The sequence below is a fragment of the Dendrobates tinctorius genome, unplaced genomic scaffold (assembly GCF_039654945.1).
Source record: "Dendrobates tinctorius isolate UK_male_01 unplaced genomic scaffold, ASM3965494v1 ptg000165l, whole genome shotgun sequence".
Classification (NCBI taxonomy): domain Eukaryota; kingdom Metazoa; phylum Chordata; class Amphibia; order Anura; family Dendrobatidae; genus Dendrobates; species Dendrobates tinctorius.
The window spans coordinates 23,303,073-24,456,505 of record NW_027361832.1 but is presented as its reverse complement, the minus strand read 5'-3'; positions in this window follow the sequence as shown (position 1 = coordinate 24,456,505).

Sequence of the window (1,153,433 nt, the reverse complement as noted above, 5' to 3'; positions counted from 1 at the left end):
GATCCAGCTACATCCCAGGTCAAATTCATCAAATCTCCTGGCATCTTCTATATTAGAAATGCTACTCCAGCCTCTGACTGGAGTAGAGTTTTTGGCGCAGTGCACGGAGGTTCACACAACTTGCCATAGGCATCAAATTCATTAAGTAGTGTGCTCTTCCTAATGAATTTGGCGCCATATGCTCCATCAAGACTGGCATGGTGTGGGCCTGAGCTTTGCCAGTCTTGATGCAACAGCCCTTATGTCTTTGTTCTTTAATTAACCACTGGTCTGGTTTATCAGCCTGTCAAGAACATAAGATATATGTATATATATATATATATATATATATATATATATATTTCATTTCATTATTCTATAGTGTGCAGCAAATATCACTGAGGGGTCCTTGAAATCTTAAATAGTCAAACCTCCCCCAACCCCGTCTGCTTATATCAGGATTGTCAGCATTTGGCTATACTGCTGTCATCTTCCATTTAAATATATTATTATTGAGACCTTAAGGCAAGATATGTTGTTTAGCTGAAGATCTTTACAAGTGATAAAATTCTGTTCTTGTGTATATCACATAACATTGGTAAAAAGAAGTACATAACCAAAATCATTTATTTTTTTAGAGCTGACATGTTTCATGGCAAAATATAAAGAATTTTACAGGTGCTATAAATTTCTGCTGCTCAGCCTTGAAATCTAATTTTTGCTGTTCACGGTGCAGAGAAATAAAGTGACTCACACAGGGGCTGTGTGACATAGAGCTGTACTTTTTGCTGAGCCTGGGTATATTCATAATAGTTCAATTAGTCCAATCAGGTCTTTTTTACATCTATAAAACAACCCACCTTTGGAAACATCATTTAGACATAGCGGCTTGTGATGCGGCCAAAACAAATGGGCAGCCTTGCATTATTTTGGAGTTCCCCTTTAGTGAATGTGGCAAATTGTCCCATCTGACATTTGCATTCTGTAGCCTTATGACAAACAGGGTATGTTCACATGTACAGCTCGTTTGTGTTTTTGTTGGTTTTGGGGGGCATGATTTGATTATTACATGGTTGTGTCATGGAGGAGGAGGGGAACTAAAACATGAAAATATGCCAGTGAAGAATACTTTGTGTGTTTTTTGCCCTAACACTGGTGGAAAAAATGATAAAATGTATTTTCTTCCAGAACATATGAAAACAGATTTCCCAAATAATTATTCCTATATGGCTTTTATTGGAGTACATTTTTTCTTTTTTTGCATTTTGCATTATGGCGTTGTGCCCTCTTTGAAGCATATAGAAAAATCATAGAGAGCTTATATATCCCTGTGTTTGGAATGGATTAATATTTAAAGTAGTAGTCCAAAACATGTCTTGATAAAAATATCAATATCTTTATTAATCAAATAGCATACAAATAAGACAATAGAGACAAAAGAAAAAGAAGCCCATACCATAGTAATCAGTGTAAGAGTTAAAAAACAGGCAGGCAGCAATGTGACTATGGAATAAAGGAAGACTTATATTGTGGCCATGTGGAGGGGTCAAGAGCATGCATATAAACACTCATTAATTATTTAAGGTGCATAAATTCAAAAAGTGTATCTCTATGCACGCAACAAAATAACTCCACAGGTCACAAAATTAGATAGGAGGTGATTAAAACAGACCCGGCACACTTATAGCCATAGTATACAAAAAATCCAAAGTGATTATCAATAATAAAGGAAGTGGCCAATAAAGTTCCATGTATTATAAAAAGGCAAAATATCACATCCTCTTACCCATGCTAACCAATAATGCAGGAGCCCCGACGCGCGTTTTGCTGGTTGCTTCCACTAGTTTTTTCAGTCTTCATTTTTTTATTTTTTTTTTTAGGTTTTCTCCCCAACTTGGGCATGGTTTTCATCGCCTCATCATTTGAGACTTTTTAAATTGTACTCCAGTTCTGTAGTGGAGTATAAAGATCTATCTAACTACTAAGGTTAAAGGCCATGGCGTAGGCTAGGCATACATTTGTGCAGTTGAAGGATATCATGCAACATTTTCAGGGAATCTGTTAGCAGGATTTCACGTGTCAAACTATTTATGTGCACATGTACCTCTTCTAAAGAAAAGTCCAGCAATATCTTTACATGGCCAGTCCGTTCTGCCGTTACTAAGAAATTACAGTTTGAATTTACATACAAATAATGCTAAAGAGCTATTTGTAGATGAAGCCTCTGCCACTCCAGCTCTAATCTACCAAGCACCACTTACTCCTGCATATAAACAGTTTGAGTGCTGAAATCCTCATGAGTCCAGACATATTTCCTTTAAAGCTTTTTGAAAAGGTTATATATTTTACTTAAAAAAGGCTTAAATATAGTAAGAGAGCAAAAATAAAAGCATCTTTGAATTTGCACCAAATTCATCTAAATGCTTCACATTTTGATGAATGTGGCATAAAAAATACACCTATGCTTAAAGAAGGACAAGGCACAAATTCCATCTCTCTATTGCTATAGCTACCAATAATACAGTTTTTGCCACATAACTGTGGAGCAATGCCATGAAGACTGTATGTACAGATGGTTTCCTTAAGGAGAGCTAATCACCTAAAGGCCCCGTCACACTAAGCGACTTACCAGCGATCCCGACACCGATATCAAGGTGTCAGGATCGCTGGTAAGTCGCTATGTGATCGCTGGTGAGCTGTCACACAGACAGCTTCACCAGCGATCAGCACAGCGATGCCGAGCGCCCGGCATCGCTGGCCATCCTGTAAAAAATAGAATCAAAATAAAAAATATAGTTATTCTCACCTTCCGACGTCCTGTTCAGCCATCCCGCCTCTCTCCACTCTCCGGTCCCAGTGATCCTTTGCACGAATGACTGCGAGATGTCACAGTCTCGCGGGATAACAAAGTCTCGCGGTAATTCGTGCAAAGGATCACTGGGACCGGAGCGTGGAGAGAGGCGGGATGGCTGAACGCAACGTCGGAAGGTGAGAATAACTATATTTTTTATTTTTTTTATTATTTTTTACACCTGATCGCTGGTCTCCCGCTGTCACACACAGCGATGCGTGCTGGTCAGCGGGAGACCAGCGACCAAAGAAATGTCCAGAGATTTCTTGCAGCGATCAGCGATACCGGCAGGGGGGCCGCTCGCTGATCGCTGTCACACACAGCGATCTCGCTGGTGAGATCGCTGTTACGTCACAAAAGTTGTGACTCAGCAGCGATCTCGCTACCGAGATTGCTTAGTGAGACGGGGCCTTAAGATCACTCTAATCCTTTGTTGAAATACACAGGTCAAGGAAAAGTGGCTTCTTGGCACCATGCTGGCAAACAACACTCAGGAAACATGTCCCCTTTGGTGCTTTCTTGTTTTATGCCATGAGATAAATAGCACTGTGTAATGAAAATGTATCTGTGCTATCTTGGCTATTATATGACTTTTATCTTGCATTTTCACCAGTTTTCCCCTCTGCAGGTCCATTTCTTAGTTAACAAGTGAAACAATTTATTGCAGCGATTATTTATTAGTTTATGAGACATATATCCCCTTCTTATAGGCCTGAAAATATGCGACGTTATCAGTTTGGGAAGTATTTTAATTGCCCCTTATACTTTTGATTGACATGCACCTTTTTATCTGGCCTTTTTAACATCTGAGATTTTTCTTTGTGCCAATTGTGATCTTCTTTTTGTGCAATGCATGTATACCACTTTTACTCTATACCATGAATATGTTGTGGCTTTTATTTGTATTATTGTCCCTGTTTACAAATTTTCTGTACTTTTGCCTTGTATTGATTTAAATAAATATTTGGAATTTTTTATGGTGAAAAACTTCTGTTGTTTTTTTGGATTTTTTTTCCCCAGTAATTATAAGGCACAGAGGAATCATGGAGGACATTGGTACGGTCAGCAAGGTACTCCCTCAGTATCTTCCCAGACTTTGCAATCCTTGTGACAGTACCCTGCGCCTCTAGGCCTGTGCAATGGGAGTGTCTGAGAAAACTCTCCCAGAACTTTGACAGTTTTCCCCTGCCTCTCCTGGATTGGAGTTGTCTCTCTCTCGCCTGTACTCCTTGGTTGTCCAACGAACTGTGCCCTCTGCCGCCAGCATTTTCAGATGGGAATTTTTTAATAATTCCGCAACAAGGGCCTTATGGTACTGCCCCATTTTAGTAGACCTGTCCACCTCGGGAATAAGAGATAGAAAGTACTCCTTGTAGCGTGGGTCTAGAAGTGTCACCAACCAGTAATGACAGTCACCCAAAATATTGAGAACGTGAGGGTCATGGGAAAGGCAGCATAACATAAACCCAGCCATGTGTGCCAGACTGCTAACAGGCAAGACTTCTGTGTCCTCACCAAGAGGACGACTGACCATGTTCTCCTCCTCCCTGTCCTCAGGCCATCCACACTGAACAGATGGTATGACAGTTGTGCAGGTAGTAACGTCTATAGCGCATGAAAGTAGCTCCTGTTCTTCCTCCTCCTCTTCCTCATTGTCACCCAATCTATGTTGGGAAGAGATGAAGCTGGGCTGTGTGTAATCACCCTGTATGGTTCCTTTCTCCATCTCAACGTGCACGGCCTGCAATGCATCCTCTTTGATTGTGAGCAGAGAGCATTTCAGGACACAGAGAAGCGTGGTGGTGACGCTAATTATAGCTTCAACGTCGCTGACCTTCTTGGTGCAGTCCTCAAAGTTTTGGAGGATGGTACGTATGTCTGGCATCCATGTCTACTCCTGAGATCTTATCTGTGGAGTCTAAACTGAATACCGATGGCCTTGTTGATGTTGGTAGTCAACAACTGCCCTCTTCTGCTCACAAATCCTTTTCAACATCTGCAGTGTAGAGTTCCAATGCGTGGGGACATCACACACCAGTTGGTGAGCCGGAAGCTGCAAATGCTGCTGAAGCATGGCAAGGGCAGCGGAAGCTGTAGCTGACTTTCTAAAATGGACACACAGGCGGTATACTTTGACAAGCAGATCTAGCAGTTCCGGGTAGATTTTGAGAAGCCGCTGAACCACGAGGTTAAGCACATGGGCCAGGCATGGTACGTGTGTGAGCTCGCCTTGCTTCAGAGCCGCCACCAGGTGTCAGGCCATTGCCACACACCACCAAGACTGGCAGTAATTTCAGCGGTGTCAGCAACACATCTGCCTGCTCTTTCAGAGCTGTCCACAACTCTTCAGCATTGTGTGGTTTGTCACCTAAGCATATTAGCTTCAGCACAGCTTGTTGTTGCTTGGCTGAGGCAGTGCTGCAGTGCTTTCAGTTTGTGACTGATGTGGTCATTTCAGAGATGGAGGCTGAAGAGGAGGAGGATGAGGTGCATGAGCTGTAGACTGTAGGGGCAACCCTGATTGACCTAGGGCCCACAATCCTCGGCATTGGGAGGACGTGTTCCATCCCAAGGTCCGACTGGGTCCCGGCTTCCACTATGTTAACCCAGTGTGCCATCAGCGAGATGTACCATCCCTGCCCACAAACACTTGTCCACGTGTCTGTGGTTAGGTGGACTTTCCCAGTAACTGCATTGTTGAGGGCATGGCTAATGTTGTGGGACACGTACTTGTATAATGCGGGGACGGCACACCCGGAGAAATAGTGGTGGCTGGGAACCGAATACTGAGGGATGGCCGCTGCCATCAGGTTGCGGAAAGCTTCCATCTCCACAAGCCTAAAAGGCAACAATTCGAGCACAAGCAGTCAATAAATGTGTGAATTTACCACTGTGGCCTGTGGGGTGTTGGCTGAGTATTTTTGCTTGTGTTCCAAGGACTGGGTATGGACAACTGAATGCTGCGCAGGGACAAGGACATGAACGTGCTTGCTGATGGTGCTAGTTGAGTGGGTGCATTGAAAGGTGCAGGGCAGGAGGCATTTTTCCATGCACCATGGACAGGGGATTGGCTTTCATGCACAACAGCAGAAGAAGCAGTGGTGTCACTCACAGACACTGGTCCTCGACCCTGGGGTTCGACCAACAAATTCGGATGCTTTTCTGCCATGTGCCTGATCATGCTGGTGCTGGTCAGGCTGTTAGTTTTGCTACCCCTGCTGATGCTGGCCTTGCAGGTGGTGCAAATGGCCTTTTTGTGGTTATTGGCAGAGTCTTTAAAAAACAACCAGACTCGGGAAGACCTAGCAGTTGAACTGGCAACATCCATCGTGTTGGTGTTACGGGGAACAGTTGCCTGTCTTCTGTCTGCGTCCACCACACTGTTTCTTCCTGCCTGTTGGGGTGCTATGCCTCCCACCCCCTGTGTGCTGCTGTCCTCGTTTGGCATATCTTTCTGCCAGCTTGGGTCAGTTACTATATCATCCACCACTTCGTCTTCCACTTCCGCACCCTGGTCTTCTTCCTGACTTTCTGGCAATTGTGTCTCATCATTGGCCATCTCTTGTGACACTTTCCCACTGTCACCTTCATGTGACTGTGGCTGCTCAAATATTTGGGCATCGCTACATGCGATCTCCTCTTGCCCCGCTTCAAGTAGACTGAGCGAGACGCCTGAATCTATAAATGGAAAAGTGAACAGCTCTTCGGAGTGTCCAAGTGTGGGATCAGTTGTCTCTGGACACTCGGCATGGTCAAAGGAAGGAGGATAAGCGTGAGGAATATGCGGTCTAGACCCATGGCTACTGACACTTGACCTTGTGGAAGACAGGGTGGTGGTGGTGGCAAAGTGACTGGAAGCATTATCCACTATCCAACCACCAACCTTTTGACACTGCTCTTGATTCAATAGTGGTGCGCTACTGTCCCCTAGTAATTGACAGGAAGGTCAGGCGAGAAGATGTGGGTGTTTATTGTCGCACAATTTCAGCTTGCCCATGGCCACGGCCTCGGCGTAGGGCTCTGCATGCAACATCACCATCACATCCAGTTTCCCGTCCCTTGCCACGAGTCTTGCCCATTTTAAGTGGAGGACAATATTTTCCGCGTCACTACAAATGGCTGAATTTGGAGTGAACTTATATGTGATCCATGTGACGGACAAACCACAGTTTGAAATAGCTGGCCTGTAGGTAACTATTTTTACCAGCAAACTGGTGTCAAATGTCAATAACTTCGCTAACACACTGCAACAAAAATTACATAGAGGGCAGAAATGGGAGAATTTTGAGCACAGTTATATGTGATTCGTGTGACGGACAAACCACAGTTTTAAATAGCTAGCCTGTAGGTATCTATTTTTACAAGCAAACTGGTATCAATAACTTTGCTAACACACTGCAACAAAATTTAAAGGGAGAAAAGAAATGGCAGAATTTTGAGCACACTTTTTATGTCTGATCAGTGTGATGGACAAACCACAGTTGTCATGATCTGAGTGCGGGTTTGACTCGCACATGTGTGGTTAATGTCTGGAACCAGTGCTGATGACTGGCACTTCTGAGGTTAAAGGTTATGATCCCAGTGCAGGCTTACCTGCACACCTGGTGCTCATTATTGTGGCCTCTCCCTGGTTCTGGAAAGGCTTCTAATGGCCTCAGGAAGCTCCTATCCCCGTCAGTTATACTTTCGCCCTTGGCAGAGTGTGTTGACCCCTGAGTGTGTTTGTACTGTGTTCTTGTTTGCCTGATAACTTGATGTACGACTCGGCCTGTTTTCTGGATACTGCTTGTTGGATTCTGCTTGGTACCTTCTATGTCTGTTTGGCTTTAACCACTGCCTGTCCCCGACTATCTGTTCTGTCTCATCCCTGGTACTTTACTGTTATCTCTGTGTATGACCCGGTTTGTCTGACTTTGAGTATTCCTGTGTAATATTTTGCCTATCTCTGGCAGCAGGACGCTAAGCCCCACCCCCTTGCAGTCACATGACCGTAGGTCCTTCACTGCTCACTGACTTCAGCTTCTCCAGGTCCTGTTTGCCTGTACTATCCGGCTGTGTCTGACCCCAGGCCCCTCTGCAGTGTGGGTGAGTCCTTGCTCAGCGGTGACTGCACACCGACCCTAACAGGACCGTGACACAGTTTTAAATAGCTGGCCTGTAAAAAATTATTCCTGGCCCCTGATACCTTGGGCTTTGTCTAGAAATATCTTTAATAGCAGCAGCAGACAGAACTGGAATGAATCCTCTTGCTATATGCACTGCAGTCTGCCACATACACTGCCTGCCTAGCACTGATATCTATGCAGCTTTATTAGTTCTCAGAAGGTACTGTTAGTTTAGATGGATATGTGTATACTAGATGGAGGCCAGATGCTATTGCATCGGGAGGGCGGTAATGTCATGATGGGGGCAGGCTTTGCAGCGTTGAGAATCTCTCCCCCTCATGTGCTCACCCCCCTAACTACTCTCTCTTTCCCCATGTGCTGACTTCTCCCATCTGTGCTCTCTTCTTTGACCTGTCTACCCCAATGGCTATCCCCTTTGTCTGCTGTCTCTCTCCTTCCTGTGCTGTGTTCTCCCCTCATGTGCTGTCCCGTTTGAGCTGTCTCTCCCCGTGCTCTGTCCCTCTCACTCCTATGTCTAACCGTGTACAGGAATACCACAGCTCCTGGGCAGGGGAGGAAGCAAAAGACAATACTTAGATTACAGCAAGAGATTGCAGAGGATACATTTTGTGAGGTAAAATATTGTTTAAAAACAGTCAGTGAAATATTTTACCTCATAAAATTAATCCTCTGTGATCCCCTGCTGTAATGTCAGTATTGTCTTTTGCTTTCTCCCCTGCCCAGTAGATGTGGTATGTTCCGTACACAGTCAGACACAGACAATTTTTAAAATGAACTTTCGCTCATAGGAAAACCCCTTTAATATGACCGGCTTCTTCTGCCTGTAGACACGTCATGCATCTGCTGCCGGGATCAGCCAAATAATTCACTGCACCTGCATGGGATTCGCGCAGGTGCAATGCGATGGTGTTCTTCTGGTGGTAGTGCGCAAGAGGCTGCGCGAGTGTGAGTGTGTGAGTGTGAATATGAGTGTGTGTGTGTGAGTGTGTGAGAGTGTGTGTGAGAGTGTGTGAATATGTGAATGTGACTGTGAGTCTTAGTGTGTGAGTCTGAGTGTGTGAGTGTGAGAGTGTGATTGTGAGAGTGTCAGTGTGCGAGTGTGAGTCTGAGTGTGTGAGTCAGAGTGTGTGAGAGAGTGTGAGTGTGTTAGTGAGTGTGTGAGTGTGAGTGTAAGAGTGTGAGTGTGTGAGATTGTGAGTGTCAGTGTGCAAGTGTGTGTGTGTGTGTGTGTGTAGGAGGAGGAGTCCCCACTGTGTATCTGAGCAAGAACCAAGGGGGCTGTCACCAAGGTTCCTAGGGAGACTGTTTCCGGGGGGACACAATTGGGGGACGGACCACAGAGACTTCTAGAAAGGTTGGGGGAGGAGCTACTATAAAAGGGGCATAGGAAGCCAGCAGGAGTCAGTCGACGCAGCAGGAGAGGAGAAAAGAGGAAGATAGAGGGCACCAGAGAGCCAGAGCGAGAGCCAACCAAAGCAAGGAGAGCAGAGCAGCGACGGGAGAGACTGAAGGGAGACTCACCGCTAACAGAAGGGAGACGGCACCAAGCTGTCCAACGAAGAGACACCGCCAGCTCCGCCCTGCAGGTGTGGCCTGTCCACTGCTGCCTGCGGCTGCCCGACTCCACCCCGCGGGTGCGGCCCATCTGCTGCAGCCCGCGACCACCATCGCTTCACTCCAGCCCACACTTGCTGCCTGTCTGCTGCCGCCTACGGCCCCCGCAGCTCGGCTCCGACCTGCGGCTGCGGCCTTCGCCGTCTGGACCCCGGGCAACGCCGTCCCTACTCCTCTGGGAGGTTTGACGCAGAGGAACTCTTCAGGGGCCTGCTGTGACCCCACTTCGCCGGGGCGTAGGAACGCTCGAAGTCTCCGCCAAATCCTCGTTGGCTGGGCCCAGCAGCTGATAAGCCGAAGCATCATCGACCATCGCTCTGCCGGACATCAGAGAAGATAAGTGGTACGTTGTAGTTAACATTCTGGACCCGTAGTCGGCCATACCGTGGCCCTATAGTGACCAGTCTTTGCCGGGTTAGTCGTGTTTGTGTTTCTTGTGTATTCTCGTGTTGATCCCTGCGAGTATAACTGCTGTTAACTTGTTTGGTTGCTCGAGATAGCCCCTATAGGCATATATATGTTACATCTTAAAGTTCCTCCCGTCTCCCGCCTCGTCACTGTGTAGGGTCGGTGGGCCGAGCTGGGGGGTGAACCCTCTTCTTACCACGCAGAGACGAAACGGAGACAAGATGGAGGCAAATTCAGGGTGCAACAGGTCCAAGCTTTATTCTCTGGCCGTCCACTTGACAGCCTCCACAGTACACTGCACTTCAAAGCAATACACTTTTCTTCGTTTCCCTTGTCGGCCCTCCGTTTCCAGAGCCGCTTCTCACACCGTACTTTACACTAGGGACGTGTCTGCATACACCGTCCCCTCCTCACTCGTCGACGCTCCTGACAGGTCTGTCACTGTGGCTGCCTTAGGCCTGTAAACCAACAGCGCTTCCACTGATCAGTCGTCGTGTCAAATATGGTGTCTCAACCCAGTGCCTCGTCCCTTCTGCGGTTCTTCCTGTCAGGACCACCCCCCTGACGTTCTCTCTCCTCAGTCCCCCTAGTTTAGATTCTCCTCACAGCGCACAGACTGTCGCAGTCCTCCTGTCACTGGAGCTCCCCCTGGGGACTGGAAACTTCTGGAACCCTCCCTCAGTATTTATAGCTCTCCCGGTCCCCTGTCACTCTAACCCCGCCCCCCATGACCAACGGTTCTAAAGCCCTAAGCTGATGTCAAGTCCTTTGCTCACACTCCTCCCTGCCATCTAATGGTCAACCCAAGGTACTGCACGTCCACTACACTTTCCTAGCTGCTTCCCCACTGTAATAACTGACACCTACCTACACTGTGCAAACCTTTCCTTCTTCACTCTGACTAGTCCGTCCATCCGTCAGGTCACCTTCCCTACAACTGCATCCCGCGTAACTGCGATTACTACATGTGAGTGGTGCGTATGGCGTATAGAGTGTGTGTGTGTGGTGCGACGGTGTTCCGCTGGTGGTACTGTGCAATAGGTTGGTACCAGCAGCAGTTTCCATATTGAGACACCCATCACTTGGGTGTCCCAATGTGGTGGTCGGTGAACTTCCTTCGCTTGGAATTCTGGGATACGGTGACATCTGGACAGAACAGGAAATGAAAATATTACAAGGCAATTATATAAATAGATTATATGGTATACCCACACTAAGTAAGAACCAAGCAAATCTCTCCCTAGCTCAGCAGCAACTCTCCCTATACTGCCTGATTCTGGAGTAGACTGTGATGAGCATGGCGGCGCCAGGTTTGATATAGACCTGATGACGCTGTGCGACCAGCCAATCACTGTAATGCCACAACCAACATTGCTGTGGCATTACAGTGTGTGGCAAACAATCCCTGCATGTTCATTGCCTCTCTAAAGAGCGCCAAACCTGCAGGGCGGGGACCCGAGCAACCCCGGAAATACTCGGCGAGATCCAAGCATCTCAGGCAACTCATCTCATTTTTGCACATTCACCGGTGGTGGCAAAGCACTGGACCCCAAGAGGGTGAACACCATCCCTTTCTATTACTTTTATCACAGCAAGAATGAATTTATAAAAATAGTTGAAAGAGGAAAAGAGAATAATTACAGATTGAATAAAGCCAGTGACATTTTTTAACTTGTTTTATAATCTGGATTATATCACTACATTATCTAAAATTGCAGGATTACTTTCACAGCTTCTATATTTGCTAAACATAGAAAATACATTTTCTGGCTGCTAATTGCGAAACACCTGCCTGCTTTTCTAATGAGATCTCTCTCTTGTTCTCCCTTTTTTTTTTAATCGTCTGTTCATTTCTTGCTCTTCAGTTCTATATTTTTTGATTGCTTTTGATTCCTTTGAGTGCTTTCTAAACAATCTCACTACCTAATGTGACGGCCTCCTTAACAAACGCGCTTCCATCTGCATTTCAAATATAAAAACAAACCTTGCAATCTGTTTGCAAATGTTGAGATTTCTGAAGGGATTGTTATGAATTGGTATTTGAGAAAATGTCTTGTTTACACACAAGCCTCTGTTTTCCCGGCAATTTTTAGCATCTGATTACTGAATATTTTAGTGGCCACGATCTCCGCTCTGGCCTCGAAACACAGTTTTGCATTCATATCTGTGTCTATCACAATCTGGAGGACTTATATATTAGCATTAGACATAATGTGTTTGCAGAGAGTTTAAAGTAATGATGGCAACACGCTGGCCCAGTGGTCAGCACTGTATGATGGCTCAGTGGTTAGCACTGCAGCCTTGCAGTCCTGGGTTCAAATCTCACCAAGGACAATATCTACAAGGAGTTTGTGTGTTAGTGTGGAATTCCTCCGGGTTCTCTGGTTTCCTTCCACACGCCAAAGAAATACTGATAGGGAATGTAGATTGTGAGCCCCAATGGGGACAGTGATGATGATACATGTAAAGCGCTGCAGAATATGATAGTGCTATATAAGCATAATAAATAATGGTTTTGAACTCTGTAAACCAGTGTTCCCCAACTCCAGTCCTCAAGAGCCACTAACAGGTCATGTTTTCAGGATTTCATTAGTATTGCCCAGGTGATGGAATTATTGCCTGTGCAGGTACTGCAATTATCACCTGGGCCATATTCAGAAAATCATGAAGACATGAAACGTTGGTGGCTCTTGAGGACTGGAGTTGGGGAGCACTGCTTCTGTAAACTCTGACCCAGACACCATGCCACAAAGTGTACATTGAGCCACCAATTTATATTACAAACATTTTGGGACTCTGAGGCTATATTATGGCTTTATTATTATTATTATTATTTATTTATATAGCACCACTGATTCCATGGTGCTGTACATAAGAAGGGGTTACATATACAAATTACAGATATCACTTACAGTAAACAAACTAACAATGACAGACTGATACAGGGTGGAGAGGACCCTGCCCTTTCGGGCTTACATGCTACAGGATGGTGGGGACGGAGACAGTAGGTTGGTGGGTTGCAGCAGTTCCGGTTTTGGTTGAGGTGATATCTCCAGTAGTTGTGAGGAGGTAGCGGTGTCATTGCAGGCTGTAGGCTTTCTTGAAGAGGTGGGTTTTCAGGTTCCATCTGAAGGATCCGAATGTGGTTGATAGTCGGACATGTTGGGGCAAAGAATTCCAGAGGATGGGGGCTATTCGGGAGAAGTCTTGGAGGCGGTTGGGTGAGGAGCGAATAAGTGTGGAGGCGAGAAGGAGGTCTTGGGATGACCATAGATTATGTGAGGGAAGGTATCGGGAGATTAGTTAAGAGACATGGAGGAGACAGGTTATAGATGGCTTTGTAGGTCTGTATTAGCAATTTGAATGGGATACGCTGAGGGAATGGGAGGCAGTCAAGAGATTTGCAGAGGGGAGAAGCAGAGGAGTAGCGATGAGAGAGATGAATTAGTCGGGCAGCAGAGTTAAGGATGGACTGGAGAGGTGCGAGGGTGTTAGCAGGGAGACCACAGAAAAGGATGTTGCAGTAGTCAAGGCAGGAGATGAGGGCGTGCACAAGCATTTTAGTAGATTGAGGGTTGAGGAAAGGACGGATTCTGGAAATATTTTTGAGCTGGAGGCGACAGGAGGTAGAAAGAGCTTGGATGTGCGGTTTGAAGGACAGGGCAGAATCAAGGGTTACTCTGAGGCAGTGGACTTCCGGTACTGGGGAAAGCGTGATGTCATTAATTGTGATAGATAGGTCAGGTAAGGAAGATCTGTGAGATGGAGGAAAGTTGACGAGTTCAGATTTGTCCACATTGAGCTTGAGGAAGCGAGAGGAGAAAAAGGAGGATATGACTGATAGGCACTCTGGGATTCTGGACAGCAGAGAGGTGATGTCTGGGCCAGAGAGGTAGATCTGAGTGTCATCAGCATAAAGGTGTTACTGGAATCCACGGGACTTTATGAGTTGACCCAGGCCAAGGGTATAAATTAAGAAGAGTAGGGGTCCTAGAACAGAGACTTGGGGGACTCCAACAGAGAGAGGGTGGAATGAGGAGGGAGTGTGGGAGTGGGAGACGCTGAATGTGCGGTTTGAAAGGTATGAGGAGGTCCAGGATAGGGCGAGGTCTTTGATGCCAAAGGAGGAGAGAATCTGTAGTAGGAGGCAGTGGTCAACTGTGTCGAATGCAGAGGACAGGTCTAGAAGGAAGAGTATAGAGTATTGTCCGTTTTCTTTGGCTGTAAGTAGTTCGTTAGTAATTTTAGTCAGGGTTGTCTCAGTGGAGTGATGGGGGCGGAAACCAGATTGTAGATTGTCAAAGAGGAAGTTAGATGAGAGATGGGAGGAAAGTTCAGCTTGGACATGCAGCTCCAGGAGTTTGGAAGCGAATGGGAGCAGTGATATTGGGCGATAGCTGGACATAGCCGTTGGGTCGAGGGTTGGCTTTTTAAGGATAGGCGTGATTGTGGCATGTGTAAAAGCAGAAGTGAAGGTACCGGACATTAGCGATAGGTTGAAGAGGTAGATTAGGGATGGGATAAGTGTGGTGGTGAGGTTGGGGAGGAGGTGAGATGGGATGGGGTCAAGTGCACAGGTTGTGAGGTGCAATTTGGAGAAGAGGCGATTAAGCTCCTCTTCAGTGATGTTGGAGAGGGAGGTTATGGGGTTTGGGCATTGGTCTTGTATATAAAGCGGTTGTGATGGTTGAACAATGAAGACTTGCCTTGTTTGGTCGATCTTATTTTTGAAGTGTGTGGCAAAGTCCTCAGTAGAGATGAGGGAGGTTGGAGAGGGCAGTGGTGGGCGGAGGAGGGAGTTGAAAGTTTTGAATATATCTATTATATTTCTATATCTTCTATATCACTGAAATGTTACTATGCGAGAATGTCTCGATAATAAAGCATGTGAATTTCCCACAATGTTTTTCCCGTTCGCATCATAAAAAAAATTTGCATGACTTTGTATGATAACAGGGGTACAGTATAAGCCAAGTTTATGGATCACTTTACATGTTAGAATGGCTAGTTAACCCATTTTAAAAGTTTAAGGGCAATTTCTGCCCACCTAGCCTGATGGACATCTTCTCAGTGATTCTCCTCACTGCTGTTGAGATCTCCCACTGCTTGGTACAAGCTGCAGATTGGGCAAAGAATCTCATGTGAATGGGGACACCGGCTAACTGAGGGTTGGGGGAGATGTCAAACACGCATGTATGATTTAGGTCTGCTGATCACATTGTTCTCCTAGAGATAAGCCAATGGTCATTGTGTCAGTGGGCAGCTTTCTCATACAGAACTCAGCAGTGTTTGGCTGATCCAGCGCTCCTTTGTATGGTAGAGTAGGCTGAGATGGTTGTCGGTCAAATGGTCAGTTGCAGCATCATACAGCTGACAGCCATCTAATGTGTATGGGGGCCTTTAATTCACCTTATCTCATTATGCAGGACCTCCTCACTGCCCCACTACCATGTATGCTCTGTGAAGTCATTGACATTTTAATTACTGCAGTGCATTATGGGATGTATTTCTCATGTGTTGTATCTTCTAGAGAGGGCATTTACACAGTGTGGTTTGTAACATACCATGAGAAAGATTGACTTTTCCACTCGAAACGCGTTGGTTTCAATTTGTTTTTTTGTTTTTAACTTTTTTATTATGTGTATTTTGGATCAATAAAAATGAATACTTATTTTTTAGTGCTTGACTACTTCTCCTTTTTGCACATATCTATGAGAAGGCTGCCCTGCTATTTGCTCCGTGCACCGAGGACTCTAAAGATGTTCGTTGTCTCACACTCAACATGAATTAATAGAGCGGTGCATCTTTTTTCTTTGTTTTTGCATCTACTGATTTCAGACAAATACAATAAATTGTGAGCCTCTTTTGGGATCTAGACTGATGTGCATGGATGGTGACGACATTCAGCAAAGGGTGGTATCGCGGGTGCACAAAAGATTGCCTGGCAAACTAATTTGTATACCTAGAACTGCACTATGGACCACTATGGACAAAAAGAGATAATGTGTATGGAGAGAGGTTACATTAAGCAGCAATTGGACAGTCCCCTTTTTAATACTTTGCCAAAAGTCAAGTTGTATCATAGCATCAGCCACAAGTGAATCACAGACAGATTCATCAGCGCCAAAGACTGATCTATGGATTTAGGGAACAAAGACTTGTCCATCTGGTCTGATCCCACACAAGTGCTAGTGTAGCAGAAATTACTAAAAAGTTAGTGCTGATAATGATTAAGAGCTGTCAGAAGTTAGTGAATTGCAGCTTTTTGGGATGGGGCTGTAGACCTATCAGATTGATTATAATGACCTCATAATGATATTTTGATCAAAAAAGCATAAAAGCCAACCCACTGTCAAAAGGTGAAGCCAGTCAGGATGGTCCTTACGTTAGCTAAGCACCCTATGTTATTTACACGTACTATTACAGTTTATTTATGTGCTTGCAAAAGGGTATATGCCCAATTTGTTTTATTTCTTGGGTTTTGTCTGTGAAATGGCCATAGTGTGAATGTACTCATAAACAATACACCTATACCAACTTATGCTCCGGCCCGTTTCTTTGGTTTTGCTGTATTTTTTTGCACTTTATACAAACAGAGGCATGGCTTCCCTTTTCTGAGCTAGGCATTTTATCTACATAGCTTCCCATGGACAGGTGGCTGATCAATCCTCATTCACATTGAGGTTGGCTGACACAAGATAAGGTTTTAATACTGGAAGCAGGCTAGGACTTTCCCGACTGGGTACACCTTGACACTGTGGCATGGCTTTTATGCTTTCTTGATAAAAATAGCATTAACTAAGTACCCTATGTTTATTACATGCACTATTACTGTAAAATCATCTACTTACTATAGGATATAGGCTCAATTTTTTTTGGGGGGGTATTGTCTGTGAAATGGCCATAGTGTGAATGTGCTCTTACTCAATGCATGTATACCAACTTGTGTTCAGGCTCATTCTGTGGTTTTGTTGTTTGTTCTTAAGAGACAAAGCCATTTGACATAACAATCTAAATAATTAGATCATTAATAAATAACATAATTAGAATTATTGACACTATTGAAAGTTGCATGAGATTTTTTTCCTAATAGGAAAAATTGAGGTTGTGTATGAGCTGTGGTAGTGATGCCTTTTCAGCATGAATAAAAAACAGCATGACAATGAATTTGCATATGTTCCTCACAAAAAATAATAAAGTGGTGTGGAGAGGTTAAATAACATAGGTATTGTACAGTAAAAAAAAAAACAGTAGGCAAATGTTACAGAAAACCTATCACCTTCAAATATGTTCTTTACTGGCAGATATAGTGGTAATCTGAATATAAATAGCCTTTAAATAATGTCTTGGAGGCTTACTGGAGCAGCGGCTATGGAGAGAAATCTAAGTTATATCCTCCTTGTAGCCGCTCGCTTCCAGTCTTAGAAGCGGTGCAGGAAGCTGTGACAGTCACTACGATAATCATTTGTCAACACTTTAATTAGCAGCCTAAGGCTAGTTTCACACTAGCGTTCTCGGGCTCAGCGCAGGGCCGTCGCTAAGCCCCGCCCCCTCCAGTCAGTTCCTCCTCTGATTGCATGACACTGCATGCGATCACCGAACCCTATATTTAGCGTTGGGTACGCTGACCGTGCTCTGACCGTGCGCTGGTATGATTTTGCTGGCGCTGCGCCCAGCACACAAAAACGCAACACTTTTGTGCACTGGGCGCATCGCCAGCAAAATTATACCAGCGCCGCATGGTCATCGCATGCAGTGTCATGCGATCAGAGGAGGAACTGACTGGAGGGGGTGGGGCTTAGCGACAGCCCTGCGCTGAGCCCGAGAACGCTAGTGTGAAACTAGCCTAATCTACACACATGCGGCAGAGCATGCCATCGATCAATGTGCAGGGGAGTGTTCACAGCACCCTCATTGTGTAGTGAGTGGTGACTGTAATCGCTCTCTGCACCGCCTCTGTGACTGGAAGTGAGCAGCTGTAGGGAGGACAAAACTTCATTTTCTCCCTATAGCCAGAAATAATTTAAATATTTTTTATCTACAGATTTGCATATAAAATCATTTTTTGAGGTGACAGGTTTCCTTCAAATTGTAAGAAATACACCAAACAATTCTATGGGTAAGTCGCATGTTACTTTTAGATACTTTATTTCCTTCTGACATAATTCAGAGACTTGGTGTGAATGGGGCATAAATATATTCTGCTTTGGAAGATCTTAACATTACGTTTTAGTTGATATTAATTCCTTAAAACTTTCAGTAAAACCTATTTGAGGTTTTTGCTATATCCACACAACATGATTTACACTCCAGTTTTTTTTTTATATATTTCATTTCTACATTCACATAAATGAAATGACATATAGACCTTCTGGTAACACAATACGGGAAGTAATATGAGCAATTTGATTCAGTGGCTATGTCAGCAAATTCATGTCAGCAGTTTTCTAAACTGTATGATGGAGGCACCTTACGGGAGCAAGTGGCAATACCTCTCAGTCCTATTTCACTGTGCATTTGGTTGGAAATTCAGGCACAAATAAAACGTGTCAGCAAGGTACAAAATAGATCAGCAGAGAATTTAACAGATGCAATTGGCTTTTCGGAGACTTCGACATTTCCTTAGAACAGGTAATTTTAAACCCAATGGAACTGAGGGACAGATGCTGAGGGATTTACTTGACCTGTGAAACACAATTTCCAATAGGCAAAAGTCTCCTGTGTAGGTGCTAGAGCTCTCAGTTCATTTGTAAGAAGAAATGAAAGTAGCTTGTTTTGTCCCTTTTCCTCTTTTTCCGACTGGGCAGAGATTACAGTGTGATCATAAAATCAAATCTTCATTACCACTTGGTTATATTTAAAGAGATTTTTCAGAAATTTAAATTTTTGTAGTTCCGCCATGTGATTACAGATTGCAATGTGCACACTGTCACGATTTCCCTGTACTCTCAGTGCAAGTGGGCAGTCATGTGCTAACTAGATTCTCCTCCACTACTCTTTGCTCTATTGAGAGAAGCGGATAACAATCTAGTCAGCACGTGACCTTATTTCTTGGTGTTTAGCTTGAAAATGCAGCTTTTTTGAAAAATGTAACGATCAGCTCCAATATTTCTACAGTACATATCGCAGTGACTGAAAACATTTTTTTTTCATGACACATTGTACTTTATGTTCATGGTGAATTTGCATTTATTTATGAAAATATCAGAGATTTGGACAAAAATTAGCAATTTTCAAAGTTTATCAAACAAGACGGGATTATAGGGAGAAAAATGGGAAGCGCAAGCTTCTAAGGGTAGTAATTAGTTTCCAAAGGTATATACTCAGTGTGAATACACTCACCTATTTGGTGTCTTGAGATACTGCGTGTAGATCCAATCTCTGGATCACTCCATTCCTCTTTCCATTCAGTTTGCTGCAAAGATCTGGGAACTAGTGAGAGCACTGGACAGTGCTTTCATAGGCTATAACACTTGGTGAATGTTTTTCCCAGCAATATGCGCTCCTGAAGGATGATGATGGAACTTGATATTGAGATTCAAGGATGATTTTTATTTTTAATTCAAACTAGAACACAACCGGTTTCGACTTCTTAGAGTCTTCCTCAGGTATAATGTCAAGCTTGACATTATACCTGAAGAAGACTCTAAGGCTGGAGTCACACACAACATATAAAAATACGGTCCGTTTTCCATGGACCAGAATTGCACCAATGTTTCTCAAGCAACCTTCCATGACAACATAGGAGGCTGTCTCCACGCCCTAATGGGGGACAGGAAGCACAAGGGGTTAAAAGGTCCCTCCCATCTCCCTCTCACCAGTGTCTTTCCTGTCCCCCATGGGGCATGGAGAGGTTAGCGGTATGCTGTGTGGCCGGCTGCTGCAGCATACCTGGATGATCCTTAGCCGGGCAGTGGTGGTCGGCGGCGCTGCCTCCCCTCCTCCATACTGCTCCCATCTTCTTTTGATTTCGGGATGTTCCTGGCCCACCCGTGCTCCCTGGGGTGTAAAGCGGGCCAGTGATCCCCGACCGGAGGCCTCCCGCAGCTCTCCGGTCTCTCCTCCTCCTGCTGCACGGCTGTCTGCAATCTGGAAGTAACATCACGCGTGGGTCACTTCCGGGGTATGTCTATGACGACTTCTGGCCATGGCGGCCCCCGCTCAGCTGACAGCGCATGGAGCACGCCAGCGGTGCTGTTCCTGCCCCGGACCCCAGGAGGAGGAGGGGGAAAGCAGAATAAGTGAGCGCTGAGGGCGGAGTTAACCCCTCATTAACCCGCTGGAAGAAGCCGACAGGTAAGACGAAATCCCCTGTCAGCATGGACGGTTCTTCCTGCCCTGCATCTGCAGAACCCAGCGCTGCCCCAGTCACAGTGAGTGTTACCTGGGGTGGGTCCTAGTGGTGCGATCTGGGTATAGAGGTCCTCAAAATACTTCTCTCCTCTTTTATACGGAGAAAAGTCTGCCCACAAAAGCACCAATGCCACCAGCAAGCTGGTTAAATGTGCCATATGTAGTGCAAATCTTCCCTCAAACTGGAGGAAAAAATTGTGTCAGGCCTACACGGACGGGGTAGTCAGGTCTGAGCACCCGTCATTGATTGACGAAATCCGCAGCCTGGTCACTCAACAGGTTCAGACCTCTCTAGCCGCCCTGTCTCCCCCTCCACCTCCTCCACTCCCTCCAACTGTGAGCTCACCTCCCCCAAAGATGCGGAAAATTCAAATAGAGGACTCAGAGCCCGAGTCAGAACATTCCTACAATTCAGGTTCTGAAAATTGGGAAGAACCAGGAACCTCTAAATCAGCTGAAACTAGGAGATACCTCTTTTCCGCAGAATATGAGGAGGAGCTGGTCGGTGCGGTACGTGCCACCATGGGATAAGAGAGGATGAGCCAGTCCCTCAGTCAGCACAGGACCGAATGTTCGTGGGGTTTGAGGGACCCAAACAAACAGGTTTCCCAGTACATAGAAGCATAGTGGATATGATCTCCCAAGAATGGGAGTACCCAGAAAAGCGCTATTCGGCTGCATCGGAACTCAGGCATAGATTCCCACTGGAGGGAGATGCGTTTAAATGGGACATCCCGAAAGTTGATGTCCAGGTGGCAAGGATAGTGAAAAAACAGTCCTTCCATTTGATGATGTATCCCAGCTTAGGGACCGGATGGACCGTAAGGCAGAGAGCCTCCTAAGAAAGACCTGGGAAACCTCTGCCTTAAAATCAGGAATTGCTTCCACATGCGTTTCTAGATCTCTCTTCCAGTGAATAGAGGAGCTAGAGAATCATATTTCTTGAGGGACCTCAAGGGGCGACCTCCTTAACTCCCTTCCCATACTACAGAGAGCTACAGGCTTCTTGGTGGATGCATCAATGGAGATAATCCGTACCTCTGCCAGGTCTATGGTACAGTCTAATTCTGCCAGACGAGCCCTCTGGCTTAAGACCTGGAGCGGGGATGTTACCTCTAAGGTTAAGCTCTTTTCTTTACCCTTCAAAGGTGACCTTGTCTTCAGCACAGCATTGGATGAAATCCTTGAATAGGCCACAGACAAAATGAAAGTGTTTCCTGAGCAGAAAGTCCCAAGGAAGCGTTTTTTCGAGCCCTCCAGAACCAGTCATCCCAGCCGAAAGGTAAGGGAAAGACGGAAAGATGGAGCTATGCTAAGGGGAGAGGCAAGAACATGCTGGTCCCCCAGCAGCAGCAACAGCAGCAGGAAAAACAATAACTCAGCCCCGGTGGGGGGAAGGCTTTCGAACTTTCTTCTCTCTTGGCAGTTGATTTCCAACAGCCCCTGGGTCCTCATTGTGATCAAGGAGGGCCTTCTTCTAGAATTCGAATCCTCCCCCCTCCATGGGGTATAAGAGTCACCTCCCTAACACCTCGGGAGGCTTTAGTACTGGAATTAGGCATGCAGCTCCTTCTCCAATCATGCGCCATTTCTCAGGTCCCTGTGGGAGAGCAGGGAAAGGGGCATTATTCCAGGCTTTTTTCTAGTAAAGAAGCCCACAGGAAAAGCGAGGATAATAATAAACTTGAAAGGTCCCAACCGACACATTTGCATACCTTAGATTCAAAATGGAATCGGTAAAGACCGCCATTCCCTTGATAGGGCTGTCTTACTTCATGGCAACCATAGACCTGAAGGATGCCTATTTCCACGTTCCCATACATCCTTCTCACAGGAAGTATTTAAGGTTTGCGATCCGTCAGGGTCCAGAGATCAGAAGCCAGGGTATATGCATTATACCTTACCTGGACGACCTATTGATAATAGGAACCTCCTACCAGACCCTGGAAAACCTAGGTGACTCAAACTCTAGGCATTCTCTGATCTCTGGGGTGGATCCTGAATGTAAAGAAATCACAGATCCAACCCTCTCAGAAAATAAAATTCTTAGGAGTCCTCTTAGACTCAAGAGAAGAGATGTCCTTTCTTCCGGAGGAACATCAGAGGTCTATAATATCAAGGATCTCGATTTTCAGGAAACAGAGGTCCCCAACCCTCAGGTCAGCTATGTCCGTACTAGGGTCAATGACCTCCTGCATCCAAGTCAGTGCCTTGGGCGCAGGCTCATTCCAGAATTCTCCAGTCCCATATCTTAAGAAATTGGAACAGAGGCCACACCTGCCTGAACAAAAGAGTCCAGACCCCAGGAAAAGGGAAAGCTTCACTAGCATGGTGGATGGACCACAAAAATCTGCGCAGAGGAATCAGCTGGTCCCAGATCCCCTTGCTCACGGTAACATCAGATGCCAACATGAAAGGCTGGGGAGTCTTAGTGTGCTGGCAGCCATTCCAGGGGTTGTGGAACCGGGAAGTGAGTACAAAATCTTCAAACTTCAGAGAGCTGAAAGCAGTGGTAGAAGTTCTGCTGGCTGCGAGACACCTAGTCCAGGGCCATCACATCAAGGTCTACTCTGACAGCGTGACGACAGTGGCTCACCTCAGGCACCAGGGTGGCACAAGATCCAGCAGCCTAGAGGGCCTTTCAGGCCGAATATTTTCCTGGGCTGAAAGACACCTTCTTTCACAAACAGCAGTCCACCTAAAGGGTACCTCCAATCTTCAGGCAGACTTCCTGAGCAGAAGATGTATCCAGCCTGGCGAGTGGAGTCTGAATGGAAGAATATTTCAGAGGCTGGTCAACAGGTGGGGTCTTCCAGAGGTGGATCTTCTAGCATCGATCAAAAATGCTCAAGTAGGAAACTACTTCTCCCTGAACCCCATGGACAGATCCATAGGGGTAGATGCCTTTGCCCACAAGTGGGGGTTTCGTCTGGAATACGCCTTCCCGCCGGTTCCAATCCTTGCTGCAACCCTGATTAAGATCCGATAAGATCGAACCCAAACCATCCTGGTAGCTTCGCTATGGCCGAAGAGGAGCTGGTATTCTCTAATTACAGAACTCCAGGTAGACAGGCTGCTCCTCCTACCCCTGGAGGACGACCTCCTCCTTCAGGGCCCCCTACATCACCCAAACCTTCGGGGAATGAAGTTAGCGGCCTGGTTACTGAGACCCAGATCTTGAGGGCCAAGGGTCTATCAGAGGCAGTAGTAGAAACCCTTCAGAAATCTCGAAAACTGGGCACAAATGCCATATACAATAAAATATGGAAAAAATTTTCCTCATCGTGTCTGCCAAATTTGCCTTATAACACAAAACCGTTTAGCACAGCTATAAAGTGGTGGTGCAACAAGTAGGATCCTAGTCCATAATCATATGAATATAGAAACTTGGCACACACAATATATATGATTTCCAGTGAAAAAGTGATTTTTAATATACAGTACACACAGTATAGACGTTTCGGTCACATTGACCTTCATCATAGTATTGCAAAAAATAATAATTGAAATAATCAAAATTGAAATAATCAAAATAACAGAAGTATATACAATAATCAGAGTATCTGGGACACAAAGAAGGTTGCAGATGATGTCCGTAACATATCAGACATTAGTAGCACTTACATGAGTATATTTCAAAATGAGCATATGTGCCCCCAAAAAAACAAGATAATAACACCAATAGGATGAATCATTCATTAAATGCATTAAACCTGGCTCACTCCCTCTGACACAGCCTCTCCAGCTGCGCTCTCCTATGGCGGACTCCATCTCTCTCACACCCCTCGCCCCAGCAATAAACGTGGTGGAGGAGTTGGCTTGCTCCTGTCTGATACTTGCTCCTTTACCCCAATTCCTCTGCCACCCTCCGCTACTCTTCCCTCGTTCGAGGTGCACTCCGTCCGCATCCATTCCCCCTCCAACCTCCAACTGGCTGTCATCTACCGCCCCCCAGAACTAGCCATCTCCACCTTTCTCGACCACTTCACCACCTGCCTACTCCATTTCCTTTCTGCTGACTTCCCCACCATCATCATGGGCGACTTCAACATCCCTATTGTCACTTCCACCCCGACTGCCTCTAAACTTCTATCGCTCACGGCTTCCCTCTGCCTCACTCAATGGTCCTCTGCAGCCACTCACAAAGATGGTCACACGCTGGACCTTATCTTCACCTGTCTCTGTTCCCTCACTAATCTCAATAACTCACCCCTCCCCCTGTCTGACCACAACCTACTGACATTCTCTTCCCCCTCCTCTCCTACTGCGCAACCCCTGCTCCATAATCTCGCTCACCCACGCAAGAATCTCAACCACCTCAATTTACAATCACTCTCTGAATCCCTTCTCCCTCTTACAGACATAGCTTCCCTTCATGACACAGATGCTGCTGCCACTTTTTATAACACCACAATAACAGCAACACTTGATTCGGCCGCCCCCCTCATGCAGAGCAAAACTCGAACAATCAAAAGGCAGCCCTGGCTGACCAGCCTGACCAAAGAACTCTGACGGGTTTCTAGGGCCGCTGAGCGGAGATGGAAGAGAACCCATTCTGCTGAGCACTTCAATGCATACAAGCAGTCCCTTGCCAGCTTTAAGTCCACGCTCCCTGCCGCAAAACAAACTTACTTTGCATCTCTCATATCCTTCCTTTCTCATAACCCTGAACAGCTCTTCAACACTTTCAATTCTCTACTCCGTCCCACAGCACCTCCTCCTTCTCCTCTCATCTCTGCTGAAGACTTTGCCTCCTTCTTTAAGCAGAAGATCAACACGATCAGACAAAACTTTGGCCCGCAGCCCCCAATGCCCCTCTTAGCCGCTCAGCCCTGTTCTGCAAAAGCCAGCTTCTCCACCGTGACAGAAGATCAGATCTCCACCCTTCTGTCAAGATCACACTTCACCACTTGTGCCCTCGACCCACTCCCGTCCCACCTCATCCCTAACTTGGCCACAGTCCTCATCCCATCTTTAACACACCTTTTCAACCTTTCACTTACAAATGGTGTCTTTCCCTCATCCTTCAAACATGCCTCAATCACAGCCATCCTCAAAAAGCCCTCCCTTGACCCATCCTCTGTGTCTAACTATCGCCCAATATCTCTTCTCCCTTATGCCTCAAAACTACTGGAACAGCATGTATATCTTGAACTGTCCTCCCACCTCTCCTCCTGTTCCCTCTTTGACCGGTTACAATCTGGCTTCCGACCGCATCACTCAACTGAAACTACCCTAACTAAAGTCACTAACGACTTAATAACCGCCAAGAGCAAGCGACACTACTCTGTCCTCCTTCTCCTGGACCTGTCCTCTGCCTTCGACACCGTAGACCATTCCCTCCTGCTACAGAGTCTCTCATCTCTTGGCATCACAGACTTGGCCCTATCCTGGATCTCATCATACCTAACGGACCGAACATTCACTGTCTCCCTCTCACACACCACCTCCTCACTTCGCCCCCTGTCTGTCGGTGTTCCCCAAGGCTCTGTCCTGGGACCCCTACTATTCTCCATCTATACCTTCAGCTTGGGACAGCTCATAGAATCCCACGGTTTGCAGTATCACCTCTACGCCGATGACACGCAGATCTACCTATCGGAACCCGACCTCGCCTCCTTACTGACTGAAATCCCACAATGTCTGTCTGCTATCTCAGCCTTCTTCTCTGGTCACTTTCTCAAACTGAACATGGACAAAACAGAATTTATCATCTTTCCCCCATCTCACTCTACCCCTCCACCAGACCTATCCATCAATGTCAACGGCTGCTCTCTTTCCCCAGTCCCGCACGCTCGGTGCCTTGGGGTGATCCTCGACTCTGCGCTCTCTTTCAAACCACATATCCAAGCCCTCGCCTCCTCCTGCCACCTCAAGCTCAAAAATATTTCCCGGATCCGCTCATTCCTCAACCTCGACAAAAACACTAGTGCACGCTCTTATCACCTCCCGCCTTGACTACTGCAACCTCCTTCTCTCTGGCCTCCCCTCTAGCACTCTGGCACCACTCCAGTCCATCCTACACTCTGCTGCCCGACTAATCCACCTGTCTCCCCGCTACTCCCCAGCCCCCCCCATGCCAGGCCCTTCACTGGCTTCCTATCGCCCAGAGAATCCAATTCAAAACCCTAACCATGACATACAAAGCCATCCACAACCTGTCTCCTCCATACATCTGTGACATGGTCTCTAGGTACCTACCCGCACGTAACCTTCGATCATCTCAAGATCTCCTTCTCTACTCCCCCCTTTTCTCCTCTTTCCACAACCGCATACAAGACTTCTCCCATGCTTCCCCCATACTCTGGAACTCCCTGCCACAACACATCAGACTCTCACCATCAACGGAAACCTTCAAGAAGAACCTGAAGACCCACCTGTTCCGACAAGCCTACAGCCTGCAATGATCCTCGGTCTACTGAACCACCGCACGACCTGCTCTACCCCCTCCTACTGTATCCTCACCCATCCCTGTAGACTGTGAGCCCTCACGGGCAGGGTCCCCTCTCCTTATGTACTTGTGTGTCCCTTGTCTTACACTTGTTTATTATTCTTGTATATATTACACTTGTCTATAATTCCCCTTTTGACATGTAAAGCGTCATGGAATAAATGGCGCTATATAAATGCATAATAATAATAATAATAAATGCAGAGTAAACATACCTATGTATTGCACTGCTGACATTTGCATAATGCTCAAAAGAGGGAGAGCCAAAAAGTAAGTGGTCCTGTGTGGTGAGAGATAAATATCTCCTATTGTATGCCATTAACAATAGTACATTGTGAGAGGTGACAGGAGGAGTTAAAGAGTACATACTCTCCTGGAGTAGGGACAAAAGGCAAAGCTTTGCAGAGTCTGTGGAATCAAAATGGAGAATGCTCCTTAGCAGACAGAGCAATGAGGCAGAGTGTCCTACAGCGGTTGGGGAGGGGTAGGAGTGAAGTGCTTACCGGTCCGGTCAGTATGCAGCATGTAGGGCAATGACACGGCATCCATCGCAGGTCAGAGGAGCCCTTTCCAGTGTCTGCTGATTCTATAAATAGGGGCCAAGATGGCGGCCGAAGATGAAGTATGAGACCAGAAATGACATTGCTGTGCACTCCTAATGCGATCCCCAGGCAGGAGGAGGGAGTGGAAGGTCTCAGTAGTGACGTCACTGTGCATTCCAGAAGTGCTGTGAGTATTTCACCAACAGGAAGTGTCCTGTGTAGCAGAGAAAAGTTTCCCCATACTAATGTTCTTGAAAGGGGAAAAAACAGCATATCATGTGAATAATGGTGAATTCTGTGCATGTTAGAACGGCTGTGAATAATCCAGACGGCTCTATATTACTCTTTGGGAATGTGGTGGTTCAGTGAAGAGCAAGTAATTAGAAATCTCTGTGAGGTATACATGTATTTAGTGCTGTAGATTCTGAAAAAGGAAAAAAAGTATTAGAAGTAGAAAGAATAAAATATACAGCATCACATCATATCTCTTGATAATTCAAAACAGAAATGATTGTTGCCTCCACAGAATCCATCCTGTCCCCTATCTCACAATTTCTTGAAAAAATCTTGACTCCATTAATCAGACAAACACCATCATTTCTATTGGATACCGGTGAATTTCTGGACCTTATACATAATCAATGCAATCCCAAAAGAGGCCCTATTAGTCACATTTGACGTAAAGGACCAGTACATGTCAATTCCTCATCAGAATGGCATTGAATCTGTACGGAGGCTATTGGATGTGTCCAACTTTAGTACTGATCAAAGTAATCTCATTTGTGATCTATTTTCCATTCTTTCAAGAACGTTAGTATGGGGAAATTTTTCTCTGCTACACAGGACACTTCCTGTTAGTGAAATACTCACAGCACTTCTGGAATGCACAGTGACGTCACCACTGAGACCTTCCACTCCCTCCTCCTGCCTGGGGATTGCATTAGGAGTGCACAGCAATGTCATTTCCTAATTCGGCCGCCATCTTGGCCCCTATTTATAGAAGCAGCAGACAATGGAAAGGGCTCCTCTGACCCGCGGTGGATGCCGTGTCATTGCCCTACATGCTGCATACTGACCGGATCGGTAAGCACTTCTCTCCAACCCCTCCCCCACCGCTGTAGCACACTCTGCCTCATTGCTCTGTCTGCTAACAAGGAGCATTCTCCATTTTGATTCCACAGACTCTGCAAAGCTTTGCCTTTTGTCCCTACTCCCGGGGGGTATGTACGCTTTAACTCCTCCTGTCACCTCTCACAATGTACTGTACTGTAGTTAATGGCATACAATAGGAGATTTTTTATCTCTCACCACACAGGACCACTTACCTTTTGGCTCTCCCTCTTTTGAGCATTATGCAAATGACAGCAGTACAATACCTAGGTATGTTTACTCTGCATTTAATGAATGATTCATCCCATTGGTATTATTATCTTGGATTTTTTGGGCACATATGCTCATTTTGAAATATACTCATGTATGTGCTAGAGTTGAGCGACTTTGGTCGGATCGGGTTTCATGAAACAATATTTGTTTCAAATGAAACTGGTCCGACTAAGGCAAAAAAAAGTCGGAGTTTTGTCCGAAACCCGACCCCAATGCAAGTCAATGGGGAATAAAAGTCGGCATTGAGTGGATGAATGTCATCCGCTCAATGACGACTTTTATTTCCCATTGACTTGCATTGGGGTCGGGTTTCGGACGAAACTCCGACTTTTTTTGCCCTAGTCGGACCAGTTTCATTTGAAACAAATTTTGTTTCATGAAACCCGATCCGACCAAAGTCACTCAACTCTATGTGCTACTAATGTCTGATATGTTACGGACATCATCTGCAACCTTCTTTGGGTCCCAGATACTCTGATTATTGTATATACTTCTGTTATTTTGATTATTTCAATTTTGATTATTTCAGTTATTATTTTTTGCAGTACTGTGATGAAGGTCAATGTGACCGAAACGTCTATACTGTATTTACTGTATATTAAAAATCACTTTTTCACTGGAAATCATATATATTGTGTGGGCCAAGTTGCCAAATTTGCCTGACCCAGAAACCCTAACATCTCCCGTATCCTGGATTTTTTACAGAAGGGACTTGAGTTAGGCCTAAAGCCTAGCACACTGAAGGTACAGGTCTCGACCTTAAGCTCTATGTTCGACTGCGACTTGGCCAACCACAGGTGGATAAGAAGATTCATGACATCAGCCACTAGGCTACATCCGAAAAAAAAGGTCGTCATTCCACCATGGGACTAGAATGTGGTGCTTAAAGGGCTCACTCAATCACCCTTTGAGCCCTTATCATCTTGTACTTCTCAGCTCCTCTCCTGTAAAGCGGCCTTCCTTGTAGTGATAACCTCAGCAAGGTGTATAGGAGAGCTCCAGGATCTTTCAAATAGAGAGCCCTACCTAACCATTAGAGATGATTCCATAGTTCTCTCCCTTGATCCATCCTTTCTGCCGAAGGTTGTGTCTGACTTCCATAGGTCTCAGAATATAATTCTTCCCTCGTTTTGTCAAAACCCAGCAAACCCTAAAGAGGAGGTGTTCCATATGCTGGATGTAAGGCACATAGTTCTTCACTACTTAGAGTATACTAAACCCTACAGAATCGACCACAACCTGTTTATCCATGTGTCGGGTCCAAACAAAGGAAAGAAGGTGGCAAAGAACACCATTGCGAATTGGATCAAAAAAGCCATTTCTGAAGCATATCTAGCGCAGAACATTACACCCCCTATGGGGATCAAGGCGCATTCAAAACGATCTACCTCTACATCATGGGCTGAGAGGGCAGGCGCATCCTCAGAGCAGATCTGTATGGCAGCAACTTGGTCTTCGTTACATACCTTCACTAAACACTATAGGTTGGACCTTGTGTCCAAAAGGGATTTAGTCTTTGGCCGAAAAGTTCTTCGGGCTGTTGTCCCCCTCTAGTGCAGTATAGGTTGTTATGCCTCCTATGCTGTCGTGGAAGGTTGCTATAGAAAATAGAATTAGACTTACTGGTAATTCGGTTTCTAGAAACCTTAGACGACAGCACTGTATTCCCTGTATTCTTGGACAAAGTCTGAGAATCTTAAGGTAACCGGTGCTACGGTGGTCAGTTATAAGTCACTGGTGAGAGATGGGTGGGAGGGAGGGACCTTTTAACCTCTTGTGCTTCCTGTCCCCCATTAGGGTGCGTGGAGACAACCTCCTATGCTGTCGTGGAAGGTTTCTAGAAACCGAATTACCGGTAAGTCTAATTCTATTTTCATGAACAGTGATCCGTATGTCATCCGATTGTAATGCCAGGATGCAATTTTCTCGCCGGCCTGCAAAATGGACATATAATGGTTACCAAAGAGAGGTTAAAACACAAATGAAAGAATAGATATATACACATAGAATACATATATACAGTATATACACATGTCATTGAGACACACACACACATATATATATATTTATAGTTCATAGAGTTCTACATAGGATAATAGCCGCTAAATCAATTGCTGGCTTCTGTAAAATCATTACATGAAATGACAGGTGGTTTACATACAGTAAACCATTTCATTTAATTTAGTTTTTTATATGTCTTTTGACTAATAATTAGATTAGTGTATAAAATTTGGGACATGTAGGTGTTAAATTAAGGAGTAAATTAGTTGAAAAAAATTGTGTGGGCTCCGGCGGTATTTTCTCTTCCCAGAGAGGGAAAGCCAGTGAGTGAGGGCAGATATTAATAGCCTAGAGAGGGACCATTGTTTTTGGGACCCCCCTGGCTACAAACATCTGCTCCCAGCCACCCCAGAAAAGGTGCATCTATAAGATGCACCTTTTCTGGCACTTAGCCTCTCTATTCCCATTGCCTTTAGCAGTAGCTCAGGTTAATAAGGAGTTAATGTCACCTTGCTATTGAAAGGTGACATTAAGCCTGGTTAATAATGGAGAGGTGTCAATAAGACACCTCTCCATTATTAATCCTATATTAGTAAAGGGTTAAAAAAATACACACACACATAATACACACACACATTAAAAATTATTTTAATTAAATGATGACGCAAAGTTTTTGACCAAATTTATTTTGCTGCCAATCCAACAGAATCCCCTGTTCTCCTGTAACAAAAAAAATTAAAAAAAAACAACAATATCCATATCTCTCCACAGTTCAGTCAGGTCCCCCACTGCAATCCATCACAAGGGGTTAACTAGTTTACAACAGAGACTGATGCTAATGCTCCAGCCCCACTGTAAACCACTGCAGAATGAATGAAATCATGTCTGCACAGGCTCCCCGACTGACCGGAGATGAACTGATTAGTGTGGGAAAGTTTCTGAACTTTTTCCCACGCTGTCAGTTCACCTCAGGTCAGCCAGGGACTCCGCATAGCCTCACTGATGTCAGTGGTCCCTTCCTAGGCTATTTATATCTGCCCTCAGTCACTGGCTTTCCCTCTCTGGCAGAGAAAATTGCATGGGAGACCACGCAATTTTTTTCCGCGATTATAGCCTTAAATTTAACCCCTAGTGTTCAAAATTTTTCCTAACACAAACTAATAAATATAGTAAACACTGACATATATAAATCGTTTTGATATGATATGTTTTACTATATGTAAACCATGTGTCATATCATGTCGGGTTCTGTAATGATTTTACAAAAGCCGGCAATTGATTTAGCAGCTATTATGCTATGTAGAACTCTATGAAATATATATATATACATATATATATATATGTGTGTGTCTCAATGACATGTATATACAGTTAGGTCCATATATATTTGGACAGAGACAACATTTTTCTAATTTTGGTTCTAGACATTACCACAATTAATTTTAAACAAAACAATTCAGATGTAGTTGAAGTTCAGACTTTCAGCTTTCATTTGAGGGTATCCACATTAAAATTGGATGAAGGGTTTAGGAGTTTCAGCTCCTTAACATGTGCCACCCTGTTTTTAAAGGGACCAAAAGTAATTGGACAATTGACTCCAAGGCTATTTCATGGACAGGTGTGGGCAATCCCTTCGTTATGTCATTCTCAATTAAGCAGATAAAAGGCCTGGAGTTGATTTGAGGTGTGGTGCTTGCATTTGGAAGGTTTTGCTGTGAAGGAAACATGCGGTCAAAGGAGCTCTCCATGCAGGTGAAACAAGCCATCCTTAACCTGCAAAAACAGAAAAAACCCATCTGAAAAATTGCTACAACATTAGGAGTGGCAAAATCTACAGTTTGGTACATCCTGAGAAAGAAAGCACTGGTGAACTCATCAATGCAAAAAGACCTGTGCGCCCACGGAAGACAAGAGTGGTGGATGATCGCAGAATAGTCTCCATGGTAAAGAGAAACCCCTTCACAACAGTCAACAAAGTGAACAACAATCTCCAGGAGGTAGGCGTATCAATATCCAAATCTACCATAAAGAGAAGACTGCATGAAAGTAAATACAGAGGGTTCACTGCACGGTGCAAGCCACTCATAAACATCAAGAATAAAAAGGCTAGACTGGACTTTGCTATAAAACATCTAAAAAAGCCAGCACAGTTCTGGAAGAACATTCTTTGGACAGATGAAACCAAGATCAACCTCTACCAGAATGATGGAAAGAGAAAAGTATGGCGAAGTCGTGGTACAGCTCATGATCCAAAGCATACCACATCATCTGTAAAACGCAGCGGAGGCAGTGTGATGGCTTGGATACACATGGCTGCCAGTGGCACTGGGTCACTAGTGTTTATTGATGATGTAACACAGGACAGAAGCAGCCGAATGAATCCTGAGGTACTCAGAGCCATACTGTGTGCTCAGATCCAGCCAAACTGATTGGTCGTCGTTTCATACTACAGATGGACAATGATCCAAAACATAAAGCCAAAGCAACCCAGGAGTTTATTAAAGCAAAGAAGTGGAATATTCTTGAATGGCCAAGTCAGTCACCTGATCTCAACCCAATTGAGCATGCATTTCACTTGTTAAAGACTAAACTTCAGACAGAAAGGCCCACAAACAAACAGCAACTGAAAACCACTGCAGTGAAGGCCTGGCAGAGCATCAAAAAGGAGGAAACACAGCGTCTGGTGATGGTCATGAGTTCAAGACTTTAGGCAGTCATTGCCAACAAAGGGTTTTCAACCAAGAACTAGAAATGAACATCTTATTTACAATTATTTAATCTGTCCAATTACTTTTGGTCCCTTTAAAAACAGGGTGGCACATGTTAAGGAGCTGAAACTCCTAAACCCTTCATTCAATTTTAATGTGGATACCCTCAAATGAAAGCTGAAAGTCTGAACTTCAACTACATCTGAATTGTTTTGTTTAAAATTCATTGTGGTAATGTCTAGAGCCAAAATTAGAAAAATGTTGTCTGTCCAAATATTTATGGACCTAACTGTATATGTATTCTATGTGTATATACAGTGGGGAAAAAAAGTATTTAGTCAGTCAGCAATAGTGCAAGTTCCACCACTTAAAAAGATGAGAGGCGTCTGTAATTTACATCATAGGTAGACCTCAACTATGGGAGACAAACTGAGAAAAAAAAATCCAGAAAATCACATTGTCTGTTTTTTTTTCATTTTATTTGCATATTATGGTGGAAAATAAGTATTTGGTCAGAAACAAAATTTCTTCTCAATACTTTGTGATATATCCTTTGTTGGCAATGACAGAGGTCAAACGTTTTCTGTAAGTCTTCACAAGGTTGCCACACACTGTTGTTGGTATGTTGGCCCATTCCTCCATGCAGATCTCCTCTAGAGCAGTGATGTTTTTGGCTTTTCGCTTGGCAACACAGACTTTCAACTCCCTCCAAAGGTTTTCTATAGGGTTGAGATCTGGAGACTGGCTAGGCCACTCCAGGACCTTGAAATGCTTCTTACGAAGCCACTCCTTCGTTGCCCTGGCGGTGTGCTTTGGATCATTGTCATGTTGAAAGACCCAGCCACGTTTCATCTTCAATGCCCTTGCTGATGGAAGGAGGTTTGCACTCAAAATCTCACGATACATGGCCCCATTCATTCTTTCATGTACCCGGATCAGTCGTCCTGGCCCCTTTGCAGAGAAACAGCCCCAAAGCATGATGTTTCCACCACCATGCTTTACAGTAGGTATGGTGTTTGATGGATGCAACTCAGTATTCTTTTTCCTCCAAACACGACAAGTTGTGTTTCTACCAAACAGTTCCAGTTTGGTTTCATCAGACCATAGGACATTCTCCCAAAACTCCTCTGGATCATCCAAATGCTCTCTAGCAAACTTCAGACGGGCCCGGACATGTACAGGCTTAAGCAGTGGGACACGTCTGGCACTGCAGGATCTGAGTCCATGGTGGCGTAGTGTGTTACTTATGGTAAGCCTTGTTACATTGGTCCCAGCTCTCTGCAGTTCATTCACTAGGTCCCCCCGCGTGGTTCTGGGATTTTTGCTCACCGTTCTTGTGATCATTCTGACCCCACGGGGTGGGATTTTGCGTGGAGCACCAGATCGAGGGAGATTATCAGTGGTCTTGTATGTCTTCCATTTTCTAATTATTGCTCCCACAGTTGATTTCTTCACTCCAAGCTGGTTGGCTATTGCAGATTCAGTCTTCCCAGCCTGGTGCAGGGCTACAATTTTGTTTCTGGTGTCCTTTGACAGCTCTTTGGTCTTCACCATAGTGGAGTTTGGAGTCAGACTGTTTGAGGGTGTGCACAGGTGTCTTTTTATACTGATAACAAGTTTAAACAGGTGCCATTACTACAGGTAATGAGTGGAGGAAAGAGGAGACTCTTAAAGAAGAAGTTACAGGTCTGTGAGAGCCAGAAATCTTGATTGCTTGTTTCTGACCAAATACTTATTTTCCACCATAATATGCAAATAAAATGAAAAAAAACCAGACAATGTGATTTTCTGGATTTTTTTTTCTCAGTTTGTCTCCCATAGTTGAGGTCTACCTATGATGTAAATTACAGACGCCTCTCATCTTTTTAAGTGGTGGAACTTGCACTATTGCTGACTGACTAAATACTTTTTTTCCCCACTGTATCTATTCTTTCTATTCTTTATTAAACATGTCAGTGTGATTTTACTGTATCGCGCACTGAATTGCGGGGTTTTGTAAAGGACACCGTTGCGTATTTCTCGCAAGTCACACATGTGGTCTGTGTAATCCATATTTTTCTCACCCCCATAGACTTGCTTTGGCGTTTTTCGGGCGTAATACGGTGCATATCACAGCATGCTGTGATTTTCTCAGCACGTATAGTACGGCCGAGAAAAAATCGGCTGATGGGAGCGCCCCATAGATTAACATCGGAACGATTGCTATGCGATTTTTTTGCGCATAGCACTCGTCTGTATTGCTCGCTAGTGTGACTCCGGCCTAAGAAGTTGAATCCGGTTGTGTTCTAATTTGAATTAAAAATAAAAATCATCCTTGAATCTGAATATCAAGTTCCATCATCATCTTTGAGGAGCGCATATTGCTGGGAAAAACATTCACCAAATTTTGAATTTTTGTGCATTTAAGGGGTTATTTATTATGCAGTTATTAAACGGAGTCTATCATGTCGCTATGAACCTACAGATATAGGGTCAACATGCAGATTATTAACATTCTAATGTGCTGCTTATCTGAAAGTGTGAGATAAGCCAAAAGAAAAAGAAAAATGTTGCTACAAAATACTCACAAATATATGAACTTTATTAAATATAAAATCATAATGGATTTTGTTATCTCAATGGAGGGCATGTACAGTCAAGGCCAAAAGTGTTGGCATACTACTAATTACATATGTTTTGTTATACACATGTTTATTTCCTTTATGTGTATTAGAACAACACAAAAAAACTGAGAAAAAAAGGCAAGCTGGTCATAATTTCAAACAAAACCCCCAAAATGGACCAGACAAAATTGTTAGCACCTTTTCAAAATTGTGGGTAAACAACTATATTTCAAGAATGTGAAACTCATTCAAACTCACCTCTGGAAAGTAACAAGTGTGGGCAATATGAAAATCACACCTGAAGCAAGATAAAAAGAGAAGTTGACTCAATCTTTGCTTTGTGTGTCTGTGTGCCACACTAAGCACGATGAACAGAAAGAGATGAGATCTTGATGTTCCTTTGGCCATGGTGCGCAAAGTTTACAACCCATGGCACTGTAGCTAATCTCCTTGGACATGGGCAGCAGAAAAAAATGATGAAAGGTTGCACCGCAGGATAGTCCGGATGGTGGATAAGTAGCCCCAATCAAGTTTCAAAGAAATTCAAGCTGTCTTGTAGGCTCAGGGTGAATCAGTGTCAGTGAAAACTATCCATCAACATTTGAATGAAATTAAACGCTATGGTAGGAGACTCAGGAGGACCCTACAGAAGCTGATACAAATTTCACACACAGAGCATGGAGAACAATACTTCCACAGAATATTTTAACAAATTTCAGCCTCAAAGCATGAAAAGTAATACACCCACAAAAGATTTTACCAAATTTCAGCCTCAGAACAAGGGTGTCAAGATTGGAACCCAGCAGCTCCTGTGCACCAGACGGAAGTTCTTCCCTCTGAGATATTCAGCTTACTGGACAGTTCTGTGCTAACTCAAATACTTGAATCTATGTTTTGGCGGATGTCTCCACCCTGAGCTCCTGCTGGTCACCACCCTGAATTTCTGATTGGCTCATCCTGATTGTACACCCTATTTAAACCTGGCCTTGCTCTCCTTTCCTTGTGTGAATATTGAGCTATTAGCCTTTAGACAAGTTAGACAAGCTGTCTTCTACCTGCTATTCCTTCAAATGACAGTGCTGCTCCTGGTAACGACCCCTGGCTTCCTTGAACACGATTCCTGCTTATTCCTTCAAACTACATTGCTGTTCCTGTGTACTGATTCCTTGGTTATCCCAGACTATGCTACCTGCCGATGCTGTCCCTAGTAGTTGCAATATCACAATTCCAAACCATGTCAGTCCATAACAATGGGGAACCATACCCCTACAGAAGATTTTAACAAATTTGAGACTCAGAGCATTTTGAACAAAACTCCCACAGACGCTGATTCAAATTCTCTCCAAGAGGCAATGGGTGCCTGAAATTTTGTGCTGTAAAATGGTGGCAGCAAAGGGTAGGGTGCTGCAAAACTAAGCAAAATGGGGGGTAAGAGCAGGACAATTGCCCTGCAAACAAATATGGATAGGGAAATTACCTAAAGGGGTTCTATTGTGAGGGGGTTGAAGAAGGTTCTTGCACCTCTCTACAAATAGGGATAGGGCACTGACTTAAAATAAAACAATTAAAAAAATCCCTGAACCAGGAGGCTGAGGTCGAAGTGGAGGTGGAGATGGTGATGTATGTGTTAGGGCTTGCTCACACAAGCGAATATGTCAGACTAGTGTAATCTGATTAAAAATCGAAGTAGGAGTAATCCAACACTATTTTTTTTGTTTGTTTTTGGTGACTGTATTTTTAATTTTTTTTGTATGTTTTTATTTTTAAAGGGAACTAATGAAAATAACAAATTAAAGACATAAACAAAGTATTATATAGAACCAAGAAACCGAGGCCAAGGGGAGGATGAGGAGAAAGTGGAGGTGGACCACGGCCGCTGCCCCCCCAATGGGTGGAAGACTTGAAGAGGGAGATTAAGCGGACCCACGAAGAAATGGCTGAATATAAGAGGACCCCTGCTGTAGAGTCCAGCCCACCGGTGCGAGACAGAGAGACCGCCCTCAATGTGAGACTAGTGCTGCTCGGCAAAGAAGACTGCCCACATGCTACAACCGTGGAGTACTCAGCCCAAATGAAGTTGAGACGACATGGACCCGTGATTCACAGCTGAAGACAGGAAGAATTTGGAAAAAAATTGAGAGTCTGGGGGAAGCCCTTACTGCTGTCTTGGGGACCAGCGGAATACCCCAAAGTAATGCATGGAAGCAGACGGAGGGAGATAGAGGAGAGGTGCAGAGCATGAAGAAGGCTTCAGTGGCGGCTCCAGAGTGTAACACCGTATCCTGGAGTGAAGAGCAACCGCAGATGAGAGATACTTCACGCTGAGGTCAACGATTCTGACCAAAGCGCCCACCAGACAGACGCCGACGTGAGTGCTGGGTGTGCAGAAGAGTGGGACACCTGTCCAGAAATTGCTCTACCCAGGAAAAGCGATGGCAAAGATCCGCTCACCCCTCTGAAGGTCCTGCTAATTGGAGGGAACGTTGCCCCTGGAGGGAATGGAACGGCGGGAGAAGGAGAGCTCCACTCAAAGCAAGACAGTATCACGGCATCGGACGCCGAGAAGAGATAGAGAGGGTGTCAACTGTACATGGTCAAATGTCTGTGCTGTCTCAACGCGTGGAGGTGGGTTAGCAGAACTCCAACCGCGGTCTAGAGGTCCTGATGGTGAGATTCGATCTGAAGAGGAGGAAGGGATGACTGCCGAAGTGGTCCATCGAAGTAAGTCACCACCAGGCTCACCACAAGCTACTGGCAAAGGAGAAGAGGTGACAAGAGTTCCCGAGACGCATGCTTCTACGGTTCTTGTCAATGAGAAGGAAGAGCCGCTCTAGTGTCATCCTCTGAGGTGGAGAGTGTGCCGGCCATCAGCTCACGAGATCCTGACCGGACAGAAGAGATGGAACAGCTGTGTGAGACAGGAAGTGTGGCTGAGAAGCCATGGGAAATGATGCCCGCAGAGTCCGGCGCGTATGGTGAAGGTTCCGGCTTGCATGGTCTTAATCCATCCGGTTCTAGCTTTGACGAGAGTGCTCCTGTCAAAGAGGGGGGAGCTATGGAGAAGAGTTACCTGTACTAAGCCCCCAGACCGAGGAACCCGAGCAAGGAACCTCTGAAGTTGTCGATAACGACAGAGAAAAGGACGAATTGTCTACTCAAACGTCTGCTAGTGGCAAAGCAAAAAGAAAGAAGAAAAAGAAGACAAAGTCAAGTTCATACAAGGTACTTTCTTCTGCAGCTGATGAAGATGAGGATGAAGACTGGAGTATCTTCGACCAGCCTTACTGGAAGAAATTGGAGCCAGCAAGTGGACATAGTGGAGTACGACTGTTATGATTAGGTCACCGAGGAGGATAACCGGGAAATAAGCTATGCAACCAGAACACCAGAAAGGTTGGCAACTTAGTGGATTGCAGACCCCTAAACCTAACAACACAACTAGAATTAGCCGTGGGATGTACCTACGATGCCCTAGTCACCTCGGCACAGCCAAAGAGTTATCTAAGCCTAAAGCAAGAAAGGGGAAAGCTAATCTGCCCCGGAGCAGAACCCCAAAGTAATAGCCCCCAAACATATATTGCCGGTGAGACAAGATGAGGCAAAAACACAGACAGAAAATAGAGTAAGCAAATGATGGGGCCCAAACTGTCTAGATAGCAAAGGACAGAAAAGATACTGTCTGCAACATGCAAAAACCCTAAAAAATCCAACATGTCTGATATGCAAAAATACGGAGGCCACACGACTTCTCCACCACTAGATCAGCATTCTGGTGTGAACTGGAAGCAAAACCAAAGACACTGCTATAACAGGGGATTAGCAATGCTGAACAGACTGACATAAGCTGTGGCATATGGAGCAGGGTCCAGCACTGGTCCCAGCAGGGAACAATGCTGAACCCACACAGCTAAGCAGAAAGCAGAGAAAGACAAAAATGGATGAAGTGCAAAATTATTCCAGCAAACAACTTATCTGAACAATGCAGGACCAAGCAGGGGACAAGCAGACTTCAAGATGCACAGGAAGAAAAACAAATCACCAGCAGCAACTGACGGAAGCTTGCTCACTTAAATCTTCCCAGTCTGTAACACCTGACTTCCACTCATCATTTTCAGGTGATGGACTTCTGTCAACCTGACCATCTCCACTACCCAAAGCCACCACCAGAGGGAGCCCAAACTCAGAAGTCAGGTTAAGAGTGTTCACAACATACGACGAACCCTCGCCGTGGAATGGCGAACTTTGAGAGGGGGAATGTAAGGGGTGAAAAGGAAGAAGAGCCCAAAAGAGGTTACCTTCCCTGCTCTGTATCTGGAACCACTTAGCCAGACAGCAGGGTTACCAGGGGGGAAGACTTTTTGCCCTGGACCGACTGGACCATGTGACTGCAAGGGGCAGTGAGGCAAAGATAGGGGCGGTGGACCGGAAGCTGTTCAGACAGAGGCCGTGAAAGGAGAGTGCACCAGGCAAAGATCAGTGCACTCCAGAGACAGAGGAGAGCATGCCAGAGAGAAAGCAGGCTGCAGCACCACGCTCCCAGAGACAGAGAACTCCCCTTCAGAGGACTGAGGCTGAAGTGCGAGACACAGTGAAAGCTATATGGGAGTACATGGACTCGGGGGCCTCCGTGACCAGAGGAGACTTCCCCCCTGACAGTGCAGAAACAGTGACCTATGAGTGCAGTCCCGGTGACCGCAGTGGCAAGCCGAGACCCCTGAGTGTGGTAAAGAGACTTCCCAGTGTGCGCAGCATCGTTCCTGCAGAGAGACTGTCAGTGTATCATTCAGAGACTTAGAGCAGGGGAGACTCAGGTTCGCAGCGTCTCCCTGCTTCCTGCTTTAACCCCTAACGTCCCAGCTTCATCCAGAGGGGAGAGTACAGAGACTGCACGCACCGCTGTTGACGGTGCCAATGTGGGAGAAAGAGACTCTGCAATCAAGCTGTCCCTGGACTGATAAGTTACAAAAATTCCAGTTTAACCGTTTCAACTCTGTTTAATAGCTTTCCCTATCCTTTCTACTGTTTTACTGTTTACTCTGTCACTTTTAACCCCCACTGCTTCTCCCTGCGTGGAGAGTCTATTCCCTGTAAATAAACCCTTTAACTCTTGGTCTGTTTCTGATCCGTGGCGACATCCCCAGCACCTGCAGCATTATTACACACACAGATGAAAATTGCTGAGAATGAGGATTTTATGTGCTGTGCAAACGATTATTTCCCCCCGATAAATGAGTGTTTTGATCGTTCATTGGGTGATCGGCAGCTAATTTACATGGAAATGTTATCTTTCAGTGTAAATGCAGCGTAAAAGAGAATGAAGATATTAACTTCGATAGATACATTTTCTTTAATTAGGTCAATATTGAATTAATTAGCAATCAAGATTGTGTTGTAGCATGTTACGAACTCCTTGTTCTTACCTAAAGATTAGAAACATTTTTAATGATGTATTGTGAATCAAGGCTGCATAGGTTTCTGCTCTCTTAAGATCTGTCAGCAGACAGGCCCTTTATTTTACAGGGTTTCTATAAGATGTCTTTACAATAAAGATCAAATGGCTGTTGTGTGCTGGCTAAATCGGTCCCTATAGGTCACCCATAGAGGCCACACGTGAAAGCTCCTAATATCCTGCTTAGACTAAAGGGCCTGTCACACTTAGCGATATCGCTATAACTTGTGACGTTATAGCGATATTGCTAGCGATATCGTTGTGTGTGATACTTACCTACGACCCGCTTCCCTGCTGCTTATCGCTGATCACGCGAGAACGTCCTGGACTGTTTCTCGTCGTCAGCTTCCTGCGGCGCTTCCTGTGGAGAGACGAGTGACGAGCGTGGAGCCGGGCGAGAGGACGCAGGATCGCCTAGTGTGACAGGTAAGTAGCGACCCCCGTCCCCAGCGATGTCGCTGGTGAGATCTGCCTGTGTGGCAGCTCACTAGCGACCACTTAGCGATGTACCAGCGATCCTGACCGCGTCATATCGCTGGTCGGGATCGCTGGTACATCGCTAAGTGTGACACTACCTTAAGGGCACATTTGGATGCAAAAAAACAGACCTGCTAACAAATTGATGTCTCATGGTAGCCATCTGTTTTCATAAACTGAACGTCTGATTGTGATCAGTTTTTGTGAAATGGACACAAGGATATTTTAAAAAATAAATTTGTGAATAGCTATGTTAAAAGGAACTTGTCACATGAAAAAATGCTTTTAACCTGTAGATATGAGGTTATTTCGGTCAGTAGTGTTTTGAACTTCCACAATGCCCGCATTTAGACCCCCGCTAACGAAAGGAAATTAACTTTGTTCTTCCCGGTAGTGTTTGGGTTTCACTCACGTGGGTGACGATGGTGCAGGTTCAGTCACTGCTCTGTGTATAGAGAGCAGCAGCTGTAACCGCCCCATGGCACTGACAGCCGGCCCTAATGATGAGCAATCAGTCAATCAGTGCCGCTGGCGCAGTTACAGCCAACACTCTCTATACACTTGGTGACTGAAGCGGTGCCGCTGCCATGAGTGAAACCAGAACGCTACTGGGAGGAATCAAGTTAATTTCCTCCCGGCAGTATAAAAAGGTGGCATGGGGGAGGTAGTTATGGTGGAGTCACTTGAAGCTGCAGTCCAAGAACAGAGTCCACTGAGCAAACAGTCAGCGAGCACCCCGGTCCCTTACACATAAAACAGACAGGACAGATGCACCCCAGGCGATTTACCTCTTCTCCACAGTCACTGCAGCATGGGCAATCAGGATCCAGGAATACAGCTAAAATCCAACAGGGATAACAGTTTATTGTAGAGTAGAGAAATGGTAATAAAAGTAGAAAAAATGTGGAAAAAAGGAGTTACAATAATTCAAGTAAACTTCTGCTCTTTCTCTAGTTCCTTCACTGTCGTATCAGCGGCAGCAGCTATGGAGGCAGCAATGGCAGTCTCAGTAATAGTCATAGTCCTCAAGCCGATTCCTGGATGCTTATAGTCCTCGGCGGGGCACTACTCAGTCCCAGTGCCCTCTTCACTGCCCATGGGTCTGGGGCAGCAGTCTTTACTTCCCCCTCATGGGGTATAGTCAGTTCCTGGATGCTGCAGAGCACCTTGCCCTGGGCAAACCTGCCCCAGCACTGACTGGAAGCAGGAGCTTCCTGCTGCCTTTTCTGGCTGCTAGTCCAGCCCACATTTTAACTCCTTGCGGACCCTACGCTAATGTAATACACAGTAAACACAGACAATTTAAAGGTAACTTTACATAATAATCCAATGCAAACATAGCACATCTCAGTAAAACATTAGTACACAGATACACCATTCGGGTACCACATAAAGTGCACAGGCTCAGTTCTTAGGAGAGAGAGGAAGCAATGAGGTTCTCCACCACCTCCTTACAGCAGCATTGGTGTAAGTGCCGATTCTGGGCAGATTCAGAACGCTATTAATCTGTAGATTAACCCCATATCTGCAGGTTAATAGCTTTTTTCACGTCACAGATTCGCTTTAAATTCAATGGATTGTTATGCTGTCCATTTTTAAAACAGACTACACATGGGAAAGAAAAATGTGGTAAATCATAAAACCAATATTGGGTTCTATCACCTATTAGAGAGATAATCAACGCTGTGGTTGAATGAGTAATTTTTATCTTATTCACTTATGACACAACTATTTTTGGAGTCGTCCTTATATCGGGACTGGGGACTGTGATATATCCCGGCTAATCGGGTTGCTCAAAGTATTTACTATGGGTATGTTGTGCAGTGACCTGTCAGCGCAATATAACACAAGGGGGACAGATCCACCAACATGTGGGACAATATAACATTCTAATAAATACTATTTAGCATGAAACACACATACGGGTTTGCTGTAAATGGAGGAATATGAAAGATGTCCCTCTTTTGAGCTCCCATCCTGTTACATGTCTAATTAGCAGAAAGCGCTTTGGCTTGGTAATTTGCATGTTATCTGCTAAAAAAATGCTCTTAGAGTTAAAAGTTACTAAGGCAGCTCAAGATGTCTTATTTTATTTGAATTTGTTTTTTGATCACTAGTGGATCTAATTTGATTAAAAAATATTCACACTCATGTACCTAGTGATAATAGAAACTGATAAAATGAGACATTATGATGCCAGCGCTAGCCCTAAAGAAATGAATACAATCCATAAACCAAGCAGTCACAAATGTAAATTTGCCTTTAATGAATCACATTTTTTTCACATTCTTTAAATTTGTTTTCTTAAGGTACTGTCACACTTAGCGATGTACCAGCGTTCCCGACCAGTGATATGACGCGGTCAGGATCGCTGGTGCATCGCTAAGTGGTCGCTAGTGAGCTGCCACACAGGCAGATCTCACCAGTGACTTCGCTGGGGTCGGGGGTCGCTACTTACCTGTCACACTAGGCGATCCTGACGTCCTCCCGCCCACATCCACGCTCGTCGCTCGACATCACAGCAGGAAGCCCAGCAGGAAGCTGACGACGAGAAACAGTCCTGGACGTTCTCGCGCGATCAGCGACGGACAGCGGGGGAGCCGGTCGGAGGTAAGTATCAGACACAGAGATATCGCTAGTAATATCGCTATAACGTCACAAGTTATAGCGATATTGCTAGCGATATCGCTTAGTGTGACAGTACCTTTAGTTACCATCACAGCATGCTGCAGGAAAATGAATATTACCTTAAGCAAAATTTGTCTGGGAAAATTAAGTGTGGCTTTATTCTGTGACCAGAGAACACTAAAGTTAGCATTCCCAAGAGGACAAAGTAACTTAAATTTTGTTACTTGAAAGAAAAAAAATCAGTACCTATCCCACATTCTCATAAATTTAGAAGTTTACAGTAAGTCATGTGATACTTTTGTCTAGCATCATGCAATATATATTTAACACTAATGATCAAGGCACACTTATTTAAAGAAGTTCTCCTCCTTCTCCCTTTAAAGTTGTTATCCTCTTAATAAATTTGCAGTTGTCACATTATATAACACTGAGTGCTTACAATTGCTCATTTTACCTTTCTAGCCAGTTAATTCTTGTCTTTTCTCTGCTCTGTGTAGAAGCAGGAGGTCTCTTGTCCCTGCGTTTATCATCCCCCTCTTCAACTCCTGACCCAGATGCTCCATTCCTTCCTCTGTCAGGAACTTTTGCAGTGACTCATGACTCATACAGGGAAAATTGATCTCCTGTTTCAACAAAGAGCATAGAAGGAATCAGCTAGTCAGTTTTTAATCACACTATGTCATAGACCAAATGTAAAACAGAAGAATTAGCTGTGTAGAAAGCCAAAATGAGCAATTATAAGTACACAGTACTATTATATGATGAAAATTAACTAATTGGACTCAATAAGTCTCAGCCCTTATCTATATGCATCTTACTTGACAAACGGTAAGGTTTTTAATATTAGAGTTAGGACTGTCTCAATTACGGTCACTGTGATGAGGCGTGATGCCTTTCGCATTTTTTGATCAAAAAACATGTTAACTAAATACCTTATATTATTTTAATGCACTATGCTATTTATTTACTGCAGGGCATTTAATCATTATGTTTCTGTCTTTGTTTTTTTCTGTTTAGTGGCTAGTGTGAACATGCGCTTACATGCTGCATGCACACCAATTTATGTCCCTGTTCATACCTTTGTTTTTTAATATAATATGATGATTGCAATATATTAAGAAGATAAAAATTTTATGAGGCGTGCTTCTTTAACATTGAACACTATTCCTAGTGCCAAATGAGCAGTAAATACATCATTGGCTGCTTAGTTAATGAGAACCAGTCTCCAGGACAAGAATTGGGCGTTTTTGCTCTTGTCTTATTTATTTTATTCTCCCCTGAGAATTATGTGTTATTTTTCTTTTTAATCCGTCATACATTTCCTAAGATATGGGACTTTTTATTTATTTATTGCAAGTTTTTATGATGTTTACTAAGGGGGCGATGCTTACAGAGTGATTATAATTATGTAAAGCAGTCTAAAACATGCCCCAGAGGATCCTGTGAGCCAAACCCTCTTGTAAAGAACATAAAAATGACCACTAAATAAAAAAGACCAATATCTCTGGAACCGTATTGCAAATAAAAAAAAATGAAATTCTCAGGGAAGCAGTGGGAATAAAATAACAGCAAAACTGGACACTTTTGGCCTGATAACAGGTCCTCTTTAAATCACTTCAAAAGTAATGCATAGACTTTAACCTTGGAGAATTGTTTTATCTTCATATTGTATATAAGAAGGTGAAGAGATTAACAGAATGATTAAAAGAGGGTGTCGTCAATGGAAAAGCGGAGGATTTGTAAGGGAGGCATCTGTGAATTAGAAACCAGCAGAACACAAGGTCCACTTAGTTTACTAAAGTTTCCCAGTCTTGTCACAGCAATACTGACATAACAATGAATTACATGTCACGTCGGGGATGTGAAGGAGAGCGTGTCAAATGGCTGACTACGGCAGTTTCACGCTACTCGGATCCGTGGAAGCGCTCGAGTAGCGTGAAACGGCCGTAGTCAGCCATTTGACACACTCTCCTTCACATCCCCGACGTGACATGTAATTCAGTGTCAATAAACATTCATCATTATCCCGCAGAGTGCGATCTTTTTCTCTTGGATACCATTATTGTTTTGCTATGAGGTCAAGCACCCGGGAATCCTCGATGTGAGCTCTCCGCCTGCTGCCAGCCACGGATCTCAGTACGGTAATAGGGGTGCCGCCCGCTTTCTTGCATTGACTGACATAACAATGCTGTCTTCCTTGTGGCCAGGTATAGTACTAGTGCTCTGACCTATTCAATTAAATGGGGTTTAGCAGGAGTACTGGGTGCAGCAAGTTGCACGTGAACTGACTTGATTCCTGCTATTGGATGGGAACTCCCTCCAATCACATATTTAGGTAAGTTTCACACATTTGTGTATTATAGCCTGAATATGGACTTTGATGCACTGACCAACCACGGGTCACCTGACCCAAACACGACAGTCTCGTCTATTCAAGTTCAGGTCAGGGATCTTCAGATATCTGTACATCTTGGTCCCTACAAGGACTATGGAACAAGGATGTGTGAAACAAGCCTAAGGCTGCGTTCAAAGGTTTACATTTTTTTTGTTGCTGTCACTGTAGAACTACAAAATTTTTGCCCATGATTTTGGTGGTAGGCAGTCACTGAATAACCTGTTTGTACAAGCTGACTGCACTTCTATGCTCACAAAACAATCAATGATGCTATTATTCTGTGTTCGTAAGATATCATTGCTCTTAGCACCTTTTTATACAGCACTCTCTATGGGCATGTAGGTGATTCAAAATAAAAAAAAAATGAAAAATTGATAACTTCAATCTGAAATCTTATGCAAGAGAAAACCATGTATTTCTTGATATGTGAATGAGCTGTTAAGATTTATGGGCCGGACATAGGTTTCGCCAAGAATCTGCCTCCAGAGCTCATTTTTAATAAAAAGGAGCACTACCAGTGTGAGACATGTACTGACTGACAGTCTGCTCTCCTGGTCTCCTGATCTTCAGTAGCTCACAGCACTAGTGCATTTGGCAAAACTCCATATATGAGTTCGATCCCCCTCTTTTTACACATGTCAACTTTTATTTCTGAAAAATGCTACATGCATATTACATTTTTTATTCTCATCCATTTGTCACAGCACATACATACATTTTATTTTTAGAGATACAGTATATATTTTGTTTCAGTCTGCTTGCAATCTTTAAATCTGCTACAATGACATAGTATCATATGACCGCAAAGGTTCTTGCTAGCTACAAGCCGTTTTTTGAAAATGTGTATATATTGTTGCACTTTTTGAGTTGTATCTTATCATTGTGGTTTGGTCCTGATGAAGAGGTTTGTAAGCCTTGAAACACATTGACAATAAACCGCATTCATGCTTCACCCTCTTGTGTGATTTTATCTTTGAACATCTTTGAACCTTGGGCAGCACGGACTCTGAACCACCATTGTGATGGAAATATTTGTATTTCATCTAGATCTCACTTGCATGCTATATGTTATATACTCCTATATACTCATATGGACACATGTATACATATATATATATATATATATATATATACTCACAGCTAACATCTCTAATATGTGACCTATAGTCAACTGTTTAGAATGTCCTGACTAACTCATGACCTAGACTGGTGCAAGCCAGATTTAGGTCCTTGGTACTTTACCAGACATGGGAAATGAGAAAGTAACAACAGATATTCCAAATCAATATTGGAGTCTTGCTGACATTGCAAGACAATGGACAGTAAATCATATGATGTTTAAGTCACCCTCATGCCGGACACCCATATATGTTCATGTATTCAAACCCACCAATTAGATAAGAAGTTTAGCCTTATGCTAATTGAGTAACCACTCCTTTCTGTACAAAGTAATAAAACCATGTATGTGCAATAAAACTTCCAGAGTTATACTGGAATGAGATGCTGCTAAGAGGTCTTAGCTTCCTCCTTTCCTTGAGCGCTCAATAAGACTCTGTCTAATTAGGACAGGCCGCAGCACACACAGAGATATATATCTATATCAATCAAATTTCCACAATAATTTTGGCACCCAACGTGGGGAGTGGACGAAACGCACAGGGACCCTGCTGACCGGAGAGGACAGAGGTGCCGGCTAAGGCCTTGGCTCATGGGGACGGAGATTTGCGCAACTCCATAAGTAAGGTAAGAAAATCTAGTTATCTTACCTGATTGTCCCCTGTGCCCAGTCCGGGTCGCTACCTCTAGCTGGTCAGGTGTGGTCACCTAACCCAGGTGTAAAAGTCCACCCATATCCAAACCCTGAGATAAGCTAAGTGTCTGCTGTGATCCTGTATGTCTAGATCTGGGAGAGAGCTGGTGGAAACTGTGACTGATTTGTGCTTGTGGTTGCTGAGAAACCGATAACACGGCATTGAATCTCTCTGACTAAGTTGGGACGGTCCCCGCGCCACACACGGAGGTTTTAACTTAGGAGGCATATCACATGTGAATTCCTCTGGGTAAGCTGTCACGGTCCCCGCACCAGACACGGAGGTGTCAGCTTCAAGAAGGTATCACAGGCGAATCTCTCGACTGTCACGGTTCCCGCACACACACGGATGCTGACAGCCTGGAGAGATATCACAGGCTGATCATTGGAGAGATTGTCACAGTCCCCGAGTGCACGCGGAGGGTGAAAATCTAGTGGAATATCACGGTGCCCGTCTCCCACGACGGAGGGTGATACATCCCGGTGCTAACCAAAGCACCACGGGTGATTGGCAGTCAGCGTCGGACTGGAGCACCTTGGGCCCACCAGAGAAAATCATTCTTGGGGCCCACTATGTAGCTGCATAGAGTTAAATACCAGACCACCAATTATGCGGTAAAACACGCTAATATCCGGGTATAATATAAGGTTGTACATGTCTTAATTATGTAGCAGGAGTTGGGGTAGCCCCCTCATAGAATATAAAGCAGCCCCCTCACATAGTATAATGCAGCCATCTCATAGGGTATAATACTGCCCCCTCATAGGGTATAATACTGCCCCCCTCATAGGGTATAATACTGCCCCCCTCATAGGGTATAATACTGCTCCCCTCATAGGGTATAATACTGCCCCCTCATAGGGTATAATGCACCCCCTCATAGGGTATAATGCTTCCCCCCTCATAGGGTATAATACTGCCCCCCTCATAGGGTATAATGCACTCCCTCATAGGGAATAATGCTGCCCTCCTCATAGGGTATAATGCTGCCTCCTCATAGGGTATAATGCACCCCCTCATAGGGAATAATGCTGCCCTCCTCATAGGGTATAATGCTGCCCCCTCATAGGGTATAATGCTGCCTCCTCATAGGGTATAATACTGCCCCCCTCATAAGGAATAATGCACCCCCTCATAGGGAATAATGCTGCCCTCCTCATAGGGCATAATGCTGCCTCCTCATAGGGTATAATGCTGCCCCCTCATAGGGTATAATACTGCCCCCCTCATAGGGTATAATACTGCCCCCCTCATAGGGTATAATGCACCCCCTCATAGGGTATAATGCACCCCCTCATAGGGTATAATGCTGCCCTCCTCATAGGGTATAATGCTGCCTCCTCAAAGGGTATAATGCTGCCTCCTCATAGGGTATAATGCTGCCCCCTCATAGGGTATAATACTGCCCCCCTCATAGGGAATAATGCTATATAGATATATAGATATAGAGTTAGAGATAGATATAGAAAGAAATATAGATAGATAGATAGGTATAGAGATAGATAGATATAGATATAGATAGAAAATAGATAATGAATAGATAGATAGATAGATAGATAGATAGATAGCTATAGATAGAAAGATATAGAGATAGATATATAGATAGAGATAGATAATAGACAGAGATAGTTAATAGAGATATACAGATATAATAATAATAATAAATAATAATAATAATAATAATATAGACATATATAGAGATAAATATATATAGATAGATGGCTATAAATAAAAATAGATATAGAGATATATATAGAGATAGATAGATATAGAGATAATAGATAGATATAGAGATAGATATAGAAAGATAGATATAGAGATAGATATAGAGATAATAGCTAGATATAGAGATATGTATAGAGATAGATAGATATAGAGTTAGAAAGATAGATAGATATAGAGAGAGATATAGAGATAGATAGAGATAGCTAGATAGATAGATGGATAGATATAGATAATAGAGATAATAGATAGATATAATAGATAGATATAGAGATAGATGGATAGATCAATAGATAGATAGATAGATAGATAGATAAAGAGAGAGAGATAGAGATAGATAATGAGATATAGAGATAGATATAGAGATATAGTGTCAGATAGAAAGATAGATATAGAGATAGATATAGAGATAGATAGATATAGAGATAGATAGATAGATATAGAGATAGATATGGATATAGAGATAACAGATAGATATAGAGATAGATAGATATAGAGATAGATAGATATAGAGGTAATATATAGATAGCTATAGAGAGAGAGAGATATAGAGATAGATATAGAGAGAAACAGATATAGATATAGAGATAGATATAGAGATAGATAGGTAGATAGATATAGAGATAATAGATAGATATAGAGATAGATATAAATATAAAGATAGATAGAGATAGAGAGAGCGGTAGATAGAGAGAGAGATAGATATAGAGAGAGATAGATACAGAGATCGATAAATAGATAGAGAGATATAGATATAGATAATAGATAGAGATAGATAGATAAAGATGGATAATAAATATAGAGATAACAGATAGAGATAGAGATAGAGTAAGATAGAAAGATATAGAGATAGGTAGATATAGATAATAGAGATAGCTAGATAGATAGACATAATAGATAGATATAGATATAGATAGATATAGAGATAGATAGAAAGATAGATATAGAGATAGATGTAGAGATAGAAAGATAGATATAGAGATAGATATAGATAATAGATAGAGATAAATAGATAGATATAGAGATAGATATAGAGATAGAAAGATAGATATACAGAGAGATAGATATAGAGATAGAGATAAATAGATAGATATAGAGAGAGATATAGAGAAATAGATATAGAGATAATAGATATATATAGAGATAGATATAGAGAGATAGATACAGAGAAAAGATATAGAGATAAATAGATAGAGAAAGATAGATAGATATAGAGATATAGAGATAGAAAGATAGATATAGAGATAGAGCGATAGATAGATTTACAGAGAGATAGATATAGAGATAGATAGAGATATATAGATAGATAGCTATAGAGAGAGATATAGAGATAGATATAGAGAGAAATAGATATAGATATAGAGATAGATATAGCGATAGGTATATAGATATAGATATAAAGATAGATATAGAGATAGATATAGATATAGAGATAGAGCGATAGATAGCGAGAGATATAGATATAGAGATAGATAGATACAGAGAAAAGATATAGAGATAGATAACGGATAGATAAATAGATAGATAGGTATAGAGATAGATAGATATAGATATTAGATAGAGATATATATAGATAAAGATAGATAGATAGATAGATATAGATGGTAGCTAGATAGATAATAAATATAGAGATAATAGATATAGAGATAGATAGAGTAAGATAGATAGATATAGAGATAGATAGATAGACATAATAGATAGAGATAGATAGATAGCTATAGAGATAGATGTAGAGATAGAAAGATAGATATAAAGATAGATCGATAGATAGAGATAGATATAGAAATAGATAGATATAGATAATAGATAGAGATAGATATAGAAATAGATAGATATAGATAATAGATAGAGATGGATATAGAGATAGATAGATATAGATAATAGATAGAGATAGAAAGAAAGATAGATAGATATAAGAGAGATAGAGAGATATATAGAGATAGATAGATAGATAGATAGATAGATAGAGAGAGACAGATAGAGAGAGCGAGAGAGATATAAAAAAAAAAAAAAAACACAATACTCACCTCTCCTCCTCGCTCCCACGCTGATTCCGGCAGCCGGCTTCAGTGTCAGGAGCTGCCCCCTCTGCCAGACACACAGCGGGTGCGCGATGTAGTGACGTCATCGCGCACTGGCTGTGAGCCAGGAGCAGAGAGGACTGAGGGCGGCGCCGGCCCTGATTTACAGCTGTAGTCTGCAGAGCGGCTTATTGGGCTGGGGGCGGGGCCTCTGGGGGTGGAGACTGTGAAATGATATTCACTGCTTCGCAGTGAATATTCATTTCTCTTTAGCAGCAGGGACAGGGGCTCCTGCCTCCTGACACCCGCTGCTACTCCGCTGGCATGGGCCCCCATAGCAGCTGCATGGTGTGCGACACACCACTGGCTGGGGGCCCCTGGAGCAGCGGGGGCCCTAGGCAACTGCTGGCCCTGTATGCCAGCAGGTGCCAGGGCCCACCAGATGCCAGGGCCCACCGGAGAATCCTCCGGTTCTCCGGTGGGCCAGTCCGACGCTGTTGGCAGTTATCGGTTACCAGCAGCTGTTTGACTTACAGTACAGACCAAAAGTTTGGACACACCTTCTCATTCAAAGAGTTTTCTTTATTTTCATGACTATGAAAATTGTAGATTCACTCTGAAGGCATCAAAACTATGAATTAACACATGTGGAATTATATAATTAACAAAAAAGTGTGAAACAACTGAAAATATGTCTTATATTCTAGGTTCTTCAAAGTAGCCACCTTTTGCTTTGATTACTGCTTTGCACACTCTTGGCATTCTCTTGATGAGCTTCAAGAGGTAGTCACCGGAAATGGTTTCACTTCACAGGTGTGCCCTGTCAGGTTTAATAAGTGGGATTTCTTGCCTTATAAATGGGGTTGGGACCATCAGTTGTGTTGTGCAGAAGTCTGGTGGATACACAGGTGATAGTCCTACTGAATAGACTGTTAGAATTTGTATTATGGCAAGAAAAAAAGCAGCTAAGCAAAGAAGCAAAGAAAAACGAGTGGCCATCATTATTTTAAGAAATGATGGTCAGTAAGTCTGAAAAATTGGGAAAACTTTGAAAGTGTCCCCAAGTGCAGAGGCAAAAACCATCAAGCGCTACAAAGAAACTGGCCCACATGAGGACTGCCCCAGGAAAGGAAGACCAAGAGTCACCTCTGCTGCGGAGAATAAGTTCATCCGAGTCATCAGCCACAGAAATCGCAGGTTAACAGCAGCTCAGATTAGAGACCAGGTCAATGCCACACAGAGTTCTAGCAGCAGACACATCTCTGCAACAACTGTTAAGAGGAGACTTTGTGCAGCAGTCCTTCATGGTAAAATAGCTGCTAGGAAACCACTGCTAAGGACAGGCAACAAGCAGGAGACTTGTTTGGGCTAAAGAACACAAGGAATGGACATTAGACCAGTGGAAATCTGTGCTTTGGTCTGATGAGTCCAAATTTGAGATCTTTGGTTCTAACGACAGTGTCTTTGTGAGACGCAGAAAAGGTGAACGGATGGACTCTACATGCCTGGTTCCCACCGTGAAGCATGGAGGAGGAGGTGTGATGGTGTGGGGGTGCTTTGCTGGTGACACTGTTGGGGATTTATTCAAAATTGAAGGCATACTGAACCAGCATGGCTACCACAGCATCTTGCAGCGGCATGCTATTCCATCCGGTTTGCGTTTAGTTGGACCATCTTTTATTTTTTAACAGTACAATGACCCCAAACACACCTCCAGGCTGTGTAAGGGCTATTTGACCAAGAAGGACAGTGATGGGGTGCTACGCCAGATGACCTGGCCACCACAGTCACCAGACCTGAACCCAATCGAGATGGTTTGGGGTGAGCTGGACCGCAGAGTGAAGGCAAAAGGGCCAACAAGTGATAAGCATCTCTGGGAACTCCTTCAAGGCTGTTGGAAGACCATTTCTGGTGACTACCTCTTGAAGTTCATAAAGAGAATGCCAAGAGTGTGCAAAGCAGTAATCAAAGCAAAAGGTGGCTACTTTGAAGAACCTAGAATATAAGACATATTTTCAGTTGTTTCACACTTTTTTGTTAATTATATAATTCCACATGTGTTATTTCATAGTTTTGATGCCTTCAGATTGAATCTACAATTTTCATAGTCATGAAAATAAAGAAAACTCTTTGAATGAGAAGGTGTGTCCAAACTTTTGATCTGTACTGTGCGTGTCGCAAAAAAGGCTTCGATTTCTCCCCGGATGTCTATATGTGCATCAACCTGTGAATTCACTGCTGGTTTCCATGAAGATCTGAAGCAGAAAAAGTTTTTTCCTACTTCCTCTTTTGCCTATAGGGTGCGTCCCTGATATTTTTCATATTGTCACATTTGTTCTGTACTCTGCTTTTCCCTGTTTTATCTTGCATTTGGTGGAAATCTTTTACTGTAGTGTGAGAATTTTTGGGAAAGCTGTTTTTTTTTTGAGTACATACTGTTGTCTCCATTTGTTTTTTTCTCTTCCATTGTTCTCATAAGATTTTACTGAGAGGCGCAGGCAGAGAAAAGGGGAAGTGTGTGTTCTGCATTCAGCATGGACACTTTTATTGTTGGAAGTGTACTTGTATTGATCTTTGATTTTTCGGAGTGGTTTTCAAGTTTTATCAACTTTTTGATTTTTTCCTTTTAAAAATCTTTTACTCCCTGATCATTTTTCTCTTTTTCTTTTGGGTTTTTCCATTTTTAAGTTTTTTTATCAGTTTTTTGGTTTTCACTTCTTCATTTTTTCTTTTGTTTTTGTTAAAAAGAGAATTTTTACCTGCTTTTGGTTCTTTCTTTTTCTCTTGTCAATTTTTGATTTTCCATTTTGTTCCTCTGCTTTTGAAGTTTTTTTAAATACATATTTCAGATTAGTTTTTTGTTTTTTCTTCCTTTTTAAGCAAGATTAAAAAAGGGTTGCAAAGTTTTTTGAAGTTTTAATCACCTTTTTTGATGTTTCTGGAACAGACATAGTAGGTGTTATTCAGAAAGTCAAGTATGTGGTTTTGCAAGAACAGTTTTTCTTTAAGCTGTAGCATGGCATAATATATTGAAAAGAAAAAGGGAAGATTAGCTAGTGAAGCTGGATTGCCATCTGCATTTTTTAAAGTGACAGCAGATTTTACAGTGTAGAAGGTACTGAGAGTTAATGTGAACAGGAAAGGATTGTTTTTTACATGTGCAAAAGAAGATAAAGTGTTTTCAGTGGAATTCTAATCTGTGCAGTCTGAGAGGCACCACAAGTCCAAGCATGCCTTCTTTGACTGCAGAAAAGGGGACGGAGTCGGCTCCCCCCTCCATCTCCTCTCTCCCCACTCTTCCCTCCTCTCTCTCCTCCCTCCATCTCCACTTCTCTCACTCCCACCTCCTCCTCATCCCTGTTCCGCACTCTCTCTCTCCCTTCCACCTCTCCGTTCATTGTCACCAGCTGGCCCAGTGCCAAATCCAGACAATGAGGTGTCCCTATCTCCACAGGGCACCCTCTCTAAAGAGACAGCTATGATACCTGGAGAAGAAGGTGAATCACTCCCCACACATAACATCACAGGTGCCCCCCGATACAACAGCTAGCAGAAGGGAGGTGTGGGCCATCAGAGACTGCACCTGCTAAGTCTGAGACTGAGGAACCTATGTGCCAGACGGAGCTACAGTCTCAGAGGGGGGTAGTACTACCTACACACAAGACAAATACACAATGGCACAGTTCCTCCTCTGATAAACATGAAGAGGAGACACCATACATGCTGCCTAGAAATAGGGGAAACTCACAGACACCAAGTAGGCAGGGTCAGATAGAGCCAGAACTCTTACACTATGTGCCCTTCACCCCTAGTCAGGTGTTCAGTATTCTAAGAAATCTGCCAGACCCAGATATGGACCCCATGCCATTTTACCGAAGAATGCAGCAGAGTCAGCAAACATATGCTGCAACCTGGAGTGATCTCTGGTCCATAATGGAAATAAAAGCAGGTGAAACACTCTGGCCAATCATGAAGGAACACTTCAAGCTTCCATCAGAATTAGATGTGCATTCCTGGGAGTCAGGATCAAAGCTAATTGAGCAGCTCAGAGAGTGGGCCAAAGCCAGACAAGCACTCAGCCTATATAACATGAGCCAGGCCGAGATAGAGTCTGTATACAAGTTTCATGACAGAGTGAGGCAAGTATTCCAAGTTTTAGGCTTCATTATTCATGATCAGATACACGGACAAATGTTGGCACAGACTTTTGTGCATGGACTAAGAGAACCAATCAAGAAACTGCTGATAGTGGCCAGGCCTGAGTACAGGACAATAGCAGTAGATGCCCTGCTCGCAGTAGCCAGAAGAATTGAGTCCCTCCCAGGAGTGCAGAGGACAGCCCCTCTTATGATGGCCACTGACGTGGAAGAGCAACCACCCTGCAGGGACAGGAGACCTGTCAGGTGTTACAACTGTGGCAACCTTGGCCATTTCCGGAACCAGTGCACAGCACCCCGGCAACCCAGGGCACCATGCAGAGGAATAGGCCAAGAAAGAAACCCAGAAGACAATGAAGAACCCTGTCCATAGGACAGAGGCAAACCAGGTCCGCCAGACGTCACGCCCCTGACATGTGAAACCCCATCAGCGGACCCAAAACCTCAAATCACTGGGGGCTGTCATATCTTTCCTTGTGGACATTGGTGCAGTCAGAAGTATGATGAGGCATGTGAAACTCCCCGACCCTACCAGTCTATCAGAGCACTGTGTCTTGTATGGGGACTGAAGGTCAAGACAGACATTCCCCAGCTTGCAAGCCCCTGAGCGTGTGGACACAGCCAGGACACTCCATCCTGTTCCAGTTTACGGTGGAGACCTGTCCACCTCACCTGATGAGAGCAGACCTACTGCAGGAACTGAAGGTGACCAAAGTGTTCCATGAAGATGTGACCATGACATCTTCTCCACCCCAGACCCAAGAAGAATCAATCATGCTGGTGGCCCTACAAGAGCCTCGAACAACCGGTGCAAGCCTACCCAAGGAGGTGCTGGACATAGTACCCGGAAGCCTATGGTCCAAGGGAGAGTTCAAGTTGCGCCAGTGCGGGTGTCACTCAAGTCTGGAACCATGTACCCTCACAAGGCCCAGCATCCCCTTCCCATCACCCAGATTCAAACTGTCTCTGACCAACAGGAGGTCTAAGTGGAACCACTGTTCAAGAAACGGCCTAAGAACTTTGGCATGGGCCAGGAAAACTCTCAACCCAGAGGGGCCGCTTCATGAAATGGCTGCACTGCTTCCGGCTCCAGCGCCAGAGGATCATCTTGGACAAGATTCTGAAGGTGCTCCCTGAAGTTTATCCAGGCCCTGGACCAGAAGACAGCCACTCAGCTCCTCAAACTGGTTAACAAATGCTGACCTGAGATCAAGCTGGGTGAAAGGAATGGCTGCTGGCTGGTAAAGAAGACGTCCCAGCAAAAAGACCCCCTGTGAGAGCAAGAAAGCTCAGCTGGATGTCATCTCTGATGAAGAGGACCCCAGCAAACGGCTTGTTTTCCTGCCGGCTCTGTGCCAGAAGATGGGAGTCACTCACAGCAATGTGAAGAGCAAGGCCAGATTGAGCCGCCTCACCCATGGGAATCATCATGCAGTCCCAGCTTTTCTCGATCAAGGGGAAGACTGTGAAAGGAGAACCAGACTGGATTGAATGGTGCATAACCTGAGGGCTGTGAGCGAAGCAACTGTGTTTGAAACCCCAGTTGTGCCAGATCTGCACATTCTGCTGACAAACGTGCCAGCCACAGCAACGGTGCTCACGGTGATGGATTTGTCTAAAGCTTCCCTCAATGTTTCCCCTTCACTTGGATGACCAGTTCCTGAAAATGCACAAGGGGGGTGCAGAACACATGGACAGTGATGCCCAAGAGGGCCCGGAACAGAATTTCAGAGCTCACCAAAGCATTGTCATCCATCCTCGTCAACTGGATTGCAGAACATGCAGAAGTCATCAACATTGCTACCTACACAGCCCTTTCCTTGTCTCCTCTACTCTACCTGGCGGAGCAGCAACGCAAGCTCTGGAAAAACAGAGTCCAGTGGTGTCAAAAGCAAGTTACGCTCCTGAAGACACCGTATTGCCCACCAGACGAAACGCCTAACAGATGAGATGACCGGAAGACTGCTGAGGAGAAGATGGCTCCCTCAACAACTCCGAAGATGCAGACCTTCCTTGGTCTAGTCTAGTACTGAAGAACTTGGATCCCTGGTGCTCCAGTCTTAATGCTGCCTCTGTGCAATTACATCAACGCATTGAAGCCTTCATCTCGTACAGGAAACTGAAAGACTCCATAGTCTATGCGCCTGCTCCAGGCCTCCCTGACTACAAGAAGCCATTCCATCTTTGCCGAATGGAAAAAGAAGGTCATGCTACTGGCGTCTTAAAACAGACACACAGAGGAAAACCAGAGGCCTCTAGACTACCTCTCAGCCGACTTTGATCCAGTTGCAAGGGGGGGCCCTCCTGCATGAAAACAATATTTGCAGCACACGCCCTCTTGACAAGGCCGCTGATGTCATTCTTGGACAACCACTCTTCAGTGCTCTCAGCCGTTACCTGTCTCTACTCCCACTCCCAAGGGGGATGCGGATACGGACACTCTAGAGAAAAAATCTGCAAGATACCGTAGATGGTTCCAGTTTTGCAGATGATGAAGGAAGGTTCCACACGGGATATGCAGTGACCAGCAATCAAGACATCCTATGGTCCAGAAGTTTGTCAGCCCAGAGCCCAAGAAGCGGATCTGACGAAAGGCCTGCCAGATTGCGAAGAACAAAACTGTAAAGTCTATACCGATTCCAGGTACTCGCATGGCATAACACATGACTTCATACCCATCTGGGCTGCAAGAGACTTCATCACAGCAAGCGGGTCAACCGTGAAGCATCATGGAGCCATCAGGGACCTGCTGGACGCTCTTCAACTTCTAAAAGTGGTGACAGTGTTAAAGGTCAAGGCACACGGAAAACTGAGTACAGTAGAGACATGGGGTATCAACATGGCAGACGTGGCAGCCAAAGAAGCAGCCAGAGGAAGACAATATGGAAAAATGGGAGAGGTCGTAGAGCTGGACGGCTACTACATGACGACTGAAGACGAGGAAGCCTGACAAAATGACTTCCTGAAACCTGTACAAGAAGTAGCAGGACCAGACTCGAAATGAGAAGGAAAGCTGGATGCTGAAGGGCCAAGGCACTGGGCTCCAAAAAACCCTGTCTACATCAAATGTCTACCTCAAACGTTTACCTCAAACGTCTACCTCAAATGTCTACCTCAAGACAGACCCAGTCTACCTCAAAGTATATACCCTACAGTGGTTCAATGGGCATATGGCCCCACAAAGATGAAGACACAGATGAATGACCTGATTGGACTGGACTCCCTCCTTAACAGCCAAATTTCCAGCAGCTGTCTGGCCTCTGACAAATGCAACAGCGGACACGTGGGAAAAGTTCTCCCACATTATCTGGCGTGAAGATTTCCCAGTAAGGAACCAGTTGGCAATGACTACTGCAAAGAAGCTACTCTCGAAAATAGTGTGCAGATATGGGGGTTCCAGAAGTGATAGCGAGTGATCAGGAACCCACATTCACAGCAAACCTGACACAAGAGATCTGATCAGCAGTAGGGTCAGACTTAGGCCTACACACTTCCCGCCATCCCACACCATAGACTAAGTGGGACACTTAAGAGCAGCATGCTAAAAAAAAATTGCCAAAGAGACAGACAAACCCTGGCATTAGATACTCCCATAGGCTCAGAAAAATCTGTCAACAATATGAAATTTTATTTGGGTCAAAACCCAGGTTAAGGGTATTTTTCCCTCAGCAGTTGACTATGCAATGTGATACTTTTCTGCATGTGTAAATAAATTTATCAAGAATCTTGCTAATGTCCATTCTTGAGTTTTTCTTCATTGCCAGGTCCAGATTCGGTGCCTGGTATGCACGCCCTGAAGTCAGGAGACTGAGTGTTGGAGGAAAAAGTTTGTAAGGAGAGCACTCGATCCCAGATTTGATGGCCCTTCTCCAAGTGCTGACGCCACCAACCTGGAGGAGAAACCACCACCTGGATCCACGCACCGCATTGCAGGAAAGCCCTCATACCAGAAGATACACCTGAGCTGGAATGATGCTGTGGATGCCCTACCTGACTGAATAAATTATCTACCTGATAGGGAATACACATCACTGACTGCATAGACTGCTAACTAAGAGACTTTGATTACAATATAATGAACCCCCGTTAGGGACAAATCTCCTGACCGCCCATTGCGGAGGTCTGTACGGAGGGGGGCTTATGCACTAGGCATGTGTCAACCCACTGGCAGCATAAAAGAGTTGCAGCGCTTTGGGACAGGAGCAGGATTTTTAGGGCAAGTGATATCTAAGGGGGGATTGTGATGGAAATATTTGTATTTCATCTAGATCTCACTTGCATGCTATATGTTATATGCTATATACTCCTATATACTCATATGGACACATGTATACATATATATATATATATATACTCACAGCTAACATCTCTAATATGTGACCTATAGTCAACTGTTTAGAATTTCCTGACTAACTCATGACCTAGGCTGGTGCAAGCCAGATTTAGGTCCTTGGTACTTTACCAGACATGGGAAATGAGGAAGTAACAACAGATGTTCCAAGCCGATATTGGAGTCTTGCTGACATTGCAAGACAATGGACAGTAAATCATATGATGTTTAAGTCACCCTCATGCTGGACACTCATATATCTTCATGTATTCAAACCCACCAATTAGATCAGAAGTTTAGCCTTTTGCTAATTGAGTAACCACTCCTTTCTGTACAATGTAATAAAACCATGTATGTGCAATAAAACTACCAGAGTTATACTGGAATGAGATGCTGCTAAGAGGTCTTAGCTTCCTTCTTTCCTTGAGCGCTCAATAAGACTCTGTCTAATTAGGACAGGCCGCAGCACACACAGAGATATATATCTATATCAATCAAATTTCCACAACACCATGTTCCCCATTTATTGCAACATACCTCCTTGGTGGTCCTGCTGCAGACTTACATGCTGTGGAGAAACAGCATTGAATTAACCAGACATATATTCTTAGCAAACCAGAAAAAATAGACTATTATCTGTAAGTTGGCTTTTGAATTTAAGTATTTCTTTCTGTCTGGTCAAGAAAACAGATTTTTTTTTATTGTGCTCTTATCCTTGATGACTAGTGGCGTTTACGGATATGCTAATTAAGCATTGTGTTGCCCGGATAGTTTGTTCATTTTTTAAACAGGAGGAAAATCTATGCAAATAGAATATACAATTAAACAAGGAGACTTGGTCCTCACCACTCTTCCCCTTATCTGTGATGCTGTACTGAAGAACACTTGTTAGATATAAAAATAGGTTACATACCTCTGTTCAAAGAGACAAAAAGACCGAGAGAGAGCCAGAGATTCTGCCAAGACTTCCAAACATCCAGGGGACCCTACAAGACTGCTGCCAATATATCATGGCCCCATCACGAGGGACACAGATCTATCATTCTGCAGGAAACAACCTAGGGAACCTCAGTCCCGGTTGGAACAATACAGACCTGCTCCATTGACCATCGCTGAACCATGGATTCGTTTGGAGAAAGCCAGGATTGGGATCCACTGGTCGCCTGGCTCCATTGAGATGTTCGGAGAAGCCAGATTGTGACCCTCGGGTCAACTGGCCTTGTACCTAATGGACTGCCATCTCCCTACACTTGTTGTTATCTTCTCTCTGTGGCATGCCACAGGTGGGGTAGCCGACCCTGGGAGCTATGATGCAGCAACTGCCATTATCCCAGCGAGTTAGTGGAAGGGTGAGACTCTGTAATATGTATCATCTTGGGGTATTTTGTGGCGACTGTTATATGCCTGTTTTGTGGTTCAATAAAGTATTGCCACACTGCTTTACCCTCACCCTGTGTTGTCTGAGTAGCATTATACCCATGTTAAAGGGAGAGCGGGTGTTCGGCGGAGCAATCCCTGGTCCATGCGGTTCTGGCTAGTGGACCTGGACGTCCGCTGACCCCACTTGTCTCCACTCATGCTTCTGTGGCACCCCAGGGGAGTCCAGTCACCACAGAGATACTGCACCTCACCCAGAGGTGTGGTGTCCCACTCCCCAGGTAAGGTGGAGGCACCTGACAGGACTCTAACATCTGCTCCCAACACACACCCTATAGCAGCAGGGCATCTGGATGTACCCTATGGGAGGATGATCTCAAACCTGCCTGGGTGGTAAAGGGTGTTGGGAGGTGGGTGGTGCGAGTAGGATGAGAGCGGGAGAACAGAGTTTAGTCAGGAGTCAGACCTGAGGGGAGGAAGTGGAAGGATGTGTCTGAAGCAGCTCCCGGTTAGGAGGACCTGCTTGGAAGGAAAGAGACAGAAGGAAGCTCCCTGTAGAGGGAAGGGATCTTAGAGGCATGGGCAGCGACCATACTGTCCGTGGGGCATGTTCCACGCCGGCTAACGTCGGATGGAGGGATCAGGTTGCAGTTGTCCATCTACCTGGGAGTTTGCTGGACCTCTCACACCTGGAGGACGCAGCGCCAAGCAGGCACGTACATGCAAGTGAACTGTGAGTACAGCTTTGGAACTGCACCCAGTTGTGTCCTCTAATTCTTCCTGCGTCACTTACCCAATTCTGCTATATCTACCACCACCAAATACAACATCTTTGCTATCACCACTGCCCTAGGACAAAAGCTCTGCCTGTCGAGAGCTATTCCAACTCTGCTGCATCACACCATCCGTCCAAGAGGATTTGCACTGCAGCGCTGGTCACCTCTGACCAGAAACCACAGGTGGCGTCATGAACTTATCTACACATAGACTTTATTCCTCTTCTGTTCTTATTTTACATCGACACTCAGGGCCACGGACCGGGTCACTGCTACCGTGACACATCTCTTTAAGACACCGGCCCAGTATCGAGTAACCCACGGCCCTGGGGGTGCTCCACTTCTATAGGAATTGCAACTGTTACAATCCTATCAGGTGAGCATGCCCATAACATTTTACACCCCTTGTTTATCAGATAAGACCCTATTTCACTTTTTGTCTCTCCTATTTTACCATTTGATTTACTTTTCTTCTGATCTACATGTCAGGCACTAGTAATGTCCCCTTTCATTTAAAAGGAGGGTTGATCCTACTGACAGATTAATTGAGCGTGCACATTTGATACAGACTTGGGGTTGGGAAGAATAACTTTTGAGCAACCACAAATATATTAAGTGTATGAACACCTAAACATCCATTTCCATGGAGTGATAATCAGATGAATGAGGATTCAAAAAAATGATCACTTGTGACCATCGTGTGTAAGCTTGGCAGTGGTCAGCTAATGATCCAACAACATGCTCCTTCTTTGATCGATTGGTTGATTTCTAGCCTAAAGCTTAAAGTAATCATTGTTGGCAGCACATCATCCCTGGTAAACAGGGTATGAGCTGCCGACAGAATGCAAAGGGTGTGGAAACTGACCTAGCATATTAACAACCAATCAGATTGTACTCTACGGCCTACACAGACCGTACATATGCTGTATGGCATATGATGGCAGTAACATGCCGCTCCGTTAACTGTGTGTAATTATTTAGGTAATTTGAAGTTCTATCATTCTCCTAACAAGTGAGTGTTTATTGTACTTAGTGGCTGCTTTCGCCAGCATTTTGGACTTAAAAAAACCCTTTTCCTGGATAATTGTAGATTTATGCAAATGTGATGTTCTCTTTAATTAAATCTGTGCTACATCTGTTCCTCTTGTCAGGCTATTTATTCCCAATTAAGGAGAAAAAGTGTTGGCAGATATCTGAGATCTTAGCATTTCACATACAAACGACAACATTGTGCGTCTGCGGATGTGTGTGTTTTTCCCCTTCCCAGATGTCCTGGTTTATTGCAGAAATGTCAAACTGAATGGATTGTGATCTCTGAAAATGTAAAACTAACAAAGGAAACAGGATAAACAGGTGTTAATAAAATCAATGAGGCATTTTTATAACATTTCCATAACTTATATGAGCCATGCGATAAAGTTTCTACCTCCTTGCACCTAACTGATTTTACCACCTTTTGCTGCAGCACCAGCAAACAATGCTTCTTATAAAATAGAGAAATGTGATCCCAATGTTTTTCCATTTTTTTTGAAGGTTTGAAGACTACTCTTCTTTAGGACCCACCCATATGGCCCTATTATACAGTTGTGGCCAAAAGTATTGACACCCCTGCAATTCTGTCAGATAATACTCAGTTTCTTCCTGAAAATGATTGCAAACACAAATTCTTTGGTATTATTATCTTGCTATCTTGTAACTTGGTAGGATCACGCCCCCATAAAGATGTCTGTTCGGGAAGAATCTGAGTGCCCCCTTTACTCCCAGTGGAAGATGAACCCCTTTATTCTAAAAACCCCCCATTTAGTGGTACAAACAAAAGTAGCTCTTAACCCCTTTCCTACAATGGACATAATATTCCGTCCATGTGACCTTGGACCTAATTCCCATGGATGGAATATTACGTCATAGCGATCAGCGGCGCCCACGTGGTGAGCGCCGCTGATCGCGGCCGGGTGTCAGCTGATTATCACAGCTGACACCCGGCACAATGTGTCAGGGGCGGTCATGGACTGCCCCTGACACGTTAACCCCTTGCACACCGCGATCAAACACGATCGCGGTGTACCGGGGGTTAAAGGGAAGCATCGGCAGGGAGGGGGCTCCCTCCGTGCTTCCCTGAGCCCCCCACAGCAGCGCAATGTGCAGGACAATTCTTTTTTGTGTTTTTTCATTTAAGACAAATTAAATGAAGATAATAATACCAAAGAATTTGTGTTTGCAATCATTTTCAGGAAGAAACTGAGTATTATCTGACAGAATTGCAGGGGTGTCAATACTTTTGGCCACAACTCTAACTCAATACAATCTTAGGCTATGTGTACACGGTGCGGATTCTGCTATGGATCCGCAGCGTTTCTGGCCCTGCGGGTCTGCAGCAGATTTAGGTGCGTTGTACAGTACCATTGTTTTCATTGGTAAACTGAAAAACGCAGTGCACATGCTGTGGATTTTTCCGCGCGGATTTGCTGCGGGTTCGAATCCGCAGCATGTCAATTCTTTGTGCGGATTCCACTGCGGTTTCACACCTTCTCAATTGTAGAGGTGTGAAACCGCAGGGCTAAACCGCAGGCTAATCTGCAGGTAAACCGCAGGTCTTTTGACCTGAGAATTTACCTGCGGATTTTTCCAAATCCGCGGGGAAAAATCCGCAGGACCTAAATCTACGTGTGCACATAGCCTAACAGTTGTATGGAGAATTGGTTCTCATGCAGACGTTTGAGCATGGAAAGCAAAGCACAGTGGCCTCGAGTCCAGTCCTTGCACTGCAATCTGTGCTTGGACCATGTTGCATGAATGTCTGCATAAGCCCTAAGGCTGTGCTCCCACGATAAATTTTTGGTGAGTGATTGACTCTGTGTATTTTCGCTGAGCAAAAAACACAGTGTCTTACAGTTCCAGCAAAGTGAAAGGGATGTATAGAAATCTCATGCCTACTGTGCTTTTTTTTTTATGCTGCATAAACTGACCTGCGGTGTGTGCTCCAAATCCGCAACATGCCAATTTCTCTTGCGGGTACATTAGATGTGGAAAATCCTCAGGTAAAAACACATGTAATCTGTAAGCATGACACACCAAAATAGACAAAAAGCAGCATAAAAAAATGTGATAAAAACACGTACAAAAATGCAAGCGCAAAAATGCAAGTAAACCAATTGACTTAATAGCTGCAGAAATGCTGAAGAAAATCTGCAACATCAAAAACTCACCACATACTCATCATTGGAACATAGTCAGGTTCAGGTCGCCTCTGCCTGCCAAACTACCACCATGTGTTTATTCTTATGTTAGCACCCTGCCTAACAAGCCCTTTGTACAGTATAACTAATTGCAAATGGAATGCAAAAACACAATGTTAAAAATCCATTTCTAATATGCTGATCAGTTCAAACTTATCGGGGGGGCATTGATTTCCCCAAACTAGCTGACCAACTAATCATGTGACAGCGATCCTGTGGGCATGATAACATGATTTGCAGCAGCAAGTATTACCGCCATCTATATGCAAGTCTCGAGCATGTGTGCGTCTTTCATCATTTCATGAAACTGAGGATCGTACGCCGCATGATCTATGTTAGGGCTTTCTGACTCTCCCTATGTCAGATATAGAAGGAACACACAGTTTGAATTTTTTACACCCAATTCTTTCATTCTCAGGGGAGATAAGCAGCTGCCAGACACCTTTTTCCATTGAAAACATATAAACCCCGGGCCAAGCCAGGCATTTATGTGTATGGAGTGATGCATCCCTCTGTTGTTTATGTGTGTATATTTGCATTATTGTTATTTTTCATTACCTCTGTTTGTATTACCTTGTTAGTCCTTTTATTATATTACGGTACATTACTACTCCCCTCTTCCCTGGATGGGGGAAGGGTACAGACTGAGGGCAGATTCAGAAGCTAAGGCAAGGTATGTGGCCCAGGCATCTTCACCATCAGAAGTAATCCAGGGAGCAGGGTGAGCTAGGATACCCCTAGCATTAGGGACAGGGAAGAAGCCCCTGGTTCCAAGACACCCGACAACAGAGTCGTGACACAAACGTTTACATGTACATGAACTCTCTCTTACTGCTGCTTTTTAACCTTTTGTATGAATTGTAATCTCAGCTAATGAATGTTTTGTTCCAATCTTGGGTAATACATTTTATGTTACAGACAATTTGAAGAATGTTACATTGTTTTAGGGTTTATTATCCAGCTTCTTTTGTGTGTCAGCAGAGACATTTTTGTTAATTTGAGGTATTTATGGTTTCAACAGTCCAAGAATTATTTGGTTGTACTCTGGAAGTCAGATGTGTGAAATATTGAACATGAAGACATGTTTGTTTCCAACTAAAATAACTATGAAATGTATAATTACACAGGTAATCATGGGCATTTGCCAACTATGCGATGTTATATATTTATGACAGGTGAAAAATATCTCAGCAATATTGTGGAGCAGTGTAAATTCTCTTTCCATACCGATTTAATTAATATTCTTCATATTCATAAATTATAGTTGGCATAGAGCCACATTTGCTTTTCTGTTCTCACAGTAAAAAAAATGTGGAGATTTGATGAATCAAAGCCAAGAGATTGCATCAAGTCAAAGCATCAGGGACATGTCTCTCATTTCTATAAAGTTTACTGCTAGCCAAACTAAAATTATGGAAATGGCAGCTCAGTTATTTTTCTTTTAACTGAAAAAAAAATTAGGAATGTACAATAAACCAATAGTACGTGTATCCGGAAAACTGTTTTACCACATTACCCTCCAATGTTTCCCTGGCTCTGATATATCTCTATATTCTTTTCCAGCCTTGGCACATGCGCTGCAGCATAATCGCATATGTACTGTACATATAATTATTATGTTTGAGGTTATCCTGATATTCCCAAAAAAATAATCCATTTGAAAATGGCGCCTGTTGCGCCTGCGCAGTGGCAGCTATCAGCGGTGCAATCATGCTAGAGAAGAAAAAGAAATGTCCTCCTCCAAGATGGCGCCGCCGGAGCCTGTGCAGTAGCGATTGTCGATAGCTGCTACTGTGCATGCGCTGTCTGCACCATCTTGGAGGAGGACATTTTTTTTCTTCTCTAGCAAAATAGTGCCGCTGGCACCAGCGCAATAGCAGCTATTGGCACTCACCGAGAGCTCCTACTGGACTGGCCCTGGCGGCGCCATCTGCGCAGGCTCGCCGGTCACAATTTTCAAATGGATATTTGTTTTTTAAAGTCAGGATAACTTCAAACATATTAATTATAAACACATTACACATGCGATTATGCTGCAGCGAAGGATCCACGGCTGGCACCTGCCTGCAGAAGGTTTTTGTTTTAATATGTATATATATTCATTATGTTAACTAGAGGGCAGGTCTGAATCTGTCACCAGGTTTTTGCTATCCCATCTGAATGCAGAGACCCTGATTCCAACAATGTGTCACTTACTGGGTTCCTTGCTGGTATTTTGATAAAAACACTGTTTTATCTTCTACGGATCTATCAGTTCTTTGACTGCTGAGTTCTGTATAAACCCTCCCACACCACCAATTTGCACCTTTCTGCCCATATACTCAGAAAGCTGCCAATCTCTGGGAGGTATATGGAGCTCATCAATATAGAGGATTACATGGCAGCAAGTTTACTAATCCACTAATGATAATCTCCTGCTGATAAAACAGTGATTTTATCAAAACTACACTAACCAGCTCAGTAAGTGACACACCACTGAAATCAATGTTTTCTCTCTAAATTATGTAGTTTTCAGTTTAGGTGGCAAAAACTTGGTGACAGATTCCCTTTAAGAGGTGCATGCTACTTAATGAATTTGTTGCATTTTTGTAGCGCCTCCATCCCGGTCCACTCCCCAGCTCTCACCTGTTGCCATGGGGCCGCCACTTCAGCGTGGTGCCCAGCGGGGTCGCCGGTCTCCTAGGGCTCCTGTCCTAGGTCCCACGGTGCCTGCTCCTGCTACTGCTTCCTAGACGTTGCACACATCTCGCAGGTCTCCTGGCAAGCCACTGAGGGCACACACGCGTGCACTCCCAATCTCTTAAAGAGACAGTGTGCCACTATCAAAAATAGGTTTCAGCCAACGGCTGATTGTCTCATACTATTTCAGGCACCTCTGCCCTTAGGGAGGTGCCTGAGCAACAAGTGTTTTCTGTTGCTAGTTCTCAGGTTCCTTTACCTGCGTATTAATGTTCTGCTGCATCTCGCTAATATTGCTTTGTCTCCTCAGTGTGTCCTACGTGTCTTCACACGCCTTCCAGGACTATGCCAGTTCCTCCTGCATCTCTCCGTGCCAGCAGCTGCTCGCTACCTGCTTCTGCCGCTCATCTCCTGTCTGGATCTCCGCTATTTGCAGCAACTGACTGACCGCCAGTCCGGTCGAGTCCGCTTCCACGTACCCAGGGTCTAACTGGAGGTAGCACATTGCATCTCCTGCACTTTCCATTCTGGCCCTGTCTGAGGGGTCTTACTATGGAGGACTGGGACTCGCTTAGTCACGCCCCCTTCGGAGCCCCCCAGGCAGTGGTCCCGTGGTTCCACAAAAATTTCAATAAACGAATGTGCACTTCACCATCTGTGCCTCCGTTTCCATTCACTACAATTTTCCCAGTAGTGCGTGCTTCTTTGTGCATCACAAGACATACTACTCCAGTAACATTTCTCGCATAAGTAACGGTGTAACTTTTAATGAATTTGGTGGCTGTGCAGACCTGGCCGGGACTGGATTGGCAACGGCAATAATCAGGAAAGATTTGCACAAGTTTGCTTTGCAAAAATTTGTGACATTTCAAAGTGTTTTACTCCAGAAATCTGGTGTAAACACTTTGATGAATTGGCCCAAATGAGGTTGCTATGATTACAGCTCCCTTTTAAAGGTTGTTGACAAGGAATAATATTTTTACTGCAAATTGCACATGAAAGTACAATTCTAAGTACCCGCCAAGTTAAATGTTGTTTTCCCTTCCATTAAATTAATAGAGATACTTTTTCTGCTTTTTCAACATAACCATCATTATTGATGTTTTTGATGAGAATAAATAAAGAGGAACCATGCACCAGATGCATGCGACAAGGAAGATTTCACCTTGCAGGAAATAAAAGCTCATTATTACACTTGTCAACTAGAGATGTGAAGCCAAACCTTTGCGCTGTCTGTTCAAACTACGGTGAAAACCAAATGACGACTAATATGCATTTATAGTTTGGGCCCTGCCAAAAATGGTAGTTTATAAATAGTGGGCCGCAAAAAATTATTTTATCTATACAAATCCAGGATATTCACTAATAAAATTCATATTTGCAATTCAAATCTGTTCTATACATCTGAATGAGGTGCGTTTTACAGCGTACACGTGAGAGTTTTAGAAATCCCGTTCAGATGCTTTATATGGGAAAGACATTTTCTAATTTGAAACAGCAGAAATTAACGTGTGAACATGTTGTAGGGTCTAACATGCAGAATATTTAAATGATGAAAGTGAAATATTAACATTCATTTTTTAAGAATATGCATTGATTGTAACCCTTATTTAAGTTAAGGTAATCAGATCTTTTGAAATTCAAATTCAACGACTTTGCCAAATGTCTGGTTCATTTGACAATAGTGTAATGGAGGTCTACATGCTTATGGCAGATAAACTGTTCCATTATGGTGTGACAAATCCACCAGATTCACTGAATACCCTTCCTGATCTGACACTGGATGCTGGACATGACAGTACTCTCACTGCAAACTGGGACAGTTTTTGCCACTTAAAAAAAATTCAAGGGATTGGGGTATATGCCTAAGAAAGGACACACAGTCTAGGTACAAATGATCGTGAAAATGCATCTGTGTTTGCAGAAATGCTCCAGACTGTTGCAATGGCAGAAAAATCATCTGGTCCATCATATCTAATAAAGTATACTGCTTGTTTTGCTGCCGCTGCCTCGACTACTTGTTGTAGCTGTAAGGTTGCAGCTGGACAAGCCCTGTATGGAAGGTATGTGTCACTGAGGTGGCTAGCCTGAGTGATGCAGGACCTGGAGATGAAAGCGCCAACAAAAATAGTGGTGAGATTTTAATTATGGGCCCAGATTTTGGTTCCAGGTTCTAGGAACGACTAGAAGCTGGGTGGGACTGGTTATTCCCATTCTTCTATCCACACTTTGCAGCCCTTTTAAAAGGCAGCTAAGCTGCCTCAGTTATTGTCTGGGAGTGGAGGTAGAAACACCTTTCTTGTTTTGGTCAGTTACAGCTAAGACTAACGAATCATAGAGGCTACTGTAAACAGGAGGAACCCTTACCTTGAGAGATTGCTTTACTTTATGTTATACTGATTTGCCTGTGAAAGGCCATTTGTTTTATTTTGAAGATTTATGAAGTTTAAAAAAATTTCCTGTTTGACTAAAAAGTTTGCTACCTGTGTCTACCTCAACCGTTGCCAAAGAATGGAATCCCTACATGGCCTTAATGCAGGCACAGGCGAGAAAACGTTGTGTCTGTGTGGATCACAGAGGTGTCTGCTCAGGGCCGGCGTCAGCACCCAGCGCACCTGGGCAACTGCTAGGGCCCTGAGCAGGTGGGGGGCCCACTCAACATCGGGGACACCGGCACCTGTGAGCGGACCCCACTGCTCGCTTAATGCCATGGTACTTGCGATACTTACCTCTCTCCGTTCTTCCGCTGCGGCGTCTTCCGAATCTTCTGACTGTGATGTTTCAGGTCAGAGGATGCGATAACATTAGTGTGTGCCCTCTTCCTGAACAGTTACAGTGCAGAGAGCCAGAAGACAGTGACGCTGAGGAATCTGGAGCAGAGCAGCGGCCGGCACGGAGAGGTATTTAATTTTTTTTCTATGTTTGGAGGAATATATGAGGCCCATCATAAACAGTTGTGGCCAAAAGTATTGACACCCCTGCAATTCTGTCAGATAATACTCAGTTTCTTCCTGAAAATGATTGCAAACACAAATTCTTTGGTATTATTATCTTCATTTAATTTGTCTTAAATGAAAAAACAAAAAGAATTGTCCTAAAGCCAAATTGGATATAATTCCACACCAAACATAAAAAAGAGGGTGGACAAAAGTATTGGCACTGTTCGAAAAATCATGTGATGCTTCTCTAATTTGTGTAATTAACAGCAACTGTAACTTACCTGTGGCACCTAACAAGTGTTGGCAATAACTAAATCACACTTGCAGCCAGTTGACATGGATTAAAGTTGACTCAACCTCTGTCCTGTGTCCTTGTGTGTACCACATTGAGCATGGAGAAAAGAAAGAAGACCAAAGAACTTACCTTGAGAGATTGTTTTACTTTATGTTATACTGTTTTGCCTGTGAAAGGCCATTTGTTTTATTTTGAAGATTTATGAAGTTTAAAAAAATTTCCTGTTTGACTAAAACGTTTGCTACCTGTGTCTACCTCAACCGTTGCCAAAGAATGGAATCCCTACATGGCCTTAATGCAGGCACAGGCGAGAAAACGTTGTGTCTGTGTGGATCACAGAGGTGTCTGCTCAGGGCCGGCGTCAGCACCCAGCGCACCTGGGCAACTGCCACGGCCCTGAGCAGGTGGGGGGCCCACTCAACATCGGGGACACCGGCACCTGTGAGCGGACCCCACTGCTCACTTAATGCCATGGTACTTGCGATACTTACCTCTCTCCGTTCCTCCGCTGCGGCGTCTTCCGAATCTTCTGACTGTGATGTTTCAGGTCAGAGGATGCGATAACATTAGTGTGTGCCCTCTTCCTGAACAGTTACAGTGCAGAGAGCCAGAAGACAGTGACGCTGAGGAATCTGGAGCAGAGCAGCGGCCGGCGCGGAGAGGTATTTAATTTTTTTTCTATGTTTGGAGGAATATATGAGGCCCATCATATACAGTTGTGGCCAAAAGTATTGACACCCCTGCAATTCTGTCAGATAATACTCAGTTTCTTCCTGAAAATGATTGCAAACACAAATTCTTTGGTATTATTATCTTCATTTAATTTGTCTTAAATGAAAAAACACAAAAAGAATTGTCCTAAAGCCAAATTGGATATAATTCCACACCAAACATAAAAAAGAGGGTGGACAAAAGTATTGGCACTGTTCGAAAAATCATGTGATGCTTCTCTAATTTGTGTAATTAACAGCAACTATAACTTACCTGTGGCACCTAACAAGTGTTGGCAATAACTAAATCACACTTGCAGCCAGTTGACATGGATTAAAGTTGACTCAACCTCTGTCCTGTGTCCTTGTGTGTACCACATTGAGCATGGAGAAAAGAAAGAAGACCAAAGAACTGTCTGAGGACTTGAGAAACCAAATTGTGAGGAAGCATGAGCAATCTCAAGGCTACAAGTCCATCTCCAAAGACCTGAATGTTCCTGTGTCTACCGTGCGCAGTGTCATCAAGAAGTTTAAAGCCCATGGCACTGTGGCTAACCTCCCTAGATGTGGACGGAAAAGAAAAATTGACAAGAGATTTCAACGCAAGATTGTGCGGATGTTGGATAAAGAACCTGGACTAACATTCAAACAAGTTCAAGCTGCCCTGCAGTTCGAGGGTACAATAGTGTCAACCTGTACTATCTGTCGGCATCTGAATGAAAAGGGACTGTATGGTAGGAGACCCAGGAAGACCCCACTTCTTACCCCGAGACATAAACAGGCCAGGCTGGAGTTTGCCAAAACATACCTGAAAAAGCCTAAAACATTTTGGAAGAATGTTCTCTGGTCAGATGAGGCAAAAGTAGAGCTTTTTGGGCAAAGGCATCAACATAGAGTTTACAGGAGAAAAAAAAGAGGCATTTAAAGAAAAGAACACGGTCTCTACAGTCAAACATGGCGGAGGTTCCCTGATGTTTTGGGGTTGCTTTGCTGCCTCTGGCACTGGACTGCTTGACCATGTGCATGGCATTATGAAGTCTGAAGACTACCAACAAATTTTGCAGCATAATGTAGGGCCCAGTGTGAGAAAGCTGGGTCTCCCTCAGAGGTCATGGGTCTTCCAGCAGGACAATGACCCAAAACAAACTTCAAAAAGCACTAGAAAATGGTTTGAGAGAAAGCACTGGAGAATTCTAAGGTGGCCAGCAATGAGTCCAGACCTGAATCCCATAGAACACCTGTGGAGAGATCTAAAAATGGCAATTTGGAGAAGGCACCCTTCAAATATCAGGGACCTGGAGCAGTTTGCCAAAGAAGAATGGTCTAAAATTCCAGCAGAGCATTGTAAGAAACTCATTGATGGTTACCGGAATCGGTTGGTCGCAGTTATTTTGGCTAAAGGTTGTGCAACCAAGTATTAGGCTGAGGGTGCGAATACTTTTGTCTGGCTCATTTTTGGAGTTTTGTGTGAAATGATCAATGTTTTGCTTTTTGCTTCATTCTCTTTTGTGTTTTTTTTTATTTAAGACAAATTAAATGAAGATAATAATACCAAAGAATTTGTGTTTGCAATCATTTTCAGGAAGAAACTGAGTATTATCTGACAGAATTGCAGGGGTGTCAATACTTTTGGCCACAACTGTACTTGAGCATTATATAAGGCCCATCATATATGGAACGTGATATGGGGCCCATCATATACTGTATGATGCATTATATGGGGCTCATTATACTTTTTCTAGAATTATGTGGGGCTCATTATACTTTTTGGAGCATTATATGGGGCCCATCATATATTGTAAGGAGCAATATATGGGTCTCATTTTTCTGCATGGAGAAATATATGGGTCAATTATACTGTGTGAACCATTATATGGGGTCCATTATTCTGTATGGAGCATTAAATGGGGCCCATTATACTGTGGGAGCATTATATGGGGTCCATTATTCTGTATGGAGCAGTATATGGGGCTCATTATACTGTATGGAGCACTATATGATGCCCATAATACTGTATGGAGAATAATACTGTCTGGTTTCTGAGCTATTGATATCACTCATGTAATGTAATACGTAAGTGAAATCTTTGCATTGTACTATACCTATACAGTGGGGAAAAAAGTATTTAGTCAGCCACCAACTGTGCAAGTTCTCCCACTTAAAAAGATGAGGGAGGCCTGTAATTGACATCATAGGTAGATCACAACTATGAGAGTCAAAATGAGAAGAAAAATCAAGAAAATCACCTTGTCTGATTTCGAAAGATTTATTTTGCAAATTATGGTGGAAAATAAGTATTTGATCATGTAAAAACATGCAAGATTTCTGGCTCTCACATACCTGTAACTTCTACTTTAAGAGGCTCCTCTGTCCTCCACTCATTGTCTGTAATAATGGCACCTGTTTGAACTTGTTATCAGTATAAAAGACACCTAACCACAACCTCAAACAGTCACACTCCAAACTCCACTATGGTGAAGACCAAAGAGCTGTCGAGGGACACCAGAAACAAAATTGTAGCCCTGCACCAGGCTGGGAAGACTGAATCTGCAATAGGCAAGCAGCTTGGTGTGATGAAATCAACTGTGGGAGCAATAACAATTAAATATGGAAGACATACACGACCACTGATAATCTGCCTCGCTCTGGGGCTCCACGCAAGATCTCAGCCCGTGGGGTCAAAATGATCACAAGAACAGTGAGCAAAAATCCCTGAACCACACAGGGGGACATAGTGAATGACCTGCATAGAGCTGGGACCACCATAGCAAAGGCTACCATCAGTAGCACACTACGCCGCCAGGAACTCAGATCCTGCAGTGCCAGATGTGTCCCCCTGCTTAAACCAGTACATGTTTGGGCCCATCTGAAGTTTGCTAGTGAGCATTTGGATTATCCAGAAGAGTATTGGGAGAATGTCATATGGTCTGATGAAACCAAAGTAGAAGTGTTTGGTAGAAACAAAACTCGTGGTGTTTAGAGGAGACAGAATGCTGAGTTGCATCCAGAGAACACCATACCTACTGTGAAGCATGGGGGTGGCAACACCATGCTTTGGTGCTGTTTCTCTGCAAAGGGACCAAGACGACTGATCCGTGTACATGAAAGAATAAATGGGGCCATGTATTGTGAGATTTTGAGTCCAAACCTCCTTCCATCTGCAAGGGCATTGAAGATGAAACGTTGATGGGTCTTTGAGCATGATAATGATCCAAGCACACCTCCAGGGCAACAAAGGAGTGGCTTTGTAAGAAGCATATGAAGGTAAATGCAAGTCTATTTGTCCGTGAAAATCTCAGATAGTACAAGGATGGCATCAGTGAGCAGGCTGTTTGCTGTCCGTGATTACTACTGTAATGTACAAGAGAAATTTTTGTAATGTATTATGTAATGTATAACTGATGAAACCCTGACGGTGAAAACTGACACTGACCAAACTCTGATGACACTCTGATCCACTACTGTGATGACCCTCGTGAATAAACACAAACGCCTGAATGAGGCCTCATAGCCAACAGTGTGTGATCTGTTACTGCTGCCTAGGACCATAAGTGAAGGCCATGAGTATAGTGATGGACAACGTGCAACTTTCAACTTAAATTGTACATGCCTATTCACTTTCAAGATGAAAGGCAGTGTATAACCCAAAATTTTGAGGCCCCTCATTACAAGGAACAGTGCAGTTCCCCATGGTTGGATCCTGATTCCCTACCAAATCTACTTAAAGACATTGCTTGATGGACAGTAAAATCTGTTTGCTGTGAGACAATCGTTGTCTATTTATTACCACATGTGAAAGGACAAGCCCACAGAGGCATGAGTGGAAGCTCAGAAAAGTTGAAACCCCATTATATGACATCCTTATTGACAATCCCTGTAAATACATTGTTCAGCTCAAATTTTTTTTTATTAACAACCATTCAGAATGTTTTAAAATTGTAAAATAAAGTACACCCACTTTGTCAATCCCTCATCTCTCGCCTTCCAGCACTACTGAGTCTCCTGATGGTCTCTACACTCTCTCTACAGTTTGGATTGCTTGGAGATATCTGAGAAATTGTCTGTAAGCTCATTCTGATCATCTGATGGGAATTGGAGGTCTGGGTACTTCTGTTAGCGTATGCGCATAAGGCATCTTAAAAGCGCCAGCAGATCTGCTGACATTTTAATAGGTAAAACGTCTAGTGATGAGTGAGCACTAAAATGCTCGGGTGCTCGTTGCTTGGGTTGAGCAAATTGGAATTCTTGGATACTAGACCTGAGCAAGGAGCTCAATGTAAGTCTATGGGAAAACCGATTATTTTTACTGCGACTCCCCCCGGGGGTCCTTTTTAAAGTCTAAAAATATCTGAAAATGATGGAAACAGTGCTCAAATGACATGGGAACATCATGGTGAAGATGCTTGGAGCATTTCTGACACCCAGGTCACCGCTGTGACCAATGTTTTCAGAGTGTGATGCCACTTTTACAGGCGCACACTAAAACATACAAAAACAAAACCAAAATGGATTTTCCAGGGAAATATGTTAAGGAACATCCTTTCCATGACTTCTATATAAGGCAAAATGAATAACCCAAAGATAAAATGTTCCTCCTCCACTTGGGCTAGTTCACGCGTAGTGTTTTTAATGTGTTTTTCAACTTACCCATTGCTTTGAACCAAGACAAATGCATTCACTGGGAAATGTCATTTTAACATTTAACAACCTTATTTGGCCATGTGGTGTGTGACACATCATCAGACACATCCTGTTTCATCTATGAAGGAGGGACTCTGAAAGTCACAGCCTATAAGGCCAGCAGTCGGCCCTCGCTATTCTTAGAGCCATCAGCCGCCTATGCTTTGTTGTTCCCATTATTAAACACTGGGTCCCTTATACTGTTATTGGATGCACCCCAACAACCCATTGAACAGACGTCATGGATGACCACATGCAACCAAAGTTCCAAGTATTAATTTGGTACTCATGCAGGGGGCATTTATGCACATTTAATCGAAGTACATTTGATCAAAGTATGAGGCAGTTATAACATGGATGAATGTGACACGCATCTCTGTTTTTTTCATACAGGTAACCAGCTTACTCAATTCCTGCTCTGACTTCAACTCCTGTGTATATCCTCTCCATTCTATGCCAGCAAGCAGTTAATCCTGAATGCTACATATGTCTTTTCAACTATGCAAGCTTATATCTGGTAACCAACTTACTCAATTCCTGCTCTGACTTCAACTCCTGTGTATATCCACTCCATTCTATGCCAGCAAGCAGTTAATCCTGAATGCTACATATGTCTTTTCAACTATGCAAGCTTATATCTGGTAACCAGCTTACTCAATTCCTGCTCTGACTTCAACTCCTGTGCATATAAACTCCATTCTATGCCAGCAAGCAGTTAATCCTGAATGTTACATATGTCTTTTCAACTATGCAAGCTTATATCTGGTATATAGTTATTTCAACTTACTCTGCTTGTCCTCTTATGTTGTGAGGTCATGAAACTTTTCAAAGTGGTTTATGATGCATGTAGGCCTGGACATTGGTTTGTCTGATAATTACCTTTATTATTATTACCTGCTGTCTTAGTTTAGTTTGGTTGATTAACGAGGAGAGAGAGAAAAAAAAACATCTAAGCCTTAGATTCCTATATATTCAGACCTAGCTTGGGGATGCATTTATGCAGGGGGCATTTATGCACATTTACTCGAAGTACATTTTATAAAAGTATGAGGCAGTTATAACATGGATGATAAACAGGGTAGGAGACAGGTAAGACCTTTATATACATCTACTCACTGTACATTTGGATTACAACAAATATATACCATATGCATTTGTATAATTTATTTCCTGGCTGCTGCATTCACACACATCCACCGCCCTGGCATTAACTCTCTATACTCCATCCATATCGGCCCCTCACTCCTTTCCTCTCCTATGTATAGCACTCACTCTCTTTTCACATTGCTAAATTGCACAGATCCAGTCAGTCCCACCATTCAACATCAGAGACTCTCTCACAAATCACTTAACCATCTGCTCACTCTTTCTATACTTCTTCTCCTAGTCACAGGAGACTTTGCTCCCAACCCCGCCCTGGTCCACCATGTTATTGAAAGTCAAACCCCTCAACTGCTACACTCAGAAACCCCTCTAATCTTATTAATATTCCCTACATGCATTCTGTCGCTTTTAATTGTGCCCTTTGGAATCCTCGCTCAGTGTGTAATAAACTCTCCATCATCCATGACTTCTTCCTTTCAAATTCTCTTAACATTTTGACTCTTACTGAAACCTGGATCCAGCAGTCAGACACTACCGCTGCTGCTGCTCTTTCATATGGTGGACTACACTTCTCTCATACTCCAAGATCAGACAATAGAGCAGGTGGAGGCGTTGGTCTGCTCCTATCACCAAAATGTACCTTTCAGGCTATCCCTCAAGTACCCTCACTTGTCTTCCCTTCATTTGAGGTCCATGCCATCAGACTCTACACCCCCTTCTCCATGCAATTGGTGGTGGTGTATCATCCTCCCGGCCCCTCCCATCAGTTCTTGGATCATTTTGCCACTTGGCTTCCACATTTTCTCTCCTGTGACATCTCTACCCTCATCATGGGCGATTTCAACATCCCCATTGCTCTTCCCCTCTCCCCATCTGCTACTCTCCTTTTATCTCTAACCTCCTCGTTTGGCCTTTCGCAACATGCTAACTTCCCCATGCATGAAGATGGAAACTATCTCGACTTGGTCTTCTCTCGGCTTTGTGCAGTGGATGAGGTCGCCAAACTCCCCTCTCCCGCTCTCTGACCATAACCTCCTTTCATTCTCTATCAAGAACTGCCAGGCCGCTCAGGTCACCCCCACTGTCCATACTTATAGAAACATACAGGCCATTAACACCCAGAAACTTATGAAGAACTTGCAGTCTTCAATGGCCTCTATCTCCTCCCTCTCATGTCCTGATTCTGCACTGAAGCATTACAATGAAACACTTCAAAGTGTCCTGGATGAATTTGCACCTCCTATCCATAGAACAACACGACACAGATGGCGACAACCCTGGCACACCCTGCAAACACGTTTCCTGCAGCGGTGCTCCAGGTGCTCCGAACGTCTGTAGAGAAAATCCAATCTACACGAAGATTTCGTCCATTATAAGTTTATGCTTAGAATATACAACTCTGCCCTTCACCTCTCCAAACAAACCAATTTCAACACCCTCATCATCTCACTGTCCAATAACCCTAAACGTCTCTTTGACACTTTTCATTCCCTGCTCAACCCAAGAGTGCAGGCCCCAACCACAGAGCTTCAAGCTGACGATCTGGCCAATTACTTGAAAGAAAAAATTGACCTTATCCGACAGGAAATTATCTCCCCATCACCTCATACCATGCACTGTCCTCCCTCCCCCACTACATCTAGCTCACTCTCTGATTTTGAACCAGTCACAGAAGAAGAAGTAAGCAGGCTCCTTGCATCTTCTCACCCAACCACTTGCACCAGTGACCCATTTCCGTCACATCACCTCCAGTCCCTTTCCCCTGCTGTCACCCCTCACCTAACTAAAATATTTAACCTCTCTCTCTCTTCTGGTATCTTTCCCTCCTCATTTAAGCATGCCATCATACATCCACTACTTAAAAAAATCCCTCCACTAAAACTGTGCTGCTAACTATAGACCAGTCTCTAACCTTCCCTTCATCTCTAAACTCCTGGAACGCCTGGTCCACTCCCGTCTTATCCGCTATCTCTTTGATAACTCTCTTCTCGACCCTCTCCAATCCGGCTTCCGCTCTTTACACTCTACTGAAACTGCCCTCACTAAATTCTCTAATGATCTACTAACAGTTAAATCTAATGGTCACTACTCCATGCTAATTCTATTGGATCTCTCTGCAGCGTTCGACACTGTGGATCATCAGCTCCTCCTTACTATGCTCCACTCCATCGGCATCAAGGACACTGTTCTCTCCTGGTTTTCCTCCTATCTCTCTGACCGTTCCTTTACTGTATCTTTTGCTGGCTCCTCCTCCTCTCATCTTCCCCTTACTGTTGGGTTTCCTGAAGGATCAGTCCTAGGCCCACTCCTCTTTGTACACTGCCTCTATTGGTCAAACAATCAGTAGATTTGGTTTCCAGTACCATCTCTATGCTGATGACACCCAATTATACGCTTCTTCTCCTGACATCACATCTGCCTTTTTAGTAAACACCAGCGATTGTCTAAACGCTGTGTCTAACATCATGTCCTCACTATATCTGAAACTAAACCTGTCAAAGACTGAACTCCTTGTGTTTCCTCCCGCTACTAATGTACCTATTCCAGACATTGCCATTTCCGTGTGTGGTTCCACTATTACTCCCCAGCAACATGCCCGCTGTCTTGGGGTCATACTTGACTCTGAGCTTTCCTTTGCCCCCCACATCCAATCACTAGCTTGCTCTTGTTATCTGCACCTCAAAAACATTTCTAGAATTTGACCTTTTCTTACTTTAAACTCCGCAAAAACTCTTACTGTTTCTCTTATTCATTCTCATCTGGACTATTGTAACGCTCTTTTAATCGGTCTCCCTCTTACCAAACTCTCCCCCCTCCAATCTGTCTTGAATGCTGCAGCCAGGATCATATTCCTCGCCAATCGTTACACCGATGCCTCTACCTTGTGCCAGTCATTACACTGGCTACCCATCCACTCCAGAATCCAGTACAAACTTATTACCCTCACCCACAAAGCACTCCATGGCTCAGCACCACCCTACATCTCCTCCCTCGTTTCGGTCTACCACCCTACCGGTGCCCTCCGTTCTGCTGATGACCTGAAGTTAGCATCCTCAATAATGAGAACCAGTCTCCAAGACTATACACGTGCTGCGCCAATTCTTTGGAATGCACTTCCCAGGTCAATACGATTAGTCCCCAATCCCTACAATTTTAAGCGTGCCCTGAAAACAAATTTATTGAGGCTGGCCTTACACCTCAACACATTAACCTAACTATCCCTTTAAAAAGTTTTACCATAACCAGGTTCCCCGCATCATGTTCCCACTTGCTTTATGCATCTATTAGCCCTCTGTGTCTGTGCTGTTAAACAATTAACATTATGGCTTATCCAAACAATCAGGGCAATTGTTACCACCCACCTTTCGTGTCTACCTTTTTTTTTTCCCTCATAGATTGTAAGCTTGCGAGCAGGGCCCTCATTCCTCTTGGTATCTGTTATGATCTATGTGATTATTGCTATGCTGTAATGTCTATCGTCTGTACATGTCCCCTCTGAGGTGTAAAGTGCTGCAGAATATGTCAGAATAATTTATTATTATTATTATTACTCCCATACTGTTTGGTTATGCATTGATTGCAAGTCCTACACCTGCACCAAAGTTACACACACGTACTGGATGGCCACAGGAAAACCAAGTTCACATTATTCATTTGGTACTCCTATACTATTTGCTTATGCATTGAATGCAAGGCCTGCCCTGCACCAAAGTTACATGCACCCCAATAAGCCTTTGAAGCCACACACTGGATGGCCACATGCAACCATAGTTCCCAGTTTTCATTTGGTACTCCCATACTGCTTGCTTATGCATTGAATGCAAGGCCTGCCCTGCACAAAAGTTACACTCACCCCAATAAGTCTTTGAAGCCACATACTGGATGTTCACATGAAAACCAAGTTCACATTATTTTTTGGGTAGTCCCATACTGTTTGATTATCCATTGAATTCAAGGCCTGCTGTGCACCTAAGTTACACGCACCCCAATAAGTCTTTGAACCCACGTACTGGATGACCAATGCAACCAAAGTTCCCATTATTATGATTTTTTACAGTCACCTAAAGTTTGCCCATGGAGTGAATACAAGGCCTGCCCAATATTTGCTCACACTCCAATCCCCCCAAGAAATGTGGAGAATGGCCTCTGAAAAATGTTTTTCCAGTTTAAAGGAGCAGGTCTCCTATACTTGAAATGTCCATACACTAAGTTTATGGGCTGACAAACATTTCCCCCTGTGGGGTACACATCAACATACTGTGTAAAAAAAAATCTTTTTACGGTCATCATAAACACCCTTGCAAACAATAACATGGTTTCCTACACAGTTGCTGGTGGGGAGGTGCAGGTTTTTAGCAGAAATATGGCGGACAAGTCATTGGATGAAGTGATCAGGAAAAAGGGCATGGTGATGGCAGAAATGGGACCGTACAGGATTAATTGCAGGGGGGCTTTGGGAGGTATGAGATCCAGGATCCAGCCTACAATGATTAGTCATTTATCCACCACCAATTACCAGAATGCATTTGATGCTCGTCAGAAGATAGGTGTAACAGATGCGCGTCTGAAGCTCGGCCTAAAAGATGCCTATGAGAAATAGGTTGCCAAAGACGCATGTGTCCGTATAAAAGGTAAAGTGCAAGATGCTCGTGAGATGATTACTTCTAGAAAGCAACAAATTAATGTTAGAAGTAAACCAAACAAACTGATGGATTCTCGTGCAAAACAAAGTTTACCGGCCATAACTACGTATCAACACACCCGTGGCACAAGGTTCTTCATCTTCACCCATACATATTACCAAGAACATCCAAATTTCACATCTGAAAACGATTTGTTCTGGTGTAACGAACACTGTTAAAGGAATGCCAATAAACGTAGTTAACCCTGGACCTGTGAAACAGCAGATTTCCTCTTTACAATATATGAATGATGATGGTTTTGGTGACGACTTGGAACTTTCCAAAATTCCCACCAAGAAGATGAAGATCACAGCTGCCCACAATGTGCAAAAAAGGCTGTGAATGTTTGTAAATTAATTTTCTGTTGGCCAAACTTTACCTCTTATAAAGTGGTACAGAATGATGCATACACAGCTCCCATGTCTACTCAGCATGAAATTTCAGCACCTTTATTGCACACAAAGGCTTTAACCAATGTGTCACAGACACTTGTCACAAAGGAGGTAAGTTAATCAAAAGGGCCCACTCCAAAAGAGTCTGTCTTTTGCCCTTTCAAAGGCACAGAAATGACCATTAATAATTTGCATCCAATAGTCACTGAGGAAGATATCATGGAGCTTTTCTGTGTATGCGATGCCTTAAAGCACACCTGCTTGTTGAGTTCTGGAGTTGCAGATGTTGTGTTTGTAAGAAAGGAAGATGCAGTTGGTGTCTACAAAAAAATCCAACAACAGATACCTAGATGGACAACCAATGAAATGGTAGTGTGATAACATCAGACCAGCCCATGCTTCTAAGATTAAATAACACCCCATCAAAGAAGGAAGGTGAATCTAGAAGACACAAAGCCTCCTCTAGTGTTGTTTAAAATCCTCCAGCTGAAGTTGATCCTGATACTATCTTAAAAGCAGTCTTTAAATCTTCAGGGTCATCAGCAGTCATCCAACCACCTGCATTTAAGATTACTCTCTGATGACACCAACACAACTTGGAGACTGTAATAAGAGATATTCACAATTCACATATGGGCACAGAGATACCGTTAAAAATTAAAAACCTTCATTTTTATTCTTGTTTTTTGTTTATCGCTGATGATCACCAGCAGGTGGTTGATGTTTGAGGGAGTCTGGCATTAGACATCGGACAATTAATCCTGTTCCCAGCATTGTAGTCAAGTCAGCAGTCTTCCCCATGATTGTGGAGCCTACTGAATCAGACTAAGAGACCCTTTAAATGCTTAGAAAGCCCTTGTAGGTGTTTTTTGTTAATTATAATAATTTACTGAGATAATGACTTTTGGGTTTCATTGGTTGTAAGCCATAATCATCAACATTAACAAAAATAAGCACTTGAAATAGATCACTCTGTTTGTATTGACTCTATGTAATATATAAGTTTCACTTTTTGTATTGTAGAGCTGAAATAAATTAACTAAATGATGATACTCTAATTTTGTGAGAAGCACCTGTATTTAGGTAGGTAGATAGCTATAGATAGATACTATAGATAGATTTGATATACAGCATGATATAAAGAGAATGACATCTGTTTGAATCACCATCTATAAATAATAGCTGACATGAAATTTGTTACAAAATGTTCACTTGAACTGTCCTTTGCAATAGTCCTACTTTCTAAATGTAGACTTCACATCGCATTGCTGATTTCCCTTGGTGTCTTTCGTTCTTTTCAATAAATCATTTAACAATATCCCTGCATAATTCATCGTAGTTCTTCATTACTGATGTACCTTCACATGGCAAGTACTAAAATAAAATTGATTTGCGGGCATTTTATGCTCCCTACTTCGGAACAACAGGAGCTATTGTGCATGGGCTTTATAATCTTGATAATAGCCATAGTTTGTCTGTTCTGTTCCCAGTAGATGCTGAGATGCAAGGCAGGAATTTTAATATTCTTTTAGCTTGGGCAGTGCCATAATTGCTCCCATTGTGGATACACTGGAGTAAAATTACTATGAATCTCAGAGTTTCCATCTTTCATTTATCTTTTGCTGCATAAATTAATATAACCCACCTATCGGGGTTGCCTCCATTTCTGTTACATTGCTCTTACTCATGAACTCATTACTGAAATGCAAACACACAAATAATTGAGTCTAGATAGTTGCTCAAAAGATATCTGAAAATTTGGTGCTAAGTTATTAGGAGCTAAATTTCCATAATGCTAAGTTAGTATTTTGTTATATCTTAGTACTTGTATAGGATTGTAGGATTGACGGGTAAGCTCATTTCACACCCAAAACAAAATCCACTTCATACTCTGGAGTTCCAGCTGCCTTGGCATGGCTACTTAAAGGGAATCTGTCATCCCATTTTAGCCCTATCAGCTGCCAGCACCGCCATCAGGGGCTTATCTACAGCATTCTGTAATGCTGTAGATAGGCCCCAGATGTAACCTGAAAGAGAAGAAAAACAAGTTAGATTATACTCACAGGGGGCGGGTGCAGTGGGTGTCGTGGTCCGGTCCCTCCCATCTTCTAGAGAGCCGGGAAAGGTCAGAGAAGTCCGGCGCCTGCGCACTGCAGTACTTTACTCTGTGCTCAACAGGAGCGCAGCATGAAGCAAGGAGGAGGACGTCATCTCTAGAAGATGGGAGGGGCCGGACAGGACCGCGACACCCATCGGACCGGACTGGACGCCCGGGTGAGTATAATCTAACTCTTTTTTCTTATCTTTCAGGTTACATTGGGAGCTTATCTACAGCATTACAGAATGCTGTAGATAAGCCCCTGATGGCGGTGGCTGCAGCTTATAGGCCAAAAATAGGGTGACAGACTTCCTTTAAAGAGGACCTTTGATGACATTTCTCATGTTGTACTGGACACATGGTGTAATAGTGGCTGCAGAGAAATTAGCAATCACAATATTCAGCACCTAAACATTCACCAGTCCAAGTGGGCATTACCAGAGAGATTTCACTGAGAGAGTGTACTTCTGACGCGTTCAGCATTATGGAGCACATTTGAAACACAGGAGCAAAGCTGCAGGGCCACTGAGAGAAATATTTAAGCATTAAGCATCCATTAGGAACTGGGCCGTGTGGGCCCTTTTCTTTTTTCGGTGTGAAACCTTTTCACATGATGAAACCCTAGAATAAGGGGGTGGAAACTAATGGAAGTTATACACTGTGTTCCAAATTATTATGCAAATGATATTTTTCTCTGATTTTCCTAAATAGTCGGTACAAATGACAGTCGGTCTAATAAAAGTCATCACCCATTAGAGTATACATCAAATTTTATTGAAGAAACCTCCCAATGATAACAGTATAATCTCCAAAATGAATAAAAACTCAAATTGCACTGTTCCAAATTATTAGGCACAGTAGAATTTCTAAACATTTGATCTGTTTTTAAGAACTGAAAATGCTCATTTGTGGAATTTGCAGCATTAGGAGGTCACATTCACTGAACAAAAAGGATATTTTGGAGTTAAATAGCTTAACAGGCCAAGTTACATGTTAACATAGGAACCCTTCTTTGATATCACCTTCACAATTCTTGCATCCATTGAACTTGTGAGTTTTTGGAGAGTTACTGCTTGGATTTCTTTGCATGAAGTCAGAATAGCCTCCCAGAGCTGCTGTTCTGATGTGACCGGCCTCCCAGCCTCATAGATCTTTTGCTTGATGATACTCCAAAGGTTCTCTATAGGGTTGAGGTCAGGGGAAGATGGTGGCCACACCATGAGTTTATCTCCTTTTATGCCCATAGCAGCCAATGATCAGAGGTATTCTTTGCAGCATGAGATGGTGCATTGTCATGCATGAAGAGGATTTTGCTCCTGAAGGCATGTTTCTGCTTTTTATACCATGGAAGACAGCTGTCAGTCAGAAACTTTATATACTTTGCAGAGGTCATTTTCACACCTTCAGGAACCTTAAAGGGCTCCACCAGCTGTTTCCCCATGATTCCGGCTCAAAACATGACTCCTCCACCTCCTTGCTAACGTCGCAGCCTTGTTGGGACATAGTGGCCATCCACCAGCCATCCACTACTCCATCCATCTGGACCATCCAGGGTTGCTCGACACTCATCAGTAAACAAGACTGTTTGAAAATTAGTCTTCATGTACAGTGGGGCAAAAAAGTATTTAGTCAGTCAGCAATAGTGCAAGTTCCACCACTTAAAAAGATGAGAGGCGTCTGTAATTTACATCATAGGTAGACCTCAACTATGGGAGACAAACTGAGAAAAAAAATCCAGAAAATCACATTGTCTGTTTTTTTTTCCTTTTATTTGCATATTATGGTGGAAAATAAGTATTTGGTCAGAAACAAGCAATCAAGATTTCTGGCTCTCACAGACCTGTAACTTCTTCTTTAAGAGTCTCCTCTTTCCTCCACTCATTACCTGTAGTAATGGCACCTGTTTAAACTTGTTATCAGTATAAAAAGACACCTGTGCACACCCTCAAACAGTCTGACTCCAAACTCCACTATGGTGAAGACCAAAGAGCTGTCAAAGGACACCAGAAACAAAATTGTAGCCCTGCACCAGGCTGGGAAGAATGAATCTGCAATAGCCAACCAGCTTGGAGTGAAGAAATCAACTGTGGGAGCAATAATTAGAAAATGGAAGACATACAAGACCACTGATAATCTCCCTCGATCTGGTGCTCCACGCAAAATCCCACCCCGTGGGGTCAGAATGATCACAAGAACGGTGAGCAAAAATCCCAGAATCACGCGGGGGGACCTAGTGAATGAACTGCAGAGAGCTGGGACCAATGTAACAAGGCCTACCATAAGTAACACACTACGCCACCATGGACTCAGATCCTGCAGTGCCAGACGTGTCCCACTGCTTAAGCCTGTACATGTCCGGGCCCGTCTGAAGTTTGCTAGAGAGCATTTGGATGATCCAGAGGAGTTTTGGGAGAATGTCCTATGGTCTGATGAAACCAAACTGGAACTGTTTGGTAGAAACACAACTTGTCGTGTTTGGAGGAAAAAGAATACTGAGTTGCATCCATCAAACACCATACCTACTGTAAAGCATGGTGGTGGCAACATCATGCTTTGGGGCTGTTTCTCTGCAAAGGGGCCAGGACGACTGATCCAGGTACATGAAAGAATGAGGCCATGTATCGTGAGATTTTGAGTGCAAACCTCCTTCCATCAGCAAGGGCATTGATGATGAAACGTGGCTGGGTCTTTCAACATGACAATGATCCAAAGCACACCACCAGGGCAACGAAGGAGTGGCTTCGTAAGAAGCATTTCAAGGTCCTGGAGTGGCCTAGCCAGTCTCCAGATCTCAACCCTATAGAAAACCTTTGGAGGGAGTTGAAAGTCCGTGTTGCCAAGCGAAAAGCCAAAAACATCACTGCTCTAGAGGAGATCTGCATGGAGGAATGGGCCAACATACCAACAACAGTGTGTGGCAACCTTGTGAAGACTTACAGAAAACGTTTGACCTCTGTCATTGCCAACAAAGGATATATTACAAAGTATTGAGATGAAATTTTGTTTCTGACCAAATACTTATTTTCCACCATAATATGCAAATAAAAGGAAAAAAAAACAGACAATGTGATTTTCTGTTTTTTTTTCCTCAGTTTGTCTTCCATAGTTGAGGTCTACCTATGATCTAAATTACAGACGCCTCTCATCTTTTTAAGTGGTGGAACTTGCACTATTGCTGACTGACTAAATACTTTTTTGCCCCACTGTATGTCTGGGCCCACTGCAACCATTTCTGCTTGTGAACACTGTTTAGGGGTGGCCGAATAGTAGATTTATGCACCACAGCAAGCCTTTGAAGGATCCTACACCTTGAGGTTCGAGGGACTCCAGAGGCACCAGCAGCTTTAAATATCTGTTTGCTGGTTTATAATGGCTTTTTAGCAACCACTCTCTTAATCCGATGAACTTGCCTGGCAGAAACCTTCCTCATTCTGCCTTTATCAGCACAAACATGTCTGTGCTCAGAATCAACCACAAATCTCTTAACAGTACAATGATCACGTTTAAGTTTTTGGGAAATATCTAATGTTTTCATATCTTGACCAAGTCATTGCACTATTTGATGCTTTTCAGCAGCAGAGAGATCATTTTTAATTCCTAAATTCATTGAAACCTGTGCCCTGCTTAATAATGTGGAACATCATTCTTAAGTAGCTTTCCTTTAATTGAGCTCATCTTATAAACTAATCATCACTGGCATTTGAGATTGATTTCAGTGATCCAAAGAGCCCTGATACACAATACCATCTATGAGTTTATTTGATAAACAAAAAATTACATCTTTATGACACTTAAATCCAATTTGCATAATAATTTGGAACACAGTGTAGTTCATGTATCAGGAGTAGAGTTGAGCGACTTTTGGTTTTTTAGGGTCGCGTTTCATTTCGTGAAACCCGACTTTTCCAAAAGTCGGGTCGAGCAAGATCGGCCGATTATAGGGAAAAGTCGGGGTCGTCCCGAAACACGAAACCCAATGTACGTCAATGGGGAATAAAAGTCGGCAGTGAGAGGAGGACAGGAAACACACCTACAGTGCCCATTTGAATGCCAAAAGCATCAATTCTTCTTACTTAAGCTTGTCAACCTTAATTAACTTCATAATACAAGTTACGCACTGAAAAATGGGGGTTATTTGGCTAAAGTTGTGGGGGGGGGGCTGGCTCCAGGTTTTCATGTGCCCTGGGCGAAAGAGCGCCCCTTTAACACATACCAAAACTCATCATGCTCCGATACGGCAGAGAAATAGCGGTATAGTACAATGAAAAATACTTCACTTTTTACATCTCATGACGAGGCCCATCTATTTCTCCATACAGAATCATTGGTCCCATATAATGTTTGAAACAGTATATGATGAGCTCCACATAATGCTACAGTATATGTTGGTCCCCATGGATGAAGCTCCACTGTCTTATGGGCCCAAATAATGCTCCAAACATAATGGGCCCCATTTCTAATGCTCTAGTGTATAATGGGCCCTGTAAATGCTGCTCCAGTGTCTGATGTCCACCTTTGGAATGTTCCAGTGTATGGTGGGCCCCATCTATCATTCTCCAGAGTAACGTGCTCCCCAAAAATTGCTGTCCCAACATTGAAAACAATCAAATAAGTCTCCTCGCTAGGGAATCCCTTTACTAGTCTGGACTCCTCGTCGTCCCCATCTTCCATCTCACTGCACAGTATTTCAACCTTGCAAGTGCTGTGATCCTGAGCAAGTAGGGGGGGGCCACTCGTTGGCGACGGCACTGGCACAGGGCCCCTGATAGTACGGTGGTGTGTCTGATGGCGGGTGGGCCGAACCTGCACTTTCATCTGCAGCCTCCTCTTTGTCACCGTGTAAGATGGAACTGTATATGGGAAGGGTAACCTGAGTTTCATCAGGGTCAGATTCAGGCCGTGTAGCGTGCGAGGGGAATGTAGTGGTCTGGGTCAATGTACCAGCAGATTCATCGAGCAGTGGCTGGGCATCAGTGCACTTGTGTCGCCCCCAGGAGTACGGTCGCCACAGTGGCATTACCTTCCTCCTAGGGAGTGTGATGTCATGCTTGGGAGCAACGAAGGATCTCTCTAGCAGGTTAACTGATTGGGCGGCGTTATTCCCACGAGTCATGACCCTCCAAACAGCGTTCATGAAGGCAAATTGTTTGTTTTACGTGGGCAGTATGGTTGCAAAGCTGAACCTTAAAGGAATGTCCAGAAGGGCACCACCAGGAGTGGAGCCTATGGTTAAATTCGACTCCACCTGGGAAACCTCAACCATGCCAGCTACAGAACAGATGCACACATTGCAAGCTTAATTCCGTTAACGAACGAGACTCCGTCAAGCCCCGTGGTCCGAGTCCGGCTTACTAGAGGGACACGTGAGGCTCTGGAACATGAGATTGGCCAATAACTGGTGTGTCATGCCCTTACATGTCCGTGGCTGCATGTGCGCTACACTGAAAAGGCCAGCGTTTGTCGCTTACAGGTGCAGATAACCCGCTGAACAACGTTAGTGATGGGGATCACTGATTACAATTATTACCCGCGAACAATGATTTCCCAGTAAGTGCAGGTCAACTGCAGTTCCGGAATTAGGCCTAACCGTCATTCCTGAAAAAATGAAAAACTTACGTGTGCAAACCACAGGTGCTGTAGCTTGCTTAACAGCTCGCCAGCCGTTCTCACGCCCAGTATGGATTACACGTGATTGCACAAAGGTTAGAAAGGGTACCGTATCCCCAGATAACATGTATGGATAGCGTACACATTCAAAATATATGTCTCAGGAGGCAGGCTCAGACGGTGTTAGGCCCAGTATGGATTGCACGTGATTGCACAAAGGTTAGAAAGGGTACCGTATCCCCGGATAACATGTATGGATAGCATACAGCCATACATATTCAAAATATATGTCTCAGGAGGCAGGCTCAGACGGTGTTAGGCCCAGTATGGATTGCACGTGATTGCACAAAGGTTAGAAAGGGTACCGTATCCCCGGATAACATGTATGGATAGCGTACACATTCAAAATATATGTCTCAGGAGGCAGGCTCAGACGGTGTTAGGCCCAGTATGGATTGCACGTGATTGCACAAAGGTTAGAAAGGGTACCCTATCCCCGGATAACATGTATGGATAGCGTACACATTCAAAATATATGTCTCAGGAGGCAGGCTCAGACGGTGTCAGGCACAGTATGGATTTGACGGCCCAGATTACACAGCGGAGGAGCAGGGAGAGGTAAAGATTGCAAATGCTGGGGCCCTGCCCAAGCAAGGGGGGCCCACTCGTGGGCGTCGGTACTGGCACTGGGCCCCTCATAGTACGGCGGTGTGTCTGACGGCGGGTGTGCACCACCACCGTCAGAGACACTTGATTGCACTATGAGGGACCCTGTGCCAGTGCCCGCGCCGAAGAGTCGGCCTACCCACCTGTCCAGGGCAACGGCACTCGCAAGGTGTCGTGCGATAGGTGGTGACCCCGGCCATGGGGGGGAGGCAGCACAGTTAGGGAGTTTTAGAAAGTGGCATATGTTGATGTTGGACATTCAGCTGATGCAAAAGGCGAAATAGGTCAAGTCCCAGGAAGAGGTGGACCAAAGCAAGCCATTTTTCTGTCACCCTATGTGTCATCAGGGGAAGGTGGGACAAAATCCTTGGAAACCCATGCATGGTTCATTTTAATGAAGGTTAGATCATCCATATTTTGGGTTGACAGACGGGTCCTTTTTTCTGTCAGGATTGATCCAGCTGTACTGAAGACTCTTTCCGATAGCACACTTGCAGCTGGGCAAGCGAGCTCCTGTAAGGCATATTGGGCCAATTCAGGCCAGGTGTCCAGTTTAGCGGCCCAATAGTCAAAGGGGAATGACCTGTGTGGGAGAACATCGATATGGGAGGAAAAGTAGTTTGTAACCATGGTTGACAACTGCTGTCTCCTGTCACTTTCCATCGATGCAGTATTACCAGTTGTGTGATCGGTATTTGAAAAATCAGTCCACAACATTGTCATGAAACCCCTGTCTCCAACGCCACTTCTGCTGTGTGCACCACGAACACCTCTGCCAAGCTGCCCCCGGCCCGTACGGCTCGTGTGAGAACCATCACCGCTGCTGTGTGCGGGGAATGCCTCAAGCAACCGATTTACCAGAGTTGCTTGTTTATTAGCCAATATTAGGTCAAGGTTCTCCTGTGGCATGATGTTTTGTAATTTGCCTTTATAGCGTGGATCCAGGATGCTGGCCAACCAGTAGTCGTCATCGTTCATCATTTTGGCAATGCGGGGGTCCCTTTTTAGGATCCGCAAGGCATAATCTGATATGTGGGCCAATGTTCCCGGTGTCAATGATGCACTGCGAGTGCTGGTTGGAGGAGCACTTTCTGGCAAATCCATATCCCTCCAGTCACACACAAACCCTGTACCAGACCTTGCCACGCCAACATTTTCACTTGCCCCACGAGATGCATCCTCCTCCCCTAAGTAATCATCCCCATCATCATCCTCCTCCTCCTCTTCTTCCTCCACCTCGTCCAGGAGAGGTCCCTGAGCAGACAATGGCTGAATGTCATCAAGGATTCCCTCCTCCTCTTCCTCCTCATCAACATTGGCTGCAGACGCCTGCTCCTTAAGGTGCGTCAAAGTTTGCATGAGCAGACGCATAAGTGGGATGCTCATGCTTAGGATGGCGTCGTCTGCGCTTACCAGCCGTGTGCATTCCTCAAAACACTGAAGGACTTTACAGAGGTCTTTCAGCTTCGACCACTGCACACCTGTCAACTCCATGTCTGCTCTCAAAGTGCCTGGCCGTGTATCCTCCCACAAATGCATTATGGCCTGCCTCTGCTCGCACAGCCGCTCCACCATGTGCAGGGTGGAGTTCCACCTTGTTGCAATGTCGATAATGAGGCGGTGGTTGGGAAGGTGGAGCAATCGCTGCAGCTTCTGCATACGAACGGAGTGTACAGGTGACCGGCCGATGTGCGCGCACAGTCTTCGCACCTTCTGGAGCAGGGCTGTTAACTCCGGATAATTTTTGAGGAAGCACTGCACCACCAGGTTCAAGGTGTGAGCCAAGCAAGGTATGTGGCTGAGTTTTGAAAGGGCTATGGCTGCCACAAAATTACGGCCGTTATCACTAACTACCTTGCCTGCCTCAAGATGTACACTGCCCAGCCATGACTCAGTTTGTCGCTTCAAGTACTCGGCCAGCACCTCGATAGGGGGACACCACGTGTGCAACAGTGGCAGCTGCAGATGGAGTGCTCGTACGACTGCGCTCTGTGGACGAGCTTTCGCTTCTGGAGGAGGAGGAGGAGGGTGGAACGCCTACAGCCAACTGTTTCCTATACCGTGGGCTAGGCAGCACTGTCCCACCACTGCTGTCCCCTGTGGACCCTGCATCCACCACATTAACCCAGTGCGCAGTGATGGACACGTAACGGCCCTGGCCATGCCGACTGGACCATGCATCAGTAGTGAGGTGCACCTTTCCGCTCACTGACTGCTTGAGTGCATGGACAATGCGGTCTTTCACATGATGGTGGAGGGCTGGGATGGCTTTGCGAGAGAAGAAGTGGCGACTGGGTAGGTCATAGCGTGGTACTGCATAGGCCATGAGTTCGCGGAAAGCTTTGCTTTCCACCAACCGAAAGGGCATCATCTCAAACGAGATTAGTTTGGCAATGTGGGCGTTCAAACCCAGTGTACGCGGATGAGAGACTGAGTACTTTCTTGACCTACTCATAGTGTCTGGGAGGGTGAGCTGGACTTGAGAGCTGCATATGGTGGAAGTAGCGGTGGACAGGGCGGACTGAGAGAGGGTTGATGATGGTGATGGAGTTGGTGTTCTTTCTGATGGCCTAGAATCAGTCTTTCGTTGATATAACAGTGGGATTCCCTGACTGCTGTGGCCTTGCAACGACACCTCAACATTTGCTGCTGTGCTAACCGGTGGGCTTACAGTGGGGGAAACAATGTAGCGTTGCTGACTACCTTCGTTGTGATCAGTTGCACATGTGGCACTTGAGGTTTGGTGTTGTGTCCACGCTTGCAAGTGCATGCTGGTTAAATGTCTAAGCATGCAACTGGTATTCAAATTTTTCAGATTTTTCCCTCGGCTAAAGGTCTTTGCGCACTTCTTACAGATAACCTTGGCCTGATCATGAGGATTTTGTTCAAAAAAGTGCCACACTGCACTCTTCCTACTTTGGCAGACATTTTGCGGCCTAGCACGCTGTCATCTTTTGACCCTCTGGACAAGCTGTCCAGCAACTCTTTTGATGTTTGGAACCTGTCTTTGGAGTGCTCCGGGCCTGCCAGATAACAGCTGTTGCGATGTCGATGTCTGCTGTGGATGCTCCTCATCTGAGCTATTGGAAGCAGCACCCTCTTCCCCCAATGGATGCCAATCTGGGTCAACAACTGGGTCATCCATCACCTCCTCTTCTATGTCATGTGCACCTTCCTCTGTGTCACCGTGTATGGTGGTATAGTGTGCGGGAAGGGGCACCTGAGTCTCATCAGGGTCAGAATCTGGCTCTGTACACTGCGAGGACAATGTAGTGCTCTGAGTGAATGTACCAGCAGAATCATCCATCAGCGGCTGTGCATCAGTGCACTCCATGTCAGATTCATCTTGGCCTGGGTAATTCACCATTTCACTTGATAATCCAGGCATGGTATGTGAAAACAGCTCCATGGAGTAATCAGTAGTATGGCCTGCGTCATCCTTCAATCTTGGTTGGGGTGAAGGACACAAGGAAAGGTGTGGTTCATGAACATGAGCCTCCAATGACGACTCAGTGCTTTTACTTTTTACAACTGAAGAAGAGGAGGCGATAGAGCTGGAGGCTGAGTCAGCAATGTAAGACAAAACTTTTTCCTGATGCTCTGGCTTTAAAAGCGGTTTGCCAACTCCTAGAAAACTAAGCGTTCGAGGCCTTATGTAGCCAGACGATGACGCAGGCTCAACACCTCCTGCATTCGGTCCTATTTTGCTCTTGCCACTACCATCAGATCCACCACCAACACCATCATTACCAGCTGCCAACCCCCGCCCAATTCCACGGCCTCTTCCACCAGCCTTCCTCATTTTTGGTAGAAATGTAGACAAAATCCAACGAACTATATAGTATGTAAAACAAGGTACAAGGTGTCTATAGGACAGGGGAGATTTTGAATTTCTGCACACACTTTTGGACACTGGACACTTTTGGATTGTGTGAGGCCCAATGAATATCTGAGCGCTATGTGACAGGCTCGATGGCACAGCTGTGACCTAAGTGACTAGAGGATAAGGGAGATTTTGAATCTCTGCACACACTTTTGGACACTGGACACTTTTGGATTGTGTGAGGCCCAATGAATATCTGAGCACTATGAGACAGGCTCGATGGCACAGCTGTGACCTAAGTGACTAGAGGATAAGTGAGATTTTGAATCTCTGCACACACTTTTGGACACTGGACACTTTTGGATTGTGTGAGGCCCAATGAATATCTGAGCACTATGAGACAGGCTCGATGGCACAGCTGTGACCTAAGTGACTAGAGGATAAGTGAGATTTTGAATCTCTGCACACACTTTTGGACACTGGACACTTTTGGATTGTGTGAGGCCCAATGAATATCTGAGCGCTATGTGACAGGCTCGATGGCACAGCTGTGACCTAAGTGACTAGAGGATAAGTGAGATTTTGAATCTCTGCACACACTTTTGGACACTGGACACTTTTGGATTGTGTGAGGCCCACTGATATCTGAGCGCTATGTGACAGGCTCGATGGCACAGCTGTGACCTAAGTGACTAGAGGATAAGTGAGATTTTGAATCTCTGCACACACTTTTGGACACTGGACACTTTTGGATTGTGTGAGGCCCACTGATATCTGAGCGCTATGTGACAGGCTCGATGGCACAGCTGTGACCTAAGTGACTAGAGGATAAGTGAGATTTTGAATCTCTGCACACACTTTTGGACACTGGACACTTTTGGATTGTGTGAGGCCCAATGAATATCTGAGCGCTATGTGACAGGCTCGATGGCACAGCTGTGACCAAAGTGACTAGAGGATAAGGGAGATTGGATTGCTTTTAAAAAAGCAGTTTGCGGAGCAGTGGGTAAACAGCAATGCCAGCCTGTCAGGAAGCCTTAAAAGGCAGCCCAACAACCAACACTACTGATACACCACAATATAGCCTCCCCTTGCACTGCACACACAGTGACTGGTGTGTTGTGCAGGCCAAATTGCTATCAGCAGCAGAAGCAGTTTTTTTTTCTTCTCAGCAGGACAAAAAAAAAAAAATTGGGCTTGCTTTTAAAAAAGCAGTTTGAGGCCCAATGAATATCTGAGCGCTATGTGACAGGCTCGATGGCGCAGCTGTGACCAAAGTGACTAGAGGATAAGGGAGATTGGATTGCTTTTAAAAAAGCAGTTTGCGGAGCAGTGGGTAAACAGCAATGCCAGCCTGTCAGGAAGCCTTAGAAGGCAGCCCAACAACCAACACCACTGATACACCACTATATAGCCTCCCCTTGCACTGCACACACAGTGACTGGTGTGTTGTGCAGGCCAAATCGCTAGCAGCAGAAGCAGTTTTTCTGTCTTCTTCCCTGCCTAACGCTCTCCCTACAGAATCAGCAGCAACCTCTCCCTATGCTAAGATCGGCAGAAGTAAGATGGCGGTCGGCGTGCACGCCCTTTTATACCCCCTGTGACTCCCACCAAAGCAAGCCAATCACTTGCATGCCCTTCTGAAAGATGGTGGTGACCCGTGCCTATGTCATCACGTTGCCCACAGTGTCCGTGGATCCTGATTGGCTGAAAAAGATCGCAAAACAAACTTTTGAAACGCCACTTTGGCGCGTAAGTCGCCGACCTCGTTGCCGACCTCATCCTAGGGTCGGGTTTCGTTTCATGAAACCCAACTTTGCCAAAAGTCGGCGACTTTTGAATTTTTTCGACCCGTTTCGCTCAACTCTAATCAGGAGTCTAAAGTTACACACAATAAGTATTATGTGAAAATATAGATGTGATACCCACAATGTTATGTGTACCCAATATGCTTCATATGCACTGCTGGTTTGGGAACTTATGTTGATGTCTATAAGCCCTTGGCTATTATTTGAGCTTTTGGGACATGGTCCTCATTTAGGACTTGTGTATCTGGGTATCGACATTTAAAATATATATGTTCTGAGATAATGGTGCACTAAATCCGACAACAATATCTACATTCAATGTTGGAGAAGAGAAAGTATTGCATTCTATGTCTATATATTTACCTCTTTCCCATCCATACATCCCTATGACCTGGTACTTATTGACCTGTGACGTATGGATACGTCATGGCGATTTTGCAAGCACACAGACTGTGTGCTTGCGATCACCGCTGGATGTCAGCTGATTCTGACAACTGACACCCGGCACTCAGTGCCAGGAGCGGTCCCGCACCGCTCCCTTTCTGCCACCTTAACCTCCTAAATGCTGCAATCGAACTCAATGGTAGCATTTCGGGACTAGGCAGAATGAAGACAGCCCCTCTGTCATTGGATCGGAGACCCCACAAAGTCATTGCGGGGTTCAGATCATTGCCTTGGTGACTTGATGTTGTCATGATGACATCTGGGTAACTAGAGCTAGCAAAGTTGCGTGATTATGCTCAGAGCATGATCAGCAACTTTGTCTGTCAGTGCAGCACTGACAGCTTACATAGCATACGAATGCTCCTGCATCCCCATGCTATACAAGCTATCAGCTTGCAAAAAATGAAAATTCCATAGTGGGACAAAGTAAAAAAGTTAAAAAAAATTGTAAAAATATTTTAAAAATGATAAAAAAATCTAAATGTTTTGTACCCATAAATAAATATTTTTACGAAAAAAATAAAAAAAATACACATATTTGGTATCACCGCATCCGAAACGACCTATAAAACTGTCCAACTAGCTAGCCCCCTTTATTGAGCACCAAAAAAAATTAAAAACAAAACAAGGCAAAAAAACAATGCTTAATCATCATACCGCTGAACAAAAAGTAGAATAAAACGTGAGCAAACAGACAAGTATAAATAAACATGATCGTGCTGAAAACATCATCTTGTCCTGCAAAATAAAACCATCATACAGCTCCATTAGCAGAAAAATAAAATGTTATTGCTCTCAGAATTAAGCGATGCAAAAATAATTTTTTCTATAAAATAGTTTTTATTGTGTAAAAATGCCAAAACATAAAAAAACTATATAAATGTGGTATCACTGTAATCATACTGACCTGAATAAAGCTGCCTTATCAATTTTACCACGCACAGAACAACATAAAAAAAGAAACCCAAACGAATTCCTGAAATGCTGGTTTTTGTTCATTCTGCCTCGCAAAAATCGGAATAGAAAGAGATAAAAAAAAAGTCATGTGTAACCAATAAAAATGTCAACTTGTCCTGCAAAAAAAAACCCCTTACATAACTCTGTGGACCGAAATATGGAAAACTTATAGCTCCCAAAATATTTTAATGCAAAAACTAGTTTTTGCAATAAAAAAGTTTTTAGTGTGTGACAGCAGCCAAACATAAAAACCCGATATAAATCTGATATCACTGTAATTGCACCAACCCAAAAAATAAAGTCGCTATATCACTTATACTACATGAGGAATGACGTAAAAATAAAATTAAAGCCAATTCTTCAACGGCTGTTGATTTTTTCATTCTACCTCTCCAAGATCGCACTAAGTCTCGGCGCACAATTATGCTGCGCTCAGCGCAGAGCTCTTACCTTGGGGGTTTTCGTGTAAATCTCTGAAATACTCGATTGCATCATTATATCGAACAATTCCCTATAATGAGGCAGATGGAGGAACTGTGGACGCCATAGGACCTGTGATCTTGCGGTGTCCATCTTTTTAGGATTGCATAAAACTTTCAACAACCACAGTTTTGTGCAGTTCCGAAAAAAAGGACAACAGAGGCCAGACGGAATCCAGAGTAACTCTGCTACCTCATTATAGTGAATGATCCCTCGAGGGTTTCATCTGAATCATGTCACCCAGAGATTTAGATGGAAACCCAGATGCAAGTGCTCAGTGTAGAGTGCTGGATAACTGTGATCCCAATGTTATGTAAAATGTTCCTAACAAAAGCTTCAACTCAATCCACAAAAAATTGATGTCCACATTCAGGTCCATCATCTGTTAATGGAAATATAGGGGGCTTCCACCTTACTGGTTGTACAAAGGCTCTGGGAAAACTAAATGGCTCCTCGCCCCTCAAAAGAAATTCAGCAAATTCTGCTCTCCCAAATCCAAATGCCCCCCTCTCTTCAGAGCTCCACAGTGTACATAAGCCACATATAGTGTCCAGATGTTTGGCATTTCTGAAGCGATGAGAGCCCATGTTCTAGAAGCACGGGCTGGGTATAATGTACTGGTCAATACAGAATACTGGTCACTACAGCGTCCTGGTCACTACAGAATACTGGTCACTACAACGGCAGTTTGCAATTTTCACTCGGCAACATTCATTGCTGATTGTTTATGGAAAACACCCATGAAGTCAAAATTGTCACTACACCTATAGATTAATTACCAAAGGGGTATAATTTCCAAAATGGGGTCACTTGAGGGGGGATTCTGCTCTTCTAGCACTTCGGGGGCCTGTATATGGAGTCCGCAAACTATTCTAGGAAAATATGTGCTACAGGAGGCAAATAGTGCTCTGTCCCTCCCAAGTCTCTCCATATGGCTAAGTAGTACCATACAGCTACATATGGGCATTGCCACGTTCAGTAAAAATTGTTGGATAAATTGTTATTACCCATTTCTTGTGTGAAAATGTAAACTCTGGGGCTAAAACAAAACTTCTACAATGCCCAATGGTATAAAATTCTGAGACACACCCGTGGTGTTAATATGATCACTGTGCCCCTAGATGAATTTGTTGAGAGATGTAGTTTGTAAAATGAGGACACTTATGTGGGTTTCTGCTGTTGATTCCAACAAATTTTACATCCAAGGTCCTTCCCTTCCGACCCCTGCCGTGCACCCTAACAGAAGTTTTCTCCCACAAATGAGGTATCGCCGTATTGAGAAGAAATTGCACAACAAATTGCATTTTGCAATTTCTCCTGTTACCCTTTTGAAAATGCAAAATTTGGAGCCAAAATATTTTTGAGAGGAAAATGTGAAAATGTGATTTTTGCTATTTTCATGGCTCTACGTGATAAACTAATGTGGAGCACCTGGGGGTTCAATATGTTCACCATACATCTAGATAATTTCCATGAGGAGTCTAGATACCAAAAATGTTGTCATTTGTTGGAGATTTTTACTGTTTAAGCATATGATGGGCTTTCCTATTGCGACATGGCATAGACTAATTGTTCAAGGAAATTTTGCATTCAAAAAAATCTAATGGCACTCCTTCCCTTCCAACCACTGCCGGGTGCCTAAACAGTGGCTTTTCCCCCTCATATGGAATATTGGCATGCTCAGGAGAAATTGCACAACAAATTTTGGGGTCCATTTTTTCCTATTACCCTTGTGAAAATAAAAAAATTTGGGTCTAAAATAATTTTTCTGTGAAAAAAGTTACATTTTAATTTTTTGACACATTCCAAAAATTCTTGTGAAGCACCTGAAGGGTTAATAAACTTCTTGAATGTGATTTTGAGCACCTTGAGGAGTGCAGTTTTTAGAATGGTGTCACCTTTGGGAATTTTCTATTATATAGACCCTTCAAAGTCACTTCAAATGTGAGGTAGTCCCTAAAAAATGGTTTTGTAAATTTTGTTGGAAAAATGAAAATCACTGGTCAAATTTTAACCCTTATACCTTCCTCTCTAAAAAATATGTTTCAAAAATTGTGCTGTTGTAAAGTAGACATGTGGAAAATGTTATTTATTGACTATTTTGTGTGACATATCTCTGTGATTTAAGGTCATGAAAATTCAAAGTTGGAAAACTGCTACATTTTCCAAATTTTCGCCAAATTTCTGTTTTTTTCACAAGTAAACACAAGTTATATTGAAGACATTTTACTACTGTCATGAAGTACAATATGTCATGAAAAAACATTCTCAGAATGAAGCATTCCTGAGTTATTAACTCATAAAGTGTGGGGTGCAGCACGCAAGCATCCCATAAGCAAAGCATCACAGAAGCTAAGCATCAGGAAAACGGCAGTTAAACATGGCATGGAATTAACATTCATCTTCTCTCTTCACACAGGTAATCAACTGAGCCACCCTGCATGTATTTACTCCATTCACTGCTAGCAAGCAGCCTGAATGGTACAACTTCCCACCTCTGCTGCCTCTCTTTTCTGCTGCAATATATCCAAATGGTACAACTCCGTACTTCTGCTGCTTTACTATTTTGCTGCATATTTTAATGTACTTGCTAAAGCTTTGGTATAATTCATTTGTTGCACTGTATGTAATACTTACTGCTTTAGATCCGTGACTGGGGCCTCTCTAGATCTTATCAGGTTGAAGGTGCTATAGCACATTGACACAGCCTGGTCTAGTGCCTTTGATCATCTAACCATCCCCTGGTGTGCTGGCCCCAGCTGCCAAATTATACCCAACCAGCTCCCACAATCCCTCTCTCCTGACCCTGTAGTGTGGCCTATATATGTAGTAGTTCCTAAGGGGAAGCATGCAGTGTGGGGTGCAGCAGGAAATCATCCCATAAGCAAAGCATCACAGAAGGAGTCAGGTAACCCACACTTTGCTCTCCCCTTTAACCATGTGCTTTATTTTTATCCTCCTGTGTTCCTTTGCCATCCACATTCACAACCCTATCCCCCTCCATCACGACTCATACACATCAGCCCCTCTATACTTTCCTTTCCCATGTACAGCTCCCATGCACTCCTCACCTTCCTGAGAAACCTCAGCCCATCTTGCCCAAACACATTGCAGAAAAAACTACTGACAATTCCAACAACTATTTGCTCTTTATCTTCCTACTCCTACTGATTTCAGGGGACATCTCCCCCAACCCTGGTACACCATCCCCCAACCTCAACCCCTACCCTACCTCATATCGAAACCATAATAATCTTATTAATATTACTTGCACTCCCTCATGTCCATCTTTTAATTGTGCCCTCTGGAATCCACGGTCTGCATGTAACAAGCTTCCTTTCCTACACAACTACTTTCTGAACAACTCTCTTAATCTGTTGGCCCTCACTGAAACCTGGATTCAGGATTCTGACACTGTCTCTCCTGCTGCCATTTCCTACGGTGGCTTGCAATTCTCTTACTCCCCAAGACCCACAAACATACAGTCGTGGCCAAAAGTATTGATACCCCTGCAATTTTGTTAGATAATACTCAGCTTCTTCCTGAAAATGATTGCAAACACAAATTCTTTGGTATTATTATCTTCATTTAATTTGTCTTAAATGAAAAAACACAAAAAGAATTGTCATAAAGCCAAATTGGATATAATTCCATACCAAACATAAAAAAGAGGGTGGACAAAAGTATTGGCACTGTTCGAAAAATCATGTGATGCTTCTCTAATTTGTGTAATTAACAGCACCTGTAACTTACCTGTGGCACCTAACAGGTGTTGGCAATAAATAAATCACACTTGCAGCCAGTTGACATGGATTAAAGTTGACTCAACCTCTGTCCTGTGTCCTTGTGTGTACCACATTGAGCATGGAGAAAAGAAAGAAGACCAAAGAACTGTCTGAGGACTTGAGAAACCAAATTGTGAGGAAGCATGAGCAATCTCAAGGCTACAAGTCCATCTCCAAAGACCTGAATGTTCCTGTGTCTACCGTGCGCAGTGTCATCAAGAAGTTTAAAGCCCATGGCACTGTGGCTAACCTCTCTAGATGTGGACGGAAAGAAAAATTGACAAGAGATTTCAACGCAAGATTTTGCGGATGTTGGATAAAGAACTTGGACTAACATCCAAACAAGTTCAAGCTGCCCTGCAGTCCGAGGGTACAACAGTGTCAACTCGTACTATCCGTCGGCGTCTGAATGAAAAGGGACTGTATGGTAGGAGACCCAGGAAGACCCCACTTCTTACTCCGATACATAAAAAAGTCAGGCTGGAGTTTGCCAAAACTTACCTGAAAAAGCCTAAAACGTATTGGAAGAATGTTCTCTGGTCAGATGAGACAAAAGAGGAGCTTTTTGGGCAAAGGCATCAACATAGAGTTTACAGGAGAAAAAAAGAGGCATTCAAAGAAAAGAACATGGTCCCTACAGTCAAACATGGCAGAGGTTCCCTGATGTTTTGGGGTTGCTTTGCTGCTTCTGGCACTGGACTGCTTGACTGTGTGCATGGCATTTTGAAGTCAGAAGACTACCAACACATTTTGCAGCATAATGTAGGGCCCAGTGTGATAAAGCTCAGAGGTCATGGGTCTTCCAGCAGGACAATGACCCAAAACACACTTCAAAAAGCACTAGAAAATGGTTTGAGAGAAAGCACTGGAGACTTCAAAGGTGGCCAGCAATGAGTCCAGACCTGAATCCCATAGAACACCTGTGGAGAGATCTAAAAATGGCAGTTTGGAGAAGGCACCCTTCAAATATCAGGGACCTGGAGCAGTTTGCCAAAGAAGAATGGTCTAAAATTCCAGCAGAGCATTGTAAGAAACTCATTTATGGTTACCGGAGGCGGTTGGTTGCAGTTATTTTGGCTAAAGGTTGTGCAATCAAGTTTTAGGCTGAGGGTGCCAATACTTTTGTCTGGCCCATTTTTGGAGTTTTGTGTGAAATGATCAATGTTTTGCTTTTTGCTTCATTCTCTATTGTGATTTTTCATTTAAGACAAATTAAATGAAGATAATAATACCAAAGAATTTGTGTTTGCAATCATTTTCAGGAAGAAACTGAGTATTATCTGACAGAATTGCAGGGGTGTCAATACTTTTGGCCACAACTGTACATGGTGGTGGAGTCGGCATACTCCTGTCACCACAATGCACTTTCCAGGTCATCCCCCCAGTTCCATCACCCTGATTCCCTTCTTTTGAGGTCCACACCATCAGGCTCTTCCGTCCCCTCTCATATACCGGCCCCCAGGCTCACCCACCCACTTCCTTGACCACTTTTCAGCCTGGCTGCCGCACTTCATGTCCTCAGAACTTCCAATCCTTATTCTGGGAGACTTCATCATTCCCATTAACAGCCCTACTTCCACATCTGCATCCCAGCTTCTATCACTAACCACCTCTCTAGGCCTCTCACAGCTTTCAACCTCTGAGACACACAAGGACGGTAACACCCTTTATCTGGTCTTCGGCCGGCTCTGTTCAATCTCCCACCTAAATAACTCACCGCTTCCACTCTCTGACCACAACATTCTCTTCTTCACGCTCACAAATCCTCGCACACCCCAGCTCACTCCTACCTACCACACAGTCAGAAATCTACAAGCCATTAACCCTCAGACACTTTCATACTCCCTACACTCATCACTGTCCCCAATCTCCTCTTTTTCCTGTTCTAATCTGGCTGTTCATCATTAAAATGACACTCTTAGAAGCACCCTTGACCAAGTAGCTCCCCTCACCCTCAGAACCTCCAAGCACAGAGTAAAACAGCCCTGGCTTACATCGCAAACTCAACTTCTCCAGGGATGCTCTAGAAGTGCTGAACGCCTATGGAGAAAAACCTGCACACCAGAAGACTTCATCCACTTCAAATTTATGTTAAGAACCTATAATGCTACCCTTCACATCGCCAAACAGACCTACTTCACCACCCTGATCTCCTCACTAGCCAACAACCCCAAGAAAGTTTTTGACACTTTTCACTCCCTCCTCAGGCCAAAAGCACAAGCCCCTATAACAGACATTTGTGCTGATGACCTGGCCTCCCACTTTACAGAAAAAATAGATAATATCTGTCAGGAAATCTGCTCCCAACCACCAAGTGCTGTGACTCCCATCCCTTCCTGCATCTCCCCTGGCTCACTTTCCACATTTGATCCCATTACAGAAGAAGAAGTCTCCAGACTCATCTCTTCTTTTCGTCCGACTACATGCACTACCAACCCCATTCCCTCACATCTCCTCCAGTCTCTCTCTCCAGTCGTCACAACCCACCTAACTACAATCTTTAATCTCTCCCTCTCCTCGGGCATTTTCCCATCCTCCTTCAAACACGCCATCGTTACTCCATTACTGAAGAAACCCGCTCTCGACCCATCCTGCACAAACAACTACAGACCAGTCTCCAATCTCCCCTTCATCTCTAAACTTTTTGAGCGCCTAGTTTACTCCCGCCTTACCCGTTACCTCTCCACTCACTCCCTTCTAGACACTTCACAGTCCGGCTTCCGCCCCCTACATTCGACTGAAACTGCACTCATCAAAGTGACCAATGACCTTCTGACAGCAAAACATAATGGTGACCGCTCTCTGCTCATTCTTCTTGACCTATCTGCAGCTTTCGATACTGTTGACCACCATTTCCTACTCTCTAGGCTCCAGTCACTAGGCATTAAGGACACTGCTCTCTCCTGGTTCTCTTCCTATCTCGCTGACCGCTCCTTCAGTGTTTTGTTCTCTGGCTCCACTTCATCTCCTCTTCCTCTTGCTGTCGGGGTACCTCAGGGCTCAATCCTTGGCCCCCTTCTCTTCTCTCTCTACACAGCCCCAATTGGACAGACCATCAGCAGACTTGGCTTTCGGTACCATCTTTATGCTGATGACACACAACTATATACGTCTTCCCCCGACCTTACCCCCTCTGTACTACAGAACACCAGTGACTGTCTGTCCACAGTCTCCAATATCATGTCCACTCTCTATCTGAAACTCAACCTCTCCAAAACTGAACTTCTTCTGCTCCCGCCGTCTACTAACCTCCCTAAATCTGACATTTCCCTCTCTGTGGCTGTTACCACAATAACTCCCCGGCAGCAGGCGCACTATCTGGGTGTTATGTTTGACACCAATCTCTCCTTCACATCCCATATACAATCTCTTGCCCACTCTTGCCGCTTACACCTAAAGAACATCTCTAGAATCCGCCCTTTTCTCACCATGGAAACAACAAAAACCCTCACTGTAGCATTGATCCACTCCCGCCTGGATTACTGCAACGCTCTATTAATTGGCCTCCCCGTCACTCGACTATCCCCTCTCCAGTCCATACTTAATGCAGCAGCCAGGGTCTTCAATCTGGCTAATCAGTACTCGGACGTGTCCGCTCTTCGTCAGTCATTACACTGCCTGCCCATTCATTATAGGATCCAATTCAAAGTACTTGTTCTCACCCACAAAGCTCTCCATGGTGCGGCACCCCCCTACATCTCCTCCCTCATTTCTGTCTATCGGCCTAGCCGATCGCTGCGTTCTGCAAACGACTTTCGACTAACCTCTGCACTAATCCATACCTTCCACTCCCGACTCCAAGACTTCTCCCGTGCTGCTCCTATCCTCTGGAATGCTCTACCTCAAGAAATTAGGACTAACTACAATTTGCATAGTTTTAGGCGCTCCCTCAAAACACATTTGTTCAGAGCGGCTTATCACGTTCACTAATCAAAGTCATTCTATGTGTAAGTGTGCGTGTATAGCCCATTCACTATCTCCATCCATCCTTCACTCCCTCAAGATGGCTGGACCTTCATTGTAAATATACAATTGTAAATACACACCTGTACTTTGTATCTCCCTCACCTCATGGTAGATTGTAAGCTCTCACGAGCAGGGTTGTCTTATTTTGCTTTAATTATTGTATTGTTAACATTGTTACTTATGACTTGTGTTTTGAAACTGTTAAACTGTAAAGCGCTGCGGAATATGTTGGCGCTATATAAATAAAGATTATTATTATTATTAAAGTGACAGTGGTCAGAATTGTAAAAATTGGCCTGGTCATTAATGTCCAAGCCACATTGGGAGGAACAGGGGTTAACAATATATATATATATATATATATATATATATATATATATATTTTTTTTTTTTGGAAGTATTTGGTCACTGTAAGGGTGGTTTCACATTAGCGTTTCAGGGCGCAGCGACGGCCTGCGTAAGGCCGCCGCTAAGCCCCGCCCCCTGCCGCGCCTCCTCCGGTAGCTCCGCCTACCGGCGCATGACGCTGCATGCGTCCTGTGTCCCCTACCTTTATCACTGGGGACGCAGGACGTGCGCAGTATGCATTTGGCGGCGCATGAGTCCTTTTCACGGTGCGCCAACCAGCGCCAAACGCAACCTGTTGCAATTTGGTTGCGCTCGGCGCACCGTCAAAAAGACGCATGCGCCGCCAAACGCATACTGCGCACGGCCTGTGTCCCCAGTGATAAAGATAGGGGACGCAGGACACATGCAGCGTCATGCTACGGTAGGCGGAGCTACCGGAGGAGGCGCGGCAGGTGTGGGGCTTAGCGGCGGCCGTGCACAGGCCGTCGCTGCGCCCTGAAACGCTAATGTGAAACCACCCTAAGCCTGTTTCCATTGTACTGAGACTCAAATATCCTATTAAACCTATTAAGGGAGAAAACTTTTTATCTTCTCAATTGAGCTGGCTTGTATTGTTTTTGTAACAGTGATCAAAATATTCCGCTGATGCTTAAACCATCTAATTGATGGCTTTTTTTAATGTGAATATATATATGTATTGGATACTATCACCTTATCACATATTTTTGGTGTTTATATTTTGGGCATAATAATGTCCAAGAAGGAGAGCCATATCATAATACTAGGGTGCCAACCTCCACAGCAAAGGTAGGGGAAGTGGGTGAGACTGCAATAGGGTTAGCCCATGGTCCCCTCCCCTCCCTGTAATTCTACATATTCCTAAGCTCTCCCTTTTTATGGTACCAAGAATAAAAGTGTTGTAAATAGTAGGAGGGTATTTTTTAGTAAATTTGTTTTTTTTCAGCATGTACATCTTCCTTTTTCTGACCCTGACCAAATCAGCAGGCAGCAACCGGCTAGCTAAAACCTAAGATGAAAACTAAATAAACATATACCCTGTAGTAAGTAAATAAATAGTAATAGTACATGTAATAACATAGGGTACTTAGTTGACACTATTTTGATCAAAAAATCGTAAAAGCTATCCCACCGTGACAAGGTATAATAAATCGGGACAGTCCTATCTGTAGCATTAAAACTCTCTATATGTCAGCAGACCTTAATATAAATGGTCAAGACACTGGAATGTCCTTTAAACTGAGTTTGGCACTTCAAACACAATAATACACACTGGGGTAAAAAGGATTCACTAATTATCCCCAAAGGAAGCGAACCAACTAAACATGTAAAAAATACAATTTTATTGAGTATCAAAATATTTCAATTTTTATAAAAATTACAGAATATATAATAATTTACTCATAACATACCCCAACGGGGAAAAATGCACAGACCATAAGCAAGGAATAATAATCCTTCCAAGAATAATGCATATATATAACATATAGTGTGAAAAAACACACCAAAATGTATGAAAAAAAGCATCTAATATATCAAAAACCCTGCATAACTTCTGGAATAAGACACAATACCGATATCATATCTAATTATTATAGCAACCCTAAAAGGGAAAAACAATCTGACCTTACCGTTATTAGGCGCCACTGAGGCATAAGTTTAGATATATATATAGTATACAATCGCATATCTCACTCTACGTATAAAAAATCTAAATCTTACAAAAAGACCCTACATAATTTCAGAGATAAGACACAATACCGGTACCATATTAAGTCATCATATCAACATAATAAGGGAGAAACAATCTAACCCCGCTATCATAAAGCGCCAGTGCGACATGAGCTTGGGGAGCGGAAGAAGCTAGAGGGCGAAACGCGCGTCGGGGCGCGGGGATCTTTGCACAGGATCGCTAACATCACCATAATTTGGTCTAAGGTAATTACTAGTTGGATTGCTTTTCTACAATGTTACTTAAGGTGTCACAGATCTACTCAAGCTCATGTCGCACTGGCACTTTATGATAGCGGGGTTAGATTGTTTCGCCCTTATTATGTGGCTCAGGTGGCTCTGGTTTTGCCGTACCTTTAACCAGAGCATCTTCCTGCTGTAAATGAAGTGAACAGGTGATTGAGTAGCCTGCTACAAGTGAAATGAATGATAATGGATTACATTTCCTTCATGTTGTAAATTGCTCTTTTCTCTGGTTTAGGAAGACTGCTTTAAATGAATATTCTTTTTGTATAAAAGCATCTGGAGGAAAACAATTATGAGCCAGTTAATTACCAGTAGAACAATTACCAGTCAGTTAGGTTTCATTTACTGACGGATATTTCTTAGCTTACATTTGGTTTAAGGACAGCTGGTTATTAACATTTTCAATAGGAGCTCTCAAGTACTTCATTGAAATCCTCATGTTATTTCTCCATCAAGCAAAAAAAATAACCCAAAAGTAAGTCAAATTTCTGGAATGGCAGGCACGGTACTAATAAAGGAACGTGCCTCTGACTGTGGAGCCCATATAGGCAAAGCTAGAAAAAATACAGTTCAGTGCCCAATTCCCTCTTCCCACTACTCCCCCAGATGATGCACTAATTGGGATGCCCAGCTGTCCAATGGGATTAAAGGGGAAGGGTCCTACAGCCACACCTACAGGGGTTAAATCCAGGTGCCCGGGACAGTAACTTCCTTTTTCTCCGGCCGACCCCATCTGTTTCAATGTAATTGTGTTGCACCTTTCAGCCCTCATACACGAAGCTTTTGAGTCCATAATTTTATAAGCAAAATATTACAACGTGTAACAGAGATGCTCTCTCTCTTATCCGAGTTTTTAGTGTTTTCATATATTAAGAATGTTTCTGGGAAAAATTAAGATTTTTCTTCGCTTGGTTTGTTAATAAGCAAAACTCAAGAAAAAAAACAAAACAAAATTGAGCATACACTCTACAGCAAGTAAACAAGTAAAAAGTAATAGTACATAAAAAAAACATAGGGTTCTTAGCTAACGCTATTTTGATCAAAAAAGCATAAAAGCCATCCCACCACGACAAGGTGTACACATTGGGATGGTCCTAATCTGTTTCTAGTTTTAAAACCTTACCATGTGTCAAATGACTTCAATGTGAATAGGGGCAGACGTGACTAATGATGTGCTGCAAAAGTCACCTGACTGCTGTGGCCAATCACAGGTCGCATCGGTCCTGCTGCTGCTTTGAACGTTGATGACTTCCTGCCGGTGTAATCGCAGATCATGGAGCTTCCTTTGTTCTTTTTCAACACACCAAGCCACTAGGAAAATCTTAATTTTGCCTGGACAACCCCTTTAACCCCTTACCTACAATTGACGTAATATTCCATGGACCTAATTACCATGGACGGAATATTACGTCACCGCGATCAGCGGCGCCCACGTGGTGAGCGCCGCTGATCGCGGCTGAGTGTCAGCTAATTATCATAGCTGACACCCGGCACAGTGTGTCAGGGGTGGTCACGGACCGCCCCCGACACGTTAACCCCTTGCACACCGCGATCAAACACAATCACGGTGTACCGGGGGTTAAAGGGAAGCATCGGCAGGGAGGGGGCTCCCTCCGTGCTTCCCTGAGCCCCCCACGGCAGCGCAATGTGCAGCGCTGCTGCGGGGGGCTCCTTTCCTGCAGGTCCTCGGATCCAATATGGCGACGGGGACCTCCGGGGGCCTGCAGGAAGCTGGCTTCCTCAGTGCCTGCAAAGCGCAGGCATGAGGAAGCCTGTGCAGTGCCTGTGACAGATCGCTGAGCGATCTGTCACAGGACAGTTATGTCCCCCCTGGGACATTGTAATAAAGTGAAAAAAAAAAAAAAAAAGTGTAAAAATAATTTTAAAAAAATCGCTAAATAAATAAAAAAAAAAAAATATTCCCCAATAAATTCATTTTTTGGAAATAAAAAAACCCAAAAACAATAAAAGTACACATATTTGGTATCGCCACGTCCGTAACGACCCGCCCTATAAAACTGTCCCAATAGTTAACCCCTTAAGCGAACCCCTTAAAAAATAAAAATAAAAAACGAAGCAAAAAGTAATGATTTATTATCATACCGCCGAACAAAAAGTGCAATAACGCGCGATCAAAAAGACGCATATAAATATCCATGGTACCGCTGAAAATGTCATCTTGTCCTGCAAAAAACGAGCCACCATACAGCATCATCAGCGAAAAAATAAAAAAGTTATAGCTCGCAGAATAAAGTGATGCAAAAATAATTATTTTTTATATAAAATTGTTTTCATTGCATAAAAGCGCCAAAACATAAAAAAAGACCTAAATGAGGTATCGCTGTAACCGTACTGACCCGAAGAATAAAATTTTACCGCACCCGGAACGGCGTAAACGCACCACCCAAAAGAAATTCATGAAACGCTGGTTTTTGTAAATTCTGCGTCCCAAAAAACGAAATAAAAAGCGATCAAAAAATGTCACATGCCCGAACATGATACCAATAAAAGCGTCAACTCGTCCCGCAAAAAATAAGACCTCACATGACTCGGTGGGTCAAAATATGGAAAAATTATAGCTCTCAATATGTGGTGATGCAAAAACTATTTTTACAATAAAAAGCGTCTTTTAGCGTGCGACAGCCGCCAAACATAAAAATCGCCATAAATAGTAAATCAAACCCCCCGTTATCACCCCCTTAGTTAGGGAAAAATAATAAAATTAAAAAAATGTATTTATTTCCATTTTCCCATTGGGGTTAGGGCTAGGGTTAGGGTTAGGGCTAGGGTTAGGGTAAGGGCTAGGGTTAGGGCTAGGGTTAGGGTTAGAATTGGGGGTTTCCACTATTTGCCACATCAGGTGCTCTCCAAACGCAACATGGCGCCTGATCTCAATTCCAGCCAATTCTGCGTTGAAAAAGTCAAATGGTGCTCCTTCCCTTCCAAGCTCTGCCATGCACCCAAACAGTGTTTTACCCCCTCATATGGGGTATCAGCCTACTCAGGACAATTTGCAAAACAACATTTGGGGTCCTATTTCTCCTGTTGCCCTTAGGAAAATAAAAATTTTGGGGCAAAAATATATTTTTTGTGGAAAAATTTTTTTTTTTAATTTTCACACCTGGGCGTTATAAACTTCTGTGAAGCACTTGGGGGTTCAAAGTTCTCACCACACATCTAGATAAGTTCCTTGGGGGGTCTAGTTTCCAAAATGTTGTCATTTGTGGGGGGTTTCCACTGTTTTGGTACATCAGGGGCTTTCCAAACGCGACATGGTGTCCGATCTCAATTCCAGCCAAAAAAGTCAAATGGCGCTGCTTCCCTTCCGAGCTCTGCCATGTGCCCAAATAGTCATTTACACCCACATATGGGGTATCAGCGTACTCAGGACAAATTGCACAATAACTTTTAGGGTACTGTTACCCTTGGGAAAATAAAAATTGGGGGTAAAAAGATCATTTTGTGGAAAAAATATGATTTTTTAATTGTACCGCTGTACATTATAAACTTCTGTGAAGCCCTTGTGGGTTCAAAGTTCTCACCACATATCCAGATAAGTTCCTTAGGGGGTCTAGTTTCAAAAATGGGGTCACTTGTGGGGTTTTCCACTGTTTAGGTACATCAGGGGCTCTCCAAACGCGACATGGCGTCCGATCAGAATTCCAGCAAATTTTGCATTGAAAAAGTCAAACGGCGCTCCTTCCCTTCTGAGCTCTGCCATGCGCCGAAACAGTGGTTCCCCACCACATATCAGGTATCAGCGTGCTCAGGACAAATTGCACAATAATTTTTGCAGTCCAATTTCTCCTGTTACACTTGGTAAAATAAAAAAATTGAACCTGAAGTAATTTTTTTTTGTGAAAAAAAGTTAAATGTTAATTTTTTTAAATATACAAAAAATTCCTGTGAAGCACCTGAAGGGTTAATAAACTCATTGAATGTGGTTTTAAGCACCTTAAGGGGTGCAGTTTTTAGAATGGTGTCACTTTTGGTTATTTTCTATCATATAGACCCCTCAAAGTGGCTTCAAATGTGATGTGGTCCGTAAAAATAAAATGGTGTTGCAAAAATGAGAGATCGCTGGTCAACTTTTGACCCTTATATCTTACTAACAAATAAAAATTTTGGTTCCAAAATTGTGCTGATGTAAAGTAAACATGTGGGAAATGTTACTTATTAACTTTTTTGTGTGTCATATCTCTGTGATTTCAGGGCATAAAAATTCAAAGTTGGAAAATTGCGGAATTTTCAAAATTTTCGCCAAATTTCCATTTTTCTCACAAATAAACACAAGTTATATGAATGAAATTTTACCACTAACATGAAGTACAATATGTCACGAGAAAACAATGTCAGAATCACCGGGATCCATGGAAGCGTTTCAGAGTTATTACCTCATAAATGGACAGTGGTCAGAATTGTAAAAATTGGCCCGGGAGTTAACGTGCAAACCACCCTTGGTAGTGAAGGGGTTAAGGAACACTAAGAACATCAAAAACACAGTAAAATTGCATGTAAAGAATGCAAGTAACCTTTGGTTTACAAACTGTAGCAGCCTGCCGAGTACACACAATGCTTACATATTTTCTTTTGGTTGGGATGTAAAAGGATATTGATTTACATCAATAATATAAAGAAATGCATACATTTCCTATGAAAAATTATAGAAACATACAATAAAGCTAAAAATTAATATCATTTATTAGCTCAGCACATTCTAAATGTAATAGGTTGGATCTAAATAGGTCTTAAGCCTGCGGCCATGAACTGGTTAATGAGCTGTTTGGACGCTTCACATGGAAGATCTGTTTGCTGCTTGCAGTTGCTATAAAAGCCTCTTGCCAAATTGTCCTCCAAGTAAATGTTGATTGGGTCTCCAAGTAAATTTATTGGTATTGATTTAACCTGACAGGCCATGCTAAATTTCCCTTTCTTGCTAAGTGCGCATTTTCCCGTTATGTGGATTTATATATTTATTTGATTGGCAAAGATCTTCCAAGTACATTTGGAAGATGTTATCTTGGTGTATAGGATTAGTAATAATAAATGCATATATTTGGCCTAATAATTGCAGAATCTTGCTCCAAAAATGGACAAGTTCACTCTGCACAGTCCTGTTTGCTGGCAGCTACAGTTTTCCTAAGCAATTTTTCTCATATTCCAGTAGAGAATATAATTGTTGTATATAAATGAGATAATTATATCAGTAAGTCAGAACCGTAAATGGATGTAGCTATAGGGAGTGCAGAGAAAGGCGTCACATCTTGGCCCTGGTGCCTGAGGGATCAAAATTACCCGCTGCCGCATCGGCAGACACTGATATTATGATTGAGAAATAATGGGGTAGAGGTCCTGTATCAGAATTGTTATTCAATTAGGTTCTTCATATGACTATTTTCTAATATTTATTTTCGTGTAAAACAGAATTGTAGCATGCACTAGTCTTCTACGTATTTCAAATGAGGCTCACCTATTTTTGTCTATGGGTGCAGGAAAAAATGGATCCCATAACGATCAAACATGTCGCATCTCATTTTTTTAGAAACTGTAATGCCTGTCTCAGGCCACATGCTCAAAAGGCTACCTCAGACAGGCTTGGTACAAGCCACTGTGCCTGTTGGCTTCCAAAGAAATACTGATACCCTTTAAAAGGAACCTGTCACCCCCCCGGCGTTTTTAAGTAAAAGAGTCACCTTTAGCAGCACTAAGGCTGCATTCTGTGAAGGTGGCTCTTCTGTTTCTGACCCCTAGTAACGCAGAAATATTGACTTTTATAAATAGGTCCTCATACCTGTAATGCGTCCCATAGGTATGGTGTGTGCCCCCGTGAATCAGCCATCTGCCAGCCATCCATCATGCCTCTGTTGTGGCTGGGTGACGCCTCATCCTGTCTAGCATGCATATGCGGTGACAACTCTAGCTGCGCCTTCCCCCATCCCCCTGCTCCTCTTTCTTTTTCCTCTGTCGGCACACAAGCAGGTCACTGGCAGGTCAGTTCATCAGCGGCTGCGTGCTGAGAGAGGAAAAAGAAAGAGGAGGGGGATAGGGGAAGGCGCAGCTAGAGTTGTCACAGCACAGGCATACTATACAGGAGGAGGCGGTGCCCAGACACAACAGGGGCATGATGGATGGCTGGCAGACGGCTGATACAGGGGGGCACACCATACCTATGGGACGCATTACAGGTATGAGGACCTATTTATAAAAGTCAATATTTCTGCGTTGCTAGGAGTCAGAAACAGAAGAGCCACCTTCACAGAATGCAGCCTTAGTGCTGCTGAAGGTGGCTCTTTTACTTAAAAATGCCCTGGGGGGTGACAGGTTCCTTTTAATACCTGCACAGGAATCTGGTTTAACAACAGGGCCCAGTGGAATGCTACAAAAGAAGGGCTGCCATTCAGAGGCAGGAATTGTTACAAAACGGGATCAGAGTTGAGAGGTCACGTCAAGGACAAAATGAGGATCCGTAAGAATAGTCAGAAAAATAAACTGAGGTAAAAATGAAAAACACTACAACCAAACAGGAGCAGAACACACACCTAGCCAGGTAAACACTAAGCTATATCTGGCAACTTCCTTCAGCAAGCCGGAAACTTTAGTAGGATGTGAAGCTCTCCAACTGGCAAGAGCAGAGAGCTGATAACTTCAGCTGAATAGCACACATACCCATACTGTTAGGCTAGACAGTACTGTATAGGGTTGAGATTCAGCCAGTCCCCACAGGTTAGGGGTACCGATTGTTAAAATTGCAGCCAGCTCCCTGAACTGGCAGGAAGCAATGCTCGGGGGTTGCCTCACCAGTTTCAACTGAATGTGCGCCATCGAGTGCACATTCAGTGGACATATTATTGTGCATGAAGCCCCTCCTTCATTGCAACAGTTGATATAGCCGCTGGCCCAGCAGGTGATGTCGCCAGCGTATGACGTCACTGCCATGCACTGGTGCATCTATGCCACAAATGAAGCAGCAAGAGGACTCTACTGGACTGCAGACAGTTAAGAAGAATCTTTTTTTATTTTAATTAATTACAGAATCGATGAAAGACATATGTAACCTAGGATGGGACATTACATGGGGCCCAGGATGGAACATTATATGGGGCCCAAGACATTATATGGGGCCCTGCATGGGACATTATATGGGGCCAAGGATAGGGGACATTATATGAGGCACAGGATGGGGGAAATTATTACAGGTAGGGGCCCAGGATGGAGCACATTATTACAGGAAAGGGGCAAAAGATAGGGGACATAATTGCAGTAAGGGGCCCAGGATTGGGAACATAAATACAGGAAGAGGCCCAGGATAGGGAACATAATTGTCATGATTCCTCCGCTCAGTGTGTCTTGGATGCAGTGAATGACAGCTCAGTCATTCAATATAGGGTAGGGGTGTGCTGAACTGTTAGGATTTTAATAGACAAATCAGTCGTCCAATCTAGTGCAGGGGCGTGTTGAGCTGTCTATATTTTAATAGACAAATCAGCCATCCAATCTAAGATTTGGAGGTTCTGAGCTTCCTTCAGGTATTCCCTGCTCTAAGTGATTACCTAGCTACTTAGCTAAACTGTCAGTCCCAGAACTCTGCTAATCGTAGCATTTGCTTGGTGGTGAATGTTTGCCTTGTATTCCTGTGCTCTGTTTGTTGATCATTTGCTGCATGATCTTGGACCTCATTCTGACAATCCGTTTGCCTAGCCCCTTTGCTAAGATCTACTATCTTCCTGGTGTCAAGAACACCGCACTGCACTTGCTCACTGAGCCAGTGTGCTTGTCCTGAGTGCAAAAACTGTGCACAAAGTTACCTGCGGAGCGGGGCAGCAGTGGTGACGATGCATGCTCCAGGCTCACAGGACCTAAAGCACGTGACTGCTGGGGGCATGGCTTAAGCTCCACAGAGCTAGGAGCTGCAGGGAAACTCCTAGAAAGGTAACTACTGGACAATGTTACCATGGGGCATAGACAGACAGAAACCAGATCAAGCCGAGGTCAAAGCACGAGATCGCATGACAGTACCAAAGGGTTAGACAGAATGGATAGTCAGGACGTAGCAATAGATCAGAAAACCAGAACGGGCAATAGATGGTACAATAGGGACAAACTGCAAAGGAGTAACGATAGCCAAGACAGGAGGTCAGAACTGGAAAAGACAATAGTACCAAAACAAGAGACGGAGTACAGAGTGAGGGGACAGACCGGGTCATACACGGGAAGCAAACAAGCAATGTAATATACAAGCACACCAGGGGGGTCAGACACACAGCCAGAATAACAGTATAGCTGACAGAGAACCCTGGTAAAGAGTGAGTATAAATACCCCTCCCAGATCCAGAAAGAGTCCACGTACACTTAACCCTGTGAGTGCAGGGCAAGAACCCTGTTCAAACCATGACACCTGGTATTCTGACTTTAGATCGTGACCTGGCTACGCCTTTGTCTTTCACCTTTAGTTTAAGACATGCGCTCTTGGTATCTGACCCAGGAACGTTTGATTACCCTGCCCCACGGTTTGTCAGTGAGTAGTGACTAGCCTCACAATAATTACAGGAAGGGGCCCAGGATAGATGACATTATTACAGGAAGTGCTCCAGGATAGGGGACATAATTCCAGGAAGGGGCTCAGGATTCGGGGAATTACTATTGTAGAGATCCACCATGTGAGTGGACTGGGATTAACTCGCTTGGCTGCAATATTGAGGCACACAGGAACACTTTTGCTTAAAGTAACAGTCTGTGTGGTTTATTTCCTTCATAAACCAATGTCACAGGAACACAAGGCAAACAGTCTTACATCAGACAGACGAATTCTTAATGTCCATAGTAGAGCTTTGCTCTCCCAGGCCTGTGGGCACACAGGCTGTGCCATGTCCAGCACGCATGCAGCGTTACCATGTAAAGCATACAAAGTCTCTTACTGACCCTGGTCAGAGTTACTCACAGTTTATCCCTCACGGGTTATCAGGGAAGCGGCCACACTGGGATCAGTGCCTTGCTCACTAGGCCGTCTATAGTTGCAGAGCCACAGCTGGGCAGTAGCTTCCCTACACAGAGCCATCACAGACTCTATCAGGTCCGGGCCTTTCCATGTACTCTCCAGGAAGTTCAGTCCCAGACACTTCCAAAACACACAGGCCTTCTGGGGCGTTGCACTCTTACCGCTCAGGATCAAAACACACACGCATGTGACCAGACCTCAGTCACACTATATGGTACGTGACCACAGCCACAAGTGAGGTATGGATCACATGGTCATGACCTCACTACAGGTCCTATTTCAAACAGCCACACACATACAGGCTTCATCTTGGGTGTTTAGACACACACCCACATGAATATTCTGAGTAGCATATACAGTGCCCCCTAGCTTTAACAGAGGTTACCGCACCACACTATAGAAAGGGGCCCAGGATGGGGGACATTATTGCCGTAATGGGCCGGAACAGGTGACATAATTACAGAATGGGCACAATAGTGAGGAACTTAGATTACTGCTTTATGTTGGCAAGTGGGTGACATAATGTTAGGCGTCGGGTTTCTTCCCCTGCACAGGAGGAATCCCGAGCCATGCCTTCTGCAGTCTCCCACTCAATCCCGACTGCAGAGAGTCCTGCTCAGCAGAGACGTCGATCCCGGCATCTTGCTCAAGCTAGTGCTGTCGGGTTGGTTGCTGCTGTCATCCCTGGTTCAGCTATAGGAACCTACACTAGCCAGCAGCGAGCAGCTCCTGAGACTAAGTCGCTCTTTCAGCCCACTGAGCATGCCTGTGGGACAACCTCTCATTGGAGGTTGGAGGCCACATGCTCAGGTCCTGTTGCTGCTCCGATTGGACCACAAGGAAGGTCCTGGAAGCCTGCAACTATAAAAGGTTTGCATTGCCGCCCGGCCATGCGCTAATATAAAATTATAATCATGTATGTGTGGATGTATGCTTGATTCTGGTGAATGACTCATTATGATCCCCTCCCTAGCATTGTTGCATGTGTTGGGTGATTGAGTAACTAGCGTCAGACTGTGCCATCCAGCACTAGGCATGATACTACAGCGCCTACAGCAGCACCCGTCAGCGACACCGTGCGCAAATTTAGCGCTTTCCTGACCCTAACCTTAGGATGGCTAGTGGCATCCGCCAGGGCAGTGCTTTACGCTCTCTGAGCATTTATCCATAAGTGAAGTCTTTGCCTGGCACCGCAGTTGCGGAGCCGAGCGCTAGTGGGTCTAGAGGGACTCTGAACTCGTGTCCTTGGGGCAGAGTTCTGTGACCAATACATTAGCGTTCACCCTACGGTATTGCGGCCCTGTGAAGCAACAGGGTTCACCTTCTTTACACCGGGTGAGGTTAACCCATGTGTGTTTGTTACCACTAATTAGTGTCTGCCATTACTGAGCAGCAGGCAACATCTCTGCAAGGTGGACCCCGAGCTGCAAATGCACCTTTTATAATCTTTATTATTTGGTGCGTTCCACTAGCCCTAACACATAATTACTACAGGGGCCAATTAGGGGACATTATAACTGTGGTAATATATTTTATTTTTGAGGATTTTGTTTTATATGGGGGCATGAAAAGGAGGCCCTGTTTCTGTTCAGAGCAGCACTATCGCTTTTACTCTTTGTCTGGTGCAAGAAGTTGGGAGGAACAAGTGAGGAATGTGTTCTAGAAGCAATCAGTTATAGATATTGATGGGCGAACCCGTGGATGTTCGGTTCTGGCTAGTTAGGCTGATCATTCTAAAAAATATTTGGTTTGGGTACCAGAACAGTTCTCAAAATTGAACTTGAACCTGGACCCCATTCAGATGAATGGGGGGCTTGAAAACTCATTGTTTGTCACACTGTCATCTGTGTGGTGGCATGGCAAACATGGGCTCTCCTCAGTGGTAAGATCATTACTGCTGGTCACAGAGCTGCGTTTCCCATACTGCCAGATGAACCAGCAGCTTTGACCGGTGGTAAAAAGATTATGGCTCATCACAGGCGTTGGCTGATGAGAGTACTACTCTCTTCAGTGTACACCTGCTGTTGCTGATAGCAGCAAGTGCAGGTGAAGCTTATGAGAGTATTCATCAGCTGGCACCTGTGCAATAAATAAATAAAAATGATGTGAAGTCTCTTCTAGTTTGATAACCAGCACAGGCAAAACCGACAGCTCTGGGCTACAAACCTCAGCTGTCAGCTTTATTATGGCTAGTTATCAAGAATAGATAAATTAATAATCAAAAAATACGGAGTAGGGTACCCCTCTTTTTTGACAACCAGCCAAGCTAAATCAGACAGCTGGGGTCTGGTATTCTTAGACTATGAAGGGGCCATGGATATTGGCCCTCCCCCGCCTAAAAAGAGCATCCTACAACTGCTCCAGAAAAGGTGCATCTATTAGATGCACCAGTTCTGTTGCTTTGCCTGGCCCTTCCCACTTGCCCTGGTGCGGTGGCAAGTGGGTTAATAAGTTTGGGATTGATGTCAGCTGTTTCATGGCTGCTGACATCAAGCCCAAGGGTTAGTAATGGAGAGACGTCATCATTACTAACCTCATAGTTGGATTGCAAAAAAAACCAAGACAGAATAAAGTCCTTTAACTGAATTAAAGACACTGACACCCTTACTTAAAATAAAAATAAAAAAAAACAAAGTTATGGTCCTTTATAGCTAATCCATTGATGCCCATGTTCCTTGTAAAAGCCAAAAAATAAGAGGAGAAGATAATCCACTGAAGTCACCTGTAAAATACAGTGCTCAGTGTGAGCCAGCGTAAACAGTGCTCACCTCACTTATGTGACTGCTATGTAAATCATGAGATCATCGTGGGACATGGCCATTAATTGATATCATCGAACAGGTGAGGAATACGGTGTTTTATTATTTTTTGTCTTTTACAGGGGACATGAGAATTAATGGATTAGGCATAAAGGTGAGTATAACTTTGCTTTTTTATTTTTGTATCAAATATACTGTAGTTGTTCGTGTCTTTATGTCAGAGGACTTTAATATGGCTGTTTTTTCTTTACAATTTAACTATGCGTTTAGTAATGGGGGTGTCTTATAGATGCCGCTCCATTGCTAATCCTTGGGCTTAATGTCAGCAGCCATAAAACAGCTGACATCAACCCCAAACCTATTACCCCATTTGCCACCACACCAGGGCATGTGGGAAGAGCCGGGCAAGTGGCAGCTGTAGGTTTCAGCCCATAGCTGTCGGTTTTGCCTGCAGTGGGTATCAAAAATAGAAGAGATCCCACATCATTTTTTAAATGAATTTATTTATTGGACAGGCGCTGGCTCATGTATACTCTCATGAACTCTCTGTTATTAGCGAGAGCAGGTGTAGGATGATGAAAGAAGTGCTGTCATCATCTGACATCTGTGACCAGCTGTAACCTTTTTACTGCCAGTCACTGCTCCTGGCTCAAATGCTGTCATCTGACAATGTGGGAACCGCAACTCTCATGACTGGCTGTAACTAACTTACCGACTGTGACATCGGCGGTCGTGCCCGCCGATGCCCCTTTAGCGGCGGTGCCCGCCGCAGCTTCCTCTCACCTGCGCCTCCCGGTTCGCGCGTTCCTCCGCGCTGCTTGCCGCTCTGCTGCGGGTAACCGCGACGGCCTTAGGCCGCGCACGCGCGTTCCCCCGGCCTCTTCCGTTGGCAGGGGGCGTCGCTAGGGGAGGGTCTGTAGGGCGCACTTCCGGTCTCCGCATATATCAGGCGTCCGCTCTATTCTGAGGGCGCCTGATGATTGTTTGTGACTTGCAGCACCCATCGGCCCTACCTTCTTCTGTGTACCCTGCCTATCCTTACTGTTCCTTTGTCTGCCCTGTTCCTGCTCCGTGTCTGTCTACCTGTCTCCTTCCTGTGGTCCTCGCTGTACCTTTCCTGTAGGCTTCCAGCCATTTCCTTCTGCCCTCCACCTCGCTACTCCTGCTCTGTCTGCCAGTCCTCCGAGTCGTCCCTGCTGGCTCCGGCTGTCGCGGTTCCGCCCCCTGCGGTCCTGCCCCTAACGATCCCTGTACAGGGGTCGGTCTTCACCAGGTGTGCTCGGCCCAGGGGCTCCGGATCCGCGATCCAGAGGGTCCACTCTTGGACGTATTAGCCAGAGGCGTCACAGTATCATCAGGCCATGGATCCCGCCGGTGCCGCAGCCGCCACACAAAAGGAATTGCTTTTCCTTCGTGAAAATCAGAACCGGATAATGTCCTTTATGAAGTCTATGGACACCCGGTTGTCCGCCCTGCAGACCTCTGACCCCGGGCACGCTCCTCTCTTAGTCAGCCTTCAACAGGAGCTCGCGCAGCAGCGCGACGCCCAATCCCACATCTTGGGTTACATGGCATCCGTGGATGACCGATTGCTGGCCCTGCAATCCTCTGCTGCCGCTGCAACTTCCTCCCCGGATGTAGCCTCTACTCCGGCTCCCCGTCTGGGTAAACCCCCCAGGTACAGCGGAGATCCCAAGTTATGCCGGGGTTTTTTAAATCAATGCAGGCTACATTTTGAGCTTGCCCCCCTTCAGTACCCTACTGACCGCGCCAAGGTGGCGTTCGTTGTGTCCCATCTTGAGGGTGAGGCCCTGTCCTGGGTGAACCCCTTGTGGGAGAGAGATGACCCCGTAGTGCTAAATTTACAGACCTTCTTAGAAACCTTTCGCAAGGTATTCGATGAACCGGGTCGCTTAGCATCCTCCACTGAGGCCCTTTTTAACCTCCGCCAGGGTTCCCTCACAGTGGGGCAATACGCCATCCGCTTCCGGACCCTCTCTTCTGAGTTAGGGTGGAACAATGAGGCTCTTGTGGGAGCCTTTTGGAGAGGCCTCTCCAGTAAGATCAAGGATGAGCTTGCCGGGCGAGACACCCCCACCACTCTGGAGGACCTTATTTCGCTGGCCACTCGCATAGACCTACGCTTTCAGGAGCGCGCTCGAGAGGCAGTCGGAGAGAGAAGGTCCTTTAGGCTGTATCAGGCTCCTGTCCCCCGTTTCCCTGTATCTCCTGTTAGCGCCGCTCCTGAGCCTATGCAGGTTGATCGTGTCAGACTGTCCGAGCAACGCCGCAGGGAGAGGATGACCAAGGGCCTCTGCCTGTACTGTGGAGGGGCCAACCATTTTGTGCGTTCCTGTCCAGAGAAGCCAGAGAGGTCGGGAAATGCCTCCACCTAGGTCAGGTAAGAGAGGACCCCCTAGGTGATCAAAATTCCTCTCTTCCCCTTACTCTTTCAGCTTTGCTAATTACAGGTCGGGGGCGTGGGTCTGTGGAGGCGTATGTGGACTCGGGTGCTGCCGGTAATTTCATCCGCCAGGAGGAGGTTGACAAACTCCAGATTCCGGTGTTGGTATTGAAGAACCCTCGCGCTATTTCCTCCGTAGATGGTAAACCTTTACCCGGACTCATCACCATGATTACCGTCGAATTAGATCTTCAAATCGGAGCTCTCCACCTCGAAAAGATAGCCTTTTATGTCCTGCCACAACTAGCCCATGCTGTTCTCCTAGGACTGCCCTGGCTCAGACGGCACGAGCCTGTGATTGACTGGCGCTCTGGGGAAGTTCTCCGTTGGGGGCACTCCTGCCAGGAGCACTGCCTACGGGCCCTCACGCGTCCTCGTCCATGCTTGAAGCCTGCCGACCTCCCGGGCTTACCCGCACCCTATCACACGTTTGCCGACGTGTTCAGCAAGAAGGAGGCGGATTCCTTACCCCCTCATCGCTCCTATGACTGCCCTATCGACCTAGTTCCTGGTGCCACTCCTCCCAGAGGGAGAACTTATCCTTTGTCCCCAGCAGAGACCTCGGCTATGTCGGAATATATACAGGAAAATCTGGCCAAGGGGTTCATCCGGAAGTCCTCGTCCCCTGCGGGCGCAGGTTTTTTCTTCGTCCGGAAGAAAGATGGGTCCCTGCGACCCTGTATTGACTACCGGGGCCTGAACAACATCACGGTTAAAAACCGGTACCCGCTCCCGCTGATTCCTGAACTCTTCGACCGGCTGAGGGGGGCCAGAATCTTCACGAAGTTGGATCTGCGGGGAGCTTACAACTTAATCCGAATCCGAGCGGGGGACGAGTGGAAGACGGCCTTCAATACCCGGGACGGCCATTATGAATACTTGGTCATGCCGTTCGGTCTCTGCAATGCTCCAGCGGTGTTTCAGGAATTCGTAAATGAGGTGTTCCGAGACCTACTCTATTCCTGCGTGGTGGTGTATTTGGACGATATCCTCATTTTCTCGACCGACCTCTCCTCCCATCGGAGAAGTGTACGCATGGTCCTGCAGCGCCTTCGAGAAAATCGTCTTTACGCCAAGATCGAGAAGTGCCTCTTCGAGCAAACAGCGTTACCCTTCTTGGGGTATATCATCACGGATTCCGGTCTTAAGATGGATCCGGACAAGCTGTCCGCGGTACTCCAGTGGCCTCGTCCGGTTGGCATAAAGGCCATCCAGCGTTTCCTCGGCTTCGCTAATTATTACCGGCAGTTTATACCCCACTTCTCTACAGTCACCAAGCCCATTACGGTCCTGACCCGTAAGGGGACGAAGCCTAACGTCTGGCCCTCTGAAGCCGAGGACGCCTTTCTTGCCCTGAAACGCTCGTTTGCTTCTGCTCCGATTTTACACCGTCCAGTGGCCAGTAGGCCCTTCATTCTGGAGGTTGATGCCTCCTCCACTGGAGCTGGGGCAGTTCTCTCCCAACAGGCTCCATCTGGACGTCTTGTCCCCTGCGGGTTCTTCTCCAAATCCTTTTCTCCGGCGGAGTGCAACTACTCCATTGGGGACCGGGAATTATTGGCCATTAAAATGGCGCTGGAGGAATGGCGATATCTGCTCGAGGGGGCAGTGCACCCCTTTACTATCTTCACGGACCACAAGAACCTGGCCTACCTGCAATCTGCCCAGAGACTCAACTCCAGACAAGCCAGGTGGGCTCTGTATTTTTCCCGTTTTGAGTTTAAGCTCCACTTCCGGCCCGGCAGTAAGAACATCAAAGCCGATGCGCTTTCCAGGTCTTTGCAGCCCCCGGAGAGGGAGGAGGATCCATCATATATCATCGAGCCGGCTAAGGTTATCTCCGTGGCCCCCGTGAGTTTCTCTAACCCTCCGCCTGGCAAGACCTTCGTCCCTCCAAACAAACGCCTGGAAGTACTGCGCTGGGGACATTCTTCCAAGGTTGCTGGGCACGTTGGGATTAAGAAGACTCTTTTGCTTCTTTCCCGGTATTACTGGTGGTCCTCTCTCCACCAGGATGCAAAGGACTTTGTAGCCTCCTGCAGGTCTTGTGCTCAGAACAAGGTTCCAAGGACTCTCCCCTCCGGCCTCCTTCATCCGTTGCCTGTCCCAGAGGCTCCTTGGCAGCAAATCGCCATGGATTTCGTGACTGATCTGCCTCGCTCGGCTGGGTGTACTACCATCTTAGTCGTCGCTGACCGCTTTTCCAAGATGGCCCACTTTATTCCCTTGGTCGGACTGCCATCTGCCCCAAAGTTGGCCGAAATCTTTATCCACCACGTGTTCAGGCTACATGGTCTCCCTCTGCGAATCGTGACCGATCGAGGGGTCCAGTTTACTTCCCGATTCTGGAGGGCCCTCTGTCGGCTCCTGGGCACGTCTCTCGACTTCTCTTCAGCGTATCATCCTCAAACCAACGGCCAAGTGGAACGGATTAACCAAATTCTGACCACCTACCTACGCCACTTTTCTAACGCTCATCAGGATAATTGGGTCTCTCTTCTACCTTGGGCGGAATTCGCTCATAATAATCATTCCAGCGAATCAACGTCCAAGACACCGTTCTTTGTGGTAACTGGGCTAAATCCTGGGGTTCCATTGCTCTTTTCCGCATCGTCTGGAGTTCCTGCAGCAGACACTCTCGCCAAGGAGTTTTCGCAAATCTGGAAGGAGACCAGAGAGGCGCTCGAGCTAGCCAACGTCCGAATTAAGAAACACGCGGACAAAAGACGAAGGGATCTACCCCCGTACCAGCCCGGGGACAAAGTCTGGCTTTCTACCAAACATATCCGCCTGAAAGTCCCTGCTTACAAATTAAGTCCTCGGTACATCGGGCCTTTTGAAGTACTTGGGCGCATTAACAGGGTAGCCTACAAATTGAGGTTGCCGGCGTCACTCCGGGTCCCTAACGCCTTCCATATCTCGCTCCTTAAACCTGTGGTCTTGAATCGGTTCCAACCAACCTCCATGTCCCCTCCCTCGCCAATTTGTTCTGACAATGTCTTTGAAGTAAAGGACATCCTGGCTATGAAAAGGGTCAAAGGTAAGACTCTTTTTCTTATTGACTGGAAGGGTTTTGGCCCAGAGGAGAGGTCCTGGGAGCCCCGAGAGAATGTCGATGCCCCCCTTATCATGAAAAGATTTCTAACCAACCTCAGAAGGAGAGGGCATATGGGAGGGGGTACTGTGACATCGGCGGTCGTGCCCGCCGATGCCCCTTTAGCGGCGGTGCCCGCCGCAGCTTCCTCTCACCTGCGCCTCCCGGTTCGCGCGTTCCTCCGCGCTGCTTGCCGCTCTGCTGCGGGTAACCGCGACGGCCTTAGGCCGCGCACGCGCGTTCCCCCGGCCTCTTCCGTTGGCAGGGGGCGTCGCTAGGGGAGGGTCTGTAGGGCGCACTTCCGGTCTCCGCATATATCAGGCGTCCGCTCTATTCTGAGGGCGCCTGATGATTGTTTGTGACTTGCAGCACCCATCGGCCCTACCTTCTTCTGTGTACCCTGCCTATCCTTACTGTTCCTTTGTCTGCCCTGTTCCTGCTCCGTGTCTGTCTACCTGTCTCCTTCCTGTGGTCCTCGCTGTACCTTTCCTGTAGGCTTCCAGCCATTTCCTTCTGCCCTCCACCTCGCTACTCCTGCTCTGTCTGCCAGTCCTCCGAGTCGTCCCTGCTGGCTCCGGCTGTCGCGGTTCCGCCCCCTGCGGTCCTGCCCCTAACGATCCCTGTACAGGGGTCGGTCTTCACCAGGTGTGCTCGGCCCAGGGGCTCCGGATCCGCGATCCAGAGGGTCCACTCTTGGACGTATTAGCCAGAGGCGTCACACCGACGATCATAGATGCTGATGTTTCTCGCGCTGTCACATAGATGACAGTGTGGGAAGCAGGCAGGTAATTTTTGGGGTACCCAACCCAAACAGCAACTTGAACTTCCTCGAGAAGTTTGTGTTCAGGGTCCGTGCATGGAAACTAGGGGATTGGTACAGATCCCAAACTTTATTGTTCGGGTTATAGTTATAGATGACTGTGTATTATTTTCTGCAGAGACGAGTCCTTGCTGGAAGAAGTGATAGCAATCTACTCTGGATGAATAGGAAAAGTCAAGATGAATGACCAACTAGGAATGTCACTGGTAAGTCACACTAATAGATGTACACTTACACTATACACTATATAGTATATACAGAGCTTCTGTGTATAATGTCACTGATAATCACTGTATTACCTGTACACTGACACTATATACAGAGCTCTTGTGTATAATGTCACTGATAATCACTGTATTACCTGTACACTGACACTATATACATAGCTCCTGTGTGTAATATCACCAGTGATCACTGTGCTACTTGTGCACCATACACTGCAGTATCAGCGCACCTGTGTATAATTTCAGTGGTGATCCCTGCATTACCTGTACAATATACACTATATACAGAGTTCGTGTATAATGTCACTCATGACCCCTGGATCACCTGTACACAATACATTATATAAAGAAGTCACCGGTGATCATTGTACTACCTGTACACTGACACTATATACAAAACGCTTGTGTACAATGTCACTGGTGATCCTTGTATTACCTCTAAACTATACATTATAAACAGAGCTCATGTGTATTATCATTGGTGACCCTGGTATAACCTGTACACAGACCTCCTGCGTATAATGTAACTGGTGATTACTATATTACCTGTACTCTGACACTATATACAGAGCTTCTCTGTATAATGTCACTGGTGATTACTATATTACCTGTACACTGACATTATATACAGACCTCCTGTGTATAATGTCACTGGTAATCACTATATTACCTGTACACTTACACTATATATAGAGCTCCTCTGTATAATGTCCTTGGTGATCACTGTATTACCTGTACACTCAGCTCCTGTGTATATTGGCACTGATGGTAATATCAGCCTATTTCCTTATAGATTGTAAGCTTGTAAGCAGGGCTCTCTCCTCCTGTAACTGTTGAAATGTGTTGCATTGTATTGTTTTCATTGTCTATAAATGTCCTTCCTTTATTGTAAAGTGCTGCGGAATATGTTGACCCTATATAAATAAAAATATTATTTTTAATTATTGCAGTGTTATTAGCTTTTATTAATGTTCAGCATTGTAGTATTCGGTCACTGTGTGTTGGTAATATGTGGTCTGGTCATGGTGTGGCAGTATTTGTGCCTTGTTTGTAATATTATTTGGTCACTATGTAGTGGTAATATGTGGTCTTGTCAGGGTGTGGTAGTATTTTTCTGTGCCATTCAAGTTTCATTACTTTTTAACTTATCCTTTTCTAAGAGTGAATGAATAAATAAGTTCAGACAGTCTATCTCCTTCAGAGAAAAAAACTGGATGAGCATAAAAACAGAAACAACTAGGATCCATCTAAGATTACACTCGTTTCTCTTGGATAGTACCACTGAAACAGATGTCTGAAATTAGCCTTACTGTAGACCTTGCAGGGAAATGTACTGCATTTGGTTGCTTTTGCCTTCCAGGAAGGCTCCACAGCAGCCCTGTTCCCTTTCATGACCCCTTTCTCCAAAGGATGTGTTCACACATAGTTTTTTAGGTGTAAAAACTGCTTCAGGAAAGCACTCATTTTTTGCAATATTCTGGAGGAGTAAAGGTATGTGCACACAAATTGCTGAAAGGATGATCATAATGCACAGCAATGTAAAATGACTTACTGTGCATGTGTTCCGTCTTTGTCACTTCGTTTAATCTCTTTAAGATTCGAAAGCCATGAAATGGCTAAAAAGGTGACTTGAGCATTCTTTAGGCAGTGTCTGCCAGGATACCGCCACTGTTTGATGAATAAAATGGAAAAAAATAGATGCTGGCGGTGAATAAGGTTCAAACAGGGGAGTGGAAAAACATTTGAAAAGAGAACGCTGGCCTTTTCCTGAAGCATCTTCCGATATCGAAAACGATGTGGGTACACCGTGTCTATAAGGGTGTGTGCACACACTGCGGATTTTGCTGCGTATCCGCAGTGTTTCTGGCCCTGCGGGTCCGCAGCAGAATCTGCTGCGTTGTACAGTACCATTTTACTCTATGTAAATTGGAAACCTCTGTGCACATGCTGCGGAATTTTCAGCGTGGTTTTGTTGCGGTTTCAAATCTGCAGAAAGAAATGACATGTCATTCTTTTCTGCGGATTCCACTGCGGTTTACCATCTCCTCCATTGTAGAGGTGATAAACCGCAGGGCTAAACCGCAGCCTAATCCGCAGGTCTTTTGACCTGAAATTTACAAAATTCGCAGGGAGAAATCTGCAGCACCTAAAAACTACGTGTGCACATATCCTAAGACTTTTTGTGCACATACCCAAATTTATTTCCTAGAAATAATTGTGTATGATGTCTGTTTGAGGTGGATTCTTCCTGGAACCTGCCTGAAAAAGCAAAGTAGAACCGCCACAAAAAATAAACATAATGGACTGGAATGTAAAAACGACATTGCTGTGCACATGTTCAGGGTTTTGTTACTTGTTCTAATCGCTTTAGGGTTTGGAAACTGAGAAGTGGTTAAAAAGAAGTAGCGTTTCATTCTTCAGGTGGCTTCTGCTAGTTAGCTGCTTACTAGTTATAGTTTGCATTATAGAAAAAAAGATTTCTGATTCTGGTCTAGAGTAGGAAATGTCTGCCATGGAGAATTAACCTCATAGTGTGTGTTCCTATGGAGCAGATTTTCCATCTGGGCTCTCCTGATGGAAAATCAGTTGGGCAATACAGTCACATCACTGTGAATATGATTAATGAAAATGTGCATCATTTTAATTTTTATTCCAATGCTAAGATGAAATGTGCCTGAACTTTGCAGGTTTTCCACTGCACCCCTAGGATGATACCTTAAAGGAAATGTGTCGATAGAAAATGTCCCATTGTTTAAAGGGATTTCCCAAGGACAAAGTACATTTTATTTAATAGATCTTAGAATAAAAATAAGTTGAAAATTCGATGTGTTAAAAAAAATTCTTGTGCTGAGATATTCCTATAAATGTGCTCCTGTTATTTTATTCTGTAGCGAATGGTTAACCAGTGCAATGACTGGCACAGAGTAAAGATGTTGGTGAAGCAGCCTGATAGAAATATGACCCTAGTGGCTGCATTCAATATGGATTGGAGAAGAGAGAGTTTGGTTAGAGGGAGATCGATCAGAAGAGTGCTGTAGTAGTCCAGACAAGAGTGAATAAGAGTGATAGTAAGAGTTTTTGCAGTTTCAAAGGTGAGAAAAGGTCGGATTCTGGAATGTTTTTAAGGTGCCAGGTGACACAAGGGAGTCAGTGATTGAATATGGGGAATAAAGGAAAGTTCTATGTCAACTAGATGGACTTAAAGTCTCCCTTCAACCTTAATAACTATGTTACTATGTTACTATGTAAATGTGACCCCAAGACAGCAAGCTTGCTGCTTGGGAGTTTATGGTTGCACAACCCAAGGAAATTGCAAAGTCAGGTATAGGCAGGTTAGTAGAGAGATGAAACACAATGAGTTCAGTTTTGGAGAGATTTAGTTTTAAGATAGAGGAAGGACATGATGTTAGAGGCAGCAGACAGACAATCGCTGGTATTTTGTAATAAAGTGGGGGTGATGTCAGGTGAAGAGTTGTATAGTTGGGTGTCATTAGCACAGAGATGATGCTGGAAACTAAATCTGCTGATGATTTGCCCAATAGTGGTAGTATATATAAGGAAAAGAGGAGGGGGCTTAGGACTGGTCCTTGAGGAACCCCAATAGCAATAAAAAGGTAAAGATTATATAAAAATAGCAGGCAAAATATACCATGAAAGAGTGGTCAGAGAGATAGAAGGAGAACCAGAAGAGAATGGTGTCCTTGAGGCCAATAGAACAGAGCATAGTGAGGAAGAGCTGGTGATCCACAGTGTCAAATGCAGCAGAGAGATCCAGGAGAAACTGTAGGGAGTAGTGACCATTAGATTTTGCTGTTAGTAGGTCTTTAGAGACTTAGGTAAGGGTGGTTTCAGTAGAGTGTAAAGAGCAGAAATTAGATTGTAAAAGGGTTGAGAAGAGAGTTATCTGAGAAATAGTGAATGAGATGGGAGTAGACCAAGTGTTCCAGGAGTTTAGAGATGAAAGGCAGATAAGAGACTGTTATGTAGTAAGTAGTGCAGTTTTGGTCCAGGGATGGCTTTTTAAGAAAAGGGGTTATAATGGCATGTTTGACTTAAGAGGGAAAGATACACGAAGAGAGAGAGTGGTGAAATATTTTAGTTAGGTGGGTAGTGACAGCTGGGGAGAGGGACTGAAGGAGATGTGAGGGAATAGGGTCACTATAGTTGTTTGTAGGATGATAATTAACAAGGAGTCTCGTCACTTCTTTTGTGACGGGCTCGAAAATGGAAAGTTAACTTGAGGTGCAAAAGGGAAGGGGATGCAGGGGAAAAATGTTTTGATGGATATGATTGATTTATTGTGGGAAATAAGTGGGCAGATCGCTAGCGATTAGATTGGTGACAAAGGTCTGTACTTTTGGTCTCAGGAGGGAGTGTAGGTTACAGACCCCAAATTTTACCGCTTGGGATTGCTCATTCCTAGATCTCAGAGTTAGTCTATGCGTGTTCGGTTTCGTGACACCTGTGGATAAAATTGAGACATTTCTTGATGCAAGTGTAGAAATATTCACATATAAAGAGAATGTGGCAGTTTATGACAGTGGTCCATGTGGGCAATGCCTAGAAGAAATTTATTTTCATAGACCTCATTGTATTGTTGGACCCCAGGTAACAATCTGATTTTACAATTTTTTTTATAAAATATATTATACATTGTATGAATGTGTGCATCTGTCCTTGCAAGAAATGCAAATATACCCTGCTCTACAAAGGTCAAACGATATTCTTAACATAAATCATGAGTAATGACCTAACATAAGAGTATAAGTGGATTTATTGCCGATTCTTAAAAGTTCAGTTTTTGCTCATTCTTTTACATATTGCAGAAATACACAAAATGAGAACAGGCCCTTGAAGAATTAACCATCAGAAGAACTCATTTTAATTTTAGATGCAGCTGGGGAATAATGACAGAGAAGCTCATGCTCTTTCTTACGTGATTACAGTTTCTAAAAATATCTACTCCATCACCCTAATGGGCAAGTCTTTAAAGAGTCGTACTAGTTTTTATAGGATGTCATAATGTCAGAAAATGTAGACTATCATTCTAGCAGACAAGAAAAAAATGAGCAGCCGGCAAGCTATATATTCATTTATTTCTCATTGTCTAAAAATGATGTTTCAATGGGTCATTTTTTACATATTTATTTTTTCCGCAGACTCACAAATGCAATTTTATATATTCCGATAAAGTAGTTGGGAAATTGCTGCAGCATTTAATTTATCTTTGGTTACCGTGCACTTCCTTCTGTACAGAATAAAATCCTTTATAAATAACAGGCAGAATTATATATGATTTTGACCAAAAACTTTAATTTCCAAAGTCAATTTTTGGGGAATCATTTGAACGTAGGCTCCAATTCATTATTTGTGTTTCTTTTAAAGTCCCTTTTTTTGTCTTTTGGTATTCTTTGCTTTTTTTTCCTGACAAATTCTTCATAGTGGCAAACTTGGCTGAGTAAAGTAAAAAAAAAAAAGTCTTTATTCGTTTTGCGCCTTTTTTTGAGCAAAAAGTTGAATTTTTTGCAAAATTTAGCAATGTTTGGGTGGGGTATAGATTTGAGGTAAAAATGTGCCACTTTTTAAAAGTCACATATGGTTAACAAGTCTAAAACATCTGGAAAAGCAACATTGATGTAAAAAATTAGAAAATGATCTAAATAAAAAAGTCAACTTTTAAAAAAAGGTGGAAAATCTTTGATCAATTTGTTACACATCTAAAAGTCACTAATTGAGCGTTATTCGTGCCAAAAAATGACAAAAAATGCAATGATGAATCAATCAGACACTTAGTGTTTTAAAACTGAGAAAAAAAGTAATGAGATGGCTGATAAAACTGGCCTGAGAAAAAGTTTTACTAGAGAAGTTTTAATGGAAGGAAGAGTAATTAAAGTTTTATGTTTTAACCTAGAATTGTTTGTAGTTGGAAAAATTGTAAATGGCAAAGCTCATTAACTATTGATAATAGAAAATATGCAGTGCCACAGCCAAAGTAACTTCATCCCAGAAAATATATTTTTAAACTGTACAACTGATTTTTTTGTACAGTTTTTAACAAAGCATTACATTCATTAGAATGACAAGTCTGCTACAACTCTGAGAAAACCTCTGGATAGAAGTCTAGATATGTCTGACACGTTCACTTATTTTTTTAGAGAAGAAGAGAGAATCTTTTTTGATCAAGGTCAAGTGCACAATATAATTATAACACTGATGAGAGAATAATAAAACAGCTCCAATGAAACCTTGAAATTTAGGCTTAGTACAGTCATTCCTAAATACCTCCTCCATCCCAAATTATTCTTGATGATGCACCACCTATTCTGGTTAGAGGTCCACACTGTCACATTGGACCATTCCCAAGGGCTGCAATAAAATTGAAAGGATTTTCCAAAAACATTAATAGGAGTATCAAAAATACATAGATGCAGGTTCTATGTCCAGGCAGGACTTCCACCTTTAAGGCTATGTTCCCACGATCAGGAAGTAGCAGCTCTATGGACGCAGCATATTTTCGCTGCGCCCAAAGCGCTAAATCCGCATGTGTTCACTCAACAATGTGGATTTACAGCATCCAATACATATCTATTGTAGAAATTTCTGTTGTGAGGACCAGCGTCTCTGCAATAGAAATTGACATGCTGTAACTCGTAAACCCACACCGCAGGTGAGTTTACGCAGCATCAAATAGAAGCACAGTGGGCATGGGATATCTATAAATCCCATCCATTGTGCTTATCCAAAACCCTGCTATTCCTGATCGTAGGCACATACCCTTACTCCTATCTGCCGCTGCAATTTACATTTTTAATGCTTTCAATTTTTTCCTCCCATCCCTTTTTCCTATTACCATAGAGGTATGAGGGCTTCTTTTAATGCAGAAGTTGTAGATTAAAATGGCAATGCAGAAAAGGGATACTCCGAGTTCACGTACAACCAAAACTTCTTACTTAATCATGACTAAGGGTGTAAGCAATGCATAGATGTTGGACCAGTAGAAGCGTCTACGACGCAAAACAGACATCGTCTGGCTCTATTCCCGCTAACCTTCTGCACCTGCTTGTCCCATGAACTGTGTCCAAATATCTTGTATGGTTGAAAAAAGGACTTCATTTATTACAGTTTATGGGTGAGTGCTGCATTTCTTCTACCTTTTTCTAAGCATAGATGTCTTGGCTTTCCAATGCAAGATGTTTTAGCTATGCTATTTATGTGACCTTTTAACCACTATCTTGGACTTTGTGTTTACCCACAAGCAAAGAAGCTTAGGCTGTTCGTGAACCTGGAGTATCAATTTTCTGCAGTGTTGTTACTGCATCCAGGCAAAGACATCTCCTGTGCTCCAAACTACCAGGACATCTAATGAAGGTGAGCTGGATTAACTTCCTCCATACATTTTCTCATATAATATGCTGGATAACAAGAAATAAATTCCATGTGCAATGAAATGATGAAAAAAACAATTCATTCATTATTTTTTGGGTGTTGTTCTTACCGTGTTCATTGTAAAGTAAAAATGACCTGGTAACTTGATTCTTCATGTCAGTACAATTAGAGCAATACCAGATTTGTATAGTTTTTTTATTTAAAGGGGTTGTACACTACCAGGGACAAATACTTCTCACATAAGTCCAGGGAGATTTGGCACTGACGTCATTAGAACAGAGTCTGCACCGGAGATGAGTAAAGGCTATTATTTTACATGGTGGAATATGGGGATTGAGAAATGTGTTGTCTGAGTGGTGGACAATCCCTTAAAGTAGTGAAATAAAATTAAGAAATCAGTTAAAAAAAATGTATTTTGTGGTCAAATTTTCTTAGACCCATAACTTTTTCTGTTGATAGAGCTCTGTGAAGGCTTATTTTTTTGTGGAAAGAGGTGTTAGGCATCAGATTCCTGTCTCTGCACAGGAGGAATCTCGAGCCTTGCCTTCTGCGGTCTCCCATTCAGTCCCGGCTGCAGAGGAGGCTGCTCAGCACAGACGTCATTCCCGGCATCTTGCACAGACTAGCAATGTGGGTTTGGTTGCTGCTGCCACCTCTGGTCCAGCTATAGCAATGCATGCTGGTCAGCAGCGAGCTACTCCAGGGACTAAGTCCTCCTTTCGGTCCACTGATCATGCCTGTGGGATGATCTCTCATTGGAGATCAAAGGTCACATGCTCAGTTCCTTCTCCAGCTCGGATTGAACCATCAGGAAGGTCCCAGAAGGACGCTGCTATTAAAGGTTCGCATGGCCGCTCGGCCATGCGCTAATATAGACTGTGATGGTTAGTTGTGTGTGTGATGACAGATGTATGAGACTGGTGACTGACTCATTATGAAACCCCTACCTTCGGTTGTGTATGGTTAGGGTTTAGGGAGATAGATTATGCCACTACTGGCGCTGACTCTATGTGCCACAGAGCATCCTGCTCTCCACACGAGCGCTAGCACCAGATAGCGCCAGTCAGCACAAGGCACCACTGGACCGCATATGCAGCAGCGTTCCGCACAGCAGGGCTGTGCGCAAGTCAAGCGCTTTCCTCCCTGCTCTAGGTGGTTAGTGGCATCCGCTGAACCGGTGCAGTGCGCACATGGTGCAATTATATTATTTAGTTCAGGCATCACAGTTGTGGTGTCGAACGCTAGTGGGACTAGAGGGACTCTAACCCTGTGTCTTTGGGGCAGAGTCATGTGTCTCTTAACTAGTGTTCACCTTGCCGAGCCCTGTGAGGTTAACAGGCTCCGGCACTTGCGTTCTGCGGCTCGGTGCAGTAACAGAGTTCGCTCCTGTACACACCGGGTCAGACGTTTCCCCGCCGGTGTTCATTCAGTGTTCGCCATCACCGAGCAGCAGTATACCATCTCTGCACGATATACTCCGGGTTGCGAATGCATCTTATTATTATATTTTATTTGGTGCGTTCCACCAACCCTAACAAGAGGAGACTTTCATACTGATATGACGGCAGTTCTGGCTTTTTGACTTTTGATTTTATATTTTGATTGATCAGACTTTTTCAAATGTAGTGAAACTGAATACAGTTATTTATTTTTAAAGATATAAAACCATGATTTTTGTGCAGGACAATGCTCTATCACATGAATTGAAATCTCCATTACTTGGCTGCCAGTAAAGACCTTCTTTAACCACAAATTTATGGTGAAGGAAAAGAGTTCAGCTTTCTGAACAGTGTCTGGGAGACTGTGATTGGTGTTTTACAAAAAGTTACTGTATATACTCGTGTATAAGCCGACCCCCCTAATTTTGCCACAAAAAACTGGGAAAACTTATTGACTCGCGTATAAGCCTAGGGTTAATGGTGGTCCAAGAAGATGCTCCATAAATACCCCCATATGCTGCTGCACAAGGGTTAATGCTGTCCCATAAGATGCTCAATAAATACCCCCATAATTTGCTGCTGCACAAGGGTTAATGTTGCCCCATAAGATGCTCCATAAATACCCCCCATATGCTGCTGCACAAGGGTTAATGCTGCCCCATAAGATGCTCCATAAATACCCCCTATATGCGGCTGCACAAGGATTAATACAGCCCCATAAGATGCTCCATAAATACCCCCCATAATATGCTGCTGCACAAGGGTTAATGCTGCCCCATAAGATGCTCCTTAAATACCCCCATAATATGCTGCTGCACAAGGCTTAATGCTGCCCCGTGAGATGCTCCATAAATACCCCCATAATATACTGCTGCACAAGGGTTAATGCTGCTCCATAAATACCCCTTATTTGCTGCTGCCGCAATAAAAATAAAATGACATACTCACCTCTCCGTTGCTGGGGGCCAGGTGCCGATGTCTTGAGCCCCCAGCACCGGCGTTATTTACCGGTCCTGGTTCCCACGCCGTCCACCGCTGTGTCTTCCGGATCTCTGCAGTGACAGCAGAAGGTGCACACTGACTACGTCATCGCGCCCTCTGCCGTCACAGCAGGAGGACCCGGAGACACAGCGATGCACGGCGATGGAACCGGGACAGGTGAATATTACTCTGCCCCCTCATACTCACCTCTCCTGGCGCACGGTCTTATCTGCAGCGGCAGCCCCTGCTTCTCCCTCTGTTGTCTGCTTCCTGCATTCAGCTGGTCACGTGGTACTGCTCATTAAACTCATAAATAGGCACATATTCATGAGTTTAATGAGCGGTACCACGTGACCGCTGAATGCAGGAAGCAGATGGCGCTATATAAATAAATAATAATAATATAAAAACATTTGGCACCTAGTAAGTTAACTTTTGTTAAGTCCAAGTGGTTGTTATGAGACAGCTCCGCATACAGGGAGAAGTACACGCCCCCAGTGAAAACTATCTGATAACACCCACATGGATGGGTATTCACATCTCCAAGATCCTATCTCAATATGTAGTAGATGTCATAATAGTAGTAATAGCAAATACCTCCATTATTATAATTATTATTATTACATCTGCTACATATTGGGATATGATTTTGGAGATGGAAATACCCATTTAAATAAAGTAAAGTCATTAGGTGCCAAATACTTTAATTGCTCATATGTTATCAATAATGATGCAAACTGATAATAATAATAATAATAATAATAATAATAATAATATTTAAAAAATAAAACATTTTATTCAGTTCTGCCAAAATTACATCCTGTGTCCAGCTCAACATGAAAAAAATTTGAAAAGTCCCTAAGTGCTCAGATGCAGAGACATACTGTAGCTATAGGATGCAGAGACTGCAGTTGGTGACTGGGGGGTATCTAAAGTGCTCTCTGCTTCACAAGAAAACTTCAGTATTTTCAATAGTAAATGGTATTACAGATTATTGGAGCTTCAAGTTACACTTCTATGATATAATGCTCTTTTGGGTAATATCGGTATATATGTGCATAAAATAAAAACGGGTTAAAGTGATATTTAATATCAATGTCACACATGTCATGGTCATCGTAAAATAAGTTAAGAAATATAGGCTATAACCTCTGTTCTTCGTGCCAGTATATGCCAAGCTATTTTTTACTTTCCTGGTAGCAGATACTTGTCTAGTGAATCATTTACTAACCTCATCAGCTGGAGCACATAATACATTCTGGAGTTCAGAGTGCTGAGGACAAGATTAATATGTTTTCCTGTAATATCATTGCTCTAAAAACAATCCATATCTGACATTAGAGCACTATGGATAGTATAAAATATGTCACCCATCTCCATGAATTTATGGTTGCAGTGAAAACACAAAAGAAAAGAATGATAAAGTGTTTGGAGGAGCCACTGTCCTAATCACTGCACCATACCTTGTGTGTTCTGGGATATATTAGATTCTTTAAGTTATCACAGGTGTCACATAACAGTGTCTTTTGATTACTTTTTATTATAAAAATTGTTTTTTTAGCTCTTAATTTATTGCTAATCCTATCATTTGCAATATTTTCTTTTACAAGCATGTAAATATTAAAATTAATTTCCGTTAAAAATGTAATTAAACCAAAATGTTAATCCTGGTTTTTGGTTAGTGCATACACAGCTGCTTATTTAAAAGGGTCGTCTTGTTATGTGGGGAAAACTGCAAAGTGCTTGCAAAAAAAGCAACCTCTTATTAAAAATTCTCTGTGTTCTCAAGAACGGGAAGGGATTTTTAAGACTGTAGTGATACATTTATCAGGCCAACTATTGGGACCTTTCAAAAGTACCATATTAAATACTTTGCAAATAAAAGGTCCACGACACATTGTTTGGGTCCGTTTGATTGGCCACAGCTTTAACAACATTGAGGCTATGTGCCCACGCTAGCGTTTTTAAACGCTCAGGAAAAGGATCCCCTTTCCCAGAAAACGCGCGTCTTTTTCCGCGCGTTTCTTGCGCGTTTTTTTGACGCGTTTTTTGACACGCGATTTCTGGGAACATTAGGATTGGCTAAAAACGCTGAGCAATGCGGGAATTAATGAGCATGCTGCGTTTTTAGCCGCTAAGCATTTCCTGAGCGGTTAAAAACACATGCATTGGCACAAAAAGCCATGCTAATTAATTTGATGCATCTTTTAAGCACTTCTGCAGTGTCTGATCCGGCACAAACGCTGCGGAAACGCTTAACAAAACGTATCGTGGGCACACAGCCTAAAACATCCTTAAATCACATTCTCAAATAATTGTCCACACCTTATAACGCCTTCTTGATTTCTTTAATGAATGTATCTAAAAGCCCCTGTGACGTCTAAAAAAAAAAGAAATGAAAGAAGCAATAAACAATAAAAGGTCCTGTTCTTTCCTTAAAAAAAAAAAAAATAATATCTACAGGTAAACTATGACATAATGGGAATCACCGAGACATGGTTAGATGAAAGCTATGACTGGACAGTTAACTTACAGGGTTACAGTCTGTTTAGAAAGTATCGTAAAAATCGGAGCAGAGGAGGGGTTTGTCTTTATGTAAAGTCTTGTCTAAAGTCCACTTTAAGGGAAGATATTAGCGAAGGGAATGAGGATGTCGCGTCCATATGGGTCAAAATACATGGAGGGAAAATAGTAACAAAATTCTCATTGCGGTCTGTTACAAACCCCCAAATATAACAGAAATCATGGAAAGTCTACTACTAAGGCAGATAGATGAAGCTGCAACCCATAATGATGTCCTTGCTATGGGGGACTTTAACTATGCGGATATTAACTGGGAAACAGAGACCTGTGAAACCCATAAAGGCAACAGGGTTCTGCTAATAACCAAGAAAAATTATCTTTCACAATTGGTGCAGAATCCAACCAGAGGAGCAGCACTTTTAGACCTAATACTATCTAAAAGACCTGACAGAATAACAAATCTACAGGTTGTTGGGCATCTAGGAAATAGAGACCACAATATTGTACAGTTTCACTTGTCTTTAACTAGGGGGACATGTCAGGGAGTCACATAAACACTGAACATTAGGAAGGCAAAGTTTGACCAGCTTAGAGATGCCATTAATCTGGTTGACTGGACAATGTCATCAGAAATAAGAATACAGATAAATGGGAAATGTTTAAGAACATCCTTAATAGGCACTGTAAGCGGTTTATACCTTGTGGGAATAAAAGGATAAGAAATAGGAAAAACCCAATGTGGCTTAACAAAGAGGTAAGAGGGGTAATTAACAGTAAAAAGAAAGGATTTAAACTACTAAAGCAGGATGGCATCATGGAAGTTCTAAAAAACTATAGGGAGCAAAATACTTTATCTAAAAAGCTAATTAAAGCTGCCAAAAAGGAAACAGAGAAGCACATTGCTAAGGAGAGTAAAAGTAATCCCAAACTGTTCTTCAACTATATCATTAGTAGAAGAATCATAAGTGAAAGTGTAGGCTCATTAAAAAATCGTGAGGAAAAAATGGTTGTAGATGACGAGGAAAAAGCTAATATATTAAACACCTTCTCCACGGTATTCACGATGGAAAATGAAATGCTAGGTGAAATGCCAAGAGACAAAGAAAACCCTATATTAAGAGTCACCAATCTAACCCAAGAAGAGGTGTGAAACTGGCTAAATAAGATTAAAATAGATAAATCTCCGGGTCCGGATGGCATACACCCACGAGTACTAAGAGAACTAAGTAATGTAATAGACAAGCCATTATTTCTTATATTTAGGGACTCTATAGCAATGGGGTCTGTTCCACAGGACTGGCGCAGAGCAAATGTGGTACCATTATTCAAAAAGGGCTCTAAAAGTGAACCTGGAAATTATAGGCCAGCAAGTCTAACCTCTATTGTTGGTAAAATATTTGAAGGGTTTCTGAGGGATGTTATTCTGGATTATCTCAATGAGAATAACTGTATAACTCCATATCAGCATGGGTTTATGAGGTCTTGCTCCTGTTAAACTAATCTAATCAGCTTTTATGAAGAGGTAAGTATAGACTGGACCAAGGTGAGTCATTGGACATGGTATATCTTGATTTTTCGAAAGTGTTTGATACCGTGCCACACAAAATGAGAATGCTGGGGTTGATGTTAGGACCTATTCTCTTCAACATATTTATTAACCATCTGGTAGAAGGTTTACACAGTAAAATATTGATATATGCAGATGATACAAAACTATGTAAAGCAGTCAATACAAGAGAAGATAGTATTCTGCTACATATGGATCTAGATAAGTTGGAAACTTGGGCCGAAAGGTGGCAGATGTGGTTTAACAATGATAACAATAAGGTTATACACATGGGAAGAAGGAATCAATATCACCATTACACACTGAATGGGAAACCACTGGGTAAATCTGACATGGAGAAGGACTTGGAGATCCTAGTTAATGATCAACTTACCTGGAGCAACCATTCCCTGGCAGCAAACAAGGCAAGGCAAACAGGATCATGGGGTGCATAAATAGAGGTCTGGATACACATGATGAGAGCATTGTACTGCCTCTGTACAAATCCCTGGTTAGACCGCAGCGGTGCTCAGGAAGAATATAATGGAATTAGAGAAAGTACAAAGGAGGGTGACAAAATTAATAAAGGAGAAGGGGGAACTCCAATACCCAGAGAGATTAGCAAAATTAGGATTATTTAGTCCAGAAAAAAGAGGACTGAGGGGTGATCTAATAACCATGTATAAGTATATAAGGGAACAATGTAAATATTTCTCCGAGGATCTGTTTATACCAAGGAATGTGACAGTGACAAGGGGGCATTCTCTGCTTCTGGAGGAGAGGTTTTTTTCTCCAACATAGAAAAGAATTCTTTACGTGTAAAGGTACTGTCACACTTAGCGATGCACCAGCGATCCCGACCAGCGATATGACGCGGTCAGGATCACTGGTGCATCGCTAAGTGGTCGCTAGTGAGCTGCCACACAGGCAGATCTCACCAGCGACATCGCAGTGATCGGGGGTCGCTACTTACCTGTCAGATGAGGCGATCCTGACGTCCTTCCGCCTGCGTCCACGCGTCGCTCGTCGGCGCCACAGGAAGCCCAGCAGGAAACTGACGACGAGAAACAGCCCAGGACATTCTCGCGCGATCAGCGATAACCAGCGGGGGAGCGGTCGGAGGTAAGTATCAGACATAGCAATATCGCTAGCAATATCGCTATAACGTCACAAAAACCAGTGACGTTATAGCGATATTGCTAGCGATATCGCTTAGTGTGACAGGCCTTTTAGGGGAGTGAGAATCTGGAATTCCCTGCCTGAGGAGGTGGTGACGGCGAACTCAGTCGAGGGGTTCAAGAGGGGCCTGGATGTCTTCCTGGAGCATAACAATATTGTAGGTTCTTTGGAAGGGCGTAGATCTGGGAATTTAATCTGACGGAATAAAGGCTCCCCCTCCTATTACATCTGCACCCCCTCCAGCCACTTTCCATCCTCCCCCTATTACATCTGCACCCCCTCCAGCCACTTTCCATCCTCCCCCTCCTATTACATACCAGCAACCTCACCAGTACCAGCAACCTCCCCAGTACCAGACATCTCCCCACTTCCAGCAACCTGCCCCGTACCAAACTCCTTCCCCGTACCAAACTCCTTCCCCATACAACTTTCCATCAACATCATCTGCTCCTACAGTCCCAGCCCAACCCTCCACTCCACCGCCCACCACCTCTTCTGCCTCCAACATGTCCACCCATTCTGTAGCTTTTTCCACACCTTCACCTCTAACTGTTCCTTCCCCACCACGATCCCAGTCCTCTCTCCACACACCCAGTGTCGAAGTGTCCCGCAGCCCCTCCAGCAGTATTTCCACCCCACACTACACAGATTTGTAATGTGTGTTTTTTAATAAAAATGCCCATTGGGTTTAAAACCTCTATTAAAAAAGTTTTTTGCACTTTAAAAACATTTTACAAAAAAAAAAAAAATTTTAAATAAAAGTTAAATTATCGTTTCACAATGGTTGTCAGTCTTTTCTTTCTGCGGCGAACTATGTTTAAAAAAAAGGTTAAATACAGGGTATTTCAAAGGTAAAAAGGTATTCAAAACCAGGTATATAACTGTGGGTAAATTTTAGCTTTTTGCCACAGTTGTGTTCCTGGTTGTGTTTGAAGCAAAGTATTTCACCTAAAAAGTTGTGTTTATTGTTGGTGATTTCCTAACAATGTACACAACTTTTGTTAAAAGGTGAAATACTTTGCATAAAACACAACCAGGTACACACCTGTGGCCTAAAGCTAAAAATAGTAGACCATGACAAGATAGCCAACTTTGGTTGGCAAAGGTATATACTGTTGGTCCAGAAGGTACACAAGTTTGGTTAGGGCACAAATCTTTCACACTCTGTCATCCTGCCAGTGTACTCTGCCTTGAGGGGCCACAAGGGTCAATTTTAAAAACCGGATCCGGCGTAATCCGTCGAAAAACGGATAGAAAAACGGATGAACCGGATGAGACGGATCCGGTTTTGTCTGTCAAGAACAAGACGGATCCGGCAGAAAACCAGATCCGGCACATCAGGTTTTACAAAACATTTGCCGGATCCGGCATTCCGGCATGACGCCGGATCGCGCCTGACGGCGAAAACCTGATGTGTGAAAGTAGCCTAAATTGCACACCTTATACCCTCCTTTTATCTATGTTAAAGTGCCAGAGTCCGACATAAACACAGTATTTTTATATTTTAATCCCTTCAGCACCAGTACTCTCTCTAAACTCTTTAGGGCCATGAATACTGCAGCGACACATTTACCAGCCCGTCCACTGGGATGTCTTCAAAAGTACCCATATTAAATACTTAACAAATAAACCATGACTCATCTTTTGGGTCCGGTGGATTGGCCACAGCTTTTAACAATATTAAACCCTTTCTGACATTAGGCGTAATAATCCGTCCATGTGACCTGGGCCTATTAGACCACGGACAGATTATTATGTCTGCGCGATCACTTTACAGCTCGATCAGTGGAAAAATAAAACAGTTATAGCTCTCAGAATAAAGCGATGCAAAAATAATTATTTTTTCTATAAAATATTTTTTTTGTGTAAAAGCGCCAAAACATTAAAGAACGATATAAATGTGGTATCGCTGTAATCGTACTGAACCGTAGAACAAAACTGTCTTATCAATTTTGCCACACACGGAATGGTATAAATGCCCCCCCGAAAAAAGAAATTCATGTATTGCTGGTTTTTGTTCACTCTGCCTTCAAAAACTCAGAATAGAAAGCGATCAAAACATGTCATGTGGCCGTAAATGGTACCAATAAAAACATCAGCTCGTCCCGCAAAAAAATGTGCCTTCACATGACATCTGTGGGCCAAAATATGGAAAAATTATAGCTCTCAAAACATAGTGAAGCAAAAACTATTTTTTGCAATAAAAAGTGTCTTTTAGTGTATGACAGCCGCCAAACAAAAAAACCCAATATAAATCTGGAATCGCTCTAATTGCACCGACCTGAAGAATAAAGTCTAAAGTCACCTAATCACTTATACCACATGAGGAATGGCAAAAAAATAAATTAAACCAATTCTTCACCTATTGTTCATTTTTTCATTCTGCCTCCCAAAGATCGCAGTAAGGTTTGGCGCACATTTATCCTGTGCTCTGCGCTGAGCGCTTACACCTGGGTTGCCATATAAATTTCTGAAATACATGACTCAGAACCTCTGGTTAAGATTCCCTATAATGAGGCAGATGGAGGCACTTTGATGTCCGCCTATTGTTCTAGCAAATTTTGCATTCAAAAAGTCAAACGGCCCTCTTTCCCTTCCGAGCTCTGACATGTGCCTAAACAGTGGTTTTCTCCCTCAAATGGGGTATCGGCATGCTCAGGAGAAATTACGCAACAATTTCTGGGGTCCATTTTTCTTGTACCCTTCTCAAAATAACAAAAATTGGATCTGAAGTAATTTTTTTGTGAAAAAAAATTAAATGTTCATTTTTTAAATTCTTGTAAAGTACCTGAAGGGTTTTTAAACTTCTTGAATGTGGTTTTGAGCACCTTGAGGGTTTCAGTTTTTACAATTGTGTCACTTTTGGGTAGCTTCTAACATATAGATCCCTCAAAGTGACTTCAAGTGTGATGTGGTCCCTAAAAAAAATGGTTTTGTAAATCTTGTTGGAAAATCGAAAAATCGCTGGTCAATTTTTAACCATTATAACTTAGCAACAAAAAAAAAATTGGTTCCAAAATTGTGCTGATGTAAAGTTGACATGTGGGAAATGTTATTTATTAATTATTTTGTGTGACATATCTCTGTGATTTAAGGGCATGAAAATTCAAAGTTTGAAAAATTGCGCAATTTTACAAATTTCGATTTTTTTTTTTCACAAACGCAAGTCATACCGGAGAAATGTTACCACTATCTTGAAGTACAGTTTCAGAATCATCGGGATCCTTTGAAGCGTTAAAGAGTTATTACCTCATAAGTGACAGTGGTCAGAATTGTAAAAATTGGCACGATCATTAACGTGCAAACCACCCTCGAGGGTAAAGAGGTTAAAGCATTTTTGAAACACCATCTTAAAGAATTGACCATGCCCTACAGCTGCGTTAATTTCTTAAAGAAGGTGTCTAGTACCCTGATTCAGGTACTAGTTTTGCCATAAATGCTTAAGGATAATGCCCCTAAATATCCCTGTATACATTTCTGCCAAGCTTCATGTTGTTTTATGCCTTTTTGTCTAGTTTCCTGTGCCCTGGCACCAGCTCTGTGGTCATAGAAATTACTTCCTGTCTTCAGAATTCTCTGCCCCCTTCTTACTACTTTCATGGTTCCAGCAACTCAGTGTGTCAGAGATACATTTATTGACAGCACAGGTCGGTACTTTGGTTGACAGCTCAGTCATCCAGTCTGGTACAGGAGCATGCTGAGATGTCAGTGTGCTGATTGACAGCTTGACTATTCAATCTGAAGCTAGGAGGCGATGGCTGTGTCCAAGTGTACATTATTCCAGGTGATTGAAATGCTATTTAACTGAGCTGTTTCTCCAAGACCTATGCCAGACGTACATTCAGGTAAGTGTGGTTTGATCCTCTGTGCCGTGCGTTCTTTTTATCTTTCATTGTCTAAACTTGGACCTAGTTCTGACCAACCATCTGTTTAACCCCTCTGCTGATTCGCTATCCTTCTGGTATTCTGAGCTTAGAACGTTACCTGACTTGCGCTTTTGTCTCTTCCTTCTGTTCATGATGTACTCTACTGCCTTCTGATCTTGAACTCCTTGACTAATCTGATTCGTGGCTTGGCTGTGAGAAGTAACTAGCATCAAAACTACATTTCCCATCATTCCCTGTGCTGGGTTGCAAGCCAGCAGAAAGCACAGACCTGTAATTACACCCTAACCCTTCCCACTCCTCCTCAACCTTAGGTTATTTCAGTGAACCCCATCGCACATAAGTAGATCATCGTTGTTGCCTTCTAATTCTCTATGGCAAACAGTTATTCAACCAAATGATACCATGTTTCGACACTCATGTTTAGCAATTTCCTACATCTTTCCAGAGGTCCAAGATCTCTTGCACCTTTCCAATGTTTTATCTCTGACCAAACTAATATCTACTGTTGAAAAATTTCTGAGAAACAACTAAAATCATTCCAAGCTCATTACAAACAAATGTATTAGTCCAACATGCTTCAGCTAAAACATTATCCTTTCCACTAGTAAAGATCATCCAATGTGAGATAAAGTATGCAGGTCGCCTACTTTTGATTATGTGACTGCTCATTCTTGCCGACAACACTGGACACTCTTGACACTGTGCGGTGTGCACGCTGTAAGGATTTGGAAGTCTGCAGTCACATAGAATGACTGCAGAAATTCATCAGAAGACCAGACAACCCCTTTAATATTAGGAAACCTGATGTGAAATATTTTAGATAAATGTAAAAAAAACTAAGGGACAAAAAAATTTACTAAACTGTATACAACATTCTGAACGGCAACCACTTAAAGAAAACAAATCCCATTGGAAGCAAAACTAAACTATTTCATGTTTCGCTTGACCTCCTGCAGCATGAGGGTCAGCACATTACATTTTGATATGGTACAGTTCCTTTTCATAAATGATTTCATATGATTGTCTATTGTAGATTTTTTTTACTTAGACCACGAATCCCACTTTCTTTTATTTATCACAACCTAATAAAAATATTACATCCATTTTATACATTACAATGTATTTCACTAAATCGAATGCAAATCTGTGTGAAAGGGGTTAATGGAGCCCAGAAGTTTATTTATCTAAGTGACTTTATGGAAGGAAGGGCACAGATTTACAAATCTCTAATTATAGTCTTCTTGATTGATAGTGATTTATTTCGCCACATATTTGCATTTTTATGTTGGAATTATTGTTGGAGCAGATGTGCATTGCTGGAAGCCTGTTTTCGACAATGAGCACAGCTAAAGGAAAAGATCAGTGTGTTGAATTCTGTGTCGTATGCTTATTCAAGAAATCTGTTGTGGGAAATCTGAAAATAAGTAGGTCTCTCGGGACTAAAAAGGATTAAAGTGTTCATCTACTTCACATACTTTTACTCGCATTTTAGAATCTGCCACTGATGACGTGTTAGTATTGATTTTTTGCAGTGTTACAGATTTCTGCAGAGTAGTAGAAGCTTATTAGGATTATTTCTATACCCACTGTCCTACCATTGTGTAGCCAAATGTCTGCAGAACTAATAAAAAGAGCTGTAATATATGCATTATCACTGTGTAACCCCTGGCTCTGTGAATACAATCACCTTCCAATCAACATCAGACATCAAATAACGATCAACTGTTATTAACCTCAACCTTTCAGGATTGTGAATTGCTAAGCAAAACAGGCCTCAAAGGGGCAGGAGAGTATTATGCTGAAAAATACAGGCTGTTACGCACATGGTTGTGGAACCACTGTGCCACGATCAGGGGTAGAGCCTGTAGGAGCGTAACTAGGTGAACACCTGACTCTTTGCTAGAGTACCTGATCATGGGGTTAGACTTGGATCCAGATGGGTGCCAGGTGCTACTCCAGGGAGGACCCCGGAGTTGTGGCAGTTGACTCCCAAAGGGGCAGGGAAGCAGGACCGGCCAGGAACTGGTTAGACTGGAGGAATATGACTGGTAGGCAGATGTTTAATCAGACACAGGCAGGACAGGTACTGGAACACAGGATCATCACAGATATGGGATCACGAGTGCAGGTACACAAATGCAGATTCATGTGGATCAGAAGCAGGACTAGGAAGAGGCAGGATGGATACGGGTTTAGGTTCAGCTGGACAGATTGGAACAGGTATAGACAGGGTGGACAGGATCAGATAAGCAGGCAAGCAGGATCAGAGAGGATGGATACCTTACAACTAGCTAGCCGGACATATACTGATTGACTAAAGTTGCTAAGGCACTTCCCAATAGGGGAGGATGCCTTATAAAATCGACATCTAGCAGCTATTGGCTGGGGACATCTTTAGCAGTGCGAGCGCTGATCCTTTAACCCACAGAGCCTGCACGCGCGCATCCCAAACACATCCCCAGGAGACCTGCATGCCTTGCGCAGGTCCTGGGAGCAGACAAATGCTGAGGGCGTGCAGATGGTTCAGTAAACACATTGACATCCCTGCAGAGGGGAGGGAGAGGACACTTGCAGGTGTGCAAGCACTGTCCTAAAATAGGCAGATACTTATCCACCATGCAATACCATCAAGACGGCATTTGATTGGCTCCAAATTAATTCTGCAACAAAACAATGACTTCAAAGATACGGAAGTGTCATTAAGAACTATCTACAGTGTAAAGAAGAACAAAGAGTCCGGGAAGTGATGATATGGCCCCCACAGAACCCTGATCTCAACATTATTAAGTCTGTCTGGGCTTACATGAAGAGATACAGTATAAAGATTTGTTCAAGTGACATCTATAGCTCTGTGGTTAGTAGAGATGAGTGAGCACTAGTGTTGAGCATTCCGATACCGCAAGTATCGGGTATCGGCCGATATTAGCGGTATCGGAATTCCGATACTTAATTCCGATACTTTTTTCATATCGGATTCCGGGATCGGAATCGGAATAGGAAGTTCCCATCATGCTATGAGCCTGCTTGCTTTGATTAAGCCAATGGGAATCCTCCGAAGTGTGGGCACATCCTGTTAGGCATGTAGGCATGTTAACTATTGGCATGGCTGTGATTGGCTGCCGAAATGATGTCATGATGCACTATAAAAGCCACCGCAGCCGCCATTTCTGGTCACTCTGCTGTGAATTCAGTTAGGGACAGGCTGCTGTAGAAGACTGTGAGGGACAGTTAGAAATAGCGATTCCACCAAACATCTAGTGCTTTACCCAGGCTACATAAACCACCACTGTAGCCTTCTTTGCCCTAGCAGCAGTGTTCACAGCTGTCTGCAAGGGCTGTGTGAGTGCAGCTCACGCTGTGGAGTGGGTCCTGCAGCCACGTCAGGCTGTAGGCCACCCAGTGTGATCACTGCTGCCTCATACATCTTTTATTTTTTGAGCTGCATTTTTTAAATAATTTCAATCTAGTGTGCTTCCATCCGTATCCATATACGTTGGTTGCAAACACTAGTAGTAGACAGCGGAGCCTTTCTGCAGCCTTTCAGTGCTAGTGTCCACTTTGCTGCACTGTTCACGGCTGTCTGAGAGGTCTCTGACTGTGTGTGAGTGCAGCTCACGCTGAGTAGTGTGTCCTGCAGCTACGTCTGGCTGTAGGACGCTCAGCGTGCGTCACTGCCTCACACATATTTTTATTTGAGTGCAGCTCATTTTTTCTTCTATTAGTGTGCATCCATCCGTCTCCATCTACGGTGGTTGCAAACACTATATAGGAGTACACAGCGGAGCCTTTCTGCAGCCTGTCAGTGCCAGTGCCCACTTAGCTGCACTGTTGACGGCTGTCTGAGAGGTCTCTGACTGTGTGTGAGTGCAGCTCACGCTGAGTAGAGTGTCCTGCAGCTACGTCTGGTTGTAGGACGCTCAACGTGCGTCACTGCCTCACACATATTTGTCTCTGAGTGCAGCTCATTTTTTCTTCTCCTATTAGTGTGCATCCATCCATATCCATCAACATTGGTTGGTTGCAAACACTATATAGGAGTAGATAGAGGAGCCTTTTTTTCTGGCTTGTGCCCTGCCGGCGCAGCCAGATTAGTATTACCCAATTTTTTTGGAGCCTCATCTTTTGCATTGTAGGTTACCTGCCTGCATTGTAATAGCTCCAAAAAGTTGGTGATACTATCAGTTTCAATTCTTTGTTCTCATACTTTGAGTTTGTTTCAAACAAAGAAACCACATAAAAAGTTCACCAAACACTACATTTTGAACTTGTGTAGGCCACATCAGCTCCTATTAAAGTCTAGTCCACACACACACACTTCATAAAATTAGTGTTTCTTGTACCTGTAACCAGCTGTTCAGGAATAAGCACACTAAGGCCCCCCTTTGTACTTTTTTGCCTATCTTAAGCAGTCTTGCAAGATGAAGAAGGCAGGGAGTAAGGCGCGAGGGCGTGGGCGTGGGCGTGGAGTTTCAGCAGGGAGAGGACGTGGGGATTCTGCAGGGAGAGGACGTGGGGATTCTACAGGTAGAGGACGTGGGGATTCTGGGCCTGCTGCGGGCACCAGTGAATCAGCATCCCCCAGTTTTAGCAGGCAACAGTCCTTTATGCGCAGCTTTGTAGGACCTCAACGTACCCCACTGCTGCGGGAGGAACAAATTGAAGCCGTTGTCGGATGGATGGCAGCTAACGCATCGACTTCAATTACTTCCGCATCCTCTCAGGGTCAGAGCACCGAAGAGCAACCATCTGTCTCTTCACCACCTGCCAAAGTGCCCAGGCAGTCAGAGAGACATGGACAGGAGCCATCACAGTCTCTACTTCTGTTCTCGGAATCTGTTGGCTTGGAAAGAGGGGGCCAGCCAAGCAGCATTCCTGAATGTGAAGAAGAGGGAGTATGCAGTGATGCGCAACTTCTTTGTCCCTCTGAATCTGAAGAGGCGAGTGGGCCAGTGCCTATGGTCAGCACACCTCAGTACGCATCAGATGATGACGAGACTCAGTTGCCACTTTCTGGTGCGTACGGTGCTGGCGAGACAACCCCGGAGAAGCAGCTGTTTGAAGAGGGGAGGGAAGATGATGAGGTCCTTGACCCATCATGGCGTGAGCAACAGGAAGGTGGTGGGAGCAGCTCGGAGGAAGAGATTCCCCTACCGGCCAAAACAGGAGGCAGAGGGAGGGGGAAGACTTGGTTGCCTGTACCCTCCACTTCGGCACCCGTTAGGAGCATTCCTCCTTCCAAAGGCAAACCGGGCGCTCACAAGAGTTGCAGTGCGTGGTCCTTTTTTGACACAGTTGCAGATGACATTTGCTTTGTCAAATGCAAGCTGTGTCATCAGAGAGTCAAAAGAGGGAGAAATGTCAGCAACCTCAATACCACAAATATGTGGAAACATGTGCGCACCAAGCACGAGTTGGAGTTGCAGAGACACCCTGAAGACGTAGGCCAACGTACAGCACCACCTACCACCTCTTCAGTTCGTGTTGGGCCCTCTTCCTCCAGCTCACACACTGCTGGTTCGGCTTCCTCACAGGATCGCCAAGGAAGAACCTCTGCCACTGTTGTCCGGAGACCCTGTCAGATTCCACCCATAACAGCACGTTCCCATCCATCACAGCCATCGGTAGCACAGGCATGGGATAAAAGGCGCCCTTACTCGGCAAACCATCCCCGAGCACAGTCTCTGAATGCTGGCATTGCCAAACTTCTGGCAGTTGAAATGCTGTCATTCAGGCTGGTGGACACTGACACCTTCCGGGACTTAATGGCATTGGCAGTCCCCCAATACAACGTGCCCAGCCGCTTTTATTTCAGCAGGCGAGCCGTCCCTGCCCTGCAGAAACATGTTGAGGGCAAAATAAAACATGCGCTACTAAACGCCGTTAGTAGCAAGGTCCACCTGACCACCGATGCGTGGACCAGTAACCATGGACAGGGACGATACCTTTCCCTCACTGCCCACTGGGTCAATGTTGTGGAGCCGGGTACGGATCTGGAGAGTGGCGCTGTACGTGTTCTTCCAACGCCACGGATTGCAGGACTCCAGTCTGTACACATAGACTCCTCCTCCTACTCAAGTTCCTCAGAAACAGCAGAGCAGGAGCCTGTTACGACCGATATGAGCACAGCCGTGGCCAAACGTCAACAGGCTGTACTCAAATTAATTTCTTTGGGGAATCGAAGCCACACAGCGCAGGAGCTCTGGAATGCTATCAAGCTGGAGAGCGATGTGTGGTTTGGGCCAGCGAATCTCCAGCCGGGCTTGGTAGTGTGTGACAATGGCCGAAATCTGGTGGCAGCTCTTGGCCTAGGCAACCTCACACACATCCCATGTCTGGCACATGTTCTTAACTTGGTCGTGCAGAGCTTTCTGAGGGACTATCCGGATCTTGCTGCACTGTTGCACAAGGTCCGCATAGAGTGCGCTCACTTGCGACGTTCCAGCACGGCAAGATCGCGCCTCGCTGCTCTGCAGCGACGATTTGGCCTTCCGGAACATCGCATCATATGTGACCTACCCACCCGGTGGAATTCAACGTTACATATGTTGGAGCGGTTGTGTGAGCAGCAGGCAGCAGTCATGGAGTACCAGCTGCATCAGGCGCAAACAAGTCGCACTGTGCGCCGTTCACACTTCAGCACCATTGAGTGGGCCTCTATGAAGGACATCTGCCTCGTTTTGCGTGCCTTCGATGAATCCACGCGGATGGCGAGTGCAGACGATGCACTAGTCAGCATGACTGTCCCCCTTATCTGCCTGCTTCAACAAACACTGCAAGCACTAAGGGATGAGGTTTCAGAAGAGGTGGAGGATGAGGAGTCCCAAATGCCATCTGCTTCTGGACAGTCTGCGCTACGTGTTTCCTCACAAAGGCCTAGGCAGGGGACACTTTGTGAGGAGGATGAGGAGGAGTCGATGGAGGAGGAAGACATCTCTCCAGAGGAGGGAGGTACACAAACCTCTACTCAGTATGTACAGCGAGGGTGGGGTGATGCAGAGCAGGTCGAGGTCACGCCTCAAACAGGGGACAGCGGTTCTTTGGCAGTTGGGAGTCTGCAGCACATGGTTGATTTCATGCTGCAGTGCCTGAGAAACGACCGCCGCATCGCCCACATTCTCGTCTCGGCTGATTATTGGGTGTACACCCTCCTAGATCCTCGCTACCGGGACAGCGTACAAAGGCTCATACCAACGTTGAACCGGGAGCGTAAAATGCGGGAGTACGAAGAGTCACTGGTGCAGTCCATAATGTTTTCCATTCCACCCGACAGCATTGTTGCTAGTGCTTTACAAAGCAGCTCTGTGCGTCGAGGCAGTGGAGGAAGCTCTGCACAAAGAGGGAGCAGAGGCAGTGCCGCAGCACAAGGCAAGACCACTATGGCCCAAATGTGGCAAAGTTTTGTGTGTCCACCACAATTGTCTACACCATCAGCGACGCCTCGAGTCAGCAGGAGGCAACGCTTCCGTCAGATGGAGTCAGACTACATGTCTTGCCCTGTCGCTGTACTCCCAGATGGCTCTTCCCCCTTCAAGTTTTGGGTCTCTAAGCTGGATACATGGCCAGAGCTTAGCCAGTATGCATTGGAGGTGCTGGCTTGCCCTGCTGCCAGTGTATTATCGGAACGTGTCTTTAGTGCCGCAGGTGGTGTACTAACAGACCGTCGCACGCGACTATCTTCCGATAATGTTGACCGGCTGACTTTTCTGAAAATGAACAAGGCCTGGATCTCCAAAGACTTTGCCATTCCTCTTACAGACTAAATTAGTGGTTGGCAACTGTATCCAGGTCTGCTGGTGTGTTCATTTTTCTACCACCTGAACTATAATCCCTGTGCTTCAACACAGCCAGTTGTCGCTCAGATGTGTCGTCTGCACAGAGAAACACACTAGCTCCTGTGTTACTGGGGTTCAGTAATGCCAGCTGATCCCCTGCTGTGTGGACGGCAGAGTCACCAGCTCCATCAACATTCAAACCACTACTGATTTTTAACCGTGCCCAACTTAGGTCTCTGGCTCCACTGTCTCTACTATTTCCCCTGACCTCCAACCCCGCCATCTACATCTCTGAAGTGGCGTCAGCACAATCTACACTTGTTCCTGTGTTCCTGTGGCTCAGTCCCATCAGTTTATCCCCTGATGTGTGTCCGGCAAGGTCTCCTGCTCTGTCCACATTCCCATAACCAGTAGTGGGAATGAGGACAGAGCTGGCGAACTTGCCGGACAAACATCAGGGGATCAACTGATGGGACTGAGCACCAGTAACACAGGAACAAGTGTAGATTGTGCTGACGCCACTTCAGAGATGTAGCTGGCGGGGTTGGAGGCCAGGGTAAATAGTAGAGACAGTGGAGCCAGAGGCCTAAGTGGAGCATGGTTAGAATCAGTAGTAGTCCACAACCTCCATAAAAACCGATGCCCATTGGCCTCTGCATGCGGCATGCGTAATCCTGGGCTCCAACAGCGTCAGTTGGTGTTCAGAAGTGTCGTCTCCACAGAGCCAAACACATTCGTTCAAGTGTTAGTGGGGTTCAGCACTGCCAGCTGTTCCCCTGCTGTGGAGATGGCAAGTCTCCTGCTGCATTCACCTGCCAAAATCCAGTAGGCCCCAGCCTGCTCCTCGCCTAATCCTGGGCTCCAACAGCGTCAGTTGGTGTTCAGAAGTGTCGTCTCCACAGAGCCAAACACATTCGTTCAAGTGTTAGTGGGGTTCAGCACTGCCAGCTGTTCCCCTGCTGTGGAGATGGCAAGTCTCCTGCTGCATTCACCTGCCAAAATCCAGTAGGCCCCAGCCTGCTCCTCGCCTAATCCTGGGCTCCAACAGCGTCAGTTGGTGTTCAGAAGTGTCGTCTCCACAGAGCCAAACACATTCGTTCAAGTGTTAGTGGGGTTCAGCACTGCCAGCTGTTCCCCTGCTGTGGAGATGGCAAGTCTCCTGCTGCATTCACCTGCCAAAATCCAGTAGGCCCCAGCCTGCTCCTCGCCTAATCCTGGGCTCCAACAACGTCAGTTGGTGTTCAGAAGTGTCGTCTCCACAGAGCCAAACACATTCGTTCAAGTGTTAGTGGGGTTCAGCACTGCCAGCTGTTCCCCTGCTGTGGAGATGGCAAGTCTCCTGCTGCATTCACCTGCCAAAATCCAGTAGGCCCCAGCCTGCTCCTCGCCTAATCCTGGGCTCCAACAGCGTCAGTTGGTGTTCAGAAGTGTCGTCTCCACAGAGCCAAACACATTCGTTCAAGTGTTAGTGGGGTTCAGCACTGCCAGCTGTTCCCCTGCTGTGGAGATGGCAAGTCTCCTGCTGCATTCACCTGCCAAAATCCAGTAGGCCCCAGCCTGCTCCTCGCCTAATCCTGGGCTCCAACAACGTCAGTTGGTGTTCAGAAGTGTCGTCTCCACAGAGCCAAACACATTCGTTCAAGTGTTAGTGGGGTTCAGCACTGCCAGCTGTTCCCCTGCTGTGGAGATGGCAAGTCTCCTGCTGCATTCACCTGCCAAAATCCAGTAGGCCCCAGCCTGCTCCTCGCCTAATCCTGGGCTCCAACAACGTCAGTTGGTGTTCAGAAGTGTCGTCTCCACAGAGCCAAACACATTCGTTCAAGTGTTAGTGGGGTTCAGCACTGCCAGCTGTTCCCCTGCTGTGGAGATGGCAAGTCTCCTGCTGCATTCACCTGCCAAAATCCAGTAGGCCCCAGCCTGCTCCTCGCCTAATCCTGGGCTCCAACAGCGTCAGTTGGTGTTCAGAAGTGTCGTCTCCACAGAGCCAAACACATTCGTTCAAGTGTTAGTGGGGTTCAGCACTGCCAGCTGTTCCCCTGCTGTGGAGATGGCAAGTCTCCTGCTGCATTCACCTGCCAAAATCCAGTAGGCCCCAGCCTGCTCCTCGCCTAATCCTGGGCTCCAACAACGTCAGTTGGTGTTCAGAAGTGTCGTCTCCACAGAGCCAAACACATTCGTTCAAGTGTTAGTGGGGTTCAGCACTGCCAGCTGTTCCCCTGCTGTGGAGATGGCAAGTCTCCTGCTGCATTCACCTGCCAAAATCCAGTAGGCCCCAGCCTGCTCCTCGCCTAATCCTGGGCTCCAACAACGTCAGTTGGTGTTCAGAAGTGTCGTCTCCACAGAGCCAAACACATTCGTTCAAGTGTTAGTGGGGTTCAGCACTGCCAGCTGTTCCCCTGCTGTGGAGATGGCAAGTCTCCTGCTGCATTCACCTGCCAAAATCCAGTAGGCCCCAGCCTGCTCCTCGCCTAATCCTGGGCTCCAACAACGTCAGTTGGTGTTCAGAAGTGTCGTCTCCACAGAGCCAAACACATTCGTTCAAGTGTTAGTGGGGTTCAGCACTGCCAGCTGTTCCCCTGCTGTGGAGATGGCAGTCTCTCCTGCTGTCTCCGCATTACAAAGACAGTAGGCCTCTGCCTACACCCTCCTATTTCCTGGGCTTCAACACAGCCAGTTGTAGTTCGGAAGTGCCGTCCACACGGAAAGAGATACTTGCTCCCGTGTCTCAGTGGGGTTCAGTAACGTCAGCTGATCCCCTGCTGTGTGGATGGCAGTCTCTCCTGCTGTAAACTCATTCAAAATACAGTAGGCCTCTGCCTACACCCTCCTATTTCCTGGGCTTCAACACAGCCAGTTGTAGTTCGGAAGTGCCGTCCACACGGAAAGAGACACTTGCTCCCGTGTCTCAGTGGGGTTCAGTAACGTCAGCTGATCCCCTGCTGTGTGGATGGCAGTCTCTCCTGCTGTAAACTCATTCAAAATACAGTAGGCCTCTGCCTACACCCTCCTATTTCCTGGGCTTCAACACAGCCAGTTGTAGTTCGGAAGTGCCGTCCACACGGAAAGAGACACTTGCTCCCGTGTCTCAGTGGGGTTCAGTAACGTCAGCTGATCCCCTGCTGTGTGGATGGCAGTCTCTCCTGCTGTCACCTCATTCAAAATACAGTAGGCCTCTGCCTACACCCTCCTATTTCCTGGGCTTCAACACAGCCAGTTGTAGTTCGGAAGTGCCGTCCACACGGAAAGAGACACTTGCTCCCGTGTCTCAGTGGGGTTCAGTAACGTCAGCTGATCCCCTGCTGTGTGGATGGCAGTCTCTCCTGCTGTAAACTCATTCAAAATACAGTAGGCCTCTGCCTACACCCTCCTATTTCCTGGGCTTCAACACAGCCAGTTGTAGTTCGGAAGTGCCGTCCACACGGAAAGAGACACTTGCTCCCGTGTCTCAGTGGGGTTCAGTAACGTCAGCTGATCCCCTGCTGTGTGGATGGCAGTCTCTCCTGCTGTAAACTCATTCAAAATACAGTAGGCCTCTGCCTACACCCTCCTATTTCCTGGGCTTCAACACAGCCAGTTGTAGTTCGGAAGTGCCGTCCACACGGAAAGAGACACTTGCTCCCGTGTCTCAGTGGGGTTCAGTAACGTCAGCTGATCCCCTGCTGTGTGGATGGCAGTCTCTCCTGCTGTCACCTCATTCAAAATACAGTAGGCCTCTGCCTACACCCTCCTATTTCCTGGGCTTCAACACAGCCAGTTGTAGTTCGGAAGTGCCGTCCACACGGAAAGAGACACTTGCTCCCGTGTCTCAGTGGGGTTCAGTAACGTCAGCTGATCCCCTGCTGTGTGGATGGCAGTCTCTCCTGCTGTAAACTCATTCAAAATACAGTAGGCCTCTGCCTACACCCTCCTATTTCCTGGGCTTCAACACAGCCAGTTGTAGTTCGGAAGTGCCGTCCACACGGAAAGAGACACTTGCTCCCGTGTCTCAGTGGGGTTCAGTAACGTCAGCTGATCCCCTGCTGTGTGGATGGCAGTCTCTCCTGCTGTAAACTCATTCAAAATACAGTAGGCCTCTGCCTACACCCTCCTATTTCCTGGGCTTCAACACAGCCAGTTGTAGTTCGGAAGTGCCGTCCACACGGAAAGAGACACTTGCTCCCGTGTCTCAGTGGGGTTCAGTAACGTCAGCTGATCCCCTGCTGTGTGGATGGCAGTCTCTCCTGCTGTCACCTCATTCAAAATACAGTAGGCCTCTGCCTACACCCTCCTATTTCCTGGGCTTCAACACAGCCAGTTGTAGTTCGGAAGTGCCGTCCACACGGAAAGAGACACTTGCTCCCGTGTCTCAGTGGGGTTCAGTAACGTCAGCTGATCCCCTGCTGTGTGGATGGCAGTCTCTCCTGCTGTAAACTCATTCAAAATACAGTAGGCCTCTGCCTACACCCTCCTATTTCCTGGGCTTCAACACAGCCAGTTGTAGTTCGGAAGTGCCGTCCACACGGAAAGAGATACTTGCTCCCGTGTCTCAGTGGGGTTCAGTAACGTCAGCTGATCCCCTGCTGTGTGGATGGCAGTCTCTCCTGCTGTCACCTCATTCAAAATTCAGTAGGCCTCTGCCTACACCCTCCTATTTCCTGGGCTTCAACACAGCCAGTTGTAGTTCGGAAGTGCCGTCCACACGGAAAGAGATACTTGCTCCCGTGTCTCAGTGGGGTTCAGTAACGTCAGCTGATCCCCTGCTGTGTGGATGGCAGTCTCTCCTGCTGTCACCTCATTCAAAATTCAGTAGGCCTCTGCCTACACCCTCCTATTTCCTGGGCTTCAACACAGCCAGTTGTAGTTCGGAAGTGCCGTCCACACGGAAAGAGACACTTGCTCCCGTGTCTCAGTGGGGTTCAGTAACGTCAGCTGATCCCCTGCTGTGTGGATGGCAGTCTCTCCTGCTGTCACCTCATTCAAAATTCAGTAGGCCTCTGCCTACACCCTCCTATTTCCTGGGCTTCAACACAGCCAGTTGTAGTTCGGAAGTGCCGTCCACACGGAAAGAGACACTTGCTCCCGTGTCTCAGTGGGGTTCAGTAACGTCAGCTGATCCCCTGCTGTGTGGATGGCAGTCTCTCCTGCTGTCACCTCATTCAAAATTCAGTAGGCCTCTGCCTACACCCTCCTATTTCCTGGGCTTCAACACAGCCAGTTGTAGTTCGGAAGTGCCGTCCACACGGAAAGAGACACTTGCTCCCGTGTCTCAGTGGGGTTCAGTAACGTCAGCTGATCCCCTGCTGTGTGGATGGCAGTCTCTCCTGCTGTCACCTCATTCAAAATTCAGTAGGCCTCTGCCTACACCCTCCTATTTCCTGGGCTTCAACACAGCCAGTTGTAGTTCGGAAGTGCCGTCCACACGGAAAGAGACACTTGCTCCCGTGTCTCAGTGGGGTTCAGTAACGTCAGCTGATCCCCTGCTGTGTGGATGGCAGTCTCTCCTGCTGTAAACTCATTCAAAATTCAGTAGGCCTCTGCCTACACCCTCCTATTTCCTGGGCTTCAACACAGCCAGTTGTAGTTCGGAAGTGCCGTCCACACGGAAAGAGATACTTGCTCCCGTGTCTCAGTGGGGTTCAGTAATGTCAGCTGATCCCCTGCTGTGTGGATGGCAGTCTCTCCTGCTGTCACCTCATTCAAAATACAGTAGGCCTCTGCCTACACCCTCCTATTTCCTGGGCTTCAACACAGCCAGTTGTAGTTCGGAAGTGCCGTCCACACGGAAAGAGACACTTGCTCCCGTGTCTCAGTGGGGTTCAGTAACGTCAGCTGATCCCCTGCTGTGTGGATGGCAGTCTCTCCTGCTGTAAACTCATTCAAAATACAGTAGGCCTCTGCCTACACCCTCCTATTTCCTGGGCTTCAACACAGCCAGTTGTAGTTCGGAAGTGCCGTCCACACGGAAAGAGATACTTGCTCCCGTGTCTCAGTGGGGTTCAGTAACGTCAGCTGATCCCCTGCTGTGTGGATGGCAGTCTCTCCTGCTGTAAACTCATTCAAAATACAGTAGGCCTCTGCCTACACCCTCCTATTTCCTGGGCTTCAACACAGCCAGTTGTAGTTCGGAAGTGCCGTCCACACGGAAAGAGACACTTGCTCCCGTGTCTCAGTGGGGTTCAGTAATGTCAGCTGATCCCCTGCTGTGTGGATGGCAAAGTCTCCTGCTGCCTACACAGTCGTACCACTACTGATTTTTAACCGTGCTCCAATTAGGCCTGTGGCTACACTGTCTCTCGTATTTCCCCTGTCCTCCAACCCCGCCAGTTACAGCTCCGAAGTGGCGTCTGCACAATCCACACTTGTTCCTGTGTTACAGGTGTTCAGTCCGGTCAGTTAATCCCCTGATGTGTGTCCGGCAATGTCGCCTGCTCTGTCCACATTCCCATTATCGGAATGTGGACAGAGCAGACGACATTGCCGGACACACATCAGGGGATTAACTGACCGGACTGAACACCTGTAACACAGGAACAAGTGTGGATTGTGCAGACGCCACTTCGGAGCTGTAACTGGCGGGGTTGGAGGACAGGGGAAATACGAAAATCAGTGAAGCCACAGGCCTAAGTGGAGCTTGGTTCAAATTAGTAGTCTACAACCGATCTTAAAATTTCTTCAATGCAGCCTAAGCCTGCTCCGTGCTTGTCCCTGGGCTTCAACACAGCCAGTTGTTGCTCGGAAGTGCCGTCTTCACAGAGTAAAACACTAGCTCCTGTGTTTGTGGGGTTCAGTAACGTCAGCTGTTCCCCTGCTGTTTTGATGGCAATCTGTCCTGCTGCCTCCCAATTGACAGCACATCAGGCCTCAGCCTGCTAAGTGCTTGTCCTGGGCTCCAACATCGCCAGTTGCTGCTCATAACTGACTTTGGCACGGGTACTCCCTCCTGCCCAGCTTGGTTCCAGCCCTGCCTGCTGTTTCCGGGAAGTGTCAATGTCAGTTTGCCACCCCAAGTTGCCATGTCGTGTTGCGGTTGGGTTAGCCGAGGCTAGGGTGCCAGCAGTTTAGGTGCTTCCTATGTGGACTGCGGGTTCTGGTAAGAAAGGTTTGTTCCATAGTGCCAGTAGGACAAGCACCCCCTGTAGGACTGTGTGATTCGGTAACTGCGGCCAGCTTGCGGCATGCCAACTTTGCTTTTCAGGGGTAACTTCTGATACCCCTCCGGGTTCCAGCACCGTCAGCTGGTTCTCATCAGAGCCTTTGGCCTAGGTGCCTCCATCTCGGTATCCGAGTTCCGGCAACTTCTGCTGGTCCTTGGTAGTGCTTTGTAGCACAGGTACCTCCTGCTTAGTAACCGGGTTCCAGCACCGTCAGCTGGTCCTCGGTTGTGCCATTGGATCTTATTCCTTCTGCTGCCCCTCCGGGTGCCAGCACTGTCAGCTGGTCCTCGCTATTTCCATTTGCTCTTGCAGCTTATGCTACCCCTCCGGGTTCCAGCACCGTCAGCTGGTTCTCGTCAGAGCCTTTGGCCTAGGTGCCTCCATCTCGGTATCCGAGTTCCGGCAACGTCTGCTGGTCCTTGGTAGTGCTTTGTAGCACAGGTACCTCCTGCTTAGTAACCGGGTTCCAGCACCGTCAGCTGGTCCTCGGTTGTGCCATTGGCTCTTATTCCTTCTGCTGCCCCTCCGGGTGCCAGCACTGTCAGCTGGTCCTCGCTATTTCCATTTGCTCTTGCAGCTTATGCTACCCCTCCGGGTTCCAGCACCGTCAGCTGGTTCTCGTCAGAGCCTTTGGCCTAGGTGCCTCCATCTCGGTATCCGAGTTCCGGCAACGTCTGCTGGTCCTTGGTAGTGCTTTGTAGCACAGGTACCTCCTGCTTAGTAACCGGGTTCCAGCACCGTCAGCTGGTCCTCGGTAGTGCCATTGGCTCTTGTTCCTTCTGCTGCCCCTCCGGGTGCCAGTACCGTCAGCTGGTTCAAGAGGACAAAGAACAGGAAGACAACCACCAAGATGCAGAACAACAAGAGAGAGAAGACAAAGAAGCATAAAAAAAACAAAGCAGAAGAACATTAAGCATAAGACTAATACTCTGAGCAAATGATATTATCTTATTTATAAGCAGAAGAAGACTAAGCAGTGTATGGGGGTGAGTCCGTTCCTCCTCGTGGTGCCCCTGGAAAAGGCCTGCTTCTGCAGGCCAAACTGAACGCGGACAAATCCTGTTGTAAATCTTTTGTGACAGGCAGAACGGAAGGTGTAAACTTCTAACTTTTTTAGATAACAACTACAGGAATGCCTGACACAAACAAGAATATGATGAAGAAGAATAGGAAGAAGATGAAGAAGCTGAATATGTAGAATAATAATTGTTGAATAAGAAGAATATGAAGAATGTAAGAAAAGGAAGAAGAAGAAGAAGAAGAAGAAGAAGAATGTAAAAAAAGGAAGTAGAAGAAGAAGAAGAAGAATGTAAAAAAAGGAAGTAGAAGAAGAAGAAGAAGAATGTAAAAAAAGGAAGTAGAAGAAGAAGAAGAATGTAAAAAAAGGAAGTAGAAGAAGAAGAAGAAGAATGTAAAAAAAGGAAGTAGAAGAAGAAGAAGAAGAATGTAAAAAAAGGAATAAGAAGAAGAATGTAAAAAAAGGAAGTAGAAGAAGAAGAAGAAGAATGTAAAAAAAGGAAGTAGAAGAAGAAGAAGAAGTATGTAAAAAAAGGAAGTAGAAGAAGAAGAAGAAGAAGAATGTAAAAAAAGGAAGTAGAAGAAGAAGACATACATGTCTGGCAAAATATAAATGAGGCTAACATAGTCAATATCTTTGTAACTCCTAACATCTTTAAAAAAAAAAGTTTAATTCCTGCTATTCCATTTGATTGGGCTAAACCTCTATGGCTTTAATGTCTCCTCCACCTCCCACAATACATTCTACATTATTCTTAGTTGTTTTTCTTCATGTAGAATTAACCTACAAGGAAAGAAAGGGTTTTTTTTAATTCCGATATTTTGGCCCCATTGACTTGCATTGGTTCCCGGTATCGGAATCGGCGATACCGATACTTTTTTTAAAGATCGGCCGATCCATTCCGATCCGATATTTTCAAGTATCGGCTGGTATCGCTCAACTCTAGTGAGCACTAAAATTCTCGTGTGCTCGTTGTTCGAACCGAGCAATTTCTAATACTCGCATTCTCGTTTTGATTAACGAGTATAATGGGAGTCAATGGGAAAGCCAAGCTTTTTTCTGGTAGACCCTACAAAGAGGTCTGGGGGCAGTATGGGGAAGATCCCAAGAAGCATGTCTGACTCACAGATCACTGACGAAAACAATGATGTCACACTTTTACTCTAGTTTAAGGAGTGACAATAAAATATTCCAAAACAGTCTAAACCAATGAGAAATTGCAAAATTGTTTTTTTTTAATCAAAAAATAGAAAATTTCACTTTAATTTATGAAGGAAGCAAGAACTGCCAAAAATAAGGGACTCAGATACACCCTGTATTAGACAATAAAGGAGGGCCTCATACACATCCTGTTCAAGTTGTCATGCATTGGTACACCTAGACTCATAAAGGCTATGCACGTTTGAGAGTTATATACCAAGGAAATATACTACAGACCATGGAATAGTTTGTGGGTGAGCTACATAATACCGATAAGGGTTTGTTCGCATTTGAGTAACATTTCTGCACCATTTCTGCATCTCTTGGCAGGAATAATGCAAGAACGGGCATTTTTGGTTGATTTTAGGAAAGTCAATGGTAAGAAACACAGGGCAAAAATGCACATGCAGCAGGTTATTTTCTGCACCAAATCTGCAAGTAAAAAATATTCAATGTCTGCATGATACTTCAGGATCCTTATTCATTTTGCTGATGACAAAAATCCATGCAGAAAAAAAAAATGAGACAAAAACGACCAAATCTGCATTGTGTGCACACAGTCTAACTTTTTGAACAAGTTTTATAAGGGTTATATACCAATGAAATGTACCCCAGAAGATCTAATACCTTATGGATGTGCAATATAAGACCAATCCATTTTTAAACAAGTTTTTTTGAAGGTTATGTACTAATGAAATGTACTCCAGAAAATGGAACAGTCTTTGAGTGAGCAATATAATACTAATACCATTTTGAACAAGGTTTTTGAGGCTTATACAGCACCGAAATGTACCCAAGAAGAGTTAATACCCTATGGACAAGCAATATAATACCAACAAATTTTAAACAAGTTTTTTGAGGGTTATACACCAACGAAATGGATTCCAGACTACAGAATAGTCTACAGGTGAGCAATATAATGTCGATACATTTTTTAACAATTTTTTTGAAAGTAATATAGCAATGAAATGTACCCAAGAATATGTAATACCCTATGGTTGAACAAAATAATACCGATAAATTTTGGACAAGCTTTTTGATGGTTATGAAACACTGAAAATTACCCAAGAAAATGTAAAAGTCTATGGATGAGCAATACAATACCTATACATTTTTATGCAAGCTGTTTTTGAGGCTTTTATGGCAAAGAAATATACCTAAGAAGATGTAATACCCTATGGGTGAGCAATATAATACCAATACATTTTTAAAACAACTTTTTTGAGGGTTACATGCCAACTAAATGGATTCCAGACTATGGAATAGTCTATAAGTGACCAATATAATAGCTATAACATTTTTGAACATTTTTTTGAGGGTTACATACCAATGAAATGTACCCAAGACCATGTCATAATGTATGGCTGAGAATTGTAACCCAGCAAAATTTTTAAACCTTTTTTTTGAGTGTTATATTTCACAAAAATGTACCCCAGAAAATGGAATAGTGTGTGGGTAAGAAATGCGAACAAACAAACAATATTTTCAAACTTTTTTTTACGGCTATATACCTTCAAAATGTGAAAGAAAACATGTAATATTGTGTGGTTGAGTAATCAAATATTGAAATATTTTTCTACATTTTTAGTAAGTTTTACATATCGCCATAATGCAACAAAAACCTTGTTAAGCTGTATAGATGAGTCCTTGAATCCCTAAAAAATGTTGAACTAAAATATTTTGAAAGTGTAATTGATCTAATATATAAAGCTCAAGTGTGTGTATGTATGTTTGTGTGTATGTCCGGGATTGGCATCCGCACTGTCACAGCTACAGCCACAAAATTTGGCACAGTCACACGTCTGGACCCCGAGAGCATCATAGGCTATGTTGTGAGATGAAATTTTAACCCTGCGTGTTCCAATTCACCAAACAATTTTGCCCCATCTACATAATGGGGAAAAAGTGTGTGTGTATCAAGCCCCGCCCCTCATTATGATGTCATAATGGTTGCCATGGCGACGCTGATGTCATCATAGGTTGCAAGCCCCGCCGCTCATTATGATGTCATAATGGTTGACTATGGGATGGAGGATGTGTGATGGGTATATGGGCACTGGACTATGGGATGGAGGATATGTATGATGGGTATATGGGCACGGGACTATGGGATGGAGGATGTGTGATGGTGTGATGGGTATATGGGCATGGGACTATGGGATGGCGGATATGTATGATGGGTATACTGTATGGGCACAGGACTATGGGATGGAGGATATGTATGATGGGTATATGGGCATGGGACTATGAGAAGAAGGATGTGTGATGGGTATATAGGCTTGGGACTATGGGATGGAGGATGTGTGATGGGTATATGGGCATGGGACTATGGGATGGAGAATGTGTGATGGGTATATGGGCACTCGACTATGGGATGGAGGATATGTATGATGGGTATATGGGCACGGGCCTATGGGATCGTGGATATGTATGATGGGTATATGGGCACGGGACTATGGGATGGAGGATAATTATAATTTGCTATAACTAACCACAGTTAGTTACTATGCCCGGACAGCGCCGGGCTCTTCAGCTAGTATACTTATAAAGTAATAAAGGCATTGCAGAAAGTGCAAAGCCAGACAGAAATTACAAGAAAGGTCATCCATAGACCCCTGAAAGGCAGCAACTGGCAGACCTCATTAAACAAAGGCAACAACTGGCAGACCTTACTGATGCCTTTTGGTGGTGTGGAAAAGTGTGGGGTAATCCAGGCTTTGTTCATTTTTATGAGAGTGAGCCTGTCTGCATTCTCTGTTGACAGGAGAAAGTGCGTATCTGTTATGGCTCATCCCAGTGGCACAAAAAACCCGTTCAGGCAAGACACCATCGGCAGTCAGCACAGCACCTCCAAGGCATAGAGGGAAAGCTCATGCCAGGTGTCCAGCTTGAAACCCAACAGTTGAAAGTTGCAGAGGAATTAGGGACTACGCTGATTTAGTCAGCCAGATATTGCGTAACTATCGTTAAAAACGTTTCCATATTTGTAAAAAAGGCACTGGGCACTGGTGTGGTGTCATGAAATTGGCTCATGCCAGTGTACCCCTGCCTCTGCTGTGTGTCTCTCTCGCCTCTCCTCCTTGGTTGGGCCAAGGAAGCTTGCCCCTTGCTACTAGCATAGTCTGATGGGAATTTTTTCAACATATTTTCCTCAATAGCACTATTTTAAGAGATCTGTAAGGGTCATGGGAGAGGCAGTAGTGCATAAAGTTGGCAATATGTGCAAAGCTCTATACAGCCAACACTTCCCTGTCTCCACCTTGATGATCACCTCCACCTCCTCCTCTCTCTTCCTCCGCATTCCCATCTACAGCCCATCCATCTAGGAGAGATGGGATGAAGGTTGTGTGGCTAATAGCCTCTGCTGCCCTAGCCACTAGCTTCTGTTCTTCCTCTTCAGCGTCCATCTTCTGAACAGATGAGATGAGGCTGGGCTGGCTGCAATCTCTCTGTGTTATGTCTTCGTCCATCCCCACATGCTCGGCATGCAAATCTTCCTGTTTAATTGTGAGAAGCGACTGTTTAAGTAGGCACAGAAGAAAGATAGTTGTGCCGACTATGATGTCATTGCCGCTCACCATCTTTGTGGAGTCCTCAAAGTCTTGGAGAATCAAACAAATGTCAGACATCGATACCCACTCTTCAGGTGTTATGTGCGCAGACAGACCAGAATACAGACAGGTGTGTTGGAGCTGGAACTCAATCTCTGGGCTCTTCTGCTCACAAAACCAACGCGTGGTGATGTCGCACACCAGTCGGTGAGCTGGCACTTGCATGTAGCACTACAAGAGCGACAGCAACTGTAGCCGACTTGCAGAAATTGGCGCTAACACTGAGAAATCTGAGTATGTTTTCAGAAACTGCTGAACTACTAAGTTGAGCACATGTGCCAAGCATGGTACGTGTATGAGCTTGTCACAGACACCACCAGGTTACACCCATTATCAACACGACCATGGTTGGAGATCCAGCGGCAAAAACCACAGATCTCTCTGATCTGTTATTCTTTTAAGTACCTCTGCCGCAGAGTGCATTTTGTCTCCTAGACAAACTAGCTTCAGCAGAGCCTGTTGCCACTTTGCTGAGGCAGTACTGCAGAGATTCCAGCATCTGGCTAATGTGGACAACTGCTCTGTGATAGCACATCGGAGATGGAGGGTGAGGAGAAGCAGGAGGAGATACAGGAAGTGCTGTAGGAGGTGGAGGAAATCCTGATAAAAGTAGAGTCAGCAATCCTTGGCGTTGGGAGCACATGCACTGTGCCAGGATTTCACTTGGGTCCAGTCTCCTCAATGTTTATTGAATGTGCCATCAGGGAAATGTAGCGTCCCTTGCAACAAGCGCTGGTCCATACATTGGTCGTTAAGTGGATAATACCAGTAAGTGCATTGGTAAGTGCATGTGCGATATTCCTGGGCACATGCTGGTACAAGGTGGGGATGCCATACCAGAAGAAAAAGAGGCAGCCGGGGACTGAGTACTGAGGGATGGCTGCCTCCCTGAGTCAGCAGGAATCCTCTGTGTCTACCAGCCTAAATGGCAACATTTTCATAGCAAATAGCCTGGAAATGTGTCCGTTTAGCATTTGGGCCTATGGGTGGTTGGCTGGGAATTTTCTTTTTCGCTCTAAGGCCTGAGGTAGAGACTGCTGGAAATTGTGTTTGGACAAGGATTTGGAAGTGCTTGATGATAGTAAATCAGAATGTGCAAGGATAAGTGCAGGGAAGTAGGCTTCTGCGCCAGTGTTTTGAACAGGCGATTGGGAAGCACCTAAAACAGAGGAAGAGGCAGTCATGTCATCCGATGGCACCAATCGTTGACCCAGGTGATCAGCCCATTGAGTTGGGTGCTTAGATGACATGTGCCTTATGATGCTGGTGGTGGTTAGGTTCTTAGTGGACATGCCTTTCCTGATTTTGGCATGGCACAGGTTGAAAATGGTCATTTTGTTAGTCTTGGAACTCTCTCAAAAAAGTTCCCAACTGGGGAACACCTAACTCTTTGACGGAAAAATGCACAAGTGTTGGTGCTCTGCGGAACAGTTTCCTGCATTGTCCCTCTGGTTACCCCATTGCCTCTTCCTATCTGTTTCGGTGACGCCGATCCCTCCCCCTCAGCACTGCTAACCTTGCTTTGCATGCCAGTTCTCAGTTTGAGTCGTGACTTTATCGTCCACCACCTTGTCTTCCACCACCTCACCCTGGTCACTCTGATTTTGTGAAATATCAACAACAAGACTTAGTGGTACCTGTGGCTCATCATCATCTTCCCTCTTATCCCAAATTTGCCATTCCCCACCATCATGTTCTTGTAGCCTTGACTGCTCTAAGGTTTGTGCATCACTAAATCGCATGTCCTCCTGTCCCTCTTGGAGCATGCAGGTTGAGAGTCCACAATCAAGAAATGATGTTGTGAATAGTTCTTCGGAATGTTGAAGTGTGGGATAACCAGTCTCCTGGGACTCAACATGGTGGGAGGAAGGAGGATCAGGGTGAAGATTAAGTTATGCAGTCTTTAGTCTGGTGATACTGGACCATGTGGGAGACTGGGTGGTGCTGCAAAGCCTGCTGGAAGCAGTATCTGCTATCCAACCCACCACCTGTTCTGGCTTCAGAAGTGATGTACCGTGCCTCCCTGCAAAGTGGGACAGGTATCTATGTGTTATGGATTGGCATGTTTCTTGTGCTCCAGCAACAGGTGCAGTCATACCTGCCCCGTGTCTTAGGCATCTGCATGCACCATCATCAGCACTTCCACTTCCCCGTCCATTAACCCATGCCTTATGCTAGGTCTCATGAAACCAAGTTTATTTTTAATAAAATAAAAAATTGGTCACCTGCAGCAATCAAAGTGGTTTTTGTGAGTTTATTCCACCGTAATGTAACAGAAGTTGGTTCTGCAAAAGTGTTTGGATGATAACCAAATTCAATCCAGAAAAATGTTTCAATGCTTTTTATCAGTTTTAGAGATAACAGAAATGTACTTCACACTACGGAATAGTGTACGGCTGAGAAATGTAGCCCAGCAAAATGTTTCAATTATTTTTGGGTATGCTCTATAACACAAAAAAGGACCTCAAATCACGTAATATTTGATGGATCAGCATACAGTATATTACATTTTTTCAGCCTCAACAAAAAAGCTACAACTAAATACTTGCCAAAAGACTGCACAAGCCAAATCCCTGTCTACAGACTGGATTATGTCACTCTCCCTGCTCCTGCAACTTTTTCTCCCTCCCTAGGGTAAATGCAGATTGAATGTGATGCAAACAGAAATGCAAATGATTAGACCTTAGAAGGGTTGTTAATTTCATGGCTCTTCATGAATCAAGAGGATCAGACGAACAGCGTACACCTCTGTGTGCGCCTAACCACAAATCTTACTCCAGTCTCTGCTGGACTAATTATTTGTGGCATAGTGAATCCCACTGATCATCATGAAGCCTCTGTCCTGCCCCAGCTTGACCCACTTTGTCAGACCTGGATGAAAACTGCGTAAGAACACTAAAAGGTGCAAAATTTGTTGGGTGGCCGTGAACACTGAAGTTAGGGAAACATTGGTCTATTGGTCCCATTGGGGGATAATTTATATTTGCTAAAACCAATAAAAACAAAAAAAGAAGCAAAATGTGCAATATAATAAGCTAAAAAAGTATGAGACCATCATAACACAGTATGGTGTTGTGAATTCGCTTTCTGGCCTCCCTCTGGTTATTATTGAAGGTAGTGGAGCTGGTCAGATTGAGAGAGGGGTTGCAAGTTCTCTTTCTGGGCTCCCTCTGGTGGTTACTGGAGGTAATGCAGCTGATCTGATTAACAGAGGCTTGCCACCTGATAATGAGGACGACGATTGGAGATCTGGAGTTTCAGATTGGGATTTAAGACAGCCAACTCCCTCTATCCCTGCTGGTGATTTTCTTCTGCCTCCTGAGGTGTGATGTTTCCAGCTCAGTCCCTGCATGTTCAGCTAAGTGTTCATTTGCTATTCTGTTTGCATTTGATCTGGTTTTGTCTATCTCAGTTTTGTGTGGGTCAGCCAGCTCCGGCTGGGGCTGTGCTGAATCACCGTCCATATGTTACTGCTTGTGCCAGTTTGTTTTTGTTCCTTATTAGATTGGCCTCTTTTTGCTCTGCTTTCAGAATATACCAGAGTGCTGATATAGTGGGCGAAGTCGTGCGACGTCAGCGTTTTTTGCACCAGACGTGTTGGACTTTTTGCAGGGTGTTTTGCATGATTGCAGACAGCGTCTTTCCTTTGCTGTCCTGTCTAGTTAGTGTGGGCCCCATCATTTGCTCAGTCTATTTTCCTGCCTGCGTTTGTGTTTTCACCTTGTCTCACTGACAATATATGTTTGGGGGCTATCTATTCCTTTGGGGTCTGCTCTGGGGCAGTTTAAATTTCCCCTTTCTTGCTTTAGGCTTAGTTAGCTCTCCGGCTGTGCCGAGACATCTAGGATCATCGTAGGTACGCTCCACGGCTACTGCTAGTTGTGTGGATAAGATCAGGGGTCTGCAATCTGCTTAGTTACCAACATGGGCTGGCTGGCACTTTTCAGCCTGGGGGGCAATCACAAGGCAGTGGCCCTGGAATTGTGGTGGCCCACCTCTGCCCTGCTTATCTCTGGCCGCTGCATTAAAGCAGCAGTGATGACAAGCTTTAAAGACAGGCTGGTACATAGATATGGGAACAGAACAAAGCTTGTTGCATAGATATGGGAGTAGAACCAAGCTTACTGCCTACATAGATTCTGTGACAGAAGCAAGCTAACTACATAGACACAAGAACAGAACCAAGATTACTACGTAGATAAGGGAACTGAAACGAGCTTACTACAGAGATAAGGGAGCAGAACGGAGCTTACTACAGAGATAAGCGAGTAGAACTGAGCTTACTACAGAGCTATGGGAGCAGAACCGAGCTTACTATAGAGATATGGGAGCAGAAATGAGCTTACTACAGAGATATGGGAGCAGAACAGAGTTTACTACAGAGATGTGGCAGCAAAACAGAGCTTACTCCAGAGATATGGGAGCTGAACCGAGATTACTAAGTCTACTACATAAATTCAGGAACAATACCAAGCTTACGGCATACATATGGTACCAGAATCTAGATTACTACATCGATACAGTACCAGAACCAAGCTTACTGCTTAGATATGGTACCATAACTGAGCTTACCTTCAAACATACAACTCCAGAAACACAGACATGTAAACACACAGTATGCAGGGGCGTTGCTAGGGTCCTAAAAGACCAGGGGTCCAAGCCCCAAAGTGCATGTTTCCCCATATGACCCCCCCATATCCATATAAATTAGCATCTGTACATATGTAATTACAGTATATCACTGTTGCTAGCCAACAACATACAATGCAAAGACCAATATTATCAAAATTACTACTGCAAAAGACCAAACAATACGGCTACACAATGTCCACTACCATCACCACTACACAGCGAATACATAGTAATATGACCATTACCTCTACATAACAAAACACTCTATACAAAGACCAATGACACCACCATACAGCTTCTACTACATAATGACTGAAACACATTAACCTGTTATTAAATAAAAAAAATAAAAACACTACTAAAAAGAGCAATATTACCACCTTACAGTAACCGTATATTGGTAGACACCAGTCCCACAGAACATACACGTGATTACAGTACAGTTTAACTTACACATGACGTTCTTTCTGATTCGGGTTCTTCACTTTTCCAGTCTTTTCCATCTGACCCAGGCCTCCATTACCACTTCTCCAGCCACAGCTTGTCTGCACAGATTACAACAAAAACACATTTAAAGTGATGTCGCCATCTATTTCAAACCTACAAAAACTCCCCACTCTGCGTGCACTTGCGGTGTGGAGCACTGACCCCAATATTTAAAAAATTGTGCCATTATTAGGATTACTCCTTCCCCAAAAAATTAAAGTGTCCCATAGAAAGTATTAATATGCCCCTACTGTGCAAAGGCCTGTATTCTATATAATATCCCAAGTGCCCCCTTCCAGCAACAAATACCCTTGAGTGTCCACTTAAAGTTATTAATGCCCCCCCAACAAAATTAAATAATGGGACCTGAGTGCCCCTTCCACCTTTCTCACACCCCCCGCCCCAGCAGCAAACATGGTGGAGGAGTTGGTTTTCTCCTGTCAGATACCTGCTCCTTCACCCCAATCCCACTGCCACCCTCTGTTACCCTCCCTTCCTTTGAGGTGCACTCTGTGCGCATCTACTCCCCCTCCAACCTCCAACTGGCTGTCATCTACCGCCCCCCAGGGCCAGCCACCACCTTCTTTGACCACTTCACCACCTGGTTACTTCATTTCCTTTCCGCGGACATCCCTACTATCATCATGGGCGACTTCAACATCCCCATTGACACTTCCCTCTCAGCTGCCACTAAACTTCTATCTCTCACTTCCTCCTTCGGCCTCACTCAATGGTCTTCTACAGCCACCCACAAAGATGGCCACACACTGGACCTCATCTTCACCCGCCTCTGCTCCCTATCTAACCTCTCTAACTCACCTCTTCCTCTCTCTGACCACAACCTGCTCACATTCTCTTCCCTCTTCACTCCATGTCTACAATCCCCACCCCACAAACTTTCACACCCTCGCAGGAATCTTAAACACCTTGACCTACACTCATTCTCTGAATCCCTCCTCCCTCTTACAGATATAAGTTCCTTACACAATGCGGATGACGCTGCCGCTCTATATAACACCACAATAGCTGTAGCTTTGGAATCCGCTGCCCCACTTACACATACCAAAACTCGCAAAATCAACAGACAGCCCTGGCACACCAGCCTGACCAAAGAGCTGAGGCGAGCTTCCAGGGCTGCTGAGCGCAGATGGAAAAGATCCCACTCCAACGAGCACTTCATCGCATTCAAACAGTCCCTCACTACTTTCAAGACCACACTCGCCACAGCTAAACAAACCTACTTCTCATCTCTCATATCCTCCCTGTCTCACAACCCTAAACAGTTATTCAACACCTTCAATTCTCTCCTCCGCCCCCCAGCACCTCCTCCCTCCCCACTCATCTCAGCTGAAGACTTTGCCTCATTTTTCAAGCAGAAAATTGATAACATCAGGGACAGTTTTGGTCAACAACCCCCAGAGCCCTTCCTCCCGACTTCCCAGCCCTCCACCTTCAAAACCAACTTCTCCACCATTACAGAAGATCGACTCTCCACTCTACTCTCAAGATCACATCTCACCACCTGTGCACTCGACCCGATCCCATCCCACTTCATCCCAAACCTCACCACAGTCTTCATCCCAACCCTAACCCATCTCTTCAACCTATCACTAACAACTGGTGTTTTCCCCTCAAGCTTTAAACATGCCTCCATCACACCTATCCTCAAAAAGCCCTCTCTTGACCCATCCTCTGTATCTAGCTATCGCCCTATATCACTTCTCCCATACGCCTCCAAGCTACTGGAACAACACGTCTACCTTGAACTGTCCTCCCATCTCTCTTCTTGCTCCCTCTTCGACCGCTTACAATCTGGCTTCCGGTCACACCACTCCACTGAAACTGCCCTTACTAAGGTCACCAATGACCTCTTAACTGCCAAGAGCAAGCGACACTACTCTGTCCTCCTCCTCCTGGACCTGTCGGCTGCCTTTGACACAGTGGACCATTCCCTATTATTACAGACCCTCTCATCCCTCGGCATCACAGACTTGGCCCTCTCCTGGATCTCATCATACCTAACAGACCGGACATTCAGCATCTCCCACTCACACACCACCTCCTCACCTCGCCCCCTATCTGTCGGAGTCCCACAAGGTTCAGTCCTTGGGCCCCTGCTGTTCTCTATTTACACCTTTGGCCTGGGACAGCTCATAGAATCTCATGGCTTTCAGTATCATCTTTATGCTGATGACACACAGATCTACATCTCTGGACCAGATATCACCTCCCTACTAACCAGAATCCCTCAATGTCTGTCCACTATTTCATCCTTCTTCTCCACTAGATATCTGAAACTCAACATGGACAAAACAGAATTCATCATCTTTCCCCCATCTCACGTGACCCCCCCTACGAACCTATCAATTACAGTAAATGACTGCCCACTCTCCCCAGTCCCACAAGCTCGCTGCCTCGGAGTAATCCTTGACGCTGATCTCTCCTTCAAACCACATATCCAAACCCTTTCCACTTCCTGCCGACTTCAACTCAAAAATATTTCACGCATCCGTTCATTCCTCACCCAAGAATCTGCAAAAACCCTAGTCCATGCCCTCATCATCTCTCGCCTTGACTACTGCAACCTCTTGCTCTGTGGCCTCCCCTCAAACACTCTCGCACCCCTCCAATCTATTCTAAACTCTGCTGCCCGACTAATCCACCTGTCCCCCCGCTATTCCCCAGCTTCTCCCCTCTGTCAATCCCTTCACTGGCTCCCAATTGCCCAGAGACTCCATTACAAAACCCTAACCATGACATACAAAGCCATCCACAACTTGTCTCCTCCATACATCTGTGACCTCGTCTCCCGGTACTTTCCTGCACGCAACCTCCGATCCTCACAAGATCTCCTTCTCTACTCCCGTCTTATCTCCTCTTCCCACAATCGCATACAAGATTTCTCTCGCGCATCACCCCTACTCTGGAACTCTCTACCACAACATATCAGACTCTCACCTACCATCGAAACCTTCAAAAAGAGCCTGAAGACCCACCTCTTCCGACAAGCCTATAACCTGCAGTAACCACCGATGGACCAAACCGCTGCACGACCAGCTCTACCCTCGCCTACTGTATTATCACCCATCCCTTGAAGATTGTGAGCCCTCGCGGGCAGGGTCCTCCTGCACCAGTTATGACTTGTATTGTTTAAGATTATTGTACTTGTTTTTATGTATACCGCTCCTCACATGTAAAGCGCCATGGAATAAATGGCGCTAGAACAATAAATAATAATAATAATAATAATAATAACTAATAATGTCCCCTTTTATCTAATATATAAAGCTCAAAGTGTGTATGTGTGTGTGTGTGTGTGTGTGTGTGTGTGTGTGTGTGTGTATGTCCGGGATAGGCATCGGCACCGTCGCAGCTACAGCCACAAAATTTGGCACAGTCACATGTCTGGACCCCGAGAGCGTCCTAAGCTATGTTGTGAGGCAAAATTTTAACCCCGCGCGTTCCAATTCACCAAACAATTTTGCCCCTATCTGCATACTGGGGGAAAAAGTGTGTGCGCGTCAAGCCCCGCCCCTCATTGTGATGTCACAATGCCCCTATTTGCATACTGGGGAAGCAGTGTGTGCGTATCCAGCCCCGCCCCTCATTATGATGTCACAATGGTTGCCATGGCGACGCTGATTTCATCAAAGGTTGCAAGCCCTGCCTCCTCTCATTATGATGTCATAATGGATGACTATGGGATGGAGGATGTGTGATGAGTATATGGGCACCGGACTATGAGATGGAGGATATGTATGACATGTATATGGGCACGGGACTATGGGATGGAGGATATGTATATGGGCACGGGACTATGGGATGGAGGATATGTATGACGGTTATATTGGCATGGGACTATGCGATGGAGGATATGTATATGGGCACGGGACTATGGGATGGAGGATATGTATATGGGCACGGGACTATGGGATGGAGGATATGTATGACGGTTATATGGGCACGGAACTATGGGATGGCGGATATGTATATGGGCACGGGACTATGGGATGGAGGATGTGTGACGGGTATATGGGCATGGGACTATGGGATGGAGGATGTGTGATGGGTATATGGGCACTCGACTATGGTATGGAGGATATGTATGATGGGTATATGGGCACGGGCCTATGGGATCGTGGATATGTATGATGGGTATATGGGCACGGGACTATATGATGGAGGATAATTATAATTTTCTATAACTAACCACAGTTAGTTATAATGGTTGACTATGGGATGACTATGGGATGGAGGATGTGTGATGGGTATATGGGCACTGGACTATTGGATGGAGGATATGTATGACGGGTATATGGGCACGGGACTATGGGATGGCGGATATGTATATGGGCACGGGACTATGGGATGGAGGATGTGTGATGGGTATATGGGCACAGGACTATGGGATGGAGGATATGTATGATGGGTATATGGGCACGGGACTATGGGATGGAGGATGTGTGATGGGTATATGGGCACAGGACTATGGGATGGCGAATATGTATGATGGGTATATGGGCATGGGACTATGGGATGGAGGATGTGTGATGGGTATATGGGCACTCGACTATGGGATGGAAGATATGTATGATGGGTATATGGGCACGGGCCTATGGGATCGTGGATATGTATGATGGGTATATGGGCACGGGTCTATGGGATGGAGGATAATTATAATTTGCTATAACTAACCACAGTTAGTTACTATGCCCGGGCAGCGCCGGGCTCTTCAGCTAGTAACAAATAATGTCCTCTGAGTACCCACACAGCTCTGTATATACAGAAAAATGGTTCTACAGCCCTCAATACATAATATGATGGTCCCCAATGCCCTTTATAATACATTGAGGGCCCCAGAGCTCCCTATATATAGTAAAATGGCTACATAGCCCCTATATATAATACGATGTCCCCACTGCCCCCTATAAATAGTATGAAGGTCCTCACTGTCCTATACGTATTATACAGTGGGGAAAAAAGTATTTAGTCAGCCACCAATTGCGCAAGTTCTCCCACTTAAAAAGATGAGAGAGGCCTGTAATTGACATCATAGGTAGACCACAACTATGAGAGTCAAAATGAGAAAACAAATCCAGAAAATCACCTTGTCTGATTTAGCAAGATTTATTTTGCAAATTATGGTGGAAAATAAGTATTTGGTCACCTAAAAGCATGCAAGATTTCTGGCTCTCACAGACCTGTAACTTCTTTAAGAGGCTCCTCTGTCCTCCACTTATTACCTGTAGTAATGGCAGCTGTTTGAACTTTTTATCAGTATAAAAGACACCTGTCCACAATCTCAAACAGTCACACTCCAAACTCCACTATGGTGAAGACCAAAGAGCTGTCGAAGGACACCAGAAACAAAATTGTAGCCTGCACCAGGCTGGGAAGACTGAATCTGCAATAGGCAAACAGTTTGGTGTCATGAAATCAACTGTGGGAGCAATAGTAAGAAAATGGAAGACATGCAAGACTATTGATAATCTCCCTCAATCTGGGGCTCCACACAAGATCTCACCCCGTGGGGTCAAATTGATCACAAGAACGGTGAGCAAAAATCCCAGAACCACACAGGGGGACCCAGTGAATGACCTGCACAGAGCTGGGACCACCGTAACAAAGGCTACCATTAGTAACACACTAGGCCGCCAGGGACTCAGATCCTGCAGTGCAAAACGTGTCCCCCTGCCCGTACATGTCCGGGCCCATCTGAAGTTTGCTAGAGAGCATTTGGATTATCCAGAAGAGTATTCTGAGAATGTCATATGGTCTGATGAAATCAAAGTAGAATTGTTTGGTATAAACAAAACTACAGACTGCTGAGTTACATCCAAAGAACATCACCATACCTACTGTGAAGCATGGGGATGGCAACATCATGCTTTGGGGCTGTTTCTCTGCAAAGGGACCAGGACGACATGTAGATGAAAGAATGAATGGGGCTATGTATTGTGAGATTTTGAGTACAAACCTCATCCCATCAGCAAGGGCATTGAAGATGAAACATGGTTGGGTCTTTCAGCATGATAATGATCCCAAGCACACCCCCAGGGCAGCGAAGGAGTGGCTTCGTAAGAAGCATATGAAGGTCCTGGAGTGGCCTAGCCAGTCTCCAGATCTCAACCCCACAGAAAACCTTTGGAAGGATTTGAAAGTCCGTGTTGCCCAAGGACAGGCCCAGAACATCACTGCTCTAGAGGAGATCTGCATGGAAGAATGGGCCAACATACCACCAACAGTGTGTGCCAACCTTGTGAAGACTTATCATCAAAAAAGAGATTTACGGAAGAATATACCCATAAAATATTTCCATTTTATTCAATCAATACAAAAAACATACATAGACATAGACAAATATGATAAAAGGAGATGAGTATCCAATACAACACCCCAAAGTACGTATGCCCCATAATGTTGATGCATATATTGTTAATGTCATATACAACACCCATAACCAATTCTGTATCAAAATTTTACTGGACAATATTAAAGTAGTAAAGCCAGCACATCTAGAGTAAATAGCCTGAATAGTGTAAAAAGCAGGAGTGAGTAAACAGGCCTGATGAGTAGTGACATGCGAGATAACACACTGCTGCCTATCAGAACCTATATTAGCCCATAAAGTGCAGATCAATAGGGTATATCCCCAATATAAGGCAAGGACAATTAAATAGAGATTATAAGTAACACCGCTTAGTGGCAATCCAGCCTAAGTAATATATTGCAAGATGTTTCCCCCATATTAAATAGGCCAGGAAAGAGATGCAAAGTAGTGTGTAGCTACAAGACATGCCAGACCAGCTACACATAAATGAAAAAGCACTATGCAGGGTGGGCTGTATAATTACATACAAGGCAAGTGCCACAGACTACAATACATAAGGAGCATACGACCTGTTGGAGTGTGAGTCCCCGACGCGCGTTTCGCGTTAGCTTCAACCAGGGGGATAAGTGCGTCTGGATACAGGGGCTTATGGATCTTAAATAGAGTGTTTCTAATGGAAAGTATTCCGTGCACCTGTGTAGAGGTGGGGCCGCAGCCTCCAGCGTGTGATATCACAGTCAACCACACCTCCCTCACATAACTGTCCGGCTGCTCCCCCGCCCAGCTCGACGCGAGGGGGAGGCAGCCCAAACATGTCGGGGAAGACACGTTGCCACGGCGACAGTCAACAGGAAATTGACGTCACCACAGCCCGCGCTACCCAACCGCTGGGTCTCCGCCCCACTCAGCGCGCCCTGATGAGGAAACAGCCGAAAAGCTACCATCGGCGATAACACTCAGCAGGATGAAGGATCACAGAGGAGGTGCGTATAAAGTATGATCAGATGGGGGATCAGAGCGTGTGGCGCTATTCCAAATGGAACCCGCCCCTAATATACAGCCACTCCCACACACATCACGCTGCACGGGGAAGGAGGCCCGAACACACCAAGCAGGGCGTGTTACCAGGACAACAGGTACCAACACGTGGGCGTTACCTCTGCTCGCGCCACCCGGCCGTCCAGCCGCCACCCCGAACAACACGGCACAGGGAGGAGCCAGTCGCAAAAACAAGACGTTGCCGAGGCAACGATCCACAGCGCCATGTGCTATTAAAACAACGGAGTTACACATTAGCAATATGAAAATGATTTAAATAAGGAACACTGCTTTTACATATATCTAGGTCAATTTGGCCAAAGTGGAATGTCAGAGACATTAGGCTTGCAGCATCCACCCACACCGCGCCATCCCCGGGTGTCCAGCCCCACCCCCACTCGACACATCAGAGTGAGGAGAGTGCTAGAACAACCATGAAAACCGCTAAGCGGGGAGAATGTGCTAACACCGTGCCATGTCGTCGCAGTCCGTCAGTCTGCACTCCATCCGACGTGTCAGAATTGAGATGCCTAACCAGCAAAGACTGCGAACGTATGTGTCACGTTGTTCGCCAAAAAAAACAGTACATACACTAACCTCCACTGTTATGGGAAGTTCTAAGAAGGTGCAACATCAGTACCGTCAAAAATAACACATGGCAAGGCGGATACAGGGGAGGCATACGCGAGAGGTGCCATGGATCACCAAAGATGTAAGGCTATAACAGCCCGGATTGAACAAATATAGTCATACGTGCTGAACTCACGCCAAAAGACCTACACTATACAGGACACTGTACAGGAATATGACACACGAGAAAAAGCTTAGATAAGACTTAGATAATTCGTTTGACCTCTGTCATTGCCAACAAAGAATATATAACAAAATATTGAGATGAACTTTTATTAATGAACAAATACTTATTTTCCACAATAATTTGCAAAATAAATCTTGCCAAATCAGACAAGGTGATTTTCTGGATTTGTTTCCTCATTTTGCCTCTCACACTTGTGGTCCACCTAGGATGCCAATTACAGGCCTCTCGTCTTTTTAAGTGGGAGAACTTGCACAATTGGTTGCTGACTAAATACTTTTTCCCCCCACTGTGTGTGTGTATATATACTGTATATAGCAGCTTCACTTCCTGCTACTGGATCGTCACTGGACTGAAGGAGGCCCCGCCCCTTCCAGTGACATCATTACCTGAAAAAATCAACTCCGATCTTATAGACACAAACCCTGCTGCCAGCCGCATCACACAGACAGTACTGTGCAGCACAGCAGACACGGCCACACGCAGTTTGCTGTGTGCAGCCATCAGGAGGCCGGCCCTGCACAGCTGCTGGGTGAGTCGCCCGGGGGGCATTTGCCCCCCTGCCACCGGCTCAGGCCGCCCCTGGTTACCAACCTCTCTGGTTTTCTGTGGCTCAGCGTGTGCTTGCTCTCCTCCTCGGTGACCCATTCATAACAGTATGTCCAGCTGTGAAGGAAAATATTCCATGTTCTATTAAATACATTGTCAGCGTATTGTACAGTAATTATTGCATATCTATTTTTTCAGAGTTACTCTATTCTTGAAATAAAAGATGAGTCTTGGAAGCACATTAATTAACTAATTGGATTAGTAACGCCTTTGCCAAAGTCTTTAAACAACCATGCTGAGCTGTCCTGGAGATGATTTCTTCACTCCAGTTTCACATGTTTTCGTATGATGGAATACACTTTTATACTTTCTTTTTAGAGCTTTGTATTTGGGACAAATTGCTGAATCATTTTTTTCTTTATGTGATCTCATAGAAACCTTCTTTTCTTATACAATGGTCATTTTTCTGTATTATCTGTATTAGACTCTGTCTTCATTGATCACCAGCCTTATCTAGTGTACTGTGACTGGGAAGCAGCCTGCAATAGAAAGAAGTAAGGATATTTACTGCTCAGACAGGCAAGACATGTCCTCTTTTCACCTTTTGCTGCATCCAAATAGCACTCATCGGTTGTCTGTTACTATACATCTAAGTCTCGGAACATCACTGAAACTTATATGGTTTATTTTATCTACATTCTACAAGTATTTTTTTTAACATAAAAATATATAGGCCATTAGTAGAACAGATCACATAGCAAAACTTAGAATGGGGTCCCACTGGACCATGACCACCTGGAACTGGGGGTTTGGAAGGCTTAGAGCTTGGATTGCTTATGATTTTTTTCCTGTTCACACAGTTTTCTGTAATGCTGAAATATTCTACACAATAAAGTCTCAGCACAGATATACTGCATAAATTGATATAAATAATAAAATAGTACATACAGTATAAAGATGTCACATACTTAACTGACTGTGTACTTATCCTTGGTTTCAGACTGGAACCATTGGAAAGAACAATTAGTCTTAACGAAAGCAGTCATCTTCTCGTTATGTAAGGCCACGACTTTCTTCCTTCTCTTCGGGGACTGCAGAAGAACTGTGTGAGAAGTGTAAGAATTTATCATTTTAAAATGGCTCTCTGTGAATAGAAAAAATAAATAACTAAATGAAATATTATATCCCAGCCACAGAGACAAGCAACACTGAGGAAACGAGAATAGAATTAGTAATTAATATTTCAGAAAAGGTACTTACTAATCCACAGATATCTATTTTGAGTAAAGGGTTAGCTATTAGTCCTTGTAGCATATTGACTGGTTTGAATTACATATAGATCTGGAAAGATTTTTTGGAACAATTAAAATTAAGGAATGGTTCATAATACTAAGGTGCTTAAAAAAATTAGGACAAATGAACTTAACTTGAAGAAAGTAAGATTGAGAACTAATATTAATTTTGCTCCCCCCTACCAACTCAGCAGTAATTGACACATTTATGAGAGTCGTTAAAATTGATATAGAAAACTTGAAGGATAATGCTACAGATAGTTACAGATGTCACTATATTACCAGGAATGAGTATTTGGCACTGAAGGAGCTTGTCCATGATGATGACATTGTGATCAAACCCGCTGAAAAAGGGGGCACTGTCGTCGTTATAGACAAGTCTAAGTACATCTTGGAGATTAATAGACAACCAAGTGACGGGGATGTGTATTTAAAAATGAATGGGGATCCAAAATTCCAGAAAATGAAAGAGATAAGAGACTGTCTACAGGAAGCGCTAAATTGACAGATAATTGATCAGGACCATCAGGATCATGGCTACCTGTTGGTAGAAATCCCTATAGTATTCCAAAAATTCACAAATCCTTGGAAAATCCACCAGAACATCCAATAGTGTCGGAAGTGGATTCAATATTCATTAGAATAGCAACATTCTTGGATAGAATTTTGAATTCAATAGCTAAAAGTTGGAAATCATACATTCAAGACACTACTGACTTTCTAAATAAATTAGAAGCAATACATCTAGATGGGTAAATAATATTGGCATCTTTTGATGTAATCTTCATCTATATGTCAATAGATCATGATTGTGGTATTCGAGCAGTGTAGAAAAAATTGAAATCAGAAAATCTATCGGTAGGAGTGAGGGAATTTATTCTAAAAATGTTGAATATAATGTAAAGATGGAATTACATTTTGTTTGGGGACAATTATTATTTACAATGGCATGTGTTATGATTGGGTCACCGAGGAGGAAAGCAAGACCAAGCTAAGCCACAGAGAACCAGAGAGGTTGGTAACTAAGCGGATTGCAGACCCCTGATCCTATCCACACAACTAGCAGTAGCCGTGGAGCGTACCTACGATGATTCTAGATGCCTCGTCACAGCCGGAGGACTAAATAAGCCTAAAGCAAGAAAAGGGGAAATCTAAACTGCCCCAGAGCAGACCCCAAAGGAATAGATAGCCCCCAAACATATATAGTCGGTGAGACAATATGAAAACACAAACGCAGGTAGGAAAATAGGCTGAGAAAATGATGGGGCCCACACTAACTAGACAGGACAGGAAAGGAAAGACATTGTCTGCAGTCACGCAAAAAAACCTGCAATAAATGTCCAACACGTCTGATAGAAAAATACTGAAGTCACTCGATTTCGCCAGCTATATCAGCACTCTGGCATATTCTGAAATCAGAGCAAAAAGAGGCCAATCTAATAAGGGACAAAAACAAACTGGCACAAGCAGTAACATAAGGATGGAAATTCAGCACAGCACCAGCCGGGGCTGGCTGACCACACAAAACTGAATAGACAAAACCAAATCAAATGTAAACAATCGCAAAAGAACACTTAGCTGAGCATGCAGGGACTGAGGTGGAAACTAAGACCTCAGGAGGCAGGAAAAAAATCACCAGCAGGGATAGAGGGAGTCGGCTGTCTTAAATCCAGTCAAAAAGTGCAGATGTCCAATCGTCCTACTCATTTTCAGGTGGCAGGTCTCTGTTAATTAGATCAGCTCCATTACCTCCTGTAAAAACCAGGGGAAGAGTCTTGAGGAGATCATTTGCATATTCCCAGTGCCTTCTGGGATAAGTGAAGAGTCTCCGCGAGCTCAACGATCACTGGGTTTTGGCCGTTGCAGCTGAAAAGAGGAAATCGGAGAAACCAGGGGAAGAGTCTTGAGGAGATCATTTGCATATTCCCAGTGCCTTCTGGGATAAGTGAAGAGTCTCCGCGAGCTCAACGATCACTGGGTTTTGGCCGTTGCAGCTGAAAAGAGGAAATCGGAGAAACCGCGTGCCTGTCGGCGCGCGAATTTTGGCTCATCTTTCATCTTTTTAAGAAATCTCAAGATGGAAGAGGCCAGGAGCCATTTGGTGAGCTGCATTTCTTGCTACATGTTCACAGATTTACCAGTGGAAAAGCCAAACTTCACATGCCACAAATGCAAGCTTGTGACCCTGTTGGAGGAAAAGTTGCAAAATCTCGAAGAGAGGTTAGCTACGTTGAAGATCATTAAGGAAGGTGAAGAGTTCTTGGACAGAGCAGAATTATCTCTTCATGTTACAGAAAGAGAAGAAATTCGAAGTGCACCTGAAGAAACAGAGGATTGGAGACATGTGACCCAGAGAAGCAGGAGGATCAGGAGGCAGTCAGCACCCATACTGCTCAGAAACCAGTACCAGGCTCTCACGCAGGAAAACGATGAAGAAATACATCAGGATAAGACTTTGCCAACAAACAGCAACCTTGTACGCCTTCAGAGTCCTCCTGGATGGAGAAAGAAAAATATTGTGAAGAAGAAACGGAGAGTGGTGGTCATGGGGGATTCCCTGTTGAGAGGAACAGAGGCCGCTATCTGCAGACCGGATATAACTTCAAGAGAAATGTGCTGTCTTCCAGGTGCAAAAATTAAAGATGTGTCTGACAGGATATCAGGACTCTTCAGACCTACAGATGACTACCCATTCCTGCTACTACATGTGGGGACAAATGACACCGCAAGAAACGACCTGGAAACCATCTGCAGAGACTTTGAAGACTTAGGCAAGAAAGTGAAAGAACTGGGAGCGCAGGTGGTCTTCTCTTCCATCCTCCCAGTGGATGGCCATGGAACAAGGAGGTGGAAAAAGATTCTGCAGGTGAACAACTGGCTACGTCGATGGTGCCGTCAGCAACGATTTGGATTTCTGGATCACGGAGTGAACTACTTATACGATGGACTACTTGCTAGAGATGGGGTGCACCTTACGAAGACTGGAAAGCAGGTATTTGGAAGTCGCCTTGCTACACTTGTAAGGAGAGCTTTAAACTAGAACAACATGGGAAGGGAAGCAAAAGACCAGAAAAAGCCATACACCTGACAAATGCTACTGAGAACTCTGCTATTAGAAGTGGAATGGAAGAACAAAGACGAAAGAATCTAATTAAAAAAAATATTGGAGAAAGAGAAACCAATCACAAACTAAAATGTTTCTATACTAATGCACAAAGCATGGGCAACAAACAAGGAGAATTGGAACTACTAACACAGGAAAAGAAATATGATGTCATTGGAATCACTGAAACTTGGTGGGACAATCCACATGATTGGAATACAAGACTAGAAGGATACAACTTATTTGCAAGAAACAGACTTGATAAACGAGGAGGGGGTGTCGCATTGTATGTTAGAAATGCGTATATCTGCACAGAGATTGAAGCTTCAGAGACTGGGAGTTCTGTGGAAACTGTTTGGGTAAGAATACAAGGACAGAACAATGGAAAGGACACCATTGTAGGCATTTACTACAGGCCGCCTGTGCAAGCTGAAGATATGGATGAACTCTTTATGCATCAAATGGCCAAGTTCTCCAAAAAATATGACATAGTTGTCATGGGAGATTTCAACTATCCAGACATTTGTTGGGAATCTCTCTCAGGCAAAACTAACAGGTCAAGGAAATTCTTACCCTCTCTTGCTGACAACTTTATCTTCCAAAAGGTAAAGGAGAAAACAAGGGGAACTGCTACCTTGGATCTAATCCTTATAAACAGGGAGGAAATGGTTGAGGAGGTAAAAGTGGCTGGGACCCTAGGAGGTAGCGACCATGCTATTTTAGAATTTTGGATAACTAGAGGCAGAAGACCTGTGAAGACTCAGACATCAAGGTTAGATTTCAGAAAGGCATATTTTAAGGGATTCAGAAAGAGAATTGGAGGGATCCAATGGCTGGATATCCTTAAAGACAAAAATGTCCAGGAAGGATGGGAAATCTTGAAAAATGAAATTCTCAAAGCACAGTTGTTAACAATTCCGAAAAGAGGGAAGAATAGGAAGCATTTAAGGAAACCAGGATGGATGAACACAGAACTTAAGCACATGCTAAAAAGGAAGCAAAAAATGTTTATAAAATGGAAAGAAGGAGGCATATCTAAAGAAGAATATAATGCTGTCTGCAGAACCTGCAAGGCACAAATCAGATTATTAAAGCTGAAAATGAATTGAGGCTTGCAAGAGATGTCAAAAGCAATAATAAAGGATTTTGGGGATATGTCAAAAGTAAAAGAAAAGTCAAAGATGCTATAGGATTTTTACAGGATGAAAATGATGAAATGGTAAGACAGGATGTTGAGAAGGCTGAACTTTTAAATTCCTATTTTGCATCTGTTTTCTCTCAGAAAGGAAATGTAACATCAACTGTTATTCACTGTCCTATTAAGGGAATAGAAGAATCCAGGATATCTATAAACAGAAAGATAGTGAGGAAACACTTAGCTAACCTAAATGTATTCAAGTCTCCAGGTCCAGATGAATTACACCCCAGAGTACTGAAGGAGATAGCAGAAGAAATTTTTGAACCCCTCTCCATAATCTTTGAAAATTCTTGGAGAACAGGAGAAGTGCCAGAAGACTGGAGAAGAGCAAATGTTGTTCCTATCTTCAAAAAGGGGAAGAAGGTGGACCCAGGCAACTATAGGCCGGTGAGTCTGACTTCTATACCAGGAAAGATCTTTGAACAAATTATTAAACAACATGTATGTCAATACCTGGATAAGAATGAAGTGATTAAACAGAGTCAGCATGGGTTTGTAACTAATAAGTCATGTCAGACTAATTTAATTTCCTTCTATGATGGTATTACTGATTGGGTGGATCAAGGAAATGCTGTAGATATAGTATATTTTGACTTCAGCAAAGCATTTGACAAAGTCTCTCATACAATCCTTATTGAAAAAATGACTAAGTATGGAATGGACAAGGCAACTGTTAGGTGGATTCATAACTGGCTTAGTGATCGGACCCAAAGAGTGGTCGTAAATGGCTGCACATCCAGTTGGAAGAATGTCTCAAGTGGGGTACCACAGGGCTCTGTCCTGGGCCCTGTATTGTTCAACATCTTTATCAACGATTTAGATGAAGGAATTGAGGGTAAACTGATTAAATTTGCTGATGACACAAAGCTAGGAGGGATAGCTAATACTAGAGAAGAGAGAGAGAGGATTCAAAAAGATTTAAATAAACTGGAGAAGTGGGCAGCAACTAATAGAATGGTTTTTTAACAGGGAGAAATGCAAAGTACTACATCTGGGCAATAAAAATGAAAAAAGCATATATAGAATGGGAGGAATAGGGCTAAGTGACAGCACATGTGAAAAAGACTTGGGTATACTAATAGATCACAGACTGAATATGAGTCAACAGTGTGATGCAGCAGCAAAAAAGGCAAATGCAATTCTAGGATGTATTAACAGAAGCATACAGTCTAGATCACGTGAAGTAATTATTTCCCTCTACTCCTCTTTGGTCAGACCTCATCTGGAATATTGTGTCCAATTTTGGGCACCACATTTTAAAAAAGACATCAACAAACTGGAGCAAGTTCAGAAAAGAGCGACCAGAATGGTGACCGGTCTGCAAACCCTGTCTTATGAGGAAAGGTTGCAGGATTTGGGAATGTTTAGTTTGCAAAAGAGAAGACTGAGAGGAGACTTAATAGCTGTCTACAAATATCTAAAGGGCTGTCACATTGTAGAAGGATCAACTTTATTCTCATTTGCACAAGGAAAGACTAGAAGCAATGGGATGAAGCTGAATGGGAGGAGACACAGATTAGATATTAGAAAAAACTTTTTGACAGTTAGAGTGATCAATGAGTGGAATAGGCTGCCACGAGAAGTGGTGAGTTCTCCTTCAATGGAAGTCTTCAAACAGAGGCTGGACAGACATCTAACTGGGATGATTTAGCGAATCCTGCTTTGAGCAGGGGGTTGGACCAGATGGCCCAGGAGGTCCCTTCCAACTCTACGATTCTATGATTCTATGATTCTATGATTCTATGATTCTAACCACCAGAGGGAGCCCGGAAAGAGAACTCGCAACCCCTCTGTCAATACAACCAGATCCACCACCTTCACTAGCAACCAGAGGCAGGTCAGAAAGTGAATTCACAACAGACATGGTACTGTTATGGGAGCCAATATGGCTCCAGTTTATGCTAATTTCATCATGGGTGTCATGGAGGAGGACCTTTTCTATGTGTCCCTCCACTTCTGGCATGGGTGTGGTTGAGATACATATCTTCCTCCTATGGACGGGCACCCAGGAAGAGTTAGATAATTTTCATAAATATGTAAATGACATAGACCAAATAACTAAGTTCACACTGGAGTCATCTAAAATATGCATACAGTTTTTAGATGTTCTGATTAAACAAGAAAACGATAAATTAACCACCACTTTATTTGTCAAACAAACAGACAGAAACAATTTATTGATATACAACAGTCAGCATCCACATAGTATGGTAAGATCAATTCCAATGAGGCAACTTTTAAGGATATGTCGGATAGTTAATGAAACAGAGAAAGTGATTGGGTCATGGATTCCTTAGTGGAAAAGTTTAGGTGTAGGGGTACCCTGAAAATTTATTGGATCAATCTAAAAGGAAGGTCTCAAAACAAGAAAGAACTTTATTATTACCAAATAGACTGTTGGCCAATAATAAGAGAAAATGGAGAACTGTGTTATAATTACCCTTGTAAAAAGGAGTTGGAGAAATTATTGTGTTGGGACAGGTATACTTACCTTTATGGACGCTTTGGGTGAAGGATCTTGGTCTGTAAGGATTAGATACCTCACAATGGTGATATTGGTGACTGGCGGTAACCTGGACTGGGGATCATCCTGTACACCAGGGTGAGTTCAAAATACCAATATCCCTTGATATACAATACCCTTCCCCCCTTTTTATGGCCACAAATATAGAGGTGGTATATATCATTATTAGAGTTGAGTGAAATGGGTCGGTCAGATTCAAAAGTCGCCGACTTTCACTGAAGTCGGGTTTCATGAAACGAAACCCGACCATAGCGTGAGGTCGGCCACGAGGTCGGCGACCAAGGGCCAAAGTCGCGTTTCAAAAGATGCTTCCAGCGCCCTTTTTCAGCCAATGATGGAGGACGAACACTGTGGGCAACGCGATGACATAGGCATCGGTCACCACCATCTTTAAGAAGGGCATGCAAGTGATTGGCTGGCTTTGTGTGGCGTCACAGGGGCTATAAAAGGGCGTGAACGCCGACTGCCATCTTACTTATGCGAATCTTAGCATAGGGAGAGCTGCTGCTGATTCTGTAGGGAGAGCGTTAGGCAAGGAAGAAGAACCAAAAAAACTGCTTCTGCTGTTAGCGATTTCCACTTACAACACAACACTTTGTGTGCAGTGACAGGGGAGGCTCTATTTTTGTGCATCAGCTCTGTTGGTTATTAGGCTGCCTTATAAGGCTCCCTGATAGCTGCATTGCTGTTTGCACACTGCAGTGCAAAGTGCGTTCTTAAAAGCAAGAATACTTTTCTTCCTCTTTTCTGCACAGTTACCAAGCGTTCATTTTTCCACCCTTTTTTGTGCGCACTGTGCCGCAGTCCTGCTTATTAGGCTGCCTGCGTCCATACTTGGACTGAGAGCATCATTGTCAGCGTCCTCAAATCTCTAGTGAGATCCAGAATCTCACCAATCCTATAGACACCCTCCTCCTTGTCATACACCATCCAATTTCAGCCTGTTACATTGAGGTGTAATCTCTACTGGGCCAGAGACAATAGTTCAGCGTCCTCAAATCTATAGTGAGATTCAAATTCTCACCAATCCTATAGACACCATACACCTTGTCATACACCATTCAATTTCAGCCTGTTACATTGAGGTGTAATTACTACTGGGCCAGAGACAATAGTTCAGCGTCCTCAAATCTATAGTGAGATTCAAAATCTCACCAATCCTATAGACACCCTCCATCTTGGTATTCACCATCCAATTTCAGCCTGTTACATTGAGGTGTAATCTCTACTGGGCCAGATACAATAGTTCAGCGTCCTCAAATCTATAGTGAGATTCAAATTCTCACCAATTCTATATGCACCCTACACCTTGTCATACACCATCCAATTTCAGCCTGTTACATTGAGGTTTAATCTCTACTGGGCCAGAGACAATAGTTCAGCGTCCTCAAATCTATAGTGAGATTCAAAATCTCACCAATCCTATAGACACCCTCCACCTTGTCATTCACCATCCAATTTCAGCCTGTTACATTGAGGTGTAATCTCTACTGGGCCAGAGACAATAGTTCAGCATCCTCAAATCTATAGTGAGATTCAAATTATCACCAATCCTATAGACACCCTACACCTTATCATACACCATCCAATTTCAGCCTGTTACATTGAGGTGTAATCTTTACTGGGCCAGAGACAATAGTTCTGCGTCCTCAAATCTCTAGTGAGATTCAAATTCTCACCAATAGTAGATTCACCTTCTACCTTCTTTTACAGTACCCTATAGCTGGTGGTATTTTGGGTACATTTTCACAAAAATGAGCAAGTATGGAGGAAAATGCCATGGAAGTGGGCGGGAGTTGCCAGCTGGTCCTGATGGTGATGGTGGTGGTGTTGCATCTGCTGGTAGTGGCAAAAGCACAATAGCACCTAAGGCAGGAGGTGTTTAGCCTGCGTCATCGTCTGGCTCCACAAGGCCTCGAAGGCTCTCTTTTCTGGGAATAGGGAAACCACTTTTAAAGCCGGAGCTTCAGGAACAAGTTTTGGCTTACATTGCTGACACAGCCTCCAGCTCTCTCGCCTCCACTTCTGAAGTTTCAAAAAATAAAAGTCATCATTGGAGGCTCCTGGTCATGAACCACACCTTTCCTTGTGTCCTTCACCCCTACTAAAAGTGAAGGATGTGGCAGGCCACACTACTGATTATTAGAGTTGAGCGACTTTTGTTTTTTTAGGGTCGAGTTTCGTTTCGTGAAACCCGACTTTTCCAAAAGTCGGGTCGAGCAAGATCGGCCGATTATAGGGAAAAGTCAGGGTCGTCCCGAAACACGAAACCCAATGTAAGTCAATGGGGAATAAAAGTCGGCATTGAGAGAGGACAGGAAACACACCTACAGTGCCCATTTGAATGCCAAAAGCATCAATTCTTACTTAAGCTTGTCAACCTTAATTAACTTCATAATACAAGTTACGCACTGAAAAATGGGGGTTATTTGGCTTAAGTTGTGGGGGGGTAGGGCTGGCTCCAGGTTTTCATGTGCCCTGGGCGAAAGAGCGCCCCTTTAACACATACCACAACTCATCATGCTCCGATACGGCAGAGAAATAGCGGTATAGTACAATGAAAAATACTTCACTTTTTACATCTCATGACGAGGCCCATCTATTTCTCCATACAGAATCATTGGTCCCATATAATGTTTGAAACAGTATATGATGAGCTCCACATAATGCTACAGTATATGTTGGTCCCCATGGATGAAGCTCCACTGTCTTATGGGCCCAAATAATGCTCCAAACATAATGGGCCCCATTTCTAATGCTCTAGTGTATAATGGGCCCTGTAAATGCTGCTCCAGTGTCTGATGTCCACCTTTGGAATGTTCCAGTGTATGGTGGGCCCCATCTATCATTCTCCAGAGTATAGTGCTCCCCAAAAATTGCTGTCCCAACATTGAAAACAATCAAATAAGGCTAGTTTCACACTTGCTTTTTTTTGCAGCGCGTTTTTCCCGCAAAAAAACGCATTGAAAAAACGCATACATAAGCATACAACTGCTGCGTTTTTTTCAAGCATTTTTATGAGCATGCATGAAAAAAACGCAGCGTTTTTATGCGTTTGTATGCGTTTTTAGCGCGTTTTTACCGCGTTTGCGTTTTTTTCCAACATTTTTAGGTGGCCCCTCACACTACCCAAACCATGACTTTACTAACCCTAACCCTGACCCTAACCCTAACCCTAACCCTGACCCTAACCCTAACCCTGACCCTAACCCTTAACCAAATCATACTTAACCCTAACCCAAACCCTAAACCCTAACTAACCCTAACCCTAACCCTAACCCTGACCCTAACCCTAACCCTGACCCTAACCCTGACCCTAACCCTAACCCTAACCCTAACCCTGACCCTAACCCTAACCCTAACCCTGACCCTAACCCTTAACAAAACCATACTTAACCCTAACCCTGACCCTAACCCTAACCCTAACCCTAACCCTAACCCTAACCCTGACCCTAACCCTAACCCTAACCCTAACCCTAACCCTGACCCTAACCCTTAACAAAACCATACTTAACCCTAATCCTGACCCTAACCCTGACCCTAATCCTTAACAAAACCATACTTAACCCTAACCCTGACCCTAACCCTAACCCTGACCCTAACCCTAACCCTGACCCTAACCCTAACCCTAACCCTAACCCTGACCCTAACCCTTAACAAAACCATACTTAACCCTAATCCTGACCCTAACCCTGACCCTAATCCTTAACAAAACCATACTTAACCCTAACCCTGACCCTAACCCTAACCCTGACCCTAACCCTAACCCTAACCCTGACCCTAACCCTAACCCTAACCCTAACCCTGACCCTAACCCTTAACAAAACCATACTTAACCCTAATCCTGACCCTAACCCTGACCCTAACCCTTAACCAAACCATACTAAACCCTAACCCTGACCCAAAACCCAACCCTAACCCTGACCCTGACCCTAACCCTAACCCTAAACCCCCTTAACTAACCCTAACTCTAACTCAAACCCCTAAATTCCATGGTTAAAAAAAAAAAACGCATATGCAAAAAAACGCTTACATGAGCATGCCAGTGCGCACATATGCGCATCCACAGGCTATAATGGCCCTTTTTAGCGCAAAACGTGCGCATATGTGCGCATGCGCTTTTTTGCAGGGCCAAAAAATGCAACATGATGCGTCTGGAAAATCCAATCGCACACCCCAAAAAAACGCAGCGCATGAAAATCGCATACATGCGCTTACAAGCGCGCAAGTATGCGCACCCATGTTAAAGATAGGGGAAAAAACGCATGCGCAGGTTAGCGTTTTTTTCCAGCGCTAAAAAACGCAAATGTGAAACCAGCCTAAGTCTCCTCGCTAGGGAATCCCTGTACTTGTCTGGACTCCTCGTCGTCCCCATCTTCCATCTCACTGCACAGTATTTCAACTTTGCAAGTGCTGTGATCCTGAGCAAGCAGGGGGGGCCCACTCGTTGGCGATGGCACTGGCACAGGGCCCCTGATAGTACGGTGGTGTGTCTGATGGCGGGTGGGCCGAACCTGCACTTTCATCTGCAGCTTCCTCTTTGTCACCGTGTAAGATGGAACTGTATATGGGAAGGGTAACCTGAGTTTCATCAGGGTCAGATTCAGGCCGTGTAGCGTGCGAGGGGAATGTAGTGGTCTGGGTCAATGTACCAGCAGATTCATCGAGCAGTGGCTGGGCATCAGTGCACTTGTGTCGCCCCCGGGAGTACGGTCGCCACAGTGGCATTACCTTCCTCCTAGGGAGTGTGATGTCATGCTTGGGAGCAACGAACGATCTCTCTAGCAGGTTAACTGATTGGGCGGCGTTATTCCCACGAGTCATGACCCTCCAAACAGCATTCATGAAAGCAAAGTGTTTGTTTTACGTGGGCAGTATGGTTGCAAAGCTGAACCTTAAAGGAATGTCCAGAAGGGCACCACCAGGAGTGGAGCCTATGGTTAAATTCGACTCCACCTGGGAAACCTCAAACATGCCAGCTACAGAACAGATGCACACATTGCAAGCTTAATTCCGTTAACGAACGAGACTCTGTCATGCCCCGCAGTCCGAGTACGGCTTACTAGAGGGACACGTGAGGCTCTGGCACATGAGATTGGCCAATAACTGGTGTGTCATGCCCTTACATGTCCGTGGCTGCATGTGCGCTACACTGAAAAGGCCAGCGTTTGTCGCTTACAGGTGCAGATAACCCGCTGAACAACGTTAGTGATGGGGATCACTGATTACAATTATTACCCGCGAACAATGATTTCCCAGTAAGTGCAGGTCAACCGCTGTTCCGGAATTAGGCCTAACCGTCATTCCTGAAAAAATGAAAAACTTACGTGTGCAAACCACAGGTGCTGTAGCTTGCTTAACAACTCGCCAGCCGTTCTCACGCCCAGTATGGATTACACGTGATTGCACAAAGGTGAGAAAGGGTACCGTATCCCCTGATAACATGTATGGATAGCGTACACATTCAAAATATATGTCTATACATCAGAAGGCAGGCTCAGACGGTGTTAGGCCCAGTATGGATTGCACGTGATTGCACAAAGGTTAGAAAGGGTACCGTATCCCCGGATAACATGTATGGATAGCGTACACATTCAAAATATATGTCTATACATCAGGAGGCAGGCTCAGACGGTGTTAGGCCCAGTATGGATTGCACGTGATTGCACAAAGGTTAGAAAGGGTACCGTATCCCCGGATAACATGTATGGATAGCGTACACATTCAAAATATATGTCTATACATCAGGAGGCAGGCTCAGACGGTGTTAGGCCCAGTATAGATTGCACGTGATTGCACAAAGGTTAGAAAGGGTACCGTATCCCCGGATAACATGTATGGATAGCGTACACATTCAAAATATATGTCTATACATCAGGAGGCAGGCTCAGACGGTGTTAGGCCCAGTATGGATTGCACGTGATTGCACAAAGGTTAGAAAGGGTACCGTATCCCCGGATAACAAGTATGGATAGCGTACACATTCAAAATATATGTCTATACATCAGGAGGCAGGCTCAAACAGTGTCAGGCACAGTATGGATTTGACGGCCCAGACTACACAGCGGAGGAGCAGGGAGAGGTGAAGATTGCAAATGCTGGGGCCCTGCCCAAGCAAGGGCGGCCCACTCGTGGGCGTCGGTACTGGCACTTGGCCCCTCATAGTACGGCGGTGTGTCTGACGGCGGGTGTGCACCACCACCATCAGAGACACTTGATTGCACTATGAGGGACCCTGTGCCAGTACCCACCTGTCCAGGGCAACGGCACTCGCACGGTGTCGTGCGCTAGGTGGTGACCCCGGCCATGGGGGGGAGGCAGCACAGTTAGGGAGTTTTAGAAAGTGGCATATGTTGATGTTGGACATTCAGCTGATGCAAAATGTGAAATAGGTCAAGTCCCAGGAAGAGGTGGACCAAAGCAAGCCATTTTTCTGTCACCCTATGTGTCATCAGGGGAAGGTGGGACAAAATCCTTGGAAACCCATGCATGGTTCATTTTAATGAAGGTTAGATCATCCACATTTTGGGTTGACAGACGGGTCCTTTTTTCTGTCAGGATTGATCCAGCTGCACTGAAGACTCTTTCCGATAGCACACTTGCAGCTGGGCAAGCGAGCTCCTGTAAGGCATATTGTGCCAATTCAGGCCAGGTGTCCAGTTTAGCGGCCCAATAGTCAAAGGGGAATGACCTGTGCGGGAGAACATCGATATGGGAGGAAAAGTAGTTTGTAACCATAGTTGACAACTGCTGTCTCCTGTCACTTTCCATCGATGCAGTATTACCAATTGTGTGAGCGGTACTTGAAAAATCAGTCCACAACATTGTCATGAAACCCCTGTCTCCAACGCCACTTCTGCTGTGTGCACCACGAACACGTCTGCCAAGCTGCCCCCGGCCCGTACGGCTCGTGTGAGAACCATCACCGCTGCTGTGTGCTGGGAATGCCTCAAGCAACCGATTTACCAGAGTTGCTTGTTTATTAGCCAATATTAGGTCAAGGTTGTCCTGTGGCATGATGTTTTGTAATTTGCCTTTATAGCATGGATCCAGGATGCTGGCCAACCAGTAGTCGTCATCGTTGCTCATTTTGGCAATGTGGGGGTCCCTTTTTAGGATCTGCAAGCCATAATCTGACATGTGGGCCAATGTTCCCGGTGTCAATGATGCACTGCGAGTGCTGGTTGGAGGAGCACTTTCTGGCAAATCCACATCCATCCAGTCACGCACAAACCCTGTACCAGACCTTGCCACGCCAACATTTTCACTTGCCCCACGAGATGCATCCTCCTCCCCTAAGTAATCATCCCCATCATCCTCCTCCTCCTCCTCCTCTTCTTCCTCCACCTCGTCCAGGAGAGGTTCCTGAGCAGACAATGGCTGAATGTCATCAAGGATTCCCTCCTCCTCTTCCTCCTCATCAACATTGGCTGCAGAAGCCTGCTCCTTAAGGTGCGTCAAAGTTTGCATGAGCAGACGCATAAGTGGGATGCTCATGCTTAGGATGGCGTAGTCTGCGCTTACCAGCCGTGTGCATTCCTCAAAACACTGAAGGACTTTACAGAGGTCTTTCAGCTTCGACCACTGCACACCTGTCAACTCCATGTCTGCTCTCAAAGTGCCTGGCCGTGTATCCTCCCACAAATGCATTATGGCCTGCCTCTGCTCGCAAAGCTGCTCCACCATGTGCAGGGTGGAGTTCCACCTTGTTGCAATGTCGATAATGAGGCGGTGGTTGGGAAGGTGGAGCAATCGCTGCAGCTTCTGCATACGAACGGAGTATACAGGCGACCGGCGGATGTGCGCGCACAGTCTTCGCACCTTCTGGAGCAGGGCTGTTAACTCAGGAAAATTTTTGAGGAAGCACTGCACCACCAGGTTCAAGGTGTGAGCCAAGCAAGGTATATGGCTGAGTTTTGAAAGGGCTATGGCTGCCACAAAATTACGCCCGTTATCACTAACTACCTTGCCTGCCTCAAGATGTACACTGCCCAGCCATGACTCAGTTTGTCGCTTCAAGTACTCGGCCAGCACCTCGGCGGTGTGTCTGTCGCCCAAACACATCATCTGCAACACAGCCTGCTGACGCTTTCCACTAGCTGCTCGATAGGGGGACACCTCGTGTGCAACAGTGGCAGCTGCAGATGGAGTGCTCGTACGACTGCGCTCTGTGGACGAGCTTTCGCTTCTGGAGGAGGAGGAGGGTCGAACGCCTACAGCCAACTGTTTCCTATACCGTGGGCTAGGCAGCACTGTCCCACCACCGCTGTCCCCTGTGGACCCTGCATTCACCACATTAACCCAGTGCGCAGTGATGGACACATAACGGCCCTGGCCATGCCGACTGGACCATGCATCAGTTGTGAGGTGCACCTTTCCACTCACTGACTGCTTGAGTGCATGGACAATGCGGTCTTTCACATGATGGTGGAGGGCTGGGATGGCTTTGCGAGAGAAGAAGTGGTGACTGGGTAGGTCATAGCGTGGTACTGCATAGGCCATGAGTTCGCGGAAAGCTGCGCTTTCCACCAACCGAAAGGGCATCATCTCAAACGAGATTAGTTTGGCAATGTGGGCGTTCAAACCCAGTGTACGCGGATGAGAGACTGAGTACTTTCTTGACCTACTCATAGTGTCTGGGAGGGTGAGCTGGACTTGAGAGCTGCATATGGTGGAAGTAGCGGTGGACAGGGCGGACTGAGAGAGGGTTGATGATGGTGATAGAGTTGTTGTTCTTTCTGATGGCCTAGAATCAGTCTTTCGTTGATATAACAGTGGGATTCCCTGACTGCTGTGGCATTGCAACGACACCTCAACATTTGCTGCTGTGCTAACCGGTGGGCTTACAGTGGGGGAAACAATGTAGCGTTGCTGACTACCTTCGTTGTGATCAGTTGCACATGTGGCAATTGAGGTTTGGTGTTGTGTCCACGCTTGCAAGTGCATGGTGTTTAAATGTCTAAGCATGCAACTGGTATTCAAATTTTTCAGATTTTTCCCTCGGCTAAAGGTCTTTGCGCACTTCTTACAGATAACCTTGGCCTGATCATGAGGATTTTGTTCAAAAAAGTGCCACACTGCACTCTTCCTACTTTGGCAGACATTTTGCGGCCCAGCACGCTGTGATGTTTTGACCCTCTGGACAAGCTGTGCAGCAACTCTTTTGATTTTTGGAACCTGTCTTTGGAGTGCTCCGGGCATGCCAGATAACAGCTGTTGCGATGTCGATGTCTGCTGTGGATGCTCCTCATCTGACCGTCTGGCCAAGCTGTCCTGCAATTTTTTGGGTTTTTGTAACCCGTTTTTGGACTGCTCCGGGCCTGCCAGATAACAACTGTTGTGATGTCGATGCCCGCTGCGGATGCTCCTCCTCCTCTTCTGAGCTATTGGCAGCGGCACTCTACCCCCAATGGATGCCAATCTGGGTCAACAACTGGGTCATCCATCACCTCCTCTTCAATGTCATGTGCACCTTCCTCTGTGTCACCGTGTATGGTGGTATAGTGTGCGGGAAGGGGCACCCGAGTCTCATCAGGGTCAGAATCTGGCTCTGTACACTGCGAGGACAATGTAGTGCTCTGAGTGAATGTACCAGCAGAATCATCCATCAGCGGCTGTGCATCAGTGCACTCCATGTCAGATTCATCTTGGCCTGGGTAATTCACCATTTCACTTGATAATCCAGGCATGGTATGTGAAAACAGCTCCATGGAGTAATCAGTAGTATGGCCTGCGTCATCCTTCAATCTTGGTTGGGGTGAAGGACACAAGGAAAGGTGTGGTTCATGAACATGAGCCTCCAATGACGACTCAGTGCTTTTACTTTTTACAACTGAAGAAGAGGAGGCGATAGAGCTGGAGGCTGAGTCAGCAATGTAAGACAAAACTTTTTCCTGATGCTCTGGCTTTAAAAGCGGTTTGCCAACTCCTAGAAAACTAAGCCTTCGAAGCCTTATGGAGCCAGACGATGACGCAGGCTCAACACCTCCTGCATTCGGTCCTATTTTGCTCTTGCCACTACCATCAGATCCACCACCAACACCATCATTACCAGCTGCCAACCCCCGCCCAATTCCACGGCCTCTTCCACCAGCCTTCCTCATTTTTGGTAGAAATGTAGACAAAATCCAACAAACTATATAGTAATGTAAAACAAGGTAAAAGGTGTCTATAGGACAGGGGAGATTTTGAATTTCTGCAGACACTTGTGGACACTGGACACTTTTGGATTGTGTGAGGCCCACTGAAAATCTGAGCGCTATGTCACTGGCTCGATGGCACAGCTGTGACCAAAGTGACTAGAGGATAAGTGACATTTTGAATTTCTGCAGACACTTGTGGACACTGGACACTTTTGGATTGTGTGAGCCCACTGAATATCTGAGCGCTATGTCACAGGCTCGATGGCACAGCTGTGACCAAAGTGACTAGAGGATAACGGAGATTTTGAATTTCTGCAGACACTTGTGGACACTGGACACTTTTGGATTGTGTGAGGCCCACTGAATATCTGAGCGCTATGTCACAGGCTCGATGGCACAGCTGTGACAAAAGTGACTAGAGGATAAGGGAGATTTTGAATTTCTGCAGACACTTGTGGACACTGGACACTTTTGGATTGTGTGAGCCCACTGAATATCTGAGCACTATGTCACAGGCTCGATGGCACAGCTGTGACAAAAGTGACTAGAGGATAAGGGAGATTTTGAATTTCTGCAGACACTTGTGGACACTGGACACTTTTGGATTGTGTGAGGCCCACTGAATATCTGAGCGCTATGTCAAAGGCTCGATGGCACAGCTGTGACCAAAGTGACTAGAGGATAAGTGAGATTTTGAATTTCTGCACACACTAGTGTACACTGGACACTTTTGGATTGTGTGAGCCCACTGAATATCTGAGCGCTATGTCACAGGCTCGATGGCACAGCTGTGACCAAAGTGACTAGAGGATAACGGAGATTTTGAATTTCTGCAGACACTTGTGGACACTGGACACTTTTGGATTGTGTGAGGCCCACTGAATATCTGAGCGCTATGTCAAAGGCTCGATGGCACAGCTGTGACCAAAGTGACTAGAGGATAAGTGAGATTTTGAATTTCTGCACACACTAGTGGACACTGGACACTTTTGGATTGTGTGAGGCCCACTGAATATCTGAGCACTATGTCACAGGCTCAATGGCACAGCTGTGACCAAAGTGACTAGAGGATAACGGAGATTTTGAATTTCTGCAGACACTTGTGGACACTGGACACTTTTGGATTGTGTGAGCCCACTGAATATCTGAGCGCTATGTCACAGGCTCGATGGCACAGCTGTGACCAAAGTGACTAGAGGATAACGGAGATTTTGAATTTCTGCAGATACTTGCGGACACTGGACACTTTTGGATTGTGTGAGGCCCACTGAATATCTGAGCGCTATGTCACAGGCTCGATGGCACAGCTGTGACAAAAGTGACTAGAGGATAAGTGAGATTTTGAATTTCTGCACACACTAGTGGACACTGGACACTTTTGGATTGTGTGAGGCCCACTGAATATCTGAGCACTATGTCACAGGCTCAATGGCACAGCTGTGACCAAAGTGACTAGAGGATAACGGAGATTTTGAATTTCTGCAGACACTTGCGGACACTGGACACTTTTGGATTGTGTGAGGCCCACTGAATATCTGAGCGCTATGTCACAGGCTCGATGGCACAGCTGTGACAAAAGTGACTAGAGGATAAGGGAGATTTTGAATTTCTGCAGACACTTGTGGACACTGGACACTTTTGGATTGTGTGAGCCCACTGAATATCTGAGCACTATGTCACAGGCTCGATGGCACAGCTGTGACCAAAGTGACTAGAGGATAACGGAGATTTTGAATTTCTGCAGACACTTGTGGACACTGGACACTTTTGGATTTTGTGAGCCCACTGAATATCTGAGCGCTATGTCACAGGCTCGATGGCACAGCTGTGACCAAAGTGACTAGAGGATAAGTGAGATTTTGAATTTCTGCTCACACTAGTGGACAATGGACACTTTTGGATTGTGTGAGGCCCACTGAATATCTGAGCGCTATGTCACAGGCTCGAAGGCACAGCTGTGACCAAAGTGACTAGAGGATAAGTGAGATTTTGCATTTCTGCTCACACTAGTGGACAATGGACACTTTTGGATTGTGTGAGGCCCACTGAATATCTGAGCGCTATGTCACAGGCTCGATGGCACAGCTGTGACCAAAGTGACTAGAGGATAAGTGAGATTTTGAATTTCTGCAGACACTTGTGGACACCGGACACTTTTGGATTGTGTGAGCCCACTGAATATCTGAGCGCTATGTCACAGGCTCGATGGCACAGCTGTGACCAAAGTGACTAGAGGATAACGGAGATTTTGAATTTCTGCAGACACTTGTGGACACTGGACACTTTTGGATTGTGTGAGGCCCACCGAAAATCTGAGCGCTATGTCACAGGCTCGATGGCACAGCTGTGACCAAAGTGACTAGAGGATAAGTGAGATTTTGAATTTCTGCAGACACTTGTGGACACTGGACACTTTTGGATTGTGTGAGCCCACTGAATATCTGAGCGCTATGTCACAGGCTCGATGGCACAGCTGTGACCAAAGTGACTAGAGGATAACGGAGATTTTGAATTTCTGCAGACACTTGTGGACACTGGACACTTTTGGATTGAGTGAGGCCCACTGAATATCTGAGCGCTATGTCACAGGCTCGATGGCACAGCAGTGACAAAAGTGACTAGAGGATAACGGAGATTATGAATTTCTGCAGACACTTGTGGACACTGGACACTTTTGGATTGTGTGAGGCCCACTGAATATCTGAGCACTATGACACAGGCTCGATGGCACAGCTGTGACAAAAGTGACTAGAGGATAAGGGAGATTTTGAATTTCTGCAGACACTTGTGGACACTGGACACTTTTGGATTGTGTGAGCCCACTGAATATCTGAGCGCTATGTCACAGGCTTGATGGCACAGCTGTGACCAAAGTGACTAAAGGATAACGGGGATTTTGAATTTCTGCAGACACTTGTGGACACTGGACACTTTTGGATTGTGTGAGGCCCACTGAATATCTGAGCGCTATGTCACAGGCTCGATGGCACAGCTGTGACCAAAGTGACTAGAGGATAACGGAGATTTTGAATTTCTGCAGACACTTGTGGACACTGGACACTTTAGGATTGTGTGAGGCCCACTGAATATCTGAGCGCTATGTCACAGGCTCGATGGCTCAGCTGTGACCAAAGTGACTAGAGGATAATGGAGATTTTGAATTTCTGCAGACACTTGTGGACACTGGACACTTTTGGATTGTGTGAGCCCACTGAATATCTGAGCGCTATGTCACAGGCTCGATGGCACAGCTGTGACCAAAGTGACTAGAGGATAAGGGAGATTTTGAATTTCTGCAGACACTTGTGGACACTGGACACTTTTGGATTGTGTGAAGCCCACTGAATATCACAGCGCTATGTCACAGGCAGAAATTGGCTAGTGTATCACAAACTACAAGTTGTATGTAGAATTGGGCAGAATAGGAATCTCCCTAGAGTGCAGGTCTGTAAGAACGGAACATGTCCTCGACTTATTCTCACAGAGTGACACAGATAGCTTCACTGTGGCTGTGATAACAGCCGTTACACGGTACTGTGTGAGGAGCGTACACCGCTGTATGGTGTGAAAAAATGCACGCTCAGTACCTCAGCAGGACAAAAAAAAAAAAATTGGGATTGCTTTTAAAAAAGCAGTTTGCAGCTCAGTACCTCAGCAGGACAAAAAAAAAAAAATTGGGATTGCTTTTAAAAAAGCAGTTTGCAGAGCAGTGGGTAAACAGCAATGCAGCTGTCAGGAAGCCTTAGAAGGCAGCCCAACAACCAACACCACTGATACACCACAATATAGCCTCCCCTTGCACTGCACACACAGTGACTGGTGTGTTGTACAGGCACAATCGCTAGCAGCAGAAGCAGTTTTTTTTTTCTTCTTCCCTGCCTAACGCTCTCCCTACAGAATCAGCAGCAACCTCTCCCTTTACTAAGATCGGCAGAAGTAAGATGGCGGTCGGCGTGCACGCCCTTTTATACCCCCTGTGACGCCCACCAAAGCAAGCCAATCACTTGCATGCCCTTCTGAAAGATGGTGGTGACCCGTGCCTATGTCATCACATTGCCCACAGTGTCCGTGGATCCTGATTGGCTGAAAAAGAGCGCAAAACAAACTTTTGAAACGCGACTTTGGCGCGTAAGTCGCCGACCTCGTGGCCGACCTCATCCTAGGGTCGGGTTTCGTTTCATGAAACCCGACTTTGCCAAAAGTCGGCGACTTTTGAAATTTTTCGACCCGTTTCGCTCAACTCTACTGATTATTCCATGGAGCTCTTTTCACATACCATGCCTGGGTTAGCAAGTCAAATTGTGAATTCCCCAGTCCAAGATGAATCTGACATGGAGTGCACTGAAGCACAGCCACTGCTAGATTTTTCTGCTGGTACATTCACTCAGAGCACTACATTGTCCTCGCAGTGTACTGAGGCAGAATCAGACCCTGATAAAACTCAGATGCCCCTTCCCACATACTATACCCCCTTACACGGTGACACAGAGGAAGGTGAACATGAAATTGAAGAGGAGGTGATGGATGACCCAGATGTTGACCCAGATTGGCATCCATTGGGGGAAGAGGGTGCCTCTGCCAATAGCTCAGAAGAGGAGGAGGAGCATCCGCAGCAGGCAACGACATCGCAACAGCTGTTATCTGACAGGACCGTAGTAGTCCAAAAACGTGTTACAAAAACCAAAAGAGTTGCAGCACAGCTTGGCCAGATGGTCAAATTAACACAGCGTGCAAGGTCTCAAAATGTCTTCCATAGTAGGAAGAGTGCAGTGCGGCACTTTTTTGAACAAAATCCTAATGATCAGGAAAAAGTTATCTGTAAGAAGTGCGCAAAGCCCTTTAGCCGAGGGAAAAATCTGAGAAATTTGAATACCAGTTGCATGCTTAGACATTTAACCACCATGCACTTGCAAGCGTGGACGGACTACCAAACCTCACGTACCACATGTGCACCTGCTCCGAATGAAGGTAGTCAGCAACGCTACATCGCTTCCCCCACTGTAAGCCCTCCGGTTAGCACACCACCAGCAGCAAATGTCGAGGTGTCGTCGCAAGAGCAAAGCAGTCATGGAATCACAATGTTATTGCTACAAAAGACTGAATCTAGGCCATCAGCAATACCACCAACACCATCACCAACCCTCTCTCAGTCCGCCATGTCCACCGCTAGTTCCACCATATGCAGCTCTCAAGTCCAGCTCACCCTACCAGAGACTCTGAGTAGGACAAGAAAGTACTCATCCTCTCATCCGCGTACACTGGCTTTGAACGCCCACATTGCCAAACTAATCTCGTTAGAGATGATGCCCTACCGGTTGGTTGAAAGCAAAGCTTTCCGCGAGATCATGGCCTACGCAGTACCACGCGATGACCTACCCAGTTGGCACTTTTCACAAAAAGCCATCCCAGCCCTCCACGTGCATGTGAAAGACAGCTGTTGTAAGTTCATTCACAGGTTCTTCCTCTGGACTCCCTCTGGTGGTGTCGGGAGGTGGTGCGGCTGGTTTGATTGGTGGAGATCTGCCAGCTCGGAATGAGGATGACGATTGGATATCAGGATTGTCAGATTGGATTTAAGACAGCCGACGCCCTATTCAGTTGCTGGTGATTCCTTCTGGCTTGTCAGCTCTTGGTTTTCAGCTCTGTTCCAGTCATCTAAAGCTAAGTTTTTCTGCTAATGTTCACACTTGATTTTGTTGGTCTATTCAGTTTTTTGTGTGGTCTGCCAGCCCCGGCTGGGGGCTGAACTGAATTTCCACTCTTATTTATCAGTATTTTGCCAATTGGCTTTTTGTCCCTTACTAGTTCGGTCTCTTTTTGCTCTGTCTCAGAATATTTCAGAGTGCTGATATAGTGGGAGAAGACTAGTGACTTCAGGGTTAATTTTTCTATCAGAAGTGTTGGACATTACTTTTGTAGGGTTTTTTGCAGGTTGCAGACAGTGTCTTCCCTTTCCTTTCCTGTCTAGTTAGTTTGGGCCCCATGATTTGCTCAGCCTATTTTCCTGCCTGTGTTTGTGTTTTCACCTTGTCTCACTGACAATATATGTTTGGGGGCTATCTATTCCTTTAGGGTCTGCTCTGGGGCAGTTTGTTTTCCCTTTTCTTGCTTTAGGCTTATGTAGTCCTCCGGCCGTAATGAGGCGTCTAGGAACATCGTAGGCACGCTCCACGGCTACTGCTAGTTGTGTGGTAAGATCAGGGATCTGCAATCTGCATAGTTACCAACCACTCTGGTTTTCTGTGGCTTAGCTTGTTTTGCCTTTTTCTCCTCGGTGACTCATTCTTAACAGACTGCATTGTCCATGCACTCAAGCAATCAGTGAGTGGAAAGGTGCACCTCACAACAGATGCATGGTCCAGTAGGCATGGCCAGGGCCGTTACGTGTCCATCACTGCGCATTGGGTTAATGTTGTGGATGCAGGGTCCACAGGGGACAGCGGCGGTGGGACATTGCTGCCTAGCCCACGGTCTAGGAAATAGTTGGCTGTAGGCATTCGACCCTCCTCCTCCAGAAGCAAAAACTCATCCACAGAGCGCAGTCACACGAGCACTCCATCAGCAGCTGCCAGTGTTGCACACGAGGTGTCCCACTATCGAACAGCTAGTGGTAAGCGTCAGCAGGCTGTGTTGAAGATGATGTGTTTGGGCGACAACAGACACACCACGGAGGTACTGGCCGACTACTTGCAGTGACAAACTGAGTCATGGCTGGGCAGTCTACATCTTGAGGCAGGCAAGGTAGTTAGTGATAACGACCGGAATTTTGTGGCAGACATAGCCCTTTCAAAACTCAGACACATACCTTGCCTGGCTCACACCTTGAACCTGGTGGTGCTGGACTTCCTCAATAATTTTCCGGAGTTAACACCCCTGCTCCATAAGGTGCGATGACTGTGCTCGCACATCCGCCGGTCGCCCGTACACTCCAGTTGTATGCAGAAGCTGCAGCGATTGCTCCACCTTCCCAAGCACCGCCTAATTATCGACTTTGCAACAAGGCGGAACTCCACCCTGCACATAGTTCAAAGGCTGTGCGAACAGAGGCCAGATATAATTCATTTGTGGGAGGATACACGGGCAGGCAGTTTGCAGGCAGACATGGAGTTGTCTGGTGTGCAGCTGAAAGACCTCTGTAAAGTCCTTCAGTGTTTTGAGGAATGCACACGGCTTGTAAGCGCAGACGACGCCATCATAAGCATGAGCATCCCACTTACGTGTCTGCTCGTGCAAACTTTGACGCACATTAAGGAGCAGGCGTCTGCAGCCGAGGAGGAAGAGGAGGAGGGAAGCCTTGATGACAGTCAGCCATTGTCTGGTCAGGGAAGTCTCGTGGACGAGGTGGAGGGAGAAGAGGAAGAGGAGGAGGAGGAGGATGATGCAGATGATCATTTAGGGGAGGAGGATGCTTCTCAGGGGGCAAGAAAAAATGTTGGCGTGGCAAGGTCAGGTACAGGGTTTGTGCGTGACTGGAGGGATGTGGATTTGCCAGAAAGTGCTCCTCCACCCAGCAATCGCAGTGCATCATTGACACCTGGAACATTGGCCCACATGTCTGATTATGCCTTGTAGATCCTAAAAAGGGACCCCCGCATTGCCAAAATGATGAACGATGACGACTACTGGTTGGCCAGCATCCTAGATCCATGCAATAAAGGCAAATTCCAAAACATCATGCCACAGGAGAACCTAGAGCTAATAATGGCTAACAAACAAGCAACTCTGCTAAACCGTTTGTTTGAGCCATTCCCAGCACACAGCGGCGGTGATGTTTTTCCAACGAGCTGTAGGGGGCAACATGGAAGAGGTGTTCGTGGTGCACACAGCTGAAGTGGCGTTGGACACAGGGGTTTCATAACAATGTTGTGGACTGATTTTTCAAGTACCGCTCACACGACTGGTAATACTGCATCGATCGAAAGTGACAGGAGACAGCAGTTGTCAACTATGGTAACAAACTACTTCTACTCCCATATCGATGTTCTCCCTCACCGGTCATTCCCCTTTGACTATTGGGCCAGTAAACTTGACACCTGGCCTGAATTGGCACAATATGCCTTACAGGAACTCGCTTGCCCTGCTGCTAGTGTGTTATCTGAACGAGTCTTCAGTGCTGCTGGATCAATCCTGACAGAAAAAAGGACCCATCTGTCGACCCAAAATGTTGATGATCTAACCTTCACTAAAATGAACCATGCATGGGTTTCAAAGGATTTTGTCCCACCCTCCCCTTCTGACACGTAGGTTGCCAGAAAAATGGCTTGCTTTTGTCCTCCTCTTCCACGGACTTCTCCAATTACTCCATTTGCAGCTGCTGAATGTCCAACATCAACATATGCCAATTTTTCCACCTCCCTAACTGGGCTGCCTCCCCCCACAGGGCCAGGGTCACCACCTGGCGCACACACCCGTGCGAGTGCTGTTGCCCTGGACAGGTGGGTGGGCACACTCTTTGGCAACGGCACTGGCACAAGGTCCCTCATAGTAGAATCAAGTGTCTCTGACGGTGGGGGTGCACACCCGCCATCAGACACACCGGCGTACTATGAGGGGCCCTGTGCCAGTGCCATCGCCAACGAGTGGGCCCCCCCTGCTTGCTCAGGATCACAGCACTTGCAAAGTTGAAATACTTACCTCTCCCTGCTCCACCGCCGTGACGTCTTTCGCATTTCCTGACAGTGACATTCTGGTCAGAGAGCGCGATGACATCACGTCTGTACGCCCTCTGCCTAAACAGTCCAAGTGCAGTGAGTTGGAAGATGGGGGCGACGAGGAGTCCAGACTAGTACAGGGATTCCCTAGCGAGGAGACTTATTTATTTGTTTTCAATGTTGGGACAGCTATTTTTGGGGAGCACTATACTCTGGAGAATGATATATGAGGCCCACCATACACTGGAGCATTCCAAAGGTGGACATCAGACACTGGAGCAGCATTTACAGGGCCCATTATGCACTGGAGCATTAGAAATGGGACCCATTATATATGGAGCATTATTTGGGCCCATAACACAGTGGAGCTTCATCCATGGGGACCAACATATACTGTAGCCTTATGTGGAGCTCATCATATACTATTTCAAACATTATATGGGACCAATGATTCTGTATGGAGAAATATATGGGCCTCATTACTCTGTATAGCGCACTATGCGGTGGCCATAATACTGTACGGAGTAATATACTGTCCGTTTTTGGAGCTATTGGAGAATTTAAAGTGGATATCAGTCATGAGATGTAAGAAGTGAAGTATTTTTCATTGTACTATACCGTTATTTCTCTGCCGTATCAGAGGATCATGAATTGTGTCATGTGTTAAAGGAGCCCATTGACACTCTTTGGCCCTGGGCCCACGAAAATCTGGAGCCATCCCTACCCCCCCCCCACAACTTTAGCCAAATAACCCCCAGTTTTCAATGCCTAACTATTATTATAAAGTAAATTAAGGTTGACAAGCTTAAGTAATAAGAATTGATGTTTTTGGCATTAAAATGGGCACCGTAGGTGTGTTTCCTGTCCTCCACTCCCTGCCGACCTTGGTTCCCCATTGACTTGCATTGGGTTTCGTGTTTCAGTCGGCCTTCGACTTTTCACGATAATCGGCCGATTTCGTTCGACCCGACTTTTGAGAAAGTCGGGTTTCATGAAACCCGACTCGACCCGAAAAAAGGCAAAGTCGCTCATCTCTAATCATTATATATAAGAATGTATGGAAGTTACTATGAATATTCCTGTGGCTTTGGATCTAATATAAAGGTTTTGTATACAGGCACATCACAGTATAGTCAGCTGGCCACATTTAATGTGGCGCTGATGCTTCCCAAAGATAATATGTAATGAAGGTATATTGGAGACATGCCATACGGATGGCCTGTGATGTGCGCTGTGCAGGAAGTGTTCACTTTTAGTGTACCCACGCACACGAGATATGCCACACGTTTTTTTCACCTTTAAGTATGTGGAGTGCTGCCTTCCCTTTTTACTTTTGTCTTTAAAGGAAATATTATACATAAATGCATAATATACTTTTAATAAGCACATCACAATTGTTTTGTTTAGTGAGGTAATTACTATAGAATTCAAATGGTTGCAACTTAGTTGCATTGACAGAAACATGTTCTAGAATATTAATACTACCAGAGCCATCTACCCTTCCCATACTTGTAGCATCACTGTCAACTTACCTTTCCTCCCCACTCGTACCTGTCTTGTGCCCACTCCTCCCAGACTGACAGGAGTACGTCCTTCATAGCACCTTACAGACATTTTCATCACAGATGCCATTTGGGGTAAATTCCCTATCAGTGTGCCTTTATACCCAGCAGAAACCCATGCAAACGTACACACACTTTGCAGATATTGTCCATAGTGGAATTTTCTCCCAGGACCCCAGCAGTGCAAAACAACAGTGCTAACCACTCAGCCACCATGCTGCCCACATTTCATAGCGGATTTGTGAAACAGAGCTCTCTCATCTAATGCCTCCTTTGCAGCTTCAAGACTCCCACTTAGTGCAGGTGCTGTGGTCAAATAAGCATTTGCTAATTTATGTACTGTCAAATTTGAAAAACTTTTAAACTTCTGTTTATTTAGACATATTAATATTTGTGAAAAATTCATTTAACTCCTAAACAGAACCAATTCTGACCACTGTCACTTTATGAGGTTATAACTCTGGAATGCTTTAATAGATCCCCCTGATTTTGAGAATTTTTTTTCAGGACATATTTTTACTTCATGTTAGTGGTAAAATTTCTTCAATATGACTTGCATTTATTTATGAAAAATATGAAAATATGGCAAATTTTAAGCAATTTTCAAACTTTTAATTTTTATACCCTTAAATCAGAGAGATATGTCATACAAAATACTTAAATAACATTTCACACAAATTTCCACTGTTTGGGCGCACGGCAGGGCTTGGAACGGAAGGAGCGCCGTTTGACTTTTTCAATGCAGAATTGGCTGGATTTGGGTTCGGACCCCATGTCGCATTTGGAGAGCCCCTGATGTGCCTAAACAGTGGAAACCTCCAACAAGTGACACCATTTTGGATACTAGACCCCTTAAGGAACTTATCTAGATGTGTTGTTAGCACATTGAACTTCCTAGTGCTTCACAGAAGCTTATAACGGAGAGCCGTGAAAATAAAAAATCATATTTTTTCCACAAAAATGATCTTTTCGCCTCCAAATTTTTATTTTCACAAGGGTAACAGGGGAAATTAGACCCCCAAAGTTGTGCAATTTGTCCAGAGAGCGCCGATACCCTAAATGTAGGAGTAAACCACTGTTTGAGCGCACGGCAGGGCTTGGAACGGAAGGAGTGCCGTTTTACTTTTTCAATGCAGAATTGGCTGGAATTGAGATTGGATGCCATGTCGCATTTGGAGAGCCCCTGATGTGCCTAAACAGTGGAAACCCCCTACAAATGTCACCATTTTGGAAACTAGACCCCTTAAGGAACTTAGATAGATGTTTGGTGAGCACTTTGAACTTCCAAGTGCTTCGCAGAAGTTTTTAACGCAGAGTCGTGAAAATAAAAAGTCAGTTTTTTTCCTCAAAAATTATTTTTTAGCCCACTATTTTTTATTTTCAGAATGGTAACAGGTGAAATTGGACCACAAAAGTTGTGCAATTTGTCCTGAGTATGCTGATAACTCATATGTGGGGGACCACTGTTTGGGCGCATGGCAGAGCCCCTGATGTGCCTAAACAGTATAAATCCCCCACAAGTGACCCCATTTTGGAAACTAGACCCCCCAAGGAACTTATCTAGATGTGTTGTGAGAACCATGAAAATAAAAAATCATTTTTTTTCCACAAAAATGATTTTTTAGCCTGCAGTTTTTTATTTTCACTAGGGTAACAGGAGAAATTAGACCTTATAAGTTGTCCATTTTTTCCTAAGTACCATGGTACCCCATATGTGGGGAGAACCACTGTTTGAGACTAGAGAGGATGGAGGGCATCACTAAACCAACAACCCCTTTGTATACCAGACCATTGCTCAAGCCCCATAACCTCCTTATCCAACATCACTGAAGGGGAGCTTGCTCATCTTCTCTCCAAATCACACCTCACCACTTGTGCACTCAACCCCATCCCACCTCCTCCCCAACCTCGCCACCACTCTTATCCCATCCTTAACCCACCTCTTCAATCTATCACTTACTTCCTGTACCTTCCCTTCTGCTTTCAAACATGCCACAATCAAGCCTATCCTTAAAAAGCCAACTCTCGACCCAACAGCCATGTCAGCTATCGCCCAATATCGCTGCTCCCATTCGCTTCTAAACTCCTGTAACAGCATGTCCACGCTGACCTTTCCTCCCACCTCTCATCTACCTTGCTCTTTGACAATCTACAATCTGGTTTCTGTCCCTATCATTCCACTGAGACAGCCCTGATCAAAATTACCAACGACCTACTTACAGCCAAAGCTAGCAGACAATACTCTATACTCCTCCCAGACCTGTCCTCTGCTTTCGACACAGTTGACCACTGCCTCCTACTGCAGATCCTCTCCTCCTTTGGCATCAAAGACCTCACCCTATCCTGGACTTCCTCATACCTTTCAAACTGCACATTCAGCGTCTCCTACTTCCACACTACCTCCTCATCCCACCCTCTCTCTGTTGGAGTCCCCCAAGGCTCTGTTCTAGGACCCCTACTCTTCTCAATCTATACACTTGGCCTGGGGCAACTCATAAAGTCCCATGGATTCCAGTACCACCTTTATGCCGATGATACTCAGATCTACCTCTCTGGCCCAGACGTCACCTCTCTGCTGTCCAGAATCCCGAAGTGTCTATCAGCCATATCCTCCTTTTTCTCCTCTCGCTTCCTCAAACTGAATGTAGACAAATCTGAACTGATCATCTTTCCCCCATCTCACAGATCTTCCTTACCCGAATTATCTATAACAATTGACGACATCACACTTTCCCCCGTGCCAGAGGTCCGCTGCCTCAGAGTAACCCTTGACTCTGCCCTGTCCTTCAAACCGCACATCCAAGCTCTCTCCACCTCCTGTCGCCTTCAGCTCAAAAATATTTCCAGAATCCGTCCCTTCCTCCACCCTCATTCTGATAAAATGCTTGTACATGCCCTCATCATCTCCCACCTCGACTATTGCAACATTCTTTTTTGTGGCCTCCTTGCTAACACCCTCGCACCTCTCCAGTCCATCCTTAACTCTGCCGCCCGACTAATTCATCTCTCTCCTCGCTACTCCTCCACTTCCCCCCTCTGCAAATCTCTTCACTGGCTCCCAATCCATCAGCGTATCCAATTCAAATTACTAATGCTGACCTACAAGGCGATCTATAACCTGTCTCCCCCATATGTCTCTGAACTAATCTCCCGATAACTTCCCTCATGTAATCTCCGGTCCTCTCAAGACCTTCTTCTCTCCTCCACACTTATTCGCTCCTCACCCAACCGCCTCCACGACTTCTTCCGACTATCAACCACAATTGGATCCTTCAGATGTAACCTGAAAACCCATCTCTTCAGGAAAGCTTATTGCCTCCAATGATACCTGCTGCCTCCTCACCACTACTGGAGCTACCGCCTCACCATCACTGTAACTGCTGCAACCCCCCAACCTACTGTCTCCTTCCCCACCATCCTGTAGCATGTAAGCCCGAAAGGGAAGGGTCCTCTCTCCCCTCTATATCAGTCTGTGATTGTTAGTTTTTACAGTAAGTGATATCTGTACTTTGTATGTTAGCCCTTCTCATGTACAGCACCATGGAATCAATGGTGTTTAGAAATAAATAATAATAATAAACAATATCGACAAATGGGTTATCCGTGGGCATGCAACAAGACATTTCAAAAAGAGAGAAGAGAAAAAGATCATACCCATATAAATGCGAACACCTGAGTTGTATATAAGGGCAATGCTTTATTAACAAGTATCAAAAATATACATACAGAAGACAAAAACACAGCTATGAATAAAGACACTAAAAACAGATAGAGACACCTATATTGGATATGCCTTAATATGGAGGCAACGACACCCACACAAATCCCTCAGAGCATAGAGCAAATACAATTTGGCCCTGAAAAAAAAATATCTAGTCCAGCTTAGGAATAATACTCTTAGGTGACTAAAAGTTATTCACAGCACCATATGAGCTGAAGAACCATGCAATGGTGTATAATAAACATGATTCACAAATAGAATTCAGAAATGAAGAATCATGAGCCCTGCCAATGCACTGATTTTTCCTAAAGCTATAAACCACCTAGAATATGGAAACAAGTGAAAATCACCAAACCCATTCCTAAAATTTGAGTGGAGCTCAGACCAAAGCACATGGAGATCCAGAAGTCCTAAACAGAGCCACTTTTTTTCCCTCTCAGCACTCATAGCTCTGTTTAGTACTTCTAGATCTCCATGTGCATTGGTCTAGGTAGCATTCACACCGGCAATGTGGCTTGGTCTAAGCATGTAGAGTTTTATTAGTTTTATGAAACCACAATGGATTCATAACCAACACAGCCTCTTCTGGGCACAAAGATATAACAGCAAATAAACAGTTCATTCAGCAGGCTCATATACTGTATGTCAGAGTGGGCTCACCCAAACAGATTACAGTCCATTGTGACAGAACAAACATTAAACACAGAAGAGGTACAGTCCTACCAGTCTCGATATCCCCTTCACCCTGAGCTCCAGCAGCTTTCAGCACCAAACAGAAGTGTTGATCTCCTGTGGGGAAGGTGACTTGACGGACAGACTTGACTGGAGGTAAAAGGGGCGGTTTGTGCACTAGAGACAGATGGTAGTAATGACAGAAGGGAGACAGCTGGGGGTAGATGGAAAAGGGAGTGCAATACCTAGAATTAACCACAAGATGGCAGGGGGAGCGTAGTTCAGGACTTGACATCAGCTTAGGGCTTAGGAAACTGCTCAATAATAGGGGGCGGGGAGATAGGAACCCAGGAGGGAAATTCCCAGTGAGAGAGGGGATAAATAGGACAGGTGAGGGTTCCAGACTAGACTAGTAACGGGAGGAGCTCAGGAGAAGAAGGCTCAGGACAGAAGACGGAGAACGGTGAAGAGCTCGACCAGGGGACTGACAGGAAGAGACAGTCAGGGGGGTGGCCCTGACACTATGGACCGCAGGGCAGACGAGGCCCTGGGGGTACCAATTGGACGACGACCTCGGGCAGGTGAAGCGCTGGCGGTATATTGGTCTAGGACAGCCCCAGTGAAAGATCGATGAAGGACGTCATCACCACTAAAGGAAAGGTGAAGGTACCCGGGCCTGGATACGGAGAGCTGCAAACATGCTGTGGTGTATGGCTACGGTCATCAGGAGGACGGCCAATAAACCTGGATCTGTTACAACTGAAATCTGCCTCCGTCTTGTCTTTGCATCGTCTGGTGTCTGTGTTGTCTGGACGTGGTAAGCAGTGGACCACCCCCCAATCCCGGCCCCTACCACAATCCATGCATAGTTCACATTGAACAGGTTGTAGTTTCCACACGTTACTCTGCAGCTCCAACGCACAAACTGCTCAGCTTTCCTAGCTGACACATGCAGTGTCCTTTCAGAGAGAGACACTGGACTCTCTCTTTTCTAGCTACAACTCACATTTTGGCTGGTCACTCATGAGGTTCAACACACTCCACTCAGCTCACATATACACATACGTATTATACTGAACGCCTCTGCTGGGACTGCAGCCCGAGACCCTTTAATGTGGGCTCCGGCGCTGAGCCCACATCTTTTCTGGCACATGCCCCTAACCGCCGCAGGTGGAATCGTGATCCACCAGTGGTTGTTAACCTGATAGATACTGCTGTCAAACTCTGCATCGTCATTTAACACGATGGTGCCGGAAACGCCTCACTAATCCCACCCATCGGCACCTATGTCACATGACCACAGGTTGCCAATGGGTTGACATGACAATTTGGGGTCTGCAGCAGACCCCTGTGGTTATCATAGCCGGATAGCTATGAGTGCCGCCTTGCGGTCGGTGCTTATAGCAAGTGAGCATTTTTGCTACACAAAGCAGGGCTGAAGCCCCGTTCTGTGTAGCACAATCGATTGGATTATTGCAGCTTCTAGTCTCCCATGGAGACTATTGAAGCAAGTGTAAAGTAAAAAAAATTTTTTAAAAATATAAAAAATAAAAAAATAAGTTTAAATCAGCCCCGTTTTGCCCCATTCAAAATAAAAATATATACATTCACATTTGGTATCATCATGTTCAGAATCACCCTATCAATATATAAAAAGAATTAATCCGTTCGGTAAACAGCGTAATTAGAAAAAAAACGCCAGAATTACTTTTTTTGGTAGACAAAACATTGCATTAAAATGCAATGACAGGCTATCAAAACATTGTATCTATACCATAAAGGTATAAATAAAAAATGTCAGCGCATAATGCAATAAATAAGCCCTTACCCAGCCCCAGATCCCAAAAAATGACGCAATTTTGTTTTTTTTTAACAAACTTTTGAATTTTTTCCACCACTAGTAAAAAAGAGCCTATAAATGTGTGGTATCTACAAACTCATAGTTACCTGGTGAATCATAATGGCAGTTTAAGCAGTTGGTGAACATGTTAACAACCACCCCCCAAAAAAAAAATGGGGAAAGCTCTTTCTTGCAATTTCACAGCACTTGTATTTTTTTTTCCTGTTTTCCAGTACACTGTATGGTAAAACCAATGGGGTTGTTCAAAAGTACAACTCATCCCACAAAAAACAAGCCCTCACATGGCCATATTGATGGAGAAATAAGAAAGTTTTGGTTCTGGGAATAAGAGGAGCAAAAATAGAAATGCAATAACGTAAAATGGGGTTGAAGGGGTTAATGTCCAAAGTTTTCCATATTTTGTCCATTTTAATCAAAATCATGAATTCATCATATGAGTTTCTTATTAAGGCTGGAGACACACTAGCGATTTTAAAATCGCTCCTATTTTGTTCCTGTAAAGTCGGACAAGTGTCATGCATATTTTACGTGAGTACAATCTGATTTTTAACACCTAGCATCCCATTTACATTCTAATGCAGTGCTATTGCTATCCGATTGCAAGGCGATTTTAACATGAGCTTTTACATAGAGCAATTTTCCTTGTCATTTACGCATAGTTTTCAAATGTATATGTACATAGATTAGACCAGTGTTCCTCAACTCCGGTCCTCAAGAGCCACCAACAGGTCATGTTTTCAGGATTTCCTCAGTATTGCACAGGTGTTTGAATTCTTGCTTGTCCAGGTGATGCAATTATCACCTGTGCAATACTAAGGAAATCCTGAAAACATGACCTGTTGGGGGCTCTTGAGGTCTAGAGTTGGGGAACACTGGATTAGACAGATAGATGAAAAGTCAGCAATTCATCTGCCATGTACAGTAAAATCACAGTGTGAAAGATTAGAATAGAATAGATATATACACTGTGAGGCAGTGACCGACATTGTTGTAAGTGACTGGTATGTGTTGCAGCGGAGGAGGTCCTCTGCGCTGTAAGCCAGAAATATTGCTCTGTGTCCTGTAGTTCCACAAGCCTTCTTTTGGTTATAAAGGCGAGCTTACAGGATTAGCTCTTCAGGAATCTGGTCCACTCGCAATACTTTCCAAGACAGAGACCATTCACGTAAACAGCCTCACCATGTGGTCTTCAGGAATCCGGGCAACACACAGGACCTTCCAACACAGAGACCTGTCCTCTTTCAGGACCTTACAACACAGATCATCTGACCAAACCACAGTCACATTATGTAGCTGTAACCAACTCATGATGTCACCTTTCTATTGTAAGGTGACATCAAGCCCGGCTTAGTAATGGAGATGTGTCAATAAAACACCTATCCATTACTAATCCCAGAGTTGTTAAGTGTTTAAAAAAAAAACACAGCCAGAAGAAAGTCTTTTAATGAAATAAAATGAGTCTGTGGACAGGAGTCTTTTATAAAGGTGACTATGTAAGACAGCTGTCTTTAATGCAGGTAATGAGTTGATTAGGAGCGTCTAACTGGTCTGTAGGAGCCAGAACTCTTAATGGTTGGTAGGGGATCAAATACTTCTTTCTCATTGCAAAATGCAAATAAATTTATACAATGTGATTTTCTGGATTTTACTCTTTTGATATTCTCTCAATGTTAAGTTTAACCTATCCTTAAAATTATAGATTGTTCATGTCTTTAGGCAAACTTACAAAATCAGCAAGGGATCAAATAATTATTTCCTTCACTGTATATATATATATATAGATAGATATATAGATATATACACATACATACTGCTCAAAAAAATAAAGGGAACACTAAACAATACAATGTATTGTTTAGTGTTCCCTTTATTTTTTTGAGCAGTATATACAGTATATATATATATATATATATATATATATATGTTTTGAAGAATATTGATGTGTAAATGACTTAGAGAAGTTCTCTATGTAAAAGCTCATGTTAAAATCGCATTGCCATCACATAGCGATCGCACTGCATTCGGATATAAATCAGATGCTAGGTGTGAAAAATCGGATTGTACTCTCATAAAAACGCATGACACTTGTCCGACTCTCCTGCATCAAAATCGGACCAATTTTAAAATCGCTAGTGTGACTCTGGCCTTATAGAGAAGACCTGCTCTATTAGGCTGGTTTCACACTTGCATTTTTTTGCGCTTTTTTTTTCCTATTCTTAACATGGGTGCGCATACACATGCGTTTGTACGCGCTTGTATGCGCATGAGTTTTGTTGTAGTGTGCGCTCGGGAGCACAAAATGCACTCTGTTGCATTTTTTGAGCGTCCGACTTGCCCCCAAAATACACATGCGCACGCAATGCTTTTTTTTCCCAACCACCCATTAAAGTCTATGGATGCGCTGACGTGCGCATGGTAATGCACACGTCAGCGCAAAAAAGCGCACACAAACCCGCAAAAAACGCACAAAAGCGCATGATGCAATTTTTATGTGCGTTTTCACTGCGCACGGTGCGCAGCGCAAAAAAACCCAAGTGTGAAAGTAACCTTAGTTCAGAATTCTTAAACAGAGCAGAAAAGGATTTTCTAAACCAGACAACCCCTGAATAATTCTGATGTAACGACGTTTGCAGGTGGTCCTTGCTAGATTTCATAGTAAACCTATATAAACTAATAGATGTGGTTATTGGCAGTTTAAGCTTCATTGTATTTACAGAACGTTTTCGATTAACAAATGGATTTACCTGTCCAAGGATATCTCTGATTTTATGTTTGCATATTGTCATTTCAACTATGTAGAATGCATTTTATCTCTTTTATCATGTAAATCCTATTGGCATATGGATCTATGCAAAAATAACTTATATTGTCCAGTGTGGAGAAGCTGCTCTTAAACCTGACATATAAATCTCTATTAGGAGGGGAGGCAGGAGTAACACCACTTAATGGTCCAGAGACTCTTAAATAGACTGTTCACATGAATATTCTGGTCAGCAACAGCAGTGCTTAGTGAAATGGCTCAATGAATTGGATAATACAGTGCTTATTTGGCAAAAGAAATGAGCTCCATACTGGCTAATGAATGCTTCTGACTTCATTAGTTGTGTGCTCAGACACATAGATTTCAGCTTCGGTAAACATATATATTTTAGCATAGCAGTAATACGGGAACTTTATACATATTTCATGCTTTATTCTACGTAAGACATTACTTTAATGTATATCTTGGCTTGCATATTAGAAGACAATAATCTTGCAATTGCATTTATATGTACAACTATAAGGATACAAAAGTGCAATTCTAAGCAAAACAAGAGGAAAGATGAATTAGCGTTCCTCATGAATATTAGAGAGGATTACTGCGGTGAAAAGTCCCAGCAATGCTATTAAATTAATCCAAAAAAGGAAAAGTAATTATAAAACATGATATACTTTACTATCATCCTTATACATATTCACGAGACGTGCAGTAAGGCTGATGCTCATCACAATGGTGTAAATGCTTGTAGATTATTTTAAGATACAGAAAGTGATTTCCTAACCATACAGATCAGTAAATTAGGCAGAGAAACTTACCATACTTATTATCTTGTGTCTTAGTGAGGCAAGTGGCACTAGAATTAGATAACAACTAGAGATGAGCAGATCCGGTGAAATTCAGATGACCTGTTTGTACAGATTTTCCTGGGAGACTCAATTCATAGAGAAGTAGTTCTCCACAAATTTTATCTCTTTTACTTCGTGCTGGGGTCTCTCCAGACCCCATAGCATAATAAGCATTTGGCTACTTTCCCACGATTAGCTTTTTGGGGAGTTTTTTGAGCTGCATATTTTTTTAGAAAATGCAAGTAATCTATACTGCTCAAAAAAATAAAGGGAACACTAAACAATACATTTTATTGCTTAGTGTTCCCATTATTTTTTTGAGCAGTATATTTTACTTAATGAGTGCAGAAATGGTGAAGAAAACCTGCAACATCAAAAGCTCAACAAACACGCACTGTTGGGAAAGTTGTCTAAGTTGTAACAAAGAAAAATGACTTATACTCACCTTCCTGCTCACCTATTCGATTCCTCCATTCCTCACGATCACGTGTCAGGTCCTAGCTACAGAAGGATGTGAGGGATGTGACCTTGGACGCACTGTGTATTACTGTCCCAGGTTTCCTCAGGGCGTGAGTGATCTGGGGATTTCGGCATTCATGGCAGTGATCAGAAGATTTGATGAGGATGTGGCGCCCCCAGGAGTATGGCCGCCAAAGTGGCTTTGCCTTCCTCCAAGGGAGGGTAATGCCAGGCTTGGAGGCAACGATGGGTCTCTCTCGCAGTCAATCCATACATGCAACACAGTTCCACTCCAGGCCAGCAGGGGGAGCTCTGAACCAGGATTAAGGGGAGAAGTGCTCTCTGAGGGCCAAGAGGAAGGAGTAGTCAGTTAGTCTGCGGAGGGGGAAGTGTGCAGACGTGTAGGGAGAAGCTGGAGGTTGAGCTAGGAAAGGAGAGCTCCCTCAGCTTGAGAGCGCAAGGACTGGAGCTTGGTCTCCACGGTTGTATGGATACTAACGGTCCTGCAACAGATACCAGAGGAGTAGGAGGCTGTAAATGCCCTACTCCCATCTAAGACTTGAGGCACAACAGCAGCTTGGATAGTGAGCCAGGACTCAGATCGAGGAGTCCCCGAGAGAGGCTACAGCTGTCTGCCGTGCAAGTAAGGTTCTTGGGAACATCTGACAGGAGGAACTTCAGAGTAACTCAGTGCTTGGAGTACTTCATTCAAACAGGCACTAGGAAGGAGACTGCACAGCCCATCTGCTGAGAGAGAATCCCTGAATTGCTTCCAGGCTAGCCTGCTCCAATACCATCTGCAATCAGGACCCTGGACTGCAGTTATCAAGTAAAGGTACAGAAATTGCACACCGCTGTGTCTTGTCTGCTTCCTACCCTTACTGCACTGCTACATCCCCGTGCCAACCACAACTACACTGCCCTGGGACTACAGCTTCACCTGTGGGGAGCTATTACATCTTTGCTGCACCATACCATCAGTCCCAGCGGATCTGTCTGCAGCGTCGGCTTAACATCTCCCTTGCCGAGCACCACAGGTGGCGTCACGAACTATTCCATTACATTAAATACATTCCCCCATTACTTGGGTGCCCAGGGCCATGGACCAGGTCACCGCTGCTGTGACACATTCCCCTGACACTGGCCCGGTACCGAGTACCCCACAGCCCTGGGAGGGCGACCCAAAGACTGTATGGGTGACGATGAGGTGAGGAGTGGAGGGGTCAGGGAGGTGACCAGTAAAGTGAGTACAAGCATTTTTTTTTTAACCTTTTTTTAACCTTTTTATGGCCCATTATGATTCAGAAAAATGGTGTCTTGAAGACGCCATCTAGCCTAATCGGCTCTGAAGTGAATTGCATGCAATTTACAATTTGATGAATGTGGATTTTTGAAAAATTTTAGAAATTTAATGCCAATCAAATACTGTATACTCACTCATCTTTAATAACAACATCTTCTGAGGCCAAGTGGGACATAGGACTGAGAGGTAAAATAAAGGCGATGACAGGTTCCCTACAGGCACATGAGCTTATTTGAAGAGATTTCTCAGGACATTACCAAAAACTGCCTTTTTTCAAACTCCAAGATTCCCAAGAATCAGAATAATAAAAGAATGATGCAAATTCTTTATTATTTACACAGGCACAGTGGTGCCCCCTGTATGCGAATTTGTCTTTCCAAACCATATTCTATGCAGTATGTAAAGTAGGGGGCAGGTCAGTGAGGGATCAATGATCTGTCAGAAGCCATCAGTATGAATAGCTAATCAGAGCACCACATGAAGACCCCCACAGGCCGCCCCGGAGCACGAGCATATCATTAACTCAAAACTGAAAATAAAGATTAAACAACGACCACAAGACGGACTTCATCAACCAGGTTATCATTGTAATCAGTATAACGGCGCCGACCTGTCAGTGCCTTACCTTTCTGGACTGTATGATGTGGCTTGGGATGAAGGGGGGAGAATTTGGATTGTTTATCGATTCCATTTGGTATTATTGCCCCACTTCTTTAAATTGTATTCAAGATTGGAAGAAAATAAAAGTATAAAAAATATTATATAATTCATGACAAAAAATGCTTCCCCTGAGCAATATCCACAACTCCATTAAATATAAGCCATCAATAAAAAATGATCTATTGTTCAAATCAGGTTTTTCTGTAACATATATTTTAAAAATATTTATATATTTTTTCATATCACAATCTTTAATAAACAAATAAAATAAGTACTCTTGCAATTTTCACACTGGTCACTAGGTTTTTTTTTAGATTCATATACTCTCTTTTCAGGAAGAGTTTTAAAAGGATTGTCCACTACTTTAAATTAACCCCACAATGTATCCCCCCAGAGCACCTAATGAATTTTGTAAACACAGTATCTTGCCTATACTGCCTGTGAGTGGCGCTATCCATGGCAGCTCACAGGCAGCACGTGACCCAGCACTGATGTCACGACAAGTGTGGCGTGACTCAGTGATGGGTCTAAGCGGTGGCTGCTGGGTTGTGGGCAGGGTTACCCCCGCGTCACACCCAGCATCCACCACGCGCTTTCTCAATGAATGGGCACGCGTTGGATGCTGGGTGTGATGCGGGGGGATAACCCTGCCCACAGCCTGGCAGCCAGCACGGAAGGAGGAAGGGGGAGCCCCGGCTGCTGTCAGCACTTGTCGGGACGTCAGCAGAAGCAAGAGACGGCTGCAGCTGGGGGTCACGAGCTGCCTGTAAGCGGCCAGCGATAGCTTTGCTCACAGGCAGTATAGGCAACATGAGGTTCCTTACAAAAATCATTAGGGGCCCCGGAGGGGATACATTGGGGGGTTAATTTAAAGTAATGGACAACCCCTTTAAGCAAGGCTCCATATTATCAGAAGCAGCTTTTCTTTGTGATATGGTAAGGGCTCACTCACACTGGTCTAACAGCAGGAGGTGACTAGGAGAGCACTGCTATGTATCAAGACAACCCCAGTGAAGACTGTATATTAACACCCCATTGGTTTTAATGCAAGTGGAAGTTTACAAGCCAATATCTTCATAAATGAGATGAGAATTATAAAATATATATATATATATATATATATATATATATATATATATATATATACAGTATATATATATATATATATATAGTTTTAATTTAGATTTTTAGTCACTTCATGGCGCTGTGACCAATTTAGCACATAAAATGTGATGATCCGCTGACCACCTGTAGTATGCAGTCTATGGTACTGACTTTTTCTTCACTCTTATCTCTACCAAGGAGGTACGGACTTCTTTGATCAGATGCTCAGGTCACTTTGGCTACTATAGAACTCAGAGCAGGATATCAGAATGTACAGACGTGTATGTCACAAGAGAGTAAGAGGTAAATACCAGAAAGGTGGTCGCAGTTCTGCAGAAGTACCAAAAAAAGTCTTGAAAATGAAATCAAAAGTTGATTTGTAGGGATGTTAATCACTGAGGGTGTGACCGGGCCTCTGTGGGAAGGGGCTTGATGACAACAGCACCTATTTCAGGGGCTGGCAGCTGACATCAATGTGCCTAGTATGGGCAACGCATGATGTCACTGCTATGTGACGCCTGTGACTGGCCCACCAACATCACCTGCTGGTTTTTGAAGAGTATGGGTACCGTTACACTAAGCGATGCACCAGCGATCCCGACAACGATATGGATCGCTGGTGCATCACTAAGTGGTCGCTAGTGAGCTGCCACACAGGCAGATCTCACCAGTGACATAGCAGCGGTCGGGGGTCGCTACTTACCTATCAGACACGGCAATCCTGACGTCCTCTGCCCATGTCCACACGTCGCTCGTCGGCGCCACAGGAAGCCCAGGAGGAAGCACCGGACGAGAAATGGTCCAGGACGTTCTCGCGCGATCAGCGGCAGACAGCGGGGAGCTGGCCGGAGGTAAGTATCAGACATAGCGATATCGCTACTACATCACAAAACCAGTGACGTTACAGCGATATTGCTACCAATATCGCAGTGTGTAACGGGCCCTTAAGTCATGTGTTGAGGGAGTGAGGGAAGGTGAGAAGAATTGTTTGTTTTTTTTAAACGTGTTAGAGAACAGCGGAAGAGTATGGGGATAACGACATAATGGGCTCAGGAGCTGGGACAGTACACCAGGAAGGGACCAAGGCTAGGGGACTTACATTGATGGAAGGGGGCAGGATGGGGACATTACACTAAGACGTAGAAAATTATTACTGGAAGTAGCCCAGGATGGGGGACATATAGTACTGCATGGGGCAAGGATGGGGATATTACACTAGGATTGAGGACATTATATCAGGAAGGGGCCCAGGATGAGGGAACTGAAATGGGTCCAGGATAAGAGACAATAAAGTATAATAGGAGATGTTAAAGCTGGAAGGGGCTGAGGATGGGAGACATTACACCAGGAATGGTTTAGGATGTTGGACACTATAACTGGAAAGGACCCAGGATGGAGAACATTCTTACTGCAATGGGCACAGCATGGGGAACATTATTACTTGAAAGGGCCCAGGATGGAGGACATTATACCAGGAATGAACACAGGATGGATGTAATTAATACAGGATTGGGGACATTATAACATTATGGGGGGAATATGTATGTCTTTATAATATTTGGAATGCTATAAAGGCTAATACATCTGGCTAACATGTAGGTGGAGGCCGAGGTCCAAATTTACATTGGGGCCCATTGGACTCTAGTTACGCCACTGGTAAGAAGAAAGCAGATGTCTGAGTCTCTGTGTTTTAAACTGACAAGCAAGTTGAAAAGAAGTCTGTCACCCCCAAATTTCTATTTAAGTTGGTCAAATAAGTGACTTAGCACCTGTAATAAATGTGACAGAAGTGTAGTTTCCTCTGACTTAATTGGACAGAAATGATCTTTATTTACTATACACATAACAGTGATTGGTTCTGCCTCTCATTTACCATTCCTCACCGCCTCCTCATCCTTAGATTACCAGCCCTTGCTTCTTCAGAGTGAGTGCTGCCTGGACTGAAAACTCAGCACAGACACTGCAGGAACGGCGCACACACAGTACAGGTGCAGAAGCTGAGTGGGCAAAACATATAGGATATAGGAATGTCTGCTGAGTCCACTCAGCTTCTGGAGTACTTGGCTCCTGCAGTGTCAATATATAAGCTCTCACATTGCCGATTTTTCACTTCTGGTAGTGGAGCGCCCTGAAGGGCCGGGGGTTACTCGGTACCAGGCTAGTCAGGCTCTTTTAAAGGGAAAGTGTGTCACGGTGGTGATAGTGACCCGGTCCGTGGCCCTGGGTGTCCAATGAAGATGGAAATTCAATGAGGGGGAAGATGGTAGGTTAATTATAGGGAAAGGGGAATCGTGACACCACCCGTGGTATTCGGCTAGGGTAGCCGACGCTGCTATACAGATCCTCTGGAACGGTGGTACTGCAGCAGAGATGGTGTAGCTCTCCATGGGCAGAGCTGTGTTCCAGGCCAGTTGAGCCGGTGATGGTGAATGCTGTGTAATGTAGGCGAGATGCTAATTATATGAAGGACACAGCAGGGTGCAGTTTCAGAGTTTTTACTAACAGTTTTTTATGCGCGCAGATGCCCGTTTGGTACCATGTCCTTCGGGGAAGGGGTCCAGCAAACACACAGGTAGATTGGTGACACCATTTCAGGACTCCTCTTTATGTTCTCCTTTCTTGGCCGTCTCTGTCTGCGCTACTCTCCTTACTCTCCTGCCCTGCACCTTCATAAGCAGTGTCCTCAATCCAGCAGCCTCATACCTTGCTGAGCGACGTGGGTCAGGCCCCGGGGTCCGTTATCTCTATGGCTGCCTTTTAGAGGAATGCTTGTGGATTTGGCTGTCGCACTACAGTCACTTCATAATAAATAATAATAATCTTTATTTTTATATAGTCCTAACAAATTCCGCAGCGCTTTACAGTTTGCACACATTATCATCACTGTCCCCGATGTCCTTGGTGGGATTTGAACCCACTGAGCCACCGTGCTGCCCTCCTGCTTTCTAGCTGAGACTTGTAGTTCTCCACTAGCCTCAGGGGACAGCTCCCCCACTGTGGCCTGGTCCTTCCCTTCCAGGATGCGGGCCCCACGGGTGGCTTATTGCACTCCCCGTGCCCCAAGGACCCCTTCTTTCCTGTCTGGGAGTGTACTCAAGATGGTCCTCACTTCTCTGACCCTCACTCCTCCCTCGTCAGTCCTGCTCTTCCTGTCAGGAGCCCCGCACTGCACTTGCTCACTGAGCCAGTGCGGGTGTCCTGAGTACAAAGACAGTGCTCAAAGATACCTGTAGAGCAGGGCAGCAGCGGTGACGATGCGTGCTTCAGAGTATCAGGACCTGAAGCACATGACTGCTGGGGGCGTGGCCTAAGCTCCACAGATCTAGGAGCTGCAGGGAAACTCCTAGAAAGGTAACTACAGGACAATGTTACCAAGGGGCATAGACAGAAACCAGATGAAGCCAGGGTCAAAGCACAAGATAGCAGAACAGTACTAAAGGTTTAGACAGAATGGATAGTCAGGACGTAGCAATAGGTCAGAAAACCAGAACGGGCAATAGACGGTACAATAGGGACAAACAGTAACGGAGTAACGATAGCCAAGCCAGGAGGTCAGAACCGGAGAAGACAATAGTACCAAAGCAAGAGACGGAGTACAGAGTGAGGGAACAGGCCGGGTCATACACAAGAAGCAAACAAGCAATGCAGAATACACGCACACCAGGGGTCAGACACACCAGAACAACAGTATAGCTGACAGAGAACCCTGGTAAAGAGTGAGTATAAATACCCCTCCCAGATCCAGAAAGAGGCCACGAACACTTAACCCTGTGAGTGCAGGGCAAGAACCCTGTTCAAACCATGACACTTCCGCTGTCCTGCCACTGACTCACTGGATCTTCCAGAAAGATCTTTAACCTCAAAGCTTCGGGATAAGGCATCAGCCTTGATGTTTTTAGATCCCGGGCGGAATGTGATGGTAAACTGAAATCGAGAAAAAAAAAGTGCCCACCTAGCCTGTCTGGGGGGTCAATCTCTTGGCAGACTCGATATAGGCCAAATTTTTGTGATCAGTGATGACTGTAATGGGATGAACAGCCTCCATTCTTCACAAGCCAACAACTCTCTATTGCCGACATCGTAATTTCTCTTGGCAGAGGAAAATTTTTTAGAGAAGAAGGCGCAAGGCCTCAGATTAGTAAGGGTAGGAGGGCCCTGAGACAAAACTGCCCCCACCCCTACTTCCGAGGGGTCAACCTCCACGACAAAAGGTCTTGACGGGTCGGGTTGTGCCAATACAGGGGCTGAAGAAAAGCACTTTTTTAATGTCATGAAAGAATTTTTTGCAGCTACAGACCAATTTTTTACATCAGCTCCCTTGAGAGTGAGGTCCATTAGAGGCTTTACCACCTGCGAGAAACCCTTAATAAATTTCCTATAAAAGTTGGCAAAGCCCAAAAATCGCTGCAACCCTTTCAAGTCATGAGGCTGCACCCACTCCGCAACAGCCTGGACCTTCTTAGGATCCATGCGGAACCCCTCCCCTGACACAATCAACCCCAGAAAGGATACTTCTTGCATGAAAAATGAGCATTTTTCCAACTTGGCATACAAATGATTCTTCCTCAGTCTCATGAGAACCATCCGCAAATGGTGCAAGTGAGATTGACTGTCCACCGAGTACACCAGAATGTCATCCAAATAGATAATCACAAAACGACCAATTAAATCAGAGAAAATTGCATTAATAAAATTCTGAAAAACAGCAGGAGCGTTGGTGAGACCAAAGGGCATAACCAAGTTTTCGAACAGCCCTTCAGTCGTCAGGAATGCTGTTTTCCATTCGTTCCCTTCCCGGACTCTTATAAGGTTATACGCCCCACGTAAATCCAGTTTAGAGAACCACTTGGCCCCGGTGAGTTGGTTACATAGATCAGGAATTAGGGGAAGGTATGTATTTTTCACAGTAATTTTGTTTAATTCCCGAAAGTCGAGGCACGGCCGCAAACCACCGTCTTTTTTCTTAACAAAAAAGAAGCCCGCTGCCACAGGTGAAACAGAAGGCCTAATATGCCCTTTGCGGAGACTCTCGGTAATGTACTCCTTCATGGCTAAACATTCAGGCCCGGACAAATTGAACAGGCGAGACTTGGGTAACTTGGCTCCAGGGACTAGATTAATGGAACAATCAAAGGGTCTATGTGGTGGTAGCGCCTCAGCCTCACTTTCAGAAAATACGTCTTCAAAATTTTTCAGGTACTCCGGAATACCTTCCAGATCGACAGACGACACTGACACAGATTTTACTGGGTTGACAAGAGTTGTCAAGTTACAACATAGACCATTAGCCATACAACCCCACTGAATGATCTCCCCCGTGACCCAGTCAATAGTAGGATTGTGACGTTGAAGCCAAGGCATACCCAGTACCAGTCCAGCCGGCAGATTATTTATAACAAAACACATTAATTTTTCCATGTGAGTGGAACCCACTTTCAGAGAAAAGGTATCAGTCATGAAACAAATTCCCTTCTGGGTGATAGGAGAAGAATCAATAGTACCAAAGCGAGAGACGGAGTACAGAGTGAAGGAACAGGCCGGGTCATACACGGGAATCAAACAAGCAATGCAGAATACACGCACACCAGGGGTCAGACACACCAGAACAACAGTATAGCTGACAGAGAACCCTGGTAAAAAGTGAGTATAAATACCCCTCCCAGATCCAGAAAGAGGCAACGAACACTTAACCCTGTGAGTGCAGGGCAAGAACCCTGTTCAAACCATGACACTTCCGCTGTCCTGCCACTGACTCACTGGATCTTCCAGAAAGATCTTTAACCTCAGGCTTAACTCCCCCCACTCACTGTCACCTCTCTGTCACTGATAGGCTACACTCCTTGTCACCCCATCTCCTTAGCTCCTTCCTCTTCTCTACCTTTCCCACTCACCTACCAACACCCTTTCCTAGCCAGTCTGGGATGAGGCCATCCTCCCAAAGGGTACACCCAGATGCCCTGACTAACCTGGAGTGTGTTGGGTGTGAGTGTTAGGAGTCCTGGGTGGTGCTCCCTCCTTACCTGAAGGTGGGATAGCACACCTCTGGATGAGTTGCAGTACCCCTGTGGCGACTGGACTCTCAGGGGCGCCACATACCCCACCTGGAAAACACAGCACATCCGCGGGCTGTAACAAAGCAAAACAGGTGTTAAGGAGAAACATACAAAAATTTTTGTGATGCATCACAACAGGTTTAACAGTCAGCAAGTAACTTTCTTCCCTTTATGGGAGGCACTTCTCTTAAATGTTACAAGTAACTATTCTCTCTTAGATATATACCTTATAAAATTGAATTAATAAAATACTATCTTTTTCAATATAAATAGTATCAAATGTCAAAGAGTTAATATTCAAATATAAACATTTATGTAATTCATTTGAATAAAACACTTTTCTATCAAAGTTCAGTTAATCCCTGACTGGGGTATTTTCCTTCATTTGGTATGATGCGGGGGACCCATCTCAAACCCCCAACATAGGCCTTGGGCGGGCTACAAGGCATAGTTGATCCATACGTTGTACCACGTTTTCGGCCACGCCAAACGGGTTTTTGCTCTGTGGCTGTTAGGAACGGCGGAACGCACTAAATAAAAATAAATAATAAAGTGCGTTTGCCGCTCAGGGTCCACCGTGCAGTAAGTGCTACACCTCTGCTAGGTATTGACAGATGAGCAATATGGTGGTATAATGCGCACGGGTTCAACTTCACCCGAAGTGCGCAAAGCGGGCTCTGTTCACACACAGAGGCGCCGCAACAAAAACATACAAAAAACGCTGAGCCTGTTAGTGTCACAGACCACAGGGAAATGCACACACGGTATCAGGTCACAGGAGCAGGACCCAAGGCAGAGGTGCTGCGTTCGTCTAGACCTACCGTGCGTGCGGCGGCGCTACTGCGGATGCCAAGGAGGACTGCAACTGCAGCGCGGCATAGGACACTGCCGCTAGACGACAAAGCTAGGAAGCAGGCACAAGGTTGGATGCTAGAGAAGAGGTGCGGTGTGCACAGTGGCCTAAGGCTTGCCACTGACTGGCGCTGACTGCTGCACTAATTCCCTATCCACATGCGTAATATCAGAGGGAAAGGGTTTCAAATGAGTCAGTCACCAGAGTCATACATCCGTCACCATTCTCACATTTAGCTTGAAAAGTCTATACTAGTGCATGGCCGAACAGTCATGCGCGCTTTTTATAGCCGTGCAGGACCTTCCAGATCTCCGAGATGGACCAATGAGATCTGGAGCAGGACCTGGGCACATGACTCCCGATCTCCAATGGGAGATCGTCTCGTGAGCATGCCCAGTAGGAGCACAGAGGAACTTAGTCTCTGGAGCGGTTTGCTGCAAAGTAATCTCTGCAGTAAATAGACAGCAGGAGACCGCAGAATGTGAGGCTCTGGATTCCAGCAGAGCAGATGCAGAAACCTAACGCCTAACAGTGGCATTAAGGCACTTTCCAAAGGCCTGATGTAAAACCAAGATGAAGCACCTTAAGAAGTGCTACCTTTTTACATTAAAAGTTGTTTATTATTCACCGTTCATAACCTCACAGTCTTTCTAAAGAACCATAAAACAAACCCAACCAGGTAAACACATTATTTCTTCAATAAACTATAACACAGTCCTAACCAGGTAAACTTTAAGCATTTATTTCACAATTTTACTCTGACTTCTTACATTCACTGCTCCCTGGCTGGGTGAGTTCTGTATGAAGAACTACACCAGTGATCACCAGCTGTTCCGGGTGTACCACCGAGGTTTGGGTAGCCCGATCACACACTATAGTATAATGTGCCCATCCAGGTGTAGGGGCTGCGGAGACAGGAAGGGGACCTATCAGGGTATCCTCAGACTTGATGACTGGGTCAGCCGCAGCTGCGGTATTTGGTGGTTTGACCTGCTCTGACTCCCATCCTCCTACCGCGGTCAGAGACAGATCCTGGAGTTGGCTACTCAGCTCATCTGCATAGATGGTTTTATTCTCTGCACTCAGGCTATTGCCTCCTTCTGCATACCTTGCTGCTGCCATATTTATTGTTCTGTCTCCTCTGTTCTTCCTGCTCACCCCGACATCTTCCGGAGGCTGGCTTTCCTCTGCTGTTTTTGCCTATCAAAGTAATACAGGAGGTTGGTCTTTCCTCCTGACAGACACCTTTGCATCACATGATGATGTTGGTGGTGGGCGGGTGGGTTGCCCTCCCAGGGCTGTGGGGTACTCGGTACCGGGCTGGTCCTTCAGAGGGGAATGTCACAGCAGCAGTGACCCGGTCCGTGGCCCTGGGTGCCCATGTAAAAAGGGGTTTGAGTGGTGAAATAAAGTTTATGAGTGATTCGTGACGCCACCTGTGGTGTTCGGCAAGGGAGGTGTTAAGCCGACGCTACAGACAGATCCTCTGGGACAGATAGTGGGGTGCAGCAGTGATGTTATAGCCCTCCACAGGTAGGGCTGTTGGTCCCAGGGCAGTGTGGATAGGTGTTGGGGAAGAGGGTGCAGTGTTTGGCACAGAGATGTAGCAGTGCTGAAGAAGTTGCAGGAAGAAGGCAAGTACACAGCAGAATGTAGCTTCTTTACCTTTACTTGTAAGTGCAGTCCAGGGTCCAGATTACAGATGGCACAGGAGATGATTAGCCTGGAAGCAACTTAGGAATCTCTCTGTCAGATGGGTTGTGTAGTCTCTTCTCTAGCAATGACTTGAGGTACATGCAGTACTTTGTTACACTGACGTTCCTCCTTCTTCCCTTTTGGATCTACCTCGTATGGCAGACAGCTGTAGCCTTCTATCTCTCTTGGCTCACCCTTCGCTGTTGTGCCTCCGAGTCTTAGTTGGGAATAGAGCATTTACAGCTTCCAATTCCTCTGGTTTCTGTTGCATGACCTTCAGTATCCATACAACTGTGGAGACCAGGCTCCAGATCATGCGCTATCACTGGGATGGAGCTCTCTATCCTCAGCTCAACCTCCAGCTTCTCTCCACACGTCTACACTCATTGCCCTCCTCACACTAACTGACTAATTTCCCCTCCTGGTCCCCAGAGAGAAGCTCTTCCCCTTAGCATCGGTTCAGAACTCCCTCTGCTGGCCTGGAGTGGGAATTGTGTTGCATGACATGGTTAACTGCTAGAGAGACCCTTCATTGCTTCCAAGCCTGACATCACACTCCCTAGGAGGAAGGCAATGCCAGTGTGGCGACCATACTCCTGGGGGCGCCACACAGGCATCATCCTTGCACTCATTCTCTGGCCCCGCTCACCGCAGCTCATTCCTCTCAGCTCCTGCTGGCTGTAATTTGACAAGCCCACAAACCTGTGATGCAGCTATTTAACAAATGCTTTCTACTTGTGTCGCAGTAACCAATGGCGCAGTTAGGCGATGATTTAACAGCCCAGCATACTCATTATCACTAAATGCAAATAAACCTTCAGCAATACTATAAAATCTCTTTTACACAGTATAGTAAATTTCTGGCACGCTTCTGGCACTCAGTATGTTACAGTCTCTGGCACACAGTCCTCAGCTTTGTCAGGCTCTAGGTACCCAGCTTTGCCAGGCTTCAAGTACCCAGCTTTGCCAAGCTACAAGTACCCAGCTTTGCCGAGCTCCATGATCCTGTTCAGGGACGCCAGTTGTAGCGCCCCCACAGGGCCTTAGGTTATTCGGTACCAGGCCAGTCAGGTTCTTTAAAGGGGGATGTGTCACGGTGGCAGCGACCCGGTCCGTGGCCCTGGGCATCCAGTAAAGACGGATGTTCAATGAGGGGGAAGATGATAGCAAAATGGTAGGAAAAGGGGAATCGTGACGCCATCCGTGATATTCGGCAATGGTAACCGACGCTGCAATGCAGATCCTCTGGGACAGTGTTAGGGCAGCAGAGATGGTGAAGCTCTCCATGGGTAGAGCTGTGTCCCAGGGCAGTTGAGCTGGTGACGGTGATAGTGAATGCGATGTAAAGCAGGTGAGATGTTAATAACACAAAGGACACAGTTGGGTGCAGTTTCTGGATTTTTACTCACAATTCTTGTGCACACGATGACCTGCTTGGCACTGTCCTCCCGGGGAGGGGCCCAGCAAACTCTCAGGTGGATTGGTGACACCTTTTTAGGACTCCTCTTTATGTTCTCCTTTCTTGGCCGTCTCTCTCTGTGCTACTCTCCTTAGTCTCCTGCCCTGCACCTTCATAAGCAGTGTCTCCAATCTAGCAGCCTCGGACCTTGCCAAGCAACGTGGGTCAGGCCGTGGGGTCCTTTATCTCTACGGCTGCCTTTTAGAGGAATGCTTGTGGATTTGGCTGTCGCACTACAGTCACTTCAGCCTCCGGCTTTATAGCTGAGTCTTGTAGTTCTCCACTAGCCTCAGGGGCCGGACAGCGGAAGAGCAGGACTGACGAGGGAGGAGTAAGGGTCAGAGAAGTGAGAACCATCTTGAGTACACTCCCAGACAGGAAAGAAGGGGTCCTTGGGGTACGGGGAGTGCGATAAGCCACCCGTGGGGCCCGCATCCCGGAAGGGAAGGACCTGGCCAGACTGTGGCCTGGTCCTTCTCTTCTGGGATGCGGGCCCCACGGGTGGCTTATCGCACTCCCCGTGCCCCAAGGACCCCTTCTTTCCTATCTGGGAGTGTACTCAAGATGGTTCTCGCTTCTCTGACCCTCACTCCTCCCTCATCAGTCCTGCTCTTCCGCTGTCCTGCCACTGACTCACTGGATCTTCCAGAAAGATCTTTTAACTCAGGCTTAACTCCATCCACTCAATGTCACTTTCTGTCACTGATAGGGTGACAAGGAGTGTAGCCAATCTCCTTAGCTCCTCCTTTCCCGAAGGCTATACCCAGATGCCCTGACTAACCTGGTGTGTGTTGGGTGCGAGTGTTAGGAGTCCTGGGTGGTGCTCCCTCCTTACCTGAGGGTGGGATACCACACCTCTGGATGAGGTGCAGTACCCCTGTGGCGACTGGAGCACCAGGGGCACCACAGTAGCGCGTGTTCTGGGCAAGCGAGCACCATCAATCTACATAGGGGGAGGAGGTGAGGCATGGTAATAAAAGACTAGAATGGTGAACTGGGTGCTTGGCTATGACAAGCGTGCATTGATCACCCTCATTTGTATAATGCAAAAAGGACAAAGAAGTCACACAAAACTACCTTACAGAACCAATTTTTATATGGGTTCGGTCCCCTGTATTGTTTCCTAAATCTAGTTTTGAGGGTAATAGATTCTCTTGAGCACAGATCAGGGAGAATCCCTAGCAAACTAAGATGTCTGGAGGACAAATAGGCCGACATAGCACTGCATCAAACTTGAAGCATAACGTATATTACTAAATGATGCTACTTTAACTTCAGTGGAAAGTGAAGACATTATAAAATTAGCAGTGCAAAATGTCTCAGGTCTTAGCGGTATTGTAAATTCTCAGATATTTAACAGATAATGTAACATATCATAAATGTATTTCTCATCTGAATTAAAAGAGAGATTAGGCTGCACAATTTATGGACGAATAGCTCCGGCGCTTCCTCGTTTAGCTATGTATAATGAATATCGTTAGCCTGCCCTTATTTAAAACAACAGCTCCTTTCTACTTAGGGAATGTAAGTCTGTATTGAAATCTGTATCAGCTAAGAATAGACCTGTGACTCTTATTCACTGCGTATGCATGCAAAATACCTGTAAACATGGAGACCTTAAAGTGTACCAATAACTAGATTTAATATGTGCCCAAAAATGTGCCGATGTAAAGAAGTAAAAATCATAAAGGGTCTAATATATATTTTTAAAAAAAGCCTCTTGGATCAATTGCTGTGCATTTTTCCAATACAATTTTAGGACACAACTTGTTTTTTTTCTTTGCTAATGCACTGCAGCTGGAAATAGGTAGAGGTGTCCAAGGGCATTACGTGTATATAGTCTAGGGAAAACTGCTGAACCTGCAGTCCTACCATAATCTAATAGACAGAACACTAATGAAAGTAAATGAATAGGAAATCCGAGCAAGCAATTAATAAATGATGTGCCTTACAAGAGTTTAAAAATGGTAATAATGCAACTTGCTATTCCAATTACTATTATACATTCTCAGCGTGTAGAGCGGAAGGTAAATGAAGGCACAGACTCTTGATTAAAGAAACAATATACTCTATTTAGGGATAATCCAGCATGTAAAAATGTTTACCAGGACTTTTCTGCATGAACTGAAATTTTAGCTTCCTCCAAACATTACCCCAGACGAGTAATGCTTTGTGGAACACTTTTCCAACGCGTAACTGTAATAAAGGATAGGGCTAATAGTAGTGTTGAGCGATACCGTTCGATACCCAAAAATATCGTATCGGATGGTATCGCCCGACACGAAAAAAATATCGGGTATCGCCGATTCCGATACCGGAAGTCCCATTCAAGTCAATGGGACTTCCGGTATCGGAATTAAAAAAAATCCCTTTATTTCCTTGTTGGCTAATTCTACATAATTGAAAACAAATAAGAATCATGTAGAATGTATTGTGGGAGGTGGAGGAGACATTAAAGGCATAGTGGTTTATTCAGATCACATGACATAGCATTAATTCCAATTTTTTTTTCAAGACGTTCGGAGTTAAAAAGATATTGACTATGTTAACTTTTTTATATTTTGTCAGATATGTATGTTTCACAACTTCCATGCTCTTCACCTTCTTTTCTACTTCTCCCACACTTTCTCCTTCATGATCCGCAGCAGTAGCATTTTTTTTATCAACTTTTTCTTCCCCTTATTCATCATCTTCTTCTTCTTCACCTTCTTCCCATTATTTTTTTTTCCATTCTTCATATTCTTCTTATTCAGCTATTATTAATTTTCATATGCTATTTCTTCATCTTCTTCCTATTCTTCTTTTTCTTCATTTTCTTATGGTGACAGGCATTCCTGTAGTACTTATCTATAAAAGTTATAAGATTACACCTTATGTTCTGCCTGTCACAAAAGATTTACAACAGGATTTGTCCGCGTTCAGTTTGGCCTGCAGCAGCAGGCATTTTCCAGGGGCACCACAAGGAGGAACGGACTCACCCCCATTTACTGCTTAGTCTTCTTCTGCTTATAATTTTGATATCTTCTATGCTGATTTTTAGTCTTATGCTTAATGTTCTTCTGCTTTCTGTTCTTCTGCTTTTGCTTCTTCTGCTTCTTGTTCTTCTGTCTTTTGTTCTGTATCTTGGTGGTTGTCTTCATGTTCTTTGTCCTCTTGGTCATATTATTTAGGGTCATATTTCTGGTCTTCTTTGGTGTGGTCTTCAGGGTCGTCGTCATCAGGGTCATCGTCATGGAGATCAATAAGGATTACCAAAGACAATTTCAAAAAGCTTGATCTTGGAAATGTAGCAGAAGGTACAAGAAGGCTGAGAAACTGGCGAGAACCAGCTGACAGTACTGGAACCCGTAGTGGCAGCAGAAGGAACAAGAGCCAATGGCACTACCGAGGACCAACTGACGGTGCTAGACCACGGTTACTAAGCAGAAGGTACCTGTGCTAAAAAGCACTACCAAGGACCAGCTGACGGTGCTGGACTTCGGATACCGAGATGGAGGCACCTAGGCCAAAGGCTGTGGCGAGAACCAGCAGACAGTGCTGGCACCCGGATGGGTAGCAGAAGGAACAAGAGCCAATGGCACTACCGAGGACCAACTGACGGTGCTGGACCACGGTTACTAAGCAGAGGTACCTGTGCTAAAAAGCACTACCAAGGACCAGCTGACGGTGCTGGACCTCAGATACCGAGATGGAGGCACCTAGGCCAAAGGCTGTGGCGAGAACCAGCAGACAGTGCTGGCACCCGGATGGGTAGCAGAAGGAACAAGAGCCAATGGCACTACCGAGGACCAACTGACGGTGCTGGACCACGGTTACTAAGCAGAAGGTACCTGTGCTAAAAAGCACTACCAAGGACCAGCTGACGGTGCTGGACCTCGGATACAGAGATGGAGGCACCTAGGCCAAAGGCTGTGGCGAGAACCATCAGACAGTGCTGGCACCCGGATGGGTAGCAGAAGGAACAAGAGTCAATGGCACTACCGAGGACCAACTGACGGTGCTGGACCACGGTTACTAAGCAGAAGGTACCTGTGCTAAAAAGCACTACCAAGGACCAGCAGACGGTGCTGGACCTCGGATACCGAGATGGAGGCACCTAGGCCAAAGGCTCTGGCGAGAACCAGCTGACGGTGCTGGAACCCAGATGGGTAGCAAAAGCTACAAGAGCCAATGGCACTACCGAGGAACAGCTGACGGTGCTGGACCACGGTTACTAGGCAGGAGGTACCTGTGCTAGAAAGCACTACCAAGGACCAGCTGACGGTGCTGGACTTCGGATACCGAGATGGAGGCACCTAGGCCAAAGGCTCTGGCGAGAACCAGCAGACAGTGCTGGAACCCGGGTGGGTAGCAGAAGGTACCCATTCAAAGCAAAGTAGCCAGGCCGCAAGCCGGCCGCAGTTACCGAAACCCACAGTCCTACAGGGGGTCCATGTCCCATTGGCACTATGGATCCAGCCTTCAGTGCCAGTTCCCGCAGCCCACATAGGAGTCACCTAAACTGCAGGCACCTTAGAGTTGGCTAACCCGGCCGCAAGACGACAGGACAACGGATTGGTGGCATAGTGACCTTGACACTACCCGGAAACAGCAGGCGTGCTGGAACCAGGCTGGGCAACAGGGAGTACCAGTGCCAAAGACACTGCCGAGCACCAACTGGCGTTGTTGGAGCCCAGGGACAATCAGGTAGTAGGCTGAGGCCTACTTGGAGCCAGGTGTAAATCTGAGGTTGTTTGACTGTGGAGGGAGCAGGACACTTTGCCCTCCACACAGCAGGGGATCAGCTGACGTTACCGAACCCCACTTACACATGAGCGAGTGTTTTGTCTGTGTGGACAGCACTTCTGAGCAACAACGGGCGTTGCTGTAGCCCAGGAAATAAAGTTCAGGTCATAGAAACATGAACACAACAGGAGACCTGGATCCTGTTGCCAGCCAATTATTTATTCTGGAAGAGGACTGGCAAATTCAGGTGAGATCCAGGCCTTGTTCATTTTCAGAAAAGTAAGCCGGTCAACATTATCGGCGGATAGTCGCGTGCGACGGTCTGTTACCACACCACCTGCAGCACTAAAGACACGTTCCAATAATACACTGGCAGCAGGGCAAGCCAGCACCTCCAATGCATACTGGCTAAGCTCTGGCCATGTATCCAGCTTAGAGACCCAATACTTGAACGGGGAAGTGCCGTCTGGGAGAATACTAACAGGGCAAGACAAGTAGTCTGTCACCATCTGACGGAAACGTTGCCTCCTGCTGACTGGAGCCGTCTGTGATGGTGTAGCCGTTTGTGGCGGTCCCACAAAACTTTTACACATTTGGGCCATACTGGCCTTGCCTTGTCCTGCGGCACTGCCTTTGCTACCTCTTTGTGCAGAGCTTCCTCCACTGCCTCTACCCACATGGCTGCTTTGAAAAGCACTACCAGCAACATTTGCGGGGGGAATGGAGAACATGATGGCCTGCACAAGTGTTTCTTGGTACTCCCGCATTTTTCGCTCCCGGTTCAACTGTGGTATGAGGCTTTGTAAGTTGTCCCAGTAGCGAGGATCTAGGAGGGTGTACACCCAATAATCAGCCGTGTGGAGAATGTTGGCGATGCGGCGGTCATTTAACAAGCACTGCAGCATGAAATCAACCATGTGCTGCAGACTGCCAACTGGACCGGAAACGCTGTCCCCAGCTTGAGGCAGCATCTCTGCCTGCTCAGCATCACCCCACCCTCTCTGTACACACTGACTACTAGAGCCTTGTGTACCTCCCTCCTCTGGAGAGATGTGTTCCTCCTCCTCCATTGACTCCTCGTCATCCTCCTCACTAAGTGTCCCCTGCCTGGGCCTTTGTGTGGAAGCACGTTGCGCAGACTTGCCAGAAGCAGATGGCATTTCTGACTGCTCATCCTCGACCTCTTCAAAAACCTCCTCACTTAGTGCTTGTAAGGTTTTTTGAAGCAGACAGATGAGGGGGACAGTCATGCTGATTAGTGCATCATCTGCACTGGCCATCCGCGTGGAGTCATCGAAGGCACGCAAAACTTGGCAGATGTCCCTCATAGTGGCCCACTCAGTGGTGGTGAAGTGTGTCCGGCGCACAGTGCGACTTGTTTGCGCCTGATGCAGCTGGTACTCCATTACTGCTGCCTGCTGCTCACACAACCGCTCCAACATATGTAACGTTGAATTCCACCAGGTGGGAAGGTCACATATGATGCGATGTTCTGGCAGGTGGAATTGGCGTTGCAGAGATGCAATGCGCGATCTTGCCATGCTGGAACACCGCAAGTGAGCACACTCTAGGCGAACCTTGTGCAGCAGTGCATCAAGATCCGGATAGTCCCTCAGAAAGCTCTGCACGACCAAATTGAGCACGTGTGCCAGACATGGTATGTGAGTGAGGTTGCCTAGGCCCAGAGCTGCCACTAGATTTCGGCCATTGTCACTCACTACCAAACCTGGCTGGAGATTCGCTGGCACAAACCACACATCGCTCTCCTGCTTGATGGCATTCCAGAGCTCCTGTGCTGTGTGGCTCCGATTCCCCAAAGAAATTAATTTAAGGACGGCCTCTTGACGTTTGGCCACACCTGTGCTCATATCTGGCCTAACAGGCTCACGCAGTGCTGATTCCGAGGAACTAGAGTAGGAGGAGGACTCAATATGTACAGACTGCATTCCTGCAATCCTTGGAGTTGGCAGAATACGTACAGAGCCACTCTCCAGATCTGTACCCGGCTCCACAACATTGACCCAATGGGCAGTGAGGGAAAGGTATCGTCCCTGTCCATGGCTACTGGTCCACGCATCGGTGGTCAGGTGGACCTTGCTACTGACGGCATTTAGTAGCGCATTTTTAATTTTTCCCTCCACATGCTTTTGCAGGGCAGGGACGGCTTGCCTGCTGAAATAAAAGCGGCTGGGCACATTGTATTGTGGAACTGCCAATGACATAAAGTTCCGGAAGGTGTCAGTCTCCACCAGCCTGAATGACAGCATCTCAAGGGCCAGTAGTTTGGCAATGCCGGCATTCAGAGCCAGTGCTCGGGGTTGTTTTGCCGAGCATGGCTGCTTTTTCTCCCATGGAGTTTGATGATGACTGCGAATGTGGTTCAGTGGGTGGAATTTCACTGGGTTTCTGGACAACAGTGGCAGTGGTTCTTCCATGGCGTTCCAGTGAGGAAGCCGAACCAGCTGTGTGTGAGCTGGAGGAAGAGGCCCCAACACGAGCTGAAGAGGTGGTAGGTGCTGCTGAAGGTTGGCCTACATCTTCAGTGTGTCTGTGTAACTCCACCTCGTGCTTGGTACGCACATGTTTCCACATATTTGTGGTATTGAGGTTGCTCACATTTTTCCCTCGTTTCACTTTCTGATGACACAGCTTGCATTTGACAAAGCAAATGTCATCTGCAACTGTGTCAAAAAAAGACCACGCACTGCAAGTCCTGGGAGCGCCCGTTTTGTGTTTTGGAAGAGGATTGCTCCTCACGGGTGCCAAAGTGGAGGCTACAGGCAACCAAGTCTGCCCCCGCCCTCTTCCTCCTCTTTTGGCCGTTCGGGGAATCTCTTCCTCAGAGCTGCTCCCACCACCTTCCTGTGGCTGACGCCATGATGGGTCAAGGACCTCATCATCTCCACTCCCCTCTTCAAGCACCGGCTGGTCCTGGGTTGTCTCGCCAGCACCGTACGCACCAGAAATTGGCAACTGAGTCTCATCATCATCAGATGAGCACTGAGGTGTGCTAACAATAGGCACTGGCCCGCCCGCCTCTTCAGATTCAGAGGGACAAAGCAGTTGCGCATCACTGCATACTCCCTCTTCTTCACGCTCTAGAATGCTGCTTGGCTGGCCACCTCTTTCCAAGCCAACAGATTCTGAGAACAGAAGTAAAGATTGAGATGGCTCCTGTCCAGGGCTCTCAGACTGCCTGGGCAATTTGGCAGGTGGTGAAGAGACAGATGGTTGCTCTTCAGTGCTCTGGCCTTGGGAGGATGCGGAAGTCATTGAAGTGGATGCGTTAGCTGCCATCCATCCGACAACGGCTTCAATTTGTTCGTCACGCAGCAGTGGGGTACGGCAAGGTCCTACAAAGCTGCGCATGAAGGACTGTTGCCTGGTAAAAGTGGGGGATGCCGGGTCACTGGTGGCCGCAGCAGACACCGAATCCCCACGTCCTCTCCCTGATGAATCGCCCCGTCCTCTCCCTGCTGAAACTCCACGGCCAAGACCACGTGCCTTACTCCCTGCCTTCTTCATCTTGGTAGACTGATAGATAGGCAGAAAAGTAAAAAAGGGGTGGCTTAGTGTTCTTATTCCTGAACACCTGCTAACCAGTATAAGAAACACTAATTTGGCTAAGAGTGTGTGTACTACACTTTAATATGATCTAATGTGGCCTAGACAACTGTAAAGTGGAGTGTTTGGTGAACTTTATTTCCTTTTTTTTTGGGGGGGGGAAGAAAAGGATGTGACCAAAGTTTGAAAGCTATAGTATCACAAACTTTTTGGAGCGATTACAATGCAGGAAGCTAACCTACAATGCAATTGATGAGGCTCCAAAAAATAGGGTGATACTAGTCTGGCTGGCCCTGAAGGGCACAAGCCAGCAAAAAGGCTCCTCTATCTAATCCAATATAGTGTTTGCAACCAACCAATGACAATGGATGCGGTTGGAAGCACACTAATATAGGAGCAAAAATCTGGCTAAATTAGCTGCAAAAAAAGGACTATGTATAAGGCAGTGACGCACGCTGAGCGGACTACAGCTAGCGGTGGCTGTAGAACACACTGCAACGTGAGCTGCACTCACACACAGAGAGACCTATCAGACAGCCAAAAACAGTGCAGAGAAATGGGCTATAGCACTGAAAGGCTGCTGAAAGGCTCCGCTGTCCACTCCTTTAGTGTTTGCAACCAACGTACATGGATACGTATGGAAGCACACTATACAGGAGAAAAAAAGAGCAGCAATAAAAGAAAAATGTGTATGAGGCAGAGACACACACTGGGCGGCCTACAAGCAGACGTGCCTGCAGGACACACTACACAGCGTGGGTCTGCACTCACACAGCCCTTGCAGACAGCTATTAAAACAGCGCTGCTGGGCTACAAAAATGCTACAGTGGTGGTTTATGTAGCCTGGGTTAAGCACTATATGTTTTGTGGAATCGCTATTTCTAACTGTCCCTCACAGTCTTCAACAGCAGCCTGTCCCTAACTGAATTCACAGCAGAGTGACCAGAAATGGCGGCTGCAGCGGTTTTTATAGTGCATCATGACATCATTTCAGCAGCCAATCACAACCATGCCAGTAGTTAACATGCCTACATGCCTAACAGGATGTGCCCACACTTCTGAGGATCCCCATTGGCTGAATCAAATCGAGCGGGCTCCTAGCATTATGGGAACTTCCGATTCCGGTATTCGATATGAAAAAAGTATCGGAACTAAGTATCGGGATTCCGATACAGCTAATATCGGCCGATACCCGATACTTGCGGTATTGGAATGCTCAACACTAGTTAATAGATAAAAGGGGTATTCTGGTTTTTGCAAATATGCTCTTGGCCTTCAACGCATAGACGCAATGTATGCTCTACTATGGGTTGACCTTATCATTATCTGATACACTGTTTTTGGATTGTACATGTGTGGATGTGTCATTGGATTGAGCGTACCTAAGGCTTGTTCCTTCTGGAAGGATTTTTGTGTGTTTAAAGCGAAAGCACATTAGGACACTGGAAACTGTTGTGGACTGGAGACCAGAAGTCTTCGTTGAGTAAGTCCTGGTTGTGACTGGATCAGATAGTCATCTGAAAAGTGACCACTTGTGAGATATGGGTCAAGGAAGCTGGTTTTAGAGTAGGGTGGTTTGGGTTTGTAGTACTTCAGGCTTCCACTGCAGTGATAAAAACATATCATAATCCTCATTTCAATCACACATCCCTTCATATGAAAGCATATATAATGTACAGAGACCAAGAAGGAGCATTAAAATCCACAGTATCGAAAGTAACAAAATTTATTGAATATGAAAATTCAACAATACATAAAAACAATAGTCTTCTGAGATCACAACAATCAAAACATAATAGATGACAACAGAGATATGGAAGCAAGAGAAAACTATGCACTCTGAAACTTATTCACATGTTTAAGCAATAGTTCACATACAGTGGCATGTAAAAGTCTGGGCACCACTGGTCAAAATAACTGTTATTGTGAACAGTTACGCAAGCGGAAGATGGAATGATCTCTTAAAGGCCTAAAGTTAGAGATGACGCATTTCCTTTGTATTTTAGCTATAAAAAATTGTCATTTTTTCCATTTTGAAAATTTTAAAAATGACAAAGGGCTATGCAATAGTTTGGGCACCCTTGGAGATTTGTGTGCTCAGATAATGTTGCCCAGATTTTCAGACCTTAATTAGCCTGTTAGAGTTATGGCTTGTTCACTATCATCAATAGGAAAGGCCAGGTGATGCAAATTTATTTATTTTATTTATTTATTTTACTCACTTATATAGTGCCATTAACTCTACAATGCATTACAGACATTATCAGCAACATCCCTATTGGGGGTCACAAACTAAATTCCCTATCAAAGAAATCCGAAAAAGGGAAGCTCAACACAACAAAATCAATAAAAAAAATTTATTTTATTAAATACAATCTAAAATAGATGCAAATTCATACAAAACATGGCAGAGAGTGCTCCATGCATTCAAGAGGGAATCCATAAATAGTATATGCACACAACAAAGTATAAGTAATTTACACACTGTTTTTCAAATATATATATATAGAGAGAGAGAAAATCCAAGTGGTTTGAAATATTCATAAACTAAGTTAAATGTGTGTAAATTCACATCCATGAACCAAAATAAAATGCATCATGCTCAATGGCTTATAATTCATGGTCCGTAAAAAAGTGCATAGTGCTATACAAATTCCAAAAGTACAAAAAATTCCTTTATCCCACATGTCACACATAGCAGGCTAAATTGCTAAAAAGCATATAAAAGGGGATAAAGTACCTATAGTATAAATACCAGCTAGCCGCAGGTTTGATACTGAAAAAGTTCCAAAAAATTTTTTTATATCCAAAATGTAACACATGTCTCGCTGAACCGCTGATAAACCACATATAAGAAGATACTATGCATGTGATAGGAACACAAAGTATTAAACTGGCCATGGGCTTAGAATCAAAGTATATACCTGTCAACTTGATGGCATGGTATTCTGGCAGGGCTCTGAAGCTGATTTATTACTCCTCACCCAACATCTTAATCGGAATATGCTGAACATCAAACTGACATGTAAATACAGTAAAGTGAGTATTGACTTTCTTGACACACGAATTTTTAAGGGGGAAGTTGGCTTCTACACACAGAAGTCTTTAGAAAATCTACCGCTGTTAATTCGGTCTTACATGCCACCCCTTCTCATCCTAAACCCCTAAAGGATAGCATTCCACACAGACAGTTTCTACGTACAAGAAGAATATGTTCCAGTGATTCTTCGTTTGAGACTCAAGCATCGGAGTTGGCTAATCGGTTTTCTCAGAGGGGTTATTCCAACCGTGTAATCAAGCAGGGATGGACTAGGGAACTTAATCAAACAAGAATTAACCTGCTACAGGGGTGGAAACCGAAGTCTGGATCTAATGAGGTGAGATTCATTACAACGTACAATGAAAAATGGAACGTCACGAAATAAGCCTTATCGAAATTTTGGCCAATTATCATGAGCATGAGTGATTCCACACTGGCTAGGAGTCTCAGGGCCACACCTTCTATTACGTATAGGAGAGCTAGAAATTTGAGAGATGAACTGGTTCACAGTCATTACAAGGGTATTACTGTGGGTGGTCATTTTGGTACTAAGGGACCTAGATGGGGCTTCTTCCCATGTAAGAATTGCCTTGCTTGTGTCAATATGGTTAGAGCCACACAATTTAAGAATGCCCAGGGTGATAAGAATTTCAATATTACCCATAACATCTGTAATACTGACCATGTTGTCTATTGCGCGACATGTTCATGTCCCCTGATTTATGTGGGTATGACCACCCGCCCACTTAAGGTGCGGACCCGGGAACATGTACGTGACATCATACATGCCCAAGAAGTTACAGATTTCACGTTGTTAAAGCCAATTCCATGTCACTTTAAAAAGATACATAAGTGTAACCCCAATCTGCTCCGGGTGATTGGAATTGATCGCATTTTGACTGATTCACGTGGAGGTGACGTGAGAATGAAATTGGGTCAGATGGAGACACGGTGGATCTCAAGAATTGGCTCTGTACAACCATACGGTTTAAATGAAGTGATTAGTTTTGCTCCCTTTCTTTAATAATGCATATAGACGCTGATAGTGTTTAATATTATATTGTATTTTAACCTGTATTCTTTTTTAGTATTTTTTAGCCTTGATGGTGGTGCCATTACCATTATCTACTGATTGGACTGATTGTCTCTATTTTGGGATCATGGATTGTCGTGTCAAGATTAGAGGACATATTCATCATTATACATGACACTATGGATGTTCTCTTATGTCTTCATCTTAATATGTTTGCACATATATGCGTTTATTGCACATGTATATTTATTATTATACACGAAGCTATGTATGTTTTTATTATGCCTTCACTTTAAGGCCTCTTTCACACATCAGGTTTTTGCCATCAGGCGCGATCCGGCGAAATGCAATGCCGGATCCGGTTTCCCCCCCATTGACTTGCATTTGCGCCGGATCGCGCCGGATGGCCATGCGTTTCATCCGGTTTTCGCCGGATCCGGCACTGTGTCTCAATCCGGCGTCTGGAAAAAACGGCTATTGTAACGTTTTTTGTCTCCGGCGAAAAAGCCGGACGCGCCGGATCCGGCGCGTCCGGCTTTTTCACACAATGAAAGCCTATGAGCGCCGCAATGCGCCGGATCCGGTATTTTTGGTCTGAGCATGCTCAGTAGCTCTGCCCACAAGACACATATATAAAAGCAAGACAGTGGGACCCTCAGCCACACCCAACATGCCACCCAAGACAGCAACCAGGCGCAGGAGAAGGCAGGAGACCACTGCAGCACCATCAGCACCACCACCATGCCAAATGGAGCAGCAAATGGAACATGCTGAGGAGGGGAGTCCAGCAGCAGATGAGAGACGGTAATTATCAAATCCCCCATTCCTCCAAACTAGGGCCATGGAATATCAAGATATTCATTGGCCCTTTGTTTCTCTTTATTCAACAGCCGCCCAAGAGATGCAGCAGCAGCAGCAGAAATGGCATCACTGGCAGCAGCAACAGCAGCAGCAATACCCACAGCCATGGAGTCTGGCCATCAACAGGACAGCACATCTTCTTCTGGGAGCCCTCCCTCGCATCGTCAGCGTTTGACGGTAAGTTTTTATTTCCAAAATCCATCATCTCTGTAATATATGTCTATTCATTGCCTTTTATTTCAAAACAGGAATCACAAGATGAAGAGGAGCTCCCAGAAGAAGAAGGAAGGGGTGGACAGACACCTGGAGTGGGCTCACAATTGGTAAGTTTTTGGCATCAAACGCAGAAACACAACATCACACTACACACAACACATAGAAAACAATGTTCTGCAGACCACACACAGCAAACAAATGCCTACATCCAAAGACATAACATTTTTTGTTTTCTTCTCTAGTCTTCCCAATCTGGTGCTCGGCCAAGAGGTCCTCGCAGTGCCTCCCAGGGTCATCGGCGACAGCAACGCGGCGGTCACCAGCGTGTAAGTATAAATATTTTTGCTTTGTTTTTTTGCACTTTTTATTTCATTTCTTTTGTGGAGGCTAATTATGTTATTTTTGTCTTTTTCTTTAACAGCCTTCACAGCGTGCTCCCGACTCTGACGGTGAGGATGGAGGAATCGATGTGGGATGGAGGAATCGATGTGGACCACCTCATCGATCTCGTCAGAGAAAGGGAGCCGCTCTGGAATATGGCTGACCGCCACCACGCTGACCTGATCGTTACCCGACGACTCTGGGAGGAAATCTGTTCGCTCCTTGTGGGCCGCTGGGAGGACCTCGATGCTCGGGCCCAGATTAAAGAGCGTAAGTATATACAGTACCGGTTGCTTGATGTAAACCAGTGTTTCCCGAACTCCAGTCCTCGTGGTCCCCACGGATCATGTGTTCAGGATTTCTATTTACTATGGAAATCCTGAAAACATGACCCCTGGGGACCATGAGGACTGGAGTATGGGAAACACTGATGTTGTATACTAACCACTCCTTTCTCGTTTCAGGGAACAGAATTGTGAATCGGTGGCGGTCTGTGAGGGATCGTTTCAAGAAGGAGTTCAATAAAGAGATGCGGGCCCCGAGTGGATCTGGAGGACGCAGGAGCAAGTACAAGTATGCACAAGCCCTGTCGTTCCTCCGGGAAACAATGGTCACTAGAAGGTAAATATTATACACCACATGTGAAAAAAAATGTTAGATGTAACTTTTTTTTTTCAGCCAGGGCCATACCATGTCACTATTTTAATTGTTTTTTTTTCTCTTTATTCCACAGCACGGTGAGCAGCACTCGGGAGCCTGCACGATTGGACCCTTCTGAGGCGATCCCTGAGGAGACCGGCACCAAGGGACACTTCGACCGCCCCGGTACATCTGCACCTTCCCAGCCTTCCCACACATTCGACCCATCTGTCCCATCCACCAGCACAGGAGCATCGTGGCCGCCTACATTACATGAAGCTGCTGGTGAGGAGATCGCTTTCCCTTTACCCCACCCTTCTGCCCCTGCCACCTCTAGTACACCTGCGGGTACTGGGCGGCAGCGGCAGAGGGGTCAGGAAAAGACTTATGCGCCAGAGTTCTTGCATCTGAATGCATCTTTCCAGAACTGTCTAAAAGTCTTGTCAGAGCAAATCTCCGCAGGCTTTCAGCAGATCAACTCCAGCATTCTGGAGGTGAAGACACTTCTGCAAACCATGCATTCAGAAGCAAGATCTTCGCCAAACCACACCTTTTTCAGGTCTGTTGTGGAGCGCATGGAAACGCTATCTCCTACCCAGCAGATGCATGTAATGCATTCATGCCACGGTGCTCTCCAGCAAGTTACCTCCCAACCTCCTCCTCCCACCACAGTAGTTCCTCCACCTGCACCCCCTCCAGCCACTTACCATCCTCCCCCTCCTATTACATCTGCACCCCCTCCAGCCACTTTCCATCCTCCCCCTCCTATTACATACCATCCACCTCCCCAGTACCAGCGACCTCCCCAGTACCAGCAACCTCCCCAGTACCAGCAACCTCCCCACTTCCAGCAACCTGCCCCGTACCAAACTCCTTCCCCGTACCAAACTCCTTCCCCATACAACTTGCCATCAACATCATCTGCTCCTACAGTCCCTGCCCAACCCTCCACTCCACCGCCCACCACCTCTTCTGCCTCCCACATGTCCACCCATTCTGTAGCTTTTTCCACACCTTCACCTCTAACTGTTCCTTCTCCACCACGATCCCAATCCTCTCTCCACACTCCCAGTGTCGAAGTGTCCCGCAGCCCCTCCAGCAGTATTTCCACCCCACACTACACAGATTTATGATGTGTTTTGTAATAAAAATGCCCAGTTGGTTTCAAACCTTTATTAAAAAAGTTTTTTTAACTTTAAAAACAGTTTACAAAAAAAAAAATATTTTAAATAAAAGTTAAATTATTGTTTACACTGGTTGTCTGTCATTTCTTTCTGCGGCGAAATATGTTTAAAAAAAGGTTAAATACAGGGTATTTAAAAGGTAAAAAGGTATTCAAAACCAGGTATATAACTGTGGGTAAATTTTAGCTTTTTGCCACAGTTGTGTTCCTGGTTGTGTTTGAAGCAAAGTATTTCACCTAAAAAGTTGTGTTTATTGTTGGTGATTTCCTAACAATGTACACAACTTTTGTTAAAAGGTGAAATACTTTGCATAAAACACAACCAGGTACACACCTGTGGCCTAAAGCTAAAAATAGAGACCATGACAAGATAGCCAACTTTGGTTGGCAAAGGTATATACTGTTGGTACAGAAGGTACACAAGTTTGGTTGGGCACAAATCTTTCACACTCTGTCATCCTGCCAGTGTACTCTGCCTTGAGGTGACATAAAGTATAGTGCAAAATTGTCCCTCATTACTGAAACCGTCACAGAACTTCTAGTGGTAATGTCATGGTAATCTTGCAAGGTGGTTTCTTCAGAGGTGTCCTCAATGGAAATGGGCTCCTTGCAGATAACAAAATTGTGGAGTACCACGCAAGCTTTGATCACCTCGTCCACAGTTTCTGTCTTGAGGTTGATCTCAGTCAATAGGACCCGCCATTTGGCTGTCAGAATACCAAAGGTACATTCAACCATTCTTCTTGCTCTTGTGAGGCGGTAATTAAAAATGCGTTTTGTTCTTGTCAATCCTCTGCTAGAGTACGGTTTCAAAAGGTGTTCTGACAGCTGGAAGGCTTCATCCCCTACACAGACAAATGGCATAGGTGGACCAGATGTTTGCGGCAGCGGTCTAGGGGGTGGGAACTGGAAGGTGTTTCCATACAGTTTACGCCCCATGGCAGACAGTTTGAAAACTTGAGAGTCATTGGAGCGGCCATAGGCCCCAATATCAACAGCAATAAATTTGTATTCCGCGTCAGCAATGGCCATGAGGACAATTGAAAAATATTTCTTGTAATTGGAATATTCCGATCTCGATCCGGCTGGCTTTACAATGCGGATATGTTTCCTGTCCACAGCGCCCAAGCAGTTGGGAAACGAACATATCTGTTGAAACTTTTCTGAAATTTCAATCCACCTCTCTGTTGTGGGCTCTGGTAAAAACTCTTCAGCTAAGGAGTCCCACAGTGCACGGCATGTGTACTTCACTATTCCAGATATGGTGGAAATCCCGAGTCTGTACTGGAAATGCAGTGACGAAAGGGATTCTCCAGTTGCAAGAAATCTGTGGGGAATTAAAAAACAATCAATTAGTTTTAAATCACAGCATTACATACCAAAACTCAGCTATAACACTTGGAGATACAAACTACCACCAACAAGATTGCAGTGAAAGTGTGCTCTGATGCGAGCACATCCAATAAATGTGGCTTACCTTAAAGTCACCATCAGACGCTCTGCGGGTGAAACAGAGAAGTGGCAATAGGTGTCTGCTTTTCTTATGAGGTGTGCAATGCGCTCCACCAAGTAATCAAAATTCTCCATTTTCATCCGAACATATCCAAAAAATTTATCCGGGTTTCGTCGAAGGTCCATGCAGAGTGTAGAATAGACCCCACGCGTCATTCTCTTGGCTGTGATGGGGTGGATCCACAAACGTCGTCTACGATGCCTGATGCGCTGCTGTCTCGCTCTCTCCTTCTCCAGAACAATCACCCTCAAACGATTCGCCTCTGCTGTAAAATCCGCCAAAATCTTCAAAATATTTCCAATGACAACATCCATCTTCGCCAGTAACTTGCTCTTCTCTCCAACCTGCACTTTCTCCTCTACAACCTGTCAAAGAAGGGCTGTAGGAACACGCTATATATAGTTTTCCAGTAGCCAATCCCGTTCGGAAGGCCACAAGGGGTGTTTTTAAAAACCGGATCCGGCGTAATCCGTTGAAAAACGGATAGAAAAACGGATGAACCGGATGAGATGGATCCGGTTTTGTCTGTCAAGAACAAGACGGATCCGGCAGAAAACCGGATCTGTCACATCCGGTTTTACAAAACATTTGCCGGATCCGGCGTTCCGGCACGACGCCGGATCGCGCCTGACGCCGAAAACCTGATGTGTGAAAGTAGCCTAATATGTTTGCACATACATGTGCTTTCTTTACACTTTTATATATGCCTTTGTAATATTTCACACTTGTGTACACATATAGAAGTTCACTTGTATTGTATCAATGTAAACATACACATATGCATTTTTTATTTGTATTAACATGTTTTTGGGTATATTGTGTTTATACACTTATGTTATAATAATTTCTTTCTCACTTTTTCACATATACACATTTAATTTCTCATTGTTGGTCATTTTCACTTTTGTATTTATTAGGCTGCTTGATGGAGACTCAGTCCAGTCTCTTGCTTTTAGTTTTTTCTTTTTTCTCTTTGCCCCATCCATCATGGCGTGCCCAACATCATCTGCGCTGTGCGCTTGCAGTGACGGGGTGCCGTGGTGATGCGTCCTGTTGTGAGTTCATTCTCACCAGTTGTGAGTTCCTCTTCTGGACTCCCTCTGGTAGTGACGGGAGGTGGTGCGGCTGGTTTGATAGGTGATCTGCCACCTGAGAATGAGGATGACGATTGGATCTCAGGATTCTCAGATTGGATTTAAGACAGCTGACGCCCTATTCAGTTGCTCGTGATTCCTCCTGGCTTGTCAGCTCTTGGTTTTCAGCTCTGTTCCAGTCATCTAAAGCTAAGTTTTTCTGCTAAGGTTCACACTTGATTTTGTTGGTCTATTCAGTTTTTTGTGTGGTCTGCCAGCCCCGACTGGGGGCTGAGCTGAATTTCCACTCTTATTTATCAGTATTTTGCCAATTGGCTTTTTGTCCCTTACTAGTTTGGTCTCTTTCTGCTTTGTCTCAGAATATTTCAGAGTGCTGATATAGTGGGAGAAGTCTAGTGACTTCAGGGTTAATTTTGCTATCAGAAGTGTTGGACATTATTTTTGTAGGGTTTTTTGCAGGTTGCAGATAGTGTCTTCCCTTTCTTTTCCTGTCTAGCTAATTTGGGCCCCATCATTTGCTCAGCCTATTTTCCTGCCTGTGTTTGTGCCTTCATCTTGTTTCACCGTCAATACATGTGTGGGGGCTATCTATTCCTTTGGGATCTGCTCTGGGGCAGTTAGTTTTCCCTTTTCTTGCTTTAGGCTTATGTAGTCCTCCGGCCGTGACGAGGCGTCTAGGTTCATCGTAGGCACGCTCCACGGCTACTGCTAGCTGTGTAGTAAGATCAGGGATCTGCACAGTTACCAACCACTCTGGTTTTCTGTGGCTTAGCTTGTTTGCTTTTTTCTCCATGGTGACTCATTCATAACAGAATCACCAGCCTTACCGCAGATTCAAGGGTACTCAAAAGCAGGAAAGAATTGTAAAAAAAAAAAAAAAAAGTGTCAGAATTTTTTTTTTTTAATATGTATATTTTTTCCTCTTTTTCTCTGGGGCCATAGGAGGATTTTTTTTCTTTTTTTAAATGGAGATTAAGCAATGATCGTGTGGAGCAGCTCACTGCTGAAGTGCCGGGAATTTCCGCCTATCTTGCTCATTCACATGCTGCTGAACAAAGGATCCCTGCTCCTGATGTGTTTTTTGGGGATCAGTCTAAATTTTTGAATTTTAAAAAAATTGTAAATTATTTCTTGCCTTGAAGCCTAATTCATCGGGGAGCGCTGTGCAGCAGGTTAAAATTGTCATCTCTTTGCTGCGCGGTGATCCCCAGGATTGGGCGTTTTCTTTGACATCTGAAGATGCTATTCTGACTAATGTGGATGCATTTTTTCAAGCCTTGGTGTTGTTGTATGATGAACCTAATGCTATTGATCAAGCTGAGAAAGTCCTATTGGCATTGAACCAGGGTCAGGATTCTGCAGTTATACTGTCAAAAATTTCGAAAGTGGGCGGTCCTTACTACATGGAATGATGGTGCCTTGGCAGCTCTCTTTCGGAAGGGTTTGTCAGAAACCGTAAAAGATACTATGGTGGGATTTCCTGTTCCCTCTGGTCTTGACGATTTTATGTCATTAGCCATTCAAATTGATCGGCGTTTACGTGAACGCAAAACTACACGAGAGGAGTTGCCACCTTTTGGACAAATGTCTGAACCTATGCAATGTGATAGTTTTGTCTAGTGCGCAACGTCAGGAGTTTAGAAGGCGTAATAAGCTGTGTTTTTTCTGTGGAGACGTCTCTCATATTTCTGTCTGCCCAAAATGAGAGAAACGTTTTGCACACACATTTGCTGTGGGCAGTATACAACCTAAGTTTCTTTTGGCAATTACACTGATCTGCTCCTTATCCACATTTTCCACAAAGGCTTTTGTGGATTCAGGAGCAGCGTTGAATCTGATGGATTTGGACTTTGCTAAACGTTGTGGTTTTTCCATGACGCCTCTGCGGACGCCTATTCCTTTGAGGGGTATTGATGCTACTCCTTTGGTGGAGAATTAACCTCAGTTTTGGACCCAGGTGACGATGCGGGTTGCCCCAGACCACCAAGAAAATTGTAAATTTTTGGTGCTGCATAATTTGCATGATACTATTGTTCTGGGTTGCAAACTCATAATCCAGTTTTGGATTGGAAATCTGGGTCTGTGGTGAGTTGGGGTTGTCAGTGTGTTCTTAGGGACGCTCCTGTTTTCTCCACCTCTCCTCAGTCTCATAATATTCCAGATTATCTAGCCGATTTTTCTGATGTATTTAGTGAGAGCAAGTCTGCGTCTTTGCCTCCTCATAGGAGTTATGACTGTGCAATTGAGTTGATGCCTGGGTGTAAATTTCCCAAGGGTCGGCTTTTCAACTTATCAGTACCCGAACATGATGCTATGCGATCCTATATTAAGGAGTCATTGGAGAAGGGTCATATTAGACCATCCTCGTCACCTTTAGGTGCTGGGTTTTTTTTGTGGCCAAGAAAGATGGTTCATTAAGACCGTGTATTGATTATCGATCCCTTAACAAGATGACGGTTAAATATCAGTACCCGTTACCTCTGATGTTTGATTTATTCTCCAGAGTTAAGAGTGCCTGCTGGTTTACTAAGCTTGACCTCAGGGGGGCGTACAATCTTATTCGCATCAAGCACGGGGATGAATGGAAGACGGTGTTTAATACTCCCGAGGGACATTTTGAGTACCTGGTGATGCCTTTTGGGCTCACTAATGCCCCTTCTGTCTTCCAGTCCTTTATGAATATTTTCCGTCACTTTGTGGATTAGTTTTTGATCATCTATCTGGATGATATTTTGATCTTTTCTAGTGATTGGAATTCTCATGTGGAACAAGTCCGGACTGTGTTCCGGATTTTGAGAGAGAATTCCCTGTTTGTTAAGGGATCGAAATGCCTCTTTGGGGTACAGAGGATTTCATTTTTGGGATTTATCTTATCTCCATCGACTATTGAAATGGACCCGGCCAAGGTACAGGCCATTTATGATTGGGTTCAGCCTACTTCTTTGAAGGCCCTCCAGAAGTTTTTGGGTTTTGCTAATTTCTATCGTAAATTTATAGGTAATTTTTCTGGTATTGTCAAACCATTGACTGATCTGACCAAGAAGGGCGCTGATGTCCTGAATTGGTCTCCTGAGACTATCTCAGCATTTCAAGAGCTTAAGCAGAGATTTACTTCAGCACCAGTTTTATGGCAACCTGATGTCTCACTTCCATTTCAGGTGGAGGTAGATGCTTCTGAGATTGGTGCAGGAGCTGTTTTGTCCCCAAAAGACCCTGTGACTTCTAAGATGAATCCCTGTGCCTTCTTTTCTCGAAAGTTCTCCCCATCTGAATGCAACTATGACGTGGGGAATCGGGAATTATTGGCCATGGAGTGGGCATTTGAGGAGTGGAGACATTGGTTGGAGGGAGCTAGACATCAAGTTGTGGTCCTCACAGATTACAAGAATTTGATTTATCTGGAGTCGGCCAAACGCTTGAATCCAAGACAGGCTAGATGGGCCTTGTTTTTCACGCGTTTTAATTTTGTGGTCTCTTTTCTTCCGGGCACTAAAAATGTTAAGGCAGACACCCTTTCTAGGAGTTTCTTTGCCGATTCTCTTAGTGTGACTGAGCCTACTACCATCCTAGGTGAGAGGGTAGTTCTTTCTGCCATTTAGCCCGATTTGAGAAGTGGCCTGGAGGAATTTCAGGAGGATAAACCTGAGCATTGCCCTATGGGAAAATTGTATGTTCCTGACCAGTGGAGAAAGAGAGTGATGTCGGTAATTCATTGCTCCGCATTGGCTGGTCATCCAGGTATTTTTGGTACCAGAGATTTGGTGAGACGGTCCTTTTGGTGGCCTGCCTTATCTCGTGACGTCAGGAATTTTGTACAGTCCTGTGGGACTTGTTCTCGGTCTAAACCCTGTTCTCGTTCTAGTGGGTTGCTGTTGCCCTTGCCGGTGTCCAAGAGGCCATGGACCCATATCTCAATGGATTTTATTTCTGATCTTCCTGTCTCTCAGAGAATGACTGTTATCTGGGTGATTTGTGATAGATTTTCGAAGATGGTCCATCTTGTACCACTCCCAAAGTTGCCATTTTCTGCTGAGTTGGTGCCCTTGTTTTTACAACAGGTGGTTCGGTTACATGGGATTCCTGAGAACATTGTGTCCAACAGAGGAGTCCAGTTTGTTTCCAGATTCTGGAAAGCCTTTTGTTCCAATCTGGGAATTCAGTTTTCCTTCTCCGCGTTTTATCCCCAGACCAATGGACAGACTGAGAGAGCAAACCAGACCTTGGAGTCTTATTTGAGATGTTTTATATCTGCTGATCAGGATGATTAGGTCTTATTTTTGCCCTTGGCCAAATTCGCGCTGAACAATAGAGCTAGTTCTGCCACTTTGATGTCACCCTTTTTCTGTAATTTTGGGTTTCATCCTCGGTTCTCTTTAGGGCAAGTGGAATCTTCGTCCTGCCCAGGTGTGGACACTGTGGTTAAGAGACTGCAGCAGATATGGGACCAAGTGGTGGATAAGTTGTCATTTTCTCAGGAAAAGGCCCAGCGATTTTCCAACCGGCATAGGACCATTGGTCCCCGGTTTAAAGTGGGTGATATGGTTTGGTTGTCGTCTAAGAATATTCCTATGAAGGTTGCATCTCCTAAATTTAAGCCAAGATTTATTGGTCCTTATAAGATTTTGGAAATTCTTAATCCTGTTTCGTTTTGATTGGCTCTTCCAGTTACGTTCAAGATCCATAACGTATTTCACAAATCTCTGTTGAAGAGGTTTGTTGAGCCAGTGGTTCCTATGGCAACACCTCCTGACCCTGTGTTGGTCGAAGGCAATGTGGAATATGAGGTAGAAAAAATATTGGAGTCTCGTTTGGTTAGACGGAGACTCCAGTATTTGGTCAAATGGAAGGGTTATGGTCAGGAGGATAATTCTTGGGTCTCTGCCTCCGATATTCATGCCAATAGATTGGTTCGTGCTTTTCACCGGGCCCATCCTGATCAGCCTGGTGGCGTGGATGAGGGTTCGGTGACCCCTCCTCAAGGGGGGGTACTGTTGTGAGTTCATTCTCACCAGTTGTGAGTTCCCCTTCTGGACTCCCTCTGGTGGTGATGGGAGGTGGTGCGGCTGGTTTGATCGGTGGAGATCTGCCACCTGAGAATGAGGATGACGATTGGATTTAAGACAGCCGACGCCCTATTCAGTTGCTGGTGATTCCTTCTGGCTTGTCAGCTCTTGGTTTTCAGCTCTGTTCCAGTCATCTAAAGCTAAGTTTTTCTGCTAAGGTTCACACTTGATTTTGTTGGTCTATTCAGTTTTTTGTGTGGTCTGCCAGCCCCGGCTGGGGGCTGAGCTGAATTTCCACTCTTATTTATCAGTATTTTGCCAATTGGCTTTTTGTCCCTTACTAGTTTGGTCTCTTTCTGCTCTGTCTCAGAATATTTCAGAGTGCTGATATAGTGGGAGAAGTCTAGTGACTTCAGGGTTAATTTTGCTATCAGAAGTGTTGGACATTATTTTTGTAGGGTTTTTTGCAGGTTGCAGATAGTGTCTTCCCTTTCCTTTCCAGTTAGTTTGGGCCCCATCATTTGCTCAGCCTACTTTCCTGCCTGTGTTTGTGCCTTCATCTTGTTTCACCGTCAATACATATGTGGGGGCTATCTATTCCTTTGGGGTCTGCTCTGGGGCAGTTAGTTTTCCCTTTTCTTGCTTTAGGCTTATGTAGTCCTCCGGCCGTGACAAGGCGTCTAGGTTCATCGTAGGCACGCTCCACGGCTACTGCTAGTTGTGTGGTAAGATCAGGGATCTGCAATCTGCATAGTTACCGACCACTCTGGTTTTCTTTGGCTTAGCTTGTTTGCTCTTTTCTCCACGGTGACCCATTCATAACAGCGTCCTCTAGTGTTATCTCTCCCTCCCTCACTCTAGGGCGTCAGAGGTGGGCGGGGATTGATGATGCAGGACGCCGGGCCCGCCGCTTCCGGTCCCTGTGTAGCCTTTGCCAGCACCGCTTCAAGCACGGTGTCACTATAAAAAGCTGACACTATCGCCATACACATTAACGCCCCCTATGGAAGAAGCGGTCTAGCAAAACGCGCGTCGGGGTTCCTTTCCTCCATGCCATCAAAGTTTACAGGTGTATACTTTGATTCTAAGCCCATGGCCGGTTTAATACTTTGTGTTCCTATCACATGCATAGTATCTTCTTATATGTGGTTTATCAGCGGTTCAGCATGACATGTTACATTTTGGATATAAAAAAAAATTTTGGAACTTTTTCAGCATCAAACCTGCGGCTAGCTGGTATTTATACTATAGGTACTTTATCCTCTTTTATATGCTTTTTAGCAATTTAGCTTGATATGTGCGACATGTGGGATAAAGGAATTTTTTGTACTTTTGGAATTTGTATAGCACTATGCACTTTTTTTTACGGACCATGAATTATAAGCCACTGAGCATGATGCACTTTATTTTGGTTCATGGATGTGAATTTACACACATTTAATTTAGTTTATGAATATTTCAACCACTTGGATTTTCTCACTCTCTATATATATATTTGAAAAACAGTGTGTAAATTACTTATACTTTGTTGTGTGCATATACTATTTATGGATTCCCTCTTGATTGCATGGAGCACTCTCTGCCATGCTTTGTATGAATTTGCATCTATTTTAGTTTGTATTTAATAAAAGAAATTTTTTTTTATTGATTTTGTTGTTTTGAGCTTCCCTTTTTCGGATTTCTATTGTGCTTTTTGGAAGTTGACAGTTGCATTGGTTGTTTTCTTTTGGGTTTCTAAATTCCCTATCAGTACGTCTTTGGAGTGTGGGAGGTATTAATTTTAAGTTAATCTATAGAGTACCTTATTCGAATAAATTGTTAATATGAATAGTGATTACGGAATGGGCTGCTGCAGACCTCCAGCATACATAGGATTGGATATTCTTTCAGTAACCCAGTCCTAGGTGCGGCTCCTTCGGAGTGAGCAGTAACTGAGATAGAGGTTATGGTCAGTTAGGCTCATCAGTAATTTGGACAACATTGTGTGTTAAAATAATTTATGATTTTGTGCCTCATCTGAGTATTGTAACTAATATTTTGCCTCTTAAAGTGACCATAGCCATCAAGATTTGATGCAATTGTATGTCCAATTGTGTTCAGAAAGATTAACCCGTCTAAACATCATCTTGTTAAAGAAGCCCTCCTCCTCCCATCATTGTTTTTAGACTTTTAATATATTGCAATCATCATATTATATGCCACTTTGAACTTAAAATTGCTAATTTTACCTTTCTAACCTGTTTATTCTTCTCTTTTCCATGTAGAAAAATGAAGTCTCTTTTCCCTGCATGATTCATCCCCCTCTTCAACATCGAACCCTGCTGCACCTCCTCCCTTCTGCAAGGGACTTTTCCAGCGATGAGTCATACAGATGTCAGTTATTCTCTCTAAGGCCACGTTCACATGTTCAGTATTTGGTCAGTATCTTACATCAGTATTTGTAAGCCAAAATCAATAATGGAACAATACAGGGAAAAGTGTAATAGAGACACGTCACTACTTCTGTATTTATCACCCACTCCTGGTTCTGGCTTACAAATACTGATGTAAAATACTGACCAAATACTGAACATGGCCTCACGAGAAAAACATTGTGAGTTTAATCAGTGTTTTTGATCAGAGTGTCATCAGTGTTTGGAGCAAGTTTCATAAATTTTTCTCAGATAAGGAAAAGAAAAGCTTCTCCAGTTTTTTTCAGTCAAGCATGATTTACCAAGAATGATTACTCTAGAACATTCAAACTGCATTACTGCCATACAAAATGGGAAAAAAGGAAAAAAAAAAAGCGCTGTCACATACCCGTTTCTCAGCACGTGACTTGGGGTCGCTCCTGCAAGAGTTAATTTATCTCCCCTCGCTCACTCCAGCATTCAATGCTATGCTGCAATGGGAGCATAAATCACACCCCTACACAAATCACGCACCCCACTTCACACACACTGCCACCACTTCCCGAACATATGGGCAATGAGTCCCAGAAATACTACTACTACTGTCTGCCAATCACACACTCTAAGGTTATTGGTTGTTTTAGAGTATACAAGGCTCAAAATGATTAAAGTTTTAAGCTTTAATAGAAAGGTACAGTGCTTACAATAAAAGGCTATAAAAATATGGAAATAAAAAGTGACATACAAATATACAAAAGAGTTACAGTTGTGGCCAAAAGTATTGACACCCCTGCAATTCTGACAGATAATACTCAATTTCTTCCTGAAAATGACTGCAGACACAAATTCTTTGGTATTATTTTCTTCATTTAATTTGTCTTAAATGAAAAAACACAAATCAAATTGTCCTAAAGCCAAATTGGATATAATTCCACACCAAACATAAAAAAGAGGGTGGACAAAAGTATTGGCACTGTTTGAAAAATCATTTGATGCTTCTCTAATTTGTGTAATTAACAGCACCTGTAACTTACCTGTGGCACCTAATAGGTGTTGGCAATAACTAAATCACACTTGCAGCCAGCTGACATGGATTAAAGTTGACTCAACCTCTGTCCTGTGTCCTTGTGTGTACCACATTGAGTATGGAGAAAAGAAAGAAGACCAAAGAACTGTCTGAGGACTTGAGAAACCAAATTGTGAGGAAGCATGAGCAATCTCAAGGCTACAAGTCCATCTCCAAAGACCTGAATGTTCCTGTGTCTACCATGCGCAGTGTCCTCAAGAAGTTTAAAGCCCATGGCACTGTGGCTAACCTCCCTAGATGTGGACGGAAAAGAAAATTTGACAAGAGATTTCAACGCAAGATGTTGTGCGGATGTTGGATAAAGAACTTTGACTAACATCCAAACAAGTTCAAGCTGCCCTGCAGTCCGAGGGTACAACAGTGTCAACCTGTACTATCCGTCGGCGTCTGAATGAAAAGGGACTGTATGGTAGGAGACCCAGGAAGACCCCACTTCTTACCCCGAGACATAAAAAAGCCAGGCTGGAGTTTGCCAAAACTTACCTGAAAAAGCCTAAAACGTTTTGGAAGAATGTTCTCCGGTCAGATGAGACAAAAGTAGAGCTTTTTGGGCAAAGGCATCAACATAGAGTTTACAGGAGAAAAAAAGAGGCATTCAAAGAAAAGAACACGGTCCCTACAGTCAAACATGGCGGAGGTTCCCTCATGTTTTGGGGTTGCTTTGCTGCCTCTGGCACTGGACTGCTTGACCGTGTGCATGGCATTATGAAGTCAGAAGACTACCAACAAATTTTGCAGCATAATGTAGGGCCCAGTGAGAGAAAGCTGGGTCTCCCTCAGAGGTCATGGGTCTTCCAGCAGGACAATGACCCAAAACACACTTTAAAAAGCACTAGAAATTGGAGACTTCTAAGGTGACCAGCAATGAGTCCAGACCTGAATCCCGTAGAACACCTGTGGAGAGATCTAAAAATGGCAGTTGGGAGAAGGCACCCTTCAAATATCAGGGTCCTGGAGCAGTTTGCCAAAGAAGAACGGTCTAAAATTCCAGCAGAGTATTGTAAGAAACTCATTGATGGTTACCGGAAGCGTTTGGTCGCAGTTATTTTGGCTAAAGGTTGTGCAACCAAGTATTAGGCTGAGGGTGCCAATACTTTTGTCTGGCCCATTTTTGGAGTTTTGTGTGAAATGATCAATGTTTTGCTTTTTGCTTCATTCTCTTTTGTGTTTTTTCATTTAAGACAAATTAAATGAAGATAATAATACCAAAGAATTTGTGTTTGCAATCATTTTCAGGATATTATCTGACAGAATTGCAGGGGTGTCAATACTTTTGGCCACAACTGTATAAAATAAAAGTGAGAGACTTATAGAAATATCTAAACTTTGCAGTATGTTATTCTGTTTCCTGAGGGAGGAAATATGAAAATGGGTCACATCAGCTTGGCTGCCCTCAATCTGTCAACAACTTTCTTTGTGGAGGGCCCACTTTATAGGCTTAGCCTGGAGACCAGATGTCTAGTCCAGCCTTTCATGTTAAAATTCAAATTCCTGGTTTGTGACTGGACCATGGCTACTTTACCAATGAATATATTTTTTCTAAATGCTCTTTGTCTAAAGGAGGTTTTACACATAGCGATATCGCTAGCAATATCGCTAAAACATCACTGGTTTTGTGACGTTATAGCTATATCGCTAGCGATATCGCTATGTGTGATACTTACCTCCGACCGGCTCCCCCGCTGTCCATCGCTGATCGCGCGAGAATGTCCGGCTCCATTTCTCGTCGTCTGCTTCTTGATGGGCTTCCTGCTGTGTGAGACGAGCGACGCGTGGAGGCGGGCGGGAGGACGTCAGGATCGCTGTGTGTGAAAGGTGAGTATCGTCCGCTGCGTCGCTGCTGCACCGCTGTGAGATCTTCCTGTGTGAAAGCTCACTAGCGATCATTTAGCGATGCACCAGCGATCCTGACCGGGTCGGATCGCCGGTCGGATCGCTGGTGCATCGCTAAATGTAAAAGGGCCTTTAGCCTTTCTTTCCCATAGTAAAAAGAAAGTGTCAGGCTGCAACTAGGTCCCATATGGTGTCTCCCTTCAAAGGCATCAGATGTGTGAAATGGCTCTAATTCTGTAGGCACCATGGGGTCTGAGACCCTGCAGCCAGAAAAGCTCCCTTTGCTCAGGATTACATAGGTTAAGACCTTTGCGAAGAGCTGCAGCCTAAGAATTGATGCCGATTCATACATCGCCTACAAATACATATTTTCACTACAAATATTCATCTGCAAAAATGCTATGAAAAATACAGTGAAAAAGAAAGTACTTAGCGCATAGATTGGCCAATATATGGGAACCCACCTGCCATGTCAAGGTGTCCTTCGAAAGTTGGGTCACAGTCCTGATATGTCACCTCTCCTGTGCAAAAAAGCCTACAATTTATGGGGCAGGAATGGACCAGCTAACTACTTAAAATCACCTGTGGCTGATGAGAGTGGGAGTGCACATGTCCAAGAAGGCTTTGATGCAAATAGAGAAAAAGACCAACACATTTTTTTTGGTTGACACCTGTTCAAACTAGCTTGGATGTGTTGGTCTTTAACTCTATTTTTCAATCAAACAGCCTGAGAAATGGCCAGCACGCTAGTGGCATCTGATTTCATCACTGGCCCTAGACTTGCATTGGATCCAACACTCGGATCAATATAGTGTCCGAACTAATCGGTGCATCAATTGGTCCGAGGGGACAATCAGGCATGGGTGAAAGCAAAGACTATAATAGGCATGAGTGCTATCCGTAAAATATAGGAATATAACTTGTATGTGAAAAACTGACTTCTTAATGAGTCCTAATGAAGATACTCCTGTTTATATATTCTAGCTGGATAGTAGTAGTTGTAGTTAATCCTGAGCTTGAGGTTATGGTCTGTGAGATAAAGTGGAAGTAGAGAGTTGCTTCCACTCTGACGGCCAAAATCCTATATATGTACAGTAGTGTGAAAAACTATTTGCCCCTTCCTGATTTCATATTCTTTTGCATGTTTGTCACATTTAAATATTTCAGATCACAAAACAAATTTAAATATTAGAAAAAAATCCATACGGGAATAGGAAATCAGGAAGGGGCAAACACTTTTTCACACAACTGTATTACAAGTCTGGCCATTTACATGGATTATTAACATGCAGTAGTTATGTCTGCCAGACAGTCTGCTGCTGGAGTAACATATGGCCAGCTATAGCTGTTATCACAGCTAAAAACACTTCGGGGACTACTTAATAGTGGAAAATAGTAAAACAGCACAAGAAGAAATACATAGCAGCTTTCTATGTCAATGGAATCCAAGATCCAGCTTTGTAAATGACCTCTTGTCTACTTTTTGTTCATTGATAAGAGGAAAACAAAAAAATCAATGACTTAAAGAATTAACAACACAGATAAATTACCTTCAGTGCTTCACTGTTTCATGTATATTGCTAAATGTTAGATAAACCCCAGACCTTTTTAATTTGCTACCACTTAAACCCTTATTAACAAGCACAATTTAGCGATTCCTCCTTTTTCCAGCACCTTTTACATGCTTTTGTTTAACAATGTCAGTTTTGTGACACTTAGGACTGATCTAGCAAACAGGCAATCCCCACATGTGTTGAGGCCATCTAACAGCCTCAAATTATGCAGCCGCAGAGACTCAAACATAATATACGAGCAAGCTCAGATGCTTGGATAACACCCGAGCGTGCTTGGATAAGATGTTATCCGATTAAGTTCGCTCATCACTAGTCTGCTATGTGCACACAGTGCGGATCCTCCCGCGGATTTTATGAAATCCGCAGGTCAAATGACCTGCATTTTTCCTGCGGATTTCTTCCTTTTTTTTGCGGTTTTACTGCGGTTTTTGTGCGGTTTTTCACTGCGGTTTTCCACCTGCGGATTTGTAGAATGGAGCAGGTGGAAAACTGCAGCAAAACTGCACAAAAGAAGTGACATGCACGTCTTTTAAATCCGCAGCAATTCCGCACTGATTTTTCTGCACCATCTGCACAGCTTTTTTTTTTTCCATTGATTTACATTGTACTGTAAATCACAGTGCGGATCTGCAGCGTTTCTGCGTGGAAAAAAACGCTGCAGATCCACAGCAAATCTGCATCGTGTGCACATAGCCTAATAATGAGAAATGACACAGGGAAAAAGTATTGAACAAGCTTACTGAAATTTATATAATACTTCATACAAAAGCCTTTTTTAGTGACGACAGCTTGAAGACACCTCCAGTATGGAGAAACTAGTCGCATACAGTGATCAGATGTGATTTTTGTCAATTCTTCCACACAAACACTTTTTTATACCTGAAGGTTCTGTGGGCTCCTCCTATGGTCTCTGAGCTCTAATACCTTCCATATATTTCCTATTAGATTCAGGTCAGATGATTGACTGGATCATTATAGCAGGTTTATTTTCTTTCTCTGAAAGTAATTGAGAGGTTTCTTGGCTGTGTGTTTGGTACCATTGTCTTGCTGAAATGTCCACCCCTCATTTCATCTTCCTCATTCTGGAAGATGGCATCAGATTTCTATCAAGAATGTCTAGGTACCTTTGCCCATTCATCCTTCCTTCAATTATATAAAAGCTTTGCCAGTGCCATATACTAAAAAACAGCCCCACATCTTGATGTTCCCACCGCCAAACTTTACTGTTGGTATGGTGTTTTGTGGGTGATATGCAGTGCTTTTTGGCATCTAAACATCACGTGCATTATGGCATCCAAAGATTCAATTTTGGTCTCATCTGACCAGATTATATTCTTCCAGTATTTCACAGGTTAATCTAAATGTTGAGTAAACTGTAAATGGTCTTAAACATGCTTTTTGTTCAGCAATGGAGACTTGTGTGGTCAGTGTGAATACAGGTCAAGGAAGCTGAGTGCATTACTTACAGTTTTATTTCAAACATTTGTACATGCTTATTCCAGGTCTTTCTGTAGCTATCCACAGGTGGTCCTTGTTCTTGGACAACTCTTCTGATATTTCTTTTCACTCTTCTGTCTTAAATTTTGAAGGGAGCACCTGGTCATGGTTGGTTTATGGAGAAAGAATGTTATTTCCACTTATGGCCCTAACAGTGTTCACTGGAACATGAAATCTTCTCTAATGCCATCAGTATGTTTTGCAACACTAAAGTTGCAAAGGTCTAGAGACAGTTCACTGGTTTTATCTCTCATGAGATGTTTCTTGTGTGGCACCATGGTAATGAGACACTTTTTTACAGGCATCAGTTGAACCAGCTGATTTTATTTTTCACTAAGTGGCAGGATTTCTTTCTAATTACTGATAGATTTCACCAGATGCCACGACTTTCCATGTTTTTTATACCTCTTTTTTCATGTGTTCAATAGGTTTTTTCTGACATATAACTTAATTTATGGACATCTATGGTTTGAATTCGTTACCTATGGGGATTGGATGGGTTGTTACCAATATTGGGTGAGAATTTCATGTCAATAGCGCCTTTAGAAATATATTTACTTACAAAAATAGTGACGTGTTCAATACATATTTCACCCGCTGTATACTATGCAATTTATACTTTTTTTTTTACCATACAGTGACCTGAAAATTAATCACAGGAGGCAGGCAGAGGGACAAGAGCAGAAAAGACCCTATCACCTAGGCCCACCCTGATACATAGAAGACACCATTAGAAGAAAACTTTGGTGGCTAATTTAATTAACTCTGATTGGATTCCTTCACAGCAGATATCAGTTTAATTGCATTACAGCACCATTATGGCCATGCCTTTACTTTGTAGTGCCAAATATTGCTGACAGGTTCTCTTTAAGGCCGGTCTCACACGTCCAGATAATTCCCGTACCAGAAAAACTGGTACCGGAGCTATCCATGTCTGTGTGAACATGTGGTACTTCCATGTGGCACATGTGTGGCAACTGTGTGCCGCACGTGAGCCGCATCAGGACCACACGGACGGCGCCGGGAAGAAGCGCTACAGTAAGTGCTGTTTCCAGCGGCTGGTACTGAATGCCGCTGTCATTCTTCTCTCCTGCTCTGCCGGCAATAGCGAGCAGGAGAGAAGAATGCATGAAAACCCGACGTGGGCTCCCCCTCAGTTTGGGAACCAACCAGATGAAACTTACAGCTGGGGGCTACAGCCCTCAGCTGTCAGCTTCATCATGATTGGTTCTCAAGAAGAGAGGGGTCCCCGCGCTGTTTTTTCAATTATTTAAATAAATAATTAAAAAAAACGGCGTGGGGTCTCCCCTATTTTCAACAACCAACCTGACTAAAGCTGACAGCTGAGGGCTGATATTCTCAGGCTGGTAAGGGGTCATTGATCTTGGCCCCTCACAGCCTAAAAATAGCAGCCCCCAGCTGCCCTTAAAAGGCTCATCTATTTGATGCGCCTATTCTGGAGCTTTGCCTGGTTCTTCCCACTTGCCCTGTAGCAGTGGCAAGTGGGGTAATAAGGGGTTAATGCCACCTTTCTATTGTAAGGTGACATTAAGTCCAGATTAGTTATGGAGAGATGTCAATAAGACACCTCTCCATTACTAATCCTATAGTAAATAAAGGATTAAATAAAAACACAATAAGAATAAAGTATTTTAATGAAAGAAGACAACACACACATTTTTAAATTCTTTATTACACTGCTAATTCCTTTGCGACTCCCTCGATCTCCTGTAAAAAAGGTGAAAATAATAAAGCAACAATATACATTACCTGTCTGGAGCTCAGTCACGTCCCATGGCATAAACCCATCTGGGGGGGTTAATACGTTTACAGGCGGAGCGCTGTTAACACAACTGCTCCCGACTGTAAATGACTGTAGAATGAATGGAAGCAGCTGGCACATGCTCAGTAACTAGCGGTGACGTCACCGCTCATCACTGAGTCTGGCTCTGCTTCCATTCATTCCCCAGTCATTTACAGTCGGGAGCAGCTGTGTTACCAGCGACCCGCCTGTAAACATTTTAACCCCCCGAGATGGGTTTACACCATGGGACTTAACTGAGCGCCGGACAGGTAATGTATATTGTTGCATTATGATTTTCACCTTTTTTACAGGAGATCAAGGGAGTCGCAAAGGAATTAGCGGTGTAATAAAGATTTAAAAAATTTGTGTGTTGTCTTCTTTCATTAAAATACTTTATTCTTATTGTGTGTGTTTATTTAACCATTTATTTACTATAGAATTAGTAATGGATAAGTGTTTTATTGACACCTCTCCATTACTAATCCGGGCTTAATGTCACCTTACAATAGAAAGGTGGCATTAACCCCTTATTACCCCACTTGCCACTGCTACAGGGCAAGTGGGAAGAACCGGGCAAAGCTCCAGAATAGGCGCATCTAATAGATGCGCCTTTTCTGGGCATCTGAGGTCTGCTGTTTATAGGCTGTGGGGGCTAAGATCAATGGCCCCTTACCAGTCTGAGAATATCAGCCCTCAGCTGTCAGCTTTAGTCAGGTTGGTTGTCGAAAATAAGGGGATCCCAATGCCTTTTTTTAATTATTTATTTAAATAAAAAAAACAGTGTGGGGACCCCTCTATTATTGAGAACTAATCTTGATGAAGCTGACAGCCGAGGGCTGCAGGCCCCAGCTTTAAGTTTCATCTGGTTGGTTCACAAACTGAGGGGGACCCCACGTCGGGTTTTCATTCATTCTGCTCTCCTGCTCACTATTGCCAGCAGAGCAGGAGAGAAGAATGACACCGGCGTTCAGCACCAGCCGCAGGGAAACAGCGCTTACTATAGCGCTTCTTCCCCGGCGGCCGTCCGTGAGCATGGAGGATAGTGTGAACTGTTCTCCGTGTGCACGTGTTCAGCATTTTTGCGGACCGTGCGTTCCCACGAACACTGACATGTCTCTGTGTTTTTCTCACGGACGATGTGTCCGTGAAAACATGCTGACATGTGCAGAGACAAATTCATTTTAATGTGTCTATGTGTGTCAGTGTCTCTGGTATGTGAGGAAACTGTCACTACACGTACCGAAGCCACTGACGTGTGAAACCGGCCTAAAGGGCATGTCACACTAAGAGCTATCGCTAGCAATATCGCTATAATTAGTGACGTTATAGCGATATTGCTAGTGATATCGCTGTGTCTGATACTTACCTACGACCGGCTCCCCCGCTGGTTATCGCTGATCGCGCGAGAACGTCCTGGACCGTTTCTCGTCGTCAGCTTCCTGTGGCGCTTCCTGCTGTGACGACGAGCGACGCGTAGAGCCGGGCGGGCGGACGCAGGATCGCCTGGTGTGACAGGTAAGTAGCGACCTCCGTCCCCAGCGATGTTACTAGTGAGATCTGCCTGTGTGGCAGCTCACTAGCGACCACTTAGCGATGTACCAGCGATCCTGACCGCGTCATATCGCTGGTCGGGATCGCTGGTACATCGCTAAGTGTGACAGTACCTTTAGGGGTAGATGCCGATTTTTTTCCATTTTATCTGGCATAGCCAAGGAAAGGAGTTTGCTCTCAAATGTGGGGAGATTTCAAATGTATTGTTAATCCAGATCTGTTGTGTAGCTTGGCCTTGTTGACAAGGAAAAATGGTGACCATGAGGACAAAAAATTATTAATATAGTGATGCTGTAGGAGAGGCAGAGGAAAGTGGGAACTGTTTAGGACAGTTCACCTGCAAATTATTAGTTTATGCACAAAAAGCAAATTTAACTTATTGTTAGTAATGGAGAAGGACAATGCTTCTCTACAAGGTTTTCTTTTTTTGTGAAAGGGCTGTAAGCTCAGTAATAATCATTAGATGTTTAATAGAAGCATCCTGGTCATACAGTATATCAGGTGGAAAATATTATGCACAGCTCCTACACAGTCTGATAATGTCACAGACAGCCTCAGGCAGTGTAAAGACACAACCCTTTTACAGGAGGAATAGTAACACCCAGTTGTCGAAATTGTTTTTTTTAAGTATTTGCTAAAACATATCTGAGGAATTGACAGGTTCTCTTAAATTTAGCCCCTACTATATAACATTACTATGCATGCAGAAGTGTATGTATTACCTGTATTTTATAATATTATTTTTTTAATCCTAAACTAATATGTTGTAAATATATGTTTACTAATTTGTAGTTTTGTTTCTAATAATCATACATAACATATACATACTCAATAACATGGAGGCAATAAAACGGCTGGTTAGATATTGTATCAGCGACATTAATATCTATTTCTACTTTTACCTTCCAACCATTTCAGAGATTAGATTGTGTATATATTTTACTCGTTGCTTTGCTAATATCATTGTCTTGCTTATGTGAGTCTTGCAATGCAACCCAACTATTCCATGCTATTTCAGGCTTCATTAGCTAGGATATTTTTTTTATTTCTCTTCCTCAACAATTGAAGTAATTTAATTTTAAATGTTATTATGAAAAAGATATTTCATTATCTTGTAGCATAATTCCTGTAATAGTGTTTCCCAATCTGGATGTATACAAAGGGATGTAATGACCACTAATCTTTAATGAATACATCTGCCAGCGTACATCCACCCGAGGTATAGTTCTGGATGCCGATGGATGAGACTTTATTGCCTCAGACTTTTAAGGGCTAAAGTGTTCTAGACTGAATGTAATACTAAGGTAAAGCCTGGATTATTTACCATTCATAATAAATATCATGTTATACCTAGCATTGCATATCCCCTGGAATTCATGCATGATATGCAGGGCACCAAAATTACATGGCTCCTTCATGATATGCCTGTAACCACCTGTCATTATTGATGATGCAGCTTTCACTGGATGACCCGGATGTTATACCTGGCATTGCTGGGGAGACATAAGAGGGTTGTCCACTACTTTTCAAATGAAATAGTCTCCCCTGTAAAATAAAAACACACACTATATATATATATATACACTCACTGGCCACTTTATTAGGTACACCTGTCCAACTGTGTGTTAAGACTTAATTTCTAATCAGCCAATCACATGGCGGCAACTCAGTGCATTTAGGCATGTAGACATGGTCAAGACAATCTCCTGCAGTTCAAACCGAGCATCAGTATGGGGAAGAAAGGTGATTTGAGTGCCTTTGAACGTGGCATGATTGTTGGTGCCAGAAGGGCTGGTCTGAGAATTTCAGAAACTGCTGATCTACTGGGATTTTCACGCACAACCATCTCTAGGGTTTACAGAGAATGGTCCGAAAAAGAAAAAAAATCCAGTGAGCGGCAGTTCTGTGGCCGGAAATGCCATGTTGATGCCAGAGGTCAGAGGAGAATGGGCAGACTGGTTCGAGCTGATGGAAAGGCAACAGTGACTCAAATTGCCACCCGTTACAACCAAGGTAGGCAGAAGAGCATCTCTGAACGCACAGTGCGTCGAACTTTGAGGCAGATGGGCTACAGCAGCAGAAGACCACACTGGGTACCACTCCTCTCAGCTAAGAACAGGAAACTGAGGCTACAATTTGCACAAGCTCATCGAAATTGGACAGTAGAAGATTGGAAAAACGTTGCCTGGTCTGATGAGTCTCGATTTCTGCTGCGACATTCGGATGGTAGGGTCAGAATTTGGCGTAAACAACATGAAAGCATGGATCCATCCTGCCTTGTATCAACGGTTCAGGCTGGTGGTGGTGGTGTCATGGTGTGGGGAATTTTTTCTGGGCACTCTTTGGGCCCCTTGGTACCAATTGAGCATCGTTGCAACGCCACAGCCTACCTGAGTATTGTTGCTGACCATGTCCATCCCTTTATGACCACAATGTACCCAACATCTGATGGCTACTTTCAGCAGGATAATGCGCCATGTCATAAAGCTCGAATCATCTCAGATTGGTTTCTTGAACATGACAATGAGTTTACTGTACTCAAATGGCCTCCTCAGTCACCAGATCTCAATCCAATAGAGCATCTTTGGGATGTGGTGGAACGGGAGATTCGCATCAGGGATGTGCAGCCGACAAATCTGCGCCAACTGTGTGATGCCATCATGTCAATATGGTCCAAAATCTCTGAGGAATGCTTCCAGCACCTTGTTGAATCTCTGCCACGAAGAATTGAGGCAGTTCTGAAGGCAAAAGGGGGTCCAACCCCTTACTAGCATGGTGTACCTAATAAAGTGGCCAGTGAGTGTATATATACAGTATATATAGACATATACACTGTATATCTCCTAGACAGCATAGAAGGCACAAAGTTTTGGGAAGAATTAAGAGAAGCTTAGAGTCTAGATCACATGAAGTAGTTATCCTCCTTTTCTCCTCCTTGATCAGGTCTCATCTTGAATACAGTTCTGGGCACCACATTTTAACCCCTTCATTGCCAGATGTATTTTCGTTTTTTGTTCCCCTTCTTCCCAAAGCCATAACTTTTTTAATTTTCGGTCAATATGGCCATGTGAGGGCTTGCTTTTTTGTGGAACAAGTTATACTTTTGAACGACACCATTGGTTTTAACATATGTACTGGAAAACGGGAAAAAAATTCCAAGTGCAGTGAAACTGCAAACAAAGTGCAATCCCACAGTGTTTTGTTTTGGTTTTTCACTAAATGCTAAAACTGTGAAAAATGAGGATGAAAGAGCTCATGGAGATCAACATCCAACACTGCGGAGACACCATCACATGTTTTTCAACGCAGTGATTCTAGAGCAATGCCCCCATCCCTTATGGTAAATATGTAAAAATATGCAAAACACAAGCCGCGGAGACACCATCACATGTTTCTCAATGCAAGCAATGACTAGCCAGGTCTTTCCCCGGGAAGGAACAACCACGGGAAGGGCAGTCTCCAATGAAGGAAGCCACCTATGCTAAAACATGGTATCCATCAACAGACAGCTGTTTCGGGGTATTGCCCCTCATCAGTGTGGAGTAGGAAACTGGCCAGTAGGAGCAATGCCTACTAGAAGACTGTGAAAAATGAGGATGAATGAACTAATGGAGATCAACATCCAACACTGCGGTGACACCATCACATGTTTCTCAACGCAGTGATTCTAGAGCAATGCTCCCATGCCTTATGGGAAATATGTAAAAATATGCAAAACACAAGCCGCGGAGACACCATCACATGTTTCTCAACACAAGCAATGACTAGCCAGGTCTTTCCCCGGGAAGGAACAACCACGGGAAGGGCATTCTCCAATGAAGGAAACCACCTATGCCAAAACATGGTATCCATCCATAGACAGCTGTTTCGGGGTATTGCCCATCAACAGTGTCTCCGCAGTGTTGGATGTTGATCTCCATGAGTTCATTCATCCTCATTTTTCACAGTCTTCTACTAGGCATTGCTCCTACTGGCCAGTTTCCTACTCCACACTGATGAGTGGCAATACCCCGAAACAGCTGTCTGTGGATGGATGCCATGTTTTGGCATAGGTGGTTTCCTTCATTGGAGACTGCCCTTCCCGTGGTTGTTCCTTCCTGGGAAAAGACCTGGCTAGTCATTGCTTGCGTTGAGAAACATGTGATGGTGTCTCCGAGGCTTGTGTTTTGCATAAATGCTAAAACTGACCTGCCACTATGGGTGATTTGCATTGGATTCAACACTCGGATCAATATAGTGTCCAAACTTATCATGCATAGGTGTTATGAATGGGTCACCGAGGAGGATGGCAGGAACAGGCTAAGCCACCAGAAAACCAGAGAGTTTGGTAACTAAGCGGATTGCAGACACCTGTTCCTATCAACACAACTAGCAGAAGCCATGGAGCGTTCCTACGATGCCCTAAATGCCTCCGCACAGCCGGACAACTAACTAAGCCTAAAGCCAGAAAGGTGAAATCTAAACTGGCCCGGAGCAGATCCCCAAAGGAATAGACAGCCCCCAAACATATATTGTCAGTGAGACAAGATGAGACACAAACACAAGCAGAGAACAGACTGAGCAAATGGTGGGGCCCAAGCTGTCTAGACAGGACAGGACAGAAAAGATACTGTCTGCAATCATGCAAAAAACAACACATCTGATATACAAAAAACCTGAGGCCACACAACCTCACCCCAGCTAGATCAGCACTCTGGTATGAACTGGCAGCAAAGCAAAAGATAGTAGCATAACAGGGGACTGAACAAACTGACACAAGCTGTGACATATGAGTGGGGCCAAGCGTTGACCCCAGGAGGAGTACGCTGAACCCTAGCAACAACGCAGAAAGCAAAAAAAGGCACAACCAGATTAGATGCAAAGTAGAGTTGAGCGAAACGGGTCGGTCATGTTCAAAAGTCGGCGACTTTCGCTGAAGTCGGATTTCATGAAATGAAACCCGACCATAGCCTGAGGTTGGCCACGAGGTCGGCGACCAGAGCACCAAAGTCGCATTTCAAAAGCGCCCTTTTTCAGCCAATGATGGAGGACGCACACTGTGGGCAACGCGATGACATAGGCATCGGTCACCACCATCTTTGAGAAGGTCATGCAAGTGATTGGCTGGCTTTGTGTGGCGTCACAGGGGCTATAAAAAGGCGTGAACGCCGACCGCCATCTTGCTTCTGCTGATATTAGCATTAGGGAGAGGTTGCTGCTGCTGATTCAGAATAAGGGAGAGCATTAGGCAGGGAAGAAGAACCAAAAAACTGCTTCTGCTGTTAGCAATTTCCACTTACAACACAACACTTTGTGTGCAGTGACAGGGGAGGCTCTATTTTTGTGCATCAGCTCTGTTGGCTATAAGGCTGCCTTATAAGGCTCCCTGATAGCTGCATTGCTGTTTGCACACTGCTGTGCAAACTGCTTTTTTAAAAGCAAAAAATACTTTTCTTCCTCTTTTCTGCACAGTTACCAAGCGTTCATTTTTCCACCCTCTTGTGTGTGCAGCAGTCCTGCTTATTAGGCTGCCTGCGGCCATACTTGGACTGAGAGCATCATTGTCAGCATCCTCAAATCTCTAGTTAGATCCAAATTCTCACCAATCCCATAGACACCCTTCCACCTTGTCATACACCATCCAATTTCAGCCTGTTACATTGAGGTGTAATCTCTCCTGGGACTGAGACAATAGTTCTGCGTCCTCAAATCTCTAGTGAGATCCAATTCTCACCAATCCGATAGACACCCTCCACCCTGTCATACACCATCCAATTTCAGCCTGTTACATTGAGGTGTAATCTCTCCTGGGCCTTAGACAATAGTTCTGTGTCCTCAAATCTAGAGTGATTCAAATTCTCACCACTCCTATAGACACCCTCCACCTTGTCATACACCATCCAATTTCAGCCTGTTACATTGAGGTGTAATCTCTACTGGGCCTGAGACAATAGTTCAGCGTCCTCAAATCTCTAGTGAGATCCAAATTCTCACCAATCCTATAGACACCCTCCACCTTGTCATACACCATCCAATTTCAGCCTGTTACATTGAGGTGTAATCTCTACTGGACCAGAGACAATAGTTCAGCATCCTCAAATCTATAGTGAGATTCAAATTCTCACCAATCCTATAGACACCCTCCACCTTGTCATACACCATTCAATTTCAGCCTGTTACATTGAGGTGTAATCTCTACTGGGCCTGAGACAATAGTTCAGCGTCCTCAAATCTATAGTGACATTCAAATTCTCACCAATCCTATAGACACCCTCCACCTTGTCATACGCCATCCAATTTCAGCCTGTTACATTGAGGTGTAATCTCTACTGAGCCTGAGACAATAGTTCAGCGTCGTCAAAGCTATAGTGAAATTCAAATTCTCACCAATCCTATAGACACCCCCCTGTTATGAATGGGTCACCGAGGAGAAAAAAAGCAAAACAAGCAAAGCCACAGAAAACCAGAGTGGTTGATAACAATGCAGATTGCAGATCCTTGATCTTACCACACAACTAGCAGTAGCCGTGGAGCGTGCCTATGATGAACCTAGATGCCTCATCACGGCCGGAGGACTACATAAGCCTAAAGCAAGAAAAGGGAAAACTAACTGCCCCAGAACAGACCCCAAAGGAATAGATAGCCCCCACACATGTACTGACGGTAAAACAAGATGAAGGCACAAACACAGGCAGGAAAATAGGCTGAGCAAATGATGGGGCCCAAACTAACTAGCAAAAAACCCTACAAAAATAATGTCCAACACTTCTGATAGCAAAATTAACCCTGAAGTCACTAGACTTCTCCCACTATATCAGCACTCTGAAATATTCTGAAACAGAGCAAAAAGAGACCGAACTAGTAAGGGACAAAAAGCTGATTGGCAAAATACTGATAAATAAGAGTGGAAATTCAGCTCAGCCCCCAGCCGGGGCTGGCAGACCACACAAAAAACTGAATAGACCAACAAAATCTAGTGTGAACCTTAGCAGAAAAACTTAGCTTTAGATGACTGGAAGAGAGCTGAAAACCAAGAGCTGACAAGCCAGAAGGAATCACCAGCAACTGAATAGGGCATCGGCTGTCTTAAATCCAATCTGAGAATCCTGAGATCCAATCGTCATCCTCATTCTCAGGTGGCAGATCTCCACCGATCAAACCAGCCGCACCACCTCCCGTCACCACCAGAGGGAGTCCAGAAGGGGAACTCACAACTGGTGAGAATGAACTCACAACAGTACCCCCCTTGAGGAGGGGTCACCGAACCCTCATCCACGCCACCAGGCCGATCAGGATGGACCCGGTGAAAAGCACAAGCCAATCTATTGGCATGAATATCGGAGGCAGAGACCCAAGAATTATCCTCTTGACCATAACCCTTCCATTTAACCAAATACTGGAGTCTCCGTCTAACCAAACAAGAATCCAATATTTTCTCTACCTCATATTCCACATTGCCTTCGACCAACACAGGGTCAGGAGGTGCTGCCATAGGAACCACTGGCTCAACAAACCTCTTCAGCAGAAATTTATGAAATACGTTATGGATCTTGAACGTAACTGGAAGAGCCAATCGAAACGAAACAGGATTAAGAATTTCCAAAATCTTATAAGGACCAATAAATCTTGGCTTAAATTTAGGAGATGCAACCTTCATAGGAATATTCTTAGACGACAACCAAATCATATCACCCTCTTTAAACCGGGGACCAATGGTCCTATGCCGGTTGGAAAATCGCTGGGCCTTTTCCTGAGAGAGTGACAACTTATCCACCACTTGGTCCCATATCTGCTGCATTCTCTTAACCACAGTGTCCACACCAGGGCAGGACGAAGATTCCACTTGCCCTGATGAGAATTGAGGATGAAACCCAAAATTACAGAAAAAGGGTGACATCAAAGTGGCAGAACTAGCTCTATTGTTCAGTGCGAATACGGCCATGGGCAAAAATGAGACCCAATCATCCTGATCAGCAGATATAAAACATCTCAAATAAGACTCCAAGGTCTGGTTTGTTCTCTCAGTCTGTCCATTGGTCTGGGGATGAAACGCGGAGAAGGATAACTGAATTCTCGGATTGGAACAAAAGGCCTTCCAGAATCTGGAAACAAACTGAACTCCTGTGTCGGACACAATGTTCTCAGGAATCCCATATAACCGAACCACCTGTTGTAAAAACAAGGGCACCAACTCAGCAGAAGACGGCAACTTTGGGAGTGGTACAAGATGGACCATCTTCGAAAATCTATCACAAATCACCCAGATAACAGTCATCCTCTGAGAGACAGGAAGATCGAAAATAAAATCCATTGAGATATGGGTCCATGGCCTCTTGGGCAGCGGCAAGGGCATCAGCAACCCACTAGAACGAGAACAGGGTTTAGACTGAGAACAAGTCCCACAGGACTGTACAAAATTCCTGACGTCACAAGATAAGGCAGGCCACCAAAAGGACCAACTCACCAAATCTCTGGTACCAAAAACACCTGGATGACCAGCCAATGCGGAGCAATGAATTTCAGACATCACTATCTTTCTCCACTGGTCAGGAACATACAATTTTCCCATAGGGCAACGCTCAGGTTTATCCTCCTGAAATTCCTTCAGGGCGGTCCAAAATCGGGTGAAATGGCAGAAAGAACTACCCCCTCACCTAGGATGGTAGTAGGCTCGGTCACACTAAGAGAATCGGCAAAGAAACTCCTAGAAAGGACGTCTACCTTAACATTCTTAGTGCCCGGAAGAAAAGAGACCACAAAATTAAAACGCGTGAAAAACAAGGCCCATCTAGCCTGTCTAGGATTCAAGCGTTTGGCCGACTCCAGATAAATCAAATTCTTGTGATCGGTGACGACCACAACTTGACGTCTAGCTCCCTCCAACCAATGTCTCCACTCCTCAAATGCCCACTTCATGGCCAACCATTCCCGATTTCCCACGTCATAGTTGCGTTCAGATGGGGAGAACTTTCGAGAAAAGAAGGCACAGGGATTCATCTTAGAAGTCACAGGGTCTTTTTGGGACAAAACAGCTCCTGCACCAATCTCAGAAACATCTACCTCCACCTGAAATGGAAGTGAGACATCAGGTTGCCGTAAAACTGGAGCTGAAGTAAATCTCTGCTTAAGCTCCTGAAATGCTGAGATAGCCTCAGGAGACCAATTCAGCACATCAGCGCCCTTCTTGGTCAGATCAGTCAGTGGTTTAACAATACCAGAAAAATTACCTATAAATTTACGACAGAAGTTAGCAAAACCCAAAAACTTCTGGAGGGCCTTCAAAGAAGTAGGCTGAACCCAATCATAAATGGCCTGTATCTTGGCCGGGTCCATTTCAATAGTCGATGGAGATAAGATAAATCCCAAAAATGAAATCCTCTGTACACCAAAGAAGCATTTCGATCCCTTAGCAAACAGGGAATTCTCTCTCAAAATCCGGAACACAGTCCGGACATGTTCCACATGAGAATCCCAATCACTAGAAAAGATCAAAATATCCCCAGATAGATGATCAAAAACTTATCCACAAAGTCACGGAAAATATCATTCATAAAGGACTGGAAGACAGAAGGGGCATTAGTGAGCCCAAAAGGCATCACCAGGTACTCAAAATGTTCCTCCGGAGTATTAAACGCTGTCTTCCATTCATCCCCGTGCTTGATACGAATAAGATTATACGCCCCCTGAGGTCAAGCTTAGTAAACCAGCAGGCACTATTAACTCTGGAGAATAAATCAGACATCAGATGTAACGGGTACTGATATGTAACCATCATCTTGTTAAGGAAACGATAATCAATACACGGTCTTAATGAACCATTTGGCCACAAAAAAAACCCCAGCACCTAAAGGAGACGACGATGGTCTAATATGACCCTTCTCCAATGACTCCTTAATATAGGATCGCATAGCATCATGTTCGGATACTGATAAGTGGAAAAGCCGACCCTTGGGAAATTTACACCCAGGCATCAACTCAATTGCACAGTCATAACTCCTATGAGGAGGCAAAGACGCAGACTAAATACATCAGAAAAATCGGCTAGATAATCAGGAATATCATGAGACTGAGGAGAGGTGGAGAAAACAGGAGCGTCCCTAAGAACACACTGACAACCCCAACTCACCACAGACCCAGATTTCCAATCCAAAACTGGATTATGAGTTTGCAACCAAGGAAAACCCAGAGCAATAGTATCATGCAAATTATGCAGCACCAAAAATTTACAATTTTCTTGGTGGTCTGGGGCAACCCGCATCGTCACCTGGGTCCAAAACTGAGGTTTATTCTCCGCCAAAGGAGTATCATCAATACCCCTCAAAGGAATAGGCGTCCGCAGAGGCGTCATGGAAAAACCACAACGTTTAGCAAAGTCCAAATCCATCAGATTCAACACTGCTCCTGAATCCACAAAAGCCTTTGTGGAAAATGTGGATAAGGAGCAGATCAGTGTAATTGCCAAAAGAAACTTAGGTTGTATACTGCCCACAGCAAATGTGTGTGCAAAACGTTTCTCTCGTTTTGGGCAGACAGAAATAATATTAGAAATGTCTCCACAGAAAAAACACAGCTTATTACGGTTTCTGACAAACCCTTCCGAAAGAGAGATTCCAAGGCACCATCATTCCAGGTAGTAAGGACCGCCCACTTTTGGAATTTTTGACAGTATAACTCTGCAGAATCCTGAACCTGGTTCAATGCCAATAGAGCTTTCTCAGCTTGATCAATAGCATTAGGTTCATCATACATCAACCCCAAGGCTTGAAAAAATGCATCCACATTAGTCAGAATAGGATCTTCAGGTGTCAAAGAAAACGCCCAATCCTGGGGATCACCGCGCAGCAAAGAGATGACAATTTTAACCTGCTGTGCAGAGCTCCCAATGAATTAGGCTTCAAGACAAGAAATAATTTACAATTATTTTAAAAATTCAAAAATTTAGACCGATCCCCAAAAAACACATCAGGAGTAGGGATCCTTGGTTCAGCAGCATGTGAATGAGCGAGCTAGGTGGAAATTCCCCGTGTTGTGAGTTCATTTTCCCCTTCACCATTGAGGTCTGATGAACTCCCTCTTCTGGCGAAGGAAGGTACTGAGGCTGATTACAAAGCACCTGAGCAGAATGATGATGACTGGGTGACTGGAATTTCTGACTGGATATAAGGCAGCCGACGCCCTTCTGCCTTGTGGGTGATTTCTCTGAGGGATTCTTGGAAACCAGTCTGATTCCTGCTCCTCAAAAGCTAAGTTTTTCTGCTCTGCTTTTTGCATTTGTGTTTTGGTTTTGTTTTGCCTTGTTTTTCTGATTTCTGCCTTTCCCTGCTGGGTGAGCTGAATTCCTTTTTGCTCTGTCTTCAGAAAATACCTGAGTACTGATATAGTCTTTTTGAAGCCTAGCGTCTTCAGGGCTTTTTACCCTATCAGTCTGTTGGCTCTTGTTTTTGAGAGGGTTTTAGCGGATTGCAGACAGCAGCTTTTCTATCCTGTCCTATATAGTTAGCTTGGGCCCCATCATTTGCTCAGCCTATCTTTCTATCTGTGTGAGTGTTTTTTCATCTTGCTTCACCATCATTATATGTTGGGGGCTGCCTATTGCTTTGGGGTCTGCTCTGGGGCAGTTTAGATTTCCCTTTCTGTCTTTAGGCTATGTAGTTCTCCGGCTGTGATCGAGGGGTCTAGGGCACCGTAGGAACCCCCCACGGCTACTGCTAGCTGTTGTTGTTAGGTTCAGGGGTCTGCAATCCAATAGCTGCCAACTTCTCTGGTTTTCTGGACTTAGCTAGTATTTCTGTTTTTGCCTCCTACGGTGACTCAATCATAACAGAATCACCCGCCATACCGCAGATCCTAGGGTACTCAATAGCAGGAAAGAATTGTAAAAAAAAAAAAAAAAAAAGTGTGTATATTTTTACCTCTATATCTCTGAGGCCGTAGGGGGAATTTTTTTTTTCTCTCAATGGAGATAAAGCAATTGTCTGATCGTGTGGAGCAGCTCGCTGTGGAAGTGCGGGAAATTTCCACCTACCTTGCTCATTCACATGCTGCTGAACCAAAGATCCCTACTCCTGATGTGGTTTTTTGGGGATCGGTCTAAATTTTTGAATTTCAAAAATAATTGTAAATTATTTTTTGCCTTGAAGCCTAACTCGTCAGGGAGCTCTGCGCAGCAGGTTAAAATTGTCATCTCTTTGCTGTGTGGCGATCCCCAGGATTGGGCGTTTTCTTTGAAACCAGATGATCCTATTCTGACTAATGTGAACGCATTTTTTCAAGCCTTGGGGTTGTTGTATGACGAACCTAATGCTATTGATCAGGCTGGAAAGACCCTGTTGGCATTGAGCCAGGGTTGAGATTCTGTAGAATTGTACTGTCAAAAATTCCGAAAGTGGGCGGTCCTTACTACCTGGAATGATAATGCCTTGGCAGCTCTCTTTCGGAAGGGTTTGTCAGAAGCCGTAAAAGATACTATGGTGGGATTTCCTGTTCTCTCTGGTCTTGACGATTATATGTCATTAGCCATTCAGGTTGATCGGCGTTTACGTGAACGCAGGACTGCACGAGAGGTGTTGCCACCTGTTGAACAAGTGTCTGAACATATGCAATGTGATAGAGTTTTGTCCAGGGAGCAACGTCAGGAGTTCAGAAGGCATAATAAGCTGTGTTTTTTGTGTGGAGATGCCTCGCATATTATTTCTGTCTGCCCTAAATGAGAGAAATGTTTTGCACACACATTTGCTGTGGGTGGTGTTCAACCTAAGTTTCTTCTGGCAATTACTCTGATCTGCTCCCTGTCCACATTTTCCGCCAAGGCTTTTGTGGATTCGGGAGCAGCCCTGAACCTAATGGACTTGGATTTTGCTAAACGTTGTGGATTTCCGATGACACCTCTGCGGACGCCTATCCCTTTGAGGGGGATTGATGTTACTCCTTTGGCGAAAAATAAACCTCAGTTTTGGACCCAGGTGGTAATGAGGGTCGCCCCAGACCATCAAGAAAATTGCAGATTTTTGGTGTTGCATAATTTGCATGATACCATTGTTCAGGGGTTTCCCTGGTTGCCGGTTGCCGTTGGGGTTGTCGGTGTGCCCTTAGTGAGGCTCCGTTTTTTTCCACCTCTCCTCAGTCTCATGATGTTCCTGACTATTTGGCAGACTTTTATGATGTATTTAGTGAGAATGAGTCTGCGTCTTTGCCTCCTCATAGGAGTTATGACTGTGCAATTGAACTGAGCCCGGGGTGTAAATTTCCCAATGGTCGGCTCTTCAATTTATCTGTACTCGAGCACGAGGCTATGCGATCCTATATTAAGGAGGCGTTGGAGAAGGGTCATATTAGACCATCCTCATCACCCTTAGGTGCCGGATTTTTTTCGTGGCCAAAAAGGATGGTTCATTAAGGCCTTGTATTGATTATCGTGCCCTCAACAAAATTACTATTAAATATCAGTATCCATTACCCCTGATTTCAGATCTATTCTCCAGAGTTAAAGGTGCTTGCTGGTTTACCAAGCTTGACCTCAGGGGGGCGTATAATCTTATCCGCATTAAGCATGGGGATGAATGGAAGACGGGGTTTAATACTCCGGAGGGACATTTTGAGTACCTGGTGATGCCTTTTGGGCTCACTAATGCCCCTTCTGTCTTCCAGTGCTTCATGAACGACATTTTCCGAGACTTTGTGGATAAATTTTTGATTATCTATCTGGATGATATTTTGATCTTCTCCAAGGATTGGGATTCTCATGTGGAACATGTTCGGACTGTGTTCCGGATCTTGAGGGAGAATTCCCTGTGTGTCAAAGGATCGAAATGCCTTTTTGGGGTACAGAGGATTTCATTTTTGGGATTTATTTTGTCTCCGTCAACTATTGAAATGGACCCGGCTAAGGTACAGGCCATTTATGATTGGGTTCAGCCCACTTCTTTGAAGGCCCTCCAGAAGTTTTTGGGTTTTGCTAATTTTTATCGGAAATTTATAGCAAAATTTTCTAGTATTGCCAAGCCATTGCCTGATCTGACTAAGAAGGGTGCTGATGTGTTGAATTGGTCTTCGAAGGCTGTTTCTTCCTTTCAGGAGCTGAAGCGAAGATTCACTTCTGCCCCGGTTTTGCGGCAACCTGATGTCTCACTCCCGTTCCAGGTAGAGGTGGACGCTTCTGAGATTGGTGCAGGAGCTGTTTTGTCCCAAAAGGATTTTGTAACATCTAAAATGAATCCCTGTGCTTTCTTTTCCCGAAAGTTCTCTCCATCTGAACGTAACTATGATGTGGGGAATCGGGAACTGTTGGCCATGAAATGGGCATTTGAGGAGTGGAGACATTCATTGGAGGGAGCTAGACACCAAGTCGTGGTCCTCACTGACCACAAGAATTTGATTTGCCTGGAGTTGGCCAAACGCTTGAACCCTAGACAGGCTAGGTGGGCCTTGTTTTTTACACGTTTTGATTTTGTGGTCTCTTTTCTTCCTGGCACTAAGAATGTCAAGGCTGACGCTCTCTCTAGGAGCTTCTTTGCTGATTCTCCTGTGGTGACCAAGCCTGCTGCCATCTTAGGCGAAGGGGTAGTTCTTTCTGCCATCTCGCCCGATTTGAGACGTACTCTGGAAGAGTTCCAGGAGGACAAACCTGAGCGTTGTCCCAGTGGAAAGTTGTATGTTCCTGACCAGTGGAAGAAGAGAGTGATGTCTGAAGTTCATTGCTCTGCATTGGCTGGTCATCCAGGTATTTTTGGTACTAGAGATCTGGTGAGTCGGTCTTTTTGGTGGCCCGCCTTGTCTCATGATGTCAGGAATTTTGTGCCGTCCTGTGGGACTTGCTCCCGGTCTAAACCTTGTTCTCGCTCTAGTGGGTTGTTGATGCCTTTGCCGTTACCCAGGAGGCCATGGACCCATATTTCAATGGATTTCATCTCTGATATGCCTGTCTCTCAGAGAATGACTGTTATTTGGGTGATTTGTGATAGGTTCTCTAAGATGGTTCATCTTGTACCACTCCCTAAGTTGCCATCTTCCTCTGAGTTGGTGCCTCTGTTTTTGCAACAGGTGGTTCGCTTGCACGGGATTCCTGAGAACATTGTATCTGACAGAGGAGTTCAGTTTGTGTCTAGATTTTGGAGGACTTTCTGTTCCAAGCTGGGAATTCAGTTGTCCTTCTCCTCTGCTTTTCACCCTCAGACCAATGGGCAGACGGAGAGAACAAACCAGACCTTGGAGTCGTATTTGAGATGTTTTATTTCCGCTGATCAGGATGATTGGGTTTCATTTTTGCCATTGGCCGAATTTGCTTTAAATAATAGAGCTAGTTCTGCCACTTTGATGTCACCTTTTTATTGTAACTTTGGGTTTCATCCTCGATTTTCTTCAGGGCAGGTGGAGCCTTCTGCCTGCCCAGGTGTTGACACTGTGGTGGAGAGAATGCACCAGATCTGGGACCAAGTGGTGGATAAGTTATCTCTCTCCCAGGAAAAGGCCTAGCGGTTTTTCAACCGACATAGGACCATTGGTCCCCAGTTTAAGGTTGGTGATATGGTTTGGTTATCATCAAAAAATATCGCTATGAAGGTGGCTTCTCCTAAGTTTAAGCCTAGATTTATTGGACCTTACAAGATTTTGGAGATTATTAATCCGCTCTCTTTTCGTTTGGCTCTTCCTGTCACATTTAAAATTCATAATGTGTTTCATAAGTCCTTGTTGAAGAGGTTTGTTGAACCAGTTGTTCCTGGGGTGGCACCTCCGGACCCTGTATTAGTTGAAGGTAACATGGACTATGAGGTAGAGAAGATAGTGGATTCCCGTCTGGCTAGACGGAGACTCCAGTATTTGGTTAAGTGGAAGGGTTATGGTCAGGAGGATAATTCCTGGGTCTCTGCCTCTGATATTCATGCCAAAAGATTGGTGTGTGCCTTTCATCGGGCTCACCCTGATCGCCCTGGTGGCGTGGATGAGGGTTCGGTGACCCCTCCTCATGGGGGAGGTATTGTTGTAAGTTGATTTTCCCCTTCACCATTGAGGTCTGATGAACTCCCTCTTCTGGTGAAGGAAGATAGTGAGGCTGATTACAAAGCACCTGAGCAGAATGATGATGACTGGGTGACTGGAATTTCTGACTGGATATAAGGCAGCCGACGCCCTTCTGCCTTGCGGGTGATTTCTCTGAGGGATTCTTGGAGACCAGTCTGATTCCTGCTCCTCAAAAGCTAAGTTTTTCTGCTCTGCTTTTTGCATTTGTGTTTTGGTTTTGTTTTGCCTTGTTTTTCTGATTTCTGCCTTTCCCTGCTGGGTGAGCTGAATTCCTTTTTGCTCTGTCTTCAGAAAATACCAGAGTACTGATATAGTCTTTTTGAAGCCTAGCGTCTTCAGGGCTTTTTCCCTATCAGTCTGTTGGCTCTTGTTTTTGAGAGGGTTTTAGCGGATTGCAGACAGCAGCTTTTCTATCCTGTCCTATATAGTTAGCTTGGGCCCCATCATTTGCTCAGCCTATCTTTCTATCTGTGTGAGTGTTTTTTCATCTTGCTTCACCGTCATTATATGTTGGGGGCTGCCTATTGCTTTGGGGTCTGCTCTGGGGCAGTTTAGATTTCCCTTTCTGTCTTTAGGCTATGTAGTTCTCCGGCTGTGATCGAGGGGTCTAGGGCACCGTAGGAACCCCCCACGGCTACTGCTAGCTGTTGTTGTTAGGTTCAGGGGTCTGCAATCCAATAGCTGTCAACTTCTCTGGACTTAGCTAGTATTTCTGTTTTTGCCTCCTACGGTGACTCACTCATAACATCCCCGCACTTCAGCAGTGAGTTGCTCCACACGATCAGACAATTGTTTAGTCTCCATTTTAAAAAAAATCCTCCTACGGCCCCAGAAAAAAAAAGAGGAAAAAATATACATATATATAAAAAAAAATTCTGACACTTTTTTTTTTTACATTTCTTTCCTGCTTTTGAGTACCCTAGAATCTGCGGTATGGCTAGTGATTCTGTTATGAATGGGTCACCGAGGAGAAAAAAAGCAAAACAAGCTAAGCCACAGAAAACCAGAGTGATTGGTAACTATGCAGATTGCAGATACCTGATCTTACCACACAACTAGCAGTAGCCGTGGAGCATGCCTACGATGAACCTAGACGCCTCGTCACGGCCGGAGGACTACATAAGTCTAAAGCAAGAAATGGGAAAACTGACTGCCCCAGAGCAGACCCCAAAGGAATTGATAGCCCCCACACATGTATTGACGGTGAAACAAGATGAAGGCACAAACACAGGCAGGAAAATAGGCTGAGCAAATGATGTGGCTCAAACTAACTAGACAGGAAAGGAAAGGGAAGACACTATCTGCAACCTGCAAAAGACCCTACAAAAATAATGTCCAACACTTCTGATAGCAAAATTAACCCTGAAGTCACTAGACTTCTCCCACTATATCAGCCCTCTGAAATATTCTGAGACAGAGCAAAAAGAGACCGAACTAGTAAGGGACAAAAAGCCAATTGGCAAAATACTGATAAATAAGAGTGGAAATTCAGACCACACAAAAAACTGAATAGACCAGCAAAATCAAGTGTGAACATTAGCAGAAAAACTTAGCTTTAGATGACTGGAACAGAGCTGAAAACCAAGAGCTGACAAGCCAGAAGGAATCACCAGCAACTGAATAGGGCGTCGGATGACTTAAATCCAATCTGAGAATCCTGAGATCCAATCGTCATCCTCATTCTCAGGTGGCAGATCTCCACTGAATAAACCAGCCGCACCACCTCCCATCACCACCAGAGGTAGTCCAGAAGGGGAACTCACAACTGGTGAACCAGAGAATGAACTCACAACACCCTCCACCTTGTCATACACCATCCAATTTCAGCCTGTTACATTGAGGTGTAATCTCTACTGGGCCTGAGACAATAGTTCAGCGTCCTCAAATCTATAGTGACATTCAAATTCTCACCAATCCTATAGACAAAATAATAATAATCTTTATTTTTATATAGTGCTAACATATTCTGCAGCGCTTTACAGTTTTGCACACATTATCATCACTGACCCCAATGGGGCTCAGACTCTAAATACCCTATCAGTATGTCTTTGGAGTGTGGAAGGAAACTGGAATACCCAGAGGAAACCCACGCAAACACGGGGAGAACATACAAACTCCTTGCAGATGTTGTCCTTGGTGGGATTTGAACCCTTGACCCCAGCGCTGCAAGGCTGCAGTGCTATCCTCTGAGCCACCGTGCTGTCAAAATGATCAACCCCTGACATATCTGACAACTGTCTGCCTCTGTGCAAGCCAAGTCGTTGTGTCTTGCGAGATTTGAAATTATCAAACTTATTGCCTGTAGTATTTTGCCACCATGAAGTTTGTTGTCTCCGAATGATTAAAGTTGTCAATCTATCATTAATGGACACTTGCGTTCTTTCTGCCATTTCTGAGTGGGGAACCTTTGTACCACCAAGGGTCCCTGCAGCCTACAACATTTTTTAAAAGATGCACACCATCATTGCTCTAATACTTACGAGTTGCTACATTCAAAGTCCATGGATCTGAAAGAAACAGCAAACCTAAATGAGCATAAAAAATAGGTATCTACAAGATGTCCTTAAAGGGAACCTGTCATCAAGTTTTTCCATTACTAAACTGCTGCCACCACATTATGTGTTGACTAACAAGGAAGATCAAAATTAATTTCGGCACTAATGGCAAAAAAGAATCTTTGAACATTGCTGTCACTACTCATGACTCGATTCTCTTCAATGAGAGGTGAGTGGTCAAATGGGCATATGTGCACCAACTATGGCACTTGCTGTAATCCTGCTGACACATCCCCTCAACCCTTGATCAATGTGGAATGGTTCTAAATGCTCGTTACTGCTTTCAACCAAAAATTCTGCTTACATGCTAAAACTAGAACTAGGGATAAACAGAACCTATAAAAATTAGCTTTAATTAATTTTATTTTTAAAAGCTCAATCCTAATTCAAAAATCAGTGAGTAGATCAGATCAGGGTCAGAAAAATATTATTAGTAATCAGAAGTCTGGGTTAAATTACAACTTTTCTCTGTGTTAATTTCAATTGAAGGACTTTTCTCTCTGTGTATGTCTTTATTAATTTGACAATTGATTAGTAATTGGGGGGTTTGATAGATGCCTCTCCATTACTAACCCCTGGTTAGTCAACTGACATTACAAAGCTGACAATAAACCCCAAAAATATTACCCTACTTGCCACCACACCAGGGCAAGTGGGAAGAGCCTGGGAAATTGCCAGAATCGGAGCATCTAATGGATGCAACTTTTCTGGGGAGGCTGTGGGCTGCGATTTTTAGGTTGGGGGGGCAAGGTACATGACCTCTTGCCAATCTGAGAATTATCAAAAATGGGGGGACCCCATACCATTTTTTTCATTTATTTATTTATTAGCTTATTTCAGAGGCTCCAGGTGGTGAATTGTTGTGAGTTCATGTTCCCCTTCACCGTTGATGTCTGATGAACTCCCTCTGCTGGTGAAGAGAGGTAGTAAAATTGATTGGGTTGGGAAGAACCTGTCATCTGAACAGGTGGAGCCTGATTGGACACCCGGAATCACTGAGTGGATATAAGGCAGCCGACGCCCTACTGGGGTGCTGGTGATCCTTTCTGCTTTGAGCTCTTGCAAACCAGTTCAGTACCTGTCTAATGAAAGCTAAGTATTTGCTCTCTTATTTTTCCATGAGATATTGTCTGTTTACTTAGTGTTTGTGTTCTGCCTGCCCTTGTTGGTACAGGCTGAGCTCCATTTTTGTCTCTGGTCAAGTTGATCTTTTGCTCAGTCTTCAGAATATACCTGAGTGCTGATATTGTGTTTTTGAAGTCAAGTGACTTCAGGGCCTTTTTTCTATCAGACATGTTGGACATTATTTTGGCAGTATTTTTGCGGATTGCAGCCAGCATCTTTTCTGTCCTTTCCTATTTAGTTAGTTGGGCCCCATCGTTTGCTCAACCTGTCTTTCTGTCTGTGTTTGTGTTTTCATCTGCTTTTCACCGACAATACATGTTGGGGGCTGTCTATTGCTTTGGGGTCTGCTCTGGGGCAGTTTAGATGTCCACTTTCTTTCTTTAGGCTTATTTATTTCTCCGGCTGTGAACGAGGGGTCTAGGGCACTGTAGGAACCCCCACGGCTACTGTTAGTTGTGTGAATAGGATCAGGGGTCTGCAATCCGATAGCTACCAACCTCTCCGGTTTTCTGGACTTAGCTTGTATTTTTGTTTTTTCCTCCTTCGGTGACTCATTCATAACAGAATCACCAGCCATACCGCAGATTCTAGGGTACTCAATAGCAGGAAAGAATTGTAAAAAAAAAAAAAAAAAGTGTCAGAATTTTTTTTTTGTGTATATTTTTTCCTCTATGTCTTTGAGGCCGTAGGGGGGATTTTTTTCTTCTCAATGGAGATGAAGCAGTTGTCTGATCGTGTGGAGCAGCTCGCTGCTGAAGTGCGGGGAATTTCCACCTATCTTGCTCATTCACATGTTGCTAAACCAAAGATCCCTACTCCTGATGTGTTTTTTGGGGATTGGTCTAAATTTTTGAACTTTAAGAATAGAGTTGAGCGACTTTTGCTTTTTTAGGGTCGCGTTTCGTTTCGTGAAACCCGACTTTTCCAAAAGTCGGGTCGAGCAAGATCGTCCGATTATAGGGAAAAGTCAGGGTCGTCCCGAAACACGAAACCCAATGTAAGTCAATGGGGAATAAAAGTCGGCAGTGAGAGGAGGACAGGAAACACACCTACAGTGCCCATTTGAATGCCAAAAGCATCAATTCTTCTTACTTAAGCTTGTCAACCTTAATTAACTTCATAATACAAGTTACGCACTGAAAAATGGGGGATATTTGGCTAAATTTGTGGGGGGGAGGGCTGGCTGCAGGTTTTCATGTGCCCTGGGCGAAAGAGCGCCCCTTTAACACATACCACAACTCATCATGCTCCGATATGGCAGAGAAATAGCGGTATAGTACAATGAAAAATACATCACTTTTTACATCTCATGACGAGGCCCATCTATTTCTCCATACAAAATCATTGGTCCCATATAATGTTTGAAACAGTATATGATGAGCTCCACATAATGCTACAGTATATGTTGGTCCCCATGGATGAAGCTCCACTGTCTTATGGGCCCAAATAATGCTCCAAACATAATGGGCCCCATTTCTAATGCTCTAGTGTATAATGGGCCCTGTAAATGCTGCTCCAGTGCCTGATGTCCACCTTTGGAATGTTCCAGTGTATGGTGGGCCCCATCTATCATTCTCCAGAGTATAGTGCTCCCCAAAAATTGCTGTCCCAACATAGAAAACAATCAAATAAATCTCCTCGCTAGGGAATCCCTGTACTTGTCTGGACAGGTGCTGTAGCTTGCTTAACAGCTCGCCAGCCGTTCTCACGCCCAGTATGGATTGCACGTGATTGCACAAAGGTTAGAAAGGGTACCGTATCCCTGGATAACATGTATGGATAGCGTACACATTCAAAATATATGTCTATACAGCATGAGGCAGGCTCAGACGGTGTTAGGCCCAGTATGGATTGCACGTCATTGCACAAAGGTTAGAAAGGGTACCGTATCCCTGGATAACATGTATGGATAGCGTACACATTCAAAATATATGTCTATACAGCATGAGGCAGGCTCAGACAGTGTTAGGCCCAGTATGGATTGCACGTCATTGCACAAAGGTTAGAAGGGGTACCGTATCCCCGGATAACATGTATGGATAGCGTACACATTCAAAATATATGTCTATACAGCATGAGGCAGGCTCAGACGGTGTTAGGCCCAGTATGGATTGCACGTCATTGCACAAAGGTTAGAAAGGGTACCGTATCCCCGGATAACATGTATGGATAGCATACACATTCAAAATATATGTCTATACAGCATGAGGCAGGCTCAGACGGTGTTATGCCCAGTATGGATTGCACGTCATTGCACAAAGGTTAGAAAGGGTATCGTATCCCTGGATAACATGTATGGATAGTGTACACATTCAAAATATATGTCTATACAGCATGAGGCAGGCTCAGACGGTGTTAGGCCCAGTATGGATTGCACGTCATTGCACAAAGGTTAGAAGGGGTACCGTATCCCCGGATAACATGTATGGATAGCGTACACATTCAAAATATATGTCTATACAGCATGAGGCAGACTCAGACGCTGTTAGGCCCAGTATGGATTGCACGTCATTGCACAAAGGTTAGAAGGGGTACCGTATCCCCGGATAACATGTATGGATAGCGTACACATTCAAAATATATGTCTATACAGCATGAGGCAGGCTCAGACGGTGTTAGGCCCAGTATGGATTGCACGTCATTGCACAAAGGTTAGAAAGGGTACCGTATCCCTGGATAACATGTATGGATAGCGTACACATTCAAAATATATGTCTATACAGCATGAGGCAGGCTCAGACGGTGTTATGCCCAGTATGGATTGCACGTCATTGCACAAAGGTTAGAAGGGGTACCGTATCCCCGGATAACATGTATGGATAGCGTACACATTCAAAATATATGTCTATACATCAGGAGGCAGGCTCAGACGGTGTCAGGCACAGTATGGATTTGACGGCCCAGATTACACAGCGGAGGAGCAGGGAGAGGTAAAGATTGCAAATGCTGGGGCCCTGGCCAAGCAAGGGGGGCACACTCGTGGGCGTCGGTACTGGCACTGGGCCCCTCATAGTACAGCGGTGTGTCTGACGGCGGGTGTGCACCACCACCGTCAGAGACACTTGATTGCACTATGAGGGACCCTGTGCCAGTGCCCGCGCCCAAGAGTCGGCCTACCCACCTGTCCAGGGCAACGGCACTCGCACGGTGTCGTGCGCTAGGTGGTGACCCCGGCCATGGGGGGGAGGCAGCACAGTTAGGGAGTTTTAGAAAGTGGCATATGTTGATGTTGGACATTCAACTGATGCAAAAGGCGAAATAGGTGAAGTACCAGGAAGAGGTGGACCAAAGCAAGCCATTTTTCTGTCACCCTATGTGTCATCAGGGGAAGGTGGGACAAAATCCTTGGAAACCCATGCGTGGTTCATTTTAATGAAGGTTAGATCATCCACATTTTGGGTTGACAGACGGGTCCTTTTTTCTGTCAGGATTGATCCAGCTGCACTGAAGACTCTTTCCGATAGCACACTTGCAGCTGGGCAAGCGAGCTCCTGTAAGGCATATTGTGCCAATTCAGGCCAGGTGTCCAGTTTAGCGGCCCAATAGTCAAAGGGGAATGACCTGTGTGGGAGAACATCGATATGGGAGGAAAAGTAGTTTGTAACCATAGTTGACAACTGCTGTCTCCTGTCACTTTCCATCGATGCAGTATTACCAGTTGTGTGAGCGGTATTTGAAAAATCAGTCCACAACATTGTCATGAAACCCCTGTCTCCAACGCCACTTCTGCTGTGTGCACCACGAACACCTCTGCCAAGCTGCCCCCGGCCCGTACGGCTCGTGTGAGAACCATCACCGCTGCTGTGTGCTGGGAATGCCTCAAGCAACCGATTTACCAGAGTTGCTTGTTTATTAGCCAATATTAGGTCAAGGTTCTCCTGTGGCATGATGTTTTGTAATTTGCCTTTATAGCGTGGATCCAGGATGCTGGCCAACCAGTAGTCGTCATCGTTCATCATTTTGGCAATGCGGGGGTCCCTTTTTAGGATCCGCAAGGCATAATCTGACATGTGGGCCAATGTTCCCGGTGTCAATGATGCACTGCGAGTGCTGGGTGGAGGAGCACTTTCTGGCAAATCCACATCCCTCCAGTCACGCACAAACCCTGTACCAGACCTTGCCACGCCAACATTTTCACTTGCCCCACGAGATGCATCCTCCTCCCCTAAGTAATCATCCCCATCATCCTCCTCCTCTTCTTCCTCCACCTCGTCCAGGAGAGGTCCCTGAGCAGACAATGGCTGAATGTCATCAAGGATTCCCTCCTCCTCTTCCTCCTCATCAACATTGGCTGCAGACGCCTGCTCCTTAAGGTGCGTCAAAGTTTGCATGAGCAGACGCATAAGTGGGATGCTCATGCTTAGGATGGCGTCGTCTGCGCTTACCAGCCGTGTGCATTCCTCAAAACACTGAAGGACTTTACAAAGGTCTTTCAGCTTCGACCACTGCACGCCTGTCAACTCCATGTCTGCTCTCAAAGTGCCTGGCCGTCTATCCTCCCACAAATGCATTATGGCCTGCCTCTGCTCGCACAGCTGCTCCACCATGTGCAGGGTGGAGTTCCACCTTGTTGCAATGTCGATAATGAGGCGGTGGTTGGGAAGGTGGAGCAATCGCTGCAGCTTCTGCATACGAACGGAGTGTACAGGCGACCGGCGGATGTGCGCGCACAGTCTTCGCACCTTCTGGAGCAGGGCTGTTAACTCCGGATAATTTTTGAGGAAGCACTGCACCACCAGGTTCAAGGTGTGAGCCAAGCAAGGTATGTGGCTGAGTTTTGAAAGGGCTATGGCTGCCACAAAATTACGGCCGTTATCACTAACTACCTTGCCTGCCTCAAGATGTACACTGCCCAGCCATGACTCAGTTTGTCGCTTCAAGTACTCGGCCAGCACCTCGGCGGTGTGTCTGTCGCCCAAACACATCATCTGCAACACAGCCTGCTGACGCTTTCCACTAGCTGCTCGATAGGGGGACACATCGTGTGCAACAGTGGCAGCTGCAGATGGAGTGCTCGTATGACTGCGCTCTGTGGACGAGCTGTCGCTTCTGGAGGAGGAGGAGGAGGAGGAGGGTCGAACGCCTTCAGCCAACTGTTTCCTAGACCGTGGGCTAGGCAGCACTGTCCCACCACCGCTGTCCCCTGTGGACCCTGAATCCACCACATTAACCCAGTGCGCAGTGATGGACACGTACCGGCCCTGGCCATGCCGACTGGACCATGCATCAGTTGGGAGGTGCACCTTTCCGCTCACTGACTGCTTGAGTGCATGGACAATGCGGTCTTTCACATGATGGTGGAGGGCTGGGATGGCTTTGCGAGAGAAGAAGTGGTGACTGGGTAGGTCATAGCGTGGTACTGCATAGGCCATGAGTTCGCGGAAAGCTGTGCTTTCCACCAACCGAAAGGGCATCATCTCAAACGAGATTAGTTTGGCAATGTGGGCGTTCAAACCCAGTGTACGCGGATGAGAGACTGAGTACTTTCTTGACCTACTCATAGTGTCTGGGAGGGTGAGCTGGACTTGAGAGCTGCATATTGTGGAAGTAGCGGTGGACAGGGCGGACTGAGAGAGGGTTGATGATGGTGATGGAGTTGGTGTTCTTTCTGATGGCCTAGAATCAGTCTTTCGTTGATATAACAGTGGGATTCCCTGACTGCTGTGGCCTTGCAACGACACCTCAACATTTGCTGCTGTGCTAACCGGTGTGCTTACAGTGGGGGAAACAATGTAGCGTTGCTGACTACCTTCGTTGTGATCAGTTGCACATGTGGCACTTGAGGTTTGGTGTTGTGTCCACGCTTGCAAGTGCATGCTGGTTAAATGTCTAAGCATGCAACTGGTATTCAAATTTTTCAGATTTTTCCCTCGGCTAAAGGTCTTTGCGCACTTCTTACAGATAACCTTGGCCTGATCATGAGGATTTTGTTCAAAAAACTGCCACACTGCACTCTTCCTACTTTGGCAGACATTTTGCGGCCTAGCATGCTGTGATCTTTTGACCCTCTGGACAAGCTGTCCAGCAACTCTTTTGATGTTTGGAACCTGTCTTTGGAGTGCTCCGGGCCTGCCAGATAACAGCTGTTGCGATGTCGATGTCTGCTGTGGATGCTCCTCATCTGAGCTATTGGAAGCAGCACCCTCTTCCCCCAATGGATGCCAATCTGGGTCAACAACTGGGTCATCCATCACCTCCTCTTCTATGTCATGTGCACCTTTCTCTGTGTCACCGTGTATGGTGGTATAGTGTGCGGGAAGGGGCACCTGAGTCTCATCAGGGTCAAAATCTGGCTCTGTACACTGCGAGGACAATGTAGTGCTCTGAGTGAATGTACCAGCAGAATCATCCATCAGCGGCTGTGCATCAGTGCACTCCATGTCAGATTCATCTTGGCCTGGGTAATTCACCATTTGACTTGATAATCCAGGCATGGTATGTGAAAACAGCTCCATGGAGTAATCAGTAGTATGGCCTGCGTCATCCTTCAATCTTGGTTGGGGTGAAGGACACAAGGAAAGGTGTGGTTCATGAACATGAGCCTCCAATGACAACTCAGTGCTTTTACTTTTTACAACTGAAGAAGAGGAGGCGATAGAGCTGGAGGCTGAGTCAGCAATGTAAGACAAAACTTTTTCCTGATGCTCTGCCTTTAAAAGCGGTTTGCCAACTCCTAGAAAACTAAGCGTTCGAGACCTTATGTAGACAGACGATGACGCAGGGTCAGCACCTCCTGCATTTGGTCCTATTTTGCTCTTGCCACTACCATCAGATCCACCACCAACACCATCATTACCAGCTGCCAACCCCCGCCCCATTCCACGGCCTCTTCCACCAGCCTTCCTCATTTTTGGTAGAAATGTAGACAAAATCCAACAAACTATATAGTAATGTAAAACAAGGTACAAGGTGTCTATAGGACAGGGGAGTTTTAGAATTTCTGCACACACTTGTGGACAGTGGACACTTGTGGATTGTGTGCGGCCCACTGATATCTGAGCGCTATGTGACACGCTCGATGGCACAGCTGCCTGTGACCAATGTGACGAGAGGATAATGGAGATTTTGAATCTCTGCGTACACTTGTGGACAGTGGACACTTGTGGATTGTGTGCGGCCCACTGATATCTGAGCGCTATGTGACACGCTCGATGGCACAGCTGCCTGTGACCAAAGTGACGAGAGGATAATGGAGATTTTGAATCTCTGCGTACACTTTTGGACACTGGACACTTGTGGATTGTGTGCGGCCCACTGATATCTGAGCGCTATGTGACACGCTCAATGGCACAGCTGCCTGTGACCAAAGTGACGAGAGGATAATGGAGATTTTGAATCTCTGCGTACACTTTTGGACACTGGACACTTGTGGATTGTGTGCGGCCCACTGATATCTGAGCGCTATGTGACACGCTCGATGGCACAGCTGCCTGTGACCAAAGTGACGAGATGATAATGGAGATTTTGAATCTCTGCGTACACTTTTGGACACTGGACACTTGTGGATTGTGTGCGGCCCACTGATATCTGAGCGCTATGTGACACGCTCGATGGCACAGCTGCCTGTGACCAAAGTGACGAGAGGATAATGGAGATTTTGAATCTCTGCGTACACTTGTGGACAGTGGACACTTGTGGATTGTGTGCGGCCCACTGATATCTGAGCGCTATGTGACACGCTCGATGCACAGCTGCCTGTGACCAAAGTGACGAGAGGATAATGGAGATTTTGAATCTCTGCGTACACTTTTGGACACTGGACACTTGTGGATTGTGTGCGGCCCACTGATATCTGAGCGCTATGTGACACGCTCGATGGCACAGCTGCCTGTGACCAAAGTGACGAGAGGATAAGGGAGATTGGATTGCTTTTAAAAAAGCAGTTTGCGGAGCAGTGGGTAAACAGCAATGCCAGCGTGTCAGGAAGCCTTAAAAGGCAGCCCAACAACCAACACCACTGATACACCACAATATAGCCTCCCCTTGCACTGCACACACAGTGACTTGTGTGTTGTGCAGGCCAAATCGCTAGCAGCAGAAGCAGTTTTTTTGTCTTCTTCCCTGCCTAACGCTCTCCCTACAGAATCAGCAGCAACCTCTCCCTATACTAAGATCGGCAGAAGTAAGATGGCGGTCGGCGTGCACGCCCTTTTATACCCCCTGTGACGCCCACCAAAGCAAGCCAATCACTTGCATGCCCTTCTGAAAGATGGTGGTGACCCGTGCCTATGTCATCACGTTGCCCACAGTGTCCGTGGATCCTGATTGGCTGAAAAAGAGCGCAAAACAAACTTTTGAAATGCGATTTTGGCGCGTAAGTCGCCGACCTCGTGGCCGACCTCATCCTAGGGTCGGGTTTCGTTTCATGAAACCCGACTTTGCCAAAAGTCGGCGACTTTTGAATTTTTTCGACCCGTTTCGCTCAACTCTATTTAAGAATAATTGTAAATTATTTTTTGCCTTGAAGCCTAACTTATCAGGGAGCTCCGCGCAGCAGGTTAAAATTGTCATCTCTTTGCTGCGCGGCGATCCTCAGGATTGGGCGTTTTCTTTGAAACCTGATGATCCTATTCTAGCTAATGTGTACGCATTTTTTCAAGCCTTAGGGCTGTTGTATGATGAACCTAATGCTATTGATCAGGCTGAAAAGGCCCTGTTTGCATTGAGCCAGGGTCAGGATTCTGCAGAGTGGTACAGTCAAAAATTCCGAAAGTGGGCGGTCCTTACTACTTGGAATGATGGTGCCTTGGCAGCTCTCTTTCGGAAGGGTTTGTCAGAAACCGTAAAAGATACTATGGTGGGATTTCCTGTTCCCTCTGGTCTTGACGATTCTATGTCATTAGCCATTCAGGTTGATCGGCGTTTGCGCGAACGCAAAACTGCACGAGAGGTGTTGCCACCTGTTGAACAAATGTCTGAACCTATGCAATGTGAGAGAGTTTTGTCTAGGGAGCAACGTCAGGAGTTCAGAAGGCATAATAAGCTGTGTTTTTTGTGTGGAGATGCCTCGCATATTATTTCTGTCTGCCCTAAACGAGAGAAACGTTTTGCACACACATTTGCTGTGGGCGGTGTTCAACCTAAGTTTCTTCTGGCAATTACTCTGATCTGCTCCCTGTCCACATTTTCGCTAAGGCTTTTGTGGATTCGGGAGCCGCTCTGAACCTGATGGACTTGGATTTTGCTAAACGTTGTGGATTTCCTATGACACCTCTGTGGACGCCTATCCCTTTGAGGGGTATTGATGCTACTCCTTTGGCGAAGAATAAACCTCAGTTTTGGACCCAGGTAGTAATGCGGGTCGCCCCAAATCATCAAGAAAATTGCATATTCTTGGTGTTGCATAATCTGCATGATACCATTGTTCTGGGGTTTCCCTGGTTACAAATCCATAATCCAGTTTTGGATTGGAAATCTGTGTCTGTGGTGAGTTGGGGTTGTCGGTGTGCCCTTAGTGACGCTCCTGTTTTCTCCACCTCTCCCCAGTCGCATGATGTTCCTGACTATTTGGCTGATTTTTATGATGTATTTAGTGAGAATGAATCTGCGTCTTTGCCTCCTCATAGGAGTTATGTGCAATTGAGCTGAGCCCTGGGTGTAAATTTCCCAAGGGTCGACTTTTCAATTTATTTGTACCCGAGCACGAGGCCATGCGATCCTATATTAAGGAGTCGTTGGAGAAGGGTCATAATAGACCATCCTCTTCACCCTTAGGTGCTGGTTTTATTTTCGTGGCCAAGAAGGATGGTTCATTAAGGCCTTGTATTGACTATCGTTCCCTCAACAAAATTACTGTTAAATATCAGTATCCGTTACCCCTGATTTCTGATCTATTCTCTAGAGTTAAAGGTGCTTGCTGGTTTACCAAGCTTGACCTCAGGGGGGCGTATAATCTTATTCGCATTAAGCATGGGGATGAATGAAAGACGGCGTTTAATACTCCAGAGGGACATTTTGAGTACCTGGTGATGCCTTTTGGGCTCACTAATGCCCCTTTTGTCTTCCAGTGCTTCATGAATGATATTTTCCGAGACTTTGTGGATAAATTTTTGATCATCTATCTGGATGATATTTGATCTTTTCCAAGGATTGGGACTCTCATGTGGAACATGTTCGGACTGTGTTCCGGATTTTGAGGGAGAATTCCATGTATGTCAAGGGATCGAAATGCCTTTTTGGGGTACAGAGGATTTCATTTTTGGGATTTATTTTGTCTCCGTCAACTATTGAAATGGACCCGGCCAAGGTACAGGCCATTTATGATTGGGTTCAGCCCACTTCTTTGATGGCCCGCCAGAAGTTTTTGGGTTTTGCTAATTTTTATCGTAAATTTATAGCTAATTTTTCTGGTATTGCCAAACCATTGACTGATTTGACTAAGAAGGGTGCTGATGTGCTGAATTGGTCTCCAGAGGCTGTTTCTTCCTTTCAGGAGCTGAAGCGAAGGTTCACTTCTGCTCCGGTTTTGCGGCAACCTGATGTCTCACTCCCGTTTCAGGTAGAGGTGGACGTTTCTGAGATTGGTGCAGGAGCTGTTTTGTCCCAAAAAGATCCGGTAACATCTAAGATGAATCCCTGTGCTTTCTTTTCCCGAAAGTTCTCCCCATCTGAACGTAACTATGATGTGGGGAATCGGGAACTGTTGGCCATGAAATGGGCATTTGAGGAGTGGAGACATTGGTTGGAGGGAGCTAATCATCAAGTCGTGGTGTTTACAGACCACAAGAATTTGATTTACCTGGAGTCGGCCAAACGCTTGAATCCTAGACAGGCTAGGTGGGCCTTGTTTTTCACACGTTTTGATTTTGTGGTCTCTTTTCTTCCGGGCACTAAGAATGTCAAGGCAGACGCCCTCTCTAGGAGTTTCCTTGCTGATTCTCCTGTTGTGACCAAGCCTGCTACCATCTTAGGTGAGGGGGCAGTTCTTTCTGCCATCTCGCCCGATTTGAGACGTGCTCTGGAAGAGTTTCAGGAGGACAACCCTGAGCGTTGTCCCATTGGAAAATTGTATGTTCCTGACCAGTGGAGGAAGAGAGTGATGTCTGAAGTTCATTGCTCTGCATTTGCTAGTCATCCAGGTATTTTTGGTACTAGAGATTTGGTGAGTCGGTCTTTTTGGTGGCCCGCCTTGTCTCGTGATGTCAGGAGTTTTGTGCCGTCCTGTGGGACTTGCTCCCGGTCTAAACCTTGTTCTCGCTGTAGTGGGTTGCTGATGCCTTTGCCGGTGCCCAGGAGGCCATGGACCCATATTTCAATGGATTTTATCTCTGATATGCCTGTCTCTCAGAGAATGACTGTTATTTGGGTGATTTGTGATAGATTCTCTAAGATGGTCCATCTTGTACCACTCCCTAAGTTGCCATCTTCCTCAGAGTTGATGCCCATGTTTTTGCAGCAGGTGGTTCGCTTGCACGGGATTCCTGAGAACATTGTATCTGACAGAGTTCAGTTTATTTCTAGATTTTGGAGGACTTTCTGTTCCAAGCTGGGAATTCAGTTGTCCTTCTCCTCTGCGTTTCACCCTCAGACCAATGGGCAGACGGAGAGAACAAACCAGACTTTGTAGTCGTATTTGAGATGTTTTATTTCTGCTGATCAGGATGATTGGGTTTCATTTTTGCCCTTGGCCGAATTTGCTTTAAATAATAGAGCTAGTTCTGCCACTTTGATGTCACCTTTTTTTTGTAACTTTGGGTTTCATCCTCGATTCTCTTCAGGGCAGGTGGAGTCTTCTGCCTGCCCAGGTGTTGACACTGTGGTGGAGAGAATGCACCAGATCTGGGACCAAGTGGTGGATAGGTTGTCTCTCTCCCAGGAAAAGGCCCAGCGGTTTTCCAACCGTCATAGGACCATTGGTCCCCAGTTTAAGGTGGGTGATATGGTTTGGTTGTCATCAAAGAATATCTCTATGAAGGTGGCTTCTCCAAAGTTTAAACCTAGATTTATTGGACCTTACAAGATTTTGGAGATTCTTAATCCTGTCTCTTTTCGATTGGCTCTTCCTGTTACATTTAAGATCCATAACGTGTTTCATAAGTCTCTGTTAAAGAGTTTTGTTGAGCCAGTAGTTCCTGTGGTGGCACCTCCTGACCCTGTATTGGTGGAAGGTAATGTGGAATATGAGGTTGAGAAGATACTGGATTCTCGCCTGGCTAGACGGAGACTCCAGTATTTGGTTAAATGGAAGGGTTATGGCCAGGAGGATAATTCTTGGGTCCCTGCATCCGATATTCATGCCGAAAGATTGGTTTGTGCTTTTCATCTGGCCCATCCTGATCATCCTGGTGGCGTGGATGAGGGTTCGGTGACCCCTCCTAAAGGGGACGGTACTGTTGTGAGTTCATTTTCCCCTTCACCGTTGATGTCTGATGAACTCCCTCTGCTGGTGAAGAGAGGTAGTGAAATTGATTGGGTTGGGGAGAACCTGTCATCTGAACAGGTGGAGCCTGATTGGACAATCGGAATCACTGAGTGGATATAAGGCAGCCGACGCCCTACTGGGGTGCTGGTGATCCTTTCTGCTCTGAGCTCTTGCAAACCAGTTCAGTACCTGTCTTCTGAAAGCTAAGTATTTGCTCTCATATTTTTCCATGAGATATTGTCTGTTTACTTAGTGTTTGTGTTCTGCCTGCCCTTGTTGGTACAGGCTGAGCTCCATTTTTGTCTCTGGTCAAGTTGATCTTTTGCTCAGTCTTCAGAATATACCTGAGTGCTGATATAGTGTTTTTGAAGTCTAGTGACTTCAGGGCATTTTTTCTATCAGACGTGTTGGACATTATTTTGGCAGTATTTTTGCGGATTGCAGCCAGAATCTTTTCTGTCCTTTCCTATTTAGTTAGTTGGGCCCCATTGTTTGCTCAACCTGTCTTTCTGTCTGTGTTTGTGTTTTCATCTGCTTTTCACCGACAATACATGTTGGGGGCTGTCTATTGCTTTGGGGTCTGCTCTGGGGCAGTTTAGATGTCCCCTTTCTTTCTTTTGGCTTATTTAGTTCTCCGGCTGTGAACGAGGGGTCTAGGGCACCGTAGGAACCCCCCACGGCTACTGTTAGTTGTGTGAATAGGATCAGGGGTCTGCAATCCGATAGCTACCAACCTCTCCAGTTTTCTGGACTTAGCTTGTATTTTTGTTTTTTCCTCCTTCGGTGACTCATTCATAACAGTGAATACTCACCAGCATACGCCTGCTCTCGCCGCTATCAGTCATCCAAGCATACGTTGACGAGTGTTGTACTTTTCAGCCGACGCCTGTGACCAGTGGTAACATTTTCACCCCCAGTCACAGCTGCTGGCTCACATGCTGTCATCTGTGTGACAGCATGGGAACTGTAGTGCTGTGACCAGCGGTAACATATAAGGTTACTGCCGATCAAAGCCAGTGTTTCTACTTCTGTCATACAATGACAGTGTGAGAAACTCCAGATGTTCAGCCTGTCATTTCAATGGGATCCGAGTTCGAGTTCTGGATACTGTTCTGGTATCCGAACCAAAGTTTGGTAGAACCCGATGGATCTCAAACATCGAAGGGTCCACCCATCACTAGTGCACAGATCCATATAATATCATAGGTATGAGCGCTAGCTGTTATGAATGAGTCACCGTAGGAGGCAAAACCAGAAATACTAGCTAAGTCCAGAAAACCAGAGAAGTTGGCAGCTATCGGATTGCAGACCCCTGAACCTATCAACAACAACTAGCAGTAGCCGTGGGGGGTTCCTACGGTGCCCTAGACCAGGGTTTCCCAACTCCAGTCCTCAAGGCACACCAACAGATCATGTTTTCAGGATTTCCTTAGTATTGCTTAGGTGATAATTGCTTCACCTGTGCAATACAAAGGAAATCCTGAAAACATGATCTGTTGGTGTGCCTTGAGGACTGGAGTTGGGAAACCCTGCCCTAGACCACTCGATCACAGCCGGAGAACTAAATAGCCTAAAGACAGAACGGGAAATCTAAACTGCCCCAGAGCAGACCCCAAAGCAATAGGCAGCCCCCAACATATAATGACGGTGAAGCAAGATGAAAAAACACTCACACAGATAGAAAGATAGGCTGAGCAAATGATGGGGCCCAAGCTAACTAAATAGGACAGGATAGAAAAGCTGCTGTCTGCAATCCGCCAAAACCCTATGAAAACAAGAGCCAACAGACTGATAGGGAAAAAGGCCCTGAAGACGCTAGGCTTCAAAAAGACTATATCAGTACTCAGGTATTTTCTGAACACAGAGCAAAAAGGAATTCAGCTCACCCCAGCAGGGAAAGGCAGAAATCCAGCAAAACAAGGCAAAACAAAACCAAAACACAAATGCAAAAAGCAGAGCAGAAAACTTAGCTTTTGAGGAGCAGGAATCAGACTGGTCTCCTAGAATCCCTCAGAGAAATCACCTGCAAGGCAGAAGGGCGTCGGCTGCCTTTTATCCAGTCAGCAATTCCAGTCACCCAGTCATCATCATTCTGCTCAGGTGCTTGGTAATCAGCTTCTCTACCTTCCTTCACCAGAAGAGGGAGGTCATCAGACCTCAATGGTGAAGGGGAAAATGAACTCACAACAGCTAGCCATGAAAAACACGGATAGTACTTGTACGTGAAAATTGGCCTTATGCATAATACCATGCAAAGTCAGTGTAGGTGGAAGATCTGTTACAGATTTTGCATTGGGCAAATTATCCTGAAACATCTGTAAAGCTGTAATTGCTGCAAATGGAGTAAGAATGCATTGATTTTAATTGCTATTTGATTAAATGGTGAAATGATAAAAGAGTATAAGCTCTTTAAAAAAACTAGAAGTTTCAAAACTTTTGTCTGCCCAATTATTATAGATACCAGCTTAAAAAAAAAGTGACGAGGCGGCAAAACAAATAACATTTTCAGCATCTAGGAAGTGAGTATTACACTAAATTTTAGAAGAGAGGTCTTTTAATTTTTCATAATAGACTTCTCCGTATGTCTGTAATCTTTGCCCTCCGCTCATTAGCATACAATCCCCTTCATACCTTCAGCTCTCTCTGCTCATACCACATGCTAATGGAACCAGACAAGTACATGACATTTGCTTTGCACTCTGACTCTTGCAGTCCAGGTTTAGATAATTCATTTTGACTTCTTGTGTCTATTTTCTTCCTGCAAACTTTATTTGACTGTAAGCTATAGGAGCCTGCATATGTACAGCTTGTCTTTGAGGGCACATCACAAAAGTAAGATTTATATCCACATTCTTTTCTTTATTTGTTCCTTTGTTTTACGGAATATTTAGTTGAGGATCTTAAATACTTTGTGCGAGGGGCGGCCACAGGCACAAGAGGACCCCTGCCCACGAACAGTATGCGCCCTTTGCAGTCCAATGTGTAAGCGTGCCCCTCTATGGCTGCAAAGGTGGCACCATTGGCACCCTGCTTTAAGTTGAATGGACTATATAATATATTTGTGCACTTTTATTATCTGTAAATAAAATGAAAGGTATATTTTGGTATTATTTGCTGAGAAAATATTCAATATTTTATGTGTAATAAAATTATATAGTTTCCAAATACTTAATTTATTTAGTTTTCATAAACATCTGTCCAGGTCTTGTGATGGACACTAAGCTGAACATCTCATTAGAGCTCTGGAAATGTACTATAATGAGACATGCATCAGTGACCAGGTTTATCCACTGGAAGTAAATACTGAAGGCTTCCATTGAATTACAACAAGCTGTTATTAAAAACAAAAAAAATGAAACAAAAAATTGACACAGAATACTGCAACACAAACTCATTTTTTCAATATTATTATTATTATTATTATTAATAAGTAAAACATAAAAAAAAATACTTTGTCGTGCCAGACCTCACTCATACACAATATTAGCTCTTTACTTTCTTAGATCTGGCTGCCAAACTATTGTGCATTCATGGAGAAAAAAAAGTATTTTCCTCTGCAAGAATTCAAGTGCAGGATGGATGAATTCATGATAAATGATAAACTCTCCGAATTTTATTAGATCAAAATGACAAATTTGTCAAGATCTGGGCACTATGAATAGAATATTCTTATCCACACTTGCCTATATATCAAGTTGCCTGAACACAATGTGACATCCATTCATAATTTTCCTTAAACCTGTGTCATTTTCAAGATATGCTTGATGGGATTACCCTAAATCCCCCAACCCCTGATTTTGGTTTTCTTTTTTTTTTAGCATAGATTTTTATCATATTTTGTCATATAAAGTACTGTGCAAAGGTTTTGAGCAGGTGTTTTCAGAAAATGTAACAATACGTTAAAAAATGAAGCTTTAAAGAGAATCTGTTGACAGGTTTTTGCAACATAATCTGATAGCAGCATAATATAGGGGCTGAGACCCCGATTCCAATGTTGTGTCACTTACTAAGCTTTGTGCTGTTTCAATAAAATTTGGTGTTTATCAGAACGAGCATATCACTACAGGACTAGCTGCCTCTAAATCAAATTAATATTGGTGCGGCTACCCTTTACCTTCAGAACAGCATCTGAGCATCCATTCTTCTAGGTACACTGCGATGCAAACAGTTTTTGAAACTTGGCAGGGAAGTTCTTCTGAACAACTTGGAGAATTATCCACAGATCTTTTGTGGATGTATGCTTGCACAAATCATTTTTTTTTATGAAATCCTAAGCAGACTCAGTGTTGTTGAGGTCAGGGCTGCGTGAGATCGATATCGTCACTCCCAGGTCTGCGTGCGTGTTCTTCTTTATGTTGAAAATAGTCCTTACTGACATTGGCTGTATGTTTGGAGTTATTGTCGTGCTGCAAAATAACTTTACAGACAATGAGATGCCTCATTGATGATATTGCATAATGGATAGTGTCATCTTGTATTTTTCAGCATTGACTTCCCCTGACGAAGCTGTCCATGTGACGGCGATACACATGGGGCTATGTTGTGAGCTCATTTTCGGGTTTGCCTCTGGCTTCTGGTGAGGGTTATGGAGCTGGCTGTGCTGACAGAGGAGTAGTGAGTTCTTTATCTGGACTCCCTCTGTTGGTGAAGGGAGGTAATGAAGCTGATCTAAATGGCAGAGACCGGCCACCTGAGGAAGAGGACTGCGATTGGACATCAGGAATTTCTGATTGGATTTAAGGCAGCCGACTCCCTAGTTTCTTGCTGGTGATTTTTCCTGACTGTGGCTCCTGGTTTCCAGCTTGGTTCCTGCCTTCCTAAAAGCTAAGATTTCTCTGCTATTAGTCATATGAGTTTTTGTCTGGTTTACTTAGTTTTTGTGTTCAGCCAGCCCTGGCTGGGACTGGGCTGAATCCCCATTTTGTCTCTGATCAGTTGATCTCTTTGCTCTGTCTTCAGAATATACCTGAGTACTGATATAGTGATTTGAAGTCTAGCGACTTCAGGGCCTTTTTCTATCAGATGTGTTGGACATTCTTTTTGGCAAGGTTTTTTGCGTGATTGCAGACAGCAGCTTTTCTTTCCTGTCCTTTCTAGTTAGCGAGGGCCCCATCATTTGCTCAGCCTATCTTTCTACCTGTGTCTGTGTTTTCATCTTGTTTCACCGACAATACATGTTGGGGGCTGTCTATTGCTTTGGGGTCTACTCTGGGGCAGTTTAGATTTTCCCTTTCTTTCTTTAGGCTTATCTAGTTCTCCAGCCGTGATGAGGCATCTAGGACCACCGTAGGCGCACTCCACGGCTACTGCTAGTTGTTGTGGATAGGATCAGGGGTCTGCAATCCGCTAGTTACCAACCTCTCTGGTTTTCTGGGCTTAGCTTGCTTTTTGTTTTTTACTCCTCGGTGACTCATTCATAACAGAATCTCCAGCCATACTGCAGATTCTAGGGTACTCAAAAGCAGGAGAGAATTGTAAAAAAAAAAAAAAAAAGTGTCAGCATTTTTTTTTATATGTATATTTTCTCCTCTTTTTCTCTGGGGCCCTTAGGAGGATTCTTTTTTTTTTCTTTTTCTCCTTGATGGAGATTAAGCAATTGTCTGATCGTGTGGAGCAGCTCACTGCTGAAGTGACGGGAATTTCCGCCTATCTCACTCATTCACATGCTGTTGAACCAAAGATCCCTGCTCCTGATGTGTGTTCTGGGGATCGGTCTAAATTTTTGAATTTTAAGAATAATTGTAAATTATTTCTTGCCTTGAAGGCTAACTCATCGGGGAGCTCTGCGCAGCAGGTTAAAATTGTCATCTCCTTGCTGCGCGGTGATCCCCAGGATTGGGCGTTTTCTTTGACACCTGAAGATCCTGTTTTGACTAATGTGGATGCATTTTTTCAAGCCTTGGGGTTGTTATATGATGAACCTAATGCTATTGCTCAAGCTGAGAGAGCCCTATTGGCATTGAACCAGGGTCAGGATCCTGCAGAGTTATACTGTCAGAAATTCCGAAAGTGGGCGGTCCTTACTACATGGAATGATAGTGCATTGGCAGCTCTCTTTCGGAAGGGTTTGTCTGAGACTTTAAAAGATACTATGGTGGGATTTCCTGTTCCCTCTGGTCTTGACGATTCTATGTCATTAGCCATTCAAGTTGATCGGTGTTTATGTGAACACAAGACTACACGGGAGGCGCTGCCACATTTTGAACAAATGTCTGAACCTATGCAATGTGATGGAGTTTTGTCTAGGGCGCAACGTCAGGAGTTTAGAAGGCGTAATAAGCTGTGTTTTTTCTGTGGAGATGCCTCTCATGTTTTTTCTGTCTGCCCTAAATGAGAGAAACGTTTTGCACACACATTTGCTGAGGGTGGTGTACAACCTAAGTTTCTTTTGGCAATTACTCTGATCTGCTCCTTATCCACATTTTCTGCGAAGGCTTTTGTGGATTCAGGAGCGGCCTTGAATCTAATGGACTTGGATTTTGCTAAACGTTGTGGTTTTCCTATGACACCTCTGCGGACTCCTATTCCTTTGAGGGGTATTGATGCTACTCCTTTGGCGAAGAATAAACCTCAGTTTTGGACCCAGGTGATAATGCGGGTCGCCCCAGACCACCAAGAAAATAGCAGATTTTTGGTGTTGCATAATTTACATGATACCATTGTTCTGGGTTTTCCCTGGTTGCAAATCCATAATCCAGGTTTTGGATTGGAAATCTGTGTCTGTGGTGAGTTGGGGTTGTCGGTGTGCTCTTGGTGACACTCCTGTTTTCTCCACCTCTCCCGAGTCGCATGATGCTCCTGACTATTTGGCTGATTTTTATGATGTATTTAGTGAGAGTAAGTCTGCATCTTTGCCTCCTCATAGGAGTTATGACTGTGCAATTGAGTTGAGACCTGGGTGTAAATTTCCCAAGGGTCGACTTTTCAATTTATCTGTACCCGAACACGAGGCAATGCGATCTTATATTAAGGAGTCGTTGGAGAAGGGTCACATTAGACCATCCTCTTCGCCCTTAGGTGCTGGGTTTTTTTTTTCGAGGCAAAGTGTTAGGGTTCTAGGTAGAAACCCGAGAGTGGACCCTCTGGGTCGTGGCTCCAGAGCCCCCGAGGGCGAGCCGGCCAGGTGATGACCACCCCCTATACAGGGAGTGTTAGGGGCAGGCCCAAAGGGGATGGGACCACGACAGCCAGAACCAAAGGGACGACCCGGGGAGTATACAGAAGAGCAGATCAGAGAATGAGAGGGTATACGAGGAATTGAGTGGACCCGGGACAGGAGGAGACAGGCTGAGGGAACCGGGCAGGATCAGGACGGAGCCGGGACCAAAAGCTGGAATGGAAGAAGGACACAAGGAGATTAGGAGACACTGGGTCTAGTGGTTCTGGCAGAACACCAGATAGGGGAAGGAAGCGAACTATGCAGGAGACAGACAGTTACTGAGGCAGAGGACCAGGCGGGGAACAGGCACCGGGGAATACAGGATGGCGAAACAGAGGACCCGGGGAGAGGGGTAGGAGGACAGAACGAAGAGGAAGGCAACAGCAGGGAGAACTGGACAGAGATCCCAGAGGGAAAACAGGGCAGAGAGCAGAGCGCAGCATAGGGGTGCGCAGGGACCTGAGAGTCGGGGGTGACGCTGCGCAGGAATGCTAAGCGCCACGGATCATGACAAACAGGCGCCTTACCTGTCAAGACGCCACGCAGAAATACCCGGTGGGCGCCGCCATGATGGGGCGCAGCCACCGGGTCACGTGCTCCCAGGATGCCCAGCGGTCGGTGACGGGCGAGCGCGCATGCGCGGGCCTCTGACGCGCCGTGACCCTGCAAAGCCAGACAGGGGACGGCGCAAGAGTGAAGAGGGAGGGCGCCGGGAGGAGGAGGACCCCAGGTGAGCGTCGGGGAGCGTAACAGTACCCCCTCTCTTACTCCCCTCCTTCTTCAGGCGGGACAAAAACCTTCTCATGATATGAGGAGCATTGATGTTCTCCCGGGGCTCCCATGACCTCTCCTCAGGGCCGAACCCTTTCCAATCAATAAGAAAAAAGGTTCTACCCCTGACAGTCTTCTTTGCCAAGATGTCCTTGACATCAAAGAAGTCTTCAGCGGTGCTAGGTTGAGGAGCATGGGACGAAGCTGGATGAAAGCGATTAAACACTGCAGGTTTGAGGAGAGAGAAGGAAGGTGTTGGGAATCCGCAGAGAGGCAGGTAGTTTTAGTTTATAGGCCACATCATTGATGCGACTCAAAACCTCAAAGGGACCAATGTAACGCGTACCCAATTTATAAGAGGGGATCTAAGTCGGATGAAGAGCGAGGACAGCCAGACCCTATCGCCCGGATGATAAGGAGGGGCGTCCATGCGTTTCTTGTTGGCGTACCTCTACATCCGATCACTAGCTCTCTCAAGGGCCCCTTTCTCCTCCTCCCAAATTTTAGAGAATTCCGAGGACAAGGAGTCCGCCGCTGGCACGCCCGAGGTGGGGGAAACAGGAAGGGGAATGCCCAGGTGCTGCCCAAAAACTACAAAAAAGGGAGACTTGGAAGAGGATTAGTTGGGGCAATTGTTGTGGGCGAATTCCGCCCAGGGAAGCAGCGAGACCCAGTTGCTCTGGTGTGCATTAGAAAAATGCCGAAGATAAGAGGTTAACACTTGATTGATTCGCTCCACTTGGCCGCTGGATTGCGGGTGGTAGGCAGAGGAGAAATCCAGGGCTACCCCCATTGAGCCAGAGAGGGCTCTCCAGAAACGAGAGGTGAATTGAACACCACGGTCAGACACGATGTGCTGGGGAAAACCATGAAGTCGGAAAATATGATGCACGAAGATCTTCGACAACTCGGGCGCAGAAGGCAGACCAGGCAGAGGGATAAAGTGAGCCATTTTGGAAAAATGATCCACCACCACCAAAATGACAGTGCAGCCGGAAGATGGAGGTAGATCCGTGACAAAATCCATGGCGATGTGGCTCCAGGGGACTGACGGTACCGGCAAGGGATGTAAGAGACCAGAGGGTAACCGTCTTGGAACTTTATTTCGGGCACAGGAGGAGCAAGAGGCGGTGAACTCCAAGACATCCTGGCAGAGTGAGGGCCACCAATAATGGCGGGAGATGAGGGATAGAGTCTTCTTGGCTCCGGCATGCCCGGCGACCTTAGAGGAGTGTCCCCAACGCAGAACCCTTACTCTGTCATGGTCCAATACCACAGTCTTGCCCGGTGGTGGATTGACCAAACTTAGAGGAGCTAGGGTGACGATCTTTGCTGGATCGATGATGTGGGCAGGGCTCTCCTCTTCATCGGTAGGGAGAAATGACCTTGATAGAGCATCTGCTTTGGTGTTCTTATTACCCGGCCGAAAGTGGAGCTCGAAATCAAAGCGTCCAAAGAATAAGGACCATCTGGCTTGCCGAGGGTTGAGCCTTTGAGCAGACTGAACGTAGGCCAAATTCTTGTGGTCGGTAAATATCGTGAAGGGATGGACGGCTCCTTCGAGAAGGTAACGCCATTCTTCTAAAGCCAGTTTAATTGCAAATAGTTCCTTGCCCCCAATGGAATAATTGCGTTCGGGAGGAGAAAAGGCTTTAGAGAAAAAACCACATGTGACAGTTCGACCAGTGGAAGTTCTTTGCAGGAGAACTGCTCCTGCTCCCACGGATGATGCATCGACCTCTAGAATAAAGGGTCTATTGGCATCTGGACGGTGGAGAACAGGCGCTGTAGAGAATTCTTTCTTCAGAGTTTGAAAGGCGTCTTCTGCCTCTGGAGGCCAGAGGCGGGGATTGGCCCCTTTGCGTACGAGAGCAGAGATAGGCTTGACTATGGTGGAGAAATGAGGAATAAATTGCCTATAATAATTAGCAAAGCCGAGAAAGCGTTGAATGGCTTTGAGACCAAGGGGACAAGGCCAGTCCAGGACAGCGGACACTTTCTCGGGATCCATCCTCAGACCAGACCTCGAGACAATGTACCTAGAAACGGCAGGGACGGTTGCTCGAAGACGCATTTCTCCAACTTGGCAAACAGGTGGTTCTCCCTTAGACGTTGTAACACTTGCCGTACGTCTCGCCGATGGGTAGAGAGATCTGGAGAGAAGACAAGGATGTCGTCAAGATAAACCACGACACAGGAGTAGAGGAGATCTCGAAAAATATCGTTAACGAGCTCCTGGAATACTGCTGGTGCATTACAGAGGCCGAAAGGCATAACCAGGTATTCATAGTGACCGTCACGGGTGTTGAACGCGGTCTTCCACTCATCCCCAGCGCGAATTCGGACCAAGTTATAGGCTCCTCGAAGATCAAGTTTGGTAAATATTTGTGCTCCTCTAAGGCGATCAAAGAGTTCGGGGATGAGGGGTAACGGGTAGTTGTTCTTTATCGTGATGCTGTTCAGACCTCTGTAGTTGATGCACGGATGGAGCGAACCGTCCTTCTTCTTGACAAAAAAGAAGCCTGCGCCCGCAGGGGAGGAAGACTTCCGTATGAAACCCTTGGCCAAGTTCTCTTGAACGTACTCCGACATGGCTTGAGTCTCTGCCGGTGAGAGCGGATAAATCCTTCCCCTCGGAGGGATGGCTCCAGGGATGAGATCGATGGGGCAATCATAGGGTCGGTGCGGCGGAAGATTCTCGGCCTCCTTCTTGTCAAAAACGTCCGAAAAAGAGCTGTAAGCGATGGGCAACCCGGAGGGCATGGAAGGGGGACGGGAACCACCCACGGGACGCACCGGCAGCAGAAACCTCGCCCCACAGGACTCCCCCCAGTGCAGGATATTGCCCTTATGCCAATCCAAGGTAGGCCCGTGGGCTCGTAACCAGGGAAGGCCAAGAAGGATAGGATGAGAGATGCCCGCTAGGACATAAAAGGCAATCCTCTCTTTGTGCAAGGCCCCTACCTGGAGTTCTACCTCATGGGTGACTAGGGTAATGGCCTCTTGAAGAGGTTTACCGTCCATGGAAGCGAGGATCCGTGGAGTCTCTAAGGTCTTGACGGGGACCGAAAATTTAAGGACCTCCTTGAGCCTAATAAAATTTCCTGCTGCGCCGGAATCCACATAGGCTGCCAGAGAAAAACGTTTACCACCAACGTGCAACAAGACAGACAGAGTGAGGGGTAGAGAGGTATCACATACACCTAGGGAGGCCTCTCTTACCTGACCTAGGCGGAGGAGTTTTCCGGATGTTCCGGGCAGGTACGGACCAGATGGGAGTCACTGCCACAGTAGAAGCAGAGACCGTGGGTGCGTCTCTCCTCCCGGCGTTGTCCAGATAGCTTAAGCTGGTCTACCTGCATGGGTTCCGGCATAGAAGCTGAAGCGGATATTCCGGACCGAGGACAGGGCAGACCACGGATGGCTGGGGAAGCACGAGGAAGCCTCCTCTCACGAGCACGTTCATAGAATCGTAGATCGATACGTGTGGCCAGCGAAATCAGATCTTCTAAGGCGGTGGGAGTATCACGCCCAGCCAGCTCATCCTTAATTTGACCCGCGAGGCCTCGCCAGAAGGCCCCTACCAATGCCTCGTTGTTCCATCCCAAATCAGAGGATAGGGTCCGAAATCGGATGGCATATTGACCCACGGTTTGGGACCCTTGGTGGAGGTTGAATAAGGATTCCGTGGTAGAGGCCAGACGGCCCGGCTCGTCGAACACTCGACGAAACGTCTCAAAAAAGGTACTTAGCTGGGAGACCACAGGATCATCCCGCTCCCAGAGAGGGTTAACCCAAGCCAAAGCGTCTCCCTCAAGATGGGAGACAATAAAAGCCACCTTGGCCCGCTCAGTGGGATATTGCAGAGGCAGGAGTTCGAAGTGGAGACGGCACTGGTTCAGGAAACCCCGACACAGCTTGGGGTCCCCGTTGTAACGAGGCGGCTTAGCTAGACCGGGCGGTGGGTGAGGGGCCAAAGCTGGGACGGGAGCTGCGGCGACCGACTGCAGGGAGAGTAGGCGGTCGTCTATAGAGGCCATATAACTGAGGATATGGGTCTGGGTATCTCTTTGCTGCGCCAGCTCTTGCTGCAGTCCAGCCAATTGGGAAGCGTTCCCAGGATGGGAGGACTGGAGTGCGGAAAGACGAGAATCCATGGATTTCATGAAGGCCATGATACGGGTTTGATTCTCCCGCAAAAACAGCAACTCCTTTTGAGCCGCAGCGGCTCCAGCGGGGTCCATGGCCTGTTTGTTCTGTTAGGGTTCTAGGTAGAAACCCGAGAGTGGACCCTCTGGGTCGTGGCTCCAGAGCCACCGAGGGCGAGCGGGGCAGGTGATGACCACCCCCTATACAGGGAGTGTTAGGGACAGGCCCAAAGGGGATGGGACCATGACAGCCAGAACCAAAGGGACGACCCGGGGAGTATACAGAAGAGCAGATCAGAGAATGAGAGGGTATACGAGGAATTGAGTGGACCCGGGACAGGAGGAGACAGGCTGAGGGAACCGGGCAGGATCAGGACGGAGCCAGGACCAAAAGCTGGAATGGAAGAAGGACACAAGGAGATTAGGAGACACTGGGCCTAGGGGTTCTGGCAGAATACCAGATAGGGGAAGGAAGCGAACTATGCAGGAGACAGACAGTTACTGAGGCAGAGGACCAGGCGGGGAACAGGCACCGGGGAATACAGGATGGCGAAACAGAGGACCCGGGGAGAGGGGTAGGAGGACAGAACGAAGAGGAAGGCAACAGCAGGGAGAACTGGACAGAGATCCCAGATGGAAAACAGGGCAGAGAGCAGAGCGCAGCATAGGGGTGCGCAGGGACCTGAGAGTCGGGGGTGACGCTGCGCAGGAACGCTAAGCGCCACGGATCATGACAAACAGGCGTATTACCTGTCAAGACGCCACGCAGAAATACCCGGTGGGCGCCGCCATGATGGGGCGGAGCCACCGGGTCACGTGCTCCCAGGATGCCCAGCGGTCGGTGACGGGCGAGCGCACATGCGCGGGCCTCTGACGCGCCGTGACCCTGCAAAGCCAGACAGGGGACGGCGCGAGAGTGAAGAGGGAGGGCGCCGGGAGGAGGAGGACCCCAGGTGAGCGTCGGGGAGCGTAACACAAAGAAGGATGGTTCATTAAGGCCTTGTATTAACTATCGTTCCCTCAACAAAATTACGGTTAAATTTCAGTACCCGTTACCCCTGATTTCTGATTTATTCTCCAGAGTAAAAGGTGCTTGCTTGTTTACTAAGCTTGACCTCAGGGGGGCGTATAATCTTATTCACATCAAGCATGGGGATGAATGGAAGACGGCGTTTAATACTCCGGAGGGACATTTTGAGTACCTAGTGATGCCTTTTGTGATCACTAATGCCCCTTCTGTCTTCCAATCCTTCATGAATGATATTTTCCGGGACTTTGTGGATAAGTTTTTGATCATCTATCTGGATGATATTTTGATACTTTTCCAGGGATTGGGATTCTCATGTGGAACATGTTCGGACTGTATTCCAGATTTTGAGGGAGAATTCCTTGTATGTTAAGGGATCGAAGTGCCTTTTTGGTGTAGAGAGGATTTCATTTTTGGGATTTATTTTGTCTCCGTCAATTATTGAAATAGACCCGGCCAAGGTACAGGCCATTTATGATTGGGTTCAACCCACTTCTTTGAAGGCTCTCCAGAAGTTTTTGGGTTTTGCTAATTTTTATCGTAAATTTATAGATAATTTTTCTGGCATTGCTAAACCACTGACTGATTTAACTAAGAAGGGTGCTGATGTGCTGAATTGGTCTTCAGAGGCTGTTTCGGCCTTTCAGAAGCTGAAGCGGAGGTTCACTTCTGCTCCGGTTTTGCGGCAACCTGATGTCTCACTTCCTTTTCAGGTGGAGGTAGACGCTTCAGAGATTGGTGCAGGAGCTGTTTTGTCCCAAAAAGATCCGGTGACTAGAGTTGAGCGACTTTTGGTTTTTTTAGGGTCGCGTTTCGTTTCGTGAAACCCGACTTTTCCAAAAGTCGGGTCGAGCAAGATCGTCCGATTATAGGGAAAAGTCGGGGTCGTCCCGAAACACGAAACCCAATGTAAGTCAATGGGGAATAAAAGTCGGCAGTGAGAGGAGGACAGGAAACACACCTACAGTGCCCATTTGAATGCCAAAAGCATCAATTCTTCTTACTTAAGCTTGTCAACCTTAATTAACTTCATAATACAAGTTACGCACTGAAAAATGGGGGTTATTTGGCTAAAGTTGTGGGGGGGGAGGGCTGGCTGCAGGTTTTCATGTGCCCTGGGCGAAAGAGCGCCCCTTTAACACATACCACAACTCATCAATGATCATGCTCCGATACGGCAGAGAAATAGCGGTATAGTACAATGAAAAATACTTCACTTTTTACATCTCATGACGAGGCCCATCTATTTCTCCATACAGAATCATTGGTCCCATATAATGTTTGAAACAGTATATGATGAGCTCCAGATAATGCTACAGTATATGTTGGTCCCCATGGATGAAGCTCCACTGTCTTATGGGCCCAAATAATGCTCCAAACATAATGGGCCCCATTTCTAATGCTCTAGTGTATAATGGGCCCTGTAAATGCTGCTCCAGTGTCTGATGTCCACCTTTGGAATGTTCCAGTGTATGGTGGGCCCCATCTATCATTCTCCAGAGTAACGTGCTCCCCAAAAATTGCTGTCCCAACATTGAAAACAATCAAATAAGTCTCCTCGCTAGGGAATCCCTGTACTAGTCTGGACTCCTCGTCGTCCCCATCTTCCATCTCACTGCACAGTATTTCAACCTTGCAAGTGCTGTGATCCTGAGCAAGCAGGGGGGGCCCACTCGTAGGCAACGGCACTGGCACAGGGCCCCTGATAGTACGGTGGTGTGTCTGATGGCGGGTGGGCCGAACCTGCACTTTCATCTGCAGCTTCCTCTTTGTCACCGTGTAAGATGGAACTGTATATGGGAAGGGTAACCTGAGTTTCATCAGGGTCAGATTCAGGCCGTGTAGCGTGCGAGGGGAATGTAGTGGTCTGGGTCAATGTACCAGCAGATTCATCGAGCAGTGGCTGGGCATCAGTGCACTTGTGTCGCCCCCAGGAGTACGGTCGCCACAGTGGCATTACCTTCCTCCTAGGGAGTGTGATGTCATGCTTGGGAGCAACGAAGGATCTCTCTAGCAGGTTAACTGATTGGGCGGCGTTATTCCCACGAGTCATGACCCTCCAAACAGCGTTCATGAAGGCAAAGTGTTTGTTTTACGTGGGCAGTATGGTTGCAAAGCTGAACCTTAAAGGAATGTCCAGAAGGGCACCACCAGGAGTGGAGCCTACGGTTAATTTCGACTCCACCTGGGAAACCTCAACCATGCCAGCTACAGAACAGATGCACACATTGCAAGCTTAATTCCGTTAACGAACGAGACTCCGTCATGCCCCGCGGTCCGAGTCCGGCTTACTAGAGGGACACGTGAGGCTCTGGAACATGAGATTGGCCAATAACTGGTGTGTCATGCCCTTACATGTCCGTGGCTGCATGTGCGCTACACTGAAAAGGCCAGCGTTTGTCGCTTACAGGTGCAGATAACCCGCTGAACAACGTTAGTGATGGGGATCACTGATTACAATTATTACCCGCGAACAATGATTTCCCAGTAAGTGCAGGTCAACTGCAGTTCCGGAATTAGGCCTAACCGTCATTCCTGAAAAAATGAAAAACTTACGTGTGCAAACCACAGGTGCTGTAGCTTGCTTAACAGCTCGCCAGCCGTTCTCACGCCCAGTATGGATTACACGTGATTGCACAAAGGTTAGAAAGGGTACCGTATCCCCAGATAACATGTATGGATAGCGTACACATTCAAAATATATGTCTCAGGAGGCAGGCTCAGACGGTGTTAGGCCCAGTATGGATTGCACGTGATTGCACAAAGGTTAGAAAGGGTACCGTATCCCCGGATAACATGTATGGATAGCGTACACATTCAAAATATATGTCTCAGGAGGCAGGCTCAGACGGTGTTAGGCCCAGTATGGATTGCACGTGATTGCACAAAGGTTAGAAAGGGTACCGTATCCCCGGATAACATGTATGGATAGCGTACACATTCAAAATATATGTCTCAGGAGGCAGGCTCAGACGGTGTTAGGCCCAGTATGGATTGCACGTGATAGCACAAAGGTTAGAAAGGGTACCGTATCCCCGGATAACATGTATGGATAGCGTACACATTCAAAATATATGTCTCAGGAGGCAGGCTCAGACGGTGTTAGGCCCAGTATGGATTGCACGTGATTGCACAAAGGTTAGAAAGGGTACCGTATCCCCGGATAACATGTATGGATAGCGTACACATTCAAAATATATGTCTCAGGAGGCAGGCTCAGACGGTGTTAGGCCCAGTATGGATTGCACGTGATTGCACAAAGGTTAGAAAGGGTACCGTATCCCCGGAAAACATGTATGGATAGCGTACACATTCAAAATATATGTCTCAGGAGGCAGGCTCAGACGGTGTTAGGCCTAGTATGGATTGCACATGATTGCACAAAGGTTAGAAAGGGTACCGTATCCCCGGATAACATGTATGGATAGCGTACACATTCAAAATATATGTCTCAGGAGGCAGGCTCAGACGGTGTTAGGCCCAGTATGGATTGCACGTGATTGCACAAAGGTTAGAAAGGGTACCGTATCCCCGGATAACATGTATGGATAGCGTACACATTCAAAATATATGTCTCAGGAGGCAGGCTCAGACGGTGTTAGGCCCAGTATGGATTGCACGTGATTGCACAAAGGTTAGAAAGGGTACCGTATCCCCGGATAACATGTATGGATAGCGTACACATTCAAAATATATGTCTCAGGAGACAGGCTCAGACGGTGTTAGGCCCAGTATGGATTGCACGTGATTGCACAAAGGTTAGAAAGGGTACCGTATCCCCGGATAACATGTATGGATAGCGTACACATTCAAAATGTATGTCTCAGGAGGCAGGCTCAGACGGTGTTAGGTCCAGTATGGATTGCACGTGATTGCACAAAGGTTAGAAAGGGTACCGTATCCCTGGATAACATGTATGGATAGTGTACACATTCAAAATATATGTCTCAGGAGGCAGGCTCAGATGGTGTTAGGCCCAGTATGGATTGCAAGTGATTGCACAAAGGTTAGAAAGGGTACCGTATCCCCGGATAACATGTATGGATAGCGTACACATTCAAAATATATGTCTCAGGAGGCAGGCTCAGACGGTGTTAGGCCCAGTATGGATTGCACGTGATTGCACAAAGGTTAGAAAGGGTACCGTATCCCCGGATAACATGTATGGATAGCGTACACATTCAAAATATATGTCTCAGGAGGCAGGCTCAGACGGTGTTAGGCCCAGTATGGATTGCACGTGATTGCACAAAGGTTAGAAAGGGTACCGTATCCCCGGATAACATGTATGGATAGCGTACACATTCAAAATATATGTCTCAGGAGGCAGGCTCAGACGGTGTCAGGCCCAGTATGGATTTGACGGCCCAGATTACACAGCGGAGGAGCAGGGAGAGGTAAAGATTGCAAATGCTGGGGCCCTGCCCAAGCAAGGGGGGCCCACTCATGGGCGTCGGTACTGGCACTGGGCCCCTCATAGTACAGCGGTGTGTCTGACGGCGGGTGTGCACCACCACCGTCAGAGACACTTGATTGCACTATGAGGGACCCTGTGCCAGTGCCCGCGCCCAAGAGTCGGCCTACCCACCTGTCCAGGGCAACGGCACTCGCACGGTGTCGTGCGCTAGGTGGTGACCCCAGCCATGGGGGGGGAGGCAGCACAGTTAGGGAGTTTTAGAAAGTGGCATATGTTGATGATGGACATTCAGCTGATGCAAAAGGCGAAATAGGTCAAGTCCCAGGAAGAGGTGGACCAAAGCAAGCCATTTTTCTGTCACCCTATGTGTCATCAGGGGAAGGTGGGACAAAATCCTTGGAAACCCATGCATGGTTCATTTTAATGAAGGTTAGATCATCCACATTTTGGGTTGACAGACGGGTCCTTTTTTCTGTCAGGATTGATCCAGGTGCACTGAAGACTCTTTCCGATAGCACACTTGCAGCTGGGCAAGCGAGCTCCTGTAAGGCATATTGTGCCAATTCAGGCCAGGTGTCCAGTTTAGCGGCCCAATAGTCAAAGGGGAGTGACCTGTGTGGGAGAACATCGATATGGAAGGAAAAGTAGTTTGTAACCATGGTTGACAACTGCTGTCTCCTGTCACTTTCCATCGATGCAGTATTACCAGTTGTGTGAGCGGTATTTGAAAAATCAGTCCACAACATTGTCATGAAACCCCTGTCTCCAACGCCACTTCTGCTGTGTGCACAACGAACACCTCTGCCAAGCTGCCCCCGGCCCGTACGGCTCGTGTGAGAACCATCACCGCTGCTGTGTGCTGGGAATGCCTCAAGCAACCGATTTACCAGAGTTGCTTGTTTATTAGCCAATATTAGGTCAAGGTTCTCCTGTGGCATGATGTTTTGTAATTTGCCTTTATAGCGTGGATCCAGGATGCTGGCCAACCAGTAGTCGTCATCGTTCATCATTTTGGCAATGCGGGGGTCCCTTTTTTAGGATCCGCAAGGCATAATCTGACATGTGGGCCAATGTTCCCGGTGTCAATGATGCACTGCGAGTGCTGGTTGGAGGAGCACTTTCTGGCAAATCCACATCCTTCCAGTCACGCACAAACCCTGTACCAGACCTTGCCACGCCAACATTTTCACTTGCCCCACGAGATGCATCCTCCTCCCCTAAGTAATCATCCCCATCATCATCCTCCTCCTCCTCTTCTTCCTCCACCTCGTCCAGGAGAGGTCCCTGAGCAGACAATGGCTGAATGTCATCAAGGATTCCCTCCTCCTCTTCCTCCTCATCAACATTGGCTGCAGACGCCTGCTCCTTAAGGTGCGTCAAAGTTTGCATGAGCAGACGCATAAGTGGGATACTCATGCTTAGGATGGCGTCGTCTGCGCTTACCAGCCGTGTGCATTCCTCAAAACACTGAAGGACTTTACAGAGGTCTTTCAGCTTCGACCACTGCACACCTGTCAACTCCATGTCTGCTCTCAAAGTGCCTGGCCGTGTATCCTCCCACAAATGCATTATGGCCTGCCTCTGCTCGCACAGCCGCTTCACCATGTGCAGGGTGGAGTTCCACCTTGTTGCAATGTCGATAATGAGGCGGTGGTTGGGAAGGTGGAGCAATCGCTGCAGCTTCTGCATACGAACAGAGTGTACAGGCGACCGGCGGATGTGCGCGCACAGTCTTCGCACCTTCTGGAGCAGGGCTGTTAACTCCGGATAATTTTTGAGGAAGCACTGCACCACCAGGTTCAAGGTGGGAGCCAAGCAAGGTATGTGGCTGAGTTTTGAAAGGGCTATGGCTGCCACAAAATTACGGCCGTTATCACTAACTACCTTGCCTGCCTCAAGATGTACACTGCCCAGCCATGACTCAGTTTGTCGCTTCAAGTACTCGGCAAGCACCTCGGCGGTATGTCTGTCGCCCAAACACATCATCTGCAACACAGCCTGCTGACGCTTTCCACTAGCTGCTCGATAGGGGGACACATCGTGTGCAACAGTGGCAGCTGCAGATGGAGTGCTCGTACGACTGCACTCTGTGGACGAGCTTTCGCTTCTGGAGGAGGAGGAGGAGGAGGGTGGAATGCTTACAGCCAACTGTTTCCTATACCGTGGGCTAGGCAGCACTGTCCCACCACCGCTGTCCCCTGTGGACCCTGCATCCACCACATTAACCCAGTGCGCAGTGATGGACACGTAACGGCCCTGGCCATGCCGACTGGACCATGCATCAGTTGTGAGGTGCACCTTTACGCTCACTGACTGCTTGAGTGCATGGACAATGCGGTCTTTCACATGATGGTGGAGGGCTGGGATGGCTTTGCGAGAGAAGAAGTGGCGACTGGGTAGGTCATAGCGTGGTACTGCATAGGCCATGAGTTCGCGGAAAGCTGTGCTTTCCACCAACCGAAAGGGCATCATCTCAAACGAGATTAGTTTGGCAATGTGGGCGTTCAAACCCAGTGTACGCGGATGAGAGACTGAGTACTTTCTTGACCCACTCATAGTGTCTGGGAGGGTGAGCTGGACTTGAGAGCTGCATATGGTGGAAGTAGCGGTGGACAGGGCGGACTGAGAGAGGGTTGATGATGGTGATGGAGTTGGTGTTCTTTCTGATGGCCTAGAATCAGTCTTTCGTTGATATAACAGTGGGATTCCCTGACTGCTGTGGCCTTGCAACGACACCTCAACATTTGCTGCTGTGCTAACCGGTGGGCTTACAGTGGGGGAAACAATGTAGCGTTGCTGACTACCTTCGTTGTGATCAGTTGCACATGTGGCACTTGAGGTTTGGTGTTGTGTCCACGCTTGCAAGTGCATGCTGGTTAAATGTCTAAGCATGCAACTGGTATTCAAATTTTTCAGATTTTTCCCTCGGCTAAAGGTCTTTGCGCACTTCTTACAGATAACCTTGGCCTGATCATGAGGATTTTGTTCAAAAAAGTGCCACACTGCACTCTTCCTACTTTGGCAGACATTTTGCGGCCTAGCACGCTGTGATCTTTTGACCCTCTGGACAAGCTGTCCAGCAACTCTTTTGATGTTTGGAACCTGTCTTTGGAGTGCTCCGGGCCTGCCAGATAACAGCTGTTGCGATGTCGATGTCTGCTGTGGATGCTCCTCATCTTAGCTATTGGAAGCAGCACCCTCTTCCCCCAATGGATGCCAATCTGGGTCAACAACTGGGTCATCCATCACCTCCTCTTCTATGTCATGTGCACCTTCCTCTGTGTCACCGTGTATGGTGGTATAGTGTGCGGGAAGGGGCACCTGAGTCTCATCAGGGTCAGAATCTGGCTCTGTACACTGTGAGGACAATGTAGTGCTCTGAGTGAATGTACCAGCAGAATCATCCATCAGCGGCTGTGCATCAGTGCACTCCATGTCAGATTCATCTTGGCCTGGGTAATTCACCATTTGACTTGATAATCCAGGCATGGTATGTGAAAACAGCTCCATGGAGTAATCAGTAGTATGGCCTGCGTCATCCTTCAATCTTGGTTGGGGTGAAGGACACAAGGAAAGGTGTGGTTCATGAACATGAGCCTCCAATGACGACTCAGTGCTTTTACTTTTTACAACTGAAGAAGAGGAGGCGATAGAGCTGGAGGCTGAGTCAGCAATGTAAGACAAAACTTTTTCCTGATGCTCTGGCTTTAAAAGCGGTTTGCCAACTCCTAGAAAACTAAGCGTTCGAGGCCTTATGTAGCCAGACGATGACGCAGGCTCAACACCTCCTGCATTCGGTCCTATTTTGCTCTTGCCACTACCATCAGATCCACCACCAACACCATCATTACCAGCTGCCAACCCCCGCCCAATTCCACGGCCTCTTCCACCAGCCTTCCTCATTTTGGGTAGAAATGTAGACAAAATCCAACAAACTATATAGTATGTAAAACAAGGTACAAGGTGTCTATAGGACAGGGGAGATTTTGAATTTCTGCACACACTTTTGGACACTGGACACTTTTGGATTGTGTGAGGCCCAATGAATATCTGAGCGCTATGTGACAGGCTCGATGGCACAGCTGTGACCTAAGTGACTAGAGGATAAGTGAGATTTTGAATCTCTGCACACACTTTTGGACACTGGACACTTTTGGATTGTGTGAGGCCCAATGAATATCTGAGCGCTATGTGACAGGCTCGATGGCACAGCTGTGACCTAAGTGACTAGAGGATAAGTGAGATTTTGAATCTCTGCACACACTTTTGGACACTGGACACTTTTGGATTGTGTGAGGCCCAATGAATATCTGAGCGCTATGTGACAGGCTCGATGGCACAGCTGTGACCTAAGTGACTAGAGGATAAGTGAGATTTTGAATCTCTGCACACACTTTTGGACACTGGACACTTTTGGATTGTGTGAGGCCCAATGAATATCTGAGCGCTATGTGACAGGCTCGATGGCACAGCTGTGACCTAAGTGACTAGAGGATAAGTGAGATTTTGAATCTCTGCACACACTTTTGGACACTGGACACTTTTGGATTGTGTGAGGCCCAATGAATATCTGAGCGCTATGTGACAGGCTCGATGGCACAGCTGTGACCTAAGTGACTAGAGGATAAGGGAGATTGGATTGCTTTTAAAAAAGCAGTTTGCGGAGCAGTGGGTAAACAGCAATGCCAGCCTGTCAGGAAGCCTTAAAAGGCAGCCCAACAACCAACACCACTGATACACCACAATATAGCCTCCCCTTGCACTGCACACACAGTGACTGGTGTGTTGTGCAGGCCAAATTGCTATCAGCAGCAGAAGCAGTTTTTTTTTCTTCTCAGCAGGACAAAAAAAAAAATTGGGATTGCTTTTAAAAAAGCAGTTTGAGGCCCAATGAATATCTGAGCGCTATGTGACAGGCTCGATGGCACAGCTGTGACCAAAGTGACTAGAGGATAAGGGAGATTGGATTGCTTTTAAAAAAGCAGTTTGCGGAGCAGTGGGTAAACAGCAATGCCAGCCTGTCAGGAAGTCTTAGAAGGCAGCACAACAACCGACACCACTGATACACCACTATATAGCCTCCCCTTGCACTGCACACACAGTGACTGGTGTGTTTTGCAGGCCAAATCGCTAGCAGCAGAAGCAGTTTTTTGGTCTTCTTCCCTGCCTAACGCTCTCCCTACAGAATCAGCAGCAACCTCTCCCTATACTGAGATCGGCAGAAGTAAGATGGCGGTCGGCGTGCACGCCCTTTTATACCCCCTGTGACGCCCACAAAAGCAAGCCAATCACTTGCATGCCCTTCTGAAAGATGGTGGTGACCCGTGCCTATGTCATCACGTTGCCCACAGTGTCCGTGGATCCTGATTGGCTGAAAAAGAGCGCAAAACAAACTTTTGAAACGCGACTTTGGCGCGTAAGTCGCCGACCTCGTGGCCGACCTCATCCTAGGGTCGGGTTTCGTTTCATGAAACCCGACTTTGCCAAAAGTCGGCGACTTTTGAATTTTTTCGACCCGTTTTGCTCAACTCTACCGGTGACGTCTAAAATGAATCCCTGTGCTTTCTTTTCCCGAAAGTTCTCCCCATCTGAATGCAACTATGATGTGGGGAATCGGGAATTGTTAGCCATGAAATGGGCATTTGAGGAGTGGAGACTGTTATGAATGAGTCACCGTAGGAGGCAAAAACAGAAATACTAGCTAAGTCCAGAAAACCAGAGAAGTTGGCAGCTATCGGATTGCAGACCCCTGAACCTATCAACAACAACTAGCAGTAGCCGTGGGGGGTTCCTACGGAGCCCTAGACCCCTCGATCACAGCTGGAGAACTAAATAGCCTAAAGACAGAAATGGAAATCTAAACTGCCCCAGAGCAGACCCCAAAGCAATAGGCAGCCCCCAACATATAATGACGGTGAAGCAAGATGAAAAAACACTCACACAGATAGAAAGATAGGCTGAGCATATGATGGGGCCCAAGCTAACTAAATAGGACAGGATAGAAAAGCTGCTGTCTGCAATCCGCCAAAACCCTATCAAAACAAGAGCCAACAGACTGATAGGGAAAAAAGCCCTGAAGATGCTAGGCTTCAAAAAGACTATATCAGTACTCAGGTATTTTCTGAAGGCAGAGCAAAAAGGAATTCAGCTCACCCCAGCAGGGAATGGCAGAAATCCAGAAAAACAAGGCAAAACAAAACCAAAACACAAATGCAAAAAGCAGAGCAGAAAACTTAGCTTTTGAGGAGCAGGAATCAGACTGGTCTCCTAGAATTACCAGCAAGGCAGAAGGGCGTCGGCTGCCTTATATCCAGTCAGCAATTCCCGTCACCCAGTCATCATCATCCAGCTCAGTTGCTTGGTAATCAGCCTCACTACCTTTCTTCACCAGAAGAGGGAGTTCATCAGACCTCAATGGTGAAGGGGAAAATGAACTCACAACAGGAGACATTGGTTGGAGGGAGCTAGACATCAAGTTGTGGTCCTCACTGTCCACAAGAATTTGATTTACCTTGAGTCGGCCAAACGCTTGAATCCTAGACAGGCTAGGTGGGCCTTGTTTTTTACGCGTTTTGATTTTGTGGTCTCCTTTCTTCCAGGCACTAAGAATGTTAAGGCAGACGCCTTTTCTAGGAGTTTCTTTGCTGATTCTCCTATTGTGACCAAGCCTACTACCTTCCTAGGTGAGGGGGTAGTTCTTTCTGCCATCTCGCCCGATTTGAGACGTGCTCTGGAAGAATTCCAGGAAGACAAACCTGAGTGTTGTCCTATGGGAAAATTGTATGTTCCTGACCAGTGGAGGAAGAGAGTGACGTCTGAAGTTCATTGCTCCGCATTGGCTGGTCATCCAGGTATTTTTGGTACCAGAGATTTGATGAGTCGGTCTTTTTGGTGGCCCGCCTTATCTCGTGATGTCAGGAATTTTGTGCAGTCCTGTGGGACTTGTTCCCGGTCTAAACCCTGTTCTCGCTCTAGTGGGTTGTTGATGCCCTTGCCGGTGCCTAAGAGGCCATGGACCCATATTTCAATGGATTTTATTTCTGATCTTCCTGTCTCTCAGAGAATGACTGTTATCTGGGTGATTTGTGATAGATTCTCTAAGATGGTCCATCTTGTACCACTCCCAAAGTTGCCATCTTCCTCAGAGTTGGTACCCTTCTTTTTACAACAGGTTGTTTGGTTGCATGGGATTCCTGAGAACATTGTATCGGACAGAGGAGTTCAGTTTGTTTCCAGATTCTGGAAAGCCTTTTGTTCCAAGCTGGGAATTCAGTTGTCCTTCTCCTCTGCGTTTCACCCTCAGACCAATGGGCAGACGGAAAGAGCAAACCAGACTTTGGAGTCCTATTTGAGATGTTTTATATCTGCTGATCAAGATGATTGGGTTTCATTTTTGCCCTTGGCTGAATTCGCTTTAATTAATAGAGCTAGTTCTGCCACCTTGATGTCGCCCTTTTTCTGTAACTTTGGGTTTCATCCTCGATTTTCTTCAGGGCAAGAGGAATCTTCAGCCTGCCCAGGTGTTGACACTGTGGTAGAGAGAATGCAGCAGATTTGGGACCAAGTAGTGGATAAGTTGTCTCTCTCCCAGGAAAAGGCCCAGCGGTTTTCTAACCGGCATAAGACCATTGGTCCCCGTTTAAAGTGGGTGATATGCTTTGGTTGTCATCAAAGAATATCTCTATGAAGGTGGCTTCTCCTAAGTTCAAGCCAAGATTTATTGGACCTTACAAGATTTTGGAGATTCTTAATCCAGTTTCTTTTCGATTGGCTCTTCCTGTTACGTTTAAGATCCATAACGTGTTTCATAAGTCGCTGTTGAAGAGATATGTTGAGCCAGTAGTTCCTATGGCTGCGCCTCCTGACCCTGTATTGGTTGAAGGTAAGGTGGAATATGAGGTAGAGAAAATACTGGATTCTCGTCTGGCTAGACGGAGACTCCAGTATTTGGTCAAGTGGAAGGGTTATGGCCAGGAGGATAATTCTTGGGTCTCTGCCTCTGATGTTCATGCCGATAGATTGGTTTGTGCTTTTCATCGGGCCCATCCTGATCAGCCCGGTGGCGTGGATGAGGGTTCGGTGACCCCTCCTCAAGGGGGGGTACTGTTGTGAGCTCATTTTCGGGTTTGCCTCTGGCTTCTGGTGAAGGTTATGGAGCTGGCTGTGCTGACAGAAGAGTAGTGACTTCTCTATCTGGACTCCCTCTGTTGGTGAAGGGAGGTAATGAAGCTGATCTAAATGGCAGAGACCGGCCACCCGAGGAAGAGGACTGCGATTGGACATCAGGAGTTTCTGATTGGATTTAAGGCAGCCGACTCCCTAGTTTCTTGCTGGTGATTTTTCCTGACTGTGGCTCCTGGTTTCCAGTTTGGTTCCTGCCTTCCTAAAAGCTAAGTTTTCTCTGCTATTGTTCATATGAGTTTTTGTCTGGTTTACTTAGTTTTTGTGTTCAGCCAGCCCTGGCTGGGACTGGGCTGAATCTCCATTTTGTCTCTGATCAGTTGATCTCTTTGCTCTGTTTTCAGAATATACCTGAGTGCTGATATAGTGATTTCAAGTCTAGCGACTTCAGGGCCTTTTTCTATCAGACATGTTGGACATTCTTTTTGGCAGGGTTTTTTGCGTGATTGCAGACAGCAGCTTTTCTTTCCTGTCCTTTCTAGTTAGCGAGGGCCCCATCAGCCTATCTTTCTACCTGTGTCTGTGTTTTCATCTTGTTTCACCGACAATGCATGTTGGGGGCTGTCTATTGCTTTGGGGTCTGCTCTGGGGCAGTTTAGATTTTCCCTTTCTTTCTTTAGGCTTATTTAGTTCTCCGGCCGTGATGCGGCGTCTAGGACCACCGTAGGCATGCTCCACAGCTACTGCTAGTTGTTGTGGATAGGATCAGGGGTCTGCAATCCGCTAGTTACCAACCTGTTATGATTGAGTCACCGTAGGAGGCAGACACAAAAATAGAAGCTACGTCCAGAAAACCAGAGAAGTTGGCAACTATCAGATTGCAGACCCCTGAACCTATCAACACAACTAGCAGTAGCCGTGGGGGGTTCCTACGATGCCCTAGACCCCTCGATCACAGCCGGAGCGCTAAATAGCCTAAAGACAGAAAAGAAAATCTAAACTGCCCCAGAGCAGACCCCAAAGTAAAAGGCAGCCCCCAACATATAATGACAGTGAAGCAAGATGAAAAAACACTCACACAGATAGAAAGATAGGCTGAGCAAATGATGGGGCCCAAGCTAGCTAAACAGAACAGGAAAGGAAGGTTGCTGTCTGCAATCTGCTAAAACCCTATCAAAGACATAAGCCAACAAGCTGATATGAAAAAAACCCTGAAGCAGCTAGGCTTCAAAAACTAAATCAGCACTCAGGTATTTTCAGAAGACAGAGCTAAAGGAATTCAGCACACCCCAGCAGGAAATGGCAGAAATCCATAAAAACAAAGCAAAACAAAGTCTAAGCACAAATGCAAAAAGCCGAGCAGAAAACTTAGCTTTAGAGGAGCAGGAATTCAGACTGGTCTCAAAGGATCCCACAGAGAAATCACCCGCAGGGCAGAAGGGCGTCGGCAGCCTTATATCCAGTCAGTAACTCCACTCAGCCTGTCATCATCATCAGTCTCAGGTGTTTGATAATCAGGCTCACTACCTTTCTTTACCAGAAGAGGAAGTTCCTCGGGCCTCAGTAGTGAAGGGGAAAATGAACTCACAGCAGTACCTCCCCCTTGAGGAGGGGTCACCGAACCCTCAACCACGCCACCAGGGCGATCAGGGTGAGCCAGATGAAAGGCATGCACCAATCTTTTGGCATGAATATCAGAGGCAGAGACCCAGGAATTATCCTCCTGACCATAACCCTTCCACTTAACCAAATACTGGAGTCTCCGTCTAGCCAGACGGGAATCCAGTACTTTATCTACCTCATATTCCATGTTACCTTCAACCAATACAGGGTCTGGAGGTGGCACCCCCGGAACAACAGGTTCAACAAACCTCTTCAACAAAGATTTATGGAACACATTATGGATTTTAAATGTGACAGGAAGAGCCAAACGAAAAGAGACCGGATTAATAATCTCCAAAATCTTGTAAGGTCCAATAAATCTAGGCTTAAACTTAGGAGAAGCCACCTTCATAGCAATATTTTTTGATGATAACCACACCATATCACCAACCTTAAACTGGGGACCAATGGTCCTATGTCGGTTGGAAAACCGCTGGGCCTTTTCCTGGGAGAGAGATAACTTATCCACCACTTGGTCCCAGATCTGGTGCATTCTCTCCACCACAGTGTCAACACCTGGGCAGGCAGAGGGCTCCACCTGCCCTGAAGAAAATCGAGGATGAAACCCAACGTTACAAAAAAAAGGTGACATCAAAGTGGCAGAACTAGCTCTATTATTTAAAGCAAATTCGGCCAAGGGCAAAAATGAAACCCAATCATCCTGATCAGCAGAAATAAAACATCTCAAATAGGACTCCAAGGTCTGGTTTGTTCTCTCTGTCTGCCCATTGGTCTGAGGGTGAAAAGCAGAGGAGAAGGACAACTGAATTCCCAGCTTAGAACAGAAAGTTCTCCAAAATCTAGACACAAACTGGACTCCTCTGTCAGATACAATGTTCTCAGGAATCCCGTGCAAGCGAACCACCTGTTGTAAAAACAGGGGTACCAACTCAGAGGAAGACGGCAACTTAGGGAGTGGTACAAGATGAACCATCTTAGAAAACCTATCACAAATCACCCAAATAACAGTCATCCTTTGAGAGACAGGCATATCAGAGATGAAATCCATTGAAATATGGGTCCATGGCCTCTTGGGGACAGGCAAAGGCATCAACAACCCACTAGAGCGAGAACACGATTTAGACCGGGAGCACGTCCCACAGGACTGCACAAAATTCCTGACATCACGAGACAAGGAGGGCCACCAAAAAGACTGACTCACCAGATCTCTAGTACCAAAAATACCTGGATGACCAGCCAAAGCAGAGCAATGAACTTCAGACATCACTCTCTTCTTCCACTGGTCAGGAACATACAACTTTCCACTGGGACAACGCTCAGGTTTGTCCTCCTGGAACTCTTCCAGAGCACGTCTCAAATCGGGCGAGATGGCAGAAAGAACTACCCCTTTGCCTAAGATGGTAGCAGGCTTGGTCACCACAGGAGAATCAGCAAAGAAGCTCCTAGAGAGGGCGTCTGCCTTGACATTCTTAGTTCCAGGAAGAAAAGAAACCACAAAATCAAAACGTGTAAAAAACAAGGCCCACCTAGCCTGTCTAGGGTTCAAGCGCTTAGCCGACTCTAGGTAAATCAAATTCTTGTGGTCAGTGAGGACCACGACTTGATGCTTAGCTCCCTCCAACCAATGTCTCCACTCCTCAAATGCCCATTTCATGGCCAACAGTTCCCGATTCCCCACATCATAGTTACGTTCAGATGGAGAGAACTTTTGGGAAAAGAAAGCACAGGGATTCATTTTAGATGTTACAGGATCCTTTTGGGGCAAAACAACTCCTGCACCAATCTCAGAAGCATCCACCTCTACCTGGAACGGAAGTGAGACATCAGGTTGCCGCAAAACCGGGGTGGAGGTGAATCTTCGCTTCAGCTCCTGAAAGGAAGAAACAGCCTCCGGAGACCAATTTAACACATCAGCACCCTTCTTAGTCAAATCAGTCAATGGCTTGGCAATACTAGAAAATTTTGCTATAAATTTGCGATAAAAATTAGCAAAACCCAAAAACTTCTGGAAGGCCTTCAAAGAAGTGGGCTGAACCCAATCGTAAATGGCCTGTAACTTGGCCGGGTCCATTTCAATAGTTGACGGGGACAAAATAAATCTCAAAAAGGAAATCCTCTGTACTCCAAAAAGGCATTTAGATCCTTTGACATACAGGGAATTCTCCCTCAAGATCCGGAACACAGTCCGAATATGTTCCACATGAGAATCCCAATCCTTGGAGAAGATCAAAATATCATCCAGATAGATAATCAAAAATTTATCGACAAAATCTCGGAAAATATCGTTCATGGAGCACTGGAACACAGAAGGGGCATTAGTGAGCCCAAAAGGCATCACCAGGTACTCAAAATGTCCCTCCGGAGTATTAAACGCCGTCTTCCATTCATCCCCATGCTTTATGCGAATAAGATTATACGCCCCCCTGAGGTCAAGCTTGGTAAATCAGCAAGCACCTTTAACTCTGGAGAATAGATCAGAAATCAGGGGTAACGGATACTGATATTTAACAGTAATTTTGTTGAGGGCACGATAATCAATACAAGTTCTTAATGATCCATCCTTTTTGGCTACAAAAAAAAACCAGCACCTAAGGGTGACGAGGATGGTCTAATATGACCCTTCTCCAACGCCTCCTTAATATAGGATCGCATAGCCTCGTGCTCGGGTACAGATAAATTGAAGAGCCGACCCTTGGGAAATTTACACCCCGGGCTCAGTTCAATTGCACAGTCATAACTCCTATGAGGAGGCAGAGATGCAGACTCATTCTCACTAAATACATCATAAAAGTCCGCCAAATAATCAGGAACATCATGCGACTGAGGAGAGGTGGAAAACACTGGAGCCTCACTAAAGGCACACCGACAACCCCTACTCACCACAGACACAGATTTCCGATCCAAAACTGGATTATGAATTTGTAACCAGGGAAACCCCAGAACAATAGTATCATGAAGATTATGCAACACCAAAAATCTGCAATTTTCTTGATGGTCTGGGGCGACCCGCATTACCACCTGGGTCCAAAACTGAGGTTTATTTTTAGCCAAAGGAGTAGCATCAATCCCCCTCAAAGGGATAGGCGTCTGCAGAGGTGTCATCGGAAATCCACAACGTTTAGCAAAATCCAAGTCCATTAGGTTTAGGGCTGCTCCCGAATCCACAAAAGCCTTGGCGGAAAATGTGGACAGGGAGCAGATCAGAGTAATAGCCAGAAGAAACTTAGGTTGAACACCACCAACAGAAAACGTGTGTGCAAAGCGTTTCTCTCGTTTAGGACAGACAGAAATAATATGCGAGGCATCTCCACAGAAAAAACACAACCTATTACGCCTTCTGAACTCCTGACGCTGCTCTCTGGAAAAAACTCTATCACATTGCATAGGTTCAGACATTTATTCAACAGGTGGCAACACCTCTCGTGCAGCTTTGCGTTCGCGCAAACGCCGATCAACCTGAATGGCTAATGACATAGAATCGTCAAGACCAGAGGGAACAGGAAATCCCACCATAGTATCTTTTACGGCTTCTGACAACCCCTTCCGAAAGAGAGCAGCCAAGGCATTATCATTCCAGGTAGTAAGAACTGCCCACTTTCGGAATTTTTGACAGTACAATTCTGCAGAATCACGACCCTGGTTCAATGCCAGCAGGGTCTTTTCAGCCTGATCAATGGCATTAGGTTCGTCATACAACAACCCCAAGGCCTGAAAAAATGCGTTCACATTAGTCAGAATAGGATCATCTGGTTTCAAAGAAAACGCCCAATCCTGGGGATCGCCACGCAGCAAAGAGATGACAATTTTAACCTGCTGCGCGGAGCTCCCTGATGAGTTAGGCTTCAAGGCAAAAAATAATTTACAATTATTTTTGAAATTCAAAAATTTAGACCAATCCCCAAAAAATACATCAGGTGTAGGAATCTTTGGTTAAGCAGCATGTGAATGAGCAAGGTAGGCGGAAATTCCCCGCACTTCCGCAGCGAGCTGCTCCACACGATCAGACAATTGCTTTATCTCCATTGAGAAAAAAAAATTCCCCCTACGGCCTCAGAGATATAGAGGAAAAAATATACACACTTTTTTTTTTTATACAATTCTTTCCTGCTATTGAGTACCCTAGGAACTGCGGTATGGCGGGTGATTCTGTTATGATTGAGTCACCATAGGAGGCAGACACAAAAATAGAAGCTACGTCCAGAAAACCAGCGAAGTTGGCAACTATCAGATTGCAGACCCCTGAACCTATCAACACAACTAGCAGTAGCCGTGGGGGGTTCCTACGATGCCCTAGACCCCTCGATCACAGCCGGAGCGCTAAATAGCCTAAAGACAGAAAAGAAAATCTAAACTGCCCCAGAGCAGACCCCAAAGTAAAAGGCAGCCCCCAACATATAATGACGGTGAAGCAAGATGAAAAAACACTCACACAGATAGAAAGATAGGCTGAGCAAACGATGGGGCCCAAGCTAGCTAAACAGAACAGGAAAGGAAGGTTGCTGTCTGCAATCTGCCAAAACCCTATCAAAGACATAAGCCAATGAGCTGATGTGAAAAAGACCCTGAAGCAGCTAGGCTTCAAAAACTAAATCAGCACTCAGGTATTTTCAGAAGACAGAGCTAAAGGAATTCAGCACACCCCAGCAGGGAATGGCAGAAATCCAGAAAAACAAAGCAAAACAAAGTCTAAGCACAAATGCAAAAAGCCCAGCAGAAAACTTAGCTTTAGAGGAGCAGGAATTCAGACTGGTCTCAAAGGACCCCACAGAGAAATCACCCGCAGGGCAGAAGGGCGTCGGCAGCCTTATATCCAGTCAGTAACTCCACTCAGCCAGTCATCATCATCAGACTCAGGTGTTTGATAATCAGGCTCACTACCTTTCTTTACCAGAAGAGGGAGTTCCTCGGACCTTAGTAGTGAAGGGGAAAATGAACTCACAACACCAACCTCTCCGGTTTTCTGGGCTTAGCTTGCTTTTTGTTTTTTCCTCCTCGGTGACTCATTCATAACAGGGCCAGTTTCCCGTTTCCCTCTTTTGGTTTTGCCAGATCGGACTTATACACTTGTATATTGCCAGTGGAGTAACTACAAAGTTATGGGCCTCAGTGCGAACTTTCAAATGGGGGCCCCCCCATGCCAAAATTCACGCACATCTCTGCTCTGTACACCTCGTACCCACGCGGCTCCACTCCGTACAACTCATACCCACCCGACTCCAATTCGTACACCTCGTACCCACGCGGCTCCGCTTTGTACAACTCGTACACACCCAGCTCCGCTCCGTACACCTCATACCCACCCGGCTCCGCTCTGTACACCTCGTACCCACCCGGCTCCGCTCCGTACACCTCGTACCCACGCGGCTCCGCTCACCTCGTACCCACCCGACTCCGCTCCGTACACCTAGTACCCACGTGGCTCCGCTCCGTACACCTTGTACCCATGCGGCTCCGCTCCGTACACCTCGTACACACGCAGCTCCACACACCTCGTACACACATGGCTCCGCTCTCCACACCCATACACACACGGCTCCGCTCCATACACACACAGCTCCGCTCCGTACACACACAGCTAAGCCCTGCACACTCCATACACACACAGCTCTGCTACATCCACCCTGTAAACCCCCCCGACCCCACACAGAAACTTTACCTCATCCAGCATCATGACAACCAGCATGGCAGAGTCCTGCAGACAGCGATGCCCCTGATCATGTGACCCCTGACTCCGCCCCTCCTGTGACCTCATCACAGGTCCTGTGTGCACAGAAAAGGACTTCATTGCAAGCAGGAGGGCAAGGATAGGGTGCATGGGGGGAAGTGGTGGCTCAGTGCGGGACGTGGGGGGGTCAAAACCTGGACTATCTTGCGAGAATCGGCATGGTTGGGAGATATCACGGTCTGACCTGCCGGGCCCCTCACTCCCCCTGGGCCCAGTCGCAGTGGCGACCGCTGCGACCGTGGTAGTTACACCCCTGCATATTGCATCTTGGTAACTATGTGACTACTGGTTGGGCATATGTGCTGTTTTGGTTGTCATCAACCATGGCTTTTTAGTGTGGATAAGATTTATTAGGGGCTTATTGTAGTCCAGGATTTTCCAGCATGGGGACCATTGGTTTATAAACATACAAGTCCTGTGGATATGATAACCCGTTTCTTGTTTCATATTGTCATGTATTCAGTATTGTCTTGCATTTTTCCAAAATACAGTATCTGGTAATGAGGCCCTGTGCACACGGTGCGGATTCTGCTGCGGATCCGCCTCTGCGGATCTGCAGCAGAACTGCAGGTGATGTACAGTACTATTAAAGCCTATGTTAAAAAAAAAAAAAAAAAAAAACGCTGTGCACATGCTGCGGTTTTTGTGCGGAAAAAAAGCAGCATGTGACTTATTTTGTGCGTTTTTGCTGCAGTTTTCCACCTGCTCCATTCTACAAATCCGCAGGTGGAAAACCGCAGTGGAAAACCGCTCAAAAAACGCTGTAAAACTGCAACAAAAAAGGAATAAATCCGCAGGAAAAATGCAGGTAATTTGACCAGCGGATTTAGTAAAATCTGCGGGGAAAAATCCGCGGGAGGATCCGCACTGTGTGCACATAGCCTGAACCTTGAGTGGTTGGCCATTTGTTTTTAAGTATGCTTTATGTCACTTTTTTTTTTTTTTCATTGTGTGTTCATTAATAAATTTTGCATTTTTGTATAATTGTTGTGGTGTGCATAGTTACAGTAATGCTTTTTCCCTTCTCAATCCCTCTTTTTCAGCATTGAGGACATCATTAATCCTGATTCCTGACCCATTCCCCAACACCATTTGCTGAAATTGCAACCCAAACTTGGAAAGAACTTTCAACATGCTTCACTGTTGCCTGCGTACAATCATTACTGTGCACCTTTCAAGCCCTTTGGCAAACAAACTGTCTTCTGTTACAGCTCTATATTTCACATTTTGTTATAGGTTCTGAACACCTGCTGACATTTTCCTGCATCCCAATGAATACTTCTGACCTGATCAGGACTGGACATTCATGCTCTCACACAATGGAAGTGAACTGACTGAGGCCGCTCACATCTAATCAGCACGTGACATCATGTATACAAATCGCACGCTTGTGGTCACTTGACTGCCCGCTTTCATTGCTGGCACTGGAGAAACCTGACAGCATGAGGTGAGCAAACTGTGAGGATTCAAAATTCTGCTGTCACATAGACTGATTGCAGACTTTCATCAAAAACCTGAACAATCACTTTAACACTATGGATTCATGGACAGGTTTTTCAAGAGATTTATAAGCTATGACTTCCAATTAAATATATTTAGAATTTGTCGGTACCAAATTTTTGACCCTATTCAAAAGGCAAAGGCATAAACAAATATCTAAAAAACTGAAAGAGAAGACAAAAAGCACAAAATATTGTCTTATCTGGTGGAAGATTATCAGAATAGGTATCAAGATATGCTGACCTGATCCAGGGTTGTACCGCTACTGCAGATCCCTAGGTGATTTCAACAGATAAAAATGGAAAGTTTGTGGTCTATAGACACGCTGCCAGATGATGAAGAAATGTCAAGCGCCAAAGAAGATGTAATAAAAAAGTGGTTTTCTTTATTTTTCTACTTGTTTTGAAGTGTAACCCACTTCTTCCTCAGAAAACAAAAATGATACCATACGGTATGGTTTTTTCATGATCTGGCACCGCGAATATAGACCACAAACTTCAACAAAGACAAAAACAAAAAGTATTCAAACATTATAAGTTTCTGATGTGTTCTCTTATTTGACAAGTTAATAAACCCAAACAAGCTACATTGTACATGAAGCTGTTTTCAGGTAATTGCTTTTTTTGTTCTTTAAGGAGCTTTACCCCTTTACCCCCCAAGGCTGTTTGCACGTTAATGACTAGGCTAATTTTTTACAATTCTGACCACTGTCACTTTATGAGGTCATAACTCTGGAACTCTTCAGCCGATCCTACTGATTCTGATACTGTTTTTTGAGACATATTGTACTTCATGATAGTGGTAACATTTCTTCGATACGGCTTGTGTTTATTTGTGAAAACAATGGAAAATTGGTGAAAATTTTGCAATTTTCAAACTTTTATTTTTTATGCCCTTAAATCAGAGAGTTATATCACACAAAATAGAAAGCAAATAACAATACCCACATGTCGACTTTACATCAGCACAATTTATGAAACATAATTCTTTTTTGTTAGGAAGTTAAAAGGGTTAAAAAATTTACCAGAAATATTTTTTTCCAACAAAATTTACAAAACCAATTTTTTAGGGACCACATTACATTTGAAGTGACTTTGAGGGGCCTACATGACAGAAAATACCAAATCGTGACAACATTCCAAAAACTGCACCCCTCAAGTTGCTCAAAACCACATTCAAGAAGGTTATTGATCCTTCAGGTACTTCGCAGGAATTTTTGGAATGTGAAAAGAAAAAATGAACAGTTCAATTTTTGTCACAAAAAATTTACTTTTGACCCAAACTTTTTTATTTTTGCAAGGATAAAAGGAAAAAATAGACTCCAAAATTTGTTGGGCAATTCTCCCGATTACGCCACTATCCCATATGTTGGTGAAAACTCCTGTTTGGGCGGGGCTTAGAAAGGAAGAAATGACGTTTTGGAACGCAGACTTTGATGGAATGGTCTGCCGGTGTCATCTCTCATTTGGAGAGCCCCTGAGAAGCCTAAACAGTGAAAAAACCCCACAATTGACACTATTTTGGAAGCTAGATCCCTCAAGGAATGTATCTAGATTAATAGTGAGTGCATTGAACCCCCTAGCTGTTTCGCAGAAGTTTATAATGTTGAGTTGTGAAAATAAAAAAATCTATTTTTTTTCCACAAAAATGTTATTTTAGCCCCAATTTTTTTTATTTTCAGGAGGATAGCAGGAGAAAATTTGTTGTGCAATTTCTCCTGAGTACGCCAACAACCCATATGTTGTCGAAAACTACTTTTGTGGCATAGTGCAAAGCTCAGAAGGGAAGAAGCGCCATATTGGAGTTCACATTTTTTGGACTTGTTTGAGCTTGCATCTCATATTGGCAGAGCCCTTGAGGTGCCAGAACTGCAGGACCCCCCATAAGAGATCTCATTTTACAAACTACACCTCTCAATGAATTCACCTAGGGGTGCAGTGATCATATTGACAGCACAGGTGAGTCACATAATTTTATACCATTGGGTAATGAAGAAAAAAAATTACATTTTTACCACTAAAATGTAGTTTTAGCCACATTTGACATTGTCACACTGGAAAATGGGTAAAATTGGCACCAAATTTAGTCCCACAATTTCTTCTGAATGTAGAAATAACCCATATGTGGGTTTACAGTACTGCTTAACCATACGGCGAGACTCAGGAGGGATGGAGCTAGAGATGAGCGACTTTTACCTTTTTTTGGGTCGTGTCGGGTTTCATGAACCCCGACATTCTCAAAAGTCGGGTCGAACGAAATCGGCCGATTATCGTGAAAAGTCGAAGGCCGACTGAAACACGATACCCAATGCAAGTTAATGGGGAAGAAAAGTCGGCAGTGAGTGGAGGACAGGAAACACACCTACAGTGCCCATTTTAATGCCAAAAACATCAATTCTTATTACTTAAGCTTGTCAACCTTAATTTACTTTATAATAGTTAGGCATTAAAAACTGGGGGTTATTTGGCTAAAGTAGTGGAGGGGTAGGGCTGGCTCCAGATTTTCGTGGGCCCAGGGCTCCTTTAACACATGCCACAATTCATGATCCTCTGATACGGCAGAGAAATAGCGGTATAGTACAATGAATTCTTCACTTCTTACATCACATGACTGATATGCATTTTAAATTCTCCAATAGCTCCAAAAGCAGACAGTATATTACTCCATACAGTATTATGGCCACCGCATAGTGCACTATACAGAGTAATGAGGCCCATATATTTCTCCATACAGAATCTTGGGCGCCTTTTAATGTTCCATACAGTATATGATGAGCTCCACATAATGCTACAGTATATGTTGGTCCCCATGGATGAAACTCCACTGTCTTATGGGCCCAAATAATGCTCCATATATATAATGGGCCCCATTTCTAATGCTCCAGTGTATAATGGGCCCTGTAAATGCTGCTCCAGTGTCTGATGTCCACCTTTGGAATGCTCCAGTGTATGGTGGGCCCCGTATATCATTCTCCAGAGTATAGTGCTCCCCAAAAATTGCTCCCAAGCTTTAAAACAATTAAGTCTCCTCGCTAGGGAATCCCTGTACTAGTCTGGACTCCTCGTCGTCCCCATCTTACATCTCTCTGCACTTGGGCTGTTTAGGCAGAGGGCGTACAGACGTGATGACATCGCGCTCTCTGACCAGAATGTCACTGTCAGGAAATGCGGGGAATGTAGTGGTCTGGGTCAATGTACCAGCAGAATCATCTAGCAGTGGCTGGGCATGAGTGCACTTGTGGCGTCCCCAGGAGTACGGTCGCCACAGTGGCATTACCTTCCTCCTAGGGAGTGTGATGTCATGCTTAGGAGCAATGGAGGATCTCTCTAGCAGTTAAACCAACACACAACACAGTTCCCACTCCAGGCCAGCAGGGAGAGCTCTGAACCTGACTGCTGAGGAGCTGCTCTCTGCATCGGGAGGAGGGAAGTTAGGGCAGTCTGTGAAGGGAAGGGGAAGTGTGTGGATGTGAGAAGGGGAGCTGGAGGATGAGCAGAGTTAAGGCTCACTCCTAGCTGGAGTGCATGGTCCAGATTCTGGTCTCCGAGTTTGTAGGAACACTGACGGTCCTGCAGCAGAAACCGGAGGAAGTAGCAGCTGTAAATGCTCTGTTCCCAACTAAGGCTCGGAGGCCCTAGCAGCAACTTGTGTGAGCCAGAAGGAAAAGGCTACGGCTGCCTGCCATACGAGAAAGTTTCAAAAGAGAGTCAACAGGGGGAACTTCAGTGAACTCAGTACTGCGAGTACCTCAGATAAGCGCTAGAACGGAGGCCACACTATCTGCAGAGAGAGAATTCCTAATTTGCTTCCAGGCTGGCCAACTCCTTCTCCATCTGTACTCTGGGTCCTGGACGGCACTTACCAAGTACAGGTAAAGGAACTGCACGACTGTGTCTGTCATCTTTCTCCTGCGCCTGGCGCACGGCTCTGCTACATCCTGCACTGCACACCTATCATTCACCTATAAACGTTATTCACCCCTTTGCATGGACACCCATGCCCACAGACCGGGTCACCACCACCATGACACATCCCTCTGAGACACCGGCCCGGTACCGATTAACCCCACTGCCCTGGCTGGCCACCCACACTCCATGTCAGATTCATCTTGGACTGGGGAATTCACAATTTGACTTGATAACCTAGGCATGGTATGTGGGAAAGAGCTACATGGACTAATGTGAAGTGTGGCCTGCTGCATCATTCTCTTTTGGTGGGGGTAAAGGAAACAAGGAAAGGGGTTCTTCCTGACCTGGAGCCAGCACTTGACGACTCAGTGCTTGCATTTTTTGAAGCTTCAGAAGAGGAGGGCATATTTGCTGGAGTCTGTTTTGGTAATGTAAGCCAACACCAGTTCCTGATGCTCCGGCTTTAAAAGCGGTTAACCTACTCCCAGAAAAGGTAGCCTTCCAGGCGTTCCGGAGCCAGACCATGACGAAGGCTCAACACCTCCTGCCTTAGCTGCTATTGTGCTTTTGCCACTACCAGCTGGCCCCCCCACGCCCTCGTCCACGGCCTTTTCCACCATACTTCCAAATTTTGGAGAAAATGTACCCAAAATAACATCAGATATATGGTACTGTATCAGAAGCGTACAGCTCTATACAGTCAAAGGATAATTGTCAATCTCCCTATATATTTCATGAGTCACATAGAGACACTCACAGGCTCAGTATGGATTAGACAAGAATATAAAAAGTAGAAAAAGTGTACAGTATCATCAGATACCAGGTATATATAGTATAGTTTAAACATTCTAAATCTCCGTATATATTTCAGGAGGCAGACACAGACGCTCTCAGGCTCAGTATGGATTACAACACAATATAAAAAGCCGTAAAACGGTAATGGATCTGAAGCGTTCACCTGTACACAGTGTAGGGGTCATTGTCAATCTCAGTATTTATTTCCACAGTCAGAAACAGACTCTCACTTGGTCAGTTTGGATTAGACCAGAATATAAAAAGTAGTAAATGGGTAATGTATCACAAGCGTAGAGCTGAATACAGTGTTGGGGTAATTTTAAAATCTACATATAAATTGCAGGAGTAACCCACAGACTCTCACGCGCTCAGGATGGATCACACCACAATATAAAAAGAAGATCCGCAAGAAATAATCACACATGTGGGCCAATGTTCCAGGTGTCAATGATACACTTAGAGTGGTGGGTGGAGGAGGACTTCCTGGCAGAAAGGGTACAGTATCACCAGATACCAGGTATATATAGCATAGTTTAAACATTAACCCCTTCACCCCCAAGGGTGGTTTGCACGTTCATGACCGGGCCAATTTTTACAATTCTGACCACTGTACCTTTATGAGGTCATAACTCTGGAACGCTTCCATGGATCCCGGTGATTCTGACATTGTTTTCTCGTGACATATTGTACTTCATGTTAGTGGTAAAATTTCATTCAAATAACTTGCATTTATTTGTGAAAAAAACGGAAATTTGGCAAAAATTTTGAAAATTTCGCAATTTTCCAACTTTGAATTTTTATGCCCTTAAATCACAGAGATACGGCACACAAAAAACTTGATAACATTTCCCACAAGTTTACTTTACATCAGCACAATTTTGGAACCAAAATTTTTTTTTGTTAGGAAGTTATAACGGTTAAAAGTTGACCAGCGATTTCTCATTTTTACAACACCATTTTATTTTTAGGACCACATCACATTTGAAGCCACTTTGAGGGGTCTATATGATAGAAAATACCCAAAAGTGACACCATTCTAAAAACTGCACCCCTTAAGGTGCTCAAAACCACATTCAAGAAGTTTATTAACCCTTTAGGTGCGTCACAGGAATTTTTTTGAATATTTAAAAAAAATAAACATCTAACTTTTTTTCACAAAAAAAATATTTCAGGTTCAATTTTTTTTATTTTACCAAGGGTAACAGGAGAAATTGGACTGCAAAAGTTATTGTGCAATTTGTCCTGAGTACGCTGATACCTGATTTGTGGGGGGGAACGACTGTTTCGGCGCATGGCAGAGCTCAGAATGGAAGGAGCGCCGTTTGACTTTTTCAATGCAAAATTGGCTGGAATTCAGATCGGACGCCATGTCACGTTTGGAGAGTCCCTGATGTACCTAAACAGTGGAAACCCCCTACAAGTGACCCCATTTTGGAAACTAGACCCCCCAAGGAACTTATCTAGATATGTGGTGAGAACTTTGAACCCACAAGGGCTTTACAGAAGTTTATAACGTACAGCGGTACAATTAAAAAATCATATTTTTTCCACAAAAATGATCTTTTCACCCCAATTTTTATTTTCCCAAGGGTAACAGGACCTAAAAGTTATTGTGCAATTTGTCCTGCGTATGCTGATACCCCACATGTGGGGGTAACTCACTATTTGGGCGCATGGCAGAGCTCGGAAGGGAAGCAGCGCCATTTGACGTTTTTGGCTGGAATTGAGATCGGACATCATGTCGCGATTGGAAAACCCCTGATGTACCAAAACAGTGGAAACCCCCCACAAATGACACCATTTTGGAAACTAGACCCCCTAAGGAACTTATCTAGATGTGTGGTGAGAACTTTGAACCCCCAAGGGCTTCACAGAAGTTTATAACATAAAGCCGTACAATTAAAAAATCATATTTTTTCCACAAAAATGATCTTTTCACCCTCAATTCTTATTTTTCCAAGGGTAACAGCACCCTAAAAGTTATTGTGCAATTTGTCCTGAGTACGCTGATACCCCACATGTGGGGGTAAACCACTATTTGGGCGCATGGCAGAGCTTGGAAGGGAAGCAGCGCCATTTGACGTTTTTGGCTGGAATTGAGATCGGACACCATGTCGCGATTGGAAAACCCCTGATGTACCTAAACAGTGGAAACCCCCCACAAATGACACCATTTTGTAAACTAGACCCCCAAAGGAACTTATCTAGATGTGTGGTGAGCACTTTGAACCCCCCAGTGCTTCACAGAAGTTTATAACGCCCGGGCGTGAAAATAAAAAATTTGTATTTTTTCCACAAACATGATCTTTTAGTCACCATTTTTTTTATTTTCCCAAGGGTAACAGGAGAAATTGGACCCCAAAAGTTTTCCAATTTGTCCTGAGTATGCTGATACCCCATATGTGGGAGAAAACTACTGTATGGGCACACATCGGGGATCGGAAGGGAAGTAGTGACGTTTTGGAATGCAGACATTGATGGAATTGTCTGCGGGTGTCATGTTGCCTTTGGAGAGCCCCTAATGTACCTAAACAGTGGAAACCCCCCACAAATGACCCCATTTTGAAAACTAGACCCCCTAAGGAACTTATCTAGATGTGAGGTGAGCACTTTGAACCCCCAAGGGCTTCACAGAAGTTTATAATGCCAGGGCATGAAAATAAAAAAATTGTATTTTTTCCACAAACATGATCAATTAGTCCCCAATTTTTTTATTTTCCCAAGGGTAACAGGAGAAATTGAACCCCAAAAGTTGTTGTCCAATTTGTCCTGAGTACGCTGACACCCCATATGTGGGAGAAAACTACTGTATGGACACACGTCGGGGCTCGGAAGGGAAGTAGTGACGTTTTGGAATGCAGACTTTGATGGAATGGTCTGCGGGTGTCATGTTGCCTTTGGAGAGCCCCTAATGTACCTAAACAGTGGAAACACCCACAAATGACCCCATTTTGGAAACAAGAACCCCTAAGGACCTTATCTAGATGTGTGGTGAGCACTTTGAACCCCCAAGGGTTTCACAGAAGTTTATAATGCCCGGGCATGAAAATAAAAAAATCGTATTTTTTCCACAAACATGATCAATTAGTCCCCAATTTTTTCATTTTCCCAAGGGTAACAGGAGAAATTGGACCGCAAAAGTTGTTGTCCAATTTGTCATGAGTACGCTGACACCCCATATGTGGGAGAAAACTACAGTATGGACACACGTCGGGGCTCGGAAGGGAAGCAGTGCCATTTTGGAATGCAGACTTTGATGGAATGGTCTGCGGGTGTCATGTGCGTTTGGAGAGCCCCTGATGTACCTAAACTATTGAAACTCCCCACAAGTGACCCCATTTTGGACACTAGACCCCCCACAGAACTTATCTAGATGTGTGGTGAGCACTTTGAACCCCCAAGTGCTTCACAGAAGTTTATAACGCTCGGACGTGAAAATAAAAAAAATCATTTTTTTCCACAAAAATGATATTTTTGTCCCCAATTTTTTATTTTCCTAAGGGTAACAGGAGAAACTGGACCCCAAAAATTGTTTTGCAATTTGTCCTGAGTAGGCTGATACCCTACATGTGGGGGTAAAACACTGTTTGGGCGCATGGCAGAGCTTGGAAGGGAAGGAGCACCATATGACTTTTTCAACTCAGAATTTGCTGTAATTGAGATCAGACGCAATGTTGCATTTGGAGAACCCCTGATGTGCCCAAACAGTGGAAACCCCCAATTCTAACTCCAACCCGAACCCCAACACACCCCTAACCCTAATCTCAGCCCTAACCCTAGCCCTAACCCAAGCCCTAACCCTAGCCCTAACCCTAACCCTAATGGAAAAATGGAAATAAATACATTTTTTTAATTTTATTATTTTTCCCTAACTAAGGGGGTGATAACGGGTGGTTTGATTTACTATTTATGGGTATTTTGACCCACCGAGTCATGTGAGGTCTTATTTTTTGCGGGACGAGTTGACGTTTTTATTGGTACCATTTTCGGGCATGTGACATTTTTTGATCGCTTTTTATTCTGATTTTTGGGACGCAGAATGAACAAAAACCAGCGTTTCATGAATTTCTTTTGGGGGAGTGCGTTTACACCGTTCCGCGTGCGGTAAAATTGATAAAGCGGTTTTATTCTTCGGGTCAGTACGGTTACAGCGATACCTCATTTAGGTTTTTTTTATGTTTTGTCGGTTTTATGCAATGAAAACTATTTTATATAAAAAATAATTATTTTTGCATCGCTTTATTCTGCGAGCTATAACTTTTTAATTTTTTCGCAGATGATGCTGTGTGGTGGCTCGTTTTTTGCAGGACAAGATGACGTTTTCAGCGGTACCATGGATATTTATATGCGTCTTTTTGATCGCGCGTTATTACACTTTTTGTTTGGCGGTATGATAATAAATCATTTTTTGCTTCGTTTTTTATGTTTATTTTTAAGGGGTTCGCTAAAGGGGTTAACTAATGGGACAGTTTTATAGGGCGGGTTGTTACGGACGCGGTGATACCTAATATGTGTACTTTTATTGTTTTGGGGTTTTTTTATTTTCAAAAAATGAATTTATTGGGGAATTTTTTTTTTTTTTTTTTACTAATTTATTTGGCGATTTTTTTAAAATTATTTTTACACTTTTTTTAATTTTTTTTTACTTTATTACATAGTCCCAGGTGGGACATCACTGTCCTGTGACAGATCGCTGATCTGTCACATCACAGATTACTGTGACAGATCAGCAATCTGTCACAGGCATTGAAGAAGACTTCCTCTTGCCTGCGCTTTGTAGGCACTGAGGAAGCCAGCTTCCTCCAGGCCCCCGAAGGCCCCCGTTGCCATCTTGGATTCGAGGGCCTGGAGGAAAGGAGCCCCCCGCAGCAGCGCTGCACATTGCGCTACCGTGGGGGGCTCAGGGAAGCACGGAGGGAGCCCCCTCCCTGGCGATGCTTCCCTTTAACTCCCGGTACAAGGGGTTAACGTGTCGGGGCGGTCCGTGACCGCCCCTGACACATTGTGCCGGGTGTCAGCTGTGATAATCAGCTGACACCCGGCCGCGATCAGCGGCGCTCACCACGTGGGCGCCGCTGATCGCGGTAGACGTACTATCCCATCCATGGGCATAGGGGCCCGGGTCCCATGGACGGGATAGTACGTCGGATGTCAGGAAGGGGTTAAAAATGTACGTCTATATATTATATATTAGGAGTAGTGTTGAGCCACCCCGTTAGTGTTCGAGTTCGGTTCGGTTCGTCAAACAGGAGGCAAGTTCGTCGAATGTTTGTCGAACAACGCTGAGCCCTATTGAAAAGAATGGCAGGCAAGCACAAACACATACAAACACATAGAAAACAATTACAAAACACCTTAAAAGGTGTCCCAAAGCAGACACAATGCTAAGAAGACAAAAATAACATATGGAAAAGGGCAACTACATATAGAAAAGTGGTGGAGGAGTAAAAGGAAGAGGAGGAGACACAGATATAGGCATGTCATGCCCTTATAAAGTCAAGAAAGGCTGGACTAAAAATCTAAAATAAAAAAAATCTAAAATCGAAGATGATCATATACCGTTGGACTTCCCACCATAAATTATGCCAACTGCTGATCGGGCGGCGTTATTCCCACGACCCTCCGAACAGCTTCCATGAAGGCAAAGTGTCGTGTCATCAGGGGAAGGTGGGACAAAATCCTTTGAAACCCATGCATGGTTCATTTTAATGAAGGTTAGATCATCAACATTATGGGTCGACAGACGGATCCCTTTTTCTGTCAGGATTGATCCAGCAGCCCTGAAGACTCTTTCGGATAGCACAATAGCAGCAGGGCAAGCCAGCTCCTGTAAGGCATATTGTGCCAATTCAGACCAGGTGTCCAGTTTACAGGCCCAATTGTCAAAGGGGAATGACCTGTGAGGGAGAACATCGATATGGGAGGAGAAGTAGTTTGTAACCATAGTTGACAACTGCTGTCTCCTGTCACATTCAATCGATGCAGTATTACCAGTCGTGTGAACGGTACTTGAAAAATCAGTACACAACATGGTCATGAAACCCCTGTGTCCAACGCCACTTCGGCTGTGTGCACCATGAACACCTCTTCCATGTTACCTCCTACAGCTCGTGGGAGAACCATCACCGCCGCTGTGTGCTGAGAATGCCTCAAACAAATGGTTTACCAGCATTGCTTGTTTGTTAGCCAATATTAGCTCTAGGTTCTCCTGTGGCATGATGTTTTGGAATATGCCTTTATAGCGTGGATTCAGGATGCTGGCCAACCAGTAGTCGTCATTAGAGTTGAGCGAAACAGGTCGAAAAAATTCAAAAGTCTCCGACTTTCGCCAAAGTCGGGTTTCATGAAACGAAACGCGACCTTAGCGTGAGGTCGGCCACGAGGTCGGTGACTTTAGCGTCAAAGTCGCGTTTCAAAAGATGCTCTAGTGCCCTTTTTCAGCCAATCAGGAAGAACGGACACTGTGGGCAACGTGATGACATAGGCAGCGGTCACCACCATCTTGGAGAAGGGCATGCAAGTGATTGGCTTGCTTTGTGTGGCGTCACAGGGGGTATAAAAGGGCGGGGACGCCGACCGCCATGTTACTCATACTGATCTCAGAATAGGGAGAGCTGCTGCAGCTGCTGATTCTGTAGGGAGAGCGTTAGGAAGGCAAAAAAAAAAACTGCTTCTGCTGCTAGCGCTTTTCACTGTAGTTACTGTGCAGTGAAAGGTGAAGATTTTTGCTTTTGTACAGCAGCGCTGGTGGTGATTAGCCTGCCTTTTAAGGCTAGCTGCATTGCTGTGTGCACACTGGTGTTCAATCTGCTCTTTTAAAAGCAATACAAATTGTATTGTTTTGTCCTGGTGAGGTAGTGAGCGTTCATTTTGTCACACACCGTACAGCGGTGTACGCTCCTCACAAAGTACCGTGTAATGGCTGTTATCACGGCCAAATTGAAGCTATCTAAGTGTGGGACTCTAAGGAAAAGCCGAGGAGTTTGTCCGTTCTTACAGACCTACACCTTATAGTTTTGTCCGTTTTTCAAACAGTTTAGTATATTTGCTGTTTGATGACATCCAAAACTAGAGAGAGACAGCGTATGTCAGTCCATATAAAAAGCACAGAGCTTGACAATTTTACATACACCGTACAGCGGTGTACGTGCACGCTCCTCTCTCAGTACCGTGTAACGGCTGTTATCACGGCCAAATTGAAGCTATCTACGTGTGTGACTCTGTAAGGAAAAGTCGAGGAGTTTGTCCGTTCTTACAGACCTACACCTTATAGTTTTGTCCGTTTTTCAAACAGTTTAGTATATTTGCTGTTTGATGACATCCAAAACTAGAGAGAGACAGTGTGTGTCAGTCCGTATACAAAAACACGGAGCTTGACAATTTCACATACACCGTACAGCGGTGTACGTGCACGCTCCTCTCTCAGTACCGTGTAATGGCTGTTATCACGGCCAAATTGAAGCTATCTAAGTGTGTGACTCTGTAAGGAAAAGCCGAGGAGTTTTTCCGTTCTTACAGACCTACACACTAGGGAGATTCCAATTCTGCCTAATTCTATATACACCTTGTAGTTTGTCATAAACTAGGCAATTTCTGCCAGTCACATTGCGGTGTTATAGACACAGGGCCTGACAGAATCCAACTGTGTCCTGAAGTGTAGAGAGATTCCAATTCTCCACAGTCCTCTATCCACCTTTCTTACAACATCCAGAATATGCCTGTCACATTGCGGTGTAAAATAAACAGGGCCTGACAGAATCCAACTGTGTCCTGAAGTCTACAGAGATTCCAATTCTCCCCACTACTATATACACCTTGTACCTTGTTTTACAGTACCATATAGTTGGTGGTTTTTTGCGTACATTTTCCCCAAAAATGAGGAAGTGTGGTGGAAGAGTCCGTGGAAGTGGGCGGGGGTTGGCAGCTGGTAATGATGGTGTTGGTGGTGGATCTGCTGGTAGTGGCAAAAGCAAAATAGCACCTAATGCAGGAGGTGTTGAGCCTGCGTCATCGTCTGGCTCCACAAGGCCTTGAAGGCTCCCTTTTCTGGGAGTAGGTAAACTGCTTTTAAAGCCAGAACTTCAAGAACAAGTTTTGGCTTACATTGCTGACTCAGCCTCCAGCTCTATCGCCTCCTCTTCTGAAGTTTTAAAAAATAAAAGCACTGAGCCATCATTGGAGGCTCATGGTCATGAACCACACCTTTCCTTGTGTCCTTCGCCCCAACCAAAATTGAAGGATGCGGCAGGCCACACTACAGATTACTCCATGGAGCTGTTTTCACATACCATGCCTGGGTTATCAAGTCAAATCGTGAATTACCCAGGCAAAGATGAATCTGACATGGCGTGTACTGATGCACAGCCACTGATAGATGATTCTGCTGGTACATTCACTCAGAGCACTACATTGTCCTCGCAGTGTACTGAGCCAGAATCTGACCCAGATGAAACTCAGGTGCCCCTTCCCGCATACTATACCACCATACACGGTGACACAGAGGAAGGTGCACATGACATTGAAGAGGAGGTGATGGATGACCCAGTTGTTGACCCAGATTGGCATCCATTGGGGGTAGAGGGTGCCGCTGCCAGTAGCTCAGAAGAGGAGGAGGAGCATCCGCAGCGGGCATCGACATCGCAACAGCTGTTATTTGGCAGGCCCGGAGCAGTCCAAAAACTGGTTACAAAACCCAAAAGAGTTGCAGGACAGCTTGGCCAGACGGTCAAAATAGGACAGCGTGCAAGGCCTCAAAATGTCTTCCATAGTAGGAAGAGTGCAGTGTGGCACTTTTTTGAACAAAATCCTAATGATCAGGCAAAGGTTATCTGTAAGAAGTGCACAAAGACCTTTAGCCGAGGGAAAAATCTGAGAAATTTAAATACCAGTTGCATGCTAAGACATTTAACCACCATGCACTAGCAAGCGTGGACGGACTGCCAAAACTCACGTACCACATGTGCTACTGCTCCCAAAGAGCAACGCTACATTGTTTCCCCCACTGTAAGTCCACCGGTTAGCACACCACAAGCAGCAAATGTTGAGTTGTCGTCGCAAGGGCAAATCAGTCAGGGAATCACACTGTTATTGCAATGAAAGACTATCTAGGCCATAAGAAAGAACACCAACTCCATCACCATCATCAACCCTCTCTCAGTCCGCCATGTCCACCGCTAGTTCCACCATATGCAGCTCTCAAGTCCAGCCCACCCTACCAGAGACTATGAGTAGGACAAGAAAGTACTCATCCTCTCATCCGCGTACACTAGGTTTGAACGCCAACATTGCCAAACTAATCTCGTTAGAGATGATGCCCTTTCGGTTGGTGGAAAGCACAGCTTTCCGCGAACTCATGGCCTATGCAGTACCACGCTATGACCTACCCAGTCGCCACTTCTTCTCTCGCAAAGCCATCCCAGCCCTCCACCATCATGTGAAAGACTGCATTGTCCATGCACTCAAGCAGTCAGTGAGCGGAAAGGTGCACCTCACAACTGATGCATGGTCCAGTCGGCATGGCCAGGGCCGTTACGTGTCCATCACTGCGCACTGGCTTAATGTGGTGGATGCAGGGTCCACAGGGGACAGCTGTGATGGCACAGTGCTGCCTAGCCCACGGTATAGGAAACAGTTGGCTGTAGGCGTTCGACCCTCCTCCTCCTCCAGAAGCGAAAGCTCGTCCACAGAGCGCAGTTGCACAAGCACTGCGTCCGCAGCTGACAGTGGTGCACACGATGTGTCCCACTATCGATCAGCTAGTGGAAAGCGTCAGCAGGCTGTGTTGCAGATGATGTGTTTGGGCGACAGACACACGGCGGAGGTACTGGCCGACTACTTTCAGCGACAAACTGAGTCATGGCTGGGCAGTCTACATCTTGAGGCAGGCAAGGTAGTTAGTGATAACGGCCGGAATTTTGTGGCAGCCATAGCCCTTTCAAAACTCAGCCACATACCTTGCTTGGACACCTTGAACCTGGTGGTGCAGTGCTTCCTCACTAATTATCCGGAGTTAACAGGCCTGCTCCATAAGGTTCAAAGACTGTGCTCGCACATCCGCCGGTCGCCGGTACACTCCAGTCGTATGCAGAAGCTGCAGCGATTGCTCCACCTTCCCAAGCACCGCCTAATTATCGACGTTGCAACAAGGTGGAATTCCACCCTGCACATGGTTGAGCGGCTGTGCGAACAGAGGCAGGCCGTAATGCATTTGTGGGAGGATACACGGGCAGGCACATTGAAGGCAGACATGGAGTTGACAAGTGTGCAGTGGTCGAAGCTGAAAGACCTATGTAAAGTCCTTCAATGTTTTGAGGAATGCACACGGCTGGTAAGCGCAGACGACGCCATCATAAGCATGATCATCCCACTTATGTGTCTGTTCATGCAAACTTTGACGCACATCAAGGAGCAGGCGTCTGCAACCGAGGATGATGAGGAAGAGGAGGAGGGAAGCCTTGATGACAGTCAGTCATTGTCTGTTCAGGGAACTGTCGTAGACGAGGTGGAGGATGGAGAGGAGGAGGATGATGATGGGGATGATTATTTAGGGGAGGAGGATGCTTCTCGTGGGGTAAGAGAAAATGTTGGCGTGGCAAGGTCTTGTACTGGGTTTGTGCGTGACTGGAGGGATGTGGATTTGCCTGAAAGTGCTCCTCCACCCATCACTCGCAGTGCATCATTGACACTGGGAACATTGGCCCACATGTCAGATTATGCCTTGCAGATCCTAAAAAGGGACCCCCGCATTGCCAAATTGATGAACGATGATGACTACTGGTTGGCCAGCATCCTGGATCCACGCTATAAAGGCAAATTCCAAAATATCATGCCACAGGAGAACCTTGACCTAATATTGGCTAACAAACAAGCAACTCTGGTAAACCGGTTGGTTGAGGCATTCCCAGCACACAGCAGCGGTGATGGTTGTCACATGAGCCATAGGGGCCGGGGGCAACTTGGAAGAGGTGTTGGTGGTGCACACATCAGAAGTGGCGTTGGAGACAGGGGTTTCATGACCATGTTGTGGACTGATTTTTCAAGTCCCGCTCACACGACTGGTAATACTGCATCAATTGAAAGTGACAGGAGAAAGCACTTGTCAACTATGGTTACAAACTACTTTTCCTCCCATATCGATGCTTTCCCTCACAGGTCATTCCCATTTGACTATTGGGCAGCTAAAACTGGACACCTGGCCTGAATTGGCACAATATGCCTTACAGGAGCTCGCCTGCCCAGCTGCTAGTGTGCTATCGGAAAGAGTCTTCAGTGCTGCTGGTTCAATCCTGACAGAAAAAAGGACCCGTCTGTCGACCCAAAATGTGGATGATCTAACCTTCATTAAAATGAACCATGCATGGGTTTCCAAGGATTTTGTCACACCTTACCCTGATGACACATAGGTTGCCAGAAAAATGGCTTGCTTTGGTCCTCCTCTTCCTTGGACTTGACCAATTTCGCCTTTAGCATCAGCTGATTGTCCCACATCAACATATGCCATTTTGTAAACCTCCCTAACTGGGCTGCCTCCTCCCCCCATGGCCGGGGTCAACAACCGTGCGAGTGCCATTGCCCTGGACAGGTGGGTGGGCCGACTCTTGGCGCGGGCACTGGCACAGGGTCCCTCATAGTGCAATCAAATGTCTGACGGTGGGGGTGCACACCCACCGTCAGACACACCGCCGTACTTTGAGGGGCCCAGTGCCAGTACCGATTCCCACAAGTGGGCCCCCCATGCTTGGGCAGGGCCCCAGCATTTGCAATGTTTACCTCTCCCTGCTCCTCCGCTGTGTAGTCTGGGCTGTCAAAGCCTTCACTGGGACTGCCACTACAAATTTGGTGAACTGATAGAAGATGATGGTTAAGACGTAGCTATGCCCTGTCCCGCTGGCCGGGATCTAGCTTCAGATGATCAATGGCTTCCATTTCTTATGGACGTCGACTCACAATGAGATGCAGTGGTGGTTTCTTGTCAGCTTTCACAGTTTTCCTACCCACAGACATGTGACATTCCAGCGCACATTTTTAAATGTGCCCTCTCATGCCAATCCAAATGAATCGCCTACGGCCTGTGGCTTCTGTCTTTTGCACTCCAAAGTTACGTGACAGAGCATGATAGGCAGTGAGCACCATGTTTACGTACATCTCTGCCTGTGATCAAAATTATATGGATATGAGTAATGGCGATGGGATCAACGGTACTGCGATACAGCAACACTTTCTTCACAAAGAAAGGTTTTCGCTGTCTCCACACACTAATTAATTGAGGGTCTGCTTCGCTTCTGAGAATTGTGAGGGAAGTTTATCCCGTGAATAGGAATTCCTAGATTTCTGCAATCACTAGAATTTATGTCAGTAATTGTATGCATCTCATTTCCTATTGCGGAGAGTCTGGACTGTCTTACTGAGACAGAAATATATATGAAGATTTAAAAATACCACCAAACGTGTATACTGGTGTACGCTTCAAATACATTTCCTTTTTTCTACTTTTTAGATTGTTGTCTAATCCATACTGAGAACATGGAGATTTTAAATATTTAAACTATGCTATATATACCTGCTATCCTGTGATAATGTACCCTTTCTCAACTTTGTACAAGCTGGTCAAATCCATACTGGGCCTGAGACCGTCTGAGCCTGCCTCCTGATCTATAGACATAGGTTTTTAATGTGTAAACTATGCTATACATACCTGTAATCCGGTGATACGTAACCCTTTCTCACCTTTGTCCAATCACGTCTAATCCATACTGGACCTGAGACCATCTGAGCCTGCCTCCTGATATATAGACCTACGTTTTTAATGTGTAAACTATGCTATACATACCTGTTATCCTGTGATGCGGTACCCTTTCTCACCTTTGTCCAATCACGTCTAATCCATACTGGGCCTTAGACCGTCTGAGCCTGCCTCCTGATATATAGACATAGGTTTTTAATGTGTAAACTATGCTACATATATACGTGTTACCCGGTGAAACTGTACCCTTTATCAACTTTCTAGAATCTTGTCGAATCCATACTGGGCCTGAGAACGGCTGCCGAGCTGTTAAGCAAGCTACAGCAACTGTGGTTTGGACACGTAATTTTTTGCATTTTTTCTGGAATGCCGGTTAGGCCTAATTCAGGAATTACGGTTGACCTGCACTTACTGGGAAATCATCGTTCACGGGGAATAATTGGAATCACAGATCCCCATCACTAATGGTGTTATGCTGGTTATCTTCACCTGTAAGCGACAAAAGCTGGTCCTTTCAGTGTAGCGCGCATGCAGCCCCGGACATGTAACGCCATGATAGACCATGATAGTGCCAGAGCCTCGCGTATCCTTCTAGTAAGCTTGACGCGTACCGCGGGGGCATGCCGGAGTCTCGTTCGTTAACGGAATAAAGCTGACAAATTGCTAGCACAACTACAAACGGACATACCAAACCACACACACAATCGACAGCTTTCAATATGTGCATCTTTTCTTGAGGTGGCATGGTTGTGGTTTCCCGGGTGGAGTCCAATTAAGCCGCAGGCTCCACTCCTGGTGGTGCCCTTTTGGACATTCCTTTAAGGTTGAGCTTTGCAATCATACTGCCCCCGGAAAGCAAACACTTTGCCTTCATGGATGCTGTTTGGAGGTTCGTGGGAATAACGCCGTCCGATCGCCAGTTGGCATAATTTATTGGTGGGAAGTCCGATGGTATATGATCATGTTCGATTTCAGAATTTTTTTTTTTTGGTTGGTATTTTACATTTTTATTCCAGCCTTTCTTGACTTCATAAGGGAATGACAAGCCTATATCTGTGTCTCCTCCACCTCCTCCTTTTACTCCTCCACCTCTTTTCTAAATGTAGTTGCCCTTTTCCATATGTAATTTTTGTCTTCTGAGCATTTTCTCTGCTTTGGGACACCTTTTAAGGTGTTTTGAAATTGTTTTCTATGTGATTGTATGTGTTTGTGTTTGCCTGCCATTGTTTTCAATGGGGTTCGACGAACTTGCCTCCTGTGTGACGAACCAAAGCGTGGTGGCTCAACACTACTCCTGATATATAGACGCACATTGTTAATGTTTAAACTATGCTATATATACCTGCTATCTGATAATACTGTACACTTTGTCTACTTTTTATATTCTTGTCTAATCCATACTGAGCCTGTGAGCGTCTCTGTGTAACTGATGGAATATATATGGAGATTGACAATTATCCTTTGACTGAATAGAGCTGTACATTTCTGATACAGTGCCATATATCTGATGTTATTTTGTGTCTATTTTTTTTTTTTAAACTCTATTTTTATTAGAAATTTTCTTTGTTAACAACAAAAGAAAGGACAGAAAGAAAAAGCCATACAAATACATATCATGTTACAAATTTGCATTATACAGAGAGACGCAACATCACGGCTCTAATCAAGAGCATGTATCTCTAGTAACAGTCTGACTAAAAGTCGATGGCGTCCACTTCTTCCTTAAGATTACATATTTAAAGAACAGCTTTGACTCTGCTACCCTCTTCCCTCCCCAACAATCTCTCCCCCCCCCCAACACCCTATAACCTTTCCTCCCTTGCTTTGTGGAGAGCCTACCCGCTCACAGGCCCCATGACTCTCCATAATTGACTTTCATTGGCTCACAGAAATCATTTGCTTCAGTTCAGTTTTAATCTTCCCAGTGTTCCCCCCAAAGATTCCTTGTGGTACCATGTTGTGTCCCTGAAAGGAATAACTATGCGTTGAATTTCCTCCTTGTTACAGTGTTCCACAATATAATGTCTCCACTTTGTAAAAAATCTAGATGTTTTGCAAGACTTCCTCTTCTCTGCTTCCAACCTTTCCATTAGCATTACATGTTTCAGGCGACCCGAGAGTTCTTTTATGGTGGGCATGTCTTTTTGCAGCCAGTTTGTTAGTAATATTTTTTTCATGAGCATTATGATTATATGGACGACTTCCGGGGGCCCCCCCCCCCTTCATGAGCAACGGGGGACTTCTCCCAATAATGAAATAAGATCAAATCTCTCGGGATTTCATCACCCCAATCCCATATGTTCTTTATATATTTTCTAACCGCACCCCACATATCCGCCACGTGCTTGCAAGTCAGCAGGCCATGGAGTAAGTCAGTAAATGGGACATTACACTTGGGACACTGCGTGAGTCTATCTGGCTTATCAGAACTCCTTGGAAACTGGAAGGCGTATATTGCCCTATGTATTATTTTGAATTGAGTTTCTCTCCAACTCTCATTAATAAGGGACTGTCGAGCTTTAGTCCACCCCTTCCTTATTTTGTCTCCAATAGCCCTGTCCTCCAGCTGCGATTCCCATTTTTTATAGAAGGTATCTGGATGACTATCTAAGAGCACCCCTCTCATCGTGTTATACAGCAATGTAATAGACGAAACATTTTTTGCTGCATCAACCATTTTATCGAACTCGTTGCATGTGAACTCCGCCTGCGTGTCTACTAAGTGGGACATGATATGGTACCTAATCTGTTCAAATTGTAACGTTTGAAATTTTTGGAGATCAAATTTTTCTATTATTTCGTTTTGTCTTAGCCATCTGTTCTCTGTAGGATGAACCAGATGAGCTATCTCCTGTATACCCCTATCTCTCCATTCCTTAAACAGTTTATTCTCTACTCCCGGTAAAAACTCTATGTTGTTCCACATTGGGAGGTATTTAGATATTCGGAACGAAAGTTTATATTTTTTTCTCACCGTCTTCCAGGTGGCAATAGTATCCCGGAATATCAAAGAATTTTTGATTTTGGCTGGAAGCATCTTTAATCTTGCATGCAACAAGGACCTAAGATCCCAAGGTTGGGCATATTCCTTCTCTATGACATAGGCCGAATATTTACTCTCACCATGCAACCAGTTTAAAAAGTACCTTGTCAGACACGCTATATTATAATTTCTAATACTTGATAAGTTTAAGCCCCCTTCCGTCTTTGGATTCATCATCTTTTTAAGACTTATGCGTGGTTTTTTGTTCCCCCAAATAAATTTGGAGAACGCAGAAGTCAATGCATTTACATCCTTGTGTTTCAGCAGGAGTGGGATTGTTTGAAGGTGGTACATTAGTTTCGAAGTACTCATCATTTTAATAAGTTGTATTCTCCCTGTCAAATTTAATGGCAGATCTTTCCACTTTACTAGATCATTTACTATATTTGTTATTAATGGAGGGTAGTTTAATTTGTATATAGAAGATGGCTCTCCCCCTATTTTAATGCCTAAATATTTAATATAAGATTTCGCCATACCCACCCCCAATTGAGCTCTCTTTAATTTCTGTCTATTCGTCTCGTCCCACCTTCCCAGGGGAAGCAGTTCGGATTTAATCTTATTAATTTTAAAGCCCGCATAATCCCCATATGTATTTATCGTTTCTATAGCCGATTCCACCTGCGCAAAGGGATCCCTAAGGAAAAGCAAAATATCATCGGCAAAGAAAGTAGCACGCACTGTCTCCCCACCGATCTGAATGCCAGGAAACCGCTGCGGGTCAGACAACTCTCTCACCAAAGGTTCCAGAGCTATATTGAATAGCAGAGGCGACAAAGGACACCCCTGCCTTGTCCCCCTGGACAGTGGGAACCTGTCCGAGAGGAAACCCGGAATGTAGATCTGGGCCTCCGGCCTTGAATATAACTCTGTGATGTAGGTCAGGAAGGAGCCATCAAAACCCATTCTTACCAACACCCTGAAAAGCCATTCCCACCTGACATTATCAAATGCTTTCTCAGCATCGATTGTTAGTAATGCTGGTTTTTCACTTGGAGTGGGATTAAGGTTTACCCTGTCCAAGACCAACATGACTTTTCTCAAGTTACTCGTTGCCGACCTACCTTTAACAAAACCCGCCTGTGATTCCGATATTAGGTTTGGTAATATTTCTGCCAATCTATCAGCCAGGATTTTAGACATAATTTTCTTATCTACGTTTATTAAGGAAATGGGACGATAAGATCCCGGCGACAGGGGATCCTTTCCTGGTTTTGGTAAAACTTTGATATATGCTAATTTGCTGGGCCTCGTCATGGGCTTCCCTTCTAGTATCCCGTTAAATATTTTTGCTAAAACAGGGGATGCTTCATCCTGTAAAATCTTAAAAAATTCTCCCGAATAGCCATCAGGGCCCGGGGCTTTCCCATTCCCCAAGTTCCTAATTGTCTGTTTAATTTCCTCTTGTGTGATGGGTGTATTTAAGAGTTGTTTTTGTTCATCTGACAACTTCGGGATATCTGGTCGATCGAGTAATGTGGCCGTCGGAAATCTCCGATCCGCCTTATCCATATAAAGGTTCTTATAGTATTTTCCCAGAATATTGGCTATTTCTTTTGGTTTATTTTGTATGTTACCATTGTGGTCTTTTAGATGAAAAGGGCCTTGTGCAAAGAATCTATTCCTGACCATAGAGGCCATCAGTTTTCCTGCTTTATTTCCAAATCTATGGAATTTGGCCTCGTGAGATGATTTAAATAATTGTTCCCTCTTAGCCATCCAAGTATTAAATTCTCTTTGCTCCATTAACCAGTTATCCTTATTTATTTTGTTGGGGTGACTTTGAAACAGGGTATAAGTCTGTCTGAGCCTGTTCGTGAGTTCTGTGTACTTTTCCTGTGTTTTCCTTTTTAAAGCTGACGTGTATGAAATTATTTTTCCCCTCATGACTACTTTAATTGTTTCCCATAGTAGGGGTGAGTTAGTCTCGTGAGACCTATTGTCCTCTCTTATCTCTCCCCACCACTCCTTCAGTTTTAATTCGAAATCTTCGTTGTCATGTAAATATCTAGGAAATCTCCATAAATAGTCTGTTCCTCTAGGGAACGTATCTGCCAGTTCTATTGTCACAGGCGCATGATCCGATATCACCAGATCATGTATTGTAGACGACAACACCCTGCCAAGGACAGTCGGGGAGACTAAGAAATGATCTATCCTCGACCACGCGTCTCTGGCAGGTGAATAGAAAGTGAATTCCCTATCCTGCGGGTGCAGATATCTCCAAGTGTCAGTCAGGCCCGTGTTTTTTAGCATTGGGGAAATTACTTTATCTTGGCCTCTCAGCCCCGGTGTCCCCTGTGATTCGTTTTTCCTATCTTCTGAGACATTTACCACCGAGTTGAAATCCCCCCCGATTATCAGGTCATGTATGGGATCTTTCAGTATCTCCTGTTCTAGAAAATGATAGTATGCTTTATTATTTTCATTGGGGGCATACACGTTCATTATTTTGTATGTGCTGCCTGATGCCGTTATGGTAATCGAGTGTAACCTCCCCTCATGATCCGTTTTAGTGTTCACCACCTGGTGTTGGAAATTTTTATCTATCAACAGTAATACTCCTGCCTTATTATTTATAGCTGGTGACCCGTATGTTTTGCCCACCCACAATTTTTCCATCCTCTTAAAGTCTGACAATTCCAAATGTGTCTCTTGTAATAGGGCTATATCTGGCTTAATACGTTTAAGATGTCTGAGAATCATTAACCGCTTCTGTGGGGACTTCAGGCCCCTTACATTCCAGGTAACTATCCTCATAAATTCTTATTTATTATATATTTTTTTTTTTTTATTATTTTTTTTTTTTTTAGGTGGGCCAACTGTAGTTGACTTAGTGACACCCAACACTGGGGTACGAGCAAAGCTTCTCTGTCCATGTGAGCCAATTTCAAGATCAAAAATACAGTTATATCCCCCACAAACAAATTGAACCAAAATTAACCTTTTCCCTGCCCCTTTATCCCCTAAGGAGCCTGGAGAACATCTCCAGGATCCTTGTCCAGATTGGCATACCATTTTTGACTTCACTTCTTCCCCGCACCTTTTCCTTCCCTTGCTCCCCTCCCCCCTTTCCCCTCTCCCATTATTGCGTGGTCAGTTATAAACAGACATATAGAATACAAATCCCTCGGGCGGTCCGAGAGGTGATCAGACCCCAGAAAGAGAAGAAAACAACTATACGTCAAACCCCAATCTGTCCTCAGTAGCGACCCATACACCATTCTTCAAACCTTCCCGGATTGTTTGGACGTTCTCTGGGCCTTCGGTGAATCCGATACTAGATTCGGGCTTCTGTCCTCCGTGTATGTCGGCCAGTTCTTTAGATGCTCTCTGGGACTGTTTGCGCTTCCCTGCGATCTTGCATCCTCTGTGTGAACGACTCTCAAGGTCTTGAGAAACTTCTCTGCTTCTTTGGGATTGTAAAATGAATGTGAAGAGCCATCTTGATGTCTAATGTAGAGGGTTGCCGGGTATCTCAATTGGAACCGCACATTGTTTTTGTGTAGTTCTGTGCATATCACACTGAAAGCTCTGCGTTGCCTGGTCACTTCAGCAGAAAAGTCTTCAAATAAGAGCACTTTTTCCCCCCTAATTTCAAGGGGTCGTCTAAGTCTTTTATAGGACTGAATGACATCATTTTTGTCCGAAAAGTTCAGGTACTTGGTAATGATTTGTCTAGGTCTTATCTGGTTACCCATTTCGGACGGGTTCTTTTGGGGGCCAATGCGATGTACCCGCTCAATTATCTTCCCCGCCCCTAACCCCAAAGCCTCGGGGATCATATTTTCGCACAGATTTCTTAAGTCCTTTATGGGGAATTTTTCAGAGATTCCTATAATCCGGATATTGCTCCGTCTGGATCTGTTTTCCAGATCATCAATTTTATCTCTCAAAATCAGGTTTTCCTTAGATAATCAAGATATTGTAGTCTGATCATCATATACATTGTCTTCCAGTGTAGATACACGTGTCTCCACTGCGGACACCTTCTCAGCGGTTTCATCTAGATGCTTCTGCATGTCATGCAAGGCCGTTCCTATGTACTCCCTCAGCTTTGACGTAATTTCAGGCAGTAAATGCCCTGCCACCTCCCCTGCCAGCTTTTTATAGTCCATCTCAGGTATGTGCGGTCCAGGGGGGTCACGCTCCTCACAATCACCGCAGTCCTCCGTAGCAGTGGGGGATGCAGGGGCACAAACCGCGTCAGGAAGAGTACATGGCTTAGGGGTGCCCTGGGTCTCCCTGGGCTTCCCAATCGCGGATTCCCCAGACTTGTGTGTCGCAGCCCTGCCGTCTCTCCTTCCTCCCTGCTCCCCTCTCCTCACCGTCTGCTTTACAGCAGCTGCTGCCGCCACTGAGGTCGGCGCCGGCGCCATCTTGGAAGGCGCGCGTGTCTCTCCCCCTCGGTTTTGAGCTGCCTCTTTACCGCTGTTCCTGAGGACGTATCTGTCCATGCAGCGGTGCAGCAGGGCCGGGGCTTCCTCTCCTCCCGTTCCCGGTAATCCGGGGATCAAATTTGCGGTGTAGATGCTGCCTTTTAGCAGGGGGTTGGGGAGCGCTGGAAGCCTTGCTCCTCACATGCGGGCGCCGGAACCGGAAGTCATTTTGTGTCTATTTTGTGCAAAATTTTGAACTTTGGTGGAAGAGGCCACGGACGTGGGCGCAGGGGGGGGGCAGCTAGTGATGATGGGGGTGGTGCATCTGCTGGTAGTGGCAAAAGCACAATAGCAGCTAAGGCAGGAGGTGTTGAGCCTGCGTCATGGTCTGGCTCCAGAACGCCTGGAATGATAACTTTTCTGGGAGTAGGTTAACCACTTTTAAAGGGGGAGCATGAGGAACTGGTTTTGGCTTACACTGCCGAAACAGACTCCATCAAATATGCCCGCCTCTTCTGAAGTTTCAAAAAATGCAAGCACTGAGTGGTCAAGTGCTGGATCCTGGTCAGGAAGAACCCCTTTCCTTGTGTCCTGCACCCTCACCCAAACTGAATGAGGCAGCAGGCCACACTTCACATTAGTCCATGTAGCTCTTTCTATCATACCATGCCTGGGTTATCAAGTCAAATCGTGAATTCCCCAGTCCAAGATGAATCTGACGTGGAGTGTGGGTGGCCAGCCAGGGCAGTGGGGTTAATCGGTACCAGGCCGGTGTCTCACAGGGTTGTGTCACGGTGGTGGTGACCCGTTCCGTGGCCCTGGGCGTCCATACAAAGGGGTGAAATATGTTTACAGGTGAATGATACGTGATGCCACCTCTGGTTTCTGATTAGATTGACCAGCGCTGCAGTGTCGCTTCTGTGGGACAGATGTTGTGGTGCAGCTAAGATGTAGAAGACCTGCACAGGTAGGGCCGTAGTCGCAGGGCAGATGAAAGAGTTGGGAGATGGTGTGCAGTGCAGGATGTAGCTGAGCCGTGCGCCAGGCGCAGGAGAAAGATGACAGACACAGTCGTCCAGTTCCTTTTTCCTTTACCTGTACTTGGTAGGTGCTGTCCAGGACCCAGAGTACAGATGGAGAAGGAGTTGGTCAGCCTGGAAGCCAACTTGGATTTCTCTCTCTGCAGATAGGTAGTGTGGCCTCCGTTCTACCGCTTATCTGAGGTACTCGCAGTGCTGAGTTCAGTGAAGTTCCCCCTGTTGACTCTCTTTTGGAACTTTCTCGTATGGCTGGCAGCCGTAGCCTTTTCCTTCTGGCTCACACATGTCGATGCTGGGGCCTCCGAGCCTCAGTTGGGTACAGAGCATTTACAGCTGCTACTTCCTCCAGATTCTGCTGCAGAAACGTCAGTGTCCCTACAAACTCAGAGACCGGAATCCGGACCATGCGCTCCAGCTAGGAGTGAGCCTTAACTCTGCTCATCATCTAGCTCCCCTTCTCACGTCCACACACTTCCCCTTCCCTGAACAGAATGGCCTAACTTACCTCATCCCGACCACAGAAAGCAGCTCCTCAGCAGTCATGTTCAGAGGTGTCCCTGCTGGCGTGGATTGGGAAATGTGTTGTGTGTTGGTTTAACTGCTAGAGAGATCCTTCATTGTTCCCAAGCATGACATCACACTCCCTAGGAGGAAGGTAATGCCACTGTGGCGACCGTACTCCTGGGGACGCCACAAGTGCACTGATGCCCAGCCACTGCAAGGTGATTCTGCTGGTACATTGACCCAGACCACTACATTCCCCTCACACTCTACACAGCCAGAATCTGACCCAGAGGAAACTCAGGGTCCCTTTCCCGCATACTATACCACCTTACACGGTGACAAAGAGGAAGGTGCAGATGAAAGTGCAGGTTCCTTGAGCTGGTGGGGGGGCATACTCATGGGCGATGGCACTGGCACAGGGCCCCTCATAGTACGCAAAAGTGTCTCGGCAGGGCCCACCCCCACCCGCCGTCAGACACACCGACACACACTGCCGTACTATTGGGCCCTGTGCCACTGCCATCGCCAACGAGTGGGCCCCCCCTGCTTGCTCAGGATCACAGCACTTGCAAAGTTGAAATACTTACCTCTCCCTGCTCCACCGCCATGACGTCTTCCGCGTTTCCTGACAGTGATAGTCTGATCAGAGAGCGCAATGACATCACGTCTGTACGCCCTCTGCCTAAACAGCCAAGTGCAGTGAGATGGACAATGGGGACGAGGAGGAGTCCAGACTAGTACAGGGATTCCATAGTGAGGAGACTTATTTAATTGTTTTCAATGTTGAGTCAGCAATTTCTGGGGAGCACTATACTCTGGAGAATGATATATGGGGCCCACCATACACAGGAGCATTCCAAAGGTGGACATCAGACACTGGAGCAGCATTTCCAGGGCACATTATACACTAGAGCATTAGAAATGGGGCCCATTATGTATGGAGCATTATTTGGGCCCATAAAACAGTGGAGCTTCATCCATGGGGACCAACATATACTGTAGCATTATGTGGAGCTCATCATATACTGTTTCAAACATTATATGGGACCAATGATTCTGTATGGAGAAATATATGGGCCTCATTACTCTGTATAGCACACTATGCGGTGGCCATAATACTGTATAGCGTAATATACTGTCCGTTTTTGGAGCTATTAAAAATGGATATCAGTCATGAGATGTAAAAAGTGAAGTATTTTTCATTGTACTATGCCGCTATTTCTCTGCGGTACCGGAGCATCATGAGTTGTGGTATGTGTTAAAGGGGCGCTCTTTGGCCCAGGGCACATGAAAACCTGGAGCCAGCCCTACCCCCCCACAAATTTAGCCAAATAACCCCCATTTTTCAGTGCGTAACTAGTATTATGAAGTAAATTAAGGTTGAAAAGCTTCAGTAATCTGAATTGATGTTTTTGGCATTCAAAAGGGCACTGTAGGTGTGTTTCCTGTCCTCCTCTCCCTGCCAGCTTTGCTTCCCCATTGACTTGCATTGGGTTTCGTGTTTCAGTCGGCCTTCGACTTTTCACGATAATCGTCCGATTTCGTTCGACCCGACTTTTGAGAAAGTCGGGTTTCATGAAACCCGACTCGACCAGAAAAAAGGCAAAGTCGCTCATCTCTAGTGGTTATCGTTCATCATTTTGGCAATGCGGGGGTCCCTTTTTAGGATCTGCAAGGCATAATCACACATGTGGGCCAATGTTCCAGGTGTCAATGATGCACTGCGAGTGCTGGGTGGAGGAGCACTTTCTGGCAAATCAACATCCCTCCAGTCACGCACAAACCCTGTACCTGACCTTGCCACGCCAACATTTTCTCTTGCCCCCTGAGAAGCATCCTCCTCCCCTAAATAATCATCCCCATTATCCTCCTCCTCCTCTTCCTCTTCTTCCTCCACCTCATCCACGAGAGTTCCCTGAGCAGACAATGGCTGACTGTCATCAAGACTTCCCTCCTCCTCTTCCACCTCAGCTGCAGGTGCCAGCTCCTTAATGTGCATCAAAGTTTGCATGAGCAGACGCATAAGTGGGTGCTCATGCTTATGATGGCGTCGTCTGCGCTTACCAGCCGTGTGCATTCCTCAAAACACTAAAGGACTTTACAGAGGTCTTTCAGCTTCGACCACTGCACACCAGACAACTCCATGTCTGCCTTCAAACTGCCTGCCCGTATATCTTCCCACAAATGCATTACAGCCTGCCTCTGTTTGCACAGCCTCTGAACCATGTGCAGGGTGGAGTTCCACCGTCGATAATTAGGCGGTGCTTGGGAAGGTGAAGCAATCGCTGCAGCTTCTGCATACGACTAGAGTGTACGGGCGACCAGCGGATGCGCAAGCACAGTCTTCACACCCTATGGAGCAGGGCTGTTAACGCCAGATAATTATTGAGGAAGCACTGCACCACCAGGTTCAAGGTGTGAGCCAGGCAAGGTATGTGTCTGAGTTTTGAAAGTGCAATGGCTGCCATAAAATTCCGGCCGTTATCACTAACTACCTTGCCTGCCTCAAGATGTAGACTGCCCAGCCATGACTCAGTTTGTCACTGTAAGTAATAAGTACCACAAAAACGGCTATCAATACTTGAGCTCATCCATTAAAGCTATAACCAACCCAAAGAAAAAATGGAATCCAGAGCAATGAATAAAAATATAAGATTTTTTATTTATACTCAGTAGTGACATATAATATGTAAATAAAAATATCACGCCCCCCGATGAAGCAAGAAGCGAAACGCGCGTAGGGGTCCCGCTGTCCACATATTATAGAGGTTGGTACTTCTTATTTGAATCTTAGGCATTTTTTATGAAATTGGCTATTTCCCGCTCTCATTTATCTATACTACTCCTATACTAGCTGACAGTTTTGCACACTGGTGGATATTATAACCTTATTTGCACTATGCACTTTATGGGAGATACTAGTTACTATTATATTTAAAAGATAATTAAGAGAAAGCATATGCATTATGCACTTTATGGGAGATGCTATTTACTAATACAGTCAAAAGATAATTTAGAGAGCCGATTCTGTTATTGTTATCTGCCTGTACGTATAGATTAATATTAGTGCCTGGACTCTTATTCATATGTGGTAAATGGATGTCGCTGATTCCCTTATTTATATATTTTTCCGATATTTTTATCTACATATTGTATGTTACTACTGAGTATAAATAAAAAATGTTATATTTTTATTCATTGCTCTGGATTCCATTTTTTCTTTGGTGTCGCTGTAAGTAGTCGGCAAGTACCTCCGCGGTGTGTCTGATGTCGCCCAAACACATCATCTTCAACACAGCCTGCTGACGCTTACCACTAGCTGTTCTATAGTGAAACACCTCGTGTGCAACACTGGCAGCTGCGGATGGAGTGCTCGTGCGACTGCACTCTGTGGACGAGCTTTCGCTTCTGGAGCCGGAGGAGGGTCGAATGCCTACAGCCAACTGTTTCCTATACCATGGGCTGGGCAGCACTGTCCCACCGCCGCTGTCTCCTGTGGACCCTGCATCCACCACATTAAGCCAGTGCGCAGTGATGGACATGTAACGACCCTGGCCATCCCTACTGGACCATGCATCTGTTGTGAGGTGCACCTTTCCACTCACTGATTGCTTGAGTGCATGGACAATGCGGTCTTTCACATGCAGGTGGAGGGCTGGGATGGCTTTTTGAGAAAAGTGCCGACTGGGTAGGTCATAGCGTGGTAATGCGTAGGCCATGAGCTCGCGGAAAGCTTCGCTTTCAACCAACCGGTAGGGCATCATCTCTAACTAGATTAGTTTGGCAATGTGGGCATTCAAACACTGTGTACGCAGATGAGAGGATGAGAACTTTCTTGTCCTACTGAGAGTCTCTGGTAGGGTGAGCTGGACTTGAGAGCTGCATATGGTGGACTGAGAGAGGGTTGGTGATGGTGTTGGTGGTCTTGCTGATGGCCTAGATTCAGTCTTTCGTAGCAATAACATTGTGATTCCCTGACTGCTTTGGCCTTGCGACGACACCTCAACATTTGCTGCTGGTGGTGTGCTAACCGGTGGGCTTACAGTGGGGGAAGCGATGTAGCGTTGCTGACTACCTTCATTCGGAGCAGGTGCACATGTAGTATGTGAGGTTTGGTAGTCCGTCCACGCTTGCAAGTGCATGGTGGTTAAATGTCTAAACATGCAACTGGTATTCAAATTTCTCAGATTTTTTCCCTCAGCTAAAGGTCTTTGCACACTTCTTACAGATAACCTTTGCCTGATCATTAGGATTTTGTTCAAAAAAGTGCCACACTGCACTCTTCCTACTATGGAAGACATTTTGAGGCCTTGAACGCTGTGCTAATTTGATCGTCTTGCCAAGCTGTCCTGCAACTCTTTGGGTTTTTGCAAACCGTTTTTGGACTGCCAGATAACAGCTGTTGCGATGTCGATGCCTGCTGCGGATCCTGCTCCTCCTCTTCTGAATTATTGGCAGCGGCACCCTCTTCCCCCAATGGATGCCAATCTGGGTCAACAACTGGGTCATCCATCACCTCCTCTTCAATTTCATGTGCACCTTCCTCTGTGTCACCGTGTAAGGTGGTATAGTATGTGGGAAGGGGCACCTGAGTTTCATCTGGGTCAGATTCTGGCTCAGTACACTGCAAGGACAATGTAGTAAATGTACTACTACTGAGTGAATGTACCAGCAGAAAAATCTAGCAGTGGCTGTGCATCAGTGCACTCCATGTCAGATTCATCTTGGACTGGGGAATTCACGATTTGACTTGATAACCCAGGCATGGTATGTGAAAAGAGCTCCATGGAGTAATCTGTAGTGTGGCCTGCCGCATCCTTCACTTTTGGTAGGGGTGAAGGACACAAGGAAAGGTGTTGTTCCTGACCAGGAGCCTCCACTGTCGACTCAGTGCTTTTATTTTTTGAAACTTCAGAAGCGGAGGCGATAGAGCTGGAGGCTGTGTCAGCAATGTAAGCCAAAACTTGTTCCTGAATCTCCGGCTTTAAAAGCGGTTTACCTACTCCCAAAAAAGGGAGCCTTCAAGGCCTTGTGGAGCCAGACGATAACGCAGGCTCAACACCTCCTGCCTTAGGTGCTTTTGCCACTACCAGCAGATGCACCACCACCCCCACCATCATCAGTACCAGCTGGCAATCCCCGCCCACTTCCACGTCCTCTTCCACCATACTTCCTCATTTTTGGAAAAATGTACCCAAAATACCACCAGCTGTATGGTACTGTAAAACAAGGTACAAGATGTATATAGTATTGTGGGGAATTTGAATCTCCCTAGAGATTTTAGGAGGCTGAACTATTATCTCAGGCCCACTATAGATTACACCTCAATTGAACAGGCTGAAATAAGCAGGTGTATGACCATGCACAAGGTGTGTATATAGTATTAGGGAGAATTGGAAGCTCCCTAGAGATTTTAGGAGGCTGAACTATTATCTCAGGCCCACTATAGATTACACCTCAATTGAACAGGCTGAAATAAGCAGGTGTATGACCATGCACAAGGTGTGTATATAGTATTAGGGAGAATTGGAAGCTCCCTAGAGATTTTAGGAGGCTGAACTATTATCTCAGGCCCACTATAGATTACACCTCAATTGAACAGGCTGAAATAGGCAGGTGTATGGCCATGCACAAAGTGTGTATATAGTATTGGGGAGAATTGGAAGCTCCCAAGAGATTTTAGGAGGCTGACAATGATGCTCTCAGTCCAAGTATGGCAGCAGGCAGCCTAATAAGCAGGACTGCTGCACACAAAAGTGTGGAAAAATGAACGTTTGGTAACTGTGCAGAAAAGAGGAAGAAAAGTATTATTGCTTTTAAAAAAGCAGCTTGCACAGCAGTGTGCAACCAGCAATGCAGCTATCAGGGAGCCTTATAAGGCAGCCTAATAACCAACAGAGTTGATGCACAAAAAATATAGCCTCCCCTGTCACTGCACACAAACTGTTGTGTTGTGCAGTGGAAATCGCTAACAGCAGAAGCAATTTTTTTGGTCTTCTTCCCTGCCTAACGCTTCCCTTATTCAGAATCAGCAGCAGCAACCTCTCCCTATGCTAAGATCGTCAGAAGTAAGATGGCGGTTGGTGTGCTTGCCCTTTTATAGCCTCTGTGATGCCACATAAAGCAAGCCAATCATTTGCATGCCGTTCTCAAAGATGGTGGTGACCGATGCCCATGTCATCGCGTTGCCCACAGTGTGCGTCCTCCATCATTGGCTGAAAAAGGCCGCTGGAAGCATCATTTGAAACGCGACTTTGGCGCTCTGGTCGCCGACGTCGTGGCCGACCTCACGCTATGGTCGGGTTTCATTTCATAAAACCTGACTTTAGAGAAAGTCGGCGACTTATGAATTTGACCGACCCGTTTCGCTCAACTCTAGATGGAGCGCTATTGACAAATAGTGATCCGTCCCTTCTGAGTCTCGTGTGGCTAAGCAGTAGCCAGTTGAGTGAAAGTGTGCAAAGACATACAAGGACTCAGACAAGCAAACACAGCAATAATACAAATGGTGTTTGCCTAGCAGGGAAAATAATTTTGTTCTAGAGCTGGAACTCCTTTGTACTAATCCACTTAGAAGCATAGCCAACAAGAAAGTGTAGTGAAGGGAGAATATATCCCATCCAGAATGCGATACGGCAACCAAAATAGGATAATGGGACATACCTGAAAAGGAGCAAACCCAGAATGGAAAAATAAAGACAATAGGTAACATCATCATAAGGACAGAGAAGAAAAAGACAATAGCTCAGCACACAGGAGAACCAACCATGGAGGAAAAAAGGTCACTGGATCAAATCCCCAGCCTGAGCAATGACAGTATCCCCTTCTACAATGGGCCAGCAGTCCCTCAAAAGCCCCCATCATCTGACGTCGATGATGGAACTCCCTCACCAAGCAATCCGCATGAAGATCTTACAAATCAACACATGAGTTATCTTCAGGACTATAATCTTTCCACTTAACAAGATACTGTAGATGACCTGACCCTAATTCAGGAGCCTTTCTACATTTGTGGTTAGCACCTCTTTTGGCCCGGTCACTAGCTATTGTGGTGTAATGACCACTGTGTCTGCTAGGGGGCGCTGTGTGGATGTCCCAAGAGAGAGGATGAGTGGCAGAATATGGAAGGACCGTTATGTATCTCAAGGTGGGTGGCCTTGAGATGGAGACTTATGTATGTGTATAGATCAGCAATGACATTGCTGAGGTGTTGCTTCAATGTGTCAGGGAGAAGTCTCCAGGTAACTAGAGAGATGGGCGAGCCTGGTTACCTACAAACCCACCCAGGGGGTGTGTTTAAAGAACACTGTTGTAAAGAGAGTGAGTGGTTGAAGGAGCTGTGATGAGGTCATAGTCATGTGACCCGGTGGGCGTAGCTATGGACCATATAATGTGGCCAGGGTAGGTCACATTGGGTGAATGCTGGGACCTGGTTGGTCCAGTGTGGAAGGCCCTGTCTGAGAGAGAGATGGGGGCTGCCTTCTGACAGCAGTGAACGCTGTGTGTAATGGCTGCACGTGCCTGGTAATTCCCTGGAGGGAATGGACGTCTGCCGCACGATGGTAAAGGAACCATGAGTGACCCTGACGTGAGTGAGATAACCGAGGCTAGAAAGCCTGTGCATATTTAACCTGTATGACTACAGAGTAACATAGCTGAACTCTGTCATGGATGCTATGCTGTTAAGTGAACTTTATGTTGCTGTTATAGGTTTATGCTGCTGAATAAACCACATGGACTGTTATGAGTTTATGGAAAACCTGTGCCGGACCTGATTTTGTGGCTGCTGAGCGAGTATCCCCTACTTGAATGACAGCGCTACCTCACACTGCCAAAAGACCCCTTTTTGATTTCCTTCTGACCTTAATTAATCTTGAAGAAAATCTATCTCACACAAAGGATTGTAACCCATAAAAGTTCCCCAACATTGGATGAAAACCCCAGCAGCAAAAAAAGCCATTAAGATAAAGTTATTAAAAGCAAACTCAGCAAGGGGCAGAAAGTCCACCTAACCTTCCTGATTAGAAGAAACACAACATCTCAAATACTGATCATCCTTTTTGTTTATTAGTCTCAGGATGTTGACCTGATGATAACCAAAATCTATCCAGAAATTGAACTCCTCTATTAGAAATAATGTTTTTGGGAGCACCATGCAATTTAACTATATAAGTAATGAATACGGTTGGTAAACTCTTAGCAGTTAGCAATGGGACCAAATTAACAATCTTGCTAAAATGGTCCACCACCCACATGACTGTATTACCACCATAGAAAATAAATAAATTATTATCATGAAGGATCTGGAGAATATGTCTGACATGCTCACAATGCTCTTCCTGAAACGTGAGTAAATTAAAATATCATCCATGTAAATTGCCACAAATCTACCCACTAGAAGGCAAAAAAATGACATTTTGGAAGACTTCCAGAACATTTGTTAACTTGAGAGGCAGTAACGACATGGTCACCCTGATGAACGTGAATAAAGTTATATGCCCCTCTTCAGTCGAGTTCGGAAAACCAATTAGCTCCAGATAATTGGTTAGAAAGGTCAGGTATGAGGGGCAAAGGATGGATATTTAATGCTAGGCAACCACCTCCTCCATGAATTGGAAGGTTTGTGGGTTGTTTCTTTTTCTTTGATGTTTTCTAAGCATAATTACAATATGAGAAATCAATAGATCAATCAATCAAGATCAATGACTGCTCACTTTTGACCTGGTAACAGGACCTCGTTAACTTAAAGCCAATTATTTGGAAAAAACTTAGCCTCACTTGTTTAAAAATGTACAAAAATAATGAAAAATAGAACGTGTAGGAGTAGGACCTTTAAATAAAAGTAATCATCCACTCACTTGCAGCTGTGAAGACAGGTGAGGAAATTTTATCTTCCAGCTGATGAAGAGGCACAGGGAGGAAACGTTTGGTTTATGGCATGATTGCGATCTATGCCCCCTTGTGCCTCGATAACAATTGCACAACCGTGATGCATCTTTGGATCTTTACTCAGAAAGTTTGCTATTGTTTTTGAATTTCAATTAACTTTCATCCACTGCACATTACGTCTATGGTCAAACATATGTAAAAAAATTGTTACCATGTGCTGTTTTCTTGACTTAATATCGCTACAATGAGCGCACCTACAAAAGTAATGACCTCAACAAAATCGAGGAAGAAAACAATGAAACACCATAAAGTGCTGTACTTTATGTGCTCCTGTTTGAAAACATTTCAAAGTGAAATTGTTCCTAAGAAGATGCATTTATTCTTTATAACAGAATATGGAAACATTCTTGCCAGACATAAAATGTGTCTGTCTGTCGAAGCTAACATGATTTCAGCTTCAAGACTTCATTATCTGGGAATTGCAATGCTCCTCTTCAGTGATCAGGACCCGTTTTTGCTGTACTGTCATGCAGAAACATCAAAAATTCTAGCTTTTCTTTGGGTTATTTTTATCTACTTTTTTTTCTTCTTCAATACAATAATGTCTCAACACAGTAGGGATATTAGAGAGTGAAATAGAGCTAGACAGCCCCGGCTGTATATTTTAATTTAATTTTGAACAGAAACCTTTTTATATTCTGTAACCAGTTGACTTTATCAATTGTGACTGCAGACAGGCGTTGCTTTAAGCAATTCTCCAAAATTTAAATTCTTGCTTTTGAAACGTCAATAACTGTGTCGTTTGTGTGAAATTGTATTAAATGCATGTGTTTACAATTAAAAATACTTCTGAGTTTTCTAAATGGATTATTTCTATTTCTAAATATACTGAGATTGGGTGATAGTTTGAACAGTTTAAGAAAATAACTGAAATTTATTGAACTCCATATCGAAATCAAAGATAGACCTCCACAATATAACTGTCAGGATCCTGTCAGCGCCGGCATGCAGCCTCTGCTGAGCAGGGACTCACCCGCACTGTAGGGGGGCCCGGGGTCAGGTACAGCCGGAAAGTACAGATACACAGGACCTGTGGACGCTGAAGTTTAGCAAGCAGTCACAGGACCTACGGTCATGTGACTGCAAGGGGGCGGGGCTTAGCGTCCTGCATTCAGAGATGGCAGGACACTATGCAGAAATACTCAGAGTCAGGCAAAACGGAGGTCATACACAGAGATATCAGTAAAGTACCAGGGATGAGACAGAACGGATAGTCGGGACCAAGGAGAAGTCAAAACCAAACAGACATAGAAGGTACCAAACAGAATCCAAAGCAATATCCAGAGAACAGACCAAGTCGTACACAGAGAATCAAGCAACCAGAACACAGCACAAACACACTCAGGGGTCACAACACAATGCCAAGGGCGAAAGTATAACTGATGGGGATGGGAGCGTCCTGAGGCTATAAGAAGCCTCTCCCAGAACCAGGGAGAGTCCACAATCATAGCCCCAGATGTGCAGGTAAGCCTGCACTGGGATCACAACCTTTAACCCCAGAAATGCCAGTCATCAACACTGGTTCCAGACATTAACCCCATGTGTGCGAGTCAAACCCGCACTGAGATCATGACAATAGCTACTTTTGCAGAGAAGCTATATATAGCTACATATGGACAGTACTACTACCAGTAGAAGAGGATCCCACATTTTGCACAGAAGTTGATATAGTAAGGGTATGTTCACACATTGCAATTTTCAAGTATTTTTTATGGCTCATTTTTGGCTTCAAAAATGCAGCATTTTACTGTACTAGCAAGGTGAATGAGATTTCTGAAATCTCATGCCCTTGTTGCTTATTTTTTCCTTGCATATTTGAAGCAGTTTCAAATCTGTAGTTGGGTGGTTGGTTTGGCTATTCTAGGATCTTTACTTTCTCTTTTTGAAGCCAGTTGAGGGTTTTCTTGGCTGTGTGTTTGGGATCATTGTCTTAATCTTCCTCGGTAGATGGCAACAACTTTTTACTAATGTCTCTGTACATTTGTCCATTTATCCTTCGTTCAATTTTATGAAGTTTTTGCGAGTCATATGGTGAAAAACAGCCCCAGACAAAGATATTTCCACCCCAAAATTCACAGTTGTTATGGTGTCTTTGAGGTGATATGCAGTGTCTTTTGGTCTTCAAACATGAAGTGTATTATGGCGTCCAAAGAGCTCAATTCACTTTTCGCACCCCTCGTCAAAATTACTGTTATTGTGAACAGTTAAGCAAGTTGAAGATGAAATGATCTCTAAAACGCCTAACGTTATAGATGACACATTTCCTTTGTATTTTAGGCAAAAAAAATTGTAATTTTTTTCATTTTAAAAATTACAAAAAGAAAATGGGTGTATGCAAAAGTTTGGACACCCTTGGAGATTTGTGTACTCAGCTTTGACTTTGACTAAGGTTTCAGATCTTAATTAGCCAGTTAGGGTTATGACTTGTTCACTATCATCATTAGGAAAGGCCAGGTAATGCACATTTCCCAGATCTATAAAAACCCAGCCTCCTCTAACCTTGTGCCAAAAAACAGAAGCCATGTTTTCTTCTAGCCTAGCACTCTGAAAATGAAAATGTTGGAGACCCACAAAACAGGAGAAGGCTATAAGAAGATAACAAAGCATTTTCCAGTTGCCCTTACCTCAGTTCGAAATGTAATTCAGAAATGGCAGTTAACAGGAACAATGGAGGTCAAGATAAGGTCTGAAAGACAAAGCAACATTTTAATGAAAGCTGCTCATAGGATTGCAAGAGAGGCAAATCAGAACCCCAGCCTGACTGCAAATACCTTCAGAAAGATTTAACAGACTGTAGAGTTTTGTTCAGAGATATCTGCACAAATATGGCCTTCATAGAAGAGTCATCAAAAGAAAACCTCTCCTGCATCCTCACCTTAAAATTCAGCATCAGAAGTATGCAAAATAACATCTAAACAATCCTTATCCTGTAGAATTTAAGCCCACAATGGCAGAGTCCCCTTCCCTCTGTACCAGTCTATCATTGTTAGTATGTTTACTGTAAATTATACATGTATTTTGTATGTAACCCCTTCTCATGTACAGCAGCATGGAATAAATAGTGCTATATAAATAAATAAATAAATAATAAGAATAATAATAATGCATTTTGGAAAAAGTCCTGTGGATTGATGAGGCTAAAATAGAACTCTTTGGCCACAATTAACAAAGGTATATATGGAGAAAAAAGGGCATAGAATTTAAGGAATATAGCATTTCGCCAACAAATAAGCATGTGGGAGGATCAATCATGCTTTGAGGTTGTGTTGCAGCCAACATCACAGGGAACATTTCACAGGTAAAGAGAAGAATGGATTAAATTAAATATCAACAAATTCTTGATGCAAACATAACATCACCTGTAAAAAAGCACTTCATCAAAAGGTTCGAGCTGAAACTTTTACAACTTTCAAAGTATCCTTATCTGAACATCATTGAAAATCTGTGGCTAGACCACAAAATAGCAGTGCATGCATGCTTTGCTAAGCCCCATCTTTAGATTTAGAAAAATAAATACACAATTTGTTGTGAACTGTTAACTGATGTGATATAATACAGGGTGGGCCATGTATATGGATACACCCAAATAAAATGGGAATGGTTGGTGATCTCAACTTCCTGTTTGTGGCACATTAGTATATGGGAGGGTTTCCCCCCTCCCATGTATATAATGAAATGGAATAGAATGAAACCCTCAAATTTTCCAGAGTAACAGCCTTAGGCCTCTTTCACACATCAGGTTTTCGCCGTCAGGCGCGATCCGGCGCTTTTGACAGAAACCGGATCCGGCGAAATGCAATGCCGGATCCAGTTTCCCCCCCATTGACTTGCATTAGAGCCGGATCGAGCCGGATGGCCATGCGTTTCATCCGATTTTCGTCGGATCCGGCAATGCGTCGCGATCCGGCGTCTGGAAAAAACGGCTACTGTAACGTTTTTTGTCTCCGGCGAAAAAGCCGGACAAGCTGGATCTGGCGTGTCCGGCTTTTTCATACAATGAAAGCCTATGAGCGCCGCAACGCGCCTGATCCGGCGACAGCCGGATCCGGTGACCGGATCCGTTTTTTTTGGTCTGAGCATGCTCAGTAGCTCTGCCCACAAGACATATATAAAAGCAAGACAGTGGGACCCTCAGCCACACCCAACATGCCACCCAAGCCAAGAACCAGGAGCAGGAGAAGGCAGCAGACATCTGCAGCAGCACCATCAGCACCACCCCAAATGGAGCAGCATGCTGAACAACGGGAGGGGAGTCCAGCAGCAGATGAGACGGTAATTATCAAATCCCCCATTCCTCCAAACTAGGGCTATGGAATATCAAGATATTCATTGGCCCTTTGTTTCTCTTTATTCAACAGCCGCCCAATAGATGCAGCAGCAGCAGCAATGGCAGCAGCAGGAACACCACCCACAGCCATGGAGTCTGGCCATCAGGAAGACAGCACATCTTCTTCTGGGAGCCCTCCCTCGCATCGTCAGCGTTTGACGGTAAGTTTTTATTTCCAAAATCCATCATCTCTGTAATATATGTCTATTCATTGCCTTTTATTTCAAAACAGGAATCACAAGATGAAGAGGAGCTCCCAGAAGAAGAAGGAAGGGGTGGACAGACACTTGGAGTGGACTCAAAATTGGTAAGTTTTTTGCATCAAACGCAGAAACACAACATCACACTACACACAACACATAGAAAACAATGTTCTGCAGACCACACACAGCAAACAAATGCCTACATCCAAAGACATAACATTTTTTGTTTTCTTCTCTAGTCTTCCCAATCTGGTGCTCGGCCAAGAGGTCCTCACAGTGCCTCCCAGGGTCGTCGGCGACAGCAACGCGGCGGTCACCAGCGTGTAAGTATAAATATTTTTGCTTTGTTTTTTTGCACTTTTTATTTCATTTCTTTTGTGGAGGCTAATTATGTTATTTTTGTCTTTTTCTTTAACAGCCTTCACAGCGTGCTCCCGACTCTGACGGTGAGGATGGAGGAATCGATGTGGACCACCTCATCGATCTCGTCAGAGAAAGGGAGCCGCTCTGGAATATGGCTGACCGCCGCCACGCTGACCTTATCGTTAACCGACGACTCTGGGAGGAAATCTGTTCGCTCCTTGTGGACCGCTGGGAGGACCTCGAAGCTCGGGCCCAGATTAAAGAGCGTAAGTATATACAGTACCGGTTGCTTGATTTAAACCAGTGTTTCCCGAACTCCAGTCCTCGTGGTCCCCACGGATCATGTGTTCAGGATTTCTATTTACTTTGGAAATCCTGAAAACATGACCCCTGGGGACCATGAGGACTGGAGTTTGGGAAACACTGATGTTGTATACTAACCACTTTGTCCTTTCTCGTTTCAGGGGAGAGAATTGTGAAGCGGTGGCGGTCTGTGAGGGATCGTTTCAAGAAGGAGTTCAATAAAGCGATGCGGGCCCCGAGTGGATCTGGAGGACGCAGGAGCAAGTACAAGTACGCACGAGCCCTGTCGTTCCTCCGGGAAACAATGCTCACCAGAAGGTAAATATTACACACCACATGTGACAAAAAAATGTTTAGATGTAACTTTTTTTTTTCAGCCAGGGCCATACCATGTCACTATTTTAATTGTTTTTTTTTCTCTTTATTCCACAGCACGGTGAGCAGCACTCGGGAGCCTGCACGATTGGACCCTTCTGAGGCGATCCCTGAGGAGACCGGCACCGAGGGACACTTCGACCGCCCCGGTACATCTGCACCTTCCCACACATTCGACCCATCTGTCCCATCCACCAGCACAGGAGCATCGTGGCCGCCTACATTACATGAAGCTGCTGGTGAGGAGATCGCTTTCCCTTTACCCCACCCTTCTGCCCCTGCCACCTCTAGTACACCTGCGGGTACTGGGCGGCAGCGGCAGAGGGGTCAGGAAAAGAGTTATGCGCCAGAGTTCTTGCATCTGAATGCATCTTTCCAGAACTGTCTAAAAGTCTTGTCAGAGCAAATCTCCGCAGGCTTTCAGCAGATCAACTCCAGCATTCTGGAGGTGAAGACACTTCTGCAAACCATGCATTCAGAAGCATGATCTTCGCCAAACCACACCTTTTTCAGGTCTGTTGTGGAGCGCATGGAAACGCTATCTCCTACCCAGCAGATGCATGTAATGCATTCGTGCCACGGTGCTCTACAGCAGGTTACCTCCCAACCTCCAACTCCCACCACTGTAGTTCCTCCACCTGCACCCCCTCCAGCCACTTTCCATCCTCCCCCTCCTATTACATCTGCACCCCCTCCAGCCACTTTCCATCCTCCCCCTCCAATTACATACCAGCAACCTCCCCAGTACCAGCAACCTCCCCAGTACCAGACATCTCCCCACTTCCAGCAACCTGCCCCGTACCAAACTCCTTCCCCATACCAAACTCCTTCCCCGTACCAAACTCCTTCCCCATACAACTTTCCATCAACATCATCTGCTCCTACAGTCCCTGCCCAACCCTCCACTCCACCGCCCACCACCTCTTCTGCCTCCCACATGTCCACCCATTCTGTAGCTTTTTCCACACCATCACCTCTAACTGTTCCTTCCCCACCACGATCCCAGTCCTCTCTCCACACTCCCATTGTCGAAGTGTCCCGCAGCCCCTCCAGCAGTATTTCCACCCCACACTACATAGATTTATGATGTGTTTTGTAATAAAAATGCCCAGTTGGTTTCAAACCTTTATTAAAAAAGTTTTTTTAACTTTAAAAACAGTTTACAAAAAAAAAATATTTTAAATAAAAGTTAAATTATTGTTTACACTGGTTGTCTGTCATTTCTTTCTGCGGCGAAATATGTTTAAAAAAAAGGTTAAATACAGGGTATTTAAAAGGTAAAAAGGTATTCAAAACCAGGTATATAACTGTGGGTAAATTTTAGCTTTTTGCCACAGTTGTGTTCCTGGTTGTGTTTGAAGCAAAGTATTTCACCTAAAAAGTTGTGTTTATTGTTGGTGATTTCCTAACAATGTGCACAACTTTTGTTAAAAGGTGAAATACTTTGCATAAAACACAACCAGGTACACACCTGTGGCCTAAAGCTAAAAATAGAGACCATGACAAGATAGCCAACTTTGGTTGGCAAAGGTATATACTGTTGGTACAGAAAGTACACAAGTTTGGTTAGGGCACAAATCTTTCACACTCTGTTATCCTGCCAGTGTACTCTGCCTTGAGGTGACAAAGTATAGTGCAAAATTGTCCCTCATTACTGAAGCCGTCACAGAACTTCTAGTGGTAATGTCATGGTAATCTTGCAAGGTGGTTTCTTCAGAGGTGTCCTCAATGGAAATGGGTTCCTTGCAGATAACAAAATTGTGGAGTACCACGCAAGCTTTGATCACCTCGTCAACAGTTTCTGTCTTGAGGTTGATCGCAGTCAATAGGACCCGCCATTTGGCTGTCAGAATACCAAAGGTACATTCAACCGTTCTTCTTGCTCTTGTGAGGCGGTAATTAAAAATGCGTTTTGGTCTTGTCAATCCTCTGCTAGAGTACGGTTTCAAAAGGTGTTCTGACAGCTGGAAGGCTTCATCCCCTACACAGACAAATGGCATAGGTGGACCAGATGTTTGCGGCAGCGGTCTAGGTGGTGGGAACTGGAAGCTGTTTCCATACAGTTTACGCCCCATGGCAGACAGTTTGAAAACTTGAGAGTCATTGGAGCGGCCATAGGCCCCAATATCAACAGCAATAAATTTGTATTCCGCGTCAGCGATGGCCATGAGGACAATTGAAAAATATTTCTTGTAATTGAAATATTCCGATCCCGATCCGGCTGGCTTTACAATGCGGATATGTTTCCCATCCACAGCGCCCAAGCAGTTGGGAAACTGACATATCTGTTGAAACTTGTCAGCAATTTCAATCCACCTCTCTGTTGTGGGCTCTGGTAAAAACTCTTCAGCTAAGGAGTCCCACAGTGCACGGCATGTGTACTTCACAATTCCAGATATGGTGGAAATCCCGAGTCTGTACTGGAAATGCAGTGACGAAAGGGATTCTCCAGTTGCAAGAAATCTGTGGGGAATTAAAAAACAATAAATTAGTTTTAAATCACAGCATTACATACCAAAACTCAGCTATAACACTTGGAGATACAAACTACCACCAACAAGATTGCAGTGAAAGTGTGCTCTGATGCGATCACATCCAATAAATGTGGCTTACCTTAAAGTCACCATCAGACGCTCTGCGGGTGAAACAGAGAAGCGGCAATAGGTGTCCGCTTTTCTTATGAGGTGTGCAATGCGCTCCACCAAGTAATCAAAATTCTCCATTTTCATCCGAACATATCCAAAAAATGTATCCGGGTTTCGTCGAAGGTCCATGCAGAGTGTAGAATAGACCCCACGCGTCATTCTCTTGGCTGTGATGGGGTGGATCCACAAACGTCGTCTACGATGCCTGATGCGCTGCTGTCTCGCTCTCTCCTTCTCCAGAACAATCACCCTCAAACGATTCGCCTCCGCTATAAAATCCGCCAAATTCTTCAAAATATTTCCAATGACAACATCCATCTTCGCCAGTAACTTGCTCTTCTCTCCAACCTGCACTTTCTCCTCTACAACCTGTCAAAGAAGGGCTGTAGGAACATGCTATATATAGTTTTCCAGTAGCCAATCCCGTTCGGAAGGCCAAAGGGTCAATTTTAAAAACCGGATCCGGCGTAATCCGTCGAAAAACGGATAGAAAAATGGATGAACCGGATGAGACGGATCCGGTTTTGTCTGTCAAGAACAAGACGGATCCGGCAGAAAACCGGATCCGGCACATCAGGTTTTACAAAACATTTGCCGGATCCGGCGTTCCGGCACGACGCCGGATCGCGCCTGACGCCGAAAACCTGATGTGTGAAAGTAGCCTTAACTGGCTGAAATTAAATTAACCAGATTCACAAGGAGATTCAGCTAGGAAATTCAATTTAAAGTGAATTTAATTGCTAAAAAAAATCTGATTTGTTATGCTGGAAGGTCCGTACAGATTCCAGAGCGTAAAAAACATAAAGGTTAAAAAATGTAAATTATTATACTTTCCTCTCCCATCACCTGTCTTGGTAATGAAGCTCCCTGTCTTTACATGATTGTTTCCTTCCTCTGTCTCCACTCTTCTGCCTTCTACACTCTTTGGCACCTCTGGTGCTGTCTAGGCCTTATGTAACGTCATGACATCTGTTATCCTGCAAAGTCATAAAGACGCTGGAGGCCTCGTCAGTGCTGGAGGCAACAAAAAGTGATGATAAAAGAGAAAACATGACCTAGAGGGAGGAAACAAGCCATTGGTGGTCTGGGCCAAGAGTTGCGGTGACAAGACAGGTGGAGGGCAAGGGGAGTATAATATTTTCTGAATAAATCAACTGTCATGTGCAGGGAAAGATGTGGGCTTGGCAATGGAGGCAACATCAAAGTCAGGGACACGGCATATGATGTAAATATACATCATGTGTCGTGAAGGGATTAATACTTAGACCTAAATTTTCAATTGCCATATTAAGTTATAAGATAGTGAATCTCACGTTTACTCCGGAGGACACGGCTGAATACTTAACTTCCCCAGTCTGGGTGCTGCAGTGGAGGTGAATACTTGTCACCAAGTTTTACCACAGATAAGAGATGATGGTTTAAGATATTTGGGAGACTTTTTTTTTTTTTTTTTTTTTACAAAAATAGGGATTTTGAAGCAGCCAACTCTGTATCTCTCAACGTTGTGGTTCTCCTGATGAAGAAGTTGGCCCAACTTTGAAATGCATTGAGGATAAACCACAAGGTCAGTCCTGTACGTCTTCTGGATTTCTTGAATTACATCAGCAACGCAGACTACTACTTCTATACTTCCTGTTCTTCCTTTATATGGTGGGATTTCCTGACCTGATGGAACTGAATCATCTGTCAATCCTTGATTCCTTGGTTGGGAGTTAAAAAGCCCAAAAAGGTGAGCAGATTACCCCTCACCTATGCAAATTTGCCCATCGGATTAGACCACACTGCGCTTGGTGTTCCCTTTTTTCTCTAGGTCCTAACACAGACAAGAGAAGATAATTTAAGATATTTGGAGAACATTTTCTTTAACAAAAATAGGGATTTTGAAGCAGGCAGCTCTGTTAAACCCCACCCAACAATACACAAGTAGTTTAGTTTTGATGATGACCAACATCTTTTCTTTCTGCATGAGATTTTTTTCTGCTGAAGCAGTCATTACTCAAAGTAAGCAGACGAGACCTCGCCCCTGAAAAAGTGAGAACGTTGGGTTCCTGCCTGGATATCTTTGTTGAGTACTTTGATACATTATCTTTTGTTATTCTGTGACTTTGGATGTGAGTGAGATGATCAAAATCTATGCAAAATCAGTGCCAATAGCATGAATATTATGATAAGAGGGTAGCAGGTGCATATTTGAGAGTGACAACAAAGCAATTTGCACTTGTTAGTTCTTCTGCTCTTCCCCTGTGCTTTCTGGCAAGAATCAAGTCAGGGTACGTCATTCCTACTGAACCAGCAATTCACATCTAGTTATAGAATTACATCAGCTTCCTATTCATAATGCAGACTTTATAGCATCTTAAATCCAGCTTCAGGTAATAAGACCTCTATGTGCCACCTGCTACTGTTTTAATATCTTTCAAAAAATAATGACTATTTCGTGAATTGTTTCACCTAAAATGCTGCTTAATTTCATGTGACAGATTATTCTTAGAAATCCATTGTGTTGTATCCATTGCATTGTGTTTATGATATTGAAGCGCAGGCCTATATTAGTGAATTTGGCTGACATGCTATACCAAGGTCAATAATGGTGATGTGACTGTTTTTTACTAATTCTAAAGAAGCTTTTTAAAACCTTTTTTGAAAATGGAAAAACTTACAATTCAAAATTGCAGATTGTTAATATGTCTTCGGAAGTCATAAATAAATGTGAAATATTTTGCAGCTCTTTGCTTTCAGCAGAATCATAAGTTAGGAACGGTTTTACTTGAGACATGCAGCAGCCTTTATCTTTATCTGCAACTAGAGTTGAGCGACTTTGGTCGGATCTGATTTCATGAAACAAAATTTGTTTCAGATGAAACTGGTCCGACTAGGGCAAAAAAAGTCAGAGTTTCGTCCGAAACCTGACCCCAATGCAAGTCAATGGGGAATAAAAGTCGGCATTGAGTGGATGAATGTCATCTGCTCAATGCCAACTTTTATTTCCCATTGATTTGCATTGAGGTCGGGTTACGGACGAAACTCCGACTTTTTTTGCCCTAGTCGGACCAGTTTCATCTGAAACAAATTTTGTTTCATGAAACCCGATCCGACCAAAGTCGCTCAACTCTATCTGCAACATGAGGATACAGTGAAGAACTGACACAAACAAAGCAAAGATCTCATACAGTACAGTATTAAATGGGTTGTCTGGGACGTGTACATTGATGGCCTATCCTTAGGCTAGATCATCAGTAGCTGATAAATGGTGGTGTGCTAGGTGGCCATCTTACCTATTAGTTGTTCCTGATGTCAGACAAGGCCAGATGTGCTGAGTTGTCGATCTGCACAGCAAAACTTCAACTGTGACAGGGTACTGCATATTGGCCCCCTAGTAATTCAAATAGGGGATGGATCTAAAGTACCCAGCCATGACTGCCAAATTCTGTTGATGGAGCTGTGCTTTGCAGATGGACAATTCACCACATCTGGCCAATACCAGCACCTGGAGCAGCTAATCAGCCAGAATGCCAAGTGACCTATGAGTACGGAATCAATATAAAAGTCCAGGATAACGCCTTTAAATTTTAATATTTAACACCTACGCCATCTACTGAGTGCTCAATACAATTCCAAAGCATAAGCCTGCAGCTGGTATATACTCCAACAAGAAGATGATATTAGAGATATACAGTACTTATCCTGTAATCCTGGAACACCTGTGAATTTTGAAGCAAAAGGGCTCAATAGAATTCTTAACATAATTTGGTACTGTTGAGAGATTTGTCTTTCAATCAGTTTCATCAGTTCATCCATATGATTGTATCCCTATATACTGTAAGATCATCTTTCATTACACAGTTATATAGTTAGTTAATATGGTTGAAGAAAAAGACTCATGTCAATTAAATCCAATGAAGGGATGTGAGAGGTTAAAGGGAATCTGTCATCCTTTTTTTGACTATCAGCTGCTGGCATTGACATCAGGGGCTGTAGATAAGCCCCTGATGTCAATGCCGGCAGCTGATAGTCAAATAAAAGGGTGACAGATTCCCTTTAAAAGGAAGAAGTAATGATAATGCATGAAGCAAGCTGTTCTAAAAGCACATTTTTCACTTCTGATCCCAAATGTCAATCTACTGGATCATCATTCACAACAAAAGTTTTAAACATTTTCATAAGCATTTACTATTTTCTTCTACAAAAGCATCTTTTTTGACAGAAATCTTGAGGTTAAAAAAAGCCTTGTCTCTTTTAAAGATTGAACATTCTTTTTCTCCTTGTCTTTTGAAGTGGTTTTTATGTGAAACAGCTTTTCACCAATTTTTTTTTAAATGTGACATTAATATTCTTGTACAAGTTAACCATATCCACCTTAGACATCTCTTTCCTGACTAAGTAAATGTTAGTCTTTTAATATTTCCTCAAAATATTATCTATCACTCTTTCCAGATTTGTGGATCTTTTTGGACTCTTTCTAAACTCAGAAGCATCCTATCTATGAACTTCTATCCACAACTGAGCTGCATCTACAAGTACACCAGATTCGTCTCTACATGTGACTCTCCTAGTTTTATGAGGAGAAAAAAGACCCTGAGTCACCATGTGGCAGAATAAGTCTGGAATCCAATGGAGGTTGTCATAGTACAACTGGTGGTTGCCGTTCCTGCAGGTTCACTCAGCAAACAAGTAGAGGGAAACGGATGACTACCCATCTCATCAACCAGGTAAAAAACTATTTATTAGAACATGGTTAAAAGAAAAAAACATTAAAACAAGAAGGCATAAGAAACATACCAGGTCCAATCAAGAACAAAAGAAAAAAAATCATGTGATGAACTAGTTTTGCTCCCTCTAGGACATTTGCTGTCAAGATATAATTAGTGTCCAAGTGCATAACTTTATAGTTATCCACTTTGAAGCTGATCTGTCAATTAAATGTCCAAGCACTGAGTTTGTCCACATTCATCTGTAACTTATGATCATCCAACGTAGACTGCACTGTACTACATAGCTTTGATTTCCATGCAAAAATGGAAAAAAATACTATTAATGCTGTCTTCTATATCATTAATTAGTAAGTAGAACAATGGTGGACCCAGTACTGATCCTTGAGGTACACCACTTATATGCGTAGACTAGTCATAGTAACAGTCATTTACCACAACTCTCTGGGTGAGGTTTTTGAGCCAGTTGTTGATCCAATTACAAACCTTACTTTCTAAACCAAAAGACCATTATTTACCCATTAGGGTGTGTTCCCATGGTCAGTAAACACTGCGGGTTTGATGCTGCGTACATCCGCAGCATCAAACCTACAGCGACCAGCTGTTACAGCATAGTGCGTTTAGAGATGCCCGCGGTATCCCTGCGTAACCCCATTATCTTTATAGTCAAATGCCTATTAAGTGCGGGAATGTAGCTTACTACGCATGTGAACTAATTTAAATAATGTCTTAACTTGTGCCACAGCCAGAAGTTCTCATCCACTGCAGTTCTCGTGATGAGCTGAGCTGACCGTGAAAATTGCCATGCACATAACCACCGGGGTTATCTCCAGTCACTTTCCAAGTTCTCATGGTCAGATGATCAGCTGATCGTGAGAAGTGCAGTGTCGGTGACCGCCGGGGACCGAGTTATCTCCGGTGGTCATCTACAAGCTCCACTGTGTTTGGATGTCAGGCTGGATGGTGGCATAATGCCACTGTTCATCCAAAGGCATCCAGATGTAGCAGAGCTCGACTCATCGTGGGACATTATGGATATCATCTTGTTGGACAGGTATGGTATACTGTTGCTTTTTTATTTTATTTTTATTACAGGAGATCGAGGGCTTCGGTGTAATTGGGTGATGCAGTCAGTATGGTATAATTAGGATTATTAAAGGAGCCTGTGTCTATTTCAATTAAAGGACTTAATTCTGGCTGCGTATTTACCATATAACTATAGGATTAGTAATGGATACAGTGGGGCAAAAAAGTATTTAGTCAGTCAGCAATAGTGCAAGTTCCACCACTTAAAAAGATGAGAGGCATCTGTAATTTACATCATAGGTAGACCTCAACTATGGGAGACAAACTGAGAAAAAAAAATCCAGAAAATCACATTGTCTGTTTTTTTTTCATTTTATTTGCATATTATGGTGGAAAATAAGTAAAAAATTACCCCACTTGCCACCGCTACAGGGCAAGTGGGAAGAGTGAGTAAAGTGCCACAATTGGTGCATCTTTGTAGCAGCTGTAGGCTGCTATTTTTAGGCTGGTGAGAGCCAAAATCCATGAGCCTCACCAGCCTGAGAATAACAGGCCACAGATGTCTGCTTTTTCCTTGGCTGGTTAACAAATAAAGAGGGACCATGCCATTTTTTTTTGGAGGGGGATCCCACTGTTTTTACTAACCATCCAAGGTAAGCAGACTGCTGCGGCCTGGTATTATCAGGCTGGTGCGGTTCATGGATATTGGTTCCTTACCAGCCTGAAATACCAGTTCCAGTAGTCTGCTTTAGTAAGGCTGGTTAACAAATATAGGGGGACCCCACGCCATTTCTTTAAAAATTATTATTTTTTTATTAAAAAGTAAGGGACCTGTCTCTGTGCTTTCCTTCACTTCCTATGTCATGTACTTCCAGCTGTGTCACAAGATTTACCATTATGTAAGTTAGTACACATGCGTAGTAAGCTGCGTTCCCGCACTTAATACGCATGTGACTAGGAAGATAATGCGGTTTTACTGCATCTAATGAAAGTCTGAGGGTAATTTACGCTGCAGGGAGACTGAGCATCTCCACTACATAAATTGACATGCTGCAGTCTCGAAAGACGCGCCGCATGTCCTTCTCTGCGAGTGAGCCACGAGCATTGGTGCATGCATAGTGGGCATGGGATTTCTTGAAATCCCATCCACTATGCTGTAACAGCTGGACTCTTCCGGTTTGACTCTGCGGATGTATGAAGCCCCCAACCAGCAGCATTGACTGACTGTGGGAACATACCCCAATATATCTGCAAACTGGAAATCACTTTTTTTCCTTCCCAGAAAAAAAACGCATGCAATGAAAAAATGCATCAAAAACACATGTGGAAAAAACTCATCAAAAATGCAGGTGACCTGCCAGTGACCTTAGATGCAGATTTGGTGCAGATTTCACCTGCGTCAAATCCTGAGCAAATACTGAGCCATTCCTGATCTTGGGAACATACCCTTCAGGTATGTTTCCATGCTGTGTACTTGCAGCGCTTTGGATGCAGTGGAAACACGGCTCCGCCCAAAACGCTGCCCCCTGTTTTACGTGGGGTGATACCGCATGTGCTCATTGAACACATGCGGAATCACCGCATCCTATCCATAGACTGGGTTATTTATCTTGCGGAGACGGAGCGTCCCGCAAGATAAATAGACATGCTGCGGTCTAGAAAGATGCACCACATGTCTGTTATTTTGGGTGTGTCACAAGTGTCCCTGCACGCATAGTGGAGATGGGATTTCATAAAATCCCCTCCACTATGCTGTAACATCTGCCCACTGCGGATTGAACACTGTGGCTGTACGCAGCATCCAATCCACAGCAAATACTGAAAAGATACGCTACGTGGAAACATACCCTTAGACGTCTATGTTGGACAGTTTCAAATGCTTGCAAAATCTAAAAACACTGTGACCCGATTCATCATTGCTTATTTTCTGCTTAGTTTTGTAAATTTTTCATTTTTTAAAATTATTCAATATTCTATTTGCGGGTTTTTTGAAGTCTATAATATACAGTATGTCCTCAACTGTTTTTTTCAGCTTTTCACTTTGTGGGCAGAGTTTAGCTATTCCAGATGTTTTTTGCATGATTCATCAATTGTGATTTTTTTAAAAATAAAGTTGCTAAATTTGGCACATCTCCATTCCTGTCCCCTTTAGTGTATTTTTGAGTACACCAGTATTTTGCTGTAATTGTTGCTCCATTTTGGCCCCAAAAGTTGTTGCCAGATCAGTAGATGTTAGACCATTCGAAAATAAATATAAATCAATGAAAGAACGCCGACCTATATAGCCATGAATGATGCAAAAAAAAAAGAAAATCACATCATAAAATACCTTTATGGAGGTGGTGAGTTCTCCTTCAATTGAAGTCTTCAAACAGAGACTGGACAGACATCTGTCTGGGATGATTTTGTGAATCCTGCTTTGAGCAGGGGATTGGACCAGATGACCAAGGAGGTCCCTTCTAATTCTACTATTCTATGATTCTATGATCCTAGATAGAGATAATCTACACATAAGGGAAATGAAAGATTCACTGTAAACACACAATGGTGGTATATAAATCCTATGTATGTAATTATATATAAAACTAGCCTAAGAGCCCGGCGCTACCCGGGCATAGTAACTAACTGTGGTTAGTTATAGCAAATTATAATTATCCTCCATCCCATAGTCCCGTGCCCATATACCCATCATACATATCTACGATCCCATAGGCCCGTGCCCATATACCCATCATACATATCCTCCATCCCATAGTCGAGTGCCCATATACCCATCACACATCCTCCATCCCATAGTCCCATGACCATATACCCATCACACATCCTCCATCCCATAGTCCCATGCCCATATACCCATCATACATATTCGCCATCCCATAGTCGAGTGCACATATACCCATCACACATCCTTCATCTCATAGTCCCATGCCCATATACCCATCATACATATCCTCCATCCCATAGTCCCGTGCCCATATACCCATCATACATATCCGCCATCCCATAGTCCTGTGCCCATATACCCATCACACATATCCTCCATCCAATAGTCCAGTGCCCATATACCCATCATACATATCCGCCATCCCATAGTCCGGTGCCCATATACCCGTCATACAGATCCTCCATCACATAGTCCAGTGCCCATATACCCATCATATATATCCTCCATCCCATAGTCACGTGCCCATAAACCCGTCATACATATCCTCCATCCCATAATCCAGTGCCCATATACCCATCACACATCCTCCATCCCATAGTCAACCATTATGACATCATAATGAGCGGCGGGGCTTGCAACCTTTGATGACATCAGCGTCGCCATGGCAACCATTGTGACATCATAATGAGGGGCAGGGCTTGATACGCACACACTTTTTCCCCAGTATGTAGATAGGGGCAAAATTGTTTGGTGAATATCCTCCATCCCATAGTCCCGTGCCCATATACCCGTCATACATATCCTCCATCCCATAGTCCAGTGCCCATATACCCATCATACATATCCTCCATCCCATAGTCCCGTGCCCATAAACCCGTCATACATATCCTCCATCCCATAGTCCAGTACCCATATACCCATCACACATCCTCCACCCTTCATACATATCCGCCATCCCATAGTCCCGTGCCCATATACCCATCATACATATCCTCCATCCCATAGTCCAGTGCCCATATACCCATCATACATATCCTCCATCCCATAGTCCCGTGCCCATAAACCCGTCATACATATCCTCCATCCCATAGTCCAGTGCCCATATACCCATCACACATCCTCCATCCCATAGTCAACCATTATGACATCATCATAATGAGCGGCGGGGCTTGCAACCTTTGATGACATCAGCGTCGCCATGGCAACCATTGTGACATCATAATGAGGGACGGGGCTTGATACGCACACACTTTTTCCCCAGTATGTAGATAGGGGCAAAATTGCTTGGTGAATTGGAACGCGCGGGGTTAAAATTTCACCTCACAACATAGCTTAGGACGCTCTTGGGGTCCAGACGTGTGACTGTGCCAAATTTTGTGGCTGTAGCTGCGACGGTGCGGATGCCTGTCCCTGACATACACACATACATACATACACACATACATACATACATACATACATACACACACTTGAACTTTATAGATTAGATTAAATATCAATGTCTGTAAACTACATACAGTGCCAATTTGTATGTACTCTACATATACATAAGTTTGCTTTAGCTACTGTGGTGTACTCATCTGTCAATCACAAATATGTGTCAGATCATGTGTAGGATAAAGGCCATCATGAAACAATGATTTAAACAATTAAATAAATAGCATGTGCTGATAGCCTTAGGGTAATGTCAGGGTTAATGATATTCAGCGAAATGATGCACACAGATAGTAATCAAAGATGAAAAAGGTCATAAAGGCATTACCTCAGTGGTCCAGGTAGATGAGTGTGGCTCCCACCCTGACGCGCGTTTCACTATACATCTTTGTCAATATCTTTTTCACATATGATTACTGTCATCATATTTCCTTTTTTCTATACCTTTCCTTAATTTCTTTCTTACTTTATTCATATGCATATAGATATAATGCAATCCATAAAATTTATAAAAGCATATATGAAATAGATCCCACAAATCTGCTCATACAACATGTTAACAACAGCATTTTTTGCCACCCCTTGGTTCAAATCAGCTTTATAAAGTGTATTTTATTAAATATTTTATGAAATAAATCCTCTAAAACTTAGAAAAAGACTTAATTTTTTCAGAACTGTTTTATAAAACTGATTTGAACCAAGGGTTGCAATACACAAGTGTAGAAATGCATCACATTTTGGATGACTAATGATTCTTTTTCCTAGCACAAAAATGTGCAGACATTGTAAAAATAGTCATTGTTTGCACAGTTTTATCCTATGAAGAAGGATCATAAGTGATCCAAAGCTTGTTACATTTCTGCACTTGTGTCTTGCTTGTTGTCCATGGTTTATTTAATAAAAGCCGATTTTTAATACATCGCAGGAGGTGGAATTTCTTCATTATACTTCACAGTGAGTTATAATTGAAGATATTACCTTTTATTGTAAAATTTGCTGTAGCCAAAGAAGTGAGACCAGAACAGTGTCCCTACACCATGATGCGCATTTCGCCTAGCCTCTTCTTGGGGTGTGCATGTTTTTATATTTGTAGGTATACTGTTATACCTATCTAATAAAGATATATTATTTTTTGGACATCAGTGTTCACTTGTTCTATCTAGAGCTATACTTCCTCTTTAGATCTGGATGACCTTGTTAACTCATGATATTGGCCATGATACTTTATGTTATTAGGGTAAAGATTTTTTTTTTGTCTAGCTGCCTTCAAACAGATCTTCTTCAAAAGAGGTCTATAAAGCAATGCATAATGTAGTAAATGGGCTATTTCTGTATCAGTGCAGCTTGTAGTTAGGTAATTATGTTGTGCTAAAATGGGTTGGCACAGATGTTAATATGGTATTTAATCTCTAAGCACAACACAGATGCTGCTAATCTGCATTTCAGCATATTCTTTTTTTTATTTAAAAGTGGAATAGAAAGTGAAGAAAAAAATATTAAGCTCTCAAAGTTCCCTTGATTTAATTATAATGTAATGTAATATTCATTTATATATTTATTTACCAAAGAATTGTGTAATTAGCAAATCTAAAGCAGTTTGCCTTGCCTTGTTCTTCTTAAATCTGATGACTGTATGCGATTTCCATTAACTCCTATTAAATAGGCTACAAGGACATTTCTTCAAATGTTTCTTTGTGGGCAATCTCATAATTAATTTTAAATCCCTCAGCTGGAGGCCTAAAGCCTCGAGATAAAAAAAAAAGATTAGATAGGAATGTACCTTTGTGCCGTCCTGCCACTAATGCATTTGGCTTGTAAGGCAATATGTGGGTCACCTACTCTAGGTCAGGTAATTTTTTTGTAAAGATAACACTTATTCTGCAAACCTGAAAAAAGACAATATAAATTCAGTGCTAGCAAAATGTATTGGTCCATATTTCAGTATTCCTTTGGGCTTTGGTCTACAAAGTTATTGTACTGAGTTAATAAAAGACTTTTCTTACATAAGTCACAAGAAAACAGGGCTTAGACTTGTAAAAAAGTGATGCAAATTGCATGTATAAAAATGTTATAATAAAATATAAATTAATTTTACAAAAAGGAAAAATGTTGTTCCTCATGTGCACTCATTGTATGGTGGACCATGGACAGGGGCATATGTTAGCAGAAGAGATAAAACAGGAATAGCGGTAAAATGTGATATGACAGACAAGGTGGAATCCAAAGTTGGCACTGGTACTGATCGCAAGGATACTAAGGCCGGGGTCACACTAACCGACGCAAAATACGGTCAGTATTTTACATGCGTAATACGGATGAATGACCCCTAAATAGTGCTCCGTATGTCATCCATAAGCAAGGTGTGGTCGCGCATTTTGCGCATGTAAGCATCCGTATGTAATCCGTATGCCATCCGTATGCTGAGATTTTCTCGCCGTGTAATCCATACTGGGCCTGAGAACGGCTGGCGAGCTGTTAAGCAAGCTACAGCACCTGTGGTTTGCACACATAAGTTTTTCATTTTTTCAGGAATGACGGTTAGGCCTAATTCCGGAACTGCGGTTGACCTGCACTTACTGGGAAATCATCATTCGCGGGTAATAATTGTAATCCCAGATCCCCATCACTAACGGTGTTCATCGGGTTATCTGCACCTGTAAGCGACAAACGCTGGCCCTTTCAGTGTAGCGCACATGCAGCCACGGACATGTAAGGGCATGACACACCAGTTATTGGCCAATCTCACGTGCCAGAGCCTCGCGTGTCCCTCTAGTAAGCCGGACTCGGACCGCGGGGCATGACGGAGTCTCGTTCGTTAACGGAATTAAGCTTGCAATGTGTGCGTCTTTTTTGTTGCTGGATGGTTGAGGTTGCCCGTGTTGAGTCAAATTACGCCGCAGGCTCAACTCCTGGTGGTGCCCTTCTGGACATTCCTTTAAGGTTCAGCTTTGCAACCATACTGCCCACGTAAAACAAACACTTTGCCTTCATGAACACTGTTTGGAGGGTCATGACTCGTGGGAATAACGCCGCCCAATCAGTTAACCTGCTAGAGAGATCCTTCGTTGCTCCCAAGCATGACATCACACTCCCTAGGAGGAAGGTAATGCCACTGTGGCGACCGTACTCCTGGGGGCGACACAAGTGCACTGATGCCCAGCCACTGCTCGATGAATCTGCTGGTACATTGACCCAGACCACTACATTCCCCTCGCACTCTACACGGCCTGAATCTGACCCTGATGAAACTCAGGTTAGGCCTCTTTCACACTTCAGTTTTTTACAATCAGTCACAATCCGCCAGGTTTTGAAAAAAACGGATCCTCAATTTTCTTTTGAGGATCCGTTTTTTTTCCCCATTGACTTGCATTAATGGCGGATTGTGACGGATTGCTGTCCGTTGCATCCGTTTTTTTTGAGGATCCGCCAAAAGTTGCTGTCCGTCTCCATCCTCAAAGATTTCAAAACGGAGCTTGCAACGTTTTTTTCTCTGGCGGATCCTCCAGACACTAATTTAATGGGCCCCCCCTGCTTGCTCAGGATCACAGCACTTGCAAGGTTGAAATACTGTGCAGTGAGATGGAAGATGGGGACGACGAGGAGTCCAGACTAGTACAAGGATTCCCTAGCGAGGAGACTTATTTCATTGTTTTCAATGTTGGGACAGCAATTTTTGGGGAGCACTATACTCTGGAGAATGATAGATGGGGCCCACCATACACTGGAACATTCCAAAGGTGGACATCAGACACTGGAGCAGCATTTACAGGGCCCATTATACACTAGAGCATTAGAAATGGGGCCCATTATGTATGGAGCATTATTTGGGCCCATAAGACAGTGGAGCTTCATCCATGGGGACCAACATATACTGTAGCATTATGTGGAGCTGAGCTCATCATATACTGTTTCAAACATTATATGGGACCAATGATTCTGTATGGAGAAATAGATGGGCCTCGTCATGAGATGTAAAAAGTGAAGTATTTTTCTTTGTAGTATACCACTATTTCTCTGCCGTATCGGTCGGAGCAGCATGAGTTGTGGTATGTGTTAAAGGGGCGCTCTTTCGCCCAGGGCACATGAAAACCTGGAGCCAGCCCTACCCCCCCCACAACTTTAGCCAAATAAGCCCCATTTTTCAGTGCGTAACTAGTATTATGAAGTAAATAAAGGGTGACAAGCTTCAGTAATAAGAATTTATGCTTTTGGCATTCAAATGGGCACTGTAAGTGTGTTTCCTGTCCTCCTCTCACTGCCGACTTTTCTTCCCCATTGACTTACATTGGGTTTCGTGTTTCAGTCGGACCCCCGACTTTTCCCTATAGTCGGCCGATTTCGTTCGACCCGACTTTTACGAAAGTCGGGTTTCGCGAAACCCAACTCGACCCGAAAAAAGGCAAAGTCGCTCATCTCTACTCATCTTTATTGAAGGTAAAGAATTGTGGATGGAATCTGTATGCACCTAAAAATGATGACTTAACAGTGTACTTGCTGCAACGATTGTTTAAAGCAGACTCAGCTAGTAGTAAAAAAGACCAATCCTCCTGGTTATCTGACAAAAAACATCTGAGGTATGTCTCCAGACTTTGGTTTAGACATTCAGATTGACCATTAGTTTTAGAATAGAATGCCAAGGAAAAGGATAGATGCATCCCTAAATGGGAACAAAACGCCATCCAAAATTTAGATACAAACTGGGTCCCCCAATCTGACACCACATAGGAAGGAACTCAGTGAAGCTTCACAATCTCATTGACAAACACCTGAGTCAGTATCTTGGTGTTAGGGAGAGCAGGTAAAGCAATTAAGAGTGCCATTTTTACTAAACCTATCCACTACAACTAAGATAACTGTTTTATCAGAGGACAAACGAAGATCTGTAATAAAATCCATGGATAAATGAGTCCACGGTCTGATAGGAATGGATAATTGTAAAAGAGCTCCAGAGTCCAGACTGATGAGTATGTAGGCTCTTGGAATGCGAACAGACACTAGAGAAGACACAAAGTAAGCTACATCTTTACACAACCTTGGTCACCAAAAACGATGAGAATGGAGGTCCAAGGTCTCCTTACTATCTGGATGACCAGCCAGAGCAGAGTTATGATGTGCCTCTAAAATTTTGAGATGCAGATGTACAGGTACAAACAATTTCACTGAAGGACCAGCAGGGGTGTCCCCCTGAGCCTTCAATACCTCACATTCAAGTTCAGAACACAATGAGGAGATGACCACCACTTCTTGGAAAATAGGGACAGCATCTTCAGTACTCTCACACAAATGGGAAACTCTGAGACAAAGCATCCGCTTTGATGTTCTTAATCCCAGGACTGTAAGTGACCACAAAATTAAACCTTGGGAAAAAAAAGACCATTTATCTTTCCTGGGATTAAGGTGTTTAGTAGATTCAAGGTGCAACAAGTTTTTGTGATCAGTGATGACTGTGATCAGGTGGACTGCCAGCTCCAAAAAAATAACGCCACTACTGAAATGCCAACTTAATGGCCAAAAGTTTCCAATTGCCTAAATCATAATTTCTTTCAGCCAATAACAACTTTTTGGAGAAGAAGGCACATGGATGCCACTTACCAAGGGATGACCCTCAAGATAATACAGCCCCAACCCTCACCTCAGAGGCATCAATCTTGACAATAAATGATTAAAAAGCATCAGGTTGGAAGAGTACTAGCTCAGTAGAAAAGTACCTCTTCAATGAAAATGTCTGCTGAGCGCAGTCAGACCACCTTGAGAAGTTCATACCTTTCCTAGTCATGTCAGTGAGGAGTTTGACAACAGATGAGAAGTTTTGCAAACATTTTTGATAATAGTTTGCAAACCCCAAATGGCATTGTAATGCTTTCAGATTCTCCATGAGGTCCCATTCCAGAATTGCTCAGATCTTATCAGGATCCATGCGGAAACCTGTGCCTGACACTAGGAAACATAAGAACTAAACCTCTTGTACGGCGCATACACGCTTCTCCTTGGCATACAGTTTATTATTTTGTAGAATCTGTTACACCTGATTGACATGTACCTGATGAGACTTGAGATAGGGTGAGTAGATCAAAGAATTGTCAAGATACATTACTACAAATCTACCCACGAGATAACGGAAGATGTCATTAATAAAATGTTAAGATTGCTGTAAAAGAGAAGTAGAGCAATAGTGCATTTTCCGTTGTGCAGATAACAATTGCAAGTAATACACTCACTAAATGGAGTTTTGTAACAGGCAATGGAGGATTCGCTGCTGCAGAACCACAGATCCACGAGAGACAAACATATAAGATTCAGGATAGGAAAAATGTGGTCAGACAATCCGCTCTGCGAATCACGAAAAACTCTGATTATTAATACAGTGGTCTTTTATTCTACGCGTTTCAGAGTCTCACATAACTCCTTCCTCGGGAAAAACCACAATTTTAAGCCATCAGATTCACACCAAAAACAAGAAACAGATATTCTTTGGTTCTACTAAAAACATGGATAAAACTCTATCCTTATGTGGTATTTAATACTTCACCTCATTAATCTTCTAGTCGTACCTTTAGTATTTTAACCAAAAGTTGTTTTTAATTTAAAAGGACATTCTTAAAATAAATTAAAAAATTTAATCTCAACTGTTCTGGATATTTAATTTCTTGTCACACAGAGATGCAGTTATTATTGTCATTGAGTGATAAAAGTTAGTGAAAGTATAATCTGCATAACTTTTTTTCCCATTAGTACCCAGAAATGCCATTAGCTGTTGATCTTTGCGAATCCAATGACTGGGATCCCACCAATCCTCAAAATGAAAAACCTGCAAAACCAGCTATTGAGACATTGGGGGTCAGTGGGTGCTTTTGTCCGCAGGCTCGAGACCGCATAGACCGGGACTCATTCCATTGAACGCCCGCTCTCCTTTCCCATTGGTATAATACTACTCAGACAACAAAGGGTCAGGGTAAAATAGTATGGCAATACTTTATTGTACCGTCATACAGACAATAACATATTGAACAATCCTAGCAAATAGATTGTACAAATTACAGAGTCTCACCTTTCCGCTAACTCTCTGGGATTAGAGCAGCTGTGACTTAGAAGCTTCCAGGGTCAACTACCCCCACCAGTGGCACCATGTTTTTGGCTGGCAGCCACAGAGAGGAGGTAACAACAAGCTTAGTAAGCTGACAGTCCATTGAGGCATGTGACCAGGTAACCTTATTGTCCCAACCTGGATTCTCCAAATGTCTTTGAGGGTTCAATGATTATCAATGCAGCAGATCTGTATTCTTCCAACAAAAGTCATGGTCCATTAAGCTGACATCTTGTAGAAAGTTAAATCTGTGTCCATCTTTATACTACCATGTTGTGTCGGCTGTGGTTTTTGTAAAGTCTCTTTCTCTATTTCCAGAAGGATAGAAAATCCCTTTTTATACTCACTTTTATGATTTAGGTCATTATCCACTGGTCAGGGGAAAGGTGAGATGAGTTTAACTCTAAGTATTTAATCAATCTGCATAGTTTGTGCTTCTGTGCTTTACAGGTCAACAAACTGGTAGTCTGGTACAATGTGTAATCAACATATTAACAAACATCTATTGTTCAATTACTCTATGTCCCTGTCCCTCAAAGATAGCGGGCAATGAGTTGTAGCAAACAGCAACTCAAGAGTCAACATCCAAGCTTATACAAACAATAGTCTGTGTTTCTTGACTAACCAAAGAAAAACACATAAATATAAAAGTCATCATAAAGATAATAGCCTATATCTCCTGGTCTACTGAAAATAGACATCTGGATAATTAAGATTAAATGCTGTGTCAAGCTTTTATTATAATATGAGGCATCCCTATTCTCTTATAAATAGCCAAAGGAGCTTCATGGTTTTTTTTTTATTTCAGAGTCAGGAGTGGTCCTAAATTAAGTTCCCCACTCTTTCTAATATTATGGCATATTAAATCATGTTTATTGAGGCTAGTTTAGAAAAAAACACAGCAGAAGATTGACATAAAATCTATGTAAAAATATATGTAACTAGCTGAAGAGCCTGGCGCTGCCCGGGCATAGTAACTAACTGTGGTTAGTTATAACAAATTATAATTATCCTCCATCCCATAGTCCCGTGCCCATATGCCCATCATACATATCCACCATCCCATAGGCTCGTGCCCATATACCCATCATACATATCCTCCATCCCTTAGGCCCGTGCCCATATACCCATCATACATATCCTCCATCCCATAGTCGAGTGCCCATATACCCATCACAGATCCTCCATCCCATAGTCCCATGCCCATATACCCATCATACATATTCACCATCCCATAGTCGAGTGCCCATATACCCATCATACATATGCGCCATTCCATAGTCCCGTGCCCATATACCCGTCATACATATCCTCCATCCCATAGTCGAGTGCCCATATACCCATCACACATCCTCCATCCCATAGTCCCATGCCCATATACCCATCATACATATTCGCCATCCCATAGTCGAGTGCCCATATACCCATCATACATATCCTCCATCCCTTAGGCCCGTGCCCATATACCCATCATACATATCCTCCATCCCATAGTCGAGTGCCCATATACCCATCACAGATCCTCCATCCCATAGTCCCATGCCCATATACCCATCATACATATTCGCCATCCCATAGTCGAGTGCCCATATACCCATCATACATATCCTCCATCCCTTAGGCCCGTGCCCATATACCCATCATACATATCCTCCATCCCATAGTCGAGTGCCCATATACCCATCACAGATCCTCCATCCCATAGTCCCATGCCCATATACCCATCATACATATTCACCATCCCATAGTCGAGTGCCCATATACCCATCATACATATGCGCCATTCCATAGTCCCGTGCCCATATACCCGTCATACATATCCTCCATCCCATAGTCGAGTGCCCATATACCCATCACACATCCTCCATCCCATAGTCCCATGCCCATATACCCATCATACATATTCGCCATCCCATAGTCGAGTGCCCATATACCCATCATACATATCCTCCATCCCTTAGGCCCGTGCCCATATACCCATCATACATATCCTCCATCCCATAGTCGAGTGCCCATATACCCATCACAGATCCTCCATCCCATAGTCCCATGCCCATATACCCATCATACATATTCGCCATCCCATAGTCGAGTGCCCATATACCCATCATACATATCCTCCATCCCTTAGGCCCATGCCCATATACCCATCATACATATCCTCCATCCCATAGTCGAGTGCCCATATACCCATCACAGATCCTCCATCCCATAGTCCCATGCCCATATACCCATCATACATATGCGCCATTCCATAGTCCCGTGCCCATATACCCGTCATACATATCCTCCATCCCATAGTCGAGTGCCCATATACCCATCACACATCCTCCATCCCATAGTCCCATGCCCATATACCCATCACACATCCTCCATCCCATAGTCCCATGCCCATATACCCATCATACATATTCGCCATCCCATAGTCGAGTGCCCATATACCCATCATACATATCCTCCATCCCATAGTCCAGTGCCCATATACCCATCACACATCCTCCATCCCATAGTCCCGTGCCCATATACCCGTCATACATATCCTCCATCCCATAGTCCAGTGCCCATATACCCATCATACATATCCGCCATCCCATAGTCCCGTGCCCATATACCCATCATACATATCCGCCATCCCATAGTCCAGTGCCCATATACCCATCACACATCCTCCATTCCATAGTCAACCATTATGACATCATAATGAGCGGCGGGGCTTGCAACCTATGATGACATCAGCTTCGCCATGGCAACCATTGTGACATCATAATGAGGGGCGGGGCTTGATACGCACACACTGTTTCCCCAGTATGCAAATAGGGGCATTATGACATCATAATGAGGGGCGGGGCTTGATGCGCACGCACTTTTTCCCCAGTATGTAGACAGGGGCAAAATTGTTTGGTGAATTGGAACGCGCAGGGTTAAAATTTCACCTCACAACATAGCTTAGGACGCTCTCGGGGTCCAGACGTGTGACTGTGCTAAATTTTGTGGCTGTAGCTGCGACGGTGCGGATGCCTATCCCGGACATACACACACACATACATACATACATAGATACACACATACACACTTTGAGCTTTATATATTAGATGTCAATGCAAAATCTCACTCATCATCTATTCCTATTCATTATAATTATAAGAAGGGAACATCCTTCGCTTCTACAAGAAAGAAGATTTTTTCAACAACATAGAAGGGGATTCTTTATTGAAAGAGCAGTATGTTTATGAAACTCTGCAAAAGGAAGTTGCCACTGTGAAATCGCTAAAACATCCCCCAGCTATTCCCCGTCCTCTCCTCTGTCAATCTTTTCACTGGCTCCCCATTACCCAGAGATTCCAGTTCAAAACCCTAACCATGGCATACAAAGCCATCCACAACCTGTATCCTCCATACATCTGTGGCCTCGTTTCCCGATACTTACCTGCATGCAACCTCCGATCCTCACAAGATCTCCTTCTCTACTCCCCTCTTACCTCCGCTTCCCACAATCGCATACAAGATATCTCCCGCGCATCCCCCTACTCTGGAACTCTCTACCCCAACATATCAGACTCTCACCTGCCATGGAAACCTTCAAAAAGGAACCTGAAGACCTACCTCCTCCGACAAGCCTACAACCAGCAGTAACCACAGATCCACCAAACCACTGCACAACCAGCTCTGCCCTCACCTATGGTATCCTCACCCATCGCTTGTAGATTGTGAGCCCTCGCGGGCAGGGTCCTCTCTCCTTCTGTACCAGTTGTGACTTGTATTGTATAAGATTATTGTACTTGATTTTTATTATGTATACCCTTTTCATATGTAAAGCACCATGGAATAAATGGTGCTATAAATAATAATAATAATAATAATAATAATAATAATAATAAAAGAACATGGCCTGAATGCCTTTCTGGAGTTACAGTGGGTACAGAAAGTGTTCAGACCTCTTTAAATTGTTCACTCTTTGTTTCATTGCAGCCATTTGGTAAATTCAAAAAAGTTAATATTTTTTTCTCATTAATGTACACACTACAACCCATCTTGATTGAAAAAAACAGAAATCTAGAAATTTTTGCAAATTTATTAAAAAAGAAAAACTGAAATATAACAGTCATAAGTATTTAAACCCTTTGCTCAATATTGAGTAGAAGCACCTTTTGAGCTGGTACAGCCACGAGTCTTCTTGGGAATGATGCAACAAGCTTTTCACACCTGGATTTGGGGATCCTCTGCCATTCTTTCTTGCAGATCCTCTCCAGTTCCTTCAGGTTGGATGGTGAACGTTGGTGGACAGCCATCTCACTATTATGTACCCCAAAAAAGTGGGGTAAATTAAAGTAAATTATACTCTAGTCCATGAATGAAGTACATTTTCTGATGCTGGTACAGGTGATACTAAGTACAGGTGAAATAGCGATCATTTTACTTTACCTGACTATGGAGCAAGACTGGTATATGAAATACCCCTCTTGAAAAATCACCCTATAGTATTTGAGGAACACAATGTTTGAGGTCATATCTCAAAATAATATGCCAACATAAAATGTCCTTTGTAATAGGAAATTGTTATAATTGGTTATCAATGCTTAATTTCATTCTTTTGTGAAATGTTTGTGAGAATATAGAATATTGCATATTTCTGATGGTCCATTTACATAAGTCAACCTCTGATAAATTGCCTTGCATCGATCTCTGATAACATGACATAGAGTATCATGATATCGGCAGCACATCGTCCCTTTTACACTGGACATGTGCTTTACTAGTGAAAATTTTTAAGCCTGCTTAAAAATTATCGCATCTGAGAAATAAAAATGTTACTCATTTCTTGGATGATTAGTGGTCTGTTTTAATGGAACAATAGTCAGGAACAAGCCATACACTCATATCCTGATTATTGTCTCATCAAAATGGGTATTTACTCAGAATTTTAGTGCTGGAATACCCTGGATTGTTGTACTATTGGATATCAGATTAAAATCTAAAGAAAGAAATCATTAACAAGCATGATTGTAAGTGATTTGCTAAGACATGAAAGAAGGAAACCTTTTCCTTACTTTGTCAAGTTTTGAGTAATGCCAAAGTTTTTTTTTTAATTAAAGCTGGTCACCTTGCTCTACTCTTCAAAGGATATCTTAAGGCAAAAGGAAAGGTGAGGAAAGAAATATCTGTAGATTGGTTACTGCAAATTTTGTGCTCAAGTTGCTGCCACTAGAGAGTCTGTCTGTATACAACTTCTATTCTGATCTATTAGAAGTCAATAGAAATAAGTCATCTAATGGTAGCTACAGGTATCTGCATTTTTTCAAAGTATGTGAGCAGAAAAAAAAGGGGAATTGTACTCTGTACTATGGAAACAAAAGATGATAACGTTTTCAAGTATAATATCAAATTACTTTAAATCAATTATTCTGTAGATTTTACAGAAACAAATTGCAATGGTAGGTACACTTTAAATATTTTTTACTATATTAGTATATAATGTCCCTGGATACAATTATCAGAAACTCACTTTGTATCCTTAATTTATTTTGTTCATTAGAATATCAAATCAGTCCCCAAATATTGCATTACTGACTAGTTGCCTAGAGCTCTTCATTAAACTCATGAAACATTTGTCTAAATAAAAGTACACTAATAAACACTGACAAGAAAGTAATGAAACACAACATAATGTCTCCTAGAGGAATATAAAATGATGCAAAAAAATACACAAAGTTCTAGGGCTTTAATGCAAAAATTGTAAGCTGGAAACTACAGTTCGGAAATGTTTTTACGGCTGTAACTAAGGGGAAAAAAAAGAGTAACAAAAAACACACACAGACTCCAATAAATGAAATCTCTGGAGCATCAAATATGAATGTGATTCTAGTTACATGGCCAGGAAGAAGAGCTTGAGTTAGTCTACAATAACATAATAAATGGCTAAAAGCTTTTACGACTGAGAGAGTCCTGTACTTATTATAATAAATGTCATAAATAGTTTTGGCTTTCCAAGACTGTGGATGAGCATTAGTCAAAATATATCTTCCTCTAGAATTATACCCATTTTAACTACTGAAAACACACTTTCTAGCAAATTAGAGATAATAATACTTCATAATATTTCATCCACTTAGGTTATGCAGAAGCCTATTCAATAGCCTATTCAATAAACTCAGATAAAGGCAAATCTGGTATGCTACTTGTATTTTCAGAGTGTTACTTCCAAATATACTATGTAATTTGAGGTTTTATGCCTCCATAAACTTTGGGAGAACTTAAAAGTTTGGAAGAAGATGTAAGTTGCAAAAATGTATAAGTAATATCTTGCGCAAGATCTTGTGTAAGAGATTTTTAAGTCATCGGTTACCATGATCCATTCACAGACTAGCAGATATTGTACGTATAAACAGTAATAGGATTAATGTCTATTATTGGGTTCTTCTTACATTAAAGGATGTGCAAATGTGATGCACATGAGTGGGCGTACTATGTGTGCATAACTACACCTTAAGGGTCTCTGTTGTCCAATGGCATAACTTGAGTTCTGTGAACTCTGGTGCAAAATTTGTACCTGGGTCAACAACGGCATATTGATCAGATGTACATGTCCCTGTAATAATGTCCTCCATCCTTGGCCCATCCAGTAATAATATCACCCATATTGTAATTATTTCTCTCCTCCAGGTCCCCATCCAGTAATAATATTCGCCATCCAGTAATAATGCCCCTCTTACAGGCATTATTACTGGATGTGATAATATTTTCTGCCCTGAAATAATGTCCCTGATTTATAATAATGTCCCCCATCCTGTATTAATGTCCCCCATTCTAAACTGTATCCAATAATCATGTCCCTCATCTTGTAATAATGGCCCCCACCCTATAATAATGTCTCCCATTCTGGCCTCCATCCAATAATAATGCCGCCAGTTTCTAGCCGCCATTTTGTCATAATGTTCCCCATCCTATTATAATGTCCCCCTATCTTGGCCTCCATCCTGTCCTTCACTCTGTTTTCCAAAACATAAAAAAAAATAAACAATTCTCACCTATCCAACATCCTTTTCATCCTCCATAATCAGTGTTCGGGGGCGGCAGGTGCATGGCAGTGAAGTCACGCGTTGCCAGCAGTGGTCGCACCAATGTTAGCTGCCAGCCTCTGATTGGCCAGTGGCCTGTATAGCGATTTTGTTTTAGGGAGTAAGTTCTCTGCACCACACTACATTTCAGCAGAATGTGCTCCCAAGGACACACACATCCTGTTGATAATAGTGCTGGTGTCAGCCTGACATCGATATGCCCATACAATTGAGTTAAAGCAATTGCTTACTGTTTATTATAAAAGGGACTGAGCAGGAGAATTAAATACTAGTAGATTATAATAATTATTGAAGAAAAATAACAGGATAGTGGACTTTATTCACTGATAATGTAAATTATTACTTTTTAGAAATAAAAAAAAAAACAGTCATGTTATATACACTGCTCAAAAAAATAAAGGGAACACTTACAGAATCTAAGTCCAAGTAAATTAAACTTCTCTGAAATCAAACTGTCCACTTAGGAAGAAACACTGATTGACAATCAATTTCACATGCTGTTGTGCAAATGGAGTAAACAACAGATGGAAATTATTGGCAATTATCAAGACACCCTCAATAAAGGAGTGGTTCTGCAGGTGGGGACCACAGACCACATCTCAGTACCAATGCTTCCTGGCTGATGTTTCGGTCACTTTTGAATGTTGGTTGTGCTTTCACACTAGTGGTAGCATGAGACGGACTCCACAATCCACACAAGTAGCTCAGGTAGTGCAGCTCATCCAGGATGGCACATCAATGCAAGCTGTAGCAAGAAGGTTTGCTGTGTCTGTCAGCGTAGCGTCCAGAGGCTGGAGGCGCTACCAGGAGACAGACCAGTACACCAGAAGACGTGGAGGGAGCCATAGGAGGGCAACAACCCAGCAGCAGGACCGCTACCTCCGCCATTGTGCAAGGAGGAACAGGAGGAGCACTGCCAGAGCCCTGCAAAATGACCTCCAGCAGGCCATAAATGTGCATGTGTCTGCACAAATGGTTAGAAACCAACTCCATGAGGATGGTCTGAGGGCCCGACGTCCACAGATGGGGGTTGTGCTCACAGCCCAACACCATGCAGGATGCTTGGCATTTGCCACAGAACACCAGGATGGGCAAATTCGCCACTGGCACCCTAGCTCTTCATAGATGAAAGCAGTTCCACACTGAGCACATGTGACAGACGTGACAGAGTCTGGAGACGCCGTGGAGAGCGATCTGCTGCCTGCAACATCCTTCGGAATGGAGTTCCGAGCACCTGTGGGAGTTTGGTGAGCTGGTTAGGGCTTTTGCCCAGTTTTGTGCTTTGTTTATATATAATTTTGTTTAGGGACCTGTATTATGATTGGGTCACCAAGGAGGATAGCAGGCCCAGGCTAAGCCACAGAAAACCAGAGAGGTTGGTAACTAAGCGGATTGCAGACCCCTGTTCCTATCCACACAACTAGCAGTAGCTGTGGAGCGTGCCTACGATGATCCTAGACGCCTCGGCACAGTCGGAGAGCTAACTAAGCCTAAAGCAAGAAAGGGGAAATCTAAACTGCCCCGGAGCAGATCCCCAAAGGAATAGACAGCCCCCAAACATATATTGTCAGTGAGACAAGATGAAAACACAAATGCAGGTAGGAAAATAGACTGAGCAAACGATGGGGACCCCACTGGCTAGACAGGACAGGAAAGGAAAAACACTGTCTGCAATCACGCAAAAAACCCTGCAAAAAAGTCCAACACGTCTGATGCAAAAAATACTGAAGTCGCTTGACTTCGCCCACTATATCAGCATTCTGGTATATTCCGAAAGCAGAGCAAAGAGGCCAATCTAATAAGGGACAAAAACAAACTGGCACAAGCAGTAACATATGGATGGTGATTTAGCACAGCCCCAGCCGGAGCTGGCTGACCCACACAAAACTGAAATAGACAAAATCAGATCAAATGTAAACAGAATAGCAAATGAACACTTAGCTGAACATGCAGGGACTGAGCTGAAAACTTAGACCTCAGGAGGCAGGAAGAAAATCACCAGCAGGGATAGAGGGAGTCGGCTGTCTTAAATCCCAGACTGAAACCCCAGATCTCCAATCGTCGTCCTCATTATCAGGTGGCAAGCCTCTGTTAATCAGATCAGCTCCATTACCTCCAGTAACCACCAGAGGGAGCCCAGAAAGAGAACTCACAACCCCTCTGTCAATTTGACCAGCTCCACTACCTTCAGTAGTAACCAGAGGTAGGCCAGAAAGCGAATTCACAACAGACCTGTCCAGGTTTGAAGAGATTTTAGGGGTCCTACTGTATATATTGGAAACTCTCCAAAAGTGATACAGTTTTAAAATCAGCGCCCCTGACATTGAAAACTTCTGTCAGTTAGTTTATTAGCCCTTCAGGTAATTTTCAGGAATTAATGCAAAGTGTCATGATAGGAATGAAAAAAAGGGTATTTTTATATCCTAGATGTCAGTAACTTCTGATCACGACTCTATAGCCAGCAGATGCTAAGGCAGCTATTTGGCTGTGAACTGCTACGGCAAACATCAGGACATTGGGGATACATCGGGAGCCCCCACACTCTGTTAGCTATTTATAGAATGTAGTCACTATTGACAGCAGCATCTAATGGGTTAAACAGATATGGGCGGTGGTTACACTGATCGTGGCCGATGCAGCAAGTTGTCAGCTATTGTTTACAGCTGCTGGATTGTCACCCGTCGGAGGAAGCTATTCTCTTATATCTCAGGTCAGTAAAAAGACGTATCAGCGATCATTAAGGGGTTAAATCAATCATGTGGAGCTGTTAGATGTTATCTTACTGCCCAAACTGCTAGCCACAACTAAATGCATTGTCCACAAGAGGAAAGATGATCCAGTCACTAAGGGAAATATTTTAGGTAGCAAAAGAATTGCGCTCATATCATGGTAACAAATGCTTTGACTGATTCTTGCTGTACAGTTTCATACAACTATTGAAGGGTGAATTGCATGAGTCTGTGTGCGTAATACTTTTGTATGTACGTGTATATAGTGTATGTGGATATGTTTCCACGGGGTGTATAAGTTAGGAAAGTCCAAGCCAATGCATAAAGTTACTTTCTAAAGTTGTATGCAGATTTGGAGTACCAGAAGTGATTACTAGAGAGCAAGGTACATATTTCACAAGGCAGGTAATGCAAATAGGGCTAAGGTAGGTTTGGATGTTGTCCAACCCACAACAAGTGGTGAGGATAAATGTTATCAATTCACTTGGAAAAACAAAATTGTTAAAGTCTGTGAACAAGTGGCATTAAAATAAAATTGACTTAAGTTGTAAGTTTTGCACTGTTGTTTATGTGGCACATATCCTAGAAACTTGCCTCCAGTTGAGAAACTCTGGGTAAGTTCCTAAGATTGCATGGATTGTATTCTCATCTTAACTCTGATCTGTCTTTGGCACATGTAACTTTGACTGATTATGTTGCATTGGACATTAAATGATTGCATAAGCAGGTGTTTACTTCGATCCCGGACTCAACTCTGCCTTCTACTAGTGATTGGGTTGTGGTTAACAGAGGCTTGGATCTATGCAGAGTAGGTGGGAAGGAGCTTACCAGGTACACAGGCTATGCTAGTCAAAAAATCAAAACCACCAGGATCAATGACTCACTGCAAACAAAAATTCCACGTTCTCTTTGCCTCAAAGTCTTTAATGGCAAGGAACCTGGTAAAAAAGCTCCAAAGATCAACATACATATAAGATGGGCGATTGAGACCCATTCTAAAGGATCAGTTCCTTAGGTGATTGGTTAAGCAAGATCTTTAGCTTATTTCTTAAACCAGTTGTTGAAATTATTGTGTATGATCCTTATTTTTTGTAATTTTCAGGTTTATTTTCCAACAGTCTAATTTCATGTTGTAAAATCATCTATTAATTATAATGGTTTTGTGTTTGAGAAAAGTGTTTATGTATAAACAAACATGTTATAGCAGAGAAAGAGAAGGCCTGAGCGGAGCTGTCCTCCCCTCCCACGGCGTGGGCGGAGGCCGGCATGACGGGGGTTTATAGGCAATAGGGGGTTAAAATAAGCTATGGGGCGTGTTAAGGGGGACGGGGTTTTAGGGTTATAGGATAGGGTAAGGGGAGGTCCCCTTTCAGTTCCCACTCTCCGGACTACAAAATCGTCCCGCCCTCCCTCCCTGTTTTTTATCTTTATTTTTAGGGCTTATTTTCTTGTAACATTCGGGTCATGGTGGCAAGGGCGGTGGGGGGAGTCCTTGAAGTTGTTTGGAAATTGGTCTGGGGGACCTAGTGTTTTGGGTTTCCTCTTCCTGGATTTAAGTTGGTGGCGATCTGGTGAAATGGGGATGGGGAGTTTGCCGACAAGAGTGGTCAGATTCCCAAGTAAATTGTTGGCATTTTGTTCACGGCATGTTTTAGTAATTCACCAAGATCTTGGGTCTTCAAGGACTCCTCCCAGCGTTTAAGATGTTTACACAATGTTACTATTTCATGATATGATGTTTTCATTGTTTGTACTTTTAAATAAAAGTCTGCTGTGGCCATAAAATTCCAAATAAACTTGGTCTTTGTCTTTCTTGGCTAGGTTCAAAGGGTACTTAATGGGGGTAGTATTTGTCCGTGTCCCCAATACCAACGTCAAGAAAATTATCAAAGCTATTGCAATCTATATTGTTACAGAACCCCCCAGCACCCCGAATAGGAGATGCATGTATGATAAGTGCAATGTGAGATGCATACCCCTAATGCAGCAACCGACTGGCAGCGACCCCTGGGCAGAGGTAAACGAGATATCCCACTTCTGACCTCCACCTCCCCCACCTTTGTAAATCGCACGGTAAATGATCGGGGGTTGCCAGCCACCTGCGGCTATTGTAATGTACATCTGGCGCCTTAATTGGAGCCTGTTATCTACTGGCCCGACACATATTGATTAACCTGTCCTCTGTATGTATATATATTCTGAGACCGATGAGTAAAATGTTGTCACACTGGAAATATGTGGAGAAGCAGTGATCTTTTATATGTTCCCATGTTACAAAGCCTTTCGAGCCAGCGTCCTTCATCCAGAAGTGAGGAAAAGCAGAGTGGACCTCCTGAAACACGGGGCGGTAATGTAAGAGGTATTACAGCACAGAAGTCCCCGTTACATATAAATCATACTGCATTGCACTTTTTTTTGTTTACCTGTGCAGAATGTTTTTGAAAACAATGAATTTGCATAGAAACTGCTAGTCTTTCTCCAAAGGACAAATGTTTATCATAAAAATAGTATGTTGATATTTTTGCATAAAATGATCTTTGTAATCCTGGAAATTGTTTATACAAACCTGACTCTTTGTAATATACAATATTGTTTTGGTCTCGGCATGCATAAAAGTCTCATTTCTGTGTGTCAAAGTTTGAGTTAAATACGGCACATTTTCATTTTCCACTTATCTTTATGTATGCCTTTTTATTCATTTTGACAACAACAGACTAGTTTGGATGTGCCAGTCAGTTTTTTGTTGTCTCTTGTATGTTAGCTTAGTGACCGAGCACTCCACCCTTCACCATGTGGTGATTTTAATTACAGCAGGTTCCTACCTAACCATTAATGCAGACTTTACTGAGAGAGGTGTCCACATTCACCCAGGAATTCAGACTTCAGCCTAAGGCCAGAATCACCCTTGTGAGGAATACGGATGAGGGCTATGCGATAAAATACACTTGGACCGCTGTTAATCTATGGGGCGGCTCCCATCACCATTTTTTTCTCGGCGGTATTATACGTGCGAGTGAAATCGCAGCATGCTGCAATTTGCTGAGTATACCGGTCAAGACTCGCCAATGAAAGTCTATGGGTGCGAGAAAAAAAAAAGTCGCACAGCACTCTCACCACACTGACATATATATATATATATATATATATATTGCAGAGAGAGATATATAGAAGAATAGCTGGTAGTTCATTTGCCGGCTTCTGAAAAAACATTGCAGGAGCCGACAGGATAGGAGAGATTGATTACATACAGTAAATCCATATAGAATAGGTAGATATATACATGTTAGTGACAAATACAATTAGTGCAGTGTTTGTGCAAAATTATGTACATGTATTTAATTAATAAGAGATTATTTCACGGAAAAAAATGGTGTGGGGTCCCCTGTAATTAATTGCCAGCAATGGCTATGCAGACAGTTGAGGGCTGATGTTAATAGCCAAAGAAGGGACCATGGATAGTGGCCCCCCTGGCTAAAAACATCAGCTCTCAGCTGCCCCAGAAAAGGTGCATCTCTAAGATGCGTTAATTCTGGCCCATAGCTTGCTCTTCCCACTGCCCTGTAGTGGTGGCATATGGGGTAATAGTTGGGGTTGATGTCACATTTTAGGTGACATCAAACCCCGAGGTTAGTAATGGAGAGGTGTCAATAAGATGCCCCTATTACTAACTACATTGTCAAATTGTCAAGAAAACATGGACACCCATTAAAAAATCCATTATTTGAAATAAAGACACAGACTCCTTTATTATTATTAATTAAACCATACTTACAAACACACCTAATCCATGCAAAGCCCTCATTTTCCTGTAATAAATATAAAATAAAAAATCAACAATATACCATACCTGTCCATCATTGTGTCCTACGCCGTAATCCATATCAGGGGGATATGCGACCGTCCCGGCTGAAAAACTACTGGTGAATGAGGAGATGTTGCCAGCGCAGCCTCAGTGACTAGCGCTGATTTCACTGAGTCTGCGCTCCCTCACAGCCTGACCCACTCTGAACTCTGGGGCATGGGAAAATTCCAGTTCATTTTGCCATGCTCCAGAGTTAACTGCGGGTCAGGCTGTGTGGGAGCACAGCATCAGTGACATCACGGCTATTCACTGAAGCTGTTCTCACAGTCGGGCTGAACTGCTGTGACCTCAGGGCTGTGGGAAAATGTCAGGGATGAGGTCTTGGCAGTTCATGCTCAGTGTCGTCATAGCTGATCACCGTGAGAAGCCATTGCTGGCTATTAATTATAGGGGGACCCCACGCCATTTTTTTCTGTGAAATAATCTTTTATTAATTAAATACATGTCCAGAATTTTGCACACACACTGTACTAATTGTATTTGTCACTGACATGTATATGTATATGGATTTACTGCATGTAATCCATCTCTCCTATCCTGTCAGCTCCTGCAGTGATTTTACAGAAGTCGACAAATGAATTACCGGCTATTCTTCTATATATCTCTCTATGAAATATAAAGATATATACTGTATATATGTGTGTATTTTGAAGAATATTTTGTTTTAAAACGATGTGTCAATGACAGAGAACTGCTGTATGTAAAAACATGCTAAAATCGCATTGCATACGGATGTCATACAGATACTAGATGAGAGGAAATCTCATCATCGCATTGCAAACGGATTGCATACGGATCACCATATGGAGAACACTCCTGCAATTCTTGCCTGAGAAAATCTGACCGATTTTTCATACGGTAAGTGTGACTCCGGCCTAAGAGAGGTATTCACTTTGGATAGGGACCCATCAGTCTTTTGAGACCACCTTGATGTTGGTTGATGGGCAGACATTATTTGGCCAAACTTTCTGCAAACCGTCTCATTCATTTTTTCCTAATATTCAAACGCAGTATTGCTATTCATATTTCATATATTTCACATTGACATGCATTAGCACAATAGAGTACAATAGAGTACAACCTTTTTTTGTATATTTTTTATTCATTTTGAATTGTTTAACTTTTATTCTAAATAAAGTCCTTTTTTTCAAAATCACCTGCGAAGATCAGATTTTTGCTAGGAAAGACAGATTCCCATATCACCACAATACAGTGTTCTTACTATACATTAGAAATGATATAATCAGAGAGTTAGAATTACGATTCTTGTCGCTAGCCATCACAGTTTTGTTTTCCGGTGAATTACCATGTAACCATCAGGAAGGTGCATTTATTTACCTTGTTAGGAAATGTCATCTATTTGCAGATTATATCCTATTACACTGTATATTTTTCACTGTATTTAATTTCACAATAATCAAATGTGACTCATCAGTTAAAAATAGACAAAGATGGCAATCAACTGTAATTTTACCACTTAGTGATTGCTGCAGAAGAGGTGATTAGGAATTTGTGCAATTCTCAAAGATGCTTTACAATCTGAGACTGTCATCCAAATGTCTTTATGATCTGAATATCTTTTTGTTTTGATTAAAATGATCCATTTAGATGACCTTTACACACAAACACACACAGTGGCGTAACTTGAAGTTCATGGGTCCCGATGCAAAATCACCAACTGGACCCCAACTTGTTGTGAGTATTTAATAGCATTAGCCTTTTTATAATGGCCAAAAGGACTTTTTGGATCCCTTAGGATTCAGGGCCCAGTGCGTTTGCAACCCCTGCACCGATTGTAGTTACGCCCCTGCACGCGAGCGCACACACACACACACACACACACACACACACACATTTATGTGTAATATGTTGTAACACACATTTTTGGGACTTTTTTTCTGTGGTTTTTCATGCATTTTTCTCTTCTCTTTTTTAAATCTGTTTTAACAAAACTAATTCTGTAACTTATAGAACCTAGAATAACAAAATTCCTCATAGAACTACACTAATGTAAAAAAAACAACCTCATTCACATTACATATTAACACATGCATTCTTAACAAAGAATAAAATATGGAGTTATAAGAGAGAAAAACACCTCAAAGTGGAGAAAAAGTTCCCTCCATACTAAAAACAAGCTGTGATTTAAAATAAAGACACACAAAAATCAACTCAAGTAAAACAACTCAAGTAAAAAAAAACTTCAGCAAAAAACATAAAGTGCTGTACATTCTTCACTACTGATTGCCACTACCTAAAGACTATGTGCACACGCTGCTGATTTGTTTGCAGTAAATTCTGCACGGTTTCTGCATCTCTTGGCAGAAAAACCCAGTGGATTTTCCGCACTTTTTTAATGCGGATTTTTATGCGTTTTTGATGCGGATTTTCATGCGGATTTGTCTGAGGATTTATATGCAGATTTGTAAGCTATATAAAGATATATTATTTTAAAAAAATGTGATGTCATTTCCGTGTCCATCCTCCATAGGATAGGACTCCATTGTTGATGTGCTTCAGATGGGCACTATTCTATATTCTCCACCCACACACTCTTCCTCCTTCTGACATCACTTTCTTTGACATTTCTGCAGCGTTTCTGGCAGCAAATCTGCAGCAAATATGCAAACCTTTTTACACCTGCATTTTTGCAGCAGATTTGACTGACTCAACGGAAGTCAATGAGTGAAAAAGGCTACAGATCCGCAAAAAGAATTGACATGCTGCGTAAAATAAAACGCTGCAAATAAGGACGAAAATTTCCAAATCATGTGCACAACACTTCAGGAATGTCATTGATTAACCTTGCATTGTTGGAACATTTCAGCATGGAAAAAAACGCTACGGAAACGCTACAAATCCACATCGTGTGCACATAGCCATAGACTTCAAGAAGGGACGAGATAGATGGAGACACGTAGGTGGAACATTTCTCCTAAATGTGTGACCACGTCATGATGCACTGACCACCTGTACTGGGTTTGAGCAGTCATTCTCTGCTAATATTCCCTTTAAGGCCGGGATCACACTTGCGAGTGTGATGCAAGAAACTCACACGAGTCTCGCATCAATACCCGGCACTGCTGCCAGCACTTGGGACCGGAGTGTGCGGTTGCATAGAAATACATGCAGCAGCACACTCCGGTCTGAGTGTTGGCGGCTGTGCCGGGTATTGATGCGCGACTCGCGGCCTAACTTATCTACTCTCCTTACTGAAGTAAGCATGGATAGTTAATTACTCTAATTGTATGTTTATAAAGAAACTGAAAACCTACTGATAGGTTTCCTGAACTAGCATATTGACAGTTATGTTAAATCCATGGCCAACATGTTGCTTTTTTCATGGACTGAGAGCTAATACATAAAGATGACCAGAAAGATTTACCTTGATCCACCATAAACTTCTGTACAATGTGACAGATGAATCAGTGTAGTTCCAAAGTCCCCAGTTGCCACTTGAAGAGTCTGTGATTTTTATTTTTCTCATCTTTAGTAGTGAACACTTCTCCCTTCTGCTTAAACCTTTCCTACAGTATATACCAAGCAAAACTTTCTTGTTTCCCTTTTTTCCTTCAGTTAGTTTCTGAAAGTTTAGTTCCTATCAGTTGAAATCCATGGGCAGCATGTATCAGGCACTGGCTGTATGTTCTCAGCCTGGAATGTTTTGCTTTGAAACGCTGCAGCATTTTAGAGAAAGACATACTTTAAAACCCTCCACGGACCGTGACTTAATTCTAGACTAAAAAAAACAAAGAAATGAATTGGGATACAAACTGGTGTGCATGCAGCATGTAAGCACAAGTTCACACTGGCAAATGAATAGAAAAAAATCCAAGGACAGAAACATAATAAGTAAATCCCCTGCAGTAAATAAATAAACAGCAATAGTTCATTAAAATAATATAGGGTACTCAGTTAACACAACTTTGATTAAAGAAATGCAAACTCCATCCCACCACTTCACGGTGACCCTGCGGCGCCCCTGAGGCTCAGTCGCCACAGAGGTACTGCACCTCCTCCTGAGGTGTGGTATCTCACTATCCAGGTAAGGTGGAGACACCTGACCACGCTCCAACTCCTGCACCCCACACCACAAAGTAGTGTAGCAAAGCACCTTCGGCGGCTCCCTGCTTGGAGTATAGCAAAGCACCCCCTTGGTGGTTTCCTGCTTGGAACACGAAACATGCTGGGAGGTGGGTGTGTTGTGAGTTCATTTTCCCCTTTACCACTGAGGCCCGATGAACTCCCTCTTCTAGTAAAGAAAGATAGTGAGCCTGATTATCAGGCATCTGGGTCTAATGATGATGATTGGCTGAGTGGAGTTACTGACTGGATATAAGGCTGTCCACGCCCGTCTGCTCTGCGGGTGATTTCTCTGTGGATCCTTGGATACCAGTCTGAATTCCTGCTCTCCAAAAGCTAAGTTTTCTGCTCTTCTGTTTGCATTTGTACGTTGTTTTTGTTTTTGCTGGATTTCTGTCATTCCCTGCTGGGGTGATCTGAATTCCTTTAGCTCTGTCTTCAGAAAATACCTGAGTGCTGATATAGTTTTTGAAGCCTAGCTGCTTCAGGGCCTTTTTCCATATCAGCCTGTTGGCTTATGTCTTTTTAGGGTTTTTGCAGATTGCAGACAGCTCCTATCCTATCCTGTCCTATCTTAGTGAGTTTGGGCCCCATTGTTTGCTCAGCCTATCTTTCTATCTGTGTGTGTGTTTTTTCATCTTGCTTCACCGTCATTATATGTTGGGGGCTGCCTTTTACTTTGGGGTCTGCTCTGGGGCAGTTTAGTTTTCCTTTTCTGTCTTTAGGCTATTTAGTTTCTCCGGCTGTGATCGAGGGGTCTAGGGCACCGTAGGAACCCCCCACGGCTACTGCTAGTTGTGTTGTTAGGTTCAGGGGTCTGCAATCTGATAGTTGCCAACTTCTCCGGTTTTCTGGACTTAGCGCTATTTTTGTGTCTGCCTCCTACGGTGACTCATTAATAACATGGGTGGATTTTAGTTTGCACCAAAAGAGCGGGAAGAGTTGAGTCAGTCAGTCAGTCTTCGATTCAGTCAGTGAGTGAAGATGTAGAAGGACAGAGTGTGAGACAGAGAAGATCCCCGAGAGAGGGATGGAAGTGGGAAGTGCTGCAGCAGGCCACAGTGATCTGGGTCTGCTGGCACAGGAAAGAGACAGAGGAAGGAAGCTTGATTCTCCATTGGAAAGAAGGATTAGCACGGAACGTGAGGAGAATAAGAGAACAAGGACCATGGTTAGAGGAGAACCCTTTTCAAGTTCTAAGCGCAAGGCCGGGGTCCGGTCCCCGAGGTTGTACGGATACTAACGGTCCTGCAGCAGACACCGGAGGAATAGTGACCACTTTATTCCCACACAAGACTTGGGGGCACAGCAGCAACATATTAGTGAGCCGGGACTTAATAGCAAGGAGTTCATAGGAACATCTGACAGGAGGAACTCCAGTGTAACTCAATACTAGGAGTACTTCACTCAAAGGCGCTATAAGAGGAGACGTTCAGAAAAGGCACATATGTTGGCGGAGTGTTGGAAGGGAGTATTCCATCTGGCCTGGAAGTTGACTGAGTCCCTGACCCGGAGGACACGGCACGAAAGCGGGCACCTGTTTGCACAACAGACTGTGAGTAAAGATTCGGAACTACATGCCCTGGTGTCCTCCACTAATTCCTGCGCCAACCTGCCCAGCACCGCTACATCCCTCATGCCTGACACTACATCATCTAAGTGTCACTTCACCTACACTGCCCTGGGACTACAGCCCTGCCTGTGGAGGGCCATAACATCACTGCTGCACCACACCATCTGTCCCAGAGGATCTGTCTGCAGCGTCGGCTTACATCTCCATTGCCGAATACCACAGGTGGTGTCACGAATCACTTATAAACTTTCACTACCATCAGCACACTGAAACAACCCCTTTTCGGCTACGTTCACACGTACCGGAACTCTCGCGGAAATTACCACGAGAATTCCGGAATTCCAGTCCATGGGAAAATCGCATTTTAAATTCCTGCGATTTTCCCGCCAAAAAACTAGCATTTTGCAAGCGTATTTAGCTTGCAAAATGCTAGCATTTTCCAAGCGATCTGTAGCATCACTTGGAGAACTGATTGACAGGTTGGTCACACTCGTCAAACATAGTGTTTGACAAGTGTGACCAACTTTTTACTACTGAGGCCGCCTATGCAGCATCAGTAGTAAAAGATAAAATGTAAAAAAATAAAAAATGGTGTTATTCTTACCTTCCGACGTCCCGCGCAGCCGTTCCCAGTAATCCTTTGCGAAAATGCCCGCGATGACGTCCGTTCTCGGGGGATCGCGATGTCTCGCGGTCATTCGCGATGACGTCGCGCGAATGACCGCGAAACTGGATGTCATCGTGGGCATTTTTGCAAAGGATTACTGGGAACGAGAGCGTGGAGAGAAGCGGGAAGGCTGCGTGGGATGCCGGAAGGTGAGAATAACAATATTTTTTATTTTAAATTCTATTTTTTACAGGGATATGGTACCCAAAGCCCAGAGGACAGTCTCCTCTCCTCCGGACCGTGGGTACCATCCACAAATGTTCTGCTTACTTTCCGCATGGTGTGCACAGCCACATGCGGGAAGTAAGCGGAACAATGCATTCCTATGGGTGCGGGATCGCCGCGATTCCGCAAAATTAATGAGCATGCTGCGGTTTTTACCGCGAAGCGATTCTGCTGCGGTAAAAACCGGAGCATTAGCACAACATTGCAGAATCCAATAGGAATGCATGGGATGCTTATTTTTCACGTTTTCGCGGCAAAATCGCGCGGTGAAAACTGCCACGGAAACGCGAAAAAAGCGCCACGTGTGAACTCAGCCTTCCAATGGGAGCCCCGGGCCATGGGCTGGGTCCCAGCTGCCGTGACATCTCCCATTGAAGCTCATCGGGCCCGGTACCGAGTACCCCACAGCCCTGGGTGTGAGGGCAACCCAACCCTAATTGGGACCTATTATTAAAAACCTTACCATTTGTCAGTGATGTGCCTGTGGATAAAGGCTGAGAAGAATTGAGCCAAGATAGCAGACAAACAACCATGGGGAACCGCATCAAAATAATCTATATCAACGAAAAGGCAGGCCACACCTTTATATGCACATGATGAAAACAGTCTGAAAAACCCAAAGAAATGACCTGGGATACAAACTGGTGTTATATAACTGCATGTTCATTCTTGCCACTGAACAGAAAAAGAAACAAGGACAGAAGCATAAGTAAATAAATAAAGAGCAATAGTGCATGAAAATAATATAGGGTACTTAATTAATATAATTTTGATCAAAAAAATACAAAAGCCGACAGTCCTAACTAATATTAACCCCGTCACCCCGAAGTCTGTTTTCACCCTCCTGATCAGGCCAATTTTTACAATTCTGACCACTGTCAATTTATGAGGTCATAACTCTGGAATGCTTCAATGGATCCCACTGATTCTGTTTGCTTTTTCCTAACATGTTGTACTTCATGATAGTGGTAAATTTTCTTTTTTATGACTTGAGCTTATTTGTTAAAAAAAAGGGAAATTTGGCAAAAAATTTTAAAATGTTGCAATTTTCAAACTTTTAATTTTTATGCCCTTACATCAGAGAGTCATATCGCACAAAATAGTTAATGAATAACATTTCCCACATGTCTACTTTACATCAGCAGAATTTTTTAAACATATTTTTTTTGTTAGGAAGTTATAAGGGTTAAAAGTTGACCAGTGATTTCTAATTTTTACAAAAAAATTTGCAAAATCATTTTTTTAGGGACCACCTCACATTTGAAGTCGCTTTGAGGGGTCTATATGCCAGAAAATACCCAAAAGTGACACCATTCTAAAAACTGCACCCCTCAAGGTACTTAAAACCATATTCATGAAGTTTATTAACCTTTCAGGTGCTTCACAGGAACGTGGAAGGATAAAATAAACATTTACTTTTCTTTCACAAAAATTTTCCTTTAGACCTATTTGTTTTACTTTTGTAAGGGTAACAGGAGAAATTGGACCAGACAATTTGTTGTGCAATTTATCCTGAGCATGCTGATAGCCAACAAATGGAAGAAAACAACCATTTGGGCTCATGGCAGGCCTTGGAAGGGAAGGAGCGCCATTTGACTTTTTTAAGGCTAGTTTCACACTTGCTTTTTTTTGCAGCGCGTTTTTCCCGCAAAAAAACGCATTGAAAAAACGCATACAAAAGCATACAACTGCTGCGTTTTTTTCAAGCATTTTTATGAGCATGCATGAAAAAAACGCAGCGTTTTTAAGCGTTTGTATGCGTTTTTAGTGCGTATTTACCGCGTTTGCGTTTTTTCCAACATTAGGTGGCCCCTCACACTAACCCAAACCATGACTTTACTAACCCTAACCCTGACCCTAACCCTAACCCTAACCCTGACCCTAACCCTAACCCTGACCCTAACCCTTAACCAAATCATACTTAACCCTAACCCAAACCCTAAACCCTAACTAACCCTAACCCTAACCCTGACCCTAACCCTAACCCTAACCCTGACCCTAACCCTAACCCTGACCCTAACCCTGACCCTAACCCTAACCCTGACACTAACCCTAACCCTAACCCTGACCCTAACCCTTAACAAAACCATACTTAACCCTAACCCTGACCCTAACCCTAACCCTGACCATAACCCTAACCCTAACCCTGACCCTAACCCTAACCCTAACCCTGACCCTAACCCTTAACCAAACCATACTTAACCCTAATCCTGACCCTAACCCTGACCCTAACCCTTAACAAAACCATACTTAACCCTAACCCTGACCCTAACCCTAACCCTAACCCTAACCCTAACCCTGACCCTAACCCTAACCCTAACCCTGACCCTAACCCTTAACCAAACCATACTTAACCCTAATCCTGACCCTAACCCTGACCCTAACCCTTAACAAAACCATACTTAACCCTAACCCTGACCCTAACCCTAACCCTAACCCTAACCCTGACCCTAACCCTAACCCTAACCCTGACCCTAACCCTTAACCAAACCATACTTAACCCTAATCCTGACCCTAACCCTGACCCTAACCCTTAACCAAACCATACTTAACCCTAACCCTGACCCAAACCCCAACCCTAACCCTGACCCTAACCCTAAACCCCCTTAACTAACCCTAACTCTAACCCAAACCCCTAAATTCCATGGTTAAAAAAAAAAACGCATATGCAAAAAAACGCATACATGAACATGCCAGTGCGCACATATGCGCATCCATAGGCTATAATGGCCATTTTTAGCGCAAAACGCGCGCATATGTGCGCATGCGCTTTTTTGCAGGGCCAAAAAATGCAACATGCTGAGTCTGGAAAATACCAACGCACACCCCAAAAAAACACAGCGCATGAAAATCGCATACATGCGCTTACAAGCGCGCAGGTATGCGCACCCATGTTAAATATAGGGGAAAAAACGCATGCGCACATATGCGTTTTTTTCCAGCGCTAAAAAACGCAAATGTGAAACCAGCCTAAGGCAAAATTTGCTGGAATAATTAGTGAACACCAAGTCACGTTTGGAGAGCCCCTGACGTGCCTAAACAGTAGAACCCCCCACAACTGACACCATTTTGGAAACTACACCCCTTTAGCCCCTTTGTGACGGGGCCAATTTTTTAAATTCTGACCAATGTCACTTTATGTGGTCATAACTCTGGAACGCTTCAACAAATCTCAGTGATTTTGAGACTGTTTTTTCGTGGCACATTAAAATTTATGATAGTGGTAAATTTAGATTGATATATTTTGTGTTTATTTATAAAAAAATATCAGAAACTTGAAAAAAATGTAAAAAAAATTGCAATTTTCAATCTTTGAATGATTATCCCTTTAATCCAGATAATCATACCACAGAAAAACATTAATAAATAACATTTCCCTTTACATCAGCACCATTTTTAAAACGCTAATTTATTTTTTAGCCTTTTAGGAGGTTTAAAAATCTAGCAATAATTTTTCATTTTTTCAAGGGAATTTACAAAATTTATTTTTTTGAGGGACCTATCCAAGTTTGAAGTGACTTTAGGGGTGCTATATATTGGAAAACTCCAAACATGATACCATTTTAAAAACTGCACCCCCTGACATATTGAAAACTGCTGTCAGGTAGTTCATTAACCCTTCAGAAGTGCACAAAACTGTGGGCGATGGCACTTTTATGCAATCCTAAAAAGATGGACACCACCGGATCACAGGTCAGATGACATCCAAAGTGCCTTCATTTGCCTCATTATAGGGAATCTTCTGCCAGAGGTTCCGTCTGAATTACGTATTTCAGAGATTTACATGGAAACCCCGGTGTAAGCTCTCAGCGCCGAGCACAAGATAAATGTGCGCTGAGCCTTACTCATATTCAAGAAGTATAATTTCTCCTTGCGGAGAATGCCATGCTAAGCATGTCAAGATGAGGAGACTTAAAGCCGCAATGCTCCTCTGGGAAATTCTGGCTTGGCTTTTATCCTAAGTCATGTAATAAGGCTCGTTAAAGGGTCAACATTGACTTTTAGGGTACCGTTACACCTAGCGATGCACCAGCGATCCCGACCAGCGATATGACGCGGTCAGGATCGCTAGTGCATCGCTAGGTGGTCGCTAGTGAGCTGCCACACAGGCAGATCTCACCAGCGACATCGCAGGGGACGGGGATCGCTACTTACCTGTCAGACGAGGCGATCCTGCGTCCTCCCGCCCGGCTCCAGGCGTCGCTCGTCGCTTTATTTTTTATGACAGTCTATATGCGGTATAAGTGATTAGGCGACTTTATTCTTTGGGTCAGTGCGATTACAAGCGACACCAGATTTATATCGGGTTTTTATGTTTGGCTGCTGTCACGCACTAAAAGACGCTTTTTATTGCAAAAACTAGTTTTCACATCCCCATATTTTGAGAGCTATAATTTTTCCAAATTTCGTCAGAAAGAGTCATATTATGGCTTGTTTTTTCTGGGATGAGTTGACATTTTTATTGGTACCATTTTTGGGCACATAACATCTTTTGATCACTTTCTATTTTGATTTTTGGGAGGCAGAATGAGCAAAAAACAGAAATTCAGGAATTGTTTTTTGTTTTTTTGTTTAAGTCGTTCCGTGTATGGTAAAATTGATAAGGCAGCTTTAATCTTCGGGTCAGTATGATTACAGTGATACCTTTTTTATATTACAATGTCAATTAAATTTTGCACTCAGATAAAAAAAGAAAAAAATGCTTTTTGAGAATTAAGTTCCTTTTTATTTTGTTATGCATTTATACAGTAGTTGCTGAATGTTTTCAGTCCTGCTAAGGACATTCGTCAGAACTAAATGAAACAAGGGGGAAGGTTTACATTCATTTAGTTCTAACGAAAACATTCAACAACTATGAATGCATAATAATAAAAAGGAACTTAATTCTCACAAAGAATTTTTTCTTTCTTTTTTCATCTGAGTGCCAAGTTTAATTGACATTGCAGGTTACGGGTTGGATACCCTACCTGAGCACCTTTTCCTGTACCTTTTGAGGGCTGTATAGTAACCCACCTCATTTATATTTTTGTATGTTTTTACACAATAAAAACTATTTTATAGAAAAAAAAGAATTATTTTTGCATTACTTTATTCTGAGAGCTATAACTTTGTTATTTTTCTGCTGATAGTTATATGGCAGCTTATGTTTTGTGAGACAAGTTGACGTCTTCAGCGGTACAATTTTTCTTTGCATTTATCATTTTGATTGCGTTTTATTGTACTTTTTGTTCAGCGGTATGATGAAAAAGCATTGTTTTTTGATTATTTTTTCATTGTTTACGGTGTTTACTGAAGGGGTTAACTAGTAGGACAGTTTTATAGAACGGGTCCATACCAAATATGTGTACTTTTTCTGTTTATTTTTTTGCATAAATAAATGTATTTACTTAAGAAATATTTGTTTCTTTTTTTAGTAATTTATTTGGGGATTTTTCAAGAATATTTTTAAACTTTTTAATCATTTTTAATCATTTTTTAAAATTTTTCTGACATTGTCCCAGGCTGGGACATCACTGTATAATATCTCTGATACTTCGCAAAGCTTCTGCACAGCAGAGTATCATATCAGCCACTGACAGGCAGGGAAGGAGGCATGTCATCTCCTACTCTCAGGAGGCACTCACCAGCCACCTTCCGTGCAGGACCCAGAAGGACCCCACGGTCATCTTGGGCCGGGGTCTCCATGGAGACCATCAGTACATCGCGTTGTTCTGATGGGAGCACTCAGGGAGGCCCCTTGTTTTTGTGCGACTTCCTCGATGTCTCTGTCACTATTGACAGTGGCATCAATGGGGTTAAATGCCTGCGATTGGTGCTTGCACCAATCGTGGGCATTGCTGTAGGGTGTCAGCTCTCACACAGAGCTGACTCCTGCACCTGATCACTGTGGTGCTCAGCGTGAGGCCGCGCATTCAGTGTTCAGTACCTATACCGCGGTTTGCTGGAACACAGCTCCCGCAAAGCAGTATATGTACTGCGCATGTCAGAAAGGGGTTAAAAACCTTACTGTTTGTCAAGTGACGTACATGTGGATAAGGGCTGAGAAGGATCCAGCTAGTAGACAAACAGCCATGGGGAACCACATCAATATAATATCCAGCTCAAAGAAAAGGAGGTCACACCTTTATATGAACATAGAGGAAGGCTCTAAGGAGTAAGGCTTCAAGGAGCTGAAATGTGCAGGTCTCAGTCACATTGGAACTTCCATACACTTTTAATTTATTTTTCTATAATAAACTTGGATTTTATCGTATACACCTGCTGCCTCGCTTGACTTTTGTTCCTCTGATTTGCCTCAGCTGTTCCCAGGCCTGTTCATGTGAAGCAACAAGCAAGCTCCATGATGCAACTTGGGTGAGCTTCATATGCACATGGTGCAAACAGACTAAAGGTACTGTCACACTTAGCGATGCACCAGCGATCCCGACCAGCGATATGACGTGGTCAGGATCGCTGGTGCATTGCTAAGTGGTCGCTAGTGAGCTGCCACACAGGCAGATCTCACCAGCGACATCGCAGGGGTCGGGGGTCGCTACTTACCTGTCAGACGAGGTGATCCTGACGTCCTCCCGCCCGCGTCCACGCTTCGCTCGTCTCGACAGCAGGAAGCCCAGCAGGAAGCTGACGATGGGAAACAGTCCAGGACATTCTCGAGCGATCAGCGATAACCAGCGGGGGAGCGGTCGGAGGTAAGTATCAGACATAGTGATATCGCTAGCGATATCGCTTATTGTGACAGGCCCTTAAAGAAACCAAAAGAAATTAACTGGGATATGAAGTGGTGTGCATGCAGCATGTAAGCACACATTCACACTTGCCACTGAACAGAAAAAAACAAGGACAATACAAGACAATATGACAGGCTTGTACGAACAAAAATATGTGTTTTCTTGACCAACCAGAAAGAAACACATAACTTCAAAAGTCAACATATAGATATCAGCCTATTCTTTCTGGCTTGCTAAAAATAGGTGTCTGGTTAATTAAGATACAAAGCTTTGTCTCCACAACTTGTTTAGATGTTCTTTTGCATACTTCTGATGATGACATTTATTGTGTGGATGCAGGAGAGGTTTTCCTCTGATGACTCTTCCATGAAGGCCATATTTGTGCAGGTGTCTCTGACCTGTATAACAATGTACCACAACTCCAAAGTCTGCTAAATCTTTCTGATGGTCTTTTGCAGCTAAACAGGGGTCCTGATTTGCCTCTTTAGCAATTCTACGAGCAGCTCTCACTGAAATTTTGCTTGGTCTTCCAGACCTTATCTTGAACTCCACTGCTTCTGTTAACTGCTATTTCTTAGTTACATTTTTGATCTGAAGAAAGGGGAACTTGAAACAGCTTTGCTATCTTCTGAGTACCGCTCTGTGCATGGCACCCAAATTTGGTCACCATGCTCAAAGTAGTGTTGCGCCATATTACAAGTGCTGTCTGCATTTGATTGCCTTATATTTTTCTCCATAGGCAATGTGTATATCTACAGAAGTTCAGAAACCTGAACGAAACATCATATGTATTGACTGTGGATTGCATTTATACAAACACAATTTCTTTATATATTCTTGAGTATCAAGTTCCTGTATATAATTTCAGTTAGGGTTAGGACCCTATTTGCTCATCTACAGTGGGTATGGAAAGTAATCAGACCTGTTGTGAGCTCATTTTTGGGTTTGCCTCTGGCTTCTGGTGAGGGTTATGGAGCTGGCTGTGCTGACAGAGGAGTAGTGAGTTCTCTATCTGGACTCCCTCTGTTGGTGAAGGGAGGTAATGAAGCTGATCTAAATGGCAGAGACCGGCCACCTGAGGAAGAGGACTGTGATTGGACATCAGGCATTTCTGATTGGATTTAAGGCAGCCGACTCCCTAGTTTCTTGCTGGTGATTTCTCCTGACTGTAGCTTCTGGTTTCCAGTTTGGTTCCTGCCTTCTTAAAGATAAGTTTTCTCTGCTATTGTTCATATGAGTTTTCGTCTGGTTTACTTAGTTTTTGTGTTCAGCCAGCCCTGGCTGGTACTGGGCTGAATCCCCATTTTGTCTCTAATCAGTTGATCTCTTTTGCTCTGTCTTCAGAATATACCTGAGTGCTGATATAGGGAATTGAAGTCTAGCGACTTCAGGGCCTTTTTCTATCAGACGTGTTGGACATTTTTTGGCAGGGTTTTTTGCGTGATTGCAGACAGCAGCTTTTCTTTCCTGTTCTTTCTAGTTAGTGAGGGCCCCATCGTTTGCTCAGCCTATCTTTCTATCTGTGTTTGTGTTTTCATCTTGTTTCACCGTCAATACGTGTTGGGGGCTGTCTATTGCTTTGGGGTCTGCTCTGGGGCAGTTTAGATTTGCCCTTTCTTTCTTTAGGCTTATTTAGTTCTCTGGCCGTGATGAGGCGTCTAGGACCACCGTAGGCACGCTCCACGGCTAATGCTAGTTGTTGTGGATAGGATCAGGGGTCTGCAATCTGCTAGTTACCAACCTCTCCGGTTTTCTGGGCTTAGCTTGCTTTTTGTTTTTTTCCTCCTCGGTGACTCATTCATAACACAGACCCCTTTAAACTTTTCACTCTTTGTTTCATTGCAGCCATTTGAAAAATTCAAACAAGTTAATTTTTTTCTCTTTAATTTACACTCTGCACCCCATCTTGACTGAAAAAACCCCATAAATTTAGAAATTTTTGCAAATTTATTAAAAAAGAAAATCTGAAATATCACATGGCGATAAGTATTCAGACTCTTTGCTCAGTATAGAGTAGATGCACCCTTTTGAGCTAGTAAAGTCATGAGTCTTCTTGGAAATGATGCAACAAGTTTTTCACACCTGGATTTGGGGATCCTCTACCATCCTGTGCCATTCTTCCTTGCAGATCCTCTCCAGTTCTGTCAGATTGTATGGTGAACGTTGGTGGGCAGCCATTTTCAGGTCTCTCCAGAGATGCTCAATTGGGTTTAGGTCAGGGCTCTGGCTGGACCAGTTAAGAACAGTCACAGTGTTGTTCTGAAGCCACTCCTTTGTTATTTTAGCTGTTTGCTTAGGGTCATTGTCTTGTTGGAAGGTGAACCTTTGGCCAAGTCTGAGGTCCAGAGCATTCTGGAAGAGGTTTTCATCCAGGATATCTCTGTACTTGGTCGCATTCATGTTTCCTTCAATCGAACTAGTCGTCCTGTCCCTGCAGCTGAAAAACACCCCCATAGCATGATGCTGCCACCACCATGTTTCACTGTTGGGATTGTATTGGGCAGGTGATGAGCAGTGCCTGGTTTTCTACACACATACCGCTTAGAATTATCACCCAAAAGTTCTCATCAGACCAGAGAATCTTATTTCTCATAGTCTGGAAGTCCTACATGTGTTTTTTAGCAAACTCTATGTGGGCTTTCATATGTCTTGCACTGAGGAGAGGCTTCCGTCGGGCGACTCTGCCATAAAGGCCTGACTGGTGGAGGGTTGCAGTGATAGTTGACTTTAGGGAACTTTCTCTCATCTCCCTACTGCATCTGTGGAGCTCAGCTATAGTGATCTTGGGGTTCTTCTTTACCTATCTCACCAAAGCTCTTCTTCCATGATTACTCAGTTTCCCAGACTGCCAGGTCTAGGAAGACTTCTGGTGGTCCCAAACTTCTTCCATTTAAGGATTATGGAGGCCACTGTGTTCTTAGGAACCTTGAGTACTGCAGAAATTCTTTTGCAACCTTGGCCAGGTCTGTGCCTTGCCACAATTCTGTCTCTGTGCTCCTTGGCCAGTTTCTTTGACGTCAAGATTCTCATTTGGTCTGACATGCACTGTGAGCTGTGAGGTCTTATATAGACAGGTGTGTGCATTTACAAATCAAAGGTGTGTGCTTTTTTTGTACATTTTGCTGTCTTTATGTGACCGAGCAAATGGGATGTGATTTCAGGAGAGTTGCTCCTACTGTGCGTGTAAAAGCATTACTAAACTGTGTGGTTTTAGTACTTTTTTTCTCTATATGTGTCTATGTGAAGCTAAATAAAAACACATGTAAAAACCTGCAGTTATTTTTTTAAGTGCAGGATCAAGTGCAGGATCTTTTTTAATATAAAACTTTAATAAAAAACCACTGCTTTACATCTGAATGAATACTGCATCAAATAAGGGTGAAAACTAGTGATGAGCAAGCGTGCTCGTCACTACTCATTACCCACTCGAGCATCAGTGTGCTCATAATGCTTGCTACTTGATGAGCATTTTTTGAATGCATGAGCGGAAGCTCGAGTCCCCGCCCTGCAAGTTTTGCACTTTTTAGACAGCCAATAAAAATGTGGGTATTGCCTGCTAGTCACTATAAGGCTGCAGCTATCTACATCAAAATAAAAAAGCCAGAGTTGGTTGTTCAGAAATAGCATGGCTGTATTTCTCCAGCACAGTAACAAGTCCAAGTGAGGTGGGCAAATTTTCCTGTGCTAACATTCCTGCCAATTTTTTTCAGCAGACAAATATTATGCGTTATTTATACTGCAAAAGTTCTGTATCAAATAATAAATCCGAAGTTGTTTTTCTTTTTAGAAATAGCATCACTATATTGCGCCAGTATTGTGAGCATATGTTCCCATGGTTAAAAATGCTGTGGGTTTAACGCTGCGTACATCCGCAGCGTCAAACCTGCAGTGGCCAGATGTTACAGCATAGTGGATGGGATTTCAAGAAATCCCATGCCCATTATGCATTCAGAGACGCCCGCTGCATCCCTGCATAAACGGACATGCGGCGCGTCTTTCCAGACCACAGCATGTCTATTTATGTTGCGGAGACGCTCAGTCTCCGTAGCATAAATTTCCCATAGGATTAAATTAGATGCGATAAAACCACATTATCTTTATAGTGACATGCGTATTAAGTACGGCAACGTAGCTTCCTACGCATGTGTACTAATTTAAATAAAGGTGTACCTTGAGCCACAGTCGGAAGTTCGCATCCACTGCAGTTTTTGTGATGAGCTTAGCTGACTGTGAGAATCATCATGCACGTGACTGCCGGGGACGGGGTTATCTCCGGTCACTTGCAAAGTTCTCGCGATCAGCTGATCATGAGAACTGCAGTGCACTTGACCGCCAGTGACCAAGTTATCTACGGTGGTCATCTTCAAGCTCCGCTGTGTCTGGATGTCAAGCTGGATGGTAGCATCTTTTGATGCACCAATTGTGGGATGGCTGCGGGCTGCTAATTTTAGGCTGGTGAGGGCCAAAATCCATGGGCCTCACTAGCCTGAGAATACCAGGCCGCAGCTGTCTGCTTTTTCCTTGGCTGGTTAACAAAAATAGGGGGACCCCACGCTATTTTTTGAAGGGGATCCGACTATTTTAGCTTGCCATCCAAGGTAAGCAGACTGCTGCTGCCTGGTGTTATCAGGCTGGTAAGGTTTATGAATATTGGATCCTTGCCAACCTGAAATACCAGTCCCAGTAGTTTGCTTTACTCTGGCTGGTTAACATATATATAGGAACCCCATGCCATATTCTTAAAAGTATTATTTATTTATTAAAAAGGAGGTGACCTCTCTTTGCTTTCCTCCACTTTCTGAGTCATGTACTTCTGGCTGTGTCACAAGATTCACCATTATGTAAATTAGTACACATGCGTAGTAAGCCGCTTTCCAGCACTTAATACACATGTGACTAGGAAGACAATGCGGTTTTACCACATCTAATGGAAGTCTACAAGTAATTTACGCAGCAGAGACTGAGCGTCTCCACTACATAAATTGACATGCTGCGGTCTGTAAAGACGTGCTGCATGTCAGTCTCTGCGGGTGAGCCAAAGCATCGGTGCACACATAGTGGACATGAGATTCCTTTAAATCACATGCACTATGCTGTAACAGCTGGATGTTGTGGGTTTGACGCTGTGGATGTACGTAGCGTTCAACCTGCAGAGTTTACTGACCGTGGGAACACACCACAATACATCTGCAAACAGGAAATCACTTTTTTTCCTTCCCAGAAGCCTACTTTCAATTAGCTTTACTTCAAGTGTGAAAAAAAATGCATGCAGTGGAAAAACGCATCAAAAACGCATGTAAAAAATGCATAAAAATGCAGGTGATCTGCCAGTGAACTCAGATAACGATTTGGTGCAGATTTCACCTGCATCAAATCCTGAGCAAATATTGAGACATTCCTGATCGTGTGCACATACCATAACAAGTCCATTTCAGGTGGGCAAATTTGTGTGTTTTTATTTTCCTGCCAATTTTTTTCAGCAGACATATATTATGCACCATTTATACTGTGTCAGTTCTAAATCAAAATAAAAAGGCCAGAGTTACTTTAAAAAAAAAAATAGCATCACTGCATTGCTTTGGCACTGTAACAAGTCCATGTGAGGTGGGCAAATTTGTGTGTTCTGGAATTCTTGCCAATTTTTTCAGCAGACAAATGTTATACACCACTTATGCTGTGCCAGTTGTGTATCAAAATAAAAAAGCCAGATATAGTTTTTCAGAAACAGCATCGCTACATTTCTCCGGCACAGTAACAAGTCCATGTGAGGTGGGCAAATTTTCCCGTGCTAGCATTCCTGCCAATTTTTTCAGCATACATATATTATACTCCATTTAGACTGCATCAGTTCTCTATCAAATAAAAAATCCAAAGTTGTTTTTTTTAGAAATAACATCGCTATGTTGCTCCAGTACTGTTACAAGTCCATGTGAGGTGGGCAAATTTGTGTGTTCTAGCTTTCCCACCTATTTTTTCATCAGACAAATATACGCCATTTATACTGTGCCAGTTCTGCATCAAAATAAAAAAAGAGTGTTTTTTTTTTTACAAAATAGCATCACTATATTGCTCTGGCACTGTAACAAGTCCATGTGAATTAGGCAAATTGTGTGTTCTAGTATTCCTGACAATGTTTTCAGCAGACAAATATTATATGCCACTTATACTGCTCCAGTTGTGTATCAAAATAAAAAAGCCAGAGTTGGTTGGTTACAAATAGCATAGCTATATGGATACTACAGTGTAAGAAGTCCATCTGAGGTGGGACAATTTTCCCGCAATAGTAATACTGCAAAATTTTTTCACAGTGAAATACTATGTGGCATTTATACTGCACCAGTTGTGCATCAAAACAAAAAAGTTAAACTTGATTGGTTAGCAATAGGATCGCTTTATTGATACTGCAGTGTAAGATGTCTATCTGAGGTGGGCAAATTTTATGGCATTAGTAATATTGAACAATTCTTTCAGCAGTGAAATATTATATGGCATTTATACTGCTCCACTTGTGCATCAAAATAAAAAACTGGCTTGGCATCGCTGTAATGATACGGCAGTTTATCATGGGGATCCAATCACCCAATTGTTTGACCTCTTGAGTCCTCCTCCATTAAGATGTTGTGATCTTTAACACAGACCCTTTGACCACTGGTGACACTTGTTCACACAAATGTTGCCAATTTGTATCTACTTAATCTACTCGACAGTGGCTTACTCCCCTCATTGTATTAGGAAGTTTTTAAATAGGAGTTGATTATGGAGTTCCAAATTTGCTGTATGTCTTGTTTACATCTAATATATAAAGCTCAAGTGTGTGTATGTATGTAAGTGTGTATGTCCGAGATTGGCATCCGCACCGTCGCAGCTACAGCCACAAAATTTGGCACAGTCACACGTCTGGACCCCGAGAGTGTCCTAGGCTATGTTGTGAGGTGAAATTTTAACCCTGCGCTTTCCAATTTACCAAACAATTTTGCCCCTATCTACATACTGGGGAAAAAGTGTGTGTGTATCAAGCCCCGCCCCTCATTATGATGTCATAATTGTTGCCATGGCGATGCTGATGTCATCATAGGTTGCAAGCCCCACCGCTCATTATGATGTCATAATGGTTGACTATGGGATGGAGGATGTGTGATGCGTATATGGGCACTGGACTATGGGATGGAGGATATGTATGACGGGTATATGGGCATGGGACTATCTGATGGAGGATATGTATGATGGGTATATGGGCATGGGACTATGAGATGAAGGATGTGTGATGGGTATATGGGCACAGGACTATGGGATGGAGGATATGTATGATGGGTATATGGGCATGGGACTATGGGATGGAGGATATGTATGATGGGTATATGGGCATGGGACTATGAGATGAAGGATGTGTGATGGGTATATGGGCACTCGACTATGGGATGGCGAATATGTATGATGGGTATATGGGCATGGGACTATGGGATGGAAGATGTGTGATGGGTATATGGGCATGGGACTATGGGATGGAGGATGTGTGATGGGTATATGGGCACTCGACAATGGGATGGAGGATATGTATGATGGGTATATGGACACGGGCCTATGGGATCGTGGATATGTATGATGGGTATATGGGCACGGGACTATGGGATCGAGGATAATTATAATTTGCTATAACTAACCACAGTTAGTTACTATGCCCGGGCAGCGTCGGGCTCGTCAGTTAGTATATTTATAAAATGCCTTGGAGTGTTTTTTTTTAATATGATTCTCTGGCACCTACATGTTGCCTACTCTCACAATTCAACATGTTACAGGGTTATGCATTGCTAAATTGTGGATGATGATGAGACACAATTGTCAACAAATGATGTTGTTATGTCAGCAAGTCAGGAAGTGGACCAGGATGAGGAGGTGGAAGACAAGGTAGTGGACGATGAAGTCAATGACCCCACCTGAGAAGGTGACATACATAGCAAGGGCAACAGCACACAGGGGGAGATATTTGCAGCACCACAACAGCCAGGAAGAGGCAGTGAGGTGGCCAGAGACACAAGGTGGGCACTTGTTCTCCAGATCACCAACACGAGTGAAGTTGCTAGGCCAAGGTTTAGGTTTTCCCAAGTATGAGGCTTTTTTAAAGACAGTCCAGTTATCACAAAAAAGGCCTTTTGCAAATCTGCCATGCCAGGATCAGCAGGGTCAGCACAATTACCAGCCTGACCACTGCCAGCAAAGCACCCAACTAGTTGGTCTGAACACCAGGGTACAGAAACAGTGTCACCGGGTGACAACAGAGCCTCTACGACTGTTTTACATCTGCCCCATCACATGTGCATGATGCAGGCGAAGATGCCTCCCACCCTGTACCAGCGCAGTGTTCAGTTGTTCCTACTCTAGTCCTTGGAATGCAAGCATAAATACTCAGCCACCCACCCACAGGCTGCAAAACTAAACAGCCACATTTACAGACTGCTTGCCATGGAAATGGTACCATTTAGGCTTGTGTAAATGGAAGCCTTCTGCAACCTAATGGAGGCAACCGTCCCACAATATTCGGTTACCAGCCACCACTATTTCTGACGGTGTGTCGCCCTTTACACAAGAACGTATCCCATACATCGGCTGTGCCCCGACCAAGCTGTTATGGCTCATTTCCTACTTTCAATGCAATCAGACGAGTGCAATCTGAAAAAAAATCTGATTGCACTCACTTTAATGTTTCTCTATGGAGTAGCTCACATCTGCGATTATCTACTCATGTTGATTTGGCGTGCTGTGATTACACCCCAGAATCGGATTGAACACACCCATATACAGTTTTCCCGTAGATCCACTGACAATTCTTTTGCTTTCCCCATGACTCACAATCCCGAAACGTCAGTGACTGGATAAAAGATGCAAGAGTCTGTCTGGATACCAGAAACTCACTCAGCTTTTATGCACACACACGCCGACATATTCTGCAGCACTTTACATTTCAGAGGGGACTTGTACAGATAATAGACATTGTAGAATAACAATAATCTCATAGATTATAACAGATACCAAGAGGAATAAGAGAGCCCTGCTTGCAAGCTTACAATCTATGAGGAAAAAAGGTAGACACGAAAGGTGGATGGTAACAATTGCCCTGATTGTTTGGACCAGCCATAATGTTAAGTGTGTAACAGTACAGACACAGAGGGCTAATAGATGCATAAAGCATGTGGGAACATGATGCGGGGAACCTGGTTATGGTAAAACTTTTGACTGTGCCACACAGGGATAGTTAGGTTAATGTGTTGAGGCGGTAGGCCAGTTTGAATAATTGTGTTTTCAGAGCAAGCTTAAAATTATAGGGATTGGGGACTAATCGTATTGACCTGGGAAGTGCATTCCAAAGAATTGGCACAGCACGTGTATAGTCTTGGAGACGGGAGTGGGAGGTTCTGATTATTGAGGATGCTAACCTCAGGTCATCAGCAGAACGGAGGGCACGGGTAGGGTGGTAGACTGAAGCGAGGGAGGAGATGCAGGATGGTGCTGAGCCATGGAGGGCTTTGTGGGTGAGGGTAATAAGTTTGTACTGGATTCTGGAGTGGATGGGTAGCCAGTGTAATGACTGGCACAAGGTAGAGGCATCGGTGTCACGATTGGTGAGGAATATGATCCTGGCTGCAGCATTCAAGACAGATTGGAGGGGGGAGAGTCTGGAAAGTGGGAGGCCGATTAGAAGAGAGTTACAATAGTCCAGACGAGAATGAATAAGAGAAATAATAAGACTTTTTGCAGAATCAAAAGTAAGAAAAGGTCGAATTCTAGAAATGTTTTTGAGGTGCAGATAACAAGAGCGAGCCAGTGATTGGATGTGGGGGACAAATGAAAGTTCTGAGTAAAGTATGACCCAAAGACAGCGGGCATGTTGCTGGGGAGTAATAGTGAATATCACCTATTCACGTTGACTATGGCAGCAGAGGAGATGGAGAAATTACTTAATCCCGGCCTTACTTGGAATGTCCACTTTACCACAGATACATGGATAAGTGCTTGAGGCCAGGGATGCTACATTTCAGTGACAGCACACTGGATGAAAATTGTGGAAACTGGGACCCAGTCAGAACCTGGGATGGAACACTTGCCACCGACACTGAGTATTGCAGGCCCTGGTTCAATTAGAGTTGCCCCCACCAGCAGTTACTGTACCTCCTTTTCCTCTGCTTCCAACTCCGAGACATCAACATAAGTCTCAAGCTGGCCCTCCAAAAATGCTTAGTGAGGGCTGGCTACTGGCCCTCTAAAATTAGTGTGAGTGCCAGCTGAAGGCCCTCTGACAATAGTAGGGGGAACTTCCTGGCCTTCTAACACCACTGTTATCTGCAATTCATGTAGTTGTGGCAGAAATTGTAAAATTTGCAAATATATTTGCATTGTATCAAAAATCAATTTTGTTCAATTTGAGGGCCAACTGCTGGCTCTCTAACAATTATAAAAGCCACCTGATGGCCCTCTACAAATAGCGAGGGCCACTTGATGGCCGTCACAAAATTTTTTTGGTAACTTTCAGAGTTCCTCATTCATAACTTAGATAGGATGTGTCTGATCATGTCTCACACACCACAAGGCCAGATAAGGTATTACAATTATAAAATTACATTACATTTCCTGGTGACTGTTTTTTGTCCCCATTGAAAAATGCAAACAAGCAAAAAAGCCACAAAAACACTGTGTGTGAACATAGCCCAAGGTATGAAGGAGCATTTTTTTTTCTCTTTTTTATTTTGCCTTATATACAATTCATTACCCTGGAAATCATGTTTCTTAACATTTTTTCCTGTAAAATCCATTTTATCTTCGGATTTGTATGTTTTATTGTCAGTCCATAAAAGTGGCGTAATACTCTGACAACATTGTTCCCAGCTGTGACCTGGAATTCTGATATATTTCTGTAATGACTGGAGGTCCAAATAAGATCCAGTGGATCACAAACCGAGACTGAAGCAGAAATCCCAAAAGAGTCTTTACTCAAACAGCAGATAAAGTAGAACTCAGTATATGGAAGAAACAAATTGAATACCCTTACACAGTACACTCACTCAGCCGGAGCTGAAATCACTATGCCAATCCAAGGTTCCCTGAAGAGTGTATTACACAGGGATTTGAAATAAAATAACCTATCAGAAAGGTCAATTCAGGTACTCAGAGAGCAGGTGTAAATCGAAAATAGTGATATCAAGGGACCCCCTGGGATGGCACACTGAGTTTAACCTACACAAATCTACAATAACAATACATATAAATATAACACAAAGGTCCTTAAGCACTTCAACTAGGGATACCCGGGTATCTATGACTATGGTACCTTTAACCTGAGGTGAGTCTCCTCTCAGGCATGTAGATTGCATAGGCTGCAGCCAGTCCCAAATCTTCAGCGCCAATCAGTTGCAGCAACATAAGGTTCTTCGTCTTGTTGGTGGAGAGTGAGATACCAGCACTGGCTTGTCAAGGTAAGGAGGCTTATTCACCATGCAATGCTGGTATGTCACTCTCCACAAGGAAAAACCTTAACCCTTAGACCTCAGTCCAGAGCCTCTCACCTAGCCAAATCAGTTCTCATACTTTGCACTGACGAGGGTCAATAGCCAGAAGCACCGGGTCTGCAAATTGAGATTCTGATTTGGCTTTTATCCTAAGTCATGTAACAAGACTCGTTAAAGGGTTGATTGTGAATTGTAGGATCGCTACTACCAACAGGTGGCGCTATAGAGTTCAAATCCTCTTCCTCTCAGAAGAAGCAATTTGCACATTATGTCCTGATGAAGGAAACTTTGAAACACGTTGACAAAATAAACTGCATTCATGTTTCACCATAGGCAGCGCAGACTCCGAAGCACCATATTAATCATTTTTGCAATATATCTCCTTGGTGGTCCTGCTTCAGCCTTTACATGCTTCTATAGGAGTTGTGACTGTCACAGCCCTATCAGGTGAGTGTACCTATAATATTTTACACCACTTGGTTATCAGATAAGACTCTATTTGCACTTTTTTGTCTCTCCAGTTTTCCAATTTGATTCACCTAATTTAAAAGACTCTTTACTAAATGCTGACTTTGGTACTGCACATGCTTCTAGTAGACAACGGTTCCTACAGACACCCAAGACTAGCACCTTTCCATGCCTCCAGTGTCATCAATGTAACAATGTACTATGGTGTAATTCAATTCATCATCCCCATAAAAGGTACTCTATCAGAGATTATTCAACATATGACTCATTGTATGTCGAATATCTTATCAAGTGTCCCTGTGGGATCCCGTATGTAGGGGAAACAACCCAATCCATCAAGGATCGGATATCTAAACAGAAATCTACCATTAGATGTAAGAACCTTCAATTACCTTTACCCCACTATTTTATTTCCGCTAGACATCACATAACATTTCACAGTTGAAATTTCAAGTCATCTAACATGTTTACCCGTCCAGGCATGGAGGTGACCGAATACGCTTACTAAAACGTAGGGAAGCTTTTTGGATCCACGACCTACAATCTCTGGCTCAAAAAGCTTAAACAGGGATTATAATCTTTTTTCACTTATATAAATTAGAATAACCAATATGGAATTCTCTTACTATTAAATAGTATCGTGGATATTTGTACATAATGGGTGCTAACCATATTGCTATTTGTAAAGGGTATTTATAGTTATTCTTTTATGATAAGATACACAACTGTGTTCTCTTTTCAGAGCCTAATGGAATTCATTTCTGCTCCATAATTATGGGCTTATATTAGTACCCCCTTGTGGCTTATGATCCTCCTAGTGTCTCCATTTCAACATCTAAAGCCTCATGATGACTGCTGAGATACTTGAATTCTCCTGATGACAAGAATAGCAGCACTTTCCTGCTTCCAGTTCCACGTCACCACTGGTGGAACGCATGCTTCCTATTTCTGATACGCACGCCGTGCACATGGCGATCTGCAAGTCCCACCTCCCTGCTACCACACACAGCATATGATTCCTTCATGCTCACTAATGACATAACATTTTGTGACACCGCAATCACTTCGCTTCTAGTGGTAGTTTACCTCATGCTAGTGCCGCCCCCTGGTTTTACACGTCCGGGATTTCTTAAGGGCTATGGAACTAGAATCAGCGGTGGATACCGTGTTCACTATGCCGCTTCCAATTGTGGCACATATGAATTTGGGTATGTCCGGTCTACATGATATATTCTTTCTTTCCTCTGAGGTAAAATGCCATAAGGGGTTTTCACTTACCTTTCATTCATTAATATTCACAGATGATACACTTTGCTGGATACAGTGTCCTCCACCTTTTTTTGCTGAGCAGTCGGGTTTGTCCGTTCAATATACTACCAGCCCTTTTATTCTCTAGCACAGAGGATCCAAAATTTTCTCACCTACAAAGCCACATTCAGCTCTAAGAGAGAGTCGCAAGCTACATCCAGCTCCTGTCCCCATCACAGTAGTGGCAAACAAAGCCCACATTATGGGTATAATGATAACCAGTTTATCCACAGAAATCACCCCGAAGCAGTATACCTATATCCAGCGATCCCCACAAAACCTCCATTCAGTATTCTCCCATCCAGCACTCCCAACACACTGTCTCATCCAGTTTCAGGCACCTCCTCTGATAGGTAGCATCATCCTGTCTCCAGCATACTATACTTAAATTATCTCTAAATTCCTAAGACCAATATATGTGCCTCCAAACCTTCTCTTCTGTGCAGGGCTACTTCACCATTTTTAGGTTTGCTCCTCATACCTGTTTGCTAGACTTGGGAGTAAAGCAGCAAGCTGGCAGACAGCCACGAGCCACAATTCATGGGACAGCGAACCACATGTGACTCCTGTGCTACAGGATGGGTACCCCTACACTCGCATATGCCTTATGATTATATCCTTAGAAACACAGATAAATGTGTGGTTTTCTGCATATTTATAATATTTATGCTGCTTGTATTTTGACAAATATGATAATATTCATGTTGATAAAGTTGTTTTTGATTTACTTTTAGTACACAGATGAAGGCCTTTTTAGACAGAAACGCCTACACTACTGTACTAATTTTGGACAAGTATTAAAACTTCTAACGATTCTATCCATTTGAGTGCCAAGTTTTTGCTGAATATATTCGGTACCACTGACCTGGATGCTGGACCGGAGTTGTGTGAATCGATACACTCATCTCTAGTCCCAACTGTCCTGGACATAGGTCTATGCTCTGCAGTTTTGGGCGTCTGTTCAATGTTCGTTACTGCCAAACCCCGCTACCCCCACGACATCTCCTGCTGCCAGGATTCAAAGAAATGGTAATGGGTGTGACTTGGGACGTGGTCAAAATAGCCAAGGTGCACAATATTTGCCACATGTTTTATGCCGCTTTCGATTCTGTAATGATCGGGAGATATGGTTGTAGTGTTATTTATAACAGCATCTACTACACTAATGGTATGAGATTTTATCTCCTGTAGAACTAGGTACATCATTTACGTGATATTTTGCCCAAGTAAATTTTTTTTACGTTGGTAAAACGATCCGCCCCCTCTTTGTCCGGTTTAGAGAACATTTTAATTCTATTCTCTCAGGAAAAGGGGTTCCACGTCTGATTAATGACATGAGAGAATGTCAGGGAGGGAACCCAAAAGCATTACAATTTGCAGGCTTAGAGAAGGTCACCTTACCGTCCCAGGGAGGTGATCTCCATAGGCTTCTTCTCAGAAGAGAAGCGAGGTGGATTCTGCACACTCACGCTTTGGAAGCAACAGGCTTCAATGATAGAATAGACATGTCTGTGTTCCTGTGATATTTTGACAGCAGGTTCCATTTTCTGTTCATGTGATGTTTTGTTCACTTTTTAATTGTGTGTGCAATTTGTTTTTCACTCTAGTAGGTGGATAATTGGTGCTTGCTAATAATGTTAAGACGTCAGGTATGGGAGAGAGACTTTACTGGCCGTAGGTAAATGGACTTTTTCATTTCCTCACGTCTTTAGCACCCGTAAAAGCGCCGTCGTTCGTGTATCCCACACATTACTCCCCTGCTGAAGATGTTTTAACTATGTGAATAAATTACGGATTTTACAAGACGGTGAGTGCCACACTTATCTTTCTTTTTGACATGGACTGTTGGCGATGTGCTTTTCTTGGGTGAGCACCCGTATGTCTAGGCATATAAGCCTCTAGCGTCAGTGACCCCTATTTTGGGTGGAGTTGCTTGAGTGGTGTAGCAGTGCGGATTGATACTTTCTATGTATGGACTGAGACTAATGGGAACATTTCATCAAATGGCCGATCAGAACAATAAAAGCCTAATAAATGGAAAATAGTAATTATTTCTATTATAGGCAGTAAAATGCACACGACTAATAAAAAATTACAGCTATTTCGGATAAGTCATTGTAGTTACCCTTTAAACCAGAATAAAACTGTTAACTTGTATTTTTAAATGACTGGCTGAGTTATTTTTCATCAGCAGCATTAGTGACTGCCTATGTACTGCAGATGCCCTTTCTGAAGTGTGCGCATGTTTATTAACTGGATATTACTGTGCTTCAAAGGTTAACATGATCTACGGAAAATGCTAATTGCACTTCAGAGTAGAAGCAACACAATAGAGGTCTAAAGTCATGTTCAAAAGAACAAAATTAAAGATAGGATATCAAGCAATACATAACATTTTCACAGTTGGCAAATGGCCTTTCTCATTATAAGCTTTAAGAAAAAAAATGTCATGTGTCAGGAGCCAAACTGAAAATCTAAATGTCACACTTCAAAAAGTAGTGTACTCCAGAGAAAATGATTGCAGTTGGCTGGTGTTATTGTTACTATACTCAAGTGTTGGAAAATTAACATTGCTAAAAAAAAAAACCACTGGGTGGATGCCAGAATTTTTCACTAAACATATTACGGTTATTTTTATCAGATATATTTTCTAAATGAAATATAAATCTCAAAGTGTTTTAGAAATTTTATTATTATGACTAGAGATGAGAGAACCTTTCAAGGTTTGGTTTGGTTCAGATTGGAGAATGTCCTGAAGTTTGCCTAACAGTTCGATGAACATATTCGACCCCCATTGAATTCAATGAGTGGCAAAAACAAACACATAGACAACACCTTCAAGGTGGGCAAAAAGCTGCCAAAACAGCTGAAATTAGGGTCAAAAAACAGGAAAAGTGGCATCAACTGATCCAGAATACTAATAGTGTATTGTGGAGCATGGATGCATGGGACAGGGCCTGCGACAGAGCTTGGACCAGCATTTCTAGCTTAAACATTGATCAGTAACATGTGTATGAATGACATGTGAAGGCCTGATGCTCGGGGAACCCTGCAAATTCAGGCAATACACATGACGGATACCCAACTTGGAGTCCAAACATTTCCAAAAATTAGGGGCAGACACCAGGAAAAGTGGCATCAGTTCACCCACAGTAGAAATTTGATAATGGTACAGCAGCAGTCAGCCATGGGTCATGCATGAGGTATCAAGCTCCAGGCCAACATTTACAGCTTTGAATTTAAGTTTAAATTAAGATGAGGTGGATGAGAGACCAGTGTAGACCTGCTGGGCTAGGAGCCCTCATACCTCATCCAACAGCTCAAACTGCTTTTCTGCTCAGCCACACTCAGGTGGCATAAATATCATTTTTTTAGGCTATCGTTGTTGGAAACATTTAAGGATAGAAACACAGGTAGTTGACTGAAAGTAAGTGCAGGTCCGCCGGTCTGAGAATCATACTGCCACAGGCAACACACTTGAAGTAGACTCAATTGGAGTTGAAACATTTAAAAAAAATTGTTGCCACACAACACTAAAGTGGCATCAATTTCCCCAGAGTAGTAATAGTATAATATAGCTCTGACACCTCTTCCACTACAGGCAACCCACCAGATGGAGACCCAACTTGGAGTCTCCACATTTCAAAAGATTATTGCCACCCATATACCACTAAAGTGCCATCGTTTTCATGAGAGTAGAAATAGTGTAATGGGGCTGTGACACCCCTTTCACTACAGGCAATCCACCAGATGGAGACACATTTTGGAGTCTCCACATTTCAAGAAAATGTTTTCAACATCAACAGCGGTACCAACAGCAGGCACAGAAGCCAAGACAAAGGTGTCACAGACTGCAATAATGAGAGATCAATGCAGCACCCTACACCATCATCTAGTCTGCCCAGTCTGCGACTGGGGTACAATAGTCATTGGAGATCCATGACCTTAGGTGGATAGGTGGGTGAGCACATGGGGGAGAGGCTGCAAAACCTGCCCCCATTGTGACTTTACCGCCCTCCCGATGCGGTAGCATCGGGCCTCCATCTAGTACTGTCATAACTAACATATGAGCCTTCTGGCCTCCTTACTGTCTGGATCAGTACTGAGATAAAGCACAGGTAACCTTTTTTTTTCTGTACTTAGGTTTGGTTTTTGCCCCTGGTGGCCATTAGGATTATTACCCTGTGGTGTCTTTTGTTCTAAATTTGCCCCCCGGTGGTGGTGAGCGTCACTGCACTCTGTTTCTTTAGTTTTGTGCACATGATTATGTTGCAGGTGTTATTGCTGGCTCTACTATAAAAGAGTCACAGTTGTTGCAATCAGTGTTGGTGATAGTACTCATTTCAACCATCCTTGGTGGAGGAAGGAGCTGGAGAGCGTTCCTTGCAGCACTGTCTTAGCCCTGGTGTGGAAGGAGTCATAGGGGATTTCCTTGTAGCTCTGACAGAGCTTGGTGGCAGCGATTCAGGAGGAGAGCTGGATTCTGGTGGTGGACTCTGTTGCCAGGAGCAAGAGCAATAGAGTAAAGCTAAGTGGTGTTCCCCTGTTTGTGTTTTCCCTTCGTGTGTATTAGTACAGTGGTGGGGCCAGTGTCTGAGCCACCCAGCTCGCTAGCAAGGGATAGGTGTAGGGTGTGCTAGCGCGACAGGTATCCTGAGCGGCACCCGGTGCAGAACCGGCATAGGGAACGTTAGGAGCATTAGGGCCACTGACTCAAGGGAGTGCAGGAGGTCTCCACGTCCCCTTTCCCTATCGCAGGGCCCACCATTGTAACTGTGTTCCCGCCCCCTTGTCTTGTTGTTCACAGTTTCCGGCCTGCGGGCCGCGTCACACAGGACGGGTCCACGTGACATTATCACCAACCTACAACTTTTTTTTCTCTGCTGAGCCATGGACCCAGTTCAGACCTTTGCCCACTCCCTGCAGACCCTTACTAATGAGATTAGGGGGCTGCGCGGAGGGTTGGTGCCGCAGCTTCGGCTGTTGGTGGGCTCTGGGGACTTGGTTCAGGAACAGGCTCAGTCAGAACCCAAGATATCCCTCCCTGACAGATTTTCTGGAGGGAGAGATCAATTCTTGGTATTCCAGCAAGCCTGTAAATTGTATTTCAGGCTGTGCCCTCGTTCATCAGGGAGTGAGGAGCAATGGGTGGGAATCATTATGTCCCTTCTTAAAGGGGATCCCCAATCCTGGGCCTTCTCCCTACCGGACGATTCTCCCTCATTAGAGTCCGTGGACGAGTTTTGTGCGGCTTTGGCGCTTGTGTATGGGGATCCTGATGGCGTCGCCATGGCGGAATCTTGGATCCATAGGTGTAAACAGGGAGCCCGGGTTGATGAGGAGTACTGCTCAGAGTTTAGGAGATGGGTCACTAATACTCAGTAGAATGACCCTGCACTTTGGAGTCAATTTGTGCAGGGTTTTTCTCCAAAGTTGCAAGATACTCTGGTGCAGTACGCCGCCCCCAGGTCACTGGAGGCCGCAATGTCCCTTGCCATCCGGGTAGATAGATGCCTCAGGGAAAGACATATACAAAAAGTGCCCCCTGATGTCCTCGCTAGGGAGGAGGACCCACCAGTGCAGATGGAGGAACCCAGACAGCCCGATGTTGTTGAGACCAAAAACGGGATGTCTGCGGCTCATCATGGTGGGGGGGTATGCTTTTCCTGTGGGAAGCCTGGCCATTTTATGAGAGTCTGCCCAGTTCATGCCAAGTCTCCAGACAAACCTATGCAATTAGGTGTAGGTAGTTTGTATTCGGAGCTGCCTACGGTTCGGGGAGTGGTGTTGGCATGTTTGTACTGTGGGCAGACTAGTCATGTCCTGAAGGCTTGCCCATTGCGTGCCAAATTATCTGTGCCATCTGAGAAGCCGCATTCCCCTGTTCGCTTGGAGGGAGGCGACCAGGGAGTATACATTTCCTCCATTTTGCCCTCCCAAGGTACCATGTTAGCAGAGGTCTTGGCTGGCGGGGTACCGGAGGTGATACCGGTGCTTGTGGACAGCAGAGCAGGAGTCAGTCTGGTGGATGCTCGCTTTGTCCAGACTCATGGTCTGAGGTGTAGGATGCTATCCCAGCCTATAAGCGTCCAGGCCATAAACTCTGTTCCACTGAGCCAGGGGAGCTTGACCAAGGTCGTAGAGAATATACATCTGCATATAGGACATCATGAGGAGTCCTTATCGTGCTATGTCTTGGAGGGAATGCCAGTACCTATTGTTTTAGGCCTCCCTTGGCTGAAAAGACACAGCCCGGTAATAGATTGCCGGGCGAGGGAAGTGGTCAGCTGGGGGCACTCGTGTGAGGGCTGCTGCCTAGGAACTACTGTCTCTGCCGCCTCTCTTCAACTGACCCCTTCCTCTCCGGTGAGAGCAGCAGTTGTGCTGCAGGAGAGTAGGGGCAGATCTCAACCCTCGCCATTTGCCAACCCTGGGAGGCGCAGACATTGGAGATCCATGACCTTAGGTGGATAGGTGGGTGAGCACATGGGGGAGAGGCTGCAAAGCCTGCCCCCATTGTGACATTACCGCCCTCCCGATGCGGTAGCTGGCTCTGCTATAAAAGAGTCACAGGTGTTGCAATTAGTGTTGGTGGTAGTACTCATTTCAACCATCCATGGTGGAGGAAGGAGCTGGAGAGCGTTCTTTGCAGCACTGTCTTAGCCCTGGTGTGGAAGGAGTCATAGGGGATTTCCTTGTAGCTCTGACAGAGCTTGGTGGCAGCGATTCAGGAGGAGAGCTGGATTCTGGTGGTGGACTCTGTTGCTAGGAGCAAGAGCAATAGAGTAAAACTAAGTGGTGTTCCCCTGTTTGTGTTTTCCCTTCGTGTGTATTAGTACAGTGGTGGAGCCAGTGCCTGCGCCACCCAGCTCCCTAGCAAGGGATAGGTGTAGGGTGTGCTAGGGCGACAGGCATCCTGAGTGGCGCCCGGTGCGGAATCGGCATAGGGAACGTTAGGAGCGTTAGGGACACTGACTCAAGGGAGTGCAGGAGGTCTCCACGTCCCCTTTCCCTATCGCAGGGCCCACCATTGTAACTGTGTTCCCTCCCCCTTGTCTTGTTATTTACAGCTACCGACCTGCGGGCCGTGTCACACAGGACAGCTTCACGTGCCGTGTCTTGCTGCTTCAGTTACCGGCCTGTGGGTCGCGTCACACAGGACGGGTCCACGTGACACTTTCCATGTAATCAGTTTATCCACTTTAAAGACTCAGCAGCTCATGTGAGTCCATTTGCATTTTTCAGTATAAGGAAACCCACTCCCTGCTGCTGCACTGGTTTTACATCATATAACTATTAGTCCAAATGTATATACAATTCCAGTTTACACCATAGTACACAGGTTCAGGATGATCTTTTGTATTTAGACACTGGTCCTATTAGAAATGTTATTCGCCCCATGTATGTAGTTGAAATTTTGCATTTGTGTCCCCACTAAATTTTATTGAATTTATCTGTTATGTATGTTTCAATAAAATTTGAATTATTTTATTTATTTTATTATACTCTTATACACTACTTGAATCAGTGTTAATGTTGCTGCCATCAAAGGACTTATGAAGCTGACATGAGCATGGAGTATACAAATGCGTGCAGTAATTTAAGTTTCCTCCTACTTTGCCTTATACAAGTGAATGAAGCCACCAAACAACAGCAGAGTATGCTCATTTCTTAAAGCGGTTGTTCGGAACTGACATTGATGATCTATTCACAGGGTAGCTCATCAATATCAGATTGTTGGACATCTATCACCAGGTATCTCTACTGATTAATTGATATTTGCTCTTATAGGTTTCAGATGTCAACTTATCAGTGAGGCTGCCAGGTTTTGTATCCTCACAGATCTCATGATGACTCATGATCTCTTGATGACCTTGACAGCCTCTTTAAGTTTTGATTACAGACTTAAATTTATACAAGATGAGAATTTTTAAGTGGATCACTTTAGGTTTACTTAATAAATAGTTACCCCTGGGATCTCCCTTTATGTGATTAAATGTATACAGTATATAACTACTATATATTAATATTTACATTTGTTTTCTATTAAACCTCTATTTTTCACATTCACTTGGACCTTAACCTTCATATATCTTTCTGTATTTTTGCTGCTTCGATCATTTGCTGAAGAACTCCCATATTTACTGTGCATTCAAGTATCTGTGACTAGAGTTGAGCGAAACGGGTCGAAAAAATTCAAAAGTCGCCGACTTTTGGCAAAGTCGGGTTTCATGAAACGAAACCCGACCCTAGGATGAGGTCGGCCACGAGGTCGGCGACTTACGCGCCAAAGTCGCGTTTCAAAAGTTTGTTTTGCGCTCTTTTTCAGCCAATCAGGATCCACGGACACTGTGGGCAACGTGATGACCTAGGCACGGGTCACCACCATCTTTCAGAAGGGCATGCAAGTGATTGGCTTGCTTTGGTGGGCGTCACAGGGGGTATAAAAGGGCGTGCACGCTGACCGCCATCTTACTTCTGCCGATCTTAGTATAGGGAGAGGTTGCTGCTGATTCTGTAGGGAGAGCGTTAGGCAGGGAAGAAGACAAAAAAACTGCTTCTGCTGCTAGCGATTTGGCCTGCACAACACACAAGTCACTGTGTGTGCAGTGCAAGGGGAGGCTATATTGTGGTGTATCAGTGGTGTTGGTTGTTGGGCTGCCTTTTAAGGCTTCCTGACACGCTGGCATTGCTGTTTACCCACTGCTCCGCAAACTGCTTTTTTAAAAGCAATCCAATCTCCCTTATCCTCTAGTCACTTTTGTCACAGCTGTGCCATCGAGCCTGTCACATAGCGCTCAGATATCAGTGGGCCTCACACAATCCACAAGTGTCCAGTGTCCAAAAGTGTGCGCAGAGATTCAAAATCTCCATTATCCTCTCGTCACTTTGGTCACAGGCAGCTGTGCCATCGAGGGTGTCACATAGCGCTCAGATATCAGTGGGCCTCACACAATCCACAAGTGTCTAGTGTCCAAAAGTGTGCGCAGAGATTCAAAATCTCCATTATCCTCTCGTCACTTTGGTCACAGGCAGCTGTGCCATCGAGCGTGTCACATAGCGCTCAGATATCAGTGGGCCTCACACAATCCACAAGTGTCCAGTGTACAAAAGTGTGCGCAGAGATTCAAAATCTCCATTATCCTCTCGTCACTTTGGTCACAGGCAGCTGTGCCATCGAGCGTGTCACATAGCGCTCAGATATCAGTGGGCCTCACACAATCCACAAGTGTCCAGTGTCCAAAAGTGTGCGCAGAGATTCAAAATCTCCATTATCCTCTCGTCACTTTGGTCACAGGCAGCTGTGCCATCGAGCGTGTCACATAGCGCTCAGATATCAGTGGGCCTCACACAATCCACAAGTGTCCAGTGTCCAAAAGTGTGCGCAGAGATTCAAAATCTCCATTATCCTCTCGTCACTTTGGTCACAGGCAGCTGTGCCATCGAGCGTGTCACATAGCGCTCAGATATCAGTGGGCCTCACACAATCCACAAGTGTCCAGTGTCCAAAAGTGTGCGCAGAGATTCAAAATCTCCATTATCCTCTCGTCACTTTGGTCACAGGCAGCTGTGCCATCGAGCCTGTCACATAGCGCTCAGATATCAGTGGGCCTCACACAATCCACAAGTGTCCAGTGTCCAAAAGTGTGCGCAGAGATTCAAAATCTCCATTATCCTCTCGTCACTTTGGTCACAGCTGTGCCATCGAGCCTGTCACATAGCGCTCAGATATCAGTGGGCCTCACACAATCCACAAGTGTCCAGTGTCCAAAAGTGTGCGCAGAGATTCAAAATCTCCATTATCCTCTCGTCACTTTTGTCACAGGCAGCTGTGCCATCGAGCCTGTCACATAGCGCTCAGATATCAGTGGGCCTCACACAATCCACAAGTGTCCAGTGTCCAAAAGTGTGCGCAGAGATTCAAAATCTCCATTATCCTCTCGTCACTTTTGTCACAGGCAGCTGTGCCATCGAGCGTGTCACATAGCGCTCAGATATCAGTGGGCCTCACACAATCCACAAGTGTCCAGTGTCCAAAAGTGTGCGAAGAGATTCAAAATCTCCATTATCCTCTCGTCACTTTGGTCACAGGCAGCTGTGCCATCGAGCCTGTCACATAGCGCTCAGATATCAGTGGGACTCACACAATCCACAAGTGTCCAGTGTCCAAAAGTGTGCGCAGAGATTCAAAATCTCCATTATCCTCTCGTCACTTTGGTCACAGGCAGCTGTGCCATCGAGCGTGTCACATAGTGCTCAGATATCAGTGGGCCTCACACAATCCACAAGTGTCCAGTGTCCAAAAGTGTGCGCAGAGATTCAAAATCTCCATTATCCTCTCGTCACTTTGGTCACAGGCAGCTGTGCCATCGAGCCTGTCACATAGCGCTCAGATATCAGTGGGCCTCACACAATCCACAAGTGTCCAGTGTCCAAAAGTGTGCGCAGAGATTCAAAATCTCCATTATCCTCTCGTCACTTTGGTCACAGGCAGCTGTGCCATCGAGCCTGTCACATAGCGCTCAGATATCAGTGGGCCTCACACAATCCACAAGTGTCCAGTGTCCAAAAGTGTGCGCAGAGATTCAAAATCTCCATTATCCTCTCGTCACTTTGGTCACAGGCAGCTGTGCCATCGAGCCTGTCACATAGCGCTCAGATATCAGTGGGCCTCACACAATCCAAAAGTGTCCACTGTCCACAAGTGTGTGCAGAAATTCTAAATCTCCCCTGTCCTATAGACACCTTGTACCTTGTTTTACATTACTATATAGTTTGTTGGATTTTGTCTACATTTCTACCAAAAATGAGGAAGGCTGGTGGAAGAGGCCGTGGAATTGGGCGGGGGTTGGCAGCTGGTAATGATGGTGTTGGTGGTGGATCTGATGGTAGTGGCAAGAGCAAAATAGGACCGAATGCAGGAGGTGCTGACCCTGCGTCATCGTCTGGCTACATAAGGCCTCGAACGCTTAGTTTTCTAGGAGTTGGCAAGCCGCTTTTAAAGGCAGAGCATCAGGAAAAAGTTTTGTCTTACATTGCTGACTCAGCCTCCAGCTCTATCGCCTCCTCTTCTTCAGTTGTAAAAAGTAAAAGCACTGAGTCGTCATTGGAGGCTCATGTTCATGAACCACACCTTTCCTTGTGTCCTTCACCCCAACCAAGATTGAAGGATGACGCAGGCCATACTACTGATTACTCCATGGAGCTGTTTTCACATACCATGCCTGGATTATCAAGTGAAATGGTGAATTACCCAGGCCAAGATGAATCTGACATGGAGTGCACTGATGCACAGCCGCTGATGGATGATTCTGCTGGTACATTCACTCAGAGCACTACATTGTCCTCGCAGTGTACAGAGCCAGATTTTGACCCTGATGAGACTCAGGTGCCCCTTCCCGCACACTATACCACCATACACGGTGACACAGAGAAAGGTGCACATGACATAGAAGAGGAGGTGATGGATGACCCAGTTGTTGACCCAGATTGGCATCCATTGGGGGAAGAGGGTGCTGCTTCCAATAGCTCAGATGAGGAGCATCCACAGCAGACATCGACATCGCAACAGCTGTTATCTGGCAGGCCCGGAGCACTCCAAAGACAGGTTCCAAACATCAAAAGAGTTGCTGGACAGCTTGTCCAGAGGGTCAAAAGATCACAGCGTGCTAGGCCGCAAAATGTCTGCCAAAGTAGGAAGAGTGCAGTGTGGCTCTTTTTTGAACAAAATCCTAATGATCAGGCAAAGGTTATCTGTAAGAAGTGCGCAAAGACCTTTAGCCGAGGGAAAAATCTGAAAAATTTGAATACCAGTTGCATGCTTAGACATTTAACCAGCATGCACTTGCAAGCGTGGACACAACACCAAACCTCAAGTGCCACATGTGCAACTGATCACAACGAAGGTAGTCAGCAACGCTACATTGTTTCCCCCACTGTAAGCCCACCGGTTAGCACAGCAGCAAATGTTGAGGTGTCGTTGCAAGACCACAGCAGTCAGGGAATCCCACTGTTATATCAACGAAAGACTGATTCTAGGCCATCAGAAAGAACACCAACTCCATCACCATCATCAACCCTCTCTCAGTCCGCCCTGTCCACCGCTACTTCCACCATATGCAGCTCTCAAGTCCAGCTCACCCTCCCAGACACTATGAGTAGGTCAAGAAAGTACTTAGTCTCTCATCCGCGTACACTGGGTTTGAACGCCCACATTGCCAAACTAATCTCGTTTGAGATGATGCCCTTTCGGTTGGTGGAAAGCACAGCTTTCCGCGAACTCATGGCCTAGGCAGTACCACGCTATGACCTACCCAGTTGCCACTTCTTCTCTCGCAAAGCCATCCCAGCCCTCCACCATCATGTGAAAGACCGCATTGTCCATGCACTCAAGCAGTCAGTGAGCGGAAAGGTGCACCTCACAACTGATGCATGGTCCAGTCGGCATGGCCAGGGCCGTTACGTGTCCATCACTGCGCACTGGGTTAATGTGGTGGATGCAGGGTCCACAGGGGACAGCGGTGGTGGGACAGTGCTGCCTAGCCCACGGTATAGGAAACAGTTGGCTGTAGGCGTTCGACCCTCCTCCTCCTCCTCCTCCAGAAGCGAAAGCTCGTCCACAGAGTGCAGTCGTACGAGCACTCCATCTGCAGCTGCCACTGTTGCACACGATGTGTCCCCCTATCGAGCAGCTAGTGGAAAGCGTCAGCAGGCTGTGTTGCAGATGATGTGTTTGGGCGACAGACACACCGCCGAGGTGCTGGCCGAGTACTTGAAGCGACAAACTGAGTCATGGCTGGGCAGTGTACATCTTGAGGCAGGCAAGGTAGTTAGTGATAACGGCCGTAATTTTGTGGCAGCCATAGCCCTTTCAAAACTCAGCCACATACCTTGCTTGGCTCACACCTTGAACCTGGTGGTGCAGTGCTTCCTCAAAAATTATCCGGACTTAACAGCCCTGCTCCAGAAGGTGCGAAGACTGTGCGCGCACATCCGCCGGTCGCCTGTACACTCCGTTCGTATGCAGAAGCTGCAGCGATTGCTCCACCTTCCCAACCACCGCCTCATTATCGACATTGCAACAAGGTGGAACTAAACCCTGCACATGGTGGAGCGGCTGTGCGAGCAGAGGCAGGCCATAATGCATTTGTGGGAGGATACACGGTCAGGCACTTTGAGAGCAGACATGGAGTTGACAGGTGTGCAGTGGTCGAAGCTGAAAGACCTTTGTAAAGTCCTTCAGTGTTTTGAGGAATGCACACGGCTGGTAAGCGCAGACGACGCCATCCTAAGCATGAGCATCCCACTTATGCGTCTGCTCATGCAAACTTTGACGCACCTTAAGGAGCAGGCGTCTGCAGCCAATGTTGATGAGGAGGAAGAGGAGGAGGGAATCCTTGATGACATTCAGCCATTGTCTGCTCAGGGACCTCTCCTGGACGAGGTGGAGGAAGAAGAGGAGGAGGAGGAGGATGATGGGAATGATTACTTAGGGGAGGAGGATGCATCTCGTGGGGCAAGTGAAAATGTTGGCGTGGCAAGGTCTGGTACAGGGTTTGTGCATGACTGGAGGGATGTGGATTTGCCAGAAAGTGCTCCTCCACCCAGCACTCGCAGTGCATCATTGACACCGGGAACATTGGCCCACATGTCAGATTATGCCTTGCGGATCCTAAAAAGGGACCCCCGCATTGCCAAAATGATGAACGATGACGACTACTGGTTGGCCAGCATCCTGGATCCACGCTATAAAGGCAAATTACAAAACATCATGCCACAGGAGAACCTTGACCTAATATTGGCTAATAAACAAGCAACTCTGGTAAATCGGTTGCTTGAGGCATTCCCAGCACACAGCAGCGGTGATGGTTCTCACACGAGCCGTACGGGCCGGGGGCAGCTTGGCAGAGGTGTTCGTGGTGCACACAGCAGAAGTGGCGTTGGAGACAGGGGTTTCATGACAATGTTGTGGACTGATTTTTCAAATACTGCTCACACAACTGGTAATACTGCATCGATGGAAAGTGACAGAAGACAGCAGTTGTCAACTATGGTTACAAACTACTTTTCCTCCCATATCGATGTTCTCCCACACAGGTCATTCCCCTTTGACTATTGGGCCGCTAAACTGGACACCTGGCCTGAATTGGCCCAATATGCCTTACAGGAGCTCGCTTGCCCAGCTGCAAGTGTGCTATCGGAAAGAGTCTTCAGTGCAGCTGGATCAATCCTGACAGAAAAAAGGACCCGTCTGTCAACCCAAAATGTGGATGATCTAACCTTCATTAAAATGAACCACGCATGGGTTTCCAAGGATTTTGTCCCACCTTCCCCTGATGACACATAGGGTGACAGAAAAATGGCTTGCTTTGGTCCACCTCTTCCTGGTACTTCACCTATTTCGCCTTTTGCATCAGCTGAATGTCCAACATCAACATATGCCACTTTCTAAAACTTCCTAACTGTGCTGCCTCCCCCCCATGGCCGGGGTCACCACCTAGCGCACGACACCGTGCGAGTGCCGTTGCCCTGGACAGGTGGGTAGGCCGACTCTTGGGCGCGGGCACTGGCACAGGGTCCCTCATAGTGCAATCAAGTGTCTCTGACGGCGGTGGTGCACACCCGCCGTCAGACACACCGCTGTACTATGAGGGGCCCAGTGCCAGTACCGACGCCCACGAGTGGGCCCCCCTTGCTTGGGCAGGGCCCCAGCATTTGCAATCTTTACCTCTCCCTGCTCCTCCGCTGTGTAATCTGGGCCGTCAAATCCATACTGTGCCTGACACCGTCTGAGCCTGCCTCCTGAGACATATATTTTGAATGTGTACGCTTTCCATACATGTTATCCGGGGATACGGTACCCTTTCTAACCTTTGTGCAATCACGTGCAATCCATACTGGGCCTAACACCGTCTGAGCCTGCCTCCTGAGACATATATTTTGAATGTGTACGCTATCCATACATGTTATCCGGGGATACGGTACCCTTTCTAACCTTTGTGCAATCACGTGCAATCCATACTGTGCCTGACACCGTCTGAGCCTGCCTCCTGAGACATATATTTTGAATGTGTACGCTATCCATACATGTTATCTACGGATACGGTATCCTTTCTAACCTTTGTGCAATCACGTGCAATCCATACTGGGCCTGACACCATCTGAGCCTGCCTCCTGAGACATATATTTTTAAAGTGTATGCTATCCATACATGTTATCCGGGGATAAGGTACCCTTTCTAACCTTTGTGCAATCACGTGCAATCCATACTGGGCCTGACACCGTCTGAGCCTGCCTCCTGAGACATATATTTTGAATGTGTACGCTATCCATACATGTTATCCGGGGATACGGTACCCTTTCTAACCTTTGTGCAATCACGTGCAATCCATACTGGGCCTGACACCGTCTGAGCCTGCCTCCTGAGACATATATTTTGAATGTGTATGCTATCCATACATGTTATCCGGGGATACGGTACCCTTTCTAACCTTTGTGCAATCACGTGCAATCCATACTGGGCCTAACACCGTCTGAGCCTGCCTCCTGAGACATATATTTTGAATGTGTACGCTATCCATACATGTTATCCGGGGATACGGTACCCTTTCTAACCTTTGTGCAATCACGTGCAATCCATACTGGGCCTGACACCGTCTGAGCCTGCCTCCTGAGACATATATTTTGAATGTGTACGCTATCCATACATGTTATCCAGGGATACGGTACCCTTTCTAACCTTTGTGCAATCACGTGCAATCCATACTGGGCCTAACACCGTCTGAGCCTGCCTCCTGAGACATATATTTTAAATGTGTACGCTATCCATACATGTTATCCGGGGATACGGTACCCTTTCTAACCTTTGTGCAATCACGTGCAATCCATACTGGGCCTAACACCGTCTGAGCCTGTCTCCTGAGACATATATTTTGAATGTGTACGCTATCCATACATGTTATCCGGGGATACGGTACCCTTTCTAACCTTTGTGCAATCACGTGCAATCCATACTGGGCCTGACACCGTCTGAGCCTGCCTCCTGAGACATATATTTTGAATGTGTACGCTATCCATACATGTTATCCGGGGATACGGTACCCTTTCTAACCTTTGTGCAATCACGTGCAATCCATACTGGGCCTGACACCGTCTGAGCCTGCCTCCTGAGACATATATTTTGAATGTGTACGCTATCCATACATGTTATCCGGGGATACGGTACCCTTTCTAACCTTTGTGCAATCACGTGCAATCCATACTGGGCCTGACACCGTCTGAGCCTGCCTCCTGAGACATATATTTTGAATGTGTACGCTATCCATACATGTTATCCAGGGATGCGGTACCCTTTCTAACCTTTGTGCAATCACGTGCAATCCATACTGGGCCTGACACCGTCTGAGCCTGCCTCCTGAGACATATATTTTGAATGTGTACGCTATCCATACATGTTATCCGGGGATACGGTACCCTTTCTAACCTTTGTGCAATCACGTGCAATCCATACTATGCCTGACACCGTCTGAGCCTGCCTCCTGAGACATATATTTTGAATGTGTACGCTATCCATACATGTTATCCAGGGATACGGTACCCTTTCTAACCTTTGTGCAATCACGTGCAATCCATACTGGGCCTGACACCGTCTGAGCCTGCCTCCTGAGACATATATTTTGAATGTGTACGCTATCCATACATGTTATCCAGGGATACGGTACCCTTTCTAACCTTTGTGCAATCATGTGCAATCCATACTGGGCCTAACACCGTCTGAGCCTGCCTCCTGAGACATATATTTTGAATGTGTACGCTATCCATACATGTTATCCGGGGATACGGTACCCTTTCTAACCTTTGTGCAATCACGTGCAATCCATACTGGGTCTGACACCGTCTGAGCCTGCCTCCTGAGACATATATTTTGAATGTGTACGCTATCCATACATGTTATCCAGGGATACGGTACCCTTTCTAACCTTTGTGCAATCACGTGCAATCCATACTGGGCCTAACACCGTCTGAGCCTGCCTCCTGAGACATATATTTTGAATGTGTACGCTATCCATACATGTTATCCAGGGATACGGTACCCTTTCTAACCTTTGTGCAATCACGTGCAATCCATACTGGGTGTGAGAACGGCTGGCGAGCTGTTAAGCAAGCTACAGCACCTGTCCAGACAAGTACAGGGATTCCCTAGCGAGGAGACTTATTTGATTGTTTTCAATGTTGGGACAGCAATTTTTGGGGAGCACTATACTCTGGAGAATGATAGATGGGGCCCACCATACACTGGAACATTCCAAAGGTAGACATCAGACACTGGAGCAGCATTTACAGGGCCCATTATACACTAGAGCATTAGAAATGGGGCCCATTATGTTTTGAGCATTATTTGGGCCCATAAGACAGTGGAGCTTCATCCATGGGGACCAACATATACTGTAGCATTATGTGGAGCTCATCATATACTGTTTCAAACATTATATGGGACCCATGATTCTGTATGGAGAAATAGATGGGCCTCGTCATGAGATGTAAAAAGTGAGGTATTTTTCATTGTACTATACCGCTATTTATCTGCCGTATCGGAGCATGATGAGTTGTGGTATGTGTTAAAGGGGCGCTCTTTCGCCCAGGGTACATGAAAACCTGCAGCCAGCCCTCCCCCCCCACAACTTTAGCCAAATAACCCCCGCCGGCAGGCCCGAACAGACCGCCTGCAGCCGGCACAGACCCCCCGGCAGCCGGCACAGACCCCCGACAGGCCCGTACAGACCGCCGTCAACCGGCACAGACCACCCGGCAGCCGGCACAGACCCCCGGCAGGCCCGTGCATACCGCCGGCAGCCGGCACAGAACCCCCCCGGCAGGCCCGCACTGACCGCGCATCATGATGACATCATTTCAGCAGCCAATCACAGCCACAACAGTGGCTCATTGCATTATGGGAACTTCCGATTACGGTATCCGATATTGAAAAAATATCGGTACTCTGTATCGGAATTCCGATACAGCGAATATCGGCCGATATCCGATATTTGCAGTATCGGAATGCTCAACACTAGTAAAGACTGAAGTGTCCTCTCGTTGTAATGCCATTGTTATATGTTTTCCTATGATGCTTACCAAGCAATAATAAATATTCAATGTCTTCTTTCAGACACGGATCGTTCACTGTGTAGTCTTCTTTTAAGAAATGCTTGAAAAGAATGTGACATTTGCTTTGTTTCTTTCTTTTCACTGATGGATGTATTGATTGGCATTTAACATCAGTTACTTTGTTTTATTAAATAAACAAAATAAATGGATACAATCATAACAATAATTATTTTTTTACCTTTCATCACATATTATCAAACATGTCACAGATAGAGTTGAGCGACTTTTGGTTTTTTAGGGTCGAGTTTCGTTTCGTTTCCAAAAGTCGGGTCGAGCAAGATCGTCCGATTATAGGGAAAAGTCGGGGTCGTCCCGAAACACGAAACCCAGTGTAAGTCAATGGGGAATAAAAGTCGGCAGTGAGAGGAGGACAGGAAACACACCTACAGTGCCCATTTGAATGCCAAAAGCATCAATTCTTCTTACTTAAGCTTGTCAACATTAATTAACTTCATAATACAAGTTACGCACTGAAAAATGGGGGTTATTTGGCTAAAGTTGTGGGGGGGAGGGCTGGCTCCAGGTTTTCATGTGCCCTGGGCGAAAGAGCGCCCCTTTAACACATACCACAACTCATCATGCTCCGATACGGCAGAGAAATAGCGGTATAGTACAATGAAAAATACTTCACTTTTTACATCTCATGACGAGGCCCATCTATTTCTCCATACAGAATCATTGGTCCCATATAATGTTTGAAACAGTATATGATGAGCTCCACATAATGCTACAGTATATGTTGGTCCCCATGGATGAAGCTCCACTGTGCTATGGGCCCAAATAATGCTCCAAACATAATGGGCCCCATTTCTAATGCTCTAGTGTATAATGGGCCCTGTAAATGCTGCTCCAGTGTCTGATGTCCACCTTTGGAATGTTCCAGTGTATGGTGGGCCCCATCTATCATTCTCCAGAGTATAGTGCTCCCCAAAAATTGCTGTCCCAACATTGAAAACAATCAAATAAGTCTCCTCGCTAGGGAATCCCTGTACTAGTCTGGACTCCTCGTCGTCCCCATCTTCCATCTCACTGCACAGTATTTCAACCTTGCAAGTGCTCTGATCCTGAGCAACCAGGGGGGGGCCCACTCGTTGGCGACGGCACTGGCACAGGGCCCCTGATAGTAGTGTGGTGTGTCTGATGGCGGGTGGGCCGAACCTGCACTTTCATCTGCAGCTTCCTCTTTGTCACCGTGTAAGATGGAACTGTATATGGGAAGGGTAACCTGAGTTTCATCAGGGTCAAATTCAGGCCGTGTAGCGTGCGAGGGGAATGTAGTGGTCTGGGTCAATGTACCAGCAGATTCATCGAGCAGTGGCTGGGCATCAGTGCACTTGTGTCGCCCCCAGGAGTACGGTCGCCACAGTGGCATTACCTTCCTCCTAGGGAGTGTGATGTCATGCTTGGGAGCAACGAAGGATCTCTCTAGCAGGTTAACTGATTGGGTGGCGTTATTCCCACGAGTCACGACCCTCCAAACAGCGTTCATGAAGGCAAAGTGTTTGTTTTACGTGGGCAGTATGGTTGCAAAGCTGAACCTTAAAGGAATGTCCAGAAGGGCACCACCAGGAGTGGAGCCTACGGTTTAATTCGACTCCACCTGGGAAACCTCAACCATGCAAGCTGCAGAAAAGATGCACAGATTGCAAGCTTAATTCCGTTAACGAACGAGACTCCGTCATGCCCCACGGTCCGAGTCCGGCTTACTAAAGGGACACGTGAGGCTCTGGCACATGAGATTGGCCAATAACTGGTGTGTCATGCCCTTACATGTCCGTGGCTGCATGTGCGCTACACTGAAAAGGCCAGCGTTTGTCGCTTACAGGTGAAGATAACCCGCTGAACAACGTTAGTGATGGGGATCTGTGATTACAATTATTACCCGCGAACGCTGATTTCCCAGTAAGTGCAGGTCAACCGCAGTTCCGGAATTAGGCCTAACCGTCATTCCTGAAAAAATGAAAAACTTACGTGTGCAAACCACAGGTGCTGTAGCTTGCTTAACAGCTCGCCAGCCATTCTCAGGCCCAGTATGGATTACACGTGATTGCACAAAGGTGAGAAAGGGTAGCGTATCCCCGGATAACATGTATGGATAGCGTACACATTCAAAATATATGTCTATACATCAGGAGGCAGGCTCAGACGGTGTTAGGCCCAGTATGGCTTGCAGGTGATTGCACAAAGGTGAGAAAGGGTACCGTATCCCCGGATAACATGTATGGATAGCGTACACATTCAAAATATATGTCTATACATCAGGAGGCATGCTCAGACGGTGTTAGGCCCAATATGGCTTGCAGGTGATTGCACAAAGGTGAGAAAGGGTACCGTATCCCCGGATAACAAGTAAGGATAGCGTACACATTCAAAATATATGTCTATACATCAGGAGGCAGGCTCAGACGGTGTTAGGCCCAGTATGGCTTGCAGGTGATTGCACAAAGGTGAGAAAGGGTACCGTATCCCCGGATAACATGTATGGATAGCATACACATTCAAAATATATGTCTATACATCAGGAGGCAGGCTCAGACGGTGTTAGGCCCAGTATGGCTTGCAGGTGATTGCACAAAGGTGAGAAAGGATACCGTATACCCGGATAACATGTATGGATAGCGTACATATTCAAAATATATGTCTATACATCAGGAGGCAGGCTCAGACGGTGTCAGGCACAGTATGGATTTGACGGCCCAGATTACACAGCGGAGGAGCAGGGAGAGGTAAAGATTGCAAATGCTGGGGCCCTGCCCAAGCAAGGGGGGCCCACTCGTGGGCGTCGGTACTGGCACTGGGCCCCTCATAGTACAGCGGTGTGTCTGACGGCGGGTGTGCACCACCACCGTCAGAGACACTTGATTGCACTATGAGTGACCCTGTGCCAGTGCCCGCGCCCAAGAGTCGGCCTACCCACCTGTCCAGGGCAACGGCACTCGCACGGTGTCGTGCGCTAGGTGGTGACCCCGGCCATGGGGGGGAGGCAGCACAGTTAGGGAGTTTTAGAAAGTGGCATATGTTGATGTTGGACATTCAGCTGATGCAAAAGGCGAAATAGGTGAAGTCCCAGGAAGAGGTGGACCAAAGCAAGCCATTTTTCTGTCACCCTATGTGTCATCAGGGGAAGGTGGGACAAAATCCTTGGAAACCCATGCATGGTTCATTTTAATGAAGGTTAGATCATCCACATTTTGGGTTGACAGACGGGTCCTTTTTTCTGTCAGGATTGATCCAGCTGCACTGAAGACTCTTTCCGATAGCACACTTGCAGCTGGGCAAGCGAGCTCCTGTAAGGCATATTGGGCCAATTCAGGCCAGGTGTCCAGTTTAGCGGCCCAATAGTCAAAGGGGAATGACCTGTGTGGGAGAACATCGATATGGGAGGAAAAGTAGTTTGCAACCATAGGTGACAACTGCTGTCTCCTGTCACTTTCCATCGATGCAGTATTACCAGTTGTGTGAGCGGTATTTGAAAAATCAGTCCACAACATTGTCATGAAACCCCTGTCTCCAACGCCACTTCTGCTGTGTGCACCACGAACACCTCTGCCAAGCTGCCCCCGGCCCGTACTGCTCGTGTGAGAACCATCACCGCTGCTGTGTGCTGGGAATGCCTCAAGCAACCGATTTACCAGAGTTGCTTGTTTATTAGCCAATATTAGGTCAAGGTTCTCCTGTGGCATGATGTTTTGTAATTTGCCTTTATAACGTGGATCCAGGATGCTGGCCAACCAGTAGTCGTCATCGTTCATCATTTTGGCAATGCGTGGGTCCCTTTTTAGGATCTGCAAGGCATAATCTGACATGTGGGCCAATGTTCCCGGTGTCAATGATGCACTGTGAGTGCTGGGTGGAGGAGCACTTTCTGGCAAATCCACATCCCTCCAGTCACGCACAAACCCTGTACCAGACCTTGCCACGCCAACATTTTCACTTGCCCCACGAGATGCATCCTCCTCCCCTAAGTAATCATCCCCATCATCCTCCTCCTCCTCTTCTTCCTCCACCTCGTCCAGGAGAGGTCCCTGAGCAGACAATGGCTGAATGTCATCAAGGATTCCCTCCTCCTCTTCCTCCTCATCAACATTGGCTGCAGACACCTGCTCCTTAAGGTGCGTCAAAGTTTGCATGAGCAGACGCATAAGTGGGATGCTCATGCTTAGGATGGCGTCGTCTGCGCTTACCAGCCGTGTGCATTCCTCAAAACACTGAAGGACTTTACAGAGGTCTTTCAGCTTCGACCACTGCACACCTGTCAACTCCATGTCTGCTCTCAAAGTGCCTGGCCGTGTATCCTCCCACAAATGCATTATGGCCTGCCTCTGCTCGCACAGCCGCTCCACCATGTGCAGGGTGGAGTTCCACCTTGTTGCAATGTCGATAATGAGGCGGTGGTTGGGAAGGTGGAGCAATCGCTGCAGCTTCTGCATACGAACAGAGTGTACAGACGACCGGCGGATGTGCGCGCACAGTCTTCGCACCTTCTGGAGCAGGGCTGTTAAGTCCGGATAATTTTTGAGGAAGCACTGCACCACCAGGTTCAAGGTGTGAGCCAAGCAAGGTATGTGGCTGAGTTTTGAAAGGGCTATGGCTGCCACAAAATTATGGCCGTTATCACTAACTACCTTGCCTGCCTCAAGATGTACACTGCCCAGCCATGACTCAGTTTGTCGCTTCAAGTACTCGGCCAGCACCTCGGCGGTGTGTCTGTTGCCCAAACACATCATCTGCAACACAGCCTGCTGACGCTTTCCACTAGCTGCTCGATAGGGGGACACATCGTGTGCAACAGTGGCAGCTGCAGATGGAGTGCTCGTACGACTGTGCTCTGTGGACGAGCTTTCGCTTCTGGAGGAGGAGGAGGAGGGTCGAACGCCTACAGCCAACTGTTTCCTATACCGTGGGCTAGGCAGCACTGTCCCACCACCGCTGTCCCCTGTGGACACTGCATCCACCACATTAACCCAGTGCGCAGTGATGGACACGTACCGGCCCTGGCCATGCCGACTGGACCATGCATCAGTTGTGAGGTGCACCTTTCCGCTCACTGACTGCTTGAGTGCATGGACAATGCGGTCTTTCACATGATGGTGGAGGGCTGGGATGGCTTTGCGAGAGAAGAAGTGGCGACTGGGTAGGTCATAGCGTGGTACTGCATAGGCCATGAGTTCGCGGAAAGCTGTGCTTTCCACCAACCGAAAGGGCATCATCTCAAACGAGATTAGTTTGGCAATGTGGGCGTTCAAACCCAGTGTACGCGGATGAGAGACTGAGTACTTTCTTGACCTACTCATAGTGTCTGGGAGAGTGAGCTGGACTTGAGAGCTGCATATGGTGGAAGTAGCGGTGGACAGGGCGGACTGAGAGAGGGTTGATGATGGTGATGGAGTTGTTGTTCTTTCTGATGGCCTAGAATCAGTCTTTCGTTGATATAACAGTGGGATTCCCTGACTGCTGTGGCCTTGCAACGACACCTCAACATTTGCTGCTGTGCTATCCGGTGGGCTTACAGTGGGGGAAACAATGTAGCGTTGCTGACTACTTTCGTTGTGATCAGTTGCACATGTGGCACCTGAGGTTTGGTGTTGTGTCCATGCTTGCAAGTGCATGCTGGTTAAATGTCTAAGCATGCAACTGCTATTCAAATTTTTCAGATTACCTTGGCCTGATCATGAGGATTTTGTTCAAAAAAGTGCCACACTGCACTCTTCCTACTTTGGCAGACATTTTGCGGCCTAGCACGCTGTGATCTTTTGACCCTCTGGACAAGCTGTCCAGCAACTATTTTGATGTTTGGAACCTGTCTTTGGAGTGCTCCGGGCCTGCCAGATAACAGCTGTTGCAATGTCGATGTCTGCTGTGGATGCTCCTCATCTGAGCTATTGGAAGCAGCACCCTCTTCCCCCAATGGATGCCAATCTGGGTCAACAACTGGGTCATCCATCACCTCCTCTTCTATGTCATGTGCACCTTCCTCTGTGTCACCGTGTATGGTGGTATAGTGTGCGGGAAGGGGCACCTGAGTCTCATCAGGGTCAGAATCTGGCTCTGTACACTGCGAGGACAATGTAGTGCTCTGAGTGAATGTACCAGCAGAATCATCCATCAGCGGCTGTGCATCAGTGCACTCCATGTCAGATTCATCTTGGCCTGGGTAATTCACCATTTCACTTGATAATCCAGGCATGGTATGTGAAAACAGCTCCATGGAGTAATCAGTACTATGGCCTGCGTCATCCTTCAATCTTGGTTGGGGTGAAGGACACAAGGAAAGGTGTGGTTCATGAACATGAGCCTCCAATGACGACTCAGTGCTTTTACTTTTTACAACTGAAGAAGAGGAGGCGATAGAGCTGGAGGCTGAGTCAGCAATGTAAGACAAAACTTTTTCCTGATGCTCTGGCTTTAAAAGCGGTTTGCCAACTCCTAGAAAACTAAGCGTTCGAGGCCTTATGTAGCCAGACGATGACGCAGGCTCAACACCTCCTGCATTCGGTCCTATTTTGCTCTTGCCACTACCATCAGATTCACCACCAACACCATCATTACCAGCTGCCAACCCCCGCCCAATTCCACGGCCTCTTCCACCAGACTTCCTCATTTTTGGTAGAAATGTAGACAAAATCCAACAAACTATATAGTAATGTGAAACAAGGTACAAGGTGTCTATAGGACAGGGGAGATTTTGAATTTCTGCAGACACTTGTGGACACTGGACACTTTTGGATTGTGAGAGGCCCACTGAATATCTGAGCGCTCTGTCACAGGCTCGATGGCAGAGCTGTGACCAAAGTCACTAGAGGATAAGGGAGATTTTTAATTTCTGCACACACTTGTGGACACTGGACACTTATGGATTGTGTGAGGCCCACTGAATATCTGAGCGCTCTGTCACAGGCTCGATGGCAGAGCTGTGACCAAAGTCACTAGAGGATAAGGGAGATTTTGAATTTGTGCACACACTTGTGGACACTGGACACTTATGGATTGTGTGAGGCCCACTGAATATCTGAGCGCTCTGTCACAGGCTCGATGGCAGAGCTGTGACCAAAGTCACTAGAGGATAAGGGAGATTTTGAATTTCTGCACACACTTGTGGACACTGGACACTTATGGATTGTGTGAGGCCCACTGAATATCTGAGCGCTCTGTCACAGGCTCGATGGCAGAGCTGTGACCAAAGTGACTAGAGGATAAGGGAGATTTTGAATTTGTGCACACACTTGTGGACACTGGACACTTATGGATTGTGTGAGGCCCACTGAATGTCTGAGCGCTCTGTCACAGGCTCGATGGCAGAGCTGTGACCAAAGTGACTAGAGGATAAGGGAGATTTTGAATTTCTGCACACACTTGTGGACACTAGACACTTATGGATTGTGTGAGGCCCACTGAATATCTGAGCGCTCTGTCACAGGCTCGATGGCAGAGCTGTGACCAAAGTGACTAGAGGATAAGGGAGATTTTTAATTTCTGCACACACTTGTGGACACTAGACACTTATGGATTGTGTGAGTCCCACTGAATATCTGAGCGCTCTGTCACAGGCTCGATGGCAGAGCTGTGACCAAAGTCACTAGAGGATAAGGGAGATTTTGAATTTCTGCACACACTTGTGGACACTGGACACTTATGGATTGTGTGAGGCCCACTGAATATCTGAGCGCTCTGTCACAGGCTCGATGGCAGAGCTGTGACCAAAGTCACTAGAGGATAAGGGAGATTTTGAATTTCTGCACACACTTGTGGACACTGGACACTTATGGATTGTGTGAGGCCCACTGAATATCTGAGCGCTCTGTCACAGGCTCGATGGCAGAGCTGTGACCAAAGTCACTAGAGGATAAGGGAGATTTTTAATTTGTGCACACACTTCTGGACACTGGACACTTATGGATTGTGTGAGGCCCACTGAATATCTGAGCACTCTGTCACAGGCTCGATGGCAGAGCTGTGACCAAAGTCACTAGAGGATAAGGGAGATTTTGAATTTCTGCACACACTTGTGGACACTGGACACTTATGGATTGTGTGAGGCCCACTGAATATCTGATCGCTCTGTCACAGGCTCGATGGCAGAGCTGTGACCAAAGTCACTAGAGGATAAGGGAGATTTTTAATTTCTGCACACACTTGTGGACACTGGACACTTATGGATTGTGTGAGGCCCACTAAATATCTGAGCGCTCTGTCACAGGCTCGATGGCAGAGCTGTGACCAAAGTCACTAGAAGATAAGGGAGATTTTGAATTTCTGCACACACTTGTGGACACTGGACACTTATGGATTGTGTGAGGCCCACTGAATATCTGAGCGCTCTGTCACAGGCTCGATGGCAGAGCTGTGACCAAAGTCACTAGAGGATAAGGGAGATTTTGAATTTGTGTACACACTTGTGGACACTGGACACTTATGGATTGTGTGATGCCCACTGAATATCTGAGCGCTCTGTCACAGGCTTGATGGCAGAGCTGTGACCAAAGTCACTAGAGGATAAGGGAGATTTTGAATTTCTGCACACACTTGTGGACACTGGACACTTATGGATTGTGTGAGGCCCACTGAATATCTGAGCGCTCTGTCACAGGCTCGATGGCAGAGCTGTGACCAAAGTCACTAGAGGATAAGGGAGATTTTTAATTTCTGCACACACTTGTGGACACTGGACACTTATGGATTGTGTGAGGCCCACTGAATATCTGAGCGCTCTGTCACAGGCTCGATGGCAGAGCTGTAACCAAAGTGACTAGAGAATAAGGGAGATTTTTAATTTCTGCACACACTTCTGGACACTGGACATTTATGGATTGTGTGAGGCCCACTGAATATTTGAGTGCTCTGTCACAGGCTCGATGGCAGAGCTGTGACCAAAGTCACTAGAGGATAAGGGAGATTTTGAATTTGTGCACACACTTGTGGACACTGGACACTTATGGATTGTGTGAGGCCCACTGTATATCTGAGCGCTCTGTCACAGGCTCGATGGCAGAGCTGTGACCAAAGTGACTAGAGGATAAGGGAGATTTTGAATTTCTGCACACACTTGTGGACACTGGACACTTATGGATTGTGTGAGGCCCACTGAATATCTGAGCGCTCTGTCACAGGCTCGATGGCAGAGCTGTGACCAAAGTCACTAGAGGATAAGGGAGATTTTTAATTTCTGCACACACTTGTGGACACTGGACACTTATGGATTGTGTGAGGCCCACTGAATATCTGAGCGCTCTGTCACAGGCTCGATGGCAGAGCTGTGACCAAAGTCACTAGAGGATAAGGGAGATTTTGAATTTCTGCACACACTTGTGGACACTGGACACTTAAGGATTGTGTGAGGCCCACTGAATATCTGAGTGCTCTGTCACAGGCTCGATGGCAGAGCTGTGACCAAAGTCACTAGAGGATAAGGGAGATTTTGAATTTGTGCACACACTTGTGGACACTGGACACTTATGGATTGTGTGAGGCCCACTGAATATCTGAGCGCTCTGTCACAGGCTCGATGGCAGAGCTGTGACCAAAGTCACTAGAGGATAAGGGAGATTTTTAATTTCTGCACACACTTGTGGACACTGGACACTTATGGATTGTGTGAGGCCCACTGAATATCTGAGCGCTATGTCACAGACAGAAATTGGCTAGTGTATCACAAACTACAAGGTGTATGTAGAATTGGGCAGAATAGGAATCTCCCTAGAGTGCAGGTCTGTAAGAACGGAACATGTCCTCGACTTATTCTCAGAGAGTGACACTCTGATAGCTTCACTGTGGCTGTGATAACAGCCGTTACACGGTACTGTGTGAGGAGCGTACACCGCTGTATGGTGTGAAAAAATGCACGCTCAGTACCTCAGCAGGACAAAAAAAAAAATTGGGGTTGCTTTTAAAAAAGCAGTTTGTGGAGCAGTGGGTAAACAGCAATGCAGGAATGTCAGGAAGCCTTAGAAGGCAGCCCAACAACCAACACCACTGATACACCACTATATAGCCTCCCCTTGCACTGCACAGTGACTGGTGTGTTGTACAGGCAAAATCGCTAGCAGCAGAAGCAGTTTTTTTTTCTTCTTCTCAGCAGGACAAAAAAAAAAAATTGGGATTGCTTTTAAAAAAGCAGTTTGCGGAGCAGTGGGTAAACAGCAATGCAGGAATGTCAGGAAGCCTTAGAAGGCAGCCCAACAACCAACACCACTGATACACCACTATATAGCCTCCCCTTGCACTGCACAGTGACTGGTGTGTTGTACAGGCAAAATCGCTAGCAGCAGAAGCAGTTTTTTTTTCTTCTCAGCAGGACAAAAAAAAAAAATTGGGATTGCTTTTAAAAAAGCAGTTTGCGGAGCAGTGGGTAAACAGCAATGCAGGAATGTCAGGAAGCCTTAGAAGGCAGCCTAACAACCAACACCACTGATACACCACTATATTGCCTCCCCTTGCACTGCACACACAGTGACTGGTGTGTTGTACAGGCAAAATCGCTAGCAGCAGAAGCAGTTTTTGGTGTCTTCTTCCCTGCCTAACGCTCTCCCTACAAAATCAGCAGCAGCTCTTTCTATTCTGAGATCAGCATGAGTAACATGGCGGTCGGCGTGCACGCCCTTTTATACCCCCTGTGACGCCCACCAAAGCAAGCCAATCACTTGCATGCCCTTCTGAAAGATGGTGGTGACCCATGCCTATGTCATCACGTTGCCCACAGTGTCCGTGGATCCTGATTGGCTGAAAAAGAGCGCAAAACAAACTTTTGAAACGCGACTTTGGCGCGTAAGTCGCCGACCTCGTGGCCGACCTCATCCTAGGGTCGGGTTTCGTTTCATGAAACCCAACTTTGCCAAAAGTCGGCGACTTTTGAAATTTTTTGACCCGTTTCGCTCAACTCTACCTACCTCCCATCATTGGATTCCTGCAGCCCCTAGAGAACGGTCACATCAGCTGATGCTGCTGTTCTCCATGGGAGATCGTCGTGGGACACTCACTCGTGGATTTCTGCGGAACAGGGAGTATTTGGTGGTTTGTTTTTTTCATATTTTTCATAGATGACACTGGCTTCGGGGATCAAAGTGACAAGTAATGGTGAGCATGTACTCTATGTTATATGTACTGTATGTCTATATGTATGTATTGTATGAATGTATGAATGTATTGTATGTAGTATGTAGTATGTATGTAGTATGTATGTAGTATATCTGTAGCATGTTTTATGTATGTTTTATGTATGTATGTAGTATGTATGTTGTATGAAGGTAGTATATATGTAGTATGTATGTAGTATGTATGTAGTATATATTAAGTATGTATGTAGTATGTATGTATGTTGTATGAATGTTGTATATATGTAATATGTATGTAGTATGTATGTATGTATGTATGTATGTATGTTGTGTGAATGTAGTATGTATGTAGTATGAATGTAGCATATACTGTATGTAGTATGTATGTAGTATGTATGTATGTTGTATGAATGTTGCATATATGTAGTATGTATGTAGTATGTATGTATGCTGTATAAATGTAGTATATATGTAGTATGTATGTAGTATGCATGTATGTTGTATGAAGTTGTATATATGTAGTATGTAGTATGTATGTATGTATGCTGTATGAATGTAATATATATGTAGTATGTATGTAGTATGCATGTAGTATGTATGTATGTTGTATGAATGTTGTATGTATGTAGTATGTATGTAGTATGTGTGTATGTTGTATATATGTGGTATGTATGTAGTATGTATGCTGTATGAATGTAGTATGTATCTAGTATGTATGTAGTATGTATGTATGTTGTATGAATGTTGTATATATGTAGTATGTATGTAGTATGTATGCTGTATAAATGTAGTATATATGTAGTATGTATGTAGTATGCATGTAGTATGTATGTATGTTGTATGAATGTTGTATGTATGTAGTATGTATGTAGTATGTGTGTATGTTGTATATATGTAGTATGTATGTAGTATGTATGCTGTATGAATGTAGTATGTATATAGTATGTATGTAGTATGTATGTATGTTGTATGAATGTAGTATATATGTAGCATGTATGTAGTATGTATGTATGTTATATGAATGTAGTATATATGAAGTATGTATGTAGTATGTATGCTGTATGAATGTTGTATGTATGTAGTATGTATGTTTTTTTTTTTTTTTACATTCAACACATTAGCCGGTTGATGGGACTACTCCTGTACCATCATTGGCTAATGTGTCAATCACTGTCATTGTAGCAGGCATCGCCCTTTGGGACTTGTAGTCCCATCGGACGATGCCTGCACACACACACAGACCCCCCAGCAGCCGACACAGACCCCCGGCAGGCCCGTACAGACCGCCGGCAGCCGGCACAGACCCCCCGGCAGCCGGCACAGACCCCCGGCAGGCCTGTACAGACCGCCGGCAGGCCCGTACAGACCCCTGGCAGCTGGCACAGACCCCCCCGCAGGCCCGTACAGATCGCCAGCAGCCGGCACAGACCCCCCGGCAGCCGGCACAGACCCTCGGCAGGCCCGTACAGACCCCCGGCAGTCGGCACAGACCCCCGGCAGGCCCGTACAGACCGCCGGCAGCGGCACAGACCCCTGTTAGGCCCATACAGACCCCCGAGAGGCCCGCACAGAGCCCGCCCGCACACACAGACACGCACAGTGTCCGCCCACGCACCGCCCACACTCTTCCCCCCTCCCGAACTGAATGTACAAGGAAAGAAAGGGTTATTTTTAAATCCGATATTTCTGTCCCATTGACTTGAATGGGACTTCTTGTATCAGAATTGGCGATACCCGATACTTTTTGTGTATCGGGCTGATCCAATCCGATCCGATATTTCTGGATATCGGATGGTATCGCTCAACACTAGTCTTTACATTAACTGGCATTCAGATACGCAATATGAGCAATCACACTTTGGGAATCATTTAAGGAGAATTGAATGTTCTCAGATTTTGACCTTTACACTAGATTGCTCTTTTAACCCTCTGTCAGGAACAATGGATCTGACAGGCGCAGCTCTTCTACTTTCATTTCTCCCTTCTCACCAGATTTTCAGGAAACCCCCTCCCTCTAGATAGTCTCCTGGCTCTAGCTGCTGTGTGAAACCTGATACCACAGTTGGTCTGCAGAGCTTCAGGAAGGAAGATATAGCTGTGCTGGCTTCTCAGGCTCATTGGTCCCGAACGCATCACACTTTATAAGGTTGGTATGTAATGTTTTTAGTCATTCCTATTGTTTATTTAGCTTGTTTTATGAATGGATAGAGAAATGTTTGTGGATATTTCATATAAATAAGGCAGATTTTCTTACAAATGAAAGTGTACTTCTCAGGAGTTTTGAAATTTGTGTATATCAAAGTTATTACTTTTATGTTGAGTAAATGGGTTTGTTTTGCACCTGATAATGTGTAGTCTCTTTTATTACATCCCTATGAAGGTCTCTGATCACTTTTAGATCACTGAAATTGAGAAAATTAGATATTCTAGGCATTTTTCTAGCCTGCGCTTGACAGGCACATTGTTCCATTACGAGTTAGTGCGAATATTGTTCCTGACGGAGGGTTAAAGTGCAGAACATACTTCATGGCGGCCCATTTCATACTAATGAGAAGAGGGGCTATTGATATACATTCCGTATGCTCTATTTTCATAAACTAAATCTGTGCTGCACATACTATAAAAAATATGGAATTTACAAACATTTAAAATTGATGTAAGACAGTTTTTTGTTGTTGTCATCATATTTGGGTATACTAAGGTGGGGCACTGATTTCCAAATGTTGGAGACCTTAAAGAGTAAATAAAGATTAGATGCTATTTTTGCATTCACACTTGACCACAGCTTGTTGATATGGCCACAATGCAACAGATATGTACCAGTGACAATCAGATTGATCTGCTGAGGATCAATTCGCAGGTCTCCATGGATTTTAACACTTTTGCAATTCGATAGGATCACAGAACAAAACATATGACTGACAACATTTCAAACACTGATAAAGACCCAGAAATCGAACTAATTATGTCAGGTAAAGCAGGGCGAGCTTCCACATAATGCCATGTAGCTGTCCCATCATATGGTTTTGTGCAGCCAATTAAGTTGACATATCACAGGGGCTATAAAAAATAAGGGATAGTCTGTTAGGCATTGAGTTTCCCCATTGCACAGGGGGAATTTCAAGCCATGTCCTCTGCGGTCTTCCATTCCTCTGCAGCAGCAGAGACGTCGGTCCAGGTGTCTTGCCCAGGCTGATGCTAGGCATCTGGTTGCTCATTCTGGCTCTGCTATAACTCGATACTTGAGTCAGCAGCAAGTTGACGCTTCTGGGACTAAGTCCTGTCTTTTGCATACTGAGCATGCCCGTAGGACAAACTCATTGGAGGTCGGAGGTCACATGCGCAGGTCCCGCTCCTGCTCGGAATGGTCCACTACTGGGAAGGTCCCGGAAGGACGCCGCTATAAAAGAGTCGCATGGCTGCTCGGCCATGCGCTAGTATAGACTCATGCTTAGGAGGGTGTGTATGATGATGGATGCATGTATCTGGTGACTGACCCATTTGAAACCCTTACCCTTGGTTGTGCCTGTCGTTAGGGTCTTGTGGTTAGAGTCAGCTCCTGTCAGTGGCTAGGCTTTATGCCACAGTGCTTCCAGGTCAGCCAGGTCAGCACCTCACTTAGCGCTATATTGTGCCATCCAGCACAACGCACATAAGTACCGCATCTGCTGCGACGCCGAGTGCTGGTGAGTCTAGAGGGACTCCGACCCTGTGTCTTGGGGCAGAGTCCTGTGACTTTACAACAGCACTCATTTTCCCAAGCTCTGTGAGCTTAACAGACTTCGGCATTCAAATTTAGCGGTAGTGCGGCTCTGTGAGGCAACAGAGTCCGCCTCGTACACACCGGGTGATGTTAACCCATGTGCATTCACTTATTATACCGCCATATAGTGTCTGCCATTACCGAGCAGCAGTTACCATCTCTGCACGGTGGACCCCGGGCTGCGAAAGCACCTAAATGCCTTCTATATTATTTGGTGCGTTCCGCCAGCCCCTAACATAGTCAAGCACCAAGCAGCACCATTATAGGATTTTACAAAGTAGAGATAGGAGGTCAGAGGGCAATGGTCATTCAACATGGGGACAGAAAAAGGTCCAAATCTGATTGGGGGATAGTACAGCAGTGCTAAAGCGCATCGAAAATAAGAATGGTAGTGTCGGTCTACAATGAATAATAATCCAAATATACAAGAGATAGAGGGAGGTGTTGGACCTGCAGAATCAGAGTGATTGTAAATTCATTGATGTTTAATACACTACAGTAACAGTAATGTAATACCAGCTTTCTTTTATTATTCACACACTGGAAACATGAAAGGTTTTTTTTAAATATCTCTCTGTCCCAATTTTACTACTAAACCTAAATTCTTGTGAAACAGGAGAGACACAATGTTTCTGTACAAGACTGGACCATTTTAACTCATGCCTTTCCAGGTACATTTTCATGCTGATTTATACTTGCACTTGAATATGTTCTTATACATAAAAGTAGAGAAAAGACAACCAAAACATGAAGACAGAGGATGGCTTGATAAGTGGCCCCTCTCTCCTTTATAAGCCATGAAATGTTATTTAGGAAATGATGGGGTAATTTTAAAGTCAATATTAAGTCCCCAGAGTGCAGATTTGTAGCTTATAGATTCATTGGAGTTCTTTACATTTAACTGCAGTTACCCTATCACCCCCTCACCTATATTTAAGGATAAGTTCAATTATCTAAAATCTAAGGTAATTGACCTGATGTCCAGCAGCAGAATAGTGTTGGGGATAGGTAAATCACTCTTTTTGGTCTTAATCATGGATTTATGGTCATGAAGTCTGATTCTATATTCATTTGTAGTCTCAACTACACACAGCTCTGGCAAAGTTAAGAGACCACTGCAACATTTTCAGTTTATCTGATTTTTGTCTTTATAGGTATATTTTTGAGTAAAATGTAAATTGCTCTTTTATTCTATAAACTACTGACAAGATGTCTTCGATTTTCCAAGCACTGAATTTTGTATTTATTTTCAGAAAATGAGAAATGGTCAAAAGAACAAAACAATGCAGTGCTTGCAGACCTCAAATAATGCTAAGGGAACAAGTTCATAATGATTTAGAAACAACAATACTAATGTTTTAACTCATGAAGAGTTCAGAGATCGATATTTTTTGGAATTATCATGGTTTTTAATCACAGTTTTCATGCGTCTTGGCATGCTTTCCACCAGTCTTTCACTCTGCTTTGGGTGACCTTGTGCCACTCCTGGTACAAAAATTTCAGCAGTCCTTCTTTGTTTGATGGCTTGTGACTATCCATCTTCCTCTTGATTACATTCCAGAGGTTTTCAGTGGGGTTCGGGTCTGGAGATTGGGCTAGCCATGACAAGGATTCGATGTGGTGGTCCTTCATCCACACATTGATTGACCTTAGGCCGGTTCTGCACCGGGCGCAGAATGAGTTGCTGTTTTTATTAGTACCATTTTCAAGCACATAACTTTTTTGATCACTTTCTATTACAATTTTTGGGAGGCAGAATGAGCAGATACCAGCAATTCAGGAATGCACATGCATCCTTACACCCCGCTTATTGCACAGGTTGGGAATGGGCACTGTGCACCTGCTCAAGTCTAAGGAGGGCCAATTTCACTTCTACTTGTGCCAGGCACTAAAGTACCAGTCAATAAACCACCAATTTTCTCAGTAAAGGTATGAATATTTGTGTCCCCATTTGTTCTAATAAATGCAAAATAAATACAAATGAGCCTGATTTATCTATACTGTCTATACTGATTTATCTATACTAAAAGAGAAGCTGTCTTAGCTGCCCAAAGTGACTGTCAGAATGCAAAGAGGCAAAATAAAAATGATGCCCATGTTCTCAAGGCTAAAATTGTTAAAATGGTTGTCCATGACATTAACAATGATCTCCTCACCTTAGGATTGATTATCAATGCCCAATTGATTGGGGTGCAACACCTGTCACCCCCACCGATCAGCTATTCCTGATGTTAGCGACGGCTGGAACCGGTCTACGCAATAGTGGCCGCGACCAGCTACTGCCCATATTCCCCCTACTTATTTGAATATGTGGCAAATGGGCAATACCCGGCCACTATTTAATTGATGGATCTGTGCAGCTCCATATCTGAGCAGTTCTGGCTGTCGATATCGGAAACATCTGATTGGCTGAGTGCCGGGTGTTGCACTCTTCAATCATATATTGATGACCTATCCTAAAGATAGGCCATTAATGATAACGTCCCAGACAACCCCTTTACAGGGGTTATCCAGGATTAGAATAAAATATTTGCTTTCTTTCAGATATAGTGATGCTTCCGATCATGAGTTGTGTCGGGCATTGCACCTTAGCCCCTTTGTAGTAGATTGTAGTTGAGCTGCATTACCATGTACAAACCTTGGTCAGGTGTGGCGCTGTTTCTGAAAGAGAGTAGACAAGTTTTTGAAATACCAGACAACCCTTTTAATGTATCAGAGTTGGAGACAATTTTTCTTCAAAAGGTCACAGTGATGCTATAGTCTGCCGAAAATATGCGAGATGCACTGTATCCTTCTCATGCAGCTGAGGTCAGTGAGAATAAGCAGCATTACCTCCTTAAGAGCATAAAGTGAGCGTTTTAGTCTAATCGATATAATGCAGACATAAAATAGTGAATGAATTTCTCACAAGACGGTCTTTCTCTCCTTGATATATTATTCAATCAGTTTGTATTACCAGCCAGTGACTTTTTTCACACTTTGTTAACTCTAAAAATACAAAAAATGGCGTAGAAAGGTTTTAAATGTTCCCAAGGCAGAAAATTACACGGATAGCTTATTGCAGGCAAATAGAACTGTACACTTTGGTCTCTCTACCACAGGTCTCCTCAATTTCCTTTTCAAACCTTTTGAAAATAGTATCTTTAGGAATGTGACGTCCAGATGTTTAACATTGTTTTGTTTTTTTTGTTTGCTTTCATTAAATGGCTATTACTCTTATTTATTTGGCTAGTCACGAGGTTTCAATTTCTCCTTTATTGTCAGATGGTTTATTTTTGCAATATGTCTGTACTGCCTGTTTCTTGCCTGTAATAATTAGGCTCAACTGAATAAAAACAGAAAAAAAGCATTACGAAAAATTATGAATTTTAACTTTAATCCTTTTGTAATTCAAGGGAATCTGTCACAAGATTTTTGCTGCCACATCTAAGAGAAGCATAATGTAGGGACACAAATCTTGATTCCAGCGATGTATCACTTACTGGTCTGTCTGCAGTCATTTTAATAAAATACCTATTCTGTATGCTGTAATTCTAACGAGAGTTGAGCGAAACGGGTCGAAAAGATTCAAAAGTCGCCGACTTTCACCAAAGTCGGGTTTCATGAAGCGAAACCCGACCTTAGCATGAGGTCGGCCACGAGGTCGGTGACTTTAGCGCCAAAGTCGCATTTCAAAAGATGCTTTAGCGCCCTTTTTCAGCCAATCAGGAAGAACGGACACTGTGGGCAACGTGATGACATAGGCAGCGGTCACCACCATCTTGGAGAAGGGCATACAAATGATTGGCTTGCTTTGTGTGGCGTCACAGGGGGTATAAAAGGGCGAGGACGCCGACCGCCATGTTACTCATGCTGATCTCAGAATAGGGAGAGCTGCTGCAGCTGCTGATTCTGTAGGGAGAGCGTTAGGAAGGCAAAAAGAAAAAAAACTGCTTCTGCTGATAGCGCTTTTCACTGTACTTACTGTGCAGTGAAAGGTGAAGATTTTTGCTTTTGTGCAGCAGCGCTGGTGGTGATTAGCATGCCTTTTAAGGCTAGCTGCATTGCTGTGTGCACACTGGTGTTCAAACTGCTTTTTTCCAAATTGTATCGTTTTGTCCTGGTGAGGCAGTGAGCGTTCATTTTTTCACACACCGTACAGCGGTGTACGTGCACGCTCCTCTCTCGTTACCGTGTAACGGCTGTTATCACGGCCAAATTGAAGCTATCTACGTGTGTGAGTCTGTAAGGAAAAGTCGAGGAGTTTGTCCGTTCTTACAGACCTACACTCTAGGGAGATTCCAATTCTGCCCAATTCTATATACACCATGTAGTTTGTCATACACTAGGCAATTTCTGCCGGTCACATTGCGGTGTTATAGACACAGGGCCTGACAGAATCCAACTGTGTCCTGAAGTGTAGAGAGATTCCAATTCTCCACAGTCCTCTATCCACCTTTCTTACAACATCCAGAATCTGCCTGTCACATTGCGGTGTAAAATAAACAGGGACTGACAGAATCCAACTGTGTCCTGAAATCTACAGAGTTTCCAATTCTCCACAGTCCTCTATTCACCTTTATTACACCATCCAGAATCTGCCTGTCACATTGCGGTGTAAAATAAACAGGGCCTGACAGAATCCAACTGTGTCCTGAAGTCTACAGAGATTCCAATTGATCCCCACTACTATATACATCTTGTACCTTGTTTTACAGTACCATATAGTTGGTGGTTTTTAGGGTACATTTTCCCCAAAAATGAGGAAGTGTGGTGGAAGAGTCCGTGGAAGTGGGTGGGGGTTGGCAGCTGGTAATGATGGTGTTGGTGTTGGTGGTGGATCTGCTGGTAGTGGCAAAAGCAAAATAGCACCTAATGCAGGTGGTGTTGAGCCTGTGACATCATCTGGCTCCACAAGGCCTCGAAGGCTCCCTTTTCTGGGAGTAGGTAAACTGCTTTTAAAGCCGGAGCTTCAAGAACAAGTTTTGGCTTACATTGCTGACTCAGCCTCCAGCTCTATCGCCTCCTCTTCTGAAGTTTTAAAAAATAAAAGCACTGAGTCATCATTGGAGGCTCATGTTCATGAACCACACCTTTCCTTGTGTCCTTCACACCAACCAAAATTGAAGGATGCGGCAGGCCACACTACAGATTACTCCATGGAGCTGTTTTCACATACCATGCCTGGGTTATCAAGTCAAATCGTGAATTACCCAGGCAAAGATGAATCTGACATGGAGTGTACTGATGCACAGCCACTGATAGATGATTCTGCTGGTACACTCACTCAGAGCACTACATTGTCCTCGCAGTGTACTGAGCCAGAATCTGACCCAAATGAAACTCAGGTGCCCCTTCCCGCATACTATACCACCATACAAGGTGACACAGAGGAAGGGGCACATGACATTGAAGAGGAGGTGATGGATGACCCAGTTGTTGAACCAGATTGGCATCCATTGGGGGTAGAGGGTGCCGCTGCCAATAGCTCAGAAGAGGAGGAGGAGCATCCGCAGCGGGCATCGACATCGCAACAGCTGTTATCTGGCAGGCCCGGAGCAGTCCAAAAACGGGTTACAAAAACCAAAAGAGTTGCAGGACAGCTAGGCCAGACGGTCAAATTAGCACAGCGTGCATGGCCTCAAAATGTCTTCCATAGTAGGAAGAGTGCAGTGTGGCTCTTTTTTGAACAAAATCCTAATGATCAGGCAAAGGTTATCTGTAAGAAGTGCACAAAGACCTTTAGCCGAGGGAAAAATCTGAGAAATTTGAATACCAGTTGCATGCTTAGACATTTAACCACCATGCACTTGCAAGCATGGACGGACTACCAAACCTCACGTACCACATGTGCAACTGCTCCCAAAGAAGGTAGTCAGAAATGCTACATCGTTTCCCCCACTGTAAGCCCACCAGTTAGCACACCACCAGCAGCAAATGTTGAGGTGTCGTCGCAAGGCCAAAGCAGTCAGGGAATCACAATGTTATTGCTACGAAAGACAGAATCTAGGCCATCAGAAAGAACACCAACTCCATCACCATCATCAACCCTCTCTCAGTCCGCCATGTCCACCGCTAGTTCCACCATATGCAGCTCTCAAGTCCAGCTCACCCTACCAGAGACTATGAGTAGGACAAGAAAGTACTCATCCTCTCATCCGCATACACTGGGTTTGAATGCCACATTGCCAAACTAATCTCGTTAGAGATGATGCCCTACCGGTTGGTTGAAAGTGAAGCTTTCCGCGAACTCATGGCCTACGCAGCACCACGCTATGACCTACCCAGTCTCCACTTCTTTTCTTGCAAAGCCATCCCAGCCCTCCACCTTCATGTGAAAGACCGCATTGTCCATGCACTCAAGCAATCAGTGAGTGGAAAGGTGCACCTCACAACAGATGCATGGTCCAGTAGGCATGGCCAGGGTCGTTACGTGTCCATCACTGCGCACTGGGTTAATGTGGTGGATGAAGGGTCCACTGGGGACAGCGGCGGAGGGACAGTGCTGCCTAGCCAATGGTATAGGATACAGTTGGGTGTAGGCGTTCGACCCTCCTCCTCCTCCAGAAGTGAAAGCTCGTCCACAGAGTGCAGACACACGAGCACTCCATCCGCAGCTGCCAGTGTTGCACACTCAGTGACCCACTATCGAACAGCTAGTGGTAAGCGTCAGCAGACTGTGTTGAAGATGATGTGTTTGGGCGACAGACACACCGCGGAGGTACTGGCCGACTACTTGCAGCGACAAACTGAGTCATGGCTGGGCAGTCTACATCTTGAGGCAGGCAAGGTAGTAAGTGATAACGGCCGTAATTTTGTGGCAGCCATAGCTCTTTCAAAACTCCGACACATACCTTGCCTGGCTCACACCTTGAACCTGGAGGTGCAGTGCTTCCTCAATAATTATCCGGAGTTAACAGGCCTGCTCCAGAAGTTCCGAAGACTGTGCTCGCACATCCGCCGGTCGCCCGTACACTCCAGTCGCATGCAGAAGCTGCAGCGATTGCTCCAACTTCCCAAGCACCGCCTAATTATCAACGTTGCAACAAGGTGGAACTCCACCCTGCACATGGTTGAGAGGCTGTGCGAACAGAGGCAGGCTGTAATGCATTTGTGGGAGGATACACGGCCAGGCCCTTTGAGGGCACACATGGAGTTGTCGGGTGTGCAGTGGTCGAAGCTGAATGACCTCTGTAAAGTCCTTCAGTGTTTTGAGGAATGCACACAACTGGTAAGCGCAGACGACGACATCATTAGCATGAGCATCCCACTTATGCGTCTGCTCATGCAAACTTTGACGCACATTAAGGAGCAGGCGTCTGCAGCCAAGGAGGATGAGGAAGAGGAGGAGGGAAGCCTTGATGACAGTCAGCCATTGTCTGCTCCGGGACCTCTCCTGGACGAGGTGGAGGAAGAAGAGGAAGAGGAGGATGATGATGGGGATGATTATTTAGGGGAGGAGGATGCTTCTGGTGAGGCAAGAGAAAATGTTGGCGTGGCAAGGTCTGGTGCAGGGTTTGTGCGTGACTGGAGGGATGTGGATTTGCCAGAAAGTGCTCCTCCACCCAGCACTCGCAGTGCATCATTGACACCTGGAACATTGGCCCACATGTCAGATTATGCCTTGCAGATCTTAAAAAGGCACCCCGCATTGCCAAAATGATGAACGATGATGACTACTGGTTGGCCAGCATCCTGGATCCACGCTATAAAAGCAAATTCCTAAACATCATGCCACAGGAGGACCTTGACCTAATATTGGCAAACAAACAAGCAAACCTGGTAAACCATTTGTTTGAGGCATTCCCAGCACACAGCAGCGGAGATGGTTCTCCAACGAGCTGTAGGGGGCAACATGGAAGAGGTGTTCGTGGTGCACACATCAAACGTGGCGTTGGAGACAGGGGTTTCATGACCATGTTGTGGACTGATTTTTCAAGTCCCGCTTACACGACTGGTAATATTGCATCGATTGAAAGTGACAGGAGACAGCAGTTGTCAACTATGGTTACAAACTACTTCTTGTCCCATATCCATGTTCTTCCTCACAGGTCATTCCCCTTTGACTATTAGGCCTCTAAACTGGACGCCTGGCCTGAATTGGCACAATATGCCTTACAGGAGCTCGCTTGCCCTGCTGCTAGTGTGCTATCGGAAAGAGTCTTCAGTGCTGCTGGCTCAATCCTGACAGAAAAAAGGACCGGTCTGTCAACCCAAAATGTTGATGATCTAACCTTCATTAAAATGAACCATGCATGGGTTTCAAAGGATTTTGTCCCACCTTCCCCTGATGACACGTAGGTTGCCAGAAAATGGCTCGCTTTTGTCCTCCTCTTCCTTGGACTTCTCCAATTCCTCCATTTGCAGCTGCTGAATGTCCAACATCAACATATGCCATTTTTTAAACCTCCCTAACTGGGCTGCCTCCCCCACCATGGCCGGGGTCACCACCTAGCGCACGCAACCATGCGAGTGCCATTGCCCTGGACAGGTGGGTGGGCCGACTCTTGGGCGCCGGCACTGGCACAGGGTCCCTCATAGTGCAATCAAATGTCTCTGACGGTGGGGGTGCACACCCGCCGTCAGACACACAGGCATGCTATGAGGGGCCCAGTGCCAGTACCGACGCCCACGAGTGGGGCCCCCTTGCTGGGGCAATATTTACCTCAACCTGCTCCTCCGCTGTGTAGTCTGGGCTGTCAAATCCTTCCCTGGGACTGCCACTACAAATTTGGTGAACTGATAGATGATGGTTAAGACGTAGCTATGCCCTGTCCTGCTGGCCGGGCTCTAGCTTCAGATGATCAATGGCTTCCATTTCTTATGGACGTCGACTCATAATGAGATGCAGTGGTGGTTTATCATCAGCTTTCACAGTTTTCCTACTCACAGACGTGTGACATTCCTGCCCACATTTTTACATGTGCCCTCTCATGCCAATCCAATATAATTGCCTACAGCCTGTGGCTTCTGTCTTTTACACTCCAAAGTTACCTGACAGATCATGATAGGCAGTGAGGACCATGTCTACATCTCTGCCTGTGATCAAAATTTGATGGAGATGAGTAACGGTGATGGGTTCAACGGTACTGCGATACAGCAACCCTTTCTTCACAAAGAACTGTTTTCACTGTCTCCACACACAAAGTAATTGAGGGTCAGGATCGCCTATGAGAATTCTCCCGGGAGTTTTTCCCGTGATTAGTAATTCCTAAATTTCTGCAATCACTCGACTTTATGTCTGTACTTTTATCCATCTCGTTTCCTCTTGCGGAGAGTCTGGACTGTCTTACTGAGATGAAGATTTAAAAATACCCCAACAGTGTATACTGGTGTACGCTTCAAAAACATTTGCTTTTTTCTACTTTTTAGATTGTTGTCTAATCCATACTGAGGCTGTGAGTGTCTTTGTCGTACTCCGGAAATAAACACAGACATTTTAAATGTTTAAACTATGCTATATATACCTGTTATCTGGTAATACTGTACCCTTTCTCAACTTTCTGCACTCTTGTCGAATCCATACTGTGCCTGAGACCATCTGAGTCTGCCTCCTGATTACAGATGAGTGGTGTTTGAGTGGAACTGTTGGCCAAGTTCAAATTCTAGCTGTTTTGGGCAGTGTTAGATCCGTTCGTCGAACTACAACACTTTGATTAAAATTCGGCTGTTCGAGAAAATTTCGTTAAACAAAAGCGTATATTTTTTTCACATTAATAATGGTTTTCAATGATAATAGACAGTTTTAGGGCATAGTAGCGGTGTCTGGTAGCCAGCGGTATAGTACACCTGTGAAGGAGCTACACCGTGTGTTTCTAATAATTTTTTACCGCTTATTGTCCTGAAAATCCTTTTGGGCCTAGTAACTGTGTCTGCTACTCAGAAGAGGAGCCCACCCGTGAACCGAGCTATGCCGCCTGTTTATGAAAGAACCAGTTTTTGACTGCATTTACACCACTTAATACTTTGGGCCTAGTAACTGTGTATGCTACTCAGCAGAGTTGGCCACCCATGAACCAAGCTATGCTGCCTGTTTATTTAAGAACTGTGTACTACTCAGCAGAGGAGCCCAGCTGTTAAGAAAGCTACAGCACCTGTGGTTCGGACACTTAATTTTTTCACATTCTTTCTGGAATGCCGTTTAGGCCTATTTCCGAAATTACAGTTGACTTGCACTTACTGGGAAATGCTTGTTCGCGGGGAAGAATTGTAATCCCATATCCCCATCACTAACGGGGTTCAGCGTGTTATCCGCACCTGTAAGCGATACACGCTGGTCCTTTCATTGTAGCACGCGTGCAGCCCTGGACATGTAAGGGCATGACAGACCTGTTATTGGCCGATCTTACATGCCAGAGCCTCGCGTGTCCCTCTAGTAAGCTGGACGCGGACCGTGGGGGCATGCCTGAGTCTCGTTCGTTAACGGAATTAAGCTTGCAATCTGTGCAGCTTTTTTGTGGATGGCATGGTTGAGGTTGCCCATGTTGACTCCAATTAAGCCGCAGGCTCCACTCCTGGTGGTGCCCTTCTGGACATTCCTTTAAGGTTCAGCTTTGCCACCATACTGCCCCCAGAAACCAAACACTTTTTCTGACAGTGACATTCTGGTCAAAGAGCGCGATGACATCACGTCTGTACTCCCTCTGCCTAAACAGTCCAAGTGCAGAGAGATGGAAGATGGGAACGCCGAGGAGTCCAGACTAGTACAGAGATTCCCTAGCGAGGAGACTTATTTAATTGTTTTAAAGGTTGGGAGCAATTTTTGGGGAGCACGATACTCTGGAGAATGATATCTGGGGCCCACCATACATTGGAGCATTCCAAAGGTGGACATCAGTCACTGGAGCAGCATTTACAGGGCCCATTGTACACTGGAGCATTAGAAATGGGGCCCATTATATATGGAGCATTATTTGGGCCCATAAGACACTGGAGCTATATCCATGGTGAACAACATATGCTGTAGCATTATGTGGAGCTCATCATACACTGTATGGAACATTATATGGGACCAATGATTCTGTATGGAGAAATATATGGGCCTCATTACTCTGTATGGTGCACTATGCAGTAGCCATAATACTGTATGGAGGAATATACTGTCTGTTTTTGGAGCTATTGGAGAATTTAAAATGGATATCAGTCATGTGATGTAAGAATTGAAGTATTTTTCATTTTACTGTACCGCTATTTCTCTGCCGTATCAAAGGATCATGAATTGTGTCATGTGTTAAAGGAGCCCAGTGACACTCTTTGGCCCTGGGCCCACGAAAATCTGGAGCCAGCACTACTGCCCCACAACTTTAGCCAAATAACCCCCAGTTTTCAATGCCTAACTATTATTATAAAGTAAATTAAGGTTGACAAGCTTAAGGAATAAGAATTGATGTTTTTGGCATTAAAATGGGCACCGTAGGTGTGTTTCCTGTCCTCCACTCACTGACGACTTTTCTTCCCCATTGACTTACATTGAGTTTCGTGTTTCAGTCGGACTTCGACTTTTCACAATAATCGGCCAATTTCGTTCGACCCGACTTTTGCGAAAGTCGGGTTTCGTGAAACCCGACTCGACCCGAAAAAAGGCAAAGTCGCTCATCTCTAGTCTTGAAATTACAATAGTTTTTTTTCTCTTGAAAAAGACGCTAGTCCAGCATTGAAACGCTTTCCATTCATCCAGGAAAGTTGCCCAATTCGTGACAGTAACACAAAATCAGGCTGTGCTGCTGTAATAAAGAATCCTTTGGACCAAGATGAGTTAAATAGTTTTTATTTCCACCGCTCAGTGTATCTGGGATGCAGTTACTGACAACTCATTCATCCAGTCTGGAACAGGGGCGTGCTGAGCTCAGTCATTCAGTCTGGTGCAGGGTCATGCTCAGTTGTCAGTGTGTTGATTGACAGATCAGCCGTCCAATCTGAAACTAGGAAGTGCTGGATGTTTCCAGGTGTTCATTGTCCCAGGTGATTGCCAGGCTACTTAACTGTGATGTTACTCCCAGACCTCTGCCAGATGTACATTCATCTACTGTGTGGTTTCACATTCTGTGCCCTGCGTTCTGTGTATATTTTTCATGGCCTGATCTTGGGTCTCATCCTGACCATCCATCTGTTTAACCCCTTCTGCTTTGATCCACTATCATCCTGGCTACCTGACCACACCTTTGTCTCTTCCTCCTGTTTATAACGTACAGTACCTTCCTGGCTTTTTACCTCAGACTCACTCAGTGACTCACTTGCAAATCTGAATTTCAAAAGACTTGATCATCTCTAATCCCAAGATAATAAAATTATCCATCTTCAAGGAAGCCATATTACTTTTGACAAAGTAATAATACACTCTTTATATCTGTAGAAAGTAATACTGCCCCCTAGAAGATGGGGGTCACTTTTACTGTGTTGGAGCAGAAAGGAGTCATAATCAATAAGCTACATAATCTCAGTGTTGGACATTATTACCATATGAGAACACAAAATGCTCTTTGTTTCTGTGTAGGGAGCATAATAGTTTTTTCAAAAAGGGATACAATGAGGCTGGTGTCACTCAGAGTTTAGGAAAAAATAAGTGCAACATTATGGATGAGGGGAAGGTAGTCCAACACTAGGGAAGGGGGGAGTGGAAACCCCTAGGCAGATCTACAGTCACCCTGTCTGCCCTAAACGTCCCTATATAGGTTCTGCACCTATCGCCGAGCAGAAACCTAGTCCCTGCCTGACCCTGGTGATAAGCCCTACTTAGGGAATGACAGGGTAAACTAGTCAATCCCAACTACCACTAAAGACACCTGGGATAAACAAACAAGGGGAACACTTATCTTGAGTAGACTCAGAGATGTAACATAGCTGTCCTCCAGCAACACCAATGAAGAAGATAGCCAACTGCTATAGCTCCAAGCCTCAACATAGGGAAGTGGAAATATCACTGGCAACTCCCAGCAGCAGGCTGGGAGTCTATAAACACCTAGGTCCAGGTGTGTCAATTAGAACCAGAGAAAGGCTGCCACTGGGTCAAAGAGTCAGAAGGATTAAGAAGGTGTCTGCAAGGGCAAATGCAGAGACCTTCCGCAGCTAGATGAGTGTGCCTGTCTGCAGCCTCTGACACACCCGTGTCAGCTGGTGACTGGGACTTTAACTTATACCGCTCAGCTAAATTTCCTTGCATAAATAGCGACTATCTAGACACTACATATGCCTATACTTTATATTACAAATTTGCAAATTGCATTCTCCTTCATGATTAAAAATGCTAAAAGCAGTATTTTTACTCTTCAGTAAAATAAGTAGTGTGACCTCTGGTTCCCATCATTTAGAATATATATCTCATATAAAGGAATAGAGTATTTCTGTTTGATTGAGGTAGTACTGTAGGATATAATGTAAGAAATGGAACATGTCATTTGGGCATGTACGTATATGGGAGAAGGCTATGTTTAGCACTCGGTATATAACAGCTACATTTTGGAAGTCTCATTTTTTATAACATTTTAGATTGCTGATCCCATGCAAACTAAGTCCATCATAAGAGATTAAATCTTCCATAGCAGGTCAAATTGAGGACAGCAGATGTGCATGGATAGAAATGTCTTTGCTGCATATTCTCATTAATTTCAATCATTGGCATGATTTGTGGGAATATAAATTTTCTGTCCGCTTTGTGAGTCATTCTAGTGGAAAGACAATTTACAATTTCTTCATAATAGGTATGACATTTAGTGAAAGAAAAATAACTACTGGAACAAGTAAATTAGGAGATTTTTTTCCTTACAGACTGTATCTATCTATCTATCTATCTATCTATCTATCTATCTATCTATCTATCTATCTTTCTTCAGGTACACTCACAGCAGTGTCTGTATACTGGTTGTTGGCTATTTAGAGAATAATTCATTCTGCCATATATACAAGAAACCACTTTTCGACCTGTATTGGGTCTTTGCATAGTACACAAAATGAGGCTATGATGGGGAATTAGGTAGCATCGCTCACAGAAATGAACCAATCACAGCACTAGAAAACACCCAACAATACAAATACAATCACATTATACAACTTTAAAAGTGAAAACGTCACATAAATGGTAAAGTAAACAAAAAAAGCCAAACCTTATCATTCACATAAAATGAAGCAATGGTCATATAGACCACGCCTACATCCACATTCCCAAACATTCTCCAATCAGGAACCTGGTAAGCAGCAGCAATGCACAGTGCATCTGCGCGAGTGCCGTCCAATCACAGCACAGGCAACAACTGCTTGTAACCCGAACCTGACAAATAATTATCGCACAGTGCATGCGCAAAAAGCTGACCAATCCAGGTCAAAGCTTTATTGTGCCATAGCGACCAAGTTCACATGACTGCACCAGATCTCCTCACATAATATACATGGTTGCCTGTTTTAATCATCTTACTTTTATCCTTAATGTGTTATGTGACTGAATTTTACAACTGCTATTTTATAATAATTTCCTTTTCAAAGACTGAGATCCTTTCCAATTTATTTATATGAAATGTGTATTTTGTTACATATATACAGTATATAGTGCTTTCTATCTCATCTTTCTGGCGTCCCCCTTCACTCTTCTCCTTCTCCCCTTATCTTTTTCTATCCCCCTTTTGTTGTTCCTCAGGTTGTAGCTTTGGCTTGTTGTTTGTTCACATGACCGCACTTTTACAGTCTGAGGTGATATGGTGTGGTCATTTGACCTTGGCTATTATGGCATAATAAAGATTGCATTTCTATGCTTTTTGCACATGCCTTTGTTATTATTATTTTCCTGGTTGAGGCCACATGACAGCTTTCTGGCGACACAGTTGTTATCTATCCTGCCATGGGATGGCACTCACGCAGATGCACAGTGTGATTAGGTGTTGGTGATGTCAACGCTGGTCCCTGATTGGAGGATAGGTGTAACCCACTGTTTAGGAATGTGGATGTAGGTGTGGTCTATATAACCATTGTTTTGTTTTATGTGCATTATAAAGTTTGGCTTTTTTGCTTGTTTCCCCTGGTTATGTGACATTTTCACTTTTGAAAGTTGATTATCCTGATATGATTTTTTGGGCGTTTTCCAGAGCTGTGATTGGTTAATTTCTATAAGCCACACTACTTAAATCCTCCTCATATCCTCATCTTTTGTGCTTGACAAAGACCTAAACCAAGTTTAAATGTTGTTGCTTGTTTATATGGCAGAATAAATTATGATCTAATTAGCCATCAGTCGGTGTCTGGACACTGTCTGCTGTGAGTGTAACCAAATCCTTGTTATTTTTAAATAAAAAAATTAAAAGTGTGTTTTGTTTTATTTTGAATAAAGGACTTAATTCTGGCTTTCTTTATTTATCATACAACTATTGGATTAGTAATGGATAGGTGTCTTATAGACACCTCTCCATTAGTAATCCATAGGCTTGATGTCACAGGCAATACAAAGGTGACATCAACCCCACAAAAATGAACCCAACTTGCCACCACTGCATAGTAAGTGGGAAGAGCTGGGCAAAGCGCAAGAAATTGTGCATCTCATACATGTGCCTTTTCTGGGTGGCTTTGGGCTGCTATCTTTAGGCTGGAGGGGCCAATATCCATGGCCTCTTACCAGCCTGAGAATACCAGACCCCAGCTGTCTGCTTTAGCAAGGCTGGTTGTGAAAAATTGGGGGAACCCCACTTTGCTTTTTTTAATTATTTATTTAAATAAAAAATATGCCATGAGGACCACTCTAGTTTTGATAACCAGCCTTGCTGAACCTGACAGCTGAGAGTTGCAGCCCTCAGCTGTGAGTTTTGCCTGGCTGGTTGTCAAAAATACATGGGAATAATTTTGTTTTAAATTATTTACAGCACAGAAGTCGGCTAATGAATACACCCATCAGCTGCTCCTGCTCTCGCTATTATTATGGCGGCAGCAGGTATCAGATGATGAGAGCTGTAATCCCATCAGCTGACACCAGTGACCGGAGGTTAACTTTATACCTCCTATTACAGCTGAGCGCTCACATTGTCTTTTGATAGCATGGAAATCGCGGCTCTCTGACTGGCAGGGATGGTTTCACCGCCGATCAGAAGCGGTGTTTGTCATGCACATGACAGCATGACAAACACCAGGTGTTCAGGCAGCTGAACCCGAACAGCAACACGGACTTCCTGGTGAAGTCCGTGTTCGGTGTCAGTACAGATGCCAAAGTTTACTGTTCGGGTTCGCCCATCTCTACATGTGACAGGGTGTTTCCCTTGTTTGAGCTGCATCTATTGTACAAATTTGTTAAAAGGTTCCTCTTTTCAATATCCTATATCTGGAGAGATGTACATCATAAATCACTACTTGACATGTACATCTGAGTTTGCTGTGTATTTGTTACAGAGTCAATGCAATTTGTGGTACATAGGTGAAACCACATGTGATTTCAAGACCTGCATTAATCAGCACAGGAACACAATTAGAAAAAAGAGGCTTGATCTACCCATCCCTAAGCACTTTTTCGAAAGCGGACATATTAAGAAACATCTTAGATTTCGCATTATCGATCATGTCCCACCGGGAATGGGGACAGGATTAAGATACTGAAAATTAAAGAACTAGAATGGATTTTCAGACTCAAGACTCTAAGATCTAAAGGCTTAAGTGTAAAATATAAATTAAGTAGTACATTATAGAAGTTGTTTGCCGCCTAATACCGTCCATGATCAGCTCCTTGTCCCTTTGTTGTCATATGTATATTCATTTATATGTTTGCTATTTTTATTTATTTTTTACTTTTTATTTCTTTCGATACAGGAACAATGAATAAGGATCTGAAATTATGACTCACCCCATCTTCTTTCTAGAATGAATATTCTACAAAAGCAATTTTGTATGAATATATTTATATACAGTATACAGGACAGCTTTTTGCATGTATTCTTTACCTTTTATATTTACTTTCTCTTCCCAACCATACTCTACACCATTTACACATATGGCTATGTGCATATTCACACATTAATCTGTTAGAATGCTATTTTCTTATGCTAACGTGGGAAATAGGGTCCAAGGGACCTTCTCCTATACTTTATATAAGATGAGTATTTATGTGATTAAACATATAATGTGTTTTCTCATATAAATACAGCGTTGTAAATAGATGTGAATTATGATCTTAGTGTGTATTTTGTTTATGGATTTTGTTCCGAAAATGTCAGTATACAGTTGTGGTCAAAAGTATTGACACCCTTGCAATTCTGTCAGATAATACTCAGTTTCTTCCTGAAAATGATTGCAAACACAAATTCTTTGGTATTATTATCTTCATTTAATTTGTCTAAAATGAAAAAACACAAAAGAGAATGAAGCAAAAAGCAAAATATTGATCATTTCAAACAAAACTCCAAAAATGGGCCAGACAAAAGTATTGGCACCCTCAGCCTAATACTTGGTTGCACAACCTTTAGCCAACATAGCTGCGACCAACCGCTTCCGGTAACCATCAATGAGTTTCTTACAATGCTCTGCTGGAATTTTAGACCATTCTTTGGCAAACTGCTCCAGGTCCCTGATATTAGAAGGGTTGCCTTCTCCAATCTGCCATTTTTAGATCTCTCCACAGGTGTTCTATGGGATTCAGGTCTGGACTCATTGCTGGCCACCTTAGAAGTCTCCAGTGCTTTCTCTCAAACCATTTTCTAGTGCTTTTTGAAGTGTGTTTTGGGTCATTGTCCAGCTGGAAGACCCATGACCTCTGAGGGAGACCCAGCTTTCTCACACTGGGCCCTACATTATGCTGCAAAATTTGTTGGTAGTCTTCAGACTTCATAATGCCATGCACACGGTCAAGCAGTCCAGTGCCAGAGGCAGCAAAGCAACCCCAAAACATCAGGGAACCTCCGCCATGTTTGACTATAGGGACCGTGTTTTTTTCTATGAATGCCTCTTTTTTTCTCCTGTAAACTCTGTTGATGCCTTTGCCCAAAAAGCTCTACTTTTGTCTCATCTGACCAGAGAACATTCTTCCAAAACGTTTTAGGCTTTTTCAGGTAAGTTTTGGCAAACTCCAGCCCGGCTTTTTTATGTCTCGGGGTAAGAAGTGGGGTCTTCCTGGGTCTCCTACCATACAGTCCCTTTTCATTCAGACGCCGACGGATAGTACGGGTTGACACTGTTGTACCCTCGAACTGCAGGGCAGCTTGAACTTGTTTGGATGGTAGTCGAGGTTCTTTATCCAACATCCGCACAATCTTGCGTTGAAATTTCTTGTCAATTTTTCTTTTCCGTCCACATCTAGGGAGGTTAGCCACAGTGCCATGGGCTTTAAACTTCTTGATGACACTGCGCACCTTAGACACAGGAACATTCAGGTCTTTGGAGATGGACTTGTAGCCTTGAGATTGCTCATGCTTCCTCACAATTTGGTTTCTCAAGTCCTCAGACAGTTCTTTGGTCTTCTTTCTTTTCTCCATGCTCAATGTGGTACACACAAGGACACAGGACAGAGGTTGAGTCAACTTTAATCCATGTCAACTGGCTGTAAGTGTGATTTAGTTATTGCCAACACCTGTTAGGTGCCACAGGTAAGTTACAGGTGCTGTTAATTACACAAATTAGAGAAGCATCACATGATTTTTCGAACAGTGCCAATACTTTTGTCCACCCTCTTTTTTATGTTTGGTGTGGAATTATATCCAATTTGGCTTTAGGACAATTCTTTTTGTGTTTTTTCATTTAAGACAAATTAAATGAAGATAATAATACCAAAGAATTTGTGTTTGCAATCATTTTCAGGAAGAAACTGAGTATTATCTGACAAAATTGCAGGGGTGTCAATACTTTTGGCCACAACTGTAAGTGCGGTACCGGGTCCTTAATGTGTTTAGAATAGGTGATTTGGCTCAATACACGTACAACAGTGTTTTTGTCAGCAGGCGCATGACGTAAGCAGCACATGCGCAGACTAACACACTGATTCCCTCTTTACAAATGGTGACATAAATAATAGGATGCTACCGCGCATGTGCAGAATTTCCTTCCCTGGTTAGTGAAGAGATGTCATGCACCATAGGCGCTAGTGAACGCTGAATATGGCGTGGTATTAAACCTTTTGATGGGGAGGAGTCATTAGTCTAAATATGATACATATGTGCACTGAGAAATAACTGTTTTTTGATGATATATTGCACACACTGCATGTACTGTCAATTGCACTATATGCACTTTACACGTATATGCTATTTTTATCATATACTCTCACAAATGTTTGAATATCATGCTAATCTATTTATGATGTTCCTTAATTGCTGTATAACTTATGCATGACATTAATTAAGTAAATGTATACACCTAAAAAAGGTGGGCACTGTTAACTGTCTGTTGCTTGAGAAAGGCTCACAGTCCTGAGCCGAAATGTTGCCACTTTGGGCTATTAAATAAGAACTTTTTTCACCTTTAACTGGTGTGTGACCTCCATTTTTTATTTTCTATATAGAGTTTTGGTTGCTGTCTTGGAGGCACGGCACCCATATACGCTGTTGCCTGTTGCTGCTTTTCGCTTTTTTCTTTCTTTCTATCTATCTATCTATCTATCTATCTATCCATCCGTTCACTGTCTGCTTGTCTGTCTATTGTTCTCCACTTGGAGAAACTTAATCTACCAAGTTATCAAACCTTTCATTGAATTTCATCCACACAATAACAATAAAGTAATTTACCCAATCACAATTTTCTACTTAATTTATCGACATTTGGAAAACTTAGTTTGTTCTTAGGCTGGTTTCACACTTGCATCTGTGTGCGCAGCATTTGATCCACATAGATCCGCATGCGTCATGTGTACCTATCTTTAATATGGTGTATGCAGGGACATGCGTTTGTATCAGTTCGCATGCATTAGCGTACACATGTGTCGTTTTTCGGTGTGCGGCGGGGTCCGGCGAACGCAACATGTTGCATTTTTTGAAGCGGCAAAAATTCGTCAAATATGCGAAGTCATGCGCATGCGGACAAGTGCATCAAAAAAGCATTACTATGTATAGGAACGCATGTGTACGCAAGGACATGCATACACATGCGTAATTTTAATGAGCTGGTCCAGGAAGTGATTAAACCACCTGATAATTGATAGCTCTATAAAAGGAAGTGTGTCACGTCGCCGTCAGACTCGGGGCCCGCTGTTCCGCCCTCAGCCACTAGGAGGCGACGGACTGTCACGCCGCCCTCGGGCTCGGGGCCTGCTGTCCAGGCCTCGGCCACCAGGAGACGCCGGACTGACATGTCGTCGTCGATCTCGGGGCCTGCTGTTCCGCCCTCAACCACTAGGAGGCGCCGTGGCTCGTGCCCGAGTGAGGGCGGCAACAATGAAAGGGCTTCTGCGCAGGCGTCTACTGGACGCAGACTCCGCTCCTCTGTCAGTCATGATGGGGCTGGTGCATCATCATCAGGTCTGGTCCTGGGGGCGGTCCTGATGACATCACCAGCCCGGGAGCCTGTGAGGTACGACCTGATCCCTCAAATACCTTGGGACTGGGCTTGCAAGCCGCCGGATATATTCTTGGTTCCCCTACGTGTTACTTGTGATTGCCTATCGTTAACTCCGACCTCAGCCTGAACTTCTGACTACTCTGTTGCCTGCCGTTTTTGTACCTTGCATTTCTCCTGATTACTGACGCTGACCTTGGCCTGGATTCCTGACCACTCTACTACCTGACGATTTTGTACCTCCGCTACTGTCCCGGTTTTTGACCTCTGCCTGGACTCTCGACTCTGCCTCTGCCTGCCGTTTCTGTACCTCCGCTGCTCGCCTGGTTTCCGACTCCATTTTTGGCTCCCTTCCTGCTGTTCTATTGCGACCGTTCTGCTCTGGCACTCTGCTCCTGTTCAGACAGCGCTTCCTGGGCTCTGCAGTAAATCCAGATCCCTGTATAGGGGTAAAGGGTGTCGGTGCTACTCGGGGTGCTGTCTGTCTGCAGCCCAGACCGCAGACGGATGCGACATTATATCCGGCCCAAATAAAACTGTCTCTTGTGTGTGTATATATATATCACACCTATATGAAGACAGTTTCTCTGAATTTTTTTTTTCCTTTCCTCTCTTGCCTGAGCTGATTGTTGGACTAAAACACCTGTTACTAAGCCTCAGTATACAGCCTGGAGGATCAGTCTCACCTTCCTGCTCGAGCATGCTGCAGTTAGGAGACTCCAGGGACAAAGCTGAACGTCAGAGATCCGTACCCCGGGAACATCAGCCTCTGAGCAGCTCTGGCTATGGTTGCGCAGAGGCTCAGGTATTGCCCGCAGATGCGGCCAAAGTTTTACTACCTATTTCATTGTATGTTGGTCAGGATTCTCTGTGTTTAAAAGCCTATGTCGATAGCGGGTTTGAAGGGAATTTTATGGACTCTTTTGCTGCTAAAAAACTTGGTGTCCCACTACTGAAACTTAATATTCCAATTAAAACCACGGCTATTAATGGCACATCCATTATTCAGGAGGGGGTTAAATTTGTTACTGCTAAGATAACTATGTCAGTAGGAGCACTACATACTGAGCTTATTTCCGTTTTTGTGTTGGACAATCTATCTTCTGCAGTCATTTTGGGAATGCCGTGGCTACGTCAACATAACCCTGTCATTGACTGGCACCTGGGTGATGTGGTGCGCTGGAGTTCGCAATGCCAGGATAATTGCATGTCTGTAGCAGTAAATCAAACCAAGCTAAAAAAACACCCCTTCATACCGTTTGCTCTGAGGGATTATGGAGATGTCTTTTCCGTTATAGAGTCTGAGAAACTACCGCCCCACAGAGAGTATGATAGTCCTATAAACCTAATTCCAGATGCCCGTCTTCCAAAAGGGAGAATATTTAATCTCTCTGGTCCAGAGCGTCAGGCCATGAATGAGTACATAGCGGATAGCTTAAGAAAGGGGTTCATTAGACCATCTATTTCACTAGTTGGAGCTGGGTTCTTCTTTGTAGAGAAGAAAGATGGTGGTCTCAGACCCTGCATTGACTACCGGGAATTAAACGCAATCACTATAAAGAACCAGTACCCGCTTCCACTCATCCCTGATCTTTTTAATCAGCTAATTGGAGCCCGTTGGTTTACTAAACTTGACCTCCGGGGGGCATACAATCTAATCCGCATAAGAGACGGCGATGAGTGGAAGACAGCGTTTAATACACCTCTTGGTCAGTTTGAGTACCTAGTAATGCCTTTCGGACTCAACAATGCTCCTGCAGTGTTTCAGCACATTGTTAACGATATTTTCAGGGACATCTGTGGTGTGTATGTCGTTGTGTACTTGGATGATATTTTGATTTACTCCACTGACCCTGTGACGCATGCTCAACACCTCCGTTCAGTACTGCAGAGACTACGGGAGAACTCCTTGTTTGCTAAGTTGGAGAAATGTGTCTTTTTCGCTGAGGAGGTACAATTTTTGGGGTACATGGTCTCAGGCAGGGGGTTCCGCATGGATCCTGCCAAGATCCAACCTATTAAGGCGTGGGTGCAACCCAAATCGCTGAAAGCATTGCAGCGATTTTTGGGATTTGCCAATTACTACCGTAAGTTTATCAGGAGTTTTTCTGAGATTGCCAAGCCACTCACGGATCTAACCCGAAAGGGGGCGGACGTGACCAACTGGAATCCCGAGGCCATTCAAGCATTTTCTACGTTAAAAGAATGCTTTGTGGCCAACCCGGTTTTAGTACAACCTGACTTAGACCGCCCATTTATTGTGGAGGTGGATGCCTCCGAAGTCGGAGTGGGAGCAGTGCTATCGCAAGGCACTGCAGCCCTCACTCAGCTGCGCCCATGTGCTTTTTTTTCCCGAAAGTTCTCTGCCACAGAGAAGAACTATGATATTGGGAATCGGGAATTACTAGCAATCAAATGGGCCTTCGAGGAATGGCGTCACTTTCTCGAAGGCGCCAAACACAAGGTCACCGTCATTACAGACCACAAAAACCTGACCTACCTGGAGTCAGCTAAAAGACTGAATTCCAGGCAGGCCAGGTGGGCCTTGTTCTTTTCAAGGTTCGATTTTTTAATCACCTTTCGCCCTGGCACGAAAAATGTGAGGGCCGATGCCCTCTCTCGCAGTTTTTGCCCCACACAAGCCGAAGACTGTGAACCTGTTCCGATATTAGCCAATGGGATCGTCGTGTCGGCAGTTTCCTTGGACCTTCTGGAGGAGATCCGTAGGTCTCCAGAACGAGCTCCTGACACTACACCCCCCCAAAAATTGTTTGTTCCGAATTCCTTTCGCCTTCAAGTTCTTAAAGAGTCACATGACTCTGTTCTGGCAGGTCATCCTGGGCTCAACAATACCACCAGGTTGGTAACTAGGAACTTTTGGTGGCCGACGGTGGTCAAGGACTGTAAGAACTATGTTTCAGCATGTGAAGTCTGTGCCCGCGCCAAATCCACCCATAATCGCCCTGCTGGCTGGCTTCAGTCCTTGCCCACCCCTGAGAGTCCATGGACCCACATCTCCATGGACTTCATCACAGACCTGCCGACCTCAGATGGGAAAACATGTATCTGGGTGGTGGTAGACAGGTTCAGCAAACAGTGCCATTTTATTCCCCTGTCTGGCTTACCTAACTCCGAAACCTTGAGCAAATTGTTCCTTGTGCACATTGTACGTCTTCATGGTGTTCCGTCAAATATTGTGTCCGACAGAGGTACCCAGTTCGTCTCAAAATTCTGGAGGGCGTTCTGTAAACGCATCGGTGTTGACTTATCCTTCTCCTCGGCCTACCACCCCGAAACCAATGGGCAAACCGAACGTGCTAATCAAGCTCTGGAGCAATACCTCTGTTGTTACGTGTCAGGACACCAGTCCAACTGGGTAGAACATCTGCCATTGGCTGAGTTTGCCTTAAATAATCGCTACCAGGACTCCATTAAAACTACCCCTTTTTTTTGTAACCTTGGACTGCATCCGCGCTTTGGGTCGTTCTCGGCTAGGATGTCGGAGCTCCCTGGGGTAGAGAAAAACATACATCGCTTGAAAACAATATGGTCTGAAGTAAATACGAATCTGTTTCGGTAGGAGGGTCCTTGGAGTATGAAGTCCAGGGTATCCTTGACTCCCGCCTTGTGAGAGACTCCATACAGTATCTTATACACTGGAAGGGCTACGGCCCGGAGGAGAGGTCCTGGGTCCCCGCAAGGAACATCCATGCCAAGGCATTAATTAGGAGATTTCATCTCCTTCACCCTGACAAACCGGGTTTTGAGGGTCCGGAGGCCCCTCCTGGAGAGGGGGGTACTGTCACGTCGCCGTCAGACTCAGGGCCCGCTGTTCCGCCCTCAGCCACTAGGAGACGACGGACTGTCACGCCGCCCTCGGGCTCGGGGCCTGCTGTCCAGGCCTCGGCCACCAGGAGACGCCGGACTGACATGTCGTCGTCGATCTCGGGGCCCGCTGTTTCCGCCCTCAACCACTAGGAGGCGCCGTGGCTCGCGCCCGAGTGAGGGCGGCAACAATGAAAGGGCTTCTGCGCAGGCGTCTACTGGACGCAGACTCCGCTCCTCTGTCAGTCATGATGGGGCTGGTGCATCATCATCAGGTCTGGTCCTGGGGGCGGTCCTGATGACATCACCAGCCCGGGAGCCTGTGAGGGACGACCTGATCCCTCAAATACCTTGGGACTGGGCTTGCAAGCCGCCGGATATATTCTTGGTTCCCCTACGTGTTACTTGTGATTGCCTATCGTTAACTCCGACCTCAGCCTGAACTTCTGACTACTCTGTTGCCTGCCGTTTTTGTACCTTGCATTTCTCCTGATTACTGACGCTGACCTTGGCCTGGATTCCTGACCCCTCTACTACCTGACGATTTTGTACCTCCGCTACTCTCCCGGTTTTTGACCTCTGCCTGGACTCTCGACTCTGCCTCTGCCTGCCGTTTCTGTACCTCCGCTGCTCGCCTGGTTTCCGACTCCATTTTTGGCTCCCTTCCTGCTGTTCTATTGCGACCGTTCTGCTCTGGCACTCTGCTCCTGTTCAGACAGCGCTTCCTGGGCTCTGCAGTAAATCCAGATCCCTGTATAGGGGTAAAGGGTGTCGCTGCTACTCGGGGCGCTGTCTGTCTGCAGCCCAGACCGCAGACGGACACGACAAAGTGTTTACACTGCAAGGCCATATCTCTCTGGACTCTGGACGATACCACAAAACTGGCTATGTAAGTATAGAACCTTTGAAGATTTCTGTCTCTCTCACTGCTGTTTGTACTTTGTACTCATTTTTTTCTTTTACTTTTAGACTTGTCGACTCTCCTGTTGCAGTGGTTGTCTCCTGGTTGTCTCCTGGTGCAGCAGTTTTCTCCTGGCTGTCTCCTGGTGCTGCGGTTTTCTCCTGGTTGCCTCCTGGTGCAACTGTTTTCTCCTGGTTGTCTCCTGGTGCTGCTTTCTGTCCTGGTGAGGACAACACTGTCTATGTAAGTATAGAAGCTTTGAAAATGTCTGTCTCTCAATGCTTTTTCTGTTAGTTGTAGACTGGTCGACTCTCTTGGAGCTGCGGTTGTCTCCTGGTCCTGCCGTCTGTTCCTGGCCTGTGCTGACTGCTGTGCTGTTGGACTACTGCCTGTGATGTAAGTATTGGTGTCCATGTATTTTTTTTTTTGTCGACGCTGTGTTTGGATCTTAACAAGTTTAATTTTTCTTCTCTGTTCTTTTCTGTATTGTTTCACTTGACTGCTGCCTGCTCTTTAAACATATCATCAAGCTAAGAACTGACTTCTTCCCAGGGTGGACCTGACAAAGATTATGTAATCACATTTGCTATACTGATTGGTATGTATTGACTGGCAATACTACACATGTGCTAAATCATGCAATTTCTTTACAGGTACCTAGCACTGATGAAGAGCAGGAGTAGTCGAGTGGAGATGATTCTCCCCAGGGTCGCCGGGGTCATGTGTCTCAGGAGGAAATATGGGGTGTAAGTAGTTTTTTCATCAGAGTTGTACTAGAATTTTTTTTCAGTTTTACTTAAAATTCTTTTTTTCTATTTTATCTATAAGTTTCACAACAGGAAGAAGCCACACTAGATATCGACAATGAGCTACTAATCCACCTTGTGCAAGAGCTAGTACCGTTGTGGGACACCTGTGACCATCAGCACTCCGAAAATGTGGTGATTCGACGTATCTGGGAAGAAGTGGCAACATCGCTGCTGGCTGATTGGGACCGTGCCAGAAATGATTTTGGTAAGTATTGCAATGTGGTCTGACGTGGCAGTGAACCTGTTAATGTATGTGCATTGTTTTCCAATTATTTTTTTCCTATTTTCCCCCTTCACAGTGAAGAGAATCAAAATCCATTGGCGCTCAATGAAGGACCGCTTTAGCAAGGACATGAGAGAGGAGATTCGGGTTTGAAGTGGTGCTGCTCAAAGGTTCCGGAAATACAAGTATGGTACCACCGGAACCTTGCATTTCTGAGGCCTGCGCTTGCTCAGCAAACGTAAGTGTATATATTTTTTTATTATTTTCTTTTTAATAATGTTTTATTTTTTTTCCCCACACAGAACCTGGAGCAACACAACACAACCTGGATTTTTTCACTAATGTTTTTCTCTTTTCCACACAGAACCTGGTGCAGCACAACACAACCTGGATCATCCTCTGTTGAAGTGGCCCCTCATCTACCAGCCACTGAACAGACACAGTCCCAATCATCCACCAGTGATGGAGCAACCTTGCAGGCTTCACAGGTTGGGGAACAGGCAGCCGGCCCATCAGATTTTGCCCTCTCCCAACCATCTGCCCCTGCTTTTGTTGGGTCTTCTTGTCAGCGGCAGAGGGCCTGGGAGAGGTCAGGCATGCCCAAGTTTATGCACTTAAGCTCGGTCTTCCAGGATGGTGTTAGGTTGATTGCTGACAGAGTGAAGAGTGGGTTCAAGGAAGTCAACAAACACCTTGACTACCTGGAAGCCGACCTTGAGAGACCGCCGCAACATTTTTTTCTGCAATAGAGCGGAGCGTGTCGGAAAACCTTACACCTCAAGTTCAGCTGAGCGTCATGCAGGCCTGCCAGGCTGCTTATAGCCATGCAATTGCAGCAGCAGTCCCGCAGCAGTTACAAAGCTATAATCAACAGGCCGGAGGATAGTACCAGCAGCCTATTTTCCAGCTCCCACAGCACCGAACTATCCTACAAGACCACCGCCTCCAGTTCACAAAGCGACCACACTTCCAAGTACATCAACCCTGCAGCCGGCAGCATCCACCATGCTCCAGAGTCCAGAACCCATGCAGACAACAGTATTCACGATGCTGCCCACTCCAGCACCCCTGCCCAGTCCAGCACCCCTGCAGCCAGCAGTATCCACAATGCTGCCCACTCCAGCACCCCTGCCCACTCCAGCATGCCTGCCCAGCCAAGCAACCCTGCCCAGTCCAGCACCCCTGTGGCCAGCAGTATCAACAATGCGGCCTAGTCCAGCACCATGCCAGATGACTGCTACAGTGGCCACCCCTCCCACTCGGCCAAGAAAACAGAGAACAAAAAAAAATATTTCCAGCAGAACGAAAAACCGGAGCCAAAAAACCATTCCCACATTGAACCCCCCACCTCCACCCTCACATACCAATTTGTCACTACCTTCCCTTGTGTGTTTGTCTGTCCCTTCCAGTTTGCCTATCGATTCCCATGATTCCACTTTGTCATCTATCCCCAATGTCTCCACTGCCATCCCTGATCAAATCCTTCAATTTGTTGCCCCTTCCTCTGTAACCCCTTCCTCATCAACTACCACCCTATCCTCAAAGCTCCACACCCCCAAGGTCCACCCCACGTAAACCCCGACGCAAGAACCAATCACCCCGACCTTAACTCTTCTTTTTTGTTAAATTTTGTAAAATAAAAGTTGTATTTTGTTTGCACTATATCTTGTTTTAATTGTATCTTTATGCGCCGCCGCCACAAACACACACATGTGTTTTAGGGCAGCACGGTGGCTCAGTGGTTAGCGCTGCAGCCTTGCAGCGCTGGGGTCCTGGGTTCGAATCCCACCAAGGACAACATCTGCAAGGAGTTTGTATGTTCTCCCCGTGTTTGCGTGGGTTTCCTCCGGGTACTCCGGTTTCCTCCCACACTCCAAAGACATACTGATAGGGAATTTAGATTGTGAGCCTCATCGGGGACAGTGATGATAATGTGTGCAAAACTGTAAAGCGCTGCGGAATATGTTAGCGCTATATAAAAAATAAAGATTTATTGTATTTTTGAGAGAAGGTATTTTATTATTTAACTCAGCAAACATTAGGGGAAAATTTTAACATTACATATACATTTTTACATCACAGGTACATTTAAACATAACAGGTATGTAAGTTTGACATTACAGGTAAATTTAAACATAACAAGTACATTTTACTTAGTGGCTTCATTTCATCTTGCCATGCCACACGTATAATATCTGAAACAAAATAAGCAGCAAACTTATCCCTTATCTGGGCAACCTCCACTGTGGTTCTCAGAGGGTAAAATTGGTAATCATGCAATGTAACAGGTTCCTCAGGTTCTAAGTTTGGTTGCTATTTTACCAGGATGTAGTTGAGTAGTACAACACATGCTTTCACAACCTCATCAATAGTGTCATTTTTTTTTATTAACATATGTGCACAAAATGCTCCATTTAGATACCAACAATCCAAAGCACACTTCATGGTTCTTCATGCCCTTGTCAGTCAGTAGTTGTAAATATTTTTGTGTAATTTAAGTTCTGACTTGAGTATGTTTTAATGAAGTTGGCACACATTTGGAATGCCTCATCCCCAACAACAACAAAAGGCATTGGCGGTCCTTCAGTGTTGGGAAGACGTCATGGTTGCGGAAAATTAAAATCATTCCCATACAAACGTTGGCCCATGTCAAAGTTTTTGAAAGTCTGCGAGTCATTTCCTCGTCCAAATGAGCCAATGTCCATGGCAACAAATCTACACTCTGCATCCGCAATAGCCATTAGAACAATGGAAAATATTTTTTTATAATTGAAGTACTCTGTTCCACTTACAGCAGGTTTAATAATCCTAATGTGTTTGCCATCCACAGCCCCCACACAGTTAGGAAAATTACAAATTTTCTGGAATTTGGAAGCATTTTCAAGCTAGAGTTCAGTTGTGGGCTGGGAGAGGGGAGGAATTTAACTAAAGCACGACAGGTGTCTCCAATAATACCAAAAAGTGTGGACACTCCAATCCTAAATTGAAAATGGAGTGATGATAATGTCTCTCCGGTAGCCAGGAATTTGCGGAACAGAAAATGAGAAAAAAAAATCAGTACATAGCTTTTATAGCAATCATATTAATCCCAGGTGTTTCTTTTGCCAAATTACGTACCTCAGGGTGACCAAAAGACGTTCCTCAGCAGGAATTGCTCAACGGAGCTGTGTGTCCTGCCTTGTGATGGATCCTTGGACACGTAGCAGCAAGTCATGGAAGCTCTGTTCTGACATCCTTGTGTAGTCAAAAAACATCTCTGGGTTTTGCCACAACTCTGTGTACAAAGAGTGGTAGGCTCCACGGCTCTCTCGGAGTTCAAGGATGGGGGGTTGCCAATAGCAATGATGACGTCTTCTCTGTCTGTCTCTTCTTCCTTGCTCTTGACAAGCAAAGGCAGCAGCCAATTTCAGTTGCAAATCCAGATCTTCTAGGAAGCTGTCCAGGTAAAGATCTATCTTGCAGCAAGATACAGTAGCCAAAAACGAGGATTTCATCAGTGCAGTGTGTCTATATATATATATAGAAAGCCCATGAGACACGTCTACTGGGTGTCTGATGTCAAGGAAAAGCTACTGCAAAACATTGGAAATTTCTAACGCATGCGCATAAACAGCGCAAGCTCATGCTAAAGCGCATGCAAATGCAGCGTTTTTTTGGCGTCATGTGTAAGATGATGCAGATAAAAACGCAGTGTAAGCAAGCATTTGCATGCATTTTTGCAGGCGTTTGCGCATGCAGATAATACGCTGCACACAGAAATGCTAATGTGAACCTAGCCTTAGTTTGTTAAATATCTCATTGAACATTATCCATAGAATAATCTTTTTTAGGAGATCCTCAGCCTAAAAGAGTTTTCCCAACTTATCATATTTTCACAAGAAAGGTACTAAGTTGCTGATTACTAGTCTGATTGCTAGGTCTGACATTTATTACAAGAACCTGGGTCTTGAGTCCCCTGTTTGAATGGAGTAGTGGTCGAACATGCATTTTGACACCCTCTTCAAAGTTTATGGAACTGACAGAGACATTTTATCTCTGTTAGTCCCATAGACGTTGAATTAAATAACAAAATGCAACTTTGACCGCCATTTAATTCAAATAAAGTCCTTGGGACCTTTTTTTTTCTAAATGTTTGGTGTCTCAGCAGTGGATATTGTATATATTAGGATAGGATATTACACACATTGATGTGTTTCTTCTCTACTATACAAAACCACAGGAGCAAGTTGATCTCTTGCTCTCTACTTTCTATGAAGTCAATAATGTTTTTTTCTATGGGAGCTGCGGCCTACCTACTAGATAGACGGTAATTGCTAGATCAGTCTGCTTCCAACTTCTCCAACTCCATGGATCTCCAGCTTTCTACACATAGAATATTAAGAATATTCTGTTTAAAAAAAAAAATCCTAATTTGTATTCAAAGTTCGATATTCACATTAAGCATCTATTCTAATGGATGGTCTGGATCTGTACAAAGTGATGTAACACCAATTTACCAGTGTGAAATATATATCTGAGATAATAGGGTTATTTCTTTGCCTGTGGCTGCAAAAAGAGATCAATGCATTCAATTTCTATTTGAAGATGTTTGCATGCTTCAAATTCATCTTTTCTCTTTTATAATGTTCATTTTATTTTTATGTTCTTCTGTTTTTCTACCTTCTTTAATCAGTCATTTTAATCTACTCTCTTCCTTGTTTAGATACAAAGGCACATAACCACAGTGTCGACTAAAGACCAATATATCACAAGGGTTTAAATTGATCAATATAGTAAGAATTGGTAAACCAATCACACCGCTTCTCTTTAGATAGTTATGGAATATATATTTTGATGAAAAGGTGTATAAAATATAAACTGCTGATTTGAACTGATTTCTGACTCTCAGTTATTGACCATAAACATCGTCTTTCTTTATATAATCATTTTATTTTGCAGCATCGTATGTGTATTTGTTTGAAGAGCCCAACGTTGCCTGGGCATAGTAATCAACTGTGGATAGTTATACAAATTATAATGATTATATTGCACATAAAAACCGTGCATCTAATCCTATCCTGTGTGATACAGACTGCTGAGCTGTGCATCTAATGCTATCCTGTGTGATACTGACTGCTGAGCTGTGCATCTAATCCTATCCTGTGTGATACTGACTGCTGAGTCGTGTATCTAATCCTATTCTATGTGATACTGTCTGCTGAGCCGTGTATCTAATACTATTCTGTGTGATACTGACTGCTGAGCCGTGTATCTAATCCTATCCTGTGTGATACTGGGCTCCCCCTGCAGTCTGTGTCAGAGGGTGGTCTGTGTTTGCACGGTAATAAAGTGTGTTATTTCCAGCTTTACAGAAGGACGATAACACCATAGAAATGATAAGAATAATAGGCCTCAGTTACCACAACTGTCTACAAAGAAAACTGTTGCTGATAGCAACCAATCACAGGTCATTTTTCATCTTTTAAACAGCTCTGGGACAGCGTGACGAGTTTTGAGTGGCGGCTTTTGTGTTTTGACTTTTATGTGGCGAGGTTGGTGTATGTGTGGTGAAATGTGTGCTGAGGGTAGTATATGTGTTGAAGCACGTGGTAGTGTGTGGCACATTTTGTGTGTGTTCATCCCTGTGTGTGGTGAGTATCCCATGTCAGGGCCCCACCTTAGCAACTGTACGGTATATACTCTTTGGCGCCATCGCTCTCATTCTTTAAGTCCCCCTTGTTCACATCTGGCAGCTGTCAATTTGCCTCCAAAACTTTTCCTTTCACTTTTTCCCCATTATGTAGATAGGTGCAAAATTGTTTGGTGAATTGGAGCACGCGGGGTTAATATTTCACCTCACAACATAGCCTATGACACTCTCGGGGTCCAGACGTGTGACTTTGCAACATTTTGTGGCTGTAGCTATGACGGTGCAGATGCCAATACATACATATACTTTTTCCCCATTATAAAGATAGGGGCAAAATTGTTTGGTGAATTGGAACGTGCGGGGTTAAAATTTTGCCTCACAACATAGCCTATGAAGCTCTCGGGGTTCAGACATGACTGTGCAAAATTTTGTGGCTGTAGCTACGACGGTGCGGATGCCAATCCCGGACATACACACATACACACATACATTGAGCTTTATATATTAGATTGTTAAAGTGAAGTTGAAAGGTTTCTTTGGGAAATAAAGAACATTAATAAATGAAAAAAAACATTAGTATAAATAAATTGATAAATACTTCTAATTATTTCTTTACACTTGTTTAGGAGGGAATTATAAGGTTTTTTTTAATGGCTGGCATCACATTATTGAGAACAAAATCCATCCCACACTCATAGCAGGACAAGTTGTGTGAGTAGAGTAACCTCTCCAATTATCTCTGACTGTTCCCGATGTAAGGGATGTCTAAAACCATGATATACGTGCCTTTTATTTATGTTATGTATATTTAATGTTGATTAATGTCCACCGTATAATTCTCTGTATGCTTTGCTTTTATCGTATTTATGTAAGGCAAGCATAGTTCCCTAGTAGGCCCACTAGATGGGGATATAGTTATGCTCAGAATGTAAATAGTTAATGTAGGAGGGGCTATCTGTGGTTAAGCCAGTGAGCATCTGGCATTTTGGTCAGTTGGGCTTTGTAGCCCTGACAGGGCAGGTAGCCCCATAACGTTTAAGGACACGAGCCCAGCCATTCAGGGTCTGAGGGCCACACATGACAGCAGTGCAGAACATTGCAGTACCGAGCACCACACTGCAGATGGTAGTGAGACAGTTGGCAGCAGTACGACAGCACAGTTCGCTCATTATGAGGCAGCTTGCTACGTGGGCAGATGCCCTTTTGTCTGGGGTAAAACAGGCAAGGGGACTCCCAAAGATATTGAAGCTGGACAGAGAGGATGCTGTAATGCTGACCCGGACAGGACGACCAAGGAATGTTCTGGAAGATGACAGTGAGAAACTAGGAAAAGTGAAGAAGGCAAATTGTGTGTTACCTGGTGTCAATGCTGTAACTGAAGAAAACAGACTGAGAATACAAAAGAGTAGTTTCTTGTTTAAAGTTGAGAAATATTCAGAATTTTTCTATCTACTGGCTAACAAGGTGCAAAGATATACATCTTTCTTGCGTAAAGTTGGAATTGGACTGTGTCTTTGTTTTTGCCAAAAGAGTTGGAAAAAATGCGCAGCCACCTGGGGAAGGCCCTAAAGGTGAGAAGAATGGAGGAACATGGTATGCTGACAGAGAAATGTCATGTCTATATGAGGGAAGACCAGGGTGTGCTTGAGCCGTTAACCTCAGCCACTGGCCAAACCTTACACCTACAAGGAGACCTCTTCTCTATCCTCAGTGTTGGAGATAGCAGCAGATAGTTGGTTGTTGTATTCTGTTCTTCACATCATGATATAAATCATGCATAGTGTTAGGAAGGGCACAGAAAACAAGCTAAAGAAAAGGAAAAAAGCATATGAAGAGAAAATAAGCGAAGAATCAAAGCTGCGCTTCTATGAGCTAATGAACCCTGATGTATCCTGAAGACACGTAGCCTTCACATCCATCTTATATTAGGGATACTCCAACAGGAGAAAAGCATGCATTTTGACATTCTCTCCAAAGACTTTGGGACTGATGAAGACATGTTAACGCTGTATTTGTTTATCTCTGTCAGTCCCATTAATTTTGAATGAAACAACAATGGGATCTGAGAATAAATTAAGGAATGAAGATTAAGGCTATGTGCACACGGTGCGGATTCTGCTGTGGAATTTTCTGGGCAGATTTTGCTAAATCGGCAGGTAAAATGACCTCTGTTTTACCTGCGGATTTTCTGCAGTTTTTGTACGGATTTCCCATGCAGTTTTACACCTGCGGATTTTTTTATGGAGCAGGTGTAAAACTGCTGCGGATCTGCACAAAAGAAGCGACATGCTGCAGCTTTAAATCCGCAGCAAATCTGCGTGGAAAAATCCACAGCATGTGCACTGCGTTTTTTGTTTTACATAGCCTTAAATGGTACTGTACATCACTTGCAGTTCTGCTGCAGATCCACAGGGCCAAATCCGCTCCAGATCTGCAGCAGAATCCGCACAGTATGCACATACCGTAAAGATTCACACTTGTAAAAAAATTAAAACCGTCATCCATTTTCCCATTTTAATTTTTAACATGTTCAAAGTGCAGTCTAGCAAAAGATGAAGTTGATCTTTTGTAGCTCTTTTGTCACAATCCTTTGCTGTGTCCATCGGTCAGATGACTCCTCCTTCTCGTTTATCCCTGCCAGCCAGGCAGGTCTATAATTTGAGCTTCATGTTGAAAATAGCACTGCTCTACCTAACACTTTGTAGCTCAACACCCCAAATTATTATCCAGCATTCACAATGCTCCAAAAGCCAAAGACAATTAAAGGGGGTTATCCCTGACTTTCCTTTTTTTCATGCTAACTGCCTGTTCTGCTCAGTGCCAGCTCGGAGTGATCACAGACCCCTACTGCCAGCGATTCTGCTGTTGAAATTCAACAGAACAGCTCTTATCTTCTTCTTTGTCGATGGGGCATGACTGCAGATGTCATGCTGATTGACAGCTGTCTCTCCACAGTTTTGCAGTGGGGGAGCTGACTGTCAATCAGCAAGTCAACAGCAGAGATGCCTCGTCAACAGAGCTGAGCAGAGGAGAAACAGCTGCTCTGTTGATGTGATGTCACCAGAATCCACATACTGTAATTACCATCAGGAGTGGTCAGTGCTGGCAGTGATCGCCACAGAGTACAACAAGCAGGTAGTTACCAATAAATATAGATACTTAGCAACTACCTGAGAGGTAATTTTGTAGGTCCATATGGGAAAAATAAAATAGTCCTTGATAGCGCTTTAAGTAAAAAGAAGAGGAGCTTCTATGCTAATATCCTGTCAACAAGGCAGTGTTTTGTAGACAATGTACCATGTGACCTGTCAATTTTACATCGACAGTGCGATTCAAAGCAAATGCTAATATAGACATGTAACACAGCTTGGATCATGAAGGGAAAGCTAATATCATGTACAGTGGCATGCAAAAGTTTAGGCACCCCTGGTCAAAATTACTGTTTTTGTGAACAGTTAAGCAAGTTAAAGATAAAATGATCTCTAAAAGGCCTAAAGTTAAAGATGACACATTTATTTTGTATTTTAGGCTAAAAAGTAATACACATTGTCATTTTTTCACATTTTAAAAATTACAAAAAGAAAAATGGTCCGATGCTAAAGTTTGGGCAACTTTGGAGATTTGTGTGCTCAGATAACTTTGACCAAGGTTTCAGACCTTAATTAGCCTGTAAGGGATATGGCTTGTACACCCTCAATGTTAGGAAAGGCCAGCTGATGCAGATTCCACAGGTTTAGAAACACATAGCCTCCTCTAACCTTGTGCGAAAAAACAGCCACCATGGGTTCTTTTACGCAGCTGCCTAGCACTCTGAAAATGAAAATGGTGGAGGCCCACAAAGCAGGAGAAGGCTATAAGAAGATAGCAAAGTGTTTTCAAGTTCTCCTTTCCTCAGTTCAATATGTAATTCAGAAATAGCAGTTTACAGGAACAGTGGAGGTCAAAATAAGGTCTGGAAGGCCAAGCAAAATTTCAGAGAGAGCTGCTTGTAGGATTGATAGAAAGGCATATCAGAACCCCCACTTGTCTGCAAAAGACCTTCAGAAAGATTTAGCAGATTCTGGAGTTGTGGTAATTGTTCTACTGTTCAGAGACACCTTATCAAATATGGCCTTCATGGAAGAGTCATCAGAAGAAAACCTCTCCTGCACTCTCACCATAAAATTTAGCTTCAGAGGTATGCAAAAGAACATCTAAACAAGCCCAATGCATTTTAGAAACAAGTCCTGTGAATCGTTGAAGTTAAAATAAAACTCTTTGGTCGCAATGATCAAAGGTATGTGCAGAGAAAAAATTGCATAGAATTTCAGGAAAAGAACATCTCTCCAACCATTAAGCATGGGGATGGATCAATCATGTTTTCGGGTTGTGTTGCAGACAATGGCACAAGGAACATTTCACAGGTAGAGGGAAGAATGGAGTCAATGTAATTTCAACTAATTCTTGATGCAAACATAACACCATGTGTAAAAAAGCTGAATTTGAAACAGGATGGTTTCTACAAATGGATAATGATCACACACATCAAAATCCACAATAGACTACCTCAAAAGGCGATAGCTAGCGGTTTTTCAATGGCCCTCACAGTCCCCCGATTCGATCATCATTGAAAATCTGTGGCTAGTCCTCAAAATAGCAGTGCATGCAAGACGACCCAGGAATCTCACAGAAATGGAAGAATTTTCCAAGGAAGAATGGATGAAAATCCATCAAACAAGAATTGAAAGACTCTTGGCTGGCTACTAAAAGCGTTTACAAGCTGTGATATTTTAAAAGGGAGTGCTACTAGGCACTAACTATGCAGGGTGCCCAAACTTTTGCATTGGCCTATTTTCCTTATTGTAATTTTTAAAATGTAAAAAATGACAATATATAATTTTTTTGGCCTAAAATACAGATAAAATGTGTCATCTTTAACTTTAGCCCTTTTAGAGATCATTCCATCTTCAACTTGCTTAACTGGCCACAATAACAGTAATTTTGACCAGGGGTGCCCAAACTTTTAAATGCCACTGTATTTGCAAAGTATACTGGCCTCCAGCTTTGGACACAATAGCATGTAAAACACTGAAACAATTCCTTTAACTAAAAATAACCTCTAACAGATGCAAACAATATTTTTTAATGTCATAGCAATTAAATTAATCCCTATCCTGTGCGCTCTGAACGTTCCCATCCCTAAATAGTACATGCATAAAATGGCATTCTTTGATCAGCACCTATTTTTTGTGTGTGATAGCCCTCCTGATTGGCTGTGCTACACCATGTGATCGGATTGCTGTAAGGCATTATGAAGAAGCCCACACTGCCACAGCAGACACCATTAGCTCACTCACTGAGGCTGCAGCATGTGTGAAATGGCTCCGGGCATTTAATTTTTTTTTAATGAAAAATGATGTCGATATTGGATATATTTACATACAAACAGTGAATTAATGTTATTTTCTGTAATCGGCAGAACCTCTAATTTTATTAAAATACTTGTTTAATTTTTTTTCTACCATATTACAATTATATAAGTCTTACTCTTATTACAAGATTTGCATCAAGACTTTATCAGCGCTTTGCAGTGGTAACTTTATAGTTTGATGAATCATGTCATACTAGGATTTGGCCATGTTCTGTGTGTTCCTGTCACAGTGTAATCTCCATTGACAAGCCTCTTATGATTTCAAAAATGTACTTTTGCAGCAGATAGATAAGAAGCATACAGCAAATAACCCCGCGCTCTCCCTCAGACATATAGGGGTCAGCAGGCACAGAACGCATATTGTGCCATAGCGTAAATTCTTAAATATTATCTGATATTGTTTAATGGATAAGGTTATTACTAGTTTTTCTGGTTGGGTGCATTAAAGTGGTGATTAAATATAATAGGGTTACAAAAATAACCTGGTTATAGTACCACATCTTTGCAAGGAGTATAACACTTTCAGCAAACACAGGTTTACGTTTTTTATGCAGAAATATTTTACAATTTTCAATTTGATCTTCAAAATCCTAATAATTTTTACACTCTTTCCTGGCTGTCATTTAGCCCCTTCCTGACCAGGCAATTTTCTTTTTTTTTGCACTTTCCCTTCTTCCAAGAGCCATAACTTTGTTATTTTTCTGTTAATATAGCTAGATAAGGGGTTTTTTTTTTGCGAGATAAATGGCACCTTAACATTTGAAATGTATTAATAAAGTAAAAATTCTAGTGACAGGTTATATAAGAAGTGGATATTTACTTTTTCACAACACTTGAGCTATTCAGTAAAGTGGTTTATTAAAGATCCATATTTAATTGTCAAACAGAGATGTTGATAATTAGGAGCAAATAATGCAGAAAGTGTATCAGATTTTGATTCTCCTAAGGATAACTAGCACTTATTTCCCATGTTATCCTCATAACTCCACTTTCCATACTACAGGGGGGGGCATTAATATGGATACACCTAAATAAAATGGGAATGGCTGGTGATATAAGCTTCCTGTTTGTGGCACATTAGTATATGGGAGGGGGAAAACTTTTTAAGATGGGTGGTGACCATGGCGGCCATTTTGAAGTCGGCCATTTTGGATCCAATTTTATTTTTTTCAATGGGAAGAGGGTCATGTTACACATCAAACTTATTGAGAATTTCACAAGAAAAACAGTGGTGTGCTTGGTTTTAACATAACTTTATTCTTTCATGAGCTATTTAAAAGTTTCTCTTTGTTTACAGCCATTGACATGTCGCAGAGGTTAACACGTGAGGAGCAGATAGAAATTGTGTTGATGTCTGGGAAACGCAGCACCCGAGTCATTGCAGCAGATTTCAATGCAAGACACCCTAAGCAAGAAAACTGTCACCATTCCCATTTTAATTATGTGTATCAATATAAATGGCTCACCCAAAAATTTTACCTCATCACCAAACATAATGTTCTGTGTAAACTGAGGGTCCAGTTCCAATTTTTGTTTTGACCATTCTGCAAATTCAGTGCGCCGATCTAGGTCAACCTCATTGAGATGCTGCAGCAGCTGAATTTTGTAAGGGTGCCATTTGTGAGTAGCTAATATTCGCTGAAGGCATGTTCGACTGATGCCAGATCGGCACACATACTAAGCAGCCACCCCCTCCATGGACTGGTAGGTAGTGAGTGGCTGTCTCATCACTATTTTTGCACATGTGTTACTGCCATCTTAACTGCATGGGCCTGCTGCGCCCTGAGAGTGCATTTGTCTGGAGGCCTAGGCAGGTAAAAACATCGCTGCCTTTTTTCTGCTGTCTTTTTTAATTTTTGGAGGATTTTAGTCCTCTTTTAGTTGCTGTTTAGTGGCTGAAGACTTGCTCAAATCTTTCTGTCTTTTCATGGAATCCCAGACAGACTCACTGATGATGAGATCACACTGTATGAGAAATACTGACAGATATTTATTCATCATGCAGTACTATCAGGAAGATGTCTAATTATCTCCAAATTTATTTTGATGCAAGACAACAACCTCCAAAATTACCCACTTTATTTGGCTTTGAATGGTGTCGGTCCTCAGATTTTAGTGACATCTTTTGGCACTACTGTTGTAGAGGGGCTTAGTGCCTTAGAATGCACTCATTTATTAAGAATAATCTGTACTAATTGTGACGAGCGTCAGCTTACGCTGAGTCGTTTTCCTTTTGAAAGAGTGGACCCTCTGGGCCGTGGCACCCACCCACCTAGGGCGAGCTGACCTAGTGAGAATCCACCCCCTATACAGGGAGTGTCAGGGGCAAGACTAAGGGGGTGAGCCACCACAGCAGCTGGACCAGACAGCCGGCTCAGGGAAACAAGACAAGGCGAGACAAGATGTTAGTTCAAGGAAACTTCATTAAGGAACACTTCTGGGTACAACAGGTGCAAAACGTGAACACACAAAGTACATAAAGCAAGATGCGTGCAAGGGCACGCCGAGGTACATGGCATGAGGAGCACTTCAGGGTATAACAGGTGCAAAACGTGAACACACAGAGTACATAGAGCAAGGTGCGTACAAGAGCACGCCGAGGTCCAAACCATGGTACGGGCAGATGGTAGACAGAGGTACGAGGACATCGGACTCCGGACAGCAGGTAACGATCAACCGGGACATCAGGTTCTGTAGCTCTGAAGGTGATCGGCAGGTTCCGGACATCCGGTAAGCAAACCAGGGTTCCATGCAAGGAGACAAGACAAAGTTAGAAACAGGATGCATGTCAACGAACACGCCTGGGTCAGGTTCACAGGACGGAGGCCTGCGCATGCCAAGGGGCATGCCAGGGACAGGTACAGGGACGGTGGCCTGCGCGTGCGAAGAGGTACGCCAGGGACAGGTACAAGGATGGTGGCCTGCGCGTGCGAGGACAAGCCAGGGACTGGTACAAGGACGGAGGCCTGCGCGTGCAGAGGGCACGCCAGGGACAGGTACAAGGACGGAGGCCTGTGTGTTATGATTGAGTCACCGTAGGAGGCAAAAACAGAAATGCTAGCTAAGTCCAGAAAACCAGAGAAGTTGTCAGCTATCGGATTGCAGACCCCTGAACCCATCAACACAACTAGCAGTAGCCGTGGGGGGTTCCTACGATGCCCTAGACCCCTCGATCACAGCCGGAGAAATAGCTAGGCCTAAAGAAAGAAAGGGGAAAACTAAACTGCCCCAGAGCAGACCCCAAAGCAATAGGCAGCCCCCAACATATAATGACGGTGAAGCAAGATGAAAACACTAACACAGGCAGAAACATAAACTGAGCAAAGACGGGGCTCAATCTAGCTAGATAGAAAAGGACAGGAAGGCTGCTGTCTGCAATCCGTGAAAAAACCCTATGAAAATAAGAGCCAACAGACTGACAGTGAAAAAGGCCCTTAAGACACTAGGCTTCAAAAAAGCTATGTCAGTACTCAGGAATATTCTGAAGACAGAGCTACAGGCAAAAGGAGATTCAGCTCACCCCAGCAGGGAATGGCAGAATCCAGAAAAGCAAGGAAAACAAAAACAAAACACTAATGCAAACAGGCAAAGCAGAAAAACAGCTTAGAGGAGCAGGAATCAGACTGGTGTCCTAGAAGTCCACAGAGAAATCACCCGCAGGGCAGAAGGGAGTCGGCAGCCTTATATCCAGTCCGTGACTCCACTCAGCCAGTCATCCTCATCAGGTTCAGGTGCCTGATAATCAGGCTCATTACCTTCCTTCACCAGAATAGGGAGTTCACCAGACCTCAGTGACGAAGGGGAAAATGAACTCACAACACCTGTGCGTGCATAGGGCACGCCAGGAAGAGGCACAAGGACGGTGGCCTGAGCGTGCAGAGGGCACGCCAGGGACAGGTACAAGGATGGTGGCCTGCGCATGCGAGGGTATGCCAGGGACAGAGTACGAGAACAGGGTTAGGGCCTGTGCATGCAAGAGGGCATGACAGGAGACATGGCAAAACCTGCACGTACTTTTATAGAAGCACGGGGAGGTATGCCAAGGGCAAGCGAGGACCTGCGCGTGCTATAGAGAGCACGCAGAGCACAGTGCAGAAACAGCGTGAAGTGCAAGGAAGCACAGAGAGCACGGCTGGGGCACTGGCTAGCTGATCTGGCTGCGGCACTGACAGACGGGCAAGACTCCAGCGAACCCGACTGATGCATGGCAGGCGACACAACTGTCACTGACCGACGAGCACAGCTGAGACACAAGCAGGCGGGCACGGCTAGGGCGGGCACGGCTGAGGCACAAACAGGAGGCTAGGAAGGCGATGCGCATGCAAAGGGCACACGAAGCAACAGAGCAAGGCAAGACAAGAAACCAGGCAGAGCATAGGCAGAGTACGGAACCAGGAACGGAAGCATAGGCAGAAACACGGAGTCAGAGCAGAGCGAGAACGGAGCTAGCAGTGGATCGTAGGCCGAAGCCCAGAGCCAGGCCAAGGGAGAGCCTTGGGACTAGCCTAGAAATGTGCAAGAGAGCACAATAGGAAAGAGGAGGAATGGTGCATGTGCCAGAGGGCACTACAGAGCACCATAGGAGAGAGCGAGGCAGAGCAAGCAAAGACTGAGACCATAGGGAGAAACAAGGCAGAGCAAGGCAAGGTACAGAACAAGGCATAGTGAAAACAGGCAAGGCAGGGAACATAGAAAGTACTACAAGGCAAAGCAAGGCACGGACAAACATGGCACGAAGGACAAACACTAGACAAGACACGAGACAAGAGATGGAGTATGAGCATGGAGCATGTGCAGAGATGCACAACAGAGCAAAGTGCAAGGGCACAGAATAGAGGGAGCAACCCAGCAGACCAAGCAGCCATGCAGGGAAGCAACACAATACTGAGCCGCTGAGCATAGGAAGGGGCAGTCTGAAATAGGGCATAGCACCTCCACTTCCGGGTCAGGACCAGGGAAGAACTTCCAGTTCAGATTCTCCAGGATCACAGGGAGCAGCCACATGATCAGGATTCCAGACATGCAGGGATGATTGCAGAACCAGTGCTGAAGCCTAGGCAGGTCACATGATCAGAATTCCAGACTTGCAGACATGATAGCAGATCCATTGCTGAAACCGAGGCAGGTCACATGATCAGAGTTCCAGACATGCAGAGATGAATGCAGAACCAGCCTCTGCTGGAACATAGTAGGAAGGACACATGATCAGGGGTTCTAGACATGACGAGACGATCACAGAAGGCAGAGCAGAAACGCAGGCATCCCGCAGCTCAACAGTCATGAGGTGAGTGTGCACACTGCTCTAGGGAACATGCAGGATAGCAGACATGAGATGCGCGTGCACACCGCTCCAGCAGGTTTTTTGTCCTAACAATTTGTTAGACCAACTAGGTAGTTTGCATCCATTATTATATAAGGTGGAGTGTATGTTTTTCATTACCTGTTGATAGGACTTTATATACTTATACCAGGTGCTTTGTTAGCATATTTGCAAATAATAGCATCATGAAGGGTTTGTGCAGGGGTTATTGTGTTAAATGAACGCGATTGTGCGTTTTTAACTGTTTTTATAATTGCACTGCATGTTGTTTGTTTTGGATGATTAATAAAAAGTTTATTATCTTGTATTTTGTTATACCTTATTGGTGATCCCTCCTCTTTACATGCCTCTTTTCTGGTTCATGACACACCGCTCCAGGGGTCATGAGGCACAACAGACATGGCGGACATGACAGACATGGCGAGCATGACACTAATGCACTCTTGCTGATGACCCCTTTTTTCTGCTGTTCTTGGTAAATGTCTAAAAAGTGTACAAAAAAGAGCAGAAGATGAAAGTGTTTCATAGCCTAACAAATTTCTAATTTTTTTTGCTTTAACTTGTAGTAAATCTAATATATAAAGCTCAATGAGGGTGTGTAGGTATGTATGTATGTATGTCCGGGATTGGCATCCGCACCGTCGCAGCTAAAGCCGCAAAATTTGGCACAGTCACACGTCTGGACCCCGAGAGCGTCATAGGCTATGTTGTGAGGCAAAATTTTAACCCCGCGCGTTCCAATTCACCAAACAATTTTGCCTCTATCTACATAATGGGGAAAAAGTGTATGTATGTATTGGCATCTGCACCGTCATAGCTACAGCCAAAAAATTTTGCACAGTCACATGTCTGGACCCCGAGAGCATCATAGGCTATGTTGTGAGGCGAAATTTTAACCCCGCACTTTCCAATTCACCAAACAATTTTGCCTCTACATAATGGGGAAAAAGTGTATGTATGTATAGGCATCTGCCCCGTCGTAGCTACAGCCACAAAATTTTGCACAGTCACAAATCTGGACCCCGAGAGCGTCATAGGCTATGTTGTGAGGCGAAATTTTAACCCCGCACATTCCTATTCACCAAACAATTTTGCTCCTATCTACATAATGGGGAAAAGTGAAAGGAAAAGTGTTGGAGGCAAATTGACAGCTGCCAGATGTGAACAAGGGAGACTTAAAGAATGAGAGCGATGGCGCCAAAGAGTATATACCGTACAGTTGCTAAGGTGGGACCCTGACATGGGATACTCACCACACACGGGGATATGAACACACACACAAAATGTGCCACACACTACCATGTGCTTCAACACATATACCACCCTCAGCACTCATTTCACTACACATACGCCAACCTCACCACATAAAAGTCAAAACACAAAAGTCGCCACTCAAAACTCGCCACGCTGTCCCAGATCTGTTTAAAAGATGAAAAATGAGCTGTGATTGGTTGCTATCAGCAACAGTTTTCTTTGTAGACAGTTGTGGTAACTGAGGCCTATTATTCTTATCATTTCTATGGTGTTATCATCCTTCTGTAAAGCTGGAAATAATACAATTTATTACCGTGCCAACACAGACCACCGTCTGACACAGACTGCAGGGGGAGCCCAGTATCACACAGGATAGGATTAGATACACGGCTCAGCAGTCAGTATCACACAGGATAGGATTAGATACACAGCTCAGCAGTCAGTATCACACAGGATAGGATTAGATACACAGCTCAGCAGTCAGTATCACACAGGATAGGATTAGATACACGATTCAGCAGACTGTATCACACAGGACAGGATTAGCTACACAGCTGAGCAGACTGTATCACACAGGATAGGATTAGATACATGGCTAAGCAGTCAGTATCACACAGGATAGGATTAGATACACGGCTCAGCAGACTGTATCACACAGGATAGGATTAGATGCATGGTTTTTGTGTGCAACTAGCTGAAGAGCCCGACATTGCCTGGGCATAGTAACCAACTGTGGCTTGTTATAACAAATTATAATGATTATATTGAACATAAAAACCGTGCATCTAATCCTATCCTGTATGGGTTTTCAGGTTCCGTCTGAAGGATCCAAATGTGGTGAATAACCGGATGTGTTGGGGAACAGAATTCCAGAGGATGGGGGATACTCAAGAGAAGTCTTGGAGGCGATTGGGTGAGCAGCGAATAAGCATGGAGGAGAGAAGAAGGTCTTGGGAGGAACACGAGGGAAGATATTGAGAGATTAGTTCGGAAATATACGGAGGAGAAAAGTTATGGATGGCTTTGTAGATTAGTGTTAGTAGTTTAAATTGGATACGCTGGGAAAATGGGAGCCAGTGAAGGGATTTGCAAAGAGGGGAAGCAGGAGTGTAGCGAGGAAAGAGATTAATTCGGGCAGCAGAGTTAAGGACGGACTGGGTGCGAGAGTGTTAGAAGGTAGGCAACAGAGGAGGATGTTGCAGTAGTCGAGGCAGGAGATGATTAGGGCATGCACAAGCATTTTGCTAGAGTGAGGGTTGAGGAAAGGATGGATTCTGGAAATATTTCTGATCTGGAGGCGACAAGAGGTGGCGAGAGCTTGGATGTGCGGTTTGAAGGACAGGGCAGAGTCAAGTGTGATATCATTTATTGTGATAGATACATCAGGTAGGGAAGTTATGGGAAATGAAGGAAAGATAATTAGTTCAGATTTGTCCACACTGAGCTTGAAGAAGCGAGAGGAGAAGAAAGAGGATATGTCTGATAGATAGAGTTGAGCGACTTTTGGTTTTTTAGGGTCGCGTTTCGTTTCGTGAAACCCGACTTTTCCAAAAGTCGGGTCGAGCAAGATCGTCCGATTATAGGGAAAAGTCGGGGTCGTCCCGAAACACGAAACCCAATGTAAGTCAATGGGGAATAAAAGTCGGCAGTGAGAGGAGGACAGGAAACACACCTACAGTGCCCATTTGAATGCCAAAAGCATCAATTCTTCTTACTTAAGCTTGTCAACCTTAATTAACTTCATAATACAAGTTACGCACTGAAAAATGGGGGTTATTTGGCTAAAGTTGTGGGGGGGTAGGGCTGGCTCCAGGTTTTCATGTGCCCTGGGCGAAAGAGCGCCCCTTTAACACATACCACAACTCATCATGCTCCGATACGGCAGAGAAATAGCGGTATAGTACAATGAAAAATACCTCACTTTTTACATCTCATGACGAGGCCCATCTATTTCTCCATACAGAATCATTGGTCCCATATAATGTTTGAAACAGTATATGATGAGCTCCACATAATGCTACAGTATATGTTGGTCCCCATGGATGAAGCTCCACTGTCTTATGGGCCCAAATAATGCTCCAAACATAATGGGCCCCATTTCTAATGCTCTAGTGTATAATGGGCCCTGTAAATGCTGCTCCAGTGTCTGATGTCCACCTTTGGAATGTTACAGTGTATGGTGGGCACCATCTATCATTCTCAAGAGTATAGTGCTCCCCAAAAATTGCTGTCCCAACATTGAAAACAATCAAATAAGTCTCCTCGCTAGGGAATCCCTGTACTTGTCTGGACTCCTCGTCGTCCCCATCTTCCATCTCACTGCACAGTATTTCAACTTTGCAAGTGCTGTGATCCTGAGCAAGCAGGGGGGGGCCCACTCGTTGGCGACGGCACTGGCACAGGGCCCCTGATAGTACGGTGGTGTGTCTGATGGCGGGTGGGCCGAACCTGCACTTTCATCTGCAGCTTCCTCTTTGTCACCGTGTAAGATGGAACTGTATATGGGAAGGGTAACCTGAGTTTCATCAGGGTCAGATTCAGGCCGCGTAGCGTGCGAGGGGAATGTAGTGGTCTGGGTCAATGTACCAGCAGATTCATCGAGCAGTGGCTGGGCATCAGTGCACTTGTATCGCCCCCCGGAGTACGGTCGCCACAGTGGCATTACCTTCTTCCTAGGGAGTGTGATGTCATGCTTGGGAGCAACGAACGATCTCTCTAGCAGGTTAACTGATTGGGCGGCGGTATTCCCACGAGTCATGACCCTCCAAACAGCGTTCATGAAGGCAAAGTGTTTGTTTTACGTGGGCAGTATGGTTGCAAAGCTGAACCTTAAAGGAATGTCCAGAAGGGCACCACCAGGAGTGGAGCCTACGGTTAAATTCGACTCCACCTGGGAAACCTCAACCATGCCAGCTACAGAACAGATGCACACATTGCAAGCTTAATTCCGTTAACGAACGAGACTCCGTCATGCCCCGCGGTCCAAGTCCGGCTTACTAGAGGGACACGTGAGGCTCTGGCACATGAGATTGGCCAATAACTGGTGTGTCATGCCATTACATGTCCGTGGCTGCATGTGCGCTACACTGAAAAGGCCAGCGTTTGTCGCTTACAGGTGCAGATAACCCGCTGAACAACGTTAGTGATGGGGATCACTGATGGCAATTATTACCCGCGAACAATGATTTCCCAGTAAGTGCAGGTCAACCGCAGTTCCGGAATTAGGCCTAACCGTCATTCCTGAAAAAATGAAAAACTTACGTGTGCAAACCACAGGTGCTGTAGCTTGCTTAACAGCTTGCCAGCCGTTCTCACGCCCAGTATGGATTGCACGTGATTGCACAAAGGTTAGAAAGGGTACCGTATCCCCGGATAACATGTATGGATAGCGTACACATTCAAAATATATGTCTGTACATCAGGAGGCAGGCTCAGATGGTGTTAGGCCCAGTATGGATTGCACGTGATTGCACAAAGGTTAGAAAGGGTACCGTATCCCCGGATAACATGTATGGATAGCGTACACATTCAAAATATATGTCTGTACATCAGGAGGCAGGCTCAGACGGTGTTAGGCCCAGTATGGATTTCACGTGATTGCACAAAGGTTAGAAAGGGTACCGTATCCCCGGATAACATGTATGAATAGCGTACACATTCAAAATATATGTCTATACATCAGGAGGCAGGCTCAGATGGTGTTAGGCCCAGTATGGATTGCACGTGATTGCACAAAGGTTAGAAAGGGTACCGTATCCCCGGATAACATGTATGGATAGCGTAAACATTCAAAATATATGTCTATACATCAGGAGGCAGGCTCAGACGGTGTTAGGTCCAGTATGGATTGCACGTGATTGCACAAAGGTTAGAAAGGGTACCGTATCCCCGGATAACATGTATGGATAGCGTACACATTCAAAATATATGTCTATACATCAGGAGGCAGGCTCAGACGGTGTTAGGCCCAGTATGGATTGCACGTGATTGCACAAAGGTTAGAAAGGGTACCGTATCCCCGGATAACATGTATGGATAGCGTACACATTCAAAATATATGTCTATACATCAGGAGGCAGGCTCAGACGGTGTTAGGCCCAGTATGGTTGCACGTGATTGCACAAAGGTTAGAAAGGGTACCGTATCCCCGGATAACATGTATGGATAGCGTACACATTCAAAATATATGTCTATACATCAGGAGGCAGGCTCAGACGGTGTTAGGCCCAGTATGGATTGCACGTGATTGCACAAAGGTTAGAAAGGGTACCGTATCCCCGGATAACATGTATGGATAGCGTACACATTCAAAATATATGTCTGTACATCAGGAGGCAGGCTCAGACGGTGTTAGGCCCAGTATGGATTGCACGTGATTGCACAAAGGTTAGAAAGGGTACCGTATCCCCGGATAACATGTATGGATAGCGTACACATTCAAAATATATGTCTTTACATCGGGAGGCAGGCTCAGACGGTGTTAGGCCCAGTATGGATTGCACGTGATTGCACAAAGGTTAGAAAGGGTACCGTATCCCCGGATAACATGTATGGATAGAGTACACATTCAAAATATATGTCTATACATCAGGAGGCAGGCTCAGACGGTGTTAGGCCCAGTATGGATTACACGTGATTGCACAAAGGTTAGAAAGGGTACCGTATCCCCGGATAACATGTATGGATAGCGTACACATTCAAAATATATGTCTGTACATCAGGAGGCAGGCTCAGACGGTGTTAGGCCCAGTATGGATTGCACGTGATTGCACAAAGGTTAGAAAGGGTACCGTATCCCCGGATAACATGTATGGATAGCGTACACATTCAAAATATATGTCTGTACATCAGGAGGCAGGCTCAGACGGTGTCAGGCACAGTATGGATTTGACGGCCCAGATTACACAGCGGAGGAGCAGGGAGAGGTAAAGATTGCAAATGCTGGGGCCCTGCCCAAGCAAGGGGGGCCCACTCGTGGGCGTCGGTACTGGCACTGGGCCCCTCATAGTACGGCGGTGTGTCTTACGGCGGGTGTGCACCACCACCGTCAGAGACACTTGATTGCACTATGAGGGACCCTGTGCCAGTGCCCGCACCCAAGAGTGGGCCTACCCACCTGTCCAGGGCAACGGCACTCGCACGGTGTCGTGCGCTAGGTGGTGACCCCGGCCATGGGGGGGGAGGCAGCACAGTTAGGGAGCTTTAGAAAGTGGCATATGTTGATGTTGGACATTCAGCTGATGCAAAAGGCGAAATAGGTGAAGTCCCAGGATGAGGTGGACCAAAGCAAGCCATTTTTCTGTCACCCTATGTGTCATCAGGGGAAGGTGGGACAAAATCCTTGGAAACCCATGCATGGTTCATTTTAATGAAGGTTAGATCATCCACATTTTGCGTTGACAGACGGGTCCTTTTTTCTGTCAGGATTGATCCAGCTGCACTGAAGACTCTTTCCGATAGCACACTTGCAGCTGGGCAAGCGAGCTCCTGTAAGGCATATTGGGCCAATTCAGTCCAGGTGTCCAGTTTAGCGGCCCAATAGTCAAAGGGGAATGACCTGTGTGGGAGAACATCGATATGGGAGGAAAAGTAGTTTGTAACCATAGTTGACAACTGCTGTCTCCTGTCACTTTCCATCGATGCAGTATTACCAGTTGTGTGAGCGGTATTTGAAAAATCAGTCCACAACATTGTCATGAAACCCCTGTCTCCAACGCCACTTCTGCTGTGTGCACCACGAACACCTCTGCCAAGCTGCCCCCGGCCCGTACGGCTCGTGTGAGAACCATCACCGCTGCTGTGTGCTGGGAATGCCTCAAGCAACCGATTTACCAGAGTTGCTTGTTTATTAGCCAATATTACGTCAAGGTTCTCCTGTGGCATGATGTTTTGGAATTTGCCTTTATAGTGTGGATCCAGGATGCTGGCCAACCAGTAGTCGTCATCGTTCATCATTTTGGCAATGCGGGGGTCCCTTTTTAGGATCTGCAAGGCATAATCTGACATGTGGGCCAATGTTCCCGGTGTCAATGATGCACTGCGAGTGCTGGTTGGAGGAGCACTTTCTGGCAAATCCACATCCCTCCAGTCACGCACAAACCCTGTACCAGACCTTGCCACGCCAACATTTTCACTTGCCCCACGAGATGCATCCTCCTCCCCTAAGTAATCATCCCCATCATCCTCCTCCTCCTCCTCTTCTTCCTCCACCTCGTCCAGGAGAGGTCCCTGAGCAGACAATGGCTGAATGTCATCAAGGATTCCCTCCTCCTCTTCCTCCTCATCAACATTGGCTGCAGACGCCTGCTCCTTAACGTGCATCAAAGTTTGCATGAGCAGACGCATAAGTGGGATGCTCATGCCTAGGATGGCGTCGTCTGCGCTTACCAGCCGTGTGCATTCCTCAAAACACTGAAAGACTTTACAGAGGTCTTTCAGCTTCGACCACTGCACACCTGTCAACTCCATGTCTGCTCTCAAAGTGCCTGGCCATGTATCCTCCCACAAATGCATTATGGCCTGCCTCTGCTCGCACAGCCGCTCCACCATGTGCAGGGTGGAGTTCCACCTTGTTGCAATGTCGATAATGAGGCGGTGGTTGGGAAGGTGGAGCAATCGCTGCAGCTTCTGCATACGAACGGAGTGTACAGGCGACCGGCGGATGTGCGCGCACAGTCTTCGCACCTTCTGGAGCAGGGCTGTTAACTCCGGATAATTTTTGAGGAAGCACTGCACCACCAGGTTCAAGGTGTGAGCCAAGCAAGGTATGTGGCTGAGTTTTGAAAGGGCTATGGCTGCCACAAAATTACGGCCGTTATCACTAACTAGTTTGCCGCTTCAAGTACTCGGCCAGCACCTCGGCGGTGTGTCTGTTGCCCAAACACATCATCTGCAACACGGCCTGCTGACGCTTTCCACTAGCTGCTCGATAGGGGGACACATAGCTGCAGATGGAGTGCTCGTACGACTGCGCTCTGTGGACGAGCTTTCGCTTCTGGAGGAGGAGGAGAAGGAGGGTCGAACGCCTACAGCCAACTGTTTCCTATACCGTGGGCTAGGCAGCGCTGTCCCACCACCGCTGTCCCCTGTGGACCCTGCATCCACCACATTAACCCAGTGCGCAGTGATGGACACGTAACGGCCCTGGCCATGCCGACTGGACCATGCATCAGTTGTGAGGTGCACCTTTCCGCTCACTGACTGCTTGAGTGCATGGACAATGCGGTCTTTCACATGATGGTTGAGGGCTGGGATTGCTTTGCGAGAGAAAAAGTGGCGACTGGGTAGGTCATAGCGTGGTACTGCATAGGCCATGAGTTCGCAGAAAGCTGTGTTTTCCACCAACCGAAAGGGCATCATCTCAAACGAGATTAGTTTGGCAATGTGGGCGTTCAAACCCAGTGTACGCGGATGAGAGACTGAGTACTTTCTTGACCTACTCATAGTGTCTGGGAGGGTGAGCTGGACTTGAGAGCTGCATATGGTGGAAGGAGCGGTGGACAGGTCGGACTGAGAGAGGGTTGATGATGGTGATGGAGTTGGTGTTCTTTCTGATGGTCTAGAATCAGTCTTTCGTTGATATAACAGTGGGATTCCCTGACTGCTGTAGCCTTGCAACGACACCTCAACATTTGCTGCTGTGCTAACCGGTGGGCTTACAGTGGGGGAAACAATGTAGTGTTGCTGACTACCTTCGTTGTGATCAGTTGCACATGTGGCACTTGAGGTTTGGTGTTGTGTCCACGCTTGCAAGTGCATGCTGGTTAAATGTCTAAGCATGCAACTGGTATTCAAATTTTTCAGATTTTTCCCTCGGCTAAAGGTCTTTGCGCACTTCTTACAGATAACCTTGGCCGGATCATGAGGATTTTGTTCAAAAAAGTGCCACACTGCACTCTTCCTACTTTGGCAGACATTTTGCGGCCTAGCACGCTGTGATCTTTTGACCCTCTGGACAAGCTGTCCAGCAACTCTTTTGATGTTTGGAACCTGTCTTTGGAGTGCTCCGGGCCTGCCAGATAACAGCTGTTGCGATGTCGATGTCTGCTTTGGATGCTCCTCATCTGAGCTATTGGAAGCAGCACCCTCTTCCCCCAATGGATGCCAATCTGGGTCAACAACTGGGTCATCCATCACCTCCTCTTCTATGTCATGTGCACCTTCCTCTGTGTCACCGTGTATGGTGGTATAGTGTGCGGGAAGGGGCACCTGAGTCTCATCAGGGTCAGAATCTGGCTCTGTACACTGCGAGGACAATGTAGTGCTCTGAGTGAATGTACCAGCAGAATCATCCATCAGCGGCTGTGCATCAGTGCACTCCATGTCAGATTCATCTTGGCCTGGGTAATTCACCATTTGATTTGATAATCCAGGCATGGTATGTGAAAACAGCTCCATGGAGTAATCAGTAGTATGGCCTGCGTCATCCTTCAATCTTGGTTGGGGTGAAGGACACAAGGAAAGGTGTGGTTCATGAACATGAGCCTCCAATGACGACTCAGTGCTTTTACTTTTTACAACTGAAGAAGAGGAGGCAATAGAGCTGGAGGCTGAGTCAGCAATGTAAGACAAAACTTTTTCCTGATGCTCTGGCTTTAAAAGCGGTTTGCCAACTCCTAGAAAACTAAGCGTTCGAGGCCTTATGTAGCCAGACGATGACGCAGGCTCAACACCTCCTGCATTAGGTCCTATTTTGCTCTTGCCACTACCATCAGATCCACCACCAACACCATCATTACCAGCTGCCAACCCCCGCCCAATTCCACGGCCTCTTCCACCAGCCTTCCTCATTTTTGGTAGAAATGTAGACAAAATCCAACAAACTGTATAGTAATGTAAAACAAGGTACAAGGTGTCTATAAGACAGGGGAGATTTTGAATTTCTGCAGACACTTGTGGACACTGGACACTTTTGGATTGTGTGAGGCCCACTGATATCTGAGCGCTATGTGACAGGCTCGATGGCACAGCTGTGACAAAAGTGACGAGAGGATAAGGGAGATTTTGAATTTCTGCCGACACTTGTGGACACTGGACACTTTTGGATTGTGTGAGGCCCACTGATTTCTGAGCGCTATGTCACAGGCTCGATGGCACAGCTGTGACAAAAGTGACGAGAGGATAAGGGAGATTTTGAATTTCTGTGGACACTGGACACTTTTGGATTGTGTGAGGCCCAATGAATATCTGAGCGCTATGTGACAGGCTCGATGGCACAGCTGTGACCAAAGTGACTAGAGGATAAGAGAGATTTTGAATTTCTGCAGACACTTGTGGACACTGGACACTTTTGGATTGTGTGAGGCCCACTGATATCTGAGCGCTATGTCACAGGCTCGATGGCACAGCTGTGACAAAAGTGACGAGAGGATAAGGGAGATTTTGAATTTCTGCACACACTTGTGGACACTGGACACTTTTGGATTGTGTGAGGCCCAATGAATATCTGAGCGCTATGTGACAGGCTCGATGGCACAGCTGTGACCAAAGTGACTAGAGGATAAGGGAGATTTTGAATTTCTGCAGACACTTGTGGACACTGGACACTTTTGGATTGTGTGAGACCCACTGATATCTGAGCGCTATGTGACAGGCTCGATGGCACAGCTGTGACAAAAGTGATGAGAGGATAAGGGAGATTTTGAATTTCTGCAGACACTTGTGGACACTGGACACTTTTGGATTGTGTGAGGCCCACTGATATCTGAGCGCTATGTCACAGGCTCGATGGCACAGCTGTGACAAAAGTGACGAGAGGATAAGGGAGATTTTGAATTTCTGCACACACTTGTGGACACTGGACACTTTTGGATTGTGTGAGGCCCAATGAATATCTGAGCGCTATGTGACAGGCTCAATGGCACAGCTGTGACCAAAGTGACTAGAGGATAAAGGAGATTTTGAATTTCTGCACACACTTGTGGACACTGGACACTTTTGGATTGTGTGAGGCCCACTGATATCTGAGCGCTATGTGACAGGCTCGATGGCACAGCTGTGACAAAAGTGACGAGAGGATAAGGGAGATTTTGAATTTCTGCAGACACTTGTGGACACTGGACACTTTTGGATTGTGTGAGGGCCACTGATATCTGAGCGCTATGTCACAGGCTCGATGGCACAGCTGTGACAAAAGTGACGAGAGGATAAGGGAGATTTTGAATTTCTGCACACACTTGTGGACACTGGACACTTTTGGATTGTGTGAGGCCCAATGAATATCTGAGCGCACACTTGTGGACACTGGACACTTTTGGATTGTGTGAGGCCCACTGATATCTGAGCGCTATGTGACAGGCTCGATGGCACAGCTGTGACAAAAGTGACGAGAGGATAAGGGAGATTTTGAATTTCTGCAGACACTTGTGGACACTGGACACTTTTGGATTGTGTAAGGCCCACTGATATCTGAGCGCTATGTGACAGGCTCGATGGCACAGCTGTGACCAAAGTGACTAGAGGATAAAGGAGATTTTGAATTTCTGCACACACTTGTGGACACTGGACACTTTTGGATTGTGTGAGGCCCACTGATATCTGAGCGCTATGTGACAGGCTCGATGGCACAGCTGTGACAAAAGTGACGAGAGGATAAGGGAGATTTTGAATTTCTGCAGACACTTGTGGACACTGGACACTTTTGGATTGTGTGAGGCCCACTGATATCTGAGCGCTATGTCACAGGCTCGATGGCACAGCTGTGACAAAAGTGACTAGAGGATAAGGGAGATTGGATTGCTTTTAAAAAAGCAGTTTGCAGAGCAGTGGGTAAACAGCAATGCCAGCCTGTCAGGAAGCCTTAAAAGGCAGCCCAACAACCAACACCACTGATACACCACAATATAGCCTCCCCTTGCACTGCACACACAGTGACTGGTGGGTTGTGCAGGCCAAATCGCTAGCAGCAGAAGCGTTTTTTTTTTCTTCTCAGCAGGACAAAAAAAAAAATTGGGATTGCTTTTAAAAAAGCAGTTTGCGGAGCAGTGGGTAAACAGCAATGCAGGAATGTCAGGAAGCCTTAGAAGGCAGCCCAACAACCAACACCACTGATACACCACAATATAGCCTTCCCTTGCACTGCACACACAGTGACTGGTGTGTTGTGCAGGCCAAATCGCTAGCAGCAGAAGCAGTTTTTTTGTCTTCTTCCCTGCCTAACGCTCTCCCTACAGAATCAGCAGCAACCTCTCCCTATACTGAGATCGGCAGAAGTAAGATGGCGGTCGACGTGCACGCCCTTTTATACCCCCTGTGACGCCCACCAAAGCAAGCCAATCACTTGCATGCCCTTCTGAAAGATGGTGGTGACCCCTGCCTATGTCATCACGTTGCCCACAGTGTCTGTGGATCCTGATTGGCTGAAAGAGAGCGCAAAACAAACTTTTGAAACGCGACTTTGGCGCGTAAGTCGCCGACCTCGTGGCCGACCTCATCCTAGGGTCGGGTTTCGTTTCATGAAACCCGACTTTGCCAAAAGTCGGCGACTTTTGAAATTTTTCGACCCGTTTCGCTCAACTCTACTGATAGACACTCCGGGATTCTGGACAGCATCTGGACCAGAAAGGTAACATCTGGGCCAGAAAGAAGAAGTGAGAAGAGGTGACATCTGGGCCAGAAAGGTAGATCTGAGTGTCATCTGCATATAGAAGGTACTGGAAGCCATAGGACTTTATGAGGGGTTATACAGAGCTCAAAATTCAGAGAATTTGTAGATATGCAACAGATAAAACAGAGATCTTATCAAAATGACAGCAAGCAACCCAGTAAAGGCTACTTCATTGGAATCAAGATCTCTTCACCTACATTCTGCTGCTCTGCAGTTGGGTAGTTAAAACTCGGTGGCAGATTCCTTTTAATCACTAATGTTTACTCATTTAGATACCACTGTCAAATGCGTGTGACTGAGATTAATTAGATATTGTCAATTTCAGTTTATTCTGCAAAATTTACTGTAAAATGAAGGTATGTAAGATTTGGGAAAATTGGAAAAAGCTTGTTTTTTCAAAGGTCCCTAGAGGGAGGAGTTTTGTAGTTAGTTTGTTGATACATTTGTGTGGAGTGAAGATTGTTTGAGATTTTTATTTTTTAGTTCAGATAGTATATTTAATAGCTCTTATCACAAACTGCGGCCGCGGACGTGGCCCAGCAGGTGCCTCTACGCGACGGTGAGGGGCGGGCGCCCCCCGGGGATGCAATATGGACCCTATATACCACAGAGGGGGACCCGAGCCTACCCAAACTAGGTAAGGGCAGCAACCGGGATTCTGTGGCAGCTGAGCATGTGGATAAAGAAAACACGTAGGACTTGATAACACTGCACAACTTCAGGTATAAAGAAAACGTAAAGTTTACTTAAAGTAAATCACAGTAGATAAACGAAACAGGGCTATGCCAGGCTTCCGATTCCACACCTCCCAGAAGGGTACCACCCAGTGGACCCCCAAGGCACCAACGGATCATCAAGGCACACATAGGCGGGACGTCGGGACACAGACAGGACATAAGGGTACATAAGGACATCAGGACAGAGGCTGGACATCAGGAAGGACATCAGGACACAGGCTGGACATCAGGACACAGGCTAGACAGTAGGACACAGGCTGGAAATCAGTACATCAGGGTCATCAGGACATCAGAGTCACCGGCAGACATCAGACAGGAGTCGTATGGTTCCGGACATCCAACACGACCTACAGGCACCAATGCAGTAATCAAGCTCCAGGTTCCAGGCAGCAGTCATCAGGTTCCAGGCATTGGACCTAGAAAGAAACTCAAGTGTGATGGTGCTAGAACCACAGGATTGCTCGGCCTGCATCGAGCTAGCAATGCATGGTAGTCAGGGCACAGGGTAGTAGATGCTCAGCAGGAACACGGGTTACAAGAGACTCAGAGGCACTGGGTGCGAGGCTCCAAACACAGAGGGATTCCAGAAACATAACAGCAGAAACAGTTCAGACAGGGTCAGGTATAGGATCAAGGATTCAAGCCTGGATATACCGCCTCCAGGGCAGGGCGCAGGAACAGAACAAAGCAGGAATCAAGGCAGGGACTTTGATACCAAAACAGACAGGAGAGGTCCAGGAACACACAAGACACATGACAAAGTTCAGGAGCTTTGTCAGTAGCTCTGGCCCCGCCCAGCAGGGAAGGGGAAGTTTATATAGGAGCTGCCCCTCAGCAATTGGCTGGGGACAGCATTTCAAGTACACACACTAACCCTGATAAAAGCAGAGGAGGTGTGGCTGCGCATGCCCTAAGCACACACAGAAGCCATTGCATAATAGTCAGTGCAGGAATTGAGGTTTAGAGCACCTGGCATCGTCTGCAAGCCTAGACACACGTGGAAAGTCATGCACCTGCTGCAAATGACCTCGCAACCCACGGACAGCTTCCACAGCGGCAACCAGGGACCGCACATGTGGACAGTCAAGCAGCAGAGCAAAGACCTAGCAGCACATGTGCGGCTATGCAGCATAGCAGGGAACTGAGCAGGCTCCATACAGGTAACAGCCAGCAGTATCTCAGCTCAATTAGGGGTAAAGGAGCAAATGGTTAAAAGCAAAGACATGCATTGTCACGCCGACAGCCAGGTACAGACAGAACGGCGTGACAGCTCTTAGAATATATGGTTTGTACTGAAAATATTATAGATTATTTGCTTAAAAAAAGTTGAGGAATCGAAAGTAAAGTTTTACAATAGTAGTATGCTTTTAGCATTTTACCATTGTGCCTTTTGAGGAGTTGTTAAAGGGTATCTGTCACCTATTTTTTCGTATATAAGCTGCAGCCACCTCCATCCGGGTACTTATCTACAGCATTCTATGACTGAAATAGCCCAACTAGCTTCAGAACGAGGCCAAGGAGATTAACCCCTGCATAACCAGTCCAGAGAGAGGACAGCAGAAAATAAACTCTGGACTGGACCATGACAATACCCCCCTCTTAATGGGGAGCCACAGGACCCCCAGGCTTCCCTGGATGATGAACGTGAAAGGCGCAGACCAACCGATCCGCAAGGACTGAACGCGCTGGCACCCATGACCGGTCCTCAGGACCGTACCCTTTCCAATGGGCCAAGTACTGAAGTGAACAGTGGAGCATGCGAGAATCCACCACCTGTTCCAACTTGTACTCGGTCTGGCAATCTACCACAACAGGCAGCGGGTGTGAGGGAGATTCACCAGAGGAAGGCTCCGACAGCTTCAGAAGCGCCTTATGGAACACATTGGGAATCCGCAAAGACGGAAGCAAACGCAGGCGAAAGGACACAGGATTAATCACCTCTAAAATTTCATACGGACCAATAAACTTTGGACCCAACTTAGCAGAGGGAATTCTTAGCCTTATATTTTTGGTGGATAACCATACCTTATCCCCCACCTGATAAGCCGGCCAAACAGAATGTCGTTTATCCGCAAAAAAATTATATTTGCCCTGAGCCTCCCCAATGTTTCTCTGAACCTCCCTCCAGACCTCCCCCAAACGCAGAAAGGCTGAATCAGCCCGTTGACACCCTGAATCCAGCTGGGAAAATTCACCAAAATGAGGGTGAAACTCATAGTTCCAGAAGAATGGAGAAGTAACAGTGGACTGATTGACACGATTATTGAAAGCAAATTCCGCTATAGGTATTGCAGAGAACCAATCATCCTGTCTAGACGTGACAAGACACTGTAAAATCTGCTCCAAAGACTGATTCGTCCTTTCAGTCTGACCGTTGGTCTCGGGATGGTAGGCCGATGAGAAGGTCAGACTGATGCCCAGCCTTTTACAAAAAGCCCTCCAGAATTTTGCCACAAATTGCACCCCTCTATCAGACACCACACTGACAGACACACCATGCAACCGGATCACATGCTCAATGAATAGTTTAGGTAGAGTCTCAGCATTAGGAAGGCCTGTTAATGGTACAAAATGTGCATGTTTACTGAACCCAGATCACAGTTTTGCTATTAGAGGGGGGAAGATTGGTGATAAAATCCATGGACAGATGAGTCCACGGTCTATCTGGAATTGGCAGTGGCACCAATTCCCCGGCCGGCCGATTGTGGGAGGTTTTTGCGTGGGCACAAGTTTCACAGGAGGACACAAACTCAGTGGCGTTAGAAGTCAATGAGGGCCACCAGAACAGCCTAGTGATGGCTTTGCGAGTAGCCGAGATTCCAGGATGCCCACTCAGAGCCGAGTCGTGGAACTCCCGAAGCACCCTTAACCAATACTGAACAGGCACAAAGGGCTAATTTTCAGGTATGGACGACGAAGCAAGAGATTGGGCCTCACGAATCTCCTGTTCCAATCTCAGGGACACCACAGCCACCATGCTGAAGAATGGAGGAAGGAGGCTCAGGAGGTGATACTGGATCTAGGCTGCGAGACAAGGCATCCGCCTTCACATTCTTGAACCCTGGTCTGAAAATGTTTGAAAACTGAAATCGGAAAAAAAAGGGACCACCTTGCCTGTCTCGGAGTTAAACATTTGGCGGACTCGATGTAAGACAGGGTCTTGTGATCTGTAATGACAGTGATACGATGGACAGCCCCCTCCAAAAATGCCTCCATTCTTCAAACACCAATTTAATGGCCAACAACTCCCAGTTACCCACATCATAATTCCCCTCAGCAGATGAAAAAATTTTTGAAAAGAAGGCACAGGGTCTTAAAGGGAATCTGTCACCCCTTTTTTCGAATATGAGCTGCCAGCACTGACATCAGGGGTTTATCTACCGCACCGGGTGGGGGCGGTCCATTCCGATGGGTGTTGCGATCCGGCGCCTCCCTTCTTCTAACGGTGACGTCCTCTTCTTTGCTGCCTGTTGTGGCTTCAGCGCAGGCGCACTGCTCTGCCCTATTGAGGGCAGAGCAGAATAATGCAGTGCGCAGGCACCGGCCGGACCTTTCCCGGTGCCTGCACACTGCAGGACTCTGCTCTGCCCTCAACAGGGCAGAGCAGTGTGCCTGCGCAGGAGCCACGACAGGAAGGAAAGAAGATGATGGCATCATATGAAGATGGGAGGCGCCACACCGGACCGCGACACCCATCATACCGGACCGCCCCCCGGTGAGTATAATCTAATTCTTATTTCTTATCTTTCAGGTTACATTGGGGGCTTATCTATAGCATTACATAATGCTGTAGATAAGCCCCCGATGTTGGTGCCAGCAGCTCATATTGGAAAAAAGGGGTGACAGATTCCCTTTAAGTTAGTTAATGTGGTGGGCCCCTGGGACAACACAGCCCCCACTCCCACCTCAGAGACATCCACCTCTATGAAAAATGGTTTAGACAAATCAGGCTGAACAGTACCGGGGCATGAAACGCTTTTTCAACTAAGCTGGAGCTGACCAGTTTTTGAGATCAGCCCCCTTTCGAGTGAGATCAGTGAGGGGTTTGACCACTTGAGAAAACCCCTTGATGAATTTCCTATAGTAATTGGCGAAACCCAGAAATCGCTGAAGACTCTGAAGACTCTAGGGTGCATACGAAACCCCTCAGTGGACAAAATGACCCCTAGAAAGGACAATTATTGAGTAAAAAATGAACACTTCTCCAGTTTGGCAAAGAGTGAGTTCTCCCTGAGCCTCTGGAGAACCACACGAAGATGACCCATGTGACTTTGTCTATCAGAAGAATATATGAGTATATCATCAAGATAATCTACCACAAAGCGTCCAATAAAGTCAGAAAAAACATGGTTAATGAAATTCTGGAATACTGCTGGTGCGTTAGTCAAACCGAACGGCATGACCAAATTTTCAAACACACCCTCAAAGGTGAGAAACACAGTTTTCCACTCATCCCCCTCCCACATACGTATGAGATTGTATGCTCCCCTGAGGTCCAACTTAGAGAACCACCTGGCCCCCGACAATTGATTGTACAAATCAGGTGTCAGTGGGAGATGATAAGTGTTTCTTATGCTGATCTTATTCAGTTCTAGAAAATTGGGGCATGGGCGTAAACCACCATCCTTTTCTTTACAAAAAAGAACCCCGCCGCCAAGAGAGACAGATGGCCGAATATGCCCTTTATGGCGGCTTTCAGAGATATACTACTTCATAGCAGCCCGCTCAGGGCCGGAGAGATTGTACAGACGGGCTTTGGGCAATTTGGCACTGGGAACAAGATCAATAGCACAAGCGAATGGGCGGTGTGGTGATAGAACTTCAGCCTCCTTTTCGGAGAACACATCCTGAAAGTCCTTCAAGTACTCCGGAATACCTTCCATACTGATGGATGACATAGACACAGTAGCAAGACAATTTTTGAGAACAACTAGGTCCCCATTTAGCAATATCCTGTGACCCCCAGTCAATAACCGGTTTATGCTGTTGCAACCAGGGAAACCCTAACACCAGACCAGCAGGGAGGTTATCTAAAACAAAGCATGATATGCACTCCTGGTGTAGGGCCCCCACCCTGAGGGTGAATTCTTTAGAAATGAAATGGAGACCATCCTTAGTGAGAGGTGTAGAGTCAGTAGCCACAATTTTTAAGGGAGTCTCCAACCTAACTGTCCCTAATCCACAGCGAGCCACCAGCTTAAAGTCAATCAGGTTCAGGGATGACCCACAGTCTACAAAAGCCAAAGTATGGAAAAAGCCATTCTCAACACCAAGTTCCACCTTTAACAGTATCTTTGAAAATGAAGAAAAAGGTACCTGAGTGTCCGGGTGACCTCAACGATGATCACCCAGACTCAGTCGCTTGTTAGTCGGTGGCCACCCCCTGACAAAGGCAGACGCTGAAACGAGCGTCGGGGTCAGGCGCATCCTAGGAATCCTGCACCACGGGCATCAGGTATTGATTGGGCGTTTTTCAAATATGCATCTTGATACTTTTTACTTATAGTGCTATGCATTGAGGCTTATATTAAGCGGCCACTGGGCCTGTAGCATATGAGTTTATATATATGTAACATTTTATTTAATTAGCATTTTTGGATTGACACCTTATATGCTGGTATATTCAGCTGTGATTTGTTCAAGCCCTATCACTATAGTGACAGTTCACATTAAACACATAGATCTCAATTTTTGAGACCATTGATATCCTGCATTGGCACCTTATTGTTTAACTTAATACTGTTCTTGTGATTTGTCCCATTGACCAACCTTTTTGCACTTTGGCACTTTATCAGTATATCTATATTTGCAGATTCTGTTTTTTGGCTCATTTGTTTATACATATATTTTTTTATTTTTATTCATGATCGTATATAGCCATATTCTATCTCTGTGCAATATAGAGGTACTATATGGATTCCTAGAATTGCCCTTTCCTTTTTGGTATTTGTGTTCCCATCATTTTTGTATGTAATTAAATTTTGTGAATAAAATATTTATTTTATTTTTTCAGATTTTTTTCGTAAGTTGATTCATTTTTCTGGATGTAAATTTTTTTTCTAAGCCTCACAATAGAAACAATATTATAGGTATTATCAACAGTATTATATATCAAGAATAATATCAACACTATTATATGCATTATGTAGAATAGGAGGCAGATCACTGAAGGATCAGTGACCTATCATAAGCCATACAGATGAATATGGAAGTAAGGCACAACATATAGCCCCACCCACAGATGGCCTCGGAGCACGAGAATCTCATTAACTGAAAACTATGAATACAGATTAAACAACAACCACAAGAGAGATTTCATCAACCGAGGAATCATTTTATTCAGTATAACAGCGCCAACCTGACAGTGTTTGTAGTTTACTGAGCAAAATCCTGACTGGTTCCCTTTAAATTATCTTTAAATTTCCAAGGCCTGTATATGCACATCTAGATCTGCTCTTCTTTGTGGGGTTGCTCACAAAATTCACCATCTTGAGATCTGTTCTTCATAGCTGTTTGCTACATCAGGTTCTAATGCACCCAGCTGGCAGACAGCCATGAGCCACACATCATGGGTCTGTGAGCCATATGTAACTCCTGAGCCACAAGTTGGGTGACCCCTGCTCTCCAGATATGTCCAGGGAATACAAATTCTCAGGTTTTGCTTTTATGGATAGTAGTTCACATGAAAGGGGTTGTTTATTTCACCCTTTTAAGCTCTCAAACATTTACTTTATATGCAATACTAAACAATAAAGTTTTGATATTAGTGTTCTTTCAAGTGTGGTGTGCGTGCTCTGTATAGGATTGTGATATACATTATAATCATTTCTCCACTCACAGATAAAGTCTTCAGCTCATTTTTTGTTGCCTTAATTAGCATTCTGCTTGTATAGCTCAATGGAAAATGTACACCTAATTTCATCTATCTATGGGGGCAGAAACCTTCTAATAAAAGAAAATCTCTTCCAAACCACAAAACCTGTCTTTTTAGGCCATCAAAATACAAATTAGAATCTTAATGCCCTTTTTTAATATGGAAAGTAATTACTTTTTTACATGATTGCAAATTAAAGTTATAAAATATGCTTTGAATTAAACTATTGTTGCTTGTTATGAGTTTTATTACATTAAAGTTTTACAGAGCTATTACTTTTCTTAACCCCCTTCTTCCTTGTGGAATTTTATTATTAAGTCTGAATGATAGCTCAGATGACCTCATCTCAAAGAGGCATATTAAAATAGGACACTTTTGTGTATCAGATTTAAAGCTGGCCATGGAGTCAAGTCAATATATCCTTCTAATTAGGAGAATCTGAGCCAAAATCCAAATAGAACAGGAGGGTACTAACTTGTCTGCTGGCATTTTACCAAGGACACAATCAAAGTCAATCTATAGGCAATAATCCAAAGTAAATGTTCTACAGAAGAGAGTAGAAATAGCTGTATATATAGCTAGCAAATCTGCTTTCTAATCAGGTTCTCTTAGATAGCAAGGACTCCAAACTCTCACTGTCCTCTATACATGAAAGAAAGATTTGAAAAATGTCTTACATTTAGCGATATAGACCTCTCATCCCTTTTGATTTCATATGGAATTAAAAGACAGTTTTCAAGATTTGTAATCAATAGAACCTAGTTAAAACAAGTGGAATTACCAAATAAGGTAATTAATTCATTTCCATCATGGTGTTTATAAAGGACTTGGAGACAAAGTAGGAGAGGTTAAGACTGATATATATTTTAGGTCATTTTAACACTTCAGTATTAAAGGGAACCTGTCACCTCGTTTTTCAGCTATAAGCTGCAGCCACTGCCTATCTTGGCTTATCTACAGCATTTTATAGTGCTGTAAATAAGCCCCCGATCTAACCTGAAAGATAAGAAAAACAAGTTTTATTATACTCACCCAGGGCGCGGTCCGGTCCGATGGGCGTCGCAGGTCCGGGTCGGCGCCAAGTACTGCAGTGCGCAGGCGCTGGGCCTCTTTGACCTTTCCCATTACTTGGCTCTACCCTCAACAGGGCAGATCAGTATGCCTGCGCAGGAGCCGCGACATGAAACAAGGAAGATGACGACATCGCATGAAGATGGGAGGCACCGGACCCGGTCCTGCGATGCTCATCGGACTGGACCGCCCCCGGTTGAGTGTAATAAAACTTGTTTTTCTTATCTTTCAGGTTAGATCAGGGGGCTTATCTACAGCATTCTAGAATGCTGTAGATAAGCCACGAAAGCCAGTGGCCGCAGCTTATAGCTGAAAAACAAGGTGATGGTTCCCTTTAAAGTGTTGTTTCCAGAGATGAATGGATCAGACAAAGTTCAAATTCATCTGTTCGCAAATTTAATATCTCTTATTATGTTCAACCCTCCATACCAGAGAGCATAATAAATATAATATGTAAAAAATAAAGGAAAATCCTTATACTTATCTTACTGATCACTTCTCCGACGCCTCCACTTTTTATCGTCACCCATCCAGTACTCGTCACGTCTTCAGACTGCCACTGCTTACTCTTAAATTCCTGGGCCTCCTCACACTGGTCTTGGATTTATGGCTTTGATGGAGGCTGTGAGGGTTGTGTGCAAGCACGCACAAGGTGAAGGCATACACCATGATGTCATGACACCATGACTTTTCATATGCTTGCACAGAATCTTCCCAGACCAGCGCGAGAGGCCTGAGTATTGTAACGTGAGTGGTGGTGATCTTAAGATGCGGCAAGAATCACATGTCTGACATGGAGGGGCCAGAGAAATGAGTATAAGAATTTTTTTATATTTTGATGAGCTTTTAGAATTTTTAGAAATGGTGGTCAATGCCAGCCATTTTGCTGAATCTGCTGGAAGTTTATTATTAAAAAATTAGCATTTTGGCATATTAAATTCCTCTTGAATTTATGGGTTCATCTCTTGTTCCACTACTTTGATATCGATCACCTATCCTCAGGGTAAGTCATCAATATTGGATCCACGAGATTTCTGGATGAAATTCAGTGCCGATGTAAGTGTAGCAGTGGTGGGTGTTGGTGGTTTGCTCCCTGACACTCCAAGGATTAAATGCATTTGATATTTATGTATGTTATAAAAAGATGATACCCACTGGTGCTTCTGTTAGCTAAGGCAGGGTTAACTGTAATGGCCAGCCCAGTTTGGGAGGGGAAAACTGAGGGTTAGGGGCAAATCAATGAAGTGACAGGGCCAGTGAAAGTGTTAAGTAGCAGGTCTAAAGCAAGAGGCTGTTAGGGACAGTCTGGGCCTAATACTCGGTGCAGTGGATTGCCAAAAATACTCTTCCATGTGATTCCGTCTAATCTGCTGGGTCAACCTCAAGATGGACGTTGGGGCCTGGGGCGAACTCAGCCTGTGAAGCTACAGGGAAAAATGGACTCAGCCTACATGGGGCAGAAGGTATTGCAATTTAAATATACTGCTAGTGGTGGAGAATACTCAATATGGCTAGACAAGCCAGTGAGAGGTACATTCAAAGTATACCGAGAACCAGGGCTGAAGTTGTATCCGGTACCTTTGGGAAAGATGACAACCCATTGGGCCTCATCCTCTACATCTGCCTGTAAATACTGTAAATACTGCCATTCACCAAGTAAAAGTATGGCTGTTTTTATGAACCTTGTGTATCCTGGATTAATTGCTGCACTGGCTCCAGAAGAGTTGCTGGAAGATTGGCGTGTACTCAGTCATAGTGTTGAGGTGCAGGTGAAATGGGGCCTGAGACACCACGACCCAGGCTAGAGAGATTCACCACACACTCTGTTTTTTGTTAATGCAAGCTTCTTTATTTCGTGCGAACAAACAAAATTAATTGTGACCTTGAAGTGTGCAACAAAGTTATACTTTTAATGGAAGCTGACAGCAGAGACATGTTGCCTAATCCACAGGCAGTATGTATCAGACACAAAAGCTACAGCACTTCAGACAACAATATAATTTACTAGCCAAATAGGACCAAGTCGCTTGGGAGAATAATGAGACAGGTGGGTCCTTCACGGCACCAGTAGCCTTGGCGTGACAGGTCTCCCTCTGCGTGTGTATAGGAGAGATCTATCATTCAAGGGAAGTGGGTGGGAAGATTCTATATTATGCTATTATTTTTCAACTTTTCCATTTGATAATAATTTGTGATGCTGTCACTTTATTTACCATTTACTCTCTTTAATACTCACAATTCTGGTTGTCCATTTACAATATTTTTCAGAGCACTGCACTATTCCGCAGCATTTGCTCCATGTAAACCCATCACAGCCTATTATACTAAAAATATATTTAGACCTGTACTTACTGTAAGTTACAATTTATACAGCGCGTATATAAAACCAATAAGACATAACTAAAAAAACCTTCTGCATGTTTCCATGGCAACATATATAATTATTTTCCCTTGTCTGGAAACTGTTCAGATATTTGCTATTTATTAAAGTAACAGTCTAAAAAACAAACATAATATTCACAAGGTCATGAGTGACCGCATGAGGTGGGATATGTCTGTCATTTGAGCAGTTTTCAGAGATAACGAGCTATGGTTTTGCTGTGCTCCTAACCTTTTTAAGCCCCTAAATAATGTGCAAGTGGTGGTCCTTCTTGGACTAATGAGATAAGAAATTCCTCAGAATACCACAGCATATAAATTGCTGTACATGGCACCTAAATGAAAACAACTGTTAATGTAGCAACAATTTAATATGGTTTGTTAGAAACTAATAAGAACTTTTATAAAAAAAAATCTGAAACATAATCTGAAGCGCTTTAAAGTAAAAATATTATATACAGAAGCATGAAAATCCAGTGAAAGCACATCAAAATATAAAAACAAAAGACCAAAACCAAAAATGGTTCTGAACTATCAGCGCTATCTGAAAGGAAGGGGGACATAATGATATTGTTAAGCTTGTTATATGATGAATAACATGGGAGATTTATCCATGACATAATAACTTCTAATCCTCCCTTTATTTTCTTTTGCGCCTGGAGTAGGGGGCCACAAACTTGTGCTCTGTATGATCGATTTCCTAAAGTTTCAACTCTTATGTAGAATAGTCTCAGTAGCTTCACAAAATATGAAAATTAAATAAAAATTGCACATTGGAGTGCTGTAAAGCAGGTGATAGCAGGTAAGACAAGTTGGATCCCTACTCCTGGTAGGAATCAGATTTTACACTATCCAATGGAGCACTCACACTACAACGATATTTCTACCTTTCTCCAGCTCATGTTTTATCTTTAGTATACATAGATAATCAATAATGTGAAACATAAAAGATGCATATTTGTAAAAATGACCAGCGAAACACCACAAATAAAAACCAAGGGTGACTAACTTGGATATGATATAAATAAATATGGATATAATAATAGGTGTGTGGCTTTCAAAATATCATGATCTCTTTATTAGAATATATGTCAAGTATAGTTAACGATATGATACCAGGGTAATGAGAGATAATAGTATTAGTTAAATCCATTTAATATGTGCACACATCACGCTCACTAGTCTTAATGTAATCAATAAAGATGCATATTCCCAACACCATAAACACGAGAGCCATACATATTACCTATAAGGGTCAGAAGTCGTCCAGGCACGCGCATTTCGCATTTCGGTGGGTTCTCTCCCATAGTACTTATTTACTTCAGGTTCCTTTTACCATTCTTTTGTAGAAAAACGTGTGTGCTTTGGATCATGGTCTTGCTTCATGACCCACATTCTCTGGAGATTTACCTGTGGATAGATGTCATGAGAGTTTCCTTTAGAATTTGCTAATATAATTGCAAATTCCTTGCTCCATTAATAATGGCAAGCCGTCCACTAGCTGCAACAAAGCAAGCCATGATACTACTACTGTGTTTCAAAGATAATATGAGTTTTTTATGCAGTAATGCAGTGTTTTTCTTTATCCAAACATACTACTTAAGACTTTATTTTGGCCTTTTCTGTCCACAAAATATTGTTCTAATATTTTTTTGGTTTATCCCGGTGATGTTTAGCTAACTGCAGATAGACAGCAATGTATTTTGGGGAGGAGAGCAGTAGCTGTCTCCTTGCAATCCTGCCATTGCTGTTCAGGGTACTCCTGATGGTGGACTCATGGGTTAATTTGGATTCCTTAGTGACCTCTCAGTGCAGTCAATTGTATGCCTTCTTCTTGGAGTGAACTTTGTTGGTCGACCATCCAAGATGATGCCAAAGAAGAAAAAAAACAGCACACCTTAATAGCCTGTGGAGCGGGGAAGCACGGAAGCCATGGATTTGTCATGGATAATAATGAAGAGAAAAAAGGAGGATTTTCCAGCTTCCAAAAAAATTCCAATTTATTGTAGATAAAACAACATGAAAAAATAGACAGCAGTTCACATGGTGTGAGATAAGGCTACGCGTTTCGAACAGAACACTGTTCTTTCTCAAAGCTGCTCAATACTGAGAATAGCATGATTAAATACTTGCTGCAACCAATGAACACGGTGCAGCATTCACATGGTGAATAATTAGTGAATCACATAAAATCACAAAAGACATCAATACAAATGCACACAAATTTACACATCATAGCAAGGAAAAATGCATATAAAATACAATAAGTGAGTAAAGATGAAGGAAAAGAAAAAGAAAAAAAAAAGGGGGGGGACAAAAAACAAAAAAACCCCTCCTTTTTCCTTATAAAATATACAAAAAGATCTAGTAATGGAACATTATCTCCTTTCTTGCATTCAGACGGTTAGGATAACAGATATTTAGACAAAATATCCAGTATGCTTCACGCATCATGAGCCATCTTCTATTATCTCCTCCTCTTATCGGTATATTCAGTGTCTCAATGCCAAAAACCTGAAGAAACGCTGTGTCTCTATGATGATGATTAATAAAGTGCTTAGATGCAAATGACATAGAGCGATTCCCACCAGTTCAGATTTGTTTTTTATTCATTTCATTGTGCATTAAGTGCATATATGGGTGTGACCGCCCTCTTTCTGAGCTGGGAAAGCCATCCAGTCTGGCCTAAGCTGTTACAAGTGGTTCAGCCGCTCGACCCTTATTCACATTCACGCCACTTAGCAAGTGAAAAGGTTTTAAATACTAGAGTAGGGACTGTCCCACAAGGGTTGCCGTGACGTGGCGGGATGGCTTGTACATTATTTTGATCAAAATTATGTTTACTAAATACCATTATTATTATTATTACCTTTATGCATTATTTGCAGTATATTTTTTACTTTTAGTTCAGGATATTTGTGTTTTTTTGCTTTTTGTTTTCTCTGGTTAATGGTCATGTGTTAATATGCACTTACATTGTGCATACACATTAACTTACTTTTCTCAGTTCAGATTTGTTTTCTATCATTTATAGTATGGTCAACAACATTTGGTTTGTCAGCCAGCATGTCAGATCATTTTTTTCTTTGCACAATTTTTTTTGGCTCTATCCAGAGACCATATTGGATAACCTCTTTTCTCCAATTTGCTGCAGCATAATTCCATCTCTTTCTTGAGAACAACAGGATCACTACAATTTCTCATGACCCTAGTTAACTCTCCAACTGGTATAGACTAAAGGTACTGTCACACTAAGCGATATCTCTAGCAATATCGCTATAACTTGTGATGTTATAGCGATATTGCTAGCGACATCGCTGTGTGTGATACTTACCTACGACCCACTCCCCCGCTGGTTATCGCTGATCGCGCGAGAACGTTCAGGACCGTTTCTCGTCGTCAGCTTCCTGCGGCGCTTCCTGTGGAGAGACGAGTGACGAGCGTGGAGATGGGCGGGAGGACGCAGGATCGCCTAATGTGACAGGTAAGTAGCGACCCCCGTCCCCAGCGATGTCGCTGGTGAGATCTGCCTGTGTGGCAGCTCACTAGCGACCACTTAGCGATGCACCAGCGATCCTGACCGTGTCATATCGCTGGTCGGGATCGCTGGTACATCGCTAAGTGTGACAGTACCTTTAGTGTACCTCTTCTAGGTACTGCAAAACAGCTGCAATTCATTGAATGGGCTTTATTCAATGTATTTACATAAGCTTCCACCTGAGCTTATAATAACTATTCGTGGGAATGCTGAGTGTCAGACCCTCACAATCGGATATTAATGACCAATCTGATAAACAGATCATCAATAAAGTTTGGAAAATTTATTAGAGCAAAATTGAATTTTGCTCAAATTTTAAGAATTACTATATTCTCTTGAATTAAGCAAAATGGCAGCTATCTGAACAGTAGACAATCTGTAACAGGTTAAAAAAAAACTTCAAAAACTAATACCAAACTGTTCACTTCTCTGGCCACCTACTTACTCTCTACCATACAGTCAATTGTGCATCCTCATACCGCTGCTGAATGCTGCATCTTCACGCTAGGTTTGGCCTTCTGGCTAATACTAGGCCTGTGATGTTTCTGCGCTTGTACATTGTAAGGTCGCAACAACATCATGACATCATGGTGGCGTCAACATATGTGCAGCGTTCATATGAAGTGTTCTTTAGGCCAGTACTTCAACGCTAATCCTTTCCTTACTAGTGGATGCACTATTCATTCACAGTAATAAGCCTCTTCAGTTGTTACATCTAAATATGCAAGAAAGCTGTTCAACCTCAACCTTGACAAATTACACAGGCAGCAACTGTACTATCCTATTTGCTCCCATGTGGTCCTTTCTACATGCCTGAGATATTGCCTTATAAAGGACAATTGCTACTCATCCCCACTTGTTAAGTAGCTATGATACAGGCACTTCTTGCTGGGCTCCAAAGTTTATTCGCCATTTACCAGGCTGCTGTTTGTATGTGTATGACATCTACTGATCTACAATAGGAAACTTTTATGGTTTCTGTACATTGACAAGGGTGTGGGTATGCATGTTAAAGATGACCCTATGTATCTGGAGCACCCCCAGGGCAGTGGGTTTACACTGAACCGGGCCGGTGTCTTAAAGGGATGTGTAGCGGTGGCAGTGACCCGGTCCGTGGCCCTGGGCGTCCATGTAGAATAAGAGGAATAAAATTTATGGGTAGATAAGTTTGTGACGCCACCTGTGGTATCTGGTCAGAAGGGGACCAGCGCTGCAGTGCAGATCCTCTGGGACAGATGGTGTGATGCAGCAGAGGTGTAATAGCTCTCCACAGACACAGCTGTAGTCCCAGGGCAGTGGTAGTAGATGTTGAGGTAGATGATGTAGTGTTCAAGTAAAGAGTTGTTGCTGTGCTGAAGGGTTGAGCAGGAAGAAGGCAGAGACACAGCTGAATGTAGTTCCAAAGCTTTACTCACGTTTTTGGCATGCACAGGTGCCCGCTTCAGTGCCGTGTCCTCCAGGTGAGGGGCTCAGCCAACTCCCAGGCAGATGAAGTACACCCTTCCAGCTCTCCCTTCCATACGTGCCTTTCCTGAACATCTCCTTTCTGTGCTAATCTGAAGTACTTGCAGTTATGAATTACACTCATGTTCCTCTTTCTTGCTGTTACTTATAACTCCACTCGCATGACAGTCAGCTGTAGCCTACTTCGGGCACTCCTTACAATCATTTCCCGGCTCAAACATGTTGCTACTGTGTTGTCGAGTCTTAGTTGGGAAAAAAGCAGTTACAAGTTCTATTCCTCCTGTTTCTGCTGTAGAATCATTACCATCCACACAACCTTGGATACCGGCACCCGACCTTTGGCGCTTAAACTTAGGGAAGGGCTCTGCTCTAGCCCCAGTCCCCAGTTCTCTTTCCACATGTCCCATCCTTTCCTTTCTATCCTTCTGAAGAACTTATCATTCTGCTCCTCTCCTCCCCAGTAGCTCCAGCTCACTGGAGGCTGCTGCATAAACTTTCTCTCTCTGCTTCCCCCTCTGGGGAACTGACCCTGACTTCCTATCAGTTCTCCCACTCTCTAGTGCAAAACTAAACTCCAGCTACCTCCCAGCACCCTTCATGAACCAAGCAGGAGTCATAGAGGCTGCCTTGCTGTTCTAAGGTTTCCATGCTGGGTGCAGGTGCTGAAGTCTGGTCAGGTGTCTCAATCTTCCCTGGGTAGTGGGATACTACACCTCAGGAGGAGGTGCAGTACCTCTGTGGCGACTGAACCCTCAGGGGCGCCACACATCCCTCTGACATAGCTGTGTTAACAGCCAATTACTGCATTATTTTAAAATACACAGTATAACTCTTGTTCCTAATGGGTGGAATTTTAGATATTTCATACACTTTGTATAACATCCACTTAGGCATTACAAGACTGGGGCATACCTCTCATAAAAGAGAAATTACCTTGAATCACTTATGTGTGGTTCTATTATTTGTCTCTCATAATGTTATTCATCCATCACAACAGTCATAGCACTCAACTTAATTGGCAGTAATGTAACTGAAAACATATACTGACATATATTCAATAAACTTTACAGTTTACCTGTCTGTGATAGAAATATGCGTGGCAGTTCTCAGCAAAGGAAACAGAACATAAAATAGCACAGTATTTGCATATATATATATATATATACATATATATATATATATATATATATATACAGTATATATATATATATATAGCAATCAGACAACTTAAGCTACCAGGCGGAATTGTATCTCCACCACAACAAGGTCAACAACAATATAAAGCCAGAGCAATTAGTAGAATAAAGATTTTTGTGGCTACAGTGCTCAACACATACACACACACACACAATCGCACACACACATATATACTGTATACATCCAAAAATCAGGGGCAGCACACCGTTTTCAGTGAAAAAAGAGCTATTTTATTTATCCCATAACAGCTGTTTTTTCACTGAAAACGGTGTGCTGCCCTTGATTTTTGGATCCCTACAACTGAGGTTTGGTATTTGCCTGAGGGGCTCTACACCTGTATTCAGTACAAATTATTCAGGCCACTTTAAATTTTTCACTCTTCGCTTCATTGCAGCCATTTGGTAAATTCAAAAAAGTTCATTTTTTTCCATTAATGTACACTTTGCACCCCATCATGACTAAAAAAAGACAGAAATGTAGAAATTTTTGCAAATTTATTAAAAAATAAAAACTGAAATATCACATGGACATTAGTATTCAGACCCTTTGCTCAGGCACTCATATTTAAGTCACATGCTGTCCATTTCTTTGTGATCCTCCTTGAGATGTGTACATGTTAATTAGCACCACGGGTGTCTACAATCTTGGAATAAATGAGTGGGCCTGTATGGAGGGCTACAGATACTCACTGTGCTGTTTGGTGACATGGTGTGTACCACACTCAACATGGACCAGAAGAACAAACCAGACAGGCCTAAATGCATCTGCACTAATACAGGGTGCAGCGGACCCAAGTAAAATGGCAGCTGCACAGGTGCATAAATACCAAATGAAACAGCCAGCCTACAATCAGGGACTGGCCGTGTGGTACACCAGTGCAGAAGAAATAATCCGCATGTGGCAGTGTTCTCACAGGGAATGCAGGGCTTCTGGTTCACAACCTCTTAGTAACACCATATAGGGGGCTGCCCAGTGCCAGCTAGAATGCATCCCGTGTGAACAGAGGTCACAAGTTTGCAGAACCATTTGGGCCCAAATGCACCCTGAAAGAAATTTAAAAAGTGTGCAAAAAACATATCAATATATGTAAGGACCAGAGGAAGCAAAGGAAAGAGTTGTCTCAGGAGATTAGAAAGAAAATTATAGACAAACATGTTAAATGTAAAAGTTCTAAGACCCTCTCCAAGCAGCTTGATGTTTCTATGACTACAGTTGCACATATTCAGAAATTTAAGCTCCATGGGACTGCAGCCAACCTCCCTGGACATGGCCGCAAGAGAAATCAAAGAGACTTATAATATGAATGGTAACAAAAGAGCCTAGAAAAACTTCTAAGCAGATTAAAGGTGAACTTCAAGCTCAAGGAACATCAGTGTCAGATCGCACAATCCGTCGTTATATGAGCCAAAGTGGACTTCATGGGAGACAACTAAGGAGGACCCCATTGGTGAAAAAAAATCATAAAACACCAGACTGGAATTTGCCAAACTACATGTTGACAAGCCACAAAGCTTTTGGGAGAATGTCCTATGGACAGATGTGACAAAAATGAAACTTTTTGTCAAGGCACATCAGCTCTATATTCACAGACAGAAAAATGAAACATATCAAGAAAAGAACACTGTCCCTAATGTGAAATATGGAGGAGGCTCTGTGATGTTCTGGGGCTACTTTGCTGCATCTGGCATAGGGTATCTAGAATCTGTGCAGGGTGAAATGAAATGTCAAGACTATCAATAGATTCTAGAGAGAAATGTGCTGCCCAGTGTCAGAAAGCTTGGTCTCAGTCGCAGGTCTTGGGTCTTGCAACAGGATAATGACCCAATACACACAGCTAAAACACCCAAGAATGGCTAAGAGGAAAACATTGGACTATTCTGAAGTGGCCTTGTACAAACTATGACATAAATCCTATTGATTTTCTTTGGAAAGAGCTGAAACATGCCTTCTGGAAAAGGCAACCTTCAAACACGAGACAACTGGAGCAGTTTGCTCCTGAGGAGTGGGCCAAAATACCTGTCGAGAGGTGCAAAAGTCTTATTGACAGTTGTAGGAATCGTTTGATTGCAGTAATTGCCTGAAAAGTTTGTGCAACAAAATATTAAGTTAAGGGTACCATCATTTCTGTCCAGGCCTATTTCATCAGTTTATTTTTTCTTTTTAAATTCTGTGGAAGCATTATTAAAAAGCAATGTCTGCCTTTCATTTGTACATTTTTATAGATTTTTTATTTATTATTATTTTGTCAAATTCAAGCTATTTCTGTGATCATTGTGGGTTTTCCTGTCATTAAACAAGGAGTACGAACAATTTTGACCACGTGTGTAAGTAATGTAATAGTCAAACCATTATTTCTTATATTTAGGGACTCTATAGCGACGGAGTAGGCTCCATAGGACTGGCGCATAGCAAATATGGTACCAATATTCCAAAAGGGCTTTAAAAGTGAACCTGGAAATTCTAAGCTAGTAAGTCTAACCTCTATTGTTGGTAAAATATTTGAAGGGTTTCTGAGGGATGTTATTCTGGATTTTCTCAATGAGAATAACTGTTTAACTCCATATCAGCATGGGTTTATGAGGAATCGCTCCCGTCAAACCAATCTAATCAGTTTTTATGAAGAAGTAAGCTATAGACTGGACCAAGGTGAGTCATTAGACTTGTTATATCTTGATTTTTCCAAAGCGTTTGATACCGTGCCACACAAGAGGTTGGTACACAAAATGAGAATGCTGGGTCTGGGGGAATATGTGTGTAAATGGGTAAGTAACTGGCTTAGTGATAGAAAGCAGAGGGTGGTTATAAATGATATATTCTCTAAATGGGTCACTGTGACCGCAGGGGTCGGTGTTGTGACCTATTCTCTTCAACATATTTATTAACCATCTGGTAGAAGGTTTACACAGTAAAATATCGATATTTGTAGATGATACAAAACTATGTAAAGCAGTCAATACAAGAGAAGATGTAAGGTTATACACATGGAAAGAAGGAATCAATATCACTAGTACACACTGAACGGGAAACAACTGGGTAAATCTGACATGGAGGAGGACTTGGAAGGATATAATGGAACTAGAGCGAGTACAAAGGAGGGCAACAAAATTAATAAAGGGGATGAGGGAACTACAATATCCAGAGAGAGTAGCAAAATTAGAATTATTTAGTCTAGAAAAAAGACGACTGAGGGGCGATCTAGTAACCATGTATGCTTATAAGGGGACAATACAAATATTTCTCTGAGGATCTGTTTATACCAAGGAAGGTGACGGTCACAAGGGGGCATTGTCTGTGTCTGGAGGAGAGAAGGTTTTACCACCAACATAGAAGAGAATTCTTTACTGTTAGGGCAGTGAGAAACTGGAATTCTTTGCCTGAGGAGGTGGTGATGGCAAACTCAGTCAAGGAGTTCAAGAGAGGCCTGGATGTCTTCCTGGAGCGTAACAATATTGTATCTTACAGCTATTAGGTTCTTTAGAAGGATGTAGATCTGGGGATTTATTCTGATGGAATATAGGCTAAACTGGATGGACAAATGTCTTATTTTGGCCTTGCTAACTATATTACCATTTACATTTATCCACAGTGCGCAACATAATCAAGTAGTTTGCAACCCATGGCACTGTAGCTAATCTCCCTAGACCTGGGCCGCAGAAAAAAATTGATAAAGGTTGCAATGCAGGATTCAGTGCCAATCATATTCCAAAAGAAATTCAATCTGTCCTGCAGGTTCAGGGTGCATCAGTGTCAGTGCGAACTATCATTCGACTTTTGAATGAAATGTAATGCTATGGCACGAGACCCAGGAGGACCCCACTGCTAGAGACATAAAGTAGCTAGACTGCATTTTGCCAAACTGTAAGTTAGTAAGCCAACATCCTTTTTGGTAAAGCACATAATTCTCCTGTTTACCGAAAATGGGATGAGCCCTACAAAGAAAAGAACACAGTAACTACAGTAAAATATAGTGGAGCTTAAAATAGCTTTTTTGCAGCCTCTGACACTGGGTGCCTTGACTTGCAACGCATCATGAAATCTGAAGATTACCAAAGGATTTTGGGTAGCAATGTAATTCTCAGTGTCAGAAAGCTGGGTTTGCAACCTAGGTTATGTGTCTTCTAACAGGACAATAACCTCAAACATACTTCAAGAAACACCCAGAAATGGATGGAAACAAAGTGCTGGAGAGCTCTGAAGTGGACAGAAATGTGTCCAGATCTAAATATCATTGAACACCTGTAGAGAGATCTTAAAATTGCTGTTGGGCACCCTTCAAATATGAGAAAGCTGGAGCAGTTTGGAAAAAGAGAGTGAGCCAAAATTCCAGTTGAGAGGTGTTAGAAGCTCGTTGATGGTTGTAGGAAGTGATTGATTGCAGTTATTTATTCCAAAGGGTGTGCAATTTTTTATTTCCAATTTGCCTTTTTCCTCTGTTTTTTTGTGTTGTTCCAATACACATGAAGGAAATAAACATGTGTAGAACAAAACATGGGTAATTGCAATAATTTTCAGAGATATATATACACACAACATAATATTTCCCTTCTGCTGATTTACTGAAAATTAATAAGACTAAAATGCATTATCCACATTCTTTAATTAGTAAAGAAGAAGCAATATATAGTTAGCGGACAGCACAGATGCTATTGATTTTTTTCAGGATAGGAAGTTGATATAAACTCAGTCTATGAAGTTATCAAATTAAAACTTATTTTACAAGACAAAGTTAAACTTTTTCTAAATCCCTGGGAAATACAGTATGTTCTGTATCTGAAATTTACATCTGACATTTATTTCTGAAATGTAATATCTGAAAGTCGAGAAGGAAAACTCTGGAAACAAGATAAATTGTTTTATTCCAATTCTTTTTATTGTTGATAATAAAGCCGTGTTCTTGTCATTTTCTTTGTTTTGACATTTTCAAAGATGTTTATGATTTTTCCAACAAGACATCTGACACGATCTGTAACATTTTAACATTTAATTTTATTTTGCCTGAGATTACATTATAAACTCCAAATATATTTCGGCACTCGGTATTCGCACTTTTAACGAAGAAGCACAGCCGAATGGAAATACAAAAGAAATTAAAATGTTTCTCTGCTTTTAATGTCACTATTGGGGTTGTAAGTAAAGATAATGAAGATGATTCTTGTTATCTGGGATTGTAAAGAGATATTTTTTAAAAGGTAATATTAGCATTAGAATTTATTATGTTGGACAGTGTTAATAAACTGTGTAGAGCCAACGCATATCGACAGGGAAAACACGCTAGCATGTGAAAGATGGGTTTTATTGTGCACATCACAATGTAATGAAAGCTGTTACAATGCACTGTTATGGCTGCTTGCCAAACCATTCTAGTGTTTGGATAGTTATGCTATATAAAGCAGGCAAGGTTACTTAGACCATACTTCAGCAGGGAGGATTTAGATGACACGCATGACCCTGGATACACCGCCTCCAGTTGGGCGAATTTAAATAATAAAGCGTGCAGCTGGATACGACGCCTCCAACAGGCGAACTTCAGAAATACAAGTATGTCTGGAAACCCCACCTCCAGTAAGGCGAATTTAAACAATAAAAGGGAAAACCTGGGTAACAATAACAATGGTGGCCCAGCGATAGGAAACGGGGAACGTGGAGACCTCCTGCACTCCCCTGAGTCAGTGTCTCTACACTCCTAACGTTCTCTAGACCGTTCCGCAGTGGGCACCGATCAGGAACCTAAAACCCTGACTCGCCCTGCACCTAAGCCCTCACTAGTGAAGTGGACGGTGCGGAAACTAATCCCACCACTGCACTAAAACACACATAAGGAAAAGAGACAAAACAGGGAAACACCACTTAGCTTTGCTCTGTTTCTTATGCTCCCAGCAACAGAGCCCACCACCTGTGTGCATCTATTCCTCTGACCGGATCCAGCACCATAGTGCAGCCTTGGAGCAAACAGAGTCCACCACCTGCGTGCAGCTGCCCAGCATATGAGTCCAGTATATGAGTCTAGCATATGAGTCCAGCTTTCCAGCAAAAGAGTCCAGCATCTGGAGTCCAGCTTTCCAGCAACCGAGTCCAGCATCATGAGTGCAGCTCTACACCATAGCTGCCACTCCACCAAGCCATGCAAGAACTCCTTGCTGACACCATAGCTGCAACTCCACCAAGCCATGCCAGCCCTCCTCACAGACACCATAGCTGCCACTCCAGGACACTCACTGAGCTGCTGGGGACTCTCCTTCAGCTCCATCCTTCACACAGGCTTGCTTGTAACTGAGGACTGTCACCAACAGTGATTACCACACCTGACACTCTTTTATAGAGCAATTACACCAGTTTTATAATTACGTGCACGAAACTAAAGAAACAGAGTGCAATGACGCTCACCACCACCGGGGGGCAAATTTAGAACAAAAGACACCACAGTGCAATAATCCTAATGGCCACCGGGGGCAAAAACCAAACCTAAGCACAGAAAAAAAAGGTTACCTGTGTTTTCATCTGTCCTGATCCCACATGGATCATGACACATACACTCTTGAGCTGTCTTGAGCTGCCTATTATGATCTAGTGAACATCCTTGATCTCTTTGACTTTTCATTTCCACCTTGGGTAGCATATACTAAATCTGTTTACCATTGACTTGCATTTTCCTATTGGCTCATAGTATTTTGGACTTTACGAGGAATAGCTATACTAATAGTTGCTTATTTAGAGTGGTTTTCATACTTATTTTCTATATTGTCCTTGGTACACTGCACAGTTGAAGTATTATGGTTGATTAAATAGGTTCAGCTAACACTTTGATCATACATGTATACAGTACGTATGGTTGCCTTGTCTATTGTGGTCTCGGAGGTGTTGAATTATTGCAATTTCTTCATGCTTTTTTGTTTTTATCATGTATGGTTTGTCTGTATACTGAATTTTAATGAAGACGAGCTTCAATTTTTAGTTAGGTATGTGCATCATTCATGTATTGGCTTTTTCTTTTTACTTATAATGTTGATTTCATACATAATGTAGCACACACATGTTTATGTTTTGATGATTATTTAGGGTCATGAGTAGTGCACTCTGTTTACTATACACAAGTACCAAAGAGTACTAAAGATCTAGACTAGAGCCGAAAGGAGGCAGCAGATGACAGGTTAGGGAGATGAATGGCCAGGATAGGTGAGGGGCATGATGAGTATTATTATTATTATTTATTTATATAGCATCATTGATTCCATGGTGCTGTACATGAGAAGAGGTTACATACAAATTACAGGTATCACTTATCGTAAGCAAACTAGCAATGACTGACTGATACAGAGGGGAGAGGACCCTGCCCTTGCGGCCTTACGTTCTACAGGATGGTGCGGAAGGAAACAGTAGGTTGGGGGGTTGCAGCAGCTCCGGTGTTGGTGAGGCGGTAGCTCCGGTAGTGGTGAGGAGGCAGCGGAGTCATGGCAGGCTGTAAGCTTTCCTGAAGAGGTGGGTTTTCAGGTTCCAACTGAAAATTCCGAATGTGGGTGATAGTCGGATGTGATGGAGCAAAGAATGGGGGACATTCAAGAGAAATCTTGGAGGCGGTTGGGTGAGGAGCAAATAAGTGTGGAGGAGAGAAGGAGGTCTTGGGAGGACCGGAGATTACGTGAGGGAAGATATCGGGAGATTAGTTCAGAGACCTATGGAGGAGACAGGTTATAGATGGCCTTGTAGGTCAGTATTAGTAATTTGAACTGGATATGCTGAGGGAAGAGGAGCCAGTGAAGAGATTTGCAGAGGGGAGAAGCAAAGGAGTAGCGAGGAGAGAGATGAATTAGTGGTGCAGCAGAGTTAAGGATGGACTGGAGAGGTGAGAGGGTGTTAGCAGGGAGGCCACAGAAAAGGATGTTGCAGTAGTCGAGGCGGGAAAATGATGAGGGCATGCATAAGCATTTTAGATTGAGGGTTGAGGAAAGGACAGATTCTGGAAATATTTTTGAGCTGGAGGTGACAGGAGGTAGAAAGAGCTTGGATGTGCGGTTTGAAGGACAGGACAGAGTCAAGGTTTACTCCGAGGCAGCAGACTTCTGGTACGGGGGAGAGCGTGATGTCGTTAATTGTGATAGATAGGTCACGTAAGGAAGATCTGTGAGATGGGGAAAGATGATGAGTTCAGATTTGTCCACTTTGAGTTTGAGGAAGCGAGAGGAGAAGAAGGAGGATATGGCTTATAGACACTCCGGGAGTCTGGATAGCAGAGAGATGGCGTCTGGGCCAGAGAGGTAGATCTGAGTTTCATCAGCATAAAGGTGGTACTGGAATCCATGGGACTTTATGAGTTGCAACAGGCCAAGTGTATAGATTGAGAAGTGTAGGGGTCCTAGAACAGAGCGTTGGGGGACTCAAACAGAGAGAGGGTGGGATGAGGAGGTAGTGTGGGAGTGGGAGATGCTGAATGTGAGGTTGGAAAGGTATGACGAGATCCAGGATAGGGCGAGGTCTTTGATGCCAAAGGAAGAGACGATCTGTAGTAGAGGCAGTGGTCAATTTTATAGAAAGCAGAGGACAGGTCTAGAAGGAGGAGTATAGAGTATTGTCCGTTAGCTTTGGCTGTAAGTAGGTCATTAGTAATTTTGGTCAGGGCTGTCTCCGTGGAGTGATGGGGGCGGAAACCAAATTGTAGATTGTCAAAGAGCAAGTTAGATGAGAGGTGGGAGGAAAGTTCAGTGTGGACGTGCTAATCCAGGACTTTGGAAGCGAATGGGAGCAGCGATATTGGGCGATAGCTGGACATAGTGGTTAGGTCGAGGGTTGGCTTTTTAAGGATAGGCACAATTATGGCTTGCTTAAATGGGATGGGATGGGGTCGAGTGCACAGGTTGTGAGGTGCGATTTGGAGAGGAGATAATTAGGCTCCCCTTCAGTGATGTTAGATAGGGAGGTTATGGGGCTTGGGCATTGGTCTGGTATGCAAAGGGGTTGTGGTGGTTGAACAATGAAGACTTACTTTGTTTGGTCGATCTTATTTTTGAAGTGTGCGGCAAAGTCCTCAGCAGAGATGAGGGAGGTTGGAGGGGGCAGTAGTGGGGGGAGGAGGGAGTTAAAAGTTTTGAATAACTGTTTGGGATTGTAGGATAGGGAAGATGCGAGGGTTGTGAAGTAGGCCTGTTTAGCAGAGGTGAGGGCAGATTTGAAAGCGAGTGTTGCCTGTTTGAATGCAGTGAAGTCGTCTTGTGAATTTTTTTCTTCCAAGCAGCTCTGTAATCCTGAACACTTGCCGGAGCTTTTTAGTGGTGTTATTGTGCCAGGGTTGTCTGTTGATACGTCGCACTCTGCCATGAACGAGAAGGGCAACTGCGTCAATAGCTTATGCGAGAGTGGCATTGTAGAAAGCAGTGGCACTGTCTGTGTTGTGGAGTGAGGATATGGATGCCAGTGGTAGAATCAGAGTCAGAGAGCGTGTTGGTGTCTAGGTGTGCGAAGTTTCTGCGGGGGTGTGCATGTTGCTGGACATGGGTGACAGGAGAGGAGGACAGGTATGAGAAAGTGAGTAGATGGTGGTCAGATAGAGGGAGAGGGGAGGTGGTGAATTTAGATAGAGAGCAGAGGCGGGTAAAGACCAGGTGTAGTGTATGTCCATCTTTGTGGGTGACTGAGGAGGACCACTGAACAAGTCCAAAGGATGAAGTAAGGGACAGGAGTTTGCTTTCTGAAGGGTATCAGTGGGAATGTTGAAGTCACCCATGATGATAGTGGGGATGTCAGTGGAAAGAAAGTGAAGAAGCCAGGTAGAGAATTGGTCAATGAAGGCAGTGGCAGGGCCCGGAGGTCGGTATATGATGGCCACTTGGAGGTTGGAGGGAGAGTAGATGCGGACAGAGTGGACTTCGAAAGAGGGGAGGATTAGGGAGGGAAGAGGTGGGATTGGGTTAAAGGTGCAGTTGGAAGAAAGGAGAAGACCCACTCCTCCATCATGTCTGTTGCCAGGGTGAGGAGTGTGGGTGAAATGGAGGCCACCTTAACAGGTTGTCAGCCATGTTTCTGCGAGGCCAAAAAAGGCAACATTGTGAGAGAGAAAAAGGTCATGAATCACATGAATCTTATTGCAGATGGAGCGGGCATTCCAGAGTGCTCCAGAGAGAGGGAGCTGGGTGGTGGGCATCAAGGGCACGGGTTTTACGTTGGAAAGATTGCGGTAGTTCTTATCAGATAGGGAGCGGTAGGAAGGGGTAATAATGTGAGGTATGAGCTGTGGGGGTCCAGGATTGGGAGATATGTTGCCAGCAGTGAGGAGAAGCAGAGAAAGGTGGGAGAAGGAGAGTGGGCAGCTTGTTTTATGTTTGATTAGGACAGATTTGAGGTTGAGGACCAGGTCAGTAGAGGAGGTCAGGTGGGGAGGTAAGAGTGAAGGGGAGATGATTATTTGGTTAGAAGGTGCTGGGGTTTGGGGATAGCAAAGGAGAGTGAGGATTAATGGAGCAAACACTATGAGGGCATATGTAAATGTGACACCCCAGAGTCCGGTTGTCACATTGACATTGCCTCCCTCAATGAGGTAAGGTCATGCTTGGAGGCAGAGAAGGGACCCCCATGCCAGGCAGCATAGATTTAATCACAATTTCCTGCTGCAGGTCAGAAAAGGGAGATGCCTTATAAATTATGGCCAGCAGAGGGGGTTGGTGAGTCAGCTAGAGATCAGCTGAGGGGGTCGTCATGGAAACGAAGCAGCTGTGAGCTGTGAAGAAAAATGACCGTTAAACGTGAGGACGTGAGGTAAAGAGATCTTTCTGGAAGATCCTGTCAGATGAAGACAGGGAGCTGATCGGAGGGGAGCTCAAGACAGGCAGCTGATCTGTGAAGAGGGAAAGGACAAGAGCAGAGACTGAGAGACTCTAGGGAAGCTAAAATACTGCATAGAGCAGACCCCTGAGTCAAGCGCTAATAAAGAGAAAGGAGACATCAGGTCCTAGGCTGACAGGAACTGTAGACACTGATAGCCGAATCTGAAAGTACAGGGGATTGTAAATTCCTGTGCACATTGAACACCAGAGGGCACGTCAGCGGATAAGGAGCCCGATGCTGATGGTGAAAAAGACAGTACCCGTGGAATAGGCTCACGCTGACAGCTGTACAGGTTAGTGAAACCATCACGAATAGAGGGTCACAGCATAGTTATATACAGCGGAGACCCACACACATAGCACAGAAAGGAAGGTCCTAAATCCCCACCTGACAAGGTGGATCCCCTGAATGCCTCCAGGCAAGCTGGATTCATTCCATCACCTGTATGTGGTACTCTGGACTACAACCTATTACCAGTAAACGGTAAAGAAACTGCACCTCTCTGTGTCTTTCTCTCATTTATCTGCACCCCAATGTTTACAGCCACTTTTACTGTTTATTTAACATCTTTGCTCTGGGACTACAGCCCTACCTGTGGAGGGCTACAACATCATAGCTGCAACCAACATCCATCCCAGAGGAACAACACTGCAGCGCTGGTCACCTCTGACTAGAATACCACAGGTGGCGCCACGTATTTCACCATCTAATAACTTTATTTTCATTTTTACCACATAAATGCCACACAACTTTCCCCTATTTTATTACTGGACGCCTCTGGGCCATGGACCGGGTTGCCGCCGCCGTGACACCGTCCCCCATGGAAGTCGACGGGCCTGGTACTGAGTACCCCCAGTCCCCGCGGGGCGCTCCATAAACATGGTGAAGGAGTAAGAGGGTTAATAGAAAAGCTAGATCCAAGTAATAGGAAGTGCTTACTCAGCAGACATACCCGAAAGAGACATATTCATCGTGTGAGGTCCTGACTCCTGCCATGACTAACTGCCGCTGAAATAACTGCAGCGTCTCGATACTTAGCTGCAGTGATACTTTTGCTGCAAGGAGAAGCGTGCCAGACCCCACACATGTGCACCCCTTAGTAAGCTACTAAATATATAGGACTGAGTAGAGGATCATGTGAGAGGGATTGTGGGAACTGGTTTGGGATAAATTAGCAATTGGCTAGCACACCAGGGGGAGGTTAGATGATCAAAGGTTCAGGGCCTGGCTACATCCATATTCTGTAACACCTTGCACCAGATAACATCTCTACTGACCCCAAAATGGATATACAGCAGTAAGTATTGAGTACAATGCAACAAATAAATTTATCAAACATTCAGCAGGCACTGTTATACACCATTAAAGGGACTGTTGCAAGATGGTAAGCATCAGATGACAGCAAGCAGAGATTGTAGCAGAGATTGTACCATTAAAGGGAATGTTGCAGGATGGTAAGCATCAGATGACAGCAAGCAGAGATTGTAGCAGAGATTGTACCATTAAAGGGAATGTTGCAGGATGGTAAGCATCAGATGACAGCAAGCAGAGATTGGAGCAGAGATTGTACCATTAAAGGGAATGTTGCAGGATGGTAAGCATTAGATGACAGCAAGCAGAGATTGGAGCAGAGATTGTACCATTAAAGGGAATGTTGCAGGATGGTAAGCATCAGATGACAGCAAGCAGAGATTGGAGCAGAGATTGTACCATTAAAGGGAATGTTGCAGGATGGTAAGCATTAGATGACAGCAAGCAGAGATTGTACTTGTGTTAAGTGAGGAGATGGTTGTTAATTCTCAGCAGTTGAAATAACTGCAGCATCTCGATTTTTTAGCTGCAGTGATACTTTTGCTGCAGGGATGGGAGACGCGTGCCAGACCCCACACGCGTGCACCCCTTAGGAAGCTACATAAGTATGAATGAATTATGAGTATGAGTATATTTCTTTTCAATTTTTGCCCCTCCTTTAATTACACTTTATGCACTGGATAACATAATAAACATCATTTGCTGGCTATTCGATTCACATTGAATACATTTGATGCTGATGACTGATTTGACAGAACCTAGCAAATTTGAATTGTGACAAATTTGCTCATCCTTAATATTGAATGAACGACATCAACCTCATCTTTGGATAGATCTGTATTTGTATTGTGCACACATATTGAATTTTATATTTAAACCCCAAAATAAATAAAAGAAAATTAGATACTGTTTTTTAATAGGCCACCAGACAATGTTACATTTGCTCTGTGATCCTTATGCTTTCTGTGTGACACACAGTAAACAGTCATATGTGTGCAGTCATTTTTTGCACTGTTAACCATCTGTCAGAGATGTTAGAAAAACCTTAAATGTTGCCAAATGTAAAAATAAAACCCAAAGGAAAGCTTCACAATCCGCATAGACTCAAGCAGAAAGTTAATTAAAGAATTGCTATGCATCAAAGAACGCTTCTCTGCGCTTTGATAAACAGACAATAATAAGTGTACATTCCGGAGATCACGGCTGACATTTCTGCAAACAGATTAGATACATTTAGAATACTTCCTAATGTCCCCACTCGGTCTTCTTAACGTAACTGCATGGCAGTGGGTATATTTTTAAATGACTGACTGGGTTTTACTCAAAAATTCTAGGAAAATGTTCTAATACCCATGAAGAGCAAATTACTTATTTTCAGGGTTGATTCCAGGTCATGGAAACCGCTGTCCAAATAATTATCGAAGTCACAACCCCCTCGGTAATATAACCTTGCCAAACAAGCACTGTAACTGCATCTCTTGATTCTCCTGTGCACGATGCTCAGTCACTGGATTCCTTCTAATTAGCAGTGAAGATAAAAAAAAGTATATACAATGTAATCACCTCTTCTGCCACATACTAAAATTAAACTGTTGGACACATTTAAAAATGTTCATGTCTTGCTGATGAGAGTTGCAGGGAAGCAATGAAGGGAACAGGGAGATAAGGCCCATCGGATACTAGAAATATGTTTTGTCCAATAATCTGGCTTTAGCAATGGTTTTATAAAACTGAAATGATGTAGCTAGTTATTTTTCTTAAATGATGTTAAACCTGCTTAAAATACTTAACAGTAAACTTGACAGGATCAATCCGCAGAGGATTGACTGCTAATTGAATTTCTTAAATTTCACAGCTTCTTTTGAATTTGAACACTTTGCAAATTGATTCCTGAGTAGTGTTGAGCATTCCGATACTGCAAATATCGGGTATCGGCCGATATTCGCTGTATCGGAATTCCGATACCGAGTACCGATATTTTTTCAATATCGGATACCGGAATCAGAAGTCCCCATAATGCAATGAGCCACTGTTGTGGCTGTGATTGGCTGCTGAAATGATGTCATCATGATGCGCGGTCTGTGCGCATCATGATGCGCGGTCTGTGCCGACTGCGGGGGGTCTGTGCCAACTGTCGGGTGTCTGTACGGGCCTCTCGGGGGTCTGTACAGGCCTGTTGGGGGCCTGTGCCGGCTGCCAGTGGTCTGCACGGGCCTCTCGGGGGCCTGTGCCGGCTGCCGGCGGTCTGTACGGACCTCTCGGGGGTCTGTACAGGCCTGTCGGGGGCCTGTGCTGGCTGGTCTGTACGGGCCTCTCGGGGGCCTGTGACGGCTGTCGGTGGTCTGTGCCGGCTGCCGGTGGTCTGTGCGGGCCTGCCGGAGGTCTTGTGTGTGCAGGCATCGTCCGATGGGACTACAAGTTGTATGATTGTAGTATGTATGTAGTATGTATGTATGTTAGAAAACAATTCAACATAGGTACCTGAAACATACTAGATTATATACATATAAGAATAATAATAATAATAATCTTTATTTTTATATAGCGCTAACATATCCCGCAGCGCTTTACAGTTTGCACACATCATCAAGAAGGCAATCAATTAGGTACAACTATCATAGACTAAAGTGTGGACAGATCGCAGTATGAAACCGCACAACACACAGAAAAAATCACGATCATAAGTCGGACATTTTCTTACTTGCGATTGCTTTATAAGTGCTCACTTTTACCTATGTACTGATTGAGCCTTACTTTTTGACATAATAGTTTTCATAATGACCTGGTATTTCCTCCATTGTGTCAAGACTCAGGGGATTATAATTACAATTATATTTATGATGATTCGTTTTTTACTACATGCTGTAATGATGAGGCTTCTGTGTGACGTCCGAATGTCGTCATTATTCTTGCTGTTTGCACAATAGTGGTGTTATACCTTACCTGTATGTTATATCTAATAAAGGATTTTTTCGTATGAATTTTTCATAATTTTGGACTTATGATCGTGATTTTTTCTGTGTGTTGTATGTATGTTGTATGAATGTAGTATATATGTAGTATTTTTTTTTTTTTTACATTCAACACATTAGCCGGATGATGGAACTACTACTGTCCCATCATTGGCTAATGTGTCAATCACTGTCATTGTAGCATTGTCTGCACACACACAAGACACCCGGCAGGCCCACACAGACCACCGACAGCTGGCACAGGCCCCTGAGAGGCCCGTACAAACCACCAGCAGCCGGCACAGGCCCCCGGCAGCCAGCACAGACCCCCGAGAGGCCCGCACAGACCCCGCCCGCACACACAGACATGCACAGTGTCCTCCCACGCACTGCCCACCCTCTTCCCCCCTCCCGAACAGGATGTACAAGGCAAGAAAGGAGTTTTTTTAATTCCGATATTTCTGTCCCATTGACTTGAATGGGACTTCCAGTATCGGAATCGGCGATACCCGATACTTTTTGTGTATTGGGCCGATCCAATCCGATCCGATATTTCTGAATATCAGATGGTATCGCTCAACACTATTCATGAGACTCAGAAAAAAAGTAAGAATGCCCCCCACCACTTCATATAATGATAACTTAGACATTGGGCTAAGGACATCAGGCGAGGCCACATGGGCTTCATCATGAAGCCCTGTAGCTATCAAATCACATGGTCTAGTGCAGTCAGTCAGTGGGCTATCACAGCAAGTATAAAAAAAGGGCCTGGCCAAGGAGGAAGGGCTCTTTTATGCTTATATGGTGTAGGAGTAGAAGGTCAGCGTGCACAGCTCATTCTTCATAGGGAAAAGAAAGGCCTAATCTGGTTGTGCTGTACTACTGCAGTGCTGAAGCAGTTTGAAAATGGGTTTGTTTATTTAATTCTGATAATAAACATTCAAGAGAAATAGAGCAGTGCTGTAGATGTTTTGTCACTCTACATGATCATGATTTGATTGATCTGTGATATACTGATGTAACAGCATTTTAATAGCACTCTTTTTTTAATTTACACATTGCAAACACCTTCAGTGCCTTTTTTGCAACTAAAATCAATTTCTGAATGCAAGGCTTGTGTGTCAAAAAAGTATGCTTTATACATTTTTAGAGGGGCTCAAAACAGGTTCAATATTCTTCAGAGACATCCAGTATTTTACATGTATTGTTCAGGCAATTGGAGGCTAATAAGTATTCCAAAGGAGAAAATTTGAACAAACCACCAAATTTGAATTTCAAATGATTTACACATCTCTGCTAAAGCGTTTTTTCCATTATTATTACTGATCATCATTATTGATAACTAATTTTGGTCAAGTATCCAACACCTTTGGCTATGAAATAACCCCAAATCATCAAGCTTCCTCCTCCGAACATGACAGTTCCTTCAATTTCTCGATCCATTAGCCCCTTTTTTTCTTGGTTTCTTCCAGACCCTTTTGCATCTATCAGAGTCTAGCCTATTGAGTTTCCTCTCAATGCTCCAAATCAGCCGTTTCTAATCTACTGCTGTTCACTTTTTGTACTTTTTTGCAAACTTGAGCCGACCCGTCTTATGATGATATTAAAGTTGAGGCTTCTTCACCTTTTATCGAACCACCATTCCAGACTTGTGTAATCGGTATCGCACAGTGTTTGCATGGACATCTGTGATCTCAATATTTTGAAACATACGAGCCACCTCCATTGTTTGTCGTTGACTTCGATATTTTGCGTTGTCGTCCACATCTTGGCTTTTGAGTAGATGGACGGAGTTCATTTCATATTCTTCACACACTCATGGCACTCATATGATGAAGTTAGATCATTTTCTTGGTAAAGAGAGACCGTTATTGACCAGCTGGATGATCCCGCTTCTCTTTTCTTGGGAAATCTTCTTCATGGCTGCTCCTTGATTTGAAGCAGTGACTCTTTGCTTGGGAATCAACCTAATAACAAACTGAGCTATTAGGGAATGTGAGGATAAGTTGTATTATGTAGTATACATGAATAAAAATATTTTTTCACCACTTTTAGCAAAACAATAGCAATGCAGTGACATGACAGGAACCTGCATAACTAATCAAATGCTAAATAGCGGTCAAATTTACGTATGAGATAGCCAAGAAGATTGTCTATAAAATTATGGTAGTTTCAGGTTCAATGTAGTAGTGAATGTTGAGATATGGAGCCTGAAAGTTAAAAGTTCAAAACATTGTTACTAAGGAAGAGCGAATAATGTGCTGCTCGGATTTCACTTGAGTATCTGAGTGCTCGGATATGTTTAGCAATCAGCAAAATCTTTGGCAGTTTTTGCTCCGAGCATTTTAGTGCTCTCTCATCCCTAATTGTTATCCTTCTGTTCATCACTGTATGGATCCAGTTTTGTTGTGAATGATTAGATTATATGGGCGGAACTAGTCATTCCCAGGCTCCAATCCAGAAGATGCAACTGGTTTAAAAGGACAGCTCAGCTGTTCATTCTTTGATTGGGAGTAGAGGTACAAACACCTGTGATATTTTATACTAGCTGAAGAGCCCGGCGTTGCCGGGGCATAGTAACCAACTGTGGTTAGTTATAACTAGAGTTGAGCGAAACAGGTCGAACAATTTCAAAAGTCGCCGACTTTTGGCAAAGTCGGGTTTCATGAAACGAAACCCGACACTAGGATGAGGTCGGCCACGAGGTCGGCGACTTATGCGCCAAAGTCGCATTTCAAAAGTTTGTTTAGCGCTCTTTTTCAGCCAATCAGGATCCATGGACACTGTGGGCAACGTGATGACATAGGCAGGGGTCACCACCATCTTTCAGAAGGGCATGCAAGTGATTGGCTTGCTTTGGTGGGCATCACAGGGGTTATAAAAGGGCGTGCACGCCGACCGCCATCTTACTTCTGCCGATCTTAGCATAGGGAGAGGTTGCTGATTCTGTAGGGAGAGCGTTAGGCAGGGAAGAAGACAAAAAAACTGCTTCTGCTGTTAGCGATTTTGCCTGTACAACACACCAGTCACTGTGTGTGCAGTGCAAGGGGAGGCTATATTGTGGTGGATCAGCGGTGTTGGTTGTTAGGCTGCCTTCTAAGGCTTCCTGACAGCTGCATTGCGGTTTCCCCACTGCTCTGCAAACTGCTTTTTTAAAAGCAATCCCAATTTTTTTTTTTGCCCTGCTAAGGTACTGAGCGTGCATTTATTCACACCATACAGCGGTGTACGCTCCTCACACAGTACTGTGTAACGGCTGTTATCACAGCCACAGTGAAGCTATCTGTGTGTCACTGTGGAAGGATAAGTGGAGGACTTGTTCTGTTCTTACAGACCTACACTCTAGGGAGATTCCTATTCTGCCCAATTCTACAATTCACTTTTTTCACACCTGTGCCATCGAGCCTGTGACATAGCGCTCTGATATTCAGTGGGCCTCACACAATCCAAAAGTGTCCAGTGTCCACAGGTGTCTGCAGAAATTCAAAATCTCCCTTATCCTGTAGTCACTTTTTTCACACCTGTGCCATCGAGCCTGTGACATAGCGCTGTGATATTCAGTGGGCCTCACACAATCCAAGTGTCCAGTGTCCACAAGTGTCTGCAGAAATTCAAAATCTCCCTTATCCTGTAGTCAATTTTTTCACACCTGTGCCATCGAGCCTGTGACATAGCGCTGTGATATTCAGTGGGCCTCACACAATCCAAGTGTCCAGTGTCCACAAGTGTCTGCAGAAATTCAAAATCTCCCTTATCCTGTAGTCACTTTTTTCACACCTGTGCCATCGAGCCTGTGACATAGCGCTGTGATATTCAGTGGGCCTCACACAATCCAAAAGTGTCCAGTGTCCACAAGTGTCTGCAGAAATTCAAAATCTCCCTTATCCTGTAGTCACTTTTTTCACACCTGTGCCATCGAGCCTGTGACATAGCGCTGTGATATTCTGTGGGCCTCACAAAATCAAAAAGTGTCCAGTGTCCACAAGTGTCTGCAGAAATTCAAAATCTCCCTTATCCTGTAGTCACTTTTTTCACACCTGTGCCATCGAGCCTGTGACATAGCGCTGTGATATTCAGTGGGCCTCACACAATCCAAAAGTGTCCAGTGTCCACAAGTGTCTGCAGAAATTCAAAATCTCCCTTATCCTGTAGTCACTTTTTTCACACCTGTGTCATCGAGCCTGTGACATAGCGCTGTGATATTCAGTGGGCCTCACACAATCCAAGGGTCCAGTGTCCACAAGTGTCTGCAGAAAATCTAAATCTCCCCTGTCCTATAGACACCTTGTACCTTGTTTTACATTACTATATAGTTTGTTGGATTTTGTCTACATTTCTACCAAAAATGAGGAAGGCTGGTGGAAGAGGCCGTGGAATTGGGCGGTGGTTGGCAGCTGGTAATGATGGTGTTGGTGGTGGATCTGATGGTAGTGGCAAAAGCAAAATAGGACCGAATGCAGGAGGTGTTGAGCCTGCATCATCGTCTGGCTCCATAAGGCTTCGAAGGCTTAGTTTTCTAGGAGTTGGCAAACCGCTTTTAACGCCAGAGCATCAGGAAAAAGTTTTGTCTTACATTGCTGACTCAGACTCCAGCTCTATCGCCTCCTCTTCTGAAGTTGTAAAAAGTAAAAGCACTGAGTCGTCATTGGAGGCTCATGTTCATGAACCACACCTTTCCTTGTGTCCTTCACCCCAACCAAGATTGAAGGATGACGCAGGCCATACTACTGATTACTCCATGGAGCTGTTTTCACATACCATGCCTGGATTATCAAGTGAAATGGTCAATTACCCAGGCCAAGATGAATCTGACATGGAGTGCACTGATGCACAGCCGCTGATAGATGATTCTGTTGGTACATTCACTCAGAGCACTACATTGTCCTCGCAGTGTACAGAGCCAGATTCTGACCCTGATGAGACTCAGGTGCCCATTCCCGCACACTATACCACCATACATGGTGACACAGAGGAAGGTGCACATGACATTGAAGAGGAGGTGATGGATGACCCAGTTGTTGACCCAGATTGGCATCCATTGGGGGAAGAGGGTGCTGCTTCCAATAGCTCAGATGAGGAGCATCCACAGCAGACATCAACATCACAACAGCTGTTATCTGGCAGGCCCGGAGCACTCCAAAGACAGTTTCCAAAAATCAAAAGAGTTGCTGGACAGCTTGTCCAGAGGGTCAAAACATCACAGCGTGCTAGGCCGCAAAATGTCTGCCAAAGTAGGAAGAGTGCAGTGTGGCACTTTTTTGAACAAAATCCTCATGATCAGGCCAAGGTTATCTGTAAGAAGTGCGCAAAGACCTTTAGCCGAGGGAAAAATCTGAAAAACTTAGACATTTAACCAGCATGCACTTGCAAGCGTGGACACAACACCAAACCTCAAGTGCCACATGTGCAACTGATCACAAAGAAGGTAGTCAGCAACGCTACATTGTTTCCCCAACTGTAAGCCCACCGGTTAGCACAGCAGCAAATGTTGAGGTGTCATTGCAAGGCCACAGCAGTCAGGGAATCCCACTGTTATATCAACGAAATACTGAATCTAGGCCATCAGAAAGAACACCAACTCCATCACCATCATCAATCCTCTCTCAGTCCGCCCTGTCCACCGCTACTTCCACCATATGCAGCTCTCAAGTCCAGCTCACCCTCCCAGACACTATGAGTAGGTCAAAAAAGTACTCAGTCTCTCATCCGCGTACACTGGGTTTGAACGCCCACATTGCCAAACTAATCTCATTTGAGATGATGCCCTATCGGTTGGTGGAAAGCGCAGCTTTCCGCGAACTCATGGCCTATGCAGTACCACGCTATGACCTACCCAGTCGCCACTTCTTCTCTCGCAAAGCCATCCCAGCCCTCCACCATCATGTGAAAGACCGCATTGTCCATGCACTCAAGCAGTCAGTGAGTGGAAAGGTGCACCTCACAACTGATGCATGGTCCAGTCGGCATGGCCAGGGCCGTTACGTGTCCATCACTGCGCACTGGGTTAATGTGGTGGATGCAGGGTCCACAGGGGACAGCGGTGGTGGGACAGTGCTGCCTAGCCCACGGTATAGGAAACAGTTGGCTGTAGGCGTTCCACCCTCCTCCTCCTCCTCCTCCAGAAGCGAAAGCTCGTCCACAGAGCGCAGTCGTACGAGCACTCCATCTGCAGCTGCCACTGTTGCACACGAGGTGTCCCCCTATCGAGCAGCTAATGGAAAGCGTCAGCAGGCTGTGTTGCAGATGATGTGTTTGGGTGACAGACACACCGCCGAGGTGCTGGCCGATTACTTGAAGCGACAAACTGAGTCATGGCTGGGCAGTGTACATCTTGAGGCAGGCAAGGTAGTTAGTGATAACGGCCGTAATTTTGTGGCAGCCATAGCCCTTTCAAAACTCAGCCACATACCTTGCTTGGCTCACACCTTGAACCTGGTGGTGCAGTGCTTCCTCAAAAATTATCCAGAGTTAACAGCCCTGCTCCATAAGGTGCGAAGACTGTGCGCGCACATCCGCCGGTCGCCTGTACACTCCGTTCGTATGCAGAAGCTGCAGTGATTGCTCCACCTTCCCAACCACCGCCTCATTATCGACATTGCAACAAGGTGGAACTCCACCCTGCACATGGTGGAGCGGCTGTGCGAGCAGAGGCAGGCCATAATGCATTTGTGGGAGGATACACGGCCAGGCACTTTGAGAGCAGACATGGAGTTGACAGGTGTGCAGTGGTCGAAGCTGAAAGACCTCTGTAAAGTCCTTCAGTGTTTTGAGGAATGCACATGGCTGGTAAGCGCAGACGACGCCATCCTAAGCATGAGCATCCCACTTATGCGTCTGCTCATGCAAACTTTGACGCACCTTAAGGAGCAGGCGTCTGCAGCCAATGTTGACGAGGAGGAAGAGGTGGAGGGAATCCTTGATGACATTCAGCCATTGTCTGCTCAGGGACCTCTCCTGGACGAGTTGGAGGAAGAAGAGGAGGAGGAGGATGATGATGGGGATGATTACTTAGGGGAGGAGGATGCATCTCGTGGGGCAAGTGAAAATGTTGGCGTGGCAAGGTCTGGTACAGGGTTTGTGCGTGACTGGAGGGATGTGGATTTGCCAGAAAGTGCTCCTCCACCCAGCACTCGCAGTGCATCATTGACACCGGGAACATTGGCCCACATGTCAGATTATGCCTTGCGGATCCTAAAAAGGGACCCCCGCATTGCCAAAATGATGAACGATGATGACTACTGGTTGGCCAGCATCCTAGATCCACGCTATAAAGACAAATTACAAAACATCATGCCACAGGAGAACCTTGACCTAATATTGGCTAATAAACAAGCAACTCTGGTAAATCGGTTGCTTGAGGCATTCCCAGCACACAGCAGCGGTGATGGTTCTCACACGAGCCGTACGGGCCGGGGGCAGCTTGGCAGAGGTGTTCATGGTGCACACAGCAGAAGTGGCGTTGGAGACAGGGGTTTCATGACAATGTTGTGGACTGATTTTTCAAGTACCGCTCACACAACTGGTAATACAGCATCGATGGAAAGTGACAGGAGACAGCAGTTGTCAACTATGGTTGCAAACTACTTTTCCTCCCATATTGATGTTCTCCCACACAGGTCATTCCCCTTTGACTATTGGGCCTCTAAACTGGACACCTGGCCTGAATTGGCACAATATGCCTTACAGGAGCTCGCTTGCCCAGCTGCAAGTGTGCTATTGGAAAGAGTCTTCAGTGCAGCTGGATCAATCCTGACAGAAAAAAGGACCCGTCTGTCAACCCAAAATGTGGATGATCTAACCTTCATTAAAATGTACCATGCATGGGTTTCCAAGGATTTTGTCCCACCATCCCCTGATGACACATAGGGTGACAGAAAAATGGCTTGCTTTGGTCCACCTCTTCCTGGGACTTGACCTATTTCGCCTTTTGCATCAGCTGAATGTCCAACATCAACATATGCCACTTTCTAAAACTCCCTAACTGTGCAGCCTCCCCCCCCACGGCCGGGGTCACCACCTAGCGCACGACACCGTGCGAGTGCCGTTGCCCTGGACAGGTGGGTAGGCCGACTCTTGGGCGCGGGCACTGGCACAGGGTCCCTCATAGTGCAATCAAGTGTCTCTGATGGTGGTGGTGCACACCCGCCGTCAGACACACCGCCGTACTATGAGGGGCCCAGTGCCAGTATCGATGCCCACGAGTGGGCCCCCCTTGCTTGGGCAGGGCCCCAGCATTTGCAATCTTTACCTCTCCCTGCTCCTCCGCTGTGTAGTCTGGGCCGTCAAATCCATACTGTGCCTGACACCGTCTGAGCCTGCCTCCTGATGTATAGACATATCTTTTGAATGTGTACGCTATCCATACATGTTATCCGGGGATACGGTACCCTTTCTCACCTTTGTGCAATCACTTGCAAGCCATACTGGGCCTAACACCATCTGAGCCTGCCTCCTGATGTATAGACATATCTTTTGAATGTGTACGCTATCCATACATGTTATCCGGGGATACGGTACCCTTTCTCACCTTTGTGCAATCACGTGCAAGCCATACTGGGCCTAACACCGTCTGAGCCTGCCTCCTGATGTATAGACATATCTTTTGAATGTGTACGCTATCCATACATGTTATCCGGGGATACGGTATCCTTTCTCACCTTTGTGCAATCACGTGTAATCCATACTGGGCCTGAGAACGGCTGGCAAGCTGTTAAGCAAGCTACAGCACCTGTGGTTTGCACACGTAAGTTTTTCATTTTTTCAGGAATGTCGGTTAGGCCTAATTCCGGAACTGCGGTTGACCTGCACTTACTGGGAAATCATCGCTCGCGAGTAATAATTGTAATCAGTGATCCCCATCACTAACGTTGTTCAGCGGGTTATCTACACCTGTAAGCGACAAACGCTGGCCTTTTCAGTGTAGCGCACATGCAGCCACGGACATGTAAGGGCATGACACACAAGTTATTGGCTAATCTCATGTGCCAGAGCCTCACGTGTCCCTCTAGTAAGCCGGACTCGGACCGTGGGGCATGACGGAGTCTCGTTCGTTAACGGAATTAAGCTTGCAATGTGTGCATCTGTTCTGTAGCTGGCATGGTTGAGGTTGCCCGTGTTGAGTCAAATTACGCCGTAGGCTCCACTCCTGGTGGTGCCCTTCTGGACATTCCTTTAAGGTTCAGCTTTGCAACCATACTGCCCACGTAAAACAAACACTTTGCCTTCATGAACGCTGTTTGGAGGGTCATGACTCGTGGGAATAACGCCGCCCAATCAGTTAACCTGCGAGAGAGATCCTTCATTGCTCCCAAGCATGACATCACACTCCCTAGGAGGAAGGTAATGCCACTGTGGCGACCGTACTCCTGGGGGTGACACAAGTGCACTGATGCCCAGCCACTGCTCGATGAATCTGCTGGTACATTGACCCAGACCACTACATTCCCCTCGCACGCTACACGGCCTGAATCTGACCCTGATGAAACTCAGGTTACCCTTCCCATATACAGTTCCATCTTACACGGTGACAAAGAGGAAGCTGCAGATGAAAGTGCAGGTTCGGCCCACCCGCCATCAGACACACCACCGTACTATCATGGGCCCTGTGCCAGTGCCGTCGCCAATGAGTGGGACCCCCTGCTTGCTCAGGATCACAGCACTTGCAAGGTTGAAATACTGTGCAGTGAGATGGAAGACGGGGACGACGAGGAGTCCAGACTAGTACAGGGATTCCCTAGCGAGGAGACTTATTTCATTGTTTTCAATGTTGGGACAGCTATTTTTGGGGAGCACTATACTCTGGAGAATGATAGATGGGGCCCACCATACACTGGAACATTCCAAAGGTGGACATCAGACACTGGAGCAGCATTTACAGGGCCCATTATACACTAGAGCATTAGAAATGGGGCCCATTATGTTTGGAGCATTATTTGGGCCCATAAGACAGTGGAGCTTCATCCATGGGGACCAACATATACTGTAGCATTATGTGGAGCTCATCATATACTGTTTCAAACATTATATGGGACCAATGATTCTGTATGGAGAAATAGATGGGCCTCGTCATGAGATGTAAAAAGTGTAGTATTTTTCATTGTACTATACCGCTATTTCTCTGCCGTATCGGAGCATGATGAGTTGTGGTATGTGTTAAAGGGGCGCTCTTTCGCCCAGGGCACATGAAAACCTGGAGCCAGCCCTACCCCCCCACAACTTTAGCCAAATAACCCCCATTTTTCAGTGCGTAACTTGTATTATGAAGTTAATTAAGGTTGACCAGCTTAAGTAAGAAGAATTGATGTTTTTGGCATTCAAATGAGCACTGTAGGTGTGTTTCCTGTCCTCCTCTCACTGCCGACTTTTATTCCCCATTGACTTACATTGGGTTTCGTGTTTCGGGACGACCCCGACTTTTCCCTATAATCGGCCGATCTTGCTCGACCCGACTTTTGGAAAAGTCGGGTTTCACGAAACGAAACCCGACCATAAAAAAACAAAAGTCGCTCAACTCTAGTTATAACAAATTATAGTGATTATGTTGCACATAAAAACATTTCACATCATATATTCAACACTACAGATTTGCAACACAAATTAACTAAACGATTACCCAAGTATTGATAGTATTTTATTTTCAACTCGTTCAAGATTTTTGCTTTTTCCTTTCAGTGCAAAGACGAACAGATTTTTGGCAGTTCCAAATCTTGAACAGACCACGTAAAGTTGACCATGAGAAAAGCATGGAGATTGCAAATCGATCCCTACTACTTTCAAGGACTGTCCCTGAGCATTGTTAATGGACATTGCAAATAGCAGTTGAACTGGAAACTGGAGGCGTTTAAAATAAAAAAACAAATCAGATGGAATGAGTGGAATTCTTGGAATGAAAATGTCCTCTCCTTTGGCACATCCTGTTTCTGAGCTGTGTATCTAACCTATCCTGTGTGATAATGTCTGCTGAGCTGTGTACCTAATCCTCTCCCGTGTAATACTTTCTGCTGAGCTGCGTATCTAATCCTATTGTGTGTTACTGACTGCTCAGCCGTGTATCTAATCCTATCCTGTGTGATACCGTCTGCTGAGCCATATATCTAACCCTATCCTGTGTGATACTGACTGCTGAGCCATATATCTAATTATATCATGTGTGTTACTGACTGCCCAGCCGTGTATCTAATCCTATCCTGTGTGATACTGACTGCTGAGCCATGTATCTAATCCTATCCTGTGTGATACTGACTGCTGAGCCGTGTATCTAATCCTATTCTGTGTGATACTGTCTGGTGAGCCGTGTATCTAATACTATTCTGTGTGATACTGTGTGCTGAGCTGTGTATCTAATCCTATCCTGTGTGATACTGACTGCTGAGCCGTGTATTTAATCCTATCCTGTGTGATACTGACTGCTGAGCTGTGTATCTAATCCTATTCTGTGTGATACTGTCTGGTGAGCCGTGTATCTAATACTGTTCTGTGTGATACTGTGTGCTGAGCTGTGTATCTAATCCTATCCTGTGTGATACTGTCTGCTGAGCCGTGTATCTATTCCTATCCTGTGTGATACTGACTGCTGAGTTGTGTATCTAACCCTGTCCTGTGTGATACTGACTGCTGAGCCGTGTATCTAATCCTATCCTGTGTGATACTGACTGCTGAGTCATGTGTCTAATCCTATCCTGTGTGATACTGACTGCTGAGCCGTGTATTTAATCCTATCCTGTGTGATACTGACTGCTGAGCCGTGTATCTAATCCTATTCTGTGTGATACTGTCTGGTGAGCCGTGTATCTAATACTATTCTGTGTGATACTGTGTGCTGAGCTGTGTATCTAATCCTATCCTGTGTGATACTGTCTGGTGAGCCGTGTATCTATTCCTATCCTGTGTGATACTAACTGCTGAGTTGTGTATCTAATCCTGTCCTGTGTGATACTGACTGCTGAGCCGTGTGTCTAATCCTATCCTGTGTGATACTGACTGCTGAGCTGTGTATTTAATCCTATCCTGTGTGATACTGACTGCTGAGCCGTGTATCTAATCCTATCCTGTGTAATACTGACTGCTGATCAGTGTATCTAATCTTATCCTGTGGGATACCTTCTGCTGAGCCGTGTATCCAACCCTATCCTGTGTGATACTGTGTGCTGAGCCATGTATCTATTCCTATCCTGTGTGATACTGACTGCTGAGCTGTGTATCTAATCCTATCCTGTGTGATACTGACTGCTGAGCTGTGTATCTAATCCTATCCTGTGTAATACTGGGTTCCACCTGCAGTCTGTGTCAGAGGGTGGTCTGTGTTGGCACGTTAATAAATTGTCTTATTTCCAGCTTTACAGAAGGACGATAACACCATAGAAATGATAAGAATAATAGATCAAATTGTTTGGTGAATTGGAACGCGCGGGGTTAAAATTTCACCTCACAACATAGCCTATGACGCTCTCGGGGTCCAAATGTGTGACTGTGCAAAATTTTGTGGCTGTAACTGCGACGGTGCAGATGCCAATCCCGGACATACACACATACATACATACAAACATACACACACACATTCAGCTTTATATATTAGATATATGAAGACCGCAAGAGCAGGGCCCTCCACTCCTCTTCGTACCTGACTGTCACTAGTTTGTTCATTGTAATATCTATTTGTGTTTTGTATATAACTCTACCTCATATACCACCCCATGGAATCAATGGTGCTATAATAATAATAATAATGTATATATTTAAATATTTATATATACAGTTGAAACTAGAAGCTTACATACACTATATTAAAAGACACATATGCATGCTTTTCTTAATATTTGTCATGAAATCAGAATAAACCTTTACCATTTTAGGTCAATTAGGATTACCATAATTATTAGTATTTGTGAAAGGACAGAATGATGAGAGAGAGAGAGAGAGAGAATGTTTTCATGGTCTCATCACTCCAAAGTATTGAATCATATTTTTCATTGTGGACCATGTCTAGAGATAAGTGGATCGATCTGTGGAGGATTTAGTTCCAGTCCAATTTTCTGCAATCCATGGTTTTGTAAGGCAGCCAGGGTGGTAGTCGTGACAACAGTCTGTACAGTTCCCACGCCCTGGCGCCCCACAGATAAAATACAATGTCCCTTCTGCTGCATGTGCAGCGTGCACAGCAGTGAACTCACGGTTACTGTCAGAGTCCCCTCGGCTTCTGTCACTTTGGCTCCGCGTTTCCGAGCTTCAGAAACCATCTCAGAGACATTACTTTTTTCCAGCAGTTTAACTTTACTGAACAGTAGGGTATTCATCACACATGCAGCAGAGTGTACGCAGAGGAGTATCTCTCTAGCTTTCCCTGATAACTCTATCTCTCTTCTGGCAATTCCTGCCTCGCTTCTGAACAGTCCCTGTCCCATCTGTGTCTTCAGTCCCACCAGCTTCCTACCATTCCCTGGTCTGACTTCAATGGGAAAAGTTGCTAGGTTCGCTAGCTCAGCTTCACTGGGCCCAGTCGTAGACCCCCGATCCTTCTTGGATCGGTCCTGTCTTTGCTTATTAACATCTGCAAGACTCTCAACCTCGGGCCCCGTCCTGCTATAGCAGTTTTATTCCCACGGCTGGCAGACTGTCTCTCTCACTGCTGTTCCTTACGCCTTGCCCTGGGCAAGGCTGCCCAGGCTCTGCTGCCTATCCAGGAAGTGTCTGCCCTATATCCCCAATGCTCTGCACTACACTACTCTAGCTACTCCCCTCCGGAAAACCCTTATGCTGCCTGTATCTAAACTAACACTACTAATTCCTATCTCTACTATGTCCCCATCTGTTCTAACCCCACTATTGTCCTATACTACTGCTAGTTCCTATTCTATCCCTAATCCTGTATCCAACACGTGGTGCATTTATATTACAACACATATCAAATACATTCACAATAATGAACATTAGAGAACTGCAAGCAATTAATAGATGACAGAAGGCGAATAAAGAAGTTTCATGGCGCTTCCTTCAGAGGATCTGTGACACCCCAGAGTACGGTTGTCACAGTGACATTGCTTGCCTCTAATGGGTAAGGTCATGCCTGGAGGCAGGAGGGGGGCCCCCAAGCCAGGTAACAGATTACATTACAATTCCAGCTGCAGGTCAGAAAGGGGAGCTGCCTTTAAATTCTGGCCAGCAAATGGGGGTAGTGAGTCAGCACATAGTGAGCTAAGAGAAAGCAAAGGGAGTTGTCATGGAAACGAGAGCAGCTGAGAGGATGACAAGACAGTTAAGCGTGAGGTAAAAAGATCTTTCTGGAAGATCCTGTCAGTTCAAGAGAGGGAGCTGATCTGTGACATGCTGGTGAGGGGGAGCTGATCTGTGAAGCGGGAATGGACACGAGCAAAGACAGAGAGGCTCTGGGGAAGCTAAAAACTGCGTATAGCAGACCCCAGAGTGAAGCGCTAATAGAGAGAAAGGGACGCCAGAGTCCTTGGTGGTCAGGAGCTGTATGTCATGATTGCCAAATCTGAAAGTACAGGGGATTGTAAATTCCTGTGCAACATTGAACACCTGAGGGCACGGCAGCAGATAAGGAGCCCCCGGGGTTGACGGTGGAATAGGCTCATGCTGACAGCCGTACAGGTTAGTGAAATCATCACGCAATTGAGGGTCGCAGCTTAGTTATAAACAGCGGAGACCCACACACAAAGTGCAGAAGGAAGGTCCTAACCCCCACCTGGCAAGGTGGATCCCCTGAATGCCTCCAGGTGACCCGGACTCATCCCATCACCTGTATGTGGTACTCCGGATTGCAACCAATTGCCAGTAAAAGGTAAGGAAACTGCACCTCTCTGTGTCCTCCTCTCATTTCTCTGTACCCCAATGTTAACAGCCATTTTGACTATTAATCTAATATCTTTGCCCTGGGACTATTGCTCTACCTGTGGAGAGCTATTTTCACCTCAGCTGCGCCACATCAACAGTCTCAGGGGAACAACACCGCAGCGCTGGTCACCTCTGACCAGATACCACAGGTGGCGTCACGTATTTAATCATCTATAAACTTTATCTTCATTTTTACCACATCTAACAACATCAAAAACAACTTTTCCCCTTCCACTATTTTATTTTACTTAATGGACGCCCCAGGGCCACGGACCGGGTCGCCGCCGCCGTGACACCGTCCCCCATTGAAGTCGACGGGCCCAGTACCGAGTACCCCACGGCCCTGCACTGCGCGCGCTCTCACGCCGCCGCGCGCGTGGGGCACTCCAGATCCTTAACCCAATTTGGAGCAAGAAGGTTATACAGCCAAATAACTAAGTATCTCTGATGTTAAATCAGATGATATTTTATTGGCTAGGTAAAATGCAAAATTTTATAAAAGACGATAAAAACATTAAAACATTTTTTGTTACAAAAAAAACGTGTTTCGGCCATGTAGGCCTTCATCAGGTGTATAATAAAATTATTTTGTTGTAACCTATTTATACCCCATTTTTATTGCTAATGGGTGTGGTTATACTAACTGAGGATCCAATCACTATTTATCAAACTCTTTAGCAGTTAACGTATGTATATTGTAGCTTCATCTCCAAGAAAAAAATGTTGTGCATGCATATTATATAACATCATCCCTCCTTCAGGGTTAAAACAGTATATTTGTAATTTTTAAGCAATCACACATGGCAGTGTACATGTTCCAAAAAAAACAAACAAAAAAAACAACCTGTACATATGCCCGATTAAACATCTCACTTCTCTTGGTGCCAGCGGTCAGGCGGTAAACTAGAAGAACTGCAGGTACTAAAGATAATAAAATAAATAAATAAATAACAAAAAAACCTATATTTTAATTTTTTTAAAAGACGCTCTAGTTTAGGCCTGTTTCACATTTCTGTTTTTTGACATCAGTCAAAATCCGCCAATTTTAGAAAAAAATGGATCCGCCCCTTTTTTGGAGGGCATCATGGATGCATGTCACATCATTTACTTCAATCACAGCAGGATGATGTAGCCTTTGACACTGATATCACCAACTAAAATAAGTATTTTGCTCAGCCCACCTTCTAAAAGATACTATGGGACAAAAGCTGCTTGTTCTGCAGTCAGCTTTGGAGCAGCTGATGCAGTATGTACTTTTGGCTCAGGAGGCTCAACAGTGCCTGAAAGCTGTGGTGGTGGTCATAATGGTAATAATTCTTATGCTTGGACATCTTAGATATGGGAATTATTTTCCACATTACCAGAGGAACAATCTATTGCACTTTGCAGGCTATGGCATTGGAAAAAAATGCCATACAAATACTGAAACATATCAATTAGGAACTGTGGATCTCATGACAGCCCATGAAACTATGAACTACACCTGCCACTGTGTGAAAAGCAAACTGACCAGTAAAATGAGCAAGTCTTAATCTGTACTTCTTCTTGTGATCACCTTTCTTGAAATCAGTCTGCACTCAAAAGCATTGCTTTGTCATTGTCGTCAGCCCAATTATTATTCTCATCTATTGCTTTCCATATTCTTCCTTCCCTCTCATCACTGAGCCATCAGTTAAGGGGGCTTCACACATAGCGATATCGCTAGCAATATCGCTAAAGCGTCACCGATTTTGTGACGCAGCAGCGATATTGCTAGCGATATCGCTACATGTGACACTTACCTCCGACCGGCTCCCCCACTGGTTATCGGTGATCGCGCGAGAACGTCCTAGGCTGTTTCTCGTCGGCGGCTTCCTGCTGGTGCCGACGAGTGATGCGTTGATGCGGGCGGAGGACTTCATCATCGCCGCGTCTGACAGTTAAGTAATGACCGCTGCTGCGTCGCTGCATCACTGGAGAGATCTGCCTGTTTGGCAGCTCACTAGCGACCACTTAGAGATGCACCAGTGATCCTGACCGGGTCGTATCGTTGTCGGGATCGCTTGTGCATCGCTAAATGTAACGGGGCCCTTAGCCTTTTTTGTTCCTATAAAACATACGTCCAGTCATCCATTTGTGTGGAAACTGAACTCCCATATGTACCAGTTTACAATAAAACATATAAAAGTACATCAGATCCACTCTTGCAATACTTTATTGTGAACAGTGCGTAATGACAAACTGTACATCCAAAAAATACTAAGAATGGTTCACAATGCCAGAAAAAAAAATCATAAACTGAAGGGGGAAAATTACTGTCTGCAAGGAATCACCTAACAAACGATGGATAATTATAAAAAAACACATTTTGCACACTAACTTAAGCGAGCAATTGTGTGAGGTTCATCTATTGGATTTGGGCAACACAGTGGCTTAATGGTTAGCACTGTTGCTTTACAGCACTGGGGCCTTGGTTGAAATCCCAGCAAAAACGAAATATGCACAGAGATTGTATGTTCCCCCTGTGTTGGCATAGGATTCCTCCCACAATCCAAAGGAAGAGATTGTGAGCCTCAATAGGGACAGTGATGATAATATCTGTAAAGCGATGTGGAATAATAGTGCTATACAAGTGAATAAACTAAATATTTGTTCTGTAAAATTTAATCCACTTCAGAAAATGTGTTGAAGGAGACGATTAAAGAGAACTTGTCTTGTGAAATAAAACTATTAACCTGCAGACATAGGTTTAATCTGTACATTAATCAAGTTCTGACACACTGAGAGCCCCACTGCTGGGATGAAATGAGCTTAATTCCCCCTGGCAGTGTTCGGCTTCCAGTCATTGGGACGATTCTGTCATGGTTTCAGTCACCCGTCCATGCATAGAGAGCGGCGGGTATAACTGCGCCCCCTGCACTGACTGACAGCCAGCTCTAATACTGAGGTGCTGTCAGTCAGTGCAGAAAGCACAGTTACAGATGCCAGTCTCCACACACAGAGCGATAAATGAACCTGATCCAGAGTCGTCTCTATGACTGAATGCCAAACGCTGCCGGGGGTGATGAATAAAGTTCATTTCCTCCTAGTAGAGTGGCTCACAGTGTGTCAGAACACATTAAACTGCAGATTAAACCCATATTTGCAGGTTAAGAGAGTTATTTTACAAGACAGGTTACCCCTTATTTAAGTTCCATTAGCCAAAAGCGATTTCCTTTTAGTTTTCGGAAAATAATCAACCGATGATGGCACATTGAGTCTACAAATCATAGTAACGTAGTAACATAGTAACATAGTAATTAAGGTTGAAGGGAGACTTTAAGTCCATCTAGTTCAACCCATATCCTATCCTAACTTGCCCTAACATGTTGATCCAGAGGAAGGCAAAAAAAACCCATGTGGCAACAGTAAGCTTCAAATCAAAAGAGGCATCTGAGTTTCCAGCTGGTAGAGGCAGTTTGCAGGCTTCCCATCTAGCCATGATATAATGATGTGATCCCAGCAAATATATTCCCTCATCTCTATTGCACAGAATTTGCAAACCTCCTTTGGCTAATTAAAGATATCACATCTTATCTCTGAATGGGCCCAGGTTTCTATTAGAAAATAAATATAATTTTAAGTAAATTCATAATGGCTATCGTAATAAATCCATTAACACAACAGCCAGCGGTATTGTCTATTTTGGACCATCCAGCAGAAATTGAATTTCATTTAAGTTTAATACTACGATGTGCCCTGAGTAAATGGAGTATATATGGTTTATTCACCCAAAAAAAATGCTGATATTTTTAGATCTTTTATTTGGACATAACTTCCAAAAGCTGAAATAAAAAGATTAGTAGTTTGTCAACTTTCTAGCATGCAATATGAAATCACATATTGACGGTGGTTGCCTGCTGCCACCTGACATCAAAATGAGAAAGTTTTGAGCATTCATTTAGATCTCCACCGAGAAACTGGAGACTGACATTATTATACATCCCGGCATTACCTTGTACACGTAAAAGAAAATGACAGCTTTGGTTTTGGCATCTTAGTAAATTTTGTATGTGCCTGTCAATGTAGACTCTCAGAATGTCACAGCTGATATTATCGTTGCACTAGTTTAACTAGTACAGACTAGCAAAATAGTACTGTTATACTCTATTCATAAGTCACGCAGAAGAATGAAGAATGATCTTTTTTTTAGACACTACAGTTGTCATTCACTAACCAATTTATCACCTCGGGTTTTTCAGTTTTTGAGTTTTCGTTTTTTGCTCCCTTTCTTCCCAGAGCCATAACATTTTAATTTTTCAGTCAATATGGCCTTATGAGGGCTTATTTTTTGCGGGACGAGTTGAGAAGTGTACTGAAAAATGGGAAAAAAATTAAAGTGTGGGGAAATTGCAAAAAAGTGCAATTCCACAATTGTCTTTTTTTACCATGTTTATTAAATGGTAAAACTGACCTGCCATTATTATACTACAGGTCATAACAAGTTTGTTGCTACCAAACATGTATAGGTTCTATTTAATTGGTGTAAAGAAAATCCAAATGTTCTCAAAAAAAAAAGTTGCCATTTTCCGAGACCAGTAGTTTATGCATTTTTCGTGATCTGGGGCTTGGTGACGGATTGAGAGGGGGATGTGGGGACAGCAAATAATGATGAATTCAGGGTGGGGGAACAAATGATGATGAACTGAGACTGGTGGATGGGGGACAGCAAATGATGATGAGTTGAGTGTATGGGAGATCAAATGATGATGAAATTATGGTGGTGGAGAGCAGTTGATAATGAATTGAGTGTGGGGGTGGTAGAGAGAGAGGACATGACATAATGAATTGGGGGCATTTAAATATAATGAACCGGGAAATACAGAGTAGGGGGTGTTGAGGATGCAGGGATGTGACTGTTATTAAATTGGGGGAAGAGAATAGGTGCTAATGAATTTATATATTTATTGGATATGGAAAGTGGCTTTTTATGGTTAGTGGAGGCACAGTTGTGGATTATAATTTATATTTAGAATGGTGGGTTGCATAACTAATTATACAGTATATTAATGGTGGGTGCACTTACTGTATATTTAGCTGCTGCCGGTCTGTGCAGTATGAAGAAGAAAAGCGAAGCTGAAGGGCTTCAACTAGAGTTGTCACTGGTGAATGTTACCTGTACACTTACCCTATACACTGTATTCTATATGCAGAGCTCCTGTGTATAGTGCCACTGGTGATCCCTGTATTATCTATACACTGACACTATATTCAGAGCTCCTATGTATAATGTCACTTTGGATCACTGTATTATCTGTATGCTGACGCTATATACTGAGCTCCTCTGTATAATGTCACCAACGTCACTGTATTACCTGTACACTATACACTGTATACTGAGCTCTTGTGTATAATGTCACCGCTGATCATTGTATTACCTGTACACTGATGCTATATACAGAGCTCCTGTATATAATGTAACTGGTGATCCCTATATTACCTGTATACTAACACTATATACAGAACTCCTATGTATAATGTCAGTAGAGATCACTGTGTTATCTATACACTGACACTAAATACAGAGATCCTGCATATAATGTCACTGGTGATCACTGTATTACCTCTACACTGACACTAGATACAGAGCTCCTGTGTATAATGTCACTGGTGATCCCTATATTACCGTTACTCTATGCACCATACACAGAGCTCCTGTGTCTGTCACTGTTGATCACTGTATTACCTGTATACTTACACTATGCTCTGTATATTATGTATAGAAGTCGTGTATATAATGACACTTACGGTAATATTAGTATTGTGCTTTTTTATTAATGATCAGTATTGCAGTATTCGGTCACTATGTGATGATAATATGTAGTCTGTTCATGATGTGGCAGCATTTATTACTTGTACGTGGTATTATTCAGTCACCATGTGGTGGTGATATGTGATCTTGTCATGGTGTGGTGGTATTTGTTCCTTGTATGTGGTATTATTCTGTCACTCTGGGGTGATAATATGTGGTTCAACCATGGTGTGATGGCATTTGACCCTTATATGTGATATTAATGGTCATTTAAAAAAGTATGCAACATATTCCCTTAACTCCTAAAAGACCACCGATATGCCTTTTAACAGCGGCAGTTAATTGTATTTATGACTCATCACCGCTTTTTAATGGCGCTGATAAAAAAAAGTGTATATCGCACCCCAGGGTTAGAATTTCTCCAGTGTCTCGGCTACCGGGGGTGGCTAAGAAACCAGAGAACATGATTTGGGTCGATTTTTAAAGACCCCAGTGTCACGATCTCCGTTATTAACGGTATGCTGGCGACCGCAAATTAAAAAAGGCTGATTTTCCCTTTAATTTCACTCTCCTCTGATGTGATCGCACATCAAAAGAGAGAGAAATGGGGACGGGCTAGGGTTAGGGTTGTGGCTATGGTTAGGGTTGGGATTAGGGTTAGGGTTGTGTTAAGGTTAGGTTTGTGGTTAGGGTTATGGTTAGGGTTGGGATTAAGGTTAGGGGTATGTTGGGGTTAGGGTTGGAGTTAGAATTGGGGGATTCCACTGTTTAGGTACATCAGGGGGTCTCCAAATGTGGCACAACCATTGATTCCAGACAATTTTGCATTTAAAAAGTCAAACGGTACTCCCTCCCTTCTAAGCCTGCCATGCGCCTAAACAGTGGCTTTCCCCCACATATGAGGTATCAGCGTACTCAGGAGAAATTGCAGAACACATTTTGTGGTCCATTTTCTCCTGATACCCTTGTGAAAATAAAAAAAATGGTCCCAAAGTAAATTTTTTGTGAAAAAAGTAAAATGTTCATTTTTTCCTTCCTCATTGCTTTAGTTCTCATGAAGCACCTGAGGGGTTAATAAACTTCTTGAATGTGGTTTTACGCACCTTGAGTTGTGCAGTTTTTAGATTTTTTTGTATGTTAACCATCCAAACTCACTTCAAATGTGAGGTGGTCCCTAAAAAATGGTTTTGTAAATTGTGTTGCAAAAATGAGAAATCGATGGTTAACTTTTACCCCTTATCACAAAAATTAAGTTTGAAAATTGCAAAATTTTCCAAATTTTTGCCAAGTTTCCTTTTTTTCCATAAATAAACTCAACTTATAAAGAAACTTATAAAGAAACTTTACCTCTAACATGAAGTACAATATGTCACAAAAAAACAATCTCAGACTCAGTGGGATATGTTGAAGCGTTCTAGAGCTATAACCTCATAAAGTGACAGTGGTCAGAATTGTAAAAATTGGCTTGGTTATTAAGTACCATATTGGCTCTGTCACTACGGGGTTATAGAAAAAATGAGTAAATATACCGCTCAAAAAAATATTTGTTACAATGCCCCACTACAAGTCTCTGCATTTCGACAGCTTATATTCGTAGTTACCGTTTTGATCATCCTCAATGGATTGCTCACAATTTAAAAGCTCACATGCTGACTTTAAGGTTGTATTGACATCTTCTCATCCCTTTGAATCAATACCACTGACAAGTAGTAAAACTGCATGCCATTTGTTTGTAATCAACACTTTTCTCTCGCATCATTCTGGCTAAACTTTCTGTCTTGAAATATATGTGCAATAAACTTTATTTTGTAGCAGCATTAATATGAATCACTTTAGTATTCCCCGAAAACAAAATTTAAGAGTCAGACAGAATGCATTAATCAGAGTGTAAATTGTCTTCTACCTGGTTTCACCTAAGCATTGTCATTTCACAGGCACTCGCTGTACAATTGTAAATTTCCAATGGGCTTACCTGCCAATTATGCATTGTTGGCATTATTGAAAATGTCCATCTCTAATGTTGTAATTGAAAACATATAAAATCAGCTATTCTTACTTTACAATGAATAGTTTGTCTCACTCACTCCCCAATTAGTATAATGGGACATATAACAAGAGAACTCACTGTCAGTAGGGACCAAGATTAATTTTAGTTGTTTTTTTTTCCGAATAGATGGTAAGTTCAGGAGACTGGGGATCAGGAAAAGTGGCTTATATGTGAAATATTGATACTCAACAAATATCCCAAACCTATGCAGCAATGAAGGGACCTGGGCAGAGAACTCTAAGATCAAGGCAAATAACAGGAGAAGGTGGGACACAGAATAAAGCCCAACATTAGAATATATTAAGCCTAATAAATATATTTTTTTAGTTATCAGGAGAACAAATTAATGCAAACATGTGCAATTAAAATATAAAATTGAGATGTTGCGATACGCAGGTAAACACATAACTATAAAACCAGTCCAAATGCATACACCAATACCATATGTAATACGTGAGAGGAGATACTGTGTGATTAAAGGGTGAAAATCTCAAGTGAGAGGAAATGGTCACAGATGAATTCAAAAGAATGCAAACTTACATTATAGCTGGTTTTCCCTGATTAAGGACTGTTATCCATGATTAAGGACTAATTTACTGTCAGAAACATGTAGGAAATGTATATTACATTGCTGGATGAAATTGAAGATGTCATTTATTATTTAATCGCACTGGAATAAAGTCCTTTTCACTAGATCCGGGGTTAGAAAATCACTACATATTGTGAATCGCAGATCTGCCATTTAGCCTGTGTGTGTTAGGCGCCGGGATTCTCCCGCTGCATGGGATAGATCCCAAGCATTTCTCGGTACTGTGGTTTCCCATTGCTGCTTGGCACAGATGTTGGTCCCAGCGTCTTGCTCAGGCTCATGGTATACACTTGGTTACTGCTGCCTCTCTAGCCAAGTCTATGGTAGCCAGTGTTAATACAGGTGCAACCTTGTGCTCTGGAGTCTAAGTCCAGAAATCACCTTACTGAGCATGTCCGTGATGTGGCATCTTTTCATTGGTGGTCAGATGTTAACTGCTCTCGTGGTGTGGCAGATTGGCCTGCGGGCAATGTCACGGCCGGCTGGGTGTGAGTGTTTCGGGCGACGCATTGGGTTTAAAAGGCTCTCAGTGGCACATGCCAGTGCGCTAGTATCCTTCATGGTTGGTGTGTGGGTAGATACTCTACCACTCTGTCTGCGCGTGTGTGTATTTATTTTTAGTCAGAGCTTTTTGGGGTTTTGTCCGCTTGACTTAGCATCTGCTTCCTTCATGTGTGGGGTTAGCACAGTTGAGTTACAGAGTAAGCTCAACTCTTTTTGCAATACCTCTCTGAGAAGTTATCAGAGCTGGGTATTCTGAATTCCGTTCACACTGTGTGACATTTATCACAGTACATTTAAGTTGTTCGCTTGCTGGTTGGTTCCGCCATTCTTCAAACTAGCAGCAGTTTCACAGCTCTGCTTGGTGGACCCTGGGTTGTGATTGCACTTTATATATTTTTATTTAGTGCAATCCGCCAACCCTAAAGCCCCCGTTACACACAGCGAGATCTCTAGCAATATCGCTGAAACGTCACAGGTTTTGAGACGCAGCAGCGATATCGTTAGCGATATCGCTATGTCTGATACTTACCTGTGACCGGCTCCCCCGCTGGTTATCGCTGATCATGCGAGTACGTCCTGGACCATTTCTCGTCGGGCGCTTCCTGCTGGGCTTCCTGTGGCGCCGACGAGCGACGCGTGGACGCGGGCAGGAGGACGTCAGGATCGTCGCGTCTGACAGGTAAGTAGCGACCCCCGACTGCTGCTATGTCGCTGGTGAGATCTCCCTGTGTGGCAGCTCACTAGCGACCACTCAGCGATGCAACAGCGATCCATATCGTTGTCGGGATCACTGGTGCATCGCTTAGTGTAACGGTACACTAATAGTGTGTTTGTGTCCCATTTTAATTGGATTTGGTTTCCTTTGGTGCTAAGAGGTTAATTACCCTTTCTATGCTGGTCGGAAACTTGCAGCTCCATTTCAGCTGCTTCTAATCTGGTTATTTCATCTCTCTGTAAAATCTGGCCAGACTTTCTCTGCCTTGCCAGTGAAAGCTTTGCTCTAGCTCCTTGGAGAAGTTGTGCTGAATAGGAGATCGTTGTTGCTACTGGAGATTATTATGCACTGTTTTAGGATGTATACTTTCCTCATTGTCCTATTCCCATTTGGTTGGTACATTCCTATCCTTTTCTATATACTTCTTTACCTTTAGTGAGTGTATAGGCCCTTTTACATTTAGCGATGCACCAGCGATCCGACCAGCGATCCGACCCGGTCAGGATCGCTGGTGCATCGCTAAATGATCGCTGGTGAGCTTTCATACAGAAAGACCTCACAGCGATGCAGCAGCGACGCAGCAGACGATACTTACCATTCACACACAGCGATCCTGACCTCCTCCCGCCCGCGTCCAGCGTCGCTCGTCGTCACAGCAGGAAGTCTCAGCAGGAAGCGCCCGACGAGAAATGGAGCTGGACATTCTCGCGCGATCAGCGATGGACAGCGGGGGAGCCGGTCGCTGGTAAGTATCACACATAGCGATATCGCTAGCAATATCGCTATAACGTCACAAAACCAGTGATGTTTTAGCGATATTGCTAGCGATATCGCTTAGTGTAAAACCTCCTTAAGTTTGTTGCTTTCTGTTATCACTGTTTTGTCTTTGTGTCTTGTTTACCTTACATTTCTGTCCCAGGCCTCATGGGGTAGGGGTAGAGACAGATAAGGATGTAACAGGAGCATAGTAATGTTGGAGACTTAAGGTACTGTCACACTAAGCGATATCACTAGCAATATCGCTATAACTTGCGACGTTATAGCGATATTGCTAGCGACATCGCTGTGTCTGATACTTACCTATGACCCGCTCCCCCGCTGGTTATCGCTGATCGCGCGAGAACGTCCTGGACTGTTTCTCATCGTCAGCTTCCTGCGGCGCTTCCTGTGGAGAGACGAGCGACGAGCGTGGACGCGGGCGGGAGGACGCAGGATCGCCTAGTGTGACAGGTAAGTAGCGACCCCCATCCCCAGCGATGTCACTGGTGAGATCTGCCTGTGTGGCAGCTCACTAGCGACCACTTAGCGATGTACCAGCGATCCTGACCGCGTCATATCGCTGGTCGGGATCGCTGGTACATCGCTAAGTGTGACAGTACCTTTAGTCCTCTCTAACATCAAGAGTATCCCTGGGACCGGTATAGATAGGGTTCCAGTTACAGGGACAGTTTGAGACCCCCTTCCTTACCATAGACCATCACAGTGTGACAGTTCTACTTTCTACCTTTTTTTCGATGGGAGGAGTTTCTACTATTGGATCTATATGGCACTGAGTCGAGCAGGAGTGGCTTCCCCTGTGCTGATGATCTCAGTTATATAGAAAGGTTGAGATGGTTGTTCCTATTTTTTACCATGTTATAGAGAAGGATTATCTGAGTGCATTGATATTTAGCATTGAGAGAAAATATTCAGTATAACCTGAATTTTGATCATTTAATCCTTTGATCTTTCTGGAATTTCCAATTCAGTGGGTGGTCCTATCAGTAACTGACAGCTTTCTATGCATAAGTGTGCACACAGAGAAAACTGTCAGTCACAGATAGCACCACCCACTGGACTGAAAATCCCAGAAAGAACAGATAGCTAAAGGATTAAACCACTGGTTACACTGAGTCTTTTCTCACAAAAAATATATCTCAATTTGCTCAACTCCTCTTGCTCTGTAACATGGGCTCTGCAGATTGGACTTCATTTTCACGTTGACAGATTTACTTTAAGGCTTAATTAAATGTGTGAAACTGAAAGATTTTTCTTTAAAAAAAGAGTCATGTTAGTGGATAGGTTGGATAAACATATTATAATTTGGAACAAATGGTTTTCTTATTTAAATTCAAATATCTTGAATTTTTTACTTGCTTTTTGATATTCTCATGATTTGCCCTGTAATACAATGAGACAAAATTGAGTTTCAAAATTTCATCAAGAACATCATTTTTTTATTCTGACCATATGCAGTAACTATATGCCAGGTGTGAATTCATCATTCCTTTTTCTTTTTATTTAGTTATTGTTTAAGTGCTTATACATTTTTTAAAAATGTTATGCAAAATATTAACAAATATTAGACTTGTATTCTAAGTTTCTCTAATAATTTCTTATTTATTTGTTCTATATATTAAATGAAGAATATCCAAAGAAAATCTATCAATGTTTGGAAACACTTCCCTGCTCTCCCTCTTTCTTCCTTTAATGTTCTATGGCTATTAGATATTCTGAATATAGTGTATGTGTACATCAAATGTTAATGTAATTTACACTATTCAATTTTTACTATTCTTTAGCAGATATAAATATTTAATTAAGTCATAAAGGAGAACTGGCAAAAAATAGGAAGTACCTACATTCACTGTCCAAACAACACTGCCATACTTACTCATAAGAATACCGCTCTACAGTGCCCAACTAACAGTATCCTTAAATAAGATCAAGGTTTATTAATGTGTTTAAGGTGTGTAAATGATCACTTGGATGGATGCTATCTATTGTCTGAGCTAAAGCTCCCGTCACACACAGCGAGAGCTCTAGCGAGATCGCTGCTGAGTCACAAGTTTTATGATGTAACGGCGATCTCACCAGCGATATGGCTGTGTGTGACACGTATCAGTGACCGGCCCCCCTGCTGGGTATCGCTGATCGTGCTCGAAAGCCCTGGACATTTTTTTGATCATTGGTCTCCCGCTGGCCAGCACTCATCGATGCGTGTGGCAGGCGGGAGACCAATGATCAGCAAGCTGGAGCTGGTAACCAAGATAAACAGTGGGTTTCTAAGCACCACGTGGCGCTTAGTTACCCGCTGTGTCCCTTAGATACCAGTGTGCTGGTACTGGGAGCTGAAATCCAAGGTAAACAGCGGGTTTCTAAGCGCCCACTGTCTACCTTGGTTACCAGCTCCCAGCTCCAGCACGCTGGTATCTAAGGTACACAGCGGGTAGCTAAATGACATGCGCGTTTGTTACCCGTGTCGTCGCTGGTCCTGATCGATGGTGAAGCTGCCAGTTTGGCAGCTCACCAGCGATCATGTAGCGAGGCACCAGCGATCCTGACAAGGTCATATCGTTGTCGGAATCGCTGGTGTGTCGCTATGTGTAACGGGGGCCTTAGGTTAGACTAAAATAAACATTTTATTATCTTCTGTGAAAACAAGGTTTTTCTCCTATGTTAGGGACCCGTTTCACATAGCGACGCACCAGCGATTCCGACATCGATACGACCTGGTAGGGATCGCTGGTGCGTCGCTAAATGATCGCTAGTAAGGTGTCAAACAGGCAGATCTCTTCAACGACACACCAGCGATCCTGACAACGATACGACCTGGTAAGGATCGCTGGTGAGTTGTCACACAGCAGCTATTCTGAACGATTCCAGCCTGTGTCCCTGAGTTCTGCGTCGCCAATGAGGTCGCTCGTCGGCATCAAGCACAGAGATGCACGCTGGCCAGCGGGACACTGACGATGAAAAAATGGCCCAGGACATTTGAGCACGATCAGCGATATCCAGTGGGGGAGCCAGTCGCCGCTATGTGTCACATGTAGTGAGATCGCATGTGAGATCACTGTTGCATCACAAAATCGGTGACGATTCAGCGATCTCGCTAGCGATCTCGCTATGTGAGACGGGGCATTTAAAACGTGCGCTTCAGAGCACATTATTTGGTAAGTGTAGTTATGATTCTTAGTATATGTTTGTAGCTGTAATGTTAAATAAGAAACTTATTTTATTAGAGCTGTTTTAAAATTACAAAATTAAATTCTGTAGGAACAAACTATTAAAGTTTGCATTTTGCAGTAAACATTGATAAATTCACCTCCAGTACTGCAGTTGAACTGACGACTACAGTGAAGTCATTGCAGAAATAATGTGAGCAGAATGTAGAAATTATTCCATACCAATATGACGAATGGCACATAATGTGATTCATCTAAAGGAAATTTTTTTTAGTCACATGAGATGGGCCATAAATTGCTACAGTTTTCATTTTCATTTTATTTGGAAACAGTAGGGTGAATATAACCGATTATGAATGTTTAGCACAAGCTGATTTAATATATTCTTTATGCTGTGGAAGCAGTTTTAAAATAGCTCAATAGCTGTAGTTTGTTCATGGCAGGGAGCTTGATGAAAATACCAACTTCTAAGAGAATCTAAAAGTAACTCAGTCAAACTTAAATAAAAAAGTAAAGAATTGGCAATATGTTAGATATAGCAGATATAAAAAGAAATAATGTCGGGGCGTGAACAAAGGTTTGTCTTATACATGTGTACATTATATTCTGCTCTCCACATACAAGTATAAAAAGAGTTTAAGGGTATGTACACACAGTCACTTTTAGACGGCAGTGTTTTTGCATTGTTTTTAAAGCAGAAGACACTGAAAATGCATGCAGTTTTTCTGAAGCGTCTTCTTCAGTGTCTTCCTCGTTGTTTTTACAGCCGTGCTTCCACTGTCTTTTTTTTTCCTTTCTCAATTTTATATACAGCTGCTTCTTACAAAATTGGAATATCATCATCAAAAAGTTAATTTATTTCAATTATTCAAAGCAAAAAGTAAAACTCATATATTATATAGAGTCATTACAAACAGAGTGATCTATTTCAAGTGTTTATTTCTTTTAATGTTGATAATTATGGCTTACAGCAAATGAAAGCCCAAAAGTCATTATCTCAGTAAATTAGAATAATTAACAAAAAACACCTGCAAAGGCTTCTTAAACATTTAAAAAGGTCCCTTAGTCTGTTTTAGTAGGCTCCACAATCATGGGGAAGACTGTTGACTTGACAGATGTTCAGAAGGCAGTCAATGATCTACTCCACAAGGAGGGTAAGCCACAAATGGTCATTGCTAAAGAAGCTGGCTGTTCACAGAGTGCTGTATCCACGCATATTAACAGAAAGTTGAGTGGAAGGAAAAAGTGTGGTAGAAAAAGGTGCACAAACAACCGGGATAACTGCAGTCTTGAAATGATTGTTAAGAAAAGGCCATTCAAAAATTTGGTGGAGAATCACATGGAGTGCACAGCTGCTGGAGTCATTGCTTCAAGAGCCACCACACACAGACGTATCCAATAAATGGGCTACAAGTGTCACATTCCATGTGTCAAGCCACTCATGGCCAATAGACAACTCCAGAAGGGTCTTACCTCAAACAAGGAGAAAAAGAACTGGACTGTTGCTCAGTGGTCCAAGGTGTTGTTTTCAGATTAAAGTAAATTTTGCATTTCATTTAGAAATCAAGGTCCCAGAGTCTGGAGGAGGAGTGGAAAGACACACAATTCAAGCTGCTTGAGGTCTAGTGTGAAGTTTCCACAATCGGTGATGGTTTGGGGAGCCATGTCATCTGCTGGTGTAGGTCCACTTTGTTTTATCAAGACCAAAGTCAGCAGGAAATTTTAGAGCACTTCATGCTTCCCTTTACCGACAAGCTTTTTGGAAATGGAAATTTAATTTTCCAGCAGGACTTGATACCAGTTCACACTGCCAAAAGTACCAATGCCTGGTTTAAAAACAACAGCATCACTGTAGTTGATTGGGCAGCAAACTCTCCTGACCTTAACCCCATAGAGAATCTATGGGGCATTGTCAAGATGAAGATGAGAGACACCAGACACAACAATGCATACCAGCTGAAGGCTGCTATCAAAGGAACCTGGGCTTCCATAACACCTCAGCAGTGCCGCAGGCTGATTGCCTCCATCCCATACCATATTGATGCAGTAATTAATGCAAAAGGAGCCCCAACCAAGTATTGAGTGCCTTTACTGAACATACAGTGGTTATGGAAAGTATTCAGACCCATTTAAATTTTTCAAACTTTGTTTCATTGCAGCCATTTGGTAAATTCAAAACAGCTATTTTTTTTTCTCATTAATGTACACTCTGCCTCCCATCTTGACTGAAAGAAGAACAGAAATGTAGAAATTTTTGCAAATTTATTAAAAAAAAAAACTGAATTATCACATGGTCATAAGTATTCAGACCCTTTGCTCTGACACTCATATTTAAGTCACATTCTGTCCATTACTTTGTGATTGCGGCAAGGCATAGATCTGGCCAAGGGTACAAAAGAATTTCTGCAGCACTCATGGCTCCTAAGAGCACAGTAGCATCCATAATCCTTAAATGGAAGAAGTTTGAGACCACCAGAAGTCTTCCTAGACCTGGCAATTCAGCCAAACTGAGCAATCATTGGAAAAAAGCCTTGGTGAGAGAGGTAAAGAAGAACCTCAAGATCATTGTGGCTGAGCTCCCCAGATGCGGTAGGAAGATGGGAGAAAGTTCCACAAAGTCAACTAACCTCAGCTCTCCACCAGTCAGGCTTTTATGGCAGAATGGCCTGAAGGAAGCCTCTCCTCAGTGCCAGACATAGGGAAGCCTACATAGATTTTGCTAAAAAAACACATGAAGGACTCCCAGACTATGAGAAATAAGATTCTCTGGTCTGACAAGATGAAGATAGCACTTAGAATAATCACCAAATAGTTCTATGTGTGGAGACAACCAGGCACTACTCATCACCTGCCCAATACAATCCCAACAGTGGAACATGGTGGTGGCAGCATCATGCTATGGGGGTGTTTTTCTGCTGCAGGGACAGGATAACTGGATGCAATTGAAGGAAACATGAAAGCGGCCAAGTACAGAGATATCCTGGATAAAACCCACTTCCAGAGTGCTCTGGACCTCAGACTTGGTTGAAAGTTCACCTTCCAACAAGACAATGACCCTAAGCACACAGCTAAAATCACAAAGTAGTGGCTTCAGAACATCTCTGTGACCATCCTTGACTGGCCCAGCCAAGCCCTGACCGAAACCCAACTGAGCAACTGCGAAACCTGAAATGGCTGTCCACCAACTTTCACCATCTACCTGATGGAACTGGAGAGGATCTGCAAGAAAGAATGGCAGAGGATCCCCAAATCCTGGTGTGAAAAACTTGTTGCATCATTCCCAAGAAGACTCATAGCTCTACTAGCTCAAAAGTGTGCTTCTACTCAACACTGAGAAAAGGGTCTGAATACTTATGACCACGTGCTATTTCCAGAACTGCGGGACCAACCACGCATGCGTGGTAATAGCGTATTCACTCGGCTTTTTCCAGACACCTTCGGCCTTTCAGGTGCCTTCACATATGCATACTTTGTCTCACGGTCAGTTGCTAGTAACCCGGAAGTTCTTCTTCACCACGGCAATCGAGTATACATATAAGACACATGCTGACCACTCACACTGCACTTTATCAAGGACTCGGTCACGATGGACTTCTTTGTTTCCTAAGGTAATCGCTTCTTTATTTTTCACTCAAGGGGTGGTTTAACCCTATATTCATATGACGTTTATTAGTATGATGGCATTGGCACTCAATACCGAGGGACCCCAGTATGATGTACTAATACTTGTAATTAGAGTTGAGCGAAACGGGTCGAAAAAATTCAAAAGTCGCCGACTTTTGGCAAAGTCGGGTTTCATGAAACGAAACCCGACCCTAGGATGAGGTCGGCCACGAGGTCGGCGACTTACGCGCCAAAGTCGCATTTCAAAAGTTTGTTTTGCGCTCTTTTTCAGCCAATCAGGATCCACGGACACTGTGGGCAACGTGATGACCTAGGCACGGGTCACCACCATCTTTCAGAAGGGCATGCAAGTGATTGGCTTGCTTTGGTGGGCGTCACAGGGGGTATAAAAGGGCGTGCACGCCGACCGCCATCTTACTTCTGCCGATCTTAGTATAGGGAGAGGTTGCTGCTGATTCTGTAGGGAGAGCGTTAGGCAGGGAAGAAGACAAAAAAACTGCTTCTGCTGCTAGCGATTTGGCCTGCACAACACACAAGTCACTGTGTGTGCAGTGCAAGGGGAGGCTATATTGTGGTGTATCAGTGGTGTTGGTTGTTGGGCTGCCTTTTAAGGCTTCCTGACACGCTGGCATTGCTGTTTACCCACTGCTCCGCAAACTGCTTTTTTAAAAGCAATCCAATCTCCCTTATCCTCTAGTCACTTTTGTCACAGCTGTGCCATCGAGCCTGTCACATAGCGCTCAGATATCAGTGGGCCTCACACAATCCACAAGTGTCCAGTGTCCAAAAGTGTGCGCAGAGATTCAAAATCTCCATTATCCTCTCGTCACTTTGGTCACAGGCAGCTGTGCCATCGAGCGTGTCACATAGCGCTCAGATATCAGTGGGCCTCACACAATCCACAAGTGTCCAGTGTCCAAAAGTGTGCGCAGAGATTCAAAATCTCCATTATCCTCTCGTCACTTTGGTCACAGGCAGCTGTGCCATCGAGCGTGTCACATAGCGCTCAGATATCAGTGGGCTTCACACAATCCACAAGTGTCCAGTGTCCAAAAGTGTGCGCAGAGATTCAAAATCTCCATTATCCTCTCGTCACTTTGGTCACAGGCAGCTGTGCCATCGAGCGTGTCACATAGCGCTCAGATATCAGTGGGCCTCACACAATCCACAAGTGTCCAGTGTCCAAAAGTGTGCGCAGAGATTCAAAATCTCCATTATCATCTCGTCACTTTGGTCACAGGCAGCTGTGCCATCGAGCGTGTCACATAGCGCTCAGATATCAGTGGGCCTCACACAATCCACAAGTGTCCAGTGTCCAAAAGTGTACGCAGAGATTCAAAATCTCCATTATCCTCTCGTCACTTTGGTCACAGGCAGCTGTGCCATCGAGCGTGTCACATAGCGCTCAGATATCAGTGGGCCTCACACAATCCACAAGTGTCCAGTGTCCAAAAGTGTGCGCAGAGATTCAAAATCTCCATTATCCTCTCGTCACTTTGGTCACAGGCAGCTGTGCCATCGAGCCTGTCACATAGCGCTCAGATATCAGTGGGCCTCACACAATCCACAAGTGTCCAGTGTCCAAAAGTGTGCGCAGAGATTCAAAATCTCCATTATCCTCTCGTCACTTTGGTCACAGGCAGCTGTGCCATCGAGCGTGTCACATAGCGCTCAGATATCAGTGGGCCTCACACAATCCACAAGTGTCCAGTGTCCAAAAGTGTGCGCAGAGATTCAAAATCTCCATTATCCTCTCGTCACTTTGGTCACAGCTGTGCCATCGAGCCTGTCACATAGCGCTCAGATATCAGTGGGCCTCACACAATCCACAAGTGTCCAGTGTCCAAAAGTGTGCGCAGAGATTCAAAATCTCCATTATCCTCTTGTCACTTTTGTCACAGGCAGCTGTGCCATCGAGCCTGTCACATAGCGCTCAGATATCAGTGGGCCTCGCACAATCCACAAGTGTCCAGTGTCCAAAAGTGTGCGCAGAGATTCAAAATCTCCATTATCCTCTCACTTTGGTCACAGCTGTGCCATCGAGCCTGTCACATAGCGCTCAGATATCAGTGGGCCTCACACAATCCACAAGTGTCCAGTGTCCAAAAGTGTGCGCAGAGATTCAAAATCTCCATTATCCTCTCGTCACTTTGGTCACAGGCAGCTGTGCCATCGAGCGTGTCACATAGCGCTCAGATATCAGTGGGCCTCACACAATCCACAAGTGTCCAGTGTCCAAAAGTGTGCGCAGAGATTCAAAATCTCCATTATCCTCTCGTCACTTTGGTCACAGGCAGCTGTGCCATCGAGCCTGTCACATAGCGCTCAGATATCAGTGGGCTTCACACAATCCACAAGTGTCCAGTGTCCAAAAGTGTGCGCAGAGATTCAAAATCTCCATTATCCTCTCGTCACTTTGGTCACAGGCAGCTGTGCCATCGAGCGTGTCACATAGCGCTCAGATTTCAGTGGGCCTCACACAATCCACAAGTGTCCAGTGTCCAAAAGTGTGCGCAGAGATTCAAAATCTCCATTATCCTCTCGTCACTTTGGTCACAGGCAGCTGTGCCATCGAGCCTGTCACATAGCGCTCAGATATCAGTGGGCCTCACACAATCCACAAGTGTCCAGTGTCCAAAAGTGTGCGCAGAGATTCAAAATCTCCATTATCCTCTCGTCACTTTGGTCACAGGCAGCTGTGCCATCGAGCCTGTCACATAGCGCTCAGATATCAGTGGGCCTCACACAATCCAAAAGTGTCCACTGTCCACAAGTGTGTGCAGAAATTCTAAATCTCCCCTGTCCTATAGACACCTTGTACCTTGTTTTACATTACTATATAGTTTGTTGGATTTTGTCTACATTTCTACCAAAAATGAGGAAGGCTGGTGGAAGAGGCCGTGGAATTGGGCGGTGGTTGGCAGCTGGTAATGATGGTGTTGGATCTGATGGTAGTGGCAAGAGCAAAATAGGACCGAATGCAGGAGGTGCTGACCCTGCGTCATCGTCTGGCTACATAAGGCCTCGAACGCTTAGTTTTCTAGGAGTTGGCAAACCGCTTTTAAAGGCAGAGCATCAGGAAAAAGTTTTGTCTTACATTGCTGACTCAGCCTCCAGCTCTATCGCCTCCTCTTCTGAAGTTGTAAAAAGTAAAAGCACTGAGTCGTCATTGGAGGCTCATGTTCATGAACCACACCTTTCCTTGTGTCCTTCACCCCAACCAAGATTGAAGGATGACGCAGGCCATACTACTGATTACTCCATGGAGCTGTTTTCACATACCATGCCTGGATTATCAAGTGAAATGGTGAATTACCCAGGCCAAGATGAATCTGACATGGAGTGCACTGATGCACAGCCGCTGATGGATGATTCTGCTGGTACATTCACTCAGAGCACTACATTGTCCTTGCAGTGTACAGAGCCAGATTTTGACCCTGATGAGACTCAGGTGCCCCTTCCCGCACACTATACCACCATACACGGTGACACAGAGAAAGGTGCACATGACATAGAAGAGGAGGTGATGGATGACCCAGTTGTTGACCCAGATTGGCATCCATTGGGGGAAGAGGGTGCTGTTTCCAATAGCTCAGATGAGGAGCATCCACAGCAGACATCGACATCGCAACAGCTGTTATCTGGCAGGCCCGGAGCACTCCAAAGACAGGTTCCAAACATCAAAAGAGTTGCTGGACAGCTTGTCCAGAGGGTCAAAAGATCACAGTGTGCTAGGCCGCAAAATGTCTGCCAAAGTAGGAAGAGTGCAGTGTGGCACTTTTTTGAACAAAGTCCTCATGATCAGGCCAAGGTTATCTGTAAGAAGTGTGCAAAGACCTTTAGCCGAGGGAAAAATCTGAAAAATTTGAATACCAGTTGCATGCTTAGACATTTAACCAGCATGCACTTGCAAGCGTGGACACAACACCAAACCTCAAGTGCCACATGTGCAACTGATCACAACGAAGGTAGTCAGCAATGCTACATTGTTTCCCCCACTGTAAGCCCACCGGTTAGCACAGCAGCAAATGTTGAGGTGTCGTTGCAAGACCACAGCAGTCAGGGAATCCCACTGTTATATCAACGAAAGACTGATTCTAGGCCATCAGAAAGAACACCAACTCCATCACCATCATCAACCCTCTCTCAGTCCGCCTTGTCCACCGCTACTTCCACCATATGCAGCTCTCAAGTCCAGATCACCCTCCCAGACACTATGAGTAGGTCAAGAAAGTACTCAGTCTCTCATCCGCGTACACTGGGTTTGAACGCCCACATTGCCAAACTAATCTCGTTTGAGATGATGCCCTTTCGGTTGGTGGAAAGCACAGCTTTCCGCGAACTCATGGCCTATGCAGTACCACGCTATGACCTACCCAGTCGCCACTTCTTCTCTCGCAAAGCCATCCCAGCCCTCCACCATCATGTGAAAGACCGCATTGTCCATGCACTCAAGCAGTCAGTGAGCGGAAAGGTGCACCTCACAACTGATGCATGGTCCAGTCGGCATTGCCAGGGCCGTTACATGTCCATCACTGCGCACTGGGTTAATGTGGTGGATGCAGGGTCCACAGGGGACAGCGGTGGTGGGACAGTGCTGCCTAGCCCACGGTATAGGAAACAGTTGGCTGTAGGCGTTCGACCCTCCTCCTCCTCCTCCTCCTCCTCCTCCTCCAGAAGCGAAAGCTCGTCCACAGAGCGCAGTCGTACGAGCACTCCATCTGCAGCTGCCACTGTTGCACACGATGTGTCCCCCTATCGAGCAGCTAGTGGAAAGCGTCAGCAGGCTGTGTTGCAGATGATGTGTTTGGGCGACAGACACACCGCCGAGGTGCTGGCCGAGTACTTGAAGCGACAAACTGAGTCATGGCTGGGCAGTGTACATCTTGAGGCAGGCAAGGTAGTTAGTGATAACGGCCGTAATTTTGTGGCAGCCATAGCCCTTTCAAAACTCAGCCACATACCTTGCTTGGCTCACACCTTGAACCTGGTGGTGCAGTGCTTCCTCAAAAATTATCCGGAGTTAACAGCCCTGCTCCAGAAGGTGCGAAGACTGTGCGTGCACATCCGCCGGTCGCCTGTACACTCCGTTCGTATGCAGAAGCTGCAGCGATTGCTCCACCTTCCCAACCACCGCCTCATTATTGACATTGCAACAAGGTGGAACTCCACCCTGCACATGGTGGAGCGGCTGTGCGAGCAGAGGCAGGCCATAATGCATTTGTGGGAGGATACACGGCCAGGCACTTTGAGAGCAGACATGGAGTTGACAGGCGTGCAGTGGTCGAAGCTGAAAGACCTTTGTAAAGTCCTTCAGTGTTTTGAGGAATGCACACGGCTGGTAAGCGCAGACGACGCCATCCTAAGCATGAGCATCCCACTTATGCGTCTGCTCATGCAAACTTTGACGCACCTTAAGGAGCAGGCGTCTGCAGCCAATGTTGATGAGGAGGAAGAGGAGGAGGGAATCCTTGATGACATTCAGCCATTGTCTGCTCAGGGACCTCTCCTGGACGAGGTGGAGGAAGAAGAGGAGGAGGAGGAGGATGATGGGGATGATTACTTAGGGGAGGAGGATGCATCTCGTGGGGCAAGTGAAAATGTTGGCGTGGCAAGGTCTGGTACAGGGTTTGTGCGTGACTGGAGGGATGTGGATTTGCCAGAAAGTGCTCCTCCACCCAGCACTCGCAGTGCATCATTGACACCGGGAACATTGGCCCACATGTCAGATTATGCCTTGCGGATCCTAAAAAGGGACCCCCGCATTGCCAAAATGAGGAACGATGACGACTACTGGTTGGCCAGCATCCTGGATCCACGCTATAAAGGCAAATTACAAAACATCATGCCACAGGAGAACCTTGACCTAATATTGGCTAATAAACAAGCAACTCTGGTAAATCGGTTGCTTGAGGCATTCCCAGCACACAGCAGCGGTGATGGTTCTCACACGAGCCGTACGGGCCGGGGGCAGCTTGGCAGAGGTGTTCGTGGTGCACACAGCAGAAGTGGCGTTGGAGACAGGGGTTTCATGACAATGTTGTGGACTGATTTTTCAAATACCGCTCACACAACTGGTAATACTGCATCGATGGAAAGTGACAGGAGACAGCAGTTGTCAACTATGGTTACAAACTACTTTTCCTCCCATATCGATGTTCTCCCACACAGGTCATTCCCCTTTGACTATTGGGCCGCTAAACTAGACACCTGGCCTGAATTGGCCCAATGTGCCTTACAGGAGCTCGCTTGCCCAGCTGCAAGTGTGCTATCGGAAAGAGTCTTCAGTGCAGCTGGATCAATCCTGACAGAAAAAAGGACCCGTCTGTCAACCCAAAATGTGGATGATCTAACCTTCATTAAAATGAACCACGCATGGGTTTCCAAGGATTTTGTCCCACCTTCCCCTGATGACACATAGGGTGACAGAAAAATGGCTTGCTTTGGTCCACCTCTTCCTGGTACTTCACCTATTTCGCCTTTTGCATCAGCTGAATGTCCAACATCAACATATGCCACTTTCTAAAACTCCCTAACTGTGCTGCCCCCCCCATGGCCGGGGTCACCACCTAGCGCACGACACCGTGCGAGTGCCGTTGCCCTGGACAGGTGGGTAGGCCGACTCTTGGGCGCGGGCACTGGCACAGGGTCCCGCATAGTGCAATCAAGTGTCTCTGACGGTGGTGGTGCACACCGGCCGTCAGACACACCGCTGTACTATGAGGGGCCCAGTGCCAGTACCGACGCCCACGAGTGGGCCCCCCTTGCTTGGGCAGGGCCCCAGCATTTGCAATCTTTACCTCTCCCTGCTCCTCCGCTGTGTAATCTGGGCCGTCAAATCCATACTGTGCCTGACACCGTCTGAGCCTGCCTCCTGAGACATATATTTTGAATGTGTACGCTATCCATACATGTTATCCAGGGATACGGTACCCTTTCTAACCTTTGTGCAATCACGTGCAATCCATACTGGGCCTAACACCGTCTGAGCCTGCCTCCTGAGACATATATTTTGAATGTGTACGCTATCCATACATGTAATCCGGGGATACGGTACCCTTTCTAACCTTTGTGCAATCACGTGCAATCCATACTGGGCCTAACACCGTCTGAGCCTGCCTCCTGAGACATATATTTTGAATGTGTACGCTATCCATACATGTTATCCGGGGATACGGTACCCTTTCTAACCTTTGTGCAATCACGTGCAATCCATACTGGGCCTAACACCGTCTGAGCCTGCCTCCTGAGACATATATTTTGAATGTGTACGCTATCCATACATGTTATCCGGGGATACGGTACCCTTTCTAACCTTTGTGCAATCACGTGCAATCCATACTGTGCCTGACACCGTCTGAGCCTGCCTCCTGAGACATATATTTTGAATGTGTACGCTATCCATACATGTTATCCAGGGATACGGTACCCTTTCTAACCTTTGTGCAATCACGTGCAATCCATACTGGGCCTAACACCGTCTGAGCCTGCCTCCTGAGACATATATTTTGAATGTGTACGCTATCCATACATGTTATCCGGGGATACGGTACCCTTTCTAACCTTTGTGCAATCACGTGCAATCCATACTGGGCCTAACACCGTCTGAGCCTGCCTCCTGAGACATATATTTTGAATGTGTACGCTATCCATACATGTTATCCGGGGATACGGTACCCTTTCTAACCTTTGTGCAATCACGTGCAATCCATACTGGGCCTAACACCGTCTGAGCCTGCCTCCTGAGACATATATTTTGAATGTGTACGCTATCCATACATGTTATCCGGGGATACGGTACCCTTTCTAACCTTTGTGCAATCACGTGCAATCCATACTGTGCCTGACACCGTCTGAGCCTGCCTCCTGAGACATATATTTTGAATTTGTACGCTATCCATACATGTTATCCAGGGATACGTTACCCTTTCTAACCTTTGTACAATCACGTGCAATCCATACTGGGCCTGACACCGTCTGAGCCTGCCTCCTGAGACATATATTTTGAATGTGTACGCTATCCATACATGTTATCCAGGGATACGGTACCCTTTCTAACCTTTGTGCAATCACGTGCAATCCATACTGGGCCTAACACCGTCTGAGCCTGCCTCCTGAGACATATATTTTGAATGTGTACGCTATCCATACATGTTATCCGGGGATACGGTACCCTTTCTAACCTTTGTGCAATCACGTGCAATCCATACTGGGCCTAACACCGTCTGAGCCTGCCTCCTGATACATATATTTTTAATGTGTACGCTATCCATACATGTTATCTGGGGATACGGTACCCTTTCTAACCTTTGTGCAATCACGTGCAATCCATACTGGGCCTAACACCGTCTGAGCCTGCCTCCTGAGACATATATTTTGAATGTGTACGCTATCCATACATGTTATCCGGGGATGCGGTACCCTTTCTAACCTTTGTGCAATCACGTGCAATCCATACTGTGCCTGACACTGTCTGAGCCTACCTCCTGAGACATATATTTTGAATGTGTACGCTATCCATACATGTTATCCAGGGATATGGTACCCTTTCTAACCTTTGTGCAATCACGTGCAATCCATACTGGGCCTAACACCGTCTGAGCCTGCCTCCTGAGACATATATTTTGAATGTGTACGCTATCCATACATGTTATCCGGGGATACGGTACCCTTTCTAACCTTTGTGCAATCACGTGCAATCCATACTGGGCCTAACACCGTCTGAGCCTGCCTCCTGAGACATATATTTTGAATGTGTACGCTATCCATACATGTTATCCGGGGATACGGTACCCTTTCTAACCTTTGTGCAATCACGTGCAATCCATACTGTGCCTGACACCGTCTGAGCCTGCCTCCTGAGACATATATTTTGAATGTGTACGCTATCCATACATGTTATCCAGGGATACGGTACCCTTTCTAACCTTTGTGCAATCACGTGCAATCCATACTGGGCCTGACACCGTCTGAGCCTGCCTCCTGAGACATATATTTTGAATATGTACGCTATCCATACATGTTATCCAGGGATACGGTACCCTTTCTAACCTTTGTGCAATCACGTGCAATCCATACTGGTCGTGAGAACGGCTGGCGAGCTGTTAAGCAAGCTACAGCACCTGTCCAGACAAGTACAGGGATTCCCTAGCGAGGAGTCTTATTTGATTGTTTTCAATGTTGGGACAGCAATTTTTGGGGAGCACTATACTCTGGAGAATGATAGATGGGGCCCACCATACACTGGAACATTCCAAAGGTGGACATCAGACACTGGAGCAGCATTTACAGGGCCCATTATACACTAGAGCATTAGAAATGGGGCCCATTATGTTTGGAGCATTATTTGGGCCCATAAGACAGTGGAGCTTCATCCATGGGGACCAACATATACTGTAGCATTATGTGGAGCTCATCATATACTGTTTCAAACATTATATGGGACCAATGATTCTGTATGGAGAAATAGATGGGCCTCGTCATGAGATGTAAAAAGTGAGGTATTTTTCATTGTACTATACCGCTATTTATCTGCCGTATCGGAGCATGATGAGTTGTGGTATGTGTTAAAGGGGCGCTCTTTCGCCCAGGGCACATGAAAACCTGCAGCCAGCCCTCCCCCCCCCACAACTTTAGCCAAATAACCCCCATTTTTCAGTGCGTAACTTGTATTATGAAGTTAATTAAGGTTGACAAGCTTAAGTAAGAAGAATTGATGCTTTTGGCATTCAAATGGGCACTGTAGGTGTGTTTCCTGTCCTCCTCTCACTGCCGACTTTTATTCCCCATTGACTTACATTGGGTTTCGTGTTTCGGGACGACCCCGACTTTTCCCTATAATCGGACGATCTTGCTCGACCCGACTTTTGGAAAAGTCGGGTTTCACGAAACGAAACGCGACCCTAAAAAACCAAAAGTCGCTCAACTCTACTTGTAATGTCTGCAATATGTCCACTTGGTGCTTTGCAAGTTGCTAATGGCGCTTATCCTATATATACTGGATTCACCATACTCATTGGTTTATACATGCCGTCCACTTTTCTTCTACAACATAGTACTATCCTCCTCTGTATTTTTTTCTTTAAATAATAACTTAATACCTATTGTATTAACCCCATCACAATCAGTGGCCTATCTATAATTTTCTATGCAGTTAAAATGTACTTAGTTTTGTAAGAAGGTTTTTTCCTGTATATCAATATTTCTGTGGCTCTCTTTAGTGGATGTGATACTCTTACTCCATGTGTATCTTGATGTTTCCATTTTTTCCATTCATAATGTATTTTTACGTTTGTCATGTATTCTTTTGTGATGTATAAGATTTAACCTCTCTCTCCTGATAGGGATTGGTTTTGTAATGAATTTATTTTTTGTCATTTCAGATACAGCTACGTTTAGTTAAGCCGAAACGTTGGTATATGTATATGATGGATATGCATACCTGTTGTGCTTGCACCATTCTTATCGAACCGAGTATAAGTGCATTAAAATAAAGTAATAAATTGCATCTTTGGAACCTTTTTAGTGTGCCGGAGTTTTTGCTGGCATGTGATATTTCAGTTTTTCTTTTTTAATAAATTTGCAAATTTATTTTTTTTTCAGTCAAGATGGGGTGCAGAGTGTACATTAATTAAAAAAATAACTTTTTTGAATTTACCAAATGGCTGCAATGAAACAAAGATTGAAAAATTTTAAGGGGTCTGAATACTTTACGTACCCACTGTACATTTCAGTAGGCCAACATTTCGAATTTTAAAATCATTTTTCAAGATGGTGTGATAAAGTATTCTAATATACTGAGATAATGACTTTTGGGCTTTCATTGGCTGTAAGCCATGATCATCAACATTAACAGAAATAAGCACTTGAAATAGATCACTCTGTTTGTAGTAACTTTACATAATATATGACTTTCACTTTTTGTATTGAAAAACTCAAATAAATTAACCTTTTGATGATATTCAAATTTTGTGAGAAGCAGCTGTATAAGATTATACAGCTGCCTGAAGGATGGTCAGGTCACTTCTTTTAGATGCTTTTAAAACCTGACGGGGTTAAAAGAACTTAAAAAAGATTTATGCATAGCGAGTGGTTTTTATATTGATATGCGCATGTTCATTATTTTTAACGCTTATTGAATGCTTTTTCAAGTGGTTTCCAGTTGAAATTTGTCTACGAAAGAAGTGTACACACAATTAATGGGATTGTTCCACAAATAGGAGAGAGCAATTAGTTCCAGCTGCGTGTAAAATTCTTTCTTTATTCCTTCAATAAAAATACATAAATCTTCATAATGTGTGCCCCCACATGGACAACGGCAACGCGTTTCGATCTAAAAGATCTTTGTCAAAGCCATAAAGACACATTGGTCATGTCTACTTTATATAATACATGTAGTCCAATGGCATTCAAAGAATACAATCATGTGACAATCTATAAAACTACAAATCACAAATTTAAATATAAGAATTAAAACATATTGTGAAAAAATAATATTTCACTCTTTAACAGTAATGAAGCATTAGGTCATTTCTTTTGTTCAGACCTTGCGGAGATCGAGTATTAAGGTGATAAATCCAGAAAGCCTCTCTTGTTAAGAGACGTCGTTTGGAGTCTCCACCACGGAAAGGAATTTTAACCTGTTCTATTCCCTGCACTCTGAAACCAGAGACACTGCGGGCATGGTGTGTGATGAAGTGCTGGGATACAGCTGACAAATTGCGAGTTAAATTATTCATGTTGTAAATGTCAGATAAATGTTCCCTAATGCGCACCTTCATTTTTCTGGAGGTGCAACCTATATATGACAATTTACATATTGTGCAATCTATTTTATATATTATATTGGTGGAATTGCAATTTATATATTGTTTTATATTGTAATACACTGTCTCCCCAGCATTAGAAAAATTCTTAGTGACATTTGCATATCTACATGTCTTGCAATTAGTTGTTCCACACCTAAAAAAACCCTTATATGTCAACCATGTTTTATCTGATTTTTTATTATTACTATTATCAGAGAATAAATTTGGCGATAGTTTATCACCCAGTGTGGGAGCTCTCCTCGATACTATATTTATACCCGGCGCCAAAATTTCTGCTAATTTGGTGTCCTCATATAGAATAGGTAAATATTTGTTAATGATTTTTTTAATATGAAAAAATTGTCGACTAAACTGAAAACAAATATACGGTTTTTTACCTATACTAGACTCATTAATGTTTCTGCTGGTAGAAATCATGTCAGTTCGATTTTTACTTTCTATTATATTTCGTGCTCGATTTAAGGACCAGTTCGGATACATACGATTTTTAAGTTTTTTACTCATATGTGCCAATTCACCATTTAAATTACTTTCTTCACTACAATTGCGTTTAACCCTCGTATATTCCCCCACCGGTATTGCTTTGAGAGTATGCTTGTCATGTCCACTAGTCGCATGAAGGATAGTATTCCCACTATAGGGTTTATGATGCGTTTTGGTGGAAATTATTTGGCCTTCAATACCTGCCAAATCCAAATCCAAAAAAGATATATGATCCAAATTGGATTCATATGTAAATTTAATGTTATACTCATTAGAATTCAGATAATGAATAAACTGTGGTATGGCAGATACATCTCCATCCCAAATTATTAGGGTATCATCGATATATCTACCATACCATATCATTTGACTATAAAAAGGATTAGAACTGGAAAAAATAAATTCATATTCCCAATAAGACATAACCAAATTAGCCAGTGATGGTGAAAATTTGGCTCCCATCGCCACTCCTTTTAACTGTATTTATTTTTTCCAGTTCTAATCCTTTTTATAGTCAAATGATATGGTATGGTAGATATATCGATGATACCCTAATAATTTGGGATGGAGATGTATCTGCCATACCACAGTTTATTCATTATCTGAATTCTAATGAGTATAACATTAAATTTACATATGAATCCAATTTGGATCATATATCTTTTTTGGATTTGGATTTGGCAGGTATTGAAGGCCAAATAATTTCCACCAAAACGCATCATAAACCCTATAGTGGGAATACTATCCTTCATGCGACTAGTGGACATGACAAGCATACTCTCAAAGCAATACCGGTGGGGGAATATACGAGGGTTAAACGCAATTGTAGTGAAGAAAGTAATTTAAATGGTGAATTGGCACATATGAGTAAAAAACTTAAAAATCGTATGTATCCGAACTGGTCCTTAAATCGAGCACGAAAGATAATAGAAAGTAAAAATCGAACTGACATGATTTCTACCAGCAGAAACATTAATGAGTCTAGTATAGGTAAAAAACCGTATATTTGTTTTCAGTTTAGTCGACAATTTTTTCATATTAAAAAAATCATTAACAAATATTTACCTATTCTATATGAGGACACCAAATTAGCAGAAATTTTGGCGCCGGGTATAAATATAGTATCGAGTAGAGCTCCCACACTGGGTGATAAACTATCGCCAAATTTATTCTCTGATAATAGTAATAATAAAAAATCAGATAAAACATGGTTGACATATAAGGGTTTTTTTAGGTGTGGAACAACTAATTGCAAGACATGTAGATATGCAAATGTCACTAAGAATTTTTCTAATGCTGGGGAGACAGTGTATTACAATATAAAACAATATATAAATTGCAATTCCACCAATATAATATATAAAATAGATTGCACAATATGTAAATTGTCATATATAGGTTGCACCTCCAGAAAAATGAAGGTGCGCATTAGGGAACATTTATCTGACATTTACAACATGAATAATTTAACTCGCAATTTGTCAGCTGTATCCCAGCACTTCATCACACACCATGCCCGCAGTGTCTCTGGTTTCAGAGTGCAGGGAATAGAACAGGTTAAAATTCCTTTCCGTGGTGGAGACTCCAAACGACGTCTCTTAACAAGAGAGGCTTTCTGGATTTATCACCTTAATACTCGATCTCCGCAAGGTCTGAACAAAAGAAATGACCTAATGCTTCATTACTGTTAAAGAGTGAAATATTATTTTTTCACAATATGTTTTAATTCTTATATTTAAATTTGTGATTTGTAGTTTTATAGATTGTCACATGATTGTATTCTTTGAATGCCATTGGACTACATGTATTATATAAAGTAGACATGACCAATGTGTCTTTATGGCTTTGACAAAGATCTTTTAGATCGAAACGCGTTGCCGTTGTCCATGTGGGGGCACACATTATGAAGATTTATGTATTTTTATTGAAGGAATAAAGAAAGAATTTTACACGCAGCTGGAACTAATTGCTCTCTCCTACTTGTCTCACGTCAGTCGAGACGGAGTTCCGAGGTCTGCGGTGGAAGTGTGGTGAGCTGGCTTATGTTGCTTTTGATTGTTCCACAAATAAAGTTCATTTTAATTGCTAGAAATAAGTTCCACAATTGAATCTATTAAAAAAAAGTTACTGAGATAATCTTACAAATATGCCCATGTGTAATGGATGTGTCTGACTGTGCAGGAGCATAGTCTCATCATACCACATCTCCAGGGTAGAGATGAGCGAATGTGTCATGAAACATTCGCCAATTTTAAATTTGGCACGAGCATAGCAAATTCGGATTCATGTTTGCTTTCACAAACCAAACATTTTTACTCAAAGTCGTCAAAATTTGATCACCGTTCCGTAAATCATCGCGTTTCCAATATTGTTTTTTCTATTACTTTGGCTAAAATAGTGGTGCTGTATGATGAGCAGGAGGATGGGGGGACTTGTTTAATGAGGGAAGGGGTGTGGAGAGGTTAGAGGAGCATCTGAAGAGATTACAGGAGCGGCGCACGCTTTTTAAATTTTTTTCCCTTAACTTTGTGTGTTGATTCCGGCAACCAGTCAAGGAACAGAAACCATTCACAACGTCATGATGCAAGGTCTTCTGTGATTGGCTTCCGAAGTCACATGTCTTTGGCCATATAAAAAGCAGACATCTTGTTTTGCTGGTGCCATTGTCTCAGTGTCACAGAGCAGAGATGTCACCCCTGCTATTGCTGCTGCTGAAAGTGAACTTGTCAGTTAAATAGATAGTATCCTGTCCTGTGTGAAATCGATCTTCCAGCATCAAAGTAGATTGTGCAAAAACTGTGTGGCAGACTCTGGAGGCCCCATTTGCTACTCCAAATAGTTTGTGCGAAAACTGTGTTTCAGGGGAAAATCAGAAGGCCATGTTTAAACTTAAAAATCATTAGGCCTAATATTGGGGTGCAGCCATGATGCTCAATCAGCTACTCCAAATCATTTGTAATAAAACTGTGTTTCAGTGACAAATCAGAAGTCAACATTTGAAAATATAAATACTTTGTGATAATACCGTTGTCCTGAAACAACGTCATGTTTTGGCACAATAATATGTTAATATGATCCACAGTCACTGACATGGGGACACGTGATTATTATAACTGTACATGTTAAATGTTATGATTGCATATAATTGATAGTTGACCTATAAAAGGAAACGCCACAAAGATCCTAATTTGAGACCCCCAATCGGAGCTGAGGGGGTGTTGAAAAGACAAAGCAAAATCACACCTGTGTCCCTGAGTTCTGAGTTGTCAACGAGGTCGCTCGTCGTTGTTATGGCGTCAAACAGCGATGCATGCTGGCCTGCGGGACACCAATGATCAAAAAATGGCCTAGGACATTCGAGCACGATCAACGTTATCGCAGCTGGGGGCTGGTCGCCGCTATGTGTCACATGTAGCGAGATCACTGGCGAGGTCGCTGTTGCGTCACAAAACCTGTGAAGTTTCAGCGATCTCACTATCGATCTCGCTATGTGTGAAGTACCCCTTACACTGCTGCTGCTAATGCATTGATGACTTAAAGTTACTGGTGATAGAAGTCTATAACTGTGATGCACACTGTGTGCCTCACTGCTGTCTTGTGAAATATCACTCTTATGATTCTCTACAGAAAAATATTCAGAATTGAGAGTCCGCAGTGGTTGATACCTTTTAATGGCTAACTGAAAAGATAGTAACACATTGCAAGCTTTCGAGACTACTCAGGTCTCTTCATAGACTAAGGCATAGACTAATACATAAGGCATAGACTAATACATAAGGCATAGACTAATACATAAGGCATAGACTAATACAAAATCTGAAGAGTCACATATTTATGCACAATACAGCACAGAAAAAATGCAATAGATGAGACAAGTGACGTGAAGCAGAATTGTCATTATGGGAGAGGGAGAAACATAAATATTGCTCCAGTTCATAGATAAGGAGTCCGGATGTTTTAGGGACTTTCTACATGCTTCCCAAAATCCACAAATCTGGAAATCCAGGAAGACCAATTATTTCATGTGTGGGAACCCTCACTGAGCAGGTATCTGGATGGGTAGAGGGTATTCTTAAACCACTGGTGAAGGATACACCTAGCTACATTGAGGACACAACTGACCTATTGAATAAACTAGCAGCAATAGGTCCTCTACCAGAAGGAACCATCCTGGCCACCATGGATGTGGAATCTTTGTACTCTAATATCCCACACCAAGATGGATTAAATGCCTGCAAATTCTTCGTGGAAAACACAGGGACTGATGCTGATGCTGTGGTGAAACTTATAAAATTCATCCTCACCCACAATTACTTTAAATTTGACAACAAAATCTATCTACAGGAGACTGGCACAGCTATGGGAAGTAAAATAGCTCCACAGTATGCAAATCTTTTCATGGCCAAGCTTGAAAGCGACTTTTTGTCCTCATGTCCCATCAGGCTCCTGGCATACTACCGCTTCATTGATGATATTTTAATCATCTGGACTGAGTCTGAGCAACAACCAAAGACGTTCCACGAACAGTTTAATCAATTTCATCCCACCATCAATTTAACACTCAACTACTCCAGCACTGAGATTAACTTTTTGGACACCATCATTAAGCTAAAAAACAATGAAATAGAGACATCCCTGTATCAGAAGCCAATCGACCATCCAACATACCTTAAATGGGACAGTTTCCATCCAAACCACATAAAGAACTCTATTATCTATAGCCAAGCCATCAGATACAATCGTACTGTATATGTTTCAACCCCATGGATAGAGACAAACACCTTGGTCGCCTCAAAAAGACCTTTTTGAATCAGGGCTACCATCCAAGAACAATTGAAAACCAAATTACAAGAGCCACCAGAATGTCAAGGAATCACCTGCTACATTACAGAGCTAAAGAAGAAAATAACCGGGTGCCTCTAGTAGTCACCTACAACCCAAATCTGGAAAGGCTAAGGGGAGCTGCACGGAAATTACAACCTTTACTACAAAAAGATGCCCGATTACAATCCATTTTTCCAGACCCCCACCACTGTGCTTTAGGCAGCCCCCAAATCTAAGAAGCATCATTGTCAGAAGCTTCCTGTCCTCTCCAACAGCTGGAGGAACCTTTCCTTGCAACCATAAATAATGTAAAACCTGTCCATCTATAATGACCACGGACAAGATAAAGATCCCCAATTCACATCAGGACTAGAGTTGAGCGAAACCGGTCGAAAAAATTGAAAAGTCACCGACTTTCGCCAAAGTCGGGTTTCATGAAACGAAACCCGACCTTAGCGTGAGGTCGGCTACGAGGTCAGCGACTTTAGCGCCAAAGTCGCGCTTCAAAAGATGCTTGAGCACCTTTTTGCAGCCAATCAGAAAGAACGGACACTGTGGGCAACGTGATGACATAGCCAGCGGTCACCACCATCTTGGAGAAGTGCATGCAAGTGATTGGCTTGCTTTGTGGGGCGTCACAGGGGGTATAAAAGGGCAGGGACGCCGACCGCCATGTTACTCATGCTGATCTCGGAATTGGGAGAGCTGCTGCTGATTCTGTAGGGAGAGTGTTAGGCAGGGAAGAAGATACCAAAAACTGATTCTGCTGCTAGCGATTTTGCCTGTACAGCACACCAGTCACTGTGCAGTGCAAGGGAAGGCTATATTTTGGTGCATCAGCTCTGTTGGTTATTAGGCTGCCTTTTAAGGCTACCTGGTAGCTGCATTGCTGTGTGCCCACTGCTGAGCAAGCTGCTTTTTTCAAAGCAATCCAGATTTTATTGTTTTGTTCTTGTGAGTTACTGAACTTTCATTTTTCACACACCGTACAGCGGTGTACGCTCCTCTCTCAGTACCGTGTAACGGCTGTTATCACGGCCACAGTGAAGCTATCTGTGTGTGACTCAGTAAGGATAAGTCGAGGAGTTGTTCCGTTCTTACAGACCTGCCCCTTATAGTTTTGTCAGGTTTTCAAACAGTTTAGTATATTTGCTGATTGATTACATTCAAAACTATAGAGAGACAGCGTATGTCAGTCTGTGTACTAAAACACGGAGCTTGACAATTTTACATACACTGGACAGCGGTGTACGTGCATGCTCCTCTCTTAGTACCGTGTAACGGCTGTTATCACGGCCACAGTGAAGCTATCTGTGTGTGACTCTGTAAGGATAAGTCGAGGAGTTGTTCCGTTCTTACAGACCTCCACCTTATAGTTTTGTCAGGTTTTCAAACAGTTTAGTATATTTGCTGATTGATTACATTCAAAACTATAGAGAGACAGCGTGTGTCAGTCCGTAAACTAAAACAAGGAGCTTGACAATTTTACATACACTGGACAGCGGTGTATGTGCACGCTCCTCTCTCAGTACCGTGTAACGGCTGTTATCATGGCCACAGTGAAGCTATCTGTGTGTGACTCTGTAAGGATAAGTCGAGGAGTTGTTCCGTTCTTACAGACCTCCCCCTTATAGTTTTGTCAGGTTTTCAAACAGTTTAGTATATTTGCTGATTGATTACATTCAAAACTATAGAGAGACAGCATGTGTCAGTCTGTGTACTAAAACACGGAGCTTGACAATTTTACATACACTGGACAGCGGTGTACGTGCACGCTCCTCTCTCAGTACCGTGTAACGGCTGTTATCACGGCCACAGTGAAGCTATCTGTGTTTGACTCTGTAAGGATAAGTTGAGGAGTTGTTCCGTTCTTACAGACCTCCACCTTATAGTTTTGTCTGGTTTTCAAACAGTTTAGTATATTTGCTGTTTGATTACATTCAAAACTATAGAGAGACAGCGTGTGTCAGTCCGTATACTAAAACACGGAGCTTGACAATTTTACATACACTGGACAGTGGTGTACGTGCACGCTCCTCTCTCAGTGCCGTGTAACGGCTGTTATCATGGCCACAGTGAAGCTATCTGTGTGTGACTCTGTAAGGATAAGTCGAGGAGTTGTTCCATTCTTACAGACCTCCACCTTATAGTTTTGTCAGGTTTTCAAACAGTTTAGTATATTTGCTGTCTGATTACATTCAAAACTATAGAGAGACAGCGTGTGTCAGTCCGTAAACTAAAACACGGAGCTTGACAATTTTACATACACTGGACAGCGGTGTACGTGCACGCTCCTCTCTCAGTACCGTGTAACGGCTGTTATCATGGCCACAGTGAAGCTATCTGTGTGACTCTGTAAGGATAAGTCGAGAAGTTGTTCCGTTCTTACAGACCTACAATAGTTTTGTCAGGTTTTCAAACAGTTTAGTATATTTGCTGATTGATTACATTCAAAACTATAGAGAGACAGCGTGTGTCAGTCCGTGTACTAAAACACGGAGCTTGACAATTTTACATACACTGGACAGCGGTGTACGTGCACGCTCCTCTCTTAGTACCGTGTAACGCTGTTATCACGGCCACAGTGAAGCTATCTATGTGTGACTCTGTAAGGATAAGTCGAGGAGTTGTTCCGTTCTTACAGACCTACACTATAGGGAGATTCCTGTTCAGCCCAATTCTATATACACCTTGTAGTTTGGATAAACTCAAGGAAAAAGTGCAATAAAAAGATGTTATTATGATAAAAGCTTAGCACACATGGAATAATAAAGGACACTCGGTAATTAAGATAAAAACAACGAAAAAACACCAAGAAAAAATGTCCAAATTTAATTTATTAGCAATTAACATATATATGAATTAATAAATTGTATATATAAAATATATGTATGTATACATGTATAAAATAAAACATATATGGTAAAGGGGTAAGGGGGTCAATGCCAAAGGGCACAACCGGGGACCAAAATTAGCAATAATAAAATTACATATAAAGACAAAAAATTCATAAATAAATGGGTACACTGCGTGAGGAATAACAATATGTATATAAAAATATAAGTGACCGTACTAAAGTGAATGTGCTGAGCAAATATAGAATGCAAACAACAAAAAAGAAAATATATATTTTTTTATATATTATTAGTGCAACAAAACAATATATTAGAGTATTAAGATTAATATGTATATATATGTAAAAAAAAATATATATATATATAAAGAATATATAATGATAAAATAAATAGTGACTCAAACAAAAAGCAAACTCTATAATATTGTGCTCATGATTAACAGGGTGACACGCAAAATTACCCAAAAATGAAAAGTGAAAAAGGACAAATAATAAACACTATGTGCAGTACCTTTATGCTGCAAGGGTCCCCGGGATGTGCCAGCCCCGACGCGCGTTTCGGCGTACCTTCGTCAGGGGGTGGCAACATCCAGGGTGAAGGAGGTTAAAAAGGGCAAATGAGACAATGAGAGAGGAGCGAGTACGGCGTGACGCGCGCTGACTTCAACTGCTGCCAAGCAACCCCCCGACGCTGGTGCACGTGTAACCCCCCCGCGTCGCAGCTTAATGATGCGGCGCAGAGGGACGTAGCCACAGCGGGCGGGATCACCGGGAGAGTGACGACAGGGCACGTGCAACTCAGTCCACTGTCATTGGACACAGGAGTCACATGGTACAAAGGTCCTGTGACTACCGAAAGTAAAACAGAAAAGATACAGGATTGGACAGGTATCGTCACATGGTACATAAGGTCCTATGTCAAGTAAACAATTTACCATGAATGATAAGTATAAACTAAATAACTCAACAATTGAAAAATAATTACAATAATGGCCGCAATGTATATATATATATATATATTGTACATTCAAATATCCATAAGCAATAAAAAATCAATATAGCATATAATAATAATATTAATAGAACAATAATACTGATACAACCAAAAAATATGATAGAAAATAATATAAAGAAAAAAGTGAGAAAATAAATAAAATAAAATAAAATGAAAATGAAAATAAAATTATATAACAATAAAAATAAATGAAGAATAAAAAATAAAAAATAAAAATACATTGATGATATTTTCTTTATTTGGCAGGGTACTCCTGAATCATTAGAGTTGTTCATGTCACAACTGAACAATAACTCTTTAAATATTAATCTCACATATCATTATGACAGGAACAGCATCGAGTTCCTAGATTTGTTTGATAGGCGCGATGTTGACAATATCCTTCAAACTGATATTTATAGGAAACAAACATCTACTAATTCCTTATTACATGCGTCTTCCTCCCATCCTACATCTCTTGTACGCTCTATTCCAGTAAGTCAATTTTTGAGACTTAGAAGACTTTGCTCCAATGACTGTGATTTTGAGAGGAGGGCTCAAGAATTGAAAGCTCGGTTTTTAGATCGTGGTTATAGCCATCGTTGCGTCAAAAGAGCGTTGAATAGAGCCAAACATACATCTAGGAACAACTTATTATACTCCAGGACTAAAAAGACCACATCATCGGTTGTCCGGTTTATTACAAACTATAATATTCAGAATCAGAAGTTGAGAGAAATATTACATCAATCATGGCCAATTCTCATGGCGGATCAAACCTTGTCGAAATATCTTACGGAATTTCCTAGCATAACTTTCCGTCGATCCCGTAATCTTCGTGATATGTTAGTAAGAAGTCATTATCATTATGAATGTAGGTCTACTTTCCTGTCACAAATTCCACAAAAAAATGGTTCCTATCAATGTGGCCATTGTGTTGCCTGTTCCAATATAGACAAAATTGATACCTTTACTGATTCTTCTGGATCAAAGAGTTATTGTATCAGGCATCACATTAGCTGTGATACTAAGGCAGTTATTTATTATGCAACGTGTCCATGTTCAAAAATTTATGTTGGCCTAACCACAAGACAGTTAAAGGTCAGAGTGAGAGAACATGTTATTGGCATTAATGCGGCAAAAATTGAAAATGATCTATCTGCCCTAAAAACCATTCCGAGACATTTCAAACAATTTCACAACTGTGATTCGAGTAAATTTCGTGTTAGAGGTATTGACATGATTCCATATTCAATACGTGGAGGCAAAATAAGTCAGAAACTAGCACAGATGGAGACGAGATGGATATGGACGTTAAAATCTATACATCCATATGGCCTTAATGAGAGTATCAGCTATGTTCCTTTTCTTTGACCACCCTGTCATCCAGCATTTTTTGTATTTTATATTTATATTTATATATATTTTTATATCAGATTTTATTAGTTATATATATTATGGGCATTTATTATCATATATATTTTTAATCTATTTATTTCATATTCTATATCATTTTATGTCATATTGGTCCTATCTTGTTATTTTTATATATTATATTATATATATATGTTTGTGTATGTTTGTGCGTATTCATATGCACAGACATGCACATTTTGATTATAGGTAATATTATTATTGTTTATGCACACCTTTTAATATTCATATTTTGTATATTCATAGTAAATTATCCTCCTTTACCTGGATGGTTTTTCTTGCTGTGCCATGGATCCATCTTGTGCCGTTGCTGGAGAAAATGGAAAAATGTAAAAGAAAGGAAAAAAGAAAAGAAGAAAATATATTATTAATATCTGATCAACTGCATATATGATTAATGTTTATTATTATTATTATATTTTTTCAATTATTATTATTGCTGGAGAAAATGGAAAAATGTAAAAGAAAGGAAAAAAGAAAAGAAGAAAATATATTATTAATATCTGATCAACTGTATATATGATTAATGTTTATTATTATTATAATATTTTTTCAATTATTATTATTAGTTATTTTCTATTTATATTTCCAATTTATTTCACATTGTTTATATTTATTTTTATTTATTTTTTCATTTTTTCATTTTTTATTTTTTATTTTTCATTTTTTCATTTTTTATTTATTTCTCATTTTTATTTTTTATTTTCATATTCATTTTTATTTTATATCTATTATTTTTATTTTTATTTTTTATTTTTTATTCTTCATTTATTTTTATTGTTATATAATTTTATTTTCATTTTCATTTTATTTTATTTTATTTATTTTCTCACTTTTTTCTTTATATTATTTTCTATCATATTTTTTGGTTGTATCAGTATTATTGTTCTATTAATATTATTATTATATGCTATATTGATTTTTTATTGCTTATGGATATTTGAATGTACAATATATATATATGTATATACATTGCGGCCATTATTGTAATTATTTTTCAATTGTTGAGTTATTTAGTTTATACTTATCATTCATGGTAAATTGTTTACTTGACATAGGACCTTATGTACCATGTGACGATACCTGTCCAATCCTGTATCTTTTCTGTTTTACTTTCGGTAGTCACAGGACCTTTGTACCATGTGACTCCTGTGTCCAATGACAGTGGACTGAGTTGCACGCGCCCTGTCGTCACTCTCCCGGTGATCCCGCCCGCTGTGGCTACGTCCCTCTGTGCCGCATCATTAAGCTGCGACGCGGGGGGGTTACACGTGCACCAGCGTCGGGGGGTTGCTTGGCAGCAGTTGAAGTCAGCGCGCGTCACGCCGTACTCGCTCCTCTCTCATTGGCTCATTTGCCCTTTTTAACCTCCTTCACCCTGGATGTTGCCACCCCCTGACGAAGGTACGCCGAAACGCGCGTCGGGGCTGGCACATCCCGGGGACCCTTGCAGCATAAAGGTACTGCACATAGTGTTTATTATTTGTCCTTTTTCACTTTTCATTTTTGGGTAATTTTGCGTGTCACCCTGTTAATCATGAGCACAATATTATAGAGTTTGCTTTTTGTTTGAGTCACTATTTATTTTATCATTATATATTCTTTATATATATATATATATATTTTTTTTACATATATATACATATTAATCTTAATACTCTAATATATTGTTTTGTTGCACTAATAATATATAAAAAAATATATATTTTCTTTTTTGTTGTTTGCATTCTATATTTGCTCAGCACATTCACTTTAGTACGGTCACTTATATTGTTATATACATATTGTTATTCCTCACGCAGTGTACCCATTTATTTATGAATTTTTTGTCTTTATATGTAATTTTATTATTGCTAATTTTGGTCCCCGGTTGTGCCCTTTGGCATTGACCCCCTTACCCCTTTACCATATATATTTTATTTTATACATGTATACATACATATATTTTATATATACAATTTATTAATTCATATATATGTTAATTGCTAATAAATTAAATTTGGACATTTTTTCTTGGTGTTTTTTCGTTGTTTTTACCTTGTAGTTTGTCATACACTAGGCAATTTCTGCCGGTCACATTGCGGTGTTAAAAAAACAGGGCCTGACTGAATCCCACAGTGTCCTGAAGTGTAGAGACATTCCAATTCTCCACAGTCCTCTATACACCTCTCTAACAGCATAGAGAATCTGCCTGTCATATTGCGGTGTTAAATAAACAGGACCTTACTGAATCCCACAGTGTCCTGAAGTGTAGAGACATTCCAATTCTCCACAGTCCTCTATACACCCTTCTAACAGCATAGAGAATCTCCCTGTCATATTGCGGTGTTAAATAAACAAAGCCTGACTGAATCCCACAGTGTCGTGAAGTGTAGAGACATTCCAATTCTACACAGTCCTCTATACACCCTTCTAACAGCATAGAGAATCTGCCTGTCATATTGCGGTGTTAAATAAACAGGGCCTTACTGAATCCCACAGTCTCCTGAAGTGTAGAGACATTCCAATTCTCCACAGTCCTCTATACACCCTTGTAACAGTATAGAGAATCTGCCTGTCATATTGCGGTGTTAAATAAACAGGGCCTGACTGAATTCCACAGTGTCCAGACGTGTAGAGACATTCCAATTCTACACAGTCCTCTATACACCCTTGTAACAGCATAGAGAATCTGCCTGTCATATTGCGGTGTTAAATAAACAGGGGCTGACTGAATCCCACAGTCTCCTGAAGTGTAGAGACATTCCAATTCTCCACAGTCCTCTATACACCCTTCTAACAGCATAGAGAATCTGTCTGTCATATTGCGGTGTTAAATAAACAGGGCCTGACTGAATCCCACAGTGTCCTGAAATGTAGAGACATTCCAATTCTACACAGTCCTCTATACACCCTTGTAACAGCATAGAGAATCTGCCTGTCATATTGTGGTGTTAAATAAACAGGGCCTGACTGAATCCCACAGTCTCCTGAAGTGTAGAGACATTCCAATTCTACACAGTCCTCTATACACCCTTGTAACAGCATAGAGAATCTGCCTGTCATATTGCGGTGTTAAATAAACAGGGCCTGACTGAATCCCACAGTCTCCTGAAGTGTAGAGACATTCCAATTCTCCACAGTCCTCTATACACCCTTGTAACAGCATAGAGAATCTGCCTGTCATATTGCGGCGTTAAATAAAAAGGGCCTGACTGAATCCCACAGTGTCGTGAAGTGTAGAGACATTCCAATTCTACACAGTCCTCTATACACCCTTCTAACAGCATAGAGAATCTGCCTGTCATGTTGCAGTGTTAAATAAACAGGGCCTGACTGAATCCCACAGTCTCCTGAAGTGTAGAGACATTTCAATTCTCCACAGTCCTCTATACACCCTTCTAACAGCATAGAGAATCTGCCTGTCATATTGCGGTGTTAAATAAACAGGGCCTGACTGAATCCCACAGTGTCCTGAAGGGTAGAGAAATTCCAATTCTACACAGTCCTCTATACACCCTTGTAACAGCATAGTGAATCTGCCTGTCATATTGCGGTGTTAAATAAACAGGGCCTGACTGAATCCCACAGTGTCCTGAAGTGTAGAGACATTCCAATTCTCTCCAGTACTATATACACCTTGCACCTTGTTTTACAGTACCAGAGAGTTGGTGTAAATTTGGGTAAATTTTTCCAAAAAATGAGGAAGTGTGGTGGAAGAGTCCGTGGAAGTGGGCGGGGATTGGCAGCTGGTAATGATGGTGTTGGTGTTGGTGGTGGATCTGCTGGTAGTGGCAAAAGCAAAATAGCACCTAATACTGGAGGTGTTGAGGCTGCGTCATCGTCTGGCTCCACAAGACCTCGAAGGCTCCCTTTTCTGGGAGTAGGTAAACCGCTTCTAAAGCCGGAGCTTCAAGAGCAAGTTTTGGCTTACATTGCTGACTCAGCCTCCAGCTCTATCGCCTCCTCTTCTGAAGTTTTAAAAAATAAAAGCACTGAGTCGTCATTGGAGGCTCATGGTCATGAACCACACCTTTCCTTGTGTCCTTCACCCCTACCAAAATTGAAGGATGCGGTAGGCCACACTACAGATTACTCCATGGAGCTGTTTTCACATACCATGCCTGGGTTATCAAGTCAAATCGTGAAATACCCAGGCCAAGATGAATCTGACATGGAGTGCACTGATGCACAGCCACTGCTAAATTTATCTGCTGGTACATTCACTCAGAGCACTACATTGTCCTCGCAGTGTACTGAGCCAGAATCTGACCCTGATGAAACTCAGTTGACCCCTCCCGCATACTATACCACCATACACGGTGACACAGAGGAAGGTGCACATGACATTGAAGAGGAGGTGATGGATGACCCAGTTGTTGACCCAGATTGGCATCCATTGGGGGTAGAGTGTTCCGCTGCCAATAGCTCAGAAGAGGAGGAGGAGCATCCGCAGCGGGCATCGACATCGCAACAGTTGTTATCTGGCAGGCCTGGAGCAGTCCAAAAACGGGTTACAAAAACCCAAAAAATTGCAGGACAGCTTGGCCAGACGGTCAAAAAAGAACAGCGTGCAAGGCCTCAAACTGTCTTCCCTAGTAGGAAGAGTGCAGTGTGGCACTTTTTTGAACAAAATCCTAATGATCAGGCAAAGGTAATCTGTAAGAAGTGCGCAAAGACCTTTAGCCGAGGGAAAAATCTGAGAAATTTGAATATCAGTTGCATGCTAAGACATGTAACCACCATGGACTTGCAAGCGTGGATGGACTACCAAAACTCACGTACCACATGTGCTACTGTTCCTAAAGAAGGTAGTCAGCAACGCAACATTGTTTCCCCCACTGTAAGTCCACCGGTTAGCACACCACCAGCAGCAAATGTTGAGTTGTCGTCGCAAGGGCAAATCATTCAGGAAATCACACTGTTATTGCAACGAGAGACTGAATCTAGGCCATCAGAAAGAACACCAATTCGATTACCATCATCCACCCTCTCTCAGTCCGCCATGTCCACCGCTACTTCCACCATATCCAGCTCTGAAGTCCAGCTCACCCTACCAGAGACTATGAGTAGGACAAAAAAGTACTCATCCTCTCATCCGCGTACACTGGCTTTGAACACCCACATTGCCAAACTAATCTCGTAAGAGATGATGCCCTATCGGTTGGTTGAAAGCGCAGCTTTCCGCGAACTAATGGCCTGCGCAGTTCCACGCTATGAACTACCCAGTCGCCACTTCTTTTCTCGCAAAGCCATCCCAGCCCTCCACCTTCATGTGAAAGACCGCATTGTCCATGCACTCAAGCTGTCAGTGAGTGGAAAGGTGCACCTCACAACTGATGCATGGTCCAGTAGGCATGGCCAGGGCTGTTACATGTCCATAACTGCGCATTGGGTTAATGTGGTGGATGCTGGGTCCACAGGGGACAGTGGTGGTGGCACAGTGCTGCCTAGCCCACGGTATAGGAAACAGTTGGCTGTAGGCGTTCGACCCTCCTCCTCCAGAAGCGAAAGCTGGTCCACAGAGCGCAGTCGCACGAGCACTGCATCCGCAGTTGACAGTGTTGCAAACGAGGTGTCCCCCTATCGATCAGCTAGTGGAAAGCATCAGCAGGCTGTGTTGCAGATGATGTGTTTGGGCGACAGACACACCGCAGAGGCACTGGCCGACTACTTTCAGCGACAGACTGAGTCATGGTTGGGCCTGTCTACATCTTGAGGCAGGCAAGGAAGTTGGTGATAACGGCCAGAATTTTGTGGCAGTCATAGACCTTTCAAAACTCAGACACATACCTTGCTTGGCTCACACCTTGAACCTGGTGGTGCAGTGCTTCCTCACTAATTATCCGGATTTAACAGGCCTGCTCCTTAAGGTTCGAAGACTGTGCTCGCGCATCCGCCGATCGCCGGTACACTCCAGTCGTATGCAGAAGCTGCAGCGATTGCTCCACCTTCCCAAGCACAGCCTAATTATCGACGTTGCAACAAGGTGGAACTCCACCCTGCACATGGTGGAGCGGCTGTGCGAACAAAGGCAGGCCATAATGCATTTGTGGGAGGATACACGGGCAGGCACTTTGAGGGCAGACATGGAGTTGACAGGTGTGCAGTGGTCGAAGCTGAAAGACCTCTGTAAAGTCCTTCAGTGTGTTGAGGAATGCACACGGCTGGTAAGCGCAGACGACGCCATCATAAGCATGAGCATCCCACTTATGCGTCTGCTCATGCAAACTTTGACGCACATTAAGGAGCAGGCGTCTGCAGCCGAGGTTGATGAGGAGGAAGAGGAGGAGGGAAGCCTTGATGACAGTCAGTCATTGTCTGGTCAGGGAACTGTCGTGGACGAGGTGGAGGAAGAAGAGGAAGAGGAGGAGGATGATGATGGGGATGATTATTTAGGGGAGGAGGATGCTTCTCGTGGGGCAAGAGAAAATGTTGGCTTTGCAAGGTCTGGTACAGGGTTTGTGCGTGACTGGAGGGATGTGGATTTGCCAGAAAGTGCTCCTCCACCCAGCACTCGCAGTGCATCATTGACACCGGGAACATTGGCCCACATGTCAGATTATGCCTTGCAGATCCTAAAAAGGGACCCCCCGCATTGCCAAAATGATGAACGATGATGACTACTGGTTGGCCAGCATCCTGGATCCACGCTATAAAGGCAAATTCCAAAACATCATGCCACAGGAGAACCTTGACCTAATATTGGCTAACAAACAAGCTACTCTGGTAAACCGGTTGGTTGAGGCATTCCCAGCACACAGCAGCAGTGATGGTTCTCACACGAGCCGTAGGGGCCGGGGGCAACTTGGAAGCGGTGTTGGTGGTGGACACATCAGAAGTGGCGTTGGAGACAGGGGTTTCATGACCATGTTGTGGACTGATTTTTCAAGTCCTGCTCACACGACTGGTAATACTGCATCGATTGAAAATGACAGGAGACAGCACTTGTCAAGTATGGTTACAAACTACTTTTCCTCCCATATCGATGCTCTCCCTCACAGGTCATTCCCATTTGAGTATTGGGCAGCTAAACTGGACACCTGGCCTGAATTGGCACAATATGCCTTACAGGAGCTCGCCTGCCCAGCTGCAAGTGTGCTATCGGAAAGAGTCTTTAGTGCTGCTGGATCAATAATGACAGAAAAAAGGACCCGTCTGTCGACTCAAAATGTGGATGATCTAACCTTCATTAAAATGAACCATGCGTGGGTTTCCAAGGATTTTGTCCCACCTTACCCTGATGACACATAGGTTGCCAGAAAAATTGTTTTCTTTGGTCCGCCTGTTCCTGGGACTTGACCAATTTCGCCTTTAGCAGCAGGTGAATGTCCCACATCAACATATGCCATTTTGCAAACCTCCCTAACTGGGCAGCCTCCTCCCCCCAATGGCCGGGGTCACCACCGAGCGCACGCAACCGTGCGAGTGCCATTGCCCTGGACAGGTGGGTGGGCCGACTCGTGGGCGCGGGCACTGGCACAGGGTCCATCATAGTGCAATCAAGTGTCTCTGACGGTGGTGGTGCACACCCGCCGTCAGACACACCGCCGTACTATGAGGGGCCCAGTGCCAGTGCCGACGCCCTCGAGTGGGCCCCCCTTGCTTGGGCAGGGCCCCAGTATTTGCAATGTTTACCTCTCCCTGATCCTCCGCTGAGTAGTCTGGGCTGTCAAATCCATCACTGGGACTGGCACTTCAAATTTGGTGAACTGATAGAAGATGATGGTTAAGACGTAGCTATGCCCTGTCCCGCTGGCCGGGATCCAGCTTCAGATAATCAATGGCTTCCATTTCTTATGGACGTCGACTCACAATGAGATGCAGTGGTGGTTTCTCATCAGCTTTAACAGTTTTCCTACCCACAGACGTGTGACATTCCAGCGCACATTTTTAAATGTGCCCACCCTCTCAGCCAATCCAATTGAATCGCCTACGGCCTGTGGCTTCTGTGTTTTGCACTCCAAAGTTACGTGACAGATCATGATAGGCAGGGAGCACCATGTTTACATCTCTCCCTGTGATCAAAATTGGATGGATATGAGTAACGGCGATGGGATCAACTGTACTGCGATACAGCAACACTTTCTTCGCAAAGAAAGGTTTTTGCTGTGTCCACACACTAATTAATTGAGGGTCAGCATCGCCTCTGAGAATTGTGACGGAAGTTGTTCCCTTGAATAGTAATTCGTAGATTTTTGCAATCACTAGACTTTAGGTAAAACAATGCATCTAATTTCCTATTGCAGAGAGTCTGGGCTGTCTTACTGAGACAGAAATATAAATGAAGATTTAAAAATACCACCAAAAGTGTATCATGGTGTACGCTTGAAATACATTTCCTTTTTTCTAGTTTTTAGATTGTTGTGTAATCCATGCAGAGAACACGGAGATTTTAAATGTTTAAACTATGCTCTATATACCTGCTAATGTACCCTATCTCAACTTTGTACAATCTGGTCTAATCCATACTGGGCCTGAGACCGTCTGAGACTACTTCCTGATCGATACACATAGGTTTTTAATGTGTAAACTATGCAACATATATACGTGTTATCCGGTGAAACTGTATCCTTTATCAACTTTCTCGAATCTTGTAGAATCCATACTGGGCCTGAGAACGGCTGCAGAGCTGTTAAGCAAGCTACAGCACCTGTGGTTTGGACACATAAAGTTTTGCATTTTTTCTGGAATGGCGGTTTAGGCCGAAATCAGGAATTGCTGTTGACCTGCACTTACTGGGAAATCATCGCTCACGGCAAATTATTGGAATCCCAGATCCCCATCACTAGCGGTGTTCAGCGGGTTATCTGCACCTGTAAGCAACAAAAGATGGTCCTTTCAGTGTAGCGCGCATGTAGCCCCGGACATGGAAGGCCATGATAGCCCTGTGTGATGTAATGACCACTGTGTCCACTAGGGGGCGCTGTGTGGATGTCCCAAGAGAGAGGATGAGTGTCAGAATACGGAGTGGCCGTGGTGTGTCTCAAAGTGGGTGGCTTTGAGATGAAGGCTTGGTTATGTGCTGATCAGTAGAGCTGATCTTTTGTGCCTATGTGTTAGGGAGAAGCCTTCAGGCAGCTGAGAGATGGGCGGGTTCTAGCTGCCCACAAACCCACCCAGGGGTGTGTCTGATAACACCTATAGTAAAGGGCTATGTGAGTAGGTGAAGGACCTGTGATGAGGTCATAGCCATGTGACCCAGTGGGCGTGGCTACGGACCATATAACGTAGCCAGGATAGGTCACAAGGGGTGAATGCTGGGACCTGATTGGTCCAGTTTGGAAGGTCCCGTGAGGAGAAGGATCTCCTCACTAACAGCCTGTGTGTGGCTGTGTGTGTAATTGCTGCCAGAGCTTGAGAGTTCCCTGGAGGGATATGGACGTCTGCAGCCTGAATGAAGGAACCATGTGGAGACCCTGACGTGGGTGAAATAAATGAGGCTAGAAAGCCTCCTAAGCATAACCTGTATGACCACAGGCTTAACAGGGGGAAGCTCTGTAATGGACGCTATGCTGTGGTGAATTTTGTTATATTGCTGTGGTTTATGATGACAAATAAACCTCATGGACTGTTATGGCTTATGAAAATCCGAGCTGGATGTGATTGTGTGGCTGCCAAGCGAGTGTCCCCCAACCTTGAATGACAGCGAAACCCCTACACCTGTTATTGCTCGATCGCGCGTGCCAGAGCTTCGCGTATCCCTCTAGTAAGCTTTCCTCGTACGGCATGAGCATGCCGGAGTCTCGCTCGTTAACGGAATAAAGCTGATAAATCGCTAGCACAACTACAAACGGACATACCACACCACACACACACACAATCGACAAAGCTTTCAATGTGTGCATCTTTTTTTGAGGTGGCATGGTTGTGGTTTCCCGGGTGGAGTCCAATTAAGCCGCAGGCTCCACTCCTGGTGGTGCCCTTTTGGACATTCCTTTAAGGTTCAGCTTTGCAATCATACTGCCCCCCGGAAAGCAAACACTTTGGCTTCATGGACGCTGCTTGGAGGTTCATGGGAATAACGCACCCGATCGCCAGTTGCCATAATTTATTGGTGGGAAGTACGACGGTATATGATCGTGTTCATTTTCAGATTTTGTTTTTTTGGGTTTGGTTTTTACATTTTTAGTCCAGACTTTCTTGACTTCATAAGGGCATGACAAGCCTAGACCTGTGTCTCCTCCACCTCCTCCTTTTACTCCTCCACCTCTTTTGTAAAAGTAGTTGCCCTTTTCCATATGTTATTTTTGGCTTCTGAGCATTTTGTCGGCTTTGGGACACCTTTTAAGGTGTTTTGTAATTGTTTTGTATGTGTTAGTATGTGTTTGTGTTTGCCTGCCATTGTTTTCAGTGTGGTTCGACGAACATTCAACGAACTTGCCTCCTGTGCGACGAACCAAAACACTAGCGGGGTGGCTCAACACTACTCATGATATATAGACGAACATTGTTAATGTTTAAACTATGCTATATATACCTGCTATCTGATGATACTGTACACTTTGTCTACTTTTTATATTCTTGTCTAATCCATACTGAGCCTGGGAGTGTCTCTGTGTGACTGATGGAATATATATGGAGATTGACAATTATTCTTTGACTGAATAGAGCTGTACGCTTCTGATACAGTACCATATATGTGATCTTATTTTGTGTCTATTTTGTGCTAAATTTGGAAGTTTGGTGGAAGAGGCCGCGGACGTGGGCGTGGGGGGGCCAGCTGGTGCTGATGGTGGTGGTGCATCTGCTGGTAGTGGCAAAAGCACAATAGCAGCTAAGGCAGGAGGTGTTGAGCCTGCGTCATGGTCTGTCTACGGAACGCCTGGAAGGCTACCTTTTCTGGGAATAGGTTAACCGATTTTAAAGCCGGAGCATGAGGAACTGGTTTGGGCTTACATTGCCAAAACAGACTCCAGCAAATATGCCCTCCTCTTCTGAAGTTTCAAAAAATGCAAGCACTGAGTCGTCAAGTGCTGGCTCCTGGTCAGGAAGAACCCCTTTCCTTGTCTCCTGCACCCCCACCCAAAGTGAATGATGCAGCAGGCCACACTTCACATTAGTCCATGTTGCTCTTTCTATCATATCATGCATGGGTTATCAAGTCAAATCGTGAATTCCCCAGTCCAAGATGAATCTGACATGGAGTGTGGGTGGCCAGGCAGGGCAGTGGGGTTAATCGGCACCGGGATGGTATCTCCCTGGGATGTGTCACAGTGGTGGTGACCCGTTCCATGGCCCTGGGCGTCCATGCAAAGGGATGAATTACGTTTATAGGTGAATGATACGTGATGCCACCTGTGGTTTCTGAGTAGATTGACCAGCGCTGCAATGGCGTTTCTCTGGGACAGAAGTTGTGGTGCAGCTAAGATGTAGAAGCCCTGCACAGGTATGGCCATTGTCGCAGGGCACATGAAGAGTTGGTAGATGGTGTGCAGTGCAGGATGTAGCAGAGCCGTGCGCCAGGCGCAGGAGAAAGAGGACAGACACAGTTGTGCAGTTCCTTTACCTGTACTTGGTAAGTGCCGTCCTGGACCCAGAGTATAGATGGAGAAGGAGTTGGTCAGCCTGGAAGCCAATTTGGAATTCTCTCTCTGCAGATAGGTAGTGTGGCCTCCATTCTAGCGCTTATCTGAGGTACTCGCAGTGCTGAGTTCAATGAAGTTCCCCCTGTTGACTCTCTTTTGGAACTTTCTCGTATGGCAGGCAGCCGTAGCCTTTTCCTTCTGGCTCCCACACGTCGCTGCTGGGGCCTCCGAGCCTTAGTTGGGTACAGAGCATTTACAGCTGCTACTTCCTCCGGTTTCTGCTGCAGGAACGTCAGTGTCCCTACAAACTCGGAGACCGGAATCCGGACCATGCGCTCAAGCTAGGAGTGAGCCTTAACTCTGCTCATCCTCCAGCTCCCCTTCTCACGTCCACACACTTCCCTTTCCCTTCACAGACTGCCCTAACTTACCTCCTCCCGACCACAGACAGCAGCTCCTCAGCAGTCAGGTTCAGAGGTCTCCCTGCTGGCCTGGAGTGGGAAATGTGTTGTGGGTTGGTTTAACTGCTAGAGAGATCCTTCGTTGCTCCCAAGCATGACATCACACTCCCTAGGAGGAAGGTAATGCCACTGTGGCGACCATACTCCTGGGGGCGCCACAAGTGCACTGAGGCCCAGCCACTGCTAGATGATTCTGCTGGTACATTGACCCAGACCACTACATTCCCCTCGCACTCTACACAGCCTGAATGTGACCCAGATGAAACTCAGGTTACCCTTCCCATATACTGTACCACCTTACACGGTGACAAAAAGGAAGGTGGAGCTGAAAGTGCAGGTTTGGCCCACCCGCCGTCAGACACACCGCCGTACTATGAGGGGCCCTGTGCCAGTGCCATCGCCAATGAGTGGGCCCCCTCTGCTTGCTCTGGATCACAGCACTTGCAAAGATGAAATACTTACCTCTCCCTGCTCCACCACCATGACGTCTTCCGTGTTTCCTGACAGTGATATTCTGATCAGAGAGCGCAATGACATCACGACTGTACGCCCAGACTAGTACAGGGATTCCCTAGCGAGGAGACTTATTTGAGGAGACTTATTTAATTGTTTTCAATGTTGGGACAGCAATTTTTGGGGAGCACTATACTCTGGAGAATGATATATGGGGCCCACCATACACAGGAGCATTCCAAAGGTGGACATCAGATACTGGAGCAGCATTTACAGGGCCCATTATAAACTAGAGGATTAGAAATTGGGCCCATTATATATAGAGCATTATTTGGGCCCATAAGACAGTGCAGCTTCATCCATGGGGGACCAACATATACTGTAGCATTATGTGGAGCTCTTCATATACTGTTTCAAACATTATATGGGACCAATGATTCTGTATGGTGAAATATATGGGCCTCATTACTCTGTATAGCGCACTATGCGGTGGCCATAATACTGTATGGAGTAAGATACTGTCCGTTTTTGGAGCTATTGGAGAATTTAAAATGGATATCAGTCATGAGATGTAAAAAGTGAAGTATTTTTCTTTGCACTATACCGCTATTTCTCTGCCGTATCGCAGCATCATGAGTTGTGGTATGTGTTAAAGGGGCGCTCTTTGGCCCAGGGCACATGAAAACCTGGAGCCAGCCCCCCCCCCCACAAATTTAGCCAAATAACCCCCATTTTTCAGTGCGTAACTAGTATTATGAAGTAAATTAAGGTTGAAAAGCTTCAGTAATAAGATTTGATGTTTTTGGCATTCAAAAGGGCACTGTAGATGTGTTTCCTGGCCTCCCCTCCTTGCCTTACATCTAATGTGGTGTACTTAATTATTTGTACTAAATGTCCAACAGGGGGTCTGTATGTGGGGGAGACAGGGCAAAAGCTTAGAACAAGGATGAATGCTCATCGTCACACAATAAGAGAAAAAAGAATGGATCTACCTGTGGCAAAACATTTTTGTATGCCTGATCACAGCAACATGGATACGAAATTACTGGTATTGAAAGGTAACTTCACATCTCAGAGAGAGAGAAGAGTCTGTGAGTATAAATTTATGACGACCTTTGACACTCTCAATGCTGGAATGAATGTGTCGCATGGATTTATGTCTTTCTACATCAATTAAGGAATTTGCTCCTAAGACAGTGTGGGGGCATCACAACACATTAGGAGACCCCAATCAGAGGACAATAAAACATCTAGACTCCTTATCTATGAACTGGAGCAATATTTATGTTTCTCCCTCTCCCATAATGAAAATTCTGCTTCACATCACTTGTCTCATCTATTGCATTTTTTCTGTGCTGTATTGTGCATAAATATGTGACTCTTCAGATTTTGCATTAGTCTATGCCTGATGAAGAGACCTGAGTAGTCTCGAAAGCTTGCAATGTGTTACCATCTTTTCAGTTAGCCATTAAAAGGTATCAACCACTGAGGACTCTTAATTCTGAATATTTTTCTATCTACTGGCTAACACGGTACAAAGATATACATCTTTCCTGTATCAAGATTCTCTACAAGCATTCGCACGTTCCTTTCGAGGGGGTGAAGCATCTAGCAAAATTTGCTCTTGTATCACAGATCTAACAACAGAGTGGCAACCAAGTAATCAGCACTATTTTTAACAATACGGCAAACAATCATGTTACAGCAAGAAGGTGCTCATGTGTCGGCTGCTTCCATGAAGACCAAGTACATGATGTGTTGGTGGTGGAGAAAGACTTGAGCTTGTTTCCTTTGCCTCTCCCACTAACCACAGATAACAGAGAGGGGATCATTATCTTCTTCATCTCCTGACTGTTGGGTGCCCATTACCTCTACCTCCTCGTCCTTCTCCATTTGTCCATTGGCTCCTGCACCTTTACTAACAATTTGTTTGGTACTTTGAGCTCCCTCGATAACTATAATCCACCCTCCCATGGCACACGCCTGTGCAATGACAGTTCAAAGGTTAGAGACATTGTTATCACTTCCGTATCCTCCTCTACTTCCTCCTCTTCCTCTGTGACTACCACCTGCTTCTGCAGACTATTCAAAGTATGCTCTAGCATGTAGATGACCAGAATAGTAATGGTGATGTCAACATCAGCGCTAGCCATCTTAGGCCTCTTTCACACATCAGGTTTTCGCCGTCAGGCGCGATCCGGCGCTTTTGACAGAAACCGGATCCGGCGAAATGCAATGCCGGATCCGGTTTCCCCCCCATTGACTTGCATTTGCGCCGGATCGCGCCGTATGGCCATGCGTTTCATCCGGTTTTCGCCGGATCCGGCAATGTGTCGCAATCCGGCGTCTGGAAAAAACGGCTACTGTAACTTTTTTGTCTCCGGCGAAAAAGCCGGACACGCCGGATCCGGCACGTCCGGCTTTTTCACACAATGAAAGCCTATGAGCGCCGCAATGCGCCTGATCCGGCGAAAGCCGGATCCGGTGGCCGGATCCGGTTTTTTTGGTCTGAGCATGCTCAGTAGCTCTGCCCACAAGACATATATAAAAGCAAGACAGTGGGACCCACAGCCACACCCAACATGCCACCCAAGAAAGCAACCAAGCGAAGCAGGAGAAGGCAGGAGACCACTGCAGCACCATCAGCACCACCACCACCCCAAATGGAGCAGCAAATGGAACATGCTGAGGAGGGGAGGCCAGCAGCAGATGAGAGACGGTAATTATCAAATCCCCCATTCCTCCAAACTAGGGCTATTGAATATCAAGATATTCATTGGCCCTTTGTTTCTCTTTATTCAACAGCCGCCCAATAGATGCAGCAGCAGCAGCAGCAATGGCAGCAGCTGGAACACCACCCACAGGCATGGAGTGTGGCCACCAGGAAGACAGCACATCATCTTCTGGGAGCCCTCCCTCGCATCGTCAGCGTTTGATGGTAAGTTTTTATTTCCAAAATCCATCATCTCTGTAATATATGTCTATTCATTGCCTTTTATTTCAAAACAGGATTCACAAGATGAAGAGGAGCTCCCAGAAGAAGAAGGAAGGGGTGGACAGACACCTGGAGTGGGCTCACAATTGGTAAGTTTTTTGCATCAAACGCGGAAACACAACATCACACTACACACAACACATAGAAAACAATGTTCTGCAGACCACACACAGCAAACAAATGCCTACATCCAAAGACATAACATTTTTTGTTTTCTTCTCTAGTCTTCCCAATCTGGTGCTCGGCCAAGAGGTCCTCGCAGTGCCTCCCAGGGTCGTCGGCGACAGCAACGCGGCGGTCACCAGCGTGTAAGTATAAATATTTTTGCTTTGTTTTTTTGCACTTTTTATTTCATTTCTTTTGTGGAGGCTAATTATGTTATTTTTGTCTTTTTCTTTAACAGCCTTCACAGCGTGCTCCCGACTCTGACGGTGAGGATGGAGGACTCGATGTGGACCACCTCATCGATCTCGTCAGAGAAAGGGAACCGCTCTGGAATATGGCTGACCGCCGCCACGCTGACCTTATCGTTACCCGACGACTCTGGGAGGAAATCTGTTCGCTCCTTGTGGGCCGCTGGGAGGACCTCGATGTTCGGGCCCAGATTAAAGAGCGTAAGTATATACAGTACCAGATGCTTGATGTAAACCAGTGTTTCCTGAACTCCAGTCCTCGTGGTCCCCACGGATCATGTGTTCAGGATTTCTATTTACTATGGAAATCCTGAAAACATGACCCCTGGGGACCATGAGGACTGGAGTTTGGGAAACACTGATGTTGTATACTAACCACTTTGTCCTTTCTCGTTTCAGGGAACAGAATTGTGAATCGGTGGCGGTCTGTGAGGGATCGTTTCAAGAAGGAGTTCAATAAAGAGATGCGGGCCCCGAGTGGATCTGGAGGACGCAGGAGCAAGTACAAGTACGCAGAGCCCTGTCGTTCCTCCGGGAAACAATGGTCACTAGAAGGTAAATATTACACACCACATGTGAAAAAAAATGTTAGATGTAAATTTTTTTTTTCAGCCAGGGCCATACCATGTCAGTATTTTAATTGTTTTTTTTTCTCTTTATTCCACAGCACGGTGAGCAGCACTCGGGAGCCTGCACGATTGGACCCTTCTGAGGCGATCCCTGAGGAGACCGGCACCGAGGGACACTTCGACCGCCCCGGTACATCTGCACCTTCCCAGCCTTCCCACACATTCGACCCATCTGTCCCATCCACCAGCACAGGAGCATCGTGGCCGCCTACATTACATGAAGCTGCTGGTGAGGAGATCGCTTTCCCTTTACCCCACCCTTCTGCCCCTGCCACCTCTAGTACACCTGCGGGTACTGGGCGGCAGCGGCAGAGGGGTCAGGAAAAGACTTATGCGCCAGAGTTCTTGCATCTGAATGCATCTTTCCAGAACTGTCTAAAAGTCTTGTCCGAGCAAATCTCCGCAGGCTATCAGCAGATCAACTCCAGCATTCTGGAGGTGAAGACACTTCTGCAAACCATGCATTCAGAAGCAAGATCTTCGCCAAACCACACCTTTTTCAGGTCTGTTGTGGAGCGCATGGAAACGCTCTCTCCTGCCCAGCAGATGCATGTAATGCATTCATGCCACGCTGCTCTCCAGCAAGTTACCTCCCAACCTCCTCCTCCCACCACAGTAGTTCCTCCACCTGCACGCCCTCCAGCCACTTTCCATCCTCCCCCTCCTATTACATCTACACCCCCTCCAGCCACTTTCCATCCTCCCCCTCCTATTACATCTACACCCCCTCCAGCCACTTTCCATCCTCCCCCTCCTATTACATACCATCCACCTCCCCAGCACCATCCACCTCCCCAGCACCATCCACCTCCCCAGCACCAGCAACCTCCCCAGCACCAGCAACCTCCCCAGTACCAGCAACCTCCCCAGTACCAGCAACCTCCCCAGTACCAGCAACCTCCCCAGTACCTGCAAACTCCCCAGTACCAGCAACCTCCCCAGTACCAGACATCTCCCCACTTCCAGCAACCTGCCCTGTACCAGACATCTCCCCACTTCCAGCAACCTGCCCCGTACCAGACATCTCCCCACTTCCAGCAACCTGCCCCGTACCAGACATCTCCCCACTTCCAGCAACCTGCCCCGTACCAGACATCTCCCCACTTCCAGCAACCTGCCCCGTACCAAACTCCTTCCCCATACAACTTGCCATCAACATCATCTGCTCCTACAGTCCCTGCCCAACCCTCCACTCCACCACCCACCACCTCTTCTGCTTCCCACATGTCCACCCATTCTGTAGTTTTTTCCACACCTTCACCTCTAACTGTTCCTTCCCCACCACGATCCCAGTCCTCTCTCCACACTCCCAGTGTCGAAGTGTCCCGCAGCCCCTACAGCAGTATTTCCACCACACACTACACAGATTTATAATGTGTGTATTTAAATAAAAATGACCAGTTTTATGGTTTCAGTTTTATAGTTTCAAAGCTTTATTAAACAAGTTTATTAAAATTTTAAAAAAGTTTACTTAAAAAAACATTTTTCAATAAAAGTTAAATTATTTTACACTGGTTGTCTGTCATTTCTTTCTGCGGCGAAAAAGGTTAAATACAGGGTATTTAAAAGGTGAAATGGTATTCAAAACTAAGTATATAACTGTGGGTAAATTTTAGCTTTTTGCCACAGTTGTGTTCCTGGTTGTGTTTGAAGCAAAGTATTTCACCTAAAAAGTTGTGTTTATTGTTGGTGATTTCCTAACAATGTACACAACTTTTGTTAAAAGGTGAAATACTTTGCATAAAACACAACCAGATACACACCTGTGGCCTAAAGCTAAAAATAGAGACCATGACAAGATAGCCAACTTTGGTTGGCAAAGGTATATACTGTTGGTACAGAAGGTACACAAGTTTGGTTGGGCACAAATCTTTCACACTCTGTCATCCTGCCAGTGTACTCTGCCTTGAGGTGACATAAAGTATAGTGCAAAATTGTCCCTCATTACTGAAGCCGTCACAGAACTTCTAGTGGTAATGTCATGGTAATCTTGCAAGGTGGTTTCTTCAGAGGTGTCCTCAATGGAAATGGGTTCCTTGCAGATAACAAAATTGTGGAGTACCACGCACGCTTTGATCACCTCGTCCACAGTTTCTCTCTTGAGGTTGATCGCAGTCAATAGGACCCGCCATTTGGCTGTCAGAATACCAAAGGTACATTCAACCATTCTTCTTGCTCTTGTGAGGCGGTAATTAAAAATAAGTTTTGGTCTTGTCAATCCTCTGCTAGAGTACGGTTTCAAAAGGTGTTCTGACAGCTGGAAGGCTTCATCCCCTACACAGACAAATGGCATAGGTGGACCAGATGTTTGCGGCAGCGGTCTAGGTGGTGGGAACTGGAAGGTGTTTCCATACAGTTTACGCCCCATGGCAGACAGTTTGAAAACTTGAGTCATTGGAGCGGCCATAGGCCCCAATATCAACCGCAATAAATTTGTATTCCGTGTCAGCGATGGCCATGAGGACAATTGAAAAATATTTCTTGTAATTGAAATATTCCGATCCCGATCCAGCTGGCTTTACAATGCGGATATGTTTCCCGTCCACAGCGCCCAAGCAGTTTGGAAACTGACATATCTGTTGAAACTTGTCAGCAATTTCAATCCACCTCTCTGTTGTGGGCTCTGGTAAAAACTCTTCAGCTAAGGAGTCCCACAGTGCACGGCATGTGTACTTCACAATTCCAGATATGGTGGAAATCCCGAGTCTGTACTGGAAATGCAGTGACGAAAGGGATTCTCCAGTTGCAAGAAATCTGTGGGGAATTAAAAAACAATAAATTAGTTTTAAATCACAGCATTACATACCAAAACTGACCTATAACACTTGGAGATACAAACTACCACCAACAAGATTGCAGTGAAAGTGTGCTCTGATGCGAGCATATCCAATAAATGTGGCTTACCTTAAAGTCACCATCAGACGCTCTGCGGGTGAAACAGAGAAGCGGCAATAGGTGTCCGCTTTTCTTATGAGGTGTGCAATGCGCTCCACCAAGTAATCAAAATTCTCCATTTTCATCCTAACATATCCAAAAAATTTATCCGGGTTTCGTCGAAGGTCCATGCAGAGTGTAGAATAGACCCCACGCGTCATTCTCTTGGCTGTGATGGGGTGGATCCACAAACGTCGTCTACGATGCCTGATGCGCTGCTGTCTCGCTCTCTCCTTCTCCAGAACAATCACCCTCAAACGATTCGCCTCCGCTGTAAAATCCGCCAAATTCTTCAAAATATTTCCAATCACAACATCCATCTTCGCCAGTAACTTGGTCTTCTCTCCAACCTGCACTTTCTCCTCTACAACCTGTCAAAGAAGGGCTGTAGGAACATGCTATATATAGTTTTCCAGTAGCCAATCCCGTTCGGAAGGCCACAAGGGTCAATTTTAAAAACAGGATCCGGCGTAATCCGTCGAAAAACGGATAGAAAAACGGATGAACCGGATGAGACGGATCCGGTTTTGTCTGTCAAGAAAAAGACGGATCCGGCAGAAAACCGGATCCGTCACATCCGGTTTTACAAAACATTTGCCGGATCCGGCGTTCCGGCACGACGCCGGATCGCGCCTGACGCCGAAAACCTGATGTGTGAAAGTAGCCTTAGTTGCCATTTCAAAACTTTGCAAAAGGGTGCAGAGGTCCTTCATCTGTGCCCACTCCGCAAGCATAATTTGTTACACGTTCGTACTGCATTGGGACAGATTATGTAAAATGTCATGCTTTACCAAGGGTCATTGCTGCTGCTACAGTCACTGCAACATGTACAGGGTGTATAAGGTGTGGAACAGTGCATATCAACCGGTTAATCGGTAGGCCGAAAAACCTCTGCAGCAGTGTAAGTCGATGACCATGAGCGGTGTAGACACCAGAAATAAGCATATAGCAGCTGTGCTTTCTGCAGCAGTGCATCCATGCTGGAATAGTGGTGTATAAATTGCTGTACCACCAAGTTGAAGATGTGAGCCATGCAAGGCACGTGTGTGAGGTTGTCCGGTGTAGGTCTGCCACCAAACTCGCACCTTCACTGACTCCAGGTTCAGTGGAGACAGCCATTGTTCAAACTTGGCATGAATAGCTGTCCACAATGCTTGAGCTATGTGACTGCATTCTCCAGGCATTTAAATTTAAACACTGCCTGACTGCGGTTTTCCCTGGCTACGCAGTAAGGACGAGGGGGGATATTATCTGCATTGTTGGAAAGTATGGAGAGTTTGAAGGAACAGGTGAAGGCCCTACAGGAGGTGGAGGTGGCAGAAGCAGTGGAGGAAGGGTTACATACAGAGGTTTGTACCAGGAAATCCCCTATTAGTGGGAAACAAGTATTAGCACAACTCAGCAAACAATATAGATCATCAGAATTCCCTATCTCAACTATTAAGTAAGATTTAAGGGACAAAAAGAGTTTTAGCAAAAAAGAGTTTTAGCAAAAAAGAGTAAATTTTATTATACAAAAGTTAAAAACAGTCACAGAGTATCAATGCTAACGCAGGCAGTGATAGATATAGGCAATAAGTAACATCTAGAATACATAAGTCAGTGTGAGAGAGGTAATAGTAACAGATTATTCTCCCTCACAATATTCAATAGTAAATCGCATCCATTTAATGCAAATACACTCTAAGATGCTATAGTAATCACTTTAATAATTTAATGTAGGACAAGTAGTAGAAAATATTTCTTTTACCAGAATTTGAAAATACGCACACAAAAAGTAGAATCTGCTGCAGCAAACAGCAAAACCGTTACTGCATAGTATGCATTGCGACAGACACGGTTGTCATCGCATAAAGGATCAATTTCAAAATGCTGCACTAATCACTTGGGCGGATACAAAAACTTAAATCTCGACCGCAAGTGATGACCAGCCAGTGCTGCAATCTAACATCTTCCATAATGTGGCAAAGAAAAAATAAAAAATAAATAAAAATACGTTTCAATTGTCATAGCATAAACTGGCGGGGATTAGCCCGCTGTGAGGACTACGAACATAGGTGTAAACTGTTAGCTACTAGGTAAGGTAAAGAGCATATTAATGCTTATTAAATCTCTACCAAAAGTGCAAAATACATTTCAATTGTCCTGACATTAAACGGCTGGGATTAGCCCGCTGTAATGATTACAAAAGCGAGTGCAAGCTGTTAGCTCCTAGGTTAAATAAAATGCATATTAATGCATGTTAAATCTCTACCGCGAGTGATGACCAGCTAATACTGCAGTCAAACATCTTCCATAAGAGAGTAACACTTACGATAAAGTGACTGGATGCTGCCTCTGCCGCTGCCTGCCGCCTCTACGCGCGTTGCACCTTGGCTTCCTCAGGAGGCGCAATTCACAGAAGCCCCGGAATTAATATATATAGGGTCATTGAACAATTAGCAATGACACACAACAGATGTAATCCTGGTTTAGCACATGCGCAATACAAATCACCGAACTATCCCCTGTAAAAGTCTGAAAGTATATGACGCATGCGCTGATGTCTCCCGACTAAAAAAATGGAGATTCTCCTTCCACGCTCATAGGGAGCGAATGGATCCCGCTGCTTCGCAGCGGCATACCACGCGCGCACCCGGTGAGCATATCTGGAGATCTCAAGTAGGGAGAATAAAATTTACTCTTTTTTGCTAAAACTCTTTTTGTCCCTTAAATCTTACTTAATAGTTGAGATAGGGAATTCTGATGATCTATACAGAGGTTTGTCCCTCAAGTCTTGGGGATTCCAAGATTTGCTGTCTAGTGACACCTTGTGACATACCATCTTCTGGTATGTACTGGTTTAGTTATGCAACTTTAGGTGTTTAGTAGTTTATTTCTCCAAGACCTGTTGCCTAATAGTTTAGGTCTCCATCTTCTGGTGCGTAGTGGTTTAGTTATCCAACTTTAGGTATTTAGTAGTTTATTTATCCAAGCCCTGTTGTCTAGTAGTTTAGTTCTCCTTCTTATAGTGTGTAGTGGTTTATTTCTCCATCCCCAAGTGGTCTGCAAGCCTTGGGTATTCCAAGACTTGTGGAGCAGCCCCTTCACCACCTGCCCTCACAGCCACCAGAGTCACCCAGTGCCCAGACAGCAAGATGTAATGCTCCTGTCTATGCTTGCTCATCCAGTTGTCATTGTTGAAATGCACCCTGTAAGACACAGATTTTTTCAAGGAACAGGTGATGTTGTCTGCGACATGCTGGTGTAATGCAGGCACATCTTTCTTAGCGAAGTTATGGTGACTGGGCAACTGATACTGGGGGACTGCGATGGCCATCAGCTTTCGGAAACCGTCTGTATCCATGGGGCGGAAAGGCTGAATTTTCACGGCCAACAGATTGGATTCGTCATCCAATTATCATAGAAATCACAGGCCGGGAGTCACGCAGAACCACCCGCTGTGATCTTGGAGTGAAGAGCTTTCAGCTGGCCAGACAATTGCATGATTGGGAAAACCAAAAGCAAAACACAAAACAAATATCCTGGAATAAAAAAGTTATATTGCAAAAATTGCATGAAGGGAGTAATAATAGTAGTAATAAGGGTATTTAGTTAACATAATTTTGATCAAAATAATGTAGAAGCCATCCCGCCACGTCACGGCAACCCTTGTGGGACAGTCCTAACTCTTGTATTTAAAACCTTTCCACTTGTCAAGTGACGTGAATGTGAACAAGGACAGAGGGACTGAACCACCAGTAATAGTATAGGCCAGACAGGATGGATTTTTTATTCCAGGATATTTGTTTTGTGTTTTGCTTTTGGTTTTCTCTGTGTAAAGGTCATGTCATATGCAATTACATTTTGCATGCACATTCATTTACTTTTTCTGCTCAGACCCAGTTTCTCAATTGCATGATTGGGCAATGATCAACCAATGAGGCAGCAGGCATTTCCCAATAATTAGTTATCGGAACACTAACAGTGAGCGTGCGGTATATACACCTCTGACACCAACAATTCTGTTTTTAAAAAATTAAGTAAATACAGGCCACCTGGATGCCACTCTTCTTTTGAGGTTCACACCATCAGGGTCTTCCATCCCCTCTCCCTCAGAGTAGCAGTCATATACCATCCCCTGGCTCACCCAACCACTTCAATTACCTCATTTCTGCCACACTTCATGTCCTCAGAATTGACAACCCTTATCCCAGGAGACTTCAACAGCTCCACCACCCCAACTGCATCCCAGTTTCTATCTCTACCCACATCTTGTTGCCTCTCACAACTTTCAACTTCTGAGACACACAAAGACATTAACATCCCTGATCTAGTTTTTGTCCGTCTCTGTTCTATCTCATACCTAGATAACTCACCTATTACCCTTTCTAACCCATGAAATTAGGACTAACCACAGCTTGCACATTTTTAGGCACTCCCTAAAAACACACCTGTTTATGGTGGTCTATCAAGTTCCCTAATCAAAGTACTTTTTATATTTAGTCTATTCTCTACTTCTCTGAACATAATTTGCCATCAAACACAACTGTAACCAAGAGCGCTATAACTATTGACTGGTGACTACCTCATGCAGTATTTACCTACCCCCCATTTCCTCAAGATAGCTGGACTGTCATTGTAAATAAGCACCTGTATTTTGTGTCAACCCCCAGCTCATTATAGATTGTAAGCTCCTACGAGCAAGGTCATCATTATTTTTGCTTTAATTGTTGGATTATCATTTACTTTGTAATTTATGACTGTTTCACATGAACTGCTGACTTGTAAAGATCTGCAGAATGTTTCGCTATGTAAATAAAGGTTATTATTAGTAGTTGACTGAAGATGGTTAAGTTCAAGCTCTTAGCTTTGCAGTGTATAGGCGGAAACAATCTTTAACGTGATCACAACTGCACAAACAAGGGCTGGCTGCTGTGCTGACAGAGGGTGGAGGAGGGTGAACACAACAAACTGCTGGACTGTGAGTGAGGTGCAGGTGCGGATGTTATGGTGGATTGAGAACGAAGTGATGTGCTCGGTGAATAAAGCTTGTTGATCACACATGTTCCGGTTTATGCATGTAATATGCAAATGATTGGATTTTTTGCCTCTATTCAGTCATGTTTTACAAAGTTGCAGATAACGTGAGTTGTCATCCTTTGTGGTCTCGAAAAGGGCCAGGCTAGCCAACCTTTGCGGCCCCTGTGAACTCATGACCCGTGACCGCTGCTTGCCACAGCCAGAGTTGTGACTAAGGATGCAGTGCTTGCCATGGTTGCATAACTCAATGTCTGGGTGGTAAACTGCAGTGTATCTTATTCAACTTCCTCCTCTTCCACCTCCTCTGATGAGCTACTTAGCTGCATTCCTCTGGGTTCACACCAAGTTTGATTTACAACCTGATCATCTTTCTTCACTGCTAGATTTCTGAAAGTTAGCATGGATAAAACCGAATTCATCATGTTTTCACCATTTCATTCAACCCCTCAACTCAACTATCCATCAAAATCAATGGCTTGACTCTGATCTCTCCTTCAAATCTGAGCTCGAAGACCTTTCTCCTTCCTGCCTACTCCAGCTCAAAAATATCTTCCGAATCCCAGATTCCTCAACCATGAGTTTGCAAAAACAGTAGTGAGTGCCCTCATATTCTCTTGCCTTGACTACTGCAACTTCCTGCTTTGTGGTCCCCCTTCTAACACTATCGCACCCATCCAATTTATCCTAAACTCTGCAGCCTGACTAATCCACCTGTCACCTCGCTTTACACTGGCTTCTCCCCTCTGTCAATCCCTGCACTATAACTCCCCATTGCTCAGAGACTCCTGTTCTAAGCCCTAACTTTGGCATTCAAAGAGATCCAAAACCTGTCTTCTCCAAACATCTGTGAACTAGTCTCCTGGTACTTACCTACACGTAACCTCCGATCATCACAAGATCTCCTTTTCTACTCTCCTTTTATCTCCGCTTCCCACCATAGAATACTAGATTTCTCCCGTAGATCCCCTCTATTCTGGAACTGTGTCCCTCAACATATCATACTCTTGTCTACTATGGGAACCTTCAAAAGGAACCTGAAGAAATATCTCTTCTGACAAGCCTACAATCTACACTAACCATTGCTCCATCATACCACTGCACAAGCAGCTCAACTCTCACCTATTGTACCCCACCCATCCTTTGTAGACTGTGTCATCCCTCAGGTGCAGGGGCCTCTCTCCTCCAGTCGGTGACTTGTATTGTTTAAAATTATTGCACTTGTTTGTATTATGTATACCCTTTCCATATAAATGGGGTTATAGCAATAAATGATAACAATAATAATACTGCTGTGCGGCCGCCATCGAGTATACTGTACAGTAACTGAAGTTTTCAAAAATTAGAATATTTCTACTTTGGGAAATTGTTGAAACTTTGGTGGTGTGTGTCAATAATTTTGGGAAATATTTGTCTCCAGTTGGGTCTCCTTCATGTGTGTTGCATGTAGCAGTAGATTTCCCAGACCGGCAGGCCTGCAATTACTTTCAGTCAACTACCAGTGTTACTATCCTTAAATTTTTATAACATTTGAGGTATACCAAGTTAATATTTGTGCCACCTGAATGTGGCCGATCAAAAATCACGTTTAAGATGTTGCATGAAGTATCAGGTCTTCCCGCACAGCAGGTTTACACCGGTCCCTCACCAACCTCGTCTTAATTGAAACTTCAATTCAAAGCTGTAAATGCATGGTTCAGACCCTAATACCGTATGCATGGCCCAGGGCTGGCTGCTTTTATGCCATTATAAAAAGTTATACTGTGGGTCAATTGATCAGCCAACAACCTGTGTTACTTTCCTTACATTTTTCTACCAATAGTACTGTATGAAACTAATGTTTATGCCATCTGAGTGTGGCTGGAATAAAAAAAAAAAAATTGGATGTGTTGCATGAGGTATCAGGTCTCCCAGTTAAGAAGGTTTACAACGCTCCATTAACCACTAGGTGCACATTGAAGCTTCAATTCCAAGCTGTAAATGCTGGGCCAGGCCATAATTTCTCATGCACGGCCCATAGCTAACTGTTGCTGTGCCATTTGCAAATTTCTATTGTGGGTCAATTCATTCCATTTTCATTATGTCTACCTCTAATTTTAGCTGTTTGGGAAGCTTTTTATCATGAATTAAGGTGTTGTCTATGCATTTGGGGTTCGGATATGTTCGGCAAACTTTCGTCCATTCATCGAATCCGAACTAAACCGAACCTTTCAAGGTTCGCTCAGCTCTAATTATACTGACATGACAAGCATTTGTTTTTAACCTCAAGGTACAAAAAAAGTTTGAAGAAATGATTTTTAAGATGGGAGCTGTGAGCCAAGTAAGAAGATGGCATCGCAAGAAGATGGGAGGCACCAGACCTTGACCTGTGACACCCATCGGAGCGGACCGCACCAGACCACCCCCATGGGTGAGTATAATAAAACTTATTTTTCTTATCTTTCAGGTCGGACCAGGAGCCTATCTACAGCATTTTATCGGCAAAAAGTGCTGACAGGTTCCATGTAAGTGCTCCAGCAGACATTTTAGAGTTTTAACCACTTGAAGTAAACGATGAATGCATCTGTAAAATTAAAGCAAGTAGAACTTTAGTTAACCTCTAGAAATTGATACAGAAAGTGTATTGAAAATAGTATTACTTTTCACAATTGTATAAATATGATTTTGATGAAACTGTAATCATTCTTTGACAAATTCCTTCTATAAAATCTCAAGGCTGCATGGAAAAAGCTGAGCGTACCACGTACTGTGGTCATATAGCTGTGACGACCATCTGCGAATCTGGGCTGCAGTAGGACAGTGCCCCGAGTGACCCCGAGACCCTTAACCCCTATACAGGGATCTGGAATTATAGCAAGGCCCAGGGGTAGCTGACTAGGGGCGCAGTGGACCAGAGCAGAACGGTTGTCAAGGGGTAAAAACTAAAACCCGTAATAGTGGTCCGGAGACAGCAGTAGGAAGGTCGTGGGAAGCAGAAGTACAAAAACAGCAGGCAGAGGAAGGGTCAGGAATCCAAGCCAAGGTCAGCATCAAAAATTGGAAGAAAGGCAAAGGTACAAAAATGGCAGGCAATAGATTAGTCAGAAATCCAGGCTGAGGTCAGGGTTAACTTTTAGCAATTCACAGAGTAGCACGCAGGGGAACCAAGAATATATCCGGTGGCTTTCAAGACTAGTCCCAAGGTATTTGAAGGATCAGGTCATCCCTCACAGGTTCCCGGACTGATGATGTCATCAGGACCGCCCCCAAGACCAGGTCGGATGGTGATGCACCAACCCCTTGATGACTGATAGAGGAGCAGAGCCTGCGTCCACCAGATGCCTGCGCAGGAGCCCCATCTCTGTTGCCGTCATCACTCGGGGGTGATCCACGGCGCCCCCCAGTGGCCGAGGCAGGAACAGCAGGCCCCGAGTCAGACGGTGATGTGACGGTCCGGCGCCTCCTAGTGGCCGAGGCCGGGACAGCAGGCCCCGAATCAGACGATGATGTGACAATCTGGTGCCTCCTAGTGGCCAAGGCCGGAACAGCAAGCCCTGAGTCTGACGGCGACGTGACAGTACCCCCACTCTAAGAGGGGCCTCCGGACCCTCAAAACCCGGTTTGTCAGGGTGAAGGAGATGAAATCTCCTAATTAATGCTTTGGCATGGATGTCCCCCGTGGGGACCCAGGACCTCTCCTCCGGGCCGTAGCCCTTCCAGTGTACAAGATACTGTACGGACCCTCTTACAAGGCAGGCGTCATGGACCCCCTGGACTTCATACTCCAAGGTACCCCTGACCGAAACAGGAGGAGGAGGGGACTGAACAGGATGAAATGGAGAGCGATACTGTTTGAGGGGAGATTTATGGAAGACGTTGGACAATTGGAATGACTGAGGGAGTTTTAAACGGAAGGCCACTGGGTTAATCACCTCTATAATTTAGTATGGACCAATAAATCTGGGACCCAGTTTGGCAGATGGCACTTTAAGCTTGATGTTTTTGGTGGAGAGCCAGACCTTGTCTCCAACTCCCAGGTCCGGCCCCTTAGATCTCCGTCTGTTCGCAGCCAAAACCTGTCTAACCTGGGCCCCTTTCACGTTCGAATTTACCTCAGACCAAATCGTTTTTAAGCTATGTATATTTTTCTCTACCCCAGGGAGCTCCGACATCCTGGCCGAAAATTAACCAAAGCGCGGATGCAGTCCATGGTTGCAGAAAAAGGGGGTAGTCTTAATGGAGTCCTGATACCGATTGTTTAGGGCAAACTCAGCTAATGGCAGATGTTCCGACACATAACAGCGAAGGTATTGCTCCAGAGCCTGGTTGATACGCTCGCTTTGACCATTGGTTTCAGGGTGGTAGGTCGAGGAGAAGGACAACTCAACACCAATGCGTTTGCAGAACGCCCTCCAGAACTTTGAAACGAACTGGGTACCCCTGTCAGACACAATATTGACCGGAGCACCGTGCAGACGTACAACATGCGCAATGAACAGCTTACTCAAAGTTTCGGAGTTAGGTAACCCCGACAGGGTGACAAAATGACACTGTTTGCTGAAACTGTCTACCACCACCCAGATACAAGTTTTCCCATCTGAGGACAGCAGGTCCGTAATGAAGTCCATGGAGATGTGAGTTCATGGACTCTCAGGGGTGGGCAAGGACTGGAGCCAGCCGGCAGGGCGATTATGGGGGGACTTGGCGCGGGCACAGACTTCACACGCTAAAACATAGTCTTTACAGTCCTTAACCACCGTCGGCCACCAAAAATTCCTAGTTACCAGTCTGGTGGTATTATTATGGAGACCAGGATGGCCTGCTAGAACAGAGTCATGTGATTCTTTAAGAATTTGAAGGCGAAATGTAGCCAGAACGAACAATTTTGGGTGGGGCGTAGTGTCCGGAGCTTGTTCTGGGGACCTTCGGATCTCCTCCAGAAGGTCCAAAGACACTGCAGACACAATGATCCCATTGGCCAATATCGGAACTTGTTCACAGTCCTCGGCTTGTGAGGGGCAAAAACTGCGAGACAGGGCATCGGCTCTCACATTTTTAGTACCAAGGCAGAAGGTGATTATAAAATCAAACCTAGAGAAGAACAAGGCCCACCTTGCATGTCTAGGATTTAGTCTTTTAGCTGACTCCAGGTAGGTCAGGTTCTTGTGATCAGTAATTACCGTGATCTTATGTTTGCCGCCCTCGAGGAAGTGGCGCCATTCCTCGAAGGCCCATTTAATTGCCAATAGTTCTCGATTACCTATATCATAGTTTTTCTCAGTGGGAGAGAATTTGCGGGAAAAAAAGCACAAGGACGGAGCTGAGTGAGGGATGCAGTGCCTTGCGATAGCACTGCTCCCACTCTGACCTCAGAGGCATCCACTTCTACAATAAATGGGCATTCCAGATCCGGCTGAACCAAAACCGGTTGGCCACGAAGCACTCCTTAAGTGTAGAAAATGCCTGAATTGCCTCAGGGTTCCAATTGGCCATGTCTGCCCCTTTTTGGGTCAAATCCGTTAGTGGCTTGGCAATTTCTGAGAAACCCCTGATGAACTTGCGGTAGTAATTAGCAAACCCTAAAAATCGCTGTAGTGCCTTTAGCGATTTGGGTTGTACCCAGGCCTTGGCAGGATCCATGCGGAACCCCTTGCCTGAGACCATGTATCCTAAAAACTGTACCTCCTCAGCAAAAAAAACACATTTTTCCAGTTTAGCAAACAAGGAGTGTTCACGCAGTCTCTGCAGCACAGAACGGACGTGTTGATTATGTGTCACAGGGTCAGCAGAGTAAATCAGAATGTCTTCCAACTACACTAAGACATACACCCCACAAATGTCTCTGAAAATATCATTAACGAAGTTCTGAAACACGGCAGGTGCGTTACTGAGTCTGAACGGCATTACAAGATACTCAAAGTGGCCAAGGGGTGTATTAAAGGCGGTTTTCCACTCATCCCCATCTCTTATGCGGACCAGATTATATGCACCCCAGAGGTCAAGTTTAGTAAACCAACGGGCTCCTGTTAGCTGATTAAAAAGATCAGGGATGAGTGGAAGCGGATACTGTTTTTTTATAGTGATTGCGTTCAATTCCCGGTAATCAATGCAGGGTCTGAGGCCCCCATCTTTCTTCTCCACAAGGAAGAACCCAGCCCCAACTGGTGAAATGGATGGTCTAATAAACCCTTTTTTTAAATTGTCCGCTATATAGTCATTCATGGCCTGTCGCTCTGGGCCAGAGAGATTAAATATTCTGACTTTTGGGAGGCGGGCATCCGTAATCAGGTCTATAGGGCAATCATACTTCCTATGTGGGGGTAACTTCTCAGATTCTACAACAAAAAAAAATCCTCAGAGTCCCTGAAAGCAAACGGTATGAGGGGGGTTTTAACCTTAACTTGGTTGACTGCTAATGATATGCAGTTATCCTGACACTGTGAACTCCAGCGCACAACATCACCCAGGTGCCAGTCGATAACGGGATTGTGCTGGCGTAACCATGGCATCCCCAAAATAACTGCAGCAGATAAATTATCCATCACAAAAAATGACATAAGTTCGGTATGCAATGTTCCCACAGACATAGCAATCTTGGCCGTAACAAATTTAACCCCCTCCTGAATGAGAGATGTGCCATTGATAGCCGTAGTTTTAATAGGTGCATTAAGCCTTAGCAATGGCACACCAAGATTCCTTGCAGCCAAAGAATCCATAACATTTCCTTCAGATCCACAATCCACATCAGCTTTAAAACACAGAGATTTCTGACCAAATGAAAGAGAGATGGGCAATAAAACTTTAGCCGCATCTGCGGGCAGTACCTGAGCCCCTGGGCAACCCTGGCCAGAGCTGCCCAGGGGCCGACATCCCAGGAGGGTGGATCTCTGGCATTCAGTTTTCTTCCTGAAGTCTCCAGACTGCAGCAAGCTTGTGCTGGAAGATGGGAGTGATCCTCCAGGCTGTGCACTGAAGCGAGTACAGGTGTTTAGGCCAAAAATCAGCTCAGGTAGGAGAAGAAGGGGAAGGAGAAAAAAGTTCAGGGAGACTGCTTTTGTATATGTTGGATATATACACAAGGAGCAGTTTTTTTTTTTTTTTTTTCTCTATATAGTGGCCGGATATAATGTGACGACAGTCTGCGAATCTGGGCAGCAGTGGGACAGCGCCGCGAGTGACCCCGAGACCCATAACCCCTATACAGGGATTTGGAATTATAGCAAGGCCCAGGGGTAGCTGACTAGGGGCGCAGTGGACCAGAGCAGAACGGTCGTCAAGGAGTAAAAACTAAAACCCGTAATAGTGGTCCGGAGACAGCAGTCGGAAGGTCGTGGGAAGCAGAAGTACAAAAAGAGCAGGCAGAGGAAGGGTCAGGAATCCAAGCCAAGGTCAGCATCCAAAAATCAGAAGAAAGGCAACTGTACAAAAACGGCAGGTAATAGAATGGTCAGGAATCCAAGCCAAGGTCAGCATCAAAAATCGGAAGAAAGGCAAAGGTACAAAAATGGCAGGCAATAGAGTAGTCAGAAATCCAGGCTGAGGTCAGAGTTAACTTTTAGCAATTCACAGAGTAGCACGCAGGGGAACCAAGAATATATCTGGTGGCTTTCAAGACTAGTCCCAAGGTATTTGAGGGATCAGGTCATCCCTCACAGGTTCCCGGACCGATGATGTCATCAGGACCGCCCCCCAGGACCAGGCCGGATGGTGATGCACCAACCCCTTCATGACTGATAGAGGAGCCGAGCCTGCGTCCACTAGATGCCTGCGCAGTAACCCTATCTCTGTTGCCGCCATCACTCGGGGGTGATCCACGGCGCCTCCCAGTGGCTGAGGCAGGAATAGCAGGCCCTGAGTCAGACGATGATGTGACGGTCCGGCGCCTCCTGGTGGCCGAGGCCGGGACAGCAGGCCCCGAATCAGACGATGATGTGACAGTTCGGCGCCCCCTAGTGGCTGAGGCTGGAACAGCAGGCCCTGAGTCTGATGGCGACGTGACAATAGCATGGTCACATGTGCTATGCTAGAACACTAGTTAATGCATTAACATGGAGACATTTTTCAATGATTCATAGAATCATAGAATCATAGAATCGTAGAGTTGGAAGGGACCTCCTGGGCCATCTGGTCCAACCCCCTGCTCAAAGCAGGATTCGCTAAATCATCCCAGTCAGATGTCTGTCCAGCATCTGTTTGAAGACTTCCATTGAAGGAGAACTCACCACTTCTCGTGGCAGCATGTTCCACTCATTGATCACTCTGTCAAAAAGTTTTTTCTAATATCTAATCTGTGTCCTCCCATTCAGTTTCATCCCATTGCTTCTAGTCTTTCCTTGTGCAAATGAGAATAAAGATGATCCTTCTACAATGTGACAGCCCTTTAGATATTTGTAGACAGCTATTAAGTCTCCTCTCAGTCTTCTCTTTTGCAAACTAAACATTCCCAAATCCTGCAACCTTTCCTCATAAGACAGGGTTTGCAGACCGGTCACCATTCTGGTCGCTCTTTTCTGAACTTGCTCCAGTTTGTTGATGTCTTTTTTAAAATGTGGTGCCCAAAACTGGATACAATATTCCAGATGAGGTCTGACCAAAGAGGAGTAGAGGGCAATAATGACTTCACGTGATCTAGACTGTATGCTTCTGTTAATTCATCCTAGAATTGCATTTGCCTTTTTTGCTGCTGCATCACACTGTTGACTCATATTCAATCTGTGATCTATTAGTATACCCAAGTGTTTTTCACATGTGCTGTTGCTTAGCCCTATTCCTCCCATTCTGTGTATGCTTTTTTCATTTTTATTGCCCAGATGTAGTACTTTGCATTTCTCCCTGTTAAAAACCATTCTGTTAGTTGCTGCCCACTTCTCCAGTTTATTTATATCTTTTTGAATCCTCTCTCTCTCTTCTCTAGTATTAGCTATCCCTCCTAGCTTTGTGTCATCAGCAAATTTAATCAGTTTACCCTCAATTCCTTCATCTAAATCGTTGATAAAGATGTTGAACAATACAGGGCCCAGGACAGAGCCCTGTGGTACCCCACTTGAGACTTTCTTCCAACTGGATGTGCAGCCATTTACGACCACTCTTTGGGTCCGATTAATAAGCCAGTTATGAATCCACCTAACAGTTGCCTTGTCCATTCCATACTTAGTCATTTTTTCAATAAGGATTGTATGAGATACTTTGTCAAATGCTTTGCTGAAGTCAAGATATACTATATCTACAGCATTTCCTTGATCCACCCAAACAGTGATTCCGTCATAGAAGGAAATTAAGTTAGTCTGACATGACTTATTAGTTACAAACCCATGCTGACTCTGTTTAATCACTTCATTCTTATCCAGGTACTAACATACATGTTGTTTAATAATTTGTTCAAAGATCTTTCTTGGTATAGAAGTCAGACTCACCGGCCTATAGTTGCCTGGGTCCACCTTCTTCCCCTTTTTGAAGATAGGAACAACATTTGCTCTTCTCCAGTCTTCTGGGACTTCTCCTGTTCTCCAATAATTTTCAAAGATTATGGAGAGGGGTTCAAAAATTTCTTCTGCTATCTCCTTCAGTACTCTGGGGTGTAGTTCATCTGGACCTGGAGACTTGAATTCATTTAGGTTACCTAAGTGTTTCCTCACTATCTTTCTGTTTATAGATATCCTGGATTCTTCTATTCCCTTAATAGGACAGTGAAGAACAGTAGATGTTACATTTCCTTTCTGAGAGAAAACAGATGCAAAATAGGAATTTAAAAGTTCGGCCTTCTCAACATCCTGTCTTACCATTTCATCATTTTTATCCTGTAAAAATCCTATAGCATCTTTGACTTTTCTTTTACTTTTGACATATCCCCAAAATCTTTTGTTATTGCTTTTGACATCTCTTGCAAGCCTCAATTCATTGTCAGCTTTAGCTAATCTGATTTGTGCCCTGCAGGTTCTGCAGACATCATTATATTCTTCTTTAGATATGCCTCCCTCTTTCCATTTTATAAACATTTCTTTCTTCCTTTTTAGCATGTGCTTAAGTTCTGTGATCATCCATCCTGGTTTCCTTAAATGCTTCCTATTCTTCCCTCTTTTCGGAATTGTTAACAATTGTGCTTTGAGAATTTCATTTTTCAAGATTTCCCATCCTTCCTGGACATTTTTGTCTTTAAGGATATGCAGCCATTGAATCCCTCCAATTCTCTTTCTGAATCCCCTAAAATCTGCCTTTCTGAAATCTAACCTTGATTTCTGAGTCTTCACAGGTCTTCCTCCTCTAGTTATCCAAAATTCTAAAATAGCATGGTCGCTACCTCCTAGGGTCCCAGCCACTTTTACCTCCTCAACCATTTCCTCCCTGTTTATAAGGATTAGATCCAAGGTAGCAGTTCCCCTTGTTTTCTCCCTTACCTTTTGGAAGATAAAGTTGTCAGCAAGAGAGGATAAGAATTTCCTTGACCTGTTAGTTTTGCCTGAGAGAGATTCCCAACAAATGTCTGGATATTTGAAATCTCCCATGACAACTATGTCATATTTTTTGGAGAACTTGGCCATTTGATGCATAAACAGTTCATCCATATCTTCAGCTTGCACAGGCGGCATGTAGTAAATGCCTACAATGGTGTCCTTTCTATTGTTCTGTCCTTGTATTCTTACCCAAACAGTTTCCACAGAACTCCCAGTCTCTGAAGCTTCAATCTCTGTGCAGATATACGTGTTTCTAACATACAATGCGACACCCCCTCCTCGTTTATCAAGTCTGTTTCTTGCAAATAAGTTGTATCCTTCTAGTCTTGTATTCCAATCATGTGTATTGTCCCACCAAGTTTCAGTGATTCCAATGACATCATATTTCTTTTCCTGTGTTAGTAGTTCCAATTCTCCTTGTTTGTTGCCCATGCTTTGTGCATTAGTATAGAAACATTTTAGTTTGTGATTGGTTTCTCTTTCTCCAATATTTTTATTAATTAGATTCTTTCGTCTTTGTTCTTCCTTTCCACTTCTAATAGCAGAGTTCTCAGTAGCATTTGTCAGGTGTATGGCTTTTTCTGGTCTTTTGCTTCCCTTCCCATGTTGTTCTAGTTTAAAGCTCTCCTTACAAGTGTAGCAAGGCGACTTCCAAATACATGCTTTCCAGTCTTCGTAAGGTGCACCCCATCTCTAGCAAGTAGTCCATCGTATAAGTAGTTCACTCCGTGATCCTGAAATCCAAATCGTTGCTGACGGCACCATCGACGTAGCCAGTTGTTCACCTGCAGAATCTTATTCCACCTCCTTGCTCCATGGCCATCCACTGGGAGGATGGAAGAGAAGACCACCTGCGCTCCCAGTTCTTTCACTTTCTTGCCTAAGTCTTCAAATTCTCTGCAGATGGTTTCCAGGTCATTTCTTGCGGTGTCATTTGTCCCCACATGTAGTAGCAGGAATGGGTAGTCATCTGTAGGTCTGAGGAGTCCTGCTATCCTGTCAGACACATCTTTAATTTTTGCACCTGGAAGACAGCACATTTCTCTTGAAGTTATATCCGGTCTGCAGATAGCGGCCTCTGTTCCTCTCAACAGGGAATCCCCCATGACCACCACTCTCCGTTTCTTCTTCACAACATTTTTCTTTCTCCATCCAGGAGGACTCTGAAGGTGTACAAGGTTGCTGTTTGTTGGCAAAGTCTTATCCTGATGTATTTCTTCATCGTTTTCCTGTGTGAGAGCCTGGTACTGGTTTCTGAGCAGTATGGGTGCTGACTGCCTCCTGATCCTCCTGCTTCTCTGGGTCACATGTCTCCATTCCTCTGTTTCTTCAGGTGCACTTCGAATTTCTTCTCTTTCTGTAACATGAAGAGATAATTCTGCTCTGTCCATTTACAATGTGTATTTGTAACTCAAATGCAGCAGGACCGATACCAGCTACATCATATTACTGATCAATCACACTGGCAAAGCTGCTGGCACCTGCTCTCTCTCTCCCACTATACAAATTGGATCGCTGTATTATTCACAGACTACTACTCTTATTTTCTTCACTGCTGCAGAAATTTAACAGTGTTTTAGGACTTTCTCTGTCTGTTACTATCAGTTTTGAGCTCTGACATCCTCTTACATGCCTATCCTAAAACACTCTAAAGTGGATGTTATGGCTGTTACATTCCCTACTTAAGCTTTTATACAGGCTATGATTCTCCTTGTGATCGGGCAATAGGAAAGCTTAAAGGCATTATGGAAAAGTTTGTGCAGTCACTTCTGAGGTCATGTCAATCTTCTGAACTGATGCAATCTTCTGCAATATACACTCACTGGCCACTTTATTAGGTACACCATGCTAGTAAGGGGTTGGACCCCCTTTTGCCTTCAGAACTGCCTCAATTCTTCGTGGCAGAGATTCAACAAGGTGCTGGAAGCATTCCTCAGAGATTTTGGACCATATTGACATGATGGCATCACACAGTTGGCGCAGATTTGTCGGCTGCACATCCCTGATGCGAATCTCCCGTTCCACCACATCCCAAAGATGCTCTATTGGATTGAGATCTGGTGACTGAGGAGGCCATTTGAGTACAGTGAACTCATTGTCATGTTCAAGAAACCAATCTGAGATGATTCGAGCTTTATGACATGGCGCATTATCCTGCTGAAAGTAGCCATCAGATGTTGGGTACATTGTGGTCATAAAGGGATGGACATGGTCAGCAACAATACTCAGGTAGGCTGTGGCGTTGCAACGATGCTCAATTGGTACCAAGGGGCCCAAAGAGTGCCCAGAAAAAATTCCCCACACCATGACACCACCACCACCAGCCTGAACCGTTGATACAAGGCAGGATGGATCCATGCTTTCATGTTGTTTACGCCAAATTCTGACCCTACCATCCGAATGTCGCAGCAGAAATCGAGACTCATCAGACCAGGCAACGTTTTTCCAATCTTCTACTGTCCAATTTCGATGAGCTTGTGCAAATTGTAGCCTCAGTTTCCTGTTCTTAGCTGAGAGGAGTGGTACCCAGTGTGGTCTTCTGCTGCTGTAGCCCATCTGCCTCAAAGTTCGACGCACTGTGCGTTCAGAGATGCTCTTCTGCCTACCTTGGTTGTAACGGGTGGCAATTTGAGTCACTGTTGCCTTTCTATCAGCTCGAACCAGTCTGCCCATTCTCCTCTGACCTCTGGCATCAACATGGCATTTCCGGCCACAGAACTGCCGCTCACTGGATTTTTTTTCTTTTTCGGACCATTCTCTGTAAACCCTAGAGATGGTTGTGCGTGAAAATCCCAGTAGATCAGCAGTTTCTGAAATTCTCAGACCAGCCCTTCTGGCACCAACAATCATGCCACGTTCAAAGGCACTCAAATCACCTTACTTCCCCATACTGATGCTCGGTTTGAACTGCAGGAGATTGTCTTGACCATGTCTACATGCCTAAATGCACTGAGTTGCCGCCATGTGATTGGCTGATTAGAAATTAAGTCTTAACACACAGTTGGACAGGTGTACCTAATAAAGTGGCCAGTGAGTGTATAAAATGATGAAAATATAATGAATTTCATGTAAATATATATATATATATATATATACATATATATATATATATATATACACTGCTCAAAAAAAATAAAGGGAACACTAAAATACCACATCCTAGATATCTCTGAATGAAATATTCCAGTTGCAAATCTTTATTCATTACATAGTGGCACGCGTTGACAACAATAAAACATAGAAATGATCAATGTAAATCAAAATTAATATCCCATGGAGGTCTGGATTTGGAAGGATACTGAAAATCAAAGTGGAAAATCAAATTTCAGCCTGATCCAATTTCAGTAGAAATGCTTGAAGACAAGGAAATGATGCTCAGTAGTGTGTGTGGCCTCCATATGCCTGTATGAACTCCCTACAAAGCCTGGGCATGCTGCTGATGAGGTGGTGGATGTTCTCCTGAGGGATCTCCTCCCAGACCTGGATTAAAGCTTCAGTCAACTCCTGGACAGTCTGTGGTGCAATGTGGGGTTGGTGCATTGAACGAGACTTGATGTCCCGGATGTGCTCGATTGAATTCAGGTCTGGGGAACTGGCAGGGTAGTCAATAGCATTAATGCCCTCATCATGCATTAACTGCTGACACACTCCAGCCACATGAGGTCTGGCATTGTCCTGCATTAGGAGGAACCCAGGGCCAAAGGCACCAGCATATGTTCTCACAAGGGTCTGAGGATCTCACCTTCTTGCCACAGCTTGCATCGATGTGCCATCCTGGATGAGATGCACTACCTGAGCCACTTGTGTGGGTTGTAGAGTCCGTCTCATGCTACCACGAGTGTGAAAGCACAACCAACATTCAAAAATGACCAAAACATCAGTCAGAAAGCATTGGTACTGAGATGTGGTCTGTGGTCCCCACCTGCAGAACCACTCTTTTATTGAGTGTGTCTTGCTAATTGCCGATAATTTCCCTCTGTTGTCTATTCCATTTGCACAACAGCATGTGAAATTGATTGTCAATCAGTGTTGCTTCCTAAGTGGACAGTTTGATTTCACAGAAGTTTGATTTACTTAGAGTTATATTCTGTTGTTTAAGTGTTCCCTTTATTTTTTTGAGCAGTGTATATAAAGATACAAAACATTATACGAAGGGTAATTGGTAAAGACAAAGACAGGTGACACAGCCCCCGAGGAAGCCCACAACGCAAAACGTGCACTCACCAGTTCATTTCCCACATTGATAAGCACTATTACCAGCACTTTACTTATGCTCAGTCACTTTGAATCATGCGTTATGTACTCATTGAATGTATTCTCTGATTGTACTCAATGGATAAAAATTGTGAGATCATTTTTGTGACACTGTCTTGCAATAATAGGCCATCTGGTGGTTATTTGACAGAGCATACACGTTTGTTCTGCTATCAGGATCATTAAAGTATCTATACATCAGATATACTTTGTGGCATGCAGTGGATCCGAAACTTGAGTTATTTGACAAAGTGACATATTTTACTTTCTATGGTGTCACCCGCCTTTTTCTTTACCCATAGTATAATGTTTTGTTTCTTTATATATATATATACCTTTTACCCTGGCAGAATTTTTGCTTTCTTGGCCTTTTTTCAGAGAATATGAATTACACCAAAACTCTTTCTCCACTCATGGTTAGTGGTTGGGTGAAGCCATTTATTGTCAAACTACTGTGTTTTCTCTTTTTATCCCCTTTCTGCCATGTGACGTACTATCCCGTCCATATGCCCAGGGACTTAATTCCCAGGGACGGGATAGTACGTCACAGCGATCAGCGGCGCCCACGTGGTGAGCGCCGCTGATCGCGGCCGGCTGTCAGCTGATTATTACAGCTGACACCCGGCACAATGTGTCAGGGGCGGTCACGGACCGCTCCTGACACGTTAACCCCATGCACACCACGATCAAACATGATCGCGGTGTACCAGGGGTTAAAAGGAAGCATCGGCAGGGAGGAGGCTCCCTCCGTGCTTCCCTGAGCCCCCCACAGCAGCGCAATGTGCAGCGCTGCTGAGGGGGGCTCCATCCCTGCAGGTCCCCGAATCCAACATGGCGACGGGGACCTTCGGGGGCCTGAAGGGAGCTGGCTTCCTCAGTGCCTGCAAAGCGCAGGCACGAGGAAGCCTTGTGCAGTGCCTGTGACAGATCGCTGATCTGTCACAGTGATCTGTGATGTGACAGATCAGCGATCTGTCACATGACAGTTATGTCCCCATGGGACAATGTAATAAGGTTAAAAAAAAAAGTGTAAAAATAATTTTTTAAAAATCGCTAAATAAATTAAAAAAAAAATATTCCCTAATAAATTCATTTTTTGGAAATAATAATAAAAAAACAATAAAAGTACACATATTTGGTTTCGCCGCGTCTGTAACGACCCACCCTATAAAACTGTCTCATTAGTTAACCCGTTTAGTGAACCACTTAAAAAATAAAAAACAAAGCAAAAAATAATGATTTATTATCATACCGCCGAACAAAATGTGCAATAACGCGTGATCAAAAAGACGCATATAAATATCCATGGTACTGCTGAAAACAACATCTTGTCCTGCAAAAAACGAGCTGCCATACAGCATCATTAGCAAAAAAATAAAAAAGTTATAGCTTGCAGAATAAAGCGATGCAAAATAATTATTTTTTATATAAAATTATTTTCATTGCATAAAAGCGCCAAAACATAAAAAAAACGACCTAATTGAGGTATCGCTGTAACCGTACTGACCCGAAGAATAAAACTGCTTTATCAATTTTACCACAGGCGGAACGGTGTAAATGCACTCCCCAAAAGAAATTCATGAAATGCTGGTTTTTGTTGATTCTGCGTCCCAAAAATCGGAATAAAAAGCGATCAAAAGATGTCACGTGCCCGAAAATGATAACAATAAAAACGTCAACTCGTCCCGCAAAAAATATGACCTCACATGACTCGGTGGGTCAAAATATGGAAAAATTATAGCTCTCAATATGTGGTGATGCAAAAACTATTTTTACAATAAAAAGTGTCTTTTAGGGTGCGACAGCTGCCAAACATAAAAACCCGCTATAAATAGTAAATCAAACCCCCCTTTATCACCCCCTTAGTTAGGGAAAAATATTAAAATTAAAAGAAAATGTATTTATTTCCATTTTCCCATTAAGGCTAGGGTTAGAGCTAGGGCTAGGGTTAGGGCTAGAGTTAGGGCTGAGATTAGGGTTAGGGGTGTGTTGGGGTTAGGGTTGGAGTTATAATAGGGGGGTTTCCACTGTTTGGGCACATCAGGTGCTCTCCAAATGCAACATGGCGTCTGATCTCAATTCCAGCCAATTCTGCGTTGAAAAAGTCAAATGGTGCTCCTTCCCTTCCAAGCTCTGCCATGCGCCCAAACAGTGTTTTACCCCCACATGTAGGGTATCAGCCCACTCAGGACAAATTGCAAAACAACTTTTGGGGTCTAATTTCTCCTGTTACCCTTAGGAAAATAAAAAATTGGGGGCAAAAATATCATTTTTGTGGAAAAAAATTATTTTTTTATTTTCATGCCCAGGCGTTATAAACTTCTGTGAAGCACTTGGGGGTTCAAAGTGCTCACCACACATCTAGATAAGTTCCTTGGGGGGTCTAGTTTCCAAAATGTGGTCACTTGTGGGGAGTTTCAGTAGTTTAGGTACATCAGGGGCTCTCCAAATGCACATGACACCCGCAGACCATTCCATCAAAGTCTGCATTCCAAAATATCACTACTTCCCTTCCAAGCCCCGACGTGTGCCTATACAGTAGTTTTCTCCCACATATGAGGTATCAGTGTACTCAGGACAAATTGGACAACAACTTTTGGGGTCCATTTTCTCCAGATACCCTTGGGAAAATAAAAAAATTGGGGACTAAATGATCATGTTTGTGGAAAAAATACGATTTTTTTATTTTCCTGCCCGGGCATTATAAACTTCTGTGAAGCCCTTGGGGGTTCAAAGTGCTTACGAGTCACCACACATCTAGATAAGTTCCTTGGGGGGTCTAGTTTACAAAATGGTGTCATTTGTGGGGGGTTTCCCACTGTTTAGGTACATTAGGGGCTCTCCAAAGGCAACATGACCCCCGCAGAGCATTCCAAAACGTCACTACTTCCCTTCCAAGCCCCGACCTGTGCCGATACAGTAGTTTTCTCCCACATATGGGGTATCAGCATACTCAGGACAAATTGGACAACAACTTTTAGGGTCCAATTTCTCCTGTTACTTTTGGGAAAATAAAAAAATGGGGACTGAAGGATCATGTTTGTTGAAAGAATACGATTTTTTTATTTTCACGCCCGGTCGTTATAAACTTCTGTGAAGCACTGGGGGGTTCAAAGTGCTCAACACACATCTAGATAAGTTCATTAGGGAGTCTACTTTCCAAAATGGGGTCACTTGTGGGGGGTTTCCACTGTTTAGGTACATCAGCGGCTCTCCAAAAGCAACATGACACCCGCAGACCATTCCATCAAAGTCTGCATTCCAAAATGTCACTACTTCCCTTCCGAGCCCTGACGTGTGCCCATACAGTAGTTTTCTCCCACATATGGGGTGTCAGCATACTCAGGACAAATTGGACAACAACTTTTTGGGGTCCAATTTCTCCTGGTACCCTTGGGAAAATAAAAAATTTGGTGACTAAAAGATCATGTTTGTTGAAAAAATAAGGTTTTTTTATTTTTATACCTGGGCATTATAAGTTCCTTGGGGGGTCTAGTTTCCAAAATGCTGTCATTTGTGGGGGGTTTTCACTGTTTTGGTACATCAGGGGCATTCCAAACGCGACATGGTGTCTGATCTCAATTCCAGCCAAAAACGTCAAATGGCACTGCTTCCCTTCCGAGCTCTGCCATGCGCCCAAATAGTGGTTTACCCCCACATATGGGGTATCAGCGTACTCAGGACAAATTGCACAATAACTTTTAGGGTCCTGTTACCCTTGGAAATATAGGAATTGAGGGTGAAAAGGTTTTTTTGTGGAAAAAATATGATTTTTAAATTGTACCGCTGTACGTTATAAACTTCTGTGAAGCCTTTGGGGGCTTTCAAAGTTTTCACCACACATCTAGATAAGTTCCTTGGGGGGTCTAGTTTCCAAAATGCTGTCATTTGTGGGGGGTTTCCACTGTTTTGGTACATCAGAGGTTTTCCAATCGCGACATGGTGTCTGATCTCAATTCCAGCCAAAAAAGTCAAATGGCGCTGCTTCCCTTCTGAGCTCTGCCATGCGCCCAAATAGTCATTTACACCCACATATGGGGTATCGGCGTACTCAGGACAAATTGCACAATAACTTTTAGGGTCCTGTTACCCTTGGGAAAATAAAAATTGGAGGTGAAAAGATCATTTTTGTGGAAAAAATATGATTTTTTAATTGTACCGCTGTACGTTATAAACTTCTGTGAAGCCCTTGTGGGTTCAAAGTTCTCACCACATATCTAGATAAGTTCCTTGGGGGGTCTATATTCCAAAATGGGGTCACTTGTGGGGGGTTTCCACTGCTTAGGTACATCAGGGGCTCTCCAAACGTGACATGGTGTCCAATCTGAATTCCAGCCAATTTTGCATTGAAAAAGTCAAACGGCGCTCCTTCCCTTCTGAGCACTGCCATGCGCCGAAACAGTGGTTCCCCTCCACATATCAGGTATCAGCATACTCAGATAAGCACACTACCCAAACCCATTTCCCTTACCAAGGGATGGGCCACACTTTAAATATCAATGAAACATACTGATCTTTGTAGACAATACGCTACATCTAGATAAAAAAAAGTGTGATAGAAACACTCATTAAATAAAATTGCAATTTTTATTTCAACATATAAAATAAAAGTGCATCATACCATACAAAAGATCAAAATTTTGCTAATACAAAAGTTCAAGGAACATGAAAGATAGACATATATTGTAAGCTGCATATCAAAATTGTGCATGGAATATTTTCTGCAATTTCAGTGGAATTATCTTAGAAAATATAAGACAAAAATTATCATTGTAAACACCATATAATTATTATACAGAGATAAATTATCCTCTTAAATTTAGTTTTATATTTCTCAGTAAAATCTACCTTTTTGCATAGATATTGCAACAAACCGCATGGCCTAATTGGTAGTAATTCATATGAAATAGATTCAAATTAACGTTACACTACTAACAAGATAGAATAGTGAAAACCGCATCAATTTGTAAATTGTGTGCTCCGCATATTTGGAGATACTCCTCTTATACTCTAGAAAGAGTGCCACCAAAGTTTGTCAACCTTCTATTTTGTTTATATATTCATTGGAGAAATTCCTTATAGCGTATTCAGTCTGCACAAAAAAGACAAAAGGCACACTAAGGCAGTTCCCGATACTGCTATGTGCTTTGCACAATGCAAAGTCCCATTAGAAATGCAGACTGAAGCAAATAGTTACAGCTACAGATACTGCCGTTGCAGTGCACATCTCATAAGTACATATTACCTGTTCCCAGCTCTTGCCACATAAAAGCCAAATGGCCCGCTAAAGATCCTAAACCCCGATGCGCGTTTCGCTGTCAATGCTTCCTCCAGGGGGTGTGTGAGGTAGATTTTACTGAGAAATAAAAAACTAAATTTAAGAGGATAATTTATCTCTGTAAAATAATTATATGGTGTGTTTTCAATGATAATTTTTGTCTTATATTTTCTAAGATAATTCCACTGAAATTGCAGAAAATATTCCATGCACAATTTTGATATGCAGCTTACAATATATGTCTATCTTTCATGTTCCTTGAACTTTTGTATTTGCTAAATTTTGATCTTTTGTATGGTATGAGGCACTTTTATTTTATATGTTGAAATAAAAATTGGAATTTTATTTAATGAGTGTTTCTATCACACTTTTTTTTATCTAGATGTAGCGTATTGTCTACGAAGATCAGTATGTTTTGTCAGCGTACTCAGGACAAACTGCACAATAACTTTTGCAGTCCAATTTCTCCTGTTACCCTTGGTAAAATAAAAAAAATTTAACCTGAAGTATTTTTTTTTTAAATAGTTAAATGTTCATTTTTTTTTAAATATCCAAAAAATTTCTGTGACGCACCTAAAGGGTTAATAAACTTCTTGAATGTGGCTTTGAGCACCTTAAAGGGGTGCAGTTTTTAGAATGGTGTCACTTTTGGGTGTTTTCTATCATATAGACCCCTCAAAGTGGCTTCAAATGTGATGTGGTCCTTAAAAATAAAATGGTGTTACAAAAATGAGAAATCGCTGGTCAACTTTTTTAATCCTTATAACTTCCTAACAAAAAAAAATTTTGGTTCCAAAATTGTGCTCATGTAAAGTAAACATGTGGGAAATGTTACTTATTAAGTTTTTTGTGTGCCATATCTCTGTGATTTAAGGGCATATAAATTCAAAGTTGGAAAACTGCGAAATTTTAAAAATTTTCGCCAAATTTCCATTTTTTCACAAATAAGCGCAAGCTATTTGAATTAAATTTTACCACTATCATGAAATACAATATGTCACGAGAAAACAGTGTCAGAATCATCAGGATCCATGGAAGCGTTTCAGAGTTATTACCTCATAAAGGGACAGTGGTCAGAATTGTAAAAATTGGCCCGGTCATGAACGTGCAAACCACCCTTGGGGGTTAAGGGGTTAAAACCAAAAACAACCAAAAACATCCAAAATGACCCTGATCAAAAGTTTACATACCCTGGTGATTTTGGCCTGATAACATGCACAGAAGTTGATACAAATGAGTTTGAATGGCTACTAAAGGTAACATACTCTTATTCTTATTCTTATTCAGATCTTATTCTTTAATGCTGTCATCAGATCTGTGATTTGTTCCTCTCTGATAGTCTGGTATGGGGGAGCCACTGCGCATGACAAACTCCACTTACAAAGGACTTTCAGAACAGCAGAGAGAATTATAGGTTCCCCCCTGCCTAAAATCCAGGATCTTTATGATAAGAGTATTCGATCCCACGCATTGAAAATTTCATCCGATCCCTCTCACCCGGGACACTCCTCATTCCAACTACTCCCTTCAGGACGTCACTTCAGAGTCCCCAAATGCAGTACCAGCCGCCATATGAACAGCTTCTATCCACTCTCTGTTCAACAATTAAATTGTCATGTGTAGACTACACTCACTGGCCACTTTATTAGGTACACCTGTCCAACTGTGTGTTAAGACTTAATTTCTAATCAGCCAATCACATGGCGGCAACTCAGTGCATTTAGGCATGTAGACATGGTCAAGACAATCTCCTGCAGTTCAAACCGAGCATCAGTATGGGGAAGAAAGGTGATTTGAGTGCCTTTGAACGTGGCATGATTGTTGGTGCCAGAAGGGCTGGTCTGAGTATTTCAGAAACTGCTGATCTACTGGGATTTTCAGGCACAACCATCTCTAGGGTTTACAGAGAATGGTCCGAAAAAGAAAAAAAATCCAGTGAGCGGCAGTTCTGTGGCCGGAAATGCCTTGTTGATGCCAGAGGTCAGAGGAGAATGGGCATACTGGTTCGAGCTGATAGAAAGGCAACAGTGACTCAAATTGCCACCCGTTACAACCAAGGTAGGCAGAAGAGCATCTCTGAACGCACAGTGCGTCGAACTTTGAGGCAGATGGGCTACAGCAGCAGAAGACCACACTGGGTACCACTCCTCTCAGCTAAGAACAGGAAACTGAGGCTACAATTTGCACAAGCTCATCGAAATTGGACAGTAGAAGATTGGAAAAACGTTGCCTGGTCTGATGAGTCTCGATTTCTGCTGCGACATTCGGATGGTAGGGTCAGAATTTGGCGTAAACAACATGAAAGCATGGATCCATCCTGCCTTGTATCAACGGTTCAGGCTGGTGGTGGTGGTGTCATGGTGTGGGGAATTTTTTCTTGGCACTCTTTGGGCCCCTTGGTACCAATTGAGCATCATTGCAACGCCACAGCCTACCTGAGTATTGTTGCTGACCATGTCCATCCCTTTATGACCACAATGTACCCAACATCTGATGGCTACTTTCAGCAGGATAATGCGCCATGTCATAAAGCTCGAATCATCTCAGATTGGTTTCTTGAACATGACAATGAGTTCACTGTACTCAAATGGCCTCCTCAGTCACCAGATCTCAATCCAATAGAGCATCTTTGGGATGTGGTGGAACGGGAGATTCGCATCAGGGATGTGCAGCCGACAAATCTGCGCCAACTGTGTGATGCCATCATGTCAATATGGTCCAAAATCTCTGAGGAATGCTTCCAGCACCTTGTTGAATCTCTGCCACGAAGAATTGAGGCAGTTCTGAAGGCAAAAGGGGGTCCAACCCCTTACTAGCATGGTGTACCTAATAAAGTGGCCAGTGAGTGTATATACTGTATCTGTCTTGTTAGATGTTACTTGTTGTATCTGTTGTTATATATTATGTTGCCTCTTTGCCACAAAGAATTCCTTGTATATATGTAATATGTACTTGGCGATAATAAATTTGATTGATTGATTGATTGATACTCACCTGTGACCTGGGACAAGTGCCAGTAAAATTGTTTGGGATGCAAAGAAATACCCACAAATAACATCAGCTGAAATACTTGACTTTCTGAAAACTAGTGGTGTGGTTGTTTCAAAACACACAATAAGGAGGCACTTGAAGAAAAATGGGCTGGTCTTGTCCGCTCACCAGAAGAAAGCCATTACTGTGCAAATGCCACAAAGTATCTTGCCTACAATACGCAAAACAGCACAGAGACAAACCTCAAAACTTCTGGAATAAGATTATTTGGAATGATGAGAGAGAGGTCAACAATGTCTATGATGAAAGGAGCACCATTCCTACTGTAAAGCATGGAGGTGGATCACTGATGTTTTGGGGATGTGTGAGCTACAAAGGCACAGGAAAATTGGTCAAAGTTGAAGGAAAAATGAATGCAGCACGTTATGAGCAAATACTGGAGGCAAATTTGCAATCATCAGCCTGGAAGCTGCACATGGGACGTACTTGGATGTTCCAACATGACAATGATCTAAAACACAAGGCCAAGTCGACCAGTCACTGGCTACAGCAGAACAAAGTGAAGATTCTGGAGTGGCCATCTTTGTCTCCTGACCTCAATATCATTGAGCCACTCTGGGGAGATCTCAAGGGCGCAGTTCATGCTAGACAGCCCAGGAATTTACAGGAACTGGAGGCTTTTTGCCAAGAAGAGTGGGCAGCTTTACCATCTGAGAAAGTAAAGAACCTCATCCACAACTACCACAAAAGACTTCAAGCTGTCATTGATGTTAGAGGGGGCAATACACAGTATTAATAAATGGGGTATGTGGACTTTTGATTAGGGTAATTTTGCTTTCTTCTGGTTATTTGACCATGCAGCCCATTTTTTGTCAAGTGCCTCCTTATTGTGCATCTTCAAACAGCTGCACCCCTAGTTTTCAGAAAATCCATTATTTCAGCTGATGTTATTCTGTCTGGTGTGGTGCAATCCCCATTAGGATGTGCTCCATTATTGCCAATGCCATCCAGTGTACGTCTTGCCGCATGTATGAAATCCTTGAACAGCCGGTAGAGGGTGCATACTACTGTGCAAGATGTGAGCATGTTGTGCATTTGGAAGCCCAGATACTGGATCTAAATGCGCAGTTGGCAACACTGAGATCCATAGACAATATTGAAAGGAGTCTTCTGCTCACTGAGCAGACGCTCAATGGGATAGATGAGGGGGGATGCTAGGTTGGAGCTGCAGGACAGTGAAGCAGCCAGCTGGGTGACAGTTAGAAGGTGGGGTAGAGGGAAGAGCACCAGGGAGGCTAGTCCTGATCTGGCACACCCCAATAAGTTTGCTAAGTTGACAGATGAGGGGAGTGTCAGTGCAGGGGTAGCACTGTTGCAGCAAGGCATGTCCTCTGAAAGCCGGAGGAGTGTCTGCTCCAGTAAGAGGGAAATAGGAGAGCAGGGCAGGCCAGACATGTGCTGGTAGTGGGGGACTCAATTATTAGGGGAACAGAGAGGACAATCTGTCACAAAGACAGAGATCGTCGGACGGTGTGCTGCCTACCTGGCGCTCGAGTCTGACACATCGCTGAAAGGGTTGACAGATTACTTGGAGGGGCTGGTGAGGATCCAGTGGTCATGGTGCACATTGGCACAAATGACAAAGTTAGAGGTAGGTGGAAGGTCCTTAAAGAAGATTTCAGGGAATTAGGCTGCAAGCTTAAAGCAAGGACCTCCAAGGTGGTATTTTCGGAAATACTTCCTGTACCACGTGCCATGCCAGAGAGGCAACGGGAGATTAGGGAGGTTAATAAGTGGCTCAGGAATTGGTGTAGGAATGAGGGGTTTGGGTTCCTGGAGAACTGGGCCGACTTCTCATTTGGCTACAGGTTCTATGCTAGGGACAGGCTGCATCTCAATGGGGAGGGTACAGCTGTGCTGGGGGAGAAAATGGCTAGAAGGTTGGATGAGTGTTTAAACTAGGGATGGGGGAGGGTATTCCTTTTATAGGAGGGGAAGACAGTGCAGATAGAGACCTGGGCACAAATAATGAAATTGGGGGTGGGGGTGTCATGGGGGAGGGGTTAGAACAGTTAATAATTTAAGAAAGAATAGAGGTACAGAGAGGTACATAAAGTGCATGTATACTAATGCCAGAAGCCTCGCCAACAAAATGGAGGAATTAGAGTTAATTTTATTGGAACATAATTATGACATGGTGGGGATATCTGAGACATGGCTGGACGAGAGTCATAACTGGGCTGTTAATTTACAGGGCTATAGTCTGTTCAGAAATGACCATACAAATTAGCGATGGGAAGGCGTGTGTTTATATGTAAAATCATCCTTAAAACCCATCCTGTGTGTTAATATACAGTCATATGTAAAAGTTTGGGCACCCCTATTAATGTTAACCTTTTTTCTTTATAACAATTTTGTTTTTTGCAACAGCTATTTCAGTTTCATATATCTAATAACTGATGGACTCAGTTATATTTCTGGATTCAAATGAGGTTTATTGTACTAACAGAAAATGTGCAATCTGCATTTAAACAAAATTTGACCGGTGCAAACGTATGGGCACCCTTATCATTTTCTTGATTTGAACACTCCTAACTACTTTTTACTGACTTCCTGAAGCACTAAATTGGTTTTGTAACCTCATTGAGCTTTGAACTTCATAGCCTGGTGTATCAAATCATGAGAAAAGGTATTTAAAGTGGCCACTTGCAAGTAGTTCTCCTATTTGATTCTCCTATGAAGAGTGGCATCATGGGCTCCTCAAAACAACTCTCAAATGATCTGAAAACAAAGATTATTCAACATAGCTTTTCAGGGGAAGGATACAAAAAGTTGTCTCAGAGATTTAACCTGTCAGTTTCCACTGTGAGGAACATAGTAAGGAAATGGAAGAACACAGGTACAGTTCTTGTTAAGCCCAGAAGTGGCAGGCCAAGAAAAATATCAGAAAGGCAGAGAAGAAGAATGGTGAGAACAGTCAAGGACAATCCACAGACCACCTCCAAAGACCTGCAGCATCATCTTGCTGCAGATGGTGTCACTGTGCATCGGTCAACAATACAGCGCATGCATAACGCCTTTTTGTATGACCAAACAACTCAATCTTTGTTTCATCAGTCCACAGGACCTTCTTCCAAAATGTAACTGGCTTGTCCAAATGTGCTTTTGCATACCTCAGGCGACTCTGTTTGTGGCGTGCTTGCAGAAACGGCTTCTCTCGCATCACTCTCCCATACAGCTTCTCCTTGTGCAAAGTGCGCTGAATTGTTGACCGATGCACAGTGACACCATCTGCAGCAAGATGATGCTGCAGGTCTTTGGAGGTGGTCTGTGGATTGTCCTTGACTGTTCTCAGCATTCTTCTTCTCTGCCTTTCTGATATTTTTCTTGGCCTGCCACTTCTGGGCTTAACAAGAACTGTACCTGTGTTCTTCCATTTCCTTACTATGTTCCTCACAGTGGAAACTGACAGGTTAAATCTCTGAGACAACTTTTTGTATCCTTCCCCTGAAAAGCTATGTTGAATAATCTTTGTATTCAGATCATTTGAGAGTTGTTTTGAGGAGCCCATGATGCCACTCTTCATAGGAGAATCAAATAGGAGAACTACTTGCAAGTGGCCACTTTAAATACCTTTTCTCATGATTTGATACACCTGGCTATGAAGTTCAAAGCTCAATGAGGTTACAAAACCAATTTAGTGCTTCAGGAAGTCAGTAAAAAGTAGTTAGGAGTGTTCAAATCAAGAAAATGATAAGGGTGCCCATACTTTTGCACCGGTCAAATTTTGTTTAAATGCAGATTGCACATTTTCTGTTAGTACAATAAACCTCATTTGAATCCAGAAATATAACTGAGTCCATCAGTTATTAGATATATGAAACTGAAATAGCTGTTGCAAAAACCAAAATTGTTATAAAGAAAAAAGGTTAACATTAATAGGGGTGCCCAAACTTTTACATATGACTGTATATGAATCTAATGAAAATGTAGAGTCCCTGTGGGTAGAGATAAGGGGAGGGGGGAAAAATAATAAATTACTTATAGGGGTTTGTTATAAGTCTCCTAAAATAATGGAAGCAACAGAGAATATCCCCATAAAGCAAATAGATGAAGCGGCGACTCAAGGAGAAGTCATTATTATGGGGGACTTCAACTACCCTGAAATACATTGGGGAAATGAAACCTGCAGTTCCAGCAAAGGTAATGGGTTTTTGATAACTATGAGAGACAGTTACCTTTCACAACTGGTTCAGGACCCAACAAGAGGGGGGGCACTACTAGACCTAATATTAACCAACAGGCCAGACCGCATATCAAATGTAAGGGTTGGGGGTCACTTGGGTAATAGTGATCACAAAATAATAAGTTTTCATGTATCCTTTAATAAGAAGTGTAGTAGAGGGGTTACAAGGACACTAAACTTCAGGAAAGCAAATTTCCAACGGATGAGAGATGATCTTGGTGCAATTAACTGGGACGATATCCTGAGGCATAAAAATACACAAAGAAAATGGAAGACGTTTATTAGCATCCTGAATAGGACCTGTGCACAGTATATACCGTATGGGAATAAACATGATAGAAATAGGAGGAAACCACTATGGCTAAATAGAGCTGTAAGGGGCGCAATAAGTGACAAAAATAACGCATTTAGCGAATTAAAGCAAGTAGGTAGTGATGAGGCATTAAATAAATAGAGAAAATTAAATAAATTCTGTACAAAGCAAATCAAGACAGCAAAGATTGAGACAGAGAGACTCATTGCCAGAGAAAGTAAAAATAATCCCAAAATATTCTTTAACTACATAAATAGTAAGAAACTAAAAAATGATAGTGTTGTCCCCCTTAAAAATAGTCTGGGTGAAATGGTGGATGAGGATGAGGAAAAAGCCAATATGCTAAATGACTTTTTTCAACAGTATTTACAGAAGAAAATCCCATGACGGATAACATGATCAGTGATAAAAATTCTCCATTAAATGTCACCTGTTTAACCCAGCAGGAAGTACGGCAGTGTCTAAAAATCACTAAAATTGACAAATCCCCGGGCAAGATGTGATACACCCCCGAGTACTGCAGGAATTAAGTACAGTCATAGATAGACCATTATTTTTAATCTTTAAAGATTCCATAATAACAGGGTCTGTACCACAGGCCTGCGTTTAGCAAATTTGGTGCCAATATTCAAAAAGGGGACAAATACTGAACTTGGAAATTATAGGCCAGTAAGTTTAACCTCAACTGTGGGTAAAATCCTGGAGGGTTTTCTAAGAGATACTATACTGGAGTATCTGAAGAAGAATAACCTTATTACCCAATATCAACATGGGTTTACAAGGGACCGTTCCTGTCAGACTAATCTGATAAGCTTTTATGAAGAGGTAAGTTCCAGACTGGATAAAGGAAATGCAGTGGATGTGGTGTACATGGACTTTTCAAAAGCTTTTGATACGGTGCCACACAAAAGGTTGATACATATAATAAGAACAATGGGAATAGAGGAAAATATGTGTAAGTGGGTTAAGAGTTGGCTCAGGGATAGGAAACAAAGGGTGGTTATTAATGGAGCACACTCAGACTTGGTCACGGTTAGCAGTGGGGTACCACAGGGGTCAGTTTTGGGCCCGCTTCTTTTTAACATATTTATTCATGACCTTTTAGGGGGCATAGAAAGTACAATTTCAATATTTGCAGATGACACTAAACTCTGCAGTGTAATCAATACAGAGGAGGACAATTTTATATTACAGGAGGATGTATGTAAACTAGAAGCTTGGGCTGATAAATGGCAAATGAGCTTTAATGGGGATAAATGTAAGGTCATGCACTTGGGTAGAACAAACAAGATGTATAGTTATGTGCTTAATTGTAAAACACTGGGCAAAACTGTCACTGAAAAAGACCTGGGTGTATGGGTGGACGACAAACTCACATTTAGTGGCCAGTGTCAGGCAGCTGCTGCAAAGGCAAATAAAATAATGGGATGCATTAAAAGAGGCATAGATGCTCAGGAGGAGAACATAATTTTACCTCTATATAAGTCACTAGTGCGACCACACTTAGAATACTGCATACAATTCTGATCTTCAGTGTATAAGAAAGGCATAGCTGAACTGGAGCGGGTGCAGAGAAGAGCGACCAAGGTTATTAGGGAACTAGGGGGTCTGCAATACCAAGACAGGTTATTACACCTGGGGTTATTTAGCTTGGAAAATCGAAGGCTTAGGGGTGATCTTATTACAATGTATAAATATATGCGGGGACAGTACAAAGATCTTTCTAAGGCTGGTTTCACATTTGCGTTTTTTAGCGCTGGAAAAAAACGCATACGTGCGCATGCGATTTTTCCCCTATATTTAACATGGGTGCGCATACATGCGCGCTTGTAAGCGCATGTATGCGATTTTCATGCGCTGCGTTTTTTTGGGGTGTGCGTTGGTATTTTCCAGACGCTGCATGTTGCATTTTTTGGCCCTGGAAAAAAGCGCATGCGCACGTATGCGCACGTTTTGCGCTAAAAATGGCCATTATAGCCTATGAATGCGCATACGTGCGCACTGGCATGCGCAGGTATGCGATTTTTTAGCGCTGCGTTTTTTGGGTGGTGTCCACTTTTTATCCTAGTTAGAATCTTCTAAAGTCAAAAAAAAAAAGTCTATATAAAGGAGGTGCCTGCCAAAACTCTGCCACTACTACACTGAGAGATTGAAGAGCAGACAGTCAACCAAGAACCCATTATATCAGCGAAGAATGTGAGTATATTACATTATATGCCTGTCCTTTTAAATTATGTATGTACTAATGATTTTTATTATTTTTACATGCAGTATGTCTTCAGAATCAGAGTATTCCCCATCGCGGCAGGAATTGGCGCAAGCAGACCGTGAGGTGATTATTTTCGTGCATCTGGTAAGTATATCTGCTGCTTCTCCAAATATCTTACGTTTTTTTCAACTTTCTTAAGACATCGTCATCATCATCTGCGGACGGCACTAGTGAGGGCGAAGAGCAGGAGCAGCGAAGCCAAGTCCCGGTGGTGATACGGAATGTAAGTATCAAATGATTTGTAATGTTCTTTATTTTTTATCTTCTATTTTTACTCATTTTTTTGTTTCTTTTTTTGTAACTTTTTATTCAATTTAAATTTGATTATTCTAATGAATGTGTTTTGTCTAGGTTCCACAACGGGATGAAGACGTCTACCTGGATAATGAGCAGCTCATCAGCCTGGTCCAGGAGCGTTCGCCGTTGTGGGACAGCCGTGACCGGCTGTACAAGGACAATGTGGTGACCCGGCGGCTATGGAATGAGGTGGCCGCAGCGTTGATGGATGGCTGGGACAGCGCCACAGCATCCTCCAAAAAGGCGTTTAGTGAGTATTTCCCTGCTCTGTATTGTGCCGCAGTGACTGTTGTCCTTGACGGCACTGTTGGGTTTCGTGCTAGGCGTATTCTAGCAGGAAACCCAACAGTGTCATCGGGGTCTACAGTGACTGCTTTGAGTATTGTATTGCTACATTGTGCCGCAGTGACTGTTGTCCTTGACGGCACTGTTGGGTTTCGTGCTAGGCGTATTCTAGCAGGAAACCCAACAGTGTCATCGGTGTCTACAGTGACTGCTTTGAGTATTGTATTGCTACATTGTGCCGCAGTGACTGTTGTCCTTGACGGCACTGTTGGGTTTCGTGCTAGGCGTATTCTAGCAGGAAACCCAACAGTTTCATCGGGGTCTACAGTGACTACTTTGAGTATTGTATTGCTACATTGTGCCGCAGTGACTGTTGTCCTTGACGGCACTGTTGGGTTTCGTGCTAGGCGTATTCTAGCAGGAAACCCAACAGTGTCATCGGTGTCTACAGTGACTGCTTTGAGTATTGTATTGCTACATTGTGCCGCAGTGACTGTTGTCCTTGACGGCACTGTTGGGTTTCGTGCTAGGCGTATTCTAGCAGGAAACCCAACAGTGTCATCGGTGTCTACAGTGACTGCTTTGAGTATTGTATTGCTACATTGTGCCGCAGTGACTGTTGTCCTTGACGGCACTGTTGGGTTTCGTGCTAGGCGTATTCTAGCAGGAAACCCAACAGTGTCATCGGTGTCTACAGTGACTGCTTTGAGTATTGTATTGCTACATTGTGCCGCAGTGACTGTTGTCCTTGACGGCACTGTTGGGTTTCGTGCTAGGCGTATTCTAGCAGGAAACCCAACAGTGTCATCGGTGTCTACAGTGACTGCTTTGAGTATTGTATTGCTACATTGTGCCGCAGTGACTGTTGTCCTTGACGGCACTGTTGGGTTTCGTGCTAGGCGTATTCTAGCAGGAAACCCAACAGTTTCATCGGGGTCTACAGTGACTGCTTTGAGTATTGTATTGCTACATTGTGCCGCAGTGACTGTTGTCCTTGACGGCACTGTTTTTTTTTATCAACAGTGGACAAAGTCCGAACACGTTGGCGTTCGATCAAGGACCGCTTCAACAGTGATGTTCGTGCTGAGGGCCAGGTTCGCAGTGGATCTGCGTCAAGGACCAGAACTAGATACCGTCACTATCACGCGTTGCAGTTCCTAAGACCGGTCCTTGCCACAAGATCGTAAGTATTATACATTTTGGGTTTTTATTTTTATTAATCTGTGTTTTTCTAATCCACAGCTGATGCTTCTTGTAAAGGCATGGTAGTAATGATTTTCCTTTCTTCCACAGCACCTGGAGCAGCACCCTGCAACCTGGCCCTGGAGCGGTCCTTCCTCGGACATCCTCTGACCCGTCCCAGCCATCCGACAGCCAGGAAGCACCTTGCAGGTCAGCCACACACACAGCTGGTGACCAGGAAGCTGGGCCATCAGGTGTTCCCCTGTCCCAGGTCTCTGCCACTGGTTATGCGGGCACTACCCGCCAGCGGCAGAGGGCCTTGGACAGGAATGTCTTGCCCGAGTTTATGCATTTGAGCGAGACATTTAATTCCAGCCTCAAGTCACTGTCCGACAGAGTTGAAAGCGGTTTTACACTAATGGAACGTGGTTTTAACCACTTTGAACACCGCTTCAATTCTGTAGAACAGCGCCTTGACCGTCTGGAGGCCGACCTCAACAGACCAGCACACCATTTTTTTAGTAAGATTGAAAAGGGCATGGCGGAACACCTTAGTCCTGATCAACAGCTGAATGTGCTGCAGGCCTGCAACAATGCTTTCTTGCAGGCTATGCAGCATAATCGGTACGGTCAGCAGTCAGTGGTGTCCTTTCCACCTGTGCCACCATTGACTCGCTTCACCTCACTACCGACTTGTGCTGCATACCACTGCACGGACACCTCTATTCAAAGCCAGGACACCCACCGTTACACCACCACAAGTCTGAGTGCAGCTGGTCACTTCACCGACACCACCATGGCAAGCGCTGCTCCTGTCTGGAGCACCACCGCCAATCCCATGCATGCGTGGAGCTCAGCCACCACTAGGCAAACATGGAACAGCCCTGCCGCTACAACAACATGTAGTAGCCCTGCCACCACCACTCTGCAAACCTGGGCCATCACTGCCGCCACCAGTCCTCCTGCAAGGACGAGCACTGACAACGAAGAGCAGCATCAGCCACCTCAGCAGCAGCAGCCAACTCAGCAGCAGCAGCCACCTCAGCAGCAGCCGCCACCTCAGCAGCAGCAGCCACCTCAGCAGCAGCCGCCACCTCAGCAGCAGCAGCAACCACCTCAGCAGCAGCAGCCACCTCAGCAGCAGCCGCCACCTCAGCAGCATCCGCCACCTCAGCAGCAGCCGCTACCTCTGCAGCAGCAGCCGCCACCTCAGCAGCAGCAGCCATACCAGCAGACGGGGGACCTACATTCCATATTTGCCCCTACTTCAAGGCGAAATCAATCAAGGCAGGCATTGGGCCAAAGTCGGTCCAGGCACACAAGCCTACGGCGACATGCCATTACAACTAATGTAACTGAACAGATTTCCTCTCCTACAAGTGTTCCAAGTTTAATTCCCTTAACTGGACTACCTTCCCCCACAAGTTTTGTTGCCCCTTCCCCTCAAACACCGTCTTCAACTGCAAGTGTTGCATATTCCCTGCACACCCCCAAATTGAAACCATCTGCCCCCAAACGCCGTAAAAAATAATTTTTAGGTTTTTTTTTGTGATAAAAAATAAATTTACATTTGTGGTTCACCATTAATAAGTTTCATTAATGTTGTTTGCGCCGCTCACACACACTGATGGGTAAATACATGTTAAAAACCAACCCAAGGGCTAGTATAGTCATATGTGAAATAACATGGACTAGTATAGTCATTCCAAGGCCTAGTGTAATAACTCTAGTTTTACCAAATAGAATCTGGTTTCATGAAAAACAAACTGTTGAAACTTGTCTAAAAAATAAGTTTCTTTCTAGTTTCAACAGTTTGTTTTTTGTGAAACAAGATGCTAGTTGTTAAAAATCGAGTTATTACAGTAGGCCTTGGTATGACTATACTAGGCCGTGGTATTTCACATATTACTATACTACTAGCCCCAAGGCCTACTATACTCATATTTGAAATACCACGGCCTAGTATAGTCATTCCAAGGCCTAGTGTAATAACTCTATTTTTACCAAATAGAATCTGGTTTCATGAAAAACAAACTGTTGAAACTTGTCTAAAAAATAAGTTTCTTTCTAGTTTCACCAGTTTGTTTTTTGTGAAACAAGATGCTAGTTGTTAAAAATGCTAGTTGTTAAAAATCGAGTTATTACAGTAGGCCTTGGTATGACTATACTAGGCCGTGGTATTTCACATATTACTATACTACTAGCCCCAAGGCCTACTATACTCATATTTGAAATACCACGGCCTAGTATAGTCATTCCAAGGCCTAGTGTAATAACTCTAGTTTTACCAAATAGAATCTGGTTTCATGAAAAACAAACTGTTGAAACTTGTCTAAAAAATAAGTTTCTTTCTAGTTTCACCAGTTTGTTTTTTGTGAAACAAGATGCTAGTTGTTAAAATTGCTAGTTGTTAAAAATCGAGTTATTACAGTAGGCCTTGGTATGACTATACTAGGCCGTGGTATTTCACATATTGCTATACTACTAGCCCCAAGGCCTAGTATACTCATATTTGAAATACCACGGCCTAGTATAGTCATTCCAAGGCCTAGTGTAATAACTCTAGTTTTACCAAATAGAATAGTTTCACCACTTTGTTTTTTGTGAAACAAGATGCTAGTTGTTAAAAATCGAGTTATTACAGTAGGCCTTGGTATGACTATACTAGGCCGTGGTATTTCACATATTACTATACTACTAGCCCCAAGGCCTACTATACTCATATTTGAAATACCACGGCCTAGTATAGTCATTCCAAGGCCTAGTGTAATAACTTGTAATGGAGCAGATTACATGAGCAGATTACATTCATCCACTCAATGCTGACTTGTATTCCCCATGGACTTTCATTGGGGTTGGGTTTTGAGGGTTGTGTTTTGAGAAAATCACATACTTTGTTTTAAACTAGTTGCACAATTTTCTCTTGAAAAAAAATGGTTTCCTGATTCATGGCCTGCAGCTTTGCTCATTCCAATATATTTCACGCAGACTAGCAATGCTGCATTTTAACTCGTATGTGTATTTACCTGCCCAGGTGTGTGAACATAACAAAATTCAGTTATACATGGGAAGTTTTTTAATTAATTGGAGTTTAAAAAATATAGTGCACTCAGTAATGGTATCAAATAAGGATTTTTATTACCATAAACAACAACATTACACCATTTCATCTTGCCAGTGCACCCGTCCTACATCAGAAATAAAGTAGGCCGCAAATTTGTCCCTCATTTGGCCAACTTCAACGGATGACCTGAGAGTGTGCTGAGTGAATTCAGGCAATGGGTTAGGAGCATCATCGTCCAGTTCAAAGGTCGGGTGCTCTTTAGCCATCACAAAGTTATGTAGAACCACACAGGCCTTCACCACCTCATCGACTGTTTCAAGTTTAAGATTAATGGCCGTGCCCAGAATTCGCCATCTGGAAACAAGAATCCCAAAAGCACACTCGACAGTTCTTCTGGCCCTGGTCAGCCTGTAATTAAAAATTTTTTTGGTGTGGTCCAAGTCCCGGCTGGAGTAGGGTTTCAGTAAGTTTCCGCACATTTGAAAAGCCTCATCGCCAACCATTACAAAGGGCAGTGGCGGAGCTTCGGTGTGAGGAAGAGGCCGTGGCATAGGGAAATTAAATTGGTTGCCATACAACCTCCGGCCCATGTCTGAGTTTTTAAAAGCCTGCGAGTCATTACCACGGCCAAATGCTCCAATGTCCACTGCTACAAACATACATCCGGCATCCGCAATCGCAATGAGTACTATTGAAAAGTACTTTTTGTAATTATAGTACTCAGATCCCGTTCTTTGGGGTTTGATGATCCGTATGTGTTTCCCATCAACAGCTCCCAAACAGTTGGGAAAATTGCATACTGTCCAGAATTTGTCAGCAATTTCCATCCACTTTTCAGCGGTGGGCAGGGGCATAAATTCTGGGCAAAGAACATTCCAGAGAGCCCGGCAGGTGTCAGCAACAATTCCAGACAAGGTAGAGATTCCAATACGGTACTGGAAGTGTAGTGAGGATAGGGTTTCTCCAGTCGCCAGGAATCTGTGAACAGACAAAGAAGTAAAATTAATATTTATGTATATTATTTTTAAAAACTATAAAAAAAAATATTAGTACATTCACAAAAACTAATTACCCAAGGTTTTGAATACTAAATTTACAAAAAAAAACATCAGACCACACCCCTTTGTTTTTAAAACATACCGTAATGTCACCAGTAGCCGTTCCTCAGGAGGAATCGCACGACGGAGCTGTGTGTCCTGTCTCCGGATGGATTGTTGGACACGAGCAAGCAAATCCATGAAACTTTCGTGGGACATCCGGATATAATCAGTAAATTTCTCCGGGTTTGCACGTAGCTCGCTGTAGAGGGTGTGGTATGCCCCACGGCTCTCCCGGAGTTCAACAATCGGATGTATCCACATACGCCGCCGTCTTCGCTGCCTCTCTCTCTTCCTTTGTTCATGGCAAGCAACTGCATACGCCTGAGCCATCGCGATGTCCAAATCCAAGTTGAAGTGAAAACTCTTCCAGCGCAGATCCATGGTCACGAGAAGAATCAAGCAAATGTGAAGAATACTGTAGACAGGGTCTATATATATTAACATACCACACCCACAATGAAGTCCCATTGGTCTTGTGTGTTGTTGAATGGTTGTTTTTTCTTTTTTGTGGGGTTTTTCCAAAATCTGTAAAAAAACGCAAACGCACAAAAAACGCATACAAACGCGCAAAAACGCTGCGTTTTTTTCCTGCATGCGCATTAAAATGCTGGAAAAAAACGCAGCGTTTGTATGCATTTGTATGCGTTTTTTTAATGCGTTTTTTTGCGGGAAAAACGCGCTGCAAAAAAAAGCAAGTGTGAAACTAGCCTAATGATCTTTTTACTCTTAGACCTGTGACAGCGACAAGGGAGCATCCTCTACGTCTGGAGGAAAGAAGGTTTAAGCATACTCACAGACGCGGATTCTTTACTGTAAGAGCAGTGAGACTATGGAACTCTCTGCCATATGATGTTGTAATGAGTGATTCCCTACTAAAATTTAAGAAGGGACTGGATGCCTTTCTTGAAAAGTATAATATTACAGGGTATATACACTAGTTTCCTTAATATTGCGTTGATCCAGGGAGCTAGTCTGATTGCCGTATGTGGAGTCGGGAAGGAATTTTTTTCCCCAATGTGAAGCTTACTGTTTGCCACATGGGTTTTTTTGCCTTCCTCTGGATCAACATGTTGGGGCAAGTTAGGATAGGATATGGGTTGAACTAGATGGACTTAAAGTCTTCCTTCAACCTTAATAACAATGTTACTATGTTACTATTTTACTATGTTACTATGTTATTTGTCGGTATTTCTTTGCATCCCGGACAATTTTACTGGCACTTGTCACAGATCACAGGTGAGTATGTTACCTTTAGTAGCCATTTAAACTCATTTGTATCAACTTCTGTGCATATTATCAGGCCAAAATAACCAGGGCACGTAAACTTTTGATCAGGGTCATTTGGATGTTTTGGGTTGTCATTATAATTTAAAAAGAGAAAACACAGAAGTTTGACAATAAATGGCTTGACCCAACCACTAACCATGAGTGGAAAAAAGGTTTGGTGTTATCATTCATATTCTCTGAAAAAAGGCCAAGAAAGCATAAATTCTGCCGGGGTATGTAAACTTTTGAGCACAACTGTATATACAGTATATACTTCTTTACATGAGTGAGAAATAAAGTTTTGCAATTGTATAAATAATATAAATAAGATGATTGTCACTCTCATTCTAATTATGTTTTGCGGCACAGTACTCTAATTTTTTTGCAGGATCTAATATATAAAATGATGGCAGCATTTTTTTGACAATTTGCGCCAATCGAATCGCAAATTGTTTTAATTCACTGGGACCTACTAATGTCATAAAATTTGATTCTAATTCAATTTGAATCGTATTTGTTTTAGCCTTCTGTATCAGTCACATAATTAATGGACAGGACATCAATGCAATTCCAGTGGAGGCTCCTGCAGTGATAGCACCGGAACGGTGGGAGATTGAACAAGTCATCCAAATACAGTCAGTTTGTAGATTAGAACATAACTGCTTTACTTGTTTCTTGAATACCATGCATGTTACATATCATCATTATTATGCATATACCAACTAAACCTTAATGCCCATCACAATTTCCCATCTCTACAGCATTTGCTCTCTTGTAAAGTCTTACTTTGTGATTTCTACATTTCATTTTTTTATACCAAAGTGCTATCTGAAAACTGTGTGTGACATTTTTATACACTTGCAGTGTAATTTCTGCTTTTTCCTTTTTGTCCACTGAAGTCTTGGGATTACATGATGTTTGTACTTTGCCTCGGGCTCTGAATACTTTACAGATGTACTTCTGGTAAGGAAAAAGTGAATTATTAAACACTTGGGAAGTAGCTGGTCTGCAGGCAGTCAAACTTAAAGGTGAAATAAAATATTAATTGCCTGGATATGCATCAGTTTTAATACTTTCTACCGTTCGGTGGTTTCAATGAACTTTTGAAAACACAAAAATTATTGACTATTATAAAATTATGCTGAGATCTCATGTTACTCCCTTTGGATTGAAGATATTGTCTGTCAGGTAAGCCAGCTTTCTTTTAATGTCTGAAATATCCAAGAGAGCAAAACATGAATATTTCAAAAATTATATCTTTATGTATTCCTTTCAAGATCTGTCTTCAAGAAATCATTTTCTGAAGGTTCCTAATTATAATTTTTGAAACTGGAAAATAAATATGTATTACTCTTCATATCTGATTTAAAACATATATAAAAAATGATATGACCAATATCATCCATTACTTGAATATTTTATCTACATTGTTAGGTAAATTTATAAACTCTGTTATTACATACTTTGGTAAATTCATGAGCATTTTCATGAGCATTCATGAGCACTTTTTTGCATTAGTGATGCTCATTTTTCCTGATTTCTCCTATTAGTGTGGTTACATCCGTATCCAGCTAAATTGCTTGAAAACACTATATAGGAATAGATATAGGAGCTTTTATGCAGCCTTGCAGCGCTGTTCATGGCTGTCTGCGAGGTTTCTGTGTGTGAGTGCAGCTCACACTGTAGTGTGTTCTACAGCCACCTCCGGTTGTAGTCCGCTCAGCGTGCGTCACAGCCTTATACATTGTCCTTTTTTGCATTAGTGCTGCTCATTTTTCCAGATTTCTCCTATTAGTGTGGTTCCATCCGTATCCAGCTAGAATATTTGCAAACACTATATAGGAAAACCAAAACAAAAACTGAACTGGAGTAGAATTGAATGACATGCATGATGTAAAAGCATGTTCACACTGGCCATAAAAGCAAGCAAAACCAAAGGAAAAAACAATGTGTGTATACACCCTAATGAAGATAAATAAGTAAAAAAGCAAGTGCATTAAATAACATAGGGTACTTGGTAAACACTATTTTGATCAAAAAAGTATAAAGTCTACTCCAGTTCAGTTTTTGTTTTGGTTTTTCTTCAGCATTTTTGTATTCAGTACTAATAGAGTGTGGCCTCCTTTCTACTGAGCTGTGTAGTTCACTTATAGTCCCTCTGAAGCTGGGTGTCCGTTTGGGACCCAGAGACTCTGCCACTATTCACACTAGGTAGGTTTTAACCGTTAGTGTAGTTACTGTCTCAAATGGGTACACCTTGCCATGGTGGGGCAGCTTTATACTTTTTTGATCAAAATAGTGTTTACCAAGTACCCTATGTTATTTAATGCACTTGCTTTTTTACTTATTTATCTTCATTAGGGTATATACACACATTGTTTTTCCTTTGGTTTTAAATACTATATAGGAGTAGATAGAGGAGCTTTTCTGCTGGCTTGTGCCCTGCAGCCCCAGCCAGATTAGTATTAGCCTATTTTTTGGAGCCTCATCTATTGCATTGTAGGTTACCTTCCTGCTTTGTAATAGCTACAAAAAGTTTGTGATACTATCAGTTTTACATCTTTGGGCATATTCAGTGTCTTTTTGTGATAAAAAAAGTTAATAAAGTTCACCAAACTCTCCACTTTACAGTTGTGTAGGACACATTAGCTCATATTAAAGTCTAGTCCACACTTTATAAAATTAGTGCTTCTTATACCTGTTAGCAGCTGTTCAGGAATAAGCACACTAAGCCCTTAGTACTTTTCTGCCTATCTTTATCAGTCTACCAAGATGAAGAAGGCAGGGAGTAAGGCATGTGGTCGTGGGCGTGGAGTTTCTGCAGGGAGAGGACATGGGGATTCTGTCCCTGCTGCGGGCACTAGTGACTCAGCATCCCCCAGTTTTACCAGGGAACAGTCCTTTATGCGCAGCTTTATAGGAGCTCGCCGTACCCCACTGCTGCGGGACAAACAAATTGAAGCCGTTGTCAGATGGATGGCAGCTAACGCATCGACTTCAATTAGTTCCGGATCCTCTCAGGTCCAGGGCACTGAAGAGCCCCCATCTGTCTCTTCACCACCTGCCAAATTGCCCAGGCAGTCAGAGAGCCCTGGACAGAAGCCATCTCTACTTCTGTTCTCTGAATCTGTTGGCTTGGAAAGTGGGGGCCAGCCAAGCAACATTTGAGAATTTGAAGAAGAGGGAGTATGCAGTGATGCGCAACAGCTTTGTCTCTCTGAATCTGAAGAGGCGGGTGGGTCAGTGCCTATGGTCAGCACACCTCAGTACGCATCTGATGACTACCCAGGAGAAGCAGTCATTCGAAGAGGGTAGTGGAGATGATGAGGTCCTTGACCCATCATGGCGTGAGGTACAGGAAGGTGGTGGGAGCAGCTCTGAGGAAGAGATTCCCCGAACGGCCAAAAAAGGAGGGAGAGGGAGGGGGCAGACTCGGTTGCCTGTAGCCTCCACTTCGGCACCCATTAGGAGCATGCCTCTTCCAAAACCCAAAACGGGTGCTCCCAAGACTTGCAGTGCCTGGTCCTTTTTTGACACAGTTGCAGATGACATTTGCTTTGTCAAATGCAAGCTGTTTAATCAGAAAGTGAAAAGAGGGAAAAGTGTCAGCAACCTCAATACGTGGAAACATGTGCAGACCAAGCACGTGGTGGAGTTACAGAGATACACTGAAGACCTAGGCCAACCTACAGCGCCACCTACCACCTCTTAATAATAATAATCTTTATATAGCGCTAACATATTCCGCAGCGCTTTACAGTTTTGCACACATTATCATCACTGTCCTCAATGGGGCTCACAATCTAAATTCCCTAACAGTATGTCTTTGGAATGTGGGAGGAAACCGGAGTAACCGGAGGAAACCCACACAAACACGGGGAGAACATACAAACTCCTTGCAGATGTTGTCCTTGGTGGGATTCAAACCCAGGACCCCAGCGCTGCAAGGCTGCAGTGCTAACCACTGAGCCACCGTGTTCAGCTCGTGTTGTAGCCTCTTCCTCCAGCTCACACACAGCTGGTTCGGCTTCCTCACAGGATCGCCTTGGATGAACCTCTGGCACTGTTGTACAGAGACCCAGTGACATTCCACCCACAGCACCATGTTCCCTGTCATCCTCACACTCCCAGGCCAGTCTACAGCCATCGGTAGCACAGGCATGGGAGAATAGGCTCCCATATTCGGCAAACCACCCCCGAGCACAGGCTCTGAATAATAATAATAATACATTTTATTTCAATAGCGCCGACATATTCCACAGCACTTTACATTTCAGAGGGGATTTGTACAGACAATATACATTACAGCATAACAATAATCACATAGATTATAACAAATACCAAGAGGAATGAGGGCCCTCCTCACAAGCTTACAGTCTATGAGGAAAGAGGTAGACACGAAAGGTGGGTGGTAACAGTTGCCCTGATTGTATGGACCAGCCATAATGTTAAGTGTGTAACAGTACAGACACAGAGGGCTAATGGATGCATAAAGTATGTGAGAACATGATGCAGGGAACCTGGTTATGGTAAAACATTTGGCTGTGCCACACAGGGATAGAATAGGTTAATGTGTTGAGGCGATAGGCCAGTATGAATAAATGCGTTTTCACGGCACGCCTAAAATTGTGGGGATTGGGGACTAATCGCATTGACCTGGGAGGTGCATTCCAAAGAATTGGCACAGCACCTCTTTAAAGTCTTGGAGACGGGAGTGGGAGGTTCTGATTATTGAGGATGCTAGCCTCAGGTCATCAACAGAACGGAGGGCGCAGATAGGGTGGTATACTGAAACAAGGGAGGAGATGTAGGGTGGTGCTGAGCCATGGAGGACTTCTTGGGTGAGGGTAATAAGTTTATTCTGAATTCTGGAGCGGATGGGTAGCCAGTGTAATGACTGGCACAAGGTAGAGGCATTGGTGTAACGATTGGTGAGGAATGTGATCCTGGCTGCAGCATTCAAGACAGATTGGAGAGGGGAGAGTTTGGTAAGAGGGAGACCAATTAGAAGAGAGTTACAATAGTTGAGACAAGAATGAATAAGATAAACAGTAAGAGTTTTTGCAGAGTCAAAAGTAAGAAAAGGTCGAATTCTAGAAATGTTTTTGTGGTGCAGATGACAAGAGCGAGCCAGTGATCGAATGTGGGGGGGCAAAGGAAAGCTCGGAGTCAAGTATGACCCCAAGACAGCAGGCATGTTGCTGGGGAGTAATAGTGGAACCACACACAGAAATGGCAATGTCGGCTATAGGTACATTAGTAGAGGGAGGAAACACAAGGAGTTCAGTCTTTGACAGGTTCAGTTTCAGATATAGTGAGGACATGATGTTAGACACAGTGTTTAGATAATCACCGGTGTATTCTAGAAAGGCTGGCGTGATGTCAGGAGAAGAAGCGTATAATTGGGTGTCATCAGCATAGAGATGGTACTGGAAACCAAACCTACTGATTGTTTGACCAATAGGGGCAGTGTACAAGGAGAAGAGGAGGGGGCCTAGAACCGATCCTTGAGGAACCCCAACAGTAAGGGGAAGGTGAGAGGAGGAGGAACCGGCAAAAGATACAGTAAAGGAGCGGTCAGAGAGATAGGAGGAGAAACAGGAGAAAACGGTGTCCTTGAGGCCAATGGAATGGCGCATAGTGAGGAGGAGCTGATGATCCACAGTGTCGAATGCTGCAGAGAGATCCAAGAGAATTAGCATGGAGTAATGACCATTTGATTTAGCTGTTAGTAGATCATTAGAGACTTTAATGAGGGCAATTTCAGTAGAGTGTAAAGAGTGGAAACCGGATTGGAGAGGGTCGAGAAGAGAGTTATCAAACAGATAGCAGATAAGATGGGAGTGGACCAGGTGTTCCAGGAGTTTAGAGATGAAGGGAAGATTAGAGACAGGTCTATAGTTAGCGGCACAGTTTTGGTCGAGAGATGATTTTTTAAGTAGTGGATGTATGATGGCATGCTTAAATGAGGAGGGAAAGATACCAGAAGAGATAGAGAGGTTAAACATTTTAGTTAGGTGAGGGGTGACAGCAGGGGAAAGGGACTGGAGGAAATGTGACGGAAATGGGTCACTGGTGCAAGTGGTTGGGCGAGAAGATGCAAGGAGCCTGCTTAATACTTCTTCTGTGACTGGTTCAAAATCAGAGAGTGAGCTAGATGCAGTGGGGGAGGGAGGACAGTGCATGGTATGAGGTGATTGGGAGATAATTTCCTGTCAAATCTGGTCAATTTTTTCTTTGAAGTAATTGGCCAGATCTTCAGCTCGGAGCTCCGTGATTAGTGCCTATACTCTTGGGTTGAGTAGAGAATGAAAAGTGTCAAAGAGACGTTTAGGTTATTGGACAGTGAGGTGATGAGGGTGTTGAAATAGGTTTTTTTGGAGAGGGGAAGGGCAGTGTTGTATGTTCTAAACATAAACTTATAATGGATGAATGCTGGCATTGCAAAACTACTGTCCCTTGAAATGCTCTCATTCAGGCTGGTGGAGAATGACACCTTCCGTAACTTCATGGCATTGGCAGTCCCACAATACACCGTGCCCAGCCGCTTTTATTTCAGCAGGCAAGCCGTCCCTGCCCTGCAAAAGCATTTGGAGGGAAAAATTATATATGCGCTACTAAACGCCGTCAGTAGCAAGGTCCACCTGACCACTGATGCATGGACCAGTAACCATGGACAGGGACGATATCTTTCCCTCACTGCCCATTGGGTAAATGTTGTGGAGCCGGGTACAGATCTTGAGAGTGGCGCTGTACGTGTGCTGCCAACTCCAAGGATTGCAGGAATCCAGTCTGTACACATTGACTCCTCCTCATACTCCAGTTCCTCTGAATCAGCGCTGCAGGAGCCGTCACGGTCTACCTCCACATGGATCCGTGAATGCTTACCAGATATGAACACAGCCGTCAACAGGCCGTGCTGAAATTAATTTCTTTGGGGAATCAAAGCCACACAGCGCAGGAGCTCTGGAATGCCATCAAGCAGGAGAGCGACGTGTGGTTTGTGCCAGCGAATCTCCAGCCAGGCTTGGTAGTGTGTGACAATGGCCGAAATCTGGTGGCAGCTCTGGGCCTAGGCAACCTCACTCACATCCCATGTCTGGCACATGTGCTCAACTTGGTCGTGCAGAGCTTTCTGAGGGACTATTCGGATCTTGATGCACTGCTGCACAAGGTCCGCATAGAGTGCGCTCACTTGCGGCGTTCCAGCAGGGCAAGATCGCGCATTGCAGCTCTGCAGCGCTGATTCCGCCTTCCGGAACATCACATCATATGTGACCTACCCACCAGGTGGAATTCAACGTTACATATGTTGGAGAGGTTGTGTGAGCAGCAGGCAGCAGTAATGGAGTACCAGCTGCATCAGGCGCAAGCAAGTCGCACTGCGTGTCATTCACACTTCACCACCACTGAGTGGGCCTCTTTGAAGGACATCTGCCACGTTTTGCGTGCCTTCGATGATTCCACGCGGATGGCGAGTGCAGATGATGCACTAGTGATGATTCTGTCACACTAAGGTGCGACCCGTCTTAATTGTCTGTGGCCGAATTGTAGCTTTGGCACAAGGTATACGTATACTCGAGAAAAGAATACACAAGACAAGAGGGTATCGTGTCAGTATGATTCTTCTCTGTCTTTAATCAAACGTGTACAGCTTTTATAACAGAATTTGAGCTACATCATCAGTTACATCATGGACATGTTTCCAGTTACTATTTGCTTTTCCCAGGTCGCTACACAATCATTATGTACATTTCTGGGTTACCGTTTACTGCTCCCATATTGCTAAACAATACTTATATACACAAGTATTGTTTTCTAGCTTGGCTTACCCTGGTCCACCCAGTTTATTCAATATTTGATGAAGCTTAGGTGAGTGATACCATACAGAAACAACTCTAAGAAAATATAAGAAAATCAGAAGTATCTTAAAGCAACATGATCCCAATATCCAGCAAAGCGTCCATATAGTGATACAGTTTTGATTCTTGTATATATTCATGTGCCATATATTCTTCCCTTAACAGTCCCTCCTTTGGAGATATGCAAAATCAAAATCCTAATCTCGTCGAACCTATCGATCTGTCCTCCCGGCCTACCTATCTCAACAATGCTGGAACCTAACTAACTAATCTTCACCGTATATACGAGACGACCCATCTCTAGTAGATGGACCCCCTCCTAACGGACTTTGCACAGGAGGAAGTCAGATCCTGGACTTTCCCTCATTGGCTTGCTTCAAGCAGGCATATTCCGGAGGTGGTGCTTGCATGTTTTCATTGGGACATCTTTCATACAGGGGATCTTCAAAATCGGCATGCATGGTCATCACTGTGGTTTCCATAGTTTTCATCATCATTTTCTTAAGGCATGGCACTATGCAGCATAGAATTAAAGAAAATATGATCAAAGGACATAAAATAACTTTTGCAAACTTAATGGGTCAATAATTGCCTTTATGGCATCCCCAGTGTATTTTATAAACCGTTGTTGATTATTGTATAAATAGTTTATCCGCTTTGCATTCTTATTTGCGGGGATGGTGGGTTTAAACACAACTATTGTCTTGTTCTCGACTTTGAATTTGTCAGGTGCTCCCTGTGTGCCCCCACTGGTATCTATGCTTCTTAGCCAAAATTTACCTTTTGTGTCACCATTTTCCCTCCCAAGTTTAGTACTTGAGCCTAGTACATATAACCCTTGCTCATACTCTGAAGGGTTGTCAATAGTAAGGTACAGAACTATGCATCCCTCCTTGGGGCAGTGAGTGGCAGTGACAGGGAGTATTGAATCTGGAAGGCCACTCTGACCCTTAAAATGGGCTTTGGACAGGGTCATGCGACTTAATAGGCTTATTCCCCATTTGTCCCTTCGCTGTAGGGCCTGGGCTGGTTGATGTCTCCAGTCACTTTCACCAGTGTGCCACCCAACAAGAGACTAATCCTCCCAGTTTGAACCTTCCCCTATTTCAGCAGTAGTGACACAGATGAATTGTGTATTAAACCTGATATGAAACTGTGCCATGGGGCCTGGACATTCTTATTGTGAGACAGTAGTCAAATTGATATGTTACTCTTGGGGTGGAGACATTATACCAGAAAGTCAGTATGCCCTTCTCATGAGTGACTACCCCTTGGTGACTGACTACCCCTTGAGCTAGGAAAAAGGATAAGTGCCAGATGGATGAAGAGTGGCAGCCGCTACTGGACTCTGGATCCGGCATCTCCTTGCAGTGGGAAGCGAGGACCCATGGACTGCTGCGATAGTTGACAGGACTTGGAACAGGCTGTCATCTCTAGGTTCAAGGGTACGTCTGTTGAACCTCTTGGTGATGAGGACTCAGTCACCGGGCAGGATCTGGTGGGCTCCTATGTCCTCAGGATCTGGGATGGATGAAAAGACTCGAAAATGCATTTTAGTCACATGTTTTTAAACTTAGTCTACATATAGGCAATTATACTTGTGCGTGTATGTGACCCAAGGGAAAGACTAAACTCTTATGCTATGACCCCTGTTTCCTGTATAGCATCAAGTATGTAGAGTTTTGTTCGAGGCCTTAAATTTTCCTTGTTCATCCTTAGGCGTATTTCATCCTGTATAACTTCATCTTAGGTCCATTTCTTCTTTTCTTCCTTGGATACTTGTTTCTGGAGTGTTATTCCTTTTCCTCTGTTTCCGTGTCAACCGGTATTACTGCTGCTTCTTTTGCTGTTACTTCAGCTAGTCTGTTGCCCACTGCTTCCCTTGAAGTGTCTCCAGTGTGTGTGCTTTTACTTTTACCACCGCAACTCTTCCTGGCATCAACAAGGACTCCATTAATTCTTGTATGGCTTTGTGGTGTCAGACTGGCGTTCCGTTAGCCGTGATGAAGCCTCTTTCCCTCCAGATTGATCTTGACAGCTTCATGTTGAGTGGACCTCTCGTATGCTTCTGTCAAGGCCCGCAGTCCTGCCTTTGGATGTAGGCAGTGGTTTTGCTGGCAGCAAGTTACTTCTGTGGCTACTGCTATACCAGTGTGCGAACGGCCTTCTTGGTCTGCATACCTTGGTCTAGCCACAAAGAGCATCAGGTCAGGATCTTCCAGGTGTTCTCTTGCCTCATGACAGCAAGACAATCGCGTTCAGCCATTTCAGAGTCGACTACCTCTTCCACTAATGTGTCAGAGTTGTGGTTTTCATCCTCCATCTTCCTCCCCCCTTTGGCAGAGGTAGAAGAGTAGCTGGATTATGGACAGCACATCTGGAGATGGTGACGTTGTCCGGGAGCAGAGTAGGGCATTGCAGACAGAAATATCAGAAGCTTTATCCAGCACAGGTGGGTTGCAAACACGGTTCTCATGCAGGTTTGGACTTCACGAGTCACTTGGTCAGGTTTTGGAGAGTAGAAGCCAGGAGGGCATTGTCTTCCTCCGTGAAGCTGTGTTAGGACTCCATTTACATGGTCAGGCTTCTTCATGACAAACAGACAAAACAGTTCAGTATAGCGTGGCAGTCCTAGAGCTGTGAAAATGTGATTGCAATTTAGCATATAAAACACACCGATACCTTCTTTGGTTAACCTTAAAATAGTTATAAAAAAGGTTGCATGTGTAGAAGAGCAGTATTGTCTTGGCTGTCTTCAGTCAGGGTCGGAGGTCATCCATATGTATTGTAAAAAAAAAAGTGGCTGTGGGATGTATCCTCTTCCAGGGCTCCAGGACCGTGGTCATGGCTCGGGTGAACATAGAGAGGCTATACTGTGCCCCTTGAGGCATCATAGTCCAAATATATTGCTGGCCCTCGTGTGAAAACAAGCAGGTACTGGCTTGCAGCATGTAGAAATAAACTGAAGAAAGCATTGGCCAGGTCAATCACCGTGAACCATAGAAAAATAAATAAAATTGATAAAAACAAAACATAGTGTGTGGGTTTGGTACCATAGATGTGTTCAGTACTATAACTTCATTGACAGCACATAAGTCATGTATTATCCATAACTTCATAGAAATAATTGCAAATTATGAAATGGAGGGTAAATATTGCAATTTCCTTGGCAGCTGGGCTACTGGCTTCTGCCCCACCTTTACAAACTGGATTTTCAGCCTGCCAATATTGAATCTGGAATCAGTGCCATTAGTTCAACGCCCACATGATCTACAGATGTGTCCTGTAAAAAAAAAAAAGAAAAGACTACATACTTCTTCAGCAAGTAGATCAATGTCCCTGATCAATCTTCTGATTGCATCGGGACCCACCAGGAATTTGAGAGGAGTATCCTCAACCTCTGTCTGGGTGAGAGATGTTGTTTCTCTATTGTATTTTTGTGGGGGGGCTGCAAGAGTATTTCAAATCTGAGATCCAGAAACTTTTTGTTACATTGGTGGAAGAAATTATCCACAGGTTCTCCTTTTCCCTGCATATTTCCAGGAGTCCTTGTGTGGAGTAGATTGTGTATAAAAGTATGAGCTTTGAGGCTTAAAAGATGATGATGATGATGATGATTATGTCCCCTCACCATATAACGATAAATACTGTAGATTGTCAGTCTGAGCTATTTATTTCCTGTCTCCTCCTGTTCTGTTTAATTATATACCTCCATGTCATATTCATCTTTTTCTTCATTATTCTTTTCATAAATTACATTAATTAATAAAACTATAATGGATGCTGGACAGGATGTAGCACAAGACGTGCCGTCTATATAAATAGTTGGAAAGAAGGTACGGCTCTTTGGGTTGGTCATCTGACAGTCAGAACAAGTCTCACGATGTTCTGCATTCTGCGTTTGACAGCTGGCACACGTCCAGTCATCGGGAATGTATATAAGAAGTATGAATGAATGTAATGCAGATATTGCAACTGACATCTTCCTGTGTAAATATTTGTTTTGCACAAAATTCAGCAATCTTGTTATATTCCTCTCCTCATGCCTTTTTTCCTAACTTCCTCTGCCATCTTATAAAATGCTTCAGGGTCCTGTAACACCTCATAATACCTGAGGCTGGGACGCTGCTCTCCACTCATTAACACATTCTTCTATCCCTTCTTATCTAATGCTCCTCCCCTCGTGATCGGAGGGTTTCTTAACGTACATTTTCTTTCTCACTCCACTATGGGTCATATCTGTCTTATAGATATTGACTGACTGCTCCCACCCATTCTATCATCTGAATTCTGAGTATATCTGAAAAACATATGTATGTGGGCGTCTTGAAACAAATTCTCACGGGGTTATGAACAGTTGGATATGTGACTGTAAAAGCTGTATGTACTCCTTATGTCCGAGTAAAGGGGTCTTCAGTGAACATAGTGATGTCTAGCTATCTTGAACACAGTAATATAGGGAATTAACCAACAACTAACACCAGAGTATTTCACAAATCTTGTGTATCCAGAAACTGCGTAGTATAAAAATACCTTATAAATTGTTAAAATTTCTGTTTCCTCAAAACTTTCGCTCTAAAATATTTCAAAGAAAACCATCTCATAGAGAAATGTAGTGACATTAGTAAAACAATAACTAAAAAGTAACAATAGACCTCGGATCTCACAGAGATATCTGTACAAATCAAGCAATTACCATTCAAGTAATTCTCTTTCTACCTGAACCAACTAACCTTATAATTATAGTATGCAGAACAAAACCAGTTTATCCAATTCTCTAATTTCACAACATATATATGTATACACACATAGAATGCATTCAAAAATTTTAACCACATGCTAGTACGCCTCCTGCAAATTATACACACTACAAAAGACAAAAGACAATGAATTTAAAACTGGTACTGACATCAAATACTGCGAATCCTTGACACCAAAACAATTCGCAATTTACCTATCCATATGCCAGCCTGATTTGTAGAGGTGAAAAATCTACACCTGGGCAAACCATACTTTTCAGGGAGAGAGCAATCACTCAGTCACATCAACACGGTAATTGAAATTACCCTTCCACCCATATAACTTATGAACCTATGCTGCAGCTAAAACACCATCATCTTAGCCAGATGATGTCCGGTGGGAAACCCGCAAGAAGTCACCAACCACTTAGAGGTTGGAAAATCACTGAGAGTAATCAAGCCCCTACTCCCACTTGCCCACTGGGAGAGACACAGTTCAGACTTCTGCGATCATCGGTCAAGCCGAGAGCAGGACCGGAACCAGAGTGACAGTGAATTTGCTCAGTACGTCTCCCTATCTATATTTTTTTCCTTTTCAGGCTGGCTGAGGTAACAATCACGTATGCAAACAACCAAAACAGCAAAGCAGAGAGGCAAAGCAGATAAGGCAGACAATTAAACTTTTAGATTACCGTAATTATAAATATGCTTGAAGGGTTACTGTGTGTATACTATAAAACAACTTATTACACTCTATATTTTATATCCTCCGGACTGAATACAGATAATGTAGCGTGATTGTTAAACACTTTGCATTCAGGAAATGCAGCTGAAATAGCAGTCTAACCAGTATGGCAGTATATTCAATATGAGAGCTGCGGACAGGCGTGTCACAACAATGCATCAATACTTCAAACATAAAAAAAACTATTATGAATGTATTCCTTATCCCTTTCACTGTTCTTTTGTTACCAAGGCAACTAGGGCTGGGCTTTTTGTCACTTTAGGTATAGTAAATAGTGGTAATCACCTCTAGATAGGTGGTTGATATATCAGCAGAGGGGGGAAAATTTAGTAATCACCTCTTTCCTTAAAAACTACTGTGTCATTCACGTCACCGGGCCCAGTTTATACTGTGGGCGTATGGCCGGACGTGAGCACCTATATGTGTATATATATACCTATAACTTCTTCGACCTTCTAAGGTCGGAACCAGGGTGATAACCCAGTGTGAACACCCCCTTTGTACTCTGCTCTGTTTTGTTTCTAGTAGCGCTAGTGCAGTATGAAATAGTTTTTATCAGATACTTGACAGATTCTAGACACACCCTCTGAATTGGTTAGACCGGACAATACACACAGACAATTAAGGAATTATATACCTGACCGGGTCCGTAGGCTCAGGACTTTCAAACGTGGTCAGTTTAAGGGTTCAGAGAAGACAGCCAACTATCTCCTCCCAGCCGGACGTGAATACAGAAGGTTAGGTAAGATGATATATCTTCTCACCAGGTCTCGAGCTGCAGTCTCGTCCCGCTGGAAAGACGTCCGTCCTGGGGGGAGATTTTGTTGCGGCTGTGATCATCTGGTATCGTCCTGAGCCCCACGTTGGGCGCCAACTGATGATTCTGTCACACTAAGGGGCGACCCGTCTTAATTGTCTGTGGCCGAATTGTAGCTTTGGCACAAGGTATACGTATACTCGAGAAAAGAATACACAAGACAAGAGGGTATCGTGTCAGTATGATTCTTCTCTGTCTTTAATCAAACGTGTACAGCTTTTATAACAGAATTTGAGCTACATCATCAGTTACATCATGGACATGTTTCCAGTTACTATTTGCTTTTCCCAGGTCGCTACACAATCATTATGTACATTTCTGGGTTACCGTTTACTGCTCCCATATTGCTAAACAATACTTATATACACAAGTATTGTTTTCTAGCTTGGCTTACCCTGGTCCACCCAGTTTATTCAATATTTGATGAAGCTTAGGTGAGTGATACCATACAGAAACAACTCTAAGAAAATATAAGAAAATCAGAAGTATCTTAAAGCAACATGATCCCAATATCCAGCAAAGCGTCCATATAGTGATACAGTTTTGATTCTTGTATATATTCATGTGCCATATATTCTTCCCTTAACACTAGCCAGCATGACTATCTCCCTTATCTGCCTGCTTGAAAAACCACTGCAAGCACTAAGGGAGGAGGTTGTGGAAGAGATGGAGGATGAGGAGTCACAAATGCCATCTGCTTCTGGACAGTCTGCGCAATGTGGTTCCTCACAAAGGCCTAGGCAGGGGACACTTTGTGAGGAGGATGATGAGGAGTCAATGGAGGAGGAAGACATCTGTCCAGAGGAGGGAGGTACACAATGCTCTAGTAGTCATTATGTAGAGCGAGGGTGGGGTGATGCAGAGCAGGCAGAGATGACACCTCAAGCAGGGGACAGCGTTTCTTGGCCAGTTGGCAGTCTGCAGCACATGGTTGCCCACATTCTCAACACGGCTGACTATTGGGTGTACACCCTCCTAGATCCTCGCTACCAGGACAACTTACAAAGCCTCATAACACCTGTTAGGAGTGGTGGAAGACACTAAATAAAAAATAAATAAAGTGCCTTCGCCACTCAGGGTCCACCGTGCGGCAGATGGAAAAACCGCTGCTAGCAGAGGCAGAGTACTATGGCGGTATTGTGCACAGGGTTAAACTGCACCACTGTGCACTGGAGCAAGCTCTGTTATTTGCACAGAGCTGCAGGCAAATACAGAAAACACTGTGTCTGTTCAAGGTCACGGACCCCAGCGATGCAGTCACGGTATTCTTAGTCACAGGAGTAGCCTTAGACGTCAGGACTACTCCGTCCAGACCTACCATAAAAATAATGTACGTGGTGTCGCAACTGTGAACGCCCAGCAGAACTGCAAACACAGTGCGGCGTCAACTGTGCCGCAGATATGGCACCGCTAAATCGCAAGCGCGATGCAGGACGCTAGCTGCTGAGATAGATGGAGCATATGCGCGCTGGCGCTAGCGCTGCTACTGGCTGAACCCAAACTCTCACACAATCGTATTATCAGAGGGAAGGGGTTTCTTAATAAGTCAGTCACCAGTCCAAGCATCCATCACCATACATACAGCAGCAAGTATGAAATACTAGCGCATGGCGGAACAGCCATGCACGCTTTTTATACCAAACGGGACCTTCCGGAAATCTCCAAGGCTCCAGGAGGAGCCAATAGGATTCGACACAGGACCTGAGCCCGTGACTCCCGAACTCCAATGGGAGCTCGTCCCATGAGCATGCTCAGTCGAGGGAACAGAGGACTTAGCCTCTGGAGAGAGTTGCCGCAAGGCACTATCCTCTGCAATCTCCTTTACCGCAGATGAAACGCAGGAGACTGCAGAATGCAAGGATCTAGATTTCATCATATGAGAGGAAGAAATCAGACTACTAACAACACCGTTGAACCGGGAGCGTAAAATGCAGGAGTACCAAGACACACTGGTGCATTCCATCATGTTCTCCATTCCACCAGAGAGCAGTGCTGCTAGTGCTTTACAAAGCAGCTCAGTGTGCCGAGGCAGTGGAGGAAGCTCTGCACAAAGAGGGAGCAGAAGCAGCGCCTCAGCACAAGGCAAGACCAGTATGGCCCAAATGTGGCAAAGTTTTGTGCCCCCGCCACAAATGTCTACACCATCACAGACCGCTCCAGTCAGCAGAAGGCAACGTTTCCGTCAGATGGTGACAGACTACATGTCTTGCCCTCTCAGTGTTCTCCCACACGGCTCTTCCCTCTTCAAGTTTTGGGTCTCTAAGGTGGATACATGGCAAGAGCTTAGCCAGTATTCATTGGAGGTTCTGGCTTGCCCTGCTGCTAGTGTATTATCGGAATGCGTCTTTAGTGCCGCAGGTGGTGTGCTAACAGACCGTCGCATGCGACTATCCTCCGATAACATTGACTGGCTTACTTTTCTGAAAATGAAAAAGGCCTGGATCTCGCAGGAATTTGCCAGTCCTCTTCCAGATTAAATAATTGGTTGGCAACAGTATCCAGGTCTCCTGTTGTGTTCATGTTTCTACCACCTGAACTGTAATCCCTGGGCTCCAACACCGCCAGTTGCTGCTCAGAAGTGCCATCTGCACAGTCAACACTTGCTCCTGTGTTATTGGGGTTCAGTAATGTCAGCTGATCCACTGCTGTGTGTCAGGCAATTTCTCCTGCTCCTACCACACTCACACTACTACAGATATTAAACTTGCTCCAATTAGGCCTCTGGCTACACTCTGTTTCTCCTGTAATCCCTGGGCTCCAACACCGCCAGTTGCTGCTCAGAAGTGCCGTCTGCACAGTCAACACATGCTCCAGTGTCATTGGGGTTCAGTAACGTCAGCTGATCCCCTGCTGTGTGTCCGGCAATTTCGCCTGCTCTGTCCACACTCACAGTACTACAGATATTAAACTTGCTTCAATTAGGCCTCTGGCTACACTCTGTTTCTCCTGTAATCCCTGGGCTCCAACACCGCCAGTTGCTGCTCAGAAGTGCCGTCTGCACAGTCAACACATGCTCCAGTGTTATTGGGGTTCAGTAACATCAGCTGATCCCCTGCTGTGTGTCCGGCAATTTCGCCTGCTCTGTCCACATTCACACTACTACAGATATTAAACTTGCTCCAATTAGGCCTCTGGCTACACTCTGTTTCTCCTGTAATCCCTGGGCTCCAACACCGCCAGTTGCTGCTCAGAAGTGCCGTCTGCACAGTCAACACATGCTCCAGTGTTATTGGGGTTCAGTAAGGTCAGCTGATCCCCTGCTGTGTGTCCGGTAATTTCGCCTGCTCTGTCCACATTCACACTACTACAGATATTAAACTTGCTCCAATTAGGCCTCTGGCTACACTTCGTTTCTACTGTAATCCCTGGGCTCCAACACCGCCAGTTGCTGCTCAGAAGTGCCGTCTGCACAGTCAACACATGCTCCAGTGTTATTGGGGTTCAGTAACGTCAGCTGATCCCCTGCTGTGTGTCCGGCAATTTCGCCTGCTCTGTCCACATTCACACTACTACAGATATTAAACTTGCTCCAATTAGGCCTCTGGCTACACTCTGTTTCTCCTGTAATCCCTGGGCTCCAACACCGCCAGTTGCTGCTCAGAAGTGCCGTCTGCACAGTCAACACATGCTCCAGTGTTATTGGGGTTCAGTAAGGTCAGCTGATCCCCTGCTGTGTGTCCGGTAATTTCGCCTGCTCTGTCCACATTCACACTACTACAGATATTAAACTTGCTCCAATTAGGCCTCTGGCTACACTTCGTTTCTACTGTAATCCCTGGGCTCCAACACCGCCAGTTGCTGCTCTTAAGTGCCGTCTGCACAGTCAACACTTGCTCCTGTGTTATTGGGGTTCAGTAGCGTCAGCTGATCCCCTGCTGTGTGTCCGGCAATTTCTCCTGCTCCGACCACATTCACACTACTACAGATATTAAACTTGCTCCAATTAGGCCTCTGGCTACACTCTGTTTCTCCTGTAGTCCCTGGGCTCCAACACCGCCAGTTGCTGCTGAGAAGTGCCATCTGCACAGTCAACACATGCTCCAGTGTTATTGGGGTTCAGTAGCGTCAGCTGATCCCCTGCTGTGTGTCCGGCAATTTCGCCTGCTCTGTCCACATTCACACTACTACAGATATTAACCCCTTCACCCCCAAGGGTGGTTTGCACGTTCATGACCGGGCCAATTTTTACAATTCTGACCACTGTCCCTTTATGAGGTCATAACTCTGGAACACTTCCATGGATCCCGGTGATTCTGACATTGTTTTCTCGTGACATATTGTACTTCATGTTACTGGTAAAATTTCATTCAAATAACTTGCGTTTATTTGTGAAAAAAACAGAAATTTGGCAAAAATTTTGAAAATTTCGCAATTTTCCAACTTTGAAATTTTATGCCCTTAAATCACAGAGATATGGCACACAAAAAACTTGATAACTAACATTTCCCACATGTTTACTTTAGATCAGCACAATTTTGGAACCAAAATTTTTTTTTGTTAGGAAGTTATAAGGGTTAAAAGTTGACCAGCGATTTCTCATTTTTACAACACCATTTTATTTTTAGGACCACATCACATTTGAAGCCACTTTGAGGGGTCTATAGGATAGAAAATACCCAAAAGTGACACCATTCTAAAAACTGCACCCCTTAAGGTGCTCAAAACCACATTCAAGAAGTTTATTAACCCTTTAGATGCGTCACAGGAATTTTTTTGAATATTTAAAAAAAAATGAACATCTAACTTTTTTTCACAAAAAAAGTACTTCAGGTTCAATTTTTTTTATTTTACCAAGGGTAACAGGAGAAATTGGACTGCAAAAGTTATTGTGCAATTTGTCCTGAGTACGCTGATACCTGATTTGTGGTGGGGAACGACTGTTTCGGCGCATGGCAGAGCTCAGAATGACTTTTGACTTTTTCAATGCAAAATTGGCTGGAATTCAGATCGGACGCCATGTCACGTTTGGAGAGTCCCTGATGTACCTAAACAGTGGAAAACCCCTACAAGTGACCCCATTTTGGAAACTAGACCCCCCAAGGAACTTATCTAGATATGTGGTGAGAACTTTGAACCCACAAGCGCTTTACAGAAGTTTATAACGTACAGCGGTACAATTAAAAAATCATATTTTTTCCACAAAAATGACCTTTTCACCCCAATTTTTATTTTCCCAAGGGTAACAAGACCATAAAAGTTATTGTGCAATTTGTCCTGAGTATGCTGATACCCCACATGTGGGGGCAACCCACTATTTGGGCGCATGGCAGAGCTCGGAAGGGAAGCAGCGCCATTTGACGTTTTTGGCTGGAATTGAGATCGGACATCATGTCACGATTGGAAAACCCCTAATGTACCAAAACAGTGGAAACCCCCCACAAATGACACCATTTTGGAAACTAGACCCCCTAAGGAACTTATCTAGATGTGTGGTGAGAACTTTGAACCCCCAAGGGCTTCACAGAAGTTTATAACATAAAGCCGTACAATTAAAAAATCATATTTTTTCCACAAAAATGATCTTTTCACCCTCAATTCTTATTTTTCCAAGGGTAACAGCACCATAAAAGTTATTGTGCAATTTGTTCTGAGTACGCTGATACCCCACATGTGGGGGTAAACCACTATTTGGGCGCATGGCAGAGCTCGGAAGGGAAGCAGCGCCATTTGACGTTTTTGGCTGGAATTGAGATCGGACACCATGTCGCGATTGGAAAACCCCTGATGTACCTAAACAGTGGAAACCCCCCACAAATGACACCATTTTGGAAACTAGACCACCTAAGGAACTTATCTAGATGTGTGGTGAGAACTTTGAACCCCCAAGGGCTTCACAGAAGTTTATAACATAAAGCCGTACAATTAAAAAATCATATTCTTTCCACAAAAATGATCTTTTCACCCTCAATTCTTATTTTTCCAAGGGTAACAGCACCCTAAAAGTTATTGTGCAATTTGATCTGAGTACGCTGTTACCCCACATGTGGGGGTAAACCACTATTTGAGCGCATGGCAGAGCTCGGAAGGGAAGCAGCGCCATTTGACATTTTTGGCTGGAATTGAGATCGGACACCATGTCGCGATTGGAAAACCCCTGATGTACCTAAACAGTGGAAACCCCCCACAAATGACACCATTTTGGAAACTAGACCCCCTAAGGAACTTATCTAGATGTGTGGTAAGAACTTTGAACCCCCCAGTGCTTCACAGAAGTTTATAACGCCCGGGCGTGAAAATAAAAAATTCGTATTTTTTCCACAAACATGATCTTTTAGTCACCATTTTTTTTTTTCCCAAGGGTAACAGGAGAAATTAGACCCCAAAAGTTGTTGTCCAATTTGTCCTGAGTATGCTGACACCCCATATGTGGGAGAAAACTACTGTATGGACACACGTCAGGGCTCGGAAGGGAAGTAGTGACGTTTTGGAATGCAGACATTGATGGAATGGTCTGCGGGTGTCATGTTGCCTTTGGAGAGCCCTTAATGTACCTAAACAGTGGAAACCCCCCACAAATGACCCCATTTTTAAAACTAGACCCCCTAAGGAACTTATCTAGATGTGAGGTGAGCACTTTGAACCCCCAAGGGCTTCACAGAAGTTTATAATGCCAGGGCATGAAAATAAAAAAATCGTATTTTTTCCACAAACATGATCAATTAGTCCCCAATTTTTTTATTTTCCCAAGGGTAACAGGAGAAATTGAACCCCAAAAGTTGTTGTCCAATTTGTCCTGAGTATGCTGACACCCCATATGTGGGCGAAAACTACTGTATGGACACACGTCAGGGCTCGGAAGGGAAGTAGTGACGTTTTGGAATGCAGACATTGATGGAATGGTCTGCGGTTGTCATGTTGCCTTTGGAGAGCCCCTAATGTACCTAAACAGTGGAAACCCCCCACAAATGACCCCATTTTGAAAACTAGACCCCCTAAGGAACTTACTGAGATGTGAGGTGAGCACTTTGAACCCCCAAGGGCTTCACAGAAGTTTATAATGCCAGGGCATGAAAATAAAAAAATCGTATTTTTTCCACAAACATGATCAATTAGTCCCCAATTTTTTTATTTTCCCAAGGGTGACAGGAGAAATTGAACCCCAAAAGTTGTTGTCCAATTTGTCCTGAGTACGCTGACACCCCATATGTGGCAGAAAACTACTGTATGGACACACGTCAGGGCTCGGAAGGGAAGTAGTGACGTTTTGGAATGCAGACTTTGATGGAATGGTCTGCGGGTGTCATGTTGCCTTTGGAGAGCCCCTAATGTACCTAAACTATTGAAACTCCCCACAAGTGACCCCATTTTGGACACTAGACCCCCCCACGGAACTTTTCTAGATGTGTGGTGAGCACTTTGAACCCCCAAGTGCTTCACAGAAGTTTATAACGCTCGGACGTGAAAATAAAAAAATCATTTTTTTCCACAAAAATGATATTTTTGCCCCCAATTTTTTATTTTCCCAAGGATAACAGGAGAAATTGGACCCCAAAAATTGTTTTGCAATTTGTCCTGAGTAGGCTGATACCCTACATGTGGCGGTAAAACACTGTTTGGGCGCATGGCAGAGCTTGGAAGGGAAGGAGCACCATATGACTTTTTCAACTCAGAATTGGCTGGAATTGAGATCAGATGCAATGTTGCATTTGGAGAGCACCTGATGTGCCCAAACAGTGGAAACCCCCAATTCTAACTCCAACCCGAACCCCAACACACCCCTAACCCTAATCTCAGCCCTAACCCTAGCCCTAACCCTAGCCCTAACCCTAACCCTAGCCCTAACCCTAACCCTAGCCCTAACCCTAACCCTAGCCCTAACCCTAGCCCTAACCCTAACCCTAATGGAAAAATGGAAATAAATACATTTTTTAAATTTTATTATTTTTCCCTAACTAAGGGGGTGATAACGGGGGGGTTTGATTTACTATTTACGGCGGTTTTTATTTTTGGCAGCTGTCGCACGCTGAAAGACGCTTTTTATTGTAAAAATAGTTTTTGCATCACCACATATTGAGAGCTATAATTTTTCCGTATTTTGACCCACCGAGTCATTTGAGGTCTTATTTTTTGCAGGACAAGTTGACGTTTTTATCGGTACCATTTTTGGGCACGTGACATCTTTTGATCGCTTTTTATTCCGATTTTTGGGACGCAGAATGAACAAAAACCAGCGTTTCATGAATTTCTTTTGGGGGGGTGCGTTTACACCGATCCGCGTGCGGTAAAATTGATAAAGCAGTTTTATTCTTCGGGTCAGTACGGTTACAGCGATACCTCATTTAGGTCGTTTTTTTATGTTTTGTCGGTTTTATGCAATGAAAACTATTTTATATAAAAAATAATTATTTTTGCATCGCTTTATTCTGCGAGCTATAACTTTTTTATTTTTTCACTGATGATGCTGTGTGGTGGCTCGTTTTTTGCGGGACAAGATGTCGTTTTCAGTGGTACCATGCATATTTATATGCGTCTTTTTGATCGCGTGTTATTACACTTTTTGTTTGGCGGTATGATAATAAATCATTATTTTTTGCTTCGTTTTTTATTTTTATTTTTTAAGGGGTTCGCTAAAGGGGTTAACTAATGGGACAGTTTTATAGGGCGGGTCGTTAAGGACGCGGCGATACCTAATATGTGTACTTTTATTGTTTTGTTTTTTTTTATTTTCAAAAAATGATTTTATTGGGGAATATTTTTTTTTTTTTTACTAATTTATTTGGCGATTTTTTTAAAATTATTTTTACACTTTTTTTATTTTTTTTTACTTTATTACATAGTCCCAGGTGGGACATCACTGTCCTGTGACAGATCGCTGATCTGTCACATCACAGATCGCTGATCTGTCACATCACAGATCACTGTGACAGATCAGCAATCTGTCACAGGCATTGAAGAAGACTTCCTCTTGCCTGCGCTTTGCAAGCACTGAGGAAGCCAGCTTCCTGCAGGCCCCCGAAGGCCCCCGTCACCATCTTGGATTCAGGGGCCTGGAGGAAAGGAGTCCCCCGCAGCAGCGCTGCACATTGCGCTGCCGTGGGGGGCTCAGGGAAGCACGGAGGGAGCCCCCTCCCTGCCGATGCTTCCCTTTAACTCCCGGTGATGATCGCGGTGTGCAAGGGGTGTGCAAGCTGACACATTGTGCCGGGTGTCAGCTGTGATAATCAGCTGACACCCGGCCGCGATCAGCGGCGCTCACCACGGCATAGGGGCCCGGGTCCCATGGACGGGATAGTACGTCTCATGTCAGGAAGGGGTTAAACTTGCTCCAATTAGACCTCTGGCAACACTCGTTTTCTCTTGTAGTCCCTGAGCTCCAACACCGCCAGTTGTTGCTCAGAAGTGCCGTCTGCACAGTCAACACATGCTCCAGTGTTATTGGGGTTCAGTAAGGTCAGCTGATCCCCTGCTGTGTGTCCGGCAATTTCGCCTGCTCTGTCCACATTCACAGTACTATAGATATTAAACTTGCTCCAATTAGGCCTCTGGCTACACTCTGTTTCTCCTGTAATCCCTGGGCTCCAATACCGCCAGTTGCTGCTCAGAAGTGCCATCTGCACAGTCAACACTTGCTCCAGTGCTATTGGGGTTCAGTAACGTCAGCTGATCCCCTGCTGTGTGTCCGGCAATTTCGCCTGCTCTGTCCACATTCACACTACTACAGATATTAAACTTGCTCCAATTAGGCCTCTGGCTACATTCTGTTTCTCCTGTAATCCCTGGGCTCCAACACCACCATTTGCTGCTCAGAAGTGCCATCTGCATAGTCAACACTTGCTCCAGTGTTATTGGGGTTCAGTAACGTCAGCTGATCCCCCGCTGTGTGTCTGGCAATTTTGCCTGCTCTGTCCACATTCACACTACTACAGATATTAAACTTGCTCCAATTAGGCCTCTGGCTACACTCTGTTTCTCCTGTAATCCCTGGGCTCCAACACCGCCAGTTGCTGCTCAGAAGTGCCGTCTGCACAGTCAACACATGCTCCAGTGTTATTGGGGTTCAGTAAGGTCAGCTGATCCCCTGCTGTGTGTCTGGTAATTTCGCCTGCTCTGTCCACATTCACACTACTACAGATATTAAACTTGCTCCAACTAGGCCTCTGGCTACACTCCGTTTCTACTGTAATCCCTGGGCTCCAACACCGCCAGTTGCTGCTCTTAAGTGCCTTCTGCACAGTCAACACTTGCTCCTGTGTTATTGGGGTTCAGTAGCGTCAGCTGATCCCCTGCTGTGTGTCCGGCAATTTCTCCTGCTCCGACCACACTCACACTACTACAGATATTAAACTTTCTCCAATTAGGCCTCTGGCTACACTCTGTTTCTCCTGTAGTCCCTGGGCTCCAACACCGCCAGTTGTTGCTCAGAAGTGCCGTCTGCACAGTCAACACATGCTCCAGTGTTATTGGGGTTCAGTAAGGTCAGCTGATCCCCTGCTTTGTGTCTGGCAATTTCGCCTGCTCTGTCCACATTCACACTACTACAGATATTAAACTTGCTCCAATTAGGCCTCTGGCTACATTCTGTTTCTCCTGTAATCCCTGGTCTCCAACACCGCCAGTCTTTGGCACTGGTACTCCCTCCTGCCCAGCCTGGTTCCAGCACGCCAGCTGTTTCCGGGTAGTGTTAACGTCACTTTGCCTCCAATACGTTGTCCTGTCATGTTGCGGTCGGGTTAGCCGACTCCATGGTGCCTGCAGTTTAGGTGCTTCCTATGTGGGCTGCAGGATCTGGCAATGAAGGCTGGTTCTGTAGTGCCAATAGGACAAGCTCCCCCTGTAGGACTGTGGGTTTTGGTAACTCCGGCCGGCTCGCGGCCTTGCAACTTTTTTTTTCTTGTGTACCTTCTGCTGCCTATCTGAGTTCCAGTACCGTTAGCTGGTTCTTTGGAAGTCAATCTTGAATATGTCCCCCTTGGTTCCAGTAACATCAGCTGGTTCCAGGCAGAGCCTTTGGCTTAGGTGCCTCCTTCTCGGTATCCAAGTTCCACCAACGTCTGCTGGTCCTTGGTAGTGCTTTCTGGCACAGGTACCTCCTGCTTAGTAACCGGGTTCCAGTACCATCAGCTGGTCCTCGGTAGTTCCATTGGCTCTTGTACCTTTGGCTACCCATCCAGGTTCCAGTACCGTCAGCTGGTTCTCAGCAGTTCCTCTGCCTTTTTGTACCTTCTGCTACATTTTCAAATTCAAGCTTTTTGAAATGGTTTTTGGTAATCACTATGGAACTCCCTGACGACGACCCTAAATACGACGACCCTGAAGACCACCCCGTAGAAGACGACGACCCCGAAAACGACGACCCTGGAGACCACCCCGAAGAAGACGATGACCCCGAAAATGACGACCCTGGAGAGGACGACCCTGAAGACCACCCCGAAGAAGACAATGACCCCGAAGACGATGACCCTGAAGACCATCCCGAAGAAAACCAAGAAGATGACCCTGAAGAAGATGTCCAAGAGGACAAAGAACTAGAAGACAGCCACCAAAATACAGAAGAACAAGAGGCAGAAGACCAAGAAGCAGAAGAACAAGAAGCTGCAGAACAAAAAGCAGAAGAACATTAAGCATAAGACTAAAAATCAGAGCAAAAGATATTATCTAAATTATAAGCAGAAGAAGACTAAGCAGTGTATGGGGGTGAGTTCATTCCTCCTCGTGGTGCCCCTGGAAAATACCTGCTGCTGCAGGCAAAACTGAACGCGGACAGATCCTGTTGTAAATCTTTTGTGACAGGCAGAACGGAAGGTGTAATCTTCAAACTTTTATAGATAACAACTAAAGGAATGCATGTCACAAATAAGAATATGATGAAGAAGAAGAATATGAAGAAGATGAAGAAGTAGAATATGAAGAAGAATAATAGTTGAATAAAAAGAATATGAAGAATGTAAAAAAAAAAGAATAATAGGAAGAAGATGAAGAAGAAGAAGATGAATAAGGTGAAAAAGTAGTTGATGAAAAAGATGCTGCTGCTGAGGATGATGAAGGAGAAAGTGTGGGAGAAGTAAAAAAGAAGGTGAAGAGCATGGAAGTAGTGAAACATAAATATCTGACAAAATATCAAAAAGCTTAACATAGTCAATATCTTTGTAACTCCGAACGTCTTAAAAAAAATTAATTCCTGCTATTCCATTTGATTGGGCTAAACCTCTATGCCTTTAATGTCTCCTCCACCTCCCCCAATACATTCTACATTATTCTTAGTTGTTTTCCTTCTTGTAGAATTAACCTACAAGGAAAGTAAGGGTTTATTTTCATTCCGATATTTGTGTCGCATTGACTTGTAGTGGTTTCCGGTATCGGAATCGGCGATATCCGATATTTTTGGGATGTCGGTCCAATCCAATCCGATCCAATATTTCCCGATATCGGAAGGTATCGCTCAACACTAGATATGATAGAAAAGTCCAAAAAGGGAATCCTAATAGGACCTTGATTCATTGGAGTTTAAATTCAATGTTCTCATGCGTCTGAATTCCTGTAAGATAGAATCGATTCCCATCATAACTCATCCACCAGGTAGGCAAAGAAAACACCACAGTATAAACAAGATGTTGGACCTATAATAAGTGGAAAAGCATATTAACATACATTTAAAAAGAATTGATCCAAAGAATTACACAAAAATGTGTGCAAGCTGATAAAAAAACCCTAAACCCCCCAGCTAATAAAAGATACCAGTATCTCATAAGAATGAACTGAACCCGAAATTTTCATTTAATCCTAATAGTGATACTGTTTGTATGCGATATATCCAACGGCTTTCAACTTGTGCCAATTTTTTAAAAGATCAGCTCCCCTCTGGCCCATTGATACCTGATCAGTTGCTCTCAATGTCAGTTGACTTGAGTCCAAATTGTGAAAATCCTTACAATGTCTTGGCAAGGTTTTAAGAACTTGCTCCCCAGTGTCATTTTTAGATTTTTCTATGTCACGTATATGCTCACGTACCCTTATTTTGAATTCACGGGTTGTCATCCACACGTAGATCTTTTTGCACGGACATTGTGCGTAGTATATGACACCCGTGGAAGTGTACGTGAGCCTATGCCAAATTTCAAATTTGCGTGTCCCACTGGAATTGTAAAAATCCTTACATTTGACCAGATTCTTACAGGCCTTACAAAGGCCACATAGAAAAAATCCCCGAAGTGTACCAGAAATTGTGCCACTATTATTTTGATGACTCTCTGAAATATAGTGGCTTTGCTCCACAAGATTGAATTTAAACGCCAAGGAATCATGGTCCTATTAGGATTCCCTTTTTTCCATTTTTGGATTTTTCTATCATATCATAATATAATAGGTCAAATATTCTATTTTCATGAGGTTATTTGATGATTTGGGAGTATGTTTTTTGATATGTTTATAAATATGCATATATGTATGTGGGGACACATGCTATATTTGTAATCATTAATATATATGTATGCAAATGATTTTATTACTTTGTATTTATTCAATATTCTTGTATGGATTATGTGGTTTACTATTCATATAATCATTAACACTAGTGCACTTTAATTTTGTCTATTGTTTGTTTATGTACAATATAATATATATGTAAATAGTTTTTATCACTATATAATATTATGGGCTGCCGCTTTAGGCAGTATTTTTGAGAAAGTTTTTTGTATTATGCACTATGCACTTTCCCTATTATTAGGGAGCACAGTATTAGCTTTTTACCTTAAACATAATCAAGTATTTATATGCTCACATGTGCACATATCTATTTGCTATTATAATTTATTCACTACAGTTGGTGTTTAAACACTATGTCTCCCATATCACTTGTATTTCCGGTATGACGCGTGCAGCGCTGACAGCTCCACTGATGCTATGACGAGCGGGCACTGGAGGCAGGGCACTTGCGCTGTCACCATGATGGCCCATGGCGTGTTTGCGTTCCATGGCCGCAGATCTTTGCATCTGACAGATGGCACATGTCAGCGGCGCACGCGTGCTATGTACCGGAGATGCACCCTACATGACCCGGATACACAGCGGCACAGCGGCATTAGATCTGTAATTACCGCCACATGTATATAAGACACATACCCCCTCCTCACAGCGTTCGCCTCCTGACGAAGGGACGAAACGCGCGTTGGGGCGCTGTTGGAGGACCGCACTAGCCGACCTCATTTACATGTAAGTGCTATAAATAGACTTTGTCTTTTGAACCCAGCACCCACTATCAGATAGTATAATTGCAGCCTTTGTACTGAAAATACCATTACATGGTTTATATAGGTTGTGGTGATGTCTGTGTATTGCAAAGAGCACTAATTTGAATATTGAGTAGGTCAGGCTCCTGTCGTTGTTTGCTCCTATGTTAACCTGTAGCAGCCTTGATATTGTGTTTTTGCATATTATCTTTTAAATATTGAACTATGTAATAAAGTAAGATTGATTTTACTGGCATGGTATACTCATTCTTCTCATTTGTGGTTGAGAAAAGTACAAAGTGCAAGAGTCTAGAAATCTCAGAGGTAGAGGAATCTATTGTTTTGGGAAACTTGGTGCCTAATGATCTTGTTTTGTCTGAGGAAGAAAAATATTTTTCCGAATATGTTTTAGTGTTCAATAGAAATGAGAGGATTTTTTGAAATTCAAATTTGATATCTTCGCCAAATTTTTCCAAAATTTTTATTCGCAGTAAATAAATATGCATGAATTGCAATACTGGAAAGCTGATAACTACTCATAAAATACATATAAGAAGAAGAGCATGTGAGACAATCTTGCTGACCATAACAACTTACACTTTATAGTCGAGAGAGGACCCCTGTTGTTAGGCTGGCGCAACACACCAAATAGTATAATGATAATGATGTGCGTTTGCAACCTGGGGTCCACTGTGCAGAGATGTTAAACTGCAGCTTGGTAATGGCGGAGACTATACGGAAAATAATAAAGGAACACACATGGGTTAGCGTCCGCATACTGTCGATAGTGTTTGGAGAGCGAGGAAAGATCTGCGGGGACCTCGGTGGAGGCAATCTGAACACACTCCCTCAGACATCTACCCTCACATGATTTACTCCAACCAAGAATTTTCCCCGAGGACCACTCTATATGGGGAGAATGGTATGGCAACCAGGTGACCCCTAGAAGGACCGGGTCAATACCCATGACGAGGAGGGATATCGTCTCCTGATGAGATGGAGACACCGAGAGTATCAATGTAGCTGTCTGGTGGGTAATCTGTGAGGGCAAAGTCGCGCCATTCACCACTCTGACGGTGACTGGTTTGGATAGCATAAGCCAAAACAGGCAGAGATGCTTACCTCTATAGACAGGCCTCAATACAAATGCACTAACAGGGTGCAGCAGACCCAAGTAAAATGGCAACTGCACAGGTGCAATAATACTTAATGAAACAGCCAGCCTACAATCAGGGATTGGCCGTGTGGCACACCAGTGCAAAAAATAATCCGTATGTGGCAATGTTCACATAGGGAATGCAGAGCATATGGTTCACAGCCTCTTAGTAACACCATATAGGGGGCTGCCCAGTGCTAACTATAATGCACCCTGTGTGAACAGAGGCCACAGTTTACAGAACCATTTGGGCCCAACTGCACCCTGAAAAGATAAAAAATGCACAAAAACATATCAATATACCGTATGTAAGGTATTGGTTGATATTATGGCCATAATACGTAAGCTGGCAAACTAACGTCAAAGTTCCTTACACTTGCCAGTCCTACTCTAACATGAAAACCACAGAAAGAGGAAAGAATCCTCCAATATTTGAGAAAAAAACAAAACAGGCAGAGATGCTTACCTGTATAGACAGGCCTCAATACAAATGCACTAACAGGGTGCAGCGGACCCAAGTAAAATGGCAACTGCACAGGTGCAATAATACTTAATGAAACAGCCAGCCCTCAATCAGGGATTGGCTGTGTTGCACACCAGTGCAAAAAAATAATAATCCGTATGTGGCAATGTTCACACAGGGAATGCAGAGCATATGGTTCACAGCCTCTTAGAAACACCATATAGGGGGGTTGCCCAGTGCTAACTATAATGCATCCCGTGTGAACAGAGGCCAGTTTACAGAACAATTTGGGCCCAACTGCACCCTAAAAAGATAAAAAGTGCACAAAAACATATCAATATATGGAAGGTATGGGTTAATATTATGGCCATAATGCGTAAGCTGGCAAATTAACGTCTATTATTATATTAATAGAACAGCAACTGCCTGAACAGCAACTGCAGAAAATTCCACAGCTGAGGTTGAGCGCTCAAGAGCCGCCAACCTGCCCCCCAGTTGCTGGATGTTACGGAGGAGTCGCTGTTCGTCCGCCATTACTAGCCTGACCCTGGCGCTAGTATAATGTTAGGGCTGGCGGAACGCTCCAAATAATAAAATGATAATGAGGTGCGTTCGCAGCTTGGGGTCCACCGTGCAGAGGTTTTAAACTGCATCTCGGTAAAGGCAGAGACTATACGGCAAATAATAAAGGAACACACACGGGTGCCGCACAATGTAAATAATGAAGCCTGTTAAACTCACAGGGCTCGGCCGGATGAGCGCTAGTATACAGACACAGGAATTCGCCCCAAGGACATGGGATTATAGTCCCTCTAGTCCACTAGCGCTCGGCACCGCTGCAGCGGAGCCAGAAAGAGACCAACAGAGGAATAATGCACCAGTGTGCACTGCACCGCTCTGGCGGACACCACTAACCATCCAGAGTGGGGAGGAAAGCGCTAGAGTTGTGCACGGCACCACACTGGTGGCTACTACCTGGCGCGGTACGACAGTGCCCTGAACAGAGAGGCACAATCGGATGCTAGCTAGTGCTGAAGACTGAGATTCACTGTGGCATATACCCTAGCCACTGACAGGAGCTGACTCTAACCACTAGACCCTAGCAACATACACAACCAAGGGTAGGGGTTTCATAATGAGTCAGTCGCAGTAACAAACATCCGTCATCATACACACCATAAGCCACAAGAGTCTATACTAGCGCATGGCCGTGTGGTCATGCGAACCTTTTATAGCAGCGTCCTTCCGGGACCTTCCGGATGGTCCAATCTGAGCTGGAGAAGGACCTGAGCATGTGACCTCTGATCTCCAATGAGAGATCGTCCCACGGGCATGCTCAGTGGACCGAAAGGAGGACTTAGTCTCTGGAGTAGCTCGCTGCTGACCAGCATGCATTGCTATAGCTGGACCAGAGGTGGCAGCAGCAACCAAACCCACAGTGCTAGTCTGAGCAGAGCGCTGGGATCGACAAGTCTGCTGAGCAGCCTCCTCTGCGACCAGAGAGGAATGGGAGACCGCCAAAGGCAAGGCTCGGGATTCCTGCTGTGCAGTGACAGGAACCCGACGCCTAACACCTCTGATCATAAGAGCTTATACTCAACAGAAGAGATAAATAGAGAGAGGACCCCACTGCTCATAAAAGTTTACACTCTGACAGAGAGGGCTTCACTTATCTTAAGAGCTTACACGATATATGGAAACCGACTCTACTGTACAAACTGTGCTCCAGTGTGAACCGTTGGTCTGTGATGGCCTCGGTACTGACTACCACTGTCACTGTGTGCACAAATACCGTATAAGCCAAGTGAGTATTTTGACCATGTCAGTATTTTTATGTTTATTCTCCAACTCCAAGCCATATAAGCTTGAATGCTTATTTGATTGAAGTATATCAGATGATGTGACTAACTACCACTGTACAAGGTAAGATAATCCGTAAGATGTCATAGCTGCAGGGCATTAAAAAGAGGCCTGAGTGGCAATCCAAATTTACATTGCCTGCTCTGATACTTCAGTAATGTGGGAAATAGTGCAGGGTAATTTTTTTTGCTAGATGTTCGAATTTGCGTAAAACTTAGAATTTCAGGAAATTCAACAGAAACTCGATCCTTTACGGATCGATCCACTAATCTCCAGTGTTCAGTTTTTTCATAAAGATATTATTATTGAAACGTCCACATTGGAATTATTAGTAGCTCAGTTCAAATAGCTTTCACTACATCCCTTTAGGCATCATATTCTACATTAGAAAATACCAGTATAATGAATGACACATGGTAGAGTGCAATAGGCTGTAAACCATGTTGCATAGGAGCCCATTGAGGTGCAAATTAAAGCTTTGGGAAAATATATTCATAAACTTGGGTGTCTCAAGGATTTCCTGAAGCAGGCAGGTAGGAATATTTTAAATTCAACCACCATGGTACATATTATATGTTCCTCCTCCTTGGTCCATCCTGGTATATATGTTATAAGACCCCCATCCTGGTTCCTCATCCTGGTCATGGCATAGCAGAGTGTGCAGGGGGGGGAGGCCTGTCCTGCTAACACCAGTGTACATTTCAGCTGGATGTGCATCTGAGGATGCATATTTACATACATGTTTGGTTAAAGCCATAATCAGACAGACCTGGACAAGCATGTGTCCAGGACATTTTGGCCACAAAATGAACGCCATTAAAAAAATAAAACTATTAAAACAAAAGCAGAATAACATTTTTTTAATCATTACATCACACTTGCAATTTTTTTCATGTGTGTCAGTACATTACTTTCTATGGTAAAATGAATGGCGAAATCCGAAACCACAAAAAAAGATAAAGCTCAAAAATTTAAAATCCCTGGTCCTTAAAGAGTTAATCAAAACAATTGAGACATGAATTATGGGGTAAAGACAGCCTAGATAATCTTAATTTACCTTTATGCACAATATGCAGGAATTTATGCTGGTCTTAATATAGAGATATCTGGTGTAAGGTGTGAAAAAAGTGTAAGGTGAAAAAAATTATTAAGAATAATGGACCTGTTATGAATTTTTCTGCCTCCTTTGTCAGTTCTATGTAATATAAACTGAAATTTACAGTTGTCAATGGCGTGAATAGATTTTGTCCGTAATTTCTGCCACTTTCTGGCATAAATTATAGTAAATTTGTAGTCCACTTGATACCATGCACTTATTAATAATATTTCTAATATACAGTATAAAGGTTTGAAGACTCTGACATATGCTCCTGTATAGGTATATAGAGAAACCCATCACCCATGCGACCCCACCAGTGGTGTAGCTCTGCCAGGAGGTGGAGGGGGTCCCGCTGTTATGCGTCGAGTTTTTCCCACTGCACGGGGGGAATCTCAAGCCATGCTCCGCAGTCTCCCATTGCTCTGCAGCCACAGAGATTTCTGCTCAGCAGGGTCGTCGCTCCAGGCGTCTTGCCCAGGCTGCTGCTAGGCGTCTGGTTGCTCCTTCTGGGTTTGCTATAACTCCATGCCTGAGTCAGCAGCAAGTAGACACTTCTGGGACTGAGTCCGATCTTTTGGGTACTGCGCATGCCTGTGGGACGACCTCTCATTGGAGGTCGGAGGTCACATGCTCAGGTCCCGCTCCTGCATGGATTGGTCAATCACTGGGAAGGTCCTGAAAGGACGCTACTATAAAAGAGTCGCATGGCTGGTCGGCCATGCGCTAGTATAGACTCTTATGCTTATTTGTGTGTATGATGATGGATGCATGTATCTGGTGACTGACTCATTAAGACTCCCCTCCCTTTGATACACATGTTGGTTAGGGATTCAGAGTGAGAGTCAGCGCTTATGGGTTGCTATGCTCAAGCCACTGTGCTCCCAGTACTCTACGCACACTAGTGTCCTACTGTGCCTCCCTGCTACGGGCACTGTCATACCGCACCGGGTAGCTGTGACCACCGTGCGACACCGTGCGCACCCCTAGCGCTTTCCTCCCCGTCCTGGGTGGTTAGTGGCGTACGCCGAAGCAGCACTGTTGCACTTGGTGCAAATATATACTTTTACCTTTTGCTGGCACCGCAGCCGTGGCGCCAAGCGCTGATGGTCTAGAGGAGCTCTAGGCCGGTGTCTCTAGGACAGGGCTCTGTGACCCCTAATTTGCGCTCACTCAGCCGAGCTCTGTGAGTGCAACAGGCTCCGAGTGCTCAGTGCTTCTTGTTGGGGTTTTGTGAGCCAGAGTACCATACAGCTGGAGCTGCTGGCTGCATGATTCCCCTCCGAGCGGGCTAAAGTGGAATTTGTCGGGCAGGGCTCTGGAGTGGGCCACACCACTGTGGGAGCGTGGTGATCATGTGGTGCAGAGTGCCTCGTGGTACTGGGGCACTCTGAAGCAGGTCTTTTTAGGACCGCGAGTCACCCATGATACCGCGCTCCAGCTGCTGGCATTATCGCAGGGCTTGTCACTGGTCAGCCATTACGCCATCCAGTTCCGGACGCTGGCTTCTGAACTGGAATGGTTAGATAAGACCCTCACTCCGGTGTTCTGGAGAGGTCTGGCTGGCCTTGTAAAGGACGCCCTGGCCACCAGGGAGATTCCCGCCACACTGGAGTAGCTTATCACCATCTCTACCCGCATAGACCTTCGTTTTTCAGAGCGAAGGTTGGAGCGGTCCCAGTGTAGGCAGAGGTTTAGGTTGGCACCTAGTTTTACTAAACCTCCAGAACCTTCCGATCGGGCATCTGAGCTTCAAGCGGCCATGGGGAATTCTTGCACGGGACCCAGGTCCCGGTCCGCGCCAGCACCTGTGGTCTGTCACATTTTCCGGCAGTCTGGTCACCCTGCCAACAGGTGCCCACAGCAGCCAGGAAACCGCTTGCGTCTAGTGGCTGTGGGAGGAGGTCTACTAGATACTGCAACATTTTCCTCCAAGCTGTCCTTTGAGGGGACGCTTGAGTTTGGCTCTTCCACTCTGACGGTGGAGGTTTGCATGGATTCCAGGGTGGAGGGCAATTTCATGTCGTCTGCCTTCGTCTAACGGCATGCAATTTCTCTGGTTTTACTACCTCAGCCAGTCACCATCAGAGTGGTGAATGGAGCAACACTACCCTCTCAGATCACCCACCAGACCACCCCGCTGATACTCTCGCTCTCTCCTTCCCATGAGGAGACACTATCTCTCCTTGTCATGCCCGAGGGTATCGACCAGGTTCTCTTAGGGGTCCCCTGGTGGCGTCATCACTCTCCCTATATAGAGTGGTCCTCAGGGAGAATTTTCGGGTGGAGTAAATCCTGTGAGGGTAGATGTCAGAGAGAGTGCATTCAGGTTGCCTCCACTGAAGTCCCCGCAGATCTTTCCACTCTCCCCAAATGCTATTGACAGTATGCAGACGTATTCTCCAAGAAGGTGGCAGAGACTCTTCCGCCTCACCACCCCTACGACTGTCTTATTGACCTCTTGCCTGGTGCTGAGCCTCCCTGGGGTCAAGTCTATCCCCTATTTCTCTCAGAGACAGAGGCCATGTCTCAGTATATCAGGGAGAATCTGGCAAGAGGATTCATTAGGAAGTCGGTGTCACCAGCGGGGGTGGGATTTTTCTTCGTCCAGAAGAAGAATGGAGAATTATGCCCCTGCATCGATTACAGGGGTCTTAACACCATCACCGTTAAGAATAAGTATCCTCTGCCCCTGTTATCGGAACTGTTCGATAGGCTACAGGGAGCAAGACTGTTTACTAAGCTTGATCTGCGGGGGGCTTACAACCTGATTCGCATCTGTGAGGGGCACGAATGGAAGACAGCTTTTAACACCAGGGATGGGCATTATGAATACCTGTTGATGCCCTTCGGGCTCTGTAATGCTCCAGCTGTCTTCCAAGACTTTGCAAACGACATCTTCTTTGGTATGCTCACCACCTCAGTTGTAGTCTATCTGGATGATATCCTCATTTACTATCCAGATATTGACTTGCACCGGAGAGATGTTTGCAAAGTTTTTGACCTCCTATGGGCAAACTCCATCTACACCATGTTGGAGAAGTGTGTGTTTGAGCAGTCCTTGCCTTTCCTGGGCTATATCATCTCCGCCCAGGGATTGGCCATGGATCCTGCCAAGCTACAGGCGGTGATGGATTGGCAGGAGCCCCATTCTCTCAAAGCGGTGCAGCACTTTATGGGGTTCATAAATTATTACCACCAATTCATCCCCCACTTCTCGACGTTGGTAGCCCCCTTGGTGGCACTCAAAAAAAAGGGTGCAAATTCCAAGTTGTGGTCGGAACCTGTCTCCAAGGCCTTCTCCTCCATTAAGTCCCATTTCGCCAGCACTCCCATTCTACATTGCCCCGATGTAGATAAACCCTTAATTCTGGAAGTGGCTGCCTCTTCCATCGGTGCTGGAGCGGTCCTGTCTCAGAAGGACACACAAGGTCGGAAGCACCCATGCTTCTTTTTCTCCAAGACCTTCACACCGGCGGAGAGGAATTATTCCATCGGGGACAGGGAGTTGCTAGAAATGAAGTTGGCATTCTTGGAATGGAGACACCTCCAGGAGGGGGCTCGCCACCCTTTCCAGGTGATCACCGACCACAAGAACTTAGTGTATTTGCAAACAGCCCAGCGGCTAAATTCTCGCCAGGCCAGATGGTCCTTGTTCTTTTCCTGGTTCCACTTCACCCTCCATTTTCTCTCCGGGGAGAAGAACGTCCGGGTCGATACTCTCTCCTGCTCCGTGGTGTCATGGAAAGAAGAGGAGGAGCCCCGGCTGACTGTCCCATCAGAGAGCCTGAGGACTGTGGCTTCGGTCTCCCTTGAGTCAGTACCTCCAGGCAAGAAATTTGTCCCTGCCCATCTGCGACTGGAGGTCCTCTCTTGGGCTCATTCGTCCAGGGTGGGTGGACATTTCGGGACAAAAGTGGATGCCTCTTCCATCGGTGCTGGAGCGGTCCTGTTTCAGAAGGACACACAAGGTCGGAAGCACCCATGCTTCTTTTTCTCCAAGACCTTCACACCGGCGGAGAGGAATTATTCCATCGGGGACAGGGAGTTGCTAGAAATGAAGTTGGCATTCTTGGAATGGAGACACCTCCAGGAGGGGGCTCGCCACCCTTTCCAGGTGTTCACCGACCACAAGAACTTAGTGTATTTGCAAACAGCCCAGCGGCTAAATTCTCACCAGGCCAGATGGTCCTTGTTCTTCTCCTGGTTCCACTTCACCCTCCATTTTCTCTCCGGGGAGAAGAACGTCCGGGTCGATACTCTCTCCCGCTCCGTGGTGTCACGGAAAGAAGAGGAGGAGGAGCCTCGGCTGACTGTCCCATCAGAGAGCCTGAGGACTGTGGCTTCGGTCTCCCTTGAGTCAATACCTCCAGGCAAGACATTTGTCCCTGCCCATCTGCGACCGGAGGTCCTCTCTTGGGCTCATTCGTCCAGGGTGGGTGGACATTTTGGGACAAAACGGACCTCTGAGCTTCTGGCGAGGACATACTGGTGGCCGCATATGGCCCGTGACATCAGGGACTATATTCAGACGTGCGTCTCACATGCCCAGAATAGGTCCTCTCGGCAGTGGCCTGCTGCGCTACTTTACCCCCTGCCGGTAGCGGACAGGCCCTGGGAGATGGTCGGTATGGACTTTGTGGTGGGACTGACCAAGTCCAGTGGCAGCACGGTCATTTGGGTTCTCACCGACCATTTCTCTAAGATGGTGCACCTGGTGCCTCTCTCAAAGTTAGCTTCTGCACTGGGCCTGGCAGCGTTGTTTATTAAGCACGTTTTCCGCTTGCACGGCATGCCGGACAAAATTGTCAGCGACCGGGGTCCCCAGTTTGCATCTCGGTTCTGGAGAGAGCTCTGTAGCCTGCTCAGCATTGAGCTAAATCTCTCCTCGGCCTATCATCCCGAGACGAACGGGTTGGTAGAGAGAGCCAACCAGACCCTGGTCACATATCTACGACATTTTGTCTCGGCCAGGCAGGATGACTGGGCATCCTTGCTGCCGTGGGCGGATTTCTCTTTGTACAATGCTGTGGCTGATTCCATCTGCCAGACCCCATTCCTGCTAAATTACGGCCAGCATCCGCGCATTCCTGTGCCCATGCCCGTGTCGTCCAATGATTCCAAGGTGGCAGACTGGGCGGTGGAGGCACGTGACATTTGGGATCGCACTCAGGATGCTATCCGGGCCTCCAAGGAGAGAATTAGGGCCTCTGCCGACACACACCAATGCCCTGCTCCGACCTTTGCTTGGCCATGCACTAGTATAGACTCTTATGCTTATTTGTGTGTATGATGATGGATGCATGTATCTGGTGACTGACTCATTAAGATTCCCCTCCCTTTGATACGCATGTTGGTTAGGGATTCAGAGTGAGAGTCAGCACCAATGGGTGGCTATGCTCAAGCCACCGTGCTCCCAGTACTCTACGCACACTAGCATCCGACTGTGCCTCCCTGCTACGGGCACTGTCGTACCGCACCAGGTAGCTATGACTGCCATGCGCACCCCTAGCGCTTTCCTCCCTGTCCTGGGTGGTTAGTGGCGTCCGCCGAAGCAGCACTGTGTGCACTTGGTGCGAATATATACCGTATTTTTCCGACCATAAGACGCACTTTTTCCCCAAAAATTTTTTGGGGAAAGTGGGGGTTGCGTCTTATGGTCGTAATATACTCACCTCCGGGGCTCTGCGGTGCGGTGGTGGCAGCGGGCGGGGCTCTGCGGTGTGGTGGTGGCAGCTGGTGGGGCTCTGCGGTGGTGGCGGCGGGCTGTGCTCCGGTGCAGGGGCGGCAGCTCCGCCGGCATTTCCTCGCAGCCCGGAGGCCCCCGCACATCCCTTGCTGGCCGCCGCCATGTTGCGGTGGCCTCCTGGAACATGGACGCTGGAAAGATGGCCGCCGGTCCGGGGACGACGCATGCACGGGTTCAGATCTCGTCCCGAGATCTTGGGGGATGAGATTCAAATCTCGGCAATGAGATCTCATCCCCCGAGATCTCGGGACGAGATCTGAACCCGCGCATGCGCCGTCCCCGAACCGGCGTCCATCTTTCCGGCGTCCATGTTCCCGGAGGCCACTGCAACATGGCGGCGGCCAGCAAGGGATGTGCGGGGGCCTCCGGGCTGTGAGGAAATGCTGGCGGAGCCGCCGCCCCTGCACCGGAGCACAGCCCGCCGCCACCCTCACCCCGCAGAGCCCACCTGTCCCAGCTCAGCACAGGCCACCTGCCCCAGCAAAGCTGCCCCAGCACAGCTGCCCCTGCCCCAGCACAGCTGCCCCTGACCTAGCACAGCTGCCCCAGCACAGCTGCCCCTGCCCCAGCACAGCTGCCCCTGCCCCAGCACAGTTGACCCAGCACAGCCCACCTGCCCCAGCCCCAGCGCAGCTGCCTGAGCACAACCAACCTGCCCCAGCACAGAGCCGCCACCGCACAAGCCTGGACCACTGAATGACCCCTGTGACTACTCCTCCACCTGTGCCGGATCCCTTCCCAGGTAAGCTGAATTCAGACTGTAAGATGGACTCCCATTTGACACATTATTATTTTTTTCCCTATTTTACTTCTGAAAATTGGGGTGCGTCTTATGGTCCGGTGCGTCTTATAGTCCGAATAATACGGTACTTTTACTGGCACCGCAGCCGCGGCGCCGAGCGCTGATGCTCTAGAGGATCTCTAGTCCGGTGTCTCTAGGACAGGGCTCTGTAACCCCTAATTAGCACTCACTCAGTCGAGCTCTGTGAGTGCAACAGGCTCCAGCATTTGCTTCAGCGGCTCTGTGGAGCATCAGAGTTCGCCTCTATTCACACTGGGTGAAGTTAACCCACGCGTGAGCAAGCATTTACCCACCATCTAGTTCCGCCATTACCTAGCAGTAGCATTCCACCTCTGCACAGTTGACCCTGGGTGGCGATCACACTTTCTCATATTTTATATTTAGTGCAATCCGCAACCCTAACACCCGCAGACACCAGCGCATATTTCACTCTGATATGTGTCCGAAGACAAACATTCTGCTGAAGTGCATTGCAGAGCAGTGATCCACCTGGTCCTTGAACTGCAATACATGCCGCTAGCCAATCAGAGTTGATAGCTGACATTGTCTTGCAAGTCACTCACTGCGCATGACAGTGACATCATTCGTTGCACGTTGCTTACACTCTGGAGTCAGCTGCCGGGTACACAAAAGAATGCCATGCTTCTTGGGAACAGAGGAAGATGAGCACAATTGTTTTTTATTATGCGTTAAAGAACAGCGTCAGAATGCGAAACATATACAGTTGTGGCCAAAAGTATTGACACCCCTGCAATTCTGTCAGATAATACTCAGTTTCTTCCTGAAAATGATTGCAAACACAAATTCTTTGGTATTATTATCATAGTAACATAGTAACATAGTTATTAAGGTTGAAGGGAGACTTTAGGTCCATCTAGTTCAACCCATATCCTATCCTAACCTGCCCTAACATGTTGATCCAGAGGAAGGCAAAAAAAACCCATGTGGCAAACAGTAAGCTTCACATTGGGGAAAAAAATTCCTTCCCGACTCCACATACGGCAATAAGACTAGCTCCCTGGATCAACGCAATATTAAGGAAACTAGTGTATATACCATGTAACATTATACTTTTCAAGAAAGGCATCTAGTCCCTTCTTAAATTTTAGTAGGGAATCACTCATTACAACATCATATGGCACAGAGTTCCATAGTCTCACTGCTCTTACAGTAAAGAATCCGCGTCTGTGAGTATGCTTAAACCTTCTTTCCTCCAGACGTAGAGGATGCCCCCTTGTCCCCGTCACAGGTTTAAGAGTAAAAAGATCATTATCTTCATTTATTTTGTCTTAAATGAAAAAACACAAAAAGAATTGTCCTAAAGCCAAATTGGATATAATTCCACACCAAAAATAAAAAAGAGGGTGGACAAAAGTATTGGCACTGTTCAAAAAATCATGTGATGCTTCTATAATTTGTGTAATTAACAGCACCTGTAACTTACCTGTGGCACCTAACAGGTGTTGGCAATAACTAAATCACACTTGCAGCCAGTTGACATGGATTAAAGTTGACTCAACCTCTGTCCTGTGTCCTTGTGTGTACCACATTGAGCATAGAGAAAAGAAAGAAGACCAAAGAACTGTCTGAGGACTTGAGAAACCAAATTGTGAGGAAGTATGAGCAATCTCAAGGCTACAAGTCCATCTCCAAAGACCTGAATGTTCCTGTGTCTACCGTGCGCAGTGTCATCAAGAAGTTTAAAGCCCATGGCACTGTGGCTAACCTCCCTAGATGTGGAAGGAAAAGAAAAATTGACAAGAGATTTCAACGCAAGATTGTGTGGATGTTGGATAAAGAACCTCGACTAAAATCCAAACAAGTTCAAGCTGCCCTGCAGTCCCAGGGTACAACAGTGTCAACCCGTACTATCCGTCGGCGTCTGAATGAAAAGGGACTGTATGGTAGGTGACCCAGGAAGACCCCACTTCTTACCCCGAGACATAAAAAAGCCAGGCTGGAGTTTGCCAAAACTTACCTGAAAAAGCCTAAAACGTTTTGGAAGAATGTTCTCTGGTCAGATGAGACAAAAGTAGAGCTTTTTGGGCAAAGGCATCAACATAGAGTTTACAGGAGAAAAAAAGAGGCATTCAAAGAAAAGAACACGGTCCCTACAGTCAAACATGGCGGAGCTCCCTGATGTTTTGGGGTTGCTTTGCTGCCCCTGGCACTGGACTGCTTGAGCGTGTGCATGGCTTTATGAAGTCTGAAGACTACCAACACATTTTGCAGCATAATGTAGGGCCCAGTGTGAGAAAGCTGGGTCTCCCTCAGAGGTCATGGGTCTTCCAGCTGGACAATGACCCAAAACACACTTCAAAAAGCACTAGAAAATGGTTTGAGAGAAAGCACTGGAGACTTCTAAGGTGGCCAGCAATGAGTCCAGACCTGAATCCCATAGAACACCTGTGGAGAGATCTAAAAATGGCAGTTTGGAGAAAGCACCCTTCAAATATCAGGGACCTGGAGCAGTTTGCCAAAGAAGAATGGTCTAAAATTCCAGCAGACCATTGTAAGAAACTCATTGATGGTTACAGGAAGTGGTTGGTCGCAGTTATTTTGGCTAAAGGTTGTGCAACCAAGTGTTAGGCTGAGGGTGCCAATACTTTTGTCTGGCCCATTTTTGGAGTTGTGTGCGAAATGATCAATGTTTTGCTTTTTGCTTCATTCTCTTTTGTGTTTTTTCATTTAAGACAAATTAAATGAAGATAATAATACCAAAGAATTTGTGTTTGCAATCATTTTCAAGAAGAAACTGAGCATTATCTGACAGAATTGCTGGGGTGTCAATGCTTTTGGCCACAACCGTATACTAGGAAGGGCCTTTGATGGAAGACATATATACAAGGATCGTCAGATGTATGGGCCCTTGTGGTGTTTTAAATCTAAAGAATACGATTTGCATACTTCTGGAAACATTCCGAATACATGTGTCTAGCTTTGTTCAGTACACTTGCATTGAGTGAGGCCACGCACATCTAGTCAGCATGTATGCAAATTATGTATTTGCAGTCATGTGCCCTTCCGGCACCTGAGAATCCTCACAGTGCTGAAACTTGTTCAATACAAGTAAATTGAGCAAGGCACCGCACGTCTAGTTGGCAAAAGACCGCATGTATTCAAATCACATACTTGTGGTTATATGACCCCTCACTCTTCACCGATACCAGAGAGTCCTGAGAGCGTGCAGTGCGCGCTGTGGGGATTCACAAGTGTGAAGCTACAATGAGTGACTGCAGACTTGAACTTCAAAACCATCAACTGCCTTAAAGTTTTTCAATATTCTGCTTAATCATTACACTGTCTTAAAATATATTATTTATTTCTAACTCTACATCAATTATGCCATGTTCGCTTTAAATTACATAATTACATATTTTAGATGATATTCTTTACTTAGTTGAAAATGTCAATGATACATAAGGATATTATTTTCTACATGTAAAAGGTTATTTATATTTTTATGTGAAACTGTGTATACAAGGCTTTGTCTGTTTGATAAAAGGATTAAAGAATTAACTCTCCCGTTGTGCATAATCTCAATATAATTTCTGTTCAGCAAATTAAGTTACTTTTTCCTCTCAAACCGTGAAAATTGATATTTTCCATTAACTTAGTCAACTTAAATTTGATTTCATTTATTTTAAATGCTCTAACAATAACCTGGCAGTCTGCTTCATTTATTGCATAATGAGAAAAAAAATTCAGTTGGAATACATTTTTCTAGCAATGAGGCATTCTGCTGTATATTTAGTGAATCCATAATGACATCTTTATGTGGTCACAATCAGCAATTATATAATGTATTTATGGGATCATATGATTGCTAAATGACAACTCTGGGCAGTGCTATGACAGTGTAGAATCAATGTAGATAAATATACACTGCTGTTTTCAATTATGATAAGCTAGTAATTTGAGTATTGCCATTAGCCTCCAAACTAGAGAAGATCAATTCTTTTGAAATTCCGATTCAGCAAGTTTGGCAAAATGTTCCCAAAAATTAAATTTCAGCATAAATAAATGGTAACACCCTGAAGTCTCCTAGGACTGTATCAAAGTTCTTTCAATTTCCTTAGCACTCTACAGAAAAAGATGGTAACCCCATAGTAACCAAAATACATAATAGTGCATTGACAGACTTTTCAAGCTTTTATAAAATTTTAAAAAATCTAAAAATTATCCCTCTTGATCATTTATACTTAGGCAAATCATTCTTTATGCAGAAAATTGACTCAGACTAATGGTATCACTGTAAGGGGTAATATCATCCTGCTTTGTCTGAGATGAGCATTGTGTCATTGTGCATGCTAAGCAATCCCTGCATATGTAGCGGCTGTCCAACAGCCGCGAGACATGCAGTGGCGGGAACTTGAACTTATTTTTCAAGCACGCCAAAGATATTCGGTTAACACCCGAGCAAGCTTGGATAAGACCTTATCCAAGTATGTTCGCTCATCACTACAGTCAACTTGAACTATAAAAAGAGGTGTGCAAAAATAGACAAGCTTATAGTGCGTGCACAAGGCATCTTTTTTAGTTCCATTCCACTTGTAACTCAGGCAGAAGATTCTTTCAGCAGAACACTGATTTAAACTAATGGTGTCGCTGTTAGAAATAATATCATCCTGCTTTGACTGAGATGAGTCATCTGCCATAAATTCCATAACACCCTCATCTACCTCCCCACTAATATGCTTGATGGAGGAAGAGAAGGTCAATTGTTACCTGCATTTAGTAGTTGTCATGACTTAATTTTGGGCTCCGATCCAATGACTTTTTGCTGCACAGTCGGTATCACTCTCTGTCCTTTTTGTCTCTGTCCAAAAGCTGATGGTGTTTTTTGTCTTAGTTTTTCTTTGTTGGATGGCTTCTCACCTGGCTTTTTCCACTTTTCATTTTTTTTCTCTATCCTATCACATTTGGGATTTGTATGCACACCTTTCACTTAACTCACTTGCTGCCTATATTTCCATGTAGATTGGTGTTTAGCATTTCAGTTCCTCAGCTATTGGTCTATCTCACCAATACCTTTCTCTTCGTGTTTGGGATTCTGGGAGGTCTCTGTTTGTTTGTTTTTTGCTCCTTATTTATCCCTGTTTATCCTTTGTGAATGTGTTTTTATTTTCTTACCCTGGGTTCTTGTGTTTCCCTGAGCGCTTTCCTCTACCTTTGTTGGATTTGTTTTGCCTCATCCCCTCTGTTTTCTCAGGAGGTACAAAAAACCCTCAAGGGCCTTTTAGAGAGCCAGGTCCAAGGAGGTGTACTTAGTTGCATGACTGGGCCTTTTCTAGTTTGTACAGGGAACAGTTGGGTACAGTTGTGGCTTCTTTCTGTGGTAGTTCTTTCCCTCCTTTGTTACCCATGTGAATGTGTGAGCATAGTCATAAGAGTAGTTTAACAAACATTTTTTACAACACTATAATAAACTGTCGACAATCTTTTCTACTGTGATTAATTAACTCTTGCTATAAAAAGTTGTGCACGGGTAAATATCTGTAACTTTGTTTTACAATATTCAAACCTCTTTCTTAAATTTACATAATAAAAATTGTAGGTAAGTACATGTCCAAAACGCAAACTCCTACAAATAAGGCACTGTAAAACAAATGTATAACAAAATAATTGTTTGTGATGCACAAGATTTGTAAGTTAGACAGTCATAGTTAGAGGGAACCTGTCAGCTGTTTTGGCCACTATAAGATGCAGCCACTGCCTTTCAGGGCTTAGCTACAGCATTCTATAATGCTGTAGATAAGCCCCTGATACAACCTGCAAGATAAGAAAAATAAGTTTTATTATACTCACCCGGGCGAGGTCCGGTGCGATCCAGTCCGATGAGTGTTGCAGGTCCAGGTCCGGCGCCTCCCATCTTCTTGCGACATCACCCTCCTGCTCACTTCATGGCTCCCCAGCATCGTATTCCTGCACAGGCAGAGCAAATTCCTGCAGTGCACAGGTGCTGGGTCTCTCTGATCTTTCCCGGCACCTGCACACTGCAGTACTTTGCTCTGCCCTCAACAGGGCAGAGAAGTATGCCTGTGCAGGAGAGTGATGCCAGGGAGCTATGAATCAAGCTGGAGGGCATCATCGCAAGAAGATGGGAGGCACCGCACCGGGACCTGCGACACCCATCGAACCAGACCACACCCCCGGTGAGTATAATACAGCTTATTTTTCTTATCTTGCAGGTCAGATTGGGGGCTTATCAACAGCATTATAGAATGCTGTAGATAAGCCCTGAAAGGCAGTGGCCACATCTTATAGCAGCCAAAACAGCTGACAGGTTCGCTTTAAATGTTACAATTTTGGGTAATTTTCTTTTGTATTTTGTTTTAAACAAGTATTCTCCCTTTAATAAAACAATAGCAAATGAAATGCAAGATCTCAGTACAGTCACTTGTGACAAGCAAGCACACTGCATTACATTGATTTCAGATTTTTATTCTGTAAAGTGTATTGTGCTGTGTTGCTGCTGCTTTTTAGTATATTAGGAATGATGAAAAAATTGTAATTTAAATGCCAGCTATACCATATTTTTTATTAATTGCAATAAATCTGGCACTGCTGATGGCAATCTCTCTCCCCCAATCAATTGAATAGCTCTATTATTCACAGGCTACAACTCTCATCTCATTTACTGCTGTAGCTGTTCAACACAATACTGTCTGTAGTATTTGTCCAGTGTTTTTCTTCATGTTTCTATTGCTGAGCTGTGAGCTCCGATAAACACTCATTATCCTAAAATAACTCTAAAAAAGCTTCTCCATGCCCGTATTAGGCTTTCTTACAGGCTATGATACTTACTCCTGATTGGTTGCGCTATACCATCTGATTTGATAACTCCAACACACTGTGGGGAAGCCCATGCAGGGAATGTTGCCATTTTCTGCAATGTGCGAAAAGGCAGTGGGCATTTATTTACATTTCACACAAATCAACCCACAATCTATTTCAATTTGCCTGGACCTGCAAATTTCATTAAATTTGAATCAAATTTGATTAGCATTGAATCGATTCAATTATCTCTACTCATAAATTAACTAAATAGGCAGAAAAAAACAATGGGATCCATTACTGATAATTTTCTTGATCTGGTTTAGTCAAACAGACCTAAACAAAATATGATCTACAGGCCCATGAGCACTTGGGCAGCACTGACCATTAACCCCTTTCCTACATTAGATGTGACCTGGGACCTAAGTCTCAAGGACTGAATAGTACGTCTAGTGCGATCAGCTGCGCTCTCGGGGGGAGCGCAGCTGATCACGGCCGGGTGTCAGCTGATTATCACAGCTGACACACGGCACTATGTGTCAGGGGTGGTCACGGACTGCCCACGACACGTTAACCCCTGGCACACTGTGATCAAACACGATCGCAGTGAACCGGGGGTTTAGGGAAGCATCGGGAGGGGGTTGCCTCCATGCTTCCCTGAGACCCCCGCAGCAGCGCAATGTGCAGCGCTGCTGCGGAGGCCTCCTTCCCTGCAGGTCCCCGGATCCAATATGGCGGCGGGGACCTTCGGGGGCCTGCAGGGAGCCGGCTTCCTCATGACTGCAAAGCGCCGGCATGAGGAAGCCTCCAGCACTGCATGTGACAAATCGCTGATCTATCACAGCGATCTGTGATGTGGCAGATCAGCGATCTGCCACATGACAGTGATGTCCCCCCTGGGACAATGTAATAAAATTAAAAAAAAAGTTTAAAAATAATTTATAAAAAATCGCTAAATAAATAAAACAAAAATATTCCCTAATAAATTCATTATTTGAAAATAAAAAAAACAAAAAAGTACACATATTTGGTATCGCCGTGTCCGTAACAACCCGCCCTATAAAACTGTCCCACTAGTTAACCACTTTATTGAACCCCTTAAATAATAAAAATAAAAAACAAAGCAAAAAATAAAGCTTTATCATCATACCGCCGAACAAAAAGTGCAATAACGTGGAATGGTGTAAACGCACCCCCCCAAAAGAAATTCATGAAACGCTGGTTTTTGTTCATTCTGCGTCCCAAAAATCGGAATAAAAAGCGATCAAAAAATATCACGTGCCCGAAAATGGCACAATTAAAAACGTCAACTCGTCCCACAAAAAATAAGACCACACATGACTAGGTGGGTCAAAATATGGAAAAATTATAGCTCTCAAAATGCGGTGATGCATAAACTATTTTTACAATAAAAAGCGTCTTTTAGTGTGCGACAGCTACCAAAAATAAAAACCCATTATAAATAGTAAATCAAACCCCCCGTTATCACCCCCTTAGTTAGGGACAAATAATAAAATGTATTTATTTCCATTTTCCCATTAGGCCTAGGGTTAGGGCTAGGGTTAGGGGTGTGTTGGGGTTATGGTTGGAGTTAGAATTGGGGGGTTTCCATTGTTTTGGCACATCAGGGGTTTTCCAAACGCAACATGGCGTCTGCTCTCAATTCCAGCCAAAAAAGTCAAATGGCGCTGCTTCCCTTCCGAGCTCTGCCATGCGCCTAAATAGAGGTTTACCCCCACATATGGAGTATCAACGTACTCAGGACAAATTGCACAATAACTTTTGGGTTCCTGTTACTCTTGGGAAAATAAAAACTGGGGGTGAAAAGATCATTTTTGTGGAAACAATATGATTTTTTAATTTTATGGCTGTACGTTATAAACTTCTGTGAAGCCCTTGGGAGTTCAAAGTGCTCACCACATATCTAGATAAGTTCCTTGGGGGGTCTAGTTTCCAAAATGGGGTCACTTGTGGGGGGTTTCCACTGTTTAGGTACATCAGGGGCTCTCCAAATGTGACATGGCGTCCGATCTGAATTCCAGCCAATTTTGCAGTGAAAAAGTCAAACAGCGCTCCTTCCCTTCCGAGCTCTGCTGTGCGCCCAAACAGTGGTTCCCCCCCACATATCAGGTATCGGCATACTCAGGACAAATTGCACAATAACTTTTGCTGTCCAATATCTCCTGTTACCCTTGGTAAAATAAAAAAATTGAACCTGAAGTATTTTTTTTGTGAAAAAAAGTTAAATGTTCATTTTTTTAAATATTCAAAAAATTCCTGTGAAGCACCTGAAGGGTTAATAAACTTGAATGTGGTTTTGAGCACCTTGAGGGGTGCAGTTTTCATAATGGTGTCACTTTTGGGTATTTTCTATCATATAGACCCCTCAAAGTGACTTAAAATGTGATGTGGTCCCTAAAAATAAAATGGTGTTGTAAAAATGAGAAATCGCTGGTCAACTTTTAACCCTTATAACTTCCTAACAAAAAAAAATTTTGATTTCCAAATTGTGCTGATGTAAAGTAAACATGTGAGAAATGTTACTTATTAAGTTTTTTAAGTGCCATATCTCTGTGATTTAAGAGAATAAAAATTCAAAGTTGGAAAATTGCAAAATTTTCAACATTTTTGCCAAATTTCCATTTTTTCACAAATAAACGCAAGTTATATAAATGAAATTTTACCACTAACATGAAGTACAATATGTCACAAGAAAATAATGTCAGAATCACTGGGATCGATGGAAGCGTTTCAGAGTTATTACCTCATAAAGGGACAGTGGTCAGAATTGTAAAAATTGGCCCGGTCATTAACATGCAAACCACCCTTGGGAGTAAAGGGGTTAAATTGTACATTTCACATAATATTCAACAAAACATTACAAAGGGGAAATGAAAAAATGGAATGTAGAACAATTCAGTCAACTTAACCCCTCAGTGACTGTCAGTTTGGTACTTAATGACTAAGCCAATTTTTAAATTTCTGACCACAGTCATTTTATGAGGTTATAGCTCTGGAACGCTTCAATAGATCCCACTGATTCTGAGACTGTTTTTTCTTGACATATTTTACTTGATGTTAGTGATAAAAAATTTCCAATATAACTTGCGTTTATTTATGTAAAAAAATGGAAATTTGGCAAAAATTTTTGAAAATTTTGCAATTTTCAAATTTTAGTTTTTGTACACTTAAATCAGAGAGTAGTGTCACACAAAATCATTAATAAATAACATTTCCCACATGTTTACTTTACATCAGAACAATTTTGGAAACATGATTTTTTTGTTACGACGTTATGAGCTAAACTTTGATCGGCAATTTCTTATTTTTCCAACAAAATTTACAAAACCATTTTTTTAGGGACCACCTCACATTTGAACTGAGTTTGGGGGTCAATACCCAAAAGTGACACCATTTTAAAAACTGCACCCTTCGCGGTACAAAGAAAAATCACAAAAATTGAGCTTGGTTTGAGTTGGTGCACATGCAGCATATAAATGCATGTTCACATTGCCAAAAAGCATACAAAACCTACAAAAGACAAAATTAAAAAACCCTGCTATAATTAAATAAGTAAAAAGCAAAAGTGCATATAAATCATACAGAGTTCTTAGTAATACTATATTTGATCGAACACAGCATAAAAGCCATCCCACCATCTACAAGGTGACTCTGTGGTCGGGGTGGTCCTACACTGTCTAGGATTAATAACCTTTAGAGTTGAGCGACTTTTGGTTTTTTAGGGTCGCGTTTCATTTCGTGAAACCCGACTTTTCCAAAAGTCGGGTCGAGCAAGATCGTCCGATTATAGGGAAAAGTCGGGGTCGTCCCGAAACACGAAACCCAATGTAAGTCAATGGGGAATAAAAGTCGGCAGTGAGAGGAGGACAGGAAACACACCTACAGTGCCCATTTGAATGCCAAAAGCATCAATTCTTCTTACTTAAGCTTGTCAACCTTAATTAACTTCATAATACAAGTTACGCACTGAAAAATGGGGGTTATTTGGCTAAATTTGTGGGGGGGGGGAGGGCTGGCTGCAGGTTTTCATGTGCCCTGGGCGAAAGAGCGCCCCTTTAACACATACCACAACTCATCATGCTCCGATACGGCAGAGAAATAGCGGTATAGTACAATGAAAAATACCTCACTTTTTACATCTCATGACGAGGCCCATCTATTTCTCCATACAAAATCATTGGTCCCATATAATGTTTGAAACAGTATATGATGAGCTCCACATAATGCTACAGTATATGTTGGTCCCCATGGATGAAGCTCCACTGTCTTATGGGCCCAAATAATGCTCCAAACATAATGGGCCCCATTTCTAATGCTCTAGTGTATAATGGGCCCTGTAAATGCTGCTCCAGTGTCTGATGTCCACCTTTGGAATGCTCCAGTGTATGGTGGGCCCCATCTATCATTCTCCAGAGTATAGTGCTCCCCAAAAATTGCTGTCCCAACATAGAAAACAATCAAATAAGTCTCCTCGCTAGGGAATCCCTGTACTTGTCTGGACAGGTGCTGTAGCTTGCTTAACAGCTCGCCAGCCGTTCTCACGCCCAGTATGGATTGCACGTGATTGCACAAAGGTTAGAAAGGGTACCGTATCCCTGGATAACATGTATGGATAGCGTACACATTCAAAATATATGTCTATACAGCATGAGGCAGGCTCAGACGGTGTTAGGCCCAGTATGGATTGCACGTCATTGCACAAAGTTTAGAAAGGGTACCGTATCCCAGGATAACATGTATGGATAGCATACACATTCAAAATATATGTCTATACAGCATGAGGCAGGCTCAGACAGTGTTAGGCCCAGTATGGATTGCACGTCATTGCACAAAGGTTAGAAGGGGTACCGTATCCCCGGATAACATGTATGGATAGCGTACACATTCAAAATATATGTCTATACAGCATGAGGCAGGCTCAGATGGTGTTAGGCCCAGTATGGATTGCACGTCATTGCACAAAGGTTAGAAGGGGTACCGTATCCCCGGATAACATGTATGGATAGCGTACACATTCAAAATATATGTCTATACAGCATGAGGCAGGCTCAGACGGTGTTAGGCCCAGTATGGATTGCACGTCATTGCACAAAGGTTAGAAAGGGTACCGTATCCCTGGATAACATGTATGGATAGCGTACACATTCAAAATATATGTCTATACAGCATGAGGCAGGCTCAGACGGTGTTAGGCCCAGTATGGATTGCATGTCATTGCACAAAGGTTAGAAGGGGTACCGTATCCCCGGATAACATGTATGGATAGTGTACACATTCAAAATATATGTCTATACAGCATGAGGCAGGCTCAGACGGTGTTAGGCCCAGTATGGATTGCACGTCATTGCACAAAGGTTAGAAGGGGTACCGTATCCCCGGATAACATGTATGGATAGCGTACACATTCAAAATATATGTCTATACAGCATGAGGCAGGCTCAGACGGTGTTAGGCCCAGTATGGATTGCACGTCATTGCACAAAGGTTAGAAAGGGTACCGTATCCCCGGATAACATGTATGGATAGCGTACACATTCAAAATATATGTCTATAAAGCATGAGGCAGGCTCAGACGGTGTTAGGCCCAGTATGGATGGATTGCACGTCATTGCACAAAGGTTAGAAGGGGTACCGTATCCCCGGATAACATGTATGGATAGCGTACACATTCAAAATATATGTCTATACAGCATGAGGCAGGCTCAGACGGTGTTAGGCCCAGTATGGATTGCACGTCATTGCACAAAGGTTAGAAAGGGTACCGTATCCCCGGAAAACATGTATGGATAGCGTACACATTCAAAATATATGTCTATACAGCATGAGGCAGGCTCAGACGGTGTTAGGCCCAGTATGGATTGCACGTCATTGCACAAAGATTAGAAAGGGTACCGTATCCCCGGATAACATGTATGGATAGCGTACACATTCAAAATATATGTCTATACAGCATGAGGCAGGCTCAGACGGTGTTAGGCCCAGTATGGATTGCACGTCATTGCACAAAGGTTAGAAGGGGTACCGTATCCCCGGATAACATGTATGGATAGCGTACACATTCAAAATATATGTCTATACAGCATGAGGCAGGCTCAGACGGTGTTAGGCCCAGTATGGATTGCACGTCATTGCACAAAGGTTAGAAGGGGTACCGTATCCCCGGATAACATGTATGGATAGCGTACACATTCAAAATATATGTCTATACAGCATGAGGCAGGCTCAGACGGTGTTAGGCCCAGTATGGATTGCACGTCATTGCACAAAGGTTAGAAAGGGTACCGTATCCCCGGATAACATGTATGGATAGCGTACACATTCAAAATATATGTCTATACAGCATGAGGCAGGCTCAGACAGTGTTAGGCCCAGTATGGATTGCACGTCATTGCACAAAGGTTAGAAGGGGTACCGTATCCCCGGATAACATGTATGGATAGCGTACACATTCAAAATATATGTCTATACAGCATGAGGCAGGCTCAGACGGTGTTAGGCCCAGTATGGATTGCACGTCATTGCACAAAGGTTAGAAAGGGTACCGTATCCCAGGATAACATGTATGGATAGCGTACACATTCAAAATATATGTCTATACAGCATGAGGCAGGCTCAGACGGTGTTAGGCCCAGTATGGATTGCACGTCATTGCACAAAGGTTAGAAAGGGTACCGTATCCCTGGATAACATGTATGGATAGCGTACACATTCAAAATATATGTCTCAGGAGGCAGGCTCAGACGGTGTCAGGCACAGTATGGATTTGACGGCCCAGATTACACAGCGGAGGAGCAGGGAGAGGTAAAGATTGCAAATGCTGGGGCCCTGGCCAAGCAAGGGGGGCCCACTCGTGGGCGTCGGTACTGGCACTGGGCCCCTCATAGTACAGCGGTGTGTCTGACGGCGGGTGTGCACCACCACCATCAGAGACACTTGATTGCACTATGAGGGACCCTGTGCCAGTGCCCGCGCCCAAGAGTCGGCCTACCCACCTGTCCAGGGCAACGGCACTCGCACGGTGTCGTGCGGTAGGTGGTGACCCCGGCCATGGGGGGGAGGCAGCACAGTTAGGGAGTTTTAGAAAGTGGCATATGTTGATGTTGGACATTCAGCTGATGCAAAAGGCGAAATAGGTGAAGTACCAGGAAGAGGTGGACCAAAGCAAGCCATTTTTCTGTCACCATATGTGTCATCAGGGGAAGGTGGGACAAAATCCTTGGAAACCCATGCGTGGTTCATTTTAATGAAGGTTAGATCATCCACATTTTGGGTTGACAGACGGGTCCTTTTTTCTGTCAGGATTGATCCAGCTGCACTGAAGACTCTTTCCGATAGCACACTTGCAGCTGGGCAAGCGAGCTCCTGTAAGGCATATTGGGCCAATTCAGGCCAGGTGTCCAGTTTAGCGGCCCAATAGTCAAAGGGGAATGACCTGTGTGGGAGAACATCGATATGGGAGGAAAAGTAGTTTGTAACCATAGTTGACAACTGCTGTCTCCTGTCACTTTCCATCGATGCAGTATTACCAGTTGTGTGAGCGGTATTTGAAAAATCAGTCCACAACATTGTCATGAAACCCCTGTCTCCAACGCCACTTCTGCTGTGTGCACCACGAACACCTCTGCCAAGCTGCCCCCGGCCCGTACGGCTCGTGTGAGAACCATCACCGCTGCTGTGTGCTGGGAATGCCTCAAGCAACCGATTTACCAGAGTTGCTTGTTTATTAGCCAATATTAGGTCAAGGTTCTCCTGTGGCATGATGTTTTGTAATTTGCCTTTATAGCGTGGATCCAGGATGCTGGCCAACCAGTAGTCGTCATCGTTCATCATTTTGGCAATGCGGGGGTCCCTTTTTAGGATCCGCAAGGCATAATCTGACATGTGGGCCAATGCTCCCGGTGTCAATGATGCACTGTGAGTGCTGGGTGGAGGAGCACTTTCTGGCAAATCCACATCCCTCCAGTCACGCACAAACCCTGCACCAGACCTTGCCACGCCAACATTTTCACTTGCCCCACGACATGCATCCTCCTCCCCTAAGTAATCATCCCCATCATCCTCCTCCTCTTCTTCCTCCATCTCGTCCAGGAGAGGTCCCTGAGCAGACAATGGCTGAATGTCATCAAGGATTCCCTCCTCCTCTTCCTCCTCATCAACATTGTCTGCAGACGCCTGCTCCTTAAGGTGCGTCAAAGTTTGCATGAGCAGACGCATAAGTGGGATGCTCATGCTTAGGATGGCGTCGTCTGCGCTTACCAGCCGTGTGCATTCCTCAAAACACTGAAGGACTTTACAAAGGTCTTTCAGCTTCGACTACTGCACGCCTGTCAACTCCATGTCTGCTCTCAAAGTGCCTGGCCGTGTATCCTCCCACAAATGCAATATGGCCTGCCTCTGCTCGCACAGCCGCTCCACCATGTGCAGGGTGGAGTTCCACCTTGTTGCAATGTCGATAATGAGGCGGTGGTTGGGAAGGTGGAGCAATCGCTGCAGCTTCTGCATATGAACGGAGTGTACAGGCGACCGGCGGATGTGCGCGCACAGTCTTCGCACCTTCTGGAGCAGGGCTGTTAACTCCGGATAATTTTTGAGGAAGCACTGCACCACCAGGTTCAAGGTGTGAGCCAAGCAAGGTATGTGGCTGAGTTTTGAAAGGGCTATGGCTGCCACAAAATTACGGCCGTTATCACTAACTACCTTGCATGCCTCAAGATGTACACTGCCCAGCCATGACTCAGTTTGTCGCTTCAAGTACTCGGCCAGCACCTCGGCGGTGTGTCTGTCGCCCAAACACATCATCTGCAACACAGCCTGCTGACGCTTTCCACTAGCTGCTCGATAGGGGGACACATCGTGTGCAACAGTGGCAGCTGCAGATGGAGTGCTCGTACGACTGCGCTCTGTGGACGAGCTGTCGCTTCTGGAGGAGGAGGAGGAGGAGGGTCGAACGCCTACAGCCAACTGTTTCCTATACCGTGGGCTAGGCAGCACTGTCCCACCACCGCTGTCCCCTGTGGACCCTGCATCCACCACATTAACCCAGTGCGCAGTGATGGACACGTAACGGCCCTGGTCATGCCGACTGGACCATGCATCAGTTGTGAGGTGCACCTTTCCGCTCACTGACTGCTTGAGTGCATGGACAATGCGGTCTTTCACATGATGGTGGAGGGCTGGGATGGCTTTGCGAGAGAAGAAGTGGCGACTGGGTAGGTCATAGCGTGGTACTGCATAGGCCATGAGTTCGCGGAAAGCTGTGCTTTCCACCAACCGAAAGGGCATCATCTCAAACGAGATTAGTTTGGCAATGTGGGCGTTCAAACCCAGTGTACGCGGATGAGAGACTGAGTACTTTCTTGACCTACTCATAGTGTCTGGGAGGGTGAGCTGGACTTGAGAGCTGCATATGGTGGAAGTAGCGGTGGACAGGGCGGACTGAGAGAGGGTTGATGATGGTGATGGAGTTGGTGTTCTTTCTGATGGCCTAGAATCAGTCTTTCGTTGATATAACAGTGGGATTCCCTGACTGCTGTGGCCTTGCAACGACACCTCAACATTTGCTGCTGTGCTAACCGGTGGGCTTACAGTGGGGGAAACAATGTAGCGTGGCTGACTACCTTCGTTGTGATCAGTTGCACATGTGGCACTTGAGGTTTGGTGTTGTGTCCACGCTTGCAAGTGCATGCTGGTTAGATGTCTAAGCATGCAACTGGTATTCAAATTTTTCAGATTTTTCCCTCGGCTAAAGGTCTTTGCGCACTTCTTACAGATAACCTTGGCCTGATCATGAGGATTTTGTTCAAAAAACTGCCACACTGCACTCTTCCTACTTTGGCAGACATTTTGCGGCCTAGCACTCTGTGATCTTTTGACCCTCTGGACAAGCTGTCCAGCAACTCTTTTGATGTTTGGAACCTGTCTTTGGAGTGCTCCGGGCCTGCCAGATAACAGCTGTTGCGATGTCGATGTCTGCTGTGGATGCTCCTCATCTGAGCTATTGGAAGCAGCACCCTCTTCCCCCAATGGATGCCAATCTGGGTCAACAATTGGGTCATCCATCACCTCCTCTTCTATGTCAAGTGCACCTTTCTCTGTGTCACCGTGTATGGTGGTATAGTGTGCGGGAAGGGGCACCTGAGTCTCATCAGGGTCAAAATCTGGCTCTGTACACTGCGAGGACAATGTAGTGCTCTGAGTGAATGTACCAGCAGAATCATCCATCAGCGGCTCTGCATCAGTGCACTCCATGTCAGATTCATCTTGGCCTGGGTAATTCACCATTTCACTTGATAATCCAGGCATGGTATGTGAAAACAGCTCCATGGAGTAATCAGTAGTATGGCCTGCGTCATCCTTCAATCTTGGTTGGGGTGAAGGACACAAGGAAAGGTGTGGTTCATGAACATGAGCCTCCAATGACGACTCAGTGCTTTTACTTTTTACAACTGAAGAAGAGGAGGCGATAGAGCTGGAGGCTGAGTCAGCAATGTAAGACAAAACTTTTTCCTGATGCTCTGCCTTTAAAAGCGGTTTGCCAACTCCTAGAAAACTAAGCGTTCGAGGCCTTATGTAGCCAGACGATGACGCAGGGTCAGCACCTCCTGCATTCGGTCCTATTTTGCTCTTGCCACTACCATCAGATCCACCACCAACACCATCATTACCAGCTGCCAACCCCCGCCCAATTCCACGGCCTCTTCCACCAGCCTTCCTCATTTTTGGTAGAAATGTAGACAAAATCCAACAAACTATATAGTAATGTAAAACAAGGTACAAGGTGTCTATAGGACAGGGGAGTTTTAGAATTTGTGCACACACTTGTGGACAGTGGACACTTGTGGATTGTGTGCGGCCCACTGATATCTGAGCGCTATGTGACACGCTCGATGGCACAGCTGCCTGTGACCAAAGTGACGAGAGGATAATGGAGATTTTGAATCTCTGCGTACACTTTTGGACAGTGGACACTTGTGGATTGTGTGCGGCCCACTGATATCTGAGCGCTATGTGACACGCTCGATGGCACAGCTGCCTGTGACCAAAGTGACGAGAGGATAATGGAGATTTTGAATCTCTGCGTACACTTTTGGACAGTGGACACTTGTGGATTGTGTGCGGCCCACTGATATCTGAGCGCTATGTGACACGCTCGATGGCACAGCTGCCTGTGACCAAAGTGACGAGAGGATAATGGAGATTTTGAATCTCTGCGTACACTTGTGGACAGTGGACACTTGTGGATTGTGTGCGGCCCACTGATATCTGCGTGCTATGTGACACGCTCGATGGCACAGCTGCCTGTGACCAAAGTGACGAGAGGATAATGGAGATTTTGAATCTCTGCGTACACTTGTGGACAGTGGACACTTGTGGATTGTGTGCGGCCCACTGATATCTGAGCGCTATGTGACAGGCTCGATGGCACAGCTGCCTGTGACCAAAGTGACGAGAGGATAATGGAGATTTTGAATCTCTGCGTACACTTTTGGACACTGGACACTTGTGGATTGTGTGCGGCCCACTGATATCTGAGCGCTATGTGACACGCTCGATGGCACAGCTGCCTGTGACCAAAGTGACGAGAGGATAATGGAGATTTTGAATCTCTGCGTACACTTTTGGACAGTGGACACTTGTGGATTGTGTGCGGCCCACTGATATCTGAGCGCTATGTGACACGCTCGATGGCACAGCTGCCTGTGACCAAAGTGACGAGAGGATAATGGAGATTTTGAATCTCTGCGTACACTTTTGGACAGTGGACACTTGTGGATTGTGTGCGGCCCACTGATATCTGAGCGCTATGTGACACGCTCGATGGCACAGCTGCCTGTGACCAAAGTGACGAGAGGATAATGGAGATTTTGAATCTCTGCGTACACTTGTGGACAGTGGACACTTGTGGATTGTGTGCGGCCCACTGATATCTGAGCGCTATGTGACACGCTCGATGGCACAGCTGCCTGTGACCAAAGTGACGAGAGGATAATGGAGATTTTGAATCTCTGCGTACACTTTTGGACTGTGGACACTTGTGGATTGTGTGCGGCCCACTGATATCTGAGCGCTATGTGACACGCTCGATGGCACAGCTGCCTGTGACCAAAGTGACGAGAGGATAATGGAGATTTTGAATCTCTGCCTACACTTGTGGACAGTGGACACTTGTGGATTGTGTGCGGCCCACTGATATCTGAGCGCTATGTGACACGCTCGATGGCACAGCTGCCTGTGACCAAAGTGACGAGAGGATAATGGAGATTTTGAATCTCTGCGTACACTTGTGGACAGTGGACACTTGTGGATTGTGTGCGGCCCACTGATATCTGAGCAATATGTGACACGCTCGATGGCACAGCTGCCTGTGACCAAAGTGACGAGAGGATAATGGAGATTTTGAATCTCTGCGTACACTTGTGGACAGTGGACACTTGTGGATTGTGTGCGGCCCACTGATATCTGAGCGCTATGTGACACGCTCGATGGCTCAGCTGCCTGTGACCAAAGTGACGAGAGGATAATGGAGATTTTGAATCTCTGCGTACACTTTTGGACACTGGACACTTGTGGATTGTGTGCGGCCCACTGATATCTGAGCGCTATGTGACACGCTCGATGGCACAGCTGCCTGTGACCAAAGTGACGAGAGGATAATGGAGATTTTGAATCTCTGCGTACACTTTTGGACACTGGACACTTGTGGATTGTGTGCAGCCCACTGATATCTGAGCGCTATGTGACACGCTCGATGGCACAGCTGCCTGTGACCAAAGTGACGAGAGGATAAGGGAGATTGGATTGCTTTTAAAAAAGCAGTTTGCGGAGCAGTGGGTAAACAGCAATGCCAGCGTGTCAGGAAGCCTTAAAAGGCAGCCCAACAACCAACACCACTGATACACCACAATATAGCCTCCCCTTGCACTGCACACACAGTGACTTGTGTGTTGTGCAGGCCAAATCGCTAGCAGCAGAAGCAGTTTTTTTGTCTTCTTCCCTGCCTAACGCTCTCCCTACAGAATCAGCAGCAACCTCTCCCTATACTAAGATCGGCAGAAGTAAGATGGTGGTCGGCGTGCACGCCCTTTTATACCCCCTGTGACGCCCACCAAAGCAAGCCAATCACTTGCATGCCCTTCTGAAAGATGGTGGTGACCCGTGCCTATGTCATCACGTTGCCCACAGTGTCCGTGGATCCTGATTGGCTGAAAAAGAGCGCAAAACAAACTTTTGAAACGCGACTTTGGCGCGTAAGTCGCCGACCTCGTGGCCGACCTCATCCTAGGGTCGGGTTTCGTTTCATGAAACCCGACTTTGCCAAAAGTCGGTGACTTTTGAATTTTTTCGACCCGTTTCGCTCAACTCTAATAACCTTATCATTTTGGAAACATGATTTTTTTGTTACAACGTTATAAGAGTTAAACTTTGATCAGCAATTTCTTATTTTTCCAACAAAATTTACAAAACCATTTTTTTAGGGACCACCTCACATTTGAACTGAGTTTGGGGGTTAATACTGAATAACGGAAAATACCCAAAAGTGACACCATTTTAAAAACTGCACCCTTCACGGTACGCAAACCACATGCAAGAAGTTTATTAACCCTTCAGATGCTTCACAAGAACTAAAGCAATATGGATGGAAAAATGAACATTTTACTTTTTTTCACAAAAAATTTACTTTGGAACCAATTATTTTATTTTCACATGGGTATCAGAAGAAAATGGACTACAAAATCTGTTGTGCAATTTCTCCTGAGTATGCTGATACCCCATGTGTGGCAAAAAGCCACTTTTTGGGTGCATGGCAAGGCTCAGAAGGGAGGGAGCACTGTTTGAGTTATTGAAAGCAAAATTGTCTGGAATCATTGGTGGTGCCATGTCACGTTTGGAGACCCCCTGATGTACCTAAACAGTGGAAACCACCAAATTCTAGCTCCAGCCCTAGCCCCAACACACTCATAACCCTAATCCCAACCATAACCCTAACCACAACGTTAACCCTAACCACAATGTTAACCCCTAACCCTAATCCAAACCCTAAAAGTAATCCCAACCCTAGCCCCAACCATAACCCTGACTTTAGCCCCAACCCTAACCCTAACTTTAGCCCCATACCTAACCCTAACTTCAGCCCAACTCACTTTATCCCAACTCTAACCCTAATGGGAAAATGGACATAAATACTTTTTTTTCATTTTATTATTTTTACCTAAGGGGCGATAAAGGGGGTTTGATTTACTATTTTTTTTTATTTTGATCACTGTGATAGGGTCTATCACAGTGATCAAATTGAACTAATAGGAAAAATGTCCTATTGTTGCTGGGTGATGGCCAGCCGATCTCGGCGGGTGCACTGTGCTTGTGCCCACCATTTTCTCCTGGAAGAAGATGCCGGTGGCCCAGGGGACTTCACAGGGGGTTGCAGGGAAGATTGGCCTTTTTTTTGCAGTTGCCTTTATGCCGTTAATAATGGCGATCACAACACCGGGGTCAGTAAAAACCGAACCGTATCATGTTCTCTAGCGTAGCCGAGACTGGAGAAATTCCTACTCTGGGGGTTCTATACCCTTATTCCTCAGCGCCATTAATTAACAGCTCTATGGTTTAAGAACCCTTAACTGCCACCATTAAAAGGCATATTGACAGTTGTTAAGGGGTTAAGGAAGAGCTACGTTTTGTAGACTGGGATCATGACTGGGAAATGTTCAAAGTTATCATACTGGAATCTTTTAATAAGCTCATCCCCACTGTTATCAAAATTTCCAGGAAGAAAAAGAAACAATTATGGTTAATAACTACTGTAGGGCATTAGTAAATATAATAAGACAAAAATAACAAGTATTTACAATATTACTTTGAAAGCTGAGAGGTCAGAAATAGTATTCCAGGCAAATGTAAAAATTAAATCAATCCACATAATAAGCTACAAAGAAATATATTGCCAATGGCATTCAAATAAATCCAAATAAATGTTTTAAATGTCACTTCCAAAATGAAAATATCCCAAGATATCCCCCCCCCCAAAAAAAAAAAATTAATATAATTGTAAAGGAAAAGAGAAAGTTGAGATACAAAATCTGGACTTTTCTTCCATGCTCAGAAATGAGCTGCCTGTTCAGTATGACTAATTATTTTCTGGTCAAATTAAATATTGACAAAGCCTCCAGTCCAGTCACCATTCATCCATGGATATTGAGGGAGTTAAGCTTAATAATGGACTAGCCGCTGTATCTCATTTTCTTAGGGTCTTTAGTAACATTGTCAATGCCGCAAGGTTGGAGGATGGTTGACATGGTACCGATATTCAAGACGGGTAAGATGATGATTCCGTGAAAGTCTGACATGAGTGGTGTGTAAAATTTTTTAAGGGACGACCTGCAAAAATATATTGCAGAGAACAATATAATAACTGACATCCAACATGGTTTCATGAAATATAAATAGTATCTAAGCAACATGTTGGTTTTCTATAAGGAGTAGGGTGTCAATCTGGATGACAGTCATGTGGCTGATGTGATATAGCTGGACTTTGCAAAGACATTTAACAGTATTCCACATAACAGCCTTGTACTGAAGCTCCAGAACCAGGGACTAGAGGAATTTACATTCACATGGGAAAAAAATGGTTAAGGGACAGGAAACAAACAATCGTTGTAAAGAGTACATTCTCTAAATATGATATAGCCAGTAGTAGTGGGGTACCGCAGGGATCTGTGTTAAGCCTAATTCTTTTTTAATCTCTATATTAATGACTTTGTGGAGGAGATTGAAAGTAAAGTGTCAGTGGTAACCAAGACTTTTTAGGAAAATAAAAACTCAGCCATAAATATTTCAGAGTGATGTATATATAATGTCTGCATGAGCAAAAACATTGCAAAGGTTAATGATGATAAATTAAAAGTGATGTAATATTGCTGCATATACTCTACATTAGATAGAAATGCAATGTCTTCGGGATTACACTTGGCATATGAGGTTTAATGTTTATAAATGTAGAGCAATGCACATAGGACGGCATAATCCTTTAGCTACATATACATTAAATGTACATAAACTTGGAGAAGGATGTGGGTGTTCCAGTTACAAGTAAGCTGAGCAGCAGTACTCAATGTCAGGCAGCAGATGCAAAAGCAAATAATATTTTAGGGTTAATAAAAAGAGATAAAAACCCAGTCTAATATTACCCCTCTATAAATGCCACACTTAGAATATAGGATCTAGTTTTGGGCTCCACATTTTAGAAAGGATTTGGAAAGCTAGAGTAGGTTTAAAGGTGGACAACTAGATTATTGCAAGGAATGGAATGCTTTTCATATGATGAGAGGTTGGAAAAGTTGGGCTTGTTTAGCTTAATAAAAAGACATCTCAGAGAAGATATAATTTATATTTATTAATATATGTGTGGTCAATACAAAGGACTGGCACACAACTTATTCTTTCCAAAGACCATACTGATGACCAGGGGCTCTCACTACATGTGGACGAAAGTCGATTCCGGCAGTTACTGTATTTTTCGCTTTATAAGACGCACCTGATTATAAGACGCACCCCCAAATTTGGTGAAGAAAAAGAGAAAAAAATGTTTTTTTTATGTTAAATGGAGGTGTGTCTTATAATGCCAGTGTCCGTCTTACAAATCATATATATGTCCCTCATCCTGGTATCTATATAACCTCCATCCTGGCACATGGCCCCTGGTGCTGGCACATAACCCCCAATCCTATCCTGGTTATGGCCCCCCTCTCTCTATATGCCTCCCTGCTGGTACGCACACGGCCCCCCGTCCCTATATTCCCCCTGCTGGCACACATTGTCCCCCCGTCCCTATATTGCCCCCTGCTGGCATTCACACAGCCCCCCATCCCTATGTTCCCCCCTGCTGGCACACATTGTCCCTCCGGTCCTATATTCCCCCCTGCTGGCACATATTGTTCCCCCCTCCATATACGGTATTCCCCCCTGCTGGCACACATTGTCCCCCCCTCCATATATTCCCCCCTGATGGCACACATTGCCCCCTCCCATCCCTATAACCCCCCCTGCTGGCACACATTGTCCCCCCAGTCCTATAATCCCCCCAGCTGGCACACATTGTCCCCCCTCCATATATTTCCCCCTGCTGGCACACATTGTCCCCCCTCCATCCCTATATTCCCCCCTGCTAGCACACATGGCCCCTCTTTCATATATTTCCCCCCTGCTGGTACACATTGTCCCCCCCACCCCTATATTTCCCCCTGCTGTCACACATGGCCCCCGTCCCTATATTTCCCCCCTGCTGGCAAGCACATGCTAAAATAATAAACAGTTAACTCACCTACTGATGATTGCTCCTGCTCCCAGCTCCCCCGTGGCTTACCTGTGTCTGTGCTGTGTCTGCTGTCATCCTCCTCCTGCAAAGCGCACGCAGCAGCAGCTCATTCAGGCAGCTCTCTCTAGCTACAGGACCTTCCATGATGTGACCAATAGGAGATGCTCAGCTGCGGTCACGTGACTCGCAGTGCACACTGGGAGTCATGTGACCGCAGGTCCTATGGTCACATCATGCAAAGTCCTGAAGCGATGAGCTGCCTGAATGAGCTGCTGCTGCCGCTCGCCCTGCAGGAGGATGACAGCAGACTCGACACAGGAAAGCCATGGGGGAGCTTGGAGCAGGAGTGATCATCAGTAAGTGTCTATAGTGAGGGGGGAGAATGCAGGCACATGTAATATGCACCGCTCCCCTGTCTACTAACTCGGCGCTGTTTCAGCACCGAGGTGATGGACAGCGAGTGCAGTGAATATTACATGAGCCTAATGAGCGGGAGCACAGGACGTCTCTGCAGCCCCCATCCAGCCCACCCCAGCCCCCTGACTCCATGCCAGAGCCGCCCCCCCACTCTATAGCACAGCAGCACACAGATTCACTTTATAAGACGCACCCCCCACTTTCCCCCAAAATTTGGGGGAATAAAAGTGCGACTTATAAAGCGAAAAATACGGTAAATAGGAAAGAGTTCTTTACAGTTAGTCAGATTGTTGACTTCCCGACCACAAGAATTAGTAATGGCAGATACTATATTCACAGTTGAAAAAGATCTAGATGCTTTTCTCACAATAAATGGCATTGCATGTTATAAATAAGCTGGTAATTGACAATGTATAGCTAGTGGAGAAAGGTGCACCTTGATGGAACTTTGTCTTTTTTTTCACTCTATATAACTACGTAAATTTGCTATAAAAAAGCATATGAGTAACAAGCAGCATTTGATTATATAACGTTTCTTATTCTTCTTTATAAAATAAACAAATAAATAAATTTAGCAACCATTTTGACTTCTATGAAAAATTATTTTTTCTTCTGCTGTAGAAAAATATGCTAATTTTGCATTTCGATATTACAACAGGTGTTAAAAAGAATTACTTGCACTGGAAGGGATGCTAAATGGTTTATTTTTCTCAAGTAAATTTGGATGTTTAGACTTTGTATTTTTTATTTTTTTGTACTTTGCATTATATTTTTTTCATATTCTATATCATTTACCAACTCCTAAAATACATACCTGATTGACACGGTAAAATCTACAGTGGGTACGGAAAGTATTCAGACCTCTTTAAACTTTTCACTCTTTGTTTCATTGCAGCCATTAGGTAAATACAAATAAGTTCATTTTTTTCTCATTAATGTACACTCTGCACCCCATCTTGACTGAAAAAAACAGAAATATAGAAATTTTTGCAAATTTATTAAAAAAAGAAAAACTGAAATATTGCATGGTGTTAAGTATTCAGACCCTTTGCTCAGTATTGAGTAGAAGCACCTTTTAAGCTAGTACAGCCATGAGTCTTCTTGGGAATGATGCAACAAGTTTTTCACACCTGGATTTGGGGATCTTCCTTGCAGATCCTCTCCAGTTCCATCTGGTTGTCTGGTGAACGTTGGTGGACAGCCATTTTCAGGTCTCTCCAGAGATGCTCAATTGGGTTTAGGTCAGGGCTCAGGCTAGACCAGTCAAGAATGGTCACAGAGTTGTTCTGAAGCCACTTCTTTGTTATTTTAGCTGTGTGATTAGGGTCATTGTTTTGTTGAAAGGTGAACCTTTGGCCAAGTCTGAGGTCCAGAGCACTCTAGAAGAGGTTTTCATCGAGGATATCTCTGTACTTGGCCGCATTCATGTTTCCTTCAATTGCAAACAGTCAATCCTGTCCCTGCACTTGAAAAACACCTCCATAGCATGATGCTGCCACCATCACGCTTCACTGTTGGGATTCTATTGAGCAGGTGATGAGCAGTGCCTGGTTTTCTCCACACATACTGCCTACAATTATCACCAAAAAGTTCTATCTTTGTCTCATCAGACCAGAGAATCCTTTATGAATTTATATAAATGTATATAAATGTTGTGTTTTTTAGCAAACTCTATGCAGGTTTTCATATGTCTTACACTGATGAGAGGCTTCCGTCAGGCCACTATGCCATAAAGGCCCAGATGGTGGAGTGCTGCAGTGATAGTTGACTTTGTGGAACTTTCTCCCATCTCCCTACTGCATCTGTGGAGCTCAGCCACAGTGATTTTGGGGTTCTTCTTTACCTTTCTCACCAAGGCTCATCTCACATGATTGCTCAGTTTGGCTGGATGGCAAGGTCTAGGAAGACTTCTGGTGGTCCCAAACTTCTTCCATTTAAGGACTATGGAGGCCACTGTGCTCTTAGGAACCTTGAGTACTGCAGAAATTATTTTGTGACCTTGGCCAGATATGTCTCTAAACTCCTTGGCCAGTTCCTTTTGACCTCATGATTCTCATTTGGTCTGACATGCACTGTGAGCTACATCACGAAACAATCACTGACCTCAGGGAGACCAGTCAAAGAAAACACTGCGGCAGCCGGCAAAGGTGCTCAATCAGTGAAATCCTAGGTGCATTGCTCACTGGGAAATACGAATATGCAAATAAAGTCTGTGGAGCCTGATTTAAGAATCTCAAACACGGGACTAGCCAGATCTTCCTCCAGGGAAGGACCAAGCCAAGGAGTGGCTCCTTTCGGAAACCACCATTACCACCATATTAAGTGGCCCTTTAAGTCAGTATCCAGCTCTTTACGAGTTTACAGATATGACAAGGGAAATGCCAAGGCCAGGTATCCATCCACAGACAGCTGTTTCAGGGTGTTGCCCCTCATCAGTGTGGAGTAGGATTCTGGCTAGGTGGGAGCAATGCCTAGTAGACCAACATCACGAAACAATCACTGACCTCAGGGAGACCAGTCAAAGAAAACACTGCGGCAGCTGGCAAAGGCGCTCAATCAGTGAAATCCTAGGTGCATTGCTCCCTGGGAAATACGAATATGCAAATAAAGTCAGTGGAGCCGCATTTAAGAGTCTCAAACACGGGACTAGCCAGATCTTCCTCCAGGGAAGGACCAAGCCAAGGAGTGGCTCCTTTCGGAAACCACCATTACCACCATATTAAGTGACCCTTTAAGTCAATATCCAGCTCTCTATGAGTTTACAGATATGACAAGGGAAATGCCAAGGCCAGGTATCCATCCACAGACAGCTGTTTCTGGGTGTTGCCCCCTCATCAATGTGGAGTAGGATACTGGCTAGGTGGGAGCAATGCCTAGTAGACCAACATCACGAAGCAATCACTGACCTCAGGGAGACCAGTCAAAGAAAACACTGTGGCAGCCGGCAAAGGTGCTCAATCAGTGAAATCCTAGGCGCATTGCTCCCTGGGAAATACGAAAATGCAAATAAAGTCCGTGGAGCCTCATTTAAGAGTCTCAAACATGGGACTAGCCAGATCTTCCTCCAGGGATTTAAGGATTATGGAGGCCACTGTGCTCTTAGGAACCTTGAGTACTGCAGAAATTATTTTGTGACCTTGGCCCGATGTGTCTCTAAACTCCTTGGCCAGTTCCTTTTGACCTCATGATTCTCATTTGGTCTGACATGCACTGTGAGCTGTGAGGTCTTATATAGACAGGTGTGTGCCTTTCCAAATCAAGTCCTATAAATTTAATTAAACACAGTTGGACCCCAATAAAGGAGTTGAACCATCTCAAGGAGGATCTCAAGGAAGTGGACAGCATGTGACTTAAATATGAGTGTCTAAGCAAAGGTCTGAAAACTTATGACCATGTGTTATTTCAGTTTTTCTTTTTTAATAAATTTGCAAAAATTTCTAGATTTGTCTTTTTTTCAGTCAAGATGGGGTGCAGAGTGTACATTAATGAGAAAAAAATGAACTTTTTTGAGTTTACCAAATGGCTGCAATGAAACAAAGAGTGAAAAATTTAAAGGGGTCTGAATACTACCGTACCCACTTTAGCTCATTCCTCAGTAAATATTCGATAATAGTAGATTGTGTCTAATTTCTTACTATATGATCAATTTCCAGTTTCCATTAATGACTAACTCACATATAACAATCGAAGAGCAGGGGTTTAATGTGCTAGGGGATCAAGAATTAGGTTTCTGCACTTGGGATAGTTAAAGAGGTTGTCCACTACTTTTTTTATTGATGACCTATCCTACGATTAGGTCATCAATGAAAAAAGTAGTGGACAACCTCTTTAAGAATAGAAAAATTGGCTCAGTGGGGATGATGGGAGGGAAATATGTAGAAAGTACTGAATGAGGGCCACAATCTGGTTTGACTCTGTTAGGGGGCAAATTGAATATACCTGTATGGAGTTAAACTTTCTGGCACTGTGATATACTGTATTCCCACCAACTTCACTTTGGCTTGCACTAAACCTACATAAAAATGTCTAAACATTTTAGCACAGCAAGTAAAACTAACATCCTGTAAATGATGAATGATAAATTAGAGTTAAAGTGAAATGTATATAATTTAACAATAGAAGGGAAACAAAGATTGATATTTATGACAAAAGCAAAATATTGAAAATATGGAAATGGTAATTTTAAGTAAAGCTAAAAAAATGAAAACTTTTGGGATCCGCTTACTTTCATAGAAATTGCACTTAGCTTGCAGAAATGCAATGAAACTGATAGGGTTTTCCATCAACGTTAAGGAAAACTTTGAGAGGAAGCAGAATGAAGTCAGCTAACAGAATAATCAATTCAGAAATACCTTCAAAGCCATTTAAGAGATATGATATTAAAAGATAATACAGACAAACATTCATTCATCTCACAGCAAATGTATTCAGAGTCTGTAGAAATGTTTTCATGTATGCTCTATTTATTGGTGAAATATTAATAATTTTAAAGAATAAATAGATCTAGATCTAAAATATAATTTTATTTCTGCAACAAATATTTGCTATTTAAAGGGAATTCTACTGATATCCAGAGACATGGGGAATCATGATTGCTAGATGTAGAAGCAAAAATATAAGTAAAAAAATTAACAGAAGAAAACAAAAAAAAACAAGCAAAGAATGAAATTACTCAAATGCCCTATCACAGTGATGGCGAACCTTTCTGAGACCGAGTGCTCACACTGCAACCTAAAACCCAATTATTTATGACGAAGTGCCAACACGTGCCAAATGCCCCATCATGATCTCCTTCTTGTAGTAATATGCCCCATCATGATTCCCTTCTTGCAGAAATATTCCCCATCATGATCCCCTTCATGTAGAAATTGCTCATCCACCACCTCCATCATTTCCTTCTCTCTATCACCCCATCATTGCCTTCTCCCCATCACCCCATCATTGCCCTCTCCCCATCACTCCCATCATTGCCCTCTCCCCATCACTGGCCCTCTCCCCATCACTCCCTAAATTAGCCCTCTCTTTTGTCACTCCGATCATTCCCCTCTCCCCATCACTCCCATCATTAGCTCTCTCCCCATCACTCCGATTATTCCCCTCTCCCCATCACTCCCATCATTCCCCTCTCCCCATCACTCCCATCAATAGCCCTCTCCCCATCACTCCCATCATTCCCCTCTCATCAACACTCCCATGATTGGCCCTCTCCCCATCACTCCCATCATTGGCCCTCTCTCCATCACTCCCATCATTGCCTTCTCCATCACCCCAATCATTCCCCTCTCCCCATCACTCCCATCATTAGCCCTCTCCCCATCACACACACCAGCGGCCACACTCAACACACACCAGCGGCCACTCTCAACACACACACCAGCGGCCACACACACACCAACACCTGCAGCCACACACATTCACACACACACCAGCGGCCACACACACACACACCAACACACCAGCGGCCACACACTCACCAGTTGCCACACACACACAACAGCGGCCACACACACCAGGGGCCACACACCTCTCCACGTGCCGGCAGCTTCCTTCCTCTCACTTCCTCTCACACATTGAGTGGCGCAGTCGCGGCTGGATGACATCATCATTCAGCTCCTCGGCCGCACCACTCAATAAGTGAGAGGAAGTGAGAGGAAGGAAGTTGACCTGGACCTATGGCAACGTTTCATAGACGATATTGTTTTCATCTGGAAAGGTTCAAAGGACTCACTTGATGTATTCCTGAAAGAAATTAATGAAAATGAGTATAATTTGAAATTCACACCCACATACTGCACAGTGGGTGTGAATTTTCTAGATATTAACATTTTTATTGATGATAACACTATCTACACAAAATGTTACCGAAAACCGGTTGACTCAAACAGCTTTATTAACAGCAACAGGTGCCATCTTCCAATATGGCTAACCAACATACTTAAAAGTCAGTTTGCCAGAGTAAGACGAAACTATGCTTTCTACAGGGACTTTTTTGAGGAAACAGAATTTTTAAAACAACAGTTCAAAAATAGAGTATATGAGGCAGACCTCTTGAATGCTGCAATTCAAGATATAGAATCAGTACCACAAGCCTCTCATTTGAGCAGTATTATTAATGGTGACCAAAAGAATAAGTATTTGCGAAATTCCTCAAAAAATTGTCTTAAAAATGATAATAACAGTAATAATAATAAAAAAACAACTCAGTGGGAGACTGTTCACCATAATAATAGTAGTTTGAGTTTGCAGAAATAAAGCCTTCATATTCCTATTATCACCCAATATAACTCTCAAGTAGGTTGTTCCAAAAGAATGGTTAATAAATTTTTGACATTACTAAAACAGGATCCGATAGTGGGTGAACTCATTCTGAATAAACCCTCATTAATATTTCGCAAAACACCAAATTTGGGCAATATGGTGGCTCCCACAATACAAAATCATCAAAAAATAATCTCAAGAATCATAATAATAACAGTCAACCGATTATCATTAACTTTTTGCAATGCAAACTGGAAGGTTTTTTTTAGTGCTATGGTTGTAAAAACACCAATGGTAGTCAAAAAGTGTTTAAAGAAATCGTGGGCTCTCATAAATCTATGAGCCTCAAAATTAAAGGATTTATAACCTGTCATACAAAGGGAGTTATTTATACTATAATTTGCTCTTGTGGCAAATTGTATGTGGGTCAAACAAAACGATGTTTAACAGTCCGGATAAGAGAACACATTTACAATATTAAATGGTGTTTTAAAGGACACCCCTTATCCTGTCACTTTTGCTTTAAACATAACCAATCTACAGCAAATACTGATTTTTGGGACTAGAAGAAATCCATAGTAATTGGAGAGGGGGTGACTATATGATGTCAATGTCTAGGAGTGAATCCAAATGGATTTTTAATCTTAATACGTTAGTATTACCTAGTGGCTTAAATAGTGTTATAGAACTATTCGCCTTCCATTAAGCATTTAGGATATATGTGCTTTTTAAAAACAGTGGTGTGTGTTTTTAGTTTTGAGTGTATATGTAGATAATAAAGACATTTTTATGTGGGTAAATTTGCAAATTTAAAAAAAAAATTTTGAAAGTTTGTTTTTCAATTATATGATATAATTTTTTTCTCATTAATTATTAAATATTACTTTTTAGATTTGGTATAATATGAGTGTTAGTACATGTTATTTAATTTGTCTGTGTGATTTTGTATGTATCGACTAATTGTGCACATTTTTGTACCTGGCACATTTTTGTACCTGGCACCTCAGGTCTCAGGTAATGACTAGGGTGAGTGAGTGGTCTCCGAGTATTTTGGCTTGTGCAGAGATTTAGCTTGTGTCACGCAGCTGCATGATTTGCGGCTGCTAGACAGCCTGAATGCATGTGGGGATTTCCTAACAAACAGGCAATACCCACATGTATTCAAGCTGTCTAGGAGTCACAAATCATGCAGCGGCAGCAACACAAACTAAATCTCCGAGCACGCCCAAATTACTCGGAGAACACCCGAGCTTGTTGGGAAAACTCGAGTAACAAGCATACTCTCTCATCACTAGTAATGACATAACCTTCTACATATTCTCTCTGCCATCTTATCTTTTCTTACATGCGTTCATGTTCACTGGTAGTTTTATATTCATCCTTATTATATCAGGTACTTACTTTATATGTATGTGAACTATTACTCTTCATATAGGCAATATAAACTTACCTTTGCACCTCTGACCTGCGGTTTCAAATTCTATGGTTGTTATCAATGTTTGGTTGCTCTGTACAACTTCCTCCCTTTTTTAAAAAGAATTTAATAAATTTTCACCTTTTATCTTACTTATTGGTTCATTTTTGTTTGTTCTTTCTTCATGTTTCACATTTTTATGCGAAAAAATGAAGAGAGCCCAGCTCCTCATGATAAAATGTGAAATTTATTCCATAATAGATAAAGATCGCGCAAGCGATCGAAACGCATCGCTCATGTCTCTGTCTGATGAGCTGATGTAGTCCAAAGGAGCTGTACATTTGTTCTTGTACCTATTATGGAATAAATTTCAAGTTTTATCGTGAGGAGCTGGGCTTTCTTCGTTTTTTTTGCATTGGATCAAGCCATACCAGGATGGTGCTCCGTGCTTCCTCCACAAGTCGGTGAGCTGGCTGTTTTTTTTTCTTGTGATTATTCACATTTTTATACTTGTATAAATGAAGTTTAAAAGTTTGCAATTGCATGCAAATATCCCACAAGCCGTTCATCTATTAAACCTACATGCGGCACAAACCACATCTGGTGAGTCATCGGCCGGGACTCCCTGTTTTGAGGTGTGCTGCAACAACCTTTGGAGACTTCTTTCCACCAAATTGTGCAATTATCTTCCCTGTACCAGTAGAAATGTGGATGTAAGGTATTTACCACAAGGATATCTATTTGTGCTACAAGATTAACACTGTGCTTTATTATTTGCAAGCATCAATGTAAAACCACTGACACATAACTTTTATAGTCCTTGCTGCATAGAACTGACACAAGATTAAATGCTACTTTATTTTGTTGTCCTGTGGCTAAGGCTACACAAAGATCAAAACTGTGGATGACTATTGAGCTGTGCTGCCAGCTGTGGCTAATAACTATTAACCCCTTCGTGACCGGACTAATTTTTTAAGTTCTGACCAATGTCACTTTATGTGGTGATAACTCTGGAATGCTTCAACAAATCCCAGTGATTTTGAGATTGTTTTTTCATGGCACATTATAATTTATGATAGTGGTAAATTTAGATTGATATATTTTGTGTTTATTTATAAAAAATATCAGAAACCTGACAAAAATGTTGTCCAATCAATTTTATTGTTTATAACATTTTGGGTAGGTTAGAGAGGGGGGGAGAGAATAGGAGCGTGAAGGTAGGGTTGGGAAAAAGGTGGGAGAAGGAGAGGGAGGAGGAAAGAAAGATGAACTCAATAAACATTCCATTAAACATAATGGTAATATGCCAATTAGTAGCAAATCAATACATTAATAGTTTAACTGTGGCCTTTATGGCCTAAAGACAAGCAGACAAACCTTTACATTATTTGGATAACCTTTTATACAATAGATGCTGGAAATGTTTGCTCCCATTTGGACCATTTGTCATAGAACTTTGAAAAATGATTATTTGTCAGAGCAAATTTGAGCTCGTACGAGCGATGTCGAGCAACTAGTTCAATAATTGTGTTTATATTCGGAAGAAGCTGGTCTTTCCAGTGAAATGCTATGGTGTTTTTTACCACGAAACATATGTGGATAATCAGGTGTTTCATCGCTGGATCGATATTGTCAGAGTTTAGTGACAGTAACGCTAAGGATGGTGTAAGTAACTGTCTTTTTCCTATTAGTGTATCGATAACAACAGACACTTGGTACCATAAGGCCTTTACTGAGGGGCAATCCCAGAAAATGTGAAAGATGTCACTTTTTTTGCCGCAGTTTCTCCAACAGTATGGTGAGTCGGATGTTCCAAAATGAGCCAATCTGACTGGTGTAAGATACCATCTGGAGGCCAATTTATAGTGGGTCTCCTGGAGAGACAAGGAGAGAGTCGAGGCATATGATAGAGAGAAGGCCTCCTCCCATTCTTCCTTGAAAGCTGTATGTTTAACATCTTTTTCCCACTTTAACCTTTAATCTTTTTTGATGTTATGTTTTGATTAAGGCAGTTATAAATAAAACTATGACCCCAAAAAATCTTATGACCTATATTGTTGAGGATTTTTGCAGATGCTTCTGTAATAATTGGGTTACTTTTAATAAATGGAAGTATACTGTCTTTTAGTATTTGGTATTCAATAAAGAGCGATGCAGGTAATTTATATTTAGCTTTCAAACTTGAATAATCCATGAAATTCTTCTCATCATAAACATCACCTAAGATCTCGATGTTGAATTCCTCCCAGATGTGGTTCACGTTTTGGTTCATAATGGATAATATTAATGCAAGAGATACTTTTTTTAAGATGGATAGCCTGTGTGTGCCTCTTTTTGGCGTTGAGAGTTTTTTCCAAGCCTGAGATATGGCTTGGAAAATAGGGTGGGCTGTGGGTGGTGGAAATTTTCGTATAATGGTGTTATACAGGATGGTTTTAGGGTGAGTATTACTGCCAATTACAGTCTCCAAAACCTGAAAAAAATGTAAACAAAAAATAAAAAATTGCAGTTTTCAAACTTTAATCCCTTTAATCCAGATAGTCATACTACAGAAAAACATTAATAAATAACATTTCCTTCATGTCTGCTTTACATCAGCACCACTTATAAAACGCTAACTTATTTTCTTAGCCTTTTAGGAGGTTTAAAAATGTAGCAGTAATTTTTCATTTTTTCAAGGAAATTTACAAAATTTATTTTGAGGGACCTATCCAAGTTTGAAGTGACTTTGGGGGTGCTATATATTGGAAAACCCCAAAGCTGTTACCATTTTAAAAACTGCACCCCCTGACATATTGAAAACTGCTGTCAGGTAGTTTATTAACCCTTCAGGTGATTTTCAGGAATTAATGCAAAGTGGTAAAGCAGGAATGAAAAAGTGTTTGTTTACCAACTAAATGTCGCTAACTTCTGAACTGACCGCTATAGCCGGGAGACTCTAAGGCTGCTATTTGGCCATGAACTGCTATGGCAAACATCAGGACCATACAGTCATGATCTCAGTGTGTCAATTAGATTAAAGTGGAAGCCCCCACAATCTATTAGCCATTTATTTGATGTAGTCACTTTTGACAGCAGCAACTAAGGGGTTAAACAGATATGGACGGTGCCAACACTGATCATTTGTGATACAGCAAGTTGTCAGATATAGTGGACAGCCGACAGCTGCTGGATTGTCACCTGTATGGGGATGCTATTCCCTTATATCTCAGGTCAGTAAATATACGTATTTGCTGCCACGAAGGGATTAAAGAATTGTCCTTGTAAAGGGTTTAACTAAAATCAACAAAAATTTTTATATGGACAACTCCATTAACCATTGGTCTTAGAAAATAATGAACTGTGCCTGCCAACCGTGGTATTCACTTCATGGTCATATGATATACATGACGTACCCATACGTCAAAGGTCCCTTCCCAACTATGATGTACGGGTACATCAAAGGTTGTGAAGTTATTAAAGTCTATCAGGATCAGCTTAAACAGGTGAAAAATGGAAGCTATGCTTTGCATTTCAGAATTCCATCTGACTGTTCGATGTTTTTCATTGATGCATTTATAACTTATCTTATCTCCTTCAGTGAAAATAAAATTAATGAGAAATAAATGATGTAATTAGGATACAACTAGGATGGCATTTGAGAAATAAAAATAGATCCGTTTCTCTTGGATGGTAACACATACACGGATGAATGAATGCAGCCTAAGCCACACTGACTAGTAACTCCGAAGACACACCAAAGATGTGAATCCTTCACTTTTAGTTCTTGTTAGTGTTTTCCATTTCCGACTTCAGTTTACAAATGCTAATACCATATACTGACCATACACTGACATGTGACTAAGGGAAATATTACTTACAAAATCAATCTAGCCTTTTACTCGGCTGCTATGAATGTGGAAATATTTGTGTTCTATGAAGTTGATCACAATTGGTAATGTAAAATGTATCGAGTTTATTTCAAAAGAACATGCAATTCTTACCAGAGAAAGACCAGCAAACCAATTACAGTAATGTGACTGCAGCAATTGTATGTGTCCTTTGCTCCTTTATGCTGTAAACGTAATGCTTAAGTAGATAGAGAAGATCTTGAATACATATTTTAAAATGGAAAATGGCAGCAATTCTGCAGCTACTGCATTAACAATTCTGATTTATTGTGAAAGCAAAGGATTAAAGTGTAATCGTTAACAATACCAATAGGTTTGAATTTATAGTAGATACTGTGAATAGGTAGCTGCACAGTGGATATAAAAAGTCTACACCCTCCTGTTAAAAAGCCAAGTTTTTGTTGTATAAAAAAATCATACCAAGAAGAATCATTTCGGAGCTTTGTAAACATTTAATGTCATCTATAACCTATGCAATTCAATTAAAAAAAAACAGACAAACTGAAATATCTTTGGATGGAAAAGAAAAATTAAGAAGTAGAATAATTCTGTTGAATAAATATACACATATATAATATATATATATATATATATATATATATATATATATATATAAAATAATGCTTTGCTGAAGTAGCCCTTTAATTTATGACAACATTCAGTCTTCTTGGGTAGCAGTCTATCAGTAAGGCACATCTATAATTGGCAATCTTCACCCACTCTTCCTTACAATAGCCCTCCAAATATCTATGATTGTGAGGGCATCTCCTCTGTATGGCACCCTCTTCACTTCTACTCACAGATTTTCAATTGGATGGTGGTCTGGGGTTGGGATGGGTCCATTCCAAAACTTTGACCTTCTTATGGCTAAGCCATTCCTTTGTTGATTTGAAGGTATGCTTAGAGTTGTTGCCATGCTGACAGGTGAAATTTCTGTTCATCTTCACCTTTTAAGCAGAGGCTGTTAGGGTTGGTGGATTGCACTAAATAAAATAATAGAATAAAGTGCAATCGCGACCCGGGGTCCATCGTGCTGCTAATGTGAACAATAATGGAACTAAACAGCTGGCGTTACCTAGAACACGCTGTGGTAATGCCACACAGTGTGAATGGAACGCTGAGTACCAAGCTCTGTTACTTCACATAGCGGTACTGAATGATGTATGTAAAATGCTATACCCTGTTAATGTCACAGAGATGTTAGCACGCAGATTGAGCTATCTCTGCAACTAAACTGTGCTAACCACACACACGAATGAAGCGGTTGCTGAGCCAATAGAACAAACTCTTATGACGCTAGGTCCAATACCCTGTCGCCTTAACTGAGAAGTACAGTGTAAGGGTTGAGCTTGTTCTGTAACTGAACTGTGCTAACTGCACACAAGAACAAAACAGATGCTAAGCCAATTGGCTAGTTACCCCAGTCTTGACGCAACTGAACCTGTGCCTAACCGGCACCCTAAGTAGCAGACTAGAGACTTAGGTGGTGAGTAGTGTTGAGCGATACCATTCGATACCCAAAAATATCGTATCGGATGGTATTGCCCGATACGGAAAAAATATCGGGTATCGCCGATTCCGATACCGGAAGTCCCATTCAAGTCAATGGGACTTCCGGTATCGGAATTAAAAAAAGCCCTTTATTTCCTTGTTGGCTAATTCTACATAATTGAAAACAAATAAGAATCATGTAGAATGTATTGTGGGAGGTGGAGGAGCATTAAAAGCATAGTGGTTTATTCAAATCACATGGCATAGCATTAATTCCAATTTTTTTTTTCAGTACGTTCGGAGTTAAAAAGATATTGACTATGTTAACCTTTTTTATATTTTGTCAGATATGTATGTTTCACAACTTCCATGCTCTTCACGTTCTTTTGTACTTCTCCCACACTTTCTCCTTCATGATCCGCAGCAGTAGCATTTTTTTCATCAACTTTTTCTTCACCTTATTCATCTTCTTCTTCTTCATCTTCTTCCCATTAATTTTTTTTTCCATTCTTCATATTCTTCTTATTCAGCTATTATCAATTTTAATATGCTATTTCTTCATCTTCTTCCTATTCTTCTTTGTCTTCATTTTCTTATGGTGACAGGCATTCCTGTAGTACTTATCTATAAAAGTTATAAGATTACACCTTACGTTCTGCCTGTCACTAAAGATTTACAACAGGATTTGTCCGCGTTCAGTTTGGCCTGCAGCAGCAGGCATTTTCCAGGGGCACCACGAGGAGGAACGGACTCACCCCCATTTACTGCTTAGTCTTCTTCTGCTTATAATTTTGATTTCTTCTATGCTGATTTTTAGTCTTATGCTTAATGTTCTTCTGCTTTCTGTTCTTCTGCTTTTGCTTCTTCTGCTTCTTGTTCTTCTGTCTTTTGTTCTGTATCTTGGTGGTTGTCTTCATGTTCTTCGTCCTCTTGGTCTTATTATTTAGGGTCATATTTCTGGTCTTCTTTGGTGTGGTCTTCAGGGTCGTCGTCATCAGGGTCGTCGTCATGGAGATCAATAAGGATTACCAAAGACAATTTCAAAAAGCTTGATCTTGGAAATGTAGCAGAAGGTACAAGAAGGCTGAGAAACTGGCGAGAACCAGCAGACAGTGCTGGCACCCGGATGGGTAGCAGAAGGAACAAGAGCCAATGGCACTACCGAGGACCAACTGACGGTGCTGGACCACGGTTACTAAGCAGAAGGTACCTGTGCTAAAAAGCACTACCAAGGACCAGCTGACGGTGCTGGACCTCGGATACCGAGATGAGGCACCTAGGCCAAAGGCTGTGGCGAGAACCAGCAGACAGTGCTGGAACCCGGATGGGTAGCAGAAGGAACAAGAGCCAATGGCACTACCGAGGACCAACTGACGGTGCTGGACCACGGTTACTAAGCAGAAGGTACCTGTGCTAAAAAGCACTACCAAGGACCAGCTGACGGTGCTGGACCTCAGATACCGAGATGGAGGCACCTAGGCCAAAGGCTGTGGCGAGAACCAGCAGACAGTGCTGGCACCCGGATGGGTAGCAGAAGGAACAAGAACCAATGGCACTACCGAGGTCCAACTGACGGTGCTGGACCACGGTTACTAAGCAGAAGGTACCTGTGCTAAAAAGCACTACCAAGGACCAGCTGACGGTGCTGGACCTCGGATACCGAGATGGAGGCACCTAGGCCAAAGGCTGTGGCGAGAACCAGCAGACAGTGCTGGCACCCGGATGGGTAGCAGAAGGAACAAGAGCCAATGGCACTACCGAGGTCCAACTGATGGTGCTGGACCACGGTTACTAAGCAGAAGGTACCTGTGCTAAAAAGCACTACCAAGGACCAGCTGACGGTGCTGGACTTCGGATACCGAGATGGAGGCACCTAGGCCAAAGGCTGTGGCGAGAACCAGCAGACAGTGCTGGAACCCGGGTGGGTAGCAGAAGGTACCCATTGAAAGCAAAGTAGCCAGGCCGCAAGCCGGCCGCAGTTACCGAAACCCACAGTCCTACAGGGGGTCCATGTCCCATTGGCACTATGGATCCAGCCTTCAGTGCCAGTTCCCGCAGCCCACATAGGAGTCACCTAAACTGCAGGCACCGTAGAGTCGGCTAACCCGGCCGCAAGACGACAGGACAACGGATTGGTGGCATAGTGACCTTGACACTACCCGGAAACAGCAGGCGTGCTGGAACCAGGCTGGGCAACAGGGAGTCCCCGTGCCAAAGACAGTGCCGAGAACCAGCTGACGGTGCTGGAACCCAGATGGGTAGCAAAAGCTACAAGAGCCAATGGCACTACCGAGGAACAGCTGACGGTGCTGGACCACGGTTACTAGGCAGGAGGTACCTGTGCTAGAAAGCACTACCAAGGACCAGCTGACGGTGCTGGACCTCGGATACCGAGATGGAGGCACCTAGGCCAAAGGCTCTGGCGAGAACCAGCAGACAGTGCTGGAACCCGGGTGGGTGGCAGAAGGTACCCATTGAAAGCAAAGTAGCCAGGCCGCAAGCCGGCCGCAGTTACCGAAACCCACAGTCCTTCAGGGGGTCCATGTCCCATTGGCACTACGGATCCAGCCTTCAGTGCCAGTTCCCGCAGCCCACATAGGAGTCACCTAAACTGCAGGCACCGTAGAGTCGGCTAACCCGGCCGCAAGACGACAGGACAACGGATTGGTGGCATAGTGACCTTGACACTACCCGGAAACAGCAGGCGTGCTGGAACCAGGCTGGGCAACAGGGAGTCCCCGTGCCAAAGACACTGCCGAGCACCAACTGGCGTTGTTGGAGCCCAGGGACAATCATGGTGTAGGCCGAGGCCTACTTGGTGGTAGTTTTAGATTGTTTGTAGGCTACAACAGACTGTCAACGTGCTCCAATTAGGCATCTGTCTCCACTCTGTTTCCAGGATTTCACGTGACCACCAACACCGCCAATTTATGCATACAGCAGCCGTCTGCCCAATCCACACGTGTTGCTGTGTTACTGGGATTCTGTAATGTCAGCAGATCCCCTGATGTGTGTCTGCCACTGTCTCCTGCTCTGTCCACATTCCCACCGCTTGCAGTGGGAAGGTGGACAGCGCAGGAGACAGTGGCGGACACATATTGGGGGATCTGCTGACGTTACAGAACCCCAGTAACACAGGAACACGTGTGGAATGCATGGATGGCAACTGTGAGCAGGAACTGGCGGTGTTGGAGGTCAGGGGAAATACTAGAGACAGAGTGGAGACAGAGGCCAAATCAGAGAATGTTTAAATCTGAAGTAGTTACAATTTGGAGGCAGCAGCAGTTTGCCCTTCACACAGCAGGGGATCAGCTGACGTTACCGAACCCCACTTTCACATGAACGAGTGTGTTTTTCTGTGTGGACAGCACTTCCGAGCACCAACTGGCGTTGTTGGAGCCCAGGGACAATCATGGTGCAGGCCGAGGCCTATTAGGAGCCAGGTGTAAAGCTGAGGTATTTTGACTTTGGAGGGAGCAGGACACTTTGCCCTCCACACAGCAGGGGATCAGCCGACATTACCGAACCCCACTTTCACATGAACGAGTGTGTTTTTCTGTGTGGACAGCACTTCCGAGCACCAACTGGCGTTGTTGGAGCCCAGGGAGAACCAGGGTGCAGGCCGAGGCCTACTTGGTGGCAGTTTTAGATTGTTTGTAGGCTACAACAGACTGTCAACGTGCTCCAATTAGGCATCTGTCTCCACTCTGTTTCCAGGATTTCATGTGACCACCAACACCGCCAGTTTATGCGTACAGTAGCCATCTGCCCAATCCACACGTGTTCCTGTGTTACTGGGATTCTGTAATGTCAGCAGATCCCCTGATGTGTGTCTGCCACTGTCTCCTGCTCTGTCCACCTTCCCACCGCTTGCAGTGGGAAGGTGGACAGTGCAGGAGACAGTGGCGGACACACATTGGGGGATCTGCTGACGTAACAGAACCCCAGTAACACAGGAACACGTGTGGAATGCGTGGACGGCAACTGTGAGCAGGAACTGGCGGTGTTGGAGGTCAGGGGAAATACTAGAGACAGAGTGGAGACAGAGGCCAAATCAGAGAATATTTAAATCTGAAGTAGCTAAAATTTGGAGGCAGCAGCAGTTTGCCCTCCACACAGCAGGGGATCAGCTGACGTTACCGAACCCCAATTTCACATGAACGAGTGTGTTTTTCTGTGTGGACAGCACTTCCGAGCACCAACTAGCGTTGTTGGAACCCAGGGACAATCATGGTGCAGGCCGAGGCCTACTAGGAGCCAGGTGTAAAGCTGAGGTATTTTGACTTTGGAGGGAGCAGGACACTTTGCCCTCCACACAGCAGGGGATCAGCTGACGTTACCGAACCCCACTTTCACATGAACGAGTGTGTTTTTCTGTGTGGACAGCACTTCCGAGCACCAACTAGCGTTGTTGGAGCCCAGGGAGAACCAGGGTGCAGGCCGAGGCCTACTTGGTGACAGTTTTAGATTGTTTGTAGGCTACAACAGACTGTCAACGTGCTCCAATTAGGCATCTGTCTCCACTCTGTTTCCAGGATTTCACGTGACCACCAACACCGCCAGTAGCTAAAATTTGGAGGCAGCAGCAGTTTGCCCTCCACACAGCAGGGGATCAGCTGACGTTACCGAACCCCACTTTCACATGAACGAGTGTGTTTTTCTGTGTGGACAGCACTTCCGAGCACCAACTGGCGTTGTCGGAGCCCAGGGAAAATGAGGTAGTAGGCCGAGGCCTACTTGGAGCCAGGTGTAAATCTGAGGTTGTTTGACTGTGGAGGGAGCAGGACACTTTGCCATACACACAGCAGGGGATCAGCTGACATTACCGAACCCCACTTACACATGAGCGAGTGTTTTGTCTGTGCTGACAGCACTTCTGAGCACCAACTGGCGGTGTCGGAGCCCAGGGAAAATCAGGTAGTAGGCCGAGGCCTACTTGGTGGCAGTTTGCGATTGTTTCTAGACTACTACTAACTGTTAACGTACTCCAATTAGGCCTCTGTCTTCACTCTGTTTCGAGTATTTCCTCTGGCTTCCAACCACACCAGTTGCTGCTCTGAAATGCCGTCTGCACAACCCACACTTGTTCCTGTGTTACTGGGGTTCTGTAACAGCAGCTTCTCCCTAGAGGTGAGTCAGGCCATGTCTCTTGCTCTGTCCACATTTCCACTACAAGTAGTGGGAATGTAGACAAAGCAGGAGACATTGCCGTGCTCAACTCTGGAGATGAGCAGATGTTACAGGACCCAGGTACCACAGGAACAAGTGTGGATTGTGCAGAAGGCACTTGAAAGCAGAAACAGGCGGTGTTGTAGGCCGGAGGAAATACTCAAAACAGAGTGGAGACAGAGGGCAAATCAGAGAACATATTAAATCAGAGGTAGTCAGAAGTTGTAGGCAGCAGGAGAGTTTGCCGTACACACAGCAGGGGATCAGCTGACGTTACCGAACCCCACTTACACATGAGCGAGTGTTTTGTCTGTGCGGACAGCACTTCTGAGCACCAACTGGCGGTGTCGGAGCCCAGGGAAAATCAGGTAGTAGGCCGAGCCTACTTGGTGGCAGTTTGCGATTGTTTCTAGACTACTACTAACTGTCAACGTACTCCAATTAGGCCTCTGTCTTCACTCTGTTTCGAGTATTTCCTCTGGCTTCCAACCACGCCAGTTGCTGCTCTGAAATGCCGTCTGCACAACCCACACTTGTTCCTGTGTTACTGGGGTTCTGTAACAGCAGCTTCTCCCTAGAGGTGAGTCAGGCAATGTCTCCTGCTCTGTCCACAATTCCACTACAAGTAGTGGGAATGTAGACAAAGCAGGAGACATTGCCGTGCTCAACTCTGGAGATGAGCAGATGTTACAGGACCCAGGTACCACAGGAACAAGTGTGGATTGTGCAGAAGGCACTTGAGAGCAGAAACAGGCGGTGTTGTAGGCCGGAGGAAATACTCAAAACAGAGTGGAGACAGAGGGCAAATCAGAGAACATATTAAATCAGAGGTAGTCAGAAGTTGTAGGCAGCAGGAGAGTTTGCTGTACACACAGCAGGGGATCAGCTGACGTTACCGAACCCCACTTACACATGAGCGAGTGTTTTGTCTATGCGGACAGCACTTCTGAGCACCAACTGGCGTTGTCGGAGCCCAGGGAAAATCAGGTAGTAGGCCGAGGCCTACTTGGAGCCAGGTGTAAATCTGAGGTTGTTTGACTGTGGAGGGAGCAGGACACTTTGCCATACACACAGCAGGGGATCAGCTGATGTTACCGAACCCCACTTACACATGAGCGAGTGTTTTGTCTGTGTGGACAGCACTTCTGAGCAACAACGGGCGTTGCTGTAGCCCAGGAAATAAAGTTCAGGTCATAGAAACATGAACACAACAGGAGACCTGGATCCTGTTGCCAGCCAATTATTTATTCTGGAAGAGGACTGGCAAATTCAGGTGAGATCCAGGCCTTGTTCATTTTCACAAAAGTAAGCCGGTCAACATTATCGGCGGATAGTCGCGTGCGACGGTCTGTTACCACACCACCTGCAGCACTAAAGACACGTTCCGATAATACACTGGCAGCAGGGCAAGCCAGCACCTCCAATGCATACTGGCTAAGCTCTGGCCATGTATCCAGCTTAGAGACCCAATACTTGAACGGGGAAGAGCCATCTGGGAGAACACTAACAGGGCACGACAAGTAGTCTGTCACCATCTGACGGAAACGTTGCCTCCTGCTGACTGGAGCCGTCTGTGATGGAGTAGCCATTTGTGGCGGTCCCACAAAACTTTTCCACATTTGGGCCATACTGGCCTTGCCTTGTCCTGCAGCACTGCCTCTGCTACCTCTTTGTGCAGAGCTTCCTCCACTGCCTCTACCCACATGGCTGCTTTGAAAAGCACTACCAGCAACACTTGTGGGGGGAATGGAGAACATGATGGCCTGCACAAGTGTTTCTTGGTACTCCCGCATTTTTCGCTCCCGGTTCAACTGTGGTATGAGGCTTTGTAAGTTGTCCCGGTAGCGAGGATCTAGGAGGGTGTACACCCAATAATCAGCCGTGTGGAGAATGTTGGCGATGCGGCGGTCATTTAACAAGCACTGCAGCATGAAATCAACCATGTGCTGCATACTGCCAACTGGACCGGAAACGCTGTCCCCAGCTTGAGGCAGCATCTCTGCCTGCTCAGCATCACCCCACCCTCGCTGTACACACTGACTACTAGAGCCTTGTGTACCTCCCTCCTCTGGAGAGATGTGTTCCTCCTCCTCCATTGACTCCTCGTCATCCTCCTCACTAAGTGTCCCCTGCCTGGGCCTTTGTGTGGAAGCACGTTGCGCAGACTTGCCAGAAGCAGATGGCATTTCTGACTGCTCATCCTCGACCTCTTCAAAAACCTCCTCACTTAGTGCTTGTAAGGTTTTTTGAAGCAGACAGATGAGGGGGACAGTCATGCTGATTAGTGCATCATCTGCACTGGCCATCCGCGGGAGTCATCGAAGGCACGCAAAACTTGGCAGATGTCCCTCATAGTGGCCCACTCAGTGGTGGTGAAGTGTGTCTGGTGCACAGTGCGACTTGTTTGCGCCTGATGCAGCTGGTACTCCATGACTGCTGCCTGCTGCTCACACAACCGCTCCAACATATGTAACGTTGAATTCCACCTGGTGGGGAGGTCACATATGATGCGATGTTCTGGCAGGCGGAATCGGCATTGCAGAGATGCAGTGCGCGATCTTGCCATGCTGGAACGCCGCAAGTGAGCACACTCTAGGCGAACCTTGTGCAGCAGTGCATCAAGATCCGGATAGTCCCTCAGAAAGCTCTGCACGACCAAATTGAGCACGTGTGCCAGACATGGTATGTGAGTGAGGTTGCCTAGGCCCAGAGCTGCCACTAGATTTCGGCCATTGTCACTCACTACCAAACCTGGCTGGAGATTCGCTGGCACAAACCACACATCACTCTCCTGCTTGATGGCATTCCAGAGCTCCTGTGCTGTGTGGCTCCGATTCCCCAAAGAAATTAATTTAAGGACGGCCTGTTGACGATTGGCCACACCTGTGCTCATATCTGGCCTAACAGGCTCACGCAGTGCTGATTCCGAGGAACTAGAGTAGGAGGAGGACTCAATATGTACAGACTGCATTCCTGCAATCCTTGGAGTTGGCAGAATACGTACAGAGCCACTCTCCAGATCTGTACCCGGCTCCACAACATTGACCCAATGGGCAGTGAGGGAAAGGTATCGTCCCTGTCCATGGCTACTGGTCCACGCATCGGTGGTCAGGTGGACCTTGCTACTGACGGCATTTAGTAGCGCATTTTTAATTTTTCCCTCCACATGCTTTTGCAGGGCAGGGACAGCTTGCCTGCTGAAATAAAAGCGGCTGGGCACATTGTATTGTGGAACTGCCAATGACATAAAGTTCCGGAAGGTGTCAGTCTCCACCAGCCTGAATGACAGCATCTCAAGGGCCAGTAGTTTGGCAATGCCGGCATTCAGAGCCAGTGCTCGGGGATGGTTTGCCGAGTTTGGCCGCTTTTTCTCCCATGCCTGTGCTACCGATTGCTGGTGAGTGGCCTGGGAGTGTTCTGATGACTGCGAACGTGGTTCAGTGGGTGGAATTTCACTGGGTCTCTGGACAACAGTGGCAGTGGTTCTTCCATGGCGTTCCAGTGAGGAAGCCGAACCAGCTGTGTGTGAGCTGGAGGAAGAGGCCCCAACACGAGCTGAAGAGGTGGTAGGTGCTGCTGAAGGTTGGCCTACATCTTCAGTGTGTCTGTGTAACTCCACCTCGTGCTTGGTACGCACATGTTTCCACATATTTGTGGTATTGAGGTTGGTCACATTTTTCCCTCGTTTCACTTTCTGATGACACAGCTTGCATTTGACAAAGCAAATGTCATCTGCAACTGTGTCAAAAAAAGACCACGCACTGCAAGTCCTGGGAGCGCCCGTTTTGTGTTTTGGAAGAGGATTGCTCCTCACGGGTGCCAAAGTGGAGGCTACAGGCAACCAAGTCTGCCCCCGCCCTCTCCCTCCTCTTTTGGCCGTTCGGGGAATCTCTTCCTCAGAGCTGCTCCCACCACTTCCTGTGGCTGACGCCATGATGGGTCAAGGACCTCATCATCTCCACTCCCCTCTTCAAGCACCGGCTGGTCCTGGGTTGTCTCGCCAGCACAGTACGCACCAGAAATTGGCAACTGAGTCCCATCATCATCTGATGCATACTGAGGTGTGCTGACCATAGGCACTGGTCCACCCGCCTCTTCAGATTCAGAGGGACAAAGCAGTTGCGCATCACTGCATACTCCCTCTTCTTCACGCTCTAGAATGCTGCTTGGCTGGCCACCTCTTTCCAAGCCAACAGATTCTGAGAACAGAAGTAAAGATTGAGAAGGCTCCTGTCCAGGGCTCTCAGACTGCCTGGGCAATTTGGCAGGTGGTGAAGAGACAGATGGTTGCTCTTCAGTGCTCTGGCCTTGGGAGGATGCGGAAGTCATTGAAGTGGATGCATTAGCTGCCATCCATCCGACAACGGCTTCAATTTGTTCGTCACGCAGCAGTGGGGTACGGCGAGGTCCTACAAAGCTGCGCATAAAGGACTGTTGCCTGGTAAAAGTGGGGGATGCCGGGTCACTGGTGGCCGCAGCAGACACCGAATCCCCACGTCCTCTCCCTGCTGAATCCCCCCATCCTCTCCCTGCTGAAACTCCACGGCCACGACCACGTGCCTTACTCCCTGCCTTCTTCATCTTGGTAGACTGATAAAGATAGGCAGAAAAGTAAAAAAGGGGTGGCTTAGTGTTCTTATTCCTGAACACCTGCTAACCAGTATAAGAAACACTAATTTGGCTAAGAGTGTGTGTACTACACTTTAATATGATCTAATGTGGCCTAGACAACTGTAAAGTGGAGTGTTTGGTGAACTTTATTTCCTTTTTTTTGGGTGGGGGGGAAAGGAAGGGATGTGACCAAAGTTTGAAAGCTATAGTATCACAAACTTTTTGGAGCGATTACAATGCAGGAAGCTAACCTACAATGCAATTGATGAGGCTCCAAAAAATAGGGTGATACTAGCCTGGCTGGCCCTGAAGGGCACAAGCCAGCAAAAAGGCTCCTCTATCTAATCCTATATAGTGTTTGCAACCAACCAATGACAATGGATGCGGTTGGAAGCAGACTAATATAGGAGCAAAAATCTGGCTAAATTAGCTGCAAAAAAAGGACTATGTATGAGGCAGTGACGCACGCTGAGCGGACTACAGCTAGCGGTGGCTGTAGAACACACTGCAACGTGAGCTGCACTCACACACAGAGAGACCTATCAGACAGCCAAAAACAGTGCAGAGAAATGGGCTATAGCACTGAAAGGCTCCGCTGTCCACTCCTTTAGTGTTTGCAACCAACGTATATGGATACGTATGGAAGCACACCATACAGGAGAAAAAAAAAGCAGCAATAAAAGAAGAATGTGTATGAGGCAGAGACACACGCTGGCCGGCCTACAAGCAGACGTGCCTGCAGGACACACTAAACAGCGTGGGTCTGGACTCACACAGCCCTTGCAGACAGCTGTGAAAACAGCGCTGCTAGGGAAAAGCAACCTACAGTGGTGGTTTATGTAGCCTGGGTTAAGCACTATATGTTTTGTGGAATCGCTATTTCTAACTGTCCCTCACAGTCTTCAAAAGCAGCCTGTCCCTAACTGAATTCACAGCAGAGTGACCAGAAATGGCGGCTGCAGCGCTTTTTATAGTGCATTGTGACATCATTTCAGCAGCCAATCACAGCCATGCCAGTAGTTAACATGCCTACATGCCTAACAGGATATGCCCACACTTCTGAGGATCCCCATTGGCTGAATCAAATCGAGCGGGCTCCTAGCATTATGGGAACTTCCGATTCCGGTATTCGATATGAAAAAAGTATTGGATCTAAGTATTGGAATTCCGATACAGCTAATATCGGCCGATACCCAATACTTGCGGTATCGGAATGCTCAACACTAGTGGTGAGCCATGGGTATTAAACCACATAAGTGTGCAACCTGCCTGCCAACATGTACAGTCTCAGAACATAAATGGACACACGCAAACTTGCAGACAGAGTAATAGAGTATCCACCAACACACACCAAAAGATAAATGACACTAGCGAGCCCGTGTACTCCGCAGAGAGCCTTTTAAATGCTGTGCTCCACCCCGCAAACTTGCAGACAGAGTAATAGAGTATCCACCAACACACACCAAAAGATAAATGACACTAGCGAGCCCATGTACTCCGCAGAGAGCCTTTTAAATGCTGTGCTCCACCCCAAACACTCACACCCTGTCAGTCGAGGCATTGCCCATGGGCCATTCCGGGGCTGCCACATCACCAGAGCAGCTGGCGTCCAACCACCAATGAGAAGACGCCACATCACGGACATGCTCAGTAAGGTGATCTTTGGACTTCACAGGTCTCTGGTCTTCACAGTTTTCCAAGGTATATCTAATGCTTTGAAAAAAAAATGTCTACCTTTTTCCTGACTGAAAACTTTAAACAATGAAATCTTTTTGCTGTGTTGCAAGCTGTTTACAGACTTTTGCTGTAAAATGCAAGCAACAAAATGACATGGAAATCCTATTAGAACAGTTAAACTTTACATGGGATTGATCAGAATCACTTTAAATGAGGGTAACTGTGTAGTGACTGCTATTTAACATGAGTTTCAATGTGATGAGCTAATTTTTAACACAACCACATCCCCCATATAAGAGAGTGTTCATACTTATGCAAATACATTATTTTAGTTTTCTTAATTTTATTTCACCATCAAAAGGATTTCAGTTTATTTTTCAATTGACCAGTACAGATTACAGATTATATTAAAGGTGAAAATAATTTTACATAAAGGCTTCTTGCTATTATTTTTTTACATGACAAAAATGACATTTTAACAGGGGTGTACAGACATTTAATATGCACTGTATAGATATCACACACACTTATTTGCTATTTGTGGTTCTGGATTAAAGGGAACCTGTCGCCCCCCCCAGGCGTTTTTAAGTAAAAGAGCCACCTTGTGCAGCACTAATGCTGCATTTTGTCAAGGTTTCTCTTTTATTTAGCGTCCCTTCCACTGCAGAAATAATTGTTTTTAAAATTGGTCAAAAATACCTGAATGTTGACTGGGGGGCAGGTCATTCCCCCTCTGACACAGATGCCTCACATCCATCACTTGTTTCTTCCTGTAGTCTTTGCTCCACCTCCTCAGCGTTCTTTTGAAATCCTGGCGCCTGCGCTGTACTATATTTTCTTGGGCATGCATAGTTAGTGCTGCCCATGCTGTCACATCACATCCTGGCCTTCCTATCGCATCTGCGAGGACATTCGTCCAGAGATCTCACCCCACAGTCGCTTATGATTTATTCACACTGCGGGGCTGGGAATCTTTGGCATGCACAGTAGTTTTCTGCGGCTCTCAAACTCCTTGCAGATGTTGTCACGGGTGGGATTCAAACCCAGGACTCCTGCGCTGCAAGGCTGTAGTGCTATCCACTGAGCCACCGTGCTGCCCATATTTGTGCTGTGCACATATTTAGTTTGAATCAAATATCTATTTTGTAAATCAAACTTCCCAATAAAGTTAGTGGGAATTAGCAAATAAGAATTTCAATTCATTCAGACTTCCATCCACAGTAATGTGAGAAAAAGCTAAGGTTTGATTTACAGACCTGCTTGCATAAGTCTGTAATTCACTGACCGGCTGTAGGTACAACAGTCTCATAGGCATATATACACTGCTCAAAAAAATAAAGGGAACACTTAAACAACAGAATATAACTCCAAGTGAATCAAACTTTTGTGAAATCAAACTGTCCACTTGGGAAGCAACACTGATTGACAATCAATTTCACATGCTGTTGTGCAAATGGAACAGACAACAGATGGAAATTATTGTCAATTATCAAGACACGCTCAATAAAGGAGTGGTTCTGCAGGTGGGGACCACAGTCCACATCTCAGTACCAATGCTTTCTGGCTGATATTTTGGACACCTTTGAATGTTGGTTGTGCTTTCACACTCGTGATAGCATGAGACTGACTCTACAACCCACACAAGTGGATCAGGTAGTGCAGCTCATCCAGGATGGCACATCAATGTGAGCTGTGGCAAAAAGGTTTGCTGTGTCTGTCAGAGTAGTGTCCAGAGGCTGGAATCGCTACCAGGAGACAGGCCAGTACACTAAGATACATGGAGAGGTCCATAGGAGGGCAACAACCCAGCAGCAGGACACTACCTCCACCTTTGTGCAAGGAGGAACAGATGGAGCACTGCCAGAGCCCTGCAACATGTCTCCCAGCAGGCCACAAATGTGCATGTGTCTGCACAAACAGTTAGAAACCGACTCCATGAGGATGGTCTGAGTGCCTGACATCCCCAGATGGGGGTTGTGCTCACAGCCCAACATCGTGTGGCCCTCCAAAGAAATGCTACCCAACACCATTACTGACCCACTGCCAAACTGGTCATGCAGAAGGATGTTGCAGGCAGCCGATTGCTCTCCATGGAGTCTCCAGACTCTGTCACGTCTGTCACATGTGATCAGTGTGAACCTGCTTTCATCTGTGAAGAGCACAGGGCGCCAGTGGCGAATTTGCCCATCCTGGTGTTCTGTGGCAAATGCCAAACGTCCTGCATGGTGTTGGGCTGTGAGCACAACCCCCATCTGTGGACATCAGGCACTCAGACCCTATTGTTATTACAGTATCATCAATATTGCACTTTAATTCATTGCCTTATTATTAATTAAAATGCCTCAACGCATTTCACCCCACACATTTTTGGCGGACACATCAGGAGGCTGACACTCCAATATATTTGTGCTAAAAACCTTTGTGTTAATTAGCACATGAGCAGTGAAAATACTGTTCCTGGCCATGATGAGCAGTATGGATGCCATGCTTTTATAATTTACCGCTCTCCCCCTTACCTATCATGAAACCTCTCTCTGAAAGCTATTTGTGTAAGGCCATAAGGAATTTGAATGCCATTGCATCATTGTGGGCTTGTCTGTGGCCATAGTATGGAAACGACAGAGAAGTTACAGGCAAACTTAACCCCTTCACGACCTTTGATGCCACATTGGCATCATACAAAGTAGTGCCAATACGACCCATGATGCCTATGTGGCATCATGAATTAATTGCCCTCCTGGGGGTTGGGTGACCGGGGTCACTAAAAGGTCACCTGACCTGCACACACAGGACACTTGATGGTTAACCCCAGGGGGCGTGGCTTAGCCCCCACGTGCCTACGATCGCTCTGATTGGCAAAAGTTAAAAGTAAAGCAGCCAATCAGAGTGATTGTAATATTTCACCAATAAAATTTGGTGAAATATTACAATCCAGCCATGGCCGATGCTGAAATAGTATCGGACATGGCTGGAGACCAAGACCCGACCCCCCCCACACCGACTCACGGCACCGGTCGGCTGCCGCCACTGACTGACGGCACCGATCGGCGGCCGCCATCATAATCTGCTCCCCCCGCCTTCCCTCCACTCCCCCCCACCCTGCGATCAACCCCTTTCACCCTCCATGGTGCCTCCAAAACTCCCTCTGGCCGTCCCGGTGTTCCGCCGTCCAGGATCATGGGTGCTGCCATCTTGGAAAATGGCGGGTGCATGCGCAGTGCGCCGAATCAAATCTGCAATGCTACAGATTCATTCATTTATTTTGATCACTATGATAAACTTTCACAGTGATCAAAATAAAAAAAAAGTAAATCACCACCCCCTTATCACCCCCATAGGTAGGGACAAATAATAAAATAAAGAAAATATTTGTATTTTTATTTTTCCATTAGGGTTAGGGCTAGGGCTAGGGTTAGGGTTATGGCTAGGGTTAGGGTTGGAATTAGGGTTAGGATTAGAAATAGGGTTAGGGTTAGAAATAGGGATAGGGTTGTAATTAGGGTTAGGGTTGGGATTATGGTTAGGTTGGAATTAGGATTGGGATCAGGGTTAGGTTGGTGGTTAGGGTTAGAGTTGGGATTAGGGTTAGAGGTGTGTTGGGGGTTAGGGTTGTGGTTAGGGTTATGATTAGGGTTGGGATTAGGGTTAGGTGTGTGTTGGGGCTAGGGTTGGAGATAGAATTGAGGGGTTTCCACTGTTTAGGTACATGACGGGGTCTCCAAACACGACATGGCGCCACCATTTATTCCAGCCAATTTTGCATTCAAAAAGTCAATCAGTGTTCCCTCTATTTTGAGCCCCGACGTGTGCCCAAACAGTGGTTTACCCCCACATATAGGGTATCAGCATACTCAGGACAAACTGGACAACAACTTTTGGGGTCCAATTTATCCTGTTACCCTTGTGAAAATAAAAAAATAGTGAGCTAAATATCATTTTTTGAGGAAAAAAATATTTTTTTTATTTTCACGGCTCTGTGTTATAAACTTCTATGAAGCACTTCGGGGTTCAAAGTGCTCACTTCACATCAATATTATTTCCTTGGGTGGTCTAGTTTCTAAAATGGGGTCACTTGTGGGGGGTTTCCACTGTTTAGGTACATCAGGGGCTCTGCAAACATAGCATGACGCCCGCAGACCATTCCATCAAGTCGGCATTTCAAAACGTTACTACTTCCCGTCCAAGCCCCAACGTGTGCCCAAACAGTGGTATCCCCACATATGGGGTACCAGCGTACTCAGGACAAACTGGACAACAACTTTTGCGGTCCAATTTATCCTGTTACCATTGTGAAAATAAAAAATAGCTAGCTAAAAAATCATTTTTTGAGGAAAAAGAAAATATTTTTATTTTCATGTCTCTGCGTTATAAACTTCTGTGAAGCACCTGAGGGTTCAAAGTGCTCAATATGCATCTAGATAAGTTCCTTAGGGGGTCTAATTTTCAAAATGGGGTCACTTGTGGGGGAGCTCCAATGTTTAGGCACACAGGGGCTCTCCAAACGCGACATGGTGTCCGCTAACGATTGGAGCTAATTTTCCAATCACAAAGTCAAATGGTGCTCCTTCCCTTCCGGGCCCTGCCGTGCACCCAAACAGTGGTTTATGACCACATATGAGTTATCGGTGTACTCAGGAGAAATTGCCCAACAAATTTTAGGATCCATTTTATCCTGTTGCCCATGTGAAAATGAAAAAACTGAGGCTAAATAAAATTTTTGTGAATCAAAGTACTTTTTTTTACGGATCAATTTGTGAAGCACCTGGGGGTTCAAAGTGCTCACTATGCATCTAGATAAGTTCCTTGGAGGGTCTAGTTTCCAAAATGGGGTCACTTGTGGGGGGAGCTCCAATGTTTAGGCGCACAGTGGCTCTCCAAACGCGACATGGCAACCGCTAAATATTCAAGCATATTTTCCATTCAAAAAGTCAAATGGCGCTCTTTCCCTTCTGAGCCCTGCCGTGCGCCCAAACAGTGGTTTATGACCAGATATGAGGTTTCCGTGTTCTCAGGAGAAATTGCCCAACAAATTTTAGGATCCATTTTATCCTGTTAACCATGTGAAAATGAGAAAACTGATGCTAAATGAAAATTTTTGTTGGAAAAATTAAAATGCCCATTTTTTCCTTCCAAGTTGCTTTATTTCCTGTGAAGCACCTGAAGGGTTAATAATCTTATTGAATGTAGTTTTGAGTAGCTTGAGGGGTGCAGTTTTTAGAGTGGTGTCACTTTTGGGTATTTTCTGCCATATAGACCCCTCAAAGTGACTTCAAATGTGAGGTGGTCCCTAAAAAAATAGTTTTGTAAATTTTGTAAAAAAAAAAAAAGAGAAATCACTAGTCAACTTTTAACCCTTATAACTTCCTAACAAAAAAAATTTGCTTCCAAAATTGTGCTGATGTAAAGTAGACATGTGGGAAATGTTATTTATTAGCTATTTTGTGCCACATAACTCTCTGGTTTAACAGAATAAAAATTCAAAATTTGAAAATTGCAAAATTTTCAAAATTTTCACCAAATTTCCATTTTTTTCAGAAATAAACGCAAAAATTATCGACCTAAATTTACCACTAACATGAAGCCCAATATGTCCTGAAAAAACAAACTCAGAATCGCTAGGATGCGTTGAAGCGTTCCTGAGTTATTACCTCATAAAGGGACACTGGTCAGAATTGCAAAAAATGGCCAGGTCATTGAGGTCAAAATAGGCTAGGTCATGAAGGGGTTAAAGGTTATTTCCATGATAATGTTGTATTTATTGTGAGTAGCTTGTACTTATCAATCTAATGCTCCAATTAGATATCTGACTGCAGACATTTGATATACATCGAAATGGGATTCTGACATCTCCCAATCCATAAGAAGGGATAGGAAAATGCAATAGTTCAAAAGTATATAGGTGACTTCTCCAGATTCACACATCCACGTATCAGTGCAATTCATGGACTAGCCAGGGGTCTTCTAACACAAAATCCACAGCTTGATATTCATGCTTATAAGGATATTGAGCTCTATATAGATATTGAGCTTAATCAGATCTCCATATCCTCATCATAGTCCTTGCATTACAGTTTGAATGCACCTAAAAATGAGAAAGTTGAGCAATAGAAAATCTGGAATGTTATCAAATTATGCTGGAATAGCATGAATAAATGAATTATCAGGCCCATGTAAATGTGCATCCTGTCATAAATAAAAAAAGAAACAAACTCAGTGCAAAAAAATATTGAAATGTATGTAGGTAATTTAAATTATGTTTCATTAAAATGCTTAGGAGAAGTAATGGAACATAAAGACAAATAAGGCTCAATAGAAACATTTTGAGGTTACAAATATAAGAATCACAGTTCATTGAACTGAATGCCCGGATCATAGATTCATAGATCAGTTCTGCTCAAAATGTTCTTAGGAGCAGTCACCTGGACACAGCACAAAATAGACTCCAAATGTTCATTGACTACTATTGAAGTGTTTTCGTAGCATTCTCCTTGATCTGAAGAAAGTTTTGACCATCATCATCAATGGGCAGAGTCCTGACCATCACCTTCCCTTGTAATCTCATCTGTAGTAATAAAGTTGAGAAGTGATCACCACTGAACCGAAAGTGCCAGCCAGTTCTGAACCCCGTTTGCCATGATGAAAATAGCAAGATTTCAGGATTATTTTTAAATGTTGATAGATATTGACAACAAAAAAAGAAAAAAAGTCACTAAAAATGTTTAATATATATTTTTAACATGCAACTTGATTTAAAAAATAAGTTTTTGATAATTTTCTGAAGATTCATTTATTTCATGATGCAAATTTAATTTCTCTACTTAAGGACTTTACAAACAAAAGTGTCAAGATTTATATTTTATTTAACAAGATTAAATTTTTCATACGTTGTGTAAAGGTGTTCTAAGTACCAAATAGCAGCACAAACTATAAAGGTTGAGATCAATTACAAAAATGTTCCTGTTTGAAATATTACGTTGTTTTGACATATTTTTATTTAGGGACTACTGCTTATCTGAGTTAATGAAAATATTTATAGATATAATTCTAGAAAGCAATGTAAGCTCCCTAAAACTCTAATCTACCAATTAATAATTTAATGATGTTGTGTTACCAGCATGTACAACATGTGGTAAATTGTTTTTTGCTATACATGTACACAATAGCATAAAAAAGACCTGGTTCTTCTGGAGCATCACCAACATTTCTACACTTCTGTAAACAAGTATTTGACAAGCTAATCATCAGTTCAGTTTATTATTTTTTTCTACAGGAATCTGTTCAGTGCTAATTTTGTTTTTGGCACTTTTATTTCCAACTAAAGCCAAGACATGCCATAATCCACTTTTATAAATCAACAGATGTCCAATACTGCATATAAAATATTAAAGAAATGAAGGGTTCATTGTCCAGCTGGATGAAAATCTTTATAATATTATGTTCTGTATGGCATGCTGATTTTCACATTTTCTTCTGAGAATGAATATTGGCTGATTTTTAATACATCAATACTGTAATTATAAAACACCGAGGTTAAACTTTCCTGTTATATAAACCTTCTAGAATATGCATTACATAAATTATACTGATTCATTTTTTTTAGATATGTTAATATGATTTTGGTCAAAGTGTATAGTATTTGCATTTGAGAAAGCAGAACATTAAATATATAATTATTGTGAAGTATGACACCGGAGAGATCATGCAGAATCCCACCACTGCCACCACATGAAGAATCCCGCACCTCGCCACCCCGCCTGAAGTCGGAGTGATCAGCTTGGCATAATTTTACACAGACACGACCCTGTCCACAGATACCCAGGGAGGCACAGGGAGAGAGAGGATGTGGCTCAAGCAGTTGTTGAAGTGGCACAACCCTTGCTCACAACCCTGTCAGGCTGAGAGGTCCTGTTCATAAGTGAAACAGAACCTTACCAGCCCGATAGGACTGCCACCAGTTCCTTGTTTGATATAAGCCGGGTCTACTGATGTGATTATACCTTGCCAGAAACAAACCCTGATAGCATGAAAAGTTAAAGCTGAGAACATGGACGGGTGAAATCATGGATTGAGACAAAAGAGCAGCCTAAGGTTAAAATTAGTAATGAGTGAGTATGCTCATTGCTCGGGTTTCCCAGAGCATGCTCGGGTTTCCCAGAGCATGCTCGGGTTTCCCAGAGCATGCTCGGGTGGTCTCCAAGTATTTTGGCGTGCTCAGAGATTTAGTTTCTGTCGATGCAGCTGCATGATTTGTGGCTGCTGGACAGTTTGAATACATGTGTTTCTTAGTAAATTCCCACATATATTCAGGCTGTCCATCCGCCATAAATCATGCAGCTGAGGCGATGAAAACTAAATCTCCAAGCACGCCAAAATACTCAGAGATCACTCGAGCATGTTCAGGGAAACCCGAGCAATGAGTATACTTGCTCATCACTAGTTAAAATATATATTTATTTGCTTTAAGAGCACACTAGTTAATACATTATATGAACAATGGTTATACATACAATGGTCAGATATGCAAATGCAGGTGATTGTACAAAAGTTATAAGCAGATGAATCATTTCAATTACAGGTTTAATGTTCGACCATGTGTGCTGGGATACTTTGGGGCATGGGACTGCCACCTGATTCAGTTCCCTTCCAATACGTTACATGACGTGGTTCTCCCTTTAGATGTAAATGGCAAGCATGACAAATAGAGAAAGAGAGCACATGTCCTTGCACAAGCATCCAACTACTTGGTTGGTTACTCCCTGTTCCTCCTTATCCCCCTCCACTTGGTGTTTGAAGCCAAAGCTCCTAAAACCTATGAAGGATCATAACTTCCCAAGGTAAGGACATGGGGCAGCGGTTCTGGCACATCAAATTCAGCCGGGTTGCCTTTATGCTTGGAGACCAAACACGGCTTTACTGCCCAGCTTCTACTAGCTGTTTTGCGTTTCTCCTCACCCAGGGGTGCTAGAATGGATTAATACCCTGGAAAGCATTTTGCCCATTCCAGAGATCTTGAAAGTGTAACCGGTGTGTAGCTAGGATGTACAATAACTCCATATTCATCTTAAATCTCTTTATAAAATTAACTTCTAACCTGTGAAGTTGGCTGCTTGTGGCACCGGGAAGCTGGAAAAGGCAGAGAGCAGCTTCTTCTGGGTTAAGTCCGTCAGGGGCTTTGCCAGGCTACTTTAATGGGGAACAAACTTTCTATAGTATCTGGTGTGGTGCCCAGGAAGGATATCACCTGTTTTCTGGTACTGGAGGTGGGCCTGGATGCGATGGAATCCACCTTCCCAAGCTCAGGCTTCAGAGTACCCCCTTCTACTAATACCAATAATCAAGCTTGCCAGCGGATCAGCCCGAGAACCTGTGCTAGATGCTCTAGGTGATCCTCCCAGGTGGGACAGAAGATGGTAATGCCTTTCAGGTACACAGCCATGTACCCTTCAAGTCCCTTAAGCAGCATATTGACCATCTGCTGAAAAGTGGCAGGGGAATTCTTAATGCCAGATGGCATCACTTTGGACTCGTACAGTTTGAATGGGGTGATCAAAGCACAGCGTTCCCATGCCTCATTGATCAGATTAATCTGCAAATATCCCCAGCTTAGGTCTATGATGGTCAGGTACTTCGCCTTGGCCATCAGTGAGTGTGACAGCATTGAGTCCCCTGTAGCCCCTGTAGTCCACATAGAACAGGGTTGCTGGTTCTTCTTTGAGATGAAGACTACAAGGCCCAAGTGCATCTGAATATCTCTATGAACTCCTGCTTCAGCATCTCATCAATCTCCTGGCTCATGTGCTGCTGTACCTCCAGGGAGACTGGATACACTAAACGCCATATTGGGAGTCAATCCTTGTGTCCACATGATAGACCACTGACTCTGTCCTTTTGGGCTTGTTGTTGAACAAATCCTGCAAGAGATGTATGGTTGCCCACAGCTGGGATCGCTGATCCGACAAGAGCTAGTTGCAAACCTCTACATCATTGATGGTCCCAAGCTTGTGCGAGCATGTCTGAGGGGTCTCTGCCTCTGACTCTTCTGGCAGGTTGCATACGGGGAGGGTGCAGACCTCCCGCTCATGATGTGCCTTCATCATGTTCACATGGATGACCTTCTACCTTTCCCAGCATGGTCCACCAAGTGTGGAAACATGAGAGGTCAGCGGGCAATCTGTTCCGCTAGCCAAAACCACATGGACCAAGGATAATCCTACTGAATGCCTGCTGCCCTTTAACTGTGAGCATAATGCTACTCAGACAACACAGAGTGAGGGTAAAACGGTGTGGTAATACTTCATTGAACCACAAAACAGGCAAGTAACACATAGAACAGTCCCAGCAAATTACCCAAAATGGTGCACATTACAGTCTCACTATTCCGTTGATTTGCTGGGATAAGAGCAGCTGTGACTTCAGAGCTTCCAGGGCTGACTACCCCATCTGTGGAATGCACACAGAGAGGAGGTAACAACAAGCTTAAAAAGATGATAGGACGTTCAGGTACAAGGTCAGTTGACTGGAGAGTCACAACCTGGCTTTCCAAACATCTCCATGGAGCCAGGTGACAGTCGAAATCCATTACTGGCCCCCACAAATGTATCTATGGGGCTCAGGGTACCAGTGGGTCCAAATCCTGACTACCCAAATCTGTATTCTTTCAGGCGGGGCGATTGTCCCCTAAACCGACATCCTGTAGAATGACAAATCTGTGTCCCTCGCAATGGAGCCATGATGTCTTGGCTGCTGTCTTGCAGAGAGTCTCTGGTTCTTTGGATATCTTGGTTATCTGGATGTTTTGATCTGCATATCTGATGATATATCTCCTTTTTATACTTAAGAAATATCCTTCAAGCCAGCATTTTCAGGTAAAGGTGTAGAATGGTGTCAAAACCACCTCACATTGTTTGATTATGTAATCTATTTACATAGTTTTTCCTTCTCTATTTCACAAGTCAATTTACTGGCTGGCCTGGAGAATGTGTAATCAACATATCAGCAAACATCATTGTTCCATGACCCTGTATCACAAGTCATCCAGAAAAAAAGCGCAATTTGTTACGACAAATTATCAACTTACAGGCTTAAATGAACAAAAGTCTTGACCAACCAGAAAGAAACACATAAATTCAAAATTCAACAAATAGCTAACAGTCTATTATTCCTGGCTTGCTGAAAATAGACAACTGGCTAATCAAGATAAAATGCTGTGTCATCACACCAGGTACGTTACAGCGTTGAGCTGCTGGTGCATGAGGCATGGGCTTTCCTTGCTTACCTGAAGCTTGTCTTGGGGTACAGGGACCAGTACTAACACCTTTTGACCCACCTGGTAGGTCTTTTCACAAGCATTCTGGTGGTGCCATCGCTTCTGTTTGGCCTGGGCTTGCATCATATTATCGTGCATCAGCTGTGCTAAGACGTGCATCTTGTCACAGAAGCGCACGTCATACTAGATAACTGACACTTTAGGGGTGGCTAAGTCTCCTTCCCAGACCTCTTTCACCAGAGCCAGGGGTCCCGCACATGTCGCACATATAGGAGCTGAAAGGGGGAGAACCCCTTTGAGGACTGTGGAACTTTCCGGTAGGCAAATAGCAGGTTTGGGAGATACTGCTCCCAGTCATGTTCAATGGCATCTGCTTCAAGGTGCCATTGAACGATTCAGAGAGGCCACTAGTCTGTGGGTGGTATGATCTGGTCACCAGATGTTGCACCTGTATCTGCTTAAAGAGGGACTCCATCCGCTGTGACATGAAAAGGATCCTCAGGTCGGTGAGCATTTTCTGTGGAAAACCCACTAGTGAGAAAATCTGCAGTAAGGCAGTGGCCAACTTGTTGGCCTGAATGGACAGCAAGGCTACTGTTTCCGTCTACCAGTTGGTATAGTCTACTACCATTAGTACTAAGCGTTTCCCGGAGCTGCTTGGAATGGCCATCGATCCAATCAGATTCACACTGTATATACTGTATATAGAGCGGTGAACTTACAATGGCTAATTTTGCCCTTCTACACAGTTAATTCTTCTGTTTTCCAGTAGGTTTATCACCATCTGTGATTTAAAACTGACTAGCTGAATCCTATGCTATACATCAAAGGCACTCCAACAACTGCCTAATTAAGCCCATGTGCCTTTTTCTCCCTCCCCTTTAAACAATTTTCTTTAGCTCGCAGAACAAAACATATTCAATCATATGGGGCTGTATGTGTGGCCCCCTGTGGTGTTGGCTCCCCTGGGTTTGCTATCTCTATCCATATAATGGGCCTAAGCTGAGAGTACAATGGGGAGAGACCTTGAGATACAGAGGGGATTGATGGGATGATTATTGCTTTACATGTACCTTTAGCAATACACTGTCTGGCCTTAGGTTTGAATAAGATACAGCCCGTTACTGTCACTGAATGGAAACATTGATTCCTGAGGATGAACTGATGAGCAAGCAAATCAATAATAAAACACAGCAAGAAAATATCTAATAAGACACAGCAATATCGACGCAACCGGAAATCCGTGCTGGAAAAAGTCTCTATCTCGTAGAGGTGTGGACTCTGCTCTACGTCCATTTGTCCTATAGTCTTTAGTAAACGGCCATATCCTCACAGTAAACATGGTAAAAAAAACAATAAACAATGTGGAATTGCACTTTTTTGCAATTTCACCGCTCTTGGAATCTTTTCCCCTTTTTTACAGTACACAATATGGTACTGGAATGGTGCCGTTCAAAAGTACAACTCAAAAACAAGCCGTCACATGGCCATATTGACCCACAAATAAAAAAGTTATGGCTCTGTGAAGAAGAGGAGCAAAAACGGAAATTCAAAAACTGAAATACCCCTGGTCGTTAAGGGGTTGATGTGATAATATGAGTACACATTTCTACATTTAAAATGCACCAAAAATGCAAAAGTCTTAAAGTACTGGATTTAATGGTCTAAATTCCAAGAGACAAACAACAAGAAAAGGAACATCCACAGCTCCAATGTACAAATAGAAAATAGTTCACATTCTGGTGGCTTCAAACTGAAACTGTAATCTGTAATGAAACTGACTACAGTCTCTTGCCCCCGTCTCAATACAAGGGAAAAAAATAAGGTTTATAGCAATTTGGAAACCTTCACACAGACCCTACTCCACACCTCTACTTTGTCACAAAATCGTTAACAACTGGTTAAAATCCTGTTCCTTTAGTTCTGGAAATGTACAAGTGAGACAAAGGACATAGTACAGAGTATGTCTCTAATTTTGAGCTGTATGAAAAAGCTTTTTAGTTCAAATACTCACAAACAGAAAGTATAAAATAGACATTTTAAGGAAAAAAAAATGCAGCGTGCTGGACTCTTGAGTTTTGTCAATTTTTGGCTTTTTTGTGTTTTTTTTATTTAAAATGTCTCTTTTAACATTTCTATTTGTGATTATTTAGAAGAAAAAGCTTTCCTGTAGTACTCAAACTTAGAGACGCTCTGCAGTATGTTCTTTGTCTGTCTCATACATTTCCAGATCCACGGGTGATGGTTTTTAACCAATTGTTAAGGATCTTCTGGAGGTGGGTTGGCGTAGAGGAGAGACTATTTAAAGTCTTCCAAATTGGGAATAACCTTTCATTCCTCTTGTAGCTAGAAGATGGTGAGCGACTGCCATCAAATACATTCTTTATGCAGAAAGCTGTAAATGGACGAACACGGCAAAATTAATCAAAGACGTGTATAATGGTAGGACATACAGTATGCTATATATGTAGCAAGTTATGAATAATAATATATATCAGATATTCCACACAGAAGAAAAGACCATTCACTGTGGAACAAAAATTTGTACACAGAAGTTTACGGGTCCATAAGAGCTGTTATAACTAAATTTACTGTATGCATCTGTGCCATATACAGGAAGAGTCCTTAATCTACAGACGTGTATCTGTTTAAGCCATACACAACAACCATGTGGTAGGTTGTGTGTCGTTTTTCATTTTGTGTAGCCAAATGAGGTACAGTATACAATACTTTATCATCTTATTTTTTTTTGTCTTTTACTAATTTGATTGCAGACTCATGGAAAGCATCCTACTCTCAAAGAATTTGGACATCTTGCTGAACATTTTCTTTTTATTGAAAGGCATGTATTCTGACTAAAGGTACTGTCACACTTAGCGATGTACCAGCGATCCCGACCAGCGATATGACGCGGTCAGGATCGCTGGTACATCGCTAAGTGGTCGCTAGTGAGCTGCCATACAGGCAGATCTCACCAGCGACATCGCTGGGGATGGGGGTCACTACTTACCTGTCACACCAGGCGATCCTGCGTCCTCCCGCCCGGCTCCACGCGTCGCTCGTCCTCACAGCAGGAGGCGCCGCAGGAAGCTGACGACGAGAAACAGTCCTGAACGTTCTCGCGCGATCAGCGATAACCAGCGGGGGAGCCGGTCGTAGGTAAGTATCAGACACAGCGATATCGCTAGCAATATCGCTATAACGTCACTAGTTATAGCGATATTGCTAGCGATATCTCTTAGTGTGACAGGCCCTTAAAAAGCTTTTTTTCAATAGTTTCATTAAACCATTCAGACTGTTCAGCATCTACAGCCTCTATGTACCACTGATATGTGACAGAATGCAGAATGGTTGACCCTAACGGTTTTAACGACAGAATGCAGAATGAGTTAACAAAAATCTATAAGGTCATTAGTCTGATGGCCAGGGCTGATTTTAGGCAAAGTGGGGCCCTAGGCAAAAGTTTAAAATGGGACCCCAAATGCTAACATATTGCACATCATACAGAAGCATTTCGGTTGTATTTACGTGCGCTGTGTTCAGGACGCTAAACGAGTGTGATCAACAATCTTGAAGTCGTTTGACGCTTGTTTCCCAGACTCTTTCCACGAGCTGAGGATTAATGATGGGAACAGAATAATCACAATTAGATCAATCTGTCCCCATACAGCATCATGTTATCAGCAGCACATCTACAGTTTACACTGGCGATGTGCTGTTGAGAACAATGATTTTTCTTCCGGCATAAACAATCCAATCACTCGATGAATATGCAGCATTTTGCTTGTTTAGTATAATGCACCCCATAGTCCTCCACATATTATAATGTATACCACAGTCCTCCATATTGTAAAATGCACTCCCCATAGTCCTCCATATAATATAATGTGCCCCATAGTCCTCCATATAGTATAATACACTCCCCATAGTCCTCCATATAGTATAATACACTCCCCATAGTCTTCCCTATAGTATAAAACACTCCCCATAGTCCTCCATATAATATAATACAATCGCCATAGTCCTCCATATAGTATAATATACTCCTATAGTCCTCCATATAGTATAATATAATCCCTATAGTCCTCCATATATTAAAATACATTCCTCAGTCCTACATATAGTATTATACACTCCTTAGTCCTCCATATAGTGTAATACACTCATCATAGCCCTCCATACTGTATATTAAGACACACTCAGTCCTTCAAATAGTATAATGCACTCCTCAGTCCTCCATATAGTATAATACACTCCTCATAGTCCTCCATATATTAAAATACACTGCTCAGTCCTCCAAATAGTATAATACACTCCTCATAGTGCTCCATATAGTATAATGCACCGCCATAGTCATCCATGTAGTACAATTCAAGTCCCATAGGATAATGCACCCCATAGTTCTTCATATAGTAAAATGTATTCTCCATAGACTTCGATACAGTATAATGCAGCCCACATATAGTATAATGCAGCCACCCCAGAGTATAATGTAGCCACCCCACAGAATATATTGTAGCCCCCTCAGACTATAATGCAACCTCTCCATACAATATAATGTAACTCCACATAGAATATTATGCAGCCCCTCCATAGAATATATGGTAGCCCCTTCATAGAGTATAATGCAGCCCCCCACAGAATATAATGCAGCCCCTACATAGAATATAATGCAGCCCCCTTATATAGTATAATGCGGCCCCCACATAGAATATAACACAGCCCCCTCATAGAATATGATACAGCCCTCCAAAGAATATAATACAGCCCCCCATAGAATATAATACATCACCCATAGAATAAAATACAGCTACCCATAGAATATAACACAGCCTCCCCCATAGAATATAATACAGCCTCTCCCATAATATAATGCAACCCCCCATAGAATATAATACAGCCTCCCCCATAGGAAAAAATACAGCCTCCCACATAGAATATAATACAGCCCCCCATAGAATATAATACAGCCTCCCTCATAGAGTATAATACAGCATCCCCACATAGAATATAATAGAGTCTCCCCCATAGAATGTAATACTGCCTCCCTCATAGAATATAATACAGCCTCCCCATAGAATATAATACAACCTCCCCATAGAATATAATACAGCCTCCCCATAATATAATACAGCCCTCCATAAAATATAATACAGCCTCCCTCATAGAATATAATAAAGCATCCCCCATAGAATATAATAGAGTCTCCCCCATAGAATGTAATACAGCCTTCCTCATAGAATATAATACAACCTCCCCCAAAGAATATATTACAACCTCCCCATAGAATATAATACAGCCTCCCACATAGAATATAATACAGCCCCCCATAGAATATAATACAGCCTACCTCATAGAATATAATACAGAATCCCCCATAGAATATAATAGAGCCTCCCCCATAGAATGTTGTCACGTGGACCCGTCCTGTGTGATGCGACCAGCAGGCGGGTAACAAGACACGGCACTTGATACTGTCCTGTGTGACACGGCGTGCAGGCCGGTAACTAAAACAGCAAGACAAAGGGTAGGGAAACAGTTACAACGGTGGGCCCTGCGATAGGGAAAGGGGACGTGGAGACCTCCTGCAGTCCCCTGAGTCAGTGTCCCTAACACTCCTAACGTTCCCTATGCCAGTTCCGCACTGGGTGCTGATCAGGAACCTGTCGCCCTAGCACACCCTACACTGTTGTGAGTTCATTTTTCCCTTCATCGTTGAGGTCTGATGAACTCCCTCCTCTGGTGAAGGAAGGTAGTGAGGCTGATTACCAAACACCTGGGCAGCTAGATGATGACTGGGTGGCTGGAATTGAGGACTGGATATAAGGCAGTCGACGCCCTTCTGCCTTGCTGGTGATCCTGCTGGATTCTTGGAGACCAGTCTGATTCCTGCGTCTCAAAGCTAAGTTTTTCTGCTCTGCTTTGTACACTTCAGTTTTGTTTTTGTTTTGCCTTGTTTTTTTGGAGTTCTGCCATCCCCGGCCGGGGGTGAGCTGAATTCCATTTTTGTCTCTGATCTGTTCATCTTTTGCTCTGTCTTCAGAATATACCTGAGTGCTGATTTAGTCTTTTGAAGCCTAGCGACTTCAGGGCCTGTTTTTCCTATCAGTCGGTTGGCACATTTTGGATAGGGTTTTTGCGGATGGCAGACAGCAGCTTTCCTATCCTGTCCTATTTTAGTTAGCTTGGGCCCCATCATTTGCTCAACCTATCTTTCTATCTGTTTTAGTGTTTTCATCTTACTTCACCGTCATTATATGTTGGGGGCTGCCTATTGCTATGGGGTCTGCTCTGGGGCAGTTTAGTTTTTCCCCTTTCTGTCTTTAGGCTATGTAGTTCTCCGGCTGTGATCGAGGCGTCTAGGGCACCGTAGGAACCCCCACGGCTACTGTTAGTTGTTGTGGATAGGTTCAGGGGTCTGCAATTCGATAGCTGCCAACCTCTCTGGTTCTTCTGGACTTAGCTAGTATTTTGTTTTGTCCTCCTTCGGTGACTCATCATAACACTACACCTATCCCTTGCTAGGGAGCTGGGTGGCCCAGGCACTGGCCCCACCACTGTACTAATACACAGTAAGGAAAAACACAAACAGGGAAACACAACTTAGCTTTACTCTGTTGCACTTGCTCCTGGCAACAGAGTAAAACCACCAGCATGCAGCTCTCCTCCTGAATCGCTGCCACCAAGCTCTGTCAGAGCTACAAGGAAATCCCCTATGATTCCTTCCACACCAGGGCTAAGAGTGCTGCAAGGAACGCTCTCCAGCTCCTTCCTCCACCAAGGATGGTTGAAATGAACACTATCACCAACATTGATTGCAACACCTGTGACTCTTTTATAGCAGAGCCAGCAATCAAACCTGCATTATAATCATGTGCACTTAACTAAAGAAACTAGAGTGCAATGATGCTCACCACCACCGGGGGGGCAAACTTAGAACAAACAACACCACAGTGCAATAATTCTATTTGCCAACGGGGACAAAAACCAACCTTAAGCACAGCTTAGGGAAAAAAAAGGTTACCTGTGCCTTTTATCATTCCTGATCCAGCATGAATCATGACAAATGTATTGCAGCCTGCCTCATAGAATATAATACAGCCTTACCCATATAATACAGCCTCCATAGATTATAATACAGCCTCCCCATAGAATATAATGTAGCCCCACATAGTATATAGTACAGCCCCCAAAGAATATAATACAGCCCACCTGCCAGTCCCCATAGAATATAATGTAACCACCCCCAGTCCCCATAGAATATAATACAGCCTCCCCCCATAGAATATAATACCGCCCCAATAGAATATAGTACAGCCCACCTCCCAGTCCCCATAGAATATAATGTAGCCACCCCCCAGCCCCTATAGAATATAATGTAGCCACCCCCACACCAGTCCCCATAGAATATAATTAGTCACCCCCAGTCCACATAGATTATAATGTAACCACCCCCCCACCAGTCCTCATAGAATATAATGTAGCCACTCCCCCCAGTCCCCATAGAATATAATGTAACCACCCCCACCAGTCCCCATAGAATATTTTGTAGCCACCCCCACAGTCCCCATAGAATATAATGTAGCCACCCCCAGTCCCCATAGAATATAATGTAGCTTCCCCCTCGAGAATGGCCCCACAGTCCAGTACTCGCTGACATATTAAAAAAAAAATACTCCTCACCTCTCCTCTCCTCGTGCCCTGTGCTGCTCCCAGCTCTGGTCTCAGCAGCTGCACTGCACGGCACATAGCGGGTATGCAATGAAGTGATATCATCGCACACCCGCAGTGTCAGAGGGGAATGAAGGGAGAGGGAGTGACATGTGACGTGCTCTTCTCCATCATTGCATTGAACTGTACCAGTGCATAGACGCCGGTATAGTTGAATGTGGTGGTGGCGGAGGCGGCGTGTGGAGGCCGCGCTGGCGGCAGGCGCCTCCCTAACTCACGGGCCCCACAGCGGCAAATGGCTGGGGGACCCTGGGGGAGCGGGGGCCCTAGGCTGCTGCCTGGTCTGCCTGCCGCTAACGCCGGCCCTGATGATGGCTCAGATTTGTACCCATTCTTTGAAATAATATTCTTCTGACATAATCACAGATGGAGGAGATTGATCATAAATCAGTTAAGTAAAAGGGTGGGCAATTAATTATACCCAAAGGGTCACATGTTAGACCATTATTGTTGTGGAGAGTCGCTGGAATAGGCTGTAATGAATTCTGCTCAATATTAATATTAACTAATTAATTATAATTAGTTTATATTAATATTAGGTGTATCTCTTAATATTGAGCAGAATTATGCATGCTGCCATCACCCTATAGCACGGCAGCTCAGTGGATAGCACTGTTATTTTGCAGCGCTGGGGTCCTGGGTTCAAATCCCACCAGGGACAACATCTACAAGGAATTTGTTTTCCCCATGTTTGCGTGAGTTTCCTCCGGGTTCTCAGGTTTCCTCCAACACTCCAAACATATCATAATAGGAAATCAAGAATGTGAAGCAGAATGGGGACAGTGATAATAATGTCTTTAAAGAAATGTGGAATATGATGGTGCTATATAAGTGAGTAAAATAAATAAATATACAGGGTGGGCCATTTATATGGATAAACCTAAATAAAATGAGAATGGTTGGTGACATCAACTTCCTGTTTGTGGCACATTAGTATATGGGAAGGGAAAAACTTTTCAAAATGAGTGGTGACCATGGTGGTCATTTTAAAGTCGGCCATTTTGGATCCAGCTTTATTTTTTTCAATGGGAAGAGGGTCATGTGACACATCAAACTTATTGCGAATTTCACAAGAAAAACAATGGTGTGCTTGGTTGTAACGTAACTTTATTCTTTCATGAATTATTTACAAGTTTTCTTTGTTTACAGCCATTGACATGTCGCAGAGGTTAACACGTGAGGAGCCAATTAAAATTGTGTTGATGTCTGGTGAACACAGTACCCGGGTCATTGCAGCAGATTTCAATGCAAGACACCCAATGCAAGAAAACTGTCACCATTCCCATTTTATTTATGTGTATCCATATAAATGGCCCACCCAAAAAAGTTTGCCTCATCACTGAGCATAATGTTCTGTGTAAACTGAGGGTCCTGTTCCAATTTTTGTTTTGCCCATTCTGCAAATTCAGCACGCCGATATGGGTCACCAACCATTCCCATTTTATTTAGGTGTATCCATATAAATTACCCACCCTGTACTACATGAGCCCACACACAGCCTTCTATATACAGTATGAGTCCCCATATATAGCATTAGCCCCATATACACAGTGTACATCCTCATTCAGACTCCTATATAGAGTATGAATTCTCACATAGCTTCCAATATGTAGCATGAGTCCCATAAAGCATCCTATGTACATACAAACATCCAATACACATGAAAAAATACATCACATACTCACCTAACTCCCATTCCTCCTGCACTCTGCCTCTGCTCCTGTCTCCGGTGCACTGACTCTCTAGAGTACACAGCCGACCCGATTAAATTAGGCCATTGCATCTGCTGTCTCATACGGTGATTGGTGAAGGAAAGGCTCCTTGTCCACCAATGTATTCACTGCTATCTGCATCCCGAGGATAGCTGTGGCATGGTGCGGCCCATGGGACAATATTTCAATACTTTGTCTAGGTTCGTCCACCTGACTAGATGGATATGGCGTGGATGAGGGTTCGATGACCCCTCCTCAAGGGGGGGTACTGTTATGAGCTCATATTCAGCTCCACCAGCTGGGAGTTCTCCTTCCGTTCTCTCTCTGGTGGTGACAGAAGGTAGTGAGGTTAGTCTAATTGGCAATGGTCTGCCACCTGACGAGGAGGATAGTGATTGGATCTCTGGAGTATCAGACTGGATATAAGACAGCCGACGCCCTATCCTTTTGCTAGTGATTCAGTCTGTTTCTCAGGTCTTGGACTTCAGCTCTGCTACAGTCATCTCAAGCTAAGTTTGTTTTTTGCTAATGTTCACACTTGCTCTTGTTGGTCAGCTCAGTTTTTGTGTGGTCAGCCAGCCCGGCTGGGCTGCACTGAATCTCCACTCTTATTTATCTGTATTTGCCAATTTGCCTTTTATTAGATTGGCCTCTTTTTTGCTCTGTCTCAGAATATTTCAGAGTGCTGATATAGTGGGAGAAGTCTAGGGACTTCATGGTTAATTTTGTTATCAGAAGTGTTGGACATTATTTTGGGTAGGGTTTTGTGGCAGATTGCAGACAGTATCTTTCCTTTCCTGTCCTTTCAAGTTAGTTTGGCCCCATCGTTTGCTCAGCCTATTTTTCTGCCTTTGTTTGTGTTTTCATCTTGTTTCACCGTAAATACATGTGGGGGGCTGTCTTTCCTTTGGGGTCTGCTCTGGGGGAGTTAGTTTTCCCTTTCCTTACTTTAGGCTTATTTAGTTCTCCTGTTGTGACGAGGCGTCCAGGACCATTGTTGGCACGCACCACGACTGCTGCTAGTTGTGTGTTAAGATCAGGGGATCTGCAATCTGCATAGTTACCAACCTCTCTGGCTTTCTGAGACTTAGCGTGTGTTGTTTTTCTCCTCGGTGACCCATTCATAACAGGCCATATTACTCAATATGTGGGCCTGAGTGTTGCACTGCTGAACAAGCTCCTGCTAGAGACTAGCAAGCTGAATAGCATTCCCTGGGTCAGCGGCCTGTAAAGCGGACCATCGGAAATCCATGGGCTTCATGAAGGACATAATGCAACCCTGATTCTCCCGCAAAAATATCCACTCTTTTTGGGCAGCAGAGGCACCAGCGGGATCCATGACCTGATTATTCTGTTACGACTCTTGGAGTGGACCCTCTGGGCTGAGATACCAACCCACCCTGAGTGAACTGACCTATTGGAACCACCCCCTATACAGGGATCATCAGGGTCAGCACCAATGGGGTAAAGTATTGCGACTGCTGGTAAGTGTAGACTGACTGAGCACAGTAATAATATCAAACTGTGGAATGACTGTCTATACAATTTACACTAGTCTGTAGACTGACGGACCACAATGTTCATTATAAATTGTATACCGGCTCATCCTAGCATTTACACTTGGTGATGACTAATTAAACAGAGTATTTATACAGGACGGAGGACCAACTGAATATAATATTAACATTTCACTATGGAGTGACTGACAGCAACATTTACAATATACTGTGGACAGACTGACTACAGCTTTGACTATAAACTGTGGATAGATTGACCACATTCATTATCTCTGAGATAAGTAATTTTGGCCCTAGGGAGTTATACTTATTGGTGTGTATAGCATGTAGCAGGAACATATTATCATACGTTTATCTTTTTACAGGTTACTGCTCCAATTGACATAATGAAGGGTAAAATTTTTCTTTGTGGACTTCAGCAAGACAATTGGAAGAATCACATAAAAGGTAATTAATTTTCAAATTATTACTGATAATTGTTGGTCTAGGCTTGAGTTCTTGATCTGCGGAGGTATAATAGCACCTTACTGATACATGACAATATACTGTAGGTGCTATCTTAAATGTATATCTTCTATACACAACTCTTAGTATAACACCACTTTATCTCAGGTACAGAGATAGGGAACATTTTTTCTCATTATCAACTTTCTTCCAAATTGGGAATACCCTCTTATATTTCATAAAATACACTTGTTTCAGCGGTGAAACAATCAATACCTTGATTACACAAGACTGACCCCAGCATTCACACTAGACCGCAGCCTGACAGAACACAGCATTTACACTATGTGACCATAAACTGAGGAAAGTATTTATAAAAACTGTCGACTGACTGACCACAACATTCACAGTAGACTGTGCACTAATTGACCAAAGAATTTACACTACGTGTGGACTGACTGAGCACAGTATTAATACCTGACTGTGGACTGACTGTCTATATAATTTAAACTAGTCTCTGGACTGACTGAACACAACATTCACAGTAGACTGTGCACTAATTAACCATGTAATATACACTAGGTGTGGACTGACTGAGCACAGTAGTAATACCAGACTTAGGACTGACTTACCACAACATTTACAATAGATTGTGCACCGACTGACCAAAGCATTTACATTAACCCCTTCACCCCCAAGGGTGGTTTGCACGTTCATGACCGGGCCAATTTTTACAATTCTGACCACTGTCCCTTTATGAGGTCATAACTCTGGAAAGCTGCTATGGATCCCGGTGATTCTGACATTGTTTTCTCGTGACATATTGTACTTCATGATAGTGGTAAAATTGCATTCAAATAACTTGCATTTATTTGTGAAAAAAATGGAAATTTGGCGAAAATTTTGCAATTTTCCAACTTTGAATTTTTATGCCCTTAAATCACAGAGATACGGCACACAAAAAACTTGATAAGTAACATTTCCCACATGTTTACTTTACATCAACACAATTTTGGAACCAAAATTTTTTTGGTTAGAAAGTTATAAGGGTTAAAAATTGACCAGCGATTTCTCATTTTTGCAACACCATTTTATTTTTACGGACCACATCACATTTGAAGCCACTTTGAGGGGTCTATATGATAGAAAATACCCACAAGTGACACCATTCTAGAAACTGCACCCCTTTAGGTGCTGAAAACCACATTCAAGAAGTTTATTAACCATTTGGGTGCGTCACAGGAATTTTTTGAATATTTAAAAAAAAATGAATATCTAACTTTTTTTCACAAAAAATTACTTCAGGTTCAATTTTTTTATTTTACCAAGGGTAACAGGACAAATTGGACTGCAAAAGTTATTGTGCAATTTGTCCTGAGTACGCTGATACCTGATATGTTGGGGGGAACCACTGTTTCTGCGCATGGCAGAGCTCAGAAGGGAAGGAGCGCCGTTTGACTTTTTCAATGCAAAATTGGCTGGAATTCAGATCGGACGCCATGTCACGTTTGGAGAGCCCCTGATGTACCTAAACAGTGGAAACCCCCCACAAGTGACCCCATTTTGGAAACTAGACCCCCCAAGGAACTTATCTAGATATGTGGTGAGAACTTGGAACCCACAAGGGCTTCACAGAAGTTTTTTAACGTACAATGATACAATTAAAAAATCATATTTTTTCCACAAAAATGATCTTTTCACCCCAATTTTTATTTTCCCAAGGGTAACAAGACCCTAAAAGTTATTGTGCCATTTGTCCTGAGTACGCTGATACCCCACATGTGGGGGTAAACCACTATTTGGGTGCATGGCAGAGCTTGGAAGGGAAGCAGCACCATTTGACGTTTTTGGCTGGAATTGAGATCTGACACCATGTCGCGTTTGGAAAGCCCCTGATGTACCAAAACAGTGGAAACCTCCCACAAATGACACTATTTTGGAAACTAGACCCCCCCCAAGGAACTTATCTAGATGTGTGGTGAGCACTTTGACCCCTCCAGTGCTTCACAGAAGTTTATAACGCACGGGTGTGAAAATAAAAAATTCGTATTTTTTCCACAAACATGATCTTTTAGTCAACAATTTTTTTCTTTTCCCAAGGGTACCAGGAGAAATTGGACCCCAAAAGTTGTTGTCCAATTTGTCCTGAGTACGCTGATACCCCATATGTGGGAGAAAACTACTGTATGGGCACATGTCGGGGCTCGGAAGGGAAGTAGTGACGTTTTGGAATGCAGACTTTGATGGAATGGTCTGCGGGTGTCATGTTGTCTTTGGAGAGCCCCTAATGTACCTAAGCAGTGGAAACCCCCCACAAATGGCCCCATTTTGGAAACTAGACCCCTAAGCAACTTATTTAGATGTGTGGTTACCACTTTGAACCCCCAAGGGCTTCACAAAAGTTTATAGTGCCCGGACATGAAAATCAAAAAATCGTATTTTTTCCACAAACATGATCAATTAGTCCCCAATTTTTTTATTTTCCCAAGGGTAACAGGAGAAATTGAACCCCAAAAGTTGTTGTCCAATTTGTCCTGAGTACGCTGACACCCCATTTGTGGGAGAAAACTACTGTATGGGCACATGTCGGGGCTTGGAAGGGAAGTAGTGACGTTTTGGAATGCAGACTTTGATGGAATGGTCTGCGGGTGTCATGTGCGTTTGGAGAGCCCCTGATCTACCTAAACTATTGAAACTCCCCACAAGTGACCCCATTTTGGACACTAGACCCCCCACGGAACTTATCTAGATGTGTGGTGAGCACTTTGAACCCCCAAGTGCTTCACAGAAGTTTATAGTGCCCGGGCATGAAAATCAAAAAATCGTATTTTTTCCACAAACATGATCAATTAGTCCCCAATTTTTTTATTTTCCCAAGGGTAACAGGAGAAATTGGACCCCAAAAGTGGTTGTTCAATTTGTCCTGAGTACGCTGACACCCCATTTGTGGGAGAAAACTACTGTATGGGCACATGTCGGGGCTTGGAAGGGAAGTAGTGACGTTTTGGAATGCAGACTTTGATGGAATGGTCTGCGGGTGTCATGTGCGTTTGGAGAGCCCCTGATCTACCTAAACTATTGAAACTCCCCACAAGTGACCCCATTTTGGACACTAGACCCCCCACGGAACTTATGTAGATGTGTGGTGAGCACTTTGAACCCCAAAGTGCTTCACAGAAGTTTATAACGCCCGGGCGTGAAAATAAAAAAATAATTTTTTTCCACAAAAATGATATTTTTGCCCCCAATTTTTTATTTTCCTAACGGTAACAGGAGAAATTGGACCCCAAAAGTTGTTTTGAAATTTGTCCTGAGTAGGTTGATACCCTACATGTGGGGGTAAAAGACTGTTTGGGCTCATGGCAGAGCTTGGAAGGGAAGGAGCACCATTTGACTTTTTCAACTCAGAATTGGCTGGAATTGAGATCAGACGTCATGTTGCATTTGGAGAGCACCTGATGTGCCCAAACAGTGGAACCCCCCAATTCTAACTCCAACCCTAACGCCAACACACCCCTAACCCTAATCTCAGCCCTAACCCTAACCCTAGCCCTAGCCCTAACCCTAATGGGAAAATGGAAATAAATACATTTTCTTTTAATTTTATTATTTTTCCCTTACCAAGGGGGTGATAACGGGGGGTTTGATTTACTATTTATGGTGGTATTTATTTTTGGCGGCTGTCGCACGCTAAAAGACGCTTTTTATTGTAAAAATAGTTTTTGCATCACCACATATTGAGAGCTATAATTTTTCCGTATTTTGACTCACTGAGTCATATTAGGTCTTATTTTTTGCGGGACGAGTTGACATTTTTATTGGTACCATATTCGGGCACGTGACATTTTTTGATCGCTTTTTATTCCGATTTTTGGGACGCAGAATGAACAAAAACCAGCGTTTCATGAATATCTTTTGGGGGGGTGCGTTTACACCGTTCCGCGTGCGGTAAAATTGATAAAGCGGCTTTATTCTTCGGGTCAGTACGATACCTCATTTAGGTCTTTTTTTATGTTTTGTCGGTTTTATGCAATGAAAACTATTTTATATAAAAAATAATTATTTTTGTATCGCTTTATTCTGCAAGCTATAACTTTTTTATTTTTTCGCTGACAATGCTGTATGGTGGCTCGTTTTTTGCGGGACAAGATGACGTTTTCATCGGTACCATGGCTATTTATATGAGTCTTTTTGATCGCGCGTTATTGCACTTTTTGTTTGGCGGTATGATAATAAATCATTATTTTTTGCTTCGTTTTTTATTTTTATTTTTTAAGGGGTTCGTTAAAGGGGTTAACTAATTGGATAGTTTTATAGGGCAGGTCGTTACGGACGCGGCGATACCTAATATGTGTACTTTTATTGTTTTTTTTTATTTAAAAAAAATGGATTTATTGGGGGAATATATATTTTTTTTTTCTAATTTATTTGGCGATTTTTTTAAAATTATTTTAACACAGTTTTTTTTTTACTTTATTACATAGTCCCAGGTGGGACATCACTGTCCTGTGACAGATCGCTGATATGTCACATCACAGATCACTGTGACAGATCAGCAATCTGTCACAGGCAGTTCTGCAGACTTCCTCATGCCTGCGCTTTGCAGGCAGTGAGGAAGTCAGCTCCCTACAGACCCCCCGAAGGCCCCCGTCGCCATCTTGGATTCGGGGGCCTGTAGGGAAAGAGACCCCCGCAGCAGCGCTGCACATTGCGCTGCCGTGGGGGGCTCAGGGAAGCACGGAGGGAGCCCCCTCCCTGCCGATGCTTCCCTTTAACCCCCGTTACACCGTGATCATGTTTGGTCCGTGACCGCCCCTGACACATAGTGCCGGGTGTCAGCTGTGATAATCAGCTGACACCCGGCCGCGATTAGCGGCGCTCACCACGTGGGCGCCGCTGATCGCGGTAGACGTACTATCCCGTCCATGGGCATAGGGGCCCGGGTCCCATGGATGGGATAGTACGTCTGATGTCAGGAAGGGGTTAAGTTTGGACCGACTGAGCACAGTAATAATACCAGACTTTGGACTGACTGTCTATATCATTTAAATTAGTCTGTGGACTGACTGACCACAACATTCACAGTAGACTGTACACTAATTGACCATATAACATACACGAGGTGTGGACTGACCTAGCACACTATTTATACTAGTTTTGGGACTGACTTACCACAACATTTACAATACATTGTGCACCGACTGACCATAGCATGTACACTAAGTGTAGTCTGACTGAGCACAGTAATAATATCAGACTGTGGAATGACTGTCTATACAATTTACACTATTATGTGGAGTGACAGACCACAATATTCACTATAAATTGTAGACCAGCTCATCCCAGCATTTACACTAGGTGTGGACTAATTAAACACAGTATTTATACTGGACGGAGGACCAACTGATTACAATATTTACTCTTCACTATGGACTGACAAAAACATTTAAGAGAATACTGTGGACTGACTAGTCCACACACTAGTCCACTAGTAAACAGCTTTGACAATAAACTGTGGATATATTGACTACATGTATTATCTGTGAGATAAGTAATTTTGACTCTAGTGAGTTATACTTATTGGTGTGTATAGCATGTAGCAGGAACATATTATCATACGTTTGTCTTTTTACAGGTTACTGCTCCCATTGACATATTGAAGTGTAAAATTTTTCTTTGTGGACTGCAACAAGACAATTGGAAGAAATACATAAAAGGTAATTAATTTTCAAATTAATTACTGTAATCATTGATCTAGGCTTTATTTCTAGATCTGCGGAGGTGTAATGACAACTTCCTGATACAAGACAATATACTGTATGTGTTATTTTAAATGTATATCTTCTATACACAACTCTTAGTATAACACCACCTTATCTCAGGTACAGAGTTAGGGAACATTTTTTCTCATTATCATCTGTCTTCGAAATTGGGAATACCCTCTTATATTTCACAAAATACTCTTGTTTCAGCGGAGAAACAATTAATACCATGATTACACGAGACGCAATGGGAACACGCTGGATACAGTAAAGCGTAGAGCATGCACTGGGAAGCAAGTAGAGACAACAGGAGAACACCGAGCGTGCACTGGGAAGCTAGTAGAGAAACAGGAGAATACAGAGTGTGCACTGGGAAGCAAGTAGAGAAACAGGAAAATACAGAGCGTGCACTGGGAAGCAGGTTGAGATGCAGAGAATATAGAGCGCACACTAGGAAGCACGCTGAAATACAGGAGAATGCAGGGAGTGCAATGGGAAGCATGCTGAGATACAGAGAGTGCAAAGCGCGCACTAGGAAGCATGCTGAGATGCAGATAGTGCAGAGCGTTCACTGGGGAGCACGTTGAGATACAGAGAGTGCATAGTGCGCACTGAGACGCACGCTGTAGGACCTGAGCATATAAACGCATCCGCAGTGAGACCTGCACAGATGCGGAAGTAGCAATCAGTGGCTTCCTCTAGCAGATAGCATCCTGAAATACCTGTTGCTGTGGCCAAGAATGAGGTACTTCTGGGTCAGGCAGCATAATGATCGGAGGAAGTGCGCAGCCGCGGCCTAAGCAGCCCGGGTGCGTGTTCCTGGTGGATGGGATCTCTGACGTGCCTGCCAAGCCGGAAGTTGAGGAGAGACCTCCGGAACAGCCCGGTCAGCAGCACGCAGAGTGAGGTAAGTATCCTGCTGCTGGGGGGCGTGTGGCGTTGTAACAGTACCTCCCCCTTTACAACCCCTCCTTTTGAGGCTAGAAAGAAACCTCTCTAAGATACGAGGTGCAGTGATGTTCTCCCAAGGTTCCCACGACCTCTCCTCCTCTCCTTGACCAAACCCTATCCAGTTGATCAAAAAGAAGGTTTTCTCTCTCACCTTTTTCATGGCGAGTATATCCCTCACCTCAAAAATGTCCTCATGGCTAACAGGATTAGGAGTGTGACAGATAGAAGAATAATAGCGATTAAACACCACGGGTTTGAGGAGGGAGACATCGAAGGTGTTGGAAATACGGAGCGAGGCAGGCAACGTCAACTTGTAGGCCAAGTCATTGATTCGTCCAAGATCTCAAAGGGACTGATGTATCGAGGACTCAACTTGTAGGAAGGACTCTTAAGCCGGATAAACTTGGAAGATAGCCATACTTTGTCACCGGGAAGGTACGGAGGTGGGTCCAAACATCTTTTGTCAGCATGTCTCTTCATCCTGTCACCAGCTTTGACAAGTGTTTCTTTGGTCTCCTCCCAAATTTTAGAGAGCTCCACGGTCAAGGAGTCAGCTGTTGGTACACCCGAGAAAGGTGGAACCGGCAGGAGCATATTAGCATTTTGTCCCGAGACAATGTAAAAAGGAGACTTGTTGGAGGAGTCACTAGGATAATTGTTATAGGCATAATTCGGCCCAAGGAAGAAGACAGACCCAATTATCCTGGTGAGCATTTGAAAAATGGCGAAGGTACGATGTCAAGATCTGGTTGGTATGTTCCACCTGACCGTTGGTCTGGGGGTGATAGTCCAAAGAAAAATCCAAAGTCACGTTCATAAGCTTGCAGAGAGCTCTCCAAAACCGAGAAGTAAACTGAAGTCCTCTGTGGGAAACAATGCGTTACGGGAATCCATGAATGCTGAAGGTATGAGCAATAAAAGTCTTGGCCAATTCGGAGGCAGAGGGCAAACCCGGCTGAGGGATAAAGTGAGCCATCTTAGAGAACCGATCCATGATCACCAAGATTACCATACAACCACAGGATCAAGGGAGATTTGTGATGAAATCCATGGCAATATGTTGCCATGGGGCTGAATGTACCGGGAGAGGCTGCAGAGTACCAGAGTGAAGTTGCCTGGGAATCTTGTTCTTGTCGCATGAGGGACATGAAGATATAAACTCCTCGATGTCTTGACATAAAGAGGACCACCAATAGTGGCGAGATATGAGAGAGTTAGTCTTCTTTATCCCCGCATGACCGGCAATCTTGGATGAATGGCCCCAAAGCAGCACTTTCTTTCTATTATTCTCGGCGACAAATGTCCTCCCCGGGGGTAAGTTAGCAAGACCTTGGGGAGTCAACGTTATAATCCAGGAGGGATCGATGATATGAGACGGATCCTCCTCTGCATCAGCTGGCTGGAAAGACCTAGACAAAGCATCGACCTTGACATTAAAATGGCCTGATCGGAAGTGAAATTCAAAATCGAAGTGGGCAAAGAAAAGGAACCATCTGGCCTGCCGGGGGTTAAGTCTTTGAGCCGACCAGATGGAGGACAGGTTCTTGTGGTCGGTGAAAATCATGAAAGGATTAACCGCCCCCTCTAGAAGGTACCACCATTCCCCAAGAGTCAGTTCGATGGCCAACAACTCTCTGTCTCTGATGGAGTAATTGCGCTCAGCAGAAGAAAACGCCTTGTAGAAAAGACCGCAGGTGACTAAGCGACCGGAAGGGGATCTTTGGAGAAGCACTGCTCCAGCTCCCGTGGAGGAGGCATCCACCTCGAGCATGAACGACTTGTTAGTCTCATGACGATGAAGCACAGGGGCGGCTGTAGAGGCTTGCTTTAGAGACAAAAAGGCATCTTTAACCTCCAGAGACCAGATGTGGGAGTTGGCTCCCTTACGCACAAGAGCCGAGATAGGCTTAGATAGCGAGGAGAAATGTGGGATGAACTGCCTGTAATAGTTCACGAATCCAAGAAACTGTTGATGGCTTTTATCCCGAGAAGCAGTGGCCATTTGACTATGGCTGATACTTTCTCCGAATCCATGTTCAGGCAGGATTCCGAGATAATGTGTCCCAAAAATGGTAACGGGGTTTGCTCAAAGACACACTTCTCAAACTTGGCATAGAGACGGTTCTCTCTTAAACGTAACAGCACTTGGCGAACGTCTTGCCGATGAGATGACAGATCCGGAGAGAAAAAGAGAATATCGTCCAAATATACTACAACGCAGTAATACAGGAGGTCTCGAAAAATGTCATTAACAAACTCCTGAAATACAGCGGGTGCGTTGCAGAGGCCAAAGGTCATGACCAATGTGATAAAACACTCCGGGATCGCCTTTGCTGGGGTCAAAGGCCATGTGCGTTAAGCATGAAACTCAGGTGCACAGCCGGGGTCCGGGTATAACTGACACTGGGTCAGGTTTATTAAAGGTGAAAGCAATACATAAAGAAAAAAAACATAAAACAAATCCTTGCCTGTCAGGCACTAACTAAACAAAGTACAACCTAACTACCAACTGGCGGGCTTCTCCCGTCCAGCCAAACCACAGTTGCAGTGGGCACTGCTTTCACTCACGAGTGTCTCTCACACAGACAAGCTCTCTGTGTTCCCAGGCTGAGACACTCACACAACCACCAGGCATCCTTTTATATCCGCCCTCCCATTATTCATTAGTAACCAGTTGAGATACTGACCAGACTAGGCTACAAAGGAAAGGTATCTGGGTGAGATATACCTGCCCTCATCCACTATTCCCACATGATTCTCACACCAGGTACTCGTAATTTCCATCCCGCGTTTTAAACGCGGTCTTCCACTTGTCAACAGCATGGATACGGATCAGGTTGTAGGCACCATGAAGGTCTAGTTTGATGAAAATCCGTGCTCCCCTCAAACGATCAAAACGCTCCAGAATTGGTGGTAGAGGATACCTGTTCTTGACCGTGATGTTATTCAAGCCTCTTTATCCAATACAGGGTCGAAGGAAGCCGTCCTTCTTTTTAACAAAGAAGAAACCCGCGTCTGCGGGAGAGGAGGACTTTCGAATAAAGCCCCTGGCCAGATTTTGTTGGATATAGTACGATATGGCCTGGGTCTCCACTGAAGAGAGTGGGTATATTCTGCCTCTAGGAGGGGTCGAACCAGGAATGAGCTCAATCGGGCAGTCATATGGCTGATGCGGGGGACTCTCTGCTTCCTTCTTGTTGAAGACATCCGAGAAGGGACAATAGACAGCGGGTAATCCAACGGGAACAGAAGTGACATCCCAAAGGGTCGAACTGGCAGCCGGCACCTCTCCTGGCAGTACTGACCCCAGCGACGTATGTTACCAGAGTGTCAATCATGGGTTGGCTCATGTGTCCTTAGCCAGGGAAGACCAAGAAGAAGAGCGTGGGCCATGTCAGATAGAACATAGATGGCAATCCTCTCCCGATGCAGAACCCCAACTTGCAACTTCAGCTACTTGGTAACCTTAGTGACCGCCTCAGGTAAAGGCCTTCCATCCACAGAAGCAATCCAACGAGGATTCTCCAGGGTCCTAACTGGGATCTGGTACTTCTCAACTTCTTCAAACCTGAGGAAGTTCCCTGCTCGCCCGAATCCACGTAAACCACCTCAGAATAGCGTTTGGGACCTGAGAACCACTGAACAGTCAGGGTTAAAGGTAGATAGGAATCACATACTCCTATGGAGACCTCTCTTACCTGTCTTAGGTAGAGGAGTTTCCTGGCCGCACTGGGCAGGAACGAAGCAAGTGAGAACCATATCCACAGTATAGACATAAGCCTTGCACGCGTCTCTCACGATGGCATTGCTCCACCATTTTAAGACGATCCATCTGCATAGATTCAGCAGCTGCTGCGGAAGAAGACACCGTAGAACCTGGGCTAAGATGCCTGTGGATGGTTAGAGATGAGATAGTAGGTCTCCAATCCCGAGCAGCCTCAAGAGAACGCTCCTGAAACCGTAAATCAATACATGTAGCAAGAGAAATCAAATCCTCGAGAGAGGTTGGAGTATTTCGACCAGCGAGCCAGGAGTCCACCCTAACTTTGAAGCCAGAGTGCGAAAACGAATGGCGTATTGCCCAACAGTAAGTGAACCTTGGCGGAGATTAAAGAGGGACTCAGTGGTAGAGGCCAGGCGACCCGGTTCATCAAACACTCTGTGGATGGTTTCCAAAAAATTTGCAGCTGAGAGACTATGGGATCGTCTCGCTCCCACAAGGGATTTACCCAAGCCAACGCCTCACCCTCCAGATGTGAAACCACAAACGCCACCTTAGCCGAATCAGTGGGATATCGCTGTGGCAACAACTCAAAATGCAGACGACACTGATTTAAAAAATCCCTGCAAAGCTTGGGATCGCCATTAAACTGGGGCGGTTTACCAAGGCGAGGTAGGGGATGAGGAGTAGCGTCAGGGGTACGGGCCGACGCCTGCACCAAAGTCGAGGCGGCAGATTGAAGAGAGAGCAGACGGTCATCCACAGAGGCAATATTACTCAGTATGTGGGCCTGAGTGTTGCGCTGCTGAACAAGCTCCTGCTGGAGACTAGCAAGCTGAATAGCATTCCCTGGGTCAGCGGTCTGTAAATCGGCCCATCGGAAATCCATGGACTTCATGAAGGACATAATGCAACCTCATTCTCCCCCAAAAATATCCACTCTTTTTGGGCAGCAGAGACACCAGCGGGATCCATGACCTGATCATTCTGTTACAATTCTTGGAGTGGACCCTCTGGGCTGAGATACCAACCCACCCTGAGTGAAGTGACCTATTGGAACCACCCTCTATATAGGGATCATCAGGGTCAGCACTAGAGTTGAGCGAAACGGGTCGAAAAATTTCAAAAGTCGCCGACTTTTCTCAATGTCGGGTTTCATGAAACGAAACCCGACCCTAGGATGAGGTCGGCCACGAGGTCGGCGACTTACGCGCCATAGTCGCGTTTCAAAAGTTTGTTTTGCGCTCTTTTTCAGCCAATCAGGATCCACGGACACTGTGGGCAACGTGATGACGTAGGCAGGGGTCACCACCATCTTTCAGAAGGGCATGCAAGTGATTGGCTTGCTTTGGTGGGAGTCACAGGGGGTATAAAAGGGCGTGCACGCCGACCTCCATCTTACTTCTGCCGATCTCAGTATAGGGAGAGGTTGCTGCTGATTCTGTAGGGAGAGCGTTAGGCAGAGAAGAAGACAAAAAAACTGCTTCTGCTGCTAGCGATTTGGCCTGCACAACACACCAGTCACTGTGTGTGCAGTGCAAGGGGAGGCTATATAGTGGTGTATCAGTGGTGTTGGTTGTTGGGCTGCCTTCTAAGGCTTCCTGACATTCCTGCATTGCTGTTTACCCACTGCTCCGCAAACAGCTTTTTTAAAAGCAATCCCAATTTTTTTTTTTGTCCTGCTGAGAAGAAAAAAAAACTGCTTCTGCTGCTAGCAATTTGGCCTGCACAACACACCAGTCACTGTGTGTGCAGTGCAAGGGGAGGCTATATTGTGGTGTATCAGTGGTGTTGGTTGTTGGGCTGCCTTTTAAGGCTTCCTGACAGGCTGGCATTACTGTTTACCCACTGCTCCGCAAACTGCTTTTTTAAAAGCAATCCAATCTCCCTTATCCTCTAGTCACTTTTGTCACAGCTGTGCCATCGAGCCTGTGACATAGCGTTCAGATATCAGTGGGCCTCACACAATCCAAAAGTGTCCAGTGTCCAAAAGTGTGTGCAGAGATTCAAAATCTCCCTTATCCTCTAGTCACTTTGGTCACAGCTGTGCCATCGAGCCTGTCACATAGCGCTCAGATATTCATTGGGCCTCACACAATCCAAAAGTGTCCAGTGTCCAAAAGTGTGTGCAGAGATTCAAAATCTCCCTTATCCTCTAGTCACTTTGGTCACAGCTGTGCCATCGAGCCTGTCACATAGAGCTCAGATATTCATTGGGCCTCACACAATCCAAAAGTGTCCAGTGTCCAAAAGTGTGTGCAGAGTTTCAAAATCTCCCTTATCCTCTAGTCACTTTGGTCACAGCTGTGCCATCGAGCCTGTCACATAGCGCTCAGATATTCATTGGGCCTCACACAATCCAAAAGTGTCCAGTGTCCAAAAGTGTGTGCAGAGATTCAAAATCTCCCTTATCCTCTAGTCACTTTGGTCACAGCTGTGCCATCGAGCCTCTGACATAGCGCTCAGATATCAGTGGGCCTCACACAATCCAAAAGTGTCCAGTGTCCAAAAGTGTGTGCAGAGATTCAAAATCTCCCTTATCCTCTAGTCACTTTGGTCACAGCTGTGCCATCGAGCCTGTCACATAGCGCTCAGATATTCATTGGGCCTCACACAATCCAAAAGTGTCCAGTGTCCAAAAGTGTGTGCAGAGATTCAAAATCTCCCTTATCCTCTAGTCACTTTGGTCACAGCTGTGCCATCGAGCCTGTCACATAGCGCTCAGATATCAGTGGGCATTACACAATCCCAAAGTGTCCAGTGTCCAAAAGTGTGTGCAGAGATTCAAAATCTCCCTTATCCTCTAGTCACTTTGGTCACAGCTGTGCCATCGAGCCTGTCACATAGCGCTCAGATATTCATTGGGCCTCACACAATCCAAAAGTGTCCAGTGTCCAAAAGTGTGTGCAGAGATTCAAAATCTCCCTTATCCTCTAGTCACTTTGGTCACAGCTGTGCCATCGAGCATGTCACATAGCGCTCAGATATTCATTGGGCCTCACACAATCCAAAAGTGTCCAGTGTCCAAAAGTGTGTGCAGAGATTCAAAATCTCCCTTATCCTCTAGTCACTTTGGTCACAGCTGTGCCATCGAGCCTCTGACATAGCGCTCAGATATCAGTGGGCCTCACACAATCCAAAAGTGTCCAGTGTCCAAAAGTGTGTGCAGAGATTCAAAATCTCCCTTATCCTCTAGTCACTTTGGTCACAGCTGTGCCATCGAGCCTGTCACATAGCGCTCAGATATTCATTGGGCCTCACACAATCCAAAAGTGTCCAGTGTCCAAAAGTGTGTGCAGAGATTCAAAATCTCCCTTATCCTCTAGTCACTTTGGTCACAGCTGTGCCATCGAGCCTGTCACATAGCGCTCAGATATCAGTGGGCATTACACAATCCCAAAGTGTCCAGTGTCCAAAAGTGTGTGCAGAGATTCAAAATCTCCCTTATCCTCTAGTCACTTTGGTCACAGCTGTGCCATCGAGCCTGTCACATAGCGCTCAGATATTCATTGGGCCTCACACAATCTAAAAGTGTCCAGTGTCCAAAAGTGTGTGCAGAGATTCAAAATCTCCCTTATGCTCTAGTCACTTTGGTCACAGCTGTGCCATCGAGCCTCTCACATAGCGCTCAGATATTCATTGGGTCTCACACAATCCAAAAGTGTCCAGTGTCCAAAAGTGTGTGCAGAGATTCAAAATCTCCCTTATCCTCTAGTCACTTTGGTCACAGCTGTGCCATCGAGCCTGTCACATAGAGCTCAGATATTCATTGGGCCTCACACAATCCAAAAGTGTCCAGTGTCCAAAAGTGTGTGCAGAGTTTCAAAATCTCCCTTATCCTCTAGTCACTTTGGTCACAGCTGTGCCATCGAGCCTGTCACATAGCGCTCAGATATTCATTGGGCCTCACACAATCCAAAAGTGTCCAGTGTCCAAAAGTGTGTGCAGAGATTCAAAATCTCCCTTATCCTCTAGTCACTTTGGTCACAGCTGTGCCATCGAGCCTCTGACATAGCGCTCAGATATCAGTGGGCCTCACACAATCCAAAAGTGTCCAGTGTCCAAAAGTGTGTGCAGAGATTCAAAATCTCCCTTATCCTCTAGTCACTTTGGTCACAGCTGTGCCATCGAGCCTGTCACATAGCGCTCAGATATTCATTGGGCCTCACACAATCCAAAAGTGTCCAGTGTCCAAAAGTGTGTGCAGAGATTCAAAATCTCCCTTATCCTCTAGTCACTTTGGTCACAGCTGTGCCATCGAGCCTGTCACATAGCGCTCAGATATCAGTGGGCATTACACAATCCCAAAGTGTCCAGTGTCCAAAAGTGTGTGCAGAGATTCAAAATCTCCCTTATCCTCTAGTCACTTTGGTCACAGCTGTGCCATCGAGCCTGTCACATAGCGCTCAGATATTCATTGGGCCTCACACAATCCAAAAGTGTCCAGTGTCCAAAAGTGTGTGCAGAGATTCAAAATCTCCCTTATCCTCTAGTCACTTTGGTCACAGCTGTGCCATCGAGCATGTCACATAGCGCTCAGATATTCATTGGGCCTCACACAATCCAAAAGTGTCCAGTGTCCAAAAGTGTGTGCAGAGATTCAAAATCTCCCTTATCCTCTAGTCACTTTGGTCACAGCTGTGCCATCGAGCCTCTGACATAGCGCTCAGATATCAGTGGGCCTCACACAATCCAAAAGTGTCCAGTGTCCAAAAGTGTGTGCAGAGATTCAAAATCTCCCTTATCCTCTAGTCACTTTGGTCACAGCTGTGCCATCGAGCCTGTCACATAGCGCTCAGATATTCATTGGGCCTCACACAATCCAAAAGTGTCCAGTGTCCAAAAGTGTGTGCAGAGATTCAAAATCTCCCTTATCCTCTAGTCACTTTGGTCACAGCTGTGCCATCGAGCCTGTCACATAGCGCTCAGATATCAGTGGGCATTACACAATCCCAAAGTGTCCAGTGTCCAAAAGTGTGTGCAGAGATTCAAAATCTCCCTTATCCTCTAGTCACTTTGGTCACAGCTGTGCCATCGAGCCTGTCACATAGCGCTCAGATATTCATTGGGCCTCACACAATCTAAAAGTGTCCAGTGTCCAAAAGTGTGTGCAGAGATTCAAAATCTCCCTTATGCTCTAGTCACTTTGGTCACAGCTGTGCCATCGAGCCTCTCACATAGCGCTCAGATATTCATTGGGTCTCACACAATCCAAAAGTGTCCAGTGTCCAAAAGTGTGTGCAGAGATTCAAAATCTCCCTTATCCTCTAGTCACTTTGGTCACAGCTGTGCCATCGAGCCTGTCACATAGCGCTCAGATATTCATTGGGCCTCACACAATTCAAAAGTGTCCAGTGTCTAAAAGTGTGTGCAGAGATTCAAAATCTCCCTTATCCACTAGTCACTTTGGTCACAGCTGTGCCATCGAGCCTGCGACATAGCGCTCAGATATCAGTGGGCCTCACACAATCCAAAAGTGTCCAGTGTCCAAAAGTGTGTGCAGAGATTCAAAATCTCCTTTATCCTCTAGTCACTTTGGTCACAGCTGTGCCATCGAGCCTGTCACATAGCGCTCAGATATTCATTGGGCCTCACACAATCCAAAAGTGTCCAGTGTCCAAAAGTGTGTGCAGAGATTCAAATTCACCCTTATCCTCTAGTCACATTGGTCACAGCTGTGCCATCGAGCCTGTCACATAGCGCTCAGATATCAGTGGGCCTCACACAATTCCAAAGTGTCCAGTGTCCAAAAGTGTGTGCAGAGATTCAAAATCTCCCTTATCCTCTAGTCACTTTGGTCACAGCTGTGCCATCGAGCCTGTCACATAGCGCTCAGATATTCATTGGGCCTCACACAATCCAAAAGTGTCCAGTGTCCAAAAGTGTGTGCAGAGATTCAAAATCTCCCTTATCCTCTAGTCACTTTGGTCACAGCTGTGCCATCGAGCCTGTGACATAGCGCTCAGATATCAGTGGGCCTCACACAATCCAAAAGTGTCCAGTGTCCAAAAGTGTGTGCAGAGATTCAAAATCTCCCTTATCCTCTAGTCACTTTGGTCACAGCTGTGCCATCGAGCCTGTCACATAGCGCTCAGATATTCATTGGGCCTCACACAATCCAAAAGTGTCCAGTGTCCAAAAGTGTGTGCAGAGATTCAAAATCTCCCTTATCCTCTAGTCACTTTGGTCACAGCTGTGCCATCGAGCCTGTCACATAGCGCTCAGATATTCATTGGACCTCACACAATCCAAAAGTGTCCAGTGTCCAAAAGTGTGTGCAGAGATTCAAAATCTCCCTTATCCTCTAGTCACTTTGGTCACAGCTGTGCCATCGAGCCTGTCACATAGCGCTCAGATATTCATTGGGCCTCACACAATCCAAAAGTGTCCAGTGTCCAAAAGTGTGTGCAGAGATTCAAAATCTCCCTTATCCTCTAGTCACTTTGGTCACAGCTGTGCCATCGAGCCTGTCACATAGCGCTCAGATATTCATTGGGCCTCACACAATCCAAAAGTGTCCAGTGTCCAAAAGTGTGTGCAGAGATTCAAAATCTCCTTTATCCTCTAGTCACTTTGGTCACAGCTGTGCCATCGAGCCTGTCACATAGCGCTCAGATATTCATTGGGCCTCACACAATCCAAAAGTGTCCAGTGTCCAAAAGTGTGTGCAGAGATTCAAAATCTCCCTTATCCTCTAGTCACTTTGGTCACAGCTGTGCCATCGAGCCTGTCACATAGCACTCAGATATTCATTGGGCCTCACACAATCCAAAAGTGTCCAGTGTCCAAAAGTGTGTGCAGAGATTCAAAATCTCCCTTATCCTCTAGTCACTTTGGTCACAGCTGTGCCATCGAGCCTGTCACATAGCGCTCAGATATTCATTGGGCCTCACACAATCCAAAAGTGTCCAGTGTCCAAAAGTGTGTGCAGAGATTCAAAATCTCCCTTATCCTCTAGTCACTTTGGTCACAGCTGTGCCATCGAGCCTCTGACATAGCGCTCAGATATCAGTGGGCCTCACACAATCCAAAAGTGTCCAGTGTCCAAAAGTGTGTGCAGAGATTCAAAATCTCCCTTATCCTCTAGTCACTTTGGTCACAGCTGTGCCATCGAGCCTGTCACATAGCGCTCAGATATTCATTGGGCCTCACACAATCCAAAAGTGTCCAGTGTCCAAAAGTGTGTGCAGAGATTCAAAACCTCCCTTATCCTCTAGTCACTTTGGTCACAGCTGTGCCATCGAGCCTGTCACATAGCGCTCAGATATTCATTGGGCCTCACACAATCCAAAAGTGTCCAGTGTCCAAAAGTGTGTGCAGAGATTCAAAATCTCCCTTATCCTCTAGTCACTTTGGTCACAGCTGTGCCATCGAGCCTGTCACATAGCGCTCAGATATTCATTGGGCCTCACACAATCCAAAAGTGTCCAGTGTCCAAAAGTGTGTGCAGAGATTCAAAATCTCCTTTATCCTCTAGTCACTTTGGTCACAGCTGTGCCATCGAGCCTGTCACATAGCGCTCAGATATTCATTGAGCCTCACACAATACAAAAGTGTCCAGTGTCCAAAAGTGTGTGCAGAGATTCAAAATCTCCCTTATCCTCTAGTCACTTTGGTCACAGCTGTGCCATCGAGCCCGTCACATAGCACTCAGATATTCATTGGGCCTCACACAATCCAAAAGTGTCCAGTGTCCAAAAGTGTGTGCAGAGATTCAAAATCTCCCTTATCCTCTAGTCACTTTGGTCACAGCTGTGCCATCGAGCCTCTGACATAGCGCTCAGATATCAGTGGGCCTCACACAATCCAAAAGTGTCCAGTGTCCAAAAGTGTGTGCAGAGATTCAAAATCTCCCTTATCCTCTAGTCACTTTGGTCACAGCTGTGCCATCGAGCCTGTCACATAGCGCTCAGATATTCATTGGGCCTCACACAATCCAAAAGTGTCCAGTGTCCAAAAGTGTGTGCAGAGATTCAAAATCTCCCTTATCCTCTAGTCACTTTGGTCACAGCTGTGCCATCGAGCCTGTCACATAGCGCTCAGATATCAGTGGGCATTACACAATCCCAAAGTGTCCAGTGTCCAAAAGTGTGTGCAGAGATTCAAAATCTCCCTTATCCTCTAGTCACTTTGGTCACAGCTGTGCCATCGAGCCTGTCACATAGCGCTCAGATATTCATTGGGCCTCACACAATCTGAAAGTGTCCAGTGTCCAAAAGTGTGTGCAGAGATTCAAAATCTCCCTTATGCTCTAGTCACTTTGGTCACAGCTGTGCCATCGAGCCTCTCACATAGCGCTCAGATATTCATTGGGTCTCACACAATCCAAAAGTGTCCAGTGTCCAAAAGTGTGTGCAGAGATTCAAAATCTCCCTTATCCTCTAGTCACTTTGGTCACAGCTGTGCCAACGAGCCTGTCACATAGCGCTCAGATATTCATTGGGCCTCACACAATTCAAATGTGTCCAGTGTCTAAAAGTGTGTGCAGAGATTCAAAATCTCCCTTATCCACTAGTCACTTTGGTCACAGCTGTGCCATCGAGCCTGCGACATAGCGCTCAGATATCAGTGGGCCTCACACAATCCAAAAGTGTCCAGTGTCCAAAAGTGTGTGCAGAGATTCAAAATCTCCTTTATCCTCTAGTCACTTTGGTCACTGCTGTGCCATCGAGCCTGTCACATAGCGCTCAGATATTCATTGGGCCTCACACAATCCAAAAGTGTCCAGTGTCCAAAAGTGTGTGCAGAGATTCAAATTCACCCTTATCCTCTAGTCACATTGGTCACAGCTGTGCCATCGAGCCTGTCACATAGCGCTCAGATATCAGTGGGCCTCACACAATTCCAAAGTGTCCAGTGTCCAAAAGTGTGTGCAGAGATTCAAAATCTCCCTTATCCTCTAGTCACTTTGGTCACAGCTGTGCCATCGAGCCTGTCACATAGCGCTCAGATATTCATTGGGCCTCACACAATCCAAAAGTGTCCAGTGTCCAAAAGTGTGTGCAGAGATTCAAAATCTCCCTTATCCTCTAGTCACTTTGGTCACAGCTGTGCCATCGAGCCTGTGACATAGCGCTCAGATATAAGTGGGCCTCACACAATCCAAAAGTGTCCAGTGTCCAAAAGTGTGTGCAGAGATTCAAAATCTCCCTTATCCTCTAGTCACTTTGGTCACAGCTGTGCCATCGAGCCTGTCACATAGCGCTCAGATATTCATTGGGCCTCACACAATCGAAAAGTGTCCAGTGTCCAAAAGTGTGTGCAGAGATTCAAAATCTCCCTTATCCTCTAGTCACTTTGGTCACAGCTGTGCCATCGAGCCAGTCACATAGCGCTCAGATATTCATTGGGCCTCACACAATCCAAAAGTGTCCAGTGTCCAAAAGTGTGTGCAGAGATTCAAAATCTCCTTTATCCTCTAGTCACTTTGGTCACAGCTGTGCCATCGAGCCTGTCACATAGCGCTCAGATATTCATTGGGCCTCACACAATCCAAAAGTGTCCAGTGTCCAAAAGTGTGTGCAGAGATTCAAAATCTCCCTTATCCTCTAGTCACTTTGGTCACAGCTGTGCCATCGAGCCTGTCACATAGCACTCAGATATTCATTGGGCCTCACACAATCCAAAAGTGTCCAGTGTCCAAAAGTGTGTGCAGAGATTCAAAATCTCCCTTATCCTCTAGTCACTTTGGTCACAGCTGTGCCATCGAGCCTGTCACATAGCGCTCAGATATTCATTGGGCCTCACACAATCCAAAAGTGTCCAGTGTCCAAAAGTGTGTGCAGAGATTCAAAATCTCCCTTATCCTCTAGTCACTTTGGTCACAGCTGTGCCATCGAGCCTCTGACATAGCGCTCAGATATCAGTGGGCCTCACACAATCCAAAAGTGTCCAGTGTCCAAAAGTGTGTGCAGAGATTCAAAATCTCCCTTATCCTCTAGTCACTTTGGTCACAGCTGTGCCATCGAGCCTGTCACATAGCGCTCAGATATTCATTGGGCCTCACACAATCCAAAAGTGTCCAGTGTCCAAAAGTGTGTGCAGAGATTCAAAATCTCCCTTATCCTCTAGTCACTTTGGTCACAGCTGTGCCATCGAGCCTGTCACATAGCGCTCAGATATTCATTGGGCCTCACACAATCCAAAAGTGTCCAGTGTCCAAAAGTGTGTGCAGAGATTCAAAATCTCCCTTATCCTCTAGTCACTTTGGTCACAGCTGTGCCATCGAGCCTGTCACATAGCGCTCAGATATTCATTGGGCCTCACACAATCCAAAAGTGTCCAGTGTCCAAAAGTGTGTGCAGAGATTCAAAATCTCCTTTATCCTCTAGTCACTTTGGTCACAGCTGTGCCATCGAGCCTGTCACATAGCGCTCAGATATTCATTGGGCCTCACACAATCCAAAAGTGTCCAGTGTCCAAAAGTGTGTGCAGAGATTCAAAATCTCCCTTATCCTCTAGTCACTTTTGTCACAGCTGTGCCATCGAGCCCGTCACATAGCACTCAGATATTCATTGGGCCTCACACAATCCAAAAGTGTCCAGTGTCCAAAAGTGTGTGCAGAGATTCAAAATCTCCCTTATCCTCTAGTCACTTTGGTCACAGCTGTGCCATCGAGCCTCTGACATAGCGCTCAGATATCAGTGGGCCTCACACAATCCAAAAGTGTCCAGTGTCCAAAAGTGTGTGCAGAGATTCAAAATCTCCCTTATCCTCTAGTCACTTTGGTCACAGCTGTGCCATCGAGCCTGTCACATAGCGCTCAGATATTCATTGGGCCTCACACAATCCAAAAGTGTCCAGTGTCCAAAAGTGTGTGCAGAGATTCAAAATCTCCCTTATCCTCTAGTCACTTTGGTCACAGCTGTGCCATCGAGCCTGTCACATAGCGCTCAGATATCAGTGGGCATTACACAATCCCAAAGTGTCCAGTGTCCAAAAGTGTGTGCAGAGATTCAAAATCTCCCTTATCCTCTAGTCACTTTGGTCACAGCTGTGCCATCGAGCCTGTCACATAGCGCTCAGATATTCATTGGGCCTCACACAATCTAAAAGTGTTCAGTGTCCAAAAGTGTGTGCAGAGATTCAAAATCTCCCTTATGCTCTAGTCACTTTGGTCACAGCTGTGCCATCGAGCCTCTCACATAGCGCTCAGATATTCATTGGGTCTCACACAATCCAAAAGTGTCCAGTGTCCAAAAGTGTGTGCAGAGATTCAAAATCTCCCTTATCCTCTAGTCACTTTGGTCACAGCTGTGCCATCGAGCCTGTCACATAGCGCTCAGATATTCATTGGGCCTCACACAATTCAAATGTGTCCAGTGTCTAAAAGTGTGTGCAGAGATTCAAAATCTCCCTTATCCACTAGTCACTTTGGTCACAGCTGTGCCATCGAGCCTGCGACATAGCGCTCAGATATCAGTGGGCCTCACACAATCCAAAAGTGTCCAGTGTCCAAAAGTGTGTGCAGAGATTCAAAATCTCCTTTATCCTCTAGTCACTTTGGTCACAGCTGTGCCATCGAGCCTGTCACATAGCGCTCAGATATTCATTGGGCCTCACACAATCCAAAAGTGTCCAGTGTCCAAAAGTGTGTGCAGAGATTCAAATTCACCCTTATCCTCTAGTCACATTGGTCACAGCTGTGCCATCGAGCCTGTCACATAGCGCTCAGATATCAGTGGGCCTCACACAATTCCAAAGTGTCCAGTGTCCAAAAGTGTGTGCAGAGATTCAAAATCTCCCTTATCCTCTAGTCACTTTGGTCACAGCTGTGCCATCGAGCCTGTCACATAGCGCTCAGATATTCATTGGGCCTCACACAATCCAAAAGTGTCCAGTGTCCAAAAGTGTGTGCAGAGATTCAAAATCTCCCTTATCCTCTAGTCACTTTGGTCACAGCTGTGCCATCGAGCCTGTGACATAGCGCTCAGATATAAGTGGGCCTCACACAATCCAAAAGTGTCCAGTGTCCAAAAGTGTGTGCAGAGATTCAAAATCTCCCTTATCCTCTAGTCACTTTGGTCACAGCTGTGCCATCGAGCCTGTGACATAGCGCTCAGATATAAGTGGGCCTCACACAATCCAAAAGTGTCCAGTGTCCAAAAGTGTGTGCAGAGATTCAAAATCTCCCTTATCCTCTAGTCACTTTGGTCACAGCTGTGCCATCGAGCCTGTCACATAGCGCTCAGATATTCATTGGGCCTCACACAATCCAAAAGTGTCCAGTGTCCAAAAGTGTGTGCAGAGATTCAAAATCTCCCTTATCCTCTAGTCACTTTGGTCACAGCTGTGCCATCGAGCCTGTCACATAGCACTCAGATATTCATTGGGCCTCACACAATCCAAAAGTGTCCAGTGTCCAAAAGTGTGTGCAGAGATTCAAAATCTCCCTTATCCTCTAGTCACTTTGGTCACAGCTGTGCCATCGAGCCTGTCACATAGCGCTCAAATATTCATTGGGCCTCACACAATCCAAAAGTGTCCAGTGTCAAAAAGTGTGTGCAGAGATTCAAAATCTCCCTTATCCTCTAGTCACTTTGGTCACAGCTGTGCCATCGAGCCTCTGACATAGCGCTCAGATATCAGTGGGCCTCACACAATCCAAAAGTGTCCAGTGTCCAAAAGTGTGTGCAGAGATTCAAAATCTCCCTTATCCTCTAGTCACTTTGGTCACAGCTGTGCCATCGAGCCTGTCACATAGCGCTCAGATATTCATTGGGCCTCACACAATCCAAAAGTGTCCAGTGTCCAAAAGTGTGTGCAGAGATTCAAAATCTCCCTTATCCTCTAGTCACTTTGGTCACAGCTGTGCCATCGAGCCTGTCACATAGCGCTCAGATATTCATTGGGCCTCACACAATCCAAAAGTGTCCAGTGTCCAAAAGTGTGTGCAGAGATTCAAAATCTCCTTTATCCTCTAGTCACTTTGGTCACAGCTGTGCCATCGAGCCCGTCACATAGCACTCAGATATTCATTGGGCCTCACACAATCCAAAAGTGTCCAGTGTCCAAAAGTGTGTGCAGAGATTCAAAATCTCCCTTATCCTCTAGTCACTTTGGTCACAGCTGTGCCATCGAGCCTGTCACATAGCGCTCAGATATTCATTGGGCCTCACACAATCCAAAAGTGTCCAGTGTCCAAAAGTGTGTGCAGAGATTCAAAATCTCCCTTATCCTCTAGTCACTTTGGTCACAGCTGTGCCATCGAGCCTCTGACATAGCGCTCAGATATCAGTGGGCCTCACACAATCCAAAAGTGTCCAGTGTCCAAAAGTGTGTGCAGAGATTCAAAATCTCCCTTATCCTCTAGTCACTTTGGTCACAGCTGTGCCATCGAGCCTGTCACATAGCGCTCAGATATTCATTGGGCCTCACACAATCCAAAAGTGTCCAGTGTCCAAAAGTGTGTGCAGAGATTCAAAATCTCCCTTATCCTCTAGTCACTTTGGTCACAGCTGTGCCATCGAGCCTGTCACATAGCGCTCAGATATCAGTGGGCATTACACAATCCCAAAGTGTCCAGTGTCCAAAAGTGTGTGCAGAGATTCAAAATCTCCCTTATCCTCTAGTCACTTTGGTCACAGCTGTGCCATCGAGCCTGTCACATAGCGCTCAGATATTCATTGGGCCTCACACAATCCAAAAGTGTCCAGTGTCCAAAAGTGTGTGCAGAGATTCAAAATCTCCCTTATGCTCTAGTCACTTTGGTCACAGCTGTGCCATCGAGCCTGTCACATAGCGCTCAGATATTCATTGGGCCTCACACAATCCAAAAGTGTCCAGTGTCCAAAAGTGTGTGCAGAGATTCAAAATCTCCCTTATCCTCTAGTCACTTTGGTCACAGCTGTGCCATCGAGCCTGTGACATAGCGCTCAGATATCAGTGGGCCTCACACAATCCAAAAGTGTCCAGTGTCCAAAAGTGTGTGCAGAGATTCAAAATCTCCCTTATCCTCTAGTCACTTTGGTCACAGCTGTGCCATCGAGCCTGTCACATAGCGCTCAGATATTCATTGGGCCTCACACAATCCAAAAGTGTCCAGTGTCCAAAAGTGTGTGCAGAGATTCAAAATCTCCCTTATCCTCTAGTCACTTTGGTCACAGCTGTGCCATCGAGCCTGTCACATAGCGCTCAGATATTCATTGGGCCTCACACAATCCAAAAGTGTCCAGTGTCCAAAAGTGTGTGCAGAGATTCAAAATCTCCCTTATCCTCTAGTCACTTTGGTCACAGCTGTGCCATCGAGCCTGTCACATAGTGCTCAGATATTCATTGGGCCTCACACAATCCAAAAGTGTCCAGTGTCCAAAAGTGTGTGCAGAGATTCAAAATCTCCCTTATCCTCTAGTCACTTTGGTCACAGCTGTGCCATCGAGCCTGTCACATAGTGCTCAGATATTCATTGGGCCTCACACAATCCAAAAGTGTGCAGTGTCCAAAAGTGTGTGCAGAGATTCAAAATCTCCCTTATCCTCTAGTCACTTTGGTCACAGCTGTGCCATCGAGCCTGTCACATAGCGCTCAGATATCAGTGGGCCTCACACAATCTAAAAGTGTCCAGTGTCCAAAAGTGTGTGCAGAGATTCAAAATCTCCATTATCCTCTAGTCACTTTGGTCACAGCTGTGCCATCGAGCCTGTCACATAGCGCTCAGATATTCATTGGGCCTCACACAATCCAAAAGTGTCCAGTGTCCAAAAGTGTGTGCAGAGATTCAAAATCTCCCTTATCCTCTAGTCACTTTGGTCACAGCTGTGCCATCAAGCCTGTCACATAGCGCTCAGATATTCATTGGGCCTCACACAATCCAAAAGTATCCAGTGTCCAAAAGTGTGTGCAGAGATTCAAAATCTCCCTTATCCTCTAGTCACTTTGGTCACAGCTGTGCCATCGAGCCTGTCACATAGCGCTCAGATATTCATTGGGCCTCACACAATCCAAAAGTGTCCAGTGTCCAAAAGTGTGTGCAGAGATTCAAAATCTCCCTTATCCTCTAGTCACTTTGGTCACAGCTGTGCCACCGAGCCTGTCACATAGCGCTCAGATATCAGTGGGCCTCACACAATCTAAAAGTGTCCAGTGTCCAAAAGTGTGTGCAGAGATTCAAAATCTCCATTATCCTCTAGTCACTTTGGTCACAGCTGTGCCATCGAGCCTGTCACATAGCGCTCAGATATTCATTGGGCCTCACACAATCCAAAAGTGTCCAGTGTCCAAAAGTGTGTGCAGAGATTCAAAATCTCCCTTATCCTCTAGTCACTTTGGTCACAGCTGTGCCATCAAGCCTGTCACATAGCACTCAGATATTCATTGGGCCTCACACAATCCAAAAGTATCCAGTGTCCAAAAGTGTGTGCAGAGATTCAAAATCTCCCTTATCCTCTAGTCACTTTGGTCACAGCTGTGCCATCGAGCCTGTCACATAGCGCTCAGATATTCATTGGGCCTCACACAATCCAAAAGTGTCCAGTGTCCAAAAGTGTGTGCAGAGATTCAAAATCTCCCTTATCCTCTAGTCACTTTGGTCACAGCTGTGCCATCGAGCCTGTCACATAGCACTCAGATATTCATTGGGCCTCACACAATCCAAAAGTGTCCAGTGTCCAAAAGTGTGTGCAGAGATTCCAAATCTCCCTTATCCTCTAGTCACTTTGGTCACAGCTGTGCCATCGAGCCTGTCACATAGCGCTCAGATATCAGTGGGCCTCACACAATCCAAAAGTGTCCAGTGTCCAAAAGTATGTGCAGAGATTCAAAATCTCCCTTATCCTCTAGTCACTTTGGTCACAGCTGTGCCATCGAGCCTGTCACATAGCGCTAAGATATTCATTGGGCCTCACACAATCCAAAAGTGTCCAGTGTCCAAAAGTGTGTGCAGAGATTCAAAATCTCCCTTATCCTCTAGTCACTTTGGTCACAGCTGTGCCATCGAGCCTGTCACATAGCGCTCAGATATTCATTGGGCCTCACACAATCCAAAAGTGTCCAGTGTCCAAAAGTGTGTGCAGAGATTCAAAATCTCCCTTATCCTCTAGTCACTTTGGTCACAGCTGTGGCATCGAGCCTGTCACATAGCACTCAGATATTCATTGGGCCTCACACAATCCAAAAGTGTCCAGTGTGCAAAAGTGTGTGCAGAGATTCAAAATCTCCCTTATCCTCTAGTCTCTTTGGTCACAGCTGTGCCATCGAGCCTGTCACATAGCGCTCAGATATCAGTGGGCCTCACACAATCCAAAAGTGTCCAGTGTCCAAAAGTGTGTGCAGAGATTCAAAATCTCCCTTATCCTCTAGTCACTTTGGTCACATCTGTGCCATCGAGCCTGTCACATAGCACTCAGATATTCATTGGGCCTCACACAATCCAAAAGTGTCCAGTGTGCAAAAGTATGTGCAGAGATTCAAAATCTCCCTTATCCTCTAGTCTCTTTGGTCACAGCTGTGCCATCGAGCCTGTCACATAGCGCTCAGATATCAGTGGGCCTCACACAATCCAAAAGTGTCCAGTGTCCACAAGTGTCTGCAGAAATTCAAAATCTCCCCTGTCCTATAGACCAAAAATGAGGAAGGCTGGTGGAAGAGGCCGTGGAATTGGGCGGGGGTTGGCAGCTGGTAATGATGGTGTTGGTGGTGGATCTGATGGTAGTGGCAAGAGCAAAATAGGACCGAATGCAGGAGGTGTTGAGCCTGCGTCATCGTCTGGCTACATAAGGCCTCGAACGCTTAGTTTTCTAGGAGTTGGCAAACCGCTTTTAAAGCCAGAGCATCAGGAAAAAGTTTTGTCTTACATTGCTGACTCAGCCTCAAGCTCTATCGCCTCCTCTTCTTCAGTTGTAAAAAGTAAAAGCACTGAGTCGTCATTGGAGGCTCATGTTCATGAACCACACCTTTCCTTGTGTCCTTCACCCCAACCAAGATTAAAGGATGACGCAGGCCATACTACTGATTACTCCATGGAGCTGTTTTCACATACCATGCCTGGATTATCAAGTCAAATGGTGAATTACCCAGGCCAAGATGAATCTGACATGGAGTGCACTGATGCACAGCCGCTGATGGATGATTCTGCTGGTACATTCACTCAGAGCACTACATTGTCCTCGCAGTGTACAGAGCCAGATTCTGACCCTGATGAGACTCAGGTGCCCCTTCCCGCACACTATACCACCATACACGGTGACACAGAGGAAGGTGCACATGACATAGAAGAGGAGGTGATGGATGACCCAGTTGTTGACCCAGATTGGCATCCATTGGGGGAAGAGGGTGCTGCTTCCAATAGCTCAGATGAGGAGCATCCACAGCAGACATCGACATCGCAACAGCTGTTATCTGGCAGGCCCGTAGCACTCCAAAGACAGGTTCCAAACATCAAAAGAGTTGCTGGACAGCTTGTCCAGAGGGTCAAAAGATCACAGCGTGCTAGGCCGCAAAATGTCTGCCAAAGTAGGAAGAGTGCAGTGTGGCACTTTTTTGAACAAAATCCTCATGATCAGGCCAAGGTTATCTGTAAGAAGTGCGCAAAGACCTTTAGCCGAGGGAAAAATCTGAAAAATTTGAATACCAGTTGCATGCTTAGACATTTAACCAGCATGCACTTGCAAGCGTGGACACAACACCAAACCTCAAGTGCCACATGTGCAACTGATCACAACGAAGGTAGTCAACAACGCTACATTGTTTCCCCCACTGTAAGCCCACCGGTTAGCACAGCAGCAAATGTTGAGGTGTCGTTGCAAGGCCACAGCAGTCAGGGAATCCCACTGTTATATCAACGAAAGACTGATTCTAGGAAATCAGAAAGAACACCAACTCCATCACCATCATCAACTCTCTCTCAGTCTGCCCTGTCCACCGCTACTTCCACCATATGCAGCTCTAAAGTCCAGCTCACCCTCCCAGACACTATGAGTAGGTCAAGAAAGTACTCAGTCTCTCATCCGCGTACACTGGGTTTGAACGCCCACATTGCCAAACTAATCTCGTTTGAGATGATGCCCTTTCGGTTGGTGGAAAGCACAGCTTTCAGCGAAATCATGGCCTATGCAGTACCACGCTATGACCTACCCAGTCGCCACTTCTTCTCTCGCAAAGCCATCCCAGCCCTCCACCATCATGTGAAAGACCGCATTGTCCATGCACTCAAGCAGTCAGTGAGCGGAAAGGTGCACCTCACCACTGATGCATGGTCCAGTCGGCATGGCCAGGGCCGTTACGTGTCCATCAATGCGCACTTGGTTAATGTGGTGGATGCAGGGTCCACAGGGGACAGCGGTGGTGGGACAGTGCTGCCTAGCCCACGGTATAGGAAACAGTTGGCTGTAGGCGTTCGACCCTCCTCCTCCTCCTCCAGAAGCGAAAGCTCATCCACAGAGCGCAGTCGTACGAGCACTCCATCTGCAGCTGCCACTGTTGCACACGATGTGTCCCCCTATCGAGCAGCTAGTGGAAAGCGTCAGCAGGCTGTGTTGCAGATGATGTGTTTGGGCAACAGACACACCGCCGAGGTGCTGGCCGAGTACTTGAAGCGACAAACTGAGTCATGGCTGGGCAGTGTACATCTTGAGGCAGGCAAGGTAGTTAGTGATAACGGCCGTAATTTTGTGGCAGCCATAGCCCTTTCAAAACTCAGCCACATACCTTGCTTGGCTCACACCTTGAACCTGGTGGTGCAGTGCTTCCTCAAAAATTATCCGGAGTTAACAGCCCTGCTCCAGAAGGTGCGAAGACTGTGCGCGCACATCCGCCGGTCGCCTGTACACTCCGTTCGTATGCAGAAGCTGCAGCGATTGCTCCACCTTCCCAACCACCGCCTCATTATCGACATTGCAACAAGGTGGAACTCCACCCTGCACATGGTGGAGCGGCTGTGCGAGCAGAGGCAGGCCATAATGCATTTGTGGGAGGATACACAGCCAGGCACTTTGAGAGCAGACATGGAGTTGACAGGTGTGCAGTGGTCGAAGCTGAAAGACCTCTGTAAAGTCCTTCAGTGTTTTGAGGAATGCACACGGCTGGTAAGCGCAGACGACGCCATCCTAAGCATGAGCATCCCACTTATGCGTCTGCTCATGCAAACTTTGACGCACCTTAAGGAGCAGGCGTCTGCAGCCAATGTTGATGAGGAGGAAGAGGAGGAGGGAATCCTTGATGACATTCAGCCATTGTCTGCTCAGGGACCTCTCCTGGACGAGGTGGAGGAAGAAGAGGAGGAGGAGGATGATGATGGGGATGATTACTTAGGGGAGGAGGATGCATCTCATGGGGCAAGTGAAAATGTTGGCATGGCATGGTCTGGTACAGGGTTTGTGCGTGACTGGAGGGATGTGGATTTGCCAGAAAGTGCTCCTCCACCCAGCACTCGCAGTGCATCATTGACACCGGGAACATTGGCCCACATGTCAGATTATGCCTTGCAGATCCTAAAAAGGGACCCCCGCATTGCCAAAATGATGAACGATGACGACTACTGGTTGGCCAGCATCCTGGATCCACGCTATAAAGGCAAATTACAAAACATCATGCCACAGGAGAACCTTGACCTAATATTGGCTAATAAACAAGCAACTCTGGTAAATCGGTTGCTTGAGGCATTCCCAGCACACAGCAGCGGTGATGGTTCTCACACGAGCCGTACGGGCCGGGGGCAGCTTGGCAGAGGTGCTCGTGGTGCACACAGCAGAAGTGGCGTTGGAGACAGGGGTTTCATGACAATGTTGTGGACTGATTTTTCAAATACCGCTCACACAACTGGTAATACTGCATCGATGGAAAGTGACAGGAGACAGCAGTTGTCAACTATGGTTACAAACTACTTTTCCTCCCATATCGATGTTCTCCCACACAGGTCATTCCCCTTTGACTATTGGGCCGCTAAACTGGACACCTGGCCTGAATTGGCCCAATATGCCTTACAGGAGCTCGCTTGCCCAGCAGCAAGTGTGCTATCGGAAAGAGTCTTCAGTGCAGCTGGATCAATCCTGACAGAAAAAAGGACCCGTCTGTCAACCCAAAATGTGGATGATCTAACCTTCATTAAAATGAACCATGCATGGGTTTCCAAGGATTTTGTCCCACCTTCCCCTGATGACACATAGGGTGACAGAAAAATGGCTTGCTTTGGTCCACCTCTTCCTGGGACTTCACCTATTTCGCCTTTTGCATCAGCTGAATGTCCAACATCAACATATGCCACTTTCTAAAACTCCTTAACTGTGCTGCCTCCCCCCCCATGGCCGGGGTCACCACCTAGCGCACGACACCGTGCGAGTGCCGTTGCCCTGGACAGGTGGGTAGGCCGACTCTTGAGCGCGGGCACTGGCACAGGGTCCCTCATAGTGCAATCAAGTGTCTCTGACGGTGGTGGTGAACACCCGCCGTCAGACACACCACTGTACTATGAGGGGCCCAGTGCCAGTACCGACGCCCACGAGTGGGCCCCCCTTGCTTGGGCAGGGCCCCAGCATTTGCAATCTTTACCTCTCCCTGCTCCTCCGCTGTGTAATCTGGGCTGTCAAATCCATACTGTGCCTGACACCGTCTGAGCCTGCCTCCTGATGTATAGACATATATTTTGAATGTGTACGCTATCCATACATGTTATCCAGGGATACGGTACCCTTTCTAACCTCTGTGCAATCACGTGCAATCCATACTGGGCCTGACACCGTCTGAGCCTGCCTCCTGATGTATAGACATATATTTTGAATGTGGACGCTATCCATACATGTTATCCGGGGATACGGTACCCTTTCTAACCTTTGTGCAATCACGTGCAATCCATACTGGGCCTAACACCATCTGAGCCTGCCTCCTGATGTATAGACATATATTTTGAATGTGTACGCTATCCATACATGTTATCTGGGGATACGGTACCCTTTCTCACCTTTGTGCAATCACGTGTAATCCATACTGGGCGTGAGAACGGCTGGCGAGCTGTTAAGTAAGCTACAGCACCTGTGGTTTGCACACGTAAGTTTTTCATTTTTTCAGGAATGACGGTTAGGCCTAATTCCGGAACTGCGGTTGACCTGCACTTACTGGGAAATCATTGTTCGCGGGTAATAATTGTAATCAGTGATCCCCATCACTAACGTTGTTCAGCGGGTTATCTGCACCTGTAAGCGACAAACGCTGGCCTTTTCAGTGTAGCGCACATGCAGCCACGGACATGTAAGGGCATGACACACCAGTTATTGGCCAATCTCATGTGCCAGAGCCTCACGTGTCCCTCTAGTAAGCCGGACTCGGACCGCGGGGCATGACGGAGTCTCGTTCGTTAACGGAATTAAGCTTGCAATGTGTGCATCTGTTCTGTAGCTGGCATGGTTGAGGTTTCCCAGGTGGAGTCGAATTTAACTGTAGGCTCCACTCCTGGTGGTGCCCTTCTGGACATTCCTTTAAGGTTCAGCTTTGCAACCATACTGCCCACGTAAAACAAACACTTTGCCTTCATGAACGCTGTTTGGAGGGTCATGACTCGTGGGAATAACGCCGCCCAATCAGTTAACCTGCTAGAGAGCTCCTTCGTTGCTCCCAAGCATGACATCACACTCCCTAGGAAGAAGGTAATGCCACTGTGGCGACCGTACTCCTGGGGGCGACACAAGTGCACTGATGCCCAGCCACTGCTCGATGAATCTGCTGGTACATTGACCCAGACCACTACATTCCCCTCGCACGCTACACGACCTGAATCTGACCCTGATGAAACTCAGGTTACCCTTCCCATATACAGTTCCATCTTACACGGTGACAAAGAGGAAGCTGCAGATGAAAGTGCAGGTTCGGCCCACCCGCCATCAGACACACCACCGTACTATCAGGGGCCCTGTGCCAGTGCCGTCTCCAACGAGTGGGCCCCCCCTGCTTGCCCAGCATCACAGCACTTGCAAAGTTGAAATACTGTGCAGTGAGATGGAAGATGGGGACGACGAGGAGTCCAGACAAGTACAGGGATTCCCTAGCGAGGAGACTTATTTGATTGTTTTCAATGTTGGGACAGCAATTTTTGGGGAGCACTATACTCTGGAGAATGATAGATGGGGCCCACCATACACTGGAACATTCCAAAGGTGGACATCAGACACTGGAGCAGCATTTACAGGGCCCATTATACACTAGAGCATTAGAAATGGGGCCCATTATGTTTGGAGCATTATTTGGGCCCATAAGACAGTGGAGCTTCATCCATGGGGGCCAACATATACTGTAGCATTATGTGGAGCTCATCATATACTGTTTCAAACATTATATGGGACCAATGATTCTGTATGGAGAAATAGATGGGCCTCGTCATGAGATGTAAAAAGTGAGGTATTTTTCATTGTACTATACCGCTATTTCTCTGCCGTATCGGAGCATGATGAGTTGTGGTATGTGTTAAAGGGGCGCTCTTTCGCCCAGGGCACATGAAAACCTGCAGCCAGCCCTCCCCCCCACAACTTTAGCCAAATAACCCCCATTTTTCAGTGCGTAACTTGTATTATGAAGTTAATTAAGTTTGACAAGCTTAAGTAAGAAGAATTGATGCTTTTGGCATTCAAATGGGCACTGTAGGTGTGTTTCCTGTCCTCCTCTCACTGCCGACTTTTATTCCCCATTGACTTACATTGGGTTTCGTGTTTCGGGACGACCCCGACTTTTCCCTATAATCGGATGATCTTGCTCGACCCGACTTTTGGAAAAGTCGGGTTTCACGAAACGAAACGCGACCCTAAAAAACCAAAAGTCGCTCAACTCTAGTCAGCACCAGTGGGGTAAAGTATTGCAACTGCTGGTAAGTGTAGATTGACTGAGCACAGTAATAATATCAAACTGTGGAATGACTGTCTATACAATTTACACTAGTCTGTGGACTGACGGAGCACAATGTTCATTATAAATTGTATACCGGCTCATCCTAGCATTTAGGCTAAGTTCACACGTACCAGAACTCTCGCGGAAATTACCGCGAGAATTCCGGAATTCCATTCCGCGGGAAAATCGCATTTTAAATTCCCGCGATTTTCCCGCGGAAAAACTAGCATTTTGCAAGCGTATTTAGCTTGCAAAATGCTAGCGTTTTCCAAGCGATCTGTAGCATCGCTTGGAGAACTGATTGACAGGTTGGTCACACTCGTCAAACATAGTGTTTGAGAAGTGTGACCAACTTTTTACTACTGAGGCCGTCTATGCAGCATCAGTAGTAAAAGATAAAATGTAAAAAAAAGATGGTGTTATTCTTACCTTCCGACGTCCCGCGCAGCCGTTCACAGTAATCCTTTGCGAAAATGCCCACGATAGCATCCGTTCTCGCGGGATCACGATGTCTCGCGGTAATTCACGATGACGTCGCGCGAGTGACCGCAAGACTTCGCGATCCCGCAAGAACGGACGCCATCGCGGGCATTTTCGTAAAGGATTACTGGGAACGAGAGCGTGGAGAGAGGCGGGAAGGCTACGCGAGATGCCGTAAGGTGAAAATAACAATATTTTTTATTTTAAATTCTATTTTTCACAGGGATATGGTACCCAAAGCACGGAGGACAGTCTCCTCTCTTCCGGAACATGGGTACCAACCGCAAATGTTCTGCTTACTTTCCGCATGGTGTGCACAGCCACATGCGGGAAGTAAGCTGAACAATGCATTCCTATGGGTGCGGGATCGCCGCGATTTCGCAAAATTAATGAGCATGCTGCGGTTTTTACCGCGAAGCGATTCCGCCGTGGTAAAAACAGCAGCATTAGTACAGCATTGCGGAATCCCATAGGAATGCATGGGATGCTTATTTTTCACGTTTTCACGGCAAAATCGGGCTGTTAAAACCGCCGCAGAGACGCAAAAAAAACGCCACATCTGAACTCAGCCTTACACTAGGTGATGACTAATTAAACACATTATTTATACTGGACAGAGGACCAACTGATTACAGTATTAACATTTCACTATGGAGTGACTGACAGCAACATTTACAATATGCTGTGGACAGACTGACTACAGCTTTGACAATAAACTGTGGATAGATTGACCACATTCATTATCTCTGAGATAAGTAATTTTGGCCCTAGGGAGTTATACCTATTGGTGTGTATAGCATGTAGCAGGAACATATTATCATACGTTTGTCTTTTTACAGGTTACTGCTCTAATTGACATAATGAAGGGTAAAATTTTTCTTTGTGGACTCCAGCAAGACAATTGGAAGAATCACATAAAAGGTAATTAATTTTCAAATTATTACTGATAATTGTTGGTCTAGGCTTAAGTTCTAGATCTGCGGAGGTGTAATAACACCTTCCTGATACATGACAATATACTGTAGGTGCTATCTTAAATGTATATCTTCTATACACAACTCTTAGTATAACACCACTTTTTCTCAGGTACAGAGATAGGGAACATTTTTTCTCATTTTCAACTTTCTTCCAAATTGGGAATACCCTCTTATATTTCATAAAATACACTTGTTTCAGCGGTGAAACAATCAATACCTTGATTACACGAGACTGACCCCAGCATTCACGCTAGACCGCAGCCTGACAGAACACAGCATTTACACTATGTGACCATAAACTGAGGAAAGTATTTATAAAAACTGTCGACTGACTGACCACAAAATTCACAGTAGACTGTGCACTAATTGACCAAAGAATTTACACTAGGTGTGGACTGACTGAGCACATTATTAATACCTGACTGTGGACTGACTGTCTATATAATTTAAACTAGTCTCTGGACTGACTGACCACAACATTCACAGTAGACTGTGCACTAATTAACCATATAATATACACTAGGTGTGGACTGACTAAGCACAGTATTAATATCAGACTTAGGACTGACTTAACACAACATTTACAATAGATTGTGCACAACTGACCATAGCATTAAATTAAGTTTGGAACGACTGAGCACAGTAATAATACCAGACTGTGGACTGACTGTCTATATCATTTAAACTAGTCTGTGGACTGACTGACCACAACATTCACAGTAGACTGTACACTAATTGACCATATAACATACACTAGGTGTGGACTGACCTAGCACACTATTTATACTAGTTTTGGGACTGACTTTCCACAACATTTACAATACATTGTGCACCAACTGACCATAGCATGTACACTAAGTGTAGTCTGACTGAACACAGTAATAATATCAGACTGTGGAATGACTGTCTATACAATTTACACTATTATGTGGAGTGACAGACCATAATATTCACAATAAATTGTTGACCAGCTCATCCCAGCATTTACACTAGGTGTGGACTAATTAAACACAGTATTTATGCTGGACAGAGGACCAACTGATTACAATATTTACTTTTCACTATGGACTGACAAAAACATTTAAGAGTATACTGTCGACTGACTGACTACAGCTTTGACAATAAACTGTGAATAGATTGACCACATGTATTATCTCTGAGATAAGTAATTTTGGCTCTAGTGAGTTATACTTAATGGTGTGTATAGCATGTAGCAGGAAAATATTATCATACGTTTGTCTTTTTACAGGTTACTGCTCCCACTGACATATTGAAGTGTAAAATTTTTCTTTGTGGACTACAACAAAACAATTGGAAGAAATACATAAAAGGTAATTAATTTTCAAATTAATTACTGATAATCATTGATCTAGGCTTTATTTCTAGATCTGCGGAGGTGTAATAACACCTTCCTGATACATGACAATATACTGTATGTGTTATTTTAAATGTATATCTTCTATACACAACTCTTAGTATAACACCACCTTATCTCAGGTACAGAGTTAGGGAACATTTTTTCTCATTATCATCTCTCTTCGAAATTGGGAATACCCTCTTATATTTCACAAAATACACTTGTTTCAGTGGTGAAACAATTAATACCATAATTACACGAGACGCAATGGGAACACGCTGGATACAATAAAGCGTAGAGCATGCACTGGGAAGCAAGTAGCGAAACAGGAGAACACAGAGCGTGCACTGGGAAGCAAGTAGAGAAACAGGAGAATACAGAGCGTGCACTGGGAAGCACGCTGAGATGCAGAGAGTGCAGAGTGTGCACTAGGAAGCACACTGAAATACAGGAGAATACAGAGCGTGCAATGTGAAGCAAGTAGAGAAACAGGAAAATACAGAGCGTGCACTGGGAAGCAAGTAGAGAAACAGGAGAATACAGAGCGTGCACTGGGAAGCACGCTGAGATACAGAGTGCAGAGCGCGCACTAAGAAGCACGCTGACATACAGAGAGTGCAGAGCGTGCACTGTGGAGCACACTGAGATTCAGATAGTGCAGAGCTTGCACTGGGGAGCACGTTGAGATACAGAGAGTGCATAACGCGCACTGAGACGCACGCTGTAGGACCTGAGCATATAAAAGCACCCGCACTGAGACCTGACAGATGCGGAAGTAGTAATCAGTTGCTTCCTCTAGCAGATAGCATCCTGAAATACTTTTTGCTGTGGCCAAGACTGAGGTACTTCTGGGTCAGGCAGCATAATGATCAGAGGAAGTGCGCAGCCGTGGCCAAAGCAGCCGGGTGCGTGTTCCTGGTGGATGGGATCCCTGACGTGCCCGCCAAGCCGGAAGTTGAGGAGAGACAGAAGCAATCCAACGAGGATTCTCCAGGGTACTAACTGGGATCTGGTACTTCTCAACTTCTTCAAGCCTGAGGAAGGTCCCTGCCATGCCCGAATCCATGTAAACCACCTCAGAATAGCGTTTAGGACCTGAGAACCACTGAATAGTCAGGGTTAAAGTTAGATATTAATCACATACACCTATGGAGGCCTCTCACACCTGTCTTAGGTAGAGGAGTTTCCTGGCCGCACTGGGCAGGAACAAAGCAAGTGAGAACCATCTCCACAGTATAGACATAAGCCTTGCATGCGTCTCTCATGACGGCATTGCTACGCCATTTTAAGACGATCCACCTGCATAGATTCAGCAGCTGCTGCGGAAGAAGACACCGCAGAACCTGGGCTAAGATGCCTGTGGATGGTTAGAGATGAGATAGTAGGTCTCCAATCTCAAGCAGCCTCAAGAGAACGCTCCTGAAATCGTAAATCAATGCGTGTAGCAAAAGAAATCGAATCCTCGAGAAAGGTTGGAGTATTTCGACCAGCGAGCCAGGAGTCCACCCCAACTTTGAAGCCAGAGTGCGAAAACGAATGGCGTATTGCCCAACAGTAAATAAACCTTGGCGGAGATTAAAGAGGGACTCAGTGGTAGAGGCCAGGCGACCCCGTTCATCAAACACTCTGTGGAAGGTTTCCAAAAAAATTTGCAGCTGAGAGACTATGGGATCGCCTCGCTCCCACAAGGGATTTACCCAAGCCAACGCCTCACCATCCAGATGTGAAACCACAAACGCCACCTTAGCCCAATCAGTGGGGTATTGCTGTGGCAACAACTCAAAATGCAGACAACACTGATTTAAAAAATCCCTGCAAAGCTTGGGATCGCCATTAAACTGGGGCGGTTTACCAAGGCGAGGTGGGGGATGAGGAGTAGAGTCAGGGGTACGGGCCGACGCCTCCACCAAAGTCGAGGCGGCAGATTGAAGAGAGAGCAGACGGTCATCCACAGAGGCCATATTACTCAATATGTGGGCATGAGTGTTGCGCTGCTGAACAAGCTCCTGCTGGAGACTAGCAAGCTGAGTAGCATTCCCTGGGTCAGCGGCCTGTAAATCGGACCATCGGAAATCCATGGACTTCATGAAGGACATAATGCGACCCTAATTCTCCCACAAAAATATCCAATCTTTTTGCGCAGCAGAGGCACCAGCGGGATCCATGACTTGATTATTCTTATCGTGACCTGATTATGACTAGAGTTGAGCGAAACGGGTCGAAAAAATTCAAAAGTCGCCGACTTTTGGCAAAGTCGGGTTTCATGAAACGAAACCCGACCCTAGGATGAGGTCGGCCACGAGGTCGGCGACTTACGCGCCAAAGTCGCGTTTCAAAAGTTTGTTTTGCGCTCTTTTTCAGCCAATCAGGATCCACGGACACTGTGGGTAACGTGATGACCTAGGCACGGGTCACCACCATCTTTCAGAAGGGCATGCAAGTGATTGGCTTGCTTTGGTGGGAGTCACAGGGGGTATAAAAGGGCGTGCACGCCGACCGCCATCTTACTTCTGCCGATCTTAGTATAGGGAGAGGTTGCTGCTGATTCTGTAGGGAGAGCGTTAGGCAGGGAAGAAGACAAAAAAACTGCTTCTGCTGCTAGCGATTTGGCCTGCACAACACACAAGTCACTGTGTGTGCAGTGCAAGGGGAGGCTATATAGTGGTGTATCAGTGGTGTTGGTTGTTGGGCTGCCTTTTAAGGCTTCCTGACACGCTGGCATTGCTGTTTACCCACTGCTCCGCAAACTGCTTTTTTAAAAGCAATCCAATCTCCCTTATCCTCTAGTCACTTTTGTCACAGCTGTGCCATCGAGCCTGTCACATAGCGCTCAGATATCAGTGGGCCTCACACAATCCACAAGTGTCCAGTGTCCAAAAGTATGCGCAGAGATTCAAAATCTCCATTATCCTCTCGTCACTTTTGTCACAGGCAGCTGTGCCATCGAGCGTGTCACATAGCGCTCAGATATCAGTGGGCCTCACACAATCCACAAGTGTCCAGTGTCCAAAAGTGTGCGCATAGATTCAAAATCTCCATTATCCTCTCGTCACTTTTGTCACAGGCAGCTGTGCCATCGAGCCTGTCACATAGCGCTCAGATATCAGTGGGCCTCACACAATCCACAAGTGTCCAGTGTCCAAAAGTGTGCGCAGAGATTCAAAATCTCCATTATCCTCTCGTCACTTTTGTCACAGGCAGCTGTGCCATCGAGCCTGTCACATAGCGCTCAGATATCAGTGGGCCTCACACAATCCACAAGTGTCCAGTGTCCAAAAGTGTGTTCAGAGATTCAAAATCTCCATTATCCTCTCGTCACTTTTGTCACAGGCAGCTGTGCCATCGAGCCTGTCACATAGCACTCAGATATCAGTGTGCCTCACACAATCCACAAGTGTCCAGTGTCCAAAAGTGTGCGCAGAGATTCAAAATCTCCATTATCCTCTCGTCACTTTTGTCACAGGCAGCTGTGCCATCGAGCCTGTCACATAGCGCTCAGATATCAGTGGGCCTCACACAATCCACAAGTGTCCAGTGTCCAAAAGTGTGCGCAGAGATTCAAAATCTCCATTATCCTCTCGTCACTGTTGTCACAGGCAGCTGTGCCATCGAGCCTGTCACATAGCGCTCAGATATCAGTGGGCCTCACACAATCCACAAGTGTCCAGTGTCCAAAAGTGTGCGCAGAGATTCAAAATCTCCATTATCCTCTCGTCACTTTTGTCACAGGCAGCTGTGCCATCGAGCCTGTCACATAGCGCTCAGATATCAGTGGGCCTCACACAATCCACAAGTGTCCAGTGTCCAAAAGTGTGCGCAGAGATTCAAAATCTCCATTATCCTCTCGTCACTTTTGTCACAGGCATCTGTGCCATCGAGCCTGTCACATAGCGCTCAGATATCAGTGGGCCTCACACAATCCACAAGTGTCCAGTGTCCAAAAGTGTGCGCAGAGATTCAAAATCTCCATTATACTCTCGTCACTTTTGTCACAGGCAGCTGTGCCATCGAGCCTGTCACATAGCGCTCAGATATCAGTGGGCCTCACACAATCCACAAGTGTCCAGTGTCCAAAAGTGTGCGCAGAGATTCAAAATCTCCCTTATCCTCTCGTCACTTTGGTCACAGCTGTGCCATCGAGCCTGTCACATAGCGCTCAGATATCAGTGGGCCTCACACAATCCAAAAGTGTCCACTGTCCACAAGTGTGTGCAGAAATTCTAAATCTCCCCTGTCCTATAGACACCTTGTACCTTGTTTTACATTACTATATAGTTTGTTGGATTTTGTCTACATTTCTACCAAAAATGAGGAAGGCTGGTGGAAGAGGCCGTGGAATTGGGCGGGGGTTGGCAGCTGGTAATGATGGTGTTGGTGGTGGATCTGATGGTAGTGGCAAGAGCAAAATAGGACCGAATGCAGGAGGTGCTGACCCTGCGTCATCGTCTGGCTACATAAGGCCTCGAACGCTTAGTTTTCTAGGAGTTGGCAAACCGCTTTTAAAGCCAGAGCATCAGGAAAAAGTTTTGTCTTACATTGCTGACTCAGCCTCCAGCTCTATCGCCTCCTCTTCTTCAGTTGTAAAAAGTAAAAGCACTGAGTCGTCATTGGAGGCTCATGTTCATGAACCACACCTTTCCTTGTGTCCTTCACCCCAACCAAGATTGAAGGATGACGCAGGCCATACTACTGATTACTCCATGGAGCTGTTTTCACATACCATGCCTGGATTATCAAGTCAAATGGTGAATTACCCAGGCCAAGATGAATCTGACATGGAGTGCACTGATGCACAGCCGCTGATGGATGATTCTGCTGGTACATTCACTCAGAGCACTACATTGTCCTCGCAGTGTACAGAGCCAGATTCTGACCCTGATGAGACTCAGGTGCCCCTTCCCGCACACTATACCACCATACACGGTGACACAGAGGAAGGTGCACATGACATAGAAGAGGAGGTGATGGATGACCCAGTTGTTGACCCAGATTGGCATCCATTGGGGGAAGAGGGTGCTGCTTCCAATAGCTCAGATGAGGAGCATCCACAGCAGACATCGACATCGCAACAGCTGTTATCTGGCAGGCCCGGAGCACTCCAAAGACAGGTTCCAAACATCAAAAGAGTTGCTGGACAGCTTGTCCAGAGGGTCAAAAGATCACAGCGTGCTAGGCCGCAAAATGTCTGCCAAAGTAGGAAGAGTGCAGTGTGGCACTTTTTTGAACAAAATCCTCATGATCAGGCCAAGGTTATCTGTAAGAAGTGCGCAAAGACCTTTAGCCGAGGGAAAAATCTGAAAAATTTGAATACCAGTTGCATGCTTAGACATTTAACCAGCATGCACTTGCAAGCGTGGACACAACACCAAACCTCAAGTGCCACATGTGCAACTAATCACAACGAAGGTAGTCAGCAACGCTACATTGTTTCCCCCACTGTAAGCCCACCGGTTAGCACAGCAGCAAATGTTGAGGTGTCGTTGCAAGACCACAGCAGTCAGGGAATCCCACTGTTATATCAACGAAAGACTGATTCTAGGCCATCAGAAAGAACACCAACTCCATCACCATCATCAACCCTCTCTCAGTCCGCCCTGTCCACCGCTACTTCCACCATATGCAGCTCTCAAGTCCAGCTCACCCTCCCAGACACTATGAGTAGGTCAAGAAAGTACTCAGTCTCTCATCCGCGTACACTGGGTTTGAATGCCCACATTGCCAAACTAATCTCGTTTGAGATGATGCCCTTTCGGTTGGTGGAAAGCACAGCTTTCCGCGAACTCATGGCCTATGCAGTACCAGGCTATGACCTACCCAGTCGCCACTTCTTCTCTCGCAAAGCCATCCCAGCCCTCCACCATCATGTGAAAGACCGCATTGTCCATGCACTCAAGCAGTCAGTGAGCGGAAAGGTGCACCTCACAACTGATGGGACAGTGCTGCCTAGCCCACGGTATAGGAAACAGTTGGCTGTAGGCGTTCGACCCTCCTCCTCCTCCTCCTCCTCCTCCTCCAGAAGCGAAAGCTCGTCCACAGAGCGCAGTCGTACGAGCACTCCATCTGCAGCTGCCACTGTTGCACACGATGTGTCCCCCTATCGAGCAGCTAGTGGAAAGCGTCAGCAGGCTGTGTTGCAGATGATGTGTTTGGGCAACAGACACACCGCCGAGGTGCTGGCCGAGTACTTGAAGCGACAAACTGAGTCATGGCTGGGCAGTGTACATCTTGAGGCAGGCAAGGTAGTTAGTGATAACGGCCATAGTTGTGTGGCAGCCATAGCCCTTTCAAAACTCAGCCACATACCTTGCTTGGCTCACACCTTGAACCTGGTGGTGCAGTGCTTCCTCAAAAATTATCCGGAGTTAACAGCCCTGCTCCAGAAGGTGCGAAGACTGTGCGCGCACATCCGCCGGTCGCCTGTACACTCCGTTCGTATGCAGAAGCTGCAGCGATTGCTCCACCTTCCCAACCACTGCCTCATTATCAACATTGCAACAAGGTGGAACTCCACCCTGCACATGGTGGAGCGGCTGTGCGAGCAGAGGCAGGCCATAATGCATTTGGGGGAGGATACACGGCCAGGCACTTTGAGAGCAGACATGGAGTTGACAGGCGTGCAGTGGTCGAAGCTGAAAGACCTTTGTAAAGTCCTTCAGTGTTTTGAGGAATGCACACGGCTGGTAAGCGCAGACGACGCCATCCTAAGCATGAGCATCCCACTTATGTGTCTGCTCATGCAAACTTTGACGCACCTTAAGGAGCAGGCGTCTGCAGCCAATGTTGATGAGGAGGAAGAGGAGGAGGGAATCCTTGATGACATTCAGCCATTGTCTGCTCAGGGACCTCTCCTGGACGAGGTAGAGGAAGAAGAGGAGGAGGATGATGGGGATGATTACTTAGGGGAGGAGGATGCATCTCGTGGGGCAAGTGAAAATGTTGGCGTGGCAAGGTCTGGTACAGGGTTTGTGCGTGACTGGAGGGATGTGGATTTGCCAGAAAGTGCTCCTCCACCCAGCACTCGCAGTGCATCATTGACACCGGGAACATTGGCCCACATGTCAGATTATGCCTTGCAGATCCTAAAAAGGGACCCCCGCATTGCCAAAATGATGAACGATGACGACTACTGGTTGGCCAGCATCCTGGATCCACGCTATAAAGGCAAATTACAAAACATCATGCCACAGGAGAACCTTGACCTAATATTGGCTAATAAACAAGCAACTCTGGTAAATCGGTTGCTTGAGGCATTCCCAGCACACAGCAGCGGTGATGGTTCTCACACGAGCCGTACGGGCCGGGGGCAGCTTGGCAGAGGTGTTCGTGGTGCACACAGCAGAAGTGGCGTTGGAGACAGGGGTTTCATGACAATGTTGTGGACTGATTTTTCAAATACCGCTCACACAACTGGTAATACTGCATCGATGGAAAGTGACAGGAGACAGCAGTTGTCAACTATGGTTACAAACTACTTTTCCTCCCATATCGATGTTCTTCCACACAGGTCATTCCCCTTTGACTATTGGGCCGCTAAACTGGACACCTGGCCTGAATTGGCCCAATATGCCTTACAGGAGCTCGCTTGCCCAGCTGCAAGTGTGCTATCGGAAAGAGTCTTCAGTGCAGCTGGATCAATCCTGACAGAAAAAAGGACCCGTCTGTCAACCCAAAATGTGGATGATCTAACCTTCATTAAAATGAACCACGCATGGGTTTCCAAGGAATTTGTCCCACCTTCCCCTGATGACACATAGGGTGACAGAAAAATGGCTTGCTTTGGTCCACCTCTTCCTGGTACTTCACTTATTTCGCCTTTTGCATCAGCTGAATGTCCAACATCAATATATGCCACTTTCTAAAACTCCCTAACTGTGCTGCCTCCCCCCCATGGCCGGGGTCAATACCTAGCGCACGACACCGTGCGAGTGCCGTTGCCCTGGACAGGTGGGTAGGCCGACTCTTGGGCGCGGGCACTGGCACAGGGTCCCTCATAGTGCAATCAAGTGTCTCTGACGGTGGTGGTGCACACCCGCCGTCAGACACACCGCTGTACTATGAGGGGCCCAGTGCCAGTACCGACGCCCACGAGTGGCCCCCACTTGCTTGGGCAGGGCCCCAGCATTTGTAATCTTTACCTCTCCCTGCTCCTCCGCTGTGTAATCTGGGCCGTCAAATCCATACTGGGCCTAACACCGTCTGAGCCTGCCTCCTGAGACATATATTTTGAATGTGTACGCTATCCATACATGTTATCCAGGGATACGGTACCCTTTCTAACCTTTATGCAATCACGTGCAATCCATACTGGGCCTAACACCGTCTGAGCCTGCCTCATGCTGTATAGACATATATTTTGAATGTGTACGCTATCCATACATGTTATCCAGGGATACGGTACCCTTTCTAACCTTTGTGCAATCACGTGCAATCCATACTGGGCCTAACACCGTCTGAGCCTGCCTCATGCTGTATAGACATATATTTTGAATGTGTACGCTATCCATACATGTTATCCAGGGATACGGTACCCTTTCTAACCTTTGTGCAATCAAGTGCAATCCATACTGGGCCTAACACCGTCTGAGCCTGCCTCCTGAGACATATATTTTGAATGTGTACGCTATCCATACATGTTATCCAGGGATACGGTACCCTTTCTAACCTTTGTGCAATCACGTGCAATCCATACTGGGCCTAACACCGTCTGAGCCTGCCTCATGCTGTATAGACATATATTTTGAATGTGTACGCTATCCATACATGTTATCCAGGGATACGGTACCCTTTCTAACCTTTGTGCAATCACGTGCAATCCATACTGGGCCTAACACCGTCTGAGCCTGCCTCATGCTGTATAGACATATATTTTGAATGTGTACGCTATCCATACATGTTATCCAGGGATACGGTACCCTTTCTAACCTTTGTGCAATCACGTGCAATCCATACTGGGCCTAACACCGTCTGAGCCTGCCTCATGCTGTATAGACATATATTTTGAATGTGTACGCTATCCATACATGTTATCCAGGGATACGGTACCCTTTCTAACCTTTGTGCAATCACGTGCAATCCATACTGGGCCTAACACCGTCTGAGCCTGCCTCCTGAGACATATATTTTGAATGTGTACGCTATCCATACATGTTATCCAGGGATACGGTACCCTTTCTAACCTTTGTGCAATCACGTGCAATCCATACTGGGTGTGAGAACGGCTGGCGAGCTGTTAAGCAAGCTACAGCACCTGTCCAGACAAGTACAGGGATTCCCTAGCGAGGAGACTTATTTGATTGTTTTCAATGTTGGGACAGCAATTTTTGGGGAGCACTATACTCTGGAGAATGATAGATGGGGCCCACCATACACTGGAACATTCCAAAGGTGGACATCAGACACTGGAGCAGCATTTACAGGGCCCATTATACACTAGAGCATTAGAAATGGGGCCCATTATGTTTGGAGCATTATTTGGGCCCATAAGACAGTGGAGCTTCATCCATGGGGACCAACATATACTGTAGCATTATGTGGAGCTCATCATATACTGTTTCAAACATTATATGGGACCAATGATTCTGTTTGGAGAAATAGATGAGCCTCATCATGAGATGTAAAAAGTGAAGTATTTTTCATTGTACTATACCGCTATTTCTCTGCCGTATCGGAGCATGATGAGTTGTGGTATGTGTTAAAGGGGCGCTCTTTCGCCCAGGGCACATGAAAACCTGCAGCCAGCCCTCCCCCCCACAACTTTAGCCAAATAACCCCCATTTTTCAGTGCGTAACTTGTATTATGAAGTTAATTAAGGTTGACAAGCTTAAGTAAGAAGAATTGATGCTTTTGGCATTCAAATGGGCACTGTAGGTGTGTTTCCTGTCCTCCTCTCACTGCCGACTTTTATTCCCCATTGACTTACATTGGGTTTCGTGTTTCGGGACGACCCTGACTTTTCCCTATAATCGGATGATCTTGCTCGACCCGACTTTTGGAAAAGTCGGGTTTCACGAAACGAAACGGGACCCTAAAAAACCAAAAGTCGCTCAACTCTAATTATGACCTTAATCATGACCTGATTATTCTGTTACGACTCTTGGAGTGGGCCCTCTGGGCTGAGATACCAACCCACCCTGAGTGAACTGACCTATTGGAACCACCCCCTATACAGGGATCATCAGGGTCAGCACCAGTGGGGTAAAGTATTGCAACTGCTGGTAAGTGTAGACTGACTGAGCACAGTAATAATATCAAACTGTGGAATGACTGTTTACACAATTTACACTAGTCTGTGGACTGACTTACCACAATTTTCATTATAAATTGTATACCGGCTCATCCTAGCATTTACACTAGGTGATGACTAATTAAACACAGTATTTATACTGGACGGAGGACTAACTGATTACTATTTTTACATTTCACTATGGAGTGACTCACAGCAACATTTACAATATATTGTGGACAGACTGACTACAGCTTTGACATTAAATTGTGGATAGATTGACCACATTCATTATCTCTGAGATAATTAATTTTGGCCCTAGGGAGTTATACTTATTCGTGTGTATAGCATGTAGCAGGAACATATTATCATAAGTTTATCTTTTTACAGGTTACTGCTCTAATTGACATAATGAAGGGTAAAATTTTTCTTTGTGGACTCCAGCAAGACAATTGGAAGAATCACTTAAAAGGTAATTAATTTTCAAATTATTACTGATAATTGTTGGTCTAGGCTTGAGTTCTAGATCTGCGGAGGTGTAATAACACCTTCCTGATACATGACAATATAGTGTAGGTGCTATCTTAAATGTATATCTTCTATACACAACTCTTAGTATAACACCACTTTATCTCAGGTACAGAGATAGGGAACATTTTTCCTCATTATCAACTTTCTTCCAAATTGGGAATACCCTCTTATATTTCATAAAATACACTTGTTTCAGCGGTGAAACAATCAATGCCTTGATTACTCGAGACTGACCCCAGCATTCGCATTAGACCGCAGCCTGACAGAACACAGCATTTACACTATGTGACCATTAACTGAGGAAAGTATTTATAAAAACTGTCGACTGACTGACCACAACATTCACAGTAGACTGTGCACTAATTGACCAAAGAATTTACACTAGGTGTGGACTGACTGAGCACAGTATTAATACCTGACTGTGGACTGACTGTCTATATAATTTAAACTATTCTCTGGACTGACTGACCACAACATTCACAGTAGACTGTACAATAATTAATCATATAATATACACTAGGTGTGGACTGACTGAGCACAGTATTAATACCAGACGTAAGACTGACTTACCACAACATTTACAATAGATTGTGCACCGACTGACCATAGCATTTACATTAAGTTTGGACAGAATGACCACCGTAATAATACCAGACTGTGGACTGACTGTCTATATCATTTAAACTAGTCTGTGGACTGACCACAACATTGACAGTAGACTGTACACTAATTGACCATATAACATATACTAGGTGTGGACTGACCTAGCACACTATTTATACTAGTTTTGGGACTGACTTACCACAACATTTACAGTACATAGTACATTGCGCACCGACTGACCATAGCATGTACACTGAGTGTAGTCTGACTGAGCACAGTAATATTATCAGACTGTGGAATGACTGTCTATACAATTTACACTATTATGTGGAGTGACAGACCACAATATTCACTATAAATTGTAGACCAGCTCATCCCAGCATTTACCCTAGGTGTGGACTAATTAAACACAGTATTTATACTGGACGGAGGACCAACTGATTACAATATTTACTCTTCACTATGGACTGACAAAAACATTTAAGAGTATACTGTCGACTGACTGACTACAGCTTTGACAATAAACTGTGGAGAGATTGACCACATGTATTATCTCTGAGATAAGTAATTTTGGCTCTAATTAGTTATACTTATTGGTGTGTATAGCATGTAGCAGGAACATATTATCATATGTTTGTCTTTTTACAGGTTAATGCTCCCATTGACATATTGAAGTGTAAAATTTTTCTTTGTGGACAGCAACAAGACAATTGGAAGAAATACATAAAAGGTAATTAATTTTCAAATTAATTACTGATAATCATTATTCTAGGCTTTATTTCTAGATCTGCGGAGGTGTAATAACACCTTCCTTATACATGACAATATACTTTATGTGTTATTTTAAATATATATCTTCTATACACAACTCTTAATATAACACCACCTTATCTCAGGTACAGAGTTAGGGAACATTTTTTCTCATTATCATCTGTCTTCGAAATTGTGAATACCCTCTTATATTTCACAAAATACACTTGTTTCAGCGGTGAAACAATTAATACCATGATTACACGAGACGCAATGGGAACACGCTGGATACAGTAAAGCGCAGAGCATGCACTGGGAAGCAAGTAGAGAAACAGGAGAATACAGAGCGTGCACTGGGAAGCAAGTAGAGAAACAGGAGAATACAGAGCGTGCACTGGGAAGCAAGTAGAGAAACAGGAGAATACAGAGCATGCACTGGGAAGCACATGGGTCGCCCTCTCTTCACCCAGGGCTGTGTGGTACTCGGTTCCAGCCCGGTGTCAGGGGGATGAGTCATAGCAGCGGTGACCCGGTCCATGGCCCTGGGTGCTCAATATCAATGGCGGTGATGTTTGTAGTGTAGTTTATACGAAAATTTCGTGATGCCACCCGTGGTGTTTGGCAAGTAAGATGGTAATCCAACTCTGCTTGCAGTTCCACTGGGACTGATGGTGTGATGCAGCAAAGATGGTGTAGCTCCCCACAGGTGGAGCTGTAGTCCCAGGGCAGTGTAGGAGCAATGGATGAGGAGAGGCACTGAGTGGTATAGATGTTAATACCCAAATGTGGCGGTGCTGATGCGGGAAGGAATGGAGGACACCAGAGCTTGTAGTTTCAAAGCTTTACTCACAGTTCGTAGTGCACACATGTGCCTGCTTCGGTACCGTGTCCTCCGGGGCAGAGGCCCAGCCAACCTCCAGGCAAGATAGGACTCTCCCCGCCAGCACCCCGCCAACATGTGCCTTTCCTGAATGACTCCTCTATTGCGCCTTTTGGGGTGAAGAGCTCCAGTACCGTGGTTCTCTGAAGTTCCTCCGTTCAGATGATCCTAACAAATCCACTTGTATGACAGACAGTTGTAGCCTGCTTCGGGGACTCCCTTCTCCTGAATCCTGGCTCTCTACTCAAGTGCGGTTGTGTCCCAAGTCTTGGTTGGGAGTAGTGCATTTATAGCCAACTACTCCACCGGTGTCTGCTGCAGAACCATAAGTGTCCATACAACCTCGGGGACCGGGTCCCGGCCTTGCGCTGAGAACCTATAGGCAGGGTTCCTATCCAACCCACTCCTTCTCTCTGTTCTCTCTCCTCTTCGTTCCGTACTTGTCTTTCTCTCTCTTATGGAAATGCAGGTTACAGTTCTACGTCTCTCTCCTTCTCTTTCCTTTCCCTGTGCGAGCTGGCTCAGGTCACTGAAGCAGCTGCAGCACTCCTTCTTCTGTTCCTTTCCTCGGGGGCTCTTCCACTAAGATCAGTCCTCAGCCTCTCCTGACTGACTGTCTTTCCTCTGCCTGGCCTCCCGTCCGACTCACTCTCTGGGACTCGCCCCAGACTGACCTTCTGTCAGACTGACCCCTAAGGGACTGACCTGTAATTCTATCTTTCCCCTTCTATTTATACTAACTCCACCCACCTCCCGGCACATCTCATGTTACGAAGCAGGGTTCCCTTTACCCCCAATTGTTATTTGCATATTAATGACCAGGCCAATTTTTACATTTCTGACCACTGTCCCTTTATGAGGTAATAACTCTGGAATGATTCTACGGATCCTGGTGATTCTGTCTCTTTTTTCTGATGACCTATTGTATTTCATGATAGTGGTAAAATTTCTTTGACATGACTTGCATTTATTTGTGAAAAAAATGGAAATTTGGCGAAAATTTTGAAATTTTCTCACTTTGACTTTTCATGCCCTTAAATCACAGAGATATGTCACTCAATAAGTAACATTTTCCACATGTCTACTTTACTTCAGCACAATTTTGGAACCAAAATTTTTTTTTTTCTTAGGACGTTATAAGGGTTAAAAGTTGACCAGCAATTTCTCATTTTTACAACAACATTTATTTTTAGGGACCACATCACATTTGAAGTCACTTTGAGTGGTCTATATGATAGAAAATATCCAAAAGTGACACCATTCTATAAACTCCACCCCGCAAGGTGCTCAACACCACATTCAAGAAGTTTAATAACCCTTCAGGTGTTTCACAGGAATTTTTGGAATGATTAAAACAATGAGAATTTCACTTTTTTTCACAAAAAAATTACTTCAGGTCTAAAATTTTTTATTTTCCCAAGAGTAACAGGAAAACTTGGACCCCAAAAGTTATTTTTCATTTTGTCCTGAGTACACTCATACCCCATGTGTGGGGGTAAACCACTGTTTGGGCGCATGGCAGAGCTAGGAAGGGAAGGAGCACCGTTTGACTTTTTCAACGCAAAATTGGCTGGAATTGAGATTGGATGCCATGTCGCATTTGGAAAGCACCAGATGTGCCTAAACAGTGGAAACCCCCCAATTCTAACTCCAACCCTAACCCCAACACATCTCTAACTCTAATCCCAACCCTAACCATAACCCTAACCCTAACACACCTCTAACCATAATCCCAACCCTAACCCAACTCTAATGGGAAAATGGAAATAAATCCATTTTTTTATTTTATTATTTTTCCCTAACTAAGGGGGTGATAAAGGGGGATTTGATTTACTATTTATAGCACGTTTTTATGTTTGGCAGCTATCACACGCTAAGAGATGCTTTTTATTGCAAAAAATAGTTTTTGCATCACCACAACCAGCTATTCATGAATTTCTTTTGGGGGGAGTTTATACCATTCCGCATGTGGTAAAATTGATAAAGCGCTTTTATTCTTTGAGTCAGTACGATATCAGCGATACCTCATTTATATCTTTTTTTATGTTTTGGCGCTTTTATACAATAAAAATATTTTATATAAAAAATTATTATTTTGCATCGCTTTATTCTGCAAGCTATAGCTTTTTTACTTTTTCGCTGATGACGCTGTATGGTGGCTCGTTTTTTTGTGGGACAAGATGACGTTTTCAGCGGTACCATGTTTAATTATATCCATCTTTTTGATCGCGTGTAAATCCACTTTTATGATGATAATGCATTGTTTTTTTGCCCAGCTTTTTTTCTTTTTTAAGAGGTTCACTAAAGGGGTTAACTAGTGGGACAGTTTTATAGGGTGGGTCCTTATGCACATGGTGATACTAAATATGTCTACTTTTATTGTTTTTTTTAATTTACATAAAGAAATGCATTTATTGGGGAATTCCTTTTTTCTTTATTTAGGAATTTTTTAAAATTATTTTTACACATGTTAATTTTTTTTAAACTTTTTTCCTTTGTCCATATATATCAACGATCTGACACTTTGCAGAGCACTGTGTTAGATCAGTGATCTGACAAGTAGTGAAGGAGGCTTGCCGGTGCCTGCTCTCAGCAGAAGCTCACAAGCCACCTCCCTGCAGGAACCGGAAGGACCCCGTCGCCATATTGGATCCAGGGTCCTGCAGGGATGAGGCCCTTGGAACAACGCAATCACATCACGTTGTTCTGAGGGTCACAGAGAAGCACGCAAGGAGCCCCCTCTCGGCGCAATGCTTCCCTATGCCAATGGAACGCTGCAAGCATATTTGATCACAGTGTGCCGGGGTTAAAGTGCCGGGAGCGGTCCCTGACCACTCCTGGCACATAGTGCTTGGTGTCAGCTGTGATAATCGGCTGACACCCAGCCATACTATCCCGTCCACGGTCATACGGGCCCGGGTCACCTGGACGGGATAGTATGTCATATGTCAAGTGGAAGATGAGAGAAACCAGACCCAGCAATGCAGACGAGCTGAAGGCTGCTCTCAAAGCAACCTGGGCTTCCATAACACCTCAGCAGTGCCACAGGCCGATCGCCTCCCTGCCACGCCGCATTGATGCAGTAATTGATGCTAAAGGAGCCCCGACCAAATATTGAGTGCATTTAGTGAACAAACATTTTAGTAGGCCAACATATCAGATTTTTAAATCATTTTTTCAAGCAGGTATTATAAAAGTATTCTAATTTACTGAGATAATGACATTTGGGTTTTCATTGGCTGTAAGCCATAATCATCAACATTAACAGAAATAAACACTTGAAATAAGTCACTCTGTTTGCAATGACTCTATGGCCAGGGTCAGACTTGCTGCATGTATTTCTATGCACCTGAACGCTCCGATCCAAGTGCCGGCGGGGCAGTGCCTGGTATTGACATGCGAGACTCGTCTCAGTTTCTCGCAAGTCTGACCCCGGCCTATATAATATATGAGTTTCACTTTTTGTATTGAAGAACTGAAATAAATTAACTTTTTGATGATATTCTAATTTTGTGAGATGCCCCTGTATATAGTATGATGGTCCCATTTGTCCCCATTTGTGTATTATAATGGCCCCAGTTCCCTCATATATACTGTATAGTTTAATGGCCCTAGTTCCCCCCATACATATAGTATGATAGTTTTTTTTTCTTTTTTTTTTTTTTTTTTCTGCAGTTAAAACCTGAAAGCAGGTTTTGATGGCTTTTTTGCTGCTTTTCTTGCCGCCTTCTTTTGCAGCGTTTTTCAGGATCCCCAAGTTCTGCTTTGCTTCCACTATACAAGCATGAACAATACAAGGTGTCAGGCCACCAATGCAAAACATGTGAAACCATAAAACAATTTTTGAAAAAAAGAGGAAATTTGATCAAATTATTGAGTGGAAAAAGATTTTTGTGTCAGAAAAAATAGTGACGATTCTGAACATAAAAGTTCATATGAATTCACAAACAATACACAATTGCAGATGTAACTCATTGGCAGCGCACTGAGCTGGCAGGCATTGTGTAATTTCACACATCGGTCGAGAATCTTTTACAAACACTGCAAAAACTGATGGCGGTGGGTTTTTTTGCTGTGTTTTTGCTGCTTTTCTGCACTTACTCATTGCTTTCTATGGGTGAAAAACCCTGAAAGAATTGCAATGCCGCCGTTTTTAAAAAAGCAGCAGGTTAATCCCTTACAGAGACCATCTCAAAAGACCTAAAAATATATGGGGAGAAAAACCTCTCTTGGTGGGGTAAAATTATAACATTTAAAGCCTATATCCTCCCCAAAATAGTATATCTTTGTAGATCACTCCCTTTACCCATTTCCACCCCCGCCCTTACCAACCTTCAATCCATGACAAACAACTTTGTTTGGAACGGGAAAAAAGCCAGAGTTGCAAAAAATATTTTATATGGCAACAGGAGATTTGGTGGAGCTGGCCTTCTGAATATCTCAGCTTACTATTCCTCACTCCTTGTCAAAAACAGCCTCCCTTGGTGGTCAACCGAGGACCCTCCGGCATGGGTCAACATTGAAAAGGCGTTAAACAACAATAGGTCTCCTTCCCTTCTCGTCTTGGAGTCTATCCTTCTCAAAAAGGTACATTCCATCACGCATCCAATCTTCCGCGCAACACTAGAAGCTTGGGGTCTCTTAGCTAAACAACAAAAAGGCCTCACTAATACTGACCCGTTAGGACCTCTATCCCTTAACGTAATTGCGTCTCTTTTTCAGCTAGAACTGCCCTCCATCTGGTCCGACCATGGTGTCAAAAAATTAAAGGATCTTTGTGGACACAATCACATCTCTTCCTTTAGCGATATGAAACACAAGTTCAGTATTCCATCATCAGCATTTTATGACTATTCAACTAAAAGAATTAGTAACTACACTTAGGAAGAAAGACGCAAAACCCTCTGAACCTTTCTTTAATCTCAATAACAACATAAACCATTGCCTTTTCTGGAGGGTTTCGTACATTTATATGTGGTTCAATAAGAGCCACGAATTCATCAAAACAAATAATATAATTAAGTGGGAGACGGAACTTGGGATAAACCCAGGGGCAGCAGACTGGGAGCAGGCTTGTTCCTCCTCTATGTCCACCACGTTATCTATGTCTCTTCTGGAAACCCATCAGAAAATCATCTCCCGTTGGTACTATACCCCAGCCAGACTAGCCAGGATATATACAGAGATCTCCCCATTATGCTGGAGAGGATGCAGACAACACGGGAACCTTCTTCATATATTGTGGTTTTGTCTGGTGATCAAATCTCTTTGGAGAGATATCTCTCTCCTAATAAACTCCCTTCTCCAAAAACCCATCACCCTCTCACCTCAACTGGCCTTGCTATCTATCACCCCACAAGAACTAAATCAAACTCTTCCCCCTTTAATATTTCATATCCTTCTTATTACCAAAAGTTCCATAGCTTTTCATTGGAAACGACCGGACATTCCAACCATTGAAGATATAAGAGACAAAATCTCCCTACATAAATCTCTTGAACTAAAACTAGCCACTATTAACAATAATATTGGCCATTTCTCCCGCAAATGGTTCAGATGGATTGTATTATTTCCCTCAAGCTAACTCTACAGCAATTGCTGCACTGATACTTTGTTGTTTGTTCTTTTCTCTGTTCCAGAGATAATCTGGCGACTGTTAAACATATAGTTATAGTATTGTTCTGGTTATAAGATAACCCAGTTAATTATACTACACCGCTAATGTCTTGAAAATAAAAACTTGTTCGGACCATTTGGTCCTTCCCCCCCTTTTTTCCCTTCCCTCCTCACCCTCCCGTCCCCTCCCTGAGACCCCTTTTTCCTCACTATTGTAAAACCCCTTAATAAAATTGGTTTGAAAAAAAAAAAAAAAAAGCAGCAGGTTTCCAATTCAGATTGGAAAAAAACAACGATGTGTGTGCATGAGATTTCCGGACTCTCGTAGCTTTCGCTGGTTCTGCAAAAAGCGGCTTTTAATTTGCATAAAAAACACACAGCAAAAATGCAACGTGTGCATTGCCTGTATCTGCTTATGTGGTCCGAATATAAAGAATTGTAAACCTTGTTTTTCTGATTTCGGCATTTCGTGACGGAGCCATCATTGCCAAGGACTTTACCTACAGGGGATCATGAACCTATCTTTTTATTAATTCCTATAACATGTTGAATACATCATTCAATGAAGCTGTGATCAGACATCGCTCCAATAAAGAGGCTGTGTGCATTGTAGTTATTATAAGGGAAGGTGTGTGGTCACGTGGGTTTCATTAACCCCTTAAATATCTGCCCTTGCAATGTCTTGACCATTCTCCACCATAGTGACACTTATTGTGACCATCCAGTGTCCTTTTTCCTGCATCCTCTGATGGTCCTCACTGATGATGTCACAGTGCGGTGATGTCACAATTACTTAGAACTTTCAGCTCTCTACGTTCCAATCAGTTGAGCAGTTGATGTCATTTTAGAGAAGCATGAAGATGTGGAGGAGGTGACGCAGCACGGGTAATCACACTACATAATTATATTTATCAGAATACCTGCTAATGCTAAGCCGGCAAGTGACACTTCTGTAATTAAGGACTCATATATCTAAAGAAAAATGTCCTTGGGTCAGATTGCTTCCAAACATCATCATTCATTTTTATCATAGGATGGATGATAATGTCTTGGTCACTGGGGATCCAACAACAAGGATCGCTCTCGATCTCGACAATGCAGAGCAGAGGTCCAGCATATAGATCTCTGCTTCATTCATTGTCTAAGGGACTGCCTGTATTCATTGATCTCCAGCAGTCCCCCAGAGAATGAATGGAGCTGAGTGGGCTTAGTTGCTGATTTTGGGAAAGAAGACTATTTATTGTCGCAGACACATTTGATACATGGCGGACAGAATGCTTTTTTCTCTGTGTTTGAGCAATCCTCACAGTCCATCATATCAATGTTAAATATGCCCATAAATAAATTACTGTGCCCGTGTTTCCGTAGCTCTTCTAAGGCCACGTTCACATGTTCAGTATTTGGTCAGTATTTTACCTCAGTATTTATAAGCCAAAATCAGGGGTGGAACAATCAGGAAAAGTATAATGGAGACACGTCACCACTTCTGTATTTATCACCCTCTCTCCTGGTTTTGGCTTACAAATACTGATATAAAATACTAGCCAAATACTGAATGTGTGAACATGGCCTTAAGCTAAAATCTGTTTGCTTTGATGACCAACATTTCTGTAATAATATTGCCAGGACTTGGGACAGAGGGAACAAATTCAGCTTTTTTTTAATTAAAAAAATGGATCAATCTTTTAATTTTGTACAAATGTATGTTTAAATCAAATACTCTAAAGCAAATTAAAGCTTAAACAGTTACAGAACATTAGTAATTTGCAGGTAAGATAGCAGCACGCTTTTTTTACGATGTCATACAGGCTTGACATCATATACCGTATGTTAGAACCTGCTGCTGTAGAGTTACAGTTTAGGCCATTATCATCACACACAATCCATAGGGGTGAAACAGGACAAGATGACACAGAAGCCGGGCCAGCTCCAGGTTTTCGTGAGCCCCGGGCAAAAGATTCTCAGTGGGCCCCTTTAACAACACATACCACAATACATGATGCACAGATACAGCAGAGAAATATGTGATTCTTCAGTGTATGATTGGCCCATATCTGATGCTCCAGTGTACAATGGGCTCCATATATGATGATCCTGTGTATGATGGGGCCATATAATGCTCCATTGTTTAATGGGCCCATATATGATGCTCCAGTATTTGATGGACCCCATATATGATGCTCCAGTGTATAATGGGCCCAAAATATGATGCTTAAGTGTGTAAGTAGGCACCATATATGATGCTCAAGTGTACAATTTTCCACATATATGATGCTCCAGGGTAAAATGGGCCCCATATATGATGCTTCAGTGTATAATGGGCAACATATATGATGCTCCAGTCTATAATGGGCTCATATATGATGCTCCAGGGTATAATGATCCCCATATATAGTGCATCGGTGTCCCCGATGGTGAGTGGGCCACCGCCTACTGAGGGCCCTGGCAGATAAGTAATTCCTAATTATCAATCAGAATAGATTTCAGACCGAGGTCTCAATCTCAATTGTATATAAAAATAATAAGAGCTGAAAGAAACTTAACTATGCAATGGGGTAATAGGATAGGAGAACGAAGGAAATAGGAAAAGGAAAGAAATACACAGGGGCATACATAGGATTTATTTGTCAGGGTCACAGAAGAGCATAACTCAGAACTTTGCAGTCCTTGCAAAGTAATTTTCCTTCTATTAAAGCCTCAGTGCTCCCATGCATTAAAATAATAAATAATAATAATCTTTATTTATATAGCGCCAACATATTCTGCAGCGCTTTACAGTTTAACGGTTTCAAACACTACAGTCATAAGTAACAACGTTAACAATACACTAATTAAAGCAAAATAAGACGAACCTGCTTGTGAGAGCTTGCAATCTACAATGAGGTGGGGGAGATACAAAGTACAGGTGTGTATTTACAATGATGTATTTACAATGATGGTCCAGCCATCTTGAGGGAGTGGGGGATAGATAGAGATAATTAATGGGCTGCACACACACACTTACACATAAAATGACTTTGATTAGGGATCATGATAGGCCACTCTGAACAAATGTGTTTTGAGGGAGCGCCTAAAACTGTGCAAGTTGTGTATGGTCCTAATTTCTTGGGGTAGAGCATTCCAGAGGATTGGCGCAGCGCAGGAGAAGTCTTAGGAGTCGAGAGTGGAAGGTACGGATTAGTGTAGAGGTTAGTCGAAAGTCGTTTGCAGAGCGCAGCGATGGGCTAGGCGATAGACAGAAATGAGGGAGGAGATTTAAGGGGGTGCCGCACTGTGGAGAGCTTTGTGGGTGAGAACAAGTACTATGAATTGGATCCTGTAGTGAATGGACAGCCACTGTAATTTTGGCCCAAGTGAGTTATACTTATTAGTGTGTATAGCATGTAGCAGGAACATATTATGATACGTTTGTCTTTTTACAGGTGACTGAATCCCATTAACATAATGAAATGTGAAATTTGTCTTTGTGGACTCCAAGAAGACAATTGGAAGAATCACATAAAAGGTAAATAATTTTCAAATTAATTTCTGATAATTGTTGGTCTAGGCTTCAGGTCTAGATCTGCGTAGATGTAATAACACCTTCCTGATACATGACAATATACTGTGTGTGTTATTTTATATGTATATCTTCTATCCACAACTCTTAGTATAACACCACCTTATCTTAGGTACAGAGATAGGGAATATTTTTTCTCATCATCACCTGTCTTCCAAATTGGGAACACCCTTTAATATTTCATAAAATACACTTGTTTCAGCATTGAAATAATCAATACCATGATTACACGAGACTGAACACAGCATTCACACTAGACGCAGCCTGACAGAACACAGCATTTACACTATGTGACCATAGACTGTGTTACGACTCCTGGAGTGGACCCTCTGGGCCGAGATACCAACCCATCCAGAGCCAGCTGACCTAATGGAACCACCCACTATACAGGGAGTGTCAGGGGCAGACCCAGGGGGGGTAAAGTACCGCAAATGCTGGTACCAGGAGGCCAGCTCGAAAGAGACCAAAAGGGCTACGACAAACTGGGGTGCACGCAGGGTCTAGGAGAGCGCCGAGCGCGCATTGGGAACAAACTAGATACAGAAAAGCGCAGAGCATGCACTGGGAAGCACGCTGAGATACAGGAAAGTGCAGAGCACGCACTGAGAAGCACGCAGAGAAACAGCAGAGGGCAAAGCGTGCACTGGGACGCACGCTAAGATACAGAGAATGCAGAGTGTGCACTGGGAAGCACGCTAAGATACAGAGAGTGCAGAACACACACTGGGAAGCACACTGAGATACAGAGAGTACGGAGCGCACACTGGGAAGCACGCTGAGATACAAAGAGTGCATAGTGTGCAATGGGAAGCATGCTGAGATACAGAGAGTGCAGAGCACGCACTGGGATGCATGCTGAGATACATGGAGTGCAGAGTACGCACTGTGGAGCACGCTGAGATTCAGTTAGTGCAGAGCTTGCACTGGGGAGCACGCTGAGATACAGAGAGTGCAGAAGGCACACTGGGAAGCACACTGTGGGACCTGAGCTTAGAAAAGCACCCGCACTGAGACCAGCACAGATGCGGAAGTAATAATCAGGTGCTTCATCTAGCAGAAAGCAGCCTGAAATACCTTTTGACGTTGCCCAGAATGAGGTACTTCCGGGTCATGCAGCATAATGATCGGAGGAAGCGCGCCGCCACGGCCTAAGCAGCCGGGTGCGTGTTCTTGATGGATGGGATCCCTGATGTGCCTGCAAAGCCAGAAGCTGAGAAGAGACCCCCGGAAGAGCCCGGTCAGCGGCACGCGAAGTAAGGTAAGTTTCCCGGAGCTGGGGGGTGCGCGGCGCTGTAACAGTGCCTCCCCCTTTACATCCCCTTCTCTTGAGGCTGGAAAGAAACCTCTCTAAGATACGAGTTGCAGTGATGTTCTCCCAAGGTTCCCACGACCTCTCCTCAAGACCAAACCCTTTGCAATCAATCAAAAAGAAGGTTTTCCCTCTCACCTTTTTCATGGCGAGTGTATCCTTCACCTCAAAAACGTCCTCATGGCTAACAGGATTAAGAGTGTGACAGATAGAGGAATGATAGTGATTAAATACCATGGGTTTGAGGAGGGAGACATGGAAGGTGTTGGGAACACAGAGCGAAGCAGGCAACTTCAACTTGTTGGCCACATCATTGATTAGTCCCAAGATCTTGAAGGGACCGATGTATCGAGGACTCAACTTTTAGGAAGGATTTTTCAGCCAGATAAACTTGGAAGATAGTCATACTTTGTCACCTTGAAGGTACACAAGTGGGTCCAAACATCTTTTATCATCGTGTGTCTTCATCCTGTCACCGGCTTTGACAAGAGCTCCTTTGGTCTCCTCCCAAATTTGAGAGAACTTCCCGGACAAATAGTCAGCTGTTGGTACACCTGAGACAGGTGGAACCGGCAGGGGCATATTAGGATGTTGTCCCAAGACAATGAATTATGGAGACTTGTTGGAGGAGTCACTAGGATGATTGTTATAGGCAAATTCGGCCCAAGGAAGAAGACAGACCCAATTATCCTGCTGAGCATTGGAAAAATGGCGATGGTACAATGTCATTGATGGGGGTGATAAGCAGAAGAAAAATCCAAAGTCACGTTCATAAGCTTGCAGAGAGCTCTCCAAAACCAGGAAGTGAACTGAACTCCTCTTTCATACACAATGCGCTACGGGAATCCATGAATGCTGAAGATATGAGCAATAAAAGTCTTGGCCAATTCGGAGGCAGAGGGATAAAATGAGCCATCTTAGAGAATCGATCCACAACCACGAAGATTACCGTACAACCAGAGGATTGAGGGAGATTTATGATGAAATCCATGGCGATATGTTGCCATGGGGCTGAAGGTTCTGGGAGAGGCTGCAGAGTACCAGAGGGAAGTTGCCTCGGAATATTGTTCTTGGCACATGAGGGACATGAAGATATAAACTCATCGATGTCTTGGCGTCAAAAGGACCACCAATAGTGGTGAGATATGAGAGAGTAAGTCTTTTTCCCCGCATGACCGGCAATCTTGGATGAATGGCTCCAAAGCAGCACTTTCTGTTATTCTCGGCGACAAACGTCCTCCCCGGGGGTAAATTGGCAAGACCTAGGGGAGTCAACATGATTATCCTGGAGGGATCGATGATGTGAGAAGGATCCTACTCTGCATCAGTTGGCTGGAAAGACCTAGACATGGCATCGGCCTTGACGTTCCTATGGTCTGGTCAGAAGTGAAGTTCAAAATCGAAGAGGGCAAAGAAAAGGGATCATGTGGCCTGTCGGGGATTAAGTCTTTGAGCCGACTGGATGTAGCACAGATTCTTGTGGTCGGAGAAAATTACGAAAGGATGGGCCGCCCCATCAAGAAGGTACCGCCATTCCTCAAGAGTCAGTTTGATGGCCAATAACTCTCTGTCTCTGATGGAATAATTGCGCTCAGCAGAATAAAACACCTTGGAGAAAATACCGCAGGTGACTAAGCGACCGGAAGGGGATCTTTGGAGAAGCACTGCTCCAGCTCCCGTGGAGAAGGCATCCATCTCAAGAAAGAACGGCTTGTTAGTCTCAGGACAATGAAGCACATGGACAGCTGCAAAGGCCTTCTTTAGAGACAAAAAGGCATCTTTAGCCTCCAGAGACTAAATGTGGGAGTTGGCTCCCTTACGAAAAAGAGCCGAGATAGGCTTAGATAGCGAGGAAAAATGTGGGATGAACTGCCTGTAATAGTTTGCGCATCCAAGAAACCGTTGGATGCCTTTTACCCTGAGAGGCAGTGGTCAGTTGATTATGACTGATCCTTTCTACGGATCCATCTACAGGCCGAAGTCCAGGATAATGTGTCCCAAAAATGGTAACGAGGTTTGGTCAAACCCACACTTCTCGAACTTGGCATAGAGACTGTTCTCACTTAAACGTAACAGCATTTGCTGAACGTCTTGACGATGAGATGACAGATCCGGAGAGAAAAAGACAATATCGTCCAGATATACTACAACACAGGAAACGCAGGATTACAGGAGGTCTTGAAAATGTCATTAACAAATTTATGAAAAACGGGTGCATTGCAGAGGCCAAAGGGCATGACCAGGTACTCATAATGTCCATCCCGCGTATTAAACGCGGTTTTTCACTTGCCATCAGTGCGGATACGGATCAGGTTGTAGGCACCACGAAGGTCTAGTTTGGTGAAGATCAATAAACTGTGGATAGATTGACCACATTCATTTTCTCTGAAGCAAGTAATTTTGGCCCTATTGAGTTATACTTATTGGTGTGTATAACATGTAGCAGTAACATATTATCATACGTTTGTCTTTTTACAGGTTACTGCTCCAATTGACATAATGAAGGGTAAAATTTTTCTTTGTGGACTCCAGCAAGACAATTGGAAGAATCACATAAAAGGTAATTAATTTTCAAATTATTACTGATAATTGTTGGTCTAGGCTTGAGTTCTAGATCTGCAGAGGTGTAATAACACCTTCCTGATACATGACAATATACTGTAGGTGCTATCTTAAACGTATATCTTCTACACAACTCTTAGTATAACACCACTTTATCTAAGGTACAGAGATAGGGAACATTTTTTCTCATGATCAACTTTCTTCCAAATTGACAATACCCTCTTATATTTCATAAAATACACTTGTTTCAGCGGTGAAACAATCAATACCTTGATTACACGAGACTGACCCCAGCATTCACACTAGACCGCAGCCTGACAGAAAACAGCATTTACACTATGTGACCATAAACTGAGGAAAGTATTTATAAAAACTGTCGACTGACAGACCACAACATTCACCGTAGGCTGTGCACTAATTGACCATATAACATACACTAGGTGTGGACTGACCTAGCACAGTATTTATACCAGTTTTGGGACTGACTTACCACAACATTTACAATACATTGTGCACCGACTGACCATAGCATGTACACTGAGTGTAGTCTGACTGAACACAGTAATAATATCAGACTGTGGAATGACTGTCTATACAATTTACACTATTATGTGGAGTGACAGACCACAATATTTACTATAAATTGTAGACCAGCTCATCCCAGCATTTACACTAGGTGTGGACTAATTAAACACAGTATTTATACTGGACGGAGGACCAACTGATTACAATATTTACTCTTCACTATGGACTGACAAAAACATTTAAGAGTATACTGTGGACTGACTGACTACAGCTTTGACAATAAACTGTGGATAGATTGACCACATGTATTATCTCTGAGATAAGAAATTTTGGCCCTATTGAGTTATACTTATTGGTGTGTATAACATGTAGCAGTAACATATTATCATACGTTTGTCTTTTTACAGGTTACTGCTCCCATTGACATAATGAAGCGTAACATTTTTCTTGGTGGAATACAACAAGACAATTGGAAGAAATACATAAAAGGTAATTAATTTTCAAATTAATTACTGATAATCATTGATCTAGACTTTATTTCTAGATCTGCGGAGGTGTAATAACACCTTCCTGATACATGACAATATACTGTATGTGTTATTTTAAATGTATATGTTCTATACACAACTCTTAGTATAACACCACCTTATCTCAGGTATAGAGTTAGGGAACATTTTTTCTCATTATCATCTGTCTTCGAAATTGGGAATACCCTCTTATATTTCACAAAATACACTTGTTTCAGCGGTGAAACAATTAATACCATGATTACACGAGACGCAATGGGAACACGCTGGATACAGTAAAACGCAGGGCATGCACTGGGAAGCAAGTAGAGAACCAGGAGAATACAGAGCGTGCACTGAGAAGCACTCTGAGATAGAAAGTGCAGAGCGTGCACTAGGAAGCACGCTGAGATACAGAGAGAGCAGAGCATGCACTGGGGAGCACGTTGAGATACAGAGAGTGCATAGCGCGCACTGAGTCACACGCTGTAGGACCTGAGCATATAAAAGTACCCGCACTGAGACCTGCACAGATGCGGAAGTAGTAATCAGTGGCTTCCTCTAGCAGATAGCATCCTGAAATACCTGTTGCTGTGGCCAAGAATGAGGTACTTCCGGGTCAGGCAGCATAATGATCGGAGGAAGTGTGCTTCCGCAGGCTAAGCATCCGGGTGCGTGTTCCTGGTGGATGGGATCCCTGACATGCCTGCCAAGCTTTGACAAGTGCTTCTTTGGTCTCCTCCCAAATTTTAGAGAACTCCACGGACAAGGAGTCAGCTGTTGGTACACCCGATACTGGTGGAACCGGCAGGTGCATATTAGCATTTTGTCCCGAGACAATGAAAAAAGGAGACTTGTTGGAGGAGTCACTAGGATAATTGTTATAGGCATAATTCGGTCCAAGGAAGAAGACAGACCCAATTATCCTGGTGAACATTTGAAAAATGGCGAAGGTACGATGCCAAGATCTGGTTGGTATGTTCCACCTGACTGTTGGTCTGGGGGTGATAGTCCAAAGAAAAATCCAAAGTCACGTTCAAAAGCTTGCAGAGAGCTCTCCAAAACCGAGAAGTAAACTGAAGTCCTCTGTGGGAAACAATGCGTTACGGGAATCCATGAATGCTGAAGGTATGAGTAATAAAAGTCTTGGGCAATTCAGAGGCAGAGGGCAAACCCGGCAGAGGGATAAAGTGAGCCATCTTAGAGAACCGATCCACAACCACCAAGATTACCATACAACCACAAGTTCGAGGGAGATTTGTGATGAAATCCATGGCGATATGTTGCCATGGGGCTGAAGGTAGCGGGAGAGGCTGCAGAGTACCAGAGTGAAGTTGCCTCAGAATCTTGTTCTTGTCACATGAGGGACATGAAGATATAAACTCCTCGATGTCTTGGTGTAAAGAGGACCACCAATAGTGGCGAAATATGAGAGAGTTAGTCTTCTTTATCCCCGCATGACCGGCAATCTTGGATGAATGGCCCCAAAGCAGCACTTTCTTTCTGTTATTCTCGATGACAAACGTCCTCCCCGGGGGTAAGTTAGCAAGACCTAGGGGAGTCAACGTTATAATCCTGTAGGGATCGATGATGTGAGAAGGATTCTTCTCTGCATCAGCTTGCTGGAATGACCTAGACAAAGCATCGACCTTGACGTTAAAATGGCCTGATCAGAAGTGAAATTCGAAATCGAAGCCGGCAAAGAAAAGGGACCATCTGGCCTTCCGGAGGTTAAGTCTTTGAGCCAACCGGAAATAGGACAGATTCTTGTGGTCGGAGAAAATTACGAAAGGATGGGCCGCCTTCCTCAAGAAGGTACCACCATTCCTCAAGAGTCAGTTTTATGGCCAACAACTCTCTGTCTCTGATGGAATAATTGCGCTCAGCAGAAGAAAAGGCCTTGTAGAAAATACCGCAGGTGACTAAGCGACCGGAAGGGGATCTTTGGAGAAGCACTGCTCCAGCTCCCGTGGAGGAGGCATCCACCTCGAGCATGAACGACTTGTTAGTCTCATGATGATGAAGCACAGGAGCGGCTGCAGAGGCTTGCTTTAGAGACAAAAAGGCATCTTTAGCCTCCAGAGACCAGATGTGGGAGTTGGCTCCCTTACGGACATGAGCCGAGATAGGCTTTGATAGCCAGGAAAAATGTGGAATGAACTGCCTGTAATAGTTCACGAATCCAAGAAACTGTTGGATGGCTTTTACCCCGAGAGGCAGTGGCCATTTGATTATGGCTGATACTTTCTCCGAATCCATGTTCAGGCAGCATTCCGAGATAATGTGTCCCAAAAATGGTAACGGGGTTTGCTCAAAGACACACTTCTCGAACTTGGCATAGAGACGATTCTCTCTTAAACGTAACAGCACTTGGCGAACGTCTTGCCAATGAGATGACAGATCCGGAAAGAAAATGAGAATATCATCCAAATATACTACAACGCAGTAATACATGGGGTCTCGAAAAATGTCATTAACAAACTCCTGAAAAACAGCGGGTGCGTTGCAGAGGCCAAAGGTCATGACCAGGTACTCGTAATTTTCATCACGCGTATTAAACGCGGTCTTCCACTCGTCACCAGCGTGGATACGGATCAGGTTGTAGGCACCATGAAGGTCCAGTTTGATGAAAATCCGTGCTCCCCTCAAACGATCAAAAAGCTACAGAATTGGTGGTAGAGGATACCTGTTCTTGACCGTGATTCAAGCCTCTATAGTCAACACAGGGTCGAAGGAAGCCGTCCTTCTTTTTAGCAAAGAAGAAACCCGCGTCTGCGGGAGAGGAGGAATCACATACACCTATGGAGGCCTCTCTTACCTGTCTTAGGTAGGGGAGTTTCCTGGCCGCACTGGACAGGAACGAAGCAAGTGAGAACCATGTCCACAGTATAGACATAAGCCTTGCATGCATCTCTCACGACGGCATTGCACCGCAATTTTAAGATGATCCACCAGCACAGATTCAGCAGCTGCTGCGGAAGAAGACACCGCAGAACCTGGGCTAAGATGCCTGTGTATGGTTAGAGATGAGATAGTAGGTCTCCAATCTCAAGCGGCCTCAAGAGAACGCTCCTGAAATCGTAAATCAGTACGTGTAGCAAGAGAATTCAAATCCTCGAGAGAGGTTGGAATATTTCGACCAGCGAGCCAGGAGTCCACCCCAACTTTGAAGACAGAGTGCGAAAACGAATGGCGTATTACCCAACAGTAAGTGAACCTTGGCGGAGATTAAAGAGGGACTCAGTGGTAGAGGCCAGGCGACCCGGTTCATCAAACACTCTGTGGAAGGTTTCCAAAACAATTTGCAGCTGAGAGACTATGGGATCGTCTCGCTCCCACAAGGGATTTACCCAAGCCAACGCCTCACCCTCCAGATGTGAAACCACAAACGCCACCTTAGCCCAATCAGTGGGGTATTGCTGTGGCAACAACTCAAAATGCAGACGACACTGATTTAAAAAATTCCTGCAAAGCTTGGGATCGCCATTAAACTGGGGCGGTTTACCAAGGCGAGGTGGGGGATGAGGAGTAGAGTCAGGGGTACGGGCCGACGCCTGCACCAAAGTCGAGGCGGCAGATTGAAGAGAAAGCGGACGGTCATCCACAGAGGCCAAATTACTCAATATGTGGGTCTGAGAGTTGTGCTGCTGAACAAGCTCCTGCTGGAGACTAGCAAGCTGAATAGCATTCTCTGGGTCAGCAGCCTGTAAAGCGGACCATCGGAAATCCATGGACTTCATAAAGGACATAATGCGAACCTGATTCTCCCGCAAAAATATCCACTCTTTTTGGGCAGCAGGGGCACCAGCGGGATCCATGACCTGATTATTCTGTTACGACTCTTGGAGTTGACCCTTTGGGCTGAGATACCAACCCACCCTGAGTGAACTGACCTTTTGGAACTACCCCGTATACAGGGATCATCAGGGTCAGCACCAGTGGGGTAAAGTATTGCAACTGCTGGTAAGTGTAGACTGACTGAGCACAGTAATAATATCAAACTGTGGAATGACTGTCTATACAATTTACACTAGTATGTGGACTGACGGACCACAATGTTCATTATAAATTGTATACCGGCTCATCCTAGCATTTACTCTAGGTGATGACTAATTAAACACAGTATTTATACTGGACGGAGGACCAACTGATTACAATATTAACATTTCACTATGGAGTGACTGACAGCAACATTTATAATATACCGTGGACAGACTGACTACAGCTTTGACAATAAACTGTGGATAGATTGACCACATTCATTATCTCTGAGATAAGTAATTTTGGCCCTAGGGAGTTATACTTGTGTATAGCATGTAGCAGGAACATATTATCATACATTTGTCTTTTTACAGGTTACTGCTCTAATTGACATAATGAAGGGTAAAATTTTTCTTTGTGGACTCCAGCAAGACAATTGGAAGAATCACATAAAAGGAAATTAATTTTCAAATTATTACTGATAATTGTTAGTCTAGGCTTGAGTTCTAGATCTGTGGAGGTGTAATAACACCTTCCTAATACATGACAATATACTGTATGTGTTATTTTAAATGTATATCTTCTATACACAACTCTTAGTATAACACCACTTTATCTCAGGTACAGAGATCGGGAACATTTTTTCTCATTATGAACTTTTTCCAAATTGGGAATACCCTCTTATATTTCATAAAATACACTTGTTTCAGCGGTGAAGCAATCAATACCTTGATTACACGCGACTGACCCCAGCATTCATACTAGACCGCAGCCTGACAGAACACAGCATTTACACTATGTAACCATAAACTGAGGAAAGTATTTATAAAAACTGTCGACTGACAGACCACAACATTCACAGTAGACTGCGCACTAATTGACCAAAGAATTTACACTAGGTGTGGACTGACTGAACATAGTATTAATACCTGACTGTGGACTGACTGTCTATATAATTTAAACTAGTCTCTAGACTGACTGACCACAACATTCACAGTAGACTGTACACTAATTAACCATATAATATACACTAGGTGTGGACTGACTGAGCACAGTATTAATACCAGACTTAGGACTGACTAACCATAACATTTACAATAGATTGTGCACTGACTGACCATAGCATTAACATGAAGTTTGGACTGACTGACCACAGTAATAATACCAGACTGTGGACTGACTGTCTATATCATTTAAACTAGTCTGTGGACTGACTGACCACAACATTCACAGTAGACTGTACACTAATTGACCATATAACATACACTAGGTGTGGACTGACCTAGCACACTATTTATACTAGTTTTGGGACTGACTTACCACAACATTTACAATACATTGTGCACCAACTGACCATAGCATGTACACTAAGTGTAGTCTGACTGAGCACAGTAATAATATCAGACTGTGAAATGACTGTCTATACAATTTACACTATTATGTGGCGTGACAGACCACAATATTCACTATAAATTGTAGACCAGCTCATCCCAGCATTTACACTAGGTGTGGACTAATTAAACACAGTATTTATACTGGACGGAGGACCAACTGATTACAATATTTACTCTTCACTATGGACTGACAAAAACATTTAAGAGTATACTGTGGAATGACTGACTACAGCTTTGAAAATAAACTGTGGATAGATTGACCACATGTATTATCTGTGAGATAAGTAATTTTGGTTCTAGTGAGTTATACTTGTTGGTGTGTATAGCATGTAGCAGGAACATATTATCATACGTTTGTCTTTTTACAGGATACTGCTCCCACTGACATAATGAAGCGTAAAATTTTTCTTTGTGGACTACAACAAGACAATTGGAATAAATACATAAAAGGTAATTAATTTTCAAATTAATTACTGATAATCATTGATCTAGGCTTTATTTCTAGATCTTCGGAAGTGTAATAACACCTTCCTGATACATGACAATATACTGTATGTGTTATTTTAAATATATATCTTCTATACACAACTCTTAGTATAACACCACCTTATCTCAGGTACAGAGTTAGGGAACATTTTTTCTCATTATCATTCATCTTCGAAATTGGGAATGCCCTCTTATATTTCACAAAATACACTTGTTTCAGCGGTGAAACAATTAATACCATGATTACACGAGATGCAATGGGAACACGCTGGATACAGTAAAGCGCAGAGCATGCACTGGGAAGCAAGTAGAGAAACAGGAGAATACAGAGTGTGCACTTGGAAGCAAGCAGAGAAACAGGAGAATACAGAGCGTGCACTGGGAAGCACGCTGAGATGCAGAGAGTGTAGAGAGCGCACTAGGAAGCACGCTGATATACAGGAGAATGCAGAGCGTGCAATGGGAAGCACACTGAGATACAGAGAGTGCAGAGCGCGCACTAGTAAGCACGCTGAGATGCAGAGAGTGCAGAGCGTGCACTAGGAAGCACTCTGAAATACAGGAGAATACAGAGCGTGCAATTGGAAGCACGCTGAGATACAGAGAGTGCAGAGCATGCACTGTGGAGCACGCTGAGATTCAGATAGTGCAGAGCTTGCACTGGGGAGCACGTTGAGATACATAGAGTGAATACGCGCACTGAGTCGCATGCTGTAGGACCTGAGCATATAAAAGCACCCGCACTGAGACCTTCACAGAGGCGGAAGTAGTAATCAGTGGCTTCCTATAGCAGATAGCATCCTGAAATACCTGTTGCTGTGGCCAAGAATAAGGTACTTCTGGGTAAGGCAGCATAATGATCAGAGGAAGTGCGCCTCCGTGGCCTAAGCAGCCGGGTGCGTGTTCCTGGTGGATGGGATCCCTGACGTGCCTGCCAAGCCGGAAGTTGTGGAGAGACCTCCGGAAGAGCCCGGTCAGCGGCACGCCGAGTGAGGTAAGTATCCTGCTGCTGGGGGGCGTGCGGCGTTGTAACAGTACATCCCCCTTTACATCCCCTCCTTTTGAGGCTAGAAAGAAACCTCTCTAAGATACGAGGTGCAGTGATGTTCTCCCAAGGTTCCCACGACCTCTCCTCAGGACCAAACCCTATCCAATCGATCAAAAAGAAGGTTTTCCCTCTCATCTTTTTCATGGCGAGTTTATCCCTCACCTCAAAAATGTCCTCATGTCTAACAGGATTAGGAGTGTGACAGATAGAGGAATAATAGCGATTAAACACCACAGGTTTGAGGAGGGAGACATGGAAGGTGTTGGAAATACGGAGCGAGGCAGGCAACGTCAACTTGTAGGCCACGTCATTGATTTGTCCCAAGATCTCAAAGGGACTGATGTATCGAGGACTCAACTTGTAGGAAGGACGTTTAAGCCGGATAAACTTGGAAGATAGCCATACTTTGTCACCGGGAAGGTACGGAGGTGGGTCCAAACATCTTTTGTCAGCATGTCTCTTCATCCTGTCACCTGCTTTGACAAGAGCTTCTTTGGTCTCCTCCCAAATTTTAGAGAACTCCACGGACAAGGAGTCAGCTGTTGGTACACCCGAGACTGGTGGAACCGGTAGGGGCATATTAGGATATTGTCTCAAGACAATGAAAAAAGGAGACTTGTTGGAGGAGTCACTAGGATAATTGTTATAGGTATAATTCGAACCAAGGAAGAAGATAGACCCAATTATCTTGGTGAGCATTGGAGAAATGGCGAAGGTACGATGATAAGATCTGGTTGGTATGTTCCACCTGACCGTTGGTCTGGGGGTGATATTCCAAAGAAAAATCCAAAATCACGTTCATAAGCTTGCAGAGAGCTCTCCAAAACCGAGAAGTAAACTGAACTCGTCTGTTGGAAACAATGCGTTACGGGAATCCATGAATGCTGAAGGTTTGAGCAATAAAAGTCTTGGCCAATTCGGAGGCAAAGGGCAAACCTGGCAGAGGGATAAAGTGAGCCATCTTAGCGAACCGATCCACGACCACCAAGATTACCATACAACAACAGGATCGAGGGAGATTTGTGATGAAATCCATGACGATATGTTGCCATGGGTCTGAAGGTACCGGAAGAGGCTACAGAGTACCAGAGTGAAGTTGCCTCGGAATCTTGTTCTTGTCGCATGATGGACATGAAGATATAAACTCCTCGATGTCTTGGCATAAAGTTGACCACCAATAGTGACGAGATATGAGAGAGTAAGTCTTCTTTATCCCCGCATGACCGGCAATCTTGGATGAATGGCCCCAAAGCAGCACTTTCTTTCTATTATTCTCGGCGACAAATGTCCTCCCTGGGGGTAAGCTAGCAAGACCTAGGGGAGTCAACGTTATAATCCTGGAGGTGTCGATGATGTGAGAAGGATCCTCCTCTGCATCAGCTGGCTGGAAAGACCTAGACAAAGCATCAACCTTGACGTTAAAATGGCCTGATCGGAAATGAAGTTGAAAATCGAAGCGGGCAAAGATAAGGGACCATCTGGCCTGCCGGAGGTTAAGTCTTTGAGCCGACCGGATGTAGGACCGATTCTTATAGTCAGAGAAAATTACGAAAGGATGGGCCGCCCCCTCTAGAATGTACCACCATTCCTCAAGAGTCAGTTTGATGGCCAACAACTCTCTGTCTCTGATGGAATAATTGCGCTCAGCATAAGAAAACACCTTGTAGAAAATACCGCAGGTGACTAAGCGACCGGAAGGGTATCTTTGGAGAAGCACTGCTCCAGCTCCCGTGGAGGAGGCATCCACCTCGAGCATGAACGACTTGTTAGTCTCATGACGATGAAGCACAGGGGCGGCTGCAGAGGCTTGATTTAGAGACAAAAAGGCATCTTTAGCCTCCAGAGACCAGATGTGGGAGTTGACTCCCTTACGGACAAGAGCCGAGATAGGCTTAGATAGCGAGGAGAAATGTGGGATGAACTGCCTGTAATAGTTCACGAATCCAAGAAACTGTTGGATGGCTTTTACCCGAGAAGCAGTGGCCATTTGATTATGGCTGATACTTTCTCCGAATCCATGTTCAGGCAGGATTCCGAGATAATGTGTCCCAAAAATGGTAACGGGGTTTGCTCAAAGACACACTTCTCGAACTTGGCATAGAGACGGTTCTCTCTTAGGCCTCTTTCACAATTCAGTTTTTTGCATCAGTCATAATCCACAAAAAGGACGGATGCCGGATCCGTTTTAGTACTGATGACAACGGATGGCACCTGTCCGTTTTTTTGACGGATCCGACAAATGAACATTGAGAGAGAGAGAGAGAGAGACCCAGAAAGAATTTCGGGTTAAATGAGTGTCTGGAGGATCCGCCACAGAAAAAAACGTTGCAAGCTCCGTTTTAAAATCTTTGAGGATGGTAACGGACAGGAACCTTTGGCGGATCCGCAAAAAAAATGGATGCAACGGACGCCAATCCGTCACAATCCGCCAATAATGGAAGTCAATGGGAAAAAAAACGGATCCTCAAAAGAAAATTGAGGATCCGTTTTTTTCAAAACCTGGCGGATTGTGACTGATTGTAAAAAACTGAAGTGTGAAAGAGGCCTTAAATGTATCAGCACTTGGCGAATGTCTTGCCGATGAGATGACAGATCCAGAGAGAAAAAGAGAATATTGTCCAAATATACTACAACGCATTAATACAGGAGGTCTCGAAAACTGTCATTAACAAACTCCTGAAACAGAGCGGGTGCATTGCAGAGGCCAAAGGTCATGACCAGGTACTCGTAGTCTCCATCCCGCGTATTAAACGCAGTCTTCCAGTCGTCACCAGCATGGATACGGATCAGGTTGTAGGCACCATGAAGTTCTAGTTTGATGAATATCCGTGCTCCCCTCAAACGATCAAAAAGCTCCAGAATTGGTGGTAGAGGATACCTGTTCTTCACCATGATGTTATTCAAGCCTCTATAGTCAATAGAGGGTCAAAGGAAGCCGTCCTTCTTTTTAACAAAGAAGAAACCCGCGTCTGCGGGAGAGGAGGACTTTCGAATAAAGCCCCTGGCCAGATTTTGTTGGATATAGTACGATATGGCCTGGGTCTCCACTGAAGAGAGCGGGTATATTCTGCCTCTAGGAGGGGTCGAACCAGGAATGAGTTCAATCGGGCAGTCATACGGCTGATGCGGAGGACTCTCTGCCTCCTTCTTTTTGAAGACATCCGAGAAGGGACAGTAGACAGCGGGTAATCCAACGGGAACAGAAGGAGTCAGTGACATCCCAAAGGGTCGAACTGGCAGCCGGCACCTCTCCTGGCAGTACTGACCCCAGCGACGTATGTTACCAGAGCGTCAATCATGGGTTGGCTCATGTGTCCTTAGCCAGGGAAGACCAAGAAGAAAAGCGTGGGCCATGTCAGATAGACCATAGATGGCAATCCTCTCCCGATGCAGAACCCCAACTTGCAACTTCAGCTACTTGGTAACCTTAGTGACCACCTCAAGTAAAGGCCTTCCATCCAGAGAAGCAATCCAACGAGGATTCTCCAGGGTCCTAACTGGGATCTGGTACTTCTCAAATTCTTCAAGCCTGAGGAAGTTCTCTGCTCGTCCGAATCCACGTAAACCACCTCAGAATAGCGTTTAGGACCTGAGAGCCTTTGAATAGTCATGGTTAAAGTTAGATAGGAATCACATACACCTATGGAGGCCTTTCTTAGGTAGAAGAATTTCCTGGCCGCACTGGGCAGGAACGAAGCAAGTGAGAACCATCTCCACAGTATAGATATAAGCCTTGCACACGTCTCTCATGACGGCATTGCTCCGCCATTTTAAGGGGATCCAGCTGCAAAGATTCAGCAGCTGCTGCGGAAGAAGACACCGCAGAACCTGGGCTAAGATGCCTGTGGATGGTTAGAGATGAGATAGTAGGTCTCCAATCTCGAGCAGCCTCAAGAGAACACTACTGAAATCGTAAATCAATACGTGTAGCAAAAGAAATCAAATCCTCGAGAGAGGTTGGAGTATTTTGACCAGCGAGCAAGGAGTCCACCCCAACTCTAAAGCCAGAGTGCGAAAACGAATGGCGTATTGCCCAACAGTAATTAAACCTTGATGGGGATTAAAGAGGGACTCAGTGGTAGAGGCCAGGCGACCCGGTTCATCAAACACTCTGTGGAAGGTTTCCCAAAAAATTTGCAGCTGAGAGACTATGGGATCGCCTCGCTCCTACAAGGGATTTACCCAAGCCAACGCCTCACCCTCCAGATGTGAAACCACAAATGCCACCTTAGCTCAATCAGTGGGGTATTGCTGTGGCAACAACTCAAAATGCAGACGAAACTTATTTAAAAAATCCCTGCAAAGCTTGGGATCGAGATTAAACTGGGGCGGTTTACCAAGGCGATGTGGGGGATGAGGAGTAGAGTCAGGGGTACGGGCCGACGCCTGCACCAAAGATGAGGCGGCAGATTGAAGAGTGAGCGGACGGTCATCCACAGAGGCCAAATTACTCAATATGTGGGTCTGAGTGTTGTGCTGCTGACAAGCTCCTGCTGGAGACTAGCAAGCTGAATAGCATTCCCTGGGTCAGCGGCCTGTAAAGCGGACCATCGGAAATCCATGGACTTCATGAAGGACATAATGCGACCCTGATTCTCCCGCAAAAATATCCACTCTTTTTGGGCTGCAGAGGCACCAGCGGGATCCATGACCTGATTATTCTTTTACGACTTTTGGAGTGGACCCTCTGGGCTGAGACACCAACCCACCCTGAGTGAACTGACCTATTGGAACCACCCCTATACAGGGATCATCAGGGTCAGCACCAGTGGGGTAAAATATTGCAACTGCTGGTAAGTGTAGACAGAGCACAGTAATAATAACAAAGAGTGGAATGACTGTCTATACAATTTACACTAGTCTGTGGACTGACGGACCACAATGTTCATGATAAATTGTATACCGGCTCATCCCAGCATTTACACTAGGTGTGGACTAATTAAACACAGTATTTATACTGGACGGAGGACCAACTGATTACAATATTTACTCTTCACTATGGACTGACAAAAACATTTAAGAGTATACTGTGGACTGACTACAGCTTTGACAATAAATTGTGGATAGATTGACCACATGTATTATCTCTGAGATAAGTAATTTTGGCTCTAGTGAGTTATACTTATTAGTGTGTATAGCATGTAGAGGGAGCATATTATCATACGTTTGTTTTTTTACAGGATACTGCTCCCATTGACATATTGAAGTGTAAAATTTTTCTTTGTGGACTGCAACAAGACAATTGGAAGAAATACATAAAAGGTAATTAATTTTCAAATTAATTACTGATAATCATTGATCTAAGCTTTGTTTCTAGATCTGCGGAGGTGTAATAACACCTTCCTGATATATGACAATATACTGTATGTGTTATTTGAAATGTATATCCTCTATACACAACTCTTAGTATAACACCACCGTAATCTCAGGTACAGGGTTAGGGAACATTTTTTCTCATTAATAATAATAATAATCTTTACTTTTATATAGCACTAACATATTCCGCAGCGCTTTACAGTTTGCACACATTTTTTCATCACTGTCCCTGATGGGGCTCACAATCTATATATTCCCTAGTCAGTATGTCTTTGGAGTGTGGGAGGAAACCGGAGTGCCCGGAGGAAACCCACGTAAACACGGGGAGAACATACAAACTCCTTGCAGATGATGTCCTTGGTGGGATTCGAGCCCAGGACCCAGTGCTGCAAGGCTGCAGCGCTAACCACTGAGCCACCGTGCTGCCCGTATCATCTGCTCATTATCATCTGTCTTCGAAATTGGGAATACCCTCTTATATTTCACAAAATATGCTTGTATCAGCGGTGAAATGATTAATACCATGATTACACGAGACGCAATGGGAACATGCTGGATACAATAAAGCGCAGAGCATGCTCTGGGAAGCAAGCAGAGAAACAGGAGAATACAGAGTTTGCACTGGGAAGCAAGTAGAAAAACAGGAGAATACAGAGCGTGCACTGGGAAGCACGCTGAGATGAAGAGAGTGTAGAGCATGCACTAGGAAGCATGCTGAAATACTGGAGAATGCAGAGCGTGCAATGGGAAGCACGCTGAGATACAGAGAGTGCAGAGCGCGCACTAGGAAGCACGCTGAGATACAGGGAGTGCAGACCGTGCACTGAGGAGCACGCTAAGATTCAGATAGTGCAGAGCTTGCACTGGGGAGCACGTTGAGATACAGAGAGTGCATAGTGCGCACTGAGATGCACGCTATAGGACCTGAGCATATAAAAGCTCCCGCAGTGAGACCTGCACTGATGCAGAAGTAGTAATCAGTGGCTTCCTCTAGCAGATAGCATCCTGAAATACCTGTTGCTGTGGCCAAGAATGAGGTACTTCCGGGTCAGGCAGCATAATGATCGGAGGAAGTGCGCCGCCGCGGCTTAAGCAGACGGGTGCGTGTTCCTGGTGGATGGGATCCCTGACGTGCCCGCCAAGCCGGAAGTTGAGGAGAAAGCTCCGGAAGAGCCCGGTCAGCGGCGCGCCGAGTGAGGTAAGTATCCTGCTGCTGGGGGGCGTGCGGCGTTGTAACAGTACCTCCCCCTTTACATCCCCTCCTTTTGAGGCTAGAAAGAAACCTCTCTAAGATACGAGGTGTAGTGATGTTCTCCCAAGGTTCCCACAACCTCTCCTCAGGATCAAACCCTATCCAATCGATCAAAAAGAAGGTTTTCCCTCTCATCTTTTTCATGGCGAGTATATCCCTCACCGCAAAAATGTCCTCATGGCTAACAGGATTAGGAGTGTGACAGATAGAGGAATAGTAGCGATTAAACACCACGGGTTTGAGGAGGGAGACATGGAAGGTGTTGGAAATATGGAGCGAGGCAGGCAACGTCAACTTGTAGGCCACGTCATTGATTCGTCCCAAGATCTCAAAGGGACCGATGTATCGAGGACTCAACTTGTAGGAAGGACTTTTAAGCCAGATAAACTTGGACGATAGCCATACTTTGTCACCGGGAAGGTACGGAGGTGGGTCCAAACATCTTTTGTCAGCATGTCTCTTCATCCTGTCACCAGCTTTGACAAGTGCTTCTTTGGTCTCCTCCCAAATTTTAGAGAACTCCACGGACAAGGAGTCAGCTGTTGGTACACCCGAGACTGGTGGAACCGGCAGGGGCATATTAGCATTTTGTCCCGAGACAATGAAAAAAGGAGACTTGTTGGAGGAGTCACTAGGATAATTGTTATAGGCATAATTCGGCCCAAGGAAGAAGACAGACCCAATTATCTTGGTGAGCATTTGAAAAATGGCGAAGGTACGATGTCAAGATCTGGTTGGTATGTTCCACCTGACTGTTGGTCTGGGGGTGATAGTCCAAAGAAAAATCCAAAGTCACGTTCATAAGCTTGCAGAGAGCTCTCCAAAACTGAGAAATAAACTTATTTAAAAAATCCCTGCAAAGCTTGGGATCGCCATTAAACTGGGGCGGTTTACAAGGCGAGGTGGGGGATGAGGAGTAGAGTCAGGGGTACGGGCCGACGCCTGCACCAAAGTTGAGGCGGCAGATTGAAGAGAGAGCGGATGGTCATCCACAGAGGCCAAATTACTCAATATGTGGGTCTGAGTGTTGTGCTGCTGAACAAGCTCCTGCTGGAGACTAGCAAGCTGAATAGCATTCCCTGGGTCAGCGGCCTGTAAAGCGGACCATCGGAAATCCATGGACTTCATGAAGGACATAATGCGACCCTGATTCTCCCGCATAAATATCCACTCTTTTTGGGCTGCAGAGGCACCAGCGGGATCCATGACCTGATTATTCTTTTACGACTTTTGGAGTGGACCCTCTGGGCTGAGATACCAACCCACCCTGAGTGAACTGACCTATTGGAACCACCCCCTATACAGGGATCATCAGGGTCAGCACCAGTGGGGTAAAATATTGCAACTGCTGGTAAGTGTAGACTGAGCACAGTAATAATATCAAACAGTGGAACAGCTTGTACTTTCTGGAGATGAGTCTCCCAGTCCAAGCTGTAAATGACAATGTCATCCAAATAGGCCGAAGCGTACTGCCTATGTGGCCTCAGGACTCTGGAAGGTCGCCGGTGCCCCGTCCAGTCCAAACACATACTGAAATAAACCTTTCGGCGTAGCAAATGCCGTCTTTTCTCTGGCAGCCTCCGCCAGAGGGATCTGCCAATACCCCTTTGTTAGATCTAGGGTCGTAATATACCGGGCTTTTCCTAACCGATCTATTAACTCGTCGACCCGGGGCATAGGGTAGGCATCAAATTTTGAGACCGCATTCAGTTTCCTGAAGTCATTGCAGAACCGGATGGTGCCGTCCGGTTTAGGAATTAACACAGTCGGGCTGGACCAAGCACTGTGCGATTCCTCAATGACACCTAAGTCTAACATTGCCTTCACTTCTCGTGAAACGGCTTCACGGTGCGCTTCCGGAATTCTGTAGGGTTTCACGTGAACTGTGACACCAGGTTCCGTTACGATGTCATGTTTCATTAGCGTAGTCTGCCCGGGTTTTTCTGAGAAAAACTTTTGGTTGTGAAGTAGAAACTGCCTGACCTCAGTCTTTTGCCGCTCCGAGAGAGTCTCTGCAACCGTACCTCCGGTACGGTATGCGAGCAGACGGGACGGGCCAGCTCTGCTGACAAGGCAGACCGATCTTTCCAGGTTTTTATCAGATTTACATGATAAACCTGTTCAGGTTTCCGTTTACCTGCCTGGTATACTTTGTAGTTTACTTCACCAATTCTTTAATCTCAAAGGGGCCCTGCCACTTTGCTAGGAACTTACTGTCCACCGTGGGAACCAGGATCAACACCCTATCTCCGGGTGCAAACGTATGGATCTTGGCACCCCTATCATAGATTCTTTTTTGGGCTCCTTGAGCCTGCATCATGTGTTCTTTGATGATAGGCATAACAGCCACAACACGGTCCTGCATTTGGGATACGTGATCTATCACCGTTTTAAATGGAGTGACCTGACCCTCCCAGGTTTCTTTGGCGACGTCTAAGAGTCCGCGAGGACGTCGGGCGTACAATAACTCGAAAGGCGAGAATCCCATGGAAGACTAGGGCACTTCCCTGATGGCAAAATGTAAATACGGAAGTAAATAGTCCCAGTTCTTCCCATCCTTGTCTATCGCCTTTCTCAACATCTGCTTCACAGTTTTATTGAACCGTTCGACCAACCCGTCTGTTTGAGGGTGATACACGGATGTGCGTAATGGTTCGATTTGTAACAACCGGCAGAGCTCCTTCATTACCCTGGACATAAAGGGAGTCCCTTGGTCGGTGAGTATCTGTTTTGGTATACCGACCCGACTAAACACATGCACCAGCTCCTTGGCAATCGTCTTGGTGGCCGTGTTACGCAAAGGGATGGCCTCCGGGTAACGAGTGGCATAATCCAAGAGGACCAGGATATGTTGGTGTCCACGTGCAGACCGTGGAAGGGGCCCAACTAAATCCATCCCAATCCTCTCAAACGGGACCTAAATAATAGGTAGGGGTACCAAAGGGCTACAGAATCGGGGCTTAGGCGCAGAGGCTTGGCAGTCAGGACAAGACTCACAATATACACAAATATCGTGATGCATGCCTGGCCAACCAAAACAGTGTAATATCCTTTCGGTGGTTTTCCGAACTCCCAGGTGACCTCCCATCACATGTCCGTGGGCCAGGTCCAGCACCTGCCGCCGGTAGGGTTTTAGCATGACTAATAGTTGCACCGTGTCTTCCCCCTTTTTCTCTATCTGATAGAGTAAATCATTCTCCAGGACCATGTAAGGATATGCCAGCCTAGAGCCAGGTTCTACGGGTACCCCATTTATCACTTTTATATTTGTCCTAGCCTGAGAAAGGGTAGGATCCTTTATTTGCTCGCTCTGGAAGTCATCTTTCTGAGCTTCCAAATCCGTCAAACTGGGAGGTGGATGGCTGTCGGCCTCCTCCTCTTCCCCGGTCTCCTCCGTATCACCCGCCATGACTGCAAACGGGAACTGCAGGTCATTTCCAGCAGACTCTTCCCCTCTTCCAGGGGTTCAGGACCCTCACGCGCCCTGGGAGAAGAATCATGTACACTATTACCCTGGGATATCAACTGATTCTCCCACAATTGCCAGAAGTGGAGAAAATCCCGGCCCAAGATAACATCATGCAATAACGCAAGGACGAGTCCCACTTTATGTTGCACAGACCCATAGGAAGTAGTAATGCATATGACCGTGGTGAGGTACGAGCAGGTGTCTCCATGCACACACGTTACCGAAAATTTGTCTGATGTTCCAGTCGGGGCTGACACCAGACTGGCCTTCACCAGCGTTACCACACTTCCCGAGTCTAACAATGCCACCACATTTTTTCCATCAACAGTTAAATCACACAAGTGTTTTTCCACATCCTTCTGACCAGCATTCACGATCACTACCCGTGCAACCATAGGCATGCGGTTTTTAGAGTCTGTGACGTCGCACTGCATGGGCTCAGTAGTGACCGGACAGTTCGCAGCAATGTGTCCCATCTCTTGGCAGCGGAAACACCTAACGGGCCCTTTGCTTAGACCATAGTTCGTTACTCTCGGCCTCGCAGTGCGGGCAGTCCCGTTTTCCTCCCCCACTGTCTTAGGGATTTTTCCTTCTCCCCTACTCCCTGGAACAGTCTTACCGGTTCCACGTGGAGATGATGAAGAACGAGGAGGGGTAACGTCGTCTCGGAGTCCTTCCGCCACGGAGTAACGTTCAACCAGATCCACCAGTTGATCTGCCGTTGTAGGATTTCCATGGCTTACCCACTTCCTCAGGGCTGGCGGTAGGGCTCTCAGGTATTTGTCCATGACGACTCTCTGTATTATCTCTGGCGCTGTCAACACCTCGGGTTGTAGCCACTTCTTTGTCACGTGGATCAGGTCGAACATCTGTGACTGCGGTGGTTTATCCGGCTGATAAGTCCATTGATGCACTCTCTGTGCACGGACAGCGGTCGTCACTCCTAGCCGGGCCAAAATCTCGGCTTTTAGTTTGTCAAAGTCCTGCGTGGCTTCAGGTTCTAAGTCATAATAAGCCTTTTGGGCTTCACCGGAAAGAAACGGGGCAATCAGGCAGGCCCATCGTGCCTTCGGCCATTTTTCTCGCACCGCCGTCCGTTCAAACGTGGTCAGGTATGCCTCGACGTCATCTTCGGTCATCATCTTCTGCCAGTACCGACTCACGTGAATCACTCTCGACTCGGCTTCCAGGTTAACGTCAGGTAAGCTTGCCAGGCGCTGCGCCACCTGCTGGAGAAGCGAACGATCGGTAGCTGTCATGTCCACCAACTCCTTCAGCTGGGCCGTCATCACCTGATTAGCTTCTTGCTGAATGGCGGTGGACTGCACCAGCGCTTTCACCACGTCCTCCATGCTCATGCTTCCCACGTGATGCCCGCGTTCTCCACCACAATGTGATAAAACACTCCGGGATCACCTTTGCTGGGGTCAAAGGTCACGTGCATTAAGCATGAAACTCAGGCGCACAGCCGGGGTCCGGGTATAACTGACACTGGGTCAGGTTTATTAAAGGTGAAAGCAATGCATAAAGAAAAAAAAACATAAAACAAATCCTTGCCTGTCCGGCACTAACTAAACAAAGTACAACCTAACTACCAACTGGCGGGCTTCTCCTGTCCAGCCAAACCACAGTTGCAGTGGGCACTGCTTTCACTCACGAGTGTCTCTCACACAGACAAGCTCTCTGTGTTCCCAGGCTGAGACACTCACACAACCACCTGGCATGCTTTTATATCCACCCTCCCATTATTCATTAGTAACCAGTTGAGATACTGACCAGACTAGGCCACAAAGGAAAGGTATCTGGGTGAGATATACCTGCCCTCATCCACTATTCCCACATGATTCTCACACCAGGTACTCGAAATTTCCATCCCGCGTATTAAACGCGGTCTTCTAATTGTCAACAGCGTGGATACGGATCAGGTTGTAGGCACCATGAAGGTCTAGTTTGATGAAAATCCGTGCTCCCCTCAAATGATCAAAAAGCTCCAGAATTGGTGGCAGAGGATACCTGTTCTTGACCGTGATGTTATTCAAGCCTCTATATCCAATACAGGGTCGAAGGAAGCCGTCCTTCTTTTTAACAAAGAAGAAACCCGCGTCTGCGGGAGAGGAGGACTTTCGAATAAAGCCCCTGGCCAGATTTTGTTGGATATAGTACGATATGGCCTGGGTCTCCACTGAAGAGAGCGGGTATATTCTGCCTCTAGGAGGGGTCGAACCAGGAATGAGTTCAATCGGGCAGTCATACGGCTGATGCGGAGGACTCTCTGCCTCATTCTTTTTGAAGACATCCAAGAAGGGACAGTAGACAGCGGGTAATCCAACGGGAACAGAAGGAGGCAGTGACATCCCAAAGGGTCGAACTGGCAGCCGGCACCTCTCCTGGCAGTACTGACCCCAGCGACGTATGTTACCAGAGCGTCAATCATGGGTTGGCTCATGTGTCCTTAGCCAGGGAGCGTGGGCCATGTCAGATAGAACATAGATGGCAATCCTCTCCCGATGCAGAACCCCAACTTGCAACTTCAGCTACTTGGTAACCTTAGTGACCGCCTCAGGTAAAGGCCTTCCATCCACAGAAGCAATCCAACGAGGATTCTCCAGGGTCCTAACTGGGATCTGGTACTTCTCAACTTCATCAAGCCTGAGGAAGTTCCCTGCTCGCCCGAATCCACGTAAACCACCTCAGAATAGCGTTTAGGACCTGAGAACCACTGAACAGTCAGGGTTCAAAGTAGATAGGAATCACATACACCTATGGAGGCCTCTCTTACCTGTCTTAGGTAGAGGAGTTTCCTGGCCTCACTGGGCAGTAACGAAGCAAGTGAGAACCATCTCCACAGTATAGACATAAGCGGAAGAAGACACCATAGAACCTGGGCTAAGATGGCTGTGGATGGTTAGAGATGAGATAGTAGGTCTCCAATCTCGAGCAGCCTCAAGAGAACGCTTCTGAAACTGTAAATCAATACATGTAGCAAGAGAAATCAAATCCTCGAGAGAGGTTGGAGTATTTCGACCAGCGAGCCAGGAGTCCACCCCAACTTTGAAGCCAGAGTGCGAAAACGATTGGCGTATTGCCCAACAGTAAGTGAATCTTGGCGGAGATTAAAGAGGGACTCAGTGGTAGAGGCCAGGCGACCCGGTTCATCAAACACTCTGTGGATGGTTTCCAAAAAAATTTGCAGCTGAGAGACTATGGGATTGTCTCGCTCCCACAAAGGATTTACCCAAGCCAACGCCTCACCCTCCAGATGTGAAACCACAAACGCCACCTTAGCCGGATTAGTGGGATATTGCTGTGGCAACAACACAAAATGCAGATGACACTGATTTAAAAAATCCCTGCTTGGGATCGCCATTAAACTGGGGTGGTTTACCAAGGCGAGGTGGGGGATGAGGAGTAGCGTCAGGGGTACGGGCAGACGCCTGCACCAAAGTCGAGGCGGCAGATTGAAGAGAGAGCAGACGGTCATCCACAGAGGCCATATTACTCAATATGTGGCTTTGAGTGTTGCGCTGCTGAACAAGCTCCTGCTGGAGACTAGCAAGCAGTATAGCATTCCCTGGGTCAGCGGCCTGTAAAGCGGACCATCGGAAATCCATGGACTTCATGAAGGACATAATGCGACTCTGATTCTCCTGCGAAAATATCCACTCATTTTGTTCAGCAGAGGCACCAGCGGGATCCATGACCTGCTTATTCTGTTACGACTTTTGGAGTGGACCCTCTGAGCTGAGATACCAACCCACCCTGAGTGAACTGACCTATTGGAACCACCCCCTATATAGGGATCATCAGGGTCAGCACCAGTGGGGTAAAATATTACAACTGCTGGTAAGTGTAGACTTACTGAGCACAGTAATAATATCAAACTGTGGAATGACTGTCTTTACAATTTACACTAGTCTGTGGACTGACGGACCACAATGTTCATGATAAATTGTATACCGGCTCATCCTAGCATTTACACTAGGTGATGAATAATTAAACACAGTATTTATACTGGACGGAGGACCAACTCATTACAATATTAACATTTCACTATGGAGTGACTGACAGCAACATTTACAATATACTGTGGACAGACTGACTACATCTTTGACTATAAACTGTGGATAGATTGACCACATTCATTATCTCTGAGATAAGTAATTTTGGCCCTAGGGAGTTATACTTATTGGTGTGTATAGCATGTAGCAGGAACATATTATCATACGTTTGTCTTTTTACAGGTTACTGCTCTAATTGACATAATGAAGGGTAAAATTTTTCTTTGTGGACTCCAGCAAGACAATTGGAAGAATCACATAAAAGGTAATTAATTTTCAAATTATTACTGATAATTGTTGGTCTAGGCTTAAGTTCTAGATCTGCGGAGGTATAATAGCACCTTACTGATACATGACAATATACTGTAGGTGCTATCTTAAATGTATATCTTCTATACACAAATCTTAGCATAACACCACTTTATCTCAGGTACAGAGATATTGGACATTTTTTCTCATTGTCAACTTTCTTCCAAATTGGGAATACCCTCTTATATTTCATAAAATACACTTGTTTCAGCGGTGAAACAATCAATACCTTGATTACATGAGACTGACCCCAGCATTCACACTAGACCGCAGCCTGACAGAACACAGCATTTATACTATGTGACCATAAACTGAGGAAAGTATTTATAAAAACTGTCGACTGACTGACCACAACATTCACAGTAGACTGTGCACTAATTGACCAAAGAATTTACACTAGGTGTGGACTGACTGAGCACAGTATTAATACCAGACTGTGTACTGACAGTCTATATCATTTAAACTAGTCTGTGGACTGACTGACCACAACATTCACAATAGACTGTACACTAATTGACCATATAACATACACTAGGTGTGGACTGACCTAGCACAGTATTTATACTAGTTTTGGGACTGACTTACCATAACATTTATAATACATTGTGCACCAACTGACCATAGCATGTACATTAAGTGTAGTCTGACTGAGCACAGTAATAATATCAGACTGTGGAATGACTGTTTATACAATTTACACTATTATGTGGAGTGACAGAACACAATATTTACTATAAATTGTAGACCAGCTCATCCCAGCATTTACACTAGGTGTGGACTAATTAAACACAGTATTTATACTGGACGGAGGACCAACTGATTACAATATTTACTCTTCACTATGGGCTGACAAAAACATTTAAGAGTATACTGTGGACTGACTGACTACAGCTTTGACAATAAACTGTGAATAGATTGACCACATGTATTATCTCTGAGACTAGTAATTTTGGCTCTAGTGAGTTATACTTATTGGTGTGTATAGCATGTAGCAAGAACATATTATCATACGTTTGTCTTTTTACAGGTTACTGTTCCCATTGACATATTGAAGTGTAAAATTTTTCTTTGTGGACTACAACAAGACTATTGGAAGAAATACATAAAAGGCAATTAATTTTCAAATTAATTACTGATAATCATTGATCTAGGCTTTATTTCTAGATCTGCAGAGGTGTAATAACACCTTCCTGATACATTACAATATACTGTATGTGTTATTTTAAATGTATATCTTCTATACACAACTCTTAGTATAACACCACCTTACCTCAGGTACAGAGTTAGGGAACATTTTTTCTCATTATCATCTGTCTTCGAAATTGGGAATACCCTCTTATATTTCACAAAATACACTTGTTTCAGCGGTGAAACAATTAATACCATAATTACACGAGACGCAATGGGAACACGCTGGATATAGTAAAGCGTAGAACATGCACTAGGAAGCAAGTAGCAAAACAGGAGAACACAGAGCGTGCACTGGGAAGCAAGTAGAGAAACAGGAGAATACAGAACGTGCACTGGGAAGCACGCTGAGATGCAGAGAGTGCAGAGCGCGCACTAGGAAGCACGCTGAAATACAGGAGAATACAGAGCGTGCAATGGGAAGCATGCTGAGATACAGAGTGCAGAGCGCGCACTAGGAAGCACGCTGACATACAGAGAGTGCAGAGCGTGCACTGTGGAGCACACTGAGATTCAGATAGTGCAGAGATTGCACTGGGGAGCACGTTGAGATACAGAGAGTGCATGGCGCGCACTGAGACGCACGCTGTAGGACCTGAGCATATAAAAGCACCCGCACTGAGACCTGCACAAATGCGGAAGTAGTAATCAGTGGCTTCCTCTAGCAGATAGCATCCTGAAATACCTTTTGCTGTGGCCAAGAATGAGGTACTTCTGGGTCAGGCAGCATAATGATTGGAGGAAGTGCGCAGCCGTGGCCAAAGCAGCCGGGTGCGTGTTCCTGGTGGATGGGAACCCAGACATGCCCACCAAGCCGGAAGTTGAGGAGAGACAGAAGCAATTCAACGAGGATTCTCCAGGGTACTAACTGGGATCTGGTACTTCTCAACTTCTTCAAGCCTGAGGAAGTTCCCTGCCACGCCCGAATCCACGTAAACCACCTCAGAATAGCGTTTAGGACCTGAGAACCACTGAATAGTCAGGGTTAAAGTTAGATATTAATCACATACACCTATGAATGCCTCTCATACCTGTCTTAGGTAGTGGAGTTTCCTGGCCGCACTGGGCAGGAACAAAGCAAGTGAAAACCATCTCCACAGTATAGACATAAGCCTTGCATGCGTCTCTCATGGCGGCATTGCTCCGCCACTTTAAGACGATCTACCTGCATAGATTCAGCAGCTGCTGCAGAAGAAGACACCGCAGAACCTGGGCTAAGATGCCTGTGGATGGTTAGAGATGAGATAGTAGGTCTCCAATCTCGAGCAGCCTCAAGAGAACGCTCCTGAAATCGTAAATCAATACGTGTAGCAAATCCTCGAGAAAGGTTGGAATATTTCAACAAGCGAGCCAGGAGTCCACCCCAACTTTGCAGCCAGAGTGCGAAAACGAAAGGCGTATTGCCCAACAGTAAATAAACCTTGGCGGAGATTAAAGAGGGACTCAGTGGTAGAGGCCAGGCGACCTGGTTTATCAAACACTCTGTGGAAGGTTTCCAAAAAAATTTGAAGCTGAGAGATTATGGGATCGCCTCGCTCCCACAAGGGATTTACCCAAGCCAACGCCTCACCCTTCAAATGTGAAACCAAAAACGCCACTTTAGCCCAATCAGTGGGGTATTGCTGTGGCCACAACTCAAAATGCAGACGACACTTATTTAAAAATTCCCTGCAAAGCTTGGGATCGCCATTAAACTGGGGCGGTTTACCAAGGCGAGGTGGGGGATGAGGAGTAGAGTCAGGGGTACGGGCCGATGCCTGCACCAAAGTTGAGGCGGCAGATTGAAGAGAGAGCGGACGGTCATCCACAGAGGCCATATTACTCAATATGTGGCTTTGAGTGTTGCGCTGCTGAACAAGCTTCTGCTGGAGACTAGCAAGCAGTATAGCATTCCCTGGGTCAGCGGCCTGTAAAGCGGACAATCAGAAATCCATGGACTTCATGAAGGACATAATGCGACCCTGATTCTCCTGCGAAAATATCCACTCATTTTGTTCAGCAGAGGCACCAGCGGGATCCATGACCTGCTTATTCTGTTACGACTTTTGGAGTGGACCCTCTGGGCTGAGATACCAACCCACCCTGAGTGAACTGACCTATTGGAACCACCCCCTATATAGGGATCATGAGGGTCAGCACCAGTGGGGTAAAATATTGCAACTGCTGGTAAGTGTAGACTGACTGAGCACAGTAATAATATCAAACTGTGGAATGACTGTCTTTACAATTTACACTAGTCTGTGGACTGAAGGACCACAATGTTCATGATAAATTATATACCGGCTCATCCTAGCATTTACACTAGGTGATGAATAATTAAACACAGGATTTATACTGGACGGAGGACCAACTGATTACATTATTAACATTTCACTATGGAGTGACTGACAGCAACATTTACAATATACTGTGGACAGACTGACTACAGCTTTAACTATAAACTGTGGATAGATTGACCACATTCATTATCTCTGAGATATGTAATTTTGGCCTAAGGAGTTTTACTTATTGGTGTGTATAGCATGTAGCAGGAAAATATTATCATACGTTTGTCTTTTTACAGGTTACTGCTCTAATTGACATAATGAAGGGTAAAATTTTTCTTTGTGGACTCCAGCAAGACAATTGGAAGAATCACATAAAAGGTAATTAATTTTCAAATTATTACTGATAATTGTTGGTCTAGGCTTAAGTTCTAGATCTGCGGAGGTGTAATAGCACCTTACTGATACATGACAATATACTGTAGGTGCTATCTTAAATGTATATCTTCTATACACAACTCTTAGTATAACACCACTTTATCTCAGGTACAGAGATAGGGGACATTTTTTCTCTTTGTCAACTTTCTTCCAAATTAGAAATACCCTCTTATATTTCATAAAATACACTTGCTTCAGCTGTGAAACAATCAATACCTTGATTACACGAGACTGACCCCAGCATTCACACTAGACCGCAGCCTGACAGAACACAGCATTTACACTATGTGACCATAAACTGAGGAAAGTATTTATAAAAACTGTCGACTGACTGACGACAACATTCACAGTAGACTGTGCATTAATTGACCAAAGAATTTACACTAGGTGTGGACTGACTGAGCATAGTATTAATACCTGACTGTGGACTAATTGTCTATATAATTTAAACTAGTCTTTGGACTGACTGACCACAACATTCACAGTAGACTGTACACTAACTAACCATAAAATATACACTAGGTGTGGACTGACTGAGCACAGTATTAATACCAGACTTAGTACTGACTTTCCACAACATTTACAATAGTTTGTGCACCGACTGACCATAGTATGTACATTAAGTTTGTACCGACTGACCACAGTAATAATACCAGACTGTGGACTGACTGTCTATATCATTTAAAATAGTCTGTGGACTGACCAAAACATTCACAGTAGACTGTACACTAATTGACCATATAACATACACTAGGTGTGGACTGACCTAGCACAGTATTTATACTAGTTTTGGGACTGACTTACCACAACATTTACAATACATTGTGCACCGACTGACCATAGCATGTACACTAAGTGTAGTCTGACTGAGCACAGTAACAATATCAGACTGTTGGAATGACTGTTTATACAATTTACACTATTATGTGGAGTGACAGATCACAATATTCACTATAAATTGTAGACCAGCTCATCCCAGCATTTACACTAGGTGTGGACTTATTAAGCACAGTATTTATACTGGACTGAGGACCAACTGATTACAATATTTACTCTTCACTATGGACTGACAAAAACATTTAAGAGTATACTGTGGACTGACTGACTACAGCTTTGACAATAAACTGGATAGATTGACCACATGTATTATCTTTGCGATAAGTAATTTTGGCTCTAGTGAGTTTTACTTATTGGTGTGTATAGCATGTAGCAGGAACATATTATCATACGTTTGTCTTTTTACAGGTTACTGCTCCCATTGACATATTGAAGTGTAAAATTTTTCTTTGTGGACTACAACAAGACAATTGGAAGAAATACATAAAAGGTAATTAATTTTCAAATTAATTACTGATAATCATTGATCTAGGCTTTATTTTTAGATCTGTAATAACACCTTCCTGATACATGACAATATACTGTATGTGTTATTTTAAATGTATATCTTCTATACACAACTGTTTGTATAACACCACCTTATCTCAGGTACAGAGTTAAGCTGGAGTCACACATAGCGACTTACCAGCGATCCCGACAACAATATCAATGTGTCAGGATCGCTGGTAAGTCGCTATGTGATCGCTGGTGAGCTATCAAACAGACAGCTTCACCAGCGATTAGCACAGCTCATGTCAAAAATAGCATTAAAATAAAAAATATTGTTATTCTCACCTTCCGACATCCCGCGCAGCATTCCCACCTCTCATCACGCTCCGGTCCCAGTAATCCTTTGCAAGAATTACCGCGATGACGTCCGTTCTCGCTGGATCGCGAAGTCTCGCGGTCATTCTTGCAAAGGATTACTGGGACCGGGAGCATGGAGAGAGGCGGGAAGACTGCGCGGGACGTCGGAAGGTGAGAATAACAATATTTTTTTATTATTTTACACCTGATCGCTGGTCTCCCGCCTGTCACATGCAGCGATGCGTGCTGGAGAGCGTGAGATCAGCGATGAAAAAAAGGTCCCTAGGTTTCTTGCAGCGATCAGCTATACCGGCAGGGGGGCCGGTCGCTGATCGCTGTCACACACAGCGATCTCGCAGGTAAGATCGCTGTTGTGTCACAAAAGTTGTGACTCAGCAGCGATCTCGCTAGTGAGATTGCTATGTGTGACGGGGCAATTAGGGAACATTTTTTCTCATTATCATCTGTCTTCGAAATTGGGAATACCCTCTTATATTTCACAAAATACACTTGTTTCAGCGGTGAAATGATTAATACCATGATTACACGAGACGCAATGGTAACACGCTGGATACAGTAAAGTGCAGAGCATGCACTGGGAAGCAAGTAGAGAAACAGGAGAACACAGAGCGTGCACTGGGAAGCAAGTAGAGAAACAGGAGAATACAGAGCGTGCACTGGCAAGCAAGTAGAGAAACAGGAGAATACAGAGCGTGCACTGGGAAGCACGCTGAGATGCAGAGTGTAGAGCGCACACTAGGAAGCACGCTGAAATACAGGAGAATGCAGAGAGTGCAATGGGAAGCATGCTGAGATACAGAAAGTGCAGAGCACGCACTAGGAAGCACGCTGAGATACAGAGAGTGCAGAGCGTGCACTGGGGAGCACATTGAGATACAGAGAGTGCATAGTGCGCACTGAGACGCACGCTGTAGGACCTGAGCATATAAAAGCACCCGCAGTGAGACCTGCACAGATGTGGAAGTAGCAATCAGTGGCTTCCTTTAGCAGAAGGCATCCTGAAATACCTGTTGCTGTGGCCAAGAATGAGGTACTTCCGGGTCAGCAGCATAATGATCGAAGGAAGTGCGCCGCCGCAGCCTAAGCAGACGGGTGTGTGTTCCTGGTGGATGGGATCTCTGACGTGCCCGCCAAGCCGGAAGTTGAGGAGAGACCTCCGGAAGAGCCCGGTCAGCGGCACGCCGAGTTAGGTAAGTATCCTGCTGCTGGGGGGCATGCGGCGTTGTAACAGTACCTCCCCTTTTACATCCCCTCCTTTTGAGGCTAGAAAGAAACCTCTTTAAGATACAAGGTGCAGTGATGTTCTCCCAAGGTTCCCACGACCTCTCCTCAGGACCAAACCCTATCCAGTCAATCAAAAAGAAGGTTTTCTCTCTCACCTTTTTCATGGTGAGTATATCCCTCACCTCAAAAATGTCCTCATGGCTAACAGGATTAGGAGTGTGACAGATAGAGGAATAATAGCGATTAAACACCATGGGTTTGAGGAGGGAGACATGGAAGGTGTTGGAAATACGGAGCGAGGCAGGCAACGTCAACTTGTAGGCCAAGTCAATGATTCGTCCAAGATCTCAAAGGGACCGATGTATCGATGACTCAACTTGTAGGAAGGACTTTTAAGCCGGATAAACTTGGAAGATAGCCATACTTTTGTCACTGGGAAGGTAAGGAGGTGTGTCCAAACATCTTTTGTCAGCATGTCTCTTCATCCTGTCACCAGCTTTGACAAGTGCTTCTTTGGTCTCCTCCCAAATTTTAGAGAACTCCACGGACAAGGAGTCAGCTGTTGGTACACCCGAGACTGGTGGAAGCGGCAGGGGCATATTAGCATTTTGTCCCGAGACAATGAAAAAAGGAGACTTGTTGGAGGAGTCACTAGTATAATTGTTATAGGCACAATTAGGCCCAAGGAAGAAGACAGACCCAATTATCCTGGTGAGCATTTGAAAAATGGCGAAGGTACGATGTCAAGATCTGGTTGGTATGTTCCACCTGACCGTTGGTCTGGGGGTGATAGTCCAAAGAAAAATCCAAAGTCACGTTCATAAGCTTGCAGAGAGCTCTCCAAAACAGAGAAGTAAACTTAACTCCTCTGTCGGAAACAATGCGTTACGGGAATCCATGAATGCTAAAGGTATGAGCAATAAAAGTCTTGGCCAATTCGGAGGCAGAGGGCAAACTTGGCAGAGGGATAAAGTGAGCCATCTTTGAGAACCGATCCATGATCACCAAGATTACCGTACAACCACAGGATCGAGGGAGATTTGTGATGAAATCCATGGCGATATGTTGCCATGGGGCTGAAGGTAGCGGGAGAGGCTGCAGAGTACCAGAGTGAAGTTGCCTCGGAATCTTGTTCTTGTCGCATGAGGGACATGAAGATATAAACTCCTCGATGTCTTGGCGTAAAGAGGACCACCAATAGTGGCGAGATATGAGAGAGTTAGTCTTCTTTATCCCCGCATGACCGGCAATCTTGGATGAATGGCCCCAAAGCAGCACTTTCTTTCTATTATTCTCGGCGACAAACGTCCTCCCTGGAGGTAAGTTAGCAAGACCTAGGGGAGTCAACGTTATAATCCTGGAGGGATCGATGATATGAGACGGATCCTCCTCTGCATCAGCTGGCTGGAAAGACCTAGACAAAGCATCGACCTTGACGTTAAAATGGCCTGATCGGAAGTGAAATTCAAAATCGAAGCAGGCAAAGAAAAGGAACCATCTGGCCTGCTGGGGGTTAAGTCTTTGAGCCGACCGGATGGAGGGCAGGTTCTTGTGGTCGTTGAAAATTACGAAAGGATGAACTGCCCCCTCTAGAAGGTACCACCATTCCTCAAGAGTCAGTTCGATTGCCAACAACTCTCTGTCTCTGATGGAATAATTGCGCTCAGCAGAAGAAAACGCCTTGTTGAAAAGACCGCAGGTGACTAAGCGACCGGAAGGGGATCTTTGGAGAAACACTGCTCCAGCTCCCGTGGAGGAGGCATCCACCTCGAGCATGAACGACTTGATAGTCTCATGACGATGAAGCACAGGGGCGGCTGCAGAGACTTGCTTTAGAGACAAAAAGGCATCTTTAGCCTCCAGAGACCACATGTGGGAGTTGGCTCCCTTACGGACAAGAGCCGAGATAGGCTTAGATAGCGAGGAGAAATGTGGGATGAACTGCGTGTAATAGTTCACGAATCCAAGAAACTGTTGGATGGCTTTTACCCCGAGAGGCAGTGGCCATTCGATTATGGCTGATACTTTCTCCGAATCCATGTTCAGGCAGGATTCCAAGATAATGTGTCCCAAAAATGGTAATGGGGTTTGCTCAAAGACACACTTCTCGAACTTGGCATAGAGATGGTTCTCTCTTAAACGTAACAGCACTTGGCGAACGTCTTGCCGATGAGATGACAGATTCGGAGAGAAAAAGAGAATATCGTCCAAATATACTACAACGCAGTAATATAGGAGGTCTCGAAAAATGTCATTAACAAACTCCTGAAATACAGCGGGTGCGTTGCAGAGGCCAAAGGTCGAGACCAATGTGATGAAACACTCCGGGATCGCCTTTGCTTGGGTCAAAGGTCAAGTGCGTTAAGCAAGAAACTCAGGCGCACAGCCGGGGTCCGGGTATAACTGACACTGGGTCAGGTTTATTAAAGGTGAAAGCAATGCATAAAGAAAAAAAAACATAAAACAAATCCTTGCCTGTCCGGCACTAACTAAACAAAGTACAACCTAACTACCAACTGGTGGGCTTCTCCCGTCCAGCCAAACCACAGTTGCAGTGGGCACTGCTTTCACTCACGAGTGTCTCTCACACAGACAAGCTCTCTGTGTTCCCAGGCTGAGACACTCACACAACCACCTGGCATCCTTTTATATCCGCCCTCCCATTATTCATTAGTAACCAGTTGAGATACTGACCAGACTAGGCCACAAAGGAAAGGTATCTGGGTGAGATATACCTGCCCTCATCCACTATTCCCACATGATTCTCACACCAGGTACTCGAAATTTCCATCCCGCGTATTAAACGCGGTCTTCCACTTGTCAACAGCGTGGATACGGATCAGGTTGTAGGCACCATGAAGGTCTAGTTTGATGAAAATCCGTGCTCCCCTCAAACGATCAAAAAGCTCCAGAATTGGTGGCAGAGGATACCTGTTCTTGACCGTGATGTTATTCAAGCCTCTATGTCCAATACAGGGTCAAAGGAAGCCGTCCTTCTTTTTAACAAAGTAGAAACCCGCGTCTGCGGGAGAGGAGGACTTTCGAAAAAAGCCCCTGGACAGATTTTGTTGGATATAGTACGATATGGCCTGGGTCTCCACTGAAGAGAGCGGGTATATTCTGCCTCTAGGAGGGGTCGAACCAGGAATGAGTTCAATCGGGCAGTCATACGGCTGATGCGGAGGACTCTCTGCCTCCTTCTTTTTGAAGACATCCGAGAAGGGACAGTAGACAGCGGGTAATCCAACGGGAACAGAAGGAGTCAGTGACATCCCAAAGGGTCGAACTGGCAGCCGGCACCTCTCCTGGCAGTACTGACCCCAGCGACGTATGTTACCAGAGCGTCAATCATGGGTTGGCTCATGTGTCCTTAGCCAGGGAAGACCAAGAAGAAAAGCGTGGGCCATGTCAGATAGACCATAGATGGCAATCCTCTCCCGATGCAGAACCCCAACTTGCAACTTCAGCTACTTGGTAACCTTAGTGACCACCTCAAGTAAAGGCCTTCCATCCAGAGAAGCAATCCAACGAGGATTCTCCAGGGTCCTAACTGGGATCTGGTACTTCTCAAATTCTTCAAGCCTGAGGAAGTTCTCTGCTCGTCCGAATCCACGTAAACCACCTCAGAATAGCGTTTAGGACCTGAGAACCACTGAACAGTCAGGGTTCAAAGTAGATAGGAATCACATACACCTATGGAGGCCTCTCTTACCTGTCTTAGGTAGAGGAGTTTCTTGGCCGCACTGGGCAGGAACGAAGCAAGTGAGAACCATATCCACAGTATAGACATAAGCCTTGCACGCGTCTATCACGACGGCATTGCTCCGCCACTTTAAGATGATCCACCTGCATAGATTCAGCAGCTGCTGCTGAAGAAGACACCGTAGAACCTGGGCTAAGATGCCTGTGGATGGTTAGAGATGAAATAGTAGGTCTCCAATCTCGAGCAGCCTCAAGAGAACGCTCCTGAAACCGTAAATCAATACATGTAGCAAGAGAAATCAAATCCTCGAGAGAGAGGTTGGAGTATTTCAACCAGCGAGCCAGGAGTCCACCCTAACTTTGAAGCCAGAGTGCGAAAACGAATGGCGTATTGCCCAACAGTAAGTGAACCTTGGCGGAGATTAAAGAGGGACTCAGTGGTAGAGGCCAGGCGACCCGGTTCATCAAACACTCTGTGGATGGTTTCCAAAAAAATTTGCAGCTGAGAGACTATGGGATCGTCTCGCTCCCACAAGGGATTTACCCAAACCAACGCCTCACCCTCCAGATGTGAAACCACAAACGCCTCCTTAGCCGGATCAGTGGGATATTGCTGTGGCAACAACTCAAAATTCAGGCGACACTGATTTAAAAAATCCCTGCAAAGCTTGGGATCGCCATTAAACTGGGGCGGTTTACCAAGGCGAGGTGGGGGATGAGGAGTAGCGTCAGGGGTACGGGCCGACGCCTGCACCAAAGTCGAGGCGGCAGATTGAAGAGAGAGCAGACGGTCATCCACAGAGGCCATATTACTCAATATGTGGCTTTGAGTGTTGCGCTGCTGAACAAGCTCCTGCTGGAGACTAGCAAGCTGAATAGCATTCCCTGGGTCAGCGGCCTGTAAAGCGGACTATCGGAAATCCATAGACTTCATGAAGGACATAATGCGACCCTGATTCTCCCGCAAAAATATCCACTCTTTTTGAGCACAAGAGGCACCAGCGGGATCCATGACCTGATTATTCTGTTACAATTCTTGGAGTGGACGCTCTGGGCTGAGATACCAACCCACCCTGAGTGAAGTGACCTATTGGAACCACCCCCTATATAGGGATCATGAGGGTCAGCACCAGTGGGGTAAAATATTGCAACTGCTGGTAAGTGTAGATTGACTGAGCACAGTAATAATATCAAACTGTGGAATGACTGTCTATACAATTTACACTAGTCTGTGGACTGACGGACCACAATGTTCATGATAAATTGTATACCGGCTCATCCTAGCATTTACAATAGGTGATGACTAATTAAACACAGTATTTATACTGGACGGAGGACCAACTGATTACAATATTAACATTTCACTATGGAGTGACTGACAGCAACATTTACAATATGCTGTGGACAGACTGACTACAGCTTTGACAATAAACTGTGGATAGATTGACCACGTTCATTATCTCTGAGATGAGTAATTTTGGCCCTAGGGAGTTAAACTTATTGGTGTGTATAGCATGCAGCAGGAACATATTATCATACGTTTTGTCTTTTTACAGGTTACTGCTCTAATTGACATAATGAAGGGTAAAATTTTTCTTTGTGGACTCCAGCAAGACAATTGGAAGAATCACATAAAAGGTAATTAATTTTCAAATTATTACTGATAATTGTTGGTCTAAGCTTGAGTTCTAGATCTGCGGAGGTGTAATTACACCTTCCTGATACATGACAATATACTGTAGGTGCTATCTTAAATGTATATCTTCTATACACAACTCTTAGTATATCACCACTTTATCTCAGGTACAGAGACAGGGAACATTTTTTCTCATTATCAACTTTCTTCCAAATTGGGAATACCCTCTTATATTTCATAAAATACACTTGTTTCAGCGGTGAAACAATCAATACCTTGATTACACGAGACTGACCCCAGCATTCACGCTAGACCGCAGCCTGACAGAACACAGCATTTACACTATGTGACCATAAACTGAGGAAAGTATTTATAAAAACTGTCGACTAACTGACCACAAAATTCACAGTAGAATGTGCACTAATTGACCAAAGAATCTACACTAGGTGTGGACTGACTGAGCACAGTATTAATACCTGACTGGGGACTGACTGTCTATATAATTTAAACTAGTCTCTGGACTGACTGACCACAACATTCACAGTAGACTGTACACTAATTAACCATATAATATACACGAGGTGTGGACTGACTGAGCACAGTATTAATACCAGACTTAGGACTGACTTAACACAATATTTACAATAGATTTTGCACCGACTGACCATAGCATTTACATTAAGTTTGTACCGACTGACCACAGTAATAATACCAGACTGTGTACTGACTGTCTATATCATTTAAACTAGTCTGTGGACTGACTGACCACAACAATCACAGTAGACTGTACACTAATTAACCATATAATATACACTAGGTGTGGACTGACTAAGCACAGTATTAATATCAGACTTAGGACTGACTTATCTCAACATTTACAATAGATTGTGCACAACTGACCATAGCATTTACATTACGTTTGGACCGACTGACCACAGTAATAATACCAGACTGTGGACTGACTGTCTATATCATTTAAACTAGTCTGTGGACTGACTGACCACAACATTCACAGTAGACTGTACACTAATTGACCTTATAACATACACTAGGTGTGGCTGACCTAGCACACTATTTATACTAGTTTTGGGACTGACTTACCACAACATTTACAGTACATTGTGCACCAACTGACCATAGCATGTACACTAAGTGTAGTCTGACTGAGCACAGTGGTAATATCAGACTGTGGAATGACTGTCTATACAATTTACACTATTATGTGGAGTGACAGACCACAATATTCACTATAAATTGTAGACCAGCTCATCCCAGCATTTACACTAGGTGTGGACTAATTAAACACAGTATTTATACTGGACGGAGAACCAACTGATTACAATATTTACTCTTCACTATGGACTGACAAAAACATTTAAGAGTATACTGTGGACTGACTGACTACAGCTTTGACAAAAAACTGTGAATAGATTCACCACATGTATTATCTCTGAGATAAGTAATTTTGGCTCTAGTGAGTTATACTTATTGGTGTGTATAGCATGTAGCAGGAACATATTATCATACGTTTGTTTTTTTACAGGTTACTGCTCCCATTGACATATTGAAGTGTAAAATTTTTCTTTGTGGACTACAACAAGACAATTGGAAGAAATACATGAAAGGTAATTAATTTTCAAATTAATTACTGATAATCATTGATCTAGGCTTTGTTTCTAGATCTGCGGAGGTGTAACAACACCTTCCTGATACATGACAATATACTGTATGTGTTTTTTTAAATGTATTTCTTCTATACACAACTCTTAGTATAACACCACCTTATCTCAGGTACAGAGTTAGGGAACATTTTTTCTCATTATCATCTCTCTTCAAAATTGGAAATACCCTCTTATATTTCACAAAATACACTTGTTTCAGCGGTGAAACAATTAATACCATAATTACACGAGATGCAGTGGGAACACGCTAGATACAGTAAAGCGTAGAGCATGCACTGGGAAGCAAGTAGCGAAACAGGAGAACACAGAGCGTGCACTGGGAAGCAAGTAGAGAAACAGGAGAATACAGAGCGTGCACTGGGAAGCACACTGAGATGCAGAGAGTGCAGAGCGCGCACTAGGAAGCACGCTGAAATACAGGAGAATACAGAGTGTGCAATGGGAAGCATGCTGACATACAGAGAGTGCAGAGCGTGCACTGTGGAGCACACTGAGATTCAGATAGAGCAGAGCTTGCACTGGGGAGCACGTTGAGATACAGAGAGTGCATAGCACGCACTGAGACGCACGCTGTAGGACCTGAGCATATAAAAGCACCCGCACTGAGACCTGCACAGATGCGGAAGTAGTAATCAGTGGCTTCCTCCAGCAGATAGCATCCTGAAATACCTTTTGCTGTGGCCAAGAATGAGGTACTTCTGGGTCAGGCAGCATAATGTTCGGAGGAAGTGCGCAGCCATGGCCAAAGCAGCCGGGTGCGTGTTCCTGGTGGATGGGATCCCTGATGTGCCCGCCAAGCCGGAAGTTGAGGAGAGACAGAAGCAATCCAACGAGGATTCTCCAGGGTACTAACTGGGATCTGGTACTTCTCAACTTCTTCAAGCCTGAGGAAGTTCCCTGCCACGCCCGAATCCAGGTAAACGACCTCAGAATAGCGTTTAGGACCTGAGAACCACTGAGTAGTCAGGGTTAAAGTTAGATAGGAATCACATACACCTATGGAGGCCTCTTATACCTGTCTTAGGTAGAGGAGTTTCCTGGCCGCACTGGGCAGGAAAAAAGCAAGTGAGAACCATCTCCACAGTATAGACATAAGCCTTGCATGCGTCTCTCATGGCGGCATTGCTCCGCCATTTTAAGACGATCCACCTGCATAGATTCAGCTGCTGCTGCGGAAGAAGACACCGCAGAACCTGGGCTAAGATGCCTGTGAATGGTTAGAGATGAAATAGTAGGTCTCCAATCTCGAGCAGCCTCAAGTGAACGCTCCTGAAATCGTAAATCAATACGTGTAGCAAAAGAAATCAAATCCTCGAGAAAGTTTGGAGTATTTCGACCAGCGAGCCAGGAATCCACCCCAACTTTGAAGTCAGAGTGCAAAAGCGAATGGCATATTGCCCAACAGTAAATAAACCTTGGCGGAGATTAAAGAGGGTCTCAGTGGTAGAGGCCAGGCGACCCGGTTTATCAAACACTCTGTGGAAGGTTTCCAAAAAAATTTGCAGCTGAGAGACTATGGGATGGCCTCGCTCCCACAAGGGATTTACCCAAACCAACGCCTCACCCTCCAGATGTGAAACCACAAACGCCTCCTTAGCCGGATCAGTGGGATATTGCTGTGGCAACAACTCAAAATTCAGGCGACACTGATTTAAAAAATCCCTGCAAAGCTTGGGATCGCCATTAAACTGGGGCGGTTTACCAAGGCGAGGTGGGGGATGAGGAGTAGCGTCAGGGGTACGGGCCGACGCCTGCACCAAAGTCGAGGCGGCAGATTGAAGAGAGAGCAGACGGTCATCCACAGAGGCCATATTACTCAATATGTGGCTTTGAGTGTTGCGCTGCTGAACAAGCTCCTGCTGGAGACTAGCAAGCTGAATAGCATTCCCTGGGTCAGCGGCCTGTAAAGCGGACTATCGGAAATCCATAGACTTCATGAAGGACATAATGCGACCCTGATTCTCCCGCAAAAATATCCACTCTTTTTGAGCACAAGAGGCACCAGCGGGATCCATGACCTGATTATTCTGTTACAATTCTTGGAGTGGACGCTCTGGGCTGAGATACCAACCCACCCTGAGTGAAGTGACCTATTGGAACCACCCCCTATATAGGGATCATGAGGGTCAGCACCAGTGGGGTAAAATATTGCAACTGCTGGTAAGTGTAGATTGACTGAGCACAGTAATAATATCAAACTGTGGAATGACTGTCTATACAATTTACACTAGTCTGTGGACTGACGGACCACAATGTTCATGATAAATTGTATACCGGCTCATCCTAGCATTTACAATAGGTGATGACTAATTAAACACAGTATTTATACTGGACGGAGGACCAACTGATTACAATATTAACATTTCACTATGGAGTGACTGACAGCAACATTTACAATATGCTGTGGACAGACTGACTACAGCTTTGACAATAAACTGTGGATAGATTGACCACGTTCATTATCTCTGAGATGAGTAATTTTGGCCCTAGGGAGTTAAACTTATTGGTGTGTATAGCATGCAGCAGGAACATATTATCATACGTTTTGTCTTTTTACAGGTTACTGCTCTAATTGACATAATGAAGGGTAAAATTTTTCTTTGTGGACTCCAGCAAGACAATTGGAAGAATCACATAAAAGGTAATTAATTTTCAAATTATTACTGATAATTGTTGGTCTAAGCTTGAGTTCTAGATCTGTGGAGGTGTAATTACACCTTCCTGATACATGACAATATACTGTAGGTGCTATCTTAAATGTATATCTTCTATACACAACTCTTAGTATATCACCACTTTATCTCAGGTACAGAGACAGGGAACATTTTTTCTCATTATCAACTTTCTTCCAAATTGGGAATACCCTCTTATATTTCATAAAATACACTTGTTTCAGCGGTGAAACAATCAATACCTTGATTACACGAGACTGACCCCAGCATTCACGCTAGACCGCAGCCTGACAGAACACAGCATTTACACTATGTGACCATAAACTGAGGAAAGTATTTATAAAAACTGTCGACTAACTGACCACAAAATTCACAGTAGAATGTGCACTAATTGACCAAAGAATCTACACTAGGTGTGGACTGACTGAGCACAGTATTAATACCTGACTGGGGACTGACTGTCTATATAATTTAAACTAGTCTCTGGACTGACTGACCACAACATTCACAGTAGACTGTACACTAATTAACCATATAATATACACGAGGTGTGGACTGACTGAGCACAGTATTAATACCAGACTTAGGACTGACTTAACACAATATTTACAATAGATTTTGAACCGACTGACCATAGCATTTACATTAAATTTGTACCGACTGACCACAGTAATAATACCAGACTGTGTACTGACTGTCTATATCATTTAAACTAGTCTGTGGACTGACTGACCACAACAATCACAGTAGACTGTACACTAATTAACCATATAATATACACTAGGTGTGGACTGACTAAGCACAGTATTAATATCAGACTTAGGACTGACTTATCTCAACATTTACAATAGATTGTGCACAACTGACCATAGCATTTACATTACGTTTGGACCGACTGACCACAGTAATAATACCAGACTGTGGACTGACTGTCTATATCATTTAAACTAGTCTGTGGACTGACTGACCACAACATTCACAGTAGACTGTACACTAATTGACCTTATAACATACACTAGGTGTGGCTGACCTAGCACACTATTTATACTAGTTTTGGGACTGACTTACCACAACATTTACAGTACATTGTGCACCAACTGACCATAGCATGTACACTAAGTGTAGTCTGACTGAGCACAGTGGTAATATCAGACTGTGGAATGACTGTCTATTAGAGTTGAGCGATACCATCCGATACTTCAAAGTATCGTATCGGATGGTATCGGCCGATCTTTAAAAAAAGTATCGGTATCGCCGATTCCGATACCGGAAGTCCCATTCAAGTCTATGGGACTTCCGGTATCGGAATAAGAAAAACCCTTTCCTGCCCTTGTACAGCCTCTCTGGGGTCTGTACGGGCCTTTCGGGGGGCTGTGCCGGCCTGCCAGGGGGTCTGTGCAGGCTCCGGTGGTCTGTGCCGGCCTGCCGGGGGGCTGTGCAGGCTCCGGGGGGCTGTGCCGGCCTGCCGGGGGGCTGTGCCGGCCTGCCGGGGGGCTGTGCCGGCCTGCCAGGGGGTCTGTGCAGGCTCCGGTGGTCTGTGCCGGCCTGCCGGTGGTCTGTGCAGGCTCCGGGGGGCTGTGCCGGCCTGCCGGGGGGCTGTGCCGGCCTGCCGGGGGGCTGTGCCGGCCTGCCGGTGGTCTGTGCAGGCTCCGGGGGTCTGTGCAGGCATCGTCCGATGGGACTACAAGTCCCATCGGGCGATGCCTGCTACCATGACAGTGATTGACACATTAGCCAATGATGGGACAGTAGTAGTCCCATCATCCGGCTAATGTGTTAAATGTAAAAAAAAAAAAAAAAATTACATGCTACATTCATACTACATACTACATACATGCTACATTCATACTACATATATACTACATACATGCTACATTCATACTACATACTACATACATGCTACATTCATACTACATGCAACATACATACTACATATATACTACATGCATGCTACATATATACTACATACATACTACATATATACTACATACATGCTACATACATACTACATATATACTACATGCATGCTACATATATACTACATGCTACATACATACCACATACATACTACATACATACTACATATATACTACATGCATGCTACATACATACTTCATGCTACATGCATGCTACATACTACATACATGCTACATATATACTACATACATACTACATATATACTACATGCATGCTACATATATACTACATGCATGCTACATACATACTACATATATACTACATGCATGCTACATACATACTACATGCTACATGCATGCTACATACATACTACATACATACTACATATATACTACATACATGCTACATATATACTACATGCATGCTACATATATACTACATACATACTACATATATACTACATACATGCTACATACATACTACATATATACTACATGCATGCTACATATATACTACATGCTACATACATACCACATACATACTACATACATGCTACATATATACTACATGCATGCTACATACATACTACATATATACTACATGCATGCTACATACATACTACATGCTACATGCATGCTACATACATACTACATACATACTACATGCTACATACATACCACATATATACTACATACATACAATACATTCATACAATACATACATAGACATACAGTACATATAACATAGAGTAACATACTTACCAATACTTGTCACATTGTTCCCCGAAGCCATTGTCGTCTACGGAATAAATATTAACATAACAAACCACAAAAATACTCACCCACGATCCGAAGCAGTCCACGAGTGTGTCCCACGACGATCTTGGGTAGAGAACTGCAGCATCAGCTGATGCTGCCGTTCTCTACGGGCTGCAGGAATCCAATGACGGAAGGTAGGTATCCTTCCGCACTGTATTCCTCCGCCACTTAAAAAAAAAAAAAGTCCCTAGTCTCACTTTATGCCATTGCTGTGTGGGAATTTCCCACACAGCAATGGCATAAAGTGAGACTAGGGACTTTTTTTTTTTTAAGTGGCGGAGGAATACAGTGCGGAAGGATACCTACCTTCCGTCATTGGATTCCTGCAGCCCGTAGAGAACGGCAGCATCATCTGATGCTGCAGTTCTCTACCCAAGATCGTCGTGGGACACACTCGTGGACTGCTTCGGATCGTGGGTGAGTATTTTTGTGGTTTGTTATGTTAATATTTATTCCGGAAAGACAATGGCTTCGGGGAACAATGTGACAAGTATTGGTAAGTATGTTACTCTATGTTATATGTACTGTATGTCTATGTATGTATTGTATGAATGTATTGTATGTATGTAGTATATATGTGGTATGTATGTAGCATGTAGTATGTATGTAGTATGTATGTAGCATGCATGTAGCATGTAGTATGTATGTAGCATGCATGTAGTATATATGTAGTATGTATGTAGCATGCATGTAGTATATATGTAGCATGTATGTAGTATGTATGTGGTATGTATGTAGCATGTAGTATATATGTAGCATGCATGTAGTATATATGTAGTATGTATGTAGTATGTATGTAGCATGTATGTAGTATATATGTAGTATGTATGTAGTATATATGTAGCATGCATGTAGTATATATGTAGTATGTATGTAGTATGTATGTAGCATGCATGTAGTATATATGTAGTATGTATGTAGTATATATGTAGCATGCATGTAGTATATATGTAGTATGTATGTAGTATATATGTAGCATGTATGTAGTATGTATGTAGCATGCATGTAGCATGTAGTATGTATGTAGCATGCATGTAGTATATATGTAGTATGTATGTAGCATGCATGTAGTATATATGTAGCATGCATGTAGTATGTATGTGGTATGTATGTAGCATGTAGTATATATGTAGCATGCATGTAGTATGTATGTAGTATGTATGTAGTATGTATGTAGCATGCAGTATGTATGTAGTATGTATGTAGTATATATGTAGTATGTATGTAGCATGCATGTAGTATGTATGTAGCATGTATGTAGTATGTATGTAGTATATATGTAGTATGTATGTAGCATGTAGTATGTATGTAGTATTTTTTTTTTTTTTTAACATTTAACACATTAGCCGGATGATGGGACTACTACTGTCCCATCATTGGCTAATGTGTCAATCACTGTCATGGTAGCAGGCATCGCCCGATGGGACTTGTAGTCCCATCGGACGATGCTTGCACAGACCCCCGGACATCAGCACAGCCCCCCGGCAGGCCGGCACAGCCCCCCGGCAGGCCGGCACAGCCCCCCGGCAGGCCGGCACAGCCCCCCGGCAGGCCGGTACAGACCCCCACAGGGTGCACAGCCCCCCGGCAGGCCGGCACAGCCCCCCGGCAGGCCGGCAGAGACCCCGGGCAGTCCACACAGCCCCCCGGCAGGCCGGCACAGCCCCCCGGCAGGCCGGCAGAGACCCCCGGAAGGCCCGAAATGACGGCGCATCATGATGCGCACACACCGCGCATCATGATGACGTCAGGCCGTCAATCAACTGAACTTCCGATTCCGATGCCGAATTCCGATATTGAAAAAATATCGGAAGTCGGTATCGGAATTCCGATACAGCAAGTATCGGCCGATACCCGATACTTGCGGTATCGGAATGCTCAACACTACTGTCTATACAATTTACACTATTATGTGGAGTGACAGACCACAATATTCACTATAAATTGTAGACCAGCTCATCCCAGCATTTACACTAGGTGTGGACTAATTAAACACAGTATTTATACTGGACGGAGAACCAACTGATTACAATATTTACTCTTCACTATGGACTGACAAAAACATTTAAGAGTATACTGTGGACTGACTGACTACAGCTTTGACAAAAAACTGTGAATAGATTCACCACATGTATTATCTCTGAGATAAGTAATTTTGGCTCTAGTGAGTTATACTTATTGGTGTGTATAGCATGTAGCAGGAACATATTATCATACGTTTGTTTTTTTACAGGTTACTGCTCCCATTGACATATTGAAGTGTAAAATTTTTCTTTGTGGACTACAACAAGACAATTGGAAGAAATACATGAAAGGTAATTAATTTTCAAATTAATTACTGATAATCATTGATCTAGGCTTTGTTTCTAGATCTGCGGAGGTGTAACAACACCTTCCTGATACATGACAATATACTGTATGTGTTTTTTTAAATGTATTTCTTCTATACACAACTCTTAGTATAACACCACCTTATCTCAGGTACAGAGTTAGGGAACATTTTTTCTCATTATCATCTCTCTTCAAAATTGGAAATACCCTCTTATATTTCACAAAATACACTTGTTTCAGCGGTGAAACAATTAATACCATAATTACACGAGATGCAGTGGGAACACGCTAGATACAGTAAAGCGTAGAGCATGCACTGGGAAGCAAGTAGCGAAACAGGAGAACACAGAGCGTGCACTGGGAAGCACACTGAGATGCAGAGAGTGCAGAGCGCGCACTAGGAAGCACGCTGAAATACAGGAGAATACAGAGTGTGCAATGGGAAGCATGCTGACATACAGAGAGTGCAGAGCGTGCACTGTGGAGCACACTGAGATTCAGATAGAGCAGAGCTTGCACTGGGGAGCACGTTGAGATACAGAGAGTGCATAGCACGCACTGAGACGCACGCTGTAGGACCTGAGCATATAAAAGCACCCGCACTGAGACCTGCACAGATGCGGAAGTAGTAATCAGTGGCTTCCTCCAGCAGATAGCATCCTGAAATACCTTTTGCTGTGGCCAAGAATGAGGTACTTCTGGGTCAGGCAGCATAATGTTCGGAGGAAGTGCGCAGCCATGGCCAAAGCAGCCGGGTGCGTGTTCCTGGTGGATGGGATCCCTGATGTGCCCGCCAAGCCGGAAGTTGAGGAGAGACAGAAGCAATCCAACGAGGATTCTCCAGGGTACTAACTGGGATCTGGTACTTCTCAACTTCTTCAAGCCTGAGGAAGTTCCCTGCCACGCCCGAATCCAGGTAAACGACCTCAGAATAGCGTTTAGGACCTGAGAACCACTGAGTAGTCAGGGTTAAAGTTAGATAGGAATCACATACACCTATGGAGGCCTCTTATACCTGTCTTAGGTAGAGGAGTTTCCTGGCCGCACTGGGCAGGAAAAAAGCAAGTGAGAACCATCTCCACAGTATAGACATAAGCCTTGCATGCGTCTCTCATGGCGGCATTGCTCCGCCATTTTAAGACGATCCACCTGCATAGATTCAGCTGCTGCTGCGGAAGAAGACACCGCAGAACCTGGGCTAAGATGCCTGTGAATGGTTAGAGATGAAATAGTAGGTCTCCAATCTCGAGCAGCCTCAAGTGAACGCTCCTGAAATCGTAAATCAATACGTGTAGCAAAAGAAATCAAATCCTCGAGAAAGTTTGGAGTATTTCGACCAGCGAGCCAGGAATCCACCCCAACTTTGAAGTCAGAGTGCAAAAGCGAATGGCATATTGCCCAACAGTAAATAAACCTTGGCGGAGATTAAAGAGGGTCTCAGTGGTAGAGGCCAGGCGACCCGGTTTATCAAACACTCTGTGGAAGGTTTCCAAAAAAATTTGCAGCTGAGAGACTATGGGATGGCCTCGCTCCCACAAGGGATTTACCCAAGCCAACGCCTCACCCTCCAGATGTGAAACCACAAACGCCACCTTAGCCCAATCAGTGGGGTATTGCTGTGGCAACAACTCAAAATGCAGACGATACTTATTTAAAAAATCCCTGTAAAGCTTGGGATCGCCATTAAACTGGGGCGGTTTACTAAGGCGAGGTGGGGGATGAGGAGTAGAGTCAGGGGTACGGGCCGATGCCTGCACCAAAGTTGAGGCGGCAGATTGAAGAGAGAGCGGATGGTCATCCACAGAGGCCATATTACTCAATATGTGGGTTTGAGTGTTGCGCTGCTGAACAAGCTCCTGCTGGAGACTAGCAAGCAGTATAGCATTCCCTGGGTCAGCGGCCTGTAAAGCAGACCATCGGAAATCCATAGACTTCATGAAGGACATAATGTGACCTTGATTCTCCTGCGAAAATATCCACCTGGCGCTCGAGTCTGACACATCGCTGATCGGGTTGACAGATTACTGGGAGGGGCTGGTGAGGATCCAGCGGTCATGGTGCACATTGGCACAAATGACAAAGTTAGAGGTAGGTGGAAGGTCCTTAAAGATGATTTCAGGGAATTAGGCTGTAAGCTTAAAGCAAGGACCTCCAAGGTGGTATTTTCGGAAATACTTCCTGTACCACGTGCCACGCCAGAGAGGCAACGGGAGATTAGGGAGGTTAATAAGTGGCTCAGGAATTGGTGTAGGAAGGAGGGGTTTGGGTTCCTGCAGAACTGGGCCGACTTCTCAGTTGGCTACAGGTTCTACGCTAGGGACGGGCTGCACCTCAATGGGGAGGGTGCAGCTGTGCTGGGGGAGAAAATGGCTAGAAGGTTGGAGGAGTGTTTAAACTAGGGACAGGGGGGAGGGTATTCCTTTTATAGGAGGGGAAGACAGTGCAGATAGAGACCTGGGCACAAATAATGACATTGGGGGTGGGGGTGGCATGGGGGGTGGGGTTAGAACAGTTAATAATTTAAGAAAGAATAGAGGTACAGAGAGATACATAAAGTGCATGTATACTAATGCCAGAAGTCTCGCCAACAAAATGGAGGAATTGGAGTTAATGTTGTTGGAACATAATTATGACATGGTGGGGATATCTGAGACATGGCTGGATGAGAGCCATGACTGGGCAGTTAATTTACAGGGCTATAGTCTGTTCAGAAATGACCGTACAAATAAGCGAGGGGGAGGCGTATGTTTATATGTAAAATCATCCTTAAAACCCATCCTTCGTGATAATATATATGAATCTAATGAAAATGTAGAGTCCCTGTGGGTAGAGATAAGGGGAGGGGGGAAAAATAATAAATTACTGATAGGGGTTTGTTATAAATCTCCAAAAATAATGGAAGCTACAGAGAATATCCTCATAAAGCAAATAGATGAAGCAGCGACTCAAGGAGAAGTCATTATTATGGGGGACTTCAACTACCCTGAAATACATTGGGGAACCGAAACCTGCAGTTCCAGCAAAGGTAATAGGTTTTTGACTACTATGAGAGACCATTACCTTTCACAACTGGTTCAGGACCCAACAAGAGGGGGGGCACTGCTAGACCTAATATTATCCAACAGGCCAGACCGCATATCAAATGTAAGGGTTGGGGGTCACTTGGGTAATAGTGATCACAAATTAATAAGTTTTCATGTATCCTTTAATAAGATGTGTAGTAGAGGGGTTACAAGGACACTAAACTTCAGGAAGGCAAATTTCCAACGGATGAGAGATGATCTTGGTGCAATTAACTGGGACGATATCCTGAGACATAAAAATACACAAAGAAAATGGGAGACGTTTATTAGCATCCTGAATAGGATCTGTGCACAATATATACCGTATGGGAATAAACATGCGAGAAATAGGAGGAAACCACTATGGCTAAATAGAGCTGTAAGGGGCGCAATAAGAGATAAAAATAAAGCATTTAGAGAATTAAAGCAAGTAGGTAGTGATGAGGCATTAAATAAATACAGAAGATTAAATAAATTCTGTAAAAAGCAAATCAAGACAGCAAAGATTGAGACAGAGAGACTCATTGGCAGAGAAAGTAAAAATAATCCCAAAATATTCTTTAACTACATAAATAGTAAGAAGCTAAAAAATTATAGTGTTGGTCCCCTTAAAAATAGTCTGGGTGAAATGGTGGATGAGGATGAGGAAAAAGCCAATATGCTAAATGACTTTTTTTCAACAGTATTTACACAAGAAAATCCCATGATGGATAACATGATCAGGGATAAAAATTCTCCATTAAATGTCACCTGCTTAACCCAGCAGGAAGTACGGCGGCGTCTACAAATCACTAAAATTGACAAATCCCCGGGCCCGGATGGGATACACCCCCGAGTACTGCAGGAATTAAGCACAGTCATTGATAGACCACTATTTTTAATCTTTAAAGATTCCATAATAACAGGGTCTGTGCCACAGGACTGGCGTATAGCAAATGTGGTGCCAATATTCAAAAAGGGGACAAAAACTGAACTTGGAAATTATAGGCCTGTAAGTTTAACCTCAACTGTGGGTAAAATCCTGGAGGGTTTTCTAAGAGATACTATACTGGAGTATCTGGAGAAGAATAACCTTATGACCCAATATCAACATGGGTTTACAAGAGACCGTTCCTGTCAGACTAATCTGATAAGCTTTTATGAAGAGGTAAGTTCCGGACTGGACCAAGGGAATGCAGTGGACGTGGTGTACATGGACTTTTCAAAAGCTTTTGATACGGTGCCACACAAAAGGTTGATACATAAAATGAGAACAATGGGGATAGGGGAAAATATGTGTAGGTGGGTTAAGAGCTGGCTCAGGGATAGGAAACAAAGGGTGGTTATTAATGGAGCACACTCGGACTGGGTCACGGTTAGCAGTGGGGTACCACAGGGGTCAGTTTTGGGCCCGCTTCTTTTTAACATATTTATTAATGACCTTGTAGGGGGCATAGAGAGTAGAATTTCAATATTTGCAGATGACACTAAACTCTGCAGGGTAATTAATACAGAGGAGGACAATTTTATATTACAGGAGGATTTATCTAAACTAGAAGCTTGGGCTGATAAATGGCAAATGAGCTTTAATGGGGATAAATGTAAGGTCATGCACTTGGGTAGAACGAACAAGTTGTATAATTATGTGCTTAATTGTAAAACACTGGGCAAAACAGTCACTGAAAAAGACCTGGGTGTATGGGTGGACGACAAACTCACATTTAGTGGCCAGAGTCAAGCAGCTGCTGCAAAGGCAAATAAAATAATGGGATGCATTAAAAGAGGCATAGATGCCCATGAGTAGAACATAATTTTACCTCTATATAAGTCACTAGTGCGACCACACTTAGAATACTGTGTACAGTTCTGGTCTCTGGTGTATAAGAAAGACATAGCTGAACTGGAGCGGGTGCAGAGAAGAGCGACCAAGGTTATTAGGGAACTAGGGGGTCTGCAATACCAAGACAGGTTATTACACTTGGGGTTATTTAGTTTGGAGAATCGAAGGCTTAGGGGTGATCTTATTACAATGTATAAATATATGTGGGGACAATACAAAGACCTTTCTAATGATCTTTTTACTCTTAGACCTGTGACGGGGACAAGGGGGCATCCTCTACGTCTGGAGGAAAGAAGGTTTAAGCATAATCACAGACGCGGATTCTTTACTGTAAGAGCAGTGAGACTATGGAACTCTCTGCCATATGATGTTGTAATGAGTGATTCACTACTAAAATTTAAGAAGGGACTGGATGCCTTTCTTGAAAAGTATAATATTACAGGGTATATACACTAGTCTCCTTAATATTGCGTTGATCCAGGGAGCTAGTCTGATTGCCGTATGTGGAGTCGGGAAGGAATTTTTTTCCCCAATGTGAAGCTTACTGTTGCCACATGGGTTTTTTTTGCCTTCCTCTGGATCAACATGTTAGGGCAAGTTAGGATAGGATATGGGTTGAACTAGATTGACTTAAAGTCTCCCTTCAACCTTAATTACTATGTTACTATGTTACTATGTTACTCTTTTTGGGCAGCAGAGGCACCAGCGGGATCCATGACTTGCTTATTCTGTTACGACTTTTGGAGTGGACCCTCTGGGCTGAGATACCAACCCACCCTGAGTGAACTGACCTATTGACACCACCCCCTATATAGGGATCATCAGGGTCAGGACCAGTGGGGTAAAATATTGCAACTGCTGGTAAGTGTAGACTGACTGAGCACAGTAATAATATCAAACTGTGGAATGAATGTCTATACAATTTACACTATTCTGTGGACTGACGGACCACAATGTTCATGATAAATTGTATACCGGCTCATCCTAGCATTTACACTAGATGATGAATAATTAAACACAGTATTTATACTGGATGGAGGACTGTTGTGAGTTCATTTTCCCCTTCACTACTGAGGCCCGAGGAACTCCCTCTTCTGGTAAAGAAAGGTAGTGAGCCTGATTATCAAACACCTGAGTCTGATGATGATGACTGGCTGAGTGGAGTTACTGACTGGATATAAGGCTGCCGACGCCCTTCTGCCCTGCGGGTGATTTCTCTGTGGGATCCTTGGAGACCAGTCTGAATTCCTGCTCCTCTAAAGCTAAGTGTTCTGCTCGGCCTTTTGCATTTGTGCTTAGACTTTGTTTTGCTTTGTTTTTCTGGATTTCTGCCATTCCCTGCTAGGGTGTGCTGAATTCCTTTAGCTCTGTCTTCTGAAAATACCTGAGTGCTGATTTAGTTTTTGAAGCCTAGCTGCTTCAGGGTCTTTTTCATATCAGCTTGTTGGCTTATGTCTTTGATAGGGTTTTGGCAGATTGCAGACAGCAACCTTCCTTTCCTGTTCTGTTTAGCTAGCTTGGGCCCCGTTGTTTGCTCAGCCTATCTTTCTATCTGTGTGAGTGTTTTTTCATCTTGCTTCACCGTCATTATATGTTGGGGGCTGCCTTTTACTTTGGGGTCTGCTCTGGGGCAGTTTAGATTTCCTTTTCTGTCTTTAGGCTATTTAGCGCTCCAGCTGTGATCGAGGGGTCTAGGGCATCGTAGGAACCCCCCACGGCTACTGCTAGTTGTGTTGATAGGTTCAGGGGTCTGCAATCTGATAGTTGCCAACTTCTCTGGTTTTCTGGACGTAGATTCGATTTTTTGTGTCTGCCTCCTACGGTGACTCAATCATAACAGAGGACCAACTGATTACAATATTAACATTTCACTATGGAGTGACTGACAGCAACATTTACAATATACTGTGGACAGACTGACTACAGCTTTGACAATAAACTGTGGATAGATTGACCACATTCATTATCTCTGAGATAAGTAATTTTGGCCCTAGGGAGTTATACTTATTGGTGTGTATAGCATGTAGCAGGAACATATTATCATACGTTTGTCTTTTTACAGGTTACTGCTCTAATTGACATAATGAAGGGTAAAATTTTTCTTTGTGGACTCCAGCAAGACAATTGGAAGAATCACATAAAAGGTAATTAATTTTCAAATTATTACTGATAATTGTTGGTCTAGGCTTGAGGTCTAAATCTGCGGAGGTGTAATAGAACCTTCCTGATACATGACAATATACTGTGGGTGCTATCTTAAATACCTTGATTACACGAGACTGACCCCAGCATTCACACTAGACCACAGCCTGACAGAACACAGCATTTACACTATGTGACCATAAACTGAGGAATGAATTTATAAAAACTGTCGACTGACTGACCACAACATTCCCAGTAGACTGTGCACTAATTGACCAAAGAATTTACACTAGGTGTGGACTGACTGAGCACAGTATTAATACCTGACTGTGGACTGACTGTCTATATAATTTAAACTAGTCTGTGGACTGACCACAACATTCACAGTAGACTGTACACTAATTAACCATAAAATATACACTAGGTGTGGACTGACTGAGCACAGTATTAATACCAGACTTAGGACTGACTTGCCACAACATTTACAATAGATTGTGCACAACTGACCATAGCATTTACATTAAGTTTGGACCGACTGACCACAGTAATAATACCAGACTGTGGACTGACTGTCTATATCATTTAAACTAGTCTGTGGACTGACTGACCACAACATTCACAGCAGACTGTACACTAATTGACCATATAACATACACTAGGTGTGGACTGACCTAGCACAGTATTTATACTTGTTTTGGGACTGACTTACCACAACATTTACAATACATTGTGCACCGACTGACCATAGCATGTACACTAAGTGTAGTCTGACTGAGCACAGTAATAATATCAGACTGTGGAATGACTGTCTATACAATTTACACTATTATGTGGAGTGACAGACCACAATATTCACTATAAATTGTAGACCAGCTCATCCCAGCATTTACACTAGTTGTGGACTAATTAAACACAGTATTTATACTGGACTGAGGACCAACTGATTACAATATTTACTCTTCACTATGGACTGACAAAAACATTAAAGAGTATACTGTGGACTGACTGACTACAGCTTTGACAATAAACTGTGGATCGATTGACCACATGAATTATCTCTGAGATAAGTAATTTTGGCTCTAGGGAGTTATACTTATTGGTGTGTATAGCATGTAGCAGGAACATATTATCATACGTTTGTGTTTTTAGAGGTTACTGCTCTAATTGACACAATGAAGCGTAAAATTTTTCTTTGTGGACTACAACAAGACAATTGGAAGAAATACATAAAAGGTAAATAATTTTCAAATAAATTACTGATAATCATTGATCTAGGCTTTATTTCTAGATCTGCGGAGGTGTAATAACACCTTACTGATACATGACAATATACTGTATGTGTTATTTGAAATGTATATCTTCTATACACAACTCTTAGTATAACACCACCTTATCTCAGGTACAGAGTTAGGGAACATTTTTTCTCATTATCATCTGTCTTCGAAATTGGGAATACCCTCTTATATTTCACAAAATACACTTGTTTCAGCGGTGAAACAATTAATACCATGATTACACGAGACGCAATGGGAACACACTGGATACAGTAAAGCGCAGAGCATGCACTGGGAAGCAAGTAGAGAAATAGGAGGATACAGAGCGTGCACTGGGAAGCAAGTAGAGAAACAGGAGAATACAGAGCGTGCACTGGGAAGCACGCTACGATGCAGAGAGTGCAGAGCGCGCACTAGGAAGCACGCTGAAATACAGGAGAATACAGAGCGTGCAATGGGAAACACGCTGAGATACAGAGTGCAGAGCTTGCACTGGGGAGCATGTTGAGATACAGAGAGTGCATAGCGCGCACTGAGACGCACGCCATATGTTGCCCATGGGCCGTACTTTGCCCGGTTCTGTCTTAGAAGATTATTCATCAGATCATAGACTAAGGATACAGACACATGTCATAAGACTAAGTTCACTGACAAAAAAAATTGTTTTGGAGTCTGATGTGAACAGCAATTAGACATGATTGAATATGTTGAACTTTGTGAGGTAGACAGACACAGTTATATGCCTGGATTTTGGGGACTTTTGTTATATTTAAAAAAAAAACAAAAAAAAAACAATTTTTCCCCCTTCACAAATTTTTTTTTATAAGAAATGCAAAAAATTACTACATTTGCTCAGGACTAACAATCACATTGTCTCTGATTGACAATGATTTCATTTTTTTCTGTAAAAAACATTGTGCACCTTATAGCTGCTTTTTAGTGCTTTAGAAATTAAGAAAAAAATGATGTGTAATTGCAATTCAAATGCAGCAGTGTGGTATCCTGTACCCGTTCTACTGCTGCTGAAAGAGACAGTTGTCGTGGGGCAGTATGTTTGTTTCAGTGTGTCAGAATTAGTTTGGGTGTTGTGAGTTAGGGGATGTAATACATTGCATTGTATACCGACAATTCATAAATGTGCTTTGCTGCCATCTACTGGCCAATGTGTATATTTGAAAGTTAAGTGATTATTCTCCTCACCACAAGCTGCAATAGAAACAGCTGGGAGGAGCCTCCCAGCTCAGGGCTCGTACACTTCCTGAGGTAACTTCCAGTTCTGGGTGGTTCAAGCTACCCGAGGAATCAGACACTGCTGCTCTTAGCATAATTTTCCAGGTGAGTCCACGCTGAGGGGACATTTTTCGCCACATAATCTATTCCACAAAGGAATGAAGCCTCATCCAGCCAGGAGAGATAATGCTGAACATGTGCTCTCCTGCATGCTCATTATCCTGTTTGCTTCTAGTCATGACCAGAGCCACGTGGCTGCCTTGCCACCGACTTTGTTTAACTTACCCCCTGCGATAGGGAACGGTAGGCTCAAAACTGTGAGTACTTCCACAATTTAGTTAGTGTTATCAGAAATGGAACAAATTGTATATAAAATAATTTGTCAAGCACTAATTCAGGTAGGATCCTATAAAAAAACTGTGCATTAAAGACAATAAAAATGTAATATATAAATATTTTATTAGGTAAACAAGATATAATAATAATACAAAATAAAAATAGCTGAATAAAGCAGAGCACGTTTTAAATAGTATTATTTCATAAAATTCATACAAAAATATATTCAAATATCCAAGTAAAATTGGCCCAAAATTTTTTTTTTATATAATTTACTGCACAGCACTACAATAGCATAATTATCACAGTTGAAGTTGATGAACAATTATATGCACCAAAAATAAAATAAAAAAAAGATAAAAATAATAACAGGTGTCCACGCCCCCGGAAGAAGGCAAAGCGCAGAAACGCGCGTAGGGACATGGCAGCATGTTCTTTTATCCTGGGAATTTATGCCCTTTAATTAGTTATTTTTATTACAGCACTATGTCTCTAAAGATCCCGTTACAATTAGCGATGTACCAGTGATCCCGACAGCGATGCGACCCGGTCAGGATCACTGGTGCATCGCTAAGTGGTCACTAGTGAGCTGCCAAACAGGCAGATCTCACCAGCGATGCAGCAGCGGTCGGCGGTCGATACTTACCTGTCACACACAGCGAGGGTGATGTCTTCTGCCCGCGTCCATGGAGTCACTCGCCGGCGCAGCAGGAAGCCGATGACGAGAAATGGACCATCCCGTTCTCGTGCGATCAGCGATAACCAGCCGGGAGCCGGGTCAGAGGTAAGTGTCACATGTAGCGAGATCGCTACCGATATCGCTGTTGTGTCACAAAATCAGTGACTAGTGTTGAGCATTCCGATACTGCAAATATCGGGTATCGGAATTCCGATACTGAGTTCCGATGCTTTTTGCATATCGAATACCGGAATCGGAAGTTCCCATAATGCTATGAGCCAGTTTGATTTGATTCAGCCAATGAGGAATCCTCAGACGTGTGGGCACATCCTGTTAGGTATGTAGGCATGTTAACTAATGGCTTGGCTGTGATTGGCTGCTGAAATGATGTCATGATGCACTATAAAAGCCGCTGCCATTTCGGGTTCACTCTGCTGTGAATTCAGTTAGAGTCAGGCTGCTGTTCAAGACTCTGAGGGACAGTTAGAGATAGTGGTTTGCTATATAATATTGTGCTTTACCCAGGCTACATTATCAATCACTGTAGCTTTCTTTTGCCTTGCAGTGCTGTTCACAGCTGTCTGCAAGGTCTGTGTGAGTGCAGCTCACGCTGTAGTGTGTCCTGCAGCCACCTCTGGTTGAAGGCCGCTCAGCGTGCGTCACTGCCTCATACATATTTATTTTTGTTCTATTGCTGCTCATTTTTCATTAATTCTCCTATTAGTGTGCATCCATCCGTATCCAACTACATTGGTTGCAAACACTATAGGAGTAGACAGTGTAGCCTTTCTGCAGCCTTTCAGTGCTAGTGCCCAGTTCTCTGCACTGTTCATGACTGTCTGTGAGGTCTCTGTGTGTGAGTGCAGCTCACGTTGTAGTGTGTTCTGCAGCCACCTCTGGTTGTAGTCTGCTCAGCGTGCGTCACTGCCTCATACATAGTCCTTTTTTTGTTTTATTGCAGCTCACTTTTCCTGATTTTTTTCTCCTATTAGTGTGCTTCCATCCGTATCCATCTACATTGGTTGGTTGCAAACACTATATAGGAGTAGATAAAGGAGCCTTTTTTCTGGCTTGTGCCCTGCAGCCGCAGCCAGATTAGTATTAGCCTATTTTTTGGAGCCTCATCTATTGCATTGTAGGTTACCTTCCTGCATTGTAATAGCTCTAAAAAGTTTGTGATACTATCGCTTTCACATCTTTGGTCACATCCTTTTTGTTTTTTTGAAAAAAACCACTTAAATAAAGTTCACCAAACACTCCACTTTACAGTTGTGTAGGCCACATTAGCTCATATTAAAGTGTAGTCCAAACACTTTATAAAATTAGTGTTTCTTATACCTGTTAGCAGCTGTTCAGGAATAAGCACACTAAGCCCCCTTTGTACTTTTCTGCCTATCTTTATCAGTCTACCAAGATGAAGACGGCAGGGAGTAAGACACATGGTCGTGGGCGTGGAGTTTCAGCAAGGAGAGGATGTGGGGATTGTGTGCCTGCTGCGGGCACCAGTGACTCAGCATCCCCCAGTTTTACCAGGCAACAGTCCTTTATGCGCAGCTTTGTAGGACCTCGCCGTACCCCACTGCTGCGGGTCGAACAAATTGAAGCCGTTGTCGGATGGATGACAGCTAACGCATCGACTTAAATTACTTCCGCATCCTTTCAGGGCCAGTGCACTGAAGAGCAACCATCTGTCTCTTCACCACCTGCCAAATTGCCCAGGCAGTCAGAGAGCCCTGGACAGGAGCCTTCTCTACTTCTGTTCTCTGAATCTCTTGGCTTGGTAACAGGGGGCCAGCCAAGCAGCATTCTAGAATGTGAAGAAGAGGGAGTATGCAGTGATGCGCAACTGCTTTGTCCCCCTGAATCTGAAGAGGCGGGTGGGCCAGTGCCTATGGTCAGCACACCTCAGTACGCATCAGATGATGAGTCTCAGATGCCACTTTTTGGTGCGTACTGTGCTTGCGAGACTACCCAGGAGAAGCAGGTGTTTGAAGAGTGGAGTGTAGATGATAAAGTCCTTGACCCATCATGGCGTGAGGAACAGGAAGGTGGTGGGAGCAGCTCAGAGGAAGAGATTCCCCGAACGGCCAAAACAGGAGGGAGAGGAAGGGGGCAGACTTGGTTGCCTGTAGCCTCCACTTCGGCACCCGTTAGGAGCATTCCTCTTCTAAAACCCAAAACGGGCGCTCCCAGGACTTGTAGTGCGTGGTCCTTTTTTGACACAGTTGCAAATGACATTTGCTTTGTCAAATGCAAGCTGTGTAATCATAAAGTCAAAAGAGGGAAAAGTGTCAGCAACATCAATACCACAAATATGTGGAAACATGTGTGGACCAAGCACGTGGTGGAGTTACAAAGGCACACTGAAGACATAGGCCAACCTACAGCACCACCTACCACCTCTTCAGCTCGTGTTGTAGCCTCTTCCACCAGCTCACACACAGCTGGTTCGGCTTCCTCACAGGATCGCCATGGAAGAACCTCTGGCACTGTTGTCCAGAGACCCAGTGATATTCCACCCACAGCACCACGTACCCTGTCATCCTCACATTCCCAGGTCTCTCTACAGCCATCGGTAGCACATGCATGGGAGAAAAGGCGGCCATACTCGGCAAACCATCCCCGAGCACAGGCGCTGAATGCTGGCATTGCAAACCTACTGGCCCTTGAAATGCTCTCATTCAGGCTGGTGGAGACTGACACCTTCGTAACTTCATGGCATTGGCAGTCCCACAATACACCGTGCCCAGCCGCTTTTATTTCAGCAGGCAAGCCGTCCATGCCCTGCAAAAGCATGTGGAGGGAAAAATTAAACATGCGCTACTAAACACCATCAGTAGCAAGCTCCACCAGACCACTGATGCGTGGACCAGTAAACATGGACAGGGACGATACCTTTCCCTCACCGCCCATTGGGTCAATGTTGTTGAGCCGGGTACAGATCTTGAGAGTGGCGCTGTACGTGTTCTGCCAACTCCAAGGATTGCAGGAATCCAGTCTGTACACATTGACTGCTCCTCATACTCCAGTTCCTCAGAATCAGCGCTGCAGGAGCCGTCACGGTCTACCTCCACATGGATCCGTGAACGCTTACCAGATATGAACACAGCCGTCAACAGGCCGTGCTGAAATTAATTTCTTTGGGGAATCGAAGCCACACAGCGCAGGAGCTCTGGAACGCCATCAAGCAGGAGAGCGACGTGTGGTTTGTGCCAGCGAATCTCCAGCCAGGCTTGGTAGTGTGAGACAATGGCCGAAATCTGGTGGCAGCTCTGGGCCTAGTCAACCTCACTCACATCCCATGTCTGGCACATGTGCTCAACTTGGTTATGCAGAGCTTTCTGAGGGACTATTCGGATCTTGATGCACTGCTGCACAAGGTCCGCATAGAGTGCGCTCACTTGCAGCGTTCCAGCAGGGCAAGATCGCGCATTGCAGCTCTGCAGCGCCGATTCCGCCTTCCGGAACATCACATCATATGTGACCTACCCACCAGGTGGAAATCAACGTTACATATGTTGGAGCGGTTGTGTGAGCAGCAGGCAGCAGTAATGGAGTACCAGCTGCATCAGGGGCAAACAAGTCGCACTGTGCACTGGTCACACTTCAGCACCACTGAGTGGGCCTCTATGAAGAACATCTGCCATGTTTTGCGTGCCTTCGATGATTCCACACAGATGGAGAGTACAGATGATGCACTAGTCAGCATGACTGTCCCCCTTATCTGACTGCTTCAAAAAACACTGCAAGCACTAAGAGAGGAGGTTTTGGAAGAGGAGGAGGATGAGGAGTCACAAATGCCATCTGCTTCTGGACAGCCTGCGCAACGCGGTTCCTCACAAAGGCCTAGGCAGGGGACACTTTGTGAGGAGGATGAGGAGGAGTCAATGGAGGAGGAAGACATCTCTCCAGAGGAGGGAGGTACACAATGCTCTAGCAGTCAGTATGTAGAGCGAGGGTGGGGTGATGCAGAGCAGGCAGAGATGACGCCTCAAGCAGGGGACAGCGTTTCTTGGGCAGTTGGGAGTCTGCAGCACATGGTTGATTTCATGCTGCAGTGCCTGAGAAATGACCGCCTCATCGCCCACATTCTCAACAAGGCTGATTATTGGGTGTACACCCTCCTAGATCCTCGCTACCGGGACAACTTACAAAGTCTCATAACACCGTTGAACCGGGAGCATAAAATGCGGGATTACCAAGACACACTGGTGCATTCCATCATGTTCTCCATTCCACCTGAGAGCAGTGCTGCTAGTGCTTTACAAATCAGCTCTGTGCGTCAAGGCAGTGGAGGAAGCTCTGCACAAAGAGGGAGCAGAGGCAGTGCCTCAGCACAAGGCAAGACCACTATGGCCCAAATGTGGCAAAGTTTTGTGTGCCCACCACAAATGTCTACACCATCACAGACAGCTCTAGTCAGCAGGAGGAAACGTTTCCGTCAGATGGTGACAAACCAAATTTCTTGCCCTCTCAGTGTACTCCAAGACGACTCTTCCCCCTTCAAGTTTTGGGTCTCTAAGCTGGACACATGGCCAGAGCTTAGCCAGTATGCATAGGAGTTGCTGGCTTGCCCTGCTGCTAGTGTATTATTGTCTTTAGTGCCGCAGGTGGTGTACTAACAGACCGTCACACGCGACTATCCTCCCATAACGTTGACCGGCTTCCTTTTCTGAAAATGAACAAGGCCTGCATCTCGCCGGAATTTGCCAGTCCTATTTCAGAATAAATAATTGCCGGACACACATCAGGGGATCAGCTGACATTACTGAACCCCAGTAACACAGGAACAAGTGTTGATTGTGCAGACGGCATTTCTTAGCAGTAACTGGCGGAAGAAGCAGCAGGGCGAAACGCGCGTCTGGGCACAGTGGACAGCGGCTGGATTACATATAGCACATTATAAGGTATCTATATTATGTCTGTATTTATTTAAAAACTCCTTACTGGTGGTTGTTATGAATATACTGGTCACTCCACTTGTACATTGTATAGTGGAGTATGGGGGCTAATGCTGTGGATTTTACCTAGCACTGATTAACTGTACCTCCTTTGTTGCCATTATGGGTATTGTTCTATAATCTGATATATAGGCTTGACTTTATACTACCTTATAAGGTGTGCATTATTTTGATCAAAATTATGTTTACTAAATACCCTTATTATTATTACTACCTTTATGCATTATTTGCAGTATATTTTTTACTTTTTAGTTCAGGATATTTGTGTTTTTTGCTTTTTGTTTTCTCTGATTACTGGTCATGTGTTAATATGCACTTACATTGTGTATACACATTAACTTACTTTCTCAGTTCAGATTTGTTTTTTATTCATTTCATTGTGCATTCAGTGCATATATGGGTGTGACCGCCCTTTTTCTGAGCTGGGAAAGCCATCCAGTCTGGCCTAAGCTGTTACTAGTGGTTCACCTGCTCGATCCTTATTCACATTTACGTCACTTGGCAAGTGAAAAGGTTTTAAATACTAGAGTAGGGACTGTCCCACAAGGGTTGCCGTGACGTGGCGGGATGGCTTGTGCATTATTTTGATCAAAATTATTTTTACTAAATACCCTTATTATTATTACTACCTTTATGCATTATTTGCAGTATATTTTTTACTTTTTAGTTCAGGATATTTGTGTTTTTTGCTTTTTGTTTTCTCTGATTAATGGTCATGTGTTAATATGCACTTACATTGTGCATACACATTAACTTACTTTCTCAGTTCAGATTTGTTTTTTATTCATTTCATTGTGCATTCAGTGCATATATGGGTGTGACCGCCCTTTTTCTGAGCTGGGAAAGCCATCCAGTCTGGCCTAAGCTGTTACTAGTGGTTCACCTGCTCGATCCTTATTCACATTTACGTCACTTGGCAAGTGAAAAGGTTTTAAATACTAGAGTAGGAACTGTCCCACAAGGGTTGCCGTGATGTGGCGGGATGGCTTGTGCATTATTTTGATCAAAATTATGCTTACTAAATACCCTTATTATTATTACTACCTTTATGCATTATTTGCAGTATATTTTTATATACTGCAGTATATTTTGGACTACTTGCTAGAGATGGGGTGCACCTTACGAAGACTGGAAAGCATGTATTTGGAAGTCGCCTTGCTACACTTGTAAGGAGAGCTTTAAACTAGAACAACATGGGAAGGGAAGCAAAAGACCAGAAAAAGCCATACACCTGACAAATGCTATTGAGAACTCTGCTATTAGAAGTGGAAGGCAAGAACAAATACAAAATAATCTAATTAATAAAAATATTGGAGAAAGAGAAACCAATCACAATCTAAAATGTTTCTATACTAATGCACAAAGCATGGGCAACAAACAAGGAGAATTGGAACTACTAACACAGGAAAAGAAATATGATGTCATTGGAATCACTGAAACTTGGTGGGACAATACACATGATTGGAATACAAGACTAGAAGGATACAACTTATTTGCAAAAAACAGACTTGATAAACGAGGAGGAGGTGTCGCATTGTATGTTAGAAACGCGTATATCTGCACAGAGATTGAAGCTTCAGAGACTGGAAGTTCTGTGGAAACTGTTTGGGTAAGAATACAAGGACAGAACAATGGAAAGGACACCATTGTAGGCATTTACTACAGGCCGCCTGTGCAAGCTGAAGATATGGATGAACTCTTTATGCATCAAATGGCCAAGTTCTCCAAAAAATATGACATAGTTGTCATGGGAGATTTCAACTATCCAGACATTTGTTGGAAATCTCTCTCAGGCAAAACTAACAGGTCAAGGAAATTCTTATCCTCTCTTGCTGACAACTTTATCTTCCAAAAGGTAGGGGAGAAAACAAGGGGAACTGCTACCTTGGATCTAATCCTTATAAACAGGGAGGAAATGGTTGAGGAGGTAAAAGTGGCTGGGACCCTAGGAGGTAGCGACCATGCTATTTTAGAATTTTGGATAACTAGAGGCGGAAGACCTGTGAAGACTCAGACGTCAAGGTTAGATTTCAGAAAGGCAGATTTTAAGGGTTTCAGAAAGAGAATTGGAGGGATCCAATGGCTGGATATCCTTAAAGACAAAAATGTCCAGGAAGGATGGGAAATCTTGAAAAATGAAATTCTCAAAGCACAGTTGTTAACAATTCCAAAAAGAGGGAAGAATAGGAAGCATTTAAGGAAACCAGGATGGATGAACACAGAACTTAAGCACATGCTAAAAAGGAAGAAAAAAATGTTTATAAAATGGAAAGAGGGAGGCATATCTAAAGAAGAATATAATGCTGTTTGCAGAACTTGCAGGGCACAAATCAGATTAGCTAAAGCTGAAAATGAATTGAGGCTTGCAAGAGATGTCAAAAGCAATAATAAAGGATTTTGGGGATATGTCAAAAGTAAAAGAAAAGTCAAAGATGCTATAGGATTTTTACAGGATGAAAATGATGAAATGGTAAGACAGGATGTTGAGAAGGCTGAACTTTTAAATTCCTATTTTGCATCTGTTTTCTCTGAGAAAGGAAATGTAACATCAACTGTTATTCACTGTCCTATTAAGGGAATAGAAGAATCCAGGATATCTATAAACAGAAAGATAGTAAGGAAACACTTAGCTAACCTAAATGAATTCAAGTCTCCAGGACCAGATGAATTACACCCCAGAGTACTGAAGGAGATAGCAGAAGAAATTTTTGAACCCCTCTCCATAATCTTTGAAAATTCTTGGAGAACAGGAGAAGTGCCAGAAGACTGGAGAAGAGCAAATGTTGTTCCTATCTTCAAAAAGGGGAAGAAGGTGGACCCAGGCAACTATAGGCCGGTGAGTCTGACTTCTATACCAGGGAAGATCTTTGAACAAATTATTAAACAACATGTATGTCAATACCTGGATAAGAATGAAGTGATTAAACAGAGTCAGCATGGGTTTGTAACTAATAAGTCATGTCAGACTAACTTAATTTCCTTCTATGACGGTATCACTGATTGGGTGGATCAAGGAAATGCTGTAGATATAGTATATCTTGACTTCAGCAAAGCATTTGACAAAGTCTCTCATAAAATCCTTATTGAAAAAATGACTAAGTATGGAATGGACAAGGCAACTGTTAGGTGGATTCATAACTGGCTTAGTGATCGGACCCAAAGAGTGGTCGTAAATGGCTGCACATCCAGTTGGAAGAATGTCTCAAGTGGGGTACCACAGGGCTCTGTCCTGGGCCCTGTATTGTTCAACATCTTTATCAACGATTTAGATGAAGGAATTGAGGGTAATCTGATTAAATTTGCTGATGACACAAAGCTAGGAGGGATAGCTAATACTAGAGAAGAGAGAGAGAGGATTCAAAAAGATTTAAATAAACTGGAGAAGTGGGCAGCAACTAACAGAATGATTTTTAACAGGGAGAAATGCAAAGTACTACATCTGGGCAATAAAAATGAAAAAAGCATATACAGAATGGGAGGAATAGGGCTAAGTGACAGCACATGTGAAAAAGACTTGGGTATACTAATAGATCACAGACTGAATATGAGTCAACAGTGTGATGCAGCAGCAAAAAAAGGCAAATGCAATTCTAGGATGTATTAACAGAAGCATACAGTCTAGATCACGTGAAGTCATTATTTCCCTCTACTCCTCTTTGGTCAGACCTCATCTGGAATATTGTGTCCAGTTTTGGGCACCACATTTTAAAAAGGACATCAACAAACTGAAGCAAGTTCAGAAAAGAGCGACCAGAATGGTGACCGGTCTGCAAACCCTGTCTTATGAGGAAAGGTTGCAGGATTTGGGAATGTTTAGTTTGCAAAAGAGAAGACTGAGAGGAGACTTAATAGCTGTCTACAAATATCTAAAGGGCTGTCACATTGTAGAAGGATCAACTTTATTCTCATTTGCACAAGGAAAGACTAGAAGCAATGGGATGAAACTGAAGGGGAGGAGACACAGATTAGATATTAGAAAAAACTTTTTGACAGTTAGAGTGATCAATGAGTGGAATAGGCTGCCACGAGAAGTGGTGAGTTCTCCTTCAATGGAAGTCTTCAAACGGAGGCTGGACAGACATCTGACTGGGATGATTTAGCGAATCCTGCTTTGAGCAGGGGGTTGGACCAGATGGCCCAGGAGGTCCCTTCCAACTCTACGATTCTATGATTCTATGATTCTATGATTTGCAGTATATTTTTTACTTTTTAGTTCAGGATATTTGTGTTTTTTGCTTTTTGTTTTCTCTTATAAGGTGTAAATAGATTTTTTTTTAATGCTGGGAATAGCATATAAGATTTAATGTATGATGTCATATGCCTTGCCTTATGAAATGGAGGAGTTATGAGAAATTATATGTGGAATAATGCATGTTGATTTCCTGAGGGTGGTCCACTGTCTAAATAAGGATAATATCATTTATAATAGATGCTAATTCTAGCACTAGTGAAAATATTTACTTTACATATGGATATATGTTGTTGTACTATAGATTGATAAGGGACATACCCTCAGAATATCAACATTTTTTTACCTGTGTACTATATTAGTAAGATAATGCTGTAGTCCCCTCTTTTGGGTATTTTTGTAATTATGGGTATGTGGCCCTTTTAATGTATATGATTTTGCTAATAAAAACAATTTTCATATAATTTTGTGGTTCGCTTCTTTATGTTGAGCTTACTTTGTGGCCATCATAGTGTGTTTTCAGTTTTTTATACGATCCTACTTTAGTTAGTGTGCTTCCACGGAGAGCCAACCTGTGAACGTCTCTCCATCAGCATAATAATTCTTGGACTGCGTATGGCACTTCCTCTAATAGCAAGTGAAGAGAACTCTGCTCCAGCCACCCTGAGAGGCCATAACCTTGTGTACTGCCAGCGCCCGTTCCCGCTTCCCCGCAGGTGTCCCACCAGAATCCCGGTCAACTCCTCGCTACCTGGCCTCCGTCCCTGGGTCCATGGGCTTCCCTCCTGCTGCTGCTTCCTGGCACGCGGTCGGCAGGTCTCCGGGCATGGCTCTGAGAGCGTGCGCGCATTCACTCCCGGTCTCTTAAATAGACAGCGCGCCTTTTTCAAAACATGATCAGAACCTAAGACTGAATAGTTGATACTATTTCTGGCACCCCTGCCCTAGAGGAGGTGCCTGAGCAACAAGTGTTTACTGTTGCTGTCTCAGGTTCCCCGTGCTGTCATGCCAGCATACTGCCAGTATCCTGTCAGTATCCTGCTAATCCTGTTTGTCTCCTCAGAGTGCCTGCCGCACTTCTCTACATCACCTAGCACGATGCCAGAGCTTCCTGCACCAGTGCCTACCTGCTCCTACTCGTTACCTGTCTCTGCCGCTTGCCGTATGCCGAGTTCACTGCTACCTGCAATACCTGCCTGTCCGCCTGTTCCACTGGGTCAGCTTCCACGTGTCTAGGGTCTAACTGGAGGTAACACCTGCATCCCTCTGGTACTCCAATCTGACCCTGTTTGAGGGGTCTTACTACAGGTGACTGGGGCTTGCATAGTCATGCCCCCTTCAGAGGCCCCCGGTCCATGGTCCTGTGGTTCCACAAAATTGCAATAAACGAATGTACACTGCAACATCTGTGCCTCATTTCCATTTGTTACCGATTGCTCAGACCATGGAATTTGTGGGATCCCAGGCATCTCCGGATGCAGAGTTATATGAAGAGGTTACCAGCCTTAGAGACCAGCAGGAGAAGATCACGACCTATCTGCGCAATTTATCTACACACGTGAACTCTGTAATATCCACAGCTTCTTCCATCTCTGCCCAGGCTGAGACTACCTCTGCTGCAGGTTTCCAGGTTCCCAGTTACGCAGCAGGTAAAGGACCTTTTTTGGCCGCTCCCACCCAGTTTGATTTCAATTCCGCCCAGTGTCTGGGGTTCATTAATCAGTGCACACTGCACTTTGAACTTTTAGGTCATATATTTGCATCTGATTGGGCCAAGGTAGCCTTCATTATGTCGCACCTTGCTGGAGAGGCTCTCGCCTGGCTGAATCCATTATGGGAATGAGGGGACCCTCTGGTTAATGACCTCCAGTCATTCCTTGGGGCTTTCCGCAGGACCTTCGATGAACCTGGCTATTCCTCTTCGACGGCTTCCTCCCTTCTTCGCCTACACCTGGAGGGTCTCACAGTGGCTCAGTATGCTGTTCGTTTCTGCACCCTTTGGTTTGAGTTGTCCTGGAATAATAAGGCCTTGGTGGCTGCCTTCTGGGAGGGTGTCTGGATGAGGTGGTGGGTCAGGACATTCCCACAACTCTGGATGACCTGATATCCCTGGCGACCCGGATTGACCTTCGGTTTCAAGAATGCTCCAAGGAGTCCAAGTGAGAAAGAAGACCTTATCGCCTGGCTCCCAGTTTCCAGAAACCAATTACTTCTCAGAGTTCAGTCTCTCCTCCAGAAGTTATGCAACTGGACCGAGTGAACTTGGCTAAACAGCACCAGGAGGAGTGCCTCTTTCTCGAGGTGAATGCGTCCTCCATAGGCGCTGGGGTGATTTGCTCTCAAAAGTCTTCTACCGGTCGTATGGTCTCTTGTGGTTTCTTCGTGAAGATCTTTTCCGATTCCAAAAGGAACTATTCCATTGGTTATGTCACGGCCCCCATCGCGCCCCACTGTACAAACCTGTCCACTCCCATGCCGCAGCCTGCCTTCTCCCATGGCGTCCTGTCACCGGCCCGCAGTCTGCGACCGGCCCTCGGCCTGCGATGTCATTACATGCTTTGCGCATGCACCGTAGGCCGCAGCTGCGTCTCTCCTCCTCTTCTTAGGCTCCAGCGGTGCCCTGACCCGGAAGCACTGCCGGACCAATGGGGGCCGCTCCCTGGCTGTTTAAGGCCGCCCTCCTATAATGGAGGCGCCTGATTGTCGTGTTCTCTCCCACACGCTAGGCCCCCGTGCCCTAGCCCTGTGCACTGTGCCGGTTCTCACTGCTCCCTGTGCTTCCTCCTACAATCCTGCTCCGTCCTTCCTGCTCGTGCCTGATTCCTGCCATCCTTCTCTGGTCCTGTGCCCTTGCTCCGTCCTTCCTGCCCGTGCCTGATTCCTGCCGTCCTACTCCAGTCTCACCACCCGAGCCCCTAGGTCGTCTTTGTGCTTATGGTTCCAGGTAGTCTGTTCTAGTCCAGTCCATCCCGAGCTGCCCCTCTTGGTACCGGCTGCCATGGCATTTGAACCCCTGGGCCTGCTCCTAACGGTCCCCGTATAGGGGTCAGCTCCACCTAGTTGCTCGCCCGGGGACCCCTTGGTGCCACGGTCCAGAGGCTCCACTCCTGGAGTCCGCCTCGCCTAGCGGAACGCTAACAGTACAATCAGGCCATGGATTCCGCCGGTACCTCTGCTCCTGCTCAAAAGGAGTTGCTCTTTTTACGGGAGAATCAAGTGCGCATAATGTCCGTAATGAAATCCATGGACTCCCGTCTGTCAGCTCTTCAGGTCGCCGATCTGGGAAATGCTGCTCAGCTGGTCAGTCTCCAACTGGAGCTGGGTCAGAAGCGTGACACCCAGTCCCATATTTTAACCTATATGGCCTCAGTCGACAATCGCCTGGTTGCTCTCCGTCCACCGCCGCGGCATCTGCGTCTTCCCCCCGGTCCCATCTCTTTTCCATCTCATCGCCTCGCCAAGCCACCCCGGTTCAATGGCGACCCCAAACACTTCGGGGGGTTCTTAAACCAATGTAGCCTTCACTTTGAGCTGCCACCTCACCAGTATCCTTCCGATAGGGCCAAAGTGGCCTTTATTATGTCCCATCTGGAGGGGGAGGCCCTGTCTTGGCTAAACCCTCTCTGGGAGAGGGACGATCCCATGGTCTCGAACCTTCCGGTCTTTTTGGATATGTTCCGGAGGGTCTTTGATGAGCCAGGCCGGCTAGGGTCTCTCTTACAGAGTCCCTTTTTAACCTACACCAGGGTGCCCTCACTGTCGAATAGTATGCTATCCGGTTCCGCACGCTTTCCTGTGAACTAGGATGGAATAACGCTGCACTGGTAGGGGCATTCTGGCGTGGCCTTTCTGGCAGGACAAAAGACGACTTGGCAGGTTGAGATACCCTCACCACTCTCGAGGACCTGATTTCCCTGGCTACCCGCATTGATCTCCGATTTCAGGAGCGCGTTCGGGAGTCGGCTAGAGACAGGAGACCCACTAGACCTGCTCTTTCCGCCAACCGATCCTCTATTCCACGTCCAGCCGGGGTTCCCCATATCCCCATACGCCTTTGTCCGAACCCATGCAGGTTGACCGTGTCAAGTTGGCCAAAACCCGTCAGAGAGAGAGACGGGCACAAGGTCTATGTCTTTATTGTGGTGGAGCCTCACATTTCATCCGTTCCTGTCCTGAGAGACTGGAAATCTCTTCCACCTAGGCCAAGTAAGAGAGGTCTCCCTAGGTGTCCATGATTCCTCTCAACCTCTTACAATGTCTGTTCTTTTGTTTTCGGGGCAGAGGCGTGGCTCCATGGTGGCTTACGTGGATTTGAGCTCAGCAGGTAACTTCATCCGGTGTGAAGAGGTGGAGAAGTACCAGATTCCCATAGTCACTCTGAAGAATCCTCGGATAATTGCGTCGGTAAACGGCCAACCGCTACAGGTACCCGTCACCATGGTCACTGAGGAGGTAGACTTGCAAGTCGGCGCCCTACACCGAGAAAGAATGGTCTTCTATGTGCTGCTTAGTCTTTCCCATGCAATCCTCCTGGGGCTTCCATGGCTACGGACACATCAGCTGGTCCTCGACTGGTCATCCGGGGAAGTTCTTCACTGGGGACTCTCGTGCCATGACCAGTGCCTGAACCCTATTCGTCCGGCTGCTTCTTCACGACTACTTTCTGATCTCTTGGGCCTACCCTCAGCCTAAAAGTCCAACGCAGACGTCTTTGATAAGAAGGAAGCGGAGATCCTTCCCCCGCACCGGCCTTTTGACTGCCCCATCGAGCTAGTCGCCGGTTCCACCCCTCCTTGGGGTAGGATCTACCCACTGTTACCCGCAGAGACCTTGGCCATGTCCGAATACGTCCGGGAGAACCTCGCCAAGGGTTTCATACGGAAATCCTCCTCCCCTGCAGGAGCCGGTTTTTTCTTTGTCAAAAAGAAGGACGGTTCTCTGCAGCAGTGCATTGACTATAGGGGCTTGAACAACATCACCATCAAGAACAGGTACCCCCTTCCTCTCATTCTGGAGCTATTTGATCACCTCAGAGGAGCACGGATTTTCTCCAAGTTGGACCTCAGAGGAGCCTACAATCTGGTCTGCATCCGCGCAAGCGATGAATGGAAGACCGCTTTTAACACTCGAGACGGTCACTATGAGTACCTTGTCATGCCCTTTGGTCTGTGCAATGCTCCTGCTGTGTTTCAAGAGTTCATCAATGAAATCTTCCGGGACCTCTTGTATTCCCGTGTGGTAGTGTACTTGGATGACATTCTTGTCTTCTCACCAGACCTTTCGTCTCATAGGAGTGTCCGCTTGGTTCTTCAGTGCCTTCGAGAGAATTGCCTGTATGTTAAGATGGAGAAATGTCTCTTTGAACAAACCTTGTTACCGTATCTGGGCTACATCATCTCCGACGCTGGTTTGAAGATGGATCCGGAGAAACTGTCCGCCGTTCTCAAGTGGCCCCGTCCCATCAGCATAAAAGCTATCCAGCGGTGTCTCAGATTCGCCAATTATTACAGGCAATTTATTCCTCATTTTTCTTCAATCACCAAACCCATTTCCGCCCTCAGCCGAAAGGGGACGAGTTCCAATTCTTGGACCACGGAGGCTGAGGAGGCCTTTCTGACACTAAAACGGGCATTCTCCACAGCTCCAGTCTTTTACCATCCCGAAAGCAGCAAACCCTTTGTGCTAGAGGTGGATGCCTCCTCAACAGGAGCCGCGGCTGTACTGTCACAGAAAACCATCTCTGGTCACCTACACCCCTGTGGATTCTTTTACAAGGCCTTTTCTCCATCCGAGTGCAATTACTCGATTGGCGACCGTGAACTCTTGGCCATAAAATTGGCCTTGGAGGAGTGGTGTCACCTTCTGGAGGGGGCTGTCCACTCTTTTGTGATTTACTCAGACCACAAAAACCTGGCCTATCTCCAGTCCGCCCAGAGACTCAATCCTTGACAGGCTAGGTGGTCCTTGTTTTTCGCTCGCTTCAATTTTGAGCTCCATTTTCGCCCGGGTGACAAGAACAACAAAGCTGATGCCTTATCCAGAGTCTTCCAGCCATCCGAGGATGGGGAGGAACCTGCTCACATTATTGAACCCTCGAAGATAATCACCGTGACTCCTGTGAATCTGCTTTCTCCACCCCCAGGCAAGACTGTCATGCCTGAGGATGCCAAGAGAAGAGTCCTACTCTGGGGCCGTTCCTCCAAACTGGCAGGCCATGCCAGAACCAAGAAGACTTTCACTCTCATCTCTCGGCACTACTGGTGACCTACTCTCCGCCAAGATGTGGCGGACTTCGTGGCCTCTTGTCCTTCATGCGCAAGAAACAAAGTACCATGACGGCCTCCGCCTGGCTTGCTGCTTCCCCTGCCCATCCCTATGGTACCTTGGGAACACATCACCATGGATTTTACAGTATCACCGACTTGCCCCGCTCATCTGGCTGTATGGTGGTTCTAGTGGTGGTAGATCGTTTTTCTAAGATGGCACATTTTATCCTGTTGACCAGACTTCCCTCTGTGCCCAAACTAGCCAAAATCTTTATCCATCAGATTTTCAGGCTCCATGGTCTACCACGATGCATTGTGTCCAACCGAGGAGTCCAGTTTACTTCCAAGTTCTGGAGGGCACTTTGCAAACTCTTGGATATATCCTTTGACTTTTCTTCCGCCTACCATCCGCAGTCTAATGGACAAGTGGAGCGAACTAACCAGACGTTGACTGGATATCTATGTCATTTTTCCAATGTCCACCAAGATGACTAGGTTGACCTGCTTCCCTGGGCGGAGTTCGCCTACAACAATCATACCGGCGAATCCTCGACCAAATCTCCATTCTTTGTGGTGTTTGGCAGACATCCCGGCATTCCTCTCCCTGTAGGCTCTGCTTACGAAGTACCTGTGGCCAACTCCGTGTCTCTGGAATTCTCCGATATCTGGGACGAGACCAACTTGAGGAAGACAGATGATTCTGTTGAAACGCGTTGTGGATCATGCACTAATAAAAAGAAGATTTTAATTCACTCTCTCCCTTCCTTGCGCTCCATTTGTGACCAGGATACAACCCAGAACTGTCACCGCTTCCTCTCATGAGGTACCTGACTGGAGCTGCATTTTTAAATAACGCACGGCTAGCGCTCCTATTTCTGACCGTCTTCACGCTATCTGAATTACCCTTTGAGATTCTTGATCGTATCAATGAAGTCGCCTACAAGTTGAGGTTGCCTGCTTTGCTTCAAGTCCTGAACACCTTCCACTTCTCTCTCCAGAAACCTGTGGTACTAAATCGGTTTCACTCCTCACCTTTGTTCCTCGGCCGGTTGGTACCGATAACACCTTTGAGGTAAGAGATATTCTCACCATGAAAAGAGTCAGGGGAAGGCCCTTTTTCCTCATAGACTGGAAGGGCTTTGGTCCCAAGGAGAGGTCCTGGGAGCCCTGGGAGAACATCAACCCTCCACGCATTCTGAGGAGATTTTTTGCCAATCGCAGTGGGGAGTGGCTTAAGGAGGGGGGTACTGTCACGGCCCCATCACGCCCCGCTGTACTCACCTGTCCGCTCCCATGCCACAGCCTGCCTTCTCCCATCAGCCGTGGCGTCCTGTGACCGGCCCGCGGTCTGCGACTGGCCCGCGGCCTGCGATGTCATTGCATGCTTTGCGCATGCACCATAGGCCGCGGCCGTGCCTCTCCTCCTCTTCTTAGGCTCCGGCGGTGCCCTGACCCGGAAGCACCGCCGGACCAATGGGGGCTGCTCGCTGGCTATTTCAGGCCGTCCTCCTGTAATGGAGGCGCCTGATTGTCGTGTTCTCTCTCGCACGCTAGGCCCCTGTGCACTTGCCCTGTGCACTGTGCCGGTTCTCACTGCTCCCTGTGCTTCCTCCTACAGTCCTGCTCTGTCCTGCCTGCCCGTGCCTGATTCCTGCCTTTCTACTCCTTTCCTGTGCCTTGCTCCGTCCTGCCTGCCCGTGCCTGATTCCTGCCTTCCCAATCCGGTCCTGTGCCTTGTTCTGTCCTGCCTGCCCGTGCCTGATTCCAGTCTTCCTACTCTGGTCCTGTGCCCTTGCTCCGTCCTGCCTGCCCATGCCTGATTCCTGCCGTCCTACTCCAGTCTCACCACCCAAGCCCCTAGGTTGTCTTTGTGCTTGTGGTTCCCGGTACTCTGTCCTACTCCAGTCCATCCCGAGCCGCCCCTCTTGGTACCGGCTGCCATGGCATTTGAACCCCTGGGCCTGCTCCTAATGGTCCCTGTATAGAGGTCGGCTCCACCTGGTTGCTCGCCCGGGGGGCCCTCGGTGCCACGGTCCAGAGGGTCCACTCTTGGAGTCCGCATCACCTAGCGGAACGCTAACAGGGTAACAGGAATTGTTGGCAATCAAGTTGGCTCTGCAAGAATGGCGACATCTCCTCAAGGGAGCACTATACCAGGTCATCATATTCACCGACCATAAAAACCTTGCCTACCTCCAGTCTGCACAGAGGCTGAATCCATGCCAGGCCAGGTGGTCCCTGCTCTTTGCTAGATTCAACTTAATACTCCACTTTTGCCCTGCTAACAAGAACGTCAAGGCCGATGCACTCTCTAGGGTCTTCCTGCCCCCCGACCTGGAGGAGGAACCTCAACACATCATTGAGCTATCCAGGTTGGTGTCAGTAGCCTCTATCATTCTTTCTTGGGGTCCCCCCAGAAAGACTTTGGTTTCCAGTTCGAACAGGAGATGAGTTCTTCGGTGGGGTCATTCTTCCAAGTTGGGCGGTCATGCTGGACAAAGGAAGGCTTTCCAACTTATTTCCCGCTACTATTGGTGGCCTACCATGGGAAAATACATCCGGGAGTATGTCTCGGCTTGTCACTGTTGCGCTCAAAACAAGACCACAAAGCGTCTTCCAACGGGGCATATTCTGCCACTTCCTGTTCCTTCTATCCCCTAGCAGCCCACTGCTATGGACTTCATTAGGGATCTCCCCATGTCCTCTGGCTGTTCCGTTGTCTTTGTTGTTGTGGATCACTTTTCGAAAATGGCTAACTTTGTTCCTCTGTCTGGTCTGCCGTCTGCTCCAGAGCTTGCTGACTACTTCTCTCAGCATATTTTCCATCTTCATGGGTTCCCCTCCACACTGTGTCCGACAGAGGTGTCCAATTCACTTTGAAGTGTTGGAGGGCGATCTATAAACTAATGAAAGTGGAGCTGGATGGTTCTTCTGCTTATCATCCTCAATCCAATGGGCAGGTGGAGAGGACCAATCAGATCATGTCCGGGTTCCTGCACCATTTCATCAACGTGCATCATAATGACTGGGTCACGTTACTACTGTGGGTGGAGTTCTCATAAAATAATCATGTAAGTGAGTCCTCTGCTAAGTCTCCCATCCAGATTGTGTTTGGACTCCAACCAGCAATCCCCCTTCTATATCTGGGTCTTCGGACAATCCTGCTGCTGATAGCTTTTCGGTGGACTTCTCTAAAGTGTGGAGACATACCAAGACCACTTTAGGGAGAACCTCGCAGCGTATGAAGAAACATGCTGACAAAAGATGTCTGGATGCTCATAGATATAGGAACAAAAACCGTTGGCACAACCCTGAAGGTTAAAGGTGGTGCCCAAGTAGGATCCCAATCTGTGAATCTGATATATGTAAGAACTTGGCACACACCAAGAGCTCTGATGCAGAAAGGTGATTTTTAATAGATAACAGTACATACATACACAGACGTTTCGGTCTAGGACCTTCATCAATGTACAATATATTGCACTGTAAGATTCTTAGTGACTGGGCTCTGTGAAATGGATCAGTCCTATGAGGAGGCACATGTAGCCGTCCCACGTGGTAGTATGCAGAGTGTGGACGCAGTATCCGCTGCGAATCCAAGGTGCCTGTCTGTGCCACGTCTGTGTATGTATGTACTGTTATCTATTAAAAATCACCTTTCTGCATCAGAGCTCTTGGTGTGTGCCAAGTTCTTACATATATTGGATGCTCATAGAATCATAGAATCGTAGAGTTGGAAGGGACCTCCTGGGCCATCTGGTCCAACCCCCTGCTCAAAGCAGGATTCGCTAAACCATCCCAGTCAGATGTCTGTCCAGCCTCTGTTTGAAGACTTCCATTGAAGGAGAACTCACCACTTATCGTGGCAGCCTGTTCCACTCATTGATCACTCTAACTGTCAAAAAGTTTTTTTCTAATATCTAATCTGTGTCTCCTCCCATTCAGTTTCATCCCATTGCTTCTAGTCTTTCCTTGTGCAAATGAGAATAAAGTTGATCCTTCTACAATGTGACATCCCTTTAGATATTTGTAGACAGCTATTAAGTCTCCTCTCAGTCTTCTCTTTTGCAAACTATACATTCCCAAATCCTGCAACCTTTCCTCATAAGACAGGGTTTGCAGACCGGTCACCATTCTGGTCGCTCTTTTCTGAACTTGCTCCAGTTTGTTGATGTCTTTTTTAAAATGTGGTGCCCAAAACTGGACACAATATTCCAGATGAGGTCTGACCAAAGAGGAGTAGAGGGAAATAATGACTTCACGTGATCTAGACTGTATGCTTCTGTTAATACATCCTAGAATTGCATTTGCCTTTTTTGCTGCTGCATCACACTGTTGACTCATATTCAGTCTGTGATCTATTAGTATACCCAAGTCTTTTTCACATGTGCTGTCACTTAGCCCTATTCCTCCCATTCTATATCTGCTTTTTTCATTTATTTTTATTGCCCAGATGTAGTACTTTGCATTTCTCCCTGTTAAAAACCATTCTGTTAGTTGCTGCCCATTTCTCCAGTTTATTTAAATCTTTTTGAATCCTCTCTCTCTTCTCTAGTATTAGCTATCCCTCCTAGCTTTGTGTCATCAGCAAATTTAATCAGTTTACCCTCAATTCCTTCATCTAAATCGTTGATAAAGATGTTGAACAATACAGGGCCCAGGACAGAGCCCTGTGGTACCCCACTTGAGACATTCTTCCAACTGGATGTGCAGCCATTTACGACCACTCTTTGGGTCCGATCACTAAGCCAGTTATGAATCCACCTAACAGTTGCCTTGTCCATTCCATACTTAGTCATTTTTTCAATAAGGTTTGTATGAGAGACTTTGTCAAATGCTTTGCTGAAGTCAAGATATACTATATCTACAGCATTTCCTTGATCCACCCAATCAGTGATACCATCATAGAAGGAAATTAAGTTAGTCTGACATGACTTATTAGTTACAAACCCATGCTGACTCTGTTTAATCACTTCATCCTTATCCAGGTATTGACATACATGATGTTTAATAATTTGTTCAAAGATCTTTCCTGGTATAGAAGTCAGACTCACCGGCCTATAGTTGCCTGGGGCCACCTTCTTCCCCTTTTTGAAGATAGGAACAACATTTGCTCTTCTCCAGTCTTCTGGCACTTCTCCTGTTCTCCAAGAATTTTCAAAGATTATGGAGAGGGGTTCAAAAATTTCTTCTGCTATCTCCTTCAGTACTCTGGGGTGTAATTCATCTGGACCTGGAGACTTGAATTCATTTAGGTTCGCTAAGTGTTTCCTCACTATCTTTCTGTTTATAGATATCCTGGATTCTTCTATTCCCTTAATAGGACAGTGAATAACAGTTGATGTTACATTTCCTTTCTGAGAGAAAACAGATGCAAAATAGGAATTTAAAAGTTCAGCCTTCTCAACATCCTGTCTTACCATTTCATCATTTTCATCCTGTAAAAATCCTATAGCATCTTTGACTTTTCTTTTACTTTTGACATATCCCCAAAATCCTTTAATATTGCTTTTGACATCTCTTGCAAGCCTCAATTCATTTTCAGCTTTAGCTAATCTGATTTGTGCCCTGCAGGTTCTGCAGACAGCATTATATTCTTCTTTAGATATGCCTCCCTCTTTCCATTTTATAAACATTTTTTTCTTCCTTTTTAGCATGTGCTTACGCTCTGTGTTCATCCATCCTGGTTTCCTTAAATGCTTCATATTCTTCCCTCTTTTCGGAATTGTTAACAAATGTGCTTTGAGAATTTCATTTTTCAAGATTTCCCATCCTTCCTGGACATTTTTGTCTTTAAGGATATCCAGCCATTGGATCCCTCCAATTCTCTTTCTGAATCCCTTAAAATCTGCCTTTCTGAAATCTAACCTTGACGTCTGAGTCTTCACAGGTCTTCCGCCTCTAGTTATCCAAAATTCTAAAACAGCATGGTCGCTACCTCCTAGGGTCCCAGCCACTTTTACCTCCTCAACCATTTCCTCCCTGTTTATAAGGATTAGATCCAAGGTAGCAGTTCCCCTTGTTTTCTCCCTTACCTTTTGGAAGATAAAGTTGTCAGCAAGAGAGGATAAGAATTTCCTTGACCTGTTAGTTTTGCCTGAGAGAGATTCCCAACAAATGTCTGGATAGTCAAAATCTCCCATGACAACTATGTCATATTTTTTGGAGAACTTGGCCATTTGATGCATAAAGAGCTCATCCATATCTTCAGCTTGCACAGGCGGCCTGTAGTAAATGCCTACAATGGTGTCCTTTCCATTGTTCTGTCCTTGTATTCTTACCCAAACAGTTTCCACAGAACTCCCAGTCTCTGAAGCTTCAATCTCTGTGCAGATATACGCGCTTCTAACATACAATGCGACACCCCCTCCTCGTTTATCAAGTCTGTTTCTTGCAAATAAGTTGTATCCTTCTAGTCTTGTATTCCAATCATGTGTATTGTCTCACCAAGTTTCAGTGATTCCAATGACATCATATTTCTTTTCCTGTGTTAGTAGTTCCAATTCTCCTTGTTTGTTGCCCATGCTTTGTGCATTAGTATAGAAACATTTTAGTTTGTGATTGGTTTCTCTTTCTCCAATATTTTTATTAATTAGATTCTTTCGTCTTTGTTCTTCCTTTCCACTTCTAATAGCAGAGTTCTCAATAGCATTTGTCAGGTGTATGGCTTTTTCTGGTCTTTTGCTTCCCTTCCCATGTTGTTCTAGTTTAAAGCTCTCCTTACAAGTGTAGCAAGGTGACTTCCAAATACATGCTTTCCAGTCTTCGTAAGGTGCACCCCATCTCTAGCAAGTAGTCCATCGTATAAGTAGTTCACTCCGTGATCCAGAAATCCAAATCGTTGCTGACGGCACCATCGACGTAGCCAGTTGTCCACCTGCAGAATCTTATTCCACCTCCTTGTTCCATGGCCATCCACTGGGAGGATGGAAGAGAAGACCACCTGCGCTCCCAGTTCTTTCACTATCTTGCCTAAGTCTTCAAAGTCTCTGCAGATGGTTTTCAGGTCGTTTCTTGCAGTGTCATTTGTCCCCACATGTAGTAGCAGGAATGGGTAGTCATCTGTAGGTCTGGAGAGTCCTGATATCCTGTCAGAAACATCTTTAATGTTTGCACCTGGAAGACAGCACATTTCTCTTGAAGTTATATCCGGTCTGCAGATAGCGGCCTCTGTTCCTCTCAACAGGGAATCCCCCATGACCACCACTCTCCGTTTCTTCTTCACAACATTTTTCTTTCTCCATCCAGGAGGACTCTGAAGGCGTACAAGGTTGCTGTTTGTTGGCAAAGTCTTATCCTGATGTATTTCTTCATCGTTTTCCTGCGTGAGAGCCTGGTACTGGTTTCTGAGCAGTATGGGTGCTGACTGCCTCTTGATCCTCCTGCTTCTCTGGGTCACATGTCTCCATTCCTCTGTTTCTTCAGGTGCACTTCGAATTTCTTCTCTTTCTGTAACATGAAGAGATAATTCTGCTCTGTCCAAGAACTCTTCACCTTCCTTAATGATCTTTTAGCCTGGGGATAAAATGTGACTCTTCTCCAAGTACATCCATCTGAAGGTGCCATCCTACAAACTTGGTCCTCGCTTCATTGGTCCCTTTGAGGTCTTGAAACGAATTAATGCTGTCGCGTATAAATTGAAATTGCCTGCTTCTTTGCGAGTGCCTAATTCTTTTCATGTTTCCCTCCTCAAACCAGTAATCTTGAGCTCTTTCTTTAAGGACCCGGCACCACTCCTGATCCCATCAGCGAGGAGGATGTCTTTGAGGTAGAGAATATTTTGGCTACAAAAAGTGTAAGGGGAAGACCTTTTTCTTAGTGGATTGGAAGGACTTTGGCCCTGAGGAGAGTTGTGGGAGCCCAAAGAGAGATTTTTCGCAGGCTTCAAAAAAAGGAGGCATAAAGGGGAGGTACTGTAGCACCAGTGCTCAGTCCCACTTCCCCGCAGGTGTCTCACCAGAATACCCTCTCCCAGTCCGCTCCCCGCTACCTGGCCTTCGTCCCTATGTCCATAGGCTTCCCTCCTGCTGCTGCTTCCTGGCACATGGTTAGCAGGTCTCCGGGTATGGCTCTGAGAGCATGCATGCGCCCTCTCAGTCTCTTAAAGAGACAGCGCACCTTTTTCAAAATATGGTCAGAACTAGTGTTAGCATTCCGATACCGCAATATCGGGTATCGGACGATATTCGCGGTATCGGAGTTCTGAAACTGAGTTCTGATACTTTTAGAATATCGAATACCGGAATCGGAAGTTCCCATAATGCAATGAGCCAGTTTGATTTTATTCAGCCAATGAGGAATCCTAAGAAGTGTGGGCATATCCTGTTATGCAAGTTAGGCATGTTAACTAATGGCATGGCTATGATTGGCTGCTGAAATGATGTCATGATGCACTATAAAAGCCGCCGCAGCAATTTTGGGTTCACTCTGCTGTGAATTTAATTAGGGACAGGACGCTGCTGTTCTGACTCTGAGGGACAATTTGAACTAGCGATTTGCTTTATTGTGCTTTACGCAGGCTACTTTAGCAACCACTGTGTGAGAAGCTTTCTTTTGCCATGCAGCGCTGTTCATAGCTGTCTGCGAGGTCTCTGTGTGTGAGTGCAGCTCACGCTGTAGTGTGTTCTGCAGACACCTCCAGTTGTAGTCCACTCAGCATGCGTCATTGCCTCATACATTGTCCTTTTTTTCATTAGTGATGCTTTTTTTTCCAGATTTCTCCTATTAGTGTGGTTCCATCCGTATCCAGCTAGATTGCTTGAAAACACTATATAGGAGTAGATAGAGGAGCTTTTCTGCAGCCTTGCAGCGCTGTTCACAGCTGTCTGCGAGGTCTCTGTGTTTGAGTGCAGCTCATGATGTAGTGTGTTCTGCACCCATCTCCGGCTGTAGTCCGCTCAGCGTGCGTCACTGCCTCATACATTGTCCTTTTTTGCATTAGTGATGCTCATTTTTCCTGATTTCTTCTATTAGTGTGGTTCCATCCGTATCCAGCTAGATTGCTTGAAAACACTATATAGGAGTAGATAGAGGAGCTTTTCTGCAGCCTTGCAGCGCTGTTAATGGCTGTCTGCGAGGTCTCTGTGTGTGTGTGCAGCTCACGCTGTAGTGTGTTCTGCAGCCATCTCCTGCTGTAGTCCGCTCAGCGTGCGTCACTGCCTCATACATTGGCCTTTTTTGCATTAGTGCAGCTCATTTTTCCTGATTTCTTCTATTAGTGTGGTTCCATCCGTATCCAGCTAGATTGCTTGAAAACACTATATAGGAGTAGATAGAGGAGATTTTCTGCAGCCTTGCAGCACTGTTCACGGCTGTCTGCGAGGTCTCTGTGTGTGATTGCAGCTCACGCTGTAGTGTGTTCTGCAGCCACCTCCGGTTGTAGTCCGCTCAGCGTGTGTCTCTGCCTCATATATTGTCCTTTTTTTGCATTAGTGCAGCTCATTTTTCCTGATTTCTCCTATTAGTGTGGTTCCATCCGTATCCAGCTAGAATATTTGCAAACACTATATAGGAGTAAATAGAGGAGCCTTTCTGCTGGCTTGTGCCCTGCAGCCCCAGCCAGATTAGTATTAGCCTATTTTTTGGAGCCTCATCTATTGCATTGTAGGTTACCTTCCTGCATTGTAATAGCTACAAAAAGTTTGTGATACTATCGATTTTACATCTTTGGGCACATCCAGTGTCTTTTTGTGAATAAAAAAAGTTAATAAAGTTCACCAAACACTCCACTTTACAGTTTTGTAGGCCACATTAGCTCATATTAAAGTCTAGTCCTCACTTTATAAAATTAGTGTTTCTTATACCTGTTAGCAGCTGTTCAGGAATAAGCACACTAAGCCCTTAGTACTTTTTTGCCTATCTTTATCAGTCTACCAAGATGAAGAAGGCAGGGAGTAAGGCACGTCGTTGTGGGCATGGAGTTTCTGCAGGGACAGGACGTGGGGATTCTGTGCCTGCTGCGTGCACCAGTGACTCAGCATCCCCCAGTTTTACCAGGGAACAGTTCTTCATGCGCAGGTTTGTAGGAGCTCGCCGTACCCCACTGCTGCGGGACGAACAAATTGAAGCCGTTGTCAGATGGATGGCAGCTAACGCATCGACTTCAATTAGTTCCAGATCCTCTCAGGTCAAGAGCACTGAAGAGCACCCATCTGTCTCTTCACCACCTGCCAAATTGCCCAGGCAGTCAGAGAGCCCTGGACAGGAGCCACCTCTACTTCTGTTCTCTGAATCTGTTGGCTTGGAAAGAGGGAGCCAGTCAAGCAGCATTTGACAATTTGAAGAAGAGGTAGTATGAATTGATGCGCAACAGCTTTGTCTCTCTAAATCTGAAGAGGCGGGTGGGCCAGTGCCTATGGTCAGCACACCTCAGTATGAATCTGATGATGAGACTCAGGTGCCACTTTCTGGTGCGTACTGTGCTGTCGAGACTACCCAGGAGAAGCAGTTGTTTGAAGAGGGTAGTGTAGATGATGAGGTCCTTGACCCATCATGGCGTGAGGTGCAGGAAGGTGGTGGGAGCAGCTCTGAGGAAGAGATTCCCCGAACGGCCAAAAAAGGAGGGAGAGGGAGGGGGCAGACTCGGTTGCCTCCACTTCGGCACCCATTAGGAGCATGCCTCTTCCAAAACCCAAAACGGGCGCTCCCAAGACTTGCAGTGCCTGGTCCTTTTTTGACACAGTTGCAGATGACATTTGCTTTGTCAAATGCAAGCTGTGTAATCAGAAAGTGAAAAGAGGGAAAAGTGTCAGCAACCTCAATACCACAAATATGTGGAAACATGTGCGGACCAAGCACGTGGTGAAGTTACAAGACACACTAAAGACCTAGGCCAACCTACAGTACAACCTACCACCTCTTCAGCTTGTGTTGTAGCCTCTTCCTCCAGCTCACACACAGATGGTTCGGCTTCCTCACAGGATCACCATGGAAGAACCTATGGCACTGTTGTACAGAGACACAGTGTCATTCCACCCACAGCACCATGTTCCCTGTCATCCTCACACTCCCAGGCCAGTCTACAGCCATCATTAGCACAGGCATGGGAGAAAAGGTGCCCATACTCAGCAAACCACCCCCGAGCACAGGATCTGAATGCTGGCATTGCAAAACTACTGTTCCTTGAAATGCTCTCATTCAGGCTGGTGGAGACTGACACCTTCCGTAACTTCATGGCATTGGCAGTCCCACAATACAATGTGCCCAGCCACTTTTATTTCAGCAGGCAAGCCGTCCCTGCCCTGCCAAAGCATGTGGAGGGAAAAATTAAACATGCGCTAGTAGCAAGCTCCACCTGACCACCGATGCGTGGACCAGTAACCATCTACAAGGACAATATCTTTCCCTTACTACCCATTGGGTAAATGTTGTGGAGCAGGGTGCAGATCTTGAGAGTGGCGCTGTACGTGTTCTGCCAACTCCAAGGATTGCAGTAGTCCAGTCTGTACACATTGACTCCTCCTCATACTCCAGTTCCTCTGGATCAGCGCTGCAGGAGCCGTCATGGTCTACCTCCACATGGACTCGTGAACTCTTAGCTGTTACGACCGATATGAGCACAGCTGTGGCCAAATGTCAACAGGACGTATTGAAATTAATTTCTTTGGGGAATCGAAGCCACACAGCGCAGGAGCTCTGGAATGCCATCAAGCAGGAGAGCGACGTGTGGTTTGTGCCAGCAAATCTCCAGCCAGGCATGGTAGTGTGTGACAATGGCCAAAATCTGGTGGCAGCTCTTGGCCTAGGCAACCTCACTCACATCCAATGTCTGGCACATGTGCTCAACTTGGTTGTGCAGAGTTTTTTGAGAGACTATCCAGATCTTGATGCACTGCTGCACAAGGTCCGCATAGAGTGCGCTCACTTGTGGCGTTCCAGCATGGCAAGATCGCGCATTGCAGCTCTGCAGCGCCGATTCCGCCTTCCGGAACATCGCATCATATGTGACCTACCCACCAGGTGGAATTCAACGTTACATATGTTGGAGAGGTTATGTGAGCAGCAGGCAGCAGTAATTGAGTACCAACTGCATCAGGCACAAGCAAGTCACACTGTGCGCCGTTCACACTTCACCACCACTGAGTGGGCCTCTATGAAGGACATCTGCCACGTTTTGCATGCCTTCGATGATTCCACACGGATGGCGAGTGCAGATGATGCACTAGTCAGCATGACTATCCCCCTTATCTGCCTGCTTGAAAAAACACTGCAAGCACTAAGGGAGGAGGTTGTGGAAGAGGTGGAAGATGAGGAGTCACAAATGCCATCTGCTTCTGAACCCTTCTGCGCAACGTGGTTCCTCACAAAACCCTAGGCAGGGGACACTTTGTGAGGAGGATGAGGAGGAGTCAATGGAGGAGGAAGACATCTGTCCAGAGGAGGGAGGTACACAATGCTCTAGTAGTCAGTATGGAGAGCGAGGGTGGGGTGATGCAGAGCAGGCAGAGATGACGCCTCAAGCAGGGGACAGCGTTTCTTGGCCAGTTGGCAGTTTGCAGCACATGGTTAATTTCATGATGCAGTGCCTGAGAAACGACTGCCGCATCGCTCACATTCTCAACACGGCTGATTATTGGGTGTACACCCTCCTAGATCCTCGCTGCCGGGACAACTTACAAAGCCTCATAACACTGATGAACGGGAGCGTAAAATGCGGGAGTACCAAGACACACTGGTGCATTCCATCATGTTCTCCATTACACCTGATAGCAGTGCTGCTAGTGCTTTACAAAGCAGCTCAGTGCGTCGAGGCAGTGGAGGAAGCTCTGCACAAAGAGGAAGCAGAAGCAGCGCCTCAGCACAAGGCAAGACCAGTATGGCCTAATGTGGCAAAGTTTTGTGTCTCCGCCACAAATGTCTACACCATCACAGACGGCTCCAGTCAGCAGGAGGCAACGTTTCCGTCAGATGGTGACAGACTACATGTCTTGCCCTCTCAGTGCTCTCCCACGCGGCTCTTCCCCCTTCAAATTTTGGGTCTCTAAGCTGGACACATGGCCAGAGCTTAGCCAGTATGCATTGGAGGTGCTGGCTTGCCCAGCTACTAGTGTATTATCGGAACGCGTCTTTAGTGCCGCAGGTGGTGTACTAACAGACCGTCGCATGCGGCTATCCTCCGATAACGTTGACCGGCTTACTTTTCTGAAAATGAACAAGGCCTGGATCTCGCAGGAATTTGCCAGTCCTCTTCCAGATTAAATAATTGGTTGGCAACAGTATCCAGGTCTCCTGTTGTGTTCATATTTCTACCACCTGAACTGTAATCCCTGGGCTCCAACACCGCCAGTTGCTGCTCAGAAGTGCCGTCTGCACAGTCAACACATGCTCCAGTGTTATTGGGGTTCAGTAACGTCAGCTGATCCCCTGCTGTGTGTCTGGCAATTTCGCCTGCTCTGTCCACATTAACACTACTACAGATATTAAATTTACTCCAATTAGGCCTCTGGATACACTCTGTTTCTCCTGTAATCCCTGGGCTCCAACACCGCCAGTTGCTGCTAAGAATTGCCGTCTGCACAGTCAACACATGCTGCAGTGTTATTGGGGTTCAGTAACGTCAGCTGATCCCCTGCTGTGTGTCCGGCAATTTCGCCTGCTCTGACCACATTCACACTACTACAGATATTAAACTTGCTCCAATTAGGCCTCTGGCTACACTCTGTTTCTACTGTAATCCCTGGGCTCCAACACCGCCAATTGCTGCTCAGAAGTGTCTTTGGCATGGGTACTCCCTCCTGCCCAACCTGGTTCCAGCACGCCAGCTGTTTCCGGGTAGTGTCAATGTCACTTTGCCTCCAATACGTTGTCCTGTCATGTTGCAGTCGGGTTAGCTGACTCTGTGGTGCCTACAGTTTAGGTGCTTCCAATGTGGGCTGCGGGATCTGGCAATCAAGGCTGGTTCCGTAGTGCCAATAGGACAAGCTCCCCCTGTAGGACTGTGGGTTTCACTAACTGCGGCCGACTTGCGGCCTTGCAACTTTTTTTTTCATGTGTACCTTCTGCTGCCTATCTGAGTTCCAGTACCATTAGCTGGTTCTTTGGAAGTCAATCTTATATATGTCCCCCTGGGTTCCAGTAATGTCAGCTGGTTCCAGGCAGAGCCTTTGGCTTAGGTGCCTCCTTCTCGGTATCCGAGTTCCACCAACGTCTGCTGGTCCTTGGTAGTGCTTTCTGGCACAGGTACCTCCTGCTTAGTAACCGGGTTCCAGTACCTTCAGCTGGTCCTCGGTAGTTCCATTGGCTCTTGTACCTTCAGCTACCCATCCAGGTTCCAGTACCGTCAGCTGGTTCTCAGCAGTTCCTCAGCCTTCTTGTACCTTCTGCTACATTTCCAAGTTCAAGCTTTTTGAAATGGTTTTTGGTAATCACTCTGGATCTCTCTGACGACGACACTAAAGACGACGACCCTGAAGACCACCCCAAAGAAGACGACGACCCCGAAAACGACGACTCTGGAGATGACGACCCTGAAGACCACCCCGAAGAAAACGACGACCCCAAAAACGATGACCCTGGAGATGACGAACGTGAAGACCACCCCGCAGAAGACGATGACCCCGAAGACGACGACCCTGAAGACCACCCCGAAGAAGACCAAGAAGATGACCCTGAAGGTGACCAAGAGGACAAAGAACAAGAAGACAACTACCAAGATACAGAAGAACAAGAGACAGAAGACCAAGAAGCAGAAGAACAAGAAGCTGCAGAACAAAAAGCAGAAGAACATTAAGCATAAGACTAAAAATCAAAGCAAAAGATTTTATCTAAATTATAAGCAGAAGAAGACTAAGCAGTGTATGGGGGTGAGTCCATTCCTCCTCGTGGTGCCCCTGGAAAATACCTCCTGCTGCAGGCAAAACTGAACGCGTACAAATCCTGTTGTAAATCTTTTGTGACAGGCAGAACGGAAGGTGTAATCTTCAAACTTTTATAGATAACAACTACAGGAATGCCTGTCACAAATAAGAATGTGATGAAGAAGAAGAAGAGGAAGAAGATGAAGAAGTAGAATATGAATAAGAATAATAGTTGAATAAGAAGAATATGAAGAATTTAAAAAAAAAGAATAATAGGAAGAAGATGAAGAAGAAGAAGATGAATAAGGTGAAGAAGTTGATGAAAAAGATGCTGCTGCTGAGGATGATGAAGGAGAAAGTGTGGGAGAAGTAAAAAAGAAGGTGAAGAGCATGGAAGTAGTGAAACATAAATATCTGACAAAATATCAAAAAGCTTAACATAGTCAATATCTTTGCAACTCTGAACATCTTAAAAAAAAAATTAATTCCTGCTATTCCATTTGATTGGGCTAAACCTCTATGCCTTTAATGTCTCCTCCACCTCCCCCAATACATTCTACATTATTCTTAGTTGTTTTCCTTCATGTAGAATTAATCTACAAGGAAAGTAAGGGTTTGTTTTCATTCCGATATTTGCGTCCCATTGACTTGCATTGGTTTCCGGTATCGGAATCGGCGATTTCCGATATTTTTGGGGTATCGGTCCGATCCAATCCGATCCAATATTTCCCGATATCAGAAGGTATCGCTCAACACTAGTCAGAACCAATGACTGAATAGTTGATACTATTTCTGGCACCTCTGCCCTAAAGGAGGTGCCTGAGCAACAAGTGTTTCCTGTTGCTGTCTCAGGTTCCCCGCGCTGTCGTGCCAGCCTTCCGCCAGTGTACTGCCAGTATCCCGCCAGTATCCGCCAGTATCCTGTCAGTATCCTGTTAATCCTTTTTGTCTCCTCAGAGAGCCTGCCTTGCTTCTCTACATCACCTAGGACAAGGCCAGAGCTTCCTGCACCAGTGCCTACCCACTCCTGCTCCTTACCTGTCTCTGCTGCTTACCATCTGCCAAGTTCACCACTACCTGCAATACCTAAAACAACTTTAATCCCTACTATCTCATAATAATGAGGGAAAATGAAGAGATCCCAAAAATACACTAAAAATAATTAGTTTATTATAACAGTTTAAAATGCAAAAATAAAAAAGCACAATGCTGCCCAAGGGACACTGAGCAAAAAGATATATAACAATTGTAATATCTAACACTTGTAAGTGCAAAGCAACATACAACAATGCAAATATGTAGTCTAACATGCACCGATGTTGTGATGGTAGTTTTGATCCCTCTTTTAGACAGTTGCCAACGATAAATTTTATTGGTCTCATAATCCTTGGAATCCGGTAAAAATTTCTTGAGTTTCCCCTGGCTAACTTCATCCTCCCATTTATCTTCCTCCTTTTTTAATTCTTTAAGCCATATGTCCATCTGTTCAACAGTCAGATTAGCCTGCAAAGTTTTATACGTATCTTCCAAGTCCACATCAATAATTTTCAATACAGACGTATTATGATCAATGATAATCCTGATAAAATCCGAAGAACAATTGGACGCTGAATCCATCCATCTCTTAACCAAAAGTTCATGTTTATACCTTGGTTTGGTTTTATCTCTGGTGGTGCTTACATCACAGCAGTTTCACTTGTGTCAATTCCATGATTACATTTATGTGCTAGTATATGCCTGTATATGCCTTTTGCTGCATAGTTATCTAGCTTGTGTTCATGCATACTGAGAGCGCTGGTGTTCATATGCTAATATATGCGTTTTTTTCACATTGTTACTTAGTTTGTATCACACAAATATTGAGAGCGCCTGTGCATTACTGCATGTTGTTTTGCATTTACCATGGCATATATTATGTTGTGTGAGCATAATAATACACTATAATACATCGGTGCATGTTAGACTACATATTTTCATTGTTGTATGTTGCTTTGCACTTACAAGTGTTAGATATTACAATTGTTATATATCTTTTTGCTCAGTGTCCCTTGGGCAGCATTGTGCTTTTTTATTTTTGTATTTTAAACTGTTATAATAAGCTAATTGTTTTTAGTGTATTTTTGGGATCTCTTTGTATTCCCTCATTATTATGAGATAGTAGGGATTAAAGTTGTTTTAATTATTGTTTAAGTGCCCGATGAGATTTGGACGTCCTTTGTGTATAATACCTGCAATACCTGCCTGTCCGGTCCACCTGTTCCACTGGGTCAGCTTCCACATGTCTGGGGTCTAACTGGAGATAGCACCTGCTTCTCTCGGGCAATCCAATTTGACCCTGTTTGAGGAGTCTTACTACGGGTGCCTGGGGCTCAAATAGTCACGCCCCCTTCAGATACCCCAATCTGTGGTCCTGTGGTTCCACAAAATTGCAATAAATGAATGTACACTGCAACAGCTGTGTCTCCATTTCCATTCATTACACCTTACTTGTCTGATGAGGAGAGAACAATGACTTTCATATGCACACTATACTGTGAACTTTGCCTTTAAGAGAGAGAGTGTACCCCGTTACATCTTTCAGTAAAATTGTCATGTTTACATGTTCACCTGCGTGTCTGGCTGTTTGAGATTGCATAAACACCACAGGCGCAGCCAGACACCACCGCTACAGGAGTGCCCCGGAGGTACTATACCATCCAAAGTGCAACCTCCCGCTATTGACAATTGTTGTGGACATGAGGAAGTGCTGAGGGGTCCAGTGACCCACTTCAGCTACTGTGACATCATTATCTGCTGCCAGTGGGACTACTTGCCCCAGCTGGCCCTTCTGCAACATCTGGCACCTCCCCAGTGGCCACCACAGCAGGGCAGATGTCTGCTTCATCATGTCACTGATCAACAACACTGATTATTTTCCTCTATGCACTGGCTTTTTAAAATCTTTGCTGTTGTTGTCTTTTGTAAATGGGAGTCAAATGTGTAAAGCATTGCCTAGGAATATCTACAAGTAACAACACATGAGATCAAAAATTATTGTTCCTTTAGGCTGTTTATGAAAAACTCTTGGCGAAAGTGAAATACCTTTCATAGTCCTTTGATTTACATCATCCCATGTAAACTGATAACTATCCATTTGCATATGCAGTATTTACTCTTTCATTGTCTGAAACATGTGAACATGCAATTGTGTTAATGCCCCGTCTCACATAGCGAGATCGTTAGTGAGATTGCTGTTGCATCACCGATTTTGTGACGCAACAGCGACCTCGCCAGCAATCTCGCTACATGTGACACATAGCGGCAACTAGCCCCCCCGCTGGATATCGCTGATCGTGCTCGAATGTCCTGGGCCATTTTTTGATCACTGGTGTCCTGCTGGCCAGCATGCATTGCTGCGTTTGACACCGATGAGCGACCTCGTTGGCGACGCAGAACTCATGGACGCAGGCAGGAGTCGTCAGAATAGCTGCTGTGTGACAAGGTACCAACGACCGCTGAGGTCGTTATACGGATCGCCAGATCGTTGCTGCGTCGTTGAGTAGATCTGTCTGTTTGACAGCTTACTAGCGACCATTTAGCGACGCACCAGGTCGTATCGTTGTCGGGAACTCTGGTGTGTCGCTTAGTGTAACGGTACCCTTACCCTAAAAACAGTACAGACTGATGTACTAATGCAGCATAATGGTTAAAATGAAAATAAATAGATGTGGTATTTATTCGTTTTGCAGGGATGTATTACAGCAGTTTCATTGAGCATAATTAACAACTTTTTTATCCTTATAAGAAATGTGTAATCTAAAAAGCCTCTACAAACTCAATTCATAGACCTTTTTTAATGAAAACATAAAGCACTTTTATTGTGCTTGCTAAGATATAATTTAGTTCAATTCATACAAATTCCTTTACCCTTCACTAGAAATTAATTTGATAACTTAATATTATCATGAGCCATACTCTTTTGTGTTCTGTTTTGTGCTTTTCTGTTTTCTTTTCAATGAAGTAAAATGAAAAATAAAGATATCAACTGTATGAGAAATCAAGATATCAACTCATAATAGACCAACACCATTCTCTGCTATAAATGGGTCTCATAACAACACCATTATTGAGTGGCTTCCCTGCTTACGAATATATTTCTCTACTTACTCTGTATCAATAAATCCCGTTCACTTGATGTGTTGGGTATGTAACTTTCTGGGAGGCATTTATATTATGAACACACTCTTGTTATAGGTATTATCTGTATGTAGAGTACATATTGTATGGTCAAGGAAATGCCATAGTGAACCCTCAGTATCGCTGAGTTCCAACTGAGGACATAGCTATTACATAAATGGTTATGCCATGCATGGTCTTTTTTGGAAGCATGGTGGAAATAAAAATGTTATGCTTATTTTAATGTTCCACTGGTTTTAACATAGATTGAGGCTTTTTTAAGCAATCTGTCTTTGAATTTGACAATCTGTTCATATGGCCAGTTTGGTGGCTCAGTAGTTAGAACTGTTCTTTGCTATGCTGGGGTCCTGGGTTCAGATCCCACTTAGGACGATAACTACAAGAAGTGTACAAGTTCTTCCTGTGTTTTTTTTGTTTCCTCCCACACTCCAAAAACATATTGATAGAGAATTTAGATTATGAACGTCAATGGGGACAGTGATGATATTATCCGTAAAGTGCTGCGGAATATGGTGACATAATATAAATTAGTATAATAAATAAAAAAAATATTAAAACAATGATCATGTCTTCAAAAGAAAGTGATTGAGAAGCTGTGCCTTTGATTACCACAGTCTCTATGAAGTTATTATAGCTCCTTCCTCGAGAAGCCAGGAAAAGACAAGAGAAATGCATTCAAAGTCTTATTTGTATGTAAAACATTGCTACAGTATATTTCTATGTTTAGACCCCAAAAGCTGTAGTTAAACATAGCCTGTCATGTCAAAAAACACTGTTAAACTGCAGATACAAGATAACTCCCTTCACCCCGAAACCTATTTTCAGTTTCCTGACAATGCCAATTTTTACAATTCTGACCACTGTCACTTTATGAGGTTATAGCTCTGGAATGCTTCAATGGATCCCACTGATTCTGAAAAAGTTTTCTAGTAGCATATTGTACTTCATGATAGTGGTAAAATTTATATGATATGATGCATTTATTTGTGGAAAATAATCAGAAACTTGGCAACAATTTTGAAAATTTTCCTATTTTCAAATTTTAATTTGTGTGCCCTTAAATCAGAGCTTTATATCACTCAAAATAGTTAATAAATAACATTTCCCACATGCCTACTTTACATCAGCACAATTTTGGAAACATAATTCTTATTACTAGGAAGCTATAAGTGTTGACCAGCGATTTCTCATTTTTACAATAAAATTTGCAAGACCATTTTTTTGGGGACCACCTCACATTTGAAGTGACTTTGATGGGCTTATATGACATAAAATATCCAAAAGTGACATTATTCTAAAAACTGCACCCCTCAAGTGTCACGATCCATGCTGGATCAGGACTGATAAAAAGCACAGGTAACCTTTTTTTTCCTAAGCTGTGTTTAAGGTTGGTTTTTGCCCCCGGTGGCCATCAGGAGTATTGCACTGTGGTGTCGTTTGTTCAAGTTTGCCCCCGGTGGTGGTTAATGTCATTGCACTCTAGTTTCTTTAGTTAAGTGCACATGATTATAATACAGGTCTGATTGCTGGCTCTGCTATAAAAGAGTCACAGGTGTTGCAATCAGTGTTGGTGATAGTGTTCATTTCAACCATCCTTGGTGGAGGAAGGAGCTGGAGAGCGTTCCTTGCAGCACTGTCTTAGCCCTGGTGTGGAAGGAGTCATAGGGGATTTCCTTGTAGCTCTGACAGAGCTTGGTGGCAGCGATTCAGGAGGAGAGCTGCATTCTGGTGGCGGACTCTGTTGCCAGGAGCAACTGCAACAGAGTAAAGCTAAGCTGTGTTTCCACATTTGTGTTTTTCCTTTGTGTGTATTAGTACAGTGGTGGGGCCAGTGCCTGCGCCACCCAGCTCCCTAGCAAGGGATAGGTGTAGGGTGTGCTAGGGCAACAGGTTCCTGATCGGCGCCCGGTGCAGAACCGGCATAGGGAACATTAGGAGAGTTAGGGACACTGACTCAGGGGAGTGCAGGAGGTCTCCACGTCCCCTTTCCCTATCGCAGGGTCCACCGTTGTAACTGTTTCCCTACCCCTTGTCTTTTTGTTTTAGTTACCGGCCTGCGAGCCGTGTCACACAGGACAGTATCACGTGCCGCGTCCTGTTGTTCTTGTTACCGGCCTGCTGGTCACGTCACACAGGACGGGTCCACGTGACATCAAGGTACTTAAAACAACATTCAATAAGTTCATTAACCCTTCCGATGCTCCACAGGAATTAATGGAATATTTTCTGCAGAATGTTTTCTGCTGATGGAACTGTATGGCATCTTGTTTTCAGCTGTAACATTTTTATTTACATTCATATTTTTGATTGTGTTTTATTGCACTTTTTGTTCGGCAGTATGATGATAAAGCATTGTTTTTTGCCTTGATTTTTATTTATTTTTTATGGTGTTCACTGAAGGGTTTAACTAGTGGGAGAATTTTTTAGAGCGGGTCGTTACGGGCACGTTAATACCAAATATATGTTTCTTTTTCCCTCCATCTTTCAGTCATAGAAGTATGACTGGTGAAGCTTTACTCACCTCTCAGTACATCATTAGTGGCTTTTGATACTATGCTCAGCTGGCTGACAGTCAGTGCCAGGAAGTGGTTATAGCTGTAGCTCACCATGCAGCTTGTGAATGAAGCCATGTTGGCAATGCCTCTGTGACTGAAAGCTGGAGGTTGCTGGGAGTTGATTTCCTTCCAGTAGCTAGGCTTTTGCTGCAGCAGCTGGACAGCTTTAGAATGCAATTAACGTGTAGATTAATGCAAAATCTGAAGGCTAATAGCAATTTTTAAAATGATAGGTTCACTTTAAATGCTTTACCCTTTCCTGACCCTCTATCAGTCTACACAGTGTAGCAGACAATTGAGCATTGCAAAAAAAGAAATGGCAGACAACTGCTTAATAGAGTTGAGCGATCACAAGTTTTACAGCAGGTTGTACGCTTGTTGGAAGAGGTAGTTCTTCAGGTTCCTTTTTAACGTTTCCACAGTAGGTGAGAGTCTAATATGTTGAGGTACAGAGTTCCAGAGTGGGGGATGCATGGGAGAAATCTTGTATGCAATTTTGGGGAGAGAGGCTAAAGGTACTGTCACACTTAGCGATGCTCCAGCGATCCCGACCAGCGATATGATGCAGTCAGGATCGCTGGTGCATCGCTAAGTGGTCGCTAGTGAGCTGCCACACAGGCAGATCTCACCAGCGACATAGCCGTGGTCGGGGGGCCTGTCACACTAAGCGATATCGCTAGCAATATCGCTATAACATCACTGGTTTGTGACGTTATAGCGATATCGCTAGTGATATCGCTATGTCTAATACCTCTGACCGGCTCCCCCGTTGGTTATCGCTGATCGCGTGAGAACGTCCTGGACCATTACTCGTCGTCAGCTTCCTGCTGGGCTTCCTTTGGCGCTGACGAGCGATACGTGGACGCGGGCGGGAGGACGTCAGGATCGCCGTGTCTGACAGGTAAATAGCGACCCCCAACCGCAGCTATGTCGCTGGTGAGATCTGCCTGTGTGGCTGCTCACTAGCGACCACTTAGCGATGCACCAGCGATCCTGACCGCGTCATATCGCTGGTTGGGATCGCTGGTGCATCGCTAAATGTGACAGTACCTTTACCTGTCAGATGAGGCGATCCTGACGTCCTCTCGCCCGCGTCCACGCGTCGCTCGTCGGCGCCACAGGAAGCCCAGCAGGAAGCTGACGACGAGAAATGGTCCAGGACGTTCTCGCGCGATCAGGGATTATCAGCGGAGGAGCCGGTCGGAGGTAAGTATGAGACTTAGCGATATCGCTAGCAATATCACTATAACAAAACCAGTGACCTTATAGCGATTTTGCTAGTGATATCGCTTAGTGTGACAGGCCCTTAAGAGGGGAGTAGAGGATAGGAGGTTGCGTGCAGGTAACTACCAGAAGACTAGGTCACATATGTATGGAGGAGACAGACTGTTGATGGCTTTGTATGCCATGGTTAGAGTTTTGAACTGGAGTCTTTGGGCAATGGGGAGCCAGTGCAGGGATTGACAGAGGCACGAGGCTGAGGAATAGCAGGTGGATTAGTCGGGCAGCAGAGTTTAGGATAGATTGGAGGGGTGCAAGAGTGTTAGAATGAAGGCCAAAGAGCAGGAGGTTACACTAGTCGAGAAAGGAGATGATGTTTGCATGGACTAAAGTTATGGCAGATTCTTGATTAAGGAATGTATGGATCCGGCAAATATTTTTGAGATGAGGTCAACAGAAATTGGAAAGAACTTGGAATTGTGGCTTGAAGGAAAGAGCAGAGTCCAGCATTTTGCCTAAACAGTGAGCCTGCGGGACTGGGGAGAGTAAACAACCTTTGACTTTGATGGATAGGTCTGTTGGAGTGATTGAGTCAGATGGGGAAAGATGATGATTACTGTTTTGTCCTTAAGTTTTAGAAATATTGCAGAGAAGAAAGGTGAAATAGCAGACAGACATTGTAGGATTCTGGCTAGTAAGAAGGTAATATCTGGTCCAGTGAGGTAGAGCTGTGTGTCATCACAATAGAGGTGATACTGAAAGCTGTGGGACTCTATGAGCTGTCCTAGGCTGAAGGTGTAAATGGAGAAGAGCAGGGACCCTAGAACTGAGCTGTCAGGGTCCTGTCAGCACCAGCGAACTGCCACTGCTGAACAGGGTGACTCACCCACACTGCGGGAGGGCCCGGGGTCAGATACTGCAGGTAACGCTCAGGCAGACAGGACCTGGGATGCTGAAAGTAGCAAGCAGTGAAGGATCTATGATCATGTGACCGCAGGGGGCGGGGCTTAGAATCCTGCTGAAGATGAATGCAGGATTCTTCTACAGGGATCCTCAAGTCAGACAAACGGGGGTCATACATGGAGAGGGCAGCGCGGTACCAGAGGGATAAGCAGAGAGTAGTTAGAACGTATGCAGTGAGTCATACATGGAGATAGCAGCATAGTACAAGAGGGCCATTCAGAGAATAGTCAGGACCTAGGCAATGAGTCAGAAACCAGAGAAGCAGATACACAGTACAGAATCAAGAGACAAACTTACAACGGGGGGCAGAACTGGGTGAGAACCATATAAGCAAGCTAGAAGACAATCAGAAAGCACAGGCACACAGGGGTCACCACACTCGGCCAAAGGCAAAAGTATAACTGACGGGGATTGGAGTTTCCCAGGGCTATAAGAAGCTCTCCTTGAACCAAATAGAGGCCACAATAATTAACCCCAGGCATGCAGGTCAAAGCCTGCACTGGTCTCAAGACATTAACCCCTGATGTGCAGGTCAAAACCTGCACTGGGGTCACGACATGAGCCATGGTGAACACAGACAGATAAGGGGTGAGATGAGGAGGTAGTGTGCGAGTGGGAGATTCTGAATGTCCGGTCTGTTAGGTATGAAGAGATCCAAGATAAGGCCAAGTCTGTGATGCGAAGAGATAAAAGAATCTGTAGTAAGCAGAATAAAAGCAGAGGACAGGTCCACGAATAGAAAGACAACATGGACATCTTGCTCCAGTAGTTTTGAGGCATAGGGGAGAAGTGATATGGGATGATAGCTAGACACAGAGAATGAGTCAAGGGAGGGCTTTTTGATTATGGGTGTGATTGAATCATGTTTGAAGCATCGGGAAAACACCAGTTGTCATAGACATTTTGAAGAGATGGGTTAGGGTTGGGTTGAAGACTGTGGTAGAAGAATAGCTCCCATCAAGGTTTTTACTCTCTTAATATAGTGTCCATAAAGTCATGGTGCACTTTTGACCAGTCACAGGAAAGTATACAGTATACAATAAAAAAGTACATAAAAGTCAGAGAGGGCGGGCGGGAACTTAAATAATTCTTCAACTGCTCAGCAGTCCTGACAGCAATGTAGATCTATTTATAGTTTACATTTTGGCATCCTTTCTCTGGACCAATCATATCAGATGTGTTCATGAGGAGAGATAACAAGAACCAATCAAACAACACATCCTCATTTAAGCTGTTGCTGAGCCCCCAGTCAGATTAACCCCTGATAAACTGAACTCTGATTAATACACTGCCAGGTCTGTGACATCATGCAACCACAAGCTTATGCCAGCTGTGTGGTTTTCCATGCCAGTTGAGATGCAGATGGTACAGAGGAAAGTTCAGTGTGTTCTGTGGCTCGCTAAATTTGAATCCATGACCAAAGTGCTAGGTGAATTTCGGCGCATTTATAATGATGCGCCACCACATAGGAATAACATTGCTCGATGGGATAAGCATTTGAAGGAAACCAGCAGTTTGGTGGAGAAACCCCGTTCTGGTAGGCCATCAGTCAGTGTCTAGTCTGTAGAAGCTATACGGGATAGCTACCTAAGGAGCCCTAAAAAATCTGTGCGTGTATGTGCTTGACAATTACACGTAAGCAAGACTACAGTTCATAAGGTGTTAAAGAAACGTCTCTGTTTTATGGGGTACAAATTGCAGCTGTTGCACGCTATCAAACCGTCAGATAGACCCAAATGATGTGCGCTTGATACAGATATGCTATATGCTTCATGAGATCGACAATGATGCAAGATTTTTGCAAAAGATTGTGTTTAGCGATGGGGTGACCTTCCATATCTGTGGACATGTTCATTGCCATAATGTCCGAATATGGGCTGCTGAACATCCTCATGCCTACGTTGAGTCCGAACATAACAAAAGTGAACGTGTGGTGAGGTCTGATGCATGATAAAGTGATAGGCTGTTTTTTTTCGTGGAGCGGTTTGTGACGGCAAACAGGTATCTTGACATGTTGGAATTGTATGCAGTGCCACAATTTCCAGAAGGTGTCATCTTTCAACAGGATGGCGCTCCTCCACACTATGCCACCATTGTTTGTGAGTTTCTGGATAGAATCATAGAATCATAGAATCGTAGAGTTGGAAGGGACCTCCTGGGCCATCTGGTCCAACCCCCTGCTCAAAGCAGGATTCGCTAAATCATCCCAGTCAGATGTCTGTCCAGCCTCTGTTTGAAGACTTCCATTGAAGGAAAACTCACCACTTCTCGTGGCAGCCTGTTCCACTCATTGATCACTCTAACTGTCAAAAAGTTTTTTCTAATATCTAATCTGTGTCTCCTCCCATTCAGTTTCATCCCATTGCTTCTAGTCTTTCCTTGTGCAAATGATAATAAAGTTGATTCTTCTACAATGTGACAGCCCTTTAGATATTTGTAGACAGCTATTAAGTCTCCTCTCAGTCTTCTCTTTTGCAAACTAAACATTCCCAAATCCTGCAACCTTTCCTCATAAGACAGGGTTTGCAGACCGGTCACCATTCTGTTCGCTCTTTTCTGAATTTGCTCCAGTTTGTTGATGTCTTTTTTAAAATGTGGTGCCCAAAACTGGACACAATATTCCAGATGAGGTCTGACCAAAGAGGAGTAGAGGGAAATAATGACTTCACGTGATCTAGACTGTATGCTTCTGTTAATACATCCTAGAATTGCATTTGCCTTTTTTGCTGCTGCATCACACTGTTGACTCATATTCAGTCTGTGATCTATTAGTATACCCAAGTCTTTTTCACATGTGCTGTCACTTAGCCCTATTCCTCCCATTCTATATATGCTTTTTTCATTTTTATTGCCCAGATGTAGTACTTTGCATTTCTCCCTGTTAAAAACCATTCTGTTAGTTGCTGCCCACTTCTCCTGTTTATTTAAATCTTTTTGAATCCTCTCTCTCTCTTCTCTAGTATTAGCTATCCCTCCTAGCTTTGTGTCATCAGCAAATTTAATCAGTTTACCCTCAATTCCTTCATCTAAATCGTTGATAAAGATGTTGAACAATACAGGACCCAGGACAGAGCCCTGTGGTACCCCACTTGAGACATTCTTCCAACTGGATGTGCAGCCATTTACGACCACTCTTTGTGTCCGATCACTAAGCCAGTTATGAATCCACCTAACAGTTGCCTTGTCCATTCCATACTTAGTCATTTTTTCAATAAGGATTGTATGAGAGACTTTGTCAAATGCTTTGCTGAAGTCAAGATATACTATATCTACAGCATTTCCTTGATCCACCCAATCAGTGATACCGTCATAGAAGGAAATTAAGTTAGTCTGACATGACTTATTAGTTACAAACCCATGCTGACTCTGTTTAATCACTTCATTCTTATCCAGGTATTGACATACATGTTGTTTAATAATTTGTTCAAAGATCTTTCCTGGTATAGAAGTCAGACTCACCGGCCTATAGTTGCCTGGGTCCACCTTCTTCCCCTTTTTGAAGATAGGAACAACATTTGCTCTTCTCCAGTCTTCTGGCACTTTTCCTGTTCTCCAAGAATTTTCAAAGATTATGGAGAGGGGTTCAAAAATTTCTTCTGCTATCTCCTTCAGTACTCTGGGGTGTAATTCATCTGGACCTGGAGACTTGAATTCATTTAGGTTAGCTAAGTGTTTCCTCACTATCTTTCTGTTTATAGATATCCTGGATTCTTCTATTCTCTTAATAGGACAGTGAATAACAGTTGATGTTACATTTCCTTTCTGAGAGAAAACAGATGCAAAATAGGAATTTAAAAGTTCAGCCTTCTCAACATCCTGTCTTACCATTTCATCATTTTCATCCGGTAAAAATCCTATAGCATCTTTGACTTTTCTTTTACTTTTGACATATCCGCAAAATCCTTTATTATTGCTTTTGACATCTCTTGACCTCAATTCATTTTCAGCTTTAGCTAGTCTGATTTGTGCCCTGCAGGTTCTGCAGACAGCATTATATTCTTCTTTAGATATGCCTCCCTCTTTCCATTTTATAAACATTTTTTTCTTCCTTTTTAGCATGTGCTTAAGTTCTGTGTTCATCCATCCTGGTTTCCTTAAATGCTTCCTATTCTTCCCTCTTTTCGGAATTGTTAACAACTGTGCTTTGAGAATTTCATTTTTCAAGATTTCCCATCCTTCCTGGTCATTTTTGTCTTTAAGGATATCCAGCCATTGGATCCCTCCAATTCTCTTTCTGAATCCCTTAAAATCTGCCTTTCTGAAATCTAACCTTGACGTCTGAGTCTTCACAGGTCTTCCGCCTCTAGTTATCCAAAATTCTAAAATAGCATGGTCGCTACCTCCTAGGGTCACAGCCACTTTTACCTCCTCAACCATTTCCTCCCTGTTTATAAGGATTAGATCCAAGGTAGCAGTTCCCCTTGTTTTCTCCCTTACCTTTTGGAAGATAAAGTTGTCAGCAAGAGAGGATAAGAATTTCCTTGACCTGTTAGTTTTGCCTGAGAGAGATTCCCAACAAATGTCTGGATAGTTGAAATCTCCCATGACAACTATGTCATATTTTTTGGAGAACTTGGCCATTTGATGCATAAAGAGTTCATCCATATCTTCAGCTTGCACAGGCGGCCTGTAGTAAATGCCTACAATGGTGTCCTTTCCATTGTTCTGTCCTTGTATTCTTACCCAAACAGTTTCCACAGAACTCCCAGTCTCTGAAGCTTCAATCTCTGGGCAGATATGCACGTTTCTAACATACAATGCGACACCCCCTCCTCGTTTATCAAGTCTATTTCTTGCAAATAAGTTGTATCCTTCTAGTCTTGTATTCCAATCATGTGTATTGTCCCACCAAGTTTCAGTGATTCCAATGACATCATATTTCTTTTCCTGTGTTAGTAGTTCCAATTCTCCTTGTTTGTTGCCCATGCTTTGTGCATTAGTATAGAAACATTTTAGTTTGTGATTGGTTTCTCTTTCTCCAATATTTTTATTAATTAGATTCTTTCGTCTTTGTTCTTCCTTTCCACTTCTAATAGCAGAGTTCTCAATAGCATTTGTCAGGTGTATGGCTTTTTCTGGTCTTTTGCTTCCCTTCCCATGTTGTTCTAGTTTAAAGCTCTCCTTACAAGTGTAGCAAGGCGACTTCCAAATACATGCTTTCCAGTCTTCGTAAGGTGCACCCCATCTCTAGCAAGAAGTCCATCGTATAAGTAGTTCACTCCGTGATCCAGAAATCCAAATCGTTGCTGATGGCACCATCGACGTAGCCAGTTGTTCACCTGCAGAATCTTATTCCACCTCCTTGTTCCATGGCCATCCACTGGGAGGATGGAAGAGAAGACCACCTGCGCTCCCAGTTCTTTCACTTTCTTGCCTAAGTCTTCAAAGTCTCTGCAGATGGTTTCCAGGTCGTTTCTTGCGGTGTCATTTGTCCCCACATGTAGTAGCAGGAATGGGTAGTCATCTGTAGGTCTGAAGAGTCCTGATATCCTGTCAGACACATCTTTAATTTTTGCACCTGGAAGACAGCACATTTCTCTTGAAGTTATATCCGGTCTGCAGATAGCGGCCTCTGTTCCTCTCAACAGGGAATCCCCCATGACCACCACTCTCCGTTTCTTCTTCACAACATTTTTCTTTCTCCATCCAGAAGGACTCTGAATGCGTACAAGGTTGCTGTTTATTGGCAAAGTCTTATCCTGATGTATTTCTTCATCGTTTTTCTGCGTGAGAGCCTGGTACTGGTTTCTGAGCAGTATGGGTGCTGACTGCCTCCTGATCCTCCTGCTTCTTTGGGTCACATGTCTCCATTCCTCTGTTTCTTCAGGTGCACTTCGAATTTCTTCTCTTTCTGTAACATGAAGAGATAATTCTGCTCTGTCCAAAAACTCTTCACCTTCCTTAATGATCTTCAACGTAGCTAACCTCTCTTCGAGACTTTGCAACTTTTCCTCCAACAGAGACACAAGCTTGCATTTGTGACATGTGAAGTTTGGCTTTTCCACTGGTAAATCTGTGAACATGTAGCAAGAAATGCAGCTCACCAAATGGTTCCTGGCCTCTTCCATCTTGAGATTTCTTAAAAACGATGAAAGATGAGCCAAAATTCGCGCGCCGCTTCACTTATCCCAGAAGGCACTGGGAATATGCAAATGATCTCCTCAAGACTCTTCCCCTGGTTTTCCGATTTCCTCTTTTCAGCTGCAACGGCCAAAACCCAGTGATCGTTGAGCTCGCGGAGACTCTTCACTTATCCCAGAAGGCACTGGGAATATGCAAATGATCTCCTCAAGACTCTTCCCCTGGTTTTCCGATTTCCTCTTTTCAGCTGCAACGGCCAAAACCCAGTGATCGTTGAGCTCGCGGAGACTCTTCACTTATCCCAGAAGGCACTGAGAATATGCAAATGATCTCCTCAAGACTCTTCCCCTGGTTTTCCAATTTCCTCTTTTCAGCTGCAATGGCCAAAACCCAGTGATCGTTGAGCTCGCGGAGACTCTTCACTTATCCCAGAAGGCACTGGGAATATGCAAATGATCTCCTCAAGACTCTTCCCCTGGTTTTCCGATTTCCTCTTTTCAGCTGCAACGGCCAAAACCCAGTGATCGTTGAGCTCGCGGAGACTCTTCACTTATCCCAGAAGGCACTGGGAATATGCAAATGATCTCCTCAAGACTCTTCCCCTGGTGGTGGATAGGCAGGGGTTCTGTCAAGTCATGGCCACCACGAACCCCGAATCTGACGCCCTTAGACTTTTATTTTTGGGGTTAGGTGAAACAACATGTGTACATTGAACGTATCAACGACATTAATCACTTAAAACAGAGAATCACAGACGTTATTCACTCTGTTACAAAAGACTTCCTTACCAGTATGTGGCAAAAACTTCACTATCGTTTACATGTGTATAGGGCAACAAATGTGGAGCCCACATCAAACTGCTATGAATAGGTATGAAACTGGGAGAGTTTTTATTTTATTTGGAGCAGATTTCACATTTCTATCATTTTTTGTTGATTTGCAGTGACTGGTCAAAAGTGCACCATGACTTTACGGATACACTGTATATTGAAATCATCATATAATATGGCATTCTGTATTCACAATTGCTCATTTTGCACTTCCACCTTGTTATTTTTTTATTTTCCTTTAGCACTATGACATCATGTGATTAAAAACCAACTAGCTGAATTCCTCTAAGCTATATGTAGAAACAGGAAGTCAATTTTCTCAGCATGACTCATGTGTCACTACAAAAGTCCCTGGCAGGGGAAGGAAAAAACAGCTGGGTCAGGAGTTGAAGAGAGAAATGATTTCTGCAGGGAAAAGAGAGTTCCTGTTGCTACATAGGGCAGAGAAAAGAGAAGAATTAGACAAAATGAACAATTGTTAGTATACAATATTATATAATATGCTGATTGCAATATATTAAGAGGACAAAAACTTTGATGAGAGTGCTTCTTTAAGTGGCAATGGTGTAAATTGTAATAATTGTTAATTGTTTTAATATGAATTATAGTGAAAAATATTTTAAGCAATAGTTCATTATTAAAATGTTAGATATATGAACTATTAAATGGATTTGTATCTTCTTTCAATCTTAAAAAAATGAAAATCAGAATGAGAGTGTGTTCTGTTCTGATAATAAAGTTAATCAATTAAATATGTAGATACATATATAAAATTACATGTATCATGATTATATTTCTTCACAAAAATCCAAAAAGAGTAGGAACATAAAAACAAATCGAACAAATTTTTAAGAAACATTTTCATTTTTTAGTGTAAATGTCACGATATTGATATTTTCTTTAAATAATTTTACTAGTAAATTGCAAACTTTAACTTTAAAATGTCACCCAGATTGGGCTCTATATAAAAAATATTATGTTTTAAATGTTAACTGATGTCAAAGATGTAGAGGTCAGGACGACAATGGTTCTTTGAATAGTTTCCACTCATCATGTTAAAATTTTTATATCATCTTCTGCATTCAGTTGATTTACTATGATTGTTGCTCACTCGAGAACATTATCTAAAGGTCTTCTGGTGTTAAATAATGAATGCTATGTTGAATATATTAAAAGAAAGAATCATTGTCTAGTGCAAACTCTATTGTATTACAAAACCAAGACTTTTTCTAGTTTTTGTTTTCAGCTGCTTTTGAAAAGCTGAAAAGCTTTGTTTTAACTTACAGTGTCAGGGACCAATTGTGCAATTGTACAAAGATGAGAGAGGCCTGTAATTGACATCATAGGTAGACCACAATTATGAGAGTCAAAATGAGAAAACAAATACATAAAATCACCTTGTCTGATTTGGCAAGATTTTTTTTGCAAATTATGGTGGAAAATAAGTATTTGGTCACCTAAAAACATGCAAAATTTCTGGCTCTCACAGACCTGTAACTTCTTCTTTAAGAGGCTCCTCTGTCCTCCACTCATTATCTGTAGTAATGGCACCTGTTTGAACTTGTTATCAGTATAAAAGACATCTGTCCACAACCTCAAACAGTCACATTCCAAACTCCACTGGTGAAGACCAAAGAGCTGTCGAAGGACATCAGAAAAAAAATTGTAAACTTGCACCAGGCTGGGAAGACTTAATCTGCTATAGACAAGCAGCTTGGTGTGATGAAATCAACTGTGGGAGCAATAATAATAAAATGGAAGACATACAAGAGCACTGATAATCTCCCTCGATCTGGGGCTCCACGCAAGATCTCACCCCTTGCGGTCAAAATGATCACAAGAACGGTGAGCAAAAATCCCAGAACCACACGGGGGGACCTAGTGAATGACCTGCACAGAGCTAAGACCACCATAACAAAGGCTACCATCAGTAGCACACTACGCCGCCAAGGACTCAGATCCTGCAGTGCCAGACTTGTCCCTCTGCCTAAGGCTGGTTTCACATTTACGTATCTGTGTGCAACGTTTGATCCGCATATATCTGCATGCGTCATGCGTACATATCTTTAACATGGTATACGCAGGGACATGCGTTTGCATTCGTTCGTATGCGGATGCGTACGCATGCGTCATTTTCCGGGGCACGGCGAACGCAACATGTTGCATTTTTTGAGGCGTCAAAAATCTGTCAAATCTGCGCAGGCATGCGCATGTGGATGAGTGTGTCAAAAAATGCATAATTGTCTATGGGAATGCATCATTACGCCAGGACATACGTACGCATGCGTTTGAAATGCATGCATACTTCAGACTGAACATGTCCAGGAAGTTGCTTTCACTTTCACACCTAATGTGTCCTCTTCCTCCAATGTTTCCTCTGCCTCTGCCAAGTCAGCAAATATTACAAGTACATAATATTACAGGTCCATTTAACTTGCCATGCCACACGTCCAATATCCGAAACAAAGTAGACAGCAAATTTATCCCTCATTTAGGCAACTTCCACTGTTGTCCTCAGGGTGATCTTGGTAATCCTGCAATGTGGTATTAACAGGTTCCTCAAGTTCTAAGTTGGGTCGCTCTTTTGCGAGGATGTAATTGTGCAGAACAACACACGTTTTCACAACTTCAACAATTGTCTCAATTTTTAGATTGATGGCTGTTCCCAACCATTAAAATACCAGCAATCCAAAGGCACAATCCACAGTTCTTTGTCAGTCGGTAGTTGTAAATCCTTTTGGTGTGATTCAAGTCCCAACTTGAGTACGGTTTTATGAGGTCGGCACACATTAGAAACGCCTCATCCCCAACCACAACAAATGGCTTTGGTGGTCCTTCAGTGCTCGGAAGAGGTCGTGGCTGTGGAAAATTGAAATTATTCCCATACAAACGTTGGCCCATGTCAGAGTTTTTTGAAAGTCTGTTAGTCATTTTCTCGTCCAAATGAGCCATTGTCCACGACAACGAATTGACAGTCAGCATCTGCAATCACCATCAGAGCAATGGAAAAGTATTTTTTGTAATTCAAATACTCGGATCCACTTCCAGGAAGTTTCATAATCTGAATGTGTTTGCCATCCACAGCCCCCAAGCAGTTAGGAAAATTACAAATGTCCTGGAATTTTGCAGCATTTTCCAGCCAGAGTTAAGTTGTGGGTTGGGGAGGAATTCTCCATGCAGAAGATCACATAAAGCACAACAGGTGTCTCCATCAATTCCAGAAAGCATGGACACTCCAATCCGAAATTGAAAATGTAGAGATGATAAGGTCTCTCCGGTAGCCAGGAATCTGCCGAACAGAAAATGAAAAAAAAAATAAGTACATGGCTTTTATAACAATAATAATAACAACATGTGTTTGTTTTTCAAAATAACATACCTCAGGGTCATCAACAGACGTTCCTCAGCAGGAATTGCTCAGCGTAGCTTTGTGTCCTGCCTGGTGATGGATCCTTGGACACATAGCAGCAAGTCATTGAAGCTCTGTGCCGACATTCTCGTGTACTCGAAAAACTTCTCCAGGTTTTCACGCAGTTCAGTGTACAAGGAGTGGTAGGTTCCACGGCTCTTTCAGACTTCAATAATGGGGTGTTTCCAATAGTGACGACGTCGCCTTCTCCATTTTTCTCTCCTTCTTTCTTCTTCACAAGCAAAAGCAAAGGCAAGAGCCAATTTCAATGACAAATCAAGATGAACAAGTAAGCTCTCCACGCTAAGATCCATCTTGAAGCTGGATGCAGCAGCAAAAGATGAGCATTTCATCTGTGCAGTGTGTCTACTGTATATATAGAAATCCCATGAGACACATCCATTGGGTGTCTGGTGTCATATTGAACGCATGCGCATAAACAATGCAAGCGCATGCTAAAAGGTATACAAACGCATGCATACGCAACGTTTTTTCCCGTCATGCGTAAGATGATGTAGATAAAAAGCTGCATAAACATGCATTTCGCATGCGTTTGTGCATTTGGATGATACGCTGTGGACTCAAACGCTAATGTGAACCTAGCCTGAGCCAGCACATGTCCGGGCCTGTCTGATATTTGCTAGAGAGCATTTGGATTATACAGAAGAGTATTGGGAGAATGTAATATGGTCTGATGAAACCAAAGTAGAACTGTTTGGTAGAAACAAAACTCGTCATGTATGGAGGAGACAAAATGCTGAGTTGAATCCAAAGAACACCAGACCTACTGTGAAGCATGAGGATGACAACATCATGCTTTAGGGTTGTTTCTCAGCAAAGGGACAGGACAACTGATACGTGTGCATGAAAGAATGAATCTCATGTTTCGTCAGATTTTGAGTGCAAACCTCCTTCCATCAGCAAGGGCATTGAAGATGGGTCTTTCAGCATGATAATGATCCCAAGCACACCGCCAGGGCAATGAAGGAGTGGCTTCGTAAGAAGCATATGAAAGTCCTAGAGAGGCCTAGCCAGTCTCCAGATCTCAACCCCATAGAAAACCTTTGGAGGGAGTTGAAAGTCCCTGTTGTCCAGCGACAGGCCCAAGACATCACTGCTCTAGAGGACATGTGCATGGAGGAATGGGCCAACATACTACCAACAGTGTGTGCCAACCTTGTAAAGACTTACAGAAAACATTTGACCACTGTCATTGCCAACAAAGGATATATAACAAAATATTGAGATAATAATAACAATAGCAATAATCACATAGATGATAACAGATACCAAAAGGAATGAGGGCCCTGCTTGCAAGCTTACAATCTATAATTAATGACCAAATACTTATTTTCCACCTTATTTTGACAAAAAAAATCTTGCAAAATCAGACAAGGTGATTTTCTGGATTTGTTTTCGACTCTCATAGTTGTTGTCTACCTTTGATGCCATTTTCAGGCCTCTCCAGAGATACTCAATTGGGTTTAAGTCAGGTCTCCGGTGGGCCAGTCAAGAATGGTCACAGAGTTGTTCCGAAGCCACTTGTCTTGTTGAAAGGTTGACCTTCGGTCAAGTCTGAGGTCCAGAGCACTCTGGAAGAGGTTTTCATCCAGGATATCTCTGTACTTGGCCATATTCATGTTTCCTTCAATGGCAACAAGTCGTACTGTCACTGCAGCTGAAAAACACCCCCATAGCATGATGCTGCCACCACCATGTTTCACTGTTGGGATTGTATTGGGCAGGTGATGAGCAGTGCCTGGTTTTCTTCACACATACCGCTTAGAACTATCACCAAAAAGTTCTATCTTCATCTCATCAGACCAGAGAATCTTATTTATCATAATCTGGGATTTATTCATGTTATTTTAGCAAACTCTATTCCGGCTTTCATATGTCTTTCACTGAGGAGAGGCTTCCGTTTGGCCACTCTGCCATAAAGGTCCGACTGTTTGAGGGTTGCAGTGATAGTTGACTTTATGGGACTTTCTCCCTTCTCCCTACTGCATCTGTGGAACTCAGCCACAGTGATCTTGGGGTTCTCCTTTACCTCTCTAACAAAGGCTCTTCTCCCACGATTGCTCAGTTTGGCTGGACAGCCAGGTCTAGGAAGACTTCTGGTGGTCCCAAACTTCTTCCATTTAAGGATTATAGAGGCCACAGTGCTCTTAGGAACCTCGAGTACTGCAGAAATTCTTTTGTAACCTTGGCCAGATCTGTGCCTTGCCACAATTCTGTCCCCTAGCTCCTTGGCCAGTTCCTTTGACCTCATGATTCTCATTTGATCTGACATGCACTGTGAGCTGTGAGGTCTTATATAGACAGGTGTGTGCCTTTCCAAATCAAGTTCTATCAGTTTAATTAAACACAGATGGACTCAAATGAAGGAGTAGAACCATCTCAAGGAGCATCACAAGGAAATGGACAGCATGTGACTTAAATATGAGTGTTTGAGCAAAGGGTCTGAATACTTATTACCATGTGATATTCCTTTTTTTCTTTTTTAATAAATGTGCAAATATTTCTACATTTCATTTTTTTTTCAGTCAAGATGGGGTGCAGAGTGTACATTAATGAGAAAAAAAATGAACTTTTTTGAATTTACCAAATGGCTGCAATGAAACAAAGAGTGAAAAATTTAAAGGGGTCTGAATACTTTCCGCACCCACTGTATGATGAAAGGTTGGAAAAGTTGGGCTTGTTTAGCTTAGTAAAAAGATGCCTAAAAGGAGATCTCATTTACATGTCTAAATGTATGTGTGGCCAGTATAAAACACTAGCACATGACTTATTCCTTCCGAAGACCATACTGAGGACTAGAGGGCACTCACTATGGGTGGAAGAAAGGCGATTCTGGAAGCTGAATAGAAAAGGGTTCTTTACTGTTAGAGCATTCAGATTGTGGAATGCCCTACCATAAGAGGTAGTAATGGCAGACACTATAACAGCTTTTAAAAAAGAGCTGGACAATTTCCTTGATACACCTAACATTGCTGGTTATAGTTAAATTAGTGACAAAATGTATAATTGGTGGAGAAAGGTTGAACTTGATGGGCATAGGTCTTTTTTCAAGCCCTGGAGCTATGCTTAGTGGAGGAAAGCAGCAGCCCTATATGAACACAACAGACTCATTATGGTCTCCTACTAAGGATGAGAGAACATGCTCAGTGATACTCTGTTATCATTTGAGTATCACGCTGCTCCTATGTGCGAGGTGAGCAATGGGCAGTGCTTGATGTAAAACCTACATCCTTGACCGCTGTTATGCAGCCAATAAGCATGCAGGGATTGCTCTCCGAAAATGATGTGAGGGAACAGTTTAGTAAGCTGGTCATGGGTAAAGCAGCAGGGCCTGATGGTATCTGTCCACGTGTCCTCAGAGTGTGTGCGAATCAGTTGTGCACTGTCTTCCAGCACCTGTTTAACTGGAGCTTACAATCACAGAGAGTACCAGTTCTATGGAAGACTTCTTGCCTGGTGCCGGTTCCCAAGACTACCTTCCCGAGCTCCCATAATGACTATAGACCGGTGGCCTTAACATCGCATGTGATGAAGTCCTTGGAGAGAATTGTACTTGCCTACTTGTGTCCGAGGGTGTCTGCTTTTACGGACCCCCTTCAGTTTGCGTATCGGCAGAGTCTGGGGGTGGACGATGCTGTAGCGTATCTACTACAAACAGTACATTCCTTTTTGGACAATGATAGAACCACTGTGCGTGCCATGTTCTTCGATTTCTCCAGTGCATTCAACACCTTACAGCCACTATTATTACGTAAAAAGCTGGTTGAAATGGCGGTTGATGAGGGACTAGTGAATTGGATCATTGATTATCTGTCGGACAGGCCACAGTTTGTGAGGTTGGGGGCGGCCGTATCGGATAGTGTGCGGAGTAGTGTTGGAGCCCCTCAGGGAACGGTGCTGTCGCCATTCCTTTTTACGTTATACACAGCTGATTTTCAGTATAAATCAGACCTTTGTCACCTTCAGAAGTACTCTGATGACTCAGTGATAGTCGGAGGTATTGAGAGAGACCGGGGGGAGGAGGAATACAGAAGGGTGGTTTTGGACTTTGTTGACTGGTGCCAGGCTAACCATTTAGAACTCAACGTAAAGAAAACCAGGGAGCTGGTGTTGAGTTATGGAAGGTGCATGAAGGATTGCTTACCTATCACTATTGATGGTCAGGATGTGGAGATGGTGGAGAATTTCAAATATTTGGGGGTTCACCTGGACAGCAAGCTTGATTGGAGGTGCCATATGGAGAAGGTTTGCAAGAAAGGGATGAGTAGACTTTACTTCCTAAGGAAGTTAAGGTCGTTTAATGTGTGTAGCAAAATGCTTGAAATGTTCTACCAATCCATTGTGGCGAGTGCAATCTTTGATGCAATTATATGCTGGGGTAGTAGTGTGCGCACAGCTGACGCGAATAAGCTGAATAAACTTATCAAGAAGGCTAGTGCGGCGGTGGGTCTACAACTCAGGACTTTCGAGGAGGTATTAGAGGATAGAATTACTAAGAAATGCAAGGCTATAATGAGCAACAATACACACCCGCTCTATGAACTGTTTGCGAAGCAAAAGAGCACATTCAGCAAGCGTCTACTCCAACTAATGTGTAAAAAGGAAAGATATAGAAAATCGTTTGTTCCGACAGCTGTGGGGATGTTTAACAAATGTATAAGTGTAAAGCATCCCAAGACTAAATGAAGTTCAAAGTGTATGGGGGGGAATTGGTGAGTTACAAGTACCAGTCTATCCGCATCTGCTGTCCATATAGACTTATTTTGTAAAGTGTGTATTGTTCTTGTAATGTTCTTGATCTTTGTTCTGCTGCTGTAATACTGTAATTTCCTCCGGGATCAATAAAGTTTATCTAATCTAATCTAATCTAATTATGAGTCACTGTAATCCCGTAGCCATCTTGATTGGACATTACTAGGATTGGCTGGCCGTCTGATATCAACACAGATTATAAAAAGACAGGCGCCGCTCGGATCAGCACACTGATGCCATTGCACAGCTCTGTTACACTTTGTATTGGAGGGAGAGAGTGGTTGTCTAGGCCTGTGTGCACAGTATAATGAATCAGAGACCTTGATACTGATACTGAAACTGAGCCATCATACTAACAGCCCTTCTAAGGGCCAATCGTTTGCTTTCTTGTTTGTACTACATAAAATCTGCATTAAGCCTAGGGAGCGATACAGAGTCACAGGATTAGTGAGAGTGACAGCATCCAGTTTGTTGAAAGGGATTAGGCCTGTGCAGTCCATTGACAAATATATACCTGCAGCTTTCTTTGTGGGGGCTGAAAAAATGTTATATATTTTGATAAGTCAAGTAATATGTGCTTTGAGGTCCTTTCTGTGTTATATGACACACCTAAAAATTGTTGAAACATTCTCCTGGGCTACATTTCTCAGCCATACACTATTCTGTAAAGTGGAGTACATTTCTGCGATCTCTAAAACTGAGAAAAAGTTTTCAAAAATGTAGTAGCAGGTTTCCTTTTTCAGCTGTACAGTATTACTTGGTCTGTGTACATTTCTGTGATCTGTAAAACTGCGAAAAAGATTTTAATAATTTTGTGGTCTTCCATTTCTTAGCCATACAGTGTTACATGGCCTGTGGACATTTCTGTGATCTCTAAAACTGAGAAAAAGCTTTTTAAAATATTGTAGGCTTCCATTTCTCTGCCATGCAGTGTTTCTGGTCTGTTAATATTTCTGTGATCTCAAAAACTTTAAAAAGCTTTTAACAATTTTGTTGACTTCCATTGGTCATCCATACATTATTGCGTGGTCTGTAAACATTTCTGTGACCTCTAAAACTGAAAAAGAGCATTGAAACATTTTTCTGAATTTAATTTGACTGTCATCCATCCACTTTTGTGTTCTTTTTGTTACGTTAAGGTGGAATAAACACCCAAAAACAGCTTTGATTGCTGAAGTTGACTACTTTTTTTCTTTTATTAAAAATAAACTTGATTTCAAGAGATCTAGCTATTACAAAATGCGTAAGGTGGGCTTTAAGAGATGGGGAAGTGGAATTGTGATGATGGTGCACGCAGCTGTCGAGGACATGGGGCAGGTGCGGCTATGCTTGTTGCACAAAAAACACACCCATCCACACGATACATAGGTTCCTGTCCCACTTTGCAGGGAGGCACAGTACAACACTTCTGAAGTCAAAGTAGAGTGAACAGACAGTCAGTTGGATAGCAGATAATGCTTCCAGCAGACTTGGCAGCATCACCCAGTCATCCACACGGTCCAGTCTCACCAACCTAAAGTCTGGATCACTTAATTCTCACCCTGATCCTCCTTCCTCCCACCATGTTGAGTCACAGGAGACTAGTGAGTCCACACTAGGACACTTCAAGGAGCTCTTTACAACATAATTTCTTGATTTTGGACTCTCAACCTACATTCTCAAAGAGGGACAGGTGGACATGCTGTTTAGTGATTCACAAACCTTAGAGCAGACACGGCAACAAGAACATGATGGTAGGGAGCAGCAAATTTGGTATGAGAAGGAAAATGATAATTATTATTATTATTATTATTTATTGTTATAGCGCCATTTATTCCATGGCGCTTTACATGTAAGGAGGAGTATACATAAAAACAAGTACAATAATCTTAAACAATACAAGTCATAACTGGTACAGGAGGAGAGAGGACCCTGCCCGCGAGGGCTCACAATCTTCAAGGGATGGGTGATAATACAGTAGGCGAGGGTAGAGCTGGTCGTGCAGCGGTTTGGTCGATCGGTGGTTACTGCAGGTTGTAGGCTTGTCGGAAGAGGTGGGTCTTCAGGCTCTTTTTGAAGGTTTCGATGGTAGGTGAGAGTCTGATAATGAAACACAGTTTCCACTAAACCTTTTTGCTGTTAAGTTACAAAGTCATTAGGACCAGGGTGTGGTGGTGGAAGACAAGGTGGTGAATGATGAAGTCACTGACCCAAGCTGGGAAGCTGCCATGCAGACTAAGGCCAGATGGGCTGAGGAGGAGAAATTGGCAGCACCAAAACTGACAGTAAGAGGCAGTGGGGTGACCAGAAGGACAAGGTGTGAAACAAAGAGTTAGGCGTTTCCCAGTTTGGGACTTTTTTAAAGAGAATTCTGACTAACAAAATTGTCATTTGCACACTGTGCTATGCCAAGATCAGCAGGGGTATGACCACTAAGAACTTAACCACCATCAGCATGATCAGACACATATCTTCTAAACATCTGACTCAATGGGTTGAATGCCTGGGTCCACAATTGGTGCCATCGGGTGACATCACTGCCTCTTCTCCTGTGCTAGGTGCTTCCCAATCTTCTGTCCAAAACACTGGCACAGATGCCTTTTACCGTACACCTATCCTTGAACACTCTGACTTACCATCATCAGGCGCTTCCAAAACCTTGTCCCAGGACAGCATTCAGCTGTCCCTAACCCAGCCTTAGAACAAAAAAGAAAGTTCCAAGCCACCCACCCACATGCTCAAATGCTAAATGGGCACAATTCCAGGCTGCTTGCCATGGAAATATTGCTATGTACGCTTGTAGACACAGAGGACTTCCAAAGAATCATGGCTGCAGTTATCCCTTGGTGCTCGTTCTCAGCCATCACTTTTTCTCCCAATGTAGCATCCCTGCTTTGTAGCAGCATGTGTCCACGAACGTCACCCACATGGCAACAATGTAGAATTATAAAAACGTGTTTATGTTAACGAAAAACAGGATACCTTAAAGGAATCTGTCACCAGGTATTTACAGTTATGCTCAAAAGTTTACATACCCTGGCAGAATTTTTGGTTTCTTGGCCTTTTTTTCAAAGAATATGAATGATATCACCAAAGATTTCTCTCCACTCATGGTGGTTGGGTGAAGCGATTTATTGTCAAGCTACTGTGTTTTCTCTTTTTAAATCATAATGACAACCCAAAACATCCAAATGACACAGATCAAAAGTTTACATACCCTGGTGATTTTGGACCGATCACATGCACATAAGTTGACACAAATGGGTTTGAATTGCTACTAAAGGTAACATCCTCATCTGTGACCTGTTTGCTTGTAATCAGTGTGTGTGCACAAAAGCTGAGTGAGTTTCTGGGATCCAGACAGACTCTTGCATCTTTCATCCAGCCACTGACATTTCTGGATTGTGAGTCATGGGGAAAGCAAAAGAATTGTCAGTGTATCTATGGGAAAAGGAAGATGAACTGTATAAAACTGGAAAGGGATCCAAAAAGACATCCAAGGACTTGATAATGCCAGTCAGCAATATTCAAACTGTGATTAACAAAAGGAAAATCAGGAGCTCTGCAAAAATCAAAACCACGGTCAGATAGACCAACAAAAATGTCATCCACAACTGCCAGGAAAATTATTCAGGATGCAAAGAAAAACCCACAAATAACATCAGCTGAAATACCGGACTCTCTGAAAACTAGCAGTGTGGCTTTTTCAATATGCACAATAAGGAGGCACTTGAAGAAAAATGGGCTACATGGTCAAGTTGTCAGAAGAAAGCCATTACTGTGCAAATGCCACAAAGTATCTTGCCTACAATACACAAAACAGCACAGAGACAAGCCTCAAAACTACTGGAACAAGGTAATTTAAAGTGATGAGACCAAAATTGAACATTTTGGCCACAACCATAAATGTTACATTTGGAGAGAGGTCAACAAGGCCTATGATGAAAGGAACACCATTCCTACTGCACTGTAAAGCATGGAGGTGGATTGCTGATATTTTGGGGATGTATTAGCTACAAAGGCACAGGAAACTTGGCCAAGGTTGAAGGAAAGATGAATGCAGCATGTTATCAGCAAATTTGCACTCAGGATCAGTTTCTGGAGTGGCCATTTCAGTCTCCTGACCTCAATATCATTGAGCCACGCTGCATAGATCTCAAGCGCGCAGATCATGCTAGACAGCCCCAAATTTACAGGAACTGGATGCATTTTGCCAAGAAAAGTGGGCAGCTTTACCATCTGAGAAAATAAAGAACCTCACCCACAACTACCACAAGAGACTTCAAGCTGTCTTTGATGCTATAGGGGTAATACACGGTATTAAGAAATCTGGTATGTAAACTTTTGATCAGGGTCATTTGGATGTTTTGGGTTGTCATTATTATTTAAAAAGAGACAACATAGTAGTTTGACAATAAATGGCTTCACCCAAACACTAACCATAAGTGAAGAAAAAATGTTGGTGTTATAATTCATATACTCTGAAAAAATGCCAAGAAAGCAAAAATTCTGCTGGTATATGTAAATTTTTTAGCACAACTGCAGTCCCCTATCTGAGTGTAGCATGATTTAGGGGCTAAAACCCTGATTCCTGCAATATGTCACTTACTGTGCTGCTTGCTGTCATTTTGATAAAAACACCGTTTTTATGCTGCAGATCTATCAGTTCTGTGAATGCTGAGCATTTTATAACTCTGGTCAAACAACTGATTGTCAGTTTTCTGCTCGTGTATATTGTACACAGAAAGCTGCCAATCAGTGGTGGGGGGGCAGGGTTATATGCAGTCCATGAATGTGCTTGACTACCTTGCAGTAAGTTTATTAGTTACCTAATGGTAATCTGCATCTGATAAAACAGTGATTTTATGAAAATTACACTAAGTAGCCAAGTAAGTGACACATCACTGGAACTAAGGTCTAAGCTCCCACATTATGCTATTTCCAGATAAGGTGGCAAAAACCTGGTGACAGATTCCCTTGAAAGAGAAGCCTTGCTCATTCAAGTAGATTCCCTCATCTTTTGTGTCTTGTTTTCGCTGTATACTTAAATAAAACATCATAGAGATCAGTTTTAGTATCTCCTAGAACTCTTCACTCTGTTGAATTTTAATCTGTAATATTCTATACTCTGGGACATGATGACAGTTTGATAATGTTCTCGTGATATGGAACATTATTTCAGGAGACTGCGCCTGAGGGAATATTTCAGTGATACAGAAAATTCAGAAAACACTCAGACCAAAGGAAAAGGGATCCTAACAACTAGGAAAAGGTCAGACTGGACACCCCCACCAGGACGCAACCCTCATTTGGATAAATATATAGACTCCTTCAGACATTTGATAAAATCCACAATCATAGACACTAACAGGAGACAAGCATCCAACATCAGTGCCCAGGAGAGAAAGGCCATACAGTCTTTAAAAACCAACAAAGAAATCATCATTAAACCTGCTGACAAGGGAAGTGCAATAGTCATGATGAATACGTCAGACTACATGAAGGAAGCAAACAGGCAACTTATGGACACACGCTACTATAGAAAATTGGAGTCGGATCCTACACAGGACTATTACAAGGAACTAAACAAGTTGGTATCTTGTCTGCCTGACCAAGTCCATAAGAGCCGGTGATGACCTGATACCAAAGACTCCAAGAATAGGGACATTCTACATGCTTCCCAAAATCCACAAGTCTGGAAATCCAGGAAGACCAATTATTTTGTGTGTGGGCACCCTTACTGAGCAGGTATCTGGATGGGTAGAGGGTATTCTTAAACCACTAGTGAAGGATACAACTAGCTACATTCAGGACACAACTGACCTATTGAATAAACTAGCAGCAATAGGTCCTCTACCAGAAGGAACCATCCTGGCCACCATGGATGTGGAATCTTTGTACTCTAATATCCCCCACCAAGATGGATTAAATGCCTGCAAATTCTTCATGGAAAACACAGGGACTGATGCTGATGCTGTGGTGAAACTTATAAAATTCATCCTCACCCACAATTACTTTGAATTTGACAGCAAGATCTATCTACAAGAGACTGGCACAGCTATGGGAAGTAAAATGGCTCCACAGTATGCAAATCTTTTCATGGCCAAGCTTGAAAGCGACTTTTTGTCCTCATGCTCCATCAGGCCCCTGGCCTACTACCGCTTCATTGATGATATTTTAATCATCTGGACGGAGTCTGAGCAACAGCTAAAGACGTTCCACGAACAGTTTAGTCAATTTCATCCCACCATCAATTTAACACTCAGCTGCTACAGCACTGAGATTAACTTTTTGGACACCATCATTAAGCTAAAAAATAATGAAATAGAGACATCCCTGTATCAAAAACCAATCGACCGTCCAACATACCTTAAATGGGACAGTTTCCATCCAAAACACATAAAGAACTCTATTATCTATAGCCAAGCCATCAGATACAATCGTATATGTTCCAACCCCATGGATAGAGACAAACACCTTGGTCGCCTCAAAAAGAACTTTTTGAATCAGGGCTACCATCCAAGAACAATTGAAAACCAAATTACAAGAGCCACCAGAATGTCAAGGAATCACCTGCTACATTACAGAGCTAAAGAAGAAAATAACCGAGTGCCTCTAGTAGTCACCTACAACCCAAATCTGGAAGTGCTAAGGGGAGCTGCACGGAAATTACAACCTTTACTACAAAAAGATGCCGATTACAATCCATTTTTCCAGACCCCCCCACTGCTGTGTTTTAGGCCGCCCCCAAATTTAAGAAGCATCATTGTCAGAAGCTCCCTGTCCTCTCCAACAGCTGCAGGAACCTTTCCTTGCAACCAGAAAAAATGTAAAACTTGTCCATTTATAATGACCACGGACAAGATAAAGATCCCCAACTTACATCAGGACTACAAGATCCCAGGTACTTTCAGCTGCATTACATCTAATGTGGTGTACTTAATTATTTGTACTAAATGTCCAACTGGGGGTCTGTATGTGGGGGAGACAGGGCAAAAGCTTAGAACAAGGATGAATGCTCATCGTCACACAATAAGAGAAAAAAGAATGGATCTACCTGTGGCAAAACATTTTTGTATGATGGACCACAACACCATGGATATGAAATTACTGGTATTGAAAGGTAACTTCACATTTCAGAGAGACATGTTTGGGAGTATAAATTTATGGCGACCTTTGACACTCTCAGTGCTGGAATGAATGTGTCGCATGGATTTATGTCTTTTTACATCAATTAAGGAATTTGCTTTCAAAACCTGGTGGGGGCATCACAACACATTAGGAGACCCAAATCAGAGGACTATAAAATATCTGGACTCCTTATCTATGCACTGGTCCAATATTTATGTTTCTCCCTCTTCCATATTGATAGTTCACTTGTCTTATCCATTGCATTTTTTCTGTGCTGTATTGTGCATAAATATGTGACTCTTAAGATTTTGTATTAGTCTAGCCTGAAAAAGAGACCTGAGTAGTCTCGAAAGCTTGCAATGTGTTACCATCTTTTCAGTTAGCCATTAAAATGTATCAACCACTGATGACTCTCAATCATGATGTTCTCAGTGATTAATACTATATTTGCATTATTTTTTGATAACTGGCATAAACGTGTGGAGTTTGATGTGATTTTATTTTTATAATATTATGATATATGTCTCATTATAATTACCACATGCAGTTACCCACGGGTCTGAGATCTAGGAGACTTTTGGAATCAGTCAGTTGGCATAACTGAGACAATACAAAGTTGTCTCTTGTAGTCAAACTATAAATTTTAAATGAACTTGTCATATCCAAAAAGTCTATTTATCTGCAGGTAAATTGCACTAAAATCCTCCCTGGCTGCCTTGCAAGGGCAATGGTTACAGGCAAGTGTTGAACTTATATTTTTCCTGTAGCTGCTCATTTTCAGTAACAGAAGCAGAGCAGGGAGCTGTTACAGTCATCGCTCAATACACAGTGAGTGTGGCTGTAATCAGTCCCTGGCACTTTGATTGACAGTTTATTCTGCACACACATGTAAGTCATGAACTGGGGTGTGCTCCTCAAGATACAGCAAAATCACGGGCAAGGAAACCAACTCCTAGACAGTTCACTCTTTATAATTATTTTACATAGTTATGTGGATGACTCAAACACATAACTTGGTGGGATGCTGGTGTAAGGGAAAGGAACTAACTAGGCATGTCTCCTCTGTGAAGGGTTCGGAACCGTCGGTGCTGTCACCTATATTGCGGGGTAGAAAACTTGAGACTCCAGACCATACTATGTGTTTGAGAAAAGGAGGCATGGCTAAGCAGACAGAGCTGCATCACGCGAGTGACCAGACAGTTTGGGCAGGAACTTCGGGTGCGCGGGATGCCTGTGAGGTAAAATCAGCTGAGAGGCGTTTGGGCAGAGCAGAGCCTGGAACAGCAGAGCACTTTGACAGGAGACCGTAGACTGAGTACTGCTCAGACACCGCTGTCACAGCCGACATCACTGCTCTCGCTAAGACCTCTGACACAGCCGACAACGCTGCCACAGTCGCCTCCACTGACAGTACTGACCGCGAGAGACAAGGTCTGTGAACGGGAATTAGGCGTGCGTCGAACCGGGCTGCCCATTGTAAACATCAAAAGATACCTCAGGATTGTGACAGACCCCCATTGCGACACAATCTAGGCAGCACCAGTCACAGACAGAAGTTCAATTATGTCTGGCGTCTGAGTGATAAGTTATATTTTATTGTATTGTCGGCTTTACTTGTCCCTAGAGTTGAGCGACTTTGGTCGGATCGGGTTTCATGAAACAAAATTTGTTTCAGATGAAACTCGTCCGACTAGGGCAAAAAATGTCGGAGTCAATGGGAAATAAAAGTCGGCATTGAGCGGACGAAACTCCGACTTTTTTTTGCCCTAGTCGGACGAGTTTCATCTGAAACAAATTTTGTTTCATGAAACCCGATCTGATCAAATTCGCTCAACTCTACTTGTCCCTGTTCCTTAAGTTATCCTCATTAGCCTTTTGCTGTATTAGGGAATATTATCCCTCCGTTTTCTCCCTGCGTGGAGTTTCTACTGTATAATAAACTCCTTTCACCCTTAGTCTTTGTACAGTCCGTTACTGCATCCTATATGCCTGCAGTCTCCTCACACTGGTCTCAGTGGGATGCTTCCACAAGAGAATGCAATTGGATTCCCCTTCAGCATTGTCATCTCCTTGATATCAGTAACTGCAGACTGCCTTTAAAATGATCGCACTTCCTCTTCCTGTGTTTCACATCTTATCAGTTTGCGGCTCCACCTCTGACATTCAGTTTTACATCTTTTTGCTGTCTTTTGGTAATGCTTATGCAACAGTTACACTTTGTGACTGAATAATAGCATTACTGGTATGCACATTTACTCCACCCTGGTGAGCCGACACACACCTCACACACACTTCACAGATATGCATTTTGTGCAGCCTGTCAACCAAAGTGTTGGAAAGTACAGTGAGAATTTATTGGAATCTGTTCCTGCTCCGTCCTGATGACTGATGGACAGCTAGACGCACAATATAAGTTAATTTTCTCCCTTGCTTCAACAAGGCACTCAGACAGGTTTTAATGCCATTTACCTGCATATAGGTCTTATATTTGCAGGTAAATAGCACTTTTGGACTTGACAGATTCTCTTTAAGTTAAAGGGGTATTACTGTTAAATCTAGTTATGCAACTTTCCAATAAAATTCTATGATAGATTTTGACTAGTTCACATTGCCAGTCATATTTACCTTCTTCAATTTATTTTTAAATTCAGAATGTGTTCCAAACCTGCTGGTTGAGTTTGTGCATACATTGCCAATCACCTCTTATGCACTATGAATCAGGGACCGGATTTTAAGAGTAGAGCACCTGTGAAAAACCATATCATGCATCCAACAGATGAAATGCTGAGCATGAATTTGCTCATCATGACACTGTACATCATGCCCTTGATGAAGACACCATCCTGTTCTATGAAGGTTTTGAATGGGTTGTGGTACTGACTGTCTGTTAAGGTAAATTAGACAGACTGTAAAATATCAGGTAGCTTTTCAGATGGACTGAAAAAAGGACTAATGAAAAACAATACTTAACCAGTACACACCTTTAACTTTTCAAATAAAGAGTAACAGTTCGAATTTCTGCAGAATCTTCACCAATGGGGGACATCGTCACTGAGCCCCTACAATGAACAATCAGCCACAAAAGGGAACTAGAAGCTTAATAGTAGCACAAAAAAACTGAGAGTAAAACAAAACTTTTTATGCAACTGCTTGACAGCCAATCGACAAGTAATCCAACCATTGCACCACTGCTCATTAAACATAGATTGTTATTTAGGCGTTATACTGCATTCTTATTTGGATGCTTCACAGCAGTAATATTGAGGCTCAGTGTGTCATTATTGGGTGGACATCAAATGCAGAAAAGAGGAAAGGCTTTAGATAATGTTTTACCCCCAGATCATGAGAATTCCTGATCTACCGTATATACTCGAGTATAAGCTGACCCGAGTATAAGCCGACCCCCCCTAATTTTGCCACAAAAACTGGGAAAACTTATTGGCTTGAGTATAAGCCTAGGGTGAAAAATGCAGCAGCTACTGGTAAATTTAAAAAATAAAAATAGATACCAATAAAAGTGAAATTAATTGAGACATCAGTAGGTTAAATGTTTTTGAATATCCATATTGAATCAGGAGCCCCATACAGTTCACGATGGCCCCATAAGATGCTCCATACAAAATACACCCCATATAATGCTGCACAAAGGTTAATAATGGCCCCATAAAGATGCTCCTGTTATGATTGAGTCACCATAGGAGGCAAAAATAGAAATGCTAGCTAAGTCCAGAAAACCAGAGAAGTTGGCAGCTATCGGATTGCAGACCCCTGAACCTATCAACACAACTAGCAGTAGCCGTGGGGGGCTCCTACGATGCCCTAGGCCCCTCGATCACAGCCGGAGGACTACATAGCCTAAAGACAGAAAGGGAAATCTAAACTGCCCCAGAGCAGACCCCAAAGCAAAAGGCAGCCCCCCACATATAATGACGGTGAAGCAAGAAGAAAGAACAAAACACAGACAGAAAGATAGACTGAGCAAAGATGGGGCCCAAGCTAGCTTAGATAGGAAAGGACAGGAAGGCTGCAGTCTGCAATCCGTGAAAAACCCTATGAAAATAAGAGCCAACAAACTGACAGTAAAAAGGCCCTGAAGACTCTAGGCTTCAAAAAAGGCTATGTCAGTACTCAGGAATATTCTGAAGACAGAGCAACAGGCAAAAGGAGATTCAGCTCACCCCAGCAGGGAATGGCAGAATCCAGAAAAGCAAGGAAAACAAAACACTAATGCAAAAAGGCAAAGCAGAAATCTTAACTTTAGATGAGCAGGAATCAGACTGGTTTCCTAGAAGTCCACAGAGAAATCACCCGCAGGCCAGAAGGGTGTCGGCAGCCTTATATCCAGTCATTAACTCCACTCAGCCAGTCATCATCATCAGCCCCAGGTGTTTGACAATCAGGCTCACTACCTTTCTTCACCAGAAGAGGGAGTTCCTCGGGCCTCAGTAGTGAAGGGGAAAATGAACTCACAACATGCTCCCTAGAATAATTTGCCCCATATGCTGCTCCATAAAGGTTATGGCCCCATAAGATGCTCTATAGAATAGGCCCCATATGCTGCCCCCATAAGATGCTCCATAGATTATGCCCCTATATGCTACCCCTATAACATGCTCCATAGATTATACTCCTATATGCTTCCCCCATAAGATGCTTCATGGATTATACCCCTATATGCTGCCCCCATAAGATGCTCCATACTTTATGCCCCCATATGCTGCCCCATAAAATGCTCCATACATTATGCCCCCATGTGCTGCCCCCATAAGATGCTCCATATATTATGCCCCCATGTGCTGCCACTGCTGCATTTAAAAATAAAAATAAAATTACATACTCACCTCCCCGTCGCTGGGGCCAGGTGCTGCTGCTTGCTGCTGTCTGGCACGTCATCTGTCAGTGACATTCAGACCGCAGGGGGCGCAGCGCACATTAACATGTCACCGCACACTCTCCTGTCTGAACGTCACTGACAGATGACGTGCTAGACAGCAGCAAGCAGCGATGGACCCAGACAGGTGAGTATCGCTATACTTACCGGTCCTGGCACAGTCTCTGCAGCCCCCAGCTTCTCCGTGATCTCCCTTCCTGCCGTCATCGTTTACTTGGTGCCGCTTATTACACCTCATGAATATGCGCATATTCATGTGTGTAATGAACGGTACCCTTTGACTGCTGAAGGAAGGAAGGGAGATCGCGGAGAAGCTGGGGGGTGCAGAGACCGTGCCAGGAACGGTAAGTATGACCTGACACCCCGCCCCCCTCCCCCTCCGACCCCCTGGTGTATATGACTCAAATATAAGCCGAGAGGGGGACTTTCAGCCCAAAAAATGGGCTGAAAATCTCAGCTTATATTCGAGTATATACGGTATTTGTTTTATTAAAGTTTAATCAAAAAACTTCTATTGAATATCACAACAAATAAAATTCATGTCTGCAAAAATAATTTAAAAAATCATACTTTAAGTGTTGTTGTATATTTGCCCTATTTCCAAACCTGATACAGTAAAATGTAGCAAATGTTGCCTTATAGCCATGTTAACTGCCTTTTGCACGATAACAAAATTGTTTTCTCAAGAAAGTACAAGTGGGTTCGGAAAGTATTCAGACCCCTTTAAATTTTTCACTTTGTTTCATTGCAGCCATTTGGTTTTTCTTATTAGTGTACACTCTGCACCCCATCTTTACTGGAAAAAAAAACAGAAATGTAGAAATTAAAAAAAAAAGAAAAACTGAAATATCACATGGTCATAAGTATTCAGACCCTTTGCTCAGTATTTAGTAGAAGCACCCTTTTTCGCTTGTACAGCCATGAGTCTTCTTGGGAATGATGCAACAAGGTTTTCACTTCTGGATTTGGGGATCCTCTGCCATTCTTTCTGGCAGATCCTTTCCTGTTCCGTCAGGTTGGATGGTGAACGTTGGTGGACAGCCATTTTCAGGTCTCTCCAGAGATGCTCAATTGGGTTTAGGTCTGGATTCTGGCTGGGTCAGTCAAGAATGGTCACAGAGTTGTTCTGAAGCCACTCCTTTGTTATTTTAGCTGTGTGCTTAGGGTCATTGTCTTGTTGGAAGGTGAACCTTCGGCCAAGCCTGTGGTCCAGAGCACTCTGGAAGAGGTTTTCAACCAGGATATCTCTGTACTTGGCTGCATTGATGTTTACTTCAATTGCAAACAGTTGCCCTTTCCCTGCAGCTGAAAAACACCCCCATAGCATGATGCTGCCACCACCATGCTTCACTGATGGGATTGTATTGGGCAGGTAATGAGCAGTGCCTGGTTTTCTCCACACATACTGCTTAGAATTATCGCCAAAAAGTTCTATCTTCATCTCATCAGACCAGAGAATCTTATTTCTCATAGTCTGGGAGTCCTTCATGTGTTTTTTTTAGCAAACCCTATGCAGGCTTTCATAAGTCTTGCACTGAGGAGAGGCTTCTGTCTGGCCACTCTGCCATAAAGGCACGACTGGTGGAGGGCTGCAGCGATAGTTAGTTGACTTTGGGGAACTTTCTTCCATCTCCCTACTGCATCTGTCGAGCTCAGCCACAGTGATCTTGGGTTTTTTTTTTACCTCCCTCATCAAGGCTTTTCTCCCACTTTTGCTCAGGTTGCCTGGACGGTCAGATCTAGGAGGACTTCTGGTGGTCCCAAACTTCTTCAATTTAAGGATTATGGAGGCCACTGTGCTCTTAGGAACCTTGAGTACTGCAGAAATTCTTTTGTAACCTTGGCCAGATCTGTGCCTTGTCACAATTCTGTCTCTGAGCTACTTGGCCAGTCCCTTTGACCTCATGATTTTCATTTGGTCTGACATGCACTGTGAGGTCTTAAATAGACAGGTGTGCGCCTTTATAAATCAAGTCCTATCAGTTTAATTAAACACAGCTGTACTCCAATGAAAGAGTAGAACCATCTCAAGGAGGATCACAAGGAAATGGACAGCATGTGACTTAAATATGAGTGTCTGAGCAAAGGGTCTGAATACTTATGATCATGTGATATTTCAGTTTCTCTTTTTAATACATTTGCAAAAATTTCTACATTTCTGGTTTTATCAATCAAGATGAGGTGCAGAGTGCACATTAATGAGAAAAAAAATGAACTTTTTTGCATATACAAAATGGCTGCAATGAAACAAAGAGTGAAAAATATAAAGGGGTCTCAAAACTTTCCAAACCCACTGTAAGTATTGTAAAGTGATGAAATGCAATATTGTGTCAAAGTCCTCAAAAGGCTGCAAGTACATCACAACCAAAATACAGTGTACACATCACATGATAGAGTGCCACAAAATCATGTTTTTAAAGCTGTTAATCTACAGTAGTTCCAAACATCTTAGCATACGTATATGTGGAGCCAAGACCAAAAATAAGACAGGAAATATCTCTAAATGTCTAGATTTTCTGATATTAAAAGCTGCAATGTTTAATATGTCGTATAACATAAAATATAGAGATTTTCATTGTGTAGTGGCAGTACGCCATGTTTACTTCCAGCAAGAGAAACCTTTGTCCTTATAAAGAGTGTTGCCATTATGTATAATTGACTTGCTCATTTATGGTCACTATGTGTCCATGCACTTCATTTCTCAGAGTTTTGAGAAAACCTGTGAGTCAGCAATGCTATCATTGTAATGAAAGTCATGTACTTTCTGTTTCTAAATAAAATCAATAATCTGAAAGGTTAGCAAACATCTTTCAATAGCAAAATAGATCTAAAAGCAGTGGCCAGAGCATGCAATCAATAGTGGTATTGAGAGCTTGTAAGTGTTGCTATGTATGGAAGAAAAATTATATATCCTTATAAAGGACGCTGGGTAGAAAGTAAAATAAAGCATATTCTATATTATAAGTTCAATCTGCATAGCAAAGTTAAGTTACTTCAAGCACATTGATTTTCACATTCATTTATCTTAAGGAAAAATGTGACAAAGCTTGTTAAATTGGTCAATATTGACTGTTAGGATTGTGACTTCCCATAGGTGACACTAGAGTTCAAGTCCTCTTACTCTCTGAAGAGACAATTTGCATATATAATTTGCCAGAGGAACATTGCACGCCCTGTAAGTCTCATTTCCCTGGCATGTCAGGAATGTCACAATACACAAGGAGACAACTTAAGCCATAGACCCCAGTTAGGGGCCGGTCAGACAGCCATATCAGATTTTGTGCTTTGCACTGAGGAGAGAGAAATACCCTGAAACAATTGTCTTCAAATTGGGATTCTGGTTTGGCTTTTGTGCTAAGTCATGTGACAAGACTGGTTAAAGGGTCAATATTGACTTTTAGGGTTGCTACTTCCAATAAGCTGTGCTCGAGATCAAGCACTTTTCCTCTATGAACAGATAATTTGAATGTTTGTTACAAACCCGTGTATAACTGAATTATGAATATATCTGGGTGCATATAAGCAGTTTTGATTTTAGTAAACATGGCATTGGATCTAATAGAAAGCATTCCCTTTATTATTATTATTATTATTATTATTATTATTATTATTATTTATTTACATAGCGCCAATAATTCCATGGTGCTGTACATGAGAAGGGGGGTTACATACAAAATTATAGATATCGTTAACAGTAAACAAATTTACAATGACAGACTGGTACAGAGGGGAGAGGACCCTGTCCTTGCGGACTTACATTCTATGGGATAGTGGGGAAGAGACAGAAGGTCGGGGGTGCAGCAGCTCTGGTGGTTTTGAGGCGGCGGCTCGAGCGGTGGTGAGGCGGCAGAATGGTTATTGCAGGCTGTAAGCTTTCCTGAAAAGATGGGTTTTCAGGTTCCGTTTGAAGGATCCAAGAGGCATGGAATTCCATAGAATAGGGGATATTCGGGAGAAATCTTGGAGGCGGTTGTGTGAGGAACGAATAAATGTGGAGGAGAGTAGGAGGTCTTGGGAGGATCGAAGATTACATGAGGGAAGATATTGGGAGATTAGTTCAGAGATATAGGGAGGGGATAGGTTGTGGATGGCTTTGTAGGTCAGTGTTAATAGTTTGAACTGGATGCGTTGGTGAATTGGGAGCCAGTGGAGAGATTTGCAGGGGGAGAGACAGGGGAGTAGTGAGGAGAGAGGTGGATTAGTCGGGCAGCAGAGTTGAGGACAGACTGGAGTGGTGCAAGAGAGTTAGCAGGGAGGCCACAGAGGAGAGTGTTGCAGTAGTCAAGGCGGGAGATAATGAGTGCATGTACAAGAGTTTTAGTAGATTGGGGGCTGAGGAAGGGACGGATTCTGGAAATATTTTTGAGTTGAAGGCGACAGGAGGTGGCAAGAATTTGGACGTGTGGTTTAAAGGACAGGGCAGAGTCGAGAGTTACTCCGAGACAGCGGATTTCAGGTGCGGGAGAGAGCGTGATGCCGTTTACCATAATAGATAGATTAGGTAGGGAAGATACGTGAGATGGAGGAAAGATAATGAGTTCAGTTTTGCCTACATTGAGTTTTAGGAGGCGAGAGGTGAAAAAGGAGGATATGGCTGATAGACATTCCGGGATTCTGGACAGCAGAGAGGTGACATCTGGGCCAGAGAGGTAGATCTGAGTGTCGTCAGCATACAGGTGGTACTGGAAGCCATGGGACTTTATGAGTTGTCCTAGGCCAAGAATATAGATGGAAAAAAGTAAGGGCCCCAGGACAGAGCCTTGGGGGACTCCAACAGATAGAGGGTGGGATGATTAGGTAGTATGGGAGTGGGAAACACTGAATGTGCGGTCAGAAAGGTATGAGGCAATCCAGGACAGGGCAAGGTCTTTGATGCCAAGGGAAGAAAGAATTTGTACCAGTAGGCAGTGGTCTACTGGGTCGAAGGCAGAGGACAGGTCGAGAAGGACTCAGGTCGAGTTAACTTTTAGATTTTTGCCTATTTTGGGCTAAGCACTCCATAAAAAACATCATGTGTGAATTTAATCCAATGTTTTTTTTTTTCAGTTCAGTGGCTAGTTTATACTTCTTACCTTTGTTTTTTTCTCTGCCTGTTTGCATCCTGTGAGTATAAAAGTGTGGCCTGCCTTTCCTTTGAGCTAGGCATTTTGTTGATGTGATCTCCCCATGACTAATGTGTCCACTAATTGGGCCCAATCCTTCTCAACTCTTATCCACATGCCTGTCACTTGACAAACGGAAAGGTTGTTAATATTAGTTAGGACTGTTCCAATTACGGTCACCGTGACAAGGTGGGATGACTTTCAAATTTCTTTGATCAAAAAACATGTTAACTTAGTACAGTATATTATTTTCATGCACTATGCTAGTTATTTTTTTTTACTGCAGGGCATTTAATCATTATGTTTCTGCCATTGTTTTTTCCTCTTCAGTGTCCAGTGTAAACGTGAGTTTATATGCCGCATGCACACCAGTATATATCCCAGTTCATACCTCTGGTTCTAATCCTATGACTTTGGCAACTAACTAGTCTTTTTCAGAGTTAGCGGAATTCTGAATACAGGTATAGAATATGATAAGGATTTGTTCCCTCCTTCACGCTTTCTTAGATGACAATTTTTGAAGCCAAATCCAATGATTGATTTTAAAAAGGAGGAGTCTAAACCTATACAAGTCTATTATTTAAGTACCATTCCTGGTTTTGACTTAACAAAAACTGTAATAAAAAACCTGAACATGCAAACATACCCTAAAGTGTAGAACATTATAACCATGGCAATGTAGATTTTGTTTCACTTCTTCATTATCTGTAAAAATAAATACTTAATTTCAGTATTATTAAAATTTTACGTTAAAATAATACTCTATTAGTGTGTATTAGTTTATTTTTTAGTTTATTAATAAATCTGTTTTTACTATTCAGATATATTTTCTGTTATTTAATCTTTATTATATGAGGATCTAGGAGAGCTATTTTGCCCGAGCAGCTACATAGACTTGTTTTGCAGCATTAATTATTTCTTTTTTAGGCATAAATTGATTAATACAATTTCAAAGGCATAATTACCTTCGAATGTCCCTACGGATCTATGGCAGACTTGATCGGGAGTTCCCCATCTGCTCTGTAAGCGGTGTATGCTTGAAAGTCACATCAATGCTGTAGCTTGTAATTGGCTGCAGCGATCATCTGACTATAAAAGTGTGCTTTCAGATATTTCTATGACAACACCCCACCCACTTTATTATGTGGCATGATTGTTGGTGAAGGGGCCACATGCCAATTTACATGCCAATGTACATGCTGTACATGATAGTAAATCTGTCAGATTGCGCATTATTCTGCCTCTTTCTGTTAAGAAAATGCTATGAAAAAAGTGTTTCAAATTATTGCAATAATATGCTATTCAACTTAATTTGTGACTTTATTAATTCAGAAAGCTAGAATAGGGTAAAAGAGAATTTACCCCCTATTGAGTTTTGCCATCACTTATATAGGATATCTATTTGTACAGTTTTTAAGTTACTTGAAGCCACTTCTTCAGGGAATCTGGAGATGGAATCTAACTTTGTCATACTTATTAGCTTCCATTCTGTGCCCGACTGGGCTCCCCAGGGAACCACTGGTCTCCAATAACCCAGTGGGGTAATGGCCACAACAATGTATGATAATCTTCTTGATAAACTGGGATGTGAAGTCATAGGGCGGCACGGTGGCTCAGTGGTTAGCATTGCAGCGCTGGGGTTCCGGGTTCGAATCCCACCAAGGACAGCAACTGCAAGGAGTTTGTACGTGTTAGCGTGGGTTTCCTCCGGGTACTCCGGTTTCCTCCCACATTCTAAAGACATACTGATAGGGAATTTAGATTATGAGCCCCATCGGGGACAGTGATGATAATGTGTGCAAACTGTAAAGCGCTGCGGAATATGTTAGCACTATATAAAAATAAAAGATTATTATTAAAAAATAAAAGATTATAGCTCCTGGGTCTTATCAGGAAGTCCACTCGGCCAAGCATATCGACATTAGCCCGCTCTCTGATTTTTCACCAGTGAAGAAAATGGAGCAGGGCAAGTTTTTTTGCAAAACAAATCTGAAAGTGTTCAAATTTGCTCGGATATGCTAATTTCAGGAAATTCGACAAAAAATCAACCCTCTGCGGATCAATATGCTCACCCCTAGTTGGGATCCTTATTATTCAAAACATAGACAATTAGAAATGAATCATATATCCTATTATTCCCGTATTATGATATTTTTTTTACTGAGTTAATCTGCATGAAAGACTTTGATTTTATAACAACGCTTGACCTCAATAGGTATCTTCCATTAAATTAATTGTTAAATGACTCAGGATTGGCATTTATGATGTGCTGGTAAAAATGCCCATTTTTACTTTCTCGTTGTGTAGACAGTCTTCTGAGGACCTGATGATGAATGAGAAAATCACTGATTCATAAGGTGAATAGATCTTTTGCACAGCATAAAAGATTATCATTTTTGATGGTGGACCATTCTATGCACAAAGGACTCACACAGCCAAGAACTACGGGAGCCTGTGTGCACTGAGCGATATAATATGGATTGCTCAGTGCACATTGTTTACTTTGGTCTGATTGTGTAAGCAGGCATTTAGACGATCGACGATCAGTAAAATTTTACCTATCAGCGGTCATACTGTGTCTCCGTCAGCCCATTTATATGGAACTTTAAACTTTAGACAAGAATTTTTGCAAATCCAGTAAGATTATAATAAAATTAGCTTCTGTAGGGGATCTATGAACAAGATGAAGACACTATTCAGTAATTACTAGGATGGGCTTTGAGCATGTCAATATTTCACATTCAAAGAGGTTGTTAGCTTTTACAAATAAAAATTTAATTTATTAACTTTCTGAACATGCTGACTCTTATTAAGTCCCAGCTGAAGTGTAGACAGCTGTTCAGGCAGACCAAAAAAACATTTAATTAAGCAATACCCAAAATCTGACATTGTCTCCCTCTGTAACAAATATTAAAGTTTTATCTAAACGTATCTCTATTTCTCTTTAAGGATGAAAGTTTTTACATTATTTATATATTGCACTATGTTAATAATTTAAAGGAAAACATTTCAAATAAACACTTACAATTATTGCTATGATTTAACCTTAGCTGAGCTAATAGTACAAAAAGAGCTGGTAATACTCACTAATTAGTTCATGTCTTGATTATTTGCCTACGTCAGTATTTATAATTAGTGTTGAGCAATACCTTCCGATATGGGGAAATATCGGATCGGATTGGATCGGACCGATTCCCCCAAAATATCGGATATCGCAGATTCCGATACCGGAAACCAATGCAAGTCAATGGGACACAAATATCGAAATGAAAATAAACCTTTACTTTCCTTGTAGGTTAATTCTACATGAAGGAAAACAACTAAGAATAATGTAGAATGTATTGGGGGAGGTGGAGGAGACATTAAAGGCATAGAGGTTTAGCCCAATCAAATGGAATAGCAGAAATTATTTTTTTTTTAAGACGTTCAGAGTTACAAAGATATTGACTATGTTAAAGGGGTTGTGTAGCAATAGAGGGAGACGTTCAGAAAAGGCACATGTTGGCGGAGTGTTGGAACGGAGTGCTTCATCTAGCTTGGAGGTTGACTGAGCCCCTGACCCGGAGGACACGGCACGAATGCGGGAACCTGTATGCACAACAGACTGTGAGCAAAGCTTTGGAACTACATGCCCTGGTGTCCTCCAGTTATTCCTGCTCCAACACTCTCAGCACTGCTACATCTCTGTGCCTGGCACTGCACCATCTATGTCTCTTCACTACCTCTCCATCTACACTGCCCTGGGACTACAGCCCTACCTGTGGAGGGCCACAACATCAAAGCTGCAACACACCATCTGTCCCAGAGGATCTGTCTGCAGCGTCGGCTTAACATCTTCATTGCCGAACACCACATGTGGCGTCACGATTCATTCACTCATAAACTTTAATCATCATCCACACATTCAATATTTCCCTTTTACAATGGATGCCCAGGGCCACGGATCGGGTCACAGCTACCGTGACATCTCCCATTCAAACCAACGGGCCTGGTACTGAGTACCCCACCTGCCCTGGCGGCGATCCAACTTGGCGGAAATACATAACAGAACAGGTTGTCCGGGCTTTTCACGTAATCTCAGTGCATATCTAGGCTGCAGAATGCTGACAATAAGTAATTTACCTTCTGAGACTAGTCTGCACGGTTTCCAAGATATCATCTCTTGCTTCTAAGATAAACGTCCAGGGGGGTGTGTTCTGGCATTGAAATGAGAACTGGTCGTTTCCTCCTCCCTCACTAGTTTCACTTTCCATAGATCACTGTTCAGCGTGTGTCTGGGGGAGGAGCAGCTGGGTGGTCTGCTCGCAGCCAATCACAGCCATGCCATTAGTTAACATGCCTAACATGCATAACAGGATGTGCCCACACTTCTTAGGATTCCTCATTGGCTGAATAAAATCAAACTGGCTCATTGCATTATGGGAACTTCCGATTCCGGTATTCGATATTCTAAAAGTATCGGAACTCAGTATCGGAACTCCGATACCGCGAATATCGTCCGATACCCGATATTGCAGTATCGGAATGCTCAACACTATTCATAATCTATACTTTGGGTAATTATATTATACCATTTTCTTCATAAAAGAACCAAGTTAATGGGTTATTCCATTTCAATAGGATATGGGATATCTTTTTAAGCACTTAGGGTCAGAACTCTGGGAACCCCAGGAATCCCTAGATTGGAGTTCTGAAGAGTACAGTGCTCGGTTTTCTCCCACAGACCCACAAAGAATGAATGGACAGGATATACACTTGTTTGACCTCTTCTGTTGGGGCTCACCAATGAACTCACCAATGATCAATAAGTTATCCCTTATTATATTATTATTTAATAAATTAATAATTTGGAACAATCCTTTTAATGTTTTGAAGTCCATAAGTCGTATGCTTGCTTCCTATAGGGGAGTGTGAATACAATTGGCTTTTACGTTAAACCTCTATTTCTCAACTCAAGGCATATGTTGGGCACCAGGTGCTCTTACCTATTTCCTTACATGTGTATGGGTTCAGAACAGCAGTGTCAAAAAGTTACAGTATAAATAGATGACTTCTAGTTAAAAAAAAAATGGGACCCTAGTCAATGGTCCAGATCGGGTCTATTATTGGATAGAAGCTAAGCAAATTTCCTTACAGTTTGGGATCTCAGGCTTGGTTTATGATTTACTGATTTGGTAGATGTCATTTGTGCAGCATGCGATGCACAGGTGATGCCTATTTTTTTTAAACAAAATTTGCAATTTTTTTTCACCACTTATATAAGAAAGAACCTAGACATGTTTTGTGTCTATGAACTCAAAATGACCCGGAGAATCATAATGACAGGTCAGTTTCAGCATTTAGTGAACCTAGTTAAAAAGCAAAACAAAAAACAATTGTTGAATTGCACTTTTTTTTGCAATTTCACCGCACTTGGAATTTTTTTAACGATATGTTAAAACCCATGGTGCTGTTCAATAGTAAAACTCGTCCCTCAAAAAAAATAAGCCCTCACATGGCCATATTGATGGAAAAATAAAAAAGCTATGGCTCTGGGAAGAAGGGGAGCGAAAAATGAAAATGCAAAACCAAAAATACCTTTGGTTGTTAAGGGGCTAATCATTAGGTGGTCAGAGAACGCACTGTCACTGTGCCTATTGCACAGTGACAGAGTAGTGACTAACCCAGATCCTGAATCAAAGGTCACCGATGATGTCTCTAATGATGCTTTGTTTGAGTAGATCTAAAAATAAAAATAAATAGAAATAAAATAATAATAAAGTAATAAAAAAAGGAAAGCAGTTGAATAGTGTAGTTAGCTACGGAAAGGGAATTTTTAATTATAATATATTAGAAAATAGATTAGATTATGGCATTAAAAACATAGGGATTTACGATGAAAATGAATTGAAATTTCCCTTATAGCTCATTAGTTGTCAAGTGCTTTGATTGCTAATATCTCAATAACAGAGGGGAAAATTTTAACACAAACAAAACTGTTTTATTCCCCACTGCAGCCCCTATTACATCATGTGTCAAGTTCACCATGAAAAGTTTGGTGAAAGATTGTCTTTAATGAATTATGGCAACAACCTTAGACTATAAGAAAAGAGTTAATGTCTGTATCACTGGTAGAATAGAATACTAAATTAGCCATTTAAATAAACCTAGAGTTCTAGGGAAGATGAAACAATTTGCCTGTGAGTTTTAGGGCTTAACCTCCAACAGTTTTTATATGCTTTAAGATTTATAAGCAGAGGCGCTGGTCTTACTGTTTGGCTATTGTGTAATGTGCACTTTCAATGTGATGCCAGTGTTGTAGCCAATAGTAAGAAAAACCTGGCACCCACCGTGGTGTGTGCTAAGTTTTTCTTACTATTTGCACAAGGTTTGGGATTCTATCTGAGCACCACAACATTAGCTGTGCTGACAGTTTTGTTTACATTGCTGTAGCCAAAACACAGACTGGTGCAGAGGTAGAAAGCCTATGTTGCAGTGAGGGAGGGTGAGCACCAGCTGGCTTTGTTATTTTACATACCTGTCAGTGTTTGATAGGCATTTTACTGAAAATAAAACTCCTTTAACATATTTAGCTTTTTATATCTATTATATACTTACCTAAAATTGTCCGTCATCCACTTACATCCAGACGTCCTCGAATCCCACAATCCACCGCGACTCACTGGAAGTACGCTGACCGCCATATTGGAATACCCAAGTGATGGGTATTCCAATATGGCACCTGCTGGTTGGTACCAGGCCCTTCCGCAGTACCACTAGTGGGACACTGTTGGGACACCCACGCCGGATCCCCCGCCGCTGGACCCGCCGCCGGATCCTCGCCAGGACCCGCCGCCAGACTCGCCATTGGACCCATCACCAGGACCCGCCACCTGACTACACTTGCCAGATCCCGCCACTGCCTGCCCACCCACCTCACAGCCGGCAGGAAAGACGGCGGCTTGCGGCCTGTGCTGGAGATAGGGTGCGGGCGCCCTCTGGTGGTGCCACACCTTGTCTCCAGCATAGGTCGCAAACCACCGTCTTTCCTGCCAGCTGTGACTGCATGGAGGTGGGTGGGCAGGCAGCGGCAGGACACACACCCCACACACACACACACACACACACTGCCCTCCCAATGTGATAGCATCGGGCCCACCTCTAGTATATATATAATAAAACAATATAATATAATATATAAATCAAAATAAAATAAATAATATAAATAAAGAAATAATACTGTATATATAAATATATAATGAGTTATTACTCAGCAAAAGGTAACTTATTCCAATGACTAAATGACAAATTTAATTTGTAATTTTTTGTTTATGTTTTTGGATTGGTTTCTTGATAGCAGAAATAATCTACAGAGGATTATCACTGCTTAACTGACTCAAGTCCAAAGGAATGGATGAGCAGCAAAACTAGGGATATTATCCAGGAAAAATGATCTAATATTACTAAATATATCTTTTGCTGAGCATCTGCCTTCTCTAGAGCATTGACTGTTATTACGTACAGCACAATGATCTAGAAAGGAACTGAAGTGTGACTGCAATAAAACTAAATGTGTCACTGCAAATGAAAAAGGTCAGTAAATGTGATACAAAAAGGAAAAATATAACAGTTTTGTATTGCAAGACTTGCTGTACAGATGTTAGAATGCTAAATTAGACTTTTTCAAAGAGCGTAAGGGAGAAAGTTTTGTGAGTCTAGATGTATGGATTCAGAGTTACTGAAATGTTTAGCAAAATTACAAAGTGATAATTTGACATACAGTGGGGAAAAAAAGTATTTAGTCAGTCAGCAATAGTGCAAGTTCCACCACTTAAAAAGATGAGAGGCGTCTGTAATTTACATCATAGGTAGACCTCAACTATGGGAGACAAACTGAGAAAAAAAAATCCAGAAAATCACATTGTCTGTTTTGTTTTCATTTTATTTGCATATTATGGTGGAAAATAAGTATTTGGTCAGAAACAAAATTTCATCTCAATACTTTGTGATATATCCTTTGTTGGCAATGACAGAGGTCAAACGTTTTCTGTAAGTCTTCACAAGGTTGCCACACACTGTTGTTGGTATGTTGGCCCATTCCTCCATGCAGATCTCCTCTAGAGCAGTGATGTTTTTGGCTTTTCGCTTGGCAACACGGACTTTCAACTCCCTCCAAAGGTTTTCTATAGGGTTGAGATCTGGAGACTGGCTAGGCCACTCCAGGACCTTGAAATGCTTCTTACGAAGCCACTCCTTCGTTGCCCTGGCGGTGTGCTTTGGATCATTGTCATGTTGAAAGACCCAGCCACGTTTCATCTTCAATGCCCTTGCTGATGGAAGGAGGTTTGCACTCAAAATCTCACGATACATGGCCCCATTCATTCTTTCATGTACCCGGATCAGTCATCCTGGCCCCTTTGCAGAGAAACAGCCCCAAAGCATGATGTTTCCACCACCATGCTTTACAGTAGGTATGGTGTTTGATGGATGCAACTCAGTATTCTTTTTCCTCCAAACACGACAAGTTGTGTTTCTACCAAACAGTTCCAGTTTGGTTTCATCAGACCATAGGACATTCTCCCAAAACTCCTCTGGATCATCCAAATGCTCTCTAGCAAACCTCAGATGGGCCCGGACATGTACAGGCTTAAGCAGTGGGACACGTCTGGCACTGCAGGATCTGAGTCCATGGTGGCGTAGTGTGTTACTTATGATAGGCCTTGTTACATTGGTCCCAGCTCTCTGCAGTTCATTCACTAGGTCCCCCCGCGTGGTTCTGGGATTTTTGCTCAACGTTCTTGTGATCATTCTGACCCCCCGGGGTGGGATTTTGCGTGGAGCACCAGATCGAGGGAGATTATCAGTGGTCTTGTATGTCTTCCATTTTCTAATTATTGCTCCCACAGTTGATTTCTTCACTCCAAGCTGGTTGGCTATTGCAGATTCAGTCTTCCCAGCCTGGTGCAGGGCTACAATTTTGTTTCCGGTGTCCTTTGACAGCTCTTTGGTCTTCACCATAGTGGAGTTTGGAGTCAGACTGTTTGAGGGTGTGCACAGGTGTCTTTTTATACTGATAACAAGTTTAAACAGGTGCCATTACTACAGGTAATGAGTGGAGGAAAGAGGAGACTCTTAAAGAAGAAGTTACAGGTCTGTGAGAGCCAGAAATCTTGATTGCTTGTTTCTGACCAAATACTTATTTTCCACCATAATATGCAAATAAAATGAAAACAAAACAGACAATGTGATTTTCTGGATTTTTTTTTCTCAGTTTGTCTCCCATAGTTGAGGTCTACCTATGATGTAAATTACAGACGCCTCTCATCTTTTTAAGTGGTGGAACTTGCACTATTGCTGACTGACTAAATACTTTTTTCCCCACTATATATGACAATCTCTAATGTTATAAAGTGATTTAATGCTCTCCAGTTGTCGAGGCTTAGCTCTGCAGCTCAGCAATACTGCACCATGGGTGTCCTATTATAATTTGGTCTACGATGCCTCTCAGAACCATTGATAGTTTGCCTGCAGCATCCTAATGTCTAATTGTCACAAAGTAGGAAGAAAAAGACCGGGTTTTTCAATGTATCCACGCTGACCACACAAGGACAGAAATATTCTTTAAAGCTTTATTGTGCTGATGCAATTCGTGGCAAATCTGCCACTTTCTCAGGGCCAAAACATAATTTGGTCAACGTTGCCTCTCAGAACCATTGATATTATGCCTGCAGCATCCTAATGTCTAATTGTGACACAGGTAAAGTGCACAGTTCATTCTATCTGTAATGTGGCTAAACGAAACTGTCACAGAAATATTCAATGCTCTTTGTTGGAAGCTTTCCAAAATTTTCCTTTTGTGACTTACAAATAAAACAGATCAGTTGTGATATTTTTGTATTAATCTGTTTTTTCATCTGAGACATGCACGGTTACATGTGTATCCAAATCCATGATGAAACAGAAGGACCGCACTCATTGGGCTGGTGGGAAAATGTTGCTACTTTATTGGCACGGGTCAATTGACCATTGAAGATCTGGTACAGAGCGAAACGGCCGTTGCCAGCTTTCTGCTCTCTTCTGCTACCACTCCCCCGGCCAACATGAATTGCAGGTGCCAATAAAGTAGCAACATTTACCCACCAGCCCGATGAGTGCTGTCCAACTGTTTCCTCATGGATTTGGATATTACTGTGATTTCCCAGGACGTGCACCCGTGGCTGCAGGCCAGCCAGTAATCCGACTACCGCGCAACATTTGATCTTCTCACGGTAACAGCGGTGCCATCCGCTTTTTTCTTTTTCATGGGTTACATGTGTATGTTAGATGTATTGGCAAAATTCTATTATTTTTATTATTATTTACAGTTTTATTCCCATCAATAAAGGGTCAAAATCACAATCAAATAATTCATTTTTATTTCTGTGACACAGAAAGCACTGATCAGTTATTACTGTAACATTAACGAACTATTCTCATAGTATTTCAGATTATGTTCTTTCATCTGTGACACTCGCTAATTGAAAAGGACAATGTCTGTACACCTTCCAGATGTTTTGAGAATCGGAGAACATTGAAATATAAAATTTCTTTTTTGAAAATTAATTTAGTCCTGGATAATCCCTTAAATGCTCCTGTACTAGAATAGACGAGATTCACTACTGTCATGTCTCAGTGTCAAATAGAAAGTTTTGAGGAGTGGAGGACGTTATTGTTGAAAAAGGGCATCAATTCTGCATTTATACACTATCTAGTTTTGGAATAACATTTGTAACACATTATTTTGGAATTTCTGACACAGTAATTAAATCATTCACAGCAGAGTAGCGGTGAAATTAATGCCATTATACCATAATACCATCATCTATTTGTCTTATTAAAGTAATATTTCTCCTGTTTTGCACTTTCTTCTCCAAGTAATTTTGACACAGAAGAATGTACAGTTGTGGCGAAAAGTTTTGAAACTGACACAAATTTTGTTCTTCGCACACTTCACTGCTTCAGTATTTTTAGGTCTTTTAGAAAGCTGTTTCTATGATGACGAAAGTACAGTTATTACCATTTCAGAAGTTTTTAATGACAAATTCATCAAGTGTAAACAAAGTCTCAATTTTTACAGATTTAAATCTTATTTTTCAAGACTTGTGCACTTCATCCTGGCAGCTGAATATCAACTTCTGGGCCCAATCCTGACTGATGACCCATTCTTGTCTAATCAGTGCCTGGAGTTTATCACAATTTCTATGTTTCATTTATCAACCTGCATTTTGAGGATTAGCTACAGATTCTCATTGGTGATCGGGGGAACTATTGTCAATATTGATGCATTTGTCACAATAAAAGTTTAATAATTCATGAAATGCTGATAGTTATATTTCAGCAACCATAGAAGCACCTGAGAAAAAGAGCTAAAAAAAAATGAAGCAGCAAACTGATAACTAAAATTTGTATCGGTCTCAAAACCTTTGGCCACGATTGTAGTATGAAAAGTTTTCATGCTTGAGCAGAGGAAAGCAGGTAGTTAACAGCAAGGATAGATAATTGGAGTTTAAGAACTAACTTTTAATATAAATGTCTAAAAACAGGGGAAACATACATTCTGGCAAATTATCCAACAACAAATGTAATATACAGTGCTAAAAAAATCACCAGTGCACATGAATAAAAAAATGGTTCGGTCTCACCCCTTTGATGTCCTGAGCAAGCCATCCATAATCACAGGAGAGGAGAGAGGAATAAGGCATGAGCGAGCAACCCTGTCGTGCATCGTGTGAGTTTCCCGTCCTGACAAGGACAGTCCCCAAGTATGGTCTTGTCCTATAGAATGTCACTCAATTACCTCCCAATGCGTTTCATCCACCGGTTACAGTGGACTCATCAGGGGAGTGTAAATGTGTATTAAGGATTATTAGAAGGCTCAAAAATTAGAAACAGAATATAGTCATCGGTAGAGATGAGCGAAACCGGTCAAAAAAAATTCAATAGTCGCCGACTTTTGCCAAAGTCGGGTTTCATGAAACGAAACCCGACCCTAGGGTGAGGTCGGCCACGAGGTCAGCGACTTTAGCACCAAAGTCGTGTTTCAAAAGATATTCAGCGCCTTTTTTTAAGCCAATCAGGAAGAACGGACACTGTGGGCAACGTGATGACATAGGCAGCGGTCCCCACCATCTTTGAGAAGGGTATGCAAGTGATTGGCTTGCTTTGGGGGGTGTCACAGGGGGTATAAAAGGGCGTGCACGCCGACCGCCATCTTACTTATGCTGATCTCAGAATAGGGAGAGCTGCTGCTGATTCTGTAGGGAGAGCGTTAGGCAGGGAAGGAGAAAAAAAAACTGCTTCTGCTGCTAGCGATTTTGCCTGTACAACACACCAGTCATTGTGCAGTGCAAGGAGAGGCTATATTTTGGTGCATCAGCTCTGTTGGGTATTAGGCTGCCTTCTGAGGCTACCTAATAGCTGCATTGCTGTGTGCACACTGGTGTTCAAACTGCTTTTTTAAAAGCAATCCAAATTTAATTGTTTTGTCCTGGTGAGGTACTGAGCGTGCATTTTTTCACACACCGTACAGCGGTGTACGCTCCTCACACAGTACCGTGTACCGGCTGTTACCATGGCCACAGGGAAGCTGTGTGTGACTCTGTAAGGAAAAGCCAAGGAGTTTGTCCGTTCATACAGACCTACACTCTAGGGAGATTCCAATTCTGCTCAATTCTATAAACACCTTGTAGTTTGTCATACACTAGCCAATTTCTGCCTGTGACATAGCCTTGTAAAATACACTGGGCCTGAGAAAATCCTTCAGTGTCCTCAAGTTTGTACAGAGATTCCAATTCTCCCCAGTCCTCTATAGACATTTTTTACACCAGCAAAATTCAGCCTGTGATATAGCGGTGTAATATACACTGGGCCTGACACAATACAACAGTGTCCAGAAGTGTGTATGGAGATTCCAATTCTCCCTTGTCCCATATAGACATTTTTACACCAGCAAAATTCAGCCTGTGATATAGCAGTGTAATATACACTGGGCCTGACACAATACAACAGTGTCCAGAAGTGTGTAAGGAGATTTCAATTCTCCCCTGTCCTATATAGACATTTTTTACACCAGCAAAATTCAGCCTGTGATATAGCGGTGTAACATACACTGGGCCTGACAAAATACAACAGTGTCCAGAAGTGTGTAAGGAGATTCCAAGTCTCCCCTGTCCCATATAGACATTTTTTACACCTGCAAAACTCAGCCTGTGATATAGCGGTGTAATATACACTGGGCCTGACACAATACAACAGTGTCCAGAAGTGTGTAAGGAGATTCCAATTCTCCCCTGTCCCATATAGACATTTTTTACACCAGCAAAATTCAGCCTGTGATATAGCGGTGTAATATACACTGGGCCTGACACAATACAACAGTGTCCAGGAGTGTGTAAGGAGATTCCAATTCTCCCCTGTCCTATATAGACATTTTTTAAACCAGCAAAATTAAGCCTGTGATATAGCGGTGTAATATACACTGGGCCTGACACAATACAACAGTGTCCAGAAGTGTGTAAGGAGATTCCAATTCTCCCCTGTCCTATATAGACATTTTTTACACCAGCAAAATTCAGCCTGTGATATAGCGGTGTAATATACACTGGGCCTGACACAATACAACAGTGTCCAGGAGTGTGTAAGGAGATTCCAATTCTCCCCTGTCCTATATAGACATTTTTTACACCATCAAAATTCAGCCTGTGATATAGAGGTGTAATATACAGTGGGCCTGAGACAATACAGCAGTGTCCAGAAGTGTGTAAGGAGATTCCAACTCTCCCCAGGCCTATATACACATTCTTTACACCATCAAAATTTGGCTTATGATATAGAGGTGTAATATACACTGGGCCTGAGACAATCCAACAGTGTCCCAAAGTGTTTAAGGAGATCCAAATTCTCCACAGGCCTATATACACATTTTAACACCATCCAAAATCAGCCTGCTATACAGAGGTGTAATATACACTGGGCCTGGCACAATACAACAGTGTCCCGAAGTGTGTAAGGAGATTCCAATTCTCCCCTGTCCTATATAGACATTTTTTACACCTGCAAAATTCAGCCTGTGATATAGCGGTGTAATATACACTGGGCCTGACACAATACAACCGTGTCCAGGAGTGTGTAAGGAGATTCCAATTCTCCGCAGTCCTATATAGACATTTTTTACACCATCAAAATTCAGCCTGTGATATAGAGGTGTATTATACAGTGGGCCTGAGACAATACAGCAGTGTCCAGAAGTGTGTAAGGAGATTCCAATTCTCCCCAGGCCTATATACACATTCTTTACACCATCAAAATTCAGCCTGTGATATAGAGGTGTAATATACACTGGGCCTCAGACAATCCAACAGTGTCCAGAAGTGTGTAAGGAGATTCAAATTCTCCACAGGCCTATATACACATTTTTTACACCATCCAAAATCAGCCTGTTATATAGAGGTGTAATATACACTGGGCCTGACACAATACAACAGTGTCCAGATGTGTGTAAGGAGATTCCAATTCTCCCCTGTCCCATATAGACATTTTTTACACCAGCAAAATTCAGCCTGTGATATAGCAGTGTAATATACACTGGGCCTGACACAATACAACAGTGTCCAGGAGTGTGTAAGGAGATTCCAATTCTCCCCTGTCCTATTTAGACATTTTTTACACCATCAAAATTCAGCCTGTGATATAGAGGTGTAATATACAGTGGGCCTGAGACAATACAGCAGTGTCCAAAAGTGTGTAAGGAGACTCCAATTCTCCCCAGGCCTATATACACATTCTTTACACCATCAAAATTCAGCCTGTGATATAGCGGTGTAATATACACTGGGCCTGAGACAATCCAACAGTGTCCAGAAGTGTGTAAGGAGATTCAAATTCTCCACAGGCCTATATACACATTTTTTACACCATCCAAAATCAGCCTGTTATATAGAGATGTAACATACACAGGGCATGAGACAATACAGCAGGCTCCAGAAGTGTGTCCAGACTAGTACAGGGATTCCCTAGCAAGGAGACTTATTTAATTGTTTTCAATGTTGGGACAGCAATTTTTGGGGAGCACTATACTCTGGAGAATGATTTATGGGGCCCACCATAACTGAAGCATTTCAAAGGTGGACATCAGACACTGGAGAAGCATTTACAGGGCCCATTATACACTGGAGCATTAGAAATGGGGCCCATTATATATGGAGCATTATTTGGGCTCATAAGACAGTGGAGCTTCATCCATGGGGACCAACATATACTGTAGCATTATGTGGAGCTCATTATATACTGTTTCAAACATTATATCATAGAATCATAGAATCGTAGAGTTGGAAGGGACCTCCTGGGCCATCTGGTCCAACCCCCTGCTCAAAGCAGGATTCGCTAAATCATCCCAGTCAGATGTTTGTCCAGCCTCTGTTTGAAGACTTCCATTGAAGGAGAACTCACCACTTCTCGTGGCAGCCTGTTCCACTCATTGATCACTCTAACTGTCAAAAAGTTTTTTCTAATATCTAATCTGTGTCTCCTCCCATTCAGTTTCATCCCATTGCTTCTAGTCTTTCCTTGTGCAAATGAGAATAAAGTTGATCCTTCTACAATGTGACAGCCCTTTAGATTTTTGTAGACAGCTATTAAGTCTCCTCTCAGTCTTCTCTTTTGCAAACTAAACATTCCCAAATCCTGCAACCTTTCCTCATAAGACAGGGTTTGCAGACCGGTCACCATTCTGGTCGCTCTTTTCTGAACTTGCTCCAGTTTGTTGATGTCTTTTTTAAAATGTGGTGCCCAAAACTGGACACAATATTCCAGATGAGGTCTGACCAAAGAGGAGTAGAGGGAAATAATGACTTCACGTGATCTAGACTGTATGCTTCTGTTAATACATCCTAGAATTGCATTTGCCTTTTTTGCTGCTGCATCACACTGTTGACTCATATTCAGTCTGTGATCTATTAGTATACCCAAGTCTTTTTCACATGTGCTGTCACTTAGCCCTATTCCTCCCATTCTATATATGCTTTTTTCATTTTTATTGCCCAGATGTAGTACTTTGCATTTCTCCCTGTTAAAAACCATTCTGTTAGTTGCTGCCCACTTCTCCATTTTATTTAAATCTTTTTGAATCCTCTCTCTCTCTTCTCTAGTATTAGCTATCCCTCCTAGCTTTGTGTCATCAGCAAATTTAATCAGTTTACCCTCAATTCCTTCATCTAAATCGTTGATAAAGATGTTGAACAATACAGGGCCCAGGACAGAGCCCTGTGGTACCCCACTTGAGACATTCTTCCAACTGGATGTGCAGCCATTTACGACCACTCTTTGGGTCCGATCACTAAGCCAGTTATGAATCCACCTAACAGTTGCCTTGTCCATTCCATACTTAGTCATTTTTTCAATAAGGATTGTATGAGAGACTTTGTCAAATGCTTTGCTGAAGTCAAGATATACTATATCTACAGCATTTCCTTGATCCACCCAATCAGTGATACCGTCATAGAAGGAAATTAAGTTAGTCTGACATGACTTATTAGTTACAAACCCATGCTGACTCTGTTTAATCACTTCATTCTTATCCAGGTATTGACATACATGTTGTTTAATAATTTGTTCAAAGATCTTTCCTGGTATAGAAGTCAGACTCACCGGCCTATAGTTGCCTGGGTCCACCTTCTTCCCCTTTTTGAAGATAGGAACAACATTTGCTCTTCTCCAGTCTTCTGGCACTTCTCCTGTTCTCCAAGAATTTTCAAAGATTATGGAGAGGGGTTCAAAAATTTCTTCTGCTATCTCCTTCAGTACTCTGGGGTGTAATTCATCTGGACCTGGAGACTTGAATTCATTTAGGTTAGCTAAGTGTTTCCTCACTATCTTTCTGTTTATAGATATCCTGGATTCTTCTATTCCCTTAATAGGACAGAGAATAACAGTTGATGTTACATTTCCTTTCTGAGAGAAAACAGATGCAAAATAGGAATTTAAAAGTTCAGCCTTCTCAACATCCTGTCTTACCATTTCATCATTTTCATCCTGTAAAAATCCTATAGCATCTTTGACTTTTCTTTTACTTTTGACATATCCCCAAAATCCTTTATTATTGCTTTTGACATCTCTTGCAAGCCTCAATTCATTTTCAGCTTTAGCTATTCTGATTTGTGCCCTGCAGGTTCTGCAGACAGCATTATATTCTTCTTTAGATATGCCTCCCTCTTTCCATTTTATAAACATTTTTTTCTTCCTTTTTAGCATGTGCTTAAGTTCTGTGTTCATCCATCCTGGTTTCCTTAAATGCTTCCTATTCTTCCCTCTTTTCGGAATTGTTAACAACTGTGCTTTGAGAATTTCATTTTTCAAGATTTCCCATCCTTCCTGGACATTTTTGTCTTTAAGGATATCCATCCATTGGATCCCTCCAATTCTCTTTCTGAATCCCTTAAAATCTGCCTTTCTGAAATCTAACCTTGACGTCTGAGTCTTCACAGGTCTTCCGCCTCTAGTTATCCAAAATTCTAAAATAGCATGGTCGCTACCTCCTAGGGTCCCAGCCACTTTTACCTCCTCAACCATTTCCTCCCTGTTTATAAGGATTAGATCCAAGGTAGCAGTTCCCCTTGTTTTCTCCCCTACCTTTTGGAAGATAAAGTTGTCAGCAAGAGAGGATAAGAATTTCCTTGACCTGTTTGTTTTGCCTGAGAGAGATTCCCAACAAATGTCTGGATAGTTGAAATCTCCCATGACAACTATGTCATATTTTTTGGAGAACTTGGCCATTTGATGCATAAAGAGTTCATCCATATCTTCAGCTTGCACAGGCGGCCTGTAGTAAATGCCTACAATGGTGTCCTTTCCATTGTTCTGTCCTTGTATTCTTACCCAAACAGTTTCCACAGAACTCCCAGTCTCTGAAGCTTCAATCTCTGTGCAGATATACGCGTTTCTAACATACAATGCGACACCCCCTCCTCGTTTATCAAGTCTGTTTCTTGCAAATAAGTTGTATCCTTCTAGTCTTGTATTCCAATCATGTGTATTGTCCCACCAAGTTTCAGTGATTCCAATGACATCATATTTCTTTTCCTGTGTTAGTAGTTCCAGTTCTCCTTGTTTGTTGCCCATGCTTTGTGCATTAGTATAGAAACACTTTAGTTTGTGATTGGTTTCTCTTTCTCCAATATTTTTATTAATTAGATTCTTTTGTCTTTGTTCTTCCTTTCCACTTCTAATAGCAGAGTTCTCAATAGCATTTGTCAGGTGTATGGCTTTTTCTGGTCTTTTGCTTCCCTTCCCATGTTGTTCTAGTTTAAAGCTCTCCTTACAAGTGTAGCAAGGCAACTTCCAAATACATGTTTTCCAGTCTTCGTAAGGTGCACCCCAATGGGACCAATGATTCTGTATGGAAAAATATATGGGCCGCATTACTCTGTATTGCGCACTATGCACTGGCCATAATACTGTATGGAGTAATATACGGTCCGTTTTTGCAGCTATTGGAGAATTTAAAATGGATATCAGTCATGAGATGTAAAAAGTGAAGTATTTTTTATTGTACTATACCGCTATTTGTCTGCTGTATCAGAGGATCATGAGTTGTCGTATGTGTTAAAGGGGCGCTCTTTGGCCCAGGGCCCACGAAAACCTGGAGCCAGCCCTACCCCCCCACAACTTTAGCCAAATAACCCCCAGTTTTCAGTGCGTACCTAGTATTATGAAGTAAATTAAGGTTGACAAGCTACAATAATAAGAATTTATGCTTTTGGCATTCAAATGGGCACTGTAGGTGTGTTTCCTGTCCTCCTCTCACTGCCGACTTTTATTCCCCATTGACTTACATTGGGCTTCGTGTTTTAGTCGGACCCCCGACTTTTCCCTATAGTCGGCCGATTTCGCTCGACCCGACTTTTGCGAATGTCGGGTTTCGCGAAACCCTACTCGACCCGAAAAAAGGCAAAGTCGCTCATCTCTAGTCATCGGGACAAAAGTATTTTAGGGTTTCCCAAGGTAAAAGGGGGACCGTATCGTACCGGCAGAGGGCTGTTTTTCTATTTTATCAAATACATATTTCATGCAATGCAATGCAATTTAATTATGTAAAAATCATACAATGTGAATCTTTTGGATTTTTTTAAGATTCTGTCTCTCACAGTTGAAGTGTATCTGCGATAAAAATTACAGACCTCTCCATTCTTTGTAGGTGGGAAAACTTACAAAATCAGTAGTGTATCAAATACTTATTTTCCCCACAGTATAACCGATGCAGTGGTAAAGTCCATAGCAAACTAGAGGGAGGGAGGGGTGTAACCAGGACGGGGTGGACAGAATCAGCTGCGCCATCGGAGAGGAATGACTCCCACTATTCACCAGTTGGTGTTCATTCCAGCATAAGGTGGGTGTGTCCCATAGTGGTCTCATCAAATAAATAATCCGGGGGACAGTAGGTACCTAACAATCAACAATTATCCACGGAGATGCGGAATGAGTGAAGGAGGATGTCAGCACTATCGGTGAGCATATCACCTCTGTAGAGCTGAGGTAGGAGGAGAGCGAGTCTTATGCAAACCTGAAAGCAATGCTAGTCACATCAAGAAATAGTTACATCATATGGCTAAGAAAAAGATCTCTGTAGCACAGTGCCATTTGGAGGCACCGTACAGAGGTAAAAGGAGTTATTATGGCTCTGTAGAACATAATCCCAGCAAAATTGTGATCTGCCACACTGGCTCTATGTGTGGCTTATTCAAAATGGATTCACACATCTTACTATATTTTTTAGGCTGAGTTCACACGTGGCGTTTTTTTCGCGTTTCCACGGCTGTTTTAACCGCGCGATTTTGCCGCTAAAACGCGAAAAATAAGCATCCCATGCATTCCTATGGGATTCCGCAATGCTGTGCTAATGCTGCGGTTTTTACCTCGGCGGAATCGCTTCGCGGTAAAAACCGCAGCATGCTCATTAATTTGCGGAATCGCGGCGATCTCGCACCCATAGGAATGCATTGTTCCGCTTACTTCCCGCATGTGGCTGTGCACACCATGCGGAAAGTAAGCAGAACAATTGCGGATGGTACCCACGGTCCGGAGGAGAGGAGACTGTCCTCCGGGCTCTGGGTACCATATCCCTGTAAAAAATAGAATTTAAAAATAAAAAATATTGTTATTCTCACCCTCCGACGTCCCGCGCAGTCTTTCCGCTTCTCTTCACACTCCCGTTCCCAGTAGTCCTTTGCGAAAATGCCCGCGATGGCGTCCGTTCTCGCGGGATCGCGAAGTCTCGCGGTAATTCGCGGGCATTTTCGCAAAGGATTACTGGGAACGGATGCGCGGGACGTCGGAGGGTAAGAATAACACTATTTTTTATTTTTTTTTACATTTTATCTTTTACTACTGATGCTGCATAGGCAGCCTCAGTAGTAAAAAGTTGGTCACACTCGTCAAACACTATGTTTGACGAGTGTGACCAACCTGTCAATCAGATCTCCCAGCGATGCTACAGATCGCTTGGAGAACGCTAGCATTTTGCAAACTAATTACGCTTGCAAAATGCTAGTTTTTCCGCGGGAAAATCGCGGGAATTTAAAATGCGATTTTCCCGCGGACTGGAATTCCGGAATTCTCACGGTAATTTCCGCGAGAGTTCCGGTACGTGTGCACTTAGCCTTATAGGAAACTGCTAACAAAGTGCATCCAGTTATGGTCAGTATAGGATTTTTTTTGTAGAATTATGTTGAGATATGACATCACTTTTTGAAAGGTGTGGGCCTGACTTTTAGAATTTCCAATCCTCCTGAAAATAAAGGGGATGAAGTGTTTTGTATTTTTTCATGTAATAAAGAAATACAAATAACTTATGGTTGTGAATTAAGTTAAAAGAAAACCTCATACCTGAAGCTATATAAGGAAATCAAATGAGTCACTGTATGAAGTTAGGGACTGTATTAATTAAAATATATTAAGCAAATATAATTATAGAGAATAAATGAACCCTTATCAATGTCATGCCATGGTAATTATTCCAGCAAGTTGAGGAGAAACATGATTGCAGGCTTCTAATTAACTCATTTACTTTTCTTCCTCCAGCACACTCTATTTCATTTAGATATATTCCATATATGAAAATGTATCTTTTTATTCTTGTATCCACGTATTTTGAAAATTATGTTTTTATTCCTTTATATTTTAATTGTACAATTTTATTATAGTTTTTTCTTTAGGTTTTCTTTAAATACATTTAATAAATTGATTGTTTAGGTGACAGTGGAGAAAAAGATAAATACAGTATATTATATAAATACAGTATATATACTTATATGTATTTTTTCTAGAACTTTGTAGAATGAATTTATGGTGAGAATGTCTACTTCTGTCCAATGCTGAGTTTTGTATAATATTACTTTCAGATAAATATGTAGAATTTAAATCCTGACTTTTTCCAAGTTCATTAATGCCTAATACATGTATCAATATTTAGTAGATTGATTGGACACATATTGTCACTGGTTGGTCACTGCAGACAGTCGCACTGCATCTAGCTGCAGAAGGTCTCAGCAGTTGGCTTTGTAGACTCCTTCCTGGGAGTTTATAGACTCCCTGCTTGCTGCTGGGAATTGCCAGTGATATTTCCATTTCCCCCTGTTGAGGCTTGGAGCTATAGCAGTCTGCTATCTTCCTCTTTGGTGTTTGAAGGACGTCTGTGTTTCTCTCTGAGTCTACTCAAGCTAAGTGTTCCCATTGTTTGTCTAGCCCATCTGTCTTTAGTTGTAGTGGGGATCGACCAGTGCTTACCCTGTCCTTCCCTAAACAGGGCTCACTGCTGGGGTCAGGCATGGATTATGTATCCTGCTCGGCGATAGGTGCAGAGCCAATATCGGGTTGCTTAGGGCAAAGTGATGTTAGCTCTGCCTAGGGGGTCTCCACTTCCCGCTTCCCTAGTGTTTTGCTCCCTTTTCCTTATCCTTTGGTGCTGCACTTAGTCTTTCCTACACTGTGCATGACACATGTATACTGACAGGTTAACATTATACTTTTAGGAAAAAAGTTTTGTTTTTTTATAGCCTCTATCTTCTTTGTGAAATCTATTTAGCCTTTCTCAAAGTAAACATATAATAATATTGATGATGATACTACTACTACTAATAATCATATTTGTTATTATTAATTATTATTATTTACCGTATATAGTAATAATATCTTTAAAATATTAAATACATGACTACATACCGACTGATTAGTTAATGCTGTTAAGGTGAGAAAACCTAAAGGTTATAAAACTTTGTTCATTTTAATGATGTGACCAGTTTGAAGAGGATTGTGGCAGTAGATGCTGTAAAAAGTTCTATGAATCATGGAGTAGAAAAAAGGTTTTTTTTTTAATGCTGCCAAGTGCACCAATGATAATTCCAGAGAAAGGAGCAGGAAACAGGATAAAGGAATGCAGGTTATTGTTTTCTCATTTCAAAGTAAAGCAAGCTTCTTCCTCAGGAGAAACCAAACACTTTGGTATGACTCTAGCAGTGTTGTTATGGAAAGTTTCAGGAGTTTGACCTACATTTTATGCTAATAATCAGTTCACATGCTTCTAACTCATCCACAGCAACCTGGAGGAAGATCTCCGTCCCAGGCTACTTCTTTTTAAGAAGTCCTGAAATTATTGCACTTCACATTTATTATATCCGTCTATCTATCTATCTATCTATCTATCTATCTATCTATCTATCTATCTATCTATCTCTATAGGGACCCATTAAGAGGTTCATCATGACGTGGCAATGGGCTTCATACAGTCTGATCAACTAAGAACCTCACGTTCAGTTATATATATTTTTGCCTAACAATGTTAATATAGCTTAATGTCCTAATAGTAGAATGAACCCATATTAAAGAGTAAATAACTTCCCCACATTAGAATAATTTGCAACAAATAACCCTGGTGAGACGCCCCCCGAAGAAGCAGGGCGAAACAAGCGCGTCGGGGCAGAGGGTCCAGGGTGCATAACCATCTTTACATTGCTTATAACTTCAGGCAGGAACTTCAGTATTTACATGCTTTCCCCTTTTGAAACCCCATAATTAGTGGTCTTTATACATGTGGTGGAATCTCTCTATAACTTGTTTCTTTTCCTTTTGTACCTAATCAACATTTTTCAACTTGAGATTAACTCCTTGGGGAATGATATAAATGGGAAAATAGATACCATTCATACACGTTGAATTTTAGGATTCTGTGCAATAGATATTATTGATTCCAAATTATTTGTATTTTGCATAGATTTGTTCTTTTCTTATCTATTATGCACTATAAGCCTATAATTAATTCCATAGAATATAACCTGTAGAGCTTCTTAGTACCCAGTCTTGGCTCCTAAACTCAGTTTCAAATGCATTTCAATAGCACTTTATATTATCCCCTTATGACATGACATAAAGGGGAAAAGTGAGGACAACAATACTAGTTTCATATATATTTTTAAGGCTCAGCACAATAGAGATTATTGATTAGAAGTTATTCGTATGGTATATGTATTTTTTTTTCTAATTATCATGCATTTTGAACCTGAATTTACTTAGCAATATGTAATCATGTCCAGTTAATGAAATTGAGAAAGTTGTAATACTTAACTGTTGCAAAATGTATTTGTATATTCCGGTCCCTCTATTTTCATCCTTTTCTGCACCTTTCTTATGTTTTTATAAAATGCATTTTTTTAAACAAGTAATTTAACAAAAATAATTTTGATTAATGTATATGGCTTTGTGAAACAGTTCTTTTTTTACCCAAGGTTTATATATTCACTAGGGTTACTTGTTGTAAGGCATTAAATCAATGTCTGATTTTTGGACGTGTTGTCCATTCTCTTTTTCAGCACATTAAATGTTAACGATATACATGCCAAAAATAGCCGCACATACATATGATACCTATCATAACATTATACACGCTGACAACTATAGTTACTGTACAATATTTCACAACTGCTGTCCTAACCTCTGATAACCTGTATTTTGCCTCCAGCAGTACAGTAACAGATTTGACAGAAGTCCATTAGCTCCATCACAGGTTCTTAAAGTTATGCACTAGAGATACTGTACTGCATGATTCTTATGTAAGCTGGGATATAGTATGAGGATCTCAACATGCGGACTGTTTGTCAGCTTTAATGTTTTCATGATGACCTAGATCTCGAAGTTATGGAACTGTCTCAATCCAACTTACTATGAGTTTCAACTTTCACAAGGTAATTTTTGAATAATTTTCTGGTCCATGAAATACATTTCAAGAGTGCCTGTGTGATGCCAAATCTAACAATGTTTTTCAACGTGAATGGAATTGTGAATGCTGCAGCCAGTCAGCAGCTGCTGATTGGCTGTAGCGGTTTTGTGACAATTTATATCAGGAGACAGGGAGGGAACAGAGGGCTGAGAGAGGACACTTAGCACTGGTCTAGGAGGTAGCTGTGTAGGGAAGGTGACCTGACGTATGGACTGACTGGTCAGGTTTCAAAGGGGTTTGCACTTGTCAGGCAGGATGTCAGTTATGACAGAAGGGAAAACAGCTAGGAAAGTGTAGGTGACGTGCAGTACCTAGAATTGACATTAGAGGGCAGGGAGGAGTGTGAGCATAGGATTTGACATCAGCTTAGGGCTAAGAAACCGTTGGTCATGGGGGCGGAGTTACAGGGAACCGGGAAAGCTATAAATTTGACAGGAGGGTTCCAGAAGATTCCAGTTCCCAGGGGGAGCTCAAGTGACGAGGAGACTGTGACAGTTGGTGCACTGTGAGGAGAACCTAACCAGGGGACTGAGGAGAAAGGAAGTCAGGAGGGTGGTCCTGACACGAAGTACCGCAGTATAGACGAGGCTCCGGGTGAAGGATACCGTATAGGGAGTGACGTTTGACCAGTAAAATTACTGTTGGTGTACAGGCCTAAGGCAGCCACAGTGACGGAGCTGTCAGAGCGCCACTAAGTGCGAAGAGACGGTGCATAGATATACACCCCAGGTGAAAAGTATTGTACGTCTATGTGTTCTGTCACCAGAGAGCCTTGAAGAGGATTGTGTTGTGCTGTGAGGCTGTAGTGTGGACGGTGAGAGAATAAACTTGGACCTGTTGCACCCGAAACTTGCCTCCATCTTGTGTCTGTACGTCACTGCGTGGTACACAGAGGGACCACCCCCCAGCCCGGCCCACCGACCCTACAGGTGTATGCATTTTTTTCATTTATGGAGCACCCTGGGGACTTTAATAAGGGGTTGCTCAGCATTGAACAACCTTTATGGTCAATATGTTTGCGAAATTTCTGTAGGTAATACAATCGCTTTCATACTTTCACTTGTTCCTTGAAGCATCATAGAGAGTAGATGTAAATGTTTTGAAGCTAAAAGAAAGCTGAGAATCCAGTTTGCCTTGAGGAATCTTGGAAACTGGGTTTGAACTAGGAAGCGAAAACATAGGTGCAAGTTTTGTGAGGGCACCTCGACTTTGGCAGCAAATACATTCATCCATTTTACATTTACAATCCCACTTTCCATTTCCATTTTACATTTACAATCCCACTTTCCCAGGGTGTTTTAACTTGTTTCAGGTTATTCAGAGGTTTCTGCAAGCAAAATCAGGAAGAGCTTCAACAAAGGCAAGAAGCAGTATTTATCTTTTTCTCCTAATTGTGGTTTCAAATAGTGTTGAGCGATACCTTCCGATATCGGGAAATATCGGATCGGATTGGATGGGACCGATACCCCAAAAATATCGGTATCGCCGAAACCCATGCAAGTCAATGGGGCACAAATATCGGAATGAAAATAAACCCTTTCTTTCCTTGCACATCCAGTTCCGGAGGGGGGAAGAGTGTGGGCGGTGCGTGGGCAGAGACTGTGCGTGTGTGTGTGTGCGGGCGGGGTCTGTATGGGCCTCTCGGGGGTCTGTGCAGGCCTGCCGGGGGTCTGTGCGGGCCTGCCGGGGGTCTGTGCGGGCTGCCGGGGGTCTGTGCGGGCCTGCCGGGGGTCTGTGCAGGCTGGCGGGGGTCTGTGCGGGCCTGCCGCGGGTTGTGTGTGTGTGCAGGCATCGTCCGATGGGACTACAAGTCCCATCAGGCTATGCCTGCTACAATGACAGTGATTGACACATTATCCAATGATGGGACAGTAGTAGTCCCATCATCCGGCTAATGTGTTGAATGTAAAAAAAAAAAACATACATTCTACATACCTCATACATACTACATACATTCTTCATATATACTACATTCATACAACATACATACATACTACATACATACTACATATATACTACATTCATACAACATACATACATACATACTACATATATACTACATTCATACAACATACATACAGTACATACTACATAATACATACATACTACATATATACCACATTCATACAACATACATACATACTACATATATACTACATTCATACAACATACATACATACGTACTACATACATACTACATATATACTACATTCATACAACATACATACATACATACTACATACATACTACATATATACTACATTCATACAACATACATACATACATTGTATATACTACATACAAACTACATACATACAACATACATAAAACATGCTACAGACATACAACATACATACTACATACATACTGCATACATACTACATACTACATACAATACATTCTTACAATACATACATATAGACATACAGTACATATACTGTAACATAGAGCACATACTCACCATCACTTGTCACTTCGATCCCTGCCAGTGTCATTAGTAAAAAATATTAAAATAACAAACAACCAATATACTCCCTGATCCGCAGAAATCCACGAGTGCCCCACGACGATCTCCCGTGGAGAACAGCAGCATCAGCTGATGCGACCGCTCTCTAGGGGCTCCAGGAATACAGTGACGGGAGGTAGGTATCCTTCCGCACTGTATTCCTCCGCCACTGTAAAAAAATAGTCCCTAGTCTCACTTTTGGCATTGCTGTGTGAGAAAGTTCCCACGCAGATTTTGCCATAAAGTGAGACCAGTGAACTATAGTAACCTCTCAGTGATGCACTACAGGAGATTGTCGTGGGACACTCGTGGATTTCTGCGGATCAGGAAGTATATTGGTTGTTTGTTATTTTAATATTTTTTACAGTGAGATGACACTGGCTTCGGGGATCAAAGTGACAAGTGATGGTGAGTATGTACTCTATGTTATATGTACTGTATGTCTATATGTATGTATTGTATGAATATATGAATGTATTGTATGTAGTATGTATGTAGTATGTATGTTGTATGTATGTAGCATGTTGTATGTATGTTGTATGCATGTAGTAAGTATGTAGTATGTAGTATCTATGTTGTATGAATGTAGTATATATGTAGTATGCATGAATGTAGTATATATGTAGTATGTATGTATGCATGTTGTATGAATGTAGTATATATGTAGTATGTATGTATTATGTAGTATGTATGTATGCTGTATGAATGTAGTATATATGTAGTATGTATGTAGTATGTATGTATGTTGTGTGAATGTAGTATATATGAAGTATGTATGTAGTATGTATGTTGTATGAATGTTGTATATTTGTAGTATGTATGTAGTATGTATGTAGTATGTATGTTTTTTTTACATTCAACACATTAGCCGGATGATGGGACTACTACTGTCCCATCATTGGCTAATGTGTCAATCACTGTCATTGTAGCAGGCATAGCCCGATGGGACTTGTAGTCCCATCAGACGATGCCTGCACGCACACAACCCCCGGCAGGCCCGCACAGATCCCCGGCAGCCCGCACAGACCCCCGGCAGGCCCGCACAGACCCACGGCAGCCCGCACAGACCCACGGCAGGCTCGTACAGATCCCCAGCAGCCCGCACAGTCCCCTGGCAGGCCCGTACTGACCCCCAGCAGCCCACTCAGACCCCCGGCAGGCCCGCACAGACCCCCGGCAGCCTGCACAGACCCCCGGCAGCCTGCACAGACCCCCGGCAGCCCATACAGAACCCCAGCAGGCCCGCACAGACCCCCGGCAGGCCCTCACAGACCGCGCATCATGATGACATCATTTCAGCAGCCAATCACAGCCATGCCATTAGTTAACATGGCTAACACAACTGGCTCATTGCATTATGGGAACTTCCGATTCCGGTATTCGATACTGTAAAAATATCGGAACTCGGTATCGGAACTCCGATACAGCGAATATCGGCCGATACCCGATATTTGTAGTATCGGAATGCTCAACACTAGTTTCAAACAATACATTGCATTACCTTTTAAACTTTTGGGCAATATGACACTTATTAGGAGGAACTTATGGTTTACAAATGTATGGCACAAAGGAATACTGTAGAGGATTACATGTCAAATTCAGGCCCACAGGCTAAATCTAGCCTGCATCTGGTGTAATTACAGTTTGGTCCATTTATATTTGGACAGAGACATTTTTCTAATTTTGGTTCTAGACATTACCACTAGAGTTGAGCGAAACGGGTCGAAAAAATTCAAAAGTCGCCGACTTTTGGCAAAGTCAGGTTTCATGAAACGAAACCCGACCCTAGGATGAGGTCGGCCACGAGGTCGGCGACTTACGCGCCAAAGTCGCGTTTCAAAAGTTTGTTTTGCGCTCTTTTTCAGCCAATCAGGATCCACGGACACTGTGGGCAACGTGATGACCTAGGCACGGGTCTCCACCATCTTTCAGAAGGGCATGCAAGTGATTGGCTTGCTTTGGTGGGCATCACAGGGGGTATAAAAGGGCGTGCACGCCGACCGCCATCTTACTTCTGCCGATCTTAGTATAGGGAGAGGTTGCTGCTGATTCTGTAGGGAGAGCGTTAGGCAGGGAAGAAGACAAAAAACTGCTTCTGCTGCTAGCGATTTGGCCTGCACAACACACAAGTCACTGTGTGTGCAGTGCAAGGGGAGGCTATATAGTGGTGTATCAGTGGTGTTGGTTGTTGGGCTGCCTTTTAAGGCTTCCTGACACGCTGGCATTGCTGTTTACCCACTGCTCCGCAAACTGCTTTTTTAAAAGCAATCCAATCTCCCTTATCCTCTAGTCACTTTTGTCACAGCTGTGCCATCGAGCATGTCACATAGCGCTCAGATATCAGTGGGCCTCACACAATCCACAAGTGTCCAGTGTCCAAAAGTGTGCGCAGAGATTCTAAATCTCCATTATCCTCTCGTCACTTTGGTCACAGGCAGCTGTGCCATCGAGCGTGTCACATAGTGCTCAGATATCAGTGGGCCTCACACAATCCACAAGTGTCCAGTGTCCAAAAGTGTGCGCAGAGATTCAAAATCTCCATTATCCTCTCGTCACTTTGGTCACAGGCAGCTGTGCCATCGAGCGTGTCACATAGCGCTCAGATATCAGTGGGCCTCACACAATCCACAAGTGTCAAGTGTCCAAAAGTGTGCGCAGAGATTCAAAATCTCCATTATCCTCTCGTCACTTTGGTCACAGGCAGCTGTGCCATCGAGCGTGTCACATAGCGCTCAGATATCAGTGGGCCTCACACAATCCACAAGTGTCCAGTGTCCAAAAGTGTGCGCAGAGATTCAAAATCTCCATTATCCTCTCGTCACTTTGGTCACAGGCAGCTGTGCCATCGAGCGTGTCACATAGCGCTCAGATATCAGTGGGCCTCACACAATCCACAAGTGTCCAGTGTCCAAAAGTGTGCGCAGAGATTCAAAATCTCCATTATCCTCTCGTCACTTTGGTCACAGGCAGCTGTGCCATCGAGCCTGTCACATAGCGCTCAGATATCAGTGGGCCTCACACAATCCACAAGTGTTCAGTGTCCAAAAGTGTGCGCAGAGATTCAAAATCTCCATTATCCTCTCGTCACTTTGGTCACAGGCAGCTGTGCCATCGAGCGTGTCACATAGCGCTCAGATATCAGTGGGCCTCACACAATCCACAAGTGTCCAGTGTCCAAAAGTGTGCGCAGAGATTCAAAATCTCCATTATCCTCTCGTCACTTTGGTCACAGGCAGCTGTGCCATCGAGAGTGTCACATAGCGCTCAGATATCAGTGGGCCTCACACAATCCACAAGTGTCCAGTGTCCAAAAGTGTGCGCAGAGATTCAAAATCTCCATTATCCTCTCGTCACTTTGGTCACAGGCAGCTGTGCCATCGAGCGTGTCACATAGCACTCAGATATCAGTGGGCCTCACACAATCCACAAGTGTCCAGTGTCCAAAAGTGTGCGCAGAGATTCAAAATCTCCATTATCCTCTCGTCACTTTGGTCACAGGCAGCTGTGCCATCGAGCGTGTCACATAGCGCTCAGATATCAGTGGGCCTCACACAATCCACAAGTGTCCAGTGTCCAAAAGTTTGCGCAGAGATTCAAAATCTCCATTATCCTCTCGTCACTTTGGTCACAGGCAGCTGTGCCATCGAGTGTGTCACATAGCGCTCAGATATCAGTGGGCCTCACACAATCCACAAGTGTCCAGTGTCCAAAAGTGTGCGCAGAGATTCAAAATCTCCATTATCCTCTCGTCACTTTGGTCACAGGCAGCTGTGCCATCGAGAGTGTCACATAGCGCTCAGATATCAGTGGGCCTCACACAATCCACAAGTGTCCAGTGTCCAAAAGTGTGCGCAGAGATTCAAAATCTCCATTATCCTCTCGTCACTTTGGTCACAGGCAGCTGTGCCATCGAGCGTGTCACATAGCACTCAGATATCAGTGGGCCTCACACAATCCACAAGTGTCCAGTGTCCAAAAGTGTGCGCAGAGATTCAAAATCTCCATTATCCTCTCGTCACTTTGGTCACAGGCAGCTGTGCCATCGAGCGTGTCACATAGCGCTCAGATATCAGTGGGCCTCACACAATCCACAAGTGTCCAGTGTCCAAAAGTTTGCGCAGAGATTCAAAATCTCCATTATCCTCTCGTCACTTTGGTCACAGGCAGCTGTGCCATCGAGCGTGTCACATAGCGCTCAGATATCAGTGGGCCTCACACAATCCAAAAGTGTCCACTGTCCACAAGTGTGTGCAGAAATTCTAAATCTCCCCTGTCCTATAGACACCTTGTACCTTGTTTTACATTGCTATATAGTTTGTTGGATTTTGTCTACATTTCTACCAAAAATGAGGAAGGCTGGTGGAAGAGGCCGTGGAATTGGGCGGGGGTTGGCAGCTGGTAATGATGGTGTTGGTGGTGGATCTGATGGTAGTGGCAAGAGCAAAATAGGACCGAATGCAGGAGGTGCTGACCCTGCGTCATCGTCTGTCTACATAAGGCCTCGAACGCTTAGTTTTCTAGGAGTTGGCAAACCGCTTTTAAAGGCAGAGCATCAGGAAAAAGTTTTGTCTTACATTGCTGACTCAGCCTCCAGCTCTATCGCCTCCTCTTCTTCAGTTGTAAAAAGTAAAAGCACTGAGTCGTCATTGGAGGCTCATGTTCATGAACCACACCTTTCCTTGTGTCCTTCACCCCAACCAAGATTGAAGGATGACGCAGGCCATACTACTGATTACTCCATGGAGCTGTTTTCACATACCATGCCTGGATTATCAAGTCAAATGGTGAATTACCCAGGCCAAGATGAATCTGACATGGAGTGCACTGATGCACAGCCGCTGATGGATGATTCTGCTGGTACATTCACTCAGAGCACTACATTGTCCTCGCAGTGTACAGAGCCAGATTTTGACCCTGATGAGACTCAGGTGCCCCTTCCCGCACACTATACCACCATACACGGTGACACAGAGAAAGGTGCACATGACATAGAAGAGGAGGTGATGGATGACCCAGTTGTTGACCCAGATTGGCATCCATTGGGGGAAGAGGGTGCTGCTTCCAGTAGCTCAGATGAGGAGCATCCACAGCAGACATCGACATCGCAACAGCTGTTATCTGGCAGGCCCGGAGCACTCCAAAGACAGGTTCCAAACATCAAAAGAGTTGCTGGACAGCTTGTCCAGAGGGTCAAAAGATCACAGCGTGCTAGGCCGCAAAATGTCTGCCAAAGTAGGAAGAGTGCAGTGTGGCACTTTTTTGAACAAAATCCTCATGATCAGGCCAAGGTTATCTGTAAGAAGTGCGCAAAGACCTTTAGCCGAGGGAAAAATCTGAAAAATTTGAATACCAGTTGCATGCTTAGACATTTAACCAGCATGCACTTGCAAGCGTGGACACAACACCAAACCTCAAGTGCCACATGTGCAACTGATCACAACGAAGGTAGTCAGCAACGCTACATTGTTTCCCCCACTGTAAGCCCACCGGTTAGCACAGCAGCAAATGTTGAGGTGTCGTTGCAAGGCCACAGCAGTCAGGGAATCCCACTGTTATATCAATGAAAGACTGATTCTAGGCCATCAGAAAGAACACCAACTCCATCACCATCATCAACCCTCTCTCAGTCCGCCCTGTCCACCGCTACTTCCACCATATGCAGCTCTCAAGTCCAGCTCACCCTCCCAGACACTATGAGTAGGTCAAGAAAGTACTCAGTCTCTCATCCGCGTACACTGTGTTTGAACGCCCACATTGCCAAACTAATCTCGTTTGAGATGATGCCCTTTCGGTTGGTGGAAAGCACAGCTTTCCGCGAACTCATGGCCTATGCATTACCACGCTATGACCTACCCAGTCGCCACTTCTTCTCTCGCAAAGCCATCCCAGCCCTCCACCATCATGTGAAAGACCGCATTGTCCATGCACTCAAGCAGTCAGTGAGCGGAAAGGTGCACCTCACAACTGATGCATGGTCCAGTCGGCATGGCCAGGGCCGTTACGTGTCCATCACTGCGCACTGGGTTAATGTGGTGGATGCAGGGTCCACAGGGGACAGCGGTGGTGGGACAGTGCTGCCTATCCCACGGTATAGGAAACAGTTGGCTGTAGGCGTTCGACCCTCCTCCTCCTCCTCCTCCAGAAGCGAAAGCTCGTCCACAGAGCGCAGTCGTACGAGCACTCCATCTGCAGCTGCCACTGTTGCACACGATGTGTCCCCCTATCGAGCAGCTAGTGGAAAGCGTCAGCAGGCTGTGTTGCAGATGATGTGTTTGGGCGACAGACACACCTCCGAGGTGCTGGCCGAGTACTTGAAGCGACAAACTGAGTCATGGCTGGGCAGTGTACATCTTGAGGCAGGCAAGGTAGTTAGTGATAACGGGTGTAATTTTGTGGCAGCCATAGCCCTTTCAAAATTCAGCCACATACCTTGCTTGGCTCACACCTTGAACCTGGTGGTGCAGTGCTTCCTCAAAAATTATCCGGAGTTAACAGCCCTGCTCCAGAAGGTGCGAAGGCTGTGCGCGCACATCCACCGGTCGCCTGTACACTCCGTTCGTATGCAGAAGCTGCAGCGATTGCTCCACCTTCCCAACCACCGCCTCATTATCGACATTGCAACAAGGTGGAACTCCACCCTGCACATGGTGGAGCGGCTGTGCGAGCAGAGGCAGGCCATAATGCATTTGTGGGAGGATACACGGCCAGGCACTTTGAGAGCAGACATGGAGTTGACAGGCGTGCAGTGGTCGAAGCTGAAAGACCTTTGTAAAGTCTTTCAGTGTTTTGAGGAATGCACACGGCTGGTAAGCGCAGACGACGCCATCCTAAGCATGAGCATCCCACTTATGCGTCTGCTCATGCAAACTTTGACGCACCTTAAGGAGCAGGCGTCTGCAGCCAATGTTGATGAGGAGGAAGAGGAGGAGGGAATCCTTGATGACATTCAGCCATTGTCTGCTCAGGGACCTCTCCTGGACGAGGTGGAGGAAGAAGAGGAGGAGGAGGAGGATGATGGGGATGATTACTTAGGTGAGGAGGATGCATCTCGTGGGGCAAGTGAAAATGTTGGCGTGGCAAGGTCTGGTACAGGGTTTGTGCGTGACTGGAGGGATGTGGATTTGCCAGAAAGTGCTCCTCCACCCAGCACTCGCAGTGCATCATTGACACCGGGAACATTGGCCCACATGTCAGATTATGCCTTGCGGATCCTAAAAAGGGACCCCCGCATTGCCAAAATGATGAACGATGACGACTACTGGTTGGCCAGCATCCTGGATCCACGCTATAAAGGCAAATTACAAAACATCATGCCACAGGAGAACCTTGACCTAATATTGGCTAATAAACAAGCAACTCTGGTAAATCGGTTGCTTGAGGCATTCCCAGCACACAGCAGCGGTGATGGTTCTCACACGAGCCGTACGGGCCGGGGGCAGCTTGGCAGAGGTGTTCGTGGTGCACACAGCAGAAGTGGCGTTGGAGACAGGGGTTTCATGACAATGTTGTGGACTGATTTTTCAAATACCGCTCACACAACTGGTAATACTGCATCGATGGAAAGTGACAGGAGACAGCAGTTGTCAACTATGGTTACAAACTACTTTTCCTCCCATATCGATGTTCTCCCACACAGGTCATTCCCCTTTGACTATTGGGCCGCTAAACTGGACACCTGGCCTGAATTGGCCCAATATGCCTTACAGGAGCTCGCTTGCCCAGCTGCAAGTGTGCTATCGGAAAGAGTCTTCAGTGCAGCTGGATCAATCCTGACAGAAAAAAGGACCCGTCTGTCAACCCAAAATATGGATGATCTAACCTTCATTAAAATGAACCACGCATGGGTTTCCAAGGATTTTGTCCCACCTTCCCCTGATGACACATAGGGTGACAGAAAAATGGCTTGCTTTGGTCCACCTCTTCCTGGTACTTCACCTATTTCGCCTTTTGCATCAGCTGAATGTCCAACATCAACATATGCCACTTTCTAAAACTCCCTAACTGTGCTGCCTCCCCCCCATGGCCGGGGTCACCACCTACCGCACGACACCGTGCGAGTGCCGTTGCCCTGGACAGGTGGGTAGGCCGACTCTTGGGCGCGGGCACTGGCACAGGGTCCCTCATAGTGCAATCAAGTGTCTCTGACGGTGGTGGTGCACACCCGCCGTCAGACACACCGCTGTACTATGAGGGGCCCAGTGCCAGTACCGACGCCCACGAGTGGGCCCCCCTTGCTTGGGCAGGGCCCCAGCATTTGCAATCTTTACCTCTCCCTGCTCCTCCGCTGTGTAATCTGGGCCGTCAAATCCATACTGTGCCTGACACCGTCTGAGCCTGCCTCCTGAGACATATATTTTGAATGTGTACGCTATCCATACATGTTATCCGGGGATACGGTACCCTTTCTAACCTTTGTGCAATCACGTGCAATCCATACTGTGCCTGACACCGTATGAGCCTGCCTCCTGAGACATATATTTTGAATGTGTACGCTATCCATACATGTTATCCAGGGATACGGTACCCTTTCTAACCTTTGTGCAATCACCTGCAATCCATACTGGGCCTAACACCGTCTGAGCCTGCCTCCTGAGACATATATTTTGAATGTGTACGCTATCCATACATGTTATCCGGGGATACGGTACCCTTTCTAACCTTTGTGCAATCACGTGCAATCCATACTGGGCCTAACACCGTCTGAGCCTGCCTCCTGAGACATATATTTTGAATGTGTACGCTATCCATACATGTTATCCGGGGATACGGTACCCTTTCTAACCTTTGTGCAATCACGTGCAATCCATACTGGGCCTAACACCGTCTGAGCCTGCCTCCTGAGACATATATTTTGAATGTGTAAGCTATCCATACATGTTATCCGGGGATACGGTACCCTTTCTAACCTTTGTGCAATCACGTGCAATCCATACTGGGCCTAACACCGTCTGAGCCTGCCTCCTGAGACATATATTTTGAATGTGTATGCTATCCATACATGTTATCCGGGGATACGGTACCCTTTCTAACCTTTGTGCAATCACGTGCAATCCATACTGGGCCTGAGAACGGCTGGCGAGCTGTTAAGCAAGCTACAGCACCTGTCCAGACAAGTACAGGGATTCCCTAGCGAGGAGACTTATTTGATTGTTTTCAATGTTGGGACAGCAATTTTTGGGGAGCACTATACTCTGGAGAATGATAGATGGGGCCCACCATACACTGGAACATTCCAAAGGTGGACATCAGACACTGGAGCAGCATTTACAGGGCCCATTATACACCAGAGCATTAGAAATGGGGCCCATTATGTTTGGAGCATTATTTGGGCCCATAAGACAGTGGAGCTTCATCCATGGGGACCAACATATACTGTAGCATTATGTGGAGCTCATCATATACTGTTTCAAACATTATATGGGACCAATGATTCTGTATGGAGAAATAGATGGGCCTCGTCATGAGATGTAAAAAGTGAGGTATTTTTCATTGTACTATACCACTATTTCTCTGCCGTATCGGAGCATGATGAGTTGTGGTATGTGTTAAAGGGGCGCTCTTTCGCCCAGGGCACATGAAAACCTGCAGCCAGCCCTCCCCCCCACAACTTTAGCCAAATAACCCCCATTTTTCAGTGCGTAACTTATATTATGAAGTTAATTAAGGTTGACAAGCTTAAGTAAGAAGAATTGATGCTTTTGGCATTCAAATGGGCACTGTAGGTGTGTTTCCTGTCCTCCTCTCACTGCCGACTTTTATTCCCCATTGACTTACATTGGGTTTCGTGTTTCGGGACGACCCCGACTTTTCCCTATAATCGGACGATCTTGCTCGACCCGACTTTTGGAAAAGTCGGGTTTCACGAAACGAAACGCGACCCTAAAAAACCAAAAGTCGCTCAACTCTAATTACCACAATGAATTTTAACCCCTTAATGACAGAGCCATTTTACAGCTAAATGACCAGGCCAATTTTTACAATTCTGACCACTGTCACTTTATGAGGTTATAACTCTGGAACGCTTTAATGGATCCCGATGATTCTGACAATGTTTTTTCATGACAATTTGTACTTCATGATAGTGGTAAAATTTCTTCAATATGTCTTGTGTTTATTTATGAAAAAAATGGAAATATGGTGAAAATGTTTAAAATTTTGCAATTTTAAAATTTAAATTTTTATGCCCTTAAATCAGAGAGATGTGTCACATAAATTTCTTAATAAATAACATTTCCCACATGTCTACTTTACATCAGCACAATTTTGGAAACCAAATTTTTTTTTTTTAGGAAGTTATAAGGGTTAAAAGTTGACCAGCGATTTCTCATTTTTACAACAAAATTTACAAAACCATTTTTTTTAGGGACCACATCATATTTAAAGTCATTTTGAGGGGTGTACATTTCAGAAAATGCCCAAAAGTGACACCATTCTAAAAACTAGACCCCTCGAGGTGCTCAAAACCACATTTAAGAAGTTTATTAACCCTTTACGTGCTTCACAGGAACTAAAGCAATGTGGAAGGAAAAAATTAACATTTAACTTTTTTTGCAAAAAATTTACTTCAGAACCAATTTTTTTTATTTTCACAAGTGGTAAAAGAGAAAAAAACCACAAAATTTGTTGTGCAATTTCTCCTGAATATGCCAATACCCCATATGTGGGGGTAAACCACTTTTTCAGTGCACGGCAGCGCTCGCAAGGGAAGGAGCGCTGTTTGGCTTTTTCAAAGCAGAATTGCCTGAAATTGAGATCGGATGCCATGTTGCGTTCGGAGAGCCCCTAATGTTCCTAAACACTGGAAACCCCCAACAATTGACTCCATTTTGGAAACTAGGCCCCTTAAGGAACTTATCTTGATGTGTGGTGAGCACTTTGAACCTTCAAGTGCTTCACAGAAGTTTATAACGTAGAGCCGTGAAAATAAAAAATCCATTTTTTTTCCACAAAAATGAACTTTTCGCCCCCAAATTTTTATTTTTACAAGGGTAACAGGAAAAATCATACCCCCACAGTTGTTGTGCGATTTGTCCTGAGTATGCTGATACCCCAAATGCGGGGGTAAGCCACTGTTTGGGCGCACGGCTGAGCTCAGAAGGGAAGGAGTACCGTTTGACTTTTTCAATGCAGAACTGGCTGGAATTGAGATTGGACGCCATGTCGCTTTTGGAGAGCCCCTGATGTGCCTAAACAGTGAAAAAACCCCACAAGTGCCACCATTTTGGAAACTAGACCCCTGAAGGAGCTTATCTAGATATGTGGTGAGCACTTTGAACCCCCAAGTGCTTCACAGAAGTTTATGACGCAGAGCAGTGAAAATAAAAGATCACTTTTTTTCCTCAAAAATGATTTTTTAGCCCGCTATGTTTTATTTTATCAATGGTAACAGGATAAATTGGACCACAAAAGTTGTTGTGCAATTTGTCCTGAGTACGATGATACCCCATATGTGGGGGGAACCACTGTTTGGGCGCATGGGAGAGCTCGAAAGGGAAGGAGCGCCATTTTGGAATGCAGGCTTAGATGGAATGGTCTGGGGGCGTCATGTTGTGTTTGCAAAGCCACTGATGTGCCTAAACAGTGTAAACCCCCCACAAGTAACCCCATTTTGGAAACAAGACCCCCAAAGGAGCTTATCTAGATATGTGGTGAGCACTTTGAACCCCCAAGTGCTTCACAGAAGTTTATAGACGCAGAGCCGTGAAAATTAAAAAACTTTTTTTTCCCTCAAAAATGATTTTTTTAGCCTGCTATTTTTTATTTTCCTAACGGTAACAGGATAAATTGGACCACAACGGTTGTTGTGTAATTTGTCCTGAGTACGCTGATAACCCATATGTGGGGGGGAACACTGTTTGGGTGCATGGGAGAGCTTGGAAGGGAAGGAGCGCCATTTTGGAATGCAGACTGATGGAATGTTCTGTGGGTGTCATGTTACGTTTGCAGAGCCCCTGATGTGCCTAAACAGTATAGACCCCCCCACAAGTGACATTTTGGAAACTAGACCCCCCAATGAGCTGATCTAGAAGTGTGGTGAGCACTTTGAACCCCCAAGTGCTTCACAGTAGTTTATAACGCAGAGCCGTGAAAATAAAAAGTCTTTGTTTTTTCCACAAAAGTGATTTTTTTTAGCCTCCAATTTTTTTATTTTCCCAAGGGTAACAGGAGAAATTAGACGCCCCAAAGTTGGTAAATACTGGAAACCCCTCAATTCTTGCTCCTACCCTAACCCCAACACACCCTTAACCCTAATTCTAACCCTAATCCTAATTTGCTCTAACTCTAATTCTAACCCTAGCCCTAATCCTAGCCCTAACCCTAATTCCGACCCTAACCCTAATTCTAGCCCTAACCCTAATTCCAACCCTAACCCTAATTCTAACCCTAACCCTAATTCTAACCCTAACCCTAGCCCTAACCCTAACCCTAGTCCTAGCCCTAGCCCTAACCCTAGCCCTAACCCTAGCCCTAACCCTAGTCCTAGCCCTAGCCCTAACCCTAGCCCTAATGGAAAAAAAAATATTTTCTTTATTTCATTATGTTTGCCTATCTAAGGGGGTCATAAACGGAGGGCTATTTACTATTTTTTTTATTTTGATCACTATGATAGATTATCATAGTGATCAAAATGAATGAATGGAATCTGCCGGACGGAGCCTGCAGATTCCCGGCGGGTGCACTGCACATGTGCCCGCCATTTTCTCCGGATCCAAGATGGCGGCGCCCACCGGAGGAAGCCGCAGGGACCCAGGACCTCCGGGAGGGGACAGAGGACCACCGGGAGGTACAAGGGGGTTCATGGACCTTATTTCTCTCTCCTCTGATGTGCGATCAAATCAGAGGAAAGAGAAATTAAATGCAAAATCGCGGCTTTTTTGCGGTCGCCGTTATAGGATTAATAACAGCGATCGCAAAAGCGGGGTCGGTAAAAACCGACCCGATTCATGTTCTCTGGGGTCTCGGCGACTCCCGGCAGCTGAGACCCCGGAGAAAATCCAACACTGGGGGCGCTATTTACTTTCTCCACAGCGCCGTAGAGGTAGAGGTTGATCTTGGTTTCATCTGTCCAAAGAATGTTCTTCCAGAACTGTGCTGGCTTTTTTAGATGTTTTTTAGCAAAGTCCAGTCTAGCCTTTTGATCCTTGATGTTTATGAGTGGCTTGCACCGTGCAGTGAATCCTCTGTATTTGCTTTCATGCAGCCTTCTCTTTATGGTAGATTTGGATATTGGTACGCCTACCTCCTGGAGAGTGTTGTTCACTTGGTTGGCTGTTGCGAAGGGTTTTCTCTTCACCATGGAGACTATTCTGCAATCATCTACCACTGTTATCTTCCATGGGCGCCAAGGTCTTTTTGCATTGATGAGTTCACCAGTGCTTTCTTTCCTTCTTAGGATGTACCAAACTGTAGATTTTGCCACTCCTAATGTTGTAGCAATTTCTCAGATGGGTTTTTTCTGTTTTTGCAGCTTAAGGAAGGCTTGCTTCACCTGCATGGAGAGCTCCTTTGATCGAATGTTTCATTCACAGCAAAACCTTCCAAATGCAAGCACCACACCTGAAATCAACTCCAGGCCTTTTATCTGCTTAATTGAGAATGACATAACGAAGGGATTGCCCACACCTGTCCATGAAATAGCCTCAGAGTCAATTGTCCAATTACTTTTGGTCCCTTTAAAAACAGGGTGCACATGTTAAGGAGCTGAAACTCCTAAACCCTTCATCCAATTTTAATGTGGATACCCTCAAATGAAAGCTGAAAGTCTGAACTTCAACTGCATCTGAATTGTTTTGTTTAAAATTCATTGTGGTAATGTCTAGAACCAAAATTAGAATAATGTTGTCTCTGTCCAAATATATATGGACCTAACTGTATATTTGGACAGTGAGAAAATACCAAATGTCTACTAAAGCTGGCCCACCGGTAAGCAGCGCATTCTAATATATCCCACGTTTCTGGTCAGGCATGTTCCCTGGTTACAACATGCCCCACAATAACACACTCCCCAGCTATGATGCACTTCCAAACCGGCAATCACCTCAGCACATACTCCGATACATCTCAGCGCACATAGCGCCTATTTCCCTCTATCTCCTTGACAAGCTGATACAGGTATGCTATTGAGCCATTGTGCTCATACCATGATTTAATACAGTTTTAAATAACCACAAATTAATATAAACAACCTGGGAAGGGTATGTAGCAGATTAGATTATACACATATATTGAATAACCTATTTATGGTAAATTAGGCCGGTCATTTAATACATTACACCATAAAATAATTATTTGAATGTAGTACAATAAAAGCTAAGATTTATTGACCTGCTAGAGAGGGGTCATTTCTAGTGTGGATTTGCCCCTTTTGGACAGTTTTGATCAAGCCATGATTTATTTTATTGTTTTTTGTACATTGTTAACCTTTCTCGATGTGTTGTCTTACCCTTATTATTCACTCCCTACCATCTTCACTCTGCTAATATTATTGTTTCAGCGCTGTGCACATCAATATTTACTGAATATTACAAATCACATAATGCTCTGCTGATGCATTGGCACATCAATCAGAACCCACAAGTGTCCCCTCTTCTGTTGACATGCATTAGCGGCCTCATGCTACCAGTCATATTGTGTCACACCTCCCAAAAATGGCCAAAACCTGGTGACAGATTTAATGTTTAAGCAAAACATAAAGGGGTATTCCGATCTCCAAGATCCTATCAAAATATTTATTAGTTATTAAACAAATAATAATATTAGCAATTACCTTCAATTAGAAATGCAGTATAGTTCTTCTGATTCGCTATGTCGCTTACCCCATGTACAGGGCATTGCAGTAACTTATGTAGCCATGTTTACGACCACTAAGACGCTAACTAATTAACTAACCACTGTCAATATATTTGTGATCATAACCATGGATACCTAAGCTAATACAATGCCCTGCATATGGGGTAAGCTACAGAGCGAATCAGAAAAACTATATTACATTTCTAATTTTAAGGATTTCCTAATAATATTATTATTACACCTACTAAATATTGGGGTAGGATTTTGAAGATGGGAATACCACTTTAATTTTTTTCCCCATATTTAAAGGTTCATCTTTATAATTGATGTTAAGGAAACATGTTCTCAGTTGTAGAACATTTTTTAAATTCACAGGTATGCAAAATTTGGGTTCATGATTTTTTTTTCAAATTCAAATGACTGACTCATGTTTTCTTATGCCCTGACTTAAAATAAACTTTTCTATTTTTAACCATCACTTCATGGATTTTACCTAAAATGTGCATGAAATTACGTCCAGATGAGATGAACAAGAAAAATCTTTATTGCAACCAAAAATTTGCACAATCTCTTAAATAATAAAATTTATTGAACATTCATTCTGCAACGTTATTGGAAATTATTAGGGATGAGTGAACGTGCTCGGTGATACTTGGCTATCACTCGAGTATCTGGGTGCTTGGTTGTGCTCGTTACTAGGCGTGCATTTGCTGTTGCTAGACTTTAAAACTCAAGTCCCCACGAAGCATGTTTGGCGCCTATTGCACAGCCAATAAACATGCCGGGATTGCCTGCCAGCCACTGTAATGCTGTAGCCATCTTGGTAGTGGCATTACTGTGATTTGGTGGCCGCATAGCATTATCTTGGGTTGTAAAGGCACAAACATCACCACACTCGACACAGCTCATGGACAGTTCTTACTGGAGGGAGAGAATTCCATTTTGTGTGTGCACAGTTGAACGAATCAGAGTCCTCTGGCTTTGATGCTGATTCTGAACCATCATCATAACAGCCCTTGCAAGGGCTAAATTTGTGCTTTGCTGTTTGTATCAGATGCATTCTGCATTTAGTCTAGGGGGGGACAGTTGCAGGAGCAGGTAGAGTGGCAGAATACAGTCTCTATGCAGGGCTTAGGGTTTGCATTCCGCTGCTAAATATTTATCTGCTGCACATGACCACAATTTTTGGGGGGATTGAAAAAAATTGCTATATGTTTATTCATTGAGTATTACATGTTTTGTGGTACATTTCTGTGGTATCTAACACTCCAAAAAAGAGTTGAATTTTTTTATTGATTCAATTACTCACCTATAGAGTATTATCTGCCTTGCAATACATTTTCATGGTATATAACACTTCAAAAAAGTGTTGACAGATAGTTCTGGGTTACATTACTCACCCATAGAGTATTAGGTGCTTTGTTGTACATTTTTATGTCATATAACACTCTGAAAAAAGACACATTTTTTTTCTGGATTCAGTTACTCATCCATACAGTATTACATACTCTGTGGTACATTTGAAAAAACCTGCAAGAAGCAAAATAAACACAAACCCCGCTATAACTAAATAAGTAAAATAATTTTACAGCTCAAAAGGGTGAGGCCACACCCCGTCTTGCACAGAATGCAAAATTACAAAGAAAAAACACACAAAAATTGAGTTTAGTTAAAGTTGGTATACATGCAGCATATAAACGCATGTTCACTTTGGCCACAACACATAGGCAGAACCTACAAGAAGCAAAATAAACATAAACCCCACTATAACTAAATAAGTAAAAAGCAAAAGTGCATTTAAATAACACAGGGTTCTTAGTAAAGTGATTTTTGATCAAAAATAGCATGAAAGCCATCTCACTTTTGCCATGGTGACCAAGATTGAGATGGTGCTACACTGTCTAATATTAAAAACATTACCATGTGTCAAAGTTGACCTCAGTGTGTAAATAAGACAAAAGGACCACGTCCCGGCCTAAGGACACAAGCCTAGGGAGGTCTTTAAATGTAATAGGATGAGGCCACACCCTGATTTGCACAGAATGCAAAAATACAAAGAAAAAGCACACAAAAATGTTGGTATACATGTGTTATGGTTGGCAGAACGCACCAAATAAGAAATTATAATAAGGTGCGTTCGCGACCCGGGGTCCACCGTGTGGTGATGGAGAAACCGCAGCTAGCACAATGGCGGAGCAAGGCTGCGAGAAAACACTTAAAGCACACTGAGAACACTAGAACTACTGATGGAGTCATTTTGATTCCTTTCGTTTTTTATTTCTCTTCTGTGACTACATTTTTCAGAATTCCGGCTTGAAACTCGGTGACTTTTCCTCAAATATGATGTGAAAAAAGATTTTGTGAGAATAAATAATTTTGGTGAAAAATTTGCGCGTTTTTTTCAAAATTTACCAAGAACTACTGAAGGGAGTCATTTTGACTCCCTACTATATTTTGAGGTCCTTTTGTCACTAAATGTTGCTATAAAGTTTTGTGCATAATTTTTTCACTCTGTCTTATTTACCCTGATGTTCATATAGATGTAGTTCAATTTACATGTCAACTTTTCACATTTTCCTTGTGTTTTACCTGCTTGTATTACTGTGTAATACTGAACAAAATAGCTTGTTTACTCTAGGCTCTTATCTTATCAGATTTGATGAGAAATCTACTCGATCGGAGAGACTGCAAACGGACAAGTTTGCTCTATTTTCTACTGTGTGGGACAGGTTTATTGAAAATTGTATTGCGTGTTACAAACCTGGCCCATACATAACGGTGGATGAGCAACTTTTCCCAAGCAAAACTAGGTGTTCATTCACGCAGTACATGCCTTCCAAACCAGATAAATATGGCCACAAATATTGGCTAGCTGTTGATAAGGAGAGCAAATATCTGGCAAATGGCTTCCCTTATCTAGGCAAAAGATGACACACGCCGTGCTGAGGACCGTTTAGCTGACCATGTGGTAATGAAGTTATTGGACCCGTTTTTGAAAAAAGGTCGCAATGTTACAACCGATAATTATTTTACTTCAGTAAAATTAGCTAAACAGCTAAAAAGCAAAGGAACAACCATCGTGGGAACACTGAACAAGATAAGGCGAGAAGTGCCTAAAGAAATAAAATCCATGAAAGAGGAATTGTACAACACTAAAGTGTTTAGAAATGAAGACAATTTTACACTTACAGTATATCAAGGAAAGCCCAACAAAAATGTTGTCATTTTGAGTTCCGTCCATCCAGATGTTGTTGTTGCATCTGATTCCGCTAAAAAAACTCCAGAAACGGTAAAGTTTTACAATGAAACAAAATATGGAGTAGATGTAGTGGATCAGATGGCACGAAAATATACCACACGAACATGCACAAGGAGATGGCCTGTTCATGCATTTGAAAATGCCTTAGACTTTGCGGGTATAAATGCATGGATAATATTCAAGGAGATTACCCACCAAAAAATGTCATGCAAGGCATTTTTGCAAACTCTTGGGAGAGAGTTGAGTGGTCCTTATGTCACAGATAGGGAAAAGGGTTCCACGTCCCAAGTTTCTACATGCTCAGAAGTGATGGTTCAAACAAAATTTTGCCAGATCAAAGAAAAGTGCAAGAAAAATAGATCTGTCGGCAATTGTAAGACTTGTGGTAAGTCTTTGTGTGGGCAATGTACTGCCATAAATCAAAGGCAATGCCTAAAATGCGAAACACCAAGTGTTTAGAAGGTGAATTCTGCGCCATATTTTCATTTTTATGCTCCTCCACCTACATTTTCTCTGCTTTTTGTTCTTCAGTTGTTGTTTATATGTGTGCACTTGAATAAAAAAAAAGTTTGAAAAACGTCTATTATAATTATTGTTATTTTCTGTAGAAAAATAAGAAAAGCAGAAAAAAAACAATCAAAAGCATTACTGTTGGATCTCACAATAATAATACATTACAAAAAATATAATTATTAATAAATAACCACAAATGAAACTCTAAAAATAAACGAAAACAAGCAAGGAGTCAAAATGACTCCTTTCAGTAGTTCTAGGCGGGGTCACGAGTCCAGTAGTCCTAGTGTTAAATGTCACTCAGTGTGCACAGAGCACAAAGTAACAAGCTCTGTTTCACCACAGAGTGGGACTATGAAGCAAAGCAACAAGGACTATACCCTGTTAGACTGCACAGGCGTATAGAAAAATACTAATTGGGGTCCCTATAACTTAACCCCACAAGGAAGACTGAGCTGGTGGTGTAATGACCAGAAAAACCATTAATGACATACTGTATGATTGCATTTGTGTCAACGGTTTTCTGTTTTGCCTTAGGAGGAGGTAAATTACCTATTATGCTGCCCTCTCCTGCTTTGTTTTGGTATTAGAACTTTTAGTACTATGCTGCCCTCTTCTGCCTTAGTTTGGCATTACAACTTGTTTTTCTGATTGGAAAATAATTGGCTGTTGGAGGTGGTGTGAGAGACTGAAAACATTGTTATGTGCGGTCTTGGTGGTGAGAGGAGGCAGGAAATTGAGGCTCCTCATCTAGGACAAGCGGGTAATACAAAGCACCTTTTTTGGAGTGCTCCACGTTTACAGCAACAAAGTGCTGAGACAAGCAAAGGAGCTGCAGAGCTGCCCAGCAGATTTTTATGGATACACCGATCCAATTAAGGTCAGCTAATCCCCCCCCTTCACGCAGCACAGTGAGTTATATGAAAAGTTACTGCCATCCTCCCAAGGTCGAGACCGTGAACAGGCTTTGACTAACACAATGTTTAAGGAAAATTGTATTTGCTATCCATGACTGTTTTATGGAAAAACATAAGAATTGTTTCAAGCCTTCAGTAAAATTCATGTTTCAAGTTTGCACGAGATCCCCGGTGTATGCTTCTTTCCTCCCGGGCATCATACATTGCAGGTATCAACGTAACCCTCAGTCACATATACAGTGGGGCAAAAAAGTATTTAGTCAGTCAGCAATAGTGCAAGTTCCACCACTTAAAAAGATGAGAGGCGTCTGTAATTTACATCATAGGTAGACCTCAACTATGGGAGACAAACTGAGAAAAAAAAATCCAGAAAATCACATTGTCTCTTTTTTTTTCCTTTTATTTGCATATTATGGTGGAAAATAAGTATTTGGTCAGAAACAAAATTTCATCTCAATACTTTGTGATATATCCTTTGTTGGCAATGACAGAGGTCAAACGTTTTCTGTAAGTCTTCACAAGGTTGCCACACACTGTTGTTGGTATGTTGGCCCATTCCTCCATGCAGATCTCCTCTAGAGCAGTGATGTTTTTGGCTTTTCGCTTGGCAACACGGACTTTCAACTCCCTCCAAAGGTTTTCTATAGGGTTGAGATCTGGAGACTGACTAGGCCACTCCAGGACCTTGAAATGCTTCTTACGAAGCCACTCCTTCGTTGCCCTGGCGGTGTGCTTTGGATCATTGTCATGTTGAAAGACCCAGCCACGTTTCATCATCAATGCCCTTGCTGATGGAAGGAGGTTTGCACTCAAAATCTCACGATACATGGCCCCATTCATTCTTTCATGTACCCGGATCAGTCGTCCTGGCCCCTTTGCAGAGAAACAGCCCCAAAGCATGATGTTGCCACCACCATGCTTTACAGTAGGTATGGTGTTTGATGGATGCAACTCAGTATTCTTTTTCCTCCAAACACGACAAGTTGTGTTTCTACCAAACAGTTCCAGTTTGGTTTCATCAGACCATAGGACATTCTCCCAAAACTCCTCTGGATCATCCAAATGCTCTCTAGCAAACTTCAGACGGGCCCGGACATGTACAGGCTTAAGCAGTGGGACACGTCTGGCACTGCAGGATCTGAGTCCATGGTGGCGTAGTGTGTTACTTATGGTAGGCCTTGTTACATTGGTCCCAGCTCTCTGCAGTTCATTCACTAGGTCCCCCGCGTGGTTCTGGGATTTTTGCTCACCTTTCTTGTGATCATTCTGACCCCACGGGGTGGGATTTTGCGTGGAGCACCAGATCGAGAGAGATTATCAGTGGTCTTGTATGTCTTCCATTTTCTAATTATTGCTCCCACAGTTGATTTCTTCACTCCAAGCAGGTTGGCTATTGCAGATTCAGTCTTCCCAGCCTGGTGCAGGGCTACAATTTTGTTTCTGGTGTCCTTTGACAGCTCTTTGGTCTTCACCATAGTGGAGTTTGGAGTCAGACTGTTTGAGGGTGTGCACAGGTGTCTTTTTATACTGATAACAAGTTTAAACAGGTGCCATTACTACAGGTAATGAGTGGAGGAAAGAGGAGACTCTTAAAGAAGAAGTTACAGGTCTGTGAGAGCCAGAAATCTTGATTGCTTGTTTCTGACCAAATACTTATTTTCCACCATAATATGCAAATAAAATGAAAAAAAAACAGACAATGTGATTTTCTGGATTTTTTTTTCTCAGTTTGTCTCCCATAGTTGAGGTCTACCTATGATGTAAATTACAGATGCCTCTCATCTTTTTAAGTGGTGGAACTTGCACTATTGCTGACTGACTAAATACTTTTTTGCCCCACTGTATCTGTAAACTCCCCCTTTTATAATTGCCACCTAACCTAGGGATTGCTAGAACCAACGGAGTCACTGTGACTGAACCACCCTCCGAGATACTAGGCCTGCATCCCACAAGGTGGTGCGACAGTGGTTGACCCTGCTCTGACACACGGTGTGCTGTAGCATGTGTGCTTTAGGACACCTGATGCAGATGCTTAGTTCAAGAGGGAGTTCCCACCCTACACTGCCTGTCTAGACCAACACCCGCAGTGCTATTAGCATCACACATGCACACAGGTAGGTAAAGTAGCCACCAACACACATGATACTAGCGCACAAGCATGCGCCATTGGGAGCTTTTTATACCTTGCTCAAGTCCAGACAGACAGGACTGTTATGAATGGGTCACCGAGGAGGAGAGCAAGTCCAAGCTAAGCCACAGAAAACCAGAGAGGTTGGTAACTAAGCGGATTGCAGACCCCTGATCCTATCCACACAACTAGCAGTAACCGTGGAGCGTACCTACGATGATCCTAGATGCCTCGGCACAGCCAGAGAGCTAAGTAAGCCTGTTCAGATGGGGATAATTTTCGAGAAAAGAAGGCACAGGGATTCATCTTAGAAGTCATAGGATCTTTTTGGGACAAAACGGCTCCTGCACCAATCTCAGAAACATCTACCTCCACCTGAAATGGGAGTGAGACATCAGGTTGCCGTAGAACCGGAGCAGAAGTGAATCTCCGCTTAAGCTCCTGAAATGCCGAGACTGCCTCTGGAGACCTATTCACCACATCAGTGCCCTTTTTGGTCAGATCAGTCAGTGGTTTAACAATACCAGAAAAATTACTTACAAATTTGTGTGTCTGACAGGATATCAGGACTCTTCAGACCTACAGATGACTACCCATTCCTGCTACTACATGTGGGGACAAATGACACAGCAAGAAACGACCTGGAAACCATCTGCAGAGACTTTGAAGACTTAGGCAAGAAAGTGAAAGAACTGGGAGCGCAGGTGGTCTTCTCTTCCATCCTCCCAGTGGATGGCCATGGAACAAGGAGGTGGAATAAGATTCTGCAGGTGAACAACTGGCTACGTCGATGGTGCAGTCAGCAACGATTTGGATTTCTGGATCACGGAGTGAACTACTTATACGATGGACTACTTGCTAGAGATGGGGTGCACCTTACGAAGACTGGAAAGCATGTATTTGGAAGTCGCCTTGCTACACTTGTAAGGAGAGCTTTAAACTAGAACAACATGGGAAGGGAAGCAAAAGACCAGAAAAAGCCATACACCTGACAAATGCTATTGAGAACTCTGCTAATAGAAGTGGAAAGGAAGAACAAAGATTAAAGAATCTAATTAATAACAATATTGGAGAAAGAGAAACCAATCACAAACTAAAATGTTTCTATACTAATGCACAAAGCATGGGCAGCAAACAAGGAGAATTGGAACTACTAACACAGGAAAAGAAATATGATGTCATTGGAATCACTGAAACTTGGTGGGACGATACACATGATTGGAATACAAGACTAGAAGGATACAACTTATTTGCAAGAAACAGACTTGATAAACGAGGAGGGGGTGTTGCATTGTATGTTAGAAACGCATATATCTGCACAGAGATTGAAGCTTCAGAGACTGGGAGTTCTATGGAAACTGTTTGGGTAAGAATACAAGGACAGAACAATGGAAAGGACACCATTGTAGGCATTTACTACAGGCCGCCTGTGCAAGCTGAAGATATGGATGAACTCTTTATGCATCAAATGGCCAAGTTCTCCAAAAAATATGACATAGTTGTCATGGGAGATTTCAACTATCCAGACATTTGTTGGGAATCTCTCTCAGGCAAAACTAACAGGTCAAGGAAATTCTTATCCTCTCTTGCTGACAACTTTATCTTCCAAAAGGTAAAGGAGAAAACAAGGGGAACTGCTACCTTGGATCTAATCCTTATAAACAGGGAGGAAATGGTTGAGGAGGTAAAAGTGGCTGGAACCCTAGGAGGTAGCGACCATGCTATTTTAGAATTTTGGATAACTAGAGGCGGAAGACCTGTGAAGACTCAGACGTCAAGGTTAGATTTCAGAAAGGCAGATTTTAAGGGATTCAGAAAGAGAATTGGAGGGATCCAATGGCTGGATATCCTTAAAGACAAAAATGTCCAGGAAGGATGGGAAATCTTGAAAAATGAAATTCTCAAAGCACAGTTGTTAACAATTCCGAAAAGAGGGAAGAATAGGAAGCATTTAAGGAAACCAGGATGGGTGAACACAGAACTTAAGCACATGCTAAAAAGGAAGAAAAAAATGTTTATAAAATGGAAAGAGGGAGGCATATCTAAAGAAGAATATAATGCTGTCTGCAGAATCTGCAGGGCACAAATCAGATTAGCTAAAGCTGAAAATGAATTGAGGCTTGCAAGAGATGTCAAAAGCAATAATAAAGGATTTTGGGGATATGTCAAAAGTAAAAGAAAAGTCAAAGATGCTATAGGATTTTTACAGGATGAAAATGATGAAATGGTAAGACAGGATGTTGAGAAGGCTGAACTTTTAAATTCCTATTTTGCATCTGTTTTCTCTCAGAAAGGAAATGTAACACCAACTGTTATTCACTGTCCTATTAAGGGAATAGAAGAATCCAGGATATCTATAAACAGAAAGATAGTGAGGAAACACTTAGCTAACCTAAATGAATTCATGTCTCCAGGTCCAGATGAATTACACCCCAGAGTACTGAAGGAGATAGCAGAAGAAATTTCTGAACCACTCTCCATAATCTTTGAAAATTCTTGGAGAACAGGAGAAGTGCCAGAAGACTGGAGAAGAGCAAATGTTGTTCCTATCTTCAAAAAGGGGAAGAAGGTGGACCCAGGCAACTATAGGCCAGTGAGTCTGACTTCTATACCAGGAAAGATCTTTGAACAAATTATTAAACAACATGTAAGTCAATACCTGGATAAGAATGAAGTGATCAAACAGAGTCAGCATGGGTTTGTAACTAATAAGTCATGTCAGACTAACTTAATTTCCTTCTATGACGGTATCACTGATTGGGTGGATCAAGGAAATGCTGTAGATATAGTATATCTTGACTTCAGCAAAGCATTTGACAAAGTCTCTCATACAATCCTTATTGAAAAAATGACTAAGTATGGAATGGACAAGGCAACTGTTAGGTGGATTCATAGCTGGCTTAGTGATCGGACCCAAAGAGTGGTCGTAAATGGCTGCACATCCAGTTGGAAGAATGTCTCAAGTGGGGTACCACAGGGCTCTGTCCTGGGCCCTGTATTGTTCAACATCTTTATCAACGATTTAGATGAAGGAATTGAGGGTAAACTGATTAAATTTGCTGATGACACAAAGCTAGGAGGGATAGCTAATACTAGAGAAGAGAGAGAGAGGATTCAAAAAGATTTAAATAAACTGGAGAAGTGGGCAGTAACTAACAGAATGGTTTTTAACAGGGAGAAATGCAAAGTACTACATCTGGGCAATAAAAATGAAAAAAGCATATATAGAATGGGAGGAATAGGGCTAAGTGACAGCACATGTGAAAAAGACTTGGGTATACTAATAGATCACAGACTGAATATGAGTCAACAGTGTGATGCAGCAGCAAAAAAGGCAAATGCAGTTCTAGGATGTATTAACAGAAGCATACAGTCTAGATCACGTGAAGTCATTATTTCCCTCTACTCCTCTTTGGTCAGACCTCATCTGGAATATTGTGTCCAGTTTTGGGCACCACATTTTAAAAAAGACATCAACAAACTGGAGCAAGTTCAGAAAAGAGCGACCAGAATGGTGACCGGTCTGCAAACCCTGTCTTATGAGGAAAGGTTGCAGGATTTGGGAATGTTTAGTTTGCAAAAGAGAAGACTGAGAGGAGACTTAATTGCTGTCTACAAATATCTAAAGGGCTGTCACATTGTAGAAGGATCAACTTTATTCTCATTTGCACAAGGAAAGACTAGAAGCAATGGGATGAAACTGAATGGGAGGAGACACAGATTAGATATTAGAAAAAACTTTTTGACAGTTAGAGTGATCAATGAGTGGAACAGGCTGCCACGAGAAGTGGTGAGTTCTCCTTCAATGGAAGTCTTCAAACAGAGGCTGGACAGACATCTGACTGGGATGATTTAGCGAATCCTGCTTTGAGCAGGGGGTTGGACCAGATGGCCCAGGAGGTCCCTTCCAACTCTACGATTCTATGATTCTATGATTCTAATTTACGATAGAAATTAGCAAAACACAAAAACTTCTGGAAAGCCTTCAAAGAAGTGTGCTGAACCCAGTCATATATGGCCTGTATCTTGGCTGGGTCCATTTCAATAGCAGAAGGGGACAAAATGAATCCCAAAAATGAAATCCTCTGTACACCAAAGAGGCACTTCGATCCCTTAAAATACAGAGAATTTTTCCTCAAAATCCGGAACACAGTCCGGACATGTTCCACATGAGATTCCCCATCACTGGAAAAAATCAAAATATCATCCAGATAAATGATCAAAAACTTATCCACAAAGTCCCGGAAAATATCGTTCATAAAAGATTGGAAGACAGAAGGGGCATTAGAGAGCCCAAAAGGCATCACCAGGTACTCAAAATTTCCCTCCGGAGTATTAAATGCCGTCTTCCATTCATCACCGTGCTTGATGCGAATAAGATTATACGCCCCCTGAGGTCAAGCTTGGTAAACCAACAGGCACTTTTAACTCTGGAAAATAAATCAGAAATCAGGGGTAGCGGATACTGATATTTAACAGTGATTTTGTTAAGGGAGTAATAGTCAACACATGGCCTTAATGAACCATCTTTCTTGGCCACAAAAAAAACCCCACGATGGGGCCCACACTGACTAGACAGGACAGGAAAGGAAAGACACTGTCTGCAATCACGCAAAAAACCCTGCAAAAAGTCCAGCATATCAGATGCAAAAAACACTGAAATTGCACGACTTCGCCCACTATATCAGCACTCAGGTATATTCTGAAAGCAGAGGAAAATGAGGCCACTCTAATAAGGAACAAAAACAAACTGGCACAAGCAGAACATATGGACGGTGATTCAGCACAGTCCCAGCCGGAGCTGGCTGGCCCACACAAAACTAAGATAGACAAAACGAGATCAAATGCAAGCAGAATAGCAAATGAACACTTAGCTGAACATGCAGGGACTGAGCTGGAAACATCAGACCTCAGGAGGCAGAAGAAAATAACCAGCAGGGATAGAGGGAGTTGGCTGTCTTAAATCCCAATCTGAAACCCCAGATCTCCAATCGTCATCCTCATTATCAGGTGGCAAGCCTCTGTTAATCAGATCAACTCCATTACCTCCAGTAACCACCAGAGGGAGCCCAGAAAGAGAACTTGCAATCCCTCTGTCAATCTGACCAGCTCCACTACCTTCAGTAATAACCAGAGGGAGGCCAGAAAGCGAATTCACAACACAGGACCTTGCCTGTGGACCAATCTGAAGCTGCCACATCTGATGTCCGAGCACCATTGGGAAGACACCATATCATGGACATGCTCAGTAAGGTGAAATCTGGGCTTAGGTTCCAGAGCACAGCGCTGCACATGTATACTAGTAGTCACCATAGGCTTAGCTGGAGGGCCAGCAGTAACTACATGTGCAGCACAAGCCTGAGCAAGGCAGCATATAAACTCATGTTCTCTTTGCCACAAAATATTGAAAAAGCCTACAAGAAGCAAAATAAACACAAACCCTACTATAACTATATAAGTAAAAAGCAAAAGTGTGTTTAAATAACACAGGGTTCTTAGTAATACAATTTTTGATCAAAAATAGCATGAAATCCATCTCACCGTCACCAAGGTGACCCTGAAAGAGACAGTCCTACACTGTCTAATTTTAAAAACCTTACCATGTATCAATGTTGACTTCAATGTGTTAATAAGGGCAGACAAAAGGACCAGGTCCTGACCTAAGGACACCAGCCTGGAGAGGCTTTTAAGGCCGGAGTCACACTGGCGAGGAATACGGGTGCGTGAGAGGCGCAAAAAGCACGCATTAGACACGGACCAATGATTCTCTATGGGGTCACTCGCACCAGGCGTATATTTCTCCTCAGTATCCTACGCTCCGTGCCACTCGCAGCATGCTGCGATTGTCAGCGTACTACGGCCGTAGTACGCCAATGCAAGTCTATGGGTGCGCAAAAAATACGGATTACACACGGAGCACACATGTGACCTGCGAGAAATACGCACCCGGTGTCTTTTAGCAAAGCCGGCAATTCAGTGCACGATACAGTAAACTCACACTGACTGTTTTAATAAAGAAATGAAAGAATAGATATAGACACATAGAATATATATATATGCATTCTATGTGTCTATATCTATTCTTTCATTTCTTTATTAAAACTGTCATAGGGCTCCATTATATGTCCATTTTGCAAGCCTGCGAGAAAATCTCACCATACGGATGCCATACGGATTACATACGGATGCTGACATGCGCAAAATACGCGACCACACCTTGATTACGGATGACATACGGAGCACTGTTTAGGGGTCTGTCATCCGTATTACGCATGTAAAATACTGACCGTATTTTACGCAGGTTAGTGTGACTCCAGCCTTAGTGTAAATTACAGCTCAAGAGGGTGAAGCCACACCCTGACTTGCACAGAATGCAAAAACACAAAGAAAATACACACAAAAATTGAGCTTAGTTAAAGTTGGCATACATGTGTTAGGATTGGCAGAACGCACCAAATAAGAAATTATAATAAGGTGGGTTCGCAACCCAGGGTCCACCGTATTAAGTGATTTGTGGTATATTTCCATGGTATATAACACTTCAAAAAAGTGTTGATAAATTATTCTGGGTTAACTTACTCACCCATAGAAAATTGCATGCTTTGTGGTACACTTTTTATGTCATATAACACTCCAAAAAAGTCGAAATATTTTATGGATTCAATTACTCTTCCATACAGTATTACATGCTCTGTGGTACAGTTCAGTAGTATGTAAAAAAGCAAAATAGTGTTGTAATTTTTTTCTTCAATTACTCATCTTTAGAGTATTACATGCTTTGTGGTACATTTTGGTGGTATATTACACTCCAAAAAAGCATATACATTTTTTTTAGAATCATTTACTCACCCATAAAGTATTACATGCACTGTGGTACATATTGGTGGTATATAACACTCCAAAAAAAGTTGAAAAATGTTTCTTGTTTGAATTACTCATCCATAGAGTATTACATGCTTTAGGGTAAATTTCTGTTGCAAATACTGTAACACTCCAAAAAAGCATTCAAAACAATTTAAGATTCAATTACTCATCCATACATTATTACAAGCTTTGTGGTACATTTTGGTTGTATATAAGACTCCAAAGAAGCACTGAAACTTTTTTCTGTAATTCAGTTACTCATCCATAGAGTATTTTGTGCACTATGGTAGATTTGGGTGGAACATATCACTCAAGAGAAGTGTTGAAATTTTTTTTACTTCAAATACTCATTCATAGAGTGCTATGTGCTTTGCATTACAAGTCTGTGGTATATAACATTCCAAAAAAGCATTGACATTTTTTCTGTATTTAATTACACATCCACACTGTTTAACATGCTTCGTGGTACATTTCAGTGTTATATAACGCTCCTAAAAAGCAATCACTTTTTTTCTGGATTCAATTACTTCTTTATACAGTATTTCATGCTCTGCAGTACATTTTGGTATACTGTATATAGCATTACAAAAAAGCGGTGTAAAATTTTTCTTTATTCAATTACTAATCCAAAGAGTATTACATGTAGAGATGGTCAAAAGGGAACAGTAAAGTTCATGATCCCTGCTGAACATCTACTGTTTGGGCATAGACCCCAAAGAAGGACTTATCCATAAAGTCCATATTACTGTTCGGGTGAATGAATGACAGCACAGGAAACAACAAAGACTCTAATCGGCAGTAAGATTGTTACCGCCATCAGAAAGCTGCAGTTCCCATTCTGTTGGATGACAGCAGGATTCAGCAGCTGTGGCCAGCATTAAAATATTTACCCCATCACAGGTGTCAGCTGATGGGATGGTACTACTCCATCTGCATACGCCTACTGTTGCTGATAACAGCAAGTGCAGGTGCCGCTAATGGGAGTATTCATCAGCCAGTGCCTGTGATATAAATAAATGTAAAAATGAAAATGACATGGGGGTCTCTTATATTTTTGATAATTAGAGCAGGCAAAACTGACAGCTGCAGGCTGCATCCCTCAGCTGTCAGTATTATCATGGCTGGTTATCAAGAATAGAGGGGTCTCTATGCCTTTTTAAAATTATTTAAAGAATTTAAAAACATGGTGTGGGGTTTTCACAACCAACCAGTCTAAAGCAGACAGTTGGGGGCTGGTAAATTCAGGCTAGTAAGAGGCCATGGATATTGGCTGTCCTCAGGCTAAAAATAGCTTGAAGCTACCCCAGAAAAGGTGCATCTACTAGATGTGCCAATTCTGGCGCTTTTCCCAGCTCTTCCCATTTGCCCTGGTGAGGTGGCAAGTGGTGTAGTAGGTTTGGGGTTGATGTCAGGTGGTTTATGGTTGCTGATATCAAGCCCACAGGTTAGTAATGGATAGGCATCTGTAAGACCTATCCATTACTAATGACATAGTTAGATTGTAAAAAAGACACAGCCAAAACAAAATTGTTTATTTGAAAGAAAGACACTCCATATCAACATGTATTTATGAAGGATCGCTCCTGTCAAACTAACCTGATTAGCTTCTATGAGGATGTAAGCTCTCAAATGGACAAAGGAGAATCATTGGATGTCATTTATCTCGACTTCTCTAAAGCATTTGACACTGTCCCACATAAAAGATTGGTAAGTAAGATGAGAAAGCTTGGGCTAGGGGAAAATGTGTGTAGATGGGTAGGTAGCTGGCTTAGTGATAGAAAGCAAAGAGTGGTTATTAATGGTGCATACTCAGATTGGGCCAGGGTTACTAGTGGGGTACCACAGGGTTCTGTATTGGGCCCCCTACTATTTAATATATTTAATAATGATCTAGTGGATGGCTTACACAGTAAAATATCAGTATTTGCAGATGGTACAAAACTATGTAAGGTAGTTAACACAAAGGAGGACAGTTTGCAACTACAGACAGATTTGAGAAAATTGGGCTGAAAAATGGCAAATGAGGTTTAACACAGATAAGTGTAAGGTTATGCACATGGGAAGGAGAAACAGATGCTACAATTACTTACTAAATGGGAAACTGGTGGGGAAATCAGACATGGAAAAAGACTTAGGCATCTTAGTCAATAAGAGGCTAAATTGGGGTGCCCAGTGTCAGGCAGCTACCACCAAAGCAAATAGGGTCATGGGATGCATTAGAAGAGGTCTGGGGACTAGAGTTGAGCGACTTTTGTTTTTTTAGGGTCGCGTTTCGTTTCGTGAAACCCGACTTTTCCAAAAGTCGGGTCGAGCAAGATCGTCCGATTATAGGGAAAAGTCGGGGTCGTCCCGAAACACGAAACCCAATGTAAGTCAATGGGGAATAAAAGTCGGCAGTGAGAGGAGGACAGGAAACACACCTACAGTGCCCATTTGAATGCCAAAAGCATCAATTCTTCTTACTTAAGCTTGTCAACCTTAATTAACTTCATAATATAAGTTACGCACTGAAAAATGGGGGTTATTTGACTAAAGTTGTGGGGGTAGGGCTGGCTGCAGGTTTTCATGTGCCCTGGGCGAAAGAGCGCCCCTTTAACACATACCACAACTCATCATGCTCCGATACGGCAGATAAATAGCGGTATAGTACAATGAAAAATACCTCACTTTTTACATCTCATGACGAGGCCCATCTATTTCTCCATACAGAATCATTGGTCCCATATAATGTTTGAAACAGTATATGATGAGCTCCACATAATGCTACAGTACATGTTGGTCCCCATGGATGAAGCTCCACTGTCTTATGGGCCCAAATAATGCTCCAAACATAATGGGCCCCATTTCTAATGCTCTAGTGTATAATGGGCCCTGTAAATGCTGCTCCAGTGTCTGATGTCCACCTTTGGAATGTTCCAGTGTATGGTGGGCCCCATCTATCATTCTCCAGAGTATAGTGCTCCCCAAAAATTGCTGTCCCAACATTGAAAACAATCAAATAAGTCTCCTCGCTAGGGAATCCCTGTACTTGTCTGGACAGGTGCTGTAGCTTGCTTAACAGCTCGCCAGCCGTTCTCACGCCCAGTATGGATTGCACGTGATTGCACAAAGGTTAGAAAGGGTACCGTATCCCTGGATAACATGTATGGATAGCGTACACATTCAAAATATATGTCTCAGGAGGCAGGCTCAGACGGTGTCAGGCCCAGTATGGATTGCACGTGATTGCACAAAGGTTAGAAAGGGTACCGTATCCCTGGATAACATGTATGGATAGCGTACACATTCAAAATATATGTCTCAGGAGGCAGGCTCAGACGGTGTCAGGCACAGTATGGATTGCACGTGATTGCACAAAGGTTAGAAAGGGTACCGTATCCCCGGAAAACATGTATGGATAGCGTACACATTCAAAATATATGTCTCAGGAGGCAGGCTCAGATGGTGTTAGGCCCAGTATGGATTGCACGTGATTGCACAAAGGTTAGAAAGGGTACCGTATCCCCGGATAACATGTATGGATAGCGTACACATTCAAAATATATGTCTCAGGAGGCAGGCTCAGATGGTGTTAGGCCCAGTATGGATTGCACGTGATTGCACAAAGGTTAGAAAGGGTACCGTATCCCCGGATAACATGTATGGATAGCGTACACATTCAAAATATATGTCTCAGGAGGCAGGCTCAGACGGTGTCAGGCACAGTATGGATTGCACGTGATTGCACAAAGGTTAGAAAGGGTACCGTATCCCCGGATAACATGTATGGATAGCGTACACATTCAAAATATATGTCTCAGGAGGCAGGCTCAGACGGTGTTAGGCCCAGTATGGATTGCACGTGATTGCACAAAGGTTAGAAAGGGTACCGTATCCCTGGATAACATGTATGGATAGCGTACACATTCAAAATATATGTCTCAGGAGGCAGGCTCAGACGGTGTTAGGCCCAGTATGGATTGCACGTGATTGCACAAATGTTAGAAAGGGTACCGTATCCCCGGATAACATGTATGGATAGCGTACACTTTCAAAATATATGTCTCAGGAGGCAGGCTCAGACGGTGTTAGGCCCAGTATGGATTGCACGTGATTGCACAAAGGATAGAAAGGGTACCGTATCCCCAGATAACATGTATGGATAGCGCACACATTCAAAATATATGTCTCAGGAGGCAGGCTCAGACGGTGTTAGGCCCAGTATGGATTGCACGTGATTGCACAAAGGTTAGAAAGGGTACTGTATCCCCGGAAAACATGTATGGATAGCGTACACATTCAAAATATATGTCTCAGGAGGCAGGCTCAGACGGTGTGAGGCACAGTATGGATTGCACGTGATTGCACAAAGGTTAGAAAGGGTACCGTATCCCCGGATAACATGTATGGATAGCGTACACATTCAAAATATATGTCTCAGGAGGCAGGCTCAGACGGTGTTAGGCCCAGTATGGATTGCACGTGATTGCACAAAGGTTAGAAAGGGTACCGTATCCCCGGATAACATGTATGGATAGCGTACACATTCAAAATATATGTCTCAGGAGGCAGGCTCAGACGGTGTCAGGCACAGTATGGATAGCACGTGATTGCACAAAGGTTAGAAAGGGTACCGTATCCCCGGATAACATGTATGGATAGCGTACACATTCAAAATATATGTCTCAGGAGGCAGGCTCAGACGGTGTTAGGCCCAGTATGGATTGCATGTGATTGCACAAAGGTTAGAAAGGGTACCGTATCCCCGGATAACATGTATGGATAGCGTACACATTCAAAATATATGTCTCAGGAGGCAGGCTCAGACGGTGTTAGGCCCAGTATGGATTGCACGTGATTGCACAAAGGTTAGAAAGGGTACCGTATCCCCGGATAACATGTATGGATAGCGTACACATTCAAAATATATGTCTCAGGAGGCAGGCTCAGACGGTGTTAGGCCCAGTATGGATTGCACGTGATTGCACAGAGGTTAGAAAGGGTACCGTATCCCCGGATAACATGTATGGATAGCGTACACATTCAAAATATATGTCTCAGGAGGCAGGCTCAGACGGTGTTAGGCCCAGTATGGATTGCACGTGATTGCACAGAGGTTAGAAAGGGTACCGTATCCCCGGATAACATGTATGGATAGCGTACACATTCAAAATATATGTCTCAGGAGGCAGGCTCAGACGGTGTGAGGCACAGTATGGATTGCACGTGATTGCACAAAGGTTAGAAAGGGTACCGTATCCCCGGATAACATGTATGGATAGCGTACACATTCAAAATATATGTCTCAGGAGGCAGGCTCAGACGGTGTTAGGCCCAGTATGGATTGCACGTGATTGCACAAAGGTTAGAAAGAGTACCGTATCCCCGGATAACATGTATGGATAGCGTACACATTCAAAATATATGTCTCAGGAGGCAGGTTCAGACGGTGTTAGGCCCAGTATGGATTGCACGTGATTGCACAAAGGTTAGAAAGGGTACGTATCCCGGGATAACATGTATGGATAGCGTACACATTCAAAATATATGTCTCAGGAGGCAGGCTCAGACGGTGTCAGGCACAGTATGGATTGCACGTGATTGCACAAAGGTTAGAAAGGGTACCGTATCCCCGGATAACATGTATGGATAGCGTACACATTCAAAATATATGTCTCAGGAGGCAGGCTCAGACGGTGTTAGGCCCAGTATGGATTGCACGTGATTGCATAAAGGTTAGAAAGGGTACCGTATCCCGGGATAACATGTATGGATAGCGTACACATTCAAAATATATGTCTCAGGAGGCAGGCTCAGACGGTGTCAGGCACAGTATGGATTGCACGTGATTGCACAAAGGTTAGAAAGGGTACCGTATCCCCGGAAAACATGTATGGATAGCGTACACATTCAAAATATATGTCTCAGGAGGCAGGCTCAGACGGTGTTAGGCCCAGTATGGATTGCATGTGATTGCACAAAGGTTAGAAAGGGTACCGTATCCCCGGATAACATGTATGGATAGCGTACACATTCAAAATATATGTCTCAGGAGGCAGGCTCAGACGGTGTTAGGCCCAGTATGGATTGCACGTGATTGCACAAAGGTTAGAAAGGGTACCGTATCCCCGGATAACATGTATGGATAGCGCACACATTCAAAATATATGTCTCAGGAGGCAGGCTCAGACGGTGTTAGGCCCAGTATGGATTGCACGTGATTGCACAAAGGTTAGAAAGGGTACCGTATCCCCGGATAACATGTATGGATAGCGTACACATTCAAAATATATGTCTCAGGAGGCAGGCTCAGACGGTGTGAGGCACAGTATGGATTGCACGTGATTGCACAAAGGTTAGAAAGGGTACCGTATCCCCTGATAACATGTATGGATAGAGTACACATTCAAAATATATGTCTCAGGAGGCAGGCTCAGACGGTGTTAGGCCCAGTATGGATTGCACGTGATTGCACAAAGGTTAGAAAGGGTACCGTATCCCCGGATAACATGTATGGATAGCGTACACATTCAAAATATATGTCTCAGGAGGCAGGCTCAGACGGTGTTAGGCCCAGTATGGATTGCACGTGATTGCACAAAGGTTAGAAAGGGTACCGTATCCCCGGATAACATGTATGGATAGCGTACACATTCAAAATATATGTCTCAGGAGGCAGGCTCAGACGGTGTCAGGCACAGTATGGATTGCACGTGATTGCACAAAGGTTAGAAAGGGTACCGTATCCCCGGATAACATGTATGGATAGCGTACACATTCAAAATATATGTCTCAGGAGGCAGGCTCAGACGGTGTTAGGCCCAGTATGGATTGCACGTGATTGCACAAAGGTTAGAAAGAGTACCGTATCCCCGGATAACATGTATGGATAGCGTACACATTCAAAATATATGTCTCAGGAGGCAGGCTCAGACGGTGTTAGGTCCAGTATGAATTGCACGTGATTGCACAAAGGTTAGAAAGGGTACCGCATCCCCGGATAACATGTATGGATAGAGTACACATTCAAAATATATGTCTCAGGAGGCAGGCTCAGACGGTGTCAGGCACAGTATGGATTGCACGTGATCGCACAAAGGTTAGAAAGGGTACCGTATCCCGGGATAACATGTATGGATAGCGTACACATTCAAAATATATGTCTCAGGAGGCAGGCTCAGACGGTGTCAGGCACAGTATGGATTGCACGTGATTGCACAAAGGTTAGAAAGAGTACCGTATCCCCGGATAACATGTATGGATAGCGTACACATTCAAAATATATGTCTCAGGAGGCAGGCTCAGACGGTGTTAGGCCCAGTATGGATTGCACGTGATTGCACAAAGGTTAGAAAGGGTACCGTATCCCCGGATAACATGTATGGATAGCGTACACATTCAAAATATATGTCTCAGGAGGCAGGCTCAGACGGTGTGAGGCACAGTATGGATTGCACGTGATTGCACAAAGGTTAGAAAGGGTACCGTATCCCCGGATAACATGTATGGATAGCGTACACATTCAAAATATATGTCTCAGGAGGCAGGCTCAGACGGTGTTAGGCCCAGTATGGATTGCACGTGATTGCACAAAGGTTAGAAAGGGTACCGTATCCCCGGATAACATGTATGGATAGCGTACACATTCAATATATATGTCTCAGGAGGCAGGCTCAGACGGTGTCAGGCACAGTATGGATTGCACGTGATTGCACAAAGGTTAGAAAGGGTACCGTATCCCCGGATAACATGTATGGAGAGCGTACACATTCAAAATATATGTCTCAGGAGGCAGGCTCAGATGGTGTTAGGCCCAGTATGGATTGCACGTGATTGCAGAAAGGTTAGAAAGGGTACCGTATCCCCGGATAACATGTATGGATAGCGTACACATTCAAAATATATGTCTTAGGAGGCAGGCTCAGACGGTGTCAGGCACAGTATGGATTTGACGGCCCAGATTACACAGCGGAGGAGCAGGGAGAGGTAAAGATTGCAAATGCTGGGGCCCTGCCCAAGCAAGGGGGGCCCACTCGTGGGCGTCGGTACTGGCACTGGGCCCCTCATAGTACAGCGGTGTGTCTGACGGCGGGTGTGCACCACCACCGTCAGAGACACTTGATTGCACTATGAGGGACCCTGTGCCAGTGCCCGCGCCCAAGAGTCGGCCTACCCACCTGTCCAGGGCAACGGCACTCGCACGGTGTCGTGCGGTAGGTGGTGACCCCGGCCATGGGGGGGGAGGCAGCACAGTTAGGGAGTTTTAGAAAGTGGCATATGTTGATGTTGGACATTCAGCTGATGCAAAAGGCGAAATAGGTGAAGTCCCAGGAAGAGGTGGACCAAAGCAAGCCATTTTTCTGTCACCCTATGTGTCATCAGGGGAAGGTGGGACAAAATCCTTGGAAACCCATGCGTGGTTCATTTTAATGAAGGTTAGATCATCCACATTTTGGGTTGACAGACGGGTCCTTTTTTCTGTCAGGATTGATCCAGCTGCACTGAAGACTCTTTCCGATAGCACACTTGCAGCTGGGCAAGCGAGCTCCTGTAAGGCATATTGGGCCAATTCAGGCCAGGTGTCCAGTTTAGCGGCCCAATAGTCAAAGGGGAATGACCTGTGTGGGAGAACATCGATATGGGAGGAAAAGTAGTTTGTAACCATAGTTGACAACTGCTGTCTCCTGTCACTTTCCATCGATGCAGTATTATCAGTTGTGTGAGCGGTATTTGAAAAATCAGTCCACAACATTGTCATGAAACCCCTGTCTCCAACGCCACTTCTGCTGTGTGCACCACGAACACCTCTGCCAAGCTGCCCCCGGCCCGTACGGCTCGTGTGAGAACCATCACCGCTGCTGTGTGCTGGGAATGCCTCAAGCAACCGATTTACCAGAGTTCCTTGTTTATTAGCCAATATTAGGTCAAGGTTCTCCTGTGGCATGATGTTTTGTAATTTGCCTTTATAGCGTGGATCCAGGATGCTGGCCAACCAGTAGTCGTCATCGTTCATCATTTTGGCAATGCGGGGGTCCCTTTTTAGGATCCGCAAGGCATAATCTGACATGTGGGCCAATGTTCCCGGTGTCAATGATGCACTGCGAGTGCTGGGTGGAGGAGCACTTTCTGGCAAATCCACATCCCTCCAGTCACGCACAAACCCTGTACCAGACCTTGCCACGCCAACATTTTCACTTGCCTCACGAGATGCATCCTCCTCCCCTAAGTAATCATCCCCATCATCCTCCTCCTCCTCCTCTTCTTCCTCCACCTCGTCCAGGAGAGGTCCCTGAGCAGACAATGGCTGAATGTCATCAAGGATTCCCTCCTCCTCTTCCTCCTCATCAACATTGGCTGCAGACGCCTGCTCCTTAAGGTGCGTCAAAGTTTGCATGAGCAGACGCATAAGTGGGATGCTCATGCTTAGGATGGCGTCGTCTGCGCTTACCAGCCGTGTGCATTCCTCAAAACACTGAAGGACTTTACAAAGGTCTTTCAGCTTCGACCACTGCACGCCTGTCAACTCCATGTCTGCTCTCAAAGTGCCTGGCCGTGTATCCTCCCACAAATGCATTATGGCCTGCCTCTGCTCGCACAGCCGCTCCACCATGTGCAGGGTGGAGTTCCACCTTGTTGCAATGTCGATAATGAGGCGGTGGTTGGGAAGGTGGAGCAATCGCTGCAGCTTCTGCATACGAACGGAGTGTACAGGCGACCGGCGGATGTGCGCGCACAGTCTTCGCACCTTCTGGAGCAGGGCTGTTAACTCCGGATAATTTTTGAGGAAGCACTGCACCACCAGGTTCAAGGTGTGAGCCAAGCAAGGTATGTGGCTGAGTTTTGAAAGGGCTATGGCTGCCACAAAATTAGGCCCATTATCACTAACTACCTTGCCTGCCTCAAGATGTACACTGCCCAGCCATGACTCAGTTTGTCGCTTCAAGTACTCGGCCAGCACCTCGGCGGTGTGTCTGTCGCCCAAACACATCATCTGCAACACAGCCTGCTGATGCTTTCCACTAGCTGCTCGATAGGGGGACACATCGTGTGCAACAGTGGCAGCTGCAGATGGAGTGCTCGTACGACTGCACTCTGTGGACGAGCTTTCGCTTCTGGAGGAGGAGGAGGAGGAGGAGGGTCGAACACCTACAGCCAATTGTTTCCTATACCGTGGGCTAGGCAGCACTGTCCCACCACCGCTGTCCCCTGTGGACCCTGCATCCACCACATTAACCCAGTGCGCAGTGATGGACACGTAACAGCCCTGGCCATGCCGACTGGACCATGCATCAGTTGTGAGGTGCACCTTTCCGCTCACTGACTGCTTGAGTGAATGGACAATGCGGTCTTTCACATGATGGTGGAGGGCTGGGATGGCTTTGCGAGAGAATAAGTGGCGACTGGGTAGGTCATAGCGTGGTACTGCATAGGCCATGAGTTCGCGGAAAGCTGTGCTTTCCACCAACCGAAAGGGCATCATCTCAAACGAGATTAGTTTGGCAATGTGGGCGTTCAAACACAGTGTACGCGGATGAGAGACTGAGTACTTTCTTGACCTACTCATAGTGTCTGGGAGGGTGAGCTGGACTTGAGAGCTGCATATGGTGGAAGTAGCGGTGGACAGGGCGGACTGAGAGAGGGTTGATGATGGTGATGGAGTTGGTGTTCTTTCTGATGGCCTAGAATCAGTCTTTCGTTGATATAACAGTGGGATTCCCTGACTGCTGTGGCCTTGCAACGACACCTCAACATTTGCTGCTGTGCTAACCGGTGGGCTTCCAGTGGGGGAAACAATGTAGCATTGCTGACTACCTTCGTTGTGATCAGTTGCACATGTGGCACTTGAGGTTTGGTGTTGTGTCCACGCTTGCAAGTGCATGCTGGTTAAATGTCTAAGCATGCAACTGGTATTCAAATTTTTCAGATTTTTCCCTCGGCTAAAGGTCTTTGCGCACTTCTTACAGATAACCTTGGCCTGATCATGAGGATTTTGTTCAAAAAAGTGCCACACTGCACTCTTCCTACTTTGGCAGACATTTTGTGGCCTAGCACGCTGTGATCTTTTGACCCTCTGGACAAGCTGTCCAGCAACTCTTTTGATGTTTGGAACCTGTCTTTGGAGTGCTCCGGGCCTGCCAGATAACGGCTGTTGCGATGTCGATGTCTGCTGTGGATGCTCCTCATCTGAGCTATTGGAAGCAGCACCCTCTTCCCCCAATGGATGCCAATCTGGGTCAACAACTGGGTCATCCATCACCTCCTCTTCTATGTCATGTGCACCTTTCTCTGTGTCACCGTGTATGGTGGTATAGTGTGCGGGAAGGGGCACCTGAGTCTCATCAGGGTCAAAATCTGGCTCTGTACACTGCGAGGACAATGTAGTGCTCTGAGTGAATGTACCAGCAGAATCATCCATCAGCGGCTGTGCATCAGTGCACTCCATGTCAGATTCATCTTGGCCTGGGTAATTCACCATTTGACTTGATAATCCAGGCATGGTATGTGAAAACAGCTCCATGGAGTAATCAGTAGTATAGCCTGCGTCATCCTTCAATCTTGGTTGGGGTGAAGGACACAAGGAAAGGTGTGGTTCATGAACATGAGCCTCCAATGACGACTCAGTGCTTTTACTTTTTACAACTGAAGAAGAGGAGGCGATAGAGCTGGAGGCTGAGTCAGCAATGTAAGACAAAACTTTTTCCTGATGCTCTGCCTTTAAAAGCGGTTTGCCAACTCCTAGAAAACTAAGCGTTCGAGGCCTTATGTAGACAGACGATGACGCAGGGTCAGCACCTCCTGCATTCGGTCCTATTTTGCTCTTGCCACTACCATCAGATCCACCACCAACACCATCATTACCAGCTGCCAACCCCCACCCAATTCCACGGCCTCTTCCACCAGCCTTCCTCATTTTTGGTAGAAATGTAGACAAAATCCAACAAACTATATAGTAATGTAAAACAAGGTACAAGGTGTCTATAGGACAGGGGAGATTTTGAATTTCTGCAGACACTTGTGGACACTGGACACTTTTGGATTGTGTGAGGCCCACTGATATCTGAGCGCTATGTGACACGCTCGATGGCACAGCTGCCTGTGACCAAAGTGACGAGAGGATAATGGAGATTTTGAATCTCTGCGCACACTTTTGGACACTGGACACTTGTGGATTGTGTGAGGCCCACTGATATCTGAGCGCTATGTGACAGGCTCGATGGCACAGCTGCCTGTGACCAAAGTGACGAGAGGATAATGGAGATTTTGAATCTCTGCGCACACTTTTGGACACTGGACACTTGTGGATTGTGTGAGGCCCACTGATATCTGAGCGCTATGTGACACGCTCGATGGCACAGCTGCCTGTGACCAAAGTGACGAGAGGATAATGGAGATTTTGAATCTCTGCGCACACTTTTGGACACTGGACACTTGTGGATTGTGTGAGGCCCACTGATATCTGAGCGCTATGTGACACGCTCGATGGCACAGCTGCCTGTGACCAAAGTGACGAGAGGATAATGGAGATTTTGAATCTCTGCGCAAACTTTTGGACACTGGACACTTGTGGATTGTGTGAGGCCCACTGATATCTGAGCGCTATGTGACACGCTCGATGGCACAGCTGCCTGTGACCAAAGTGACGAGAGGATAATGGAGATTTTGAATCTCTGCGCACACTTTTGGACACTGGACACTTGTGGATTGTGTGAGGCCCACTGATATCTGAGCGCTATGTGACACGCTCGATGGCACAGCTGCCTGTGACCAAAGTGACGAGAGGATAATGGAGATTTTGAATCTCTGCGCACACTTTTGGACACTGGACACTTGTGGATTGTGTGAGGCCCACTGATATCTGAGCGCTATGTGACACGCTCGATGGCACAGCTGCCTGTGACCAAAGTGACGAGAGGATAATGGAGATTTTGAATCTCTGCGCAAACTTTTGGACACTGGACACTTGTGGATTGTGTGAGGCCCACTGATATCTGAGCGCTATGTGACACGCTCGATGGCACAGCTGCCTGTGACCAAAGTGACGAGAGGATAATGGAGATTTTGAATCTCTGCGCACACTTTTGGACACTGGACACTTGTGGATTGTGTGAGGCCCACTGATATCTGAGCGCTATGTGACACGCTCGATGGCACAGCTGCCTGTGACCAAAGTGACGAGAGGATAATGGAGATTTTGAATCTCTGCGCAAACTTTTGGACACTGGACACTTGTGGATTGTGTGAGGCCCACTGATATCTGAGCGCTATGTGACACGCTCGATGGCACAGCTGCCTATGACCAAAGTGACGAGAGGATAATGGAGATTTTGAATCTCTGCGCACACTTTTGGACACTGGACACTTGTGGATTGTGTGAGGCCCACTGATATCTGAGCGCTATGTGACACGCTCGATGGCACAGCTGCCTGTGACAAAAGTGACGAGAGGATAATGGAGATTTTGAATCTCTGCGCACACTTTTGGACACTGGACACTTGTGGATTGTGTGAGGCCCACTGATATCTGAGCGCTATGTGACACGCTCGATGGCACAGCTGCCTGTGACCATAGTGACGAGAGGATAATGGAGATTTTGAATCTCTGCGCACACTTTTGGACACTGGACACTTGTGGATTGTGTGAGGCCCACTGATATCTGAGCGCTATGTGACACGCTCGATGGCACAGCTGCCTGTGACCAAAGTGATGAGAGGATAAGGGAGATTTTGAATCTCTGCGCACACTTTTGGACACTGGACACTTGTGGATTGTGTGAGGCCCACTGATATCTGAGCGCTATGTGACACGCTCGATGGCACAGCTGCCTGTGACCAAAGTGACGAGAGGATAATGGAGATTTTGAATCTCTGCGCATACTTTTGGACACTGGACACTTGTGGATTGTGTGAGGCCCACTGATATCTGAGCGCTATGTGACAGGCTCGATGGCACAGCTGCCTGTGACCAAAGTGACGAGAGGATAATGGAGATTTTGAATCTCTGCGCACACTTTTGGACACTGGACACTTGTGGATTGTGTGAGGCCCACTGATATCTGAGCGCTATGTGACACGCTCGATGGCACAGCTGCCTGTGACCAAAGTGACGAGAGGATAATGGAGATTTTGAATCTCTGCGCACACTTTTGGACACTGGACACTTGTGGATTGTGTGAGGCCCACTGATATCTGAGCGCTATGTGACACGCTCGATGGCACAGCTGCCTGTGACCAAAGTGACGAGAGGATAATGGAGATTTTGAATCTCTGCGCACACTTTTGGACACTGGACACTTGTGGATTGTGTGAGGCCCACTGATATCTGAGCGCTATGTGACAGGCTCGATGGCACAGCTGCCTGTGACCAAAGTGACGAGAGGATAATGGAGATTTTGAATATCTGCGCACTCTTTTGGACACTGGACACTTGTGGATTGTGTGAGGCCCACTGATATCTGAGCGCTATGTGACACGCTCGATGGCACAGCTGTGACAAAAGTGACTAGAGGATAAGGGAGATTGGATTGCTTTTAAAAAAGCAGTTTGCGGAGCAGTGGGTAAACAGCAATGCCAGCGTGTCAGGAAGCCTTAAAAGGCAGCCCAACAACCAACACCACTGATACACCACTATATAGCCTCCCCTTGCACTGCACACACAGTGACTTGTGTGTTGTGCAGGCCAAATCGCTAGCAGCAGAAGCAGTTTTTTTGTCTTCTTCCCTGCCTAACGCTCTCCCTACAGAATCAGCAGCAACCTCTCCCTATACTAAGATCGGCAGAAGTAAGATGGCGGTCGGCGTGCACGCCCTTTTATACCCCCTGTGACGCCCACCAAAGCAAGCCAATCAGTTGCATGCCCATCTGAAAGATGGTGGTGACCCGTGCCTAGGTCGTCACGTTGCCCACAGTGTCCGTGGATCCTGATTGGCTGAAAAAGAGCGCAAAACAAACTTTTGAAACGCGACTTTGGCGCGTAAGTCGCCGACCTCGTGGCCGACCTCATCCTAGGGTCGGGTTTCGTTTCATGAAACCCGACTTTGCCAAAAGTCGGCGACTTTTGAATTTTTTCGACCCGTTTCGCTCAACTCTACTGGGGACACGAGATGAAAACATAATTCTCCCTCTGTACAAATCACTCGTCAGACCACACTTGGAGTATTGTGTGCAATTTTGGACGCCGGTGCTCAAGAAAGACATTACTGAACTTGAAAGGGTTCAAAGGCGGGCTACTAAAATGATAAATGGAGTTGGTTCACTACAATACCCAGAAAAGTTATCAAAATTAGGTCTATTTACTCTAGAAAAGAGAAGACTTAGGGGAGACCTAATATATATGTACAAGTATATCAGAGGGCAATACAGAGATGTCTCCAATGAACTGTTTGTACCAAGGACTGTGACAAGAACAAGGGGGCATTCTCTTCGTTTGGAGGAAAGACAATTTCTGCAGCAGCATAGAAGAGGGTTCTTCATGGTAAGAGCAGTGAGGCTCTGGAATTCTCTTCCTGAGGAAGTGGTGATGGCCAACTCACTGAATGAATTTAAGAAAGGAATGGATGCTTTTCTTGTGAGTAACAGTATAGAAGGTTACGAATAACATAATATTATAGGTAGATGGTTGACTCAGCTTAGGGGAAGGAATTTTTTTTCCCTATGCAGAAAATTGGCTTCTACTCTAAGGGGTTTTTTGGCTTCCCCAGGATCAACAAAGCAGAACAGCTGCACTAAAATTAGGCTGAACTAGATGGACATAAGGTCTTCCTTGAGCCTTCAAAACTATGTTACTATGTTACTGACTCCTTTATTTGATAAAAAAACAGCTATACTCACCTTAAGCCCATTTCATTGAAACCCTTTCCCCCTGTAAAAAAACAAAAAATAATAAAGAACCGTGATACTCACATTCCTCCCATTCCATTGAAGCCCTTCTCCACTGTAGTAAAAAACCATATCCCCCACCAGTCCGAAGTGAAGATAAGCCATACTGTTCCACATTTTAATCTGTCTGCAATGTGCTGTTTACAACCTGAACGGTGCTATTTAGGGATGAGCGAGTATACTCGTTAGGATTCGGTACTCGGCGAGTAATGCAGTACTCGAATCCTGGCGAGTATTTCACTACTCACCTAGCAATATTCGGCACAGCCAGCACAGTCCCAGCACAGTCCCCGTACAGCCCAGCACAGTCCCTGCACAGTCCCCACGCAGCCCAGCACAGTCCCGCACAGGCCAGCACAGTGCCGCACAACCCGGCACAGTCCCTGCACCGTACCTGCACAGCCCAGCACAGTCCCACACAGTACCTGCACAGTCCCGCACAGTCCCGCAAAGCCCAGGACAGTCCCACACAGCCCTGCACAGTCCCGCACAATACCTGCAAAGCCCAGCACAGTCCCGCACAGTACTTGCAAAGCCAAGCACAGTCCTGCACAGTACCTGCAAAGCCCAGCACAGTCCCGCCTCATATAATGCTGCTGCTGCGATTTAAAAAAAATGACATACTCACCAGGTGGGGACACTGGCAAGCTATGGGGGCCAGGTGCCGATGTCACCGCTGGCTCAGGCCCCCCGGCGCTTGCGATATTCACCTCTCCCCATTCCACCGCCGCACGCCGCTGTGTCTTCCATCTCTCTGCAGTGACTGTTGAGGCAGAGGACGCGCACTAAACACGTCATCGCGCCCTCTGACCTGAGCATTACAGCTAGAGGATGTGGAAGACAGCCCAGCACGGCGGTGGAAGGAGGACAGGTGAATATTGCATGGCTCACCCTCCCCCAGTCCTACTCACCCTTCTGGCGCTGCATATCAGTCCCTGCATCTCGGGCACGGCATGTCTCTTCCTGTCTTCCTTCCAGTGCTGAGCGGATATGTGGTACAGCTCATTAAAGTAATGAATATGCACTCCACGAGTATATGCGGTACTCATTTTTACAGCATTACATACTCTGTGTAATACTTAGGGGAAAACTACGTTAGAGAGTGGACCCTCTGGATCGCGGATCCGGAGCCCCTGGGCCGAGCACGCCAGGTGAAGACCGACCCCTATACAGGGATCGTTTGGGGCAGGACCACAGAGGACGGAGGCGCGACAGCCGGAACCAAGAGGGACGGTTCCACGGACAAAAGGACAGGGGAGGCAACGGTGCGAAAAACGAGCAGGGACCAGTGGCGCAGGAAAGAAACAATACGGGAGACAGGCAAGTGGAAGACCAAGGCGGACTGGAGACAGAGGACGGCACCGGGGATGGAAGGCAGCGCTCAGGCAGACTGGAAGGGAAGGGAGACAAGAGACAGGGGGCGACAGGGCGAGTCAGGCGGAGAGCGGTTGAGCTACAGGAGAACTGTAGAGGCCAGAGGGTGCAGAAAAACTACACAATCATCAGGCGTCCTCCTAACAGCGAGGACGCCTGAAGTACAGCAACCCCCGGAAGTGCGTCACCCAGGCCCGCCCCTCAGCGCCGCCCACCGCAGGAGAGAGAGCGCGGGAGGTGGCGAGCGCGAACCAGGGGGCGGGAGCCAGGAGCCGCCGTGAGGACGAGTGGACGGCGGGCGCGTGACCGGGCGGGAGCGCGCAGGTGAGGAAACGCTGCAGCGCGCGCTGCAGCAGAAGGGGCATCGGCGGGCATAACCGCCGATGTCACAGTACCCCTCCCCTTACGCCCTCCCTTACTGAGATTGGCCAAAAACTTTTTCAGAATGCGAGGGGCGTTGATATTTTCCCGAGGCTCCCAGGACCTCTCCTCGGGACCAAAACCCACCCAATCGATAAGAAAAAGGGTCTTACCCCGGGCTTTTTTCATAGCCAAGATGTCCTTGACCTCGAAGACGTTGTCCGAGATAGCAGGTGAGGGAGGGACGATGGAAACTGGTTGGAACCGATTCAGGACTACGGGTTTCAAGAGCGAGACATGGAAAGCGTTGGGCACCCGGAGCGAAGCAGGCAACCTCAGTTTGTAAGCCACTGCATTAATACGTCCAATCACTTCAAACGGTCCAATGTACCGAGGACTCAGCTTATAAGAGGGAACTCTCAGACGGATATGTCGAGTTGAAAGCCAGACCTTGTCACCTGGATGGTACGGGGGCACATCCTTCCGTCTCTTGTCTGCATGTTTCTTGATTCGGTCGTTGGCACTTTTGAGCGCATCCCTGGTCTCTCTCCAAATCTGCGAGAATTCTTTAGCAAGAGAATCGGCTGCGGGTACTCCTGTAGAGGTCGAGAAAGGCAACGGAATACCTGGGTTTTGACCGGTTACCACAAAAAAAGGTGACCTGGTGGTAGATTCACTGGGATGATTATTGTGCGAGAATTCAGCCCAAGGTAAGAGCGCAACCCAGTCGTCCTGATGAGCGTTGGCGAAGTGACGTGGGATGTGGTTAACCCCTGATTAATTCGCTCCACTTGCCCATTGGTCTGAGGATGATATGCGGAGGAGAAGTCGAGAGATGTACCCATAAGCCGGCAGAGTGCCCTCCAGAAGCGGGAGGTGAACTGGACCCCCCGATCCGACAGAATCCGCTGAGGAAGACCATGCAGCCTGAAGACCTGGTGGATGAAGATCTCAGCTAACTTCGGGGCGGACGGTAGTCCCGGTAAGGGAATGAAATGGGCCATTTTGGAAAAACGATCTGCCACAACTAAGATGGTGGTACATCCGGCTGAGCGGGGTAAGTCAGTCACAAAGTCCATGGCGATCTGCTGCCAGGGGGCCTCAGGAACTGGCAACGGGTGAAGAAGACCGGCGGGCAAAGTCCTAGCCACCTTATTCTGGGCACAGATTGTGCAAGAGGCAACGTAGTCCATCACATCCTGGCGAAGCGTGGGCCACCAGTAATACCGGGAAAGCAGTAAGAGAGTCTTCTTTGTCCCAACGTGTCCAGCAATTTTGGAGGAATGTCCCCAGCCCAACACCTCTATACGTCTGCTTGGAGGGACGAAGGTCTTACCAGGCGGAGGGATAGCAAAATTCACAGGAGCCACGGTGATCATCCTAGTAGGCTCGATGATATAGGATGGGACTTCATCCCTCTCTGAAGACTGCAACGACCTGGAAAGGGCATCGGCCTTGATGTTCCTATTACCCGGTCGGAAGTGAAGTTGGAAGTCAAAGCGGGAGAAATACAGGGCCCACCTGGCTTGCCGGGCATTGAGCCTTTGGGCAAACTGCAGATAAGCCAGGTTCTTGTGGTCCGTGAGGATGGTAAAGGGATGTACAGCCCCCTCGAGTAAATACCGCCATTCAGCCAAGGCCATCTTAATGGCCAGTAATTCTCGGTCTCCAATGGAGTAGTTGCACTCCGCCGGTGAAAAGACTTTAGAAAAGAAGCCGCAAGGAACCAGCCGTCCGGACGAAGCCTGCTGGGACAGGACCGCCCCCGCTCCAGTGGAGGAGGCATCCACTTCCAGGACAAAGGGTCTGCTGGTCACAGGCCGATGCAAAATGGGTGCTGACGCAAAAGAACGTTTCAGAGTTTGGAAAGCGTTTTCCGCTTCAGGGGACCAGCTGTTGGGCTTCGTTCCCTTACGGGTCAGGTCCGTGATGGGTTTGGTAACCGTAGAAAAGTGAGGCACAAACTGACGGTAATAGTTTGCGAACCCAAGAAACCGCTGGATGGCCTTAATCCCCACTGGACGGGGCCACTTGAGTACCGCACCGAGTTTTTCGGGATCCATCCTTAGACCGGAGTCGGAGACGACATATCCCAAGAAGGGTAGTGACGACTGCTCAAAAAGGCATTTCTCGATCTTGGCGTAGAGTTGGTTCTCTCGAAGACGGTGCAAGACCAAGCGTACACTTTTGCGATGAGAGGGCAGATCGGGGGAGAAAACGAGAATGTCGTCCAGATAGATGACAACACAAGAATAGAGTAGATCCCGGAATACCTCATTGATAAATTCTTGGAACACAGCGGGGGCATTGCAAAGGCCGAATGGCATGACTAGGTATTCATAATGCCCGTCACGGGTATTGAAGGCCGTCTTCCACTCGTCCCCAGCACGGATTCGGACCAAATTGTAGGCTCCCCGCAGGTCTAACTTCGTCAAGATCCGGGCTCCTCTCAGCCGGTCAAAAAGCTCCGGAATCAACGGAAGGGGGTAACGATTTTTGATGGTGATTTTGTTCAGACCCCGGTAATCAATGCAAGGCCGCAGTGATCCATCTTTCTTCCAGACGAAGAAAAAACCCGCGCCTGCGGGAGAGGAGGACTTTCGGATAAACCCCTTGGACAGATTTTCGTGGATATATTCCGTCATGGCAGCGGTCTCGGCTGGAGAGAGAGGGTATGTTCTACCTCTGGGAGGAACCGCTCCAGGAATCAGGTCGATGGGGCAGTCATAAGGCCGGTGCGGAGGCAGGGAATCCGCCTCTTTCTTGCAGAAAACATCAGCATAGGCGTGGTATGGCACAGGAAGACCAGGGAGGTCTGTAGGCTTGAGCTGAGGATGGGAACGGACCAGGGTACATAAACAGCTTACATGGCAGGCGTGCCCCCAGCGCAGGATCTCTCCGGAGAGCCAGTCGATAACTGGCTCATGCCGCCTAAGCCAAGGTAGCCCCAAGAGAATGGCGTGGGATAATTGAGGCAGGACATAAAAGGCAATCTTCTCAGAATGAAGTGCGCCAATTTGCAGGTTTACTTCAGTGGTTACCGTGGTGATGAGCCCAGGAAGAGGTTTGCCATCAACGGAGGTGATTGCTCGAGGGTTACTTAGGACGACCACGGGAATCTGGAGTCTGTCAACCTCCTCCTGGTGGATGAAGTTGCCTGCCGCGCCCGAGTCCACATACGCCTCCACAGAGCTACGCCCCCGACCTGAAATAAGTAGAGCTGAAACAGTAAGTGGAAGAGAGGGGGTCGGATCACCTAGGGGGCCCTCTCCTACCTGGCCTAGGCGGATGCGTTTCCCGGTCTCTCAGGACAAGTGCGTATGAAGTGATTGGCCCCTCCACAATAGAGACAGAGTCCCTTGGTCATCCTCTCCTTACGCCGTTGTTCAGACAGCTTGATGCGATCTACTTGCATAGGCTCAGGGGCAGTGTTACTAGGGAGAGCAACGGTGCGCGGAATGGGAGCTTGGTATAACCTAAAGGGCCTCCTCTCCCTGGCTGACTCTCTGGCGCGTTCCTGAAAACGCAGGTCAATACGAGTAGCCAGGGAGATGAGATCTTCCAGGGTGGTGGGAAGATCACGCCCGGCCAACTCGTCTTTGATTTTACCAGAAAGGCCTCTCCAAAACGCACCAACCAGGGCTTCGTTATTCCACCCCAGCTCCGAGGACAAGGTCCGAAAACGGATGGCGTATTGCCCTACCGTAAGGGACCCCTGGCTGAGGTTAAAAAGGGCCTCTGTAGAGGAAGCAAGGCGTCCAGGTTCATCAAAAACCTTACGGAATGTCTCCAAAAAACACTGGATGTTAGTCACCACCGGGTCATCCCTCTCCCATAACGGATTCACCCAAGCCAACGCCTCCCCCTCTAGATGGGAGATTATAAAGGCCACCTTAGCACGGTCCGTAGGATACTGTTGGGGCAGCAGATCAAAGTGCAATCTGCACTGATTTAAAAATCACCTACACAATTTTGGGTCCCCACAGTACCTGGGCGGTTTACCGAGACGGGGGGGAGGAAAAGAGACGGTGTCCCGGGCTTGGGTGGAAGCGGCCGCAGAGGACTGCAAAGAAAGCAGCCGATCATCCACGGACGCCATATACCCCAAAATGTGAGACTGAGCATCGCGCTGTTGTGCGAGCTCCTGCTGGAGACTGACTAAGAGAGGTGCGTGCGCTGGGTCTGCGGTTTGAAGAGCGGAGAGCCGGGTGTCCATGGACTTCATGAACGACATGATACGGGTCTGATTCTCTCTAAGGAAAAGCAGTTCCTTTTGAGTGGCAGCCGCGGCACCGGCGGGATCCATGGCCTGATGATACTGTAATACTTAGGGGAAAACTACGTTAGAGAGTGGACCCTCTGGATCGCGGATCCGGAGCCCCTGGGCCGAGCACGCCAGGTGAAGACTGACCCCTATACAGGGATCGTTTGGGGCAGGACCACAGAGGACGGAGGCGCGACAGCCAGAACCAAGAGGGACGGCTCCACGGACAAAAGGACAGGGGAGGCAACGGTGCAAAAAACGAGCAGGGACCAGTGGCGCAGGAAAGAAACAATACGGGAGACAGGCAAGTGGAAGACCAAGGCGGACTGGAGACAGAGGACGGCACCGGGGATGGAAGGCAGCGCCCAGGCAGACTGGAAGGGAAGGGAGACAAGAGACAGGGGGTGACAGGGCGAGTCAGGCGGAGAGCGGTTGAGCTACAGGAGAACTGTAGAGGCCAGAGGGTGCAGAAAAACTACACAATCATCAGGCGTCCTCCTAACAGCGAGGACGCCTGAAGTACAGCAACCCCCGGAAGTGCGTCACCCAGGCCCGCCCCTCAGCGCCGCCCACCGCAGGAGAGAGAGCGCGGGAGGTGGCGAGCGCGAACCAGGGGGCGGGAGCCAGGAGCCGCCGTGAGGACGAGTGGACGGCGGGCGCGTGACCGGGCGGGAGCGCGCAGGTGAGGAAACGCTGCAGCGCGCGCTGCAGCAGAGGGGGCATCGGCGGGCATAACCGCCGATGTCACACTCTGTAGTACATTTCAGTGGTATATGATACTACAAAAAAGCTTAAATAATTTCTTGATTAAATTATTAAAGTTCGGTAGTATATAACACTCCAAAAAAACTATCCAAAATTTTATTATGGATTCAATTAGTCATCCATACAGTTTAACCCCTTAGTGACCCGACCAAATTTTTTAAATCTTACCAGTGTCACTTTACGTGGTAATAACTCGAATGCTTCAACAAATCCCAGTCATTTTGAGATTTTTTTTATCATGGCAAATTATAATTTATGATAATGGTAAATTTAGGTTACCATGTTTTGTGTTTATTTATAAAAAAAAAACAAAAATTTGACAAAAATTTAAATAATGTGCAATTTTCAAACTTTGAATGATTATCCTTTTAATCCAGATAGTCATACCATAGAAAAACATGAATAAATAACATTTGCCTCATGTCTGCTTTATATCAGCACCATTTGAAAAATGTTGTTTTATATTGCTAGCACATTTGGAGGTTTTTAAAATGTAGCACGACTTTTTCATTTTTTCTAATTACTTTTCACTTTTTCATTTACTTTTAAAGGGACTTATCCAGGTGTGAAGTGTCTTTGATGGTCCTATATTGACATATTGAAAACTGCTGTCAGGTAGCTTATTAACCCTTCAGGTGAGTTTCAGGAATTAATGCAAAGCGGCATGACAGAAAAGAAAAAGTGTATTTTTACCACCTAAATGTTGCTAACTTCTGAACTAGTCACTATAGCTGGCAGACTCTAAGGCCGCTATTTGTTCATGAATTGCCATGGTAAACATCAGGGTGCAATGGGGTTAAATAGGATGCCCCATACTCTGTTAACCATTTATATGATGTAGTCAATACTGACAGCAGCAGGGGTTAAAAAGATATGGATGGTGCCAACGCTGATCGTAGCTAATGCAGCTATAGTGTACAGCTGACAGCTGCTGGATTGTCATCTATATGAGGATGCTATTCTCTTATATCTCAGGTCAGTAAAAATATGTATTGTTGGTCATTAAGGGCTTAACGCTGTTCTTGTTACATTACGATGGTATATAAACTTAAAAAAATCCTCCAAATTTTTTTATGGATTCAATTAGTCATCTATACACTTTATCGCGCTTAGTGTAAAATTAGATTGAGTTCAAATTTTTACAAACCGCTTGGCTTGGTACAGGTCACAGAATATTTTTGTTAAAAAATTGACTATTCTCATATATACTGTAGAACTTTGTGTGCAATTTTGTTGGTTTGAAATAAAAACCAAAATTGGCCAGCTCCAGGTGTACTCATTTGGTTCTTCAAAAATTAAATATTGTCATATACAGTTGTGCTTAAAAGTTTACATACCCCGGCAGAATTTTTGCTTTCTTGGCCTTTTTTTCAGAGAATATGAATGATAACACCAAAACTTGGCCTGCTACAGGTGTTCAAATTTGATTATTCAAAAATTGACTATTATCATTTATACTGTACAACATAGTTTGTGTGTAATTTTGGTGGTTTGCAATAAAAACTAAAATTGGCCAGCTACAGGTGTGCTCATTTGGTTCTTCAAATATTAACTATTGTCATATACAGTTGTGCCCAAAAGTTTAGATACCACATCAGAAATTTTCTTTCTTGGCCTTTTTTCAGAGAATATGAATGATATGAATGAATGATAACACCAAAACTTTTTACAAATATGAAGAAAAAAAGGATAGTCAGCTTTTCCTCATCTGTTCCTGCACAGATAAAGGTTGAGCAGTCAGTTCAGCAACGAAGAAGAAAAAGATGATGAATCCAGCAGGAACAATAAGTGGTTAAAAATTTTCAATTTTTATTCATCCATATAAAAAAATATTATCCTTTATGGTAAACCACATAAAAAATATTTTTAGATTACAGCATAGTGCACATATGGCAGCGCTTTACCAAAACTTTTTCTCCACTCATGGTTAGTGGTTGGATGAAGCCGTTTATTGTCCAACTACTGTGTTTTCTCTTTTCAAATCATAATGATAATCCAAAACATCCAAATGACCCTGATCAAAAGTTTACATGCCCCATTTCTTAATACCGTGTATTGCCCCCTCCAGCATCAATAACAGCTTAAAGTCTTTTGTGGTAGTTGTGGATGAGGTTCTTTATGTTCTCAGATAGTAAAGCTGCCCACTTTTATTGGCAAAAATGGCTCCAGTTCCTGTAAATTCCTGAGCTGTCTAGCATGAACTGAGAGGTCTCCCAAGAGTGGCTCAATGATATTGAGGTCAGGAGACTGAGATGGCCACTCCACAACCTTCACTTTGGTCTGCTGTAGTCAACGAAAGGTCGACTTGGCCTTGTGTTTTGGATCGTTGTCATGTTTGAACGTCCAAGTACGTCTCATGTGCAGCTTCTGTGCTGATGGTTGCAAATTTGCCTCCAGTATTTGCTGATAACGTTCTGCATTCATCTTTCCTTCAACCTTGACCAAGTTTCCTGCACCTCAAAAATCCCCCCAAAAAATCAGTGTTCCATCTTCGTGCTTTACAGTAGGATTGGTGTTCCTTTCATCTTAGGCCTTTTTGACCTCTCTCCAAATGTAACATTCATGATTGTGGCCAAAAAAGTTCAATTTTTGTCTCATCACTTCAAATTACCTTGTTCCAGAAGGTTTGAGGCTTGTCTCTGTGCTGTTTTGCGTATTGTAGGTGAGATACTTTGTAGAATTTGCTCAGTAATGGCTTTCTTCTGGTGATTTGACCATGCAGCCCATTTTTCTTCAAGAACATCCTCATTGTGCATCTTGAAACAGCCACACCACTAGTTTTCAGAGAGTCCAGTATTTTAGCTGATGTTATTTGTGGGTTTTTCTTTGCATCCTGAACAATTTTCCTGGCAGTTGTGGACAAAATTTTTATTGGTCTACCTGACCGTGGTTTTGTTTTTACAGAGCCCCTGATTTTCCATTTGTTCATCACAGTTTGAACGCTGCTGACTGGCTTTATCAATTCCATGGATATCTTTTTTGTATCCCTTTCCTGTTTTATACAGTTCAACTACCTTTTCTGGTAGATCCACTGACAATTCTTTTGCTTTCCCCATGACTCACAATCCAGAAATGTCAGTGGCTGGATGAAAACTGCAAGAGTCTGTCTGAATCCCAGAAACTCACTCAGCTTTTATGCACACACTGATTATAAGCAATCAGGTCAGAGATGAGGATGTTACCTTTAGTAGCCATTGAAATCCATTTTTGTCACGTTCTGTTCAGGATGGCATCCTCCCCAACGGAGAGGTGATGAAGGCAGCTTGCCGACACGCACATTGAGGAGGACGCCATCCAGGAGATTGAGACCTTACTATTTCTGTAAGTTACATCCAACTTTCAATTGATTCCTTTGTACATGTATATGGTCTCTTTCTAATTTTCAAGATACACATGTGTATATGATATGCATACGCCTACATAATCATTGTTTATGGTGACACCTACTGGTATTTGGCTGCACTGGCACCTTACATTTTTCACTTTCTAGCCATATAACACCACATATATATTTTGAGGAGAATGACCATACAGTCCAAAATATTGTATTGAAAAATCAATTATAGTTTATTATCAGCCTGGTTGCCATATTTGCTAATTCAAATCATTTGGGATAAAACTGTGTTGTGAGGAATCAGGAGGACACATTTCCTCTTCAAAATCATTGGGCCTAATATCAGGGTTCAGCCAAGAGGCCCTACATCTCTAGCAAAAATTAGGAGACCACCACATCAAAACCCGGTCATGGGCAGCCCATTCTCCAGACCTGAACCTCATTGAAATCCGCTGGAATGTAATCAAGAGTATGATGGATTGTCACAAGCCATCAAACAAAGAAGAACTGCTTAAATTTTTGCACCAGAACCAGTGTGAAAGATTGGTGGCAAGCATGTCAAGACACGTGAAAGCTGTTTTTAAAAATCATGGTAATTCCACAAAATATTGATTTCTAAACTATTCCTTAGTTAAAACATTAGTATTGTTGTTTCTAAATGATTATGAGCTTGTTTTGTTTGCACTATTTGAGGTCTGAAAGCACTATTTTTTTTTAAATTTTCACTATTTCTCCTTTTCAGAAATGTACAATACAAAATAATATTGTGGTACCATGTTAGCCAGAAAAATAGATGTAAATACTTATGTCCCCCCCAAAAGATGAGAAAAGTATTCAAGGAGTGATACCTTTATTGGCTAACCAGATAAATTATATTTGCAAGCTTTCAAGGCTATATAACCAGGATAGAAAACTACAACTACATTTCACTTAGGAAAAGATTCCTACAACAAGGATGTCATCCACTTGTAATTGATGAACAGATCCACAGAGCTACTAGGATCCCAAGAAGCAGCCTCCTGGATTACAAACAGAAGTAGGATAACAACAGGGTGCCGCTTGTGGTCATGTACAACCCCCACATGAAAATTTTAAGGAAAATTGGTGCTGACCTCCAACCCATATTCCACAGAGACCACAGACTGAAAGCAATATTCCCAGAACTGCCACTGCTCTCCTACAAACAGCCTCCCAACCTAGGGAATATCCTTGTCAGAAGTGCCCTCGCATCACCATCACAGACAGGCACAGTCCCCTGTAACATTAAGAAATGCAAGACCTGCACCCACATATCACCAACAGATAAAGTCTTCATACCCAACACAAATCAAGACTATAAGATCATGGACTATTTTTCATGTACATCCTCCAATGTGGTGTACATGAAACAATGTACAAGGTACAATGCAGGGACTTACATAGGAGAAACCAAACAAAAACTTCAAACAAGGATGAATCTGCATAGTCATACGATAAAAAAATGAGCTGGTCACACCTGTAGGAATACACTTCTCTAGACCTGGACACAGTATGGCAGATCTAAAAGTCCTAATTTTGAAAGGTCATTTCAATAGTGACAGAGAAAGAAAAATTTGGGAGTTCAAATGTATACATATGTTTCAATCTCTAACAATAGGACTGAATTTGACACCTGGATACATGACTCATTACATGGACACAGTTCACACCTCCACAAGAAGGTCTCCTGATGTCTGACAGAACACTTCCAGTTCACACCTCTGCAAGAAGATCTTCAGATGTCTAATAGAACAATTCCACCTCATCTACAGATATACAAAAACCTTAATTTGATTTCCTTGGCCTATCTTTCAAGCATCTCTCATGTCCTTGTATAATTCCTATATAAATGTTGCCATCTCTTCTTAGTATATGCCTAATGAAGGGGCCTTCTGAGCCTTGAAAGCTTGCAAATATAATTTCTCTGGTTAGCCAATAAAGGTATCACTCCTTGAATACTTTTCTCAATTTTTTGGGGGACATAAGTATTTACATCCTTTTCAGAAAAAAAAACAAAATATATTGCTTGAAATTTCGGAGACATGCTGTCAGAAGTTTGTAGACTAAAAGAACAATTTATATTTTACTCAAACATATATATCTATAAAGAGAAAAATCAGACAAACTGAACAATTAAAAGTGGTCTCTTAATTTTTGCCAGAGTTATATTTGCTAATCCAAGTTATTTGAGATAAAGCTGTGTTGCAGTGAGGAGTCAGGATAAAACATTTTCTCTTAAAAATCATTAGGCATGCGAGTGTTGTTCAGGCACACTATCTAAGAAAATAAATAGTAATTGTTCATTTAGTGACAGGTGACTAACAGGTGTGCATCTATGATTGTGAAACAGCTAGTTAAAAGAGGGGAAGGGTACATGCAACATGAATGGGAAAAAGTGAGGCCTTGGTGGAAGGGGGAACAGGATTGGTGTTTGACGTGTACGTGGGTTAGGTGTTAAAGTTAATGAAAGCTCAACTGGACTGCTATGGGCAGCACGGTGGCTCAGTGGATAGCATTGCAGCGCTGGAGTCCTGGGTTCAAATCCCACCAAGGACAACATCTACAAGGAGTTTGTATGTTCTCCCCGTGTTTGCGTGGCTTTCCTCCGGGTACTCCGGTTTCCTCCCACATTCCAAAGACATACTGATAGGGAATTTAGATTGTGAGCCCCATCTGGGACAGTGATGATAGTGTGTGCCAACTGTAAAGCGCTGTGGAATATGTTAGCGCTGTAAAAAGATTATTGTTATTATTATTACTGACAAATACCATCTTGTCCTATTCAAAGACCACTGACAACATCTTTTACTGGATGGGCTACTCCACTCCCTTTCTTTGGCAGCAGCACAGAGGTATGCCTTGTAGATGAGGCTCAGAAAGAGCATGTGCTCCAGTGGATAGCAAGTGCTGCATTAAGTGGCCTCTCCTCCTCTTCCTCCACATCACCATCACACACATTAAAATCCTCAGAGGTTGCACCCCAATCACCCTAGTTTCCCTCCATGTCACAAATTTCCAAATGCCCAACTGACAACAGGGAACCACAGAAAGGCCATTCTGCATAGCTGTTCACTCATTCTATTCTATGGGCATGAGAGGTCTGCTCCAAGGATTCACAGAATCCAGAGGAGGAAAACATCTGGACTGATACACAAAATGTTTTCATGGTTGGATATGGGGCCAGACGAAGTAGGATCTGAACAGAATTCATACCCTCATGTGTTATGAATGAGTCACCGGAGGAGGAGAAAACAAAAATACAAGCTATGTCCAGAAAACCGGAGAGGTTGGTAGCTATCGGATTGCAGACCCCTGATCCTATTCACCACAGCTAACAGTAGCCGTGGGGGGTTCCTACGGTGCCCTAGACCCCTCGTCACAGCAGGAGAGCTACATAAGCCTAAAGAAAGAAAGGGGAAATCTAAACTGCCCCAGAGCAGACCCCAAAGCAATAGACAGCCTCAAACATGTATTGTCGGTGAAAAACAGATGAAAACACAAACATAGACAGAAAGACAGGCTGAGCAAACGATGGGGCCCAACTAACTAGATAGGACAGGACAGAAAAGATGCTGGCTGCAATCCGCAAAAAACCCTACAAAAATGTCCCAACCATCTGATAGGAAAAAAGGCCCTGAAGTCGCTAGACTTCAAAATCACTATATCAGCACTCAGGTATATTCTGAAAACAGAGCAAAGAGATCAACTGATCAGAGACAAAAATGGAATTCACCCAGTCCCAACCAGGACTGGCTGAATACAAACACTAAGGAAACCAGACAAGATCTCATGGAATAATAGCAGGGCAAAAACTTAGCTTTTAGTAGACAGGAACTAAAACTGGATGCTAGAGCTCAGAGCAGAAAGGATCACCAGCAAACCCTGCAGGGCGTCGGCTGCCTTGTATCCACTCAGAAATTCCAGATGTCCAATCACACTCCGCTTGTTCAGATGACAGGTTCTTCCCATCCCAATCAATTTCACTACCTCTCTTCACCAGCAGAGGGAGTTCATCAGCCATCAAAGGTGAAGGGGAAAATGAACTCACAACAGTACCTCCCCCTTGAGGAGGGGTCAGCGAACCCTCATCCACGCCACCAGGCGATTACGATGGGCCCGATGAAAAGCACGAACCAATCTTTCGGCATGAATATCGGATGCAGGGACCCAAGAATTATCCTCCTGGCCATAACCCTTCCATTTAACCAAATACTGGAGTCTCCGTCTAACCAGACGAGAATCCAGTATCTTCTCAACCTCATATTCCACATTACCTTCAGCCAATACAGGGTCAGGAGGTGCCACCACAGTAACTACTGGCTTAACAAACCTCTTTAACAGGGACTTATGAAACACGTTATGGATCTTGAATGTAACAGGAAGAGCCAATCGAAAAGAGACCGTATTAAGAATCTCCAAAATCTTGTAAGGTCCAATAAATCTAGGTTTAAACTTTGGAGAAGCCACCTTCATTGAGATATTCTTTGATGACAACCAAACCATATCACCCACCTTAAACTGGGGACCAATGGTCCTATGCCGGTTGGAAAACCGCTGGGCCTTTTCCTGGGAGAGAGACATCTTATCCACCACTTGGTCCCAGATCTGGTGCATTCTCTCCACCACAGAGTCAACACCTAGGCAAGCAGAAGACTCCACCTGCCCTGAAGAGAATCGAGGGTGAAACCCAAAGTTACAAAAAAAAGGTGACGTCAAAGTGGCAGAACTAGCTCTATTATTTAAAGCAAATTCGGCCAAGGGCAAAAATGAAACCCAATCATCCTGATCAGCAGAAATAAAACATCTCAAATACGACTCCAAAGTCTGGTTTGTTCTCTCCGTCTGCCCATTGGTCTGAGGGTGAAACGCAGAGGAGAAGGACAACTGAATTCCAAGCTTGGAACAGAAAGTCCTCCAAAATCTAGAAACAAACTGAACTCCTCTGTCAGATACAATGTTCTCAGGAATCCCGTGCAAGCGAACCACCTGTTGCAAAAACAAGGGCACCAACTCTGAGGAAAATGACAACTTAGGGAGTGGTACAAGATGGACCATCTTAGAGAATCTATCACAAATCACCCAAATAACAGTCATTCTCTGAGAGACAGGCATATCAGAGATAAAATCCATTGAAATATGGGTCCATGGCCTCCTGGGCACCGGCAAAGGTATCAACAACCCACTAGAGCGAGAACAAGGTTTAGACCGGGAGCAAGTCCCACAGGACTGCACAAAATTCCTGACATCACGAGACAAGGCGGGCCACCAAAAAGACCGACTCACCAAATCTCTAGTACCAAAAATACCTGGATGACCAGCCAATGCGGAGCAATGAACCTGGTCAGGAACATACAATTTTCCAATGGGACAATGCTCAGATTTGTCCTCCTGAAACTCTTCCAGAGCACGTCTCAAATCGGGCGAGATGGCAGAAAGAACTACCCCCTCACCTAAGATGGTAGCAGGCTTGGTCACAATAGGAGAATCAGCAAAGAAACTCCTAGAGAGGGCATCTGCCTTGACATTCTTAGTGCCCGGAAGAAAAGAGACCACAAAATCAAAACGTGTGAAAAACAAGACCCACCTAGCCTGTCTAGGATTCAAGCGTTTGGCCGACTCCAGGTAAATCAAATTCTTGTGGTCAGTAAGGACCACGACTTGATGTTTAGCTCCCTCCAACCAATGTCTCCACTCTTCAAATGCCCATTTCATGGCTAACAGTTCCCGATTCCCCACATCATAGTTACGTTCTGATGGGGAGAACTTTCGGGAAAAGAAAGCACAGGGATTCATTTTAGATGTTACAGGATCTTTTTGGGACAAAACAGCTCCTGCACCAATCTCAGAAGCGTCCACCTCTACCTGAAACGGGAGTGAGACATCAGGTTGCCGCAAAACCGGGGCAAAAGTGAACCTTCGCTTCAGCTCCTGAAAGGAAGAAACAGCCTCCGGAGACCAATTCAGCACATCAGCACCCTTCTTTGTCAAATCAGTCAATGGTTTGGCAATACCAGAAAAATTAGCTATAAATTTACGATAAAAATTAGCAAAACCCAAAAACCTCTGGAGGGCCGTCAAAGAAGTGGGCTGAACGCAATCATAAATGACCTGTACCTTGGCCGGGTCCATTTCAATAGTTGACGGAGACAAAATAAATCCCAAAAATGAAATCCTCTGTACACCAAAAAGGCATTTCGATCCTTTGACATACAGGGAATTCTCCCTCAAAATCCGGAACACAGTCCGAACATGTTCCACATGAGAGTCCCAATCCTTGGAAAAGATCAAAGTATCATCCAGATAGATGATCAAAAATTTATCCACAAAATCTTGGAAAATATCATTCATGAAGCACTGGAAGACAGAAGGGGCAATAGTGAGCCCAAAAGGCATCACCAGGTACTCAAAATGTCCCTCCGGAGTAGTAAATGCCGTCTTCCATTCATCCCCCTGCTTAATGCGAATAAGATTATACGCCCCCCTGAGGTCAAGCTTGGTAAACCAGCAAGCACCTTTAACTCTGGAGAATAGATCAGAAATCAGGGGTAACGGATACTGATATTTAACAGTAATTTTGTTGAGGGAACGATAGTCAATACAAGGCCTTAATGAACCATCTTTCTTGGCCACAAAAAAAAAACCCCAGCACCTAAGGGTGAAGAGGATGGTCTAATATTACCTTTCTCCAACGACTCCTTAATATAGAATCGCATAGCCTCGTACTCGGGTACAGATAAATTGAAAAGTCGACCCTTGGGAAATGTACACCCAGGGCTCAACTCAATTGCACAATCATAACTCCTATGAGGAGGCAAAGACGCAGACTCATTCTCACTAAATACATCATAAAAATCAGCCAAATAGTCAGGAACGTCATGCGACTGGGGAGAGGTGGAGAAAACAGGAGCGTCACTAAGGGCACAACGACAACCCCAACTCACCACAGACACAGATTTCCAATCCAAAACTGGATTATGGATTTGCAACCAGGGAAACCCCAGAACGATGGTATCATGCAAATTATGCAACACCAAAAATCTGCAATTTTCTTGATTGTCTCGGGCGACCCGCATTACCACCTGGGTCCAAAACTGAGGTTTATTCTTCGCCAAAGGAGTAGCATCAATACCCCTCAAAGGGATAGGCGTCCGCAGAGGTGTCATAGGAAACCCACAACGTTTAGCAAAATCCAAGTCCATCAGGTTCAGAGCTGCTCCCGAATCAACAAAAGCCTTAGCGGAAAATGTGGACAGGGAGCAGATCAGAGTAATTGCCAGAAGAAACTTAGGTTGAACACCACCCACAGCAAATGTGTGTGCAAAACTTTTCTCTCGTTTAGGGCAGACAGAAATCATATGAGAGGCATCTCCACAAAAAAAACAGCTTATTACGCCTTCTGAACTTCTGACGTTGTGCCCTAGACAAAACTCTATCACATTGCATAGGTTCAGACATTTGTTCAATAGGTGGCAACACCTCTCGTACAGTTTTGCATTCACGCCAACGCCAATCAACCTGAATGGCTAATGACATAGAATTGTCAAGACCAGAGGGAACAGGAAATCCCACCATAGTATCTTTTACGGTTTCTGACAAACCCTTCCGGAAGAGAGTTGCCAAGGCACCATCATTCCAGGTAGTAAGGACCGCCCACTTTCGGAATTTTTGACAGTACAACTCTGCAGAATCCTGACCCTGGCTCAATGCCAACAGGGCCTTTTCAGCCTGATCAATAGCATTAGGTTCATCATACAACAACCCCAAGGCCTGAAAAAATGCATTCACATCAGTCAGAATAGGATCATCAGGTTTCAAAGAAAACGCCCAATCCTGGGGATCGCCGCGCAGCAAAGAGATGACAATTTTAACCCGCTGCGTGGAGCTCCCCGATGAGTTAGGCTTCAAGGCAAAAAATAATTTACAATTATTCTTAAAATTCAGAAATTTAGACCGATCCCCAAAAAACACGTCAGGAGTAGGGATCTTTGGTTCAGCAGCATGTGAATGAGCAAGATAGGCGGAAATTCCCCGCACTTCAGCAGTAAGCTGCTCCACACGATCAGACAATTGCTTAATCTCCATTGAGAAAAAATTCCTCCTACGGTCTCAGAGACATGGAGGAAAAAATATACACAAAAAAAAAATTCTGACACTTTTTTTTTTTTTTTTTACAATTCTTTCCTGCTATTGAGTACCCTAGAATCTGCGGTATGGCTGGTGATTCTGTTATGAATGAGTCACCGGAGGAGGAGAAAACAAAAATACCAGCTAAGTCCAGAAAACCAGAGAGGTTGGTAGCTATTGGATTGCAGACCCCTGATCCTATTCACCACAACTAACAGTAGCCATGGGGGGTTCCTACGGTGCCCTAGACCCCTCGTCACAGCAGGAGAACTACATAAGCCTAAAGAAAGAAAGGGGAAATCTAAACTGCCCCAGAGCAGACCCCAAAGCAATAGACAGCCCCCAACATGTATTGTCGGTGAAAAACAAATGAAAACACAGACAGAATGACAGGCTGAGCAAACGATGGGGCCCAACTAACTAGACAGGACAGGACAGAAAAGATGCTGGCTGCAATCCGCAAAAAACCCTACAAAAATGTCCCATCCGTCTGATAGGAAAAAAGGCCCTGAAGTCGCTAGACTTCAAAATCACTATATCAGCACTCAGGTATATTCTGAAAACAGAGCAAAGAGATCAACTGATCAGAGACAAAAATGGAATTCAGCCAGTCCCAACCAGGACTGGCTGAATACAAACACTAAGGAAACCAGACAAGATCTCATGGAATAATAGCAGGGCAAAAACTTAGCTTTTAGTAGACAGGAACAAAAACTAGATGCCAGAGCTCAAAGCAGAAAGGATCACAAGCAAACCCTGCAGGGCGTCGGCTGCCTTATATCCACTCAAAAATTCCAGATGTCCAATCACACTCCGCTTGTTCAGATGACAGGTTCTTCCCATCCCAATCAATTTCACTACCTCTCTTCACCAGCAGAGGGCGTTCATCAGCCATCAAAGGTGAAGGGGAAAATGAACTCACAACACTCATGACCAGTCGTTAACCACTGTGGATGGAGATAGCGATGATGAGACTCAGATACCAAAGGTGCACACTGTCTGTACTGTGGTTTCAGGGCAGGAAGACGAGGAGGGTGACTCTAAGGGTGAGGAGTGGGAAAATAGAGAGGATGAGGATGAGGTTATAGATCCCACTTGGTGTGAACCCAGATGTATGCAGCTCAGTACCTCAGCAAAGGAGGTGAAGGAAGAAGAAAATGAATAGGAAATGTTGCTGCTTCCTGCACAGACACAGAGTAATGCAACCTCGACAAGCACTGCATTCTCTGCCACAACTCTTGCTGTGACCAGCACCAATTGCAAGTCTGCAGTTCACAAGGGCGGCAAGGGTTGCCTAGCCTGGGCCTTTTTTGAGACTGCAAAGGATGACCCAACTCAAGTTATGTGCCAAATTTGCAAAAAAACTCAGTAGAGGCAAAAATTGCAATAATTTGACAACTACATGCGTGAACCGGCTCATGTGTGATCAACATGCCTTAGCCTGGTAAACTCACTGCGCTAAAATGCCAACTAAAGGGTCTCGCCACCACTGGCCATCCCATGAACAACATCGGTTGCTTCTTCTTCATCTGTTTCCATGCCAACTGTTCTCACACAGGTCTCTGTTCTCATTTACCTCCTACAGTTGGGGTGAGTGAGAGCCCATCAGCTGTTATGGAAGTGGACATGCCTGCTGTTTTTGTGTCACCTAGCACAATACAAGTTTCTCAATCCACCATAACATCTTTGCCTGCAACTTACAGTCCAGCAGTTTGTCCTGTTCATCCTACTCCACCATCTCTCAGCAAAGCAGCCAGTCCTGGGTCCCGCAGTTGTGGTCATGTAAAATAATGTTTCCTCCTACACTTGCCAAGGGTAAGAGCTTGAACTCCACCATCTCCAATCTGTTGTCAACGGAAATGCATTTCCGCCTGGTGGATACAGATGGTTTCAGAAAGCTGATGGTCGTCGCAATCCTCCAGGACCAGTTGCCCAGTTGCCATTACTTCTCTAAGAAAGCTGTGCCTTCCCGACACAAGCATCTTGCTGACAACATCACACGTTCAATGAAAAAATTTATGTCTGCCAGAGTGCATTTCACCACTGACACTTGGACGAGTAAACATGGGCAGGAACATTACATCTCGCTGAGTGGGCACTGGGTGACTCTGGTGGCTTTGGGGGCAGGCAGTCAAGGGGCTGTGTGATTGCAGACAGTGTCTTTCCTTTCCTGTCCTGTCTAGTCAGTGTGGGCCCCATCGTTTGCGCCGTCTATTTTTCTGCCTGCGTTTGTGTTTTCATCTTGTCTCACCGACAATATATGTTTGAGGGCTATCTATTCCTTTGGGGTCTGCTTTGGGGCAGTGTAGATTTCCCCTTTCTTGCTTTAGGCTTAGTTAGCTCTCCAGCTGTGCCGATGCATCTAGGATCATCGTAGGTACGCTCCATGGTTACTGCTAGTTGTGTGGACAGGATCAGGGTTACCAACCTCTCTGGTTTTCTGTGGCTTAGCCTGGGCCTGCTATCCTCCTTTGTGACCCATTCATAACAGAATCACCAGCCTCACTGTAGACTCTAGGGTACTCTAAAGAAGGAAAAAATAAAAAAAAAAGTGTGAGAATTTTTTTTTTCACATATTTTTCCTGGGGCTGTAGGAGGATATTTTTTGTCTAAATGGAGACCAAGCAATTGTCTGATCATGTTGAGCAGCTCGCTGCTGAAGTGCGGGGAATTTCTGCCTATCTCGCTCAATCATCTGCTGTTGAACCAAAAATCCCTACTCCTGATGTGTTTTCTGGGGATCGGTCTAAATTTTTGAATTTTAAAAATAATTGTAAATTATTTTTTGCTTTGAAACCTAACTCATCGGGGAGCTCTGTGCAGCAGGTTAAAATTGTCATCTCCCTGCTATGCGGCGATCCCCAGGATTGGGCCTTTTCTTTGACACCCAGTGATCCTATTCTGGCTAATGTGGATGCGTTTTTTCAAGCCTTGGGGTTGTTGTATGATGAACCTAATGCTATTGATCAAGCTGAGAAAACTTTATTGGCATTGAACCAGGGTCAGGATTATGCAGAGTTATATTGTCAAAAATTCCGAAAGTGGGCGGTCCTTACTAAATGGAATGACGATGCCCTAGCAGCTCTCTTTTGGAAAGGTTTGGCAGAAACCATAAAAGATGTTATGGTGGGATTTCCTGTTCCCTCTGGTCTTGACGACTCTATGTCATTGGCCATTCAAATTGATCGGCATTTACATGAACGTAAAACGACATGAGAGGCGTTGCAGCCTTTCGAACGAACTTCTGAACCCATGAAATGTTATAAGGTTTTGTCTAGGGCGCAACGTCAGGAGTTTAGAAGGCATAATAAGTTGTGTTTTTTCTGCGGGGACGCCTCTCATACTATTGCTGTCTGCCCTAAATGAGAAAAGCGTTTTGCTCACACATTTGCGGTGGGCAGTGTGCAGCCTAAGTTCCTTTTGATGATTATAATTATTATGCATTTATATAGCGCCATTTATTCCATGGCGCTTTACATGTGAAAAGGGGAAATATAGACAAGTATAATAAACATGTGTAAGACAAGGGACACACAAGTACATAAGGAGAGGGGGCCCTGCCTGCGAGGGCTCACAGTCTACAGGGATGGGTGAGGATACAGTAGGAGAGGGTAGAGCAGGTCTTGCTGTGGTTCAGTAGACCAAGGATCATTGCAGGCTGTAGGCTTGTCGGAACAGGTGGGTCTTCAGGTTCTTCTTGAAGGTTTTCGTTGATGGTGAGAGTCTGATGTGTTGCGGCAGGGAGTTCCAGAGTATGGGGGAAGCACGGGAGAAGTCTTGTATGCGGTTGTTGGAAGAAGAGATAAGGGGGGAGTATAGAAGGAGATCTTGAGATGATCAAAGGTTGCGTGTGGGTAGGTACCTAGAGACCATGTCACAGATGTATGGAGGAGACAGGTTGTGGATGGCTTTGTATGTCATGGTTAGGGTTTTGAATTGTAGCCTCTGGGCAATAGGAAGCCAGTGAAGGGCCTGGCATAGGGGGGAGGCAGGGGAATAGCTGGGAGACAGGTGGATTAGTTGGGCAGCAGAGTGTAGGATGGACTGGAGCGGAGCCAGAGTGCTAGAGGGGAGGCCAGAGAGTAGGAGGTTGCAGTAGTCGAGGCGGGAGATGATAAGAGCATGCACTAGGGTTTTTGTGGTTTCGTGGTTGAGGAATGAGCGGATCCGGGAAATATTTTTGAGTTTGAGGCAGCAGGAGGAGGCAAGGGCTTGGATATGTGGTTTGAAAGAGAGCGCAGAGTCGAGGATCACCCCAAGGCACTGAGCATGCAGGACTGGGGAAAGAGAGCAGCCGTTGACATTGATGGATAGGTCTGGTGGAGGGGTAGAGTGAGATGGGGGAAAGATGATGAATTCTGTTTTGTCCATGTTCAGTTTTAGAAAGCGAGCAGAGAAGAAGGCTGAGACAGCAGACAGACATTGTGGGATTTCAGTCAGTAAGGAGGCGAGGTCGGGTCCAGATATGTAGATCTGCGTGTCATTGGCATAGAGGTGATACTGCAAACCGTGGGATTCTATGAGCTGTCCCAAGCCGAAGATATAGATGGAGAATAGTAGGGGTCCTAGGACAGAGCCTTGGGGAACACTGACAGACAGGGGGTGAGGTGAGGAGGTGGTGTGTGAGAGGGAGACACTAAATGTTCAGTCTGTTAGGTATGATGAGATCCAGGATAGGGTCAGGTCTGTGATGCCAAGAGATGAGAGAGTCTGTAGCAGGAGGGAATGGTCTAAGGTGTCGAAGGCAGAGGACAGGTCCAGGAGAAGGAGGACAGAGTAGTGTTGCTTGCTCTTGGCGGTTAGTAAGTCGTTAGTGACTTTAGTTAGGGCAGTTTCAGTTGAGTGATGCGGTCAGAAGCCAGATTGTAACCGGTCAAAGAGGGAACAGGAGGAGAGGTGGAAGGACAGTCAAGATATACATGCTGTTCCAGTAGTTTTGAGGCATAAGGGAGAAGAGATTTTGGGCAATAGTTAGACACAGAGGATTGGTCAAGGGAGGGCTTTTTGAGGATGGGTGTGATTGAGGCATGTTTGAAGGATGAGGGAAAGACACCATTTGTAAGTGAAAGGTTGAAAAGGTGTGTTAGAGATGGGATGAGGACTGTGGCCAAGTTAGGGATGAGGTGAGACGGGAGTGGGTCGAGGGCACAAGTGGTGAGGTGTGATCTTGACAGAAAGGTGGAGAGCTGATTTTCTGTCATGGTGGAGAAGCTGGCTTTTGCAGAACAGGGCTGAGCAGCTAAGAGGGGCATAGGGGGCTGCGGGCCAAAGTTTTGTCTGATCGTGTCGATCTTCTGCTTAAAGAAGGAGGCAAAGTCTTCAGCAGAAATGAGAGAAGGGGGAGGAGGTGTTGTGGGACGGAGTAGAGAATTGAAAGTGTTGAAGAGCTGTTTAGGGTTGTGAGACAGGAAGGATATGAGAGATGCGAAGTAAGTTTGTTTTGCGGCAGAGAGCGTGGAATTAAAGCTGACAAGGGACTGCTTGCATGTGTTGAAGTGCTCAGTAGAATGGGTTCTCTTCCATCTCTGCTCAGCGGCCCTGGAAACCCGTCTCAGTTCTTTGGTCAGGCTGGTCAGCCAGGGCTGCCTGTTGATTGTTCGAGTTTTGCTCTGCGTGACGGGGCAGTCGAATCAAGTGTTGCTGTTATTGTGGTGTTATAAAAAGTGACAGCAGCATCTGTGTCATGAAGGGAAGCTATGTCTGTAAGAGGGAGAAGGGACTCAGAGAGTGATTGTAAATTGAGATGTTTGAGATTCCTGTGAGGGTGAGCAAGTTTATGGAGCGGGGGTTGCACAGTAGGAGAGGAGAGGGAAGATAATGTCAGCAGGTTGTGGTCAGACAGGGGGAGGGGTGAGTTATTGAGATTAGTGAGGGAACAGAGACGAGTGAAGATAAGGTCCAGCGTGTGACCATCTTTGTGAGCGGCCGCAGAGGACCATTGAGTGAGGCCGAGGGAAGCCGTGAGCGATAGACATTTAGAGGCAGCCAGGGTGGAAGTGTCAATGGGGATGTTGAAGTCGCCCATGATGATGGTGGGGATGTCAGCAGAAAGGAAATGGAGTAGCCAGGTGGTGAAGTGGTCGAGAATGGTGGAGATGGCTAGTTCTGGGGGGCGGTAGATGACAGCCAGTTGGAGGTTGGAGGGGGAATAGATGCAGACGAAGTGCACCTTGAACGAGGGAAGAGTAGCGGAGGGTGGCAGAGGAATTGGTGTATTGGGGTATTGATCTGCTCCTTGTCTACATTTTCCGCTAAGGCTTTTGTTGATTCAGGAACAGCTTTGAATCTGATGGATTTCGACTTTGCTAAACGTTGTGGTTTTCCCATGATACCCCTGCAGACTCCTATCCCTTTGAGGGGTATTGATGCTACTCCCTTGGCGGAGAATAAACCTCAGTTTTGGACCCAGGTGATAATGCGAGTCGCCCCGGACCACCAAGAAAATTGTAAATTTTTGGTGTTGCACAATTTGCATGATACTATTGTTCTGGGTTTCCCTTTGTTTGCAAACTCATAATCCTGTTTTAGATTGGAAATCTGTGTCTGTGGTGAGTTGGGGTTGTCAATGTGTTCTTAGTGACACTCATGTTTTCTCCACCTCTCCCCAGTTTCATAATATTCCTGACTATTTGGCTGATTTTTCTGATGTATCCAGTGAGAGTAAGTCTGCGTCTTTGCCTCCTCATAGGAGTTATGACTGTGCAATTGAGTTAATGCCTGGGTGTAAATTTCCCAAGGGTCGGCTTTTCAACTTATCGGTACCCAAACATGATGCCATGCGATCTTATATCAAGGAGTCATTGGAGAAGGGTCATATTAGACCATCCTCTTCACCTTTAGGTGCTGGGTTTTTTTTGTGGCCAAGAAAGATGGTTCATTAAGGCCATGTATTGACTATCGTTCCCTTAACAAAATCACTGTAAAATATCAGTACCCGTTACCCCTGATTTCTGATTTATTTTCCAGAGTTAAAATTGCCTGTTGGTTTACCAAGCTTGACCTCGGGGGGGGTATAATCTTATTCGCATCAAGCACAGGGATGCTCCATGGCTACTGCTAGTTGTGTGGACAGGATCAGGGGTCTGCAGCCGCTTAGTTACCAATCTCTCTGGTTTTCTGTGGCTTAGCCTGGGCCTGCTATCCTCCTCGGTGACCCATTCATAACAATGGACCTTGGTACATATGGCTGACTTTATATACCTCTACCTTTTCCATGACCCTTGCATTACATTTGTCTTGGCCAAAAAAGATTAAGGCTAAGTGCACACGTACCGGAACTCTCGCGGAAATTACCGCGAGAATTCCGGAATTCCAGTCCGCGGGAAAATCGCATTTTAAATTCCCGCGATTTTCCCGCGGAAAAACTAGCATTTTGCAAGCGTATTTAGCTTGCAAAATGCTAGCGCTTTCCAAGCGATCTGTAGCATCGCTTGGAGAACTGATTGACAGGTTGGTCACACTCGTCAAACATAGTGTTTGACAAGTGTGACCAACTTTTTACTACTGAGGCCGCCTATGCAGCATCAGTAGTAAAAGACAGAATGTAAAAAAAAAATAAAAAACGGTGTTATTCTCACCCTCCGACGTCCCGCGCATCCGTTCCCAGTAATCCTTTGCAAAAATGCTCGCGATGACGTCAGTTCTCGCGGGATCGCGACGTCTCGCGGTAATTCGCGATGACGTCCCGCGAATGACCGCGAGACTTCGCCATCCCGCGAGAAGGGAAGTCATCGCGAGCATTTTCGCAAAGGACTACTGGGAACGAGAGCGTGAAGAGAAGCGGGAAGGCTGCGCGGGACGTCGGAGGGTGAGAATAACAATAGTTTTTATTTTAAATTATATTTTTTACAGGGATATGGTACCCAAAGCCCAGAGGACAGTCTCCTCTCCTCCAGACCGTGGGTACCATCCGCAATTGTTCTGCTTACTTTCCGCATGGTGTGCACAGCCACATGCGGGAAATAAGCAGAACAATGCATTCCTATGGGTGCGGGATCGCTGCGATTCCGCAAATTAATGAGCATGCTGCGGTTTTTACCGCGAAGCGATTCCGCCGCGGTAAAAACCGCAGCATTAGCACAGCATTGCGGAATCCCATAGGAATGCATGGGATGCTTATTTTTCGCGTTTTCGCGGCAAAATCGCGCGGTTAAAACCGCCGCGGAAACGCGAAAAAAACGCCACGTGTGAACTCAGCCTAATTGTTGTTCACCCTGCTAGACCCATGCTATAAGGAGAACCTTGCTTCTTTCCTTACTGAGGTAGAGAGGTCTACTAAAATGGTGCTATGAAAGAAGCCCATTGTAGAAAACATGTGGGATAAATTCCCAACAGATAACGCTGGCATCAGGGACAAGCTTCCTTGCCCAACCATGGAGGAGAGGTGAGGGAGACACACACCAGGTACAGTAGAGGCAGGGGTGCACTGTCTCAGGTTTGGGCCATGTTTATGACACCATCCCAGTGTCCAGGCCCTGATGACTGGGTATTTTTCACAAGAATGGGAAGTTTTTTAATATGGTCAAGCAATACCTGACCGACAAAACCAATATACCCCCTGATTCCTTTGCGATATTCAGCTATTGGGTTTCAAAGCTGGACGCCTGGTATGAGCTGTCCCTCTATGCCTCTGTGGTATTGTGCTGCACTGCTGCTAGCGTGTTGTCTGAGTGGGTTTTTAGTGCCTTCCTGGGGGGTCAAAACAGACCAACACTTTCGCTTGTCAACAGAAGGTGCAGACAGGCTCTCTTTGATAAAAATGAGCAAAGTTTTCATTAGCTCAAACTTTTCCATACTGCCATACTGTATTACCCTCCTAATAATTTTTTTATGGCTTAGCTCTTTGTTCAGCGACTTTATGAGTGTAGGAATACATGAGCTACATTTTCAAAATATTTTAATGATGCCCTCTAGTTGATGACTTCAAGAATCTATGCAGAGTAGGCGCCAGGTTTTCGTGGGCTCTGGGGAAGGAATCTCAGTGGGCCTCTTTAACACATAAGATTCATGATGCACATATAATAAATAATACTGTATAATACAAAGCCAAAGATTTCACTTCTTACATTACATGAGTGATATCTATTGTAAATTTACAATTGCTGAAAAACAGGCGAATCCTCGCAGCTCACAGTGTGTGTACTAGGATTCAAAAGTTTGCAGTTACACAGCGTGACTGCAGACTTTTCATTTTAGATCAGACATTATAGTCCATATAGTATTATAGGAACTACATAGTTCTCCAGTATTACGGGCACCATATAGTCCTCCATACAGTATTATGGGTCCATATGTTGCTCCATACAATATAATGGGCACCACATAGTGCTTCACACAGTGTAATGGAACCCCTTTAATGCTCCATACAGTATAATGGGCCTCATATGTTGCTCCATACAGTATTATGGAACCCATGTAATGCTCCATACAGTATAATGGGTCCTACATATTGCCCCATACATTATAATGGGCCTCACATAGTGCTCAGTACAGTATAATGGGCACCAAACAGTGGTCCATACAGTATAATGGGCCCCATATATTGCTCCATACACTATAGTGGGCCCTATATATTGTTTCATATAGTATAATAGTCCCATATATTACTTTATATATTATATTAGGCCCCATATATTACTCCATACATTATAATGAGACACTTGCCCAGGTGTGCAGGATGGTCACGCAGGCCCTGGGTACATGGATGACTGTATTACCCTTATCATTTTTTCATGGCTTAGCACTTTGTTCAGAGCATTTATTAGTGTAGGAGTACATCAACTACACTTTGTTAATATTTAAAAAAAGGCCCTCCAGTTGTTTCCTTCAAAGGTCTATGGATGAGCCTGCTTATAATTTTTTCCTGGCATTGCACTGTGTGCAGAGCTTTCATGAGGGTAGGAATACCACAACTACACTTTACTCACAATATTTGAATGTGATACTTCAGTTGTTGCCTGGAAAGGTGTATGGAAAACCTTGCTTGTAATGTTTGGCAGGCTTTGCACTGTTCAGAACTTTTGACTATAGGAGGACCACAACTATACTTTGTTCAGACTATTTGAAAGAGGTACTACAGTTGGTTACTTCAAGGATGTATGGATGACCCTGCTTCTAATTTTTGGTAGGTTTGGCACTGTGCAGAAATGCTGTGAGTGTAGGATTAACACAACTATACTTTGTTTACAATATTTGAATGAGGTAATACAGTTAGTGCCTTCAAGGGTGTTCTTTCAGGCTTTGCACTTAGTAAATAGTCTTTTCAATTTGAACAATTTGAACAAAATTGTATATGAGGCCTTCCTTTATGGCTAATATAGGGGCATCTGAGTGCTTTTTCCATAACATTTTTGATACTTCTTGCTTCCTTCAAAAATTTCCCTGAAATTTCCAATTTTTCAATAAAAATTTAAATTTTGGATTATTTAATTTTTATTTTTTTAGTGTTTTCATTTTTTAAAATTTTGCCTTTTATACAAGTCATTATACAGGAAAAAATGCTTGTTAAATTCCTGTAAAGTCCAATTTCTCATCAATTTTGAATTTTTATTGTCAGTCCTTAAAGTGAAGTAAAAGTGTGACAGCATTGTTCTCAGCAGCGATCTGGGAGTCACAGATGCTTCCAGGGCTCTTCCACATGCTGTTCTCCTTCCATTATACTCTTTAGTTGAAACAAGCATCCGAGAATTAAGAATTTCTCAGTTCCAGTAACAAGCATCTGAGCATTTTAGTGCTCACGAATCTCTAGAAATTAATTCTTACACCTTTTCTTTTCAAAGCTTCTCTTTAAAATTTTTCTGTTGTAGAAGGCTTGCAGATCTTCTCTGAGAAGGATCCAGCTGTAGTCCCCCATCATATTTACAATTCTATCTACATTGGTATTGTCATTCCATCTCCTTCATATCCTGATGAAATCTGTATCCTTGCTCTTCGCTAACAGCAAAAAGGTTATCACGAAAGTAGTCCAAAATGGAAATGCAAAAGATGTAACTTCAAATTCCACAAACAACTCAAGGCTTTGAAATGTTTCAGCATGTTCTCCCTGATGAACTCAATTTTGGATCTTTGTTGATACCTAGAAATTTCTTCACGACTCATTGAAAGACTTCCAAGCCCTTTTCTCAACAGCTTTTAATAAAAAGTCTTCCCTCAGTTTTGCATTGGACAGTCCCTGAAACTTGGGACACAGGTACTTAAAAGTCTCTCTTTCTTTAAGTAGAGCTTTCAATAACTGCTTCATGAGTCCAAGCTTAATGTGGAGTGGTGGCAGGAGAACTTTAATGGAAAAAACTAAACCTTCCACTACTGTGTTCTTTATTCCAGGTTGCAAAGTTGTTCTCAATGGCCAACTTTTTTGGTACCAGTGATGAATCCTAAACAAACTGTCAGATTCACACAAAAAGCATGGATATTTGTGTATCCTTCTTGCTGCCCAAGGAGTAAAGCGAAAACTTTCAGATCACCACATGTTGTACATACTCAATCCTCGTAGATAAGTTTCTTGAAAATAGTCTAAATTCTCACAGTTTTCCTTCAAGTACACAGAATGCCCTAAAGGCACTGAATCATACTTGCTGCCATTGTGCAGTAGCACAGCTTTCTAACTTTTTTGGGATAAATCAATAAAGAGTCTCTACTCGCACACATTGTCCTCAATGTCAAAATTTTATATCAGCCCAGGAATGTCACTGCAATACACTAGAGCACAGTCTTGAGAGAAGTATGAAAGGAATTTATTTTCTCTGCTTTGGTACCATGAAAAACAGATATCAGGAGCCAGCAGGTTCTTTTCCTTTAGTGTAGAGCCTAATAGTTCTGCAGAATGTCTAGGAAGGTCCAAGTCCCTGACTACATCATTTAATTCAAGCTGTAAAAAAAAAAGCTTTGGTTCGTAAATGAAAGTCTTTGTCAGAATCCTACTCTTCATGTTCTGAGTCTTCTGAATAAGGTGTATCTTCAAGTTTCTCTTAACCCCTTAGTGACCGGGCCAATTTTTTTAAAATCTGACCAGTGTCACTTTATGTGATAATAAGTCTACAATGCTTCAACATATCCCATTGATTTTAAGAAAGTTTTCTCTTGAAACATCATCTTTTATGCTAATGCTAAATTTAGTTTGATATATTTTGAATTGATTTATAAAAAATCAGAAATTTGACAAAAATGTAAAAACAAACTTACAATTTTCAAACTTAGAATGATCATCTCTTTAATCCAGATAGTTATAACATAGAAAAACCTTAATAAATAGCATTTCATTCATGTCTGCTTTACATCAGCACCATTTGTAAAATGTTGTTTTATTTTGTTAGAATGTTAGAAGGCTTAAACATGTAGCAGTAATTTTTCATTTTTTCAAGAAAATTTGCAAAACTTCTTTTTTAGGGACCTCTTCAGTTTTGAAATGATTTTGGGGTTCAAATATAATAATGAAAAAAACGCAAAAGTGATACCATTTCAAAAACTGCACCCATCTAAATTCAAAATTGCTTTCAGGTAGTTCTTTAACTCTTGGGGTGCTTTTCAGGAATTAATGCAAAGTGGCATAACAGGAATGAAAAAGTTTTATTTTTACCACCTAAATATGATAACTTATGAACAGGTTACAACAGCCGGCAGACTCTAAGGCTGCCATTTGGTCAAGTATTGCCATGGCAAAAATTAGGACCACACAATCAAGATCTTAGGGTAATGATGGGATTAAAGAGGAAGTATCCATACTCTGTTAATCATCTAGATGCCGTAGTCACTTTTGATAGCAACATTCAATGGGTTAAACGACCACAGTCGGTGTCAACGCTGATTTTGGCTGATGCAGCAAGTTGTCAGCTATAGTGTACAGCAAACAGCTGCTGGATTGTCACCTCTTTGGGGATGCTAGTCTCTTATATCGCAGGTCAGAAAAAAGATGAAAAGATGTATTGGTAGTCATTAACGGGTTAGGGTGAAGGGACACGTATACTTGACAATGATGCACGGAAGAAGCAGTGTGAAACGCGCATCGGGGCAGCAGGGACGTCCAGGGATTCCCTTCAGCTTACATTCCAGGTATTTAACTATTTTTTGCTCACCCTATTTGAGTGCCGCTTATGAGTCATAACATTGCAAGGGACGGTCGTAAGTGATTGATTCATTATATGTCAGTCATTGACAATAATATTTATTCATCACTCCCATTATTTGGTATTGTATCCCTGTTCCCTTTCTATATATCTCATATATGGGTGTACTTTAATGTCTATGACAGATTGCTGTGACAGGAGTTCTCATGGACTTTTTTTAGTCCCTTGGTCGCTGTCTGACGCCTTTCTTTTGTACCCATGTGTTTTGTCTTTTATGTTAATAAAGATGTGATTTTATAATTTATACCATTGTGTGGTACCAGATTTTTTCACTATTTGGTTACCATAGAGTGATTATAACTATTGGTGGCATATTACACCTTAAGGGGAAAGTGTGATTATTGGGCAAAACTTGTGATTACTTTTCTAATGAAGTCCATAATGTTTTTCATTGTTTCTTTACTGCAAAACAACCACAAATGTTGCAAAAGTTGTCGGGTGAATTATGAAACCCCCTTGTAGCCATTTTGATCACATTGTTAGAAACAGAAGCTAAATCCACCACAACCACTAAATACTGAAAGGAATCAGGGTAAGCACACCACCACACTGCCTTTACTCCCCTTATCAACCAATCACAGGGCAGCTTTAAGTTCTTATATTGCTGAGGTAAAATGAAAGATATGCTGTGATCGGATGCTATGGACACCACCACAATCTTCGGAAGTAGGGTTAAGAAAATCTTCTCTGTCCACAGTAGCCAATTGCAGCAGAGCGTCCATTAATTTTTATCCAATCTAAGGACACCAGAATCATCCACCAAAGGTCAAGCAAAGGAGTCAAAATATGGTGTAAGAAAAAGCCTATGGAGTCAGTGTTTGTGAAAAAAAACTGTAAGTGATGAAATTTTTTCGATATTTTTATTGAATTTAGAGATTGAAAGTATATAATAATCACATCTTACTTGTCAAACAATTTTACCCTTGCAGACCTGTGATATCAAGGTTGTCCCTCGACTTTGACCAAGTTTTTAATTTTGTCCCACTGGGCATTTGAGTTTGACATCCATGACTGTAGAACAAATAGAGATTATGTGAGGTTAATGGGGAATACATTAGTTTAAAGAAAATTATATGAGGTACAAGTGGTTACTAAATTTAGGTGCAAAAGAAGTACTAAATTAACAACCCCATGCACCTCAAATTTATAGTAAATGAAATACCTTACATTAGTAGATTTCCCACCAATTATGAGTCTGAATATACGTCTTATAATATTGTCAGCAGATAATAATTTATTCTAAGAACACATTAAAATATAATAAACTTAATGTTATCCCTTTTCACTAAAGTATAAAGAAAAATAATACATTGTGGAAGAAGAGTCCTCTCACAATGGCATGCGTTTTGACATCAATTAAAATAATTTTTACACTTTAACAGATTTTCTTTATTGTCACAAACTCACCTGTTTGAATAAAAATCCTTCTTTCACACAATAAGGAGAATGCCGAGTTCCTGAATTTTAAAGATGAAAGAGTCCAATGGTAAAATATAATAAAATAATTGAGACCACTCTCTGACAGTCTCAAATATGCAATGCCCTCTTGTTGCAAAACACGTCTAACATGTCAAAAATGAACAATAAACGTGGTGCAAAATGCGACGCAAAACAGAAAAGACAGTTGAAAAGCACAAATTAAGCCAGATTTCAGGTACATGCACCTGAATAAATAATCTTCTTTTGTATTGTTCTTTTTATTTCTTTTTTTATTGCTCCACTGGGTTCTTTAATTCACAGTTTTATATTTCAGTCACATCTTCAAAATTCTAGACTTTATACATCATCAGACCTGCAGGAAAAATAAGGAATATTACTCTAAACCGGCTCCGAATCAAGAGGAAAACAAAGATACTCTACTTTCTGCAGCTAATATATACACTGTGGGGAAAATAAGTATTTGATACACTGCCACTTTTGCTAATTTTCCAACCTACAAAGAATGGAGAGGGATGTAATTTTTATCGTAGGTACACTTCAACTGTGAGAGACAGAATCTAAAAATAAAAAAACTGAAAATTACATTGTATGATTTTGTAATAAAGAAATTACATTTTATTGCATGAAATAAGTATTTGATCAACTACCAACCAGCAAAAATTCTGGCTCTCACAGACCTGTTAATTTAAGAAGCCTACTACTCTGCATTCTTTACCTGTATTAATTGCACTTGTTTGAATTCATTACCTGTATAAAAGACAACTGTCCGCATAATCAATCACACTCCAACCTCTCCACCATGGCCAAGACCATAGAGCTGTCAAAGGACATCGGGGACAAAATTGTAAAACTGCACAAGGCTGTGATGGGCTACAGGACAATAGGTACGCAGCTTGGTGAGAAAGCATCAATTGTTGGTCCAATTTTTAGAAAATGGAAGAAACACAAGATGACTGTCAATCTTCCTTGGTCTGGTGCTCTATGCAAGATCTCGCCTCGTGGGCTAAGGATGATTTTGGGAGAGGTCATAATACTGTCCAGAACTACACAGGAGGACCTGGTTAATGACCTGAAGAGAGCAGGGACCGCAGTCTCAAACATTACCTTTATTGACACACTATGCCGTCATGGATTATGGATTAAAATCCTGCAGGGCATATAAAGTCCCCTTGCTTGAGCCAGCACATGTCCATGCCAGTTTGAAGTTCACAAATGACTAACTGGATGATCCAGAGGAGGCATGGGAGAAGGTCATGTGGTCAGATGAGACCAATATAGAATTTTGTGCTATCAACTCCACTCGCTGTCTTTGGAGGAAGAAGAAGGATGAGTACAATCCTAAGAGCACCATCCAAAACTGTGAAGTATGGTGTAAAAAGCATTATGCTTTTGGAGTACTTTTCTGCAAAAGGGACAGGACGACTACACCTTATTGAAGGAAGGAGAATGGGGTCATGTATTGCAATATTTGGGCCAACAATCTCCTCCCATTGATGATGGGTTGTGGCTAGGATTTCCAGCATGACAATGACCCAAAATAAACAGCCAGGGCAACTAAACGTCTGACCTCTATAATTGCAAATAAATTTTTCTGTGCCAAATATTAAGCTGTGTTTTTCTATTGTATCAAATACTTATTTTATGCAATAAAATTCAAATTAATTATGCAAAAATCATACAATGTGATTTTCTGGATTTTTTAAGATTCTATCTCTAACAGTTGAAGTGTTCCAACAATAAAAATTACAGACCTCTCCATTCTTTGTAGATGGGAAAGCCTGCAAATTCGGAAGTGTATCAAATAATTATTTTCCCCACTGTATATCTGAAATGTCAGCAGTAAATCTCAATATATAAATCTCATATATTGATATGGAAATCCCTCTCTCTCTCTATATATATATTGTAGTGTAGTAACCACTGAGTCCGCTAGGGGGCGCTATGTGGATGTCCCAGGAAAAAGGATGAATGGCAGAATACTGAATAGCCATTATGTATCTCAAAGTGGGTGGCTTTGAGATGGAGACTTATGTGTTGATCAGCAGTGATACTGCTGAGGTGCTGCTTTAATGTGACCGGGAGAAGTCTCCAGGTAACTAGGGAGATGGGCGGCGGGCCAGTTACCTACAAACCCACCCAGGGGGTGTGTTTAAAGAACACTGTTGTAAAGAGTGTGTAAGTGCTTGAAGGACCTGTGATGAGGTCAGAGTCATGTGGCCCGGTGCACGTGGCTATGAACAATATAATGTGGCCAGGGTAGGTCACATGTGGTGAATGCTGGGACCAGATTGGTCCAGTGTGGAAGGTCCCGTTGAGATGGAGCCTCCTGGCTAACAGCCTGTGAAGTGGCTGTGGTGAATGACTGCACGTGTCAGAGAGTTCCCAGGGGAGGGAATGAACGTCTGCAGTAAGCTGAAGCAGCCATGAGGAAACCCGTACGTGGGTGAGATAAGTGAGGCTAAGAGAGCCTGTATGCTGGACATTGTACAACCTGTGTGAACACAGGGTTTACAGAGTGAAACTCTGCCATGTACGCTCTGCTGTTTATATGAAGTTTTGTTGCTGCTGTGGGTTTATGATGTTGAATAAACCGCATGGACTATGCTTGCTTTATGGAAAATCTGTGCCGGATCTGATTTTGTGGCTGCTGAGTGAGTATCACTTACCCGAATAACAGCGCTACCTCACAATATATATATACAGTGGGGCAAAAAAGTATTTAGTCAGTCAGCAATAGTGCAAGTTCCACCACTTAAAAAGATGAGAGGCGTCTGTAATTTACATTATAGGTAGACCTCAACTATGGGAGACAAAGTGAGAAAAAAAAACCCAGAAAATCACATTGTCTGTTTTTTTTTCATTTTATTTGCATATTATGGTGGAAAATAAGTATTTGGTCAGAACCAAAATTTCATCTCAAAACTTTGTGATATATCCTTTGTTGGCAATGACAGAGGTCAAACGTTTTCCGTAAGTCTTCACAAGGTTGCCACACACTGTTGTTGGTATGTTGGCCCATTCCTCCATGCAGATCTCCTCTAGAGCAGTGATGTTTTTGGCTTTTCGCTTGGCAACACGGACTTTCAACTCCCTACAAAGGTTTTCTATAGGGTTGAGATCTGGAGACTGGCTAGGCCACTCCAGGACCTTGAAATGCTTCTTACGAAGCCACTCCTTCGTTGCCCTGGCGGTGTGCTTTGGATCATTGTCATGTTGAAAGACCCAGCCACGTTTCATCATCAATGCCCTTGCTGATGGAAGGAGGTTTGCACTCAAAATCTCACGATACATGGCCCCATTCATTCTTTCATGTACCCGGATCAGTCGTCCTGGCCCCTTTGCAGAGAAACAGCCCCAAAGCATGATGTTTCCACCACCATGCTTTACAGTAGGTATGGTGTTTGATGGATGCAACTCGGTATTCTTTTTCCTCCAAACACGACAAGTTGTGTTTCTACCAAACAGTTCCAGTTTGGTTTCATCAGACCATAGGACATTCTCCCAAAACTCCTCTGGATCATCCAAATGCTCTCTAGCAAACTTCAGACGGGCCCGGACATGTACAGGCTTAAGCAGTGGGACACGTCTGGCACTGCAGGATCTGAGTCCATGGTGGCGTAGTGTGCTACTTATGGTAGGCCTTGTTACATTGGTCCCAGCTCTCTGCAGTTCATTCACTAGGTCCCCCCGCGTGGTTCTGGGATTTTTGCTCACCGTTCTTGTGATCATTCTGACCCCACGGGGTGGGATTTTGCGTGGAGCACCAGATCGAGGGAGATTATCAGTGGTCTTGTATGTCTTCCATTTTCTAATTATTGCTCCCACAGTTGATTTCTTCACTCCAAGCTGGTTGGCTATTGCAGATTCAGTCTTCCCAGCCTGGTGCAGGGCTACAATTTTGTTTCTGGTGTCCTTTGACAGCTCTTTGGTCTTCACCATAGTGGAGTTTGGAGTCAGACTGTTTGAGGGTGTGCACAGGTGTCTTTTTATACTGATAACAAGTTTAAACAGGTGCCATTACTACAGGTAATGAGTGGAGGAAAGAGGAGACTCTTAAAGAAGAAGTTACAGGTCTGTGAGAGCCAGAAATCTTGATTGCTTGTTTCTGACCAAATACTTATTTTCCACCATAATATGCAAATAAAATGAAAAAAAAACAGACAATGTGATTTTCTGGATTTTTTTTTCTCAGTTTGTCTCCCATAGTTGAGGTCTACCTATGATGTAAATTACAGATGCCTCTCATCTTTTTAAGTGGTGGAACTTGCACTATTGCTGACTGACTAAATACTTTTTTGCCCCACTGTATATCTACAAGAAAAAATGGAACAGCTCAATGCTTACTGGTGGGTATCTATAGATGATAGCTATACATACTGTATATATAGATATATAAATATAGATATGTATATATAGAGAGATAGAGAGATTTACTGCTGGTATTTAATATTCTTTACTTCTTAACTGCAAACTGTCACTTTGTCAGTAGTCACTGTTGCCAGAAAGATGTCAGTTTCTAGAATGTTACTACACAATATCAGTCAGAATAGATTGAATTTTATTGCATTCCTGTCACACAGCCATAGAGTAAGATTCTTTCTGCTGCAGCCATTTCTAGTAGGAGCATTTGGAGCTAAGTGCATTGATATTCATTGTTAACTAGAGATGATCAAATCTTTTGAAATTCAAATTTGGCGGTCAAACATATTTTATTTTAAATTTTGATTTGTAGCTAATTGATTTGCTGCAAATCTCAATACTGCAAAAGCCTCCAATTGTTTGGAAAGTATAATTTTCTGAGATCTCTTAGGACTATATCCAAGCACTTTCAAACTGTTTAACACAAACACAGCCTTAGCAATGTGAAACTGACTTCACCACAGAAACAGATAGCAACCTGTATTTTTTAGAATCCATTTTCGTTTTTGTCTTCTGATATTCTTTGTTGCAATTTAAAATTGTACATGTTGTTAATGATTTTTGTTTAAAATGAAAATTGCTTTTCATTTTGGTCATCAATCTTTTCGCAACTATTAAGTGTTTTTAATCTATTAGTTTCTTGCTTTTGCAAGTTTTAGGAGATCCCAGTCCCTCTCTTGTGAGACATGCACATAAAAAGCCATATTGCACAGCGTGTCCACATAGGGCAGCGCCTTTCTGAATCCTCCTCATATAGGCACTGTTCAAATGATCAGGTTTTATATACATTAGATAGGACTGCTCTGAGATGGGTATACCTTGACATTGGTGGAGTGGTTTAGTATACATTTTTTGCAAAAAACGTATCAACTAAATACCCTGTTTTTGTTATCATCTTTTTACTAGAGCTTCCTGTTTACATATATTTTTTGAAGCAGAGTATTTTTGCACGTTTGTTATTCTGTGTTTTTTCTGTGTTTCAGTCTTTCGGTGGTGTGAACACTGTCCTACTGACTTGTTCACTTCTGTTAATGTCTCATGTGTTTTTAATCTATTAAGTGTAAGAGTTGTATTTTTTTCTAAAATGTTTCAAAAATTGCCAAACATTTCAGGCAGTGACTAACATACATTCACACAAAAAATTACGACTTTTTAATAACCTAGAACCTCCAAACCCCATCTACAATGTAGGAAATAATTAAAACAGGAAAATATATAAAATAGGCTTTAACAAGGGTACCAATTCAATGAAGAATAAGATGCAACTCAGAAAGATGACAAACTAGATAAAAAAACAAATGCAATGATAATTGGGAGCTTCATTTTTTAAAAAACAGTCCAAAAATGATCCTTCTTATTTATTTGCAATCAAGCAGACCAGCACTGATTTAAATTGATGATGTTGTTGTCAGAGGTAACGTCATCCTGCTGTGACTGAGATAAGTTATGTACCATAGATTTTTCATTGACTAAGCAGATGGGCAAAAGAAAAAAAGGCACTCTTTGTGAAGTAAACAATTCAATTTCTGAATTTGAGGGATTTTCTTTTGTATTTTTCACAAATAAGTATTATCTCCTTAAAAAAATAAATGATTTCACAAGAAATCTTAGTACAGTAGCTTGTTTTCAACACTGATGTTATTTTTTTTCCTGTAAAAAATTTTGTGCTGGCTTGCTGCTGTTTAGTGCATAATAGGAAACCTTTCACATTGTAAACTGTGTGCACAATTAGGCAATTTGCAGTTTTGGTTATTCATTCTATTATTGGACAATTACAGTATTGTTGGTCAATCCAAAAAGTTATCAATCCTTAAGCCAGAATATTTAAGAAAGTAAAAGTGAGTATTTTCTTTCTTAGGAGAATATCTTTGTGGCCAGAATTGTTGGACAACTGTTAGTGTTCAGAATTATTAGGCAGCTAAATAAAATTCTTACATTTTCATAATTGCCTACTTTAATCTATTAACCCTCTGTCAGGAACAATATTCGCACTAACTCGTAATGGAACAATGTGCCTGTCAAGCGCAGGCTAGAAAAATGCCTAGAATATCTAATTTTCTCAATTTCAGTGATCTAAAAGTGATCAGAGACCTTCATAGGGATGTAATAAAAGAGACTACACATTATCAGGTGCAAAACAAACACATTTACTCAACATAAAAGTAATAACTTTGATATACACAAATTTCAAAACTCCCACCAAATAGCCCCCAATGATATCAAGTAACGGTTATTAAAAAGAGAAAATTTTGGCACAAAAACATTTTCTAGGCACCTAGAATAATATTACACACAGAATTAATCTGAATTAGATCCTGAAGGTTCCCCAGAAAAAAACACATTTGCAAAGCAAAGAGCAAGAATTGCAATACATTTTTGCATGTGTCAGGCATGATGACATTTGAGACATTCATAATTAGAAAGCCTTCTGTTCCCGCTTTCCATGGTGCAGGTGGTGCATCTCCTTCTTTTAGGAGGTGGTACAGGTGTTGGCTTTTCAGTATCAATATCTGGGCGGAATCTTTTGAGCCTAACTTGAAGGCCAGAGGGGATACCGAAGGTTTTCATACTTCTCCTGCGTAGCTCTCCAAGCATTAGTTCATGGGATAATTTTTTCAGGTACAATTGTCTACGGAGTGGTTCAAGCTGGTTTTCAAGGTAAATGATTTGTGAATTTATACCACCCAAATTTAGCATAGCGAAAAATATGACCATTGGCCAGCGCTTGGTGTTTCTGCTGACGCTGAAAGTTGAGCACATCTGATCAGCTGTATCAACACCCCCTTTGGTTTCATTATAAAATGTAATAATCTCTGGTTTTTGTTGTGCTTCAGATTTAGGATCGATGGCATCATCATTATGAAGCGTTGAGAGAAGAAGTACATTTTTTTTTTCGCGTGGTACATAGGAAACCAAAACCTTTCCATCATGGAATGCAAACATACTGCTGTACAGTTTTCTCCCTGTCACAGTAACAAGCTGTGGCGGCAATTCTTTTTTATTTTTTCTTACAGTTCCGACATATGAAAGCTTCTGCGTTTTTAGATAATCAATAAGATCACAATTTGAAAACCAATTATCAGCAGTTATATTGCGACCTGATCCAAATAAGGGCTCAGACATTCTTTTCACAACATCAGTGGGTTTGTTGCTGACACAGTAAGGACCATCTGGCTGTTTTCCAGCAAAAATTTCAATGTTGTATGTGTAGGTCTTACTGGCATCAAGGGCATACATTTTTATTCCGTATTTGCTAGGTTTTGATGGTATGTATTGACGAAATGCGCATCTGCCACGAAAACCAGGGAGCATTTTGTCAATTGTGACATTTGCCCCAGGGCGATAGTTTATCTTACAGTTTTCCACAAATTTTTGGAATACATCGCGAATTGGAGCAAGCCGGTCATATGTTTTACGTTCGGTTCGGGTAGTTCTGTCATCAAACCGAAGGCAACGAATTAGAATCTTGAATCTTTTTAGAGACATAACAAGGCTAAATTTTTCAATTCCATCACTTTCTATACCCCAAAGTTCCTCCAAACTTTGCCGATTTGCCCTATAAGCTCCTGCAAGGTATAATAATCCAAAAAAGGCACGCAGTTCGATTTCATCCGTGGGCTTCAGGATTCTGTCACAGATGAACTTGTGCTTTACATTGTCTATATATTGATTAGTGTATATGACAATAGAGTCCAGAATGTCATCTGTGAAAAAAGTATTCCAGCATTCAGCTGCATTTTTTGCATTACGTGCTGTTCCCATAACTGCAGGAAGGTGAGTGATAATGTTATGAGGTTCCATACTTTTTTTATGGGTGGATTCTTCTTCCATTTGTTTTTTTTATCTTTTCCCATATAATAAGATTCTATATCTTCTTCCTCATCATCACTGTCACCATCTTGCTCTGTTTCAGAATTTAGTTCATATACTTCCACCTCATCATGAGAATCAATCTCACTTTCTTCAAAATCCTCATTCATTGTGGGGTCTGCATCATCATCATCATCTAACAGCATGTTTCCCACTTCCTCAACATGATGGGGTTTTGAAAGATCATACATTTTCTTCTCCATTTCAGAAGATAATCTGAAGCAAGAGAGAGAATATGCATTAGAGAACAATGTGCCTGAGAAGCACACTTTCATTTGTAAGAAAATCTGCCTTATTTATATGAAATATCCACAAACCTTTCTCTATCTATTCATAAAACAAGCTAAATAAACAATAATAATGACTAAAAACATTACATACCAACCTTATAAAGTGTGATGTGTTCGGGACCAATGAGCCCGAGAAGCCAGCACAGCTATATCTTCCTTCCTGAAGCTCTGCAGACCAACTGTGGTATCAGGTTTCACACAGCAGCTAGAGCCAGGAGACTAGCTAGAGGGAGGGGGTTTCCTGAAAATCTGGTGAGAAGGGAGAAATGAAAGTAGAAGAGCTGCGCCTGTCAGATCCATTGTTCCTGACGGAGGGTTAAAGTGAGAATAATAACCAAACAACTCAAATGTACAAAAATAAATTTCTGACCTTTCAAAAAACAATATCAGTGCCCAATTTAGCCACCCTTCTTTTCAATTACAGACATAAGCCTTCCATCCATTGAGTCTGTTAGTTACTTAAACTGTTGACAATCAACTTTTTGGGCAGCACCAACCAGGGCCCGACAGAAAATATTCAGAGAGGCGACTGTTTTCCTTCATCATAAATCAGAAGTTCCGAAGCCAGAAGCAAAGTGCAGTGAAGAGGGAAAACACAAAGCAAATTAAAATAATTGATGAAAAAAGAGTAAATAAAATGGTGGGGACAGAAGAGGGAAAAATGTAAAAACCATGTATGAACTATAAACAAAATTACATTCTGGCAGAGTAACCTTTTACAGTTATTTCCAGTAATATTTTGAAAGTTAAACAAGTGTTGGCACTTTGACTGCTTACCAAAACATAGTCAAGAAACAGTTATATGATCAACATGGTCTCAAATCCCATATTTTCAGCTGTAATTTAAGAATATCCACACCTCAATTGGAGAAACTGTTCGGGAATTACTGCTCTTTAAAATAAATTGGGCAATTATCTCAAAAGCTCTTTAATGGGCTATTCAATCCTTAACCTATTAAAAATTAAGCAGGTTAAAGGTCTGGAGCTGATTTCAGGTGTGACATTTGCATCTGGAAGCTGTTGATTTGAACTCACAAAATGTGGTCAAAGGAGCTCTCAATAGAAGAGAAACAGACCATTTTTAGGCTGAAAAAAGAAATACATCTAAGAGATCACTTAAATGCTAAGATTGGTCAAATCAACAGTTTGGTACATTTTGAAAAAAAAAATAACGCACTTGAGCTTGGGAACTCAAAAGGCCTAGACGTTCAGGGAATGCAAAAGTCGTGGATGATAACAGAATCCTTTTCATCGTGAAGAAAAACCCTTCATAACATCCATCTAAGTGAAGAACAATATCCAGGAAGTAGGTGTTTGAGTATCTAAAAGTCCACCATAAAGAGAATACTTCATGAGAGCAAATAGAGAGGGTTCACCACAGGATGCAAACCATTAATTAACCTTAAGAATAGAAAAGCTAAATTATACTTTTCCAAAAAAAATCTAAAATAGTCAGCCCAGTCCTAGAAAAGCATTATTTGGACAGATGAAAGTGAGATCAACCTTTACCAGAATAATAGGAAGAAGAAAGCATTAACCAAAGCACACCATATCCTCGGTAAAATACAGTAGAGGCAGTGTGATGGGATGGGCATGCAAAGCTTCTAATGGCACTGGGTCACTAGTGTTTATTGATAAATTCTTACGTATACAGGGCTAGACTTTATGCTCAGATTCAACCAAATGAAGCGAGGCTGATTGGATGACACTTTACAGTACAGATCAACAATGACCCCAAAAAATACTGCACAAGAACCCCATGAGTTTGTAAGGCAAAAATGTGGAATATTCTGCAGTGGCCGAGTTAATAACCAGATTTCAACCAAGCATGTATTTCACAAATGTGGAATTCTCTGAAATAAGACATTGTATCACAAATTTCAAAGCATCATTTTATTCAACTTTCTATGACCTGCATGCCTATACAGACAGATCAGGTGGGTTGATCCAACTGACAGATTCCCTTTAAAGGTTATGTCTTTAGGTTTTTTTTGTAGAAGACAATATTTTCATTGAAGCTGTGAATATAACTCGACTGTACTAAATAATGTGCATGTACTGTACTTCATGCACATAAAACAACTTATTACACGTTCTTTTTGAACATCCACAGGATTTTGATTTATGTCTCATCATGAAGAAAAGGAAACTGGGATTCAAAAAAAGAAAAATGAATTTACATTTTTTTCAAACATTTCCTTTAATAGGAAATAACATAGTGAGTTGCTTTAAAATCCTTCTTATTTCTTTTCAAATTCTTTAAATAACTTTACGAAGCAGCTGATACAGGCAGCTGAACTAAACAAATGTTACCCACAGTTCAGCAATTTAATTACAAACAGAAGGAAACCAAGAGCTCGGCATCATTTCTAAGAGGTCCTTAGAGAATGAAGGGATGCTGAAGCAATTACAAAGTAGCTGGAACATTATTTACAAGGCAGACAACAACCACACGGTCACAAACAATTCGTAAGCATGCACAGAGGATGAAGGTAAAAGAAAGGCAGGGCTTCTTGCTTGATAAAACTTTGTGCTTTGGTCAATTTACCTATCTATCTAGGTATAGATTTTTTAGAACTTTACAATTTCCAAATGTGTTAAAGCTTTTGCACTGAGCTTTAAATTAAAGCAAATCTTTAGCAACAGACAGTCTAGCTGTTAGTGATGTGATGCTATTAGCTTTTGACCCTGGCAATTGTGCTTTTCCAAGTATATTAGAGGAAATGTACCGTTGGCCAGTATTTTCCCATAAAAAAAAGTTGTACATTTTGGGAAATGCAAAATTTCAACTAAAATGTATTACATCTGCTCATTACTTTTCAAAAGTAGCAAGAAGAGTGAGGAAATGGCTAAAGATGACCAAATGACCAAAGCATAGATTTCAATTTCTGCCACAAGTACACACATACACAATACAAGTACAGCCACACATATGCTAAATTTATGAGGAAGCATGCATCTTAATTGTTTGTCTTCCTTCAGCACAAATGGGAAAATGACTGGTTTAAATTTTGGTTGTCCCCTGCAATCTTTTGATCTTATGCCACTCTGCAGGTAGAGCATTAATAATAAGCAATTCCTCAATATTTCCCAGCTAGGGTTTTGTAGAATCCTGGAATTAATAGAAACACATTAGAATCCCATCATTAGAGTTCCTGCTACAGCAAAAGTTGTCACATTTTTGCAGGCAAGAGATTGGTTTTTGGATTAGCAAGGTGGATTGAGAAATAATGAGGTTTCCTAGTAAAACAGTCAACAATAGCAATGACATAAAATAAATTACATAAAAAAATGAGAATCAAGGGGCAAAGTTATAGATAGAGAAAGGCAGACATCTGGATGGTCGGGTCCGGCAGGTTTGGCCAAACAGTCACAAAAAGTTTGGGTTTGGGTACCAGAACAGTACTCGGACCCCATTCACTTGAATGGGGGGCCTGAACATCCAGTGCTTGCCACACTGTCATGTGCATGACAGCACAACAATCACTGCCTCTGATTGGCGGTAAAATTATTACTGTCAGTCAGATAGCCATGGTCCCATGCTGTTAAAAGACAGTGTGAACGCACAGCTGTGATCGGAGGTATAAAGTTTACCTCCAGTCATTGGTGTCAGCTCCCATCATCTGACGCCTGCTTCCGATAATAATAAGTGAGAGCAGGAACAGCTGATGGGAGTATTCATCAGCCGGCGCCTGCGCTGTATATATAAAAAATAACAAAAAAAAATCGCATGGGTTTCCCTTTTTTTTATATCAAGCCAGTCAAAATTCACAGCTGGGGGCTGCAACTCTCACCTGTCAGCTTCAGCAAGGCTGGTTATCAAGAATAGAGTGGTCCCCATGCCGTATCTTTTAATTCTTTAAATAACCATTTTAAAAAAAATCACATGGGTTCCCTCTATTTTTGACAACAAGTCAAGCTAAAGCAAAGAGCTGGTATTCTGGTAAGGGGCCATTGATATTCCCCCCCAGCCTAAAAATAGCAGCTTGCAGTCACCCAGAAAAGGAGAATCTATTAGATGAACCAATTCTGGCACATTGCCTGGCTCTTCCCACTTGCCCTGCAGTGTTGGCAAGTGGGGTTCATATTTGTGTGGTTGATGTCACATTTGTACTGTATGGTGACATCAAGCCCACGGATTAGTAATGGAGAAGCATCTGTAAGACACCCATCCATTACTGATCCTACAATTGTATAGTAAATAAACACACAGCCAGAATAATACTTTTCCATTTTTTATTTAAAAATAACATACACAGTTATACTCACCTAACACCTAATTCCACTGAATCCCTCATCTCTTGCAATACAACAAAAAGAAAAAAACAACAATATCCCTCACCTGTCCGTCTTTCTTTCCCACACCATAATACATGTCTAGAGGTAAAAAGTTTTCATCCTGGACGGTGCCAAGATGCGACAGTCCAGGCTGAGAGCGATTGGGGAATGAGCTGCTGCGAGCACAACATCAGTGACTAGTGATGACATCATTGAGGTTACTGCCAGTCACTAAGGGTATGTGCACAATTTGCGGATTGCTGTGCGGAATTTTCCGAGCAGAATCTGCAACTTTTGGCAGAATCCGTAGGTGAAAATCCACGCTTTTTTTGTGGATTTCCTGTGGATTTATTGAGGATTTTGTGCGGATTTGGCCTGCGTTTTTACACCTGCAGATTCCTATAATGCAATGGGTGTAAAAAATGCTGCGGAATCCACACAAAGAATTGACATGCTGCGGGAAAAAAAACACTGCGTTTCCGCGCTGATTTTTCCGCAGCATGTGCACAGCGCTTTTTTTCCCCACAGAATTACATTGTACTGTAAATCACTAGACAATCTGCAGCAGATCCGCAGCGGCAAATCGTCTGCGGTTCCGCAGAAAATCCTCAACGTGTGCACATACCCTTAGGCTGCATTCCCAACTGGGCTAAACTGCGATGACCATAGTGATATCCCTACTAGCACTGTGAGAAAAAGTGTCACAGTGAAGAGGTGAGTTCACCGCAGTCCACTGTGAAAAGTTTCTCACCGTGAACTGAAGTGAACTCTGAGCTGAGCGCTGCACCATGAGACTTTAAATAAAAAAATAAATAATTTAAAAAATAATGTGGGTTTCCTTGGTTTTTTTCATTCTCTACTCTCTCCCCCAATACATTTACAGAGAGATTACAAGTTTGTCAGTATCAAGATTTGTGCTCATTTCTTTGCCTCAAATCAAGCTTTTTGGGGAATATTTAGTGAAGCCAGCGAATACAAAATGACAAAAGATCCACTTATCTTTAAATCTGAGATAAAAAAAAAGTCTGAGCCTAAAATGATTGGCCAGTCATGCAAAGTAGCAGCCACATTCTTCATCATTAAGCACAGTTTATTGTAAAAAATGTTTAAAAACATACAGAAATATAATAAAATCAGCCGGTGTTAGGATTGACGGAACGCACCAAATGTAAATTATAATAAGGTGCATTCGCAGCCAGGGGTCCACCGTGCGGTGACTGCGAAACGGCAGCTAGACGGCAATGGCGGCGCGTAGCCGCGAGTAAGCACTGTAAATACACCGAATTAAACGTCACTCGGTGTCAACAGAGTGCAAAGCACCTGACTCTGTTACTCCACAGAGCAGTGCGGAAACTGAGAGCACTCTAACCTATGCCCTGTTAAACGAAACTGGAGCATAGAGGGATTGACGCTAGTGGGGTCCCTATGACTCACCCCCCACTATGCTGGTGATTGAACCTGCACGACACACAGTGGCTTTTGAGCCGGCGCCCGGTGCAGCCGCTAAGTTCACGTGGGAGTTCCCACCCTACATTGCCTGTCTAGAAACACACTAGCAGTGCTATTAGTGGAACACGTGCACACAGGGTGGAAGCTGAATGACACACACCTAATAAGCAAGATACTAGCGCACAGGTGTGTGCCAATGAGAGCCTTTATCTCAAGTCCAGACAGACAGGACCTTGCCTGTGGATGAAATCAGAAGCTGCCACCTTACCAGAGCAGCTGACGTCTGAGCACCAATGAGAAGGAGCCACATCATGGACGTGCTCAGTAAGGTGAAATCTGGACTTAGTCTCCAGAGCACAACACTGCACGTGTATACCAGTAGTCACCATAGGCTTAGCTGGAGAGCCAGTAGTGACACAACTGCAGCATGAGCTTGGGCAAGGCACTGGGTCTGGCGTTTGTGCTGAGCAGTCAACCCAGTTGCTGAGCCTGAATGGGAGACTGCTGCACCAGACAAGGCCTGGGATCTATCCCAGCACCTAACAACCGGTACCCCAATAATTGAGGCACACAGAAAAAAAGCTATGCGTACACAATCAAATTTGATAATATAGTGCTCTATGTACTGTGCTGAAACCCTTAGGCTACTTTCACACATCCGGTGTGTGGGGTGCAGCGAAAAGCCGGGCCGCCGGATCGGGCCTGCAGCCGTGACACCGGATGTGTGTGCGGCGAGACGATACGGCTCGGACATTATTAAAGGAGCCGCAGGACGAGGTGGACAGAGGCAGCCAATGAGACAGCTGCTGAAAGAGAGGGGGGGAGGGGGGTGGAGAGAGAGAGACATGGGGGTTAACACTTAGTGTCCAGGCAAGAGAATCTCTCTCTCTTGCCGGGCACTTGTGGGGTTAACCCCATAGAGAGATCTCTCTCTCTCACCCAGACACTGTGAGTGTTAACCCCACAAGTGCCCGGCGAGAGAGATCTCTCACAAGTGTCCGGGTGACAGCGAGAGATCTCTCTCTCTCTCGCCGGGCACTTGTGGGGTTAACATTCACAGAGTCCGGGCATGCGCTGTGGAAAAAGCCGGTCCGGCGCTGCAAAAAAACGTTACATGGAACGTTTTTTCCAGACGCCGGACAGGCTGTTTTTGCCGGATCAGGCAAAAACCGGATACGCCGCATAGGTATTCGGCGCGATGCGGCAATAATGAAACTGAATGGGGGAAAAACCAGATCCGGTGGCAACCGGCGCCGGATCCGGTTTTTACACTTTTCGCCGCATCGCGCCTGATGCTGAAAACCGGATGTGTGAAAGAGGCCTTAGACAGTCTTTGCTATCATACAATGTTGATGTGTAGTAGATAAAGACCAACCCATTGTGAAAGCATAATTACTTATGATAAGGTCCCATGATTTATATAGTTAATAATAAGAGGTCCAGTGTCCCTCCACCCTGATGCTTGTTTTTCATCATTCTGCCTCAGGAGGCATGTCGGAGAGGGACACGTCAGTGTGATAAATGTGCATTAGGGGCCAATGGGAGATAAAAATGCCAGTCATATGACTAATATTGTTCTCAGTGTCTGCAACTCATGAAGCCAAAGATCTACCTTTATAAAATCATGTGACTCCTGATTTCTGACTCATAGAATGCACACATGCTGAGTCACCTGGGCAATATGGTATGACGCTGTGTGCCAGCAACCACAGGTGCTGTATCTCCGAAGCCCAAAGCTCAAAGAAAGTCTATGGCATGGGATGGAGAGGGTCAGCAGTTGAAGAGGGGAATGATAAATATAGGGAAAAAAGATTTCCTGTTTCTACATAAAGCAAAGAAAAAAATGAGTTGGTTAGAATGGCAAAATTAGCAATTGTAAGTACCCAGTGCTATATAATATGAGCATTGCAATGTATTAAGAGGATGAAATCTTTGATGGGAGAGCTTCTTTGACTTGCATGTTTTTTTCTGAAGCTATGTGATTTTCTTTGTTTCCATCTTGTACAATATAGTTATTACATTGTATAGAAGACCAAACTTTATGTGGCCACTTCTGTGCATGTTTCCACATGCATGTAGCAGGAAGCCATTTGGACAGTAAGTAAAGTAGTTTTTTTCTGTGGCCTAAAGTATCATAGTTGTGCCAAGTTTTGAATTTAATCCATGTTGATAGGATAGGGGATAATGTCCCGAACGAAGGGAGTCTGACCGCTGGGACCCCAACCAATCCCAAAAATGAGGCTCGGTAGAGTTCCATGTGATTGAAGCATTCTCACCTTTGGTCTATCACCAGAATTTTGCTACCTTATCTGAGAGCAGCATAATGTAGGAAAAGAATCCCTGATTCCAGCGATGTGTCACTTAATTTACTGGGTGTAGCAATTATGACACAATCAGAGTTTTTAGATGTAGGATGTAGCAGAGCTCAAAAAGCTAACCCTGTTCACACTACAGATTTCTGTCTATACTGTCTATTGACAGGGCAGCACGGTGGCTCAGTGGTTAGCGCTGCAGCCTTGCAGCGCTGGGGTCCTGGGTTCGAATCCCACCAAGGACAACATCTGCAAGGAGTTTGTATGTTCTCCCCATGTTTGCGTGGGTTTCCTCCAGGTACTCCGGTTTCCTCCCACACTCTAAAGACATACTGATAGGGAATTTAGATTGTGAGCCTCATCGGGGACAGTGATGAAAACGTGTGCAAAACTGTAAAGCGCTGCGGAGTATGTTAGCGCTATATAAAGATTATTTATTATTTATTATTGACAGTAAGCTGTTTACCAATAGAGGTGATGTGTTCAGACAATAGCTCACGGGAGCTTTAGTCCAGGCAATGATAATCTCCTGGTGATAAAACATTCATTGTACTGAAACAACCGCAAACAGTCTAATAGGTGACACATCCCTGAAATCTGTGTCTCAGCCCCTACCTTATGGCACCCTCAGATTACATAGCAAAAGCCTTCTGACAGATTCCCTTTAATGGGAGTTGAAGAGACAAGACTAGCACAGTGCAAGGCTATCTTCATCTGTTGCATTGAGAATGAATGGAGTGGAGGTACACATGCTTATCTTCCACTCCATTCACATAGGGCTTTTCAAAGGAGTTGTCTGACCTATGAACATTAAAAAACAGTCTCAGAAAGCTGTGAAATAATAGAATAAGCAATACGAACCTAACCATTCTGCCACCATGAATGTTCCAATGGCTTCCAGTTTTTCTATTGGTCCACTCTCAGTACTTCCTATTTAGTCTGGACAGATGTGAATGCTGCAGTAAATCAGTGAGCAATATGTTACTGTTACAGTCAGTGATTGACTGCAGCAGTCACATGTCTGTCCAGACTGCTGGACTTACAGAGACCATCATGGAGCCTAGGAACCAATTAAATATTCGCTGTGGGGATTGGCAAGGTCAACATTGCTTATTTTAATATTGTACAACTTTTTGAGGGTTTTCTCTTAATTAATTAGTGGCTGGACAACCCTTTGGTACTGGTCGTTTTAAATGCTATTTCTTAAAAACTTGAAGATATTGTAAGTGATCAGTCTACAACTTAAAAAAGACAGTTAATAATAATAATAATCTTTATTTTTATATAACGCCAACATATTTCGCAGCGCTTTACAGTTTAACAGTTTCAAAACACAAGTCATAAGTAACAACGTTAACAATACAATAATTAAAGCAAAATAAGACGAAATAAGACGACCCTGCTCATGAGAGCTTATAATCTACATTGAGGTGAGGGAGATACAAAGTACAGGTGTTTATTTACAATGGTGTACTTACAATGAAGGTCCAGCTATCTTGAGGGAGTGAGGGATGGATGGAGATAGTGAATGGGCTACACACGCACACATAGAATGACTTTGATTAGTGAACGTGATAGGCCACTCTGACCAAATGTGTTTTGAGGGAGCGCCTAAAACTATGCAAATTGTGGTTAGTCCTAATTTCTTGGGGTAGAGCATTCCAGAGGATAGGAGCAGCACGGGAGAAGTCTTGGAGTCGGGAGTGGGAGGTACGGATTAGTGCAGAGGTTAGTCGAAAGTCGTTTGCAGAGCGCAGCTATCGGCTAGGCCGATAGACAGAAATGAGGGAGGAGATGTAGGGGGGTGCCGCACTGTGGAGAGCTTTGTGGGTGAGAACAAGTACTTTGAATTGGATCCTATAATGAATGGGCAGCCAGTGTAATGACTGACGAAGAGCGGACATGTCCGAGTACTGATTAGCCAGATAGACTACCCTGGCCGCTGCATTAAGTATGGACTGGAGAGGGGATAGTCGAGTGACAGGGAGGCCAATTAATAGAGCGTTGCAGTAATCGAGGCGGGAGTGGATCAATGCTACAGTGAGGGTTTTTGTTGTTTCAATGGTGAGAAAAGGGCGGATTCTCGAGAAGTTCTTGTGGTGTAAGTGGCAAGAGCGGGCAAGAGATTTTATATGGGATGTGAAGGAGAGATTGGTGTCAAACATAACACCCAGACAGCGCGCCTGCTGCCGGGGTGTTATTGTGGTACCACCCACGGAGAGGGAAATGTCAGATTTAGGGAGGTTAGTAGACGGTGGTAGCAGAAGAAGTTCAGTTTTGGAGAGGTTGAGTTTCAGATAGAGAGAGGACATGATATTGGAGACTGCGGACAGACAGTCACTGGCGTTCTGTAGTACAGCGGGGGTAAGGTCGGTGGAAGACGTATATAGTTGTGTGTCATCAGCCAAATCTGCTGATGGTCTGTCTAATTGGGGCCGTGTAGAGAGAGAAAAGAAGGGGGCCAAGGACTGAGCCCTGAGGTACCCCAACAGCAAGAGGAAGAGGAGATGACGTGGAGCCAGAGAACAAAATACTGAAGGAGCGGTCAGAGAGAGAGGAAGAGAACCTGGAGAGAGCAGTGTCCTTAATGCTTAGTGACTGGAGCCTAGAGAGTAGGAGATGGTGGTCAACAGTATCGAAAGCTGCAGATAGGTCAAGAAGAATGAGCAGAGAGTGGTCACCATTACATTTTGCTGTCAGAATGTCATTGGTCACTTTGATGAGTGCAGTTTCAGTCGAATGTAGGGGGTGGAAGCCGGACTGTGAAGGGTCTAGAAGGGAGTGAGTGGAGAGGTAACGGGTAAGGCGGGAGTAAACTAGGCGTTCCAAAAGTTTAGAGATGAAGGGGAGATTAGAGACTGGTCTGTAGTTGTTTGTGCAGGATGAGTGGAGAACGGGTTTCTTTAGTAATGTAGTAACAATGGCGTGTTTGAAGGAGGATGGGAAAATGCCTGAGGAGAGGGAGAGATTAAAGATTGTAGTTAGGTGGGTTGTGACGACTGGAAAGAGAGACTGCAGGAGATGTGAGGGAATGGGGTCGGTAGTGCATGTAGTTAGACGAGAAGAAGAGAGGAGTCTGGAGACTTCTTCTTCTGTGATGGGATCAAATGTGGAAAGTGAGCCAGGGGAGATGCAGGAAGGGATGGGAGTCACATCTGTTGGTGGTTGAGAGCAGATTTCCTGACGGATATTATCTATTTTTTCTGTAAAGTGGGAGGCCAGGTCATCAGCACAAATGTCTGTGATAGGGGCTTGTGCTTTTGGCCTGAGGAGGGAGTGAAAAGTGTCAAAAAGTTTCTTAGGGTTGTTGGCTAGTGAGGAGATCAGGGTGGTGAAGTAGGTCTGTTTGGTGAGGTGAAGGGCAGCGTTATAGGTTCATAACATAAATTTGAAGTGGATGAAGTCTTCTGGTGTGCGGTTTTTCTCCATAGGCGTTCTGCACTCCTAGAGCATCGCTGGAGAAGTTCAGTTTGCAATGTGAGCCAGGGCTGTTTCACTCTGTGCTTGGAGGTTCTGAGGGTGAGGGGAGCTACTTGGTCAAGGGTGCTTCTAAAGGCCCCTTTACATTTAACGATGCACCAGCGATCCTGACAACGATATGACCCAGTCAGGATCGCTGGTGCATCGCTAAATGGTCGCTAGTGAGCTGCCACACAGGCAGATCTCACAGCGATGCAGCAGCGATACAGCGGTCATTACTTACTTTTCAGATGAGGCGATCCTGACGTCCTCCCGCCCGCGTCCACGCATCGCTCATCGGAGCCAGCAGGAAGCCCAGCAGGAAGCGCCCGATGAGAAATGGAGCTGCGCGATCTCGCGCGATCAGCGACAGACAGCGGGGGAGCCGGTCGGAGGTAAGTATCACACATAGCGATATCGCTAGCGATATCGCTGCTGCGTCACCAAATCAGTGATGCTTAGCAATATTGCTAGCGATATCGCTATGTGTAAAACCCCTTTAGAGTGTCTTTGTAGTGATGAACAGCCAGATTAGGACAGGAAAAAGAGGAGATTGGGGACAGTGATGAATGTAGGGAATCTGAAAGTGTCTGAGGGATAATGGCTTGTAGATTTCTGACTGTGTGGTAGGTAGGAGTGAGCTGGGGTGGGCGAGGATTTGTGAAGGAGAGAATGTTGTGGTCAGAGAGTGGAAGCGGTGAGTTATTTAGGTGGGAGATTGAACAGAGCCGGCCGAAGACCAGATCAAGGGTGTTACCGTCCTTGTGTGTCTCAGAGGTTGAAAGCTGCGAGAGGCCTAGAGAGGTTGTTAGAAATAAAAGCTGGGATGCAGATGTGGAAGTAGGGCTGTTAATGGGGATGGTGAAGTCTCCCAGGATGAGGGTTGGAAGTTCTGAGGACATGAAGTACGGCAGCCAGTTTGAAAAGTGGTCAAGGAAGTGGGTGTGTGACTGCTACCCTGAGGGGGAGGGGACGGAAGAGCCTGATGGTGTGGACCTCAAAAGAAGGGAATAAGAGTGATGGAACTGGGGGGATAACCTGGAAAGTGCATTGTGGGGACAGGAGTATGCCGACTTCACCACCATGTCTGTTTGTGGGTCTCGGGGAGTGAGAGAATTGTAAGCCACCGTAGGAAATGGCAGCAGGAGAGACAGTGTCGGAATCTGAATCCAGGTTTCAGTGAGGGCCAACAGATTAAGAGAGTTGTTCAGAAAGTAGTTGTGCAGGAAAGGAAGCTTGTTACAAGCAGACCGTGGATTCCAGAGGGCACAATTAAAGATGGAGATGAGGGAGTGCAAGTAATATTAATAAGATTATTATGATTTCGATATGAGGTAGGGTAGGGGTTGAGGTTGGGGGATGGTGGACCAGGGTTGGGGGAGATGTCCCCTGAAATCAGTAGGAGTAGGAAGATGAAGAGCAAATAGTTGTTGGAATTGTAAGTAGTTTTTTTCTGCGACGTGTTTGGGCAAGATGGGCTGAGGTTTCTCAGGAAGGTGAGGAGTGCATGGGAGCTGTACATGGGAAAGGGAAGTATAGAGGGGCTGATGTGAGTGAGTTGTGATGGAGGGGGATAGGGTGGTGATTGTGGATGGCAAGGGAACACAGGAGGATAATAATAAAACACATGGTTAAAGGGGAGAGCAAAGTGTGGGTTACCTGACTCCTGCCCTGACTAACTGCCATGTATAACTGCCGTTTTCCTGATGCTTAGCTTCTGTGATGCTTTGCTTATGGGATGCTTGCGTGCTGCACCCCACACTGCGTGCTTCCCCTTAGGAACTACTACATATATAGGCCACACTACAGGGTCAGGAGAGAGGGATTGTGGGAGCTGGTTGGGTATAATTTGGCAGCTGGGGCCAGCACACCAGGGGATGGTTAGATGATCAAAGGCACTAGACCAGGCTGTGTCAATATGCTATAGCACCTTCCACCTGATAAGATCTAGAGAGGCCCAGTCACAGATCTAAAGGGCCTGTCACACTAAGTGATATCGCTAGCAATATCGCTATAACGTCACTGGTTTTTGTGACGTTATAGTGATATTGCTAGCGATATCGCTATGTCTGATACTTACCTCCGACCGGCTCCCCCGCTGGTTATCGCTGATCACGCGAGAACGTCTTGGGCCATTTCTCGTCGTCAGCTTCCTGCTGGGCTTCCTGCTGTGAAGACAAGCGACACATGGACGCGGGCGGGAGGACGTCAGGATCGCCTCGTATGAAAGGTAAGTAGCGACCCCCAACCCCTGCGATGTCGCTGGTGAGATCTGCCTGTGTGGCAGCTCACTAGTGACCACTTAGCGATGCACCAGCGATCCTGACCGCATCATATTGCTGGTTGGGATCGCTGGTGCATCGCTAAGTGTGACAGTACCTTTAAGCAGTAAGTATTACATACAGTGCAACAAATGAATTATACCAAAGCTTTAGCAAGCACATTAAAATATGCAGCAAAATGGTAAAGCAGCAGAAGCATGGAGTTGTAGCATTTAGATATATTGCAGCAGAAAATAGAGGCAGCAGAGGTGGGAAGTTGTACCATTCAGGCTGCTTGCTAGCAGTGAATGGAGTAAATACATGCAGGGTGGCTCAGTTGATTACCATTTGGATATATTGCAGCAGAAAATAGAGGTTCAATTCAACCCAACTTTTTAAAATGATGTAATTATACTGTAAAAATTAACTGTTAAAAAAAGATGAAGCTCCTGTACCAAAAGAGAAAATCTGTAACCTGGTCCACATTGACTGGACTGAAGGCTCCTTATGTAGCACTGAATACCCCAGGTACTAGAACCCAGTAGCATGTACACCCTGTGAATCTCATATAGCTACACCTCTGCTTATCTAACATTTTACACTTAATTTTATGTTTTACATTCAATTCCAAGCAAATTACCCTTTCAATAATTTATAACAACTTTTATCTATATAAACGCATGATATTAAAAAGGCAGGCCACTCTTGACTTCTTCTTGGCCTTAATTCGTATAGCATTTTCCAAAAAAAAATCAATTCCGTCACACTGATTAATAATCCAGAGACTGTCAATGATAGCACATTATTTCTCATAATGCACAGTGTCGTGCCACCAATGCTTCTGCCCTTCTGTACAATAAATATGCTGTTAATTCAACAGAGAACAAAACTAATTCTAAGAGAATTAGTAATTCTGTCATTGTGTTAAATGAAGTGCATCATTAGTAGCAGTGAACCCTAAGGAAATCTTGAATGGATCAAAATACACTAATGAGGACACAGGGAAAATATGGCGTCTTTTTGAATAATTAATCAATGACATACAGTAGAGATGCCAGATATACACCATATACAGAGAAAACGGCAACAATATTTTAACTTAAAAACAGATTGCAAATATGCCAAATATATAAACTTACATCTTAAATATCTAGCAACAGAATAATGTATCAAAAAGACCCATGAAATATCATATTTGGAAGGGTGATACATTATTCTTGTACAGTCTGAATAGAAATAATTAGGGTTCACAATAAACATTTGAAATCAACCTGGACAGCTTTTCTCTTCATTAAATCACTGGTCCTAATAACTGCAGATGATTTCTACAATAAAAAAATAACTTAATAGGACTCAGATCTTTTGGGTTTCATTTATGCAACTTTTTTGTACTTTTTCAGCTTCACGTTCCAAAGGGTTTAGCCTTTTCAGATTTCTCTTTTTTTCTCCATTGCAAGACGTGTTGCATCTTTCTAAAAATGGAGAACAGATACTGTAATGTATTTTATTATTATTAATATAACATCAATCGGCCATTATAACTGAAATTTATATTTATGGAGTTCATCATGGGGTGTCAAAGATATAGTCACTCTACTGCAGTTAACATTTACTGTTTAACTAGTATTGCAGTGTAAAAAATACTTTTTCATATAAATAAAAGAAACTGTAAAAGCAGCTGAACTTTAATAGATGATCAAATCTTCCAAGATTATAATTTGCAAATTCAAACGGATTTAACAGGGAAATTCAATTTGCATTGAAATTATTCTCTGTGAATTCAATGTTCATTACTGGGTTCTCGGATCTCTTCAGACCCCAAAACGCAATAAACTTTGGATGTTAAAGGGAAAAAAAAGAAAAAAGTGATACTTCACAACTCACCTGCCCACCACACACATAGAATGTTATCCTGTCCTCTGCATCTCTTGTTTTTGTATTCCCTGGTTGCATGCTTCTTCTTCAGCCTGCTTCCCTCTCGGTGGGGTCTTCCAGTTTGATAAGCCTCTGCATCACTGCCTATAGTCAGTGACTAAGGACATAAAAGTCCTGTGACAGCATGGTGTGAAGCAATGTCAGATGCATGGTTGAGCAGGAAGCCATGGCTTGGAGAGAAGAGGCTGAAGAAGATGCATGCGATCAGGGACCTGAAGAAGCGCAAGTGAAACGCGAAACGGTCGTTGTCCATCATGTCTATTTTTTTGTTGTGAAATCCCTGCACCTGCATTAATTGCACTACCGCACTTTTTGTGAAAGTCCAAGATGGAATAAGAATAAAAATGGACTGATTTTACCTGCAGATAGGGTGAGTGTTGGCATTTCTCTTTCTGCTTGAAAGTTTAATAAATGTCATTTATGAGTTAGCAGGCTTTCAGCTTAATAAAATTATTGAAATTGTTGAAAAAAAATCAAGGTCCCAGCAAAGAACACATTTTTTAGTTAACAGAAAAATGTGTAATTTGGACTCACAAAATTTTATTACCATTGGTGATATAATTTTACAAGAGTGCATTAATACATTCCCCCTATATCTGCTGTCAACATTTCAACAACAAAGAAAAACATGAGCACTAGACATATTCCAATCTGTTTTCCCAGTTCTGGCTCCTGAGTCCTTATTAATCAGGTTCTTAGGTTTAATATGACCAATTTTGTGATTAAAGGTTAGTAAATATCTCTACCATGTCATTATTGAATACATCCATGAAAGTTAAATGTCTTCAGGTTCATGTAGCCTGAACCTAAATCAGACACTGGCTGCAGCGTTTCAGAGTAAATATATTTAGCAAAATCAGCTACAGGATCAAGTGCAATAGGATCATAGTATGGCCAGGAGTTTATGCTGGTGCATGCTGGTTAAATGTCTAAGCATGCAACTGGTATTCAAATTTTTCAGATTTTTCCATCGGCTAAAGGTCTTTGCGCACTTCTTACAGATAACCTTGGCCTGATCATGAGGATTTTGGTCAAAAAAGTGCCACACTGCACTCTTCCTACTTTGGCAGACATTTTGCGGCCTAGCACGCTGTGATCTTTTAACCCTCTGGACAAGCTGTCCAGCAACTCTTTTGATGTTTGGAACCTGTCTTTGGAGTGCTCCGGGCCTGCCAGATAACAGCTGTTGCGATGTCGATGTCTGCTGTGGATGCTCCTCATCTGAGCTATTGGAAGCAGCACCCTCTTCCCCAATGGATGCCAATCTGGGTCAACAACTGGGTCATCCATCACCTCCTCTTCTATGTCATGTGCACCTTCCTCTGTGTCACCGTGTATGGTGGTATAGTGTGCGGGAAGGGGCACCTGAGTCTCATCAGGGTCAGAATCTGGCTCTGTACACTGCGAGGACAATGTAGTGCTCTGAGTGAATGTACCAGCAGAATCATCCATCAGCGGCTGTGCATCAGTGCACTCCATGTCAGATTCATCTTGGCCTGGGTAATTTACCATTTCACTTGATAATCCAGGCATGGTATGTGAAAACAGCTCCATGGAGTAATCAGTAGTATGGCCTGCATCATCCTTCAATCTTGGTTGGGGTGAAGGACACAAGGAAAGGTGTGGTTCATGAACATGAGCCTCCAATGACGACTCAGTGCTTTTACTTTTTACAACTGAAGAAGAGGAGGCGATAGAGCTGGAGGCTGAGTCAGCAATGTAAGACAAAACTTTTTCCTGATGCTCTGGCTTTAAAAGCGGTTTGCCAACTCCTAGAAAACTAAGCGTTCGAGGCCTTATGTAGCCAGACGATGACGCAGGTTCAACACCTCCTGCATTCAGTCCTATTTTGCTCTTGCCACTACCATCAGATCCACCACCAACACCATCATTACCAGCTGCCAACCCCCGCCCAATTCCACGGCCTCTTCCACCAGCCTTCCTCATTTTTGGTAGAAATGTAGACAAAATCCAACAAACTATATAGTAATGTAAAACAAGGTACAAGGTGTCTATAGGACAGGGGAGATTTTGAATTTCTGCAGACACTTGTGGACAGTTTTGGATTGTGTGAGGCCCACTGATATCTGAGCACTATGTCACAGGCTCGATGGCACAGCTGTGACAAAAGTGACGAGAGGATAAGGGAGATTTTGAATTTCTGCAGACACTTGTGGACAGTTTTGGATTGTGTGAGGCCCACTGATATCTGAGCGCTATGTCACAGGCTCGATGGCACAGCTGTGACAAAAGTGACGAGAGGATAAGGGAGATTTTGAATTTCTGCAGACACTTGTGGACAGTTTTGGATTGTGTGAGGCCCACTGATATCTGAGTGCTATGTCACAGGCTCGATGGCACAGCTGTGACAAAAGTGACGAGAGGATAAGGGAGATTTTGAATTTCTGCAGACACTTGTGGACAGTTTTGGATTGTGTGAGGCCCACTGATATCTGAGCGCTATCTGATAGGCTCGATGGCACAGCTGTGACAAAAGTGACGAGAGGATAAGGGAGATTTTGAATTTCTGCAGACACTTGTGGACAGTTTTGGATTGTGTGAGGCCCACTGATATCTGAGTGCTATGTGACAGGCTCGATGGCACAGCTGTGACAAAAGTGACGAGAGGATAAGGGAGATTTTGAATTTCTGCAGACACTTGTGGACAGTTTTGGATTGTGTGAGGCCCACTGATATCTGAGTGCTATGTCACAGGCTCGATGGCACAGCTGTGACAAAAGTGACGAGAGGATAAGGGAGATTTTGAATTTCTGCAGACACTTGTGGACAGTTTTGGATTGTGTGAGGCCCACTGATATCTGAGCGCTATGTGACAGGCTCGATGGCACAGCTGTGACAAAAGTGACGAGAGGATAAGGGAGATTTTGAATTTCTGCAGACACTTGTGGACAGTTTTGGATTGTGTGAGGCCCACTGATATCTGAGCACTATGTCACAGGCTCGATGGCACAGCTGTGACAAAAGTGACGAGAGGATAAGGGAGATTTTGAATTTCTGCAGACACTTGTGGACAGTTTTGGATTGTGTGAGGCCCACTGATATCTGAGCGCTATGTCACAGGCTCGATGGCACAGCTGTGACAAAAGTGACGAGAGGATAAGGGAGATTTTGAATTTCTGCAGACACTTGTGGACAGTTTTGTATTGTGTGAGGCCCACTGATATCTGAGCGCAATGTCACAGGCTCGATGGCACAGCTGTGACAAAAGTGACGAGAGGATAAGGGAGATTTTGAATTTCTGCAGACACTTGTGGACAGTTTTGTGTTGTGTGAGGCCCACTGATATCTGAGCGCTATGTCACAGGCTCGATGGCACAGCTGTGACAAAAGTGACGAGAGGATAAGGGAGATTTTGAATTTCTGCAGACACTTGTGGTCAGTTTTGGATTGTGTGAGGCCCACTGATATCTGAGTGCTATGTGACAGGCTCGATGGCACAGCTGTGACAAAAGTGACGAGAGGATAAGGGAGATTTTGAATTTCTGCAGACACTTGTGGACAGTTTTGGATTGTGTGAGGCCCACTGATATCTGAGCGCTATGTCACAGGCTCGATGGCACAGCTGTGACAAAAGTGACGAGAGGATAAGGGAGATTTTGAATTTCTGCAGACACTTGTGGACAGTTTTGGATTGTGTGAGGCCCACTGATATCTGAGCGCTATGTGACAGGCTCGATGGCACTGCTGTGACAAAAGTGACGAGAGGATAAGGGAGATTTTGAATTTCTGCAGACACTTGTGGACAGTTTTGTATTGTGTGAGGCCCACTGATATCTGAGCGCTATGTCACAGGCTCGATGGCACAGCTGTGACAAAAGTGACGAGAGGATAAGGGAGATTTTGAATTTCTGCAGACACTTGTGGACAGTTTTGGATTGTGTGAGGCCCACTGATATCTGAGCGCTATGTCACAGGCTCGATGGCACAGCTGTGACAAAAGTGACGAGAGGATAAGGGAGATTTTGAATTTCTGCAGACACTTGTGGACAGTTTTGGATTGTGTGAGGCCCACTGATATCTGATCGCTATGTGACAGGCTCGATGGCACAGCTGTGACAAAAGTGACGAGAGGATAAGGGAGATTTTGAATTTCTGCAGACACTTGTGGACAGTTTTGGATTGTGTGAGGCCCACTGATATCTGAGCGCTATGTGACAGGCTCGATGGCACAGCTGTGACAAAAGTGACGAGAGGATAAGGGAGATTTTGAATTTCTGCAGACACTTGTGGACAGTTTTGGATTGTGTGAGGCCCACTGATATCTGAGCGCTATGTCACAGGCTCGATGGCACAGCTGTGACAAAAGTGACGAGAGGATAAGGGAGATTTTGAATTTCTGCAGACACTTGTGGACAGTTTTGGATTGTGTGAGGCCCACTGATATCTGAGCGCTATGTGACAGGCTCGATGGCACTGCTGTGACAAAAGTGACGAGAGGATAAGGGAGATTTTGAATTTCTGCAGACACTTGTGGACAGTTTTGTATTGTGTGAGGCCCACTGATATCTGAGCGCTATGTCACAGGCTCGATGGCACAGCTGTGACAAAAGTGACGAGAGGATAAGGGAGATTTTGAATTTCTGCAGACACTTGTGGACAGTTTTGGATTGTGTGAGGCCCACTGATATCTGAGCGCTATGTCACAGGCTCGATGGCACAGCTGTGACAAAAGTGACGAGAGGATAAGGGAGATTTTGAATTTCTGCAGACACTTGTGGACAGTTTTGGATTGTGTGAGGCCCACTGATATCTGATCGCTATGTGACAGGCTCGATGGCACAGCTGTGACAAAAGTGATGAGAGGATAAGGGAGATTTTGAATTTCTGCAGACACTTGTGGACAGTTTTGGATTGTGTGAGGCCCACTGATATCTGAGCGCTATGTCACAGGCTCGATGGCACAGCTGTGACAAAAGGGACGAGAGGATAAGGGAGATTTTGAATTTCTGCAGACACTTGTGGACAGTTTTGGATTGTGTGAGGCCCACTGATATCTGAGCGCTATGTGACAGGCTCGATGGCACAGCTGTGACAAAAGTGACGAGAGGATAAGGGAGATTTTGAATTTCTGCAGACACTTGTGGACAGTTTTGGATTGTGTGAGGCCCACTGATATCTGAGCGCTATGTCACAGGCTCGATGGCACAGCTGTGACAAAAGGGACTAGAGGATAAGGGAGATTGGATTGCTTTTAAAAAAGCAGTTTGCGGAGCAGTGGGTAAACAGCAATGCCAGCCTGTCAGGAAGCCTTAAAAGGCAGCCCAACAACCAACACCACTGATACACCACAATATAGCCTCCCCTTGCACTGCACACACAGTGACTGGTGTGTTATGCAGGCCAAATTGCTAGCAGCAGTAGCAGTTTTTTTTTCTTCTCAGGACAAAAAAAAAAATTGGGATTGCTTTTAAAAAAGCAGTTTGCGGAGCAGTGGGTAAACAGCAATGCAGGAATGTCAGGAAGCCTTAGAAGGCAGCCCAACAACCAACACCACTGATACACCACTATATAGCCTCCCCTTGCACTGCACACACAGTGACTGGTGTGTTGTGCAGGCCAAATCGCTAGCAGCAGAAGCAGTTTTTTTGTCTTCTTCCCTGCCTAACGCTCTCCCTACAGAATCAGCAGCAACTTCTCCCTATACTGAGATCGGCAGAATTAAGATGGCGGTCGGCGTGCACGCCCTTTTATACCCCCTGTGACGCCCACCAAAGCAAGCCAATCACTTGCATGCCCTTCTGAAAGATGGTGGTGACCCCTGCCTATGTCATCACGTTGCCCACAGTGTCCGTGGATCCTGATTGGCTGAAAAAGAGCGCAAAACAAACTTTTGAAACGCGACTTTGGCGCGTAAGTCGCCGACCTCGTGGCCGACCTCATCCTAGGGTCGGGTTTCGTTTCATGAAACCCGACTTTGCCAAAAGTCGGCGACTTTTGAAATTTTTCGACCCGTTTCGCTCAACTCTAGTTATCACCTTTGCTTTATGGCAAGGTGCTCCATCATGTTGAAAAAGGCATTGTTGATTGCCAAACTGCTCTTGGACGGTTGGGAGAAGTTGCTCTTGGAGGACATTCTGGTACCATTGTTTATACATGGCTGTGTTTTTAGGCAAGACTGAGAGAGAGCCCATTCCCTTGGCTGAGAAGCAACCCCACACATGAATGGTTTCAGGATGCTTGACAGTTGGCATGAGACAAGACTGGTGGTAGCGCTCACCTGGTCTTCTCCGAATAAGCCGTTTTCCAGATGTCCCAAACAATCGAAAAAGGGATTCGTCAGAGAAAATGACTTTACCCCAGTCCTCAGCATTCCACTCCCTGTACCTCTTGCAGAATATCAGTCTGTCCATGATGTTTTTCCTGGAGAGAAGTGGCTTCTTTGCTGCCCTCCTTGAGACCAGGCCTTGCTCCAAGAGTCTCCGCCTCACAGTGCGAGCAGATGCACTCACACCTGCCTGCTGCCATTCCTGAGCAAGCTCTGCACTGCTGGTAGCCCAATCCCGCAGCTGAAACACTTTTAAGAGACAGTCCTGGCGCTTGCTGGTCTTTCTTGGGCGCCCTGGAGCCTTTTTGGCAACAAGGGAACTTCTCTCCGTGAAGTTCTTGATGATGAGATAGATTGTTGACTGAGGTGCAATCTTTCTAGCTGCGATACTCTTCCCTGTTAGGCCATTTTTGTGCAGTGCAATGATGACTGCACGTGTTTCTTTAGAGATAACCATGGTTAACAGAAGAGAAACAATGATGCCAAGCACCAGCCTCCTTTTAAAGTGTCCAGTGGTGTCATTCTTACTTAATCATGACAGATTGATCTCCAGCCCTGTCCTCATCAACACCCACACCTGTGTTAATGGAGCAATCACTGAAACGATGTTAGCTGGTCCTTTTAAGGCAGGGCTGCAATGATGTTGAAATGTGTTTTGGGGGATAAAGTTCATTTTCTAGGCAAATATTGACTTTGCAAGTAATTGCTGTTAAGCTGATCACTCTTTATAACATTCTGGAGTATATGCAAATTGCCATTAGAAAAAATGAAGCAGTAGACTTTGTCAAAATTAATATTTGTGTCATTCTCAAAACTTTTGGCCATGACTGTACAGTATATTAAAAATAACAGCCAACGTATATCTCGGACATACATACATAAATTTTTTCCAAACTGCAAGTGCTCATGATTAACAGTGCTCTATTTAAAAAATGGTTGGATCTCACCCATACATGTTCTTGTTTATTCTCTTCTCAGATCTGTCCAACCTTGAGGGGAATGGATGGCAGGGGGAGGGGGGAAATATAAGAGTGGAATATTCCCTGTATTACTCATTGTCGTGCCTCTGCTTTGCTCCCGCCCTAACAAAGGCATTATCTAAGTGTAGACCTATTTAGGGGTAGCCCATATGAACCGTGTAACCTCCCAACGCATTTCTTCCCCTGTCCTGGGGATTCATCAGGGGAGAGAAGATAGATATCTGGGTGCTTGCAGTGGCAAGTTAAACTTTGTTAGCTGACTAGTAGTGTCAATGCTCCTGTCTTGAGATAAATGCTTTCATCAATGCACAGTGCATAATATCCTTATATGGAGGCAGGGGGAGGTCCCCTGTTAGTGCAGCGTCTGATATCATATCCCATTAAGGGATGATTAAGAGGTTCTGTTAGGTGTCGGGTTTCTCCCTCTGCACAGGAGGAATTCCGAGCCTTGCCTTCTGCGGTCTCCCATTCTTCCCCGACCGCAGAGGGGGCTGCTCAGCAGAGGGGTCGATCCCGGCGTCTTGCTCAGGCTAGCACTGTCGGTTTCAATGTGAAACAAAAAAAGAAGAAATATGCAGCACTCACCAATGTAGCTGAAAAACTGTGAGTCTTTATTTGACATAATTTCCATCAAGGACCCGTAGAAGCGAGTAATCGTGAAACGGCCGTTGTCCGGCACCTCCCTCCCCTAGCATTCCTCCACGTCCTGCATGTCCACACATTTGATGAAAATTATGTGAAATAAAGACTCACAGTTTTTCAGCTACATTGGTGAGTGCTGCATATTTCTTCTTTTTTTGTTTCACATTGAAATATTCATGTTTTTTCATGCAAGCACCTCCATTTTTGACTGAATCATATGCCGCAATACTTCAGATAAATAGCTCCGTCTGGTAATGTGGTGATTTGTGTGCCCTAGTATGCCGTTCATCTGTTTGCTCTTTGCTGGGATCATAGAACTGTCGGTTTGGTTGCTGCTGCCACCCCTGGCCCAGCTATAGCAATCCACACTAGCCAGCAGCGAGCTGCTTCTGGGACTAAGTCCTTCTTTCGGTCCACTGAGCATGCCCGTGGGACAACCTCTCATTGGTGGTCGGAGGTCACGTGCTCAGGTCCTGTTGCTGCTCCAATTGGACCACTCGGAAGGTCCCAGAAGGCTGCAACTATAAAAGCCTCGCATGGCCGCCCTGCCATGCGCTAGTATAGAATTATGTACGTGTGTGTGATGATGGATGCATGTTTCTGGTGACTGACTCATTAAGATCCCCTCCCTTGGTTGTGCATGTAATAGCGTTATCAGAGTTAGAGTCAGCACCTAGTAGTGGCATTGCCTATGTGCCACAGTGCACCCAGATCTTCACAAGTTGTAGCGCCATATTGTGCCATCCTGCACAAGGCACGACTGTACCGCATGAACCACAGCGTCTGTCAGAGTGGTGCCATGCGCAGTTAGTGCGCTCTCCAGTCTTAGGCTTAGGCTGATTAGTGGCATCCGCCAGAGCGGCGCTGTATGCACTTCGTGCGGTTAAACCTTTAATTGCTCTTCCTGGCACCGAAGTTGCAGCGCCGAATGCTAGCGGGTCTAGAGAGACTCTATCCCCGTGTCCTTAGGGCAGGGTCCTGTGACCAAGACACTAGCGCTCACCTTGCAGTATAGTGGCCCTGTGAAGCAACAGGTTCGCCTTTTACATACCGGGTGAGGTTAACCCATGTGTGTTAGTTATACTGCCATTTTGTTTCCGGCATTACCTGGAAGCAGGTAACATCTCTGCACGGTGGACCCTGGGCTGCGAACGCACCTTATTCTTACTTTACTATTATTTGTGGTGCATTCTGCAAGCCCATAGCAGGTTCTCTGTGGGACACATGTGTATCCGGTGACATCACTTCCAGTTACCTGACCTCAGATCCTTCAGCCAAAGTGGCTCAGTCTGTGTATCTGGTGACATCACTTCCGGTCACCTGATCTCAGGTCCATCAGCCAAAGTGGCTCAGTCTGTGTATCAGGTGACATCACTTCCGGTCACCTGACTTCAGGTCCTTTTACCAAATTGGCTCAGTCTATGTATCCGGTGACATCACTTCTGGTCATCTGACCTCAGGTCCTTCAGTCAAAGTGGGTCTGTCTGTGTATCTGGTGACATCAGTTCTGGTCAGCTGATCGCAGGTCCTGCTGCCGGAGCAGCTTACTGCAATGCCTTCATTTTGATCCCAGCTTAGCTACCATACATATCAGACAACTGCTGCACATATTAACCATATTACCATCAACTACCCTGCGGGGAGTATGTTATGGATCAGGAGAAAGATTATAGTACACCTAAATCCGATAATTAGGCTTGATAATAAGAGAAAAATGCTTAAAATACCACTCACGATAGATATTTCTTGCAAAATATCATCATAGCTCAATAGTGTAGGTGCATTTTAGTTTACATCACCACTACATATTACTGAGACCATGAATTCTTTATACTGAATCTTGCTGCAAGAGCAGCCCAGTTTCAAGATGGGGGTATTTGTACACAACCCCAAATCTGTTTTCTCAGGCTCAATTTCCCATATCTTCAACCAAAACGTCAAGTCAGGCCCGCCTAGTGTAAATAGTAAATATGATTTGTAAAGAGAGAGGAGGGGTTAAAATAGAGACAGGGGTAGAAGGGCCACATGTCAGAAAATATAGAGAGAGATTTAATGCTTATCATTCTCTCTGTATTTATAAAAAAAACTGTAGCTTAATTGTTCATCTAACCCCAAGGGCTGCTGTGTATCTAGCCAAAAATCCACCGGCATTCTCTTTTTAACAACATCTTGTCAAAATTTCCACCTCTGATTGGTGGTTCCACTTTATCAATGGCCCCACAATTTCCCCATGATAGTTATTCATGTGTTTTGCAAAGGGTGTATCTCTGCCATTTCGTATGTCCCCCAGGTATTCCCCCACCCTTCTTCTGAATTCCCTGAATGTTTTTCCCAGGTCCGATTTTCCTCAGCTAGTCCGAGGTCGGAGTCTGATGTTCTCCTACTGTGCAAATGGCTCTCCTAAGGCCTAAGAGTGAAGTCCTCTTCGGATGCCCATGCTAGATGATCCTGCACTGCGTCAACCCGTGATGACCTCTTGCTTCTCCTGTCAACCTGAGATGTGTTTCCTTCATGATGTGTGTGGTGCCCCCAGGAGTATGGTCGCCACACTGGCATTGCCTTCCTCCAGGGAGGGTGATGTCAGGCTTGGAAACAATGAAGGGTCTCTCTGGCAGTTAACCATAACATGCAACACAGTTCCCACTCCAGGCCAGCAGAGGGAGCTCTGAACCAGAATTGAGGGAGGAGTGCTCTCTGAGGGTCAGGAAGGGAAATTAGTCAGTTAGTGTGAGGAGGGCAACGAGTGTAGATGTGTGGAGAGAAGCTGGAGGTTGAGCTGAGGATAGAGAGCTCCATCCCAGTGATAGCGCATGATCTGGAGTCTGGTCTCCACGGTTGTAAGGATACTGAAGGTCCTGCAACAGAAACCAGAGGAATAGGAAGCTGTAAATGCTCTATTCCCAACTAAGACTCGGAGGCACAACAGCGAAGGGTCAGCCAAGAGAGATAGAAGGCTACAGCTGTCTGCCATATGAGGGAGGTAGATCCAAAAGGGAAGAAGAAGGAGGAACTTCAGTGTAACACTGTACTGCATGTACCTCAAGTAAGCGCTAGAGAGGAGACTACACAACCCATCTCACAGAGAGATTCCTAAGTTGCTTCCAGGCTAATCATCTGCTGTGCCATCTGTAATCTGGACCCTGGATTGCACTTACAAGTAAAGGTAAAGAAACTACATTCCGCTGTGTCCTTGTCTTCTTCCTGCAACTTCTTCAACACTGCTATGTCTCTGTGCCAGACACTGCACCCTCTTCCCCAACACCTATCTACACTGCCCTGGGACCAACAGCCCTGCCTGTGGAGGGCTACAACACCTTTGCTGCACTACACCATCTGTCCCAGAGGATCTGTCTGCAGCGTCGGCTTAACACCTTCATTGCCGAACACCACAGGTGGCATCACAAATCACTTATAAACTTTATTTCACCACTCAATCCCCTTTTTACATGGGCGCCGGACCGGGTCACCGCTGCTGTGACATTCCCCTCTTAAGGACCGGCCCGGTACCGAGTATCCCACAGCCCTGGGAGGGCGACTCATTTTTGGCGTCACAAACAGGATTCCGGGTCCTGTGTGCCAGAGACTGCTTTGTGTGCTGTGGACTGTTGGCGCCATTGCCGCCATTATCCCGCTGCTTGGCGCGCGCACGAAACCAGAGAGGTGGGCCTTCGTGGGTGGAGCCTGCCAAAGAGCGCAAGGAAGTGAAGTGCCGCGCGGGAAGAGAGGACAGCGCGCGAGAAGGGGAGAAGCTGAGGCCTACAGCCGGTAAGCCGCTCAACCCCGGGGCCTGGCAACCGTTAACTAAGGGGGAAGGAGAATGTCTGAGGCAAGCGCCGATGCAGCGGCAGACACCCCCGCCGGCCCCTCAGCGCTGCGAGATGCAGTGCCCAATGCGGCTGCGGCTCTAATAGCACCCACCGCAGCGGTCCCCATAATGCCGCTGTCTATGCCTTACATACCGGGAGCAGCATGGCTACAGCAGTATTCAGGGGAGTCACATACCCTGAGTGAATTTAAAGAGAGACTGTGCAGTTTGTTTGAGGTGTATCCTCTATCTGAAAGCCAGAAGGTGAACATCCTGATTGGGCAGCTAACAGGTGCAGCACAGAGAGAAGTAAAAGCCTGGCAGGACACTGACAAAGAGACTGTTAAAAAGATTTTGGCCAAGCTAAGAAGCACCTTTGACACCCGCGCTGCAGCTGAAATCAAGATGAGGTTCCTTGGATGTAAACAGAAAGCGCAGGACAATATATGGGACTATGCTCTTAACTTGCAGGAGGCGCTGCGAGACGTCAAGCAGATTGACCCAGACAGTGTGAAAGATGGAGACGGACTGTTAAAGGAGCAATTCACTGAGGGACTCCTATCCAGTACCCACAGAGCACAGCTGGGCATCATAGCCCTACAGAACCCTGATCTAGACTTTGCTGATTTCAAGGACAGGGCTATCTGGGTGCTGCAGGAACCAACTGTCAGCCGTCCAGCACCCCCTAGGCGCCAAGCGATCACCTACCACCAGGAAGCAACATCTTTTCCTTCCATTCCTGTGGAGGCTGATGCACAGACTCTGGATAAAGATCCGACAGAAGAGCTGCGTCTTCAGGTCCAGGAGTTGACCAAAGGGATGGCTGCACTTACTAAAACCGTGCAGTCCCTGCAGGTGTCCTCCAAGGAGAAGATCCAGCTTGCTTCCAGTCCAGAGGATGTCCCGTGGCTCCAGAAGAGGAGAACCCCACCACTCTGAGGGAGTAACAACGATCGCTATGACCAGGACTGACATTCCATCTGTCGTCATTGCCGCAAGGCAGGTCACCTTGCAAGATTCTGTTATTTAAACGAGCAACCCCTGAGGCAGAGGGCCAACCCCAAGGAGTAGGACCACAAGGCCCAAGGAACTGGCGAGCCAAGTATGTTGGAGGGAGACCGATCCTTCCAGTGGTGATTGACAGCATCCCCATGAACGCTTTGCTGGACACTGGCTCCCAGGTGAACACTATGCCCTATATCCTCTACAAGCGGTATTGGGCTGACTCTGAACTTACCCGTGGCCCAAGTGATGAACTGACAGTAGTTGCCAGTAAAAGTCAGTCTTTACCACAAGTGGGATGTAAAGAAATTACTGTTAAAGTGGGTAGAGTAGAGTTAAAATCTCAAGGTCTGATAGTTGTGGATATTGATCGACGAGAATGTAATCCCATGATGACTCTTGGTACAAATGTAATTGAAAATTGTCTTTCCGAGGTTATTGTCTTGTTGCAACAGGTGGCTGAGACTGCTGGTTCCAGAGAACAACGAGTCCTGCAGAAGGAGATCAAGGCCCTGATGCAAAGACAGCAGGTAGAACTCTCAGGCGGAGAAATTGGCAGCATCAGAGTGAGAGATGCTTTCCCCATTGTAATACCCCCAGATGTGAAATGTTGATTTGGTGTCGGGCAGCCATGGGCCTCAGAGGAAAAGATTACCAGGCATTGGTAGAGCCAGTATACTCTGATAGCAGGCCCACTGTCCTGACAGCCAGAGGGGTAGTTGATGTACGTAAAGGGAGAGTACCTGTACGCCTTTTGAATTGTGGTGAGGAGGAGGCCACAATACCTCAGTAATAATGCAATGCAGGCAGCAGAGCCCTTGGTCTCATCCGACCAGGTGGAGGACAATGGCTCTGTAAAGCAGCAGGAGGAGTGGTGTCAGCAACTGCAGGAGGGAACTGACTCCACCCCTTCATACCAAAAGAATGGGGTTTACAGAGTGACCCACGAGTATGAACAAAAGGGGTTCAACATCATATCCCCACTGGAGATAATTCACCCATAAAAGAAAGGTACCGGCCTATACCCCCAACACAATACCAATGTGCCAAAGGTATGTTGAGAGAGATGAAAGAAGCAGGGGTTATCAGAGACAGTTGTAGCCCCTGGGCAGCTCCCATAGTTTTTGTAAAGAAAAAGGATGGTACCATGAAAATGTGTGTTGATTACAGGAAAATTAACAGCATTACACATAAGGATGCCTACCCATTACCCAGAATTGAGGAATCATTGGCTGCACTTAAAACTGCTAACTATTTTTCCACCTTAGATCTCACTAGTGGGTATTGGCAGGTTCCCGTGGCAGAGGCAGACAAGGAGAAAACAGCGTTTACCACCCCAATGGTTCTCTGTGAGTTCAACTACTTGCCATTCGGGCTCTGCACCGCTCCAGGGACATTTCAATGGCTGATGGAGTGCTGCCTGGGACACAAGAACTTCGAGACGGTCCTATTGTACCTTGGTGATGTCATTGTTTTCTCCAAGACTTATGAAGACCATCTGAAGCACCTGGCTGAGGTGTTTGAAGCCTTGTCCAACTTTGGCCTGAAGGTGAAGCCTTCCAAATGCCACCTCCTGAAGCCCAAGGTTCAGTACCTCGGTCATGTAGTGAGCGCAGAAGGTGTGGCACCAGATCCTGACAAAGTCACGGTCATCCGGGACTGGCCGAAGCCCAGCAACCTCCACGAGGTACGCCAATTCCTCTGGTTGGTAGGCTACTACCGAAGGTTCATCAAGGGCTTCACTGAAATAGCCACTCCTATGCAAAATCTTCTGGTGGGGCAGTCCAAGAAAGCCAAACAGCAAAGTTTCACATTTGAATGAACTGAGGAGTTGGAGAGGTCCTTCACCCGACTGAAGATGGCTCTCACAGGAGATGAAGTTCTGGCCTACCCAGATTATGATCAACCCTTTGTGTTGTATACTGATGCCAGCAACGTGGGACTTGGAGCAGTACTGTCACAGGTACAGAATGGCAAAGAAAGAGTGATCTCCTACGCCAGCAGGATGCTTCATCCCACTGAAAGGAACTCTGACAACTACAGTTCCTTCAAGCTGGAGTTCCTCGCCATAGTCTTGGCTGTAACTGAAAGATTCAAGCATTACCTAGCTTCAGTCAAGTTTACCATCTTCATGGACAACAACCCGTTGACTCACTTGGACACTGCCAAGCTAGGTGCACTGGAGCAGCGATGGAAGGCTCAGCTGTCTAACTATGAATTTACCGTCAAGTACCGAGCAGGGCACAAGAATGCCAATGCTGATGCGCTGTCCAGAATACCTAATCTGCCAGATGCAGGAGAAGACCCTGAGGCACTTGAAGAAATTGAGTTACCTCCCTTCCACCGGCCAATTGCGTCCCAACATGCCCAAGGAGTGAGAAACAGACGGTCTGGCTTGAAAGAGGCCACCCTAAATCCATTGCCTCATCATGACTGGGCAGAAACCCAGGATAGCGACCCTGCAGTCTGCCTGGTGAAGGAGCTACTGTCACAAGCTGGCTCACGTCCGGATTCAGATGCTCCTGAAGAAACCCAGCAGTTGTGGAAAGAAAGAGGCAGACTGTTCATCTATGAAGGAAAGCTGTGTCGGAGGAGTATCAATGCCCGCACTCATGAGCTGGTCTGGCAGGTGGTAGTCCCAAAGAGAGAAGCATCAATGGTCTTGGAAGCATACCATAATGGAGCTGGACACTTCAGATGGAAGAAGTTGGAAGCCTTGCTCCGGGAGAGAATCTACTGGGCTGGTATGAGGAAAGCCATTGAAAATTGGTGCAGAGAGTGTGGACAATGCAACCTGCGCAGAAAGGACCGTAACAGCCAGCGAGCTCCTTTGCAGCCGATAATAACCAAGCAACCACTTGAGTTGGTTGCCCTGGACCATGTGAAGCTGGTCCCAAGCCGTTCCGGCTACATTTATGCTCTTACCATAGTTGACCACTACTCGAGATTCCTGGTAGTAGTGCCTGTCAAGGATCAAACAGAGAGATGAAAGAAGCAGGGGTTATCAGAGACAGTTGTAGCCCCTGTGCAGCTCTCAGAGTTTTTGTAAAAGAAAAAGGATGGTACTATGAAAATGTGTGTTGATTACAGGAAAATTAACAGCATTACACATAAGGATGCCTACCCATTACCCAGAATTGAGGAATCATTGGCTGCACTTAAAACTGCTAACTATTTTTCCACCTTAGATCTCACTAGTGGGTATTGGCAGGTTCCCGTGGCAGAGGCAGACAAGGAGAAAACAGCGTTTACCACCCCAATGGGTCTCTGTGAGTTCAACTACTTGCCATTCGGGCTCTGCACCACTCCAGGGACATTTCAACGGCTGATGGAGTGCTGCCTGGGACACAAGAACTTCGAGACGGCCCTATTGTACCTTGGTGATGTCATTGTTTTCTCCAAGACTTATGAAGACCATCTGAAGCACCTGGCTGAGGTGTTTGAAGCCTTGTCCAACTTTGGCCTGAAGGTGAAGCCTTCCAAATGCCACCTCCTGAAGCCCAAGGTTCAGTACCTCGGTCATGTAGTGAGTGCAGAAGGGGTGGCACCAGATCCTGACAAAGTCACGGTCATCCGGGACTGGCCGAAGCCCAGCAACCTCCACGAGGTACGCCAATTCCTCTGGTTGGTAGGCTACTACCGAAGGTTCATCAAGGGCTTCACTGAAATAGCCACTCCTATGCAAAATCTTCTGGAGGGGCAGTCCAAGAAAGCCAAACAGCAAAGTTCCACATTTGAATGGACTGAGGAGTTGGAGAGGTCCTTCACCCGACTGAAGATGGCTCTCACAGGAGATGAAGTTCTGGCCTACCCAGATTATGATCAACCATTTGTGTTGTATACTGATGCCAGCAACGTGGGACTTAGAGCAGTACTGTCACAGGTACTGAATGGCAAAGAAAGAGTGATCTCCTACGCCAGCAGGATGCTTTGTCCCACTGAAAGGAACTCTGACAACTACAGTTCCTTCAAGCTGGAGTTCCTTGCCATAGTCTTGGCTGTGACTGAAAGATTCAAGCATTACCTAGCTTCAGCCAAGTTTACCATCTTCACGGACAACAACCCGTTGACTCACTTGGAAACTGCCAAGCTAGGTGCACTGGAGCAGCGATGGAAGGCTCAGCTGTCTAACTATGAATTTACCATCAAGTACCGAGCAGGGCACAAGAATGCCAATGCTGATGCGCTGTCCAGGATGCCTAATCTGCCAGATGCAAGAGAAGAAATTGAGTTACCTTCCTTCCACCGGCCAATTGCGTCCCACCGTGCCCATGGAGTGAGAAACAGACGGTCTGGCTTGAAAGAGGCCACCCTAAATCCATTGCCTCATCATGACTGGGCAGAAACCCAGGATAGCGACCCTGCAGTCTGCCTGGTGAAGGAGCTACTGTCACAAGCTGGCTCACGTCCGGATTCAGATGCTCCTGAAGAAACGCAGCAGTTGTAGAAGGAAAGAGGCAGACTGTTCATCTATGAAGGAAAGCTGTGTTGGAGGAGTATCAATGCACGCACTCATGAGCTGATCTGGCAGGTGGTAGTCCCAAAGAGAGAAGCATCAATGGTCTTGGAAGCATACCATAATGGAGCTGGACACTTCAGATGGAAGAAGTTGGAAGCCTTGCTCCGGGAGAGAATCTACTGGGCTGGTATGAGGAAAGCCATTGAAAATTGGTGCAGAGAGTGTGGACAATGCAACCTGCACAGAAAGGACCGTAACAGCCAGCGAGCTCCTTTGTAGCCAATAATAACCAAGCAACCACTTGAGTTGGTTGCCCTGGACCATGTGAAGCTGGTCCCAAGCCGTTCCGGCTACATTTATGCTCTTACCATCGTTGACCACTACTCGAGATTCCTGGTAGTAGTGTCTGTCAAGGATCAAACAGCCAGGACAGCAGCCAGAGCCATCCAACAGCACTTTTGTCGACCACACGGATACCCCGAGTGAGTGCTTACAGATCAAGGTCCAGCTTTTGAGGCAGAAGTGTTCCAGGAATTCTGTAACTTGTATGGTTGCAAGAAGATCAGGACAACACCATACCATCCACAGACCAGTGACATGTGTGAAAAGATGAACCAGGTGGTGATCGACCTACTGAAGACCTTGCCCTTGGAAGAGAGGAATCTGTGGCCAGAAAAGTTGCCAGATCTGGTAGACCTCTACAACCACATTCCTGTGAATTCCACCAACTGCACTCCAGCCTACCTAATGAGAGCGAGGCCTGGTAAGTTGCCTATTGATTTGGATATAGGAGTCCTGACACCTGAAGTGACATCACCAGATGCTGACTGGGATACAGAGAGGCAGCAACAGTACAGAAGAGTACAAGAGTGTATGGAAAAGAGTCTAGCTCAGGCAAGACAAAAGCAAGAGATGAACTACAATCAGAATGCACCTGCAGTTCCCTTGTCACCAGGAGAACAAATCCTAAAGAGGAAAAGAAGGATGCATAAGTTGGATAACCAATGGGAAGCTGAACTCTACACCATTCTACCCTCAAACTTTGACAATACCAAGGTGTGCCTTATTAGAAATGGTGGAGAAACCTCAAGCAGCAATATCAAGGGATCATTTGAAATTATGCCCTAACCAGCTAAAGGAAAGAATGGAAGAACAAAATAACATTCAACCCATAGAAAAAGAAAAGGTCAGCACTATATTTGGAGAATTCCCTGCAAATTGGACTAAAGTAAATGATGCCATAGTGGTGCCAGTGTTGACATTTCCCCAACTGGTAGTACAAGAAGAAGTCTTTTGTCTGCTTTCTTTATTAAATGCCCTAAAGAAAGCTGAAATGAGTCAAAATGTTATATTATTAGCATTATGCACATGGGAGGAAGGCAAGGTAAATAGGAAGTCTGTGTGGCAAATGATCAGCCAGTAGTTGCAGGGCAATGTGTAGATATTCTGTTGCTACTTTTAGTGGGAAGAGCCTATAGTGTACAGAACACACTGGAAAACCTTACGACAGAGAAGAGAGAAGGCTAAAATTAAAAGTAAAGTATCCATGGCCCCACAATTTCCCCATGATAGTTATTCATGTGTTTTGCTAAGGGTGTATCTCTGCCACTTCGTATGTCCCCCAGGTATTCCCCCACCCTTCATCTGAATTCCCTGATCGTTTTTCCAGGGTACGATTTTCGTCAGTCGCATGTCGCCTTGTATATAATGCCAGTAGTTTTGCAATTAATAAATTGCTTAATCTGAAATTTCTCCTGTGTATGATCATTCTGGAATTCCTTTCCTGTCTGTATAAAATCACAGGCCACACATGAACCACACTTGTAAAATCCCTTAGGTTTCTCAGGTAACCAAGTTCCTTTCAACCTAGGTTTTGATAAATGACTATGTACCAATCTGTCACTTAGGGATTTGCTCTTTCTATATGTGATATGTGGTGTGTTTCTAATCGCATCCACAAGATCCCTATCCATCTGAAGAATATTCCAATGTTTCATAAGATTTTTTTTAACTGCTGGTGCTCCATTGTCAAAATTGGTTACCAAACAGATTATCCCCTAACTCGCCTTAGGCCTCATTTTTGGTATCAGCAAGTTTTCCCTTTTTTGTTGTTGTGCGTATTGATACGCCTCCCTCAGCACCCAGTTGGTGTATCCCCTTCTCTTGGAACTCTCTCTCAGGTTATCTGCCTTGGCCTTAAAGTCTTTTTTATCAGAGCAATTCGTTTCATTCTCAGATATTGCCCTTTTCGGGTTACCCTTCTTCTGTGCGAAGGGATGATGGCTATCCCACCTTAGCAAAGAATTAGTTGAGGTGGGTTTACGATAGATTGACAGTCCATGTGTCCCCGTCCTCCGTCTTACTGATCTGTGTATCCAAAAATGGTAAGGTTTTTAATTCTATATCAAATGTGAAGCGCAGGCCTACCCTATTGGTGTTAAGAAGGTCAATAAATGATTTAAACTTTTCTTTCGTGCCTTTCCAGAGAATGAAAATATCATCAATAAATCTTATCCAAAGATCTATGAATTTGGTGACATCTTATAGGTCCTCGACAAAAACAAACGGTATCCTCCCACCAGCCAAGGAACAGGTTTGCATAACTTGGAGCACATGGTGGTTCCCCAAAGCTGGTGATAGGTCTTGCCATCAATTTTCTTGAGAGAAAATTCAAGGAGATTGATTACAAAATTATTGTAGTGTTAAAACTAACATCCTCTGTTATGAAGGAAATGTCTTACACATTTAATGCCCATCTCATGTGGTATAGATGAGTACAATGCCTCCACATTTATACTGGCTAGCATTGTTTCTGGATCAACAGGTGTTCCTTCTAATTTACGAAGGAAATCCATTGTGTCCCTGAAATGGTGTAAGTATTAATCAATATAGGTCCCCACATGATGACATACAGTATACTCCCAATTCGGGACACAATGGGTCTCTCTTTTAGGGGGGCATATCCTTTGTGGACTTTTGGAAGGCTTCAAAAAGTAACCATGACCCGGTGCTGAAGGAGAAGAAAGGAAAACTCATCTTGGCTGATTAGTTTGTTATTTGTGGCCAATAGTAAAAGGTTCTTGAGAGTTCCCATAGATGCTGATATAGGATTGTCCCTCTGAATCCTGTAGGTTGAGGAATCTTGTAGCAAGGAAAGACACATATTTCTATATTGTTGGACATCCATGATTACAATATTCCCCCTTGTCAGAAGGTTTTATTACAATGGAGGTGTCTTTCTGTAAATCACACAAAGCTGTCAATTGTTCTCTTGATAGGTTACGTGGACATTGCATTTTTTAATTGCCTTGATTTCATTGGTTAATAAATTCAAGAAGATATCTATAGCTGATAAATCTCCCCCTGGTGGTGTCATTTTTTAGCATATATTTTTTAAGGAAGTAAATATTAAGGTCCTGGCACATTTTATTATCTTTTTGTCTAAAAAATTTATGCCATCTCAATTTCTTTACAAAAAGGATTAACATCATTAATGGTGTTAAAGGTTGATACATTCGTAGTTGGATTGAAAGAGAGTCCTTTACTTAAAACCGTCATTTCTGTCTCTGTTATGTGTCTCTGAGACAGGTTTATTACCTGTAGATCTAATCCGTGTGAAATGGATTTTGGTTCTGCAGGGGATAGACCCGGTCTACAAAACCTCCCCTAGTTGAGGCAGAGGCATAGTGTTCTCCTCTAGCAAACCCCTATTTTTTCCTCTCTGTCGCCCCTGAAACCCTTATGTTTAGTGTCTGTATCTGACTGTTCTGTTTCAGTGGATGACTGATCTGTTTCCCTCTCCCTTTCTTTTCTGATCCCCAAAAATTGGTAGATCTTATTGTCTTTGAAATCCTGCAGATCCCTGCAGAATTGTTTGTTTCCTTTCCTTCAAATGATATTGGAATTTTTCAATTGTATTCTGCAATAATGTTTCTTTAACACTGAAATCACTTTCAGTGCTAAATTTTTTGGTGATCTCTATTTGTTCTTTCAATTTCTCATTAAGGATTTCAAAGTTAGACTTTTCCTTATTGACAAGAAGCTGCATCAGTCTCAAAGAGCTAGCAGTTGCTTCCGTTTCCCATTTGCTCATCAATTGGGGAATTCTGCAACGTTGAGCTGGTAAGAGAGTGATGCGCAGACCTCTGGATACTATGTTATTTTTTAAGCAGTTATCCAGACTCTGAATTTCTCACCAGGAGGAGATTTGTTCCTTGTAAACTCTTGTTTGGTCATCATTAAAGGCTGCCATGTACGTGGGGGTATATTTTTTGTGAGAAAGTCTTTTCTAAAAAATTGTCTTTAGCTTCATTAAGCCATGTATCAGTATCGGAGCCGGATGATGCAAAACCAGCCATAACAGATAATTAATATACAAAACCAGCTACAGGATCAGCTAGTGATCTAATCCACATAAACCTAACCAATCAAGTACAATAGGATCATCGCATGACCAGGAGTGTACTTATAAAACTTAACCTGTAGCAGGAGGAGGGGGGAAAATATAAGAGTGGAATACTCCCTGTATTACTCCTTGGAAGTGATGTCACCGGATACACATGTTCCACAGAGAACCTCTTAATCATTCACTCTCACTGACTCTATATAAGGATAATGTGCACTGTGCATTGATGAAACCATTTATCTCTAGACAGGTGACAGGAGCACTGACACTACTAGACAGCTAACCGGGTTTATCTTGCCACTGCAAGCACCCACATATCTATCTTCTCTCCCCTGATGAATCCCCTGAACAAGGGAAGAAACGCGTTGGGAGGTTACACGGTTCATATGGGCTACCCCTAAATAGGTCTACATTTGTTAGGGCGGGAGAAAAGCAGGGGCATGATAAGGAGTAATACAGGGAATATTCCACTCTTATATTTTCCCCCTCCTCCCACCATCCATTCCCCTCAAGGTTTGACAGATCTGAGAAGGGAATGAACAAGAACGTGTATGGATGAGATCCAACCATCTTATCTCAAGACAGGAGACAGGAGCATTGACACTACTAGTCAGCTAACAAAGTTTACCTTGCCACTGCAAGCACCCAGATATCTATCTTCTCCCCCCTGATGAATCCCCTGGACAGGGGAAGAAATGCGTTGGGAGGTTACACGGTTCATATGGGCTACCCCTAAATAGATAATGCCTTTGTTAGGGCGGTAGCAAAGCAGAGGCACGACAAGGAGTAATACAGGGAATATTCCACTCTTATATTTCCCCCCTCCCCCTGCCATCCATTCCCCTCAAGGTTGGACAGATCTGAGAAGAGAATAAACAAGAACATGTATGGGTGAGATCCAACCATTTTTTAAATAGAGCACTGTTAATCATGAGCACTTGCACTTTGGAAAAAATTTATGTATGTATGTCCGAGATGTACGCTGGCTGTTTTTACCATACCCATTAAAGGATAAGTTTTGTAAGTACACTCCTGGCCATGCTATGATCCTAAATATATTTTGCAAAGCAGACCAGGGACTATATGTGTTTCCTGACCAGTAGTAGTCAGGTTCTCTGCTGGCATCTCCCTGCCATTAACCCCTTAATGACCACCTATATGCCCTTTAATGGCGGCAGTTAATGGCACTTATTCCTCAGCGGCGCTTTTTAACGGCACTGAGAAATAACTGTATAGCGCCCCCCAGCATTGGAAAATATCTGGGGTCTCAGCTATCAGGGATAGCTGATACCATGTAGAACATGATCAGGGCCGTTTTTTAAGGTCCCAGTCACATGATCACCGTTTTTCACTGAATAACAAACCAACCTGTTGTTTTTTTTTCTTACAAGAGCCTTCTAAGACTATTGCAGCAAGAGGCGTCTTTCCTGAACGCAGTCAATTTTTCAACTTTTTTTCTGTTTTGGTAATGCCTGGATAAAGATAAGTTTACTTTAAAACACATGAATATAAAAGGAATAAAATAATATTTATAATAATCATCATACATTTTCTAACCAAGCAGACTATTCATTCAACTAAGGATTTTTTCTTGAGAATTATACCCGTGTGAATAATTAAGTTACTTTAACCTCATTACCAAGGTAACACAAACCTTCTAATATGAGACTTTACTAAAAGGTGTGAAAAGTGTAAAACATCTATGGCATAATAAAATCAACAAGGTGTAAATTGTGAAGAAATGTGTGATCTGTTAAAAAATTGCTATGGTAAAAATGTACATGCCGATCTTTAAGTATAGGAACAAGTTATGGAATGAGTTTGATCTGTGTTTTTGTTTTTCTACTGTGTGACTCTGTTGCTTATCTGAAACAACCCATTCCATAGACGAAACAGAAAATCTTGAAATACCTTCAAAGAGGACTTTTCTGAGGAATTGGCTTTGACAATTTAAAATAAAATTGTACAACATATAAACTTTCCAAAATTCTAATGAGCTCCCTCTCTCCCTCTGTGCACTTTAGGCTCTTAAAATCCACCAAAAATAGAAAATGGCTCAATATTATGAAGCATTAAAGAAAATGTTGCTTAAAAAACTGCTCTCTCATGTAACTTGTAATGCTGCTGTGTTTGTACTTTGTTTACCCAGCGCTACTCTGCATTTCTCTGCTTTAACCCTTCACTCCTTTTCCTCTAATGAGCTGGAATGCTGTTGTCAGTTACCTGTATGGATGCTGCTCAGTTCCCGGCTCCAGCGCGTAGTCGTACATGCGTGAGTGTCTCCGCTACGCTGCATGACCACCTGCATGTGTGGTCCCTGGCTGCTGCAGAAGTTACCTGCTAGTTGCAAGGTCCTCTGTAGTTGTGCATGACTTACCATGTGTGTTCAGGCTTGCAGCCGCTGCCAGGTGTCCTTTGCTATGTTGATTTGTTTCTGGCTGTGCTTAGGGTGCGCGTGGCCACACCTCCCCTGCTTTTATGAGGAATGGGTGTGTGCTTGAATTGCTGGCCCCAGCCTATCGCTGTGAGGCAGCTTCTATATAAAGTTCCCCTGCCCTGTGGGGTGTTGCCAGAGCTTCGCATTAAGTTTCTGAGTCTTGCTATGTGTGTTTGGTGTTCAGCACCTGTTCTGCCTGCCTACATTCCTAGGTGAGCTGATGTTTGTTTTCTGCCTGCTCTGGGGGCAGAGTACCCAGAGTTTCTATTCAGTCTGTTATCTGCTTTGGGACAGCTGATGTCTGAGTTCCTGGACTTGTCCTGTTTATGTGTTGGTACCAAAGTCCTAGCTCTAATTCCTGCTGAGCTATGATCCTGAAGTCCTTCTGTGTCTTGAACCCTGTACCCAGTGACTGTGGCTCTTTTCTAACTGACTTTCTGTGATCTAACCTGGGTTCATTTTGGAAGGAGGAGTCTGGTGTGTCTGCTGAGTTTCTGCTACTCTGTGTTCAGCTTCTTATTCGGTGCAATCCCCGGCCGGCTCCAGTCCAGCCAGGCGGTGCTTGCACCAGACCACTTGAATTCCTTTTTAGGTCGCTGCCAGATGTCCAGAGCCTGATGACCATGGCCTCTTGTCTGGAGCCTGATGACCGTAGCGTGATGTCCAGTGTCTGATGACCATTCCCAGATGTCCGGTGCCTGACGTCCTCCACCAGATGTCCGGATCCTATACTTTGCTGCCTGATGCCTGAAGCCTGACGATCACTGCCAGATGTTTGGAGTCTGATGACTGCAGCCTCATGTCCGGAGCCTGATGTCCTCAGCCTGATGTCCGAAGCCTGTCGATTGTCCGGAGTCTGATGCCAGTGTTCTGATGTTCTGAGATCTGAGTCCTGATATCCTAATGTCCTGCCTGAGACCTGATGTCCACCTGGTGCCCTGATGTCCTGATGTCAAGATGTCCGACCTGAGACCTGATCCCCAGCTTGCGTCCCAATATCCTGATGTCCTGCCTGTGTCCTGATTTCTTCCTGGAGTCCTGATGTCCTACCTGACTCCTGATGTCCTGATGTCCTGCCTGTTTTGTGATGTTCCGCCTGTGTCCTGATGTCCCATCTGTGTTCCGATGTTCCATCTGTGTTCCGATGTCCGGTCCGTGTTCCGATGTCCAGGCTGTGTCCAGATGTACAGTCCATGGTCCTGGTGGTCCAAATTGTGCTCTTGAGTCAGTTCCACTCGTGTTCCTGGATGGATTTCTCCTCCATGGTTTCCGGGAGTCTTCAGCTCTGTTCCCCTATGATGGTCCCGCCAGTGAGCCCTGGACCTGACCAGCCGATGCCCGGTGCTGTAGTGACAACATTCCTGGAACTGTGCTATCCGTGTCTTGCTTATGTTCTGATGTCCTGCCGGTTCCCTGGGGTCTTACCCATGATGGCTCCTGCCATAGTCTGAAGACTGTCCGAGGTTGGTGTCTGATGTTCTCCTGCTGTGCCTGTGCTATGCCTGAGGCCTGAGAGAGAGGTCATCCTAGTAATCCTGTGCCAGATAACCCTGGACTGCATTAACTCATGATGACGCTAGCCATCTTCTAAAGTCTGCATGAGGTCGGTGTCTTATGTTCTCCTGCTGTGCCTGTGCCTCCCTCTCCTGTGGGCCAAGAGAGAGGTCCTCCTAGCATGCCCATGCCAGATGTCCCTGGACTTCGTCAACCCATGATGACCTCTTGAAATCGTTTGAAGCTAGTCCGAGGTCGGTGTATGATGTTCTCCTGCTGTGCCAATGCCTCTCCTAAGGCCTAAGAGTGAAGTCCTCTTAGGATGCCCATGCCAGATGATCCTACACTGCGTCAACCCGTGATGACCTCTTGCTTCACCTGTCAACCTGAGATGTGTTTCCTTCGTGATGTGCGTAATCCGGAACCTGGTGTTTTAATGTCTTTTGCTTTGTTTAAGCAAACTTTATGGTTTTTCATACCTGAAGTTGTGTGGTGTCTTTTAGTCCTGCATATGGCCATCTTGTCCACAAGCTCAGCTGCCGCAGACCCCGGTGGCTACCCTTCCCTAGTCCAGGTAGGCCAGGGTCCCCCCTGTGGTTCAGTGGGTCCACGTTCTACGATCACCTGGGACGCACCCCCCGTTGTCGTTATGGTTCGACGACGTGCGAGCGTTGGCTGGGTAAGGGTGGTTTCACATTAACGTTTCAGGGCGCAGCGACGGCCTGTGCACGGCCATCGTTAAGCCCCGCCCCTGCCGTGCCTCCTCCTGTAGCTCTGCCTATGGGCGCATGACACTGCATGCATCCTGTGTCCCCTATCTTTATCACTGGGGACGCAGACCGTGCGCAGTATGCGTTTGGCGGTGCATGCGTCCTTTTGACGGTGCACCGTCCAGCACCAAACGCAACCTGTTGCAATTTGGTTGCGCACAGCGCACCGTCAAAAGGATGCATGCACCACCAAATGCATACTGCGCACGGCCTGCATCCCCAGTGATAAAGATAGGGGATGCAGGACGCATGCAGTGTCATGCGCCCGTAGGCGGAGCTACCGGAGGAGGCGCAGCAGGGGGTGGGGCTTGCTGGTGGCCGTGCGCAGGCCATCGCTGCGCCCTGAAATGCTAATGTGAAACCACCCTAAGCCATGCTGCGTCCGCGATTGTAATATAACTTTTGTCTGCTTTCTTTCTTAAATGACCTAAAGAAAGTTGAAATGAGTCAGAATGTTATATTATTAGCATTATGCACATGGGAGGAAGGCAAGATAAATAGGAAGTCTGTGTGGCAAATGATCAGCCAGTAGTTGCAGGGCAATGTGTAGATGTTTTGTTGTTACTTTCAGTGGGAAGAACCTATAGTGTACAGAACACACTGGAAAACGTTACGACAGAGAAGAGAGAAAGACGGGGCAGGAATAGGCGCAGCTCCTATGTAAGCCCCACATGACTGCGCTGGGGACATGAAGGGGTCTTTTATTTTGTTTTTAAATCAGGTGGGGAAGGATGGGATTGGTGGTTCAGGGATAGGGGAGGAGAGCTGGGGGTGGGGCATTATATAGGGTCAAGAATGTGCGGGAACCCCTCACTTCGGCTGGAAGGACAGCAGGAGAAAACCCACCCATCCTTCCCCTGTTTTAATCGCATGGGGATTGGTCGAGGTTGAGCTGGGAGCATGGTGAAGGCATATTAGCGGTGGTTCAAATGGAGGTTGTTTCGTCACAGTGGCAGAATTGGCGGGGGGTGGGGTTCTTGGAGTTAACGCTGAATCAGCGAAAAGGAATTGGAAGTTAAAATTCTGGACAGTTTAAAATTGTTTTGGTGGATCTGGCTTTTGGTTACGGCTCTGGACGGGGTATTACCCGGGAGCTTTTGGTGGTTGGACTTCCCGGAATAGGATTTTTGGTTCCCTCGAGCTGGTGGTTTACGGCTGAGGGTAATGTGGAGTTTTTAAGTTCTTGTGTTTTTGCCAAATATTTAGCCAGAATTTTTGTGGCTCCAAGAACCCTCCCCTCAGGTCATATAAGATTGTGTATTTAATACTTATTGTAAATGTTTATGTTATTTGTTAATAAACTGCCGCTGTGGCCAAAGAAGATAATGTGTAGTGTTTTTATTCTAATAGGATGGGTGCTTTCCTAGTATGGGAAGTGTATATTGGGGGTACAGGATGAGGGAAAACCCCCAGATTGGCCATACGCGGTCAGGCTAAAATTACACTACAGAAGTTTTCAACAGCACACAGTATAAATACAAAACCAAAAAAGATGGATGGAAATAAAATTCTCAAATTTGCTTTCACATTATAGCAGCGCAGAAAAAATAAGATTTATAACAGTATAGTTTTAAAATGGCTACAGTGAAAAGTACAAATAGTCAAAAGAGAATTATTCATCTCTGCTCTTTGCCTTGTGCTGCTCATGATGTGCATTTTGCATGAGGATCAATATTAGAGGATGAACAAATACACAACTGGTTTTTTTTTCCTTACAAAAATTCTAAGAAATGGTGGGCAGTTTTCTCTTTGTTAAATCTTGTAATAAATATCAAATGCCTGCAAGTCATGTCAGGCTGTTTCTCCTCTGTCAAGCAAAGTGCATTACTTGATCCTCCAGGAGAATACCTGGTGATTATACGTCAAGAGAAACACATCATTTCAGATCACAGCTTCTGTCATTTAGGAATGAATCACAAACTAACGTCTAGGGGAAAGTTTTCTGTTTTACACCGTGGCGTGATAGACATTGCAGACAAGGCAAACTCCAGCAGCTTACAGCTAGTTATAAGGATGTTGTTTTTATTGCTTGTTAAGGTGACAGAAGTAAAAGTGTCTGTCATCATAAAGGAGCATATAGCAGACAACTATTATAAAAAAATGGAGGGAAATAAAGAATAAGGATGAGCGAACGCGCTCAGTAATAATCAGATATCACTCGAGTATCTGGGTGCTGCAATGTGCTCGGCGCTCGGCGCTCCGCAAGCATTAGCCGGTGCTCAAATTTGAAATTTGAATCCCTGCCCCTCATGTTTGACGCCTATTACACAGCCAATGCAGGGATTACCTGCGAGACACTGTAATGTCATAGCCATCTCAGTAGTGGCAGTACTGTGATTGGCTGGCCGTATGACATCATCATGGGTTGTAAAAGGACAGGCACCACCCCACTCGGCCCATTGATGCCATTGCAAAGATCAGGGACAGTTCTTTTTGGAGGGAGAGAGTGCTTGTCCAGGGCTTTGTGTGCACAGTTGAATGAATCAGAGTCCTCTAACATTGATACTGATGTTGATTGTGAACTATCATACTAACAGACCTTTTAAGGACTAAATCTGTGCTTTTCTGTTTGCATCAGACACATTCTGCATTTAATAAAGGGAGGGACAGTTGCAGGAACAGGGAAAGTGGCAGAATTTTGTCTGTAGGCAGGGTTTGGGATTGTAGTCCATTGCTAAATATGCTGTATATCTATTGCACATGACCACTTTTTCTGGGGTGGTGACAAAATTGACTTTATTGTGATTCATAGAGTATTACGTACATTTCTGTGGTATCTAACATTCAAAAATAGCATAGAATTTGTTTTCTGAGTTCAATTACTCATCCATATAGTATTATGCGCTTTGTGTTACATTTCTGTGGTATTTAACATTCCAAAATAGCAAAAAAAAATTTGTATTGTGAGGTAGCTCTGTTATTCGGGTAGGGGATACTCGCTCAGCAGCCACAAAATCAGATCCGGCACAGATTTTCCATAAAGCAAGCATAGTCCATGCAGTTTATTCAACATCATAAACCCACAGCCGCAACAAAACTTCATATAAACAGCAGAGCGTCCATGGCAGAGTTTCACTCTGTAACCCCTGTGTTCACACAGGTTGTACAATGTCCAGCATACAGGCTCTCTTAGCCTCACTTATCTCACCCACGTCCGGGTTTCCTCATGGCTGCTTCAGCTTACTGAAGACGTTCATTCCCTCCCCTGGGAACTCTCAGATACATGCAGCCATTCACCACAGCCACTTCACAGGCTGTTAGCCAGGAAGCTAAATCTCAGCAGGACCTTCCACACTGGACCAATCGGGTTCCAGCATTCACCCCATGTGACCTACCCTGGCCACAATATATGGTCCATAGCCACGCCCACTGGTTCACATGACTATGACCTCATCATAGGTCCTTCAACCACTCACACTCTTAACAACAGTGTTCTTTAAACACACCCCCTGGGTGGGTTTGTAGGTAACCAGAGCCGCCCATCTCTCTAGTTACCTTGAGACTTCTCCCTGACACATTGAAGCAACACCTCAGCAATGTCATTGCTGATCCACACACATACATAAGTCTCCATCTCAAGGCCACCCACCTTGAGATACATAACCGTCCTTCAGGATTCTGCCACTCACCCTCTCTCTTGGGACCTCCACACAGCACCCCCTAGCGGACACAGTGGTCATTACACCACAGTATATATTCAATTATTCATCCATAGAGTATTACGTGATTGTGGTACATTTCTGTGGTATATTTTGATGGTATATAACACTCCAAAAAAGCTTTAAAAATTTTTCCTGGATTAAAATACTCATGCATAAAGTATTACCTGCTCTGTGGTGCATGTATAGGTTCTTTTTTTATTTAAGCGGTGAAAAATATTCAAAATTCATTTTTTAAAAACTATGCAATTTTCCAAGTCTCCATTTTACAAGATCTGGGGCTGGGTGAAGGTATATTTTTTTCTCCCTGAGCAGACATTTATATTGATACCATTTTGGAGTAAATATGATATTTTAATCTCCTGTAATTGCATTTTATTGCAATGTTGCAGAGACCAAAAAAATTGTAATTCTGGCATTTTTGAATTCAGATGATGAGATGAATTATTTTTGAATTTTGATAGATCTGGCATTTCTAAACACAGTGATACCCAATATGTATATTGTCTACCTTTTCATTGTTTTATTTTGATGGGGGAAAAGGAGGGTGATTTGAACCTTTATAAATATTTAGAGGACTTGAATCTACAATCTTCATTTCTGCTGCACATACTGTAGCAGGGCTTTGGTGCATTATGTGTAGCAAAAATCATCATCTTCTGTTATGAAAGCTGTCCATGGGGTGGTGCTCAAAGCAGATCTGCAATGACAAGAACAGAGGTTTCCTGTAGACCCCCAGTTGTCATGCCAACCCATCTGCGTCCTGCGATCATGTTACAGAGGCGCTGATGGGCGTGGTTTGTGACATGCTTCCGATGCCCTCATGTTAAACGCTGCTGTCAGAGGCATTTAACATGTTAACAGCGATGGGTGGATCGCGATTTCCTCTGTGGCTGTTGGGGAACATGAAAACTGATCACATTAGCTGTCCTGTGCCTGAAAAGATGTGGGCTCAGCGACTGAGCCAGCATCAAAAGGAGGGAGGGGACCTATGATGCATAGATATGTCATAGGTCGTAAAGGGGTTAAGAGAACCTAGAATTAACAATCAAACAAAAACCAAAGGGCAGAAGTCCAGTTGGAGGAGCATGTGGAGGATGTGGACAATGCAGTGGAGGTATAAGTGGCAGAGGAGGAGGTATACACACTGTTTTTTTTATTTGAGAAGGCACCCAAATGAAACAAATGGCAAATAGAGTTGAACACTGGTTGGGTGTGGCTGGTATAGTGGTCTAGTCAGACAAAGGTATGGACAAGTCTTGAGGGATCAACGCCTGGTTCATTTTAATGAATGATAACTTCCCTATGTTGCCTGTTGACAGGCAGATGCACCTGTCTGTGATCACACCCCCAGCTATGCTAAACATAGGGAGGTGGACTGCAAATGATGAAGTGAGGGGGAAAGGGGACTGCAAATGATGAAGTAAGGTTGGGGAGGGGCACTGCAAATGAGGAAGTGAGGGAGGGGAGGGGGACTGAAAATGATAAATTGAGTGTGGGGGACGGTGGACTGTAAATGATGAATCGAAGTTGATGGTGGGGAGAGCAAGTGATGAATTGAACGTTGGAGGTGGGGAGAGCAAATGATGACTTTGGGACTTGGGGAAAGCAAACAATGAAGCGTTTTGAGGGTAACATGACATAGTAACATAGTTTTGAAGGCTGAAGGAAGACCTTATGTCCATCTAGTTCAGCCTATTTTTAGTGCAGCTGTTCTGCATTGTTGATCCTGGGGAAGGCAAAAAACCCACAGAGTAGAAGCCAGATGAAGCCAGAAGAAATGATGATGCTTCGAGACCGGTGGATGGGGACAGTAACTAATGAATTCAGGGTGGGGGACAGCTAATGATGATGATGATGAATTGGGATGGGGCAGCAAATGATGTATTGAATGTAGGGGAGAGAAGTTAATAATAAATAGAGGGTGGGGGGGAGAGAGAGAGAGAGAGAGAGAGAGAGAGAGAGAGAGAAAAAATGACATAATAAATTGGGGCAGAAGGGGGCTGGAAACAATGAATTGGGGGAGCAGGAAGTACATAGTGGGGGCCGTTGAGGACCCAGTGACTGGAATTCATTTGGGGAAAGATTATAGGAGCTAATTAATTTATATATTTGGTGGGAAAGTGGCTATTTATATTTGGAATGGCGGTTTGCATAATAACTAATTATGTATTAAATGTGGGTGCATGTCTGTATTCACTGTGTGTAGTATAGATGAAAGGGAAGTGGGGAATGTGCTCTGGAAGTGGTGCTTTAGGCAACTATGTGGTATTTTACATAGAGTCAAGTCCTGGCTGGAAGAAGTGATGGCGGTCTGCTCTGGATGAAGAAGAAAAGAAAGATGAATCACTTTAACTAGAGACATAACTGGTAAGTCAGTGTGTTACATGTACACTACTTTTCAGCCCAGTAGCCGAGAACCAAGAGATTTTCCGACCCTTGGAGGTGCTATACATTGATTTCTCAGCGCCGTTAAAAAGTGGCGCTGAGGAATAAGGTCCCTTGACTGCTGTTGTTAAAATGCGTATTGGATGTCGTTAAGGGGTTAATCATAGGATAACATGTGACATAAATAAGCAAGTATATATATAACCAAGGGGCCAATCACCATTGAAACAGATACTGTACATTAAATTGGAAAATGCAGCTGTGTTTGTTCCCATATGTTAATGCAATAAAGAAAAAGAAGGAAAAATATCATTCATAAATGTTAATATAAAACATGATACAGCCATGACATTAAATGATTTATCAGAACCAATTGCACAAGCTCTAAAACATATGCATTCAGGTGATAAATAGCTTATAGCCTGACATTAGTTTTTTTTTACCACCCCTGATTGCTGTAGGTGAATAGCGAATAACCGGACAGCTTTTTTTCACTACCTCACATTGCTGTAGGTAACATGATACAGGCCAGCACCTCCAAGGCATAAAGGGCAAGCTCAGGCCATGTCTCCAAACTGGAGACCGAGAAGTTAAATGGGGCAGACCCATCAGTTAGTATGTGGAGACATGTGTACAGGTACTTTTCCACTATGTTGTTGTACCGCTGCCTCCTGCTAATATGATCCATATTAGCAGGTGGTGTCGGATGTTGTGGCGGGATCATAAAGTTTTGCCACATTTTGGCCATGGTAACCCTGCATTCTGAGGTGGTAGCAGTGCCCTAGCTGTATTGGCAACTTCCTCTTTTGCCTCTGCCTTGTTGTTTCACTGAACCCCAGCTGTCAGGTGGGAAAGCTGTCAGTAGTTTCTCTATCAATGTACACCTGTATTCACACATTTTGTGATCCCACTCCAGTGACGGAAGTAATTGTGATATGTTGTCCTTGTAGCGAGGATCCAGCAGGGTGGCAACCCAGTAATCAGCATTGCTAATAAAAAGGGTAACTCGGTGGTCACTGTGCAGGCACAGAAACAAGTATTTTTTCATGTGTGCCAGGCTGCCCAGAGGCAGCGTCAAGCTGTCCTCAATGGGAGGTGTATCGTCTGGGTTCTCTGTATCTCCTTTTTTTCAAAATTTTTTTTGATACAATAGAGTAAATATATGTAGACACATTCAACAGCCATGTCATTATGGATTACTCCTTAACTGTAGTCCCCTGATGAGCCCTGACACTGGGAGGGGGTGAAACGCGTAGAGACGATGCTATTGGGACTGAATTCAGATAAGTAACCTATTATGGTCTTTTCTGGGCATGCTTTTGCTTTTTTCTTGTGGTCTTGGGATTTATTGTACCAAAGACCAAAACTGTGATATAGGATTCCTGTATTTGATATGGACTATAAATTACTAAGCATGTTCAGATATTTACTAGCTGAATAGACATAGCATGTTTGTACATCAAGCTTATATGCTTTTCACTATAAGAGTCCACTTTCTTTATTGCTTGAGGGAAAGTTTCTAGACTGTCACATTGACCCGTCCTGTGTGACGCGACCCGCAGGCCGGTAACTAATAAAAACAAGACGCGGCACGTGATACTGTCCTGTGTGACACGGCCTGCAGGCTTGTAACTAAAACAACAAGACACGGGGAAAGGGGAAACAGTTACAACGGTGGGCCCTGCGATAGGGGAAGGGGACGTGGAGACCTCCTGCACTCCCCTGAGTCAGTGTCCCTAACGTTCCCTATGTCGGTTCCGCACCGGGCGCTGATCAGGAACCTGTCGCCCTAGCACACCCTACACCTATCCCTTGCTATGGAGCTGGGTGGCGCAGGCACTGGCCCCACCGCTGTACTAATACAAGCTAAGGAAAAACACAAACAGGAAAACACCACTTAGCTTTACTCTGTTGCACTTGCTCCTGGCAACAGAGTCCACCACCAGAAAGCAGCTCTCCTCCTGAATCGCTGCCACCAAGCTCTGTCAGAGCTACAAGGAAATCCCCTATGACTCCTTCCACACCAGGGCTAAGACAGTGCTGCAAGGAACGCTTTCCAGATCCTTCCTCCACCAAGGATGGTTGAAATGAACTCTATCACCAACACTGATTGCAACACCTGTGACCCTTTTATAGCAGAGCCAGAGCAATCACACCTGCATTATAATCATGTGCACTTAACTAAAGAAACCAGAGTGAAATGATGCTCACCACCACCGGGGCAAACTTAGAACAAACAACACCACAGTGCAATAATCCTAGTGGCCACCGGGGGCAAAAACCAAACTTAAGCACAGCTTAAGAAAAACAAAAGGTTACCTGTGATTTTTATCAGTCCTGATCCAGCATGGATCATGACATAGACTAGGCATATTACATCCAGGTAGTGGAATTCTTGGCCATCTAGTACTTTATATGGCCCAGTCTGCGGGATGACTATCTGGCGAAGAATTCCTCTTATTGAGGGTCAGTTTTTTATGGGCATTTTTTGAGACAATGTTTTCACCAAGTTTAGTGAGCTATACTATGGTTCACACTGCTTCATTTTAAGAGCAGGTGCTCTTTTCCTCAAAGACATATAAACTCTACTGGCTATTCAGCTGTGTTTTTGTGTGTTTGTGCTTGGGTGGTGATAGGTTGGTTTTGTTTTTTGTAATATACTATTAATTATGTCATCTTTGTAGCCCTTCATTGCAATAGGACTACTTTCATATATTTTTGCCAAATAAAAATATTATTTTTATTGGTATTCAAGAGGGCTTATATTTGATATCCCCCTCTTTTTCTGAGATGATCTGTATTGTTTTTTCAAAACCTACCTTGTTCTAGGTGCTGTCAGTTATATTTGTCTACATATATTTACTCTATTGTATCAAAAAAAATTTGAAAAAAAGGCCTTGGGTTTTCTTTATGGAGGTTCAACTAAGTATACCCACATATTAGCAAATGCTTTAGGTGTTCTTCTCTGTATCTCCCCAACCACGATCAAGCGATGCTCGTGAGCAACTTTGTATGCCACCCTTCTGTGATACTGTTATTGCTCCTCCAAATCTGGCTGAACCCTCCGAGCTATGTGGGGACTACAGGTCTGATAGCGGTATGAATTGGCCATGCTCCTCCTGCTCCTCTTCCTCTTGTGCCACCATCTCATCCAGCATCGCGTGACTTCTTTTTTTCAGCAGTGTAAGTCATAATCATCAACACTACCAGAAATAAACATTTGAAATAGATCACTCTGTTTGTAATGACTCTATATAATATGTGAGTTTCACTTTTTGTATTGAAGAACTGAAGCAATTAACTTTTTGATGATATTCTAATTCAGTGAGAAGCACTTGTAGCCTCAGGATACTTTCCTATTGGCATTAAACAGGATTCATAGTAGCACTTGCCTTTTCTTATCCAAACAATCATTGTTCCAGATATCTTAGTCCGAAAGGGCGTTTATCACAGAAAATAATATTACCCCAGCCTCTGCAGTGCAACCCCTGTACTTTCTACTGAATGTTCTTTTTTTGGAGAGAAGTGATTTCTTTGCTGCCTTTCTTGACTCCAAACCAGCCTCCAAAAGCATGGACCTACACTGTAGTGTGCAATTGTAGTATAAATAACCCTTTCAATGGCTTTTCTTTCCTATTTCAATGTCAACTCATCTAAAGATTTGGGTCTTTCTTATGTTTGAGGATATAATTAAATAGTGATTCGTAACTTCACATTTGTCTGCGTGAAATGCAAATTAGCAAACATTTCATGTAATGTAAATTCAATATTAATCACTGTTAATATTAGATTAGTTTTAGACTTATTTTGCTTTTACCTTTGTATTTTTTTATGTTTATATTTAGTGTAATGAAGTTATATCTCTAGGGGATTTCTTAGTTGATTATATTAGTGAACGTTCTTATCTCGAGAAAACAGTGTTCTTGTCTACACGTCGGATCATAAAAAAAAATCTAAATTCAAAATATATTTTAAAAGATTTATTGAACAGACTTTCTTTTTACGTTAATTAATATTTGATGACTAAAAAATCTTTGCAGCTTTATGTAAAAAATAATTAATAACATATGGAATGTTAGAGAATAACATATGGAATTCCTTTCTTCAGCAGCAATTCCTGAGCTCTTGTTAAAGTTAATTCTAATCAAGTTTTCCACACAAGTATAATTAACTAAACATGGCATGGTAAACTATCATGTCATGCAGATTAATTCTGACATTGGAGTTCCGGGGCTGCAGAAGGCACATTGCAATTAACAATGCTCCATGTTAGAGAATTGGGTTAAGATAATAAATCAGACAGGTTAATGCTATTTAAATAGTTTGGACTACTTATTATTGGGTCCTTATGGAATAATATTTTGAAGAGCAAAGTTCTCATGGCATATTTAAAAGTCATTACCGTTGCTTTAATGCATGCCTGATGCGTCTGAATTAAGACTATACATTGACATCTGAGAGCAGTACGATTTCCGCGGACCTGCACAATGAAGAAGATGGAGACAGTTTGTTCTACATCTTCTCGTCTCAGTGTGTTCCGATTCCTTGTTACTGTATTTGCTGAGCTTTCTGATGGACTATTTGATCAGTATTTTACCTCAGTATTTGCAAGTAGCGATGAGCAAACCCGAACTGGAAAGACCAGACATCTAGTGTCCAATACCGATCCCCGAAGATAGACTTTTCACTACATCTAGTTTCCTGTTCAGGATGGCCAGGAAAATAAAGCTTGCTGAAAGCCAAATCCAGGAGTGGATCAGGAGAAAAGAATAATAAAAACACGCCACCGCTTTTATCACCCACTTCTTGTTTAGGCTTACAAATACTGAGGTAAAAAACTCAACAAATATTGAATGTGGGAACATGGCCAAAGGTATTTACTATGGATGAGCAAGTACTAACATGCTTGGATGCTCGTTGCTTGAACCAAGCAATTCCTAATACTCTCATGCTCATTTTGAGTAACGAGCATAATGGAAGTCAATGGGAAAACAGGTTTTTTTTTCCAGCAGACCATACAAAGAGGTCTGGGGGGGCATTGAAAATGTTCAAATAATAGGGATAGGTGATGATTGGAAGGAGGACAGAATATAGAAGACCCTTGGAAGCATCTCGGACACTCAGATCGATGTTGAGAACAACGGTGTCACACTTTACTCCACTTTAAGAAGTGACAATAAAATATTCCAAATCGAAGAGAAATTGCATTTTACATAAAAAAAAGTTAGGAAACATTTTTTCATGTTCAATGACTTGTATATAAGGCAAAATTTACAAAGGATTATGAAAATATATAATTTAAGTAAAACAAACTTTTTTATTAAAAAAAAAATTTCAGTGTAGTTTATGAAGGAAGTAAGAACTTCTAAAAATAAGGGACTCTGATATACCCTGAATTAGACACACATTGGGGAAAAAAGTATTTAGTCAGCCACCAATTGTACAAGTTTTCCCAATTAAAAAGATGAGAGAGGCCTGTAATTGACATCATAGGTAGACCACAACTATGAGAGTCAAAATGAGAAAACAAATCCAGCTTTTTCTCTTTGTCTGATTTGGCAATATTTATTTTGTAAATTATGGTGTAAAATAAGTATTTGGTCAGTAACAAAAGTTCATCTCAATATTTTGTTATATATCCTTTGTTGGCAATGACAGAGGTCAAACGTTTTCTGTAAGTCTTCACAAGGTTGGCACACACTGATGGTGGTATGTTTGCCCATTCCTCCATGGAGATTTCCTCTAGAGCAGTGATGTTTTGGGCCTGTCGCTGGGCAACACGGACTTTCTAATGGTTTTCTATGGGGTTGAGGTCTCGAGATTGGCTAGGCCACTCCAGCACCTTCATATGCTTCTTACGAAGCCACTCCTTCATTGCCCTCGCAAGGTGCTTGGGATCATTATCATGCTGAAAGACCCATCCATGTTTCATCTTCAATGCCCTTGCTGATTGAAGGAGGCTTGTACTCAAAATCTCACTATACAACTGCTTAATTAGGCACAGAAGCAAGATACAGTAGATATTGCTGTAAATAATTCCCTAATGGTGGTGGCCGCAGCTTATATGAGAAAAATGAGGTGACAGGTTCCCTTTAAGTCACAAAGTCTTTAGGACCAGGGTGTAGTTGTGGAAGACGAGGTGATAAATGACGAAGTCACAGAGCCAACCTGGAAAGTTGGCATGCAGAGACAGATTCCCTTTAACAATAGCAAGGCTTAGTGGTAACCATGTCTCATCATCATTTTCCTCCTCCTTTTCCCATATTTTCAATTCCCCACCATCATGTTCTTGTGGCCGTGGCAGCTCTAAAGTTTGTGCATCACTAAACAGCTAGTCATTCTGTCCCTCTTGGAGCATGCAGGTTGAGGGGCCACAATCAAGAAATGCTGTTGTAAAGAGCTCTTCGTAGTTTCCAAGTTTAAAAGTGTATGGATGACATGACAATTATTATTTAATCCAGTAAACTGTTTCAATGCTTTCTCGCAGTTTTATAAATCACAGAAATGTTCACCATTGTAATTCTCTATGGTTGAGAAATGGAAGCCTAAATTTTTTTTAAAATCTTTTCATTACTTTTAGAGATCACATAATTGTTAACAGAGCATGTAACACTGCATGTCTGAGAAATGGAATCTTGCAAAATTTTTAAAAGCTTTTTAACAGTTTCAGAGATCACAGAAATGTTCATAGACCATGTAACACTGTAACGTTGAAGATCCCTGGAATTTGATGCTGTATATATTGCAGTGTTTTTACATTTAGCATAATGCAGTTACAAATTACTTTGTTAAGCAGTCAAACTGGAGCTTGGATTACTTTGAAATCCAACAGTGAAAAGTGATATAGTGACAGTTATCTAAATCTTAGTGGTCATAACCATGGATACCTAAGGTCCTGCAATGCCTGCACATGAGGATAGAGACGCAGTGAATCAGAAAAACTATACTACATATCTAATTGGAGGTATTTGCTAATATTATTACTATTATTGTTACAGCTACTACATATTGGTATAGGATTTTGGATATAGGAAAACCTCTTTAACCCCTTCATGACAGGAGCTTTTTTCGGTTTTGCGTTTTCATTTTTCACTCCCCTTCTTTCCGGGCCATAACTTTTTTATTTTTTCAGCAATATGGCCATGTGAGGTCTTATTTTTTTGCGGAACGAGTTGTACTTTTGAATGACACCATTGGTTTTACCATGTCATGTAACAGAAAATGGGGAAAAAATTCCAAGCGTGGTGAAATTGCAAAAAAAAGTGCAATCCCACACTTGTTTTTTGCTTGGATTTTTTGCTAGGTTCACCAAATGCTAAAACTGACCTGCCATTATGATTCGCCAAATCATTACGAGTTCATAGACACCAAACATGTCTAGGTTCTTTTTCATCTAAATGGTGAAAAAAAATTCCAAAGTTGCTAAAAATAAAATGTGCCATTTTCTGAGACCCGTAGCGTCTCCCTTTTTCGTGACCTTGGGTCGGATGAGGGCTTATTTTTTGCATGTCAAGCTGACATTTTTAATGATACCATTTTTGTGCAGATACGATCTTTTCATCCCCCATTATTGCATTTTAATGCAATGTCACGGTGGCCAAAAAAAACATAATTCTGGCATTTTGATTTTTTTTCTCGCTACGCCATTTAGCAATCAAGTTAATCCATTTTTTATTTATAGATTGGGCGATTCTGAATGCGGCGATACCAAACATGTGTATGCTTGATTTTATTTTTATTGTTTTATTTTTAATGAGGCAAAAGGGGGTGATTTGAACTTATTTTTTTTATTTTTTTCATATTTTTAAAAACTTTTTTTTACTTTTGGCATACTTCAATAGTCTCCATGGGAGGCTAGAAGCCACCACAACTTGATCGGCTCTGCTTCATAGAGGTGATGCCCAGATCGCCTCTATGTAGCAGAATCACTGCATTGCTATGAGTGCTGACCACAGGCGCTCACAGCAATCCAGAATCAACAACCGTAGAGGTCTGGTTGACATGGTGATACACTGGTCACCCACAGGTCACCGGTGAGCGCATTTCTGGCCGGATGTCTGGAAGTACTTGTTACTGTAAATGCCACTGTCAAAGTTTGACTGTGGCATTAAACTAGTTAATAGCCGCGGGCGGATTGCGTTTCCACACGCAGCTGTTGTGGGGACATGTCAGCTGTTCAAAACACCACTGGAGCCCACATCAAAGAGGGGGATTCTGCCAACGGACGTACTATACTGTCCGATGGCAGTAAGGGGTTAAAAACAAAGATACTCTACTTTAAAGAGGTCTGTCATATTGATGCTATATGCAATGACAGTGTAAGTCTAACCCTTCACTGAAAATCATAAAAGCAAGAAAATATGGCACATAAAAATTCAATTCAGAGAAAATGTAAAATTTAGTTAAAGCACCTGCTGCTCCACCTCTGCCGCCCCACTGTTCGCCATTGCTGCAATTCAATTTTTTTTTTTAATTTCGCAAAGATGACAAATTCAGAATTTCAAAAAAAATCTTTTATCAACGACAACTATTTCTTCCATTGTATCAAGCTATTGAATATCTATAATTGTCTGAATGTCAACATATAAGAAACTAGTATTGCTATGATACTAATTAGTCATAGCTTGTCTTTCCTATGACTTGGGAATCACGCAGTATTATATTATCATTGTATTGTTGCTGTTATACTACTAGCCATCAGGATTGTCTTTAGAATTTTGTCCTGTCTCTCTCCTTGTATTCCAGCTCTATGTAACCTCTCTAGTGATGAGCAAGTATATTCGTTGCTCTGGATTTCCCCGAGCATGCTCTGGTGTCCTCCGAGTATTTTGGCGTGTCGGAGATTTAATTTGTGTCGATGCAGCTGCATGATTTGTGGCTGCTAGACAGCCTGAATACATGTGGGGATTCCCTAACAAACAGGCATTCCTCACATGTATTCAGCCTGTCCAGCAGCCACAAATCATGCAGCTGCATCGACACAAATTAAATCTCCAAGCACACCAAAATACTCGGATGACACCTTAGCATGCTCGGGAAAACCCGAGCAATGAGTAAACTCGCTCATCTCTAAACCTCTCCCTTCTTCCACAATCAGTGTTTGTCAGCCATCATTCAAGGTACATCTTTGAACAGCTGGGGTTCAGAATTGTCTTTTTACCTGCTGCAGCTGTTGAAGTTACTGCTGTTACTATTGTGCGTAATACAAGAATTCAGCCTTAGAATAAACTTCTGGAACTTTCATACATGCCTCTGCAGTGGAGTTGATGCCATCTGATGAAATTATTGATGTGAGTACTGGCTCCAAAAATAGCAGCCTACTGTAGTTATGGAGGCAGAATACAACTTGTCAAAGAGCAGAGCTAAAGATTGTGTGTTAAAAAGAAAGGATGAAAGAAGGGGATCGTTGACCTGCACAAAATGTGTATGTACAGTATATATAGACTCACTCTCCTGCTGATCTGATCATCTAATACCTGTTATTCTATCATAAAGGAGTCTGATTGAGCGCAGCAATGCTGGCAATTTTAGTGTAAAATCTTAGCAATAATTTCTAAACATTATACATCTGCCATGTCTACAGAGGAGAACATTGGGGAATGCTGCTTATGATCATACATGACAGACTTAGAAAAATTCACCAGCAATAATATGTTTTCATTGTTGTAAAGGTTGGGAAGTAATAATGTCCAAAAATGACTAGAAAGCGACTATTCAGGAGTCATAAGATCATGAAAAAAACATCAAAATCTGAAATTGATAAGATTTCACTGGGAGCCTTTTGCAATTTGCCTTCTTATCATTAAAGTTCAGTGTTTCCATTGAGAAATGAACCAATCAGGCAGAACTGCAAAGCAATCCAGTCATTTTCTGAAGATTAATACATTGTTTGAGCCACATGTCCAATAAAAATGATGGAAGCGTTAGAATGCATGCAATTATCCTAAATGAAGGCAGTTTAATTTTATGGAGGTGACGTCTGTAGTCTGTGCTCCGGACAGAAATAAACACAAGGTATCTGCTTATGTCATGGTTATAGGTTAAAAGATAAAACACATTACTGATCAATTTTGTACAGATTTGTATTTATGAATCACATAATCATTTTGTATTGTTACCTATTGATGTGTGAGATGTGCGAATATCTCAGAGGAGACAAAAGACTCCAGTAACATATTCTCACATCTACTGTGGAACAACCGTCATGAAGCCAGTAAGGTTTGGATGTGTCATGTGTTGGAATAAGGGCTCATTCCCACTTGCGATGAAATTGGATGAATGCAATCCGATTAAAAAGCATGCGAGTGCTGTCCGATTTGTACACATCGATCGCACGTGAAAAGCCGGCAATTCATGCCGCATACAGTAAAATCAGAGTGACAGAGTAGAATAGAATAGATAGAATAGATATATACACATAGAAATATAGATGTCAGTGACACACACACATATGTATATACAGTATATTACATAGATACATAGATAGATAGAGCTGATATTAATAGCCAGAGAAGCTCCATGGGTATTACCCCCTTCACAGGCTATAAACATCGGCCCCCAGCCAACGGCTTTCCCTCTGCTGATTTTCAAAATTACGTGGGAGTCCACACCATTTTTTTCAGAAAAATAATGTTTTATTAATTAAATACATGTACAGTAAGCTGTACACACACTGTACTCATTGTATGTGTCACTGACATCTATATATCTCTCTATTCTATGTGTATATACTATACGTAATCCATCTCTTCTATCCTGTTGGCTCCAGCTGAGATTTTATACTACTGTGGCTGCTGAATTGTCAGCTTTTAAGCTGTCTATCTATCTATCTATCTATCTATCTATCTATCTATCAATCCATCTATCTATCTATCTATATGAAAAAAAATCAGGCAGCACTCCAGTTCAAGGAAAAATTGTGGACTTTAATACAGCACCAAGTGTGCAACGTTTCAACCTCACAGCAAGGTCTTTGTCAAGACCAGGCCTCTCTTAAAGGGATCCCCGGCATGGAAGTTAGGACAGTTCCACTCAGTGCTCTGGTTCTGACCCAAGGCTGACAGGATGATGAAGGATATTAGGGGTAGTAGTCCAGTGGCTCTGGCTGATGGAATAATGTGGGATATTAGGGGTAGTAGTCTGGTGGCTCTGGCTGATGGGATGGTGTGGGATATTAGGGTAGTAGTCCGGTAGCTCTGACGGGATGATGTGGGATATTAGTGGTAGTAGTCCGGCGGCTGTGACGGGATGATGTGGGATATTAATGGTAGTTGTCCGGTTGCTCTGGCTGACGGGATGATGTGGGATATTATATTGTATATGGCTATGCGGAGTGGGTGGGGCTATACACTCAGCTTTATATATATAGATATAATCATTATAATTTGTTATAACTAACCGTAGTTAGTTACTATGCTCGGGCAACGCCGGGTTCTTCAACTAGTATATACAGTATATATATAATGTGTATATATATATATATCTACTATATAATCGTTTAATTCTGTCTGTTTGTCTGTGACGGCCAATCAGCGTCAGGCGCAGTGCGCAGATGCAGTGCGGAATTCGAAGGACGCACGCCACCGCTACGTTTGGGAGATCAGCGGCGCTAGCCACTGATATCCCGCCGTTTGCCGCGGGTCATCACCGGCCATACTAACGTCAGCGGCGACGCAGCCGGGAGATGACCAGTGCTAGCCGGTACCCAGGGTCCGGAGGAGAGGAGACTCCTCCGGACCCTGGGTACCATAAACCTGTAAAAAATATAAATAAAATAGTGATATACTCACCTTCCAATGGCCCCCGGACTCTTTCCTTCCTCTCCACGCTCCCGGCATCTTCCGTTCCCAGTAATGCTTTGCGCGAAAGACCGTGGATGACGTCACGCTTTCGTGAGAGTGACATCATCTCCGGTCCTTCGCGCTAAGCATTACTGGAAATGGAAGATGCAGGGCGAGTGGAGAGGAAGGAAAGAGTCCGAGTGCCATCGGAAGGTGAGAATAACCTTTTTTAATTTTTTTTTTTTAAATTCTTTTTTACACTCTATCTTTTACTATTTATGCGGCATAGGCAGCATCAATGGTAAAAATCAACAATTGTGGACAAAAAAGAATATTACTCCTTCTCCAAAATGAAGCAACCACAATTCTATTAAAAACATGTAATTTTATTAAACAAAATAAAGACATTTAAAATTTGATTCATATTCATTGTTTCCTGATAACATACCCCAAAAGTGGAAAAAAAACAGCAGACAATAACAATGGAGGTTGTAATCCATACGCATATCCAAAGTGTTATTTCATATAAACCAGTACCTAAGAATCTGTGCAGACTGCTTTTTTCAAAGCAAAAATACTTTAATTCCTTTTGTATGCACAGTTACCGAGCATTCATTTTTTCACACTTTTGTGTGCAGCAGCGCTGGTGGTTATTAGGCTGCCTTATAAGGGTACCTGATAGCTGCACTCCTGTGTTCACACTGCTGTGCAGACTGCTTTTTTCAAAGCAAAAATACTTGTATTGCTTTTGTCTGCACAGTTAGCGAGCGTTCATTTTTTCACACACCGTATAGAGGTGTACGCTCCTCACACACTACCGTGTACCTGCTTTTATCACGCACAAATACATGCAATCTGTATGTGACTCCGTAAAAAGATAGACGGAGATTTTCATTTTTCCATACATACACCGTATAGAGCTGTCCGCTTATCAAACAGTATTGTATATCTGATGTTTGTATGCGGTCAAATCTATACAGAGACAGCGTGTGTGTGCGAGACTCCGTAAATACATACACGGAAATTTCAATTTTTCCATACACCGTATAGAGCTTTCCGCTTGTCAAACAGTATACTATATCTGTTGTTTGATAACGGTCAAATCTATACAGAGACAGCGTGTGTGTGTGACTCCGTTAAAAATAGATGGAGATTTAAAATTTTCCCATACATACACCGTATTGAGCTGTCCGTTTGTCAAACAATATCCTATATCTGCTGTTTGATTACGGTCAAATCTATACAGAGACAGTGTGTGTGTGTGAGTCCGTAAAAAATAGGTGGAGATTTAAAATTTACCATACATACACCGTTTAGAGCTGTACGCTCCTCACACACTACTGTGTACCAGCTGGTACTGTATCATGGACAAATACATGTTGTCTGTGTATGACGCCGTAAAAAGATAGACAGAGATTTTCATTTTCCCATACATACACCGTATAGAGCTGTCCGCTTGTCAAACAATATTGTATATCTGCTGTTTGATGATGGTCAAATCTATACAGAGACAGCGTGCGTGACTCTGTTAAAAAATAGACGGAGAATTAAAATTTTCCATACATACACCGTATCGAGCTGTCCGCTTGTCAAACAGTATCCTATATCTGCTGTTTGATGACGGTCAAATCTACACAGAGACAGCATCTGTGTGTGACTATGGAAAAAAATAAACGTAGATTTTCATTTTTCCATACCTACACCGAATAGAGCTGTACGCTCCTCACATACTACCGTGTGCCGGCTGGTATCACGGACAAATACATGCTATCTGTGTTTGACTCAGTAAAAAAATAGACGGAGATTTAAAATTTTCCATACATACACCATATACAGCTGTCTGCTTCTCAAACAGTATCGTTTATCTGCTGTCTGGATTACGGTCCAATCTATACAGAGACAGCGCGTGTGTGTGTGAGTCCATAAATACATAGACAGACATTTCCATTTTTGCATACATTGTATAGAGATGTCCGCTTTTCTAACAGTATCGTATATCTGCTGTTCGCTTTACGGTCACATCTATACAGAGTCATCGTGTGTGAGACTCCGTAAATACATATACGGACATTTCCATTTCTCCATACACCATATTGAGCTGTCTGCTTCTCAAACAGTATTGTATATCTGCTGTTCGCTTTACGGTCACATCTACTGTTTTCAGAGTCATTGTGTGTGTGTGAGACTCTGTAAATACATACAGTGGGGAAAAAAAGTATTTAGTCAGTCAGCAATAGTGCAAGTTCCACCACTTAAAAAGATGAGAGGCGTCTGTAAATTACATCATAGGTAGACCTCAACTATGGGAGACAAACTGAGAAAAAAAAATCCAGAAAATCACATTGTCTGTTTTTTTTTTCATTTTATTTGCATATTATGGTGGAAAATAAGTATTTGGTCAGAAACAAAATTTCATCTCAATACTTTGTGATATATCCTTTGTTGGCAATGACAGAGGTCAAACGTTTTCTGTAAGTCTTCACAAGGTTGCCACACACTGTTGTTGGTATGTTGGCCCATTCCTCCATGCAGATCTCCTCTAGAGCAGTGATGTTTTTGGCTTTTCGCTTGGCAACACGGACTTTCAACTCCCTCCAAAGGTTTTCTATAGGGTCGAGATCTGGAGCCTGGCTAGGCCACTCCAGGACCTTGAAATGCTTCTTACGAAGCCACTCCTTCGTTGCCCTGGCGGTGTGCTTTGGATCATTGTCATGTTGAAAGACCCAGCCACGTTTCATCTTCAATGCCCTTGCTGAAGGAAGGAGGTTTGCACTCAAAATCTCACGATACATGGCCCCATTCATTCTTTCATGTACCCGGATCAGTCGTCCTGGCCCCTTTGCAGAGAAACAGCCACAAAGCATGATGTTTCCACCACCATGCTTTACAGTAGGTATGGTGTTTGATGGATGCAACTCAGTATTCTTTTTCCTCCAAACATGACAAGTTGTGTTTCTACCAAACAGTTCCAGTTTGGTTTCATCAGACCATAGGACATTCTCCCCAAACTCCTCTGGATCATCCAAATGCTCTCTGGCAAACTTCAGACGGGCCCGGACATGTACAGGCTTAAGCAGTGGGACACGTCTGGCACTGCAGGATCTGAGTCCATGGTGGCGTAGTGTGTTACTTATGGTAGGCCTTGTTACATTGGTCCCAGCTCTCTGCAGTTCATTCACTAGGTCCCCCCGCGTGGTTCTGGGATTTTTGCTCACCGTTCTTGTGATCATTCTGACCCCACGGGGTGGGATTTTGCGTGGAGCACCAGATCGAGGGAGATTATCAGTCGTCTTGTATGTCTTCCATTTTCTAATTATTGCTCCCACAGTTGATTTCTTCACTCCAAGCTGGTTGGCTATTGCAGATTCAGTCTTCCCAGCCTGGTGCAGGGCTACAATTTTGTTTCTGGTGTCCTTTGACAGCTCTTTGGTCTTCACCATAGTGGAGTTTGGAGTCAGACTGTTTGAGGGTGTGCACAGGTGTCTTTTTATACTGATAACAAGTTTAAACAGGTGCCATTACTACAGGTAATGAGTGGAGGAAAGAGGAGACTCTTAAAGAAGAAGTTACAGGTCTGTGAGAGCCAGAAATCTTGATTGCTTGTTTCTGACCAAATACTTATTTTCCACCATAATATGCAAATAAAATGAAAAAAAAACAGACAATGTGATTTTCTGGATTTTTTTTTCTCAGTTTGTCTCCCACAGTTGAGGTCTACCTATGATGTAAATTACAGACGCCTCTCTTCTTTTTAAGTGGTGGAACTTGCACTATTGCTGACTGACTAAATACTTTTTTTCCCCACTGTATACAGACATTTCCATTTCTCCATACACCGTATTGAGCTGTCCGCTTCTCAAACATTATCGTATATCTGCTGTTCGCTTTACGGTCACATCTATACAGAGTCATCGTGTGTGTGTGAGACTCCCATATACAGAAATTTCCATTTCTCTATACACCGTATTGAGCTGCCTGCTTCTCAAACAGTATCATATATCTGCTGTTCGCTTTATGGTCACATCTATACAGAGTCATCGTGTGTGTGTGAGACTCCGTAAATACATATACGGACATTTCCATTTCTCCATACACCATATTGAGCTGTCCGCTTCTAAACAGTATCGTATATCTTCTGTTCGCATTACGGTCACATCTATACAGACACAGCATGTGTGTGTGACTCCAGAAATACATATTCGGACATTTCCATTTTTCAATACACCATATAGAGCTGTCCGCTTCTCATACAGTACCGTATATCTGCTTGTTGGATTACGGTCAAATACATACTGCCAGAGCGTCTGTGTGTGACTCCGAAAACAAATATACGGAGATTGACAGTTTCACCAAAAACATATACAGCTGTACACTTCTGATACAGTACCGCATATCTGCTGGTTGGATTACGCTCAAATACATACTGAGAGAGCATCTGTGAGTAATGATATATATACAGAGATTTAAATTTTTCCATACACCTTGCACAGCTGTATGCTCCTCATACAGTACCATATCTCTGCTGGTATTTTTAGTACATTTTCCCAAACATGAGGAAGTATGGTGGAAGAGGCCGCGTACGTGGGCGTGAGGGTGCAGCTGGTAGTGATGGTGGTGATGGTGCATCTGTTGGTTATGGCAAAAGCACAATAGCACCTAAGGCAGGAGGTGTTGAGCCTGCGTCATCGTCTGGCACAAGAAGGCCTTTAAGGTTCCCTTTTCTGGGAGTAGGTAAACTGCTTTTAAAGCCGGAGCATCAGGAACAGGTTTTGGCTTACATTGCCGAAACAGCCTCTAGCTCTATTGCCTCCTCTTCTGAAGTTACAAATACTGCAAGCACAGAGTTGTCAGTGCAAGCTTTTGGTCAGGACCAACACCTTTCCTTGTGTCTTTCACCCACACCAAAAGTGAAGGATGCCGCAGTACACACTTCAGATTACTCCATGGAGCTCTTTTCACATACCATGCCAGGGTTATCAAGTCAAATCCTGAATTCCCCAGTCCAAGATGAATCTGACATGGTGTGCACTGATGCACAGCCACTGCTAGATGATTCTGCTGGTACATTCACCAAGAGCAATACATTTGCCTCTCAGTCTAGTGAGCCTGAATCAGACCCTGATGAAACTCAGGTGCCCCTTCCCGCATACTATACCACCTTACATGGTGACACAGAGGAAGGTGCAGATGAAATTGAAGAGGAGGTGATGGATGACCCAGTTGTTGACCCGGATTGGCATCCATTGGGGGAAGAGGGTGCCACTGGCAATAGCTCAGAAGAGGAGAAGGAGCCGCAGCAGGCATTGACATCGCAGCAGCGGTTATCTGCAGGCCCATAGCTGTACCAAAACTAGTTAAAAAAACAAAGAGTTGCAGGACAACTTGGCCAGATGATCAAATTTGCACACTGTGCAAGCCCTGAAAATTTATACCATAGTAGGAAGAGTGCAGTGTGGCACTTTTTTGACCAAAATCCTATTGATGAGGCAAAGATTATCTTTAAGAACTGCGGAAGAACCTTCAGCCGAGGTAAAATTCTCCGAAATTTAAACACCAGTTGCATGTTTAGATATTTAACCACCATGCACTTGCATGCGTGGATGGACTGCAAAACCTCAGGTAGTACATGTGCACCTGCACCAACTGAAGGTAGCCAGCCATGCTCCATTGCTTCCCCCACTGAAAGGCCACTGCTAAGCACACCACCAGCAAGAAATGTTGAGGTGTCGTTGCAAGGCCAAAGCAGTCAGGCAATCACAATGTTTTTGCAAAAAACGACTGAAGCTAGGCCATCACCGTCACCACCATCACCATCACCAACCCCCTCTCAGTCCTTAATGTCCACAGCTAGTTCCCCCCCTATGCATCTCTCAAGTCCAGCTCACCTTAGCAGACACTCTGAGTAGGACAAGAAAGTACTCATCCTCTCATCCGCGTACACTGGCTTTGAACGCCTACATTGCCAAACTGATCTCATTAGAGATGATGCCCTTCCGTTTGGTTGAAAGCGAAGCGTTCTGAGAGCTCATGGCCTATGCTGTCCCATGCTATGACCTGCCCAGTCGGCACTTCTTTTCTCGAAAATCCATCCCTGCCATCCACCTGCATGTGAAAGACTGCATTTTCCATGCACTCAAACAATCAGTGAGTGGAAAGGTGCACTTCACAACATATGCATGGTCCAGTAGGCATGTCCAGGGCTGTTACGTGTCCATCACTGCGCACTGGGTTAATGTGGTGGATGCAGGCTCCACAGGGGACAGCGGCGGTGGAACAGTGCTGCCTAGCCTATGGTCTAAGAAACAGTTGGCTGTAGGCGTTCGACCCTCCTCCTCCAGAAGCAAAAGCTCGTCGACAGAGCGCATTCGCATGAGCACTCCATCCACGGCTGCCAGTATTGCACACAAGGTGTCCCACTATCGAACAGCTAGTGGTAAGCGGCAGCAGGCTGTTTTAAAGATGATGTCCTTGGGCGACTACAGACACACCGCTAAGGTACTGGCCGACTACTGGCAGCAACAAACTGAGTCATGGCTGGGCAGTCTACATCTTGAGTCAGGCAAGGTAGCCAGTGATAACAGCCGGAATTTTGTGGCAGCCATAGCACTTGCAATACTTACCTCTCCCTGTTCCACCTCTGTGTAGTCTGGGCAGTTAAATCCTTCACAGGGACGGCCACTAGAAATTTGGTGTATTGATCGATGATGGTTAAGATGTAGCTATGGCCTGTCCTGCTAGCCTCTACCTTCAGACGATCAATGGCTACCATTCGTAATGGACGTCGACTCACAATCAGATGCAGTGGTGCTTTATGATCAGCTTTCACAGTTTTCCTAGTCACAGACGAGTGACATTCCTACCACCATTTTACAATGTCTCCTCTCATGCCAATCCAATAGAATCACCAACGCCCTGTGAGTTCTGTCTTTTGCACTCCAAAGTGACCAGACAAATCATGATAGGTAGTGAGGACCATGTCTACATCTCTCCCTGTGATCTCAATTTGATGGAGACGAGTTACGGTGATGGGATCCATGCTACTGCGATACAGCAAACCTTTCTTCACAAAGAACCCTTTTCGCTGTCTCCACAGTCAAAGTAATTGAGGATCAGCATCGCCTCTGCAAAATCTCCCAGGAGGTTTTCCGCGATTAGTAATTCCCAAATTTCAGCAACCACTCGACTTTCCATCGATATATGTGTCATTTACACACACACATATATATATATATATATATATATATATTAATATATATTTATTTTTCATACAGAGGTAGATAGATAGCAGAATAGCCGATAATTCAATTGTCGGCTTCTGTAAAATCATTAAAGAACCTAGCAGGATATGAGACATGGTTTACATACAGTAAACCATTGCATATCCGTTAGATTTATATTTGTCCCTCACTAATAATGTTAGTAGTGTGTGTGCAAATTTTCGGAGCTGTAGGTGTTAAATTAAAGGATTAATTCACAGAAAAACCTGGCGTGGGCTCCCGCCCAATTTTCTCCACCAGAGAGGGCAAGCCAGTGACTGTGGGCAGATATTAATAACCCAGAGAGGGACCTTTGTTTTTGGGCCCCCCGGTTAAAAATATCTGCCCCCAGCCACCCCAGAAAAGGCGCATCTGTAAGATGCACCTATTCTTGCTCTTACCCTCTCTCTTCCCATTGCCCTGTAGCGGGTGGCATATGGGGTAATAAGAGGTTAATGTCACCTTGCTATTGTAACGTGACATTAAGCCTGGTTAATAATGGCGAGGTCAATAAGACACCTATCCATTATTAATCCACTTGTCTGAAAGGGTTAAAAAAAACACACAGACATTAATAATAAAGACTTTTAATGAAATAAATAAACACACATTTTTTCCATCTTTATTACACTCCCAATCCAATAGAAGCTGCACTTATAATACGGGTGAGAAATAAAATGCATGATGGGAGCTGCCCCAGAGATTAACATTGGTCCGAGTGCTATGTGATTTTTTATCACATAGCACTCGCCCGTATTTCTCTCTAGTGTGACTCCGGCCTAATAGCGTTATTTCACATGGAAGGTTCCCTTTAAGTGCAACACAAAGTTCCCAACTACAACACAAAAACATTTCATATAACCTATTTAAGATGGTGCTTAAACTATATATGATTCCCCTGTTGCCAAACTAAAACTATGCGAGAGAGAAGAAATTAGGATAACTGAAATAAGAAGAAAGAACTGCTATGTTTAATTTAAGCGACTTTGATGATTTTCAAACACAAGATTATGAACTTCATCTTTTACTTATACTTTTTCCTTTACATTTCATCATCCTCGCACATAATATGATTACTTTCTGCTCTCTCTTCTTTTCTGACAGTTTGAAAGTTTTTATCATATATATTATTTGAATAATACGCTGACAAAAGGAACTCTAGATTTGCATTATGTTTCTGGCCTTGATAATTTCATATATAATGTGTCGTAGTGGAGCTGGAGTAATATAGTCATGCATCATTTCTGTTCCCTTTCAAAAGATGAAAGCCTTAGAAATTGTTGAAATATCTTTCGATTCCATTTCATTATTCTGCTAAGATGTTCAATGGGAAAGATCCACATTATTTATTATATTCCTGTACTATAGTGGATTGTACAGATCACACAAAGTACAATTTGCTTGTAATAAGATTTCTCAGCGAGATATTATCATATATTTTCAGTAATGCAAAATTATGTTTGTAATACTTTAGCCCTGCATATTTAATAAGAAATGAAAGTGCAAAGACATTATAAAAGAGACGTCAACTGCATAGAACAATATGTGTTATATCGAGTCGGCAGGTGTCTTTTCAAACCGTCTTTTCACGCAGGACTATTTCTCGTAATAATATCATTGAGGAGGGAGAATTTTATAAAGCTAGGCCATGATACAATGTGCTAATTACATAGAGGAATAAGTACAAACATAAGTGTATAAAACCAAATAATAAACTACCGCAAATGCAAATATAGTATGAAAAACGTAAAATACCTTTCTACATAATATGCAGTACACACATGGTCTGCCTTAAAAAAACAGTTTCTTGAAATAGTAAGCGGTACATTTGCTATTAAGTAAAGGGTAAGTCGTATCCATTTTTTTTAGCAGTTCGCCACTCTCCAGCCAGCCGACTTCCTGATATTTAGGGGGGCGGGTATTCCTGCTTGAATTAAGATAGTTTGGATTAGCAGCATTGTTACACTGTTGGGTCGAACTGCAGTCTCGGATGCTGCTATATGAAGGAGCCTCATCTCTGCCGCATCATAAGAGCTCAGTGGCATTAAAGCTGGCCAAGATCTTCAGTTAACAGTTTGATTCAGTGATCCCAGCCAGCTTCAGTGCAGTGCTTACAAGTGTAAGGAGTTGAAAATGTTGCTGTGTTCCCCCTTGATCACTTGTTATAATGTAAAGTGTAATGTCATGTGCTATTGTGATATAGATGTAAAACGTGAATTGTAATGGTGATGTACTGTTATGTTTTGCATTTTACTGTGAGGAAACTGAGTTCTGCCCAGCAGTAGACAGTGGGTAGGAACAGTTAGAGTTAATGTTTTGGACTAGCCCATAGTGGGAGGGGATAGTGAAAGGCACAGTGACTGTTTCCATCTAGAAGCTAAGACAGGGCGTAGCCTGCAGCTACGGCATACATTTGGTTTGA